The sequence below is a fragment of the Erpetoichthys calabaricus genome, chromosome 10 (assembly GCF_900747795.2).
Source record: "Erpetoichthys calabaricus chromosome 10, fErpCal1.3, whole genome shotgun sequence".
Taxonomy (NCBI): domain Eukaryota; kingdom Metazoa; phylum Chordata; class Cladistia; order Polypteriformes; family Polypteridae; genus Erpetoichthys; species Erpetoichthys calabaricus.
In genome coordinates this window covers 46555109-47708541 of record NC_041403.2, presented here as the reverse complement: position 1 = coordinate 47708541, position 1153433 = coordinate 46555109, and the positions used below count along the sequence as shown (strand labels likewise).

Genomic DNA, 1153433 nt, shown 5'->3' with positions numbered 1-1153433 from the left:
ATGTTATGAGTTCATTTTCTTAACTTGTTCATTTATAATGATGAGATCTTTTATGTGAAATGTATACCTGTTCCTAGATTAAAACATTATAGTGGCTTTTGCACATTGTTGTAAAGGTCTTAGAATGGGCATTTTCTTGGTGACTTCTTTATTTGGGCTACGGGGGTATTCAGTTTGACGCGATGAATAGTAAAGCCCTGAGTTTAAATCTTAGAATTGTGTTCGACGTTACGCGAGCTCTCTGTTTCAGTTTTCGAGTTCCACGCCCACTTCGTCTTGTCCCTCACGACCAATCACAAACGCAATGGGTGGGACTAAAGCCCGGTTCTTGTCATGTGTTTGTTTGATTTACCTACGTCCAATCACTGCTGTGAGACATGCTTGTATTACACCCTTCTTCAGCTGTCTCCATCAGCCAATGTTACAATTATAATTACGTTAAATGGTATTATACTATTAATTATTAAGAGAGCGTTAATTATATGGCGTCTATACTCTATACTGGACATTCACAGCAATTCAGCTGTAAAACTGTCGTTTCCCCCAACAGCATGCGCCGCGATTTAAAAATTGGTTTGCCTTTTTAAAGACTGAGGAGTATATATCATTCATTCATCTTAAAATTATATTCTTCCTCCTAAATTCTGGTGCCGACTAGTGGAGGAATGTCGCTTTTCTCCGTTTGATGTTAGTTCCGTGTCCGGTTTATCTCTATGTACAGTATACAGTATGCCTACAGTATGTATAAAGTTCCTTTTCTTTTATAATATTGTTCTGTCTCGTTTTACTATAACGATGCGTTTCTTTAATTCACACAGTAATTTATGTCCTTCAATTAATGTGAATGTGAATTTAATCTTTTGCTTTAAATTTAAATATGATGAATATTATAGTGACCAGACGTTCCATTTTTTTCCAGGATAGACACGTTTTCACGCATTCCGTCCCGATTAATAAGTGGAATATAACATTCCGTCATTAACATTTTGGTCATTAATAAAGGTATGTTGTGCTGCAGACGAACTCCAAAGAAATTGTTGTTAAGGTGTGGGAGAAAACCAGAGTGCAGTGTGCATTTTTCATTTCCGATTATAATTGTACAATCACACTGTATCATTACTGTATATGAACGCAACTTCTAAGATGCAGTAAAATTAACTCGAGAAAATCTCATCAGTTAAATTAAATGGCAAAACCAATTATCAGTTTTGTCTGATACATATGTGTCTTTTCTGATTCTTAATAATTTTAACTTTTTTTTGTATTTGAGAATAATTCTCTTCAATTTATTACCACAGTGCTCGTCAAGACATGCTACAGTATGTAAGTGTTGGGTCTGTTATTAGTGATCCACATAGACCAAAGTGCCCATCCTGGTCATATAATAATACTTCATGTTGAAATCAAGAAACAGTATGAACCAGTGATACACTGAAAATAGTGTAACTAAGATATCCCTGCAATTATGTTGTTAGGGGCTACCAGGGCACATCCTGTTTGTTTTTTTTTTTTTCCTTCTCTCAAGAGTTTGTTAAGGTTATCAACAACTGGGCTGTTAGTATTTCAATCCATAAAGCCACTAAAGGAAATGACAGAGAGGTGCATAATGGGAGAGGCTTTTGGAGAAACAGACAATCCTGCCTGAGGAAACAGCTACTGAAGTGCTTTCAGGAATTGTGATGGCATGGATAAAGAAAGCAAATGGATGCTAAAATGAATATAATGATATAATTATTCAAAAAAAGGAAGATTAGCATGTTACACTTGGTTGAAAATATTTTTCAACTGTTGTGACGTGAACAGTACAGACTTCCTGTAACTTACAATGTTGTGTTTAATAAAACTAGTGTGGATTTATGGTTAATGGATTTATGGGTAAGTACAATAGTGCAGAGGTTAGCCATGCTGTCCCAAAGCTTCTTGAGACCAGTTTTGAAAGGTGACCTATCAGTCGTCTGTGCAGATTTTGTACAACATAACCATCAATGGTTTGTTTATTTTGTTTTTCTTCTTCTTCATGTAGTCCACTTGTCCTGCTAGATTTCAGTGATATTTAGGTTAAGTTAATCGAAGCCTGTAAACTGCAGTAGTGTCATTGAACATGACCTATGATGGATAACTGCACCTTAAATTCACTCAAAACTGCTTTTGGTGTCCTACCATTATAGATTAGATTAAGAATGTTTAATGAATGGATCGAAAATAAACAATGACGAAACACTAATAAGTGTTTAAAATAATGTATATCCCAACATATAAAGTGATCAATCTGACTTGCTTTTCACTTTTGAAATGAGTATCGGGTAACGGCCATTTGTAAGAGTCATTGAGTTACTATATGAAGTTACTATTCACCTTTGTTGCAATGTTAGCAAGTGATAACTGGTTAAATATGCATTATCCATTTGATCTTCATGTTGATGTTTATTGTCATATTTACATGATACATTGAAGTTTCTTCTTGGATGTCTGACCAAATGTAACATATGCCCACTGTCTATCACCATGATTTGCATATATTATTTTTCACAGTGCACTGAGTTGATTATTGGCTATTGGTGGGGTTAGAAGTAAAATACACAAGTGTATGAGATTTCCAAAAATCAATTCATCCTTCTTTATATAGCATCATTAACAATATGCATTATCATATATTAAAGTATGGACTACTGGAAGTGGATGTAAAAGACTGGCTCCCAATTCAGGTTTAGCTCCAACCCCACACCTGATGGTACCAGAAAGCGCTCATTGTATTTCCATAATCGTGAAAATGCCTTTGACAATGTTTTATTATAACAGAAATAGCAAAAGTGCACACCAACATTTTGAAAATGCTTCTTAATTGTACCTATGACTTTCTACCTACATTGTTGATTGTAGTGGATTAGCATGACATCAGTTTACTGTAGCATTCCCAGTTACTACACCCATGTTGGAGCTCATTGAAATGTGTGGCTCTGTAGCACTCCTACTTACTGCATCTATGTTGGAGCTCATTGAAATGTATGACTCTGACCCTTATGCTTTATTATTTAAATTGAGGGTGTTAGGTGATTAATGGACACTGACATGCTGTACATGGTTTGCAAAATTTGTCAATCTCATTATCAATTGTTTTCACCTGCTTAGCCTAACAGCATTGGGCGTTAGTAAGATAGGAATCAACTCCGGATAGTATGCCATTTCAGAACATTATTTATCTTGAATAAAGCAATTCTTCTTGATACAGTTTATACAAATGATTGAAAAACAGGGATACAACATACACAGCTAATAAGTAACACTAATTAGGGTATGCTGTCTGGATTTAAAAGCTGAGACCAGCTCTTATAAAAGCATGTGGATCATTCCACAGCTTTGGGCCCTGTAGCTCTAGGCTTGACATCCTAAAGTTATTTTGTTAATCTTTGGTAGTAGGCTTTAGTAGGACAGCATCTTCAGATCCTAATGCACATGCCAGTTTGTAATCAAAGATAAATTCTGACCATTTAAAGCTTATATGTAATAGGGAGAATTTTGAAATCAGCCAATACCTTAGCTGGAAGCTAGTGTAATGACTAAATAATTGGAGTTATATGGTCATACTTTCTCATTCTTGTAACAATTCTTGGGAATTAACTGTAAATAACATATTATAGTGGTCGACTCTACTAGAAATAAATGCATGAATTAATTTCTCAGTATCCTCCATACTGTATACAGAAATCATTTTCCAATATTTTTAAGTTGGAGAAAATAGGTTTTAAAAGACTTGCTTGCATCAAAGATGCTGCCTAATTTGTGAGCAGATTCAGTGAAAACTAAAATTTAGACCAACTGAGTTAAAATAAAAATACTGTTGCAGTATACATCATTAACGACAATAAATAGTATTTCTGTTTTCTCTGTATTCAGAGACAAAAAGTTATCATCCATCCACTTCTTTCATTCAGTGACACAATTAATTAAGGAGAGGAACATTATTTGGTCTAAAATAAAGATATAGCTGGGTATCGTGTACATAAGGAGTGAAAATTAATGTTATGTTTTCTAATGATAGTTCACAAAGGAAGCATGTCACGTGAAAACAGTAAAGGACCCAGTACCAAGACTTGCAAACACCATATTTAACATATGAATATCATAACGGAGTAGTGTCAGCGCATTTCTGTACATACTGAAATTCATTTTAAAACCTAGTCTGTCAAACCTATGAGACATCCTCATTAATCAATACATCACCAAGTGATTCAAACATCTTACAGTATCTTGATTAGACTTTTGACTTTGTTTTATTAAATGTACATGTCTCTTGTCAGTAGGATAATCAGATTGTTTATTTTTGAAAATTAAGTAAAGGAGTTATCCTTATAGTAAATTGTCACACATGCAAGCTTTGTGAGTGTCAGTGTCTCATGAGTGTTGGAATGAGGAATAATATGGAAAAAATGTTTTCTCTGACTGAAACACTAACCCAGTTTCCATTTCTTTTAGAATGGAGGAGCACCCCACACAAGACAACCAACATCATTTTTGGTTCTCTTTTTGCAGGCCCTGACATTTCTGTCTCAACTTCCTATTCCGCAAGGGTTACTGTTCTTCGCTAAAATTAGTCACAGTCAGCTGGTTCCCGATTCCTGTCTGTAATAATAAAAAAAAAAATAATCAGATGAGGCGATGTCACATTGATACGGTCTCCCAGCCTGACTGTGCCTTTTATAGGTCCACTGTCTCCAGTGATGTCCCAGCAGCCTGTATCTAGCACTGCGGTTTCCTTCCCGGGACTTGCATCATGCGAATGCGGCAGCAGTCCAGAAATTCCGCCTTCCCCGTGGGCTCCATGCACATTGACTCAGTCCTCCGAGTCATCGGTAACCAAAGCAAGCATGGGCTCACATGCTAGACCATCAGGAGACCCAGTCTTTATCCCACAGATCTCCTTTACTCTGGGGTGCAATAAAGATAGACCCATGTGCTGTCTGGACACCTTTCACTTTAAATGTGACTGCCGGAAGATTGGTGGGAGGCTGGACAGCCTGGACATCTGCACTAACAAGCCAACCCATTTCATCCCGCACTCTGGCTTTCTCCTCCACCACGAGCTTCTCCCTTAGTGTGTTCTTGACGGGAGGCTTTACCACTGGGCGGTCAGTCATCACTCCCCTGTCAACTGTGGGGATCGAGGCTACTTGTCACTCAACATTATTAATTTCTGAGGCCCCTTTGCTCTGTATCTACCTTTATGGAGTGTCCCAGGCCAAGGCCCTCAACCTACTCCTCCAGGGTCTTCAGTGATGCCTTGGCCATCTTCTCCACCTCCCTGATCATTCTCTACAGAAGCTTGAGCACCTGTAGCAAAGCTCACACAGGTTATAGAGCCTTCTCGAGCCCCTGCAAATCCAACCAACAGTTAGTCATTTCGGCCAACAACAGGTCCAGTCTTTGGGCATTTCTGTCTGCAGACTGTGAGACAAACAGTATGGGCTTCTCTGGCACATGCTCTGTCAGGTATCCTGGAGGTTTGGGAAAAGAGGAGCCAGCGAGGTAACTTACCTGTCCTGTCAGTCCCACCTGGGCCAGTTTATCGGCGGGTATCTGAAGTCCCTCCCATAACTCCCCCTCATCCCTCGAGGAGTCGACTCAGATATTCAATGCTTTCCCTCCCCTTCCCTCTGCAGATTCCTGTCGATTGGTTTGGGCACCAGGAAGTGCAAGGGCCTTGGACTGCTCCGGCCTTCCCAGGGTTCTTTGGGGTGGGTCTCCTGACCCTCCTCAGCAAACAGCGGGGTGAGGTCCTCATTGCTCATGTAGTCCAAGCGAGCTCCATTAATTGTCTTGTCCGAGAATGCAATATGCCTTCAGACTGAAGTCTGGGTATTTGTTGTCTGTAAGGTAAGAGCATGGGGCACCCACTAAACAGTCCCAGGCCATGCGTTCCCTGAGTACGGAACATTCCTTTTCTTGGGTCTTGCTACCCTGCGCTTGTCTCTCCCGGCTGGCCATTCCACTCACCGTGTCAGCTTGTCTGCTGATGTTTCTGCAGCACATCTGATTCCTCTGTACTTTCCCCCTATATCTCCCACTGTGTCTGGCCCCTTTTCTTCCAGGTACAGTTTCCTTCAGCAAACTTATTCCTGTTCTCTCTCTCTCTCAGCTAACTTGTCCATTGCCACAGCACAGTTGTGTTGGAGTGTTTTGGCCACAAGAATGTTAAAACACAGGTCTTTGCCAGCAAACAGTCAGGAATCCTGCCGACTATGCCACTTGTGGTCCCCAGGGGGAACTACAGCTCCCCAAGCACCTGACAAAAACAGGCTTTGGAAACAAGTGTTCTGATTCAGTGGAAAAAAAGTGTTTCCCACAGCACTAAGCACAGTTACAATTCACAAAGCAGACCACAGCAATACTTTACCTTCTTCTTCTCTGTTTCTCTCTCTATCACTGTCTTCCTCCTCCGCTCCTCTCAGCAAGCTTTGTCCTGCTTACCTTTTCACCATTTTAGGTCAATCAGTACATTTCAACTGATTAATTTTGATGAAAAACTGAGGTATTCTAAAACAATTAACTAGTAGTATAAGAGAACAAACATATTGGGCTCCCTACATCATTAAATAAAGCAACTTCAGAAAATCAGTAGGTGGATGAGTAGTTTGATAAAAACATGGGAAAACCCCTACCACTAATGCTACTATTACTATATAGTCACCTCACAGATCCAGCATCCATGGTTTGAATCCCACGCCCAGTTGATGTTCATGTGGAGTTGGCACATTCTACTGGTCCTCTCATTTTCATATCACATCCCCAAAACATATGCTTTTTAGGTTAATTAGTGAATCTAAATTGACGTTGTGTGAATATGAGTTTGTGCAAAAGTTGGCCATGTAATGGACTGACACTCTTTCTATGGCTGTTTCATGCTCTGCACCTGTTATGGGGAATATGCTGCACCTGAGAATTACTGTAAGAATAAATAATGATCAGAAGATGATCAAGAGAAAATGATTGTTTTCAGGAATAGGTCAGAAGTCAAACAACAAAGTCAAAACCTCAAATCAAATTGTAGCACTTGGCCTACTTATGAGAGAGTCAACTACCACTAAACAGAGATATTGATAACCACTGGGGGATACTGAGCTCCAAAATTGCCACCATATTTATACCAGAAGGACAAATTCATCACCAGTAGTGGTGAACATGTCACGTGATGGCAAACATCATGCTGTTATGGTTTAGCAAAGGTTTTGGCCCTGGCTTATGTAAATTCTTATTTAAGTTGTTAGTTTTATGTTTTGTTAAATTTTATTTTGTATATTTTTTTTTTACATTTCTTTTTTAATATTGTTTTGTTTATTTATTTAATATTTCTGTATTACGTGTATTTACAGTATGGTTTAGTGTTTTCAGTTGCATACTTTGTGTTTTATGGGTAAGACCTGTAGAGGCAGGGCCAACATTTACATGTCAGGTGGAGCACCACAAAACAATATTCAAAACACAAAGACAAACACATAATAAGCAAAATATATATTTAACAAACACAGTAAAAACAACAAATCAGGTTAGAATTTACATTAGCCAGGCACAAGTCTCCGGTTAAACCATAGCACATGCAAATAAAGAAAATAAGATGGGAGACAAAAATCAATTATATCAAGGCAAAAGCAAAATGGAAAACTTTTTTTTAAAAATACTGGAAAGAGCTTAACGTCCTTGTCAGAACATTATAGAAATTATAAAAAATTAAAACAAACATAATCATAACAGTGCTTAATACCACTAGAATAGATTGTGGGCCTCTCAACCATGAATTAAATTGACTGCATTTGAGAGTGTTATATGTATAACCATAAATAAATATACAGTACATATAGTACGTATACGTTTATAAGCTTATAGGTTTATAAAGTGTGGCGAGCGGCTGGGGGCGGTACCCAGCCGGGACGCCTGGAAGGACCAGAGGAGGGATTACGCCTCCTCCAGACCACGAGGGGGCGACCGCCCTGGTGGCTGTGGGGACCACGAGAAAGGAGTATGGAAGCTCATCCCTATAGGGGCCCGTGGTCACCACCAGGGGGCGCCCTGATGCCTGAGGAGCCCTGGCCCTCAGCACTTCCGCCACACCCAGAAGTGCTGGGGGGATGAAGACCAGGGACACCCGGAGTGCTTCTGGGTGCACAGCCGGCACTTCCGCCACACCAGGGAGTGCCGGCAGTAGCTCATTGGGAGGCACCTGGAGCACATCCGGGTGAGCATAAAAGGGGCCGCCTCCCTCCATTTGATGGCTGGAGTCGGGTGGAAGAAGCACAGAGCTCGGAGGAGAGGAGGCGGACCAAAGGAGAAAGGCATTGCGAAGAGGCCTGGACTTTGTGGGTGAAAAGTACAGGAGTACTGAGTTGTGTGCTGTCACTTGTATATAATATGTACAAAAAACGTGTGTGTGGTGTTGAACCTATGGTGTCTGCCTGTCTGTGTCCGGGCCAGCTTCCACAAAAGTCATTATCTGTTTGTTATGTATACAGAGTACAGTGGAATTCTTACTTGCAAATTAACAAGCTTAACTTTAAATTTCTGTCTTTCAGTTTATATATTTTCACAAGCATAACTTTTATGTGTTTCTCACTTGGTCCAAGGTGCATTGTATATGAGAGGATCTGAAGTTTGCACAGCATCTTACCTCTGTTCTAATTCCGTATTCAGTCACAAAGAAACTGACCTACCAGAAGACCCATGAATGTAAAGCCCTATTTCCTACCCCAATCCCTCTAGTCTGTTACCTTAAAAGCCCTGCAGAATGAATGGTCATCATCATTTCTGGGTCAGCCCAGGAACAGATCACACTTGTATTGTATCAGCCTAGGGTTACACCTTCATCATTAAACTGGGTAGCCTGTGACGTCCCAGTCCTTTTTGTTTTTGTCTGTTTATTTTGCTAAATATAAATTTCAAGTGTTTTTTTTTTAACCAAACTGTATCGTGCAGCATCCAAATCAAGAAAAGAAAGCAAGTATCAGATTCTGGCTGGGGCTCTGACCCTACCTTGATGGTGCATGGGAAAGGCACTATATAAATAAAATGTATTATTATTACGGTGATCATTGTTTTTAGCTTGCTGAGGATACCTTATTTGAAGGCTTTCTTGCCCACAGTTGTATCACTGGAGCATTGAGTTGTTTTCTACTTCACTGATTAGGGCCATAGTAAATAAAGTCAGTTAAGGGTTGTGTACTGTTATAGATAAATATATGTTGTAAGGAGAACATCTTTACTTTTAATTATTAGACTATTCTTTAAGCTATGGAGCTCTGCCCTGAACCCAAAATTAGAAATGTATTAATTAAAAGGTTTATTGTTCTTTCTTTAAGAATTTTGATTTTGTGTATTTTTTTTCTTTTAGTATGAACCTCAAAAATCTTTTGCTGCAAGGTTTTTGTTAGTTGAAGTATTAGAGGTTTGACTGGCTTGGTTTAACTCTTCAGGTTTTCATAGTGTAACCTGCAGAGGGTGCTCATGAGTGACTCCCAACACAGAATGATTTCCCAGAAATACCATAGTTTATTTACAATAGAGGATTATTGACAGGAGTTGAAGATAACAGGGAGGATATAATAGACGGGATATGGTGCAGGACAATATGCAACAAATAACAAAACTATACCTATCTTGGGCCTACGTAGACACACAGTCATTTTCCTGCTTTACTCCAGACCTCTGGTCACTCTTGTTTCCCTTCCCTTCCTTCACCTCTCTAAGCTCACCCAGCTGCAGGATCAAAGATCTTTTTAAAAGCTGACCTTGGAAGATATTCAAAAAACTGGCCAGTCAGCTGGGAAGTATGTCTGGGTTGCACAAAACCCTTAGGGAAGCATATAGTTATCACCTTAAAGTACAGATATAAACAAACAGATGCTGTATTGGCTGCTGTAAACACATACATGTGTAATAAGACATGCTAGGTTCTTGTGTTAAAATTAACCTATAACTTTCTTATTTCTCAACTGATTTACATAAAATTTTCTTTTCTGTAATCATTAGATATGTCTGCAGATAGAAAGCCTATTTTCAAATGTATGTGGTGCATTGTTTGTAAAACGTATTATTTATAGCAGCTGAAAGCAATGATGGTAACATCTGCAATAAGTAAATAATAAATATATAATATGTTCACTTTTATCCAAAGAAATGTGCAGGAAAATAATATGACATTGTTTTAGCATAGAGGAGGAGGACCAAAGCTCATTTGGAAAGGAGTTGAAGTAAAAGAATTGCGTTATGTTGTATTGTAGAAAGAAGAAGCCTGTTTAAGGTGTTTTAAACTCAGCAGAGCAGTTGTTGGTAAAGTTGTGTCTGGAGTGTGGGGGATTGCGGCACCCTCCCAATGCTCACAATTTATATGCTCTGTACCCAATTAATAAGTTTTAACAAAATATGGCATGTATCTAAACATTAAAATACAGAAATGTCAAGAAGGTCTGTTCACAAATTCAAAAATAAATTAAACTTTATTGGAAATTCAGGTATTAGGTTACAGTGGTTGACAGAAGCACTTTTTCCGATAAGCACTGTTACTAGTGCTATGTATACACTTCCATTCTAAGTAACTTTGTAAAAAATATAGAGTTCTTTCATAAATATTAGTAGAGATTTACAAAGTATTTGATTTTTTTTTATTCTAGAGGTTTCCATTTGAGAAATTTAGCAAGAGCATCCACACATTAGCTCTTACACTTTAAATGTAAGTACAGAGAAAAAAGAAATGTGCATAATATTTTCTTATTTTGAATAAAGCAAAAGCACTGATGTTTACACACCTCAGTACTTTATATGTTCCTATTTTTTATATTATCTGTCCTTTGACTTTACACACAAATCCTGGGCAGAGTTGTGGGGCAGCTGGAACCTATTCTAGCAATCAGCAGGTGTAAGGCAGGAACAAGATGTACACACTCACGCACACACAAACACAAACTAGGGCCAATTTAGTATTACCATTTTACCTAGCCCAATATCTTTTTACTGTGGGTGGAGACCTACATGCATACAGGTAGAGCATGCAAACTAAACGGAGGGAGCACTCAGGACGTGAATCCCAGTCATTTTACTGTGAGGCAAAAATGCTACCACTGCAACAAACTTCCTATATTATATTCTTTTAAATAAAAGAATTTCCAATAAAATATTAGTGATATTTATACTGTAACTAATTTCTAGTTAATATGTATCAGAAAAATGTCAGTTAAAATATAAAAACTATAAACAAATACAAACATATATGAATATTTTATAAATATACTTAAAGGATGAAAAAATATATATTGAAACTCAATGGTTCGCAATACTTTTCCTTCCAACGTATTAATATAATGAGCAATTTCTATCTAGAATTGCGTAAATGTTGGTGGCTCCTTTGACCATTTACATTTATGAATGTAGAGTGTTTCATAATAATAATGTTAAGGATATACCCGTTTTTATATTCCATATTCTCATTACTGAAAAATAAATCTGCTTTGTCCTCCAAGCAGACTTCAATAGTTATCATAAAGAAAGATCACACCAAAACTAATTTTCTTTAAATACAACAAAAAATAAATTAATATTTTTCTCCTCAAAATTATAAAATACTTAGATTAAAACAATATCTTTTTTAGTATTTCTAGCACTTGGTTTACCACAGTATAAGGCTATTTTCAATGATTGGGACAGCTTGCCTATTAGCTAAACAAACGGGCTTGAGAGACTGAATGGTCTCCTCTCGGTTATCAAATTTGTTACGTGCTTCAGTTAGCAGTGTTTAGAGGACGGAGCGATTTTGCTCAGCCGCAGTTAGTGTATTACCAAAACTATCGGAGTGTACGCACATTTCAATTTCATCCGCGTGTTGCTCCTGTTCGCATTCCCAAAAGACTGTTTTGAAAACAGTATGAAGGAAAATATGAAGCAAGCGTTTATTTAAGATAGAGAACAAAGGCGGAATGAATGTGTGGTTACACGTGTAGGGCATAATATAATATACTATGCCTATTAACTGATAATACTGTATTATTTGTAAACTTCGCACAAACAAAATATGACTATCTCCAATTGATCGTTTTGGCCGAGGTTGTCATAGTCACGTGATCGGGAGCGTCATCTACGGAAGGGTGAAATGTGCTCACCTTTTGTTGCCTGAGGTTGGCTTTGTACCACTTGCTTTGGTCGCCAGAGTCTCTGTACAGACTCAGATCTAGACTATTTCTTTTTACAAAAAAAACAAAACAAAAAAAAACGCACACACACACAAATTCGCATGATTATTGAGAAGTCTTTTCTTTTATGAGGTGCTTTTTTCCGCAGTATTTGTGTAGTAGGCTACGCTTCCTGAGAATGTGAGAAGGGGCGTGTTAACTACCTTGAAGCGCCTGCCTCTTACCAGCTGAGACAGAGCTGTTCATGTTTCACCTCAAAGGGAAAAGCAGAAGACTGTTCTTCAGGTTCACCGGTGCACCGTGAAAGGTGAGCAATCGCTAATAACCGTGAATATGTTTATGTGGTGTGAAGTGTTTCAGTCGTTTACCTAATGAAGTAAAGACCATAATGAGTGCCGCACAAATATTTACTTACAAATTCAGAGTAGCACAGACAAAGTTTTATAAATGTGGTTATCGGTGTGAACGAGCACTGACCAGCAGATTTCGGAAAGAAAACGGTGCCGAGTACCTGGCAACGCATCACCTTCACACATCCAACAGCTGTTAAGTCATATTTCTACAGTTTTGTGATACTATTATTTCAAGATCCAGACATTTCACAGTTACACGCTGGCTATTTATAATGTTAGCATAGGTGTGTTTTTAATGTTTTTCTTGGGTTTTCATGGGCCGCTACCCCACAGCTCCAGGACACAGCAAAGTTCGGATCCTGGGTGTGATAAGTGGAGTTTGCTCGTTTCTTTCTGAATTTGTCCGAATCTCTCTGCAAGGGACTGCTAAACTTTGGAGGCTCGCTTTTTGCCCCGTGCCCTCAAATGGTGCACTGACTGAATTCGGGCTGCACGAATACACGCATGGATTGATTATTTGTGATATTAAGATATACTCCAAAATATTGTTTAGATGTGAACGAAACATATCACCAGTGTTGTCTTCTGAAGTTATTGTTTTGGTGTAAATAAAGAGAGATCCATTTTTTATTATGGAATCTGCACACTAGTGTCCCTACAAACACTGTTGAAACCTCCCAACTTGTAGGAAGGACCCAGTGTGGGTAGGAGCTGGTGAGGTTGCGTGTTCCCGTATGCGCGGGTGTTTTACAGTTTACTGGCCCATTGTGACGGGGATAGGTTTAGGGTAAGTACGACTGAGCAATAAATAGTGGTTTATAAAACTGATTTGTTCCTTAATTTTACACTTTGCCTTAAGATTGTTACATTATTTTCAGAAAATGTATAGGTATATGCAGGCATGTCGATATGTTTAACGACTGTATTAAATTCAAACCCCCTAAAAATGTTTAAAAGTCTCATTTATTATTTTGATGACTAAACAGTAATAAATATTGAGGTTTGTTTTATAAAGCTAAATGGGCATGCTGGACAAACTTAGTTTGGATGCTGTAACCGAAAAAAGATGAAAATCACATTACCATGCTACGGTTTGTGTTTCTTTTTTCTTGACCTGATGATCGGAGATGCCTTTTTAAATATGTACTATATACTTTTATGTGACTATATAAGTATATATTTTTTATATATTCACTAAATATATAATTATATATGTATATATGAGTGTGTGTCATTGTGTATGTAAGTTTACTCCATAAAGAACTGGCCACCTTTCCAGGACTAGATTAAGCCCTGCAAATAATGTTGCCAGGGTAGGTTATGCCTCCTTGTGATTGCTGAGTAAGACACCATTTTAAATCCATGTGGAACTGCTACATTACAACATTTAAACACGCATATATATATACTTATGTATATATATATATATATGTGCGTGTCTGTGAGTCTTTCCAGGCTCACTTACAAGCTGGAGGACCCCCAAAGCCCTCTTTTTATTCCGTCTGGAATTTCTTCATTTATACATTGACACTGGGCCCCAAAAAGCTTAATTGGAAAAACATTTAGTTTTGTCAATATACCATTAAAACTTTGCAATATCAATTTTAAATAGAAAGCCCTTCTTCAAAGACCTTTTTTCTCTATGAGCTTCTTCTTTCTGCAGTTCCCATTAGGGGTCATCACAGCAGATCATCATTTTCCATATCTTCAGGTCCTCTGTATCTTGCTCTGTCACAAAGTGAGAAAAGTAGCAAGGTCCACTTTCAGTGATCAGTTTTGACTCTCATATTTTTTTGTCTGTGTTCAATGATTTGTACAGGCATGGGGCCACCACATGCTATTTTTCCCCTGTCTCCCTCATGCATGCCTGCCCCCCCTTTAACACTTCCCAAACCATAAAATATTTTACTTTTCCAAAAGATAATTTACCCCATTTTTTGTTTTGACACTTTTTTGAGAAACCATACTAGTCCCGAAAGAATGCAAAGTGCTGCCAAACCTTTAGGGAGCAATATTCATTGCTTTCCATCTCACAAAACCCAATTTGTAGAAAGGTTTGTCATTTATGATTGCAAGATTGCATGCAAAATTAAATTTAGTGACATATTTTTGAAACAGTACATGAAATGAAACTGTCTGTTTCAGTTATCTCTGGTGTCATTGATATTCAGGATCACATTTGTACATGGTTCATTTTGAACAGGTATCATACTTTTATTACAGAAACATGATGGCGTAGTGTTTTACATATGAAGGAACATCACACATTTTACAGTTTTCTTATAAACATAAATGTAGGATTGACCAGTTAAGTGACAAGCTGGAGTCACTAAATGTGTCGATGGTGACGCTCGTTCCTGAGACTAGATTCTAAGTCCACATTGTGTAAAAGAAGCAGATTTTGAATATGTTACAATATTGCAATATGTGTTGCATATTATAAAACACTCTCTTGTATGGGAATCTTGGCAGCTTCATAGTTCATTAAGTAGTTTATAGCAGTTTTAATAGTTAATCAAACTTTTAAGTAGAATATGCATTTTCATAATTCCGTTCATCCATCAAGAGAGCAGATTGGAGTTGGACACTGCATAACATTCATTCTAGAAAATAAATGTATAATACCAAAAATACTGAAGTTTCATTTTCTTCTGAAAAATTTTGTCTCCCTATTTTTAATTTCCTATTATACCTTTCCATTAACTTGTTTAGTGTTATAACAGTTGTCGTTTTAATCATTTGTTTCCATGTTTATCTGAATCCATTTTTCATTTTGTCTAAATGTATAAAATAGTGTTGCAATTTTTTGTTAATATGGTTTAACTATTGTAGATAACAAATCTTTTTGAATTGTTCTCATTTTTAGCAGACAATTTTTTTATTTATTTATACCGTGCATAACAGCATTCTAAGAAGGCATTCAGCAATGGGAGAATAGTTTGGACTTGTATACAACAGTGTATCATTGGAATAGTTAGTGTATGGCTTACCAATCTTCATATAAACACACACGCACACTGTGTAATTACATTTTGAGTATACTGTATATAATTAAGAGCTAAATGACAGCCTTACCATCTTAGTATTAGTCAGGACATGAATATAGATGTGCAGCATCACAATGATTTAACTTGTGACTTTAAAAAAAATAATGATACATTCACAAATACATAATTTATTTCTATCTGGCATTTAATAGTATTTACAACACCTCTTCCCTTTTCTATCCTGAGGACATTTAGGCGGATCTATGACTGGTATATCTTATCTTGGGACAGACATGACTTGGGTTTCTAATCTTGACAACACAGGGGTGAACACCGACTCTGTAGCAGGCTGTCAAATTTGATATTGGTTGTTTCTTAACCATAGTTACATTGTGTGACTGATTAATCGAAGCAATGTGATCATCTTTTTAAACATTGTTCGCACCGAATTTTAGAAACAGATTTTGTTCATACAGGTTTATTGGTGTGTCATTTAAAATTATTAATAATCCATTGATATTAATGAATTTTAGTTGTATAACAGCTTTCAGACTCATCAGTGACTGTCTTGTGCGTGGATGATTTTAGGAACCCAATTGTAACGTTACTGTTTCTCTGAGATTTGTTGTCCTCAACATTTTAATTGGGCATCAAATAAAAAGGTAAACTGCTGAAAATGTGATTGAAAGCTGTCTTCACCGTTCTGTATATCAGAGTAGCTATACTTGTAATCACTGTTTAAATGTAGGACTGGCCCATTGTTCTGTCATCCCAGCCACTACTATTTTAATTTTCAAAATAAGTTAATATAGATATTGTTAGATTTACACATCTATTAATTTTTGAACTTGTTTAATCAGATATCAGTAAAATGTGTAGCAGTGGGATCAGAATTGGACTTGTGCTCTATCTAGGGTTAGAGAAAGCAGATTTCAGAATGTTCTATGTCTCCATTCACATATACAGTGCTTTCAGAACAAATTCAGACCCTTCATTTTTTCATTTTATTATGTGCAAGAATTATTCTAAATCATTTAAATGAATTTTTCTGACATTGTGATCTGTAGCGAGAGTAGGGAGCAGGTCGAGAAGACCCTGGAGAGGTGGCTCTAGAGAGGAGAGGAAAAAGACAGAATACATGTGTGTGAATGAGAGGGAGGTCAGAGGAGTGTAGAGGATGCGGGGAGTAGACTTGGCGAAGGTGGAGGAGTTTAAATACTTAGGATCAACAATACAGAGTAATGGGGAGTGTGGAAGGGAAATGAAGAAGAGAGTGCAGGCAGGTTGGAGAAGAGTGTCAGGAGTGATTTGTGCCAGAGTTAAAGAGTACCAGCTAGAGTGAAAGGGAAGGTCTGCAAGACAGAGAGACATGCTATGTTTTAATGGTTGGAGACAGTGGCACTGACCAAAAAACAGGAAACGGAGGTGGAGGTGCCAGAGTTAAAGATGTTAAGATTTATATTGGGTCTTACAAGGATGGACAAGGCTAGAAATTGAGTACATTAGAGGGTCAGCTCAGGTTGGACGGTTGGGAGACAAAGTCAGAGAAGTGAGATTAGGTTGGTGTGGCCATGTACAGAGGACAAATGCTGGGTGTATTGGAAGAAGGATGTTAAGGATGCGGCTGCCAGTTAAGAGGAAACGAGGAAGGCCTAATAGGTTTATGGATGTGGTGAGGGCAAACATGGAGATAGTGGGTGTAACAGAGCAAGATGCAGAGGACAGCAAGATATGTAAAAGTATAATCATCTGTGGTGACCCCTAATGGGAGCAGCTTGAAGAAGAAGAAGATTTAAATTTATTTTTCTCTCATCAAGCAACACACATTCAATGCTTTGAATGATAAAGTGAAAACAAGGTTTTTGAAATTTTGGAAATCTATTAAAAGTAAAAAAACAGAAATATCAAGTTGACATGTATTCAAACCCTTTACTCAGTATTTGGTTGAAGCTCCTTTGACAGTGATTCCAACATGGTGTCTCTTTGGGGTAGCTTCACACACCTGGATTTAGGGAATTTCTGCCGTTTTTCTCTGCAGATGCTTTCATCTCCATCAGGTTGGATGGAGACAGGTATTTTCAGGTCTCTCCTGAAATGAATGTTCAGTTTGATTTGAGTGCCAGCTCTGGCTTGGTAACTCAAGAACATTCACAGAGTTGACCATAAGCCACTCCTGTGCTGTCTTTGCTTTGTGTTTAGGATCATTGTTCTACTGGAAGATGAACCTTCAACCCAGTCTGATGTCTGCTGCAGGTTTTCCTTAAGGATATCTCTGTACTTAGCCACCTTCAGCTTTCCCTCAACCCTGACTAGTTTCCCAGTCCATGCTGCTGAATAAACATCCCCACAGCATGATGCCTCCACTTTCATGCTTCACTGCTGGAGTGATATTGAACAGGTGATTAGCAATGCCTTGTTTTCTCTGGATATGACAGGCATTTTCTATTCATGTCTAATCAATTGAACTGATCACAGGTGGACTCCAAATAAAGCATAGAAACATGTCATCGATGATCAATAGAAAGAGATGCACCTGATCCAGATTTCAAGTGTCATTTCAAAAGGTCTGAATACCTGTGTTAATGGGATACTTGTTTTTTATTTTTAATAAGTTAGCAAAAGGTCCTAAAACCTGTTCTCACTTTGTCATCTGAGGTATTAAATGTGGTTTGATGACAAAAAAATGTAAACAATTTTAGTGCAACGCTGCAACATAACAAAATATGGAAAAAAATGAAGGGGTCTGAATACTTTCTTAAGGCACTGGACACACATACAGACATCATGGCTCAGTGTTAGTGCTGATGCCTCACAGCCTGTAGTTTTCAGTTTACATTTTGCTTACTCCCCATCAGTGTGGAGCTGGCTCATTCCCTCTGCGTTGTCTTCATTTTTTTCTCAGGATACTCTGGTTTTCTGCCCATATTCTAAAGATATTATTTATTGAGCCTAAATAATACACCGATCTTTGTCCATCTAGCAGCTACAATTAAAAGAAGCTTACTTCCTGCTCAAAACAGTTTTGTTGTAATTAAAAGAAAATACCAGACTAATAGTCCACAGGCCAACGTGTGTGTGTGTGTGTGTGTGTGTGTGTGTGTGTGTGTGTGTGTGTGGTTCATTTAATGTTTAATGGGAGTTGTGGCAGATTCAGGTGCAAAGTGGGAATCAGCAGGTTTAATAATCCATTGTCTGGCCTATGCACATGCAATTATCCACAGCTCTTTACTGCCTTGTACCTGTTATTGCCAGGGTAGATGCTGCTTCACAATCAGCCTGTAATTGAAATACAAATTCAGAAAAAAGTTCAAAACTATCATTTGCACATTTTGAAATGTTTAATGACTTCTTTCTAGTGCAAACATTCTTCTAAGGATGTTTTAAAATGCACAATAAAAACAGTTTGACCTTGTATACAACCATTTGTTGGTTATGTGAGGTGCATTTTAGTTCACTATTATAGGCATTCATATATGTAAAATAAAGTGAAGACACAGTTGCTGGCATATTTTTCCTAGTGTTGGCATTACAGTAAATTTTTATTATCTATAAGCTATATGATGACTAGTTGGCATTTTATTGGTATTTATTAGCTAGTGTTTGAAGTACACTTCAGCCCATTCAGTTTATTGCATAAAACTGAACATGAAGCAGTTTAAGTAGATTGTTTTTTGGTAACTGCTCAAGAAAATGTAATGTATGCTTCCCAATTAAATGACCAATTATCCAAATTCTCAATTGACTCACCGAATGTGTTTTTCTGTGCCTGGATTATAATTGAAAAGGCTACCCATTCAGCTGTCTTCCCACAATGACTCAAAGTGTCATCTTGAGTAAATAATGTATCCTGAAAAAATAGACAAATAATCATACCATGGCCTTGTGATTTGAAAGTCAGTTTGGATGAAGTTTGTATTTTCCCATTTTTGTTACTTAATGGTGATTCATAAACTCATGTAGAAAAAAGGAATTAACTTTTTTTCTTTGGAAATTTTCAGTGACTCATAATGTCTAAAATAGACCTCTGTGGTTTATGTGTTAGGTCCACCCCATCGATACTAAAATTGATTGTGTAACATAGGGGGAGTGATCTAGCTACACTGAGTGATGCAGTGGTACCCCTATTCCGCACCTGAGGAAATGTTTTGTTCCACAGAACCATTCCAACAGTTTAGCAGTCTAAGCTATTTTTTAATATACTGTATACAGTATGTTGGAGATGAGCTGATCTGTACAAAGTCATAGGATCAGGAGGGAATGACCTTCCTAATGAAAGGCACAACTCTTATCCAAGCGATAAGAGATTTTTGAGTGTATTCCCATTTTATATGTCAAATATAGATTTTTACATTAGTTGCGTTTTTTAAGCAATATGTTTCTTCTGAACACAAACCTTTTAACAGGCTGCCAAATTAATATCATGTAAAGGAATTGGTTTTGTTTTTTGAATTTTAGTTGTCGTTTACCCTCAAATTTCTCTACTTCTTAGTTACTTGGCACAAATCACTGGTGTCGAACTCTAACCAATAACTTGAGCACACTTCATTTGCCTTAATTGTAGTTGCTTGCTTTATAGGACTCGGCATCCTTAATTTTTTCATTCTTCCCTTAGTCTGCAGCCAAGCAAAGCTGGAATACATCAGAAGATGAACTAACTCAGGATTTTCAAACTTGGGTCCTAGGGGGCAACATCCTTGTTACAACCAGTTTCTTAATTAAAGGTTAATTCTTGCTGTCAATGAAAACCCTTATTTAATTCTATGGCATGCTAGTGCTCTTATTTTAACACACAAAGGCATTTATAAAACTGTTCTGGTTAGAGTTTTACATTTTATTCCAAAATCTGGCCATAGACCAGCTTGGCTGACTAATTAGAGCAGTATCCTAGCTGTCTTCTCTCCCACCTGTTATTCTTATGCAGCTTCAACCCAAAATCCTGTTGATGGAGCATCTCCACCATTGATTCAAGTAGAGGTCTGCACAGAACTGATTTTTTTTAAACGCACTCCCACAATACTCCATCCTACTCCCTCCAGCTCCCACATACACTTGGCCACATTTGTCCCATTCCTGCACGCACCCTAATGGTTTTGTCTTGCTTCCGCCCACAGAAACACATTGCTCCCATTAAGGAAAAAAGTCATATATGGTTGATAAACCTGTTTAACATGCTCTTGTGCAAGGATAAGGCCGAAGGTTTCCCCTCTTTGGCCCAGTTTTCCTTTTCACTTTTTTTTTTTTTTTTTTGCAGCAATTCTACTTCATCAGTATTTAATAAAAATCTTCTGAAGGGACTTAAATAATAATTTCTGAGCACAAGTGTGCACGTCTTTTTCACATAAGTAACATGTCTTGTTAAGGTTTTATAAGTAGGTAACAGCTTACTGTTCTATATTGAAATAAAGTACGATCTTTGTTAATAATTACTATTCATTCCACAAAAATATGAAATTGACACAGAAGGTAGGTGCTGTCTACATACAAGTTGCACAAGTAAGTTTTGCTTAAAACATATGCTTGCAAAGAAAATTCACACATTTATCACATGCTTCACTTTTAGCATTAGTTGGTAGTTTTGACAAGTTTGGCAAGTGTGTCAGTTTAGTTTGAAACTTCGCAACTGCACATGCGTGGCTCTTTAAACCTGAGGTTTCTGACGTGTGTCCATTGTATGTTAGCACATTTATCGCCGCAAGCAAACGGCACTTGGTTGCCATCGCCATCAATAACAATTGGAAATGACTGCCAAATGTCAGATTTCCCTTTACTGAGTTTTGCAGTTTTGCACACTCCTTTTTTTAATTCTTTTTGAACCACTGTGGATGATAAGGCTGTATCTGGGCCATGCAATCTTGAGAAGGCTGCGTGTGAGACAGTATATGCATGCATCCTAACTGCTTAGGCAAATTAAACATTCTTTTCTAATTCTAATTTAATTTCCAGACTCTATCTCCTGCCCACATACAGGTGTTGACCACTCGCTCCTGCCTGCAATACTGAAAATCAGTCCTGCATCGCAAGTAATTACATTGGGTCCCGCGAGTCCCACAGTAGTCCCGCAAGAGTTCAGACCTTAATATTTAAGTAAGTAAAATCTAAATCCACTTATGTCCAACCAGTGGAGAGCATAATTAGCACAGTTAACTTTTTTAAAGTTAAGTTTATTTTCATGTTTATTCATTACAATAAAAATTTCATTTGCACATCTCCTCAGAACAGTTGAAAATAAAACAGTACTAACAAAGACACACACCCAATACATAGCATATGTTTATGTGTATCCATTATTTAGTTACATGTGTATTCACAAGTATTATATATGATCTCATCAAAGCTATACAGCTAAAATGTGGTGTCTTTAACTTATTTTCCTTTTCAGCATGGAAATAAACATTAACATTTTTTTCCTTTGTAGATGCGTGCTGATGTATATATACATATACACACACATATATACACATGCACACACATTCTTTTGGTTGTCTGTTCATCAACCTTATCACCTATGGATAGAAGCTGTTCCTGAATCTATTGGTGTGAGTGTCAATGATCCTGTACCATTTGCCAGAAAGTAGGAGTGAGAACACCAGCTATGCAGGACTAATGTGTTTAATTGTCCTGTCTGCCATTCCAAGACAGTGAATGTTGTATATGTCATAAACGGAAGACAATTGAGTTCTTCCGTGCCACCCCTGCAGTGCTTTATGATTTTGAGTTAATCAGGTTTTAAAGGATCATTACTGCTTTCACTTTATATGTTACCCTTAGAGATATCGTTAAAAAAAAATCGTTTTCACTTATAAGCAGATGAAGCTGTATGTTAAAAAACTGAGCAATAACTACTTATCTATGAATACAGGAAAAACAGAAATGGGGGGTTTAAACAACTGGGTCCTATAAAATTTTAACTTAATAGATCTAAACATTTAGTTTTATTGAATCAGTAAACATTTTCGGCATTATCTTCAACATCAAGTCTATCTTTCACTACACACATTACAATATTATATAAAAACCTGATTTTATTTTCTTATTAACAATATAGGAATATTCAGATGTTTTCTATGCATGGAGGCTACAGGGAAGTAATTTCTCATGTTTATTTGTAGCAGATTTGACTACTATAATATGTTGTTCACAAGTTGTTTGAATTTTCTGTTTGTAGATTTCATTTAATTAAAAATGCTGCAGTAATAATCTGCACTAAAGGTACAATATTACTAGAACATAAGTCCTGCTCTTAAGTCTTTGAAGAAGGGGCCTGAGTTGCCTCGAAAGCTTGCATATTGTAATCTTTTTAGTTAGCCAATAAAAGGTGTCATTTTGCTTGGCTTTTCTCTACTGGCTTCCAGTTAAGTTTAGAACTGATTTTACATTCCTTCGTTGTACATATAAAGCTGTGAACAGGCTAGCCTCTTATTATTTATGTGAATTGATCAATATATACAGTACATATCAGACCATAGGTTAGGACCTTGTAGATAGTCCAAGGACTAATAAAAGAACACTGGGAGGTTGATACAAGGCTCACAGACTGTGGAATGGTCAAGCTGCTTCTGTAAGAGATGTCTCATTTGTCTCAGCTTTTAAATCCCGATAGAAGACTCACTACCTAAGTCTTGCCTACAGGTAAGAGCTTCTCATTTCCCCTTCATATTACATTACTCTTTGTTTACCATCTGCGCATGAATACATTTGTTACATTTATCCCACCATTTATCTTATTACTTGACCATCTCAGTTTTAAATCTGTTCTCTGTATCCTCCTGTGGCAGTACGTGCTACTGTTGTGTTGCCAAATTTCCACACTTGTTCATCGAAAACAATTCCAGAGTTGTTGGAAATCTTGGAATCTAGGATAAAAAATAAAATCATCTTATTTGACTACCAAGCACAAACCTATGTAATACGGAGTTTCCAGGAGCAGATGGACAACCAATTAACACGTTTCATCTGAACTGTTGCTTTGTATGACATTGCATAGGGCTTAGCATTATAAGTGATTTGTGAACCACACATCCCCCCCCACCCTCTGACCCCAGGTTTTTGCTCTTTCATAATGCTATTAACTTTGTGTTCATCTTTTTCTTGGCCAACTGGCCATATCTCAATTATAATGTTAATGGACTTATATTTTCATGATTTGTTTATGTTGATTAAAATGTGTGCAAATGTTGTATGGTTTAATCATTTCTGTCACTGCATTATAGCCATTCTGTTCTTCTGAGCCTATGCTCTGTGAAGAGTGATAGACTAAAACAAATTGAATTGAATGATCTCTGATTATTGCATTGGTTAGAGTGAAAAGCCTGTGGCCACTAGGGAGCTCACATGACCCAGTACAAGAAACCCTAAATCTTCTAATCATTTATCTGTTTGCAAACTTGCTTAATCCAATTTATGGTCTAAATTATATGACTTGAGAATATAGATGGATGTGCCAGAGCTTATTATGCTGTGTCATGTGAAAGGTAGGTAGGTTTTAAAGAATGAAAACATGAACAGGATAAATGGACTGGAAAATGGATGAATGTTATTTTTTTAAATTGTTTTGTGCTTCTCAGTGGCAAAATCACAGTATTAACTAGTTCAGATTGCATGTTGTATCACAATAAAATCTGAAAAGTCCAAGAGGGCTGAACAATTTTACAGCCCTTGTTCATGATATGCAGGGTGTTTCAAAACAACACAATCAGCTGTCGGTCTTTTTCAATTTACACATTTTATAAAATGCTTGCAAATGTTATCACCTGAAAATATTAAGTGTTTTTTGTTACACAGTGACTTTAGTTAATGTTTCTGTATTTTTATTGACTCATCGGATATCCCACAGGAACAAGCAATAAGATAACAAGAGCAATTTGATAAAAGTTTACATGTTTTGCAGTCAGCTGGCCGAGTATTATCTCTGGGGGAAAAATGCTGTCTCCCATCTTTTACAGAAATTTTTGTTAGTTTTGCTAAATTTAAAAATGAATGTAACCAGGAGGGGGGTTGGGAAGTGGGGTGAGATGGGTGCTTGTAATTGGTGGTAACCTGGTCTTTTCCCACAGTTACAATCTATGTCCCCAGCTGTACTTGAATAGGCTAGAGGCCTGTCTGCCTTGCCAATGAGACTTATATGTGTGTATGCTCAAAATGTTCTGTCCAACAACGTTACTGTATGTGAAAGTACTTGTGAAAGATTATTGTGAACATTAAATTTTTATTCATTTGTACTTTTGTTTCTCACTCATTATGTATAATATTTACACTTAATTACATCCTTCCATCCAGCCAGCCATTTACTCTTACACGATCCTGAAAAGCTAGAGCTATATCTTGTCAGCATTAGGCACGATACAGGAATCATCCCTGGACAGACTGATAGTCCTTTATGAGGCGGACACACTGTTGCTGGAGCAGTTATTATAATGCCCACTTTAGAACGCAAGATTAAAATGGAATTTCAGGAGAAAACTTATTTGTTAAATGCTATAATATGACTGGGTCAGGAATTGTAGCCTAGCCCATTAATATTAATTAATTACAATCTAATCTTGTTAATTAATTACAATCTAATGTTATTTTTACTGTGTTTTTTCAGATGGCTTTCAAGTCTGTATTCCTAATGGTGTTTGGATCTGCTCTGTTTATGGAACCCATTAGTTCCTACAGTAATGGCCATGTCACCAAATCCTGTAGAAGTATGAAGCCGGGACACAAGCATCACACCGTCCCACCAGCCATGCCATATTCTCTTACTGTGGATAAGAACATATTTAAAGAAGGAGATCAAATTAAAGGTACATCTAATAACAGTGGTAGGGTCTTGATTAACTGTTATTTATTTCAGTCTGTCTTAAATTACATATTGAAGAAACTACTTTTGGAGACCATGTTTATATTATCACTGTGATGTGACCTCATTCTAATTTTTTCATAAATTTGACACAGATTAGATTTCAGTGTAAACACTCTAAACTGGCATAGTATCTGATTTATTTATTTATTTATATATATATATGATTTATTTATTTATTGATATCAGGAATGGACTGCTTTAGTATGTGGTACTGAATTCCATTTGACTTCTAATCTCCCATATCTAATCTGAGATTTTCACTTGAGGAAGTTGCTTGATTACTTACTTTTTGTGCAACCTAAAATGTGTTAAAAGATTTTTGATGGGCAAAGTGAACAGTAAGTGGTGCAGTGAAGAAACAACATTTTTAATGCACAGATATTTTATATTGATTCTTACTCCAGTCATTGGGAGTCATCAAAGTAGTTGAAATTCAGAAGTGGAGTAAATCATGACAGAAAATGTTAAGGCATATAACACCTTAACCCTTCTGTACCAATTTGCCCTGTTTAGAAAATGAGCTGTACTTCTAAAGCATAGAAAAATAGAAGAGCATCAGCAGGAAACAATTATGTTCAGGGATTCAGTTTCAATTTGGGCTTTAATATCTGAGTGCAAGTCTAGCCAGAATTAGGTAGAAGTAATGGAGTGACTGATAGTGAGCAGATATACGTGATATAAAGGTAGGTAGAATAGTGTAGTGTTGTGTAGTGGATAAGGCATTGGACTTTTAACCTTGAGGTTGCTGATTCAACCCCACCTGCCATTGATTTACTGTGTGATGCTGAAAAAGTCTCTTAATTCTGCTTGTGTTCCAAATACAGAAATGCATGTAAGAAATTATACTATATCATTATCTTGTAAGTCATCTTTGATAGAGGCATCAGCTAAATTTGTAATAGTAGCTATAATAATAAATTTAGAGTAAAGAAGTTGACAGTCCAGGGTTTGGCCCCAGCCTAAAGCCAGGTTTAAACTTTATGCAACGCGATGCATGCTTCAGTGGATGCTCCTGCTACGCAAGCATTTTACTGTTTATACTAGCACGCATACTTTATGTAAATCTGGAGGAATCCAGCAGGTGGCAGTGTGAGATACTATCACAGTGAGAACAGGTTCGGCTTCTCTGTGTTGTGAGTTGCCTGGAATACCCATTAAATTCCAATGACACCTTGCTGCAATGTCTCTGAAAAGGATGTTTAATGATTAAATCCATCTATCCAGGGGAGTGTCAATTCCAGCAAGCACTGGGCACGAGGCAGAAACAATCCCTGGACAGGGCCTCGGCTCATCGCAAGGTGAATACAAGCACTCACATACACTGGAGTCATTTTAGCGGCACCAAATCCCCAAATCTGCCAATCTTTGAAATTAAACTGGAGCACACTGTGGAAACCCAGCAGGAAAACATGCAAACTCCAGGCAGGGAATACCAGCGATGCGACTCCCTGAGAGAGAGCAGTGCTACTGCTCCGCCACCGTATCGCCTCCATGTATGTAATTATTAACAGTATTCATTATTTAAATGAAATTAACGATTTATCTGTGAAATGTAACATACATACTTTAATGCATTTCATAATGAAAATGATATCAAGTATAAATCTAAGGATTCTAAATGTGCAGAGAGTTGGAATATCATACATTTAATGCTTCCTGTGTGGTGATCTACTGCTGTTTGCTGCTGTTGTCGGATCAGGAGGAAGCCCCAGAAAAAAAAAGATGGCACAAAAGGTGGTATGTGAAACTTTTATAATGTATCATGTCATTACAATCAGGAATATGTGACGCTTGAATATAAAAGCAAGATAAAATGCATCTGTACGTCGGCATTTTGCTTCACCACATTGAACCATTCATCAAACATCGAAGCACGCACATCGATCCCGTAGGATCTGCATAGAGGCTTTCTGTCAGATGAAGATTGTAAACCGAGACTCTGACGTCACATTCCAACTTTTATCATACTGTGCCCCCCGACTTTTTGCTGGTACTGCAACTCGCACACACGTCACGTTAATTTCTGAGGACCTGCTCAGAAGATGCATCAAATGAATGCTGGGAATGTGTGGCAGCCATGATGCATGCGCATCCGTGTTTTGAGCGTGAAGTATAAACGAGCCCTAAGGCACTGCCTGTGTAGGATTTGCTTGGCAGCCATGGACATTTAGTATTGCCCTCAAATGATGTTATTTTGAAAGACTGTATATGAGTGAATATGGATAACTTATCAAGTTTGCCCAATTTTGGTGTGATGCACTTTCTGGAATTTTTTCCTGGCTTGTGGCAGATGCTGTCTGGATAGGTTATGGACCCTTGCTGTCCTGGGGGCAATAACCTATCCAGTCAGCATCTAGATTAATCATATTCAGTATTGGGTAAGTGAATATACACTGCTGGTCAAAGTTTTAGAACACCCCTATTTTCCCAGTTTTTATTCAACTCTGCCAGAGGATTAAAAAAAAAAAAAAGTTTAAGTTAGCGTAAACTGACAGTTATACAACCTAAAAGGCCTTTTTCAGGGACAAGTAATGAGTTAACAACGTATAGCTTTTCCAGCTTCAATGGAAGTTAATTAAGCCTTGAACATGCACACAAACAACTAATATAGGAATCCCAAATTTTGTTGATTACTTACAAACTGTCATATATTTTGGATTTTGTTTCATTTCTGGCCATCACATCACATCCCATTGTCTAGATAATGTGAGAAAATAGTATAGTTTTAGTGTTAACATAGTTTGTGCTTTAAGCATGTTGGTGTGCAGTGTACATTAGAAATATCATAAAGAGACGCAAGTAAACAAACAGAATGTTCCAGAGGATGTTTCAAGAAATTGGCTGATGTCATGTTGTTTCATGTAGAGGGTGTATCCCCTGGTTTTGTGACACCTAGGAAACTGCAAGTCAGCCAGTTCACCTCGTCCTCATCTGAGCTGTAGATAAGCCATGGTTTGTGGTTTTCTAAAGAATTTTTTTGATCTCTGGTATTCTCACTTTTTCTACATTCTCAGGCATCTTTTTTCACTCCTTTTTGGTTTTAGACAGTTTGGTTTTATTGACCTCCTGGTTTTTACCCATTTTTCTGTGTTTTGTCTTTTCACCTTTTAAAACATATCAGCTGGCAGACACTACAATAACCTTCCATCAGTATAAAAGCAGTGTTGAAACAAACTATTGTTGCATCCTCTATGTACCATTTCAGGTTTTGCATGGAACCTGAACTGCTTAAAATTCAATAAAAAAAGAGTAAAAATGGGACAGTTGTAAAATTTTTGACAAATAGTGTATGAGTGCTGACCCATGATACAGCTTTTGTATATATACTTTGTGTATTTGCCTTATAACATTATGTATATACACATACATACAGAGAATCCAAGGTTCCGAAAAACTCAGCTTTATTGTTTTGAAGACAGGAACATTCTCAAAGCCTTTATTCAAACAGGAGCTGTCACTCAGACACATGCAGCATGCAAGCAGTGACGATGACGTTGTCCTGCAATTCCTCCCTTCTCAGATCAAAAGAACAGTTAGCCTTCCAGCACATGAGAAGAGACAGAAAGAGAGCATAAGGCCAGGTCAGTGGTTGTTTTAAATGTTCTCCACATTAACCATCGGGCAATCAACATGTTACACAGTGAGCCTCTAAACTTGTAGTTGCACCTGCAGCAGACAACCAATCCTCCGTGTCCTGTCCAATCACAAAAGTGTACTAATCCCTAAACTACTGCCCCCCCCCCCCCCCCCAACACACACACACACACACACACACACACCATAACCTAGCTCCCTAAGCAATGCCAAGAACAGGGAAGTGTGAGACACACATGATTACAGAAGCAGCAAATATTTCTTACAAAAATGGGGAATGGGGAAGCTGGGAAAATAAGGAAGAAATTAAATCATTCCAGTATGGTGCAACAAAGATTAAGTAAACCAATGATTTATTTTGACTTCCTAAAATTGTCTCGGTGCAGCAGTGGACAGCTCAGCATCCTGTTCAGTATGACGAGTTGTGAATGCAAGGTAGTTCATAAGAATACTCAAATTAGTAGAATTTTGAAATTATTTACCAAGCAGCAACTAAAACAGTAAATGGTAAGTTGAAAGTTTAGGGACATGCTGTTAAACAAGACAGTGTGATTCAAATTTTATTTCCTCTAGTTTAAGTTAGCCAATGATTTAACGTGTTTCATCCAACATTTTTTTCAAAGATGCCAACTTTCAAACACATGTAGAGTGGAGTTAACATTAACGAGCAAGCAATGAACAAATGTTTAACTAAGATTACAACCTAACTTTGTACGTGTGCTGGGCCCTGACATATTCTATACTTTTTCAAAGTTCAGGCAATTTTACCATCTACAGAGCAGCAGAGGATAGTTTTTGAAAGGCAGTTGGACAAAGAAGCTGCTTTAGTGTCAGAGATTTTTAAGGGCAGTGCGAGATCTGCATAGCATGTGCTTTTAATGTTGGTTATATATATTATGCTTTAGTAGTTGTTCTTCAGGTTTTGTTCTTGTCATTTCATAATCATTCAGTCATTTGTGCTATAAATTGATATCAATATTTGCATTAGTTGACCATTTTTCTTCATTATTTTTCTGTTAAGCAAAATGTACAAGTGTGAGATTTCCATATATTAGAAATTAAGAAATATTTATATTTTTGCCATATATTTAAATAAATAACTCTTCTTTATAATCCATTTTTTTGTGTGGAGTTTGCACTGTTACCTGCATACAAATATTGACAATTAATGATGAGCAGAGCAAACACCAGGGTAAACAGTGAATGCTAAAGGATTGCAACTATTTCAATGTCATACCCACTTTTGAGCTTATTAGTAAATAATGGCTTAAATAACAGAGATAACAAAAACAAATTATTAAAAAAAGTATAAAAATCTTAAATTCTTTCTTTCATTCTTTTTTCAGTAAAAATTTAGCATAATTAGTTTGTGATTTCTGTGTTAGTACAAGAAAACATAGATACTGAGAAGTAACAGCTTGTCCAATTAAGGTAGGAGTAATATTAAAAGAGGAAATTGATTAGCACAGACAGGTACAGCCGCAGTGAAATCAGAAGTGAACTTGAGAATCACTGTTACATACTACTTAACTTGGATTCAGGTTAGTTACAGTGATAATTGGTGTCTGGCTGATTGTAATGGGCCAGTCTGGACACAAGCACAGGGCTCATTTTTGATCCAAGTCAATCCCTGACTGTAGGAGTTCTGCATTTGTCTCTCTTTGTTCATGTTTGGCAGGGGTATGTGCTCCATTTTGCTTTTTCAAGGGCCTCGGCAGTTCCAAGTTACCTTTACAGTAAATCTCTTAAGATGTTGATACTGTACCAGATTTGATATGATCTGTTTTCTAAATTTGACTGCTTATGTCACTGTACCTACATTTAAAGTGAGTAAACATCCATCCATCCATTTTCCAACCTGCTGAATCCGAACACAGGGTCACGGGGGGTCTGCTGGAGTCAATCCCAGCCAACACAGGGCACAAGGCAGGATACCAATCCCAGGCAGGGTGCCAACCCACCGCAGGACACACACAAACACACCCACACACCAAGCACACATTAGGGCCAATTTAGAATCGCCAATCCACCTAACCAGCATGTCTTTGGACTGTGGGAGGAAACCCACGCAGACACGGAGAGAACATGCAAACTCCACGCAGGGAGGACCCGGGAAGTGAACCCAGGTCTCCTAACTGCGAGGCAGCAGCGCTACCCACTGCGCCACCATGCCGCCCAACTACCATGAATATTGTATAAAAATTATTTTTTTAAAGATGGGTAATTTGTAATGAATAAGCAAATGTATGAATGATAATAAGTGATAACCCCCTCCATGATAATTTGTCATTTACTATTAGTTCTTAGAATTAACCTACTTTAAGAAACAATTTTAAAAGGAAATAAATTAGTCAATGCTTATGCCATTAAATTGTCTCTAAGAGAGCAAAAGTGAGAGTGCAGGGGCATTTTGCATCCAGTAGAGACAAGCAAATTCATCAATTCCATAGTCTACTTCAGGCTTGTGGGTCTGCCAATGCTTTTGTACACACTCGTAACAACCTGTGTAGACCATTGCCGTTTCATTGTTTTTAACAAGGAATTTAATAACAAACTGTGGCTCCACCATGCTATCCAACAAATAAACAAGAAGTTAATTAAATCAGGAGTTCTTTAAATAGGGACCCAGTGTGTAATCAACAGATTTCAAGACTGCCTTTCAAGACTGAGTTTGAGCATCTAATTTATGGAATTGTAACCATCAGAGGATTTGAGTTTCTTGGCAGCTTACTTTTTTAAGAGTCCATATCATATTTAGAGATCAGAAATAACATTTAGTACTCTTACCTGCTGCTCAGCATATTAAAGCATCAGTATCTATTGTGTTATCATATTTTCCCAACATTTTCTTGATTCTTTTTCATTGTAATACCTCATTACCTTTTTTCCATTGCCCACCAAGTTGAATGATCCTGTTTTTATCACGTATTCTGTTCCATTTTATTTGTGTTCTGAATTCTTAGCCAGGGTCAGTATTGACTTTGCCTGTTATCTGTTAGCTTTCAGACTCTTGTCACAGGTGTGTCCACATTGATCTGTTATTTGCTAAAAAAAAAAAAAAAAAAACATGAGGCTGTTGTCTGTGAATGAAGGAGAACATCTTGACTACTTCTTGCACATTTTATTCCAGATTTCTTGTTGTTATTTTTGGTACAAACATATTTCCACTATATGTGTTGATTTTGGTATAATCTGCTTAACATTGGGCTCCACACATTTGTTCAGTGCTTAGCTCAGTGTGTCCATGTTGATTTTGTCTGGGTGCTCCCAAAGACACACAAATTAGCTCGATTGGTAGAGATAAAATAACCCTTAAACAGTGTTTGGGGATGTAGGGTTGGGGGGGAAGAGTGTTGAGTGTGACTGTTAGACTAATGACCCAGACAGTGTTGCTGATTGCCATGTGTTTAGTGCAGCCTTCAAACCTGGGGTGAATAAAGTTATCTTAGAAAATGGATGACTAAAAAAATTATTTGTGATATTTAATAATTTGTATTGTTGTCAAGGAGAACACATTTATAGGGCAAAAAGAAATTATGTCAGCATTTTATTTAAAATACAATAGACATAATAAAACTCTTCATTTTCTGACCCAGCATTTTCCGTGACAGGCTCATAGGATGAAAGAATTTAAACAAACAGCGCTGACATCAAAAAAGTCCATCAAGAATTAAACAGGAACAGGGTGCAAGTCCATCACAGAATGTACTTACTTACCCACTTACTCATGTCAACAACCATCACTGAATTCAAAGCACTGTGATTGGAATAAATAGCAAAGCACATGCACAAATCCATTTTGTTGACTTTCTCTTGTTAGGTTTCAAGTTTTAAAGTTTCCAGCGAAGTTAAATTGCACATACTGTATTTATAATGTGCAATAAATACACTGGAGAAAATGCACATGGAAACAGGGATAATGTAAGAACATCAGACAATCAGTGTGTGATACCTACCCAGCTCTGTATGATAACCCAATTTAAGTAATGTTCAAAGATTTCTATTTGTCTTAGTTATAAATATTTTTATTACAACACTTACTAAGATAGGTTTCGTTTTTTAATTCTTCACTGGATCTGATAAGACTTATGCTCTTCTCTTTGAGGATAAAAGCACAGATTATGTTTTCTTATTAAATATCTAGAATTGTCTCAACAATTCATGATTTATGTTGTGCCAGTCACTCAGTTACAGTATGCTTGTGATGACTTTTTCTGTGCCAGATGGGGAGGTTTATTGTTCATCTATTGTAAGTCATGTAAACAAAATGTTACAATGTATTTATTATCCTTTACTTTCTGACCTTTCATTTGTACAATGTGAAATGTTCAATGACCTTTGGCTGGTAGAAGCCAATTTATGAATGCTTTCACAGTATTGCTACCTGAAAAGATAATGTGGTCTTGAGATAATGGCTCAGTGGAGGTTTTAATATGAGCACTGACCTTTTAATGTTCACAAGTAATTTGTATGTTAGCTGGTATTATCGGAAGCATATTATAAAGGGAGCAACAAGATGGCATAGTGGCCAAAACTGCTGAGTCATTGACAGTAGTCTTGGCCTCAAACCCCAGTCTGGTCAATTTCTGTGTGCAGATTGTGCGTTCCTCTACATCAGGGGTGCGTAATTATTTTTCCAAAGGGGCCACATAAGAAATTGGAATGGTTTTAGAGGGCCGGAATATATATAATATACCTAATATATACTTAATACCTATAATATTCTTGATTAATTTCCAATATATATGATATCCCACTATAAGAAACAGTAAATCTAATATTACAATGAGAAAATGTTGAAGATATAAAATTCTATTTAATGAACAATCACAAAAACAGTTTAGAAAATTTCAACTTTTGCAATGTTTAAAAAAACTAGCATCATAACTTAACGTAAAATAGCATCAATTTACAGTAAACCAAACATGTCAAACAGTCAATCAAACAAGTGTTGAGCATAGAATTATTGTACTATTTAAGGAACATTTATAAAAACAATTTAGAAAATGTGCATTTTTTGCAGCATTTCAAAAATAGCATGATAACTTTATTAACTAGTTTTCAAAGACCAACATCACATTAATTTACCTCAGTTCTTTTGGTGTTCAATGAGAGAAATCTAGCCTGTTTTGGGCTTGAACAAGTACACTGAAGTCAGGTTGAATATCTGAGGTAGATATGTGAAGGACAGCACACAAGTGATCATCACTGAGAGAGAATCTATATCTGGATTTGTTAAACTTCATCACTGAGAATGTTTGTTCACAGATGTAGGTAGATCCAAAGAGAACCAACATCCTCTGAGCATGCCTCCTCAGGTGTGGGAAGATTTCCTCTTTGAGAGAGGAATAAAACTCTACCAGTGATACTGATTTAAAATGCTCGGCCAGTAGATTATCAGACTGCAGATCAATGAGTTCAAGCTGGACATTACTGGGTGTATTATCCACAATATAAGTAAAGGGAGAAGAAATCATGTGCATTTCACTCTCAACAGTTTTGAAGTCTTCAAATCTTCTTGAAAACTCACCATGCAGTGCCCCTAACATGGATGAATACTTGTGGAGGTGATCAGCTGATAGTGTGACTTCTTTCAGTGTTGGCATGTGAGTGAGAATGTTGCCCTCTAATTGACTTGAAAGAAACTTCAACTTTCTCATGAAAGCTGTCACCAAGCTGTACATTTCATGTGCAAAGAGGCCGTTGCCTTGCAGCTTGGTGTTTAGTTCATTCATTAGTGCAGTCACATCAACAGCAAAGGCCAGATCTGCAATCCAGTGTGTTTTCTTTTCACAAAACTCCTGAATCTCTGCTCTCAGGTTCCATACTCTTTTAAGCACCTTGCCAAGGCTGAGCCATTTCACAGCTGTCTGGTAGCCTATGTCACTATGTTCACTTTCATGCTCCTCTAACAGTGAAACAAACTGTGATTCAGTGCTCTTGCCCTGATGAAATTAACTATTTTAGTTACAACATCAACAACATGGCTAATTTTTAGCACTGACTTGCACAACATATCCTGATGAATGATACAATGCAAAAATATCAATTTTGTTCTGGATTAATTTCAGTCACTTTATCTTGCATCCGCCTCAAAAGTCCAACGTTTTTCCCCGTCAGATTTGGACAGCCATCGGTTGTAACATCTATCAGTTTGTCCCATTTTAGTCCCAGCGTGTCCATGGAAGCATTTACCTCCGTGAACAAATCACTCCCCGTTGTAGTCCCTTTCATTGGCCACATACCTGTCAGCAACTCTGTCATCTCAGTCTTTTGTTAATCCACGTACAAAGATAAGTAACCGGGCTGTATCACGGATGTCACTGTTCTCGTCCAGAGCCAAGGAAAACATGACAAAATTGTCTGTTTTCTTTTGCAGCTGCAGCTCCAAATTCCCCGCGGTGTTCTTGACCCGCATCGTTATGGTGCGCCTCGAGAGATACACATTTGCAAACGCGACTTTTTTTCTCAGGGCATATTAGCGCTGAAGACTCCACCAAACAGTCTTTGATAAACTCCCCATCAGAGAATGGCTTACAGTATCTTGCAATTTTGTGGGATATTACAAAGCTGGTCATGACTGCTGCATCCCTGGATGAGTGGAGCTTTGTAAACAATCCTTGTTGCTTTTGCAGTTTAGCTAGCAAATCTTCCGATGCTCGTGCCCGCTCTGCATCACTGAAATTCTTGTATTTTTCTCCGTGTTTACTCTCGTAATGGCGATTCAAATTGTATTCCTTAAACACCACTATATGTTCTCCACACACTAAGCACACAGCTTTACCTTTGATTTCAGCAAATAAATATTTAGAAGTCCACGTCTTGTTAAAAACTCTACATTCTGCGTCAATTTTTTTTTTTAACGTTAGCTGACATATTTAAGGGCTAGAGGCTAATTTCTTGGAAGCTGTTCAACACATTCGCTGACGTGCATAAGCACACTGATAATTAAGAAAAACAATAATGGCCTTCAAAATAAAATCCGTGTAATTGTATTTTGTGCATCTATCACAAAGTAATAGATGTTGCTACACTTTTACTACGAACTCAAGTGGGCCGGTCAAAGGTAGCCAACGGGCCGGATGTGGCCTGCTGGCCGTAAAATGCCCAGGTCTGCTCTACATGCTTGAGTTTTTTTTTCTCTGATGTCTGTTGTTTTTCCGTACCTCATTTTAAAGAAGGCTTAGTTTAATTTGTTATTGGAATGTTCCAATAACGTTCCATTCACAGTTTGTTCATGTCTTGCTCCTAATGCTGCTGGAATAGATGTTCATCTTTGATCCTGGACTGGATTGAACAAGTTGGATGACAAATGGGTAGTATTATAAGGGACAAAGGAAGTTAATGGAATCCATCTGTTAAAGGCTAAACAGAGGAATACCTGTACATAGTTGGTACAAAGTTACAAATTAAAAAATGTTGTTAAAGATAGCAAAGTGACTCAAGAAATAGTCTAGCTGTCACACAATGCTGTTTAAATTGGAGGGTCTTCGGTGTGCAGTTTGCTTTTTTCTCTGTCATGATGTAAGCTTCCTTCTCTATTTGAAATGGGTTCTTAGGTTAATGCTAATCAACATATCTGTATTGGCCTGACAAGCACACCCTGCCTATTTTTTTGTGGGTATTAAACCTACATAGTCCATTTTAAATGACTTTATTCAGTTTGAGCCTGACTTATGCCTGGCATGTGATATACAGTACCTGCTTCAGGAGAGGTTGATCCATAATGTGTTTTTTTTTTTTTTTTTTTATGTTTCTGTCTTAAGTTACCAATTAGCCAGAGGTATACCTACCAAGAGGACTATGCCACACGTAAAAATAATACCTTACCAATGATCACAAGCTTTGGATAGTAACCAAAAGAATAAGTTTATGGATACATGTGGTTGGAATGGGGCCTATCTGTAGGGTTGTTATTCTAGCTATGTGAGGGTAACAAAGATTTGGGAATTGCTCTGAATAGAGCGGGTGCTGCCCCAAACTGGGAGAATGGTTTGTGTTGATGTGTTTGGCTTCTAATGAGTATGGTCCTTGGGGGTCTCACGTAACAATTTGGGAGGAGGTGCATGGCACATTGGCAAGAATCCTGGTTGATGTGAAAGGAGGAGTAGTCAGGGACACTTGCTGAAGATGGAGAAGCTGGGCCGTTCATCATCCATCAACCAGAGAAAGCGGTAGAGATAATAAGATTAGATAAGAAAGTGCTTCCCACAGTACTGCACGATTAACATTGTAGCTGGAACTTTACTATTGGAATATTGTAATTACTGATCTTCTTTTATGAGCATATGCTGTGAGGGCCTTCAGTGGAAGCTGAAACTTAGTATGTAATAGTTCTAGGACTTTATGTGGATGTCAGTATGAATGTTCCCATATTTGCCTTTCAAGTTTGGTTCCCTTCTCATGCTCAGACCAGATCACATAATTTATGGCTTTTTTTTTTTTCTTGCTTATAGTTTAAAAGGAATTCTCCATTCAAAATGTATATATTTTTTATATCTTACTTACCTAATGTACTTTGTAAGTGATGACAGAGGAAAAAAAATTAATCTCATATTTTCATTCAGAACGGAGATAATAAAGTTATCTGGAGATAACAAAGTGCTTCTGCAATGTAGTTTTAGGTTTTATGGTTTTATATCCTTGCCCTGATCTATGCTTCAGCACAATATGATCACGGAGGACTATAGAGTTCTTGGACTTAAGGGCTTGGTTTTTGTCCTGACAGGCAGTGTGATTTGTGGAACATTCTATACACAGGTGTGTGCCTTTATAAATGATGTCCAAGCAATTGAATATGTCACAGGTGTATATTGGAAAAAATAATATCTAGATATTATCTGGGACTTTGATAATGATAATTAGATGATATTATGATCTGGTGTGGGAAACTCTGACGAGAGCAGCTGAAAATGATGGTGGTATTTTTCATCTTTTAAAAACATGTTTGTAAAAGTCTTATTGATCTAGCTTGATTTTGTTAATAGGAAATTAATTGTATCTTACTAATGATATTAATCAGAAACAGCAGTTTAGGAAAACAGGCCTTATTTATTTTAGGCCTGGGAAAGTTAATGTGCTGTTTTTTGTGATTAATGTGTCCTGTTCTAATGCGTTACAAAATATTGTTGCGTCAAAGGCTAGCCACGAGGCAAACGCCTCAGGCAGTGCTTTGGTTTGGGTTGCATTGACATGTAATTTTTTTTTTTTTAACAATTTGAAACAATAATACAAAAAAGTTTAGTGTGCACCTAAAGACTTGCATACACATACTGTATCATATTTACTTACCACCTTTAGAAATTTTATGAAATAAAGTTTTCATTCAAAGGTTTAAAATATCGTATTACACAGTTCACCGGTTAACAGCAATACGTACATGTCAATACGTAGCTCTGGGGTCGTTTTTCTTGATTTATGCATACTGACATGGGTGCAGGTTAGTGGGGAAGAACAGGCATTGTGGTGGAGGATTTATGGTAGTCCTGGTGCAATGCTGGAGAAAAGTTGCAAAAGTAAAAAATTATTTAATTTTTCTTTATATTTTCATGTTGAATCAAAGTCATCTTTGAATAGCACTAAAACCAAAGTAAGTCTCTAGTACAGGCATCACTAAATGGTGGACCGGGACAGAATAACAGCAGTATCCGGACTGTTGAGTGGGACTTTTCCTTCCCCCCTTCTTGAGGTGTGCACGTCTGATTGTGTCACTCAACAGAGAGCGAATCAATGCAGTTGTTACAGTGCATAGGTATTACATGCGGATGCCACAGAAGGAATTAACAGAAATGAAAGAGCAACGGGGAGCATGGCTTGTTCCAAAAAAAGGAAAGTAGGCACAGAAAACTGAACTTTCAAAGATGAATGGAGAATATATGTTCATTCTTGCTGCAGGTGGTTCAAAACTGCTTTATCTCATGTGTTGTGAAACCTCAGCTTTAGTAAAAAGTAGCAATGTGAAGTGCCACTATGAGAGAAAACAGGCAAACATATCCACGGCAGTCCGAAGTGAGAGCATTTAAAATAACTGACCTGAGAGGCCACTATGACAGTTTCAGAGACCTCTCACATTAATTTACAGCCCAGCAGCACGCAAATGAATATTCAATTAAGTAACATCGATTTTGAGGGCAGTATTAAAAACATTTTCTGATGGAGCCATTGTAAAGGAGTGCACTTTTTAGTTTTATTCAGATGGTTCTGATTTATTTTACTTAAAATGTGAATGTGATAGGCCTACTTTTTTATTAAACAGACTTTATTTGTTTTATATTATGTTAAAGATATTCATTTGTATTCCATACAAATAGAAGACCAATAAAATTCAAAGGATCCATGTTTAAAGTCCTTATTGAAAATTGGAAATAAATGTTGTTGAAATGCTGTGGCCATTATATCTTGTTTATTTTTTATAGATACAGTATTCGGTGACTACATTTATAGGGATCTGAATCATATCAAAGATGTGAGGTTCAGACCATTGATAGGAAAAAATTTTGTTGGTCAGACCTCTTTACATTTTAATTCAATAGCCCTGCTCTAGTACCTCTGTATTTAACTTGCCGGCCTGCCAGGCAGCTTACAGTTCAGACTGCCCTAATATAATGGCACAATTCTACGAAATAGAAGTGTAATGATTATCCCTACCCATTATTCCAGTTTGTATTATCTGCTAATTTATGCAAAGAACGCCACATAACCATCCACTGTGTTCATTTTTAAGCAAAATAGCAATTATAGAGGTCTTTTTTTTAGCATATCATGAGCAAAGGTGTAGATACAATGTTTTCCAACCTTTTTCCTGTGGTGGACCACTTTTTGCAACCCAAAAAATCCCAAGGCACACCTCGATTCTAGGACAGGGGGGCAGCAAAAAAAGACTGCCGTTTGCAGACGCAGCCCTCAGCAAGCACTTTGGACACATTGCCCTGCTGCTTCATCCCTTTGCCCACTCATACAGGTGGTCCTCTTTGCTAGAGTCACTGGAGCAAGGTTATTATAGGTTTGCCTTTTTATTTTCGTTTTTATTTCAATATTTTTTTCTGGCCTTACCTGGAAATTCAGTTTAGTTTTAGTTTTCCTTCATCATGTATTTTTAGTTTTAATTTAGTCTTTATTTCACAAAGACATTTCTATTTTATTTTATATCTATTAGTTTCAGTTTTAGTAATTATGGTGTGGTTAAAGAGCTACTGTGGAGTTTATTTTTATGTCACAGTCGGACAGGACTGTACACTTAATGGATTTGGATATGTTTTTAATGTTACTTGAAGCTTACTACACTACATGGTTTACTATCTGGTTTTGTTTTTGTCTGATAAAACCAAGCGTAATCAAAACCAGATATGAAAATTTTATACAATTTTATAATTTTTTAAATATTTTCTATGTCATTTGTGATGATCAAATGTGTGCTGACAGTTGGCACTTTTCGTCTTTTCCTTTTCTTGCCCAGAATGGGCCCATTTCTGATGAAATGTAGGTGAATTTTAAGGTTTGAGGATTCTTTACTCTAAATGTCTACAGCACACAACATATCCTGCTCCAAGACAATGTGCTTAAAATGAATGCCTTCTATGTTGTATTCAAAAATCTCCCATACTGGGCTTTTTATTTTCTGCCAGCCATATTGATCTCTGATTCTGTCTCAGGCACAGACACATACAAAGATAACAAAAATCAGAAAATAGATACTACTGTGTTCTGACAGGTGTGATCATGAAAATCATGGGGTGCTTAGGAAGAACAGGGCTGTTAGGTTTGAATCAGGTTAGCGGTAGTGAGACTTGAATAGGCCATGCATAAGATCCTTAATGAGCAGAGTAGGAGCAGGTAATAGGAGAATGGACTGCCACAAAATGACAGAGACCGCATCGGTGATTAGAAGCAGTTAATACATTTTCTGAATCCACGTATCCCGAGTAGGATCACAGAAAACCTGTAACCTATCCCAGCAGCTTTGGATGCAAGCCAGGAAAAATCCCTTGTATGAAATATGCATAACATGGCTGATGTTAAGAACAAAAAGAGTATGATATTTCAACCATCTATTTTGAGAGAGAGAAAAAAAACTGAAAAAAGGGGGACAAATATTTTAAAACATAATTCTGCTACTGGATTATTTTCACAATATCAGGTATTTTGAGTTATGAAAATAAACTAAAAAAAGAAATTTATAAATATAGAATAAATCCAAAAACACATTAGTAGGTTTAGTTTTTCACCAGTTGGCAGACTCCTGTAGTTCAGTGGAGACTTTACTAGCTCAGGAATTTTACAAGGTTTGTATCACTTCGTTGTTGAACGACTTTTTTAAAGCAAAAATGATTGGTCAGTAACAATATGCTGATATTGTATGTTGACCGTCAGTCTCTCGATCAGTGCCGTTTTATTTTCAAACAGGATTTCTCCTGTGTGAAGTAGCAGCTGAATTATTGTCAACAAAACACAGGCACCTGATAAATAAACTATAATGATTTTTCTGTTCATACAGTAAAGGTTTTGTTGACCAGCATATTCTGATTTTAGGTTTCTTAATTACAGCTTGATGTACAACAAGTGCAAAGAAAGGCGACGTGTAAATTGCTTTCCAGTTCACACGCTTTATGCCCCTGTCTACATCTCGCTCTGTCACCGCAAATGCTGTGTGAACACTCACCATCCTTCACCAGCCGCTGATCACTGGATGAATATAAGCAGGCGGCTTGTGGTGGAGTATTTTCTGTTTTAGAGTTAAGTTACAAGGGTTAAAGACTAACACCAAGAATATTCATTCAAAAATGAAAACTAAAATATAAAATATTTTTCGTAAATTATTTTATTTCAGTTAGTCTTTCCAGCTACTTTAATAGCTTCATTTAGCTTTAGTTTTTTATTTTGGTTTTGTTAATTATTTTATTTCAGTTTACAAAAATGTTTTTTTAATAATAGTTTCAGTTTTGATTTTAGTTTTCGTTAACTGTAATAACCTTGCACTGGAGAACATGCACCCAGGCAGATGGACGCCCAACACATGTCCTGTCTGCCAAAATGCTGTGTCTGTAAAACAGCTGCTTTTATTTCAGCTGTTCCAGGTAGTCCCATCCTCCTCAGACAGGTCTCGACCACCTGAGGAGTCTCTCTCTCTCTCGGGCACTACACTGTTATGTCCATGGCACTCCAGTCAAAAAAAAAAAAAAAAAAGTTTTTGCAGAGTTTTAACACAAGTTTTAATGTATGTCCATTTCCAAGGTGCATATTATTTCAATTAAATTTGATCTTTTAATTTTTACTTCGAAATGTTGGTGTCTCATATGCTGTGCCAATTTGAGAATGAATACATTGGCCTTGTTTTCTTATTGCCTTCTTTTCAACTTGCCTTTTAGGAAGGCTTTCAAATTCAGGTTGCACTTGCTTAAGTAGTATTTTGTTAAAAGTTCAGGTTTAAGGTCATTAAGTTTAAACTATGTCATTAATTTTTAAAAATTCCTTTGTGATAATTCTATATTAATTTTGTGATTCAGTGTGTATTTATTTCATGATTTATGTATTAATTGTATAATTGTTTTAATGTTAGATGCGATTAATTACAGACATTTATGTGATTAATGTTTTTAATTGATTCCCAGCCTTAATTTATTTACTTAAAATTGAAGTAAAATAACACAAGACCATTAAAATCACTCAGATCGAACAGCGCAAGCATGAGTAAACCATTTCAAAGTGGCTTACAGGATTTACACAAAACATTGCACTAAGACCAACAAAACTATTATAATGAGAGCATTTTAAACAGACACTTGCCATTAATGTAAACAAGATGTGAGTCCAAAGGGAATAAAATGCTAATCATAATTGAAATACATGGCATGAACTTTACAGCCTGGATAAACATAGCTGCTCTGCCATAATTGTGCAGCAAGAAGAAAAGTCTAACATGCAGTACTATAGTGTAAAAATCCAACCTTCTGTTTAGTACTGCACAGGAAAAAACTGTAACATTTGTAAATTAGTTTTGTAATATATTGCACAAAGATTAAAAATGTTGTAGGTTTGTAGTTTTTTTTTTTTTTTTTTTTTTTTATTTTTTTTATACAAATTACTAACTTTAAGTTCTGTTCAATATTGCAGAAAGATATCAGAAAAAATAAAAGATTTCTAAATTTCTACTGTCGGAACTTCAAGCTGTGTGACAAACACCGGTCCATCCACAGCATCTGGCTTCAGAGCAGCATGGTTACATGTTATAATATTTGCTCCGGTGCTGAACTCCCTCTTAGAAGGGCTGCTTGAGGCAGGGATGCACAGGCACGTCTTTGCAAGTTTCCCCAATTTGGGGAAATGTACTTCTAGTGTCTGCAAACAGTAGCTTTGCAGTTGCCAGGTTTTGTCGATGAAATGCACTGTCCAGGAGTGCTATGGCTTGGATGTTTGGATTGACCATAAATCCACTGTTGCAGCAAAATTTGAAACCTTGTGCAGTTTATGCATTACAGTTTGCCGACATGAATCATACAATTTAGGAAGAGCTGTTTAACTGAAATATTTTTGGCCAGGCAGTGTGTATCTTGGGTGTAAAGTATTCGAAAGTTGTTTGAAATCATCCCTCATAACTGTTTGAACTGGTACCATATCTTTTGCAATGTAATTGGTGATGGCGTTTGTTATGTCATGGCTTCTGTTGCTTTTCCTGTCATACGGCACTTTTTTTTGCAGAATGATTCTGCTAAAATTTGCTGAGTGTGTTTTTGTGCTTGTTCCTTGGGTGCTTTAGATCCGTCATGGACAGCTGACTCCTGAAGCTTTTTGTATTCTTCATATTCTGTGAGGTGGTTAGTTCACATATGGTGAAACAAGTTAGTTGTCGAGATGTCTTTAATAGCGCCCTATTTGTGACATAGTTTGCAGAGTCTTTTCAATGCGAAACCACCTCCACGTAAGTGAGGATGATCCATGTCTTGTAATTAAATCTAACAACATAGAGTGCGCGCCTGTTGTATCCCCACTGCTGTTTGTTCACTCATTTTTATACAGCTATGCTAGCTTAACTTGTGGTGCGCTGACTGTGACTGCACATGTGGTAGTCTGTCCTTTTAGTTTACATAAAACAGTGAATGTGTGGACTTTCAAGGCGTTTGATTGTTTTTTACAATGTTTTTTACAAAGTGAATGACATACTCCATAATTTCAAGTTGCACATCGTTAAAACAACAATTAAGATATTATCTTAGACCATACATATCGCACACTTCTAAAATGGACTACAATCAAGTTCTATACACTTCTCAAGGAGAATTGAAGGAAACCACAAAGGTTATAATACTTATTTAAATTAGATATTTCAGTTTTTGGTTTTTAATAAATTTGTAAGACTCACTGAAAACATTTTTTATCACTCATTATGGATTATTGAGGGGAGATTAATGAGAAAATATTATATATTTGTCCATTTAAAAATAATCTACAACACAAAGAACTGTGCAGTTAGTGAAGGTGTCTGAATACTTTCTGAATCCACTGTAAGTATAAGGACCAGAGGTGGGTCTACATTTCAAATATTCATTCATGTCTGAGCACTGTCCACTTTGTTCACGTTTTCCAGAGCTAGTTTATTGAGCAATATTTTTGTAAAAATAAATGTTTGTGACGTGTGCATACAATTGAATGAGTTGATATATGGATTACACAGCATGAGTAAAGTGATATTTTTTTCATAAACTTTTTGATATTGTTTGCTGTTAGCCAGTGTTGGTCACCATAGATGCCTGTTATATCAGAAACTTCTCTGTTCTTGGAGAAGCTAAGCTTCTAAGCTTATAGTACTTTAAAGTATTTCTCTCTTTGTATACAATGAACTCCTGAAATCTTCTAATAGAAAAAATGCACTGTAGAAAGATGCAATAGTGTTTTTCAGTTTCCACTTTCACTATTTTTCCTCTAAATTGGTTTGATTTACCAGGTTGTAAGAGTAGAGTTTTTGTCACAAAAGGCAAAATACAACAACAACAACATTTATTTATGTAGCACATTTTCTTACAAAAAGTAGCTCAAAGTGCTTTACATAATGAAGAAAAGAAAAATAAAAGACAAAATAAAATTAAAATAAGACAACATTAGTTAACATAGAAAAAGAGTAAGGTCCGATGGCCAGGGGGGACAGAAAAAACAAAAAAAAAAACTCCAGACGGCTGGAGAAAAAAATAAAATCTGTAGGGGTTCCAGGCCACGAGACCGCCCAGTCCCCTCTGGGCATTCTACCTAACATAAATGAAATAGTCCTTTTTGTATTTAGGGTTTTCACGGAAGGACTTGATGATGATGGTCATGCAGACTTGTGGCTTTTAATCCATCACTGTTGGAACATCACGATGCTTTGAGCAGATGTTGGTGGCACAAGCCACCACCAAAAGGACACCGGAAAAGGAAGAGAGAGTAGGGGTTAGTACAGATTTTAGAGCCACCATGAATAGTTATTATAATGAATTGGATATACAGAGTATCAGGATTAAATTACAGTGAAGTTACGTGAAGGCCATGTTAAAATAATGTGTTTTCAGCAGTTTTTTGAAGTGCTCCACTGTATTAGTGTGGCAAATTCCTATTGGCAGGCTATTCCAGATTTCAGGTGCATAACAGCAGAAAGCTGCCTCACCACTTCTTTTAAGTTTTGCTCTTGGAATTCTAAGGAGACACTCATTTGAGGATCTGAGGTTACGATTTGAAATATAAGATGTCAGATATTCCGATATATAAGATGGGGCGAGATTATTTATGGCTTTATAAACCATAAGCAGAATTTTAAAGTCCATCCTGAATGACACAGGTAACCAGTGTAGTGACATCAAAACTGAAGAAATGTGCTCGGATTTTCTTTTCCTGGTTAGGATTCTAGCAGCTGCATTCTGCACTAGTTGCAAACTATTTATGTCTTTTTTGGGTATTCCTGAGAGGATTGCGTTACAGTAATCTAGTCGACTGAAAACAAACGCGTGAACTAATTTCTCAGCATCTCTCAATGATATAAGAAGTCTAACTTTTGCTATGTTTCTTAAGTTAAAAAAATGCTGTCCTAGTGATCTGATTTAATATGCAATTTAAAATTCAGATTACAATCAACAGTTACCCCTAAGCTTTTTACCTCCGTCTTGACTTTTAATCCTAATGTATCCAGTTTATTTCTAATAGCCTCATTGTATCCATTATTGCCAATCACTAAGATTTCAGTTTTTACAGTAATTATCCTTTACAGATACCTCATTTAATGACTTACAGATAAATTTGTTCTTTGCATTTTAAAACTGCGAAGAATTGATTACAAAACACTAAAATAATAACTTTAAAATATTTGTCATCTCTAAAGGATTTTTTTTTTTTCTGCATTTTCCCCAGTAACTCTTTCTGGAACCTCCTCCTTTGAAGGGTTTCTTATCCAAGCAAGAGATGCGTCAGATCTCAGCAGTGATGCCACTGGCTCTTTTACGCTTGTCAATCCAGCCATCTCCCAGCGATTAACCTGTGATGGTACAGAGGTATGACTGGATCTCTGTATTTGGGAATATTTGCCGTGATAACTCAAAATGTGTTTTACAAAATAGTAATTTAAAGATTTTAAATAGGACAACTTACTAGTGCAGTGGCTTTCTCATAGCTCTAAGGGACAATATTTTAATTTTTGTTGTAGTCTTTGTATCTTGGTGTGGAGTTTGTACATTCTCCTCTTGTTCATATCCACATGTTTTCCCCCATATACAACAATTAATTTATTACCGGACCACTACATGTGAGTGTAGAAATGAAAGATTTTCAGATTGAATATTATTTAGTGGCATAAGCTTTATTTGTCTTGTCTGCATGAATAAGTTATATTTTATTCCACACATACAGTAGTTCCAGTTATGGTCTGATTTGTATCGCCCATTTGCTTAACCACTACAGGAGAACTGTCTCCCACAACCAGTGATCACACCGTTGACTTCATACATTCTTGCATGAGCCGACAGACCACTTTGTAAACCATATGTGTCACTATAATTCAGTTAATCTGCCCCATGTTTTAAATCACTGATTCATTTCAGTAAGTCATGACCAGTCCCATATTGCTAAGCTGATTTCTGGCTCAGTGCTTATCAAAATATGTCAAGTTTGCTTTTTTTTTTTACCTGAATATACCCCCATGCCAATGTTATGTTTTATTATTTGTATGTGCATTTCTATGTAAATGTTTTCTGATTTTTATTTTTCATGAAATGTTAGTGTTTCATCTAAATGCTTGCTAAATAAAGGGAGCTAGAGTGAACAAATAACCTGAAATTTACATGCTCGGTTATTTCATAAAGTCGTTCATTCATTCATCCAAGCCCATCCCTCCATTTACTTTAAAAGAGTATTGGTAGTTGCCTATACCAGCACAGTCAAGTGTGAGGCAGGAACCAACTTTCTATTACAATATGATGATACCTTCACTCATGCCAGGCCAGTATAGTCTGTTCTTTTTTTTTTTTCTTTTTTCCCCACCACATACTTATTTTTTTTTTATTAGATTTGTAAGACAGACACACTAACTACTATTCTGCCAGGCTGCCATTACTGTCATTCAGGATATCTTGTATCAGTGGGTTAAAGTTCATTAACATAAATTTAATTCAGTCAGTTAAAGATGCCGTAATCCGACCTTCTGTGTATCATAGTCACACCTCTTATTCTTACAGTAACCTTTACACAGCATACATTTTAAAAATCTCATTATGCTACTTTTAGAAGGCATTTCTGGATACAAGCTGGATGACAAAGCAGTTTACCTTTATTTTGGTACTTTTTTTGGTTAATTTTCTTCAATTTATTTTGCTGCCTAGGAATGCATATGCAGAATATAATGATGTGTTGTTCATGTGTTCATCTTTGACTCAATATGTATTTTTCTTTGTTAATTTTTAGGGCTCAGCAGTGAGCCATACCAGTAAATCAGGAAAAATTAAAGTTGAAGTTATCTGGAATGTACCAGCAAGTGCACCTTCCTCTGTTCAGTTCCTGTAAGCCACTTTTATTATTTTTAATCAAGTGTTTTTTTTGTATTACTATACAGTGTAAATGCAGTAATGTGCATTTTGACCATCATTCATTAGTGCCAGGCTGCCACGTAAAACAAAGGGCTCTTTATTTAACTGCTGAGCTGGTTTAACGTAGCAAATCAAACAACTTTGTACAACAATGAAATTCCTGTGTATTTGGGACTTGCTTTCCCCACGTGCTGCTGTGGATACTTTTTCTTCCTCTATTCATATCTTCTTTTCTACTTTCCTCTGTTATTCTCCCATTGAAAAACTGTGTCCACCAACAGTCCTGCTTCTCAGATACTTTAGTTAGTATTATACTCTAGATTCCATGTTATACATTAGAGACCACACAGCCAGGAACTTTACTGTGTAGCCTGACCACCATGTCTTCAGCAGTACCTCTCTGGGCATCTGTCTGCGTCTTTGCAGAACATTAGAACAATTCGGACAAGAACAGGCCATTCAGCTCAAAAAGCTTGAAGAGTTTTGAAGGTCCCTAAAGTCGTATTATGTACCAAATGATTTTTTTTTTATGTATACTACGTGTCTATGGTTTTCTGTGTGGAAACCCTTTTTTTTATTTATTTATTTATTTTTTTACAAATTCTATGCTTAAATTTCCAATGTATCCCTGTGTTCTTATTGAGGAATTGATTTTAACAGCAACAGCTGGGATCCACCCGATTAATTCCCTTTGTAATTTTAAACAGTTCAATCATGTAATTTCTTAATCTCTGTTTGCTTAAATTAAAAATGCTGAGCTCCTTCAGTCTTTCCTTGTTAATTGAACCGTAATCCATTTGGTTCAATTAATGGGAACTGGGTAACTCTCTATGCATAAACAAATTCTTAGCACTACATAAAAGTACTTATTCAGCATGGAATTAAATAAAGGCTGAGGTAGTACTCCATTACCCCCAAAAAAACTCCCAGCATTATTTGAAACCAGGTTCCAAGGTTTCACCTGCATTTGAAAGGACTGATAAGCCCCAAGTAGCACTGCTGCCTTGCAGTAAGGAGACCAGGTTTTACATCACAGGTCCTCCCTACATAAAGTTTGCATGTTCTTAGTGTATCTGGGTGGGTTTTCTCCTTGTATTCCAGGTGTCTTCCACAGTCGAAAGATATTGTGATGGACTGGCACCTTGTCCAGGATTTGTTCCTGCCTTGTGCTCATTGCTAGCTGGGATAGGTTCCAGCTCCACCCCACGATCCTGGACTGGATTAAGTGGGTTAGAAAATGACATATTTACTGCTTGTGCTAGACAAGTTGCATTTTACTCTCATATACACACATACACATACAGTATCTGTATCTATTACATTTGCGGTGTGTGTGTATAATATATATATATAGTGAGATTTCCAAGACCCCAATAACCCCCCAAGAACACTGTACGCCGAAACACTGTTAACACAGGCAGGGATTTCTTATCTGCTGGTGGTGCAACAACAAGTTCACAGGATCTCTGCGTAATGCATCTGTTACCGGATGGTTGATGTGGTGAACATTTAAAACTGGCTGCTGGCCGGGCCGTGTGCTTACTTTCTGTCTCCTTGCTTGTGCAGAAAGGTTATATATATTTTTTTTTTTTAATCTGAGAAAGGACCGAATGCAGGACAATGTCATCGTCCCTGCTTGCATTTTGCTTGTGTTTTGAGAGACCGCTCCCATCTAAATAAATGCTTTGAGGATGTCCTTGTCTTGACAACATTAAAGCTGATTTTTTTCTTGGAACCTGGACTCGCCTCCTTCTCTCTTGTGCAAGTCTGTGACTCACATCACTATATGAACTTTGTTTTTATCTGAAATTAAAATTAAACATAAGAACTACTGTGACTAGAAAAGACTTCACCCTGATATACTGTATGTTGTCCATCCATCCACCTATTAATCTGTTTTTGAACCTACTTAATCCAATTCAGAGTTGCAGTGATTAGAATCTATCACAGCAGACTCTTAAGATGCTGCTTCCAACTATAATATAAAGGTAAACTATTCAATTTATCTATTGTTATTTAGATGGAGGGGATGGAGGGATGAACTGGGAAGAAGATGCAGCTAGCCTCACATTATTCCCAGCCAAAACACTGTAGTTAGCAAAGCAATGTTCCATGCAGTACTTAATACTCCAACTTATTTGTTTTCTATGGAAGTCCCTATTGTCTTTCTCAAAATCTCCTTTGCTTCCTGACAGGTGCTTGAGTGGCTGCACTCTATCATTATCCAGCCTGTCAAGCCCTTTCTCTACTTTGCAATATTTTCTCGCAAACACAGTATTAGACAGATAATTATTTATAATGCTATAACATGTCTTTATTTTTTTTTTTTCACCCACACTGCACTTTTGTTTTTGAGGTTTTCGAGGGGTCCTCAAGGTTAATTTGGAGACTCAGACCTGAATGGTACACCTTGCTTGCACATTGTGATGATGTTCACTACTTCAATGTCCACACTGTGATGATGTACTCTTTCTATCCAACACATACTCATATTGTCACCTCCAAAGTAGTTAAACTCACTTTCACAATGAAGTGGTTCAGAAATGAATCTCTTTTATCCACACACTACAATTGAATCCCTAAGCCAAACCTGAATCAGACACTTTCATATTCACCAAAATAGGAGTACAAGGGAAAAATGTCCCCTGTATTTGCCCCTTCTTCCCTAATACCTTAATGTTTCTTCATCATTAAAAGTAATTTTTCCTGTTTTATACACCAGTCCTTCAGCTTTCCCCTTATCTCGTACTGATGACCACCTAACCCTTTGGAAACTTCTTGCTCACTGTATCCTTTGCAATTCAGAGACACCATTTGCATAAGGTTGTATTCTTTCTTGCTGAAATGTGAAATTTTGTGTAGAAATGGAACACAGAGGAATACTACAGAAACTCTTCACCATGATTCTGACATTATTTAGGATAGCCGAAAAAGTTCAGCCTTCTGGACACCACCTGGAAGAAAAAATACAGATATATGAAAAAATGTTTTGATTTTTTTTTTTTTTCAGGTTTACAGTTGTTCAGTACTATGATACATTCTGGGTGAAAGAGCCTGGCCCTATAATCACTCAAGTAAATGTAACCTACCCTACACAATTAACATCCAAAACAGTAACAACAGAAAAAACAGCCACAAGTAATTCTATTCTGAAGGAACCGGTAAGTTTTTGTCATTTTAAGGGCCTTGTTGATTTTGAAAAGGCAAAATGCCCCTTCTGTGCATTTGTATCTGAGTGATTATTTACTGGTAGAACTGTGTATTTCCAATTTCCAAGTTATTGTAATTATTATGAAAATAATTATCATTAATACAAAATATTGGATTTGTTTTACAAACAATGGTACTGGGAAAAGGTTTGGTCACAACAGCCCTGAAATGTGTTATTTTAAAATTGATGTATGGATCATTTTTGTACTGTTGCTTATTTCATTATTAATTTGAAGTATATGTTTTTTTTTTTAACCTGGCCTTAAGCTTTGCTGATGTGTGTTTATTTAGGGGTTAGTATTATCATATTTCTAGGTCTGTTTTAGCCTCTTTTTGTGGTTTCTGATCATACTGATGCCCACAATCCAGGAGTCTGCCTGGTCTTAAGACACAGCTGCTGCAGTGACACTTCTTTCAATTATATGTATTGTCCAGTCATTTTTATGAATACTATGTTTTAATCTGGAGTTTCTTGAATTTATTTCTCTGTCCTGTATATTTTTTTTCAGTTTAGCGCCCAGGGATGCGGAACCTCAAAATCCTGCCTGCAGGACCCAACAGGCTGTGACCCAAAAAAAGACACAAAGTGCTTCTTCCTGTCCTTCACAAAGGAGGACACTTCTGCACTGTTTGAAATGAGTGGCCCGACTGAGGGTTATGTGGCCTTTGCTTTGTCACATGATAAATGGATGGTATATGAGTTCTGGCAATTTCTGTTCTAATTATCTTTTTTTTATGTATTGAATGACACTAACAGTGTAATGCATCTCAAGACACAAGTTTGTTGCCAATTTAAAGATTTAAAATGAATGTAGTGGTTTTTATGACATTATTGTATAGAATCTTTCTTAATCAAAGTGTAGTTACATTCCCCAGTACATAAAAGCAATTCTAAATGTTTGATCTTCCTTCGGATTTTTCACTGAAATTGCTAATGTAGTCATTTTATTGCAGTAGTGCATTTGTAGAATATCAGAAATGTTTTCAATTAACTTTAAAATTTGTACGTTCATTTCTCTGGTTTAGGGGAATGATGATGCTTATATATGCATCCGGGATGAGGACTATATTGACATTAGTGCGGCATCAATTGCAGGCCGTACTCATCCTATAATGGCTTCACAGGTAGGTTACAAGTTGCTAGTTCTGAAGTGCACAAGTACAGAATAAAAATCCAAAACAGGGACGCATACTAGTGAACAAGCAGCATGTTTTCTATGTTCTCTTGTGAAAAAAATATGGGTTTATGAGATTTGCAAATCATTGCATTCTGTTTTTATGTATATTTTACAGTGTCCCAACTTTTTTGGAATTAGGGTTGTATTTCAGTTATGTGTTTGCCCAGCTCTGAGCTATGCATTACAGAGGTAATGTCGAGCAGTAGTCAGATTTCAGCAGGGGCAAAATAAATTGAAAGGAATTCTCCACCCAAGAATGACACATTTTTATGTCACTTACATGTTATAATTTGTACTGGTGGCCTACAGAAATTTTAAATCTCATGTTTTCATTCAGAACGAAGATAACAAATCTATGTTCACAATAGCTGCTTGTTCTATCAATGCTGCACAACAGCAAACAATATGAAAACATCCATGAAAATATCTAAAATTACTTCTGTCACATAGTTTACATTTAAAGTAATCCAGTTGTATGCTCACAATGTCTAAAACACCTGTATTTCCAGTAAAATACTTTTAAATAAAACTCTTCAGGGGAAAAATGCTTGTGAACTAAAATGGAATAGATGCGAGTACGGTATAAGCTATGAATTTACCAACATTTATGCAAGATACAATATAATTACTTCATTTGAAAATTCTGAATTATAAAAGCTCAACGTTCAAGCTTTGGACTGAGCTCAAAATTCAAAAAGGTCTTTTTTTCAAAGTCAAACTAGTGTGGTGCTGAGGTGTCACCTTTTGCATGGCTGTGCTCTGGTCCTAATTTGGGATCTTGAGGTGCTTCATCGTGTAGTGGATGTGGCATGGTGCTGTATCAATGCAAGCTCCCAATCTCTCCTCCTTTCTTTTCCTAAATGCGCAGGCCACATTGTTAACTTCTGAACATTGGTTTTGCTACTGTTGGTAATGGCTTTAAAAATTTTAACTTTTAAGAGTTTGAGGCTGAATAATTGGCATTCCCCCAAAACCTAATTGGCTTTTAAGACTAATCCATTTTTTCGCGTTAGTGTCCACAAAATGTTTACCATTGATGCACCAAAACATAACCACAGAGAAACACAGAAATACATTTATTCAGAATGTTTAAAAACTGTTGTAGGGATATCAAAACATATTTTTTAATACTGCATGGAGAATGTAAAAATGGTGAAACCTCTAAGCTGTAACAGTTGTTGCTTCCCAAGCTCAGCTTCAAGCTGAATTTGTATGTTGTGTCCTGTAAACATTTTGACTCGGTTCACTGTTCTGTGTATTATATACAGTATTGATCTGTACTGATGTTGTAGATAAGAACAAAATATTTTCAATAGAAATAAAAGCTGGCAGTATAAGTAGCAGCAGACTGTGATTGGCTGTTATTGCCTGAAAAATAATAACCTCAATGTTTTTTTTTTTTAAGCCAATCAGAAGCAGAACCTCTGTAAACCAGTGAACCTCACCTTTAAGGACCCCAAGAACAGCAGGCAGTCAGAAATGTCAGCCTGTCCATTTCAAACTACTTTCTTAAAAACAGCTAATAAATAGATCAGGAACACACAGCCACCCTTTTTGCACAAGGAAACATTCTGGCAGTTACTTTGTAAAAAGTAATCTGTATAGAACCTTGCATTAGAATGGCTACCCACCTAGGACTGCTTACTGCCTATCAATGTAGGTGATACATTCTGGTTTTGTGCACAGGCTCTGTGTTTTGAGAAGAGGGCTATATTAAAATTAACTGAATTAGTTACAAAGGATTATTGTTAGGGTTTGCTGAGATTAAGCAATAAAGTGATCCTTTTTTGTTGATAAAAAGCCAGTTGTGCAATGAAGTTAAAAAAAAATATATATATATAAATAGTGGTACAACTTGCCTGCTTGACACTGTTGAAGTAAAGTGAATCAGTAATTTTGACTAGTGGGATATGCAGACAGTGTCATATCACTTATAAAAACTCAATTTTCCCATACTCAGACTGTATATGTGTGAATGTATGTGTAGCTGATATTGTGTCACACATATAAATGTGTGTCTTCACCTGCATTAGTGTTGGGAGTATAGTGTTGGGCAGTCCATTCATCAGTTTACTAACCTGCCAATCCAGTACCTGTCCTGTCTGCATGAGGTGCAATTGGGAACCAGTTTGGATAGGACTTCAGTCAGTTGTGGAGCAGGCCCATGCACACACCTAAACTCACTCACACTGGGCCATTTTAGAATCACTTGTCAACGATGCATGTCTTTGTAGGGAAAACCTACAAACCCCCACCATGGTGAGAATGTTTCAACTTTAAGATCTCATGTAAGCAGGGATTCAAACTCGGAACTCTAAAGTGGTGACACAGCAGCAGTAACCACTGAAACACCTTGCATAATTTTTCCTATTTTTTCAGTAGTCATCATGACTATGTAAAAGAGAAAACATGAAGCAAATAAGATTTTGTGGAAGAGTGTAATTATACATCTGAGTGCTAGTATAATGTAACCACACTGTTGTTTCACTGCTGAGCTCAGAGACATTTTCTTGTTTCAACACATGAAAAAATTTTGATAAACATTTGAATGTATGTGAAATTAACTGAATTCTTAGAACATTAACAATGCTGTTTCTTAAATGGCTCAATGGAGTGTGGATTCCCTGGCTGAGATTTGGCTCCCCCTTTAATAAAGATAATTACGTATACCAGGGGTTCTAAACGTTGGTCCTGGGGACCCCCTGTGGCTGCAGGTTTTTGTTTCAACCAGCTTCTGTTTTTAATTGGAATCCTGGGCTAGTTAAGTGTACAGTTATTGCCTAGATTCTTTCTTTTTAGGAACAATATAGAAATTAGAAAACGAAGTTTGGTAAAATAAATATATATATATATATATATATATATATATATATATATATATATATATATATATATATATATATATATATATATATATACTAAAATGTACTAAGCAATTATTTAGGAATAATGTATTTTTTTTTTCTTTTTAACAATATTTTCATCTTAATGTTCATTCTGTTTTTCCAGGTATTCTAATTGTTTAATTAATCCATTGTTTTCTAATTAGCGGGTCTAACGCTAAAGTAGTTGCAGCCTTTCACGATTCTGTGTTGTTTGCCTGGGTGTCTGCTGTGCTCGTTTTTAATTGCCATTTTTAAGATACAATGAAGGAAGCAAACTGCACAGAGAAAGGGTAAAATATAATGAAAGCAACACAAGGGAGTTCATCGTTTTAATTCTATAGCAAAAATGTCTTATAATAAATGTAAAAATCATGCCTCTGTGCTTTCTTAATGTAGGATAAGAGAAGAGAAAAAAACAGCTAATTAATTGAGATCAGTGTTAGCAGTTGTTACTGATTATGAAAATGATTGAAGCAAAAACCTGAAGCCACAGTGGGCCCCTAGGACCGACTTTGAGAACCCCATACGTATACAATTTATCCTGCTGAATTGGGTTACTTGAGGCATAGTAGCCTGAGTGCTGGTGTGGACAGAGCATTGGGGAGAACATAAATGACACATCCTGGCTTTCCTACCTTTCCTCTTTTCTAAAAAGAAAACATCAAACAAGTTTTTCAGACCATTTTGGCCATTACATCTATTAGTCAAATTTTCCCCATGCTGAACTCAAAGATGAGTTCCTGCAGCAAAGAAGAGCTAAAAATTAATTGCATTAATTTAAAAAATGTTTTCAAGTATTAGATTTTATAATGCAGAATGGGTAGTAGTTTGACCATAATGCAACAATATACACACACTGTAGTCAGGGTACACGATTATAAAAAGATTATAGTTAATAAACACAATTTATATGCTTCATGGACTGTCAGATAACTATAATGTGACATTGAAATGCTAATTGTTGTCACCTTTATTAATAGGATCACCTGACAGATAAATCATGGAGATACTCGGATGGCATCATTCAGTGTACCTTTAAACGGGACATTAAAATTATATTTGACAATGACAGGTTCCCCTTGGATAGAAGTTATTTCTTATTTTTTGCCGATGGACAAGCTGAACATGGTAAGAAGTTTTAGAATGTGAATAGTTTGTTTTTATTTTTGTTAAAAGAAATGCAACTCTCCTCTACTACCACTTTTGAACATGGTTAATTGGTTTCTCCACCAACTTTATCCCTGCTCTGGGATGACTCCTCAAAACAAATTTCCATTGGTTGATGAATATTAAACACTTCAAATTACCAGGTTAAGAACAATAATGTTAATTTCATGATACTTGGTATGTCCATTTTAGATGTGTACAAATAAAATGCAAACACACATTGTTGTCAGTATATCTGTTTGTTTGACTGTCTGTCCATCCATTTGACACTATCAAACAATTTGGTTTCCAGTGGACCAGTTTTGTTAAAATTGAATATACAGGTAGTCCCCAAGTTACGGACATACGACTTGCGAACGGGGCCGCAGCTGCTCCTTCATCTGTTTCAGGGACGTGACACAGGTTCCTCAGTAACTGCCGCTCCGTCATCTCCAGCCTGGGGACGCTGCAAGCGGTGGCTGGAGGGGGGCGGTGGGAGCTGCACCCCTTTCATTCTCAGTGGGCGACTGGGTGTGTGGCAAGTGGTGAACTGGGGACCATAATCGCCGGGGCCACAGCTACCGCTCCTATGCAGGATGGAGGCTTAAAAAGGGCGGTTCGCTGCACGCCCACCACGCCACCGCAGCTAATGCTCCTGACTGGACAGAAGCTGGATGGGGCAAAGGGGGGTGTTTCGCTGTCCGTCCACCACACAGCCTTGCAGTGTCCCTTGAACGGCTGCCCCATTTGTTCTCAGTGGGCGGCTGGTGATGCTGCAGCGGTAAACCGGTTGTGGCTGAACGGAGGCCACTGAGGGTGAATGGGGCGGCAGAGGGCGGCATTGTAGTGTGCCTCGGGTGACTGCCTGTTGAATGGGGGTGGTGATGGGCGATTCACTACCTGCCTTTGGCCGCACCCTGTTTGTTCTCGGTGGGCAGACGCTGCAGGCAGCATACTGTATGCAAGTGGAGGTGACTGTGTGGGGTGGGCAAATGGTGAACTTCCCCTCGCCACCCCCCATTCATTTTCAATAGCAAGCCTGCTTGTACTGTTACATACATAGCAGGAAGTTGTCTCTAGTCAGTATACCAGATGTGCTGACGAGGGGGGCCTTCCTGCTGTGATAGCGTGTACAGTGCAGTGCTCAAGAGCTCATCTTAACCTTTTGTCTTCACCCTTCAACAATGTCTCTGAAACACAAATCTGATGCAAGTGCTGATGATACAGTAAAGAAGAGAAAAACCGTCACCATGGGAAATAGTCAAAATAATAAAAAGGTCAGAGAGAGGTGAAACTCCATCATTCATTGGCAGAGCACTTGGTTACAGTCGGTCAACAATAGCGTTTATTAAAATAATGTACCTGTTCTGACTTACATACAAATTCAACTTAAGAAGAAACCTACAGTCCCTATCTCGTACGTAACCCGGGGACTGCCTGTACTTGTTCATCAAGTAAACTTGTTGGAAAGTTCAGTTTTCATTGAGCTACCTCAAATCGAGCATGCTGTACACATTTTTGAAATTTCAAAACTCCCCTTTTTTAAAAAAAAAACAAAAAGTGTTGGTAAATTTTCTAAATTATCTTTTAAAAGAACTCAATTACTGATTAATTTACTCTTTCAGATTTGCCTTGACAGAGGTTTTTTAATTGATATATTTTCCTGTTTTATATACCTGATAGCCACTCCTGATGGCAAAACCGATCAACAGTACAATTCGTTGAAACACCAGCAGAGTCATGAGGCCAGGAAGTTGCTGTCACTTTATCTGCTTATGCACATAGGGGTACTTCAACATAGATTTTCAATTATTAAAAAAATGTATGTTATAAAAAAAAGAGTAAAGTATAATTATTCATAGACCCTCCACAACCAACAACTAAAATAGACCATCAGTCAGTACAGTTTTTGCATCACTTGAGTGGGACTCTAATAGTTCTGAAGGCTATTTCAGACACTAAAAGCATTCTTTTAAGTACATGATAACTACCAGAGCTCCATTTTTAACTATATTATACTATAATCTACTACAGTGTATTTAAAAAACCTGCATTTTGTGTACTCTACTAATACACATAATTAAATTCTGATATCTCTCCTTTTGCATTAAATTTTGTTTAAACATGACAGAGATCAGTCCCCTTTTTCTTCTTTCATCCACACTACCCCATCATTTTTAACCCCCAAAATCAAAGACTTTAAAAAACCCCTTTCCAGATATGTATATGTCTGAAAATGCCATCTCAGCATTGAAATGTGGAAGGGTAAAAACGTAGACTTTTAAAAACCCAGATTCTAATCATACTCTGATTTGTTCTTACCTATTGCCTAGCCCTTCACTGATTTTATCCTGCTCATTACAATGTCTTATTCACTGACTGATCACCTTTCATAAGGGAAAAAAAAAAAAAAAACATTCCCATATAGCGGACAGAGAAGAGTTGCTTTTCATGGTACTTACAGTGGTGTGAAAAACTATTTGCCCCCTTCCTGATTTCTTATTCTTTTGCATGTTTGTCACACAAACATGTTTCTGATCATCAAACACATTTAACCATTAGTCAAATATAACACAAGTAAACACAAAATGCAGTTTTTAAATGGTGGTTTTTATTATTTAGGGAGAAAAAAAATCCAAACCTACATGGCCCTGTGTGAAAAAGTAATTGCCCCCTTGTTAAAAAATAACCTAACTGTGGTGTATCACACCTGAGTTCAATTTCCGTAGCCACCCCCAGGCCTGATTACTGCCACACCTGTTTCAATCAAGAAATCACTTAAATAGGAGCTGCCTGACACAGAGAAGTAGACCAAAAGCACCTCAAAAGCTAGACATCATGCCAAGATCCAAAGAAATTCAGGAACAAATGAGAACAGAAGTAATTGAGATCTATCAGTCTGGTAAAGGTTATAAAGCCATTTCTAAAGCTTTGGGACTCCAGCGAACCACAGTGAGAGCCATTATCCACAAATGGCAAAAACATGGAACAGTGGTGAACCTTCCCAGGAGTGGCCGGCCGACCAAAATTACCCCAAGAGCGCAGAGACGACTCATCCGAGAGGTCACAAAAGACCCCAGGACAACGTCTAAAGAACTGCAGGCCTCACTTGCCTCAATTAAGGTCAGTGTTCACGACTCCACCATAAGAAAGAGACTGGGCAAAAATGGCCTGCATGGCAGATTTCCAAGACGCAAACCACTGTTAAGCAAAAAGAACATTAGGGCTCGTCTCAATTTTGCTAAGAAACATCAATGATTGCCAAGACTTTTGGGAAAATACCTTGTGGACTGATGAGACAAAAGTTGAACTTTTTGGAAGGCAAATGTCCCGTTACATCTGGCGTAAAAGGAACACAGCATTTCAGAAAAAGAACATCATACCAACAGTAAAATATGGTGGTGGTAGTGTGATGGTCTGGGGTTGTTTTGCTGCTTCAGGACCTGGAAGGCTTGCTGTGATAGATGGAACCATGAATTCTACTGTCTACCAAAAAATCCTGAAGGAGAATGTCCGGCCATCTGTTCGTCAACTCAAGCTGAAGCGATCTTGGGTGCTGCAACAGGACAATGACCCAAAACACACCAGCAAATCCACCTCTGAATGGCTGAAGAAAAACAAAATGAAGACTTTGGAGTGGCCTAGTCAAAGTCCTGACCTGAATCCAATTGAGATGCTATGGCATGACCTTAAAAAGGCAGTTCATGCTAGAAAACCCTCAAATAAAGCTGAATTACAACAATTTTGCAAAGATGAGTGGGCCAAAATTCCTCCAGAGCGCTGTAAAAGACTCATTGCAAGTTATCGCAAACTCTTGATTGCAGTTATTGCTGCTAAGGGTGGCCCAACCAGTTATTAGGTTCAGGGGCAATTACTTTTTCACACAGGGCCATGTAGGTTTGGATTTTTTTTTCTCCCTAAATAATAAAAACCACCATTTACAAACTGCATTTTGTGTTTACTTGTGTTATATTTGACTAATGGTTAAATGTGTTTGATGATCAGAAACATTTTGTGTGACAAACATGCAAAAGAATAAGAAATCAGGAAGGGGGCAAATAGTTTTTCACACCACTGTGTTGTGTTTCTTACGTTTATGCATCTTAATTGTGTTTTGTACATTTTAAACACTGTATATATGCAAAAAAGGTGAATAATTTACTGAGCGCTATCATTTTTAATAAATCCCCTGGCCCGTGACATTATTGTACCTTCAAGGAATTTTCTGTCCATGTGTGCATGCCCAGTGTAGGCGAACATCTACATCATATGTGTTTTCGGTTGTTTAAGTGTGGATGGAGAAGCTTTCATAAACAATATTAAAATGCTAGTGTTGACAGAGATCATTTTGTTTAAAATTGACATTTTTAAATGAAAAGGTAGTACTGCGGACCCATCCCCTGTTGTTGAGTGGGTTTTAATAGAAACTAAGGTTTCAAGCACTTAGACTGTTAGGATAATTTGAGTTAACTTCATGAATCTTTAATAATGTTATGGTAAGAGTTAATCCTGACGATTAAATATATATATATTATCTCGGTCAAAGTTAAAATCTGAAGAGAAAAAATTATGACCAAAATGAGGTATGAATATATAGGATCACTGGACATGAGCTTACCAAATACTTTTCTGATAATTTTTTTAGGTTCGGTTCACAGGCACCAACGTCAACCACTGATTTCATCTGAGAAGAAGTTCATCATTGGCCCTCCAGAGAAGCTAAGTGGCTCTCGCTCTCCACTCCTCATTAAACTTCATGGTGAATTAAGTGCATATTACTGTACTATACTTGTATTGCATTGTATCCAATTATCTTTTTTTGTATAGTATCTTGTGAATTTTCGAGAATGAGCTAAATAAAATAATGACTAACTGATTGAATACTGGGAGCTCCCAATGTCTGTTCTGGAGAGCTGGAATGTTGACAGGTTTTTCACTGCAACCAATCTTGTACTGGATGTTTCTTTACACTCCCAATTTGCTTTCTTAGTTTTGCAGCCCTTGCATAGTGGACTTTCCAGTCTCCCTGAAATTCTATTAGGCAACAAGTTGAGGTTTTTTGGTTCATTAAACTTGATTCTTAAAACCCGATGGACTGAATAAGTTCTTGTATGTGCCGTCTTTCTTCTCTGATAATTTATAATTTCTGCCATTCATTCTGCTCTCTAAGTAATGTCTTTCTGCTGTGATTATTTATAAAAGGAGGGCATGCATTGTACAGAAATGGGTTGGGTGCTGGGCAGGAGGTCATTACCTCAACCCTCCAAAGTCCTGGATTCAGTTTCCAGCCCAGTCACAGTCTATATGGTGCTTGCGTGCTCTCCTTGCACCTCCATGTACTCCATTTTCCCCCACATTTCCAATATATGTGTGTTAGGTTAATTGTCCATACTTAATTGGCCTAGTAGGAAGGACAGTTCGGATGCTAGAGTGTCAAACTGTGTTTTCTCATAACTCTCATATTAACTGCACCTTCTTAAAAAACACTGTAAAGGGGAAAAAAAAGTGGATTTATATAGTAAATGATAAGGTCACTCAAATTTTTGCTTTTTCATGGCTACGTACTTACTTTTTTTCATCATAATCTGCTGCAAATCTCTCCCTGGAGGTCTCCAGACCTTCAGGCATCATCACTTCTGGTTTTCGTTATTTTCTTCTTCCCCCTGTTTTTTTTTTGGTAATTTATTTTACCATTTAACTTCTCAGAACATACTCATACAATTTTGTTTTCCCACTACATTTTTCCTTGAAATTTTCAGTTGCATTACACATCTTCCATTAAGATGTTACCAGTTTAGACAGATTTTTTTGTCACAACTGTTCATTGTACCTCACTTCCTTAAATATGTTCACTGATTTTGCTTTCTTGGTATTTATTATCATCCCACAGTCTTCCTACACTACCATGCATTTCATCTGTTCGACGAGCCCTTTTAGCATGTAAAACTCGGTGCCTTCACAATTTCACCACCTACTTTTACTCCTTCATCCATATGTTAAGTTATTTCTCTGTTAAGATATTTAAAACAATTGGTCATCATTAAACATTGAGATAACAATTAGGTTTAAGTGATAATAATGCAACATTTTAAGTTAACGTGTTTGCTGATGGTTCCACTTTGCTACCAATGCTGTTGGGTACTTTATGGTCCTACATGACCCCTGTGCTGGAAGAAGAGTGTTTGGAAAATTGCATAATGAATTAAATAAATCTGTATTCGCAGATTGAGTGCAGATATCCAAAAAGTAGTTAAACAGGGTGCAACCTTGCAGTTACCTTCGGTGGGATTGGTTGTAATGGAAACCCACTGTCTATGCAATATTCCAGTACTGATTTTGGAACTCCTGGTGCATATATTAAAATTAATTGAAAAATGTTGGATTGGAATGAAATGTGAGAGTTTAAATGTTTATTTAAAAGGAGTGAGATATAATATTTGATTTAAATGTTAGTTTAAAATGGTGGTTTTAATATTTATTTTTATTGGGTATAATACATACTTTTGTTGAAACTCATCAGCTCCTTTACAACATGTTACAAGACTGAACATTATATAAATGTAATGAATTATTATTATTATTTTACTAGTGTTGTCTCTTTTATTCTCAGAAAATAAGATTATTTTCAAATCATACCTGTTAATCTATCACTAAGACACTGTTTACTTGATTTCTTTAACCTCAAGGTGCTTTCATGCTAATTGCCTGGATAACAACAGTCAGTATCGGGGTTATCATTGCACGTTTCTTCAAACCAGTTTGGCCTGAGAGTAGAATACTTGGAGAGAAGGTCTGGTTTCAGGTGAGAGATTCAACTATTATTATAAGGCAATTTTACTGGAAATAGCAGGTTCAGAAGATGAATTGCTGCTGTTTTATCTAGCATTTAGTACTCGGCTTTAGTTTAAAATAAAATGTTCTGGAACCTTGCAGTGTATAATAATTTCTCATTTGATATATTCAGTTTTAATGTTGCTTTCTACGCCTTTTAAATAAACAGCATTACAGTTGAGTTTTTCTAAAAATACTCCATGTTCAGGACCAGGAGGAATAAGCAGATTGGTAGCTCCTATGGAACTAACCAATTGTTGTGATATATCGAACATGTCAAGCCACCAATCATTCATCATCAGTCATTCTTCATTTGACCATTTGTCAATATGTGATTAATTAAAAGGTTATTTTCTGGTTCTAAATTTATTATTATTATTATTTTTACCCGTAGCAATTTCTGTCATTTCTCTGGTTCTTCCGTGATTAATCTGTGCCATGCTAAATTGCTTTAAATTGGGACTTTTGAAAAGACAGTTTCTACCTTGCCTGATATTTTCTGTATCTCTGACAGGTTCATCGCATATTAATGCTTTCCACAGTACTTCTCACTGCTGTTGCATTTGTACTTCCCTTTTTGTACAGAGGCGGTTGGAGCAAAGTAAGCAAATGTCAATGGTTTTGTTATTCTACTTTAGTGGGGACGTTTTTAATATAATATTGCATTTTTTTTTTGTAGTTAATTCAACATTGTTTTTAATGTGATTTGCCTTTTTTTAAATTGATGATACTCCACTTCTGAGACTTTAGCAGCTATGACATTATTTAATAGAACATTAGAAAAAAATGTGAATAGGCCATTCAGCCCAACAATCCTGTCCACCTAATTCCTGCAAAACTGAGTCAAATCTAGCTTTGAAGGCTGCTAAAGTCCTACGATGTATCACACTACTTGTTCCACGTTTCTTTGGTTCTCTGTGTGAAAAAAAACTTCCTAACTTCCAAACTTCCTTTGTGTGAAATTTACCCTTAAACAAGTTTTCAACAGTACCCCTGTGTTCTTGTTGAACTCATTTTCACGGCCTTGATCCACTACGCTAATTCCTTTCATAATTTTGAACACTGCAGTTCGGTAGTGTCTGTTATATCTTCTGACAATGATATGACTATGTACAGCAGAATAGAACTGAAATAAATGTATGTTGAGGTGGAAAATTTATCCAATTTAAAGTACAAAGGACAGTACACCTTTCAAATCAATAATGTGTGTAGTAGTTTTTATCAAAAAATAAAATATCTTCAGTATACATTATTCTGACTCTGACTTCTGATAATTGTCTGTGCTGTTTCTTGGCAGTACCTTTATGTGCGGCATTGCAGACCATATTAAGGCTGCTCAACATACGTAGCTGAAAGATGCTATAGTTACTACAATTGTTAAGCCAGTGTCTAGAAATGTGTGTTACACATTGAAATCATTGAAGTTTATTTCCCAGTTTCTGATCTCAAACTCGGGACATCCAAAGGAATTGTTTTGGCTTTTGCACATGTTTGTTGTTTTCTCCATCTCAGCCATCTAAAGGCAGAGCTATGGCACATTTATGGGTCAGGGTATCACAACTGTACTGCATATTTACGATCTGTTTCACAAAGAGAGTCAAAATGTAAGCATCATCGGTGAAATCCAAATTGCTTTGTTCACTTGAGTTTATTTTAAAGTCTGTGTCCTTGTTTTCTGTTTTTATGTCTTAAAGAAAGGGTTAATTCTGCAGAGCTTGTGCACCTGCCAGATATGTTACACCTGTATTTGCTCATCGCAAATTAGCTGGATTAATTTTGTAAAAAGGAATAAAATGTAAGCCATTATTGAATAAGCTGGGTGGTTGGTAAATGTATAACTATAAGTGACAAAGCTGCACATACTGGTGCTGGTCATAAAATTAGAATATCATGACAAAGTTGATTTACTTCAGTAATTCCATTCAAAAAGTGAAACTTGTATATTAGATTCATTCATTACACACAGACTGATGTATTTCAAATGTTTATTTCTTTTAATGTTGATGATTATAACTGACAACTAATGAAAGTCCCAAATTCAGTATCTTAGAAAATTAGAATATCAATTAAGACCAATGCAAAAAAGGATTTTTAGAAATGTTGGCCTTCTGAAAGGTATGAACATGAAAAGTATGAGCATGTACAGCACTCAATATTTAGTTGGGGCTCCTTTGGTCTGGATTACTGCAGAAATGCGGTGTGGCATGGAGTCGATCAGTCTGTGGCACTGCTCAGGTGTTATGAGAGCCCATGTTGCTCTGATAGTGGCCTTCAGCTCTTCTGAATTGTTGGGTCTGGTGTATTGCATCTTCCTCTTCACAATACCCCATAGATTTTCTGTGGGGTTAAGGTCAGGCGAGTTTGCTGGCCAATCAAGAACAGGGATACCATGGTCCTTAAACTAGGTACTGGTAGCTTTGGCACTGTGTGCAGGTGCCAGGTCCTGTTGGAAAATAAAATCTGCATCTCCATAAAGTTCGTCAGCAGCAGGAAGCATGAAGTGCTCTAAAACTTCCTGGTAGACGGCTGCGTTGACCTTGGACCTCAGAAAACACAATGGACCAACACCAGCAGATGACATGGCACCCCAAACCATCACTGACTGTGGAAACTTTACACTGGACCTCAAGCAACGTGGATTCTGTGCCTCTCCTCTCTTCCTCCAGACTCTGGGACCTTGATTTCCAAAGGAAATGCAAAATTTACTTTCATCAGAGAACATAACTTTGGACCACTCAGCAGCAGTCCAGGCGAGACTCTTCTGACGCTGTCTCTTTTTCAAGAGTGGCTTGACACAAGGAATGCGACAGCTGAAACCCATATCTTGCATACGTCTGTGCGTGGTGGTTCTTGAAGCACTGACTCCAGCTGCAGTCCACTCTTTGTGAATCTCCCCCACATTTTTGAATGGGTTTTGTTTCACAATCCTCTCCAGGGTGCGGTTATCCCTATTGCTTGTACACTTTTTTTCTAACACATCTTGTCCTTCCCTTCGCCTCTCTATTAATGTGCTTGGACACAGAGCTCTGTGAACAGCCAGCCTCTTTAGCAATGACCTTTTGTGTCTTGCCGTCCTTGTGCAAGGTGTCAATGGTCGTCTTTTGGACAACTGTCAAGTCAGCAGTCTTCCCCATGATTGTGTAGCCTACAGAACTAGACTGAGAGACCATTTAAAGGCTTTTGCAGGTGTTTTGAGTTAATTAGCTGATTAGAGTGTGGCACCAGGTGTCTTCAATATTGACTTTTCACAATATTCTAATTTTCCGAGATACTGAATTTGGGACTTTCATTAGTTGTCAGTTATAATCCTCAAAATTAAAAGAAATAAACATTTGAAATACATCAGTCTGTGTGTAATGAATGAATCTAATATACAAGTTTCACTTTTTGAATGAAATTACTGAAATAAATCAACTTTGTCATGATATTCTAATTTTATGACCAGCACCTGTATTAGTAAATAAGATGTTGGCAATTAAATCTGTATAATTAGCTAAAGCAGAGGCCAAGGATCCCACACCAAATATTAATTCTTAAACTTGCACCTACTGGCATCATAGGTAATTTATAAAACTGGATTTCAAATTAGTTAATTGGCAGGAGGCAAAGAGCACAAATAAGAGGATAAGAGGGAGAGTATGTATTGGAGTCCCACTGGGGTCTTTACTTGGGCTGTTGCTCTTCTGATTTTAGTATTCATTACACAGGTTTAAATATAGTGAAGTACACAAATGATATACAAAAGTCAGTGGGATAACAAATACTCAGCCAGCAGCACAAATAATTTGAAAAGATCTGGACAAACGTCAAAAACTGAGCTTAATGCAGGGCATTGTAAAGTTCTACATATATTGAAAAGAATTCCAATTTTAAATACAGCACAAAATCTGGCAGGAACCAACCTCTGAAAAGGATTTAGGGGTATATGTTCATTAAATACTCTAATTTTCTAGGCAATGTGCAGAAGTAATTAAAAGGCAAATAAAAAGGATAGGTTATATTGTAAAAAAAAACCAAAAAAAACAGTTGAATATAAATCAAAGGATGTTGCACTTAAACTGTATAATGCATTAGTGGGGCCATTTCTATAGTATTATGTGCAGTTCTGGTCTCCACACTGCCTGAAAGACTAAACAGTGATAGAAACTCTGCAGATAAAAGCAGCCAATGTGTCACAGAACAAAACAGCAGGTCCTACTCTGACAGGCTCATGCACTGAAACTTTTGTATTACCTTGAATATAGAAGGTTGTGCATAGTCTTGCTCCAAGTCTTTAAACTTCTACAAATTCTTTTCACTAAACAGCAAATCACATACTCAAGGACTGCAGTGCATATTAACGGGAAGCACATTTAAGAGTGAAGCTAGGAAGCTCTTCTTCACACAAAGAGATATGGGAATCTGGAACAACCTACACAGTCATGTGGTTGATGTGGAAGCAATGACAACGTTTTATAAGTATCCCAATGAGATATTGGGACAACTTCGTCGTTATCTAACCTAAATGTGCTTCATGGACTGACTGTCATTTGTCAGACTTCTTTTGTTCTTGTATAAGAAACAAACATGGAATTAGACTGTCATGAAGAAGCCAGTTAAAATGAAAGTCTGGTGTTATCATGGCCCACTCTAGGTGGTGCTGCATAGTTCTGCTCTTTATCTAATTCAAAGTGTTAAAGTGACAGAGGTTACTATAAGTGGCACCATATTAACAAGACTTCATTTTGTAATGATGGATTTGAGCCTCTCAGTTTCAAAAATACTCTGTTGAACACATCACATATGAGTTAGATTTTTGCAATTGTAATTTACTGTGCAATAAATGGAAAATTATTCTCTGTAAATTGATGCAATTGAGAGGCAGTCTTTGACCTGTCATTTTTTCACCTATTTGTATTATGTTTAGCGTGCGGGGGTTCATCCTTACCTTGGTTGCACTGTAATGAGTCTTGCTGTTCTCCAAATTATTATGGCCATCCTTAGACCACCTCCCAATACTCAAAGGTGAGAACAAAAAATGTTTTATTTTTTTATTTTTGCATTTTCAGACATCCATGTATCCCCTCCTGTAAGTAACTACTTCTATTGTTGTAGGAAGTAAAAGGTTACACCGTAGCGAGCCAATCCTGTATGGTATGCCAGTCCATTGCAAGACACCTTCACTAAGTCATCCAAGGCCAATTTAAATCCACCTCCTAAACTAAACCACTGTTTTTAGACTGTGAGAGAAACCAAAATGCAAAAAGGTGAAATATGCCAACTCCACATAGAAGAGACCCTATCTTGCAAGCTATCTTAATACCCAAGCTTAGTGAAGTGAAGACAATGGTCACCATGCCACCTTTACCCATTAACACTGTCTTTGTTCTCTGTGTCATTATCTTCTATATTCTCACTTGTCAGTTATAACAAAACCTGGAAAAACAGAATGTAATGCAGCTCCTGTTTTCTTTTTCTATGTATTTGAGATATGAATTTGTATTCTCCCTCTCCTTCTAGCTTAGAATAGCCAGGACAGGAATGTAATGTGTACCCACACTAGGTGCAAAGTAGGAACCTTCCCTGCCTGGAGAGCCAGTCCATTGCATGTTGTACTCACATTCGCTCATCTTGGGAAAGTTTGGAGTCATCGGCCACCCTGAATTGCATGTCTTTAATATATGGAAGGAAATCAGGGGAATCTCAAATGTAGGGAGAAGAATGCACATACTCTAGTAATAAAGTGACTGGGTCCAGTAATCTCAAGCCAAGAGGCAGCAGCAATAACAGTATCACCATCATGCCTACTAAATTTTATAAATAGTTATTTTACAATCTAGTGTGGCATTCCAGATTAATTAGGTTTGGGTTGACATTTGTTAGTTTTTTTTTTTAACAAGTTTTACATATAACAATACAATTATATGTTGCTTACATTTAGATGTAAGAAGACATTGCATTTATGTTGTACTTTTTAAGACACTCAAAGCACTTTACTTAGAGAGGGGGGAGCCACCAGCAATGTGCAGCATTCACCTAGATGATGTGGCAGCAGCCATTTTGTGCAAGTACACTCCTCACACATTAGATGTTAGGTGGTGAAGGTGTCGGAGAGCGAGCCAATTAGAGACAAGGGGATGATTACAGGGCCATAATGCATAGACCATGACATGCAATTTAGTCAGGACATTGTGAAACACCCTACTCTTTAGAAAAGATGGCCTGGGATCTTTTATGACCATAGAGAGTTTTGCATCTCATCCAAAGGACGGCAATTTTTTTTCAGCGCAGTTTAACCAACACTATACTGGGTATTGGTATACACAAACAGACCACAGGGTAAGAGTCCACTGCTGGCCTCACCAACACCTCATCTAACAAAAGTTTGGATTGCTACTAGAAGGTCTCTCAGGGAGTGCTGGAGAAGAACTTGAATGTGGCAGAAATGAAAATGTTGAAATGGATGGATGGATGGAGTTACATTGAAGGACAGAATAAGAAATGAGAAAATAAAAATAAAAGGTACAACAAAAGGATAGATGTGTAAGAAAGTACAGGAAAGTAGGTTGAAGTTGTACTGTATAGACAAGTCATGAGTGGTACAGTAATGAATATGTGGGCAAAAGAGTGATGGTAATGGAAGTACTGGGAAAGAGAAACTGGGGGGGGGGGGGGGGGGGTCAAAACTGAAGTGAAAGGATAGAGTGAAGGAAAACATGAAGAAAAAGGATCTGGCTGGATAGGACAGAAAATGAGCTGTTTGGCGAAGGTTGGTCAAACACATCCACCCCAAATAAAACTGGAAAAATATTAACAAATAATTACACCAAGAGGAAGCTGGAGATAAATGTGTTATTTGATATTTTATGTTTCAACTTTATTAATTGGTCAATTGCTTTGTCGCCTCCCAGCCCTTATACCCTGGTTCTATTTGTGATCAGGGTGCATTTCATGTGGAGGTTACACAGGTTTACTGTCACAGTCTAAAGACAAGTATCTAAGTTGAATGCCAACTTTAATTTCAATGCAATGGATGTGGCTGCAAGTGAATGTGAGTGCCTAAGTTGAATCCCTTCTACCTGTATGTTCTTGAATGGAATAATTAGCAAAGGGGGTGGATGGAAAGCTGCTGATTTTGACAATAGTTTTGGTATTTCATTATTCATGAATGGGTGAAATTAAATGCTCACTCAGTTTTATGCTTAATAATGCTTTAAGGTTAATCAACTTGTTTGATCTATACTGATCTGTACCAAGTATCAGTAATTGCAATGGTTGTGTTTCTGTGTTCCCTTATGAGTTTAATTAGAAATAATACAACCATTATTATCCCTAAAAAATCTAAATAAATCTAAATCTAAAAAGTTAATTCTGATATAAAAATGAACATTTCACATTAAACGTATTATTTATTCCTTTTCAGGAGATTTATATTTAACTGGGCTCACTGGGGCACAGGCACTGCTGCTAGAATAATAGCTGGTAAGTCCTAACCCATTTTAACCACTTTAGCTCTGTCATCTGCTAAGGACTGCTGGGTCCTTGTGCCATTTCTTACTGATATTACAGTCATATGAAAAAGTTTGGGAACCCCTCTCAGCCTGCATAATAATTTACTCTACTTTCAACAAATAAAGATAACAGTGGTATGTCTTTCATTTCCTAGGAACGTCTGAGTACTGGGCTGTTTTCCAAACAAAGATTTTTAGTGAAGCAGTATTTAGTTGTGTGAAATTAAATCAAATGTGAAAAACTGGCTGTGCAAAAATTTGGGTCCCCTTGTAATTTTGCTGATTTGAATGCATGTCACTGCTCAATACTGATTACTTGCAACACCAAATTGGTTGGATTAGCTTGTTAAGCCTTCAACTTCAGAGACAGGTGTGACCAATCATGAGAAAAGGTATTAAGGTGGTCAGTTGCAAGTTGTGCTTCCCTTTGACTCTCCTCTGAAGAGTGACAGCATGGGATCCTCAAAGCAACTCTCAAAAGATCTGAAAACAAAGATTGTTCAGTATCATGGTTTAGGGGAAGGCTACAAAAAGCTATCTCAGAGGTTTAAACTGTCAGTTTCAACTGTAAGGAATGTAATCAGGAAATGGAAGGCCACAGGGACAGTTGCTGTTAAAGCCAGGTCTGGCAGGCCAAGAAAAATACAGGAGCGGCATATGCGCAGAATTGTGAGAATGGTTACAGACAACCCACAGATCACCTCCAAAGACCTGCAAGAACATCTTGCTGCAGATGGTGTATCTGTACATCGTTCTACAATTCAGCGCAATTTGCACAAAGAACATCTGTATGGCAGGGTGATGAGAAAGAAGCCCTTTCTGTACTCACGCCACAAACAGAGTCGCTTGTTGTGTGCAAATGCTCATTTAGACAAGCCAGATTCATTTTGGAACAAAGTGCTTTGGACTGATGAGACAGAGTTATTTGGTCATAACAAAAAGCACTTTGCATGGCAGAAGAACAATACCGCATTCCAAGAAAAACCCTTGCTACCTACTGTCAAATTTGGTGGAGGCTCATCATGCGGAGTGGCTGTGTGGCTAGTTCAGGGACTGGGGCCCTTGTTAAAGTCGAGGGTCGGATGAATTCAACCCAATATCAACAAATTCTTCAGGATAATGTTCAAGCATCAGTCACATTGTTGAAATTACGCAGGGGTTGGATATTCTAACAAGACAATGACCCAAAACACAGTTCGAAAATCTACAAAGGCATTCATGCAGAGGGAGAAGTACAATGTTCTGGAATGGCCGTCACAGTCCCCTGACTTGAATATCATCGAAAATCTAAGAGATGATTTGCAGCAGGCTGTCCATGCTCGGCAGCCATCAAACTTAACTGAACTGGAGAGATTTTGTATGGAAGAATGGTCAAAAATAAATTCATCCAGAATCCAGACACTCATCAAAGGCTATAGGAGGAGTCTAGAGGTTGTTACTTGAGCCTCCTTTTGCAAATATAAGTATTGATGTAATATCTCTGTTGGGGTGCCCAAATTTACACACCTGTTTAATTTTGTTATGATGCATATTGCATATTTTCTGTTAATCCAATAAACTTAATGCCACTGCTGAAATACTACTGTTTCCATAAGGCAAGTCATATATTAAAAGGAAGTTGCTACTTTGAAAGCTTAGCCAATGAGAAACAAAAATCTAAAGAATTAAGAGGGGTTCCCAAACTTTTCATATGACTGTATATGATATATATCAGAAATACAAGACATCTGAATAAGCACAGAGCTGTACATAACCACTTCTGGTCTGCCTATAGTAAATGCAAGCCAGTTCACACCGTTTGTTTGCACTACATCATGGTAGTAGCCCTCATGAGAAAGATGTCACCATCAATTATACGAAGACACAGTTACGTTTTTTTTTTTTTTCGAAGCTTACACAAAACAATTGTGGTACATTCAAACAATAAAGACCAGCGCTGTACTTCATGGCCTCACTTCCACTTTGGGTGCTATCCCTTGTAGATTTTATATGTGTGCTCTATATTAAATACATATGTACATTATATATAAACAATATTTATTTTTGTTTGCAGTTGCTGCAATGTTTTTAGGGACAGATCTGCAGGCCCTTGATTTACCAGATCCTTGGGACACAATTGCCCTTGCTGGATTTGTAGTTTGGCACATTTTAACTGAAGTTGTCCTGGAGCTGCATAATTTTTTAATTCTTAGGAATGGTATGTTTATTTATTTATATTATTAATGTTATTTATAACATTTTATTTATTTCTTTACTGTGCAACTACCTACTGTAGGGTGGGAGGGTTCTATATTATCCATCTCCTGGATTGGGTTTTTTTTTTTGTTTGTTTTTTTTTCCCCCCAATTCCTTGCATTATTTTAATAAAAACTCCATTTCTTACAGTTTGTACTGTCATTTTAGTGGCCGTCTTTCCAAATTATTATAATTAACAAAAAATGTAAAGAAGTGTTGTATTGGTTTTTTTTTTTGGTTTTTTTTTTACTTTTATGAACACATACAATACCTCCTTAAGATTTCATTCACTTATTATTGCTCATAAAAATTAAAATGAGGATCCAGGCAAAATATATTTAGCATAAAACTTTGTTTTTCACTATTTCAGCTAAGAGCATTTCAGAAGACAATGTGAAAATCATACAGTCATCTCATGATGAAACCCAGGTAAGAAACATCTTCAAAATACACTAACATATTACACAGTTACATCTAAAATAGAGTGGTGGTGAAGTGAGTGCCAATGTGCAATAACACTTTTTATCCTCTGTTGAAATTTCCCATTTTATAATTGTTTAGGCTGATGGTTTCACAAGTTACAGATTATTTTAAATGATAAACATTTGGTTCAAGTGTTAACACTACTAATCTCCATCCAAGCTAGCATTTTCACTTCATTTACGAAAGTATCTATATATACACACACGCACACACACACACACTAAAATAGTTGAAAATGCATATGAAGTAGTCGTTTGTCTACACTGAGCATATACACATTGGTGAAAACAGGAAAAGGAAATGTCCTCAGTTTATGGATGAGGTGAGGGAGGACATGCAGGCAGTTTGTGTGGCAGAAAATGATGTAAAAGACAGGGATAGATGGAGACAGATGATCCGCTGTGGCGACCCCTAAATGGGAGCGGCCGGAAGAAGAACTGTCTTGATGTAACATGAAAGATATTCATTCAGGTCCCTTTGAATTTTAAAATCTGAAAAGAAATATAAAGCAGTTACATTTATCCTTTTGTCTTGGAATAAAATTGCCCAGTTACATCTATGCTGAGACCAATAAATATACAAGCTTGAATGGTGAAAGAAGGTGCAGTTTACATCATAAGATGCTGGGCACCTAAAGTCCCAAGAAGGCTACACAACTCTAGGACCTGAAATAATCTCTTAACTCAAGACAGTATTTCTGCATTTTCTACCCATGTCCATATACTGTAGATGTTTTTACAAGTACTTGTGTTTCTCCCTTACCACAAAAATTTAGAGATTAGCTTGATGTTGGCTATAAATTAGACAGATACAAGTAACTATGGATGTGTGGGGGTGCGTCAGTGTGCCCTATAGTGAGCTAGTGTGTCTCACGTACTGACATGCCTTTTCCATTTATGTCCAGCAGTCTGCAATTGTGTACTAGAAAAATGCAAGTCTGAAAAGTGGGTGATGCTTCAGTTTCTAGTAACCATTCCATAAATCCAAATATGAAAATCTTCTTGCCCTCTACCTATTGTCTCTGATATGGACAATACTGTTAAAAAAAAAAGCTTATAGCCACCTAGGTTAATATGAAAGGACTTGATTACCAAGTAACATCTATTTCTTTTTTTTTTTCTTTCAGGGACATTGTTTTAAAAAGGTGGTTTTAGCTGTGTATGTAATTGGAAATGCTGCTTGTTTATTTGCACTACTGGTTGCAGTCTATAATATCTAAAAGAAGACTGAGGAAGAAACCTGGGTGAAAAAAGTCCAAGTATCCATTTTAAGAATTGCCTCATTTGATGGAAAATTACTGCACTGTTCACTTATAAAGAACATTTTGTGTTCACCCTCAAAGTGACAGGTCATTCTGCTATAGACATAGCAGTACTGTATGTTTTAATCCCCAGATCTAGTTTTTTAAATTTTTATTAGAAAGTATTTTCTATCTTTGAAATTTCTTGCTTTTTAAAGAAGCTGTGGATTATATAAATTACTTGTATTCAGGAAACCTCAGGGCTGTTGTAGCTTTATCTGTTGTACTAATGTTGCTTTTTATAGAAGCATAACATTTCACAATATTTTTATGAACTTGAAACTTGGATCAATATTTTTATTGTACAAATTATTTTTTTTTAGAATATACAGTACTTTTTATTGGTATAGTTATCAAATTGCTCAAAATATTGGACTGATACCCTGATATTCAGGAAATGCCTTTTTGTGCATTATTGGGGTTCACTATGTACTGATTTGGCAGGGACTGGCTGAGAGTTAAACACCTATGCTTTAGTGCAGAGCAATAAAATGTGTAGCTTTATTAAAAAAAAATTAAATATGATAGTTGCAGAAAATTGACAATTTTATGTTTACTTTAAAAACTGCACCTGCAGTACATAGTATATGTCACATCCTCCCCTATATATTTTTTGTACTCCCGGTGATCACAGTGAAGTCTGTTTGCTACTGTGTATATAAACATTACATTTGATGCTATGGGATCTATGGGAGCAATACATTTATACAACCACTTCCTTTAATATTAGGAGGTTCCCATCCAAAATGAGTTTTGACTGATTTATGTGTATTTTTTAATAGGCATCATCAAGTTCCCTATCTTTCGTTTCCACGTTTAAAAACAAACTTGATTAAAATAAGTGAGAATCTATTATCTTCATTGTTGGAATAAATTATTTTGCTCAGTCTTTGGTTTATTGATTATTGATTTTTTTTTACCCCCATTGGTATGTGTATCGGGTGCTACTATGGAACTTGGCCTACAGTGTTTCATTCCTCTCCCCAATTCTTTTTTCTTCTTTTGGTAACCACAAAGAGATGGAAAATGATCTTGAGGCACTAAAGGTACACACTGACAATAGTCATGCACCTTCAGAGACGTGTCGCTGTCTGGGGAGGGTCTCGCTGTTTTGCCCAGAATCACACAGGTTTTTTCTCGGGCTACTATGGTTTCCTCTCACATACCTAAGATGCACATTTTAAGTGGGCTGTAAAACTAAGAAACTTTCAGTGGCACAGTGATAGCACTGCTGCTTCACAACAAAGATATTAGGATTCAAGTCCCGAGTGCTCCCCGTGTGCACTTTGTTCTTCCCATGTCCACATGACTCTCTGGATGCTCTTGCTTCCTCCAACAATCCAAAGATATGCAGCTGAGGTGAGTTGTGTCTTTTCATTTACAGTGGGCTGACGGCCCATCCAAGAGTTATTCTTGCCTTTGTTTCCAGTGCATGCTGGGATAGGCTCCAGCTTTACCACAACACTGCTCTGGATAAGGTGGTCTAGAAAGTGTTTGAATGGATGGAATGGAAACTTTGAAGTCCGTCCCTGGGAATGTGTCTATGCAAGGTTTTTCACACTTTTTTTTTATTTCCCCCAAACCTGTATATTGTAATACAGGATTTTAATGGAGAGCAGGATTGGGCACCAGGCAAGTGGCTGACCAGTCTATCAGAGGGCAAACTCACACATAAAGTGCCAGCCTAAAGTTGACATTTAACCTAACTTGTACGTTTTAAGGATATGGACAACCTTGAGAAAACTGATGTTGACATGAGGGCAAGGAGTTTCCAGTCAGGGTTCCAGTATCTAACAGTCTAATAACACACAGTTGGGTCAGCTGTATTCTCTGAATTTACAATGGACTGGCATCCCACTGGACGGGTCTTCCATTGGCATATTTTTGCAAAGATAAACTCCAGATAATTTCTCCATCATCCCAGCGCTTTATGTGAAAGTGGTTAGTGGAATTTGTCTCCTTTGTGAAAACTCTCAGCATTGCTAAAGCAATTATTGTAGTAAACAACTTAAGATTGTGGCCCATTTTTATTTCCAAGTGCCTTACAAACTTTTAGTCATGCACACTATGAAAAAGAAATTATGTTAAACAGTTAATTGCAAGCATAAGGGAAATCCAAACAAGAGGACGTCTTCAATGTTTCAAAGAGCATTCAAATAAAATAACAAGAAACAAAATCAGGCTTTAACATAAAGTCCAAGGCAATCCAATTCGTTGTACTTTTCTACTGCATGCAACATGTTTGAAGAATAAATGAAAAGAGAGTAAATATACAAAATAAACCAAACATTACTTCTAGGTTATGCTAGAGCTTTTTTAAAATGATCAGGTTCTAATAAACTTAACAAAATCCACCAAAAATTCTTTAAGGATTAAAATGTATACATTAAGTGGCACTAAAATTCTATTTTGTAAAGTACTTTTCCAGTGACTGAATAAAGTCTCACCACTTTAACCTCCTTAGCATTAGTCCTGAGCATCACACAGGCTTTTGAAAACAGTGTTAAAAGTGTTAGTCCCGAGTGTCATACGTGCAACTGTATAGGTGCATCTCGCATAAGCGTTAGACCTGAGGATTACTCAGGCTGTAAAAGTGCAAACAGTGTTAGTCCCAAGTGTTACTCAGGAAACAGGATAGGCGTGTCTTACGTAAGCGTCGGGCCCAAGCGCTACCCGAGCCAACGGTGGAGACGCGTGTTCTGTTAGCCTCATAATGAAAGTGACGCTCACGTTTGAGTTTCTGTTGACCCTGCTTCAAATAAACCGGCACCAAGTCATTTTGATTTTGTGAGGCAGCCAGAATAAAAGTGAACGTTGATAGCCAAGCTCCACTTACTTATTTGAAGTTATTTCTTGATGATGTGAATCAAAGAATTGTTGAGACAAACCATCATCCTGAACAGTGTTGGGTAAATAAATGACTGTACACCTAAGCATTTCCCCCGTTCAAAAATATACCACACAAAAGACATTTTGACCGTATATACAGTATTAGCATCATCATTATTATTCATTTCATATCATTATTTATATCATTATTATACTATTAGTGTTTTGCATGTTTTACAGGAGAAAGATGAGATTTAGTAAAAAATAATTTTTCAAGCCAAAAAAAATGCAACACTTTTTACATTTTTTTGAGAAAAAAAAAAACAACACTATGGAGGTTAAAAAAGTTAACTAAAATTAAACCTTACACTTTAGAACCTCCTACACAAAGGAAAATTTTAAAGCAAATTAATAATCTCACTCTTTTCTTAAAAGCTGCATTTTTCTCAACAAATTCTATTTTGTTCCATGGCATTCTGCATTTAGACATTTGTTTCTGTGGTTAGAAAACATCCCAGGCTCCCAGCGAGATGCTGCTGAACTCCACTGTGACATATCCAGAACCTGTACCCAAAAAAAAATGTAATTTTAAATTAAACATTGTAACAAACTACTACATCCCACCCCACATTATGTACTTGACTCTGTAAGTTAAGCACTTTTTGCATTAGGGTCCCACTGCCCACTCCCTCTACTTTGGTCCACACATAGTTAAGGACAGGGGTGGGCAGTGCAGTGGCTGCAGGTTTTTGCTCCAACACAATTGCTTAATTAAGAAGCACTTGTTACTCAAGTAACACTTCTGCTTCATTTTAGTTGTCTCTCTCTTTAAGATTTTGAACCCTTATGGCTAATTTTAGTCTTGAACAGCTGTATTCTTAGTTTTTAATTGCTCCTTATTAGCAATAAGATGCAAATGACAAAAGAAACCAGCATTTCTCCATTTAACTTGTTTCCATTTACACCTGTGTGTATTTATTGTGCACTATTGGGTTTAATTAAATACTTGGAAGGAAAGTGCAGAGATAAAAGTGAAGGACTGAGAATTACTCATTTGTTTTTGACTTCAGATCATTTGGATGATATCCTTAAAAAGAAAAAAAAATCTAGGATATGAGAATGACCCGACAGGACAGAGTTAAAGCACGAGCAAGCCATGAAATTAAATTATTGGCAAGGATAGTTTTCTAATTAAGCAATTAGGTTGGAACAAAAACCTGCAGCCACTGCGGCTCTTCAGGACTGACTTTGCCCGCCCCTGGCTAAGGAGTTAATGTGATTATATACACACACACTATATACTAATATATATATAAATATATATATATATTAGAGCGAGAGAGAGAGTATAAATATATAGAGTATAAAAAGTCATTATATATATATATATATATATATATATTATGGGGTGCCAAACAGGCAAGTACAATGATTTTCTGAATATATAAAGTCAGTGTCAGAATATATAAAGTCATTCCTGATTATATTAAGTCAGCGTGGGAGTATATAAACTCATTCCTGAATATATAAATTTAAAGTCAGATTATATATAAAGTTATTGATTGAAACAACTCAGGCACATTTTTAGCAAACTCAATGAGTTCCTAATACAACATAATGAAATAAGTTAAAAACTTATTCAAAAAAAAAAAAAAAATATATATATATATATATATATATATATATAAAACACTGTTCAGTTAATGTATCAAAATGATATATGTCCCCAGCATTTTGAACACTATATTTATTCTTTTTGTATGGGCGCTTTTTGGACGAACCTCACAAGCCCGATCGATTCTGAGTGGCTTCTGTCGAAGTTTCCCTTTCATTAGTATGAGTAAAATGACAAGCATAGTAATTACAGAATATTTATTGGAACTAGATCATTTTATTTGTGAATTGTCCTAACTTTATATATTCAAGAATGATTTTCTATATTCCGACGCTGACTTTATATATTCAGGAATTACTTTATATAATCAGGCTTTGATGTTGTATATTATCAGGAATAACTTTATATATTCTGACACTGACTCTATATATTTAAGTTTTTCCTTTATATATTTGGGAATGACTTTATATATTCCGACAATTACTTTGTTATACAGTATTCTGACGCTGACTTTACATAATCATCCATCCATCCATTTTCCAGCCCGCTGAAACCCGCTGGAGCCAATCCCAGCCAACACAGGGCACAAGGCAGGAACCAATCCCGGGCAAGGTGCCAATCTACCGCAGGCCACACACACAAACACACCCACACCAAGCACACACTAGGGCCAATTTAGAATCGCCAATCCACCTAACCAGCATGTCTTTGGACTGTGGGAGGAAACCCACGCAAACACGGGGAGAACATGCAAACTCCACGCAGGGAGGACCCGGGAAGCGAACCCAGGTCTCCCAACTGTGAGGCAGCAGCGCTACCCACTGCACCACCGTGCCGCCCCTTACATAATCATGCTTTGACTATATATATTCAGGAATGACTTTATGTATTCCAACGCTGACTTTATATAATGAGGCTTTGACGTTATATATTCCAAACACTGACTTTATATATTCAGAAAATCATTGTATTTTCCTGTTTGGCACCCCATTATATATATATATATACACACTATATATATACTTTCAAGTCCTGCAAGACGAGACTTTGTACCAAGAGATTTAACCACGCCTGGGGCTGGAAATAAAAAACAAAGAGTAGATGACAAAGTAGAATATCGTAAAGAGGTTCTAAAACGTTGGCACGATACACATGCAGAGCAGGTTAGAGATTATGAAAGTACTAAAATTCAAAAGTCTCAAAAAAATGATAGTAAAGATCGCATTAGCGCAAACAAACGGAAATTATTACTCGGTAAAATAATGGAACAGCAAAAAGAGATTGAATATATTATTCAGATTTAAACTTTAAGTCGGTGACTTGTAGATCATCTAATTCGTGTTGCCATCAGGGAAAAGTAGTGTTTCTTCCCAATGAAGAGGCGTATCTGCAAGAATTAAAATTGTTTGGTGAAAGTGTAATCCACATATGCGAGTGGCAGAGACACAAAGTCCCCTAGTAGGTAGGTAGGTAGATAGATAGATAGATAGATAGATAGATAGATAGATAGATAGATAGATAGATAGATAGATAGATAGATAGATACTGTATGGCCAAAAGTATGTGGACACCCCTCCAAATAATCGAGTCCAAGTGATCTAGCCACACATATTGTTTAAAGGGGCATAAAATTCAAGCATATAGCCATGCAGTCCCAGTAGAATGGGTTATACTAAAAACCCTAATGACTTTAAGCATGGCACTATCATGGAATGCCACCTTAATCACAAATCAGCACTTGAAACATCTGTTCTGCTAGGTCTGCCCTGGTGAAATCTAAGTGCTATTGTTGTGAAGTGTCTAGGAACAAAAACGGCAAAACAGCTCAGAGAGCTGAGCCGCAAAGTGCTGAAGCACATTGCGCAAAAAAATTGTCTATCCTCTGTTCTGTCACTCACAAGAGACTTCCAGGCCGCCTCTGGAATCAACATCAGAAAAAGAATTGTGCATTCAGAGCTTTGTGAAATGGGCTTCCATGGCAGAGCAGCAGCACACAAGCCTAAAATTGCTATTTACAATGCCAAGCTTTGGCTAGAGTGGTGTAAGGCAGGCCACCAATGGACTCTGGAGCACATGTGCTCTTGAATGATGAACAACTCTTCATTATCTGGTAGTCTGATGGACTAATCTGGGTTTGGCGGACACAAGGAAAACCTTACCTTCTGGACTGCATAGTGTCTACTGTAAAATTTGGTGGAGGAGGGGTGATGGTTTGAGGCAGTTATTAACGGTTTCAGTGAAGGGTACTGTTACTGCTACAGCATACAACGACATTTTGAACAATAATGTGGTGCACTTCCAACTTTGTGACAGCAGTTTGGGGAAAACCATTTTCTGTTCTAGCATGATTGTGTCCCTGTCCACTAAGTGGAGTGCGTAAACACATGGAGGAACTCGAGTGGCCTGCACAGAACACTGATCTCAACACTATTAAGCACCTCTGGGAGAAACTGGAATGCCAGTTTTGAGCTGATATTTTTGTCCAAAATCAGTACTTGGCTTTACAAATACTCATTTATTTGAATGGGCACTAATTCCCACAGACACACTTCAAAATTTTGTTTAAAGTAAACTGGAGGCCTTTATGGCTTATGGGGATTTGGGGGGCAACTCCATATTAATGCCCATGGTTTTGGAATGGGATGTCCAACAAGCGGATAGGTGTGTGATGGTTGGCCATAATGTGTATACATGCATGAGGCACAAAACAAACATACAATAATATTTACAATGCCTGTCACTGCACTGCACCCTTCCAAACATACACAATCCTAAACTATAAAATAATTTGCAACACAGTTAAGACCCTAGACAATTGGAACAGTGATATGAATAGCAAAGCAAGTCCCAATGAAAGTTTGAACTGTCCCAAGTGAAATAATTAAATGCAGAAAATAGGAGAGGCTGACATCTAAGTAACAAATACACCTAAAAAATATCCTGAACTTCCTTAGTCCGTTTTCTTCTTCCTTTTCCTTTTCTGAAATACTGATGATTTATAAGACCTGAATGAAGCTACCAGGATGACAGATAATGACAGGAACGTCTCTCACCAAACTGCTACTGCTGCCGATCGACTTGCCTCATTCTTCTTCAGAACGGCCGCTTTTAAAGCTTACTTGCGGGACTGAACAGAACTGTCAGTAGCCCAGTTCAAGAAATCCCTTACAGGTGCAGTTATCAGAAACACAAACTGACAACAAGGCATGCAATGTAAACAATGAAACAAATAAAAATTAAACACGTAAACAATAAAAGACGTACAGATTCCGATTACAATACATCTTAACAGGAAAGAACCAAAGGGGCGTGCATACTTTATTTATCTTACCTTTGACTGCTCCACTGTCTTATAAGCAGATTTCATTGGAGAAGAAGGAGATGATTTACATCTTATTGGAATTTCTGAAAACAGAAGACGCAACAGTTACTTCCGAATAGCTGAATTCCTTAATTTTGTGAGCCCACTGTTTCCAATAAAAGGTCAGTCAATTAGCTCTTGTTTTATAATGCAGTGGTTCCCAAAGTGGGGGTCGCGACCCTCTGGGGGGTCGTGAGACATTGGGTGGGGGTCGCGAGATGATTTCCAAGAAATCAAATACTTTTTTAAAACATTTTAGAAATTAATTTAATTTTTTAGAAATAACATTTTATCCATAACTAACAAAAGATAAAAACTAGTAGTTAATAGTTACATTAAAAAAAACATGCAAATTAAAAAGCCATCAGACTGTCTTGGAGCGAGTGCGTCGGTGTGTGTACAGACGGTGCTGGAGCGATGCTGGGGAAAAAGAAAGGTCTTAAAGCAAGAGTCTTACAAGTGGCGCCTCACGTAAAATTCACGCATTGTGTTATACACAGAGAAGCTCTTGCGAGCAAAACACTTGACCCAGAACTTAAACGTGTTCTTGAGACTTCGATAAAAATGGTCAACAATATAAAAGCGCATCCACTCAATATCAGACTGTTTGCCACTCTCTGTAACGAACTGGGGTCGGAGCATGAGTGCTTGCTTTTCCATACAGAAGTCAGGTGGCTTTCGCGAGGGAATGTGCTCTGCCGCCTGTTTGAGCTGTGGGACGAAGTGCGCTTATTTCTGATGGAGCATGGGTCCCAGCTCGCTGATCACCTCACTGATCCTGACTGGTTAACAAGGCTAGCGCATTTGGCTTGCATATTTGAAAAACTGAATGGACTTAATATGTCATTTCAAGGTGAGAACACACACATAATTTCGCTAAATGATAAAATCCACGCATTCAAGAGAAAACTTGAGCGCTGGACTGAGCGAGTTGAAATAGGAAGGATTGATATGTTTTCTGAGCTGGATGAAAAAAGTTATATGGTTGTTAGAGCGTTATGTTCTTTTTTGTTGTCATGCTCTTGTTTGGATAAGGTATTTTGTTGAAATTAAACAAATGAGTAAATTACTATTAAAAAAAATTATATGGTTGTTAGACCATTGTGTTCTTTCGTGTTGTCATTCTCATGTTTGGATAGGCCTATTGGCGCATGTGCATCGTTGCGCGCAACATTTGTGTATTTTAACCACTTCCGAGGATAGTGGGGGTCACGAGTCACTGGCACGGTTATTTTGGGGGTCGTGAGCTCAAAAGTTTGGGAACCCCTGTTATAATGTGCCCTTCATTGAGCACTCAATTGCAAGACACCTTATAAAGCAAACATAAGTACAATTCAAAGTAAAAGCGTAAATTGTCATCAACAAAGAGAGGGAATCACACCCAGCAACACTGGGTGCAGGTCAAGCATCGCCCCTGCATGAGACGTCAATGGCTTCATTTATAAAACTTTGAGCGACTTCAGTGTGAAAATGCGCATACGCCAAAATCAGGAAAATAATCGAATTTCTAAAACCTGTCACACGCACGTCTTTGAGTATTCACCCTTTCTAAACCACAACGCGCCTCAAACAAGTTCCGGCCTAGGACAACCATATATGAACCATGCTAATCAACCTCATGCATATGCAATTACGATAATCCCCCAGCGGAAACTGCCTCTTCGCATGCTGTAGTGCGAGACAGAAGTTCTCATCTGTAAAATGTAAAGAACTTTGATTTGTTGTCAGAAACGAGCAAATACATTAAATGACAACATATTATTGCTGCTGTAAATGCCATGAGCTCAAGCCACACTATGCCTGTCATAAAAGAAAAACAGTCCGATGTCTGGAGACGAAGCGGATCGATATGGTCACCGGCAGAGTGTGCATGTAACTGGAGGAGGAAAACATCTCTATGGTCTGTGATTTTGCTCTGAGAAAAACATCTGTAATTGGAAATGCCATTTTATATCTCATTATGCAGGACAGTCGTGACAATTGCCAGTCTTATTTTGGCATCACTGGTGACTTGTATGTTAATAGAATGTCACTGCTGATAGTTTTACCTCTTTCTCGCATTAAAGCTCTCTGATTACGTTAACTGGACAGTGGTGCAAATTGCTATTAACAAAAATAATTATTATTCATTACATTTATATAGTGCTTTTCTCATGTGCTCACACGCCATAGGAAAACTGGATGTAGTGCCTCCTCTGTCCAATAATGGCTTCCAGCACAGCGGGTACAACGAAATGAAGCTTGGTGGAATATTCCCTACCGTTCGGTCAGTTGTCTGAGAAGTGACGACAGGTAGTCTAAAGTGACAAGAAAAGTTCAACAGTAGAAAATACACAGTATTGGTGCTATTAAAAGGGACCTAAAATAGTCCTATCATATGCATCACTTTTGAGGTGCGATACGCTTGTCCCAAGAATGCACTTTATAATAATATCTCAGTGGTATGACTTATTATGCATGCGAGAGTTAATTTCCCTACTTGATCAAGGATGTCGTTAGAAATAAGCACATTAGAGGGTCACCTCAGGTTGGACGGTTTGGAGAAAAGTCAGAGAGGCGAGATTGCGTTGGTTTGGTTTGGACATGTGCAGAGGAGAGATGCTGAGTATATTAGAAGGATGTTAAGGATGGAGCTGTCAGGTAAGAGGAAGGCCTAAGAGGAGGTTTATGGATGTGGTCAGAAAAGATATGAAGGTGGTGGGTGTGGAGGACAGGAGGATATGGAAAAAGATGATCTGCTGTGGCGACCCTTAATGGGAGCAGCCAAGAGAAGACGAAGAACATCAAAGACATCATCATTTCGCAGTTTCTCTGAAATGTTGGGTAAGCATGAGTCAAATTTTCCGTCAATACACACGTTCCACCATCACGTTTCCCGACGTTTGCGTATGAAATTGCGTACGCACATTTTGAGCCTCTTTTTTGCATCTGCGCAAGCTTTATAACAGACCCTAAGCATGTAGCCACTTTACTTTTCCGTAGCACATCTGCAACTTAGCAGCACCTTATGTAAGACGCACCAGCCACATAACATATCTATCTATCCATCCATCCATCCATTTTCCAACCCGCTGAATCCGAACACAGGGTCACGGGGGTCTGCTAGAGCCAATCCCAGCTAACACAGGGCACAAGGCAGGAACCAATCCCGGGCAGGGTGCCAACCCACCGCAGGAATATCTATCTATTATATAAAAAAATTTGGGGTTGAGACGTGGTCTTCTCGGAGAGACACTTTCAAGTCCCACGAGACTTCTTGCACATCACGCCTTACTTACAAACAATTTCTCTGAGACATTTTAATGTCCCACGAGACAAGGAAGTGAGACAAAAGGACAGCTGCTGTACAGGGTTTTAAATGATCGACATGCAGCATGACATGCAGATCACACAGCTCGGTAGCAGCTAGCCAGCAGCTGATCCGTTTTTTAGCATGTGTTCAGCCCCCCCACCCCCCCCCCCCTTTTACAACTCGAGCAGCAGAGATGCGAAGTGGCTAGCGTGAAGCGAGGTGAGCAAAGCGATTAGGGGGCATAGCCCCCTAGTCTAAATAAAAATAATAGTGCAAATGGAGGTTTTCATAGCTGGATCTGACATCACGGTGATTTGGGTGCTGTTGTGGAAAACACAGTAAAAAAAAAAAGGAAGAGCCTACAGCAGTGCTTCCCAAACTCGGTCCTGGGAACCCACTGTGGCTGCAGGTTTTTGTTCCAACCAGCTTCTGTTTTTAATTGGACTCCTGGACTAACTAAGTGAACTCTTATTTCCCCAAGTTCTGTGTTTTGGGAACAATATAGAAATTAGAGTAATAACTTTGGTATATATACCACCTCATTCGAAATATTTCCATTTATTTCTTTACAGCCTTAAATGAAAACACACACAACAATATTTCTTCCCAACTTTACTTACTCAATGCAACCTGTAAAATCCAAGTGAAAGATATCACAGCTACAATTCAGGAAAATTATAAAATATCAAAAACTAGACATCAAATTGGATGGTGAGCGTTGGTGGACTGCTATCTTCAATCTTTCCACAGATTTTTAATGGGATTTAGGTCTGGGCACTGACTGGGCAACACGAAGACATTCACTTTTTTTCTCCTTCAGCCACTGTGTGGTCAATTTTGCTGTGTGCTTCGGGTCGTTGTTGTGTTGAAAGGTGAACATTCTGCCCATCTTCAACTTTCTGGCATAGAGTAGCAGGTTTTCCTCAAGAATTTGACAGTATTTTGCCCCTTCCATTTTTCCTTCTACCCTAATGAGAGCCCCAGGCCCTGTGGGAGAGAAACACCCCCACAACAGGTGTTTACTGTAGGTGTGGTGTGTTGTGGATGGTGAGCTGCATTGGATTTCCTCCAGGTATACCATTTGGTATTAAGGCCAAATAGTTCAATTTTGGTCTCATCTGACCATAAGACCTTTTTCCACTTGGCATCAGAATCTTCAAGGTACATTCTGGCAAAGCTCAAACTTCTTTCTTGAGAAGTGGCCTTTTCCTTGCGACACTCCCGAACGAGCCACAATAGTGGAGCGCTTGTGAAATTGTTGTCACATGCACACAATGACCACTCTTTGCCATAAAATCCTGTAACTTCTTCAAAGTGGCCGTTGGCCTCTTGGTAGCCTCTCTTACCAGTTTCCTCCTTGCTCTTTCATCCAGTTTGGAGGGACTGCCGGATTCAGGGAGGGTCCTAGTAGTCCCAAACACTCGCCACTTCTTTATTATGGCGTTTACTGTGCTCCTTGGGATTGATAAAGCCTTTGAGAGTTTTTTGTCTCCATCTCCTACCTTATGTCTGCCCACAACTCTATCCCACAGTCAGTTGTTTGCTGTCAGTTGCACTACTAAGCAAGGGAATGCTCCAGGAACAGCTTCACTAATCACACTGATTACAACTGATCACAGGTGCAAGCCAGTAACCCCATGGTCTGCAATGGAAATGGTGGTTACTTACACCTGATTGAGTTTGGGGGGGTGATCCTTTATTAATCTCAGTATTTCTTATTTTTTAAAATTCTTCTGAACTGTAGCTGTGTTATCTTTCACTTGGATGTTATAGATTGCATTGAGTAACTAAAGCTGGAAAAAATATTGGTTTGTGCGTTTTCATTTAAGGCTGTAAAGCAAAATATAAAGGGGGTGATTCTTTTCTTTTCTATACCCACTATATATATATATATATATATATATATATATATATATATATATATTTATATTGTCACAAGAATGAGTCGGAGACATCATAAAGGTTTGGGGCAGCCACCCGTATATTATTCTCGGCTGCAAAATTGCTCTTTTTATGTACACGATATGTATAGTTCAGAGTAGAAAAAAGAACTGCGTGTACTGAGGCAAAATGGCAGTTTTAAAGGCCTGGAAAGGAAATGACGTCAGCGTTGTAGGAACTGGGAGTGGCGTCCTCGTGTCCGGAAGTGACGTCATCCTTGGGGCCGGCAAGAGGCGGGATTTCCCGGGAAAGGTCTGCAAGGGACTGAGAGAGATAGTCAGTACACTTCGCCACCCCCTGGCCTGGCGTAGAATTACAAGTGTTTAGGCCCTTCAGCTGTTTCCCATACGCATGTGTGTGACAATATATATATATATATATACATACATACATACATATACATGTACCAAGCAGTTATATGGGAGTAATGTATTTTGTTCTTTTTAACAATATTTGAGAGAGAGTCCTTTATTTGCACCTTGAGGTGGAGTTCCACATCTGCCTGTTGATGCAGCCTGGCAGACTGAATAAATCATATTTAGCACTTCTTTTTATCAGCTAGATTCATTTACATAACACATTTCAATATTTTTTCACCAATCATTTTTAGATAAATAGTATACTCCAGAAACACCTCAGAATTAAGTATTACATAAATTCCGAAGCTAGGTAAACATATTAAAAGTTCTAAGTATAAGAAATTAAGCTTTGTATATGTAAACTGTCATTAGAGAACAAAAAAACAAAGTTCAGTGTTACACAGTATATGATCTAATTTCTATTTTGAAATGTGCCGGTACAAATGATGTCAGAATGTCCTAGTTTAACAGGCAGGCATCTTTTTCTTTTCCCTTGCTGTGCACACCTTGGGGCCCTGCTTACAAGGGGGGGCTTTGTATCTGCAAGGAGAAAAATGTCTAATAATAGGAAAAATTGACATTTTCCCCAACAGTACAAGCACACATTGTGATCTACATCACACCCCTACCGCACTTCAGTCCTTACAATGATAAACGTATCCAATCAGATGTAAAGAAAAAAGCTTTTAAGGAAATATGTGAGTCCTGATTGGTTGATATGGTTAGGGCATGTCCACAGCAGGTGTCTCATAGGTCACTTTGATGAGATGGTACACTTGATTTGTTACTGCGCCGCAAAAAAAGAACAAGTCCACATGGATGGTCACTCATGATGAAAGCTCAGTGGTGCAGCGAAAAAAAAAACAATTAAAGTGATAGCAGCCAAAGAAGATGTTATGCTGAAAATAATAACTGATATTAAAAAAGTTAAAATGATTAATTGAACAAACACTTTGAAGAAGCTGTAAATACTGTAGTTGAAACTAATGAGACTGACCAATATCACCACTTCTGACTACTTTAGCAGCAGCTTGCACACCAACTTAGACATGAGCAACAATGTGGTAAAAAAACCAAATTCTTCAATCACACAATACTCTTGATACCTTCTTCCAATTGTTCCATCCACACTGAAGTCTGTGGGTTATCCCTGCATCTTCTTTTCCAATTTGGACTACCACTGATCCTAGATATTTAAATGTATCTACTCCTTTCGATAGTTCTTCCTGCAGGATAACTTCTGAATCCCAATCATCATTAAACTTCAGATATTCTGTTTTCTTCCAATTTATTGTCAACTATCTATCTTCCAAAGCCCTTCTCCTTTCTTCCAGCTTCCTCTCTACATCCTCTTTTCTGGTGCTACACAACACAATGTCATCAGCAAAAAGCATGAATCAGTGGGATTGGTCTTTTATTCCATGACTCAACACATCCATTACCCAATCAAAGAGATAAGGAATTAAAGAAGATGCTTGGTGCAGACCTACTCTAACTGAAATTTGTCTGTTACCCCAACACTGCCTTGAACCCGAGTCCTCACTCCCACATACATATCCTGGTACTCAGTGTAACAGACTAAAGAACAATAAAACAAGGTGCAGTTGACGTGAAGTTTTTTTTCCTACTTCTATCCCTGTACCTGATTTATTATTGACATATGTCATTTCTGTAATGTGTGAGTATATGCTGGTGCTGAGTGAGTTTAGTGTGGGGTATTGAGCTTCATCACTCTGGGGGTTGTGGGGGTCTTAATCCAGACTTGGAGGTTGTAAAGTGAAAGGCCTACTTCCGATTTTATGATCGATTTTTCGGGTTTCAAGACCCGACTTGTGTTATATGTGTATATACGGTAATAAAGAGTCACTGCTTAACAGTGAACACCAAGAATTTCAGCTAAACTACAATGTAGAAGATGCCAAGATTTGGATGGATACACCACCTTTATAAAAGCCCCAAAATGTTCTCTGCCCACATTACAGTTCAGCTCACATTTTCACAGCCGGCATCTGAAATGATTTGTTTGGGAACTGTGGTTGGACTTCAGAGGGGCTAATTCTGAAGTGTTGTGGTGTAAATTCCCTGTCTAACTCCTTATTATCAAGTAATTTTGTTTTGTTCAGGTCTGAAAGATTTATAAAACTGAAAAAGAACCTTCATTTCCATCCCTATAATAAACTTACAATAAAGTGATGCTCAACTTTTTACAACTAAATATTATACAGTAATCCCTCCTCCATCGTGGGGGTTGCGTTCCAGAACCCCCCGTGAAAGGTGAAAATCCGCGAAGTAGAAACCATATGTTTATATGGTTATTTTTATATTGTCATGCTTGGGTCACAGATTTGCGCAGAAACACAGGAAGTTGTAGAGAGACAGGAACGTTATTCAAACACTGCAAACAAACATTTGTCTCTTTTTCAAAAGTTTAAACTGTGCTCCATGACAAGACAGAGATGACAGTTCCGTCTCACAATTAAAAGAATGGAAACATATCTTCCTCTTCAAAGGAGTGCGCGTCAGGAGCACAGAATGTCAGAAAGAGAGAGAAAAGCAAACAAATCAATAGGGCTGTTTGGCTTTTAAGTATGCGAAGCACCGCGGTACAAAGCTGTTGAAGGCGGCAGCTCACACCCCCTCCGTCAGGAGCAGAGAAAGAGAGAGACAGAGAAAAACAAACAATCAAAAATCAATACGTGCCCTTCAAGCTTTTAAGTATGCGAAGCACCGTGCAGCATGTCGCTTCACGAAGCAGCTGCACAGAAGGGAGCAACATGAAGATAATCTTTCAGCATTTTTAGACGAGCGTCCGTATCGTCTAGGTGTGTGAACAGCCCCCCTGCTCAATCCCCCTACGTCAGGATCAGAGAATGTCAGAGCAAGAGAGAGAGAGAGAAAAGTAAGTTGGGTAGCTTCTCAGCCATCTGCCAATAGCGTCCCTTGTATGAAATCAACTGGGCAAACCAACAGAGGAAGCATGTACCAGAAATTAAAAGACCCATTGTCCGCAGAAATCCGCGAACCAGCAAAAAATCTGCGATATATATTTAAATATGCTTACATATAAAATCCGCGATAGAGTGAAGCCGCGAAAGGTGAAGCGCGATATAGCGAGGGATTACTGTACTCGGAAAATTTGTGTGCATGGCTGCCCCATGTTTCCATCACAATCACAATCTGTATTGAATTTTAACTTCCCCAGACTGCCTGGATTATTTTTTTCTGGGAACGCTTTTCTTCTTACATCCCAAAGACTTGGATGTTGTTTTAGCTGGTGATGTTAAACTAGCCAAATGTGCAGCAGTATGCCCTGTGAACGACTAGCACTCTGAGCACCAAGAGTTTCTGAAACAACTTCCAACCCCCTATCACTGGACTGGATTACGTGGATTTGAAAGTGGATGGATTACTGAATATCTGCCAACATGCTCCTTTTGTGGCAGATTGTGAGAACAGGAACAGAACACAAAAAGGGCTCCTTTTTCTTAGATGATCAAGTACTTCTATGTTAAAATTCATCATGTCGGAAAATGCTTTTACAGCCTCAGTGTAAACCAATCTAAACCAAGTGAATTCTCCTGCATTATGTCTGCTATGCGACTGAACTACAATAATATTCAGATATGCTTTTCTTTGAAAGGTCTCAATTTACCGAAACAGCTGCTATGTTGCTGAGATATAAAAGTCCTGCAAATTGTTCTGACCTTGTACAGTGTTCTCTTTGGTAATGGCCATGAGCTAAAATAGATATGGCCTTTGAAAAAGAAGTGAGATAGAAGAGGAAGGAAAGCTCAAAGCCTCACTTCATGCTTTGGTCTACCATACTTACACTGCCTCTTTGTTTGCATTTCCTTTGTCTATTCTTTATTTTTTTTTTTTTACATAAGCACCGCATCTGCGTGGGTTTCCTCCCAGTGCTCCAGTTTCCTCCCCTAGTCCAAAGACATGCAGGTTGGGTGAATTGGTGATAGTAAATTGGCCCTAGTGTGTGCTTGGTGTGTGTGCCCTGAGATGGACCCTGTCCAGGGTGTGTTCCTACTTTGCACCCTGTGCTATCTGGGATAGGCTCCAGCAGACCCCTACAACCCTGCTCAGGACAAAGCGGGTTAGAAGATGACTGACTGACTGACCTTGCGCTGCTAGCATAAGCAGGTTTATCACATCCACAAAACTTCCATTGAATGAAATATGCAGTAAGTCATGATTTTTGTATATAAAATGATCCATATGATACTTTATCTATGAATATAATCATACTACTACAATTATAATCGGTTACTTGATTGCTAAAACTGTCCAATGTAATTCTCAAAAAGAATATTTAAACAATAAATTCAACAAAGATGGGCTGTCAATCTAGTGAGTGGTCACTAGTTCAGCTGTGTAGTGGGAGTGGGGCGGAGTGGTGGCTCTGAGGCTAAGGATCTGCGCTGGTATCCCGAAGGTTGCCGGTTCGAATCCCCGTCACTGCCATAAGAGATCCTACTCTGCTGGGCCCTTGAGCAAGGCCCTTAACCTGTAATTGCTCCAGGGGGCGCTGTACAATGGCTGACCCTGTGCTCTGACCCCAAGGGGTATGCGAAAAAAACTAACAAACACTGTTGTAAGTTGCTCTGGATAAGAGCGTCTGCTAAATGATGTAAATGTAAATGTAATTCAGGAGTTTAGGTTGACTGAGCTCCATCTATAATTGAGGCATGAAGCCGAAATGCAGCCTATAAGGCAGGGGTTCCAACTCCGATCCTGGAGGGCTGTAGTGGCTGTAGGTTTTCATTCTAGCCCTTTTCTTAATTAGTCACCGGTTTTTGCAGCAAATTAATTTCTTTTGCCTTAGTTTTAATTGACATGTTATTTCAGACTCCGGTCCCTTAATTTTTTCTTTATTCCTTAATTAGCAGCCAAACAATAATGAGATACAAAATGAGCCATCACAAATGGCTAACCTATATCAATCATACGATATCTGAAAATAATAAATAAAAAGAAACTGGCTGGAGTGAAATTGGTGGGTGTTTAAGGCCCTACTGACCTGGTCAACTGTTGGCTCACTTCACATCTTCTTTTGATTTGGCTGCCTTATAAAGAATAAAGGAGCAATTCATATGACTGAGTTTCAAGGCAATTCCAAGTGACGGGAAATGAAGTCAATTAACAGCAGGAACTGGTCACCGATTACGAAAGTGCAGGAAGGACAATCTGAAGCCACTGTGGCCGTCCAGCATCAGAGCTGAACACCTCTTCTATAAAGGAATGACATCTCACAATCAAGTAGGCTGGCTGAAGACTCATGAGTGGTCTCTAATCCAGAAGCCCTGTGTACTGTATAGGTGATCCACTGCACAAGAGACCAGTTTTTGTGTGAAGTACATGGTCAAGAACTAAGAAGTTACATTCAGTGAGTGGCAGAGTTATTATAGTTTTGACTTTTTTTGCTAGTTTTTATTTTTATATTACTTCAGGTCTTAATTTTAGTTTTAATTTAGTTTTAGTTAGCCTTCATGCCATATTTTTAGTTTTAGTTTAGTTTTTATTTTACAAAGTCATTTTTATTTTATTTTTATATATATTAGTTTCAGTTTTAGTTTTAGTAATTATAGTATGGTTAAAGCAATTTTGTGGAGGTTAATTTTTGTGCCACAATGAGAGAACTGTAGACTTAATAATTTTGGAAATAACATTTATTTATTGTCAGTAAAAACCTATAGGTATGTCCTGTTAAAAAACAAACAAAAATAAACCCAGATACTGAATTTGAACTGACTGTGGAACACACTGCAGTTTTGCATGCAAAATAGTAATCCTAATTTAAATGGTATAATTGAAACAACAAATGCTTCTTTCTCCTTTGCACAATTTACTAAAGCCCCACCATAACAGTGATACAAAACAGCCTGACTGATTCAATTATACATGTTTCTGTTAATTTTCAAGAAAACTCTGTGCTCTAGAGAAATGGTCATTCTGTTTCGCAATCCAGATGACAACTGTCCACAAACTGAAAATATGCGTTCAACAAATGCTTGTGAGGCCGGGGCACACACAAGGTCCAAAGCCACAGGGCTAAGTTTAGGATACACAGCCACCCTGGCTTGCCAGAACTGAAGAGGATTTCCAGTAAAATCCCCCTGCCTAACCTCCTCCTGATATTTCTGCATTTCAAGTGGAGCACTTTCAGATGGCCTAGGCTGGTTTTCAGGGTTTAAGCTATTTATTTTATTAGCCAAGTACTTGTATTTCTGAAGGACTGTAATGTTTGCTGAAACGGCTACTGTTTGTGTAGACTCATCTTGTTGTGCTTCTATGGTGTGATTGTGTTTCGCTGCCTCGGTCAATACAAATAACTCTGCTGTTCTTTTCAAAGATATTAGTTCAGGAGACTGTAGGGTTAGAGAGACAGTTGGATCCATTAGACATGCGGCTGCAGGGACTGGATCAAATTAGTCACTAATGGGATCTAACAGACATGTAAAACGTTGGCGCAAACACTTGAGAAGAGCTTGTGCCAAATTTTTCTCTTCACTAGTTGACTGGAGATGTGCCTCCAGGTTTAGCAGGGAAGGTATCACCTCTGACAGAGACTGGCTATCTGTTTGAAGCTGATCTGTGTGCATGCCAAATGGCTCCAATACTTTAAGTTGGTTTTCCAACTTGGCCCAATCACTGGTCAACAGTGTATCTATCCCGAGTTCATCAAGAACCTCATTAAGTGTAGCTTTAGTTTCCAGAAGTCGCTTTAGCATGTCAAGTGTACTGTTCCACCGTGTGGGGCCGTCACGAATCAGTGTTCGGCCACACCTTTAGAAACAAACAGAGAATAATGTCATTGTAATGAAAAGGTAAGGAGTTTAAACAAAATAATCACTTATTCCTAGTGCATCATAGAATAAGTAAATGATAATTTTGGTCAAAGCCACTATTATTATTATTATTATTAGCCACTATTGGTGTGAATTTCCCCTTAGGATTAATAAAGTATCTATCTATTTATCTATCACCACTGTGGTTGCAGGATTTTGTTTTGTTCAGTTTCACAGTCAAAGAGTCATCTTACCTCTGTAACTGATCTCATTTAATAAGCTGGCCTCATTTTCTCTTCTCATATTCAGAAAAGCTTTAAAGTGTGATTTTTTTTTTTAAATAAAATATTTAGAAATATTGGCTTTTTCTATAGTACAAATGGTCAATTCTTTGTGATTTTCCAATTAATTTGTTCTTTTTCTGTCTAGTTTAATCCCTTAATTGTACCATGATAATAAGCAGACACTGGGGCAAACAATGTTGAATGCTAAAAGCTGTCTGCCTGCCACAGCTTTTCCAACAATAGTAAATAATGGAATACATAACCAGAAAAACTGGAAATGAAAAATTATGACAATGATAAAATTCTTAAAAACCAAGATAAAAAGAAATTAAATTGTTACTGTGTACCATACTATGTACCAATGCCTGATGCAGTCTAATAACATTTTTCCAAATTTAGTTTTATAATTTGTATATGGACACCAAATCTGGACAATAACTGCTCAATTAGGCTAGGAGTTCAATTAAAAACAAAACATGGCTGTAATGAAAACCTGCAGTCACATGGCGTTCCCAGGATTGAGTTTCAGAACAATTTGTCTATGGGATTACTTACTAAATATATATATATATATATATATATATATATATATATATATATATATATATATATATATATATATATATATATATATATATATATATATATATAAATATATTGTAACTCAGATTTTTAGATAAAGACAAGCCTGTTGTCAAGTCAGTTAGTATTATAAAACAGGCTAAAGTCACACCTTTTAATCATTTGCTCATTTGCTACCGAAGATTTCCTGACAGAATGAATAAGGTTCCTGGCTTTGTTAACAGCAGAACTGGCTCCTGATTGTTTCATGGCATCTTTCAATGCAAGCTGAAGTGTGTGTGCCATACAAGGCATACGTCGAAACCTGGATATGTCTCCGTCTTCAAAGAAGTCTGTTGATTCTGTTAAGTAATCAAATAAATCACAGTTCAGCTTAATGTGTTTTAGGAAATGTTTTTTCTTGGTTCAATTTTGTCTTTTCTCCAATGTAGATTTTATGTATATTATTTATTACATGATATTTAATTTTATATATTTGTTTTTTTTCAGTCTTGTAAAAAACTTAAAGCTGCATTGAATCATTTTGAAATAAATAATAGTTTTTATTATTTATTTTACACACAGCCTCCAGAATCATCTATTAAGTTTAATCTATAAATATAACACTACAAAAGAAATAATTTTTAAATATGATAATTTATAACTATTTTACCAAGACTAATTAAAATGTAATGTGATGTATAAATGTGCTAATGTGTTATATTATTACAAAATATAACAGACTAGAGAGACAATGGATACATGTTGGATGGTTTGCTGACCATTTATCATACATGCCACAATCTTGCTGCCTGAAACAAAAAGTATCAAGCAGAATATACTGAGCTACTTAGCCAATATTTTTTAACTTACCTTGATCAGAGATGCTCATCTCTTCTTCCTCTATATCCGAGTCCGACTCAGATTCAGTTGAATCCAGCTCGATGAACTGCTGTGCAGAATATTCTCCTTGCCTCCGCCCTTTCCGTAGTATATCTATAGCTTTTACTATGTTTGCTCCATTGTCTGTCACTATAATCATAACCTTGTCTTCTGTTATGTCCCACTCATCGAGAGTACTGTCGATAGCGTTTGCCAAAGCTTGTCCCGTATGCGGATGACATATGCGTCGTAAACTTAACAAAGCATGCTGTGCTTGGTTTGTTGGTGAATGATAAAAGCATGCAGAAATTCCCAAAAACGAAGCCATCAGACCCTTTTTACTCCATCCGTCTATACAAAGGGTTAGTTTCCGAGCTTGTTGGACCATTTCTTTGATACGCTGTGTTGCTGTATTCATTTTATGTACGATGAGCGTATTTATTCGTGCAGCATGTGGCATGCTAAATTTGGGATCAAGAGAGGAAACAAATTTTCTGAATGAAGGCAAGTCACACAGCCTAGTAGACATGCCAGTTTCAATAAACAAGTTTACTTGGGCGTCTTCGCGTTTTTGGTGTTCAGCTGAGTTTGTTCCCCAATTTGCTGTCCTCTGCAAACACGATATTAATGTCTGCTGTCTTGTATGATGTGTACTAGAGGTTGCATGTATACTCAAATTGCACTCGCTTTTCAGCCTTTCTTTTTCTTTACCCAGAAATATCTCGTAGGCTAATTTGTGATAGCTATTTAGGTGCACTTTAAGGTTTGTTGGGTTTTTACCTTTAATCTGTACAGCACACAACGCACCCTGCTCCAACACTATGCACTTACTGTTGTTGCTTTCAGCATTATATTCGAAAAACTCCCATACAGCGCTGTGTCGTTTTCTTCTGGACATGTTGATCGCTGATACCCTCTGGTCAGATAAAGTTTATATACTGAATTTCACCACCTACAGGGCAGGACTGGAAGTTAATGAAAATGCAAAAATAGATTCTGCCGCGTTCTTTCAGACATGATCACGAAAACTGATTTTTTTTTTAGAAATTATTATTTTATTTCACTTAGTCTTTTAAGCTACTGTAATCGTTCCGTATCGTTTTAGTTTTTCATCTCAGTTTTGTTATTTATTTTATTTCAGTTTACGAAAATGTTTTTTCATTAATAGTTTCAGTCTTCGTTTTCGTTTTAGTTTACGATTATTACCTTGGTGAGTGGCCAGCAGTTGCACAATGCAGTTTGGTCAATGGACTACAATCCAAAGTCTACTGACTGGTGCATAACTTGGGAGTCAATCTAGCACATGATCTGCAACCAAACAGATAAAGTAGGAGCAGAATTTTGATCACATTTCCTAATTAATAGTGTCATAGATGACATGGGTTGACTGGCATCCTGTCCACGGTAGATGGTTCCTTGCCTGGCTTGAAAGCCTTATAGTGATAGGATACGGATGGTTTGTGGTCTTTGTCCTTTGGAAATCGTTGTTATTTCCACTGATTGATGGTCAGAACAGTTTTTCTTGCAAGTGCTTCTTAAAAGGTAAGTTTCTATGTTAGAAATGTGTTGTTCTTCTTGTTGGTATTTTTGTCATGTTTTATAGTTTACTTTATTGTTTATATAGTGTATTTTTGGGACATTAACGGATTACCTTTTTATTTGCTTTTTTTCATAGGCACTGCAAATATGTTTACCATACTGTTGATAGCAATAACACAAATTGTTAGTGACATGGTACATAAGTCACATAACACAAAGTCATCAAGCAACCACTACAAAACAAATGCATGTCTGAACTTTCCTGCAGTCTAAAGAGAAGGCTCTGCTAATAGCTTGATCTGGATTTACTAAAAATAAAAGTACTTTTTTTTTAGGATTTTATTAAATATTGACTAAGAGCCCTTCATCTTGGATTGCAAATCTGAAACCTGTTTTTGTTTTGTTCGCTGGTACTCAGACTACTCTTTTTAGACCTTGACAAGTTTCTAGACTACTGCTGCATCTCAGCCGAAAATAAATCTTTGCCATTCTCTATTACTCAAGCTATACAAGAGAAGCCTTTGTTTGGACTTCCTGTTCAGCACAAACACAACATGCTGCTGTCTGATCCTGGATCTGCTCACTTATTTTATATGTGGTAATGCATTGTACTCCATGACCCTGCCCTGGATGATCAGCTTAGGAAAATGGATGGGTGGATAATGCATTATAGAAATGCTGCTTCTGTACTTCACCACAACATTACACAGTTTGCAATGAACATTGCTACTCTTTCACTTGAAATTTATCCAGACCAAGTTACTTTTAACATGACTGATTTTCACTGAGAGTGTCTGCTTCTGGATGTAAATTAGTCTGACTTGTTGCTTAAAAACTGCCTTTGTGTGGCTACTTTAATTAAAAACTTATCTCAAAGTAAGTCGTATCAGGCACTGCCATGAAGCACGGCAAAAAACGTTTGGTAGCACAAATTAAACTGTAGTAATCAATAAGATTGGTTTAAATGTTTAACATAAGGTTAATAAAACACACTTAATCATCCACACCCATTACCGTAAGTCTAACGAACTTGCTGCAGTGAGTAGCTCAAATCCCAGAACAAAGTTTCAGTGGCTGTTGCAATCTAGGAGCTCAGTATATGCTTGCTGTTTAAGCCAGAAAGTCCACTTAGTCTACATCTTGCATGAAAAGTCTTCAGAGGGGACCACCATCTAAATGGTGGTGGTCCAATATACTGAGTACATGGAATGCAGCCCTGTCCAATCTAGGAGAACTAGTCTTGCAAGTAGTCAGCCAGTCAAGTTGTTTTATTGTCATAGCATTCATACACCATATTGCAGCATACAGTGGCATGAAATAAAATTCCCTAGGACCACAGTGCAAAATATACATAAATATAGGACAAGTTCAGGACTAGTAAAAAACTATACTACACTATAAATAGATAGATAAATAAATAATAAGTAAGTGAACAGAGTGTAATAATTTTAAATAAATAAATAACAAACCTGTGGTTGAAGCTGCTGTAGAACCTGGTAGAACTGGTTTGAATGCTACATACCAGATGCAAGCAGGACAAAGAGACTGTGGAAGCAGTGAGACTGGGCCTTCCACAATGCTATAGGCTTTGTAGATGCATCACTTTTTAAAAATGTCTTTAATGGAGGGCAAAGAAGTTCAAATGATTTTTTCTGCTGTGTGTACTATCTGTTATTGGAGCTTACAGTTGGAGACACTGCAGTTCCCAAACTAGACAGTGATGCAGCTGGTCAGAATGTTCTCAATGTTGCCCCTCTAGAATGTGGTGAGAATGGGGGAAGGAAGGTTGGCCTGCTTCAGATGCTGAAGAAAGTGGACACACTACTGCTCCTTCTTGGCTATAGAGGTGGTTTTAATTGGCGAAATCAGGTCTGCTGCCAGTTGCACACCAAGGAATTTGGTGCTCTTGACCAGTTCCACTTCAGAGCCTTCAGTGTGCAGTTCCTGAAGTCAACAATAATATATTTTGTCTTGCCCACATTAAGAGACAGATTGTTGCACTTGCACCAGTCCACCAAGCATCTTGTCAGAACTCACTATTATTACTCTTTCACTGCTATTTATTACTAGGTTGCAATGCAGGGTTCCATTCATAACTAACAAACTGCAACTCAGGAGGCCAATTTACAGTATGTGTGAAGCAGTTTATGTGATGCAAAAACCAAAGCTAAATCTAACGAGTGGCCAGCAAGTTTAATGTATGAGCTGAAATTCACCCATTAATTCTGTTGAGTACGAATCCCAACCAAGTAAATAATTAGCAACATTAGCAAAGTGTTTCAAGCAATAGGGATTCTTTACAAATTATTTATGTTAATGCTATTCACAGGCAGCCCTCAACTAATTTGAATGTCTTTTATGCCCAGTTGCACATGGGTCCTTGGGGAGCACTTAAACAGTACTACTGAGGTAATAATACAGGGCAGGGATGACAGTGAGCACTAAACACCTCTCCTCTCTTCCCCACAGAACATAGGACAACTCCTGGGATGGGCCGTAATGTCACTTCTGGTATGCTTCTGGAGCATCCATCCCATCCACTCCCATTTGGCCACGTCTAGACTGACCAACGTCATCTTCCAAAGAGATACAAGCTGAACTCCAAGGTCAAGGTCCATCAGTGTCTGCTAGCACCATCCATCCCTTTTTGAGTGACAGTGTGCTCAATTGAAGAAGACCCATGAGGCCCCCACATAAAAAAAGGAATTTACTAAAAGGCATATTTACAGGCTTCTGGGAGAATGTCTTTTGGACAGATGAGACAAAACTGGAACTTTTTGCCAGGTCACATCAGCTCTATGTCCACAGATGAAAAAAATTAAGCTTTCAATAAATATTATATATATAAAAAAATACGCTTATATTAAGTTAAAAAGTGTACTAAAAAGTAAAAAATAAGTCTCTCATACATCACTCAAAAAATAAAAGCGTGGGTGCTTTTCATCAATCAACATTCGAAAAACACTTCTTAAAATCTTAGCAAAAGCGGCCACCTTTTATTTTACGAGCGATGTATGAGGGGCTTATTTTTTACTTTTTAGTACACTTTTTAACTTAATATAAGCGTATTTTTTAAAAAGTATTTTTAGTCTTGGGTTTGTTTTAGTATAATTTTGTAATCAATATTTTAACACTTCCTTTAATATTTCTATCCGTTACTAGCGCCGTCTATTGGTGAAATCTTTAACTATTCTTCATATGAAAATTTCATTTCTTAATTAACATGGATTAATTAATGACTTAGTGAAACTGATTATTGATTCATGTTTTGTCATCGGAAGTGAGTAAGTGTGCAAAATTTCAAGTCATTTGTACAATAGGAAGTGGGTTAAATATCAATTACAAGATTTGCACCAAACAACAAACAGGTGAAGTTAAAAGAAGCTTGGTAGTAATAATAATAATAATAATAAAAAGAATGCCTTACAGTACCTACTGTAAAACTTGGAGGAAACTCAGTTATGTTTTGGGGCTGCTTTGCTGCATTTGGCACATGGTGCCTTGAGCCTGTGCATGGAACAATAAAAGCTCAAGACTATCAAGACATTAAGGAGAGAAACGTACTGCCCAATGCAAGAAGGTTCAGACTCAGTCACAAGATATGAATTTTCCAAAAGGATACAGACCCAAAACACACAGTTAAAAGAATCCAAAATGGCTAAGAACAAAACCTTGAACTTTTCTGAAGGGGCCTTCTATGATTACTTATTTGAATCCTATTGAACATCTATGGAAAGAACTGAAACATCCAGTCTGAAGGAGGTCCCCTTCAAACCTGACGCTGCTGCAACAGTTTGCTCCGTAAGAGTGAACCAAACTGCCTGTTGACAGGTGCAAAAGTCTTATGGAGAGCTCCAGGAATCACTTGTTTGCAGTGATTGCATCTAAAGGTTATGCAACAAAATATGAGGTTAAGGGCCCCAACACTTTTGTCCATGCCATTTTTCATTTGTGTTATTATTTGAAATTTTCTGTTGAATCAAAACTCCTAAAGCAAACTCAGTAATAGGTGCCTATTATCTTTGTCAGTTTCTAATTATTCCAGTGGCAAATGTGGGTTCTTCTATACCAACAAATTTGTCCATGTACTTTGTCAGCTGTCAAATAACTACATAACCACTAAGTCTTAATTCTCTTTGAAAGGGACACATCAGAGCAATGAAAGCGCTCATCCTTCCAATTCACACTGACTCTGACTCAGTGGCGTTGGGAGGGGAGCTTCAGAAATTTAAGGTCATGATATATTACACCCTGCCCCTGATCATACAGTACATTACATTAATAGTAGTAAGACCCTAACCTTTATGTTAATCACAAATAATTTAGCCCGTGATTAATGTTACACCAAAAACTGTATATAAGAGGAACTCCAAGGGGGCACACCCCTTGCTCTTCAATGATATATATTGGCAAAATGCACACAAAACTCCCAGCCCTGCCCCAACTTTCCTCCGCTGTCTTGAAACAAGGAGAGAAGCTAAAATCACAGTGGGCCAAGACCCTGAGGTCTATAAATCCTAGAAACACCCTTCTCCACCTCCATTTTGTATTTAAACGCAAGCAGTAGTCTTCATAGATTTCAAACAATCTTTCACAGTAATTTATCACCATTTCATCATTCATGTTTTAAGCTAAAGTGCACTGCTCCTGATTTTTCTTTTGAGTCTGTATTTTTTGACCTAAGCTTCTTGATTACAATAGTTCTATTCCTTGCATTAACATTTATAAATGTTTTAAATATCTATGAATCTATAAAGGAAGTTGAAAGTGTGAGGAAGTCAAACATACAACCATATTAGGTTTTGTATGAGCACAGATTATTAATAGTAATACAAAATATCATTTAGTTAAGAATAAGAAAATTTTAGTAGTGTGTATTCTTTATTACTTTACTGTTTATGGGAACTGAATGTTAAAAAGAAGATTAATTTGGGTACTTACAACAGCTCCATTTCAACTGAAATATCTCCATTCCATCAAAATTTCAGAACCCTGCATATTTTTCAATGGCACCAGCCCTGAGCCCAGGTTTTTAATCCTAGTAAATGAATCACTGCCTATAATAAATAACAAGTTCCCATAACTTGCTCTAAATTTTGTGCCACCATCATAAGCAAGCAGCACCTTTGTATTAAAGATCCTCCATAAATAATCCCAGTCCTGTGACTGATCTGCAATGAAATGCAATTTAGTGAACAGACAGTAACGCAGAAACCAATTGAAGTACTGAGTCTGCCATAACGCAGAAACCAAATGAATAGGACTTATCTCAATTGAGGCCTGGGGCCTGTACCTGGAACATCAGGATATTGAGCAGTAACCTTCAAAGTGCTTACCCGTTTTATCCAGAGACACGATATCCAGTGTGTTAGGAGACACTAAAATGGTGCTGTATGATGACGTGTCTTGAGCATAGAGACTGGCCCGTTGCCTCTGAAGTTCCTCCTCTCTTTGTTTGGCTATTTTAATCTCTTGGTCAACTAAAGACAGCGAACTTCTGGATTTGAGTTTGAAGAATGGATTACTCTGGAAGGTACTGCTGCAGCTTTCCTGGGATAAAGAGTTGATAGAAAACTCAGATGCGCTGCGTATAATCAAATTAGATGTTTCCAAGATGATAACATTAGCTGTCTCCGGAGGCCACTCCCTTTGTTTTTCACACTTTTGGGGAACTATTAGGTCCTTCATGCTGTTCCTTGGAGATTTGAGAAAGGTATCCTGTTCCAAAATAATAACATTATCTGCAGAGATCTCGTGATAGAAAGGAGTTTTTGGAATGGTGTCAGCCTTTTCTGCTGACACAGTGCTGATCTCTTGCAAATTACAGTTTTGGTTTTGTAGTCTGGCAGTTTCCTTTATCTCCCCAGTTTCCTGGACCTTTACTCGTTCACACTTGATCACAGCTCGTGCTTTAAGTGTAAGCTCCTCTTCCGTATTGGGAAGCATCACTGGATGATGAGGGACCATCTTATGGGTTCCTCTTACATTGCCACATCCCTGAGGAAAACTTGAATGTTTTGCTTTAAATTCTGCATAGTCACTCATTGGTGTGGATTTCAAGATGGCCCTTTCATGTCTCAAGATCTCTTCTTGCTCTAAGGCTTCACGCATTTCTTTATTAATGGGAGTTTCTCTGCAAGATGTTGGCGACACTGCCCCTCTGCTGAATGTCAAACTGCTATATAATCTTCCAGTGCTATGAACACAGTTTAGCCGTAGATTTGTAAGGTCAGCTGGGGATGAGTCAGATTCATTATTTTGAGATCTGCAGCACAAACAATCTGTTGAATAAGGACTGAAGTGGATATGGCGCTGGTCGTTTAAGCTTACATGCTCAATGGATGTCTCTATAGCCGCAGTTTTGCAGTCCCTTCTAAGTTCCTCCACTTGTGATTTGCAAGCCTGGTGTTTTGCTGCAAAGGCTTTTGGGTTTGGACCTTTCTGGGGTGTAATACTGGCACGGTTGCCACTCTGGGATTTTGTGAGCTGCTCCATCAAGAGCCACTGTTTTCGTGCAAATTGAAAGTCAACATGTTTAGTGTCAACATTTGCATTTGTGGACTCTTCTATGACACAGTAATCTTTGGGGATCTTCTTGCAAGGGTTCCGCATCGTTTTTGATAGTGTGGGGTGGTGATCATCCAACACTTTAGAAAATTCTTCTCTTGCATTGATTTGCTCCCCTACTAGAAAATCTTGATGGGACTTTTGCACTTGTAGAACATGGAGGGCATTTTCATTTTTATCATGAAATGGACCATGGGGGTTGTGATGTGCTTGCCCTACATCTCTCCGGTCATTTTTGGTATCACTTTCAGTGAAGCCTTCCTTATGTTGATGAGCTTTAATTATGTTCTTGTGAGAGTCTAACACATTTTCATTTTTCAATGGAAATGTAATGTTTGGTGTTACTCCCACTTGAAAAGCCATTTTTTCTCTTTGCACACCTTCACATAAATTAGTCTTTGACGCATCCCTCTTGGATGTATTTGATGGTTGCTGCTCTTCAGTGTCACATCTCATTTTGGATTCTTCAGTCACAACGTGGATCGCAGTTATTAGACAATCACGGTCTTCCACAGGTTGGCAGGTTTCAGGAACCTGAATATTTAATGGTGGAGCTTCTGATGCAGGATGAGTTTCATAAATGCTTTCAGCACTGGAGATACTAGCTGACTCTGAAGAAGATATAGAATAATTTTCCTGAACCTCATCTAAATCCAACTCTGCATAAAAAGCCGCTTCTTCCAGGGTCACTTCTGTCAGTTCTTTAGTTGTACGCTCAAGGCCTTCGGGTGTGTGCACCACAGTGTCAGAAGCTTTGTTCAGGGCATCTTTGTTAACATCCAAGTTTTTCTTTTCTCCTTTGTGCAGCTCAGTGTGGAAATGATCTTGTTGGCTTTCCTCCAGTATGCAATTACCTCCTGGGCTTCCAGCATCTACAGGATCTGGGTGTTCATCCAGCTCTGTTGTCCCACTGAATGCTTGGTTGGTTTCCATGGCAACTGTGTCAGGGAAATATTTTTGTTCTTGTTCTTGTTCTTTTAGCAGGCTGGCTCTGGCTGCTTGCTTTACTTCATTTCTATAATTCTGATCTGCTCCAAAGACTCGGCTCTAAAGACAAATAAATTAGAAAATTACAAAAAACTCAGGTAATATAGTGCCTTACATTATGTATGTTCAGGAATTTGTTTGCTCCACATATATCTCAGATCCATGTTTCAAAACCTTAACTTTAAAAAAACAAATCATATTTACTTTTTAGTAATACTCTGTAATGTATAGGTTTTATTGTTCACTGACAAGTGTGTACAGTACATCCTAGAAATTTGTTCCTCTTATGTTGTACTTTGTAGTTGTATTAATCTGTGTAAAATTAACTGTTTTGAAAATTGCTATTTATAGCAAACATGCTGGCATTATTAATGCGGATTACCACACTGTCTTCCAAAATATGGATCCCACTCACAAGGAAGCTTGAGCTGTGCTTGAGGCAACGACCATATGTCTCCCATTTCACTAGTCTTGTGCACTTTAATTTAACCATCATTAGTAGCTTGGGTTCTATTTGAGGGTTTCTGTATACAGTAGGGACGGTACGGTGGCGCAGTGGTAGCACTGCTGCCTCGCAGTTAGGAGACCTGAGTTCACTTCCCGGGTCCTCCCTGCATGGAGTTTGCATGTTCTCCCCGTGTCTGCATGGGTTTCCTCCAGGTGCTCTGGTTTCCTCCCACAGTCCAAAGACATGCAGATTAGGTGCATTGGCGATCCTAAATTGACCCTAGTGTGTGCTTCGTGTGTGTGTCTATGTGTGTCTGTACGCACCCTGTGGTGGGCTGGCACCCTGCCCGGGGTTTATTTCCTGCCTTGCGCCCTGTGTTGGCTGGGATTGGCTCCAGCAGACCCCCACGACCCTGTAGTTAGCGGGTTGGATAATGGATGGATGGATGTATACAGTAGTAGTTGAAGTACTCATATTGTCATACAAAGTGCAGTTTAATTCTTATTTACATATCCAACCAATATACAACACATTGCCGCTTCCAAGCTCCATGATAAACAAGAATGATGTGGACCAATTTCTTGGTACCTTTAGACCTCATTGAAAAAGTGCTGTATGCCTCCTGAAAAGCATTTGAATGAAAAGCAGCTGTCCCATGTGCACCTTTACACCTTTGATATGTCATCAAGTAAATCAAAGCAAGTATGAAAAGAGATCAAGTACTGCTTATTCTACAAAGATATTCTAAAATGGCCAAGACACATTTGTTGGTACCCCTAAAAAAGATCACAAATAATTTGATTAGGGTGATTTTTTTGACTAGCCGTTATCTTTAAATCCCACAAGTCTCCAATCATTAAATCAGCCATTCAGCCTATTTAAATGGAGAAAGGTAGCCACCCTGAAGTTTGGTGAACATGGACTAGAGGGAGCAAAGGAGAGAGTTGTCTAAGGAGATCAGAAATAAAACTACAGACAAGCAATCTGAAGACAAAGCACTACAAGACCATCTCCAAGAAGCCCGATGCTTCTGTGACAACACTTGCAAATATTATTAGGAAGTTTAATATCCATGGGACTGTAGTCAATGTTCCTAGATGTGGCCGCAAGAGAAAAATCAACCCCAGAATGAACAGAAGGATAGTGAGTGTAAGAGCCAATCTTATGAATTTAACTTAAAGCATTAACTTTCTAAGATTGGCTCTTACAGTGAGAATGGTAGACAAAAAGTAAAGGACAACTTCCAAATAGATACAAGCTGAACTCCAAGGTCGAGATCCATCAGTGTCTGATCACACCATCATTTGTTTTTTGAGTGACCGTGGGCTCAATGGAAGAAGATCCAGGGGGACCCTACATAAAAAAGTCAGACTAGAATTTGCTAAAATGAATACTGATGAGGGGCAGCATGGTGGCGCAGTGGGTAGCGCTGCTGCCTCGCAGTTAGGAGACCCAGGTTCGCTTCCCGGGTCCTCCCTGTGTGAAGTTTGCATGGGTTTCCTCCGGGTGCTCCAGTTTCCTCCCACAGTCCAAAGACATGCTGGTTAGGTGCATTGGCGATTCTAAATTGTCCCGTGTGTGCCCTGCGGTAGGCTGGTGCCCTGCCTGGGGTTTGTTTCCTGCCTTGCGCCCTGTGTTGGCTGGGATTGGCTCCAGCAGACCCCCGTGACCCTGTAGTTAGGATATAGCAGGTTGGATAATGGATGGATGGAATACTGATAAGATACACAGTGCTTCTGGGACATTGTCCTTTGGACATATGAGACAAAACTGAAGCTTTTTGGCAAGTCACATCAGCTCTATTTCCACAGATGAAAAAATGAAGCTTTTTAATAAAAAAGAACACTATACTGTACCTACTGTGAAACTTGAAGGAGGCTCAGTAATGTTTTGGGGCTGCTTTGCTGCATCTGGCCTGTGGTGCCTTTTGTCTGTGCAGGTAACAATGAAATCTCAAAACTACCAAGACATTAAGGAGAGAAACACACGGCCCAGAGACAGAAAGATCTGTCTCAGTCGCAAGTCATACATCTTCTAACAGGATACGGAGTGGCTTTCTAGGAGACCTGATTTGAATGCTATCAAACATCTATGGAAAGAACTGAAACATGCAGTCTGGAGAAGGTACCATTCAAACCTGATGCACGTGCAGAAGTTTGCTCAGGAAGAGTGGGCCAAACTATCTGTTGACAGGTGCAGAAGTCTCATTGAGAACGCTAGGAATCGTTTGTTTGCAGTGATTGCAAACTCTAAAGTTGTGCAGCAAAATATTAATTTAAATGTCCCATCACTTTTGAGCAAGTCATATTCAGTTGTGTTATTATTTGAAAAATTTTGTGAAATCAAAACTCTGATACAGTCTGATTTTTTTTTTTTGAATATGGAATAAACTGATAAACAATTAAAAATTATGAATTTCCCCTTGGGATTAATAAAGTATCTATTCTAAACAGTGATGTATGCCAAAAACGTTTTGTCAGTTTCAAGGTATTTCAGTGACAATTGTAGGTTTTTGTGGAGGAGTACCAACAAGTTTGTCCATGTCTGTACATTGGGGGGTGGTCGAGAATTCCCAGAATTGTTAAAACTTTATTATTCAACTTAGTCAACTTTTAGTCACCGTCAAAACACTCCCTTTAGATGCGATACAATTTTCCCTGCGATTCTTCCATTCCAAGAAACATTTCTTTAGCTCTCTTTTGTTACCGTGTCTAGTGCCTCCTGAGACTTTCCTGTATTTCTAACATGGTAGCAAATCGTCTTCCTTCAGTCTCAGTTTTAATTTCGGGAACAAAAACAAATCACAGGGAGTGTGATCTAGTCAATGCAGTTTGTGCAAAGCAGCAACCACAACATTTTTGGTCAAAAACTTTTCGACTGACAACGTGGTGTATGCATGTACAATACAATTTATTTTTGTATAGTCCAAAATCACACAAGAAGTGCTGCAACGGGCTTTAACAGGCCCTGCCTCTTGACAGCCCCCCAGCTTTGACTCTCTAAGAAGACAAGGAAAAACTCCCAAAAAACCCAAACATGTGTGCTGCCATGGAACAGCATTGTGTGCAGGAGATCTGTCACAGTGCAAAAATGAAACTTTACATGTGGCACTGCTCTGGTCGCTTTTTACCGATACTTTTGAGCTGAACTGTGTAATGTCACTGACTACCAATGTGTTCAAGGGGAAACTTTCTATTAAAAAGTCTATTAGAGAAAAACATGATCATTGTTGACTTAATGTTCAATATCACCTGATGCACTTTTTTCGGCTTGGAGAAAAAAAAAATTGCCAAAGTCACGCGCACAACTGTAGAGTAAATGTGAGAAAAACGCAACTCGATCAACACGGCACAATTCAGCTTGGCCGACTGATTAACAAAATTGTAGACATGCAATACCTAGTTGTATAGATGATAATATGTAGAAAAAAATTTGACATTTTTAATGTGTGGTAGGCTACTTAACAGGACACTAACAGATTAAGAAACCCGAGAATCAGCCTCCTTCATTGTATGCAGCGAGAGTCCTTTTAAAATAATTAATTATTGGTGTTTTGCAAATCTGTTATAATCTATTCATGGCTGTTTGTGGGATTTGTTACAGATCTAAATAAATAAAGGTTCTTTCAGGAACCTTCATATGGATGAGTCTTTTGGGAACCAAAAATGTTTCACTCTGAAGAACCGCTCTGGCACCTTCATATTTAAGAGTGCATAGTGGCACAGATATCTCATAGTGCTGGGGATTTTGGTTCATAGATAGATAGAATTTTATCTGTCACCATTGTGACCTTTTTTCCCCATCTTTTTATTTCAGTGGCTTTTAGTTACAACTATTCAGATAAATGAAATGATTTGTTACTTGGAAAAAAGTGAAAAAAATTTTTTTTCGTGAAAATAAAAAGCAAAGAAAAAAAAACCATTAAATTTGTATCACTTCCCCCCAAACATAATTAAAAGGCAAACACGGCATTTCTGGCTGAGCAAGTTATATTTACTGTATGTTTTATACAATTGACTAACATGAAAGGTTGGAGTTACGTCACAGCTTGGACAATTCAGGTACCTTTGTTTTCTCCAAATTATCTGACTTGCAGCTCCAAGCTTGTGATGTGTTCACTTGGAATTTCCAACTCAGAAACTTGAATCTTTCATATATACAGTATGATAGCACGTGAATGCAGCATAAGGCTTTACAGACCTATGTTGACTCAGCATAATTGAGTGTGCCATTTGATCAGTATCTACTCAGAGACTGGTTCTTGTGCCCATTGGTTTCAGCTCCCTGCAAATCTATAAGTGGAATGCATGGGTTCAATAAATGGATGGGCAGAGTTTGTCATATTACTCACTGTAAAATCGAGCTCTATACCATGAGGTTCAGAAAAAATGAGACAAGTGAACTTGCTGATTCCCAAAAAAGTGCAACAATGTAAAAGTGTGTCGATGAGTCCATAAAAAAGTATGCCTACCACTTTTTCACTCCCCACCAATTTGTTTTCTGGGTTACTAAAAAATGGTGGCCTATGAAAATGTATGTTCCTTTTTTCATGTTTACCACATTTATACCTAAATGTGTCAATTAAGTGCACAAAAACTCTATCAGGGTAGTATGGTGGTTAGTGTTGCTGCTTCACAGATGCAGTGTCCCGAGATTGAATCCACTGACTTGGCATTTTGAGTTGATGAAGTCTGCATGTTCTTCCTGTTTCCCTCTTCTTTTGCCTCCACATGCTCAATTTTTCTTTCCACGTCTCATAGACATGTAGGTTCAGTTAACTGGTGACTCTAAATTGGTCACAATGTGAGCGAGTGTGTGTGCCCTGCAAAGGACTGGCACCTTCTCCATTATTGCTTCTCATGCAGCATCCAGTACTACTAGGACAGGCTGTGGCCATGCAGCTCTGAATTGGTGAGAGTATGTGTGACAATTCATCCAGTGGCACAGTCTACGTAGTCTATTATTGTCTTTAGGGGGTGCTAAAGCTAATCCTGACAGCATCAGATTCAAGGTACAGAGTGCCCATTTTGCAAACTCACTTTAATGGGAACTAATGGTGTCACACATGTGCGAGTAGGAGGAAGCTGAGTGGACCAAGTGAAGGTAATTACCTGCCAGGCCAGGGGGTGGCAGGGTGCACTAATCCTACTTCTGTTATCTCTGCAGGCCAGATATGGGAAAACCTACCAGACACACCATCAATGACGTCACTTTTAGTTCCTGCACCACGAACGACGTCACTTCTGGGTTTGGCCTTTAAAGCCGCCAACATCCCGACAGTTAGTTCAGGACTCAAACCATTTCACAGGAGTGCTTACAAAAAACCCATTGCAGCCAGGGACAATATATGGGTGGCTGCCCCAAACCTTTTTGTGTGTGTCGAGGCTGTTCATTTCACAATGGTTATGTGCAATATTCATTTCAACTGAATTTATTTTTGTGTCACACTCTTCACACGTTCTAAGGTAAAATGCAAGAATAAATTTTAGATATTACTACATAATAATTAGCACAAATAAAAGGTGTATATTTGTTAAAACACACAGAAAACAAAGTAACAACTGATAAGCATACATGGAAACCAATAAAATCTGTCCATTAAATAATTGCTGAACTATGGCCAGTTGATAACAGAAGAAAGGAAAACAAAAACAGCAGTCAGCAGCATCCATGGAGACAATAAACCTCTGGGAGGTTCATGGTCATTTGTATGAGAGAAAGTCAAAGACAAAGTCAGACACAATCACAGTTCTAGAGACTTCAGCCAACCGGCCGCCTACTCCCTCCTGGGCATTCTATAGTAGAGTCTGCCCTCAGCCGACCAATCTGATGAGAGAATCTTTCCATCCGATGACTCCAAAGCTCCCAGTATCTCTGATGACTTTTCCATGAGCAGGAGAGCTTGAGTTTGACAGTAGAGCAGTGGCACCAAGTGCCACCATACTGTATATGCTAATAAAAGTAGTTTTTCCACCACAAGGTTTCAGGTAACTTAGCATAGAAACAGGAATAAGATGTACATCAGGTAACTGATTTGTGCTTCTATTTGTTAAAATTAACTTTTGTATTTTAATTGATTCTTATTTGTCATGGTGCACAGAGACATGTTGAATGTTGGATGGACATGCAAGTAGGAATTTCACTGGACTCATCATAGTACTTTGGCCGCTGGCTGGTCTGACAGTCTGTTGCAGAACACTTTCACACTAGAACAATTTAGTGTTGCCTATTGACTTAGAGTGCACAGCTCCAGGAGGGAACACAGAGACCAGAATTGAACTCTGAAAATGTGAAACACCATCATCTAACACTGAGCCAACATCCCGGCTATGCAACACGTTTCCACAAAACAAGAACATGTTTTTATTAAACCTTTGCACACACAGAGAAAAAATGATGAACAGGAGCTTCTTTATTGAAGTCTATTAGATGGTGAGATCTTTTGGTTTTGAAGCTGGCCTCCGAGTCTGGAAAAGTAAAGAGAACTCAGATTTTCAGTAAAAAGCTATAAGATGTCTAACAAAAATGGAGGGTTAGGGTTAACTTCTGTTGCACGAAAAAAGTCCGTAAAATGACATGAACTGGGGGGTAAAAAATGCACAGCTTGAATACCAGTGAAGCACAAAATGTTTGAAACAAAGACTGCAAAGCTGAGTCACCTCCAATTAAAATTAACAGAACGAGAATCAAATTCTGTTTCTCTGCTTCATTGTTGAGTAAGAAGACAGTAAGGGTGTTAATAAGCAAATGGCCAAATTCCTTACTCTCTGAGCTCTAAATTGGCAGGCTGCTATTCTTTGTATGTCTTTTCAGAAATTGAACTGTACCTAGCCCTTTGTTAAACTATTTTGGTCACATTTGTATCCTGATACATGATGTGCCATGTCCCCCTGCACTCATACACTTTTAATTAGAGAGTAAAAAATGTAACATGCCTGAATGGTAGACAAAAAAAAATGGCCAAGACATAAGTCTTTGAACAAAAACTAGAAGAAGTGGTATATAAGTGAAATATTATCACAGTAAACTAAACTGAAAATATGAGAACTCCCAATATGGTCTCATTGCGTTACCCTGAGGAAATCACTACAGCTTAGCTGTAGGAATATGGAGAAGAAATATCTGGATAAGATAATCTTCTAATGTAAATGATTGCCATATACTGTCACTGACTTTAAGAGTTTTACTTTAACTTTATCATCCCAGAGATGGAATTTCATTTGGCTTGTGTAAGTGACATTGAAAGTTGAAGAGAGAGATTTGTAATGTAGATTTCTGCGGAGCAGTTGGATTGAGAGCTTCTAAATGGCTCTGTGCCAAGATCGTGCATGATGATTTGTGTAATAATCTGGTTAAGCAAGTGTCAGATGATTTATACATGCCCTTGGTTTATGAAGAGATATGAATTTTTAATACACCTAATTTAATATAGCAATCCTGTGACCCTATAATGAGCCATGTCTTTTTAGTTTATCTGTCCGACACCAACACTGGGCTCAAGGCAGGAATCAGCTGTAGCTGGTGTGCCATACTCACCTTCATGTTCACTAATGTTGGACCAAGTTGGAACCATTAATCAACCTAAACGACACATCTTAGGACATGGGGAGGGTATGTGTATGTTAACACTCAAAGCAAAATCAGATAGAAGTGTAAGCTGCACACAGACAAGGGCTGGTCTGGAGCCTAGGATTCCAGAGCAGTCAGGCACTAGTCCTGTGCCCCCTAATCTTGAAATGATCAAGCAGAACTGGCTAAGAATGTGATGTCAAAATAAATATGTTTTCAAAAATACTAGCCCCCTAAAGCAGTGGTTGAATCTGTACCAAAACCACTGTACAGAACAGCTGAATGAACAAGGAATTATTAGAAAACCGGAAAAACAAAGGAGTGATTTATTGACTAATAACAAGGTAGTGGTTTGCCTCAGGTCAGCACCCATAAAAAGTAGTTATACTTGAAGTTGTTTTGTTATACAGCATTGACTGAGTGATTTTAATTTGGCTTTTTTGACACTGGTCAACAGAAAAAGATGCTGTACTGTCAAATTGAAATCTACTACAAATATAAAATGCAAAATAATTAATCACATTAAGTTTTCAGCCTCATTAAACTGACACACCTAAATTTTCACTGAGGCAGCTGATTGGTTTTAGAAGTTATCACCTGCCTGGTTTCCAATTGATTTTAGTGTAAATGCACCTTATCTGGAAGGTCCAACTTGTGGCAAGTCACCATGGTGGCCCAGTGCCAGTCAAAGCCCATTTGGAGCTCTAGGCAGGGGGGAAGGAGATCGCGTCCCTCTGTGTTCATAGCACGTAGTCAGTTTTGAGCTTTGATGAATTTGTCCCCCTCAGTGTCTGGAGCGTGTGCCCCTTCAGTTACATAAGTGTGGTTAATACAATATTACCAGCCTTAGTTGACCAGGTTAGTTCCCCTCGGTATTTAGGGTGCGCGCCTCTTCAATTACGTGTTTGGCCCCTCTGTGTAATAATGCAGACTTTACAGAATGTGTGCCCCTGAACATTTTTAAACAGCACCCTGAATGCATTGACAGGATCAGGATGTAACCACCATTTCAAATTTTTTGGTAAGGGTGGCCTGTGCCATTCCTAGCAAGATGTCGCCCTGGATGGCTGCCCATGTTGCCCATACCTTCACTGTGGTGGCCTAACCTACACAATGCAGACAAAAACAACTCTGCCAGCAACTCTGTGAAAAAGTAATTGAAAAGTACAAGTCAGAAGATGGACAAAATAAAATATCCAAGTCACTGAATATCTCCTGGAGTCCAGTTAAATCAATTATTAAGAGAAAGAGTATGGCACAGGTGGAAATCTGCCTAGAGCAGGCCATCCACAAAAACCGAGTGATCATGCAAATAGAAGATTAGTGACAGAGGCCACCAAGAGACCTCTGATAACTCTGAAGGAGTTTCAAGCTACCGTTACTAAGATTGGAGAGACAAACTGTCACCCAGGTGCTTCACCAGGGCAGCTTTATGGGAGAGTGACAAAGAGAAATACACTGGTTAAAAAGTGCACTTGATATCTCAACTACTGTAGAGACTCTAAACTCAGCTGGAAGAAGCGTCTATGATCTGAAGAGACTAACTTTGAGCTTTTTGACCATCAAACTAAATTCCAAGTTTGGTGCAAGTCAAACACTGCACATTATCACCCACAATGAAGCGCGAGGACATCATGCAGTGAGGATGTTTCTCTGCAACAGGCTTGTGAGGTCAGAAGTTAAAATGAATGTAGCAAAATACAGAGAAATCCTGGAGGAAAATACTGCAACTTACAACAACAAATTACAACAACAAACCCAAATCAAGCCAAAGCTGCACAGGAATAGCTTAAAAACAACAATGCTTATGTTCTGGAGTAGCAAAGTCAGAGTACAGATCTCAATCCAACTGACAATTTGTGTCTGGACTTAGAAAAAGGCTGTTCACTCACAATCCCCATGGAACCTGACAGAGCTTGAGCGGTTTTAGAAAGAAGAATGGCGAGAAAGAAAGAAAATTTACTAAAGTGACAACTGTCACAATGACAATACAGGCAACACTCCATATGTTAAAAAAAAAAAAAAAAATCCATTGACCACTTATTTTGGACATGCTGCTTTTGTTTATTTTATTACTACCTGTGCAGCCATCCATCCATCCACCTCTCTGTCCATCAGTTTTTGTGCCTGTTTACTTCATTATACTTTGTGGATTCTGTCTAAGTAGCAACGGGCACAAGACATGTACTATCATGGACATGAACACCAGACTACTGCATGACATTCCCACAATTTACAGATACCAATTAACCCTGTGCTAACAGGTTGAGAGGTGCAAACTACACATGACTGGAGAATTCAGGATTGGAACTTCAGAGCATGGAGCTGTGTGGTGGTAACATCAAACAATGTGCTGCCCTACTGTATTACAGTACATACATACTAAAAGGTAAAATGGCAATATTTAAAAAAGCCTGGAAAAAAGTCACCCAATTATGACCTTAAATGAAGTGTCCCTCATGGACCTATTAGATATTAAAATATCCAACTTATGTCACAATAGAAAATAATAACAAACTAATATTAAGAGAAGAAGTCATTAACACTAGAGCTGTGAATAGTTTAAGTAATACCCAAAATGACAAGTCTGATTTGCAGAAGGGACCATCTCCATCACCATCCTTGTTAAACGCACTGTCACATTTTACCCTTGAAGGCTGGTTCTGGGCTATGTCTACAGTCAACTCTGTTTATGTGACTTGACACTTAATGATCCAAATGTCACATGTTCAAAAAAATGCTTTTAATGCCCAAGGTCAGATTCAGCATTCTGGCAAAGCTTTAATTAGTCTGCCAAATAAAGAACACTCACGTTTAGCACAATGTGCTCCTGCCATGATTTCAGCTGTACATGACTGTTGAAAATCAGTAATGACCTCCCTCACATTAGTTACAGCATTCATTCAAACAATAGTTAAGGTCTGTACAGTCATAAACTAAAGCAAGCTTTCCATACATCATCTTTCCAAGCATAACAGAAATAAAGGCTTGAATGCCCACACAAGATGATAAAGCCACCCATCTAACCATCTTATTTTTTGCACCCACTCTTTCAATTGCAGGATTCAAATGATGATCAATTTATAAAATAGACCTTTCAATGATATTACCAAAAAATAAATAAAGCCATCTAACTAATGCCAGTTGCATCTCTAGATGGGACATAAAATATTTCACTGTGTTATTAGTTTTACACTATTATTTTACACTATTACTCATTTTATAATTCCTATTAATTTTCTCCACACACACACACATACATATGCAGTCTTCATCGTATAATATAGACCTCCTGCAATTATTCTTAAATAGACATTTCAAATTTGATAAAATGTACAATAAAATCCATCCATGTTTCAGGACCCTGAAGTCTATTATACGAATGCAGGGATTTAGAGCATACATTGGCAGCATTGGACACAAGGCAGGAGTGAACCCTGGACAGCATAAGAGTCAAAGACAGAGCAGCATCACAGCTCACTGTGCCAGTGTCGAGTCACTAACCTAATAAACATTTTGTCTGGATATAAATGGAAAACTCAAAGGATACAGGGAAAACATGCTAAATCCATACAGTCACTAGAAATCAAGACCTCATTCCTTTGGCTGTAAAACAGCGGCAGTATACCGCTGTGCTACCATGCCACATAATAAACTCTTTTAGTTCATTCATCTGTTTTATCTATTGCAGCAGTGCAGGTGCGAGACAGGAACTAACTCTGGAAAGTGAGCACTTTTACCCACACTTTGCCAATTCAGAGTGGCAATTAATCTCACAAACTCAGCTTAACCCGTTATGTGTTGAGGAAAGTAGAGAAAACCAACACAGAGATGGTGATGATAGGCAAACTCCACACATGCAATGACCAGTCCAAGATTCAGATGCTTGTACCAAGAACTATAGAATATCTATACCAGGATGCATCCCAGTCCCTCTAATGTGTTAATTAATGTAATGCATCCTGTTAGTAAAGGGTCAATGCACTTTTAAATTGCCATATGCCTCATAACTGCAAAAGAGGTACTATACAAATAGATTCATTTACTGAAACATGGTCAGATTGCCAAAATTCATTAGACTATTTCAGGGTTCACAGCTACAGTTCTTCTCAGTTGCTTATAAGATTTTTCCAAGCCATCAGTGTATGCTGTCAGTTCTAAAGACGAGTAAAACAGCAAACATTTTTGGGAAATGGTGAACTATTTCTCATTGCATGTACATCAGTCTCAAGTGGACTTTTTTGCAAAACACTAGACACAGTGATCATTTGATAATACCAAAGTCACCTGAAAGTCTCAAGTCACGGAAATCATCATGGCGTCAGCTGCTATGACCCTTTCCTACTAAAACAGGCCTAGTCTTGCAACTCATAACACACTTGTTGCAAATCTGTCTGTAAACTAATCAACATAAGCTACAACACATTAAAGGGATAGGTGGTGTGTTTGTTTGTTAATGTAAAATAGAACAAGGCAGACAATCGTGACCAATACGACAGAGAGAATGGGAAGGACAAAGGGGACGAGGAAGATGAGTACCTGCTGGAAGAAGTGACCTTATAGTGCGACATAGGACTGTTGTCTCTGATGTAATTAGAGAAACTATTGTAGACCATGTGATAAATCATGGTCTTTCTTTGCTTGAGGATGATTTGAGGGTGCAGCTAAATGGTCCACACCACAGTTGCCAGGGCACAGAGGTTCACACATTACTCTTTATTCAGCCATATCAGACAATGGTCCTGCAGTATACATCCCAACTGTTGGGTTAAATGTACAGATTTCTACTGGTTGCTGAAGGGAGTCAGGATGCTAGGGTGAATGGCCCACATTATGTAGTCATATGTGACAATGTCCCATTCCATCACTCGTCTGCAGTGATAGGAGGGGTTTAGGGTTCATCCACACATGTCCATTAAATTCCTTCCTCCATATTCACCATTCCTCAATCCTAATGAAGAGTTTTTGTCTGCCTGGAGATGGAAGGTTTAGGACCATCATCCCTACAACAGAATGCCTCTGTTGGATGCTATAACTGAGGCTTGCATAACAATCATAGCATCCAACCACTGGATCAGGCATGCTTGGAGGAGTTTACCACATTGCATTGATAAAAATATTTTATGTGACGTAGATGAAAACACTTGGCCCAATATCCAGGATAGGATCAATCAGGCACAGTCGATGATTTTGATTCTGATTTTCAAGTAAGGATTTATGGTTTAGGGCGGCACGGTGGCGCAGTGGTAGCACTGCTGCCTCGCAGTTAGGAGACCCGGGTTCGCTTCCCGGGTCCACCCTGCGTGGAGTTTGCATGTTCTCCCCGTGTCTGCGTGGGTTTCCTCCGGGCGCTCCGGTTTCCTCCCACAGTCCAAAGACATGCAGGTTAGGTGGATTGGTGATTCTAAATTGGCCCTAGTGTGTGCTTGGTGTGTGGGTGTGTTTGTGTGTGTCCTGCGGTGGGTTGGCGCCCTGCCCAGGATTGGTTCCCTGCCTTGTGCCCTGTGTTGGCTGGGATTGGCTCCAGCAGACCCCCGTGACCCTGTGTTCGGATTCAGCGGGTTGGGACATGGATGGATGGATGGATGGATTTATGGTTTATGTTTGAGCTTTCCTGTACCTGTATAAAGCCCAATACAATAATATTTCTTTTCAATGAATATTCGTCTTCTCTTTTTTGCATTTCACTTTGTTGGACCATCTTTGCGTATGCGTGTGTTTACTCAGTGATATTTATGGTGGATTACAATAAATGCATAAGACAAGAGATGTGCTATAAAACTTGCTATGGTTTTTGTTCTGCCTCGGTGAGATGTGTGGTTAGTGTTTTGCTTGTGAATATCCAGTGAATGCTTGAACATGGTACTGTTGTAATGTTACATGTTACTGTTTCAGTGGATTAGGCAGTTTTGCAACATTTATTTCTTATTGTGATTGGAGCAGTGAGTTTTGCAGTTAAAACAAAGAGTTTTGCAAAATGCTTTATTGTTTTGCAGGTTTTGTTGATTGTTAAGAGAATATGGCAACTATTTCCACTGCTGTGGTAAAGCACCTAGAAAAACTGTAACTTGCTGGTCACTGAACAGTACAGACATTTTACACTTTTTCTTTTTCAAACTGCCGTTGAAAGTCACTTTTATTTTAAGGTTACTTGTGATACCCCAGTCAATAAATGATAGCTCCTTTGTTTTGTTGAAACATAATTGTTCACTGGTGCCAAAGTTTCAAGGAATGTTTTACTGTCGAACCTGGAAAATAACAGCATCTTGGGTATTTCCATAACATATTACCATCTATGCAACATCTTAGGTCAGTAACCTCTTAAAAGTCTGTTTTAAACTATTATTTCAATATGTTACATGTATTAGGGCGGACATTTTGAGGTAAGGTTGTTATACTCACTAATTGCGGTAACATGTATAATTTTACTGTAATCTGTAAATGTGACAATAATAATCCCATCAATCTCAACTTTGTAGTGTGCCCTTTGCTTGGTTAGAGTTATAAATGCAAATGGTTTTTGAAAAAGCATAAAACAGAGATACATACAAATGTTAATTTCTGCCTTCTCCTGGGTATATCTTAACTATGGGCCCAAACCACCTCAACTGGCTTCTCCCAATCTGGAGTAGTAGTGGTTGTACTCCAAAGTCCTTTTCCATCACCAAACATCTTAATGGAGTGTAAACCCAGTGACCCTCCACAGGAACCCAATTTCAACTGTTCGAAATCACAAATCTCATTCTTTTAGTTATTACCCAGAGCTGATGACTGTGGGTGAGAAGGAAATGTAGTCTTGTAAATTGATAGCTCCCTCATTAATATCCTGATCTAGTACAGGGAGATTCACTCGAAAGAGGCCCTGAATATTTTGTAATAACTCTCGCTAGGACGAAGCAATCTGAACGAAACAACATGCAATGTGCTACGCAGTATAAGGAGCTTCGAACAAGCTGGGATGCCCCTGCATTAGAGCGATGCAGTAGGTGGTGGACAGCCGTTGTGATGTTTAACCTCCGTTTGCAACTTCTGGGTGCATATCACCTGCACCCCTTCACTCAGTCACTCGACTTCTCATCAGGATGGTGGTGTACAGTATTGAGCAGCATGTCTTTGTGGTGAAAATCTATTGGGTCACCAATTCGTTTAAACGATGTCAGAATCAACTGAATAATCGTGAGTTAACAGAGGGTTACTTCCAGCAAGATGGAGCAACATGTCACACATTGGCAAGGAGCATAGCATAAATTGAGTCCTTCTTCAGCAACAGGGTAATTTCAAAGGGGCTTTGGCCACCAAAGATGCCGTATCCGACACCACCAGACTTCTTCCTTTGGGGTATGCTCAAAGGAAAAGTCTATTGGAACAAACTTCACACTGTGGAAGATTTGAAGGAAAACATCCAACGTGAAATTGCTGCTATTCCCCTAGAGACGCTTGCTGATACATTCAGGAACATGGAGCACCGCGTCTAAAGGTGTCTGGAAGAAAACGGAAACCACTTCCAGCATCGCATGTAATGCAATCGATTACACATACGTCAAGGTGTATAGCGTATTTTTTAGTTCAGAATGCTTCATCGTAATGGGAGTTACAACAGAATAGTCAGGGCTTCTTTCAAGTGAATCTCCCTGTAGAATGTTTTTAAAACTGCTGACCAATACATTAGTTAAGCTTGCTATTACCTTTTCCTTCACTCTTGAACAAGAACACAAAGTACAGAACTTGAACGCGACCACTTGCTTCAGCTTGTCCAAAGACACCAAGCTCATTTTGATCCCAGTTGCATTACAGTTCCGGCACACATCAGAGATTACGTTATGATGAGGCCAAGGAGACAATATCACTTGCAAACTGAGGAGATGTAAATCTTAGATTCCCAAACCTTGGCTGTACTTTGATACATCCTGTCCATGGAAATCATGAACAGGATAGGAGACAAGATGTTCATTAGCACTACATAAATAAACACAACTCTTGTATCCAAATGCAGGGGGCGAATGGCATGAATGTTAAATCTTAATTTCATAAAATTGTATTTCAGCACTGGCCTTCTGAACTGAACTCTGCCTTGCTTTACTATACTGCACTTTCTCTTGTTTCAAATGATGAAGTGAAGTCTGCATCTGCCCCGTGTTTCTGTGTAGGTTTTCCAGTTCTCTCCCACATCCCACAGATGCTCATATCTGGTCGACTGCCAGTTCTTAACTGGCCTTGCATGAGTGTGTGCGGGTGGTTACAAGTGGGTGTTTCACACTATGGCAAGCCATTTTAACACATAATACCTTGTGTTTATTGCTATTTTAGACATCTGCAAATACATTTTCACTGTAGAGATAACTGTAATCATATTAAACTAGTTAGAACTGTAATTACAGAGATACATAATTTAATTTGGATTAGTGAAAATTGAGCTTTTTGCCAATAGCCTACAATGGAGCAGACAATTGCAGGTACAATATTTGTAATTCCATTTGAGAAAACTTGAATTACAGCTATTTATAATTATACTGCAACTAGTCAAAATTAGAATTAGAGATCTTTATAATGAATTAATAATGTCTAAAATGTAATTATAGATACCTAAAATTCAATATGAACTAGTCAAAATTAATGCAAGATATCTGTTTGTAACTGATCAAAATGTAATTATAGAGAAATCTAATCACACATATGGCCAGTGAAAATGTAATAACACATACAAGCAGAAAGCTTTGTATATATATCTGCAATTCTCATTTTGAATATTCAGTTGTTGATGCCTCAATTTTGAATTATGGCTTGACAAAATTATATTCTAGATGTCTAAAATGTATTTTTGCCTCAACAGAATGGAATTTTGACTTGTCAAAGTGAGGCATCAGATGTAAAAATGGCTGGCCATACTCACACTGTGTCTTAGGGCTCACTGCATACTACATATCTGGCAATGCTTCGTTCTTCATCCTATTTTTATTCCGATTATCTGCTTGATTCTCTGTTCTATTCAGTTTGCTCTGTAAAGGATCATGATAATGATGCTGTTTATTTTCCATGGAACCTCAAAATTAATTGAACCCTACTTTTAAATAAGTAATTATACACACCTAGGATATGTTCAAAGTTTAAAGCGCTAATATTTAAACTGCCAGTTACGAGCGCCCAAAAAGTGCCCCCAGGTATGTTACCCATTTTTGTGGCTGTTGATTTTAATCAGCAGCACCAAAAGAGTGTATAGAATGTGCGTTCAATCGCCATGGAGACGAGGGACACATTTCCACGGCAGCTAAACTGATTACACTGAGAACATTAACATTCCTTTTCTTTAGCGACTAATGTTCATTCTGGAGTTTTTACTGGGTTTATCGGTGGTTCATCAATACATATTCGGATGCACGTGCAGTTTTAAAGAAAGAAAGAAAAAAAGTACTATAATTCGTCGATAAATTGGTACGAACGTGCAAAAACGATCCACAAAAACTTATTTTTGATGCAAATTAGGTTCACTGCTCCCATCACACTAAAAAGACCCTCAAAACACGCCCCCACAATTGAAAGCAGCGCTTCAAAACTTCTACGGAATTCTGCATTTTGTACAAGCGTCAGTCGCGGTCTTCACGTAAAGAAAACTGGACAAAGTCCGTGAACCGAATCCTTTCCAAATCATCTGAAACCGTGATGGCACATCTGTAGCTGCCACCAAAGTCAAAGTGAGTTCCACCTTACTTAACTGATGGACCGAGTGATTTTCACTCGGCGTTGCAAAACTTAATCTCACAGATACGACATAAATAAAAGGTCTTCAATAAGGAACAAAGTCTTTCCTGATTGTTTAGACAAACATCAAGTGTACACTTTGATAAATGAGACAAAACACTTGGAGTACAGTAAACACTTTCAGAAAACAAAACGATGTCAAGTCACAGAAGACATTTGTACCTGCGCGCACTGGATGTTTCGTATGATTCGCTCTTCTGCAGTCCTCTTTAGTGGAAGCTAGGACTGAATTCTGTGTTCCCAGCTGGATTCATCACGAAAACACCGCAGAGCCTCTAATGATTTATCCGGTGCTCGGTCAAACGATCTCAGTCACACAGCCGCCCCCCTAGCTGCCCCTTCACGCGCACGCGCACGCGCAACTCTCTCAAAAAACGAGCCCGCTTTGATGCGCACCCCCGAGGATATGAATTAGATAAGCGAAGCGGGTCAGAAGATGGACGTGCACGTAATACTAGCCGTCAACGTGTCCTAATACATTTTACGAACTTTACTTTTAAAATCAGCCTTTAGAAAATTTAACATGAAATATGGGAAATGATGAAAACTTAAGGTGTCGCGATAACGCAGTGGTTGGAATGGAAGATGGGGGCGCATTTTTAAACCTTATGTCTGTGTGGATTATTCATTTGTTTTTCCTCCCGCACCACACAGGTCTGTATTAGGTTAAATGGGAACTCTAAATCGGATTTGCATGAAAGAGTGCGTGTGGTGGATGAGTGGGTATACCCCGCAATTTACTGGCGTCCCGTTCAGAAATAGTTCGTGACCCTCCTGCTATAGGAGCCACTGCACTGGATTATGGGAGACTAGCAATAGCTTCCACATGCTGCTTTTCCATAAACCCCAAAGAACCATTTATTTTCCATTTGTTTTTTTTACTTTCATTACTTCAGTGTCTATATGTTCTTGTATTTTTTACCTGCCCCGAGAATGCTGATCATCTTACTTACACACAGGAGTACCTACAGGGTTCTAGCCTTGACAGCACTTGGGCAAACTCTGCCACATGTAAGAGTAGCAACAGTTTATCAGGCTGAGCTAAAATGACAACTGAAGCGAACACACAAACACACAAGGACTCACACACACACACACACAACCATATTAATAGGCTGAGATATTTCATTGCTTGTATCAATATCTGTATTTGCATTCTCACCCACAAAGCAGACATGGAGTACTTAACAGCTGTTGATTTTTTTTTTTTTTGTCACTGGTTAACATTGCCAAGAACTTTTCTACCATCTTATTTTATATTTGCCTTTATGCTGCACTTTGTCGTAGACCTAACTTTCTAGGTCACATTTTTTATTATTCTTTGGCTGACACCATTATCCAAGGCAACTTACAACATCTGAAAGATACAACTGGTTACACTTTGTTCGTTTTTTCCTATTGTAGGACAGGCAGGTGATGTGACTTCATCATGCTCACACTGTGTCAGTAGCAGGATTTGAACCCAAAAACTCAGCATTTGATGGCCAAAACCTTAACCACTATGCCACACATGACTTGATGTGTTTCTGTTTAGTCTGTGTTAAACAAGTCAAAACAATCCAAACCACCAAAAGCAGGGCAACAGAGTCTTTAGAAAACGGTTAACAGAATAACGATGCTCTGAGTGCAGGCTTCTCTTCTACATGACCACAATGGCCAAAGCCTGTCAGTGACTGTGATTTGTAATTCTCTTCAGATTCACACAGGTACCATATCAACACAGGAAGCAACTGCAACCTTCGCAGGAACCTTTGTAAAAATTTCAAAGTAACCACAACAAGTATATGGCAAGCCATGTTACCATTGAACCCTTCATTCTTAAGCACTGGTGATATTAATATGTCATCCAGTGGTGAGGGAGGGCGACTAAATGCTAAAAAAACCTTGTTTCTTATTTTTCTTTGTATAGGCACTGACCACCTCTCACCTACAGATAGCCACGTACTTGTTCTGAATATCAGCATACTGATAATGCAATGTACTATTTTCATATTTGAAATCAGCTCAGTATGCATCTATGGTAAGCTGTTTTAGCGTGAATCCATCTTTTGTTATCAAAATTCAAATTACTGATATTCTCCTTTACTGCATTTGGCGCAGACATTCAGAATTTAATATTACCTTTTTTTTGGAATTTAAGTCTTTTTAAATTTGATTTCAACATTTTAAATTTTAATATTGGCATCTTCAAATTTGATATCAGAATTTAAAGTTGATCTTTCAAGTTCAGGTTTACTTTCATGATAAGATTCTTACTAGCACGTTGACCACAGACAGTGACAGTGACATAATAGTAAAAATGGGCAGTGAATGCATCACCTTACATTAAATCGAACTTCAGACCAGAGATAGAAGAACACACCATGCAATGTCACTATTACAGGATTTTGAGTTCAGCCTTATGATCTGAAGATAAAAATGGCTTCTGAATCTAGTGGTCCTGTATTGTTTGCCAAAATTAAAAAATTAAAAATTTCATATCAAGCAAACCTTTGAAGCTTGCAGGCTGTACATATTCTATCCTGATATCAAACCTGACATTGCACATATCAAACTGAAAACAACATTTGAATTTTTATGTTGAAAAATAAGTATTAAACGGTGAGATGCATTTCCATGCATATAAACTTGAAGTATCTGCTCATGCATGTCTGGTCATGAAGATAATGTTTGATCACAGCTGCAAGGTGCATTCTTGGTTATAGAAAAAGCTAGTCTGAAACAAGAAGAATTCAACAATCTCCTTATGCTTCCTCACACTAAGGAAATTAAGACATCTCCTGTCTAATCCAAATTTCAGCATACAGTACACCTGGGACTGACCCACTGCACAGTATAATACAGAAAAAATCATTGAAAAACATTCAGTCCAGCAGCTATATACTGTATACTGTATGTATATATATATATACATTTATATATATATGTGTGTGTGTGTGTGTGTGCGTGCGCGTGTGTGTGTGTGTGTAAATAAATATAAATAGCAATCACTTACTCAAATAGCCAGCTGCTTTAATTAAATAGTCAAGAGTTTTCTCCTTCACCCACCACCTTTTAACTGGGATAAAAACTGAGCTCCACAAGCATACCTTTAGTCAATATTATTTTTGTTCATAAAAATTATTTATGAGCGCTTTGACATCTTTTCAGTTTTCATATCTGGAGCCTCAAGATCTATTGGTAGAAGAAATCCCCTTTTATGATATACTGTTTGATGCGTCTTGATGTCTAGTTATGCAAGATGTAAAGCTTTTTGGAGTTCCTTCCAATTTATGGCCTTCTAGACCCAAAGAATCTTCATTTTTACGCCATTTCTGAACCATATTTTGGGCAGGAAATGACACCCTTATGATAAAAAGTATACCAATTGATGTCTGCAGTAATAATGATCAGAAGAATTTGAAGTTGTGCCTGCCACATCCACCGACCTCAGTGGTTCATTGCCTAATGGGATACAAGGTGTTGTATTTTTACACTTAAACCAACAGTATACTACTATATTAATAAAAACAGACAGAAATGCAGCAATTATCAAACTTCCAACATTTTATGTGTGTAACAAGTTCCAGCAGTAACGTGCGCCTTAATACCAAGGTGCAGGCACATCACACATTCAATGCAATTATTTGTAACATTAAATAGAGCTTAGATTTAGTCTTAAATTCTTACATATACATAACACAAGGGGTCAAAGTTACTCCTTTTCACAGCACTGTGAAAAAATGGGGATCAGTAATATAGGCACATGAAGTGTTTTTTTATACAATTATTTTTGATACTGATTTTCTTTACTGGTGGTCCTAGCCTTCTCTGAGCCACTTCCAGAAGGTTAAAAATAACAAATTTAAAACCTAAGCATGTGGGGTTTTGTTTTAGAATTTTTCAAGGTTAGTGATTACAAATATGTTATTTTTGATCCTTTACTACTACTACTACTATGGACCTCTATGAAAAGGGGAAAAAATAATACATTTCAATTACAATTGAGAATATTTAGACTTTAAACATTTAAAAAGAAGTACACATTTTAATATTTCAGATATTTGACTTAACTATTCTTGTTTATTATATAATTCTACCTCATGAAGTAAATTATTTCTTATGAACCACCTGGATTAAAGCAACTTACTGTATATGAATTCAGACTTTTATCATTCATGTTATTATTATTAGTAGTAGCAGCAGTAGCAGTTGTAACATTGTTAATGTATACAGCGCAATGAAACTCTATTTTCCTATCTGACCAACATGTGGCATATCGCCACTCCCCAGTGACTTGTTAATAGTGAGTCACAAAACTTGAAATATACTTTTTTTACTACATTATTTTTCTTGCACTCAAATGGGGTTTGGTGAAACTTCTCTCATATAAGATGATATTCTGGCAATGCTATCTGGTGCTTATCTCTTCAGAGAGTCATCAAGTCAGCACCAAATTACCAACACCCAGTTATTGGGGCTGATGTAGATGATTTGACTAGTGTGTGTCAGAGGGCAATGGTAAAGAAACTGGAAATCATCTCAACTGATGACAGACATCCATTACATGTAGAACTAAAGTTCAGTAAATCAGAAAAGACAGTCGCTTTGAAAACTCACACAAATAGCTCCAGAAATTCCTTTCTTCCTTGTGCCATTTGTCTTTTCAATAAGAAATATTGGAGATAATGAATAAGGTTTTGATATATATCCTGTAATCTTTTTTTGGTGTAAATATGCATTATCTAACTGCCTTACCTTAACCTGTCTTGTTTCTATTTGTTTGTTTTATTTCATTCTGTCTTGTTATTAGATGCAACCGAGAAGGCAAATTTCATGTTTTCTTGTGTAAACATGACTAAATAAAGAAACCTTAAACCTTACCTTCACTAGAGGACACGCACAGAACTTGATGTTTATGAAGGGCCAAAGAAATCATTAGGAACCCATCTCACCCTTGCCACCACCTTGGCACTCTGCTGCCTTCTAGAAGGTGTTATAGTTCTAGTAAGACACACATTTCCAGACTACTGAAAAGATTCTAGTCGAGTGCTATTAGAAACTACATATGGTTTTATAGCTGATTGCTCATCTATCATCAATGGGAGAAACGTACAACATCTCAGAGACTCATGTTAATCACTGTGAAATGGAACTACTCCACTCTTTACTAGTTATATTTTCCACCTTCAATGTTTTATTGTTTTTATTATTTTATTGGTTTATATTATTGCATGTGTGTGGTTTAAAATGTAGAGCATATGTTGAATCTGTTGAAGATTCTGTTTTTATTAAATTGTATGTATTATATAGGGGAGACACTAAAATTTTGTTATACGTCTGTGCAATGACAATAAAAGACATTCTATTCTATTCTGTTTTACTCTATTCTATGTTTACTCTGAAACAAAAGTTGATTTTCTTATACATTTTACTTTCATCTCCTACTGTATACAGTAATGCAATTTTATTTCCTATCAGGTGCCACCATTTGAAGTTTGTGGCTAAGATGTAATATCTTGTTATTGGGTTGTGGTTCCTAGAAGACATGCATCATAACACCACTAGTGTAATGCTTTAAAAGCCAGCTCAATATGTCATTTGCCATGAAGATTACTCTTTTGATTTCAAAATAATGGTGTTGTTTTGTTTCTAAGAAATTTTTTGATACCAACCCTGGTCTAGTTTTTGACTTTGATTTGGTTGATGATTTTCCTTAAGATGAAAAGATTGATTGACTTCCTGGTAATGATCCCTGCTAGTATACTTGGTTCAGGCTCATCTATTGATCTCTTTATGTATCCTAGTAGTTTGCTACGGTTATTTCCTGTGTAAAGGCTATTACTGCACTGTATTCCCTATGAAATTTCAATAGATAACACTTTTCCATAATGCCTCACTGAATATATAAGTTAGAATATACTGAAAAATCCATCCATTTTCCAACCCGTTGAATCCAAACACAGGGTCACGGGGGTCTGCTGGAGCCAACACAGTGCAGGAATCAATCCCGGGCAGGGTGCCAACCCACCGCAGGACACACACAAACACACCCACACACCAAGCACACACTAGGGCCAATTTAGAATCACCAGTCCACCTAACCTGCATGTCTTTGGACTGTGGGAGGAAACTGGAGCGTCCAGAGGAAACCCACACAGATACGGGGAGAACATGCAAACTCCACGCAGGGAGGACCCGGGAAGCGAACCCGGGTCTCCTAACTGCGAGGCAGCAGCGCTACCACTGCGCCACCGTGCCGCCCTACTGAAAAATCAATTCTCCTTATTTATAAAAGTTTTTATGATTTAATCTGTTCCATATCATCACCTGTAAGACTGCGGTCTGCATGTAAGTAGTTATAAAAAATATAACAGCAATGTGAGGGAAAGAAGAAAAGTACAATAAAGATTCGAAACACACATTTGATCACTGCCAATAACAGCTACAGATAATTAATAACATTTTATAAGCATTGAATACATATTTTTTAGTAATTTACAAATCTGCATTCACCAGCTACATTCAATAATAATCACAATTGTACCAATTTTTTAAGCCTTCATTCTGCTATATCATCTACAAAGCAACACACCTACTGTGTCAGTTATTTAGAGTATATGCTGATGAAGACAGGTAGGCTACATTATTAGATAAAACTATTTCTAAAAAATAGTTTGTTTTTCATAAAAAAATCATTTATTCATTCTGGCTCAATAATTATGTATGATGTAAAATAAACAACTATCCTTCAGAAACACAATATTGACATACAGAGCACTGCTTATTTTTTTTTCTTTGACACAGAGCTTACTCTTCATTGATATCTTTGTCTACATATAAAATAAGTCATTCATTGCAGCCGCCTTTCTCCAAATTCAGAACCTGCTGCTCAGGGTAACCCTAAAATAAACAGTAATTACAGTGTCAAATATGTTAATTTTAAAAATAAAATATGGCCACTCTCTGACTTCATGTTACAGTTTCTATTCACCACAGCCCTTAATCTAGTAGCTCAATTTATACATTACTTTTTTTTAGATTTCAAATAAAATTAGCATGAAAGTTACAAGTGAATGCATTATTAACCAAAAAAAATCTAAAATAAAATCATGAATTTTTTTGAACCCCTTCATACCATTATGGAGTTGTGGGGGTGCTGAGCTTATCCCAACATCAAGAGGCTCAAGCAGGAAATAACCCTGGCTAGGATGCCACTCCACAACAGGGCACAGCCAGGCAGGATCTGGCGACAACAAGGATGCCATCCACCTAAGCACTACGTGAAACTGCCTGTTCCAGTTAAGGGGTGCGAAGTTCCAGGGCCCTTCCTGACAGTAATAGGAGCCAACCTTTAATTGGGATGCCTGCCCATCCAAGAGAATCAAAATATTGACTCATGAAATTTCCAAACTTTCCAATTCTAATGCAGGATAAGGGTGGTCCAGAAGCCCATCCAACAGCACTGGTAGGAAGGAAGGTACCATTCCTGGATGGGATGGCAGGCTACTGTAGAAATACAAGTAGTAATTTGCCAAAATTAACTTAATTGTCAAGCAAAATTAAAGTTTAAAATTTGATAATGTTTCTAGATTTATCCAGTTTTAGCCCTCTTATTAAGCGTCTGGTGATGTGGAGCCGTTTTCCACATCAAACATCCCGGAAAATACAAATGATTTTTGCAGTCTCTCAAGACCTTGAATTGGCTAAGTGGGTACAGGAAACAGATGGATGGATAGATATTATTATTTTTTTACATGTCATGATTTTGGTGCCCACTTGCTTCATGCATTTGAGGCATTGACTGAAGTGTCTATTCACTTTTTCTTTCAACCCATTTATCCAGAGCAGGGTCTTAAAGACCTGGGACCACCTTGTCACAACTCCTGGAAGCATTCAAGGTTACCTGATAGCTCTGCTCAACAAACCAAACAGCACAGATTTTCTTCTGACATATCAGAATTTTGGTGCTCTTTTATCAGCAGCCATGACTCAATTATTCTCATTCTAATGTCACACTCAAAAGATATGTTGCTTTCTCTAACAAACATGTGTATGATTATTAAGATTCATTGCAAATATTAAATTACAGAAAAAAAAAACCTTTTTGGATTCATCTATTAAAAAAATCAAGAAAGAATAAACAAATTCTATCACCCACCAGCATCCTCATATAAAACTGCCAAAATGAAATCATTGTTGTGCCACCTTCTGCTATTTGTGAAGCTGAAGCGGGCTTTAGTATAAATACAGCAGTGCTATTGCATCTATCGATTAGCTGAGGATGCATCTGCTGAGCTTGAAAAGATGAGACAGGTATTGGCATGCTGGGCTCACTCAGTGGGCTTCAGTGGCAAACAAACAGTAATCTCAGATGTGCCCTGAAGCTCTCAACATGGCATTTTGTGTTTAAGCCCTGGTAGCATGGCTCGGAGGATGAAAACACTTTTTCAGTCCTCTGGGCAGGAGAGATTTCAGTAATTCCATTCAGAGCACTTTACATTTTCTCTCACCATGGCACTGTGCTCTTTTTGCTCTCAGCTGATGCAAATCCAAGGTCAAAGACTGGCTGTCTCCCAATATGTTAGTCTAGCTCTTAAACGGCATGAAAGTGATAATTAGCAAAGAGCGAACAGCGAAACGCATAATTTGCCCATTCTTAATGCAAGTGTAACATTTCATCTTGTACACGTTAAATCAGAGTATCATGGGGTTTAAAGCGGCTACCATTAACACACTCACATTAGCTAGATCTCAGCCTCACAACATAAGACACAGATGTGAAAAATGGAAAATCCTCTTATTGCAGATATTAAAGTGATGGAATACTCAAAACACAGCAGCACAGAATGAATTCAGCAGTAAATAAAAGCAATATTCAGACTAAAACAAACAGGCTTGTTGTTAAAATGATGATGGGAAACATTGTTGCAGTTCTGGCATTAGGGAAATGGTGAGAATATTTTCTTGGCTTTTTACCTAACTGGTGAATGGCAGGGACAGAGGAAAGGGAAAGGAGCTTTAAGCAGTTAGTATCTGCAAACTGCCTCTGTGTCAGAGAAGTCCAACCATTAAATCACTGAATTGTAATTTTTTGCACCTGATTTGGGTAAAATTTCATAACATACCAACATGGAAGAGCATCAAGGAAAACACTGAAGTGATTAATAAAGAGGGACTTGGACAGAATACAGGCATGGGCAGATGAAATTTAATGTAAGTATATGTAAAGCATTTCATGTAGGAAGTAATAATCTTAGATTTGAATTCACAATGGGAGATCTGAACCTTGAAAGTACCCCTCATGAGAAGGATTTAGGAGTCGTAGTGGACTCGACACTATCAACTTCCAGACAGAGTTCAGAAGGATCTAAGAAGGCTGTTAGGTTATATAGCACAATGTGTAGAGTACAAGTTGAAGGAGGTTCTGCTCAAGCTTTGCAATGTACTGGTTAGACCTCATCTGCAGTTTTGTTTTCCAGGATGTTAAAAAGACCCAATAGCACTAGAGAAAGTCAGAGCCGAGCAGCTAGGCTGATTCCAGGACTGCAGGGGATGCGTTATCAGGAGAAACTGAAGGAGTTCAACCATTTCATTTTAAGCAAACTGTCATTAAGAGGTGAAATGACTGGACGTTTCTTTTTAAGTTATGAAAGGAACTAGTACCGTGGATCCAGGCTGTTGCTTTAAAATGAGTTCAACAAGAATCTAGGAGTACTTTTAAAAACAGACATTAGAAAGTTTTTCTTCACACTGAGAACTGTAGGCACACAGAATAAATTAAGAAATAGTGTGGTAGAGAGTTGAACGGTACGGACCTTCAAAACTCGACTTGATGTTATTTTGGAGGAATTAGAGGCATAGAATCGGCAAGCTTTATTGGGCTAAATGGCATGTTCTTGTCAAAAATGTTCTGATGTTCTAATGTTCTAATATCATATATCACGCCATCTATGAAGATGCCCGACAGTGTTCACAGATGTCAGCTGTTTAGCTAAACTACTGACTGCAGTGGTATAGCAGTTAAATGTTGGAGTGGCCAGTGTTCCACATGACTGCAGGGCCGGTGCAAGTCAGTGTTAGGAACTGTTTTCAAAAATTGTTTTTCTCATTCTTCTTTGATTTTAGGTTTCTGCTTTGAATATAATTATGCATTTTTGGTTTCAAATTTAATTTCTTGCATTTGGTTTGGAATACTTTTTAAAGTAGTTGAAATTAAATTAAATTGTCTTTTTCAACTCCATTTTATTGCTTTTCTTGGATGCTGCCATTTTGTAGATTCTTTGTTTGTTATTTCTTAGTTGGTTCCCCCTACATGATAACTGGAGGTCATGACCTGTGATGTCATTGGGTCAGCTGTATAATAGTCAACGCCACTCATTTCTGGGTCAATTGACATTGTGGATTTTCCTTGAGACTTTTGTTTGTTTGTAGATTTCTAGTAAAAGAATTTGACTCTGTGTTTCGCACTCCCTTTACTGAACTTTGGGGAAGTCTTTCTGAAGACATTTAGTCTCCTGATTTTCTTTTTTTTTGCCCGCTTATTTTTGTAGCAGGGAAGTTTTAAAAAGAAAGTGGGCTTTGCTTTATCTGCAGGTCAGGTGAACAGCTAGCTCTCAGGTCTAGTGTTCTTTTTATGAAAAACATATTTTCTGCCTGTTTTTCAATCTGTGGCAAAACAGTAAACGTGGAAAATTTCCCGTGGTAATCAGGGGATCCAATTATTTCTCCAGTGTTGATTGAACTTTGAAATCTAACTCTGATACTAATGCATATACAGCTAGATATATACTGTAGAATGTTAACTCTTAGGAAAGCATAACTTTAAGGAATACTCCACCCAATAATGATTTTTAAATGCTACTTACCCCATGTATGTTGTAGTTATGGTCAAGGAAAAATTTTAATCTCATGTTTTTATACAAAATGAAACTAAAAAAACATATGCTTCAATAGAAGTTGAAGTCATCCTCACACAACATCTTAAAGGGTTCCAAGTTGTGGGCTAATTTCGTTTTAACAGAGGACTCGATTTGGAAATATTTAAGTGGAAAATGCTTGTGTTTTGCACATTTTATGTATTTGACTGGATGACTTTACATGAAATATGCAAAACAAGTAACATGAGATTTAAATCATGAACATTTTGATGTTGTTTGCTGGTTCTATCATTGACCACAGTCCGTTTTCATTGAAGCATAAATTCTATTACCTTTGTTTTGCTAAAACATGAAATAAAAATGTTTTCTCATCCATCACTAGAAAGTACATGGGGTAAATAACATTTAAAAAACATTTGGTGGAGTATTCCTTTAGGTAGTTGAATTTCATCATAAACAGATAAACAATCTGAAAACAAAAGCAATGCTTCCTTATACTTCTGACCAGCATCATTCAGCAAAGACAACTTTATTAAAACTTGTATGTGGAAGAGCAGAAGCCACCAACTCACTCTCTGTAACAGGGCTGGTGCATCAGTATCATAATGTTCAGTTGAAATGTCTTCATTTGGTGCATTTGCATTGTTCTGCTTGATATTTATCATAAGGAGGCCAACTCTTGCACACACTCACAAGCACACCCATAACATGGAGGCCAACTTGTAATCACCAATTACACAGAATAGTCGGATGGTCTGCGGTGGGTTGGCACCCTGCCCAGGATTGGTTCCTGCCTTGTGCCCTGTGTTGGCTGGGATTGGCTCCAGCAGACCCCTGTGACCCTGTGTTCGGATTCAGCGGGTTGGATAATGGATGGATGGATGGATAGTCGGATTGTAGAAGTAGCCTTGTGACATGCACAGAGTACAATGAAATTCTTATTTGCATTCCCAACAAACACACAACACATCAACACTCTCTAGTGCCATGATAAACAAGAATGTATTAGAATAAGTAACTTCATTTTATTTAATAGAAAGCACAAATCACAGTATTGATCCTTGAGGATGTAAGAGGAAATTCTGAGTACCCAGAAGCAAACCTTTAAAGACTCAGAAAAAATTCTCAAACTCTGAAGGGGTGACAGATAGATGTAAGAGTCAAACCTTAGACCCTGGATTCATGATGCACTCATGATGCACTTTCGCTGACCACCAACCACTGTGCTACCCTTCATTGAAAGAGAAGTTAGCAAAAATTATTTTTTCTGGTATTCCAGTTTCTCTCCTGCATCGTAGTGATATGTGTTTAGGCCCAATAAGAATTCTGAATTAACTATGTATTAGTGCATGTGGTTGTGTAGATGAAATTGTCTTATGGTGTGCCATCCCCTGATACACCCCATCCAGAATTAGTTCCCAGTTTATATCTAATGTTGCTGGGATGAGACTTCGGTCCGTATAATCCTGAACTAAATTCATTCAGAACAATAATGGAAGAATGGAAAGATAGATTGATGGATGGATGGATGTTTGGATGTAGCAAAATTAGTCAGGTTCTAGTTATTCCAACACAGCCCTGTGCATTTGCTGATTTAAATGTTTTGTTGAAGTTAAAAAGAAACATTTAGTAGCCTACACCATAGTATTGCAGGATGATGTAATTAATCATATTGGTTGCACAGTGGTGAGTGTTCCTGAAACACAGCTCTAGAATTTGTGGTTCCAGTTTGGACTCAATTACTTCATCCATGAAGAGTCTGCACATGCTCTTAAAATGTCTGTGTGACGTCTTCTCTAATACATGAAAATACTAATTCCAAAGGGTTTTGTCCTCTGAATCTAACTCTGGTCTCATGTGAGTGAGTGTGCTGCCATCCATCTTTTTCATGATTACAGTCATATGAAAAAGTTTGGGAACCCCTCACAGCCTGCATAATAATTTACTCTACTTTCAACAAAAAAGATAACAGTGGTATGTCTTTCATTTCCTAGGAACATCTGAGTACTGGGGTGTTTTCTGAACAAAGATTTTTAGTGAAGAAGTATTTAGTTGTATGAAATTAAATCAAATGTGAAAAAATGGCTGTGCAAAAATTTGGGTACCTTTGTAATTTTGCTGATTTGAATGCATGTAACTGCTCAATACTGATTACTTGCAACACCAAGTTGGTTGGATTAACTTGTTAAGCCTTGAACTTCATAGACAGGTGTGTCCAATCATGAGAAAAGGTATTTAAGGTGGTCAATTGCAAGTTGTGCTTCTCTTTGACTCTCCTCTGAAGAGTGACAGCATGGGATCCTCAAAGCAACTCTCAAAAGATCTGAAAACAAAGATTGTTCAGTATCATGGTTTAGGGGAAGGCAACAAAAAGCTATCTCAGAGGATTAAACTGTCAGTTTCAACTGTAAGGAATGTAATCAGGAAATGGAAGGCCACAGGCACAGTTGCTATTAAACCCAGGTCTGGCAGGCCAAGAAAAATACAGGAGTGGCATATGCGAAGGATTGTGAGAATGTTTACAGACAACCCACAGATCACCTCCAAAGACCTGCAAGAACGTAAATTTAAAATGTGTATCTGTACATCGTTCTACAATTCAGCGCAATTTGCACAAAGAACATCTGTATGGCAGGGTGATGAGAAAGAAGCCCTTTTTGCACTCACGCCACAAACAGAGTCACTTGTTGTATGCAAATGCCAGATTCATTTTGGAACAAAGTGCTTTGGACTGATGAGACAAAAATGATTTGGTCATAACAAAAAATGGTTTGCATGGCAGAAGAAGAACACCGCATTCCAATAAAAACACCTGCTACCTACTGTCAAATTTGGTGGAGGTTCCATCATGCTGTGGGGCTGTGTGGCTAGTTCAGGGACTGGGGCCCTTGTTAAAGTTGAGGGTCAGATGAATTCAACCCAATATCAACAAATTCTTCAGGATAATGTTCAAGCATCAGCAACAAAGTTGACGTTACGCAGGGTTTGGATATTCCAGCAAGACAATGACCCAAAACACAGTTCGAAATCTACAAAGGCATTCATGCAGAGGGAGAAGTACAATGTTCTGGAATGGCCGTCACAGTCCCCTGACTTGAATATCATCGAAAATCTATTGGATGATTTGAAGCAGGCTGTCCATGCTCGGCAGCTATCAAATTTAACTGAACTGGAGAGATTTTGTATGGAAGAATGGTCAAAAATACCTCCATCCAGAATCCAGACACTCATCAAAGGCTACAGGAGGCGTCTAGAGGTAGTTATATTTGCAAAAGGAGGCTCAACTATGTATTGATGTAATATCTCTGTTGAGGTGCCCAAATATTTACACCTGTCTAATTTTGTTATGATGCATATTGCATATTTTCTGTTAATTCAATAAATTTAATGTCACTGCTGAAATACTACTGTCTCCATAAGGCATGTCATATATTAAAAGGAAGTTTCTACTTTGAAAGCTCAGCCAATGATAAACAAAAATCCAAAGAATTAAGAGGGGTTCCCAAACTTTTTCATATGACTGTATATACTGTATTGGATAGAAACTTAATCAGATTAAGGAAGCAGTGGAAGGAGACAACAATGAGCACAAGAGAGGAGCCAGTACTGGACCAGGCGCTAGTCTATCACAAAGCACACTGTACAGAAACAATACTACTATGACTACTTCTCAGACGCACACAACCACACACAATTGAGCCATCTTATAGTCACCAATTAATGCAACATGTATGTTTTTCTAATGTGGAATGAAAATCAGAGTACGTACCTAGTGAAAAGCACAGAGAAATTCACAAAGAGACTAAGGCAGCCTCTTGGAGCCACGTGCTGTGCTAAGCTGGAAGCACATTAATATTTATTAAGTACCTTTAAGAAAAGACATGGCCAAAGGACAGAAAAGGTTTGAATATCAGGTAATCAAATGCACAGCAATCAAGAGCAAAACACAAAGCAAGAATCAAAGTCAAAAGTTTTGAAGGTGAAAGGTCAACCGCTAGAGATGATCAGGTAAGCAAAAAGTTTAAAAAAAAAAGGTTTTAAGAATCTGTGAACTCAGATAGGGAAGTGAGATAAAGATGACCTTTGGCCGTGTCACAACCTCTAAGGACTAGCAATGCGAGAGCAATCCTAATGACACAAGTCCAAAATGGCAACAACAAACATGGCAGTGAAAATGGCTCACATATATTATGGATTCAAAAAGTGTGGTAACACTTTAGTTTAGGTATTGCAAAAATGCATCTAATTACACATTTACTTGTATGTAACAAGACCTTAACAAAGGCTTCTTCTGGTCTTCATGACACTTATAAATCATTAGCAGACAGATTATTCATCTCAGTGCAGTGTGATGTACTGACATACTGATAAAATGACTTGTAAATATGAAGGATTCACAGGTCTTAAACTGAATATATAATATCAAGAGAAATGTCTCAGTGAGGGGCGGCACGGTGGCGCAGTGGGTAGCGCTGCTGCCTCGCAGTTGGGAGACCTGGGGACCTGGGTTCGCTTCCCGGGCCCTCCCTGCGTGGAGTTTGCATGTTCTCCCCGTGTCTGCGTGGGTTTCCTCCGGGCGCTCCGGTTTCCTCCCACAGTCCAAAGACATGCAGGTTAGGTGGATTGGCGATTCCAAATTGGCCCTAGTGTGTGCTTGGTGTGTGGGTGTGTTTGTGTGTGTCCTGCGGTGGGTTGGCACCCTGCCCAGGATTGGTTCCTGCCTTGTGCCTTGTGTTGGCTGGGATTGGCTCCAGCAGACCCCCGTGACCCTGTGTTTGGATTCAGCGGGTTGGCAAATGGATGGATGGATGTCTCAGTGAAGCCACCTCCGACCACTCTAAGTAACATGTTGTTAGTAGGTCACATTACAGAGATAATAAACACTTTACTGATGCTTTGTAAGTCTTATAAAGACCCAAAGACATGTATGTTAAGGTCTTGTTACATATGAGTAAATGAGTAATAGATGTATTTTTGCAGAAAGCTGACATCAAAATTGAATTGGGTCAAGAAACCACCAATAATTATACATTTATGTGGGAAAAGAACTTAGAAAGACATAAAAGAAAAACAATTAAGAAGACCAGATTCCCAGCACCATGAATCAGCAGTACACCATCATGGCTATAACTGCAGGGAAAAAAATTGCTATTGTAACATTAAATCACATAGGTTAATCACAAAATTTGATCATGATTAAATGACTAGTTGTTGTTACAAATATTCAAATATTTGGTTCACCGAGTGAAATCGCAATGAACGGGTCATGCATTGTGAAATATAACATTTACTTCTTAGTAACACGCTTCACTCTCAGTGTGTTTATAGTCATATACTAGGAGGCTTCGCCCTCTGCTCGCTTCGCTCGCCAACCCCCTGTCCTGCTCTACACACCAGCCACTTCACATCTCTGCTGCTCACGTATGTGGATTTCACTTTCACCAAACAACAAATCTTTTAATTCTCGCAGATACGCCTCTTCATTGGGAAGAAATACTACTTTTCCCTGATGGCAACACGAATTAGACAATCTACAAGTCTCCGACTTAAAGTTTAAATCAGAACAATATCTGAATACTTCTGTCATATCACCTATATCCATATATTCAATCTCTTTTCGCTGTTTCACCGAGTAATAATTTCCGTTTGTTTGCGCTAATGTGATTTTACTTTCATTTCTTTGAGACCTTCGAATTTTAGTACTTTCATTACCTCTAACCTGCTCTGCATGTGTATCACACCAACGTTTTTGAACCTCTTTATGACATTCTACTTTGTCATCTACCCTTTGTCTTTTATTTCCGGCCCCAGGTGTGGTTAAATCATGTGGTTAAATCTCTTGGCACAGTCTCATCTCGTGGGACATGAAATTATCTCTCTGAAAAAGTCACATCTCATCCCAGGATTTTTTAATATAATAGAGAGATACTGTATATGCATACATATAAAGTTCAACAATAATAAATGGACAGATGTTGTTGGATTCCATTTAGCTAATCAGTTTCAAACTGCCTGTTTAAACAAATCCTTGTCTTTTTGTGTGCTCATTATGTAATGTATTTGCATTTAATAATATCAAGAGAACTGAATTCATTATATATACAGAGTGTGTTTATATATATATATACACACACACATATAAAGTATACATACATTCATCCATTATCCAACCTGCTATATCCTAACTACAAGGTCCGGCTGGAGCCAATCCCAGCCAACACAGGGTGCAAGGCAGGAAAGAAACCCCGCAGGGTGCGCGCGCATACACACACACACACACACACACACACACACACACACCAAGGCCAATTCAGAATCGCCAATGCACCTAACCTGCATGTCTTTGGACTGTGGGAGGAAACCCATACAGACACGGGGAGAACATGCAAACTCCACGCAGGAAGGACCTGGGAAGCGAACCCGGGTCTCCTAACTGCGAGGCAGCAGCACTACCCACTGCGCCACCATGCCACCCATATACATACATATATATATATATATATATATATATATATATATATATATATATATATATATATATATATATATATATATATATATATATATATATATATATATACACAGTGTATATGATTCACAAATCTAGTGGATACTTGCTACAAAACAGATGTATGAAGACATATGCAGTGGGTGTCACTTTGGTTCAATATCCACCATGTGTTTAGTCAGCAGCCTGTTGTATGTAAGGTTGCTATGTGAGAGTTGAGGGGTTGAGTGAATGTAAGCTTTCAAGATCCATGGAGCATTTTGGTGGGTGGCTAATTATGGCACTTTCATTTTTTTTAACAGTTACATAAAGCAACGCCTCTGTTCTGTTAGAGAAGCAACTAACCCATTCAGAGCGTTCATTAGTGCCAGTAAATGATTTTAACCCCTACTGTCGGTTTCATTTAAAGCACCAGGGCTACTATTATTCTCCATGTTACATAGTAGCTTTATTTCAAGGGCAGCATTTCAGTAACTAATTAGAAATGTCACCTACAGTATATGTGAAAGAGGCCTACAGCACTGCTGCAGAGTGGATATTTACTTACTTTAATGTCTGTTTTATCCATTACAGCCCAAGCTAAATTAAATGATTCAATATGTACATTTTAATGGAATTTAATGGAAATGAATGATATATGTTTATAATTATAATTTATATGTTCTTTATCATATATTTCAGGGTTATCTATCAGGCAAGAAGGTATTTAATGAAATGAACAATGTCGAGAGTCTGCAGAAATTTCGAGTGCTGATTAAATTAAGGACATTCCAGTTCAATTTTGGTTTAGTGATATAAATCTTATTAATCTTTCTTTATTTTAAACAGCACTTTTTCTTACTATACACAACAACAAAATAACAGTTGCTTTGAGATCAAACGATGCATTGTAAATACAATACACGTCCAGGCTGACCTGAAACCTATGATTATTTTGCAGGACATCCACACTTGACTTCTGCCTTCATCGTCTGCTGCCAGGGTGAGACCTGCTTCTAGGACCCTGTAATGAAAACTCAGAGAGAAAAAGGCTTAGCGTTTATGTCTTACGAACACTAGATGGCGCAAATGTTCTAGCAAAGTTTGTGGGTTTCTCTTGATAAGGAAAAACAAATTCAGCAGTTTCACAAAATTTATATTTACAGTACTAATACATTTTCACATGATTATTAACAATTGGGGGCTGTTTATAACTAAAAGATATTTTTTGGCACCACAACTAAAATTTGGAAGCATTTTCAATATTACAGTTTTTATTTTTGCAGAATTAAAAGGCAGCACTACTGTTGGCCAGTGAGTGTGTCCTGTGCTGGACTGCCATCCTGTCCAGGGCTTGCTCCTGTCTAGTGTGTCAGGTAGCCAGATCAGGCCCCCACGATACTGAATCGATTAAACATATTCAGTAAATGGACATGTGGATGGAAAAAAAAATGCATCTTTTCCAAGTTTTCATTGTTTTTATTCCTAAATCAGAAACTCATAATTAATTCTTCCTGCATAAGAACAAAGCCACATGTAAACAGGTTTACATCTCATTTTTAGAGCCGAAATTTCTCCCTTTTTTGTAGTTTGATACTTGTATTAGTCATTAATCTATTCACAAATTAAGGACACACTCTTCATTTTATATAAAACTGGTCCTGCGACTAGAAAATATATTTCACGGAAAAAGTATTACAGTCATTACTAAACAGGAGGTATAGTCTAACCTTTATATATACAGTATATTTTTTGTTTAAAATTTTCCTCAGTTATCTTTTGTGACCATTCCTTGCTTTTTATTACTGGGGTCTCATGTGGCTCTCTGTAATCCAAACTAGAATAAGAAGATAAGATGGATGGATGAATATATAATCGGAGTGCTCACTTTCTCTTTGTTCAGAGAACTTACTAATTAAACTGCTGCCTAAATGTCATGTAATTGTGAATACTTATTACACATTTTGTTACAGATAATATTCTATAAATAACAACTGCCATAAATCTAAGTAATTATGTTCATTACTATGAAAACCATACATTATTCTAGTTGGAGTTTTGAATTGTTTACCTCTGCGCCCTCCTCATTCCAGAGTCCTTGGTTCAAATGCTGGCCTGAGCGCCATCCGTCCTACTCTCACCTGAGCTTTCATTTCAAGGCGTCCCTGTGAGTTTGCATTCTACTGAACTGACGCCATCTTCAGGCACTACTTGCTGTTGATGCCGGCAAAATAAGCAGGTTAAGAGAATGAAGAGATGGACTAGAAGAGATGGATGAAACCCAAAATCAACACACACTCACACACACACATATCTGTATGTAAAGTCACCATCGATCTAATGTGAATTTTTAACTATTTTGAGAAAAACTGAAAAAAAACTCAGAATTTATCGATATGTGCACTTTCATGTAACATTTCTAGACATGTGAGTGGTCGTCTTTATTAGAGGAAAAGCACAAGCACGCCAATAAAAAAAAACAGTGATGTAATATTTCCTATGTTGAAATTGTCCTTGGACTCCAGCATTTCAGTGATCAACCCACAATACCACGGGGCAGCAGGGTTAAAACAGTGAAGTCTTTTAAATTGACTTGACAACTGAAGATAGTTAGGGGACAACACAAGGTTCCTTCTTCTAATGTCTGCTTACCATGGTTTCTCTTTTACTGTAATCTAGACCTGAAAAAACATGCAGGAAATGCAAAAGTTTGCATTGGAATTTTTTTTAAGCAAAAGGCTTGAGGAAAAAAATGAGAGAGACAGGGTGCGAGTCCCACTTACTTCATCGTCACTCCACTGAGAAAGTATTCTGAGAGTGAGAATTTGTTGTCCTGTATGCAGTAGACTGGAAGTCCATCACTGTTTTACCCTCTGGTGATAGATAGATAGATAGATAGATAGATAGATAGATAGATAGATAGATAGATAGATAGATAGATAGATAGATAGATAGATAGATAGTGTGAAAGGGAACAGCCCGGACACAGACAGGCGGACACGTTCTTAGTCATCACCACACGTTTATTCTACAACTAATATATACAATGTCCTATGTGCACCGCCACCAAACACCCCCCACAGTCTCTCACTCTTCAGGCTTCTCTTCTAAGCCTCTTCCTCTCTCTTCACACACTCGGGCTTCTCTTCGTCCACCTCCTCACCTGACTCCAGCCTTGATTGTCGGGAGGCAGACCCTTTTATAGGCAGCTGAGTGCCGACCATACCCAGCCACCTGTGACAATAGATAGATAGATAGATAGATAGATAGATAGATAGATAGATAGATAGATAGATAGATAGATAGATAGATAGATAGATAGATAGATAGATAGATAGATAGATAGATAGATAGATAGATAGATAGATAGATAGATAGAATCTTTGTAAAGAGTGAATTTTGTGAAGATGGGCGAGTTGAGAGGTGGACCCTTAAGCCAACTACCCTGCAGGAGTGTGCAGAATCACAGACTCAACAGACTGATTTCACTTCTCAAAAGAATGTTCAAAGAAATGTTTGAAGTTGTGTTTGTGGAAAAAGTGCAGTGTGAACAACCTGAATTGAAGCAGCAGCACTTTAATTTTAGAAGTGAATGGCTTTGTGGTGAGAACAGAACAAGCTGCAATAGAAATGAACATGCACATTACGCACAGTACTCAACTTGAACACAAGCCTCTGGGTTGGCCTGGTAGCCACACTAACCACTGTGTGGCCAGGTGTTTGCTGAACAGTATGAAGGTGGCAAACAAATAAAAAATGATCTTCAACATATCCGTTTTTTTCTGCAAAAAGAATTCAGCACATCTCTGAAACTGGGCATCATACTGCTGGCCTCTTTTCCATGAAGTGCAAACCAACACACGTTAAGGCTTCTCCGGTGAATTCTGATGCTGCTCATGCCCATTCCCGACATTGATCTACTTACTTTTATTTTACATCATTACTCTGGCTACCATTAAGAGAGCAAAAGGTACTGGACATTTCGTGTGTCTTTGCTGATTGTGGTGCATTGCCTTGACTTGGAAAAGCTTGATCCATTTTTAATACTTAGAATAAGGGGCTCTAGCCTTCAAGGCTTATTGCTAAACAGAAAAATTCACCTAAGAGTAAACCCAGAACACTACAAGACCAATCTGGCGAGCCCCATCGGTCAGAAACAGGTTTTTAACTCTTGGCACACAGACAATTTCACATACTACAAAAATCAATATTTTCCTAGATCAGATATTACACAGAACACGTGAAGGAAATTTGAAATCAAAATTGTCGCAGAAGATAGAGAAGAGGGCAGTTATAAACATATCAAAAAGTTTAGCTAGTGAGGGAAATTTATTTACTTATTTTGCACAACATCTGGGGTCAGGTTTATAAAACTTTCATACGTTCAAACAGAGGCTTGAAATGCAACTTTCCACGCAAATGTTGGGATTTATAAAAGTAAACTTGACAGGAGAGTTTGGGTTTATTTATGAAGATTTCTGTATTACTTTAAAAAGTGACTTAGTAACACTACTCGTGACTCACAAATAAAATAACTAAATATGTTAAATAGTTGTTAATCATAAAATGTAACGCGCTACAAACAGTGCCGTACTTTTGTGGCACTTCTTCTTCTTTTGTATGAAGAAATGCAAATTTCTACAGCGGTCCCGGATTGCAAGGGATAGAAAATTAAAACAAGTTCCTAAGACGTGACAAACAAGTGTAAGGTGGGCAGCATTTCTTATTAAATCCTAAACCCACAGCCGGTTTAGGTGCGGTTGCAGCTCCAAACTCCCCCTTCACATTTGGGAGCCTCTTAAATTCGACACTGTAGGTAATAGTAACCGGATGAGCTGGCAGATGAGGACAAATAACACTGAGCAAGGGAATGTTGCAAAAGGTGTTCAGTTCTTTTATTAAAAACACTCAAACAAAACAGTGTCCATAGTGCAGTGCTTCAAGAAATCCATAAATAATCAATAAAAACAGGTAAAAGAAGTAGTGGGGGCGGCACGGTGGCACAGTGGGTAGTGCTGCTGCCTCGCAGTTGGGAGACCTGGGGACCTGTGGTTCACTTCCCGGGTCCTCCCTGCGTGGAGTTTGCATGTTCTCCCTGTGTCTGCGTGGGTTTCCTCCCACAGTCCAAAGACATGCAGGTTAGGTGGATTGGCGATTCTAAATTGGCCCTAGTGTGTGTTTGTGTGTGTCCTGCAGTGGGTTGGCACCCTGCTCGGGATTGGTTCCTGCCTTGTGCCCTGTGTTGGCTGGGATTGGCTCCAGCAGACCCCCGTGACCCTGTGTTCGGATTCAGCGGGTTGGATAATGGATGGATGGATGGATGGAAGAAGTAGTGGTTAAAATCAATAAACAATCCTTTAAAATGAGGTTAAAATCCGGCAGGCTGGAAGCAGTTCCTTTTAAGCACCCGGTGCCTTCTTAATTTAACTGCCGGCTCTCCTGGTTATCCCAACGTGCTTTGCAACAGGGGTGTTGCCCTACCTGCAGCTGCAGTAAACCTTCCACCGGGTCTGGTTGTGTTCCGTCCCCTGGCTACATACAGCTGTCTTCCCGGACTGAGACTCGGGTTTCCTGCAATGGGCAGGGTGCTGACGGTAGGGCTGAACCTCCCAAGACTCCCTGACTCTCGTGGCAAGCTGTCAAACTTCCTTGTCAGTCAGGCTCCTTGAAATGGGCCAGTTGGAGCAAACACTTCCAACTGCCTTCTCAAGTGTTGGCCACAAACTCCTTCTGCAGTTGTACTCCCAGCTAACTGCTTCTGTGCAGTAAGGTTCTTCTTCTTCTTCTGTCTTTCCCTCCGCACTCGCGCTGCTCCTGTTTTATGTGGGGATGTCACACAGGTGTAGCGATCAGCAGCTCCTGGCATCAATTACGGACGTGGGCGATCCCGCACCTGTGTACTTCAGTGCACAAATGCCTACGCCAGCATCGCGCCCAGGAACCACTCCTACCACGCCCCATCCTTAAAGCCACGACTGCTGCGATTATTTATTTAAAAGGGCACTCAGCCACAGACCTCCCTTTACCACATTGCTTCAGGTGATCAGGCCCCTCTTAAAATTCCATCCACACCTCGTTTTATGGTTATTAAAGTGCCAATATAATGTTCAACCAAAAACATACATGTAGAAAATGTAGAATTAATTAAAACTGTTCAAAATATATACTGTATATGTGGTAAAGGTGAGAACGGAAAGTTTTTACTTAAAAGCAATACTGTACAGCAAATCCATCCATCCATTATCCAACCCGCTATATCCTAACTACAGGGTCACAGGGGTCTGCTGAAACCATTCCCAGCCAACACAGGGCAGGAAACAAACCCTGGGCAGGGCACCAGCTAACTGCAGGGCACACACACACAGCACACACTAGGGACAATTTAGAATCGCCAATGCACCTAACCTGCATATCTTTGGACTGTGGGAAGAAACCAGAGCACCGGAGGAAACCCATACAGACACGGGGAGAACATGCAAACTCCACGCAGGAAGGACCTGGGAAGCGAACCCGGGTCTCCTAACTGCGAGGCAGCAGCCACTACCCACTGCGCCACAGTGCCGCCCTACAGCAAATCTGTTTTTTTTTTTAATTTTTTATTAGTAACCCTGATATTTTTAGTTCAATAAAATAAGTATTGTGTTATGTTACTCATCACTTCTCAGGATTACAAACCATAAGTGCAGTCAGCCCAAGCACAGGCATGAGTCACTCGCTGCCTACACAAAGCTCTAAATCTCGTGCCCTATAGCCTATTTCCAGTCTGGTTGTTTGAAGCAATATGGTGTGTTCAGTACTGCTTGAAAACTACACAAATGGTTATCTACAAAGGGAACAAGATTTTAAAGACCAGCAGAATGTGTTTTGCCCCTGATGATGACTGGTTTATGTGCCAGTTTATGTTTCCAAGAGCCATTCTCTTAGAACTATGTGCTGAGCTGGACTTGGTGCTGACATGTTTTAACAACAGTTGTCTTTCAGGTGACAGACGCCAATCAAAAGGAACTGAGCAAGAGGTCAGGAATATCTCAGGCAAGCTTCAGCTCCATCATTCTCGCTGAGCTGGAAGCCATAAACCAACTGATTAGGCGCTAAATTCAGTTTTCCTTTGGTTTGGTTGTACATGTCAACATTAAAAGCACTTTGCAACAGTATTTGGATACCTAATGTATTTGTGGCAATTGGCAGTAGCCGTACCACCTGTGCTTCCAAACAAGTCATCCAACTGAAGCTAAGCATGTTCGAGTCTGGTCAGTATTTGGATGGGAAATGATCTAGGAAAAGCCAGGGTTGCTACTGGTACAGGTGTTGGTGAGGTCAGCAAGGTGTGCTTATCCTGTGGGCTGTATGTGGATTCCAATGCCCCAGTGCACTGACGTGGACAGTGTACTGTAACTATGGCACTGTTCTTTGGATCAGACTTAAAATGGAGGTACTGACACTCTGTGGTCATTAAAGATCCCTGAGCAGCTTTTGAAAAGACAAGGGTTTATCCTGATGTCCTGGCTACATTGCCCATCATGGCCTCTTCCATTATGCCCCCCTAATCATCTTATGCGTCTCACTGGCTACCTCTCTCATCCCTTCACCACCTAATATCTAATGTGTGGTGAGCGTACAGGTGCAATAATGACTGCTGTCACATCATCCAGGTTGGTGCTACGCATTGGTGGTGGTTGAAGTGGTTCCTCTCTATTTGTGTAAAGCATTTTGAGAAGCAAGAAAAGCACTATACTGTATAAACATATTTAATTACTATTATAGTTGGCAGCACTCATATTGCAATAAGTGAAAATAAAGCTTCTTTTGTTAACTGTAGGCAGTTACATTCCTTTAAAACATGTCATCTGTAATGGCAAGATGAGAGTGACAAACAATGTGACTAAGTGGCCTGTAGGTCCAAACATGATTCATTTCTTTTGAGGTAAAGTAGCATGAAAATAGGACTTGCTGATGATGCTGTACACGAGGGCTGGCCTGTTGGTAAGGAAACTGGTTGTACCTTCAGCCTTTCATATGCCGTGCACAGTCACGTCATTACATGTGCCAGGTGATGGTGACTACCCATTCAGATTCTGCCACCTTATGGCACAGAGGAGAGGCACTACAATGCTGTGCAGATCATAGAAGTCCTCAAGTGCTGGCGGTTGTGTCTGGATGTGTCAGGTGGGAAGCTACTCTACCAGCCACTGAATGTCTGCTGCATTGTGATTGCATATGGAGGAGGTTGATTAGCATAGTCCATATATGGTTGTTTCAGGGTGGAGGCCGAGCCCATTCTCATTTGAATCATTTACAAGATGATTGTGATTTATAAAGGTACTAGGGGGTTCCCCCCTGCTCACTTCACTCGCCAACCCCCCCGGCCTGTGCTAGGCTCCAGCCACTTCACGTCTCTGCTGCTTGTGTTGTGAAGAGGGGGAGCTGAATGCACCCTAAGGAGATGCTCCTCCAAAACCCCCTCTTAAACAGTGACACAATGGGAAACAAATACAGTTTATTTTTTACCTCCTCTTTGCTTGATCTGCTGCTGGCTTTCTGCTGTGTCTGCTGCGTAATCTGTGTCTCGCACAGCACTTCAAACATTTAAAAGCCTATACAGTAGCTGTCCTACTCTTTGTCTTTTATTTCCGGCCCCGGGCATGGTTAAATCTTTTGGCACAAGGTCTTGTCTTGCGGAATGTGAGTTCTTGATATTTTTTAGTATATAATTTAAAAACAGAATAAGAATCTGAAAATCTAACAGCATCAAAGTTTCGATAAATTCTGAAAAGAATGATACCAAACATATATATGTAGGTTTTAAAATAACCCCGATTTAAAACGCGGCATAAAACGTCACATAAAATCGTTGCACTTTTAGGCTTAGGATTTTATATATACTGAGTAGAAATTGAGTTAAATGTGCATACGACAGGTTTTATAAACTTGATTATTCTTTTTTGCTGTATACATTTTCCTGTTTATTTTCTTTTGGTGTAGATATATTTTCAAGCTTGACTCCATGCAACGTTTTATAAATAATGCCTCTGGTGTTAATGTAGAAACACTATTGTTCAGGAGGTAGGATTTAATAATAAGCAGTTAAAAATGTGTAGAATAAGTGGGCCACATCACAGTTAACTGTTGAATTGTGGAGTTTTGAAAGATGTAAGAAAAGGAGAGACATTGGCCAAAGTAAAACAAAATGTCTGCAACCGACATAATGCTTTAACATGTATGTATTGAGACTAACTCAAATGATAATAGTTGAGAGATCAAAGTAACTATACTAAAGAAGTGTTGGAAAAGAACAACAAGCAAAAAGGAAGATGAGACAAGGAAGGAAGGTGATCAAGAAGGAGACAAAAGCAAAACAACCAGCAGCTGGGATTCCTCCCGATCAGCTACTGACAGGCAATAACGCTACAGGATCAGAGCAGGTGACAGAAGAACGACCCCTCCAAATTCACAATACTACATTGTAGCAGTGCTACTAAGTAAGAACTTCATCTCCCAACAGTCCTTGCAGGGGCTGCTGGGGTCAAAGGAGGTTAAAAGGAGGGCAGGGGGCCAATAAGAAAAGAAAAAATTTGTTTTGTTTTGGTGTGTTGCGTTTATCTGTTGTGCTGCCTGCTGTTATTGGAACTTTAATTAATCATTGTGTCCTGGACGGTATTCGTTTGTTGGGGTCTGGATCGTCTGTCTACCTGTGCACTGAGGACTGTGTTGGATTCATTGGTTTTCCGGAAGAGTGGAGCACTCCTGAACCATTCATCCGATTTCATCCTTTCAGTAACTACCGGTAGGACTGTGTTTTCTTTCACCCTTTCAACATACAGATCACTGGACTTAACTTCATCACCTCTCATTTCATCCAGTTTGGTTTACATGGACTTTGCTGTGTGATGTTTGTGTTTATATGTTAAATGTAATATCGCCACAGGGGTCAGGGGTGGTATTGTTGTTTTCATTTAGTTCATTTCATTTCATTATATACTTAATTGTTTAATGTTCCCAGTGCGCTTCATTTGGTCTCAGTGGTGAGTGTGTGTGAGTCGATCCAAGGCTGGGGATGTTCCTGGGATCTCCTCTATTAAAATAAACAAATCACCATCATTTTTGACGGTGTGAATCTTAGCGGCCCCTGACCGCTACAACATGATGTGTAGTCATCAGGTCTGTATTGGGGTACAAGATGGAAGGAGGTGACCATGAGGATGTATTTGTGAGATTTTCATTGTACCTGTTGTTATTAATTTATATTTGAAAAATAAAAGTTTACATTAACAAGTAAAACAGTACATTTTGTTCCTGCCACCACTGACTTCCCAAATTGCTTGCTAAATCTGTTCATACAAATTAAAGACACGTGTTCCAAAATACATTAAGATGTTTGTGTTTTAGCACAGAAGAGTTTGGAATTTATTTGTTAACAATGAAAATATTAACAATAAATCTTATATGAACGCAGATATTAAATTCACTCCACAATTCTCATTTGGATTAAGGTAATACTCCACCCAAAAATATTTTTTAATGCTTAATTCATTACTTGCCCCATGTAACTTGTAGTGATGAAGAGTAAAAATGATCTGATACAATAATAGTGATCAATGTTTGACAACAGCAGAAAATATAAAAATGTCCACGAAAAAGTCTCAGACACTTGTGTTGCATAATCCACACGTGAAGTCATCCAGTTGTATGCTCACAATGTCCAAAACACGTGTATTTTTTACTAAAATTTTGCTAAATAAGTCACTTCTGGAAAAGGCTCCTGTGAACTAAAACAGAACGCACTGAGATACAAGTGAGGATTTGAACTAAACACCCGCTCCTCCATCAATCATCAGCTACAAGTCCAGTCCAGTAACAGCTTATTCATTGACTGGCACTGTGTTTCATGTGATATGGACAGTGCAAAGTTCAGATACATCTACAACTAATGTTTAAAATTAAAAACATATAGCAAGTCAAAACGTTAGCAGGAGGATAATATGGCTCAGACTTTCAACAGCTTTTATTTAGCCTGTTGCTAAATAATTCCAAGGTATTGGCACTGAGAATCTGAATATAAACATAATGCTAGGAGGCAGGTCTGCAAATTAAATGCTGATTTAGAACATTTTTCCATTTTAGTTTACAAGAGTTTTTTCCAGAAGAGATTTACTGAATAATATTTTAGTAAAAAAATGTGTTTGGGAAATTGGATGACTTAACATGTGGATTATGTGACAATGTGACATGCTTTTCATGAACATTTTGATACTGTTTGCTGTTGTTCAATGTCGGGTTACTTACTGTATATTCTTTCAGAAATTGTCTTACCTTTGTTCTGAATGAAAATGCGAGAGTAAAAAATTCTGTCGGCCACTACTTGACTACATGGGATAAGCAATACATAAAAACAAATACATTTTTGGGTGGAGTATTTCATTAAATGGGTATGACAATGGTTGTTTGTTAAATATTAACATAAATACACAGACTGATACTATGTTATAATATTTTTATAATATTTTTGAAACTGATTCAATAGAAGCAAGCAATGCTTTACTATGTGCACACATTAAAATATATTTGAGAAGTACATACTAAAATATATACAGTATTTTAACAAAAATGGAATATTGTCTGTTTGTCATTCTGGATGCTAAAACTTTCCTCCTGTTAACACAAAAACACTAATACTTGGCGTAAATATTTTTTTTGCTTTTAGAAACATCCTTAAAATCAATATGATAATTTGCTTGAATTGTCAGCACTCATTCTACAAAAGGTGATTTAGTTTATATGATTATTTTGAAATTCGATGTGTAGAAAAATATTACCATTTGAATAGTTTCTAACACCGCTGACCTTGTGCTTTCTTTTTGTCAGCCTTGACTAAAATTATTTATGATACTGAATATCTGACACAGTAAAATAAACCTTAAAAACAGGCAATTTATTCTAAGCTCATGATTTTACAATATATTGCATTAGTAAGCAAGCCGTTTTTACCTAAATGTGTAATACATTGAAAATATGTAAGAATAAATCACAGTGTTAGTAGTAGGCTGAAATTTATACATTTGACCAAAAGCTGCCTCATACTGTGACTACAAAACAAAACAATAAAACAATATAATTAAATTATATAGCTACAGGTAATTAAGAAATTACCTAACAATTTTAATTATCAAGAAAAATAAACAGACTAAGTTAAATAGATGATACAAGTATCTGTCAACTGTGCCACTGTCAATAACCAAAAAGGAAACATAATTTTCAGTATTCTCTGAAGTTTAGTGTGGTTATGTCAGGACTTGCTTAATTAATTAAAATTTTGCATTTCTTTATCTTCAAAGGAATCTTCAAGGAATCCAGAGGAACTTATGACTCTGATCACCTTTATTTACAAAGTTTCAACATTTTCATTTCCAATTCTGTTAAAAAAGGAAAATAAAAATATATTAGTGATTGGTATCATAGATAATATGCTTATTACATAATATCATCCATCTACGTATAGTATGTACTCTTGTGAATGAAAGCATTGATCTACACAGAATTCAGACATAGATGGGAAATTGCAAGCTTAAGAAATACCTAAAACAAGAATTATATTAAGCATTATACAGTAAACTATGATTGGTATCGCCTATATCCAGTATGTACAGTACTCACTGTACTTTGAATGATTTAACTCACGTACAGATTGGCCGAATATAAACACAATATTTCACTAGCTAAGAACACTGCAGCAGAGCTCACTGGCTAAACATGAACCAATGTGTGCATTTTTCCTTCCTTCCATCATTGTGACATGGAGCAAGAAGTTAAAGCAAATGACATAAAAAGGTCTTACCTTTTGTAGTCTGACCACTGGTAAGCAAATTGAAGCATAATGCAAGTGAGTAATACATAAAAAAGTTTTAATTACAGAAGGATCAAATGAGCAGCAAGGGTGGATGCAGACTTTCATATGGAATTGAAATATTTCAAAGGTAACACAAGAAGATAGCAAAGAACAGGTCATTATGCTTATTTGCTCTATGGAAAAAGAAGGAGAAAATACTGAAATCCTTTGACAATAATTTTGTAATGAGGTCACCTGACTTGACTTTACTCTGAGGTGAAATATTACATATGAGCATGCTTGCTTTACCAAAGATGACTGAATATACTGTAGTGCAGACAGGCAGAAAGCAAATGGAGGTCAGGAAAACTCACGAAAATGTTATAGCCCTAAGGCTAGGAAGATAGAACAGGTCAAGGGAAAAAGGTACAGTCCAAGAACAAAAGAGTGTAGCAGGTGTTACAAAGAGCACACGGAGTACACTGGTGAGCCTAACAAGTGCAGTGCTGTAAAGAGTGTGGGAGAATTTGTATTGCGGCTGTCTAAAGACTGTTTGGAAAGTGAGAGGAGACAACGTCAAGGTGGGTTGTTTTTGAATTGATTAAGAGTCGAGGTGAAGATGTGTCCTGAGTAGACCTAATGGTAAAAGAAAAAAAATTCTCAGCTCACTGTACTGCACAAGAGGCACAGTGTGTTATAAACTATAATAAAGCACAGCTACAGAAAAAATGAAAAGGCCTCGCCTATTAATGCATCTGTGTACTTTATATAATAATAGCTTTTGCAGATATTTTTTTCTGTGACAAATGTTTACTGTGCACAAAGTTTACAAGTTCTTTGGATTGCACCCATCTTGTACCTAAAAAATAACACAATGATGCTTTCAATTTCTCAGTATTGTCACACAAATTTATATATTCATAATTATTAGAAAATAATCTATCAACCGCTTAATGCATTTAAAGTTCAGTTAATGTTTTAATTACCTGATGCAAGTATAGTTATTCTGTATGAAACCTAAATGCATTGACATAAAATATCCACATAATACTGTTGAATTCTCTTAATACTGACATTTTACTATCAGCTTTTATTATTACTGTTACTGACCTTATTATAATCAGTAAAAGTCACACCAGACCTATGCTGAACCTTTTTATTTCGTCTTTTTATTCTGTGTGAAGTACCACTTCAAATGGGACTCTGTTGTCATACAGCTCTCTGAACTGGGCTGGGATTGAATGTTGTGTTTAATGTAAAGTTTCAGTTAACAATTTATTGATTAATAAAATAACATTGGGAGGTGGACTTTTTAGTTACAGGGCCCAAGAGCTGTGTAATGATCTGCCCGCTAAAAGAAGAGATGACCCTTCAGTCTCAGCTTTTAAATCCAGGCTGAAGACTCACTACTTTAGTCTGGCATAACCTGACTAGAGCTGCTGATTAGCTGTGCATACTGCATCTCTGTTTATTAGTCTTTTCTATAGAAATAAAAGTAATACAGTATTTAAAAACATATACTAACCCTCCTCTGTTCTCCTTCTCATCACAGTATTTTGATGAGGCACCTGGTGCCACTGCCCTACTGCCTATGGAAAAGTCATCTCAAGGAAAAGAGCATTGGAATCATTGGACTGAACGGTTCTCTCATCTGATTGGATGGCCTGGCGGTCTCCAGTATAGAATGCGCTGGAGTGGCTGGGTGGTTAGTTGGCTGACGTCTCTAGGACCGCGACTGTGCCTGACTTTGTCTTTGACATATTTCCTCTCCTACTCTGTCAACTGGCCATAGTTCATCAATTAATAAATACACAGATATTTTTGTTTTCCATTTATGTGAATCAGTTTCTACCTGTGTGTTTTAAGAAATCTTTATGTGTACTAATTTTGTATTTAGTATTTAGTTTAATCTATGCTTGCATTTTCTGAGAATATGTTCACAGGGCTCTATGCCTGAACTCAGTGACAGTGCTATACAGAAATAATTTGTACTGTATTGAAACTACTATTTGTCTTTTAATTAGATTGTGTTTTGCAATTTAATTTTGTTCTATAAACAAAAAAGAAAATGAATGAATATAAATAAATAACAGTCAAACTCTACTGATTTGGAACTGCAGCCCAAACTAATCATTAAGCCTTGTTACACAATAATGCCAATTTGAAGTACTTATTTGTTTAACTCCATTCTGACATTTTTGAAGACAATATTTCATAAAATTTGAAAAAATTCACTGTTGTACATTGAAGTGTTCTATTATTGTCTTGGTGATTTTGTTTTCTAAATTTTAACCATGTGATCTCCTCGCTCTGAGTCTGGCATCACACTTCTTGTCATATAACCATGGAAATGCTCCACTATTATGATCATTTAGAAGGTGTCTATTATGTTAATGGCAAACATCAAGAACACATATCTGTTTTAGTTACATTTAGGATATATTAATATATACATACACAGATGCAATCAAATTTACATTAAATAGGAGTTTAAAGCAGCTGATGTGAGTTGTTCCACTTTGTATATCCCAATGAATGTTTGATGAATAAAGACTGATGCAGGAGACTCAAATTGTTATCAAGAACAAAACATGACAGTTGGGGCACATCCAAAATTTTTAGTTTTGTGTTATAGACAACAAATTGAATCTAAGGTGAAAAGTAGAGAGATCAGCATTGTGGTGTAGTTCCTGGTTTCCCTGGGAGGCCTAGGTTCAAATCTCTAAGAGCGTAAGAGCGTAAATTAGTTTACATTACGGTGCATTAGTGTTACTATTAGCCCAGAGATGTACATCCTAAATTGAATGACAAGTCAAAATTGGTTTGGTGCAGATGGGTGCTGTAAACTATGTCACTGACAAAGAAGGTAAACAAAATTACCACAGGGAATGCTGCCAAACTACAGTCTTCTTTTGCCACTTTCAAAGATGGAAGCTAGTATGTAATTGTATGTTTATGTGTTATCTTAATAAGCAGTTAAACAAGTGAGGCATACTTTTAAATTATTTTATTAAACAAACAAAAATATATATATAATGTGCCATGGATGGACTCTTCTAATATTTAAATGTAGGTACAAGTAAAACACACAGGGCAGAGCCAACGCCTACCAAACTCAAGAAAAGCATGTATTGGCAGTGGAAAGGGCACTTCAACAGTGTGGCAGACCCTATCATCCTACTAGATGAACTGTGAATTTCCCCTTGGGATTAATAAAGTATCTATCTATCTATCTATCTATCTATCTATCTATCTATCTATCTATCTATCTATCTATCTATCTATCTATCTATCTATCTATCTATCTATCTATCTATCTATCTATCTAGATGTACAGGAAAAGTTTTTAGTAGGACAGCTGAGACTTTGATGAGCATATCTAATGTTCCCCATGGATAGTAATGGGCCACTTATTCAGGAGCTGGATGATCATTGAGCCACACTGCTCACTCAAAACAACAGGTTAAAGCCTCTTTAAGGATACAGAACAATCAGGGGTGGATGGATGATACAGGATAGCAAAGAGGCTTCTAGGCCAGTGTGCCTGTTGACACCACAGAAGTGACGCATTTCCTGTGCATCTCACTGCATCACAAATTTGTACTGGTATCTAGCCTGCTTTTCCTAGACTTATGACAACAAGCGCATTGGTAGCACTTTCTGTATCCCTTAAATTTTATTTCTTTCAAAAAATCAGAATGATATGAAAAGACCAAGATAGTGGAGTAGTAGATATTTGTAACATTTTGTTTATTAGCAGCTACTAAACATGAAGAAGGCATATTTGCTGCTTCAAAACATATATTACATTAACTGAAATGACATTCTGGAGGGGAACTTGTATGTCCTCTCTTTGATTGTGTGCACTTTTTAAAAGTACATCTTAAAAGATATTCCTGTTAAGCAACTCATTATTCTACTTCAGTTTAACTAAGCGTTAAATAATATGTATTTTTGTTTACTGGAAAGAGTGACAATTTGAACATAAATGGATTAAGCAGGTTTCATTAATGTTATGGTAACAATCTAAACACCAAGACTGGACAGAACACCACACTTTAAAGAAAGATAATGTTTGGAGACAGTTTCAGTAACAGCGATAAAATAATTAAGAAGCATCACTGTAAGCTCCTGTGTAGAACAGATCCACAAATAAGGAGAACATTGTTCAGAGACATGAAGAGAAGTCAAATAAAAGTCCAGATTATAAACACACAAAGGTACGAAAGAGAACTCAAGGTGTATAATTTCAGTAGGCCAGTAGTGGTGTGGTGGATGCTGAGGAGTCTACAGAAAATGAAAACTGTGGAAGAACAAGAAATCTCAAGAAAGAATTTACTATCAGGGTCACCTTATTACTGAGATCCAGTGCTGAAGCACACAAAGCATTTACAATTAGAAAAGACGTTTCAAAAATATACAATTCACCATTCATGCCCTGATTTAATTAATGATCTTTATATTGTGGATGGATGGACAGCATTTATATTTTCTAAAGGTTTGAAGTTTATGTAAAGCTTATCTTACTTTTATTCAGCGTGGATATTTTTGTCAAGTATTGTTTATTCTTGTTAGAAAGCTTTTGGACATACTTCTAATAATTTGTTAACCATATAATCTTGAAAATAGTAAAAAAAATGCAAAAGAAGGAAGAAAATAATTTGTTTATATTAATAAGACCTCTGCATTGCAAGCAATAAAAGTATCCGAAACATTTTGTACAGTTGTGTATATAGTTAATGTCATGTTAGGTGGTGCTTTAGTGCAATGGTGGTGTGGTATAGCACAGCCTTCTAAAATGTATCTTAAATCATATTCCCAGCTGTTAAGATAACCTTCAAGATAATTATGTTATATCTAGGTTTTAGGTTTTTTAGGCATGACCGCATATTAAAAAAGACAGAGTATTTGCTTCAGAGACCACAAAGTGGCACAGGTATCACAGGGTCTGGCATGTACAGTAGCATTTCTTTACAGTCCATCTGAACTACATAGTTCCTGTAATGTTGGTAGGAAATTTACAGCTTATGTAGTTTGTTAAATTATTAAAAGAATGTTTAAAAATACTGTATTAGCTATCAGCACTGCATATTCCCTTATTCTGCCTGCATATTATGGCTATCTATAGAAACACTGTATAAAATCTATGTTAAAAATTCAGAAGCATGTGAAAATTAAAGAATCTTATAGATTCCATGCATGTGTTCCAGCATTTTAAATAAAATGATCTTGTCATTTAGCACACAAGTTGAAGCATTCACAGAAATGTCAAAATTCAAAAAATATAATTAAGCTATCTATTATAGAGTAATACTTAAAAACTAATCAGCACCTGGAAACCACCAAGCTTCTAAATTTATTACACCAATCACAAAATGCTGTTTTAAGAATTTGGAAATGGTTATTCACAAACGTCTATGATTCATTTGTGAAATCCCAAAACAAGCACATAAGTTATTCTTTCATATTTGGAATGAAATTGTGCATTTATCTTACTAATGTGGATCATGAGCAATTTTCAACAACGAAAAATCAATTCTCTTGTGTCTCCCTATTTTCCTTATTGCATTTTCAAAAGCTTAAAATGACACGGCAGACTCTATGCAGAGGGGTAAGAACTTTTGTGAACGAAAAACAAATTTACATCATTTTATTTCAAGTTATTATCATTACAGATTATGGCTGCCTGTAACATAATACTAAAGCTACTTTGCTTTATACCTTATGATTATATCTGCTGTGCTCTATGTGATGAGGATTGGTCAATTTGATTATATGTTTAAATATAAATCTTCTTCACATTTTATACCTTGTACTTCAAAATGAATATAGCTCAATATAATTAAATAACTGAGCATTAGGCACTGTTACTAAATTTTATTAAAGAACTTATTTTCTCATATGTGAATGGTAATCCCAATGAAGCTTTTATTACTCATATTGCTTTTGTGTCATGTTTTATATTATGTTAAAAAGTCCAAGTTAGACACTGCTATGGTTATATGGCCTAATCCTCAATTTAAAAATTACTTAAACTGTCCATCTCGACAGAGCTGCAGGCATAAAGAAATCATAAAGCTATGATCAGCTTCTAAGACATGTGAAAGTCTTAAAATGAAAACAAAATACCAAACCATAAATGAAACCTAAACAGAATTAAGTGACAGTGAAGTGATGCATCTCAGACTGCAGTGACTATTAGTAGCAGAAAATATATTTAGACTGTGGTGGGTGGCTGGGGCTCATGCCTGGCCAGGGCGCCCCTATGATGGAAGGACCGGGGGAGAGGACATATCCAGGGCAATACTTCCAGCAGAACACAAGAGGGCAACACCCCCCCTAGATTACATTGGGGCCACGGGTTTGGAGCTTAGAAGTTCAGCCCTGGACAAGGGGTCGTCTGGACAGTTCCGGAGCCCTGGACTGCAGCACTTCCACCACAACTGGTAGTGCTGATGGGAGAGGATCGGAGAGCACCTGGAGCACTTCTGGATGCACTATAAAAGAGGCCGCTTCACTCCGTTTGATAAGCCAGAGTCGGGAGGATGAAGACAAAGATTGCTGGGAGAGGAATGGAGGCAGCAGAGAAGAGAAAGGGAGAGAGAGAGAGAGAGAGAGAAGGGACTGTGCAGTATTGCTGGAACTGTGTTATACTTGTGGGGTATGGGGAAGATGTTTTCCCACAAGGGAAAAAAGAAATAAAGTGTGTGGTAGTTTTGCACTTGTGTGTTACTGTGCCTGTCTGTGTCTGGGTTTGGGGAGCTGTACGGCCCTGATATACCACAAGACATTAATTTCAAATGCAGCTAATGGTAGCTAGACACAAACTTAGGGGCACATGGCCGCAAGTTCAAGAACAGAAACTGTAACTAAAAGACAGAAGAAGATATTAAATAAGAGGAAAGAGAGTATTTAATTAAATGTGACCACAGAAATGCAGTTCACACAAATGCAAAAATGCCAGTGATAGAAAGACACTGTACACAGGGGTGAGCTCAAAATCTTCATGTAGTTTTTATCAGAAGATGCTAAGTCAACATACATGAAAACTGTAAGAAAGACCCAGCGAGCTTCTGATTCTGCAGAAGACATTTAACCCTCCAGGAGCTTGTTGAGTATATTACTAAGTTATCCATTGATATAATCTTTCTTTAACACACACACAATACTCTGTATATCACAGAATTATCTATTAACTACATCTTTTATTCTTACTGATTGCTTAGATAAATAAGAATTAATTCAGCTATTGTAATTACTTAGACAAGAGCTAGAGAGTTAGAGACTTCTGTTTTGTCTGTATAATTTATTGTGCTTGGGGTGGAAAATAAAATAAAATGAAAAGCAAGAAATGATAGAATACAGACCATTTTCTTCACTATTCAAAGATTAAAATGAAATCATATTTGGGTTCAGTTTTCGATTATTTAATATAATTAAAAACAAGCATTTTATGTACAGTACTATACCAGTACATGTACTTGCATTCTATCACTAGTTATTTTTTTAATATGACTCATTGTTATAAAAATATTTATTATACAAAAATGTGATATGTCTCTCTTTAATACAGTAAACAAAAATTCGAGTTTCCAAAAAGGTAAATAAGTTTTCAATTTAAGTTTCCAAACAGGTAAATAAGTTCTCGAGCACACCAGTAGGATAGTGTTGTTTGCTTTGATTTATGAGTTAAATTACTGAAATAGGTGACAACTGCAGGAATTGCAGTGGGAGGTTTACAGTATGTCTTACAACAACTCACAATGAGTTTTAGAAGGAAGGCACGTCATACTTTAGGGCTGTAGTTGTTAAAATCTCACCACACCTCAGTTGCAGGAGCTGTCACCTTAAGTGAAGAAGAAGATATTAAAGAAGAGGAAAGAGAGAATTTAATTAAAATTCCTAAGGGAATTATACTGCGTAACTGTATGACAAGAGAGTTTCTGAGTTTTCACAGTGATTTCATGCCATGTATTGTCTCTGCAATTAACACAAGGTTACAGTTATTTTGATATCCAGTTGATGTAAATAATGCCATAATATGCACAGGAGACACCACGTAAACGTAAACAAATAAGCATCATAGATAATTTGGTTGCAGTGTGCCTTATGTGCTGAATATATGTATTGTAGTTCTCAGTATAGATAAGTGTGTAATTAGACTTCTTGCCTGTGTAGTAGATATAATGGGGAAAAAGTTTCTTTGTTTTGTTTGCTGTTTCAAAACACTTGCAATTAATTACAAACAGATTTGTCAGATGACCAGAAAACCATAACATCATTATCTTCAATTCAATAACTCAATTTCTGCCTCAAAGACCCAATAAGACACACAATAAATATCAAAAAAACATATTAAAATTATGCCAATAACCAGAATAAAGTCATTAACCCAGGCCAACATATGGTATATCACAGTCACAAGTAAGTTGTCTCACTGAGTTCAACTATTTTTAAATCTGGTCCATTAACATAACACATGTAGAATAATAATGGTTACAAGCAGGATTGTAGGGTCAACATCAGTGGGGATACATATGCTAGCAGTATCAGTAGCACAGTTTTTGTGTAAAAAAATGCCATGCTGTCACTCCTCTGCAAGAAAGATCACTAGACAAAAGCCCCAAGCAAAAGGCAGTTGTGTGAACAGAGGACATAACTCTTACTTATTACTGTATCGGGCACATTTGTTTTGTGTACTTGTGCACCTGAAATATTTAATTACAATTATGCTAATTATCCTAACTAGATGTTTGGTTACCAATTTGAAGAGACGCATGATGGGTACAGTACTAAGCCGATTTTCCTGAATGTAATTATAAAATCCTATCCTTCTTTTCAGTTAAGTCTCTGAATTTGACCCATTATTAATGAAACCTACCATTCAGTAATCTAACACTAAATGATTAAAAATACAAAGGAATAAATCAGCAAGGCATCTGGCAGTAGTATTAGGCCGGGTTTATACTTCATGCGACGTGACGTATGTGCCTGCAGAGCCAAGTGCTACGCAAGTTGTGTACTGTTTATACTTGCACGCGTACTTTATGTAAATCTGGAGGATTCCACCAGATGGCAGTGTGAGATATCATCACAGTGAGAAAACAACACAACAACATTAGGCTTTATTGTGAATTGTCTGAAACATTCATTAAATTCCCAGGACACCTTGCCACAATATCTCTGAAAAGGGTGGATGTTTAATGATTACTTCTATCAATCCAAGGACATGGCCATTTCAGCTAGCATAGGGCACGAGGCAGAAACAATCCCTGGGCGGGGTATAAGCTCATCGCAAGGTGAATACAAGCACACACATACAGTAGTGTCATTTTAGCATCACCAAATCCCCAAACCTGCATGTCCTTGGAAGGAAACCGTAGCACACTGTGGAAACTCACCAGGAAAACATGCAAACTCCAGGCAGGGAACACCAGGGACGTAACTCCCAGCGAGGCAGCAGCACTACAGCTCTGCCACAGTGCCGCCCTCACAAGTGTAATTATTAACAGTATTAATTATTTAAATGAAGCTAACGATTTATCTGTAAAATGTAACATACATACTTTAACACATTTCATCATGAAAGTGTTATGAAGTATAAATCTAAGGATTCTAAATGTGCAGAGAGCTGAAATATCATAAATTTAATGTGCTCTGTGTGGCAATCGCTGCCTGTCACTGTTGCCAGTTCAGGAGGAAGCCCCAGAAGCACATAGCGATTAACAAGTGGGTCAGTTTTAAGATGATGTTTACCACGTTCTACTTTAGACCTTTTTTTGTTCTTCACTGTGTGCCTATTTTTTTTCTCTGTGGCTCAAATATGCTTCTGTACATTTTGATGATATTTTGCAAGGGTGGAAAAAAAACCTTTAAAATGTATTGTGTCATTATGATGGGGCATATGCAACGCTTGTATTGCCTATGTGAGAAACAGATGAAGAAAAGCACCACAGATACATTTGTATGTCAGCATTTAAGTTTGATGATTTGCTACACCACATCGAACCATTCATCAAATATCGAAACACACCCATTGATCCTGTAGGATCTCCAAAGTGGCTTTACAGTCACATGTTGCTAGTAAACAAAGACTCTGATGTCACATTCCAACTTGAATACACTGCGACACTCCCACTTTTTGCTGGTACTGCAACTCAAGCACACATCGCGTTAATTTCTGAGGACGTGCTCAAAGGTCGCATCAAATGAACACTGGGAACACATGGCAGCCATGTTGCATGTGCATACGCGCTTTAAGCGTGAAGTTTAAACTGGTCATAAATGTGACCAGGCTAAGAAGACACTACCAGTGCTTGTAACTCACTACTTTTAATAGCTGCAACTTTCATTTATCTGAAACAATATGAACTTGATATTTCAGTCTTTCTCAAAATGCATTGTGTCTTCAGAAAGTACTTCTACTCTCTAGATTTCTGATAATCGACAAGTTCAAATGAAAATGTATTTTTACGGGATTATTTGAGACTTTTTATCACATATATCACCAATGTCAAAGAAAAAATGTAATTTATAGTAAAAAATAGAATATATTTGCTGAATAGTAGAAACTATGAGTGCAATCACAACAACACAGTTTATTTGGAAGTCTAGGATAAAATTTGAATATAGTGCATCCAAGTCATGATTTCAGGAGAAACACACCCTTCCATATAATGTCTGACATTTAGCAGTATATGTGAAAACAGAAAATACAATAAATACCATGCTGAGTTCAGTGCAACTTTAATAATAATAGTTATTTACATTTGTATAGTGCTTTTCTGGGCGGCACGGTGGCGCAGTGGTAGCGCTGCTGCCTCGCAGTTAGGAGACCCAGGTTCTCTTCCCGGGTCCACCCTGCGTGGAGTTTGCATGTTCTCCCCGTGTCTGCGTGGGTTTCCTCCAGGCGCTCCGGTTTCCTCCCACAGTCCAAAGACATGCAGGTTAGGTGGATTGGCGATTCTAAATTGGCCCTAGTGTGTGCTTGGTGTGTTTGTGTGTGTCCTGCGGTGGGTTGGCACCCTGCCCGGGATTGGTTCCTGCCTTGTGCCCTGTGTTGGCTGGGATTGGCTCCAGCAGACCCCCGTGACCCTGTGTTCGGATTCAGCGGGTTGGAAAATGGATGGATGGATAGTGCTGTTCTCACTACTCAAAGCACTTTACATAGAGAGTCACTTCAACAACCACCAACATGTGCAGCATGCGATGGCAGCCATTTTTCCACAAGTACAATCACTGCAGATTAGAGTATTAGGTGGTGAAAGGGTGACAGACTGTGATCGGTGTTCTAGTAGGGTCACAACATTTTTCTATAGCAGGTAAAACTACAGCTAATCCTACATTTAGCAAATAGAAATATTATGAAACCACCAATTGACTGAACAAAAAGGTTCATAACCTATATGGACTACTACATCAAGCATAAAGGCAAAGCAAAACTGGTGTGGTTTCAAACAAAGACAGTATAAGTGTTCCTGATAAGCCCATCCAAGCTGAATTTAGCAACTTCTTGGCTTCTTTGACATAGTTTGATCAAATTTGCAAGATAATACTACTTCTAGAATGGTAAAAATGACTGAATTCAATCTTTGATACTCAAAACAACATAACCCAGTGAACTGAAATCTCACAAAAAATATTTGTCTTTACTCTGTTTAGTTTGTTGTGTGAATTGAAGGAATACATTTTAATATATAAAAATATAGTCAGTAATACAACAAAAGCGAATTTGATGGACATGGAAGTATACTATTTCATGAAGGCAATATAAATTAAAATATTTTATTACATTATATACATTTCCTATCTAAAAATTGAAAATGAAAAATAAAACATTTTTAATGAAAGTGTTTTGCAATGAACAGAACACAGAATAACCAAATGTTTTATTATCAATTAATCTTGAAACATTAGTGGAAAGGCAATACAATTAAAAGGGTAGTTATTACTTAAAAAAATTAGAAAGTACATCATGCAAAGAAAGTTAACAGAATAAAGAAAGAATGAGTAAAGCATAAAGGCTGAAACATATTTATATAACACAAATATTAGAAAAACGTCTAAAAGGAAAGTTAAGAACAGCATTAATTACTGAAGTTGGGAAATTGTATTGAGAAGAAGGGAAAAACAGGATGTGTAAGTACAGTAAGTGAATTTAGAAATACAGGCACAAAAGCAGACATTTAACTAAAGATGTATTAAATAACTCACATAAGAGAACAGCAACATGCTTTATTCTTCTTAATACCTGTCATTGATGGGTCATCTGTGCTATCCTTGGCCATCTGTTCACTCAAACTGTTGTGGAGTCCATGACAAAGAGGTAATTTTTGCTCATTCACTGGAATTACATTTTTCTGATGTGATTGGTTGTTCATGTTCCAATTTATTTCTGAAGTTGTTTGATGGTGATTACTTTGTGGGTTTATGCCAGGCTTGTAAATTTTGCTGAGCTGGCCTTCAGGATGATAAGAAAGTTGCACTTCACCTTCAAGGTCATCATAGTCATCCCCAATAACAACAAGTTCAGCTCGAATTGCTCCCTCAAATCCCACCTCCTTATTAAGGTCTGTTTCATCATTTACATTCTGGTAGCCCATGAATATCATTGTGACAGGTTCTTCACAATCAAAGGTGGAAGAAGTATGGAGAATGTTGCATTCTGTACCTTTATTGACTAAGGATGACTGACCATTGTTATAATGTGAATTGACAAACAGAGCAGCATGGTGGTTTTCTCTTTGATCATGGTAAGAAAACAATGTTGGTTCATGACTGTCCTCAACACAGGGTCTGTCATCATTTATAAGAATATTTTCATTGTTGTGAATCACCTGAGACTCGTGTTCTTCATGTTCATTTGTTGAATAATGATGTAAAGCCTGCCTATATGGAATACTGTAAGAATGCTCAAAATCATCTTGCAAATGAATGCTATCATTACAGTGCAGTTCTGATTTAACAGGTGTATACATGTTTTTTTCTACTATTCCATAGGATGCAAGTGGGCTGTTTGACTCGGATTTGACATGCTCCTTGTTCTGCTTTTTGGGAGTGGAAGATCTATTATATGAGCTAGAAAACACTGGTTCATGGTATTCTAAGGCAAATTGTGACTTCTTTTCCGTAGCTGCCCTTAAAAGCTCCTCTACCTCTGCTGGTGTCAGTTCTTGTACTCCATTATCAGTAATTTCACCATCACAGGAAACAGCATAAACTGATTTTCTTCCATCATCGTACACTTTAATCCCTTTCTCTTGAAATGCATCTGCTTTAACAGTTGCTGCTGACAGAACTTGACTTTCTCCTGTTTTCATGTCTTTTTCAACATTGATTTCCATTGCAAATAAAGCTAAAAAAATAAATGCACATTTTAGAAAGCTACTCAAATAACAATCCATTGACCTTCTCCACTTGTATATTACATTACTTAGTTGCTGGAGAGCACACAGGATGCTCAAAGCTAGGGCTTGAATTATGAGCTACATCAGAACAGCAATCTAAAGTCAGGGAAGACAGTGTTTTTAAATAGCCATTTAAGACAGCTGGATATTTTCCATTTATTTACAGCATAATAACAGGATATATTAATAATAACTGAAAACAAAAATAAAACAAAAAACACAAAAACCTTTCTAGGTACATTTAAGATTAATCTAAGATATTAATCATATACCTCTTTTGGCTTGTTCATTATTTTCCTTTGCTACTTTTGGCAATTTCTTCAAGGCTGAAGGACGGTAGGATTTTGGCAGATCTGGGATCTCAGAATATACATATTCAGTTGGTTGTGAAACTATAATGTTTAAAGAAAATAACAAAAACAGTAGTGTAAATTTGTCACTGCTTTTAAAAACTGAATGCCCTCTCACCCCCATGAAATGTTAATCAAACATAAGATGTATTTATCTTCAGTAATTATGATTTCACAAATTAGTATCATTAATATTTAACACTATGGCATTAGTATTAGAAATTATTTATTAAGATTATTTGACTGTAAATAAATATTAATACTTTTCAAAATAATTAGAATAAAACTATTTTAACAAATAAATACAATTATTTCAAATATGTATTACCTTTTAATGATGTATTTTTTATAGCAATGAATAATAATAATAGCAGTTCAATCACTGAGGGCAAATTAAAAAAATAAAGCCACACCAAGATATTTTGTGTATTTTAGTATGATGCTCTTTATCTGCTGTGTTGCAGCACACTGTTGAGTGACTGTATTGTGGGCATAAATGATGCAAAATTGTACTTCACAGAAGCTGAATTGTACTTATCAATGCTATGCATATTTAGCTTAAATATTTTCATTAACTATTCTTTGAAACTAAATTTTCCTTATGCGCAAATACTTCACATCACCTTCACCACCTCCCTTTCTTTTCGCATATAAAAATGTAATTTGAAATACAGTATGTCTGACAAACAAAATAAGGAAAGGTAAAAAAACCATAATTTACTAGAATTTTAGTAATCAGAAGATTGAGCTTTACAAACTGCTTGCAATCTATTGATGTTCAGTTGCTTCACAAAGACACGTCTCTTTACAAAGCACCTCATGAACGCTCCTCACTGCTCTCCTTGTAGATATCACCTGTACTGATTCTATCAACAATCGGCCAATTATTTCCATTTTACATGGGCAATTTTTACAGATACTTTGAACTAAATGTTCTTTAAAGATTCCTGAACTCTACTTTAAAATTTTTCTCCTATTGCTTGTTGACTTTTATTTTCTAATCTCCAAAACATTAAGTATGCATATTGCTATTACAAAAGGACCTTCCAAATAAATAATAAAAATTGTACATTTACTGTAATTTATCTATGAAAAGTGTAATGCCTGAAAAGACTAATGCAGTTCCACATTCAACTACTTACTAGCTTACTCTACTAATAAATGTCACCACATTCGGGTGTTTCTTCAAACACACAATGATTTTTTCAGAAAGACAATAAATGCTTTAATTGGTATTGTCAATTCAGCAAAAGCCATAGATGTATAGTTTGCATATACACTTAATTCCTGTCTTAGTATGGAGAAATACTTCAACTGTGATCCAAGAAGTAACTCCCATATGCCACGAAATATTCCACTTGTGAACATTAAATATAAGTAAAAGGTTTACAATAAGTCAAATAATTTAACTAAACCATTAAAAATCAACATAAATACTATTAATTTTATTTTACCTTGTTTCATATCATCATTTGCACTCTGTAAAATAAAAACAAAACAAAGCTGAATATTAAACAAAAAGTAATCTATAGTACATACTGTTCCACAAGATTTACAATTAGACATTTGATTTGATGTCTCTTACTATGAGGAAATTAAAAAGGATTCAATATTTTTTCTTTGATAAAATGTAATAAAATAATCACAATAATGACATAATGACATTTCATGTCAGAATAATTGAGATTTATATACAATATACGTAATCCAGCATTAATCTGAAATTTCTGTTTTAAAAATAAAAACATTATTGTAAGTTGTAGCAGTAAGGTTTTTATATTTCTTCTAAAGACCATCATTTCTCAAACTTGATTCTTGCAGATTTTTATTTTTTAATTGCTATTAAACTTTTGACTACTGAATAAATAATATATAAGATTAAAATAATAAGCAAAGATTACATAAGGCAGCAGATAAATAACCAATATTTTTTTAAGTGTTGATAAATTTACTGACATACACTTGTAAAGAAATGTATGTGAACCCTTTGTAATTCCCTGCATTGATTACTAATAAAACATGGTTTGATGTTCATCTAAGTCTCAATTATAGACAAACACAATCCAAATAAACCAATAATACACAAACAGTTTTATTGTTCAAGTCTTTATTGAGTACATTGAGGAACCATTCACAGTACTAGCTGGAAAAAGTAAGTGAACCCTTGATTTTAATAACTTGTTGCTCCTCTTTCAGCAGCAACACCAAATGTTTTCTGTACTTTTTCTGTATTTCAAGAGCCTAAAGATACAGTACTTAACAAGCAAAATATAGTAGTTTCTACCTTTATGATATCCATAGCAGATTTCTCTACTTCTTTTAACTTTTTCAAAATTAATTCCTCATTAGTGGATATTTGTATTTCTTGATTTTCTAGGTTTTTAATTTCTTGTTCCATCCTGTAGAACAAAACATTTCTAGATCATTAACATGCCATACATTTAAATAAATCCAAAAAAGTTTAATAAGTTTATGGCCCTTGCATGTCATTTCTATTATTCAAATGTCCATAAAAAACATATTATTCAAAAAAGGAAAAATAGTGCATCAGTTGTTAAAAGATTGTTTTCGGTGGTTCACCATTGGCCATTAAGAACTGTCCTATATGCCACCATCACTGTTTTGTTCATTTGCTTCCCAATACTGAAAAACGTTAAAAAGCTCAAACAAAATGGCATACTGCATTAAACAATACAGGCTACAAAGTTATGTAGACAAAACTGTGTAAATCTCTCATGATAACAACACAGAAATTATTAAAGCAAAGCAATATATGAAGCAGAAATAAATGAAATTCGTGAATTTATACTAAGACATCCTCTAATATTGAAATGAAATATAAAATAAAACATATGAGTTAATCACAGAGAAAAAGTGTATAAAAATGTCCCTAAACATCTTAGATTACATTGCCATTATAAATTACCTGAGAACATTTGTTTGTAAGAGCTCAGCTTGATTTTGTTCCTCATGAGTTTGTTTTCTAATGGTCTCTTGCTCCTGAGTGTTCTGCGGGCTTAAGCCATCCATTAGCCATTTTTCTCTTAAGATCTTTTTCTGGTCAGAGATATCCAAAAAATAATGAAGATGAATGCATTTATATAACAAAACATAAGTATTCAAACTATTTGACTAATTAGACAATGACAAAATGATAATTAGTATATTTTTTTTTATCTTGATGGTTTATTTAAGGTGGTTGAAAGACTTAAAAAGTGTTTTTTTATGACAGCACACTTCAGATGAATGGTATAAGAACATTTTTACAACCTACAAACCTTTAGGTACTGAAGCTTAAATTTCTCTTCCTCAATTTCAGCTCTTTTTCTGACAATTTCCTCTTGGATTCTCCTTTTATCCTGCAAAAAAAACAGCTGCTGTTTATTGTTCACATTTTGAGCTTCTGATTATTTGTCCATTTTATATTTATTGGAATAACTAAATTTCAGCCCTAAACACCGGACAATTAAATATGTGTCAAAATATACACTGATCAGCCACAACATTAAAACCACCTGCCTAATATTGTATATGTCCTCCTCATGGCTGTGAAGATGCCCTGTGGTATCTGGCACCAAGATATTAGCAGCAGATTCTTTAAGTCCTGTAAGTTGTCAGGTGGGGCCTCCATGATTAGTCTTGTTTTTCCAGCACATTCCACAAATACTCAATTGCATTGAGATCTGGGGAGTTTGGAGGCCAAGTCAACACCTTGAACTCATTGTCATGTCCCTCAAATCATTGCTAAACATGTTTTGCAGTGTGGCAGGGTGAACTATCCTTCCTGACAGTGGTCACTGTAATAAATATCAGTGCCATGAAGGGGTGTACGTGTACTGCAACAATCTTTAGGTAGGTTGTATACGTCAAAGTAATATCCACATGACTGTCAGGACCCAAGGTTTCCCAGTAGAACATTGCCCAGAGCATCACACTGCCTCTGCCGGATTGCCTACTTCCATTATTGCTGCCTGCTGGCATCTCTTCCCCTGGTAAATGATACACATGACCTCGGCCTTCCCCATGAGCTAAAAGAAAACGTGATTAATCAGACCAGGGGCCTCATGTATAACGCCGTGAGTAGAACTCACACTATAACATGGCGTAAGCACAAAAGCGGGATTGTGCGTACGCACAGAAAAATCCAGATGCAGGAATCTGTGCGCACGCAAACTTTCACGTTCTTTCACTACATAAATCCCGATCAGCGTGAAAAGTAACGCACGTGCACGCGCTTTCTGTCCCGCCCCAACTCCTCCCAGAATTACGCCTGTTTGAATATGCAAATCAATATAAATAGCCTTCTGTGAAAAGACAATGGGAAAAGCACAGGGAAAAATATAAGAATTTCAGCGAATACCAAGTGGAGGCAAAGGAAAAACGTACTATTTGTTTGTTTAAACAGTGGTATAATCAACAAAAGAAAGTTGATCGAGTGACAGAGTGTCGGAGAAACTTGAAAGATCAAGTTCACAAAGTCGCACAGTGCCCGAAATAAAAAAGAAATCACATATCAAAGTCGCCGTGAAAAGGCAAGTCGTAGCCCACCGTCTGAGTGTCATATGAAAGCTTATTAGGGTACAGACAAAACAAATAGGCACACAGTGGGAAAAAAGCACGAAATGTCAACTTTAATCTCGAAATTTCCACTTTAATCACGTAGTTTATTTTGCCATTAAAGTAGCACATCATAAACTTCATCTTAAAATCGTTTATTTTACTAGTTTCTCAAGTAGCATGTTAAATGCTTTGTTCTGTATTTGATCTTCTATGTGCTCTGTGTGTGTGAATCACTATGTACTTCCGTTCTTTCTCTTTCTCCGACAGGACACAGAATCCATTACATTCGAGACATTACAGCTCTCTGAATAATTAAAATACTGAGATGTATATGTGATATCATTTTCATGATGATAGCAATGAAAGCATGTTATTAAACATGGGAACACAGTGGCGCAGTGATTGTTCATATCTCACGCAAGAGGCTTGCTGCGCCATGTGCGACCTTCGATGAAATAATTTATTACAGAAGTACTGTCTCTTTCAAACGTACTTTTCTTTCTCCAAATACCCAATCGCCACACAATCAGCTCTGTAATAGACGTTAAGCCATCTGTAAGCTTAGAACGCCGATTCTTCAAAACTTTTAAGGAACATTGAAATATCTTTGTAGTACATGTTTAATTATTCTATTCGTCTATCCTTCCAGTGTCGCGTCAGCACCAGCAAGAAGGCAGGAGCTATCCGTGAACTAGCTAGTGCTGCGGCACCGTGTCCTCACATGTTTAATTATTAACAATACAGATTATTTAAATGAAGTTAAAGTTTTATCTGTATACTATAAGCAACATGTTTTGCTGCATTTCATCTTAAAAATTATATTGTCATCATACGCGCTTTATAAAGTTGCGCAGGTTGTGCAATATTATAACTGTAGTGTAAGTTTACAGTGAGGTGATTGTACTTGTAAGTACAAACAGTTCTACAAGGAGCACTTGATGGACTGATTGAGTGCGTTTATAGTTCTTGGGACGAAACTGTTTCTGAAACGCGAGGTCCGTACAGGAAAGGCTTTGACGCTTTTTGCCGTGGTTGAGGTAGTGTGTACTTGAAACTGTATACCGATAATTCTCTTTCCGATCACCTGCTGCTGTGATTCACACTCAGATACAGTGATATAAATACTCCGAGTGGTGCAATGAGAGTAATATGGAAAAAGATGATCCGCAGTGGCAACCCTTAACGGGAGCAGCAAAAAGAAGAACAAGATGCAGTGAACGTAACAATGCTAAAGCAGTTATGGTATTTGGAATACTATGGCTATTCCCTGGACCATTATATTGCTACAGGTTAATTACAATCAGATGCATTACACTAATAAACAATATGCAGTTAATTTCAGTGTATTTATAAAGCCGCGTCAGGAATGTGGAGCTAAGAAAGAAAGGATGAGCACACAGGAACAGTAGCACTACTTTGACGCTGGGTGCCACCAGTCTGCAAAACCGAGCGGAGAAATTGCGTACGCCAAGGTATGAGTTACCGTGGAAAAGTGCGTGGCTTTACGCCAAGTTTAGGTTTTATACATCGCGATTTGAGCGTGGAAACTGGAGTACGCAACATTTCTGTGCATACGCACCGTTTATACATGAGGCCCCAGGCCACCTTCTTCCATTACTCCATCGTGCAGCTCTGATGCTCCCATGCTCATTGTACAGTGGTTGCTTTTAGCCGTTAACGGGGGTCAGCATGGGCACTCTGATGAATCTGTAGCTACACAGCCTCATACACAGCAAGCTGAAATGCACTGTGTGTTTTGACATCTTTCTCTCATGGCCAGCATTAAGTTTTTCATCAATTTGTGCTGCAGAAGCTCTTCTGTGTGATCGGACCAGACACTAACATGAAGTGTATCAAGAAATGCTACTAGGGCTCCTGTATACCAATGGCAATACACCAACACAATTTCCCACTGTGACTGTAACTGCCAATTATGAAGATTTTGCTTCTTTTTAATTTTCAGCATTTTTAGCTATTCTATTGCGTGTTCAGACCATAGTGTTTATGTGTATATATGTTTATTTATGTATCTGTATTTAAAGAGATCCTGTGAAAAGCCTAAGTTTACTCTGGTGACAAATAAAAATCTATCTATCTATCTATCTATCTATCTATCTATCTATCTATCTATCTATCTATCTATCTATCTATCTATCTATCTATCTATCTATCTATCTATCTATCTATCTATCTATCTATCTATCTATCTATCTATCTATCTATCTATCTATCTATCTATCTATCTATCTATCTATCTATCTATCTATCTATCTATCTATCTATCTATCTATCCAAGAACATTGCTAGCTGTAAAACTGAAATAATTTTGCATTTTTCCTTTTTGTATTATGGGTTGGAAACAATGGTACTGACCAAAAAACAGGAGACAGAGGTGGAGATGGCAGAGTTAAAGATATTAAGATTTGCATTGGGTGTGACGAGGATGGACAGGATTAGAAATGAGTACATTAGAGGGTCAGCTCAGATTGGACAGTTTGGAGATAAAGTCAGAGAGGCGAGATTGTGTTTGTTTGAACATGTGCAAAAGAGAGATGCTGGTTATATTGGGAAATAGATGCTATTGATGGAGAAGTATAGAGAAGGCCAATAGGAGTTGCATTGCATCTTTGTGTACCTGGAGAAAGCATATGACAGGGTGCCTCGAGATGAGTTGTGGTATTGTATGAGGAAGTCGGGAGTGGCAGAGAAGTATGTAAGAGTTGTACAAGATATGTACGAAGGAAGTATGACAGTGGTGAGGTCTGCTGTAGGAGTGACGGATACATTCAACGTGGAGGTGGGATTACATCAGGAATCGGCTCTGAGCCCTTTCTTATTGGCAATGGTGATGGACAGGTTGACAGACGAGATTAGACAGGAGCAAGGGGAAAACAGAAAGGCCTAAGAGAAGGTTTATGGATGTGGTGAGAGAGGACATGCAGGTGATGGGGGTAGTAACAGAGCAAGATGCAGAGGACAGAAAGATATGGAAAAAGATGATCCACTTATGGTAACTCTTAACAGGAGCAGTCAAAAGAAGAAGAAAAAGTATTAATTACACCATTAGTTAGCTACTCTGGTATACTTCCTTGGTATCATGAAAAGCAAACTGGACTTTGCTTTTTTTTTTATTTCAGCAGTCCTACATGTTATTAGTCAATACTGTGCTTCATTAAATTAATATCACTGTCTGTTCAGTTTGTGACTGGCCTACAGTTTCACTAGTTGTTTCTCATGTGAAATACAATAATTAATTGAAGACATTCTGACTTAAGTTATAGGGGGACAAGAATATATGTATTTGAAGGCACAATAAGATGCAAAGAAAATGAATTACCAAAATAAAAACAAATTCATGAACAAGTTAAATCCTGCTGTGATTTGGTATTTAACCAAAAAACAAAAGGATGTAATATAGTATTTATGAGTGGCCTTGCATTTTGTTAATCTATATGCTTAGTATATAATGCAAAGTTGACTCATTTACTCAGTTACAAACACACTATTTTTTATTTAGTTACAAAGCTTAAATTTGTGAGGATAGTACATCTAGGCCAGTAGGTATCTGCTAAGAAAGTACATTGCAAGATGTTTGAAATTTTTTCATTATTTGTCAGTAATAAAGTTGTAGTGAGTGGGGTATTCTTAGGTAGCGTGTCATTTTTTCACCCAAACTGTGATTGCATGGAGAAATGGGGCATGCAAATGTACAAGGCTGCACAAAGAAATGGAAATGGTAGAGAGTGAAGAAGGGCAACTGCCATGCACAGAAAAAAGAGAAGAGATAATGATCTGCATGGAAAATGACGTGAAGTGGACGAAGAAAAATTAGGCAAAGCTCAAAGAAGACATGCTTGGCATGTGGCCTTCTTGGGTACATGCAGTACTCCCTATTCTGTTGTCTTTTTTTTACTTCCCATGATGCTGTATATAACACATTCAAATTCAAGCTGGATTGAATAGTCCTACGCTTTTATATGCATAAACTTCAAAGAATGGGGAATTTTTGACTTGGTGGTAAACTACATGCAATATTGCAGAGAACTGTGGAGTCCCTTGCAGTTCATACCATGATGTGCTGTTATGCTACAGTTCACAAAGCAGAAACAGGAAACTGGTATTATGGCATACCAGATCACTTCAAGCCATGGCTACAACACAATTCAGGACTGATGGTATGTCTTGGCCAATTTAAACGCTTGCACAGCTCAGTAACAGGGTCCACCACAGACAGAGCATATAGGAGGTGGACACTGTATATACTGTAGTTCATGCTATTATTCCTTTTCATCTGTTCTTATCTGTACAGTGCTCAAAACATTTGGTCTATTACATGGTCCATGAAAATTTTCAGCCTGCAAATGTTAATGCTGTATGTAATAAGTTAAAGGAAACCATGATTCAGTGTATATTTGATTGCATTTGATCGAAAATTTTCAAAACTCTGTAATGGTACAAGATTACAGGCAAAAGTGTTACATTCAAATTTGACTAAAGCTACCATTTTTACAGAATCTGCCACAGGGTGAAATTATATTTATACCTAAAATTCCTGTTATTCCTACTTAGTAATATTACCTGTTTGATTTCAAAAGAATACATTTTTCTCCAAGATTGTGTTTTGCAATGACCAGCAACAATAGCCAAGTTGCTAGGAATTGCTAGAATTGATCTATGGGAGAAATGTTTTTTTCATGTGCAATTGTATGTAGCATGTTCAGGAGAAAGGCAGTCCAGTGAACTAATAATATTAGCTCCCGAGCCAAAAAAAAAAAAATTAAACAACATATAGAAAAGTACTCAGTGTCTTACACAGTACCTCTGATACATCAGATTAACCCTCACCGCTATAACTGAGGACCACAGTCCTTGGAAATTGGGTAACATGTTATGGTTCCTCTCTCAAAATACTGCAACCTTGAAATATGAAAATACTGTTCCTGTATTTAACAATCTAATCTACAAATAAAGAATTTGAACTTTTTGACATACTCTTCTTTTATGACAAAATGGTTAATCAACAGGAATCTCTGCTGGCCCTGCTAAACACACACATTTTTGAAAGAAATATAACTTCAAGCACCATTCTGTATAGTACCAAAGGGCAAATTTTTTACTTGTGGCAGCTATCGGGAGTGCAATTTGAACCACTATTTTGTAACATCACCTGAATAAGGTATTGTACTTCTTAGCAGCTATTAAGGTAAAACAAACATTATGTTAAGAAGCACCCTAGACCGTGCAAAAAGACTAGTGAGCAAGAGAAAGAGTTAGCATGTGCTAATCACAGATTACGTTAGTGTGTCCTTTCACTTACTGGCCATCTTAAACAAAATTATTTACAGAATGCAATAGGTAAAAATTCTAAAATAAGACTCTAGTTAGTGGTCTTGGTAACAATGCCCCTGTGCATTAGGTTCAGGACTTTCACAAATATTCACATTTTTATTCCTCACAACATCACAGCCAATGATAAACATAACATTCACTTAGATAGCAGTATTTGTATTATCACTGTGAAAGAGTGCAAACTAGTGTATTTGAATGTGTAGCTATCTGTTAATGAAATCCAAAAGGAAAAATTAATTTAACAACTTTTAGTAATTAGCAGGATATATGACCTGTGAAGCGAATATAAGTAGTGGGATCCTGTGTGAGTAACAGGAACACTGCCAACGTATAATTGGAGAATTCAGAAGACTGGTTCAAGTAAGTTGGAAACTAATATTAAAATTTGTTTTGAGCTGCCAGAGCCGCTAGAAGGCAGTATATGTTAGTCTTCCAAGTATACTTGAAAGGACAGTTAGTCTGGTCTTTGCCAGTACACTTTGGTGACAGGAATGTGCAGGAACACGGTGCTGCAATGGCCCCAGGGCACTGTGAAGTCACCTGAGACCCTGGAAGTAACTGGGTGAGCAGTAAATGATCAGATGTTAGGACTTAAAAACCCCTTCCAGCCAAATGGAAAATTATATTGGAGTCGGGTGTGGAGTGGTGGCAACATCTCAATTTGCAGGAAGGAAGGAAAGCTAGTGGGTGTGAACTTAAGAAGGAGTGCTTTGGTCATCATCATCATTATTGTCAACACCAATTTAACAGCTGTTTTCCAGGTTTATGCAGGTTAGCTGATTGCCTCAAAACAAATTTCCTCCAGTCTAAGGACTCTCTGGCCTTCCATGAGATGAAACTCATTCTTTTCATACCATATGATGCTATCTCCAACCACATCTTCTTCTCACTCCCTCTTAGCTTCCTCAGTTAAACATTTATTACCTCCACACCAAAGTATTTTTGTTAATTCAGCATTCTCCTTCCTCTCACTCCATAACACTCCAGAAACCATCCTGATGGTGATGATATTTATTATGGAAAGTGGATAAGCCACCCTATGTGACTAGCTAGGGTCCCTACAACTGTTTAAGTAGGCCCAGAGAGACACTAGTCTTTGTTATTGTGTGCTATTGTTATACACCTTCTGTGTGTCCTATTCCAGTACATTTACATTTTTGTTAATGTTTCATTTGGGTTTGGGGAGATCACAAAGTTAATAACTTGATTAATTTACTTTTATAGATATGATACATTATAAAAACAATGTTATACTATAGTATAAAAGTGTATATAAAAAATACACTTCTTATTCTATTATATGGCAAAATAGAAAATCAAATAAATATTTAAAAACACATAGTTCATACATGTTCTCCACAATGCTGCATGACATATTTTTGAAAGGTATGCTTGTCATTCCTGAATAGACTGTTATGTCCTTTGTTTTCTATTCATAGCCATTTGAGAATACCAGTATAATATGAGCTCAATGAAAACTGATACTGTTATTCTATAGATCAATAAAGGTACTTCTCCATCAAATCTAAGACTTAAAATGTATACAGCTGAAGATTAAAAAATTAAAACAAATGACTGAGATGGTGATCACAATATTCACACAGAAATTGTTCTATAGTTTAACTAAAATGATCACTAGAAAGTGATGCAGACCTGCAATAGTGACCTTCACACTAGCATTTGGAATAAACATGGCCACACTCTGCTTTAACCTTGGAGCAGTAGGAAACATTTAAGTTTGTCAGACTTCAAACAGTTTCCTTTATATTATAGGTAGGTTTACTTCAAAGCAGACCAAGATGGGAGATATAGTTAAGAACCATAGTTTATAAACAGTTCAAAGATTTTAAAAGAAAAGTCATAATTATCTTATTACACTTCTGCTGAATTACAACTTTAAGTTTACAATTTATAGACAGTCTTGACTAAATATTGTAATTTTTATCTTAGAAGGTTCAGATAAAACTGTATATAAACAACTTAAAAAGCTGACTTACTGTTATTGCATGGAGCCTCTCTTTTAATAATTCTTCCTCTTCCATTATAGTACTGAAACAAAAGAAGAAAAAAATATGAATGTGGCAGCTATAATAAAAGAAAGAAAACTGACAACTAGGTATATGGGAGACAGAATAGAGGATGCTGGCCTGGATCAGACAATGAAAAGTGTGAAGTGTCTCTCGGACACTCAGAAGATTCAATCAGCCAGTCTGGGACAGGCCCATGTGACAAAAAGTATGAAACGAGGCAGGCTCAGATGGCTGGCATTACAGACATGTTTTAATGACACATCACATGTCCAATTTAAACAGCTTATGTTTAAAGATATGGACAGTGTTATGGAATCAATTTTTTGTTATCTACATATTATATTAGATTTTTTTTATTTCAAAGTAAAACACAAGGAAACTTACAGAGGTTTTGTTTAATCTGTCACCTGTTCCAGCACCAGTTTATACAATGACCTCAGTGGAAGATTAGTAAATGCAAATGTGCAAAGCATGTTAATTGGATAAGTGAGACATATTTGTCTGCTTACACACAGGATACCCTGAGCAGTTGTTTCAGTGACCACAAATACTGATCCATCCACCTTTTCATTTCTGAACCTGAATAATCCAGTTTAGGGCTGCAGTCCAGTAATTAACAGATTTGTCAGAAAACATTCCTTATTCAGACAGGTTTAACTAAATTAGTATTGATATGGGTGACCAGAATATTCAAACAGACATGGCAACAAGATAAAATTGAATGTTGGTAAAGCATTTCCTAAAAACACCAAGCTAATTAAAGTGCCATGAGACTTGCTTTGACTTAATGATACCGAATGCAGTAAATCATAATTATAAACTTGGAGTACAAGAAGGATGGTCATTTTTGAATGTACAGTATTATACATAAACCCTCTCGTTACCACTTTGAGTTAACAGTTGGGAATAAAAACAAGAAGTCCTTAATTAAAGAAACACCATATCTAGGATAATTCCACTTGGTAATCTGTTGCAAAAAATGCATCAGTTTTTAATAATAAACACTGCTGATTGATGTGTCAGCTCCCTGATCTTGAACAAATGGATAACAGCATGCCACCATATGTGCATCCTACCTTTGAAAATTAAAATAAATTATAGAATAGGAAATTATGTAATCACTTTCTAAAAATGAAACAACTTCTTGTCCCTTAGAATACTGAAAAACTCTCTGCAGTTGCACATACTATGCTGAATATAATTAATAGACCTTTATTAATTACCACTGTCATTAATGCATTTGATTATTAAAATAATCAAAATTTTATTCATTTTGATCAGTTATATTTTATATAATGCAACCTGTATGAGTAATTTCAGTTTGGCTTTCACCTTAGTCACAACACAGGAAAAAAACTTAATTTTTTAATTGTTGTAAATGATATTTTAATATCCTTCAGTCCTTCAACACAAGTACTAAACTGTAATTAGGTAATACTAAAGATGGCATTTCTTTATTCTTTATTTAGGGGGAGGTAGCAAGGTATTACAGTTTTTTTGCATGTGTGTCTTATAATTTTTCTTATTAATTTTTAATGATTTTTTTAATGTATGAACAAGATTGGGGGGGGGGGGTTATTGGTTTTGGGGGATATCATCACAGTTCTTATAGAAATAACATAACATTAATGATATGATTATTGTAGACTGTCTGATTTATCTTACCATGTGCACATACTAAATTTATTCACTTACAGTTTCTGCATTATTTGAAAAATAGACACTGCTTAAAACCAATACTAAAAAAAATCAAACAGTATTATGGCATTATCATGTGAATTACTGAATACCAAAATAATTCAAGTTATCTTCATTTACACAAACTCTTTAAAACTGGCTTAATAACAGTTCACATTTCAAATCAGGTTTGTAAGAAAGTCACTTTCTCAGATTTAAGACCTGTTGTTGTGAGATCAGCATATAGAGGAGACATTAGCTGGATAATACTATTTACTTAAGAGGAATATTTAATAGACAAGCAGGGGTGTGGAAATCAAATTTTTTTCTACTTGTCCACGGACAAGTAAACTTAGAAAATCCACTTGTCCGCCAGTTAAATTCACTTGCCCATAAACAAATAACAAAAGTGAAAAATAGTTTATTTGTTCTGATCTCTTTTATTGATACCAAAACTGCCTTCCATTTTAAAACTGAAAAAAGTTCTTTCAGGGAGTAGTATTTTGCCACCTTGCTCTAGAACACTATGTAAAACATTCCCTTATCATTTGAACTCACTAATAAACAATGCCTTCATTATAGCTACACTAATTCTGTTTCACATATTACAGTTATATAACAGAACACTGTCCTGATTCTCCCCCAAGAATCTTTACCATCTCAGACAGCATGGGCCGAATGCTGTTCATTTCTGCTTGAGCTGAACTGCATGGTTCCTGGACTGATGGTCCTGCAGAAGTGGATGCTGATGACTTTTCAGGTTTTTTATGAGTGATGTGCCTGTTGCCAGATGACAGCTAGAATTCCACAGCTGGTAGTGGGTCAAACTCTTCTAAAGGTTTGCCAGCAACAACAATGCGCATCTGGTTTTGAAGGTTTTCCTGAGTCAGGCGGGTTCTTAGAGAACTCTTTACTAAATTCATATTGGAGAATAATCTCTCACAAGAAGCTGTGGAAGGAGAAACTGTCAAGAAACAGTGAGATCAGCATACTAACATTCTTCAGAGACTCTTCCTTCCTCTGCAGAACTGAGGTATAGACAGCAAGTGGATGGTAGTGCCGTTGCATTGATATCTGCACTTTAAGTGCTTGCCATTCAGATGGTGCATGTTTAACTTCTTCATCAGTCAACAAATCACTATACTGCTGACACAAGTTCTTGGTTTCATAGTTTCCATAAGTGCTCAGTTCAGACAGTGTGTGGCCAGATTCTGAAATCAAACACCCTCATATCTGACACAGGAGGCTTATCAAGGTACAGTATATACTTACCAGAGAATCTGGTAAGTATATATTGAACCATGCTTTCCAGGAGATCATGGACATCTCTGTCTTCACAAAAATCTCTGAAACCTCCAGACAGCTTTAAGTATCCATCAAATGTACTAGACTCCTTCTCAAACAGGTTATAAAACTTTTCTCCTGGCTCCTTTGTCATGGCATGCAATCTGGTGTACAAGATGTCAATGGCCTCCTTAACTTCAAATATCAGCAAGTCTTTGCTCTGGAAAAAAAGTTGAGGTGGCTGTGATAGCAGAATGTACATCCATCATCAGATATAGATACTTAATAAATTTTACTTGCTTGAGGTCATGTAGAATGGCTTTAGCCTGCCCCAGTTCATCTGCCTTGTTTGATGTAGAAAGTATCAGTTCCATGTGGGTAACAGTTACATGTAAATCCTGGCTAACAGCTTTCAGTGCTCTGGACTTTGATGATACCCATCTGATGACTTTTATTTCTGAATGCATAAGCAAGGTTTCATTCAAAACTGACGCAAGATTTTGCAGCTCACTTGGTCTCTTTGGTGAAAAAGAATAAAACTTGCAGATGCGCTTAATGGTGTCTTCAAACTTTTTCAGATAGCCTACATCTTTTACAGCATCAAGTACACCTAACTCCAGTTTATGTGCCACACAGTGTGTAACAAGAACTTTTCTTAACTCCTCAATGTATCACAACCTACGCGAAATCGCAAATTTCAGGAAAGATTAACTGCCTAACAAGCTTTGTTATGTGGTGAAAACATTTGCATTGTAAGTAAAATGACCGCATTTTTATGTAGATACAATGAATTTTATCAATAATATATAAAAGTTATCGATTCTAATGAAAAATCATCAGATTACATCGTAATGTCGGCATGAAAAAAAATGGCCACATCTCCAAGCGTGTAAATAGTAGGGTAAAATATTTATGTAAGACCGTAAGAGTGCTTCCCCTTTGAAAAATCAGCCGTCATTTTGTAAACAATATTGAAGACATGAACATGACTAAGTAGACTGTTTCCGCACGAGGTACGTACCCAAGTGTTTAAAATTTGAAAGTAATGGTAAAAATGTGCCCTGCACAGCACATATAATTCTTTTTTCTCCAGAAAATTGCACTTGTCCGTGGACAACTGAAACCAGAAAAACAACGCTTGTCCGACGGTCAATTTACCCGTGTCGGACGAGTCGGGCGTTGGATTTCCACACCCCTGACAAGTCAAATTAATTCAGGTTTCAGAAGTCACAAACTGCTAATTTTTCAAGTCTTCCCCTTATTCTTTGATTTGTCACACCTTTAAGGCTGCCTTTGTGAATAAAACATATGATGATGATGATTATGATTATTATTTATTATTATTAAATCAATTTAAGGTTACTCAGGTCCTAATCTGGGATCCTGAGGTGGTTCGACAGTGTATGCTCTCAACTGCACACTTATTTAGTTGACCTCAATACAATCCTGCAGTAAAAATTATTAAAATAAAATGTCATAAAATACCAAATTGGGCAAGGGACACTGATTGGGAAGCCACAAACACCTCCCTGATTATCAGTTGAGATGGAATGCTTATCCTTCAAAACATTTCTATATTATTATAGAACACAAAGTTACTAACTGTAATGGAATTACAAGAATATACACTGTAACAAATTACACTAGAGAAATATTAGATTATCACAAACCTTTATATTACCTATCTATACATATCTACTGTATATTACCCACAACAATGGAGCTGTAGCAATGATTTAGTTCTCTCTTTCCAGTAGCAAATTTTATTAGCTGTGCAAATTTACGCAACTAAAGTATCAAAATGAAATAGTGTCAAACAGTTAAAACTGCCCCAAATAACGACTGTACATTTTGAGTGTATATTCACTGCAGCTTATAACTGCCAATAGCTGCAGTGGATCTGAAGCATTTGTTTGAGCATTTTGTTGAGGAGGCACAGATTCTAACAAGAATAAAGTAACCAGACTCTCTTATCATGTAGAACAGTTTATGGTTTATCGCTAGAAATTTCAGAGGAGGCCAACAGGTTCCTTCCAACACTGTAAATTTGTTAAACCACAAATCATTATTATAAAGGCATATTTTCATATAGCCCATCCCTTTATGTTTTGTTGCACAGATCATTATGGTATAAAAAGATGATACTAAGGTAGATTAGTATCCTCACTGGGAATTAATTCATTCAACCCAGCTTTAGCAAAATGAAATGAGGGAGAAATCAGCACTGCAACTTAAGATCAATTAAAGATAATCCAAGTTATTGCACAATGATAAGATATATGCAAAAGAGACATTTCCAAATTCAGAAGAGACACACTTTCTTCTTCCTGAGCTTAACAACTGTCTAACTGTGCCCTCTTTCTGTACTTGCACCTCTATTCCATTACACAACTCTCACATGTACCTCAAATTAAATGACTTGCTGTTGTGGAACAATAATTATATGAGGAAGTCTATCTTGTTTCATAACTTTTGTAAGAGGTGATTTATGGTTATTTACAGATAATGTTGCTTTCTTAGCATCATCAAACTGTGATTGCCAGTGTGGACTGGAATAATTAGCAGCTTAGTGTGATGTGGTTAACATAAGGAACAGCTACTTCAACCTGAAGCTCTAAAATCTGTAAGAAAAGTGTGTATTTATTACAGTTAAGGGGAGACCTGGTTGCACTAAGTGAATGAATACAATTTACCTCCGGGTCTTGTTCACAAGTTAGGGTAGACGCGATAACAGACACAGATATAACCGTTTTCTAACATTACAACACATTATAATTGTGAAGAAGGAGCTAAGTAATCAGATAAAGCTTTCAGCTTACCCATCTGTCTGTTATTTTTGTACTGGCCTATGATCAAGAGCTCTGGGTAGTGACCAAAAGAATATGATCACAACTGCAAAATGCGGAAATTAGGTTACTGGACTCACACTCTGTGAAACAATGGAAAGCTCCACAAACAAACAATAATAATAATAATAATAATAATAATAATGAAGAGAGGTTAGTTGTTGTGGTTTTAATATTATTGCCCCATATGGTAATAGAGACCTGGATAATAAAAACCTTAACTTACAACATAGAGCACCCCTGTTTCCAATTCAGATTCACTGGTATTAACTTGGAGAGTTCAAAAGCACACAAAATCCTAAAGATGTTCAAAAATGTCCATTTGAGGGGGAAACCTTCAAAATCTGACTAGTAAAAAGGGTGAAAATAAAATAAAAAAGGTTTTGTTTTCCAAAAATGCCCGGAGGTACAAAAGAAAGCTCAGTGGAGCACAAAAGGCAAAGGAGTTGCTTGTAACTCTTAGGCAGTCCAAAGCAAATCATTGTCTCAATAAAGTAATTCAATGGCATAATCAAAAAGCTGAGCAAAAAATATCAAAATTCTAGAAATCACAAAACCACAGCAAAAACACAAAGAAACACTCACCAACACCCAAGCACATTTGAATAAGCAGCAAGGGACTATGGGTTGCCCTCGCTTATAAAGGGCTTAGGGCAGTCCACTTGTGGTGAAGGGCAGATTGGAAACCACCCACAAAACACATGGTACATAGGACAAGATGCTCAAACATAAAAAAACTACATAATCAACAATGTTAACATAGATAAAAGAATCAAAAATAAACAAGACAGACATAAAAATGGCATGTGAACTCCAGCCAGTGGAGGAACCCTGCCTGAAATAGAACACATGTCCTTAGCGATGAACGAAATAGCATTTTTACTCGAGATACAGTTTTATGAAATTGCCCCTAAACTCAATTTGCATGCAATTTTGAAACACTAAAATGAGATCTTGTAGATTTTTAAAGTTTTTTGAGTAGGAAGCAATAAATAATGTCCCCTAAAGTTTATTCTGCAGCTTAAAATGTCTGCCTCTTTCTTTGGCTGCCCACCATTTCAACCCTAATGTTCCACAGCTCCTTCCATGAGGTTCCACATGCTGTCATCTGCCTCCTGCACGGTTTGCATGCACATTCTCGCCACTGGGAAAAAGATTGCAGATGAGATGAAAATGTGCAAACTGTGCTAATGGCATGAATGCCACTGTAAATTCAAATTTGTGTGAATCATTATGCTCATCACTATATATCAGACCTGAACTCCATTCAGGGCACTGCAAAAACGTATAGGACAATTCTTTTATTTATTAGTCTTTAGGAAAATAAGCAAATGTATACAACCACTGCATGACCTTTTTTCTAATTCTAAAATTCAACTTTAAATTTCCAGTTATAAAATTATTTGACACATAAGGTTTAACCAACATCTGGTGTAAAGGTTATACTGGATTATTTTAAATATTAATGTAGAGAAATGCATTAAGCTCTTCTTTGTATTTAATCATTTTTTCTCAACCTAAAGTAACTAAAACATTCCTGCAGAATACTCTTTTAAATTATTTTGCTTGTAAATGATTTTGTCACAGTAATTACACAGCAGTATAGTTTGCTAATGTTCATTTGAATATTTCAGATGTCCTTAGTGTGACCAGCTGTCTGACCATATGCTTCAAATGACTTCCTACCAGTGCTAGTTAAGCTGTCAAGATATACAATATTCAGGATATTATCCAACTATAACTGTTTAATTTTGAGAGAATTTGCCTGCTTAATTAAAATATGTTATAGTTAAAAACACTATACACTCACATGACACAACAAACTATTTAAAAGACTATATATTTTAATAATGGACAGGGTTTGCGGTATACTGTGCTGGGGTCTGCTCACATCTTGCTGTCTCCCATCCTGTACTTGTGTGAATAGCGCTTACTTTAAAGCTTGTCCTCACAGCATACATGCAAATGGCTAGCTATTAGGGTGACAAGATTTAGGCTTTCAAAGAAGAGGACCGGGGAGGGATATAGTCAAAACTTGACTCAAGCCTTCATGTGAAATTAATCTTTTTTATTTTTATTAATCAAGCAATTCAATCTAGTTAAACATCCATCCATCAATTATCCAACCCGCTATATCCTAACTACAGGGTCATGGGGGTCTGCTGGAGCCAATCCCAGCCAGCACAGGGTGCAAGGCAGGGCACCAGCCCACCGCATCTATTTAAACATCTTAGTTTATATTCAACATTTTAAACAATAACATGGCTCCTATTTCTCTTCCATAATAATATGAAAGGAAAAACAGAAAAATATAGCCCTATTTTAATATTAAAGTTTTTATAGCACAACAGATTTCACCATCTGAGCTAAAATGAAACCAGCTGCATCATAACTCTGGAGAAGCCAAAACTTGTGTGCAAATAATCAGTTTTAATGGAATATTTTGAAACTTAATGAAATATGCCTCACAAAATAGTCGGTCATTTATACTGACAATCTTTTTCCATTAAGAGCAGATCTGTAATCTGAAGAGTGAACATGAGCTTTAAGTCACATGTGCCAGCGCTGCACATCATACATACAGCTTCCCACTTGTGTTTAGTTTTTTTTATTGTCAGCAAATATACACATTCGTTTGGACATGTGGCTTTGTCTAGTCTTCCTACCTGTTAACTAAGTCAAACTGCCATATGTGCGTTTTTTTAAACAATTTATTCTGAACACAAGTTATGTCACATGTGCTTTCAAAACATATACCTGTCATACATGGAATTGACTAAATATATAGGTCAATTGTTTATTTATACATTTTGATTAACAATCAAGACAAAATCTTAGTTAATTTTTTGGATTTTATAAATACCAGCCAGACAACTATTTTAGCTGATCATCCTTCATGTATTTATCTGTCTATTTAGTAACTTTTTGAAAACCATAGGAATAGGTCTACTCTGATTGTATTGTGAAAAAGTAAAAAGCAGTCATGGACAAATTTACTCACATCTGTATGATTTCCTTTATCCCCTTATATATACTTATGCTTTAAGAATCCACTTAGGCTGTGTGACCAGTTCAACTGCCTTTTGTTTGGGGCAAACAGGAATGCAGTTGGAAGCAGGAGAAAGCGGGTAGGAGCAGGTAGAGATGAGACAGAATTTTGTGGGTAGAGGAAAGGTGTGGAATTGAAAAATTAGTACAGTGTAGACCTCTACTATATATTAAAACCTACAAAGCAGAACGATACTGTACTTAACACACTGTTCACAATATTAATCAAAACAGGAATTATGCAACGCATGTGATCCAATGAAATAAATTAGACCTCCTTTAACAACCCTGGTATTAACATTTGTGTTGTATCAGGATTGCATCCACCTTAATAAAAGGGCAAGTGTCTGTGTGTCTGTCTGTGTGTCCGTCCAGTTGCTATGTCTCTGCTATCCAACAGATGGCTCATCACAGACATTAGCATTTCTTTTAAGAATCCTGTACTATTCACCATAAATATTAACATTGCTTTTACAAATCCTGGTGGACCACAAATATTAGGACTGCTTTTATAAATCCTGTAACAAATGGTACGTAACAGAGACATAACAATGGAACAGACACACTGCACTACAAGCATTAACACTGACGTCTACATCGTTTACTTAGATTTCCACCTGACTTAAAATTGTGGCACTAGTGTCCACATTGTGTTCAGATAGAGATCCAATGCCACTTTATCAACATAAAATTCAAATCAGATTCCATTTCCGAGTTTTGTATAAAACAGAAATACTGTATATTTGCATTTACAGCTGTGTTAAATGTGGTATTTATCCAAATTTGACCACATGACAATCTGTTCACAAATGCATTTACAATTGGTTTTTAATGTACAAAGTGCAAATGGATCATGATTGGAACACTAAATACAAATACCAAGTCTAATTAAGGCCTCTTCCTCACGCCATGGTGATTTATTTTTAAAACAACTAAAAAAACTAAATAACTTCAGAATTGTAATGAGTGCTAATCTAGTAAAGGCATTTGCATATTTAATGTTTGTTTGTTTCTTTTCTTATAATGAATGTTTATTTTTGAATGTTAGCACTGCAAGGATTTTAAAAACATTAGTGATTAAAGAAACATGGAGTATCACACTCTCATGACCCTAAAATAGATTAAGTTGGTTCGATGGATGGAGAGACCCTGTAGTATATATTAACTTTGGCTTAAGGACCGTATCTTTTTAATGTCCCAGCTTGTTAAACTCATCTCAAGAAGGCTACATCATGTTTAACCTTAGATGACATTTTAATTTGAGACATGGCAAGACTTTCAACTGTTATGTCCAGATGATATAATAATCTATAAAGACAGATCAAAATCAATGGCTGAACATATGACCTAGCTTAACCACTTCAGATCCATTCAAAACTTGCATTATTAATGAAGCAGAAACAAAAAAAAATCCCACATAAATTTCATTAATTCATAAGAAACATCCTTCAACTCTAACACAAATATATAAACCATGGAATTTTAATAAAAGAATATAGACAAATACTGCAAAAGCATAGTATAATCTTCTAAAAAACAAAAACTCCACCTTTATTCCTGAAGTGTAAATTTATAAAACACACTTGTGGTACAAAGAAGACAACACACATGTCTTAAATATATTGTAAAATGCATTTATTGTAAAACTCAATTTTCAAAAGTGCTTATTTTAGTTGATTCCAACAAGACTGGACTTAAGACAGGAATCAGTCCTGGAAAGGATGCCAGCCATTCTGCAGATCATAGTTACATAGAGCATATACATTCACTCTCGCTAATACTGGGTCTATTTAAAGTTGTAAATTATTATAGCAGGCATAGTTTTGGGCTCTAGGAGGGAAAAAACAGAATCTAGAGAATAACACATGCAGACATAGGGAAAAGTAGACTGTGACTATGTTGGGATTTAAACCCAGAAAACTGAAGATGTGAGTCAGCAGAACTGTTACAATTATACTCTGTTGTAAATTTACAGTCAGATATTTATTGTTAATATTATTGTATACTTATTACATATGGCTGTTAGTAAATGATTTGTGTCTGTTTTTGTACAATGTACTGCTTTGCCACTCTGTGTTAAATGGTTCGGCACTTGTGAAACTTGCAGGAAATACATTTCTGCCTTTAAGTATAAATATATGACATAAGTATTAAAGAAACAGAGCAAGCAGCACTCAGTCTCGGACTGTGTACAGTTGTTGGTTGCACTGCAGAACAAATTGTAGCAAGAACAGAAAAATGAGACTATCTTTGCCCAGCCTTGATCTGCATTAGGTTCTAAGAATCCTAGGACAATTAATCAATAAAGTGGAAGGACATATTATTATTATTATTATTATTATTATAGCATCTTAATTATACTACATTCAGATCTTCATCTTTTAAAGAATAAGTGAAGGGTACCAAGGTCTTATGGTTTGTCTCAAAGGCTGTAAAATAACCTGTTTTAAATGGAACATATCTCCATTGTGTATTTGTAAGCACTGAGGGAACATATGCTACTGTCTCCAATTGCTGCCCATATTGCTACCTGACATTGATTTAGTCCAATTTAGTGCACTTCTATTTTCAAGTATAGAGATCAAATTTACAAGTATAACATTGTTGGAGAAAAAAATAAAATGATAGATACAATAATTATGCACACATATGTAAGCACCATATATATGTATACACAGTATATATGTATATACAGTATATATTATATATACATTGTCAAGGACAGCCTGTATGGGGAGACACTCCAGGGATTTTCTTCTGCCTGGAAGATGTACTGCACCACTGCCTGATTGGAGGCCTTGGTTGAATGTAAATTCTTCTGGAAAAGTTTAAGAGCCCAGCATTTAGCCCTTCCTGCCACGTTGATACAGCAGTAGGGTGCAGCTGTGCACTAGCCACAAGCCGGGCATTTGGACCTTTAATGAGATAGATACGTGCCTCCCCATGTGCCAAAGATGACATGGAACTACTTGCCATGCAACTGAGCGTTACCCCTCATGTCTCTTGGGCATCCTTCAAAAGGACCTCTTGTTCTACAGGCATGTGTGGAGAGTCACTTGTGGAAAAGAGCCAATGGCTCACATGGACTGGGTTGGAGTGGAACTCAAAGAGATCAACAATAAAGCAAGGCTTAAAGGACGAGGTAGGATTAGAACAGGTATGCAGCCTTAATTAAGACAGTGGATAGCTAATTTTACACATGCCTCAGTTAACAAATGCTTTGAGGAAGAAGCTCTTTAATAATGAAGCTAGCATAAAGCAGGCTATGGTGCATGCACAAGTTCAGGTACCATTCAGCTACAGTACTATGGCACTGTGCAGCCACCCTACATGGAACAGACCTTGTCTCTCGCTCATACAGAGTATACTGTTAAACATAAAGTTACTATAAATGAGTGATTAGTTATTTCATATGTACTGTATAAGTTTACCCAGTATGCCACAAAAACATAAAGTGATATCTTTAGAAACTAAAATGTATATTATAAAGGGTTGTAGAATCTGGAAAAAAGAAATGTTATATTGTAGAATCATTGGGGTTAGCACACAGTCATGAAAACAGAAAGTGAAGAGCATGAAAGTGAGCACGAATACAAAGGACTTACAAGATGTTTTTCCTCTACTAACATTCATTGGCCTGGCATCATGGCCACTGGCAAGTTTCTTTGAAGATCCTGGCAGAATCAGGTCATAAATGTAAATTGAGGAACATTGTGTTGCCTCTGAGCCAGCAACATAAATATGCAGGGAGTTGCTGTAGAATGATCCGTAAGGAACAATAATACTTGTTTTCCACTGCAAAGAGCTTTATAAAAACTCCAAAAACTTGATTTTAGTGAGTTTTGTGTTTTTAAGTTGAGCAACTTCAACAAACAGTATGCAAAAAGTCTGCTGCAGTTTTGCTCATCTCTGCAGCTCTGTACAGACAGTATAATCTTAGTCTTCTTGGATAGTGAAACAATGGCACACACTACACTTACAAAGGGAGTTCTGCTAAATAAATGATGGCTAAAAAAGTAAGAGTGTAAAGAATTATTATTATTACTATTATTATTATTATTACGACAATTTCTGCACAGTACACAAACTTAAACCAAAACATTTTTAAGGATCACAATAATTACACAGCAGACTGTAGTGTAGTGTAAACATATCTGGTAACCACTCTATAATATAAAATTTAATTTTTTACATTGGAGCTTTCTTCAGAAACCTCAATTAGAATTTGACCCTTTTTGCTTAGATTAATTAATTAGATGATTTGCTTAGATCAAGATTTAAATACATTGTCACAGATGGCTGGGGACCCTACCCAGCCGGGACGCCTGGACGGTCCCCAAGAGAGACGATACCTCCCCTGGCCTACGAGAGGGCACCCGCACAGGTCTGCTTGTGGGCCACTGGAATGGAGCTGGGACACTCATCCCTACGGGAGGACGTGGTCACCGCCAGGGGGCACCCGGACGATTATGAAACCCTGGATGGCAGCATTTCCGCCACACCAGGAAGTGTTGCCGGAAGAAATCCCAGGGGCACCCGGAGTGCTTCCAGGTGCTCTCCTGACACTTCCGCCACACCAGGAAGTGTCGTCAGGTGGAGCACTTGGAACCCATCCGGGTCAGTATAAAAGGGGCCACCTCCCTCCAGTAGATGAGCCAGAATCAGGAGGAAGAGGACGAGGTTGCCTGGAAGGAGTGGTGGTGCCAGAGAAAGAGTGTGGTCTGTGACTTAGGTGCTTTGGGACTGTGTTCTTGCTGGAGAGTTCATGGGGAAGACGTGCCCTCCAGTTGAAGAATAAAAATAAAGGTTTTGTGTTCTTTTTATACGTGCCTCTGTGTGAGTCTCTGCTGGGTCGGGCGCTATACGGCCAATACCACACTGGCGTAACCGGCAGGATTCCAGTCCGTCTATTTGGACCGGGACCTGTATTAAAATACTGTGTGGAGACCCAGCATAGCAGCGCGCAGCAGCATGCAGCAGAGCGAGGCACATGCGCGAGACAACAGCGTGAGTAGCACACACCCGACAGAGCCGCGGATGAACAGGCACGGCCCGGTGCAGACAGCGCTCCCGAGGCAGAGAGCGCACGCTCACACTACAAGCGCAGAGCGCGCTCCCAAGGAAAGCACAGTAGTGCGAGGTACGCGCCTGCACGAGCGGCAGGGAGCCGCAGGAGAGACGCCCCTCAGGAACACCGTATTGAATGGGGAAAAAGAGGACTGGGCGGGTTCGGAAGCCAGCGACCAGGCGCGGCCATGCCATTAAGAGCAACAGGATCCATAGGGAGGTTGGTGATGGACCCAGTGATGATCCGCCCTGGGTGAGGTATGAATTTCTTCCGTCTGCCTGCCTCCTAGGTGCCAAAGAGCCAGAGTTGGGAGGAAGGAGTCGGAGCTTGTGAGTAGGGGAGTGGAGATCAGAAGAAGAGAAAGAGAAAGAGAGAAAGGAAGAGAGTTGTTGGAGGAAGGCATTGTGGTGCTCAGGGGAAATAAAGAAGTGTGTTTTGGACATTCTGGTGTCTGTCTGTCTGTGTCCAGGGGTATGCTTTCCACAACATATATGCAGAAATAAATAAACAACCATTGTTTGGTACTAAGCATATATTACAAAAATAATTTGCCTTCAGTGATGATAATTTTAAAATGTATAAAAATAACTGTAGTAAAAATGTAAATTGACATGAAACTAATGGAATGAATTATTAGAATTTTTACAGACAAGATCAAACCTCATTTTGAAAACAGAGACACCAACTGCTGCAGACAGAAATAATTCCATGTCTACAGACTGAAACAGATGCACATGCAGTCAGTTTTTCCCCACTATGATATTAGTCCCTTAATGTAATTCCCTGGTAGCTCTCTGTGTCTGTACTCAGAAAACACGTTGGCTGAAGATGAGTTGTTAAAATACTCCACAGGGTGACAACAGTTACTTGATGCACGATGCAAAAAGTTCAGTTAGGTGCATGTTCAGTACTTGTAATCTGCCTTCCCTAATCTAACTGTACACAGTTCCAAGCATAAATCTCTTTAGGCATCTGTTCAACTATAGAAGACACTAATAATATTAAGAAATGATTTGCTAATACATTGTCTCTGTTATATGTGGGACTATTTAAATACAGAAATAAGATTTTGTAAGGTGAAAGAAACAACCTGTGAACAACTTCTATACATTTAATGTTTTTTTTTTTTTATTAAGCAAAATGTCTTTATAGTGCTAAGGGTTTCCACCTTACAGTTCCAGATTATTGAGTTTGAATTCGTGCCTGTGTGCTTCTTAGTGAAGTTTGTGCATTCTCTCTATCCGTCTCTATGTTGGTCAGCCTCTAATATCATAAAGAACTATGTTTTAGGTTAATTTACATCTCTAAATTGCTCCATTATAAGTAAGTGTAGGTGTCAATTTGCTATGCAATAGATTCATCCTTTGCCCAGAACTGATTCTTGCTTTACATCCAATGCTGCCAAGAGAGGTTCTGGCCTCCCAGAACCATGTGCTGGATAGCTGTGTTAGAAAATGGATGGAGGAATGGAAGGTTCTTTTAAAAATATTTTACAGGGTTGCAGGAGGGGTATATTGCCTGTTCTGGCAGTACAAGGAAGAATCAACCATATGCGGGGGTGCTTGTCCTTCAACTGTTTTTCGTCGCTAAGTGAACTGTTTATTGATAAATGTGACTGAACCCTTTTTTTTTTTTTAAATTGTTCAGTTTCTAGCCTGGTCACATGCCCATATACATTTTCTGTAACTACTCAAATTTTCTGTCTCATCCCAGAATGTGCTTCCCAGATTATCTGGATGCTGCAAACTGGCACAGTGCAAGTATGATAATGACTGCACCCTTAGATGAAGTGTTATTTTTTTTACAATTTTGTCCTACCTTGCATTTGATGCTGCCAATAATGGCTTCATCAGCCCCACAGAGATAAACAGAATTCAGAACATATTTTGATGATTCTATGTACAATTTGTTTCCAAAAAAAAGTTATTTCAATGTAACATTTTATTTGTTTAGAATCAAATAAATAAATACAATTATTCAGTTCAATGAAAACAGACAATTAAAGTAAATCACCTTATTAAAAAATTATACATTTTGGTAATAGCAACAGCTTTCATGGTTTGATCTCCATCTTAATACATAATTCGCCTGCCTCCTCACTCACTCACTCACGTCCGTCCGAAGCCGAATGTGCAGTCGCCTTCTACGCAGCTGCCCGAAAAACCTTACGAGACCGACATCCACCCCAACATCGCGGCCTAATTTACGGCCGCAAAAATTCAAAGAGAAAGGCGACTTCGATTAAAGCTCTAGAGGCCTGAAAGGCGATTTTGACTACAGCTCAAGGCCTAATTACACATTCTGATTCAATTACGCATTCATTCAATACACCTATATCAGGTTTGTGGTGCTTATACTTATTACTATTCCATATTGTACTGGAACATTCATCATTCAATATTATACTATAGGCCTGGAAAATTCATCAACTAACAGTACAAGCCTGTACAGTAATGAGTAAAGCGGACTACAATCATTACAAAACAACTTTTTTGTTACTTATCATTTGTTCTTCATACACTGCTGACACAAACTCGTGCCCATTTCATCTTACGTTGTCGAAACTGGCTCTTTGTCTAGTTTAAGAATAAAACCAGAAAATATTAATTTGGTACAACTCTAATCTTTCTGCAGGATGTGCAAAAATAAGTAACAATAATTTTGAACATCCAGCTGCTAAAGAGTTGTCTACTGAATTTGACTACCAGTCTTGTAAGGCCATCGTTAGCCCTGGAGGAAAATAAATCTGAACCCCATCACAGAATACACTGAAAGGTCACATTATTATTTATTTCCTATGTAAAATGTTCTCTCTATTAGTAACAATATATAGAACAGCCAGGTAAGGTACCAATATATGTGATTGGAATTCAGAAGAAGAAGGGACAAAATTAAATATTTAAGTGGCTCTGAAAACAGCATGGCAGTGGGCACTAGACTATATTACAATCAAAAACTTGCAGGGGTTTTCACACTGGCAGTGATATTTCTACATTAATGCAGGGCAATGTTGTCTCCAGCTACCGTGCTTTCTAACAAGCATAATGGAATCTCTCTCTTGGTTGTCTCTTCTTTTATTTTTCTGCTCTGGATGTCTATTGCTAAAACACAGATTGTTTCCCATTATGATCCTGACAGTGCTATACTTCCCCTCTCTCCAACTGTTGAATACTGTTCCAAGGTCAGATTCCTTTTTTTAAAAAGAATACATCAAATACACTACAATAATCTAGGGAAGGTTGGATTGGGGTCTTTACCTAATTTAGAATTTCAGCATTGTCTATGCATTGTGTATTCAATCTGGAGTTGGATTGACCCTGCTACTAACCTGCAATCCTGTAATCCTGCAATCCTGAATGTAATTGGGTCTCTCCCCATTCCCTCTTTTTTTACAATTACATCCCTGATACTGAAGTGACAATGCCTCAATTTTTGTCCCTCTTCTTTTGAATGACTTGGGACTTGGCATCAGGTTTGGAGACATATGGGAGTTTGTCTGGGTTGGCACACTCGCACTCCAAGCTTTTACAACTGACATTTTCAAAATAGTGAATGTGCTCTCACTTTTCCTTTCTGCATTCATCACTGCATCAGCATGCTTGGAGATATTACTGATAGCTCAGTGTTTAAAACATTCCCACCACCAAGGTCCAGGTTCTCTAATTGCCCTCTTTTTTCTCTTTCAGCTTCAGCTAAGGACAATACTTAAAACTTTCAAATACAAGCTAGCTTCTCCCTTCCCTTCCTCATAAATATCCCCTCTTTTTTAAAAGCCCTACTCACTAACATATTCAGTTTACATTTGTGCATGCTGAACATGCTAAACTATGGGACTGACTTCTGCTATCAATTCTGATCTCCAAATGCCAATTGTTCTTTCCTCTACAAGTGTCCCCCTATGCCCTCCCTCTGACTATCTTTAAATCTTGCTCTCATCCTGTATCTTTCTCTTACTAGACCTCTGTGCTCTTCTTCTCAAATCTATTCAAAGCAGGGTTTTCTTCTTGGGCACCAATGTGCCCAAGATGGCACTGTCATCTTGCTGGAATTCCCCTAATCCACATCCTTCAAATTTCTATAGGTCCACTGCCTACATCCAAATCCTCTCTTAAATTCTCTGTGTCACATATTAATGGCTGATCTATGTCCAATATTTTAAAAAGTAACTACCTGTTTTAAAGATAGTTGGGAGATGGGATGTCAGTGAATTGTGACATGGGCATGTTTTAAAATTTTCATCCTTTGTTTTGGACTTTTAGTCTCTGTCTGGTTGTTCAGAGTGCTGCCACTCTCATTGCTTCTGTTGTCATTATTTCACTTTTTTCTTTACCTCTCCTCACACGGCTACGTTCATGGGTTCTGCTTTATGTTTAAAAATCATTGCAATCTTTCATTTCTAGTATTTGTTAAATAGAAAAAAGCTTGATTGCAAAAAAAGAGAATCAACAACTACCCAAAAACCAGTCAGATGATTTCCTGTGGATAGTAAATGGCCAATGATAAAAGGGGCTGATGGAGATTGACACAACTTATGCAGACTAACAGACTGAACACTGCCAGTCAATTATCAGCCAAGTATAAGAATAGGTCCAAAAGATACAGATCAAAATGCATGGCTTGTTACACCTTGTCACAGGCAGACAATTCATGACCTAATCGAATTCCTCTCTTGTCGGTGAAGACACAGACATTCATTAACAGTGGACTAAAGATCACAAACACTTCGGGACTGGAAAAACATTGCCTGGTCTTACATATCATGGTTTCTGTTGATTCACTCTGAAGGGAGGACTATGATATGCCAGAAATACCATAACTGCTTAAATCTATTCTGCCAGGTGTTTTGTTTGAAATGAAGGCTGACGATGGCAGTGTAAATGTTTACGTGGCACACACTGGGCCCTTGGATACAAGTGCAGCTATGTTTAAATTCCACAGAATATCTGGATAATAATGGCATTGTCATCAAGGCAGCCTTCATTTGTAACAAACGACCATTTTCACCTGAATTATAATCCTTGGACAAAGCTACAAAGTTAATGAATTGTTCCAAGAAAAGGACAATGAATTTAACTTAATGCAGTGCGTTTCTCACTTAACAGATCTTAATCCAATATAAACTTAGTTTAATAAAGTAAAACAAGTCATATAAAATAGAGATGCACTCCGCTAATATGCTGTAATTATGAGAAACAATGGAGTTGAGTCAAATTCCAGTTCCATTGGATTTTGTCTGGCTTTTTTTCTTTACAAAGACACTGAAATTAATGTAATCAAATAGATGGCAAAGAGCAAACTTTGTACTGCCTACTAATAACAAACATCAGAAAGCCTGGCAAACTTCTATATGATTGCTTGAAAAGCATTAGCATGCAGTCATTAATCAATTTTTCTTTATCCTGGCTATGCTCCCTTGTACCACCTGAGGCCAGAAGATGTAATGTCTCTGCATTTCTCATTTTTATATATAACAGCGGGAACAGCAAGTAGAACAAGAGAACAAATTAATATACTAAATGGGTACTTATGGTGATCAGTGAGTGTTTCCTGAACACTTTTATTTACTAAGCAAATGACTTTATTCAAAGCAACTTACAAAAATTAGTGTACACAACATGCTGTAAGTGAGTAATTTTCAGGAAAGTACATTGATAACAAATAATACCGATCAATATTTTAAAACAGAGTACAAGAAGCTTCGGCTACAATAAGTCCCAAAAAGACTAAATGAAAACTAACAGTTTTAAAAAAACTGTCATAGTGGACAATTAATAAGATCTGTATCTGTTAAATCCTGCAGTCTGAGATGTTAAGCCCTGTGGGTGATACAAAGCACTCAAGGAGGAACATGTGAGAATTTGAATTCTTAAAAATGTTTTTTTGCTTTCATTGTCAGTTGCTGCATACATTAAATAGCTGTAGTAAGAATTAATTGTTAATTACAAGTCACTACTGCAGGTAATATTTGTCAACAATTCAGACACAGGCAGAGGTGTATCTACCTAAAATGGTGTGAAACACAGTGTTGTTTGAGTCAGAAAACATGCAGGTCACCAAAGCTGAAAAACCTCCTAAAATGGTGATTTAAAGTCATACCAAATGTGCTTCAGAAGAGGTCATCCACGTGGCCAGTACTTGGATGGGAGACCATGTAGGAAAGCCTGGGCTGCACCTGGAAGAGATGTTGGTGAAGCCAGCAGGAGGCACTTACTCTGTGATCTGAATACAGATCCCAATGCCTCAATGAATTGATGGGGACACTGTGCTGTAAAAATGGCAATATCCTTCGGATGAGACGTAAAAATTGAGGTCCTGACTCTCTGTGATCATAACTGAACCCTGGGCATCCTCCTTAAAGAATAGGGTTTATCCCCATGTCCAGGCTAAGTTACCCAACCTGGCCAAGTTATTCTTGCCACCTAATCATCCCCTGTCTATAATTCTGTAAATGGTTATCTCCCTCACCACTTCACCACCTAATAGCTAATATGTGGTGAACATACTGGCGCCAAATGGCTACCTTTGCATCATCCAGGTGGATGCTACACATTACTGGTGCTTGAAATGGCTCCTCAATCACTATGAGTAGCGACAAAAAGTGCTATACAAATGTAAATTATTATTATTATTATTATAAAACAAAAGGGAAATCATACATATGGCAGTCATTGTCAATTGTTGTTGATAACAAAGAAAACCTGCTACCACTTCACTGCTGTAATTAATGTTTACAAGTTTTAACACCACTTGCTCAAGACTGAACAGGAGCAGGAGAGAACTAATGCCTTTTAGGGTGCAGTGATTTTGTTAAAAAAAAACACACACACACCTGAAAAACCCTCTAGCTAATACAACGTAGAATCAGGAGGAAAAAATATTTTAAAGGAATTTATTTTCAAAAATCTTTTAGTGATGATGCAGGAAAACCAGTCAAAAAAATGATATGGGGCATCACTCCATCATACTGCACACTTACATATGCACATTGTCATGCTCACTTACACAAAACACGTGTCAGGGGAAAAGTTGCTGAAAAGTGAAAGGAAAATAGGAGTACATGAAGAAAAACTCACACACACACACGCACACACACACACACACACACACACACACACACACACAAACACTGAGAGAATTAGCAAAGTCTGTTCACACAATGCCCAGGTATGGTATCAAACCTAGGACTCTGGAGCTGTAAGGCCAACCCCTATGACACTCACTTACAAAATATAACTAAACATAATAGTATCACAGTTGTGAACTTTTAAAGAGCCTTAGAATAGAAATCACTGCAAAAGATACTATATATATATATATATATATATATATATATATATATATATATATATATACTGTATATACATACACAGTATATATCCATCCATTATCCAACCCGCTATATCCTAACTACAGGGTCACGGGGGTCTGCTGGAGCCAATCCCAGCCAACAGATGGCACAAGGCAGGCAACAAACCTTGGGCAGGGTGCCAACCCACTGCAGGGCCCGCACACACACACACACCCAGCACACACTAGGGACAATTTAGAATCGCCAATGAATCTAAACCTGCATGTCTTTGGACTGTGGGAGGAAACTGGAGTACTTGGATGAAATCCACACAGACATGGGGAGAACATGCAAACTCCACACAGGGTCACCTAAATGCGAGGCAGAAGCGCTACTCACTGTGCCACCGTGCTGCCCCACAGTATATATACATAATAGAATGTCTGTCTATATGTTGGTGGTTCGTGCCCACCCAGGGACGGGCTGACTTTTAATGGTGGAGTGGTGGCTCCGAGGCTAGGGATCTGCATTGGCAATCGGAAGGTTGCCAGTTCAAATCCCGTAAATGCCAATAGGGACTCTGCTCTGTTAGGCCCTTGAGCAAGGCCCTTAACCTGCAATTGCTGAGTGCTTTGAGTAGTGAGAAAAGCGCTATATAAATGCAATGAATTATTATTATACCACACCCTCTGACTGATCTGGACCAGATTTTGCATAATTGCTCTTTAAAACTATACAGACATAACAGACTACTTTGGAACCCAAAATTGTGACCTTCGGGGTCCCAGTATCTTTTTTTTCCTGTGTGCTACAGTTTACACACTGGTGCCACCTGCTGGCTTAAAGCAAGTGAAACATACAAACAGACTGATGCCAGAGTAACAGACAAAATGAGCAAAGCTTACCATTACTTACCTGGGCAACGCCGCATACTGCTTTTATCTAATGCAATATAAAAAGGAGCATTGTGCTTTTTTGTAGGGGGTGTTGGCTGTTGTTAGATCGAGAGTGATAGTGCAACGCAACATAAAGGTGGATCAAAAGGTTGTTTTTTAACTTCTTTTCAGCTTTTATTCATGATTTCAGCACTACAAACTGTTAACCTCAAACTAATCCAATCAGAATCATAGGAAAACGCTCTCGGCTCATGAGAGCAGAGACATTTATAAAGAGGCAGTTTGGATGACAGAGGAGACAGGTAGCAATAGCTTGATTTTCATAACCCATTTTACAAATATACCTGGGCAATGCCGAGTACTTCGGCTAGTATAAAATAAAATAAGTTAAAAAAAAATTGCATAATAGAATGGTAATTCAAAAATTCAAACTTATTGTTAGTGTAACTTTATTTACTAAGCAGTTAGAAATGTGAAGAAATAGTAAATAGTTTTAATAGAAAACAATTCACAATTTTGTGGTCAAAAGTGTACTTTTTAACAGCAAATTATGGAAAATGTATGTTTTGTGACATAGGAGGCTATTGTAACAGCCATTGCTTCAAAATGTTGTGAGATCTTTACATTTTAAATGTAAATTTGTAATATTTGTAACAAGGATTCACTTTTTCGGCCTATCGTACAAGAACCCATAAGGTTAAAGGAGCTACTGAAAATGTCAAGTCACATAAACTTAAGGTTCACCAAGCAAATGACAAACTAAATAAAATATATGTTGAAACTATTTAGACTTGTAAATTATGCACTGGGATATACAATGTAATTATTTATAGTGATAAAGCAAGGACATGAACTAAAAATTAATTAAAATACAAAAAAGTTACCCTAACCTCAGACCCAGCATCAGAGTAAGCAGATTTAGAAAAGTAATTGATATTACCTTAATGATGTCACATTTAAATTACAAACCACACACATCTGATTTTCTTATAGGTCACATTTTCTCCTAATGCTGAGGCTCTTTTCTGTTTGTATTAAATATGTGTCTTGAGCAACTGCACATGTAATTCACTATTTTGCTCTCTTTTGAAATTGTCAGTGTTCATATTTTGTTTGATCACACTTGTTACAGCAAGACTGTATTTGGCAGTGTATTGATTATTGTCAATTTCACACAGTTTGTGTCAAGTTCGAAATTTCTTTTCACAAGTCCAATATTTTTAGAATTGCATTGAGTTGCAACATTACTCCTGAGCGATTGAACTCTGGATACAACCTTGCCATTTTTAGTGATGTGGAATGAACATCAGTACAAAAACTAATTTCTAATACTGCTTAAAAATATTAGAACGTATAATCATCTCAGAGGAAAGTGGATTCCATCAAGTGAAAATTGTTTTATAAGTTAAGATCTCCTTTAAAGTATTTTCCAAAACTGCACAGTGAGTGCAGAAGGAACACGGAGACATAACTATAATGGGTGTGCTCTAAAACCCACTTAATCCAATTAAAGGTTTCCAGTTAGAATAATAAAAATGCTGACCCTTTATCAACGTGATTTGTAATACGAAGGCAAAACAAAGATCATGATCTGGCCACTTTTCTCATCTCAGAATACTGTAACTTCATAAGTTACCCGAGTTCAGTCTTCTTAAAGAAATACATAAGTGTAAATGGGCCCATTGATCACACAGACAGAAACAAGTTCCACTACACAATGTTCAACGAGTAAACGTCGTCTGCACGCCGAAGACATAAATCCCACTGACTTACCTCTGAAAAGGGAAATGTGCGTTTAGCGGCGACAAGCACTCGAAGCACGTCTGACAGCGGTCACATCTGTTGACAGAATGAGTATTAGAGACTTGCGGCAGTCAGACCAAGCGCCAAAATAGAAGCAAGATTAAAGGCATTAAAAGATTATCAGAACACCGAAGAGGGCAGTGTGTTCATCTTAAGAGACAAGAATGAAGCGCATGTTAAACAAGACAGATAGATCAGTTATGGGGAGAACTGACAAGAAGAAGCGGACAAGTGCTGAGCTTGACAAGTTGTATTGCAGGTCGTGTTTTTAATTAAAAAGGTCTTACAAATGTCTCTTTATTTTCTGGGAAATGGCCCCTTAACTCACCTGTGTCTTTAAATATACACCAAAAACGCAGACAAAAACCCATCCTTAAAAGCAGGCGCTAGATTTAGGGTACAGGATTGTCATAAAAGTTTATCAAAACTAACTCGGAAACATGTTATGTAAACTAGTGAATAACTAGTACACATTAGGTAACCACGACTGAGCCCTCGTCACCGAGGAAAAAAGTCTAAAACTTACCGGCAGGGAGTCCGGTCATAACAGAAACAGCCACACGGTAGACAATTTGACGCCACCCCGCGCACTCCCGACGCCGCGCGCTCCGGCGGTGTTTGTCTGCCCACGGCCGCCTGCGTGGCCCCCCAGTGGCTCCGTCTCTACAGCTATAACTGTAACTGCGCACTTTCTGACTCTGACACTTTCTCGTGTCAATTAGTTTAGAGAAAACATAAAAACTCCTGACTAGTCGCTTCTTCTTCTGCTGCGCGCTGTATTTCCAGCTGTCGCCCCCTTTGACAGACGCAGACAGGAGTGTCAAAAATCGCTCTTCCTTGCAGAACTGTGCGTGTCCTGTCTATCCCCCCATAATGAGACTGAGCCTATGCAAAGTCTGTAAGTTACCTGCTTCTGAGCAACGACTGTTGCAACACTTGTTATCTAAAGCCTTTTCTTAGTTCAGCTGCTGAGCACTATATTTTTATGAGTTTGCCTGCACGCAGTGGCCCCATTTATATGCATTACTTAGTGAAAGGAATTCCACTAAAACCATTTCTTCCAATCCCCTTCTAAAATCGTTTGGAACATAACTTTTAATGATGGTAGGCACTAAGAAAAGTCTAGAGGCCATTATGGAAAATGCTGCCCATTCCGTCGATGATGTGTTATCCTGGACCACCTTTAACTACAAGCTTATTACTCCATGTAATTTTAAGAAGCTCTGGGCAGGCAGGTTTTGTTTACAGGCATCTAGAATCTCCCACTGTGTCCAGGTTCATGCTAACCAGTTATAACATATACGCAGGCCCCGTCTTAGGTATTATGGGGCCCTAGGCGAAAGGGGGGTCCAGGGGCCCCCTGAGGGGGGCGGAGCCCCCCTGGAAGCTCTGTGAAATGTGTGAAAATTAGACCAAGGAGTCGATCCGGGGCCCCCCGGATGCCGGGGCCCTAGGCGGTCGCCTACTTCGCCTATGCCTAAGGCCGGGCCTGATTGGGAAAAATAATGCTGTAGTATATTTAAGTATATATGACAATTGCTCACTCGGACAATTTGTTTTGGGGGCCCCCAAGAAGGCGGGGGCCCTAAGCTATAGCTTGTGTAGCTTATACGTAAATCCTGCACTGCATATACGTTGGCATAGGGGCTCTGTACTTTAATGTATACCTGATATATTTAATGTGTAGTTCTTAAACTTGTCCTTGTGTATTGGTTTGTACTTTGTTCTACCTAATTTTTTTTTACTGTTTTGGTGTACCTTATGTTTTACATTGTTGTGAAATGTGAATTCTGCTTGAGGATTGTCGGACTTTTGAAGGCATTTTCAACAGTAAACATCATTCAAGCCACTTTAAGCTTATAGAGCTGTAATATAGTTGCTTGCATATATACAGTATATATATATATATATATATATATATATATATATATATATATATATATATATATATATACAGGGTATATATATACATACATATATATAGAGAGAGAGCTCAGGCAGGTTGAGTAACTTTCTGATGGTTGTTAAATGAGTCAATGGTAAGGACTTACCAGGAAACGTTGTGCTTAGAAGTCCAATGCCTTCTTCTTTCAAATATGCTTTATATAGTACAGGGTTTAAAGGAAGTAATTATCAGAGTGCAACAGGTGCAATGCAGAAGCCAACCTTGAAAGGGACACTAATTCTTCACAGGGCACATGTTGTCTTTTGACTGTAAGAAGAAACCAATGAATGTGGTGAGAAAATTGACATTTATTTGCTTAGCAGATGCTTTTATCCAAAGCGACATACAAAAGAGGTCAACATAATTGAGTAAACACCAGTCTGGGGAATTGTTTGGAAACAAGTATTACAGTACAAGTTACAAATTAATCATTACAATTGAAGAGCTCAGAACAAAATAGAAGCTAGTTACAGCTCATGTCAGTTAGACAGAAATTTACTAAGCGAGAGAGTCTTCAAACACTTCTTAAACACATTGAGGAAGTCAGAAGTTCAAATGGAGGTGGGTGGCTCTTTCAACCAGCTAGGAGCTACACATGAAAGCAATCAAGACTGAGATTTGATACCACACAGAGGTAGCATCAACAGACCTGAGTGGTCGAGAAGGAACATAGGATCTCAAAATTGTCTTCATATGTATAGGTGTTGACCCATTGACTACTTTGTAATCAAGCATCAAGGATTTGAACTTAATAGTGTCACAACAGGGAGCCAATGTGGTAAGCTGAAAAGAGAAGTGACATGTGCCTGCCTCAGCTGGTTGAACACCACTGCGTTTTGAATCATCTGCAGCAGCTTGGTGATAAATGCTGGTAATCCTACCAGCAGAGAGTTGCAGTAATACAAACTCCACTCAGAAGATACTCCAGGCAAGGATCAAATTGGATCCAATTAATGTCAGACAGCAATGGTAAATACTGCATGATTGTTTTTGTAATAACAATGATTAAAAAATACCTTTCATGGTGAATGCTATCATAATGATCTATAGAAGACTATTATAATTAAGAACAACCTTAGAAAAAATCCAGTGTATCCCAAAATGAATATTGCAAAAATAATGTTGAACTGTTTTAATGTTATTGAAAGCACATAAATAATTCTGATATGAAAACATACAATTCAGTTTTCATTAACACAATTTTTTATGCTCTTTAAAAGTTATTGAATGTTCATTCATCTACTCACCTCTTCATCCATTTTTTCTGTTATAGGGTTTCACTAACCTGGACCCTGCCTTGGCACTTTTAAGCCCTGATCAGGATTAATAGCTGTAGATCTGATATAGATATTTAATTTTTAATATTTTTCTTTAGGGCACTTAACTATAATAATGTAAATAAAGTGTTCAGTGCTGTTAAGTGCAATCAGAGGCATATTGTCCAAATAAGGAAAGCTTAAAGTGTAGACCATGGGTTTCAAATGCCAGGCCTGGAGGGCCGCAGTGGCTGCAGGTTTTCATTCTAACCATCTTCTTCATTAGTGACCAGTGTTTGCTGCTGATTAACTTTTTTTGCTTTAGTTTTAATTAACTTGACTCAGGCCCCTTAGTTGTCTCTTTTTTTAATTAGCAGCCAAACAATAAGACACAAAATGAGCTGCCACATGACCAGCTCACCTGTGCCCGTCACACAATATCTGAAAATAAAGAAAAGTGAAGGTCTCAGTAAGGTTGATCTCTCAGGTCACCAAAACATTTTGACAAAAAGAAAATCAACATTTTTGGAAATGTCTGCTGTGGCAGAATGAGAATAGCCACAGGCCACAAAATTAAATAACGGGCTTAATTAACAGCAAGAATCAGCTTCTCATTAATAGATTGGTTGGAGTTTGAAATCCCAGGTTAGCTGCTCATCTGTTGGCTCGTTTCACGTCTCATTTCTGTTTGGCTGCCATTTCATGAAGAAACAAATCAAGGTCAAGTCAAGTCAATGCTCTAAACTTCTCCATCAGAAAGACATTAATTTAAGTTTATAGTACCATTTCTGTTTTAGGAAAACAGATTTACTTCTTACATCAAAAATCTGTCTTAATTATGGCTCATGGGCAAAATATTATTACAGAGAGATACTGAAAATTATATGATGTCAAATATAATTTCCAAACAATGCATAGACAAAGTCAGTTGAATTTAGACTTCTGTATTTTCCAGGCTTAACTCCCTCATTCCACAGCTTTGTTTGCTTCATTAACTGCTTAAGTGGCTGAGGTAACTAACAGGCCACCAATTTCAGTATGAGAAATTAAAAAAAAATGTAACTACCTGACAATTATCCATAGGTAAAGGTCAGAGGTAAATTTGCGTTCATGTTCTAAGATCATGTTTAATTGAAAGTCTTTATTTTTACCATACCTCTGCCAGTATTGGTACTGGCTCTACATGATAGGCAAGTAAGAAGATGGATGGGTGCATGGATCATAACGTTTGTCAATACCTGATAAATTATTCTTGTTACTTTCATGTTTTCCCATTTCCTTGCATTTCTGCCTTTCTCTGAGGATTTTGTCCGCTACTCTTTAAAGCTTAAAGAACTGGTCAGACTTTAATGGTGTTGTAAGTGAACCCAACTTACAGCCCCAGACGTTTAATATATTTAAGTAAGCAGTTTATTGTTTTAGTAAGTGGCAAATTCTGCATACTGTAGATATTGAGGTATTTGTAAACCTGTGGACAAAAAAGATATTTGTTTATGAAAACATTTAAGAAAGCACCACTTCATGTGGATTTTTGAATTAGCTCCAGGCATTCAACAAGTTAATCTAGGCAAGGCCAGTTATGGCCTGTGTGGAGGAAGAATATCTGGAATCCTGCTTCTGTTTACCTCCTAGGCTGTTACAATTGATACAGAGATTACCATAAACCTAGGTTAATCATTACATCTTGCACTTTACCTAGTGTACCTTTAAAATAGTTCCACTTCTGTCTGGTGTGATATAAATAATTTACAACCCTGAAAATATGAAATTTTCTTAACATACAGAACTTCAAATGGATTGATCATTTGGCTTATATTCTGTCATCACAACCAATGTGCCACTAGTATATATACTACATTACACCAAATGTAAATTCCATTACTAAATGATTTCATTCAAAATAAATAAAAGACCCATATTACATTGCATATTACAAGAAATTGTAAAAACATAAATTACCACCAATTTACCACTAGTAAATACTGTATAGTAAATTACAGCAAATAAAAAGTCCATTATTAAATGATTCTATTTAAAATCAATGAAAGACACAAATTGCATTCAAGATAAAAAATATAAATTATGAAAGTGTTTTTACTTTTTTTCTTTTTGTATCCTTCAAATAAAAATAGTACACTGAATTATCCATCCATTAGCCAACCCGCTATATCCTAACTACAGAGACATGGGGGTCTGCTGGAGCCAATCCCAGCCAACACAGGGCGCAAGGCAGGAAACAAACCCCAGGCAGGGCTCCAGCCCACCGCAGGACACACGCAAACACCAAGGACAATTTAGAATTGCTAATGCACCTAACCTGCATGTCTTTGGACTGTGGGAGGAAACCCACGCAGACACGGGGAGAACATGCAAACTCCACGCAGGGAGGACCCGGGAAGCGAACCCGGATCTCCTAACTGCGAGGCAGCAGCGCTACTCACTGCGCCACCGTGCCGCCCTACACTGAATTAATTTTGGTAAATGTCAGCATTTGAAAATTCACTTTAGTTTGGTGACATTTATGCCATAATCTTGCATTATACAGTATATCAAAAATATAAACCTTTTTCTTATCAGATTGACAGCTTTGTTTAATTTTAGCTTTAAAATGGTTATACGTTAATAACTGGTTTTGTCATCATTGAATGTAATGTCTGCGGTGGGCTGGCGCCCTGCCCGGGGTTTGTTTCCTGCCTTGCGCCCTGTGTTGGCTGGGATTGGCTCCAGTGGACCCCCGTGACCCTGTGGTTGGGATATAGCGGGTTGGATAATGGATGGATGGATGGATGAATGTAATGTTTTAATTTAGATTTGGCGAAAAAGCCTCTTGGGTCAGGATGTAATCTGGTCACAGGCTGAAGTTACTGAAAACTGCGATAAAGGAGGAACAAAAACAATGGAATAAAATACATTTGACGTGGGTTTTCCCAAATTTACCTCATCACCACCATGTCAAGCCTATAGTCTTCAATTTCAGGGCAGGTTGAATAAAGTGACTTTCTCAGCCATTCTGTTTGAGCCGTTTGCTAGATGTCTGTTTCTGAGTCTTTTTAATGGGTGAATAACATTGTTCTAATTTGATTTATTGATCTTTTTAAATTTGCATTTGAGGGTTTTTGTTACCAAACTTTCTCCTCTCTAATTGTATCCAGGGCTTTTGTTTTAATCATCTTTAGAAACTCATCATCATGTCATCTTCCCTTCCACTAAGATGTTCTTATTAAGGTTTAAATATACAGTACATTACAATATACATTATGTCAGTATTTCAAATGCTGCTAATCTTTTGTAGTTTTATTTTCAGTATCCACAAATTGCATACTAGAGTTAAAATACATCAGACTTTCTTTAAATCAATACCTATCAAAATACAGTCATTGACTGGAATTTATAGTTGTGAATTACATTCAACAAAAGTATATAAAATAGACCCATTTAAACTCAGAAGGGGGGATTTTTCTTCTTCTTTTAGAGCTTCTTTTGTAGTATGTGCCAGCTGGAGCCTTTACAGTTGATTACTAGGAGTCCATTAAATAATAATAACAAACAAGTTACAAAGGCTTGGATACAACACTCTCCAGCCCCTGTGACTGTGGACTGCATTAAGCTGGTTTCAAAACAAATGAATCTCTTGAAGATATTGTATTTCTTTCTGAAACTCAGAAAGTACATTTTTGCTTGTTTGGTACTTACAGTTATCTTTAACTTGAAAAAGTAAATGTAACACAAGGGTGGGAAAAATAGCACAAGGACATAAAACAAAACCCCTACTGCCTCTTTTGGCTTCATTACACAAGCTTTTACATTCTTTCTACTCAGTGGGGTGATTGGTCTGACAGTGCCTTGTCCAATTCAACCTCCAAGCAATGCTATAATGGTAATAAAGTCCTACTTCAAGCCTTCCAAAATCTTGCTATTTTTGTGACCACCTGTCTCTGATAATAACTATTCCCCATAACAAGACACATGTCCATTACTATAATCATGGGTTCCAGTTACAATAAAATTAGCAATCATTTAGCTCTGTGGCAGTTGTCGACCCGTATTACCATAAACATGTATCCTCCTTTTCCTAGATGTATGAGTTATGTAGCACCCCATTTTTTGCCTACCATAATGACAAATATGCTTAGAACACCTTTGAAATACAGTTTGTCTAAGAGCTGTGCCCTTGTTCTCCTATTTTCTGCATCTTTCTACCATGGCAATGCTTTGCTCACCCAAATATAGCTGGGTAATATTAAATACTAAACATTACAGTATATATTAAAGGAATATTCCACCCAAGGCAATGCACTTGACCGGTAAGAAGGGACGGGTGGGGAGTTGAAGATGTGAGTCTTCAATTCAAAAGCTGTAATTCAGTTGGATACATTTCACATCCTTGCACCACTTTCATTTCCCAGAAGTGTTTATTTAATAAGATTTTTGCTAAAAAGTTATGTGCTTTGGACATTGTAACCGAATAACTGACGTACTGATTATGCAACACAAGTAACTACAGATTTTTTCATGGACATTTTAATTTTATTTGTTGTGGTTCAGTGTTTATCTCCATTGAAACCAATTTGTATCAGAAACTTTGTTATCTCCATTCACCATAAAACATGAGATTAACATTTTTTCTTTGCCATTACTACAAATAATGCAGGCTAAGTAAAAGATAAAAAAAATACCATTTTGGGACGTAGAATTCCTTTGATGCTTTAGAGTTTCTTTTGAATGGTTTATGTGCCACATTACATTTTTATTCTGGGAGCAGATTAAGTATGTCATTCAACCTTTATTTTATACAGTACCATCACAGTGGACTTTGTAGAAAACATTTGATTAATGTACAGTATGAAACTAAGAAATTCAAGAATAGAATAAATTAATTCTATTGATAAAGGCAAGTATTTTCAATCATGAGATACCTTTAAGATGCAATCAAAAATTTAACTGAAACCAGAGAAACTGTAGCCTAGTAAAATATGGACAAGGTGAGATTTCAGATTTAATTTAAATGCTACAGTCTTTTGAATCTCACAAGCAGGCCTAAGAAAAGAGTTTTAACGAGCAGAACTGACAAAATTAAATGCAACATCCTTCAAGAAATGTAGTTATATGTTTGAAAATCATGAAGACTGGTCTTACATAAATCTCAGGTCTGGTCAATCCAGTTCAGGATCACAGAGTGCCAGAGCCTATGTTGGCATCACAGGGTGAAAGATGGGAAACCAGCTTAAACTGGGGGCTAGTCCATCACAAGGTCCAATCAGGTGGGCTCAGTGTAGAATCATCTGTTAGCCAAACATGCATGCCTTTGAGGATGTAATGGGACAAGTAAAATATGTGGAGGAAAACCTGTGCCACATGGGGAGAGCATGCCAACTCCACCCAGACAATAATCATATGCTTGATTAGAACCAGGATTCTGTAATGTCCTATATACATTCCATCTTTTCTATAATTGAAGTCTTGATGTTTTTTCACTTTTTCCTTACATTAGTTTCATTTCACTATAACAGTGGGGTTCAAGAAAATTGAATTTCAAGAGCCTGCATAGTACAATGATTTAGGGAAGGAAAGTCAGTCAGGGTTAGAGAATGTGTATCAGAAAAAACAGGAGTGAAAAGGTTAAAAAGAAAAACAAACATCCAGATGTGGTCTGTGTTCAACTTATAAACCCTATTCATGACCTGACCCAAAATAAAGTAGTTAGTAAGTGTATGGAAAGATTTTTGTAACATCGCTGATGTTCCCAATAATATATAAATAAGTAATTTCCTTTTATATGCTATTTATGGCATTCTCAACAAGTAACTGCTTTTTAGCATAATTGTGAACTTCGCTAGTTTCAGGCACCTTGTGTCTTATATTTTATGCATTTTTTGACAAAGATAACCTTGAACTGTATCCATCTTTTTATATTATAATCTATTTAATTAATAGTTTGTGAAAATTTAACTTTTACTGTATTGTATGATAAGTGTTGAATGTATGGTATTTCTTCAAATGAAGATACTAGAAAGATGCACAATATTTGTTTTGGTATTTAAGCATTTAGCATAAATACTTCTCCAATAATGTTTTTTTAAACCAAGATTACAATTTGATGTTCACAATGCAAAAGTACTGTTGCATACAAAAGCAGCCTTATTAACTTTAATGAAATCAGTAACCTTGCTTTATATTTCTCTTGTCTGTGTGACCGCTGTCTGCAGTATGAGCTCACATGTACAGAATGCTGATTCAAATTGCAGCACAAATAAAAATACCCTTGCAAATCAACTATGGCACAGGTTGCAGGGTACTGCCAAATGTCCAGCATTCCACCTACATGAGACGACTGCATAGGAACAGTTAAAAATACAAGTCTTACCGTTGTACAACATTCTCACCTTGACTCCATATGACATCTAACAGCAGAATTTATTCTGTTGCTCCTGTCACTTTTGTGCTTTCTAGATTTTTTGCATGAGTGCAAAAAATAATAACACATTACCCAGAATCAATAATAATAGCCTTTTCAAAGGCTTTTCTCATGTATTATGATTTTTAAGTAGTCAAAAAAAGTCTAGTTAGCTAGGTGTGATTCCTTATTACAAATGCATAAACATAAACATGTTGTTTTCAGATCAATGCCTCTTTCATACTTATAAATGTCTTATAACTTTAAGCATGTAACTTAAAATAGTTAACCTATTTTTTACATTGATTCACCTAATTAGTGCAGCATGCTTAAGATATACAGCCTAATAAAATATTAACTTAATAAAATACTAGGTCATGTATGGCTGACAAGAGGCTTCTATGGCAAAGGCACCAATAGGATTGTATAGGGCAGAGCACAGTTGTGCCAGAAACCTGAGAAAAAGATGATATACGCTATAGGACGCTATAGGACGCTGGTTACCCAGTTACTGACAGGACTGCCTGACCCTTTTCTTTTATGAACTATGAGACTAAGATGGAAATACCAGTGGTGGCAAGATAACCTGGCCATTAATCAGCACAAAGTTTCAGAAGCAATGTTTGTTATCATACTATGCCATAGATAGATAGTACTGTAGTCATCCCAAACTGAAATTTAGCTTTTTATTGAAGTTGAAAATTATTTTAACAAACATCAATAGCAGCCTTCTTCCAAAACACAACAAATACAAAAAGAAAACAAAAAAAAACGACTTGACTAAAGATAAGACAAGTCACACAGAGGCATTGTAAAAGTGTATTGCTGTAGATATGAAAGAGCTCCAGTAGCGTTTCATGATACGATTTGGCTGAATACTTAAAGTACACAAAGCTATTGTGTCATAGAAAGGATATTCAACATTGTTCATAATGGACATCAGTTTTGTCTTCATTCTGTCCCCTGCTATTACATCCAGCAGATTGAGAGTGCACCCCATAACTAAGTATGCCTTCTTATTTAAACAAGTGGGCCACTCCTGAAGTGATATGACCAGCACAAGATATTAGAGGAAGTTGTGAGATGCTTTGTAGATTTGGCCCCTTGAGGCCAATAGAAGTTGTAGCAGCAGCAAGAAAAAGCCCTAACTTGGTGGCCTTAGAGCAAATGGAAATCCACCCTGACCCTGGTGCTTGGCTGTAAGTTAAGGTGCTGGACGCTAGTTGTAGTAAAGTTTCAGGAGATGAGTAGGTGAACACCAACTTGGCATCAGTGAGAGAGACCAGGATTTGCAGAGAGTAAAAAGAAAGAGAAAGGAAAGTGTGTGTAGGAAAGGTGGCTGGGAAAGAAAGCCAGCCTGATGTCACAGATGAAGGTGTGCCACTAACAGCTTGTGAGCGAATGGGAGTTTTTCTATGGTTCTTTATTTTCGGAACTCAGAGGTTGCTGGTTCGTGACCCAGGACCGGCAATAACTCACTTGATTGGCATGTCTGTATTAAGCAATTACTTGTAGTACCCTGGAGTCTGTATTGGATGGCAAGCAGTTTGGCATTTTAGTTACATTCAAGGGAATGTGAATGTGGATAACCAAGGGTCATCTATCAATGGGCAATGTTACTTGGTATCATGAAGAGTGAAATTGACTTTGGGTATGATGATGTGGAAGTAAACATCACGGTGTGCTGTACATGTTTATTTTTTATTTGTTCTTTTGAATATACACGTTTACTTATTGTGTTTTCCTTCACCCTTCTTAAAACTTTTGTTTTGTAGTAAGGCCTTTATATTATATTTTGGTGGTTTACTATAGGGCAGCATGGTGGCGCAGTGGGTAGCGCTGCTGCCTCGCAGTTGGGAGACCTGGGGACCTGGGTTCGCTTCCCGGGTCCTCCCTGCGTGGAGTTTGCATGTTCTCCCCGAGTCTGCGTGGGTTTTCTCTGGGCGCTCCGGTTTCCTCCCACAGTCCAAAGACATGCAGGTTAGGTGGATTGGCGATTCTAAATTGGCCCTAGTGTGTGCTTGGTGTGTGGGTGTGTTTGTGTGTGTCCTGCGGTGGGTTGGCACCCTGCCCAGGATTGTTTCCTGCCTTGTGCCCTGTGTTGGCTGGGATTGGCTCCAGCAGACCCCCGTGACCCTGTGTTCGGATTCAGCGGGTTGGAAAATGGATGGATGTATGGATGGATGGTTTACTATAGCTTGATAACCTCCATGATGAAGGATGCAAATGACTGTGTTGGAAATAGCTGAAAACCCAGATTTGCAGAAATCACTCCCAAACAGAACATCCTGCCTCAATTGTGTCAAAATATGTGGCTCAAGGATTTCACTTCACATCCAAATATATTGACAGGTGTCATTCACATTATAAATTACTACCTTTGTGGGAGAATGCTTGGAGCTTCAGTATGTATGAGATATGTATGATGACAAGTGCTTGTGGTTTGGGTTCTTTTACTTGAGAATGAATACTACATCAAGCAGAGACAAAATGGTGGAATGCTTTTTAAATTTGACCAGTGGATCCTTTGCACTTTTGCCTTGATATCAACTCCAGTATGTATGATAATGCCACCTTTACTTAGTGTAGACATCAGCTTTCATGTTTAGATACCACCATCTAATTCTGCACCATCCAATCGATTTTGTTATTATTAGGCAGCATTGAATAAAGATCAATCATACTATGTAGTAGGTAATCAGTGTGAAAAATTGCTTGGCTTAGATATTGTTAATTATGTCATTTTAGTTGTTACATTTTTAAAGTATCCCTGATGACATTTCTATTTTGCTGGGGATAATGTATTTTTGCAGTGGTAAGAGTAATGTCTCTACAATTGAGGACACATTCTTTTGGATAACAGTTAATGGATCGATGGCTAGATGATTGGCAGTGTAAGGCGCTAGGGGTCGCTGTTGCCCCTTTAAACCCAACAGACAGACGCTCTGGACACCGAGTAAAAATCCCAAGAAGTATTTTAATACTTTTTCTTCTTAGCGACAGTGCCTTAAGCACCACAACCACAATAATCATGCACAGGTAAATACTCAAAATATACACAATTCTCTTTCCTCCACACCTCCCAGCAAGCTCTGTCCTACTCCTCCCGACTCCGGCTCGCCTGCTGGGTTTCCAGCAGTCCTTTAAATAGTCCTTGACCTGGAAGTGCTTCTGCTCTTCCTCCCATGTGACTTGCCAGCACTTCTGGGTCAGCTGGAGAATTCAAGTTCTTTAGTCAGCCTGGAGGTAATCCGGGCTGCAAGGGAAGCATGGCTCCCCAGGTCTTTTCACAGCTTGCCCTGGCAGCACCCATGGCACCCAACAGGACTAAGAAACTGAACTCCAAGTTCCAGGATGCCCTGCAGGAATCCTGGGCACCGCTACATTCCAGGGGAACTGTTATTTAACATTTTGGGGGAGGCAGTGTCCACAAGTAGCTGCCTTCCTCAATCCTTCCATTCTAGTTGTGTCCCAGGTGGGTTGAGCTGCTGGCCATCTCTCACAGCAGGTATCAATATATGCGTGTTCATTGTGACATCAGTAAATGACAATTAAAAAGCATTACCTCATCTCTTTAATAGTCCTTACTCACTTCCTATATGGTGAATATCACGACAATGCACTTTTTATATGTACATTATGATATCAGATACTTCCACATTTTCAGATGTTGTAAGATAGGCCAGATATCTTGATGCGGGTAACACAATTTGCATTATGTGGCACTAGTGTACCAGTATTTCATCTTAACCACCACGTCGCATTTCACGCTATCACTAGTTTCAACCAATATTCAAATAAAGGGATGTAATGCTATGCTGAAAATGTGTAAATGATCCGAAAAATCACATAGAAAACTCTCAGCTGAAAAGTGCTAGGATCATTTAGGTAATCACCTTTTGCACCTTTCAGGGCGGAGTGGTGGCACTGAGGCTAGGGATCTCCACTGTCAATCGGAAGGTTCCTGATTCAAAACCCATTAATGCCAGAAGTGAATCCACTTTATTGGGTCCTTAACCTGCAATTGCTCTGTCCTGGGTATGACATTAACCTGCATGCAGCTCTGCAAGCAGGTCCTCCAACTTGCAATGAAAACTTGGGGGTTGGTGGCAGGATTGGCACTCTAGCCACTGTAAAAAACCTCACACTGTTCTATTCCATTCAAACTAGTGTGGTACCAAGGCATCACCCATTGCACTGCTGCACTCTGATCCTAATTTTGGATTCTGACTCAGTTTGTCATGTGGTAGGTGTGGCAATGCACTGTTTCAGTGCATGCTCCCAACCTCCTCTCTCTTTTGCAATTAATTTGAGTGTAATTTGTAAGCTGTTGACTCTTCAATATAATGTAGATGCCGCTGTCGCGTTTCATCTTACCTTGCAGAAAGAGAAGTTCAATCAATTGCTCAAAAAAATGAGGTGCTAACAGATTTAAGAATCCATCAGACTCTCCACTTGACTGTTTTTACAAGAGTCATTACACAGGAAAATGTCAGACACCAGTCACGGCTTTTCACGTATAATGATCTCTTGCTGAGATGTGCAACAGTAAGACAGTGCTGTTGCATTAGGATGTTATCAAATCATAATAAAGATATAAAGTGCTTGAATTCCTTGCATTTTGTCCTAGTGTTATTGTGACTTTTAAATTAGGGTTCCTTGGCTAAAGAGGACACCCACTGATGTTTACATGATAAAAATGCAGCTTTAAAGACATATCCTCTTTGTATTCTGTGGCTAGGGAAAGAATTTTTCATAGCATATTTTACATTAACACCAAAAGCTCATTTCACTACAGGATCCCTCTGCATGTTCTGGTAAGGGTGAGGGTAATAACAAGCTGACAAGTCTAGGCCTAGCAAGATTTCCCACTGTCTTTCAGAAAATTTCACTAAGAGATCAAACATATGTTTTTTGTTTTGGGACTTATAAAAATAAAGTCAAGACATTCTCAGTTAAATTGCCACTATTTACTGATTTGTTTATTTCACACCATAAACTGGAACATTTTCAGTTTGTACAGGGCCTAAACATTTTATATGCCCATCCTTATAAAAATTATGTTGCAAGTGTTTGGCTGGACTTCTTATTGCTGACTGTTATTTTTATTTTGTGTATTTACACTTAGTTTCCACATTAATACTTACACCAGATAGAACCAGATAGGACCCCTATTGACTTCCAAAACAACATTATTTCTGAGATATGGATTCAAATACGTTGCTGACTCGATAACATAATGCAGTTTCTGCAGAGTCTTTTTTGGTGACACCAACATTAATAAGCATCTTGAACCATTCTAGCAAGATCTCATCCATTTCTTGGGTTTTCAGTTGTCTCTCTACAGAAATGGATCCAACTACAGTAGATACAGTATATGAGCACTGTCTTTTATGAGAATGGTACACCCTTTAGGTTCAGAAGTTTATCAAATTTACCTTCCACCCATCAGTGCTATCAAACCTTGCTGAGCACAGCCTGGGCTAGGACAATGTTCTGCTTGATTTTCATGACTTATAAAATACTGCAGTCTGCCTAACAACCGTGAAAGTTATATGTGTGATCTCACTGAACTCATCACCAAAAATTGGCTTTAGTTCCTGCTGCTGCCACAGTTGCTCCTTGAGTACCTTTTAATCAAATCCATCCATCCATCCATCCATCCATCCATCCATCCATCCATCCATCCATATTCCAACCCGCTGAATCTGAACACAGGGTCACGGGGGTCTGCTGGAGCCAATCCCAGCCAACACAGGGCACAAGGCAGGAACCAATCCCAGGCAGGGTGCCAACCCACCGCAGGACACACACAAACACACCAAGCACATACTAGGGCCAATTTAGAATCGCCAATCCACCTGACCTGCATGTCTTTGGACTGTGGGAGGAAACCAGAGTGCCCGGAGGAAACCCACGCAAACACGGGGAGAACATGCAAACTCTACACAGGGAGGACCCGGAAAGCAAACCTGGGTCTCCTAACTGCGAGGCAGCAGCGCTACCACTGCGCCACCGTGCCGCCCTTTAATCAAATCCAAAGACTCTATTGCTAATGTTGAATGCAAGATTTCCCATTAATATTTGTTACCAAATTTCCAAAGATAAATACGGGAGTATAACGGACATCCCGGCTGGGAAAAAGGATAGTTTCTTACATGGACAGGAGGTCAGAGTCGAACAACAAATAGAGTGGTTCCCCCATATGCCAGGTGGCAGTGGTCCTTGTATGGGAACCTAGTCGGGTTACCCTCAGTGGTGCTTAGGAGATGGATTCCAGAAGTGTACCCCTGTTAGGGTAATTGGGGATTGAGAGAGAGCACTGCTGGGGGGGAACCTTCCTACTTTCTCCATGGCCTGGAACCACTTCAAGAAACGGCATGACACCAGAAGTATTCCTGGGTCCAGTTTTAAAAAGAGCCTGCTGCCTCACTTGGTCGAGTCAGAGTTGGGAGGCAGCAAGCAACACTCAACTGGTGGACGGAAAGAGGAAGATTCATTGATTTGTGGCTGATTGTTGGAAAGAGGTCTGTGGAAAGGTGCTTTGGAAGGAAAAAAAATGTATTTAAATTTAATTCATATATCGTGTGCTGTATTTGTTTTTTGACAGTACCAGTGATGCCTTATACAATACTTGAGCTACAGTACCTGTCATATGACTATTGTATGGTAAAATGCTTAAACAAATATTGCAGCAAGCAGATGGCAACTGGTTTTCATTTCTTTCAATGATAATTGAAAACAATTACTACTGTATATGTCTGCTTTTTCTTTATTCATTTTAATGGGCTTAAACTCATACATTTTCAGATCCTTTTTAATATTGTTGATGCTCATTGTATCTGCCTCAGCCAATTTATGCAAGTACAGTATCTGTTGTGACAGTAGTGGGTCTCGCAAATACTGCTTTATACTAGACAGTATAAACAGACCAGGGTTCAGGACCTCTTTGAGCAGACTGAGGCAGCAGAGTTTAGTTTATTTTTCTGTTTATGTGTACTTTGTGTACAGGGGCTTAAAGCACATTTAAAGATGTCCACAAAGGCACCATAGTTTTGCTCATTGTTAGGAAAATACTGGCTAAAATGACCAAGCAATGGCCTTAAATAAGATAGATTCATTTACATAACACTTCATTTTTCACCAATCAGAAAACAGGTAAATGGTATGCCATTTAAATACATCTATGCCTTTACATTATCTAAAGGTCTTAAAATAGTTAAATGGACAACAGAAAAAGTTGAAATGTCATATAATCTCATTTCTATATTGATGTGCTGATACAAATAATTCATAATGGCTTAGTCAAGACAGACAGGCATAGTCATAACATTTCACAAATTCAATTCATAAATAAAAGATTTTGTCTTACACTTATCTTTCATCCAGTTTGAATTGTGTGAATCTGTCCATCCCAGAGAAGAAACATCAAATACATACAGTAGGAGTTCAGGACCTGTTTAGAGACTTCCACGGAGGTAGCAGAGTTTCCTTTGTCTTTCTGCTTATTTGTACTTTGTGTATCTCTCCTTCTCACTGGATAGACAGGGGGTCAAGACCCATTTATACAGTAGCCCCCCACAGAGGCACCAGAGTTTTCCTTTTCTGTTTATCTTAATATATAATACATTACCGTGGTTGTTCGTTTGTCTGTCTAGGATTTTAAATCACTTGTAGCTTGCAAACCATTTGACCTATTGACCTGAAATTTGGTACACATATACTACGTGATGTCTACTATCCGCTTTCAGGGTGATGATTGACCTCCAAGGTTATTCCTTTTTTTATTTTTATTTTATTTTATTGTAGCTCTCATCCCTACTACTTTCGCCGTCACTTCCCCTACCTCTTCAAATCTTACATCACTCTTGAGGCAGATTGAAGGCTTAAGTGCCAGCTTAAGTGAAAAATTAAAGAAAACGAACTAAGCAATTGCAACACAAACACTGATTTAATCGGTTTTAACGCGAAATGATGCCGACGAAAGAAAAAAGAAGCGGGCCGTTAGGGTGGAGAAAAGAAGAGCTAATAAGGAAGCAGCAAGCACATCAACCTTTGAGCAAAGGAATGCTAAACATACAGAGAAAGAGGATGAAAACTATGAATGCTCAAGTCAAGTGTATTCACTGCACGTTATTGTACAGTGTGCCGTTACTGGTTTAAAATAATACCAAAGAGCCCAAAATGGTATTTTTATTACAATAATAATAACACAGGGAAGGGAAATGACATAATCCAGGTAAGAAAGACACAAGTTTCAAAATAATGTTCACTAATCATGGCACAGGAGACTGGTGATGTTACATTTTTGATTAGTACATGCAAGTAAAAATGTATCTGTACTCTGTAAATAGGACAATACTGAGAATGCAAATGTATAAACTTCTGCGTTGGGCTGGCGCCCTGCCCGAGGTTTGTTTCCTGCCTAGTGCCCTGTGTTGGCTGGGATTGGCCCCAGCAGACCCCCATGACCCTGTAGTTATGATATAGCAGGTTGGATAATGGATGGATGGATGTATAAACTTATAAAATGGTGAGGGATAGCTTAAAAACAATGATTCTGAATTTTGCAGCAAGTCAAAATATATGCATTTTTTATAAAGTTTATTTAAAGACTTTATAATTCAGGTTCCAATATTTAGTTTTCTTATTACTTAAGTCCTTTCATATTACAAGATGAAAAACATCACAAAGAGTCTGACGTAAGTAAAAACTTCTCCAGCTTTCTGTACTGAACCAAATAAAGCACCTTTACTATACTTTTCTTCCTATCAGATAATGTTAAAATCAAGATCATAATTTTACAGCATATACTTATTGAATTTATCCACCATAAAATGTTTATCAATATATGAATGAATGGTTCTACATTTATCACTCATGAAAGTGTGTGCTTTGGGCAATTATTTTCAAGTAGATAAAATACAGACTCACACACTCCTGTCAGGCACTGGGATGTCTTTGTAGTGTAAACAGCATGGGGAAGGATCTCATCATGAGAACAGCGGTATAATTGTGTTGTCATGGCTACAAGTGTAAGCTGCAAACTTGAACATGATCCAGAGAAACAAAACTGATTAGAACTTCACACTTTACTAAAACTACACAGTATTTTTACATGAAATGTTGAAATGCTGTCATCCAAATAATCAGTGTACTAAAAAGTAAAATTCAAGGCAAGTTATACTGTATGAGGGTTGGGAACAAGCAGGTGACCAAACGAAATGAGAAAAGCAATGTAAGTGTATAGTCTAGTATAAAAATGATTTACATCAATTCAACCTATTCATTTTTAAGTCACTTTTTCCATAGGTTACAGCATGTTGGTAGAGAAAGGGTACATAAGGTGTCTAAAATAGCCTTGCTCCATTGACTGACTATACAATACAAGTATGGGATGGCTCACACTCGTATCCATCATCAGGCCATTAAAACACATTCAGTTCTGGCAGTGTTTTCTCTTTGAAGCAATGCTAGTCTATAATGTACTTCTTCTTTTATTTCTTCTGTTAAACCACAGAATGAAATACACTGGGGAAAAATGTCAAGTGGCTAAGCAGATCACAAACTGAATAATACCTTGTGAGGGAGTACTCTATATGTGACAGATTGCTATGAGCAAGAGGAGCAAGAAAATGGCACAGTACAGGTCAGAGCCTGTGTATGCCAGTGAGGCAATGGAGGGTCTGCCATGAGCCAGAAAACCCGCACGTGTGTTGAGTGCTCTGAAAGGGTCATATGATAAGCAGCCAGTATTGTGTAGTGGCTAAGGCATGAACCTGAAACCCCAAGGATGCTTGTTTATTTTAGCCTCTCCCACATTATATGAACCTGAGTTAGTTACTTAACAATAGATAGATAGATAGATAGATAGATAGATAGATAGATAGATAGATAGATAGATAGATAGATAGATAGATAGATAGTTTATTAATCCCAAGGGGAGCATACTGATACAAAAAAAAACAATATTAAATTAAAGAGTAATAAAAATGCAGGTAAAAACAGACAACCCCACCCCATGGGTGGAATTGAAGAGTCATATAGTTTGGGGGAGGAACAATCTCCTCAGTCTGTCAGTGGAGCAGGACAGTGACAGCAGTCTGTTGCTGAAGCTGCTCCTCTGTCTGGAGATGACACTGTTTAGTGGATGCAGTGGATTTTCCATAATTGATAGGAGCCTGCTGAGCGCCCGTCGCTCTGCCACGGATGTCAAACTGTCCAGCTCTATGCCAACAATAGAGCCTGCCTTCCTCACCAGTTTGTCCAGGCGTGAGGCGTCCTTCTTCTTTATGCTGCCTCCCCAGCACACCACTGCGTAGAAGAGGGCATTCACCACAACTGTCTGATAGAACATCTGCGTATCTTATTGCAGATGTTGAAGGATGCCAGTCTTCTAAGGAAGTATAGTTGGCTCTGTCCTCTCTTGTACAGAGAATCAGTATTGGCAGTCCAGTCCAATTTATCATCCATTAGTATACTTCAAATGTAAAAAAAGTTTGTAGACAGTTATAAAGTATCCTGTTGTGTATTTTACCATAGTAAATGTATCAGCCAAACGTAAAATCTACCTTAATAAAAGGTGTGATGAAAATAAGACAACTTCCACAAAGGAAAAGAGTTGGGGACCATCCCAGTATAATGTCCAATGGACAAAGTTTAGGTGGAGTGGTGGCACTGAGGCTAGGGATTTGCACTGGCAATCGGAAGGTTGCTGGTTCAAATCCCGTAAATGCCAATAGGGACTCTGCTCTGTTGGGCCCTTGAGCAAGGCCCTTAACCTGCAATTGCTGAGCGCTTTGAGTAGTGAGAAAAAGCACTATATAAATGCAAAGAATTATTATTATTAAAGAATGAAAAACGACAAAAATAAGTGATCAAAATACTTTTTACAGCAGTTGATAAGTGGACATGACAAAGATGGCTTTTATATACAGTAACAAAATGCCGGGTGGAAATGATGTGGCAGGAGATAACATTGTGACTGGCAGATGGAAATGACGTCATCAGAGGGTGCCAGAAGTGATGTAATACTGGAAGTGACGTCATCTTCAGGAGACTGGACGTGACGTCATTGAGTTGGAGCCGGATGCGGAAGTAATGTTTGGTGGGCATCTTGGGAGCCTGGAAGTATGGAAGGTGGGTTATTTTTCTTCTTTTTGTCTGACAAAAAAGAGAGAGAGGCATTAGTACTGCATATCAGGGCTTGTTGAGTGCTTCCTAAGCGCACGTGTGTGACAAAGGATAATTGCCTCTGTGTGTCCATCCACTTGCAAATGTTATTAAGAAAATTTTAAAAAATAGGTAAAACATGCAGAAGAAAGGTAAGAAATCAAAAATGATAATAGAAATATACCAAAATAAAGGTCTAAAAATAAAAAAAAACTGGTCTTATTGGCTTATTCTGTTTTTTGGAAATATATCCTGGCAACAGCAGCATGATAGTGACTTTCTTGGAACCGCTCAGGCCATATGGACAAGGTTTATATCTGTAATGCCAATGACTTATAACATTGCATGGTGAGCAGTAGATGAGTGACCACCTTCATATTTTTCCAGCAAAACACTTAACTATAAGAATTGTCAGATTGACGAGTGACACCAAGAGGAAGGGACAAAAACAGGCAGCTCTATCCGAAGAGGAAAAGGCCACTGTGAGGGAAAGGGATTGGGTGTGTATTATATCAGACCAAATAGACAATCCATGTATCAAATAAAAAGCGTGAGATCTGCATTGATTACTTAGATTTCAACCTATCTTAGATGGCTAGTTATAAAAATAAGGTGGTAACACTTATTTTAGGTGCTGCAAAAATGCATCAATATACGTTACAGAACAAGAACCTAACAAAGGCCTCTTGTGGTCTTAATAGCACTTCAGTAAAATAGTATATCATTTCTGCAATATGGCCTACTAAAATAACTTAATTATAGGATATTCAAAAATGGCTTCAAGGGCAAATGTTTCTCTTAATATAGCATACTTTATTATAAGACCTATGATTCCTTCATATTTTTTACTAGCATATCAAAGGCTCTAAATATGCCACACTGCACTGAGATACTTAACCACTACACTGATGTTTTGTAAGTGTTGTTAAGACCATAAGAAGCCTTTGTTAAGGTCATATTACAAAACATTATATGAGTAATAGATGCATTTTTGCAGCACATAAATTACATTTTTGCCTGTAATGCTCTACAGTGTATGTGACAGCAAAGGATGTAGTGTTCAAACAATACTAGAGGGCAAGCGACCAGCAGCTGCTGAGGTTACATGACCCCATCCCAATACAGGGAGGAGCAGGAAATACTAGTAATGGCAACAAAAATTAGACAGACATTCAGCTGGCAGAAGAAAGAGACACTGGGGTCTACGAGAGAAAAGGTACATGAAAGGTGAGAAACAAAGCACTTCGGAATAAAATTTTGATGGTTAAGTGGTTGAGGCACTTCATGGGATACACAGAGATTCAAGTCAGTGGTTGTTTTCTCTTTTGTGTATTATCCATTGTATTAGTTTTGTCTATTAAAAAAATCATTTTGTACCTCTCTGCTTGCTATGTATTGTTAATGATGTGGAGGGCAGGTGGGCTCTTTCATGACACTCTCTTGCCAGCTGTGGCTCTTATCACGTTCTGCGTAATGGTTACCATAGTATACCTGCTCTGCTTGTGACTATTGTCTAACATTACTTTTTTCCCTAAACATTCTCCACAATATCTATACTGAGTTTTTGAAGTACATCCCAGGATTCGCCCAACTTATTAACTGAAATGAACTACAGTTTACTTGGCAGACTGCAGCTTCTTTATCAGTGGTGTCCATTTTTTTCTGTTTTCAGTGGGGTGTTATTTTCAGCTGTGCACATGTTAATATGCAGCTGTTGTCCTGGAACACTTTCTCCTGCAATGCTGTGACCCGTAATAGGAGAAAGGACAGAGTAGGAAAGTTTGAAAGTTGGAGAGTCAGGTGGAAGCAAAGCATCCTGTGTTTAACAATCTTTATGGAGGATACAGGCAAAAAGCGTAGTCTCGGTCTTGCAGCTTCACTTTATGCAACATCTTCAAGGTCAAACTGTATGTGACAGAGTATGCAACACAACTCCTGGTCCAGGCTTTGGTCTTGTCATATATAGACTACTGCAACTGTCTGTTGGCAGGAGTACTGGCTTGTGCTACCAAGTCACTGCAGATGATTCACAATCCCTGCCACATCTGGTGTTCAACCATCCAAGACAGACACATGTCACTTCTCTTTCTAGATCACTATATTGGCTTCCTGCAGTAGCATGTATTAAGTTCAAATCCTTGATTTACCCTAGGTGAAAATCTGTTATGTTGCAGTTGTTGTTGGCTGCTTGTTTTAATTTTATTTACTCTGCAGATATATGGAATCTCTCCCTTTTTTTTTTGGTTCTTGGCCAGCCCACATTGGTCACTTAAACAATGGATTATAGGAAATTAGTTTTTGGCAGCCTTGAAAATTATTGTTTGGGTCTTTTTGCTTGTTCCTCATTCCGCTGTCATGAGTTAATATTTAGCTTGGTTGCCATGTACAACAGAAACAAGAGATATTTCTCTTGTGGATAGGAGAGCAAGTACACAGCGACCATTATGTAAAATTTAGTTTACTCCTTTCAGAAGGCAGTTTGTTGTTCAATTTCTTTAAAAAGTATGAGTTTTATAAGCACTATAATAACAGCATTGTCTAATTTAGACAGCTTTAAATGGAACCCATTAACCTATAGAGCACCATAGCTGGCTGATGTATATGTACCCACTAACCTCCTTAAGCACTTGAAGAGAAATGTCACCGGGTTCTGGTGATTTGCTAGATTTTAGCTTATTTAATCTAAACAGTACTTCTACTTCCACAATTCCCAAATTACTCAGTACCTCCTTAGTAGTATCTGTTGCAGCTGGGAGGTTATCCACTTCCTTGCATGTGAAAACTTCAGAAAAAATGCATGTTTAGATCACTTTCCATATTCCTGTATGTAGCTGATCTCATTAACAAAGCTAAGCAGTTTAGAAAATGGATGGAATCTCTCTCTTTTGAGCTCATTTGCACATGTGCCTTAAAGCTAAAACTCTCTACTACCTGCTAAATAAAGGCCTATTGCTTGTTTATTTCATAGCGGCACATGTGTGCTTTTTTCATCCAGGACAGGAATATTCAGTGATGATGTGCTGGCTAACTGAAGAAATCTAAAATCATAAGGCCACTATTTTGATCACACATTTGACAGAAAATCAGCTGTGCTGCCTGTATGTCATTTAAAGAATCAAATCTTTTGTGTGATAATGGGTTTTTAAATTACTTTAGAATGATGCAAACAGTTAAAAGAGCAATGTATGGTAATGACATGAAGTTTTAGTGAAACAAACTTTAATTTCATTCACCAATCATCCTATCTTCTTATGTGATATTTGCACATTGTCAAACCATACCTCTCAGTTATGCAGTGATCACCTGAAGTTCATCTGACCTCAGTTGGAATTATTATTATTTAAGCAGGCTCTTCTCACTTGCACAATGATCTTTCACTGGGCAAATTTGCTCTGTGTTTGTTGTTAGCATTCTGTGGTATCTTGTGTTTGTCACCTTTTTTAACTGCAATACGTTTGCCTAGTGATTATAGCTTTGTTTTTTCAGTGTTTTATTTTGGACATTTGTCTGTTTTTGACTTGATGCTGTCCTACATCTTTGAACCTGTTCACTGTCTACTTAACTTGGTGACCTTTTGCTTGTTTTGCCCATGCCTTCTATTTCTCTGGCATATTTCCCAATACCCTCCTTCTTTTAAGAATGTCAGAGCACAAGCCACTTTTGTTCTGTTATTTTTAGCTCAGATCTCCTATACTCCTCAACAACCTTCCTACAAAAGGATAATTAACTATTAGTGCCAAAGTAAAGGCGAAGACCTGTACCCAGTGACATGGGAGCTAAAAAAAAAAAACAATTGAATCTCAAACCTGAATTCTTCAACACTTCAAAGCCCACTTTATTCTTAGTACAGTTTTGCAGGAAACTGCATTATGGCTAATGGGAGAACATCAAAATGGAGCTGAATAAAATATGTCTAATCAGGTTTAACATAGTATAGTAAAAAGACCAAAATCAACCTTAGGAATATGCAGTAATTAAATATGTTTTATGGAATGAAGCATGTGTTTTAAAAGGTAATATGCACAATTGATGATTATGTGTCTTAGTTCAAAGTCACATGAATAGTCAGAAGAAGGGATGTAATGTGCAACCTTGTCACTAATAGTTCAACTTTCTAATCGCTGCCTCACACATATAAACACTATAATGGATAGCTTTAAATTGGTCCAGTGTGACTATGGGCCATGTGTTAATGTGTGTGCTTTTTTGGGGACTGGTGTCTCATTGAGCATTAATTTCCTAATCTCCATAACCTGAATGGGATTTGATTATAAAATGATTGTTCATCAAGTACATTTTATGCTGTTCCTCTTTAACAAATGCATTTCTTTTTTTTCTCAATGAGAAGAGTTAGAGAAATAGTGACCTCACAGAGCCCAAGGATACTATAACCCACGTGTTGGTGTGAGGTTTATTTATTGCTGGGTGATCACACAGCTCCATCATCCACTTTCTGATTTCAATATCTGCACATGAAGAATGACATAAGTCAGGTACATTGCCAGTCAGGAAACATGCATATTAATATATAAGTCTGAATCAAACAATCATATACATTAAACCTTGAAAAAGGAAAATGGCTTATGAAAAGTTAAATGTCACTTTACTTGAGTTATGGAAGGATGAAACATACAAACTAGATATAATCAGACTCATCTCTGTGTACAGAATTGTATCTTCTTCTTCTTCTTCTTTCGGCTGCTCCCATTAGGGGTCACCACAGCTGATCATTTTCTTCCATATCTTTCTGTCTTCTGCATCTTATTCTGTTACACCCATCACCTGCATGTCCTCTCTCACCACATCCATAATCCTTCTCTTAGGCCTTCCTCTTTTCCTCTTCCCTGGCAGCTCTATCCTTAACATCCTTCTCCCAATATACCCAGCATCTCTCCTCTGCACATGTCCAAACCAATGCAATCTCAACTCTCTGACTTTGTCTCTCAACTGTCCAACTTGAGCTGACCCTCTAATGTCCTCATTTCTAATCCTGTCTATCCTCGTTACACCCAGTGCAAATCTCAGCATCTTTACCTCTGCCACCTCCAGCTCTGTCTCCTGCTTTTTGGTCAGTGCCACCATCTCCAACCCATATAACAAACTGGTCTCACTACTGTCCTGTAGACCTTCCCTTTCACTCTTGCTGATACCCGTCTGTAACAAATTACTCCTGACACTCTTCTCCACCCATTCCAGAATTATTTGTCTGTGGTGATCACTCCAATTTCAGATTCGTCATGCAGGATTGGCAGGTATAGGGTTCACTTACAGATGTCTGAATGAATGCCAAGCAATTTGAATTTGTGCTGATGTATGAGATAGTGACCTCAGCAGGAACTCTAAGCACACAGACGAAATTGACTGTTGTCTGCCTTCATGCATCTAACAACTATTTAGAGTATTTTGGTTTCTTATGGTAGTTGGTTGCAATGTAGTCCAGTGTGAAACTTCAATACCTACATGGAGAATGACAGAGAGAAGATGAAGGAGGTGATTGGAAGGAACAGCTGCTTTGTCTAAATCTACTTAGTAAATTAAGAATTTTAGTGTGATCAAAAACTACTCATATGTTACCTAGTTTCCAGAACACCGTGGACAAATTGTGAATTTTTTGTTTTGTACTTTCATAATTTGATCATGATCTTAAGGGACTTTAGTAAAGAGATATCATGACATATATAATGATCACTATTTGATGGTGAGTCAAGCAAATCGCAACAGTATTAGCCAAAATACATGGGAGATCCACATGAGTAATGAGGATATCCTAAAAATGCTTATGATATACGTAAGATAATAGGCCTCATAGATAGATAGATAGATAGATAGATAGATAGATAGATACTTTATTAATCCCAGGGGGAAATTCACATACTCCAGCAGCAAAAAATATTAAATTAAAGAGTAATAAAAAATGCAGGTAAAAAACAGACAATAACTTGAATAATGTTCAACGTTTACCCCCTCTGGTGGAATTGAAGAGTCGCATAGTTTGGGGGAGGAATGATCTTCTCAGTCTGTCAGTGGAGCAGGACAGTGACAGCAGTCTGTCGCTGAAACTGCTCCTCTGTCTGGAGATGACACTGTTTAATGGATGTAGTGGATTCTCCATAATTGATAGGAGCCTGCTTAGTGCCCGTTGCTCTGCTACGGTTGTCAAACCGTCCAGCTCTATGCCAACAATAGAGCCTGCCTTCCTCACCAGTTTGTCCAGGCGTGAGGCATCCTTCTTCTTAATGCTGCCTCCCCAGCACACCACTGCGTAGAAGAGGGCACTCGCCACAACCATCTGATAGAACATCTGCAGCATCTTACTGCAGATGTTGAAGGATGCCAGCCTTCTAAGGAAGTACAGGCGGCTCTGTCCTTTCTTGCACAGATAATCAGTATTGGCAGTCCAGTCCAATTTATCGTCCAGCTGCACTCCCAGGTATTTATAGGTCTGCACCCTCTGCACACAGTCACCTCTGATGATCACGGGGTCCATGAGGGGCCTGGGTCTCCTACAATCCACCACCAGTTCCTTGGTTTTGCTGGTGTTCAGTTGTAGGTGGTTTAAGTCGCACCATTTAACAAAGTCCTTGATGAGGTTTCTATACTCCTCCTCCTGCCCACTCCTGATGCAGCCCACGATAGCAGTGTCGTCAGCAAACTTTTGCACGTGGCAGGACTCCGAGTTATATTGGAAGTCCGATGTATATAGGCTGAATAGGACCGGAGAAAGTACAGTCCCCTGCGGCGCTCCTGTGTTGCTGACCACAATGTCAGATCTGCAATTCCCGAGACGCACATACTGAGGTCTGTTTGTAAGATAGTCCACGATCCATGCCACCAGGTATGAATCTACTCCCATCTCTGTCAGCTTGTCCCTAAGGAGCAGAGGTTGGATGGTGTTGAAGGCGCTAGAGAAGTCTAGAAACATAATTCTTACAGCGCCACTGCCTCTGTCCAAGTGGGAGAGGGATCGATGTAGCATATAGATGATGGCATCTTCCGCTCCCACCTTCTCCTGGTATGCGAACTGCAGAGGGTCGAGGGCGTGTTGGACCTGTGGCCTCAGGTGGTGAAGCAGCAGCCGCTCCATGGTCTTCATCACATGTGATGTTAGAGCGACAGGCCGGAAGTCATTCAGCTCACCTGGACGTGATACCTTTGGGACTGGGGTGATGCAAGATGTTTTCCAAAGCCTCGGGACTTTCCCCTGTTCCAGGCTCAGGTTGAATATGCGCTGTAGAGGACCCCCTAGCTCTGATGCACAGACCTTCAGCAGTCGTGGCGATACTCCATCTGGACCTGCTGCTTTGCTGGCACGAAGTTTCCTCAGCTCTCTGCTCACTTGTGCTGCTGTAATTGTGGGTGGGGATGTCTCTTCTATGTTGGTATCAGCAGAAGGATGTGTGGAGAGTGCAGTACTCCGAGGTGAGAGTGGGTTAGGGTGGTCAAACCTGTTAAAGAAGATGTTCATTTGGTTTGCTCTCTTCACGTCTCTCTCGATGGTGGTACCCCGCTTCGAGCTGCAGCCAGTGATGATCTTCATCCCATCCCACACTTCCTTCATGCTGTTGTTCTGCAACTTCTGCTCCAGCTTTCTCCTGTACTGCTCCTTCGCCGCCCTGAGCTGGACTCGGAGTTCCTTCTGCACGCGCTTGAGCTCATGCTGATCACCGTCTTTAAAGGCTCTTTTCTTCTGGTTCAAAAGGCCCTTGATGTCACTTGTAATCCATGGCTTGTTGTTAGCATAGCAGCGTTCAGTTCTTACTGGAACTTCAATGTCCATACAGAAGTTGATGTAGTCAGTAGTGCAGTCAACAACCTCCTCAATGTTCTCACTATGTAATCCCTGCAGGATATTCCCAAGTCTGTAGTTCCAAAACATTGTCTCAGAGCATTCTCAGCCTCCGGGGTCCACTTCCTGAATGATCGTGTGGTTACAGGTAGGACTCTCACTTTTGGTTTGTAGTGAGGCTGAAGCAGAACCAGGTTATGATCTCCTTTCCCAAGCGCAGGCAGCGGGGTGGCACTGTATGCGTCTTTAACGTTTGCATACAGTAAATCAATAGTCTTATTTCCCCGGGTGTTGCAGTCCACATACTGGGAGAATGCAGGTAATGTTTTGTCCAGCGTCACATGGTTAAAGTCTCCAGCGATTAGCACAAGTGCCTCGGGGTGCTGCGTTTGTAACTTAGCAACAGCAGAATGGATGATGTCACTCGCTAGCTCCACGTCCGCCTGAGGAGGAATATACACGATGACAACAATGACATGTCCAAACTCTCTGGGCAAGTAATAGGGACGCAGACTTATGGCCAACAGTTCGATGTCCCTTGAGCAAGTGGAGATTTTGACTTTAACATGTCCAGAGTTACAGCACCGTGTATTAACATAGAGAGCGAGTCCTCCTCAAACAATGACGAGTCCATATACAGACAAGAGGTAGAAAATCTGACATTGAGGTGCAGCCATAATAATTTGGATATTAACATTCAAAAAAACTCAGGAAATGATCATAGATTTCAGGAAACAGTCACCTGCTCACCTATCACCTTTTATAAAAGGCTCAGCTATTAGCATGACAGATGAGGAGCTCATGGGTTCATGTCCTGAGTCCTCCCTCCGAAGAGAGCACTTTGAGTAGTGAGTAAAGTCTATATAAATGTAAAAAATGATGATGATGATGACTATTATTATTAATCATTTAAGTTTCTGGGCACCGTATTGTCACAAATCCTTAAGTGGGGCAGTAACATCACATTTATTATTAAGGAAGCCCATCGAGAAGGTTCTTTTTACATCATCTGAGGAAATTCAATCTCCCACAAGCAATATTGGTCCAGTTCTACACAGCCATCATTGATTCCATTCTATCCTCATCTCTAACTCTCTGGTTTGGTGCTGCCTCTGGTCAGGCTAAGGCCAAACTACAGCACATCATCAGAGCCTGTGATAAGATTACACGCACTATGATCTGCATATGCACCATAATGACTAAAAAGGAAGAAATTTAATAAAAAATAAAATTTCTAATTTGGCAGTCATAGTCACAGTGAGGCATTATGCAGGCATATTGCTGTTGGCATGATGTTGTTTACAGTGAATATATATTCTATCCTGTTAGTAATGAATCAGAACAACCATTCAATTTATATCAACAGTAAATATCTTAGACTTTCAGTATAATTACTTTTAGAAAACACCTTAACACTGAATTGAACACTTAGGTTTACATATTTAGCAGAATCTTGTGTTTAAAGCAACCTAAACACTATAATAGTGTATCTGTTTATAAACGTGTAGCGTTGGGGACCTGCTGGGCTAAGTGGCTTTTTCAGGGTCAGGTAGTAAGTCTAAAGGCCTCAGTATGGTTTGATTGAAACAAATTTAAGAGCACACAAGCTTACTTGATTACACTCTCACTGAAAAGAAATAGGACCTCATTCAATTAAGATAAAGACTCTAGTAAAAGAGACAAATAGGAAAAGTTACTCAGTAGGCCTTTTGTGCCAGAGTCATGATAATTGTTGTGATGCCTGCACAATATTGAAAGTAAAAGTTTCAATAAACATAACCTGTTTTTAGACTTTCCAGTTACGTTAATATTAATATTATTTTTAGGTCTTGTAGACATTTGCAGGCTATAGTTTAATATGTTTGCACAATTCATAAAATATGTTTTGAAATAACCATTTTGTTAATGTAGAAGGATTCCTTGTTTTGCCCAATTTGTTATACAAATAAAAATGGCAGTAGTTTTTTTTTAGCCATTGAGGACTGCAGGTATAAAATGAATAATATGATGCTGAGTATTTAATACACCTGACCTACCTGAGTGAAGTTTAACTCACTAATATGCTTCTCCTTATAAGATATAAATCTCCCACTATATCATTTAGTACTTTGTAGTTTTCTCAGCAAGCTTGTCACTTGTGATCAGTGAAACAATTAAAGCAAAACTGTATTTGCTGTGCAAAAAATTTAGTGAAACAAGTTGTGCTTCATCATAAAAGAAATCTGCGCCATTAGAATATATATTTTCATCCCATCTGCAATGTGTTTCTCCAGGTGCAAAAGCACACATTTCATTGCTACTAAATGGCTGTCGATGATCGGCTTCTGGAGCTGGGGAGACTGTGCATAGGTGAGGCATGCTGTGTGTCACCCTCTGCTCCTAAATGAGTGGTGTGGAACAGACGGTGTGAATGGAAGGAGTCGTGGAACTTCTGGACAGTGCTGGAGGGCAGCCGAGCAAAGTGAGAGTACCTTTGGCTGCAGAATAACTGTTAGGGAACACTCCACCCCAAAACGCTTGCAAATCCAACATCACCTCTCTTTACAGAGTTTCGTGTTTCACAATTGTGAAATCACATGTAAGGCAAATGTAAGAGGCAATTTTATGAAAATCAATCTAAAATGAAACTCGGCTGTTGTGTTTTTTAATACTTGTCACTTTGTAAAATATTTTGTTGCTCCTCTCATTCATGTTTTTCAGTTTTGATTTTACCTAATCTTATAGAACTTTACAAACTTGCCTGTGTAAGCCTTTGTCAACTATTGGCTTTGCCCTTAGCAGTTCCGTTTTGACTTCTTCTTCTGCATCTACTTCTAGAGATCACTATGAAGCAGTCAAATGATGGAATGGCAGGGGAATTATAAAGCTAGAGCTCATATTCTAAAATGTCTGTAGAATGCCATATTCGTGGCCACTGCAAAAGCTGCCATTGAGGTCCTTCTGTTGTTTTGAATCTTTTGTTTTCTGAGTTGCCTGTTTTTTTGGATTACAATTCTTGTCTAGTGCTTTTATCCTAGGTTGCTTCTGATATTCACTGTGTATGATGTTCTACCTGTCCTTTTATATTTTTCTTTTGAAGTTGACTTGTCCAAAGCTGCATGCTAACCTGGGTTCTCACTACCAGTTGTACTTTACAGGACAGTGCATAGTGCTGCCGTCCTAAAGGTAAAACCCAAGCTAAGGGGGTTCATTACACAAGCTCCAACTTTTGTAAACTGGTTTGGTCAGTGCATGCCTGACACCCTGCTGACAGAACTACAATTTTGTCCTTTGAAAGAATATGGTGGCATCTGAATGTAGATCAAAAACACCTCAACTAAAAAGCACACCTCTTAAAAATCTCAGCCCAGGATAAAATCTACACAAAGATAGATCAACTCAAAGTGCCAATTATTCTTATTTACAGAATCACACAATCCTAGTAAAATTCTAAATTTAGTGGGTCTTAAATACTTACGAACATGATAATAATATCTGTTTGTTATAGTTGTTAAAAAATAACACCAGGAATCAAATGGTTCATTAATATATGATATTTCTTCAAGGCTTTGTTCAGAAATGTACACAGCATAACAGCTAGAAAAAGCCCATGCACAACATGTAAGAGTCATTGAAATCATCAGCCACACTGATCTGTATGCCAATTGTCAGTTAAGTCACAAAATATCACTTATATAGTACATATTTATAAATTTCCCTTTGTTCCTCTAGCACAGAATGGCTATGAAAGCATACCCAGACTGTTTTCTTTTTGTACCCAGGCTTATCCTCCTCCTTGTTGATGGAAAGCAACATTAAACAGATCTTCCCTGAACTTGTCCCTTCCTGTCTTGTGTAAAAGTGTTTAATAAGTCATGGCATGCTATGCAGGCATACCAAATTTTAGTTAAAATTGTGTCAGAAGTGGACATGCTCCTCTCTGCAAATGATAAAATCAAACAGGCATAATTGTAATGGTGTTCGATGTTCATAAGAAGATAAATGGGTGACAAAAAGGAATTAAAAGAAACAAACAAGCACCTCTGTATTTCTGTATATTATGTGAGAGAATTAAAAGTTGAATTATTTTAGAGTGGTTCTCTTATTTCCTTCTGACCAGTTGCCAACACTATCCTCTCTCAGTTTGACATTCCTGCACATACACAATAAAGGTTCAACAGCAAGAACATTGTGTTTCTAATTAAGGGTAAGTATGAATTATCCATCCATCCATCCATTATCCAACACACTATATCCTAACTACAGGGTCACAGGGGTCTGCTAGACCCAATCCCAGCCAACACAGGGCGCAAGGCAGGAAACAAACCCCGGGCAGGGCACCAGCCCACCACAGTATGAATTATTAAATTATTAAATCAAAAGATTGCCTGCACATATTGCTTTTAAGATGGACTTGGCTTCAACCTGCTGCTGGGTATTTACTGTGTTTTACAGGCACTAACTACACTTTTCATACTCTGTAAGCCAACAGCTTTTCATAGCAAACTGTTGGTGGGTTTCCTGATTGGTTTTATGTTAATTTTTCAGATGCAACAAGCTTTTTAACACAGTCAATAGCCTGTAAACAGCAACATTTCAACAAAAACTAATGCTGTAATAATTTATTTTTCTAATTAGACGCCATTCACTTCAGGAAATGGAATGTTTCTTTTTTGCTCAGTTCCTTTTTGTCCTCCCTTTAGTTGCTATCTCCACATTTGAGATTGTTCAATAATCCAGTAATCTATAAAAGAAGTTAGGTTAAAAAATTAGCCAGTTGCAGAATGTTGCACTTGTTTCCATCCATCCATCCATTTTCCAACCCGCTGAATCTGAACACAGGGTCACGGGGGTCTGCTGGAGCCAATCCCAGCGCACAAGGCAGGAACCAACCCTGGGCAGGGTGCCAACCCACCGCAGGACTGCACTTGTTTCTTCCTACTCAAATAAATAAGTTAATTTCTTATTGAAACATATAGGCTTGACTCTCTTCTTGACCTTTCAAATACAGTATATTTCTATTTGGAAATATTTACAGTATTTTTTAACTTTGTATTGTATTATTTATTATCCAAAAGAGTCTTTAGTAAAACCATCAGTTAAAAACATTATGGGTGGTGAGAAGAGTGCTTGTGGGGGTAATGCCATGTCTCTGTTCTTGTTGTCTTATACATACTGCGTTATTTAGACACTAATTTGTGAAACACAGAGAAACGGGGCATACCAGTTTATGCAAATGAAGGTAAAAGTGAAAGGAGGAAAGTTCAGTGACGCTCAAAGAAGATGTATTTAGCAAGTGTTTGCCAGGCGTTGTGATTGTGAGTGTAGTCGATTTTGCAAAAATGATCCAATATAAAAGGCATCTAATATATATTCTTTATCTGTAACGTTTGTGCAAATGCTGATGTGGGAACTATAATCACCCACTGCGCTGATCCAGGCGATTTCATCAGTGTTCACAAAGTTTAAATAAGAGTATCATTTAAAGTGCCATGTCATCTCATCAAAGGTAGAAAGCGCTGCCTTTTTTCTCTTAACCACTTTGGGATAAAGTTTCATTGTCTTGCTGGAGTACAGAGCAGTATTTCTCCACCTTTATGAAACCTAGTTGAGCACAATTAGATAAGCTGGGGGGACCCATTGTGAAATGAGTACAGTTAGAAAAGGGAAAGAATGCTGAGCAGTGTTGTCGATCATTTGAGAGGAAATTTTCAATAAACTGATTTCACTGTTTTTTTTCAGTGCATAGCCTTGCTTTTGGAAAACTCAACACTATTCTCAATAATAAGTGTTAAGTGCCTTTTGAACAGAATGAAGCACAATTATTCCTATAGCTGATGTAATTGCTGTTAATGAGAATGTGATAAGAAGAAAACAGGATGGTACTTTTGAGTAAGTAAAACAGTCCTTAGTAACCAGGAGGACGGACAATGGAAGTGACATCAGCGTTTGAATTCCTGTCACTTATTTGTTCTTCACTGAACTTATCTGTTCTTATCTTGTAAAGGAACCAGGCAAAGATCATGAAAAAGGTTTGGGGATTACCACCCCATATCCTAAAAATAATGATGGCAAATAAAACACGTCTTCACAAATTCAAAACTGATTAACAGAGATTGACTGGATTCTTAAGTGTGGCTGAAACAGGAAGGGGATGGATCAGGGCAGCCAGAAGAGGAAATGAGGTGTGTTATGACGTCATCAGTGATAGCCGGAAGTGACCTCATCAGTAGGAGGGGTTGGTGGTGACATTACTGGGAGGTACATACTGTACTTCAGTGGGTCTGCAGAGGGACAAAAGGAGAAAGGATCAGGTGACAGTGCCAAACCCTGGTCTAGCTGAGTAATAATACCACTTGAGACCATCAACCATCTCTCATGCGAATTTGTGTGACTATATATATATTGTGGGAAGCAGCCTGGACACAGACAGATGGACATCATTTTGTCATCCAGCACACGTTTATTTACAATATGTACAAGTATAAACATGCACAAAACCCAGTGCCGCAGCACCAATCACCACAGTCCAGGCCCTCAACAAATGCCTTTCCTTCAGACCGCCTCCTTCTCTCTCCTTCCAGACCTCGTCCTCTTCTACCTGACTCCAGCCTTGAATGAAGGGAGGGAGGCGGCCCCTTTTATAGGTCCCCAGATGTGCTCCAGGTGTGTCCCAGCAATCTTCCACCGACACACCCCAGTGTGGCAGAAGTGCCGGCTGCATCCCCGGAAGCACTTCGGGTGTCTCTGCTCCTCTTACCCCCAGCACTTACTGGTGTGGTGGAAGTGCTGAGGTCCAGGGCTGCCAAGGCATCCGGGTGCCCCCTGGCGGTGACCACGGGCCCCTACAGGTTGAGCTTCAAAGCTCCGCACCCGTGGCCCCCAAAGCAACCAGGGCGGTCACCCCCTCGTGGTCTGGAGGAGGCATTAGCCCTCCTCTGGTCCTCTTGGGCGTCCCGGCTGGGTACCACCCCCAGCCGCGTGCCACAATATTATATATATATATATATGGAAGAGAAGGTCTGTGATACGGTTTGCATATTTGCAGTTGGAGATCCACAAAGGGAGAAAAAACGAATCACGTATCATAAAATAGTTTTATTCCTGAGCTTTCAACCCCTATCAGGGGTCTTCATCAGAGGATAATGCTTAGACTTACAAGAATCAAAGGCAATATATAGCAACACATTCAGTATTGGGGGAGGGTGGGTGGCGGTGACTAAGACACTTGGACATAAACCCAGCATATGCCAACTTAAGAAGGACATATGCACTTTAATTAAACGATACACCCCCCCCCTTGATCATACTGACTTAGTCACCCCCCCCACACCCCCCCCACCCCAATACTGAATGTGTTGCTATATATTGCTGTGTTTCAACCTACGTGTGACATTGATGATCATTAGCACCTGTTTGGTATAATTGGTTGATCATACACCTGACTATAATCCTACAAAATCCCTGACTTTGTGCAAGTGTACCTATAAGAATTGATGCTGGTCTGAAGGCAAAAGGTAGTACAGTAATCCCTCGCTATATCGCGCTTCGCCTTTCGCGGCTTCACTCCATCGCGGATTTTATATGTAAGCATATTTAAATATATATTGCGGATTTTTCGCTGCTTCGCGGGTTTCTGAGGACAATGGGTCTTTTAATTTCTGGTACATGCTTCCTCAGTTGGTTTGCCCAGTTGATTTCATACAAGGGACGCTATTGGCAGATGGCTGAGAAGCTACCCGGCTTACTTTTCTGTCTCTCTTGCGCTGACTTTCTCTGATCCTGACGTAGGGGGACTGAGCAGGGGGGCTGTTCGCACACCTAGACGATAAGGACGCTCATCTAAAAATGCTGAAAGATTATCTTCACGTTGCTATCTTTTGTGCAGCTGCTTCCTGAAACGACATGCTGCACAGTGCTTCGCATACTTAAAAGCTCGAAGGGCACGTATTGATTTTTGATTGAAAAACAAACTCTGTCTCTCTCTCTCTTTGTCTGCTCCTGACGGAGGGGGTGTGAGCTGCTGCCTTCAACAGCTTTGTGCCGCGGTGCTTTGCATACTTAAAAGCAAACAGCCCTATTGATTTGTTTGCTTTCCTCTCTCTTTCTGACAGACTCTGCTCCTGACGCGCACTCCTTTGAAGTGGAAAATATGTTTGCATTCTTTTAATTGTGAGACGGAACTGTCATCTCTGTCTTGTCATGGAGCACAGTTTAAACTTTTGAAAAAGAGACAAATGTTTGTTTGCAGTGTTTGAATAATGTTCCTGTCTCTCTACAACCTCCTGTGTTTCTGCGCAAATCTGTGACCCAAGCATGACAATATAAAAATAACCATATAAACATATGGTTTCTACTTCGCGGATTTTCTTATTTCGCGGGTGGCTCTGGAACGCAACCCCCTGCGATGGAGGAGGGATTACTGTAACACCAAATATGGATTTGATTTAGATTTTTCTTTTGTTCGCTCACTTTGCATTTTGTAAATTGACAACAATAAACAATCATTATTTATATTTCTGAAAGCATTCTTTTTCTACAGCATTTTTTCACACGTGCCTAAAACTTTTACACAGTGCTATATATATATATATATTTATATATATATATATATATATATATATATATATATATATATATATATATATTTATATATATATATATATATATATACATACAGTATATGGCTAATAATTTGAATTATGCAAATGATCTTTGAAGATATTTTTTTGCAGATTATTAAGCCAAGTGTGTTTCAGAATGTGTACTCCTCTGGAGTTATTTAATCAAGAACCCTAAAGGCTTATTTGTGACATACTGTATATTTTACATCTCCACTTCAGATATTTACTGTGAGTTTTAAGTATTTCTCCCATTATTTTCATTCATCTAATGTTGATTTTCATGAAATAATTTTTGGTTCTAAAATACATGATTTTCACTAAACATTAAAAAATGGTAAAATTGACTAACATTCAACAATAAATCATTTTTTTCACTGTTATGCCAGTTCATATTGAGAGAATGTGAATTTTACACTAAGTACATTTTGAGGAACCAAAAAACTTTCGCACTTTTATTGGGATTACATTCTAGAGTCATGACCCTGCCTGTGTGGACTTCGCATGGTCTTCCCAAATCTGTGTGGCTTTTCCACAAGGTACTGGGGATGGATAGAGAATGTAATGTGATTTCTGCTTTATTTTTTTTATATTATCAAACTGTATTGTGTCTGGTCACACATGCTTGCAACTTTTATTTTGCAGTATGGAATTAAGAATAATCAACATTTTTTCTCTTATTGTTGTATGTGCTGTGTCTCTTACTTGAAAATAGTCCAAGTTTTCTTAGGCTTTGAAAGGTTGACCAGCCCTGTATTGAAATGAGAGCTTTGATATTATAGTGGTTATGCTTGAATGACGTATTGGATAATAAACTCTCTATAGCTGAGTGACTGGAAAAAGAAAAATAGGGTATGGTAGAGCTTTGTTTTGATCACTTGTGGCTTATCATCCTAAAAGGAAACATAGCAGTCATAGGAAAAAAATGATCATAAAATAACAAGAGCCAAGAAAAACATAGAAAGGGCACAGAAAGGAAGCTTACATTAAGTCAAAAACAGAGGAAACCAGGAGGTCAAGTCCATCTGGGCTTTACTCTGATTTCTTAAGATACTGAAGATATGTATTCAGCAGGTCATAATTGTTTCTTTTTCTGCCTGTTTTCTTGACACTGCTGCTCTGTTACCTTAAACCTACTTATACTGCTCACCCTTGTTTACTGGGCTGGATGTTTTTCTTTCAACCTACAGTAATTAGATGGGAAAAACTCAATTGAGGAATACGGTATAAACAAAACTGTGATTAGTAATAATCAGATAAAAACTTTTGTACTGTTTATATATCCTCAGGGAGTTGTTATATAGTTATAACAGGTGTGAGGGAGTGCCCTGCTGGCAAGAGATTGCTGCAGGAAGAATGCCATTAAAATGACCAAGGACCAAGTGCTGTCCCAGATTAAATCTCAAATAGAAAGAGAGAGGCCCACAAGGGCAGGTACAGATTAATAAGACGTGGTAATACTGTATGAGAATTCAGGGTCTTTAATTCCTGTCAGTTTAGTTCATTTTTGTATAGTGCTCAGAGCCCTGTGACAAGTTCTCAGGTGAAATGCAAGTACAAATTTTACAAATGAATATGATGTAACATTTCTCAGAGCTATATCGTATTTGACAGACAAAAAGATCATCGAGAAATAAAATTCGGAGGTGAGCGCAATAAATCAGATTCTTAAGCCTCTGAAGCCCCTACTGCCTCTGCGTCACTCCTGGCTGTTAATGGATCAGAGGACACCACTTCCACATCTACTCCTTTATCACTCCCTTTTTGCTTCTAGCAAACCATTCACAGCCATAGCACCTGACGAAGGTTTATAGCACACTTGCTAACAATTGAGCTTAACATCTTCCTTTGGGCTTCACCAAACTTTCTGCTTCCATTTCAGACATCATTGTTAAAATCAAATGTGATCAAATCTCTTTTCTCCTGCACAGAACACCACCTCTTCTTCTGTCCTTCATCCACCCAATTGGTTATTGCTGCTCTTCGGCCCATCAATCACTTCTGCTGAGTTCTTCATTTGCATATAGCATGCTTTCAGCGCAGCGCAGAGCAAGTGTGTTAGCATAATATTAATAAATATCGACAAATGAAAAAACATGGGTTTGCTAATTTTCTTTTTTTGATATCATCACTAAATTTCTGTCAAATCCATCAAAGCATTTTTGAGATTTTGAAGTATTTTGTTTTCCTTTTGTGGAGGGTTTTACCACTAAATACTGATATATCAAAATGTCCTTTCTCAGCAGATACCTACTGCCCTAGTTGTACATTCCTGTTCTCCATGGTATGGCATGTCCATTTGATAAGTACTCCCATTTTCTTTCATATCGTAAAGATGTGCAACTTGGGCCAGTTGTTGACATAGAATTGGTTTAGTGTCAATGTGTGTGTGTGTGTGTGTGTGTGTGTGTGTGTGTGAGTGTGAGTATGTGTATGCTGTGTGAAGCTCTCATTCCATTTTGTATCACTTCCTGGCTTCAGGTCAAAGATACCAGGATAATTTTTTTGCCCTTCATGACCAAGTACTTAACTAAGAAGGCTTGGAAAAATTAATTAATATATTGACTCACTGACTGACTGACAGGAAATTATTAGCTATTTGCAGAAACCTAAGTTAAAGGCCCACAAAAACCCAACCTCACCAAAAACTTAATTTACTTGTGAAAATATCATAAAATGCCACAGTGATGTCTTGCATTTAATACTCAGGATATTTTAGTTCTAGTCTAAAACGGGAGCAGACCGTATTGACAGAAAATTTGTAAAAATGTTATGAACAATAACTGGGATGTGGTCAAAAAAACATGCAAGGCTCAATAACAGTACTCAGAAAGAACATATGCAAAGCCTAATCATTAACAAAAAATCAAAGTCAAAATTTTACAATTAGAAAATTTGCTAATTAAATCAATCTTGGATAATACATGCAATGACCTTTACATGGTTGTGCTAGTACATCATACATTGACATGGTAATAATCACACAAATTATCCCAAAAATGGCAGCACCGATAGCTAACCAAAATGGTGGCAAAACTGCAGTAAATAATTATAAACATTTCTGGGAAGCCTCTGATAGAAAAATAAGGTGCATCATTGAATTCCTTGGATCCAAAGAACCCACAAAAATAAATACATTTTATCAGTGTTACAGGATAAGGCATCAGCATTGGCAGTCGAGCAAGCCAAGGTAGTGGCAACTTTGAATCAATATTTATGAGGGTCGAGTAACCAGCATGTTACTCAGGGATTATACTCTTTGTAAGTAGCCATCCATTGCAGATGTGCATGGTCCGTAACAAGAGTAAACTCAGAACCCAAGAGATAGTAACTAAATTTTCTTATCACCCAATTCATTGCCAACTCCTCTTATTTTACCACAGCATACCTGGTCTCCCAGTCCAGCAGTTTCCAGCTCAGTTAGAATATGGGATGTTCAACACCATTGATTTTCTGACTTAACACAGCACTAAGGCCAGTGTCAGTGTGCCCATCTGGGAAATAAAAGGATGAGAGAAGTTAGGAGCAATTAAGATTGGTGTCATGACTACAGCCTGCTTAAGATCTTTGGATTTCCAGACCACTTGAATGAGGGCTGACTTACATGTTAATTTAGATAAAGGCACAGCTTGTTCTGAAAACCAAAGTATGAACCTTCTAGAGTACCCTGCCAAGCCGAAAAAAGCTTGTACTTGGCTTTTATTTTTTTGGCCAGTGTCAAGCTTTAAGAGTAGAAACTTTGGTCAACTAACGTTTGAGCTAACCTTTCCACACCACATATCCTAAATATTTGTCTCCTGTTAGATGGAAGAAGCATTATTTGGATTTTTATGGAGGCCTGAAGATCTAAATGTGCAGAACAAGGGAGAAAATGTTATACATGTTCTGCCCATGTGCTGGAAAAAACGAGTATGTCATCCAAATGGGCCACACTAAAGGTTTGGTGGGGTTATAGCAATTTATCCTCCAGACGCTGAAATGTCACCAGTGTCCCATGTAGCCCAAAGGGTAGAATGTCATACTGCCAGTGACCACAAGGGGTTCGGAAAGCAGTTTTTACTTTAGCCTCTATGGCAGAGGAGTTTACCAATCCTTTTTGTACTGTCCAACATCTTACGCAGGTGGCACAATGGTAGCGCTGCCACCTTGCAGTAAGGAGATCATGGGTTTGCATCCTGGGTCCTGGGTCCTTCCAGCAAGGAGCGCAGTGAGCAATGAGAAAGGCGCTATATAAATGTAAAGAATTATTATTATTATTGAATAAATGAACATTGCCAAGTTTCTCATTTAAGTCATCTACCCAGGGCATCGGATAGGCCTCAAAATGAGATACTTTGTTCAGTCAATGGAAGTCATTATATAACCACTAAAACCCTCCAGGCTTGTGTACAAATATGATAGGGGTTGACTAGGGGCTATTATTTTCTTTAATATAGCCTATTTCTAACATCTTTCTGACTTTCTGATCAACTTTGTTTCATTTAGCCTTGGGTATCCAATATGGGTGCTGTTTTATTATTATTCCTTGTTCTATGATGATATTGTGCATAATTAGGCTGGCTCTACCTTTTTGGGTATTGTTTACACCATCCAATCTTGCAATAAAGCATCTTAATTGAGATCTTTGGTCATGTGATAAATTGTCCATGAAGTTAAGCAACTTTATAAAGATGGATAGAGTTGTTTTCCTGGGAGAACTGGCCTCCATTTTCTCCTTCCATGGTTTAAGTAAATTTACTTGGTATATTTTCTTGGGAGATCTCTGTAGGGGTTGCTTTACCAACTAAATCCATTTACACTCTTTAGTCTTATAGGGACCCTGTAAAAATTTAGACTGGGCCGTGGGCACTAGTAGCATTACTTGTTCTCCCAGCTGGAACTCATGGAGAAAGGCCAAGAGGTCATAGTAAGCCTTCTGTGGCTCACCCTTCAGGAAAGGCAGCTGACAGGAGTATTGCTAGAGTTGTGAAGAGTCAACCTAAAGTAACATCCAAAGAAATAAAACAGAGTCTAAAGGGTGTGGGGTGAAAGTGTCAGTATTCACTGTTTGCAGAAGAATTAAAGAGAAGAAATACAGAAACTACACTACAAGATGCAGACTTCTCATCAGTTCCAAGAGCAGAAAGGCCAGACTGGGTTTCGCAAAGAAGTACAAAGAGGAGGGTTCTGGAGGGTTGTGGTGCCAAGTTTTATGGACAGATGTGGAAAGATGAACCTTTACCACAGTGGTGGGAATGGAAAAGTGCTGAGAAGAGAGGAACTGTAAATGATCCTAAGCACACCTCCCTGAACTGGATCATTGGTCTTTATTGATGATGTAAATGATGATGGTAGAAGCAGGATGAATTCTGAAGTGTACAGAAATATCTTGTCTACTCAGATCCAAACAAATGCCTCCAAGCTCATTGGATGGTGGTTCATTTTACAGCAAGACAATGACCCAAAGTTTCTATATCTCCAAATATTTGTTTTATGTGCTTTAATTTAAGACTACATTGAGATTGTTCTTGGTATAGACAAGCCTCTTTTTCATCTTGCAAATTTAATAATGGCTTTGTTACTGCCACTTAACCTGTCAAACCTGCAGCTCAAAGTCTTCTCTTCACGGTTAAAAGTGACACTTGCTTATTTTGACCACTGCCCTGTGAGGGATCTCTCATACAAGCTCCTGACTCTCAGAAACTTGCTTTCTGATTCTCTTGTGGTTTTGGGTGTGCCAGACTATTCCTGTCAGAGTTTCCTTCAGTTTCCAAGTTCCTTTTGATGGTAGGAAACTGTTCACACCAACACCATGGCTTTCTTTGCAATTTCTCTAAAGGAAAGACCTAAACATTTTAGGGTTATAATTATGTGTCTGTTTTCCTTCCTTTGTTAATTTCCTTTATCCAGCCATTATATATTATTATTGTCCAAATAATGCTTCAGTGGGTGCAGAACAATACAGCCTTAGAAAAACTGTAATGAGAATAGGCTATTCGGTCCAAAAATACTCATCCATCCTATTCACCCGAAATAACCTCAAGTTGAGATTTTTGTAGGTTCATAAAGTCCTAACTGAGGTCTTATCTGGAGTACTGTGTGCAGTTTTGGTCTCCAGGCTACAAAAAGGACATAGCAGCCTAGAAAAGGTCCAGAGAAGAGAGACTAGGCTGATTCCAGGGATACAGGGGTTGAATTATGAAGAAAGGTTTAAAGAGCTGAGTCTATACAGTTTAAGCAAAAGACGATTAACAGGTGACATGATTGAAGTGTTTAAAATTATGAAGGGAATTAGTACAGTGGATCGAGACTGATACTTTAAAATGAGTTCATCAAGAACACGGGGACACAGTTGGAAACTTGTTAAGAGTAAATTTCACAAAAAACATTAGGACATTTTTCTTTACGCAAAGAACGATAGACACTTGGAATAAGCTACCAAGTAGTGTGGCAGACAGTAACTCTTTAGGGACTTTTAAAACTCGACTTGATGTTTTTTTGGAAGAAATAAGTGGATAGGACTGGCGAGCTTTGTTGGGCTGAATAGCCTGTTCTCGTCTAGAGTGTTCTAATGTTCTGATGTTCTAACTCACCACCACATTATTTAGCATTTTATTCTATGTGTCTATAGTTCTTTGCATGAAGAAAAACTTTCTAATATTTATGCAAATTCTACCCTTAAAAAGTTTCCAAATGTGTTCCAGTGTTTTTCTTGCAGAATTTATAATACAGCAACAACTGGGATCCACTCTACTAATTTCTTTCATAATTTTGAACACTTCAGTCATGTCCCCTTTAAAACTAAAAGGGTTCAACATAGCTTTTACCTCTCAGTCCCAGAATCAGCCTAGTCATTCTTCTCTGGACTTTTTCTGGAGCTGCAATGTCTTTTTTTGTAAAATGGAGACCAAAGCTGAACACAGTACTCCAGGTAAAGCCTGACTAGTGTGTTTTATAACACAAGCAACACTTCCCTTGACTGTTACTTCACATATCATGATTTACAACCTAACATCCTATTAGCTTTCATCGCTTCTGTACATTGTCAGGATGTATACAGTGATGAGTCCTCTTTTGATTCTTAGGTCCTTCTTATAAGATGTTATTTTCAAGTTTCAGGCCTCCCATTGTGTATTCAAACCTAACATTTTTAATTCCTACTAGTGATATTTAACAATTACTTACATTAAATTTAATCTGCCCAGGCCTGTATGCTGTCCAAGTCCTTCTGTAACAATTCAGCTGATTCTACATACTCTGCTCTTCTACTTAGTTTAGTATCATCTTCAAACTTAGCCATCTGGTTGTTTTTATTCTTGTCCGGATCCTTTATGCATGTTAAAAAGAGAAGACACACCAACACTGATTCCTGAAGGACACAATTTTTAACATCACCTAATTCTGAAAAAGATCCCCTCACCATATCCCTTAGCTTTCTGTGTTGGAGCCAGTTTATGCATTTAACTACAGTCCTTTCTTTGAACTCCCAATTCCTTTAATTTAATCATTAACCTGTCATGTGGGCCTTATCAAAAGCTATCAGAAAATCAAGATAAATAAAATCATATGCACTCCTCTAATCATATCCTTCTGTTGCATCCTTATAGAATTCCAACATATTAGTAAAACACAACCTCCCTCGAATGAACCCATGTTGAGTATCTGTTAATACTCCTATTCTTGTCATGTGCTGCTTGATCTTTTTATTAATAATTGCCTTAATTAATTTACTAGTGATGCATGCTAAGCTTACTGGCCTAAAGATAATTGGATCAGCCTGTTCATCCTTTTTGTACAATGGGATATTTGCTAGCCTCCAGTCTTTAGGAATTTCCCCAGTGTGCAGATTTTTGTAGTGACACAGTGCGTTCCAACACTTCTTTCATACAGACAGAAGGTTTGTAAGTAAGCTACTGTCACACATGTGCAATTAGGAGACAGTTTACAGGCCCGAATGAGTGTGATAATCCACCAGAACAGGGGTTAACGCTGTCAGGTAACACTTTCTCTCTTTCCTGTTCTGCAGAATGTCAGAAGGAAGTCCTCACTCCTGACCTCACTTCAGGTCCCGGCTTTCTTAACTACATTTCCAGTCCTGGCTCTGATGGCCTCATTTCCTCCTCTAATCATATATAAATGGCATATTGTAGTCTACAATTCAGTTCTGTATTGAACTTGGTCTAAAAGGACATTGTTTAGCTTCATTTACCAATACTCTTTCAAGTATTCAGTGTGGTCGCCCCAAATCTTTTTCATTGTGTTTGTGATTTCTTCACACTACCAAAGAGGGGACACCTGTAGGAATTGTTTGCATCAACTTTCAAGGCTTAATCAACTTCCATTCTGCAGAAGAGCTATAAGCTGTGTGCTTTGAGTACTGAGAAAAGCGCTATATAAATGTAATGAATTATTATTATTATTATTATTAACCCATTACTTGTTCCCTTAAAAAAAAGCCTTTTTGTATAACTTTGAAAATTAAAGTATTTTTTTTGGATTTTGGGAGCCTAAAATGTTTTTAAACCTCTGGAAGTTTACCACACACCTTTGCTCTATTTAAGGTTTTTGAACTGCTTACTGGAAAATTGGGTTTGTTTAAAAATTTTTGACCAGTACTTTTTATGTGTATGTTGTCACACACTTGCACATAAGAGACAGTTTAAGGGCTCTGGTGAGGGTAATTCTCTGCCACTCAAGAAGTTGGCACTGTGTTATAATACTCCTTCTTTTCCACCCTCTGCAGACTGGATGATTGACAGCTTTTCCACCACCAACATCACTTCTAGTGTCTGTCTACCAGGACAGGCCTCTTCCCACAGGAAATCCACATAATTGGAATCTTCTTCTATAATACACTACCGTGGCTGTTCGTTTGTCTGTCCAGGATTTTAAATCACCTGTAGCTCGCAAATCGTTTCACCTATTGACTTGAAATTTGGTACACATATACTACGTTACGTCTACTATCCACTTTCGGGGTGATGATTTTATTACTCTTTTTATTTTTATTTTATTTTATTGTAGAATCAACTCTCTGCAGTGCGCAGCAGGGCGGCTGTGTGGCGCATGCCTATGGGCGCCGTTCTCATTACCTACCACCTTCGCTAATCATTCTTGAGGCAGATTGAAGTCTTAAGTACCAGATTAAGTGAAAGATTAAAGAAAACGTACCAACTAATTGCAACACAAAAACTAACTTAATCAGTTTTAACGTGAAAAGATGCCGACGAAAGAAGAGAAGCAGCGGGCCGCTAGGGTGGAGAAAAGAAGAGCTGCTCAGGAAGCAGCAAGCGCATCAACCTCTGAGCAAACAAATGCTAAACGTACTCGTGCAGTGCGCCGTTACTGGGATATATATAAAATCCAACGTATATCTGTATGTCTGTCCATTTTTCACGAGAGAACTACTTAACGGATTTAGATTGGGTGTTTTTCTATAATCTGTTTGAACATTCCGGTTTATTTTGCAACCTTTCTCATCACACTAAGTATCATAGTTCGCTTGCAGTACTGATTTATTTGTGCAAATCCAAGAGAGATGCAGCAGGCCAAGGGAAGGGGCATGGGGCCTTCTTCACTCATGCACCAGCCTTGGGGCGTATCTTATATTTGCTTATCTAGAGAGAACTACGTAACAGATTCAGATTGGGTTGTTTTTCTAGAATTTGCTTGAACATTCTGGTTGATTTTGCGACTTCTCTCATCGCGCTAAGAATCATAGTTCGCTTGCAGAAGCGATATATTCGCGGTAATCCGAGACAGAGGCTGCAGGCTGAGGGGAGGGGGAAGCGTGACGTCAGGGAGGGGGAGCTGGTCTACCTCTGTGTTTTGTAGCGTAACTTGCCTCTGCTTAGCTAGCGATACCTTTTTGTTTACTGATTTTTAAAGTTTGTCCTGTTTCACTACTACGTGGGTGGAGCCGCGGGGAATGGCTAGTATATATTTATATATATTATCTGACTTGAAACTCAAGTGCACTCCATTGTAGAATATATTAAATAAGGATAAAAAATATGGTTAGTATTGACCTGATCTTGTCAGGACTGAGTCTCTAAACTGTGTATAAACCATTACATTAATGGCAGAAAAGGCCAACAATTTATAAAGTTTAAACAGTTGACCACAAGGCCTGGCTGAAGTACACACTGAGCAGGTATTCAGAGTTCACTTTCAAGAATTTCTTTTTTTCATTCCACACCAACATAATGACATGTGCATATCCTATAACATGTGTACAGTACTTCCAAAATAAAAATTACTTACATGGATTACAGCAAATTGATGACTAACAAAACACTTAAACACATGTCAAGTCAATGCAAATGAAGAAGTATCCTTTTTTCCCGTGCTTGGTATCTTACACTATACCTGAGAATGTGTGTAATTACAGATCTTTCAGGGGCTATTAGGCTGTCTGCCTCACTGCATCCTTGGTGGTCCAATTACTTTTCAAATGCTATCTTGTCTGTTGCCTGTAATTACGTGCATATTGAATTTAAAATTTATGGGGCATCAACTACACTTTTACGACACTATCTTTAATTAGTTTGAGATTCAGTTTAGAGGAAGTTGCATCAGAAATGCACATGTGTGGAATTTCATGTCAAAATATCCAGAATTTCAAAACAAACATTGAGATAATCAACAAATGTAATTTTTTTTACACTGGGGTCCCATGCTTTATTTTGCACACCAAGAACAACAGCAGTATGAAGCAAATGGAAAAACAAGTTAGAAGTATACTTAGTATAACCACCAGAGGGCAGTAATTCAACATTTTCATAATTACAAGATCAAAGAAAATAACATACTGTGTACCAACCTGATGTATTTTACACATTCAAAATTACAATCACTTTTAAATGGTAGCTACTTCAGGAGAAAAAAAATCAAATGTTTATTTAATTGTTTTTAACATAATGTTTTGCACAGCAGACAGTGTTTTTATATGCAGTAAGCATATAGAGAATTCATGCTTCAGCGGAATACATGATCTGAATAGATATGCCAGTCTATGTATTGTTTAATGGTATCTACAGTATATTGTGGTTATAGATGCAGACCATCACACTCAAAAATGTATGTTTAATCCCCACTACAAAAATATGCTGTGACATTTACATGCTAGCAGTGTATAAAGAATAAAGAATTATACTGTGGAGATAAAGTAGGCTGGAATTAAATTTAGTTTAAATGGATCAAAAATTTAGCTTAATGAAAAAATAAATAATATAAAACTGCACAGACAGCTGTCTTTGCCTCCTAAATATAACAATGAAAATTCATGTGTATACAAAATAGCACAATTCACAGCTAAATAGCAACCAGAATCTAGTAAATCAGGCAAGGACAGGATTACCAGATAAAAGATGGAATCAAAGCACCAAAACTTCCAGAACACTGGAAGAAACCAAACCTCTTTGGACCCCTTGGGCTTACACTTATTAAACATACAGAAGAGGAATGCTAGCTGGCTATCCAGCTCCTTTCTTCACATTCTAACAGATCAATCCAGTGTAAAGGCCAGCCCTGACACAGACAGACGCATGACACAAGTTCAAAGCACACAGGGCTTTTATTTCCTTTTTCCCTCATGGAGAACGTCTTTCCCGTTCCCACGAGTGCACACACCATCCCACAAGCACAGTACCACACAATTCTTCTTCTCTTTACTTTTCTCCACCACTCCTCTCCAGCAAGCTTTGTCTCCCTCCTAACTCTGGCTCCTGGAGTGGTGGCTGCTGGCTCCTTTTATAGCCCACCCAGAAGTGCTCCTGGTGCTTGAAGACCTAATTCCAGTGGGACTTCCAGGTACATCACACCCTGGCACCGCCCTCGGATCCCAACAGGGCTGCACCAAACTCCAACTCTCATGAAGCCCTGCAGGAGTCCTAGGCACTGCTGCAACCCAGGGCGGCTGCCATCTAGCATTCAGGGGGAGGTACTGTCCTGGCCAGGCTTGCTCCCGTGGTCCATACAGTGAAGAGGTGTCCCAGCCAGACAAGGACCCTTGCCATCTGTGACACCAGGTAAATATCCCTGAGTGGGGCAATCATGTGTGAGGTGATGAAAAACTGCAAACTTTACAAACAATATACTTCAACATGATGCCACTTCTCCCATCTGCTTTTAAGACAAGTCCTGCAGTGATCTGAACGAAGATTATAGCAGTGACTGTGATATCTAGAAAACAGTAAAAAACAAGTGTTCAGGGGTTCCTGCCTATAACTCATTTTGTGACCCTGAGCAAATCTTAACCTTTCTGAGATCCAATAGTAAAAATAATTATACAATTCAATTGTATCTTTATCTTATCATTATCTTAAGATAGTCATAGATTAGAAATATGCAACTAACAATAATGTTGGAAGAAAGCACCTTTGCCATCAGCATCATGTTATTGGTGAATTTGTTTCTCTTTTTTTATTAGATCATTCCTAACAGCTTACCCACAATGAATTTCCCTCTGCTTCACACTCCTCCACTTTCACTCTCAGATTCTTGCTATTATTTGCTTAGCTCTACAATGTCTACTAGTCACAGCTTGTGGGTGCATGTTTATAGCTTTGCCTGAGCATGTAACTGTAAGAACCTTTCAACTCTGGTTGCTAAGACCTTCCTCCCCAAAGTCTCATCTTGAAAATGACTTGTGCAATATAAACTCTCCCTCTGGACAGGTCTTCCTTTCAGTCATTTTATACTGATGAAAGTCTCATCAACTTGTCACTTCAGTCATTTTTTTCTGTTTTCAGTCCTACCTCATCTTTTCACATAGCTAGAGGCAGGCAGCTAGATTTCATAAGATCTTCAGTGCTTTCTGTGGGGTTTATGTAAAATATGCACCACGTAACCTATTCTTCTTCTGTGTACTGGATCCAGCATATTGTAGCCGGTAATTTCTGGAATGCTTTTACAAGAATGGCTGAGGAATTGTAAAATAGTCAGATAGCACACCTTTACCAAGGGGTGCCTCTAGGTCATATTTCAAGCAGAAAGCATAGCTTACCACTGTCTTCAACACTGTTGACCACCAAACCTCCTGAAGAACTGCACTGGACCTAGAGAATGTGTTGCTTCTGAATGTGCCCTTGCCTCTTCAGTAAATTGTATTCTTTACTTCTGACATCCTTTTATTTCATGAATCCACTAGACATTACACTGTAGGGGGAAATTATATAACATAAAGAAAATCACATGAACATTCAGGCTCCATTTAAAGGGCACTACAGCTACTTGCTGTTGCAAACAATACACAGATGATCTACTCTGGACATTTGCATTTTTTAATGTTTTTCCTATGCTTAATTACTGGAAATAATACCCAGGGGTAAATTTTAAAATTAAAAAAGAGCACTATTAACATCCTCTGTTGACTTGTGCAGGAGATGTCAGCAGACACAGCACCTCGACTTCAGGGTCGCTGAACTGTAGTAGGAGTTGTCTGGCCTGCATTGTAGTACAGAATTGGTGGACCTGGCTCAGGTGTCCTTTAGAGAGTTAGTGTGCAACCCTAAGGTGGCACAGGAGAAAATTCCAAACTAGACAGAGATAGGGTGGGTCACAGTTGCAAGGTTCAAGGCAAAGAGTGCATATTATATGGGAGAATTAGCCCCAGAATTGGAAGTGGCAAACTGTTTTTTGGTCCTTGCAGAGCTGAACAGTATCTCTGAAGACTCTGAGGGAGTTGGCCAGCTACTTCAAACCACCCCCCAAAAAGAGGGAGGTTGTGATAGTGGGGGATTGAAGTGCAGGTCTGCTAAAGAGACAAGAGAGTCTCATACAGTGTGTTGCCTTCTGGGTACACAAGTGGGAGGTTATTAACAAAGAGCAGGTGTGAAGCTACAAAGTAAAGAAACATAGTATTCTGCACACAGATAACGGAATAGTTTGGTAACAGTTTTAAAACTTTAAGTAGCAATACAGAATGGTAAAATTTTACTGTATATATATATAAACTTACCGGTTATGGTAACAAAGGCTTAAACAAGAAGGATGAACTTCACTGCATGTATTTGTGGCAGATTCACTACTTACATTGGGAAAGCCCCACTGTAAAGCTGCTCAGCAAGGACAAATACAGTGGTGTGAAAAACTATTTGCCCCCTTCCTGATTTCTTATTCTTTTGCATGTTTGTCACACAAAATGTTTCTGATCATCAAACACATTTAACCATTAGTCAAATATAACACAAGTAAACACAAAATGCAGTTTGTAAATGGTGGTTTTTATTATTTAGGGAGAAAAAAAAATCCAAACCTACATGGCCCTGTGTGAAAAAGTAATTGCCCCCTGAACCTAATAACTGGTTGGGCCACCCTTAGCAGCAATAACTGCAATCAAGCGTTTGCGATAACTTGCAATGAGTCTTTTACAGCGCTCTGGAGGAATTTTGGTCCACTCATCTTTGCAAAATTGTTGTAATTCAGCTTTATTTGAGGGTTTTCTAGCATGAACCGCCTTTTTAAGGTCATGCCATAGCATCTCAATTGGATTCAGGTCAGGACTTTGACTAGGCCACTCCAAAGTCTTCATTTTGTTTTTCTTCAGCCATTCAGAGGTGGATTTGCTGGTGTGTTTTGGGTCATTGTCCTGTTGCAGCACCCAAGATCGCTTCAGCTTGAGTTGACGAACAGATGGCCGGACATTCTCCTTCAGGATTTTTTGGTAGACAGTAGAATTCATGGTTCCATCTATCACAGCAAGCCTTCCAGGTCCTGAAGCAGCAAAACAACCCCAGACCATCACACTACCACCACCATATTTTACTGTTGGTATGATGTTCTTTTTCTGAAATGCTGTGTTCCTTTTACGCCAGATGTAACGGGACATTTGCCTTCCAAAAAGTTCAACTTTTGTCTCATCAGTCCACAAGGTATTTTCCCAAAAGTCTTGGCAATCATTGAGATGTTTCTTAGCAAAATTGAGACGAGCCCTAATGTTCTTTTTGCTTAACAGTGGTTTGCGTCTTGGAAATCTGCCATGCAGGCCATTTTTGCCCAGTCTCTTTCTTATGGTGGAGTCGTGAACACTGACCTTAATTGAGGCAAGTGAGGCCTGCAGTTCTTTAGACGTTGTCCTGGGGTCTTTTGTGACCTCTCGGATGAGTCGTCTCTGCGCTCTTGGGGTAATTTTGGTCGGCCGGCCACTCCTGGGAAGGTTCACCACTGTTCCATGTTTTTGCCATTTGTGGATAATGGCTCTCACTGTGGTTCGCTGGAGTCCCAAAGCTTTAGAAATGGCTTTATAACCTTTACCAGACTGATAGATCTCAATTACTTCTGTTCTCATTTGTTCCTGAATTTCTTTGGATCTTGGCATGATGTCTAGCTTTTGAGGTGCTTTTGGTCTACTTCTCTGTGTCAGGCAGCTCCTATTTAAGTGATTTCTTGATTGAAACAGGTGTGGCAGTAATCAGGCCTGGGGGTGGCTACGGAAATTGAACTCAGGTGTGATACACCACAGTTAGGTTATTTTTTAACAAGGGGGCAATTACTTTTTCACACAGGGCCATGTAGGTTTTGGATTTTTTTTTCTCCCTAAATAATAAAAACCATCATTTAAAAACTGCATTTTGTGTTTACTTGTGTTATATTTGACTAATGGTTAAATGTGTTTGATGATCAGAAACATTTTGTGCGACAAACATGCAAAAGAATAAGAAATCAGGAAGGGGGCAAATAGTTTTTCACACCACTGTATCACGAAGCAAGCAAATTGGACCATGACAACAGTTTGCAAAAATTGCAGCGATTAATACTTAAACATTTTCCCATCCTAACAAATGTGACAGTTAAAGATACATTTCACACAAACATTAGGAAGTTTTTCTTTTCAGAGAGAACCATAGAGACATTGAATGAGCTACCAAATAGACAGTAGGACTTTAGGGACTTCCAAAGTCCACTTGATGTTATGTTGGAGGAATTAAGTGGATAGGATTGATGGGCTTTGTTGGACTGGATGGCTTGTACTCATCTAAATCTTTCTAATTTTCCAATGTTTTAAACATTTATTAATGAAACTGAAAGTGAAATAAGTTTTATTTGTTAAATGTTGTATGTTCTATTTATTGCAAAAAATATGGACAAGAACAATTAGGCAAATAATGTACAGTTCAGGCTGACAGAAAACTTTGTCCAATTTCTCTGCAAGTTGGTCTGAATTAATTACATAAATAAAACACAACATAATTGATCATAAGTCTACAGCATGATGCTGCCACCACCATGCTTCACTATGGGAATGATAATTTTTGACAATGTGCAGTGTTAAAACATGACATTTAGTTTAATGGCCAAAAAGTTCAAATTTGATCTCTTTAGGTCATAGATCCTTCATCTAGTTGACTTCAGAGTCTCTCATTTGCTTTCTGGCAAGCTCTTGTGTGTATGTGTTTTAACAGTTTTTTGCTTTGCCACTCTCACATAAAGCTGTTGTGTGATGAAGCACCCAGTCAACAGCTGTTATATGTCTTTCCAATCTCAGCCACCATAACTTATAACTCCTCCCAAGTCTTCATAGGTTTCTTAATGGCCTCCCTCACTAGTGCACATCTTACACGATCACTGTGGATGGCCTGCTCTAGATAAATTTACAGCTGTGCCATACTCTTTCAGTTACTTAACAGCTGATTTAACTGAACTCCAAAGGATATTCAGGGACTTGGACATTTTCTTGTCTCTATCCGCTGACTTGTGTTTTTCAATCACTTTTTCATGGAGCTGTTTGGAGTGTTCTTTGTTTTCATTGTGTAGGTTAGACCACCACACTGACTCTCCACGAGTTAGTCCTTCCAGATAAGGGGTATTTATACAACAACCAACTGAAACCCCTTGATTACAGACAGGTGATCTTTATAATAATATTAATATATATAATATATAGCTAATACTGTGACTTCTAAAACCAATTGGCTGCACCAGAAATGATGTAGGTGTGCTGTATTAATGAGGGCGAATACTTATGGAATCAATTATTTTGTGTTTTATATCTGTAATCAATTTATACCACTTTGCAGAGATCTGATTTAGAAACAAGTATTTTTGGTTGATCTGTATCAAAAAAGCCAAATTTATTCCACTGTGATTTAATGTTGTATAATAATAAAATACAAAAACTCCTAAGATGTTGAATACGTTTTATAGGCTGTGTAGATACATAGATGGCTATAAAGTGCTCAGACGTCTGTAAGGTTGGGTGTCCCACCATCCCATGTAAACTTTACACTCTTACGTCATTAAATTTACGATAATTGATTAAAAAAAGATACATTCAATTCAGGGGGTTTCATTTGAGAATTTCTCTCATAGTTTCAGATGCAGTTTAAACTGTGGCAAATGTTTTAAGTTGCAGTGGCATTTACAAATGTGTGAGTTCTATTTTTTCAAATGATAAGAATCTGAACAGCAGGCTGTTAGTGAGAGAGCTCTGAGAAAACAGTGCATTAATATGATTACTGCCGAAAGCAGTGAACTGCAGTAATTGCAGTAAAGCCTTATTATTATTCAGTGCATGATTCTGAACAGAATTTACTACCAAGAGGTACAAAATCTCTTTACAAGTGAGACTGGCAGAGCTTTTCATTTGGATCCTTGCTGCTATCTGGGTCTCAAGTAGAGTACTTTAATCTCACATTCAGATCACATCTGTGGCAGAGACAAACCCTGAGTACAGCGAGAGAGTGTTTCACCTGTTTATAAATATGTATGATTTTCCAAAATATTCGTCACAAAAAGGAAATCAGAATTGGAGGAACATTTTTGAAAATGTTAAATACTATTGATTAAATCTAGAAAAACAGAATGTGTTGTTCTATTTTAAGTTGCTTTCTGAATTTTGTAGAAGATGATGCAGTGCACCCTCCAACTTGCAGCCATCTGTGAATTTTGTATGTTACTTAAACTGAAAGGATGAGTCTATTGAAAGTTTGTTTAAAGCAACTCCAAAACTTCTTCTGAAAGGGATAATGCAGAATACAAAACTCTATGTAGTCTGAGAGACCCAGATCTTGATCTGTACCCTTTAGGCTAGATTGCCTGTCACACTTATACTACAGTATATATATATATATATATATATATATATATATATATATATATATATATATATATATATATATATATATATATATATATATATATATATATATATATATAGACCAAAATGCAGAGGCACTTTTAATACTTTTATAAACACGAAATTGTGGTATCATTGTTCAGCATTGCTCCATGTTATTGCCTATTCTCTTTAGACAAACGCATAGTTATAAGTCACTGTTAACAATGAATTCAAGATGGACATCCATTATTACATCAAGTTTGACGGAGCCTACCATGTGCACTGCTCAGTGTGGCACAATAAGACTGACTAATCTAATTAACGATGCATCTTAAATAAGACAGATCAGAAGCGTCACCATTCAAAATACAGAGAAATGGTACAATCTCAACACACTATCTCTTAGTATTACCCAAAGGTCCCATACATTAAACATCAGTTCATTAACTGACTTCTTATATGTAAATTATTATAAAAACAGAAAGAATTTATTTGATATGATCTCATCATTCCCTTGGTAACTGTTCTAGGTACAACTGTTGCAGAATGTCTTAGTTAAATAAGCAGGCACAGTTTGAAGCACTTTGCAAATTCATACAATATGTTTTTCCTTTATACCCCACCAGACACTTCTCACTTTATTAAACAAACTTTGTAATGCCTTCCATTGCAAATGTTTTCAGTTATTCAATAAACCACTAGTGTATTGCTCTTTTGATTTTGTCATCATTTAAATGATAATCATTTATTATCTAGGACTAAGATTATTGCTATCATTGTTAATGTACATCATATTGACATTCCAATTTACATTGATGTTCTTCATTAAGTTCAAGAAATAATATTATATCCCGTTGTTCATTAGCAGTTGTCACACATGTGCGAGTAGGAGGACGTTGTATGGACCAAGTGAAGGAAATTCCACGCCAGGCCAGGCCGGTTCTCCTACGTCACTTCCGGTTCCTACACATCACTTCCGGTTCGATCCTTTAGAGTCACCATCTTTGCAAATCTTCAGCAGTTCAATTCTGGACTCCAACAGAGAAACATTTCTTGTTAAAAATCAACCCATTGCAGCCAGGGATAATATACGGGTGGCTGGCCCAAAACTTTTCAAATGTGTCTAATCTGATGATTTTCACACAGTACAATTGTAAAGTGTAATTAGTAAGATTACATCTAGACTGTACAATATGGACGGAGTGCTAGCTACTGGCAGACACATCCACACTTGCCTGATAAAACAGCACCTTATGATGACATTCTGATATGGTTTGCTACTTATTATAATTTAGTTGTTTGATATGAGGAGAAATTATGTGTTGTGTTTTTAAGTTGAAATTTTAGAACAAGTTAGAACAGTGACTGAATTAAGGCCTATGGCACTCAATAGCAATAGAATCTGGATGTCACTGCGGTGCAGCCACAGAGGGATCTGCCACTGGAGGTCTGAAGCTAGACTCCTCTCCTCAACAGGCATTAAGGATCAAATTGAAAGAACAGATCAGAATTAGCAGAGATGTGAAGAGAGGGCAAGAAGGGACATAAAAGACTGTGATAGCCAGGACCTAAGTTGTAGCTCATGCACCAATCTGACAGCATGGCAAAAAGTCAATGTCAGTCAGTTTTGAAAGTAAAGAAGTTAATTTGTACTACCCTGAACAGATCTCAGGGGTGTGTGCTGCAGCTGAAATTTCATTTTAAGCTGTACTCTCCTGTCACCTCAGGTGGATGTAGAGTAATTCCATCCATCCATCCATTTTCCAACCCGCTGAATCCGAACACAGGGTCACGGGGGTCTGCTGGAGCCAATGTAGAGTAATTCGAAAAATAATAATACATTTGAACGATTTTTCCTCAAAATGGACATCTTTTACATAAACTTTTCTCCCTGAAGAATCATAGTGAAAGAGTGATCATAATAGTGGGTGTGAGTTTCTTTCTTAAATTCCACATTAAAATGGCGATGGCATCATAGGTGTTCAACCTTTCTTGACCACTTTCATGTTATTTGCAGCCTTGCTACAGACATGAGTACAAGTCCCCATAAGGTGGAATCTTTTTCACATAATCCACATGTCAGTTATCCAGTCATATGCTCACATTGTCTACAGCATAGGCATTCTTTGCTAAAATTAAACAAATACTTATAGAAAATCAGATTGTTACAGCCAGGGTTTTTTTCCCCCAGCTTCTATTTATTTTTGTTTTATTGTCATTTCTGCATTGCTATTTTTCACATTTTTGTAATTTCTGTTATATTTGTCAATGATTTAGTAATCGTGTCCTATAACTTTAAATTCCTGTAACTTTATACACACATTCTGTGTGCTTTGTGGGTGGAGCCCAGGAGGCGGGGCCACTCTAACTTCATTCTGAGTTTATATTTACTCAGAAATGAGAGACTCAGCAGGAGAACATGGAGATTGTTGTTGGAGTTGTAAGTACGATGTATGTGTTAATATGTATATGTTAATTGTACTTCTTTGTTACTCTCCCTCTAAATCATCCTCAGTATTTTTCTATGCATTTTCTAGTGTCTATTTGTTTGTTGTGTCTTGTTTGCGTGTACAGAGCAATTTCATTATTCATATAGACTCACAAAATAAATTACTGATTTATGATGTTTTGTATTTACTTGAATGCTTTAGTTTATGTCAGAATGGTTCCTGTCCCACTCACAGAAAGGACCATATTCTTGATTTGGTTTGCTTTGCTGGTCTAACATCCGCTTACAATGTCTGATCTTAAGGCAGTTTTATTTAATGTTTCAATTATTTTGCCTACGTCACCTGTTTAGAGGATTATTACTTTAAGAAATTAGAAGGATAATAAAGTTTCCCCTATATAGGTTCATTAGATGTGCAATATCCCATTAATCCATATGTGTCTTCTGCTGCCCAGGTGGTCCATTACACCTATCATCCAAACTTGAGATTATTGCTCTTTTTGTTTCTTTTATATTTTCAGTGACTTGGTTTTCTCCAAACTACACACTGTAAAAGCCCCTTACAGGCAATTAGAATACCAATTTAAAAAGACAGGTCTTTATGTAATTGCTGAAATTAACAAAGCACATATTGATTCTATATGATAAATAATAGTGAATGAATTTTAGCAGAGGAACATTAAGATTGTTGTATTTTCATCAGTCTTGCCCTCATGTGAAACATTCACTAGTTATTACCTAAAAAAAACTTCTAAAAACTCTGCCCATCGATAACTTGAACCATCCAGCATCATAATTACTGTAATTATCTCAAGATCATTGAATTAATTCAGTTCTGAGTGCTAATTTGGTTTATTTTCTCCACTTGATACTGCCTTTATTTATGAGCTTGTGAATAGACTTAGGCCCTCCACCACCTCACTGGAGCTGATGCCTACTGCCTTGGTCTATGTCTGTCTTATGTATTCACAGTCTTTTGAATATGGTATTGTATTGACCAATTATAAACTGGCTACTGTTACACCATTCCTAAAAAGCAAAAGCAATCAAGACAGTTTTGCTAATTTCAGATCAATTTCTAACCTTCTATACTGCTCAGTAGCATTTCTAATATAAAAGTTCTGGGGAGTCCACATAGACCCGGGAGAGAGATGCTGCAAAAGTGTCTACAGACACTTCCTAAGAAACAGGCCATAAAAAGAGCCTGTGCAGATGGTGTGTGTGCGTCTGTGTGTGCGTGTGCATTTATGCGTGTGTGTGTGCGTGCGTGTGTGTGTGTGTGTGTGTGTGTGTGTGTGTGTGTGTGTGTGTGTGTGTGTGTGTGAGGGAGAGAGAAAATGGAACACTTGCAGGACCTGCTGGATCTCAGGAGGGATCCTCACTTGGATCAGATAATGCAATTGGGGAAAGTAAGTGGAGATGCTGTTTCATCTGAGTTAAAGGTTAGAGGTGTGAGTTGAAGCTGATGGTGTGAATGTGCAGGCAGTGGACACTTAAAGGTCAAATATAGATGCACTGATAGATAAGATGGAAGGAGAAAATCTCATTTAGGGGATATCTGTCGTGTTCTATCTTCATGCATTATTTTGTATACTTTTCTATTTAACAAGGATTTTCTTAGCCCACTATAATCAAGATGGTGACAGTGAGATCATATGATGTTCTGTTTTTCATAGACTCTCTAACTATCATAATTGTTTCCTGATTATTTTCTTAATCAAAGGAGGTACTATACATGGTCTGAAATGATGTAATGTGTGTTCTATGTGGACGATCACTTAGACAAGACAGAAGGTGGGGTCATATAGCAGCTTTATTATTTTCACATCGTCACAGTGAGCAGGTTTCAGAAAAGCAGGCAATCAATATTACATGACAGTGTCAGGGCTCTCTGAACAATTGTTTATTGGGTGGGGCAGGTTTTTATACCCCTAAAATGCGTGATTTAATATTCATTATGAAAATGCAACAGTCAACACTTTATTATACACAATCCTTGAGCCCCTTCAATGCTCCTTGTGCAACTTGATTCCTTGGCTCCTTGTTATGGCGTTCAGATGTAAACAAAGGGAGAACGTGATAAGGCAGTCTCAGTGTGGAAGCTTAGACCTTGAGTCCTTCTGACAAATATTTTTTCTGTTTGCTCAGCAAATCATGTTTTTAAAGCTTACTTCTGCTTAACTCCTTAGACAAGGATTAGTACAAGGGAACGAAGAGAACATTCATCTTCCACATCTACAACTGTGTTATACAAATTATTTTAGTCTATAAAAGCTCAAATTTCCTAATTAATATTTGGCATTTATTATAATGAATCATATGTCACTAATCCCTCAGATCAGTTGAATAAAAGATTTCTATTTCAGGAGTCATATCAGCTGTTATTTAAGAATGGATAATCTGCAACACAAGGCAGAAAAAAAGGTTTAAATTGTTTTTATAAAAAAATTGACCTATTATCATACAATTTCATCCATCATTTTCTTTTGCTAATCAACTTTTCCTACAGTTGTGCTAGGATCATGAGTCTGTCTTAGCAGAAATAATTTAAGCGCAGGAAGTAACTCTGAATGTGGAGCGGTTCATTGTAGGGCATACTGCCAGCCCACATTCATTTACCAAGAACTGATTTAGTTTTGCCAGTCAGCCTAACAACATGTCTGGGAACTTCAGGGGGATACTAGAGTTTTAGTGGGTAACTAATTCAAAGTTACATCTATTCATCTGCATTTGAAACTGCTGTCTCAAATTCATGGGGGTTGATACATCAGAGCACATCCTAGTAGCATCATTTGTAAGGTGGAAACCATCTTGGACAAGTACATTCTCAAAGATGGCAAATTGAACTAACATGCATGTTTTTGTAATATGGGAAGACAACATAAGCACCAATGCAAAACTACAATCTTAAAATCCAAGTTACAAGGCTGAGAAAGAATGATTAACCTCCAGGTAATGCAGTATGTCAGCTCTTGATTAACCCTTAATCTTCCATGCTTTACGATCATCATATTGCACAGTTTCATAAATTGCTTTGTTCATCATGCTGTATTAAATTCCAGTATACTTTTGAAAGATCTGTGAAGTTTGGGACATTGTATAATAACAATCTCAATATACAGTACATTTAAATTATCATTGCTATCAAAATAACAAAAACTCTTAACAATTTTTCCATATTGGATTAGTGCTTCTGCCTAATAACTTGCCAAACCTTGCATCAAATCCTGACCCATTCACTCTTTATAAAAAAGTTTACACGTCCTCCCTATTGCATGAAGGTCTCATATATTGACTGTCACATTCCAGTGCCTTGCATGTAAGGTAATTAATTGGTCATTGCTAATTTGAAGGAGTATAAGTGTGTAAGGATGGCAGTCTGCCGAGGTATAGTGCCAGATTCCATTCAAAATGTAAAGGAAAAGGAAGGCTCAGGGAATGGATGGATGACACCAAATACATTTTAAATGATACATTTGGTGTTTTTCAAGTAGAAGTAATTTCTTCACAAGCATGGTATACATGCATTTGCTACACAAAATTTTGACCTAAAGTTAAGCATTTTCTATAAATTTTTAAAAATACATAGTCAGTCCTGGCATTCTATAATATAATCTACGGGGCATGGAACACCCTGGAACATAAAATCCTAACAACTTACCAAATACATTCATTTTTCAAGCCAAGAATGTTTTTGAGAATTGATCTGCATCTTGAGATTACATTGTAAAAGAGCTTATACATGTCATTTTCAAACAAAAAATAACCACCAATATTATAAGATTCACGGTGGCGCAGTGGTAGCACTGCTGCCTCGCAGTTAGGAGACCCGGGTTCACTTCCCGGGTCCTCCCTGTGTGGAGTTTGCATGTTCTCCCCGTGTCTGCGTGGGTTTCCTCCAGGTGCTCCGGTTTCCTCCCACAGTCCAAAGACATGCAGGTTAGGTGGATTGGCGATTCTAAATTGGCCCTAGTGTGTGCTTGGTGTGTGGGTGTGTTTGTGTGTGTCCTGCGGTGGGTTGGCACTCTGCCCCAGATTGGCTCCTGCCTTGTGCCCTGTGTTGGCTGGGATTGGCTCCAGCAGCCCCAGTGACCCTGTGTTCGGATTCAGCGGGTTGGAAAATGGATGGATGGATTATAAGATTCAGCCCTTATAAAAGAAGGCCAGTCTTGTGAGCCTCAGTACTCAGTAGCTACTGTATAAGGAACTTATACTTCCATCTCCTTTTCTTAGACATACATGCTTGAACCAGTCCCCTCTCTCTTCGGTTCACTATCCCAATCAGGTACAGTGGTAAATTTAAATAATAAAATATTTTTATTTTATTTTATATTTTTATTAAGTAGGTAATAACATAATGTAAATAATGCAAATATAGTTCTCCCTGGCAGCACGGTGGCGCAGTGGTCTGCCCTGTGTGGCGTTTGCATGTTCTCCCCGTGTCTGTGTGGATTTCCTCCAGGTACTCCTGTTTCCTCCCACAGTCCAAAGACATGCAGGTTAGGTGCATTTGGCAATCCTAAATGGTCCCTACTGTGTGTGTGCACCCTGCCTGGGGTTTGTTTCCTGCCTTACGCCCTGTGTTGGCTGGGATTGGCTCCAGCAGACCCCCGTGACCCTGTAGTTAGGATATAGGTTGGATAATGGATGGATAGTTCTCCCTAACTATAACCAAAATAAGAACTTAAATTACATTCTTCAATAGTCTTGGACTTATCTATTAAGATTTAAAAACAAGTCTATAAACACTGATCAACCACAACAGTAAAACCACTGACAGGAGAAATGAATAACATTGAATATTCCATTACAAAGGTACCTTTCAAGGGGTGGAATATATTAGGCAGCAAGTGAATTGTCAGTTGTTAAAGTCATTGTGTTGGAAGCAGGAAAAACAGGCAAGCGTAAGCACCTGAGTGACTCTGACTTTCTGCTCCACCCCCACAGAAATTTCTGAAAAATATAATGCTGGCAAAGAGAGAAAGATGTCAGAACATACAATACACCACAGCTTGCTGCCTAGCTGTAGACCAGCTACAGTGCCCATGCTGACTCCTATCCACTAAAAAAGTGCATACAATGAGCATGTGGGTGCCAGTACTGGACTATGGACCAATGGAAGAAGCTGTCTTGGTCTGACGAATCACGTTTTCTTTTAGATCATGTGGATGGTTGGGTGTGAGTGCATCATTTACCTGGGGAAGAAATGGCAACAGAATGTACTATGAGAAGAAGGCAAGCCAGCAGAGGCAGTGTGATGATCTGGGCAATGTTCTTCTGTGGATCTTTGGGTCCTGGCATTACTTTGACACGTACCACCTACCTACGGATTGTTGCAGACCACATACACCCCTTCCTGACAACAGTGTTCCCTGATGGCAGTGGCCTCTTTCAGCAGGATAATGAGCCCTGTCACAATGCAAAAATCATTCAGGGTTCCCTAAATCTCAATCCGATCAAGCACCTGTGGTATGTGCTGGAAAAACACATCTGATCCATGGAGGCCCAACCTGACAGCTTGCTGGACTTAAAGGATTTTCTGCCAAAGTCGTGGTGCCAGATAACAAAGGACACCTTCAGAGGCCTTCTGAAGTCCATTCCTTGATGGGCCAGAGCTGTTTTGGTGGCACAAGAGGAACCTACACAGTGTTAGGCAGATGGTTTTAATGTTGTGGCTGATTGCTGTACACGTTCTCTACTTTAGTTCTATCTGTGTTCCTAATAGTGCATTGGTGTATTCTTAACTATTATTTTTGGTATTTATTCATACCGCCCTGTGGTGGGCTGGCACCCTGCACAGGGTTTGTTTCCTGCCTTACGCCAGTGTTGGCTGGGATTGGCTCCAGCAGACCCCCGTGACCCTGTAGTTAGGATATAGCGGGTTGGATAATGGATGGATGGATGGATTTATTCATACTTTAATTTATTGAAAGAACTTCTGTAAAAAGCCAGATTTCCCCCTGGGGACACATAAACATCTGTCTATCTATCTGTCTATCTATCTAATTTTAATTAGTTTTACTTTGTAAACCACTTTGAGCTACATCTTGTGTATGAAAATCTATCCATCCATCCATTATCCAACCCGCTAATGTGCTATAAAAATAAATGTTATTGCTGAAGGAGAAACCTGCTCTAGCCGTGCCACCATGAGGTCCTGAATTACTAGTGTTTTATAACTATGTATTTGTCATCTTATTGAACTTAGCACTTCAGCTATGCTAACACTGGGATCTTGTAACAGCAAGGACTGACCTCATAACACTGCACCACAGTAGACTGCATGGCTTTCTCCTAATTATTTTGGTATTTAAGGAGAAAGCACATTACTACTCTACCCACGTAAAAAGTGTAATAAACACACAAATTTATTTATTTTTTTAAATGCAATCTGATAAAAAATAATTTTGTTGGTGGCCTCCAGCAAGTTGCTGTGCACAAAATGTAATTTTGCTGTTTTTTTCCTTGTGTATTCAGCGAGTACCAAATAAAGCAGTTTAATTTTATATCCTAATCTTCATTTATTTAATATTATTCACTTAGTATTGCTAATGCTGAAAATGAACAACAACAACAACATTTATTTATATAGCATATTTTCATACAAAAAGTAGCTTAAAGTGCTTTACATAATGAAGAAAAGAAAAATAAAAGACAAAATAAGAAATTAAAATAAGACAACAATAGTTAACATAGAGGGTGGCACGGTGGCGCAGTGGGTAGCGCTGCTGCCTCACAGTTAGGAGACCCGGGTTCGCTTCCCGGGTCCTCCCTGCGTGGAGTTTGCATGTTCTCCCTGTGTCTGTGTGGGTTTCCTCCGGGCGCTCCGGTTTCCTCCCACAGTCCAAAGACATGCAGGTTAGGTGGATTGGCGATTCTCAATTGGCCCTAGTGTGTGCTTGGTGTGTGGGTGTGTTTGTGTGTGTCCTGCGGTGGGTTGGCACCCTGCCCCAGATTGGTTCCTGCCTTGTGCCCTGTGTTGGCTGGGATTGGCTCCGGCAGACCCCCGTGACCCTGTGTTCGGATTCAGCGGGTTGGAAAATGGATGGATGGATAGTTAACATAGAAAAAGAGTAAGGTCCGATGGCCAGGGTGGACAGAAAAAACAAAAAAAACTCCAAACGGCTGGAGAAAAAAATAAAATCTGCAGGGTTTCCTGGCCACAAGACCGCCCAGTCCCCTCTGGGCATTCTACCTAACATAAATGAAATAGTCCTCTTTGTAGTTAGGGTTCTCACAGAGTCACTTGATGCTGATGGCCATACAGACTTCTGGCCTTTAATCCATCCATCATTGTTGCTTGCGCCACCACAACAACAACAACAACATTTATTTATATAGCACATTTTCATACAAAAAGTAGGTCAAAGTGCTTTACATAATGAAGAGAAGAAAAATAAAAGACAAAATAAGAAATTAAAATAAGACAACATTAATTAACATAGAAAGGAGTAAGGTCCGATGGCCAGGGTGGACAGAAAAAACAAAAAAAAAACTCCAGAAGGCTGGAGAAAAAAATAAAATCTGTAGGGGTTCCAGGCCACGAGACTGCCCAGTCCCCTTTGGGCATTCTACCTAACATAAATGAAATAGTCCTCTTTGTAGTTAGGGTTCTCACGGAGTCACTTGATGCTGATGGTCATACAGACTTCTGGTTTTTAATCCATCCATCATTGTTGGAACATCATGGTGCTTTGGGTAGCACCACCAACAGGACACCGGAAAAGGAAACAGAAGAGAGAGTAGGGGTTAGCACAGATTTTGAATGAATAGTTATTATAATGAATTGGATATACAGAGTATCAGGATTAAATTACAGTGAAGTTATGAGAAGGCCATGTTAAAATAATGTGTTTTCAGTAGTTTTTTAAAGTGCTCCACTGTATTAGCCTGGCGAATTCCTACTGGCAGGCTATTCCAGATTTTAGGTGCATAACAGCAGAAGGCCGCCTCACCACTTCTTTTAAGTTTTGCTCTTGGAATTCTAAGGAGACACTCAGTTGAGGATCTGAGGTTACGATTTGGAATATAAGGTGTCAGACATTCCGATATATAAGCCGGGGCGAGATTATTTAAAGCTTTATAAACCATAAGCAGAATTTTAAAGTCAATTCTGAATGACACAGGTAACCAGTGTAGTGACATCAAAACTGGAGAAATGTGTTCGGATTTTCTTTTCCTGGTAAGGATTCTAGCAGCTGCATTCTGCACTAGTTGCAAACGATTGATGTCTTTTTTGGGTAGTCCTGAGAGGAGTGCGTTACAGTAATCTAGCTGACTGAAAACAAACGCATGAACTAATTTCTCTGCATCTTTCGATGATATAAGAGGTCTAACTTTTGCTATGTTTCTTAGGTGAAAAAAATGCTGTCCTTGTGATCTGATTAATATGCGATTTAAAATTCAGATTACAATCAACGGTTACCCCTAAGCTTTTTACCTCCGATTTGACTTTTAATCCTAATGCATCCAGTTTATTTCTAATAGCCTCATTGTATCCATTATTGCCAATCACTAAGATTCCAGTTTTTTCTTTATTTAATTTGAGAAAGTTACTATTCATCCATTCTGAGATACAAGTGTTAGCGAATCAAGAGATTTGGGGTCACCAGGTGCTATTGATAAATACAGCTGTGTGTCATCAGCATAGCTGTGGTAGCTCACGTTGTGCCCTGAGATAATCTGACCTAATGGAAGCATGTAGATTGAGAAGAGCAGTGGACCCAGGATAGAGCCTTGTGGAACACCATATAGAATATCATGTGTCTTTGAGTTATAATTACCACAACTAACAAAGAATTTTCTCCCTGCCAGGTAGGATTCAAACCAATTTAAGACACTGCCAGAGAGGCCCACCCATTGACTAAGGCGATTCTTAAGAATATTATGATCAATGGTGTCAAATGCGGCACTCAGATCTAAGAGGATGAGAACAGATAAATGGCCTCTGTCTGCATTTACCCGCAAGTCATTTACTACTTTAACGAGTGCAGTCTCTGTGCTGTGATTTGTTCTAAAACCTGACTGAAATTTATCAAGAATAGCATGTTTATTGAGGTGCTCATTTAACTGTATAATGACTGCCTTCTCTAGAATTTTACTTAAGAAAGGCAGGTTAGAGATGGGTCTATAATTTTCAAGAGCAGAGGGATCGAGATTATTTTTCTTAAGTAGGGGTTTAACTACCGCAGTCTTAAGACAGTCTGGGAAGACCCCCGTATCTAATGACGAATTTACTATGTCAAGAACATTATCACTAAGCACGCCCGATATTTCTTTGAAAAAATTTGTTGGTATTGGGTCAAGGGCACAGGTGGAGGGTTTCATTTGAGAAATTATTTTATGTAAATCAGGTAAATCTATCCTAGTGAAAGACTTTAATTTGTTTATTATGGGGTACTGGGGTTTAGGAGGATCCTTAGTGTTGGGGAGATATACTATGTTATTTCTAATATCATTAATTTTTTGATTGAAAAATACAGCGATAGCCTCACAGGTTTTACTGGAAGTACTTAGGAGGCATTCCTTTGAGTTACCTGGGTTTAACAGATGATCAATTGTCAAAAATAAGACTCTGGGATTACTAGCATTGTTATTTATAATCTTAGAGAAATAGCAGCGCCTCTCAAGACGGACTGTGTTATTGTATTCTGTTATTTTAACTTTTAATATTTCATAGTCAATAGTTAGTTTAGTCTTCCTCCATTTACGCTCAGCTCTACGGCATGTTCTCTTTAAATCAGACACTCTTTGGGTCTTCCATGGTATAACAATGCTAGAAGATTTTTTAACTGTCTTTTCAGGTGCAACTAAGTCAACAGCAGCCTTCACTTTAGTATTAAATCTTTCCACCTTACTATTTACATTCTCCTCGCTATTATAGTTGGCACTATAAACGGACTGATTGGTTAGAATGTTTGAAAGTTTTAAAGCTGCTGATGAGTCAAAGAAGCGTTTTTTAACAATATGCTTCTCATGAGTGTTTTCTATCATTATTTCTATATTAAAGAGTAGAAGAAAATGGTCTGATAGACCCATATCAATGACCTGCTTTATATCAACTTTTAGTCCTTTAGTAATTACTAAGTCTAACGTATGACCTGCTTTATGTGTAGACTGATTAACGAGCTGTCTCAAATCAAAAGAGTCCAGGAGGTTCATAAATTCTTTTACTTTCTGGTCACATTGATTATCTATATGAAAATTAAAGTCGCCGACTATTAAGAGTGTGTCATAGTTCGTAATTAAGATTGACATCAAGTCAGAGAATTCCTCAAAGAAAGACGCGTTGAATTTTGGAGGTCTATACACGGATAATACTAGAACGTGAGAATCTCCCTGAATAATAATGGCGAGATACTTGAATTTACCAAAACTGATATTTTTACATTTTAACCTGCTTGAGTAAATGTTTGCTAGTCCTCCACCTCTCTTTCCTTGGCGATCAGCACGAGTAAAACTGTAATCCGGAGGCGCAGATTCGATTAAAACAGCTGCGCCATCTGAGCTAAGCCACGTTTCACTTAGTGCAATAAAATCTATCTTTTTATCACTAATAAGATCGTTGATAAAAAAACGTCTTGTTAGTTAAAGCTCTAATATTTAATAGTGCCATATTCAATGTTTCGGAGGAGCAGAGATGAATACTATGTGCGTTATTGATATATGGAACAGGAATTAAGTTATTTTTATTAGCGCCGCTCTGCGTGTATTTTTTATTTAATCTATGATCTGTTTTTATAGTTTTAATACATTGTTCATCTAAAGTAGTAACTTTAAATAAATTATTGGTGTTTATGCCGTATTGCCTAGATTTTCTATGTGCATTAAGATTGGTTATTACAGTATTTATGTTGTGCACTTTTATGGAAGATTTTATTAAACAATTATCATGACCAAGCACAGGAGTGGCATTTCGGAAGGGGTTAAAAGCAGAGATAGATAGTCAAGATAAACGAATTACCTTGGATATGTTTTCGGAGAGGACCCGTGCGCTGAAGCTATTCGGATGCAGGCCATCTCGCTTGAAAAAACGCGGTCTTTCCCAAAAGAGGTCCCAGTTGTTGATGAACCCGATGTCTTGATTCTTGCAGAAGCCCTGCAGCCAGTTGTTTAAACCAAGCAGACGACTGTAGTACTCGTTTGATCGTCTGACGAGAGGGAGTGGACCCGAGATGAAGATCTTTGCCGATGGGGTCCTCTCCGTTGTGTCTTTAATTAATGCAGTGAAGTCTGCCTTGAGGATCTCGGACTGTCGGTGCCTTATGTCGTTTACGCCAGCATGTAAAACAATTGCTCCAACTGCACTGTTCTTGTAGAATGCCGGCGCACGTCTCGTCACATCTCGGACACGAGCACCGGGAAAACAAGAAACAAAAGATTTTCTATTAGGGCAAGTGATATTGAGGTTCCTAACAATAGAATCACCTACCACTATTACATCACCAGGAGCTGAAGGCGAACTGGGGACGCTTAGAGGGTCAAACCGGTTCTGCGTTATGATGCTTGCCTGTGCCGATGGAGGTGTTCTGGCCTTGAACCCCCGCCTGCATTGCTGAAATACACCGAGGTCATCATCGGTGTTGCTCCTACGAGGCGCGGGGGTGAAGGTGACTTGAGCGGCACAACGCGGGGTTGATGTTACGCTGATAACAGATGGCGAGGACGGTTTATCCAACAGCCGAGCCTTCAGATCTCTGAGGTATCTTCGTCTGGACAGAAGTTTCTGAATCTGTTCATCGAGTGCCTGGAGTTCCTCGACTACAATTTCAACGCGATTCACCTCACTATCGGCCATTGTCCGCTTCTGTTTCTGCTTCCGCTTCATGCCCTAGGAAGAATGAGAGAGAGATAGGTTACCACCACCAAAAGGACACCAGAAAAGGAAACAGAAGAGAGAGTAGGGGTTAGTACAGATTTTAGAGCCACCATGAATAGTTATTATAATGAATTGGATATGCAGAGTATCAGGATTTAAATTACAGTGAAGTTATGAAGAACCTATTTGAATAAAAACCTGACTTAAAAGCATATTGTGCTTATTAATACAGACAGATTATAGAAAATAGTATCTCTTAGACAGATTGGTTTCGTATAAATGAGAGCTCATTGGCCAAAAAAGTCAATAAAGCTCCTCAAGATAAATTAAACACTGTTTCGAAATTTAAGTGCTTTAAATATTATTTATTTGGTGAAAAAACCTAAAAGCACTTAAAACAAACATGTTATAGGAAGACTACTGGATAATACTGTACTTACAATAAAGCATTCAACATTGTGTTTCAACAATAGTGAAACAGAAATGTCTCTGTTCTACAATGGAAACCACGTCAAAACAGAAAAGCACAAGATGAACAATAGGGTGAAGCCATATCTCCATCTCAGCTATTTCTCTCTCTATCTACTCACACACATGCTGAAAAGTTATGGTTAAGCTATTGCTATTGCTACTGTGAATAATAAACAAATGACTATCGTATAATCATTTACTCAATAAATATTGTTCATTTATTTTTATTATTGTTGTTATATAATTTTACAATTTTACTACTATTTCATATTTTTTACTATTTTTGTATAGCACCTTTAGCTTTATTCAGTATTTGAAATGTAGTAAGATGAGTGCCTAAACATTTTACATTTTCTGTGCTTCAGTTACAATTAGCAAATGTCTGCTTTTCCTTCTTGGGCCATATTTGTATTGCAAAACTATTGCACAATCCACTGTCTACCATAGTGCTTCCCAACCCCTGGTCCATGTGCCAGCACCTGTCCAGAGAATATTTGTGCCAATCTGCAGACTGGTATCGGAGTGTAAAATATTTTTGCCAGACTGCAAAAAGCAATTACCTTGCAGGTCATGTTTTTTAGCCAAAGTGATCATTTTCAGGTAACATTTTCTACAAAAAAATACATCATGTCCACCCTGGACACTTGAAACTCCAGGGGAAAGAGTAAATATTGATGGTGAAAGCTATGCTCTATTAAAAATCATAGATACATAAAAAGAGAGTACTGGCAATTAGGTATTTCCACTTCAAGCACTGACTGGTCAAAATATGATGCAGAGTAAATTTTAATAATTTTATAATAATTATAATAAATAATAATAATTATAAATTATACTATGGGCGGCAGTGGGTAGCGCTGCTGCCTCGCAGTTGGGAGACCTGGGGACCCGGGTTCACTTCCCGGGTCCTCCCTCTGTGGAGTTTGCGTGTTCTCCCCGTGTCTGCGTGGGTTTCCTCCGGGCGCTCCGGTTTCCTCCCACAGTCCAAAGACATGCAGGTTAGGTGGATTGGCGATTCTGAATTGGCCCTAGTGTGTGCTTGGTGTGTGGGTGTGTTTGTGTGTGTCCTGCGGTGGGTTGGCACCCTGCCCCAGATTGGTTCCTGCCTTGTGCCCTGTGTTGGCTGGGATTGGCTCCAGCAGACCCCCGTGACCCTGTGTTCGGATTCAGCGGGTTGGAAAATGGATGGATGGATGGATAAATTATACTTTTATTATATTTTCTGAAAAGATTTTGTCAGTTTTGTACCAGTCCACAATGTCAAAAAAGGCTGAAAACTCTAGCAAATGTGCAGAGAAGTAATCACTGATAAAGGTAGTTAAAACTGTATTTCCACTGTATTTCCACCCTTTGGATCACTCAGGGGATGCAGGCTGACTTGTTTCTCACTCAAGGCTCTTAAAGTTGGTGTCGTTTATGTAGAAAAATGAGAAGTGTAGTAAATACTTCTAGTTTTCCTATTGTTGTGACTTGTGTGTCCCAAAGCATGTAAGTCCCAAAAGCACTTCCAAAAATGCGCACTAGAGAGGGAAATCCTGTCAAAGCCCCCTAATAGCCACAAAAAGGGTCTCGCAGAATCTTTATAAAATAAAAGATTAATATCACAAAAATTCTCTTCAATAACAATGAACCTCTATGGAGCACAAATGCAAAAAAATGTTCCCTAAACAATCTGATGCAATCAAAGTTCCAATACAGTAAGCCAAAAATGAAATCAAAAACAGCATGAAGTCAACCAAATCCTGAGAAGTACAATAGAACCCAAAGCACAAGAACTCACCACTCCCTAGTAGACTGAAAATGAACCGCACAGAACTGTGGAGATCCATCTAGATTTATAGGGTGGAGGACAATTCCTGCTGGTGACTGGCGGGTGGTCCCTCCTCTTGGGTGGGACAAACCACAAAACACATGGAACATAACAAGAGAGCTTACATGCATGGGCAAAATCATAAATAAAGAATGATACACATACTCAAAATAAATAAAAGAATTAAGAATGAACAAAAGTGACATAAAACATGAGTTTGAACCCCAGCTAGGGGAGGAACACTGCCTGAGATAAAACACTTATGAGGGTGTTAAAATAATGTTAAAATGAACAATTAGGAACAGAAAAAAACTTTTTAGACAACCATTGTATGCAAATAATAATAATAATAATTCATTATTAAGGTTTTAAATACCTGTATGACGCTAGGGGTCGCTGTTGCCCCTTTAACCCCAACACACAGATACTCAGGACTCATCGTTAAAGCAATAAGAAGCATTTTAATCCTTTTCTTTTTATTAATTGTGTCCAAAGCACTACAGCCACAATATCACAGGCAATAAACACAATCAATAGAAATATCTCTCTTTATCTTCTCCTCCACACCTCCCAGCAAGCTTTGTCCACCTCCACCGGACTCTGGCTCGCTTGCTGAGCCTTCAGCAGTCCTTTAGATAATGCCCAACCTGGAAGTGCTTTTGTTCTTCCTCCCACGTGACTTCTCACCACTTCTGGGTAAGATAGAGAACTCAAGTTCTTTAATCAGCCCGGAAGTACTTCAGGGTTTCTGTCTGCGTGATGTGATCCATTAGTACTTCCAGGCTATAGGGAAAGCATGACTCCCCAGGTCCTTCGACAGCTCCCCCTGGCGGCACCCATGGCACCCAACAGGGCTGAGAAACCGAACTCCAAGTCCCAGGATGCCATGCGGGAATTCAGGGCACCGCTACACTCCAGGGAAGCTGCCATCTGGTGTTTTGGAGTAGGCAGTGTTGACAAGTAGCTGCCTTTCCCATCCTTCCATTTTAGGGGCATCCCAGCTGGGTTGAGCTGTCGGCCTTCTCTCACACACCTAAGTCATCAAGAACTGGGAGCCTTCCGGAAAGTACAAGTGCCTTGGCATGAAAGAAAGTATTGATACAGTATATACAGCACACTTTAATAAAAGAGAAGGCAAATATTCACATGCAAATGCAAATATTCAAAGCAGAATTGAGTCCAAGAATTTAATTTAATTTTAAAAATGCATGTCGTTTGGCCCCTAGCCAGATTTTTAACAGCTATTATCTTAACTGCTGTGCCATTTCAAGTTTATAGCAGATCCATCATACTAAAGCCAATGCCTGAGATTAACAAAATAATCTGAAATATGAGAAAGCTTCCGACCTAGTGTGGGAATTTGTGATACAAAAGTTGATGTGGAAAGACTTTATAACAAGAGACCAGTTTGTGTGCACATATGTTTATGTTATGCTGTTTGGTACCACAAAAATCAGACTGAAATTCTAAGCTTGCTTGAGAATCTCAAAGTAGGCCTCACAAACACAAAGTAGGCCTAGTCCTATAACTCAAATGTCAGGCTTGAGGTCTACACACTCACAAGGGCCCTGTTTTGTCATGCAATCACACCATGATCTGTCCAAGTCCTAACATTTGCAATGTGCTAAAGAATGTTAACTAAAATGGAAACAAAATCCAGATCCACAAGACAAAATCATTATTAAAGGACAGACCAAAAAATATCCAAGAAACCAAAAGAATCAGAAAGAACAAAAAAAAACAAATGGAAATGCCTCAGCAAAGAACTAGGACCTCTCAGCCCATTTCAGAGGATGAAGGTGGTCCCTCAGCAGCATCAAAATACATAGAACAATTCAGAGAAGATAAGGAATCAATATCATAGATAGATAGATAGATAGATAGATAGATAGATAGATAGATAGATAGATAGATAGATAGATAGATAGATAGATAGATAGATAGATAGATAGATAGATCTTTATTGTCACTGTCACTTTTACAAAGGAACAACAAAATTGAAGGTGCAGTCGACTCAGTGTGAGGAATAAGAGTTAAAAAGACAAAAAGACAAGAAGAGAGAAAATAATAACAAACCGAATAGTAATAAATATACAAATTGCACTTGTTGACTTAAGGTCTATATTGCTCATTGGTAGAATGATATGGAACAGTTTTATTCTGAGTTCAGGGCCATGATTGCTTTCGGATAAAAGCTGTTTTTAAGGCAGTTTGTCCTGGTTTTCATAGCTCTGTATATCTTGCCCGATGGCAAAAGCTGGAAGAGGCAATGACCGGGATGTGATGAATCCTGTGAAATGTCTATTGCTTTTTTGCGGCATCGGGAGGTATAGATTTGTTCCAGAGTTGGGAGGGTACAACCAATTGTTCTCTTCGCTATCCTGACGACCCTGTGGAGCGCTTTCTTTTCTGAGGAAGTGCAGCTGCCGTACCACACACACAGTCCGCACGTGAGCACACTCTCGATGGATCAGTGATAAAAAGCAAGGAGCAGATTTTTTGGGAGATGGTTCTTTCTGAGAATTTTCAGAAAATACAGTCTCTGCTGCACCTTCTTCAGCAGCACCTTGGTGTTGGCACTCCATGTCAGGTCATCCTCCAGCTCAATACCCAGAAACCTGAACACCGGGACCCTCTCCACACAGGCCCCGCCAATGATGAGTGGCTGGATGCCAGTTTTGTTTTTTCTAAAGTCAACAACAAGCTCCTTCGTTTTTTTGCTGTTGAGGAGCAGGTTATTGACTGTGCACCACTTTGACAGTCGCTCCACCTCGTCCCTGTATGCCAGCTCATCCTCCTTGCCCGAGATGAGTCTGACCACCGTCGTGTCATCCGCGAACTTTATAATCTTGTTGCTATGGTGAGTGGGGACACAGTCATATGTGTAGAGGGTGTAGAGGAGTGGGCTGAGCACACAACCCTGCGGTGTCCCGGTGTTGAGGCTGAGAGCAGTGGATGTGTGGAGACCCAGCCTGACCCTCTGGGAGCGACTAGACAGGAAGTCCAGTATCCAACTGCAGGTGAGTGATGGAAGTCCCAGATCTGCCAGTTTGGACACCAGTCGTTGTGGGAGGATGGTGTTAAACGCTGAGCTGAAGTCTACAAAGAGCAGTCTGGCGTAACTCCCCTGCTGCTCCAGGTGGGTCAGGGCAGCATGAAGGGCTGTGGTCACAGCATCCTCCGTGGATCTCTTTGCTTTGTAAGCAAATTGAAATGGGTCCAGGTCTGCTGGCAGGCAGGCGATGATATGACTCCGCACCAGTTTCTCAAAGCACTTCATGATGACAGGTGTGAGTGCCACTGGGCGAAAATCATTCAGACTGTTCGTGATGGATTTTTTCGGCAGCGGAACAATGATTGAGGACTTGAGGCAGGATGGGACAGTGGCCTGGGACAGGGCCTGGTTGAAAATCCTAGTGAAGATTCCGGCCAGTTGATCTGCAGTCTTTCAGCACCCGTCCAGCCACACCGTCGGGTCCTGCAGCCTTCCTCGGGTTCACCTTCCTCATCACCAGCCTCACTTCACACTCTTCCACCGTGAGTATATTGCTGTTGTGAACAGGCTGCTGTGATGGAGCTGCTGTTAGTGTCGCCTCAAAGCGGGCAAAGAAGATGTTCAGCTCCTCTGCCAGAGAAGCGTCTCCCTCAGCGGCCAAGGAGTTGCTGGATTTGTAGCTGGTGATGAGCTGGACACCCTGCCACACCTGCCTGGTGTTGTTGCTCCTCAGATGGTCTTCTATCCTCCTTCTGTATGCTGCCTTGGCCTCTCGGATGCCTCTCTTCGGGTTCGCTCTGGCTACACTGTAAAGAGCCCCATCCCCAGACCTGAAAGCAGTATTCCTAGCTTTCCGCAGACTCTGGACATCCCTCGTTATCCAGGGCTTCCTGTTAGGATAAATCCTTATGTGTCTGTCCCTGGTGACGTTGTCCGTGCAGAACCTGATGTAATCCAGGACTGCCGTAGTGTGGTTCTCCAAGTCTTGGTGATAGAAAACCTCCCAATCGGTTTTCTGGAAGCAGTCCTGCAACTGTTGGGAGACCTCCTCGGGCCATATGGTAACAGTCCTGGTCATAGTGGGAGCTTGTTTCCTTAGGGGAGTATATGCAGGGATTAGAAGCAGGGACGTGTGATCAGACTGGCCAAGGTGTGCTGGGGGTTTAGCCCTATAGGCCTGTCTGATGTTTGTGTACAGCTTGTCCAATGTTTTTACTCCCCTGGTTGCACACTTTATGTGTTGATGGAATTTGGGGAGAACTGCTTTCAGATCTGCATGATTAAAGTCCCCAGAAATGATGTGAACAGCCTCAGGATACTTGCTCTGTTTACTGCTGATGTTGTCATGCAAAAGCCCCAGAGCCGAGTTAGCATTAGCATCTGGTGCTATGTACGCAGCAGTTAGCAGTATAGCATTGAATTCATGGGGGAGATATATGGGTCTGCATTTAATTGTCATAAACTCCACATCTGGAGAACAGTGTCTGGTGACTATGGTGGAATTTGTGCACCAGCTATTGTTCACATAAATGCACAGCCCCCCTCCTCTCTTCTTACCGGAGTGCTCTGTCCTGTCTTGCCGGTGTGCTGTGTGGCCTGCTAGCTCGATCGCCATGTCTGGTATGAGTGGATTCAGCCACGTCTCCGTGATCAGCAGTATGCAGCAGTCCCTGATGATCTTTTCCATTGCAATCTGCAGCTGCCACTCATCCAGTTTGTTTGCCAGAGAAAGTAATAAATAAAGACGGCAAATCTCAGGAAGAGACAATGAAATACACACAGAAAGAATACAAAAATATTATTTAGTAATATAAATTGCAACAGATAACAAAATAAATGAATGAAAAAAAAAGAAACTAGGGCAAGGAATGAAACCCTGGGTAAGCTTAAAGCTGTTATTTTTTAAGTCAGTGTTCCTCCCCTGGTTTATGTTTAAATTTATTTTTTGTTCATTTTTGATGTATTCATTTATTAAAATTGTTTCTGTTATTTTTGGTATATTTGTCTTATTATGTTTTTCCTACTGATTTTATTTTATTCAGGTACTGTTCGTGGGACCCCAAGGGGCCAGACCTCTCCTTTCATCACTGCTAGGAACCCAGCCCATAAAATCAGGCTGGGAAGCAAATTTTGTAGTTCATTAAGTAAGTTGTTTGGGAACATTTGTGAATATTTTTTTGTTCATTAGATTTACTGTTTATTGTTGACTTTTAAAAATAAACAACCTCTTTTATAAAGATTCTTTGTTTGCTGTGGGTTTACAGTCATTCTTTCTCTTGTGGCATTTGGGATTGCTTGGGTTGACACAACTTTTGGGCAAGCCAATAAGGATTCTGACCACTTGAAGTGGGTATTCTTGTAGGCCTTAAAAACCTACTCATCAGTTTTAGTGCCTGCATGCAGCTAAGCAAAGAAAAGTTCACTGGACAATACATGATTCCGCGGTTCATATCCTAGTAAATTCCCCATCTTTGTGTCGTTTTTCTCTGGTTACTCGTCTTTTCTTCCCATGTGACCAATGACATGTGAGCTACTCTAAGTGCTGACCCTAGACTGGCTTTGAATGAGGGTGCACTGCAACAGAGTGCTGCCCAGTCCAAGGCTGGTTCCTGTTTTACACCCAATGCTGCTAAAATAAATGGAGGCTTCTTGTAACTCTAATACTAGATTAAGTGGGATCATTATGAATGAACAGTTATTTGTGAAAATGGACTTGGGTTTCATTTCTGACTCTTTCTCTGGGTAATCTGTTTCATCATGTTAGACTAATTGGTGACTGTGGCTTGGTATGAGTGAGCTTAATAATGTGGAAAAGCATTAGGTTGTTTAGAATTGTTTATGTTAATCTTCAGCTCCCTGTGATTATCTGATGGGAAAACTCAGTTACTGCGATGGGTTGGCACCCTGCCCGGGATTGGTTCCTGCCTTGTGCCCTGTGTTGGCTGGGATTGGCTCCAGCAGACCCCCGTGACCCTGTGTTCGGATTCAGCGGGTTGGAAAATGGATGGATGGATGAAAACTCAGTTAAAATAATGGATGGAGGGTAGATGAAAGCAACAGAATGCATAACTAGAGACATTTATCATGGAGAACACTCTTGCATGTCTTTAAAATCATATCTGGTAATCAGCAAAGTTAATGAGTCTTGGAATGCTACATTATGCAGTAAGAATAGGTTGAGAGAACTTAAATGGAAAAGTGGTGCTTGAGAGACTGATTTATTTTGCCATATAGAATTATTTGTTCATCCAAAACAATACACAGCCACAGTTTTAGACTTACACTGTGTAATAAACATGTCTTGTATAACGTACAGCTGCATAAAGCTCTTGTTAAAACTAGTTGGGCTTGTAATTGGCCTTCATCCTTTAAGGTGCTCTTACTGCAGAAAGGGGAAATCTTACCAAAAATCAGCTCAATTGAGTAAATTCAAAAGGCTGTTCAATGAGGATCGTAATGGAAACTCTGAAAACCAAAAGGATGTGCCAAATACTAGGAATTACCCAAACATTACTGGAGTTATTAAAACTTGAAATGCAATACATTATTTTCTGTACTTATCTATTGTTACTGTCTCTGAAGGCTCCTGTGGTTTTTCCAGATTTCTTCAATGGTTGCAAATCTTCTTTACATCAGTCTCATTTTTAATCTTAGGAACAAAAAAAAGTCACAGGAAGTGTGTTCTGATGATAAAATCATATAGTATATAAAATAGCAGTCTTTTAGGTGGGATAGGCACAGTGGTCCTTGACTGGACTCAACCTTGGGTATCTTCTGTGAGGAGCTTTGATCTTTCTTCTGCATTCATGTGTGGTTTTTTTTTGCACCCTAGGAATCAAGTTACCCAAATTACTTTATAACATTTCATTAGTTATTTATTGCTCTGAAGCTGATCTTTCTGATCATAAAATAGGTCATTACAATAGCAATTGATGAGAATAATTCATAATTAATTGACAAATTGCGGTATTTAAGGTTTCCTCTAGAGTGCCTCTTTCTCTTGCACAATTTGGCTGAAAAACTAATCAGCACATCGTCATCTAATAACAGGCTTAAGTTTCAAGTTTGGTATTTTTCCGTCCTGCCATTTTAGTTCTACATTGTACTCAAGAAACTCTGACACACAGACCTACACACACACACAGACAGACACAGACCCATCATCGAGGTATCAATGTTTTTGGGATCAGGGGACCCTAAAACGTCAAGATCTGTCGAAAACCGGAGATCAAAGTTTTTCACGTTTTTTTCAAGTTTTCCTCCCCCACAGACGATAGGTTATGGTAGGGGAGGGCGCAAAGTAAAAAAAAGTTAGTCATGCTGTAGTTGCAGATGCGTTATTCTGTTCCTCAGCTCAATTGTAGGACTTTTTACTGTCCGCATGGAGCTTACAGAGGTGTGCAGTGTAGGATGACTGGTCCTAAATTAACCTGCTATGACTTTATGTTAGTTTTCCCTGTAATTAACTGGTGCCCCATCCTGGTTTGCAACCAATACTTCCGAGATAGGCTCTGGGCCACTGCAACCATAAAACTAAATTAAACTGGTCCAGAAAAATGGATGGATGCAATTATTGTACTGGGCTTTGCACTTGCTATATTTATTTTCATGTGCCTGCCTTCTTTTGATGTTTTTGATCTCCAGCATGGTTTTTCTCAGCTATATATTGAATAAATAGTTTAAGCAGGTTTTTTTTTATCTTTAGCTGAATGTCAAAGCAACTCTTCAATCAATGAGATTATTCAGAATATTTGTTGGGTTTATGTTCCTTCCTGACTGCCATAAACTCAATGTTATGCTGATGTTTTGTTAAATGAAAATCTCCTTAAAAACACTGGGACAGGGACTCAGATGACAGATTGGAAATGATCGGGGTCACCTTCGGCATTGTCAGTTATGTACTCTTTTTCACAGTCATTATCTCCTCTGTTATCATCAGGCTGCAACATTTCATCAAGGAGTTGGTGAAGGGCTGCATCAGAGTGCTTCTGTAAAGGAAGAAAAGGCAAAGGTTATTCCAACACAGAAAAGAAAAGACACAACGCACCTGATGAATGCTATTTTGTTCCTTACCTTTTATTTTATTTTTGCAGTGAGGGAATAACCTTTATCTGTTATTAGTTTATCAAGAAAGCATGTTAGACTAAATAGCGAATCAAAAAATGGTACAATGTGAGAGAGTGCCCTATGATGGAGTGACTCCTTTGTCCAGAGCTAATTCCTGCTTTTCACCCAGTTCTGCAGGGATCAGCTTCAGCACCCCTTGACCCTTGATAGGATTAAACTAATAGATGGATGAATGACAGGATGTCATCACATTCTTGATAATATTGCTGCAAAGTAGAATGCAGACATGCCAAGTTATGGGTAAGCTCTATTTGCAGCTGACAGTGCCATGGGAAATTCTATAAGCCTGGATAAATGTCATTTTTGCCCACACCATTCTTTTACATTGAAAAGATTAGTTACTATCAATATAAACATAAAAACTCTTTTATATGTATGTTTTTTCACCACACAGTCAAATGTAATTGAATTATAACCTTTTGAAGGTAACTATGGATCGAAAGACAATTTTTCAGTTTTACAGGTGGACGGGGATGACAGAAAACAATGACAGGGCAAACCAAACCTCTAAGGAAACTTCTAGTGCTGGACCTCAGTGGTAAATGATAGCCTGTAAAGGACTTGGACATGGGTGTCACTTACAGTACAGACTCACTAAAGAAAAGTGTCCCAACAAGTGAGCTTTTACATATAAGTAACTCCTGCACTTTCTTGTGGAAAAAGAGTTAGCTGATCATTGACAATCAAGCAGATATATTTCATGCTACAAGAGCAAATGTGGCTCTGAGCTAAAGATCTGCACTGCTGTCTGGTAGGTTGCCGGTTCAAATCCTGTTACTGCCAAAAGAGATCCTCTTCTGTTGGGCCCTTGAGCAAGGCCTTGAACCTTCAAATTGATACAGGAGCTCTGTAAAATGGCTGACTCTGCACTGTGACCTCCAAAGGTCATGCAAAAAGACAGTTTCCCACCAGGGATTAATAATGTATACCAAATACAAAAAATAAAAATAAAAATAAAAAAACCACAAGCCTAATGTAAAAGCTCAAAGACTGTAACTGTAATGAATGACATCATAAAGTGCAATGAGAACTGAGAGATGTACCAAACATAAAGTATGCTCTCCTTCTATGAGTCAGTCAGTCAATCATTATCCAACCCGCTATATCCTAACACAGGGTCTGCTGCAGCCAATCCCAGCCAACACAGGGCGCAAGGCAGGAACAAATCCCCAGACAGGGCGCCAGCCCACCTCAGCCTTCTATGAGTGGGACCCAAAAATTCCTGGAAATCAGTCAAAAACATTGAAGTAGGGTATAGTTATGGAATACAGGGTAGGATTCAAAAGTAATGAGCCTTTGTTCAAAAAGACAAATTTATTGAGCAAATCGGTACAACTAATTAATAGTCTTCAAAATAGGCACCTCCTGAATCAATACACTTTTGTAGGCGGCTTTTCCATGACTCGAAGGCGTCCACGTAGGCCTGTTCCGGGATGGCTGCAACGGCTGCCTTGACATTTGCTTGGATGTCCTTGATCGAGTCGAAGCGTTTTCCTTTCAGCACTGATTTTAAGCGCGGAAACAAGAAGATGTCAGAAGGCGACACGTCCGGACTGTAGGGAGGCTGGGGGACCACCGGAACATTCACCCGGGCCAGGTAGGCGCTCACGATGAAGGCGGTGTGGCTGAGCGCGTTATCGTGGTGAAGCTTCCAGCTGTCCTTGATGTCCCTTCGCTTGCGCGCGACGCTTCTTTTCAGCCTTTTCAGGACTTCCAAGTAGTAAGCAGCATTCACGGTCTGTCCTTGCTGCACAAACTCGTAGTGGATGATCCCCTTCACTCAGAAGAAGGCAATGAGCATGGTCTTCGTCTTCAACGTGTACCGTTGCTCTAACGAACTTTCCGTTCCGCCGTGTAACGCACTACCGCACAGGGGTTCCCGCTCAAGGCCGATCCTACCGCTCCGAAAGCTCGGAGTGGTAGGAGCTCCGTTGCGTTGTGAAGCCAACACCCACCGTCGCCGTCGCTGGCAAGTGGGGCGTGCGGCGAGGTACGTTCGCGTCAGAACAAAATGAGGCTCATTACTTTTGAATCCTACCCATGTCACTTGGTTTTGTATCAAGTGTGTATTTCTGGCACTTTTTTTTGCAATTGTACAAGTGATTATTTTTTCTCCAAGTCACAATGCCAGATTTTCATGACAGACTAATAAGCAAAATCATTACATTGAACTACTGAGGCATTTATGGGAAAGCATCAGGAAAAACTTCCAAAAAAGTGGTGCACCCAAAGTAGGTTTTGCACAATGACAACATACCTGCACACACTGCATTGTCAGTCAAAGAGGTTTTGACCAAAAACAATGTGTTCTTTTGCTTTGCACCATCTATATTTATCAGATCACTCTCTGGATGACTTTTTTTCATCCTTAAAATTAAGAGTGAAGGGAAGAAGACTTGCTATCATGAAGAAAATCCAGGGAAAAAAAACGCAGAACACTCTAGACCTGGTAACAATAGATGAGCACATGAAATGTTTCTAGGAATGAGAGAAGTGCTGGGACAAACGTATTGCATCTCAAGAAGAGTATTTTGAAGGTGACTACAAGGGAATTACTGTAACTTTTACAACAAGGTTTTTTTTAACATTTCTGGGAATTCTTGGGTCTCCTTGTACATGTATCCATGAAATCTGACCTCAAGACAAACTGCTGCGTCCAGTCCTTAAGACGACAGGAACTGGACAAATAGGAAGTATCACTGCTGCTTTGTACTGATGGTTCTAAAGGTTATACTGAGAATAAAAGCGTGTTTTGGGTCATGTTTTGTTTTAATTATTTTCTTTCCCCAAATTAGACAGGATGAACATGTAAAAGAATAACCTGATTGTATTAAACTTGCAGCTGCTGGATTCGCCACACAGCAGCTTTAAACTCTTGTGTGTCGTCACACACGTTCACTTCCTGTTCCACAGACAGTCTGAGAGAAGAGGAAATGCCAGCTGCATTGACAAACTTGTAAACAACACAAATATTTACACAATTAACTAGCTAATAGACCAGAAATCTTTCTGAAGCGCTTAATGGATAATTGCAGATTTTTCAAGTTGAAGTTATTTCTTCACATGTTATACAGTGTATTAATTTTATGCATAACTTTGTGTACTGTAAATGCCAATCCCGTAAATGCCAAAAGAGACTCTGCTCTGTTGGGCCCTTGAGCAAGGCCCTTAACCTGCAATTGCTTAGCGTTTTGAGTAGTGAGAAAAGTGCTATATAAATGCAAATAATTATTATTATTATTACTGTGACAAAAGTGAATGTAGTGGGAAGTCAAGCAAAATGACACCTTTTATTGGCTAACTGAAAAGATTACAATATGCAAGCTTTCGAGGCAACTCAGGCAAGATGTAATATAATATATGTTTATATAGACACTAGGACAAATAATTAATAATTCTTTGCATTTTATATAGCGCTTTTCTCACTACTCAAAGTGCTTAGCAATTGCAGGTTAAGGGCCTTGCTCAAGAGCCCAACAGAGCAGAGTCCCTTTTGGCAATTTACGGGATTCTAACCAGTGCAGATCCCTAGCCTCAGAGCCAATAACAAAAATAGATAAATATAATATCTAATATATATAATAAGCCAATAATAAAAACATTGGAATATATTTAAGTGAGACATCTGAAATGTAAAAAATGAATAGACTTCTCCAGACTAAGATTCATTTAGCAAGAGAGGAGAACAAAGTATAGTCAAGATCTATAGTCTTTTGAAGTTTCTGATGAGTTTTTCAATATACAGTAATGTGGGTCTGTAGGCAGGTTGTCTATGTCAGCCCGAGAGATGCAAACAGTCCTCATATCTGGTCATAAAACTCTTGTCTCTATTTAAACCATGTTGTAATGTGTTAAATTTTAGCATGTGTTTGACTTCCCATTCTTTTAAGTGAAGCATTTTTTATAAACCTAAAAAAGTCATACCCTGCTGCTTTGTTTTAAAATAATCGTCAAGGTGCAAATATAAATACGAAAGCTTTAAAACTTACCAAATACATCAATTTTTCAAGTCAAGTAAAAAAATTAACTTACTCTTTAAAAGTAGCTATACTAAATAATATTTCTAGAACAATTTTTGGAACAAAACTTAGAAGAGGAAACATAATTCTTAAATATGTGGCTTCACTTGTTTATTGTTCAGCATTTTTGGACACATGACTATATTCATCATTCATAACCCTTGTGTTATGAATATATTGGGGTTTTTTGTTCATAAAGCAGATTATTTGCTGTAAATTGTTCTGTCACCTTCCTAGTCTACCAGACAGAAACAATGAAAAAAATGTATGTGACCTTTTATTTGGATTTGTGACCCTTGTTCATAATGTGTAGTTCATTTCCTTTTCCACACTAACAAGCAAAATTGGGGAATAACCAAGCAGTCGTTCCTATAAAAACACTAGAAGATAAGCCCAACAACCTCATCCACCCTATTTACCCAGAGATTCACCAAAATAACATCCAGTTTGAAGGTCCCTAAAGTCCTATTCTCTATCACACTACTTGATGATTTACTCGACGTGTCTTTGGTTCTTTATGTGAAACAAGAACTTTCAAACATTCCTTCAAAATCTGCCCTTAACAAGTTTCCAACCCTTATTGGTGAAGAATTTATGTTATAGTTGTCAGCACCTGAGCTCATTTTGGTGGAACAGCTGTCATCTCCCACAAATACAAGTCACCTGGGGGCCAACCTCTTCAAAGACAGTTTCCAAAAAGTCCAACATCATACAAGACTTGTATTGTACTGGATGAATGATTAAAATTTGTTGGAAGATAGTTAAGTGACTTTTAAAGTTAAATATAAATGAATTATGAGTTTAACTAAGTACAGCACCTGTTCAATAACTACTGACCATCTACAATATCTGTACGTCTCTGTATGTGCTGGTTGTGATACATTCACTACTAAATACTTTCTTCACTCTGCTACTGATGCATGTTAAGCTGACTGCTGAATGTCTTTTGTCTCTTGCTAGACTGCCCCTTTAATCCTGTCTGTTCACTCACAATGTGATTTTGCTCCTGGGCAGTGGGAAAAAAATGACCTTTCTAAATGACAAAATAACTGAAAGGGTACTGTCCAGTCCCTTAGTGTATGAGTATTTATTTAATAAGTTCAGAAAGAGTAATTATTACACCCATCAGTATTGTCCTCTAGCCCTTTCCTCTAAAATTTATTTTAGTTAAGTTTCATGCATAAGCAACATCTCTCAACTCTCAGCATAATCAAAGAGCAAGGATTACATCCACATGCAGTGCATGGACTGTACACTGACCCCCCCACTATATCGTGGTTCAGCTATCGCACCCCCCGCTATATCGCAGATTTTTCTGTGGAACATATCTAACATTTAAGCAATACAGTAAATCATTAAATATACGTACATTGTACACTACGGCAGACAAAGAGTTTTACGTCTTTACAGTACCCAGTGTGGAAAGCAGCCCAAACACAGACAGGTAGACATGTTTAAATCACCCAACACACGTTTATTTACACAACTAATATTTACAAGAGTGCACACACAACCCCAAACTCCCTCAAAGTCCAGGCCTTTCCACTATGCTGCCTCTCATCAGGCCACCTCCTTTCCACTCCTCCCGAGCTTTGTCCTCCTCTCCCGACTCAAGCCATCGAATGGAGGGAGGCGGCCCCTTTTATCCCCACCCGGACGTGCTTCAGGTGCCTCCTGATTAACTTCCGCCGGCACTCACCAGTATGGCGGAAGTACCGGCTGTACACCCGGAAGCACTCCGGGTGTCCCTGGTCTTCTTGCCCCAACAGCACTTCCGGTTGTGGCGGAAGTGCTGAGGGTAAGGGCTCCTCAAGCATCCGGGCACCCCGTGGCGGTGACCACGGGCTCCATATCATCCAGGGCGGCTGCCCTCTCATGGTCCGGAGGAGGTGTAGTCCTTCTTCTGGTCCTCCTGGGCGTCCCAGCTGGGTACTAACCCCAGCCAGTTGCCACACCAGATTATTTTTTACAAAGCCCGTTATTGGCTGAAAGAGGAGACTCAACCAATCAGAGCGAGATTTTCATTCTCTTGGGCTCTGATTGGCTGCTGCTAACATGGTGTAATCTCACAAGAACAGTGAGCGTGGGTCCCAGACGCATTTCAGTTCTCTGCATATCGCGTACCTTGCTTGTGGTCCGATTGTTATGAGCAAACTTTTTGTGAACTTTTTGTTTTGTTTTAAGCCCTACGATGGCTCCCAAGTGTCCTGCATCTTCTAAGCCTTCTGGTAGTAGTGAGCCTAAGTGCCAGAGGAAGACCTTGACCATTCGGAGAAGGTAAAACTCCTGGATATGCTTTGGGAAGGAAAGCGTTACATGGACGTCATTCGCCATTATGGCTTGAATGAATCGATGGTATGCTACATTATTATTATTATATTATTATTATTATTATGTTATTCATATCCTTAGCCCGACATCCATATATCATATGTGTTTACAAAGTGTGTTTTAATAATTTGCGTGTGTTTAAAGCGTGTGGGAGGGGTATTTTAAGGCTTAAACTATAAAAAACTTTCTATATTGCGGATTTTCACCTATCGCTCATGGGTCTGGAACGTAATTTGCGAGATAGGCGGGGGATCACTGTATGTCAGCAAAACTCCAATAGTCAAAACAAAAATCCTAGCATGGCTGGTGAGTGTAATTGCACTGTTCAAAACTCTTGACTTAACAAAAATATGAAACACCCTCACCCTCACCCTCACCGCCACATTTTGGAGATGCAGAGTGGTGTATTTACAAGCTTGATGATACATAAGAAGCTCATGTAGAGCTAGCAACACATGGAAGAATAAATATATGGACCTAGTCACTGGGGCATTGACTTAGGACAAATATACATTCTTGGCCATTTCTGGGAAGTTGAAGAGGTAATCCTCGGATTTTTGCTACATCTGTGTCCTATAATAAGAACTACAGGCAGAAAAACGGGTCTCAACTTAAGAGGTCTGAAGCATGACATGATTTAAAGAATTGAGGTGGGTGCGATTTGATGCTGTTCCAGGTGAGACAACATGCAAGGCCCACAAGTGTCAATTTTAGAGCTGCTATTTTTTCATGATTATTGTTATGATTTGCCTCACAACATTTTTAAGTTATCCTTTTGTGAGTCTTTGAGGTCAAGGGTTTCTGTGGTTTCATTCTTTTTTTTTGATTTTTGTGTATTTGTAATTTTTGTTTTAAAATTTTGAAGTCTATCTTCCAAGACGCCCCATTACTTGGGTACAGAAGTAGGCATTTTGCACTTTTCTCTTGTGCAGTTCATAGGCCTAATGCCCATCGGTATGAGTTGCGTGAAGTCATTGCTTGACAGGATAAAGGTTGGCCTCATGCATTTCTGAATCATTTGAGTCTACAGATAATCACAAAGAACTTTGCGTGTGGCTTATTCTATTTATTTCATCTTCTAGTTTGTTTCTTTTTTTGTTACCTGACTTCAATTCTCATCTCTGTTTTTTGGTTTAATTAATTTATCTCCTTTCTAGCTCTCGACCCACTTGCTGGATCTTTTCTGTCACTTGTGTTTGCCTTGCATTTTGGGCTTTGTTTAATTATTTGTATTTTGCTGTACCGGTATACACTTCTGCTTAGATTCCTTCCTGCCCATCTTTCTGATCCTTAAATGAAACTTATTTATGGCTGCTTTTTTCCATGCAGTCATTACAGATGTGCTTGACAGTGCCTAATTTAGAATGAAAAAGATTGTTACACTCCCAATTTGAGGACAGAGACTGTGGGTCCTGTATCAAATAATGAACAAATACATGCAGTCTAGTTCACAGTTGCAGTTCATGGCTGAAGATATGGAGAGGAGGTCAAGGATGTTGGACCACAACATCAGACTTTCAAGAGCTGATTTCATTCACTGAACTTGTTTTGTCCTAGACTGAACGGTTTTGTATATTTTTTTCTGTGTGACATGGACGTAACTGCTGTAACAGACAGATGGGACTTCTACCCAACTAGGATGCCTGTATAAAGGAAGGACCGAGGGAAAGAGCCTGCATTACCTCCCCTGGAATGGCAGAGTGCAGTCCCTGCATAAGGCTGTTTGGGCTATTAGCACCCCAAGGTGTAGTTAACACTTGTTAAAACTAGAGTTTCAGTATGGTCTGTGTAGAAATTACTCAGACTATATTGTGCATCACTGTCCTGGCGATGTTGATTTGCATTTACAATATGTCACCATGGGTTCCTTGCTCAAGTCCTGACCAGACACAGATGTTACAGGTTTCAGTTCAGACCCCTTACTTAATTAGGTTAATACAGTAATTAGTTAAAAATCTTAAATTTAATTATGTGTGTTGTTCCTGAATTTGTATCATATTCTTTCTGTGTATTTGATATTTCTTTGCAAATAAGCAGTTTTAGCAGACTATATTGGACTAATATTCCTTAATTTCATTTTCTTCTGTTTATTTATGCATTTTGCTGTTGGCTCACTTTGTATTTACATTGTTGTTAACTATGAATTGGCTAAGTAAAAAAGAATTAATTTAAACTTACAAGCAAATAATCCTATAATGAAGTGAACTAAAAAAATCATGCTACTGTACATTGAAAACGGTGACTGCACACACAGCGTATTCAGTCTTTTGAATTATACAACATGTTCCATTAACAGTAGGAATTCAACTCTAATTAAGAAAATGATTGAAAGGAAACCCTACAGCCAACCAGGGATCCAGATACAAAGTATGCAGGGTCCTAGGATGGTCTGGGACTGTACTGGACCCTTTGAAAGACAAAATTAAAATTATGGTGATACGTGGAGGAAGGTCATGAAAATTAATTTTAAAAACATGTCATGTGTTTTAAAAATAGCTCACTGTTACTGGGTTTTCAGTATTGTAGCAGCAGTCAGATAACTCATCACATGCAGACAGATAGGCAGCTGTATGCAGGTGTTTAACAGGCCGTGTGGTGCTGGATGATTGAGTTGGCAGCAGCCAGTCCAACCAAAAAGGCGAGCACATCCTTTGACAAGCCTTGAGAGGAATCAAGAAAGTCGTATAATAGGAGCAACATGCAATCATTAGAGCTTGTCTTGGTGTCAGTGATGCTAAAAAGTGTGATGGTGGAGAGCAGAAAGGAGAAACAATTGCTCACACCATGATGCCTAGAGTGTTTACCTTGTTCACCCTTGAAATTTCCTGCCTTTGCCTTAGAGGCCCTTAACTAACTGAAGCTGAAAGCACAATATTATAAATTTGCCTTCTTCAGGGAACGACTAATAGGTTACAACCTACAGATGTTCTGCAGTAATTAAAGTAAATTAAGCCTTGCAAGTTGAAGCAAACAATTTGCACAAGTGTCCCAACACTCTGTCTGTTTTAAAGCAGAGTTGGAACAGACTGTGTTACTACACCCTCTGAAGTCCTACTTGGACAGTATTCCAGTGATAATGGAAAGAAAATGGCAATTGACAAATGAAATGAGACAGAGCATTATTACCCTTAGAGGTGTAGGCCTCTCATTTAGAGAAATTGCAAAACAGAATTAAAGTATTATTGAGTACAGTGTCCTGTACAATCCAGAGGGAATTGGAGACTGGAAGAAACTCTGATAGGAAGAGATCTGGCACACCCAAAGTCATAACCCAATCAGAAGACAAGTTTCTGAGGGTCACCAGCTTGCATGATAGGTGCCACACAGCACAACAGCTTCAAGGACAGCTTAACAGTGGTCGAAAAAAGCAAGTCTCAGTTTCTACTATGAAGAGGAGATTTTGTGCTGCAGGTTTGACAGGGTGAGTGGCTGTTAAAAACATTCCTTAAAGGACAAAATAGGGCCTTGAAATAGTGGTCTGTGGACTACATCAAACTGGACAAAAGTCTTATGGACCGATAAATCAAAATTTAAAATCTTCAGTTGATCACGCGTAGTGTTGGTATGCCGTCGAGTTGGTGAAAGGACGGTTCCTGAGTCTGTGACACCAACTGTCCAACATGGAGGAGGAAGTGTGATGGTCTGGGGTTCTGTTATTGGAGGCAGAGTTGGTGACTTGCAGAGTGACTGGCATTCTGAATCAATTACCACAGATTGGATGTTATATTAGCTACTATTATATTGGCTACTTTGATTAATCAACAATTTGAATGAAATTTTGCACACTTAATGATTCCTTGACTTTTTTTAATTTACCACTGTTTATTTGTTCAATGCCTTGATTTCATGAAACATTAAGACATTAAACTGCATGCATTTCCATTAAAACACAAAAAATGAGGTGTTCTAAAACTTTTGACACTACCGGTAGTGTAAGTGCTGCTATTAGCAAATACTCATTGGCAATCCACCCACTCTCTTGTGTGACTGCTGAAGAGACTAAGATGTCAACATGCTAAAAGTAGAGGTGAACAAGGAGAAGGCAGTTACATCTCAAACAAGTGTCAGCTGCTGCTAGGCGCTCCTACAATTTCCTCCGCACAGTTTCCATGGAGATTATTTACTCAGGAAGCGCACAGAGCTGCATCAAATTGCCCTTGTGGCAACTGTTTTACATAGACAGAATCGGCTGTATAGCAAGTAACAACATTTAAGTCGTCAGTGAATGAAAAGAAAAGATGGGTCGAGCTGTAAAAATCCATTAAGCCCATGTCAATGGGTCTGCTTAATTCAGACTCTTCGTTACCCCTCTCATCTGCAACTTTGGCTCTGGTGTTTCCTTTTGTGTCTGAATGTAATCCTGGTTGTTCTTTGTTATAAGTAACATTCTGTTATTAAGCTAATATTTATAATATAAATACATAAGTGAAACATATATATATATTATTGTTGATCAATTATGTTTTACTCTTTTGTAAGTCACTTTAGATAAAAGAGTCTGCCAAATAAATGTAAATGCAGATTAAATCTCTGTAGATTTCAGTGTCTCTATGTTTATCTATTCTGTATAAATGGATGTATGAAACATGTACTGTATATATAGTATCTCTCTTCAGGGTTATATCTTTGTCAGTACATACATGAAGTACATTTGTAGCAGATTTATGTGTTTATATATATATATCTGCATCAATAACTATAGCTTCATGTATTCACAGAAACTCCTGTTCCCACTATCCCAAGATATGTGGCTCAAGGACTGAACTCTCAAACACATATGGCTACACTAGTCACCATGATAAGTGACATTTTAATTTCTAGTGACCATCAGTCCTTATACATAAACATATCCATATCCAGACTTATGTCTCTATGTATGCATATATGTACATTACACAAGACATATTTACATCCCTTTGATCTCGGTTTAGAATGGGGTCACTAGCCCTCATGTACGTCATGCAGATAGGGGATTCAGATGTAATAACCTTAAGATTTGACGACCTAGAAAATGGCAGAAAGCAAGACAAAAAGCATACTTACTGTATATCCAGATATATGTCTAGATCTACAGCAACATTTGCATTTTACCAATAAAGTATAGGTAAATTCATGAAGAATGCTTTTTTGTAGATATACTGTATACAGGTTGTGATGAGAACAAGTTATTCAGCCCAACAAGGTCATCCATCCTGTTCATTTAGGTTGTCCAAGATTACATCAAGTGGAAATCTGAAGATTCCTAAAGCCCTGCTCTCCACCACACCCACTAGGATTGTTTTTCCTTGTTTCTGCGGTTCATGAATGTAATTTGAAGTCAAGTAAAATGACATCTTTTATTGGCTAAGTATAAAAATTACAATATGATGCAATCTTTATGAGGCAACTCAGACCCCTTCTTCAGGCAAGATGTGCCTTGAAAGCTTGCATATTGTTAAGTTTTATTTAGCTAATGAAAGGTGTCGTTTTTCTTGACTTCTCATTACATCCATAATGGCTAACACGGTATAACACCCTAGTACTATGATTCATGAATAAAAACTTTCTAACATTTGTGCACAATCTGCCCTTAACAAATTTCCAGCTGAGTACCTGTGTTCTTGGTGCATAATTTATTTTAAAATTGTACAAATTCCTTTCATAATTTTAAGAACTTCAATCATGCCCCTCCTTATCTCCATTTGCTTTACAGTATATCTGTGAAATATAAATACATGCCTGAGGTGTGATCAAAAATGTTTTTATCCTAACCCTTTTAAAAGAAACATTCCGTATAATGAACACTATGAACACTAATATTCTTGTTATGATGCTCATGAAGCTTTTAAATGCCATCAATTCTGGGCTTTTGAAGAGACTCTTCTTTAGCCAGTTTGGTGTCTTCATCATTGGCACAACATATTCCATACAAGTAACTTCTCAGGTTAAGGAATAAGTTGTAGTCACATGAGGCCAAGTCTGGAGAATAGAGTAGTCTTTGCAACCTGTGTAGTGTAAGTGGGTGCATTTTGTGTAAAACTGACTTGCTATATGGACATTTCAGGACATGTAATCAGTATGGACTACATCCTCAACACCATAAAAATTGTGCATATGATCTTTCTGGCACTAACTTGTACCCTGAACTACTTTGATGTTGGAGAACCAACATGTTGCTATAGTTTTGAATGTTGATTGAACTCTAGACCATAGTGTTGTATACAAGTTTTATCCCCAGTTATGAATGTCTTTTTCCTCTTACCAATATAGTGTCATGGCTTACATTTCAGTTTTTTTTTTAAACAGAGCAGGGGGAAGTGTTGTGAAGCAGGATGGGAACTTTCATATTTGTTGTTTAAAATTCAAAACCTTTTTTTGCTTTGCCTGTCTGTATATCTTTATTATAATTTTCTAACATTCAGTGTTTCTGACTGAGCTGATACGTTCTGGTAATAAAAATGTTTCCGTTGCAATCTAGAAAAGCTAATCTTAATTCAAGAAATTAGAAAATAACATCTGCAGGGGGTAACATCTTAAACATATGGGCTGTAAATACTGCAAAAAGACCGGCAAGTTACAGGATGTGTGCCAACTGAGAAAACACTCATATATTAATTTGCATTTGAGGGTAGGAAATAAATTAGGATAACAAGCTGCACAAGACATCGTCATTGTCAAACATTTGTTGTCAGCTGACACTCTACAAATAAACTGGTACGCTGCTTTGAGTTTCACTATATGTTATATAACATTTTAAAAATAGCATAAGTTTGCAAAGCCAGAAATCACCAAAAAAATCTTTTCTATTGTGACAGATAAAGAAGAATAAAGAAAATCGATCGGTTTCACTACTGGCAAAGAAAAAAGTAATTTAATTAAACATTAACCATTTCTTGTAAGGCAGTGTTTGTCTGAAGACGTTTTCTGAATCTCTGCTCAAATCACATGCTGAATGCTGCTAATATATTTCATACCCTTACAGACATATTATAATTGATATTGCAAATCTGCATATTATTCTCACAGCATTTTAAAATACTATGATGATTTAATATTGTTTTGATATTTTTCATTTTGTTTTGATAATTTCATGTACTATTGAAAATATGAAAATAATATGAAAATTATTTCAAAATATTTTAATTTCCTAAGTGTTATGAATGGTACCTTTTACTCATTTTTTCGTGTGTCTCCTGCCCAAGATTAAATTCATTTTCCCTGCTTTTGTGGGATTTTCAGACATAAGCTATTCAATGGCACACCTTATTTTTCAATCCGAGGCTTCTCTAAAACGTTCTTAATTATTTACGCTGTTTCCACTGCCATTTTAGGGTAGTTGTCATTGCAGTGGTAGTCTATCCCATGATGCAACAGGTGACATCTTTCACCTGTGCATTCCTAGATTATCTGAGATGGATTTAAATAGTAATTTTGTGATTCTTACATATATATTTGTTTCATTCCTATCAATGCAAACTAGTTTTGTATTTTTGACTTTGATTTTGGGCTGGCTGTTTGGTTTTGTAAACTTTCTTTCTGACTGAGAAAGTCAATTTCTAATGAAAAGTCAAGTATCAATATTGCCTGTTTTTTGCCCTCATCCTTTTTACCTGGTCATCTCTCTATATATAAAATCAAACATCTGTCTGTCTGTCCTTCTGCATGTCTGTCCGCTTTTCACGCGAGAACTACTTAACGGATTTAGATTTTTTTTCCTATAATTTTTTTTGAACATTCCGGTTGATTTTGCAACTTTTCTCATTGTGCTAAATATCATAGTTTGCATGCAGGAGTGATTTATTCGCACTAATCCGAGACAGAGGCTGCGGGCCGAGGGGAGGGGGAAGCGTGACGTCAGGAGTGGGGCGCCAGGTGAGGCCCTCCTCACTCACGTGCCAGCCTCCGTTCGAGTCGCTCTACCACTCATAACGTGTTGGAGTGTATCTTACCTCCGCTTAGCTAGTGATACTTGGGGGGTATTTTCTGTACGTCACTTAAATCATCCGAGATCAGATGCCTACTTTTCCACTCAGTTCACTAAGCTGCCATGTTGTTATGGTGTCACAGCTCATCACGTAATTGGATGCCAGGGTGAGTGTAACATCACTGTAGTTATTTGTTTTAAGATGGCAGTTCACAGCAAACTGTGTCCAAGGTTTCGGATTTTAAAACAAAACTCTGGCGAAGAATGGCAATTTATTTAATTGGAGAAAGGAATTATTAGTTACAGTTGCTCCTGTTTTTTAAAACAAACTGGCTCTTTTTTGATTTTGTTATCTGGCCATTCTGTGTTTTAGTTTTCAATGCTGCCACGTGCCTTCTGGTTTCTTTCTATGAAATGAAATATATCGCCAGGCACATTGCTTTAGTGCTCTGCTTCCAGAGAAACATATTTGTGGAATGCACAAATGTCTACTTCTTTGCAGATGAAATGCTGCTTTATTTAAATCTTTTGATTTTCAGTTTGACCTTAGGAATCCAACTCACAATATTTGTGCTCAGACACAGTGGAAATTGGAAAAAAAGAAAAGTTAGCGAGAAAAAGTAAGGAGATGTCTAGTGGTCAAAATGCAGAAAAATATCATAGACAAATGTTAGAAAGAAACTGAGAAACTAAAACCAAAATGTAAACCAAACTAGTTATCAAAATGAATACCCAAAGCCCTGTTTTCCTGAGAAGATTTTTGCACCCATTAACACCATTAATTATTTTGTTTTAGAATTCAAAATCTTAGATTGGAAATTGTGCACTGCTGTCTTTAATAATTCCCTGGCAATGCTGACAAATGAGTTACCGTCTGGGTGGCATATGGTCGTAATGGGGCAATGTTTCTAACTATAATATGGTCACCAATCTGAAAAAGGGCTACCCACTGTAAAGAGAATGATGTTGCAGAAATTACATAAAAAAATATATAACTTATTTCACACCTTGACAATAAAACAAATTACAAAAGAAGTAAAAAACTAAATATTCACTGTACACAACCTAGAATCATAACCAGCTGCCTGTCTACCACAACTTGTTGGTATGAAATTGATTTTGCCCACTTTTTTTGACCAACTCAGACCAAAATCCGTGAATGGTGAACAGACTGGTAGGTTGACACTCTGTGAAAGAAAACTCAAAGGGTAATTTTAGTATTGAATGCTGTACCAAAAGGACAGTTTATGCTTATTGATAAATGAACATAAACCTGAAACTCAAAGGAATGAAATTATAATTTCCTGGTTTCAGGTTTCAAAATACACTGGCCTATGACCAATCTGACAGATTAAATGAAGCAATTACAATTGTTTTCCAATAAGTACTGCATGGCATATACTCCAGGCATATCAGCAAGTGATAATTTTTATTTTAAATTTTAAAACAATGACAATGCAATAGTCACACAAGATTTGTTTTCCAAAATTAATTAAAAATCAAGAAGCCTGCTGCTTTTTTTTATAAAGTCAGAATAATTTTGATGGAAACTGAACCCAACAAGCTCACTTAAGTTTCTGAAATTATATTTTTTGTTGCTACAGACATTTTTTTATTTCTGGAATATTAGTGATATTCTACCCCACAGCACATTCAATTGACTCCATAACATCCTCCACAATGGCTTTATTTATATGAAAACACCCTCCATACCAGTATTTGTGATCAGGGAAGAGAGCATGTTTCCTTCTCTCAGAAATGATAGTGCCAAGAATCAGCAACAAAAGTGAACCCCTGCCTATCGCAGAAGTTATGTTCCAGACCCATCAGCGATAGGTGAAAATCCGCGATATAGAAAGGCCATATAAATAAACATTTTTTTTATAGCTTAAGCCTTAAAATAACCCTCCCACGTGCTTTAAACACATGTAAACTTATTAAAACACACTTTGTAAACACATATGTGGATGTCGGGCTAAGGATATGAGCAACATCTCTCTATTATAAAAAAAAAATCTTGACAGGGAGAAAGGGAGACGAGGCGTGATCTTCTCAGAAGACAATTTGACATCCCGCGAGAGACATTTTAATGTCACGCAAGACAAGGCAGTGAGACAGAAGGACAGCTGCTGTACAGGCTTTTAAATGATTGACTTGCAGAGCGACAATGAGAACAGGCATCTTGGCAGAAGCAGCACAAAGCCAGTAGTTGATCCGTCCACTTCTGCTTAGCGTGCGTTCAGCTCCCCTCCCCCTTCACAACCCGTGCAGGAGAGACGCGAAGTTGCAGGAGCGTAGAGCACCTCTGGGGGTGTTGAGCAAAGCGAACGAGACCTGATCATCTCGGAGAGACACTTTGACAACACGCAAGACTAGACAATACAACCTTAGGAAGCAAAACCCGTGAGACGGTGACCTTTGCATATCACACCCTACTTACAAACAATTTAAAACAAGTTCACGGACATCTAACATCGCAGTTGTTGGAATGCTTTTGGCAGACAAACTTCAGGTGCTCCCAGCTCTTAAAACAATGACAAGCAGAACATGCAATTTGCCAGCACTGATCCGATCACTTCTCCTTAGCGTGCAATCAGCCTTCACCCACCCCTCCCCTTCTCCTTCAAGACGCAAAGTGGCAAAAGGACAGCTGCTGTACAGGCTTTTAAGTGCAAAGCGCGACAAGCACAACACACAGCTGGCCAGCAGCAGCAGCAAGACAGCAGCTGAACCAATCGCATCTCTTTAGCGTGCATTCAGACGCCTCCACTTCACAACGCGAGAGCATTATAAGTCCTGCGAGAAAGAGATTTAATCACGCCTGGGGCAGGAAATAAAGGACAAATATTGTTTATACAAAAGTTTTAAAGTAAAAATGAAAATAATGCATATGTAACAATTTCCATGAAAATAATCTCTTTTAAGTTGTTTATCCGGTAAACCAAACCCGGGTGTGCGCGAGCAAAGCAAGAAGGGGGCGGAGCCCCCTAGTAATAATAATAATACTGTAATAATAAATCCGTGATGTAGCGGGGGCACAATAGCTGAACCGCTATATAGCGGGGGATCACTGTACTGTATTTTTGACCAAATTTTATTCTCATAAATATACTTTTGAAACTCAGCATTTGTCCTGTACCCAGAAAGCTGGTTGCTTCCAAGTGGATGTGTACTAAATAAGTTTTAAGGCTTCTGTTTTCATTTCCTACAATTATAAGCTGCCGGGAGACACATTTTTTGTAAATTTATAAATGCAGTTTACTTTCAGAGCAGATGTCGACTTTTGTCAAAAGGAGGGGTTGACGGTGGTAATCAACTGTAAACTGTGATCAAAATCCTCAGTTATGTTTTAGTTGGGCTCTCTTTGCTAGAAGGAAAGTTAGCTTCATAGATTTGACCGAAATTCCCTGTACTCGTGTGAGTAGTGAGGAGCAAATAACAACAAAAATGACATTGACATCTGGCGAGAGATCGAAGCGAATGTGTAAAGCAAAATACTCCATTTTACATTATTTGCGGAATTGGGCTCTGACTTGTTGGATTCCGATTGTGACACAAGTGATTGAAAAAGAATGTGAGGTATCAGCATCAACTGATCATGGAGTTGAACAGGTTCATGTAACTGACACGCCTACGATAAAGTTCACCTGGGAGCCCCCCGCCCCTTACAATGACAAGAGGTACAAACCAGATTGTGATGCACGCGACTGCTGCGGCTGTCCCCTCCGCATTTCTGGTGAACTAGCGGGCACAGCACGCCATTGTTTTGTGAGATTTTTAGAAAACCATGTTTTTTAGAAAAAAATATTCAACCCTCAAAGAGTTAAAGGATAAGTTCGGCATTTCTCAAATCAAAGTTATTTCCTCATAATAATGGCATATATTAATTTGCTACATGAAATTGTTCTGCAAAGTGAATAATAATTTTTTTTAAATTTAAAAAACAACTAACCTGCTGTTGTGTTTTAAAATGGAGATGAAGGGGCTGGAGTATAGTCATGAAGCCATCATATCAGACACTTGGTATACTTTTGTGCAGAGCATTACTTCTTACGAGCCAGTGAAGGATATAACTGTTGAAGAAACAGAACCGCAGAGACAAAAGTAAAATAATATGCAGCCTGAAGCCACAGAAAATTTGTGAATTGTGGGTGAACTTGAGAAAAATGCCAAAACTTCACATATGATGGCTGCGAGCAGACAAATGAACTGGAGACGTATCTGTACCACAGGAAAATATTACGAAGTTCCTGTGACAAAACTGATTACTGCCAGTTTAATTTTGTTATCACAAGAACGCTTCAGAAAATTGGAACGCGCATTTTGTTAAATCAAAACCTTTGCTGCTTCAATGTGGACGTATTTGGTAAGTTTTAAAGCTTTTGTTCTCATAGTTGGACCATGCTCCCCTCACCTTCATTTTAGACTGGGTATTTTTTACAAGGTATAAAAATGCTTCATGTTAGAACACAATTTTATTTTGGCCATTTAATATATACCTTGATTGTGAAGAAACAACTTTGATTTAAAAAATAAAGAACCCATCCCTTAATAAATCAATTTTGGGGAAGCGGGTGGAGGGGCAATGAATGTATGCCATGAATGTGTAAAAGCATCTCTGGTTTAAAAATACCAAACAAGTCCTTTAAGTCTGCCACGGTTTGTGTCATTATGCAGCACACATTGTCACAGTTCAGATTTCCCTGGTGTAAAGCCTAATGTCAGATGCAGCGAAGCCTTTAATGGGAAAATCACAAATATAAAAAAAATAGAAGTCCAGAAAATTATGAAATTATTCTTTACACTGTATGCAATTACAAAAAGGTTAACATGAAAACATATTCACTGCAGGTTATGAACACAATCCAATACAAAATGAAAAGCATTAGATTTAAGAAAAAAATGAGGCTGCTAATTATCCTCGGGTTTCAGTTTATTAATTCTTAATATTAATGGTGCCATGCAAAATGGTTGCAATGTGGTTTAGCTTTCAGCAATTAGTTCATTAGATTATCAAACAAAAAAAGAAGTCATTGCTCCCACTGAAATTTTCTTTCATTTCACATTTCATTTAAGCAATGAAAATCATTTTTAATCTGGATCAAACAGTGGGAGGACAAAGTTATCAATTGCTTAATTAAATTTCAAATCTTCTGGTAAATGTAATGTTTAAATTAAAATTACTTACGTCAATAATTGCATGTTGAAATTAAAAAGAGAGATGGGCAGGATTTTGTAATGCTTCAGATCCCTTGTGAAAATAAAAGTCAGAATGCGGTCAAAGCCTACTGCTTCAAACCCTCAGGCCTTGGCAGTTTAACCTGGTGAACTTTATAGATACAAAAGATGCACACGCACATTGACTTCACTTTTATTGAAAGCATGAATGCATACTCATGACCTGCACTGAGTATGAGGAAAGAAATGCATTATTATTACCCCAAGGACAAATACAACTACAGTGGGGGGCCAAGCCTTTAAATACAAATTACCAAAGCTGTGGAATGATCTGCCTATTTTTTAAGGAATGTCCCTTCAGTGTCAGTGTTTAAATTCAGGCTGAAAGCCCAATAATATGAGGCCGATTAGATGTGCTGATGAGCTGTTCATGTTGCTACTTTTTCTGTACATCATTTGCATGAATCTTCAAGCAATCATTGGAAAAAACATTATGAACTGCTACTGACCCTCCTCTACTCCTGTTTCTCTTTTTAGTACCCTGCTGTGGCTTTTACCTTTGTCCATGGGAAGTGACACCAGAGATGTTGGAAGCTGTTTTGTCTTGGTAGAGAAATATATTACTCTACTTTCCCCTTTTTTATTATTAATATGTAGCCTTTGTCAGAATGCCTCAAATCTCCCAGACTTACCACTGTTTCTAAGGTATTATAGTATATAACTTCTCCCCACCTCCCTTAGGCAATTAGGTGTAGTAAAAGACAAGCAGCAGTTAAGTTACCATTTAAACAATGTCAGTCATTGTCCAACCTGCTATATCCAATATCCACAGGGGTCTGCTGGAGCCAATCCCAGCCAACACAGGGCGCAAGGTAGGAACAAATCCCGGGCAGGGCACCAGCCCACCGCAGGACATACACACACACACACACACTAGAGACAATTTAGGATCACCAATGTATCTAACCTGCATGTCTTTGGACTGTGGGAGGAAACTGGAGCACCTGGAGGAAACACACGCGGACAGAGGGAGAACATGCAAACTCCACGCAGGGAGGACCCGGGAAGCGAACCCAGGTCTCTTTACTGCGAGGCAGCAGTGCTACCACTGCACCACCATGCCGCCCTTAAATAATTGTATTATTGATAATATTCATAAATAATAACAATATGCAAAGTACATTTGAATATTGACAACCATACAACCTCATTAAATGGTGATGTGTAGTTTCAGGCAGCACACAGACTTGTTAGTTACTTAAAATGTCTCTAGTTAAGGCATCATTGGTGGTCAGCTTTCTTCAGAACAGGCCGCATGCCTGTCTCAATATGGCTGCCGAGCTGTGCTCTTCATTGTGTTGTCCTTTTCAGTTCATAGTGTGAGATGGTCTTTCATTAGTTTGGTAAGAGAGAGAGAGAGAGGGTGAGGTAAAGCAAGGAAATTTATAGGTTTTCTGTCCAACCCCTAGAGCCAATAGGACGTCATGGTACTTAAAGGCTTCTGATATAAGCCAGTTCCAAACAGCCATACTTCAAACCAATGAGGGAATAGAGCACCTTGACACCTGCCCCCAAAACCATATGTTAAGGTAAAGCTTGGCAGTTAGGCAGCCTGGCTTTCCTGTGGGGGACTGAGAGAGAGACTTTAGCAGAGAAACATTAGCCAGACTTGTTTGAGGCAGTTCCCCCCAACACTGTCGCAAAATTACCCAAAAAGGGAGGAAGGGGTTCTTAAACCATCAAACCATTGCTGTTATTATCAATAATGTAACACTAATATTGCATTGCTCTGTCTAAGTTACAAATAAACACATACAAAATATTTATCAACTTGTATGCAAAATTTCACATCACAACAGAAGCCAAATGATCAATGAAAAGATCTATTTCTTTTTATACAGTCTAGCTTGTACTTATATTACCGTAGAATGCCCAGGAAGGGGTCATCAGAAGTCCCACTTTGTCTGTCTTTGACACTTTTTATTATAACCAACAGTGAACTAAGAGGTTAATTTTATCAAGTAATATCGTTCCCTCTCCTACATTGTCATCTGGCACTATTTCACTTATAATAAACTTTATACTGCTGTTATTTTTTTTGTTAATCAAACTAGGATTGTTCAGTTTTATTGCATTTTTTATTTAATGTAAGAAACTCTTATACCCTAAGGGCATTTTTTCAGCAATTTCCACCAGAGGGGTTACCCCAAAATAAAGGCTTATTATTCAAAAAATAAACGTAGGACAGTCAATTTTTCACTAAAACCTGACAGGTAACTCCTCAAATGTGATAGAAGCTGTGTTTCTGTCAAATTTAAACATTCCTTTACTGCTACTAAACTAGGAAAAAAAACAAGCAGTCACGCACTATTATTTTCAAATTTCTGTTACAGTATATCTCATGTACAAGTTATGTCAGGGCAGTGTTTTCACCTCTGAGGTGTTCTCAGACATGTCAGCTGTTCCTGTCTAAAGTTTCATGTTTATAATACAAAGAATTAAATAGCTATAGTATTTGGCACCATGGGTTCCCCTCCGCTATCCAAAACCTCTCCAAATGGGGATCCAGGTTCAGAACAGTTTTATTGCAGATAAAGCAGTGAATCATATAAAAACTCTGAACTCCATTCCCTAATACACTCTTAAACCCAAGTGCCCCCCTACCCCAACTAAACATTTACATAAAACTATTTACATTGTTTGCTCCTGCTTCAAATTCTGTATTGTTTCATTATGCACGCCCTCAGCTGTGTCTCACTATGTCCATATATGGACATCTACGTATCGTTGGAGACGTCACAGTTGCTGCCATCCAATGGTATGAGACTTGTGAGTGTGTGACCTACTGACCTGAAAATGTGAGGTGGTACTTGTCAAAGGTCACCTTGCGACTCCTATTTGGAGGATATCTCATGACTGATGCCTCGTACAATTATGTGCTTGGAGTTGTTTTAATCAGGAGAATCTACTGTAACTTATAGATATTTGCTACAGTTTTGTGAAGTAATTTGCGAGAGCACACAAAATATCACAAAAGCAGTGTAACGCTGTTTGTGATTTTCAGTCTACTGCTCACATTTGATCTATCAGATCAGTGGGAAGGTTCATTGCATTTGTTGAAATCTATTGGTCGGGACTTTTGACTGAAGCATAGCACTTGTTATATTCCTTTTGCAGAATAATTACTATGATTTTTTCAAATATTTTGTTGTGACAAGACCACACATATGATTTCATAACACATTAAAACTCAACTGTAAATATTGTAACAATTTGAATAGTAGGAGTGTGAAGGCAACACCCGTCACTTTCAAACAAGGTATTGTGTGTGGCATATTTCACCTGTATGATATAGGGTAAGATTTTTAAACAATCGCTCAGGTTGGTGCTGGACGACTCAGGGTGCAAGAGTATTCATACCAAATTATCTGGGAAATTACCATTATAATATAGTACAGCCATTAATTTGTGCAAATGTTCTAAGCCTGTACAATAATTGCAACAAATGTTTAATATACTACAGCTGTTGGCACCACCATAACCAAATTTCTTGACATTTTCATTATAAAGTCAGAAAATGGAGGCTCTCTCACAGCATCAGGGTCGATTTATTTCTATGTAGATTTACAAGTTACTCACGTGTACATGTGTGCATTCTTTGAATACCCTGACTCCCACCCACACTAAAAAAATATGGAGTTAACTGGTAACTACAACCTGGCCTATTGCTTATGAGCATGGGTTAGCCTTCACTGTACCAGAAATCAGGGTCTTTTCTTACTTTGAGTTTACTGTTGTGCCAGTCCCCAGTAGTATTTATTAAAAAAAAAAAATTACACACTTTTAAACCCTTTTAAATTATTTTGTACCTTTGTTTAAATCTTTTTCTTTTTTAATTGCAGCACAGCAGGAGACTTACTCAGGGTTACACAGCAAGAGAAAGACTAGGACTGAAGTGGCCCTTAATCATGCTACTGTTTATAGGTATGTACAAGTCATTTAATTAAATAAAGAGGTGGACACCATTTAAACTCTATTCAGAAAGTGTCCAAGACTTACACTAAATTTTGTTTCAGGTTTTTAATTAGTATGTATAACAGATAAGAAAAATATCACCTGTCATGCCATCTCTTATGCAACATTGAAATTTCAGCGTGCACAGGTAATTTGTTATATTTATGGTTATTCTGTAGTAATTCACACCATTTATTTGCAATAAACCTGGTCATGTTCAGGGTTGTCAGGGACTGGAATCTATCCTGGCAGTAGTGGGTTCAAGGCAGGAAACAATGGAAGAAATACCTGACAATCAAACACAGATACATAAACCCAGACTGTGCCAAGTGCAAGTTGACATTCAACCTACTTCAGGATTCAGAAACAAAACTGGAATGTCCAGGGGAGGACTTGGTAAACCTCACAGACATGTGCCAGCGTCAAAATTCATGAATAGCACACATCACCTTGACACCCACTATAAAATGTGCTGTAAAAATAAGGATTGCGATACTTCTTTTATTGTGGGAGGGTTTTGGAGTGACCCTGTCTTAAAACATAGATACTTTTATTCCCATGTCCAGATCCTTTGTTACATCGATCCATACATATGTCCCGCGTGTCTTCACTCAAACTCTTGTTCTCCTATTCTAGTACTCATCTAGCCAGGAGGGAGAAACAGCCTGCAGACGCAATATACATGCCTGCAGGGATTATGGATCCAAAGTACGCCCAGAACTGACTTCTGCTGTGCTTCACTGCTTCTATAAGAGGACATCTACTCTAGATTTATATATACTACAGGTAGAAACAGAGAGAAAATACTAAATAAGAGTAAGGGGAGCAGGCAAAAAAATAAATAAATTATTTAGTCATCATAGTCTTTAACATTCTTAAATATTCTTAATGTGTCAAAAGAGAAAGCAAAAAAAAAAGATAATGGGTGTGGCAAAATCATTGATATAACCTGGATATTAAAAGAGCTGTCAGAGGCATTGGAGGCCAGCAAACCAAATGTGTGTGGCATTCAGTCTCTTATGGTTACATTGCTGCACCACTCAACTTTTGTCTTCTTGATGATTGTGTTCTTCCTGCTTTACTCTCTCTCTTTCTCTTTCTTCACTTCATACTTTCACTTTAAGCTGATTATTTTTTAAATCTTGTCAGGGCCAAGGTGAACACTCCTAGCCCCACTGTCCAATACCATTTTTCAGTGCTTATCAGCGTCTGTTCACAAGATGTCCCACCCCCAAAAGTATTCAATAGTTTAAGGGTTTTGCTCTTATGCATGTGGAACGTCCAAAAAATCTACCTGCTTACCATTTAAGATGCTGACTTTTTTCCTGCTTTTTTACAGTGATCAGTTTCATTTTTACTAGTTTAGCCTTCAGCCTTCTGTGTCTACTAACAATTCCTCTTTCTGTGGCTAGACACACTGTTTTACAGAGATGAAGTAAAAAAACAAATAGTAAAACTCATACTTATATGCTGCACTTATAGTTCAGAAAATGCTTTTAACAACACAACTTAGAATAAAATAAAGATAACTAAAATGCAGTTTAACATTATTGATTACTATTACTTCTACTACATAACAATTTTGATTAATATTATTTCTACTACATAATAAAAACATATTACCTAACAAGTCAAGTTGGGGAGCATGCACTGGTACAGTGCGTTGCCACACAGACTACACAATGAAACAGCTTGGTTGGCAAACCCCCAGGCAGACACACGGTCCAGTCTCACCCTCCAGAAATGACCCTCTATCTACCGCAGCCAGGTGTTATGTGGGCGACCCCTTGGCCTGGTCCAGCCACTCGGGTCCCCAACAATGAGGATTTTACGAGCCAGATCACCCTCGGGGAAATACGCAACATGGCCGTAGTGTCATAACTGACACTCCCTGGCAATGCAGGTAATGTGCCTCATTCTGGACTCCATGAGCAACTGCTCATTCGATACAAAGTCAAACCAACAGTACCCAAGGATTTTCCAGAGAAACACAGCACCAAAGGAGTCCAGTCTTCGTCTCAGGTCACTGGATAGCGTCCATGTCTCACAACCATATAACAAGACAGGAAGCACCAGGACTCTAAAGACTTGGACCTTCATCCATTTGCATAGATATTGGAAGCACCATACACCCCTTTCCAGTGACCTCATGACCTCCCATGCTCTCCCAATCCATCTACTGACTTCATTGGAAGAGTCACCAGAGACATGAATGTCACTGCCAAGGTAAGTAAACCTCTCGACAAGGTCGACACTCTCTCCGCAAACAGACACACTGCTGATGGCTGTGCCCAAGAGGCCATTAAAGGCCTGGATCTTGGTTTTTATCCAGGACACTCGCATGCCCAGACACTCAGACTCCTTGCTCAGTCTCTCGAGCACCCCGATCAGAGTCTCCATTGACTGTGCAAAGATCTATAACACTAATACTATTTTAAATTATGTTTTTCATTCATATTTAACCAAGAAAGCCAATCATTTGTAAGACATACTACACTACAATATGGTTGTCTTTGCTGCCTCTCATTGCTGGAGTGATTAACTGTATAAAGTAGGCCAAAAGAGCCATATTGATATAAAGTGCTTAAAATGTGGACTACTTAGGCTGCTTTATTTTGATCCTGACTCTTTTCCAACTCAATCTTCTTGTATATTTACATCTAATTTTGTGTTGCCTTCGCAGTGAATATTCTTAAGTGCACGGAACAAGACCACTGCCTGCTGCATTACAACATGTCACATCACTGGAGGTGTGAAAATCAGAATCAGAATTTCTCAGTGCAGCCTGAAACGTAAGTATACTTAAAAAAAACTACAGAAACATTCAGAATAGACAGTGGTAAAGCAGAAACATTTTTAATAATAGTGTCAGGGGCGCTCCTGAAATCCCAATTCACAATTCAACATAGACTTTACTCTTTTCTTTATAAGCATCACCTAATGATCCTCTTTGTCAATTATGTCCCCTTGGTTTATCTGCCATTTTTCTTCACATGTTCTGGCCCTGTCCTCCTGCCGTTTCCTTTTTTGACCCACATAAGTCAACTTACTATTGACATGGAAATGTTTAACATTAACAAAGTTTTACTTTAAGATAAAGTGTCGATATTTCAGTACAAAGGTCATACTCTGGAATTCAACCAGATTAGGAGAATAATTTATCCAGGACAGAGTGGTATAGCAAAATATACACCGTTAAGTAATAGCTATTGTGTACATCTGTTAGACCAAGTGCCATAGGATGACCAAGAAATATAAATATTCATGCATTTCAATACTGTGTGACCTCAGCCTGAATTCTGCTTAAAGTAACTCTGCTGGACTTCCTTGGTACCTTGGTATACATAACGTAAACTTCAAATAATCGAGAACATCAAGGGATTCCATTCATCCGCAGAATCTGAACACAGGGTCACTGTGGTCTGCTAGAGCCAATCCCAGCCAACACAAGGCAGGAACCAATCCCGGGCAGCGTGCCAACCCACCATAGGACACATACACATATGCACACCCACACACCAAGCACACACTACAGCCAATTTAGAATCGCCAATCCACCTAACCTGCATGTCTTTGGACTGTGGGAGGAAACCGGAGCACCAGGAGGAAACCCACGCAGACATGGGGAGAACATGCAAATTCCACGCAGAGAGGACCCGGGAAGCGAACCCAGGTCTCCTTACTGCGAGGCAGCAGTGCTACCACTGCACCATCATGCCGCCACATCAAGGGATTATTTAATAAAAAGAAAATCTATGACACTATCTACTTTTCTTTCTTTAAATACAGGTATTCCTCTATTTCCCCAAAATCTTTCTAATTTTAGACCTCTCTATGTTTCTCCTAACACCTCCTGAATGTATATTATTCTGTTGTGGTACCAGGACTGGTGTGCACCAAACTAGCAATCCTCCTGTTAAAATGCCTTGACTTTGCTTTTCAGATAACTATTGTTTGCTATTAATTATTTATTTATTGTTATTTTTTTAATCTTTCCTATTGTGTCTTATTCATGATTTTTTCACTCTTCTATGGTGACTGGATTTTCCCAGAATATTTATGTCTGAGCTTAGGCTTTGAGAAGATGAGATAGGGTATTTTGGATTCTTTTCTATCTTATGTTTGTTTATTGTTTATCTTCTGTTATTTTGTCTTTATTTAATAAAAACTTGATCACAAACAAATACAGCCATGTAATCTCATCTTTCTCATTCAAATATCACACAATGTGACAGGAGGACATGGGGCAGTTAAACAATATTACCAACATTTTAGAAGTATATAGTCAAAATGAATCGGTGCTTAATAGTAATAATAATAATAATAATTTTTTACATTTATATACCACTTTTTTCCCATTGCTTAAAGCTCTTCAGTGAGTGGAGAGCCACTTCAACCACTACTAATATGTAGCATCCTCCGGTTCGCCAGTATGTTCACCACACATTACCTGTTAGGTGATGAAGTGGTGGGAGAGACAGCCATTTAGAGCCGGGGATGATTAGGGGGCCAGAATGATTAGGCCATAGTGGGCAATTTAGCCTGGACATTGGGATACAACCTGCTCTTTACGAAGGATGCCCAGGGATCTTTTATGAACACAGAGATTGAGGACCTAAATTTTACATCTCATCCGACGAACGGCACCATTTTAACAGCACAGTGTACCCATCACTGCACTGGGGCATTGGGATCCACATTCAGACCAAAGGGTAAGTACTCCCAGTTGGCCTCAACAAACCTTTTCCAGCAACAACCCAAGGTTTTTCCAGATGGTCTCCCCTCCAAGTACTGACTGGGTCTAAACATGCTTAGCTAAAGGCGAATGAACTGTTCTGAAGTGCATGTGGTATAGATTTTTTGGTATCTTCTGTGGTAAATGACAAAAAGAGATGAAAAAGATCTGGGATCCGTTAAGGAAAAACTTGGACATATTAGTGAAGTGCTTCTGACTATTTAAGTAAGATATTCTGTATCATATGTACTGAACAGATTACGAAGGGAACTATGAGATAATGACAATTAATACTTTTTTTGTCCTCAGTAAGTCTTAATATATAGGAAATTCCTATTTAGGTTTAGATATTTGAAAATGGATTTTAATATATTTAAATATTTTGGGACCTTTAGATATACAAAAGATGGAGGTGTGCTAAAGATTGTACCATTTATCTGTATGCTGATTGGTGCAAAATAATGTGCTCCTTAACTCTATGATGCAAATGAACCTAACTTATTAAAGATCATTGCTTTGTTATATTCCCCAGTCTGGTCATGCTGGACTTGATTGCATGCCAGGCTACCTCAAGCTTGTTGTAATAAAGGACATCCATCTTGGATACATTTGTAACGATAATCTCATATGTTACTAAACTTAGAAATTTCCTTGACAGGTCCTAGCTAGAAAAGCATCATTTATTGGAAATACTTTTGCTTGTTAGATATGCAAGTTACTTAACATGTTCCATAAACAGCAAGAGTTTAGATGGGTTCTTTAATCCTGTCTTTACCAGAAGGGGATGAGCCAGGAGAAACTGAACATGTGTCCTGTTAAAACAGTCTCTGTAAGGCACTTGTGAAAATATGCAAAACAAGACGGACTGGTGTGCACCAAACATAACTGCTGTAGTGTCTTACAGGAAGCAACTCGTTTTAAATGTTCAATTCTCTGTCTCGCTGAGTTTGAAATTATGGCAATGGCTTCAAATTATCATTTTTCAACAGCTGAAGAAATCATTCATCTTCATAATCTCACAAGGTATTAGTTCACTCCCTCAAGGGTTCACCGTAATCATTGCCTCTTTCTTCATCCACTCAAACTGCTGCTTTGCATTGCCTGATGTCCAACACAATTAGCACCTCATATCCAAAGTACAGAAATCCTGCAGAGTCTGTTATATTCGGTGCTTCCATTTTTGTTCACACAACCTGCATCTCTTCTCCTTCTGGAATCCACTGTGAGCCCACCATAATCTCACCCAATGGACCAAAACTGCCTGATCAACCTACCTAATAGGGATTAATGTCAGATGTTTCTTCTTTCCCTGTTTCCCCAAAGGGGCAAAAGCAGCACACTGGATATATTAATCCCCATGCTGCTTTCCAGATTTATCCCTTCTTTATCTCTCTATATCTATACCCAGATCTGTTCAGCTCATCTGGGAGTTATTGCCCCATCATCACAGGATTTTTTATTCATTCATTCATTCACTGCTGGGTGGTCCCATGGCCTTGGAACCCCTGCAGATTTTGTTTTTTTCTCCAGCCCTCTGGATTTTTTTGTTGTTTTTTCTGTCCTCCCTTGCCATCGGACCTTTATTCTTTGTTAATTAGTATTGCCTAATTTTTATATTTTTCATTTTTTCTTTCTTCATCTTGTAAAGCACTTTGAGCTACATCATTTGTATGAAAACATGCTATACAAATAAATGTTGTTGTTGTTAAGCCTTCTTCTCACTTTAAAGCCCTGAAGATCTACACAGATATACAAACTGAAATAAAATACAAATTAATACCTAGATGCATATGACTGGTAATAAAACAAATTGAGAATTTTTAAGGTTCTTGAAATTACTAGGGCTGTTAAGGCTTACGAGGTCAGTTTGAAAATCTGACTATTTCGTGAGAATACAGTATACAAATCTGAGGTTGTGAAATTCATTTTTTGTATACTATGTGTAAGTAATGATTTTTAGGATAAGAAAGCAGTAAGGAATTATTTGTTGAGCTAACTAATATGTTTTAAAACCTATCACAATAATTCCCCAAACCGCATCTAATCAGATCTCTTCAAAGTGGTCTGAATTAACATCAAGTATAAAACAAAAAGTAACTGATTACATTCAAGTATTCAGGTATTCAACATTTGGCAGCCATGAAAGTGTTCAGTCAGTGTCACAGGTCTCTATCAGCTTCATCTTGACTTTGCATTTTTTTTATTCTTTGCAAAACTACTCAAGCTCTGTCAGGTTGCATGGGAATTACAAGTGAAGGGCGTTTTTCAAGTCCAGCCACAAATGTCCAGTTGGATTCCGACCTGAACTCTGACTCGGCCATTCCAGGACATTAACTTTGCTGTTTTATCCGGCATCGTAGCTTTATTGCTGACGCTTTTCTGCCGGAATTATCCGGCATATTTGCCTGTGGTTATGTGAATGCCTGGCGCGTAGTATAACTGACAGTTTGGCGTGGGTATTATTACTACGTTGTATTTCGACAACTCTGCGCTTGTATTGGCCGCTCACGTGATGTGATTCGAAAGTGAAAGCTGTGAATATGGCGAAACGTAAACTGACTTCAAGTGAGGTTTTGCAGGCGATTTTGGACAATAATTCTGATCATGACTGTAGCAGTTCTGAAGAAGATTTTAGCGATAATGATGATCAGCAACGTGCACTGCATGATACTGTGAATGACGACGCATCGGATGATGGCGATTTGTGGGTGTATCCCCAGCATCTCAACTAGACTGCTGCCCGTTATCTGAGCCAGATATGAAAGATCCAAACCGTGACCGCTTGTTCAAGCTACGTCCTTTGATTGACCATTTATTTGAAACATTTCAGCAGGTATTTCAGCAGGTAAATACTGCTTGAATAAATGTAAAGTAAAAAAACGAAAATTGTTCAGATTTCTCCTGGCATGGGGAATATTTAGGGAGTTGGCGGTTAAAAGGTTAAGCCATTCTGGTGCAGCTATAGCTTTACAGTTGGTGTTCTATTGCTAGGAAGCAAACTTCTCCCATGGAGTAGGTTTCTTGTAGACTGCATTGGGTTTTTCTCCAGGATTTTGCTGTATTTTATCTGCATTCATTTTCTCTTCTACCTTCAGAAGCCTTCCGTGTCTGCTGCCAAGAAGTATCCTCATAGCATGAAGTGGGAATGGTGTGTTTTTGTTAGTGTACAGTATCTTTGTAAACTATTTGCCATTTGTCTTTCTGTGATGTGTGAAGGTAGTAGTTATAAGGACACCCAGTATGCAGTAATCAAGTCCACTGAGTTGTATGTTTTATTTAATGAAAAGCAGTTATGTGTGTCAGTACATTTCTATTTATTTTGTTGTCAGAGTGTAACATGTTGTATGGTAATTGGATATGCCAGTAAGAATTTCACTATACCCTGTATATGCATCATGACAGTGAAATCAGTGAAAATTACAAAATAAATTAAATGAAAAGACTATAATGCTGAGTGTCTCTGATTTTAATTTGCATTTGATGTAATTATGTTCATTAATACTGTGCTTTTCACTTCACATAGAAATAGACTGAACTAATTTCACGCTTAATCCACAGGTGCACCATGGTGCCACACAAATAACAGCCTTGCTTTTGTTTTTCTCAAATGACCTCTACATTAGAAAATCTTTGATGATGAAATGAATGCCCGCTATACCTGCCAACTGACTTTCTTTTGTGCACTTGTACCTGCCTGTCAATATTTACCCCACAGAGCAGTGCATTAATCTCACAGCTGCATGTCGTTTATTTCTGCCTTTTTCCACCATGGGTTTTTTCGGTGCCATGGAAACTCCTCAGAACAGTTTGCAGTCTAACAGTAATTTCAGATATTTCACAGCTCTGTGTCAAGGACTGAGGGAGAGCTCTTATGCTTCCTGCAAGCCACTGGGAATGGCTTTCAAAAGGTATTGGTTATCTTACAGTTTTGTTCATTCCAAAATTTTAGCCAATAGGAATATCTACAGTTAACTTTGAAGATGCCAAAAGCATTTCACTTCAGTATACTTGATAAGTCTGTTTTGTTTCTATACTTTTAATCGAATTATATATGTGAAGGTACGAGTGGTGGCAACCCAAAAACGAGAAGCACTGGTTTATTAATGTTGTAGCTGTTACCAAGCCACTATAAAACAGGGATGTAGTGGCACAAGAGTACTGGAAATGACTGGGCTCCTCAAAGGCACCACTCCAATTTTGATGGGTTTGCTGGGTAGTGCAGAAGTATTTCTGAAGGAATACCTGGGAACTGTTCCTGACCCAAACCATAAAGTTATTTTTAGCCATCCACCTAAATGAGCTTACTGTAAAGTTGAAAGGTAGCTGGTGGACAAGGGCTCAAGTGGCAGGATGAAGGACTTCAGAGAACATTAGAATGACAGAACAACTGTGACGACAACAGGCCTTTCAGCCTAACAAGCTCATTCATCCTAGTCGCATATATGGTGTAAAATATCATCAAGTCGAGATTTTATGGTGTCTAAAGTTCCGCTCTCCACCATACTACTTGGTAATTTATTCCATGTTTCTGTAGTTCTTTGAGTTAAGAAAAACTTTAAACCTTGTGCAAAATCTGCTCTTGACAAGTTTTCAACGGTGTCCCTGTATTATTGTTGAAGATTAAAAAAATAAAAAAACAACAGATTTTATCCATTGTGCTGATTCCTTTTATAGATGTAACACTTCAATCACATTATCTACCTCTTAATCTTCTTTTGCTTAAATTGAAAAGGTTCTGCTCCTTCAATCCTCTCTCAAAGCTCATACTTTGCAATCCTGGAATCAGCCTAGTTGTGCCACTGTGAGCTTTCTTTAGTGCTGCTATGTCTTTTTTGTAATAGGGAGACCAAAACTGTCCACAGTACTCCAGATGAGGCCTTACTAGTGTGTTATATAATTTAAGGGTGACCTCCATTGACTCCACACATTGTCATATAAAACCCAACATCCTATTCCTAGCCTCCCTCATAGAGTACTGGAGAGCAGAGTGATTTGTGGTTCAGGTAAGCAGAGGAAGTGATCAACAGTGGGTACTGCGTTGGCCACCGCATGGAATAGTTTGGTACTGTTTAATCCTTTTGAGTATTGCATTAAATTTTCTGCCTAAATATCAATGGTTTCCTGTTTCATGTTATACTTTGGTCTCCTTGGTCATTATTTGAATTCAGGGTTGTCTTTCAAAAACCTCCCAAAGTCTCTAAGGATCTCATCAGTACTGGCGCATGGTGGGAAACAACTCTTCATGGAGCACAGTATAGCCAACATAAAGCCAGTTTAAGGTCACCATTTATACTGCCATGCATGTCATTGGTATGTGGATGGAAAATCCAAACAGACACAGGCAGATATCAGTTTGTCAGGTGCCGAATGTAGGACTATTCGGTTTTGAGGTAATAGTGCTAAAAACATCTCCACTCTGCTTTTTATATATATTAAGGTTTCATTTATGATGAGGATGCTTATGTGTTTTGTTGCTCATCTACAATGTCATAGGTTCCAAAAGATTAAGGAGCTAGTGTGAATGCTAATTCAACAAGATGTGATCTATTGTCAGGCAGTCCATATGTTGGCCTCCATTAAAGTAAAGCGTATATTATATTTAAAACAATTAAGGGCAATGCTAAGAAATCAAAGGAATTATATAATACAACTAGAATTGTGCAACCAACTCTAAGTAGCAGCATGATGCTATTGTGCCTTAGATTAAAAATATGGCTGGTTCAGTTCTGAAATTTAAAAAAGGAGCAGAAGATGAACAAAGCCAGCCAGAGGCAAACAAACATTCAAAAAGAGCAAGCAGAGGTTTGGACGCAAGATTTAAAAGCTGCTAAAAACCAAAAAAGACAAAAATCAACAGTCCAAATTGCTAGAGCTGTTTTAAAAAGTCACTAATAAAAATAAACATAAAGAGAAACTTTTCAGAAAATCTAAATACCAGTGTGCCAAGTGTACCTTACCATTATGATTTATACCTGTGGCAATAATTCAGTTCAATCCAGTTTATTTTTGCACCCGATTATTCCAACGCTCCCAGTTTCTCAGATGTCTTCTTCATGGGCAATAGAAGAGCTTGGCAGTAGAGTATTGGTATCAAGTGCTCAATCAAGATACTGAGAAGACAAACAGAATAGAGGAAAGTCAGTAACTGTTCATAATGATTGTATTACTTACAGTATATGTTATACAGATGACTAACAGACATAATGCACAATTAATCTGCAGCTCTAGTCAGGGTATGCTAGACTAAAGTAGTGAGTCTTCAGACAAGGTTAAAAGCTGAGACTGAAGGGATATCTCTTATAGAAGCGTTAGATGACTCTACAGGTTAAGTGTCATGTAACTAACAGTTCAAACTCCCATTATTATTTTATTAATCCTTGGAATTTTAAGTGGACCTGCATCTTGTGATCTTAATGCACACTCTACATTGTAAGTAATGATGTATTCAGATAGGTAAACAGGGCATTGGCCATATAAGGCTTTATATGTTAAAAGGGGGATTTTGAAATCATCCCTAAGCTTATCCAGAAGCCTGTGTGAGGAATTGAGAGCCGGAGTTATGTGTTCATACATTTTGGTCCTTGTAGTGATTCTTGCAGTAGCATTTTGAATTAACTGAAAGCTGCATGAAGAACGAGTTTAACATATGATGAATAGTGCATTGTAGTTGTCAGTTTTACTACAATAAATTCATAAATTAATTTTTAGTGTCCTTCATATTTAGAAAAATCTTAATTTTTCCATCATTTTAAGATTCAAAAAACATGTTTTTTATGTGTACTTTAAAAGAAATGCTAACGTCAAAGATAACACCTAAGTTGTGTGCTGATTTGGTAAAAGTGATGGTGATTCCAACAGAGTTAAAAAGTGACAGAAAAGTGACATCACTTGACTTATAATGAAGGTCACATGGCTGCAACAACAATAAATAATAAGGTCACACCTGTGTTCCAAAAACAACAAAATATCAACTTTCAAGACAAAACAAATAATGAATACCATGCATGAAAATAGTATCAAACATATTAGTTGAGGGATCATGACAACCACTTGAGAAAACATTGATTAACATTATTGCTTATTTTTTTAAATCTAAATTTTATTATTTTTAATTAATGTTATTGTAATCATTCCATACAAATAGATCAATTTTTTACAAAAGATAGGATTGAAAACAAGTCATTTTTTAAGAACAGTATGCACAAGTTGTATCATATCAGGGTGTGACCCTGCACCATTCAATTAACATATCTATGCTGTAAATAAAATGTAAATTATGGCCAGCAGGGGTGGATCTTGAGCCACCTTCAAACCAAATAAGAAGCAAAAGAACCAAAAGTACAAAGGAGGGTGTATTTTCTGTAGTAATAAACATAGAAGGGTACATTCAGTACAAGGAGGAAATTCAACACACAATAAACAAAGGGAGCAAAAATAAACTATTGGTCAATAGACCTTCCTACACAGGATTTGTTATAGAAAAAGAATGCTTTGCCTAAAGCACCTACCGGGCAGTAAATACTCCTCTAAATATATTTATTACCACTTTTGGCCTCTCTTCTTCTCACTATTTGAAGTTTTGCCAATACCCATACTACTAACTCAGTAAGAATTTTAAGTCCTATCCTACAATGATCTTTAGGCTTTCATACTGGTCCACATCCAATGCTAGGATTGCTCTTTGAAACTCCTGGGACAAGGCTGTTCTAACTCCCCCTGGGGGCTCCAGGTGTCTAGGCAGTCCTGAAACTCACAAATTAAAGTGCCAAGCAACCCCGCAGAAGTTTTTCTAAATTACTACACTGGGTGTCATGCATAATCTGACTGTGGGACTACTGTTCTATTAACTGATGCCCTGATTATTAACTGATTTTATCATCAATTTATTAACCTGCTTTCAGATATCCAACCATTGAGAGCATTCTGAGGTGACAGCTAAGACATTGGATCCAAAACCACAAGGCTACTGGTTCAAACATTCACTTGTGACTTATTTTGTGACTGTTAAAAAACACAACTGTCCAAAATATCTGAAAGAGTTGTAACCTATTATCGTAAGTTACCTTGAGTAATGTCATGAGTTGAATGTAAAATAATAAAAAATAATACAATGATATTATACATTTAAGATTTGGTGATGTAGGAAAATCTATAGAACATCTAGCGAAGGAACTGAACATCCTTCCCAGTGTAAAGTAATTTGGCCAGCATTGAACACTTTTGGAAATACAGCTTACATTTGTCAATAGTAAAGGACTAATAAATAATGTACATTCTTATCAATTGCTTTCATGTTTATTTTATTATCAAAGATATGTTGTGGAGTAATTATATTTTTACTTGGTGGACTTAGAACAAGAGCATAAAAAGAATTCTGTTGACTTTGTAACATTTGGCATGGCCCTGTTTGACATTTAAAATGTTCTAAAAAGCTCTTCAATTTTTTTGGTGGCACCTTTGGATTATATGGTCTATGATAAAGCATCAAGCTTTAATAATGCAGAGAGAGAATCTACCAATTGTTACATTTTTAGAACCTGCTTAATCAAATTTAGACTTTAAGGTAGTTAAAGCCTACCAAAGTTGATTTGAGTACAAGGCAGCAGCTAGACCTGGGGGGTATTTTTCACACGTGGATTACTCATTTAGCCGGATGTAATTGTTGACGATTTGGCCTGATCCTGGATGTCAGTTTTTCGAAACGCTTGCTGGAAGTGTTGTCATAGCAACACATCCTAATCCTCAAACCTGCTCGGAGCAGGTTTGTTCTACGTAAACAAGGATTAGCTCACACACTTAATCAGTTTCCGTGCGTGGAATTCATTCAGTCATGGCTTCGCCGTACATGAATGAGCGACCAATTGATATCGGTACACAAATTATAAGAAGAGAATTTCATATTGAGAGGGTTTTGCGCAATCGGCAAGATCCTTTATTGCTCCCGGAGGAAATTCTTTTCGAAAGATACCACTTTAGCCGAGTGGGAATATTGTACCTCAAAAATTTATTAGGACCTTATATTCGAAGTCAAACTCGGTGAAATCGGGCTCTCACAACCACACAGACAGTATGCATTGCTTTGCAGTTTTTTGCAAGCGGCACTTTTTTATATACTGTAGGCGATCTGGAAAATCTATCTAAAAGTGCAGTTTGCCAGGCAATTCATAAAGTCTGTTTGGCTCTGAACAGACAATAAAAGAGGCATTTCATGCCATTGCAGGTAGGTAATACATAGGTAAAAACACCCACAGTTCCATAAAGAATCTCACAATCAGCCTAACATTCTCATTATCCAGGATTTCCAAATGTGATTGGGGCACATGGGACTGATCAGAGTGGAGTTTGATTTGGAAAATGTACCTCTCCTCCTTATGAATAATCAGACACACTGTCTTCATCAAATATTTGACCTTTGTCAATATCTCATTGGTCAGACACAGGTTCTAGGGAAATGACATTCCCTACAACTGACCCAACAAAAAAAGAGGGCTATATGGAACATACATATGGCACACATTGAGGACAAATATATGCAATGACCATCCTATACCTGAAAGGAAGTGACCACTGCATCCTGCCACTGGTTCTGAGGAGGAGCTTCCCCCTGGAATGCCCTCAGAAACAGGGCGATGGGCATTTTGCTGGAGAGCCAACTCTTCTGCAGGGGTATGGTCTGGACTGCGTGGACCTCCACCTGTTTTTGCTTGTCTGCCTTCTTATTAGCTTTAAAATTAATGTTCTTTACATTATATATGATTCTTTATGTCAACAGTTCTTTAAATAGTTATATACCAATATTTACCAGTTTGAAGTATATTCTTGTACTTCACTTTAACCTGTTCCCGTGGCAAAATATACTGTACATAGAACAAGCAATTATCAATAAGTAAATTAGCAAAATGTCCATATTTACTAAGTGTAAAGTGATAAGAATTGCACATACTTGTAAATGACTGTTTTACAGTACAGGATGTCAGTCATTGGCACAGTACATTGTGCACAGCCTAGCTGTCTGTATAAATGTCTGCTACACCAGAGGCCTCATATATAAACGGTGCGCATACACAAAAATGCTGCATACAAACGTTTCCATGCTCAAATCGTGATGTATAAAACCTAAACTTGGCGTAAAGCCACGCACATTTTCACGGTAGCTCCACTTCTTGTAGAACTGTTTGTACTTATAAATACAATTAACACACTGTAAACGTGCACTATAGTTATAATATTGCACAACCTGAGCCACTTTATAAAGCGCATATTTACATATGATGACGATATCATTTTTAAGATGAAATGCAGCAAAATATGTTTATTATATTATACAGATAAAACTTTAATTTCATTTAAATAATCTATATTGTAAATAATTAAACATGTGAGGACATGGTGTCACAGCGCTAGCAAGGAGCTGGCGCTCCGTTCACAGATTGTTCCTGCCTCGCGCTGTGTTCTCGCTGGGGCTGGCGCGACACTGGAAGGATAGATGGATAGAATAATTAAACACATACTATGAAGATATTTCAATGTTCCTTAAAACTTTTGAAGAATCGGCATTCTAAGCTTACAGATGGATTAACGTCTATTACAGAGCTGATTGTGTGGCGATTGGGTATTTGGAGAAAGAAAAGTAAGGACAGGAATTGGGGGTTAGTACGTTTGAAAGAGACGGTACTGCTGCAATAAAGTATTTCATCGGAGGTCGCGCATAGCGCAGCAAGCATCTTGTGTGAGACATGAACAATCACTGCGCCGCCGTGTTCCCATGTTTAATAACATGCTTTAACTCCCATCATTATGAAAATGATATCATGTATACATCTCAGTATTTTAATTATTCAGAGAGCCGTAATATTATGAATGTAATGGATTCTGTGTCCTGTCGGAGGTAGAGAAAGCCCGGAAGCACGTAGTGATTCATACACATAGAGCACATAGAAGATCAAATACAAAACAAAGCATTTGACATGCTACTTTAGTTACAATGGGGTTTGAGAAACTAGTAAATTAAACAATTTTAAGATGAAGTTTATGATGTTCTACTTTAATGACAAAATAACTTACGTGATTAAAGTGGAAATTTTGAGATTAAAGTTGACATTTCATGCTTTTTTCCCACTGTGTGCCTATTTTTTTTTCTCTGTACCCTAATAAGCTTTCATATGATACTCAGACGGTGGGCTACGACTCGCCTTTCCACGGTGACTTTGATATCTGAAAACTTTTTTATTTCGGGCACTGTGCGACTTTGTGAACTTCAGCTTTTGAGTTTCTCCAACACTTGTCTTTTCACAGAAGGCTGGGCTTAAGGGCTATTTATATTGATTTGCATATTCAAATAGGTGTAATTCTGGGAGGAGTTGAGGCGGGACAGCAGGTGTGTGCATGTGCATTACTTTTCATTCTGACTGGGATTTATGTAGCGGAAGAACGTGGAAGTTGGCGTTCGCACAGATTTATGCATCTGGATTTTTTTGTGCGTACGAACATTTCTGCTTTTGTACTTATGCCATGTTATAGTGTGAGTTCTACGCACGCAGTTATACATGAGGCCCCATTTCCATACCATTCAGCTCACAAGGAACAAGACTTCAGCCACGGGGCGACTCATTATAGAGCTAAGGCTAGAACCGATCTCACATAGTGCTCCTTGGAGCAACACAGCTGTCTCAATCTATGACACTAATGAATGTGCTCCACTGTTTAGCCAAAATCTCATACATGGGGTGAGAGTCATAGTCCAGAATAATAAGCAGCTCCCTGAGTGACCTCTGTTCTATCACTTCCTCCATGAAACCCAGCCTCACTCCCAAGCTTGAACCAATCTTTTCACTTTTTTTAGTCTGTTTAGCCATTTCCCCAGCACAATACAGCATAGAAAATACACTGGACACTAAAGACTGGTAGAAAAAATGTAAGAGTTGTCTACATACACCAAACAAACTCAACCATCTCAGGAAATTGAGGTGATTCTGTGTCTTCTTGTACATAGTCTCTGTGTTGAAACTCCTTAAGTGTGTTTTTCAGATGCACCCCGAGGTGCATATATGCCCTCATCTGCTCTACATAGTCACTATCAATGACAACCATGGGCAGAGTGGGCTTGACCGCCCTGAATTCTATGATTATTTTTTGTCTTATTGATGTTAAGCTTGAGGTGGTTCAGTTTGCAGGTGGTTTCAGTTTTAGTGAAGGTTCATAAAGTCCTTCACTAGCGACCTGTATTCATTGTCCTACTCACCGCTGATATGACCAACTATGGTCACGTCATAGGAATATAACTGCAGATGGCATAATTCAGTATTGTATCTAACTTCTCAGGTGTACAGGGTAAGCAGGAAGGCAGCTAGTATGGTTTCCTCATGACCATGTTTGATACACAGTTCTTATGTCCCACAAAATATGGTCTAACATTTAGGTAGTCCATTACACAGGTTACATGAACCCACACTGACCAGAGCTTCTCCTCCTGACAGAATGGTCATCTGTGATGTTTCCTTTAAAACTATCAAGGACAGCATAGTAATTTTAGACCAGATTTATGAAAATAAGCTTATGGGAAGAAAGGATACAATACTGTTAGGACAGCCATTGCCCTTCAGGTTTATCTCTAAGGCTGGAGTTGACTGAGCTCAGCAGACACTGTATTTGCTATTTGTAAATGGTGTCCTATCCAGAGTTGATTTCTAACTTGCACCTTGTGCTACCATGAGAGACTTTGGCCCACTATGACCTATGGAATTAGATTTGAAAATGAACAGATAGATATTTTTTGTACTTCCCAAGCGAGGACTCCAAGACACTTAACCAGGCAGTTAATACTTTAACACACTGTCTTTTACATTGTACATTTACTGTACCCTGGCTTTAAAATGGCTAAGTAAGAAGAAAAACACCAGTGCGGCAATTACCCAGTAATACCCATTTATTACAGCCAGGTTCATCTTAGGTTCAGTGATCCGCTACCATTCTCTGTGGGGTTATAAGGCTGCACTATCGCCTCTGAGACGAGCATTAGTAACCACTCAGGCAAAATGAATGCTCTTTTAGCTCAATTGGTAAGTCAGCAGAGACACAACAGTGCTTCAGCTCACATCCTACAAACAGACTGACTGCAAGACCAAGAGGTATTTTAAAGTGGAAGCCAATTCCTGTAGATGATTCACAGATACATTTTTATTGTTAAATGATTAAACAATATGTATATTTGATTATGTTCTATGTATGCAGACAAGATACCCTGCTATTAAAAGCTAGCTAAAGTACATTTGAAAGATTTGAATATCTAAAAAAAAAAAAGTACCATGTACAGAATAAGGCACATTGGCTGTGATTTTGGTAAGGGTCTTTGCCAGTTTTTCTTTGTACGGTATACAAGAGAAGGTAACATTAATTAAATATGTATTTTATGATGATTTTTAAAATACTAAGTTCAGTTATTTACACCCTTTTAATGTTTGTTTATTTAATTTTAATGTATTATTCATCCATCCATCAATTTTTAAACCTTCTTCATGTAGTTGAATGTTGCAGGTGTTGAAAGCTATCCCAAAAACCTCATTTATGAGGCAGGAATAAGTGGTGAATAAGGGGTCAGTCCATCAAGGGGCACATTCGTGCACATTCACATCCATGCAGGCCAACATAGAGTCACAATCTGCAAGTCTTTAAAAGAAAAACTGGAATATCTGTTGACAAATGCAGGCAGACACTCAGTTATATTTAATTTTCTTACAAGCACTTCATAAGATTAAGACATTTAGTGGAAAGATCTTAATAGTTGTAATATACATTGTCTTATTTTAATGCTACCAAAAGGAAATATCCTAAGAGTATGAAATAACTGGTGTTACTCAGTCAAGCTCATTTACAGACAAACCAATGCATCCCAGTGCTGCTCTGAAGAGTACATAAAATAGTTGAAGATTCCACTAAGGTGTGACAAGGTATTGTGCCATTCTATGGTCTTGCTTACTTTTATCACGACTGAAAACAACTCTCACAGAAAGGTGCATATAGTTTTTATAGTTTATTTTTCCAAGTGGCGAAATATGCTGACCAGAAACTGACACTATAAGTATAGCAACAATCAATTGATCTGGCTGACTTTTGTGGTGGGGACAAACAACATTTCATAGTTGAGAAAGGTTTAACTGGGAACTTAAAGTTCTTAACTAGTCTTTTACTCATTTCTTAAAGATGAATGTGTCTCCTTTATGTTAAGATAAACTTAGAGTTAGGTTTATTTAGCTGTGCCTTGAAACTCAGTTTGTGGATGAAGTTAGGGTTTGGGTTAGGGTTAGGGTTTACTAAAAATAATACTACAAAATAAATCAAAACAGCTGGAGGTCATGACTATTTGTCCGTGCAATACAGCTTGATCTTCTTTAAAACCGAACTAAAGTAAAATTCTTTAATTGAAATATTTCTCTGTCTTAAATGTTTTTGCTGTGGGCAGTAGAAAGACATCTAATCAGAATAAATATTGGTTGAAATATTAAAGAAGACATTCCCAAAGAGTAAATGACTAGAGGCCTCTCTTTAATCATCCTACCATATGCAATATAAAACTCTAATTAACCACCTTCTTACTCATTGCAAATATAGCACAGTATTAATAAAGTATCTATCTATCTATCTTTCTAATGCTGAAATGGGTCCAGTCCAAAATATACACCACTGCAAATGCTACTGGGCTTCATGTTGTTAAAGTGTTTTCTTATACAAGGAACTGTATTAAATCATTGAAGCCTTTACAGAGGTTTCTGAAAATATGAGATAATAGAACATCTGCTTAATATCATAAATACCAAATTCCTCCTTCTGCAGATTTCCAATTTGTAGACCACAAGCCTTTAAATTCCCATTTCTGATAAGACCCTGGGAACAGTGGAGCATTTTGCCTGGTGAGAAATTATCTGTTCGAAGAGGTCAACACGGATGAAGAAATCTGCAGTTGGCTGTTAGGAAGTGCACAGAGGGCGATTCATCAGAAGCAATTAAATTAGAGTAACAGCTAAGTTAGCACTAATATCCTGGTGTGAAGCAGGCCGACACACTCTCCTTTACCCATTGAAAAGCTGCCTTTCTTAAGATAACTTATCTGGAACTTTCAGCTGCAAGGATTAACCAATCATCACAAGCTAACATTAAAACTTTGCAAGAATTAACAGAACTATTACACACACAGATAACTGGAAATCTTTCCACCCCTTCATACAAATTCACAAAACGTAAAGACAGGGGTGGCGGGGTGATTCTCTCTTTCTCTCCAACTGGACTCCAGCACACAATCTTTCCATTTTTTTTTGCTCCAGGGCAGGACATTTGGGATTAAAATATTGTTGAATCATGTCATATATAAGTTTATTGTTCATGTTTTGCTTGGTAACAGAGCTATTTATCTTGAATAATAAAAATTTGATCACACAAAAAGAAATGAATAAATGGGCAGGTGATGAATTCATAACTAATATAAAAGGAAGAATTGTGATCAAAGGAAAGGCAGGAATGAGAAAAACACAGAAGCAACCAAACCAGATTGTTAAGGCCAGAATATAAAACTAGAAACAAGTTCAGAAAGAAATCATAACATTAACATGAGATTCTTGTTTTAAAAATGTTTTTCTCTTAGAATAGATTTTTTCAAACAAAGGTATATGTGGCAATATGTTTTTTTTATTTCTGGAACATTTCTATACAGATACTTTTGCATTATAATGTTTCCTGATTATAGTGATTATTTATTTTACAATGCCGTAACATCATTTTGTTTTGCATATGGGCACCACAATGTTATGATTCCTGTTACTGGCACACTGCTCCCAGTTATCAAGGAACATGGGTTTGGGTGGCACTGTGTCTTATATTATGACTGTGTAAATACTGACGCCATGATTCATTCATATGAATGATTAGGTTATAAACACCACAATTGAACATAATGCTCAGTTCTTTTTCAAATTTCTGGTTTCTGAATTTACTATTCTTCTAATGACTTTGATTACTGATTAGCAAATAGGCTTTGGTGCAAAATGTTTTGTCTCCTCTGTTTCAACTTGTTTCTGGTTATGACTGTGTTTCATCTCCCGGTTCTCTTCCAGGCTTTTGACAGAATAGTTAAGTCTTCTTGGTAGCACCTTTTAGCTTCTGCCTGTCATGACTTGTTTATTTTTTTGAATCTACAGAATTCTGTTTTCCTATTGAGCATCATTTTGATAATGTAAATATTTTTTATAATCATTTTCAAAATATTATTGCATCAATGTCTTGTTTTTTAACCTTGATCATGGGTGCCACCATTTCATGAGTTTGTCGATGGTCTATGGCCATACTGTTGTTAGCAAAGCCACCCTACTTCCATTTCTATTATGTGGGTTTGGAAGTTCAGTGTGTAACATCATTTCATCAGCACTTTATAAGATGGTACATTCTAGGATTGGAATCTGAATTTCTGGATATTGTGAATAAATTTGTCAGCCCTCTTTAGATCTGCACATTACTCCAAAGAATGCAATAATCCTTGCATGCCATGAAAACCTCATTAGAAATTTTTAAAAAGTACTGCTTTCAATAATATTTCCTAGGATTAACAACAAATTTCCAAAATCCAAGCCATTTGGGTCATATTTGAGATGTTTATTCTAAATAAATAGAGAAAAACAGAAAAGTGTTGGGGTTCTAGAAGTGACCCTTTATATTGATCAGAATGAAAAAGGTCCAGAATTAGACAGATTTTCAGCTCACTCCGCTGAAGAAAAAGCTCCAGACTCCGTGCCCTCTCCTGAAGATGGTGCATCAGTGAATGCTGACTCCAGTGTGGTTGCTGTTTAAATAGGAGGATGAGGTGGAAGAGGTGGGGTTCACAGGAGCACAAGCAGATGTGAAGTCAGTTGTCATCTGGAGCGTACTCCTCTACTCCAAGAAAAATGGAAATTGGATTAGTTATGTCACAGAAAAAAATCTTCCCTCTATTTTTTCCTTGTTCCATCACCCATGAAACAATCCCGAAGTTTGCATGGGTGACACTAGTAACAAGATCCTTGCCATATTCAGCTAGGAGATGCCACGAAAGTGTTCACTATGGGCTGTATCTGCACACGCTGATCTTGATACTGCTTTTCCGGTAGTCCCACCCCTTCAGATAGTTGTGCATGTATATGAGATATAATGAGTTTGCACTTAGTAAAACAGTGATGTGTCTTGGGATGTTTTTAGTTACTGAACATGTGCCACTACAGAAAAAAGGTTGGAAAACACTGCTGTAGAGGGGTAAATTATAAAATACTACAAAAAAAAACAAAAATACAAAGTGTTTCGTTTCCACTTCAGTGTAAATAAGTGTAAATTATGGCATAAAAAGGCTAATTTTTGCCATGTTAAATATTGTAATTAAATAGTACATTAATTATTTCAGAACTACAATTATGCATGGTTTTTGGATTTTGTGAGACGGTTTCACTGTGAAGCTCGCAGTATGGAGGTAAAAAGATCAAAATTACTTGAACTAAACACAGTCAAAGTAAGAAGTATTCTGTCAATCAAAGTGTCTGCAGCTAAAAAGGACAAAGAATTGTGGGAAATCGAGGTGCAGAGCCCCGCCCATTGACCTATGCTGTTTGTATGTTGAGAACTTGAAAATGAAAATGCATAGTGGAAAATGAAAATTTAATTAATATTAAGTCGTGCCAGTGCTTATTTGTGTTTTACTTTTCATTTTTGCAGATTCATTGCTGTTCAGGGTGAAAATGAAATTGAAAATGGTGTTATTTCATTTTATTTTTAGTTTTTGCAGCATTCAAAGCATGTCGGCTTTGAATATAAAATTTCAGAAGAGAGATTGTATTTTTATTTTATAATTTTAATTTTCATTTCCTTTTTTGCAATAAATACCTCCCATACAAAACAATCTAAAGTCAAAAAACAGAATGTGAAATCTAAACAAGAAGTGTATTTTTTTTAAATAACTAAGGACCAAATTTGGAAGCTGGGAGGCAGGCATTGCTGCAGTGAGGAGCTGTAGCCGAGGACAGTCGTTATATTTCTGTCATGTGACTGTGCTTCTAATTATCACAACACCTAATGGAAGCTGCTTAGATTACCATTATAAGGTAATCCAACCAACCACAGGGAAACAATAAAGGAAATGAAAATGTAAAAAACTGAAAAGGAGTAAACAGGTTGAATAAGAAGCTGTGGCAGGAGCCAAGATAGAGATAAATACATTTTCAAATACTTTATTTAGTTACACTATATATATATATATATATATATATATACATACAGTGGAACCTTGGTTCACGACCATAATTTGTTCCAAAACTCTGATCGTAAACCGATTTGGTCATGAACCAAAGCTATTTCCCCCATAGGATTGTATGTACTGTAAATACAATTAATCCGTTCCAGACCGTACGACCTGTATGTAAATATATGTTTTTTTTAAAGATTTTTAAGCACAAATATAGTTAATTACACCATAGAAAGCACATCATAATAGTAAACTAAATGTAAAAACATTGAATAACACTGAGAAAACCTTGAACAACAGAGAAAACTAACATTTCAAGAGTTCGCGCTATAGCCTTACGAACCAATCACTGTAAACTATTTTTTTAAATGAGTTTTAAGCACAGGGAAAAAAAGGAACATTTGAAAAAAGAGAAAAGTAACATTGCAACAATTCACGCTATGAACCGAAAAATGAACATTTGAAAAATCCGTAATATAAAAACTAACCATAAACCACCAAGAAAACTAACCTTGCATGAGTCGAGTTCTGGCATGAAGTGAGGAGGAACTGGGTGGAGAACAATCCGGTCTCGTCGCAGTTGAAGACTTGTTGCAGGATGTAGCCTTCGTCCTCCACTAATTTTGTGAAATTTTTCATAATTTCTTTCGCAGCTTCAGTGTCGGAACTAGCAGCCTCTCCATGCCTTACCACACTATGAATGCCACTTCTCTTGCGAAACTTTTCAAACCATCTTCTGCTGGCTTTAAATTCCTCACTTTCGCCACTCGTAAAAGGATAGTTTTGCAGCAAATCGCCATGAATCTTCCTGGCTTTCTCGCAAAACATCGCCTCGCTTACGCTATCCCTTGTAAGTTGCTTCTCATTCAGCCACACTAGCAACAGTTTTTCCACCTCTTCCAGCACTTGAGGCCTCTGCCTGGTTAACGCTGTAACTCCTTTTGCAACATCAGCTGCTTTAATAGATTCTTTCTGCTTTAGAAAAGTCAAAATCGTAGATTTTGACTTCTTGTATTCGGCGGCAAGATCAGTAACATGAACGCCACGATCATACTTTTCAATAATTTCTTCTTTACTTCGATTTCAATTTTCTGTAAAACTTTCTTCTCACCACTCTTCACTTGCTTAGAAGCCATGGTTAACTGCAAAAGCACACAAAATACTGTAGAGCACAAAGAGTTCACAGGTAAAGCACGCACGTCTGACTGAGAACAATGAACAGGGAGAGGCTGAACACGTGCTTAAATACAGTAATCGGCACGTACGAACCGGAAGGGAAATGAAATAGAGCAAAAAGAGTTTACAGCAAAAGCATGCACGTCTGACCGAGACCAATGCAACACGTGCGGAAATCATCGGTGCGCACAAACCGAAAGGGAAACTGGCTTGTTCGTATACCGAGTGTGTGGTTGTGATCTGAGGCAAAAGTTTGGCGAACTTTTTTGGTTGTAAACCGATTTGTACATGTACCGAGATGTTTGTGAACCTAGGTTCCACTGTGTGTATATATGTATATATATATATATATATATATATATATAGTGAGGGATGGCCGGCCGAATATTCCGGTCCACACCTCCAGGCTGCTAGATGGAGTCCTCCCAGAAGCATGGAAGGTCCCCAAATTCCGGCAGGGCATTATGGACGGTGTAGTTTTTATAAACAACCCTGCTGGATACCATCCTGGGCCACCAGGAGTGCTACGTGCCCTATAACCCGGAAGTGCGTCATAATCACATGACCAGAAGGAACGATGTGCTTCCGGGTTGAAGAAAAGAACTTTTAATCTGACCCGGAAGTGATAAGGAATCATGGACTGTAGGATTGGAACCACTTCTGGGTCAGGGAATATAAAAGGACAATGGGAAATCTCAGAAGCTGAGCTGAGCTGGGTGGAAGGGTGGCAACGCATCTGGGAGTGAGGAGGATTATTGATTATTGTGATTTGTTTATTGATTTATATGAGTATTGTGGAGTGTGGGTGCTTTGTGCACGTTAAATATAATAATAAACATTCATCTTTGGATTTTACCTGGTGTCTGACGTGTGGTCTGAGGGTTAAAGGGGTCACAGAGACCTTAATCTGTCACAATATATATATATATATATATATATATTCTTTATATATATATATTTATATATATATATATATATATATATTAGTGCTGGGCATATATATATATATTAGTGCTGGGCATATATATATATATTAGTGCTGGGCAGCGATTCAAATTTTTAATCGCAATTAATCGTTGACAATCACATCACATTGTTATGTGCAAAATTCAATAATGAACCCAAAAATAGTGTATTGCATGTATTTGGCTTACAAACACTTTAAACAAATAAGGTGCTTTTTAACATCAGTATTCCATTTACATAGAAGCAGTTAAAATCCATCCATCCATCCATTTTCCAACCCGCTGAATCCGAACACAGGGTCACAGGGGTCTGCTGGAGCCAATCCCAGCCAACACAGGGCACAAGGCAGGAGACAATCCTGGGCAGGGTGCCAACCCACCGCAGGACACCAAGCACACACTAGGACCAATTTAGAATCGCTAATCCACCTAACCTGCATGTCTTTGGACTGTGGGAAGAAACCCGAGCGCCCGGAGGAAACCCATGCAGACACGGGGACAACATGCAAACTCCACGCAGGGAGGACCCGGGAAGCGAACCCAGGTCCCCAGGTCTCCTAACTGCGAGGCAGCAGCGCTACCCACTTTGCCACCGTGCCGCCCATGACTGGACTACTATCTATTAAATAGTGTTTACCCATTTACTAATAGTATACTATACTCCAGGGGCATTGATAGTCATACCCAAGGATGTACTAGGGCAAGTGAGGACACTACAGTTATCACTGCAAAATCATGCATAGTGCAAATTTATTCAACCCATGACAGTACAGTATTCAAAAATAATTTCTGGTGCTTCAGAAGTAATCACTAAAAAAAAAAAAAATAAAAACAGTGCATTGAGGAAGATAAAAACCAATAATTAGGTCCCATTAAATAAATTAAAACCCAGAATAAAATCCGAGTCAGATCTGGAATTCTTTCTTCCTAATCTCCAGCACATCTCTCTCTCTTTCTCTCACTTGTCTCCCCTGCTCACCCTTTGAGTCTTATAGCAGGGCTGAAATGCTAGCAAAAGCAGTTCACCATCTCACCTTTGTCCCAACCATCTTCTGTTGGTATCCCTTGGCACCCACTAGTCATGGTTTCCTTGTCTTGCCAACTCCATCAGCATCCACAGGACCCTTGGAGTACTCAGTTGCATCTTCTCCCAAAGTTCAGCAGGAGTGACCTGCTCCTGTAGTGCCATCTCCACCACGGGGCATCCCGACTGCTTCACCTACTCTACTTTGCACTGGCTCAACCAACTGATTCTTCTTTCACTCTCTTTTTTTCTCTCTTCTGCTCAATCCCTTTTTCCATTCTAACTCCGATCTTTATACTCCTATTAGTGCACTGAATGCTCTTCAGGGGACTAATGAGAGATGGCTGTACCAACCACCCTCACAGACATGAACAAGCAGTCAGCCAATTCCCCCATTAAGTACTCTGTGGCCGCTTGTCTCTCCTGCCCACACCTGCCCCTGTGGAATACCTGCCTTGACACGGTAATATCGCCATAGACACTGGACATGCTTTACCACTATCTTCTGTGAAGTGCTTTTCTCTGGCAGATTCTAGCAGGTCATTACAGCCCCAAACAAGGCAGAAAACCAAACTCTACATATATATATACCTGGTCATGGATCTGTATGGGGAACATGCACATCTAGACCTTGTGCACCAGACCAGCCATCTAGCAATTTTCAGCTGTACTTTTTGTTGCAGAGCTCTTGTGTTTTATTTGTTGGTTGCCATGGTGAAGGCTTAGCACAAGACTAATTTCACATTTTTTTTCCACTTGATAAATTGTTACAAAATCCGAACCTACTAAGGTGGGTACCAAAGCAAAAGAAATCAATTATAAGCCTTTGAATATTTTGTCAAAGACAAAAGTAAGCTTTAGAAAAACGCCTTTCATATCCAGCATACTAATTTATTATCAAACTGCAACTAATTAAAAAACAAAGATGAAGGACGGTTTACATGACAAATGCAAGACGCTGTCTCTTCTTGGCCAGTTCAGTTCCTAATCTGGATGAAAGAGTATTATCTGAAACAAAAAAAATGAACACGCTTTGGCAGCAGTAAGAGTAAATGGAGGGGGGACTGTGTTGGCAGAGGGCCAGACTTCAATTTTCACATACAATGACAAAAGAAAACACAATGTTGAAATAAGAATTGCTTTCAAAACACCTGGGAGATGTGGCAGATTTTACTGCTGCTGTGTTGTGTAACATACAAGCTTTAATGGAGCCTTTATGTTAAAAATGCTAGCGACACTGTTGTAGTCCATGACTCCATTACAACTGGCTGGAAGAAGGTGCTGTGAGACAGAGGTGGGTTGGTTCCATAATTAAAAAAGCTAAGGGGCAGTAGAGAATGAGTGTGTGGGCACAGATGCTTAAAGAAGACATTGAGTGGTTTGTGTGATTGCACAGAAGAAGGGGCATTGTGTGTGTCAGTGTAGGTGCAGACGTGGAGGCGATGTGTGAAACAGAAATGGTGAGATGAAAACAGGTGGTACTACTGTACATGGTAAGGCTACATAAACGTCGCCAATGTGAGATGTCACTGCTGCACAGGGGCATCATGGGGCTGTGGCAGTAGAGAAACATTGAGCCAAAACAATACAAAGTCACACAGGCACACAGACTAAATGGTGGAGATATGAAGTCATACAAACAGTGGATCAGTGGGGGACCATGGCACACAGGTATGCTGTGCTGTGGTGGTGGTGGACAGTCAGGGAGTGGCAATCAGAGCCTTAAGGGGACATTGTGAGGCTGTGTAAACAGTGAGGGTCAGAGTAAAAGTACATTGAGTAAAAGAGGGACCTAAGACACTCTGGCTGAGCACAGGAGCGAACTTGTTTTAGTACAGATTTAGAGAATAAAAGAGGGAATGTGAAGCTTTGTAAGTTTACAAACAAAATTCTCACAGGAGAGACCCTGGGAGCAGAGAGTCAAGATTTTGAAAGATCATTTTCGCTTTGTCAGCACTGCAGTTGTCTTTATCAGCCATTCACCACTGTCACACATGCATGGATAGGGGGCATCTTTAGGGATTCTACGCTACCGGTAATTCCACCCTGAACCATGTGTTGTCATTGTCACTCACATCTTTCCTACCTGTGTTCCCAGATTCAGTGACCTCAGGCTGGAGGACTGCTGACATCACTTCAACTTATACTCCAGGATTCCCTCTTTTTCCATCTGGGATCTATTTAAATATCTACTAACTGGAAGCAAGCAGTCATAACAGACAGTACATTGGAACTACTCTTGTTGTTTTTGGGTTTTTTTGCAGCCAAACTCCTGTCACTAAATAGGGTTCACCCTGTGGTGCCCCATCTCTTCTTACATCTCCTTTGTACTTTCTTACACCACCCTTGTAATAGCAACAGATATCCTTCGATCCATCATTTTAAATTACTGGGTTGCATCGGCAGGTTCAATCTTGCTAGACCCGAGTACAAGACAAAAAACAACTCCATAAGTAACCCCATTCATGACAGGGCACATTCACGCATATGCTGTCAAATTAGAGTCGACAATTAACCTGGGACATGGGAAGAAAACTGGAGTACCCTTAGACAAATCTTGCATAGACATGGGGTGAATTTACAGACAAGCATTTGAACAAAGTGCCATGTACTGTATGTGTCAGGTAGCAGCAGCACTAACCACCATACCGTGGTGCCACACGTTTTAAAACAAAAGACTTGGAATGTTTTAAAACAAAAGACTTGGAATATATCTCTACCAAAATGACCATTCAAATGAAAAAAGCACTGTATTCCCAAGTAAGGGATACTAAATATTGTCAAGAGTGTTATTTTGGCTATACCTACATTGGTAGGCAAGGGGTACATAAGACCGCATGTCAAAAGAAATCAGTAAAGTCATGCTTGTCTCCTGTCTTCATAGCTCCATATAGTAAAGTGTATTTTGGGGTCCATGGCAGTGTGAGTTGGTCCGTGGCAGGGTGTACGTACTCGCGGTAATGAAGCCGAGTGGCTCCAAGGTGTTGATGAGGAAATTGGCTGATCGTGCATTCACATGCAGATGTGATCAATCCAAATGGTTTCCTGATAATATGAAAAAAAAGCATAAAGATAACAAAATAAGTGGGAGGAGGAGGAACAGCCAGAGTGAGGAAGGCATTGAAGGTGTGATGGAGGAGGTTGCTTGATTCTTAAGTGAGATTCTTAAGGTAGAGGGCAGTCGGGGGTTTGATATCCATCTGCTTAATTTGATAGTTTGATACTTGAAACTTCTCCTGCTCATCATCCTGGGGTTCATTTTTATTACTAATAAAACATTTCTTTTTAGGGACACTCAAATCTCGCCATGATATTATTTTGAAGAACCTTGGTGAATAGGGCAGACAAGCTTGTTTGGCCAAATAGCTTGTGTTCATAATAATCTTTATATTTTTCTGGAAAATAAAATAATCTGTTTGGCCTAGCTGGGGATTATTATAAGGTGAGGGATGTTTCAAGAGTGTCCTCTAGTGTTGATAGCACATTCTCCGCACATCTCTCTGATTTTGTCCCGCATCCTAAAGCTTTGCAGGTTGGCTTTATTGGTGGCTCTAAAGTGGCCCACTATCAATAAGAGTGGGTATACCCAGTGATGGATTGGTACCCCATCTGTAGTCAGCTCCCTGCGTGCTCCTGTTGATGCTGGGACTGGCTGTATCCCACCTAGGGTCTTTTCTTTTGAAGCAGATTCTCTTTTGCACGCTATGCAACAAACTCATTACTGAGACCCATCCATTTTATTGTGATGAACAAGACAAGCCATTATTTAGCTACCCATCACATGGAAAAGGCCACAAGTATGCAAGTTAGAGGTCAATGGGTGGCATCATGAGCCAAATCACAACTCAGATTGCAGTGAGATACAAATGTCAGTGTGACTTCCTTTTATTGAAAAGACTTCACATGTTATTAGAGGCACAATATTCTCCCTTATTGCCGTGACAAAGCATCTGCTGGGCCGCACAGCCCTCCAGGCAGAGACCCTTTGCTTTTGTGCAGATGTTTTTGTAATGGTGATCCATAGCACCGTCCTACTTTCTAGTTGTGTGGATTGCTAACTGTGTAACAAGATGGGAGACTGCATTAATCATTTCATGCACTTTAACTTTTATACTCAGAATTACACACACAATCTTGAGGTACAGGACAAGATCAAAACCTGGATGGGATGCACCACATGTAAATAATACCTGTGTGTCCACACAGCCAATCCATTAAAGTCACAAACAATCCCAACCCACGCATTTTAAGGATATACAAAGTAACCAAAGTGTTTAGAGAAAGTCTAAGTTCTACACAGACAGGGAGCAAGCTGGGAATTGAATCCAGATCAGGTTGCAACACAAAAACATAAATAACTGTGCTACCAAGACTTCGCTAATGGATAGACTTGTGCTGTGATAGGCTCTGGTATGTGAGACCCTGATTAAGATTAAGATGTTCTCAGAAAGTCATGTTATGTAAAAATTTTATTTTAAGCTTTGGCTTTGGGTACAGATGGAGGCAGACGGTTATGCCCCATAGTCTAACTTATGATATCAAAGCAGGGTGGTAGATGCCTTGAAAGTGGAGCTGCACTGCCCCATACTGCCTTAATTATATTGAACGTGATGCTTTTCACCCAGACAGTACAGAACATCTCGTATGTTAATGAACTCCTGCTTACAGAGATTGCCACTTCTTAGAGTATCACTACTCAGCCCTCATAATTACAGTCTCTAATTTATGTTGTATTGTCTCCATGTTTGACAATACTTCCAGTACAACATCCCACAGTTTAAAAAGAAAAGAAGACAAAAGAAGAGAAAGCTCAGTCATTCAGAGCTGAGGTTATGTAGGCCGCCCAAATTCATAAACATGCTGTATTGCACTGAGCAGCCAGAAAATAAATACCAGCCACCTACCCGCTGCCAGTGGGCTTACGCAAGCACTTCACCCCACACAGTCAGATCAGAAATAAGTGAGCCATAAACAGTTCAACAATCAGGAAAATATTAGGCATAATAATATGGAATATTTAAAAAGGAAACATGCATAACATGCATTCTCATATAACAACTTCATTTTAAGCTCAGGATCTTTTGTTTAAAGAATGAGAAAGTTAACCCTCATTAGATCCATCCTTACACAGTCTGGTTGCAGTGAGTTGGAGCCTTTCCCAGTAGCACTGGGCACAAAGCAGCAATGGGACACAATAAGCAGAAGTTATCTCCAACTAGGACGCCACAAAGCAGAAATCATCCCCAAATGGGATGCAAGAAGCAGAAACCATGTTCAAACCATATCCATGGGACACCAAAAGGTAGAAACCATGCCTGATTGGGACACCACTCAATCACACAGCAAACTTGCAAACTAGCACATTTAGGAGATTTTTGGGGGAAATGGAGCATCTGAAGAAAAACGATACTTTGATAAACGTTTTCCTTTTTTAATTTTAATAATTATTAATGTTTTTGGTCTCTGGCTTGATACTATACCATAAGTCAGAGGTGGGCAAAGTCATTCCTGGAGGGCCGTAGTGGCCGCGGGTTTTTGTTCCAACCCAGTTGTTTAATTAGAAAACAATTATTGCCAATAATTACATTTCATGGCTTGTTAGTGCTTTAACTCTGCTATGTCAAGTCATTCTCATATCCTAGATTTTTTTTCCATTCTAAGGATATCATCCAAATACTTTGAAGTGTAAAACGGATGGGTAATTCTCAGTCCTTCACTTTTTTCTCTTCTCTTTCCTTCCAAGTATTTAATTAAACCAAATAGTGCACGATAAATACACACAGGTGTAAAGGGTAACAAGCAAAATGGATAACTGCTGGTTTATTTTGTCATTTGCATCTTATTGCTAATAAGGAGCAATTAAAAACCGAGAATGCAGCTGTTTAAGACTTAAATAAGCAATAAGGGTTCAAAATCTTAATGAGGGAGATAAGTAAAATGAAGCAGAAGTGTTTCTAGAGCAATAAGTGCTTCTTATTAATCAATTGGGTTGGAACAAAAACCTGCAGTCACTGTGGCCCTCCAGGAATGACTTTGCCCACCCCTGACATAAGTTACTATTTTTTAATGGATTTTTAAATTGAGGTTTTGCTGCTGTCATCACTGACCAGAGCTTTGGCTCATCTCAACTGCCTTTCAGACGAGCTGTGAACTTAAGAAATGTCACATGGTGAGCTCTGAAGATCCAAAGGCTACCTTTACATTCACAACATCTGTGAATGTAAGAGACTTTGAGGAACATAAAGTGGGATATATGAAATATTTGTGTACTCAGCAGGTAGCATTGTGATCACTTCTGCCAAAGGAGCTACCTCACACTGTATGAGAGGAACAGCTCATCTGAGGCTGACACGGGCAAAGATCTGGAGAGAGGATAAACATAAGGTCTAAATGATTCAAAACTGGGTAAATCATTTTTTAAGTTTAATGAACTCCTTGATTACTTTTCAAATTGAAAGTATTATCAGATCTCATGGCGTGTTTCTGTGATTTCATGTATTTTGGCATTTTGAGTATTGTCGAGAACAAACTGAAATCTCTGATTTCAGATGAAGTTGAAAGGGATCTAGAGACTTATGTGAATAAGATATTATTTTACTAAAAAAAACAAGAACATTACAATTAAAGCTGTAATGTGTGATCCAGGCTTTAAAATGCCTGTTAAGGGAGGTTACATCATCCATTGATGTGTATTTTTAAACTCAGCAAGAGAAGCAACTCCCTCCATTGTGAACACTATAAAGATGAGCCATTATGAATGCTTGTGCCTTTAACCAGGCAACTTTGGATCTAACGGCTTGCCCCTTTTGTGGACACAGCAAAATAATCTGTTGTATTCAAATGTTAAAGCCTTTAAATATTTAAATGTACATCTGTGGTACATCTGGACAGATCTGACCATCTTACTGCCACTTACAAGCCTCTTATTGATAGCAGCAGATCTTAATTTTCCTAGTCAGAAGTTCTTCGGTGTGTTGTTTGTTTGTTTGTTTGTTTTGTTTATTATATATACCTTAAGATTCTGTATAGTTTTAATTTCCCCCTGGGGACAAACATATATCTAAGCTAATTTAAATACAGGGGAAAACTGACTGAGCTGGGAATACAGGTAGACCCATGTTCTTGGATCTGTGAGATGCAAGTCTTGACACAGCTGTATCACTCTCTCATACCCTATAATTCATTTATTTAATTGTTCATTTCAATACAAGGCATCAGGGCCTGGAGTCTTGTCTGGAAGCATTGACAGCACGGACTGAACCCACCTCATATGGTATGCTCATGTTCCCATGCACAAGCATAACAGGAGGTGCCACTTAGTCTAACACTCATGTCCTTGACAAGTTGTAGGGAACATGGAGTACAGTACCTGGAGAAAATCACACCCAGACATGAGGAGAAAGTGCAAGCACTTACAAAGATACCCCCAACCCCACCAAGAAATAGATCTCTGAGGTAGATTTTGGTTAATATATTATAATGACTCAGGACCAGCTTAAGTGCAATGTGAGAAGTGTGTCTATGCTAGGAATGTCTATCAGCTAAACTGATAGAGACAGAGAGAGACAGAGAGAGAGAAGCTCATGACCAGAAGTCAGTGGGTGCTTCTGTTCTTCTGATTCCTTCAGTTTCCTGGAAGTTGCATCCCAACATTAACTGAAATAGCATCAGCTGGGACTGCACTGGGAGCTCAGTAACTTAGAGGAGGATGGCTTGGATAAACGACAACTCCTGTTCAAAATGTGTAAGCTTTTCAATGTATCCTGTACACATTACCATGCTTACTCTGACTTGTGCCAATACAATTTCAAACCAAGTAGTGTTAAGGAAATGTAAGCTAGTTTCCTCTTTATTACTAAGTGACTTTTCTTTTGTTTTATTTCTTTTTAACTTGCTTAGATAAAGGCAAGGCAAGTACACTTTATCAATGTTGCCAAAGGACTCCCTGATTAGCTCTGTGAAGGTAAGCAGTTCCACTTCCATGTAAGAGGGGGCACTGCCACTAATGGTTTTGTCTACTTTTTCACAACCTATAAATCACACCCAGTTAGGACAACCAAGCCCAAGAGTAAGGTCAGAAGAAAATCCCACCCCTTCCATTCCCGGGGACATAAAAAACGGAATCCCAGGAAGGTAGTGTCATCTTGATTGGACCTCGGTGGACAGAGAAGCTTGGACTCACTTGCTATATTAGCTGTTTGGTTTAAGATCATTTTAGTTTTTTAAAGCCTGTGTACATTTTTGGGACTGTTTCTGTTACCCCTATTTGTTTTCGAGTTAAAAAGTAAATGGGGTTACCAAGGTGATACCTCAGATTTTCAAGTTGTCTCATCTACTTCCTGGCCGCTAGTTAAGATATTGTGCCAGACGGCTGGGCGGTCCACGAGAGGGACGATACCTTCCCTGGGCAACGAGAGGGCACCTACCCTGGTCTGCTTGGGGGCCGCTGGAACACAGCTGGGAAGCTCATCCCTATGGGAGGACGTGGCCACTGCCAGGGGGTCCCCGGACGGTTATGGAACCCTGGATGGCAGCACTTCCGCCACACCAGGAAGTGCTGCCGGAAGAAATCCCAGGGGCACCCGGAGTGGTTCCGGGTGCTCATCTGACACTTCCGCCACAACAGGAAGTGTCGTCGGATGGAGCACCTGGAGCCCATCTGGGTTATTATAAAAGGGGCCGCCTCCTTCCAGTAGATGAGCCGGAGTTGGGAGGAAGAAGATGGAGCTTGTGAGGAGGGGAGTGGAGGTCAGAGAAGGAGAAAGAGAGACAAGAGACAGTTGTTGGTGATAAGGCATTGTGGTGCTTAGAGAACTAATAAACGTGTGTGTTTTGGACATTCTGGTGTCTGTCTGTCTGTGTCCGAGGGCTGGCTTTCCACAATATATATATATATCTTAATATCTTAATAGTCAGTATATTAATGAAGCAGTTTATCTCGTCTCTGTTCTGAAGAGACATGCAAGAAAATATTTCATTGTACTATAAGTTATGCACATCATAATACATTTGAACTTGAGCTAATAAGAAAGTAGGAAATTTTTTATTTTGAAAATGAAAAATATATACTTTCAGTCAGTGGCGCCAGTCAATTTAGGTCATATTTTTGAGATTATCGTTACTTAATCTAACCCAAATCCAATTTACAACAATTTCAGGGACTTTTGCACTTGCCATTTTAGTAAAGCCTGGATAACCTGTAATAATGAGGAATAGGATTAGTTCAGATAGGTAATTAAAAATACATCAGATAAATGAAAATAAAGAAAAATAAGAATAACTTAGTAAACTCACCATATGTTGAATGTGTGATCTAATATTAGTAGCACATTTATTAAGTCATTAGGTCATTTAGGTTTACGTTTCTGCAGTCTCTGCAATATTGTTTGTGTTGTCCCCTTTGAGTTTTCATAATAATAGCAGCTCTTTGCTTCCACAGCCTTTTAGTGAAACTGCATGACATCTGTACATCAAGGTGGCTCTTCTAACACCCTTAATCCACGTCACTGCAGCAGCCTATTTTGAATCATTTTATTTTATTATTTAGCCCTCCATTTTTTAAGCCTGCTTAAATGAATACTCCTCCCCAAAATAACTATGTTCTTGAAAATTGTTTATCTCCTGTAATTTGTATTGGATCCAAGAAAAATTGTAATCTCATGTGTTCATGCAGAATGGACAGAATTTTGCGATATACTATAACAGAAGTCAATAGTGACCAATGCTGTACAATGGCAAACAAAGTGAAAAACATACATAAGAAGAAGATAAAATATCTCACTTTACTCGTGTCACATAATCCTCATATCAGTTATCCAGTTGTATGCTCAAAATGTGCAAAACACATGGTTTTTTGCTAAGATATCATTAAATAGTTAATTTTTAAGCAAGCAACTGTATAACAAAAATGTGCTTTATGCAACATGAGTAATGCAAGATTTATTTTTCTTTTTTCAAAAGAATTGCTTGCTGTTGTACAGCACTGGCCAAGCGGTCCAACATAACCTTCTGGGATGTCAGAAAAAAACTGTAACACTTGGTGAAAAAAACAGTTAAACTGGTCCAACTTTACCTTTTGGGATGTGGGAAGAAAGCCTGAATACATGGAGAAAAATCCAGAGAGACTTAGAAGATGTGAAAATTTAAGAAAAAGGATAAACAGGCTGGGATTTGAACCCCAACTTCCCATGATGTGAGGCAGTGGCGCCAACCACTTAGTCACTGTGCTCCCCCATTTTATAAACATATGCCCTTAAATTCACTAATTTATAACTAATGTGTCCTTAAATTAACCCAGAATCTTTTCCCTCTAGTTTTTATTAATTATTCATATGATAGGTTCTCATGTAAATTCTAATGAGAAGACCAGAAAGCACTTTCACACAGGTCATTGAAGCAGGCCTCTGTATTTTTATTTAAACCATTTCTCCTTGATTAATGCCTGTCTTTCAACAATCATAACTCACTGAGGGTGAGTAGAAGTCATAACCTTCGTAAGATGCTTTTATGTGAGAGGATGGTGTCACTCACCACTCTGCACTGGACCAGTTTTGATTCTTGAGCCAGTCTGACCCCAAATCACAGCTTACATCTGCACCACTTTGATTTAGCTAATGGTGCTATCTGAAGCAAAGTGGTATGGTGGCACAATGATTATTGCAGGTAACTCCCAGTGTCAGGCATCCTATTAGATTCTTGGCCTGGCCACTGACTCTATAGATTCTGCATGTTCTCCCTTTGTCAGGGTGTGTCTTCTGTGAACACTCTGGTTTTCTCCAAAGTCTGAAAGATCACTTAAATTGCCTTGGCATTAATTACTGTGTGAGTGCCTTGTGATGACCTGGGGTCTCATGTATAACACCGCGCGTAGAATTAACACTATAACATGACATACGGACAAAAGTGGTAATGTGCTTACGCACAAAAAAATCCAGATGCATAAATCTGTGCGTACGCCAACTTCCACATTCTTCCGCTCCATAAATCCCGGTCAGTGTGAAAAGTAACACACATGCATGCGCCTGCTGTCCCGCCCCAACTCCTCCCAGAATTATGCGTCTTTGAATATCCAAATCAATATAAATAGCCCTTAAGCTCAGCCTTCTGTGAAAAAACAATGGCAAAAGCACAGGGAAAAATAGAAGAATTTCAGTGAATACCAAGTGGAGGCAAAGGAAAAATCACTATTTGTTGGTTTAAACAGTGATATAATCAACAAAAGGAAGTTGATTGAGTGACATAGCATGTCGGAGAAACTCGAAAGCTCAAGTTCACAAAGTTGCACAGTGCCCAAAATAAAAAAGAAGTTGTCACATATCAAAGTTGCCGTGAAAAGGCGAGTCGTAGCCCACCATCTGAGTGTCATATGAAAGCTTATTAGGGTACAGAGAAAAAAAAAAGGCACACAGTGGGAAAAAAGCACAAAATATCAACTTTAATTTCAAAATTTCCACTTTAATCACATAGTTTATTTTGTCATTAAAGTAGAACATCATAAACTTTATCTTAAAATCGTTTAATTTACTAGTTTCTCAAATCTCATCGTAACTAAAGTAGCACGTTAAATGCTTTGTTTTGTATTTGATCTTCTATGTGCTCTATGTGTATGAATCACTACATGCTTCTGGGCTTTCTCGTCATCTGACAGGACACGAATCCATTACATTCGTAATATTACGGCTCTTTGAATAATTAAAGTACTGAGATGTATACATGATATCATTTTCAAGATGATAGGAGTTAAAGCATGTTATTAAACATGGGAACATGGTGGCACAGTGATTGTTCATGTCTCACGCAAGATGCTTGCTGAGCCATGTGCGACCTCCGATGAAATACTTTATTGTAGCAATACTGTCTCTTTCAAACGTACTAACCCCCAATTTCTGTTCTTACTTTTCTTTCTCCACATACCCAATCGCCACACAATCAGCTCTGTAATAGACGTTAGGCCATCTGTAAGCTTAGAACACCGTGCATGGCTTAACGGCAAGTTTAGGTTTTATACATCACGATTTGAGCGTGGAAACGTTCATACGTAACATTTTTGTGCGTACGCACCGTTTATACATGAGGCCCCTGGTGTCCTGTACAAGGTTTGATGCAGCCTTGTGTCTAACGCCTGCTGTATAGGGACATTTTATGCCACTAACCCTAAAATCAGGAATATGAAGTAATAGGAGTTCCTGCAGAAGAATGGCTAGGATGAACTAAGACCTGATCAAATCAGCAGTACAGCAGTACCATATAGCAATTATCTTGGTGAGTCCAGTCACTTGAAAACCTATCCACTGAGGTAAGTGTGGGATACGACTATTCCAAATCTGCCCAGGAAAAGAGGTGTCTTCACAACCTGGCTTAACTAACAAAGATGAGGCAAGTACTTCATTGGCATCAAAAGCAGTGGAAGTGAAAAGGGATGAAAATGTGCTAATCTCCTCTGAAAGAAACTCGGGCAGCAGTAACCTCACAGTATGAAGGTGTACTGGGTCTGTTACTCTCAATCTTAACTGTGCAAGTATGACTATAAAAATGTGACTGCAAGCAGTGTCCTGCTGTGTAAGAGCCAAGGCCCCTCATTCCAAGCTACTTGGCTGTGAAGAAAATGTCATTCGAAGTGCACCCGACACAGAGAAAGTTGCACCAACCATTACTGGACTGCGGGGTGCAGGCATTGAACCAACCCAAGACAGGGTGAAACCTCCTCGATTCGCAAATTCTGTTCTCATCCTACTTGATACACCAGTAAGGGTTTTGATTAAATTAATCAAGAGGTAGCAGTCACCTTGCTGTCAAGGGTAACACAGAATGAAGATACGCGAGGAACTTGACATTCTGCATAGTTAACCAATCTAATAAAATTAAGCTCAGCCCAAGTTTAACTAGCCAGGCAGTGTGACCCTGAAAGCATGGAAAATTTATTTTGCATGATATAATGTATAGAGTAATGTATTTTCAAGTGATTAATCAGGAAAATTGAATTACGAAGTGGAACATACCAGAAAGTCAGTGGAGAGTGTAAGCAAATTATAATTATTGAAATTGATATTATGAAATAGAAACTGTGATCTGTCTCAAGAGTCGTGACTTTTCATGTATCACTATATGAAGAAACAGAGAATTTCTTTTATTCAAAAGCTCATCAGCATGCAACATTAAGCAAACACTTGGCTTTTACAAAGAAATAAAGGGAAATTATATGATCCACATCAGGCCTGTTAAGGCATATGCCAGATCTGAACCCTGGGTGGCACTGTGGCACAGTACTTAATGCTGATCACTGGTTCATGAATTTGAATCCTGTAACTAGTCACCATCTAAATGGGGTTAACACCTCCTCTCAAAGTCAACATAGGGTTTTCCTCAGGTACTCTGGTTTTCATTTCAAAGACAGAGCAGTAAATGGCTATCTAAACACCATCTCTGTGGAGGAGAGTGCGTTTGTCTGGATATACCCTGTGTTGGACTGAGGCAACACCCTGGTTTGGTTCCCTCTTTATGTTTAATGCTGTTGGAATAGAACCTAGAATCTCACAACCCTAAAGTTGGTTAAATTAATTAAAAAGTGGAGGGATGAATAATTGCTACTCAAAGTGCGTTCACCCCACTTCTGGTGCCAAATATGTGTAGGATTATGTTGCTAATATTTTTGAAATCCTTAGCACTGATTAGGATTAAACACTTTAGTCAGCAATAATTTCACAAAGAAACTCCTGAATTGCCCTTGGAGTAGAAGGATTGTAGTCTGTAATCCTGAAAATATTTAGGGAAAGAGTAAACTCAGCAGCACATTACATAACTTCTAAACATTGGGTCTGTCAAATTTAACAACTACCTTTGCTCTATCTTATTGTTTTCAGCATTTTAGATTAATTATTATTATTATTATTAATTATTTAGCAGATACCTTAATCCAAGGCAGCTTGCAAAGAAAGTTAAATACATAGAAGAATAAAGGTGCAAACATCAAAAGCCATGGAGAATGAGCACAAGGGAATTAGAACAACATAATTATACCTAACGCTAGAATAATACAAACAAATTCTCATTGTCAGTGTGGCAGCAACTATGCTGTAGGAGAGAAACTAAGCAGTTCCAAAATATTTAAGTAAAAGGTATGTTTTCAAAAGAAACCTAAACACATGTAAATTGGTTGCAGTTCATATAGATAAAAGAAGATTAATTTCACAGCTTTGGAGCAAGAACAGAGCACCACCGTCCAGTCCTGACATGTCTGGAAAGACGAGGGATGGGCAGCAGACAGGCAGATCACAAACTTCTTGAGGAGACATAAGGAGAGACCAAGGATTGGAGATATTGAGGAGCAGAACCATTCAAAGAGTTTTAAACTGGATCCTTGCAGCAAATGGAAGCTAATAGAGAGACAGAGGGAGAGGAGTAATGAGTAAAGAGAGGAACAGAGAATACCAGTCGAGCAGCTGCATTTTGGAGGAGTCAGAGAGATGATATTGCAGGTGAAGGAAGTCCCTCCAGGAGAGAGTTACAATAGTCCACCTCAGAGAGAACCAGTACCCGAACAAGCAGTTGCATGGCATAATTATTGAGAAAGAGTCAATTCCTCTGAATATTATGAAGAAGGAAATGACCGGTCTGTTTCACTGAAGATATATGTTCAATCAATGAAAGTGAGGAGTCCAGAGTTGCACCAAGATTCTTGACCATGACTGATGGTGAAAGGGTGATATCTTCCAAGGTGATGTTTAGAGACAAATCTGAAGAAGAATCAGAGGCTAAGTACAAGATGTCTAACTTTGAAAGGTTAAGTTTAAGGTGATCATTCATTCATGATGAGACTGCAGAATGTCATCTGGAGATCTTTCCTGAAACCTGTGTAGTGTAAGAGGGAAATGAAAGGAAAATTTGTGCACCATCAGCACAGAGGTGGTAGACGTAGCCATTAGAAGAAATGGCATTGCCTAAGGAACAAATGTAAAGAGATAAGAGAAGTTGACCTAATACCGATTCTTCAGGCAGACCTATAGAAAGATTCTATGGAGAAGACAAAACGTTTGACCAGGACACACAAAAAGATTGTTCTGAGAGGTAGGATCTGAACCAGTCCAAAGCAAACCCACTAATTCCAAGTTTATTAAGGGAAGAGATAAGCTGAAAGTGGTTAACCATATCGAAGGCTGATTAAAGGTCAAGGAAGTTAAAAACAGAGGAGAGAAAAGTAGCTCAAGCAGATCTAAGAGCATTAGTGAGTGAAAACAGTGCAGTTTCAATTCAGTGAACCTTGCAGAATGCATGCTTATATGGAACTAGTAAATCATTGTCAGATAAAAAATGAAAAGAGTTGTTTATGTACTATGCATTCTAGGGTCTTAGACAGGAATGACAGAAGAGAGACAGGACAATAGTTCTCAACGCTAGATGGGCTGAGAGAGAGATTTTCATGAGAACAGGGACTACATGAGACTTCTTGAAATCAGTAGGGAAGATAACAGGGGTCATTGAGGCATTGAAAAGAGAAGAGATGTAAAGGATCAAGGAAGGAGAGATGAACTGTAGACGGATTCTAGAGCACAGGTGGTGGGTCTGTGGTTACAGAGCAGGTCAGAACTGTCAAGAGTCATTTACAGCAGAGAAGTAGGAAAGAGAAGAAAGACACAGAGGGAACTCAGAGGATATTATTGCGAACTTGAACTCTTGGTTTTTGGGTACTGGTGACTTTGGAAGAGGAGAAGGAAGTAAAATCATTAGGAGAGAATGACAAAGATTTTAAAGTAGCAGGAAGACTTAAGTGAAACTTGAAGGTAGAGAAGAGATGGAGAGCATTTCTTTCAGAGGATGAAATTAAGTTTTGATAGAAGGATTTCTTTGCAGATAGCAGAGATGTAGAGAAGGAAAACAGAAAGGACTTATACTTATTCAGGAGGGACAAAAGTTTCTTCTTACACCAAGCACTTTCATCTGAGCTTAGTTCCCTGCAAACAAAATTGAAAGTAGGACATAGCCAGGACTGGGGAGGAATGATACGAGTAGGTCAACAGACAATTGGAAAGTGTCAGTCAAAAGAAGAAGATACAAAATAAAAGAGAGTACTTGTAGCAGAGTCTACCGAGAGCTGGGCAAAGAAATGGGGAGAAGGGAGTGCATATAAGATAGAACTAGAAAAGCAGAGATTTATTCACCCTGTGACATCTGGAAGTTAAGGTGGAAGAGAGGGAGAAGATAGAACAACAGAAAAGGAAATGAAAAAGTGGTCTGTGATATGCAAGGGAATGATGGATGGGGAAGGTGGAGAGGAAAGGTTGTATGTGAAAATACCAAAATATTAAATTGATTAAAGAGTTAAACACTTTAATAAATGATCATGCAATCTCATCATCTCCGCCTTGGAAAAGTAACACATAAAGATAAAATATAGAAAATTCCCTTACAGTTCAATACAGAAAACTTTCCTGTCAAGGTAAATCCAGTTGGAGCCTTAGAAAACTAACTATTCACAAAATCTAAAGAATATAGAAAGATGATTATACCTCTGCAATTACTAATGATAGAAATTGCTTAAATTCACTTAAAAAGTTTCCATATAATAAGCAAGTGTTAATGTAAATCAGGTTACACTTCAATAACATAACCTGCATGATCTAAAGGGTGCTTTGGGTGTTTTATTTACTCTGCATTGCCATATTTTCCCTGTGAAAGTGGAAATTAATTTTCGCAGATGATGGCATGTCACAGAGGATAACAAAAGGCAGATCTTTTGAATTTAGAACTGTAAGGAGATGCAGGACTGCACACTTAATACAGGCGGTGATTTATATCTTTAAGCAGCAGACTTCAGCCGAGATCAATGGAAATATTGAACAACACATCAGCATTCCAGCCATGTAAGCATTTTCCACGGCTGCTGCCATATCTGGCTGGAAGCCTCGAGGAGCCAGAGCCATTTTGAGGCAACAGGTGAGCCATCATTCCATTTGAAATAATAATGCATTTAAAAATAAAAGTCAGACAGGATGAATTGTATTAATTGTTTTATAAGGCATTCTGAGACATTCATTTGTTTTCTGCATTTTTTATCATTTTTGGCACATCTACAAACCTTCCATTTTCTTAACCTGTTTGATGTAATTCATGGTCATTGTTAGATTTTATCTTGGCAGCCCCAGATGCAATGCAAACAATAAAATTATAAGAGCTTATATTCTTATAACACAAGAAGACACCAGGCACAAGTTTTGCAGCACAGTACATGTTTATTATATGTGGCGAAACGCTTTTCCCTCACTTCCCACAGCAGCACGGTACAAAGCAACAAGCATAAGTAATACAGTACTTTTCTTCTTCTTCTTCTTCTCCCTTTCTCTCTTCTTCGCCTCCACTCCTCCTCCGGCAAGCTTTATCTACCTCCCTCCTTCCCTCCCAACTCCCATAGTAGTAGCAGCTGGCTCCTTTTATTCAAGTACCCAGGAGTACTACTGGGGTCACAACACTGTGGTCCAGAAGAACTTCTGGGTAAGGCAGAATCCCAACTAAGTAGGGCTCCACAGCCCCTGCAACACCCCCCTTGCAGCACCCCAGAACCCAACAGTGCTGTTCTGAACTCCCATAAAGCCCTGAAGGAATGAATCCGTGGCGCCGCAGCAACCCAGGGGTATAATGCCCTGACCACTCTCTTTCTCTCCCAGTCCTTCCATAACCCTTGTGTTCCGGCTGGGCAGGGTCCCAGGCCATCCATGGCATATATACAGTATGTATATATATTGTGAAAGCGTGCGTCCCGGACACAGACAGGCAGACACGTTTTCCTCCATCACCACGTTTATTTACACTAATCATACTATATACAAAAGTCACTATGCACCACACCAACAAACCCCCACAGTCACCCAACGTCCTGGCTCTTCCAACAGCCTTCCTTTCTTCTTCACACAACACTCAGGGCCTCTCCTTGCCGCCTCCTCTGACCTTGTCCACCTCCTCACCCGACTCCAGCCTTGATTGCCGGGCGGCGGCTCCTTAAATAGGCGGCTGATTGCGGGTCGCACCCAGCCACCTGTGACAATATATATATATATATAGTGACAAAACTGCTAGGGGGCATACCAGCCATCCAACCTGACTCATACAGATGCAGGAGGCACACTTATAAAATGTTTTTTATTTTTCTTCACCTCGTGGGAAACACCTTCCTCATTTCCCACAGGCACAAAACAGTCTCAAACACAAAGCACAAACACAATACTTTTCCTTCTCTCTCTCTTCTTTCTCCTCCACTTCTCCTCGGCAAGCTTTGTCTCCCTCCTCCCGACTCTGGCTCCTGGAGTAGTGGCTGCAGGCTCCTTTTATAATGCACCCGGAAGTGCTCTTTGCTTGATGACTCATTTCCAGCAGCACTTCTGGGTGTGACAGAAGGACTGCCCATAAATGCTCAGCAGCTCCTGCTGCAGCACCCCCTGGTGGCACCTGCAGATCCCAACAGGGCTGCACCAAACTTCAACTCCCATGAAGCCGTGGGGAAGTATGAGGCACCAGTGCAGCCCAGGAAGGGTTATATATATATATAATATATATACGAGTATATTGTCACACACACATGCTTCAGAGGCAGTCAACAAACTCTCTGGTGAGTAAAAGATCGCGAGACGAAGGGCTACAGAAGGGCACTAACCTCTCTCTCTCTTTTCCTGCAGAAACAAAGATGAGAAGTCCTTCCGTCCCTCCCGGATGACATCACATACGAGTCGAGACCATGATGTCACTTCCCCTTCTTAATTTCCTGTAGCCATCTTTAGTTCTGTATAAATACTCCTGTGTTTGCACTGTTTTTTTGTCGAATGTTTGGTTGGTCCCTATTTTGTGACAACATTATTTTGATCTGTCCTCTGGACATTATGCTGGGCGGTTCCCCAAAAATTTGAGTGACTGGCTGTCGTGTTTATTTATTCTAATATATTATATATATATATATATATATATATATATATATATATATATATATATATATATATATATAGTGGGGAACAGCCCGGACACAGACAGGTAGACATGTTGATTTCACCCACCACACGTTTATTTACAATATTTTCATCCATCGAAGTGCACAATACCCAGTTCCGCAGCACCAATCACCCCTCAAGTCCTTGGCCACAACACAATGCCTTCTCACAGTCTCTGGTCCGCCTCCACTCCTCTCCACCAAGCTTCGTCCACTTCCACCTGACTCTTGCCATTGACTGGAGGGAGGCGGCCCCTTTAATACACCCCGGATGGACTCCAGGTGCATCCTGAGGAGCTTCTGTAGCCACACCCCTGTGTGGCGGAAGCTCTGGCGGTGCATCCGGAAGTCCTCCGGGTGTCCCCAATCCTCTTTCCCCCAGCACTTCCAGGTGTGGCAGAAGTGCTGAGGTCCAGGGCTCCCAAGGCATCGGGGCGCCCCCTGGCGGTGACCACGGGCCCCTACAGGTTTGAGCTTCCAAGCTCTGTACCCGTGGCCCCCAAAGCAACCAGGGAGGATGCCCCCTTGTGTTCTGGAGGAGGCACAAGCCCTCCTCCTGTCCTCCTGGGCATCCCGGCCGGGCATGAACCCCAGCCAGGTACTACAATATATATATATATAGTGGAATACCGGTGCGTACAGCTCCACCAACCCAGATACAGACAGGCAGAGACATGAGTTTGCCACACAACACACGTTTTATTCACAGCTGAGAAGTGCTTTTCCTCGGTCTCCATAGCACTCCAAAGCACCAACACCAAAAGACAGTCCTTTTCCTTTCCTTCTTCTTCCTCTGCCTCTACTCCTCTCCCGGCAAGCTTCGCCCACTTGCTCCCAACTCTGGCTCGCCGGATGGAGTGAGGCGGCTCCTTTTATTCAGCATCTGGGAGTGTTCCAGGTGGTTTATTAGAATTACCTGGAATCACTCTCAGGTGTGGTTGAAATCCATTGAATAGCTCTGCAGCTTCCCTGGGCGGCCCCCACAGAACCCAACAAGGCTCCATCAAACTCCAGCTCCGAACATGCCCTGCGGGAATCTGTGGTGCCACAGCCGCCCATGAGGGCTGCCATCTAGCATCCCAGGGTAGGTATTGCCCTCAGCAATGCTCTCTCCCCCTGTCCTTCCATTTCATTGGCATCCCAACCAGATAATGGCTGAGGACGGACGCCCATCACAATATATATATATATATATATGTATATATATATATATATACATCCATCCATCCATTACTCAACCCGCTGAATCCGAACACAGGGTCACAGGGGTCTGCTGGAGCCAATCCCAGCCAACACAGGGCACAAGGCAGGAACCAATCCCGGGCAGGGTGCCAACCCACCGCAGTATATATATATATATATATATATATATATATATATATATATATAAAGTTACAGAAAATCTGGACTTGGGAGCAGATTTTTTCGGTTCAAAGCCAGCTCTAACCCCTTCCAACAAGAATTTATCTGGGTGAAGAGGGAAAAAACAGAAACAATAGTGAATGCTGTGAAAGCTTAATGAAAAACTTTCTGGTGCTAAGGAACTCCATCTCATCCATCATGGCTGGTCAAATGACACCATTCTCATCGGCTTGTCTGTTTAAATAACCCCCCACCCTAGTCTGGAAGGGTGGGGCTTATTCTGCTTGTTGTAGGGCAGGGCAAGGCCTCTTTTCCTGGGGACAGCTCAGTGCTACAGAGAAAGCAGGAGACAATATTAGCAGCACTGATCCATTTCTGTGATGCTGAAAAACATTCTTTAATACAAGCTAAGTATAAAAATATTACTTGTGTCGTGATATTTATTTTTGTATTTTTTTTTTGTGTGCGTGGTTGTTTTGTCACTGTTGTGTCTTTGATATGAAACTGTAAGCAGAACGACCTCTCCAACAGTATGATTCCCAGAACTGAGCCTGATCCATTCAGAAAGCTAACACTCCCTGCTGGATGCACTGCCAGCCAAGCCTTAATGAGTGCCTGCTATCATAATGAACATGTGAAATGCACACACATACTGAATCAGGTAAACATGGCATTTAGTTTCTAAACCACTTCTCATTGAGTATGCTGCTGAGTTTTAGCTTAGCAGGTTGGCTTTGACTTTTTAATGTAAACTCTCTGCGGTGGGTTGGCACCCTGCCCAGGATTGGTTCCCTGCCTTGTGCCCTGTGTTGGCTGGGATTGGCTCCAGCAGACCCCCGTGACCCTGTGTTTGGATTCAGCGGGTTGGAAAATGGATGGATGGATGGATGTAAACTCTAAACATTAATGAGGATTTCTCATTAACCAAAAACTGGACAGCAATATTTTCACAAAGAAAAACAATTGCTGATTAAAGGGAGAAGAAAGGGTTGGTTTGAAGGCAAGCAGCTGAATCCCTGCCAGAAGTGAATTGGCTTTGGCTTTTGTGGGTCACAAATTGGGACACAATGCTTAGGCCTGGGGGTTTGTGGAAAGGTGGGGGTGCATGATGTCCTCATCTTAAGACTTTCTGCGCAGCCCCTTATCAAATAAGCATTGTGAGCCAGAAGAGCGCTTTGTAGAATGATTGTTTTCTTTCCAGCCTTATGGGTTTGATTCAATATAATGTTTACTTATGATGCCCGAAGAATATAAAAAAAATGTGCCTTTATTTACTGGCTGATCTGTTCATGTGGATGACGACAAAAAGATGAGCATGCAGACTATTCCTTGAAAATTCTCTCCTGGAGATTTGTAATGCAGAACCTTAGAAGACACAAACGTGAAAAATTTAGCCCCACTTTACTCAACATCAGTAAAATGTAAAAAGGAAACCTGATCGAGCATCACTTTGCATTCCCCATTATCAAAGCAGTTTAGTCCAATTGAATATTACAAAGTTCAAAGTTCATCCCAGCTTTGTCGATGGTGAATACTCTGACATTTAGAACTAGGTAGTTACAAAATAGCTGCAAAATTTGGTCAGTCAGTCATTGTCCAACCCACTAGGACTAGGACCCAATACCACTGACCAACTCCACTTAGCCTTTTTATTTGGTTTCGAAAAAATTTTTGCATACTGGTAATGTTTGATGTTTAAAGTCTGATGAGCCACATGAGCCCTTGATTGGTGGTCTTCAAAATACCAGGATGCACCGCAGTCAGGAGCAAGTTAGTACTTTTACTTTTGTTTTAGTAAAGTATCCATCTCAGCAAGTTTGTTCTTTATCTTATTTCTAGATATTAGATATATGCTTTATGTAGATTTTTCTTTCCAGTCTTTCTCTGCAAGCACAGCGCATTGCCATTATGAGCTGTTTGAGAAGGATCATTTATGGTCCTGTTATGAATCCCGACAATATTTAAGGAAAAGAGATACACTAATGCTTGAGTTCTGCTTAATCATTCAGCTGGCTAGCATAGACTTTAGAACCTCAGCATTTCTGTGAATGGCATATTTCTGTATAATATACCTGTTTTATATTAATATAATAATTGTCCTATATTAGTATTGAAATGAATAATTTGAGAAATTACTGAAAATTTCAGAAATTCTGTCATCCTAGTTTGAGGCAATTTGTATGGTTTTTATAGCCAGACAGTGTGGCCACAAGGGGGAGTCACTGACCCAAATGAGAAGCTCCAGTTACAAGCACTGTGAGTCCAGTTTGAGTTCTGTCACAAAAAGTAGACACAAGAGTCATAAAAAGGTTTGGGGCAGCCACCCGTATAATATTTCCTGGCTGCAAATGTTTAAATTGCTAGCACTGATGTGCTCAGAACAGAGTCCAAAACAGAACTGACTAGGTTAGTCAAATATGGCGGCTTTAAAGGCCAGAAAAGGAAGTGTCCTCTTCCATAGGTTCAGACCAGACGTGACGTCATCAAAAGGGCCGGATCAGGAAGTCTCTTCAGTCGTGGGTTCTTCACCGGAAGTGGCGTCACTAGGGCCAGGCGGAATTTCCCGTGAACGGTCTGCAGGTCAAAAAAAGGTCAGTGCACTCCGCCTCCCCCTGGTCTGCCATGGAATTACTCTCATTTAGACCCGTTAGCTGCCTCCCATGCACACGTGTGTGACAGTTCCAAGGATGTTTTTATTTTAAAGAAAATACCTCTCAACAAACTTCTTTCTTTTACAATCAGTACAACCAGTCACTTCTCTCTCCTCTACACCTCCCAGGAAAGTTTTGCCCCTATGTTCTCGCAACAGCATCTTTCCAGGGAACATGGAGGGCTCCCTTTTAAACCTGACGTCTAGTCTTACTTTATTTTACCATCCCATCCAGGGAGAGGTTTGAATCACACCTGGTATGGGATACCAAACTAATTTTAATATCACTTCTAGTCTGCTGTCTTCACCATCACTTATTCCAATTCAGAGTTGTGGAGGGACACGCATGTGCACACTTATGCTATGGCCAATTTAGAGTTACCTATTAGTCTAACCTTCACGTTTTCAGCTGCAGTATACACACAAATCAAGGCCTGCGTTTTCTAGGTTTTCTGCACATTTAAAAGTTAATTACATTGTTGACATTTTGAAATGAAATGAATAAAGTCATAATTTTTACCATTTTGGTTTTCATGATTTACACTGTTCATGTGATCACATTGTCCTGCTTGTGCTACCATGTGACGCTACTTATAAATATGGCTGTGATCACATCTTCAGGGTATCTCTGTCATTATTAGTGGCTTGCAGCTTCAAAACAATCTGACCCTAGTGTCAGCTGATGATTTTCTATGAGGGTCCATTACGCACAAAAATATATGATTTATGGCCTGTTTGGCCCCTCATAATTGTCTGGTTTTGATTGATTCTTGATCGTTTTCTTGTATCTTTGCTTTTAATTAATCAGTTTCCTTTTACTTGTCAGTAATTTTTACCCTTACCCTCAAGTTTTGACTGTGATTATTGTCTCACATCAAGTCCTGGGGGGTATTTTCCGTACGTCGCTTAAATCATCCGAAATTAGATACCTCATCTTGGATGAGTTAATGCCAGTGAAACTCATCTGGGATAAGTCGGTTTTTCAAATGCAGCCGTGTATTAGATTAGTCTAGCTGGATCTAATCATCCGAGATGAATGCGCGCACCCGCGCTGAGTGAAAAGCCCATATATAGAAAACTTGATCAGCGAGTCTTTGATAGGCTGTAACAAAATAACGAAAGAACGGACGCATTTTTTTTTCACACAAGCGGAGCAAGACCTTTCATTTGAAGGACATGAAGAATTCCAAGATTTAATATGCACAAAGGGTAACACTGCAAAAGCAGCCCAAACCAGAAAAGACGGCTGACAAAAAGTGGCCGACAAATTAAACGCGTGTGCATTGTACTTACTGAAAGCAGCGTTTCATTTCCTATGTGTCAGATTAATTATTATTTAATATGTCATAATTCCAGATCAAACGTGAGCACAAGGAGAACATGGGAACAGGTTAAAGTGAAGTACAAGAATATACTTCAAACTGGTAAATATTGGTATATAACTATTTAAAGAATTGATGACATAAAGAATCATATATAATGTAAAGAACATTAATTTTAAAGCTAATAAGAAGGCAGACAAGCAAAAAACTCCATGCGGTCCAGACCTAACCCCTGCAGAAGAGTTGGCTCTCCAGTAAAATGCCCATCACCCTGTCTCTGAGGGCATTCCAGGGGGAAGCTCCTCCTCAGAACCAGTGGCAGGATGCAGTGGTCACTTCATTTCAGGTAAAGGATGGTCATTGCATATATTTGTCCTCCATGTGTGCTATAGGTATGTTCCATATAGCCCTCTTTTTTTGTTGGGTCAGTTGCAGGGAATGTCATATCCCTTGAACCTGTGTCTGACCAACGAGATATTGACGAAGGTCAAATATTTGATGAAGACACTGTGTCTGATTATTCATCAGGAGGAGAGGTATATTTTCCAAATAATGTTTGATCAAACTCCACTGTGATCAGTCCCATGTGCCCCAATCACATTTGGAAATCCTGGGTAATGAGAATGTTAGGCTGATTGTGAGATTCTTTATGGAACTGTTGGTGTTTTAGCCTGTGTATTACCTACCTGCAATGGCATGAAGCACCTCTTTTGTCTGCACACACAGGTGTCCAGGAAACACAATGAAAACCCGAGGGAAATCTTTTAGAGCCAAACAGACTTTACGAATTGCCTTGCAAACTGCACTTTTAGATAGATTTTCCGCATCGCCTACAGTATATAAAAAAAGTGCCGCTTGCAAAAAACCTCAAAGCAATGCATACTGTCTGTGTGGTTGTGAGAGCCCGACTTCGCCGAGTTTGACTTCGAATATAAGGTCCTAATAAATTTTTGAGGTACAATATTTCTCCTCAGCTAAAGCAGTATCTTTCGAAAAGAATTTCCTCCGGGAGCAATAAAGGATCTTGCCGATCACGCAAACCCCTCTCTATATGAAATTCTCTTCTTATAATTTGCGTACCGATATCAATTGGTTGCTCATTCATGAACGGCGAAGTCATGACTGAATGAATTCCACGCATGGGCACTGATTAAGTGTGTGAGCTAATCCTTGTTTACGTAGAACAAAGCTGCTCCGAGCAGGTTTGAGGATTAGGATGTGTTGCTATGACAACACATCCAGCAAGAGTTTCGAAAAACCGACAGATCCAGGATCAGGCCAAATCGTCAACAATTACATCCGGCTAAACGAGTAATCCACGTACGAAAAATACCCCCCTGGTCCTTTTGCTCATGGGAATCTTCAACACTTTCCATGTCATAACATTGGTAACATAGAAGAAAACTCACAGTATCTGAGGAGAACATGCAAACAGTACAAGCACAATAACCAGGTGAGGGATTTGAACGCAGGACACTGGATCTTTGAAGCAGCAGCATTTATCACTTGATCAACTACTGTATTACTAAAACGATGTTAAATTAAAACACATTGTAGGTTAAGCAAAGCTCATAAAGTAAAATAAAGGATTAAATTCACAAAGTGCAAAAACTTCCCTGTAACCCTGATATTCTGTATATGTATTTAATTATCTCTTTTTATGGCTCCAAAATCTGTACTAACCCCTACTTTCTCTGCTGTTCTTTTTACACTTTTCCATATTGTTGATCTGCGCCACCACCTCCTGAAAACACCGCGCAGTGCCTACAATGATGGATTGAAGGCCACAGGTCCACATGGCCATCATCATCAAATTCTTCCACATGAACCCTGAAAACCATGAGGACTGATTGAGATCATTTATGATGCAGAATGCCTAGAGGGAGCTGGGTGATCTCGTGGCCTTGGAACCCCTGCAGATTTTTTTTTCTCCAGCCGTCTGGAGTTTTTTTTTTGTTTTTTTCTGTTCTCCCTGGCAATTAGACCTTACTTTACTCTTTGTTAATTAGTATTGCCTAATTTTATTTTTATATTATTTCCTTCTTCATCTTGTAAAGTACTGTGGCCAGAAGCAACAGGGTCATGGTAGGCAAATTCTTAAGAGCATCGGGTGCAGCCTATTGGTTTTTTTTAAATATACCAAGGGATCTTTGATAGCCACCAAATTTTTCCGTCACTTCCCTGTGGCACTGGGATCCACAAACGGACCACAAGTTAAGCACCCCTTGCTGGATTTACCAACACCTCTTCCAACAGCAACCAAAGCTTTCCTGGTTGGCATCCCTTCCAAGTACTGGCTGGGCCCAAACATGCTTAGCTTCATTTGGATTACCTGTTCTGAAGTGTAGGTGGAATGGCTGCACTAAAAAAGTACAAAGTGGCTCTATTTTTTAATTACTCTTCACATATTATTTGGACTTTATTATTTATTTACTTATTATTTTAACATTGCATCCCTACCCAGATTTTTTTTCCTGCCTTGCTTCTAACTCTCCTAGGGCAGACTTCAGCTCCTGTGAACCTGAATGATATTGAAAGAGTTACAAAATGGAAGGGTAAATAAAATTACTAGAAAAATCATCCTGATAAGTACTTTAATCCCTTAAGGCACCTAATGAAACTCCAGGGAGTTGAGATTGATGGCCCTTTTATGCTCAGTAGCAGAGCGTCTGCTTTGAGTTCTGTCGTAAAGTGGCCAGTACAGTCCAAATGCCGCCTCCTTTCCCATGTGGGCTTTTGCCACTCTTTCTTTTGGCATCTCTCTTATTTGCCTGCCGTGACAGGATGACAGGTAATGCAATGGATTCACACCTTCTGAGACAGCTGGCTAAAATTAATTCCTCTTAAGTGCTTAGATGGCTTTCAAAGAGCAATGGATATTTCAAAGATTTCTGACTTGCAGAGGAAATAAATGAAGCGATGAAATGATGCAGTTTTGCTAACTCAGCCTGACTTCTCTCCGGCTTTTATAAATCATTGCTTGTCTGTTGCAATATTCCAATAAGTTATGGCCATCATCCATAGCGTTCATTAAGAAAAAGCTAATGTAGGCGCAAATTGGGCCAAAAAGAGTCTCCTAATCTCAGTGAGATTCACTTTCATTGGATTTAGGACAACTGTGGTTGCTGTATGCAGTACGGCCAGGTGGTCCCTCATCTTGTTCAGCAAATCACTCATTTAAAATGTGTAACCTAACATCTAGTCTACTTGTTTTTGAACCCATTTGTGCATGTAGGCTTGTGGAGGTAATATTTTTTAACATCCGGCGCCGCCGTGAGTGGCAGCCTTTTCAGCAGCTCCGTGTATGACTGTATATGTATGTGTACTTTTCTACTTTTATTTTTCTATTTTTATTTATTGATCACTCCTATTACTTTATTTTATGTGGATTCGTTCCCTGGACACACTTACTTTTACAACGTGGGCTTGGATTTTTACACGCTGAGACTCGCCTATTCAAGTACTCAACTTCGAGCGCTGAGAACAAATGCCAGTGCCGGTGTGGTTCCATATTTACCTGACGAGGTAATAAGGCAGTATCGTGGCAGCAGAGCCGGCACTAAGCTAAAAATGAAGCGGCTTGCGAGAAAGTGGCGTTTCAAGCCTTCGGTGCCTTCTGTGATTCTGGGGAATGTAAACTCAATCTCAAATAAGATCGACGAACTGGCTGCGCTGGTGAAAAATGTCAGGACCTACAGAGAATGCAGTTTGTTGTGTTTTTGCGAAACCTGGCTAAATAACATCATCCCAGATGCCAACGTGGAGCTACCCGGGTTTAGCACAGTTAGAGTGGACAGAGATGCAAGTACCTGTGGGAAGCACAAAGGAGGAGGACTCGCTCTCTATGTTAATACACGGTGGTGTAACTCTGGACACATTAACGTCAAAATCTCCACTTGCTGCAGGGATATCTAACTGTTGGCCGTAAGTTTACGTCCCTACTACTTGCCCAGAGAGTTTGGACACGTCATTGTTGTCATCGTGTACATACCTCCTCGGGCGACGAGGAGTCAGCGAGTGACATCATCCATTCTGCTGTTGCTAAGTTACAAACGCAGCACCCTGAGGCGCTTGTGCTAATCGTTGGAGACTTTAACCATGTGACGCTGGACAAAACATTACCTGCCTTCTCCCAGTATGTGGACTGTAACACCCGGGGAAATAAGACTATTGATTTACTGTATGCAAACGTTGAAGACGCATACAGCGCCACCCCGCTGCCTGTGCTTGGGAAAGCAGATCATAACCTGGTTCTGCTTCAGCCTCACTATAAACCAAAAGTGAGAGTCCTACCTGTAACCACACGATCATTCAGGAAGTGGACCCCGGAGGCTGAGAATACTCTGAGAGAACTTTTTGGGACTACAGACTGGGATATCCTGCAGGGATCTCATAATGAGAACATTGAGGAAGTTGTTGACTGCACTACTGACTACATCAACTTCTGTATGGACATTGTAGTTCCAGTAAGAACTGTACGCTGCTATGCTAACAACAAGCCATGGATTACAAGTGACATCAAGGGCCTTTTGAACCAGAAGAAAAGGGCTTTTAAAAACGGTGATCAGCATGAGCTCAAGCGCGTGCAGAAGGAACTCCGAGTCCAGCTCAGGGCGGCGAAGGAGCAGTACAGGAGAAAGCTGGAGCAGAAATTGCAGAATAACAGCATGAAGGAAGTGTGGGATGGGATGAAGATCATCACTGGCTGCAGCTCGAAGCGGGGTACCACCATTGAGAGAGACGTGAAGAGAGCAAACCAAATGAACAACTTCTTTAACAGGTTTGACCACCCTAACCCACTCTCACTCTCACCTCGGAGTACTGCACCCTCCACACATCCTTCTGCTGATACCAGCATAGGAAAGACATCCCCACCCATAATTACAACAGCGCAAGTGAGCAGAGAGCTGAGGAGACTTCGTGCCAGCAAAGCAGCACGTCCAGATGGAGTATCGCCACGACTGCTGAAGGTCTGTGCATCGGAGCTGGGGGGCCCTCTACAGCGCATCTTCAACCTGAGCCTGGAACAGGGGAAAGTCCCGAGGCTTTGGAAAACATCTTGTATCACCCCAATCCCAAAGGTATCACGTCCTTGTGAGCTGAATGACTTTCGGCTGTTGCTCTGACATCACATGTGATGAAGACCATGGAGAGGCTGCTGCTTCACCACCTTAGGCCACAGGTTCAACACGCCCTTGACCCTCTGCAGTTTGCATATCAGGAGAAGGTGGGAGCAGAGGATGCCATCATCTATATGCTACACCGATCCCCTCTCTCACTTGGACAGAGGTAGTGGTGCTGTAAGAATTATGTTTCTAGACTTCTCTAGCGCCTTCAACACATCCAACCTCTGCTCCTTAGGGACAAGCTGACAGAGATGGGATTAGATTCATACCTAGTGGCATGGATCGTGGACTATCTTAAAGACAGACCTCAGTATGTGCGTCTTGGGAACTGCACGTCTGACATTGTGGTCAGCAACACAGGAGCGCCACAGGGGACTGTACTTTCTCCGGTCCTGTTCAGCCTATATACATCGGACTTCCAATACAACTCGGAGTCCTGCCATGTGCAAAAGTTCGCTGATGACACTGCTATCGTGGGCTGCATCAGGAATGGGCTGGAGGAGGAGTGTAGGGACCTAATCAATGACTTTGTTAAATGGTGCGACTCAAACCACCTACACCTGAACACCAGCAAAACCAAAGAGCTGGTAGTGGATTTTAGGAGGCCCAGACCCCTCATAGACCCAGTGATCATCAAAGGTGACTGTGTGCAGATGGTGCAGACTTATAAATATCTGGGAGTGCAGCTGGATGATAAATTAGACTGGACTGCCAATACTGATGCGCTGTGCAAGAAAGGACAGAGCCGGTTATACTACCTTAGAAGGCTGGCGTCCTTCAACATCTGCAATAAGATGCTGCAGATGTTCTATCAGACAGTTGTGGCGAGCGCCCTCTTCTACGCAGTGGTGTGCTGGGGAGGCAGCATTAAGAGGAAAGACGCCTCACGTCTGGACAAACTGGTGAGGAAGGCAAGCTCTATTGTTGGCATGGAGCTGGACAGTTTAACATCTGTGGCAGAGCGAAGGGCGCTCAGCAGGCTCCTATCAATTATGGAGAATCCACTGCATCCACTTAATAGTATCATCTCCAGACAGATGAGCAGCTTCAGCGACAGACTGCTGTCACTGTCCTGCTCCACTGACAGATTGAGGAGATCGTTTCTCCCCCAAACTATGCGACTCTTTAATTCCACCCGGGGGCGTAAACGTTAACATTCAACATTATACATAGTTATTGTCTGTTTTTCACCTGCATTGTTATCATTCTTTAATTTAATATTTATTGTATCAGTATGCTGCTGCTGAAGAATGTGAATTTCCCTTTGGGATTAATAAAGTATCTATCTATCTATCTATCTATCTATCTATCTATCTATCTATCTATCTATCTATCTATCTATCTATCTATCTATCTATCTAATTTGGCTTTAAATCTTTAGTAATATAAAAGGTGTGTACAACACAATATGTGCAAATCCTTCTTCAATCAGATTTCATTTTCCGCCTTACAGTTATTGTGCCTCCTATTGGCACTGCTCCATACCCAGGGTTTATGGTGCCAAACAACAGCAGTATAACAATTTAACTTCACTTCCCCAAAAAACAAAATAAGCACAACCACTGTTAGCCATCCCATACAAGTGCCAGGATAATCTGCTGCAGAGGCGTCTGGCCTGTATTCATCATGCCCGCCCTGTGCCGCCTACTTACAACTTGTTCTCTCACATACTTTTCCTCCTGCCTGTTTGTCTTTTTCTGGCATGTGATCCCATCCTGGGGTCTTTTCCAAGGTCGACACAGAAGCCAAAGCTTGGCACTGTAGACACCTGGTAGAGCTGGCAGTACGCCCCTGATTTTCATCTGTGCTTAAAGTGCCAGTAGGCTTTGGATGGGCCTCATCTGACTGTCCTTTTGCTTGCATTGGTATTCATGATTCACTAGATGAGGCAGGGAGAAACATGTGACTGGCACAGAGTTTCATGTGGGCAGAATGACTGTCGTTTCATTCTCCCGGTTCAAGGTTCACGTAAAGTGCATTCATTGGCTTGAGATACCCACCAAAAAGACTAGATGGATGGATGGATGGGTCTGTTCATCTGAGGCTAGTAAATAGACTGACTTGTGATATACTGCAGAAGGCTGCTGATATTTATTCTTTTTATATCTACAACAACTTAAATGGCTTCTGATGAAATGTTATTTAGTGCTGTTTTAATATATACTGTATACTTTATATACTGTAACTGTTTTACTCATTTTGATGTCTAGTTATGCAAGCCCCCTAGACCTGAAAAACACTCATATTTAGGGCTATTTTTTGACCATATTTTGAGCAAGAAATGACACATTTTTGATAAAGAACAAACCAATAGGTATCTTTGGCAAAAATAATCCATATACATGCTACATCAACTGACCCTAGGGGTTCACCCCCTAATGGGATACACGAGGTCAAAGTTATTTTTTTTTCACAAAACTCTGAAAAATGGAGATCCGTAATATAGGCATGTGGGATGTGATTTGATGCTGTTTCAAAGCTGCTGATCAAGAATATGATAATATTTTATCTGTGATCTAAACTCTTTAAGAGCTACTAGCAGGAGATTAAAAGTGACAAATTTCAAATACAGGCATGTGAGGTATTGTTTTATATTATTTCAAGGTCAGTGATTATGAATATGATGTTATTTTGATTTATGATCCTTTACTAGGGATCTAGCCATCTATGTACTTCTATCAGAGTGAAAAATTACAAAATTCTATTACAATGAAGAATACTTAGACTTTAAACTTTTAAATTAAAGCACACATTTTAGAATTTCAAATATATGATGTAATTTCTTGTTTCTTATGCAATTCAACCTAATTAATGAACTTATCACATTTCTTATGAATACCCAGATTTAGTGTAGTTTATATTTATTCAAATTTGTTTTTTCAGTAAAAATATAATGATTAACAGGAAATAGCAATTATTTAATCTCAAATGGAAACTTGGCAATAAAACAACAGTAAATGCAGCAAATCTGTGTGTTCTTCTTCCCTCTCACACCATCAGGAAAGCCTGTAACCACTTAGCTGGAGAAAGCATTTAGGACTGCCAAAGGACTACAGTCATATACAGTATACCAGCATGCATCTATCTATCTATCTATCTATCTATCTATCTATCTATCTATCTATCTATCTATCTATCTATCTATCTATCTATCTATCTATCTATCTATCTATCTATCTATTCATTCATGTCCACAGCATGTTTTAGGATAACGAGGGCATTGCCTAATCATCTTGTACCAGGATCTGCCTATACTTCATCTGATAACAAGGGTGTTAATCAGAGTTGAACTGAAATCTTTCCAGAGCCCCCCCTTCAGACTCCTTTAGGTAAGAAGGCGAAAAATGTACTCAAACAAGAACAAAGACCTACAATTCAATGAATGACAACTGGGGTAGACATAATAACTCATCTATGAGAAGACCCTGAATTTATAACTGGATGTGACTTTATTCCAATCACGAAAGGTTAGAATTCCTTCTTAAAACTTGCTGCACCCATTCTCTGAGCACACTCACAAGATTCTGTGGGGAATTCTGGGAACTGTGGGGATTCCCTCAGGCACTCTACCCCAGGGTCAGTCCTGAGAACATTTACTAAAATGACCCATCTCTGAAACTGAAACACTGATAAGTCACTCCTTCTCTCTTTGGGGAGCTCAAACTGACAATCTTTTGTGTCTGTGGGCCAGAAAGCTGAGATCAAGTCTGCCAAGTCAAAACTGTGTGCCATCAGTTTGAAAGGGCTGAGAAGCAGGTGATTACTTCAAGAAGTGAACTTCAGCATCTAAATTCTTCAACCAGAAAGAGAAATGCTTTTCCCTATGAAGTTGCAGGTGACGCTGAGAAGGGCCTAACAGCAGAAAGTGAGCTAAGAAAGCAGCATTACAGAACACTACAAACCAAGGATCATGCAGAAAAGAGAAAGAGTGCACTCCAATGCAAGAAATATCCTCCACTTGAACCAGGAGTAACAACTCCACGCAACATTGGACATCAAATTAAAAAGACTTGGTGTTGTAAAACTATCTATCTTTGTTAAGATAAATTAGATTTCTAAATAACCAGTAAACAGTATATATATAGAGTCACACTTGGGTCACAGATTTGCACAGAAACACAGGAGATTGTAGAGACAGGAACTTTATTCAAACACTTCAAACAAACATGTCTCTTTCAGAAATAAAATGAGCTCAGTATGCAGTTAGTTCTCATTTAAAAGAATAGGCAAACATCATAGGGGAGCACAACGGGAGCAGGACCCACAACAGGAGCAGAGGATGTCTGGGGGAGAGAGAAACAAAGCAATCAGCAAAAAGGACAGGTGCTGTTCAGGCTTTTAAGTATGCGTACCGGTGAGGAACATATCATACGACAGAGCAGCCGCAAGAGAGCCCAGCAAGTAAGGGAGCAATGTCAAAGTAGTCTATCAGCGTTTTTAAGAGGGTTTTTTTTAGGAGCGTCTGTGTCTTCTAGGAGTGCATTCAGCACCCCAGCTCACACCCCCTCTGTCAGCTTGTACCACTGCCCCGGAAGAACAACTAAACCCCAAGTTACTGCACGATTAGAAAACTTCTAGTGTAAAGCAGTTCAATATCGAAAATCTATTGGGCAAAATGACCAACGCTCATCCTTTTATTGACCCCTCATCACAAGTCCCAGCTCAGCATTAACAACAAGCCATATCACAAAATAAAGATGAAGCAAAAGAATAACACATATATATATTACATATAAAAAAAACAAACAAACAAATACATAGCAATCGAAACCCCCCTTCCTGGTTTAAACGCGCGATGTTCATGAATAAGAGAAACCAGTTTGTCCAAATGGGTTTACTGTCCTTATTGTTCAGGGCAAAGAGAAACCCTACCAGAATACGCCGGCCGTTGAGCCAATAACAACAAAGTTTAATCCTACCGGTCCAAGTATTCGTCAGCGAAATCAAAGGAAAAATTAGTCCGTCTTCAGAGATGCGTCTCCCATGTGTCGCTGAGTCTTCAAAAAAGAACTTTTTCCAGCAGATACTTTACTCGCTACCTTGTTTCTTCTCTTTGCTCCACCACAAGATGTCTCCCTTTCTCCCTTTCTTTTCCGGTTTTTAAGTCTTCAACACCAACCGCCCTGACTGAGTTATGACCTCCCCCTTAAAGGTGTATTTACAGCATCCTTCTTCCCTGCAATGCACCCAAAGACGCAGCAAACTGCCCACGGAATAATAGCACATGTGGCATCTGCTACAAGCTTTATTCACATTTTCATGAATTAAACGATACTCCAAACCAGGTTCAAATAGGCGTGACAGGAGTCAGGTCGATGCCTGACAGTAAAACTGTAAGGTTGCAAGCTCAAAAACCATCTCATGAGACAACAGCTCGTATCTTTCTGACGGTATAAACATTGAAGTGGAGCGTGATCAGTCACTAATGTCAAATTTCGACCCCATGAGTAATAACGAAGTGCTTCCACAGCCCATTTAATCACCAAACATTCTTTCTCAATAGTCGAATAATTGCGTTCCCTTGGAAGTAATTTTCTACTCAAAAAAGTGATAGGGTGCTCTTCCCCATCAAAAACCTGAGACTGGACAGCGCCTAAACCAAATGCATTTGCGTCTGTCTGTAGAACAAAATCCTTGGAGAAGTCGGGATTCCACAGAACTGGAAAAGAAGACAAAGCAGTTTTCAAATCACAAAAGGAATGTTCATAAACTTCTGTCCATAAAACAGGGCGGTTCTTTCTGACTCTAGTAAGATCAGAAAGTGGACCAGCCCTATTTGCAAAGTCAGGGATGAATCTTCTATAATAACCAGCAAGCCCCAGAAAAGCACGAACTTGTTTCTGCATTTCTGGACGTGGGTAAGCAAGCATCTCTTCCAGTTTTCTAAATTGTGGCCGGAGTAAACCACTGCCCATTGAATAGCCCAGATAATGAGTCTCAGACATTCCCAACTTACACTTCTTAGGGTTAGCTGTCAAGCCAGCCTGTCTCAAGCTTCCAAGGACAGCCTGACATCTAGCGTGGAGATATAGGTCACCTGACCCAGTTTTTCCAACAGCTCGTCAACACGGGGCATTGGATAAGCCTCAAGTTTAGAGACCTTATTCAAGCGCCTGAAATTGATACAGAAGCGAACCAAACCATCTTGTTTCGGGACTAATATGACCGGACTGTACCAGTCACTTTTACTTTCACGATTTACACCTAATGCCAGCATCTGTTTGACTTCCTTACGCACAATATTCTGTCGCGTTTCCAGGATCTGAAACGGACGCATCTGTACCCTAACACCCGGTTTAGTAGGTTAGTCAAGCCTGAAAAGTCTGAAAAAACATCAGTGTTCCGTTCAATCAAAGTTAACAACTCTGTCTTTTGAGAGTCAGTCAAATCGTCACCAATGGCAACATCGGTCTGAGAAACAGCACCAAGGAAGCGTAAACCCCCTGCAGGTCATGCCACTCCTTCAAGAGATTAACATGTAAAATCTGGAATGGTTTTCACCAGCCCAGTATTCTAACCTTGTAATTCAATGGCCCCATATGCTCCTCAATAATGGCAGGGCCCTGCCATTTCGCTAGGAATTTGTGCAGGTCAGATGGAATCAGAACCAGAACATGATCACCAGGTTTGAATTCACAGAGCTTACAGCGCCTATTGTATATTTGCACAAAATTGGTCACAATATCCATCCATCCATCCATTATCCAACCCGCTATATCCTAACTACAGGGTCACGGGGAGCCAACACAGGGCGCAAGGCAGGAAACAAACCCTGAGCAGGGCGCCAGCCCACCGCAGTGGTCATAATATATATACTGTATATATGTATATATGCAGTTATAACATTTCTATAATCCATGTGTTTTGTTCTGTTTCTTAAAACAAAGGTGATTCAGTTATCTTGACATGGGTCTAACGACTGGAGAGAATCTTCTAGAAACATAAGATAAATAAAGTAGGAGCCTTGGAGTGTTATTTAATTACTTGCTCGAAGGCAAGACCAATAATTAATTAACCAAGATAAATCTCTCCTCTCTTCCTACAATGCCAAAAAGAATACATTCACAGTAAATAAATTTATAGACATATTTATAGTTACAAAGTTATAGTCATGTTTTTGATAAATTTAAAAATTGCAACATTCGGTTCAATTATATACAATAAACAATAAACATAAGCCTTTATTGATAACCTGCAGTAATTCCTAACTTTAAAATAATTTTAATAAATGAAAAGGTGTTACAGTCATGTAGGGAGGCAGTGCCTTTAAAACTTTCCAGAGAATGTACATTGTCAGACATGCGGGTACAGGGAGTGTTTAACAGGTCTGTGCTGGGTGAATACATTAAAAGATTTAAGTGTGACACTAATGCAAACATTGTTCTCTCTGTCTCCTTAGAAATGGAGGAGGAGAAAAGCCCAGAAGACTGCTGAGGTCAGTTCTTTTGCAGCTGAAACCATGCCATTCACCGGTGTATAAACCAGAGTTCCCCACGGAAATCACCATTCAATTGCAGAACAGCTTCTGAGGATGATGGAGCTCAGCAGACCTTTTTAAGACAGCACTGAGTCGATTGTTTGTTTAGCACAATTGAGCTTTGTTTTATTTTCATTACTTGCACAACAAAATTAAATGGGGCATCCTGGGAAAATCCTACCCTCGTTCGTTTTTGTTATTTGTTTCATTTGACAGTATTTAACAACAGTTTTATTAACAGCACGTACAGAAGGCTGTTAAAGATGGATACAACTGCAGTATATACAAGGGATGAGAAATCCAGAAAGAGTGCACCAGAAAGATTGTTTGCAATGAAAGAAAGAATAAGCCGAAACTTGAAAATGGTCAAGAGATGGAAGATTAGGGGCAGGCAAAAATTTGTGGTTGGAGGGACAGTCTGTTATTTTACAGCAAGTGTTTATTCCCTGTCTAATGTTTATTTTCTGTTTAATTGCTATTTATTGTCAGTTTTGAATTAGTATTCCTCATGTTTTAGTGCTGTTTCTATTAATTTTGCTTATTATATTTTAATTATGTACTATTTTTGTATATATTTTATTGATTTTAATTAGAAACAGATAACATTTCATACAGTCAAGACACATTTAACAAATCAAAGCAAAATTTGGCCCCCACCCAAGAGAAAGTGAGAGGAGCCAGCAACCACAGCTACTCTATAAAAAGAGCAAGAAAAGAAGGGTATCTTTTTCCCCAAATGGAAGCTAATTCTAAAATGTTATTGATTAGATTCTGCCATATATTGAAAAAGTTCTGCACAGATCCTCTAAGTGAGAATTCAATTTTTTCCAATTTCACGTAGTATAGAATATCGGTTACCCACTGACCTAACAGAGGTGGGGGTGGGATTCTTCCATTTGAGCAAGGTATGTCTACATGCTAGTAGTGAAGTAAAGGAAATGACAGTTTGTTTGTTCTTCTCACACTTTAAGGCCATCTGGGAGTCCACCAAACAGCTGTTAATGGGTTAGGAGGGATTGTGATAACATGGCTAACTGATAGGCATTCAAAGAGTTTTGTCCAAAAAGATATTAATTTGGTGAGTGCCCAAAACATGGGACCCAGTGAGGCTGGAGCTAGACTGCAATGTTCACAGGTTGAATCTTGCCCTGGAAACAGTATGGACAATTTTAAATGAGATAAATGCACTTGATAAAAGATTTTAAGTTGAATGAATGAATGCCTTCCATTCCTTTTCTGAAATATTGAGTAACAAACCCCTTTGCCGAAGTACTCTAGTGACTTTAAAGGAAGAGACTTTAAAATATTTTTATAAATTGTAGAGATGCTATCTAAGTTTTCAAGACTGATAAAACAAGTGGGAAGGTGAGGAAAATTGGGCAGGAGGAATTGTGTTGTTGAGAAGTTGTATTTCAAGTGTAATTGTTCTTAGGATGCAAAGACATTATCTACAGTATGTACAAGTCTCTAAGTGTTTTACTCTAGGACATTTTCCAGACATTGAACAGTGTATATGTTTAAGAGGGTGGAAAAAGGTGGTTGTTATGTACAGGTGCACCAGATAAAAGCTTTTCAGTCTTAAAGTGCTTCCTACATTGGTTCCATATTCTGAGAGAATGAAGGGTAATTGGATTTTAGTGTAATGACGATAGTTTGCATTAAGTGGGGCACACAGCAGGAAATATAAAGAAGTACTGCAAGATTTTACTTCTGTTGCAGACCAGGGTTGTGGATATTCATCACTTAGTGTTGATGTCCAGGGGCCTTATGTATAAACGGTGCATACACACAAAAATGTTGTGTATGCCCATTTCCACGCTCATATCGTGATGTATAAAAACTAAACTTGCGGTAAAGCCATACATATTCTCACCCAGCTCAAACCACTGCGTACACAAGTTTTTGGCTCGGTTTTGCACCCAGTGTCAAAGCAGTGCTAGTTCCTGTGTGGTTTCCCTTTATTTTTTAGATTCACATCCCTGACGCGGCTTTATCAAATACACTGAAATGAACTGTATATCATTTTTTAGTTTAAGGCATCTGATTGTAATCAATCTGTAACCATATAATGGTGCATAGAATGGCCAAACTATTCCAAATACCAAAGCTGCTTTAGCGTTGTTACTCTCAGTGCACCACTCAGAGTATTTTAACCCACTGTATCTGAGTGTGGAATCAAAGCTGTACAGCAGCTGATCGGAAAGCTCTACGGCAAATTGTGTCAAGAGCGGAGAGAATTATTGGGATACACTATCTACCCTGGAGAACTTTTACAGCACACAATGCCTCATGTGCCATGTGCACAGTCTATTTCAACTTCTCCCATATGGCAAACGATTCAGAGCCTTTCCTGTAGGGACCTCGCGGTTCAAAAACAGTTTCATCCCAAAAGTCAGTCAGTCAATCAGTCCAAGTGCTCCCAGTAGAACTGCTTGTACTTATAAGTACAATTACCAGTTGTAATATTGCACAACCTGAGTCACTTATGTTTTCATATTGTATATTTTTCATTTTTTCATCATATTATTATTATTATTGCTGTTGTTATTTTACCATTTTATAGGAAAATAAGTTTATGGAGGATTTGCATATTAAATCTCATTGTACCATACAATAACAATAAAGGAATTCAATTCAATTCAATAGAAGACAGCGTGTATTTACAGATGATGATGACTGGTTTCTAAGTCGATTTAGATTTCCAAGTGCTATCTTCTTGGAACTCTTGATATCCTTTTTAAGATGAAATGCAGTAAAGTATATATATTACATTATACAGATAAATTTTTAACTTCATTTAAATAATGTATATTGTTAATAATTAAAGGTGTGGACACAGTGGACAGCGGTAGCGATGAACTGGCACCCCATTCAGGGATTGTTCGTGCCTCACGCTGTATGCTTGCTAGGACTTGCACAACCCTGGATGGATAGATGGATGGAATAATTAAACATGTACAACGAAGATATTTCAATGTTCTTAAAGGTTTTGAAGAATCAGTGTTCTAAGCTTACAGATGGCTTGACATTTATTAAAGAGCTGATTGTGTGGCAATTGGTTACGTAGAGAAAGAAAAGGAATGACCGGAATTGGGGGTTAGTAAGTTTGAAAGAGACAGTACTGATGCATTAAATTATTTTATTGAGGGTCGCATGCTACGCGGCAAGTATCTTCCAGGAGGCAGGAATAATCTCTGGACAAGGGGACAGCTTATTGCTAAAACTGTGCCACCTTGCCCCCATGTTTAATACATGCTTTAATTCCTATCATCATGAAAATGATATCAAGAATACATCTTAGTATTTAAATTGTTCAGAGAGCTGTAATATCATGAACGTAATGTATTATGTGTCCTGTCGGCGTCAATTAAAGCTTCAAGTAATAAAATACACAATTAAGAATATAAGAAATTTGACAGACGAGAGGAGACCATTCAGTCCATCAGGGTCATTTGTTTAGCTAACAGTTAAACTGTCCCAATATCTCACCTAGAAACATCTTCAAGATTGTCAAGGTTTCTGCCTCAGCTGCAGGTCTTGGTGCCTGAGTGTACCTTGCAATGGACTGGCATCCAGTTCAGTTCTAATTCCTTTCCTCTTTCCAGTGCTGTCAGGATCTATACAAGCAAGCATGAACTGCATTATGGTGGTCTAATAATGGAGGATGAGTGAATGATAATGTGAAAGAGAACACTAAAAAAAGGAGACTCACATCTGTCATATTAAACACATCTCTTACTGAATGAGTTAAACATTTTTGCTGTTAAAAAAGAAATGCATTGAAGCACAGCTCTCATCCTTAAGGAGGCTCTACACTATAAGATCAGACTGTCCAGTATTTTAGCCATAATGTGTTCCACAAAAATAATTTAATAGAAAATGAAAACATGTGGGCTGACAAATTCAAGTAAATCACAATAAAGCAAAGTACTATTGGCAAGAAAAAAAAATCAATAAACTTGAGCACAGGAAATATCTTTTCCAAATAATCCTCGTGTAAGCCAACACTAAAAATGCATAGAGGACAGAAAATGGTTTGATATTCTAGTCAGGGAAAGCAATGAGAGCTGCAGCTAAATTCATTTTTGCTGGTTGGGATGGCTGACTGTAATCCAAACCACAAGCAAATCCACTGTCTTCTGTGAAAGATGAGCTGATGCCACAAACTTCTTGTAATATGGAGCAGAGCCACGCTGCAAATGGGAGCCTCACAAAAAGACACTAATGGTAAAAGGAAAGGACCGATGGGAAAATGTAGTACAAAAGGACAGGAGGTCCACTTGAGCTCCCAATTAACCCCTCTCCAGCATCTTATGGTGGGTGCTTTTAACACGTGCCAGTTAGGGATATTCATTTGTTTATTAAGGTCACATCTATTTTCTCTCAGAGGATATAATGATTTGTACCAGTATGGAAGGACTTCGCTTTAGTTTCATTGGAATTCCTGTCACAAACAAAACTAACTAAAAGATGGACTATGATAAGATAAAAGAAAAAAAAAAACTATAGCAGAAGAGAACTTTAAAAGAAAAAAACTGTTTCAGAAGATATGTCAGCATCTTTTTGTTTCCTTGTGAATGTTGTATTTTTGCCATCATGTTAACAATAGAAGCTTCACCCACTCATGTACATGATGTATCCCTTACTAAATTTATACAAACTTTTGATTGGCTTTTACTTCATCTTATTATGATCATTAATTCATAACATAGCCTAGTATAGGTCAAGCCATCTCACTGACTGGATACGTATGGTAGCCTAATTATTGTACAAGAGTTTTATGTTAATTATTGAAATAAGAGAATGAAAATCCAGTAGTAGAGCTTTGTATAATGAGAGTTAGGCAGCACAAAGATTTAGAGTGCCTGTGTAATGGTGACAAATATGAAAAAATGAACAGGGAGTATGATGAGCTGATGCTGCCATTTTTTTGTCTCATTTGGTCAAATCACCTGCCAGTTATCTTTGTCTCTCTTTATCTTTGTTTTGTTTCATTCTTACTATATATATATATATATATATATTCATGGCATTCGTAGTCTGAATCACAATCTGATTTTATGGGTGGTTACCTACCAGGTAACGCTTGTGGTTGGTCAGCAAGTCGGCTAACATCTGCCACGTTGCCCTATTTCAGTTGCGAGAAGCAGATCATAGAATGGTTGAAAATAGTTTTACTGTCAAATAATGCAAAGAGTACGCGAAACATGATTTGAAGCAGGCTGTCCATGCTCGGCAGCCATCAAATTTAACTGAGCTGGAGAGATTTTGTATGGAAGAATGGTCAAAAATACCTCCATCCAGAATCCAGACACTCATCAAAGGCTATAGGAGGCGTCTAGAGGTTGTTATATTTGCAAAAGGAGGCTCAACTAAGTATTGATGTAATATCTCTATTGGGGTGCCCAAATTTATGCACCTGTCTAATTTTGTTATGATGCATATTGCATATTTTCTGTTAATCCAATAAACTTAATGTCACTGCTGAAATACTACTGTTTCCATAAGGCATGTCATATATAAAAAGGAAGTTGCTACTTTGAAAGCTCAGCCAATGATAAACAAAAATCCAAAGAATTAAGAGGGGTTCCCAAACTTTTTCATATGACTGTATATATATATATATATATATTCACGGCATTCGTAGTCTGTGTCACAATCTGATTGTATGGGTGGTTACCTACCAGGTAACGCTTGTGGTTGGCCAGCAATCTGCTAACATCCGCCACGGTGCCCTCAGTTTGTGAGGAGCAGATCATAGAATGGTTGAAATAGTTTACTGTCAAATAAATGCAAAGAGTACGTGACACGTGTTTCGCCCTCATTCTGGGCTCATCAGGCGTACACACTCCACTGCACTCCCTCTCGGGAATCGAACCTCGGACGTCAGCACCAGAGGCGATGCCCCTAACGTTGCGCCACGGCGTGTGGTTCGTTTATTTGACAGCATGTAGATCAGGGTAATTACATTCACGGCATTCGTAGTCTGTGTCACAATCTGATTGTATGGGTAGAGGGGCATCGCCTCTGGCGCTGACGTCCAAGGTTCGATTCCCGAGAGGGAGTGCAGTGGAGTGTGTACGCCTGATGAGCCCAGAATGAGGGCGAAACACGTGTCGCGTACTCTTTGCATTTATTTGACAGTAAACTATTTCAACCATATATATATATATATAAATATTTAGTGGGCTTAAATGGTTTGGATTCATGGTATCAGAAAGGTGTGAGGCGTCAAAGTCATGCTTTTATTTATTTATATTTTGTGAGGGCTTATATACATTGTCAAAATGTATTCCATCTCCTTGTGCTAAACCCAGAGGCACAGGGGAAAAAATACTGAAAAAGGGTTTAGAACTGAGGATAATAGAAAAGTGTAAACACCCGGAAATGCAAATAGAAATAGAGGAACTGTGACATCACCAAGCGATGTCATCTGTGATGGATGCACACCATACCTTCCAGGCATATCCTCTCCAGGATTATAAAAATGTAAAAGTGCAGAGAATAATCAGTGTTATTGACATCTTCAAGAAGACACAAATTCTGTTGGGGAGGTTGATTTATATATTTCTGCTGGAAAAAAATATAGCCCTGAAGTGAAAACGTTTAAAATACAAGCCTGCTTGTGTTAAAAATAGGCTTCTTGGTTTGCTGAGAGCCATCTAGTGGTAAAAATGATAAAAGGTTAGGTAAATGAGGGAAAATGAGGGAAATGTGTTTGTAGCACGAAGTACAAAACATAAGACATTGTTATACAGCTATAAGAAAATAACCAAAGACACACCAGCTGACAGCTAGAGCTATCATAAGCAGACTTTGTCAAATTAGTAACAAGATCAATAATTACCTTTAACAGTGCACAAAATAATAATTCAGAATTTAGCAACATCCCTACAATTAACAAAATTCAACGTGCATAGCTCTGGTAATTAAATAGTTCTTCACTCTGTTGCCATTTACCATCAGATGCCTAAATCTGCAGCCAGACAGCAGCAGCTGAAGTTTAGAGAACAGAGGACGGCTGCTGTCTAACAAAATGGAGTTGGCCTTCTTTCTAACCTGTTTGTGATACAGCTCAGGGACTGAGGTCTGCTGCAAGCCAATATTGTACTGCTGATTTTTACAAAGTTATTATGAAAGTTCATATTCTTAAAACTAAAAACTTTACAAAAACACTTAAAACTTTAACAGTATATAAAAGTAAATGAAACAACGGATTTAATAAAAGATTTATTTAAAAAGTGTCATCATAGATTTGTCCACAAAAAAAAAAAAACAATTGAGTTTCCTAAGAAAGAACAGTCATGTCTGCCCATCTTTGCAAATTTGTTTTGTGTGAAATATTTGTACTGCTCCACCATTTCCATAGTTTTATTAATGTTGATACAGTATAGTGGGAGCAGGAGAGCAACTAAAACCTACAGCCATATCATTTATCCTAGAGACATTTAGGAATAAAAAGGAATGATCACACAATTCAACAAACTCATCAAAACCACTTTCATGGCTGTCCTCCTCAATTTGTAGAAGGCTCACAAGGATAGAGTCATCTGTAAATTTCAGGATGTCTGTTCTTGTGTGAACTCCTGCAGTTATTTCTATACAAGAGATGCAGAAGAGATGTCAGACACCAGTCCAGTGGATAATTTAAGACTTAAGAAAAAGAACCATTAACACTCACTTTGTGTGTTTTGTCCACCCACCAAAATAGAGTCCAAACAGAATTCATCAGTTTATCAAAGAAATGTTAATACTTAATTGTATTAAGCTTTTTTGGCCCTGCTCAAACAGTAAATTCAGAATTGTTGCTGTAGTGTCCTCCGCAGAATAATGTAGATTTGTATATAACTACAAGTTTTGGGTTTGACTAAAAGGGATATTCCATTAAAAATGTATATTTCTAATATGTGGTTTGTAGTGGTGGCTGAGAATTTTTTGTATCTCATGTTTTCATGGAGAATGGTTATAAGAAACCTTCTGATAGAATAGGGGTCTATGGAGATCACCACTGGACCACAGCTAACAATTTAAAAACATCCATGAAAAAACCTCACATTACACATCACATAATTCACACATTGTGCTCACAATGAGCAAAACACATGCTAAAATAGTGTGTTGGGATGCATCATCAGTGATGTCTCCTGGATTCATAGGGTGTTTCGGGTCTCACAACATCATGCTCCCTTGCCCAGGTGACCCAGCATTAAGCTACATCTCACCCATCTTAATCCACAGCCACCTGGATGGCAGTGTGCTCACCACCCCTTTCTCCAGAAATTCTCCAGAAGCCCCCCTAGTATTTGGCCAGCTTCCTCTCAAAAGCCCTTTCTACATCTTCCCAGGGTACAGTCAGTTCTATCTGGGCAAGCTGTTTTCAGTCCTCTGACAGAATGACAATGTCTGCAATTTTGTTGGTGCAAGGTGTGCCCGAAACTTAAGTTGCTTGCCCAGATCCATCATTATCTGCCAGTCTTGTGCAGTGGAAAGTAGACCTGCAGCAGTTCAAGGTTGCGGTTCCAGTTGCTGTCCAGCCTTGACGAATGTTATCTGCTTCCTGGTGGGGACAGTGGGGCCTGCTAATTGTTATGGCTGAGAAGACACTCTTGGCAACTGTCCTCAGCACATGGTCATGGCACCACCAGTAGCGACCCTGCCCTAGGGCCTTTGGACAGTTAATCAGGATGCGTTTGAGTGTTCCTCTCACAGAGAAGAGTGGGCAGAAATGCATATCAGCCTTGTCCCACAGCTGGAGGTTTGCAGGCCTAGGTATGATGCCATGTACAGCTTGGATTAGGAATTTAATGCGCTGGGTTGTCTGCTCGCTAGATGTCCATCCAGTCTCATTCAAGCTCCCTGTTGCCTCATGCCTGCCATCCTGTTGGTTCTTTCCTCGTTCATTGTTGCTCTCACCACTTTCTAGACAAGCAGTTGCCTCTCCTTGCCCTGGACCTTGTTCCATTGAGGCATTGGAAAACAATAAATACTTCAGAATTTGATAGTATTGCAAGAAGAGGAAATGTGTACACATGGAAATGACCTTTTGAAATGAAGGCTCGCCGCTTCCTCTCATTTATTGGCCACACGTCCTGTCTTCAATTCTTCCAACTGAACAATAAAGCAAATTATCTCATACAGAGAGGAATTGACAAATATGGAAGAAACTAATGAAAATGTATTTAACAAAGTAGTTAAGGTAAAAGATATTATGGAGTACAGTAGATTTGTAAATTTAGTTTTTTTTTTCCAAATAAAAATTGCCATTTTCAGACCCACTTAATCCAGACCAGGGTTGCAGAGCGTGCTGGAGCCTATCCCAGCTAGCAAAGGGAACAAGGCAGGAACAGGGTGCCTGTCCACTGCGGGGTGAACACACACACACACACACAGAGTCAGCCACTATTCACATTCTAGAGCCTATGCAGCTTCACCAGTTCACCTAATCAGCATGTCTTTGGACAGTGAGAGGAAACTGGAGCACCCAGGAGAAACCCACGCTGACATGGGGGGAACATGCAAACTCCATGCAGTGAGATCGTAGGACATGAACCCTGGTCTCCTTACTGCACAGCAGCAGCACTGCCAATGCTAATAATAAAAAAAATTATCAGAATATTTCCATATCCTGATTATTCAGACAACATTTAAATTTTAATGTAGGTAAAACTACTCCACATTAAATGATCAGACCACAAATAGAAAATCAACCCACAACTGGCACCATTCATATCTATACTGTCTAAATAGTGATAAAATGACATATTAGGTTATTGTGCAGGCTTATTAAGAGGAAAGGACAATCTGGACATTAGAAATCTAGTGGCCTTGCTGATGAGTGCTCTGAATTGTAGACCCAGCCAAGCTGCACTCTGTCCAACAGTGCCATTCCTGCACATTTTGTATAAGAAATGCTAAATAAAGAGTAGTGTAATAATAAACAGATATGGGGTTTTATTAATCTATTAGCCTGTTAGCTACATAAATACGATTATTTCTCTTTAAAGATGCTCTTGTAATCCTGTTAAAATCCTTGTCTTATCAAGCTTGTAAGTGATTACATAAGGCCTATGTCTAACTGAGCACTGAGTCAGGCCTGCTTATTTTCTCAGCTTGCTCATAGGTTACTATGGCAACCCTTGAAAGACTAAATCTGAGGCACAAAAAAGGTTATAACTTTGTAGCTGCACTGCATTTCACCTGTGAAGTAGAAGTAAAGAAGTAAAGCCTTGTGAAGAAGGTATATATTGAACCGACTAATCACCCCTGACACTACCGGCAGCAAAAGGCCAAAGATGAGATGTCATCAACAGACAACAGTCTGCTAAAGAATCCTGCAATAAAAATAACTATTATTGCTTTTAAAGCTGTGGCATTGAGATTACTTATAACTGATCGTTCAATAGTATGAAAAGATATGTGCTGTTTGCTTAAAGTGATTGCCAGGTCATCATCCTATTAATGACATTTCCAATTATGGTGATAATTTCAGCAGGCAGCTTGGTGCAGTACAGGTTAGGTGTAGGACACTCTAACAGTTTGTGGCAGTGCTTTTGAAATTTTCATCTTACATTATCTTATCTACTTCATTTCTAAGTGAGGACCACAGCATTAAGTATGAACCAGGACAGACTTCCTTTTCTTTAGCCACAGTCTATGCTTCCACAAAAGCTCCATGGCCAGACAGCAGACACAATCACTTTGCATATCCTGGATCAGCTCAAGCATCTCTCCAAATTTTCAGTGTCTGGTATTCCCCCAACTGGACCTGAAGTTATTTTTGATGCATGCCCGAACCATCTCAACTGACTTGTTGCGATCCAAACCTACAGTGTCTCTGTTCTGAGATTGTTAAACCATTTAGTCAATTTTGGTAAACAAGACATGCCACTTTATTTGTACCCATGATTATATTCTTTTATTAAGTATCTAAATCTCATGATATGAACCGAGAGCTTGTTCTGAAATTAACCATTAAATAAAATATCTATCTATCTTCAGGGCGGACTCAAGGATATGCGGTGTCCCCTCTGAGAAATTTGCCTATGTAAAATAATTTTACAAAAAATATTACAGTCAAACCAATTCATTGTGGTGGCACTCTGTGTTGTCAGCTCCTTCTTGATGTGAAATTACTTTTACACGACATAGTAGTCAAGTGGCAGACCCTCTTGAAGGTAGTTGAAGGTACTGTATTAGCATGTTGGTATTTGTTTTAGATGGCACCAAAGAGTGGTGGGTGTCACCCTAGAAGGTATTAGTCTGTTGATATCTCTCTATTATAAAAAAAAATCCTGCAGAGAAATAGTAGGGTGTTGAGAAGTGATCTTCACGTTAAGATCACAGAAGACACTTAAAAGACCTGCGAGACTAAAGAGATTGGCCACGGAGCATCTCATGGGGACCTTAAACATGAGACTTTGTGCCAAGGGATTGACCCAGGACCATCTCACGATGACGTAGAACATGAGATTCTTGCAAGACACGCCCTACTTACAACCAAATAAGAGCACGGGCAGCAACACACTCAGCCGTGTTTTGGCTTTGAGCACACACAGATCCAGGGCTCTCAGCGCATATAAAGTGTATAAGGACAATACGTTATAGATGAAACATAGACGACTAAGCGAAGAAGGAAGCAGCGCAGAGAAAAGAGACTCAAAAGAGTTGGAGAGACAAAAAGAAAAGAATAATCTAGGTGCAAATTCAGAAAATAAGGAAAGTAATTAGCCGCTCATCCAATCTGGACTTTGGCACTATACACATGCAGAGCAGGTTAGAGATTATGAAAGCAATGGAATTCGAAAGGCTCAAAAAAAAAACAATGGCTCAATACACATGTGGAGAAAGTTAAAGAATATGAAAGTAGGAAAATTAGAAAGTATAAAAAAAGAAAGTAAACATCGCATTAGCGCAAAGAAAGAGAAATTATTACTCTGAGAAATAACGAAAAGGTGAATAGAGATCGAATATATGGACATAGGTGATATGTCAGAAGTATGCAAATATTGTAAGGCTTTGAAGTTTAAGTCAAGAGAATTTCAAAAACGGAGTTTACCTCACAAGCGTTTATTGGTTACTTTGCAAAAAAAATTATTAACTGCTGATGATGTCGATAGTTTTGTCTGTGCTGAAATTCCAAACAAAGAAACCTATCCTGAGTTATGGTACAAAGTCATTAAACACATGTCTCACTGACCTCATTAAAAAGATTCAGCACATTGGGACTTGAAAGATTCCAAATATTTTTTTTTACAGAAGTTCAGAAATAAAAGTGAAATTAATGAAATAGCAACAACTCAAAGAAAAAAAAAATCTTAAAAGTGTGTATCCGGAAAAAACAAAAATGGGGATTGGCGAGTGAAGCGAGCAGGGGGCAAACCCCCCTACTTAGTAGAAAATACCATCAAATTGAAGAGGGGCTCATCTTTGAGATCAGAGCTTGTTCATATTAGTCTATGATGTTGAAGTTACTTATGATGCAATACACCAACATTAGATCTAAAATTGGGTGGGGTGAGCTTTGATATGTTTTAGCACCCAGAAACCCCCCCACCCCAATCAAACTCATGGCACCCCTAGGTCAGCGCCTACTTAGCTTTACGCTAGAGTAACCCTATCTATCTATCTATCTATTGGGATGGACACCTCTAGGAAAAACAAATGTGTATTTGGTAACTTTTTGCTGATCCCAGCTAAGCTGGAAAATTTAAAAACAAGAAGTAGAATGTTGGAGAACACACTAACCACTGATGCTTTGTTAATTCTTTAAATGCTCAGAGCAGACTAAAAGTTACATTTGTTTATTATAAAATGACATATCAGTTTGAAGAACTACAAGACATATGAGGAATTAATGAGGTTGAAAATGAACATTTATGTTTTAAAAAGTAATACCTTTTCAAAAAAATGGTAATTGCTTCCATGTAACAAAATATAGCTTGTCTGGTATAAAACTGTAAAAAATGTTTTTTTTTAATTGGAATATCTATGGACAGTGCCTATAAAATGTTTTAATTCCTTAGATGTTTTCACATTTGAATGCTACACAACCTTGAATCACAGTATTTTTAATTGGGCCTTTTTGATATCGATCAACAGAAAAAGACATTTTAATGTAAAAGTGAGTCAGTATGGTAGCCTTATCTACACAATGAAGACATAAAGAACTCTCCAAGCAACTCCATGAAAAGATGTTTGAAACTCACAAGTCAGGGAATGAATACAAGAAAACATCCAAGCCACTGACTATCCCTTGGAGTTCAACTAAATCAATTATTAAGAAGTGGAAAGTGTATGGCACAGCTGTAAAAACTGTTTAGAGCAGGCCACCCACAGAAATAATGCAAAAAGAAGTCAATTGACGGAGACCACCAAGAGACCTTTAAGAACTCTGAAGGCATTACAGGCTACACTGGATCAGACAGGAGGGACCCTGCATAGCACAACTGTTGCCTAGGTGCTTCACCAGTAGCAGCTTTATGTGAGAGTTGCAAAGAGAAAGAAATGGATTAAAAAAATGCATGAGACATGCTGGCAGAAGGTACCGGGGAGACTGAAGTCAGATGTATGTATGTATGGTCTGATTAGGCCAACACTGAGCTGGAAAAAGGACACTTCACTGCATATTTTTCCCTCATTCTTCCAAGCTCTGTCAGTTTGCATGGGGAATGGGAGATAAAAGCTTTTTACAGGTTCAGCCACAAATTCTCATTTGAATTAAGATTTGTACTCTGATCCTGCCACTTCAGGTTATTAACATTGTTGATTTTAAACCATTCTTGTGTAGCTTTTGCTTTATGCTTAAGGTTGTTATTTTAGTTGCAAACTAATCTTCTGCATTCATTTTACCATCTCTCTTCTCAAGTCTTCCAAGGTCTGCTGCAGGGACATATCCCCACAGGATGACGTGGCCATCATCATGCTACCCAGTGAGGATGGTGCATTTTTTGATAGTGTATGGTGCTTGGCTGACGTCAAACATGTTGCTTGGCCCGAGGGCCAAAAAGCTTAATTTTGGCTTCATCACACCGTAGAATGTTTCTCCAGATGATCTCAGAGTCTCTCATGTGCCTTCTGGCAAACTCTACCCAAAATGTCATTTGTGCATTTTTTTTAACCAGTGGCTTTCTTCTTGCCACTTTCCCATAAAGCTGCAAGTGGTGAAGCACAACAATAACAGTTTCTCCAGTCTCAGCCAATGTGGCTTGTAACTTCAGAGTTCTTATGCGTCTCCTTCACTAGTCGGCCTGCTCTAGACAGATTTCCAGCAGTGCCATAGTCTTTCTGTTTCTGAATTATTGCTTTAACTGGACTACAAGGGATATTCAGTGACTTGGATAATTTCTTGTCTCCGTCCCCTAACTTGTACTTTTCAATCACCTTCTCATAGAGTTCCCTGGAGTGTTGTCCTCAGGAAAACCCATGATACTGACTCACCATAAGCTGGACCCTCTAGATAACGAACATTTATACTGCAATCAACTGAAACCTCTGGGCTACAGACAGGTTATCTCCATTCTACACCTTCTAAAACCAATTGGCTGCACTTGTGATGATTTTAGTGTGTCATGTTAAAGGAGGTGATTACTTATGGGATCAGTTGTTTTATGTTTTATTTTTGTATTTCATTTACTGTAGATCACTTTGTAGAGATCTGTATTCTTTTTCTTTTTCTGTTGTTCAGTTCAAAAAAGCCAAATTAAATCCACTGTGATTCAATGTTCTTAAACAATAAATATGTTAAAACTTTTTATAATCTATCTATCTATCTATCTATCTATCTATCTATCTATCTATCTATCTATCTATCTATCTATCTATCTATCTATCTATCATCACAAGAAGCAGACACAAGAGTCATAAAAAGGTTTGAGGCAGCCACCCATATGTAATATTCCCTGGCTGCAAATGTTTAAATTGCTAGCACTAATGTGCTCAGAACAGAGTCCAAAACAGAACTGACTAGGTTAGTCAAATATGGGGGCTTTAAAGGCCAGAAAAGGAAGTGAAGTCATCAAGGGCGGAAGCGGAAGGGTCCTCTTCCATAGGTTCAGACCTGGACATGACATCATCAAAAGGGCCGGAACAGGAAATCACTTCAGTCATGGGTTCTTCACCAGGAGTGGCGTCACTAGGGCAAGGCGGAATTTCCCGTGAATGGTTTGCAGGAAAGTGAGAAAAAAGGTCAGTGCACTCCACCACCCCTTGTTCTGCCGTTGTGGAATTACTCTCATTTAGACCCTTTAGCTGCCTTCCATGCGCACGTGTGTGACACTATCTATCTATCTATCTATCTATCTATCTATCTATCTATCTATCTATCTATCTATCTATCTATCTATCTATCTATCAAGTCTGAGAATTTAGCAATCTCTTCACCAACCACTCCACCATTGTGGATCAAAACCACAGTCTCACAGTTGAGTAAAAATGAAGTACCAGAATGGATATTATAACTGGTACAGTACTCTTTTCATGTTCTAAATGAGCAATTAGAATTTAGAGTCAAGGAAACTTTGTCATATAAAATTGTTTTAATCTGTACAATCTGAAAACAATACGCACATATGTGATAATAGTATGTTGTAAAAAGGAGCACTTACATTGCCGGATGTCCTCTCAAGTATTAATTGTTGAGGTAATGGTGATGTTTTAAAATAATATAGTACTGTATACTTAAAACATCAAACGATGGGTGGCACAATATCTCAGTGGTGTGTCCTGCTGCCTCTCAACTCCACACTCCTAAGTTTCAATTCTGATATCTGCTGTTACCTGCATGGTGTCTGCACCTTCTCCTGATGTCTGCATCAGTGTTTTTATCCCACATAAAAACTTTCCACAAATAAGGATTTTAGATTAGTTGCCCCTGTAAGAGTGTGGGGGTGAGAATGAGTGTTCTCTGATGTGCTGGCACCATTATTTAGCTATTCTAACTTGTGCATATTAATAGAAATATTCCAGAGGCTGAACACAGCAGTGAAGAATATGCATACATTAAATTTGTTTAACGCTCATATATTCTACTTTGACAGTTTGGCACTATTTGAGTCTAAGCAAATGAAGAGTTTTAATTACAGACATATCTTAGACCAGTCTCGGCACTATTTAATTATGCTCCCATCCCCCAACTCAAATGCTGTTATTTTTCAGAATTGCATATTAAATTGACAATTTCTTTCAGCATAGCTCTGATACTAGAAAATGTCCTGGAAGCTGACAGCTTTGCTTGTTCTTCTGGTGTAATAATTTAAGTCAGCTTTAAAATATCAGATTTAATTAAATACAATATTATGGCTAGTTAACATATATGGATATTGTCTCCATATGCTTTTCTAGTATGCACTCACATGACATGAAGGGTTGCCAATCTGGGCTCAAAGCTGGGACTAATGTGGAGCAGGAAAGATTCAGTGTATAGAAGGACCCCCACAGACAGAAGAAAATTTGCCCTGGCATTCACAATGCAAATTTCTATGCTGATGTAAAAAAAAGGTGCAGGTAACCTTGTTATCATACTAAGCACCAGACAAAGCATGAAAGAGTACGAGGAACCTGAAAAGATTGTAAGGGGCATGAGGGGCACGGGTCAAAGTGGATGTAAGAAAGGGTGCCTCCTGACCAAAGAGGACAGCACATAGTCTTACATCAGGAGAAATAATACCATTCTGTCCAGTGCGAGGACTACCAAGAGGCCAGTCACTAACTTCCAGCTTGTTAGGTGGCAGTACACTGTCACTGACTGGTAAAAGTGGAGCCAAATTGCTCTTTTAAAACAAACAAGAAGGTGTTTGAAAAACCTGTCTCTCTAGGTGCTAGGACACTAGCGGCTGCTTGGGGGAAGTTCTAACTTGGTCTCCCCGTAGAAAAGAAGGGCCATCCAACCCTGCTGGCATTGCAAAGCAGATGTTCTAGATGTAACAGGAGACCAAGCAGCCACTGGGTATTTCTGAAGGTTATGATGGGAAATAACTAGGACCACATGGAAGACATAGACATTTTGTATAACCTTTAAAGGTGGATGTGATCCTTTGACATTATATGAGCAGTCAAATCCTTTCACTAGGCGTATAGTGAACTCTGAGTTACGTGACAGAAGATGACCTGATCCATTTAAAATTGCTTAAATGGAAAGACCCTCAATGATCCCTGTCCAGTTGTCTTTTTACAGTGCCAGTGAGTTTAATTCTCAGTTTATTTTCTTGTCTTTGATTTTACAGTACAATGCTTTATTGCCACATCAACGAGTTAAATGGAATTTTACTAAATGCATCTCAACAGACCATCCAGCAGCTAACATCCTCAAGTAATCAGTTTTGGCTTTTGAAAACAAATGATTTTAATTTGTCTGATTTTAGATATGACATTCTAGTCAAGTGTTAAGTTTAGTGCATTCCTCTATCAAATAGTTTTGTGTATTCTTCAAGCTGAAGAATTTGCACCAATTTGCATGTTAAAAGCAGTTTAAAAAAATTAAACATCCAACACCTTTAAACTGGTATTTTTTTATTCTGCAAAAAAGAATGACAAATTTGCTTTTAATAATATTTAATGAAAAATAATCTGATTACGACATATCTAAAAGTTTCCTTTCAGATGAGAATTCACTTTGTGATAAATTGCATTTTGTAGTTCACAGTGTTTACATGGTAGTACAGCTGTTCTTCCTAAAGCTCCACTATCGTAGGTTCAAATGCCAATCCAGTCACCATTTTGGCTTAGTTTGGATGTTCTCCCAGCCTCTTTTTGGTTTGTAATACCCACATCGATTGCTGCCTCTTAAATGGCCCTACAGTGAGTGTGCCCTGTGATAAGAACATAAGAACACAAGAAATTTGACAAAGGAGAGGAGGCAATTCAATCCATCAAGCCTGTTTGTTCAGCTAATAGCTAAGCTGTCCCAATATCTCATCCAGATTCTTGTTATAGGTTGTCAAGGTTTCTGCTTCATCTGCATGTCTTGGTAGTTCCAGAGTCCCACAACTCTTTGCATAAAGACATATTTCCTGGCTTCAATTTTAAATACACTTTCCCTTAATTTCCACTGATGTCCATGAGTATATTGAATCACACTGAAGTTAAAAGAAATCTACTTTATCAGTTCCTTTGAGGATATTAAATACCTGGATTAGGTCCCCATGTTGTCTCTGCTCGAGAGTAAACAGGCTTAATTCTCTGAGTCTGTCAGAGTAGGACATGTCCTTAAGTCCTGGGATGCATTTGGTTGCCCTCCTCTGAACAGCTTCAAGTGCTCAGAACTGCACTCAATACTGCAGATGTGGTTTTACTCTTACATTATATAGTTTGAGCATAATATCCCTTGACTTAAATTCAACAGTTTTTATAATATAACATTTTATTTGTCTTTTTAATTGCTTCTGTGCATTGCTTATTTGATGAAAATTTTGTGTCAACCTATACCTTTAAATCCTTTGCAGAGGTTACTTCCTATATGACAGTGTCTCCCATCTTATATTTATAATTGATGTTCCTTTTGCCCATGTGTAGCATTTTGCATTTTTCTACATTAAACTGCATTTTCCAGGTGTTCACCCAGTTCTGAAGGTTGTCCAGGCCTTTCTTTTCACTGCCTCCTCAGTGTCTGCCATTCCTCCAATTTTAGTGTCATCTGTGAATTTTACAAGTTTACTAACAGTGCTAGAATCAATGTCATTAATATAAATCAGAAAAAGTAACATTTCAAGGAGAGACCTCTGAGGGACTCCACTGATGCCAATGCTCATTGTGGAACATTCTCCTCTCATCTGTAGACTGGTTTCCATTGTATGGCTGGATACTGGTTTTCGTCCAGCCCACCATAAATGTAAACCGGATTAACCAAATCAGAAGATGGATGAGAAGATGTTTACAAATGGAGGAAAGCTAAAGGCTTTCATATGGGCATTTATAACAGGATTTTCATATTTATTCTATAACCTTCCTCAAAAAATATGCCATTACATACAGTAATATGACATGAACAAACTTTAGTTAAGGTATGCAGTATTAAACAGCTATTAACAGTCTATAAATATTTTATTAACTAAGTTGTTAACAATAATAAATCTCTCTATTATAAAAAAAAACTTCGGACGAGTATGCGACGAGATGTGATCTTTTGAAGACAGATCTTTGAGAGACAGAGATAGAGAGACACTTTCACATACTGCGAGACGGGCAAGTCACATCATACTTACAACCTTTGGAAGCAAGTCCCGTGATACTCATCCAGAGCAGCTTAGAAATAATGGAAGCAGGAAATTTCGAAGGTCTCGAGAAAATGAGAGTAAAGCTCACATTAGCGCAAACAAATGGAAAATATTACTCGATGAAATAACGGAACAGCGAAAAGAGATTGAATAGTGTTTGAGAATATTTGGGGGAGAAGTGAGACAAGGCAGTGACTTTTAAAATGTTTGAAGTGCCGCACGAAATGCAGATCACGCGGCACAGGAGCAGCTGCAAGCCAGCAGCTGATCGAGCAAAGAGGAGGTAAAATAAAACCTGTTGTTTCCCATCGTATCACTGTTAAAGAGGGGTTTCGGAGGAGTGACAACATCTCCTTGGGGTGCATTCAGCCTTCCTCTTCACAATGGTGCGTAGCGCTTGGAGCAGGGGTGGGAAGGGGTTGGCAAGTGATCAGGGGGCGAAGCCCCCTAGTTAACATTAAAAACAATAAGACTTTTGAAATGTGTTACTTTCATTTTTTTTTATTGACAGTTTATAATAGTTTGTGATAACATGCAGACTGTTAATCGCTGTTAATAACAGACACCTAAACTAAAGTGTTATAAATGTATAAATTTGTAGAAAATGCATTAATGACAATATACTGTGGTAGAATATTTAAATTCTGAAAGTGCTGAGTAATTGAAAAGGTTTTTTGAACTGACTTTTAAATCTTTTAGGAGGAAGACTGTGAATTGTTTTAAATTACAGTTTATATCTATAGAGGCTTAATGCATTTGGCTTTTTAAAAATTCCTTTTACAGCTTTTGAATTAAGAAAGCTCATTACTGTCTCTTTAGATTCTGCCTAAAAGAGTGACTACTATTTCTAAAGATGCTACTTCCTCTACTGACAGTTACACTTTTCTTGCAGCTTCACACTGTCTTTTTATTATTCTGTTTTGAATAAAATGCCTACTTGTATTTGAAGTGTTACATAATTATTGATTTCTCAAAAGGGCATTATTTCTCCAGACTAGATCTTTGCTTGAAGTAGCATCATTTTGTTCTTTTCTTTACGCTTTGTGTACTATTCAGCATATTATTTTCCGAAATACAAAGTTATACCATGTAAAGTTTGTTAGACTTGTGTAGCTACTGTCCAGATTTTGTCCTGACTCTTGAAGTGACCATACAATTCTGCCTTTAAAAACACCTTCCTGACTAACAGTAATCAATGTTGTTATCTCTATTAATATAGTAATCTTAATAAACATGTCGTATATAACTTAATATACACTGTAATTTGCTGTTTTTTTTTTTTTTTTTTTTATCCCAAGGCCAGTAGGTCAGTTTTCCTTAAATATTATTCAAAGATATCTTTTCCTTCCATCCATCCATCCATCCTCTTCCTCTTATCCGAGGTCGGGTCGCGGGGGCAGCAGCTTGAGCAGAGATGCCCAGACTTCCCTCTCCCCAGCCACTTCTTCTAGCTCTTCCGGGAGAATCCCGAGGCGTTCCCAGGCCAGCCGTGAGACATAGTCCCTCCAGCATGTCCTGGGTCTTCCCTGGGGCCTCCTCCCGGTTAGACGTGCCCAGAACACCTCACCAGGGAGGAGTCCAGGAGGCATCCTGATCAGATGCCCGAGGCATCTCATCTGACTCCTCTCGATACGGAGGAGCAGCGGCTCTACTCTGAGCCCCTCCCGGATGACTGAGCTTCTCACCCTATCTTTAAGGGAGAGCCCAGACATCCTGCGGAGGAAACTCATTTCAGCCGCTTGTATTCGTGATCTTGTTCTTTCGGTCACTACCCATAGCTCATGACCATAGGTGAGGGTAGGAACATAGATCGACTGGTAAATTGAGAGCTTTGCCTTATGGCTCACCTCCTTTTTCACCATGACAGACCGATGCAGAGCCCGCAACACTGCGGACGCCGCACCGATCCGCCTGTCGATCTCCTGCTCCATTCTTCCCTCACTCGTGAACAAGACCCCGAGATACTTGAACTCCTCCACTTGAGGCAGGATCTCGCTCCCAACCCTGAGAGGGCACTCCACCCTTTTCCGGCTAAAGACCAGCCGCTTCACACTCAGCTGCGAACCGATCCAGAGAGAGCTGAAGATCACGACCTGATGAAGCAAACAGGACAACATCATCTGCAAAAAGCAGTGACCCAATCCTGAGTCCACCAAACCAGACCCCCTCAACACCCTGGCTGCACCTAGAAATTCTGTCCATAAAAGTTATGAACAGAATCGGTGAAAAAGGGCAGCCCTGGCGGAGTCCAACTCTCACTGGAAATGGGTTTGACTTACTGCCGGCAATACGGACCAAGCTCTGACACCAGTTGTACAGGGACCGAACAGTCCTTATCAGGGGGTCCGGTACCCCATACTCTCGGAGTACCCCCCACAGGATTCCCCTAGGGACAAGGTCGAACGCCTTTTCCAAGCCCACAAAACAAATGTAGACTGGTTGGGTGAACTCCCATGCACCCTCCAGGACTCTGCTAAGGGTGTAGAGCTGGTCCACTGTTCCGCGACCAGGACGAAAACCACACTATTCCTGCTGAATCCAAGGTTCGACTATCCAATGGACCCTCCTCTCCAGAATCCCCAAATAGACTTTTCCAGGGAGGCTGAGGAGTGTGATCCCTCTATAGTTGGAACAAACCCTCCGGTCCCCCTTCTTAAAGAGGGGGACCACCACCCCGGTCTGCCAATCCAGAGGCACTGTCCCTGATGTCCATGCGATGTTGCAGAGACGTGTCAACCAAGACAGCCCTACAACATCCAGAGCCTTGAGGAACTCTGGGTATATCTCATCCACCCCCAGGGCCCTGCCAACAAGGAGTTTTTTGACCACCTCGGTGACCTCAGTCCCAGAGATGGGGGAGTTCACCTCCGAGACCCCAGGCTCTGCTTCCTCATTGGAAGGCATGTTAGTGGGATTGAGGAGGTCTTCGAAGTACTCCCCCCACCAACCCAAAATGTCCCGAGTCGAGGTCAGCAGCGCACCATCCCCACCATACACAGTGTTGACACTGCACTGCTTCCCCCATCCGAGACGCCGGATGGTGGACCAGAATCTCCTCAAAGCCGTCCGAAAGTCATTCTCCATGGCCTCCTCAAACTCCTCCCATGCCCGAGTTTTTGCCTCAGCAACCACCGATGCCACATTCCGCTTGGCCTGCCGGTACCTATTAGCTGCCTCCAGAGTCCCACAGGACAAAAGGGACCGGTAGGACTCCTTCTTCAGTTTGACAGCATCCCTCACTGCCGGTGTCCACCAACGGGTTCAGGGATTGCCGCCACGACAGGCACCCACCACCTTACGGCCACAGCTCCGGTCAGCCACCTCAACAATAGAGGCACAGAACATGGCCCATTCGGACTCAATGTCCCCCACCTCCCTCGGGACGTGGTCGAAGTTCTGCCGGAGGTGGGAGTTGAAGCTACTTCTGACAGGGGGCTCTGCCAGATGTTCCCAGCAGACCCTCACAACACGTTTGGGCCTACCAGGCCTGACCGGCATCCTCCCCCACCATCGAAGCCAACTCACCACCAGGTGGTGATCAGTTGACAGCTCCACCCCTCTCTTCACCCGAGTGTCCAAGACATGTGGCCGCAAGTCTGACCACATGACCACAAAGTCAATCATCGAACTGAGGCCTAGGGTGTCCTGGTGCCAAGTGCACATATGAACACCCGTATGCTTGAACATGGTGTTTGTTATGGACAATCCATGATGAGCACAGAAGTCCAATAACAAAACACCACTTGGGTTCAGATCGGGGGGGCCATTCCACCCAATCACACCCTTCCTGGTCTCACTGTCATTGACCACGTGACCATTGAAGTCTCCCAGCAGCACGAGGAAGTCCCCAGAAGGTATGCCCTCTAGCACCCCCTCCAGGGACTCCAAAAAGGGTGGGTAATCCGAACTGCCGTTCGGTGCATACGCACAAACAACAGTTAGGACCAAAGGTGGAGGGAGGCTACCCTCTCGTCCACCGGGGTAAACCCCAATGTACAGGCTCCAAGTCGGGGGGCAATAAGTATGCCCACACCCGCTCGGAGCCTCTCACCGGGGGCAACTCCAGAGTGGTAGAGAGTTCAGCTCCTCTCAAGGAGATTGGTTCCAGATTCCAAGCTGTGCGTCGAGGTGAGCCCGACTATATCTAGCGCACTAGCTCAGGCTCCTTCCCCTTCAGAGAGGTGACATTCCACGTCCCAAGAGCCAGCTTCTGTAGCTGAGGATCGGACCGCCAAGGTCCCTGCCTTCGGCCACCACCCATCTCACACTGCACCCGACCTCCTTGGTCCCTCCCATAGATGGTGAGCCCATGGGAAAAGGGACCCACATTGCCTCTTCGGGCTGTGCCCGGCCGAGCCCCATGGGTGCAAGCCCGGCCACCAGGCGCTCGCCATCGATCCCCACCTCCAGGCCTGGCTCCAGAGGGGGGCCCCGGTGACCCGCGTCCAGGCGAGGGAAAACGCCGTCCAAAGTTGTCTTTCATCATAGGAGGTTTGTTTAACCGCTCTTTGTCTCATCCCTCACCTAGGACCAGTTTGCCTTGGGTGACCCTACCAGGGGCATAAAGCCCCGGACAACAGAGCTCCTAGGATCATTGGGACACGCAAACCCCTCCACCACGATAAGGTGGCGGTTCGAGGAGGGGTTTCTTTTCCATGATATTGCATATCCTGTAACACTACATAATAATTAGTAATATTATTCAATAGTTAAACTAATAAATATGGTTCTGCAGCTTCTATCACCCTGTGTTATAATAAGTGGTTCAATAATTAATGAATAAATATCAGTTAAAGAAATATTTCTCCCAAAAAGTATATATTTTATGTACTTTGTAGAGGTAGGTGAGAAAAAAATGTAATCTCATGTTTTCATGCAGAATGTAGACAAATAAGTTTATGACAAAATTAAAGTGAATAGTGACCGGTTCTGTACAATGGCAAGTGATGTGAAAAACTAATAAGGAAAAAAGACAAGAAAAGCTCATGTTACTCATGTTGCATAATCCACATGTCTGTTATCCAGTTGCATGGTCAAAACATGCAAAACCCTTGCTTTTTTGATAAAATATTTTTAAATATATACTACCTCAAAAGTGAGCAAGTATTAGAAATAGGAGATTAGTACTAAAATAAAGCCTTATGGGACTGACCTTTTGAACGTTCAGACTTCAGATTTTAACCCTCCATTGGGTACTTCTTTCAAAAATGTCACGGTTAAAAATTTTAATTTCACAGACCCTTTACAACCAACAGCTTACAACAGCACATCAATTGATGATATTTTTCCATCACTTCAGTTGAACTTCTGGGTATGATGTTAAACTGCATCTGGCCCTGCAAGCGGTCCTCCAACTTGCTGAGAAATCATGGGGGTCGGTGGAAGGATTGGCACTCTAGCCACCGTAAAAAAAGACTTCCCACAACTCTGACATGACTGACGGGACTCCTTATAGGATCAGGACTGTCGGGGATAAGAGCTGGTGTGGTGCTCAGACGTTGCCCGCTGCACGGCAGCACACGGGTCCTGATCCCTAACTGTTTTGTTAGTGGCAATACGCTGTATTAGTGCACACTCATCAACCTGGCCTGACCTGTTAGTTGAACTTTGTTGTCTATGGTGCCTTTACAGTACATGTGCCTTAATAGCACGTTTATTCACAGAAACCTTGTTTCTAAAATGCCATGTAAACCCTTATTCCGGTTAAACAAACTGGGTTATTGTCCTCTGAGAACCCAAGTGAGCAGAGGTAGACCTGATTATGTATCCATGTTAATCCATTAACCAGGTACTGTTAAGCATTGTGTAGTCTACACATGTCCGTTGCACTCTGTCAGCCTGTGCATGTATTTGCTTTGCTCATGCTTTCAGCAGCCCTGGGTAGAATTGTCCACAAAGATACATTTCTAGAGGCAAAAGCTCAGTCCATCACATTATTCCTTCTCCTGGCTGAAATATTCTATCTGGAGATTTCAGAAATAATTAATTTTGTGTTGATGACCTAAATATAGCGCTAAACTCAGCAACACACTCTCGAGAGCAGTACGGTAATCCGGTAAAAGTACTGCATGTGTGTTAAGTTGTCCCATTACTTTTAAAATAATAACTAACCTAAAGCAATACTTACAGTATGTTACTGAAGTAAAAATACCTGCATTATTATTATTTCTGCTGCACTCGGTTAATCAAGAAGCAAATGTGGTGGATGGTTAGCCCTTTGCAGGGCTCAGTCACACAGGCAACCACACAACAGTTTGCTGCAATCTGGTAACAGACACCTATAAATAATGCCACAACTTTACTAAATGTATATACAAAACACATGAAAATTATCACAGGTGTCATGCTTATTTTTGAATTCACGTTAGGCGATGATGACATTTAACTCTTTTTTGCACAGCTTAATGTGCATTTTGACAAAGGAGAAAATTTACCAGAAGATTACTTGCACATGTAAACAAAGATTTTTAAGAATCCAGGTTTCTGGCTTAATTCAGTTATCACAAGCCTGTTTGTGCTGTTTTTAACTACATGATATTGTTGAATGGTATTTAAAAACATATATTTTATGTACCTTACTAACACATGTAATTGCATTCTATTACTGCTGTTATTTTTGAACATGACTCACTGTTACAAAAATGTAATAACTGACTCTCTGATTTAATAATCTAAAAAAATCCTCCAGTTTTCAAATCAGTTAAGATAGTCCCTGAATGCACCTGAATGTTACGCCATGGTTACTGTATATGTTTTTAACTTGTCGTTTTTATCTTAAAATCATAAAGTTTAAGTTGACTGCTGACTGTACTGGCCTGGTGTAGGCTTTTGTGCCAGTGCTCTACATGATGCCTTGACGCCCTGTCCAGACTTGGTTCTCCCATACATCTGGTGCCAAAAGGACAGTCTTTAACTTTTTATAACCATAAAACGGAACAAGTGGGTCTAGAAATTGGATGGACAGCTGAATGGTCATATCAAAATGTAAACGCTCAATTATGTGTGATTAACCTTTCTCCAGAGATTTTGAGTAGTAGATTTTGTGTTAGTGGTGCTTAATAATTTAACCCTTTAAAATTTTAAAAAGAAAAATGCATTCTAAATAATAAATAACAAATTGTTAACCAGAGCTTGATAATTCTACATACTGCTTCTTTTTCATTGCTGAGGTACAGTATGTTCTGTTATTTAAATGGACTATATTTATCCTTTATGATTAAAATAACATTTAAAAACATTGTGTCTTTCATTCCCTTTTAATGATATATTTAAATATAGTTATTTTTTTATGTAAGATTAAATCCTCTTCAATATGCAATAATTTGAATTAAGTATTTGTCATTTTTTGTGAGAGTTTAAACCTGAATGTCTATGAAAGCTATTGATCTACCACATGCATATCTGGGCTATGATTTTATCTATGTGATATTATAAATTACTGTTAAAAAGTATGTATTTAATGTAGTCTACTAATTCAGGTACTGTATGTAGGTATATTATATAAACAGGACTTATTGTTAGAAACAAATACTGTATATATCAAAAACAAAAATGTGACAAGTAACTCTTTGATGAAGTAACCAAAAATGTAAAATGCACACTCACCTGAATGTTATTCCATGTGTACATTTTCTCATTTTTTTTCTATTAAAAATTCATTTTTGGACCGCCATTAAAAGTGCTGGGTTCTGCGATTTTTTTTTTACTTATTGTTTGGTTATTTTACATATCACTTTGATTTCTTATAATGAACATCATAGATACAATGTAGACAAAGTTGGCATTGCCCATTTTGCTAGGCTTTAGTGGCACACCAGGCCTCTTAAGAAAGTAGATTTAACAAGGTGTAAATCAGAGTTGAACTGACATCTTTGCAGAGCAAATTTCCTGAGTCAGGAGAAATGAAATAGACTCAAACAAGAACAAAGACTTATAATTCAAGGAGTGACAACTGTGATGGACAGAAGAACTCACCTGTTAGGAGACACTAATTTTGTAACAGGAAGTGACTTCAATCCAATCAGGAGAGGCTACACCTTTGTTTATAAACCAGTTGCACTCATCCCATTTCAGGATTCTGAGGGCACTCTGAGGAAACTCTCAGAAGAGAACTCTGCTCTCATATTCTCCAAAATGATCTCTCTCTGAAACTGCTCTCTTTGGGAAGCTGAACGATTGAATCTCTTCATGTTGTGGACCAGAAAGCTGTGATCCAGTCTGCCAAGCCAAGTAACTGTGACAGCAGATTAACTCTTTCAGGGCGGATTTGACTTTTGTTGAAATTCAGGGGTAGAGGATGGCAATCAGCTGTAAACTACGACAAAACTCGCAGAGACAGTTTAGTTTGACAGTCTTTGCAAGAAAGAAAATTAGCTTTGTTGATATGACCTGGATTCTCTGCATGTACATAAATAATAGCAAAGAAAAAGCAGAGATAGCAAACAACCTATATGGCATCGGCATCTGGCAAAAGACCAAAGTGAAAGCAAAGTGAAAGTGCAAAGCAAAATACTCCATGGACAATGTTTTGTGTATTATTGCTGAATCGGACTCTGACTTTTCAGACTCTGATTTTGATGCAAGTGATCTGGAGATGGAAATTGAAAACGAACGTCAGGTACCAGCATCAGCTGATTAGTCCCAAGCTGATCATGGCACTGAACACTTTCGTGTAGCTGATGCTCCTACAGCAACGTTTCCTTGAGAGGACCAGTACTTACGATGACAAGAGTTACAAACCAAATTGCGTTGCACTGCGACCGCCACAACCACCCACTTGCGGCATAAAGACAGCCAGGCAGCCAGCTTGCCGCCCATTCCTGCATGCCATTGAGCCGCCCCCATGCAGCAGCTGCTGTGGCTGCTACCAGAGACCCTGAATAGGTTCCGACAAGCAGCCACAGCAGACAGCAACAGTCGTTTTATGTTGATTTATGTGTGAAACCATTGCTTTGTGTGCTTTTCAGAAAACTGAGTTTTTTGGAAAAAATATTCAGCCCTCAAAGAGTTAGTAAGATTGAGAAGCAGGTATTATGTCAAGAAGCGAACCTGAGCATCTAAACTCTTGTGCTCCCTGTTTACTACCGAATACAATACATTTAAAGCTCTCCACAGCCTTTCTCCTCCCTACCTCACTAATTTCCTACAGACTTACACTCCCTCTCGCTCCCTCACATCCTCATCTGCAGCTCTACTTTCTGTACCACATAACAAACTCTGCTCTATGGGAGCTCAAGCATTCTCTCATAGTGCTCCTCAACTCTGGAATTCTCTTCCCTCTCATATCCGTCAATTAGACTCAATAATACATTTTAAAACTACTCTCAAAACTTATCTCTTCAAACTGGTATACCAATTATGAATTTAACACTGTTAATAACTGTTATCTTTGATGTTTGCTTCTACCTCTGTACCTTATTGCAATTTGATTTTATCATCCTTTTTGTTTTTATATCTTTTTACTGTCGTTTAATTTCATTGTAGTGTGATGATGAGTGTTAAGAAAGGCGCCTATTAAATAAAATGTATTTATTATTATTATTTACTTACCTTGGCAGTGACATTCATGTCTCTGGTGAGTGACTCTTCCTATGAAATCAGTAGATGGATTGGAAGAGCATGGGGGTCATGAGGTTGCTGGAAAGGGGGTGTGTGGCGGTCCCAAAATCTATGCAAAAGGACGAAGGTCCAAGTTTTTAGAGTCCTGGTGCTTCCTGCCTTGCTTATATGTTTGCGAGACATGGACGCTATCCAGTGACCTGAGACGAAGACTGGACTCCTTTGGTACAGTGTCTCTCCGGAAAATCCTTGGGTACCGTTGGTTTGACTTTGTGTCAAATGAACGGTTGCTCATGGAGTCCCGAATGAGGCACATTACCTGCATTGTGAGGGAGCATTAGTTATGGTACTACGGCCATGTGACGCGTTTCCCCGAGGGTGATCCAGCTTGTAAGATCCTTATTGTTGGGGACCCGAGTGGCTGGACCAGACCAAGGGGTTGCCCACGTAACACCTGGCTGCGGCAGATAAAGGGTCATTTCCGGAGTCTGCCTGGGGAGTTGCTGGTTTCGTCATGTAGTGGGTGCGGCAACGCACTGTACCAGTGCATGCTCCCCAACTTGACTTGACTTGATTATTATTAGATTACTGTCTCCTGCATTACAGCGGATAAGCATAATTGTTTAATATGGTGATGGGCAGCCTCAAAGTCACACAGCAGCTGCCCTCTACAGACCAGAGCAATAAGAGCTATAATTAAGAATTAGTAGATTAGAATGGAATAATTCATGTTAGGTATTAGACATTAAAATGTTATAGTACAGTTTACCACTATGCTGTCAAAAGGCACAATTTCTCACTGTTCAAAAACATTTTCAGTTAACTCATGACACAAGATAGCATGAAATTATGAATGACATACCTAAATTGGTCTGGAAGTTATCACCTAAGCTGTATTGCAAAAAATAATAATAATAGTAATAATAATAATAATAATAATATAAAAAAAGAAAATTAAATCCAAAGTAGTAAAAAGGCTTTTAATAAACGAATATGAAGTATTTTTTACAATTCAGAAAACATACTGTATATTGCACATGAAACATATATTTTAACATTCAAATAAAAATTCTTATGTGGCTCCTTTGCCATCATGTTTAGTTTAGACCATCTTAATCCTATTTAAAGCTATGAAGGCCCAGAGTAGAGCTTATTCTGATGACATCAGTTGCAAGGCAGGAATCATCCCTGGAAGGGTTGCCAGGCTATGACAGTGCTCTCATGTTTATACCCACACAGGATCAACCAACAAACAGTCAAGTTGTGCTTCACTTTGTGGAAGAAAATAAGCCACAATAGTTTAATTTAACAAAAGGAGGTCTTTAGTAACTTTAATGCTGATCCAGAACTTTACATTAAAGTTCTTTATACCATTTAAAGCAGTCTACAGTCTGTATAGCTTGGAAATCTTCCCCCCAAGTCTTTCCATAAATCTTAGCTCATACCAACAAGATTTAGGTCATGTCTGGTGACCCTTAGTTAGCAAACATTTATCAGGTTTAATGCTTACAGAAATCATTAACTGTCTTATCAGTAACTGCCTTTCCTTGAAACTCCAAAATACTCCATACCTTTAAAGATACAGATTTGCTTAAAGCTTAAAGAAAATAACTAGTATGAAACTATTTACTATACCCAGTTCATTACTTATTGTTAAACAACAAAATATAGTTTCCTATTGATTGGATTAATGTTAACAGAGCAGAATACAAACACTGAATAGACATTGTGATGTGTGAGCCCCTGTCTTGCACCCCAAAACATGAGGCAAAGTGTCAGTAATTTAGCCAAACCAACTTTATTCTGCTTGAAACAGGACCAACACGGTTGTTTATTGTAAGACCATTCCCCTATACACAGATACAGCAATCAGGCAGGGTTGTGGCCAGGTTAGTGGCCAAGTAATATTGTCCCCTGCATTTATAATGTTCCTTGCATCACCCATCGACGGCAGGTGTTAATAGCATGACTATGAACGACTCAGATCTGCTTTAGCTGCAGCGTTGGGATCCCGCGGTTGTCCTGGCAACTGATAAACTCTCTTCCACAGACGTGGCAATCCTTTGGCGTGTTGTCCCTTTGGGGGGAGTCCCAAAAGAGTTAAAAAATCTTACACATGTACAAATTGAGCATATATTCTTCCACAACTAACATGATCAAGGGCAGAATGTGCCCCGTTAATGTCAGCTCCTTTTTAAGGGGTTATACGGTCACTCCTGTCACGAGTAAAAGCAAATCTCTTACTTGTATGTGCGTGTCAACATGCAAAACTCTGCCAGTATCTGGCACCAGGGCTACTAAATATAATTAACCTACCTCAAAACTTCTGTCTTTACTTAAGAAATCTCAGAACATGTTAGTCATAGAAATATTTAATTATCATAATTAAGTACACAGGGATATCAATGACTACTTCAGCAGTGATGCAAAAGTTTAGTCAGCAATCGTCTGCAGGAGTAAGGATGTTTACAATATTCTAAGTAATTTGAAACACCACGGAGTGGTTCAACAACTGAAATTATGAACACTTGGTTTTGAAAAAGTGATGTGATTTAATGCGGATCTAATTTTAAACTATATCCAGAAAAGAACGCTTTAGCAATTACTGAAAATTTAAATGTGGCGAACTGCTTCAACAATTTAGACATTTTATATGATTTTGTCCTAAACAGGGTTGTGGGGGGGGGTGCTAGAGCCTATCCCAGTTATCACAGGGTGCAAGGCAAGGACAAACCCTGGACGCTAATCCATCACAGTAATTGCTTCAAAAATTGATCTCACAAATAAAGAAATACTGAACATAATCAACTGCAGGATTACATTTATTGCCCTAATGCATTTTTCAAATGTTGAAAGAAGTACATTTTTGAGAGTGTTGATAAAAGTAAAAACACTCAAATCAATTTAAATATACAAATATAAGTATACTAACTGACTGTGGTCTTCAGGACAAAAAGCAACTAGAAGACCCCCTAGCAGTTTTACTTTGCAGGTGAACTTACAGAGGCGTCAGCTAAGTTGGCCGGGCAGGTCGTATCTTGTCCAAGGCGGACGTGTAGTCGAGTGCAGATGAAAGTGCTGAAATAATTTAAAAGGGCGTGCAAGCACCATCTAGTGGCTGTGGTTGAGTGTGAGCAGAGCAAACTGCTTCACCTTTCATTTATATGTCTAATATTTATATGATCTTGGTAGAAGAGGTGTAATAAATCTGTTCTGAATACACCATCTAACTGAAATTGAAATATCGTTGCAAAGTAAGTTTTATTGTAAATAAATAAAATACTTTCATTTGAAGGACTTAATGAGTTCAGTTAATGGATGAATAGAAGACAAAAAATTAAGTGCAGGTAACCAAACAACAGAATGTTAAATATTTGGCTAATGAAACCAAAGCATATGTATTGCTCTGGTTTATATGAGAATAATCTGACTTACTTATCCGTAATGTAATAGTCATAAATGATGTGGACAAGAATATAAGAAGGGTGGTTTAAGTTTGCAAATAATACCAAACTACGTAGGTGGAAGGGGCAGTTATTGTTTGAATCAGATCAATTGTTTCAAAGTGACTTGGACAGAACAAAGGGTTAAGCATGTGTGGCCGATGAAATGTAATGTAAGTTGTCATGCATGTTGTCATGTCTTTCAGGCTAACCTAAGATATGTCGTACCTGTCCCAGATGAGAGGAGTTGCTGTTGATAACAGTCATGTCTCAGTTTTCTCTCACAGTGCAGAGAAAACGCAACTTTGAGGCAGACCAGAAGCCCTGCCATTTCTGGTCTGGCTGATATAAACGAAAGACATCCCTGGAAGATGGCATCTCATTTGGACATGACAGCCCGATTGTCAGGAACAACTTCAGACCTGTAGTAAGTACAATGCCTGTGTTGTTTTGATAGCAGCATTGTGCAACAGTTATATTCAATTTTTGCTTTTTTATAAATTAAACAGGGTTTGCCTTGTTGGCACCTCAAATATTCTGGGGCTTGCTCTGCCTTCTCACTTGCAAAACTACAAAGTAAATTTAAGTATTACACATAGAAAGGAGGAATTTTACATTTGAATACACAATGGGAGGTCTGAAGCTTGAAAGTACTCTTTATGAATAAGACCTAGGAGTCTTGGTGGACACTTCACTATCTAAAATCACACAGTGTACAGAAGTGATCAGGAAAGCTAGGAAAGGATGTTAATGTTATATATTGTGATGTGTGGAGTGCAAGTTAAAGAAGGTTATGCTTAGGTTATGTAAAACACTAATGAGGCCTCATGTGGAGCACTGTATTTGGTTTTAGTCTCCATATTACAAAAAAGACATAGCAGTGCCAGAGAAAGACCCGAGAAGAGCAACTAGGCTGATTCTGGACCTGCAGGGTATGACAGATTGAAGGAGTTGAACCTTTTCAGTTCAAGTAAACACAGATTGTGAGATGATTAAACTTTTAAAATTATAAAAGTAATTAGTGCAGTAGATCCCAGGTGTTACTTACTTTACAATAAATTCTGTTCAAGAACACAGTGACACAGTTATTAACTTGTTAAAGGCAAATTTTACCTAAATTTTAGAAAGTCTTACTTCATGCAAAGAACCATAAACACATGGAATAAATGATCAAATAGTGTGGTGGAGAATAGGTTTTTAGGGACCTTCAATTCTCAACTTAATTTTATTTTAGACAATCAAGATGAATAGAATGGATGAGCTTGTTGGGCTGAATTGCCTGTTCTTGTCACTATTGTTCTAATACTTAACTTTGGACTGGCAGTTGGTAATGGCAAGATGGACTTGCATTTACCAAGCTGCTTAACTTGTCCATCCATTTATAATTATCAGACTCATTTAATCCAGTTCAAGGTTGCAGGGGCTGGAGCTTATTCAACACGTGGTAGAAACCAATACTAGAAGAGGCTCTAGTTCATGGTAAGCCACAATTCTAAACACTTCCACACTGACACAGTCTGCAATTGTCAGATTGTCTAACCTGATAATTGTTAGGACGTTTAATGAAAATCAGTGCCTAGAGAAAATTGTGCAAACTCCACACTGAGAGCACATGTGCTGGCATTCAGAGCCAGTGTTATGGAGCTTTGAGGAAGTTGTGCTAACCACTGTGCTAACTGCTTAACCTGCTAGAGCTTTAATTGCTCATACATTATTGTACTGGTCATGAAAAGGATTTTTGAAAATGTGATGCCAGGAAAACCTGCACAAAAAATGTAATGAAGGTAAAATGTGTGATAAAGACTCAATTTCATCTTACACACATACAATTTCAAAGGTTTCTCGTGTAGCACTTAGCATTCTACAACAAAACACACATTAGGAATGCCAAAAGAAAAGTTAATAGTCCAAAAAATAAATAAAGTAGATAAATCTTGTTTTATCAGCATATTGTACCTTTCCCTTCAAAAGGAAACTTTCAGCATTCAGTGTGGCCATGCTGGAAGTGTATCAACAGCTTTTCATGGTCTTCTTATAAATGTATGGCTGAACAAAAGCTAACAGGAGGAGGGGAAAGGCTTTGCTATGCATTCATATTGTAATGACTCCGTAGTTGTGAAAGATGTAAGAATGGTATTAGCCTCTGGACGCTGATTGCTGATGAGCGGCCCTGAAAAGGACCTTGGATTTCTTCAGAGCACCTCCACCAGCGCTGGCGAGATGTTTGATGGCACCTCTCACTCCCAACAGTTTTGTCCCATTGTCCATGCTCACTAATGGTCGCAGGAAGTCTGGATGCTGCACTATTTCCTGGCTTTATGACCACTAAGGTCCTCCGGCAGCAGCTTTGAAAGTTTGCTTATAGACGTTAGCAGTCGGGAGACTCTCTAAGTGCTGTATCTGATTCCTCTCTCTCCCTGTTGTTCACATGGATGCTTTATAGCTGACTTCATCCCCTCATATAGACCGTCACCGCCAGAAGAGTGTGTCCTTCTCAGTTCTGGACCCAAGGGTGCTACAGTTTTAATAAATAACCCAAGGAGTCCTTATTCTGTTTGTCATTTTTCATATTTTATCAAACTAGAACTTTTTTAAAGTAATGAAATGTGTTGTTTTCTCTTTTTTAGTTCACAGATTTCAGTGAGAGGTTAATTTTTGCATATATTGACATTTACATTGCATTCCACAACAAGCAGCCTCTAGTACTGTGCATGATTTGTGAGTAAAGCAAATAAAATCTGTGAAAATCATAGCATTTTATATAAGTGGTAACATGGATTCTTGTTTGTGTAGTTCCTGACTATGTTTAACAATTAGCTGCAACATATGATGTTCTCTGTCTAATTTCCATTAGTGGACTTTTTATTAAGTCACCTCCCCTTTCAGCAAGTGATGCCTTTTGCTAATACTTAATTACCAACAGCTTTTATGTAATTCAATTTTATATATACCTTCCCGTTATTCAGACTTGATATTCTTTTCTGCTTGCTCAACATTTTGACAAATAACATGACATAAAATGACATTCTCAAAACTGTTTAATGTAAGTCATGGATATAGGGACCTGAGACTGTCCTGGATGCATTTAGGTGCAGGACAGTACCTAGACTTGGACAGGATGCCCATTCATCTTAGGGTCCACTTAGACACATATCTAAAATTATACTCATGCAGTGCCAGTTTCAGCCGAGACTTAGTGCTTACATGGTACCCAAAGCCCAATCAGTAACATATGACATATGTTTTAGGGTGGAGAATTCATCTGCAGAGATGCACAATAGTTAATCTGACACTTTCCTGTTTTAGGCTATAGATGATGATAGAAATACATGCAATATACTCTTTACTTAACAATGCTGGAATCTCTATATCCATGAAATACTGCAGCAACAATGTTATATCAAATAAGTAGAATCAATGACTTTTCCTTCAGCAATATTTTCTTAATTGCAACTAAAAAAATATAGAACCTCTTTTGCCTTATAGATAAATGTGTTCATTTTTTTTCCTGTTTCAGCCCTGTCACATTGTAGAAACTAAATGCTATAATCAAGGCCATCATATAGAATTAAAACAAAAACATTAGGGCTGTTCCAAGCCATCCCAGTGCAATAAGATCTGCCAGCAGATACAGAGTAAAACAAATTGTATTCAAGATTCACAAATAAATAAGCAAATATTATTTACACAGTGTAATGTAATAGTGAGACATAAAATGAATAAGAGAAAGTGATTCAGAAATAAACTGCGAAAGTACAACATAACTCCCTACTTAAAACTAATAGAAATATTTTCATTAGGGATTATGTAATTTGTTTATTTATATTCCTTATTCAAAAGAAAAAAATAAAACAAAACGAACAAAGCATTTATGCAGGAGGGCATCTTATTTAGCTTTTCTGCCACAGGTGAGAATTAGCAGGCCATAAGGGGAAGAAGAATAATGGATCAGAGTCCTCATGTATTTATAAATCCATATGTATATCATGTGCCATGCCAAGTTCCTTATAAAAACTCACATCACCTTAAAACTATGCACTTGTGCACAAGCTTTTACTGACTCCCCGTCACTTCCCCTTTGTAACCATATATGATGTAAAAAAATACCTCTTTTAATATTCATGACGTAACTACCATATAAGTTTGCCTGTGTTTCTGAGTGATGTCATTACCACAAACCATGGAAGAAAACACAAAACAAAACTTTAGTGAATTTGAACTTGTGGTATTATTTACTAAACAGGAAAACTGCAAAAACATTATTTTTGATTGTATGCAGGAATAAGAAATAAAAGAAAAAAAAAAAAACTGGAGTGGTAGCAAATGCAAGTAGCTGAGAGGTGAAAACAACAGCAATGTGCCTTCATGCAGTACCCAGTCCAGCACCACAACACAGCATGAATTGATGCGGGCTACTGTATATGTGTAGAACTGTAAGAATTATGAACATTTTTATTGAAACAAGAAAATGTCAGAGTTGCAATACATACAAGTCTCTTTACATTCAATGTAAACAGCCATGTCTTTAATTTGCCATTGCGTTGTTGTCCTGAGGGAATTGGTCTGGGTCATCCATGTGCTCATCTTGGCCTTTCAGGTGGCAGAGGCAGTCCATGTTTCTGCATTATGTTGTGCAGTAGTGGACAAGCCATCACAGTGTTGCAAACCTTTGTGGGGCTGTAGAGAAGTGTGCCTCCCGCTGAATCCAATCACTGTCTGTCCACCTTGTAACAAACTAATGGTCTGCTCTATCACAGATCGTGTCTAGGGGTGCCTTTCATATATCTGCTTATATACAGGTTGTCTATAATTTACTAAACTTAATTGCAACCCTATCAATTAGGCTTACTTACCAAGAAGCCATCACAGACAGCATAACCCTAATGTCTGCTCCCCATACTATTTGATAAAATAAAGGAATCATTAGTTGAGCTGGGCCACCTAGTAACAACATTAGACATAATAGAGAATCACACATTAATTGTATAATAATTGAATAAAAGTGCTGTTTACAAAAGGAAATTCATTCTGTGATGGTGCCTTTATCACAACATGTGTTCAGTCAATTGCACCAATTGCATTAGGAAAATCAGCAACTGCTACAAATTGCCTTTTGATCTCAGCCTGCTCACACTGTCCATAAGGAAATTAGATGCTTCTTAATTATACTATCCCATACAGATGGCATAACATGGTTCCTGACTGATCAGTTAGTTCACGGTGAAAAACACCTGTTGCAAAATAACCTACAGTTGTTAAAACCTGTAACAGAACTGGGTTCATGTGATTTCTTTTTGATGGCCTCTGTAATATAGTCCCTAATTCAGCACACAACTCTAAGAGGAAGGCTCTGGGAAGTCTAAATCATTTTACAAGCCAGTCATTATCATGAGCCAAAAAATGATTGTGATCCCTGAAAATGTGGTCCTTGCTTAGCCTGTTGTTGATATCCTCTGAAACAGCTAACGCTGCCATTGACTGTTATGTCATACAACACACAACATACCTTTTGTCACACACATGCATACAGAGGACAGCTTAAGCATCTAGTAATGGTAATACTCCACTGCTCCAGGGGTGGCACTGTGTACTATTGTTTCTTCTCTTCCTCTCTCTGCAGACTGGACGATTGACGGCTTCACCATCATTGTTATCACTCCTGGTGTTCATGTCCTTGAACTCACCTCTTTCTGCCAGAAGTGCTCAAAACTAGATGAACCATCATCTTAGGACAGTTCACAACTAGACTCGCGTCTAGCAAAGATGTTAACACTTGTTAAACTTTTTTTTTTCAGAACAATTACACAGGTTTCGCCATTTGGTTTATGTTGCCTTTTCTATTCTCTTACACCTTTTTATAGACAAAATAGACTACACACTAAGGCATTTGACATTAAGCATTCCCATTAGGTGTTATTACCAACACTGAAGGCAGCTGTATTGAGAGCAGATGTCAGTTAACTGTGAAATGCTTAGTTCAAGGACATCTGAATATGACTGATGCATCATTGAAGTGAGCAATCAAATAAGTATTGTCCACTTCACTGTCCTGCCACCTGGAGTTGCTAAAATGTCAACAAAAAAAATAGTTGAAATTTACTGTATCATTAAGCCAATATTCACACCAAGGTTGTGCTTTTTAAATCCCAATTTTTTCACAAGAAATGGTTTATGTACATTTCTGAGCATAATTACATTTTAAACATGAGGCCCCATGAGATTAAACCTTTACCAAGAACTAACAGGTGTCAAAAGCAAGAATTGAAATCTCGAAATGGCTACTAAATCCAAAACATAAACCAAAAATCAGCAGCACTGGCTTATATACTGTATCTTTGCATTGATGATGTCATGCATCACAATTTCCCCACCTCACTTCTAACAAAAGATGATCACATCTTGTGGATAGAAACTCAAAATAATGATGTCCACCTAAAAACAAGATGGTGTCATGGAAAAGAAAAAAATTAGAATGATAAAATTTTACCATAAGTCTCAACACAAAACAATGAACTAAATGCGAGTTAAATAAAGTAATACAAATTAGAAAATATTAAGGAAACATTTATACTAAAAAAAAATTACAAAATGTTCAAAACCATAAGATTTGGAATGATGCTACAAAATGATTGACTTTTACCTAAGCTTGGGTTGTGGCAAGACTTTTACTAAGTCTCACTAGTCAATAGTGATCTGGGAAAAGGAAGGAAAGCCAACAGTAACTAAAACTGTCCAATATTTTACCAACAAGAGCAAAAGTGTTTATGATGTTTAATTGTACATAAAATCTAGATACGTTTGTAAAGCATTTTGGGATTGTTCCCACAAGCAAAAACACTTCACAGCATAAAGACTGCATTGTTTGCAGTCCCTTTGTTATCGGCCTGCATGATTACAGCAGTAAAACTCTACTTGAAAAGCTTAGCTGCTTAAATCTATATACTGTTCCTCCAGCCCTGAAACATTTTATAAGCAGGACAGTGAATAAATAAGAGTATTTAATTCTTCCTGCACTAAATACGTACTGCATGCATAAATGTGCCATGTTAGCAGGGAACTTGACTGACACAAAGCAATACATGATCGAGCAGCATGAAGTATTTAAGATGATTTAGATGAATTTTGTTGTATGGATTACTAGTAACATTTGCCTTCTATGTATTATTTCTTAGCCTGCTTGAAATAACGTACACACATATTCTGTGATAATATAGGTCAGTCTTGTGACCTACTTCAAACAGTATGATGATAATTAAATATGACAATGATAACAAGACCCAGTTTTTGCCTTCATACTTTCACTTCTTTCCTACAGTAATTGCTGCTACGTTACACTTTACAAGCAATTTAATGAAATAACAAAGCACTGAAAAAATAGTCTTAGCCTCATCTTGTGTTAAATAAATAAATAGATAAATAAATAAATAAATAAAAATCTGGGCCAGTGCATAATTGTGTAATAAAATGCCCAGCTGGCTAAATAAAAATAACACTGCAAAATATTCCTCCTACATAGATGTCTTTGCATTGCACAGATCATGGAAAGAGATTTTATAATAAATGGAAAGTGTATAACTGTTTAGGTGTTGGAAACTAAACTTTTACAAACAAGGCAAGTTAAACAGTTCAACCACAGAATTAGAAATACTTTTTGTATTCATAATTTAATATTCCTTTTGAATTTTGCTTTAAATTTCTTTTGAATCACTGATTATTTAAGAACAACAAATAATTGGGTTGATTATGAGAGCATCGGGTCTGCAAGTTTTGTTCAGGAAAATACAGAAAAACGCTCTTCTAGAACATATATTTAGACTGTACCCTGACTTTCACTGTCTACTGAAATTTTCAGATTTTCTGAGGTTCATCGCACCTGTAAACAGTAAAAAAACAAGTTTATTATATTTATAGTGGAACAAATATTAGAAGGTAAAGGTAAAGTAACTGAACCAAACATTCAAAAATATGTGATTATAAAAGTTATGATTTATATTCATTCAGGATTAGAGCAGAAGAAATGCTATATATGTGAATATGTTCAAACAAAATGACAAATTAATTACAACCTAGTATTGAACAATTTATTACAAAACCAATAATAGCCTTTACTTTAACTTGCACGGTAAAGCTCTCAATTATAAATAATGCACATAAATAAAAATGTATTTATGAGTAAACCTAAATATTTCTAATTATCTTTAATTCTTAATATACATATTAAAACAAAATCACAATTAATATGTAATACATTCAGAAATTTTCTCTGAAGTCAATAGAATGTAATTAGGCCTCTAGCACCCAAAAGTGATTTTATTCTTTTTTTATCCACCTACTCAGTTCAATCCATTCATTAACTGCAAATCTGTAAAACTGTGTGGTTTAGAAAGGTGCTCAAGGCTGTTTATACTTTACCCACAAAGGTGTTGCATTCAGTAGCAACACAGGCAGTGTATAGATTAATGTTGATGTTCATCTGCAAATTCAGTAGAATATTTTTGTCATTTCTGAGCAGAAGAATGCTGTAATGTGACAAAGCAGGCAGTAACAAACAACTATTGATGGTGCAAAAATCTCTACTAAAGTGAGTATTATATGTATTCATGGTATACATGCACCCTAAAAAATTCTGTCAGAAAACATCAGTACTATATTATTCAATTATCTTGTTTTTTTGTTTGTTTTTGTAAATTCTTGCACAGATTTTTTTCTTGCTACCTGAAAGCCAATTAATGTGAACACTGAATATTCAAAACTGAACATTCAACCAACCAAGAATATTTTTAACAGTTAAGGTTTGATTGATTACTTAACAATATTCCTTTTGATATTATCAAGTTGTGATTATATTACTAGAAATATCCAAATTAGTTATATTTTTGTTAATTCCTGTAGGAATTCTTAGGTGACTATAAATATTCCCTCCTATATTCCAGCAAATGCAGGGTTTGTCCCTGGTCCCTTTTCAATGCTCTGTGCCCAGGGTATTTTCTGCAGGATGTACCTGAGTCATTCTCATGAGATGTTCAAACCACCTTAACTGATTCCTTTTAATCCGCAGCAACAGAAGACCTATTTCAAGTTCCTCAAGTATGTCGAGTTTTTAAACTGAAACAGGGAATAAATGCCACCAGCATGTGGAAAAACCTAGTTCATCTGCTTGAATGAATGAATGAAGACTAACTAATACACTAATAACTATGTTCATGACATTACATTCTTGTTTACCTCCTTTGTATAATACAAAGCTAAGAGTACTGCCGCTGTTGCACTAATCTACTTGTAAAATCTCAAAATCCTCTCTATACTCACTCAAGAAGACAACCCAAGTTTCCTTATACTCTTCTACTTTAGGCAGCTTGTCCTCTTTTACCTGTAAACAGCAGGCCATTCTGTTCTGGAAGACAAGCACTTAGTCATACTCACTTACAAGCCTGTCAGATTCAGGAGGTGAATGCATTTTAAGCTTTATTTTAAATAATATTTCTTATTTTGATGTTTTGTTTGGCCTCTCAACATTAACCTTTAACCTTAACTTTTGCCGTTTATGGATTTGTGTATTGCTGATGCCATTTACTATGTCACAGTTTACTCACTGCTGTGTTGCAGGTATAGCCTTATGCTCCATATTTTATGTAATTAGATTGAAAGCATAGTGTGCTGTTGGATGTTCACTTGGTTCAAAAGAAGACTCCCTTTGCAGTAAAACTGTGAAGAAAAGCTAAGCAAAAAGTTTTTGGCGAAACAGAAACAAAAGAATAATAGTAAAAAACTTAGCTATTCCTTGGGAGGCCCTAGAAGTGTTAGAGATGGGGTCTCTCATCAGTTGGATACCTTATTGATGTTGAGATGGCTTTAAGGAAGCCTTAGTTTAAACTTTAGCTTAGCATTTTTGTTTCTGAAAATGAATTTGACTTTCTTATGAAATTCAGCTTCTATTATTGACTAAACTTCAGAAAAATAAAACTTTGCAAGATGTCATAGTTTTTTGTGTGTTTTGTTTTGTGAGCTTCTATTTTCCCTGTGTCTAAAATCCCATACACTTATCTCTCTGTGATCAGGGGCCTCATGTATAATGCAGTGCGTAGAATTCACACTAAAACATGGCATATGGACAAAAATAGAGATATGCGTATGCAGAAAAAAATCCAAATTTATAAATCTGTGCATACGCCAATTTCCATGTTCTTTTGCTACATAAATTCCAGGCTGCATGAAATGTAATGCACGTGCACATGCCTGTCGTTCTACTGGGAACAGTTAATGGACTGATTGAGTGCGTTTATAGTTCTTGAGATGAAACTGTTTCTGAACTTTGAAGTTTGTGTACGATAGGCTCTGAGGCGTTTGCCGGATTGGAGATGTTCAAACAGAATGCGCACATGGCTGAAGCAGCGGGTGCTATAAATGTTCTCCAGGGTAGATGCTGTATCCTGATAATCATCTGCGCTCTCAACACAGACCGATGTAGAGCGTTCCAATCAGCTGCTGTACAGCTGTGATTTCACACTCGGATACAATGGGTTAAAATACTCTAAGTGGTGCATTGAGGGTAACAACGCTAAAGCAGCTATGGTATTTGGAAAAGTTTGGCCATTCTGTGGACCATTATATTATTACAGATTGATTACAATCAGGTGCCTTCAATTAATAAACGATATGCAGTTAATTTCAATGTATTTGATAAAGCCGCGTCAGGAATGTGAATCTAAAAAATAAAGGGAAACCACACAGGTACAGTAGCACTGCTTTGATGCTGGTTGCCGCCAGTCTGCAAACTTGTGCATGGCTTTACTGGAAGTTTAGTTTTTATACATCGCGATGTGAGCGTTGAAGTGGGTATACGCTATAGTTTTGTGCATACGCACCTTTTATACATGAGGCCCTAGGTACTTTAGCACTTCCTCCCTCCTTACCTTCTACATCTGTAACGTCTGGCAATTAGACAGAGTAAAGAAACACGCAGGAGTTAAGTTACACATTAATGATGTATTATTGATAAAAATACCCAAAAACATTAAGGAAGCAGAATACTATGTGAATATCAGCAAAGTATAGTAGCAGTGCATATTGCATCCATAAGTCGGCCTCAGGTTATCTTCAGTCTACCTTGCTTTGCTACCACATGGACTTGGAATGGAATACTGAAGCAGACCTCATGCCTGTCTCAATATGGCTGCTGAGATACAGCTGTCTTTATCATGGTCTTCTCTTCATGGCCAGATGGAGAGGGGGAGAGAGAGAGGTAAAGGCAATGTGACCAACTTTATGCCATTCTCACCACAAAACACAAACCAATGGGACATTTTAGTATAGAATGGCCTCCAAATCAAAACTAATCATAAACAGCCATACTTTAGACCAACTGAATTCATTTTTCTGTCACTTCCTGACCAGTTACCAAAGAAAGCGCTCAGGTACAACTTATCCCCCAGTTGCTTTGTTCATTTAGTCATTTTAAATCCAAACACAGTCACTTTTGCCAAGCTGGTTTGATGTTTCATCCTCCTTGCCATAAATTTCTTGTCCTGATTCAGTCCTAAAGACTGTTGGGGACTGGGGGCAGGGAATTGGTTGATTAGGTAAACACCAACGCACTGCTGTTCTCATCAATGAAGTAAAAGATATTTTATTACATTTGCTTTGTCTAGCTTACAAATAAAGACATACAAAATATTTATGAACTTATATTCTAGAAATCACTCCATCACATTCCATTTATACTTGTAAATACACAGTCATTTGATTAAAGTTATTAATTCTATTAAATACATTCTGAGAAAAATCTTGACATATTCAACGTGCATTAACAATACCCTTTGAAAATGTGTGGTATAGTACTGGAGTTTTTAATAAATTATCACTGTTGTTATTAGTGATGTTTGGCATGAAATTCTGATGGGACAATATTTAAGAATTTTCCTTTATGTATACAGACTTTTCTAACATCAACCTTAACTTACCTACAGTAACTAATAATGTCTGTCCCTTTTCTGCTAATGACTAGCAGACATGCAAGTTCACACACTATTTTTGTGAAATAAAAATCAATCAGACAATGAGAAAAGATGCCTGGTCTGTCTCAGTTAATATCAGATCACTGTAATCTCTTCTAACATCGTCATCATCTGACAAAATACAGCTATACAGATTTAAACATTAAATAAACTGTGCGGCTGACAACCACCTACTGCCTAGGATGAATATTTACTGGGTATGAGCTACCTAAAAAATGGTAACTAAATGAGCAGCACTTCAAGTTTAGAATTCATACAAAAAGAGCATGCAGGATACACAAACTGTATGACTTGAAGACTCTGAAGTTGTCTGTCTATTCACTGTGGTAATTGCAGGACAGCAAAAGGCCAGAAAACAACTGAAAAAACTATTTTTACATACCTGTTCTTTCTGCACCAGGACTCTGTGCTTCTCTGAAACAGAGGTATTGCACTGCTGGCTTCTTTTCCATTAAATTAAAGGAGCACAGATACAACTTCATTGGTGGCTTTTTCAAGTTTAGTACCATCAGGCGATCTTTCTCAGCAGTGGGTAAAGATCAAGATGCTTCTCATTCCCATTCCAAGCAGCATATTGCCTTATTCTTAATGCATTCCTGATTCTTATCTTCTTTCTTTTTGTTTTAATTACTGTGGTTACTTTTCAGGGAGCTTTCATTGGTTGAGATGCATAGTCTGCACTGGGAAAAGCATGAATTGGAAGTTCTAACACTCAAGTTAAAAAAATAAGAAAGAACTCCTCATTTTAATACTGAGAAAAAGGGGCTGACCAGTCCAATCACAAAACTGGAAAATTCAGTTTGGACAAGGGACACACACAAGCAAGGGTAAACTTAGAACACTGCAGGGCCAATACAGCCAGACTCATTCGTTGGAAAATAGGAGAACCGCATTGGACATGAAGACAATTTCACATAATAAAAAAGTAATACTTTTCTGATATTAAATTATTAGAACATATGATAAAAAAACTGGAAACAATTTCTTAAGATGACAAAGTTGTAGGTGGCTACAAACATTTGAATAATATGTGAAACTACTGAGGGAAGCTTATTATTAATTTGCGCAACATTGCGTGGGGCTGTGTTTAAAACATCATTGATATATTATGTACACAACATATTTTTAAAACAACATAACGTATCTTGTGTTTTTCTGTTCATCTTGCTTATACTACATGTTTAAAAGTACAGCACAGTTATGGTAGTGTTTTTAATATATATTATTCTCTTTTAATTTTATTCAAAAATATATAATTTATGGGATAAAATTTTATTTACATCAGAGCACTGTAAAAAATTAATCCCTCTCATCCACTCATTCACCTTTGTTAGGTTTCATCTCCCAGCTCCCATAAGCTGAAAAACATCTAACATGTCTGGCTCTAATCCACTGTACACTCTGTGCAAGCAACAACTAAAATTGCAAATCTGATGTGAACACTTTACAAATCTCCCGTAACAGAATTTATTTTAATAGCAAACATTTATTTTAATATTATGACAAAGTACAATTTTGAATTGAAACCCTGCCAGATCTTTACAATTTACACAAAAGTGTTATTTTTTCACATAAGACTAGAGTCCTCTTCACCTACTGGGTAGTTTTCACAAGATTGTGATTAGTACAGTACAGTACAGTGCTTACTTACAAGGCATTGATTGAATACACCTACTGATCAAGTTAGCTAACATTATACAAATGTTCACTGTTAAAACATTGCATAACATTGTCTTACAATACCTAATGCACAAACCTGAACTTATATCTTCCTTTTCACATGCAGAATTCCATTCAACAAACACTAGTCCAGCTTTTTCCTTATTACTATAGTATCATATCAAATTATCTGGTATATATTTCATTCTTGTGCGTAACAAATATCTATTTACAATGGTATAAATTACTTTGTGAATTAATTTTTATTTAAAGTATAAATTAAGGTAGCAGTCAATGCCATACAGTACCTAGGCATCAATTACAAAAGCTTTTTAATATCAAATATGCATGCAGATGTTTTAAATGATTGTTTAAAGCAATCATTGAATATAGCAAAAAGAACAAACAAATAAAATAGAAGTAGATATTAACAAAGAAATGTTGAGCTGTTATTAAAATAGCCTTTGGCACACATTAAAATTTATGATACTTTTAATCACTGTTTGTGATAATACAGTATTCCTAATGATAGATTAACCACAAAAATAATATAAATTCACCAGATCATTTAGTTTTTTTTGTTTTGTTTTTTACATATTCCTTTATAAAAAATAATGTTATTAGCACATAAAATTGCTTTCTTTAGCAGAATATTCTACGTATTTTTTCTTTTTAAAGATGTGCTAAAATATCTAGAAACCCATTTTTATATTCCATCATTCTGTATAAATCATATAATTAGTTCTTAACTTAACCTTTATGTTAACTCTTGCACAGAGGAAATATATAATGAAAAACAACTTAAAATTAAATAAAAACATTGGTAATTATTATGAGTGATATATATTCTTTAAAGTTGGACTAGTTTAACATGACACATGAAATTACCACAACAATGGTAACTACTACAATTTTTTTAATGTAACTGTTTTAAGAAAAAAAAAAACTTTGCCTTAGTAAGTAATAAAATTATTCTCGGTTCTTATTTAAATGAAGAAAAAAAAATTACATATCAAAAAATTGTATTAATTCTAATGTTGCACCATGCTGGTTTTAGTGACATTTATTTGACTTCTTGAAAGTCTTTCCACCTTCCATTTATTGAAAAAATACACACACACTGAGTATATCATGTACATCCTTTAAACAAATGACTACTTACTTTTTACTGTTCAATAACAATTCAAGTAAAATATTTACCAGTGTAATATATTCCTAATTTAATCCAATTTTAGCATGTGCTCTAAGAGAAAGGTCAGAGGAGGGGATAATAATACTGTAGCGTATACTGGGGCATAAAACCTTCATATCATTTTAATATATAATGACAAATTGTACATTTTTTATTATTTTTTGAATATGTGAGTTTTAAAGACAACCTAGGAAATTACAAATTATATATTCAATACTTGAATATGAAGGTTTAAAATATTTTTGACTATTCTTCATCCTAAAAAGTTCTATTGTTTAAATATGAAGATATGTAAATTTTCCACAACACACAATACACAGGGATATTAAACACAGAGTAATGAAAAGTAAATATAGCAATATGAAATGAAAACTGATTTATACTGTTTATTAATAATTCAGTACTGGATAAAAAAGTCAAGTTTCTGAAATTATTCTATTTTTTAATATTTCAAAAATGCAACCCCCAATTACCGTAGTTTTCCAATTTAGAAATAAGTTTGAGAATTGTAAACAAAAGCAAAAGTTTAGAAAGTACTTACTTATCAGGCAGTGGATAAACTTTAAATATATGTAGAAAGGTGTGATAGCACCTGCTGTATAAATATGTACAATGAAAAGCATTTAAGTTTTCAAATATTAGGGAGAATCCTCCATGATTTGAAAGCTGCTTGACAAGCCACCCTTTGGTAAATATGTTGAGCATAATGAGCATTACATACTGTATGTGGTATTTAAAAAAAAAGAAAGAAAGAAAGAAAAAGTAACAATTTGAAATATACATTTTAGAATAAAATACACTAAAGTTATGTAATTTTCTTTACTGAGCAAACAAAAGCAGAGATTATTTCTAATGGCATACAGTATATTTTCACTAGAAATAGTATTTTTATGGGGATTAATTATGACTTATTAAAAATATGATAAATATTGTAGGTCAAAGCAAACTTCATTATAAATGTTTTTGTGCTTCTCATGTTTATATACTGAATATCTGTATATTACCGTGTATATGTATATATATATATATATATATATATATATATATATATATATATATATATATATATATATAAACACTAATATATACAGCATACACTTCCCCTATTTGTTTCTTTCACTCTCTCTCTTTCTCTCTCAACCTTTCTTTGCATACATATATTTATATATATATAATAAATATATATATATATATATATATACATACACAAAAGTAATGAGGTTTAACATTCCCTTAATGCAGAATTTTTCCTTTTATTTTTAGAAAAGCAGCAACATTAATCCACTTGGGCTCAAGGGTAATGAATTGGCACTCTTTTAACCAACAGAAATGAGGAGTGAAAAATTCATTCATCTATTTCATGTAAATTAAGAGAACAAGGCCACATAAATGAATACCTCACTCTTTAAATGCTCGGGTAGGAGAAGTTCCTTTGTAAAAGATATTCCTGGTATTGTCTGGGCTGTTGCTTCTTTCAGGAATTAGAATGATGTTGCCTTTCCTTCTCAGGGTAGAGTCACAACTTGACGCTATAGAAACTGTCTCAGAACCAACTTCACTTCCTTCCACAGGGGTCACTCTTATGGTTGTTATCCCATGATGATGATGATGGTGTTCAGTACTGCTTTCAGGATTGACTCTCTTCCTGTCTGTGGAACTATAGCTGTCCTTCAGTGATTCTGAACTCTCAGAGTCTCTGTTGAGATCATTTAACTCATATGATTGCCGAATGCTTCCTTTTTCTTGCCCCTTCCATTTCCATGAACCAGATCCATCACTTGATGGAGCTTGAACAACCGGTCTATTATTTTCTGGGTGAGCTTCTACTCTAACAATACTTCCTGGCTCCTGATCTGTTAATGTTTTGTATCGTATTGCTCCCGTGCAGCTGACTGTACTACCATCTGAACTCTTAGGACTACTCTGTAACAATCCTTGTTGCTTAGACATTGCAATAACTTGCATAATTCTGGGCTGATTATTAGTTCTGCATGCTCCACTCTTTTCTGCTACCTTTAGCCATTTTGATCTAGCTGAGCTAGTTTTTGGAGATGTACTGACATTCTCTTGAGTTTCTTCTGGAATGTGAACAAGCTGTGATGAACCAGGCCTTGACTGGATAGATACCCTAGCTCCTCCGGCTATGCCACTGCTGTTGCTTGGCAGAGGTGTGCTCCCAGGTCCAATCTTGAGATATTGACCTACTGGACCCTGATGTTCTCCATTTACACCAACCCCAGCTGGTTCTGAGCTAGACCTCATTTCTATGGTTCTCTGGGGAGAATGGCCAGCTTCTGTTTCCATCACCTGTAAAGACAATTTACGATTCTCATTTTTATTCTTCCACTGAGACAATAATTGTTTTGAACGCGCAGAATCCATAGATGCATGAATAGTGGCATTTCTTCGAGCTGAGTCCTCCAGGGCAGGTGTATTTACTCTGGGAAGAGTATTACTAAAGGTAACCATATTCTCTTTTCCCATTGGACTCCTGGGAGTTATGATTTCTACATCTGCACTTGCTCGCTTTAGATTGGTCAGGGAGCTGGATTCTCTGTGGTTACGACTGAGAATGCGTTCAGCATGATGAGAGGAGATACCATCACTGCTGCTGCCATTTTTGCCTTGGAGGTGTCTGCTTGAATCCTGGTTCAGATCAGTTAAAGACCTTAAAGGATCTCGCTGGCTATGCTGATTTATACCATCCTCGCTGGGCTGGAAATTACCAACAGCATACAGTCCCTAAAAAACAAACAAAAAAAAAAAAGTCTAGGTTACTGAACATGGATGTTATTATAATGTACAGTGTATAACATAATGTATTTGTCACAGATACTAATTTTATATCTTAGTTGGTGTTTAAAATTATCTTCATTTTCTGACTTAATTTTTGTTGAAAATTCATTATTTTTTATTATACCAATATTTTTAGGATCTATCTGTGGGACTACTGCAACTGTAAAAGCATACTGAAGAGTATACAGTAATCCCTTGCTATATCGCGCTTCGACTTTCGCGGCTTCACTCTATCGCGGATTTTATATGTAAGCATATTTAAATATATATCACGGATTTTTTGCTGGTTCGCGGATTTCTGCGGACAATGGGTCTTTTAATTTCTGGTACATGCTTCCTCAGTTGGTTTGCCCAGTTGATTTCATACAAGGGACGCTATTGGCAGATGGCTGAGAAGCTACCCAACCAGAGCGCATATTACATATTAAATAAAACTCCTCAAATATATTGTGAGCACGGGGGCTGTTCGCACCCCTAGAGAATATGGCCGCTCCTCAAAAAACTCTGAAAGATTACCTTCACATTGCTCTCTTCCTTGCTGAGCTTACATGTGGCTGCTTTGTCAAGCGATATGTTTCCTGTACGGTGCTTCGCATACTTAAAAGATCAAACAGCATGTATTGATTTTTGATTGTTTGCTTTTCTCTCTCTCTCTCTTGCTCTGACATTCTCTGATCCTGACGGAGGGGGTGTGAGTAGGGGGGCTGTTCGCACCCCTACATGATACGGACGCTCGTCTAAAAATGCTGAAAGATTATCTTCACGTTGCTCCCTTCTGTGCAGCTGCTTTGTCAAGCGACATGCTTCCCGCACGGTGCTTCGCATGCTTAAAAGCTCGAAGGGCACGTATTGATTTTTGATTGTTTGTTTTTCTCTGTCTCTTTCTCTGATATTCTCTGTTCCTGATGGAGGGGGTGTGGGGCTGTTCGCACACTGGCCTAGAGGATACGGACGCTCCTCTAAAAAATGCTGAAAGACTACCTTTATATTGCTCCCTTCCTTGCAGCTGCTTTGTCCGGCGGTGCTTCGCATACTTAAAAGCCAAACAGCCCTATTGATTTTTGATTGTTTGCTTTTCTCTCTCTCTCTCTCTCTCACTGACATTCTCTGCTCCTGACGCGCACTCCTTTGAAGAGGAAGATATGTTTGCATTCTTTTAATTGTGAGACGGAACTGTCATCTCTGTCTTGTCATGGAGCACAGTTTAAACTTTTGAAAAAGAGACAAATGTTTGTTTGCAGTGTTTGAATAAAGTTCCTGTCTCTCTACAACCTCCTGTGTTTCTGTGCAAATCTGTAACTCAAGCATGACAATATAAAAATAAAAATATAAACATATGGTTTCTACTTCGCGGATTTTCACCTTTCGTGGGGGGTTCTGGAACGCAACCCCCGCGATCGAGGAGGGATTACTGTAATGTATTGGATAATGCTATAAAAATGAAAAATACTAAAAGTAAATGCAGGATAGACCAAAGTAAATGCTGGAGACAAAGGTTCAGGATTTATAAGTGAGGTAGGTGCTTGGATGTGATATGTCTATCCATCCATCCATTATCCAACCCGCTATATCCTAACTACAGGGTCACGGGGGTCTACTGGAGCCAATCCCAGCCAACACAGGGCGCAAGGCAGGAAACAAACCTTGGGCAGGGCGCCACACTCACTCACCAAGCACACACTAGGGACAATTTAGAATCGCCAATGTACCTAACCTGCATGTCTTTGGACTGTGGGAGGAAACCCACGCAGACATTGGGAGAACATGCAAACTCCACGCAGGGAGGACCCGGGAAGCGAACCTGGGTCTCCTAACGGCAAGGCAACAGCGCTACCCACTGCGTCACCGTGCCGCCTGGATGTGATGTGTGTGCTACAAATATGGAAGAATAACTTCTTCTTGTAAGTAGTCTTCAGGAAGTAGGTTTACTCTGAATGCAGACAGAGTCAATATGGTGAAAACTGACAGATTTTAAGATTAGGCATTTGTATTAAGAGTGAAATGACCAAAAATGGTTTTGGGAACTTTCAGTTATTCTGAGTTAACAAAATACCGATATGGTTTTTAAGGGAAAAACTTTACGCAGGCTGTGTGAGGAACTGTAAAACTGCACATTTAAATCAGAAGTGGCCAATGAAAGCAGAATCTGAAGCAAAGTTAGAAAAAACTGAGGAAAGATTTGTTAGGGTTTAGAAGTGCACAGTTGAAGAGTCAAACATTGATAGAAAGAACTAATGTAATGGTTAAAAGGCATGTAGTGAGAAGAAAGAGGGTGAAATGAGTTAAAATTTAGAGGTAAAGGAATGATAGGATAAAAAGGTACAGAACGATGGAGCTGAAGTGGGAAAAAAACCTAAGACGACGTGGATTATTGTTGTGGCAGAAAACATGAGAAGAATAAAGGAAGGGAATCTGTAGAACAACTGGGCAAAATGGGGTTTTCATACAATACTTATTAAAGCAGTTTTAATATATTCCCTAATATATTCCAACCCTTTATAGGTTCCAATTTAACAAGATAATCAATTTTATTCACTTCTGCTGTCAGTGGTTTTAATGTTGGGGCTGATCGGTGTAAATGCAGTACATAAATAGGGGAAAAATGTTGAAAGTTATTTCCACAATGAAAAGGAAAGAAGGTAAAGAAGGTATAGCCTTCACCCGGTGTGCCACCTTCTTTACCTTCATTCCTTTTCAGAGTTGAAACCACCTTTAACCTTTTTATTCCCTCTCCAGGTACACGCTAACACAACCCTACACTAACTTCACTATATATATATATATATATATATATATATATATATATATAATCGGAGTATGAATATTTGAGAATACTCACCAAATACACAGCAATTCCTCCACCAATAAGAAATCCACAATAGACATCAATAGGATGGTTCTTATACTGGACAATACGGGTGAGCCCACATATTATTGCACAAATAATGAAGGAAAATACCAGCAGAGGTTTAAGAAGCTTGGATGAATCTGTTAAAGTTGCATTAAAATACATCTGGAAAAAACATTTTAAAAAGTTTAATATGTTACAATTAAAGCATATCAAAGTATAACAATGATGTTATTAATCTAAAATTACACCATGGATTTATTCTTCATTTATTTAAAAACTCTCTGATCCATCCATGTTTAACCTATACTTCTAGTGAATGAAGGGGAAATGAAGTATATCCTGAAAGCTTTTGACACATACAGTAGCATAAACCCTCACTCTATGGAATGCCAGTCCATTATAGGGGCTATTTATGCATGCAGCAACATTTACTCATACCAGACCTGTTAAGAGTCTCCAATTAATCAGGCCCACATTAATTTAAAAAAATACTATACTGCAGTGCTAACCATTGTTTTTTATCAAAAAAAGCTAATAATAACTAATCCAATAATGTACTGTTTTCAGTATGTACAGTTTTGTAATCTAGTCATGTTTTAGCATTTCTTAAATTTCATTGCAATATGCATGTCTACAAAGTAACCATTATTTTGTAGTCTTTCTAGTTAAGCATAGTTGATGATCGAAATTTTAAATATAAAAACATAAAAAAACTTTAAAAAGTTATAGCTTTAATTATACAAAAAACGTATGTGCTGTATATTACTGAAATACACAAATTAAGGTAACAGCTAAAAGATTATGAGTTTGATTTACTTACTGAAACGTACACAGCTGCAAATGATGCTAGAGTTGCATGCTGGGAAGGAAATGACTTTCTGAAAACAACAGAAAGGTATTATCATTAACTTATCAATCAGATTTTTCACTGACTTTTTAATATTTCAAAGAAAACTTTTTATGCAAATTACTTAACAACATAAACAAATCTTATAATCACCTTCAGTTCTATACAAACATTTTTCTTTTACTTTATAGTTCATCCATCCATCCATTTTCCAACCCGCTGAATCCGAACACAGGGTCACGGGGGTCTGCTGGAGCCAATCCCAGCCAACGCAGGGCACAAGGCAGGAACCAATCCCGGGCAGGGTGCCAACCCACCGCAGGACACACACAAACACACCCACACACCAAGCACACACTAGGGCCAATTTAGAATCGCCAATCCACCTAACCAGCATGTCTTTGGACTGTGGGAGGAAACCGGAGCGCACGGAGGAAACCCACGCAGACATGGGGAGAACATGCAAACTCCACGCAGGGAGGACCCGGGAAGCGAACCCAGGTCCCCAGGTCTCACAACTGCGAGGCAGCAGCGCTACCCACTGCGCCACCGTGCCGCCCCTTACTTTATAGTTTTATTTTAAAAATTAATAAAATAACAGAAGTAGCACAGAGCAAGTTAAAAAAATAGATTTTTTGTACATAAAGGAAAGTTTCATTAGACCGCAATAGCAACCCATTTTAACATTTTACTTAGCTTATGTAACCATAGCAACATGCAAAGAAAACACCAGAATCTGCAAGCCTAAAGTGAAAACAAAATTTATGATGTTTTTAGGTAAAAAAATACATGATTAATCCAAAGCAACTCCAGTGCCTATCACAAGAAAGAAAAATATAAAATAGCTATGTTTTCTGAACCTAATGTTGTCTGAGATGAGTAAAAAAGTTTTTAATATAATGTTTCATTTTTTTGAAGTAGATTTTAAAATAAATCTATAGTAAACTACTTATTAATTAACAAACTGCAAATGTTTATAATGTAGATATTAATATGATTTACTAGCAAGTCAGTGGCATAAAAAACACATAATATCAACAGAAAAATAATACTGTACATGAAAAGCAAGTGATAGATAATAGCAAACTGGTGGTCATCCATAATATGCACACCAAGTCTCTTTGAAGTGCTGAACCTCTCCACAACAGACCCATTGATGATAACAGGAGATTTTACTTCACTCTTCTCCCGGAAATCCACAGTCGTGGCATTGCTGAGGGAAAGGCAGTTTTCCTGGCCTAAACATGTCTGGGCTCTGATTTCCTCTCTACACAATAACACTTCCCCATTTGAGATGAAATGAAGACCACCTCTGTTGTGTCATCTACAAATGTCACAACGATATTGGACCTGTTGGTTGTCATACAGTCATGGGTGTGGAGGGATTACAGGAGAAGACTCAATACAGACCCGTGGGTTTCACAGAGATAACTGGGGAGAAAGTAACTCTGCAGTTTATCCATCCTGCCACTCGTTTGATAAAACGTTCAGAATCCAACTATGCTAAAGGCTATTTAGACCCAGGAATCATTTCCACATTATTTGGACTACTTGAGACACAGCAAAGAAATATCCTGATCAATACATTGAACAGTAAGAGATTACACCTAGTGGGGGCTGGGTGGTCTCGTTGCTTTGGAACCCCTGCAGAATTTCTTTTTTTCTGTCCTCCCTGGCCATTGGACCTTACTTTTATTCTTTGTTAATTAGTATTACCTAATTTTATTTTTATATTTTTTATTTTTTCCTTCTTCATCTTGTAGAGCACTTTAAGCTACATCATTTGTAAGAAAATGTTCTATATAAATAAATGTTGTTGTTGTTGCTCAATTGCACTACATCTAATCACAGAAACTATGTTTCTGATTGACGAATTTACTATGTACACTTTTCTAACATCTGTGAACAGCCTCATTAAAACACAACAAAATAGCATTTTAAACAAGATCAGTCAAAAAATTTTAAATTATTAAGTAGAACAAACAAAATACAAGAGCAGAAGGAAATAGCTTTTTATTTGCTGTTCTCATGCTTTGATTCAGAAAGTTGATATCTCTGACCTGTGGAAAGGGTCAGGTTTGAAATCATCCGGCATTTGGCTATTGAAAATAAATACGACAGTTGATACTAGTGAACCTTCCTGTGTTATTTATTTACAAACTGTGCTGGTTTGGAGAAAGTTAACTGTTTATTTCATTACCTAAGACCTGATTCCAGCAGCAAAGGATAACTTTAAATCCTTTCTGCTTTAAAAGGCAGAAAGAGATCAGTAACCAAGGGAACAATGAAGTGTTTCAGTTCTTTGGTGGACAAGGCACAAGCTAGCAAAGACATACAAGAATGGAATAAGACCATACTGTAATCCAAACGCTTTAGAATATTGGTTTCAATTTTACAGGCTTTATAGGTAATTATCTGTGGAGTTTGCACTCTTAACTGTATTCAAATACTATTAGTGAAGAGCAGCACATACACAGGTGCGAAGGATGTGACACTGAATGCTAAGCAGATGAGCAGCAAATGTGACACAGAGCAGCAAAGTCAATGTGTTGTTCATCTAAATATGAAACTTGTATGAAAACCTCCTGCAACAATGGCACTCCAAGACTGAACTTGAGAACCCCATTTTAGGACAATCCCCCATGAAATAATTTATAGCTGCATGTGAAGTTGCAGCTCTTTCAGAATTACAGAGGGGTTATAAGGACTGCACCATTGGTCATCTACCTCAGTACAACATAAAAATATTAAATGAGGCATTTAACATTTAACATATGACATTTCCTTCCTTATTTCCCTGAAATGCTACAAGTCTGAATTTTTGATTCTCAACTTACGACCTCAATAGTCTGCACTGAAATAAAAAAGACAGTGTGGAACAAAACAGAAAACTAATGACAAGGGATGTTGTAACCATTAGGAGACACTCTTGAGCCAGACCCAAACATAGACTGACCCACAGAAACCTCAAAAGTCTAGTAACACGAGATTTATTTAAAGAAAACAGTTTTCAGGGACATATGGGGGCACAGGTTTACCTAAAAAGAAAAACAACAAATACTAAACCAACCAGGGGCCTGACCCACAATATACAATGTTTCATCAGCTGACTACCTAAATTTCTACCCTCCTTTACCCGCACTTAGAGATAGTACTGACATTTTCTCCTCCATCTTTTTATCTGGAGAGTCCTTGCCTTCTCTTCACTCCTGACTCGAAGTTTACCTGGCTGAGGGTAGTAGGTTACTTTTATACAGCAGTGCAGTTGGCTGCCCATTGGTTAAAGGTCATCTCTGACCCTGTGGAAGACATACCACCACCTTCTTAAAGAGTCAGGTACACTTACATTTGGATGAAACATAGTGTCCTGACTCAGCAGGAAAACAGGATAACAAATTTCTGAGTAAACCGAATGAATCGTCCAAAACCCAGATGTGAAGCAAAATCAAAGTCAAAAAAACACAAGCAATTAGTTGAAAACCAGGCAAAAGTGGAAGATTAAATACATAATCAATCAAAAGGAAGCAAGGATATATCTGCAGATTGAAAAAGGTTCATGTCCAAGGTTGACCTTTTATGATTAAGTCAAGGTGAAAACCCCAGAAACACCATCCCTAGGAACAAGGGTCGTGATCCTGACAAGCACCTCGAGCATGGGAAATTTACTATATAAATAAAATGCATTCTTCTTTTTTTTTTTTTTTTTTTTTTTTGGAGGTAGATGTTTTATTTCCCATGGAGGACTCAGAGTAATTACTTAGCATATCAATACCAATAAAAACATAAAAGATGTCAAGAACAGTAAGTGTGCCAGGTAGGCCAGGATTTGAAGCAGACACAAGTGTAGGGTTGTTTGCATATCACTCAGCAGCATAAATAAAATATGATATGAGTGCCTACTGTATATAGTGCTTTCTTTTTTATATATATTTTATTTATTAATTTTTATTGTAATCATTCCATACAAATAGATCAATTTATAACCAAACAAAATTGAAGACAAATCAAACCCCACTCCTAAAATGTATTCTTCTTCTTCTTCCTCTTCTTCTTCTTATTTTTATTATTAACAGTACACAATACGGCTTTTCTTAAAGGCAAAGCATCAATTTCCAGCCTAAATCATGACGAATGGCTACAGCTTCCAGCATTCAATATGTCTTAATCTAGTAATGACCTCAATTAATGTATATAGTACTGTTACAGAGAAGAATATTTACACAGATTTTTGACAGCAAACATTTTGTATATTTTTGATGTAATATAGATTAGGGTTGGGGTGTTAAGTTGGAGTTCACTGTGAAAGACATTCTGTGGTACACAGTAAATAATATGAAACCAAATGCTGCTTTTTATGCAGTGGATTATATTTTTTTCATATATCATAACTTGTTGAGTTTCTCAAGCAATTTGAATGTCAGTCAGTCAGTCAGTCATTTTCTAACCCACTTTGTCCCGAACAAGGGTTTGCTGGAGCCTATCCCAGCTAGCAAAGGGTGCAAGGCAGTCCATCCCAACTACCCACTTGGGCCAATTTAGGAAACGTCAGTCTACCAAATCTGCATATCTTTGGACTGTGGGAGGAAACCAGAGGACAACCAAGCAGAAGCAGGGAAACAAACTCTCTGCTGGGAGGACCTGGGACACGAACCCTGGTCTCCAGACTGAGAGGCAGCAGGCTACCACTGCGCTACCATGCCTCCCCAATTTAAATATGTGTTCCCAATAAAATAAAATGTTTAAGCCAAGATATCTTGACAAGTGGGCAACATGGAGTTTTACCAGAGTTTTTCCATGGCTCAGAAATTGAGACACTGCACCTATGGAGCCTTATAAGAATGAGCCGGCATGAGAGGAAGGGGGGAAGAATGGAAGAAAAGAACGTGGAAGCTAAAGGAGAGTGAGAAAAGAAAAAGAAAGAAAGAAAGAAAGAAAGAAAGAAAGAAAGAAAGAAAGAAAGAAAGAAAGAAAGAAAGAAAGAAAGAAAGAAAGAAAGAAGCTGGTGTAGTGAATGGAAGCTGGTGGACGGGAGCAAAGCCCAAAGAGAAGCGTGTGGCCATCGCTCAGGAGTGGGCTGTGGGTCGCTCCTTTTGAGCAACTTTGGGAGCAGGAGTGACCATTATGCTCTGGAGGTACTTTCGCCATTTGGAGCCAATGGCAGTGGTGGAGGTACAAAGTGCCTGCGCCGGTTGGGGCCAGGATCAGCAGCAGGGCTCGGGGTTGCTCACGGACATCGGATGAGATGGGTGTCCGCACCTGTTGGTCGACGTCTCTCTGGGCTGTGAGGTCTGAATAGGATAAGCTGGAGAGGCGTCAGTTGTAAAGGAAGGAACCAGGGCTTATGGTATTTTAAATGTGTTTCCTGCCCTGTGTTGTTTTAACCTTGTTTTATTGGATTTTAACCTCCACTGGACACCTTCATTTTATGGATTATTTATTGATATTTACAGCACTGCACTTTCTGAACACTGTTTATTTTAATAAAAGCACTTGACATCTTTTCACCATCCCCATGGTTCATATGTGTTTTGATCTAATTTGCCACACTCATCCGGTTACATTATTGATGGTGTTGGGTTCAAGAGGCTCCCAAAAACGAAGAGGGAGCATGGAGCCAATCCCCAGCATCATGGGGTGGATCATCACATCATATTAAGGAGAACAGTAAATCAATTAAATGCATGTTTTTTCTAGCATTTAACAGTATTATATTTAATACTTGTATCCTACAATAGAAATGATTTACTGTACTCTCAAATTCCTCTTTTTGTACTTTGACACATGCTTCTTACATAAAGTTACAAAATCCCCAGTCTGCATTTATATTTGTGATTCTAGTTTTACATCTTTGTAAAGGTGCAAATTTTAGATAAAATAAATTATAAATAATCACTTCTTTTAAATTAACTCCTTCCACTAGATTATTCAAGATAAATAAAGAAAAGTATAAAGAAGCCAAGACAGAATTCGTGTAATAGAAGGCTACTTGGAGATACTTTAGCAGTAACTTCACCACCAAAAAGAGCCAACTAACTAAATTTCACAACTCTTGCTAAACATATATGCCTTTCGTGCAAATTAATATTCACATGTTAACTATTTTATAAATGTATTTGATGTTTGTTAGCCAGAATGTAATAGATGGTTTGTAATGCATTCACTAGAATTTTTTGAAATTAAACTATAGGAAGATGCATCAACTATCCAAGTATCTATGTGTGTGTCATGGCTAGGAAGAAAAACTTAAACATAGGCAAAAGATATAGAAGAAAAATGAAAAAATCAAAAATAACAATAAAAATACCAAACAGGACAGAGAGTCTGTAGTTTGTAAGGACTGGTAAGCAGAGTGATATTTCCTTAGTCAAAATAATTTATGTGTTCTATTACTTGTCATAGTCTTTCATTTATAAAAACACACAGATTTAGTTTTTTTTGTCCTTTTATAATAATTAATATTTGAACCTATTTCATTCAATTTAAGATCAAGGGTGCCAGGGTGTACCCCAGTATCAATAGTTGCAAGGCAGTAACTGTTCAGGATGGGCTACCAGTCCATCACCGAACACACTCTTGGATAAACCCACACTTGGTCATAAAAGGCAAATTAAAGCCATCAAATAATCCAACATGCACATATCTAAGATATGGAATGAAAACAGGAGTGGCCAGGCAATAATTTATGGAAACATGGAAAGAATGCATAGAGTACAGTAGAGACAGTAACTAGGATCGCCCAATCTCATTCAGATCTCAGTATGAACCCCTACATAATCAATCTGCACATGTGAGTATACATTATGTGCGCTGTAAATGAGATCAAGATCCCTCAATGCCCATCCATCTCAAACCTGCGACTGAATCCCAACCTTCACGCTGATAGCATTGCAGTTCACCAGACACACAAGCTACTGAACAAGCTCCCCCAAAAAAGATCTTCGGCTCAGCTGGATAGGTCACTTGCTGGCCTGATTTACAAAAAGCCTATCAGTGTGGGTTGCTAAGGGAAACTGTGAGAGGGAAAGGATCTGACCATTCAGATTTATTTTTTAGCAGAGCTCATAAAATAAATGAAAATCACTAGACCACAACACATCACATTGCTGAGATTTTCACATAAAGTAGACTGGCTCCTCCACTTGCACAGTAAACAAACAAAACATTCTTTCCTTCTTTAAATTTAAAGGCAGCTCCCTAAGAAAAAGCATTTTAAAAGTCTTTTAAATATAAACTCAAATAATAAATAAAGCTATGATATCTGAGTAAATGACAACAAAAACAGAACAGCTCTGATCCATTTTACTTAATAATTCTTATATTTCTAAGACTATATTGTAATCAAAAGATACTGTATATTGTGGAGATTGGCCCGGACACAGACAGGCAGACACACTCATGTCACCCAACATACGTTTATTTACACTACTATTTACAATTATTGTACCACAAACCCCAATCTTCCCCAAAGTCCAGGCCAACCACTCTGCCTCTTCGGACCGCCTCCTTCTCTCTTTCTAGCACCTTGTCCTGCTTCCACCCGACTCCAGCCTCAAATGAAGGGAGGCGGCCCCTTTTATCCATACCCGGATGTGCTCCAGGTGTGCACCGGCAATCTTCCACCCGACACGCCCCAGTGTGGCGGAAGTTCCGGCTGTCTCCCCGGAAGCACTCCAGGTGTTCCCTCTCTTCTTCCCCCCAGCACTTCCTAGTGTGGCAGAAATGTTGGGGTCCAGGGTCTATCAGGCACAGGGACGCCCCCTGGCAGTGACCACGGGCCTCTACAGGGTTGAGCTTCTAAGCCCTGTACCCGTGGCCCCCAATACAACCAGGGCAGTCGCCCCCTCGTGGTCTGGAGGAGGCATGAGCCCTCCTCCTGTCTCCCCGGGCATCCCGGCCGGGTAGGAATCCCAGCCGGGTGCCACAATATTTTTGCTGAAAATTCCTAAGACAAATATAATTATCACAGAAAGTAGCAGTTTTAGCTACAGGGCCATGAAACGTTGGAAAAATCAGCATTAGTTTGGATGTAAACTAAAATCATATGTTAAACACCAAACGATAGATAAGAACATAAAACATAAAGCTCTGAGCTAGAATAAGAAATTATAAACAATTTTCTGAAAGCTTAAAAACTAAGTATTTATGCTTGACGAGTTGATGTAATTTTGATGATGAAATGCCTTTGTTTAGGATTATATTATGTATTGTAGATAAATTATTAAGCACAATTAAATCATTTTGACTGTTAATAATTACCAACTTATAAACTGATAATATTTCTAAGTTCTTTAAAAAACTGAAGAACCTGTATTTTAAGGTTGCAACTAGTTTCTAGCTTTATTTTACAGCTATGTTTTCTGTAGATAGATAGATAGATAGATAGATAGATAGATAGATAGATAGATAGATAGATAGATAGATAGATAGATAGATAGATAGATAGATAGATAGATAGATAGATAGATAGATAGATAGATAGATAGATAGATAGATAGATACTTTATTAATCCCAATCTGTATTGCCACTAATTAGCAAAAAAAGCAAGAAGGAACAAAAAAAGGTAAAGACTGAAAGTAGGTGATGGTACATTTGGGAGGAGAAACTATAGTTGCAATAAACAAAACCTACTCAGAATAATATCCATAAATATTCTGTTTGTGTCTATGATCAACACTTCACAAATCCAACACTTACATATTATTTAAGCAAAATCATCTGGGTTATACCTGTTCATACTACCCAAGTCTTGGAGCCTAGTTACACCTACCATAAAGGTTTTCTATATTGAATATACACATGAATTGCAGTCACCAAGTAATTTTAACAGATATTAGGGCAAAGTGGCCCCACAACACCCACAATACCCTCAACTGGGCCAATTCAGTAGTGAATCAGAAGACAAGGGCGGAGTGGTGGCTCTGAGGCTAAGGATCTGCGCTGGTATCCCAAAGGTTGCCGGTTCGAATCCCCGTCACTGCCAAAAAAAAGGCCACTGCTCTGCTGTGCCCTTGAGCAAGGCCCTTAACCTGTAATTGCTCCAGGGGCGCTGTACAATGGCTGACCCTGCGCTCTGACCCCAAGGGGTATGCGAAAACTACCAAATTCCTAATACAAGAAATTGTATAAGGCGAAATAAAGAACAAAAAAAAAAAAAAGATACATCAAGTTTGGTGGTGAATGGCTACTGGGTGATGGCGGGCATTCCGTTCATGAATACCTGCTGACATTTGTAGCTAACACAAAGATCATTACAATGCAACACATCAGTGAACTCACACTCACACCACTTGTACAAATTAGTAAGAAGGGTTAGAAAAAAATCACTGTTTGCTGAAGAACCATCATCTTGCACTGAAAAATTGAGAAACATCTGACTTTTAATTGAAACAAGTTCATTCAAAGAAAAACAAAGCCCTCTTCAAGAAATAAAAGAGCATGTGCCACAATTGTTGGCACCCCTGCATTTAATACTTTGTACAACCTCCTTTTGTCAATATAACAGCACAGAGTCTTCTCTTATAACCTTTCATAAGGTTGGAGAATACACAGCATGGCATCTGAGACCATTCTTCTTTACATAATCTCTCCAAATCATCCAGGGTCCTAGGCTCTCTCCTGTGTACAGTACTCTCCTCTTCAGCTCACTCCACAGTTTTTCAAAAGGGTTCAGGTCAGGGGACTGAAATGGCCATAGCAGAACTTTGATTTTGTGGTCAGTTAACCATTGCAAGGTTGATCTGGACATGTGTTTTGGATCATTATGCTGCTGGAAGATCCACTGACGACCCAGTTTTAGTTTCCTGGTGGAGGCAGCCAGGTTTTGATTTAAAATCTTGTGATATTTCATGGAATCCATGATGCTATGTACCCTAACAATGTTTCCATGGCCTTTGGAGGAAAACAGCCCCACAACATAACAGAACCTCCACTATATTTCACAGTTGGGACCAGGTTCTTTTCATTAAAGCCATCCTTCTTTTTACACCAAACCCACTTTGTGTGTTTATTGCCAAAAAGTTCAATTTTTGTTTCAGACCATAGATCACGGTTCCAGTCAAAGTTGTAATAACTTTTAACAAACTCCAGGCGCTTATGTTTCTGGATAACTGACAGAAAAGCCTTCATGCTGGCATACCTTCCAAATAATCTTTTGGCATGGAGATGCCGTCTGATGGTGGTTCTGGAAACTTGATAACCCCAGGATTTTACTTTTTCTTGTAATTCCCCAACAGTGATCCTTGGAGATATTATTGCCTTTCTTAACATCCTTCTCACTGTATGTGGGGGTAAAATAAACTTCCAGGCAAGTCTGTCACAGTTCCAGTTGATGACCACTTTTTTATTATTGCCCTAACTGTAGAAATGGGTATTTTCAGGCGAGTAGCTATTTTTTTTATAACCATTCCCTGAGTTATGAAGGGCAACACACTTCTCCATCATTTGCATTGAGTGTTCTCTTTTCTTTGCCATGATGATGTTTGGCTAAGAAAATTTGGTTCTGTGTCTCCTTACATTTGTATCCCACTTAATCAGGAAGTCATTGATTTCAGCTGCAAATTTCCTATACACTCCAATCAACTTAACAATGTCCAATTTAAATGGGAAACATGCTTCAGTTACACTGTTTCACATTAACTTCCAAGGGTGCCAACAATTGTGGCGCAAATGTTTTTTTCATAAAAATATTTATTTCTTGATGAGAGCTTTGTTTTTTCTTTGAATTAACTTGTTTCAGTTAAAAGTCAAATGTTTCACATTTTTTCAATGCAAGATGACGGTTCTTCAGCAAACAGTGATGTTTTTCTAACCCTTCTTACTAATTTTTACAAGGGGTGGGAATAATAGTGGAGGGCACTATAGGTAAATTAAAAATGTGGTTCTGTTATCTTCATACAGAATTGTAGAAAATTAACATTAAATATACCATATGGGGCGGCATGGTGGCACAGCGGGTAGCGCTGCTGCCTCGCAGTTAGGAGACCCAGGTTTGCTTCCCGGGTCCTACTTGCGTGGACTTTGCATGTTCTCCGGGTACTCCGGTTTCCTCCCACAGTCCAAAGACATGCAGGTTAGGTGCATTGGCAATTCTAAATTATCTCTAGTGTGTGGGGGTGTGTGCGCACCCTGCCCGGGGTTTGTTTCCTGCCTTGCGCCCTGTGTTGGCTGAGATTGGCTCCAGCAGACCCCGTTGACCCTGTAATTAGGATATAGCAGGTTGAATAATGGATGGATGGATGGAATATACCATATGTACAATTTATAAATTGCTTCCAAGCTGTCTAGGTAATGTGTGTGTGTGTGTATATCTGAAAAGAGAGTAAACTTAAGTTTTCTAGAGGACTGAAAATATTACAATATAATTACAGTATTGGTAATCTATTTGTATTCAGTTGAGTTGTGGTGCTTTTTGTTAATTTCTTTAGAGGTTAACAGGATTAAAGGAAATACTTTGCATTGACTCCTAACTCCTATCCAGTTAAGAGGGGTTTGGTGAAACAAGTGGCACGTTTGTTATGTATGTAAAGTTGCTCTTTAATCTCTAAGATTTATTGTTTTTGGGAAACTCACACCTGAGTATTTATACTACAATAAATATTTATTTGCAATTCCTAAATAAAATGTGACAACCAGTAGCAACTGCTAATGAACTATTTCCATTTTACTTGTTAACTGAAACTTACTATACTGGTACTATAACTTTGCATGGTAACTAAACATTATGCATCTCTTTGTAACCATTGTTTTTTTTAACCTAATGTCTGTTCTTAAGTTTGTAAATGTTGTTTGAATATATACCATTATAATATGCTTAATTAATTTCAGGGTTTCGGGAAGCTGGAGCTTATTCCAACTGTATATGGTGCAAGGTAGGAAATAGTCTTGGACAGAACTCGTGCAGATATCCACACTCTCATAAGTGAAATTTAGATTCACGTGAGACGTCATTTAAGCATTGTGTTTTCTTTTGTTCCCAGAGGAAATCCAAGCAGACAAAGGTATAACATTCAGAATTCATGCAGAAATTGACCAGTTGCAGGAGCTGAATGGAGTATGCTGGATCCTTAAGACAGTAGTGCTAACCACATCACTTTCTTGTTGTATAATATTTGTAAATGTGTGCAAGTACTATTTCAGTAATTCTTCACTAGATTCAGTGATAAGTGTGGAAAAATACATGCTTAATTTGCATTATACTTACGTATATGGATATATGTCTCTATTTAGGGTTTGTATTCTGCTCTGTTAACTTTAAATCCTTTCACTAGAAAAATATATTTTGTTGTTTAATAATAAGTAATGAACTGGGTTTCATGTATGTTAAATAGTTTCATGCTACATTATTTTCTTTAGGTTTTAACCAAATCTGTATCTTTATTGGTACTTGTTAAGTATATGATACCCATAAAATATCACAGGTGATCATTAGATTCATGTGAAAGTGATGTAACTTATGTCCTGCTTTTGTTTAAGTTGGATTTTGGATTTTAAATATAGGCTGTTACTGATAAGACAATGATCTCTGTAATTTATGAAGGATCATAGCTAGAAACTAGAAGCAAATTTGATAAGAGGATGGGGTTGTTAAAGACAGTATGAATCATTAATATATATATATATATATATATATATATATATATATATATATGGAAGAGAAGGTCTGTGATACGGTTTGCATATTAACAGCTGGAGATCCACAAAGGGAGAAAAAATTAATCATGTATCATAAAGTAGTTTTTATTCCTGAGCTTTCAACCCCTGCCAGGGGTCTTCATCAGAGGATAATGCTTAGACTTACAAGAATCAAAGGCAATATATAGCAAAACATTACGTGGAGGGGGTGGGGTGGCTAAGTCAATGTGATGGAGGGGGGGTATTGGGTGTACAGTTTATTTATTATGAACATGTTCTTCTTAAGTTTGCATATGCTGGATTTATGTCCAAGTGTCTGTTGATGGCGTTGTCATTTGATAGCCAAGATTCGGCCAGCTCTCTGGCACTTTTAGTACTGGCCTTAAATTTTACTTGTACATTGTCCCAGTTAAATGTATGTCCTGTTGATTTAGTATGCGTGTAGATCAATGAAAGCGAGTCCTTTCTTCTGACGCCGTTGCGATGTTCCTGTATACGTGTTGCAATTCTTTTTGAAGTTTGTCCTATGTATACCGCTGAGCAAGAATTGCATGGAATGCTATAAACTGCGTTTCGTGTTTCTGCTATCAATTTCTTGTTTTTAGCATTAAACAGGACCGTGCGCAGATTGTTCGTGGGTTTGTGTGCTATTCTGACGCCTGACTTGGCCAGGATGTGCGCTGTACCTTCAGACACCTTGTGGTGATAAGGGAGTGAGTGCCAGGTGGGGTGGGGGTTCTGATTCAATTCAATTGTTTGCTGAGTTTTTTGGCGTCTTCTGTGTAAGCTCCGATTAATGAATGTTTTTAAGTATCCGTTTGAAGTGAAAAGATGGAAGAGATAGCATCTCTCATTCATTTTTGTTTCCTTCGTATTACAATGGGTGTGGACTCTTCTGAATAGAGTTTTAACACAGCTCCGTTTATGAGATACCGGGTGGTTGCTGGTGAAGTGTAATATCTTGTAATACCCATTACCCATTGTATATATATATATATATATATATATATATATATATATATATATATATATATATATATATATATATATATATATATATATACTTTGCCCTCTGCTTGCTTCGCTCGCCAACCCCTTCCCACCCCCCGCCAGAGCTATGCGCCGTTGTGAAATGTGGGGCTGAATGCATACCAAGGAGACGCGGTTGCTCCTCCAAAACGCCTCTTAAACAGTGATACATTGGGAAACACGTAACAGTTGTTTCTTTTTACCTCCTCTTTGCTCGATCAGATGCTGGCTTGCTGTTGCTGCCGTGCCACATGATCTGCATTTCGTGTGCCGTTTTGAACGTTTAAAAGCCTGTACAGCACCTGAATATTCAATCTCTTTTCGCTGTTCTGTTATTTGACTGAGTAATATTTTCAGTTTGTTTGCGCTAATGTGATCTTCACTCTCATCTTTTGAGATTTTCGAATTTTCCTACTTCCGTTATCTCTAACCTGCTCTTGCTTGTCCGTCTCATGGGAAGTGAAAGTGTCTCTGTGTCTCTCTTCAAAAGATCACGTCTCATCGCAGGAAAAAAGTCTTGTATCGTCACAAGATTTTTTTTATAATAGAGCGATATATATATATATATATATATATATATATATATATATATATATATATATATATATATATATATATATATATATATATATATATATGTGTGTGTGTGTGTGTGTGTATAAAATGGTCATTAGGTCTTTATTTTATGAAGACAAGTAAATGCTTTTATTATATTTTTATTTTTATACACAACATAAATGTACAGAACATGTATATTTAACAAATTGCATTTACATTTAGTGCATGTAAACAGCAGATATATTTAAAATATAACGAGACAACTAATTGAGTATTCCCAAAAATTCTAGTCATTTTTTTATAATTTACATTTATTTATTTGGCTGATGTCCTTATCCAAGGTGACTCACAACATTTATGATATAACTGGTTACATTTCTTTTTGGTTTTCCAGTTGGAGCACAGGCAGGTTAAGTGACTTGAGCAAGGCCACACAATGGCAGTAGCGGGATTTGAATCCACAACCTCAGGACTTGAAGTTCAAAGTCTTAACCACCGCCCCACACTGACTGCCATAACTTTGTAAAGGCAGAACAAAACAATGCAAAGAAATTAAGCCACTTATACAATCTCCTCTTTTTACTCCTGCTCGAATATTTTAAGCCATTTGCATCTTTCATTTCCCAAATTAATTAAATATTACAAAATGAACAGCAGAACAGAAAGGTCTACAGTATATCTCAAGGCTGTCATTATTTTTTTTCTGTATATTAAAGGAAAGATATGCATACTAAACATATTTTTCAATTTCAGATAGTGCCATATATGCCAAAAAATATGTGAAGTGAAATTGGAAATAGGAAAAATGGTATAGGACTCAATGGGTTTACAAATTAATTTAACTAATATTTTGAAATACCCTAAAAAGGAAATATATGAGATCACACAATAAATCTTTAAAAATAGAATAAACTCCACAAATATGCAAAATGTATAATAACCTTGATTTATATGTTAAAAAGAAAAAAGAAATTAGGGTACTGAAAATACTGAATTCTTATTAGAACATAACAGGAATCTAGCACCAAAGGCGGTATAATCTCAGTCACAGACCTTTTTTATATATGAAAGATAAAATTATCCTTTTTGGTCTAATGAATTTAGAACAAGAAAAATCCATCATTATGGATCCAGCATTTGATAGAAATATTGTAGTGATGTGCCACATCAACGCTAGGTGATCTGAAAGAAGAAGGATCATTTTTGTGTGTTTTTAGCTTGCTATGCTAAAAAGGATTGTTTGCTTAATTACTGCAGGATGACAGTCTGTTTTTCATACATTTCCTCTGGCAGCACTAGAGAAAGTGGGTAATTTGCATGATGGTGCACCCAGTTCAAACCATTGAGCATGTTCGATAGCTGGGGTCTAATCACCACTGTCATAATTTCTGATGGTCTTGTCACTGGATGCACTATTACAACAGCATATAATGAACTGGAGAGAAAAATAATTTCAAGGTCAAGTTTAACTACCCTTTTTCCAATTAAATCTTGACTAAGACAATGAGGCCCCACAATGGCCCTGTTGTATGCAACCTGCTTGGAATCCTCTCTAACAGAGATTAATGAGGGTGGGGTCATATACCCTCCAGATTTGTGGCTTTTTACACTAGAAGGAAAAGCCAAGAATACTGTACACAAGAAAGCTTTCAAACAGTTACAATAATTATGTACTAAATTTAAAAAGTTTAAGGATAAGAAAGTTTGCTAGTGTATAATTTGTTTATTGCTAAAATTATGGTTTTTAACATAGAACTTTCAGCCTTAGCCCCTGGGAGCGATGTAGGTGGAGCAAGTGGCAAGAAATACTACAGGGTAATGTATCAATAGAGAAACTGTCATGTTTATATATCAATTCCTTTGTTATGTCTTTTTTGCTTGTATTGTATGCTTTAGTTACTTTTCTTTATATAAATATTGTTATGTAAATTTTGTTAGTTGTCATTGTTCTAACCCGCCAAATTAGCATCACAAAGTCATCCCACCTATGTACATGTCTTTAGACAGTTGGAGGAAATTGGAGCACCCAGAGAAAACCCATGCAGACATACAAACTCCATGCAGAAGAATCTTTGATGCAAACCCTGGTCTCCTTATTGTGAGGCAGCAGTGCTATGACTGCACCACTGTGCCGCCCTTTATTATTTGTCTTGTTATGTATTATATATCAATATTATTTTATTTTGTGATTTTTTTCTATGTGTATATTTTTCTTCTGTCATAATCTTTGTATTTTATGGGAGGATCCCTAAGAGGGTCACACACATTTCATCATTAGGAGGTATGGGTGTAATAGCAAGTCCTTATGGTTCTGTTGGTCTTTGGTTGGTCTCATAAGTATTGTGTTTTCTTTTGCTTTGGTTTATGCAAATCCTTTTGCCTCCTTTTTGATACAAGTTGAGTAGTTTGTTATATACCCTAATGTATTATAATGTATTGTTTGTTAAAAAATATCCTCTTTTATGAAGATTTTATGTGTACATGTCTCTTCTGCAAACTGTGTTTTCATGAATATCCCTCTGTTACGATGTCTTCAATGTTTTTTGGAAGTTTTTGCTCTTGTTTTGAATTTAAAAGCCTGGCCTACCGTATATCATTGCACCACGCAGGTTGCAATGATTGTGTTATGGTTATCACACTTGCCTTTCAGTCAAAAAAATGTGGGTCTGATTCTCACCCATTACGTTGTGTTTTTCTTTACTCCAGCATTTCTCTCACTTTTTTGTCATGACACCAAGCCACACCAGGACTTGCATATTAGTTTTCGAGTTCCAGAAAGAAAAGTCAAGAATACTATATGCAAGGAATAAGCTTTCTAAAAATAAAAATAATCACATACTAAAGTAAAAAAAAAATGTAAGGTTAATAAAGTTTGGTAACATATGATTTGTAATTACTTTTTAATTTTACATTGTTATCACCGATTCAAGGTAACTCAACTGCTACCATGTAATGCTAAACTAGTCATCAGTTGGTGATATTATATACATTTTCTAAATTCTAATAATATAAACAAGTGCAGCTTGTTTCTTGTGCTACAGAGTCTTTACTTCTGAATACTATACACTGTAATTACTGGTTTCTTTTTTTCAAATTATGAAGTTGTAAAATTTTAATAAAGCAATAAATACTTTACCTGCCAGCATTGATAATGGATGAATCAGCTCCAGCACAGATATCCTCTACAATGAATGCATTTTCTTCACAGGACATATTTAGTGATGTGTAATTAGGTTTGCAGACAGTTAGGAAGTATGGAGTTTGATAACCCGTGGATAGCTGAATAATATCAGTGATCAAAGCAGTTGCACACAATCCAAAGACATGGACCCCTAGTAGTGTGAAGCAAAAAATGACAGCATTTTAATTGTTAGATTTTTATACTTTTAAATTAAGATATGAACTCATATTGAAAAATAAACCTAATTCTAAATGTAGTAGTCTAAACCACTATTTAAGATATGTCCCAGTAAGATGGAAGTGATCACCAAAAATATATAAAGACTAAGAAGGCTCATTAGCAAGAACTGAGTGAGATGCAAGGAACACAGTTTCTTCTTTTCTGGAAAGCATAAATGATGAATTATTTCATTCAAAGTGATGAAAAATGATAACAATTTGTTTCTTTCTTACAGTACCAAATTGTTTGATAATTTTAAATAGTAATATATAAGCAGTTAAATGTAGTGTGTAGCCTTCAAGTTAAAAATTATAATAAAATTTACAAAATGTTTAAATCATGATTGCTGTAAGAAATAAAAAGTTATTTTTTAGAAAAACAGAAAATTCTTTTATAGTATTTAAGTGAAATTGGTTATCTAAATTTAGAATGATCAGTGTCTTTATATGTTTTTCTTTTTACTTAAAACAACTGTTGTTGTTAAAATAAATACCCTGAATGGTATATTACTGAATATGAAGCAGATGTTTTATGACATCAGCTGAAAGAAATTAATGTCATCATGGTACAATTTGATTGCTATAAGTATGTCTATAGAAATGCAAACAAAAGCAAGGACAACAGAAACAAAAAGTGAAGAAACAAATAAAAAAATAGGAAAATGCAAATTAAAAAAAATGAAAATACAAATAAAAAGTGAACTTTTCATATTTTTCACATTTCACTTCTGAGTTGTGTCTACCCTTTACAGTCAAAACATAAAAGTATAAAAAGTATTTTAAGGCTCAGAGGTAGGAGAAAATAGTGACAAGGTCCCATTGAAAATATTAGGTGTACATTTCTGGTGTTTGTGAGACTATTGCTGTTCTATTCACATTTTGATTATCCCTTGTACTTGTTACTTCTGTGGATTCTACTCTAATTGCTTAAGAAAACAATGAATAATATTTAAATACTAGACAAAGAGCCCGTTTTGAAAACGTAAGATGAAACGGGCACGAGTTTGTGTCAGCAGTGTATGAAGAACAAATAATAAGTAACGAAGAAGTTGTTTTGTAATGATTGTAGTCCGCTTTACTCATTACTGTACAGGCTTGTATTGTTAGTTGATGAATTTTCCAGGCCTACAGTATAATATTGAATGATGAATGTTCCAGTACAATATGGAATAGTAATAAGTATAAGCACCATAAACCTGATATAGGTGTATTGAATGAATGCGTAATTAGGCCTCGCGCTGTAGTCGAAATCACCTTTCAGGCCTCTAGAGCTTTAATCGAAGTCGCCTTTCTCTTTGAATTTTCGTGGCCGTAAATCCGCCGCCTGCCACGATGTCGGTCTCGTAAGGTTTTTCGGGCAGCTGCGCATTCGACGTGAGTGAGTGAGTGAGTGAGTAGGCTGGCGAATTATATATAAGATGCCATTCTAGTATAACCTCACATCACATAAACAGAAATAAAAAATATCATCATGCTCTGTACATTTTTTTACATTTATATTTCAACAATGTTCCATAACATTTTGATGTTTTAATTCTGTTTTGATATTTTTCATTTCCTCCAAGGTTTTTGTGAATTTTTCTCATGTTCTTTAAGGGCTGTTGTTGGGCATGTGGAGCACAGGCCATGTGAACTATAACACAACATCATAACTTTGGATTAAATCAGGGGTGTTAAACTCAAGGCCCATGCACTGGATTTAGCCCTTGGACCATTTTTGCCTGATTCATCAATATTGAAAACATGTTAAATATGGCTTATGAAGATGGTTAGTTTTCTCAAAGACCCACTTTAATGTTTGTTTCATATATAGATTGTACCTGTATACAATTTAGGCTCATTACATTTACATCTAGCATTAACATAATCTCTACTATCTATACATGTTTGTACCCGCGCAGTAAAGTACATCACAGTTACTGGAGTTTGAATGCAAATAGGCTGCTTGTAATGACCCAACTAGAAAAAATGAAAAGAAGGTTATATGCCACACTTCCATAAAGAATTTGTATGTGTTTGCATGATTCCAAAGAATAATAATAATAATAATAATTCATTACATTTATATAGAATAAACATAAAGGAGATGGTAATTCATTTTCACACATGCCACGGCCACCACTCTGCTCAATTTTTAATGCTGAACAGTTGTAAGGACTGACTGTCCTACCACATTTTAACTGACTGCTACACGATTCAGTTGTCTTTTAAGATGACTCAATGGTTATAAGACAACAGAAAACTCATTTGCATTTCCATTCATGTTAAATGTTATTGCTGTTTCTGACCAATTCCTTATGTGGTCTTTGTGGAGCATAACCAGCACATTTACTATCAGTATGTTGTAAGATCCGATCATGTTGCATGTAAATGTAGGTGTATATGAATGTACTTTGCTTTAGCAACAAATTATGTGCCTAGACTACCACTCTCACCTGACTTTATGCACTAACAAAATTTTTGAATTTCTTGTAGTTTTCCAAAATGTCCAAGAAAAGAAGAGTGAGACACTATTTACTGTATGATTATAATGAGAACAGGTTCCTGTGTGTTTTATGTTTACAGAAAATGTGTCGATACTTGTTTGTTGATACAAATATTCTGGCCCATGTTAGGTATATACAGGGTTATTCTTGTCCCTGAATAAAATTAAGCTTGATACCCATGAATTAAATATTTAATTCTTTGGTGAAGACTTGCAAATTATTTAGTTAGTGAAACAAATATTTATTTACACTTAGTACCTTCCACTCATTTTTGACTATGACTTTTGCCTTACTTTTGGTTTTGTTTGTTACTGTTATTGACTTTCCATATAATCAATGCCTGCCTTTTACAGTACCTTTTTTATGAGCCCTAGGTGTGCTGTCATCTTCTTACTCATTTGAACATCTTAATTAGATCAATTAAACAGTCAGTGTTTCGCCTACAGCAGGTATATGCTGATCTCCATGATTTTGTGAAGTGACCTAGATATGCAACAACATTTTCTTGATGGTGCTTACATATTTAGAGGCATTAACAGAGCCTTCAAAGAATCTCTTCAGTAGGGATTCATTACTTACTCCTCACTCAAAGCCTGATACTAGAAAAACAGTCTAAACAATTACCTACAACAAACATGCTAACAGTTTTAAATGTGTCATCCTTAATCACTAGCATGTTTCAAAATTGCATTTTTAAAGATCCTCCTATTTTTTGTTTTGAATATGTTAGGAAAATAAGGAATTTTTCTTTGTATAAGAGGGGTTATTTTCCATGTTTTCCATGTAGTTGTTGTTCTAATGTTTACAAAAAATGCCTGCATTGAGGCCAAGGAGACATTTTTATTAAATTTCATTCAGATTGTGATTCTAAAGCGCTGATGCAGTTGCTAGTTTGTCTATACCCTTGATATTAGGTTAGCAAAACTATTTGTTCTGTGAGGTTTTGGAATCTTAAACATATAAACAAAATACACATGGAATCATTGAAGTACAGTATCTGATATCTAAAAATTTAGTTCAGTTTTTTTAATAACTTTCAAATCTCCAGTTTGCCATGGGTTGAGATAATAAAAATGCACAGTAGAGGCAGTGACTATAATTTCTATTTTAAAGGCATACAGGAGTTCTGGTGTTATGAATATCTAGTTTTATAAACTTCATGCACCTTCATGCTAGTGTTCTGAAGTATTATTTTTACCCGTATATGATTTCTGAAGGTACTGAATTTAACTTTCAAAATAACTTGTTCTTTTGACATATTTTAAGGATGTTAGAATTAATTTTCATCTTCTGCTACACAGTGTTGGAATTAAGAGGCACCATCATTTTACACATATTTTGTTAGCAATTGCCCTCACATTACTATGCAGAGATGGTCGTAAATGCGTGATGGCTAATATCACAAGAGCAACTGTGTAAAGGTCAGTCTCATTTCCAGATCAACCATTTACAAATTTAAAACAAAAACTTTTGTGTGTTTGTTATATTTAGCTTCTCTGGTTACTGAAATTCTGTATGTGTTTCCACAACACTGAGCTTTGGATAGTGTTCTGGTAATAATGATATCCTGATTTTGAACTTGGCCAATCCTTTGACTCACATCTTATCTCCTGATCTGATATAAAAAATCTCTGCCTCTTCCTTCAATAGCAGAACATCTGGATTTTTAAACATGAACACCTACTTACCTATTGGACTCAACAAAATCAATGTCCTGTCTTGTTACTTATAAATCAGGCCTTTGCTCTTGTATGGTTTTATTTGCGTTATATGACTATTGCTGTAAGGTAATTGTATAGCTCATTTATTTTCTTATGCAATGTTTCATTTTGTGTTTTGGCTATCATTGTAAGGTTTAATGTATTTTTTAATTTTGTTTAGAATATCTGAAAGCCCTAATGATACATGGATTATCATCCTGAAATAAATACTGGATGCATCATTCTGATTTGTCACAAGTTGGATTTTTTGAATAAGGGACCAGAAGATTAAGCTGTCAGTCAAAACTCTCACATGCAAAGACTATGGGCCTCATGCATAACGCAGTGTGCAGAATTCACACTAAAACATAGCATACGAACAAAAATTGAAACGTGTGTACACACAAAAAATTCAGATACACAAAACTGTACATAAGCAAAGCTCCACATACTTCCCTTTATAAATCCCAATCAACGTGAATTGTAATGCACATGTACGCGCCTACAGCCCTACCCCAACTCCTTGCATATTTGAATATGCAAATCAATATAAATAGCCCCTTCCATTAACTGTTTTGTTAAAAGACAATGGTATAAGAATGTATAAAAAAGAAGAATTTCAAAAAAGTCAACATGAAAAAGCGAGTGTCTGAGTGTCATATGGAAACGTATTAAGGACACAAAGAAGAAAATAAAAAAAATAGGGACAGTGAAGAAAAAATGTCTATGTCAAGGTTTAATTTTGAAAATTCCACTTTAATCTCATAGTTCACTTTGTCATTAAAGTAATACATCGTAAACTTCATCTCAAACTCTATGTTAAATTTACTAGAGTTTCTCAAATCTAATTGTAAAATAGCATGTTAAATGCTTTGTATTATATGTGTTCCCTGACCCAGTTGTTAATTGCTACATGCTTCTTAAATGGGCTTCCTCTTACACCAACAGTGGCATGCAGGCAGTGATCACCACACATAATACATTACATTCATGATATTATCTCTCTCTGAACATTTTAGAATACTAAAATGTATACTTGATATTATTTTCATTAAGAAATGTATTAAAAATGTGTTGGCACAGTTGTGCAGCAGTAGTGATGACCTGGCGCCCCCATCCAGGGATTGTTTCTGCCACAAGATGCCTGCTGTGACGCGTGTGACCCTGATTAGAATAATTTATTACAGGAATACTGTGCCTGTCAAATGCACCAACCCCTAATTCATGTCCTTCTGTTTTCTTTCTCCATATAACCAATCACTGCACAATAAGCATCTATAATAAATGGAAAACCAGCTGCAAGCTTAGAATGCTGATTCTTCAAAATGTTTAAAGATCATTGAAAAATCTTTGTTATACATGTTTAATTATTACATCCATCCATCCATCCATCCATCCATCCATCCATCTAGGGTCACATCAGTCGCGAAGTTAACACGAAGTTAACAATTTATATATAAAATGTAATATACATACTTTAATGTATTAGGTCATAAAAATGATATCAAGTATAAATCCTAGTATTCTAACAGCACCCAGCTCCAAGAGGATAGCTCATGGAAATCTAAATCGACTTAGAAGCCAGTCATAATCAACTGTAAATACATGCTCTCTTCTATTGAATTCCTTTATTGCCATTGTCTGGTACAATAAGCTTTAATATGCAACTCCTCTATAAACTCATTTTCCTATTATAATAATAATAATAATATGATAAAAACAATTAAAAATGTACAATATGAAAGCATTGGTACAACATACATGTACATATAGTGCAGATAGTGCAAATGGTTCATAAAATGTCACAAGCTATGTAATATTTCAGTTGTAGTGCAAGTTTACAGTGAGGTAATTGTAATTTTAAGTACAAACAGTTCTACCAGGAGCACTTGATGGACTGATTGAGTACATTTATAGCTCTTGGGATAAAACTGTTTCTGAGCCTTGAGGTCTGTGCAGGATAGGCTCTGAAGTGTTTTCTGGATGGAAAGAGTTCAAATAGGCTGTGGCATGAGAGGAATCCATGTAAATGCTGGTAGCTTTCCTGAGGCAGTGTGTGCTATAAATGTCCTTCAGGGCTGGAAGCTATCCTCTGCTATAAGCTGTAATCCTCTGCACTCTCAACACAACCGGTGCAATTGTGATACCACACACAAATACAAAAAACAGGTTAAAATACTCTCAGTGGTGCACTAAGAGTAACAACGCTAAAGCAACTATGGTGTTTGGAATAGTTTGGCCATTCCATGCACCATTACATTGTTAAAGAATGATTACAATCAAGTGCCTTAAATTTGTAAACGAAATGAAATTAGTTTTGGTGCATTTCATACAGTTCGTGTCTTGGACATGAATCTAAAAAAGAAGACAACAGAAACAGTAGCACTGCTTTGACACTGGGTTCTTCCAGTTTGCAGAACCATTCAGAAAAGTGCGTACGCATGGTGTGAGGCTGCTGTGAAAATGTGCATGGCTTTATGCCAAGATTAATTTTTATACATCTTGAAGAGAGTGTAGAAATGAGCGTACACAGCTTTTTTGTGCATACACACCGTTTATACATGAGACCCTATATCACAATCCTAAATCAAAGTAGAAATTTGAAGCACTACATTTCTAGAGCTTTGAAATCACTTGCCAGAATATGAACTAAAACTGCTTATCATAACACATTCAAGGTGAAGTTATTCTGGATTATTTGTCATAGTTTTTTTCCAGAAGTGTTTAATTTACCTTCACTGTCCTTCCCATATTCTGGATTGAATTAATCTTGTACTGCGCATTGGTTGTAGGGTGTTCCATCAATATTATCTTTCTATGAAGTTTCAGCCAGATTATGTTGTGGAATAACGAGTTTCTATTTTTGCACTTGGATCTCTAATTCAATCGTCTTATAATAGACAATAGACAATACACTGTAAATTTTTTGTAATCCGTTTTTTAATGCTTTACTGTTGTTTCTTGTTTTCCGGTAATTATTTTTCTGGTCTGTTCTTTCATCATAAACAGATCTGTGTATAAATATGAGCCTCTTTGCTTTATTTCCTTTTTTGGTTATTACTGGAGATCTGTTGATTTGACAGTTGTTTTCTCTAAGTGAAAGAAATGATAAGGACAAATTGTGAATTTGGTTTTGTCATTAAAGTTTGCCTTGTGAACTAAATTCAACTGGTATGTGTTACTTCTGCACAAGCTGAATATGCATCTTAAGAATGCTACAGTACTTTTTGTACACACTTTAAAATTGTTTGTGATAGTGTTTATCCTTTAAGATGATATATACTGTAAAACTAACAGTGACACATATAAACAATTTTCTTTCATGTACAAAATACTGTACCAATGAATTCAAAACTTTTACTATAAAAGTTTGAAATAATGCTTGCTTGGTTAACTAAAATTTCAAAAAACATTGTTTCAGAAGATATTGGAAGGACCTTTAATTCCCCTCGTTGTGGCATAATTTTTTCAAAGTGAAAATGTACCTCTTACCTATAAATCTGACAGCCCGTCTGAGGAAGGAGTTGAAGTTGCAGCCTCCTGCATTGATGTTGGCTTCTGATCCAATCCCATTTCTTCTTTTTGATAGGCAGCAGAATAGAATGCCTTCTCCAATCATAATCTGAAGGAACATAAACAATACTGTTCATAATCAGTCTATCTTTTTAGCAATAAATTAAATCTCATTTAAATATAAGTATACATTAACACTGCTTAAGCAGTGGGCTACAATTAATTCTCTTAATACAAACCTTGCACACCTGAAATAGTAAAACCATTTAAATCCAGCAAAATATCTTAGTTTTAAAATTACTACAATATTTGTTAAGAAACACATCTTGTTATCCTTTTAAATACCTCACTTAAGAAATATTATTAAATTACTTTATACTTAAAAAGTGTATTTGCTACTATCCAAAAACATTTACATAGTATCTAGTTTTAAATAAAAATTGCTATGTGGTGAGACAGAGAATCATGGCAGCGCAAGTAAGTAAAACAGTGTACTCAGGCTTGTGGGTGGAAGAGTGCTTCGCTGTGGGATGTTCATTAGGGAGGTGATCTGATTACTTTTTGCATGCAGATATGGTCAGCTCTGCTGCACTTCATTGGAATTCCATTGGTTGACAGTTTAAGCACCTGCACCCACATGGTGTATAAAGTTGAGCCTGAACAGGACTGAAAATGGAAAACAGCCAGAAACAAAAGATGGTGGTTAAAGAGAAGGGATTGTCAGGATCATGACAGAGCCAGTGCAGTATGGGGTGGAGAAAGGTGGTCAGGGAATGAGATGAGCCAGCAGACTATGCTCTAGGGGCAGGGTCACTCCTGCTGAGCACCCAAGGAGCAAGAACGACCAACCACTACAAGGGGTCTCTCATAGAGGCCGAGGGATGGAGGAGGAACAAAGGACCATGCTGTGTGGGGTCCCAACAGATGCTGAGGGAATGCAGCAAGGACATCAGCCAGGTGGGGAATTGACTGCGCCTGTCAAAGGACTTCTCCTCTGGCTGAAAAGCTCCAGAAGGGTAAACAGAGATGTCAATTTAAAAGGAGGCACCAAGGCTTGTGATTGTTTCAAAGAGAAGGTCCAAACTATGTTTTGACCTGTGGATTTTAACCTCTTTTAGATGTATTTATTTAATGGATTTTAACCTCCACCAGTGACACTGTTTATTCATTTATTTGAAAGATGTTTTGCACTGCAATCTGGACACTTTATTGCATTGTAAATAAAAGCACTATTTGCATGTTTTCACCTGCTCAGTTGTTGTGACTCCTCATCGCCAGGCTCATCCTGGTCATGACTATCAACAGACCCAGTTTCAAGAGGGATATGCCAGCTGTGAGCAGCCAGATAATCAAAGGACTAACAACAATCAATGTATATTTCTCCCCTATATCCTTGAACTTTAACCTAGTAGCTAAGGATTTGGAAAATAAACCATTAAGTTTCCGGTTCTATTTTTATATATCGTCTTAACTCTAAATACAGTACCTCAGTTCTATTTTTTCCATTAGTAAGTAAAGCTTCAGGTAAGAAAGGTTCAGGTTGGTTTCCCATTTTGCGTGTAATATGCATTTTCAATTTCAAGCAACAACACGCAAGTATAATGCCCACTGTTTAGAATCTGAATGCGCCATCTACAAAAGCCTACTACAGGACTGCACACTAATGGCATCCTGATATCACTGAAATGATAAAAATGGTGTTTGGAACAACGTAAAATTCTCTTCAGAGATATTTTGCGATGAAAGAAAATATACACCACGTGTATTTGAAATTGAGTCTGTAAGACAGAGGCAACATGATAAACTTATGTCACAAAGAAATGCATTTCACCTTTGTGAAATGATGAGCATATGACATGAAATATGGATAAGAAAATAGACACTCCTCTTTAGTAGTATCAGTGACAATGGAAGCAAGAATAGCTTGAACTGGTGTATCTTGTAAACATTTCTATAAATAACAACACACAACATGAGATGAATGACGAGGTAAGCATTCTCACAAATGCTAAAGTAAGAATGTGAGAAAAATGATTAGGGTGAATCCTAGCAAGATGATATTGACTAACTACAGTAGCTTGCTGCTTAGTAAAGAATATTAGTTAGCTAACTAACTATACCTGCACAGCATGCTAAAATGATCATCCCACAGAATAATGGATTGAACTGCAAATACAACTAGCTGGAACCAGAAGGGCAGTAAGTTTGAAAGCAACTATTCTGGGGATGAAATTTAGCAGCACAAAGGCATGTCACCTCATATTTCTTGCTTTATGTTATCAGGCTAACAGTGTCAAAGTACAGTGGAGACAGTGGGAACATCTGACAGAGGAAACACTGAGAAAACAAACTCATGAAATTTCTAGGTCAGTCTAGCCACAGGTAATTGTTTGGGGCTTTGAACTACAAATGATCCCACAGAGAACATTAAAAGCCCCTATCAGTCTTCAGTATGGTGAGCTTGGATTTGGCTACTGAGTGTTGTCAGGGATTGCCTGGTGGTTAGGAATAACCTATTAAACAAATCTGCATTAACTGCAGTATAAAAATGGCATCATAAGCGATTCTGAGATGGCAGTAAATGGTATTGTATATGCAGAAGAATGTGGTGAGAAACTGGTTTGTGTAATGCAAATATAGCTACACTATACAGTATTTGCTAAACAACAAATGCAGCACCCTGAGGCGCTTGTGCTAATCGCTGGAGACTTTAACCATGTGATGCTGGACAAAACATTACCTGCCTTCTCCCAGTATGTGGATTGTAACACTCGGGGAAATAGGACTATTGACCTACTGTATGCAAATGTTAAAAGACACATACAGCACCACCCCACTGCCTGCGCTTGGGAAAGCAGATCATAACCTGGTTCTGCTTCAGCCTCACTACAAACCAAGAGTGAGGGAGCTACCTACAACCACACGCTCATTCAGGAAGTGGTCCCCTGAGGCAGAGCAGGCTCTGAGAGACTGCTTTGGAATTACAGACTGGGATATCCTGCAGGGATCATATAGTGAGAACATTGAGGAGATTGTTGACTGCACTACTGACTACATCAACTTCTGCATGGACATTGTAGTTCCAGTAAGAACAGTACGCTGCTATGCTAACAACAAGCCATGGATTACAAGTGATATCAAGGGCCCTTTGAACCAGAAGAAAAGGGCTTTTAAAGGCGGTGATCAGCATGAGCTCAAGCGAAGGAACTCTGAGTCCAGCTCAGGGTGGTGAAAGAGCAGTACAGGAGAAAGCTGGAGCAGAAGTTGCAGAATAACAGCATGAAGGAAGTGTGGGATGGGATGAAGATCATCACTGGCTGCAGTTCGAAGCGGGGTGCCACCATCAAGAGAGATGTGGTGAGAGCAAACCAGATGAACAACTTCTTTAACAGGTTTCACCACCCTAACCCACTATCACCTCGGAGTACTGCACCTTCCACCCATCCTTCTGCTGATACCAGCATAGGAGAGAGTTTCTCCTCACCCAAAATTACAGCAGCCCAGGTAAGCAGAGAGCTGAGGAGACTTTGTGCCAGCAAAGCAGTGGGTCCAGATGGAGTATCGCCACGACTGCTGAAGTCCTGTGCATTGGAGCTGGGGAGTCCTCTACAACGCATCTTTAACCTGAGCCTGGAACAGGGGAGAGTCCCGAGGCTTTGGAAAACATCTTGCATCATCATGACTTCTGGCCTGTCGCTCTGACATCACATGTGGTGAAGACCATGGAGCGGCTGCTGCTTCACCACCTGAGGCCACAGGTCCGCCACGCCCTTGACCCTCTGCAGTTCGCATACCAGGAGAAGGTGGAAGCGGAGGATGCCATCATCTATATGCTACACCGATCCCTCTCCCACTTGGACAGAGGGAGTGGTGCTGTAAGAATTATGTTTCTGAACTTCTCTAGTGCCTTCAACACCATCCATCCTCTGCTCCTTAGGGACAAGCTGACAGAGATGGGAGTACAGTAGATTCATACCTGGTGGCATAGATCGTGGACTATCTTACAGACAGACCTCGGTATGTGCGTCTCAGGAACTGCAGGTCTGACATTGTGGCCAGCAACACAGGAGCGCGGCAGGGGACTGTACTTTCTCTGGTCCTGTTCAGCCTATATACATCGGACTTCCAATACAACTCGGAGTCCTGCCACGTGCAAAAGTTCGCTGATGACACTGCCATCATGGGCTGCATCAGGAGAGGGCAGGAGGAGGAGTATAGGAACCTAATCAAGGACTTTGTTAAATGGTGCGACTCAAACCACCTACAACTGAACACCAGCAAAACCAAAGAGCTGGTGGTGGATTTTAGGAGGACCAGGCCCCTTATGGACCCCATGATCATCAGAGGTTACTGTGTGCAGAGGGTGCAGACCTATAAATACCTGGGAGTGGAGCTGGGTGATAAATTGGACTGGACTGCCAATAATGATGCTCTGTGCAAGAGAGGACAGAGCCGACTATACTTCCTTAGAAGGCTGGTGTCTTTCAACATCTGCAATAAGATGCTGCAGATGTTCTATCAGACGGTTGTGGCGAGTGCCCTCTTCTACGCGGTGGTGTGCTGGGGAGGCAGCATAAATAAGAGGGACGCCTCACGCCTGGACTAACTGGTGAGGAAGGCAGGCTCTATTGTAGGCACGGAGCTGGACAGTTTGATATCCGTGGCAGAGCGACAGGCGCTGAGCAGGCTCCTGTCAATCATGGAGAATCCACTGCATCCACTAAACAGTATCATCTCATCTCATATCATATCATCTGCTGTCACTGTCCTGCTCCACTGACAGACTGAGGAGATCGTTCCTCACCCACACTATGCGACTCTTTAATTCCACTCGGGTGGTAAACGTTAACATTATGCAAAATTATTGTCTGTTATACCTGCATTTTTATCACTCTTTAATTTAATATTGTTTTTTATCAATATGCTGCTGCTGGAGTATGTGAATTTCCCCTTGGGATTAATAAAGTATCTATCTATCTATCTATCTATCTATCTATCTATCTATCTATCTATCTATCTATCTATCTATCTATCTATCTATCTATCTATCTATCTATCTATCTATCTATCTATCTATCTATCTATCTATCTATCTATCTATCTATCTATCTATCTATCTATCTATCTATCTATCTATCTATTACACACCCCTTTCCAGCGACTTTATGACCCCCCATGCTCTCCCAATCCATCTACTGACTTCATAGGAAGAGTCTCCAGCTACATGAATGTCACTGCCAAGGTAAGTAAACCTCTCGACAAGGTTGACACTCTCTCTGCAAACAGACACACTGCTGTGCTCAAGAGGTCATTAAAGGCCTGGATTTTGTTTTTTATCCAGGACACTCGCAAACCCAGACACTCAGAAAGCATCACTTCAAGAAAGGCCCACAGAATCAACAAGCTAATTAAAAGGCAGTCTCAGTTATTGGATGCACTCTGGATCCCCTGGTGGTTGTAGCAAAGAAAAGAATTAAAATAAAACTGGATGCCATTATGAACAATGAAGCACATCCTCTTTTGGGTATACAAACACTGAGTACTTTCAGCCTACAAATTATTCAGCAGAAGTGTGTCAAGAAACGCCAATGGTGATCATTTATAGCAATACATGTGCATGATGCCTCACTGGGACTGTGAAAGCCAAATTAGAACTTTTCTTTCTTTTGAATTTTCTTACTTTACAGTCATTCCAATGTGTGTTCAGACCGAACTGTGTGTGTGTATAAATGTATTTATTTACTTACTTGCTTATCTATCTATTTATGTGTTTATTTATTTAAAGAGCTTCTTGTAAAAAGACAAATTTCCCCCTGGGGACAAATAAAGTTCTATCTATCTAAGTCTTTCCTGATATAGACCTTCTAGGGTTCTGTTCATGCCTTTCAGGTGATGTTGTCAGGACAGACTTCAGTCCTAAACTGAATGAAGCTGATTTACCATAGAGACTGACTAATGTGTGGTGGAAAACTAGCATGACAGATTGGCTTGAAAGAAATTATGAAATTACAAGTATCATATATATAAGGATTCCATAATACAAGAACATAAGCACTATCTCTAATTATAAATTATCTAGTTTTAAAATGCAGTTAAGCATGATAGGCACCTTCTACTTAATATAACACTCGATCAGACCATCAACAAACAAACACGTAACAAAAATTATCTTGCTAAATTTCACTGTTGTATTTTATGTGTGCTCACGTACAGACTGTGTGTGTGGTACGGCAGCTGGACTTCCTCAGAAAGGAAAGCTCTCCACAGGGTCGTCAGGACAGCGGAGAGAACAATTGGTTGTACCCTCCTCACTCTGGAACAAATCTACACCTCCCGATGCCGCAAAAAAGCAATAGACATTTCACAGGATTCATCACATCCCGGTCATTGCCTCTTCCAGCTTTTGCCATCGGGCAAGAGATACAGAGCAATGAAAACCAGGACAAACCGCCTTAAAAACAGCTTTTATCCAAAAGCAATCATGGCCCTGAACTCAGAATAAAACTGCTCCATATCATTCTCCCAATGTGCAATATAGGCCTTAAGTCAACCAGTGCAATTTGTATATATAACAAGTGCAATTTGTTTATTTTGTAAAGTACTTTTATTACGATTCAGTTTGTTATTATTTTCTCTCTTCTTGTCTTTTTAACTCTTATGCCTCACACTGAGTCAACTGCACCTTCAATTTCTTTATTCCGTTGTAAAAGTGACAATGACAATAAACATCTATCTATCTATCTATCTATCTATCTATCTATCTATCTATCTATCTATCTATCTATCTATCTATCTATCTATCTATCTATCTATCTATCTATCTATCTATCTATCTATCTATCTATCTATCTATCACACACCCCTTTCCAGCGACCTTATGACCCCCATGCTCTCCCAATCCATCTACTGACTTCATTGGAAGAGTCACCAGAGACATGAATGTCACTGCCAAGGTAAGTAAACCTCTCGACAAGGTTGACACTCTCTCTGCAAACAGACACACTGCTGATGGCTGTGCCCAAGAGGTCATTAAAGGCCTGGATTTTGTTTTTTATCCAGGACACTCGCAAACCTAGACACTCAGACTCCTCACTCAGTCTCTTGAGAGCCTCCATTGACTCCGCGAAGATCACAGCATCGTCAGCAAAGTCAAGATCTGTGAATCTTTCAGATGCCCCACAGTCACTGGACCCCATGACCTTGCCCAACACCCAGTCCATACAAGCAATAAACAGAGTAGGAGCAAGAACACACCCCTGACGAACCCCAGAATCAACTGGGAAAAACGCAGAGGTTCTGCCTCCACTTTGCACAGCACTCACAGTACCAGTTTACAGGCCGGCCATGATATCCTGCAACGACAAGGGGATCCTGCGAAACCTCAGGATGTCCCACAGGGCAGCTCGATCAACTGAGTTGAAGGGTTTACGAAAATCGACAAAGGCTGCAAAGAAACTTTGCCGATATTCGCATTTGCGCTCCATGAGAACCCTCAGTGCTAGGATGCGGTCGATGGTAGACTTCTTAGGCATAAAGCCAGACTGTTCCGGTCGCTGGTAGGTGAGCAAGTGATCACGGATCCTATTCAGGACGACCCTAGCAAGGACCTTACCCAGCACCGAGAGCAGTGTTATCCCCCTATATTTGCTGCAATCCAGACGAGCACCCTTACCTTTCCCCAGATAGGGACGACAAGTCCCATTTTTCAGTCAGTTGGGATGATGCCAGTCTCCCAAATGGAAGCAAGGATTGCTTGCAATGCCAGGAGGACAGCCTTACCACCTGCCTGGAGAAGTTCACCCTGGATACCACAGATCCCTTCAGCCTTTCCTCACCCTCAGCTGGTTTACCACCTGTGCAATCTCAGTGAGATTGGGTGGTTCACAGCTAATTAGAGGATCAGCCTCAAGGATCGTGGACCCAGAGATATCCAACATCCTAGCCAGAGGATCACCTTTGAACAATTGCTCAAAGTAGCCAGCCCAGCGGGTCACAACTGCAGTGTTATCCATAAGGACCGTTCCATCAGCCGCCCTGACTGCAACTCTCCGAGGAACAGATTCGGATGTGCGTAATGCTGCGATTCCTCTGTAAGCAGGATGTGTGTCGCTAAACCACAGATGGTGTGTCACTTGCTCACAGATTCCTCTAACAAATGGCTCTTTATCTGCCCTCAGAGCTCTTGCAGCCGTCCTTCTCAGTTCCCGGTACAGACCAGAGTTGCCATTGAGCCATGCACTGCAACTCCTCTCGATGATATCCAGGGTGCCCTGTGAGATGAAACACATCCTTCTGGGAACACGGGTAACATCAACACAACCCTCAGCAACCTTCAAGGTCTTGTCACGGAAGGTCTCCCACATCACATTAGGATCGGCAGTTGCACCCAAATCTGCAAGTTCCTCACACAAACTGCGTGCAAACTCATTAGAAACAGCCTGGTCTTGGAGTCTGGCCAAGTCCAGGCTCATTTTCCTAGTACAGTGGAACGTCTCGGTACACGTACAAATCGGTTTACGACCAAAAAGTTAGCCAAACTTTTGCCTCGGTTCACGACCACACACTTGGTATATGAACATGCCAATTTCCCTTTCGGTTTGTACATGTTCAGTCTCTCCCTGTGCATTTCCTGTGCAGCACCACACACACACACACACAGGCAGTGCGAGAGAGAGAGAGAGCACACACACAGGCAGCGTGAGAGAGAGAACTGGACACATAAGGTAGGAAGGCAGTTAAAGAATGCACTGGGCTTGATTTTGTTTTCACTTCTGTTTACAGTGATCAGTTCATAGTGTGCATTGTTGCAATGTTACTTTTTTTGGTGGTTTATTAAATTACGGATTTTTTCAAATGTTCATTTTTTCCCTGTGCTTAAAACTCATTAAAAAAAAGTGTTTTTAGCCAGCGGTTGGTAGCACTATAGCGCGAACTATTGCAGTGTTAGTTTTCTCTGTTGTTCAATGTTTTCTCAGTGTTATTCAATGTTTTTACATTTAGTTTACTATTATGCTGTGCATTCTATGGTTTAATTAAATATATTTGTGCTTAAAAACTTAAAAAATATATATATTTACATACAGTTTGTTTGGTCTGGAACGGATTAATTGTATTTACATACAATCCTATGGGGGAAATTGCTTCGGTTCACGACCAAATCGGTTTACGACCAGAGATTTGGAATGAATTATGGTCGTGAACCGAGGTTCCACTGTACATGGTAACCTACTGGACCTAAGCTGGATTCTAAGAGTAGCAACAACAAGTCTGTGGTCAGAATTCACAAGCTGGGCACTTCTGTAGACTCTGCAGTTTTGCAAGAGCCTCCAGCATCTGCCCACGAGGATGTGATCGATCTCCTTCACCGCACCACCAGTATTGGAGTACTAAGTCCAACGATGCGGTTCTGGGCGCTGGAACCAGGATCCAGCAATTAGCAACCCCTGACCTTTTGCAAAGTCAAGGAACATGGAGCGACTTTCGTCACGGTCACCAGACTCATGGGGACCGAGACAATCCTCATAGCCAGCCCTGTCAGTGCTAGTGGCTGCATTGAAGTCACCCATGACCAGAGGAATGTCACCTCGTGGGCACCCATCAACCACAGAGCGAAGCTGCGAATAAAATGTCTCCCTCACCGAGACATCACTCACCGCGATTGCAGCATACACTGAGACAACAGACAAGGCACCCAGGGAGTACCGTAATCTGATTCTCATAATACACTCATAGAAAGGAGTGACATCGGACACCATCGGAAGAATCCAATCCGCTACAGCAACAGCTACTCCCCGAGTATAACAGCCATCAGAGCGACCAGACCAATAAAAGGTGTATCCATCTACAGATATCTGGCCAGTCCCTGGTCTGCGCACCTCAGAGTGCCACCACTGAAATGCAGAGTTTACGCAGCTCCTCCGACAGTAGAGGAAGATGATCATCTTGCCGGACAGACAAGATGTTCCATGCGCCTACCCGTATGGGCCTCCTCAAATTGGGAACCGAGTGCTGCCGTGCAGCGGGCGACGCCTCAGCACCACACCAGTTTCAATCCCCAACAGACCTGACCCCATTGGCTCTCCAACGGTTTCAACTCTTCCAGGGATGGGGCTCCCAGGGGCTTTCCCCCATCCTCTTCATGATGCGAGCAGCCTTCCTATTGGCGGCTGCAGCAGAGCTACTCCCACAGAGAGCAAAAAAGAGTCCTTTCTGTTGTCTTGGAGCTACGTGAAGTTTTTTTTTATGGTGGCTGGAGTGCCAATCCTGCCACCAACCCCCATGACCTGCAAGTTAGAGGACCGCTTGCAGGGCTGGATGCAGTTTAACGTCATACTTTTTACCTGGGAGAATTTTTCTCTGGCTATCACAGATATCCTTCTATCTTTCACATGCATGTTAGAGTGACTGAAGACACTGAATTGGCCTCATATAAGGAGAAAAGCTATGTAAAGCTATATAACCAATACTCTCAGAACAATGTATTTTGTATTGTGCTAATAATACATTTTCCTCTACTTAAGAGAAAACCTTAAAACCTTAAAAACACATAATTAATGAAATAATAAAAGAGCAAAGTAAATAAATAAATCCTAGTTATGCTGCATTTTTTAAAATTAAACTTGGAAATTCTAGATTTATTTTTAATAAGCATTGTACAGTATTTTTGAACCAACCAATAACTTATTCTGCCAAACTGTAAATTAATCAGTATGATTATTGGAGTGGATCTACTAATGAAGTTTAAGCTTCAGAGTCCTTAATCCTGGAGGGGCCCCAGAAGTGACTATGGTCCACTTTGCTTAAACATTTTGGGTGTCTGCTATTTGAGAGGGGTTTTTAAAACCCCCATATGCAGTGCTTAAATAAAAATAATTAAAAAAAACTGTAGTAATCTGTCATGGAACAATCCCACTGAAGAAGACAACAGTGATTACCTAGGCCTTGTTGCAAAGGGGCCCCCAATAACAGTTCAAGCTTGAGGGTCCCAAAAATGTAGGTCCGTCACTGATGATCACAGCTTGGATAATGCCAAGTAAGTTGCAACTTTCTATGTTTTCTGTTATAGCTTTAGCTATTGGATATCAAAATAATTTATACTTAAAAATGTTCATCATTTTGTGTTCTTCCCATTTTGTCCTTAATATGAAAATTTGTAATACTGCATATAGCTAACTATACATATTTTAGGTAAACTGTAATCACATAGTGGAGATTCATGATGGTCAGTTCAAATTAAAAAAAGTAAACTAAATAAATGTTATTGGTATAGAAGCATAAAATTAGTAGAACATTGCTTTTATGGCAGTAAAGAAAGATATACTGAAAAAATGGTTCAGTATTTGAGAATTTTGATTCCCCACATAAAACATTTAAAATAAACAGACTAAAATTCTGTTTACCATTATCATAAACAAATAATCTAAATATGCTGGCATTTAAGTAACTGTAATCACTCACCATTTGACAGTAACTTGAACTGACATGTGTTATTTACAGCTATCATATTTAATTTAGATGGATTAAAATGCAAACATGACACCTCTCAAAAGCATGAAATAATTGACCAAAAATGACCAGGCACAGACATTAATGCAAACCAGTTAGTTACAGAAACAATCAAGGTTTCCATGCCAATCAAGTAAAAGCCAGATATCATTCAAATAAACATTTTGAGCTTTACAACTAATTGACACACTATAAATAATTCTTATGAGCATTAATACAATAGTTCTGATAAACTAAGTACACCAAAGATACAATAAATCTATGAATATTTTAAATAAACTAAAATGTACTGTACCATATTATATTTTGGTTCAGACCTACTGCACAATCCTGGCTTACCTTTTCAAAACATTATACTTTTAACATGTAATATTTTCCAAGTATTAAAGTACCTCACAGCAACACAATATAGTAGACTTAGTGGCAAGTTCATTAAATACAACTGCCATTCAAAAATAATTAACAAGAACAAGAAATATACAGATAACGTTATTTAAGTAAGGTAGGCAGACATCAACAGATTCATGTGTTTGAACAATTAAATTAAGGGAAGGGTTGACAAGACTATCAGCTTAAGATTCTTTGAGCTTGTGTTGTTGTGGGCATCAGATCTACTGGCCTGAGTGGTTTAGGAACCAAATCCCTGTGTATTTGGTGATTCATGAATGGAATGCAATACAAAAATGGTGCTAAAAGAGGCCTATGAAAACATACAACATACCAGATGCTGTCAAAGTTGTGTTATCGACAACTTCCACTACTGTCACCAAAATTGTTGAAAGCGAGGTTGCAATGGCCTAAGGAATACAAACACTGAACACTTTCAGATTGGAAAACCTAAGTGTGGTCTGATGAATCTTGTTTTTTACTGATTCACAGTGAGGGTATGGTGAAAACACAATATCTCCATGAACCCATCTGGTTGCTTGTCAATGGTGCAAACTGATATGAGCTCTTTAAAATGTGGGCATTGTGGGGAACAGCCCGGACACAGACAGGTAGACATGTTGGTTTCACCACACACACGTTTATTATACATATTTACATGTTCCAAAAGTGCACAATCCTAGTGCCACAGCACCAATCACCCCTTAAGTCCTTGGCCACACAACACAATGCCTTCTAGTCTCTGATCCGCCTCCACTCCTCTCCTCTGAGCTCCGTCCTTCTTCCATCCGACTCTTACCAATGACTGGAGGGAGGCAGCCCCTTTTATACATGGACTTCAGGTGCATCCTGAGGAGCTTCTGTAGCCACACCCCTGTGTGGCGGAAGCTCTGGCCGTGTATCCGGAAGTCCTCCGGGTGTCTTCAATCCTCTTCCTCTCAGCACTTCCACCACACCTGGAGCTCCCAAGGCATCGGGGTGCCCCCTGGCGGTGACCACGGGCCCCTACAGGGATGAGCTTCCTAGCTCTGTACCCGTGGCCCCCAAAGCAACGCCCTCTCGTGTTCTGGAGGAGGCACAAGCCCTCCTCCGGTCTTCCTGGGCATCCCGGCCGGGCATGAACCCCAGCTGGGTACCACAGCATATTGTATTTCCTGGAATGTGTTGAAACACAGACATGCACATAGATTCATGGAACTAGTGTACCCATCTGGGAACTGGCATTTTCAGCAAGATAATCTTTCATGCAACAAAAACTAACAAACTTCTGCAACGATTCCAGATACATGACTGTTAATTAGGCTTAATACAATGGCCTCCTCACTTAGTTAATCTCAATCCAATCAAGCATCTTTGGTATGAAATGGAATCAACAGACTCACCATAATCCAGTCTACAGCATATGTTTGACATGCTGGAGTCAATATAATTTAGGATTGCTGTGCTACATTTTTGAAACCTTGTTGAGTAAAGGGCTCAAAGAATTCAAGCTGTATTGAGTGCGAAAGAGTATCCAACATGCTAGTAGGAAGGTGTACTTGATAAGTCAATAAATGACCACAAAATCATTCCGCATGTAGGGGACGTAACAAGGTACAATACCAGAAGTGTGAAGAAACTGTGAGGAAGTAATGGAGGACAAACGCTATCTCTGAAATGGTGACCTTTAGAATTGTTGCACCCCTTGGTAAGCGGAGCGAGGTCCGCAATTGATTATATGTTCTTTCATTTGTTCATTTGTTCTGTTTCTTTGTAGAATGTTAAAAAATATACGTTTATATGTTTTGTTTATAGTTTTCATGGTGCTCGTGATGGTTTATATTAACATTAATTTATATTCTAGGGCTATGGTTCTCAACCTGTGGTACTCACACATTCTATTGAGTTTAAGTAAATAATTAAAATGTGATATATGAAGGTACTTGTAAAAGTTGAATTTGAACCCTGGTCCGATGTGCACCTAGCATGTGCTGAGTCTCATATCCTTCATCTGAGTTTATGCTTAAAGGCTGAAGGTGTTATTTTAACATTCCCTATGATAAAGGCTTGAGTTATTAAGAAAAGGCATTGAAAAAGGGCATTTTAAGTGACCTTATAGCAATAAATGAATAAATAAAAAAATAAAAAGCTTAAGAGAAAAGGGTACTATTTTAAGGCATGATTACTGCTCTATTGTAATACTTAGGCTGAGTTTCCTGTTAAGAATCCAGCTGGAGTGAAAAAAAAAAAAGGAAAACCATAATCATGCATAGGAACAAGAACGGAATAAAGGTGCAAAATCTCGTGTATGTAAGAGATTACACAACTGTTAAACACATTTAAAAGTTGCGTACTCCTAAACTAACAGGAGTATCGATCAACTACATGACAGGACTATCATCAAGTAGACCGGGTTGATTGTGGTTATTTAAAGTATCGTTTGTTATGTCCCGTTAGTAACTGGGTGTAACCAATCATGTTGAAGGTTTTCTGATTATGTAATGAATTCCTTGGAATTGTGATCTAATCAATGAAGTGTATAGATAGAGCCTGACAGATGCCCCTTCTTTGTAACACTTGCTAATAAGGTGCTTGTGCTCCTGTAAAGGTTACTCTTGCAAGACTTAGATAATAAAGAAGACTGATTGACGCTTTCTCCTGCCTGTGTTTATTGCCTATATGGGACACCCAGTGGGGGGGTTGCATGTAAAATTTCTTCCACATGATCAAAAAATCATTGGAGTGGCAGGTGTGAGTAAGTGGTATTGGGGGAGGAGGATGTGACATGAAATGTACGAAAGAAGAAGTGCGAGAGTGAGAGGAAGAATAAAGGTGCACAATGAGATAGTCACCTTCAAAGATGCAAAGGATAAAACAGAGACCCAATCTTTGGGGCACTGACTGACTTTGTCATGCAGCATTTTTTTGAAGTTGTGCTTCACACAGCCGGCATGTTGTTGTCTGTTTCTGATCTTTGCAAGTAGTTCACACTTTTTTCTTCCATCAAGAAGATGGAGATTCCTTATAGATTCTCTTCACAGTAGAAACTGAGGCTTGCTTTTTTCAGCCACTGTTAAGCTGTGCTTGAAGCTGTTCTGGAAGCTTTTGTACTGTAACCCTCAGAAACCTGTCTATTGATTGGGTGACTTTGGGTCTGTCAAATTTCTTCCTATCATCGTTTCCTCCAATTTCCAATTGCCTTTGAATTTTGTAGTACACCATACTCACTGACACTTTGATTTTTTTTGCACTTTCTGTAAATGAAAGGCTTATACTGCTTAGGGTAATAATGCTCTGTCTCATTTAATTTGTTAATTAATATTTTCTTGTCATTATCACTGGAATATTGTCCAAGTAGTACTTCAAAAGTTGTAGTAACACTGTCTGTCCCAACCATGCTTTAAGACAGACAACAGGTTTTTAAGTAATCAGCACAAGCCCGGACACCTGTGTAAACTGTTTGCTTCAACTTTCAAGGCTGAATTTACTTTAATTGCTGCAGAACATCTGTAGGTTGTAACCCGTTGATTGTTCCCTGAAGAAGGCCCATTTGTAATATTCTGATATTTCCTTTTTTCAGTTTTTGCTAACCAAAACTTTACATATCTGGCAACTGATTAAATCTTAAGGAAAACTGAAAAAATGAAGGTATTCTAAAACTGCTCACCTGTAGTATAAATTAATTTCACTATTTTTGCATATACTGTACCCTCCCAACTCAATTATGACACTGAAGGGAGTTATCTACTAGAAGAAATAAAGAGATGCAGATAACCTAAAATAGTTAACAGTCTTTCATAAAATATGAATTCTAATTGTGCTAGAATATCATTTCACTTCAAATTTTCAACTTGATTCCAGGCTTATATTAATGCATAACTACAGAGAAATGCATTTAATGTAAAAAAAAGCTTTCTCACTGAATCTGAGATCTTTCTTTTGAAGAATTGAACTTGATGATGGAAAACATAAACACAATAAGTTAGGAACTCAGAAATGATTTTGGTATACAGTAAAATCAAAAACATCTAATGAAATAATGAATAAATAGACACAACAACAGATAAATACAAGGCTATGCTTGTTCAGAAAATTCCAATAATGCATGTGTTGTAGAGAAAGAAAACAATTCCACTCTTTCAGCCATAAATTACCAATTAAAATAAGGTCAACCATTCCAGCAAGGAGTTTTCTGCATCATCAATGCAGAGCTGTAAATGGGAGTTGGGGCAGTGCCCTGGTCTTACTGTACTCTGTGTAACCAACCTAAGTGTATTGGCCGGCAACCTGGACAGAGCATATTGGTCCAGTTCAGTTGGCATATATATCTAGGTTACCATTAGAATTTACTATTCCCTTTTTCTCAAAGGTGAGTACTCCTTGACATATTTGCTTTGCACTGTAGGTTCTGTATAAATAGAAATTTATTTATCATGAAATATTACATAATGTAATTACAAATAAAGCATTGTATGTTACCACTGCACCTGCGTGGTACACCTGATGCCAAACACCTTCAAAATGTTTAGGAGCCTTGCTGATCTTAGTAACATAAATTGACGTCAATGAGGAAGGATAAACTGAACTGGTCTGAGTGGATTATAGTGGTTCAGTGGGCTTTTAATTGTCCCTGAGAGCTAGGGAAACATCTGGCCACTATGCTGGACTGATTATTGTGACCAAGAATATGACCTGCACTGCTCGATAGAAACTATGCCTCCCTGAGATAAAAAAATAACAGAATTAAATGTCAGGATTAGGACTGAGCAGCATACCAGTCCTGGAAAAGTAAAAAAACATCCAAATGTTAAAACAGTATGGTACCAACATTTCAGGATTTTCAGTACTGAGGGTAAATGTCAACTCATGTCCTTGCTTTGATGTGATCAGGACTTCACGGCTATCAAGAGAAAAGTGTTGCATAGTATAGCACGATGACACTGAGCACTAGGGAGGATGAAGTAAGTTGGTGGGGTTTGAAGTTATTGGTACTGAGGTCCAAAAGCTGGTATTGGTACTGAAGTCAAACTTTTAGTACCATCCAACACTCATCGTAAAAGGAAAATTTTGCAGACAGTGTCAGATAAGAATCACGAATTCACTAAGGCTTGCCCTCCACAGGTTTGATAGCAGGTATTCACGTCTCTCAAACCAAAAAGTACAGTTTTTTTTCCCTGTCACTTTTTCTCATTTACTGCCACTGCTACCAAATAAGCTCAACATTTAAATGTGGATTCTTCACTCTTTCCTGTTTGCATCAACTGCACTGCACTCTGGTAATACTATTAAAGGGATAGGCTCAATATTACACTAAGGTCACATACAACTCCATATAAAACATCATTATCTTTTAAAACACAAATACAGTTTCCCTCTGTGTGTGTGTTTTGTGTTTAAATGTATTTGCACATTTTTTTCCCAATTTTTAGCCTTCTACTAGGAACAGAATAATACATTTACTTGGTGGGGTGTGTTGTCCCATCCAAATTTGCTGCTACAATTCTGCGATGTCACATTGGCCTTGCAAAGCATCATTGGGTACTAGGAAAAAAATAGTCTTAGCCAGCCACACAGTAAATTTCTATGAAAATATTCAGCGAACAAGGTCACCGGCAAACACAGAACATTAATTTTGGCAGATTTTGGTCCATCAACACTAATAAGGACATATTATTAGGAACTTTACTCCTGCTAAGATTATTTGCCTTTACAATTTTCTGAAGACTGACCACATTTTTACAGCTGTTTATAATCATTTTTCAACTATCCAATCACAAGTGACAGAATTAGATGAAATAATTTAAAAGTTCAATATATCCATCCATCCATTTTCTAACCCGCTGAATCCGAACACAGGGTCACGGGGGTCTGCTGGAGCCAATCCCAGCCAACACAGGGCACAAGGCAGGAACCAATCCCGGGCAGGGTGCCAACCCACCACAGAAGTTCAATATATTAACAATGTAAATTATTTGTATATTTTTTCTTTGAATATGACAATATACAGTATATTTATTTTTAAAAACCCATTTTAATAAGTAGACTTAATTGAATGTCATCTAATATTTATTTTGAAACATGCCAAATGAAAATGTCAAGCGTATGCCAAGCTGCTGAAAAGCCTAAAGCAAAGTGGGGTTTGCTAGGTTGCAAGACTTCATTCTAAAGAGTTGATAAACAAAGTGGAGAGAAACTGAGGCACATATTATGTTGAAATTTTAAAGAGACTACACACTAGTGTAAGCATTGTTAGATTAATTCTTTTTAAGAACTTGTTTACTTCATTTCCAGTATAGTTGATTCTGTCCTGACAGCATTTGGCACTAAGCTCAAACTCCTAGAGGAATGATAATCCGAAGATTCAAAACTACTTCAAAGAAGCTGTGGCCACATGTGTTAAATGAAAGAAAAAACAGTTGTTACCAGTTAATAACTATAGAGGGCAACTGAATGTAACACGAAAAAATATAATGGAGATCAAAAATTTAATATCTAAACCATAGAAACTCCACACAGATTGCAGGTAATGTGTAATTATTTTGAAATGTGCAATTCTTTTCATGGGTTGGAGTCAATAACGATTAAAAAAAGAAAAATGATCAAGAAATAGTAAACAATATTATTTTTGCTCTACACAGCCTACCATAATACACATTCCAAGAATAACAACATAACAAACAAGAAAACAGTAATGTACAACAATAATTTGTAATAAGTTTGTCTAGTGACACCATTCTCTAATGTTAGCAGTCAACACCAACTCCTGTATGCAAAGTACAGATCAGCTGCAGCAGAGTCTCAACATGACCTTGATTTTCACATCTGATCAGTAAGTTGAGACAATAGAAGTTTCAGCTTGCTCAGGGCCATTCTGCATGACAGGAACTGAGCTGAAATGTATACCAGGATCATCTTTGACCAAAACCTTTCTTTGAAGCTCTGTACTCAACTTCAGTAATGCATCTGAAACAAAATAACTGATCAGACAGTATGTGAAAAGGAAATTACCAAATAAAACAGATGATGGAAGCAAAAATAGCTCAGGATTGACTGCAATGTTCTGGGGACCACACCATTTATAAGTGAAATGATATCATTACAGTTATCCACATTGAATAATATAGCCGACAACAGGGAATTAAAAAAATATGTCCTTCTTTATTGGATTACCTCAGAAAACACACCATAAAGTTAACAAGATCACATACTGTATATCTTTATGCAGCTGCCTAACAGAGCACATTATGTTATACATACACACACAGACAGAATTCCCAAATAAATGATGCATTCATACAGAACTTCAAAATAATAATTGGCTCGTAAAATACACTACAGTTCCTCTTACTCTTCTGGAAAATACACGCAAAACCTAAAGGTAAGAAGTGGACTGCCCCGAGCCTCAAGCCAGTTCGCAAAATTATTATTTTTTTTTTGTTCTTTATTTCGCCTTATACAATTTCTTGTATTAGAAATTTGTTAGTTTTCGCATACCCCTTGGGGTCAGGGCGCAGGGTCAGCCATTGTAGAGTGCCCCAGAGCAATTACAGGTTAAGGGTCTTGCTCAAGGGCCCAGCAGAGTAGGATCTCTTTTTGGCAGTGATGGGGATTTGAACCGGCAACCTTCTGGATACCAGCACAGATCCTTAGCCTCAGAGCCTCTGTTTATAGCAAAAGAGACCAGTTGCTTCTGAGTATTATTTTTTATTTATTTTTCTTTTTTACAATGGTATGCAAGTGTGCTATTTATATTTGTCAATGAAGTATCTGGTGATATGTGGATTTCTGGAGCATCATCAGGAATACTGATGAGGCAGCAATTTGTACAAAATTGAAGTTAAAGTGAACCTCAGGGCCTCATTTGAGGATGCTGTTGTGCTCTCTGAAACGTGTACCTCCATTACCAGACGCTTTTGTTTGGTTTTATTTCTCAAGTCATACACAGCTCTGTCATGTAATCCTTCTTTCAGTTGTTCTCCAAATAAGTAGTATTCCGATAGTCTTTTAAGAACAGACATGCACTTAACCACTGTTTCCCACTTGTACAACTTCTTTTTGTGAAAACAAAACCACTATGTGATAACAATAGAATTTGCATAAAGGTGATGTATTTACATTTTAGACTACAGAGCAATCCATACGATTCTTAACCTAAAACACTGAGTGTCACCAATGCTTTCCAGAATATTGGTAGTGCAGCTGCTATAATAACCTTTCAACTTAGGTTGTCCATTGTTTCACATTTTCGTTAAAGGCATTAAGGTTGCCTATGTTGTTCGCCATGCTTTCTGATTTAACTTAGTACATTGCACTTGACAGTCCCACACACTATATTTTTCTGGCATGGTGCTCACTGTAGTGAGTCCATGCTGTCATAGATATATATTTTTTAACAAGTATTTTCATGGTTTTTAAACTTTTGGATGTTTTTCTACTCATTTTATCATCATTATTTTATTGTTATGACCGTACACTATTACATCCCCATGAATAATTACCGGTCACATGATCTACTTTAGCCACATCTGACATTACCATGTCATTTGTTTTTAAGATGAAGTGCAGAGAGCTTAGTATCCTAGTTTTGACCCATTTTCGCTCAAGAATTTCTCCTTTCCTCTTGTTAAGTGTATGGAGGTAGCAAAAAGATGCTATCCAGGAAGATTTAGTGTTAGAACTTTCTGTTCTTGTGACTTAACTTCAGGCTTGTTAATTGGGATTTGATGATCCATTTTCTAACTGTTGTTCAGGTATTTTGACTTTCTGCCTGTCTTAGACCATGCCATATCTCATTCCTTTAAAATGTGTTAATCTCCCAGGATTTATTCAGTGTAAATAAATACCTCAGGTTCTTTCTGCAACAAAATACACAGCACACACCTCAGGCATCTTTTTGTTAAATTTTGAACTGTGCAGCCAAAGCAGGGGTTGCAGTAGAGATTCTTCTTCTTCATTGGATTATCCCTTATAACACACTACTAAATTAAACAGTACACACATATCTTTATGAAGCAGCCTATCAGGACACATTATATCACACACACACAATATTTAAAAAATAACAGATGTCTGAATCAAAGCATTACATTGACAACATTCTTCATACCAAATGTACCATGCATAAAAAAGAGTTTCAAATATGTATTACATACAGTGTATCCAGAAAGTATTCACAGCGCATCACTTTTTCCACATTTTGTTATGTTACAGCCTTATTCTAAAATGGATTAAATTCATTTTTTTCCTCAGAATTCTACACACAATACCCCATAATGAAAACGTGAAAAAAGTTTACTTGAGGTTTTTGCAAATTTATTAAAAATAAAAAAACTGAGAAATCACATGTACATAAGTATTCACAGCCTTTGCTCAATACTTTGTCGATGCACCTTTGGCAGCAATTACAGCCTCAAGTCTTGTTAAATATGATGCCACAAGCTTGGCACACCTATCCTTGGCCAGTTTCACCCATTCCTCTTTGCAGCACATCTCAAGCTTCATCAGGTTGGATGGGAAGCGTCGGTGCACAGCCATTTTAAGATCTCTCCAGAGATGTTCAATCGGATTCAAGTCTGGGCTCTGGCTGGGCCACTCAAGGACATTCACAGAGTTGTCCTGAAGCCACTCCTTTGATATCTTGGTTGTGTGCTTAGGATCATTGTCCTGCTGAAAGATGAACTGTCGCCCCAGTCTGAGGTCAAGAGCGCTCTGGAGCAGGTTTTCATCCAGGATGTCTCTGTACATTGCTGCAGTCATCTTTCCCTTTATGCTGACTAGTCTCCAAGTCCCTGCCGCTGAAAAACATCCCCACAGCATGATGCTGCCACCACCATGCTTCACTGTAGGGATGATATTGGCCTGGTGAGGAGCGGTGCCTGGCATTCACACCAAAGAGTTCAATCATTGTCTCATCAGACCAGAGAATTTTCTTTCTCATGGTCTGAGAGTCCTTCAGGTGCCTTTTGGCAAACTCCAGGCAGGCTGCCATGTGCCTTTTACTAAGGAGTGGCTTCCGTCTGGCCACTCTACCATACAGGCCTGATAGGTGGATTGCTGCAGAGATGGTTGTCCTTCTGGAAGGTTCTCCTCTCTCCACAGAGGATCTCTGGAGCTTTGACAGAGTGACCATCTGGTTCTTGGTCACCTCCCTGACTAAGGCCCTTCTCCCCCGATCGCTCAGTTTAGATGGCTGGCCAGCTCTAGGAAGAGTCCTGGTGGTTTCAAACTTCTTCCACTTATGGATGATGAAAGCCACTGTGCTCATTGGGACCTTCAAAGCAGCAGAAATTTTTCTGTAACCTTCCCCAGATTTGTGCCTCGAGACAATCCTGTCTCGGAGGTCTACAGACAATTCCTTTGACTTCATGCTTGGTTTGTGCTCTGACATGAACTGTCAACTGTGGGACCTTATATAGACAGGTGTGTGCCTTTCCAAATCATGTCCAACCAACTGAATTTACCACAGGTGGACTCCAATTAAGCTGCAGAAACATCTCAAGGATGATCAGGGGAAACAGGATGCACCTGAGCTCAATTTCGAGCTTCATGGCAAAGGCTGTGAATATTTACGTACATGTGCTTTCTCAATTTTTTTATTTTTAATAAATTTGCAAAAATCTCAAGTAAACTTTTTTCACGTTTTCATTATGGGGTGTTGTGTGTAGAATTCTGAGGAAAAAAATGAATTTAATCCATTTTGGAATAAGGCTGTAACATAACAAAATGTGGAAAAAGTGATGCGCTGTGAATACTTTCCGGATGCACTGTATGTATTATTGTTAAATCCTAAAAATATGGGGATACTTACTAAATATTTTAATGGTATGAACCCAAACAGAAACTATAAAACAACTATGAATGATAACCTGATGTAATATTTTCTCCTGCACAATGTATTTTTCATTTCCTATAAATTAATTAAAAGTTAGTTTACTTTATTGTCTCGATGCCTCTTCCAAATATTAATACTAAAGTTTTTTCCCTCTGCTTGTTTTACATTAAGTAACCTGAAGAAAGGTTGACATACAAATGAATATCTGTAACCTATGATCTACAGTTGTAATAGATAAGTATTACTTTTGTCAAATACACATTTTGAAGGTGAAAGCATTGCTCTTAAAAATGTGAAAGTACCATACAGGTCTGTGGTTTACAGAAAAGACCATGTGAAAAAGAAAGAATGTAATTTTTAAAGGAATACAGTACCCCACTCAAAACTATAGCACATTTGTAGAGATGGTTAAAATAAATTTAATCTCATTTTTTTATTGAGAAAACAAAGTTTATAATATAATGGGCTTTAATGAGGACCAGTGGGGGAAAACAATGAACAACAGAAAGCAATATCAAAATGACCAGAAAAAAATTTTAGGTTATAAGTTGTGTCATATAATACATATGCCAGTTATAGTGTCATTTGCTCACAACATATAAAACACATGTACTTCTTGGTAAAATATTGTTAATAAAACACAGAAAAAAGAGAGTAGTGCACAAAAATGAAGCACATTTCAGAAGGTCTAGGTGAGCATATGACTGAATACTAACATGTGAATTATGTGACAAAAGTTACTTGAGTTTTTGTATTAACATTTTAATAGTTTGCGGCTGTTCATTAAATCAATAACTTTGTTTTCTCTGTTCTTCAGGAAAGCATCAACTGAAATCTTTTTTCTTAGCCATCTCTACAAACAACATTAGGTAAAAGATAAAACGTCTATCATTTTTTTATGTGGAGGATTCCTTTTAATAGCCAGCATCACTATTTTCATAAAAATATATGTTAACCTTATACCCATGTAAATTGTTAAGTAGCTTGTGATACTGAATTCAGTAACATAAGGTACATTACACAGATTCTGTACTACAATCTGCTGGAAAGCTGAAAGTATATTCACTTTATGTGTTGAGAAAACGCCAGGTTTTATTGTCTAACCCAAACTATTTACTTGTCTTGTCATCCCACAATAAAATCGACAGCAGTTCACAAAGGAAGGATATACGATTCCTAACTTCTTCAGAGTAATACTCTCATTAAAAGTCAAAACATACCAGTTATTAAGCAGCATGCTACAAAATACACCAGTTTGGTTGGCAGACTACTACATCAACCTACATAAGCAGTGCAACAGACATAAATGAAATATTCTGTATTCAACTAGCAGTGGTCTGATGAGCTGCAGCCACAAGTACAACTCAACACTTACTAAAATTTAGATAGATAGATAGATAGATAGATAGATAGATAGATAGATAGATAGATAGATAGATAGATAGATAGATAGATAGATAGATAGATAGATAGATAGATGTTTATTGTCATTGTCACTTTTACAACGGAATAACGAAATTGAAGGTGCAGTCGACTCAGTGTGAGGCACAAGAGTTAAAAAGACAAGAAGAGAGAAAATAATAACAAACTGGATCGTAATAAAAGTACTTTACAACATATACAAATTGCACTTGTTATATATACAAATTGCACTGGTTGACTTAAGGCCTATATTGCACATTGGTAGAATGATATGGAGCAGTTTTATTCTGAGTTCAGGGCCATGATTGCTTTTGGATAAAAGCTGTTTTTAAGGCGGTTTGTCCTGGTTTTCATTGCTTTGTATCTCTTGCCCGATGGCAAAAGCTGGAAGAGGCAATGACCGGGATGTGATGAATCCTGTGAAATATCTATTGCTTTTTTGCGGTATCGGGAGGTGTAGATTTGTTCCAGAGTGAGGAGTGTACAACCAATTGTTCTCTCCGCTGTCCTGACAACCCTGTGGATAGCTTTCCTTTCTGAGGAAGTCCAGCTACCGTACCACACACACAGTCTGTACTTGAGCACACATAAAATACAACAGTGAAATTTAGCAAGATAATTCTTGTTACGTGTTTGTTTGTTGATGGTCTGATCGAGTGTTATATTAAGTAGAAGGTGCCTATCATGCGTAACTGCATTTTAAAACTAGATAATTTATAATTAGAGATAGTGCTTATGTTCTTGTATTATGGAATCCTTATATATGTGATACTTGTAATTTCATAATTTCTTTCAAGCCATTCTGTCATGCTAGTTTTCCACCACACATTACTCAGTCTCTATGGTAAATAAGCTTCATCCAGTTTAGGACTGAAGTCTGTCCTGACAACATCACCTGAAAGGCATGAACAGAACCCTAGAAGGTCTATATCAGGAAAGACTTAGATAGATAGAACTTTATTTGTCCCCAGGGGGAAATTTGTCTTTTTACAAGAAGCTCTTTAAATAAATAAACACATAAATAGATAGATAAGCAAATAAGTAAATAAATAAATTCACACACACACACACAGTTCGGTCTGAACACACATTGGAATGACTGTAAAGTAAGAAAATTCAAAAGAAGGAAAAGTTCTAATTTGGCTTTCACAGTCCCAGTGAGGCATCATGCACATGTATTGCTATAAATGATCACCATTGGCGTTTCTTGACACACTTCTGCTGAATAATTTGTAGGCTGAAAGTACTCAGTGTTTGTGTACCCAAAAGAGGATGTGCTTCATTGTTCATAATGGCACCCAGTTTTGCTTTAATTCTCTTCTTTGCTACTACCACCAGGGGATCCAGAGTGCATCCAATAACTGAGACTGCCTTTTAATTAGCTTGTTGATTCTGTGGGCCTCTCTTGAAGTGATGTCACCAGCCCAGCATACCAGAACATTGAAAATCACACTGGCCATCACAGAGTTGTAGAAGTTGTGAAGGATGTGACTTCCCTCATTAAAGGAACACTGTTGCCTAAGGAAAAACAGCCTGTTCTGCCATTTCTTATATACTGTAGTTCCTCTGTGTTCCAAGACCAGTCCAGCCTATCATTAATGTTGTCCCCCAAGTACTTGTAGGAGTGGACCACTTCTACATTCACTCCTTGAACAGTGACTGAACATAGAGTCTCTTTGATGTGGCAAAAGTCAACAACCAGTTCCTTGTTTTGCTAATGTTAAAATGCAGACTTTCTATTCTCTGCACTAAGAAACAAACTTTTCCACCTGACTCCTCTCATCTGTCACATTACATTTATCAATACACCCCATAAGTGCAGAATCATCTGATAATTTCTGCAAGTGATGTGACCTGCTGTTATATTTATAGTCAGGTGTACAAGAAAAGAGTAAAGGGTAAAGGAGACAGGACTGCTCCCTGTGGTGCTCCAGTGTTGCTCCCATCCATATCAGTGTCACAAACTGTGGTCTGCCTGACAGATGGTCTATTGTCCAGGACACTGGATCCACCTGCATACCTTTGAGTTTACCCCTTAACAGAAATGGCTGGATGATAGTGAAGGTGCTGGAGAAATAAAAAAAACATAATTCTCACAGTACTGCCAGCTTTGTCCAGGTGAAAATAAGGCTTGTGGAGTAGACAGATAATGGTATCCTCCCCTTCAATCTTTGTCCAATAGCTAAACTGCAGTGGGTCCAGGTGGTCTATCACAAGAGGACTCATATACTCCAGGACCAGTCTCTTAAAATTCTTCATGATGGGAGATGCAAGTGTGAAGAGGCTCCGGGCTTATTTGGAACAGGAAGAATGCAGGATGTTTTCCATAGCAGTGGCACTTTCTGAAGCCTTGGGAACAGACTGAACAGGTGACAGAGGACACCACAAAGTTGGTCAGCACAGGCCTTAAAAACTTGAGGACTGACATCATCTGGTCCCATAGCTTTTCCTGTGTGTAGAACCCTTAATTGGCTCCTTACTTGTTCTTCAGTTATAGACAGTCCACACTGATGAACAGAGGTGGACATGTCACTGGCCATTCCTGCTGATGTGGTAGGAGTTGTTCATTTAGTAAGGATGGTGTGGGGAGACTGGTCATTGGAAGAAGGTGGCAGCGGCAGGAAAAATCTATTAAAAAATTAGTTCAGGGTGTTAGCTTTGTCCACATCCCCTTCTAGCACCTGATACTTTTTCTTAAATACACATTTTCTTCATATCATGTTAATTTAACGCCTCTAATCAACATATCTGTGTATATTTAGGTTGTGACAGAATGGCACAAATAGATATGATTCTTTTTCTTTTGTGAGAATTTCTATTTTAATGTGAATCTGAGCTACCACTATGAAAGATCCTTCCATGTTTTCTGTCATGTAGCAGAAATTAATCAAATTTGATTTTATAAAACACAATACAAGCTGCATTACAAAGCACCCAAGCATATAACTAGAGAATCATTTAAATAAAGGAATAAGCTAATAATAAATAAAACACAATAGGCAAAAGACAAATAGGATTTAACTCATATACATATACATACACATTTTATTTATATATACACAGGTATCTGGGCTTGGATGAAGGATAATTTTTTTGCCCAGCCAGGAGGCCTTTACGACATAGGTGCTGGGAGCAGTTTGTTTCCCCACACTGCAGGTGTCGATGCATCTCAGGGTTGAACCCAGTCAAGACATCCACAAGGCATGCTAGGAATTGAAGTTTGGAAACGCTGACCTTCCATGGTCTTTGGGGGCCGCCAGAGGGCATTGTGTGGGACTGCCCTGGTTTCCACATGACCCGGAAGTGCACTGGACGACTTGTGTGTGATACTGTGCTAACACGTTCAAAAGAATCCCACGGCCATAGCTTGAGAAGTAAGAGTCAGGAAGCAGTGGGCAACACTCACTTGGAATTAGGGAAGAAATTGATTATTACTGTATTTTGATATTGATTTTTGTCTAATAATTTTTGGAAACGTGTTGTTGGCAAATAAGCACCTTTATTTGAACTTAGAATTGTGTTGGGTGACACTGTGTCTGTGGTTTTTGGGCTCAGTGGCACCCCCTCTTGGTTAAAGTATATATTAGAAAGCACCTTCCTAGCAAGTGCCACCAATTAAATAAATTTTTCATATAATTAAAAAAGAACCACAACTTTCTGCATTCTCAAATGTCCTTATTCTTCAAATATACATCCATCCATTATCCAACCCGCTATATCCTAACTACAGGGTCCCGGGGGTCTACTGGAGCCAATCCCAGCCAACACAGGGCGCAAGGCAGGAAACAAACCACAGGCAGGGCACCAGCCAACTTTAAATATACAGGTTTTTCAAAAGTTGTTAAAGTTCACCATTTTCACAATATGGGTTAATTTTGTGCAGCAGATTTTGATACTCTAAACCTGAATTGGCTGTGTGTACTATATGATTCAAATAAAGAGTGTAAGCTACCTTCCTCAGTTGCATTAGAAACCCATTCAATGTCTCAATGCAACTTACAAATGTGTTAAACACACCGTTGTTCTTTTATGTATACAGTATTAGTCCATATCAATCAAGTGTGGTGTGCATCTTTCCCATAAATTATTTCAGCTCTTCAAAAATAAGTGGTTTCCTGTTGTTTATATTATTAATTGTCTCATCACAATGCAACCTCAAACTGAAATATTAATGAATGCTTACCACCATGGGTGGGTTTTCTGGAAATGATGAACCTGTTAGATTGATATCTGCTTTTTATTTTTGTCTTGATGATGAAGATTAAAGATTCCTTCATCCTATCTTCTATTTGCATGAAAAACAGGGACAAAATGAGAATTACAAATATTTTTGGAAAAGTACTGTTGTTACTCAATATGCTGTTAATAGAATGGCAAATCAATATGATTCTTTTATTTTTGGCAAGGTTAATTTCAAATTAGCATTTCAAAGGAAACAAAATTCAGCAGATTTACAAATGCTATGGGATGCTGGCTTGTATGTTAAAACAATGGAACTTTCATTTTATGTTAAGGGCTAATTGATAGATTATTGTAACCTTTTATTATGCAGCATGCAGGTTATGTAATGAGAGACATATTTTGGCTGAAAACAAAATTGTTCCACAACTTCCTATTACCAATGCAGCATTACTCCTTACTACTGACCAACTTAGTAAAAAGTGTGCTTACTGCTTACAAAATAAGATTTTGCTCTAAATCATTGGGAGCAGGGTAGATTAGATAGATATAATGGAAGAATGTATTTTTAGAACTAATGGTTGTAAATGGTAAAGATATCATTTTTTTTTCTTGTTCTCTTTAATGACTTGGTTTTACTTTGTGGACTTCTCTATGGCAGGTAGAGTCAGAGGTTTTTTTAAAGTAGGTACACTTGTTTCCAATTTTTGAAAGTGAACATTCAAATCTAACACCTCATGATTTGCAAAGTGAACATCATCAGTGTGAAATTATGCATTTTGCACAAACCTCCCTTTCCGCAAATTAATGTGTATGCAACTGTAAGAACCAAATATCTTTACAATGTAGTAAAACACTATATACGCTCTTGTCATTTACAATTTTTTTCTGAACAGACTAGGGTGTAAGCAGTGATGCCAACAAAGTCTCTCAATGAAAAATTCTGTACTGCAGGGCTCATAAACTGTAATGCTGCTAGTCAGGATGCTCTTTCCTTTCTATCTGTAGAAGTTAGTAAGAATCCTTAAAATTAGGTACCAGAAAACCTTCCTATCAAGACAATTGATATTATGGAGACAGAAGGAAATTCAAAAGTCTCAGTAAAACAGTGAGACCGTGCATCCATCCATAAAGAACCTTTAAGTTAACAGACACCTTAATCAGCTTCTCTCCAAAGCAAACAAGTTCCTCTATTATCCAGCAAACAAATATCATATACCATCTAGAAATTAAAACTATAAAGAAAACACACTTCATAATCAGGTTGCATCAACCATCCTAGCCAATGACGAAGTACACAATACTTAGTTTTATGTTATTGGTTATTGTAATTTGCAGCACAGAAAATGGCAAAGGCAGGGTTCAGGCCTCAAAAATATCACCAAAGCCAGACTCTGCCTCCAAAATAGGCACCAGCTAAAGCAGTCTGGCACCAAACTCAAATGACAGGCTTCAAGGCCTACACAGGCCAAAATTGAGGCTCCAGCTTTAGCAATTCCAAAAACAATTTAAATATTCAAAATACACAATAATGTGCTTCAAGGGAGAGGGAATGTTGAACCTCTGGCTTAAAAGGACAAAAGCAAAACAATGTTCTTTAAATTCAAATGATTTATTAAACAATCAATAAAGAAAGTCTAAAAAATTCTAATGTAATTTTATGTTAAAAATCAAATACTTGTATTTTAATAATTGATATTTTATTATCGTATTACTAAACTATGCTCATAAAGTAATATTGCTGTGTATCAGACCTCTTCTAATATTGGAGAAAAAGAAAACAGGAATACACAAGCAATTAGTTAACTGTGCGCTACAAAAGCCAGAGAAATCAAAGTATAAAAGTACCAAAACCTGTAACTGGTATAACTTGTTCCCAAGGAAAAAGACCATGAGCCCTGAAAAGTAAAAAATGTGTTCAACAATGAAAGGTTAAATAAATTAATTAATACAAAAAGGAATTATTAAGGATTTCAGAAAAGAAAAATGAAACTTATTAAACAAGTAATATAATAATTAATATAGAGACAAAAGCCACATTTCAGGCAATCAAATAATGAGAAGAAAAGGGCAACTAAAAAAAAAGGACACTCCAAAACAGGGAAAAATCCTAGAACAAATGACCTAAAATAATATTCACAAAATTCATTGTGGGTAAATAACAAAACCTCTGGGAAAGGAGACAAATGAGTGTGCAACTCAGGCCCTTGAACTCATCCAAAATACAAGAAAACGGGACAATTAAGAAAAATAAATTATTCCAGAACAATTAAAACAAAATATGCATTGAGCCATCCATCCATTTATTTTCAAACACACTTATCCAGGGCAGGGCCATGGGGCAACTAGAGATAATCACAACAAGCATCTGGTGCTAGTACCAGAACAATCCCTGGAAAGGGCACTAGTCCATTGCAGTAAGACAAAACATAATAAATATAATTAAATATTAACAAAGCGCAATTTATTTTGGCACAGGTGAAATAGGTAGGGCACAAGGGCAGTTTAGGAATAAGACCAGGAGACGAACGATGAAACATCCACCAGAAGACTAACTGACATTAAAACTGTAAATTCATTTAAAGTATCAAAATTATAATGCCCAATGAATAAATCAAAGATTATTATCAAATTAAAAAAGTAAGTTCCTAACTACTTGAAGAACAAATGAACTAGAAAGCAAGAGATATGTTTAGAGAGGTTAGCTACAAACTTGTATAAGGAAGGAGACATGGTAGTGACTAAAATAGCACCATACCAGTAACTACATGCAGTACAACCTCCAGGACATGCCCCATAATAACAGGTACCCACATCATTGCTCAAAATGGAAATGCCCATTAAAAAACAAGATGATGTTATGGGATTTCCAGAACAAAATGAATATACAAATTAACTAATGCCTAATCAAAATAAAAGTATAAAATGAAACTGAAACTTAATTATGCAATTTTCAAAATGGAAGGAAAGAAAAAATAACTCCCAGGGGAAAAAATGATAAAGTTCACCAAAAATTCATAAAGATAATAAATCATAACAGCAATTAATAAACGTAATTTTGTTAAAAAAGAAACATAACTATTTACAAAAAATAAAAACACATTGATAAATATAAACAAAACTAAAATCAGGAACTCATCCTTGGCAGAAACCTGAATACAAAATTTTACATTGTCTTTGAGGTCAAAATATTCACAACATTAAGAAGTATTAATGATACTGAGTTCCTAACAAAAACAAAATTGCTAACTGCACTTTTCTTTCTGTTGTTTTTATCCAAAATGTGAACGTCAGATATTGCATGTCACCTTTTTTAATAGTCTCCATGTTGACATCGCAACCCTGTTGCTGTCAAGTGGTATGCTGGACAACAAGCATCATTACTTATAACAATATGGCCGCAGCCAAAAACAATGAATCAATGAATAGTGGCATCCATATTAAACAATAAAGAAAATGGTATGGCATCATTATTAAAAAAATGTTTTTAAAATAATCATTTAAAAAAATATAAAGAATAACATGAGTAAAATATGAAAACTAACTCTCCCACAAGCTCAGTCATGACAAGTGGAAATTTAAACATCAACAATTAAGTTTCAGGGTAAGCAACTCAGACTGAATATAAGGTCACAATGTTATTTATTTCCCCATTATTGGCAAATTTATAGTTTGCTATACTGGAGCTGCTAGTTATGAAAGCCAAGAGGTGCAAATGAAATATTTTACTGTTGCCACTGTGTCTGCTTTGAGTTATGCTGACAATGAAGTCTCCACCTTAATTTTGCAGGTCACCACTCATGACACTTACTGTCAGCATCAGACAAATTAAACAGAATTTCATTTCAATGTGGAAAAGGGAAATGTAATTGCTATTAGTACCTAGAGACCATGTAGTGTACAGTATACCACATTATTTAATCTAATGATTAGAGACTGGCATTGCCTCTAACAAAATACCTGAATTATATAATTATATATAATTTATATGGATGTTTTATTCTAAGCAAAATATTGCATAAAAATTGCCTAGCAGATACAGTTTTACATATATATATATATATATATATTAAAATCATAGGTGATACAGTGACAGATGGGTTACCATTGCTATATTGTTTCATATCTCTCCGGAGTCTTGTGTTCAAATCCCAGCCTGGATGCTCTGTGTGTGGAGTTCATACATGCTAATTTTGTTTCCATACATTTGCTTCAGGTACATTGCTTTTCCTTCCATATTTTAACAATGTGCAAATTAGTTTAATTGGTGACTTCAGTAATTTTTTCTTGTTATTATAAATATTTTCTCAAAATCAAAATTATATATTTAGGGTTTTGGAGATCAGAGAATCCATATTTATCCTAGCATTATTTATATTTTGCAAATGAATTACGGGTATTTTATTTAACGTTTTGTTTTTTCCATGGGTGCTGCCATATTGTAGCTTAGTTTCTATGATGCAGTAATCTGTTTCTAGCGAGGAAAATTCCATGAATCTTGCTCAGTGATATCATCCACGCAACATCTCATAAGCCGCCACTGCCTGTAACCACAGTGCCCAAGATTGGGGACACTTGTAAAATACAAAAGTCTTTGGTGCATGTTTGACACTTGTTTACTTTGACATTTCACTTCTGGCTGGGTTTTTGATTTTGACTTTTGAATTACATTCTGGTTTTGATGATTGATAGGCTGCCTTTGGCCCCTTGCATGTTTATTAGTAAAACATTATTTTTTTGGTCCTTCTTAACAGTCCTAGTGGTCTGCCATTCTTCCATCTCACTGCATGTTGAAGTGGTGCCTAGTTCATGCAGGTTCCAGTCTTGTGCCCAGTTCTGCTAGGATATATACTATGACATCAGTGAACAGAAGCTCTAGGCAACTCTTGTCCTAAATGGTTGGATATAATAACTAGACACCAAATTAAAGTGACATCACCAACCAGGATGCCTTTGTAAATAATTTATGAAAGGCATAGATTCAAAGCTAGCTATTTCAAATAAAAGCATTTAAAATATTGGTTATTAATAGCTAAACCCTGATAACTGACAAATTGCCTTTTTTTAAAAGTTATGACTCAGTTAACAATGTTCAGAGTAACAATGTCACTTCCATACAGATACAATAAATGAAATCAAACAATGACAAAATGCGATCTTAAGTGGTTGTATTACAGTATTCATATTTTTATTAATATATTATTATGACTGTATATCAATAATTATTATTAATTAATGTGATAGATGTATTGTGATACTGTTAAGGCTAGGTTACTTGAATTTAGGTTAGCTTAACAGAGTTAGGGTAGGTTATGTCAGGTTAGATGGCAGTGAAAATGACTTAAAGGCACATCCCTGTGTGCTGCTGGTGCGTGAAACGCAGTGATGCAAATGCAGTGTCTTGTATGCAAAGTCAGTGGAGCAAAAATCAACAAACAATGCACTGGTCGGAACCATATGTCACCATCATTAAGCGAGACACAACTGTCATAAATTGGACAAGACATATTGCTTTTAAGCTGTTTATTTTTCAAAAAGAACATGAATCAAAGATGGATGAGCAAATTTTGCAAAGACAATAGAAAGTATTATTTCCAGAGAACCACAGATAAATGGGACAAATTACTAATTAATTTAATTAACACTGGTACTTGATGGACCCACAGTTGTGACCAATTTGATCTAATAAAGCAGACTGTCTTAATTCTTGCAGGTATGAGTCAGTAGTCATTCTTTAGATGCTGTAGGGCAGGTTTGAGATTGACCATTCTGCTTTATTAGCGCACCAGGCCTGTTAAGACAGCACATTTAACAGGGATACTGAAATCCAGCTGCACCAAACCCCCACTAACCTGTCAAGCTAAGTGGTTGAAATCTTTATACCAGGACCAGCCTGATAACAACGGTAGCCAGTCTTATCCACTTAATTCTTCTAAAAAAACATCAAGTCTAGTTTTAAAAGTCCCTAAAGTCTTACTGTCTATCACACTATTTGGTCACTTATTCCATGTGTCTATGATTCTGTATGTGAAGAAAAACTTCATATTGTTTGTGCGAAATTTACACTTAACAAATTTCCAACTGTGTTCCCATGTTCTTGACGAACTCATTTTAAAATAACAATCTACTGTACTAATTCCCTTCATAACTTTAAACACTTCAATCATGTCACCTCTTAATCTTCTTTTGCTTAATCTGAAAAGACTCAGCTCCTTTAATCGTTCTTCATAATGCATTCCCTGTAGCCCCTGAATGAGCCCAGTTGCCCTACTCTGGACCTTTTCTAGTGCTACTATGTCCTTTTTGTAGCAAGCTGAGCTAACATCTTTGAAGAGGCCTCTTTGAAGAGACCCTTTCAGGCTAGAAGATGCAAAATAGACTCTCAAGGACAAAGAGCTATAATTAAACAAATGACAATTAGTTAACCATGAAGTAGGAGTCAGGCTAAATATAATGTTATACTTCAATGCATGAGAATTCTTCTTCTTTGTATATTGTAACCTAAAAAGTATAATTTTGTAGCTGAAAAGTATAAGTGAAATAAGCGTTTATTTCTGAAAACACATGCATTCTTAAAAAATAAACTATATGAAATAGTTTAATTGAATGCTCAGTGTTTGTATCTTTTTGGAAATGAAAGCAATTAAAATAGGTTAGGCTTTAAAACACCACAAACAAACAATACAGAAGAAAACAAACACAAAGCCTAATCTTTAAAAACATGTCAGGAAAACCATAGTTTGTAGACAAGCAGGAAAAGCTTAAAAGCTACATACTATATTTTATTGAAAGAAATCTAACACCATGCAAATACAATTTTTTTTTTGTTTTTTCATCATTTATAGGGTGGTGGTGCAAAAGCCGCCATCTTGTGTGTTTATTTTTTATAGATGCCATAGATTTTTTTGTTTTTTAAGGGTGCTTCAGTTTTGTGCACCTGCTTTTCACTGGCAATACCTTTTGTGGCGGAGTGATATTTTCTGTAAAAGTTGATAAATATTTTGTATGTCTTTATTTGTAAGCTAGAGATACAAATTGTAATTTTAGTATTTCATTAGGCTTGGTGTACTTTCATGTCAAACTAACCAACACCCTGAGTCTTTAGGACTGACTCATGATATGAAAAACATTGCAGGGTTGCACAGGGGTGGTGCTAGGTTTGGAAAGCGGATTCAGTGCAGGACATTCTATGAGACATCCCAAGCAGAAAGCTAGCAAGCTTCAGCTAAACCAGTACTTGAGGGCAGGTGTGAAAATGCAGTGCGTGCACCCACTGGTCTGAAGTATGGCTGTTTGCGATTGATTTTGAATCAGAGGCCATTCTGTTCCACGACGCCCTGTTGGCCGAAGGCTTTGGAAAAGGAATGCATAAAGTTGGTCGCTTTACCCCTTCTTCTCTCTCTCTCACACCATTGCCATGAAGAGAACACAATGAGGAGCACAACTTGGCAGGCATATTATGACAGGCATGTGACATGTTCTGAAGAAAGCTAACTAGAAATGATGAATTGACCAGAGACATTTGAGTAACTACCAAGTCTGAGTATCTCCTGAAATTTAGCGTTATCAGATTGTATTGTTTGCCAATATTCACATGTACTTTGCTTCATTATTATTTTATGAATATTATCAACAATACATTATTAAAAGTTGTAACTTAATTCTTGCTTGTTCTTTTACTCTGTGTAATTGCCTGAGGTTACAGATGTGGAAGGGAAGGTGTGGAAAAGTGCTAAAGTCTACACAATAAAGAGTACAAAATGGGAAAGTAAACTCACAGAGGACTCTACCAAGCAAAACAAAACACCATTTAATTGTGTTTGGTTGCTTTGATGATAAATGGTGCAAATGCTATATGACATGTGACCTCATGGCATCCAATTATAAAACATACCTGAATATTTTACACTTTAACCAATCATTACTGAAAAATAAAAAAAAAAGAATCGTGATATATATTAATTTTAAGCATTCTTCTTGTTATAATCTTCTGTGTTACAAATTCTGTTTTATTCACAACAATGAGCTTATTGATCTTTTTAAAAATCTGACTTGTGATCTTTTTACATGTTGTTTATCAACTTTGTCTACATCTGACTTCAAATCTGTACATGTCCCTAAAGTCTCTGTCCCACAGTTAATTAATCTGGCCCATCAGAACTTTTAAAAGTTATAAAGAAAGCCCTCAGTGTTCATGACAACATGCAGGCTCAAACTGAAAATGTGGCTGTTGTATTATGTTGCCTTATCTTGTGTATACTATCATTTATGTGACTACCTTCCATATGTAGAGTACATGTAGTTAATAATTGAAAATGGATGGTTAAGATTTTTATGTGAAAGAAAAGAGTAGACAATCTCACTACACTTGATCATACTGATGACAAGACAACTGAGTAGATAAAATATAATATGCATAAAATGGCATCAATAGAGCAGTGATTTGTCAACCTTTGAACTGTGGAAAGAAAAACACGTCAAATACAGAGGACTTAATGCTAGTGGCTTACAGTAGCCTACCAAAGATAATAGCATTTGTCATACAGAAAAATGTGATATATTGCCACAGAAATTAACACTATTTCTATAATTTAATTCCATAAATGTTAAAGATGATGTCCGCAAAAATGTTAGAATTGATTGACATTGATATTAAGTGGCTGAAATATAAAGCATATTACAAAAAATGAACTACAACATGACAAAAAGGGAAAGCAACTGACCGTAACTGCAGGTCCAGCAAATGCTAGGCTAAGTAGCATCAGGAATGGAATGACTTCATGGGTTGGCTCAATGTATGGCATGCTCAGACTTCTGTCATTGCAGTTAAATCCAGAGTTCACAGGCTTAAAGACATCCGTTAGCTCCAAAAAATAAAGGCTGACAACTGATGAAGCTAGAATTGGGAGCTGTAAAGAAATAAAATATGAATTGTTACATACATGTATAAAAAGATGTTTAATCCCAAAACACCAGTAATAACAGAAATATCTTTCAAAGAGACACAAAATCAGTAAGTTGTTAGGTGCATACATACAAACAAATGTCACAGTTTTCCTCTGTGCAACTTGAAATACCACTAAGGCAATGCTCTCATCCACCAACTTTGTAGAAGGGGCTTGTGAATATCCCCATATCTGGCCAGGGTCTGTCCTGTGGGGGAAACTCTGGAGAGAGTGTATTGACAGAGAAGACAAGAGTACAGTGGGTGCTTAAAAACGTTCTACCTACTGACACTGTAGTCCTACTGGGAGACATCAGTGCTCATGTGAGTAATGACCTGAAGGGTAATGGGAGAGGGAACAGACATCCCTATCTGAATCCATGGTAAATGGCTACTGGATTTTTACAGTAGTCAGGAACTATGTGAAATAAACACCATGTTCAAAAACAAAGTTGCACACAAGTTTACCTGGTACCAGAGAATCTTGGTTCAAAAGGTCAAAGATGGTTTTTGTGTTTATGTCATCTTGTCAAAGGCTACTGTATATGTTTTAAAGCTTTATGGGGACAATGTGACCTGCTATATCCAGTTCAGTAAGATGACAGTGGTTTTCTCCAGACAAGAAATGTAGTGATAACTAAGGTAAAAGAAATTAAAAAGTAGATATCTGTTCATGGTTTGGTGCATATTATTCCATTCTATTAATAAAAAGGATATCTTTGTCTTTAGCTGCAATGTGCAATGTGCTTTCCCTGTACATTTTCAACTTGCTTCTTCAAAATCTGCTTCTTCTTTTCAATGATCTTCCTCTGCAAAATGTAGCAAATTGCCACATTTTAATGTCCGAAGTCCATTGGTCCTAATTGTCAAACTGAGACTGCATGCCAGCCATTCCTCTTAGATATACTGACCTATGATAATTGTTATTTAGAAAAACTATGCAATTTAATGTACATTAGAACTGTCCTCTAACATTTGCAACTCTTTCTATATTTCTTTCAGAATTAACAGAAAATATTACCAGCTTATTCTGTGGTTAATTTGAAATGTTCCACTTGCTACTGCAATACTGCAGAACAATCTTGAAAATGGAGTCACGTGAAGATGTGCATTATAAATACAATAACGAATCAGAAAAAAACTTGGTGGACTGCTATTACCCTTTCAGGGGCTCTCAAAAATGCTATCTGTGGAAAAAGGTTTGGAAGTTTTGAAGAGGGTAGGAGTGAAAAAACTGGCTGCAAGTGCAAGATTCAGACTGGCAAATCTAAGACACGAGTGCTCTTGTTTCTCAGTGGTGCAAGTCTGTTGAAATTGATGGGGCGTGAATAGAAAAATAAGAAGCACAGCATATACATATAGTTATACTATAACTATTTTTTTTTTTTGTTAGCAATTTAAAGATTTGTTGCAAAATATTCTGGGTAAGCCTCATACAAAATTAGCTATCTATTTTGCTTTCACATTTAAAATGTATACATGTGTTTTTTACGCATAACTATATTTTATTGTAAATGTAAGGGGATGTTTTTTGTACTATATGAATTGCACTCCTGTTTACCACAGTGAAGGTTCTATTCCCCCGTGAGCATGAATGCAAGAAAGGTAGTTTGGAAAATAAATGAATGAAGAAATGTCAAATACTAACATCTCTACTTCTCTTTAGAGGACAATAAAGTATATATTACTGTTACACTTAAAATGATGCTGTGAAAATGAAAAGGTTATGAAATACACATTGTTGAATAATGTGTCCTCCCTGTTATGGGTTTCACACAGCCAGTATTAATCATGCTATACTTCAAAATCAACTCCTTCCAAGCCTCTGAATATTTCTTCATAAGACCTTTTTGTACAAATCAAACTGTGCAGCTATGAGCTGCCATGTGAAACCTTGTAATGTATAATTTGTGTCTGTCACTTTCGTTCACACAACTGACATCTACATCTGTGTGTACTTCTACCAAAAAACAAACTCTTCCCTGGCCACTTGATTATCATGCAAATTGGAGGTGAAAATGAAAAAGTAAGTATTTCCCACTGCACACAACTCTTGAGAGGACAATTAACAGAGCCAATACTGAATAAATACTTGCGCTTCAGTCTCTCTTTTCTATGTCCACCTCATTCCAGCAAGTGTTGCCTTTCTTCCTCACAGGTCTGACTCACTTGGATGTGGTAGGGTGGTTCCTTTTATCTCGGACCTGGGAGTACTTCTATTCCAGGACATAGCCCAATGGAAGTACTTCCGGGTCAGGCAGAAGTCTCTAGAAGGCAGAGATGGTTCCTCCCTGCAGTTCCCCCTGGTGATAGGCACAGTGCACCAATTGATTGTAGCACAGGACTACTTTTCCCATTATGACTGTCCTTTGAAAAGTAGGGGCAACAAAACAAGAATACTGTCTTCCAGTGCATAAGCTCTGGAAAGGCAAACTCTTCCGATCCTAACATATGTCTGGCCTCCCATCCTGGAAAAGGATCAGTACTTGATTCAGTTGGGATGCCACACGATCCCTGACATCACCTACTATATATACAGTATATATATATATATATATATATATATATATATATATATACAGTATACTGTATATACTCTTATATATATAAGAGACTTTTTCAAGTCCCGCGAGATGAGACTATTGCCAAGAGATTTTTTCAAGTCCCGCCCTCCTCTCAACTATTTATGGTTAATGGCCCATGCCCACAATTCTCTCGCCTCTCATTTGTGTGAATGTTTTTGTCAGACACAGTTCACGCGCTTTCAGCTTTTATACAATTTTATGTTTTCCTCACTTTAAGTTTCCAAAAAAAGAAGACTTATTATGTCCAAATATTATTAAAGAATTTCATCCCGAAGGGTTATCAACAGAAGAAATGAGTACATGGGCAATCCTAGCACCGAGAAACGAAGAAGTCAAACGAATTAACGCGAAAATTGTTGATTGGTTACACGGCAAATGGGTTAAATGCTGTCACACACGTGCACTTGAGAGACAGTTTACGGGCTCAAATAGATGTAGTTACCCGCCGAACAGGGTGTTGGCACTGCCCTCTAACTCATCTTTCCTTTCTCCTGGCAGAAGTGAAGAAACCACCCAATAATATCACTTCCGGGTTCCAACCCTGAAGATCACGCCTCTTCCTACACGTCACTTCCGGTTTCAAGCCTACTTTTGTGTCTTTTGTGCACTTTGTTGTAATGAAAGTATCTGCTGAATGTACTTCATAGTAACAAGATTTCTATAGACTTGTGTCATATGGGGAAACTGTCTGAACCATAAAAATACTTCATTGTAATGAAAACTTCGTTGTAAAGATATTCGTTGTAACGGAATTTTACCTGTATATACCACCCTCATTTTCTGTTGGGACAGTTCCTTCTTGAACTCAGTCTGTAAAGACGTCAATTTCTCTGTGTGCAACAGTATAGGGGGAATTTCCCCAAACCTTTGACAGTGTCCCTGTGTTTATTTTACAATGCGTATCAATAGACTATGCTGAAACAGTTGGCGGTGATGGTGCAGAAGATGAAAACATCAACTTACAATATCCCATAGAATATCTACAACTGTTAACACTGTCCGGTCTTCCACCGGCCGAATTACTGTTGAAAGAAGGATGTATCGTAATGTTATTGTGTCTAAAATTTTAACAGGCGACAAGAAAGGTAATGTGGTAAATCTTACACGGATAACATTAGACACCAAAGGAGATCTTGATATGCCATTCATATTAAAATGTTTACAGTTTCCCATTAGAATAGATTTTACTATGACAATTAACAAATCATAGGGACAAACATTTGAAAAAGTCGGTTTATTTATTACAGAGAAAGAAACGATATTCACTCATGGGCAGTTATATGTTGCATTGTCACGATGTAATCCCAAACATGGAATCAAAATTCAATGTGATATTGATGAAAAGTTCATTCCAAATATTGAGTTTACTGAATTTTTACAGTAAAAATGTAAGTTTCAAAAGTATTTGCGTGTTAATTTCAAAGCCATATATATATATGTGACAATGGTCAATGATATTGTCCATCGTCAATTGGCTGGACATATCATTCATGTAAAAGTACATAATTGCCTGGATTCAAACATTTAGAGAAATGTCCTTAAAGTGCCAAACAACAGCCATCATTTTTCTTTTTTTTTAATCTTGCTTGCCTCACAAGAAAGCTGTTACTCATATTCGCAGCAGGAGGTGCATAAGATTCCTGTGCTTAGCTAGTTTAGCAGGAGTGTATTGTAGCTGATGGAAGGCAGCTTGATCAGTGTGTCATGCACAACGTTTGAATGGAAAGACCACAAAGTATACAAGTACAAGTATATTTGTAGCACGATGCCACTGTGGTGCTTGCAGAACCCAAGTTCTTAAAGTGGACTGGTACCAGCGGCACTCAATGCTTCATGGGGACCCCCCCTTTTATATCATATACTAATATACAGTACATGCTGTTCAACCAACAAAGGGTTCTCATCAAATGAAAGTAATGACAAATTGGGAGGTGGAACAAGATGCACACCAAACAGAGTGCTGACAGTAATTTGATTCCACTTCAAGCACTGTTTGCTGGCAAATATGGTAGTTTCTTGGCAATGAATTGGCACGTCTACTTGCTTAAGTGACTGACTCAGAATTTGTTTTTGGCACCAGCCTGCATGTACATAGGTCAGTGGACTTCAGTTCATACAAATTAAAAGAAGCTGAGGGCAAATGACATTCACAGGAGTGGTCCCCGTGTAGCTCTCTATGCAGAGACAAAAGGTTTAAAAAACAGGAGCCGGAGCAGGCTATTGGAGTTGGAAGGGTCAAATAATGAAAGGGACTGAAAGGAGAAAAAAGTGCGCAAGTCACAGTAGTGAGACAGTATGTTATGGCGCTAAATGACACACCAGAACGGCAGTGAGGGTGTTTTCCATGGCCAAAACAATGGAAAAGTGGCAGTCAGGGATATACGTAATTTCTTTTCTTACTGTAACATCACTTAAAGATGATATTTTTTTAATCTTTATTGTAATTTTAAAGAAGAATGACCCTTTCTAATTTTTTTTATTATTTCTATCATCCACCATATGGATGATACAATAATAATGTAATTGTACTATCTACATGAGATAATAAATCTGAAATAAAACTGATTACTCTATATATCAAGACAGTTCCTTACATTTTTATTAAAATCCAGTACCATTGTCCTCTTGCATAATCATTGTACATTTCAAGCTTGCAATGCCATACAATTTGCAGCATGTTGTTTGCATGAATGATAAAAGGTAAAATATGTGCTATTACCAAGCCACAAATAAATAAAATGAAACATGATTCTTTCCTCTAATGCAGCGTTTCTCAACCTTTAAGTATTTGCGACCCCAAGGTTTTTTTGAAAGGAGCTCACTAATACCAATTTGTTCTTTTTTAATTAATGATATATCATAGATGCATATTTTATTATACCTACTTAACTCTTATCGACATTTATCTAACTCTATATTTATTTTTCTAGTATCAGAATGTAGATTAAGTTAATTTGTTTTGGTTTCAATAGATGCATTTTTCATATTTTCGATTCTTGTTTTCTTTTTTCATATCTTTGTGCTCCCCTTTTTGTTACTTCGTGCCCCCCTAGGGGGGCCCACCCCACAGTTTGAGAACCACTGCTCTAATGCATGCCGAGTCACTTTTTTATTCAAAAGATAGTGGAAAGAGAGTAACTGAGGACATTGTGTTTAAGATAAAGGCAAATCAAATTTCAGAGTTTCATGTGAAAACAGCATTGTGTTTTGTAGCAATTTTAAATGAGCTTGGAACAAATCACTTTTAAATCATTGTAACAACATTGCTGAATATGGCCATGTGTGCTGAGTTGCAGAAATCTGTGAGATAAAAAAACTAAATCCTGCGTCCTCAGCTAAAATGCCTGTGCACCATTACTGCCTTTTATATGGCTAACACAATATATAAAGTGTAAGGTTTCAACTCTGCAGAGAAACCTCAATGCAGCTTCTTATAACTACAAAACGTTTGGCCATGGGTATGAATTGGGAGTGCAGATTATCAGGAAATTGAGTTGCATAGCCAAATCATTCTATTCATCACCAGTCTCACAACTGTTTTCACCTTCAATTCAGTATGATAACCTGAAGTGCTCTCACCCCTTCCTCTTTCCCACAAAGATAAAATACCTTCTTCCAGGAAAAAATATGTCCTCAGATATATACATAGCAAATCATAGTAAGATAAAGCTAAAAGGATATAATTATCAGCAAACAGGAAAAATTCATCCACAGACCTCCACTCTGTACCTGTGACAGTATATGAATACTGTTCAAACCCAGGATCCTCTTCATATTATGTCAATAAAAATGAAAAACACGAATGAAGATATGTTCACCTTTGCCACTGCTTCAAACCCTCATTAAATATTTGACTGCACAAATACTGGTAATGAATAGCCTCACAATTGTGGTCTCAGAACTGCATTTTTTTTGCAGTGTACCAATAATGTTATGAACTTGGGAGACTGAAGAACTAAAGAGATCCAAATATGCTTTCAAATATGCTGAGGGATTTATCGTCAAACCCCAGCTAGATATAAAAGCAAATGCAGGATCTTTGTAAAAATAATAAAAGATTTATTTGACAAAAAGGTTTTGTTATACTGTGATGCTCCAAACAGCAAAAAAGGCATATAATGCCTGCAAAAGGCAATTTCAAAAGCAACCTCAATACAGAACTCCAATAGCAAAGTCAAAAACTGGAACTTAAAGTCAAAAATCAGAAAATCACAAAGCACAAGAGCTAACCAACTTCAGAGCTCATTCACAATAAATGTCAGGAATTGTGTGGGACCCTGCAGTTTTTATAGGAGGAGGGAAGTTCTTGGGGGTGAGTGGCAGGTGGCACCTGCCTCTTGAAGGACCACACACAAAACACATTGAACATAACCTAGGCAAAGAAAATACTTCAGATAATTTAAAAAATAACATTAAAATAAATAAATGGCTCAACAAAGAAGAAAAAGGACATAAAACATGGATTTCATCCCCTCCTCCCATGGCTGAAATATAACAGATATGTTGTCTCCACATTGTTATAAACCCTGAGCAATCCATTTAATGTCAAATAGTTGGACTTTGACAGTGGCCTAGGATTTCTGCTTCTAGTAGCCCAGCACACTCTATAACTGGGAAATACAGACTTATTCCCTTTTGAAAATGGTAACCACACTCTGATGTGCCAATTCAAAGGTATTACCACCAACTTGTAAGTCAAGGGGCATGTAACCAAGATTTCTACACTGAGGCTATAACCATTCTGTCAAACACTTTAGTGTGTTCTCTACTGCCAACTCTTTTAGATAGATAAATAGATTTTTGAATATGTTTTACAACCCCACTTTCTGAATTTAGGTTATTAATAATAGATTTCACCTGAACAAGCACATAAAAAGAAAGTCACAACAGTAGGTAAGTGAATTGATATTTTGTGTAATACTATACTTAAGCTTACAATAATCAATTTATTAATAATTTGAGAAAACAACTTAAAATATTTAAATAAAATTAATAATATGGTTCTTGTTGACAGTGCTGGTGCTAGGTTAGGTTATTTTGCACACTAGGCCAAGCTTATTAGTGTGCCAACCGACTGTTTGGTAGCTAACCCGCGTGGCTGGGTTTCCATCCCCTTATTATCTGCACTCTAGGCAAAGTTCTAATTTGTCTTAATGGTGGGGACGGCCCTGCTTGTTGATAATGTTCAGTTTCAAATAATGATTAGAACTCTGTAACCTCAAAGTGTAATGAGTTAATGTTAATGTTAAATTCATTTATGTTTTTGCTTAACTAGAACAGAATGTTAGTTTTATATAGCTTCACATAGTTTTGTTTTATCTCCTCTATATTAACATGTTTCTGCTGTAATTCTGATAAAGCAACAAAATGAGCTCAGATAGATTACATGCTTGCAAATTAAAAGTTATAGAGGCATACAGTTTTCCATCTATATGTACTAATATTAATGGTAAAGAATACAGTAACTTAAAGAAATGTAACTAAAATATGTAAGCCTGAAACTAAAATATCGTAGACAAAAAATTATTTTATTTTATCAACATTTTACTTCTTTTGTGTGAAGTGCTTTTCATTTTAATTTCATTAAAACGTCAACAAAGATTGTATCTGCACTGTTGAATTTTGGTGTACACATCATACTCAATGCATGAACCTTTCCAGTAGCTGCAGGATTTTGAAAACATTGAAGAAACACAGCTACAAAATACTTGGGAAAATAAATCTCTTACATTAACATCCATCCATCCATCCATTTTCCAACCCGCTGAATCCGAACACAGGGTCACGGGGGTCTGCTGGAGCCAATCCCAGCCAACACAGGGCACAAGGCAGGGAACCAATCCTGGGCAGGGTGCCAACCCACCGCAGTCTTACATTAACAACCAATTTAAATTAATTCTATAAGATTCTGTTGCGTCAACTGCTCAATTAACAACCATTCAGTTTTAGCTTCACACCCTAAATGTATAATCATTACAACAGACCAGTAATGATTAATTACAAAATCAATTAAAATTTGAAGTATTTAACTCAAAATACCCAATTAAATCTGAATTTTACATCAAAAATTCAGAGCTTAAATGAAACTCTTGAATAATTACCCAATTCAATAAAGCTAAACAAATCAATAATGTAACAATAAAAGATGACGATCCTATATTTGTTCTCATTAGAAAGTGGAAATATGACATATTAGCCAACCCGCGGTGTAGCATACGCCGCATAATTATATATTGATGGGTGAACACTTCCTGAACGACACAGTTGTCCAAATGGGTTGGGTTTTATGGATACCACTGTGAGTGAATGAAAAGATGGACTTCTGAAGAGAGCAACATACAATTGTCCATGACTGAAAGCGGGATCGTCTGTGACGATAGAGGCCACGTTGGTGAAAGTTACTTCGTCGGTAGGGATAAGTTTCAGCACTTGTTCATTAATGTGTAGCGAGTCTTCGTTGTTGATGCTTAATATAGCTTGCGTACTGAGTTGTTCCGGAGTCACAGTTGAGAAACACGTTTTTAATGCCTTTTACGCACAGTGAAAAAAATGAACATGTGAAACATCCGTAATGTAATAAGGCATAATGTAATAAGGCACCAAGAAAAGTAACATTGCAATAATGCACGCAACGACCCGATCGCTGTAAACAGAAGTGAAAACAAAATCGAGCCCAGTGCATTCTTTAACTGCCTTGTAGCGCAGTGGTAGTGTTGCTGCTCAAAAGATGGAACTCTGGAGAGAGCAACATACAACTGTCCGTGACCGAAAACTGGTTTTGGCAGATACATGCATATCTTTTTGAAAGTTTGGCCCTGTGCCTTATTAATTGTCATCACAAAGGCCAATCTAACAGGAAATTGTCTTCGTGTAAAAGTAAAAGGCAAATTATTCGCGACAAACAAACTGTTTTATACGCTGCATACCAACCCGCGGCGTAGTATATACCGCATAATCACACCGCTTTTTTAAAGTTTTTTAAGCAGAGGGAAAAAAATGAACATTTGCAAAATCCGTAACGCTGCTTTCAGTAAGTACAATGCACACGTGTTTAATTTGTCGGTCACTTTTTGCCAGCCGTCCTTTCTGGTTTGGGCTGCTTTTGCAGTGTTACCGCTTGTGCATATTAAATCTTGAAATCCTTCGAGTAATTAATTAACTAACTTCCACCCACACACACAGCTTGTGTGAAAAAAATGCGCCCGTTCTTTCATCATTTTGCTGCAGCCTATCAAAGACTTGCTGATCATGTTTTCTAGACTCAATATACATTGGCTTTTCACTCAGCACTGGGGCGCGCATTCATCTCAGATTATTACATCCAGCTAATCTGCTACACGGCTGCGTTTGAAAAACCGATTTATCCCGGATGAGTTTCACCGGCATTAATGATTAGGAATCTGGTTGGAACAAAACCCTGCAGCCACAGGGGTTCACCAGGACCGAGATTGGGAAACACTGCTGAACACAGACGAAACCGACTCAGGTGAGGAGTTGGGGTGGGCAAAGTAGTTGCAGCTATTGATTATTCAGTGTTGTTTGCCTGGGTGTCTGATCTGCTCGACGGGATTAGAAATAAAAGGAAAACAATGTGAAGGCAATGTCACAGGTGTTCATGTGGTATAGCAGGTCCACAGCTCCCCTTCAAAAGGCCATTTTTAAATAAATAATCACCGCACTCACAGCGTAGTGAGGGACATGGAAGTGTTGCTGAAAGTCAGCCATGTTGCGAAGTTTGAGAGCAACAGTTTCGTCAATGACATTTTTCCAGAAAAACCCGACTGATAGAAACAAACAGTTACCTGATGCAGGAATTTCTATAACATTGAAAGAAGTGTTGTTTCCATGAAATACATTTGAAGCGGTAGCCATGGAGGGCAAATGAACAGTCTACGTGGCTCACAGCTGGATTTGGACCGCAGCACAGACCAAAGCAAGTGAGTATGTGTTTGATGAGCTGTTCGAGTTTGCAGGCGTGGCTCCTTCCTGCGTGGGCCATGGGTGTCTTACTTGTCGGCGGCTTAGTGAATCCACGCCCCTTCCTGCATGCGCCATGGGTGTCTTACTTGTCGGCGGCTTAGTGAATTATACCGAAAAGTCAACGTGGCTCAGAGGTGCATGTGTACTCTAGCACAGACGAACATAAATGACAGCGTTTTTTCCGAGTCGTCGTGTCCGAGTTGTTGGGTGTGGCTCCGCAAGTTGTCGTCGTATCCAATGGTCTTAGAGTTGGTGGGCATGGCTCCTTCCTGCGTGCGCCATGGGTGTCTTACTTGTCGGCGGCTTAGTGAATCCACGCCCCTTCCTGCGTGCTTTCGTGGGTGTCTTGCTTGCTCTGGCGGCGGCTTAGTTTAGTGAATCCACGCCCCTTCCTGCGTGCTTTCATGGGTGTCTTGCTTGCTTGCGTGCTTTCATGGGTGTCTTGCTTGCTCTGGCGGCGGCTTAGTGAATTATATATATAGATTATTAGAATTCCTAAAATAAACTCTATAGGGCCACAAAATTCACAAAACAATGACAAAAAATTACAAAGGGCTAACAAAATGTTCTTAATTCAAACACAGGCCACATCAACAAGGTGAAATTCAGGTTAGGCTAAAAACTGCAAGAGAACAAACACCATGGAAAATGACATTAAAAGATAGTCACTGATTATAGGATTAAATGAATGAGTCACACTGGATGACATAACTCCACTTTTTATCTCACTAGCGCCACTCTTTACGCAAGTGCTAAATAACTGATGCAGATGAAATATATCTTAAAAGAGGTGCAATTAGAAGCAAGATATACATGAAACATGGGCAGGGTCCAAGCCAAGTCCCTGCATCAAGAATATCTTGGAACTGGAGCAGTTCTAGATAGGCCTCACACTGTCAAGCAGAACTGTCACAATCAGTAATGAGGTTCTCAATCACCCCAGGGACCACAGCCAAATAAATTAATTCAGCCTTAGCTAGATATTTCTAGTAGTAATAGTAGTAATTTTACCTCCATATTCCTTCCTCGACTCTGGTTAGATGTGACTAATTTTTCTGTGGTACATCTTATACTATATGAACAGCACTGGACCAGTATGACTAACTGTGATTGTGCGTGGGTCCTGCAGCAGACTGATGTCCCATTGGGGTCTCTTTCCTGCCTTGCACCTACTGCGACAGAGACAACCCCTGGCTCCTGTGCCTCCTGACTGGATTAAGTGGGTTTAAAAATAAATGTATATACTGTACAATACCATGAGCAAAGCACTTTTTTCCTCTTTCTTAGTTATTGCTTTTTATGTTTAAAAAAAAATATTTCATGAAGCACAATTTTCAAGAAATGTATGGATTTTCAATCTTTTGTCATTGATAGTACAGAAAAAGGCTTATAAACTTGTTCCATTTCTTTATGAACAAAACAGAAAACTAATACAATGTACATACTGTATATCTCTACTAAGCATTATTACTATTACAGCAGTATTCCTCCATCCATTTTAATAAATTGATACTTTAATAATACATTTTAACTTGTGCAGAGAGTGAAGTTATTTTCATGTATTCCTTTGGAACAGCAAAGAACAAAATGATTATACCCATCTACAGTCTCTAAAAGGTGAAAACTGGTACAGAAAATGCATAAAATAGCACATTTTTAGGAGAATTCAATATAGATAAGTAAGTTTTTCAGTGAGTTATTCTTCTGCACAACTGACTTTATTAAGTATTTTGTAATAAATCTAGAAACATAAATGATTCATTTAAAATATGGCAATATACTATATAACAGAAATAAAACCTAAATTAAACTATAATAAAACTCAAATGTTCACTGACTGTAAAATGCTATGCTGATTGTATTATACTGGCAAATCAGCCTTAACCTGACATCTCCACAATCCACATGCCTTTGGGATTAAAGTGGACAAATGTTTCACATTATTGATGTTTTTTTTTTCTTTTTTTACAGGACATCAAACTGTTCAGGAGTACATGTATGAAATTCATACTTAAAACCACTCACTACAATAAAATCAAACTAAACCCTTTCTGATTAATATAACGGGAAGCATGTTTTTCTAGTGTCAGTGGAATGTTATTTCACTATCTGCATCGAAAAGCATATTTTGTTGTTGCAGTTTAAAATCCTTTGGGATGGTAATCTGACAACAACTAGTCAGAAAAGAGGTGTGAAAGTTAATTACTAGAAAACAGTGAGGAACTGCAAGGCACAGTTTCACATCATTTATAGTGTTAAACTGTAAAAGTGATAAAGTGTACAATTACTAACTGTGAAATTTACATGTGTTTAGTACACTGTTATTCTAATGAAGATGTAATACAAATTATTAGGAATTATTCTAACTGCCTGAATAATGCAAATTTCAATCAGTAAAAATTTCTTAAAGTATCTTAAAACTATTAAAATGTTTTTACTTACTTTATTAAAATACTCATGAATTGTATCTATCTAATTGGATATTAACAAGCAACACATTAACTTGTATTAAAACTTTAAATGATTTGTGTTCACAGAGTCAGAGGAATGAAGTGAAAAAATATTCCATGCCACTTATGATCTACAAAACATCATAAAACACACTATAACAACAACAATAAAAATGTATTTTTTAAATAGCCCAAACTCACACAAGGAGTGCTACAATGAGGCTTTAACAGGTCCTGTTTTTTTCCCTAAGAAGACAAGAACAAAATCCCCTCTCCCCCAAAAATACTCCTGTTGTGGAAAAAAAATTGAAGAAATATTGGAAAAGGCAATTCAGAGTGCGAGAAAGAGACCCCCTTCCTGGTATTTTGGGCGTGCAATAGCTGTGAAAAAACGGGGTAAATACAACACACAAAACAGAACACAAGTGATCCTCTTCAGAGAGCTAGATGGCCAATCTCTCTTTGCCACTTCTGGAATACAATACAAGAGTACTATACAATAGTACAATAATAATAGTACAAACTAGAAGGGAAAATGCAAGAACAGATTATACCATAGTTTACTATAAACAAGGAAATAGAGTATGACTGCTACAAAACTGAGTTACCAGGCCAGAACAGTATTGTTCACAGAGGCAAAAGCATGTGTAAGGGAAAGTAATAACAATTACAGTCTTCTACACCTGAAACAGGTAAAACAACTAAATGAATATGATTAAAGCCATTGCTAACAAAAAGTGTTATTATTCTATATGAAACAGGAGACAAGGGATCTAATATCTGAACAATATTTGATTACAAGATACTATATAAATTAAGTATTATATTAAATTTAATGTTACTATGGAGCACACTGGTAAAAGAAGAATCTTTGTTAGAGAATCTTTGAAAAACACAATGATTTGAGATTACTACATTTCAGACTAAGGGGGAAACTTCTATACCAAGATGTTTCATTGAATTGGCAAGTAGATTAGAGGAGGGGAAGACAGCTTGATTAGCTGAAGAGAATTCAGGGAGGGTAGGGCAGATTTTGTTCAGTTAATGTCACATAACTCAGGAAAATATCCATCCATTATCCAACCTGCTATAGTCTAATACAGGGTCACGGGGGTCTGCTGGAGCCAATCCCAGCCAAAACAGGGTGCAGGGCAGGAAACAAACCCCAGGCAGGGCGCCAGCCCACGGCAGGGTGCGCACACACACACACCAAGCACATACACTAGGGACAATTTAGAATTGCCAATGCACCTAACCTGCATGTCTTTGGATTGTGGGAGGAAACCCACGCAAACACGGGGAGAACATGCAAGCTCCATGCAGGGAGCACCAGGGAAGCGAACCTGGGTCTCCAAACTGCGAGGCAGCAGCGCTACCCACTGTGCCACCGTGCCGCCCTCAGGAAAATATGTTAAGTTAAAAAGAAAAATGAGGTCGGTAAAAGAAATCCATCCATCCATCCATTTTCCAACCCGCTGAATCCGAACACAGGGTCACGGGGGTCTGCTGGAGCCAATCCCAGCCAACACAGGGCACAAGGCAGGGAACCAATCCTGGGCAGGGTGCCAACCCACCGCAGGGTAAAAGAAATACAGACAAAAAATATATGTTTGTGTAAAATCAGCAGTATAGTATGCAAGTTACCTTGGAAATTTATTTACCTACAACACAATATTTTCAGCTTAACAAATAGGTATTAATGGAAACCACGACCAAAGTGTTATCATTTATGAATGGTAATCAGATGGATGCCATCCATTACTTTAAAATCTTTATTCATTAAAAATACAGAGGCAAACGCAGAAGTTGTTCAAAGAAATATATCAAACAAATGATGTGACGTATGAACTGTATGTCTCCTTCAGAGGATTCTGGTAAAATAGAGTACTAAGAGTATCTGAAAGTACCATCTTTGAGATCTTTACATCTCAACCTAATGGAATTTTATAAATATAAGGAAGAACCAGAAATTAAAGCTATAATGGAATTGCTGAATGGGGCGAGCAAATCAATAAAATAATCTTTAATATAGGGAAATAAACCTGGCAAGAGTTTTACTTCACAAAACACAATATTTTTTGTTTCGATTAAAATTAAATATTTTTTAAGATATTAATTTAATCTATTTTGATATACCCAAAATGACATTTTCATCATACAGTATGTGAATTTGATGTAATCACATGACAAAGGAGGAACTTTCAGGAACTCCACGCAAAGGTGCTAAAACTTTCTCTGAATGATGTAGAATTTGCCTAAATCTTTAATGAACTCTGTAAACAATCTCTCACATGCTAATTTGACTGTTTTGAAATGAAATATGTTAACTGCAATTACAAATATTTTCCATTCCTATGTTGTTATTTGAATAATCTATATATATATATATATATATATATATATATATATATATATATATATATATATTTATATATGCCAAATACCACTGACTCACTCATCACGAAATCTCCAAACCATAAGGAGCTGGGACTTAAAATTTGGAATGTAAGTTACCCTTGGCCCATAGGTGCTTGCTGAGAAACGATTTTAAAAATTTCGTGGTCCAAGCACGAAATTTCTTATAGTTTTTTAGATTGTAGCATGCGGCTGTGGGTGGCACCCAGCCGGGATGCCCAGGGAGATAGGAGGAGGGCTCATGCCTCCTCCAGACCACGAGGGGGTGACCGCCCTGGTTCCTTTGGGGGCCACGGGTGCAGAGCTGGGAAGCTCAATCCTTTAGGGGCCCGTGGTCACCGCCAGGGGGCACCCCTATGCCTGGAGAACCCTGGACCCCAGCACTTCCGCCACACCAGGATATGCTGGGGGGAAGACGAGTGGGGACACCCGGAGTGCTTCCGGGTACGCAGCCGGCACTTCCGCCACACTGGGGCGTGTTCATGGGAGATTGCCGGAACACACCTGGAGCACATCCAGGTGCTAATAAAAGGGGCCGCCTCCCTTCACAATGAGGCTGGAGTCGGGAGAGCAGTTGGACAAGGTCTCAGGAGGAGACATGGAGGCGGCCTGAAGAGTGAGGCATAATGGTTGGCCTGGACTTTGGGGGAGTTTGGGGTTGTGTGGCATTTAAGACTGTACATAATAGACTGTAAATAAATGTGTGTTGGGTACAAAATGATGTCTATCTGTCTGTGTCCGGGCTGTTCCCCACAAGACCCATTTGCATGTCTGTCCACTTTTCACGCGAGAACTACTTAACAGATTTAGATCGAGTTTTTTTCTAAAATTTGCTTGAACATTCCGTTGATTTCGCGACTTCTCTCATTGTGCTAAGAATCATAGTTCGCTTGCAGCAGGATATATTGCAGGATACTGTATATTCGTGCTAATCGGAGACAGAGGCTGTAGGCCGAGGGGAGGGGGAAGAGTGATGTCAGGAGTAGAGAGCTGGGCGGAGCCCTCCTCACTGTCCTGTTTCACTACTCTGAGGGCAAAGCTGTGTATACATAAGGCTATATACAGGTAGGCTGCTGGATCGCAAAGGACAAAAAACAGCTCAGAATATATTTTCTTTAAAGAAGCAAATAATGCAAACTTATTGAAATGGTCCAAAAAGAGAGTTACCAAGGATACCAAAATAAACAACCTGTACTGCAGATACTGTATTTGATCATTGTAAAACTTTAGATAACAGGAAACTATAGGGTCAGTGGTGTGCATGCTTTGGCTGTCTGGCTCCCAGTGCCAATAGAAACCAGCACTACACATAATTTTATACAAAGTTAGTTGCTTCTACTAGTTTGATATTATAGATAGTCTTCCACAGAACAGAATATGCCTGCATTTGCTATAAAATGTGAATTGCTACCTTAAGTTGTTTTTCCAAAAGGGAAAAAAAAATCATTCCAGAACAACTTAAATGAGTCATAAGCCATTAATTATTTACTGTACATGAGTACTGCACAACCAATATATATACCACTGATAATGCCAATTCCGGCACCCAGTATCCATCTGTCTGCCACATCAGTTCCTGTTCCGGCATCCTTGTCTACACCTCCTCCTCTAATCCACCATATTTACTGACTAGATTCATCCTGTTAATTAGTAATTTGTAAAAGACGTGTTTTCTTTATTTTGCTGATTTTTCAGAATATGGGGTGGCCATTCACAGTCTGCTGCCTATTTTATATCACTATATATATATTGTCACTATATATATATTGCACAGATTTATTCAGGGTTTTCAAGAAACATAAACTTTATTTGTAAACACCATAATAAAGCATAAAGAATAAATCAGAGGATGTCTGGGGGAGAAGAGAGACAAGGCAATGAGACACAAGGACAGCTGCTGTACAGGCTTTTAAATGTTCGAAGCACTGCGCGAGATGCAGGTCATGTGACACAGGAGCAGCAGCAAGCCAGCAGCTAATGAAACAAAGAGGAGGTAAAAAACTGTATATGTTCCCATTGTATCTCCGTTTAAGAGGGGGTTTCGGTGGAGCGATCGTGTCTTCTACGGGTGCGTTCAGCCCGCCTCTTCACAATATATATATATATTATATATATATATATATATATATATATATATATATATATATATATATATATATATATATATATATATATAATATATATAGTCCTGCGGTGGGTTGGCACCCTGCCCAGGATTGGTTCCTGCCTTGTGCCCTGTGTTGGCTGGGATTGGCTCCAGCAGACCCCCGTGTCCCTGTGTTCGGATGCAGCGGGTTGGAAAATGGATGGATGGATATATATATATATATATATATATATATATATATATATATATATATATATATATATACAGTATATATATATATATATATATATATATATATATATATATATATATATATATATATATATATATATATATATACAGGTGTATATACAGTGCATCCGTAAAGTATTCTCAGCGCATCACTTTTTCCACATTTTGTTATGTTACAATCTTATTCCAGAATGGATTAAATTCATTTTTTTCCTCAGAATTCTACACACAACACCCCATAATGACAACGTGAAAAAAGTTTACTTGAGATTTTTGCAAATTTATTAAAAATAAAAAAATTGAGAAAGCACATGTACATAAGTATTAACAGCCTTTGCCATGAAGTTCAAAATTGACCTCAGGTGCATCCTGTTTCCCCTGATCATCCTTGAGATGTTTCTGCAGCTTAATTGGAGTCCACCTGTGGTAAATTCAGTTGACTGGACATGATTTGGAAAGGCACACACCTGTCTATATAACGTCCCACAGTTGACAGTTCATGTCAGAGCACAAACCAAGCATGAAGTCAAAGGAACTGTCTGTAGACCTCTGAGACAGGATTGTCTCGAGGCACAAATCTGAGGAAGGTTACAGAAAAATTTTTTCTGCTTTGAAGGTCCCAGTGAGCACAGTGGCCTCCATCATCCGTAAGTGGAAGAAGTTCGAAACCACTAGAACTCTTCCTAGAGCTGGCCAGCCATCTAAACTGAGCGATCGGGGGAGAAGGGCCTTAGTCAGGGAGGTGACCAAGAACCCGATGGTCACTCTGTCAGAGCTCCAGAGGTCCTCTGTGGAGAGAGGAGAACCTTCCAGAAGGACAACCATCTCTGCAGCAATCCACCAATTAGGCCTGTTTGGTAGAGTGGCCAGACTGAAGCCACTCCTTAGTAAAAGGCACATGGCAGCCCGCCTGGAGTTTGCCAAAAGGCACCTGAAGGACTCTCAGACCATGAGAAAGAAAATTCTCTGGTCTGATGAGACAATGATTGAACTCTTTGGTGTGAATGCCAGACGTCACGTTTGGAGGAAACCTGGCACTACCCCTACAGTGAAGCATGGTGGTGGCAGCATCATGCTGTGGGGATGTTTTTCAGAGGCAGGGACTGGGAGACTAGTCAGGATAAAGGGAAAGATGACTGCAGCAATGTACAGAGACATCCTGGATGAAAACCTGCTCCAGAGCACTCTTGACCTTAGACTGGGTCGACGGTTCATCTTTCAGCAGGACAACGACCCTAAGCACACAGCCAAGATATCAAAGGAGTGGCTTCAGGACAACTCTGTGAATGTCCTTGAGTGGCCCAGCCACAGCCCAGACTTGAATCCGATTGAACATCTCTGGAGAGATCTTAAAATGGCTGTGCACCGACGCTTCCCATCCAACCTGATGGAGCTTGAGAGGTGCTGCAAAGAGGAATGGGTGAAACTGGCCAAGGATCGGTGTGCCATGCTTGTGGCACCATATTCCAAAAGACTTGAGGCTGTAATTGCTGCCAAAGGTGCCTCGACAAAGTATTGAGCAAAGTCTGTGAATACTTATGTACATGTGATTTCTCATTTTTTTTATTTTTAATAAATTTGCAAAAACCTCAAGTAAACTTTTTTCATGTTGTCATTATGGGGTGTTGTGTGTAGAATTCTGAGGAAAAAAATGAATTTAATCCATTTTGGAATAAGGCTGTAACATAACAAAATGTGGAAAAAGTGATGTGCTGTGAATACTTTCCGGATGCACTGTACTGTATATTATCCATCCATTAATTCATTCAAGTCATGCAAGCAAAGGCATTGTTTAGCTCACTGTAGATGATGGCTCTCTACATGATGATGAAAAATTTCTGTTAACTTTGACTGACTGTGACACATGTTTTGAAGATGTTTATTGCTGAAATAGGTTAAGCAGGGCCGAATTAAGAGCTTTGGGGGCCCGTAGCACATTTCAAATTTGGGGGCCCTTTTGGTCTGCATCATCTGAAGTTTAGATTCTGAACAGTTCAAACCGGACTAAATAATTATTTTACTCTCGATTATAATAAGAATCTTATAATATTTATGTGAATTTTATGTGTTGGGCCCCTAAAATTTTGTTGTGTAAGAAATTTACAGTTTAAAAACGTAAAGATAATATTTTTAAAGACCAATTTTTCAATGCTACACTTTATCATTAAATATTGGGTCCACCATTTGGGGGCCCCCGAAATTGCGGGGCCCGTAGCATATGCTACATGTGCCTATTGGTTAATCCAGCACTGAGGTTAAGCATACATAGAAGATGGCACAGTGGTTAGCCCTGGTGCATTACAGCTTCAGAGTCCTAATTTTAAATTCTGACTCAAGCTTTATGTGAAGTTGGCCTGGGTTCTTCTCCAGGTAAGCCAGATTTCCTCACACATCCCAGACACTTGCAGATTATGTGACTTGGCAACACTAAATTGGACCTATAACAGTTACTGTGGCTATGTGGTTGAGTTGTGTCTAGGGCTGGTTCTTGCTTTGTGTCAGATGCTTCTGACAAAGGGTCAAACCTTGGGCTAGGTTAATCAGGTTCAATAATGGATGAATGGACAAATTACAAAATTTGCAGTGCTTTATACCGAGTGGCCCCTTTATTTAGTGTACCTCATCATTCCACAAAATAACTAATAACTCAATATCAAACACTGCTGTTTAAAGAAAGTAGGCAGGTAGTAATGGATGTGTGAAATTCATAGGCCGCATTAGTAATATTAAAGATTTATTTGGGGGTATCATGTTTGCATGTAAACAGGAATTTATTACTTAATGTTATTTTCCTGCAAGTACTTTGAGAATCCAAAAAACACAGCCAACTGTAGTGATATGACTGGAAACAGATGATTGATGGAAGAGGCTGATTCAGATTGTATAAATTTATGGTCAACAAACTAACAGCTGAGTACAGAAGTGGTGCCAAAAGGGAGACTCAGAATGAATAGTTCATCATGCACTGCTTCGCCAGGAATGAGCTGGCAGCCGGCATGAACATATAAGAGTTCCACTTCAGTCAAAGAAAAAAATAGTTACAGTTGTAAAGGGTGACCCTGTGTTAGGATATAGCGGGTTGGATAATGACAGACTGACTGACAGTTGTAAAGAGCTAATACACAAATTCTCTACACCTACCTACAACTATAAATATAATACCAGGTCATGTCACCTGTTCAAATTCTCAGATGATTCTGCACTTATAGGGTGTATTGATGAAGGGGATGAGGTAGAGCACAAAAGTCAGGTGGAGAAGTTTGTTTCTTGATGCAAAGAGAATTGTCTGCATCTTAACATCAGCAAAACCAAAGAACTGGTTATTGACTTTCACCAGACCAAATGGCCTCTATGTCCAGTCACTATTCAAGAAGTGGATGCAGAAGTGGTAGCACAGAGTAACAATATAAGAAAGGGTATAGCAGGTTATTTTTTCTTAGGAAACTGTGTTCTTTTAATGTGGGAAGTCACATCCTTTGCATCTTCTATACAGTGGTGTGAAAAACTATTTGCCCCCTTCCTGATTTCTTATTCTTTTGCATGTTTGTCGCACAAAATGTTTCTGATCATCAAACACATTTAACCATTAGTCAAATATAACACAAGTAAACACAAAATGCAGTTTGTAAATGGTGGTTTTTATTATTTAGGGAGAAAAAAAAAATCCAAACCTACATGGCCCTGTGTGAAAAAGTAATTGCCCCCTGAACCTAATAACTGGTTGGGCCACCCTTAGCAGCAATAACTGCAATCAAGTGTTTGCAATAACTTGCAATGAGTCTTTTACAGCGCTCTGGAAGAATTTTGGCCCACTCATCTTTGCAAAATTGTTGTAATTCAGCTTTATTTGAGGGTTTTCTAGCATGAACCGCCTTTTTAAGGTCATGCCATAGCATCTCAATAGGATTCAGGTCAGGACTTTGACTAGGCCACTCCAAAGTCTTCATTTTGTTTTTCTTCAGCCATTCAGAGGTGGATTTGCTGGTGTGTTTTGGGTCATTGTCCTGTTGCAGCACCCAAGATCGCTTCAGCTTGAGTTGACGAACAGATGGCCGGACATTCTCCTTCAGGATTTTTTGGTAGACAGTAGAATTCATGGTTCCATCTATCACAGCAAGCCTTCCAGGTCCTGAAGCAGCAAAACAACCCCAGCCCATCACACTATCACCACCATATTTTACTGTTGGTATGATGTTCTTTTTCTGAAATGCTGTGTTCCTTTTACGCCAGATGTAACGGGACATTTGCCTTCCAAAAAGTTCAACTTTTGTCTCATCAGTCCACAAGGTATTTTCCCAAAAGTCTTGGCAATCATTGAGATGTTTCTTAGCAAAATTGAGATGAGCCCTAATGTTCTTTTTGCTTAACAGTGGTTTGCGTCTTGGAAATCTGCCATGCAGGCCATTTTTGCCCAGTCTCTTTCTTATGATGGAGTCGTGAACACTGACCTTAATTGAGGCAAGTGAGGCCTGCAGTTCTTTAGACGTTGTCCTGGGGTCTTTTGTGACCTCTCGGATGAGTCGTCTCTGCGCTCTTCGGGTAATTTTGGTCGGCCGGCCACTCCTGGGAAGGTTCACCACTGTTCCATGTTTTTGCCATTTGTGGATAATGGCTCTCACTGTGGTTCGCTGGAGTCCCAAAGCTTTAGAAATGGCTTTATAACCTTTACCAGACTGATAGATCTCAATTACTTCTGTTCTCATTTGTTCCTGAATTTCTTTGGATCTTGGCATGATGTCTAGCTTTTGAGGTGCTTTTGGTCTACTTCTCTGTGTCAGGCAGCTCCTATTTAAGTGATTTCTTGATTGAAACAGGTGTGGCAGTAATCAGGCCTGGGGGTGGCTACGGAAATTGAACTCAGGTGTGATACACCACAGTTAGGTTATTTTTTAACAAGGGGGCAATTACTTTTTCACACAGGGCCATGTAGGTTTGGATTTTTTTTCTCCCTAAATAATAAAAACCATCATTTAAAAACTGCATTTTGTGTTTACTTGTGTTATATTTGACTAATGGTTAAATGTGTTTGATGATCAGAAACATTTTGTGTGACAAACATGCAAAAGAATAAGAAATCAGGAAGGGGGCAAATAGTTTTTCACACCACGTCTAACTCTGTGATGGCCACTGCAGTTTTCAACACTGTGTTGTGCTGGGCTGATAACATCATTTCAGGAGAGGCCCACCAAATCACCAACCTAATTAAAAGGACGGGCTCAGTTATAGGAAAGACTCTGGACCTCCTGAAGGTAGTAGTGAAGGAGAGAATTAAAACAAAACTGAGTGCCATTATGAACAATGCTGCACATTCTCTTTCTGACACACAAACACTGAATACTTTCAGGCTGCAAATTATTCCACAGAAGTGTGTCAAGAAACAATACTGGGGCTCCTTTATAGCAGCAGCAATACGTCTGCATAATGCCTCAATGTGATAGTAATAGCCAAGTCATAAGTTTTCATTGTTTTTAATTCTCTTGTTTTATAGTCATTCTGGTGTGTGTTCAGACCAAAGAGTGTGTAAATATTTATTTATTTACTCATTTATTTATTTATTGAACTTCTGTCAGGTTAGGTCAGGTTAGGGAGCATGCACTCATACAGCATGTTGCCGCACCCATCACAAAACGAAACAGCTCGGAATCTTGGTTGGCAACCCCCCAGGCAGACATACGGTCCAGTCCCACCCTCCGGAAATGACCATTTATATGGTGGAGCCAGGTGTTACGTGGGTGTCCCGATGGTCTAGTTCAGCTGCTCAGGTCCTCAACAATGAGGATCCTGTGAGAAGGATCACTCTCAGGGAATCACGCCACATGGCCATAGGGCCATAACTGACGCTCCCTCAAAATGAAGGCAATGTGCCTCATTCGGGACTCCATAAGCAACCACTCATTCCACACAAAGTCAAACGAGTGGTACCCAAGGATTCTCCAAAGAGACACAGTACCGAAGGAGTCCAGGCTTCATCTTTGGTCATTGAATATCGTCCAGTTCTCACAACCATTTAGCAATCAGGATGCACCCCTTTCCAGCGACCTCATGAACCCCCCATGCTCTCCGAATCCGTCTACTGACTTCATAGGAAGAGTCACCAGAGACATTAATGTTGCTGCTGAATTAAGTAAACCTCTCGACAAGGTTGACACTCTCTCTGCAGACAGACACACTGCTGATGGCTGTGCCCAAGTGGTCATTAAAGGATTGGATCTGGGTTTTAATACAGAACACTCACAAGCCTAAATACACTCAGACTCCTTGCTCAGTCTCTCAAGAGCCCCAATCAGAGCCTCCATTGACTCTGTGAACATCACAGCCTTGTCGACAAATTCAAGATCAGTGAATCTTTCTTCAACAACAGATTTCCCATAGCCTCTGGACCCCACTACCCTGCCCTACACCCAGTCCATACAAGGATTGAACACAGTAGGAACAAGAACACACCCCTTATGAATCCCAGAATCAACTGGGAAAAAACACAGAGGTTCTGCCTCCACACTGCACAACACTCACAGTATGAGTGTACAGGCCAGCCATGATATCCAGCAACTTTGAGGAGGATCCCGCGAAGTCTCAGGATGTCTCAGAGGACAGCTTAATCAATTGAGTTGAACACTTTACTAAAATCGAAAAAGGCTACAAAGAAACTCTGCAGATATTCGGATGGATATATGGATATTGTGATCCATGAAAACCCTCAGTGGCAGGATGCAGTCGATGGTAGACTTTGTGACGTAAACACAGACTGCTCTGGTTGCTGGTAGGTTAGCGAGTGATCACGGACCCTATTGAGGATGACCCTAGCAAGGTTCTTACCCAGCACAGAGAGCAGTATTATCCCCCTGTAGTTTCCGCAATGTGGGCAATCATCCTTCCTTTTCTAGATAGGGACGACAAGTCCCATTTCCCAGTCAATTGGGATAACGGCCGTCTCCCAAAATGGAAGCAAAGACTGCTTGAAACACAGGAGAGCAGACTTATCACCAGCCTGGAGAAGTTCACCCCGGCAGATCCCTGTAGCCTTTCCTACCCTCAGCTGGTTCACCACCTGTGCAATCTCAGTGAGACAGGGTGGTTCATAGCTAACTGGAATATCAGCCTCAAGAACTGTGGACCCAGAGATGTCCAAGGTCCTAGCTGGAGGATCACCTTTAAACAGCTGTTCAAAGTAGCCAGCCCATTGGGTCACAAATGCAGTGTCATCCGTAAGGACCGTTCCATCAGCTGCCCTGACTGCGACACTCCGAGGAACAGATTCGGATGTGCGTAATGCTTCGATTTCTCTGAAAGCAGGACGTGGGTCACTAGACCACAGATGTTTACTTGCTCACAGATTCCCCTAACAAACATCTTCTTATCTGGCCTCAGAGCCCTCACACCTGTCCTTCTCAGTTCTAAGTACAGACTGGAGTTGCCATCAAGCCGTGCTCTGCGACTACTCTTGATGATATCCAGGGTGCCCTGTGAGATGAAACACTGCAAACACTGGTAACACCAACACAACCCTCAGCAATCTTCAGGGTCTTGACACAGAAGGTCTCCCACATCACATTAGGATCAGCAGTCGCACCCAGGTCTGTAAGTTCCCCACACAAACTGTGTGCAAAGCCATTAAAAACAGCCTGATCTTGGAGTCGGGTCAGGTCCAACCTTATTTTCCAATTAGATGATAGCCTACTGGACTTAAGCTGGATCTTCACAGTAGCAACAAAAAGTTTGTGGTCAGAACTGACAAACTGGGCACTTCTGTAGACCCTGCAGTTTTGTAAGAGCCTCCAGCGTCTGCCCACGAGGATGTGATCGACCTTCACTGCACCACCAGTATTGGAGTACCAAGTCCAACTGTGCAGCTCAGGGCATTGGAACCAGGACCCAGCGATCCACAGACCTTGACCTTTTGCACAATCAAGGAACACTGAGCCACTAGTCGCCAGACCCATGGGGACCGACACTTTCCTGATAGCCAGCCTGTCAGTGCCAGTGGTCGCATTAAAGTCACCCATAACCAGAGGCATGTCACCCCACAGGTGCCCATCAACCAAACAGCAAAGTTGACATCAGAGACAGAGACATCACTCAATGCAGTTGGAGAATACACTGAAACAACAGACAAGGCACTCAGAGACTTCCTTATTCTGAGTCTCATAATTTGCTCAGAAGGATCCAATCTGCCATGGCAACAGCTACTCCCTAAGTATGACAGTCTTCCGAGTGACCAGACCAATAAAAAGTGTACCCATCTACAGATATCTGGCCAGTCCCAGGTCTGCACACCTCTGAAATGCAGAGTTTATGAAGCTCCTGTGACAGCAGAGGAAATGCCGAGGAGATAAGACATTCCATGCACCTACCCAGATGGACTGCCTCAAATTGGGACCTGAGTGCTGCCATGCAGCAGTGATGCCTCAGCAGCACACCAATTATGATCCCTGACAGACCAGTCCCCATTGGTTATCTGATGGTTTTGACTCTTCTGTGGATGAGGCTCCCAAGGGCTGTCCCCCTATCCCCTTCATAATGCGAGTAGCCTTCTTAGGGATGGCTGCAAAAGAGCTACTCCCATGGAGAGCAGAAAGCACTCCTGTCTGTTGTCTCAGAACTGCCACCAACTCCCATGATTTCCCAGAAAGTTGGAGGTCCTCTCGCAGGGCTGGATGCAATTTAATGTAATACCCAAGAGAAAAGCTTCTGTAAAAACTCAAATTCATCCTACAGACAAATAAAATCTATCTATCTATCTATCTATCTATCTATCTATCTATCTATCTATCTATCTATCTATCTATCTATCTATCTATCTATCTATCTATCTATCTATCTATCTATCTATCTATCTATCTATCTATCTATCTATCTATCTATCTATCTATCTATCTATCTATCTATCTATCTATCTATCTATCACTTTACTCTGGTAGATTTAAAAAAAATAAGACCCATACTTTATTTATACTGATGAGTGGTGCATGTCAAAAACTCAAGGACTTCTTGGATCCATGTTACCAGATGTCAACAATGCAGCCTAATGCAGGACATGCTAACAGGTGAACCATTGGAATGCAATAAGAATAATGTTTAAATGACACAGAATATGTGAACAATGCTGCTAATCTATCTATATTACTAAACGACAGTTTAATTTATGCACGGCGGACGCACCGAGGCGCATGCGTACAGTGCCTCGGCGCCCCAGAGTCAAACCCAGTGGCTTCCCAGAGTCAGTAGGTGGCGCCCAAACAACACAACCTGTAAACTAAACTTGCTCTAATCCACTGTGCCAGCAGTCAGTGTGGCATATTTGGATCACATGATGGTAATTCAGTATTAAAAGTAAGTTCAATTATGATTCCTAACAGTAAACGACGTCTACCTAACGACACAGCCACAGAACAACAAAGACGAGACCGCATAGATAAAAACAATAAACGGAGGCTCCTACAACGCGCTTCAAAAACACCACACGCAAAGAAGTCACGGATTACTAAACGACAGTTTAATTTATACACGGCGGACGCGCCGAGGTGCTGTAAGTTCAATTATGATTCCTAACAGTAAATGACGTCTACCTAACGACACAGCCACAGAACAACAAAGACGACACCGCATACATAAAAACAATAAACGGAGGCTCCTACAACACGCTTCAAAAACACCACACGCAAAGAAGTCACGGCTCCAGACAACAAAGACGACACAGCATGGATAAAAACAATACATGGAGGCTCCTACAACGCGCTTCAGACACACCAGAAGCAAAGATGTCACGGCTCCACAATGAAAGAGTTCAACTAACGGAAAAAGAGGAGCTCAACGATTAGTAATACAAACACGAGCCCGTATGGCTACAACCTGTAAACGAGCCCATAAGGATAAAAACAATGAATGAAGGCGCCCACACAAAGAAACCGCTTTGGTACAAATATGTTTATTTAATTAAATGAAAACTTTACCATGGCTACGACCTGTGAAATAAACTTGAGGTAAAGCGTGCACGCCAGGTAATACAGCTGCCCGAACGCGACCGCCCACACCACCGCATATACCACGTTCGTTTAGTAATGTAGCCCTCCATGCCCCGATCCACCGCCATGGTCACTTCAGCACGCGAATCCGCCACCATCAGCAAACGTCTTCTCACTGATGACACAGCCATAGAAAAATAAAAAAGAGACTGCATGGATAAAAACAATAAACGAAGGCACCTACAACGCGCTTCAGAAACACCAGAACCAGATGAACGCACCCACCCTTCATAATATTTGATCCCTCCAAATATCAGAGGGAACAGAAAGTGATTGCCATTCTTGGATTTGCGATTCTTTCGAGAATTGAGGGCTTGCTAGTCAGTTACTAAAAAATAGAATACTGCATGTCACAAGAAAAAGGAACTTCCTGAAGTGGTTCTGGCAACATGCTCGGCTTTCCAAACATCAGATCTGAATCCATCTGTGTATCTGAGGCATGAATTGTAATAAACAATTTGGAGTTGAAATCCACCAGCAGTGAATTCAAATCAATTATGAAAAACATTTGAATTGGCATAGCGTAGCATCCCTGTACTATACTTTTGCTGCCTAGATGAGTTCCTGCTCCAATAAAATTAGGCTTTTCTGAGGAATTTTCTGAGGATCAACTTACTATTAGGTGTACCTGCTAGAATGGCTATTCAGTGACAGTGTACATGGTACCATGAGAAAAGCAAAAAGGGTAAGGGCCACGGCCAAGGTAGATAATAATGTGTCCAATTTCTATACCCTAGAAAACCAAATGTCATACTTTTACCCAAACTTTTGCTTTTATGGAGACAGCAATTAAATCCTCCACATTACATTATGCATAAGGTTTGCATTAGGCCCAAAAAACCAAATGCCTGATTTACTCACAGGCTAGTGTAAAAACTCCATTACAAACAACATTTTAATGTCTAATACAAGAAATTCAAGTGACTGAGAAAGTATGAGCTATAGCAATGCTGGACATCTGTTTAAGGATCTGCACTGCAATATCAGGGTTACCTAAAGTGTCATAAGGAAGAAAGGAAACCTCTTTTAAGATACATTATCTTAATAGAATAACAGTTTGGTTAAAATACCACATAGTGTGAAAATGAAACCTCAAAACACCTTGATAGAATTAATACAATTAAGAGCGAGATGTAAACATAAGATTAAAAATAAAGATGAAATACATTAAAAGGTAGCATTTAAATTATTCCACAATAGATAGTGTTCCAAATTTAGCAGTGCATAAAAATGATACATCAACAAGTAGTGAATACTAAAATATGGTAAAAAAAATGACAATCAATAGAAGATGTTATAAAATTAATATTTCTATTAATTACATTTATTTATTCCAGTCTTACTTGTATTAAAGCTGACTTACAATTCACAAGTATGTAGTAAAATATCACAACTGGAAACCTAGAAAGTTAGGTAATTCCTGTAGGTCATCAACTAAGTGGCTAGTAGGGACTAAGTCTGTAGCTTTAGCACAAAACCCTACATTTAATTATCCACTGTGATCTTTAGGAATCCTGATGGACTTAACACCATAATTTTCACATCCTCACATGTTTTTTAAGCTTTCCTGCATTAAGTAAACACAATAACAATTATAATAATTCCAAATTATATTCTGAATTTTAGCACAGACGCTGTTAACTATAAAGTCTATAAATAATTACTATTTTACAGCACTTCACTGGGAATATGGCGCAAGACAGTTTTTAAACATTTTTAAAGGATAGTTAGAGCACAAAAAATAAAAACGTCAAAATGGGTTTTAAAAGAAACTTATTTTCAAGCATGTTTGTTGCTCATTGGTCATTTACTTTAGAAAGGATTCCAGCTCTTAATTCTTAAATACTGCAATCAAAAATCCACTATTTTATAGCCCATTTTGGAAGCAATGAGCTCAAGACAGGGGACATAAATTCATTCCATCACAATGAATCACCAACATGCAGTCACAGAATTTGGCATAGAATGCCATTTAACCTAACCCTGCATATCTCTAGGATGCTGGATGAAACTGCTATACCACAAACATAGTGTGCCAGCCTCTGTTCCTGGATATATGAAACAGAACTACCACCAAAAACTGTGCCACTGTGCTGCACTCCTCTATGAAAACTTGTATGCCAAATTATGCTAAAAAATTGCTTCAGCATACATGAAAAAGCTTTCTTCTGCATGGCAGAATGCTGGCTTCTATAAATGAATACTCTACAGATTGATATGTAGGATGATGCATATTTTACTTTCCCTAAAATCAGACTTTTTCTAGAATTGTGCATAAAATGAAATCACTTATTAGAAATGCTTTCAGTTTTTATGAATAGCTTCTTAATGCACAATTCCAGCAGTTTTTTAATGTGTCTTTATTTTTAATCACAAAAATAAAGTAACAAAAAATATAAAGATGGTGTAGGAACATGGAAACCTACTGCGAATAGCTCTCTAATTCTTACTATTTATTTATGTATTTAGTTCTGTAATGAAAGTCAAATGTGCTGTAAAAGCACCAATATGCTGTTCCTTTGATAATGGTCAACACCAGACATTCAAATCTAATCTTACCACCTATCAGATGTACCACACAGCTGATACTCTAACTATCATTTAACCTATCTTTCCAATCAAAACCGTTATGTGTTGTACTCGGTACATATCTGATTGTCATTCCTTTGAATTTACCAATTTGGATTTTGACTCCACAATGTTTAAATGGCTCTTGTCAACATTGTGATTGACCTTTTTATTAACTCCAGTGCTTTATCACCTACTGTGCTGCTTCTGCTTGAATTCACTACGGATGTATTACACAGATGTCCTCAACTGCCAAATACACTAAAAAGAGAGTAAACTGAATCAAAAATGTAGATATACTCTTTTTAACATTTCCCATAACTATTTTCAATGGCACAGTAGAAAAAAACTAATGCTTTTTACATTCACCACAAGGTATTCATTATTTTCTTTTAATTTTAGATATTTCTGATTATAATAAATAAAATAAGTCTGGAAAATGTGGGCTGTATAATTATTTTTCAAAAGCAAGGGTAGTTGCTATATTTCATTCAATAACTTTTTTTCTAATGATAAATCAAAACATTTTCTTATATAAAATGATTTATACAAACCTGTCTCACTTTATGATTTGTAGGTAAATATAATAGGAAATTGACAGGTAAAGCGTAAAATTTTGTATTAAGCCTCATACAGATACATCTACAAAACCTATTAAATTCATAACTATATCAAAAAAGAGTATTGAAAAACGTTATGATTTATTTCAAACACAAATTCAGATTTTGTGAATTAATTATAAAGTCAGTGTACAAATGCCCTGACACTTACAGCAAGACATATTTTTTAACGATAGGTACAATATTATTAAAATGTTTATACATAACAAAAAATCTGCTATAAAAACTACACAAGCTGAACACAAATTGTACATAGTTTCTTTAATAAAAACCTGAAACTGTTAAACTAATGAAAAATCCAGTTCAGTCTATTATTAATCGCCATTGTCTTCTCCTCCACCATTAAGAGGGCATTTTAGTAAAATGTGAATTATAACTTTGGTAGAATTACATTTAATGTTTTTGAAATATCAATAATTTCATATATTTTAAGAGAGACTGCTGCGTTAAAATGATATACATATACATAACCTACTAAAAAAACAAAACTCAAGGCAGTTTGATTCAGCAAGTTTGAGATGGAAGTTTGTGAAAGTAAATCAGATTCAAAATGATAAATAATATATATGACCTATAATCAACAATCCTTTGTAGGGCTTAAAGTCCCCTCTAAAATATGCTCACCTAATACAGAATTTTATAAGGTTTAGCTACTTCTGTTTCTATTTGCCAAATTAAATTTTCCTGAATTCTCCTGGTATTACCATATCACTATATCTACAGCAATAAATGAGCTTCACAGTCATTTGAAAATAATAATATAATCACCTTTCATCTCCTTATCATAATAGGGGGACTTCAAGAACTGTAATTTATAGAATATGGAACAGGAGGTCACATGGCTTTCTCCATTCTCTCTTTATACAGTAACTGGCACTGTGCCTATGCTAACTCAACAGAAGGGTAGCACCTGATGGTACTGTATTGAAAAGTAAGCTGAACATGAACAGTTTAGCTAAAGTAGCCAATCATTAAAAATATTTTGAATCAATAATTATTTTACATAGCATCTTTAAAATTGGCATGATACGCAATGCAATATTAGTAATCACCAACACAGACAAAGATAGAATCAGTGTCCATGGAAATATAATGCACACATTTAGAGATTACTATAAGGCCTTATATTCTACTCAGTTTGAAGAACACAAGACACAATCAAATGCGTTTTTTGATACATTACGGATACCACAACTAGATACTCTAAGTGCAGAGGAACTGGATAAACTTCTGACACTGACATCAGAATTACTAGATCCTATAAATTCACTTCAGAGTGGGAAAGCACCAGGGGCCTCATGCATAACGCCGTGCGTTGAATTCACACTAAAACATGGTGTACGGACAAAAGCGGAAATGTTCATACGCACAAAAAAATCCAGATGCATAAATCTGTGCGTACGCTATCTTCCACGTTCTTCCGCTACATAAATCCCGGTCAGCATGAAAAGTAAAGCACGTGCACGCCTCTTTGAATATGCAAATGTATATAAATAGCCCTTAAGCTCAGCGTTCTGTGAAAAGGCAATGGCAAAAGCACAGGGGAAAATAAAAGAACTTCAGCGAATACCAAGTGGAGGCAAAGAAAAACGTACTATCTGTTGGTTAAAACAGTGGTATAAACAACAAAAGGAAGTTCATCGAGTGACATAGAGTATCGGAGAAACTAGAAAGCTCAAGTTCACAAAGTCGCACAGTGCCTGAAATAAAAAAAGAAGTTGTCAGATATCAAAGTCACTGTGAAAAGCGAGTCATTGCCCACCATCTGAGTGTCATTTGAAAGCTTATTAGGGTATAGAGAAAAGAAAAAAAAATAGGGACACAGTAGGAAAAAAGCGGGAAATGTCAACTTTAATCTTGAAATTTCCACTTTAATCACGTAATTTATTTTGTCATTAAAGTAGAACATCATAAACTTCATCTTAAAATCTTTAACTTACTAATTTCTAAATTACCATCATAACTAAAGTAGCATGTTAAATGCTTTGTATTGTATTTGTTCTTCTATGTGCTCTATGTGTGTGAATCACTACGTGATTCTTAAACGGGCTTTCTCTTCCTCCGACAGGACACAGAATTCATTACATTCGTGATATTACAGCTCTCTGAATAATTTAAATACTGAGATGTATACTTGTTAATCATTTTCATGATGATAGGAATTAAAGCATGTTATTAAACATGGGAACACGGTGGCGCAGTGATAGTGACGAGCTGGCGCCTCGTCCAGAGATTGTTCCTGCCACCTGCAAGATGCTTGCTGCACCTTGCGTGACCGTCGATGAAATAATTTATTGCAGCAGTACTGTCTCTTTCAAACGTTCTAACCTCCAGTTCCAGTCCTTCCTTTTCTTTCTCCAAGTAACCAATCGCCCAATGATCGGCTCTGTAATCGATGTCAAACCATCTGTAGGCTTAGAATACCGATTCTTTAAAACTTTTAAGGAACATTGAAATATCTTCGTAGTACATGTTTAATTATTCTATCCATCTATCAATCCAGTGTCACGCCAGTCACAGCAAGAATACAGCGTGAGGCAGGAACAATCCCCGACTGGGCACCAGCTTGTCGCTAGCGCTGCGACACCATGTCCTCACATGTTTAATTAGTAACAATATAGATTATTTAAATAATGTTAACATTTTATCTGTATAATGTAATAAACATATTTTGCTGTATTTCATCTTAAAAATGATATTGTCATCATACGTAAATACACGCTTTATAAAGTGGCTTAAGTTGTGCAATATTGTAACTGTATCACAAGTTTACAGTGAGGTAATTGTACTAATAAGTACAAACAGTTCTACAAGGAGCACTTGATGGACTGATTGAGTGCATTTATAGTTCTTGGGATGAAACTGTTTTTGAACTGCGATGTCCCTACAGGAAAGGCTCTGAAGCATTTGCCGTATGAGAGCAGTTCATATAGGCAGCATGGCTGAGGCAGCGTATGCTTGATGCTGTATATCGATAATTCTCTTTCCGATCAGCTGCTGTATAGCTGTGATTCCACACTCAGATATAGTGGGATAAATACTTGAGAGTAACAACCCTAAAGCAGCTATGGTATTTGGAAAAGTTTGGCCATTCCGTGGACCATTATATTGTTACAGGTTAGTTACAATCAGATGCCTTAAACTAATAAACAATATGCGGTTAATTTCAGTATATATGATAAAGCTGCGTCAGGGATGTGGATCTAAAAAAGAAAGAGTAACCACACTGGAACAAAAGCACTGCTTTGACACTGGGTGCCGCCAGTTTGCAAAACCGAGCGGAGAACTTGTGCACGTCAGGGTTTGAGCCAGCGTGAAAATGTGCGTGGCTTTACGCCAAGTTTAGGTTTTATACATCGCGATTTGACCGTGGAAACAGGCGTATGCAACATTTTTGTGCGTACGCACTGTTTATAAATGAGGCCCCAGGACCTGATGGGTACCTTGCTGAATTGTATAAACAAAAATTTCAGTTAAGTTAGCTCGCCTCTTATTAGCAATAAGAGCGAGAAGCGAGAGACAAAAAAAAATTATACCTCAAACTTTTCTCCAAGCATTTGTTACCATTTTTCCTAACAAAAATAAGTACTTACTACTACTGTGCATCATACAGACCAATCTTACTTCTGAATAATGATGTCAAGATACTCTCTAAAGCCCTAGCTAGAAGGATTGAGAAATGCGTCCTTCAGTAATATCACAAGATCAAACTGAATTTATTAAAGGTAGACATTTGGCTTCCAATCTTCAATACCTATTTAATGTAATATATTCACCTATAAAGTCTAACACTCCAGAGATCATATTATCTTTGGATGCAGAAAAAGAATTTGATATAGCTGAATGGGATTACCTATTCCCCACTTTGCATAAATTTGGGTTTGGCCAGAACATATGTGCATAGATCAAACTACTGTATACCAGTCCAGAACCTTGTATTGATAACATTATGTCAGACTACTTCAAACTAGAACGCTATACTAGACAATGATGCCCCTTGTCACCACTGCTATTTGTAATCGCCATTGAGCCATTGGCTGTTCATTTTCGAAATTCATCAGAGATAAAGAATATTTTCAGAGAAGGACTTGAACAGAAAATAACATTATATGCAGATGATATGGTACTATATATATGAGACCCACAAAATTCTGTTCCTACAGCCCTAAATATACTAACAACCCAATTGTCCTTCGTTCACTTAGAATATGGAACCAATGTAGGGAGCACTTTAAGTCAGAGAATATTTTATCTGTGGCACCTCTACATGATAACCAACTTTTTTCCATCCTCTCGAACTTAGTTTTTAATGTTTGGAAAACGAATAGGTTTAAATCATTTAGAGATTTGTATATAAACAATACGTTTGCAACCTATGAACAATTACACTTCAAATTTAGTCTCCCATTAACACAATTTTTCCACTATCTCCAAATTAGAAACTTTGCTAAATGAAATCTGCCCAATTTTCTTCACCTCCCACCTATTTCTATTCCAGAAGAGATTTTGATCAGTCTTGGGGACTCATACAGCATTTCTATAATAAATAAAAAACATTTTAAAGTCCCTTCCTTTTAAAGATCTGAGTACAGTAGGAAAAGGATCTCTTACTCAACATTTCAGAAACAGAGTGGAAGGCAGCCATGCAGAGAATTCACTCTAGTTTTATATGTACAAAGCATTCAATTATTCATCTCAAAATCTTTTATCAAACTTAAAATTGTCCAAAATGTTTCCATGGCAAGATCCAACCTGTGAATGTTGCAACCGAGCTCCAGCTTCACTAGGCCACACGTTTTGGGCATGTACCACATTAACAACTTTTTGGACAAAAATGTTTAAATGCCTATCAGACAACCTAGGTGTCACAATCACTCCTAACCCATTAACAGCTGTGTTTGGTGTACTCCCATTTGGACTTAAAGTGGAGAAGGACAAACAAACTGTAATTGCCTTTACTTCACTATTAGCACATAGACTTATCTTGCTCAAATGGAAGAATCCTAACCCACCTCTTTTAAGTCAGTGGGTAACTGATGTTATATATTATTTGAAATTGGAAAAAATAAAATTCTCCCTTACAGGATATGTTCAAAACGTTTTTAAAACCAGGCAGGACCTAATCAATAATATTTTAGAATAAGCATTTATATTGGGAGAAAGACTCCTTTCTCTCTTTACTACTCTCAGTATTTTTACTCTGGATGTTGCACTTCCTCTCTTTCTCATTGGTGGGGATTGATTTGAATTTAGTTTTGTTAAGTTTTGACTTGATTGTATGGAATGTTATATGTTTTAATAAATTAAATAAAAGATCAAAAAAATAAAAAATAAAATTAGCATGATTCAAATAAATGTTATTACAAAAAAAGTTAACATCAGGGGAGTAACTTTGTCAGAAAACTAACTACATGCAAATAATGTTACTGTACAATTAGTTTGATGGCTCATCCTTAGTGTAATGTTAATTATGAAGTATAAAATATTAGGTAATAGACAGTTTTCACCTATGAATGGGATAAGTGTCTTTGTAATTAAATATAAATACAAAAAAGGATGTGTTTCATGTATGGGCTAGACTAGTAATAATGAAGGGCAGTTCAACCAAAGAAGCACAAGAAAACTGTATAAACAAATAGATACACTATGTCACAGTTCTCTCCCCTCCTTCTGATGTGCAGGATGAATACTCAGGGAAAATCAAGGGAAAATGGCCAAGGAACTTTTGGTGTTTTCTTCCTTCTGGTACACCACAGGAAGAAATATGATTAATGCACTTCAAGGAAGGACACAGGAAGTAAATATCCACACAGTGAGGTCCAGTGTCATAACCAGGGAACAGAAAATAAGAGGGCTACTTCAAAGACGGTCTGAGACCTTTACCAAATGAGCCATTTAGCAAAACAAATGTACAAACTGCCTTATAGATGTATTTGTTGGTTTCTCTCAGAATTACAAACTAAAGCAGTTTTGAACCAATGAACACATGAAATGAGCATACAGTCCACTGGATTATTAAAACTATTCAAAATTAGTGTATTAAACTGATTAGATAGTGAATATGTGGATAACATTATGTTTAAAAAAATTACTAATTACATAATCATGTTTCATGTGCTATGCCCTCTAGTTGTAGGTATCACTACACATTTAACACCCCCCTTTGAATCAAATATTGCTTATTGACAGAATGATGTATAACATTGTTGTTTTTTATTGGACGTAATATAATCATATCTATCTATCTATCTATCTATCTATCTATCTATCTATCTATCTATCTATCTATCTATCTATCTATCTATCTATCTATCTATCTATCTATCTATCTATCTATCTATCTATCTATATGAATTCCTTGCAAAAAACACTTTCAAGGTTACAAAAATGGATAGAAGGGTAGATGTATGCATGTAACATAACTTACAACATTAGAAAGACATATGTGTAATACATTAATTTGCAAGCATCACTCTATTATAAAAAAAAATCTTGGAAAGAGACGAGACATGATTTTCTCAGAGAGACATTTTCACGTCCCGCGAGATGCCAAGAGATTTAACCATGCCCAGGGGTGGAAATAAAAGACAAAGAGTAGATGACAAAGTAGAACGTCGTAAAGAAGTCAAGAATATTGGTGCAGTACACATGCAGAGCTGATTAGAGATAATGGAAGTACAAAAACTTGAAAGTCTCAAAAAAAGGATAGTAAAAATTGCATTAGCACAAACAAACAGAAATTATTACTCGGTGAAATAATGGAACAGTGAAAAGAGATCAAATATATTGTTATATTGTTCGGATTCAAACTTTAAGACTTGTAGATCATCTAATTCGTAGTGCCATCAGGGAAAAAAAAGTAGTGTTTCTTCCCAATGAAGACGCGTATCTGTGACAATTAAAAGATTTGTTGTTTGGTGAAAGTTAAAATCCCACGAGAGAAAATTTTAAGCCCCGCAAGACAAGAGCTTATGCAAAGAGATTTGGAAAAGTCATGCCCACATAACCACACACACGGTTCAATCATTTCTCATTTGTGTGAATGCTATTGTCAGACACATTTCTTGTAGACAGAAAGAAACGATATTCTCTCACGGGCAGTTATACATTGCGTTGTCACGATGTAATTCCAAACACGGAATTAAAATTCAATGTAATATTAATTGATAGGCTTCTGTATCACACACTAATAAAAAAATGTTGGTTTTCTTTAAAAGTAAAGGTCTATAAAATCCACTTTATTTTCTTGTAAATTTTGTTTTATTTTTTCCCATTTTTGGTGTTCTCTAATATATTTTTTTACCAATGTTACTGTAAAAATTAACCATGATTACACAAATAATAGCAAAATGGCACTTTAGGTTCCTTTAAAATTGTACTTTGAATGTTCAAACAGGATTGAGCTTTTGAACTGAAGACTCAATTTCCCCCTAACTCGTCATCAATTCAAAAGCTTGATCCTGTCTGAGCACACTCCCTAGCCATTCATCACCAGATTTTCTGGTTTATTTAAGAATACTTTAGCAAAAACTTTTGTATGCTCACAATGCCTCAAACATGTGGATATCTTGCATATGGATTATGTGACATGAGAATTGTTTTTCATGGACATTTGGATATTGTGTGCCATTTGTTCACCACTGGCCCCCATTGAAGTCTGTTGTGTCAGAAACTTTGTTAACATTGTTCTCCATTAAAATATAATGTTAAAAATATTTCATTCCATTACTAAAAAAAACATCAGGTAAGCAGCAGAAAAAAATTTTGGCTGAAATATTTCTTTAAATATACCACCCCAGGAAAATTCAATTATACACAACAGGAGTTTGATAAAACAGAACTGACCTTTTGAATTGAATACCCACATCTCTCATTTGTTGGTCATTAAGAAATAATTTTAATAATTCTGCATTTTTCAACAGCTGTTCTGTGAACTGCAGCAGAGAACTGATCATTTGTTTGGTGAAGCATCTAAGGTATGTACAAATATGAGGCATATTTTCTGCCTGATAATGGTTTTACTGGCTGTTCTTTACCTTTTTATCTCTAGATGAGAACAATTGAATGAGCTATTATTGAACAGGATACTGGACCAATGAATGAAGGATAAGGTTGGTCTTCAATTCAAAAGCTTGATTTAGCACATTCCTCTTACATTTGAGAGATGATTTCCAGAAAAAACTTAATTTTACAATATTTTAACAAAAATATACTGCTCAAAAAATTAAAGGAACACTTTTTAATCAGACTATAGCATCAAGTCAATGAAACTTCTGGGATATTGATCTGGTCAGTTAAGTAGCAGAAGGGGTTGTTATTCAGTTTCAGCTGCTTTGGTGCACTAGAGGGGCAACAATGAGATAACCCCCAAAAAAGGAATGGTTTAACAGGTGGAGGCCACTGACGTTTTTCCCTCCTCATTTTTTCTGACTATTTTTCCACTAGTTTTGCATTTGGCTATGGTCAGTGTCACTACTTGTAGCATGAGGCAATACCTGGACCCCACAGAGGTTGCACATGTAGTCCAACTTCTCCAGGATGGCACATCAATACGTGCCATTGCCAGAAAGTTTGCTGTGTCTCCCAACGCAGTCTCAAAGGCACAGAGGAGATTCCAGGAGACAAGCAGTTACTCTAGTAGAACTGGACAGGGCCGTAGAAGGTCCTTAACCCATCAGCAGGAACGGTATCTGCTCCTTTGGGCAAGGAGGAACAGGATGAACACTGCCAGAGCCTTACAAAATGACCTACAGCATGGCCACTGGTGTAAATGTCTCTGACCAAACAATCAGAAACAGCCTGATGTCCTCTAGTGGGCCCTGTGCTCACTACCTGGCGCCATGGAGCTCGATTGGCATTTGCCATAGAATACCAGAATTGGCAGGTCCACCACTGGTGCCCTGTGCTTTTCACAGATGAGAGCAGGTTCACCCTGAGCACATGTGACAGACGTGAAAGGGTCTGGAGAAGCCGTGAAGAATGTTATGCTGCCTGTAACATCGCTCAACATGACCGGTTTGGTGGTGGGTCAGTGATGGTCTGGGGAGGTATATCCACTTGAGGGATACAAAGACCTCTACAGGCAAGACAATGGCACCTTAACTGCCATTAGGTATCGGGATGAAATCCTTGGACCCATTGTCATACCCTATGCTGGTGCAGTGGGTCCTGGGTTCCTCCTGGTGCACGACAATACCTGGCCTCATGTGGCAAAAGTATGCAGGCAGTTCCTGGAGGATGAACGAATTGATACCATTGACTGGCCTCCATGCTCGCCTGACCTACTGTAAATCCAATAGAACATCTCTGTGGGCGGCCCTGAATAAGGATCCTTGTAAGGTGTTTGCAAAGTAAAAAAAGAGCAACATATAATATTAAAAATATACATGAATATAAAAAAAAAAGTTTGAATGTTGGAAAGTTATTCAATAACAGCACTATCTACGGTGGACAACTTCTGGACAAAAGTTACGGATTCAAATCAGACTTGTTTTATTCAATACAAATACCGGGCTTCTTCTTTCCACAGCCAAATAAAACAATACACTACAATTTAATTATCTTCTTTTTTTCTTCTTCCTCCTCTTCCTCTCCCTTCACTACTCCTTCTCAGGCAAGCCTACTATCAGTATTCCTGATGCAACGATATTGCACTACTTCCATAGAACAAGGCAACCTCCCCTCACAGGTCCCTTCAATGGGCCTCAAGGACTCCAGCAGGGCTGCCCATTGAGAGTACAACTCCCATGCAGCCCTGTGGCTGTCCAAATGATAGCCTGATAAGAGTGATGCTACTACCCAGTGTATTGGGGGAGACATGGCCCGGAAGGGTAGTTTTCCATTGTTCATCCACTCCACTGGTTCATGGCTGAGTAACTCTGCAACAACCATCCTGGCTGGAAAGACGAACCGTCCATGCCTTCCTTTTCATTATTCAATCTAATCTAAGTCATTTGTTATCAATTATGTCTTGTATTATGATGTCAATAGCTTTATAAAGTATAAATCTTTGGAAGCTGATATATTCTCCTCACCAAGCAGGTGGAAAGCCCACAAGGCAACTCCACATTACCTCTTCAGGCTGAACCCAACTGAGCTACTTGTGTTAACATGGTTACCAGCTGCTTGCTATTGATTGTGACCACAGGTCTGGGACCTAGTAACCCTACTGAAATGGTCTGGCCATGTACTAAGGATGTCTCCTAGAAGCTAAGAAGAAAGACTTTTATCTTTCAGCTAGACTATGATGACTCCCCAGAAGTCCTTGAAATTTTTTGCTAAGGATAGGGTTGCCTGGCATGTCCAGCTCAGTTTGTTCGCTTCAACCCTCACTAGAACAAGGAGACAGAAGAATGACAGTTTCTGGAAAGCATTTTGTAATAGCTCATTCTGCAAAAAGCATTAATCATAATAATGATTTTGCTGTTTAAACAAATATAATGTTTACCTTTATTTTGAATATTCCTACTCAAATATCAGAAAAAATTACAACAAATAAAATAATAAGGGAATAAAACACCTATGGTACAAATTAATGACTTGTTGAAAAAGATTTTAAGGGAAGCATCCTTTAATTAATGTTATGCAGTATGCATGCTTAAGACAATGACAAAAAATAATAAGTAAACAAGCTGCAACACCTAAAAATATCACACACATTATTGTTGCAAGCAGAGGTTTAAGTAAGAAAATTAACTAAATGGACAAATAATTAAAATTTACATCTTTCAAAGAAGAAAAAAATAATGGGCATATTATTTCATTTGTTTATTTATTTTTCTGATCCTGCTTATTTCAGAATGTTAAAACTATTTCATAAAACAAAGGTGATTACAATACATGTGTTCTAATGATGCATGGCCAATTTAATAAAATGGCTGTTATAATACGCTTAAATGTTAGGAAATAATCTAATTTTTCTCTGAGAATGTTGCTTTACTCACAGCAGAGCAGCTTAATCTCATGATGCCCACAATTTTGCATTTGGATGGAATATAGGTCAACTGTGCCAACTCAGTAATAAAGTACCCTGAACAATTTACATAATAGCTGATGCACGGTGTTGGTCTGAGCTCACCATATGCATTTACACCTTTCATTTACAGTGTGTAGAAGTTACTGTCTAACATGTTACTTTCAAACAAACTACAATAGCTACATAAAAAAACTACAGGTATGAATGTTCTGTTTTCATATTAGATTGGGCATACATGTATTACTGTATTACACTATATAAATAAGAATGTTTTGTGTCATAAGGATTAATTTACTTTAGTTAAAGCTGTTAGAGATTTGGAAGCTAAAACATTAAACTTTTACCATTCAGAAATTAGACAGGGAATAAATTGTTACAAGGAAACAAAGAGACTGATATTTACAACACAATACAGTGCATGATTAATCCCCAGAGTTTCCCTTGTTTATACACAACTTTTAATGCATTTACTTTACAAGGGTGTCCTCTGTCTAATTGTGGTGCTGTCTTTTTTCACCTATTGCACTGGTCTGAAATTTGTAGAAGTTTTTCACTAAGCCTAAAGATGTTTAAGAAAACTATCCATCCATCCATTTTAAAACCTGCTTATCTATTTCAGGGCGATAACAAGCCAGTGTTTAAACTGGTAGGACAGGGTAGGAACCAACACAAGTGGGTACACCAGGTTTTTAGGAAATCATTGTACATTATTTTTGATTCATCTTAAATACACCCATACAGATGTAAGACAAAATTGAAAACTCCACTAGGAATGCATGCAAACATAACATTTTTATAAGTACTGTATGTAAGCATTATGAAGCAGAGATGCAACTCATAACCCTGATGTGATAACTATAACTTTTTTTAATGGATTGATGAAAGTTGCCCTTGATGTGTGACCCTCTGTTATAACTGCAAAAATACACAAAGGCATTTGAAATTTCAGCATCAGCTCTATACAGTTTCTACATCAAGAAGTAGACAGGGTTGGACAGTAAAGTAAAAATATACACCTTTCTATCAAATTTGCCATTTTCCTAAGTTTTCCCATTTTTCTAAGTGTGCTTGACTTTTACTTTGTGGAAATATTTTCATGCAATTATGAAAGCACTGTCACAATAACAATGATTCCAGTTAGTAATATTTGACATAAAGTATAAGTGTGAACTATACAACAAAGTCATAAATGCTGATATTGCTTACTAAGAGACATACTGTATATACAGTTTTACTATTTACTTCCTTAGCAGTTCATGCATACCACCTTAGAATATTGCATCTAAGGACTTGATGGTTCAAACGGTGTCACTACATTACATATTTTTAACTGAAATAGAAAAAAATCTGATTAAAGCCATAGCCTATATTATATATAATTTATAAATATAGCATGCCCATTTATTTTAAGTGAACTACACTTTAAACAACAAAGAACAATGGAATTAATGTTGCTGGACACTTTACTCCACAACTTTACCTGAGAATAAAGAACCATGAATATGCAATGCACATTTTGTTTGTTGAAAGAAGAGGGAGACAATGCAGTATGAAATGAGATGAAATGAATGAAAAAGGCATACCAGTGATAGATAGATAGATAGATAGATAGATAGATAGATAGATAGATAGATAGATAGATAGATAGATAGATAGATAGATAGATAGATAGATCCGTTTCTAAAATGCTTTACTGAAACACAATGACTTTTGCTGCAAAAGTATAAATAATAGAATTACAATAATGAATATAAAGAAAGAAATAATAATAATAGATACATACTGTATTCATATCGCTAAGTTTTACTGGCAGATAGATAGATAGATAGATAGATAGATAGATAGATAGATAGATAGATAGATAGATAGATAGATAGATAGATAGATAGATAGATAACACTTATGCAGACATTAGTAGCTGTTCTTTTTAACTGTATTATATGTTATATCCTAAAGACTGGGATTTCTGCTCTGTGGGCATATGATGGCTAAAATTTACTTATTACTATTAAACTGTAAGATCTGATAAACAATATTACTAATTTTCCAGTAGATGTGTATTATTAATTTGATCTAAAAACGGATACTCCCAAGGCATTCGCTAAGGCAGCGATATCCTGATGTGTTTTAATGTGCATTTAATTATCGTGATTTTGCGCTTTCTATGTGCTGAATTGTCATCGTTAAGGTAAGGTTTTCACAAGGGAAGAGCCTGAGTAAAACGTGTCAATCAATAATAAATGTACACATTTCTAAGCCATCTCTCTCATCAGATGCTGTTCAACGCCACTAACATAAACTGCCCATTATATGGACAAATAATCCCATTCAAACGGTCTACTGGCTTCTTTGGTTGTTTGATTGAAGACGTTGAGAAAAATACGCTGACAACACACATTACTTGTAAACACGGCTCTTGCCTTTCAAGAAAACACAATTATCAGTAGGTGTATTCTATTCCAAAGCTTTCCGTGGAGATCCTGTGAAAATGCGTTTAAGTTTTTCGTTGTTTAAACGTTGATTTTACCGGCGGCTAGCACATGCATACAAAATCACATTCTGGACATAAAATATTTCCATTTGTCAAATAGTAGTCAACACTACCAAACCCTGTATATAACCCAGTCCCCTCCTCCACCTTCATAACACCCACACACATATATAATCCCTATGTAATAATTATTCTGGCACAAATACATTATAATGCCTTGCCATTGCAAAATAGTCAAAGGCGTAAGGACCAAGAGGAGGTTTCCAGACGGATGTGTTTGGGCAGCAGATAAGCCTGCAGAGTGCCTTTAGGAATGCAAACGCACCTACCTCTACGAAGTAGAAGCAAGGCAGCAAGGTAACGCTGTCTTTGGTCAGTTTCCCTTTTTGTCGATCCTTCCCAGACATTATGAACGGAGGTAACGATCGCGGTACAATAATACAAAAATACGGATATTAACACTTGTAGGTAAGAAGCAACTATATCCAAGTGGTACTGGCGGCGTCCGCAGAGCGAACGCCTGACGGCTGCAGCTGCGTGGCCAAATGTCACAGATAGTGAACGAGCAGCTTCAGAGCATCTCGCGCGCGCCTAGGAGCGCACACGACGCGCGGGTCTTCCCTGGAGCAAGCTACAATCGGCTATGCTGAGTGATGTTAATGCTGATATAAAACGCCGTAATGGCTGACACGTCGCATGCTCACGGGTGACAATATTAATCTGTTAAAAGACTGCTTCTTCCCGGCGCAGTGGAGCTCAGCCTATTAAACCATGTGGGCACTGGCAGACGAGTAAAAGGTATAATAGTGAGGGTGACGTCAGAGAGGCATCGACACGTAAGAGATTTAAACTCGCGCTCCCGGTCCACACTGTCGCCACTAAGAACAGCCGCTGGGCATGTGGTACCACCCTTAATAAAGGCGTCGATTCTGTATGTTTTTCAGTGCACCGTGCAGTGAATTTGCTATAAGAATACTGTACATCTGTCGCAAAACGCCTTGGTAACCATTATCATCAAAGAGTCTGGATTCATTAGGCACTCCTGTTACACAGCATGTTAAACCAGAAAGCTGGATTAAAACCCCAGCCTTGTTACTATCTGTGTACAGTTTGCGCATCTTGTAAATTCCCTCTTTTACCCCCAAATCCGAGAGATGCGCGTGTGGTTAACTAGCAACACTTAAGTTAATATGGATATATCTTTGATTTTTCCCTGCAGAATAGTGGCCTGAAACCAGCTGTCTACAACAAACTTAACTATATCCATCCATCCATAATCCAACCCGCTGAATCCGAACACAGGGTCACGGGGGTCTGCTGGAGCCAATCCCAGCCAACACAGGGCACAAGGCAGGAACCCACCGCAGGACACACACAAACACACCCACACACCAAGCACACACTAGGGCCAATTTAGAATCGCCAATCCACCTAACCTGCATGTCTTTGGACTGTGGGAGGAAACCGGAGCGCCCGGAGGGAACCCACGCAGACACGGGGAGAACATGCAAATTCCACGCAGGGAGGACCCGGGAAGTGAACCCAGGTCCCCAGGTCTCCCAACTGCGAGGCAGCAGCGCTACCCACTGCACCACCGTGCCGCCCAACTTAACTATATGTGACCAGTAAATGTAATGAGCAGCATGATACCACAGAAGTTAACAAGCAGCCTCCCAATTTTCTAGTTTCACCCCATTTTATCACTATATGGAGTTTTCATGGTTTCCCATAGGTTTTTCTAGACTCTTAGGTTTCTTCTCACATCCCAAACACGTGCAAGTTAGAGATCTTGGTGATTCTAGACTACATTTTATAAATAAGAATAGATTTCAGTAAAATAGTTACCTATTCAAAATTGTGCCTGATTCTACTGCTATATGCACCCAAGTGTCAAGGGCCCAGTAATAAAATAAATACTGTAGATTCAGGAAATTAGGGTTTTGTACTACCTCAAACCACTTTATATGTTCAAAACAACTGGGATGTATCCACAATGACAGGTCAAACATGTAAAGCAATTTGCTCATATTTATACACTATAGTGATCACTGTATTAATTTAATACTTAATGTATTGATTTCTTTAGAAAATGTATTGATTTCTTTCTGTATTTCATTTTCAGTAGTCAAAACACGAATTAGAAACATCTGTAGTTAATTTTAACTAGTTAGAATTTAAAATGCTGATATCTGCAGTTCCTTTTTCAGTCATGGGCTTTTCCTCCTCACATTTACAAAGATTTTAATTAGAAATATTAGTAATTATGAAAAAAAATAAACAGGAACAAAAAAAATGTAATGCCTGTTGATGTTACATTGTTGCTATAATGTAGACAGTCAACAAAGCAACTTCAACCTGTAACCTTTGTTTTCAAGTTCAGTTCCTTATTTTCATATTATATCAGTATATGTGCATATTAAGTAATTTGATTTTTATGTTGGCTATGATTTATATGATTTCTTAATGCTATTACCTAAATTTGTGGTATAACTTAAAACTTAGTAAGCAACTAGTTTGTACACTGTACAAGCTGTAGCTATGTCCACCAATTGATTTAAGCATGTTTTTAAGTAAGCATGTTTTCTTGGACTTGCAAAAAGACATTATCAATTGATGAGTTTTAGCTGAGGCATGTTGATAATGACCAAACAAGCAAAGTAGATGTTAGTGGGTGGAACACCAGAAGACAACCGATGAGTTGTTTGGCTTCGCCAGTTTTAATATGCACAGTTTATAGTACAGTACATTGCAATCTTCCACAGGCGATGTGCATGACATGCATTTAAGGAATTTGGGTTCAGATTCTTCATGAACCATGTTTTACAAAAGAAGAGCAGCAGTGGAAGAATGTGAGTTTTTATAGCCAAACTTTATGCGGTTTAAGGATGAACCTTTGTTTGAATGTATTTAACTGTACGTACCATACTCCTCTGTCAGAAATTCCCTGAGTCACTTTATTAGAATTAGTCACTGTGGAGTTCTGCTCAAATAACAATGCGGTCATTTCCACTATTTTCCTCTGTATTCTCACTGTTAAAAAAGTGCATCAGTAGCTGAAAACTGCTTGGATCCTGGTGTTAGCTTTTATAGTTAATACAAAGGTGAAAGGCAGTTACTTAGAAATTGGCAAAAGGTAGTGTATGTAACTGGAAAAACTTTATAAAATTGGTGACAGCAACTCAACTCCTTTAGTGTCCTGCATGGATGGGAATGCTCAGCACCAAGGTTATTTAATAATGTGCTTCATTGGTGCTACAACAGATCTCATGTGTTCACTTGGTCACATATCTTTGCCTGTTTAAGCTGTTAACTGCTAATTACTTAAATGTGACTTTGTGATTCTCAATGACATTTAATTCTATGTTCCAGTCCTTATTTCTGCTATTATTCTGTTGCCTCTGAAATTTCTACTACTGCGTGATATACATTACTTAAAAATTCATGGTATCAAAGGAACAACCAAAACCACTGAAATCGCGGCAATTGGGTTAAGATTCAAAATACAAGATCTGGCATAATCACTTTAGTGCATTCATAGTCATACAATTAAGAAACAACATTATAATTTTTTTTTTAATTTACAGCACATGTTAAAGAATATGGCAAATCTTGGACATTTCAGTTTCAGTGCACTGATGATAAATATTTTGACAAGTTAAAAAAGAGAGTAAGGTGTTTGTTATGAACCCTCAGATTTTCAAGGTCAGTCTCCATGTCTCAGCCACTCTATTATTATATAATTCAATTTGAGGAGTTTGTAATAACACTGCATGCATTTCTGCTAAATACCTTGCAGACTGTGTCACATTAAATGCTATTTTTTAAAATGCAGTATATTCTTTCAGTTTAATATATATATTCATTTTTTTGAAAGGTTATCATGTTATACTCAGTGTATATTCTACCATTTGATAAAGACAGCAGCCAAACACCTGAACTCGTACTGACTCATATCTAGTCTTTCTCACAGATATTGATCCATGCTGTTTGAAGCCTCATTTAAAAAGTCCCTTGGGTCTTTGCATTACACTTCACTTAAGATTGTGAAACATTTAGGAAACTTTTATTCTTATTACTGCCAATGATGAGATAAAGATGTTTTCTAGGATAATGAAGCACATTGAAGAATATTTAACTATAAAGATGAAAGTTTCATCTAATACTGTTGAAAAATGCTGTAACTGAAACACTTTCCAGAAACATTCCCCTAATTTACTTACTGCAAATCTGCATTCAGTACTTTACTCATTTTGAACAATTTGTATTTTGTCCTTTTACAGTACAAGCAGTAGAATATCTGTCTTTCACCACACACAATCTACAGTTTCTTTTAAGTTACAATATATTAGAAATTGTTAGTGTTTTTTTTCCAGTTAACCTACAATATGGCTATATTTTAAAATAACCAGTGACACGCACATTTACATAGGGGCCTCTTTCAAGGCTCTGAGAAGGTAAGAAGTAGCCCTCGGGGATGAGAGGGAGCTCTGTCACTCACAACCTTGTCTTTCCTTCCACAGCTGCAAAGGACAGCACTCAGATGACATCTGACCACACCCCCCACAAACCTCAAGAGCCATGCCTTTTCCAGGTCCATATATACTGTATATATATATATATATATATATATATATATATATATATATATATATATATATATATATATATATATATATATATATATATATATATATATATATATATATATATATATATATATATATATATATATATATATATATATATATATATATATATATATATATATATATATATATAAATATATATAGATATGGGCGACACGGTGGCGCAGTGGGTAGCGCTGCTGCCTCGCAGTTGGGAGATCTGGGGACCTGGGTTCGCTTCCTGGATCCTCCCTGCATGGAGTTTGCATGTTCTCCCCATGTCTGCGTGGGTTTCCTCCGGGCACTCCGGTTTCCTCCCACAGTCCAAAGACATGCTGGTTAGGTGGATTGGCGATTCTAAATTGGCCCTAGTGTGTGCTTGGTGTGTGGGTGTGTTTGTGTGTGTCCTGCGGTGGGTTGGCACCCTGCCTGGGATTGGTTCCTGCCTTGTGCCCTGTGTTGGCTGGGATTGGCTCCAGCAGACCCCCGTGACCCTGTATTCGGATTCAGCGGGTTGGATAATGGATGGATGGATGGATATATATATATATATATATATATATATATATATATATATATATATATATATATATATATATATATATATCCCTGTCTCGAATGCAGTCAGTGTCTTTTCTTTGATTCCTGAAAGAGCATAAAAGAAGGAGAGAAGACGGGTTCCTCTCTGGTTAAATTATTTTTCTTATTGTTAATGGCAGAGGCCGATGTTTTCATTTTACCTTTTTTAATTTGAGATGTTTAAATGGTTTTACCAAGGTTCCCCAAATCCTGAATCCATGTCTGACCACTCTGTCCTCATGGGGATTTCACACCAGCTGTGCATTGAACAGTTTTTCACAAGGATGTGTTTGTACCCAGCCTGAAACAGTTTATACGTCCAATTCCACCCATTAGTTCACAAACAGATCCCAAGCAGTTGGAAACACATAGCTGTCTGTAGTTAAAAGGAATTGTGAACCTAGTTTTTAGCTAAGACATTTGAGCATGGATTGTTATTTTACCTTATGAAAATGAAAGCTAAAGGCACCAAGAAAAATTGCATTGAACTTGTAACAAGTATCAAGATATAGTAATTATATTGGTCTTACAGTGAATGTAGTGCCTAGACCCTTTAGATAAGTCACTTACAGTTTAATGTTTTGATTACCATTCTACATACAGAAATAACTACTGTAACTTTTTTGTTTCTTATTTGTTTTTGTCTGTTGTTCATAAAATTTCAAATTAATGTGATGACAGTTACATTACCAATAAAAGTCAGATAACAAGAGATTTATACTGTACGTTATATATCATAAATGTATTAAAAGGAGAATTTCTTATATTCTTTATGATTTTGAAAATAGATGAAAGCAGCTAAAATTGTATCCCTCCAAGAAAAAAATTATAACCCAAAATTATACCAGTTATCACCATAACTAAAGCATGATTATAATAACATTTAAAATTACCTTCTGTTTCTCTTGATTACAAGAAGAAATATTTATTATGAGTTTAAAATAGCTAAAATACAAACAAATAAGCAGACAGATAGATAGATAGATAGATAGATAGATAGATAGATAGATAGATAGATAGATAGATAGATAGATAGATAGATAGATATTCCACATGTTGTCCTTTTACTCCTTTATTGATTAAAAGTAAATGTATTTCTTTTAGTATAATTTTGTCTGCAGACTGAAATATTATTCCTTATGAGTAAAGATATGTTTAATATAACCTTCATTTCTTAAACTAGTTCAGTGCTGTTATTTTTACATTACTTGCTATTAAAAGTGCAATTATACAGAATCCCACAGGTGCATAAATATTAGTATGTTATGTGGGTCTTGCCCACAGAGAAATTAAGTTAATTTGGAGCAAATTAACCCACCTAGTTTAAAATATATAAATCTTTTACAGATTTAAGTGGAAATTATGCCCTTTGTGTCTTTTTGTCACACAAGTGAGACCATTTATTTTCCAGAACTTAATATGTTTTCTTGGTTTGTGTTCATAGGTGCTTGGTTACATACCAGGTAAATCTGCTAAAAGTATAATAAGGTATTTAAATTTGGGTGATCTAAAGACAACATATATAATGAATTATTCACAAAATATATGATATCATATCATCAACTGATCATATGAATAGCTACAATCTATAATGTTTGTCTGTTAGTTGTGTAATTACTGGCTATTTAACGGGGCTAGAACCTTGATCTTGACCTTTATTGAAAGCTTATGACTTGATATGTTCTGGAAATTGAAAAAAATTAGGTAATGACAACTTGGTGCACACTTTACTGGTGGGCAGAAATGTTTACTGTATCAATTGATAATCTCCTATAGGACATTGTGTATATGTGATCAGATTTCATAATCAACTGTAAGTGTTTTCATTTTATTTTACAACCATAGGTGTGTATGTCATAGTGTATTAATGATATTATACATGAATCAAAAAGTCAAGGGGAATAATAAAATATGAATTAACGACATACTTTATTTAATCTAAGTAACTAAACATATTCACAATGGAACCATCAGTGCTGCTTCTTGGCAGAAGCAAGCAATATGAATGCTTGGGCCCTGTGACTACTGGGGGCCTCCTAACAAACACAGAGAAAACTGCATTTCTGACTTTCATCTATAAAATATGTATACTGCTTTGAACCCCAAGATAGCCCCGCTAGCACTGTTAGTTTGTATATAGTATGCGTTACGAAGTTTAAACGGCTACTTTATTTAAAAAAAAAAAGTGCTTAAAGTAACAGTACTCAGTAACAGTGCTAGTTACAAAGGAGCATGTTTACATTGATGTATATTTTTGCTTACAGGTTGGAAGATTAATTTTTTGAATATATTTTAATCGGTAACATGATACTGTTAATATGGAAGGATAGTTACATTAGGGTTAGTATTTAATCTTTATGCTTTAATTTCATAACATACTTTTTCATTTAATCTTTATACTTTAATTTCATAACATACTTCAATGTATCTTCAATATCTATGAAATATTGATTTTCAGTAATGAAAGCACCATTAAATGTTTCCTTTCTATCCATGTTTAGCAGTTTAATTAGGAACATTCCTGTGTATTTTTGGAGGGCCACCTAAAACGACATGTTTTCTTTTAGCATTTAAGCTGTCTATTCATGAAATATTAATGGAATAATTAGGACACTCAACCGTGCAGATGACTATTGCGTTACCAGGAGGCACACGCAAAGAATAACGCGATGAAGCCAGACGGTTTGCTTTAAAGTTGCTAACGTTAAGGATATGAGTGCACGTTGAGTTACAAAAGATGCTCCCCAGTTAATTTTGTAAGCAATGTATTTTATTATGACTTTTTAGATGAATGTTTCTACATGTTTACAGATTTAAAGGAGACTTTTAGTAAATTTCACTTGAAACAAAGGGAAGTATTGTTGAGTTTTATTTTTATTTATTTGTAATAGCAGTTTGTCAAATGAATGAAGCAATCAGTCTTGCCCGTTTCTTCATCTCTTCCTTTTTTGTTACCATTTATAAAGTATAACGTTCATATAATTCTGTGCGGCACAGCCATCACTCAACCTTTTACACTACTGAATACTTAAAAAGTAAATACTGAGATATATTTCACTGGTTAAGTGCTTGAAGCCCTGCTCACACTCTTTTAAATATAAATCAAGGAGAACTCTAACGATTACCAGATTTTAAAATATCTTATTAGTTCAAAGTGAGGTACTAAAAACATACAATGCGCAGTGAATGCATCTGGCACTGGGCTTTTCTTGAGGGACAAACTTGTAAGTCGATATCGAGGACACTGGAACTATTCCGCTGTCATCGCTCAACTTGGTGCGAAAAGCTAAACGGCGCATGCGCGAAACAGCCAGCGCGTCTGCATGCTTTCGAGCTATTAATTAAATTAAAGAGGGAAAAGGCTGGTTTTGGATGACATGGGAGGGTTAGAAAGTCTTGTTCAATTCGTTAAACAAGCGTGCAGCGCAGCCTCACTTTGATAACAAGACGTACACTAATAAACAGTCTACCAACGAGGAAACAAAGAAAAACAAAACAAGTTAGGCTTCTGACTGCTTTGTGCCAATTTCTGCGGCTCCGAATACAAACTGCAGGCGCTGTCCAAGGTAGGGCTGTTTTTAATTCTCTGCGGCTTCCAATCTTTTTCATTTGCTTGCTTTTTGTTTTTTAATCGAATCGTGTTCGCGTATTAGATCTACCCACTGATCTTCGATGATTGTCCCATTGTAGTCACTATTGAACATGTGCCTGGTGTAAAGAGAAAAGGCAGCACTGCGTCAAGACGAAGGCTTTTAGGAGTGTGGTAACGAGGACGAAACACCGCATGGGCATGAAACTGCAGCTCGGCCCATGCGTTGCCAGTGAAGCAGTTACGAGGAGACTTAAAACAAGTAAACAGAAACAGGGCTGTTTGATAAATAAAGTCATATGGATATATAATTAGTAATACAAGGATATTTGACTGAAATTATGTATTTGACCATCTTATTGTTCACACAGTAGTATATGCAGTATACTAGTGTATGTGTTTTGTATTAAACAATTGTTACATTCCAAGAGTACTGTACATAGTATTAACGACATTTAGTCCATAAATCTTTTGCATCTGGAAACCAAATAAATGTGTCTTAATTAGTTTTTATGCTAAAGGGTAGCCTAAAACAAGGCTGATTTGTCTGTGTTAGAGAAATATATGCGTAACAGAAACTTTTTACGTTTATCTGTCTGCTGTTTACTGGCCATACTGAGAAGGAAAGCAATAATTATGTGAATTAATGTTTCTGGTGATTTCTTTCATTTGTATTAATTTAAAAATAGGCCAAAAGTACTTAAGTAACAGAAACTTCCTGGAAGGCATTTTTTATTTGAATATCATTAATTTGTAATTTGTACTTGTATCACAATTGCCAAGAAATGAAACGCCATTTTTTTCATCATTAAAGTATTTCATTATACTTTAACTGATCTATCTATCTATCTATCTATCTATCTATCTATCTATCTATCTATCTATCTATCTATCTATCTATCTATCTATCTATCTATCTATCTATCTATCGCTAATTTATCTACTTATTATTTATGAAATATTAATGAAAATAAGCTGGACCATTGTTACACTTCTCTTGCATAGTATGTTATATAATACTTATGCTGTTGACTTCCTCGACATTTTACAACTTTATCAGATTTATTTAACCTTGCACAATTTTCCTCCAAGCTAGTTTTGTCTGCCCCTAGTAAAGAGTGACAGTTTTGTCTGTATTTTGGGAGTTTTCTCTATACACTCATATTTCATACATTCATGTTTGGTACAATTAATATGTTAAATGCAAATGATATTTAAATATATGTGTAATATATGTTGACGGTACAGCTCTTTTTGAAAACGTTTTTAATGAAAGAGAATGTCTAGGACCCAATGTTAATAAATATTTGATTTATATCATATTTCTTTGTAGTGTGAAAACAAATCAGATAATTATATAAATTTAAAGAAAAAAACCCTGCTATTTGTTGTTCAGACTACATGTGTTTATTGTCTTTAAAGCAGCATGGCCTAGTGGCTATGACATGGCATTTGAAATTAAGAAGTTGACATTTAAGTTTCTATTATCAACCCACTTAGTGTTACTGTACTCCAGCTATAAAAATATGTTTATTTCATAACTCTATATTAGAAACTTTCCATATAAAATATAATTTATTGCTACCATTCAACTTTATTTTGATCTCACTGGCTATATGTTTTAGCCTAAGTAAAGTATTTTTATATAGCCATGACCACTGGATCCCACATACAAAAGAGTTAAAAAACACGTTTTCATGAAAAGAAAAGCACTCTTGACTGAGAAGCAAGCATGGATATTAATGTCAGCCTATTGAAATAATCTTAGACCTTATGCTTCCACAAGTTTATGTTGATCTCTGTAGAACAGGTCATAACCCATTAAACATTCACTTAAAGTTTGTGAAGTGTATTTTATAATTAGAAGATTGACAAAACAGTATTATTAACCAAATTTAACAAAAAAAAATCAAAGCAGATTTCTTATTACTTGTACTATGCATTTTAGGGGACACAAAGTAATTTATATTAATACTTATTTTTTATAGAGATTTCCTTTATGATAGTGATTTCTGAAAATCTGGAATAACAATTGTATTTATTCCTTTCTAACTCATTTCCTAATCTAAGATCATTTTCTGCTCTTTATTGAACTTTTCTGAATCACATGCTGCAATGCTCTGTTAGAAATCTGAGAAATCAGCAATTGTTCCACACATGCAATATTTCTTTGTTGGGCTATCAGGGTGCAGATTCTGTCTCAGCAAAAATAGGGAGAAATTAACACACCATATTGCTGCCACCCAATGCACAATCACAGAGAGGTCCATCTAGAGCCCCACACACTCCCCCACTTACTCATATATGGTAAATTCAAACTGAATTCATACTGAACTTCTGGAACTCTGGGCATAATGAGAAGCCTATGTAGACACACAGCTGTAAGCATAAGGTAGAAGAGCTGACTATTACAGAACTTTACCATCTCCACATTACTGAGAGTGCTGATATACTGTATCTAGCTAGATGAAATGGCAAAATTGTTTTCTTGGCACCAATAGTCCTTTGTATTCACTACATAATAACTTTGTCAGTAATAAAAAATAGAAGGTTTTAAAAAAAGAAAAAAAATTGAGGTTAGAGGGGAACTAATTCACAATTTCATGGCATATTGCATCAACAACAATATACTTCTGATTATGGACTTGTTTGAAATGAAAGGTTGTAGCCACTGTGACGCCCCTGGGGTAAAGATGGTCTATACTTGTTTTATAATTAAAATGACTGAATTAATAATACATTCATAATCTCCTTTATTTATGATTTAGAAGTAAATTACATTTTAATGTATCACATAACAAACCTATATTGTTGTAATTACTTAGCCGTATTTCATATTTAGTTAGGGTTGCTCAAAGACAAGTACCTGGATTTTGCTCATGTAACAAGTTAAACTATTCTTGTCATAGACTTCAATTTGCCACATTTAAGATAATACTGTGTGGTAGTTGGGTCTTGATCTTATCCCAGCTGCAATGGACATAATATAAGAATCTGCCATGGACAGGGTGCCATTCCACCATACAACGCACTCCCTTACTCAACCACAACTCACATTGGGCCAATCAAACAAATCTGCATGTGGGAGAACACAGAAATACCCGGAGAAGAACCAAACAGTTACAAAGACAGTGCACAAGCTCCTCCTAGACACTAAATCCAAAAACTCTTCCACCATTATGACCTCACTGCATAATTAAGTTCAGAGCTAATTTAATTTGACAGATACTATTTATTTATTGGCTTCCTTTAGTAAACTGTAAATTTATTGCTGTCAGATTCACAATGGACATGGTCTTTAGCCTGTTTCTGTGCCATGCCTTTACTTTCATGCAGACACCATCGTTCCTCTCTTTTAATAGCAATGTTGAATGAGTTATAAGTTCAGTCATGGTTGCTATGGATGATCTGTTTAAAGACTGAGGAATGTGAATTTTAGTTAAGAAGTCCATGGGAATAGAAGCCAAGTCAAGCTGTAATTGAATTATTTTCTTAAATACCAAATTAATATTTTATAATTTTTTTTATTCATTGCATGCTTAAAGCAGGTAATCGCAGGTGACATAAATTATTAAGATTTATTAAAAACAAAACAGTGTTTTGATCTGAAAGCATGTATTTGAAATGACAACATCAAAAAACTGAACTAAAAGTAAGGAGGCAACTTTGAAATGACAAATACCCAAAGCACAAGGTCCATAAAATATCCATCCATCCATCCATCCATCCATTGTCTCCCGCTTATCCGAGGTTGGGTCGCGGGGGCAGCAGCTTGAGCAGAGATGCCCAGACTTCCCTCTCCCCGGCCACTTCTTCTAGCTCTTCCGGGAGAATCCCAAGGCGTTCCCAGGCCAGTCGAGAGACATAGTCCCTCCAACGTGTCCTGGGTCTTCCCCGGGGCCTCCTTCCGGTTAGACGTGCCCGGAACACCTCACCAGGGAGGCGTCCAGGAGGCATCCTGATCAGATGCCCGAGCCACCTCATCTGACTCCTCTCGATGCGGAGGAGCAGCGGCTCTACTCTGAGCCCCTCCCGGATAAGAAAACAAAAAAGAAATGGACGAGGCATTAAAGTAGCAAGTGTTTTGTTTTTCATATATTTAAGACAATAAAAAATTGTATACGTCTTTTGAATTCTGAAAGCAAATTCTATTTATCAAATTAACATTAATATTACAGTACGCCTCAGGACATGCAAAAATGGCAAAGCATTTTAGAGTATGGAACAAATAAATCAGAAGACAATATTTAGGTCAAGACTTTCCCATGGAAACCAGTGGCAAAGTGTTATTCTGAGTAATAAATAGGCAGCATAATGTAACAGGGAGACTGTCCAATATGACTGCTGTTCTTATGAGTCAGTACCCAAACTGGAGACATAGGGCTTTATAATTTTTGTATCATATTATAATTTTTATTAGGTGCCAGCTCACATTATTAAAAGAAATTAAAACACACACAACAGAAGTAATACCAAAAATGTTTGAAATCTTTTGTAATTCCTTTCTGCATCTCAAAAACATATTTAGTTTTAAATTTACAAACTTAATATTAACTCATGACAGGTTAATCATCAGTGATACCGCCAGTCTTTTTTTTATTAGTTAACCAAGTGTATTATTGCTAGATAAAAAGTTAGTCAAAATATAACAGGACTCAGATAAACACACGGAGGAGTCTTAAAGGCTTACAATGTCAAGCAGGCTGAGGAAGAAGTGAATAACATTAATAATTCCACACTATATTGACTTATTTTTTCATTTTGGAACAGGAAATTGCTAGAGTGTATATATGGCATTTTAATTGGTATGGCATTGTAGTAAATCTTACAACTTCTAATGCCCACTTTGGTTCCCAGCTATGGTGCCTTGGCCACTCTGTGAAATTTTCTTGTTCTTCCCTTGTTTCTGTGAGTTTTACCCCTTGTCAATGAACATACTGTTAGACTGAGGGTTGACACTAAATTGACATGATGTGAGTAAATGTGGTTGTGTGTGTGTGTGAGTGGACTAGCAAATCTTTAAAGTGAAGGTTACAGACTTGGGCTTGTTACTGCTGGAACGGGTGTCAGAACCTTATGATTCTTTACTGAAGAAAGTAGCTTGAGGAAATGGGTGAAACTGAGTTTTTAGTTTGGATGGCATTTGGGCACAGCGGGTAGAAAATCTGTTCATTGTGAGTGAGTATAGGTGTATACATAAAAGTCTCCTGAAACTGATTTTTTTATATATTACTGATGGTAAATTTAGGTTCCACTTGTCCTGGTATTGGATAATGCTAACCTCTATTCAAAGTTCTTTTTAAGAGTTAAGTTGTTTACTTTTTTAATACTAGTTTTCATTCAGTTGCTCATGTTAACTAAGGGCCCAGCGAGGGGCTGGCATCAGTCCTTTTTTTCATCCTATGCTGTCATGATATGGTCCAGTCCCCAACAAACCTATTTGGGATTGAACAGATTGGAGAATAAGATCAAATAATATATGGTATGTTTATGTGTATAGATTGTCATTTCGGTTTCAGATTGTAGTATTCTGTCTGGATGAAAATAAGTATTTATGTCACAAAATGAGGAAGTGTTTCCATCTGAGCGGTGTTTTTGGCCTGTATGACATGCTGTTCTTTATACTGTTGTAACAGGAGAGAGTGACCTTATAGTGTTTCTTCACACCCAGAATAATGACTAGGAGTCTCAAGCCATTTAACAAAATTTGGATGTGAGCGTCAGAAGGCTTTGTGCCCTAATAACCAAGTTACCCTAACTATTCTAAACATTTCAGTAATTATTTACCACTCTGATGCTGATCTTTCTGATCATAAAATAGGTCATTGCGATAGCAATTGACAAGAAGAATTCATAATTAATTGCAGAATTATGATATTTGATGGCTCTTCTAGAGTGCTTCTTACACTTGCATGATTTGGCTCAAAAACTTTTCCGTCCAGCCGTTTTAGCTCAAGACTGTCCTCAAGAAACTGTGACACACAAACACAGACAGACACACACACACACACGGATAGACACACACCTATCATTGAGAAATCAATGTTTTCGGTATTAGGGGACCCTAAAACGTCGAGATGTGTCGAAAACTTGAGATTGAAATTTTTGATGAATCTGAAGCTTTCGCTCCTCCCCCATAGATGATAGGTTATGGTGGGAGAGGGTGGAAAGCAAAAAAATGCCACACCTGTTGCAGAAGCAACACTTAAGGTCAGAATAAATAAGGAAGAATACAAGGTAGGAAAGAACAGAATAAACAAATCTCTGGATCTGCCTATATTGGTCTTGAGCCAGTGCAAGTCAGGTTGTGTGGACAGGGAGTGGACCTTTTTTGGCTTCTGGGGCACCACGAACCACTAAGGCCTCAGTGATCCTTAAAGGAGCCGAGTCTATCAGGCACCTTATTCGATGATCATGACCTTAAAGTTACAGTGCAAACCCACTCTTCTGGAACAGCAACTATGTGCTTTCCTCTAGCAGGTAAATGGAAAAGTTTGATCCGGCCTGACTTCTCCACTGATGTATAGCCTGGCTTCATCTTCTCTAATTAGCAAACCAATACTGGCACTTGTCTTAGGTGAAGGAGGTCTTGTGACCTTTTGTGAACCCTTGCTGCCTTTATTCACTTCCTAAATACAGAGACCAGCACCCTTAGCTCACATACAGTTGCCTGGCCCTTAGAGTCTTGGTGGATTTCCTCTTAATGTTCTTCAATGTTTCTTGGGTACACATCCTCTGTTTCTCTCCCTCTCTCTCTCTCTCTCTGTCTCTCTCTCTCTCTCTCTCTCTCTCTCTCTTATGCCATGTTGCCTACAAATACAGTATATTATATCTGGAGCACCCACTACACATGCAGGTGACTCGTTTTCTAAATTTGTATGGGGAGGTGCACTCAGATTGCCAGTATAGTTGTTCCCTACTTAGGCCTGTGACTGGGCTTTATCCAGTTCTTATCGTCCTTTTCTTCCCAAGCAACTAGTTGATAACTATGCAGCCATCACACAGTGTGCAATTCACATATAGATGTCCGGTGCAGCCACAAGCTGGCCTGTAGCAGCAGCTCCATTTTTGTTTGTCTTTGTTATTGTTTTCTGTTGTTTGCTACTTTTTGCAGGCAGTTTGACGTGGTGGGTAAGGCTTTGGACTTTAAAGCCTGAGGTTATGGGTTCAGATCCCATCACCGGCAGTGTGTGACCCTGAGTAAGTCACTTCAACAATTGTATCTGAGATGGTTGTAAGTCACTTTGGATAAAAACATCAGCCAAATAAATAAATGTTTTTTTAAGGATAAGATGTATAACCGAAAATATGAGGAGGCACTCACACTCACTTTGTGCTAAGAAGCCCATCTGGGGGGTCTCTTCTGCCCACTGCTGTCAGGTAATTCAATGCTTCCATCCGATGTACTTGTTTAGTTTATTTTTATTTATTTCTTTACTTATTGTTTGATTGGCTGTATTATTTGTCATGTGAGTCTTTGTTTTTTATTTTCTACTGTTGTATGCATTTGAATTTTCCCATGGGAACAGTAAAGGTTATCTAATCTAATCTAATCTAATCTAATCTAATCTAATCTAATCTAATCTAATCTAATCTAATCTAATCTAATCTAACCTAATCTAATCTAATCTAATCTTACTTCTGGAGTCAGTGCAAAGGACAAAAAAGACACGGAGCAGTAGTTATCTATGCAATGTTTAACAGTTGCAGTGCTGTTATTATTAGGTCCAGTTAACCTGAACTGGGTATTTTAGAATAACCAAATAATAAGTTTGTGAATTTTTTTCTTTTTGTCTGACACTGCTAGCCTGTTTCCAGGTTGCTTGCGTAGTCCCTTGCAGGGTTCTCGGAAGGTCTTTACTCAGGTGTGTGCACGTACAGCCTGAACCTTTTAGTTCTTCCTTGAAACTTGAAGGCTAAAGCTCTTTTGACTCTTTAATTTACTTTTTTTGACGCAGTTGAAAGGGCGTGTGAACTTGTATGTCCTTTTGTTTTGTAGTAGTTGTCTCTGTGGAGAACGTCAATTACTTATGGACAATAGGATTTAGCACTTTGCTCATTGGACAAAAGTTGAAAATGTATTAATATTCATTTGCGTTTCTGCTTCTGGTATTGATGTTGAGAGTTTTTAAACTGTATGACAATATGTTGATAGATGTTTATTTTGTGTGATTTTTATATTGCATTATTCGGCTGGGATTTTATTATGACTGGCATAAGTGACCTAATACATTGTGAAACACAGAGTCTCTCCCACCCTCATGTGAGGTCTACTGAAGAATGTCTTCCGGCTCTGCTGCAATCTGTCACTGTTTTCATCACTCTAGTCTTCCACAGCTCCTTCGAAGATCTGTTCTCTGCTGTGTCCACTGCCTGCCCATTTATGCATCTGTCTTCTTCTCATAGCACTCACCTCTGGTTAGAGGCAACACTGTCTGCGTTCACTTTCTCCAACTCTGATTCAGGCCAGGAGCCTTCTTGAGATTACCAGACTCCACTATCCAGGCTAATGAATTTAAGCAAAGAAAGGGGTCTCGTAAGTTTCACTGTTCTTTTGTTTGATCATTAGTCATCTCTATCATTCACACAAGCAGAGACATACAGACACACATACACACCCATACCCTTACCCTCTGGCCAGCTTCTCAGGTTGTCTCTGTACTTCAAACAACATCTCACTCCCAGGCTCATGTGACCCACCAGAATGTTCTTGCCAAAAATGCCACAATCCATGGATATTAAAAAGGCAAAGTAATAAAATATGACTCAGTTGAGAAATGAAACTGGAACATATGGATGTTTATTTCATAAGTAACAGAGAAAAGCATTCATCATTATAGTTAGCACTTAGCACTGATTTAATAGTAGCAGGCAGTCTTAATGGCAGAATGAGAATTATGTGTACAGTATGTGCTATTTTCCTTCTAGTTAATGTCTGTGACCTTTAAGGAATGATTTTGCCATCTAGAAGAGAGCAGCTGGATAAGCAATTTCATCCTACTACTCTGATGAAGTTTTATCTGCACTATGCAGATACAGTGGTGTGAAAAACTATTTGCCCCCTTCCTGATTTCTTATTCTTTTGCATGTTTGTCACACAAAATGTTTCTGATCATCAAACACATTTAACCATTAGTCAAATATAACACAAGTAAACACAAAATGCAGTTTTTAAATGATGGTTTTTATTATTTAGGGAGAAAAAAAATCCAAACCTACATGGCCCTGTGTGAAAAAGTAATTGCCCCCTTGTTAAAAAATAACCTAACTGTGGTGTATCACACCTGAGTTCAATTTCCGTAGCCACCCCCACGCCTGATTACTGCCACACCTGTTTCAATCAAGAAATCACTTAAATAGGAGCTGCCTGACACAGAGAAGTAGACCAAAAGCACCTCAAAAGCTAGACATCATGCCAAGATCCAAAGAAATTCAGGAACAAATGAGAACAGAAGTAATTGAGATCTATCAGTCTGGTAAAGGTTATAAAGCCATTTCTAAAGCTTTGGGACTCCAGCGAACCACAGTGAGAGCCATTATCCACAAATGGCAAAAACATGGAACAGTGGTGAACCTTCCCAGGAGTGGCCGGCCGACCAAAATTACCCCAAGAGCGCAGAGACGACTCATCCGAGAGGTCACAAAAGACCCCAGGACAACGTCTAAAGAACTGCAGGCCTCACTTGCCTCAATTAAGGTCAGTGTTCACGACTCCACCATAAGAAAGAGACTGGGCAAAAACGGCCTGCATGGCAGATTTCCAAGACGCAAACCACTGTTAAGCAAAAAGAACATTAGGGCTCATCTCAATTTTGCTAAGAAACATCTCAATGATTGCCAAGACTTTTGGGAAAATACCTTGTGGACTGATGAGTCAAAAGTTGAACTTTTTGGAAGGCAAATGTCCCGTTACATCTGGCGTAAAAGGAACACAGCATTTCAGAAAAAGAACATCATACCAACAGTAAAATATGGTGGTGGTAGTGTGATGGTCTGGGGTTGTTTTGCTGCTTCAGGACCCGGAAGGCTTGCTGTGATAGATGGAACCATGAATTCTACTGTCTACCAAAAAATCCTGAAGGAGAATGTCCGGCCATCTGTTCGTCAACTCAAGCTGAAGCGATCTTGGGTGCTGCAACAGGACAATGACCCAAAACACACCAGCAAATCCACTTCTGAATGGCTGAAGAAAAATAAAATGAAGACTTTGGAGTGGCCTAGTCAAAGTCCTGACCTGAATCCAATTGAGATGCTATGGCATGACCTTAAAAAGGCGGTTCATGCTAGAAAACCCTCAAATAAAGCTGAATTACAACAATTTTGCAAAGATGAGTGGGCCAAAATTCCTCCAGAGCGCTGTAAAAGACTCATTGCAAGTTATCGCAAACGCTTGATTGCAGTTATTGCTGCTAAGGGTGGCCCAACCAGTTATTAGGTTCAGGGGGCAATTACTTTTTCACACTGGGCCATGTAGGTTTGGATTTTTTTTCTCCCTAAATAATAAACACCATCATTTAAAAACTGCATTTTGTGTTTACTTGTGTTATATTTGACTAATGGTTAAATGTGTTTGATGATCAGAAACATTTTGTGTGACAAACATGCAAAAGAATAAGAAATCAGGAAGGGGGCAAATAGTTTTTCACACCACTGTATGTATTAAAATGTGTAAACTTCTGCATATGCTTATTATTATAATTTGAATATTTTGCAGCAGGGAGGTCCTGTACAGGTCAGTGTGGAAGCCTACTGCTTAGGTTGCAGAATGACTTTTGTGTATTCAGGGGCTCCTGGAAAGGCAATTGGCAGACTCCCCATCACAGAAAAAGGTGAAAAAGCTGAATATTGCTGAATGTTAGTTTGAAAAGGTTAGAAAGAAACCAAACGTTATCTAACAACTAGTGGAGCTGGAGCTGTTGCTCATTCAAGTAAAGCACTGCAAGTCTAAGGAAATGTGCAATTCACACACAAGTAACACAGGATGTTTAAGGGCAACGGAAAGCCCAAGTATTACCACCAAAATGGAAAGATGGCAAGTCCAGAAGGCAAAAATTGGTAAACTGGGAAAGAAAAGATGTATTGGAAAAAAAAAAAACATTCTTATAAGGCCAAGCCTAAATTATTTGTAGGAACAGCAAAAAACTTACAACCAAAAACCAAAGTACAATCTAGATATTATAGTCAAATTATGAGCTTTCAGTCTCCAACCAGAAAAGAAACATAATATAACACAGTTTTTGATAATTATTCCAAGGCAAGGATACCGGGAACTGAGTGCTGCTATCTTAAATAGTGTTGTGGTCATGGCTTCATATGCTAAATGACATGATTCACATACAGTGACCAGGATGTCAACAACAAACAACATTAAAGTAATATCTTAAAATAATACAAAATGCACATTATAATATTAAATAAAATATAATGGAAGCTCAGAGAAATGTTAGAAAATAATGGGAAGAACCATAATTTCATGACAGCAAATATTCAAGGAGACCAGAGGCTGCTTTAGGGATGTCAGCCTAACTTCACCTTGAGTATGTGTATGGCACCCTCACCAGAAGGTTATAGACAAATTGAATCTAGAGTTGGGAGATAAGTTGAGGCTAAGGCTCAACTGGCTGGGGGACCAAAGACCAGCTTCAAATGGAAGTATATGAGAAAGAGGTACAAAGTAAGAAATAGAGTTATTTGTGTTGGTACTTTTATATGAGTAAGTGGGCCGACCACGTCACCAGATAGGCAGAGATTCAAGATCTATTTACTGTAGGTAGACCAAAAGTGACAACATGGTTTTGTTTACCTCTTGTTTGTTTGTACTTTGAATTCTCCATCTAATCTCCCCTCCATTGTGATTATTCTGTTTAATAAAAGCACTATTGTTTGTATAGTATTATTTTGGGTGTGGAGTTTTACTATGAATACTCTTTCACTTAGGAAAATAAAATTAGAAATTATTATTTAAATGGATGGATTGGGGTGTAGTACTGCTGCCTTAAAGATCTACAGTAGTGCCTGTTTGTTATCTGTGTGGAGTTTTTATATTCTCTCAGTGCCTTTGTGTTTTCTTCCGGGCACACTGGATTACGTCCCACATCTCCAAAGACATACTTGTCAGTCCGATTAGCAATTCAAAATTCACAGCAGATAGCTGTGATTGGGCTCCAGTTTTATTTTTGGCTGGTTTGTGGTTGAACTTATTTTATTTTTGGCTTAGATAGTGGATGCCTGCTCAGACCTTCTTCCTGGGGGCTTTTTCTGGAGGTTCTCCCGCACAATTCAAAGAAATGCCATTAGATTGATTGGCAAGTCTTATTAGTCTAGTGTGATTGTGCCTGCGTCTACAGTTCAGTGGACTGATGTCTCCTCAATGCCATCTGCTTCCATCTGTGTTCTTTTGCATCTGGCTCCAATGTAAAACCTGTAAAAGTGAGAGCAAGTTAAGAAAGTGGATGGAAAGACAACACTGTATAGCCAACATGTCATATTTCCGCAATTTGTAGTAATTCATATTTGACCATGTGTGAGATTTTTGAGCTCTTTTGAGACCCTCCTAACAGTGCTGCACACTGAAATTAGATTGACACATCTGTCAAGGGCAGAGCTAACCGCAGGTTCACAGCACCACCGAGGCAACTGCAAATACACAGCTTACCTGCGTAAAATGTCAGTCTCTTAATGGGTGATGTGGGGAACATTATAACCCGGTCACTAACCTGTCCCTGTCCCTGCTCATTTGCTGTGTATTTGTGTATTGAATTGGTAGCCCCCATCTTATTAAAAGCCCTGACTGTTCCTGTTTTGATTGGAATAAAGTTGGGTGCAGGACAGTGACTCACGTGTCACACTATATAAACAAAACAAGTAAACACATAAAGTTTATGTAAGTTATAGGATTACATAGCTCATCTAACTTACAGTGTATGGTTTCTAAAATGTTTCGATTGTCTTAGTGTTTTGTAGAGTTATTTTAAAATAAATTGGGCACTCTACATTCACGCTGGATATAGACATTTGCTGTAGACCAAACTATAATTTTGTAAATAAGTGCTTCTTGTTTTCTCTTTTGAAAGCATTTTTCTTGTGAAATCTAATTCACTTAATCATGGCCTTTGTGGATTTCACACAGACACTGATGAGAGTCCCACAAAGTCAATTTTATTAGTAAACAGGCTTGAGATGTGACAGTATTGGAGTTTATCTGACTGCAGTTCCCTAAGTGAACATTATTTATACTATATCTGTAATTCAGCATTGCACAATATTGCAACTATTGTCTCAGAAGAGTAACACTGTTTGAGCCAAACATCTCTGGGTTAATATTGCACATTTTTTATTTTACATCTTTCAGTTTTTATGTCCCTTCAGTTATGGAATGCCTGTACTGAAGGATGTGAAATAATGATATTTACATCCTTTCTGAATGCACTTTTGTTAATACGAGTCTATTGTCTTGTAATTACTTGATTTTCAATTATTTTTTCGCCTGTGTTTAGTACTTTTCACATAACGGCATTGAATTACTTTTCCTAGTATTTAACCGTTTCAAATATCATCTCAGACTTTTTAATTTATTTATGCAGTCTTCTTCAGTATACGATTCCATCCATTTAAGTAAAGGTATTTAAATTATTTGTCTAGATTAGATAACTAAAAGACCTGATATAAGCACTGCACAGTTTTTAAAGGTTACCAAGTAAAACCCATTTGACACTAAGGAAGCCACTTTTTTGTTTTGTGCATACTTTTTTTACAAACATTAAGTTGCAAAATGCATGTGAAGCAGGCAGGAATAGGGAAGGGTGTAGCATCATGTAAAGACTATTCCTTTGTAATGGAGATCCCTGAGGGACTTCAGTAATGACCTCATCCCATGCTGATCATTCTCAACTTACTTATACGCTTTATTTTCCCCTCATTAACCAGGTGACAGTCCAGTTGGTTATAGTGTACTACTGTAAATACAGTAGGATTAGTGTTCTGAGCAGAATTTGTATCTGTCTCTTGCCTTAAGATTTTCCATGACTTGGAATATACATATACTAATTTTTAAATGCATGCTACCCTGTTTTAACGGCAATGCTTTAATTCTGCATTTTCCATTTTATTCTACCTGAAGAAGATTTAAAATTTTTGACTTAAACATAAGATAGGCTTAAAACTTACCAGTTTTAAATGAATTGCTCAAGCCATTTTATATTAACATATGTAATTCATATATTTGTATATAGGTAGCATGACGGAGGGATTCTCTGCTGGTACTGCCAGTTTTCCTTCTATATTCAAATAAGTGCATTTGAGTTTAACAGGTGACTCTGATTTGTGAATGTATGAGTGAATGTGGGTTTGTGTGTTAGTGCACCCTGAAATGGAATGGCGCCCTGTCTATGTTTAATTCCAGGCCTGTACCCATGGGTACCATAATATGCTCTGGCTCCTGTGTGACACTCATTTTATTAAATAGATTTGGCAGTGGATGTATGGATGTTTGTCTTTTTATTTTTTCTAGTTTGGGTTTTAACTTTTTTTTTTATTTTTGAGCGGATTTAGTTACCTTTTTAGTCCTTTTAAATACTGTCATGATTCATGGTTCCTTACATCTATTTTCTGGACCTGTGCTGTTTATTACAGTTACTCAGCTGGCATGAGTCTCTGTGTTATTTTTTTAAATAATAGATTTTAATATACTAGATGTAAATGGTATAAATTGTCGATCCTCAAAGGTGGCGCAGCAGTAGTGCTGCTGCTTTGCAGTATGGAGATTGTGGGTTTGCTTCCTGGGTCCTCCCTGTGTGGAGAGTGCTTTGAGTAGTGAGAAAAGCGCTATATAAATGTAAAGAATTATTATTATTATTATTATTAAAGTGCTTAATGCATGTATATTCATCTAATGCTGTAAAAATAGAAGACTCTAGTTAAACATGATTTTGATATTCTATGTAATTTTGATATTTCATTTAAAAAAATCTAAATAATATCACTTCAAAAATATATATACAAGAGTAAGTCAATTGTTTCCACAATATTCACTATTAGGTAGTGTCCAAACCCAAATTTGTCCATCAGACTGCTAGATAGTGAAGCGTAATTCATCATTGCAGATAATATGTTTCCACTGGTCCTGACTCCTGCCTATGCCTTGTGACATGGCATATTATCCTGATCACAAGATCCATATGAAAAATTGTAGACCATTGTCAAAATAGGATATGCATGCTTGAGAGCAAGGTTGAGATGTGCTGGGGCAGACAAATGATGCCTTGCTGCTTTCAAGAGGCCTAATGTGTGCCAAGAAAACATTCCCTATAACATTAGACGAACACCACTAGCTTGTCCCATTGACTCAAGGCAGAATGGATCCCTGGATTGATGCTTCTTAATGCCAAATTCTGGCATTCATTTTGCCACTTGTGTGTTACAGCAGAAACCAAGATTCAGTCAGTATTTATTTTATGTTAATTCATCCTGTTTTGTCGATCATGTGTCCAGGGTACTATCCTCATTTTTCTTTTCTTAGTTAAAAGAACAGGAACCTGGCATGGTATGCTGCTGCTGCTGCTGTAGCAACCTATATGCAACCAGTATGTGTTCAAGCTTTTTGTGCTCAGAGATGTCGTTCTGTACACCATTGTGAGCTATAATTTCGGTATTTTACACATTTCTTTTGGTTTGTAGCTCCCCTCTCACCTCTCTCAGCAACATTTTCAGCCTCAAAACAGATTTATGTTCATTTCTCCATCCTCTGTAAACTGTATAGCCCACATTATGTGAAGATCCCCAAAGGGCAGCAGTTTCTGAAATCCTAGAACCACTAAGTCTGGCAACAGCTATCATACGTACTACAGTCAAAGTCTCTTAAATCATGTGTTTTGTGCATTCTGTTTTGTCAAATAAAAACCATTATTTGACAATGTCTGCCTTGTATATATTCTGTATATTTTGTTGCTCCCACATGACTGTTTATCGCAACAGACTATTTGCATGAATGAGCAGATTAACCTGAAAACGTGCTCCCTGAGTGTTTATGTACAGTATACAGTATATATTTTCTTGCAACACTTAAAGTGTGTAAGACAGTTTTCATCAGTCTGGGAATGGCATTTATTTACAATTTTGAAATCTACTTTATCTTAATGAAAGTCAGTGTAGTTCTGAGATAAGTCTGACAGCAGACATTTATTTCTTGTATAGAACTTAATTTATCTTTACACAAATGAACTATGCTAAGGTTTTCTCAGTTGTTTTTATAAACAGAATACTACACTGAGAATATTACCACAGATCTTATAGTAGGTTTTGTTTTTGTTCAAGGGTGTACACTTATTCATTTGCATTGAATAACAAAAGCATCAGCAAACAAGTTGCTAACAATATATCAAATAAATATTGGCAAACAAGCAGAAAGGAGCATGTGTGGTTGAATTACAGAATATCACATACACAATTTGTATTCAGCATTTTAGTGTGATAAAGCACATGAATTAAAGTCATTCTAAACATCAAGAAAGATGGCTTTATCATAGCAGCCGCACATCCTTAAAATGCAAGAGTACTTGAAATAAGTGTGTGACATTTGAAACAAAGTGCATCAACAGAGTGTGACAGGGAATACAAGTCAGCTGCAAAAGACTGGATCTGGCAAGTGGAATTAAATCAAAGACAAACAAATGTTTATTTTTTTAAATTATTTTACTGACTTTAAAGTTTCATTCAAATGTACATTACAGATAAATAAAAAATATAGTACTACAAATTACTAAGATCAGATAACTCACATCTGTCTAGAGACCAGGGGCCTCAGGTATAACGCCTTGCATAGAATTTACACTTAAACATGATGTACAGACAAAACTAGAAATGTGCATACGCACAAAAAAATTCAGATGCATAGAACTGTGCGTAAGCAAAGTCCTACGCACTTTCCCTTTATAAACCCCAATCAATGTGAATTTTAATGCACATACACTAGCCTACAGCCAGATCCCAACTCCTCCCAGAACTTCACCTATTTGAATATGCAAATCAGTTTAAATAACTCCTTCCTTTCAGTGTTTTATTAAAACACAATGTCAAAAGCACACGTAAAAAAGAACAATTTCAGTGAATGTGAAATGGAGGTCCTATTTAGTAAAGCTGAAGCAAGGAAAAATGTACTATTTGGTGGCCTAAGCAGTGGTATGAGCAACAAAAGGTAACTGGCACAGTGTGGTGGAGGCACTAAAAAGTTCAAGTTCAGAAAGCCGCCCTGTGCCCGGAATAAAAAAAGAAGTGGTCAGATATCAAAGTCAACCTGAAAAGGCGATTCGCAGCCCACTGTCTGAGAGTCAAAACCACTGGAGGAAATGGTGGAATTCCGGGGCTGACACCATTTGAGCAACAAGCTGCTGCAGTAATTGGTGAGACACTTATATATCTCACCACAACATTAATGAGATGCATTTTTACATCACAGATAATTTGTTCATTAATAGAGTGGAAATGCCTTCTATTTACATAACCAAATTAATTCTCTGAAGGTGCCTTTATAGCAGTGTTTCCCAAACTCGGTCCTGGTGAACCCCTGTGGCTGCAGGTTTTTGTTCCATCAAGCTTCTGTTTTTAATTGAACTCCTGGGCTAATTAAGTGAACTGATATTTCCCAAGTTCTGTGTTTAGGGAACAATATAGAAATTAGAAAACTAAGTTTGCTAAAAAAAAAAAAGTATTAAAATGTACCAAGCAGTTATATAGGAATAATGTATTTTTTTTTCTTTTTAACAGTATTTTCATCTTGATTTTCATTCTACTTTTCTAGGAGTTCTAATTGTTTAATTGATCCATTATTTACTAATTAGTGGGTCTGACTCTAAAGAAGTTGCAGCCTTTGATTATTCAGTGTTGTTTGCCTGGGTGTCTGATCTGCTCATTTTAAATTGTCATTATTAAGATACAATGAAGAGGGAAAAACTGCACAGAGAAAGGGCAAAGTATAATGAAATCAACAAAAGAGAGTTAAGCATTTATATCTATAGCAAAAACAGAAATATTTCTAAATGTCTTATAAATGTAAAAATCATGCTGCTGTGCTTTTCTGAATGTCGAAATAAAAGAAAAAAAAAACCCAGCTAATTAAATGAGATCAGTGTTATCAGGTGTTGTCAATGATTAGGAATCCGGTTGGAACAAAAAACCTGCAGCCACAGGGGTTCACCAGGACCGAGTTTGGGAAACACTGCTTTATAGCAATGTGCATGCAAAAACCGGACATTGTAGTTGTTTGATATTTGTCTGTTCAATCACAGTGTAAGGAAATCTTATATATCTTGATGACAAGTGGATAATACCATACCATACAGCTAGCATGGTGTGACTCAGAGATGACAGAGAAGTACCCAACTGGCCAGCGAGTTCATGCTGAAAATTTCCTGTTACAGAACTTGCAAAGGAGTAGGTAGAGCACAATTCCTCAAAGTCTGCCTTTGTAAAGCTGGCCCCAGTTCAGCACACAGCTTGAAGAGGACAGCTCTTGGAAATCTAAATCAAATAAGAAGTTGGTCATCATCATGGGACAAGACATCAGTATAATCTCTAAATACACACTTTCTATTAATTCTTCCATTTGCAATGTCTTCTAACAACGCTAAAGCAGCCATGGTGGTTGGAATAGTTTGGCCATTCCGTGCACCGTTATACTGTTACAAACTGATTACAATCATGTGGTTAAAATTTGTTAATGATATGCAATTAATTTTGGTGTATTTGACAAAGTGAGCGTTATGGATGGGACTATGAAAAAGATGAGGAAACCACACAGAAACAGTAGCAATGCTTTGATGGTGGGTGCCACCTTTTGCAAAACTAAGTAGAAACTTGCTGCCGTTAAAATGTACTTGGCATTACACCAGGTTTGGTTTTTATACATCACTGTGTGAGCATGGAAACGGGTGTATGCAGCATTTTTGTGCGTGCACACCATTTATATGTGAAGCCCCAGGAAAAGAAAAGGATTTAATAAGAAGTAAACACGCTTTATGTTTTCTGTAAGATTATAAAACATGTTAAAATGTTCTTCTTAATGTGAATTTAACTTTTTTCTACTTTTAAGTAAAGTAGGAAATTGTATTTTTCCTCGTGTAATGGTGGATGGATCAGGTTTCTTCTAATATAATACTAGTAGTGTAGTGTAACTCATCATTACACTCATCATTACAAAAAAAACTTTATTAAGTAGTAAAGTCCCATCAGGTGTTACCCCACGGAGAATTGTAAAAGGATTGGGCATTATTGTGATCTCAAAATCTCAAGCAAAGATTGACATTTCATACATTTCTAAAAATAGGTGACCTACTGTAGCAGAAGCCTGATGAAATCTGACAGAAGAGGGATCATTTCTCTGACACATTTTGGATAATCTCAGGTGAGAGAAATGCGTACAAAATGCAGTTCTGAGTTGAGTTAGAAACATTTTGCACATAATGAGGAGGGGGTGTATATTATTATTATTATGAAAGGATCTAACAATGTATCAGATAATCTAAACAAAGGTATAGTTCAGGGGTTCTCAAAGTCGGTCCTAGGGGCCCACTGTGGCTGCAGGTTTTTGTTCCGGCCAGATTTATAATCAATGACAGCAACTGATAACACTGATCTCATTTAATTAGCTGGTATTTTGTTTTCTCTCCTCTGATTCTAGATTCAGAAAAACACAGTAGCTTTAAATGTTTAACTGTCTTTTGTGGATTTCATTATATATTGCCCTTTCTCTGTACAGTTTTCTCCTTTCATTGTATCTTAATAATGACAATTAAAAATGAGCAGAGCAGACACCTAGGCAAACAAAACTGAATCATGAAAGGCTACAACTACTTTAGCTTAGTAAATAATACATTAATTAAACAATTAGAAAAAATTGTTTAAAAGAAAAAAAATGCATTATTCCACATATCACTGCTTAGTAAATTTTAATAAAAACAATTTACCAAACTTAGTTTTCTAATTTCTATATTGTTCCCAAAACACAGAACTTGAGAAATAACAGTTCATTTAATTAGCCCAGGAGTCCAGTTAAAAACAAAAGCTGGTTGGAACAAAAACCTGCAGCCACAGTGGGTCCCCAGGACTGAGTTTGGGAACCCCTGGTACAGTTTGTAAAGTTATATGGAAATACAGACATACAATTTATATCTTCATCACATCTAGAAAGTTTAATTTCAATAGTAGATGGTGAGGGAAGGTTGGGAAAGTCTCTATCTGTCTAGACTAATTTGTAAACTGTTAAAATGAAAGTCAAACCAAACTAAATTTTCAGCAAGCCATATCCAAAAATAAACATATACAAATTAAATCCAAAAGCTGAGGCCATCTTAAATAATTGCTGCACAATGATGTCACACATTATATCAATGCCAGTCCCATGGTAGCTACCATCCTAACAACAATTAAACAATATGACCCGCAACTGCTTGGAAAACATCGGAAAATATCTGCATGGATAGCAAAAAGGCTAATGAAATGGCGGCACAATATCACTAAGATAATGATGAAAATAAGGAAATAATGGAAATAATAAATATTATTGCAAAATTGAACATACAAATCTAAAAGGATAACAAACAACACTTGTATGTTTATTTAAATAATCCATGCATAAATTAATAAGTCACTCAACTTGTTACAAATCAAGTATAGCTTTCAGTTGTTATATAGTTGGTGAAGTACATCCCATAGATTTGTTTCAGGTCAATTAATATCTCTGAATGTTCATAGTAGAGATGTCATAAAATGAATGTTCCTGGCTTTTGTTCTAGTTCTCCATGAGGAAGATTTGAGTGCATAAGTTTAGGAATAACTTTAGAAAGATTGCATATTGTATATATGAAATATACCACCTCTTCAAAATACCCAAAGAATGTCTGAGTCAGTCCAGCATGAAATGAAGTAATGGTGCAAAAATGTTTTCATCTGATGTATGTGTAAGAATTGCAGATGAACAAGAGACAGTTCTCCTTTGGGAAATAATAATCATTATGAAAGCTGTGATTCTAGTGCCAGTTGAATATTATATTGTACATAGTAAGAAGAAAAATGAAACAGTAACATATTGTGGATCATTGTCAGTGTAAGCTTGCACTTAGTTCTTGATGTTTTTTCTGCAGTGCTGAGAGAAAAGGAATTCATAGTACATCACTATAGTCCAGAAAATGGGCATTTTTCATCTATGTTTTCATCATCACATTTTAAGCCATTTAGGTTGTTGCATACATCTAAGCTTTCCCAAAGGAGACAATTGATAAACATTTGAGAATTTTAGGTCAGGGTCTAGAGTAATTGCCATGTCCTTGGGTAAAAGAACACATTCTTCCATCTTATTTTAAAGATTAACTTGAGAACAACTAACATGATGTCACTTAGATTTTGCTGACTGTCCAGATAGCAGGAACCTGGCAAGAGCAAAGTTGGCATCAGAGTGGTAACTTTAAAGCATCCCAGACAGATGTCACAAGTACTAGGCCTAAAAAACCAGAGTTTATTGTGATCTGAGAGGAAGCCAGCATTATTCCCTTAGAACGCTAGAGAGCTGGCAGTCCAACCCATGCTAAGAGTCCTTGACCATTTAACCAAAAGAGACAATCTTGTGAGTTCTGATAAGTATAACAAAACACTTCCTTTTCGGATAAATGGGATCCTGTTACTCTAAACAAAGAGCGGACTACCAAAAATCTGCCTTGAACATCTAATAAAACTATTCAGAAGAGTAGCACTGACAGTGACATCTACAGTAGCCAGCTTGAGTGGAACTGATTCTGAGGCTTGGACTGCAAGGACACAAAGTTATTAAATAGACTTTTTAAGTCCAGAAATACAGGATTCCTTTATCTAATATTCTTAATTTAAGCAGAGTGGATTCTGTCATTTCTCTATTTAACAGCGCACAACATTTCTTACCACACAAATGCCTTGTGAGCAAGTCAATTACATGAAGTCCAATCTCAGTTAACAGAGCAAGGGTCTTCTTTTGCAAGACTGATGTGTCTGGTGTAGCTTTGAGCTGTTCATACTTATAATCAATTTATATTCCTATATAAATATATGAATAGAAGGAGCGGTCCTGCAGATTGAACGCTCACTTATCCCTCTGTGGCACATCATTTACAGTGTACTGTTGATCTTTTAAAACAATGGAAACAAAACAGGATCTGAGGTGTCTGAAGTTCTCAGTCCTTTTTTCAGTAGTTTCCAATGTGCTCCCAGGTCTTCTAATACTGGGAGGTGTAAAACACGATGGCTTTATGTATATAAATATTTCAATGTTATTCACAAAATGAAAATAATAATGTTCTTGATAACATATTCTGTGAATAAGCTCAGTGGAATTTTAAAGAGTATATTTCATTTCACAATTACAACAGTGAAGATCAGTAACCTGCATGTTTAACCTTTTTATGCAATTTGCATGTGGTAATGGAGAGCCTCTCACAGTCCAAAGACATACAGTTACGTTGACTGGCAAATCTGAATTGGCCTAGTGTGGATGTGTGCTTGAGTGTATCCTATAGTACTCTGGTATGTATTTCATATCCTCAGTGATTTCAAGCATTAATTGAAGTTTATGATGCACATTCAAAGTGTCTTCTTCTACATAATTTTGGTGACTGGCTCCGGAATTCAGGCCCTGGGGTACTCAGTAGGTCCGTTTGAGTGTATTATTGTTTTCTGAAGAGTAAAAACAAACAAGAAAGTGCACATATATTGGAGCTTATATTGGATAGAACAGATGCATCTTTTAATCTCATTGAAGAATACTGTATGTTGAAAGAAAAGGGAAACTGTACAATTGTAATACTTTTACTCTATAAAAGCATTCAGCTCAATCTGTTGTTTTTTATAAGAAACATAATAATGGTAATTTCACATATTTTCCATAGCTTCAGTAAATGACAAAGGGCTGCCAATGACTGTCAACACAATGTGGCATTTATGCTATGTGTGTGAGTAAGCTTCATGAAAAATGTAACAATAATTTCATTGTTATTCTCCAAGTGAATTGAATGAAACCTAAGCAATATGGCATATACTGTAGTATGGTCACACATTTCCCTTGTCTATGTCTTGTTGTTCCCCTGCTTACACATTGTCCAGTTGCATTACCTTTGTCCACACATTTCACTTGCTGTTTGTCTCTGAATACATCTCTTGTTTCTGTTGCATAGCAACTTTAATTTCACTTCAGTCACTGTTAACAGAAGCAGATGACATGCACTGATGTTACCAATCGAACTCTTATTCTTTGTATCAAGCCTTATGTTGTTTCTCTGCATTTGTACTCCTGTTCTCCTAGCACAAAGCTGATTTCTCTTTTGATTATACATTTTTGTCTTTGTGTTGAAGAGGAGGGAAACAAAACTACTATGAGATGACCTGAACCTGCAGAAAGTGATACAAAGCAACCAGTTAATTTGTTGAGCATCCCTTGACTAATTGGAGTAGTGCACTTTCTGCCAATATTAACTGCGTGTGTGTGTGTCTGCATGTATTTAGACCTTACATTAGACTGACTCATTCCTACTTTGTGTCCAGTCATGGTGAGACAGGCCATTACCATCAAAACCTTTAATTGGATCAAGTGAGCTTGAGAATATTATGTTATGTTCCTGACCAAAGATTCTGTCCTCATGTCATTGTGTGGCTGTTCTTTCTTTGCTTTTTGGATCCCTTTTAATTCACATATTTGTTGTACATAGACACATAACTCTTTTTAATTTGCTTTTGCGTTTTGCTCTTTCAGAGGTACTTTATATGTGTTGGATGGATATTATATACTTTTCTGTACAATTGAGGTCTATGATGCACAATATATTTTTAACAAAGTGAATATCAATACTGTTCTTATGCCCATGCTCTCTGATTAGCTTGTGTTTTGAATGTACAATACGAGCAAGTGTATGGTTCAGTTGCTAGTTAGAAGGAGACAACATATATCTTAAGGTGCTTATATAATTAGCCTCAGTGAAATGTTTGACATGTATGCATAAGATGTTGCTTTTGGCATTTGTTTATACAATATGAAGATTCTTTAATACACTACCATGCACAATACTCTCCAGTACCGCTGTTACACAGTATGTCTTCATCTTGGTATCCTTGAGATCATTTACTGATCCCACTTGCAATTCAGATATTTTTAAACTACTAATAGTTTAATACATTTTACTGTTTTCTTGTGTGACTCTTTAAATTAATCTTTCTTTGCATGTGTATATCTTTTATTTATATGCAATATAATGTTCATAAGCAGGTGCTCCCTCAGGTTTTGTTCCTGCTTTCCATCCAATTATAAGTTGGATTAAGCAATTCAGTGATGAATTAATGTACATAATGATTAGAAATGATCTAGTTACAACTTTTTTGGTGTATTTTACTCATTAAAAAGCACTGTTTACGTAGGGGAATTTGTTTTCCCCAGTTGTTTTAATCATAGTCTCGTTTGTTTATCATTCTGACCCTAACTAATTATGTTTTGTTGACATGAAGCTTTCAATGTTTCCCTCATAAATCTAGTTTTACATTAAGAGCAGGAAGGTTATTCAGAGGCAAACACAAAAGATTTATGTGTCAGACCTCATTCCTTATTTTGTTTTTTTAACTTGTGCAAGATGCAAATGAATAATAATAAGAAAAAACAAAAAGTAATTTTCTTTATTAGGATTATTAATTTTAATCCCCAGCCAGACTGAATGTTTATGGCCATTGTGTGCTTACAGTTGGCTTTTGTAAAAAAAATCATCCCCTAAATCAGTAGTTTTTAATTTTAGATTGATTCTAATGAAGTGGTAGAACATTAAAAAATTAGAAACAATTTGATGAGAACATGCCTTTCAGTTCAACAAAGCTCACCCTTTTTATCCCCCTAATTCCTCCAAAATAACATCAAGTTGCATTTTGAACATCCCTACAGTCCTACTGTCCACCACGATACTTCAGTACACATACTATATCTGTTGATCCCTGTGTGAAGAAAAGCTTCCTAATGTTTGTACAAAATTTACCCCTAACAAGTTTCTAACTGTGCTACTATGTCCTTGTTGAACTTATTTTAAATTAACAGTCTCAATCCACTATACTAATTCCTTTCATAATTTTAATCATTTCAATCATGTCACCTCTTATTTTTCATTTGGTTAAGCTGAAAAGGCTCAGATCTTTTAATTGTTCCTCATAATTCATCCCCTGTAGCTCTGGAATTAGCCTAGTCAGTCTTCTCTGGACCTTTTCTAGTGCTGCTATGTCCTTTTTTGTAGCCTGGAGACCAAAACTGCACACAGTCCTCCAGATGAAGCCTTACAAGTGCATTATAAAGCTTGAGCATAAATTTCTTGGACTTGTACTGTGCGCATTGTGCTACATAACCTAAAAGTCTGCTAGCATTCTTAATGGCTTCAGAACAAGGTCTGGAAGTTGATAGTGATGAGTCTACCACAACTCCTAGGTCCTTTTCAAAAGGTGTACTTTCTTTTTGCAGACCTCCCATTGCATATTTAAATGTTAAGCTTGCTATTAATAGATGGTGATTATGTGGGAGAATTAATATTGTCAAAATAAAAATCCTCAAAAAAGTTTCATATCTATTTCAGAATATTGTTTAACTTGTTCAATTGGAAAAATCCTAAACTATTTATTTTAACTTATTGGGATAAGAATGTCCTATCCTATTTAAAACTTGGTAAAATCAATGTTCCATCTGAAGAACTGTGCAAAACTTTTTTTTTAATTGTGCTTACCTTTAATAATGTCTTTTAGTAAGCATATTGGGCCCCTCTTATGTTTTAGACACTTCAATATCTTTGACTGACAACTACAATACATTTGGTTATTCAGTTTCATTCTTTTCCTTTTTTAACATTTTATTGAATTTATTAAAATCAAATATCATTCCATACAAGCACGTCAAATTTTATAATACTAGGTTTGAATCAAATCAACCTCCCCCAATGAGAAAGAAAGCTAGGCTTACAGGGTAAAACTTTAATATCAGGAAAAGTAAATAAATAAATAAATAAATAGAATTAAAAAAAGGGAAGAGAATCCGCTTCCTAATGTTTCATTCTTTTCCTAATAGGTTGGGGAGCTTGGATATAAAATTTTGTTTTATTCATTGTAGGCTCTTTTGTTTTGCTCATATGTTTTGTAATGCTATGTTATGAAACTAATAAACAGAAACAGAAAGGAACACTGCTGTAGAAATGATGATGGCATATAATATGGAGCATGATGTAATATTCTCAAACCTGCCTAAACCAGTTTAGGGTTGCCAGGGCCAGCCTATCTACTATTGTACAAGGCAGAAACCAACCCTGGATGGAGCACCAGTCCATCGCAGGGCTTATTGTTTAATGCACTCACCAAATAACCTGACATGCTTATTCTTTTTGTTGAATCTTTCAGAGAAAATTCACACAGGCTGGCTGTACAGTATATGTTGTATGTCTATAATAAAACATATTGTATCATAGGCAATATTATTATTGTTGGATTTCCATTTAGTTTTTAATTTATACTTTTATCCCCCTCAGTGTGTATTCATGTGATGATGGATTAACCGCTTGGATAGCCTTGTCAAGTGGAATAAAAACAAGTTCACTGCCTTTAACATTTTCCTCACCTTTTTCTAATTTTGGAGAGAGAAACCTTTAAGGTAGAACAAGATTTCAGTAATATTTTGAAAAGTGCACAATGTTAGAATCACATAAATTCCTTCATCCTTTATACAGAGAAGAATATTTAATTGTTGAGAATGATCTCCTAGGTAACTGAGTCTTGAATATGTCCTTGTGAATATGTGCTCAAGGTTTAGATTATTTCTTTTCCACATAGTATTGTCATTCCCCTACAGTCTGTGGTATAAGAAACAGACAGGGTGTGGGGTACTGCATCTAAAGTAATATAGCAACATCTCCTCTCTGAGGATTTAATCGACCGACTATTTGCACAGTCAAAGGTATAGCTTTATATCAAATGAGACACATTGAACACCACACATTCTCTGTTTTTTCCCCATTTATCTGGTAGATGACTTATTCTGGGTCCATCAAAGGTTTAACCTTGTTAACTTAGTGTATTGTGGTTAGACATGTTAATTAAATTAATACAAATTGTCATAAGTGTTTATATAAAACGTATTGTTTGTAGGCTGTTGGGAATGCATTATTTATATTAATGTTTAAAGTGCATTAGTCAAATTCTATATAAGTAGTCTGGATCCATAATAAAATAAGAGAACAAAAATCAAACATATGAGAGCAGTCTTGCAAGGTTGAAGATCAATGAAGCTGTTATTAAACATGTCTAATCTAAGTCAAACCCCGTGCTGGCCATGTCAAGCACAAAGCAGAATCCAATAATGTACAAGGTGCCTATGTATCAGAGGGCATACTAATGCACACAGCCATAATCACTCTAGTGGGGTGGATTCAAAGTCACTTGTTACTGAAATACAAATATCTTTGGGATGTAGAAGAAAAAACTTCAGTAGCTGTTGGGAAATATCAACGCGGACATGGGGCAAATGAACTCCATAAGTGCAGTGACTGGACTGGGATTCTGACGCTTTGCTACTGTATCACCAAAAGTTGTAAATATTCACAGAATTGTATTTTTTGTATCTTTTATTCTTCACAGTATGCAATTTTATGATTTGTATTATTTTAAAGGTGTGCCTAACACATCAATGTTCATTATTTGTACAATGTAATCCAACCAGTATGATGAACATACACTATTCTAACATTTTATATACATTAAAAATGCAGAGTATTAATGTGTCATATTTTGCCAAAAGATCCTGTCATCAACACATCAGCAAAACAATTACATATACTGCTAAGGTTTTAAATCTCCAAATAGTTTTTAGAGAATGCAGAGATATATTAAATTTTGCTTTAATATAATGCACAGTAGAAAAGATGTTGCTTTAGAACAAATAGTTTGAAACTGGAGAGCACCTGTACTATCAGGAGTTAACCTGAAGTGAAGGTGATGTTCATATTATTTCTCTGACATATTTATAACTTTGGGAATTTCATCTTTTGGTGTCCTCATTTTCCATTATGAAAAGAGGTTTCACCAGAAACTCTCCCATACACATTTTCCTAAATTAGACCAAGATGGAAGGAATGGCCCAATTGAAGTTATCCTCATAGGAGCCACAAAGACTTTTTTTACATTGTTTTAATAGTCTTCCTTGACCTCCTCTTTATATAAAAAAATCTGTCATAAAAGCATGAAAAGAGCTATTTTATCTTATCAGAGCATTTGATAGCTTTTCTTAACCTCTATTTTGTTCCTGACATAGCCACAGTTTAAAATTTCTTGGGGCACTTTAAACAACTTTTTTGTCCTTCATGATATAAAAAGCGTACAAAGCGGCCTATTCTTTTGATGGATATCTAAATAAAACATACAATGGTTGTGCCTGTTGTAAGAGCTGCCTTAAATGCCATTTATAATCGGTTCATTTCTGTTTCTCCTGCAGTAGTCATGCGATATCTGTAGATTATTGTAATGAACAAATGGTGATATTTATTTCTAGGCAGGGTGATATAGTCAATACACAGAAATAATCTCATTCTATGCTGTTTTACAGCAGGGAAGCAAATTAACACATTTATGGTGTTTATGTGACGGGGTACCTGGCTAGCAAAGCCATTGCCAGATCAAGGGCATGAATACAATGACACAGGCAAAGAATATTTCCAAAATAAAATCTCTACTAGGGAAAGAGAAATAAAAATAGAGAAGAAGAGAGGAATTTGGCATGCTAATATGAGAAGGCAGGCTCTGCTAGCAGGTGGTGAACCTTTTTACATAATGTCAAACCAAGCTGGACTAAACTAGTGATGTGGGTGGAAACAAGTAAAGTTTCTTTGGCATTGCAGAGGACAGGTAATTCAGCAGGTGACAGGGCTATAATGAGATACAGACCACAGAGCGGCAGCAGGATGGTGTTATACTACTGAAAGCAGTACAGATGGTCCCAAGGTAGCGGAAATGGAGCCATGCTGCTGTTTTAAGGGTAGTCTCCGAAAGGTTGTACGAGTACCTTCATGCTAGGGATGCTCCAATCGGGTTATTTAAGGCTGACACTGATCACAGATTTCACGTTACTAGAATTGGCTGGATTCCGATACTGATTCTGATTTGTTTTCTTTATCCTTTAAATTATTTTCCCCCAGGTAGGCTCCTACATAATCAGCCATGTAGAAGCCTTATGTTCCATATTAAAGTTGTATTTTTATAATTAAACTGCAAAGTACCAGTATTACCTGTTCATTTTTTATTAACAAAATGAAATTGTGTAGTCTTTCTTTTAGTGCCCATAAAAATACTAAAATAAATAAAATCCTCTTAAAACATACATTTTAAAACTATCAAAACATGTACAAAAATGTATCCATAATACACATCCCATAAAAAAAATGCTGCCATAATTCTAATAAGCTGTTCATTTTTATCAAGAACATGCTTAACAAGTTTGCAAGTAAAATAGATACATTTGGCTCTAAAAAGCCTTCTGTTTACTTAGCAGCGAGGACAAATCTTCTTTATCTGTTCTTTTTCTAATTAAAAATGTGAACTGTTGCACTACACACAAGCTCGCTCGCCATCCACTCTCAGATAAGGAATGTCCATTTTAATTACAGGGCAAAATAAAAAGGTCTGAACTCATTCTCTTTTCATTTCTGCTGAACTCACACCTCACTTTCTTTAATTCTTCCATTCCTCTCCATACCCAGGACGACCTCTCAGTGTCCCTTTTTTCTATTTATTAGTCCACTTTTGTTAATGTAAAAGCCAGCATTCTTTGTCTTTGTTCTCTTGTACAAATCTGACTGTTAACTCTCTGTTTACAGGAAGTTCTGCAGCAAAATGACAAGTGTGATTCCTTAACTACTGTAATACTTTGTGTAAATGAGCACCATGACTAAATTACCATAAAGCATAGAAAAGCAGCTTCTGAAAAATAAACAGTTTTTTTCAGCTTGGCTAATTTACTGATAACAGTTTGAGTAATTTGGGGTGAAAATTAGCCAATCTCAATAAGCTGACGATCAATTGGAGCATCACTACTGCATACTGTTTGCAGTGTGATTGCAGTACATGATTCTGGACTGGAAGACAAAGACATGTTTCTTGTTTAAGACAGGCCATCATAAATATTGTGGAAATGAGCAATAACATTTTTGCACAAAAATTTTTTTGCTTTGGATTGTTTATTTTAATGCTAGGTTTGTAATGTCATCATGGTACCATTTTGTGATTGTGTTTTTTTGTGGTCACTGTATTTTGTGTGTTACTTTTGTGGGCACCACCATGTTATTTTTGGTAATGATGCTTGTTGTCACATATGGTGCTTACGATATTACCACATTTTTGGTATTTAAGATTTAGCGTGTTGCATAGACTCTCACAAAAAACATTAATGCTTAACAGAGAAAAAAGGCTAATCGAAGATCACGTTTTAGGAGCATTTTTGAGGAACTCAAAAGGATCAGGAGATTATGAAATTTTTGGAGCAAGATAAAAAAATAATCTCAAAAACAGGCCAAGGTATATAGCCAAAAAGTCAAAATACCTGGGTAGAGAGTTATAAGGAAGGCTCAGCAAAAGAAGGAAGAGAGCAAGGTCCACTTTGCAGAATTCTGCTGATGGGCAAGTGGAAGAACAATTTGACCTGATACACCTAGAATCTGCAGAGGGTGACCCAGAAAAACAGCAATTTTGTAATCGCTCTCCTACTCATTTTTAAATGTTTGGCCTTCTTGTCAGCCCCTTAAAACAGTTAAACAGTTGTTTTAAACAGAAGAACTGAGCAGCAGTTTTTCCATTTGGCACAATCTAGTCTACAGCATGGTGTATCTGTCAAGCTAAATTAAAGCTATCTAGCAATTAGACAGGTTATCCACTATTTGTTGTGCCCTCTGCTGTCTTCCTTCTGGTTTTCTCAATGAATACCAATCCAGTCAATCACCCACTCAAAAATATTCACTATATAACTTACAAAGCAATTTTCAACATTATAATGTAGAATGAATTTAGTTCTTGTACTACATGGATGAGTGTTGCTGTTTCACAGCACTTAAGTCCTGGATTTGAGTTCTGGCCCTGTCACTGTCTGTGTAGAGTTTTTTTCATTTTCTTTGTGAATCTTGTTTTTTTCCCCACATCTGATTAGCCATATGTATTAGGCTAATTGACAGCTGTAGATGTGAGTAAGAATGTAGCATGAGTGAGCCTGCTCTGCAGTGAACTCTTGTCCTTTCCAAGATCGGTTTCTGCTCTGTGTCCAATGTTGCCATGATGTTGTGTGGCCCCTGCTGCCCTGAGACTGCAATACACACTCACTGGCCGCTTTTTTAAGTACACCTTGCTAGTACCAGGTTCGACCCCTTCTGCCTTCAGAACTTTGTGGCATAGATTCAACAAGATGCTAGAAACATTCCTCAAGGATGTTGGCCCGTATTGACATGATAGCATTACGCAGTTGCTGCAGATTTGTCGGCTGTACATCCATGATACAAACATCCCAAAGGTGCCTTAATGGGTTAAGATCTGGTGACTGTGGAGGACATTTGAGTGCAGTGATCTCATTATCATGTTCAAGAAACCAGTTTGAGATAATTTGAGTTTTGTGACGTGGTGCGTCATCCTGCTGGAAGTAGCCATCAGAAGACAGGTACACTGCAGTCATAAAGGGACAGACATGGTCAGCAACAATACTCAGGTAGGCTGTGGCATTTAAATGATGCCCAGTTGGCACTAAGGGGTCCAAAGTGTGACAAGAAAATATCCCCCAAACCATTACACCACCAGCAGCAGCCTAAACCGTTGATTCAAGGCATGATGGGTCCATGGTTTCATATTGTTGATGCCAAATTCTGACCCTACCATCTGAATGTTGCAGCAGAAATTGAGATTCATCAGACCAGGCAACAACTATTGTCCAATTTTGGTGAACCAGTGTGAATTGTAGCCTTAGTTGCCTGTTCTTAGCCGACAGGACTGGCACCTGGTGTGGTCTCCTGCTGCTGTAGCCCATCTGTTTCATGGTTCGACATGTTGTGCATTCAGAGATGCTCTTCTGCATACCTTAGTTGTAATGAGTGCTTATTTGAGTTACTACTGCCTTTCTATCAGCTTGAACCAGTCTTGCCATTCTCCTCTGACCTCTGGCATCAACAAGGCATTTTTTCCCAGAGAACCGTCGCTCACTGGATATTTTCCTTTTTTCAGCCCATTCTCAGTAAACCCTAGAGATGGTTGTGCATGAAAACCCCAGTAGATCAGCAGTTTCTGAAATACTCAGACCAGACCGTCTGGTACCAACAACTGTGCCACGTTCAGAGTCACTTAAATCACCTTTTTCCCCATTCTGCTGCTCATTTTGAACTTCAGCATGCCGTCCTGACAATGTCTACATGCCTAAATGCATTGAGTTGCTGCCATGTGATTGGCTGATTAAATATTTGTGTTAACAAGCAGTTCAACAGATAAATCTAATAAAGTGGCAAATGAGTGCACATTCTGGAACTCTCTATCTAAACCTGTTTGTGAAGCTTCATTTGGTTTTACTTGTGCATGCCATTTTATTATTACTTTTGTAGTACTTACTACAAAATGTTTAATTCTAAATTGTAACCCTTGCCATTTCAATATGCTTTTTTCTATGTTTGTAAACACTTTCTTTACTGTTGTCAGTTGCACAATGGCTAAATAAGAGATCATGGGACAGCATTGACACTTCATAAAGCACAACTGACTGTGTATTTGTTATAGAGCAGACTGTGAAGACCCAGTAATGAAGCAGACATGGTATTAGTGAAAAGAATCCATCCATCCATTCATCCATCCATCCATCCATCTGTCTAGCCAGCCAGCCATCCATCCGTCCATCCATTTTCATGCATGCACAGCTGGGGATTGCCTTCAGAAGTATGTAATACCACTCCGGGACAAGAGGGGGCACTGTTGCTAATGGTATTGTCTCATTTTTCCACTACATCACAAAGAGGATGTCCAGTGAGGGCAATTGACTCCACCTCTTCCAGCATTTGTGGTAGGAAGCATTTCATTTTGGTATTAGACTGAGCTCCACCGAGCCAGACCCGCTCAAATGAATTATAATCCAAGAGCATGGACAGCTCTCTTAAGTTTGTGTTATTCAGTGCCATCATGCACTTGTTTTGTTTTGTAAAGTTTCAGCTCTCCAACATTTCTTTGGACTCTGTCTTTAAGTGCCTTGAGCATGGGAAAGGCGCTATATAAATAAAATGTATTATTATTATTATTATTTTATTCTTACTTGAGAACATCATCATTTTCCATATGTGCTTATACTGGACAGAGTCATGAGGAAAGTAAAAATAATATTTCATCAAATAAGTAATACAATAACTGATGGAATAAAAATCAAAAAAGCAAGCAGGTTGGTCATATATAGGAGGTAATACAGTACAAAGGCAGTTCCTAAAGGGTAAGAAGGTGAACATAATCGGAAAAACAAAGCCAAAGATCAAAAATATTAAATGATAAAAAAAAAAAATTAAAAAAATTTAAATCACAGTAAAAATGGGAATCTGTTGATAGGCTGTTAAAAAGAAAGAAAAACACAGCGGTGGAGAAAATCGCCATCTGAGCTCCCCTTCATTAGGTACCCTTCTCCTTTAGTCCAATAAGCGTTGCATAGCAACAGACATGGATAGGGGGTACCAGAGGCCATAGGCAGGCATTGGGAATGGCTAAGAGCAGAGCCTATTTGTGGCAATTGTGTGTAGATTCCTTGGACACTTTTGTATTGAGTCGAAATTTTTCCTTGGGAAAAGAGATTTTTTTTAAAGGTAGTACCAATTACAAATACAATGTAATAAATTCAAAATAGTTTAATAACATGTAAAGATAGTAAACATGTTTATTTTTAGACATACATCAAGCATTACATTAAGCCTGTGGTTTTATTCCTTCAACTCTGGATAGGTGTGTTTGACCCCAAAGCTTTAAGAGTCTCCTTGCTGGCAATCCTTCCTTGCTGAAGTTCACCCAATTTCTGGATGCTATTGAACTGCCTAGTAAATGGTGGAGGCTGTTTCAGTTTATCGTATTCCTTTCTCACTCTCAGTTTTCTTCTCCTTATCATTTAACAAACACTGCAGCTCTTTAAACTTCTGCTATATGAAAAGATGTTTACTTACTTCTATAACCCACAGTCAGCTTGTTCTGTAATATACAGTACGTGTGGCAGAGCCTGCTGCCAAGAAGAGACACCCTCACAGTCAGAAGCCTGATTAAATACTGGATCCAAAAGAGTTCTCATTTGACTTAAATGCTTAAAATGGTTTCTTTCTGCTTTTTGCAAAGAGTAAGGACCTTGACTTTGCATCCTTGGTGTCCAGTAATAATGGCCTATGACGGCGGCCCTGCCTGTACAAAGATTACCTCTTTACATGCCCTTCCAATGGTTTACAAGTCTAATTAGGTGCCAGATTTATAGTGGAACCAAAGGCCCACAATGTAAAGGGGTTAACAAATTATCTTTGTTTAAAATATATGCTATGTGCAGTATCTGCAGTGCATAATACAGTGTAAGGCGATTTCTGTCTGTACAGCAGCTTCCACGTCAAAGCATTTTTTCTGAAAAAAAATAGAAGCTTAGCTGATGCTTGTGCACTTAGATTTAAATGCTACACGAATAGTCCATGATATACTGTGGAGTAATGTATGTAGTGCTTGCAAGTAAGAAAGAGAAGTATAATGTTGGTGTTCATTGTGACACCCTGACATGCACTTTTACTTACGTCGACCTTTAGTTGCAAATCATAATGTTAAAATAATCCAGTTAAGTGGTGCTTAGGCACATACAGGAATGACTAAACTAAAATGGAACATGCTAAATTGTTTTGTAAACACAGTTATCTGAGTTTCATTTCTATTGGTTTTAATATTATGAACAGAGAGACAGATTCCTTAACAAGGGCTCTGGAATAAGAAAGTACTAATAAAATAAAAGAAAGGAAAGGACCCTTTTAGCTTTTCAGCAATCAAGGGGAACATCATTAAATGGAAATTGAATCCATTAAGATAGAACTGCACAAAGTACATTTGTTTAATGCATGTGTAAATTAACATGTAGAAAGGTTAGGAAGCTATTTGTTTTACTTACTTGCAGTTTTATTGATCAGAATGTCTCACTTGATTATGCCTTTTGTACAAATAAACAAATATCCTCCAATTCATCCATCCATCCATGTATTCATTTTTAAATCTGCTTAAATAAAATGTATTATTATTATTATTATTATTATCATTATTGCTCCATTGCTAAATAAATCCCACCCCCCCCCTTCCCCCCCATGCCTGCCTGGGCGGTTGTCAACCGGGATCCCGAGCTGTTTCGTTGTGTAGTGGGTGAGGCAACGTACCAGTGCACCAGTGTACCATGTACCAGTGCATGCTGCCCAGCTTGACTTGACTTGGCTTGATTGCTAACTAAAGTCTGCCCTGGAAGTATTGGGCTCAAGACAGAAACTGATTCATTACAAACATCAGTACATTGCAGAAAATGGACTAAGTAACATTTTTTATGTATACAAATTTCTTTTGCATTAAGAATGAATGAGTTTTTACAGAATACTAAATTTAAGATAAGGATGTGTTAGTGTGATGGAATGCAAGTGCCATTAAAATCTACAGGAGAGCTCTAGGTAGCCTGCTCAGTGTCAACAACTATCTTCTTACTAACTATCTATCTGCTATTCAGAATTAATGCTTGTGAAGCAGCTTCTGTCTGAGACATCATCGGTAACAACCTATACCTTCAGATCAAATGTTAAATGTACTTTCCATGTACAGTTTTCAGTCTTCATTGCATTGCAAATTTATTAGACCTTCCTAATTTCAAACATCAGTGGTAAAATGTTTGAAAGCATTTAATACTCTACAGAGAAAAGACCTAATAGTTGTACTTTGATATGAATTAAATCTGACATGGCAAACTATTTGAATTTCTTTAGAATCATTTTATGTAGAAAAGGTTCAAAGAATCTTTATGTATAATCTTCATTTGGATCTTGATTTTTGTTTGTCCGCGAATTCACTGCCTTGTGTGGTGTTCCTGCTGTGTTCAGTAGAGGGCAGTAGTGATGGAGGAGGAGAGGAAGTGAGGAGGAGGATCGTTGGATGAGGTTGGAGTGTGATGATTAAAGAGGATTGAACTAAAGGAGACTACGTGCTGTTTGTACTGGCTGAATACACAACACCTTGGTTGTTACTTTTGTTTACAAATACTGTCGATAGCACTCTTTGTGTTTAGATCTGGCATCGACACCATGCTTTGTGTTTAGATCTGGCGTCGACACCATGCTTTGTGTTTAGATCTGGCGTCGACACCTGCTTCGTTGTCAAGACTGTGGTTTTTTGTGTTTTTATCGACCGTCGTTGGCAGCACTTTGTCCAAATCGAATGTTCACCCACTTCTTGGAGTCGGCAGTCAGAGTATATAAGTCGGGCACACTTTTGTGATTTTCCATCAGTCGGAGTTTGGAGTTCAAGAAAGAAGCATTGGTTCTTCCTTACTCTTTGGACTGCCACAAAGCAACCTGCGAGATTGGAGAAAGGTTGAGAAGAGATCGTGACAGGAAACGACAGCGTCATGAAAACGAGACGGACTGTGAATGGAGAGAAGCAGAAATGCTCCTCCACCACCACATAATTACTATTCGGACAGTGATTCCGAGTAGGCCGTACCTATCGAATCAATGTCCAAGGGTTTTGTTTTGTAATTTTGTTTCCCTTATAAAAAATCATAGTGCTGTGCGACGAAGGGCCCAGTTCACGACTGGCAGCCGCGTTTAAACAGGGAGCCCTTCACAGACAACTTTAACATGCGCAACGTAGTTGGGTGCACATGGCTACTGTTAATATAAGACTGTTTACTCACTAAATACCTGCAAAATTCTGCTATGCTCTTCCTGTATGATTCATTTATTGTGAGATATAAAACTTGATTAAGATGGCCCAGTTCATCATTGGCTTCACCAAACCGGATCATGTAGGATCTTTATGATGAGATGCACGACAAAAATCCTTTCTTTTGTCCCAGGCCCCACACATCCTATTACCATTTCTTAACCCTTTCAATATCCAGTGTGGGTTATTCTTAGTAGCTGTGCTGTTTTCAGTGTTCCACCTAGCTCTCGCTCGTGCATATATAAAAGAATCAAGGGAGAGTTGTTTCAGCCCATTTATTTGGCATCCTTGTTAATGCCACTTGGTATTACCTTAACTGTTGGGGCACAGTGGCTACTCTTATTGACTCACAGCTTCAGTTTCCTGTAGTGCTGGGCGGTATACCGGTTCATACCGAAAACCGTTTTTTATTTTTGTTATGATATGGATTTTTCTTATACTGCAACACCGGTTTAAATTGCCTAAATGACGTTCAGAATGTGGCGCAGCGGCAAACTGTTCAAGGGGGGACCTTTTTCACTGCTGCACTGCTAATCACATACAACGGAGTACATGTGTTAGTGGAGGTGTTGCGTGAGGGCTCTTTTTCACAGCTACACCGCTAAATAGGCATGCAACGGAGTACATGCGGTAGTGTAGGTATTGCGTGGTGAAAATGGACAGAGAACATTCTGAAACTGAAGCTGTAGCTGACGATAAAGTTGAACATGATGACACAGAAGAACTTTTGCTGGAAAAAGGAGTCACGTCCGTTGCCTGGAGGTACTTTGGTTTTAAAAGGTCGGATGTGGACCATTATGTTCAAATGTGTGAATACTGTTTCTATACTACTGGATAATACTGCAAGCCAAGTTGTACTTGTTTTATTTTTTTTCAATACAGTATAATGTACCTAGGTACTGTGTAATAGTGTGATGACATGTTGACTTTATTCTCGACATGTCGACTTTATTCTCGACATATAGTTTGTTTTTTTCTTTCCTATGTCCGTATTTTTTTTTCTTCAACATGGCCCTAATACGCTTCCATAGGGCTATACCACAAATAGCATTATAAATGCAAGTTGCAGTTTTATTATTTATGTATATAGCTTAGCTTGAAGCAAGGTCTATATTAATGCAGTTTACCTAAATGATGGATCAGTTGGTAAAGATGTCATCACCAGGTTGCACTTGTTTTATTTTATTTGGTGAATACTGTGTAATGCACCTGGGCTTGAAGTCTTGAAGTAATAGTGCAACTATCAGTAATAATACTATTATTTATTTTATTGTTATTATTTATTAGTTTAAATATTATGCAGTTTAATGATGGTAAAGTTGTTTAAAAAGTCACTTTAATGTGTCAGTGGACAGAGATTATTAACATTAAAAGAAAGTGTAGTTGGTTTACAAAAAATATTTACTATTTATTTAAATGCCTCTTTGGATGGTTGAAAATATGTTGTCAAAATTATAGTTTAAGTTGTTTGCAAAATTTGTTCAATAAAAAGGTTCTATATTTTGACGCATCTGTCATGCAGTGTGATTCCTTCTCTTCATTAGTGCTGCCCCCTTGAAAACTATCACTTTATGGGGCCATGCAAACCTGTATTAATACTTGTGTGCACATTAAAATGTTTTTTTGTACAATGTACAATGCTCATGACAGTGGAATAGGTTATTTTTATTCAGTCTACTGCAGGAATTGCAGTGGAAAATGTGGTTAACATCCACTCGTGCATGGGAAACTTTGAATACCGTGAAACCGGTATAATTTTGAAAAATACCGTGATATAGAATTTTGGTCATACCACCCAGCACTAGTTTCCTGCATTTGAATCTACTTGACAGCAAATCTTTCTTGTGGGTGTATATTTCTTTTCCAGTTACTCTGAGTTCCACCTATATTCAAAAGACATCCACATTAAGTTAGTCGACAAGTTTAAATTAGCTGATCAAGTAAACTGTGGTATTTAGTGAATGTATGATGGACTGATGCCCTGTTCAAGCCTTGGGCTGATTGTGTTAGGCTGGCCAGTCCTGGAGAAATGAGTAGTCGTTTGAAATCTACGCCAATTGTAGATGATTTCCTTTACAGTGGAATGATTGATTTCACCTAATTTGGTGATCTTTTAAAATCCCTTGCCTGACTTTCCGGGATTTCACAACCTTCTTTCTGAGGGCCTTAAAGAGCTCTTGACACCACACACGTAAGCAGCAAACAGAACCCCAGACCCTAGATATGTGCACTTTACATAACACAGTTTCCACCTACATTCTTCCCTGCTTTGTAGTTTTTGGTCATGGGAGGCCAGAGCTTGTCCTACCAAACACATCCACATATGCACGCACATAGACACACACACACATGCACACGCACACACACACACACCCACACACTCACACACACAGGCAGATGTGCAGATGTCTGTATTTCAGTAACCGTGGAGGAAGTTCACATCGCATTCATTATCATTGTTTTGTCTAGATTTCTAAATGAGAAAAAGAAAAAGCAGCAAGATTTTTTGTGATTATAAAATGCATATAAAGGCATTACCTTTGTACACTCAGAGCAGAAGCATGATAAACTGGAAAAATTGTGTCTGTTTTACAATTTGTGCGAAAGCTTTAGAATACTGTGGTAAGCTCTTACATTTTTTTATTTCTTCTTCAAATCAGTAAATATGTAGTAATATATGAAGCAACATGTGTAGGTTTAGGTAAGTGGCGGTTCTAAATTTGCCCTCTTTAAGCAAGTGTGGCACAGGCCTTCAATGTACTGGTGCTGTCTGTGAGATTTGATTGCTGTCAGCATACGCTGCAGCCCACTTTGAACTTGGATTGGATAAACATGTTCAGAAGATGGATGAGTGATGATACTGTAAGACAGGTACTTTCCATTTAAAATGACTGAATACATGACATAATATACCATACAATCAATCATGTGAAAAAATAAGTACTCCCCATGGAAGTTGTTGAATATTTCAACATATTTGAACAGGTAAGCATAACACCTTCATGCAAACAGCGCCTACAGATAAATGAGATATACCTGAATAAAAACACCAGAAAAAGTTTCCTTTCAAACCATTTTTTCAGCAAAAATATCAATAGATGTAATGGTCTACTTGGGGTAAAGTAAGTCCAACCTTGGCCTCAGAAGCTGGTATTTCCCCCTTCAGCAAAATTGTTTCATAACTGTCCACCAGTCTCAAATAACTTCTCCATGCAAAATTCCCCCAGCTGCAAGATGTTTGTGGGTTTTCTTGCATGTACGTCCTGTTTCAAACTGCCCTTTACCATTTCAATGGGACTCAAATAAGAGTATTGACTAGGCTAGATTATAACCCACCATTTCTTCTTTTTGAGCCATTCCTTGGTAGATTTGCTACTGTGCTTTGGCTCATTATTGTGTTCAAAAGTCCATTTCCAATTCATCTTCAGCTTTCAGACAGATGGCGTCACATTCTCCTCAAGCACACTTTGATATCATGCAGAATTCATAGCTGATTTCACAAACTAGCAGTCATTTGAAATCTACACCATGTCTAGATGATTTTCTTTACAGTGGAATGACAGTTCAAATAATTTGTAGATCTTTTAAAATCACTTGACAGACTTCTGGACATCCAAAACCTTCTTTCTGAAAGTCTTAGAGAGCTGTTTTAATCTTGGCACAATGCACCACACACATCATTAGCAAAGAGAAAATCATATCCTAGATGTGCAGTTTAAATAAGTCAGGTTCCACCTGCATTCTCCCTAAGACATTTCTAAACATTACATCTAATGTGGAGCACCTAATTTTTATTGTATGCATTTGATGTAGTAATAAATGTAGATGTGTACTTTCTTTTCCATGTTGCAAATCTGCATTTTTGCTAATTTAGATTATCAGAATGAATACATCATGTTCATTTTATGCCATTTGTTGAAATAAATCTTCTTTATATGTATGCACTGTTTGCATGAATATCTAATGTTTGGCTTTTTAAATATGTTGAAAAAGTCAACAATTTCCTTGATATTTGCTTACTTTCTCATATGACTGTATCCTTTTGAGACAGTTACTGGGGGCCAGAGTCAATTCCTGCAGCATCCCAGTCCATGACAGTGTGGGCAAGTGCAATGTATAAACTCATACAGAGCCGGTATGGTCTTACCAATTAACCTAGCCTGCATGTCTTTGGAATGGAGAAGGTAAACCAGTGGATCAGAAGGAAAACCCATGCAGACACAGAGAGAATATGCAAATGCTGTGCAGATACTGTACTTACACTAACACGAGTTGCTTGTTCATTGCTCATTGTTGGCAGCCTTCTAAGCCACTGTAAATGAACATTTCCACTCAGTCAGTATATCTGTGTATGCAGTAGCTGTTTATAAGTGTAAAAGTGCACAAAAAAAGTTGTTTAGGCTGACTGGTAGTTTTGTTGAGTCTTGCTTTAGGTAATCAGGGTCTGTTTCTTCATTGTTTTGCATTCTCAAACAGTAGCTGTTCACATAACCTGTACAAGTAGAAATGTTTTTTACTCCTTGACTGTTTGCCCATAATTAAACACATTATTTCGCTTACCTTTATGTGAAGCAATGTCACGGTGTCCAGAAAAGCAATTAGGCATGCAGTGCTTCTTTTTATTATTTGGATGTATTCTTGTTTGCTTTGTAAATAGCCTTGTTGTATGACTAAATAATGTAAGTGTGCATTATTTGGTTCTGAAATCTAATATCAGAATCTTAGCAGATGATACATCTAGGGATGCTCTGATCAGGTTTTTTAAGGCCGATACCGATCACTGATTTCATGCATCTTGATTGACTAATTCTGATAATGATTCCAATTTTTTTTCTTTATCCCTTTAAAATACTTTTACACTAATCTCTTGCATAACCAAACAAAATATTAGGTCCATATTAAAGTGTAATTTTATAATTAAACTAGCTGTCCCCCGCGGCTCCACCTGTGTAGTAGTGAAACAGGACAAACTTTAAAAATCAATAAAAAAATTGGAAAAAAATGTAATAATTTATATTGAGAAGCATTTATATTGAAAGCTTTCATATCCGAGGACCTCTTGATATACAATATTTTTGGTTTTGCTATCGGTGGCGAGAATATAGCTGTGATCTCTTTGCCAAAAATGTAAAAGGTTGGTAAGGTATCTCTGGCCAAGTGGAAGGTAGGTACACTCCAATATCAAACGTTTCCACTGTAACTGATCCTGTTCAGCTCTGATGGGAGAGCGCCACCCGCATGGGGAGAAGAGCACCTGGCCGTGAAATCTCTGCCAATGAGCAGGTAGCCTCTAAAACACACGTAGCTGGGATCTCTCTCTCAAAAACATCAAACGTTACTCTTCAACAGTCTCTGGATGATAATGTCTGCTGAACAAACAGGTATTGCTAGCTAAGCGGAGGCAAGGTATGCTCCAACATGTGGCGAGAGGTAGAAAGACTTGAACAGAGGCTGGCACGTGAGTGAGGCTGGCCCCGAATGGCTCCCTACCTCCCCTCGGCCCGCAGCCTGTCTCTCAGATTACCATGAATAAATTGGTGCCGCACCGAACCATAATGAGAGAAGTCCCAAAATGAACTGGAATGTTCAAGCAAATTATAGAAAAAAAACCCCATCTAAATCTGTTAAGTAGTTCTCTTGTGAAAAGTGGACAGACAGACAGACAAACAGATGTTGGATTTTATATATATGGAGAGAGATTATAGACCACATGTGTTAACTGTTCATTTTTTATTAACAAAATTAAATATGGATTACCATTTGAATTATGTAGTACTTGTTTCTTACCAAACCAAATGCTGTATGACACACAACAACAAATAATGAACACAGTACAAATCTTTTAAAAAAAAAGCCTCTTGTTTACTAAGCAGCAATTTCAAATTCATTTTTATCTTTTCTTTTTCCTTGCCTTGCCTTTTTATCGATCACCGATCAAGTCTTTTTTAGTAAAAAACGGCCAATATTGATTAGAGGCCGATCGATCGGAGCATTTAGACTTTTTCAAGAAACTCAGAATTTGTAATGGCTCCAGGTTTGTCCCCTTGACAGCTCTTGTGTGGTTTGTGTAGAAAGTTAGAGTCATCAGTTAAGGAAATATTGTGAGCATATTTAGGAATACTGTGAGGGAAGGGATACCTGTCAGACTTTGTACATATGATGAGATCTTTCACTAGAACAGGATTACACCCTTGGGAACAAATGCTGGATAAAAAATGTTTTAGGATACTTAGATGGGAATAAATGAGCTTTATGAGACAATGATGTGAAAACTACTGCATAAAATAAAGCTTGCCTGCCTAGTTTTTTGGTGGCATAGTGATAAGTACTGCTGCCTCAAAGATCCAGCATCCTAAGGTCAGATTTCCTGCGCTGTTGTTATTTGTGTAAAATTTATATTTTCTCCTTATGGCTGCATATGTTTTCCTCAGCTGAACTTTAGTTTGATATCCACTCCACACCCCAAAGAAGTGCATGTTAAGTTAATTGGCAATTCTAATGTGGTCCCATGCAAATGTGGTGTGTGTGCATTAGTGGGCTCAGGACTGCTTCCAGGCCTGCACCTTATACTGTCTGTATAGGCTGAAGATCCTTGTGAACCTGAATTGCATTTATTGGTTGTGAAAATGTTGTGTTATGGGCAAAGAAGTTTTCGGCCATAGATGATGTACCAATCTATTGAAACACATGCAAAATAATAATTTACAAATAATATGGCTGTCTGCGGTGGGTTGGCACCCTGCCCAGGATTGGTTCCTGCCTTGTGCCCTGTGTTGGCTGGGATTGGCTCCAGCAGACCCCCGTGACCCTGTGTTTGGATTCAGCGGGTTGGAAAATGGATGGATGGATAATATGGCTGTCTATATGAAGTGGGCAAAGATGTAGACTCACACAAAACATTACATTACGATTAAGATAAATCGTTTAAGTACTGGAAATGAGTGTCTTTGGGTCAACATGCAAAATACATCAGTCCAGGGGAACTTGGACCCCTAATAATAAACCCTACAGACCGCCTAAATCCCTAAAAATCAAAATTATGGGGGTCTCTTAAAATAGGCTAAAAAATGATATGCTGTTTTAAATTTCTTAGTGCTTGTTACTTATTACTGAGAAAATATTGTAGCAAAGTACATAGAGCTTTTTACTGGCAGGAATAAAAAGTGGCTGTCTATGAGCACTGCACATGCTGGGTGAAGCTAGAAAAGTGTGTGGCAGCAGGCTGGGCAAAGCAATATATTTGAGAGACAGCGGCTCAACAGTAAGAAAGGAGGCTGAATCCTCTAAAGGATAAGTTCGGGATTTTTACAATTAGAAGTTATTTCTTAACATTTGTGTTATATGTGTATTTGCTATGTGAAATTGTGTTCTATAGTTAACTGTGTTCTATTAATTAAAAAAAATCTTTTAAAAAATCTGTACTGGCGCTTTACAGTGTAGTCTAAAGGGCATGGAGGAAAAGCTTACAAACTTACCAAATACAGGTAAAATTCCATTACAACGAATATCTTTACAATGAAATTTTCATTACAACGAAGTATGTTTACGGTCCCGACAGCTTCCCCATATGACACGAGTCTATAGAAATCTCGTTACTACAAAGTACATTCAGCAGATACTTTCATTACAACAAAGTGCACAACAGACCTTGAAATGCTTGAATGAATCATCCACAGAGCAGTTAGTTCTGTGGCCGCAGCTCAGTTGTGCACAACGATCCTCAAACAGAAAAACTGTAATTTTTTTTCTTTCTTCGAACTTTCCTTGTACTGTTTTTTTTTTTGGTCTTTTTTGTTTCCTGCAGTTTTCAGTGATACCTTTTGCTTATTGCTCATTAACATTTGAAAAACATCCATTGGAATTTAACTCATTGTCACCCTCCTGTAGAAACGGCAGACACGAAAAAAACGATAACAGTTCATATTAGAAAAAAAAAACTTTAATTTTTTGCAGCTCTCTATTGCGGCAAAAAAAAAAAAAAGACGTTGCCAGTGAATTTGGAATTTCGCCATCGACACTGTCAACTTTCTTGAAAGACAGAGCAAATAAAGAAGAAAAATCTCGGGTTGCAAACGTATATGTACTGCTGCATTTGAAGACATCGAAAAAGCAGTTTCTATGTGGTTCAGTGATTCAAGAAACATTCCTATTAATGCGGCACTCGATCAAGAAAATGTGAGGTTTGTAAACTCTCTTGGGACCTCCCACACCTAGACAGCAAGCCGAAGAGCGTCCTGAAATGCGATCTCTGTGTCTGTACGGGGCAACAGCAGGCTCACAGATATACTGCGTCTCTCCGCCAAAGTAAATTGTAAATGCAGATAACAAGATTACTTGATCACTGACCTGCACGACCCTGCCTGACTGCTCTGTATCTGTGTATAGCAGAGTGGCAGATCCCGCTACAATAAATAACTGTGCTGTTCCTGTTTCAAGCTGAATAAAGCTGGTTTTGCTAAAGTACTGAGACTCAGCCTCATGTTTTGGGATGCAAGACAGGGACTTATAGCGCGACCCCGATCTTTTATGATTTGCTTCAGTGGTACTTCACTGTGAGCCTCCTATTGCCCTGCCCCAGCAACGGACAAACAATCTTACACAGACATGACAATCACGCTTCAGGACGCACTTAAGCGTGTCGGTCCCATTGGTTGGGGAGTGAGGGGTCTCAAAAAAGTTCAGAAATCTCACAATATGAAGAGAAAAAAAAGGATGATTCAGCTTCTGATTGATAACTGTGCTGCCCACAGCATGCTTCCACATTTAGATAATGTTTGTGTTGAATTCCTCCCACCCAATTGCACGGCAGCGCTTCAGCCATTGGATTTGGGCATCATTCGCACCCTGAAAGTGTATCATCACAAGGAAATGCTGAGAAAAATTCTCGTCAGCATAACTTGTCGGCAGGGGGAGATTAAAGTTAACATGAAAGAAGCTACCGAAATGATTGCAAACGCCTGGATGCAAGTTAAAGGAAGCACTATAGCAACAAATACAGAATCTCATTACAACAAAATTTTCATTACAGCGAAATATTTTTAGGTCCCTGGGAGTTCGTTGTTACGGAATTTTACCTGTACTTCCATTTTTCAAGCTAAGATAGTTGCCAAGTATTGATCCACATCTTGCGATTACACTCATACCATAAAATAGTTTATAGATATCAATTTTTTAGCAAAGAAACACCAATACTAAGAGATTCCACCATTTTAAAAGAAAACCGGTTGTGCTTGATAGCCTGGTATTTAGCTTTCATCCGCAACAACCTTTCACCCCCTGCGGGGTGGTTTGCACCGAAAAGGCCAAATCAAATTAAACATTTTGTGCCACGTGGTTGGTTTTTTCCATATTTATGTGAAATTTCACACATGCGAATAAAAAACGTATCCTTACTATTAGGAGAATAATATCAACAATATCTGATAAAATGATTATTTCCATATCTCTTTTATTGTTGCAAACATGCGCTGGAAACGTGGAAAGTGTTGATTAATACACAACAACTGTCTTTGATCGTAAAAGGGACGTGTTTAGTAAATTTGTAAGCTTTTCCCCTATACCTCATATCCTCCTTTGTAAAATGACAGAGCAGGCAAGATATTTTTTAAAAATTTATAAAAAGTACTTAACTTTAGAATACATTTTTGCATGACAAATTCATATATGCCATGTTTGTGAAGAAATACCTTTGACTTGAAATATTCTGAGCTTATCCTTTAAATTTGAAAAGCAATAAATCAGAACCCCACACAGAACTTTGTAGTAGCCTGGATGGAGCTTACTGATGATAAGGAGTGTAATGGAAATTGGTGATACTATGATATCAACAGTGTTCAGATTAAGTCTTATTTTTAGGGTTATTACTGTCAGGTGTACAGAATACAGTAAAATTCACAGTTCCCATGTCATATCAGTTTTGGATGCATTTCCTGTGACCCATAAAAATGGGAGTGTTGTAAAATCATTGGTCTCATTAGGTTGAAAGCGTTCAGTGTTGCTGTATGTTGTTTTGCAGTAAACAAATCCATTACTGGGGTGAACCTGTGACAGTGCTACCAAAAGGACTTCCCGGCATAGTTAGCAGTTTTCAAGGTCCAACTGGACACCACTGCAGTGTTTTTTTTTTTTCTCCAGCCCTCTGGAGTTTTTTTTTGTTTTTTTCAGTCCTCTTGGCCATTGGACCTTATTTTATTCTTTGTTATTTATCCATCCATACATTGTCTCCCGCTTATCCGAGGTCGGGTCGCGGGGGCAGCAGCTTGAGCAGAGATGCCCAGACTTCCCTCTCCCCGGCCACTTCTTCTAGCTCTTCCGGGAGAATCCCAAGGCGTTCCCAGGCCAGTCGAGAGACATAGTCCCTCCAGCGTGTCCTGGGTCTTCCCCGGGGCCTCCTCCCAGTTGGACGTGCCCGGAACACCTCACCAGGGAGGCGTCCAGGAGGCATCCTGATCAGATGCCCGAGCCACCTCATCTGCCTCCTCTCGATGCGGAGGAGCAGCGGCTCTACTCTGAGCCCCTCCCGGATGACTGAGCTTCTCACCCTATCTTTAAGGGAAAGCCCAGACACCCTGCGGAGGAAACTCATTTCAGCCGCTTGTATTCGCGATCTCGTTCTTTCGGTCACTACCCATAGCTCATGACCATAGGTGAGGGTAGGAACATAGATCGACTGGTAAATTGAGAGCTTCGCCTTGCGGCTCAGCTCCTTTTTCACCACGACAGACCGATGCAATGCCCGCATTACTGCAGATGCCGCACCGATCCGCCTGTCGATCTCACGCTCCATTCTTCCCTCACTCGTGAACAAGACCCCGAGATACTTGAACTCCTCCACTTGGGGCAGGATCTCGCTACCAACCCTGAGAGGGCACTCCACCCTTTTCCAGCTGAGGACCATGGTCTCGGATTTGGAGGTGCTGATTCTCATCCCAGCCGCTTCACACTCGGCTGCGAACCGATCCAGAGAGAGCTGAAGATCACGGCCTGATGAAGCAAACAGGACAACATCATCTGCAAAAAGCAGTGACCCAATCCTGAGCCCACCAAACTGGACCCCCTCAACACCCTGGCTGCGCCTAGAAATTCTGTCCATAAAAGATATGAACAGAATCGGTGACAAAGGGCAGCCCTGGCGGAGTCCAACTCTCACTGGAAACGGGTTCGACTTACTGCCGGCAATGCGGACCAAGCTCTGGCACCGATCGTACAGGGACTGAACAGCCCTTATCAGGGGGGCCGGTACCCCATACTCTCGGAGTACCCCCCACAGGATTCCCCAAGGGACACGGTCGAATGCCTTTTCTAAGTCCACAAAACACATGTAGACTGGTTGGGCAAACTCCCATGCACCCTCTAGGACCCTGCTAAGGGTATAGAGCTGGTCCACTGTTCCGTGACCAGGACGAAAACCACACTGTTCCTCCTGAATCCGAGGCTCGACTATCCGACGGACCCTCCTCTCCAGGACCCCTGAATAGACTTTTCCAGGGAGGCTGAGGAGTGTGATCCCTCTGTAGTTGGAACACACCCTCCGATCCCCCTTCTTAAAGAGGGGGACCACCACCCCGGTCTGCCAATCCAGAGGCACTGTCCCTGATGTCCATGCGATGTTGCAGAGGCGTGTCAGCCAAGACAGTCCTACAACATCCAGAGCCTTGAGGAACTCCGGGCGTATCTCATCCACCCCCAGGGCCCTACCACCAAGGAGTTTTTTGACCACCTCGGTGACCTCAGTCCCAGAGATGGGGGAGCCCACCTCTGAGTCCCCAGGCTCTGCTTCCTCATTGGAAGGCATGTTAATGGGATTGAGGAGGTCTTCGAAGTATTCCCCCCACCGACCCACAACATCCCGAGTCGAGGTCAGCAGCGCACCATCCCCACCATATACAGTGTTGACACTGCACTGCTTCCCCTTCCTGAGACGCCGGATGGTGGACCAGAATCTCCTCGAAGCCGTCCGAAAGTCATTCTCCATGGCCTCCCCAAACTCCTCCCACGCCCGAGTTTTTGCCTCAGCAACCACCAAAGCCGCATTCCGCTTGGCCTGCCGATACCTATCAGCTGCCTCCGGGGTCCCAGAGGACAAAAGGGTCCTGTAGGACTCCTTCTTCAGCTTGACGGCATCCTTCACCGCCGGTGTCCACCAGCGGGTTCGGGGATTGCCGCCACGACAGGCACCGACCACCTTACGGCCACAGCTCCGGTCAGCTGCCTCAACAATAGAGGCACGGAACATGGCCCATTCAGACTCAATGTCCCCCACCTCCCTCGGGATGTGGTCGAAGTTCTGCCGGAGGTGGGAGTTGAAGCTACTTCTGACAGGGGGCTCTGCCAGACGTTCCCAGCAGACCCTCACAACACGTTTGGGCCTACCACGCCTGACCGGCATCCTCCCCCACCATCGAAGCCAACTCACCACCAGGTGGTGATCAGTTGACAGCTCCGCCCCTCTCTTCACCCGAGTCTCCAAGACATGTGGCCGCAAGTCCGACGACACGACCACAAAGTCGATCATCGAACTGAGGCCTAGGGTGTCCTGGTGCCAAGTGCACATATGAACACCCCTATGCTTGAACATGGTGTTCGTTATGGACAATCCGTGATGAGCACAGAAGTCCAATAACAAAACACCACTCGGGTTCAGATCAGGGGGGCCATTCCTCCCAATCATGCCCTTCCAGGTCTCACTGTCATTGCCCACGTGAGCATTGAAGTCTCCCAGCAGAACGAGGGAGTCCCCAGAAGGTATGCCCTCTAGCACCCCCTCCAGGGACTCCAAAAAGGGTGGGTACTCCGAACTGCTGTTCGGTGCATACGCACAAACAACAGTTAGGACCCGTCCCCCCACCCGAAGGCGAAGGGAGGCTACCCTCTCGTCCACCGGGGTAAACCCCAATGTACAGGCTCCAAGTTGGGGGGCAATAAGTATACCCACACCTGCTCGGCGCCTCTCACCGGGGGCAACTCCAGAGTGGTAGAGAGTCCAGCCCCTCTCAAGGAGATTGGTTCCAGAGTCCAAGCTGTGCGTCGAGGTGAGTCCGACTATATCTAGCCGGAACCTCTCAACTTCGCGCACTAGCTCAGGCTCCTTCCCCTTCAGAGAGGTGACATTCCACGTCCCAAGAGCCAGTTTCTGTAGCCGAGGATCGGACCGCCAAGGTCCCCGCCTTCGGCCACCACCCAACTCACACTGCACCCGACCTCCTTGGCCCCTCCCATAGGTGGTGAGCCCATGGGAAGTCTTTGTTATTTAGTCTTGCCTAATATTATTTTTATTTGTATATTTGTATTTTTTATAAACTTTTCTTTCTTCATCTTGTAAAGCACTTTGAGCTACATCACTTGTATGAAAATGTGCTGTATAAATAAATGTTGTTGATCTTTGACAAACTTCATCTGAGTGTGTATATGGTACTTATTTAGAAACTGTGTATAATGTGTTTCACCTACTTTTGATTCTCTTCTCCATATCTAATTTGATTTTATATTTCACGGTTCAAGAGTAAGATATCAGTGTTCAGCTAACAGGATCCCCACATTACTGTAGTGTGTTTCAAAACTGTTGTGGACCCTTTAGATATGTGTAAAGGACCAAGTAATCTTGGGTTGTCATGAGGTAACAGAGTGTAAATTGTAAAAAATGTGTGTGTCTTTGTGTGTGGGTGCATTTGCATTTCAGTGCCTTGTGACTGCCAGGGACAAAAAAGGGAAAATCCTGCCACCTTCAGCTTTCATTTTCTTCTTTTCACAGCAATAGTTAACTATTCATTTATTTTTTGCAGTATAGGGTAATGTGGAGTCAGAGCCTATCTCTGCAACGTTTACCACAAGGCAGGAAACAACCTTGAAAAGGGCCCATATTTATACACACAAGGCCAGATTATGGTGGTCAATTAACCTTAAATGCTCACATTCATTATAAAATCTGATCAGTTCAGGTCTGCAGTTGTAGCCGGGGCAAGGCAGTAACCAACACTATGCAGGGAACCAGCCCATCACAGAGCCCACTGTCACTGGGATCAGTTTATAGAGTTTCCAGGTAACTCAAAACACAATTGTGGCAAGTAGCAGACAGAATATCTACATAAAAATTTATATAGAGTGGAACCTCGGTTCACGACCATAATTTGTTCCAAAACTCTGGTCGTAAACCGATTTGGTCGTGAACCGAAGCAATTTCCCTCATAGGATTGTATGTAAATACAATTAATCCGTTCCAGACCATACGAACTGTATGTAAATATATATTTTTTTTAACTTTTTAAGCACAAATATAGTTAATTAAACCATAGAATGCATAGCGTAATAGTAAACTAAATGTAAAAACATTGAATAACACTGAGAAAACTTTGAACAACAGAGAAAACTAACACTGCAATAGTTCGCGCTATAGCGCTACCAACCTTTGGCTAAAAACACTTTTTTTAATGAGTTTTAAGCACAGAGAAAAAAATGAACATTTGAAAAAATCTGTAATTTAATAAACCACCAAAGAAAAGTAACATTGCAACAATGCACGCTACGAACTGATCGCTGTAAACAGAAGTGAAAACAAAATCGAGCCCAGTGCATTCTTTAACTGCCTTCCTACCTTATGCGTTCAGCTGTCTCTCTCGCGGTGCCTGTGTGTGTGCGTCTCTCTCTCTCTCTCTCTCGCGCTGCCTGTGTGTGTGTGTGTCTCTCTCTCTCTCGCGCGTGCCTGTGTGTGTGAGTGTGTCTCTCTCGTGTGTGTGGCGCTCTCTCGCTCTCTCTCTCTTGCTCGCTGCACAGGAAATGCACAAGAAGAGACTGAACATGTACAGACCGAAAGGGAAACTGGCTTGTTCGTATAACGAGTGTGTGGTCGTGAACCGAGGCAAAAGTTTGGTGAACTTTTTGATCGTAAACCGATTTGTACGTGTACCGAGACGTTCGTGAACCGAGGTTCCACTGTACATAGGAAGAATGGGGAAACTCTCCTCAGACAGTAAGCTTAATGGGATATAAACCTGCTAGTCTAACAGGTTTTGGGATATGGCCATCGAAAAAATCCTGATTAATCTGGCTCTGGGTGAATGAGGGGGAAGACACACTTATGCAAACAACCACACTCAATAAGAAGGATCAGCAGGATAGTCAGGATCACTGAGGTCTTTAATAATACCTTTTTGTGTTTCTACAAGTAGTGTGTTTTTATACTGTATATCTCCTGGATAGAAGGGAGATGTGTGCCAGAAATATTCTCTGCCACTCTAACAACCCTTTACAGTGCTTTACTATCCTTATTAGGAACACCTATACTCCTGCTTACAGTATCCTAGCAATTATCTAGTCAGCTAATCATGTGGCAGCATCACAGTGCCACAGTTAATGTTCACATCAAGCATCAGAATGGGGACAAGTCTGATCTCACTGATTTCGACTGTGGCATGACTGTTGGTGCCAGATGGTCTGGTTTGAGGTTTTTTTGTAACTGCTTATCTTCTAGGATTTTCACACACAACAGTCTCTAGCGTTCGCTAGACTGTGAGACTGTTGTGAAAAACAAAAACACAACCAATGAACAGCAGTTTTGAAAATGGAAACACCATGTTGATGACAGAGATCAGAGGAGAATGGCCAATAAGTGGGTTACAACAGCAGACGACCATGTCGAGTTCTACTCCTGTCAACCAAGAACAGAAAAGCTGAGGCTGCAGTGGGCATAAGCCCATCAAAACTAGACAGCTGAAGACTGGATTTTTCCTATATTATTATATAGCCTGGTCTGTTGAATCTTGATTTCTGCTCAGGACTGGTAAGGATGGTAAGGTCAGAATGTGATGCCAATAACATGAATCCTTGTACCCAACCTGTGTTGCGTCCAGGCTGGTGGTGGTGTTCTAATGGTGTAAGGCACACTTTGGGCCCATTAATACCAATCAGCCATCGCTTAAATGTCACAGCCTGTTTGAGTAATGTTGCTGACCTTGGGCATCCTTTCCTGTCCACAGGTTACCCATCTTCTAATGACTGCTTCCAGCATAATAATGCACCACATCACACGAGGCAAAAGTCATCTTAAACTGGTTTAGTGACAATGAGTTCAGTGTTCTTCAGTGGCCTTCACAATCACCGGGTCTCAATCCAATAGAACACCTTTGGGATGTGGTAGAATGGGAGATTCACAGCCTGAATGTGCAACGGACAAATCTGCAAACATTGTGTGATGCAAACATGTCAACATGGACCAGAATCTCAAAGGAATGTTTCCAACATCTTAAGGAATCCATGGCATGAAACACTCAGGCACTTATTAGAACAAAAGGATGCCCTATCCAGCATTCATATATTGTTCCTAGTAATTTACTCAGTGAGTGTATACCACCTGGGAGTATTGGCTCCACTGTGCACCTGTAGATGTTAGTGAATATCTGCTATTCAGGCCATTTTCAGGCAACTGAAGAAATATTACTGTTGGTGAGCCATCTTGATTATAGCTGAGATGTGTTGTGCCCCCTTAATGTCTGCAGTATCCGCACTGATGTGGATGGGACCAGCTTTTTGCTTAGGCAGATCTAAAGAGTGAGAATTTGTTGCGACTGGCCAGAGATTTGAAACCGGTTACCTGGAAATGACAGCAGCTTGGTGCTGGACTTGTAAGTACCCCTGTAAATTGTAATGGCTTGGCAATGTGTGCAACGGTTGTTAAACGTGTGCCTTCTTTGATCACTGAGCCATACTGTTGTGTCGCAATTCACATCATTCATATTGAAGACTTTAAGTAAAAAAAGCAAATTCAACACCAATCACTGCACACACCATCATATAGCGACTGTACGCGTTATGATTTTTAATTTGAAGGCTTCTTTAAACCCCTAACAAATTGCTGTAAAAAGTGTCGCCTGGCTGAGCCCACATTGGATTTGGCTGGTGTGTGAATGAATGAGTGGGAGGTAGCCGCCTGCAGTACGTTGTGCGGAAAAAAAAATATTGTGTGTGAGCACGAAGGAGGGCAAAACGCGAGTGCCATAGAGGAGTGAACATTTTAGTGGGGTTGGGGGAGAAATAGAAGAGGAAAAATACATCTGTGCGTGTGGAGGAGGAAGGCGGAAAAGAGGATGGGCATCGCAAGTGGAGGGGAGCGCGAGACTGCGTGGGCGCGCCTGTGAAATCAGAGCCACGAGAAGCGGCTCGAGGCGAATGCATTCTGCACTTATCTCGCATTGTATTTCAGGACAATTGTAAAAAATTAAAGGGGGGAAATGTCATAGTTCGGCAGTGCTGCTGGAAATGTATCCATTGTCGCACTCTCAAATGAGCCCCGCGACCTGGAACGTAAGATCAGCCGCTTGGTTATGAAAAAATTAAAATACAAGAGGACGAAGATTACAGAGCAGACTAGTCCTTATCGGTCTCTATCAAAATAGGCAGGACGGTGACGTTTAATGACTGCTCAAATGCTTTGAATGTCATTGGATATTCGGTAAAACATTGTTTTTTTTCCCCGTAGATTTGCACCGTTTATTGATACTTCTGCTTCTCCGGGAATCGACAAAATAATGAGAAAGGCAACGTAATTAACTGTATAGAATATACTAGCGTGTTGTGTTTGTCTGTCAATATAGATTAAAACAGCTTTACGTCGAACACACAGTTTAAACAGCTTAAGTTTAACACGGTCGGTAGGTGAACATTTTGACAACGTGGTTTGATGCGTAAGCATAAAGTAAACGAATGTGTACTTTTATTTTTAATTCAGTTGCTCCTTATTTTATTTTACAATCCCGCGCTTATGTAAATAAGATGGTACTAAACGCACCGTCTTCAGCATCTGATGAATGAAAGGAACTAACCCTTGATAAAGCACCAGTCCATACCAGGTCTGCTTGCTTACTACATAATCTCCAACTCTCGTGTAGCAGAAACATCACCGAGTAATTGAACAACAACGAGGAGCAAGTTGTTTCAATTCGGTCTATCATAAAACATATTCTTAAACCACCGGTTAATCCTATTGAGGGTCGTGCGAGGCCGGGCCTTATCCCTGGAGCATGGGGGCGCTAGGCTGCCCTCCCACAACCCTAATTTCAACCATAGTGTAACGTGCGCCTAATGTTAACCATAGTCAAATGCGATGGGTGTTACGTGACAGACTCTGAGGGCGTTTTGTGATGCTGGGGCATTATATGACTGACCTCATGGGTATTTCGGTCTGCAGTTACACTCTTTTGGCCTATCGCCGTGAATCAGGTTTGTAATGACCATACCATTTTGTAAACCTACTTAATCCTGAGCCCAGTCTGCCTCTTTTGGGAATGTGGGAAGAAACTGACTGATAATCGACATTAAATGGGCACTATCTATCTATCTATCTATCTATCTATCTATCTATCTATCTATCTATCTATCTATCTATCTATCTATCTATCTATCTATCTATCTATCTATCTATCTATCTATCTATCGTCTGTCTCTTTCGCTTGCATACAGTCGCACGTCTGTGTTGAAGTCTTTGCCAAAAAATCTAGTAAAACAAATGTCCATGTGTCAATTTACCATACTCTATAAATGCGTAAATAAAATTGGCAGAACCCTGTTGCCAATTCTTCACACAACAGAAGCACGTACCATCTTCATTTTAGGTGCAGGGCGATAACAAAAGAGACACAGTACACTTAACGTCGGTGTTAAGTTAGGACAATGTTTTAGGCAGAGTCGAGAAATGTTTAAGTAGGTCAGTTGTGGCCAAACGGGTCACCGTTTCGACATGTACTGTGGAAAATGGCTTTCTACATTTGCCGTTCTTTTAATAAGTTTGCAGTGTTTGCCACCTTGTGGCTGCACATCTGTGGCACAGCTGCTTTCAGCTTCGTTTACCTGCCGGTCTCTTAGTAAACACACCGCCCATTAAACAACATTACATACGCGAGTCGAATTGGGATCGTGTTTAGCGCTGTTTGCATTTTAATTCATAATTAATCATGTTTGTAGGTTGGCGGTTTTGGACGCAATTGCCTGTTTAAACATCTGATTTGATGAGTACCATCTGCCGCCTAGTGGCACATAGTTAATTTCTTTAGCGAACAAAAGTAATCTGACGCTAATAGGCTGGGCACACTATAGAGCGCATCTGTTACGGAATGACGGGAGGTGCGACAAACAGGTTTAGGGGAAAAGAAACAGGTGTTACATGGGATTTTCTTAATTAACGTCAGTGATTCTTGACTTTCTTTTGTAACGTCTAAAATGTTAATTGCGCAGACATTTCAGTATAGTATTATCCAACATAGCGGTTTGTCATTCATCCTTTATCTATGCAACATGGTGTGTAAGCGTTAAAGGGAAAGTTTAAATCAATACTAATAAATTCTCGAGTAAAATTCAGAAATCATCCACTGCTGTGTTGTTTTAAGATGTCTTATTTTCACCCTAATTGCCACTATTATTATTATTATTATTATTATTATTATTATTATTATTATTATTATTATTATTATCCACCCATCCATCCATTTTCCAACCCGCTGAATCCGAACACAGGGTCACGGGGGTCTGCTGGAGCCAATCCCAGCCAACACAGGGCACAAGGCAGGAACCAATCTCGGGCAGGGTGCCAACCCACCGCAGTATTATTATTATTATTATGCTCTCTGAAATAATGTGCAGAAAAATTATGCTCTACTCTTGTACAGATTTTATTTTATTTTTTTGAATTTGTTTTGCCACCGCATAAAGGCTCATTCTGAGAAATTCAAAGTGATTCTGAGATATAGGCTATCAGACAAGGAAACATCAGTTTAGTAAATGAATGGATTGCTATGTGAAATATGAGAATTCATTAAGAGGAAATAAACTGTTTGTACAAAGAAATCACATTTGACCAGTTCTATTGTTATACCACAAGAGCTTCCATAGCTTTAGCAGACCGCTTTGCTTTATAATCAAGTGTGAGACAGTGGGTGCTGTTTTAGCAGAAAAAAACAATTTAATCAGAAAATATAAGGACCTTTGTTTTAATTTAATAACATGCATTTATTATAAAGTGATGAAGTATTTTTTTTGTCTTGTAGGAAACAAGAGAAGATAAAATGCCACCAGAGAAACAGCTACATAGGAGTTACACAATTATCCACTGTTTTGTTTTTGTTGAGGTATGTAAAATATAAAAGATGATAAATTAATGTTTAACATTCACGATGAACACAGTAATTTTCAGAAAAAATAGAAATTACTTAAAAACTATGCATTTAAAAAGACTGTTATTAAACTGCTTACCCATTGCATTCATTCTATGATTGAATGTACAGATGTCAATACTGATAGTAAATGTAGTGTAAACATTTTTAATGGGGAATTAAAAACAACACAAAACTCTGACTTTGTTACCCCTTAGTTTTATTTCAAGCCACAGTGATTGTTTTAATGGTATGTCTTTTGTCATTTACAATAAATGCTGCAGCCCAGCCTTTCAGCATGGCAATACTGAACATAGCTAATGTTTAGTAGCTATGAGCAAAGTACATTATAGCTAAAACAGAAATCCTTAAATATTTATATAAAAGAGAAATCAGAATATAAAACAAAAGGGAGAAAAGAAAGACAACAGAGAAAAAAATAGCCCAAAGCTAAATATTTGATTAGATAGATAGATAGATAGATAGATAGATAGATAGATAGATAGATAGATAGATAGATAGATAGATAGATACTTTATTAATCCCAATGGGAAATTCACAAAAATAGTAAAAAAAGTGCCGGCTCTGCTGCCACGATATCGCCTTCTTACCTCGTCGGGTAAATATGGAACCACACCGGCACTGGCATTTGTTCTCAGCGCCCGAAGTTGAGTACTTGAATAGGCGAGTCTCGGCGTGTTAAAATCCATGCCCACGTTGTAAAAGTAAGTGTGTCCAGGGAAGGAATCCACATAAAATAAAGTGGTAGGAGTGATCAATAAATAAAAATAGAAAAGTAAAAGTAGAAAAGTACACATACATATACAGTCATACACGGAGCTGCTGAAAAGGCTGCCACTCACGGCGGCGCCGGATGCAATGAATGTTTAAGTTTAATGATTAAGTTTCAGAGTAAATGCAGTGTATTTTTTTCTTATGAGTATTAATCAAAAATTAATGTGTTTCAGCAAACACAAATAATAAATAAGGGAAACATTTTTAAAAATAATTTATTAGTTGAAATTAGTTTTTTGTGTGTACTGTATAACCCAAATTAGGTCTTTCTGATGATTGTCTTTTAACAATGGTTGATTATTGCGTGTAGCTTTTGCCCTTGTGGCCAAGATGTTGAATTGTAACATTGAGGTGTCAGTTCAGTCGATCTGTGGGTCACTGAGTAAGTTACTTACAGTGTTCCTATCCTGCAAAAAAAGAAGAAACAAAGCAAACCCATAACACTGTGGTTTTAAAAACTCAGTGTATGTAATGTATTCATTGGTATATATCAGTGTATTATAAATTAGTGCATGGATTTATTTAGCCCCAGACATATTGCATCCCATCAGGGAGGTTCCTGGTAGTATGCCAAAGATGAGGTTTTGCTGAGCTGCCCTGAAGTGATGTTAAAGGAGCTAAAGGCTGCCAGAGAAGGACTGTAGGTCTACAAGTAGTATACCCGGCAACTAAGGCCAGACTGGGAAGCTTACTCAAGCCGAGAATTCCAAGTCTAACCTAGGCAACACAATATACATCAGTTTTCTTGTACAGGCACAAACTCAAAAAACCAACAAACACTATTTTGTATTGGAATTTTTTATGAATGAGGAGACAGTAGATTGAGCTTTTACACATACATTTCACTCTTAAATATTAGTCGCAAGACAACCTTTGATAAAGTGTGGAACAACACTTCATAAATGTAAACATTAAATAAACCAAGTAGTTCTATAATTTTTTTATCAAAACAAATGTGCAAAAAGCACTGAACCATAGAAAGGAGTTGTCAGTGGAATCCACAGTGCATAGATTATGTTTGCAATTTCAACTGTGAGTCTGGAATCTACATAGCCGCTGGGTCTGGACGGTAATGCTGAATACTCTTCCACAAAGTTTGAAGTGTTGGTCAAAAAAGACCACTTTGAATTTCTTCAATAAACAGAAGACTCTGTCAAGCATATTTTAAGGAAAGAACTTAGTAAACAAAAAACTATGAAACATTTTGTGTTGCCTATTCAGTCACTCTCTCATTATAGTGCTAAGGTTTAACTGTTAGAGCGCAAGAGACACACTTTAAAAATATTAAAATAAAGTAAAAACAAGACCCGTTCATTAACAAAATTATCATGAAATAAAGAACAAGATGTACATTTAAAAACACAATCATTCCGATCACATATGTATTTTATTAATAAACAAAATAAAGCATTTAGTGTAGCCTATGCAGTCACTCTGAGGGAAAAAGGAAAAAAAAATGTTAAAAAGCTGACCCATACAGTACACTTCATTAAAATTTGAAACAGAAATAAAACAAAATAAATACACAGTAACAAATACCAAAACCCATACAATATCCAAATATAATTCAAAGTATATTATAAACTTTTAAACAATCTTCATATACAACTTTAATCACAAAAGCACCATACGTACGTACCTCTCATCATAGCACTCCTGTTTAACTGTCAGAGAGCGAGACGCATGCAAAGTCAAAACCTGACTTGAACAAAAACAAGAAACCATCCAACCAAAAACCAGAAAAGAATCCCGCCAACGTTAAACTCGAAAGGATTTGTGCCCACTACAGAGCAATAATGCCTGCTCATTTTCCAGTATAATAACATTATATAACTTCACCATTAATTTATTTCACTGGTTGCTTTGAATGCTAGGCCAGGATAGACAGCAGGCCACTGGGAAAGCTCCCGCTGATGGTAAACGTCAGTCCGGCTCTGCCAGCAACTTAGGAAGCACAGGAGCATACAGTTGAGCTCTCGTCACACATTTGACTCTTTAAGGAAAAAACAGCATGCCTTTTGAGGGGTCAGGGATGACCTGGAATCACTTTCTGGTTGGCTAGGTGAATACTCAGAGATAAAAAACCCTCCAGATCCACAGCCAAGAGGACTTGGAATTGGGCCTGAAAAAGAGGCAAAGGCATATCTGTCAGAAAATTGAAGAAGGATCAGGAATGTGACAAAGGAGTTCATTTGTGTGGTTTTTGAAGTAAGCAGCTAGTTTATGTAAGTCACACATAAGAACAGTATATTTATTGTTTTGATTTGTTATACATATATTACGTTGTGCTTATATATAGCCAAATTTGCTTCATACTGTTTGTTACCTGATATTAGATTTATCAAATGTTAGGATCTGATAAAAACTAGATGATTATTGGTTATGTGAGAAATAAACCCTAAGAACCGAGTGAAGTGAACTTGAATGTTCACAGAACTCTCTACAATCAAGAATGTGAGTAACAGATGTCTAATTTTGTGGGGTTCATTTACATGTATGTTTGCATGATTTTTAAAAATCAACAAAGAGAGACTGTTAGATTACTTAACCATTAAGTCTTCATCTCTCAGTTATTATCCATCCATCCATCCATTTTCCAACCCACTGAATCCGAACACTGGGTCACGGGGGTCTGCTGGAGCCAATCCCAACCAACACAGGGCACAAGGCAGGAACCAATCCCGGGCAGAGTGCCAACCCACTGCAGGACACACACAAACACACCCACACACCAAGCACACACTAGGGCCAATTTAGAATCGCCAATCCACCTAACCTGCATGTCTTTGGACCGTGGGAGGAAACCGGAGCGCCCGGAGGAAACCCACGCAGACATGGGGAGAACATGCAAACTCCACGCAGGGAGGACCCGGGAAGCGAACTCGGGTCTCCTAACTGCGAGGCAGCAGCACTACCATTGAAATATTGAGCCCAGAATCTCTGGTATTAAGTTGGTCAGGTGATAGAAAGATACCATTTATATATAAGTGAGGGCAACACTTTTAATAATTTGAATACTTTGGGATCAGCACAAAGAAATTGATGAATTAATTTAACCTACTCTGCTGTTAATACGTTCTTCACGAAGTTATCTTGTGTGTATAAAGCTCTGCTCCATGATTTTTTTTTTGCTTAATTTGCCCGATCTGTTTATACTTGCTCAAAAAGCAAAAGTTGCAATGTACATTTTGAGGAAATTCATCAAAGTCTTAAAGAGAGGAACTGAGAACAACATCTAGGTGGTTAGATGGTTCAGAAACAATTTTCTATAAAGGTAGAGTAAATTTCATAAAACGCAGGACCTGTTCATCCAGTCTTTTAGAAGCAAATGGAAATGTAAAAGAACTACTTAGTGGATGACTAAGGAGGTAAGTAAGAATTTACAGAAGAAAAGACAGCTGTATGATGCCTCCAAGACAAATAACCAAAGATAACTAGAGAACTTAAGAGTAAATGTTAGCAAAAGTGTAAAAAATATTAAAATGTCAAAAGGGAGTTAGAAAAAATATCAGTAGAAGTTCAAAAGTCAGTCTTAGGAGTAGTTTACAACAACAACAACAACATTTATTTATATAGCACATTTTCATACAAAAAAGTAGCTCAAAGTGCATTACATAATGAAGACAAAAAAAGACAAAATAAGAAACTAAAATAAGACAACATTAGTTAACATAGAAAAAGAGTAAGGTCCGATGGCCAGGGGGGACAGAAAAAAACAAAAAAAAAAAACTCCAGACGGCTGGAGAAAGAAATAAAATCTACAGGGGTTCCAGGCCACGAGACCGCCCAGTCCCCTCTGGGCATTCTACCTAACATAAATGATCAGTCCTCTTTGTATTTAGGGTTCTCATGGAAGGACTTGATGATGATGGTCATGCAGACTTCTGGCTTTTAATCCATCACTGTTGGAACATCATGGTGCTTTGAGTAGATGGACACCGGAAAAGGAAACAGAAGAGAGAGTAGGGGTTAGTACAGAATTTAGAGCCACCATGAATAGTTATTATAATGAATTGGATATAGAGAGTATCAGGATTAAATTACAGTGAAGTTATGAGAAGGCCATGTTAAAATAACGTGTTTTCAGCAGTTTTTTAAAGTGCTCCACTGTATTAGCCTGGCGAATTCCTATTGGCAGATTTTAGGTGCATAACAGCAGAAGGCCACCTCACCACTTCTTTTAAGTTTTGCTCTTGGAATTCTAAGGAGACACTCATTTGAGGATCTGAGGTTATGATTTGGAATATAAGGTGTCAGACATTCCGATATATAAGATGGGGCGAGATTATTTAAGGCTTTATAAACCATAAGCAGAATTTTAAAGTCAATCCTGAATGACACAGGTAACCAGTGTAGTGACATCAAAACTGGAGAAATGTGCTCGGATTTTCTTTTCCTGGTTAGGATTCTAGCAGCTGCATTCTGCACTAGTTGCAAACGATTTATGTCTTTTTTGGGTAGTCCTGAGAGGAGTGCGTTACAGTAATCTAGCCGACTGAAAACAAACGCGTGAACTAGTTTCTCAGCATCTTTCAGTGATATAAGAGGTCTAACTTTTGCTATGTTTCTTAAGTGAAAAAATGCTGTCCTAGTGATCTGATTAATATGCGATTTAAAATTCAGATTACAGTCAACAGTTACCCCTAAGCTTTTTACTGCCCAAGGGGGCTGCTTTATGAAAACAAAGCACATGACATGATTTGAATGCTCTCAATTTGTATTCTTTTGTGAAAAGTAAATAACCTTCCAGTAATTATGGGTGATTTTTATTCCCCACAACCAGATAGTGTAACAGAAGTGGTGAATAAGGGTTTTCGGCACTAGAGTTACAGTAATGCAGTCGTAAGGCCACATGGAAAATTGTATGCATATTATAAAAATGTCAGAGAAAATGTCAGAAAAGCAGATATTAGACCAATACCTGGACTGCAGAGGATGGACAATGAGAAAATACTGAAGGACCTGAATCATCTCAGTTTCAGCAAACAGGTGTTAAGAAGTGACATTGATTGAATTCTCAAAAATTATGAAGGGAATTAGTGCAGTGGATCCAGGATTTTACTTTAAAATTAACTTTTTGTGAAGAACACAGAGCTTTGCTGGTTAAGGTTAAATTTTGCATAAATGTTAGGAAATATTTCTTCACAACAAGGATTAAGTTACCAAATACTGTGGTAGATATTAATATTTTGAGGACCTTGAAAATCGTGACAATATTTTGTGAATGTTAGGTGAACTGAAGTTGATGAGCTATAGTATGTTAGACTGCATTAGCAATTCTTAGCAAAACTTAAATTTATTAATATAGCTGTGCATCTATTGCATTAAATGGATGGAAGAGTTTTAATACAGAAGAAGAATTAAATAGACTTTTATGTTTGCTTATTTTCTTTATGTTTACATGGTTCAGTAGTTCAGGGTTTGAGTTCCATGTTTGGGTGTTGTCTGTATGAAGTTTGCACATTCTCTTAGTGTCTATATTGATTTTTTACTCTTGGAACTCCAGTCCTCCTCCCACATTCCCAAAGATGTGCTGTTTATGCTAAGTGCTGATTTCAAACTGGCCCCTCTGTATGTGAATGAGTCTTGTGATAGACTGGCACTGTCAACTACTTTGTGCACCATACTTCCAGAATAGACTCCAGTCCCCAGTGATCATGAAGTGAATAAGGCAGGCCTGAGAATGATGTGATATATCTTAATTAAATACGGTATATAAGCATGCACTGCCCTTGACAGTGTTTTAGACAGGAACAGAAGTGTGGCCTAAAGCTTTACAATATGAAATTCATGGGTGCTGTTTCAATCCTGACTACTCACTTTTGAACTTTTGTGATCAGAGTGTAAATCTCTTTGACCTTACCTGACAGTAGGTTCAGAGGGACTGTTGAATAACACCCATTTTATTTATTACTGTTCCAAGTAATAAATATATATTTTTGTGAAATATATGTTGTGGAATGTATTACATGGGTTCGATGCTTACTTGCTTTAATGAAGGCAAGTGCTATAAAAGAATGTCATTGTCTGTGTGGCATACACCAATTAAATAATCAACAGCAGTATATAAAGTACTGTTTATGTATTTTAATGATAAGCAAGACTTCAAAATAATTACAGTTCCATTGTTAAACCCAGACACTCAAGAGAAATAATTCTATCCCAGATACAGTACCTGTTTTTGTAAAACATTTTACACTTATTTAAACACATTGCAAGGACTTTAGACAGCAGGTGGAGCCACACTCTGAACTATTTAGAATGCTAAACTAATATGTATGTATTGATAACTACAGAGTCAATTTTACTTTTAGATTACACCTACAACATCACTAAAAGTACCAAATTATTTTGTCTGAGTCCTAGTCTGTATGCAAACACTATTAAATTTGCTCACTGCCAGATTTTTGATCTTTCTCCTAATCAACAAGGACAGCTGCACCATAGAATACTGCTCTTAACCAGTGAGTATTATTAATATAAATGCAAACATATGTAAGATGTTTTAGGTCTAAAAAGGAGTAAGCATAATTATATAGTATGTCTATTGACAAATAGCCAGTTTTATGTGGCAGGAAAATAAACAATAGTATAGTAGCTTGTGCAGTTTTACCTCAGTTTAACTACAGTGGGACTCTACTTACAAAATATGGCATTCATGAGAGTATGAGGGATCTAATATTTGATCATTTGGAGATTATTCTGTACATGCTACAAGCTAGCAAATATATAAATAATCTGTGCCTGAAATTGCCAAGTGTCTCGGAAATATTGGTAGTTTTCTGATACTAATTTTAAGGCCTCACCACTATAATAATAATAATAATAATAATAATAATAATACTGCGGTGGGTTGGCACCCTGCCCGGGATTGGTACCTGCCTTGTGCCCTGTGTTGGCTGGGATTGGCTCCAGCAGACCCCCGTGACCCTGTGTTCGGATTCAGCGGGTTGGAAAATGGATGGATGGATAATAATAATAATAATAATAATAATAATAATAATAATAATAATAGGGAATGGATGGTAGGGATCCTGAGTCCTTATGATCCTTAGAGCAATGCTGGTGGGAGCTTTATTCTCCTTGTAGGGCCATCCATGCTGATAAAGTCAAGGGGAAGGGGCCAAACTAGAAGCAGACCACTAAATACTCTGACATAGTTACTGTATATAATGGAATTCATTCCGGCTTGGTTGTCACACAGGATAAAAAGGACTCATGAGTTAGGTAGACGGCCATGTTCAGAAATTGACGTACAGTCTCCCTTGGTTACTGGTGGCAAATAATTACAGAATTAGAAAGAGACACAACACATTGCAGACACAAATTATACATAGCCTTTACACAGAACACACAATCTCAGAAAAAAGAATCACAGATGAGCAACAAACTGTAACCTCACCCCATAAACAAGTCATGAACAAATAAAACACAAAGTTGCTGCTAACTTTTAACAATTTCAAAATAATGAAAAACTATGTTACTGAAAAACATAACAGAAACCAATGGCTTGCCAACACAGGACAACCTCACTGGTTTTCCTTCTTGTCTAATGTGGTTCAGCATAATAATACAGCAGATTGAATCAAGGAGGAGAAACAAAGCATGGACAATATGTCAGTGTGTTTCAAGCAAATCATGTTAACACATCTCATAGAAACAGTAAGAAAAACACACAACTAAAAGGTAGCAGGTGCATATGAAGTTCACAATTTCTGGTATGAGAGATTCAGTGCTCTGCTTTCGGTACATACAGACAAACTTGAATACATTTTACACAACCCACAAGACCTCAATTTTTAAGAGAAGGCATTGCACACATGAAACCCACATCAAAAAACACCACAGATCCCACAAACTACAGACCTATCACCTTTCTGCCTATGCTCTACAAAATACATACTGCATGTGTAACAAAAATATTAATATACAGAAGCATCACATTCAATGATATACTTACAGAACAACAAAAAGGCTTCAGAAGGCAACACGAGGGTTGCAAGGAACAGCTCCTGTTATACTCCAGCAAGCATATAAAAAAACAGAAAACTGATCATTGGATTTATTGACTACAAAAAAGCATCTGACAGTGTCCCATATGCATGGCTAATACAAAAATTACCCTTATACAAGATACACGCTATACTCATATACATGGCCTATACAAACAAATTGGATGCTGGAGAACAACGCTACATGTACTGTATATATCAACGTCACATCAATACAGACAGACACAATAGAGATAAGACGAGGCATCTTCTAGGTAGACTCATTTGCCCACTCTGGTTCTGTCTTGCTCTCAAACCATTATCAAAAAGATTAAACAACATGCAATATGGATATAAAATAAAACACTAACAATACACTCTATCACATCTATTCTGTATGGCTGAATAAAGTTATATGCAGGAACAAACAAACAATTAACAGTTAATTAGAAATAATAAAAACATATTCACAAGGCATACACATGGAGTTTGGATTGGACATATGTAAAACTATGAATGTAGAGAGTGGAATCCTTAGAGAAGGCGGGTATACCGTCAAAAATGGCATACGAATCGAGGCCATGGCAGATGGTGAGCTATACAAATACCCTGGGTTCTAACCGGACAAGCTTATACAACACAAACAACAAAAATATAAATCATGTCTTTCACAAGTCTCAAAACACACCTACACACAGGCCGCACAATTGCAGCCATCAATACAATGTGTATTCTTTTGGACTTATACAGTACATTAGTCACAAACAGACCTAAAAGTGCACCAAAGGAAAGCAGTAACACTACTCACAAAACAAAAACAGCACCACCCCAAAACAGCCATAGAACTCACTCTTCTGCATACTGAGGGTGGTAATAGTTATAATCAGTTTACACAACAAGTAGAAGTACTCTAACTCTAAGATATAAAGAGTTGCTTGACCTCATCAGTTGAGTTGGAGTTGGGTGGAAGAGGACGAAGCTCGCCAGGGAGGAGTTGAGGAATAGATGAAGAGATTGGAATCGAGATTGTATTTATTAAGAAGCCCTTGTAAAGGTAATTATTATTAATAAACTTTGTGTTTGCACCCGGAACTTGTGTCTGTAAAGTTGCATCTGGTGTTTGGGATACTGCAATGCCCCTACAGGCCACAACTACATCATCCAAAATTTCTAAAACTGAAGAGTCGGTGGCTTTTTCCTATGGCTTCTTCTTTATTCACTTACAGACCAGACCTGGGCTAAAAATACAGCCAGGCTAAAATTGGTAAAATGGTTGAAAAGTAAGTGAAATTATTTTTAAGTATATGTACAGAAATGTAAACATTTCCAGCAATGTATGCAGATGGTCATGACTGATTCAATTGCAAGGAAGGTTGTTTATTGGCTGGAGAGATCAACGCCATCTTTGGTAAGTTTACTTTAATTTAGACATGTCATTGTTAACTCCCATACCTAGGAATGCAGCTTACTGGTTCTTCAAAATTAAAATGCATGTTTACAGAAAGGAGAATAACAACAAAAGATGAAATATCTGGTAAAGTTGGGTCCTTTTCTATTGTGGAATTAACTCCACATTGTGGAATGACGGAGAAGCTATTTAATGCCATGGCAGTGGTGGGTGTTTGAGACAAAAGCAATGGCTATTATTATGAAGACTTGATTAACGAAAGTCATCTCCATGGAGACAGTGCTATTGGAGGTGTACCAGGATTGCTCCACTAGGAAGAAATCCAGCAGCAGACCCAGGATATGGCAAATGGATTATATCACAGGATGAGCTAGAAATCATTTTTCACAAGTTTAAATTTAACTTATCCCATTTTCATCATGACTCCTTTGTGAACTTGAGTGTACTCTGTAATCAGATGGACGTAGGCCTTCTCCAGGCAGCCTGATGTCCAAACTCAAATGGCTGGTTTCCGCCTCCACGGACCGAAGATATTAAAGTTTCAAAAACATTCTTTTAAATATCCCAATATTCCCTTCTAGGGAAAGGAGCCATGGAACCTTTGACTATGATGGACAAGGCCAATCAAAATCTTTATAAATAAAAAGGTTTATATTAACAAAAAACTGCAAACAAGCACAAAAATATGAAAAGGGCAAAAAGGGTTTACAAAATCCCAAAGCACAATCTAAATATCGAAAAACCACAGGAACAGAAGCAAAAATAAGAAACCAGCAAAAAATTCTGATACTCACAAAGCACTCTGGGAATAAATCAATAAACCACAGAAATTCTTGCTTCTCACTCCACTTTTATGTGAAGGGGTGGTCCCATAGCAGTGATGGAAGTGTGGACCCACATCTTGGGGATCCACCCAGAAAATACAAGGAACATTGGAGAAGTACTATTGTATGAAAGAGTGACAAACATGATTAAAATGGTGTGAGGCCTCCTAAAAGACCTATAAAGGCCTTCACTAGCCTAGTCCAGCTTGCCCCACACAACTATCTGCTGTCTTTAGCCTGGCTAGAACCAAAGTATGGAAAAATGGCCCAAGAATTCAAAATATAAAGAAATGACCCAAAATATAGCAAAATGCCCTACAAGGGGGTGGATAAGAATTTATTTAACAAAATAGAAAAAACATAACAAAATGCTGAATAGAGCAAAAAAAGGACTTGCCTAAAAGACAAGCCAAAGCAACCAAGTCCCATTACACAAATCCCAAACGCCAATCCAAATAAACAAGCATCAAAATCCAATAACCAGCAAAACAAGAAATAATAATAGTAATACTTGCAAATAATACAGGGAGATTTTAATGGATGGGGCCCCAAGTTATGAAGTGTTACACACGTAATAATGAAGTGAAAGAAACAAAATAAATATAGTGCATACCTTGATAGATGTGTAAACTATCTAATCACATTCGCCTTCTTCTGGCAGACACAGATCAACATTGCGCTCCATATTGGCAAAGGTAACCACAAGCATTGTAGGGGTGATGGCAGCAATTTCTGGTCTGGCAGACAGATGCTGACATTCTCCTGTCCACCGACAGTCGTGACAGAAGAACACCATGCCTCACTCATTTGTACATTTACCCAGGAATATTGTGGTCTTTATTTTGTTTGGGTTGCTTCATTATTAAGACAGTAATACATCATAACTCGGGGCCCCATCCATTAGAATCACCCTGTATAAACCAAATTAACCACTGGTTTGATCTCTCACCCTCACCTCCAGATAAAGGCACACAGAGGACCCAGCAGTGGTGATTCTAGAATGTGGGGGGCTCAGCCCACAAAATACATGGCATGGAGACACATTTGAAAAGAGAGTATACAAGTACAAAAATAACAGAAAATACACAAAATATGAAAATAAGAATTTTAAAAATAACAAAACACAAACACATGTTAAATACATAACAAATGCATGCATAATAAATAATAAACTTAGAGACTAGTTAAAGTAAAAAAAATACACAATTACAATAAATACTTGGAAAGTAATGCTTTACAATGAACCAAAAAGATACTTGAAAAAAGGTAAATATTAACCAAAGAATACATTCTGGTTGGCACATGACAGAGTTTAACTAGGGTCACCAGGAGAAAAGATACACTGATGAGATTATTTTTATTTTAGGATCATGTATCAAAAATCACAGGGTTGTCATACTTGTCCAATTGATTTATTTGTCATGGAAGACAAATTGTCCCACCAATCAACCACCAGACAGTTGCAGGATCCTCTCACACATATACACAGCCACACAAGGCTAGTTTATATCTGCAAAATAGGATTATATGTGAATCTTTGGGATCTGAGAGGAAAACTCACACAGACTTTGGGAGAACAGGCTAACTCCAACCTGAACGTTGGTGCTAACCACTGCACCACTGTACCATTTGCTTCATTGTACATTTCTTCTGATTTTTTTTTTGTAGAACCTCACAGCTCCAGAACCCATGGTTCAAATCCCTTGTGTTTGTATGGATATTCTCCAGGTACTTTAGTTTACCCCTAGCATCCCAAAGATGTCAGAGTTATATTGATAGAATTACAAATTATGAATTAATCTTGTCTCTAAGCAGATTTATAGCTGTGCGATATTCTTTTAAATTCTTATTGATTGATTTAACTGAACTCCAAGGGATATTCAGTGACTTGGATCACCTGACTTGAGCTTTCCAATTACATTTCCACTGTGTTTTCTTGAAGTGTTCTTTTCTCTTCATTGTGTAGATTAGGCCACCATAGAGACTCAACACAAGTTGTTACATTCACACTTCAGTACAATCAATGATGTATGGACCTGAGACATGGGCAGTGAAAGGTGTGCAGGAGAAATAGTTGGATATGGCAAAAGTTAGAATGTTGTGATGGATGTGTGTCTAAGTCAGGGTACGCTGCAGATTAACTTGTACCACATCCATAGTTCATTTCTACTTTAGATCCAAGCCTGCAAAGTCAAGCTCCAGTCCCTATGTCGCTGTATAGGAACAAACTGTTTCAGCATTTTTGTATTCCACTTGTTTTAAATGTGTTTCTCCCTGTTAGGCTGTAGCTGTTTTTTATATAAAACCAATGTGTTTGCCTTAAAATGTGCTTAAATCTGTTTGACTTTAATCATAATACATATCAGTTTTTTCGTTTCTGCCTTGTCCTCTCTAGTTATGTCTCAGACACATCTTTTATGTCTCTCAGCTGTTTGTAGCATCAAAACATTATAGCATCTGAAATCAACTGTCAAAAACATGGATCACCCCTCAGAAGAAAAGATATGCTTTTAATGTAGCACAGTGTTATTTTTACATTCATTTATCTTTAGTAATCAATAGTGAAATGTATAATTGAAGTTGAATTCCCCTTTTTGTCTTAAAAGACAAGAGGCAATCAAGAGTAATCTTGTTTGTGTTTTGAGCTACATCAAATGTTTGTATTCATTTTAACCCAACTTGATTTATCTAAATAAGTCCTTTCACCATTTATGCCTGTATAATGTATTCTTCTTCTGTTATTCACTTATGTTCAAATAGTAATATTGCATAATGTATAAGGCTGCAGTGCTTCTTAACAATCGGTCAGTTCTAGGATAGAGCTCTGTGCAGGCCTGAGTCTAAGTTTAAATGACATGCCACCTTTCAGGAGCACCTTGAATTTATAGCCCTCAGACTGGAAAGGGCGGAGTCAGTTGCCTTCAGAGCTTGTTGTGTCTCTTCGGAGCTATGAAAACAGGAAGAGACGATAGCATTATCAACTCTTGTCCTGGAAGTTGACACTCAGACATGCATGTGTGACTGTATATACAGTATCTTTATATATATGATATGCAGTACCTAAAAAATGGTACACTACATTGGAGGCTATCACTCTTTAATGTTATGCAATATTGAATCACTATGGATTTAATTTGGTTGTTATGACACTGATCAGCAGAAACAGATTTTTTAATATCAGATTCAAAACAGATGCTACAAATTGGTCTAAATGTATTACAAATATAAAACACACAATAACTAATCACATAAGAATTAACCCACTTCACTTTAGTATAAGCCTTAAGTCCTTGGAAATAGGTCTCCATCAGGTTTGCACATCTGGACACTGCATTTTTTCCCCAGTCTTCATTGTAGACTTACTCAATCTCTGTCAGGCTGCCTTTTTCAAGTCCATCTGCACATTCTGAGTTGGATTGAGACTCTGACTTAGGTTCTCCAGGATATTAACGGATGGTGTGTTTTAGATAATGTGCAGTGTTTGGCTTATGCCAAACATGACATTTAGTCTGTTGGCCAAAAAGCTCAGTTTTTCATTTCATCAGACTATAGAACCATCTTCTGGCTGACTTCAGAGTCTCCCATTTGCCTTCTGCCCTGCTATCATGTGCGTTTGTTTTTTAATAGCGGCTTTCTCTTTGCCATTCTCCCATAATGCTGCAACTGGTAAAGCTCCTTGCTGTCTCCACAGACACTCCTATTTCAGTCAATCTAGTTTGTAACTCCTTTAGAGTTCTCAAAAGTCTCTTGGTGGCCTCCCTCACTAGTCATCGTCTTCCTGGATGATCACTCAGTTTTTGTGGATGCACTGCTCTAGGAAGATTTATAACTGTGGTATATTCTTTCCATTTGTTAATGATTTAATCAACTGGAATCCAAGGGATATTCTATGACATTCATATGCTCTTGTGCAATTCAATCACCTTTTTCATGGAATTGCTTGGAGTGTTTTTTTTTCGTTTTCATCGTACAGTGGAACCTCGGGTCATGACCGTACAGTGATCCCTCGCTATATCGCGCTTCGCCTTTCGCGGCTTCACTCTATCGCGGATTTTATATGTAAGCATATTTGAATATATATCGCAGATTTTTTGCTGGTTCGCGGATTTCTGCGGACAATGGGTCTTTTGATTTCTGGTACATGCTTCCTCAGTTGGTTTGCCCAGTTGATTTCATACAAGGGACGCTATTGGCAGATGGCTGAGAAGAAACCCAACTTACTTTTCTCTCTCTCTCTCTTGCGCTGACTTTCTCTGATCCTGACGTAGGGGGATTGAGCAGGGGGGCTGTTCGCACCCCTAGACGATACGGACGCTCGTCTAAAAATGCTGAAAGATTATCTTCACGTTGCTACCTTCTGTGCAGCTGCTTCCTGAAGCGACATGCTGCACGGTGCTTCGCATACTTAAAAGCTCGAAGGGCACGTATTGATTTTTGCTTGTTTGTTTTTCTCTGTCTCTCTCTCTCTTTGTCTGCTCCTGACGGAGGGGGTGTGAGCTGCCGCCTTCAACAGCTTTGTGCCGCAGTGCTTCGCATACTTAAAAGCCAAACAGCCCTATTGATTTGTTTGCTTTCCTCTGTCTTTCTGACATTCTGTGCTCCTGATGCACACTCCTTTGAAGAGGAAGATATGTTTGCATTCTTTTAATTGTGAGACGGAACTGTCATCTCTGTCTTGTCATGGAGCACAGTTTAAATTTTTGAAAAAGAGACAAATGTTTGTTTGCAGTGTTTGAATAATGTTCCTGTCTCTCTGCAACCTCCTGTGTTTCTGCGCAAATCTGTGACCCAAGCATGACAATATAAAAATAACCATATAAACATGGAACGCAACCCCCGTGATGGAGGAGGGATTACTGTAATTCATTCCGAAACTCTGGTCGCAACCTGATTTGGTCGTGACCCGAACTAATTTTCCCCATAGGATTGTATGTAAATACAATTAATCCATTCCAGACCGTACGAACTGTATGTAAATATATTTTTTTAAAGATTTTTAAGCACAAAAATAGTTAATTATACCATAGAATGCACAATGTAATAATAAACTAAATGTAAAAACATTGAATAACACTGAGAAAACCTTGAACAGAGAAAACTAACATTGCAAGAGCTCACGCTACAGCCTTACAAACCACTCGCTGTAAACACTTTTTAATGAGTTTTAAGCACAGGGAAAAAAATGAAAATTTGAAAAATCCTTAATTTATACAAAAACTAACCATAAACAACCAAGAAAACTAACCTTGCATGAGTCGAGTTTTGGCATGAAGGAAGTGAGGAGGAAGAACTAGCTACTCGTAGAAGGATAGTTTTGCAGCAAATCACCATAAATCTTCCTGGCTTTCTCGCATATGATTGACTCATTTACGCTATTATCCCCTGCAAGTTGCTTCTCGTTCAGCCACACTAGCAACAGTTTTTCCATCTCTTCCAGCACTTGAGGCCTCTGCTTGGTTAACACTGCAACTCCTTTTGCAACATCAGCTGCTTTAATGGCATCTTTCTGCTTTAGAATAGTTGAAATCGTAGATTTTGACTTCTTGTACTTGGTGGCAAGATCAGTAACACAAACGCTACGCTCATACTTTTCAATAATTTCTTTGTTTAATTCGAACCTTTCTTCTCACCAACACTACCATTCTTCACTAGCTTACAGGCCACGGTTAATTGCAAATTAATGCAAAAGCACATGAAATAGAGCACAAAGAGTTCACAGCGAATGCACACACGTCTGACCAAGAACAATGTACAGGGAGAGACTGAACACGTGCGGAAATCATCTGCGCGTACGAACCGGAAGGGAAACTGGCTTGTTTGTCACCCGAGTGTGTGGTCATGAAGAGATGCAAAAGTTTGGCGAACTTTTTGGTCGTAACCTGATTTGTACGTGTTCCGAGACGTTCGTGACCCGAGGTTCCAATGTATAGGTTAGGACCTATACTGACTCACAGCAAGGTGGACCTTCCAGATATTGTTACAGTTGCACAACAATCAATGATGTATGGAGCTAAGATATGGACAGTAAAGAACATGCAGGAGTAGAAGTTTGATGTGGCAGAAATGAGAATGTTGAGATGGATGTGTGGCATTACATAGAAAGACAGAATTAGAATTGAAACAATCAGAGGTACAAAAAAAGTAGGAGAGATATCTAAGAAAGTACAGAAAAATATGTTGAAATGGTATGGACATGTGGTGAGGAGAGACAGTGAATATGTCAGCGGAAGAATGATGGAAATGGAAGTACGATGAAAGAGAAAATGGGGGAGGACAAAGCAGAGGCGGATGGATAAAGTAAAAGAAGTTTTGAAGGAAATAGTTTTGACTGAAGAGGATGTGCAAAACCAAGCTCTATGGAGAAGGTTGATCAAGGACCCCCTCATAGGGGTGGGAAGAGATTTAAGAAGAAGCAGGAGAATTGAAACCCCTTGACTACAGACAGGTGATTTCCATTTAACTATTTGAGTAACTTCTAAAATCACTTGGATGAACCAGTGATGATTTAAATGTGTCATAATAAAGAGGATGAATAGTCCATCCATCCATCCATCATCCAACCCGCTGAATCCGAACACAGGGTCACGGGGGTCTGCTGGAGCCAATCCCAGCCAACACAGGGCACAAGGCAGGAACCAATCCCAGGCAGGGTGCCAACCCACCGCAGGGATGAATAGTTATGTGGTTAATTATTTTTTGCTTTTTATTTGTGGTTAATTTCAACCACTTTGCAGAGAGATGTTTTCACTTTGACATTAAAGAGTGTCAGTGTCAAAAAAGCCAAATTAAATCCACTGGGATTCAATGTTGTATAAAAATAAAATCTGAAAACTTCAAAGAGGGTGATATCTTTTTGAAGGCAGTGCATGTATATGATGCAGTATTTGTAATGGAACTGCATAACATCCATCCATCCATCCATCCATTTTCCAACCCGCTGAATCCGAACACAGGGTCACGGGGGTCTGCTGGAGCCAATCCCAGCCAACACAGGGCACAAGGCAGGAAACAATCCTGGGCAGGGTGCCAACCCACCGCAGGACACACACAAACACACCCACACACCAAGCACACACTAGGGCCAATTTAGAATCGCCAATCCACCTAACCTGCATGTCTTTGGACTGTGGGAGGAAACCGGAGCGCCCGGAGGAAACCCACGCAGACACGGGGAGAACATGCAAACTCCACACAGGGAGGACCCGGGAAGCGAACCCAGGTCCTCAGGTCTCCCACCTGTGAGGCAGCAGTGCTACCCACTGCGCCACCGTGCTGCCCACTGCATAACATAATGCAGTATAACATTCTCAGACCTGCTTAAACTAATTCAGGGTCTCAGGGGACCAAAGACTATCATGGATGGACAGGGCACAAGGCCAGAATTAATCCCGGGCAGAGTGCCAGGCTATCACAAGGCTCACTCATACACAGACACACACATCCACCCGCTGTTGTTAACCTAACCAGCGTGTCCTTCTTGAAATGAGAGGAAAACTCAAGCACCCAAAGAAAACTGAATGAATGAATAAATAAAAGGAAATACTGTATCTCCCCAGGTTAAAGCAAGTACTGCTCCCTTCAGTATGAGACATTATTTAGGCGACAGCCATGAATCACTAGTGCTTGCGCAAAGTGATTATGCCTGTGCCAGGGGGTGTAGCCTCCTGAAGATATTTTTAACAGTTTTCATTTTACAGAAGCCTAGTCTCAATAGATTACTCAAGATGAGTGACAGACAAAGCCTTTCTCCTTATCGGAAGAGAGTTACAATCCCTTTAAAAATGCTATGCTGCTGTGTTAGCACCAGAGGGAATTCTGAAGAGAAATGCATTAGAAATAGCTGATGAAGAGACGGAGATGCTAACTTTGCTTTAAGCCAGGTAGTTGGTTCAAACTGAAAAAAAATGCTAAATCATAATACATAGTCAATGCTTTAAGGAGTATCTGTAAGGTAGGACCATCACTGTGTATTTAGATACATCGGTCAAAAAGAACAATGATCATTTGACACAATGAGCCTTCAGAAAAAACACCCAAGTGTGGATTTGCAAATTGTACAGTACTAGCTATGTTACCTTCCTTTGCCTGAGAAATTTCTAAGACAATGGGCCTTGATTATAGTGCTGAAGGTTAATTGAATTTCTATATGCAATATTTTTTTTTTTTTTTTTTTATCTCCAACCAGGGGTTAATATTATTAGTTCTCTGGAGCTCCTTACTGTTGATCATACCATACCATTTCCTGAACTTGCTTAATCCTGAGCAGGGTCGTGGGGAAACTGGAGCCTAACCCAGCAAGCATAAAGTGCAAGGCAAGACCAACTCCTGAACAGGATACCGGTCCATCTCATGGTGAACACACACAGACACACACACACATGTGCCACTGCCAATTTAGCGTCACCAATCCACCTAACCTGCATGTCTTTGAACTATGGCAGGAAATTGGTATGCCCATAATAAACCCATGCAGACAGAGGGAGAACATGTAAACTCCATACAGAAAACCCTGGTCTCCTTATTGCGAGACAGAACTACATACAATTACACATGAGTAAATCATTCTGGTCGTATGTCAGTTATTGCTTTTCTTTGTTACTTGGCTTTCGTTCATGGTCAATGCAAAACACAATTTTAGAGTAAACCATATTGTTTTGAAATCAAACTGGTAATTAGAAGGAGTGATGAGAATTTCAGGTATAAATATAATTTCACCTTGTAGCAGATCCTGTAAAAGTGGTAGCTTCAGTCAGATTTAAATGTAACGTTTTGATCTGTCATCATGTACTGTTACAAAGTTTTGGAGGGTTTAGATCAAAAGCAATATATTGTACACTGAGTTGTTTACTTTAACTTATTACATACAGCATTGATGTTTATAAGTTGCACGTTTACGTGTCTCATGGAATGAACTCTGTTTTAAGCATTGTACAGATAAGAACAGATAAAAAGAAGTAATACTGTAAACTATTTATAATGTCTACTACCTCCTCTATGTTCTGTTCTGAGCTGTGCCATCATGTCCGAATTGAGTTGTACCCAGGACTTGAAGTGGGCTAGTGCTCTGTACTGGCAGTTCTCTGTGTTTTGTAAATCAGAGCGTAGCAGCACGCTCTGCCCTGAAAAGGTACACCCCAGCTCTCTACAATATTGTATGTATTTTACCACCAAGTTGAGCGTTCTTTAAAGGTTAAACATATATATGAGAGGGCTCAACAATCCAATCCAGCTTGAATTTGAATGTATAAGTGTAAGTCAAAGCTGACTGAGTACTGCATGTGCTCAAGGAGACCACTTACTAACCATCTGTTTTTTTTTTGTAAGTGTTTTCTTTGACCACTTCATATCTCATTTTCTGTGCAGTTCACCACCACGTCCCTTTTTCCTGTGCAGGGAAGCTGCCAGCTCCATTTCTTTGCGTGATTATAGCTTCAGCTAGTACAAGGGTGCTATTCTGTTTTTGGTGTTCATTTGTACGAACTGCTTGTCCCATTTCTCTGTGCTATCACAACCGAAGCAAAAAAAGTACAGACTCCCTATGAATAACCTACTTATTAAAAGTTTATTACCTCTAAATATTGAGAAATAAAAAAAACATGGGTTGGCTAATTTTCTTTTAGCTATAAAGTCACCAAATTTCAAACAAATCAGTTGAGGTATTTTTGAGATTTTAGGGTACCTGTATTTAGTTTTTTTTTTTTGTTGTTGTTGTACCCTTAAATGTTTAGTTTTGATTTAAATGTACCATCCTGTCAAATTTCAGCTTTTTAAGTAAACAGGAAATAGTGGTGTTGTTCATGAGTGAGTGAACTTTGCATTTACAGTGGAACCTCGGTTCATGACCATAATTCGTTCCAAAACTCTGATCGTAAACCGATTTGGTCGTGAACTGAAGCAATTTCCCCCATAGGATTGTATGTAAATACAATTAATCCATTCCAGACCATACGAACTGTATGTAAATAAATATTTTTTTTAAGTTTTTAAGCACAAATATAGTTAATTAAACCATAGAATGCACAGTGTAATAGTAAACTAAATGTAAAAATATTGAATAACACTGAGAAAACCTTGAACAACAGAGAAAACTAACACTGCAATAGTTCATGCTATAGTGCTACCAACCGCTGGCTAAAAAAAACTTTTTTTTAATGAGTTTTAAGCACAGGGAAAAAAATGAACATTTGAAAAAATCCGTAATTTAATAAACCACCAAGAAAAGTAACATTGCAACAATGCACGCTACGAACCGATTGCTGTAAACAGAAGTGAAAACAAAGTCAAGCCCAGTGCATTCTTTAACTGCCTTCCTACCTTATGCGTCCAGCTCTCTCTCTCGTGCTGCCTGTGTGAGTGTGTCTCTCTCTCTCTCACGCTACCTGTGTGTCTGCGTCTCTCTCACTCTCGCGCTGCCTGTGTGTCTGCATCTCTCTCTCTCGCGCTGCCTGTGTGTGTGCGTCTCTCTCTTGCGCTACCTGTGTGTGTGCGTCTCTCTCGCGCTGCCTCTGCCTGTGTGTGTGTGTGTGTGTCGCGCTCTCTCTCTGTCTCTTGCTCGCTGCACAGGAAATGCACAGGGAGAGACTGAACATGTACAAACCGAAAGGGAAACTGGCTTGTTCGTATACCAAGTGTGTAGTTGTGAACTGAGGCAAAAGTTTGGGATGGGGGGAACATTTATGAAGGGGGACTGGAAATGGACGAATGGGCTGATGGGAAGGAACCGAGATGGATGCTGGGACTGCTGACGTCATCGGGGTGAGACAGAGGGAAGGCGGAAGTGGCGTGTTGATAAACCGTTTTCAGGAGGATTCATGGCGGTGTTGCGTCTTTCTTTCTGCAGAGATAAAGAAAGAGAGGTTAGTACCCCGCCATTCCCATCTGGTATATGCTGTCGCGTTACGTTTTGGATCGTTTCGCGGCTCCCTAATCGCGTGTGCATGACAATATATATATATATATATATATGTATATATACACAGACAGGTAGACATGATGGTTTCACCACACACATGTTTATTTACAATATTTACAGTAATATGGTACACAATTCCCAGTGCCGCAGCACCAATCACCCCTTCAGTCCTGGCCACACAACACAATGCCTTCACAGTCTCTGGTCCGCCTCCACTCCTCTCCACCGAGCTTTGTCCACTTCCACCCGACTCTTGCCATTGAATGGCGAGAGGCGGCCCCTTTTATACACCCCTGGGTGGGCTCCAGGTGCTTCCTGACCCTCTTCCGTCGACACTCCTCTGTGTGGCAGAAGTGCCGGCTGCGCAACCAGAAGGACTCCGGGTGTCCCTGCTCCTCTTTCCCCCAGCACTTCCGGGTGTGTTGGAAGTGCTGAGGTCCAGGGCTCCCAAGGCATTGGGGCGCCCCCTGGTGGTGGCCACGGGCCCCTACAAGGTTGCGCTTCCAACAACAACAACAACAACAACATTTATTTATATAGCACATTTTCATACAAAAAGTAGCTCAAAGTGCTTTACATAATGAAGAGAAGAAAAATAAAAGACAAAATAAGAAATTAAAATAAGACAACATTAGTTAACATAGAAAGGAGTAAGGTCCGATGGCCAGGGTGGACAGAAAAAACAAACAAAAACTCCAGAAGGCTGGAGAAAAAAATAAAATCTGTAGGGGTTCCAGGCCACGAGACCGCCCAGTCCCCTTTGGGCATTCTACCTAACATAAATGAAATAGTCCTCTTTGTAGTTCGGGTTTTTCACAGAGTCACTTGATGCTGATGGTCATACAGACTTCTGGCTTTTAATTCATCCATCATTGTTGGAACATCATGGTGCTTTGGGTAGATGGTGGTGGCGCACGCCACCACCAACAGGACACCGAAAAAGGAAACAGAAGAGAGAGTAGGGGTTAGTACAGATTTTGAATGAATAGTTATTATAATGAACTATTCAAGCCCTGTACACGTGGCCCCCAATAAAACCAGGGCGGTCGCCCCCTTGCGGTCTGGAGGAGGAATGAGCCCTCCTCCTGTCTATATATATATTCACTGGATAGATAGATAGATCTGCGGTGGGTTGGCACCCTGCCCGGGATTGGTTCCTGCCTTGTGCCCTGTATTGGCTGGGATTGGCTCCAGTAGACCCCCGTGACCCTGTGTTCAGATTCAGCGGGTTGAAAAATGGATGGATGGATAGATAGATAGATAGATAGATAGATAGATAGATAGATAGATAGATAGATAGATAGATAGATAGATAGATAGATAGATAGATAGATAGATGGATGGATGGATGGATGGATGGATGGATGGATAGATAGATAGATAGATAGATAGATAGATAGATAGATAGATAGATAGATAGATAGATAGATAGATAGATAGATAGATAGATAGATAGATAGATAGATAGATAGATAGATAGATAGATAGATAGATAGATAGATAGATACTGCTGATTTGTTCCTTAGTGGCGTGGCTTTTAAAATGACTGTTGCCCTGTCCAGGACTGGTTCTTACCCTGTGCCACCATAGACTCCAGCCCCCTGTGACTCTGCGTTAGAGTAACTGGATTTGAGAATGGTATATTATGTTAGTAGCATACAGGAGTTTTGTAAATGTGCTCAGAGTTTATTACAAATAGCAAAAACAGACATAACATCCATTATTTGTATTCTACCCAGGTTGACTTGTTGGTCTCCAAATGATCTTTCTCAGTTTTTCTTGGGCACCTTCATCCTTCCCCTCTTCTTTCCCCACATGTTCACTGGCTTTTGCTATGCGTGCCCAAACCACCTCAGCCTATTAATCTTCATAACACAGTTTGTAACCTCCACTTTAATTATTTTTCAAAGCTTCTCTGCCTGTGTGGCACCACACATATTCACCTGGTCAGTTTTATTTATCCTAATCCTTCACAACTTTGCTTCATGCTTTACCTGACTTCTCAATCCTTGTTAGATACTGTTAGTGGGAGTTAGGGAGGGATTCCTGTAATATGAGAGGTGAAGGACTCATAATTATCATCAGACTGTCTTTTGGGCATAAATGAGAGGATTCATGAGCATTCTCTCACTCTGCAGCCCCAGTTAAAGATATCTATAACCCTGTGACAAAAACACATTTTAAGCACAAGGTAACATATAAGGAAAGAGTGCAATAAGTGAAAGTAATTCTACAGCCTGTACATGACATAGCACAATAATAAACATGAAAAATTGTAAATTATGGAAGTGCATTTCCCAGCAGCACATTCACATGTATTTTTCCAGCCCTTGTTATTGCTCTATCATTTAATCTTCAGATTGTCTACTGCTTCCCACAGTGACATAGTACAGTATTCCATTTGCAATGATAAATTTGACACATTTTTTGATGCATAGTAACCTGTTGAAGTTCTCTGAAGCAAGCCCATACACCTTTCTTTCACTTGTCCTTATATTGGTGTTCTTAACTTCTGCTGGCTATTTATAAGCTTGAACTGGAAAAGTGGCTTATAAAATAGTTGTCAAGCAATATTTGCTTGGTAGTTCTTTGCCATTCAGCCCCTGAAATATCTTTTAATATATATGTTGTGAAAATGATAGGGGATGCAGTTGTAGTGATCTGCCAACCTTGAATTAGATCAAGGGGGTCAATCTATACAAACATTAAGATTTATTCTAATGTACACATCAGGGAATAAAGGAAGAACAAAAGAAGAAACACAAACCTAACACACAGAACAAGGAACAATCACTGTTGCCTCACTAGTTCTAACTATGTAGATTCAAGACCCTGTCTACAATATTGACTGAACTTTCCACTTTTACATTTTTCACTACCCTTCATCCCACCTCCTGCCTCTCTTTGTAAATCCTGACCTCTCTTCTTTCCAACAGTTGAGCATTTATCTTAATCTCATCTCTTGACCTCACAGTCAGTCACTAAACCTATCACAGAGGGTGCTTCTGGGCCAATCTCTGGAGCTACATCTGAAATGAGAAACACCCTGGGGATATTCTGGGGCTTCACAATCCATCCACAAAACTCACTTTGGCAGCCTTAATCCCAACTTCATTTGAAAGAGTTGTCCACTTTAGGAATCTCCCAGGTGAACAGTATTCCATATAATACAACAGAGTTACAAATCTATTTTATCTGATTATTTTGATGCTACCTATCAACCATTAGGACTTCTTTAAATGTATTGTGTGTCCTGCCCTTGCTTCTGTACCCAAGACAATCTCTCTATAAACAGAACATTCTGACATTGTTGGTGCCCCTATTTCAGCACAGCCATACAGGTGTCATTCATCCTTTTCCCTTCTTACAGTATAGATTGCAGTTTTGTTTACAGTTTGCCCAACACCTTGTGACCAGCAAGTGGTAGCAAATTCCTTCCCAAGTTTACATCTGTGGGTCTTTTATGATTCCTGCGTATTTCTTTCACTTTGTCTAGGAAAACAGTTTTTTAAAGAGTATCACCCACCCTTCCAAAATCCCTAATCATTAGTGTGCCCAATTTATTTTTCACTGTCTATATGTTACATTCCACAAACATTTTTCTCTGGGCCTGTCATCTGATCCACTGTGCCAGTACTGTTCTTTAAGTGTTTTGTGAAAGTTCCTCTGCATGTTTCTGAAATATCTTGATGTCTCTTCTTAATGATAAACTGTCTTTAATTGATCCTCTATATTGAATTTACTTTCTTTCATTATATTTTTCTTCTCGTAGATACAATATTTCTTCTCTTTCTCTTACTCCTCTAAAAAAAAGAAAGTATTATCCCTTGGCAGTATCAGTGCCAAACTACTACAGGGACCTCGCTGGAAAGTTTATGTTCATCAAAATGTCGAAATGGAATTTTTGGAGGATTCCAGTACTTTCCCTGCACTTTGTATACAAGAAAGCCAGAGAGGTCTAAAACATTGAGATTCATTAAAATCTCAACATCGAATCTTTGGACGATTACAATATGTTCCTTATACTTCGTATAGGAGAAAGTAAAAAATGGGTCTCCACCACTAGCGTAGTTGGTTGCTATATGTCCAGTGACCAGTGAGGTGACATGGAGGGCAGGCTTCATAGAGTTAGACTTGCTGTGCTCTCTCCTTTTTTCTCTCTCATTTGTTCTTTGTTTGAAAACAACATACTACCAATTTCTGTCACATGCCCCTGGTTACTCCATTTTTCTTAGTCATCTTTGTGTTTTACTTGTGTTGTTTTTTGTAGTCGTTTTTTTTCTGTGGTTTCCATCATCTTCAATATAAATTTGACTCTGTATGCATAAATGAAAAGCATCCTGCTGAGGCTGGGAAAGGATATGCAAAGTTGCAAATGCATTTCGGGTATGGAAATTTATCAAAACTTATTACAGATATAAGACTAAGTTTCCTTTCTTTTTTCTCAAAATAGCAAAATTAATGTCCAGTAGTCAAAATGGCCATTCCATTATGCGTCTTTCAGATGCATATTTGCTTGACTCACTGAAACCTTTGCTATATTAGCCTGTAACCTAGCAACAAATAATTAGACAGACCACCTCTTATCCCTGCTTTTCAGTCATGGTCCTTGTCTGTGAAATGATTGTGTATTTATACAACAACTCTAGCTAATAAAATATAGCAAAAAAGATATTTAGGCACATTTAGTTATCCGTTTAATAACTGACAGTTGCCTTCCTGTCTATTTCTGTTTTTATTAATAGCACATCAATGAGAAAAAACGAAAAAAATGTTAAAAATTTCTTCTTCATATAACAACCTCAAAAATGATCTTCATTTGAACTGCTTTTGCACATACCAATAGATGGTGCTGAAGATGTCATTTTTAATCCTTCCATGTATTTCCTAGACCTGTTTAATCCAGTTCATGGACTATGAAGCAGCACCAAGTGCAAGGCAGGAACCAACTATGGTGAGAAGTACCAGGTAGTTTCAGAACCCACTCCTGCACTTTGAATCTTGTTTATAAAACTTTGCAAGGATTTGAGTTTGAAAATATGTATACACCAACAACAGGAATATGGGTACACCAGAAGAGCAATCCAATTTATGAAACCTGCTAATTTTCTTTATAAATCACAATCATTTTGTAAATGTGTGTGTGTGAACATGCCTCAGATCCTTTCCAACCATATATGTAACATGTTAATCAACATCATGCATATGCAGTCAATATGCTGAAGAACTTTATTGGCTGGTAGAGCAGCCTTCATCCTGATGCATTGAGACCATGTTCTCTGTACTCAAGAGAATGTAGAGTGCCTCTCCCAGGGCCGGCTGTACTATATAAGTAAACTAGGCAGTTGCCTATGGTAGCAAAGTTTTCAGGAGATGGTATTTTGTAAACTATAATAGATGTTGCTGTTTGTGTTAGGTAGGAGTTAGCTTCAGGTGATGTTTGGTACACAGTCCATTATTTTCCCTACCTCACATTCTCTTCCTAAACATCGCCAATCTTTGATCTCACTTACAGTAACCCCAAGATCAAACATCTGATATTGGCATATGACTCACATGAATCTGCAATAGAATGTATTGTAATTGCCTTCAATACTGCGCGGTTTGGACACAACATTTTCACTTTTGCCTAGGGCCACAAAAATGCAAGAGCTGGCATTTGCTTTCCTCTGTGTTGTTGCGGTCAGGGAAAGGCATAAGTGGGTAGGTACCCATTATCACCTAGCACATGCAGTGACATGGCTACTGTTATAATGAATACCACAGCCCATATAAGAAACTGAGGGCTCGTTTACTTATCTTACAAACAAGCCACCACCATATACATCACCAAAAAGTGAATCATGAGCTAACCCAGGCCACCAAGCCACAATGTTCGACAGTCAAATCTTGGCATGACAGATGACTTGTTCATTAATGGAGTGTAACTGCTTATAGTTAAAAAAAAATAGGATGTAGCATCATTCTTATTAGCTGTCCTTATTGCAATATGAATGCATTAAGAAGCTCCAGTTATGTTAGGAGAACCAGACACTGCAAAGTCCCTTCATGTTTGCAAAAACATGTTAGGTTTTATGTATGTGCACCAACACCATACAAAAACTGGCCTCGCCAGTCAGTTAACGGCATCCAGCACAGCAGGTATGATGAAGTGAATCTTGGCTGAGATATTCCTGACCTGTAGGCCAGTTCCCTGAGAAGTAACATTAGATGACCAATATAAACTCACAAAAACAAAAAAAAAAAAAAACAAAAAAAGCTCTTCAGTGCACATACACATCATTGGCCCTATTTAAAGGGGACTAAAATAAAGTGTACTAGCCAACCTGCGGTGTACCATACGCCGCATAATTATTTATTGATGTGTGAACACTTCCTGAAAGGCACAGTTGTCCAAATGGGGTGGGTTTGAGGGTACGACTGTGAGTGAATGAAAAGATGGAACTCTGGAGAGAGCAACATACAATTGTCCGTGACTGAAAACTGGCTCTGTCTTGCGTCTTGCCTGCCATGGTCGGCTGCCTTAGTGAATTATATATATATATAGATAGAAGATTATACCATAGAATGCACAGCGTAATAGTAAACTAAATGTAAAAACATTGAATAACACTCAGAAAACCTTGAACAACAGAGAAAACTTAACACTGCAAGAGTTCGCGCTATAGCGCTACGAACCGCTCGCTAAAAACACTTTTTTAATGAGTTTTAAACACAGGGAAAAAAATGAACATTTTTAAAAATCTGTAATTTAATAAACCACCAAGAAAAGTAACATTGCAACAATGCACGCTACAAACGATCGCTGTAAAAAGAAGTGAAAACAAAGTCAAGCCCGGTGCATTCTTTAACTGCCTTCTCTGCCTTATGTGTCCAGCCCCCTCTCTCATGCGCCTGTGTGTGTGTGTGTCTCTCTCATGCGCCTTTGTGTGTGTGTGTCTCTCTCTCGCGCCTGTGTGTGTGTGTCTCTCTCGCGCGCCTGTGTGTGTCGCGCTCTCTCTCTCTCTCTCTCTGGCTTGCTCGCTCACTGCACAGGGAATGCACAGGGAGAGACTGAACATATGTGGAAATCATCAGCACACACGGCTGCTTAGTGACTTGTTGGTGGGTGGGGCTCTGTAAGTTGCCAGGCATGGCTCTGTCTTGTGTCTTGTCTGCCATGGTCTCCTGTGCCTGTGTGTGTGTCTCTCTCTCTCTCGCGCGCCTCTGTGTGTGTGTGTGTGTGTGTCTCTCTCCCGCGCGCCTTTGTGTGTGTGTGTGTCTCTCTCGCGCGCCTGTGTGTGTGTGTGTCTCTCTCGCGCGCCTGTGTGTGTGTGTGTGTGTCTCTCTCGCGCCTGTGTGTGCCTCTCTCTCGCGCCTCTGTGTGTGTGTGTGAGTGTGTGTGTGTGTCTCTCCCGCGCGCCTGTGTTTGTGTGTGTGTGTCTCTTGCGTGCCTGTGTGTGTGTCTCTCGCGCGCCTGTGTGTGTGTGTGTCTCTCTCTCGCGCGCCTGTGTGTGTGTGTCTCTCTCTCGCGCGCCTGTGTGTGTGTGTCTCTCTTGCGCGCCTGTGTGTGTCGCGCTCTCTCTCTCTCTGGCTCGCTTGCTGCACAGGGAATGCACAGGGAGAGACTGAACACGTGTGGAAATCATCAGCATGCACGGCTGCTTAGTGAATTGTTGGTGGGCGGGGCTCTGTGAGTTGGCAGGCATGGCTCTGTCTTGGGTCTTGCCTGCCATGGTCTCGCGCGCCTGTGTGTGTGTCTCTCTCTCTCTTGCGCGTCAGTATGTGTGTGTCTCTCTCACGCGCCTGTGTGTGTGTGTGTGTGTCTCTCTCGCGCGCCTGTGTGTGTCGCTCGCTTGCTCTCTCTCTCTCTCTGTCTCTCTGGCTCACTCACTCGCTGCACAGGGAATGCACAGGGAGAGACTGAACACGTGTGGAAATCACCAGCGCGCACGGCTGCTTAGTGAATTGTTGGTGGGCGGGGCTCTGTGAGTTGGCGGACGTGGCTCTGTCTTGTGTCTTGCCTGCCATGGTCGGCTGCTTTAGTGAATTATATATATAGATATGTCATATTGATCACTTTAAAGGTTTAATATGTTTGTCATGTCAACGCACATTCTAATAATGGCTTGGTGTAATGAATTATAATACATGAGTTGACATTTAGCTGGTTTGGCTACATTTTCTTACTTGTTTGAGAGTATTATCATTTTTCAGTTTCTCTGAAATGATGTGTACAGATGAGTCAAAGTTGCCATAAACATATGCATGTTGTCCCATCATGTTTACTTTTATAAATCAGTTTTAGTGGAAAGCTTTATATGCACATTTCAAGCTTCTTTTTGTGTGTACACACCCCAGGTCTGTTTAAAGTCATTAAAAACCTTGGCATTGCCAGCTTGTAATTTGGAAGGAAGATCAGAGTACCTGGGGAAAAAATAAAAAAGTTAGTGATTACTGCAAACTGGGAATGAAGGTAGACATCATGAGCATCAAAGAAGCAATTATACATCCTTAAAAGCTGTTTATACTGCACAGGACATGTAAAAGAACAAAGTGCATGATGCTGAGTTTATGTAGATGATACAAAATGGGTATAGAGCATTGACATTCTTGTTAAACAGTTGGAGACCAGAAATATGCTGTAGCATGTTGATTCAGCTGCCATAGTCTGCCCAGGGGAGAACAGGCATCTTCAGTATATGAGTTAGGGTGGGGGATTCATAAGGATCCATATTTTAAAGTCTACTAAATGCACCAAGCAATATTGAGGATAAAAAGAGCGAGCCTACTGCATATTGTAACATGACCATAGTTGCAGTTGGACATCAGAAGTAGAGGTGCGCGCTGCACTGATTCTTGTATCTGCTCCCACGCATTTCTGACAAAGTTCCATCTCATTTCTGGCCACTACTACTCAATTCCTCCCACAAGGGTTTCATTCTACTCCCAACTGCATTCCTATTTTGCCTCTAAAAGGCACATGAACGCAGCACATAAGTAGAATTTTAAACAGCAGAACCTGCAAGGGGGAACAAACTGCAATACTGTATTCTAACCAATAATCATTTTATAGGCTGCTATGCATATGCACCACAGTGCATGTAATAATTCATTTTAAAAATTCTTTAATAAAAATTATAGATATATAACTATTATACCCGGATTCACCCAGAAAAATGATAAAATGTATGTTACATTTACAAGCAAATCCAACATTTATGACCATATCATTGTGGAAGAAAGACAAGTATTTTTAAGCATCATTTAACATCTATTGTTTCTGAGCCGTTGTGAAATTATACTGTGAAATTAAGTGTAAGATTTGGAGAAACAGAAGTAATTCATAGGACAGTAACTACAATTATTTCAATAGTTCAGTAATACATTCAAATGTTATATAGTGTTTATAGTGTACAAACTGATTCCTGAAAGGCAGATCAGGGTCGAGTGGCACACACACTGTCCTCCCTGCTGAGCAGCACTCCTGGTAGATCCCCATGACGTGTCTACCTTCCCTCCTCCTACCATCTCAGAAAGCTTCTGTTACTTCAGATCAAGCATGGATCTTGTCAAGAATTTGTCATTTGTTCGCTTATTATTTGCCCAAGACAAAAACTGAACGTGAACTTTTTTGATCATCATAAAATTAGCATTCAGAAAAGAGGTAATGGATTTGATACACTCAACTGTTAAATAGCTATTGAGCGGCAAGCATAAACTTTTTCGACATGCATAAATGCTTAAAAATTCTTAATAATTACTGTGGTCAACATAAACACCCAAAGGTGGCACTGTTTTGTTATGCAATCGTTTCTAAATCTTGTGAAGTAAAAATCATGTTGACATCATTTTGTGTTCTGAAGATACTGAAGTTAAAAGGTGCAAATCTCTAGCAAAAATGGTGACTTCTTTTAGTAAGGTTGTTAAATTTTTTTTTTCTAGATATTTATATATAAATAATCTAAAAGTGTGTTTTCCTGTATTCAAAGTTAGAATATACCAGAAATAACTGTAAAGTCTTGTAGACATACAGAAGGTGCAGGCAGAAATTCAATATATATATATATATATATATATATATATATATATATATATATATATACTTTTTATATATAAATATTGTGGCGGACGGCCGGGACCCATGCCTGGCCAGGACGCTCCTTTGTCACTGGATCCGGGGGAGCAGCCAAGGGAGCCACGCTACGTCCCTGCACAGCTTAACGAGCCTGTCTGGGCGGGAGCGCAGCCACACCCGGAAGTAGGTCAACGAGCACCTGCATCACTTCCGGGTGGGCTATAAGAGGAGCCTGCAGCCACTACTCAGGGCACCAGAGTTGGGAGGAGGAGGACAAAGCTGCCCTGGGAGGAGTGGAGGAAAAAGAAGAGTGTGTGTTGGGTAGTGCTGGGCGGTATACCGGTTCATACCGAAAACCGTTTTTAATTTTTGTTATGATATGGATTTTTCTTATACCGCAACACCAGTTTAAATTGCCTAAACAACGTTCGGAACGTGGCACTGCGGGAAACTGTTTAAGGGGGACCCTTTTCACTGCTACACCAGTGTTGCGCGGGGGCTCTTTTTCAATGCTACACTGCTAAAACAGGCATGCAACGGAGTACATGCGGGAGTGGAGGTATTGTGCGGTGAAAATAGACAGAGAACATTCTTAAACTGAAGCTGTAGCTGACCATAAAGTTGAAAATGATGAACTTTTGCTGGAAAAAGGAGTCACGTCTGTTGTCTGGAGATACTTTGGATTTAAAAGGTCGGATATGGACCATTATGTTCAAATGTGTGAATACTGTTTCTATACTACTGGATAATACTGCAAGCCAAGTTGTACTTATTTTATTTTTTTCAATACTGTGTAATGTACCTAGGTACTGTGTAACAGCGTGACGACATGTTGACTTTATTCTCGACATTTTCACTTTAATCTCGACGCTTATGATGAGAATAAAATCGACATGTTGACTTTATTCTTGATATTTCTACTTTATTCTCGCCGTTTGACGAGATTAAAGTTGATATGTTGACTTTATTCTCGTAATTTGTTATTAAAGTAGAGCATCGTAAACTAAAATTAATCTTAAAATGAATATTTAATTTACTAGATTTTCTCAAACCCCGTTATAAGTTATGTAGCACATTAAATGCTTTGTGTTAAGGGTTCCCGGAGCCATGTTAATCGCTACATGCTTCTTAAACTGACTTCCTCTTGCACTAAGAGGAGGTGCAGGCAGCACACAGAATACATTAATTTCATGATATTCTTGCTCCCTGAACATTTAGAATGCTAAGATAAATACTTGATAAAATTTTCATGATGAAATGCATTAAAGCATGTATTAATCATGTGCCTCGCAGCAATGGGGTCCCGGTTGTTCCCCGCTTTGAATTTGCATGTTTTTCTGGTGGGTTTACTTGGCGTGCTTCAGTTTCCTTTCAAAGTCATGTAGAGTGTGGGGTTTTGTTCTGCTATATTAACCCTGCTAGTGTATGTTTTGCTCGTATTCACCCTGTGATGTGCTGGCGCCACGTTCAGGATTTGCTCCTGCCTTGCACACAATGCTTACTGGGATGGGCGCAACCCTGAATGGATGGCATAATTAAACATGTATAACAAAGATTTTTTTTAAAGTTCTGAACACTCTGTGGTCTAAGTTTATAACTACGTTTAATTTCACAAAGACGTTTATCGTGTGGAGAAAGAAAATGGAAGGATAGGAACTGGGGTTTTGGTATGTCAGAAAGAGACAGCACGCATGCAATAAAGAAAGCCCACTCAGAAGAACATCCATCGAATTCTGTGTTCATGTCTCCAACCACCAGATCACAAACCCAATATTTACATAATATTTAAGTTAAACCTGTGCGATACCCATTTTTTTGGAGCCTCGTCACACCTGCCATAAAGTTCTCTACACTGAACGTACACCTGGGGACCCCTTACTGTGAGGGAACAGAACTACCGTGAATGTTTAATACCTGCTTTAATGCATTTCATCATGAAAATTTATCTTGGCATTCTACATTTTCAGAGAGCAGGAATATCATGAAGTGAATGTATTCTGTGCAGCGATCGCTGCCTGTGCCTCCTCTTAGTGCAGAGGATAAAGTGGAAATGTCGACTTTAATCTGGACAGTTTGTTTTTTTTCTTCACTATGTCTGTATTTTTTTTTCTTCACAGTGGCTCTAATACGATTTCGTAGGGCTATACCACAAATAGCATTATAAATGCAAGTTGTAGTTTTATTATTTACTAGACAAAGAGCTCGTTTCGACAACGTAAGATGAAATGGGCACGAGTTTGTGTCAGCAGTGTATGAAGAACAAATGATAAGTAACGAAGAAGTTGTTTTGTAATGATTGTAGTCCGCTTTACTCATTACTGTACAGGCTTGTACTGTTAGTTGATGAATTTTCCAGGCCTATAGTATAATATTGAATGATGAATGTTCCAGTACAATATGGAACAGTAATAAGTATAAGCACCACAAACCTGATATAGGTATATTGAATGAATGCGTAATTGAATCAGAATGCATAATTAGCCCTTGAGCTGTAGTCGAAATGGCCTTTCAGGCCTCTAGAGCTTTATTCGAAGTCGCCTTTCTCTTTGAATTACTGTGGCCGTAAATCCGCCGCCTGCCGCGATGTTGGGGTTGGATGTCAGTCTCATAAGGTTTTTCGGGCAGCTGCGCAGAAGGCAACTGCCCGTTCAGCTTCGGACAGACGTGAGTGAGTGAGTGAGTGAGTGAGTGAGTGAGTGAGTGAGTGAGTGAGTGAGTGAGTGAGTGAGTGAGTGAGTGAGTGAGTGAGTGAGTGAGTGAGTGAGTGAGTGAGTGAGGAGGCAGGCGAATTATGTATTAAGATGTAAATAGCTTAGCTTGAAGCAAGGTCCATATTAATGCAGTTTGTCTTAATGATGGTTCAGTTGGTAAAGATGTCATCACCAAGGAGCACTTGTTTTATTTTATTTTTATTTTGTGAATACTGTGTAATGCACCTGGGCTTGGAAGTAATAGTATTAATACTGGAAGTTGCACTATTATTTATTGTATTGTTATTATTTATTAGTTTAAATATTATGCAGTTTAATGATGGAAACGTTTTTTAAAAAGTCACTTTAACATGTCAGTGGAAAGAGACTGTTAACATTAACAAAGTGTAGCTAGTTTACAAAAAAAAATTACTATTTATTCCTTTTCTAAGACATGTTCAGTGCAATACAACTTTTGACAATCACCTCTGGATATTTTACTAAGTCTAAATGACTCTTTGAACTTTGTTCAATAAAAAGGCTCTATATTTTGACTGCATCTGTCATGCAATGTGATTCCTTCTCTTCATTAGCGCCACCCCGTTTAAAACTATCACTTTATGGGGCCATGAAAACCTGTATTAATACTTGTGTGCACATTAAAATGTTTTTTTGACAATGTACAATTCTCATGACAGTGGAATAGGTTATTCTTAGCCAGTAATTGCTGTGGAAAATGTGGTTAACATCCACTCGTGCATGGGAAAAAAAATATCGTCCAATACAGTGAAACCGGTGTAATTTTGAAAAATACCGTGATATAGAATTTTGGTCATACCGCCCAGCACTAGTGTTAGGTGTTTTTCTTTGGTGGTGTTTTTGGAACTGTGTTGTGCCTGTGGAGATCATAAGGAAGACGTGCCGCACAGGTGAAGAAAAAATAAAATCTTTTTGTTTACTTTGCCCATGCCTCTGGTGTCAGTCTGTGTCAGGTCGGCGCCAATAAAGCGCCTTTGCCACAATATATATCTCCATCCATCCATCCATTTTCCAACCCACTGAATCCGAACACAGGGTCACGGGGGTCTGCTGGAGCCAATCCCAGCCAATATATATATACAGTGCATCTGGAAAGTATTCACAGCGCATCACTTTTTCCACATTTTGTTATGTTACAGCCTTATTCCAAAATGGATTAAATTCATTTTTTTCCTCAGAATTCTACATACAACACCCCATAATGATGACGTGAAAAAAGTTTACTTGAGGTTTTTGCAAATTTATTAAAAATAAAAAAATTGAGAAAGCTCATGTCCATAAGTATTCACAAAAAGTGATGCGCTGTGAATACTTTCCGGATGCACTGTATATGTATATATATATATATATATATATATATATATATATATATATATAAGTAATCCCTCCTCCATCGCGGGGGTTGCGTTCCAGAGCCACCTGCGAAATAAGAAAATCTGCGAAGTAGAAACCATATGTTTATATGGTTATTTTTATATTGTCATGCTTGGGTCACAGATTTGCGCAGAAACACAGGAGGTTGTAGAGAGACAGGAACGTTATTCAAACACTGCAAACAAACATTTGTCTCTTTTTCAAAAGTTTAAACTGTGCTCCATGACAAGACAGAGATGACAGTTCCATCTCACAATTAAAAGAATGCAAACATATCTTCCTCTTCAAAGGAGTGCGCGTCAGGAGCACAGAATGTCACATAGATAGAGAAAAGCAAACAAATCAATAGGGTTGTTTGGCTTTTAAGTATGCGAAGCACCGCGGCACAAAGCTGTTGAAGGCGGCAGCTCACACCCCCTCTGTCAGGAGCAGACAAAGAGAGAGAGAGAGAGACAGAGAGAGACAGAGTTTGTTTTTCAGTCTAAAATCAATACGTGCCCTTCGAGCTTTTAAGTATGCGAAGCACCGTGCAGCATGTTGTTTCAGGAAGCAGCTGCACAAAAGATAGCAACGTGAAGATAATCTTTCAGCATTTTTAGACGAGCGTCCATATCGTCTATGTGTTTGAACAGCCCCCCTGCTCAATCCCTCTACGTCAGGATCAGAGAAAGTCAGCGCAAGAGAGAGAGAAAAGTAAGCTGGGTAGCTTCTCAGCCATCTGCCAATAGCGTCCCTTGTATGAAATCAACTGGGCAAACCAACTGAGGAAGCATGTACCAGAAATTAAAAGACCCATTGTCTGCAGAAATCCGCGAACCAGCAAAAAATCCGCGATATATATTTAAATATGCTTACATATAAAATCCGCGATGGAGTGAAGCCGCGAAAGGCGAAGCGCGATATAGCGAGGGATCACTGTATATATATATATATATATATATATAAAAATAGTTTTTAGTTTCCATTTCAAGAAGCAGTCTCATGGTGGTTTATCTACACTCCATGAGAATGCACAAATAATATAGACATGAAACACGGAGATGTTTCTACCTGGTGACACCAGATTAGCCGGAAGATCCTTACAAAAGCTGGTGAGGACCAACACAATGACACTTATTTCAAACTAGAGCACCCTAAACTACACTGGGTAAAGTATGGTTAGAAAAATGAGAACGATAGATATGTAGCAGTGGATCTAGCCATAGGCCATCTTCTCCGGTGAGGGCACCATATATTTACAAAAGGGAAATGTGAAAGCCAAATATAAATCATGAATTACAGCAGGCTGCAAATGGGTTAACATGGGCACTATTGCATTAATTTCATGTACAATATACATTGTGGTCAGCAAATGATCTTAAAAAGATTTCAGACCTTCTGATGCAGCATGCTATATTTGGTAAATGTCAAATATGCTAAAGTAAAGTTACTTTTGTTAAAGAATCAGCACAACAAAGACAGATCAGCTTTAAATGTAGAGACAATTTTGGGTAAATAATCACAAGCAGAATAGCATAATCAGAATATTAAAAAGAGAGAAAAGTAAAGATATGAAGAAGGCTGCCCATTAGCACTTCTTTACTCCAATAGTTGTGGGCATCTGGAGCAAACTGCCAAAACATATATTTAAAGTAGGAACCTTAAGAACCTTTAAGAGGTAACTGGGTGAGTTATTGGGACAATTTAACTAATAGCAAACAAACAAGCTTGAATAACTGAATGGTCTCCTCTTGTTTGTCAAATTTCTTATGTCATTGTTCTTATTTGGTGTGTTCTGTGTAGACAGGCCATTTAATTGTTTTAATGTATTTTTGAGGATTTCATATTGTTAATAACACTTCTTTATCAAAGTGATAAACCTTCATTTCTTTTATTCTACCATCATTTTGTCAGGATCTACTCACATATTGTACTGAATTATTATTAAATGTTATTGTTGCTTTTAGTATTGTTGCCTATTTTTATTCTGTGTATTTCTGTAAAGTTTAAAAAGTTTTTCATGGCTGTCGCCTTATTTGGATGGTAATAATTCCAACTGTTTGTCTTATGGCTGCTGGTGATGCAGTGTGAGATGTCATTGTGTCACCATTATAACAGTGGGCAGATGTAAACTGCCTGGCATACAAACTTTGCATGAAAACAAGACAATAACCTTGTTATTGTCTTGCAAAAGATCACTTCCAAATTTTATCAATGTTTACTTTGAAAAGTATTTTAATTATGTGTTTTGGTTAACCTTTGGCTTTAGTTACTTACAGCAGTCCTGGTAATCTCTGTGTAACAACGTTTAGCCAGCTTCTGTCTACTCCTTTGGTTTTCCCCATAAAAATACAACTTTCTTTGCTGAAATTATTCATTTCCTAGTATATTTGGACCTGTCCTGTTTTCATATCATCTGCACAAATTTGTTTTGAATTCTTCATGGAACCTTTGTTGCAGATGATTTCAAACATTCTAAGCTCTGGAAAACACTGAATCCACTAAAATTGTAGGGTCAGTCCTTGTTGAATTTGTTCCCGTTCAATTAGCATTGACCATTGGCTGTAAAATCGAGGTGTCACACATGCTAAGTCACCCGCAGACTTATCTACAAAACTTTTTGGGTTTACACTGTTTGTGATAGCCACCTGAATTAAAGGAGAAGTTTACAACTTTTGACATACTGAATGATTGTACTACAGTATATCACATAACATTCTTATTATATCTCTTAAAACATAATATAGAACATTTACATATTTTACTTCATAACATTCTTAAATACTTTTGTCATATGTATTGTTTGGATTTATAAGATTTTGTGTTTTTAATGCAAAATTTCCATTTCTGAAGTGACAAATAATGTCACTGTTTTATTGTCAAAATATTACATTTCCAAAAAATTTAAATTTTTCAACTTTATTCAATTTTTTCATTAAAATCCAGTTCTTGCCAGGAAAAGAGTTCTGTGTGTTTATGGCAAATCTTTTACATATTCTTTCACACCTACTGTGGGTGGATTGAAGCAGTTTCTTTTACAATTTTCTCTTCAAAATAATACATACACATTGAAAGCCATACATCAATATTTGTTTACTTCTTATATTTCTGTCAAGAAATTCTGTGGTTCTTGGACACTCTCCATTTGCTTTCTTCTTCCTGTGGTCCATTGTTTCCGGGACCTACAATCTTGGACATGTGTCCAGAAGCAAAGGCCTATGCCTTTGGGTGCACCCTTCATATTGCCTGTTTTTCTTTTAACAATGTTGCTTAGGGCTCTGTTCTTGTCATTATTATTATTATTATTATTATTATTATTATTATTATTATTATTATTATGTTCATTAAAAAAAGCTGAATGTGTAAAGTGCTCCTATGGGGAGATTGTTTAACTGTTTATGTGTGTTGGGGAGATGGGTTCCAGATTTGTTCCAGGTTGAATTCAATCAAATCTTTAGTTTTCCTAAGTACTGTTAATTAAGGCAAGCATCTCAGGAAAAGCTTTGGAGGGATTCTGCACCTATATCAGTCTTTGTTTTATGTGGATTCTTATTTTTATATGATCCTAATTGGGAGATGATTTTATTGATTGCTTTGGGGGTTTGATGACAGGATCGCCTTGATGGGTGCTATGGGATCATGAGGGGTGGGCAGAGTGCCTGTACAATACAATTCTTTGTGTGTCCGCCCGTTTTTTCCTACCTTTTATTCTTTCCTTCTCTTCATTCTCTGATACACAGCTAATTTCACCATAGTCTTTTGTGTTGTTCAGTGATTCAGGCTGAACATAAAGAGACTGAGTATTCTTTATTACCTTCTTACAGGATGTCTGGCTGTTGTGCGGAGACATTCCTTGACTTTGGAACAAGCATTAGGAAGTATTTGCCTTGTCTTGCACCCAGTCCAAAAATATGTGGGGTGACCACCCTCTTCTGACATAACCTTTCAATTAAAATTTTTGGATCAGGTTCTGATAGTAGGGTTCAGTTTTGCTATTTACTAATTGGAAAATCACTGTTTGTGCTAGCTAAGCTCTCACTCCTTACTAAACTTCCTTTTTTCTTCCTATAACTAACCATCTTCTAAGCCTTAACAGTCACCAACTTATTCTTGGCATGGATGGAAATTCTTTCACAAACATATTATTAGATAAACTCCCTCCTACATTGAATCAATGTGTCCCTCATTTTACCTGGTCACTTTGCAAATTTCTGTCTGACTTATATTTGATTGATTCACTTAGGTTGCTCAATCCCTCTGCTAAGGAATCCTTATTCAATTCTGCCTGATGTCACAGGAGGTTGGGGTGGTACCCAGCCGGGACGCCCAGGAGGACCGGAGGAGGGCTTTTGCCTCCCCTAGACCACGTGGGGGTGACCGCCCTGATGGCTTTGGGGACCACGGGACTATAGGGGCCCGCGGTCACCGCCAGGGGGTGTCCCAATGCCTATGGAGCCCTGGCCCTCAGCACTTCCGCCACACCCGGGAATTGCTGGGGGGAAGAAGACCAGGGTCACCCAGAGTGCTTCCGGGTGCACAGCTGGTACTTCCGCCACACTGGGGAGTGCCGGTGGAAGCTATTCGGGTGGCACCTGGAGCACATCCGGGTGTGTATAAAAGGGGCTGCCTCCCTCCGTTCGATGGCTGGAGTCAGGTGGAAGAGGACAGAGCTCATAGGAGAGGAGTGGAACTTTTCTAATTTGAGGTCAGAACTAAATTTGATTATTTTTCAGAGGGCTAAATTTGCAGTCCATCGCATGCAAGCCAGGCACTATGTAATTAGAGCTAGGCCTAGTAACCTGTTGGTTCATCAGCTGCTTAAATGTGATGCAGTTGCCAAGGTATTATCCATTCAGAGTAAAGCCAACCTTTCTAATAAAACAAATGAAATTAATAAGTGCTTTGTGACATTCAATTCTAGATTTTTTTCTGGACAATTTCATACATGAAATTGATTAATTTTTGTCTGAACTAACCCTGTCCTGACTTTCTGAGGAGTAAGCCTCCACATTAGATACTCCTGTTACTGTGATTGAATTTAAGGAAGCTTTAGATCCTTTGCGCTCTGGCGAAGGTTTCTCCTGGACCAAATAGGTGTCTGCCAGAACTCCTCTCAGCATTTCAGAAACAATTAATGCCCAAAGCCGCAATTTCCACCACTGTGTTAGTCAATTCTATTAACACAGCTATATTCACCTTGTTGTTAAAACAAGGCAAATAGCCCATTGATTGTTAAAACTATCACTCAATTTCTGTGATGAATTCAGATGCAAAGTTGTTGGCCACGTCACCTTCAATTAGTAGTCTTCATAATAATTCACTCCGATCAGAAAGGCTACATTAGTTCTTGTTAAGAGGCAGATAATGTAAGGCATTTCTTGCACATTACTGATTCTGCTCCTAATCCCCTAATATTCCTTGGGCTCCAGCTCTGCTTTCTCTAGATGCCAAAACCACATTTGATCGTATGAATTGGGAAGTGTCTCTGGCAGGTTTTAAATCAGATATATGATCAAAACTCTTTATTAATCTCCATCTGCAGTCATTCTCACTAATTCAGTGATATTTACGACCCTTTCAGATATTTAAAGGTGCCAGACAGGGCTGTCCACTTTCTCCCATCCTGTTTGATTTGTCCTTTGAATATCTACCGGTGGCAATTTTTAATTCAGATTTCATTTTTCCATTCATTGTACACAGTACACCCCATGAAGTCTATTTGTATACTGGTAATATTGTGATGTTTCTTTGAAACTCCCACTCTGATCTTCCTCATTTTCTTTAGCTTATGCAATTCTTTGAAAGACTTGTCTGGTTAAAAAATTATTTTGATAAAGTCCATGTGATATAGTGGATCTGTGGCTTAGCAACTTGTGGTCTATTTGATAAATAGATGAATAGATAGATAAAGAGCCAGCTCAATCTCCGTAGGTGTGTGGGCACGCGCGGCTGCATGGTGTTGGTGGAGTGATCGAGATGGGGCACATCTGCATATGAGGGTGTGGTCTATCTTTATTGCTTAATTGGTTTTACCCAGTTTGCTTTAGAGTTGTTGCAGCCACAGAGGCATATAAGGGGGAGTTGGACATGAAGGAAGGTAGCTGGATCAAAGGAAGGCCAGGATCGGAGAGAAAGTAGCTGAACCAAATGTGAAAAGAGTAGTCTGTCAGCCAATACAGAGGAGAGGAGGCAATCGGTGAGGGCCCCACAGAGGAACAAGTGATCATCGTTCTTGAACAGCTAATTGGTAGCGGGTGACGATCAAGATCTCCTTAGGAATCCAGTTGATGCCAAGTTTTTTTGTTTTACGTGAGGAAGATGAGAAAAGGTGGCTTGTGGAGTGACAGCAGACACATTAAAGGAAGTGGTCGCGGCTAAAGCCATAGTTGAAAGAGGTTGCAATTGCTAATATCTCCACTGACTGCGAGAACTGCAAAGGGTGAGCTGGAGAGATGAGAGTGGACGTGATAGGCTGAAGGAGAGAGAGGGGAAAGAGAGAGAGAGAGAGAGGCAGGACAGCGACAGGCAGGAAGACGGATATTGCAGCAGAGGAAAGAGAGAGGTGCATGCATGGATGCTTTGCGTCTGGGGATTTTATGAGGGAATCCTGACTTGGTTTTACCTCATGTTTTTAAATTGTTTATTGCATTTTAAATCTTCACCTATTTTAAACCTTATTTAAGTATTGGATTATTTATTTATTGAGGGAAGAAGAACTGCACTGTTTTACTCTTTCATTTTGACTATATTTTTAAGGCACTTGTAATAAAAGCACCTGCAATTTTGCACCCTTTCCTTGCTGATAGTGTGTTTCCTCATTTGATAAGGCCTATCATCTTGGTTATGACTATCAACGGTGTGGGTCCAAGAAGCTCCCAATAGGGTTACTGGGAGAGTGGAGCTGGCCCGCTTCATCACAGTCTTTTCTTCTCCCTCTTAGGTATTCCAGTATTCAGTCTTTCTCCTCACAGCCTGTTCCATATGGAAACTTCACCAAGTATCTAAGTATCGCCATTTCTTGCTCTTTACATCACATCACTGCAATTAATTCAAAGCACATTTCTAAGAGTGATAAAATCTCACTGTTCACCTGGTCTCATGTGCCCCTATTCTTCTGTTCTGGACTGGCTATTATTAAAATGAATATTTCTTATTGGTTCAGCTTCTTTAGTGCAATGTGCTTCACCATTCCCCCATGAAATATTTTGTCAAGAAATTAGATTTCTTCTGTTTATATGACAAAAAACTCTCCATTAAACATGAGTGTCCGTGCCTGATATGTAATTATACTGCTGGGTGTTTTCCTGGAGACCTGTTTGATGTTGGCTAGAATTCCCCAGTTAAATAAAATTGGTCTGTCCCAGATCTCTTTTACTTCTCCCTTTTACTTCTGTGAGTTTAAAGTGGCAATTCCTTAAATTAGGCATTTTGATCTTTTATAACTTTATAGTTTGATGTAAAATTGATAAAAATGTAGGTCCCTCCCTAAGTCTGTATTCTCACACCCCCACCTTTAATAGCCTCAGTCTTTATTTAGAGGTAACCCAACCTCATTCTCAGGCTGGGCAGAGTGTGGCACCATTAGCCTTGGTGATATTTTGATGACTCAGGCTCAGAACGTTTTAATCCCTGACATTCACATTGACTATTCTATCCTTCTTATTTTTCTTTTATCTCCAGCTTTGTTACACTATTAGATCTTATGGTATTCATCTGTCTATTCTGTTCTTCTCTTATTCTCTTTTAACCTTTTTCTCATTCTTTGTCCTCTAAGATGAAACCTGTTTCTGTAACGTAGACATCTTTTTATGCAGGGCTGCCTTGAATCCTTTTCCAGTTCATTCAGTGTGGACAAATGATCTATCACTGCTTATTCCTCCTGATTGGGATCTGATTTTTAAGAATGTTACTTTTGCCTTTAATTATTTTCCCAATTATCAACATACCCAGTTCAGATGTGTGCATCAGCCTGTTGTGGAACACACTTAGTAAATAAAGAAGAGTCTTGAGCCATTGCTATATATGAACTCCAAATATGTGTGTGTCTTTTATTTACACTGTGAGATATGGCATGCCGTTCATCCCGGCCAATACCCCCAGGCTGCCAGATGGAGCCCTCCCTGTAGCGTGGAAGTGCCCTGAATGCCAGCAGGGAATCATGGACAATGGAGTGTTTATTCACAGCCCTGCTGGATACCATGGGGGCCGCCAGAGGACGCTGCATGGAGGATTAAGGACTATTTTCCCTACACCCCGGAAGTATGTCCCCATCACATGGACAGAAGAAATGACGTACTTCCGGGATGAAAAAGAAGAGTTTTTAATCTGACCCGGAAGTGATAGAAAGTCACATGGACTGAGGGACAGAAACACTTCCGGGTCATGGACTATAAAAGGATTATGGGAAACCCCAGAAGATTGAGCTGAGCTGGGTGGAAGGGTGGCAACGCGTCTGGGAGAGTGGAGGATTGTTTGATTATTGATTATAGTGTATTTATATGAGTATTCTGGAGAGTAGGGTGCTTTGTGCACTGAATTATTGTAATAAATATAATATCTGGACTTTTACCTGGTGTCTGGCATTTGATCCGAGGGTTCAAGGGAGCGATAGCGCCCCCTATCTGTCACAGTGGCGTAGTCGGCAGGATACTCTGGCCGTCTATTGGCAGAGGACCTGTACAAACAAATTTCTGTGGACAGAGAACCCCAAGAAGACAGTGTCAGGACAAGCAGAAATATCGCCAGAACCTCACCTTTACCAAGGACATCACGGGGAAGAAAAAACTTAAGCAGAGTGGCAGCCCAAGTGGAGATCCTGCGTTCAATATTGCCTACGCTCAAGACAAGCCATGGAGTGGCTACGCGCCTAGGGAGAAACATCCGGAGGAGAACAACTTCAATGAGGTATGTGCCGGGGAAGCGTTTGAAAACCTTTTTAAAATAACACATTTTGTCCCGTGCACATACCTCCCAGATGTCCATCCGGAGGCTCTGTAGAAGGTAGAAGAACATCCCAAAGACGGTGGTGCACTCTCGTTAAGGCAGACAAACAAAACAAAGGACTTCCGCATGTCTGTTGCCGGCGAGGGACACGTGACCCTTACCAAAGGTTTGTGGGAAGGAGGAGGTCTGTGTCCGACTGCTTATGGCTGCGTCCTGAAAAAGACGGACTTGGACTTTCCGAAGGGGAAGGGGGAGGCGAGCGAAGCGCCGCTCATCCCACAAAAAGGTGAGGAGGGCCGGGAAATGACTGATCGATCTGCCAACAAATTAATACAGGCGGGTCGCAGTCTGCTAAAGATGGCGACACGGTCCTCTGTGGAAGAGAACTCCAAATCCCAGGTTCCTTTGTGAAGCCCATCCAAGCATGTGTCTGGAATGAACATGCTCATTGGCTCCCGGCCAGATGGTAAGGCGAGTGATTGTTTAAGCCTGCCTCTGGCCGAATTACATAATTTTTTAGACGTGTGGGAACTCGAAAAACTGATCGAGCCCGTGTGAGGTATTTTTCAGATGCTGGCGGCGATAAATAAGATCGTCAGAGATTTGGGAGCGACGGCCGAAGCGCTGATCAAGAAGGTAGAGTAAGTGCGGCGGTTAGGTCCAGAGGCTCCTGTTTTATATAATTTGGCGGTACAGGTGAGTAATGCCGGTACCGTACAGCATAAAGGGATGCAGTGTGATCCGGGCCCGCGATTAATAAGTAGCAGGTGCCAAGTCACTGCGAGCCCTACAAAAGAGTGTGGAATAATGACAGAAGGGGCGGGGGAAGAACCGATCGAACCGGAGCAGCTGGAAAGTGCTGTCTCCCAGAGCGATGCGATGCTGAAGACGCCGCCTCCTTTCAATTCAAAATCAAAGGGTGTGCAGACACTAAAAGGGCTCTCTTTTCCTAATAGAGAGACCCAAACTGTGGACAAGCCCCAGATTAAACAGGAGATCCCAAAAATGAAACGGGGGTCTCCTGACAAATTAGAAAAGAGACCTGAAAGCTCAAGGGCAGCCGGGGAATCCTCCTCAGCGGAGAAAAGGGTGGATCCAGAATTTCCTGAGTGCTTCCAGTCCCGCAGAGGGATACAAACAAGGGGGCGGCAGCTGTGCTATGAGTGCCGCCGCCCGGGCCACGTATGGCGAAGTTGTCCTCGGAGGACAGGGGAACAGAGGTTTTTTCCATTTAATGTTCCCCCTAGGTTCTCCCGGGAATATGTACGACGTAGCCAAGGCCCGACCAATGGATCCTCCTGGAGGAAGACGTCCCTCGCGGGGCTGGCCGCTTCGAACCTTGGTTCTTCGCTTGAGTACTGTGAGATATGCCTGGCCATTCATCCCGTCCAATACCCCCAGGCCACCAGATGGAGCCCTCCCTGTAGTGTGGAAGTGCCCCGAATGCCAGCAGGGAATCATGGACAATGGAGTGTTTATTCACAGCCCTGCTGGATACCATGGGGGCCGCCAGAGGACGTTGCAGGGAGGATTAAGGACTATTTTCCCTACACCCCGGAAGTTCGTCCCCGTCACATGGACAGAAGAAATGACATACTTCTGGGATGAAAAAGAAGAGTTTTTGATCTGACCCAGAAGTGATAGAAAGTCACATGGACTGAGGGACAGAAAAACTTCCGGGTCATGGACTATAAAAGGATTATGGGAAACCCCAGAAGACTGAGCTGAGTTGGGAGGCAGGGTGACTAAGCGTCTGGGAGTGGAGGATTGAGTATTGTTTATTGTTTGTTTGAGTATTGTGGAGTGGAGGGTGCTTTGTGCACGTTTATTATTATTAATAAAGTCATTTTGGACTTTTATCTGGTGTCTGACGTCTGGTCAGAGGGTTCAAGGGAGCGAGAGCGCCCCCTATCTGTCACAGCACTTATAGATGGAGTTCCACATGCTCTTGTTAATTCAACATGTCAGTCTGAAGAAATTTAACAGAAAGTGTCCTGTTAACAGCTAGGTTCATTTACATAACACTTTTGAATAGATTTTAATTTTCACCAATCTGTTTTAGATGAACGGTATACACCAGAACATGCACCTCTGAATTAAGTATTATGTAAAGTTCCAATCTAATTAAACACATTAAAGTCCTAAGTATAAGAAATAAGACTTCTCATTAGTAAACGTTTATCATAGCACAAAACACAATGTTGAATGTGCTGTTACAAATGTCAGGATGTCCTAGTTTAACAGTCAGGCAGTTTGAAGCACCTTTTTTCTTTTACCTTAAAACCCCCATAAAGTTTTACTATGGGCCTTCCTTGCGATCTCCTTTTTTCTTTGTTCTTCTAAACCCCCATGTACTTTCATCCATATGTACTGGGGATGTCCTAAAGTCTCAGACTTCTGGTGTGCTTTGTTGCAGTTTCTTTCTTCTGTTATCTCCTCTACTATTACCTTTATTCCTCAGGGTTTCCTCCTCTTGGATCTTTCTGCTCCTTCTCTTTCCTCTTTCTATTAGAGAGTGTTCTGTTTGAGCATACTTGCTTCAAGGTTAGCCCTAGCTTCAAGTTGTAAATCTCCTATATCCTTTAATTTCTGACATGCCTCTTTGTATTTTATGCTTCTTGAACTATTCACTGTTAGAATTAATGGAGCGAGCGACTCCAGTACTTCTAATTGGCAATCCTACGTACAGCAGAAGCACTTGCATGGGCACTGACGTGATGTCCACCTAATTTTTCTGTGCAGCTGTGCTTTTTACTCTCCTCATAGATTAACGTCTGCTACTTGGGGCTGTGGAATGGAGGGATAGAGTTGTGAGTTGATTGTTTTTATTTGTAGTGATGGTTTTATAGTTGTGTTTAATTTGTAATAACTTTTATTTGCTTACTTATTTAATACAATTTTGATAAAAAATAAGTGTCAGTTATTTCTTCAACAGTTATCTTGCAGTTTTTGAATATATTTTTTCTTGTTACTTCTATCTATTTATTTATTTATGTATGTATGTATTTTTGGCGCACCACCATTTTATAATGTGTTTTCTTCCTAAGTGTCACCTTTTTGTCAGCTGTTTGCAGGACCTCACTATTTTGTTCGAACCAATGATACCCATTGCTTCTCCTGATGGAGAGGAAGTGTTCAGAGGAATATAGGGGAAGAGAAAAAAAACAGACCAGGACATGGCAGAAGCAAGTAGGAAATGGCATAAACATGGTCAAAAAACAGGGAGAGGTCAGAAAACCAATAAAAAAATCAAAATTAATCATCATAGCCCAGTACAACAAAACAAATGTAGCAATGTCTCAATGGAAGTGCCTTTTAGTTCCACTGCACTAAAGAAAGGTTAAAATAATAACAAATTACTTCTGGTTATGGCCCCACTGACGACGTCATTTCCTCCGCTCTCCTTTAAAGCCGCCATCTTTGTGCTATCGAGTCAGTTCTGTTGTGGACTCCAGTCTGTACACATCGGTAAATTTTTAATGTCCTTTTTACAGCCAGGAACCATATACAGGTAGCTGCCCCAAACCTTTTTGTGGCTCTTTTTGTTGTGTTTATGACAACAGATTCAAATCAGACAGAAATGCTCAGGTAGACAGAATCACATCTCTGTTTGTGCTTTGCTATCACTGACTTTGCACCATTCCTCTTTGTAAAGTAACAAACAGAGAAAGCAATAAGAAAGATAAACTTTTAATCTGAACTCAAAGGGACTATTTACAGTAAATGCTGTCACTCCAGTGTGTCTCCTGAGGGGATACTCAAAAAAGGGCATCCTTAAGGTCTGTCTGCCTATAAGAGCCTGCTTATCTGTTTGTCTGCCTACTGGCTTGTCTTGTTGTCAATCTCCCAGCATATCCGTTAAAGACAAAGCAAGAATTCCTATATGGGAAGGTAGAGGAAATCAGTGCTGACACTCAGCACAAGTCGAAAAACGACAATTTCTGAGGTACTCATTGTCCCCTAGCAACCAGTCACTAAGGCAGTTATCTTGCTCAGACACAGCTGCAAAGCAAGAGAGGTAAAACACCACATCCTCTCAATCTTGGTAGATCTAATGCTTCTTATTAATAGCAGCAGTTTAAGATGTCAAATCCAGCATAAGTGCAGTTATATGATAGATTGTGCACTGAAATAGAAATGTAAACCAGCTGAATTTGCACACAGATTTTGATTGGAGGTACTTTTATGTGTTAGGTAAAAAGTTTAAAGACTAAAACTTACTGTAATGATGAAGAGCAACAGGTAATTGTCATCATACGTATGCTAGTGTGTTCAGACTAAAATGATGAAAGCCTGAAAAGTTTATCTTTAAGTTAGCCAAGATATTGCTTCATCTGTAAAAAAGCTGATGGAGTGTATTGATAATATTAAACTTTGGATGGTGCAAAATTATCTCCAACTTAAGGAAAATAAAACAAAGGTCTTATCTATGGCCCCACTTCTTTCACTAATGAAATTGGCACTCACTTAGGCTTGCTGACAGCAAAAATGCATAATGATGTTAGGAACCTGGCTGTCATCTTTGAGTCATCACTAAGTTTTGACAAACAGATCTCCCTGGTAGTAAAGTCCAGCTTTTACCAACTGAAGTAAATCTCAAAATTAAATTCCTCTCTTTCTCAGAAGGATTTAGAAATAGTGATTCATGCCTTTATTACATCTCGGCTAGATTATTGCAATTTCCTATATGTAGGATGGCCCAAATCTGCTGTGTTGCGCCTTCAGCTGGTTCAAAATGCAAGCAGCTAGATTTCTAACCAGCACTAGAAAAAGAGTATATCTCACCTGTACTGGCCTCTCTCCACTGGCAACTGGTGAGATTTCGGGTTGATTTTAAAATGTTATTGTTTGTTTTTAATTGTGTGTCAATGTTGCACCCTAACACGAGTTCTTTTTCTGCAGTTATATTCTTGAATTAAAGCGCACTTGTTTTGTTATACTTGTAACTTTTGTGAAAATGTCTATTTGATATTTGGACTTCAGGCTTCACACATTATACACTTCATGTTTACATTTTGTCAATTATTACTAAAACATGAAAAAAGTTTCTGTTTTAAAGATGTGTTTACATAGATTGTTGTAGACACGGAACACAATGAAATGCATGTATTCCAAATAACGATATATTATTTACTCGATACAGCTCGAGGTGTCTCACTTCTAGATAATCAAGGCTTGAGGTGGGAGAACTTTTTGCCCTTTCTGCATCAGTGGGGGGATGGTATAGCAGGCTGCTTGCTGCTTGTGTTGATCGACACATTTACAAGACAAAAGATGCTGACAGAGAGGTGCGAAGGAATTTACGGTGGGCCAGAATTACAAGTTTTTTTTCCATAGGCTGTGGTAATTCTAGTGTTAAGGCCTTGCATGGTTTTGCTCCAAAATACTTCTGCAGTCTCCTTCATTCCCTCTCAGGAACGAGGACTTTGAGGTCATCTGCTCAACCACTCCTTGCAGTTCCATGATGATGGCTGAAGTCTAGGGGTGACAGGGCATTTTCAATTATTGCTGTTCCACATCAGATCTTCTCCTTCTATTGAGGTTTTTAAGACTCGGTTAAAACCCAATTTTTCTCTTTTGCTTTTCACTATGGGAAAAGTCGTTGGGAGGGGGAAGATGGAAATTAAATAATCATTAACAAACTGTTTTACATAACTGCTTTACGGTCATCTTATATGTTCTTCTGTACAGCATTTTGGTATAGCTTCTGTTGTTTTGAAATGTGCTCTTATAAGTAAATTTGACTTGACTTGACTTATAAATATACAGGTATTTTGATGAGAGCACATCAAACATGTTAATAAATGTAATATAAGAAATATGAAAACAAATATTGCATTCAAATAAAGTACATAAAACTTCATCTTTACTAGTATCTTCACACATACATACACACATCTGCTTTTGCATGAAGTGCTTTAATTGACTGTTAATACTGTGGAAGGGGGCATAATTGGGGCTGAGACTGTAATGCAGGATAAAACTTACTACAAGTAGTAACTGGTATGGCCCTGTCAGTGTGAACAGTCTGTTACCCAAAGGATGCTTATATTGGAAACATGGAGGTATATGCTTGTGGGATTAAAGAAGATGGAAGGATGGGTTAATGTTAGGCAATGGAGAAGGAGTTACACCAGTACAATAGGTGTCAACCATTGTACTGACTGCAGGAGGTGGCAGCAAGTTTAAGAGGAATTGGAATCAGGAGATGTTGAAAAATCAAAAATTTCAAGCCAAGTATCAGAACCAAAAAGACTAATAGTTAAGCAAACAGTTGTAGCTGGGCGAATGATGATGCAAGGCAAAAGCCAAATGCTTGGGGGTGCCAACCGGTTTAATCCCAACAAAAAATAAGAAAAATAATTAAAAGTATGTGCTCACAGGTGCTCTATGTTAGGGACAATTCCATTTAATTAACGCTCGTCCAGTAGCACTTTCTCTGTTTTTTCTAGGTACTCACTATCACGGTCAGGTCCGAAAATGAGACTTCACCTTCCAGGAGCGTCTTCCTTTTATACAGGGCAGACCGAAAGAGGTGGGGCTTCTTTGGCTTCATTGTCCTTGAGTGATTTCTCTCATCCTGGGATGGTACCACTTACCTTAGGTGAGCCTGGAAGGTGACCGTTTGGCGTACATGCATTACACGATACTCAGGATGTGTTTCAAGAATCATAGTTTGGTAACCAAAAAATAAAAAAGGAACATATAACCAGAGCCAAACTGTAAATTAAAAATCTTAAGTGAAAAAAAGCGAACCCCATGAAATGGGAATAGCTCAAGAAAACGAAAAAGAAGAAAAAGCAAAAAGAACAAAAAGCAGGCAAAAAATATTTGTAACCAGGAATTCAAAAACAGCAAAGGAAGAACAGAAGAAAAAGAATGCCTTCTCTAAGAATATCACCTCAAATACAGGGCCAAAAGACGTGCAGTACTGTGTGAGGGAGAATAACAATAAAGGCTGGGCTGAAAAAGCTTTCTAAATATAAAAGCTGTATGTTCTAGATGACACAGTATGTTTCTTCAAAGCCTAAAGATCCATCAAGGACTGACCCAATGAGTCTAAAAAATGACAGCAACAAAGAAGAACAATGAACCAAAGTACAGTGAAGAAGCAATAAGCCAATGGAGAGCGAACTTAAAGAAGCTACTCAACTGCAACAGTACTGTGAACTTAGAAGTAGCAATTGTCTTAATTCACCAAAACCCCTGGGACCTCTCTGGTATAGTGGCCCTCAAAGTGTGCGCTATAGATCAAAAGTGATCCTCATGTATATATCAAGTCATCTGCAAGGTGACAATCATCTGGGCAAGGTGACTTTTAAATTGCTCAAATATAGTAGTCTGTTATGTACTTACATAAACAATTTATTGTAACAATCAAAACTGCTAGCCGACATTGGCACTACTAAATCAGTTTACTTAGGTACATGAGAAATGTGTCTAAACTGCCATCAAGAAGCAAAACTGTCAAACTTTCATGTAGAAGGTGTCACAGGTGGCTGGGTGTGGTCGGCATTCGGCTGCCTATAAAAGGGTCCGCCGCCTGACAATCAAGGCTGGAGTCAGGTGAGGAGGTGGACGAGGTCGGAGAAGGAGGTGGGTGAAGAGAGGCCCAGTGTAAATAGTGTGCTGAGAAGAGAAGAGGTGGCTGAAGGAAGCCTGGACTGTTGGGACTGTGGGGAACTGGTATTGGTGCACATATTGACTGTATATAGTAGCGTATGTAAATAAATGTGTGGTGATAGACGTAGTCGTGTCTGCCTGCCTGTGTCTGGGTCGCCCTAATCGACAAAGGTAACAACTTTTGCTTTCATTCCACACCTGCTTGCCTGTAGTGCTTGCCCTAGTCTCTCTCTCTGCCTCTCACACACATACATCTGTTTCTTACATGTAACACTCTTCCATCTCAGTCGCTCTCTGATCCAGTGCATCTTGGTCACTGTGTAGGTCTCTCTTCTAAATTCAATTTTGATGTCAGCCTGAAGAGCCCATGTCTGGTCAAGACAGTCCTTTAATTCCATGTTGCTGGTGACATATGCATGCTAACAGGCTGCCTGCTTTTAATCGATCTTCATGGCTAAAGGGTTATTATGGATCACTGGCTGAGATCTGGGACTTTGAAACATGAATATAGCAATGCTGGATTTGAATCATAGTATTTTTCACATAAATGCCTTTTGAAACATATAGTTGGGTATTGTAACTTACCTGTAGAGTTATGCTGACATGTTACTGTCAGACTCAAGTGGTCTATTATTAGATCTGACTTCAGCAAAGTGACCCTCTGTCCAAAAAACTCAAGTGTGACTGAGGTACAGGACACTCACCACTGGAAGAAAAATCTTCTCTATTAGTCCTTATGGTATCCCAGCCCATTCCTTACATATTTTACCCTTCTGTTACGAATTTCCAGCTCTGTGTTATATTTCAGGAGTGATCATACTGTGACCATGTTTAAAAACAAAGTCTAGGCTAGACGTTGGAGATACAGGTGCATATTTCTCCTATCCTTTATGAGAAAAGTGAAAGCATGGATATGTGTGTATGAATTTGCCTTGTGATAAAATGTGGCCCCATCCGGGATTGACGTCTGTCTTCTGTCTCCAGACACTGGACCCCAATAGCCATGAACCTGACAAAGCAGGTTTGATAATGGATGGATGGATAGTTCTTGCTGAAAATAGTAATTAATAAAGCACGTGTATACAATTGGAAGGCATATCTAAATGTATGCTTTAGTTGGCCTGGTGCTTGTTAATGAAGAAGACTTGCCAGGAGTCCACATAAAGGAAAAGAGAAAATGAACATGTAAAGCCATTTGATTACATCAGGTGGTATCACCACAGCAAAAGCCTTTATGGTTACAAAGCTTTGTGCAGTGAAAGGCAGAAAATCCCCTGAATAAATAGACTTGGCGAAAGTGAAAGAGGCAGTTGATGCACCCAATTGACTTTAAATAAATAACATTTTTTCTACAGCTTTTGCCTCCTTGGCTAGTGTCTGAATTGGCCATTTTGTTGTTTAGAAAGAAAACAGAGCCATGAAATACTAGCATATAGATTTTCTCAGACAGCTACAGTACCTTGCTGGATATCTCATCTGAGGTGCGCCTGCAGTGGGTGACAGATGTCTCGTAATGTTTACTTATTAAAGGGCATTTGCTGCATGAGCTCTTTGTCAGTCGTGCTTAAAAGCGAGCAGACAGACGCATACGCTCAACCACTGTCTCGTCTCTTTCTATTCTCCAGGCATTGCTGCACATTTTCTAAACTTATGATTTATGCTCTTTCATTGTGCTGTGCATTTTCCTAAAAGTGTGTTCCTTCCCTTGTTTTGTTGTACTTCTGTGTGTTAACTGCACATAGTAATGACTGTAACCAGTTTGAAATGCATGACAACACTGGCCACATATTCATACTCTTATCAAAAAGGTATGTCCTGAGAAAACATTAATGATGCCTGTTTGGAGAGATTATCACATCAGTAAGAAATGTACAAAAACCTTTAAAATGATATGTTGCATCAATAATGAATTACCTTTTAGGAGGAAAAGGAATTTAAAGTTGAATTAAAAGAAATAAGACAGAATATACTATAGGTAGGTTTCCTTGCACGTATTCTAAATTAAATAAAAATAAAAACCTTTCTTTAAGAAATGCTTCACCATTACTAACCCCATGTGGTTTGTAGTGGTGGCACAGAAACAATTTTAAAGCTTCAGATTTGAATACGGGAGCACTAAATAATGATTGAGAGGGAAAGCAGATCTTCTGTTTAAAAGCTTGATGTAGACAAGGGGAGAACATTTAAAATCCTTACAGGGACTCTGGGGCCAGATTTGAACCTAGTTTTGTAGAAATGTGAGCCAATAGTTATAACTATGGCATCATCATACTGCTCCCATGAATAAAATTTAAGCAATTACAATCCATTAATCCAGTCTTTTCCCTGACCTTCTTTTGCCAATATTAGGATTGAGGGGTGCAGAGATTATGCTTGGTGTACTACCCATCAAATCAACATCAGTCCATTGTTCACACTCAACTAACCAATTTAGAGATGTTGGAAACAAACAAAGAGAAAACAAGTCGAGAAATATGAACATATTTGAGCACACACATGAAAAGGATTTGCTCCCAGTGCGGTGGAGCTGTGAGGCAGCATCATGCTACATGTGCAAATATTGAGAAGGAAATTAATACTACTTTAACAAAATACTTTCCTGCCTTTTTTTACCATCGAATAGTTTTGGATTAAACAGTGTTGTAGTGGTCAGTACACCTGCTTCACAATCTTGGGTTTGATTTTTGGCTTGGTCATTAAGTGGACCTTGCATATTCTCCATGTATTGGCATGAGAGAAGCATTTGTGTGGGAATCAGGTGGCATAAAAAACAGTCAAGTGGAGTGCATTTGTGTCAGGGACCAGACTGAGTTAAAGCATAAGCACGGGTCCAAAGTGAAGGTCCTGGCTTTCTCGGAGCTCAGTTCATTAACCGTACTTCCATGGTAAGTAGCCAAAATAGACACAACTTTCATTTTTTTAATTTTTTGCCTTGCTTGTTTTCAGATTTTTACAGTCAGTTGCACATGTCCTTTTTAGGGAATGCTAAAGTATTGTTATATTTATGCAAATCACAGCTATGTTTTCTTCAGTTCTGGATAATACAAGATGTTAATTTCCCATTGGATTACAGAATGTACATTAGAATTCTTCCAGCTCTAAGATCAGCTGAGGCACATTTATTGCAGTGTACTAAATCACAGTGACTTTATTACTATTATAATCTTATCCCATCTGGTGCTACACAGAACAAGGATTATTTGCAAAGTAGATTTGACACTACCTGGAAGAAAAGTGAATATATTTCCCCACAATGATATTAATTTATGACAATACCAAAACAAAGGACCTAGCAAGGCTGGTGCTAGATGACATTCAGTGTGTTTACATGTGCTTGTAATAACCCAATTATTAACAGAAACTTGGTTTCTAAAATGACATGTAAACCCATATTTGGGTTAGAGAAATTGGGTTATTGGTCACTAAGGCCACTCTCACCTCGGAGTACTACACCCTCCACCCATCCTTCTGCTGATACCAACATAGGAGAGACATCCCCACCCACAATTACAGCAGCACAGGTGAGCAGAGAGCTGAGGAGACTTCGTGCCAGCAAAGCAGCAGGTCCAGATGGAGTATCGCCACGACTGCTGAAGGCCTGTGCGCTGGAGCTGGGGAGTCCTCTACAGCGCATCTTTAACCTGAACCTGGAACAGGGGAGAGTCCCGAGGCTTTGGAAAACATCTTGTATCACCCCAGTCCCAAAGGGATCACGTCCTAGTGAGCTGAACGACTTCCGGCCTGTCGCTCTGACGTCACATGTGATGAAGACCATGGGGCGGCTGCTGCTTCACCACCTGAGGCCACAGGTACGCCACGCCCTCGACCCTCTGCAGTTCGCATACCAGGAGAAGGTGGGAGTGGAGGATGCCATCATCTATATGCTACACCGATCCCTCTCCCACTTGGACAGAGGCAGTGGTGCTGTAAGAATTATGTTTCTAGACTTCTCTAGCGCCTGCACCATCCAACCTCTGCTCCTTAGGGACAAGCTGACAGAGATGGAAGTAGATTCATACCTAGTGGCATGGATCATGGACTATCTTACAAACAGACATCAGTATGTGCGTCTCGGAAACTGAACATCTGACATTGTGGTCAGCAACACAGGAGCGCCGCAGGTGACTGTACTTTCTCCGGTCCTGTTCAGCCTATATACATCGGACTTCCAATACAACTCGGAGTCCTGCCACGTGCAAAAGTTCACTGATGACACTGTTATCATGGGCTGCATCAGGAGTGGGCAGGAGGAGGAGTATAGGAACCTCATCAAGGACTTTGTTAAATGGTGTGACTCAAACCACCTACACCTGAATGCCAGCAAAACCAAGGAGCTGGTGGTGGATTTTAGGAGGCCTAGGCCCCTCCTGGACCCCGTGATCATCAGAGGTGACTGTGTACAGAGGGTGCAGACCTATAAATACCTGGGAGTGCAGCTGGATGATAAATTGAACTGGACTGCCAATACTGATTCTCTGTGCAAGAGAGGACAAAACCGGCTATACTTCCTTAGAAGACTGGCGTCCTTCAACATCTGCAATAAGATGCTGCAGATGTTCTATCAGACGGTTGTGGCGAGTGCCCTCTTCTATGCAGTGGTATGCTGGGGAGGCAGCATAAAGAAGAAAGACGTCTCACACCTGGACAAACTGGTGAGGAAGGCAGGCTGTATTGTAGGCATGGAGCTGGACAGCTTGACATCCATGGCAGAGCGACGAGCGCTCAGCAGGCTCCTGTCAATCATTGAGAATCCACTGCATCCACTAAACAGTGTCATCTCCAGACAGAGGAGCAGCTTCAGCAACAGTCTGCTGTCACTGTCCTGCTCCACTGACAGACTGAGGAGATCGTTCCTCCCCCAAACTATGCGACTCTTCAATTCCACCCGGGGGGGGTAAATGTTAACATTATTCAAAGTTATTGTCTGTTTTTACCTACATTTTTATTACTCTTTAATCTAATATTGTTTTTTTTTGTATCAGGAGTATGTGAATTTCCCCTTGGATTAATAAAGTATCTATCTATCTATCTATCTATCTATCTATCTATCTATCTATCTATCTATCTATCTATCTATCTATCTATCTATCTATCTATCTATCTATCTATCTATCTATCTATCTATCTATCTATCTATCTATCTATCTATCTATGAAACCAGGCTAGTAGATTTCTCTGTGAGTAACCTGGTTATTTGGCCATGTATATCCTTACAGTTAAGGATTTTGTTTTCTGTGTATGGTTTTGTACTGTCTTCGCCTGCTTAGCTTCACACAATCTTTCAGTAGTGACAGGCAGAAGTGTCTATAAGATAAATTTCCTAAGGCAAAATGTCAGGTGATTGCATTATTCCTTCTCCTAGCTGAAATAATCTGTCTCAAAATTGAATAAATTGCTAAATTTATGTTGATGAGCAGAACGAACAATGCTAACCTCAACAGCACAATCTCGAGAGCTGTAGGGTAATATATAAAAAGTAACTTGCATCACGTAGTCCAGTTCCTTTTTAAAGTAACAAGTAACCTAACACAATACTTATTTTATTGAAGTAAAAATATGTGTGTTATTATTATCCCAGCAGCAAAGGTTATAAGGCAAGAAGCACACATACCGGTATGATGGTTCCTTTGCAGGGCTCAATCACAAAATCAAGCAGAAAAGACTATGCTGCGCACAATCCAGCAACAGAAACATACATAAATAGTCAGTTTAGTCATAATCCAGCTATTTGCTATGGATATGTCAAAACAATGTGATTGGGTGATCGGGTGGTCACTGTTCATACAGTATGTCAGATCTTTTGGGGCTCGGGTCCAGAATGTAAAAAGTGAATGGATGTTATTTACCTGAGAGCACATGAAGAAATAAGCATATTTATAAAACACAAGAACAACAGGTTACTCACTTTATCCTGGTTATGCATGTGCATGAGAGCTGGCAAAAATAAATACGCATCCAGAAGTACAATGCATATAATTCAGCAGCAAGGATTAAGGAATGCAGGTGTTTTGATCTGTACAAGGAGAAGAGAGGCTAGTCTTTCTGTTGTCTTATGTTTTATGTACTGCAGCAGAATGGAAAAAAGAAAAAAGGGCCAAGATTGTGTCTGAACTCAGTGTAGCTGTTAACCCTTCATACAGCATGTGCTCTGTCAGAGAGCATGTTAGTGGCAGTCATAAAAAGAAGGACACACAACTGTGCTGGAGTCTTTGGCATTCAGTTTGTAAACTAGACGTGCCCAGTGATTTTCAGTTGTTTAAACTGGCATATTCTGGTGACAAGATCAGCAACAGCAGTCAGCAACTCTGACAGGACCCACAAGTAAAAGTTGCTTAAAGTGATATTGGCTTAAAGTGACAAAGCCTTTAGTCTGACAGGTAAACCCACTTTTAGTCTCAGGATACATTTATGTCTCTTCTGGGCCTCTTTTTCTTCAACACCTGATAAGTTCATTATTCTGTAATCCTATTGTCCTGCAGATGCAGGATTGACCAATATCTGACCATTAAAAATTAATTAAAGAATAAAATGTAAAGCTTCTAAACCTTGTTGAAAGTACAATGTGCATGCATTTTATTGTCACAAGCGTTTTTTATTTGAAGTGAAAAAAGGTGGTTTTAAGGTTTGCAGTTGCAAGGCCATAACAGGCAGTTCTAAAGAGTCAGCTGGCTATGTTTTGTCAGCGGCGATCAGCTTTCTCAGTTCAGCATGTAAATCCAGCCAGTTGTGTGCGCTTAAAGTCTGCCCTAGAGCATGTGACTTCTTTAACCACAGGGTAAAGGCTCTGCGATAGAGTGAATGTAAGCTCATTTGACAGCAAGAGCCAGCCACTTCTTAGACAGCATCGGAAAGCATGATAATTAGAAAAGACAGAGCCAGTTCTTCACTTTGTCACCTTGTATTCTGCTTAGCTTTGCAGTTCTTTTTAATTGTAGAATGTTGGTAATACCTGAATAACAATAGAAACATATAAAAAATTCACTGTTGCTTTCAAAGCTACTCAGCTTTTAATAATTTTAAAATGAAAAAAAAAAAAACAGCTTCTGGTGACTGACCTAGGCTTTGTATCCACTTTGGGACTAGCAGTTTTATTTAGAATATGACATTGACTACCTCACGGCTGAATGTGGCCATTGTCTTCACCAGCTGATACAAACATTCAGATTACATCTGAACATAAGCGCTGTCTTATTCATTTTGCCGCCTTTTCTTTCTGTGAAATAATGGTTTGCTATAATTGGTATCTGTATTCTCCAGGCACATGTTTGTTTAGCCTATTTGTCGAGAGTCAAACCAGAATCCACATGAGGAAAATTCACCTTTCATTAAGTAACTCCAGTACTGTTTGTTGCAATGGGCTTTGGATATCTTTCCATTCATTTATGATTTCTGAAACCCTTCAATTCACGTAGCAATGGTGGCAGTTTGCTGCAGCTTTACAGTATAATGAACAATTAATTCCACTCTTTTGTTTTTTTTTCATTGTAATTCTAGTGGTAAAGACTGACTGAAGAGCAGCTTTAATGAGATTAGGCCAATGGCCTTTACAGCCTAAATTCTGAAATCTTATAAAAAATTTAATAAGAATGTGCTGCTTTTAGATCCACCGTAGTTTGCTTTTAGAATTAATAAGGAGCAGAACAGGGAATTGGGACATTGCTGAATTTTTATGAAAGCAGCTTGAGGGCAGTGTTTATAGATCATGCATTTATTTTCGTAGAGCTCAGATTTTAATATGAGCTTCCTTACAGTGTTCAGGCTCCAGTTCCCTTCCCCGTGTGGAGTTTATATGTTGTCCTCATGAGTATGTTAGTCTTTTCTTTTAGTCCAAATTCATGCTGGCTTTGTCAGTAGGTAAAGCTGGATGTGTGCTTTGGGATACCCTGGCAAATGCCTTCTAGGCTTTTGCAAGGTCTCCACTGCATTTCTTCCAGGATAGTAATGCAGACAGTTGGAATCTGAATTGCCTCGAAAGCTTGCATATTGTAATCTTTTTAGTTAGCAAATCAAAGGTGTTGTTTTGCTTGACTTCTCATTGCATCCATAATAGCTAACACGGTACAACACCCTAGTACTATGGTGCTAATGTAAAAGATTTGGTGAAAAAATTCCTTTTATGGCTACATGTAAGAAAAACTAAATATCAGATTATGGGTTTCAGAAAAAAAAACACTTAATACCCAAGGCAAATAGTTATAAAATACAGCAAAAAGAAGATTTTATAAGTAGCTATAAATACTGTATCTGTTTTGAAGTTATGGATAATAACAAACATTGAACTTTTAAGACATAGCATCTGTGTAAAAGGCATCTTTTTCTTTGTGGATTTTTAAAGTTGAATATCTGGGGACCTCTTATATCAACAAATCTATCAACATTCTGTTCAGGAGACTGAATTTGTGAAACAGTTAAACCTATCTAAGACACATGTGAGGAATGCACCTCTCTGGATTGTTTAGCATGTATATTCAATGGCCAGTGTATGAGGTTCACCTGCTAGTTAACTCAAATAGCCTGCCCCTTCATTTGGCTGTAACTTACAGCCAATCATTTGGCTGTAACTTAATATACCGTATATAAAATGCAGACATGGTCAAAAGGCAACAGAGTCTGAGAAGCAGGCTGTATGGTAACACAATGGAGAAAGGCAGCGCTGGTGAAGAGATGTTCACACACACAGATACAGAGGAAAAGAGCTGAAGGTACAACACGTAAGGCAAGAGATAGGAACTATTTTTTAATTATTCTATTACCTGTCTTTCACAGGTACCATGGCTAGTTTAATAATAAAATATAATCAATACTGGATTGTAGCTTTGGCGTCTGAATAATGTGATTGATTTTTATAGCATATCGTGACTGTGGATGCATTTGTCCAAAATTACCAAAGCTTGTTTCATTGAGTGGTTCAGGCAATAGTGTGATGCGTGTTCAAATAATTCCACAAACCAAATATTTTAATTTTAAACAGTTTTGGTAAAATTTAAGGCAAAACAGTTCACACTAAAATAGAGAAAAAAAATGATATTACAAAGAAAGGAAAGTTCTTATTTTAAAGAAGTCCAGTGTAAGGATTATTTATCTTGTTTCATTTCTCTCTAAGTTTGGTCATACAGTCATGCTTTCAAATGTTCATATAGTACATTCAGAAAACTGTATACAAATCTCCTATTTGCAAACTTATCTAACAGTCCGTGCTAGTAGTGAGACTATTTCCTGATTGGCTTAATTAACACTCAGTTTTACAGATATAGCTAAGAAAGTTATATTTCATGTTAACTTACAGGGGGTAAAAGACTATACTATAATCTAAGTAACTAACAGAAACTGATATTCTGTTGAAATCAGATGTGAATTTAATATTAACATTAACTTTCTTCATTCGGCTGTTACAGTGATTGTTCTAATTTTACAATCTTAGTTAGGATATGACATTGTATATGAAGGCCTCAAATATAATAAACGCATGCTTGGAGCATTTTGTGAAATATAGTGTATAATGAATAGTTTTATGCTTGGCTGAAGGTTTTTTAATCTGGAACAGAATGTGGCTAATTTACAGTCAAAGCAACTTTCTTGAATTGGGGAATGGCACTCATAGATAACAATGAAAGTCTGTTTATGATTGTGTTGTTTACGCCTATCTGTGCTATCTGAGGCTGTCGTACAGTATGGAAAACTTGTGATAAGTTTTAACTACTCACGAAGTTTCTTTGGAAGAACAATTGATCACAGAAATAATAATAATAATAATAACATCATCTTGCTAATACATCACAAGCATTTTAGAATTAGCTGTGTGAAGCTTCAAAAAGGATGAATAATTTATTAGCACTGAAGTAGTACAAGATTCTGAACAAAATGAATAAATTCATTTTTAATTTTTTTTCAAAGCTTGCAGCAGCATCCCCTATATATTATTTGTGCAATTTGTGCAGTAATTTGTTGAATATTATATAATAATTGGGCCAATAAACTATGTAAAGGAAATATTTATATACAAGTGCACTGTAACACTAACACTTAGTTAACCAACTTCATCTTAAGATTGCTCATTAATTTACAGTAAATTAGCCTGACATTGTTGTTATTCACAAATAGGTTCTTTATTTGGATATTGCCTGTGGTTCTAGTCAAAAAGCCAGAAGCCACTCATCATGGTACAAGAAAATTCACTTATCCTCCACTCAGGGTGGTTCTTCTGGTGATAGGCATTTCAATTCACTTTACCGATTCAGTCCTTTTGAACTACCCCTTTAAGTGAATCGATTCTTTTGATTCATTTTCAATCATTCCCAGTCTCTCTGGGTCCCATCTGATCACTTCACAAATACTGTATATATAATTCATACATTATTCTGATATACAGTATATATTTGTGATATGTTTTTTTATCATTAAAATACAGTACAATTTATTTTTGTATAGCCCAAAATCACAAAAGGAGTGCCGCAATGGACTTTAACAGGCCCTGCCTCTTGACAGCCCCCCAGCCTTGACTCTCTAAGAAGACAAGGAAAAACTCCCAAAAAAAACCCTTGTAGGGAAAAAAATGGAAGAAACCTTGGGAAAGGCAGTTCAAAAAGAGACCCCTTTCCAGGCAGGTTGGGCATGCAGTGGGTGTCAAATAGAAGGGGTCAATACAACACAACACACAGAACAGAACAAATCCTCAATACAGTATAAAAATAAAAATTTTACAAGTACGGAGCAGAATTTGATTTTATATATACATGCAGTATATATTATTATTTATACTTACATTTACCATATTTTATATGCCTTTTTCCTATTTCCATACACAAAGCATGATAACATATTTAAATCAGCATAAGAATAAACTGAGGACTCTAGCTGAAAATGGGAATATTGGGGATATTGTATTAAGCATTATAGTTTCCTCTCCAGTATAATGGAGCAAGGACAGTAAGTTAAGCTGAAATAGAAAATGTTCTGAAATGTTCTTGTAAAATCTTAGCAATGTGAAGGTTGAGGAGAGAGTTAATATTACTAGCTTAAGATTCTTGATTTAGAACATTACAACTATAAGCTATAGGAGTATTATAGCGATGATGATGATATTGTGGATCTGCACTCACCCCCACTGCTCCTGTGTAAGTCAGATTTGCATGCAATAGTGACTGCAAAAATGTTGTCATGTTTGGACCATTGAGGTTCATATCACATAATTAATACTTTTTATATTTGATTTCTTACTACTTAATACCCAGACTGAGTTTCTCAGATATGGCTGTTCGGAGGAAAGCTGGAGGAGCTTCATTCAGAATTCTTTAAAGGTGCAGATTGGATTAGCCATGGTTTCATTAAAATATTATCAGACAGAAAGATATCATTTGGGAGTTTGTCGTCCTGCAGGCAGGTATATGATTGAGCTATGAAAGAGGAGACATCTACTAAATGAGGCCAACACACCTCCAGAATAGTGAAAAGAGCTTTGATGCTTTATTATAACTCAGAATTATAAAGCTTATTTCTTACACAGTTGCTACCTTAGAGAGCTACTATAACATGTAGTTATTAATATTTTATTAAGAAAACCAGAATTCTGAATAAAGGTTCACATTTTTAGATTAAGACCTCACTTATTAAGGGCACTTTGATGAAAAACTAAAACAAAAAAGGTTAATTTTATTTATTAGAAATCTTGCTGTATATGAATAGTGCTTCCCAAAATGCTTTTCTGTTTCTTTCACCTACTTGATTGTAAACACAAGTCTGTTTGACTGACTGAAAAGGCTCTGCAGCAAGCATGCATCTTTATAAGTCGAGGGACTTATAATAAGTCATAATCTTCCAGAATACAATTAAGATGTTCCAGTACTTCAGGATTCATATTGAGATGTCCTGCAGTTTATTGGCGTGTCACAAAAACAAAGTAACATTAACTGAAAATCAAGCTGATGTTACTGAAATCACCCATCAGTGAAAAGATAGTAGGATATTATCAGCTACTAAAACTCCTCTTTCCAACATGAAAGCGTCTTAATCAGTTTAAGTGGAAAAGCACTGGCCAGATATCCACTGCACATGTAGACTTACAGTATGCAAAAAAGTCTGTCATTTCCTCCACAGCCAGCATTACCAAATATTTGGTTCAGTAGTGTCATGGTCACACTGGAGCTCTGTCCCTGGGTTATTTTTTTTTCAGTATTAAGTGTGTACTTGAGTTTAACGTTATCCACTTTCTTTTAGAGCATAAATATTTGTTATTAATTGTATTTTTTTTGTTGATTGCTTTAAAAATTATTTAATTTGTCTCTTAATTCTTAAGCATTGCTTCATTGTTTCATATTTTCACTTATGGATATTGGAGGTGTGCTGCCGTAGGAGCATTCACTTGAGGTTGCCAATACATCGATGACCCTATCGGCCCCAATCTAATGACTTATAATTTCAGCTCTACTCCTTTGTCTTTGGCTGCTCCTTACCTTAGTTGGTCTGACATGTTCTCTAGATGTGAGTTTGTGGTAAGAGTTTGTTATACTTTAGTTTTTCTAATTAAAAGAGGTATTGTTTCAGTACTGGGATTTGGACTTCATTTCGAGGTTTTTTTTCCCATATGCAGTCTTTTGTTAAAGACATTTTACTTGTTTGATGACTTGGCTTTTATGTATTGTTTCTGGTATGTTATGGTTTAATTTTGTAAGTTATTTATGAAAAGCATTTTACATTGGTATTTTGACTTTTATTGGTATTTTTGACATCATTTTTTATTTTCTTTACTACATTTTTGTGCTTAACTAAGTAATGAACTTTCATATTATTTTTGAAGGTGACCTTTTACTTTTCACTCTGCAAATTGGTCTTATTACCAATGGACAAAATTATTTTCTATTTGTACTTAATTTAGAAGCATAATTTTGCTATCACTTTGGCAGTTTTTATGATTGATCAGTAATAATATTTCAGAAAAAACATTACAGTTAATTACTGTAATCACAAGAAAATGTGAAAAGATTGATAAGAAATAAAAACACCTATCATATTTTATCATTGTAAGAAATATCTGACCTTATTTAGTGGACACTCATTTCATTGAAAAAGCAATGAATCCTTTAACAGCTAACAGCAATAAGCACACCCTCACTGACATATACCTAGTTTGGATGTTATTGCTTCGAAGATTCTTGCCAATGGGTATAAAAGGATATTTAGCAAAAGACCCCAAAACTAGACTTGGGGAACATCTCATTATTAGAATTGAATCACATCCAGGCATATTTGGCAGATAAAGACTTGGGCCAAGAGTACTTTTAGTAACCTATGTGACTGTCCTTCTAGAACTCCCCCATAGTGGTCTCAGGTACTCTGGTAATGCTAAACCCAATTAATCTAGCAAAATCCCAGGCAACTCCCAAATTTCCTATACACCATGATATTTATCAGTTTGCTACATATAGCTTATAGGGCCACCTTTTTCTATCTACCGAACTAGAGGAACTCCTGACCTGCATTACTATGCCCACCAGTATCATTCCATTTTGACCTAACTCAGAAGTATTTACTGCTGAAGTTATCACAGTTTCCTCTAACAGCATATTACCTAATAATAGAAGGTCAGCCAACTTTGTAGAATCCAGGGAAAACATACCACACCCTAACTGGTAACCTTTGTAATTATGAGGCATAATGCCCCCTGGTTGTGGTAGCCCAATTTCAAAGGCATGTGTTATCTTTGCCAGCTGACTGTCTGGTTCTGCATCGTATTGTCAGTCTCATGTACTGAACAATGGTTTCTTGCCTAAAGACCCAATTAGCATCATATTATTGCAGATTGAGTGGTCACTCAAACTGAAAACTGCATGAGTGGACCTGTTTTATATTTCTTACATATGTTTATCCTCTGATGCTGTATTGAATGAATAGTGTTATATTCATTTTTAGTTATTTGTCTTGAATCACTGTTGCTAGTCTGTGGGAGATATGCAAGTACAAATTATATTGTACTGTGGACACAATACAGTAAGTTGAAGTTGAACTTAAGCTCTATCCAAACAGTGCCATATTTTGTTGTTATTGAAGCCAGGAAGCACTTCATTACTCAAAGAGTTTTGGGAATCTGGAGCAAACTACCGGGACATGTAGTAGAAGTAGAAACCTTGACATACCACATGCACTTGAGAACAGGTAATCCACCTGAAGCTAAGTGTGTTTGGGCCTGGCCATTATTTGGATGGGAAACCATCTAGGAAAAGCTTGGATTGCTGCTGGAAGAGATATTGGTGAGGCCAGTGTGAGGCACGTACCCTGTTGTCTGTGAGTTGATCCCAATACCCCAGTGCAGTGATGGAAACACTGTGCTGCAAAAATGGCTCTGTCCTTTAGATGAGACAACAAACTGAGGTTTTGATCTCTGTGGTCATTTATTTCTGGACATCTTTTGTAAAATGCAGGGTGTATCCCGATGTCTAAGCTAAATTCCCCTGCTTGGCCTTGTCAATTCTGGCCCCCTAAACATCACCTGTCTATAACTGGTTGTCTTTCTCCTCCTTTACCACCTAATAGCTAATGTATGGTGAGTGTAGTGGCACAAAATGACTGCCATTGCATCATTTAGATGGGAGGTACACATTGGCGGTTGAAGGAGCTCCCCTCTCACTATGTAAAGTGTAGTAGTGAGAAAAGCACTATATATACAGTATATACACTGTAAATTTGTGTAAAGAATTATTATTATTACCATAACCTTTAAGAAGTATCTACACTAAATGAAATATTGGGGAAGCTTAGCTATTAGCTAAATAAACAAGCTTGATGAACTGAATAGTCTGCTCTCGTTTGTCAGATTTCTTATGTTCTTATTTAAATATAAAATGATGATATGAGATGATAGTTACAAAGTAAGCTAATTTACAGGACTACACACATTTACTGGTTTGGTTTGAATGAGGAAGATAAGCTGAACAGTTACCAATCATTAGGGCTAACTTCTAGAAGTAGAATTTATAATTTCATGTTGTGGAAATGCCTGGTTGCCCTTGTTTTGTACAGCCAAGCCAAGTTTGAGTTACTTATTAAACAGAGTGATGGCTAAAGCAGTAAATACATTAGATTGCTAATGTATCTTCATTTAGGTCACTGACCAAAACCCTGATCCATTTCTCTGTGGCTAATGCTGCACATGATGTATTTTTAGTACTATAAATAGACACAAGGAGTTCATATACTCGTTCAGTTAGAACTGCACACTGCAAAAATGTTAGAAAATGCCTTCAAGGAGAAAAATAGAGAAAACATCATTTTTCATCAGAGAGGCCACATATAATAGTAAATGAAGTCACAAAGCGTGAAGCAATATTATTTGACATCGTTGGTCAAAAGCCATACATGGTGCAAGCAAAAAACAAAAAAAGAAATGAAAAAGGCACGGAATTGCAGATGTGTGGTGGAATTTCAGATGTTTTAAACATATAAGCAAAGCCAATTAAAGAAAAAGTAAGATATACTAAGATGAAAAGTCACTTGTACTTTTCATTATATAAAAGTGTATTAAATATAATTAATAAAGTGTTAGTTCAGTTATAAAAATTGTTTTGAATAGCATGTTTGCTGCCAGTCAGAAATTGTCAAAATGGGAAAAAAAATGCATCCATGATCACTTGCTGCTGGCAGGTGCCCCTTCTAATCTTATATCACAGCTCCAGCTTATTCAGAACTTGGCAGCAAGAGTCCTTACACGGACTAGCAGCAGCGAGCACATAACACCCATTCTGCTCCGCCTTCACTGGCTCCCTGTGTCTTACAGAATTGAATATAAAATCCTACTAATAACCTACAAAGTCTTAAACGACCTTGCGCCAAACTACATCAGTGACCTTCTCCATCACTATGTGCCTGTCCGGCCACTAAGGTCCTCTGATTCTGGTAATCTTGTTGTACCCCACACTAATCTACACTCCATGGGTGACAGGGCCTTCAGCTGTATAGCGCCCGGACTCTGGAATGACCTACCGAAATTAATCAGGTCAGCTGACTCCATGAATTCTTTTAAAAAACAACTCAAAACTCATCTGTTCAGGAAGGCTTTTAGCTCTACCTGACTTTTTTTACCCTTCTCTCAGTTTACCTCTATGTCAAGATGCTCATGTAACCTGTGTGTGTGTGTGTTTGCTAGACCATCAATTATGTTGTCTGTTAGCCTTTTTTTTCTGAATTTACTGTCTTAATCTTCTTTATTGATTTATCTCTGTTTGTACAATGCTATATACTGTATACCCTGCCGTTCTACCTTAAACTCTGTGAAGTGCCTTGAGCATGGGAAAGGCGCTATATAAATAAAATGTATTATTATTATTAAGGGTAGCCTGGTGGTGCAATGGTTACACCTGCTTGCTTTCACATCAGTCCCTTTCTCAACCATTCTCCTCATATTTCTGTTCATCCCAGAGACATGCAGAGTAGGTCTAAATTTTAAAAGGTTCAACTTCTTCAATGCCTTCTTTTTGCTCCTAGCAAATACAGTAGTATGACTGATTGTGTTTGAGAGTGTTGCCTACCAGGCACGTTATCCAGGATTGTTCCTGCCATGTATCTGCTGCTGCTGAGATAGACTTCTGCCACATATGACTCTTGAATAGGATAAAGTGGATCTTATTATGGATATATGATCAATTACTGCAGACCTCACAAATGTGTGGAATATGTTAAAGCTACATGGAAATACAAAAGAGACAAACAGAAATTCCAGTGTGATGAAAGTGCTAGAAAAGGGTAAAGTAGAAAGTACAAAGTAAAACTCCAGGGAACTCAAACCAGTTGGATCTCCCAAGCCATCCCTGATCATTCTGATAGGATACACGGAGGGACGGAATAGCTCAGGAATAAAGACTGAAGTGGTGTCATGTGAAGAGTGCCATCTGGATGTTGATTCAGCAGTGGGGGTCAAACTGTACTGATGCTGCTTATGCCATCTGCTGTGAAGCTGTGTCCTGCGGCTTGGAGATGTTGCTTGTCCTTAGGTGTCCAGGAGGCTAAAACTAGTAATAATAATTACAGCCTTTCAATATTATTGCCACTCCTGCAAAGAAAAACAAAATTAAACTTCATCGATGACCTCTAAAAGTACTGATCACCACATCTAAATGCAGCTTTATTATTTTATTCTGATTATGAATGGGTCATTTTGTATTATTTCCATCAGATTTTGATATTTCTGTTGCTCTAATGATATAATGTGAACAGTAACCTCACACAAGTAACATAACAATGTAACTCAGCAACTTAGGCAAAGCCCTTAGCCATAGAGCAGAGGCTCAGTACCAAAGCACAGGGCACATGCAGTTCCCACAATGCTGTACATTTAATAATATGTGCATGTGCTGAATCAGCTATTTCTTATTTAAATTCTCTTTTAGTTTTGTACTACTCATTTGTTGTGATTTATTGCTAGAAGAGATTGTAAAGAAGGTTAAACTCATTACTGACTGAATGCATTCAGTTTAAAGCTAAGCCTTGCTTGTACACATCTGAAAGCTGTGGTGATTCTCAAACCATGTGCATAAACATTGCAGGCACATTGATACTTTGCACATATCAGTGATTTGTAGTATTGATTTTTATTTTGATTTTGATTGATTTTTATAGATACATAAACATGCACTGTTCAGTTGACAAATAACTGTTTTGGCAGGAAAGGGACCATTTAAAGATGCAAAAATGACATTGATTAAAACCTTTCTGCAGGCCAGTGTTGGCAAACAAAAGCCTCTTGGAGGCACTAAAACTTGTATCTGCAGAGGATGTCATGGAAATTTACTCTGAGAGGGTAACTGGTACAAGAAGGTGCTTGAAAAGGTTTAAGGTCCACCATTCTAGCAGGTCCAATGACACCCTATTGACTGCTTGTCCATTAGAGGACAAGTAAGCCAAACTTTATATGGACTTCTGCTCCTTTAAACCTAAGAGTAGGATAAGCGGTGCAGTAGTTCCAGAGGTTACTTACATACCAAATGATTTTTAAACAGAAAATGGAGATTGGAAGGGGATTGAAGTGTTTTGGAGGTGGGCAAGGGTGGAAGCCAGCCTACAAGCCCACTGAGGCAGGAAGGATTTTCTTTTTATTGTTTATTGCTTTGTTACTTTGTTTATTCCAGAGTTATCATTAAGAAATATAGCTAAATTATATATAATTATATGCATAATTATTTATTCATTGTATGCATGTACAAATAGTTGTCACAGTAATGCTCTTTTTGAAAACAGAATTAGTTGAATATTTATATGGCTATAATATTTTCTAGGTGAGCTGAGTTAATTATCCAAATCAGGGTCACGAGAAGAATGAATGTATTTATTTTATCTTTATTAATGCATTCGTGTATACTGTGGAAAAGAACACTGAATTAGAATAACAGATCCATACAGTGGCAGTTCAAACTCACACTGTCTAGTTAGGAAGAAACAAAAAACCTCTCCAAAGTGAGTATGTGTGTGTCTGCGAGTGTCCTGTGATAGACTAGCATGTTTCATATGCTTGGCTCCTCTTCATCCAGCCTTACTTTGCTGCCTCCTACCCCCCTATCACCCTAATTCGTAGGCTTGAACTTTCTTTGACCAGCACAAAGGATGGCTCTAGAGATATATATGTACTAGCTGTGTTACCCAGCTTTACAGGAGACCCCTGTGAAGCAACTGTGGTTCATTTCTTTAGCTCATTCACAGGTGACAATTGTTGGTGAAATTCTTGATTCAAGGCACCAATTGCACCATGATAAAGTCGAACAATCGATTCTGGCGAATCATGATGCTGCCGTATGCTTTGTTGCAAACCCTAAAATGCCATCTTGTATCCCCAGGTTAGGAACCCTTGCCTTAAAGGTTGGGGCTGGTCAATCACAATTTAGAGGGTTAAAAGGTCAAGCATATGTATGCTTCCCCATCCAATTACACAGATTTCAAAACCCTTTAGACCTTTTTGAAAAATGTACACTCTTTTTGACATCAATTTTGTCTCATGATTCTTGGCTTAGGTTACTGATAGTTGTTCTACTCTTTCTGACTGTTGGTACAGTTTTTTGACTTGTCCATGTCTTCTAGTTGCCCTTTGAAATTCCATGACTGTTGGCCATAGCAATTTGGCTTTTGATGATGGTTATCGCAAAACACAATATTACAGGAAAATGTACTGTTTTGAATTGAAAAGGTTAATCAATATGAATAATTAGTGTTTTGAGCATATATTATTATTATTAGATGTTTACGCTTTTCATTTTTTATGCTGTTAATTCAAGTATTACTTTTTGCGTTTTTTATTAGTTGTGTGTTCAAGCGTCATTTTTTTTTTCTTTTTTTTTGCCATAAGCAGAAATAAAGTTTTAACAATGAATAGTGTTTTATTTTAACATGTTGCAAACAGCAATAATGTTTACAGGTTGCACATTTAGGAGGCCCATGCATTGAATGGAATGTTTTCAGTATTTGGGTTGTTTTGTACTACTGGTACTGGCAGTAATATGTTTTAGAAAAGTCATGTGTGTAGGGCAGCTGAGATTTGGAGTGACCAGAAGAATGACGTGAAATCAAAACAGGTCAAAATTCGGAGATCAAAGAAACAAAGTTAAGGATGTAAGCAAAAGATTAATACACAAACAAACATAGCACAAAGATTTTTAACAAGTGATGGAATTGTCTTTTTTTTATCTGGAGTAGGGCAAGACTGCCATTCAAGACCTTTATATACTGGTTGCGTTGCAGTACTCAGGTCATAACCTTTGAGGACACTCCCATAACAAACTTTGCGTCACCTAATATTGGGTGCTTAACTTTGCAGCGAAATGTGTACTGTAGTTGCCTGCAACCCAATCATTCCTGTGAGGAAGCTTCTTTAACAACTGTTTTGGATTAAAGCCCACAGACGCATATGTAGATATAAACCATTTCCTCATCAAAATCTGCAAGTGAGAATTTATGAAAGAGTTTTGGGATGGGGGGGGCTTTGTGAGAAGTGACAGTACTCTGAGGGCCATAAGGGGCAGATATCTGCTCTGTGTTTGGTTTTCTCCCTATAAATGTATTGTAGTGACATGGCTGTAGAGTGTTGTACCGTTTAAGCCATAGAGTGATACAGGAGAAAGTAGGCTGAAATGACACCTTTTATTGGCTAACAAAATAGATTACAAAATCAAGCTTTCGAGGCAGCTAAGGCCCCTTCATCGGGCAAGGTGTAACAAAGAAATGGAAAAATACTCTAGCTTATATTTGGACAGCAAAGTGATTTTTTTCTTTCATCTTAACAACCTTTTTGTTCAAATGTTAGCAAAATTATATAAACCTTAGATGAATTAACCATGAAAGAAGAGAAAAATGAACTAATAAAATGTAGAGATAAGATAACCATCACTGGAGAAAGTCCTGTAAGGTTTTTTTTGAAGTGCATTGTCTGTAAGATATGGAACTCAATCATCTACCTAAAGCATATACAGAACTCCATCATCTACAACCTGGCAATATGTTACAATCGTATTTGCTCAGACCCAGTGGATCGGGACACACAACTGCAGAAACTCAGGACAGACTTCATCAAACAAGGATACACTCCCAAATCAACAGACCTACAAATCAAGAGAGCCACGGCTATACCCAGAGAAAACCTTCTGGAATACAAAGGTGCAGAAACCAAGAACCGGGTCCCACTAGTTGTATCTTATCATCCATTTCTGGAAACATTTCGCAAAATTATGAAAGAGCTTCAACCCATGGTAGAGTAAGGATAATAAACTGAAGCATATATTCCCAGAACCTCCCCTCCTTGCATACAGACAACCACCAAACCTCAAACAACTGACTTTCTGAAATTCTTTGTGTGGCTCAGCAGCAAGTTGCACAGCTCCCTGCCTGCAGAACAGGTGTGGCAGATGTGCACATATATCTACACGACAGATCAGGTAGTTTTACCACATTGCCAGTAGGAGCATAAAATAAAGGGTTCATTCACATGCAAATCTGCTAATGTGGTCTACCTAATCATTTGCATAAGGTGCCCCAACACTGGACTGTTTGTAGGGGAAACTGGTAAGACACTTTGCCAGCGAATGAACGCACATAGATTTCATATTAATCAGAACAGTGTTGATCTTCTGGTGGCAGCACACTTTAACAGTAATGGCCACAGCATAAAGGATCCGAGGGTCACTGTGCTTATGGGTAATTTCAAGACCCAACAGGAGCGGAGAGAATGGGAATACAAACTTATGCTTAAATTCAATACTGTACAAAATGGTCTGAATAGAGACAAGAGTTTTATGACCAGATACAGTCATATGAAAAAGTTTGGGAACCCCCACTTAATTCTTTGGATTTTTGTTTTTCATTGGCTGAGCTTTCAAAGTAGCAACTTCCTTTTAATATATGACATGCCTTATGGAAACTAGTATTTCAGCAGTGACATTAAGTTTATTGGATTAACAGAAAATATACAATATGCATCATAACAAAATTAGACAGGTGCATAAATTTGGGCATCCCAACAGAGATATTACATCAATACTTAGTTGAGCCTCCTTTTGCAAATATAACAACCTCTAGACATCTCCTATAGCATTTGATGAGTGTCTGGATTCTGAATGGAGGTATTTTTGACCATTTTTCCATACAAAATCTCTCCAGTTCAGTTAAATTTGATGGCTGCCGAGCATGGACAGCCTGCTTCAAATCATCCCATAGATTTTCGATGATATTCAGGTCAGGGAACTGTGATGGCCATTCCAGAACATTGTACTTCTCCCTCTGCATGAATGCCTTTGTAGATTTCGAACTGTGTTTTGGGTCATTGTCTTGTTGGAATATCCAACCTCTGCGTAACTTCAACTTTGTGACTGATGCTTGAACATTATCTTGAAGAATTTGTTGATATTGGGTTGAATTCATCTGACCCTCGACTTTAACAAGGGCCCCAGGCCCTGAACTAGCCACACAGCCCCACAGCATGATGGAAACTCCACCAAATTTGACAGTAGGTAGCAGGGGTTTTTCTTGGAATGGGGTGTTCTTCTTCCGCCATGCAAAGCGCTTTTTGTTATGACCAAATAACTCAATTTTTGTCTCATCAGTCCAAAGCACTTTGTTCCAAAATTAATCTGGCTTTTTTAAATGAGCATTTGCATACAACAAGCGACTGTTTGTGGCGTGAGTACAGAAAATAGCTTCTTTCTCATCACCCTGCCATACAGATGTTCTTTGTGCAAATTGCTCTGAATTGTAGAATGATGTACAGACACACCATCTGCAGCAAGATGTTCTTGCAGGTCTTTGGAGGTGATCTGTGGGTTGTCAGATGTGGGTGACATGGCTGTCACTTTATGAAGTGTGAGGTTTAAAACTGGAGAGAAGTAATGATTGTACAGAAGGGAACAAGTATAAAGAAATAATATTGTGAACTATGTACATTGTTCAGCCTCGTTAACTGAGGTTTAGTAGCCTTTAAACTTTTACTGCTAGTGCAGCAACACCTATAGTTAATGACAGCCAGAGCGGCTAGTACACAGCCAAGAGTTAAAATGCTATTGCTAACAACATTTTAGTTGAGCTTAACTTCTCTTCATTCACAGCACATTTTCTACACAGTGCATTGTCCATCCTCTGTTTCTTGTGCATATCTTCTTTTTTCTTGCTTCACCATCAGCCCCATTTAACTTCACAATTAGTTTTCAGCCAGGAGCTGAAAAGAGGACTTGACATATTACAGTAGCCTCGTTATAACAGCATTCTTCTTCTCCTTTCGGCTGCTCCCGTTAGGGGTTGCCACAGCGGATCATCTTTTTCCATATCTTCCTGTCTTCTGCATCTTGATTTGTCACACCCATCACCTGCATGTCCTCTCTCTTTTCCTCTTGCCTGGCAGCTCTATCTAACATCGTTTTCTCAACATACCCAGCATCTCTCCTCTGCACATTTCCAAACCAACACAATCTCACTTCTCTGACTTTGTCTCGCAACCTTCCAACCTAAGCTGACCCTCTAATGTACTCATTTCTAATCCTGTCCATCCTCGTCACACCCAATGCAAATCTTAGCATCTTTAGCCACCTTCAGCTCTGTCTCCTGTTATCTGGTCAGTGCCACCGTCTCCAACCCATATAACAAAGCTGGTCTCATTATCGTCCCGTAGATCTTCCCTTTCACTCTTGCTGATAACCGTCTGTCATAAATTACTCCTGACACTCTTCTCCACCCATTTCATCCTGCCTTCACTCTCTTTTACACTTCTCATCCACAATCCCTGTTACTCTGTACTATTGATCCCAAGTATTTAAACTCAACTCTGACTCCCACATCCTCACCATTCCACTACCTCCCTCTTATTTACACACATGTATTCTGTCTTGTTCCTACTGATCTTCATTCCCCTCCTTTCTATAGCATATCTCCACCTTTCCAGGGTCTCTACAACCTGCTCCCTACTCTCGCTACAGATCACAATGTCATCAGCAAACATCATAGTTCACGGGGACTCCTCTCTAATCTTATCTGTCAACCATTAAAATAAGAAAGGGCTCAGATCCAGTCCCTGATATAATCCCCCCGCCCCACATTGAATGCATCCATCACTCCTACCCCAGACCTCACCACTGTCACACTTCCCTCGTACATATCCTGTACTACTCTTACATACTTCTCTGACACTCCCGACTTCCTCATGCAATACCACAACTCTTATCGAGGCACCCTGTCATATGCTTTCACCAGGTAAGACACAATGCAACTCCTTCTGGCTTTCTCTATACTTCTCCATCAACACCCTCAGAGCAAACATTGAATCTGTTGTGCTCTTTCTTGGCTTGAAACCATACTGCTGCTTACTAATCATCACTTCCCTTCTTAACCTAGCTTCCACTACTCTTTCCCATAACTTCATGCTGTGGCTCATCAATTTTATCCCCCTGTAGTTACTACAGCTTTGCATGTCCCCCTTATTCTTAGAAATCGGTACCAGTACACTTCTTCTCCACTCCTCAGGCATCCTCGCACTTTCCAAGATTCAATTAAACAATCTGGTTAAAAACTCCACTGCCATCTATCATAAAAATATTCACCAAAGTCATGCCCATGCTTTTTGTAAAATCCACTCTGCACAAGTCATCTGACCTTCTTCATTCACCTCATTGACACCATACCTACCCATCACCTCCTCATCTCCTCTGTTCCCTTCACCAACATGTCCATTGAAATCCGCTCCAATCACCACTTTCTATCCCTTGGGTACACTGTCCATCACTTCATCCAACTCACTTCAGAAATCTTCTTTTTCATCCATTGCACAGCCAATTTGCGGGGCACATGCACTAACAACATTCATCATCACACCTCCAATTTCCAGGTTCATAATCATTACTCTTCTGACACTCTTTTCACTTACAGAACACTCTTAACATACTGTTCCTTCAGAATAACCCCTACCATATTTCTCCTCCTATCCACACCTTGATAGAACAATTTGAATCCATCCCCAATCCACCTGGCCTTACTCCCCTTCCATTTAGTCTCTTGCATGCACAATATATCAACCTTCTTTCTCTTCATCATATTGGCTAACTCTCTCCCCTTACCAATCATACTGCCAGCATTCAAAGTTCCTACCCTCAGTTCCACTCTCTTTACCTTCCTTCTCTCCTCTTTCCTCCAGACAGGTCTCCTCCCTCTTCTTCTCCTTCTTTGGCCAACAGTAGCCCAATTTCTGCCAGCACCCTGTTGGCTAACAGTACTTGTGGCGGTTGTTGTTAACCCAGAACTCGACCGATCCGGTATGGAAATCCGAATTGTTGTCCGCATGTTGATCTAGCAAAATATTATACTGGATGCCCTTCCTGGCATAACCTTCCCCATTTATTTGGGCTTGGGACCGGCATGAAGAAACACACTGGTTTGTACATCCCCTGTGGCTGGGTTGTTATGACAGCATTATTATGGACAAATAAAAAAACACAGGTCATATAATTTTCTTTTTTATAATGTCTCCAAATTTCAATCAAATCAGCTAATGTATTTTTGAGACTTCTTTCGACCACGCTACCTAGTTTCTTTTTGTTGTACAATACACCTCTCATTCATCAATTGCCACCAGCCCCATTTTCTGCTTGTGATTAGTGGTGCTATTCAGTTGGATTTCCTTGAAGTGCAAACCTCATTTTTCCACACAATCACTTTGATCATTATGAATAGCCTACTCACATTTTACTACACTTTTCTTGAGTGGTGTTCACCAGGAAGGACTCTTTGACGAGGTGACATTCACTTTGCTGTGATATGCTAAGTGCTTTAACATATTTTAAATCATTTTAGCTCTGAAAGCACTACGTCTTTGCTTTCAGTTCCAGATGTCTAGCATATATCTTTGTGTCTTTGGCAAAGATAGTCAAACTTCTGTATTTTACAAGAAAATTAGCTTTATTTCAGCAAGTCTTTGCATGGAGCATGAAGTTTCTTTGCCTGTTTTGTTGCCTTAGCTTTCTTTGTGAACAGCAATGAAGTAACTTTTACTGCCAGATGAATGCTATGCAAATGACTGCATTGGTTCTGTACAAATAAATGAGAAATCCGTGTCTTTCTAACCTAAGAAGCTGGAAAACTGACAGTTTCAAAGTATTTTGAACATGAAAGTAAAATGCATGGCCATATCACTTAAAAATATACAAAATTTCAGGAATGACTCAGAAAGCATACAGACACTGCAGAGAACTCTAAAAATGTCTATCAGCTCCACTCAGTGTAAACAATTTCAAAGATTTAGTTTTTGAAACTGAGTAAACTATCCAGGGAAATTTTTAGCTTTTTTATTTGAAATTCCTTGATTAATGACATGTTTGTTTTGCTTTAACCATCTCTTAGCTTGCATCGTATGTGTTATTTACTGTTCATTTTCTAATAATATGTATAGTTAATCATTTTTATATCAAAGCAAAAGTGAGGAATTTGAGCTAAATTAAATTATATGGCTAAAGGGACTTATTTAGCCAGTGACAAGTGACCTTGGGGCATACCCTGTGTGACCATTAATATTATTTAATATTGCAAATTTTCTTGAATAATAAACGCCAGTATCTTATATAAAAGCAAATCAATTTTTTTAGAGACAAATACATTCTCAGAGGTCTCTGCAGGAATACTCTGGGAAACACTGAAGGCTTTCTTAAGAGGACAGACTATTTCATATCTTTCCCACAAAAATTAATTAGAAAGCAAGAAGGTATCAGAGCTAATCAGTGAAATTACCAGAATAGATAAAGAACATGCCAGGTGTTCAAATGAGGCACTTCATAGGTAAAGACAGGCTTTGCATACAGAACTCCATCTCTTGACACCTAAAGAAACAGAACAACTAATTTTTAAATCAAGATATCATTACTATGAACATGGAGATAAGGCTAATAAAATCTTATCTCAACAAATCCACAAGCAGGAAGTTCCTAATGCAATACCAGTAATTACCAACAAAGACAGAGACAAAATCATTGACCATAAAAATATAATGCACATATTTAGAGACTACTATAAGTCATTATATTCTATTCAGTTTAAAGAAGACAAGACTCAACCTAATGTGTTTTTGGATATATTATAGATACCACAACTAGATACCCTCAGTATAGAGGAATATTATTGAATAAACCTCTGGCACTGTCAGAATTAGTAGATGCTATAAACTCACTTCAGAGTGGGAAAGCAGCAGGCCCTGATTTCTGCCCTGCTGAATTTTATAAAAAATTCTCAATTAAGTTAGCTCCCCTTTTATTAGCAACATTTACAGAAGCTAGAGACAATAAAATTCTACCTCAAACTTTTCGCCACGCATTAATTACCATCTTTCCTAAGCGAAATAAGGACTTATTACAATGTGCATCATACAGACCAATCTCACTTTTGAATAATAATGTTAAGATACTCTCCAAAGTCCTAGCTAGAAGGATTGAGAAAGTGCTTCCTTCGGTAATATCACAAGATCAAACTGGATTTATTAAAGGCAGACACTTAGCTTTCAATCTTCAATGCCTGTTTAATGTAATATATTCACCCACAAAGTCTAACACCTTGGAAATATTATTATTGTTAGATGCAGGAAAAGCATTTGATATGGTTGAATGGAACTACCTTTTTACTACACTGGAGAAATTTGGGTTTGGCCTGAACATATGTGCATGGATCAAACTACTGTTTACCAGTCCAGAAGCTTCAGTTTGTATTAACAACATTATTTCAGACTACTTCAAACTAGAATGTGGTACTAGATAAGGATGCCCCTTGTCACCACTGGTTTTTGCAGTCACCATTGAGCCACTGGCAGTTCACTGTTGAAATTCTTATGAGATTAAGGGAATTATCAGAGAATTACATGAACAGAAAATTTCTCTATATGCAGATGATATGGTACTATATACATCAGATCCACAAAATACTGTGCCTGCAGTCCTAATAGCACTAACAGAATTTGAAAAGATTTCTGGTCTCAGAATTAATTTAAAACAAAAGTGTGCTCTTTCCAGTGAACTGTCTTGTGCACAATATTAGATTAGACACCTTCATTTTTATCATTGCAGATCAGTTTAAATACCTAGGGATAAACATCACAAGTAAACATAAATCTCTTTATCAACATAATTTTGCTGTCTGTATGGAAAAACGTAAGCAAGACTTGCAAAGATGGTCTACCCTTCATCTCACTTTAGCTGGAATAATTAACACTGTCAAGATGAATATCCTTCCTAATCTTATTTTTCTATTTCAACGCATTCCAATATACATCAAAAAATCTTTTTTTAAGAAGTTAGATTCAATCATAACCTCATTTATTTGGAAGTTAAAACATCCATGTATCCAAAGGGTGACCCTACAGCAGGCATGCGCAACCTTTCCGCTATTGACGGCCGCACTACAGACTTTTTACTTTAATAACGGCCGCACTACAGACTTTTTACTTTAATAACGGCCGCCAGTAAGTCCAAGTAAACTTAATAATGTTTTATGATTTATGTAAAAATTTACAGATTACACATTAAAACAGAGTATGATATATCTGACAATATTCAATTTACTGGTCTACATATGTAAAAAAATGTCTACGAAACGTCATATAGGACAAAAAACCTTTACAGCAATTGTTTCAGGAAGTTTGGAAAACATCGCCATTAATGGCTTCCTTGCTCTTGCATGTTTGCAGACAGACTTGCAAAGTCAGGGGGACTCGCTGGAGACCATTAGCCGTATTCCAGACTCTAGATTGCTGTCTACCAATCGGGTTCGGTACTTGTTTTTCAGATATTTCATTCTGGAAAACGCTGCTTCGCACAAATAAGTGCTTCCGAAAAGAACGAGAATGTTCCTGGCCAGTTCTCGTAGTTGTGGGTATTCTACTGCTGATTTCCACGTATCCAGCAGGTCGCTTTCTTCCGTAAACTTTTTCACAAGCTGCTCATTGTTCTTCAACTCTACTAGCTCCATTTGTAGATGTAACGGTGCACTCTCTGTCTCCACCAGATGAGGAGAAGCAACGAGTCTTATTGTTGCTGAAATCTTTTCGAAATCTTGAAAACGATTAGCGAATTCCTGCAAGAGCCCGTCTAAAGTGCCCGAAAAACGGACGGTAGGAATTTGGTCAGGCTTTACTTCTTTGCTGTCAATCAGAGCCGTCAGTTGTGGAAAGTGGTAGAAATTACCCTGCTGCGGATGGCTTTTCAGGAGACGACATTTGTCACAGAAGTCTTTTATTTTTCTGTGCATGAGGCAAACTGTTGTTGCTTTGCCTTGCAGGTTTTGATTGAGATAGTTAACATGCGTGCTACATCGAATGCTACTTCCATTTGTTTATCCTCGCTGCACCATCTCACCCCATTTCTCCCAGGAAATGCGGAGTAAGCTTGAGAGTCCCTAGGCCTCGATGAATATATAAAGGGCAACATTTTGGTCAACATACCGACCCGGCTAAGGAAGGTTCTGCGGTGTTTGAGATTCTACACTTGCAGGAGTCTAGAGACCCCAGAGTCCAAATCGGCTTTTGGCGTCACCATACCGACCCGGCCGACAAAGATTCCGCGGCGTTGAGACCCCTTACTCGCTGGAGTCCAGAGACCCTACACCTGCACGGCCGCCATTACGTACACTTTAATATACACGTCCACGGCCGCCAAAGTCCTTGCCCACGGCCGCATGCGGCCGTACGGCCGCAGGTTGCGCACAGCTGCCCTACAGAGACCTAAGGTGGAAGGTGGCATGGCTCTACCAAACTTTCAATTTTATTACTGGGCGGCAAATATACAAGCTATAACAACCTGGACTTTGATACAAATAGGTAAACATACACAGGCTTGGTCTGCAATAGAAATAAAATCCTGTAGTACTTCTTTATATTCCTTGCTTTGTTATCATTAATACACTTACAACCCAATTGTGCCTCATTCACTCAGAATATGGAACCAATGTAGGAAGTACTTCAAGATAGAGAAGCTTTTTTCTGTGGCACCTCTGCATGATAACCACCTTTTTCCACCCTCTCAAATATACACAGTTTTTAAGGCTTAGAAAACATTGAGGATTAAATCACTTTGAGATTTGTATGTAGACAATGTCTTTGCATCCTACAAACAATTACACTCCAAATTTTACTTTCCAGCAACACATTTCTTTCATTACTTCCAAATTAGAAACTTTGCAAAACAAGACCTGCCCAATTTTCCTCACTTCCCACCTATGTCTATTCCGGACTCAGGCAGCATTTCTGAAATATATAAAAACATTTTACGGTCCTCCCTTTCAAAGATCCCAGAGTACAGTGGGAAAAGAATCTCTCACTCAACATCTGAGAAAGGGAGTGGAAGGCAGCAATGCACAGAATTCACTCTAGCTCCAAATGCACAATGCATACAGTTATTCAACTTAAAATCATCTATCAAGCATCTATTAAGCACATCTGTCTTGTTTAAAATTGTCCAAAATGTTACGAAGGCAAGATCCAACCTGGGAACGTTGCAATCAAGTTCTAGCCTCATTGGGCCATATGTTTTGGGTGTGCACCAAATTAACAACATTTTGGACAAAAATCTTTGAATGCCTGTCAGACAGCCTTGGTTTCACAATCTCTTCTAATTCATTAACAGCTATGTTTGGTGTACTTCCAGATGGGCTTAAAGTGGTGAAGGACAAACAAACTGTAATTGCCTTTACTTCGCTATTGGCACGTAGACTTATCTTGCTCAACTGGAAGAATCCTAACCTACCTCTTTTAAGTCAATGGGTAACTGATGTTATACAGGTATACTATTTGAAACTGGAAAAAATTAAATTCTCACTTAGAGGATCTGTTTAAAACTTTTTTAAAACCTGGCAGGATCTAATTAATACATTTTAGAATCAGCATTTAAATTGAGGAAGCAGATTCTCTTCCCTTTTTATCTTATTTTATTTTATCTATTTATTTATCTGTCTTTTTATTTACTTATTTTTCCTACTATTAAAATTTTACTCAGTTGGCCTAGCTCTCTTTCTCATCGGTGAGGTTGATTTGACTTGAACTTAGTTCTGTAAAATTTGACTTGCTTGGAATGTTATTTGCTTTTAATACATTAAACAAATGCTAAAAAATAAATAAATAAAATAAATGGCAGCATCAAACATTTCCATACTGTTTAGGACTTGCCAGAAATGTAATTTTTAGTGTAGAAGGGTAAAGGCAGCTTTGAATGAGGCCTATGATCTGCATTACTAAAAGCAGCCCTGATTGAACTAGGACTTGGTATTCTAATAGGAGCATCCCAAAGAATGAAATAGGTAGCTTCTGGCAAAAAAGTAAGAAACCACTAATGGAGGAAGTCGACCATATGTCTGCTTCATGATTTTATTTTACATGTGCTCTACTACTGAAATAAAAAGGATTCAATGAACCTCAAAATTTGTCTTTGTTGACTTGCTGATATGAATATGTGCACTCTGCTACTGGTGAGGAACATAGAAAAACAAATCCTAGAAATTTCTTTTCTTACTCGTCTGTGCCTGATTAATTTTAATGTTTGAACTATTAGTAATATATATTTTGGTACAATGCTAATTGAACCATATTTGCACACATTCTGTTTGATTGTAGCAATCAGAATAGCAACATAATGTGTGTTCAAATGCTCCCTCAATGCTTGTGTTCCAGATTGTCACGGTAATTAAAGAAAAAGACTGCCCACAGATTACATATTCGACTGACGCCTTTATCCAAGGTGATTTACAACATTTATGATACAATTGATTACATTTCTTTTAATTTTCCAGTTAGAGTACAGGCAGATGACTTGCTCAGGGTATCAGTAGTGGGCTTTAAACACGCAAACTCAGTCCAAAGCCTTAAGCAGTACACCAGACTGCCCGTCTCACCATAGGCCATGATATGACTGTTGTACCTAGTATAGTATTTATTTATTATAGTGAATGTATAAACTAAACTAACACAGAACATCTTGTTAACATTTGTACCTGGTGATTTCACAAAACCTTACATTTCTTATCAGTAAAGTGGTATAGTTAGTAAGGCTTTGGACTTTAAACCCTGAGGCTGTGGGTTTAAATTCTGTTTTGGATGCTGGGTGACCGTGAACAAGTCATTTAACTTGCCTGAGCTTCAAATGAAAAAAACAAAAGAAATGCAAGTACCGTAGATACTCACGTATTAGTCGATCTCGCAGATAAGTCGAGTGTATTGTTTAAGCCGAAAATTACGAAATTTGTTATGACCCGCGTATAAGTCGAGGGTAAAACTTGACAGCTATCAGAGATAGAGGGCGACAATCAGCTGTTATTGGCGACAAAACTCACTGTCATGTCACAGGCATTCCCCTCTGTGCTTGGAGAAATGCTAGACTCGTTGACTCTGCAACTAATCCTTGTGTGTGCGTGAGTTGCGAAATGTAAACAAAGGCAAGATGGCGTTGATATGTCACAAGGGAGCGAAGCGAGTGCGGAAAAGAAAACACTCGGCAGACGATGTTTTGCACATTATTGCTGAGTCGGACTCTGATTTTTCAGAATCGGATTTTATTGACAGTGATCAGGAATCGAGCAAGAGGGTGAAATCCTTGCATGTGCGTGAGTTGCGAAATGTAAACAAAGGCAAGATGGCGTCGATATGTAACAAGGGAGCGAAGTGAGTGCAGAAAAGAAAACACTCGGCAAACGATGTTTTGCACATTATCGCTGAGTCGGGATCTGATTTTTCAGAATCGGATTTTATTGAGAGTGATCAGGAATTGAGCAAGAGAGTGAGAAGCCGGCATCAGCTGATCGGACACCAGCCAATGCCGCCCCAGCTGATCGGCTGCCAGCTGAACGCATTCGCGCAGCCGGTGCAGCTACGGCAAGGTTCACGTGGGAGGAGTACCCAGACATTGATCCGAACTACAGCATGGCTTGCTGTAGGACACGACAGATCACCCGCTGCTGGACTACTTCAGGCTGCTCTCTCCTGATGCTGCTTTTCAGCTACTGTCAGACGAGACAAACAGGTAGGCAGAGATAGAGGGCGACAATCAGCTGTTAATGGCGACAAAACTCACTGTCACGTCACAGGCATTCCCTCTGTGCTTGGAGAAATGCTAGACTCGTTGACTCGGCAACTAATCCTTGCGTGTGCGTGAGTTGCTAAATGTAAACAAATTTAAACAAAGGCAAGATGGCGTCGATATGTAACAAGGGAGCGAAGCGAGTGCAGAAAAGATAACACTCGGCAGATGATGTTTTGCACATTGTCGCTGAGTCGGACTCTGATTTTTCAGAATCGGATTTTATTGACAGTGATCAGGAATCGAACAAGAGAGTGAGAAGCCGGCATGATCGGACACCAGCCAATGCCGCGTCAGCTGATCGGCTGCCAGCTGAACACATTCGCTTAGCCGATGCAGCTACCGGACTTCACAAGACAGCATGGCTTGCTGTTGGACACAACAGATCACCCGCTGCTGGACTACTTCAGGCTGCTCTCTCCTGATGCTGCTTTTCAGCTACTATCAGACAAGACAAACAGGTAGGCAGAGAAATTTTTTGAATCGCGGGCTGCGCTTGCATTGCATTGATAGCGTGCGTTGCCTTGGTTCTTTTGATTCCAAATCTGGTTGCACGTGGCAGATAATGGTATGTTTGTTATCCAAAACCTGCAAAAGCTAATGCTCAAATTCAAGTATTTCACAGTTTAAAGAATTATTTAATGAATTTAGAAAAAAACTAGCTAATTAGCAATAGTATTGCTGGCTTATAATTATTTCAAAGACCATGGGAAACGGCATATGACCAGTGACTTAACACCGTGAAGCGTTGAGTGTACAATGTCATTACCCAAATTCTATGGACAATTGTGTTGCCCCGCGGATAAGTCGATTCTGTTTTTTTGAATGAATTTTAAGGCATAAATTTTTCGACTTATACGTGAGTATCTACGGTAATTAGACTGTATCTCAAATGTTATATAGGTCACCTTGAATAAAGGTGTTAGCCAAATAAATAAACAATAAACATTATTGACTCTTGTTTTTCCTATTTTTTTCTCTGTTATTCTTTCTAATTTTCTACTTTGTGTGTTAATTTCATTGGCACTTTTCTTAAATTTCTTTATTTACTTCAGCCTCTAGTGGTTCCATTGCATTTTCCGACATTTAAACAATAAACTCATTTTTCTATATGCTTGTTGACATTATGCAAGTGAAATTTTATAAAAAGGTAAACTTCAGAAAGTAAACATTTGCATCAATTAGGCAACAATCTAAATAGTTACAGACTAAAGTTCCCATAGCGATGGGAAATTTTCAAAAGAGCTAAAATTATAAAGGAGACAAACAGAAAGCTTCTTTGGTTACACTAAAGTCTTCATTTGAATATCTTATCTGCTTCAACAACTTCCTTTGCTTCATTGGGATATATGTAAAATGAAAGAAAGCCAACCTGTAGTCAGTCAGTCAGTCATTGTCCAACCCGCTATATCCTAACACAGGGTCACGGGGGTCTGCTGGAGCCAATCCCAGCCAACACAGGGCGCAAGGCAGGAACAAATCCCAGGCAGGGCGCCAGCCCACCACAGGACACACACACACACACACTCACACACCAAGCACACACTAGGGACAATTTAGGATCGCCAGTGCACCTAACCTGCATGTCTTTGGACTGTGGGAGGAACCCTATGCAGACATGGGGAGAACATGCAAACTCCACGCAGGGAGGACCCGGGAAGCGAACCCAGGTCTCCTTACTGCGAGGCAGCAGTGATACTACTGCGCCATCGTGCTGCCCCCTACCTGTAGTTTATCTCAAAAATGCCACCATTCACATATAACATTGTTATAACAACAGCAACCCAAAAGGTTGGTTTCCCAACAAAAAGCAGTGTGTGTAGTGGAAGACATTAACGTGGCTGTTTCATGAACTCTGGCAAAAACATTTTTGATAATTCATACTAGTTTTTAAATACAAATTTAACTTGGTATTTTTTTTGGGAAAGTAATTAATATTGCAAGAAATATCTGTTTACAATGTATATATTTGACAGTTAAAAAGAATATCCAGAAAAGAGAATTTAGTTAAATGTAAGTTCAATAGTCATTAACTGGTAATTACTCATTTATTCTTCTCCAAGTGTGACAATTAAGTGCACAGATTTTACTTTTTTCATATAGGAGAGTTCCATACGATATAAAGTGCACTACTAAGGCACCAAGTGTTAAACAATTGTCCACTATTTTTACTTGAATCCCCTTCCAAATATTATACCCTTTTTGTAAGATCTGAAGTGTACTCCTGTCGTAATCTTCAGTCATTTTGATTATTTTTGGAATGTTTGGGATATTTTTAGCATTGTCATTTTTGTTTCTTTTCTCAATTTTAGTTTTATGTTTCACAATCTTTTTTCATCCAACATCATCCAATGTTGCATCTCATAGGTTGCCATAAACACCTCCTATCAGAGTGAAGCTGCTGTCACTATCCACTAGCTTTTTGATATCTTAGATGCCATGTTATTTTTTTTTTGTTATTTTATTTCAAGAAAGTAACACAGAATACAATCAGGCAGATAAAACTTATACAAATAACTTCAAAATCAATCTATAAAAAACACCAAAAAAAGAAAGTAAGATAAGGAGGGGAACGCCAAGGGTAGAGGAAAGAAAAATCTGTTTCCTTCTGTATGAATACTAATTCTAATATCTTTTGATCATGTCTTACCATTTTTATAAGTTTTGAACAGATCCTATAAGTGAGAATGAGATTTTTTCCAATTTCAAATAATACACTGACTTAAAAATGGTGGGTTGGGATTCTTCCAATTAAGCAAGATAAGTCTACGTTCTAGTAGTGTGGTTTAGGTTATTACAGTCAATTTGACTTTATCCACTTTAAGCCCACCTCAGAGTTTGCCATGATGTCTAAGGGTAAGAGGCTGCTTTGTAACCAATGAGAATTAGTTTATTTTTCTGAGTAGAAAATTTTCAACAAAAAAGCAAAAACAAAAAAAAAACAAAATCTTAATAGCAGCAAGGGTCAATCTATTGAATGAAGATCATCGCTGGCTGCAGCTCGAAGCGGGGTGCCACCATCGAGAGAGACGTGGAGAGAGCAAACCAGATGAAAAACTTTTTTAACAGATTTGACCACCCTAACCCACTCTCACCTCGGAGTACTGCACCCTTCACCCATCCTTCTGCTGATACCAGCATAGGAGAAAGTTTACCCCAACCCACAATTACAGCAGCCCAGGTAAGCAGAGAGCTGAGGAGACTTTGTGCCAGCAAAGCAGCAGGTCCAGATGGAGTATCGCCACGACTGCTGAAGGCCTGTACATTGGAGCTGGGGAGTCCTCTACAGCGCATCTTCAACATGAGCCTGGAACAGGGGAGAGTCCCGAGGCTTTGGAAAACATCTTGCATCACCCCAGTCCCAAAGGTATCACATCGTAGTGAACTGAATGACTTCCGGCCTGTCACTCTGACATCGCATGTGATGAAGACCATGGAGCGGCTGCTGCTTCACTACCTGAGGTTACAGGTCCGTCACGCCCTTGACCCTCTGCCGTTCGCATACCAGGAGAAGGTGGGAACGGAGGATGCCATCATCTACATGCTACACCGATCCCTCTCCCACTTGGACACAGGCAATGGTGCTGTAAGAATTATGTTTCTGGATTTCTCTAGTGCCTTCAACACCATCCAACCTCTGCTCCTTAGAGACAAGTTGACAGAGATGGGAGTAGATTCATACGTGGTAGCATGGATCGTGGACTATCTTAAAGACAGACCTCAGTATGTGCACCTCGGGAACTGCAGGTATGACATTGTGGTCAGCAACACAGGAGGCTGTACTTTCTCTGGTCCTGTTCAGCCTATATACAGCCTATATATATATAGAGTTCCAATACAATTCGGAGTCCTGTCACGTGCAAAAGTTCACTGACGACACTGCTATCGTGGACTGCATCAGGAGTGGGCATGAGGAGGAGTATAGGATCCTAATCAAGGACTTTGTTAAATGGTGTGACTCAAACCACCTACACCTGAACACCAGCAAAACCAAGGAACTGGTGGTGGATTTTAGAAGGACCAGGCCCTTCATGGACCCTGTGATCATCAGAGGTGACTGTGTGAAGAGGGTGCAGACCTATAAATACCTGGGAGTGCAGCTGGTTAATAAATTGGACTGGACTGCCAATATTGATACTCTGTGTAAGAAAGGACAGAGCCGACTATACTTCCTGAGAAGGCTGGCGTCCTTCAACATCTGCAATAAGATGCTACAGATGTTCTATCAGACGGGTGTCGCGAGTGCCCTCTTCTACGCGGTGGTGTGCTGGGGAGGCAGCATAAAGAATAGGGACGACTCACACCGGGACAAACTGGTGAGGAAGGCAGGCTCTATTTTAGGCATGGAGCTGGACAGTTTGACATCTGTGGCAGAGCGACGGGCACTGAGCAGGCTCCTGTCAATCATGGAGAATCCACTGCATCCACTAAACAGTATCATCTCCAGACAATGGGGCAGCTTCAGCGACAGACTGCTGTCACTTTCCTGCTGCACTGACAGACTGAGGAGATCGTTCCTCCCCACACTATGCGACTCTTCAATACCACCCGGGGGGGTAAACGTTAACATTATTCAAAGTTATTTTCTGTCTGTATACCTGCATTGTTATCAGTCTTTAATTTAATATTTTCTTTATCAGTATGCTGCTGCTGGAGTATGTGAATTTCCCCTTGGGATTAATAAAGTATCTATCTATCTATCTATCTATCTATCTATCTATCTATCTATCTATCTATCTATCTATCTATCTATCTATCTATCTATCTATCTATCTATCTATCTATCTATCTATCTATCTATCTATCTATCTATCTATCTATCTATCTATTGGGTGATCCTTTCTGATGGATTAAAACATACATCATAAGCAAGATGAACTTAAAAGTCAAAAAGACAGTGTCTAACTCTGAAAAAATTAAGATTATCTCCCTCATGAAAGAATTAAAAGTAAATGAAGTTTCACTTTTTTTGTTCCAGTGTTTTGACCTCTTCCCTGTTTTTTGATTCCTGTTTTTTGGATTTGACTATGAATCTTATCTACTTTTCTATGTATGACCTACTTGCCTGTTTCATCTTGACATATGTGCTTTTCGTATCATGGAATAATGTAATTAAGCTTGAATAATTTTATCAGTATATTTGCTTCTTTTGTGCCTTGCCCAGATCTGATGTTTATCAGAGTGACATGTCACACAGCGCTCCTTTAAACAGCTCTTTATACTGGAGTGCAGGGCACCCACCTCGGGGCAGCACTACGTGTGTGTCTGTTCACCCCAATTGGTTCAGCAAGCTAGTATGTACCTGACAGATACATGATGTCCCAGCAGCCATTTTATGCATGATTAAAGCACAGAAACACATCCACACTTGAAAAAATTAAGGACTCACGTAATTCTTGTGAAGTTCATCCTCTAAATTCTGGTTATGACCTTAGTTTTGTTTACAATTTTGCATTTAGCATTTCCCCGAAATGATTAGGTGAGCAATATGTGAGTGAGCGATCATTTGTTCTTTATTAAACTGATCTTCCCACTAAATGCCCTTTTAATTCCAGCCACTGGATTAAAGAAAATTGTTCTGTGTGGACTTTTATGTAAAGTTTCAGGCAGTCATAACATGTACTAGTAAGACAAGAAAGTGGCATTTGTGGTAATAGCTAAAACAAAGCCTTGTATGTGGGAAGAGTTCAGCCATGAAGAATGATTTCTAGCAAATGCTAAAGGTTGTGGAAATGTTGACCTTCAATGTGAATATCGTTGAGCGGCAAAAGGAGCAACATGAGGAGCTCCTAAAGCAGATATACCGTATATACAATCATTGGGGCAGGCCGTACAAAAACAATTGCTTTGTGTTGGCTCCATTTCTCATATCACTGTGACCTTGAGTATGCATAATGTTTGTTCTGCCCCACATGTTGTTAACTTGTGTTGTTATTTGTTGGACTCTTCACCCCCATTGTCTTGTCATTCATGAACACACCTGTTACAGTTTGGTTTTGGGTGAATTTGAAGTATATGGCTTTGAGCTTTTAAAGTTAATTTTTTTTTTTAAACCAATACCACAAATAGGCAAACCTCTACATAGGAGTTTACAAAATTTGGCATATGCATTTAGGGCTTTTAATGGAAGACTTTTGTGACTTTTCAGTTCAGGCCAAAGCTCAAAATTTTCAAACACAGTAGTGGTATTCTATCTTAGATATATTTTTTGAATTCATACTATGTATTATACTCATGTTGTAAATATGGAGAAAGCCATATGCTGGCTACATCATATTTTTTTGACAATTTCACCGAATGAAATTCTATATAACTGACCTTGTTATGATAATAATATAAGTTGCTGATATAAGTTTTGTTTTGAACTGATTGTGTCTGGTTTTTGTTTTAGATTTGAACTTAGAATTTTCAGGAATATGCATAAAACTTTTAAAAATGAAACTTTTTTATTTTTAGAAGGAGTAAATGAACTCAAACACCTGTAACTGTAAAATTCATTTTCATACAAGTGCATATAGGGCTTTAGAGATGTCACTTTAACACTAAGTGCAAATCATCTGAACAAAGCTGATGTTCAGCTAATGTAGATAGATTTTGACATAACTGTCACATACCTGTATAATCCATTCCAGGGTGTCATGAAGCCTGAGCCTTTCTGGGCAACATTGAATGCAAGACAGGAAGAAATTCTTAAGGAGGGTACAGTCTATTGCAGGGTGTGTATACCCCAAGTGGTTCCATCTTAGAATCACTAATCTACGTAACATGCACGTCTTTGTTGAATGTGTGAAAAAAACTGTAATACAGTGAGAAAAAATATGCAGACATGTAGCAGAACATGCAAACTCCACACATTTAATTACTAAGTTCAGGGTTTGAACCTTAAGTCAATGAGTTGATGAGGCAGCAGTACTCTTGCTCAATTAAACTTTTCTTGTGCAAATTTCTGTTTACATAAAGTGAAATACATGAATGGCAATGTATAGTGCTGGGCGGTATGACCAAAATTCTATATCACGGTATTTTTCAAAATTACACCGGTTTCACTGTATTGGACGATATTTTTTTTCCCATGCATGAGTGGATGTTAACCACATTTTCCGCAGCAATTACTGGCTAAGAATAACCTATTCCACTGTCATGAGAATTGTACATTGTCAAAAAAAACATTTTAATGTGCACACAAGTATTAACACAGGTTTGCATGGCCCCATAAAGTGATAGTTTTCAAGGGGGTGGCGCTAATGAAGAGAAGGAATCACATTGCATGACAGATGCAGTCAAAATATAGAGCCTTTTTATTGAACAAAGTTCAAAGAGTCATTTAGACTTAGTAAAATATCCAGAGGTGATTGTCAAAAGTTGTATTGCACTGAACATGTCTTAGAAAAGGAATAAATAGTAATTTTTTTTTGTAAACTAGCTACACTTTGTTAATGTTAGCAATCTCTGTCCAATGACAAATTAAAGTGACTTTTTAAAAAACTTTACCATCATTAAACTGCATAATATTTAAACTAATAAATAATAACAATACAATAAATAATAGTGAAACTTCCAGTATCAATACTATTACTTTCAAGACTTCAAAGCCCAAGTGCATTACACAATATTCACAAAATAAAAATAAAATAAAACAAGTGCAACTTGGTGATGACAAGATATGGACCTTGCCTCAAGCTAAGCTATATACATCTTAATACATAATTCGCCTGCCTCCTCACTCACTCACTCACTCACATCCGTCCGAAGCCGAATGCGCAGTTGCCTTCTGCGCAGCTGCCCGAAAAACCTTACGAGACCGACATCCAACCTCAACATCGCGGCAGGTGGCGGATTTACTGCCGCAGCAATTCAAAGAGAAAGGTGACTTTGATTAAAGCTCTAGAGGCCTGAAAGGCGATTTCAGCTACAGCTCGAGGCCTAATTACGCATTCTGATTCAATTACGCATTCATTCAATACACCTATATCAGGTTTGTGGTGCTTATACTTATTACTATTCCATATTGTACTGGAACATTCATCATTCAATATTATACTATAGGCCTGGAAAATTCATCAACTAACAGTACAAGCCTGTACAGTAATGAGTAAAGCGGACTACAATCATTACAAAACAACTTCTTCGTTACTTATCATTTGTTCTTCATACACTGCTGACACAAACTTGTGCCCGTTTCATCTTGCGTTGTCGAAACGGGCTCTTTGTCTAGTAAATAATAAAACCGCAACTTGCATTTATAATGCTATTTGTGGTATAGCCCTACGGAATCGTATTAGAGCTGCTGTGAAGAAAAAAAAATACGGACATAGTGAAGAAAAAAAAAACAAACTGTCGAGATTAAAGTCGACATTTCCACTTTATTCTCATAGTTTATTTTGTCATTAAAGTAGAATGTCGTAAACTAAACTTCATCCTAAAATCAATGTTTAATTTACTAGATTTTCTCAAATCCCGTCATAAGTCAATGTAGCACATTAAATGCTTTGTGTTGTGTTCTCCGACCCAGTTGTTAATCACTGCATGCTTCTTAAACTGACTTCCTCTGCACTAAGAGGAGGCGCAGGCAGCGATCGCTGCACAGAATACATTCACTTCATGATATTCCTGCTCTCTGAAATTGTAGAATGCTAAGATAATTTTCATGATGAAATGCATTAAAGCAGGTATTAAACATTCACGGTAGTTATGTTCCCTCACAGTAAGGGGACCCCAGGTGTACGTTCAGTGTAGAGAACTTTATGGCAGGTGTGACGAGGCTCCAAAAAACTGGATGTGTGAATGAGTATCGCACAGGTTTAACTTAAATATTGGGTTTGTGATCTAGTGGTTGGAGACATGAACACAGAATTCAATGGATGTTCTTCTGAGTGGGCTTTCTTTATTGCATGCGTGCTGTCTCTTTCTGACATACCAAAACCTCAGTTCCTATCCTTCCTTTTTCTTTCTCCACACGATAAACTTCTTTGTGAAATTAAACGTAGTTATAAACTTAGACCATAGAGTGTTCAGAACTTAAAAAAAAATCTTTGTTATACATGTTTAATTATGCCATCCATTCAGGGTTGCGCCCATCCCAGTAAGCATTGTGTGCGAGGCAGGAGGAAATCCTGAACGTGGCGCCAGCACATCACAGGGTGAATACGAGCAAAACATACACTAGCAGGTTTAATATAGCAGAACAAAACCCCACACTCTACATGACTTTGAAAGGAAACTGAAGCACGCCGAGTAAACCCAGTAGAAAAATATGCAAATTCAAAGCGGGGAACAACCAGGACCCCATTGCTGCGAGGCACATAATTAATACATGCTTTAATGCATTTCATCATGAAAATTTTATCAAGTATTTATCTTAGCATTCTAAATGTTCAGGGAGCAGGAATATCATGAAATTAATGTATTCTGTGTGCTGCCTGCACCTCCTCTTAGTGCAAGAGGAAGTCAGTTTAAGAAGCATGTAGCGATTAACATGGCTCCGGGAACACTTAATACAAAGCATTTAATGTGCTACATAACTTATAACGGGGGTTGATCATTTTCAACTTTATGGTCAGCTACAGCTTCAGTTTCAGAATGTTCTCTTGTCTATTTTCACCGCACAATACCTCCACTTCCGTATGTACTCCGTTGCATGCCTGTTTAGCGGTGTAGCATTGAAAAAGAGCCCCCGCGCAACACCGGTGTAGCAGTGAAAAGGGTCCCCCTTAAACAGTTTCCCGCAGCACTACGTTCCGAACGTTGTTTAGGCAATTTAAACCAGTGTTGCGGTATAAGAAAAATCCATATCATAACAAAAATAAAAAACGGTTTTCGGTATGAACCGGTATACCGCCAAGCACTAGCAATGTATTATCCTTCCATCCAGCTTCTCAAAAAATGTCTCTTGGTTAGGGTTGCATTCTATCTATCTATCTATCTATCTATCTATCTATCTATCTATCTATCTATCTATCTATCTATCTATCTATCTATCTGTCTGTCTGTCTGTCTGTCTGTCTGTCTGTCTGTCTGTCTGTCTGTCTGTCTGTCTGTCTATGCCGAGACCTCATTTTAAGTAAAGATAAGTTAAACTCTACAACATGTTATTTAAGCCTATTCTAATGTACAGCTACAGCTATCAAAGATGTATTCACAATACTGAGTCACTTAATCAGTTCAGACAGCCTTTATGTGTTTTATTTCCTTTGATCATGTAAGCCTTGAATTTGAAAATATAAAAAAGATAAATGCTGAGTGTCTTATAAAATGCTACTGTGCTGTGAACATTCTACACAGTATATAATCCTGAATAATATTTTATGCATTCAACCAATCCAATGTTACTACAAAGTGGACTTTCTCTCTTTGAGGTGAAATTTTTAACACTAGAAAACACTTAGACCTCTGGCTCTCAAAGAAAGGTGGTTCACAATTTTCTTATGAAACACAGCACCCCAGGTTACTCTGTCATGGGCACCACCACCCTTCTCATGCCCTAATGCTCGCAGTGCCAGACTTGCGTTTACAATGAAAACAATCAGTCGGTCTGTGCAATGTGTTGCACTGTTAGAAGATTTCACCATGCCGCTTTTCATGTCAAAAACGCCTTTTGCATGCAACACTGTTTGTTTCCTGTTAACTGTGGTGTGTGGCCATGCCACCACTTGCCATAAGAAGGACTCGAGGCCCAATTACGTGGTTAAGGTAGCACACATTGGCATTTTTCAGGTTGTTTTGCATGTATCATAGTCATAAGGTTTCAATTAAGACCAAAATTAAGGTTCAAGGCCCAGTGGTTTGTGAGTTTTTATGTGACAGATGAACATCCCTTAGCATTTTATATGTAGAATGTGTGCACTAATTCCTCAAGAAGTATATCACAGAAAAAAGTCCACCGTGCTCAAAATGAGTTCATTATTAATTTATAACTTAAATGGTATGTCTGAAATTAAGTGAAAAATTGTTTATTTTTTTAAGCTGCTTGTGTTAGTTTTTAGCTATGTCTGAATTAAGAAAAGTACTGAAAACCACTAGAATTTCGATATTTTTGGTACTTGAATTAAATGTTAGCTTTCTTCTCAATCCCCACCCCCTCCTTCCCTTGACGTTTGCATTTGCAGTTGTGGAAAAACATCCATTTTGTAGACATCATAAACCTACACACTTCGGGGCAATGTAGACTTCACAGCTATCAAGAAGGAAATTGTGCAAGGAGCCTGGAGTAAGACAACGGTTTTTATAGTTACCTGTTATATGCTTTGGAACCATTTTGGTACTGGCACTGAGGTCCAGAAGCAGGTATTGATACTGAAGTCAAAATTTTAGTACCAATCCAAAACTAGTTTAAATTTTCCCGTTGCTCAAACATGGACTATACTTTGTTCCCATCTACTGCCACAACGAGAGACAACATACTCGTAAAACAGCTACTTCATGTACCAAGGACAGTGACATTCTATAAGCAAACAATCACAACTACCAGTCACATTTTCCATTTGTGGCAAAATATGGAATGCCAGTTTCCAAACTACCGTATGCCATAATACTGAGTGTGGAACCCTTAAGCACACTGCTGTGTGATGTGGCTACATTGTGGACATACTGAGCGCTTCGCTGAATCACAGACATTTACAGTGCTTTTAGAAAGTATTCAGAACCCATCACTTTTTTCACATTTTGTTTTGTTGCAGCTTTGTGCTAAAATTGTTTAAGTTAATTTCTTCCCACATCAAACAAGTAACCTTTGAATGCAGTCTTTATATTGTATCCATCTGTGTATTTTTGAACTCACATTTTCCATTACAGATTTGAAGGGAATTGCAGCCAGCCCCAATAGCATAGCTGCAAGATGCAAAGGGTCAGCATTCAGAAGACATGTTAATAATAAAACTTGCATAAATTAATTCTCCTTAGACACGTTTGGATGTGCCAATCATCCTGTGCTACGCATCACTCTTCTGTAGAAACAGGAAAACACTGCACATGAAATGTGAATTCTGGGAGCTGGAGCTGCGTGGCGGAGGCGGCAGCACTAACCATGGTGCCAGTGTGCTGTTCTTTTCACTGCTGTGGTTAATGTCAGTGCAGGGGCTTATATAGAGCTGGGTGTTCATAATCAAAAACAGAAAAAGATCAGACTGTTCTGGGTATTGGATTTCTAGTTAATGAAACTCCTCTTTTTTTCTTCTTGTGCAGGTCTCCCCAGTGTATCAGTTAATGAACGTGTTTTATGTGTAGCACTGTAATGAGACAGATCACTGAGGTTTGATTCCTGGTAGAGCATCATCCCAGGGCTCTTTAAAGACCCAAAGGCTTAGGTTTTCTTTTTCCCAACATCATCAATGAGCTTTCCTTGCTGCGAGTAAGACTTACATAGAAAAGAATGTTTTGAGTGCTGCCTGGGAGTGGTCAGTGGTCATCATATGCCTGCTCCTCTGAAGTCTAATTCTGACCATTGTTATTTTTAGTGCTGGTTGTCTTTTGATTTCAAGTTGAAAATGAATATTGTAATGGCATCCTATGCAGTATCTGCCATTCACCTCTTACTTCCCTTAATCCCATAATGTGAGAAAGAAGGATAGAAAGTAAAAGTTTAAATGCTATAGTAGTAGATGTGCCAACTGCAGAAACAAAAATGACTCAGAGTGTTTTCCAAAAGGAAACAGGCTGACAGGAAATGGGAATCCACACTAGCCATCTGCTCTTTCATTTACTGATTAATAGAGAACTGGCATTCTGTTCACAATTTGTTTCAGCCTTGTAGCCAAAATTTCCAGGATATTCTCTGTCCCCTTGCGGCACTAAATTGAATTTAGTGGGTTCATGAAATACATGATTATTTAATTATATTTGATACATTGTCTTTATGTCTTACAATATAACGAAAATCATTTGATTCTATTTTTATTGGTGCAGAAACATCAAAAATGCAGTGATAACAGAGCACACAGTACAGTGACAGTGCAGCAGGCACCGATTAATAAACAAAGCAATGGCAATTATAAGGCACATTAGCAGTAAATATTAATAAAATATTAAATATTATGAAATTAAATAGAATAGAATGCCACTATGACCCCGGGTATCCAAACACCTCGTTTCTTATGTTCTGGCTCTATTCTGTGTTTTCTCCTTCTTGATTGTTGGATGCCTTCCCTTTTCTCTGTTGATATTCCACTGTTACCTGAGAATCTCATTTTTTTAGGTTTATCAACCCTCCATCTCTCTACTGAGTCTTGTCATCAAACTTCATCTTACTTCATCCTGAAAGACTCCTAAACTTGTCATGGGGAATGAATGATTAATTACCTTTTGCAATCAGTCATAGTCTGTCATTATGTATGGCTCCAAATATTGGTCAATACTGTGATGGATACTCAACACAGCAAGATGGGACTACGTGATGCATAAGTCTGTGACTAACATGTTAGAAATGGCTGCTATCAAAGGTGAGGTGTGTGAAAGATGGCTACACTGGACCAGGGAGGTGCTGTTGAATGAAAAAAGCTTATTGGCGTAGATGGCTCATTGAATGTTGTCATCCAAAGGGACGTCTGAAGACATGCTGGTGGACTCCATCAATGATATCACCCAAATCTTTCTTCATCTTGTGTCAACAGGGCAGCCCTTTAAGGCATCTAAAACTGCTGATTTATATTTGGCTTTGTTCCTTGAGACTTTCTTGCTTTCCTGTATTCTGGTGTTCCCTCCTTCTGGTTACCTGTAGATTAGTGCTGGGAGGTATACCGGTTCATATCGAAAACCGTTTTTTATTTTTGTTATGATATGGATTTTTCTTATACCGCAATACCGGTTTAAATAGCCTAAACAACGTTCAGAACGTGACGCAGCATGAAACTGTTTAAGGGGGGACCTTTTTCACTGCTACACCGCTAAACACACATGCAACGGAGTACATGCGTTAGTGGAGGTATTGAGTGGTGGAAATGGACAGAGAACATTCCGAAACTGAAGCTGTAGTAGATGATAAAGTTGAACATGATGACACAGAAGAACCTTTGCCGAAAAAAGGAGCCGCGTCTGTTGTCTGGAGATTTTGGTTTTAAAAGGTCGGATGTGGACCAAACAACTATTTACTGCAAATGCTGTTGAGCTAAAGTTGTCGCTGGAGGCAGCAACACAAGCAATTTGCTGCACCACCTTAGCCGTAAACATGCTTTGGAGTACCATGAATGTATGGAACTAAGGTTGTCACCCTCCACGTCCTCAGGTAAAACTGCAAAAGCAAAGGACACTCAAGTCAGACATCACTTGTAGACACATTTGCTAGAGGTACTGCCTACGACAAATAAAGCAAGCAGTAGATCGAGATAACCAACGCCATTATAATCCATATAGGTAACGTGTCAGTGGACAGAGATTGTTAATATTAACAGAAAGTGTAGTTGGTTTACAAAAAATATTTACTCTTTATTCCTTTTCTAATACATGTTCAGTGCAATACAACTTTTGACATCCATCCATCCATTTTCCAACCCGCTGAATCCGAACACAGGGGTCTGCTGGAGCCAATCCCAGCCAACACAGGGCAGGAACCAGTCCTGGGCAGTGTGCCAAACCACCACAGGACACACTCAAACACCAAGCACACACTAGGGCCAATTTAGAATCGCCAATCCACCTAACCTGCATGTCTTTGGACTGTGGGAGGAAACCGGAGCACCCGGAGGAAACCCACGCAGACACGGGGAGAACATGCAAACTCCACGCAGGGAGGACCCGGGAAGCGAACCCAGGTCCCCAGGTCTCCCAACTGCGAGGCAGCAGCACTACCCACTCCGCCACCATGCCGCCCACTTTTGACAAGCACCTCTGAATATTTTACTAAGTCTAAATGCCTCTTTGTATGGTTGAAAATATGCTGTCAAAATTATAACTTAAGTTATTTGCAAAATTTGTTCAATAAAAAGTGGAATAGGTTATTCTTAGCCAGTCTACTGCAGTAATTGCAGTGGAAAATGTGGTTAACATCCACTCATGCATGGGGAAAAAAATACCGTTGAATACAGTGAAACTGGTATAATTTTGAAAAATACCATGATATAGAATTTTGGTCATACTGCCCAGCCCTACTATAGATGCTCAATGTCTTATACCCAGCCTTAGGATATGGTGAGCAGGTGATGTGTCTGTACTGCATTTCTGCGTTTTTAACTTGTTTTTTACTTTCTTGTATACGAAGTATAGGGAAAATATTGGAATCCTCCAAAAATTCCATTTCGAGATTTTGATGAATCTCAACATTTTAGACCTCCCTGAGTCCAAAAATACAATTTTTGGAATTATGTCTGTGTGTCCGTCTGTGTGCGTGTGTATATGTAAACATGATAACTTGAGTACGCTTTCACTTAGGTCAACCAAATTTTGCATAAAGTATTAGGTACAAAATGTAGATTTCTATCAACTTTTGAGCTATGTCTGCTAACCTGAAGTGGTATTTTATCATTTATTAATGTTTGCAATCAGTTTGCAATCAGTCATAAAAAAGTTAATATAAATATCAGATATAAACAAATAGTATGTAGCAGAGAGTATGCATAATGGAGAGGCAGAATAGTCAGTATCATTAAGCCAGTAGGCAAACTGAGAATGCAGACACTTGGTCCAGTGTCAAGCAGATGATCATAAAAGGGTTAACAGCGTAATGACCTGGGAAAACACAGTTTTTGAGTATGTTAATATGGTGTGGTGTGTTACATGATCACTTTCTGGATAATATGTATAGGAATGCAAATATTTTGCTGTTGTTGTGTACGCATTCTGACTTTTGTTATACTGTAGATGTCCTGTATGGATGTCATCATGAGTCCGGTGATGAGCTTGGGCTGTTTGTGCCATGTGTTGCAATGCCTTAACTTTTAGCACAATTCAGAGTCTACACCAGCTAGTATGGAAACTGTCCCCTGTCTGTCTCTGAAAATTAAGTGAGGACCTTTTGGGGGCAGTTTGACTTTACTCTGCATCCTCAAAAAAAGGAGGCACAGTTGAGCTTTCTTAAATAGTCAGGTGGTACTGATAGGCCATGTCTGAACCTCAGTGATGAGGACCCCAAAGTGTGTTAGATTAAAGCACAAAGAAATAATATTTTAAAATGTGCTCTTGTGTGTTAGCAACACACCAAAAACAACAAAAAAAATAATTTTGGCAACACACCCCCAAATGTCTAGCAACAGTGAATATACAAGACAAATATGCTTAGCATTATGGGTTTGTGCACATGGATAAGACAGTGGCTATGACAAATATTTGCTCAATTTGAATGTTTTCACATTTAATGTACTACAATATAGAATCTTGGCATGTTAAATTGGATTTGTTTTTGCCATTAATGGAATAGCAAAAAAATTAGATTAAATTATTCTGTGATTTTTTTAAAATTGATTTCAGCCATTCTTTAGCCATTCTTTGTACTGTACTGATGTGAAGTACACCTTGTGTAAATAAAGTCTAGAATAAAATCTTTCCAAACCATTTTTATAAGGCTATTTGATTAATAGTCTTAAAATTCAATTTCAGCAAAGTCCAAATAGAAAAACTTTGCATGCAATGAGTGGAGTTTGAACTCTGCCCAAGCCAGGGGTGGTATAACTAGATGATAGTTTCTCAGATTTATTAGTTTTTGTGAGATGGATTTTAACAGCAGCATGTAAAATTTAAAATCTTTAAAGAGTTAATGACTGATAAACTGATTTAAAGTAATTTGTGGCGATTGATGTGCTTGTTCATTAAAAGACTCAGTAGTATATGTAGTAAGTAGCAGTGTGTTGAAAAACCTGCTTCAAAGATCTCCTTTTTAAACCAGAGAACAATGGTGTCACAAGTACAGTGTAAGTGTTAAATGACAATCAGTTTTATTTATATTTTATGATGGCTATATATTTTACTTGAAAAGTCGATGCATCGGTTTTATAATAATTTAGAATGTTTGCCCTGAGGAAGAGGTGATCCCAAAATTCCTCAACCTGAAGGTCAAGATGATGTTGAAACTTGGATAAATTCTGATTGTAGCATGAAAAACATTACGGTTTTGATGAACCTTTGCATTGTTAATAATTTATCAGACCCCAATAATTATGGAATCTGATAAGCTCAAACTATAAAGATTAGAAGTCTTGGTGATCAAATATTTTACATTTTCAGTTTGGTAAATTTAATGTAGTTTTAATTTTAAGTAACCTGTCGTTTGTTTCTTTGGTGATCTTGCTGATTCCTAGATGGTACACAGTCAGTCTGCGTCCAGATTTTAAAGCTGTTCTTACAATTTTTTTGTCAGACAGGGGTTCAATTCTAAGTTCTTCTTGGATGACTACTATGGTTCAAGATGCTCAATGCAACTACTATGCAACTTTGTTTTCAGGTCTGATTAAACAAATCTGTGTGTTTATGTGTTCACATTGTGTCATTAGTAATTTGTAAAGTTTGTATTTAAATTTTTACCTGAGAACTTGTCACTGCACTCTGTACCTGCACTCAGTGAAGTGTGGGTTTCTCTGGCATCAAAACCCTGAAACTCATTAAATATTGTAACACAGTGAGGCAGTTTGCTCTGTTTACTTTTGATAATAGATTTTTGGATAGGTAAGCTACATATACTTTGTGGATTTCCTTGGCCAGAGGTCTTCCCTAATATATAACAATCTCTGGTTCAGAGATCAAACATGGCTGTCTGCACAAAAGCGCCCACACTCCCCATCTTGACAGATGAATGGGTCCTTCTACATGATATGTTGTGCATCTTTGTTATGGTGTGCCTAATAGACCATGGAAATGTTACCCTTAACACTGATTTACAGTTAAAAATGCAGCACTGCAGCAGAAACCTTTTTTTATAATTATAGATTTGATTGATAAAAATTTTAAACTGTGTGCTCATTTAATGCTCGTTTTGAGGATAGTTTGTATTCTCTTGTATTTTAAGCCATGATATGCATAGTGTACATGAATACAACACTTGTTCAATAATAAAACACACCATTTTATTCATTTCTTATTTTTTGCTTGGTGAAAGTTCAGATTTGTAATTTTTTTTTTTTTTTTACTGATCTTCCGTCATTTCCATTCCACACACTAACAGAACTGTTTGAAATCTTAAGGGGTACAAAGAACACAGTGCATGAATTTCTCATGAAGCTTGCTACAGTCTTTGTTGCTCACTGTCTGGTTTCTTTGAAGCTGTTCTGTTAATTTTCACCTATAATTACCTACATTTATTTATTTTGAACAATGCAAGTAAATTTCAATTGACACCAGAAGTTTACATTAAACAAAGTATAGTTTATATTACCCTAAGTTTTATTTTAACAAGTATTGTGTTTAGCCCATTTTCATCTCTCAATTGAATGAACTGTTTTCCTAAATATAGAACATTAATAAACAAACTGTGCTTTTTAACGCTTCAGAAATGAATAGGCTTCCATTTGGGGTTTCAGTTTGCTTGTCATGCTTTATCAGAACAGTAAGTTAAAGACCATCAAAGATCAATCTCCTAAAGCTTTGTGACTCTCACAAAAGAGGAGCTGTTATTTACAGCCGCAGAGCCGACATCGATCACCTGAAATTAATTGTAAGCCGAGGTGACTAGGTTAAAGAGAGGAATTGTGAGACTGGCAGTGCTATTTAGCCTCCCCATTGTCCAGCTGCCTTTCATTTCTGTCTGTTGTTTAAATATAAATGAACACTTGCACAGGGTATATGCAGCCATAAGAAGACCATGCCTCATATCCTAACATCAAGTGGATATTGGTTATAGGGAAAGAATGTAAAAGTGCCCTGTAAAATACAGATATTCATACCTCTTTACATGAGCATTACACTTATATTATTTATATACATTTTTTATGTTTTGCACATTGATTACCTTGTTAAAAATAAGCTAGTATCTTAGGCTTTTTAATTTTGAAGGACTATTATTGCAAATATTATTTTTATTACCATTATATCATAGATATACATTATTCTTAAACCAGTTCAGAATCATGAGGGTCCAGAGCTTATTCTGGTAACACTAGTGACAAAGCACTGGTAAGGTGGCAATCCAGTGCTGGGTACACACCCTTACATTTGGGCCACTTTAGAGTTGCCAATTCACCTGTTATGCATGTCTGAGTGTTGTGGAAGGAAATCTACAAAGGCACATTGAGAACATGGCACCACACAGAAAATGACCGAGGAGGCTGCAGTGCTTACCACTGCACCAACTGCTATATTGTATATGTTTAGAACGTTTGAAGTATGCCAGTGTTGGGGACCCTGTTCAGCTCCAGGTGCCTTCTGTGTGCAGTTTGTATGTTTTCCATGTTCACATGACCTTCCTCCAGGGATTCTAGCTATTGTCCACAGTCCAAAGATTTGTACTGTATAGTGGTACGGTGTGCCTGTGTGTCTTCCAGCAGACTGGAGCAGATTGCTTCTGCATTTGAACATACCCAGTACTGGATTAATTTGATTCATAAAATGGATGGATATAAATAATCATTAAATTCTAACTTTATCTGAACTATAAAATTAATTTCAAGATAGATCCTGACATGAGAGTCTGTTTTTAATTATCACATAATATTTGTGGCTTGCACTCATATGTAATTTCAGCTGCAGAAATCTGCAATCATACCTACCTTAGGCATACACATAAGATCACAAAGGCATAAACTGAGGTTAGTATTTTCAAAACCAAGTAATTAAATGTGGCCGCCTCGAGTACAAGAACCTTAGAAAAGTGAAAATAATGTTTGTTTTGAGAAGAATAAGTAAAAGAGAATATTTGAATGTCCAATGAACACCTTTTTATGTTTTGTCTGTATAGTGAGCACTATAAATTTCAAGTTCATTTCTGTGTGTAAATTGAAATTATTTCCTCTCTAACTAACATGTAACACATAACCACTCTTTGTGCCATTATCTGCAACGTTTACTAGTTTAAGGTTAATTATATTGATATCACTACTGCTCCTAGAATCAGGGTCTTCTGTTTCAGTCTGTCTTTGCTGTTAATGCTAGGTGTTTTACAGAGTACAAGGAATACAAGGATACACCAGAAAATATAAAAAAAATAACCTTCTCAAATTCATCTAAACTAATTAGGGTCTCATTTGGGCACAAGGTAGGAACCAACCCTGAATGGAGTGCCTGTCCAACACAGGGCATACTTACACACATACCCACACTCACACCTTTGGGCTGTGGGAGGAAAGCCAGAATACTCAGAGAAGAGCATTTGTACACATAAGGAGACCATTGAAACGCCACACCAACATCAACCTGCCACTTTGAAAACAAGATCTGTGCAACTCAAGTGCATCATCAGAAACAATTCATTGCAGAAAAATAATTTCAGATCTTCAGTGGAACATTCAAAAGTCTTTATTATTATTATGATTATTTGGCTGTTGCCTATATTACATGTGACTTACAGCATTTGAAATTCAATTGTTTACATTACTTTTTGGAAGTTAGAGGTAACAGTATAGCACTATTATTATATGTACACCAGTAACTTGACTTGAACATTCATAGTTTTCATCCTCTTTCTCTGTACGTTTAGCATTTGTTTGCTCAGAGGTTGATGCACTTGCTGCTTCCTGAGCAGCTCTTCTTTTCTCCACCCTAGTGGTCCGCTTCTTCTCTTCTTTTGTTGGCATCTTTTTGCATTAAAACTGATTAAGTCAGTGTTTGTATTGCAATTACTTAGTACGTTTTCCTTAATTTTTCACTTAAGCTGGCACTTAAGTCTTCAATCTGCCTCAGTAATGATTTAAGATATGAAGAGGTAGTGACGGCGAAGGTGTTAGGGATAAGAACGGCGCCCATATTCATGTGCCACACAGCCGCCCTGCTGGCTGCTGCCGAGAGTTGGTTCTACAATAAAATAAAATAAAATAAAAAGTGAAATAACCTTGGAGGTCCATCATCACCCCGAAAGCGGATAGTAGACGTCACGTAGTATATGTGTCCCAAATTTCAGGTCAATAGATCAAACGGTTTGCGAGCTACAGGTGATTTAAAATCCTGGATAGACAAGCGAACAGCCATGGTAGCGTATTATATAAGAAGATTAGATTATATAAACATTTATATATTTATTATTACATGCCATACATGTTAATGTTATAAAAGAAGCTTTATCTTTGTGCTATAATCAAATTTAACTAAAAGACCAAGTTATTGATGTTTTGATTTTCTTTTTAATGTTTCTAAATGTTACTAATGCCATGCAGAATTAGTCCCAAATGATTACAATATAATACATTTAACAGTTAAAAGGTATAACATTAAAATAAACACATAAAAAATTCAAGAAGTATAGCTCTGGTAGATGTCAGGAGAACCTTTAAAGAATACCTGACAGATTTTTGCAGCAAGTGTCATTATAAGCTACAGAAATATAGGACAGCTATGGTGAAAAAGTACCAGTCATAGTGATAGAAAAAGCAACATGAAGGAGCTGTAGAGATCAAGCACAGCTGCTGGATTAAACTACAGAAGAGGGCAAAAAAACAAAAGAAGCAGATGAACTGAAACATCCCGAATTGAACTTTCAAGGCTAGCAGACTGAGTAAGAATTGTATGGAGGAAGTGACAATAAATTCACAAAGAGAGCAGAGACCATAGAAAACTTAGACAAAGGTGCAGGGATTAAAAGACTGCATGAAAAAGGTGGTGTTCAGTTGGGATTTAACTGTTGAGGCAGACACAACTTCTTAAATATAAATAGGAAGGCACTTTTGCAGTATTTTTAGAACAGCTTTTTATTCACAAATGCAGGGTCTTCCTCTCTTGTACCTTTGTACCATCTATGTGCATAAATAAAGATTTTCAAGTTACATTTTCTCAGTCAAGAAAACTGGAGTTATTTTATATTTTATTCCCTCAGAATCTCACCACTCACTAGCTTAAACAATACTTGATTCAGAAATTTAACAGTGGGTTGTAATGAACTGCATACAGTAGTTTGTTTTCTTCAGTGGTTCGTGTTAAAAAAACGAAAAGTCTAAGTTGTAAGATGTTTAAGCAGGTTTTCTGCCCGTTTAAAAAAAAGAAAATGTAGACAACACAGGATAAGAGAGAAAAAACAAGAGACTGGCGTTGATATAAAAAAAACAAGAAAAGAAAAATGCAGTAGAGACCAATAAACCTGTATCTACCTTTGGAATAGATAGATAGATAGATAGATAGATAGATAGATAGATAGATAGATAGATAGATAGATAGATAGATAGATAGATAGATAGATAGATAGATAGATAGATAGATAGATAGATAGATAGATAGATAGATAGATAGATAGATAGATACTTTATTAATCCCAAGGGGAAATTCACATACTCCAGCAGCAGCACACTGATACAAAAAACAATATTAAATTAAAGAGTAATAAAAATGCAGGTAAAAACAGACAATACCTTTGAATAATGTTAACGTTTACCCCCCCGGGTGGAATTGAAGAGTCGCATAGTTTGGGGGAGGAACGATCTTCTCAGTCTGTCAGTGGAGCAGGACAGTGACAGCAGTCTGTCGCTGAAGCTGCTCCTCTGTCTGGAGATGATACTGTTTAGTGGATGCAGTGCATTCTCCATTATTGACAGGAGCCTGCTCAGTGCCTGTCGCTCTGCCACGGATGTCAAGCTGTCCAGCTCCATGCCAACAATAGAGCCTGCCTTCCTCACCAGTTTGTCCAGGCGTGAGGCGTCCTTCTTCTTAATGCTGCCTCCCCAGCACACCACTGCGTAGAAGAGGGTACTCGCCACAACCGTCTGATAGGACATCTGCAGCATCTTATTGCAGATGTTGAAGGATGCCAGCCTTCTAAGGAAGTATAGCCGTCTCTGTCCTTTCTTACACAGAGCATCAGTATTGGCAGTCTAGTCTAATTTATCATCCAGCTGCACTCCCAGGTATTTATAGGTCTGCACCCTCTGCACACAGTCACCTCTGATGATCACGGGGTCCATGAGGGGTCTGGGCCTCCTAAAATCCATCACCAGCTCCTTGGTTTTTGCTGGTGTTCAGGTGTAGGTGGTTTGAGTCTTACCATTTAACAAAGTCCTTTATTAGGTCCCTATACTCCTCCTCCTGCCCACTCCTGATGCAGCCCATGATAGCAGTGTCGTCAGCGAACTTTTGCACGTGGCAGGACTCCGAGTTGTATTGGAAGTCCGATGTATATGGGCTGAACAGGACCGGAGAAAGTACAGTCTCCTGTGGCACTCCTGTGTTGCTGACCACAATGTCAGATGTGCAGTTTCCGAGACACACATACTGAGGTCTGTCTTTAAGATAGTCCACGATCCATGCCACCAGGTATGAATCTACTCCCATCTCTGTCAGCTTGTCCCTAAGGAGCAGAGGTTGGATTGTATTGAAGGAGCTAGAGAAGTCTAGAAACATAATTCTTACAGCACCACTTCCTCTGTCCAAGTAGGAGAAGGATCGGTGTAGCATATAGACGATGGCATCCTCCGCTCCCACCTCCTGATATGCGAACTACAGAGGGTCGAACGTGTGTTGAACCTGTGGCCTCAGGTGGTGAAGCAGCAGCCTCTCCATGGTTTTCATCACATGTGACATCAGAGCAACAGGCCAGAAGTCATTCAGCTCACTAGGACGTGATACCTTTGGGACTGGGGTGATGCAAGATGTTTTCCAAAGCCTCGGGACTCTCCCCTGTTCCAGGCTCAGATTGAAGATACGCTGTAGAGGACCCCCCAGCTCTGATTCGCAGACCTTCAGCAGTCGTGGTGATACTCCATCTGGACCTGCTGCTTTGCTGACACGAAGTCTCCTCAGCTCTCTGCTCACCTGCGCTGTTGTAATTGTGGGTGGGGATGTCTCTCCTATGCTGGTATCAGCTTAAGGATGGGTGGAGGGTGCAGTACTCCGAGGTGAGAGTGAGAGTGGGTTAGGTTGGTCAAACCTGTTAAAGAAGTTGTTCATTTGGTTTGCTCTCTTCACATCTCTCTCGATGGTGGCACCCCGCTTCGAGCTGCAGCCAGTGATGATCTTCATCCCATCCCACACTTCCTTCATGCTGTTATTCTGCAACTTCTGCTCCAGCTTTCTCCTGTACTGCTCCTTCGCCTCCCTCAGCTGGACTCTAAGTTCCTTCTGCACGAGCTTGAGCTCATGCTGATCACTGTCTTTAAAAGCCCTTTTCTTCTGGTTCAAAAGGCCATTGATGTCACTTGTAATCCATGGCTTGTTGTTAGCATAGCAGTGTACAGTTCTTACTGGAACTACAATGTCCATACAGAAGTTAATGTAGTCAGTAGTGCAGTCAACAACCTCCTCAATATTCTCACTATGTGATCCCTGCAGGATATCCCAGTCTGTAATTCCAAAGCATTCTCTCAGAGCCTTCTCTGCCTCAGGGGACCACTTCCTGAATGAGCATGTGGTTGTAGGTAGGACCCTCACTCTTGGTTTGTAGTGAGGCTGAAGCAGAACCAGGTTATGATCTGCTTTCCCAAGCGCAGGCAGCGGAGTGGCGCTGCATGCGTCTTTAACGTTTGCATACAGTAAGTCAATACAGTGATCCCTCGCTATATCGCGCTTCGCCTTTCGCGGCTTCACTCTATCGCGGATTTTATATGTAAGCATATTTAAATATATATCGCGGATTTTTTGCTGGTTCGCGGATTTCTGAGGACAATGGGTCTTTTAATTTCTGGTACATGCTTCCTCAGTTGGTTTGCCCAGTTGATTTCATACAAGGGACGCTATTGGCAGATGGCTGAGAAGCTACCCAGCTTACTTTTCTCAATCTCTCTCTTGCGCTTTCTCTGATCCTGACGTAGGGGGTGTGAACAGGGGGGCTGTTCGCACACCTAGACGATACGGACGCTCGTCTAAAAATGCTGAAAGATTACGTTGCTACCTTCTGTGCAGCTGCTTAGTGAAGCGACATGCTGCACGGTGCTTCGCATACTTAAAAGCTCGAAGGGCACGTATTGATTTTTGCATGTTTGTTTTTCTCTGTCTCTCTATCTCTCTCTCTCTCCCTGCTCCTGACGGAGGGGGTGTGAGCTGCCGCCTTCAACAGCTTTGTGCCGCGGTGCTTCGCATACTTAAAAGCCAAACAGCCCTATTGATTTGTTTGCTTTCTCTGTCTTTATGACAATCTCTGCTCCTGACGCACACTCCTTTGAAGAGGAAGATATGTTTGCATTCTTTTAATTGTGAGACAGAACTGTCATCTCTGTCTTGTCATGGAGCACAGTTTAAACTTTTGAAAAAGAGACAAATGTTTGTTTGCAGTGTTTGAATAACGTTCCTGTCTCTCTACAACCTCCTGTGTTTCTGCGCAAATCTGTGACCCAAGCATGACAATATAAAAATAACCATATAAACATATGGTTTCTACTTCGCGGATTTTCTTATTTCACGGGTGGCTCTGGAACGCAACCCCCGCAATGGAGGAGGGATTACTGTAGTCTTATTTCCCCGGGTGTTACAATCCACATACTGGGAGAAGGCAGGTAATGTTTTGTCCAGCGTCACATGGTTAAAATCTCCAGCGATTAGCACAAGCGCCTCAGGGTGCTGCGTTTGTAACTTAGCAACAGTAGAATGGATGATGTCTACTCGCTGTCTCCACGTCCATCCGAGGAGGGATGTAAACAATAACAACAATGACGTGTCCAAACTCTCTGGGCAAGTAATAGGGTTGCAAACTTACGGCCAACAGTTCGATGTCCCTGCAGCAAGTGGAGACTTTGACGTTAACATGTCCAGAGTTACACCACCGTGTATTGACATAGAGAGCTAGACCTCCACCTTTGTGCTTCCCGCATGTACTTGCATCTCTTTCCGCTCTAACTGTGCTAAAACCGGGTAGCTCCACGTTAGCATCTGGGATGGTGGCAGTTAGCCACGTTTCGCAAAAGCACAACAAACTGCATTCTCTGTAGGTTCTGACATTTTTCACCAGCGCAGCCAGTTCGTCGATCTTATTTGATACTGAGTTCACATTTCCCAGGATCACAGAAGGCACCGAAGGCTTAAAACGCCACTTTCTCGCAAGCCGCTTCATTTTCAGCTTAGTGCCGGCTCTGCTGCCACGATACCGGCTTCTTACCTTTTCGGGTAAATAGGGAACCACACCGGCATGGGCATTTGTTCTCAGCGCTCGAAGTTGAGTACTTGAATAGACGAGTCTCGGCGTGTAAAAATCCATGCCCATGTTGTAAAAGTAAGTGTGTCCAGGGAACGAATCCACATAAAATAAAGTGATAGGAGTGATCAATAAAAAAGAGAAAAATAAAAGTAGAAAAATAAAGTCGTACATGGAGCTACTGAAAAGGCTGCCACTCTCGGTGGCGCCAGAGTCATATCATCAATCATCAAAAGGGTACATTGCTCGACATCAGACAAGTTGGCATTACTGTACTTGAAGATGTTGGAGATCATTGGGAAGAGGATTTGTTCCCAGGGCAGAGAGAACTGGCGAGCCGTTGAAGTATCCAGTCTTATCCAGCATATTGCACTGACTGTTGTAAGAACTGAGAACTGAATGGGGTTGTTTATTTTAAAGGAAATTTTGTTGTATTCAATGTTTTTTATGTATATGTAAAGGTACTCTGTATGTGTTATATTTAAAATATCACTAAAAAAATGGATCAGAACTTAGAAGCAAACCTATCTTACAATTTCATCCCAGCAATACAGTAAAAGTCTTTTATTATAATATAGCATTGAATGACAATAGATTTAATTTGGCTTTTTTGACATTGATCAACAGAAAAAAGACTCTTTATTGTCAAAGTGAAATCAGATCTCTGCAGAGTGTTCTAAATTAATTACAAATATAAAACACAAAATAAATGATTGCATAAGTATTCAAGTCAGAATTTAGTAGATGCTGCTTTGGCAGGCATGACAGTTGAGTCTGTGTGCACAGGTTTCTCTCTCTCAATCAGCTTTGCACATCTTGACACCGCAGTTTTCTTCATTCTTCTTTGCAAAACTGTTCAAGTTCTGTCAGGTTGCATGGGGATCGTGAGTGAACAGCCTTTTTCAAGTCCAGCCATAAATTCTCATTTGGATTGAGATCTGGACATTGACATGACTTACTTCAGTCTACCATTTTCCTTTAGGCAGTGGCCTTCTCTTTGCCACTCTCCCATAAAGCTGCGACCAGTGAACAACTTGACAGTTGTTGTCTGCACAGTCTCTCCAATCCTACTCATGGTAGCTTGTAACTCGTTCAGAGCTCTCACGGATCTCTTGGTGGCCTTCCTCACTAGTCTTCTTCTTGTATGATCACTGTGGATCACTGTAGGCATATTTCCAGCAGTGCCATTCTGTTTACATTTTGTAATGACTGATTTAACTGAACTCCAAAGGATATTCAGTGACTGGGATATTTTCTTGTGTTCACCCCCTGACTTGTGTATTTGGGGCTCCATTTCTTGGAATTGTTTGATGTGTTCTTTAGTCTTCATTGTGTTGGCTAGTTCACCATACGGACTTACCACAAGTTAGACCTTCTAGATAAGGTGCATTTATTCTGCAATCAATTGAAACCTCAGACAGGTTATCTCCATTGAACTAATTCTGTGACTTCTACAACCAATTGACTACACCAGTGAAGATTTAGGTGTGTCATATTAATGAAGGTGTATACTTATGTGATGAATTGTTTTGAGTTTTTTATTTGCAATTAATTTAAAACATATTGCAGAAATCTGTTTTCACTTTGCTATTAAGGAGTATTTTTCTGTTGATCAATGTTAAAAAAAATTAAAAGAAATTAAATTAAAATGTGAAAACTTCCAAGTGGTTAATAATTTTTGTAGGCACTGTATAATCGAGGAAAGTTTAAATCTTAATAATGGATTGTAGAATTGTAATAGAATGGATATAGGACATTGGATTATAATGCTAGGACCCTTTTTTCAGCCATGCCTTTGTTCAAATTCCCAGTACCCTATCCACTATAAATTTAATAAGAAAGGATTGAACTGCAGGTGTTCATAAGTGAAATATTTAATTAAAATCTTTCTAACTGAAAATGTGCAGTTCAGTTAACCTTATTTAAGATAAAGTCTCAAGGAGGACATAATGTTTCTGTATACAAGGCTCAAGATTATTTGGTTTTTGAAAAGGTACAGCAACTACTTTGAATTTATTGGCATATCTTTAACAGGTACGGCACAGTTAAGTTCTTCATTCATTTTCTAAAGTCACTTTGGTCTGGTCGGGTGTTCCAAACACTGGAGCCTATTCCTGCAGCAACTGTTATAACAAAGTACTCCTCCCAGGACAGACAGCAAGTCCAAAATTAATTACATGATTAACACATATTGGAATATACAGAGTAAAGACTTTTTCACTTTAATAAAACAATTCTAATGGTGTATTATGAAAGTTTAAATCACCATCTAATGTTTCTATATCACAGCATATTAGCAAACTGTGCTGACATCACGTTAAGCACATTTCATTTTCTCTTATTAGAGTGTGAACCACTGAGTTGAGTCCACAAATGTTATAAACCCAGCTATGTATATCTCTGACCCAGAAATTCTTAACTGTTCTTATTTATGTTAAAGTCATTAAGTTTTTAAAAGCCTGCTATATGTTTTTTTTCACAATTCTACACTCACTGTAATTAAACTTACTAACTGTAATATAAACTTTTTATCTTATAGCTAGTAGTTTATAAGCAGATGACTTTGAATTCCTGTTAATGGGCAGCTTTGACAGTTTCACCTTGCCATTGATATTGCTCATTTAATGTGAAGGTTTTTTGAAAAATTGATGCCAAATGCAATTAGAGCCTCAGACATTGTCATTATTTTAATTACATCTGATAGTGAAACGGTCTAATGACCTCCCATTGTTCTATATATAACTCTGTATTCCAGAATGTACCTCGTAATTCAGTGTCTTAGATACACAATGAGAGAGAGATTGAGAGTTATCAAGCCAAGGAACAGAATGTGCTAGTGTGGTACTTCTTAGAGCAGTGGAAGATGTCCCCATTAAGCTTAGCTGGGACTCCAGGACAGAGTTCATTAGGTGGTGAAACAAGCATTGGTGACTGGGACTATGGATAGGAAAGCACAGAATTCTTGGAACATATGAAATTTGACAAAAGAGAGGCGACCATTCAATCCTTTAGACTCATTTGTTAATCTAATACTGTAACTAAACTGTCCCAATATTTCCTCTAGGTATTTCATAAATGTTGTCAAGGTTTCTGTTTCAACTAAATGGCCCGATATTTTGTTAAGATTCCCACAAGATTATGAGTAAAGAAGTGCTTTCTGGCTTCAGTCTTAAACGCATTTCCTATAATTTGTACTGGTGTCCTGATTTTTACATTTACTCAAAATAATTTGTCTGGATCTACTTTGTCCATGCTGGTGAGAATTTTGAAGACCTGGATTGGGTCCCAATGCATTCACCTCTGTTCAAGATAGAACAGGTTTAATTTTCTGAGCTTGTTGGAATATGACTTGTCATTAAGTCCTGGGATGCACCAGGCTGCTCTTCTGTGCACAGCTTCAAGTGATGCTATGTCTTTTTTGTAGTGTGGTGACCAGAACTGTTCACAATACTCCAGATATGGTCTCACTAGTGCAATATTTAATATAGTATAACCATCACATCCACTGATTTATTTTTACAGTTTTTACAATATAACCTAACACTTTATTTGCTTTTTTATTTTAATTTGCACATTGCTTAGATAAGGAGAATGTTTTGTCTTTTCACATTTTTTGAACGGTAGGTGGCAGAGTTCACAAGGGTACAGCAGTCAAAGGTCATAGCACAGGTGTCAAATGGTGAAATGCTTGTATTTGGCAGGAAGAGAAGAACTTGGGGGGGGGGGGGGGGGGGGTGCTTGTTTTTCAGTAGAGTAGCAGGCAACAACAGGACCACAGAAGGTAACACAGCTTGGTAGACAGTTGGATTTAGGGTGAATAATACCCAATTTGAAATGGTAGAATCCATCCAATTGCATACAGTAGGAGATATACGAAAAAGTAAGTGTAAATGACAAGTGTCAAAAACAGAGAAAGAAAGATAGAGGTGTAGATAAGAAGAGCAAGGTGTCTTGATATTTAAAGTTTTAAAACACATAGAGCAGACATCTTGTCTGCTTATAGTAGGACAGTGTATAGTGACATGGCACTTTGTGTCACTCTTTGTAATGCTCCTTTGTACAAAGAAAAAAATCTCCATCAGCATTTTTTTATAAGTGTTGCGAAAATCAAGGAAATAAATGGTCATTATTGTCAGAAATGACATTTTTCTGGTTCACTTCTGTCAGTACAATTTTGTTTGTTGTTAACGTGCCACATGTCACTGAAGGCATAACTGCATGTGTGTAAGAGTGTGCCTCTCAAGATCAGATTCTCAGGAGCCCCTATCCCTCAAGGTTTTTATTCCAACTAATTTCACAATCACTGAGTCATTCTTACTTTGAATTATGGTCATGTTTTCAATTACCTTTCCTTTTATGTTTTCTTATTCTAAGAAATGCAGAAATATTTATGTTTTTTATCCAAAACTTTATATTCTGAATACTCTTTAGATAGGCTCTTTTAACATAAGATTTTCATCAGAAATCATAGGTACAGTTGCAGCAGATTACAGCTGTTCAAGATATTTAGGTCTGTGAACAATGTGTTGTATGTTAATGAAAAGGAAAAAAATAAACAAATTAAAGCTCTTGTTAAGTGCTAGCGGTAGGTGAAATTTTAGTTAATGTGCATTGACAAATATGTTCTGAGATTTATCAGATAAGGAACACATAGGTTTCAAGGTTATACTCAGTAATCATAGTGCCAGAAAGTTGTGATGTGTTTTATGCTGATTAGTACATGCAAGTAAGGATTTCACTGTACTCTGCACACGTGACCATGTTGACCTTATAATGACCCCACGATAAATGTGTTACATGCTGCCAATCAGCAAGAAACAATGTGGATGTGGGTGTGGACAAAACTAAATACTGAACGGGAACATTTACTTCAGTGCCATAATCACTGCTCATCTGTAAGAAACATTTCCACTGATGTAGGGTGTGGTCACATGTGCATGGTGGCGGCTAAATAAGGCAAACCTACTTACCCCCCATTCTCATCACATTCTATGGAGGCACCATTGAGAGCATTCTGACCCGCTGCATCACTGTCTGGTTTGAAAACTGCTGTATCTCAGGCCGTGAGGTCTTACAACACATAGTGCAAACAGCAAAAAACATAACTGCAACCTCTCTGCCCTCCAGTAAAGATATCATTATAAAGCCTATACAATTGTGAAGGACTGCGCCCACCCCTCCCACTGTCTCTTTGTTCCACTTCCATCTGACAGAAGGTACAGTAGCATCCAAACCAGTCCTGCCAAGTTCTGCAAAAGCTTCTATACCCTGGCTGTCCGAACTGAATTCTGTGCTGCCTCTCACATCTGCTTCTAGTAGCTTATTTATATGCAGTACATTTCTTACACTTGTTTCTACTGTTGTTTTTTGTTATTAGTTTATTATTTAGTTATTATTCTTTATTTTTTATTGTCTATTTCAAATTATTACTATCACTTCACTTATCTGTTATTTATTTACAGCCTAATATAGTTCTTCACATGTCTTACACTTGTCCTATGTTTATGTAAATGTTTCACTGCGGTCCTGGGGTGCATTATTTTGTTCTGCTGTATGCTATAATACTGTGTATGGCTTGTATGACAATAAAGCCACTTGACTTGACTTGATATCTACATGCATGCTACATTATGGCTACAATCTTTATAAGGATGAGCCTCATGTACATTATTTCGGCCTCTGAAAAGTTATCAATAAAAGAGTAACCTAGAGCAAGAATTCTTAAGCAATGTCTTGTCTTATTTTGTAAGGTTTTGTTTCTTTCCAGTGTTTCTTTTTTCCCGTTGATTTTACTTACTATAGTAATTCCCTATTCTGTTTGACTATTTTTTGCTTGCCCTTAACAAATATATTGTAGATGCTGAAAAACTTCAAAATAAAGCATTAGAACTTTGTTTAGCCATTGATGTGGTTTGCTGATAGTCTGACTGTGAATGTAGCTAAAATGAATGATTCAAATTTGCTTCATGCAAAAGATTCAGGACAGCTGTCATAATCTAATTGATAATAAAATAATTTTACATACAGTAGGTGTACAGTTTATTAATTATGATCATAATTACTCTATTTCAAGTACTTTATTGGTTATTTTTTGTCTCTGCAATGGAATCACACACTCTCTATACTTACTGTCCAATAAATGCAATTTTCACAAAATTTGTTACCTTTTGCCTTTTTAGATGACAGTGCCACATGTAAAAAGTTATAAAATGAAACTTATCTTGTTATACCAAACACAAGTACTCGAAGTGCCTCAAATGGGCTATAGTTCAGAAGCGCTCCACTTGTCATTTAATTTGCAGCCTCCATCTTCGAATAGCCTGTTGACAAAATCTGAGCGATGGCTAGATGTTATTAGCAACAGAGCTAGACAGAAACTAAAATAAACGGGTTTCTAAACAGACGGTTATGTGCAGCCTAGCATGTGTTAACAAAATGGTGACTCTCGAAAATATTGTTGTGACACACCTGAAATAAACTGACAAAACTATTAATATCTTCCTTAAACTAAAAAATAAATTTGAAACACATATAATATAATTCTTGCAAATAAAATCCTTATAAAAATATATAGCAAAAGAATACCAAAAATTTATGGAAGAAAAAAGTAATTGTTTTATTAGAATGCATCAGGATCCTGGGACTTTTTTACAGATTATTTTCTGGCTCTAGTATTGTGCTGCCTATAGCTATTGGGGTTTTTGACACAGAGGATCTGATGAAAGCGTTTGTGTTTTGATTCAATGCTTTGTTCCAAAGTTTATTTTCAATTTGGGTCATTTTCCACCTCCATTTTGTTATTTGTTCAGTTGTGTTAAATTGCCAGGTTTTGCCCAGTAATGTTGTGGTTTCAGAGGTCGTGATGCTGTCAGTCATTACTCAACAGGATAAAAGGGTCATTCTAGGCTAATTTCCTTAGTTGACTACTCACTACTACTATCTGCCAATTTGTGTTTGATTCTTTACTGATTTTGATGTCAGCAATCCTTTTAGCTTTTATTCTTGTCTCATGGTTTTTGGCTTTGGTAATTAGTGGGTTTTTGTTCTCCTGGTTGAGCTCCTTGCTTCATCTCGTTTTTTTTTCTACTCCTGTTCTTCCAGCCTGCTCAATATTCACTCTTACTGAAACACATGCGTGGATTATCATTCTAGTGGCAGTAGGCAGTTTTTGTGGCGTAAAAGAATAACTTTCCACATAATAATAATAATAATAATAATAATACATTTTATTTATATAGCGCCTTTCCCATGCTCAAGGCACTTACAGAATATAATAAAGAACGGCAGAATATACAGTATATAGCATTGTACAAACCAGATAAATAAATAAGGAAGATTAAGACAGTAAATTCTGAAAAAAAAACAGACAACACACATAGTGAAAGAATAAAAATGATCATACAGTAAGTGTCTCCTTAACAGGTATTGTTTGTAGTTTTATACTGAGCAGACTTAGCAGGTCTCATCTGCACATCAATATTCAATAATGTCAGTAACTGGTGCTTATCAATGGTTTTCCAAGGTGAATCCAAGCAGAGTAAGATGAACAAGGTCTCCTTTTAAAATGGCTGAATCACACAACAATGGTATACTTTTTGCTTATTTAAATTCTTAAAACAACATGCATACACAGATTTGTAATATATTTGTAATCTCAAGATGCTGATAAATGTGGATAAATGCTTGATAACATTCATGGCTTATAAAACTGACATATTTGGTCAATTTTTAGGCTTTATTTACCTATACTTCTGTTCCCTTACATTCTGTTGTAAGCTACAAGAAAAGAGGAGATATTTTTAAAATGTATATAAAACGCTTCACTTTAGAGCACATTTTTATGTGAGAAATTTATATATACCAAGATTGGGAAGAAGTACCTTTAACTTGAAAAATACCAAAATTTTCCTATGACACATTAGACTGATTTTTGACTTCCCTTTTGGTTTATCTCTGGAAAAACTTTCATTTTGTGTGAATAAAATTCCAAAAGTCTATTTGGAGCCATCATCTTTCTAAAAGTTTCTTTATAATAATATTGAAATAATCAGGGACATGCAGCCTGCATTGTATGTGTTTATGTACTTTTATATGTTTGATTTTAAAGCATATTAATCCATTTTGAATATCAAACACTGCAGGCAGTACTGTTTGAGCTCCTACTTTCGATTAAACTCAGTATATGGTTTGCATGCTGTCCACATGCTGGTGCTGGTTTCCCTTTGGGATTCCTGCCTCCTGCCATAATCCACTGGCATTCTCTCAGGCCTTTAACCATGTCAATATTACTCCTGTGTGGGTCTGTTTGCTTATTCATCATGAATTTCAAATGTCATATCCAGAATTTGATTCTGCATGTGCCTTGAAGGTCCTGGCATTCCACAACCAAAAACTAAGTAAATGGTCTGTCTTGTCTAAACTATTCTGTGTATGCTTGTTCTGTATAAAAGTACACCATATTGTCAGACAGGCTAAGATTTGATTTGCCATCCTTCATCACAAACATTATTCCTTGATTTAAACAATCAACAAATTTCACATTTGAGATTGTATAGATTCCTTCTTTGGCTTAAGCTTTAATTGGTTAGAACATTGGAACACTCTAGACAAGAACAGGCCATTCAGCCCAACAAAGCTCGCCAGTCCTATCCACTTATTTCTTCCAAAAAAACATCAAGTCAAGTTTTGAAAGTCCCCAATGTCTTACTGTCTACCATACTACTTGGTTGCTTATTCCAAGTGTGTATCGTTCTTTGTGCAAAGTAAAACTTCCTAATATTTGTACGAAATTTACCCTTAACAAGTTTCCAACTGTGTCCCTGTGTTTTTGATGAAATCTTTTTAAAATAACAGTCTCGATCCACTGTACTAATTCCCTTCATAATTTTAAACACTTCAATCATGTCACCTCTTAATCTTCTTTTGCTTAAACTATATAGGCTCAGCTCTTTTAATCTTTCCTCATAATTCAACCCCTGTAGCACTGGAATCAGCCTAGTCGCTCTTCTTTGGACCTTTTCTAGTGCTGCTATGTCCTTTTTGTAGCCTGGAGACCAAAACTGCACACAGTACTCCAGATGAGGCCTCACCAGTGCATTATAAAGGTTGAGCATAACCTCTTTGGACTTGTACACCATACATCGTGCTATGTAACCTAACATTCTGTTACCCTTCTTAATGGCTTCTGAACACTGTCGGGAAGTCGATAGCTTAGAGTCCACTATGACTCCTAAATCCTACTCATAAGGTGTACTCTCGATTTTCTTACCGCCCATTGTGTATTCAAACCTAACATTTTTACTTCCTATGTGTAATACTTTACATTTACTGACATTAAATTCCATCTGCCACAAATCTGCCCAAGCCTGTATGCTATCCAAGTACTTCTGAAATAATATAACGGATTCTAAATTATCTGCTAATCCACCTATCTTGGTATCATCTGCAAACTTAACCAGCTTGTTACTTATATTCCTATCTAAATCATTTATATATATTAAAAATAGCAGCGGCCCTAGCACTGACCCCTGTGGAACACCACTCTTAACATCGGCCAGTTCTGATGAGGTTCCTCGCACCATCACCCTCTGCTTCCTGTGTCTGAGCGATTTCTGCACCCATCTAAAAACATCACTCTGAACTCCCACTTCTTTTAATTTGATGCCCAACCTCTCATGTGGCACCTTATCAAATGCTTTCTGAAAGTCCAGATAAATAATATCATATGCTCCACTTTGATTGTATCCTTTTGTTGCCTCCTCATAGAATTCCAGCATGTTAGTAAAACACGACCTCCCTCTTCTGAACCAATGCTGACTGTTCAGAATAAGTCCTGTCCTTGCCAGGTGTTGCTCAATCTTATCCTTAATAATTCCTTCCATTAATTTTTCTGTGATGCATGTTAAGCTTACTGGCCTATAGTTGCTTGGATCTGCTCTGTCACCATTTTTATATAATGGGATGATATTTGCCATTTTCCAGTCCTTTGGAATCTCTCCAGTGCGCAGTGACTTCCTAAAAATATGTGTCAAGGGTTTATATATGTACTCGCTAGCCTCCTTAAGAACTCAAGGGTAAATATTACCTGGTCTTGGTGATTTGTTTGATTTCAGCTCATTTAATCTGAGCAGCACTTCTCCCTCTACTAAATTTCCAAATCCCTCAGTACCTCCTTAGTAGTCCCTGTTACCTCTGGGAGGTTATCTACTTGCTCACTTGTAAACACCTCAGGAAAATGAAAGTTTAGGGCATCCGCTATTTCATTGTCTGTATCTTTTAATTCCCCTTTACTATTTCTAATGCACTTGACCTGCTCCTTGACTGTTCTTTTACTACTAAAATACTGAAAGAATCTCTTAGGGTCATCTTTTGCCTTATCTGCTATATTCCTCTCCAACTGTCTTTTAGCCTCCCTGATATCCTTCTTAATGGTTGCCCTCATGTTCTCATACGCTCTACGATTCACTTTGCAGTCATTAGTCTTATATGCCTGATAAAGCAGTTTTTCCTTTGCAACTTCTTTTTTAAATCTTTATTAATCCACCGTGGAGTTTTTTTTTAGTTTCCTATTAATTCCAAATTTAGGTATGTATCTGTCCTGCATTACATGTAAAACATTTTTAAACCTGTTCCACTGCTCCTCGACTGTCTCCACACTTAAAAGCTTATCCCAGTGTATCCTACTTAGACTTTGTCGCATCTGCTCAAAATTAGCCCTACCAAAGTTCAACTTAACAATTTTAGTCTTTGCATCTGCACTCTTACAAAATACTGAGAATTGTATTATATTATGGTCACTTGACCCTAGTGGTTCAATCACCTCTACACCCTCAATTCTATCCTGATTATTACAAAATACTAAATCCAGACAGGCTTCACCCCTTGTTATTTTACACAATTCTGAACAATACTTAATTTTCCAGACTCTTGCTTTTAGAACATTGCCTTTATTTGAGAAAGGATTATTGATTACACTGATCGATCATTAACTTTTACTGTTAAACATTAGCATTTGACAGGATTCCTTTGAGCAAAGCAAACTATATACAGGTCAAATCCCATTATAGCAAATACTGAAATAATCAAATCTTCAGAATAACAAATACTTTTTGTTGTCCCAGACAAACATCATGTTTAATGGGTTTCATTTTAACGAAGTGTAAATTTCAGCATAACAAATGTTTTTTTGACTAAACATGGTCACCAAAGATAATAATGAGATGCAAAAAATACTTAATGATGAACATATACTTTTGCCAAGTCTCAGGAACCCTGCAACAAGCTGTGTCTTTCTAGTTAGACCAAGAGAAAGTGGCAGTCTGTTGCGAAATCATGTACAAAGCCGAATTCTGAGTCAGTACTCAACTGAGTGTCCACGTGGGTAGTTTCATTGTGTGTGTGTATTGTATTGTTCGAGTTTCATAGCACTTCTCAAAATTTTCTTTTCAATAAACAAAAAAAGTGAGAAACAGCATCAGTTTACACTGAAAAAAAAGTTTCATCTAACCTCTCATTTACAAATAAAATATTTTTTGAAGTTTAAAAAACACTGTTTTTTTTACACAGGTATTGTCAAGCTTGGGTTGCAGAGTTGCATGAGGGACCGGAAGGTGAGTCGAGGGTTCCAAGGAAAATACAAGTACTTTATTACTGTATAGAGAAGGCAGATACAGTCTCAAGACTTCATAAATAGGAGCTGTTACTTCAGTACTCAAGTACACGTGATAGAAGCCATGACACGGGCAATCGTCCTACTTTAGCTCCCATCTTCAAATTAGAAGAACACCAGCAGCTCGAAATCACTGCTGTGGCAGACCTGTGGCAGTAGAGTGTGAGGAAGAGCAGATCAAAGCCCGGTGTTAAATGTTCTAAACATCAAGCGATGAGCATGTTATGTGGTAAGCCTGATCCTGCAGAGGACAACCAATTATTTTTTCCTTGGTTTACTGTTTACCAGACACAGTAGAGTAGCTCCGGGGCAGTCCTTGCACCGCTGCCATTAGAGATGGCAAATCACCGGTAACCCAGGTCATAATAGTATATGTATTTTCCCCATATTCATTATAACAAAATTGAATTTCATTACAATGGGATTCCACATATATACAGTATATACTGTATATATACTGTATATATATATATATATACGTATAAATGAATTACGTCCTAATCTAGTCAATCTGCTGATCTCTGTCTAGTTCTGTGGTCACGTAAAATAGCCTACATTGAAGAAAATGATCTTTTTATGTATTTATTTCCATTTATTTTTCTATATCTTTATATACACTCACTGAGCAAATTATTAAACACATTATACTAATACTAGGTAGAGCCTACATTTGTCATTTTATTATTATAGAGCAAAGGATTTTCTGACCTAAAACACTGAGTGCCTTGGGAGATGATAACTTGTGTATTTTAACTTTCTGACTTTCCTTGTAACTTTCCTCAGTCCAAGGACCACTGAGTACTTTTCAGCTGTCTTTCTTATCAATGTCTATATAAGTATAGAAATCCAAAGTAGTTCTTGCTTCTCTTCAATAGATCTATTTAATACAAAAATAGGTATATATACACTGAATCCTTTGCAGAGTGACTTTGGAACATTTATTTAAAAGAAATCCTGACACCTGCTTAGGAAGTATTATTTTTTCATATACAATACATATATTTTATTTTTACTTACTATAGCTACTTTAAATTGCTTACTTTTCCATGTTCTTCTGCACTGCTTGCTTTGTGTTTTCATTATTGTGTTATATGTCATGGATGAAGTATTTCTTGGGCTCTGCCAGGAGAAACACAGAGTAGGTTTTTTGTTTCAGAGATTTCTAACAAAGGAATGATGAAGCTCCTATTTAGACACTGACCCTTTTAGTATACAAAATCATTATTATCTGAAAGTTAACAAAAATATTTGCACAGCCTGGTATTTGAAAATCTCACAACAGCAGAAGCACTACCACTGCTGACCTGCTCAACACTGGGAATTTTGAATTATGGCCTTCCATAACCTGCCATCCTCCAGACTTTCCTATATGCTGTGACAGCATCTAGTCAAGACAATAGCTCATAAATCTGGAGCGAGTTAACTGAGAGTGAGAGCAAGAGAAACTGAGAGAATCTTGACTACCACATGAACATTCACAACCCTGTCATTACGCAGTGGGGTTCTCATGACAATGCCCGAAGTGGATTGTATAATGAAAAAAGAGTTCTTTAATAAAAGTTTAAAAAGTCTGAATTAGCGTAACCTAAGTAGCTTGTGGGTATTCATAAGAAATGTAATGATTTACTTCATAAGGTAGAAGTACATAATAAACAAGAATAGTTGCATCGGTTATTTAAAATATTGAAATATGTGCTTCAGTTTCAATTTTTTTAAATCTAAATAATCTCGATTCTAATAGAAATTTGTAATTTTTCACCATCTAAGAGGGGTACATAGAGGGTTAGGTCCCTAGTAAAGTCAAAAACAGCATCATATTCGTAATCACTGACATTGAAATTGTCTAAAACAATACCACATCTGTTTATGTTTGAAATTTTTCATTTAACAGTTTGGAAGTTGGTTTGTTGGTGGAGCACATTCAAAAATAAAAGTCATTGTATAGTATAAAAATAGTATAAAACATCAATCCACATGCCTATATTACAGATTCCCACTTTTTTCAAAGTTTTATGGAAAGGAGTAACTTCAAGTCCTTTGGATTATTTTTTTGCTGAAGACACCTATTGGTTTATTCTTTATCATGAGGGTGTAATTTCCAGCACAAAACCGATTAAAATGGCCTAACAATAAAGGCTTTTTTTAGGTCTAGAGGGCCAAAAATAGTGTGGAACCCCAAATAGCTTGTCGAACAGTATATCATATGTGGGGATTTTCTTCTACTGGTGAGTCAGGAGCCCCCATACAAAATAAAAAACTGAAGTTATTTGTTAATATGTCATTTTTATGAACATAATATAAAATCATTATTTGTGATGTGACTTTTTTTTTTGGTTGTTTTGGTGTTGCAATCAGAATGACATTTCCATTATGAGGTTTCCACCATTGAACCTAGTCATATTTTAGCGGTGGAAGCATACTATCTCTTAACTATGGGGGAAGCACACAACAAGAAACAGGAGACACCCTAATTGACATATGAACCGGGTTCCAGGTGCTGGAAGGTGGAAGAACAACTGCTCTTTGGTGTAGTCTCAACAGCTGATAGAATATTTTATTCACATGGCACTATAAAAGAAAGTTTATTTAATGGTAAGAGAGCATTGTTTACATGGTAAGAATGTGAAGAGTGTAATATTATTAAGGAAGACTTTAAAGGGTTATCACTAGGGGGAAAATCAAGTGTAGGAGTAATAGCAGACTCCGTTCTGTATGTACTTATAACGTGGCAGGGTTGGCACACAGTTTGGAGGTTGGTTTGTTGGTGGAGCACAGGCAAAAATAAAAGCCATTGCTGTCTGTTTGTCATTTATGATTCTTGAAGATAATACAAAGAGAAAGTCCCTATATCTTTTCAGGTGATGAGTCCTTGTCAACTACATTTGCTTTTAAGATATTACAAAAATGATTTTTAACTTGGAAGTTTTCCTTTGGGGCGGCACGGTGGCGCAGTGGGTAGCACTGCTGCCTCGCAGTTGGGAGACCTGGGGACCTGGGTTCACTTCCCGGGTCCTCCCTGCGTGGAGTTTGCATGTTCTCCCGGTGTCTACGTGGGTTTCCTCCGGGTGCTCCGGTTTCCTCCCACAGTCCAAAGACATGCAGGTTAGGTGGATTGGCGATTCTAAATTGGCCCTAGTGTGTGCTTGGTGTGTGGGTGTGTTTGTGTGTGTCCTGCGGTGGGTTGGCACCCTGCCCGGGATTGGTTCCTGCCTTGTGCCCTGTGTTGGCTGGGATTGGCTCCAGCAGACCCCCGTGACCCTGTGTTCGGATTCAGCGGGTTGGAAAATGGATGGATGGATGGAAGTTTTCCTTTGAAACAGGTTAGTTTGTGCATCCTTTATTTTAAATTGGATACCTTCATTTTCCCTCAATAGCACTCTATACTATTTATGTATAAAAAACTGCTTCCATAAGTATGAAAACTCTGAGCTATCACAATCAACTGCAGTTCGCTTGTGCAAGTGCTCAGCTCAACATGCTGTCCACGTTTGTTTCTAACTTTAAGGAAGAGACTCTGCCAAGTTCAAAGACTGCTTTGAAGGTGCAGAAAATGTTGTGATGAAGAGCAGAGTGACTGGTGTGTTTAGATGAGATTGTACCCCTGCTGGAAGTTTAAGGACAAGCGGATGCCTTATTAAATAAAAGCCTGTTTTATTTGTGTCTATAAAACAGACTGCTTTTTTTCTTTGTGTTTTTTGCTTTCATTCTTTCTTTGTTTTGTATTTAAATGAAAGTTGTCACTACTACTTTAGAAGCAAAATGAGTTCCAAAATATTTTGATAAGACATTACTTTGATTATTTTTTACGAAGCTGAAGGCTTTTGCATGACACCAAAATATTTTTTGAATATAGTTAATATATGAAATTTCCTGGAGCTGTGAAGTTGCATTACTACCCACTATGCCAGCATGCCACTTAGCTTAGACAATAGCGTCGCTACCTCAAGGCTCAGCTGATTGGGTTCAAATCATTTGATGTTTGTACATTCTTCTCCTGACTTGCATGCCATCCAGGGTGGGTCTGTCCGATGTGAATTGTGCTTCAGGCTCCAGTGCTTGGCAGTTCTGCAGGTAAAGGAATGGCTCAAGAAATGGATGGAAATTTAGCTTTTTTTTGTTAACTTTTGGCTGTTTCATGTACTGTATAGCATGGAGGTGCAGTGTAAGTGTTTACATGTTGTCCTGGTGTCTGTGTGGTTTACTACTGGTTACTACGTTCTTCCTCCCACATCCCCAAAGGCATGCATGTTAGGTGCATTGGCAGTATGTGTATTGTGTGTGTGGGTGAGCCCTGTAGTGGCCTGGCAGTCTATCCAGAGCTGTTTCCTGCTTTGCACCCTGAACAGGCATTTGGAATCTTATATTTTATTTTCAAATTAAACAATAATAAAACATGGACGCAGGTCACTAAATATTAATTCAATTATATCGTTACTTCTTCTTGAAAACAGTTTTTAATTTACTTTTATTAGGCATTTCAGGGTGTATATTAAGTAATGTGCACAACATTTTCAAACCCCCTTAATGCACTTTAGTGTCGTTATGGGCAAGAGCCCATCTTGGCAGCATCATACACAAGGCAGTGGGCCAGAATTTTTATTGAACCTAACTTCTGTTTGAGTTGTGAGAGAAAACCAGAATATACAGGGAACAACCCATGCAGATGTCAGGGGATGGATCAAACCCCAAATGGACAGAGACTGGCTATGGGATTTAGACTTGGAAACCTAAATCAGTGTGGCCACAGGGTTAACCACTGTCAATATATATACTAAAACATGAAATTATAAGCAGACTAGACGTAACAGCACATCCTGCCATCCACAGAAAGAAGGGTGTAATATTGGATGAGTACTTGCCGCTTAATGGGTGTTAGTGTAAAAGAACAATGAGAAAATGGATAAACAACTTATATGCTTCTATGGACACATGTTACTTGTATGCTTAATTGCTTGGTGTATATATACAGTGGAACCTTGGATTGCGAACATAATTCATTCCGGAAATGTGTTTGTAATCCAAAGCACTCGTACGGTATAGCAAAGTGAATTTCCCCATAAGAAATAATAGAAACTCAGATGATTCGTTCCAGGTTAGGGTGATAAAGGGTAAAGATGGAAATGTACTCACAAGCCGAGGAGAGTGTGTTGAGCAGTTGGAAAGAGCACTTTGAGAGGCTGATGGATGAAGAGAATGAGAGAGAGAGAAGAGGTTGGATGATGTGGAGATAGTGAATCAGGAAGTGCAACAGATTAGCAAAGAGGAAGTAAGGACAGCTATGAAGAGGATGAAAAATGGAAAGGCCGTTGGTCCAGATGAAATACTTATGGAAACATGGAGGTGTTTAGGAGAGATGGCAGTGGAGTTTTTAACCAGATTGCTTAATGGAATCTTGGAAAGTGAGAAGATGCCTGAGGAGTGGAGAAGATGTGTACTGGTGCCGATATTTAAGAATAAGGGGGATGTGCAGGACTGCAGTAACTACAGGGGAATAAAATTGATGAGCCACAGCATGAAGTTATGGGAAAGAGTAGTGGAAGCTAGATTAAGAAGTGAGGTGATGATTAGTGAGCAGCAGTATGGTTTCATGCCAAGAAAGAACACCACAGATGCAATGTTTGCTCTGAGGATTTTGGTGGAGAAGTTTAGAGAAGGCCAGAAGGAGTTGCATTGTGTCTTTGTGGACCTGGGGAGAGCATATGACAGGGTGCCTCGAGAGGAGCTGTGTCGGGAGTGGGAGAGAAGTACATAACAGTTGTACAGGATATGTACGAGGGAAGTGTGACAGTGGTGAGGTCTGCGGTAGGAGTGACGGATGCATTCAAGTTGGAAGTGGAATTACATCAGGGATCGGCTCTGAACCCTTTCTTATTTGCAATGGTGAAGGACAGGTTGACAGACGAGATTAGACCAGAGTCCCCGTGGACTCTGATATATGCTGATGACATTGTGATCTGTAGCGATAGTAGGGAGCAGGTTGAGGAGACCCTGGAGAGGTGGAGATATGTTCTAGAGAGGAGAGGAATGAAGGGCAGTAGGAACAAGACAGAATACATGTGTGTAAATGAGAGGGAGGTCAGAGGAATAGTGAGGATGCAGGGAGTAGAGTTGGCGGAGGTGGATGAGTTTAAATACTTGGGATCAACACTACAGAGTAATGGGGATTGTGGAAGAGAGGTGAAAAAGACAGTGCAGGCAGGGTGGAATGGGTGGAGAAGAGTGTCAGGAGTAATTTGTGACAGACGGGTATCAGCAAGAGTGAAAGGGAAGGTCTACAGGACGTAAGTGAGACCAGACATGTTATATGGGTTGGAGACGGTGGCACTGACCAGAAAGCAGGAGACAGAGCTGGAGGTAGCAGAGTTAAAGATGCTAAGATTTGCACTGGGTGTGACGAGGATGGACAGGATTAGAAATGAGTACATTAGAGGGTCAGCTCAATTTGGACGGTTGGGAGACAAAGTCAGAGAGGCAAGATTGCGTTGGTTTGGACATGTGCAGAGGAGAGATGCTGGGTATATTGGGAGAAGGATGCTAAGGATAGAGCTGCCAGGGAAGAGGAAATGAGGAAGGGCTAAGCGAAGGTTTATGGATGTGGTGAGAGAGGACATGCAGGTGATGGGTGTAACAGAGCAAGATGCAGAGGACAGAAAGATATGGAAAAAGATGATCCGCTGTGGCAACCCCTAACGGGAGCAGCCGAAAGAAAAACAAGAAGGTAGCTAGTTAGATTAAATGACAGCCTTAAGATGTCCTGCTTAAACTCCCATAATAAATTTGAGAAAAATTCTGTCCATCACCCTTATTGGGTTAGCTAACAGTTAAAGTGTCTCAATATTTCATCTGTGTGCTTTTCTAAGTGTTATCATTCTCTCCACTTCTGCTACAATACTTCACTTAGTAGTTTGTTCCAGATTTATATCTGTGTAAAGTAGTTCCTAGACTCCTTCCTGAATGCATTGAAGTTCAGTCAATAACCTTGAGTTATACGATTCATTCTTTACCTGAGAGAATTTAGTCCTGGAAACTTTATTGATACCTTTTGGAATTTTGAACACCTAGATTTGGTCCTTATTACCCTGCTGTGCTCAAGACTAATATGGTTAAATTCCATAAGTCTGTCTGAATATTATATGGCCTTTGGTCTGCAAGTAAACTTGGTTGCTTTTCTATGAAAAGCTATTAGTGTACCTTGATTATAGCATTGTGATCTTGGTAATACACAAATATGCAGTTACATGCATATTGCTAATTAAACTCTGCCAGAAATCACATTTCCAACTTTGCCCAATTCAGTGTGCCTCCTATAGTTAGATATGCAAAATACCTTTGTGTGATTAATAACTATTTATTGTCTGTTGTAAGTAAAATGGGCTTAGTTGTAAAAATGCATTCAGTTGTTACAATACAATTAAATACAATACAATACAATGTATTTTTGTATAGCTCAAAATTACACAAGAAGTGCCGCAATGGGCTTTAACAGCCCTGCCTCTTGACAGCCCCCCAGCCTTGAATCTCTAAGAAGACAAGGCAGTACAGTGTTGTACCGTGTTAGCCATAGATTGATACAGGAAAAAGTAGGGTGAAATGACACCTTTTATTGGCTAACTAAATAGATTACAAATGCAAGCTTTCGAGGCAGCTAAGGGCCCTTCATCAGGCAAGGTGTAACCCAATAAAAGGTGTCATTTCACCCTACTTTTTCCTGTAAAAAGACATGGAAAAACTCCCAAAAAAAAACAATAGCAGGGAAAAATGGAAGAAACCTTGGGAAAGGCAGTTCAAAGAGAGACCCCTTTCCAGGTTGGTTGGGTGTGCATTGGGTGTCAAAAAGAAGGGGGTCTATACAATACAATACACAGAACAGAACACAAGCAATCCCCAATGCAGTATAAAAATAAAAATATTACAAGTATGGAGCAGAATTTAACAGTAGATGATATCACATAATATGATTTGGATTTGTTTAGAGTCCTGGAGACCTCAGGCATCAAGATGCCTCCCCCAATTGGCCATTCCACAGCTGAGACAGTGCTGGGCCAGCCAATCCGATGATAGGACCCCTCTACCCCACGATTCCTGTGATCCTCCATCAGAGATGACTTTACCTTAGGCAGGCAAAACAACTTGGCAGGTGGGCAGTGGCACCAAGTGCCACATTAGAGTACAGAAGAGAAGAGAAACAGAATAGGTGAGGGTTAGTAACAAATTATAACTATCATATTACTTATGTTTTATTGATAATGACCAACAACAGAGATGCAGTCTGTACAGCTAATCAGCAGCTCTAGTCAGGATATGCTAAACTGAAGTAGTGAGTCTTCAGCCGGGATTTGAAAACTGAGACTGAAGGGGTATCTCTTATAGTAACAGGCAGACCATTCTACAGTTTAGGGACCCTGTAACTAAAAGCTTGACCTCCCACTGTTATTTTATCAATCCTTGGAATCATAAGCAGACCGACATCTTGAGATCTTAATGTGCTCTGGTTTTGTAAGTCATAATAAGTTCAGACAAGTAAGCCAGACCTTGGCCATTTAAGGTTTTATATGTTAAAAGGAGGATTTTAAAATCTGCCCTAAACTTAACTGGGAGCCAGTGTAAGGATTTAAGTGTTCATATTTTCTTGTTCTTGTAATAATTCTTGCAGCAGCATTTTGGATTCACTGGAAGCTGTATAAAGAACAATTTGAACATCCAATGAACACAGCATTGCAGTAGTCAATCCTACTAGAAATGCAGTAAATGCATTAATTAAATTCTCAGAATCCTGTTTATTTAGAAAGCGCTTTAATTTCCCAACATTTTTAAGATGGAAGAAACATGATTTTGTAATGTGCGCTTTAAATGACATGCTAGAGTCAAAGATAACTCCTATATTGCGGGCTGATCCAGTAAAATTAATGTTGATTCCTACTGAGTTAAATGATTACAAAATATTGTGATCAGCATCATTCCCTCCAACAATTAACATCTCTGTTTTATTGGTGTTGAAAGATAGGTAGTTCTCATCCATCCATTCCTTTAATTCACTAACACATCTGATTAAAGACAACATTGGAGAAACTTCATTTGATCTAAATGAAATGTATAACTGGGTGTCATCCGCATACGAGTGAAAATTAACATTATGTTTCCTAATGATAGATCCAAGTGGAATAATGTAAAAGTGAAAACAGTAAAGGTCCCCATACTGAGCCCTACGGTACAACATATCTCACTTCTGTGTATAATGATGGAGTACTGTCAGCACATTTCTGGGAGTATGTGAATTTCCCCCTGGGATTAATAAAGTATCTATCTATCTATCTATCTATCTATCTATCTATCTATCTATCTATCTATCTATCTATCTATCTATCTATCTATCTATCTATCTATCTATCTATCTATATTTGAATCTATTGGATAAATAATAACTAAACCAGGCGAGCACAGTGCCTGTGAGCCTAATGTCATTTTCTAGCCTGTGCAGTAAAATAGAATGGTCAATAGTGTCAAATGCTGTGCTTAAGTCTAACAACATAATTACAGATGATATCAGAATGTTGTTTACAGCCCACGTTAGTGCCGTTTCTGTACTATGAGCAGTGCAGAAACCAGACTGGAATTTCTCAAATAAATTTTAATGCGTAAGGTGTGAATGAAGCTGATTGGTGAATATTTTTTCTAGTATTTTAGAGAAAAAGGGTAAATTTGAAATGGGTCTATAGTTATTAAGAATGTGTGTGTCTAGGTCTGACTTTTTAAGCAATGGTTTAATGACTGACATTTTTAGTGCTCAGGTACTGTGCCATGCAATAATGAACTATTGATAATGCTAAGAATAGGCACTGCAAGAACATCCATTGCACTTTTTACTAGTTTTGTTGGCACTGGGTCTAGGGAACAAGTAGTTGTTGAGTTGGTATTGATGCTGTTGTTTTATAACCATCTGACAACTTTCTAGTTCTTTCTTTATTTTATTCATTTTAATTAAAACATATGGAAGAAGATGATCCACTGTGGCAACCCCTAACGGGAGCAGCCGAAAGAAGAAGAAGAATTTTAATTAAAACAAAAAATAACAATCCATACAATCAAGTCACACTTAACAAAACCAAAATACAACCCCCACCCAAAAGAAAGAGAGGGCAGCCAGCCAACAAAGCAAATTTTTAAAGGAAGGAAGAGTATCCTTTTCCCCGATATAGAAGCTAATTCTAAAATGTTATTGATTAGATCCTGTTATATTTAAAAAAACCTTTTGAACAGATCCTCTGAGTGAGAATTTTTGTTTTCCAATTTCAGATAGTATAGGACATCAGTTACTCATTGACTTAAAAGTGGTGGGTTGAGGTTCTTCCAGTTGAGCAAACTGACAACCTTCTATTTCTGGCACAACTGCTAGATACATGCTTTTCGAATTGCCATGTAATTACAGGTGATTCAAAGTGGATCATTCACTCCTTGCTTCTATACCAGTTGCACATTATTAAGAAATTACACCTTCTGGAGATGCATACAAGCATGTTTGTGTTTGTACAGTATATGTTGTATTTAATGTGAAAAGTAATGGGTTTAATGTGGGGGCTCAGTTGTTGGTGTTGCGGCTTTACTGCTCCAGCCCACTGTTTTCAGATTTCATATATGACTCTTTCTCTGTGGACTTTGCTACTTCTCTAATGTATCTGGGTACTCCGGTGTGGCTGTGTGATTAAGTCTGCCCTGTGAATGACTGTCAGACAGTCAGGGTTGTTTCCTGCTGTGCTGCCAGCTTGCTACAACCCTGAATTTGACAAATGAACAGACAGAGGGATAGATAGAGAGATATATTGTTATTCAAAATTAGTCAAGCAGATTCAAATAGATGTACATATAAAATGTTTCATTATTTACATTCCCAGATAGGTCTTTGGCACAAAATCCACAATATTACTCTTCATGCAGAAATATATATATCATACAGTGAAGTGCCAACAATGAAGTATGTTGTAGACAAATGTCCTAAATTATGGAAATTACATGTGGTGTTTTGCAACACAACTTTTTAATACTAGAAATTAATTGTAGAATTATTTGAACATAAAATAATTAGATATATTTGCTGCATTCCTTGTTTTTCAACATAATCTCGATTAAATCCAACATGCCAATGACACCAAAGAACTTGGATCCATACTCTTCTTCAAAAAACCTCATCATTCCAAAATCTTTTCCCCATTCATGGCATCTTTGTGGACTCCAAAGAGGTTGGAAATGTGAAAGTAAGATATGGAGTCCACAGCAGATGAGGTCCACTTGGTCCATTTAAATTTTGAGATTACTCCCAGTGTTTTCAGAACTGTATGGAGTTGTGTGTTGTTGTGTTCAAGTAAATTTACAGCAACAATTTTAAGAAGTTGAATTCTCCTTTAAATACTTTCTGAACTTTTTAGGAGTTTAGATGAATAGGATTGAATTGATCGTGTGTCTGTTAAAATCACTACTACTGCATTGCAAAAATTAGTGGTCATCACCTGTTATGATCTGTGACAGAAAACTTTCCCCCACAGCCTCATAATGGGAAAATACATCTGAATGATCTGACCCAAACTGCACACATTTATCTTGCTCCTACTTTCTTTGAATAATGAGAGTTCAGCTGCAAGGTTCTTGGTTGTAATCCAACATGTTCTCTTTCATGAGTTTATCAGCACATTGAAGCAATGCTGGAGTGATTGCTCTTGTTGGTAAAATTGGCTTATCAATGAGCTCTGCTGTACTTTTCTCAGAACCAAGAATTAGTGGAGCCCAATGATTAGCAATGCATTTATCAAGAGCATTGTGTCCATTGTAACAAAATAAGCAGAGGAGACACATAAATAAAACATTGGGAGAAGTCCCCGTATAATGTGGGTTGGTCTGAGTAATCTATCCAGACAGATACCACAGTCAGAATTGTAAGAATCAGAAATTTGACAACAAAACAAGGTTTGATGGGACTTTTATGGAAGTATGGCAGGAAGTGAAGTAGATAGAGAAAATGACGTTGAAGATGGGTGATGGAGATGACGACATAGTCAGTAGCTGGAAATGAGGTCATCGGAAATGCACCGGAAGTGAATTCTTCATGTTGAGACGGAAGCAACACCAGTTGAAAGGAACCCGGAAGTGGTGTTGTTTGTGAGAGCCAGAATAGACGTTACTATGGTAGACCTCCAAAAGGTGCGGTTTTTAGTCATCTTTTTTCTGCTGAATAAGGGAGAAAGGCATTAGTACTTCATTTTAAATGCCCTTCTTTTGTTCTTTTGCGCTCTCTCGGGCCCGTTGGCTGCCCCCTATTCGCATGTGTGTGACACGATACATATTTTTTAAACATTTGTGAATGCTTGTTACTATCTCCAGTGAAAAATTTCTTCATGTAGTTCCCCATTTCGACTCCTCCCTCTTGAGTAACTAAATGACTTTTGACTGTAAGACTTTATCATTTTCGCAGCAGTAACTCCCTATTTCAGCCTTGTTGCACTTGCCTCTCTCATTTCAGCTGTTGATTCTTTATTCACTACAAGAAATTCAGAAACCGCCAATTGATTGACACCGATCAACACAAGCCGCATACTTGATAAATAATTAATTGTTACATGGCTCTGCAGTAGGAGTGGGACATTTTAAATAAAACAGAATAATTTGAGGAAATTTCACACTAATTTAAATTGGTGTTTTAGACATATATCTTAGGGTTTATAGATGTTGGAGGGATAACAGGAAAAACTTCTGCAGATGTCAATGGGGACAGAAGCATTGAACACAAAGCAGAAAACAGAAATGGACAGAGCATCAGCTCACCACACAGTCCATACACACACACAGTATTCATTTTGAACCACCATTCAACTTTAACAACACATGTCTGTGAATGTGGCAGTAAAACCACCACATACTCAGAGAGAACATGCAAAATCCACATAAACCATGATCAGATGCTAGATTGGGACCTGGGCCCTGTGAGGCAGTAACACTACCCACTGAGCCACCGTCTTTGTTATGTGCAGCCTAGTATTTTTCTCACTTTGTTTGCTTTACAAAATGCTGTGCCATTACAATATGTTTTAGGAAAAAGGAAATGATTGATATAAAGCAAAAATTGTAATTTTTGTGATAATTCTAATAAATGGGTGATATTCATCCCAGCATAATCAATATATATATACATAAACATATTTCTACTTGTCTGGGGCCTGCGATTTAAGTGCAATGCATTTTTTTAAGACCCTTCTTATCTTTTACTTGTTTCCATGAATAAGAAATTAAGTTCTGTTAGATAACAAATGCTGTTTCTTAGTCTGGCTGGTGAGAAGCATGATCTCTCACAGGTTTAATAAATTGATTGGGTCCGCAGAAGGAACTGTAGCATGCTGCTTAGAAACATCCAGTAATTGCCATATAGAAAGTAAAAAATGGAGAGCTTAAATTTAGCAGATGGCATCTAATAAGGATCATTGAAGGTTCACCATAGAAAAATTCAATTACTTCTAGTCAGACATTCATGTAATTGGATAGCAGTGGATTATTCACATGAGTAGTTCCATGGTGTTGCTGTATGTCATGGGAATTTCTTTTCATGTGCATTGCATTGCTTCTGACTTTGCTCAGATGTTTTTAGGAAATTGGATTAATGTTCAACATTCATGCACACTCAGACACAAGCACAAGTCAAGAAGATGATTCACTTAATTGTATATTGTTTTAAATGAAGCATGCTTGTACTAATCAGAGTCATCTATTCAGTACACGATATGTTTAATTTAACTCCTTAGCTATCTTTTGTTATGAATATTTTGGGCTAAAATGTAATTCATACTCATTTGTCAGCAATCAGATTAACTCCTCTTGTCCACTTAGAAAGGCATTTTACTTTACATTACACAGAGTTTTGTAGATTTGAAATGTTTATTGTCATTTTTAAATTCACTTCTCAAGTGCACTTATACAGCTAAGCACATTTTACTATTATTCTGAAAAATTTAAAGGGCATTAAAAAGTTGGTGTGATGCTGGGAAAATTGCATCACAAAGGAAAGTGACTATGTAGAAAAGTGATGTCATTTATTTTTGAAATTCTTAATAAATAAAAAAAGTGCAGAAACTTTTTGAATGTCCCTCGTACATCTGCATCGTTTATTTCTTATATCCAATATCCAATGAATGCATTCGTGCATTCTTTCTTTCGTGTTTACCTAACTATAACTTGTACATTCCTTTTTAATTGATATCTAAATAATGTATGGTACACTTTACTTAAAATGATCAAACAATTTACAACTTAATAGTAAAAGAACTGGAGACGGCAAAAGATTGCACAGGTTCAAAGTACAAGGATCAAAAGCTTTTAGGCACCGCCATCCATCACAAGGATAGCTAGTCAGTCATATGTGTATAATAATATCATGAGGTCTGGAACCCCACATATATTTTTTTTTCATCTAAGAGAGCAGAGAGCAACATCAGAGACAGAGATATGCAAGAGGAAGATATACCATTTCACCTGGATGTCAGAGAACGCAACTCATGCATTAACCTGATTGCTAAATCTAAAATCTGCCTAGGACAACATTCTATTTTGACACTGCTGCTAATCTTTTGTAAGCTTTTTATAGTATATTTATATACATGCAGACATCGCTATCTGTTTATATTTTCTATTATGGTTTCTTCTACTGGTATTATTTTATTTTAATGAACATCACATTGCTTTTAAATTTCTATATTTGTCTTTATATCTGGATTGATTGAAGTAATGAAGTTAATACAGTGAACCTGGTGTAGGGGACACTGCCACAATTCATTTCCTACATTGCTGTCAGGCTGAGTAAAACATTGTTGATTGGTAAGTGGCATATACAATGGGAGCTTACTCCATGATGATTGGCGGCTATTTTTTCAGAGGGAACCCCCCTACCAACCATCATGGAATGGGTCTTGAAAATATTAAGAAAGGCAAGTTTGGGTCATGAGAAAAAAGACTTCAAGAAACCCTGGTCTGGGATATTCTTGGGGAACAAAGTAACATTTAGGGCTTGGGTCATGTTGTTCATGCCAAAGACCCAGTTCCAGTGTGAAGTACTGGCATCACCAATAAACTGTCCTCAAGTGTACGGAGTCTGTGGGTGAGCGTCTTTATATGTGTCCTAAGATTAGGGTGTGAGAGTAGACCATTCCAGTACTGAACTTTGTGAGCTCCAATCATCCCACTATAATCCAGCATCTTTGAGGCAACAGCACCTTTGCTGTGCCAGTGGGCTGCCCTGTGCTATGTACAGTGCCTACAATAAAAATGTGTATTTATTTCTTTAAGTGTTGCTTTTATCACAGCATCTTACAACTCATAATGGTAAAATTATTTTATATAATTCATTATAGCCTGGGTAATTGAACAAGCAATGATGTGCTATACTCCAGCACCATAACCACTAAGGCCACACTGCTGCATCTGTCTAAAAATGTTGTCTCTTTAATATTTATGCTTCTAGAATTATGCCAAAGAGTGGTTAAAGCAACAGGCATGAGAGTGAAAGTAAAAAAAACTGGTTAATTCACTGTCTCTGGTTACACTGTGCATTTTACTGCTTGCAACTACAGCATTTTGTGTTCTATCAAAATAAATAATTAATGAAAATTGTTTAAAGATTAATTTATGGTAGTGTTAAATTTCATTCTTGACATTTTAGAGCTGGCATAGCAGTTAGTGCTGCTTCTTCACATTACTAGGAGCCTGGGTTTGAGTTGTAGGCTGGACAGCATCTGTGTTATTTTTTTACACATTCTTCATTGTATTCTTTCATATCTCAGTTAAATGTGCCAACTCCTGTCATATTCATGAAAAAGAAAAATCATGCAACAAATGTGACAATGATACAACCTTATTGCTATGATTTGAGTGCAGTAATCCCTCCGAAGGACCAACTAAACCATGCCAAGACCTTCTGTAACCTGCCCAGAAATAGGTCTCACCCAAGGCAGACAGACCCCAAACTCAACTGCCAGGCTTTGGCCTATGCAGACTCACAAAAGAAGATCTGACTTAAAAAGATCAAAATATTATAAATGTCCCAAGAAAATACCAAAACAATTACAAAAATTAACCATTGGCTTGGAGACCAATCCAATCCAAAATCTTTGTAAATGCTGATAATTTTTGTTATAATCAAAAGGATAAGAAAAAACTGTAAAAAGAACACTAAAAATTCAAAATGGATTTATCTAAAAGGTGATCCAAGCTGAACAAGCCCCAATACCAAATCTCAATCCAAAAATGTTAAAAAAAAAATCCAGAATTCGAAAAATGCAATGATGCTCACACCTCAAATGTCAGTTGATGAACTGCTGAAGAGTTCACTGCCAGACTCACAATAAATATGCTAAGGGCAGTGCGTCAGTAGTGTCATCAAGTTGGGCACACCTCATGGCGCTCCAACCACAAAGCAAAAGGGACACAGGATAACATGGAATACACAGATAGAAAATAATAAATAAAAAGAAAATTGGTTACAAAAATACATAAATATAATAAACACCTGTAAAATAATAGTTCAAAGTAGAATATGTCCTGAGATTTCTCAAGTTCAATATGGTTTTATTAAAGATAGTGGAACCCAAAATGCCTTTTTATTGTAAGAATTATCTCAGAAATAGCAATTGAAATTAAAAATGATCTCCACCTCTGTTTTATTGACTATACAAAGGATTTTGACAGTGTGAAACATAAGGACCCAATGGACATACTTCAAGAACTGGATATTGATGGTAAAGATCTGAGAGTAGTCAGTAACCTCTAAGGAATCAGTCTACTGCAGTCAGAATTGAAAATATGGTTGTTATTTTTATTCCATTTAAGAAGGAAGTAATATAAGTATGTGTCTTTTTCTTCACACTTATTTAATTTGTACAGTGAGAAGATCTTAAGAGAGACTGAAGAATTAGCAGCACTGGTGATTGAACCTAAATATCTTGAGATATACAGATGATATTATTCTGATTGCTTAATCAGAGGAAAAGCTGCAGAAATTTGTTGATAAAAGAGCTAGTGAAAGTGATAAAAAGAGGCCTGAGGATCCATTACAAGAAGGACTGCATCCTTTTTGCAACATCAGAGTTTCTGGTGAGAAGGTCAAACAAGTAAATAGTTTTAGTTACTTGGGAAGAATGACAATATCTGATGGGATATGCAATTGTGAAATAAAATGGAGTAGCAGTGTGGCTAAACATGCATCTATTAAGCTGAAGAACTTTTTTGCAATAATAAAATCGGTATTAAGACTAAGATCAGGGTTTTAGAGTGCTACATCTTCCCTGTTTTCACGTATGGATCTGAGTGTTGGACCAAGTATGGAAGCGAGAATCATGTTAGTAGAGTTGTGGCTCCTAAGGTGCATTGTGAACATCAGTTGGACAAGCCACGCTATCAATGAGGAAGTTCTCCAGAATAAGGTGGCTACTGAAAATCAAAAAGATAAAGGAGTTTTTTAATATTTTATTTATCTTTATATTATGAGAGAATGAAAGACATTTTTTGGCAAAGCAGGGTTAATGTTGGTATGTTTCAACTGAAAATTGGCTTGCCATCCATCTTTGAAAAAGAAAAGAAAAACTTTCCTCAATCCTATTTGAAGGTTTTAAATAAGTGTTTATATAATTATTTTGGTTAATATATTGTAGCTTTGTTATTGAAATTAAAATTAATGCTTGGATAATTCAGGCAATATTGTTCTTAAATACCATTAACAGGCATCTGCAGTCTTTTTAAATCGCTTTGCTTTTATAGATCCTAATTTCATAATATATTATGCACATTCTGTCAGTATAATTTAAGCAACACTGCCACCCACTCAATTTCAAAGTCATAAGCCATATCAACCATATGTAGAGTACAGTAGATAAAATATTGTATTATGAGCATAATAAGAAGACATAGAATACAGTGATCCCTCGCTATATCACGCTTCGCCTTTTGCGGCTTTACTCTATCGCGGATTTTATATGTAAGCATATTTAAATATATATCGCAGATTTTTTGCTGGTTCGCGGATTTCTGAGGACAATAGGTCTTTTAATTTCTGGTACATGCTTCCTCAGTTGGTTTGCCCAGTTGATTTCATACAAGGGACGCTATTGGCAGATGGCTGAGAAGCTACCCAACTTACTTTTCTTTCTCTCTCTCTTGCGCTGACTATCTGTGATGCTGACGTAGGGGGTGTGAGCAGGGGGGCTGTTCGCACACCTAGACAATACGGACGCTCGTCTAAAAATGCTGAAAGATTATCTTCACGGTTGCTACCTTCTGTGTGCAGCTTTTAAGTATGCTGCACGGTGCTTCGCATACTTAAAAGCTCAAAGGGCACGTATTGATTTTTGACTTTGTTTTTCTCTGTCTCTCTCTCTCTCTCTCTCTCTGCTCCTGACGGAGGGGGTGTGAGCTGCCGCCTTCAACAGCTTTGTACCGGCGGTGCTTCGCATAATTAAAAACAAACAGCCCTATTGATTTGTTTGCTTTCCTCTCTGTTTCCTTTGAAGAGGAAGATATGTTTGCATTCTTTTAGTTCTGTCTCACAATTGTCATCTCTGTCTTGTCATGGAGCACAGTTTAAACTTTTGAAAAAGAGACAAATGTTTGTTTGCAGTGTTTGAATAACGTTCCTGTCTCTCTACAACCTCCTGTGTTTCTGCGCAAATCTGTGACCCAAGCATGACAATCTAAAAATAACCATATAAACATATGGTTTCTACTTCGCGGATTTTCTTATTTCGCGGGTGGCTCTGGAACGCAACCCCCGCGATGGAGGAGGGATTACTGTAAATATAAGGAAAACATAAATCTTCAATTAATGGAATATTTTGTTTGGACATTTTTGATGGTTTACTTCATTCAGTGAACTGTGAGCTCCTGAGTTTTGGAAATGTAAATGTGTCTGTTGGAGCATTGGGCATTCATAATAAGCTGATGTGCTCTCTTGGTCCACCATGCTCACTCAGTTATTCTCAGTTTCTCATTGAGAAGCTTTCATATTTGCTTTTCTTTATTACTGGTGTCACAATGCAGCCAATCCAAGGTTAGGTACTGTTTGTGCCTGATGCTGCCAGGATAGGCTATAACATCTGCAACTCGAATTGAAATTACGTGAAGGCCGGAAATGATTGTGTGGTATGTGTGAGGGATCTCCGTTTAAAGGAAGATCTATGAAGAGATCTGTACAATTCATAAATTGGTGAAAGTCCACATTATAAAACTTTCATTTTCTTTGTTTGTGGTTCAGATTTGTTGATTGGTTATTTGTTGAAAAATAGTCTAACACACTTGCCACAATAATCCAATAATACATTTTATTCATAATATAAGGATAATAGAAGATGGATATGTGCAAGTATTTACAGAGAAAGAACAAAACATAAATCTGCACTATCTTAGTTTGATTTTTTTCTCTCTTATAGAAAATGACACATACCTTATGAATTCTATTTCTCAGCATAGCTTGATACTTTTCTCTCTCCTATCAAAAAAGGGACAAAACGTATGAATTCTGATCTTTCAATTAATGTGGTAACAGTGGATAAGTTCTTTAACTATTTAGAACTGTAAATTTGTTGCATCTGCAATGTCACAGCCGCATTGATTTCATCACAGTCAGCAGTAGTTTCACTGGCACACGTTGAAGGATATTCAGCATGCCTCTCCTTTCTTTGCTCAGGAGGTCTTCCCCTTCTTTGCGGTGGTCAAAACTTGTGGTTGTGGGTGGTACTACACTTTTTTCTGAGGTTTTTACCCACCATGGTTCTCATTTACTACCATCAAATTTTATGTCTTCTGGGTAGTCACTGATTCAGGTTCATTCCTGTCTTTATCAAGTTGAACATGTGACTTTATGTATGGTCTCTCCTGTTTGTGTACATTGCTTTACAGTACCAAGGTTTGAACTCCATTACAGTCTTTTACTCTTCCAGTCAAGCACCAGATTGCCTTTCAGGGTAAAAGGGATTGCTCCAGCCCTTGTTGCAACCACACCCTGGACAACAGGGTTCCTATTATGGAGCAGAATTATGGCCAAGCCGAGAGCACTGAATATACAGTGAGCTTAAATTTACTGCTTGCAGCAGATTACACAAAGTTTTGTCCATCGTGGAGTTATGGCTCTTTATTCACTGGCCAAATATTTAAATGGTGTATCATGTCTTTGCATGTGATTGATCAGTCTTATCAGACGAGAACAAGAAGTTGCATTCCAAAAAGAACCCTGTAAGGAGAACTGGTTTTCAGCTAAAGTTCAGAGTGTCTGGCAGCTGCCACTTAAGCAAAAGCAAAATGAACAATGACAGTGTGCCCTACAATGGTATGTATATTAGAACTGGGGATTATGTGGATATTTGTTTGAATGGAAATACCAAGTCTACAGTACAAAAATCACAATGGATTGGCATATTATAGAGGTCTAGTTCCTTGTATCATTGCCTACCATTGTGAACCCTGTGTCCTTAAACTGGATAGGGACTTGGTGACGGGATTTTCCCAAAGTACTGTGTTGATCCCTTGTCTTAGGCTGGGAAATTTGGATTGTTTCTACCTTATGGTTATTTATACTCGATATCTCTTGTAATTTTGTTTTTTATCTAATAAAAAATTGATGCCAAAATAGAAATTGAGCAGTATTACTTAAATACAAATTAATTTTCAGTAATGGTCAGGCACACATGAGGGCAATGCTACATGTTGGTCTCATGTCCTTTAAGAGATTTTAATCACAAGGTTTCCATGCCGTTAGATCCATTCAGGGGAAAATCATTGAAAATAGCACACAAATAGGAAACAAATTAAATAAATGCTTTGCCTAGGTATTCTCAAAAGAAGAAATTAATTGAATGCCTCAGACAGAAGCATGTGCTCAGCATTTAAAGATTTTAAGATCAAGAAGTCAGATATGCTTTTTAAGTTAATTCCTGAGTCTAAACTGGCCCCTTGTGCAGGCCTACTGTGAAAATATAACTTCATTTTTTAGAGTCTCTGCTGTACTGCTACATATTTGCATCACATCTCATGTCAAATACTGTATGTTAAATTGATCACAATATAAATTTACAGTATGAAGTAAATCTCACTTATATAAACATATTTAAAACTTCAAAATTACAAAAAGTCCATAAATTCTGATAACTATATTTAAATGACAGAAAATTGTTACTTTTATAAATTTGTTTGTCTACATGTTTAACTTGTGGTAAAATAAGCAGTTTCTTATTTTAATAGGTTAGAAAAGGTATGTATAGTGTAACATTCATGTGCAGCTTGATTTGAAAGTTGGAGCATTTTCTGTTATTTATTAGCTTTACGAAGGAGACTGATATCACTTTTTTGTTTTTTAAATATTTTGTCAGGGGGGTTAGTGTGAGATGTGGTGTAGATTTTCTCAGACCACCAGATTAGACTGCTGTTTGTACAGGAGGCACATGCAGACAGAAGCTCTGCTGCTGTTTCAGTTCCATGTCCTAAATACTGAGGATCTGTTTTGCCAACAGGAGTGCCTATTGGATGTGTAAAAGAGGAAAATACTATAGACAAAATATGCAAGTTGAAATAAGCTCTCTCAAGCAAAATCTGAAGCAATAAACTAATCTGTTTTAGAGATAGGCAAAAGAGAGTTGCTTTGGGCAGGACGGATTATAGTATTAATTGCTTTATTTAAAGTTTAAACTCACGTATCCAGGGCTGGGGCAGCTCTGACCAAGCAATGGGCACAGACAGGAACAGCCCATGGACATACACACACATTGAACGAACAATTTAGCATCACCAGTTCTCCTAACCTGCATGTCTTTGGACTATGGGAGGATACCCAGGGGAACCCCCCATGAGCAGACGCCATGCAGGGAGCACCTGAGGTGTGACCCACAGCCTACCAATCTACAAGGCAGCAGAAAAATGCTGCATCACCATCTGCCTAATCCAATACATGTACTTTAACTGTGGCTTTAAAGAATGAAGAAAAAATACCATTTATTTCAGACTTATTTTAGTAGCATAATGCATCCATTGGGGGTGGTCATGCTCCCCTGGTCTCCCATCAAATTTTGGCCATGTATTCAGCACTTGTAGCTTGTAGTGTTGACCATGAAAATTTAAATCTCATGTTATCATGGTGAAAGGAGATTAAAAAAAAGTTTATGATATAATAGAAGCTAACAATCAATCAAATCAAAGGTAAGGCCTGATCCATTATAAACATGAGAACAAAGAACAGCGAAATGTTATGAAAAGGTAGTCGAAAGTCGGACACTTGAGTGACTTCTCCGGAAGCCATTTATACCGTCACAGAATGACATAATAAGAGCAACTACCAGGGGGTCACATACCTACTAGCTGTATAGCAAACTAAATCCTGTGTGCTGATATAAATAGAAAAATATAGCATAACAGGAAATTAAGGAAACAACTACAATAATTTAAATTTTTTTCTAGACAGCTTTCCATAGAAGAAATAACTAATCCCTGAGATTCCTGATGTTCAGAAATATATGTGGGGAGTATTAACTTTACAAAGAAAAATATATTCTTTTCAGAAGAAATTAAAAACAACAGTGAATCAGAACATAATGTGATTAATCCAGCTGTTTGTTCACAACATGCAAAATGTACATTTCTTGCTAAAATATCATATAATACCTCTACAAAAATCAACAAATATCATAAACAGAAAACGCAATTGACAAAGGACTGAGCTTTGGTTTTGCAGTCAGGACCCCTGACCAATGAATGTGGGAGTAAGGCAGATCTTCAGTTTGCCTATCTTATTGTGCAAAAATACATCACCAGCAGCCATACTACATGCACTTCAGACCAGGTAATCCACCAGAAGTTAAGCAAGTTTGGGCATGGCCAGCACTTGGATGGGAGGCTAACCAGGAAAACTTGGGTCTCTGCTGGAAGAGGTGTTGGTGAGCTCATTAGGGGAACTTACACTATGGACTGAGTGTGGATCCCAATGCCCTAGTGTAATAAAGCCCTCTTTCAGATGAGAAGTTAAACCGAGGGCCTGACTTCCTGTGGTCATTAAAGATCCATGGACATCTTTAATAAAGATTAGGGTGTTACCTGATGTCCAGGCTAAACTGCTCATCATGGCCTGGTCATTCTCCCTTCCTAATCATTCCCTGTCCCTAATTGGCTAACTATCTCTCTCACCACTTCATTACCTAATAACTAATGTGTAGTGAACATACTTGTGCAAAATGGCTGCCTTTGCATCATCCAGGTGGGTGCTGCACATTGTTAGTGGGTGAAGTCACTTCCCCCTCTCTACATAAAGTGCTTTGAGTGTCTTGAAAAGTGCTATATAAATGCAATTTCTTCATCTTGTTATTACCCATTTACAAATATCAAATGAAATCAGTCAGAATTATCATAAAGCCTAATGTAAGCTTGATAAAAGTTAAATTACATTGTATGTTGCCCTTTAACCTTTATTTTTTTGACTTTTTGGCTTTTTTACATGTACATCTATTGCACCAATAGATTGTAGTAACAAATTTGTATTACAAAATACCATTGAACTACAGCAAGAAAATTAGTGTAACTTACATAATTATAGTTAAAATGAATTAATTATACTTTATTTGAAAATGCGGCATTTTTAATTCAGGTGAAAAGCATGTTTACTAATAAGCAAAGTTAGAAGTAAAAAAAAATTAAAGGTAATTGAATTACCGTTAAGTCTTTTACAAAATCCCAATGCTGTGAAAAGAAGACATTTCTAAAGAACTGAAATATACAGGCAACTAAAAACAGCAGCTGTGTAATTAGAAAAAGCGGACAATTATTATTACTGCAGCTGAGAATATCAATTATCAAAGAAGGTTTCATGTTATAAGAGGTCGGCACTGTTTTTCCAAATTTACCAGCTGCTTTTTTTTTCCTTCTGTCTTGCTCTTGGAAAGCAACATTGCACCAATTCATACCAATGTCTGACCAATTACCTTCTCATACTGTCAAGAGAAACATAAGGATGAGTGACAGCCTCCTAATCACTATCTGCAAGTGCCATTTCTTGTGTTGTATGCATCTTTGGCATTTTTTCACAGATCTGTGAGGGATCCTGAATATATATGGGATGGCAGCAAACAGCTGTAAGAACCATAATGGGTTCCTCAGAGTTCCTCTTTGCATGTGTTAAACAATTTTTATTGACTGAACCACAGATGTACAGTACAACTTGAATGATAGGAGATAATTGAGCGAATGAAGTTGTTTTTAACTCGGTAGGCTTTGGGAAAATAATTTTTCTGTTCTCATTTCATACAAATGGCTGAAAACTGATTAATTATTATATGAGACATTGGCAGATTCCAACTATTTTAGAGAATGGTAGCTAGAGTACTTTCAGGAATTTGACCTTGGTGTGGTGGAGGGAGCTCAGTGATTGTTAGAGACATATTGTTTCAAGATACTGCATATGTTCCTAGTAAGATTTTCTGGTAAATTGGTGTATGGGGAGGAGCCAGGTCAAACATTTAACTCAAGTGATAGTTCTAAATAAATATAATTAAAGATGTTTGTGCTGCCTAAGACTGCAAAAGCTATGTGGAACCAACAGGTGAGTTCATCACCCATCAGACAGAAGATAAAAGTTGGGTGTGATGCTGGACACAGTGGAGACAAGCATACTGTATATGGGAGTGATCCACACTTATTAGATTTTGGCAGTGAAAACAGACTTTTGAGACAATGAAACATACATTTTCTGGAGAGGAATGAGCCAAAGTTCAAGCAGAAGCAGGAGCTTGAAAGTACTAGCTAGTTTATACCCAAGACTTGTCTGAGGAACCACCATTCTCAGTTGTGAGTGTTCTCTTCTATAATAACATAAGAACAAAATAAGTTTGACAAATAAGAGGACACCATTTAGTCCAGTAAACTTATTTAATTAGCTAGATTCAAATTTGTCCCAGGATCTCATATAGATACTTTATAAGTTATCAGAGTTTCAGCTTTAACTTGTGACTTGGTAATTTGCTGAAGAATATCATGACCTTTTGTGTGAAGAAGTGCTACCTGACTTCCATCGTAAGTACACATACTTTTAATTTCCACCAATGTTTTCAAAAGTATGATTAACTATTTAACTGAAAGAATGCTGATAGATTTTATTGATACCAATGAGAAAATGTGAGACCATTATTAGATATCCAAGTATCCCTCTTTGCTCTAGAGGCTTAATTCACTTAGCCTACCGGAGTATGACATGCCCTTTATTCCTGGAAGGCAGTGATTCTGTGATACTGGCCAAATTAGCTCACAATCCATCCTGACAAAACCATTTATTGTGTTTTGGGAAAGTACAAACCTATTATTAAACTATACTAAGCAGTTGTATGGAGATAATGTAGTTTTTGTTATACATTTTAATTATATTTTCATCCTGATTTACATTCTACTTTTCTTGGTGTTCTGATTTAATCCATTATTTACTAATTAGTCGGTCTGTCGCTGAAGGAGTTGCAGTTTTTCATCATTTGGTGTTGTTTACCTGGGTGGCTGCTCTTCTTGTTTTTTTTCTGTCATTATTTGGATACAATGAAGGGAGCAAACTACACAGACAAAGGGCAAAATAATAGGAAAACAACAAAATAGGGTTATGCATTTAAAGCTATAGCTAAAACAGAAATATTTCTAATTGTCTTATATATATAAAATCATACTGCAGTGCTTTTCTGAATGCAGAATAAGAGAAGAGAAAAGAAGACCAATGAATTGATTGAGTTCAATTATTATCAGTTATCATTGGACCCAGGACTGAGTTTGAGAACCACTGTCATAGATTAGAGCATTATTTCCATAAGAGATAGTAAACAGTCTGCCTAGCTTTAACAAGGCATGTTATGTAAGGCTGTTTTTTTCCTCTTTCTTATAACAAACAGGAGGTACACACTTGTGCTCAGAAACAATAAATGAGGTCCCAATGGGTGAAAATGTCACTTGGTCCAAATAGGGTAAAAGTACAGGGGCTTGAGCCAATGCAGCCACCTCTCTGTGCACATCCCTGAGAGAAACGGGGTGGAATTAATCTTCACAGTAATCTTATTTACTTCCATATTATTTATATCAGACAAAGAGTTCCATCTTTTTTTTGCAGAAAGGAAGAAAATCCATTTCCTAATATGTTCTTAAATGCTGATACTGTATATTATCTTCCTATAATAACGCTATAGGGCAGCCATAATGTCGATGAAGATGCAACACCAATGATTTTCATTTGTCAGCAAAATGGCAAAGTGCTATCTAAAAAGCATATTGTATGGGAACTTAATTTGTTCAAATCCAGTCATGGAACCCTTTCACTCCCCATGATTCTAGTTTATTTGTTTTCAAATTGATATTGGGGTTATGTTCTGTCAGCCATGGGAAATCTTTTAATTACTAAAAGTGAGATAATTAAATGATGAGTCTAAATGATAATCATTCACATTGTTATGACTACATATTCAATAAAACCAGAACCCATCGGTCCTCTATCTATAGTCTGTATAGTCTGTAGTCTGTATATTTTGTTGGATTTTGTAGGAAACTATAATCATACATGAAGGCAGAACTAACAACATTTTCTATGGCACCAGAGTCAAATAAAACTTGGATCTGTATTTTATTTTCATTAGATATTCAACTCCATTGTCTGACTAGGTGCTAGGAATACACACCCTTGAAACCTGTCTTCCTTTTCTGATTTCTTTCTGACGGTCTTGTTCCTGATTTTAGAGCCAGCCTAATTACTTCTTCTCCCATAACATCACTGACCATATAATCTATGTTTTCAACACTATTTCAAAATTGCTAGGTAGCAATTCAAATCAGTCCACCAAGTAGTGTTCCGGGTTCAGAATTTGAAACTGTTTAATAATTATTTCTGGCAATGGAGTATTATTAGCAACAGCAACACCAGCATCACCCACATTCTGTTGCAAAGTGTCTAATTTAACCAAAGGTTGTTGAATCATGATTGTTAACTGCAAGATTTGAGCACGCACATCTTTCTTTTTGTTATGAAGGGCTGCTACTTTTTTATTTAACTTCTGACTCTCTAAGCTATTTACAATTTCAAGTCAGTACTTATGTCGTCATTGTCAGAAGTAACAAAAACTTAAGGTGACTTCAAACAAGGGAACAAATGTATGTCAGCACGTTCCTATCATTGATGCTATGGACCTGCTGTATTCAAATATTATTGACTTTAAATATAAATCCTTGGTACAATCTGAGCAGGTCTGACCTCATCTTACGGCTGTGTACAAACCTGTCGTTGACAGTAGCAGCTCTCTATTATCCAAGCCAGAATTTCTTATGTGTGTTGAGGTGGACTGTTGTTTGCTTTTATTTTGTAAACAAATATATTTAAATATATAATTGCTAGCTGTGTAAGCCTGAGCTGTAAAAAGCCTGGGATCCTAGAAACTATTGAAATCATCAGAAAAAAAAAACTGAAATGTAGAGATGTCAGGTAATTGAAAGGGACTACTCTGGGCATCTCGTTCCTAGGAGGTTTCATTTTGCTGACATGCTCGAATTGCTTGTGCATTAGCGACGAGAGGATAAGTAAAAGGGATACTGTTTTGCCAATGTTAGCAGCTAATCAACTTTGTCTTTCTTCTGATGTTTCATTTTGCTGACGTGCTGGCCTCGCTTGTGTTATTAGCGGCTAAGTGAGTTTTCTGTTTCCTTGGAAGTGGAGCCCTTACCCCGACTCCACCTGTCTCTTCCCAGGCTGGACAGACACACACACACTTCCATGCAAAGACGTTTATATATAAGATAAATATATACTATATATTTTTGAGCTCCTGTAAAATTTTCATTTCCTAGTGGGGACAAATAAAATATTATCCATCTGTCTACAAAAGTGATTAAGAGGGCTGGTAGGATATAAGGTAATATAGCCCAATATACAAGTAAAGTTCGGGCAGGTGTAAGCTATAGCTGAAGTCTGTATTACCAAAAAGATACCGTAGTGCTACAAAAGGTACAGAGAAGATTGACTAGCCTAATTCTGTGACTGTAAGGTGTGAGCTGTAAGGAGAGACTGTAGGAGTTTAACCCTTTCATCTTCAATCAAACCAAAGTTATGAGGCAATGTGATTAAAATTTTCAGAATTATTATGGTGGTTCCTAGCTGTTATTTCAGAATTAATCCTTCAACAAGAACACTAGGATACAGACATTAACTGGCTAAGGATACAATTATGGAAACATTTTTCTTCACACAGAGAACCATTGATGTATTAAATAAGTTGCCAAGTAATGTGTATTATTTTTGGAACATTCGACAATCAGATCACTATTATTTTGCAAAAATTATGCTGTACAATTCTGAATATCCTGCTCTCATCAAAATTGTTCTGTTAATCTAATGTAGAAATGTGCTAGTTTTGGTGCACTTGACTTGTAATATATAGTACTAGTACCCAAGGTTTAGTAAATCAGAGGATGGTAGGAAAATAGATAGTTGAAAAAATGTATAACCATTACAGTCTTCCAAACTGACTTTTATACTTGGAAACTGTGTAAAATTAAAAGAATTATGTAAGCTGGAAAAATGTGTCTGGAAAACCAGACTGAATTAATTAGTAATATTACATGTTTTTCAGTTTTTACTTAAGCAAAATATTTGCTTCTTAAGGGGCTGTACTGCACTGCACATGATATACTCTGCAGCTGCTCTATACACTAATCCAGAGTGTCTGCCTGTCCATTTTTAACCATCCACACTTGTGAACTGATGCACTGGCCTTTTGTAGATGGAGACCTTGATGCACCCTTCTCAACAGACACTTTCTCTTTTGGCTTTGTAATGTTCACCTTGTTAGAACTTTCATGTTTTACAGTTTTGTTTTGGTTTAATCACTCAGTTTTCATATTCCAATTATAATTTTCTCCCTTTTTGTAAAGCTTCCATCCATAGCATTCATAAATGAAATGTTAAATTCTGCTTCAGTGTACTTTTCCACCAACATCTGAACTTAGTTGTTATCACATCTACAATTAAATATAGTTCTTCTTTGTCTAGCAGTGTTCCACACAAGTCTGACTTTATAATATGATTAAATGCATTGAGATGTCTTTCTTTGAGCTCAGACTCTAATGTATTTGGTTTTATAAAATAAACTGCAGTAATTTAATGTTTCAATTATATGAATATGTAAAGGTCAAAGCATGTTTGTCTCTCTCTCTTGCGCTATCTGTCTTTTATGCAGCACATTAAAAATTACACCATGCTGATCTCCTGTGTCAGTTTTCATGTGACCTGGGCAGGTCATACTTTATATGTGTATAATAGCAGGTAATTTGAAACTGTCACATTTAACTATCTGAACACCAGCACTCATAAAAAAGAATTAAACATTTATTTAACATTTTGCAAAGTGTAAAAAAACTTTAGTTAAGTATTGTGTATTGTTGATAGATAGATAGATAGATAGATAGATAGATAGATAGATAGATAGATAGATAGATAGATAGATAGATAGATAGATAGATAGATAGATAGATAGATAGATAGATAGATAGATAGATAGATAGATAGATAGATATTTTATTTGTCCCCAATGGAAAATTAAAATTTTACAGATGCTCAAAAAAAAAATATATATTTTTTATTCTTTTATTTGGTTTGTTTATTTGACAGAGTGAAGATTGGAATACAATATTTCATTCCTATGTTCTGATTGCACTCTGAACCACCTGCAGTGGTGCAACATCAGAGGCTTTGCCTTAGGCGCAGACATCCGAGGTCCAATCCCTGTAAGGGGATACAAAAGTGCATCTGACAAGCCCCAATAAGGGAGAAACAGGTGTCATGTACTCTTTGTATTATATATATATATATATATATATATATATATATATATATATATATATATATATATACGTATATATACGTATATAAATGCAATATATTGTATTGCATATATATATGCAATACAAGTAAAAATACCTTCTGGCTTGTATAATAGAGAACTGCTGCTGTCAATAACAGGGCTGTAATTGGAAGTAGGATGAGGTCAGACCTGCTCAGATTGTACCACAGGTTTATATTTCCATTAGTATTTTTTATCTCAAAGGGAAAATGTAGCCTTTTAGAAAAGCTAAAGAAATATTATAAGAACAACATCAACAGCTTCCTTCAAGTACACAACAGAATTACTGAAAATTTCTGATTTGGCTTAAAGATAAGAGTGGATAAGAGTGATAGTGAGTTATTAAAAATCCATGTCATCATAGGTATAAAGGAATCCCATTAGTGTTCCTTGACACACTTTTCTTGAGTAATTCAATGGCTAAAAGTCTTCAATGCTAGTGAGACATAGAGAGGATGTGCAGTTATGTTCATAATGGCCACTCATTCTGTCTTCATTCTCTTCTCCACTGCAACCTCCACAGGGCTGAGAGTGTGTCTAATAACTGAGTGTGTTTTCCTAATCAGCTTGTTGATTTAATGTGTGTCTCTCGATGTGACGTTACCATCCCAGCACACCACATCTTACAAAATCCCAATGGCCATCACAGAGTTATAGAACATGTGATTGAGGTCAAATTAAAGGAGCACCATCTTGTTAGGAAAAGGAGTCTGGTCTGCACTTTTTTACATAGGTCCTCTGCGTTACTAGACCAGTCCATCTTGTAACTAATGTGGACCCCCAAGCATTTGTAGCAGTTGTGAAAAAAAGAAGCAGAAGACATAAAAAGGTTTGGGGATGGTCACCCCTTATACTGAAAAAGTTCAAATCAGAAATCAAACACGTCTTTGCAGATTGGACTTTAAAACAGAACTGAGCTAACAGGGTGAGACTGGGTTATATATACGTATGTCTAAAAAATGAAGAGAATGGATCAGGGCAGCCAGAACAGGATATGATATCTTCTGCAGATTGGTTCTGTAATGGATATGACATCATCAGAGCCAGGCGGAAGTGACATTATCAGTGGGTGGGCCAGTGGTGACGTCACTGGGAGGCATGTTCTTTGGCTGGTCTGCAGAGGGACAAAAGGAGAAAGGATCAGATGAAAAGCGCCAACCTCAGGTCTTACTGTGAAATAACACCATTTGAGCCCATATGCACATGTGTAACACAGTGCACCACCTCCACATCTACAAGTTAAAACAAAAACATAAAAATAAGATAATTGTGATTAAAAACTGATAAAAAAAACCCTCAGTACATAAAAGCTTTTTTTTAAAAGATATGTCTTTAGATTGATTTTTAAAAGCAGCAACTGAGAAAGACTGCCTAAGATATAAACGCAGGGAGTTTCCATAATCTGGGGCCACAGAACTAAAAGTTTGCTCAACCTGTGAGTTACATTCAGTGAGTGGGACAACAAGAAATTCAACATCAGATGACTTTAAATTGCAACCTGGTATATAGTATTTTAGCATACTTGAAATATAGATAGGACCAATAATGATAATAATAATATGAATTATTTATATCGCACCTTTTCCCAATGCCATGAAGAGCCATATATGCTAACAGAAGAAACTTTTAAGAGCTCCGACATATAACAGGGAGGCAGTGCTGGGAAATCAATGAAGTAGTTATATGTTCCCAGTGTTTAGTGTGTGTTTAAATTCTGGATGCTGAATTCTGTACAGGTTGTATTCTATTTAGCACTTTGCCTGAAGCACCAAATAGCAGAGCATTACAATAGTCAAGCCAAGAGGTGACAAAATCATGAATAAGTACTTAAGCGGCATGATCAGGGCGATAAGATCTTATTTGTGAAATGTTCTTCAGCTGAAAGAAAGCAGATATGGTAACATTGTTAACATGAGGCTCAAATGACAGATTGGAATCTAAAGCAACCCCAAAGATCCTCACTTCTGAGGAAGGAGAGACTTTGCAGCTGTTAATTTCAATGTTGAAGCTTCTAATAGATTTAAGTAGAATCATTAAGGAACATTTCGCTAATGAATTGTATGAAGTTACCAAAAAAAAAAAAAAAAACCATATTCCTTATACTATTTGAAGAGGCTGATAGCTTGGTGATTAATGGGCTGTCTGACAGCTCCAGAGTCCTGGGTTTGAATCCTAGCTCATGTGCTCTCTCTCTACTGTATGTCAAGCTTGCACTTTGTCCCCGTATCATTTTTTGTTGCTGCTCTAGTTTTCCTGTCACATCCCAAATATGAGGGATGTTCAAAAAGTTTCTGCACTTTTTTAACTTTATTTATTAAGAATTTCAAAAACAAATTACATCACTTTTCTACATAGTTACCTTCGTTTGCGATACAATTTTCCCAGCGTCGTACCAACTTTTTAATGCCCAATTACTACTCCTCCCGCCTTCACTGTTTCTAACGAAAACATAAAAGTGCGGAAACGTTTTGAACGTCCCTCATATGTCTATGTTAGGTTAATCAGCAACTGTAAATTGGCTTGGTATGACTGAGAATGCCTTTCTTCTGACTGGTGACCTGTCTTGGGTGATTCTCATCTTGTGTGTTAGGCCACCAGGATAGGCAGTAGCTCTCAGTGACTCGGGAATGCATATATGATTGGGAAATAGGTGGATTGTTTTATATTATTGTCCTTAGTCGATGACAGCACAAATCTGTTAAAAGATTGCATAATATACTGAGTATCAGAAAAAATACAAATGCATTGTGAAGTTTTGGTCAAATGTATTGACTTCCTTGAAATTTAACCTTAACAGAAAACCAAAAGTGATTGCTTTCTCATTTGAATTATTTATTTAGACTTGTTAAAATGTAATAATAGAAAAGCTTACCACTTTTATGTAAAAAATGGAGCAAAATTGATATCACAGGAAGGGAAATTGACAGTAAATATTTTTGTGTGCCACAGTAATCACTGGTAATCACTCCAGCACAGTCCATCCTTTTTCTCTAGGTATTTTTGGTCCTTTAGGATTATTATTCTACTAGTAAACCCAATGCCTTTGTCAGAGATCCAGTTTTAAGAAATTAGTTTGGTTATTGCACTCCAAATGACCTTGATCATCTTTAGATCTAATGATGCCAAGACTTCAAATACCAGAGGAACTCTTCATCATTACTGAAGCTCATTTTGTCATCTGTAAACAAATGACTGATTTGCACTTCCAAGCAGTTCTAATTTTCTTTAATCTATCCACACAACATTTTTTTTCCATAAAGGCTTATCTTTTGTTTAAATGCATTACAATTTTGCAAGGGTCTGTCTCTTTTGTGAATGGAATCCTTTCTGGACCTATGACTATTGTAGCTGTGTTTATCCAAAATTACCAAAAGTTCTACAGCTTTTAGTTTCCTTCAAAGAATGATTCAGGCAATAGTGTGATGCATGTTCAAATAATTCCACAGACCAAATGTCTTTGTTTTGAAAGTTTCAATAAAATTCAAAGCAAAACAGTTCATGCAAAAATAGAGAAAAAAATTATATTTAAGAAAAGAAAAGTTGTTAAACGTGTATATGTTGTTTAATCATACAGTCGCACATTAAGCATGCTAAGCACATTCATTTCAAAACAGTCAGAAAACTTTATTCCAAAATCCTATTTGCAAACTGCAAATATATCTAACAGTTTATGCTACCAATGAAACTACAGTGGAACCTTGAGATACGATCGCCTCTGTATACGAGAAATTCAAGATACGAGGAAAGTATGAGCGAAAAATTCAGATCTAAATACGAGCATTGGCTCGCATAACGAGCCACGAGCCAGGCTGTGGGTATAGCTCGCGGCTTAGCGAGGGGGCGTGGTAGCAGTAGTGAGCCGCAGGGCAATCTGCGGTGTCTGTGTTTCTCACCTAAGTGCACAGGTGGGAAACTGCCCACATCCATGATTGTTCCTGTGGCTGATGGGCTGCAGCTGCCATGTCCTCCCCGCATATATAGAGAAGCACGAGCCGGTTAAGGGGGAGAAGAAGTAAAAAGAAAAGAGAGGAAAGAGAACGGAGGTTGCAGGAGGAGGCAGGAAGCAGCAGCAGCAGCAGCAGTAGGAAGTCGGTGCCGGAGAGCGAGCGAGTGCAGGCTCGCGTGTAACTGAACAGTGAGCTGAACAGGCGAGCCAAACAGCTGAAGCAGGACGGTGTAGAGAAGGTCAGCTGCATTAAGAGTGTCTCGCCTGTTGCAGAGCCCCATGGGAGAAGCAGGTGAGACGCTGACGCTAACAGAGAAGAAGCACCGGGGATTGTCATCTGTTTTTTAAAGACTGCTTCCTGTTGACACGTTTTAACCTCGTGTTAAAGGATTGTTATTCTTGTGTATTTTAAACCTCCAGTTCACAACTGTTTTAAGGATTATTTATTTAAAGATTTATTGAATGCTCTACTGCACTTTGGACACCTATTTTGATTCTTTTAATAATCAGTTATATTATTTACCAGTGTTATTTATTAAAGGTAGACTACAGTATATATTATTTATCAGTGTTATTTGTTAGGAAAATTGATTTTTATGTTAATATTTTTGGGGTGCGGAACGGATTAACTGGATTTCCATTATTTTCAATGGGGAAGTTTGTTCTAGATACGAGAAATTCGCTATACAAGCTCAGTGCTGGAACGAATTAAATTCGTATCTAGTGGTTCCACTGTATTCCCAGGCTGTCTTAATTAACACTATGTTTTACAGAACAAGAAAGTTCTAAGAAAGTCCTGTCTCATGTTAACTTACAGGGGGTAAAAGGCTATTTCATATTCTATGTAGCTATGACAAACTGACATTCTATAGAAATTAAGAAAACACTTACATAAAATTTAACATCAAACATTAACTTTCAAGATTGGCTCTTACATTTATAATGCTTTCTGGTTTTACGACCTGTGATATGCTGCCCGGACACAGACAGACGGGCACCATTGTACAGTCCACCACACGTTTATTTACACTATAATACAGTCCAATAAAGTGCACAACCCAGTGCTTCTCGCACCAAACTCCCCCAAAGTCCAGGCCTCTCTCAGTCTCTCTGCCTGCTCTTCAGGCCACCTCCACTCTCCTGCACACAAACCTTGTCCACTCCTCACCCGACTCCAGTCCTTCTCTTTAGGGAGGCGGCCCCTTTTATAATTACCCGGATGGGCTCCAGGTGATCCCCGACACTCCCTAGACACTCCCCTGTGTGGCAGAAGTGCCGGCTGTGTTCCCAGAAGCCCTCCGGGTGTTCCCAGTCTTCTTCCCCCCCAGCACTTCCTGGTGTGGCGGAAGTGTTGGGGTTCTGGGTTCTTCAGGCATGGGGGCGTCCCTTGGCGGAGACCACGGGCCCCTACAGGGTGGGGCTTCCAAGCCCTGCACCCGTGGCCCCTAATGAAACCAGGGCGGTCGCCCTCTCGTGTTCTGGAGGAGGCATGAACCCTCCTTCTGTCTTCCTGGGCGTCCCGGCTGGGGGTGGCACCCAGCCATCTGCCACAGCCCTTTAGATAATGAAAACTCTCATTGGATTTTTCTCCAGTTCAATGTTTAGATCTTTGGTGGTCCACAAATCTCACCAAATGTGGATGAGATTGGTGGTCCATTTTCCCCATCTACCTATAGCCTCTGCGATTTAGTGCAGTTTCTTTGGTTTGCAGGTTTTGTGAAACATGCCAAACTGCAGAAACAGAAATGATGAAAGTCTTTAGTAATGGATTTGTAGCCTTGAAGCATTTTATGTTCGATGAAAAAAAATGTATTTGTAAAACCCAAGGATTATTCTCACAGACTAAACTTTGATAAGATATGGCTAAATAAATTTGACCACAGGCAGAGAAAATAATTATACACCACTCCATTCAATCATGATTGTATAACAGATTCTTTGTAAAACACTGTCAAGTGTTCAAAACAAATTTTCCTTTGTGGGTAAATAAAGTGTTTCTTATCTTAAATTACAGTTTAAATTCATGTTTTATGTTTTCCACTGTCCTCTCAGTTCTACTAAACGAACAATGAGATTTTCAGTGTTTAGCTTATATCTGTCTGTGTGTGTTGGCCTCTTCAAGTCCCACATTGATTGCACTTCACTCATACAGCTCCTCATCATTCAAGCTCCAAAGAGCAATTGATATGTTGGCTTCAAGTCCAGTGATGGAGAACTGTTTGTGAAAAGAGTCTGCATCAGAATGCAGATGCTGCTAGGAGTCATGTACTTGTGGTGAGGAGAGGACAGGAAAGCTGTGTGTTGTTAAAGAAGAACTGTCAGTGTCTTTTGTGCCCAGTGTCACCCATTCCACTGTCCTTTTAAGCTTTGTAGTTACAGCTTGGACTAAATAGTTTAACTACATTCTGGCCACATTTCTGCAGAGAGATGGACGTCTCCCACTGTTGCAGCAAGTGTATGAAATATTCATACAGGACTTCACATTATGCATACTTGATGCACAGCTGCTCTGCTACTGGATGTGTACTAAGTCTGAAAGTGTCAACATGTTTTGTACACTTTTACCAGGGGTTCCATGAAGTGTATATGTTTTTTTTGTTTCATCACCAAGTTTTTATACAATACAATACAAGTTATTTTTTATAGCCCAAACTCACACAAGAAGTGCCGCAATGGGCTTCAAACAGGCCCTGTCTTTTGACAGTCCCCCAGCCTTGACTATCTAAGAAGACAAGGAAAAACTCCCAAAAAAAACCCCTGGTAGGGAAAAAATGGAATAAACCTTGGGAAAGACAGTTCAAAGCGGGTGTCAAAAAATGGGGGTAATACATACAATACAAAGAACAGAACACAAGTAATCCTCAATACAATATAATAGTACATTAGAAATATTACAAGTGAAGAGAAGAATTCAACAGTAGATGATATCACACAATCCGATTTGGATTTGTACAGAGTCCTGGAGACCTCAGCCATCAAGCTGACTCCCCCTATTGGCCAATCTACAGCTGAGTCAGTGTTGGGCCAGCCAATCTGATGAAAGGACTCCTTTAACTGATGATTCCTGTGATCCTCCATCAGAGATGACTTTACCTTAGGCAGGCAAAACAACTTGGCAGTTGGGCAGCGGCACCAAGTGCCACATTTGAGTACGGAGAAGAGAAACAGAAAAGATAAGGGTAGGTAAGGAATGCCAAACTACAAAACTAAATTATTGAATTTCTAACACTATAGAATAAAATGCCTTTTGAGATTCATTATTTCCTGTCAACTAACCCTAGGTCCAGTAACTTTCATATGCTACAGTCAAAAAATGGACATTCAGAATGCTGCCATGGCAAATCTCTCAGGGTTCTGGATGTACTATGACATTCACACCATAAGAAAATGCTGCCATCTTGGAGTAAATCGTAATGAAGCATCAAACATTTACATGCACTTTATTAACTTAGTTATTTACAGAAACCCCGGTTTCCAAAATGCCATGTATACCCTTTTTATGGTTAGAGAAACAGGGAGAAAGTTCTCTGAGAAACCAGGTTAACAGACATAGATTTCTCCATGAGTAACCTGGTTATATAGCCATTTGAACCCTTAACTGGTTTGCAGCTAAGGACTTCCTCGTCTGCACGTCTTTGCTTTGCACATGCATCCAGCATCCAGGGTTAGAAAACAGTGAAAACATCCAAAAAGATATATTTCCTGAGGGCGATTGCATTATTCCATCTCCTGGTTGAAAAACTCAATATTTCAAAAATCACTACATTTATGTTGATGATTTAAATATACAGTTCTGCGTTCACCAGCACAATCTCCAGTGACATAGGCTCCATGCTTTTTTTCAGGTTAATGGTGGCCATTGATGATGTTCAGTCTTTTCTCTAGAGCATTTTTATGACATTGAAGTATTTTGCCAAGATAGAACTCCATAAGTGGACTTGCACATTGTGGTCAAATGGTAGTGAAACCCAGATTCAAGGATGAAATGTTAAGACACCAAACGGGTTGTCCCATTTAACTCTTTTAACAGAAAACAAAATAAAATGCATGATGGCACTGCAAAACAGAAAATATAGGTGGTTGCCTTTTCTCTAACAATGCTGTTGCTCAGTTGAGCAAGTCCTTAGTTTTCATGGAGCTCTGTCTTCCAGGTTAGCGCAACTCAAAGTGAGATGCCTTCCTCCAGGGGTGCCCGGCTTTATAAGACCTAGCCCAGATGGGGCGGAGTCATTGGTCCTCACTGGTCTCTTTCCCTGAGCTTTGGAGGCAGAAACAGGTGATACGATTAGCAACAGCACCACCTGTCGCTTTGGGGTGGTACTACATACTTCAACTAAGCCTGGAAAGCCACCCACTGATGCGCATGCATAACAGCATCTAAATGTTTTTATTTAAAAAAAACAAGTTTCTGCCTCAACAAAGTTACTCACCCCATCCCAAATTTGTATGTAAACACACTTAGTGATGTTAAATTAGACAGCAGACACTGTAGTGGTTAGTTTAGAGTCGTTGAAACCATTAAATGTATACAAGGTTTGTGCATTATGGCTATGGATAATGTTTGTCAATATTGAGATTCATATTTAAGTCTTTTCCGACTTTGTTGTGTTTCTTCTTAAAGATTTTCTTTTTCCTATTAAGGGTTTGAACACCACAGAATTTATTTCTGCACTTGTATTATTATTTGTCAATGTTGATTTTTGTTTGCATCTTTTCTGATACCATTTTATCAAGAGAGTCACCATTTTCTAGAATCTTTGTTTACTGTTGCTGGGGTGGTTGACTCCATGAGATAACTAGAGACCGCAACTTGCTATGCCATCAGGTCAACAGTTTAAGGGCAGCACTGTATATTTTTCTGGTACCCGAATTTGAATAAAAACACAAAATTTCTTTGCTGGTGTGTGCTTTCATGTTTGATTCTCTGGTAGAAAGAATTCTAGCATTGTTTTGTGCCATCTTTTTTTATCACAATTTGTTGGCTTTGTTTAGGATTGGCTCACATTTACCGTTTTCATGTTGTGGTTACTATAGTCCTTTCTGGCTGTTTTGCTGCATACATAATAATGTTGGGTGGCACGGTGGTGCAGTGGTAGCGCTGCTGCCTCGCAGTTAGGAAACCCGGGTTCACATCCTGGGTTCTCCCTGCGTGGAGTTTGCATGGTCTCCCCAAGTCTGCATGGGTTTTCTCCCGGAGTTCCGGTTTTCTCCCACAGTCCAAAGACATGCAGGTTAGGTGCATTGGCGATCCTAAATTATCCCTAGTGTGTGTGTGTGTGTGTGTGTGTCCTGTGGTGGGCTTTCGCTCTGCCCAGGGTTTGTTTCCTGCCTTGTGCTGGCTGGGATTAGCTCCAGCAGACCCCCGTGACCCTGTAGTTAGGATATAGTGGGTTGGATAATGGATAGATGGATGGATAATAATGTTGACTCCAGAATTAAAACTGCAGTTTTTTTTTTTTTCTTTTGTCCACTCTGGCCATCTGACCTTAACATTGAACTTGCATTTAGAGACGTAAAAACCAATTATATATTTTAAGGTATCTACTTCTCTCAATTACAGTATATACAGTATCTATCGTATGTAAGTATGCTGTATTTACTTATAGTATACTAATTATTCATTATTATTTTCATCTAATTTTATTTACTTTTGTTCTTCACTTGTAACTATTTCTTTGACATCTGGTAAAGCACTTTGAGCTACATCCCTTGTATGAAAATATGCTATAGAAGTAAATGTTGCTGTTGCTGTTGCTGGTGTTAAGCATCCAAACATTCTGCATTTCAAGTATATTCTAAAGCTAATGGATTTGAACTGGGAGAAATATAAGAGGTTATTCATAAATGGGAATGAAATTTAAGTATGTCACTAAGACACAGTGTTCTACAAGAGAGAAATGGCAGACAAACAATACAACCAAAAGATGAGAGATATCAAGGTAAAAAAATGGGCTAAGGTTAAATTTCTGAAATCAACAAATATCAAAGTCCAAAACACAGAAGCAAATGTGCAGTTGAAAAATACATGTAAGAATCATAGTCTTTATTGCTAACTGCACACACTGCAAAGGTCTGTTTTTATGGGTAGAAATGCTGTAAAAGAGAAGAGGGTGCTTGTCCCTTGCTGGAAACCGAGCACCATTGCCGTTTGGTACAAACAGCAAAGAATCCCAAAATACTGACGCCAACAGACAGAAACAATAAATAAAAGGGCATAAAAAAATGTGAACAAAACAAATGTTAGAAATACCTCACGTTGTAAAAATCAAAAAAATGGTTCTGCAGTAGATAAATTTACATTCATAACAGAGACTTCTCCCTAGCTGTGGTCTCCGAACAATTCCTGGAGTGACAAGAGCAAAACTAGAAAAGATGCAAATCTTCAATCAGAATCTAGATATGAGATTAACTTTAATGCTTTGTGCAAAAAATTTGTTAAAAAAAATTCTACATGGCGAAACCAAGTAGTCTGAAAATTTTGCCATTAATAAAAGTGCCAGTTAGTACTTTTAAAGCAGAAAGCATTTTAAAAAGTACAAACTGTGCACTCTTGGAAAGTCTGTCTACCTTTACCAAAGTAGTAGCATATCCCTGTGATGGAAGAAGGTATATAATAATATCCATTGTAATATCTTTACATGGTTTAGCCCGAAGTGAAAAGTCCCGCTGGAAAATGTTATGGAAATCTAGTCAAGCTGCAAACCTTACAAGCCTGTGCAAACTCTTCAATATCCCAAAGCAAATTCTCTCACTGGAAACAACACTTAATTAGTTCTGAAATCCTACTATACTAGGGTGACCATGTATAACGGGAAAATATCCCTGAGCTAAAACCTCACCTCTAACAGAGGGCGGAACATAAAGTTCATCCTCCGATACATTAGCAGGCTAATCTCTTAATTTCTGTAATGTCTGCAGGAGAGTTTAAAACAATACCAGTCAAAAATGTATCTCCAGGGAGAATATTCTCAGGTTCTATATGAATTACTTTGTTCACATGAGAGGGCATCAGCTTTTAAGTTTTTATCTCCATCTGTACATTAAATGACACAATTAAAAATGGCTAGAGAATAGAATTTGTCTCATATTCATTCTTTTGGCATATTTCAAAGATTGTACATCAAGTTCATATAATCTGTGATGATCACAAATGGAGTCTCTGCATTTTTCTGCCAGTGGCACCATTCCTCCAAAACCAATTTTATAAAAAGTTGTTTCTGATTCTGAGTTTCCTATATCATAATCTCAGTAGCAGATAATTTCTTAGTGTAAAAAACACATGGATGGAGCCTCCCAGAGTCAGACAATCACTGAGGAAGTATGGCGCTTATGAGTACTTGATACATTCATCTGTAATTGGAACAGAAGACTTACTGTATATCAGGGTGACGTACAAAAGGAGGTATAGTGAATAAGTTAAATTTCCTTATCTATGGAGTTTCAATAAATCTTAGTGATTAAATTCATCCATTCTCAACGTATTTCTTGTAATTACAAAACTTATAAACATCACAGAGTAACACAGAATTCACATTTTTCTAGTTTAGTGAATAATTTATTCATTTTAAGTCTAGAAAAAACATATTGTTTAAGATTTTGGAAAAAAAAAACAAAATGTTATCAATACACACTAACATGTATAGTAAGTATCTAGTATGTCTCAAAAATTGTCAGTAACAAATAACTGGAAAACCACTGGTCCAATAGCCAACCAATAGGGCATTATATAATAACTAGCTGTTTAAGCCTGTGCTGTAAAAAGCTTGGGGTCCTAGAAACTATTGAAATTGTCAGAAAAAAATTGAAATGTAGAGATGTCAGGTAATTGAACGGAACTACTCTGGGCATCTGTCTCCTAGGAGGATTTGTTTTACTGATGTGCTTGCATCGCTTGTGCATTAGCGTCGGGAGGAAAAATAAAAGGGATACCGGTTTGCCGATGTTAGCGGCTGAGTGACTTTGTCTTTCTTCTGAGGTTTCGTTTTGCTGACATGCTGGCCTCGCTTGTGTTATTAGCAGCTAAGTGAGTTTTCTGTTTACTCGGAGATGGAGCCCTTACCCCGACTCCACCTGTCACTTCCAGGCCGGACAGACACACACACTTTCACGCGTAGACGTTTATACTGTATATAAGATATTCATAATGTCATACACCACGTCCCATGGAGGTAGCAAAAATTGAAAGGACTAACCATTTTCCTACATACTGTCAACCTGCTGGAACTTGTAGTGGAGAAGAGAATGAAGACAGAACTTATGGCCATTATGAACAATGCAGCACATCCTCCCTATGTCTCAGTAGTATTAAGGACTTTTATCCAATGAATTACTCAACAGAAGTGTGCTAAGGAACACTACTGGGACTCCTTTATGCCAATGACAATATGGCTTTTTAATAACTAACTATGACTGCCCTGTTATCTTTAAACCAAGTCAGAAGTTTTCTTCTTTTTAGTAATTCTAGTGTGTATTTAGAGGAAGTTGTAGAAGTTGTTTTTATAATGTTTCTTGAACTTTCCTAAAAAGCAAAATTTCCGCATTGAGATAAATATTCAAATGTTAATGACTTTAAATATAAAACTGTGGTACATAATGAACATGTCTTATCTCATCTTACTCCCAACTACAGTCTTGTTATTGACAATAACCGCTCTCTTTTTTCCAATCCAATTTTTGACCATTCTTTCAGGAGAGCATTTGTGAGGTCAGGCACTGATGTTGGATGAGAAGGCCTGGCTCACTTGCAGTTTCTGCTCTAATTCATCCCTAAGGTGTTCTGCCGGGTTGAGGTCAGGGCTCTGTGCAGACCAGTCAAGTTTCTCCACACCAAACTCGCTCTTCAATTTCTTTATAGACCTTGCTTTGTGCAATGGTGTGCAGTCATGTTGGAACAGGATGGGGCCATCCCCAAACTGTTGCCGCAAAGTTGGGAGCATGAAATTTTCCACAATGGCTTTGTATGCTGAAGCTTTGAGTTTCTTTCACTGGAACTAAGGGGCCAAGCCCAATCCCTGATAAACAACCCCATACCATAATCCCCGCCTCCACCAGCCTTACACTTGGCACAGTGCAGTCAGGCGAGTAATATTCTCCTGGGAACCACCAAATCCAGACTTGCCCATTGGATTGCCAGACAGAGAAGTGTGATTCGTTACTCCATAGGACACGTCTCCACTGCTGTAGAATCCGGTCACTTGGTGATGTAGGGCTTGGATGTAGCTGCTCGGTCATGGAAACCCAATCCATGAAGCTCTCTACGCACTGTTCTTAAACTAATCTGGAGGCCACATGAACTTTGGAGGTGTGTAGCTATTGACTCTACAGAAAGTTGGCGACTTCTGCACACTGTGTGCCTCACCATGCGCTGTCCCCATTCTGTGATTTTACGTGGCTTACCACTTCGTGGCTGAGTTGCTTCCACTTTGTTATAATAGCACTAACATTGACCGTGGAATATTTAGTAGCGAGGAAATTTCACGAATTGACTTATTACAGAGATGGCATTCTATCATGGTATCACACTTGAATTCACTGAGCTACTGAGAGTGACCCATTCTTTCACAAATGTTTGTAGAAGCAGTCTGCATGCCTAGGTGCCTGCTTTTACATACCTGTGGCCATGAAAGTGATTGGAACATTTGAATTCAATGATTTGGAGGGGTGTCCCAATACTTTTGCCAATATAGTGTGTGTGTATATATACAATATATATATATATATATATATATATATATATATATATATATATATATATATATATATATATATATATATATACAGTAATCCCTCGCTATATCGCGCTTCGCCTTTCGCGGCTTCACTCCATCGCGGATTTTATATGTAAGCATATTTAAATATATATCGCGGATTTTTCGCTGCTTTGCAGGTTTCTGAGGACAATGGGTCTTTTAATTTCTGGTACATGCTTCCTCAGTTGGTTTGCCCAGTTGATTTCATACAAGGGACGCTATTGGCAGATGACTGAGAAGCTACACAGCTTACTTTTCTCTGTCTCTTGCGCTGACTTTCTCTGATCCTGACGTAGGGGGATTGAGCAGGGGGGCTGTTCGCACACCTAGACGATACGGACGCTCGTCTAAAAATGCTGAAAGATTATCTTCACGTTGCTATCTTTTGTGCAGCTGCTTCCTGAAACAACATGCTGAACGGTGCTTCGCATACTTAAAAGCACGAAGGGCACGTATTGGATTTTTTTATCTCTCTCTCTCTCTCTCTCTCTCTCTCTGCTCCTGACGGAGAGGGTGTGAGCTGCCGCCTTCAACAGCTTTGTGCCGCGGTGCTTCGCATACTTAAAAGCCAAACAGCCCTATTGATTTGTTTGCTCCTTTGAAGAGGAAGATATGTTTGCATTCTTTTAATTGTGAGACGGAACTGTCATCTCTGTCTTGTCATGGAGCACAGTTTAAACATTTGAAAAAGAGACAAATGTTTGTTTGCAGTGTTTGAGTAACGTTCCTGTCTCTCTACAACCTCCTGTGTTTCTGCGCAAATCTGTGACCCAAGCATGACAATATAAAAATAACCATATAAACATATGGTTTCTACTTCGCGGATTTTCTTATTTCGCGGGTGGCTCTGGAACGCAACCCCCGCGATGGAGGAGGGATTACTGTATATATATATATATATATATATATATATATATATATATATATATATATATATATATATATATATCAGTGGCGGGCCATCAGGGCCTGTAAGGCCTTCTCTGCTGGCTTAAAAAAATATCTGAATCACAAACTCATGTTAATTATATTTTGTCCATGAATACTTATTAAATAATTCCAAATAGTCTGTCCGCTTCCTTTCATAGCTTTTCCGATGGTTGTGCTGCGCCTGCTTCCAGACATGTATTTTCGTATTAAAGCATTTAACCAATCAGCTATTATTTGTTGCCAGGCAGGGTCAAAGTCAAAGAAGTCTGCCCAGAGGCCTTCACAATCCATTCTGCAGGCCCTCTAACACAAAATAAATGTCGATTAAACTGTTGCTTCAACCAATCAGATTTTGAGTTGGTTTCACTAGGGCCCTCTAGCAGGCGTACGGCAACGTCACCATATTCAGACCCATTGATTGGGTAGGATGGTGCGGATGGTGTAATAGAAAAATCTGAATGAGAGCATCATGGGGCAGCTGTACACATTGGTATGTTTGGCAGTGACCATTCCCGTGTCCACTGCTTCTGTCGAGCGGACATTTTCAGCCCTAAAGCGATTTAAAACTTATGCCAGAAATACGACAGGGCAGGTCCAACTTTCAGCATTAGCTTCGATGGCGATAGAAAGGGACTTTGTGATGGAACTGAAGCGCACGGATAATCTGTACAACAGAGTAATTGAACTGTTTTTGAGGAAAGAGAGGAGGATGGATTTTGTTTACAAATAATCCAAATTTTTGGTGAGTAAAATGTTGCGATTTTCCTAAATAATATTGCAAGTTTATGAGTTATTATTGATGTTTTTTATGTGTGTCGTGGGCTGTAGCTGCAGTAGAAAGGAACTTGTTCACCCCTGGTTTGTCTATTCAATAAAGGCATTTATTGTGGCTACAGGAGTTATCTATCTGCGATGCAATGGCTCTTTATACTGTATTTCTGCATATTAAGATGGTTTTTATAACCATAAATTAGCTTTTGAGGGGCGGGTTGATTCAGACGGAGCACTACTGAAGGCCTAGGTGTGAAATGCACGGTCCGCCACTGATATATATATATATTGTCACTAACTTGACAAAAAAATAGGCCACAAAAAAGTTTGGGGCAGCCACCCATATAATATTTTCCTGGCTGCAAAATACTGCAGAATTGAAATACTTTTGGAGTCCAGAACAGAATTGATTTGAAATTAACAAAATGGCGGTTGTAAAGACAGGTTAAGGAAGTGATGTCATCAGGGTCAGGCAGAATTTCCCATAATTGGTCTGCAGAGAAGTAAGAAAAAGAGTCAGTGCACTCCGCCACCTACCGGTCTGGCTTGGAAGTTACTCTCATTCAGCCCCTTTAGCTGCCTCCCATGCGCACATGTGTGATAAGTCTAGAGACGAGAGATCAGGAGAGTGCGAGGAAGAGCATTTCAAAGCCTGATGTTAAATGTTCTAAACATTGTGTGACAAGCACATTATGCAGTAAGCCTGATCCTGCAGAGGACAACAAATTACTTTGCCCTGTGTTTATTGGTTACCAGATGCAGCAGAGCAGTTGCAGAGCTGCCCTTGCGGCACTACTGTTAGAGATGGCAACTCGGTCACAATACAGTAGTATACATATTCTTCCCCTTTTTTCATTATAATGAAATTTCCTTTATAATGAAATATACTTATGGTACCATGAATTTCATTATAACAGGATTCCACATGCAAATATATATAATATGCATGTGTGTGTGTGTGTGCATGTGTGTGTATCTTGATTTCCCATTGGGGACAAATAAAGTATCTATCTATCTATCTATCTATCTATCTATCTATCTATCTATCTATCTATCTATCTATCTATCTATCTATCTATCTATCTATCTATCTATCTATCTATCCAGTGAATGCACATATAGTATACAGAAAATAAAGTATATATGACTGTATATATACATGTCTGCATGTGTATTTCTATGTTGTGTATTTTTAATGAATACTATTCAGTCTTCAAGTTTTTTCTGTAAAAGTGTACCACTCACTGAACCAGTATTTGAAGATTTATGATGTAAAAAATAAACAAATCATTTGAATTTATCTATTTAGAATTGCAGATGAAAAACACTTTCATACATATAGCCAAATAATAAAATGATATTTACCATATTTTAATTATATTCACAAATACATGCATTTATAGCAGATACAGTATATAGAAAGAAGGTAAAAAAGCAAGCAACTCTGCTGAGTGTGTGTCATTGCAAATAATGGAATCATACTGATAGCATATCATGAGCAGTGGAGAAATATTTCATTTTTGTAAAACGCTGTCAACTATATAGAAACATTTTGTGTTTTCAAAACATACAGTGTATGGTAATGACAACCTTTCATAGACCCAAGTATGGATGTGTGTGATAAACACTAAAATAAAGCAGTCAAGTGCAGCTAAGAAAGCAAAATCTTCATTAAGGCATTTGTGCCATTCACTGGCAGACACTAACCGCGCTCTATTAACTGATGTTAATAAACTGACCAATAAACTAAATTGTGTAAACAATGCAAACAACAACTGGGCACAGGATTTAAACTCTTGGCTCTTTTCAATTCTGCAGTAGAACAACAACAGTGATTACAAAGACCTCCCTTATTTTTTGGAAAAAGATAGAAGTCATAAGAGTCTAAATTTGGACCATATCGTCCAATATTAAAATTAATGTAAACTACAGTACATAAATTACAATGATAATAAATGACATGGAGCTAATGGAGTTTTAACAGAATGTATTTCATGCTGCCAGCAAAAAACTGAATGAAAATTACCAAAGTCAGGGCAGTAAATTTCATTTAGTCTCGTAGTGCACAGCATTACACACACCTTTCTCACCTCCATTTTCAATGTACTACCTTCTTGTGAATGGGCCTTTACTCCAGTTCACCTTCTGATTCTAGATTTAATAAACCTGAGCAGGAAGTGCCCATGTTTAGCCCACACTTGTGGTTCACCTTTGCTGTCATTTCTAGGCTCTCTAAACACTTTCTGATGTGCTCAGGAATTCTCTGTAGTGTGCTCTCAGGTGCTCTGGGGTCCCACTGCATTACTGAGTGTTAAACCTGTTTTTAAAGTAACTGATGTCCAGACCTTTCTGTGGGCTGTCTGTCCTCCTGAGTGTAAACCAGAATACCAGTATTTTCTTCTTAAGACACCTTACTGATATTCTGTCGGTCTGGCATCTTAAGTAATTTGATACTTAAATAGCCGTTACACTTACAACTTGCACTAGAGGACCTCACATCAGTTTTACCATAAAAAGGTGATAACAGGGTCAGATCATAATCACCTTGGGATTTTATTGATGCAGCTGCACACCAACAGTTCCTTAACAGTGTGCTTCACATTGGTATAAGTAAGTCAGTTTGATATTGGATAATTTTTTATCTTCTTGTCTTTCTGAAATGTGTTGGTCTACCTGCTTCAACTTACTACTGGACTTGTTTGGTGTTAAAATAGGTCAGTGGGATGATTCTGGTGTCAGGAGGATTTTTACACTTGTGAGGAAAGATAAGTAAGTTCAGGTAAACACCTGTGACAGATAGGGGGCACTGTTGTTCCCTTGAACCCTCGGACAACACATAAACTCAATAACAATAATCAATAACAATTCCTCCACTCCCAGCAGCTCAGTCACCCTTCCTCCCAGTCCTTTTATAGTCCATGACCCGGAAGTGCTTCTGATCCCCCCAGTCCATGTGATTCTTAGCACTTCCGGGTCAGATCAAAACTCTTCTTTTCTTCAGCCCGGAAGTATATCATCTCTTCCGTTCCTGTGATTGGGAAGTTCTTCTGGGCTATATGGAAAGTACAAACTCCTGGGCCTCCCTGCAGCATCCCCTGGCGGCCCCCACGGTATCCAGTAGGGCTGTGAAGAAAAACTCCAAGGTCCATGATGCCCTGCTGGAATTCGGGGCACCTCCATGTTGCCGGGAGGACTCCATCTGGTGGCGTGGGGGTATTGGCCGGAATGAACTATAATTAGCAAGTCATGGAACTAGGTCTTCAAAGTGCCTGTATCATTGCTTTCCTCCATCTAAAGATCTGCTAATGTCTCAGTTCATAAGCCCGTGACTCAGAAAAGTTATAGTCAATTTACAGTGTGCATCCTAATGCCCATACAACACCATCAAAACCACAGGTACCTAATCAGGTCAGGTCAGGTTGGAGAGCATGCACTGGTACAGCATGTTGCCATACCCACCACATGATGAAACAGCACCTGATCCTGGTTGGCAACACCCCATGCAGACACGTGGTATAGTCCCACCCTCTGGAAATGACCATCTTTCTGCCTCAGCCAGGTGTCACATGAGCGTCCCCTTGGCCTGGTCCAGCCACTCGCATCCTCAATAATGAGGATCCCGCAAGCCAGATCACACTCAGGGAATCGAGCCACATGGCTGTAAGCGCCATAACTGATGCTGCCTCACAGTGCAGGTAATGTGCCTCATTCGGGACTCCATGAGCAACCACTCATTTGGCACAAAGTCAAACCAGTGGTAGCCAAGGATTCTGCAAAGAGTCACAGTACTGAAGGAGTCCAGTCTTCATCTCAGGTCACTAGGATAGCATCCATATCTCACAACCATATAGCAAGACCGGACGCACCAGGACTCCAAAGACTTCATCATTTTGCATATGTATTGGGAGCACTACACACCCCTTTCCAATGACCTCATGACCCGCTATGCTCTCCCAATCCGTCTACTAATGGTACCTAATGTGGGTTTGCCATTTTGTTACAATTTTTTTCATAGCACCTTGATACACTGAACAGACCCTGACATCCTGTGCATGAAGTACCTTTTGTCATTTCTCAACAGGACAATACATAACCACACATGGCTGGCAGCTCCTTGGGAATGCCAATGTGAATTAAACACCCAGTCTACTACAGAATATGTGTAGAACATTCCAGGACACCAACAGTATGGAAATTATTGCCAACCAGGAGGAGCAGTTGCTCTGTATATGAATTATTGGCCAGGCATGTTATCTGTTCTGCATGCCAGTTTTTATGCAAACAGAAGTGTTTCTTCTGGATGTAACTTTTTTGTCAAAAAGAAAATATTTTTTGTTAAAATTTCATTTGAATAATCAAGAATATATATTCTTTTGTTTACTGTGGAAGCAAAGTACAGTGTGCTTTCTATGTAATGTGGCTTACACTTCATAGATATTACTGTCAATCTCTTGCATCTCCTCTCACCTGTGTTAGTATGGAGAAATGTAGTTAAGTGACTCTGTATGCTGAAGTAACATGGTGTACCCTGGTGTTGCAGTTGTGAGACTCACAACATGACTCTCCAGAATTTGAATCCTGATTGATGACCTGGATTTATTAAAGTTGTATGTTGTTACTGTATTTCTAAGGGGACTTCTCCATCTCCTCTATTAGTTGGCAGTGCTAAGTGGACCTGTTGTTATTTAGAGTGGGTGTGGACATGAATGTTTACTGTAAAGGAGCAGCATCTTGTTCAGAAGTAGTTCATACCTTGTGCTTGACACTGCTGCCCTGATCCTAGGCTGAGTTAAACTGGTTTAAAATCAAAGAATAGATGGATGTTTGTTACAGTATGCAGTGACTATTATTTCTCTATCAAATTGTGTAACAATATACTGTAAATCATGTATACTGTTGCCACTGAGAACTATCCATTCATCAGTCCATACTTTGTAAATAGATTTATCTATTACAAGGTTGCTGAGCCTACCTTGGAGGTTTTGCGTGCAAATTAGAATTCAGTCCTGGGCAGAGCACTGCTTTATTGTAGAAAATACAGATAGAGACTCCTTGACTCATTGGGATTGAAGTGACTTAAATCTGCCAATAAACGTAACATACATGGCTTCAGATTATGAGATGAATCAAGAAGATCCAGAGATGACCCGAGTTGACTTGTCAAAAATGTGCAAAACCTGTGCATAGCTTGGAAGATGAACTTGTACTCATGTAACCAAGGAGCCCTTATCATTGTGACTATAACAAAATTACATTTACATTTATGTGCTTAGCTTTTATCCCAAGCATCATACAAAACAGGTCAACATAATCAAGGAAACATCAGACTGAAGGAATGTTTGGGAACAAGTGTTACAAGACACGGTTATAAAACTGATTACCATGAGTGAAGAGCTCAGAACAAAATACATGCCAGTTACAACAACCCATGTTACAAAAGCCTAACAGCAAAATCAAGCTTAGTTAGACATTCATTCATCAAACAAGACAGTCTTCAAATGCTTCTTAAACCCATTATAGGAGACAGAATTTTGAATGGAGGTGGAAAACTAGTTCAACCAGCTAGGAGTTACACATTAAACAAGTCTAGATTGAAATTTGATTGCCCATAGAGGTATAGTATCATCCCCAGACACCATTCATCAGCAGCCCTGAGTAGTTGAGAAGGAGAATAGGACTTCACAACACAAGTGTCTCCATATATATTGGTGCTGACCTGTAAAATACTCTACAGGTAACCATCAAGGACTTGAAATTAATATACGGACCCAATGTACTAATCTGAAAAGAGGAATGATATGTGCCAGTTGTCCTACCAGCAGACAGTTGCAGTTGTCCAGACTTGACAAGACCAAAGCCTGGACCAGGAGTTGTGCTGCATACGTAGGGTTTGATCTTACTGATGCTGTATTGAGTGAATCGGCAAGATCAATCGACAGTTGCAACATGTTGACCAGAAGACATCTGGTCACCGCTCAACACCCTAAAGTTGTGTACCTTACTATAGAACTTGATTTGTCGAACATTTGTATTTGACTTTTATCTGAACTCCCGGATTTCATTTATTCAGTTTCTAAACCCAGTTATTGCAGTATTGTGTTGCAGGTGCCTTCAGGCTCTCCTGGCACCATAAAGCACAAGACAGGGGTTACAGCATTGGAGAGGGTACTTGCCTATAACTGAGTACACAAATGCACATGTCCACGTGGGTCAAAACAGTTATTTTTCAGCCTGAGATGTATTTGAATCAAAGCCTGGATTTCAACCTACAATGTTAAAACACAAAGTCATTAGGGCTAACCACTGTGCCATCATGCTTTCTTTCTTTTTTTATTAATTAAATTACTATATGGCTCAGAGTGCTGTCATGCTTTATAAATGTACACATTACATTATATGTAAAAATATTGTATATGATGTAAGGTTAAAGATCTCAAAAATTCTTTAATCATCTAAGGTTAAGTAGCAGTACTAACAATTAAAAGAAAGTTTAACCTCAGTGAGACGTGTGAAAGCTGCTGTCATTTTCTTAATGTACTGGCCAGCCCTTTCTTATCAGTCTTCAGTGCCACAGAAGATTCAGTGAAATGTGTCACATAGTAACAGATTCATCATTTCCAGGTATACGACTAAACAATTATTAATTGTAAAAGTTTGAAAGGAAGAAGTATGAAAACCCCTAGACATTCATTTTACTTTACTGTTCGGCCAGCTGCAGTTTTTGCATGCAGATGTCTCCTCTTTTTTTCCTACTGACCTGGAGCATCTTTCTCACTTTATGGTTGTTTTTCATCAGCAGCTTTTCAGATCGCTTACGTAATGTCGGCTGTTTATTTAAAATGAAAAGAAAATGAGATTGATAGGTTTTTATTACTACAGAAAATTTCAAATGAATTACGCAGACATCGTTGTGTGAGGTCCGTGTCCCATCGTTTCAGCAGACGGTAAACAAAACCGCGCACCCATCATAGGACTTTACAATTAGTCTGCATCTGCAGTACATATTGCCATTATTAAACTATTTTTTAATAAAACGTAATTGTGTGCTTTACAGCTTTTCGTTGGATTAGACCAGTAGTCGAAGTCGTCACGCGAACTGTGGATTCGCTCGTCCTCGAAGGGAAACTCTTGAAACATGGAGTCACCAGAGTCCTGAAGCACCTAAACTCGCCGCTCCTCGTCAATTGAAAGTCGGCTGCCCGAATTTTAGGCTACATTGCAGACTGAAGCTACTGATCGACTTCTGTCAAACCGGGAGTTTATTAGGCACGCGGCCAATTTATATTTTGGCCGGTCGTACAGATCTGTGCCGGGAGGGAGCGCGCGGACGTCAATCAAACGGCTGCTGAAGGCGGAGTGCGTTCTCTGCGCTCAGCTCTTCCCCACGCGCGTGTCTGATGCTTTTAAATCCTCCCACTGTGTTCAGCTGGAGAAGCTCTGGGAGCGACAATAGAAAAACTCCCATTCGATCATACCGTGCGCGCGCGCTCGCACGCGTCCTACTGCTTTTTTTCCTTCCTTTTTTTCTTATGGAATTGCCTTTTCTAACCTAAAGCTGGATGCAGAACGGGCACGAAACAGGAGGGAGCAAAGCCCCGGTTGTATTAGGGAAAAGGAGGAGAGAGACAGACAGTGGTGCCTTTTGATGAGTGTGGATTGCATTGTTAAATGTTCTTACCTTATTCTTTCACGATCATGCTTTATTTTCAGCTGGTGATAATGGCAGGGACTGTCATGCTGGCTTATTACTTCGAGTACACGGACACTTTCAACGTTCACGTCCAAGGATTTTTCTGCTATGACAGCTCGTACACCAAGCCCTATCCTGGACCAGAAGAAAAAAGTGCCATCCCACCAGCGCTGCTTTTCTCGGTGGTGGCTGGAGTCCCGGCTCTTGTAGTGAGTTATTATTATTATTATTATTATTATTATTATTATTATTATTATTAATTATTATGCAACATAAGGTATATTTGTTCCCTGATGCCTCCAATTAGGTAGAGTACATTTGTTCTATAGTTTGTAGAGCAATATTTTCCTTATTTGGCAGCCTTGACAACGATGCTTTAAAGGCACTTGATGCATACAGAGAATTTAAATAACGAACATTCATGACATGAGATGGTACTTTATATTTATTTAAGGGAAGATCGATCGTCATTTTGAATAATGTTTTATTTGTTTAATAACCTCTGTATTACTTAATGTTTTCAGCAATATATTCTACATCTGTCCTGTTTCATCTGGTCATGGCAACGATAATGGGCTTCATCAAAATTGTCACAATCTTCCTGAAACCTACTTAACGATAATTTGCAGATTTAAGAAATGATAGGAGGGACTCCCAGGAATGAACTTTTTTTTACTATCATACATAGTTATTTATCTTTACTCCACTTCTAAACAAAACGAATCAAGCCATACGGTGAACAGAAGTTATAGCATATTGCGGCTACATACAGCAATGCAACAAAGTGAACCATTTAAAATAGAATAATTACAACATGCATTAAAAGTATAATCTATCTTTAACTTTAAGAGATTAGTTAAGTACTCCATGAAAAATCTATCTATCTATCTATCTATCTATCTATCTATCTATCTATCTATCTATCTATCTATCTATCTATCTATCTATCTATCTATCTATCTATCTATCTATCTATCTCTATCACATATGCATATTACTAAACTGTAGGCTACAGCAAGTACAATACTATACTTACTAATTTTGAGGATACCCATATGGACACATATCCATATAATTTCATAGTAATCGCAGCATCAAAATCAGATTCTCTAATTGTGAATGTACTCCTTGTTTTTGCAAAGGGTTTCACTGACACATATGATGGAATATGTGCACAAAGGCTTTTCAAAATGAATCTTAGAATAGTCAGTGCATAATGAGCCCTGTATTAGTAATTATTTTGGATACTGTATACCCTAAACACATACAATACATATTCATTTTCACCAATTACCATGTTTTTTATTTATCCTTTTAGCTTAATTTTATTCTGAGTTGATGTGAGGTGGAGCCGCATTCTGGATTTACCTGAGGCAAGTTGTTTATGAGCTTAGCTTTTGTGCTGCCTCTAAAACACCAGTAATTTGACATATCCGTTCAAACTTCATGGACATTGGCCTGTAAAAGGAATTCTAAACAATTCTAAACAAAGTGTACTTAGGTACTGGATGAACATGCGTTCTCCAAGAAGTTGTGTGAAAGACCGAGTTGAAAGTAGTAACTTGCATTGCTTGTGTAGTGTGGTGTGATGGGTAAGGCTTTGAATTTCAAACCCTGCAGTTACGAGTTCAACTCCTGATACTGTGTGACCATGATCCAGTCACTTCACTTGCCTGTTCTCCACTTCAGGGTGAACAATTGCATCTTTCCAAATGTTGTAATTAGCCTTGGATAAAGGTGTCAGCAGGTAATAATAATTGCTTTTTACATAATTTGAACATGTAATGTGCTTAATTGCCCTATGTTACTTTTATATGTCTATGAATGTTAGACAATGTTTTCATTTTTCAAAAGATTTTTAGTAATTACAATTGCTTTAAAATGTAAGAAATCAAATTATGTGGATGATGAGGTAGTCCAATCAGAGTCTCTGCTGTGGGTCTCAGTGATTTTTTTTTTATATAAGCACGCTTGCAGCCTGACAGGGTTTTTGCTCGTTTTAAGTCTGATTCAAATTCTTGCTGTAGTGGCTTTTCTCTAAAAACTGCATGGTCTGCTTGTGTGCATGTAGGTTTCATTCAAGCATTTGGTCTTACCCCAGTTCAAGACAAAGTAGGTTTAATTTTTGACTGAATATTTCCCAGGTTTGAGTTAGTTTGGTAAGTGTCTGTGTGTTCTTTGTGGTGGATGGGCACTCCATCCTTGTCTCATTCCTTCTTTATATCCAGTGTTGCCTTAAAAAGTTCTGACTCTCCACTGTCCTGAGCTGGATAAAGCTGTTTCAGGAAACTGAAAAGATGTAAAACCAATATTTATACTATGTGGTGATATCTTTCAGGTCAGTTAGTCAGTCATCATCCAACCCGCTATATCCTAACACAGGGTCACGGGGGTCTGCTGGAGCCAATCCCAGCCAGCACAGGGCACAAGGCAGGAACAAATCCCTGGGCAGGGCACACACACCCACACACCAAGCACACACTAGGGACAGTTTAGGATCGGCAATGCACCCAACCTACATGTCTTTGGACTGTGGGAGGAAACTGGAGCACCCACAGGAAACCCATGCAGACACGGGGAGAACATGAAAACTCCACACAGGGAGGACCCGGGAAGCAAACCTAGGTGTGCTTAGTGCGAAGCAGCAGCGCTACCACTGTGACACCGTGCCGCCCTATCTTTCAGGTGTATAGTTCTATTCTTGCCACAGTAAAACTCTTTTAATCTTTTTATTTGTAAAGACTGTTGTATAATTTTCTACCTATAAGTGTCATTCAGTTTGCTCAGTTTATTTAAAGGCTTGTGGAAAAGATCACTATACAAATTGGCACATAAAAAGAAAGCTAATAAGCTTATAAATAAAAATTACAGACTCGGATGGAAAATAACATTCATGAAAGATGGGAAAAACATAGGAAAATAAATAAATTATAGTTAACAAAATTGATTCAGATTTTTATTATGAGGTAATTTGAAAAAAAAAAATCTACTCTGTTTTTATATATAGTGGTTGTGTAAAGTAGAATCTACATAGTAAACCAGTTTGTAATAGGTCTGCTAAGAATAATTTTTACTTTAGTGTTTACTTTACATACTACCTTTCACAGTGGGCAGCCCAATGACCCAATGGTTGCTCTGCTTCCTCAAAGTGCCAGTGTCCTGAACTCAAAGCTGTCTGCATTCTTAAAAATAAAAGTGCCAAACTGGTTTACTTCAGAGCAATGACATAGTGTAACCATTATTGGTTCCCACAAGAACCATCCATATGAAGGTTCCAGGAGGAACCTTCATTTAGGTCCCTAACAGGTTCCATAAGTAACAAAGAATAGATAACAAGATTTGTGAAATACCAGTGGGTTCCTGGTTATAAAGGGACTCTTGGTGCATACAGTAACAAGGGCTAAATGTGGGGTTTCTTAATCTGCCAGTATCCTGCCTGATAGTCTGCTATACATTAAACATTTCTGTTATGTCCACATATTAGGAATGTTTTCAAAGCCTAAAGAACCAATTTCATATGTCAATAACCCTTCACAGAATGAAATGGTGCTTTATCAAGCATTGTTTCTACTAAAAACCCAACAACCTAGTAAAATGCTATTACAGAACCGCTATTTTTAAGAGTGTGCATGTAACTTTTTTTTCCCAAGACAGGCTGTTTATGTTAACTGATGACATTAAATTGACCCCGGTGGAAATGAGTGTGGCCTATGATGGATGCAAACTCACTCCAAACTTTGCTTCTGCCTTTGCTGCAGCTCCTTGCGGTAGACAACACTAAATTAGACCAAATGGGGTTGATAATGGAAGATGAGCCTTTCACAGCTGGCACAATAAGTAGGCACTTTAAAAGGCAAGCGTGAGGTTACAATGCCATCCTACTACCAGTAGTCTAATTGCACATACCAGCATTGCATTGTCAAATAATTAAAAAATAGCGTATTCTTTTTTGACTATATGTTAGATATTGTCAAAACCTGCATAATATTTCACCACAATGTAGTCCACTCCTGTCGCATGCATAAACAGCCAACACATTTGAAGCAGAGGCAGTTTAAGTGATGTGCTTAGGGTCACAGAGGATATATTGGTGGGAAATAACCATAGGAAAAAGATACTTTTTTGCAGAAAATTTACCAAGAGGAATTTTTAGGATGGCTTTGCATTTAATTTTTCAATAATATTCTGTTTATTAATTGGAAGTTTACCATAAAATATTAATTAAGGATGAATGAGACCATTCTTCTTATCAAAGATTATAAACATAAACATTTACATAATTACAGGAGCAAAAATATTTGTAAGGTAGAATAAACAACTGAAGCAATTTAAAATTAAGTAATGGTTTAGTCTTTAATATGTTTCTCTACAGTAAAGGTTATATATGCCAATCTTATTTTAAATAATATACTATAGATAGATTCAAGAGAATTTTTGTCATTTAATCCATATACAGTAGTACAGCATACAATGAAAAGAAAACAACGTTCCTTCAGGACCATGGTGCTACATAAAACACAGGACAACGAAGAATCCATGACACATAACATAAAGACACATAATATATAATAAGGTGCATGTGAGTCAAATGTGCAAACATGTGCAACCATGTGCAACACTGCAGAACAGAACATATATATCAGATATCAGACTGGTCCATGAGTGTTCAGGAGTCTGGCTGTTTGGGGGAAGAAACTGTTACTCATTCTGGTGGTGAGGGCCCAAATGCTTCTGTACCTTTTTCTCAATGGCAGGAGTGTAAACAGTGAGTGTGAAGGGTGTGTTGGATCATTCACAATGCTGGTGGTTTTGCGGATGCAACGTGAGGTGTAAATGTCCGTGATGGAGGGAAGAGAGAGACACTGATGATCTTCTCAGCTGTCTTCACTATCTGTTGTAGGGCTTTGCGATCCCTGACCGTGCAATTTCCAAACCAGACAGTGATGCAGTTGCTCAGGATGCTCTCTATGGTTCCTCTGTAGAATATTGTTAGATAGATAATGCATAGTCTAATTAAAATTGACATAATTAAATCTAGTCAGTGATTATTTTGTAATATCTAAAGGCTACAGGTAAAGAAGACTGCTGGTAGCTCTTCCTGAATCACAGACAAAAAATTAGAATTATTGACTCTGCAGGTTGACTAGGGTGTCATGCAGAGGTTATCAGACATTATTTATGTTAGCTAGCTTGTTAGTTAATGTCTATATTGTCTGCTGCTGCCCTTTTAGAGCCCAGGCTAGTGTCCAGAACACAGCTTGTCTTCCTGATAAACTTATTATATCTATTGAGGCCTGTTCACATGCAACTGCCATGAGGATGATGATGATGATTATTATTATGCAGTATTATGCTGGTGGAGTGGTTAATTGTCTACTGGGTAGCTCCAGGACTGTAGGTTCAATTTCCAGTCTCATTTCTTGCTTTGTGGAGTGTGCATATTCTTCCAATACATGCATAAAGTTGTTCCAGTTTTCCTTACACAACTTAAGCAAATGTGTGTTACGCAAGCTAGCTATGACTACTAGACCTGTATGGATGTGTGTCTTACCATGGTCTGGCATCTTGTCCAAAGCTGTTTCCTGGGCTTGCACCCAGTACTGCAAATGATCTTGCATCAAGAAATGGATGAATATTTTGTTGTTGCAAACAGAAAGAGATCCACTTGTACAAATGCCATATCAACCTACTAAAGAGAATCAGCTGGGCAAGTCAAAAATGACATCCTCCTACACACACATGCTTATTAAATTCATGCAGCCCTTTATAATTCTTAGCTACAAATTCAAAATTTTAAAGTGTCTAGGTTTCAGTATCAGTGACTCTTTTAGTTTAATTAAAAGCAGACTAACATTAATCAAGCAATATCCTGGTCTGGCAAGTTATTAAGAAAATGAGTGAAGGTGATATATAAATTAGAGTGTACATAAAGTCAATGAAAGTTCACATAATGTAATAACTTATTTATGCAAGACATTTTTTAATTTCCAACTTTAAGAGTTTAGTTAAGTGCTCCATGAAAAATCTATCTATCTATCTATCTATCTATCTATCTATCTATCTATCTATCTATCTATCTATCTATCTATCTATCTATCTATCTATCTATCTATCTATCTATCTATCTATCTATCTATCTATCTATCTATCTATCTATCTATCTATCTTCTTTTAGTGTTGATTTGGTAAACATAACCAAGCATGCAAAAGCATATGAAACTATATTGATTTGGAAATGCTTCAGTTGTAGTGTGGATGGGCATCATTTAGTACCAAAATTGTACGTGATTGTAAGTGGCCAGTTAGCTCAGGACTGTCCAGTGCTTGCTGTGTATAGGCAAAGCATTGTGTCCTGCAGTCATCCCCAGTTAATATCATTAGTTACTCTCCAGCCTGAAAAGCATGAATAAAGTCAGTGTGGAAGATTGGCTAAGGCACTGAACTACATTCTTTGAAGGTGCTTGTTCATCTCCTACACTGATTCTAATATCAGTCACTTATTTTGCTAGTGCTTCTTTTCTATACCTTGAAGAGACCTTGAGGTATTACTAGTACAGTAAGTGCAAATGGAAGTATGATTTTATTTTAATTATTCAACATCATGCATTGCTGTGCTTTTGCTTGACTCCAGACCTATTTCATTGTCTTTAGGAGTTTGTATGTTCTCACATTGTCCTTGTGGTATTTATTTCTGAATACTTTGCATTTCTTTTTCACATGCCAGAGATGTATGTGTCAGGTCACCTGGCAATTCAAAAATGTTAAAACCAATTCTGCTGTTAATGAGAGTTGAGTGTCTGCGAGCATGTCCTACAGTGGTTTAATGCCTCATCTACTTTTGGTTCCTAATTTGTGTTTGATGCTGCTAGGATAGGCTGAAGCCCCCTCTAAATGTATAATTCAAAACTTTTTATTCACTTTAATATGTGTGTATATAAATGTAAATGTGTAATTATGTACTTTACTGTTGCCATTTTGAAAGCATAAATCTGTATAAGTGTTCTTAAACAGATCTCAGTGAACTGTTATTTTTAAGAATAAACTGAGTTACACTCAAAAGTAAGCAAATTATTAGCAAAATCTTTACACCTCAATATCAATGCAAATATGTAGTCTGCCAATCATGAGGCAGTAGCACAATGCAAACAAATGTAGATACAGGAGAACAACTTTAGTTACTGTTCACATCAAAAACGAGAATGGGAAAAAATGTGATCTCAATGATCGTCTCAAACTGGTTTTATGAATATTGCAATGAGTTAAGTGTTCTTTAGTGGCCTTCCCATTCAAAAGGATCTGAATCCAATGTGGTGGAACGGGAGATCTGCAGCATGAACGTGCAGCTCACAAGTCTATGCTATCGTGTCAACATGAAGCAGAATCTTAGTGGAATGTTTCCAGCATCTTATGGAATCCATTCCACAAAGAACTGAGGCTGTTTTTAGAGCAAAAGACGGCTCTAGCCAGTATTAGTTTAGTGTTTCTTATATTTTGCTCAGTGAGTGTATATACTGTATTAGTGTACTTTCAGAGACTAAAAGTATACTATTAAGTATAGTACATTAAACAGGGTTATACAGGACATCTTTAACAGTGAGTCTTGCAAAACTTAAACTAGACAGATTTGTGGATTTATGTACTAATGTGTCATTTATTTAGTTTGGTTTCAGCAATGTTCTTAATTGTCCATATAACCCTGTATTGGAATTAATGGGTTTACAAAATGAATGAATAAATTGCCAGCAGCACACACATGAGCAGTAGAGAGAGGGACACTGTTCACGCTAAGTGGCCATATCTTCCGCTGTCTGAAAGAGGTTTCCTTCAGTTATGAGGTGGAACTGGCGGCTTGTCCCCATCTCTGGTTTTATCATGGTGGACAGCTCGAGAGAGAGAGAGGGGGATTGTCATTCTCTCCAGTGACATATAGGAAACAATATAGGATGTCATCAGCACTGCAGCCTCCAAACTTCATAGGTCTTGGTTAACTTCCAAACTTCCAAAACTGAACAAATTCTATGTGTAATTTGTATGTTCTACGTTCCTTTAGAAACTGAAAGGAAAATAGGCTGGTAATACCCATCTGTGTTTGATTCTTGCCTTTTATCATAGCTTACAGTTCTTGCAGTCATGCATTTGCCATAGTAGGATAACATAAAGACTGACTGGCATGCTATTGTTTATTTCATGGTGCATTTTGAAGCATTTGCATTCTATTAAATTTAGATTTTGTGAAATTAAACCTATTATTCTGTGCTTTGCATATTCTTTCACATTTGCCATCTTTTTAGTTTCACTGTTGTTGATTTAGTTCCTTTTCTTGGAGAATTTTCTGCATAGTTCTACAAGCTGTGCTCTTTGTTTACCTCCAAGTTACTCTGAGTTCTGCTGGGACGTGATCTACTTCTACCTTTACCCATTAATATGTTTATTTCTGTCTGTTTCATCTGTTTATAGTATAGTATGCATGGATAGACTTCTTCTTTTAACGTCAGTGCCTTTTTCAGTTCACATGTGTCTGTTATAGGCTTTCCTTTCTTCTTAGAGGTCCTGAATATATTCCGTTCATCTCTCTTTGATGTCTTCTGGGCCCCTTAGTGTCACACTGTTTTTATCCTTAATGTAAAGCAATTCTTTTCTTTTCCCATTTAGGTGTTTCATGTCATTTTCTTTACACTGCATTACATCAGCATTGTCTTGTTCACCTAATGCCTCAAGATTAGTGCATTTTCTATTTTGCTGTTGTTCAGTGTGCCTTTTACTGAGAAAAGTACTTGAGGGCACATGAGAAATAAAGAAACCTAAAGTGACACCAAGAGCACTGTTCCTAAGGTTTATAAATGGAAGGAACTTGCACATGAACGCAAAACAAAAAAAAAATATGGTCAGATGAAACTGGAGAAAATACATTTTTAAACTTGGGCTGAGATCTAATGACATGATGATGAGGATTAAAATATAATATAAATTTCTTAAAGTGCATTTCGAGTAAGTATATACTTTCTATAGTGTGACCATCTTAAATACTATCACGATGATAACATTTTGTGTTGTGGTTTCCCAGCATCATGCATTAACAATGAAGGAGTGTAGTTGACAACAAGTTAACCAATAGGATTCATGAAAATACAAAATAATGCTACCTGTTTTAATTAAAATGAAGGTGTGAAAATAAATGCCCATAATGATAAAAATTAACTACTGCTAAAAAGTAGAAAATACTAAAAAAGTGCCAAATGTCCTCCCAAGTAGTCTAAAATTAACCATTCTTAACAAAAAAATCTCAGTCCTGACTCTTTTTATGTGTAACTTCTAGCCAGCGGAATGAGTCCCTCAAAGTTTTTAAGAAGTGTTTGAAGACTCTTGTATGGTGAATTCTTCTCCAACTGATATTAACTGTTACCTTCTTATAATCTATTGTGAAACAAACAACCTCGACACACATAAAAAAGGTTTAGGGCAGCCACCCATATATTGTCCCTGGCTGCAAATGGGTTTTGATACCGCACTCATGTGCATTGGTTTGAGTCCTGAATTGAACTGATGTGATGATGAAATGATGGCGGCTTTAAAGGATAAAACCGTAAGTGACATCGTCCATGGACGGAACCAGAAGTGAAGTCACCCATAGCGCCAGAACCAGAAGTGGGGTCGCCCATGGCCCCACAACTGGAAGTGACGTCATTGGTGGTGCGTCTTGTAGGTTTTCCCGTATCTGGCCTGCAGAGATAACAGAAGTGGGATTAGTGCACCCTGCCACCCCCTGGCCTGGTGGATAATTACCTTGACTTGGTCCACTGAGCTTCCTCCTACTTGCACATGTGTGACACTATAATAATACATTTTATTTATATAGCGCCTTTCCCATGCTCAAAGCACTTCAGAGTTTAAGATAGAATGGCAGGGTATACAGTATATAGCATTGTACTAAACCAGATAAATGAATAAAGAAGATTAAGACAGTAAATTCAGAGAAACAAAAGCCTAACAGACAACATAATTGATGGTCCAGCACACACACACACACACACACACAGGTTACATGAGCATCTTGACATAAAGGTAAACAGAGAGAAGGGTAATAAAGTCAAGTAGTGCTAAAAGCCTTCATGAACAGATGAGTTTTGAGTTGTTTTTTAAAAGATTTCATGGAGTCAGCTGACCTGATTAATTTCGGTAGGTCCAGAGTCTGGGCGCTATACAGCTGAAGGCCCTGTCACCCATGGAGTGTAGATTATTGTGGGGCACAACAAGATTGCCAGAATCAGAGGACCTTAGTGGGCAGACAGGCATATAGTGATGGAGAAGGTCACTAATGTAGTTTGGCGCAAGGTCGTTTAAGGCTTTGTAGGTTATTAGTAGGATTTTATATTCGATTCTGTAAGACACAGGGAGCCAGTGAAGGCGGATCAGAATGGGTGTGATGTGCTCGCTGCTGCTGGTCCGTGTAAGGACTGTTGCAGCCGAGTTTTGAATAAGCTGGAACTGTGATATAAGATTAGAAGGGGCACCTGCCAGCAGCGAGTTACAGTTATCGATGCAGGATTTGATAAAAGCATGGATAAGTTTCTCAGCATTAGAAAAGGAGAGGAAGGAGCGAACACAGGATATGTTACAGAGGTGAAAGTAAGAACATTTCTTAATGTGGTTTATGTGGGCGGAATAAGAAAGGGAGGAATCAAAAATGACACCAAGATTCTTTGCAGTAGAGGCAGGTCGGATGAGATCACCGCCAAGATGGACTGGGAGGAGCTCATTTTATTAAGTTGCACTTTAGTCCTAATTTTCAGAAGGTCAGTTTTGTTGCAATTTAAATGCAACACTCTGAATTATAACTATCTTGTAATGTATTTTGAGTTTTTCACTTGTGACGATCAGTATTGTAACCTGTCCTATAACACTTGTTTCCAAGCAGTTCCCCGATTGAAGTTTATTTGATTATGTTGCTTTGGATAAAAATCTCTGCTAAACAAATAAATGTTAATGTAAATTGTAATGCCAGTTTGTATACTTTTTACAATCAGTGAGAAAAATTCACAGGTTTCTATTTTCCTTAAAACGTCTACACACCTTTTATTGAAACTGTCATACTGTATGACATGTACTCAATGGCATGGTATATAAGCCAGTTTAACCCTAGATGAGGGCCCAGGTAAAATCTAGGCCTAATGTGCTCATCTTAATATGTAAGAGTTGAACAGGAGAACCCAGAGGAAACTACACAAACACATTAAAAGTGTGTCAAACTATGAAAAGCAATGACTTAACTGGCATTATCACGGTCCAGTGGAAAATCCATACAACTTTTTATTATTTTTTATTATTTTTGTTTCTTTTCACCATATTGAATCGATGGTTGATGATGTGACAAGCATCAAGTAGTAAATGAGAGAACTTTTACTAGTGACTTGTGAAATGTTAAATCAAATCCTATACACAAGTCCAAAATTCAATACCAAAATCCAAAACCAGAACACTACACATAAAAGCTAAACATAGATAGTACTGAAAAATACAGAACACAACAGAAAAATTATAAGCTCTTTCAGTGTGTCAGCAAGGAGCTGAGTAGAGTCTTTTATTAGTCTTCAGGAGGCTGCCCATAATTGTCAGCACACCTAATAGAACAGTAATAATTTCAGGCTCTGTCTTCTTATGTTCAAATTTTAGGAAGATTAGTCGGAAAATAATTAACAAAGGCAACATGAAGTGAACTTAAAAAAGTGAAAAAGTTGGGGATAGGATGGAGAATGCATTACAGCATGATGGCTGCTATCTTGTCGTAATTCATCTTTTGTATAGAAAGATCAAAACAGTCATGGCAGGCAGCCACACAAAGCACTGCGCCATTTTACTACTTGTTCCTATAAGAGGCTTTTTTAAACATGATGCATTTCCAAAAGACACTAAAATCAAGGCCTGGTTTAGTATACTCCATGCAACTGTAAGATTTCTTTATATATCATATGCAGAAGGAGGCCAGACAGGAACTGCATTTAATATGATACTACTATAGATAGTCAGACTGTGAATTTCCCATTGGGATTAATAAAGTATCTATCTATCTATCTATCTATCTATCTATCTATCTATCTATCTATCTATCTATCTATCTATCTATCTATCTATCTATCTATCTATCTATCTATCTATCTATCTATCTATCTATCTATCTATCTATCTATCTATCTGTAATATGCTCTAGTGGCATCTGCACTGGAAATACTGTATTGTGATTGTCAGTGACAATAGAGCACCTTTGATAGGGGGCAATGCTGTGTATGTATTCCAATTTTAGGTATTTTACAAGTGTAAGCTCAAGAGACTGGGGGAGGATGGGAAGCATTCGTGTTGTACGCTATGAAGTTAGAATTTTTATCTAAAACGTATCTCCTTTTTTCCCCAGTACAATGGACATTGATGGATGATTGTTGCCAGACCCCTTGCTGAAATGGTGGCGGCCAGGAAGGCAGGGGTACTTGAGGCTGCTAGGGCAAGTTTGGTCAGAATGACCCCCGTAAATTTCTGTCACCAGGAAAGCTTGCTGACTTGGCTGAACTTGGAGTTGTGAGAAGAGTGGATAACATTTTACCTGGCTAAAGAAAGAAAGAAAGAAAGAAAGAAAGAAAGAAAGAAAGAAAGAAAGAAAGAAAGAAAGAAAGAAAGAAAGAAAGAAAAAGAAAGCAAGTAGATGGGAAATAGTTATTATTTTTTAACTTATTTTTGTTCTTTTACCCTGGACCCTGTATCAGCTTGTATTATTTTCTTTTTATTATAATAAACCCATTTCTTTATTTTCATGGTCTCTTTGGCATTTTTTGGGTTTGGCCACATGTACTTTAATAGCAGTAATCAGAACTGCACTGCTGTCATTCAGTTATAATTGTATAATTGCTTACTCATTAATGTTTTCATTACTCAAATCACAGATAATAGTTATACTAATAGACTTAGTAAATATTAAGTTGCTTATTTGTACGGGTCTGCAGACAACGGATAGCACTGATTCTGCCATTAATCAACCGATTGGCTGGTTATTTATTACAATTATTATTGTTATTACAAGTATTAGTAAAATGAAGAATCCATTCACAATATTGGATCAGTTTTTTAATGGTAGACAGCTTGTTTACATTAACAGGAAAAGGTGATCCAGATTTATATGAAGTAGATAACAAAGTATGCAACAGACATGTTTAATATAACTGACAATTTACTTAGCAAGCATCAACTGTTTTCTGGAATTTATTTTGTTAATTTTATGATTGATATTAATTGTTTAATTGTGTTGTATGATCTCGCATGATAACAGAGTCAATGACAGTTATCCCAGCCCGAAGTATTAGCACTCATGTTAGAGGCAGAGAGATAGCAATCCTATACCAATAACCTACAGTATATAGAAACCTTCACAAAGCTCTGCTACATATGTAACATATAACTAATTAAGCACACTGTCTACTTTTGTGGCTAAGGAAATGAAATGCTGGATGACAGTTATTCTGTTTTAAGAGGAAAATCTTTAAAGTGCATATATATAGCTTTATTTATTTGCTGCAATTCTGTAAAAATTCACAACTCAGTGTCCAGCTACGGTGCTCAGCTGTGCTGTTTTAGCAGACATTTGCCAATCGTGATACAAGTTATTGTTTGAGGTTTTTATGAAAACATAGGTGTTAAAAATGTAAATTAGTTTCTGGTATTGAATTGACTTACATTCATTTAGTCTGTATATAGGTTTATTGGGTCATTATATTATAGAACTGTGTGCTAATTAACACACAACATCGTTACTGTTCTTCATCTTCCGGCTGCTCCTGTTAGGGGTTGCCACAGGGGGTCATCTTCGTCCGTATCTTTCTGTCCTTTGCATCTTGTTCTGTTACACCCATCACCTGCATGCCCTCTCTCACCACATCCATAAACCTTCTCTTAGGCCTTCCTCTTTTCCTCTTCCCTGGCAGCTCTGTCCTTAGCATCCTTCTCCCAATATACCCAGCATCTCTCCTCTGCACATGGTCAAACCAACGCAATCTCGCCCCTCTGACTTTGTCTCCCAACTGTCCAACTTGAGATGACCCTCTAATGTACTCATTTCTAATCCTGTCCACCCAGTGCAAATCTTAGCATCTTTAACTCTGCCACCTCCAGCTCTATCTCCTGCTTTCTGGTTAGTGCCACCGTCTCCAACCCATATAACATAGCTGGTCTCACTACCATCCTATAGACCTCTCCTTTCACTCTTGCTGATACCCGTCTGTCACAAATCACTCCTGACACTCTTTTCTACCCATTCCACCCTGCCTGCACTCTCTTTTTCACCCCTCTTCCACAATCCCCATTACTCTGTAGTGTTGATCCAAAGTATTTAAACTCATCCACCTTCGCCAACTCTGCTGCCTGCATCCTCACCATTCCACTGACCTCCCTCTCATTTACACACATGTATTCTGTCTTGTTCCTACTGACCTTCATTCCGCTCCTCTCTAGAGCATATCTCCACTTCTCCAGTGTCTCCTCAACTTGTTCCAATGTCATCAGCAAACATCATAGTCCACGGGGACTCCTGTCTAATCTCGTCTGTCAACCTGTCTGTCACCATTGCAAATAAGAAAGAGCTCAGAGCCAATCCCTGATGTAACCCCACCTCTACCTTGAATGCATCCGTCACTCCTACTGCAGACCTCACCACAGTCACACTTCCCTTGTACATATCCTGTACAACTCTTACATACTTCTCTGCCACTCCCGACTTCCTCATACAATACCACAACTCCTCTCAAGGCCCCCTGTCATATGCTTTCTCCAGGTCCACAAAGACGCAATTCAACATCGTTACTGTTCACTGCAATGATTTGAGAGTATAACAACTATATATAAAATCTATTTTATTGATCAAATGGGTAAACCCATACTGCATCATAGTCCTTATCCTAGCTGTTGTTGTTTTGCTTTTCCTTTTCATATGTGAGTTTTAGTGGCCTGCAAGGATGATTTCAGGTGTACTGCAGTCTTCTAAACTGTACAGTTTTTACACTGTAACCTGTAGTCATTTGTCACATTTTTTCAAATATGGAATTGAGCATGTGCAGTGTCTGTCAAGTTAGGTTTTGACTTTGACTTTGGAATTAACACAATTAAAATTTTATACCAAGTACTGTACATTTTTGCATAATCAGTAATATTTTTCCTTTTATGAAGCTAATTTTGACAATGAAACTTGATATTGATGATAGCAAAAAGCATTGGCAGAAAAGGTAAAGGATTGCTGTGTTTTAAATGTGAACTTATACCACACTTAAGTACAAGAGAATTTGTGTTAATGTACATGTTAAATGTATGCAGTGTAACACCTTAGAATTATTTTTTGTGATTATTTAAGCTAAATTCTGAGGTTACACCTAATGATTCTCTGTTTGATTGGCCGCTGATCTGAATTGACCAATTATCACGTCAAAGACTCAATCACTGATCAGTAAATTTACCAATCACAAAAAAATATTTTTTTCAACATCTGCTTTTTTGAACTTTATGGTATTTTAGTTGTAGTGCTCATTTATATGAGTTGATACGGTAGTTGAGCTAGCTCACTCTTTTTTGCTACACACTTCCTGTAAATAGAGAGTTATTAAGTCAGACTTTACTAGAGAGATAGAAGAACAAAATATTAGCCTTTACATTGAAGAAAGTGGAGTAATAAACTGAGAAAAAGGAATCGGAAGAGTCATCCCCTGCTGTTAGACCAACAACAAGAAAGCTTCTTTAATTAATTCAGAGCGTTTTATTTTGTCCTTTAATTAAAACATATACTGCTTGTCTGAGTTGTGACAGTAAGCAAGCTTGTGATCAGTGCAGCGGCTAACATTTTTAATTACAAAAAGAAAAGATGAAGAAGAATGTGTAATTGTTACTTAGCAAACAATAGACTTTTTACCTTAACCACAAAATTTGTCTATTTTACTTGTAAGCATGTTAACTTTGAATCTTCTTGATAAACATTTTATGAATCTTCTTGATAAACATTTTATGAATATTTGATAGATTTGCAGCTTTTTAAAGTTTGTACTGTGATTATTACTTGTCTGTGTGTGTCATACAGTAGAAGTTTTGGTAAGAAACAAGTACTACATGATTAAAATGGTAATACATATTTATAATTGTACCCCAAGAATTAGGAATGTCTAGCTGGTACACAATAAATAAACTCAATAAATATAGTAAGTGTACATTTTAACAGCAAAAAAGCTGTAGTGCAATTAATGATTAAAAATTATTCAAACCTATACGTGAATCCATATTTACATTTAAGCAGTGTTTAACTTTCAATATCAGTTGAATCAATGTGTGAGAATATATTTATATAAAACTACTTTTTTAAATTAAGCTCTACTTGAGATAAGCACATTATATGACAACTTAAAATAATGAGACACATTTTTTTTTCTTTTATTCTATTTTTAAAATGGATGAATATTTTCTGTACATATTTTATTAGGTTTATTTATTTTAGTATTTTTATGGTCATTGAACAATTAGCCTAAAGCATTTCATTTTGGTAATAAAAAACAAATATATGACACTTGTGGTCCATAGTTTAATTATGAAAATACCAAAGTTAACACTTAAATATAGGAAATAATGCTTCTAGGTGTCCGGTTATGCAGGATCTTAGTTTAAAAAGTGTTTTAAATGGATAAAGAAAAAAAATTGTAAATGGTATTGCAATAAGCCAATTCAATAACATGAAATTGATGATTGGTATCAATCTTAAAAAAACCTGATTGAAACAACTCCAGTTACATCATTTACTTTTTGATTGTTTTATACGTATAAAGCACGTTAGCGCCATGGCACCAGGCTGTGTCCTGGGTCTGAATTTCAGGCCTGTTTGCTGGCTGTGTGAAGTTTGCATGATGTTCACATGGCTTTTCCTCTTATAGCCCAAGACTTACTGTAAGTGTTAGATTAACTGGAAAATTCAAACTGGCTCAGTGTGTGTGTGTGTGTGTGTGTTTGTGCATATGTGCTTATGTGTGGGTCCTATACAGGCCTGGTTAATGCCTTATGTCCAATGCTATCAGTATTGGGTCTAATTCTCACTCTGAACTGGATTAAGGAGCTTTGAAAATGTTAAGTACGTAAAGCCGGTTTCCTATTTTATTAAATTTGATTAAATTATTGTAAAGTTTACTGTAGCAGTGTAATGTAATGTAATTCTTTGTTACATTACTTAATATTGATATTATTATCATGATATTTTAACTTTAATCCTTCCGTCTAATGCACAGAATACTTTGGGGTAACAAGGAGGTCTTGTTAGTGCTCTGGTGTGGGCTGAGCCCTGAAATCTTACAGTACTTCTATAGAATAAACAATTAGTTTTAGAAAATGCTGTAACTAGGGATGTGCCCATCATAAGGAGATGAACAACGATATACTCTGTGTTCTGCCAAGGAAAAAAAAAGGCAGAGACGGAAAAAAAGTTTCTTTTAGTAGCCAGACAGAAAAGCTATAGCAATTCAGTTATCTCGGAATACAGGTAAAGCTCACCTTGTAGTGGCACTATCTAAATTAAAAACTACGACTTCTGGTGATCACTGCTGTGGTCCTGATTGGACAACTACAGAGAGCACAGTGGCTGCTGGGGACAAGATCAGCTGGCAGGACTTTTTGCCGGCTAGACAGTAAGAGGTGGCCTGGAGTTTGTGTCCGAATTCACCCGTCTGTCTGTCAGCAGTATCACTGTCTGTGGATTATCATTTTGTTCTGGATTATCGCACCTGTATGGGTGTATATGGACTGCCTTGTGCCTTCCTGTCGTGTGAGGGAGGGAAAGCTCCCAAATCCCACTACCCCTCATTGTATCAGGAATACCGGTAGGACTGTTTATTCATTACTTACAACGAGCTGTCCCCTGGAATGTCATTGTCAGTTGCCATTCATGAGGACAGTGTGTTGGACTTTGTGTGTATCGTGCTTGTTGTTGTTTTTGTGTTGTGTTATTTTTATGATCACAAAACCTAGAGACAGTACCTTATAAAAATAACCAAAAAAAGAGATTCTCTAATGTCCAAAACTTTCTAAAATGTCAAAATGACCTTGAAACAAGGAACAGAAAAAAATCTGAATCATATCTCATGGATTCACAATCTACAAAATAAAAGCTATGAAACTTTGTACATCTGACCAGCATCACACAGAACACCCGCTTTTAATGAGATATGCATACTTAGACACTGTGTGTGCAATGCAAAAATGGCTGTTTCATCATGCAGATTGAGGTAGTTGAATGCCGTGAACCTGTTCTCGCAACCCTGTAATGTGGACTGTGATTTTTAAAATTTACTTTTAGGGAGCCCCACAATTTTGCTTTACAGACTATGCAGAGGTGCAAATGGTTAAATTAAGGGGTCCTTGACCACTCGGACACTTTTCTCACCTTGTGTCCATTCAATTGGCCATCTTTCTGAACCTCCTTCTGAACTGACTTAAAATAATTTAGAGTCCCAGGGGCCTGAGCACAGTTCAGCAGCATTGGGAAGGAACTAATCCTAGTCTATGTGGTGCTTTAATGTTCTCCTTCTTAGTGTTATCTGGTTAAAGAAAACATTTACTAACAGGTGACACTCTCACTAAGCCACCTAATTTTCTTTCATCGAAAAAAAATTATATATATATATATATATATATATATATATATATATATATATATATATATATATATACCTGTAAATTAAATTCTTTTTTTTTTTTATGTGGTGTAATTCTCTAAGTGTTTCCTCATTTATGTGTGAAACCACAACATTTCTTAACTCATTATGCTTACACTTGGAATTATTCTGAAAACAGCGTTTATCTAAAGTCAAAATAATTACAGCATAACTTGTAAAGCCTGACCCTATTTTTGAATGCTCCAGACATTTTTCCCCAAGGAGAAATGAGCAGTTACAAGAATAATATCAGCAGTCGTACACAATCAGAAGCATTTTTCACACCTGAGCAAATTTGTGTTCTTTCAAATACTTAATTTCCTTGTTACACAGTGGAATAGTATTGCCAGGGCAATTAAACCATGTCTGTAAACTCTAAAACATCAGCGGGGACAAAAAAGGTGTGTTTTAAAAAATTACATGCAGTATTGCAAACTATTAACTGGGATGTGAAGAAAAGTAGCTAAATTCCAAATTAATTTATCTGGCTTATATATTATTTTTAAAACCATTTTGCTGGTGTTTAAAGATGTCTAAAACATATTTAGTGTATTGCTTCTTCACCCAATTAGACCCATGTGTGTCATTCTGCCTGCTTATCCTTTATTCAAATTCATAAAACTAATGCAATCTGTCTTTAGGGAACACTAATATTCAGCTAAGTGCACTTTTCATTTGAAGTTTCATGTAAAAAGTAATTCAGTACAATAACTGCAAACATCTTCAGTTTTAACTAGCTGTACCTGTTATGAAAATTTCACAGAGGTTTGTTCATATTTAGACAATTGAATATCCATCCATCCATTTTCCAACCCGCAGAATCCGAACACAGGGTCACGGGGGTCTGCTGGAGCCAATCCCAGCCAACACAGGGCACAAGGCAGGGAACCAATCCCGGGCAGGGTGCCAACCCAACGCAGGACACACACAAACACACCAAGCACACACTAGGGCCAATTTAGAATCACCAATCCACCTAACCTGCATGTCTTTGGACTGTGGGAGGAAACCGGAGCGCCCGGAGGAAACCCACGAAGACAACATGCAAACTCCACACAGGGTGGACCCGGGAAGCGAACCCGGGTCTCCTAACTGCGAGGCAGCAGTGCTACCACTGCACCACCGTGCCGCCCCAATTGAATATTAGCACCAAATAAAACAAAAGAAAACACATTATTGTGTAATTTTGTCTGAAATTCCTTATTTCTAAGTAAAAGAAATCATTATTTTCAAGAGAAAAATTGTAATCTTTGCTGGCATTATTGTTTAAGTCAAAGAACGCAGCATAAAAAATAATGTACATCTCTTATATGCTCCGAAGCAAAAAGAAGAGCTGATTTTAAACATAAGATAATATTGCACATCTATTCTTGATCTCAAACTCAACACCACCAGTAGACTCCTCACTGGTAACAATAGTCTTTTGAAGATTCATAATATTAGAATCTCCTAATTTGTGTGCATTATACCTCGATGTTTTGCCCTCTTGTGACAGCTGCTCATAGTTTTTCTTAATTTCTTTTATCTGTCCCATAACTGTCATACCTAGACCATCCCCAACAGCACTAAAATGTAAGTTTAATGTATCCAAATGTAATGAATCAGTATTTTCATCCAACATAAGTAAGTTATAATGACCGGAGTCTATTTCCCCCAGATATATTAGATGGATGATTTTACCCCTATGAGATTTCAGAGTGAATAAATGAGAGAACAAAGACAATAAACATATGCAAATAAAACCAAATATGACAGAATTTCTAAAAACAAAAATAACAAATGGGCAGAATAAATTAAAGGGAAGAAACAGATGGAACAAGTGGTTAGCAAAACAGTGGTGTGAAAAAACAGTAATTATGAAAAAAGAAACAGCTGATGAAAATAAATGAAAACTGAAGTGACGACAGATTTCTAAATAAATGAAGAATGATGAAGTGGTGAGAAAAAGAGTAATACAGTGTTGCACCAAAATCCTCCTGCGCAACAAAGTCGGTGCACTTTATAGATACAGGTGTGCTGCGTCCATTTCTGAAACTAGAAGTTATCAACCGCAAACTAGATATCGGATTCAGTGGAAAACGCTGTTTAAAAATAAAATTGTTAATTTTTTAAAAATAAGTTATGTTTGTTTTATGGCCTAAGAATTTTTATGGTCAGAATATTACTTAAAGTATATTTTGAGCTGAAAAATGACAGTCTTCCTCATTCTTAGCATTAGTTGAGTTGGGAAAATCCCAGAATCAAATATTTGTCACAAATTTCTTGCTCTCATCATTATTTTTTTCTCTTTTCTTATTCCTTCAAAATAGCCAAGAATTTATATTTAGAAGGTTAGAAAAATGTGTTTTTGTTGTCCAGACGAGAGAAAGTTGTTGTTTAACAGAAATATTTAAGGCTGGGTCGGTATATCCATTGGCTTAACCAGGTAACAAGTAAACAAACAGTTTAAGAATACACAGCTTTCCTTTATTGAGACAACAAAAGTTACCGGATTTATACATTCTTGAGAGGAACAGAAAGAATCTAAAGGAATCGGAGTGGAATCCTGCTAGCAAACTAAACCCTGCCTTTCACTCACCAGCATATTTCATATTGATTGAATCATTTACATTCATTTTATTATAAATGCATTTCTCATTTACAAGCCCAGAATAGTGGTCACATTTATGAATGTGCAGTAATTAAGTAAGAAATACAGCATTCAAAGAAAAGAGAAAATACCATGAAATGTGAGCATTGACTGCAGTGGGCTGGTGCCCTGCCCGGGGTCTGTTTCCTGCCTTGAACCCTGTGTTGGCTGGGATTGGCTCCAGCAGACCCCCATGACTCTGTAGTTAGGATACAGCGGGTTGGATAATGGATGGATGGATGTGAGCATTGAAATCTATATAAACAGATATATCCATCCATCCATTTTCCAACCCGCTGAATCCAAACACAGGGTCACAGGGGTCTGCTGGAGCCAATCCCAGCCAACACAGGGCACAAGGCAGGAACCAATCCCGGGCAGGGTGCCAACCCACCGCAGTAAACAGATATAGACTATGTTTCCTTTTAGTAATGCATTTAAATGGTAACACAATATATACATATATTATTATGTATACATTTATTAATTCTGTTTATTAAGCTGTTAGCTTTCGACTGCTTGACTTCTAAGGTCAACCAGGTCTAAGTTATTTCTGAGCTATCTGAAAATGTGCTCAAGCTTCTGTATGTTGCTTCCTTCTAGTGATCCCAAGTATTACTGTGCTGCACACTTTTAAGCAGTTTACTCTTCATGAATAAACTGTGCACTTTGTAAAGATTTAGCTGTGTCACATTGTGAATTTGAAATATATTTAATTAGGATTATGGCCTTAGGGAATAATCTTTTATGTACCACGTCAAATTAAATAGAAAATGTCAAAGAACATTAAACAAATTACAAAACATTTAAAATGGAAATAATCAGGAACTTCAAGACTCCATTTGCTCAGAAACAGTATATTGCCAGTAGACTGTTTTTGGGAGAATCCATTTGGATTTCAAACTATCTGAGAAAAAATCCACTATCCCACCCGATCTCACAGGTTAATAGAGACTTTCAAAGATATGCTTCAAAATGAGGACAAAAGAGAATTTTCAGCAAGTCTGAGATCTGATTATAAAGCAGCATAAGTCTTAGGCGTTCTGCCAGAATATACTGAAATTAGTAGGCCACAAGGAGTAGTAAAAAGAACCCAGAGGTAAATGGGTTAGCCAAAAACCCAGTAGCAAAGTTGTAAACCAGTCTGCACCAAAGTCACTAGTTTCTTCTAGTTCTTAGAAAAAAAATGGTAATTTGGTTCAGTTGTTATTTTAGTAGAATTTAAAGCTGTCTGTGTCCTTGTTAGTAGTTTCCTCTTTAGTATAAATAGTGCAATGTCCCTGGGTCCTAAAAGAGAGAAACACTTGCACTGAAGCACCCGTAGGTCCTGTGCATCATATTACTGTAGGTGTTTGGGTCAGAAAAAAGTGTAAAAAAGTTGATGATAAAATCTTTTAGAGCAGTCAAACAAGCAAAGGTTGGTAAAAAGAATTAGAAATACAAAACGTTCAAGGTCAATAAATAACTCAAAGTCAAAATGAAAGGAAAGTTCAACGTTCTGAAATTATTTTTAAGCTGGCTGAGTCTTTCCATGAGTCATTCCTTTATTAATTAAAGTTCAGACACCAGATTATGGATCCCACCATCTTTTATGCGAGCAGTGTGATGACAACATAGGTCATAAACCATATGAATCTAACAAAATGGCAGTGCCTATGGAAAAATGTAAAAGGAAACAGTGTAAAGATGATGATGTTACGAAAAGAATGTAAAAATAAAACAAATACAATAGTTACTTTTGCATTTGAAAGTTAGGCCAAATGGACTTAATGAATTTCTAACACATATCATTTTTTTCTGTGTTACAAGTTCACTTCTCAGGCAGGGTGTTGTATGAAATTACAGTATGTACAATGGCAAGGATACGTATGTGAACTATTTGGAAGTACTTTGCATCAGCTGGTCACAAAATGTAATCTGATCATCATGTAACTCACAAATATAGACAAATAAAAATATACTAATAACAGACAATTGTAATCTTTCATGACTTTATCAAACAGTCCCATCAAACATTCGAAGTGTGCTGTGGAAAAAGTAACTGAAGCCTTGGAAATTAAAACTGGTTGAACCTCATTTAGTAGCAATATCCTGTAACAAGCTGCGGATCAGACCTGCACGTTTAGAAGAAATTTCGGACAATTCTTCATTACAGAACTGCTTCAGCTCAGCCATATTTTTAGGATGGTTGGTATGAGTGGCTCTTGAGGTCATTCTGCAGCCTTTCCTTTGAGGTTAAGGACTGGGCTCTGGCCAGACCACTCCAAAAGGTAGATTTTTTTAAGCCATTCTGTAGTAGAATTACATTCACATTTAGAGTTTCAGCCAAGCTTATATTATCCTTGATAAACAGGAGAAGTTATTCTCCCCTTGATGATGGCAAGCTGTACAGGCCTCAAGTCAGAAAAGTAGTCCGAAATCATGATGCTCCCTCCACTGTACTTCAGCATTGGGATGGTGTTTTCATGTTGGTATGAAGTGGCCTTTTTGTGTACTGCTGTATATTCTTCTTGAATAATTCAACCTAAGTTTCATAAGTCCACAAAACATTTTCCCCAATTGCATTGTGGAATGTCAATGTCGACTTTGGCAAATTTCAAGTATATAGTGATGTTCAACCATTCAAAAATTAATACACCTGTAAATGTTTGAATGATGTATTCAGTAGTCCAACATTGCACATATCAGCCAGATTTTATCATCCTGCTGTGAGTTATTTATTGGTTAGGCCAAAGATATTTAAACCCTTCTAAACATCAAAATTAAGCAATTAATATTTAAATAATATTTATTGTATAATAATTACATTTGCAGTATATAAAATAAAAATTTAATTAAGCAAGACAGCAGAAACAAGCAGCAAGTAGACAGATCTAAAGAAAGACAGGTACTGGCAAAGAAATACCCTTTAACTAAAACAAACAAAAAGACTAGCTCTTAATTAACAAAGCTAAATAGAAATCCAAACACAAAGTCCTACAAAAAGTATCAAGGGGCAAAGAATATATACAGTAGTGTACAAAAGTTTGAGCACCCTTGTTGAAAATGTCTGTTACTGTGAAAAGTTAACTGAACATAAGGTTATCAATGACACATTTCTTTAATATTTTAAGCAAGATTACATTTTTGTTTCCATCACTCACTGATACAACATACCAAAAAATGAAAAGGGCCTGAAGCAAATGTTTGGCCACCCAACATGGCCAGCACTTTGCAACACACCCTTTGGCAAATATCACAGCTTGTAAACTCTTTTTGTAGCCAGTTAAGAGCCTTTCAGGTCTTACTTGGGGTATTTTCGCCCATTCATCCTCACAAAAGGCTTCCAATTCTGCAAGATTCTTGGCCGTCTTGCATCTTCTTCTTTCGGCTGCTCCCGTTAGGGGTTGCCACAGCGGATCAGCTTCTTCCATATCTTTCTGTCCTCTGCATCTTGCTCTGTTACACCCATCACCTGCATGTCCTCTCTCACCACATCCGTAAACTTTCACTTAGGCCTTCCTCTTTTCCTCTTCCCTGGCAGCTCTGTCCTTAGCATCCTTCTCCCAATATACCCAGCATCTCTCCTCTGCACATGGTCAAACCAACGCAATCTCGCCCCTCTGACTTTGTCTCCCAACTGTCCAACTTGAGATGACCCTCTAATGTACTCATTTCTAATCCTGTCCACCCAGTGCAAATCTTAGCATCTTTAACTCTGCCACCTCCAGCTCTATCTCCTGCTTTCTGGTTAGTGCCACCGTCTCCAACCCATATAACATAGCTGGTCTCACTACCATCCTATAGACCTCTCCTTTCACTCTTGCTGATACCCGTCTGTCACAAATCACTCCTGACACTCTTTTCTACCCATTCCACCCTGCCTGCACTCTCTTTTTCACCCCTCTTCCACAATCCCCATTACTCTGTAGTGTTGATCCAAAGTATTTAAACTCATCCACCTTCGCCAACTCTACTCCCTGCATCCTCACCATTCCACTGACCTCCCTCTCATTTACACACATGTATTCTGTCTTGCTCCTACTGACCTTCATTCCTCTCCTCTCTAGATCATATCTCCACCCCTCCAGGGTCTCCTCAACCTGCTCCCTACTATCGCTACAGATCACAATGTCATCAGCAAACATCATAGTCCACTGGGACTCCCGTCTAATCTCGTCTGTCAACCTGTCCATCACCACTGCAAATAAGAAAGGGCTCAGAGCTGATCCCTGATGTAATCCCACCTTCAACTTGAATGCATCCGTCACTCCTACCGCAGACCTCACCACTGTCACACTTCCCTTGTACATATCCTGTACAACTCTTACGTACTTCTCTGCCACTCCCGACTTCCTCATGCAATACCACAGCTCCTCTCGAGGCACCCTGTCATATGCTTTCTCCAGGTCCACAAAGACGCAATTCAACTCCTTCTGGCCTTCTCTAAACTTCTCCATCAACATCCTCAGAGCAAACATTGCATCTGTGGTGCTCTTTCTTGGCATGAAACCATACTGCTGCTCACTAATCATCACATCATTTATTAACCTAGCTTCCACTACTCTTTCCCATAACTTCATGCTATGGCTCATCAATTTTATTCCACTGTAGTTACTGCAGTCCTGCACATCCCCGTTATTCTTAAATATCGGCACCAGTACACTTCTTCTCCACTCCTCAGGCATCCTCTCACTTTCCAAGATTCCATTAAACAATCTGGTTAAAAACTCCACTGCCATCTCTCCTAAACACCTCCATGCTTCCATAAGTGTGACATCTGGACCAATGGCCTTTCCATTTTTCATCCTCTTCATAGCTGTCCTTACTTCCTCCTTGCTAATCCGTTGCACTTCCTGATTGACTATCTCCACATTATCCAACCTCTTCTCTCTCTTGTTCTCTTCATTCATCAGCCTCTCAAGGTACTCTTTCCATCTGCTCAGCACACTCTTCTCGCTTATGGGTACGTTTCTATCTTTATCCTTTATCACCCTAACCTGCTGCACATCTTTCCCAGCTTGGTCCCTCTGTCTAGCCAATTGGTACAGGTCCTTTTCTCCCTCCTTAGTGTCCAACCTCTCATACAACTCATCATACACCTTTTCTTTAGCCTTCACCACCTCTCTCTTCACCTTGCACCTTATCTCCTTGTACTCTTGTCTACTTCATACATCTCTCTGACTATCCCACTTCTTCTTTGCCATCCTCCTCCTCTGTATATTCTCCTGTATTTCCTCATTCCACCACCAGGTTTCCTTTTCCTCCTTCCTCTTTCCAGATGTCACGCCAAGCACCCTTCTTGCTGTCACCCTTACTACATCTGCTGTAGTTTCCCAGCTGTCTGGTAACTCTTCTCTGCCACCCAGTGCCTGTCTCACCTCCTCCCTAAACTCAACCTTGCAGTCTTTCTTTTTCAACTTCCACCATTTGATCCTTGGCTCTGCCCTCACCCTCTTCCTCTTCTTGATCTTCAACGTCATCCTACAGACCACCATCCTATGCTGCTTAACTACACTTTCCCCTGCCACCACTTTGCAGTCTTCAATCTCCTTCAGATCAACTCTTCTGCATAGGATGTAATCTACCTTTGTGCATCTTCCTCCACTCTTGTACGTAACCCTATGTTCCTCCCTCTTCTTAAAGTACATATTCACCACAGCCATTTCCATCCTTTTGGCAAAATCCACTATCCTCTGACCTTCTTCATTCCTCTCCTTGACACCATACTACCCATCACCTCCTTGTCTTCACTGCTCCCTTCACCAACATGCCCATTGAAATCCGCTCCAATCACCACTTTCTGTCCCTTGGGTACACTGCTCATCACTTCATCCAACTCACTTCAAAAATCTTCTTTCTCACCCATTGCACACCCAACTTGCAGTGCATATGCACTAACAACATTCATCATCATACCTCCAATTTCCAGCTTCATAATCATTACTCTGGCTGACACTCTTTTCACTTCCAAAACACTCTTGACATACTGTTCCTTCAGAATAACTCCTACCCCATTTCTTCTCCCATCCACACCATGATAGAACAATTTGAATTCACCTCCAATCCACCTGACCTTACTCTCCTTCCATTTAGTCTCTTGCATGCACAACATATCAGCCTTCCTTCTCTCCATCATATCTGCTAACTCTCTCCCCTTACCAGTCATACTGCCAACATTCAAAGTTCCTTCCCTCAGTTCCACTCTCTTAACTTCCCTCCTCTCCTCCTGCCTCCGGACACGTCTCCCCCCTCTTCTTCTCCTTCTTCGGCCAACAGTAGCCCAATTTCCACCAGCACCCTGTTGGTTAACTGTACTGGTGGCGGTCGTTGTTAACCCAGGGCTCGACCAATCCGGTATGGAAATTTGTATTGTTGTCTGCATATTAATTTGGCAAAATTTTACACCGGATGCCCTTCCTGACGTAAACCTCCCCATTTATCCGGGCTTGGGACCGCCACGAAGAAACACACTGGTTTGTGCATCTCCTGTGGCTGGGTTCTTGGCCGTCTTGCATGCACTGCTCTTTTGAGATCTAACCACAGCTTTTCAATGATAGTTAGGTCTCAGGACTGTGAGGGCATAGCAGAACTGTCAGCTTGCACCACTTGAAGTACTCTATTGTAGATTTTGAGGTGTGTTTTGGATCATTATCTTGTTGTAGGACCCGTCCTCTTATTAACTTCATCTTTTTTTACAGATTATGTCATGTGTGTGTGCAGAATTTGCTTTTATTTATTGAATGCATTCTTCCCTCTACCAATGACATGTTCCCTGTTCCACTGGTTGCAACACAAGCCCAAAGCCTGATTGATCCATCCCCATTCTTAATAGTTGTAGAGATGTTCTTTTCGGGGAATTTGGCGCTTTTTTTTTCTCCAAACATAACTTTGCATATTATAACCAAAAGTTCTATTAAGACTTATTTGCAAAATGCATCAGGCTTGTTTAGATGTTCATTTGCAAACTTCATGTGCAGAATTTTGTGGCTAGGATGAAGGAAAGGTTTTCTTCTGCCGACTCTACAATGAAGGTCATATTTTTTTCTTGTGTCGTTGCACAGTAGGACAGTGCATCATCACTCCAGAGTCTGCTAAATCTTCCTGAAGGTCTTTTGCAGTCAAACAGGGGGCGCTTACTTGCCTTTCTAGAAATCCAATGAGCAGTTCTTTCAGAAAGTTTTCTTGGTCTTCCTGAACTCAACTTGACCTCCACCATTTCTGTTAATTGCTATTTCATAATAACATTATAAACTAAGTAAACGCCTACCTGAAAATGCTTTGCTATGTTCTTGAGGAGTCCAAGAATTTATACAGCTTTGCAATTTGCATCACCTGGGGTTTCCTAATGATGACTGTGAGCAAGCCATAGCCCTAACGAGCTAATTAAGATCTGAGACCTTGGTAGAAGTTATCTGAGACCTCAGATATCATAGGGTACCCAAACTTTTGCATGGTGCTCCTTTCCTTTTTTCACTGAACAATTGTACAAAACAAAAATAATACACTAATCCTGCGTAAAATACTGAAAAGAACTGTGCCAATCTTTAACTGTATGCCTTTTGGTGATTAGTCCATCTTCTCCTCACTTACCTATTCACAGTAGCAGACATTTTAAGGATGGGTTTCCAGACTCTTGCTGCCACTGCATTACGCTTACTGATTCAGTTCTAGACTTCTAAACTCTAACTATACTAAAACCACAAAAATCCAAATAATAGCACTAACCAGAAAGGTATCCAAACAAAAACCAAAAGCCAAACTATACAAAATGCATCTTTAAAAATACTTTTGACTTGCTCTGTGAGAGAAAGGATGAAAGAAGAAGCTAGGAAGACTAATAAACTAACTAATGACACAGTAAAGTGCTATGACGGGCTTGATTCTTTTATAGTCCTCTTAGGTAACTGCAGCAATAATAACTGCATCTCCCAAGAATCCTAATCCAGAATGAGGCCTTTCCCCTAAAGGATTAGGATTCTATTAGACAATAGAAGGTAAGTAACTCTGGGGAACAGAAATCACAAACAGGAGAATATTAAGGAGTTGGGAGCAAAAACAATACATGCAAAAAAAAGTGCAAACAGGGCCAAGGCACTAATATACTCCGAACAGGTCAGAGGTAGAATTTTATTATGAGGATGTTTTTGTAAAGATTAATGGGGCATGGCAGAAAGAAGTAATAAATAATAAAGTAATGGATGTCCTTGACTGGCCAGTCAGAGTCCTAACATTAATCATATGAACAAAATTGGTAGAAAGGCTTTAGAATAACTGTATATCACTGTTTCCCAGCCAACTTCACATTGCTTGATTGATTTTGTGAAGAAGAATGGGCAAATATTATTCCATCCCAAAGTTAATAGTGACTTATTCAAAAAGATTTCAGGCTGTTCAGGCTGTCTTAGTTATGATCCAGAGGGATTTGTGACTAATTCGTAAAATTTCATAATGTCAAAAAAATGAAGGCTGGATAGTTTCTAAGCATGGTTTGATATATGTGAAAAGACAATACCTCCGATTCAGCGTTAGGAGCCAAGTCTGCGTGTAGTAACTCTGTGCCATTAAAAAATACTACGTGCTACAATGAGGTCGACTGTGTGTCTGGCATATAATTTAGAGTGTGCACTGACAGAGCATTCAACTCCCATGTTACTGTAAACAAAATTATTGCTTCTTGTTAATGTGTTCATACATTTTTTGACAAAAGTGATGGGAAAATCGTTTAGAAAAATCAAACAAGCACAGGTTGGTAAAGAGAATTAGAAATACAAAACTGTCAGAGTTAATAAATAACTCTAAAGTCAAAATGAAAGAAAAGTTCAAAGTTCTGAAATTCTTTTTAAGTTGGTTATTTCTTTCCATGAGTCTTTCTTTGACTGATTAAAATTCAAACACCAGGTAATGTGTCGCCAAAACTTTTAAAGGGGTATTGTGATGTCAACATTGATTATAAACCATATGAATCACACAAAATGGCAAAACCCATGGACATATGTAAAACAAAACAGTGCAATGATGATGATGTTGACATAAAGAAGGTGCAAACAAAACACATACAAAATTAACACTTTTTCATTTCAAAATTATGCTAGATAGATCTAATTAATTTCTAACACCTATCATTTTTCCTGTGCTACCAGCTCACTTCTCAGGCAGGGCGGTCTGAGACATTACAGTCATGTACAGTAAAAGTATGTGAACCATTTGGAAGTGCCTCTGTGTTAACTGGTCATAAAATGTGATCTGATCTTCATCTGAGTCACGAGTATAGACAGATATATGGTTTGAAATGATTTGAAAAGGCAATACCTCAGTGTTAGGTGCCAAGCCTGCATGTAGTGACTCAGTGCCATTAAAAATACTACATGATACAATGAGGTTGACTGTGTGTCTGGCATACAATGTAGAGTGTGCACTGCCAGGGCATTCAGATTCCAATTATTTGTAAAACATTCTCACTTCTTGACAATCTATTCAGACATGTTTTGAGGTTTAATATACTGTTTCATTTTAAAAAAGCATTCTTTTGGTCAGTAAACTATTTCTACCAATGGAAAATAAATGGACACAGTAGAATACTTTTATTTTAAGGAGACATAAACAGCACCAGAGTTTTACCTTGAGCTTAATAAATGCAGGTTGATTTTGAGTAGATGACATGATGCGGTATTTGATCTGGCGATATGCATTAGAGTCCTGTTTTAAACACTCCTTTTTTTTCTAATTCTTTCTTTACAGTGGCGCCTTATCTATTCATCCACCATTTTTTATATCCACCTTCTTGTTCGCCTAGAATAAAAAGGTTATTTAAACAACCAAAAATTGCAAATTGATATTGCAATTGATATCTGACTTACTTTTCATCATGTAAATGTGCCTTGTTAGTTGTGATCTGTTTATGATGAGGGCAACTTTCTCCAGAGAACTCCTTGGTATTTTGTGATATGAAATATGTTGTTAAGCATGACACAGCAGCCATCCAACGATTGTTTTCTTTAATATATTCTCATATAATAGTCACTTCTAGAAATTTATTATATAGTCTCCTGAGAGAGCCATTAGCATTCAAACTTGAAATCAGATTTTCAGACTTTGTTATAAACAATTTTGCTTGTGTATGTATTATCTTGTACTGGCTATGCTCTTCATTAATTTTATCCATCCCTAAAGCCCTGATTTATAAATAATGCATGTATGTATACTTAATGTTTGTGTGTGTGTGTGTGTGTGTGTGTGTGTGTGTATACAGTATATCAATAGATAGATATTGTACAATAAACAGATAAAAGGAAATTGACTAATCAAAGCACCACGCAATTCAACTTAAAATGGTCCAAATCAACCTCCTATGAAGAACCTAGAAACTATCGTAAATCAGAATCACTTTTTTATTTGCCAGTACTTAATGTACAGGAATTTGACTTGGTAGACTTGGTTATAATTGAACACAACAACACATATAAATAACATAAATTGTATAAGTTAAAAAGAAACTTCATACAAAGTAACAGAATAGTACAATTATAAAGGATATGTTACAAATGATGATGTGAAAGTGAATTTTCACTTGGGCGGAGATTTGTTTTCTGTAAACTAAATATTTGAGCACTTTTTAGTGATCATGTAAGGCATGGGTGTCGAACTCCAGGCCTGGAGGGCCGCAGTGGCTGCAGGTTTTCATTTTAACCTTCTTCTTCATTAGTGACCAGTTTTTGCTGCTAATTAATTTCTTTTGCTTTAGTTTTAATTAACTTGACTCTGGCCCCTTGGTTGTGTCTTTTTTTAATTAGCAGCCAAACAATAAGACACAAAACAAGCCGCCACATGACCAGCTCACCTGTGCCGTCACACAATATCTGAAAATAAAGAAAAGTGAAGGTCTCTGTAAGGCTGATCTCTCAGGTCACCAAAACATTTTGATGAACAGAAAATCAACAGTTTTGGAAATGTCTGCTGTGGCAGAATGAAATCAGCAACAGGCCACAAAAATTAAATAATGGGCTTAATTAACAGCAGGAATCAGCTTCTCATTAATAGATTTGTTAGAGTGAAATTGGTTGGAGTTTGAAATCCCAGTTTAGCTGCTCATCTGTTGGCTCATTTAACATCTCATTTCTGTTTGGCTGCCATTTCATGAAGTTAATTCAGAGGACAGAATCCTTAAAAACAGGGATATTAAAATGAAGGGAAAAGGAGTTAATTAGCAGTAAAAACTGGTCACTAATATAGAAGATGGTTAAAATGAAAACCTGCAGCCACTGCGGCCCTCCAGGACCGGAGTTCGACACCCCGATAAGGAGAAGGGTAGTGAGAAAAAACACCAAGAGACCTCTAAATACATTTAAGGAATTAAAAGCTACAATTGAAACAATTGGTGACTGTACAGGCATCTGCTATTACCCAGGTGCTTCACCAGTTTAAGCTTTTTGGGAGAGTGGCAAAAAAGCCACTGTTAAAAAACACACAAGACTTTTTTTGCCTGGAGTTTGCCAGAAAGCACATAGGAGATTCTGAAGTCAACTGGAAGAAGATTCTGTGTCTGATGAGACTAAGCTTTTTGGCTATCAGAATAAACATCTGAAAAAACTGCACCTTACTAAAAAACACACCAACCACACCATGAGTCATTGGTGTCCTGGTGTGGCTAAGTCAGAGTCCAGATCTGAATCCAATTCAGAATTTGTGGCTGGACTTGAAAAAGTCTGTACTCTCTTGATCAACATGTAGTCTGAGAAAGCTAGATCAATTTTGCAAAGAATAATGGGGAAAAATGGCATTGTCCAGATGTGCAAAGTTGATAAAGAGAGACCTGTGCACATCGACGTAGGGATGTCATGGCTGCCAAAGCGGCATTCACTAAATACTGATTTGAAGGGGTGAGAACTTTATGCAATAAATTATTTAATGTTTTATATTTGTAATTTACTTTGAGCACTTTTGCAGAGATCTGTTTTCACTTTAACATTAAAGAGTATTTTTTGGTTGGTCAGTATCAAAAAGGCCAAACTAAATCCACTGTTTCAGTGTTGTATAACATTAATATGTGAAAACTTCCCTGTCCCTCCTCTTTATCTTCAAATAATGCAAATTTTATCAGAACTTTATATGTAAAATGTATTACATATATTATGTATAAAATTTCATTTTATGGGAGCATTGCTGCAAGGCTGAATAATAATGCAGTAGTCTACATTCCATTGTGTACCTTGTGAGCAGTACCTTAATGGTAATCTATTATTAATGTTTTCTCAAAATGCAACACTAAGGTCAAGTTAGTTTCTACTTTATAGATTTTGCTGTATGTTTAATTTAACAACTGCCAAGCTGTTGCATTGAATCACTGTCCTAAAATAAGAAAAAACGAGTAAAGTATGTATTTATAACAGCTACAGTGTACTCTGAGGGCAGCACAGTGGCATAGTAGTTAGTACTATACTGTAGTTCTACAGCTTCAGAAGATGGACTTTTTAATTAATGTTCAGAAGAAACATACATCACGCCACAGATTTGACAGCACATTTACATATATACAGTGATCCTTCCTCGATCGCGGGGATTGCTTTTCAGAACCCCCTGCGAAAGGTGAAAATCCGCGAAGTAAAAACCATATGTTTATATGGTTACTTTTATATTTTTTAAGCCCTTATAAAATCTCCCACACTCTTATAAAGATTTCCCGCACAGTTATACAGCATAAACCCTCTGTATTCTCTTAGATATTAGGTAAGATTCATTGAAATTATGCATGTAAACACACTGCTTATATACTTTGCACAAACATACGTATCATATATCATTGAGGAGTTTTATTTAATATGTAATGATGCCGTAATGGCGTCCTACAGTGGCGTAGCTATTCCCCTCCTTCAACATATCCAAAACATTTACCTTTTCGACAATCGTTACCATCTTCTGTTGGCGCTTGGGCATGGCCCCTGAAGCAGTACCAGAAGCAGATCATTTTGGAGACATAACGAAGGGCTTGACTACGCACAATGATAAACACAAAAGAGCACAAAAGTTAACTCTTTACACAGCGAAACACGTTGATGCTGAATGAACGAGATGAGATGCTGGCTAATGCAAAGCGGAATCGAATGCTGCTCTCTGTTGCTGAGCCAATCAGCACCCAGGAACTTAACCGCATGCTTTGATTGGGTAGCCTCTCAGCCATCCGCCAATAGCGTCCCTTGTATGAAATCAACTGGGCAAACCAACTGAGGAAGCATGTACCAGAAATAAAAAGACACATTGTCAGCAGAAATCCACGAACCAGCAAAAAATCCGCGATATATATTTAGATATGGTTACATATAAAATAGAGTGAAGCCGCAAAAGTCGAAGCGCGATATAGCGAGGGATTACTGTATAATGAACGGATGGGGGAAGGCAGCTTCTTTTGGACACTGCCTCCCCCAAGACATTAGATGGCAGCTCCCCTGGAGTGTAACGGTTCCCCGGATTCCCACAGGGCATCCTGGGACTTGGAGTTCACTATCTCAGCCCTGTTGAGTATCATGGGTGCCGCTAGGGGGTGCTATGGAAGGACCGGGCGAGTCGTGCTTCCCTTATAGCCCGGAAGTACTGTTGAGTCATGAGGATGGAAATCCACAAGTACTTCTGGACTGATGAAAAACTTGAATTCTCCGTCTGACTCGTAAGAGCTGGGAAAATCACGTGGGAGGAAGAACAGAAGTACTTCCAGGTCAAGAACTGTAAGGACTGCTGAAGACCCAGCAAGGAGCCAGAGTCAGGTGGAGGTGGACAAAGCTTGCTGGGAGGAGTGGAGGAGAAAGAGAAAGAGTATTGTGTATTTATGATTTACATGCTTGTTTATTGTGGCTGTGGTGCTTAAAGGGTACAATTATTGAGAAGAGAATTATTAAAATACTTCTTAGTATTTTTACCCTGTGTCCTGAGCGTCTGTCTGTTGGGGTAAAAAGGGGCAACGGTGATCCCTAGCACCCAACCCATTTACTATATATATACACTAGGGGACTTTGCCCCCTGCTCGCTTCGCTCACCAACCCCCGTATTTGGTTTTCCGGATACACACTTTTAAGATTGTTTTTTCTTTGAATTGTTGCTATTTCATTAGTTTCACTTTTATTTCAATATTTGTAATCTTGCGAGTCCCAATATGCTGAATCTTTTTAATGAGGTCAGGATAGGTTTCTCTGTTTGGAATTTCAGCATAGACAAAACGATCTACATCATCAGCATTTAATATTTTTTTTTTACAAAGTAACAAAGTAAGTAGAGTTCTGCATTGGACTCCTGTCTGTAAAGTCGTGCTATTTTCCTCTCACAGTTCCAAAAGTACATGGGGTTACCAAGGTGATACCCCAGCTTTTGTCTAGGTTTTTGTACAAGGGCTAGACAGAACGTTTTTGACTCCTGGGGTAAATTTAGGTTTTTAAATAAGCAGACAGATAAATATATATACATTAACAAAGTAACCAATAAATGCATGTGCAGTAAACTCCGTTTTTGAAATTCTCAAGATTCTTTATTTGTCACATGCATAGTTATACAGGACAACACGAAGTGAAATACATCCTGATCCGCTTATCAAAAACTGTGCAAAGTTAGAAGAATATCAGTTAGATTAACAAAAAGTCATAGATCGAAAGATAACAGTATAGTAGAACATAATAAATAAGTAAAATTATGTGAATAAAGTAGAATTAAGAGTTAAGGTGCAATAGTGTAGTAATTATTGTGTAAAACCAAAGTTAGACTGGTGCATAGTTAAATGAGGCAGTTTGTTTGTTTGCACTACTGCGATCTTTACTTTTGTATATTTTCTAATTTTCCTACTTTCATATCCTTTAACTTTCTCCACATGTGTATAGCGCCATCGGTGTGTTTTTTTTTTAGCCTTTCTAATTTCCCTGGTTTCATAGTCTCTAACCTGCTCTGCATGTGTTTAGCGCCAACATTTGTAAACATCTCTATGAAGTTCTACTTTGTCTTTTACTCACTGTCATTTAATTCTGAGCCGGTTTGGACGTGCTTTTTTTTTTCAATTCCCGTGTTCCGGGCTGATAATTACTTTCCTTATTTTCTGAATTTGCACCTCGATTATTCTTTTTTGCTCTTTTTTCTGTCCAACGCATTTCAGTCTCTTTTCTCCGTGCTTTTCTTTATTCTTTGTTTAATCGTCGATGTTTCATTTCTACCCTATTCATTTCGTTTCTACCCTATTCATTTCTACCGTATTGACCTTATACACTTTATATGCACTGAGAGCCCTGGAGCTGTGTGTACTGCATGACTGCCTTTACACTACTGATTTGTTTTTTTTTGATATTGCTTGTAAGTAGGGTGTGTCTTGCAAGACTCTCATTCTATGTTCCCGTGAGACGCACCGTGGCAGGTTTCTTTCGTCTCGCGGGTCTTTAAATTATCTTCCAAGAAAGATCACGTATCGTAGACTATCAGGACAGGGGACAGGATTTCTTTTTATAATAGATAGATATACAGTATATAGTAAGTGCAATATGGGTTGTATGGGCATCCCGACCAGAAAAGGGGAACGGAACTAGTAGGGCATGCTGGGAGTTGTAGTCCGGCAACACAGCCCTGCTGCAGTCCATGGGTGCTATAAGGGAGCGCTGCCGGGAGATGCGCTCCCCAATTCATGGGACTTCCATATGAAGTACTTCCATTGGGTAGTGACCCAGGCATCAGAAGTACTCCCAGGTCCTCAATAAAGGGACTGCACTCCCTTATACCGGGGAGTTTGAGCTAGGAAGGATGGAGAGCACTCGACTGGAGGAGGGTAGTGTAGTGGTGAGAGGAGAGTTATTGTAGGAGTGATTTGTGGAAGAGACCAGATAAATTTTTGCTTGGTAACTTTTGGAGGTGTTTTGTTTAATAAAACTATCCTTTATTTGAACCCGGGATTGTTTGTGATAGTGTTTGTGGGTTCGCTGACGCCCTGGTTTCAATCACTATATATATAATATTTTTTTTTGCGATTAATGTGGCCTGTTTAATGCTTTAAAAGTGATTGTTGGCTTCCAGGGCCAATAACAATGTAAATGGCTAATGCAGCATTTTCATGTATTTTTTTTTTAAGAAACAACAATGCTGCAACGCTCAGGATAGAGATGCAGAGGGTCATGTGGCTGGACAGCTACTGAGATCTGTGGTTTCAGAAGGTGCAGTGCATTATACAAATGAAACATTTTGAGCGAGAGAAGGAAGTCCCAGGGAAAAGGGTGGGAGGAGTGCGAGAAATGGGTTTGAGTGTGGAAGATGCTGGAATGAAAGCGCTTTTCGTCAGCGTTGGTAACGGAGCGCAGGAGTCACATGGGGCGGTTGCGGCATAGGTGCAGAGGACAAGAAGCAGTGCAGTGTGTGTGAGGAGCACAGAGTGAATGAGTGAGTAGAGGTAAGCAAGACTGAAAGAGTGGTGTGCTTCTGGGCCGTAACACTGAACTGGAAGACGGTATAGAGGGGTTAGACAAGCCTGAGTGCAATTAAAGTCAAGGTGATCACAGAGCTGCCTTTATGTCAGCTTTTCCAGGTAGTCCCATCCTCATCAGACAAGTTTTGACCACTCGAGGAGCATGTCTCTCAGGACCCAGGGGCATTACACTGTTATTTCCAAAGTGTACCTGTTGAAAATCACTTGTGTAAGTACTATAAGTACCAAGTTGTTGATGGTGATGAACAATTGAGGATGATATTTATGGAGTTGTAACCCCGAGTTTTAATGTATGTGCATTTTTTCAATTAAATCAGTCTTCAGCAGTTCATTCAACAGTCATTTTGATCTTTTAATTTTTTCTTTAATATGTTTGTTTCTCACATGCTATGCCAATTTGATAATTAATATGTTTTCTTTTTGCCCTTTTTCAATTTGCCTTTTAGGATGGCATCAAATCAGGTTGTACTTGCTGAATTAGCTTTTTGTTAAAAGGCTTCGCTGGAGGCCTTTACTTTGCTTACATGGCAAGCCCCATAACTCTGCACCATTACTTATCAGTGCTGGTGCAGAAAAAGGACACAGTGCTTTAGAATAGCCCCCCTTGCCACAACATTATTATTAATAAATATCGAGAAAAGTGAAAAGCATGTTTTGGTTAATTTTCTGTTATCTAAACGTCACCCGACCTCAATCAAATCCACTAAGTCGTTTTTTGAGAGTTCAGGGCATTTATTTTTTTCTAAGGGGGCGGGGGGTTACCCCTAAATACTTTTTTAGAGATACCTATTGGTCTATATGTACCATCCTGCCAATTTTTAAACTTTTTTACTAAACAGTAAATAATGTCTTTGTTGATGAGTAGTGGGTCAGTGTTGCAATTTATTATACTACTATATATATATATATATATATATATATATATATATATATATATATATATATATACTATATTTTTATATATATATATATTACTATATATATAGTGAAATAAGGCGCTATATAGGCGCCCGACCCAGCACAGATTCACACTAAGGCACGTGTAAAAGCACAAAGACTTTTTATATTTCTTCGCCTGTGGGGTGTCTTCCCGGTGAAACCCACCGGCAATATACAGTCCCAAAGCACTTCAAATAAAGCATAAGCAAACCAATCCTTCCTCTGGCACCACCACCACTCCTCTCAGGCAACCTCGTCCTCTTCCTCCCAATTCTGGCTCCTGAATGGTGGATGCTGGCCCTTTTCATAACCCACCCGGAAGTGCTCCAGGTGCTTGATCACCTGTTGCTAATTGCACTTCCGGGCGGGGCTGTAGAGGTGTCCAGGCTGGCTCCAGGATCCATGTAGCACCCCCTGGCGGCCACCCCAGATCCCCACAGGGCTGTGGAGAACTCCATCTCCCATGGAGCCCTGTGGGAAACAGAGGCAAAATCGTCACCAGGGAGGCTACCACCAAACATCTTGGGGGAGGTACTTAGGAGCCCATGGCTGCTCCCCTGGATCATATGCAGCAGGGGTGTTCCCGGCCAGGCATTGGGACCCGGCCGCCCATTACTATATATATATATATATATATATAAATTTATATATATATATACTAATAAAAGGCAAAGCCCTCACTGACTGACTGACTCACTGACTGACCTGACTCACTCATCACTAATTGTCCAACTTCCCGTGTAGGTAGAAGGCTGAAATTTGGCAGGCTCATTCCTTACAGCTTACTTACAAAAGTTAGGCAGGGTTTCATTTCGAAATTCTACGCGTAAATGGTCATAACTGGAACCTGTTTTTTGTCCATATACTCTAATGGAGGAGGCGGAGTCACGTATCACGTCATCACATATTACGCCTCCTACGTAATCACGTGAAGTGAAAACAAGGAAGAGATTTACAGCACGAGTCAAATGCGGGAATGAAGGTAAATGACGTTAATTGTTGAGTGTCTTTTAATACTGTGTAATTGTTGAGTGTCTTTTAATACTATGTAAGCATACATATTAACAGATGTGCAATTAAACGTGTGCATTTACGGGGTGATTTCTCAGGCTTAAAGCTCGAAGTGATCACTCGAGTGAAGGCAGCTTCACAAAAAAACAGATCCTTAACAAACTGTTATTGGTATATTTTACCTCAATTTTCAAAGGTTTTCTTTTCTTCTTAATAAAAATTTAAAAGTAGAACTTCGCCGGTGCGAACCGCGGGGATTTGAGCGACTGACGCATACAGACATATTCATGAGTGCAGGTACTTCGGAAAGAAAGCACTGTGTAAACCTAAAGTTTAAATTAAGTTCATAGACCTACAAAAGGTTGCCATTGATTTCAGGCAAGATTGCTTTTCTCCTGTACAACTATACGTTGCATGCTCAAGAGTGTGCTTGCACATCTTGGTCATATTACAACCGGAGTGCTGAACTGACAAACTGATATACAAACAGAACAATCGTAAAAACAGGATTAAATAAAAAGGCTGCTCCGTTGGCGAAGCAACGAAAAAGGAAGACCTTATATGACGTTCGTTTATAAAACAGCGGAGAGGCTGTGTGAAGTCAGCTACACAAAAAAACAGATCCTTAACAAATTGTTAGTGGTATATTTTACCTCAATTTAAAAAGGTTTTCTTTTCTTCTTAATAAAAATTTAAAAGCAGTACTTCGCCGGTGCCCAAGCGCGGGGGATTTCAGCGACTGACACATACAGATATATTCATGAGTGCAGGTACTATGGAAACAGAGCACCGTGTAAACCTAAGTTTAAATTAAGTTCATAGACCTACAAAAGGTTGCCATTGATTTGAGGCAAGATTACTTTTCTCCTGTACAACTATACGTTGCATTCTTAACAGTAAGCTTGCACAGCTTGGTCATATTCCAACCAGAGTGCTGAACTGACAATAGATAGATAGATAGATAGATAGATAGATAGATAGTTAGGATAGATAGATAGATAGATAGATAGATAGATAAGATAGATAGATAGATAGATAGATAGATAGATAGATAGATAGATAGATAGATAGATAGATAGATAGATAGATAGATAGATAGATAGAGTAATCCCTCCTCCATTGCGGGGGTTGCGTTCCAGAGCCACCCGCGAAATAAGAAAATCCGCGAAGTAGAAACCATATGTTTATATGGTTATTTTTATATTGTCATGCTTGGGTCACAGATTTGCGCAGAAACACAGGAGGTTTGTAGAGAGACAGGAACGTTATTCAAACACTGCAAACAAACATTTGTCTCTTTTTCAAAAGTTTAAACTGTGCTCCATGACAAGACAGAGATGACATATATATATATATAATACAGTAATCCCTCGCTATATCGCGCTTCGCCTTTCGCGGCTTCACTCCATCGCGGATTTTGTATGTAAGCATATTTAAATATATATCGCGGATTTTTTGCTGGTTCACGGATTTCTGCGGACAATGGGTCTTTTAATTTCTGGTACATGCTTCCTCAGTTGGTTTGCCCAGTTGATTTCATACAAGGGACGCTATTGGCAGATGGCTGAGAAGGCTACCCCAGCTTACTTTTCTCTGTATCTCTTGCGCTGACTTTTCTCTGCTCCTGACGTAGGGGGATTGAGCAGGGGGGCTGTTCGCACACCTAAGACGATTCGGACGCTCGTCCTAAAAATGCTGAAAGATTACTTCACGTTGCTATCTTTTGTGCAGCTGCTTCCTGAAATGACATGCTGCACAGTCGCTTCGCATACTTAAAAGCTCGAAGGGCACGTATTGATTTTTGCTTGAAAAAACAAACTCTGTCTCTCTCTCTCTCTCTCTCTCTCTCTCTCTCTCTCTCTCTCTCTCTCTATCTCTCTCTTTGTCTGCTCCTGACGGAGGGGGTGTGAGCTGCCGCCTTCAAACAGCTTTGTGCCGCGGTGCTTCGCATACTTAAAAGCAAACAGCCCCTATTGATTTGTTTGTTTTTTTCTCTATCTCTCTGACAGCCTGTGCTCCTGACACGCACTCATTTTAAGAGGAAGATATGTTTGCATTCTTTTAATTGTGAGATGGAACTGTCATCTCTGTCTTGTCATGGAGCACACTTTAAACTTTTGAAAAAGAGACAAATGTTTGTTTGCAGTGTTTGAATAACGTTCCTGTCTCTCTACAACCCCCTGTGTTTCTGCGCAAATCTGTGACCCAAGCATGACAATATAAAAATAACCATATAAACATATGGTTTCTACTTCGCGGATTTTCTTATTTCGCGGGTGGCTCTGGAACGCAACCCCCGCGATGGAGGAGGGATTACTGTATGTGTGTATATGTATGTGTATATATATATGTTGATATATGTATATATATGTGGATGTGTATATGTATATATATATATATATATATATACAGTGGTGTGAAAAACTATTTGCCCCCTTCCTGATTTCTTATTCTTTTGCATGTTTGTCACACAAAATGTTTCTGATCATCAAACACATTTAAACCATTAGTCAAATATAACACAAGTAAACACAAAATGCAGTTTTTAAATGATGGTTGTTTATTATTTATGGAGAAAAAAAATCCAAACCAACATGGCCCTGTGTGAAAAAGTAATTGCCCCCTTGTTAAAAAATAACCTAACTGTGGTGTATCACACCTGAGTTCAATTTCCGTAGCCACCCCCAGGCCTGATTACTGCCACACCTGTTTCAATCAAGAAAATCACTTAAATTGGAGCTGCCTGACACAGAGAAGTAGACCAAAAGCACCTCAAAAGCTAGACATCATGCCAAGATCCAAAGAAATTCAGGAACAAATGAGAACAGAAGTAATTGAGATCTATCAGTCTGGTAAAGGTTATAAAGCCATTTCTAAAGCTTTGGGACTCCAGCGAACCACAGTGAGAGCCATTATCCACAAATGGCAAAAAACATGGAACCAGTGGTGAACCTTCCCAGGAGTGGCCCGGCCGACCAAAATTACCCCAAGAGTGCAGAGACGACTCATCCGAGAGGTCACAAAAGACCCCAGGACAACGTCTAAAGAACTGCAGGCCTCACTTGCCTCAATTAAGGTCAGTGTTCACGACTCCACCATAAGAAAGAGACTGGGCAAAAACGGCCTGCATGGCAGATTTCCAAGACGCAAACCACTGTTAAGCAAAAAGAACATTACGGCTCGTCTCAATTTTGCTAAGAAACATCTCAATGATTGCCAAGACTTTTGGGAAAAAACCTTGTGGACTGATGAGTGAAAAGTTGAACTTTTTGGAAGGCAAATGTCCCGTTACATCTGCCGTAAAAGGAACACAGCATTTCAGAAAAAAAACATCATACCAACAGTAAAATATGGTGGTGGTAGTGTGATGGTCTGGGGTTGTTTTGCTGCTTCAGGACCTGGAAGGCTTGCTGTGATAGATGGAACCATGAATTCTACTGTCTACCAAAAAATCCTGAAGGAGAATGTCCGGCCATCTGTTCGTCAACTCAAGCTGAAGCGATCTTGGGTGCTGCAACAGGACAATGACCCAAAACACACCAGCAAATCCACCTCTGAATGGCTGAAGGAAAAACAAAATGAAGACTTTGGAGTGGCCTAGTCAAAGTCCTGACCTGAATCCAATTGAGATGCTATGGCAAGACCTTAAAAAGGGCGGTTCATGCTAGAAAACCCTCAAATAAAGCTGAATTACAACAATTTTGCAAAGATGAGTGGGCCAAAATTGCTCCAGAGCGCTGTAAAAGACTCATTGCAAGTTATCGCAAACGCTTGATTGCAGTTATTGCTGCTAAGGGTGGCCCAACCAGTTATTAGGTTCAGGGGGCAATTACTTTTTCACACAGGGCCATGTAGGTTTGGATTTTTTTTTCTCCCTAAATAATAAAAACCACCATTTACAAACTGCATTTTGTGTTTACTTGTGTTATATTTGACTAATGGTTAAATGTGTTTGATGATCAGAAACATTTTGTGTGACAAACATGCAAAAGAATAAGAGATCAGGAAGGGGGCAAATAGTTTTTCACACCACTGTATATATGTAGATATGTGTATATGTAGATACGTATATATAAGTATATATGTTTATGTATATACAGTATATGTTTACATAACCTCTTTAACACACTACTTCTCCGCTGCGAAGCGCGGGTATTTTGCTAGTATATATATATATATGTTACGGCCAAAAACCCGAAATTGGCCAAAGCGGGAAATATCTGGCCAAATCGGAAATGGCCAATGTCGCTGTAAATTGACCGGCCAATGTCCGATCTTTTCCTCGATTTCGGGATTTGGCCAGCCAGTTTGCGAAATGGCATGGGGCGATCGGCCAAAGTCGGAAGGGAAAAGGTATGAACAGTGATTTGTTGCGCACTTAGTAGTGCAATTGCGTTGAGTGTAGCCTTGGCGGCTCATGTTCAGAAAGCGGACGCCACTTGGTTGTTTCACAATAATTAAGATCAGGTATATAAGTAGATTTCACATTTCTTAACATCAGGGACCTATTTTATTGACCTTAAGGTTAGTGTTTGGGCCAGGGGAAGGCCGTCTCAAGTGGCGTCCGCTTTGCTGAACAAGACCCGCCTTGAGCAGTTTCTCGTGCAGAATGGAAAACTCACTTCTGAATCTGCATCTGAAAATTTTTAAGCATCTTCGCAACTTGAACGGACAGTCTTACATCAGCACATCGGATTTTGACCAGGGAGTTCTCGCCACTTCGCGAAATGGCTGGCCAAAGTAGCATATATGCTGGACATTTCTAGTACTTCGGACTTTGGCCACACCTCACGGCCAAAATGCGAAATGGCTGGTCAATTCGGGAACTGGCTGAACTTCGGGTTTTGGCCGTAACATACTGTATATATATATATATTCTTATATAATATGCTACCTAGGCTGTTTGTTTGTCTGTCCAGGATTTTAAATCACCTGTAGCTCGCAAACCGTTTGAACTATTGACCTGAAATTTTGTACACATATACTACATGATGTCTACTATCCGCTTTCGGGGTAATGATTGACCTCCAAGATTATTTCTCTTTTTATTTTTATTTTATTTTATTTTATTGTAGAATCAACTCCCGGCAGAGGCCCGTGCTGCGCATGCCTTCGGGCGCCATTCTCATCCCTACCACCTTCGCCGTCATGTCCCCTACCTCCTCATATCTTAAATCATTCTTGAGGCAGATTGAATACTTAAGTGCCAGCTTAAGTGAAAAATTAAAGAAAACGTTTTAAGTATTTGAAACACAAATACTGACTTAATCAGTTTTAACGTGAAAAGATGCCATCAAAAGAAGAGGAGAAGCGGGCTGCTAGGGTGGAGAAAAGAAGAGCTGCTCAGGAAGCAGCAATCGCATCAACCTCTGAGCAAACAAATGTTAAACGTACAGAGAAAGAGAATGAAAACTATAAGTCAAGAGTATTCACCGCACGTTATCATGCACTATGCTGTTACTGGTATATATATATATATATATATATATATATATATACATATATATATATATATATATATATATATATTATATATATATATATATTTATATATATACTAGTCATTTAGCCCGTTACAATAACGGGCGCTAGAACAGTAGTGCATAACCATTAGTAGGAACAGTCTATATTAAATGGCAAGGGACTTTGACCTCATTCTTTTTGTTGGTCGTATTTTTCTTTCTTTCAGCCTTTCTTTTGTTGATGTTTACTTGCTGAGCTGACTGTTCTTCGTGGGCTGCCGCCGTGTACTGTGTGTCTTTAATTTTCTGTGACAGTAATACTGTCTTGTACGTCCGCTGGCTTGTACGTCCGTAATATACCTTTAATTTTCTCTGGCGGTAATACAGGCGTGCGCGTCGGTAATATGCTTTAATCTCCTCTGACAGTAATACTGGCTTGTATGTGGCTGTAATATGAGTCACTGTATTGTGTACCTTTAATTTCCTCTCGCAATAATACTGGTTTGTATTTCCATAAAACGCCTGTAACTTTCTCTGACAGTAATATCGCCATCGCACTGTGCCCCGCGCATGCGCACTTCACCAGAAGACACACACACGGACACCTGGACACACACAGGGATTTTATTAAAGAGGATATATATATATATATATATATATATAAAAAAATTGTGATGAACAAGACATGATAAAGTGCTGGAATCCTGGAGGATGTCCTGTTTTATTTCCAAAAAGAAAACTGAAAAAATGTTAAGGAGTATGGGTGAGTTTTTGCCAGGTTCAGGACTAGCTGTCTTGAGGTGTGACACCCTGGGCAGCTGGATTCAAACTAAATGTCAAATTTGGCTTCATATGGTCGTGTGAATGGAAGTTTTCTTGGAGGCAACATTACATGTCTTCCAGTGGGTGATCTGCCATTCTAAAGGCAGAAAGAGAAAAATGGAAGACTTGTTAGTTCCTGCGTTGCACTCTTCACTTTCCCATTATGTTTCCCCAGGCGAGAGCGCATTAGATAGATAGATAGATAGATAGATAGATAGATAGATAGATAGATAGATAGATAGATAGATAGATAGATAGATAGATAGATAGATAGATAGATAGATAGATAGATACTTTATTAATCCCAATGGGAAATTCACATTAGAAACTCCTGACAATATATACAATAGGTTTTAGTCTGAATCCAGGAGAAAAAGCAAATAACTAGATTTTGTTAATTGGGGAAAAAAATGTAAATTAAGTTTTATTGTAAATACATACCTGTACCTTCTAAGTCCCAAGTCCAATGCTATTTTTACTATCTACATACCTTATACAAAATGTCATATTCAATATAAATATAGGGAAAAGACATGAAATCACCAGAGATATAAAGAAGACTTTTCTGCTCTAAACGAAACTGACATTGACATGTTTTTATCTTTTTTCTTGGAGAAATTTCCTATAACATTGAACATTTAATAATAAAGTTCTCATATGAACAAAATAACAATATTAGAAAAATAGGAAGACAGCTAGAGAGAGATAGTAGTATAATAAAAACCTACTAACATTTCAAATTCATCTCTCTGCCCTTGACTGTGCATAAGGAAAGTTGTAGCATGTATCTCTTAAAAGACTGCAATGAATCATGTTGGTGACCTACTCATATTATGACAATGTCACATATACATTTTCTTTTCTTTTGTAATGTAAGTTATCAGTCATGGTGTGCTGAACACGGGGAAAAATCCTGGGTACAGCAGCATTATCATTGATGCTAACTGTTGAATCGTTTATTTTTGTTTTGGTTAACTTTCAAAAAAGGTTAATGAGTGATCCCTACATCCATTTAGCTTGATATCTCCTGCCCATAGGTTAACTACTATAGCAGTGGTAACTGACATTGACTCAGAATAAAGTTTAGTGTAAATGAAAATGTAAAAGAGATTTACTGAACATTTCTTTCAGTTTTCTACAGTTCTCTGCTACTATGCCAGCCCGAGGTCATAAAAGGTGCTGAACAGAAACATTCTGTGTGACAGAGCACTTGATCTCCCTTTTACATTGGAGGTGGAAGTGGTGAGGTTCATCACTTGCATTCTTTAATGGCCAATTATTTTGAAGTGTACTTATAAACAAAAGAATACTTCAACATGACCTTGACATGCATTAGTCCAAACATAGGGTGATGCACTCAGTCCATTCATCAAACCATCTGTGCAAAACGGGATCAGTAGAAAGCTGGAGCTTTTCCAAGTTGCATCAAAAACAAGGCAGGAGCCTTTGAAGAAAAGTAACAACACACTCACTGAAACCGTGACAATTTATGAATACCAGGCAGACTAAACCTGCACATATTTGAGATGTGAAAGGAAGCTGGACTACCCAGTAGAAAATCAATACAGGAATAATGTGCAAGCTGCATGCCGGGACTGCTAAAAAAAAATAGCCTGTGTGGATGGATAGATGGTCAGGAACCCTGCCCCACAGGGATGCCTGGAGGAAGGAGGAACCGGGAGAGCCGCGCTTCTTTTCCCTGGGCACTCGGCAGGTCCTTGCTCCCTGGGGGACAGCACTTCCGGGACACCAGGAAGTGCTGACAGGCCAGGGATTGCTTATGCCTGGAGTGCTTCCGGGTGCAAGAGCAGCACTTCCACCACACTGGGAAGTGCTGCCGGAAGTACATCATCAGGCACCTGGAGAACATCCGGGACAAGATAAAAGGCGCCGCCTCACTCCAATCAGGGAGCCGAAGTCGGGTGGAAGAAGGGCGGAGCTTGCGTGGCAGGAGTGGAGGCGGACGAGTAAACCAAGGACTGTCAACTGTAAATAATAGTTGTATATAGTTCTGTAAATAAACGTGTGTGTGTGGTGGACACTGCGTTGGTGTGTCTGTCTGTGGCAGGGCTATCTTTTACACCTGTTAGAAATATTCTAGTCCTTAAGCCATCTTTTAAAAATTATTAATCTTGTCGATTATTTAATGGCATGATCATATGCTATACTCTCAAAAGCTCACCAGAGGAAAATAACTGTGATTCGTTTTTCTATGTAATCATAAAACACACAAATACACAGACCATAAATACAGAAAATGGAGCAAACAGATGGAAACAACCAGTATAAATAAAATTAGCAGCGTTTAAAAATGTGAAAGAAAAGTCAGTGAGTCTTATTTGCAAAACAGTCATGTTCATCTTTAAAGAGTGCAGCACTTAATATGCTAACCATATTACAAAACACAAAAGAGGAAAATCTAATAGATTAAAGATAGAATGACCAGATATCCTGTATTTTCCAGAACCGGTGAAGATGTGCTGACTTATTCTTGAAAATGTCCTCTATTTAGGATGTAATTAATTTCTCAGTGAGTAACTTAGTCAGACATTGCATTGTGTCTGTTTTTGTACATGGTGCCATGAAGCAGTCTAGTATGTTTACTCACCTTCATCATCAGATCACTCAGTCCAATGCCCTCAGATTTTGATTCTCATGCTTACTGTAAATCAATACGCACACTGATCAGATACCATATTACTGAATACCCAAGTTTGCACTCTGTGAATTGTCAAAAACTTCAGAAAGTGTACAGAAAAATCAGCTAGTCCAGCATCTCCAGCTAAGAAGTAACACTTGTAAATTCTGTTTTTGGAATTATACTTATTGTTCCTTTTATCAATAACAATGCTGACTGATTTGTATAGTAAATTTAGACTTTATGGTAAGTGGTTTGTTCCCTTTTTTTTCTTTTTCATTATTGATGTAACAATGGTACACCATGATTTGTGTGACTCTAAGCTACTGTGAAGTTATCATAAGTATGAGCTGTATTAACACCAGCATTACATGGAAGTTTTGTATTCTGACTCCAATTATTAAAGAAAGTTTAGCTTCAACTTTACCTCTTTAAAGAAGGCATTATTTAATGGTAGCTTTTATATGAGACATTACATTTTTGATTGGTGGGTAGTTAGCGATTTATAGAAAAGTAAATTATAATACTCACCCTAATCTCATATAATATAACTCAAAGGAGGGTGTAACTGAATAAAGATGTGTGTTAGAAGAGTGTATCCTGTGAGACTCGCCATAAACATTGTGGGTGTGGGGCCTTTTCTTTCATGTATACAAGTAAGAACTGGTGATCATCATTATGAAATATGGCACAAAAAATTGACTGTAATATGCAGTAAAACTCCAGTAAAAATGTTATTACTTTACATATGATCAAATACCATAACATTATAAATACTCTTGTCTTGCTAATGTGTTAAAAATCCAGTCACAAAAGAAAAAGAAATCAGACATTTCGAGATATCATTTACTTATTTCAGACTAGCCGTCCCCCGCGGCTCCATCCACGTAGTAGTGAAACAGGACAGACTTTAAAAATCAATAAACAAAAATGTATCACTAGCTAAGCGGGGGCAAGGTACACTCCAAAACACAAAGGTAGACCGACTCCTGACGTCATGCTTCCTCCTCCCGTCCTCCCACTGCCTCTGTCTTGGATTAGCGCAAATATATCACTCCTGCAAGCAAACTATGATTCTTAGCACAATGAGAGAAGTCACAAAAACAACTCGAATATTTAAGCAAATTCTAGAAAAAAAAAAAATCTAAATCCGCTAAGCAGTTCTCTCGTGAAAAGCGGACAGACATACAGACAGACGTTGGATTTTATATATATAGAGATGTAGATGGAATGGAGCTCAACTCTGTGAGCTATGTTGGAATGCTAAATGCACAAATGAAATTATTTCTCAGAGAAAAACAAGATGAGCTACCTCATAGCATTACAGAAGACAAAATGTCCAATTGTGTTGTTTATGAAGATGTTCATGCCTATGGTCTGTGGCTGAAAAGGGTTGTAAAACATGCTAAATACTCTGTAAAATAAGACAGATTTGCTTTCATTAAAATAAAAATCTTTATATTTTAAGTTACATTTATTACTTGTTTATTGGGTTGCTGGGGGATTGGACCAAGTTAATTGCAAAACCTTGCAGTAGTTTGGAGCATAATGATATTCAAAGTATATCCTCTAGCTGTACTGACACTCACTTTCACTCCATAAATTTATTTGCTTGTTTGCTTACACTGCATTACTAAAATCGCGTGACATCTTATGCACAGTCATTGTAGTGACATCCACCGAGCTTGGTGCAAATGTCAATATTTTTGTAAAGCTATTAAGAATAAAGAAAATTAAATTTGCGGATCACATATTGGTGTTATTTATTGGTGTGTTAGCCACTTAAAAACTCAAAAAATCACAGTTGAAGATACAGGCCTATTTATTAAAGAACTTTAGTCTCGAGTGCTCAAATCAGATTCAGATAAGAATCTTACAACTCCACCAAAAAATACAATAGATGAAGCCATGACTCTGATTCCCAATCCAGCTCCACAGCCCTGATTAACACAGATAAAAGATAACAATATGACTTGTAGCTCTGGTATTATGAATAATGTATCAGACAGTTTGAAAATTACAAAAATTCTAATTATATATCGTAACAAAGTGGGGCACTCAGAAGACCAGGTAAAAAAAACTCACACTATAGCCAAGAAAATGTTTTCTCTCTTTTATTAAATATGTTTAGTTTTCAAGCATCCTTTTTAGTGTCTTGAGTTCATTTTCTTTCTTTCTTTCTTTCTTTCTTTCTTTCTTTCTTTCTTTCTTTCTTTCTTTCTTTCTTATTTTACTCGGTAGTCCTCATTCTCTGACCTCCTGTGTCCCTCCAGGGTTTTTCATTTTTCATCTGGATTTTGTTCTTCACCTTGGAAAAAAGGGGGTCATGCTGTAGGAATCCTTTAGCCCAGTTCTTAGGTAAATTTTTGCACAAACAGAATACGGCTACACGTGCCAGCTAAAACATTACTGCAATAATTAATAAAAATTGGGAGAACCACAGAAAAGTTCATTAAAGAATGTCTTTCAGTGCCTGCTAACTGTACATTCTCTGATAGAGCTAACATATTGCTACACTGGAGATACTACACAGGGCATGACGGAGCAACAAACAAGAACAAGGGATAAAGCAGAGCATAAAAGTGATAGCTACAGGTGTTTTGTTACACTTCAGCTCCTGTGATGTTTGACTTTCCAACTTACTTGGGCATTTTACTGAATATAGCATGTTTACTAATGACACAATGTATTTTTCAGTTAACTCTTCTATAATTTCATACAAATTTCATTATTCATTTAGAAATGAAATCTTTGGATCTTGAACAGAAACCATCCCTGCCTAACTAATTTGGCCCTAAGTCCAGGTAAAGAATTACATTTTTGCCCACTAGGTCAGAATCATAAGGCTGTCCTGCTCCATGCAGTAGGTGGTAGTGCAAGGAATTGAACCTGTGTCTCTGGAATGGTGTGTATACTTGTGTAAATGTTGCTTAAAGTATTTGTTTGTTTCTTTTTTTTATTTAACTTTTACTTCACTTAATGCTCACATTATAACAAGTATAGCAAATTTCAGCCAAAATGTTTATCAGTACAGTATTACAAATATTATTGTTTAACATTAAGATACATTAAATCCACTGTCTGTGGAATGTTCTTACATTCTTGTGTAAATTTATTTGCTTGGCTCCTTGCTTTAGTTTAAGATTCTAAACACGTGTACAGTATGTGTAGTATATATTGGGATCAAAGGATTTTTCCCTTCATTCATATGTCAGTTCATCTAGAATAAGATCCAGTTATTAATTCCTAGTGTTCCTGCTGTGGAAACACTGACTACTCTTCACTTTGTCATTCTGTCACTTTCTCCTTTTCTGATGTTAACTGTAAGGCACCTTTCGGGACAACTGACAATGTGCTGAAGCAAACCTCAGCTAAAATGTGATTATTATTATTATTCAAGGTTTACAATATCCCTCCATCCATCCATCCATCCAAGGGAATACCTAAGAAAATCCATACAGACATGGGGTGAACATGAAAAAATAAAATTGGTATATGGAGAATATGTACAGTAAACCTGGCAAGTATTTGATCCCAACAACAGTAATCACTGAGGGCTTAAAAAAGTTGGTTTTAGAATTCAAATTAAAATGTAACAAGTTATTGACATGCTCAAAAGAAAAATTGCACTATATGTTTAACATTTTCTCTGCCTCCTAACTAAATCTGGAATTTGTTAAAGTGCTTATTATGAAGCATTCATATAAGAAAACAATTAATACTATAATCATCACATTTATTGTATGAAGACCAAATGTCACAGCATTTATCCTAGTTAGATTTTTATAGCCCAAAATAAAAAGGACCATGAATTTCATGAATTGGGTTTACACCCCTAGTGGCATCAGAAGGCAGGGAGTTCATCAATGGCTGAAGCTACTGATCTCTGATGTCCAGCTCCTGATCTTTCAGTCCCAGATATACTCGATAAATAGAGGCAAGCCCCTGATCATCTTTGCCTGCCGTACACGGTCCCACAGTCCCCTTGTGCTTCTGGACGCTTAACATGTCCTGGGACTATGGGCTCCTAGTAGTTTGTAAACTGAGTGAAAACCAGCAGTAAGTGACAGAAGGTGTGCTGAAGAGAACTTCCAATTTCTTGACTTGCTTGACCCCGGTTTTAATTGTGTTTTTTATTATAATAAAGGAGAGTACTGTCTCCATCTTTTTCAAGTGTCTGTGTACATCTCTCACTCACTAGTGGTTTTTTTTCAGATTACAAATTACTACGAGCCCAGAGTTCCAGGTTGTTCTAAGGGTTCAGAAACACATGTCTCCACACGGACCTACATCCCTGCTGTTTAATCACACATACACATACAACTCATGCAAAAACCCAAACATGTATGAATCATGTAAAACCACACTCTTCAAATTGTTATCCGTGTGTACAAGATGGGTCTAAGACCCTGATCCTTGCAAATCCTACAAACGCCCCTGGTTTACACTGCTCCTGTAGGCCACTTCCATAGATATGATAGATGTCCAGTATAAGTGTTGTAATTGTGTATTTACTGTAAAGTCAGTGACTTGGATTATGTTTACTTGAATAAAATAAATAAAAACGATCACCTTTCTCTGATAATTTTGTATGACTGGACACTTCATGGCTCCCTCAGTCATAATACACATAACATATATAATATTCAGAGAAACACTTCATTTTAATTTATCTAGTATGGTTGTGTGGTTACATGTGTACCACATTTTTTCATAATATGAAGAGTTGTATTTTTTTTAACTTAATGGATATTGCTTTGCTTATTAATCATACTTAAAATGTTTTTGTAAGAAAGGTTATTTTCTATTGAATGGCTATTTCTTTTTTGCAGATCATCTATCTTACCAAAAAGATTTTGTTGCTAATCATCCACATCCATCCTTCTTGATCAGTGCAATGTCTAGTTTTATACCAAATATTCTTTATAAATAAAATGTCTGAGTATTTTTCAGATTACCCAAAATTCACTCAGGCAGAAAAAATGTTTAAATGGTGACCAACAGCATAATTCACTGACTCGTCTTTTCTTCTTTTCAAGAATGACATGCTAAAGTTTATTCTGCGGTATTTGTGCTAAATTAACTTTGATATGACTGCATTGGAGAATTTTAAATACAAGGAATTTACAGTCTGGCATGTTTTATTAGTAATTAATGTCAGACAAAATAACACATATTCAAACAGATAACTAAAAGAACTAGACATTAAGAAATTTGTTGTACAACAATTGTAATGTTTTGAGGAAGAGACAAGAAATACACAAGGGACATTCTCAAGACATTTAGAAAAACACTGAATAGATTGTAATACAAGTAGGACCAAGTACAGTGAAGTCCATTAAGTATTGGGACATTGACATCATTTTCACAATTCAGGCTCTGTACACCACCACAATGAATTTGAAATGAAGAAATAATTATGAGTTTGAAGGGTATCGACTTTCAGCTTTAATTCAGGGGGTTTAATAAAAATATCATATGAGCCGTTTAGGAAGAACAGCCATCAGAAAGATAGCAGTAATACAAGGAGAGGTCAAATCAACCATTTGGTACATTCTTATAAAGAAGGAACACGCTGGTCAGCTCAGCAACACCAGAAGGAATGGACAATCATGGAAGACAACTGTGCTGGATGATTGCATAATTCTTTCCTTGGTGAAGAAAAGCCCCTTAACAACATTTAGCCAAACCAAACCCCTCTTTGGGACATAGACCTATCATTGCCAAAGTCTATAATCAAGAGGAAACTACATGAAAGTAAATGTAGAGGGTTTACCACAAAGTGCAAACCACTGGTAAACCTCAAGTATAGGAAGGGCAGATTAGACTTTTCCAGAAAACATTTTTTAAAATCCTGTCCAGTTCTGAAAAAAATTTCATTGGAGAAAGAAAACTAAGATCAATATGTACCACATTGATCGAAAGAGGAGAGTATGGAGAAGAAAAGGAATGGCTCATGATCTGATGCATACCATATGATCTGTGGAACATGGTGGATGATGGGACTGCCGATGGAAGTCAGTTACTTGTGTTTATTTATGATATGATTGCTGGCAAAAGCAGCAGGGCGAATTTCTGAAGTGTTTAGGGCAATACTAATTGCTGAGATTCAGCCAATTGCTGCAAAACTGATAGGATGACGCATCACAGTACAGATGAACAATGAGCCAAAACATTCTGTGAAAGCAAACCAAATGCTTTTTAATGCAAAGTAGTGAGGATATTCTTCAGAGGCCAAGTCAATTAACTGACCTCAACCAAATTGGGCATGCATTTCACTTGCTGAAGACAAAACTGATGGCAGAAAGTCCAATGAACAAGCAACACCTGAAGAACGCCACAGTAAAAGCCTGGCAAAGCAACAGTACGGTGGAAACTCAGCACTTGGAGAAGGCTTGACTTCAGACAGTCATTGACTATAAAAGACTTTCAACCAAATATTGAAAATGATTATTACATTTATGACTACTGTATGAAAATGATTATTATATTTATGATTATGTTAGTTTATCCAAATACTTTTGAGCCCCTGAAAACAGGGGGGACCATGTATAAAAATATCTGTCCTTTCTAAACAGCTCATACAATATTTTTGTTAAACCCCTTGAATTAAAGGTGAAAGTCTGTACTTCAATTACATCTTCATTGCTTTGTTTCCAATTCATTGTGGTGGTATACAGAGCCAAAACTATGAAAATCGTGCCACTGTCAAAATGCTTATGGACCTGACTGTACATTGGATTTTCATCCAAAGGTATTCTGTACTCATTAACTTCTTCCATATTTTGTGATCTGTTTTTTTTATTGACAAAGTATTTTGCTTCAGTGAGAAAACAAATCCAAAAGGTATTCAAGTCTGTCTGTCTGGAAACTCCAGTCATTTATCAACTACAATGGAGGTGATGTGGGTTAGCATCGTGCATCTGTTATTGTAAACCATTGTATTTTTTCACAGCAGTTAATATTCTATGAGGAAATCAGTTCAGGACTCTCATTAGTCAAAATGTGCTTAAAAGTTCATGGTACCATCTGCACACATAAACAGGATATAGAGAGTTATGTAATTACTTTTCATGACATGACATTCTTCACTGTATAACACCATGTCTGAAATCTGAATTATTATGATCTATATTTTAAGTTCAATAAAGATAAAGCAATTGATTTTTACACTAAATAACACAATAGCATGAGTAATCATGTTGAAAAATTGGTTATTAACATGCTTAAAGTCGAGAATCTCATAAATGGCCAGAAGCTACCATGTAGTCACTTCTGTTTATTGCCTCAGGTAGCAGCAATGCATCCACATGCACACATTTTCACTTTTCAAGGTTCTGAGAACCATACATTTAGAAAATAGGTATCCAGGTATACTGCCTGTTTGTGCCTGTAGACCATGACGCGTATAGGACGAACTCCAGATGGGTACTTCTGTCAAGTGGACGATTTGGCAGCTTTCCCCTTTGATCTGTAAATTTAAAAATCAGAAACCCTTTGTGAAATCACAGCTGAGCTGTCTCACTCTATGTATCCTAATGACTTGTTAGCTCATTGCATGTTTATGTAAGTACCAAAGATTTTTTCACTTTTCTAGAAGTCATTTTCACAAATAAATTCTGGCTTTTTTGTTCTCTCCCAGTCACCCTTGAATCTCCCCCTTTGGTACCATGATGAGTTTTAGCATCCACAATACTGTATCTGAAAATCTTACATTGTCCTTCCTGCATTCACTTATCACTTAAAATAAGCATCATATCTTCAAATTTGTAGGTGCTGCCTCTTATTTATAACTGTGGCACACAGATGAGGCCAAAAGGATTAACAGTACCTACAAACAAGTACTCAAGTATTCATATTCAAGTTTCAAGGCCAGATACTCTCTATACACTCCACATTTGTATCTTTGTTAAGAAGATCACAATCCAGAATACAGATATGACACAAAGTTCAAGACCCACTATGAACAATGCCAACAAGAATGTTGCTGCTGCTGTTATTCTAGAGCTATGTGATGGACTAGCACCCCATGATGCTTTGTACTCTCACCAAGCCTATCACTAAAACGTCCAGGATACAGGAAACTCCTTAAACTGAATTTGTACATCAGAGAGAAGCAGATCCACTGTACTACCACCAAGGTGTAATCAGCTTTACCTTTGCTTGATCAAAGGTCTGGCTATTAGAAAATGTCTTCTGTCCAGCATAAGTCTAATGTTTTATTTTCCTGAAATGTCTATTATTCGTATTTTATTTATTCAAATTTTACTTTTAGCCTTACATATCTCTGCTGATCTTATGTGGTATATAACTGTTATTTTTATTATTACTACTTTGATTTGCTTAGTTTCTAATTTACTCATCCCTATCAGAACCTATCTAGTCAATCCAGGTGCCATGCAGGTCCAAGCAGCAACTGTGGTCTTAATTTGGTACTTTTATTTTAATTCTTACTATTTAAAAAGACTTTCTTTGAAACTCTCTGTTACATGGTGTTTTTACTGAGGTGACATGTATCCAGTTAACTTTTAGTTGACCTGGCTCTATGGTATATGTGAACTGTATATGTAAGAATGTAATAAGAATAAAACAATATCATTATTATGCAAAAAGTCTAGTTACTTATATTGCCTCTGTCCACTATTAAGTGCCTAGGCTAATGTCTTGAAATAATGAAAGGGGGGTAAAAATGTTACTTTTTTTATGTAATGTTCTGCGACATCCCAATCACAAAAAACTAAAAAATCGCAAAAAAATAACTCTCAATACCAAGCAGGCTAATTCAGATACAGTATGTTTTTTTGAGGGTGTTTCTTATGCTTATGCACAGAGCTAGTTGAATTTGGACTGTAGCACTTCTGGTAGCTGCCATACCAACAAACAGGAAACTAAAGCAGAAATGTATGTCCTTTTTCGTTGTTTTCAGATAAAATTCACGCAACATATACTGTATACAACAGCTACATACACTGATCAATCACAACATTAAAACCACCTACTTAATAATGCAAATGCCTCCCTCATGCTCTCAAAACAGCTCTGATCCATGAACTCCAAAAGACCTCTGAAGGTGTTCTGTAGTATTTGGCTCCAAGACATTAGCAGCAGATACTTTAAGTCCTGTAAGTATTTTCCAGATTCCCAATACTCTTTATGTAAAGAAGTGCTTCCTGGCTTCAGTCTAAATACATTTCCCCATAATTTCCACTGGTGTCCTTGAGTACATGATCCACCCATAAGCTGAAAGAATTCTGCTGGATCTTTACTCTTCATACGTTTATCAAGTAGATAAGTTCCCACATAGTCTCCTCAGCTTGAGACTAAAAAGGTTTAATTCTATGAGTCTGTAAGAGTATGACATGTCCTTAAATCCTGGGATGCACCTGGTTGCTCTCCACTCCACATCCTCAAATCCCACTAGTTGTTTCTTGTACAGTGGCGACTAGAACTGCGCACTGTACTCCAGATGCGGACTCATTAGTGCATTATATAGTCTAAGCATAACGTCCCTCAATTTATATTCAAATAAATAAATAACAACTATAACCATTCTTATTATTTCCAGGATTCTTTTTATTAATAAAATAATTTAGGGCTACAACTAAACAATTACTTTAATAATTGATTAATCTGCCAGTTATTTTGTTGATTAATTAATTGGTTGGATGGTAAACAAAATTTAATTTGAAATTAAACACAAAGTGCATGAAATGCAAATTTTCACCAAATTTGTTTGTTGTTTGTTGAAATTTGTTGAACTACTTGTAAACATTTTAAACAAAATATTGATTTTTATACAACATTTATAAAATACATTTAAAATAGAAATAAAACAGTAGCAATTCTAGCTGTAGTTGTGCAATGAACACACACACACACAATTTCCTTAAAAACAAAACAGTTTTCAAAAAGTTAATTAAACTCGCAATTTGGCTTATGTATTCAGAATCACATTAAACAGACACTTCAAAATTAAACCTGTAATTTAAGTTAAAAGTGTTTTTTTTCAGTTTCTATAAAAGAGATGGTTTACTGTACTGGCAAAGCATTATGTACAGTAAATATCTGACCACCACGATATTCTAACACAGAAGAATCTGTTGCACTATCGTGACTTTATTATTATTATCATTATTTTGTATGTCTGTAGGAACATTTGAACGAATGTCGTTGTCATATGTGGGATTCATGTTGCACTCTTGCTGAGTTTTTGATATCATTTGCACACGAGACTGTAAAAAAAGTTTTCTGCTCAGACAGGGTTGCAGCCATTTTTTTTAAACACACACACGCTAACATTTTAATGTGTGAATTTCCCATTGGGATTAATAAAGTATCTATCTATCTATCTATCTATCTATCTATCTATCTATCTATCTATCTATCTATCTATCTATCTATCTATCTATCTATCTATCTATCTATCTATCTATCTATCTATCTATCTATCTATCTATCTATCTATCTATCATTACATGTGTTTGCAAGTGTGTAATGCAGCATCGTAGGTTAGCAGAGTGACCACGTCAAAAAAAAACAATTAGGGAATATCAGCCTATAAATTAGTTTTGAAATATGGCAAATGAAAATCTGAACATTTATTGGTTAGTGGCTAATGACATTTTATTAGTCGCCTATCATGAAATTCTGTCGCATATGCTTGTGTTTTATTCGCATTGAAGAGGGTTGGTTTTTAAGTGAGCTAAAATCGCAAAAATTGTTCCCAGTGTCACTCCGGAATGCACAGGAAACTTGGACCTGTCGCCACTTATCCCAGCAGGAGTTTTTGGTATTGTTGTATGGGCCATATCTGGTTACAGGTGGTGGATAGGGTCATTAGAGTTATTGGCTTGTTTGCTGTCTTTCTCCAGACTCCCCTGTGGCCTTGTAGGCTTTGGAGTTGTGTTAGGTCCTGGGGACGTGACACTTGATCCCTGTCCTCGAGGCCCCTCTGGCCTTGTAGGCTTTGAGTTAGAGTTAGGTTCTGGGAAGTAGCTTCCCTACCTCAAAGCTCCTCTACCTCTAAGGGACTTCTCCCTTGGCCTTGTGTGTTGTTATTATGTGGGCCATATCTGGGTACAGGTGGTGGATAGGGGCCTTAGAGTTATAGGCGTTTTGGCTCTCCAACCTCCCCTTTGGCCTTGTGGGCTTTCAACTGTTGTATGGGTCTGGCCACGCATTGAAGAGAGTTGGGGTATGACTCAAATTATTCCTAACTTCAAACCAGAACTCATGTCATTAAGCACAAGCTAACAAACATGGCATCCGTATATCTGTTTCACATAATGCTGAAGTAAAATTTAACGTACAGGGATGATGGCAAGTCTTCCTCCTCCACAGAGACTGTAAAAATATGTTTCCTATTCAAATGTTTGTGCATCTCCGTTGTGTTCTTGTGGCCATATGAGGTCAGACCTACACATTTTGAAACTCACAACCTTTTTGTTTTCTGCGTTGAGGGTAAAGTGCTCCCAAACTTGGAAAGCTTTAGGTCTTTTCTGGCACTTGTTTAGCATCTGCCTTTTCTCAAAGACATTCACAACTGAACGAAGTAGTGACACAAATGCACAGCCCAACATACTCAGCCTAATGACACAATCAACTAATTGATGAAAGTGATCGTTAACAACGTGATTACTATCGATTATGACGGTCACTTGTTGCAGCCGTTAATGCAGGAGATTCCTTTTATTAATAAAATAATTCTAATTCAGGCTTCTAATTTTTTGCATTTTGTTATTTGTAAGAAGATGATAATCATTAGTTTAGTCATTAATAAACAATAATACATTTTGCCTAAGGTGATAAAAGGCAAGGCCAAGGCATTGACTAATTTAATTATGGAATTTTAGGATACTGAAAAGAAACATTACTTAACTAATTTCCATTTAATATGTGCTTCATTTAACTCTGCTTTATTACATTTTGCTATTTGATAATAAAGGTAATTTTATAGCAAATTTAATACAAAAAATAATTATACTGTACAATATTTCTGCCTAATACATGCAGACTTTTTTTGCAGCAAGTGTCTTATTCTGATTGATGGGATTAATATTTATTACTATGCATTTATGCCTGCAGTCATAATCAGAAAAAAATGTTTTCACACTGTAAAATTATAGTTTGAAATATGGCTCTTTGTTTGAGCTTAAATATTTAGATGGTGCTTTGAAGAGCCATCTCGGGGATGTTACTTGGCTTATGATTGATCATTTTATCAGATAAGGTGCAGAGGCTGCATTCCAAAGAGATTTTCACTCAAGTAGAAGCTGGTATTAAGAGTGTCTGGCAGCAGCTTTTTAAGCCAGGAGTTGTGTTCCAGGTATAGCAAAATGGATAATGCCAGTCTGTCCTACAAAAACATTCCACTTCTTTCAAGTGAAACACAAATGAAACACGTGAAAGGGATACTTAATGACTATAAATGTCTATTTGGTACATAAGATATTACAACAGTATACATTGTTATGCAAAAAAGTGTAATTACTTATTTTGCCTCTGCCTACTATTAAGTGCCTAAGCCACCTTTACGCTCTGTAAATTGCAAGGTGGGTCCTCTCTTCCCCATGTAAATGATGCACATGCACCCAGTCGTCTGCCTGATCTAAACGAAAATGTGATTCATCAGAACAGGCCACCTTCTTCCATTGTTCCATGGTTCAGTTCTGATTGCTCACATACCCATTATAGGCACTTTGGGTGGTGGACATGGTTCAACATGGGGACTCTGACTGGTCTTTGGCTACACAGCCCCATATACAGCAAGCTGTAATGCACTGTGTTTTCTGACACTTTTGTTTCATGAACAGCATTATGTTTTTCATCAATTTGTGCTACAGTAGCTTTTCTGTGGAATCATACCAGACGGGCCAGCCTTCGCTCTCCACGCACATCATTAATTCTTTACATTTATATAGCGCTTTTCTCACTACTCAAAGCACTCTCCACACAGGGAGGACCCAGGAAGCGAACCCACAATCTTCTTACTGCAAAGCAACAGCACTACGACTGCGCCACCTGTGAGGACTGAGCCATGCATTTCAATGACCCTGTTGTTGATTCACCAGTTTTCCTTCCTTGGACCACTTTTGGTTGGCTTAACATCATCACATTAAAGTTTGATAAACTCTGAAAAGAATGATGCCAAACATATATATGTAGGTTTTAAAATAAACCAAATTTAAAGCGTGACAAAAAACGTCACATAAAAACATGACATAACATCATTGCACATTTAGGTTTAGGATTTTATATATAGAGAGTAGATAAAATGTGTATTTTAGTTGTGTTGATTATATACATGATAGGGAGATCTACCAAAAACAAAACAACAAAAAATATTTGAAAGACATTAAAACATTTTGCTGAAAAGGTCTGTGATCCCAACAGTACTCACATTGCTAAACAATACTCTAAATGTTTGTCCCATTCAAAGTTTTGGATCCTAGTTCTAACCTGATAAAGGAGGCATCTTAAAGGCTCTTTTGTGGAGCCTGCAAGGGCTCAATTTTCTCACCTGGTTCAGCCAGATGAGAGCACCTGCTCATTGTGACTGGCTTCTATTGAGTATAAAAATAACAGTGCTCATAGCAGCTAAAGAGCAAAAGAAAAATAACACAAAAAACAACAGTGTTATAAATCCATGAAAAATTGGGCTGAATGGAAGAAAGAGGACTGTCCGGTGAAACAGTAAGCCTAAATCATGAAGTGGTTAAAACCAGGAAGTCAAAAAAGAAAGATCTAGTATTTGTTTGCCAGAGGTACACAGAGCTTTTACAAAATATTCACAAACTTGCATGAAGAATGCCACTTGATGTTGGCCTATAAACTTTTACACACATGATACAATTTGATGCCCATAGCAGCCTACGTTTTCATCATAGCAACTGTGAGTCAAAGTGGTGACTACCATTGTGGCAAAATACCAACAATGAAACTTATTAAAAAAATATTAACTAATAGAACACAACTTTAAATTAACAAAACAATTTTAAATTCAGAATCCTTAGTGCTGAAAATATTACAGCACCAACAAGATTCACAAGAAAAGGCTTTAAGCATAGAAAAATAGAAACGAAATCACAAACAAAAGGAAGCAAAGCACCCAGAAATAAGCAGTCTTTAATAGACAATGAGCAAAATGCACAAATCAAGCAAACAGCTAACAACAGCATATAGAGAAAAATGTTACTAAAACAACATCTGGCTTTCTTACAGATCCACAGCTGATGGTTTCATAAGTTTTTCTGCCTCAGCCTCTTATTGTAACATCAGATGCCAGCACATTCATGCCACTCAGTCCTTAACTAAAAGCTCTCCAGTGTTCCAAGTATAAAAGAACGATGATTGCTAAGGTGACTTCACTGCAGCATAGCCATCTTTGAGCCTAATGCTTTGGAGTGCAGACCTCAAAAAAGGATTAAAAAAATTATAACAAAAAATATTTGAAAGACACTGAAACATTTTGCTGAAAAGGTCTGTGATCCCAACAGTAATCACATTGCTAAACAATACTCTAATGTTTGTCCCATTCAAAGTTTTGGACCACTCACTGGGCTTAGCAGCAGCATTTGCATCTGCATTATCCTTACTACAAATACACATTGCCAGGAAAGATAAGTAACAATGTATGAGCTAACACATTAAAGAGGAGAAATAGTGTGCTTTAACTTCAATATTTCACCATAACAATTTTTTTGTGATCATATTAAGTAAAGGTAGCACAGTGGTTTGCACTGCTGCTTCCTGGTTGCAAGGGTCTTTCTGCTGCTACTCTGGTTTTACTCTTTCACCCCCAAAGACTTGCAGGTTAAGTTAATTGGTGATTCCAGATTGGCTCTGTGTGAGTGTGGGTGTGTGCATGAGTGGACCCTGTGGTGGATTAGTCATATCCAGAGCTGATATCTGCCTTCTGTCCCATGCTTTTAAGGTAGCCTCTAACCTCCCATGACCCTGAATTAAATTAAGATGGTTCAAGAGTGTTATTATTCTTATTGCAGTGCTTTTTCATTTTTTAACTACTCAGATGACAACTCAACAAAGCTACGTGTCAGTGAGTTATCCATTCTAATAATATTGCAGTCAAGAGCTCCCTAACGGTTTTTCCCAAAGCGTCTAGCTGCAGCGATACCTACCTCACCTTGCCTTTTTTTAGAGTACTTGTTTGTCATGATTTTTGATGTTCTCTGTAGCTGCCATGGAATCCTTCAACACACTTTTCAGAATGATTTTTTTTTTCCGCATCAGTTATTCTGATTATGAGTTTTTGTGGCACTGAGAATTACTGTCTGACAAATGGGTAAAGCAGAAAAAATGTATCCTATATTTACATCTGCAAACCATTGATGTGCTTGCTGGAGATTGTGCAACTGATTCTTAATACTGTGATAATTGGATTAACCCATTCTTGTGAAACTGCCAGTCTGTGGGTTACATGGAATGTGTGAAAGGGCTTTTTGTGCTGCTTTTACTGTATCTGCATTCGCAAATATTCTTCTTTGTGTCAGCTTCATATCCTGTTACACACATGAACGTCGTTCTGTTTTTTGATATTGAAATCACACCAGGCACTCTGTGTATTTCTGTTGTGTTCATTTACTTATATTTGAGTTTATTATACCCAATTAAGGTTTTCAAGGTCAAGTATTCCATTTATGGTTTTAGTTTTGCCTGAATTCAGGTTTTTAGAGTTTTGTTGTTTTATTTTGTGCTGTGGTCTGATGCCATTTTGTTTTGGTATTGGGCACTGCTATTTTGTGTTTTTGTCATTTTGGACCCAGCTCATTATTTCTATGTGGTATGTCCACAGAGGACATGATCCCAATGTTATAATGCAACATGTTAAAACAACTGTGATTAATGTTGTTTCCTCAGCCAAGATCATGGATAACATGAACATTTGGGAAGGAATATCTTTCTTAAAATACCTCTCTAGTTTTTATCTCTGTGATGCCCAGTTGCCCTCTGCTGGAATCACCTCCTTGAACCCAGGACATCAATAGGTGTTAACAGTGGATGGACTAGACAATGAGGACACACACATGGGATGCTCCGATCAGGTTTTTTAAGGCTGATACAGATCACTGATTTCATGTTATTTGATCGACTAATTCTGATTTTTTTTTTCCTTTATCTGTTTAAAAAGCTTTTTACACTAAGCTCCTGCATAACCATGCATAGAATTCTTATGTCCTATATTAATGTGTATTTTTTTAATTAACTTATAGACCACAGGTGATAACTGTTCATTTTTATTAGGAAAATTAAATTCTATAGACTTATTTTTCAGGGACCATAAAAGTACTAAAATAAGTAAAGTTAAAATGCATACTTTAAATAATAAAATATGTACAAAAATATATTTCCATAATACACATGGCATAAAGGAAAATAAAATGCTTCTCGTTATTACAAGCTCTGTCATATTGTTTCATTTTTTTTTCTCCATTTCTCTAACAATAAAAAACATTTTAATTGATATCGGCAATTAAACACTGCTTAAATGTAAATATACATACACTTACAGGTATATTTACTATATTTATTGTATAGGTATGTTTTTTTCTTTACTGTATCAGCTAGACATTCATAATTCTCGATGTGTAATTATAAATATGGATTACCATTTTAATTATGTAGTACTTGTTTCTTACCAAATCTTATGCTGTATGACACACAGGAACAAATAATAATTCTTTAAAAATGTTTACTAAGCAGTGATTTCAGGTTTATCTGCACAAATTTGTCTGATGCACTTAAAACAAGTTTGCTGTCCAAACTAAAGTAGTGTCCGTTTTAATTAAAGGACAAAATAGAAAGGTCTGAATTCATTAAAGAAGCTTTTTATGCAATTTGTCTAATCCCCTGATTCCTTTTCTCAGTTTAATACTCTACTTTTTTTAACATAAAGGCCAAAATTCCAATTGCTTCTTACCATCTGCTAAAACAAGTCTCAACTGCTACTCTTTGTATACGCTGTAGGATGTTTGCTGCAAAAAAAGACAAGAGCTGGCTCAACTACCATATTACTTTTGCATAGAAGAGCACTAAAACTAAATTACCATAAAGCTTAGAAAAGCAGAGGCTGAAAAGATCGTTTTTGGTGAATAGCAAATTTACCAATAACTGATTGAGTCTTTTTTAGTGAAAACTGGCTGACTTAGAGTGTCAGCCGATTGATCGGAGCATCCCTAACAAACACATGGCAAGAGTTGGTGTAAAAGTGTGCAGTGCTTTTATTTACAGTAAACAAGTGTCTAAAATAAAAGTGCAGTCCTTCATCAAATAAGTAAGTAAAAATTGAGTTCTGTGGTTAAAATTTGAATACATAATCAAAAGGCGAGGTTTAAACAAAAGTCAGGGTCAATCCATAAAATCCAGTATGCGTCTCTGGCAAGTGCAGTTATCCTTCATTCTGGCTTAAATTCTTGCCACTGTCCCTGTGGGCCCTGCTTTCTTCTCCTGCTGCCATTTGTAGGCCTTCAGCAGGAGTTGCTCAGAGAGGTTGGCTGTTCCTGCTCCTTGGGTGCTCAGCAGGTGTGACCCTTCCCCTTGAGCGCCATCCACTCATGTCACTCAGAGCTACGTTTCAACCTCTTACCTCCATTTTGCTGTACCGGCTCAGCCACAACCCAACTCTACCTTTCTTCTCTTCATTTCCTTTAACCCTTGACTCTTTCTTTCTTGTCTGCATGTGCATGTATTTCTAGCCAATCTCCTCATCAGCCCCCTAGGGCCATTCAGCTATGCAACTGTGTACACCTACAAACCAAATCCCCCCGGGACCTGAGCTCACTGCCTTTAATTAAAAACTCACACCCATAAATGCACTTTATCAGAATCTTTTGCCTTTTTGCTTAGTGTTATGGTTTTGACATTTTCACATTTTCAAGCTTAGCTTTCTTTCTTTCTGATAGTCTTTACTATCATAATATAAAGAAATTATAGTCTTATAGTTTGTGTGTGACTGCTGCACACCAAACCATTTAATTGTGTCTGGAAATGCATTTAAGATGTCATAAAAAGAATTACAGATTTCTAAAAATACATCTGTTTCAAGGTGTCTTGAAATGATACACTGTTTATTGTCATACATCTGAAATTAATTTTAAAATATCTCAAATTTAATTCAAGGTATGCTAAAAATTACTTCTTCTTCTGAGATGTGTTAAAAGAGGTTTGTATGCGTTTTAAGGTGTGTGCAAGGATTTCCTGTAAAAATTCCTGTACAGAATGCTATTTTTAGATATCTAGAAGTATATCTGAGATATTTCAGAATGAACTAGAGGGTGTTTTAGGATATCTGTAAATGCATTTCAGTTATATTCACATGTGTAAAATACATTTTTGAAATCTCATATTAATTTCATTATATCTTAAGATTTCAAGATGCATTTAAAAATTCCAGTTATTTTTTAATATGATTTTCAGATATTTGAAATACAATTAAAGATCTCTCAAATTTATTTCCAGGTAGCTAAAAAGGCTTCATGTCCATTTTCAGATATCTGAAATGCATTTCAGGATATCTCAAAATACCTGTAACTTCCTGCACATTTTGATGCCTATCAAGATATTTTAAAATAGACCAGACTTCCCACTGAAAGAATAGGAAATATTTACAAGAAGTAATTTTGAGATATATCTAATGGAATTTCAAACATCTTAAATTACATGCAAGATCAATTTAAGATATCTCAAAATGTATTGCAGATATCTTGAACTATACACAAACATATTTTGAGATATCTTGAAATGAGAACTGAAAATATCTTAAATATCTAAAATTAAGTTTGAGATATCTCTAAATGTTAATTTTACTTGCCATAGAAAACAATTATTTGAGAAATGGTGGTGCTGGAAAAAACTCACATCGGGTCTGTAGTTCAGGATCCCACGACACATGTGTGTGATCAAGTGGGAGAAGATGCTGTGTCTGATCTGAAAACCGGTGACATTCTACTTTGAAATGCTGAGTTCTGTTTTTGGAGTTAGAGGAACATAGCATATCATTCCTTAGTTAGGGTTTGTAAGATCTACGAATGTAGAAGATGAAATGGAGGCAGCAAAATATACAAAAACCCTGGAGGAAAACCTGCTGTAGGGTAAGCTGTCTGCCTTTTTCAAGATCTGTCTTTGCTCTTCACACACATAACCTGGAAACATATTCAAGCTTTCAATAGATACCTTTAATTCATATGCATATAATGATATAGGGTTATCTTTGAAATGTTTGGGTGTGTTTGATTATTCTTTGAAAGCTTTTATTTCTAGCAGAGCATTCCCCTATGTATTGCGTAGAGTGTTTTATGCATCCATAACAGAATGTTTAACACAAACAATACATATGGGGCGTATTACTGTAAGCTTGAAAGGAAGTACGTAAGTTTCTTTTTTTTTATTTAGCATCTTACAGTCTTGTCTCTGTGGTACACTATAATGAATAAAGTGGGCTCTGAAAATGAATGGATTAATTTTGTGGCTTGCATTGTAATAATAATAAATTATTAACAGTTTTCAGTGGTATGCCAGTCTTTCAAGGTTTCTTGACACTATCTAATTTTTATTTAACAGTATATAATATAAAACATATCTTTCCACAGTTATGTGATGGGAATTTAAGTTAAAGAAAATTATGTTTATACTTGAGTTAATGTTTTCTGTGGCACATAGGTGCACTCTTCTGCCTGATCTCTGACAATGTTATCTGTCTATTAATTTATTTTCAAACTTGCTTAAATCTGTTTTAGGGCCATGGGGGCTAGAACCCTTTCCTTCACATTGGGGTACTAATCAGTAACATGCCCTGGACAAGACTGCAGTCTATAACAGGCACATTTATACACACACACACACCCATGCTTTCTCATGTGGCCCAGTTCAGAGTCCCCAAATAATCTACTGTACACATCTTTGGGATGTGGGAGAAAAAGTAGAGAACCTGGAGAAAAACCCAAACAGTCATAGAAAGTACATTCCGGCTCAACGGTTTTTGGACTGGGACTCGGGGACTGTAGGACAGCAGTACTAGCTTATGTGCCACCACCCAGTTCTAACAATGGAAAATTAAAAATGTAGAAGACATACTAATGCCTATACTGTATGAATACACATCAGTTATCTAAATCATGGCATGGTAGCTGGAATGAAGACAAAGTAAAAAAATTGTAAAATGTAATTAGAAGATCATATTTCTGCATTGGTTGCCTTTCACCATACATACACTTCTAACAGGTCATCCTCTGCCAAGCCACAACACCATTATAGTTCATATTCTTTACTGCATAAAATGTTGTCATGTAGTGCACATGATGTTAATGCTGTGTTATGTGCTACTTCTAAGAGCCAGGGCACACTGAACTTAGTAAAGCAAAACTTTTTCACATAATCCAAAGAAATGGAACATGGTAAAATTATTTTCCCAACCTTTCACTAATGCAACAAAGTATAGTTCAAGGAAAATAATCAAGTTCTAATGTTTATGTTTAAAAACTCAAGGCAGTTTCTTCTTTTGGGTATGAGTTACAACTCAATGAACAAGCGTAGTATCTTATAGGTTAAGATATTTAATATGTCCTTCTCATTTTTAATTATTTGTGACTATATCAAGTAGTGTACTGGCACTGTGACACAATTGGAATTATTCCTTCTCTACTATACACTTAATCAATATAACCATTGTAGTTCACGATCATAAAAAAACATAATTTCTTTGTATTTTTATTTACCAAAAATCTTACTACTTCTCAGGGTCGCATTTTATAAGCCAACTGTCAAGTCAAAGGCACATGTAAATAAAGCCTGAATCAATATCTTTGAAAGTTCAATCCAGTCATTTTCTCTATCAAGACATAAGACTTTGAACAAAGCTATAAAATGTTCAAGGTCAAGCATGAAATTTATCACAACAATATTAAGAAATATGTGTTAATTTCAATAAAACCATAGTTACTGACTAAAGTAATATCATATATATGTCTACAGCTAGATAGCTGCTTTTAGTCTACCCTGGAAATTTGTTTATTTTACAAAGTTAATTTGAAAAGAGTTCGGAAATTGTTTCAGCTATGAAATTAGCAGATTTAGTCATAATGCATCCATTTCACAGTTTACAACATTAGAACATTAGAATAATTTAGACAAGAACAGGCAATTCGGCCCAACACACCATGCTAGTCCAATCCACAATCCAATCAATGCACAAGTCGAGTTTTGGAAGTCCCTAAAGTCCTACTGTCTACCACACTACTTGGTAGCTTATTCTATGTGTCTGTGGTTCTCTGTGTGGAGAAAAACATCCTAATGTTTATGCGAAATTCACCCTTAACAAGTTTCCAACTGTGTTCCCATGTCATTTAAAGTAACAGTCTCAATAATATGTACTAATTCCCTTCATAATTTTGAACACATCAGTCATGTCTCCTTATAATCCCTTTTGTTTCCTCATAATTCATCCCGTGTTGCCCCAGAAACAGCCTAGTTGTTCATCTCTGGACTTTTTCTAGAGCTGATATGTACTTCATGTAGCCTGGAGATCAAACCTGTACACCGTATTTCAGGTGAGGTCTAACCAGTGCTTTGTAAAGGTTCAGAATAACCTTCTTGGACTTGTACTCCACACATCGTGCTGCATAACCTAACATTCTGTTAGCTTTCTTAATGGCTTCTGAACACTGTCTGGCAGTTGATAGTGTTGAGTTCACTATGACTCCTAAATCCTTTTCATGAGGTGTACTTTCGATTTTCGGACCTCCCATTGCATTTTCAAACCTCTCATTTTTATTTCCTATGTGAAATACTTCACATTTACTGACATTAAACTTCATCTGCCACAAATCTGTCCAAGTCTGTATGCTGTCCAATTCCTACTGCAATGATTCAGAATTTCTTGTAATGATTCAATGTTTCTTCCATGTTAGTTAATCATAATCATACTCCTTTAGCAACGTGACTGAACCCTGAAATTTCCCAGACTATATATGTGACAACATAATATTATCACATATTTCATTGGCTTAGATTATTTTTTTTCTTACAGGCAAAGGTATTGCTCCAGTTGACACCACAATCTAACATTAAAAAGAACAACTGATGTTCCATGTAATGGCTCCTAATTTTCTTTCAATAATCCACTATGTGCTGTACTCTGCCTCAAATGCTTCAATTCTGCATCGCTTGTGACAAGAGACGTATAGTTTGCCTAAAGATTATTATGAGAATCACAAGACCAGGTGAAGCTTCTTTAAATAAATTCGTAACTAGGAATAACAATGGGTCAAAACCAAGATATTGAAATCAAACTGGCAACTCCAAATTTAAAGGGCAAAAAATAAATCAGGAGTGAATGTCAAAAAGAAGTCAGAAACCAGAAAGCAAATCTAGGAAAAGGACGTACTTATATTACTAAACTAACTACCACTATTGTGATTTGAAACGTAGAGTATCCATCAAGGGATAATGTACTATAAAATCTTACACCTTTAGAGGTAAAGTATGTGACATGAAAACTAAAAATAAACCACAAAACATGAATCCTTCTGTTAAAAATTCATGAAATAGACCAAAATACACCTATAAATAATGCTTAATTCAACACATTGGCCTGCTCCTGAAGCTTAATATATATGTAAATGTAATTGTCCAATATAAAAACTACAGACTACTGTCATTTATGACTATAGACAACAAGATGCTCACTTCTTGCTTTTGGACTTCCTAAATAAATTCAACCTGTTCTGCCTCTATTAATATATTCTCAACTAGCATCAGACTTTATATGGAAGTGTTGTTTGTTATTGCTATGATTTTGGTTCACTGATGAAATCTGATTTCCAGTCAATAAAATTTTGTAAGGGATAAGATAGTTTTTACATATTCTTTGTGTTACAGAGTCTATTTATTTACCTTCATTTTAGAAATACATTATTTGTCACATTTATTGTTGGCAATTTAGTAGTAGTAATCGATTGCCACAATGCCATTTTTGTTTTGGTATGCATGCTATCATTTTGAGTATTAGTTGTCAGAATGCACTGTTGGGTTACCGATAGGAAATACCGTCTTCATGATTTAAGTAAATGTGTCAGTTTTTAAATCAGTCTACTGCCTTTGACGAATATCCAAGCTTTGGAAAGAACAGACTAATTATCAGGTTGCTGAAATTCTGGCTTTGTTTTTTGCACATCTTAGCTTATGGTTCTTGAGGTCACGTTTTGGCACAACTAGTCATTTAATTTTATCCTCATGCTCTTTCCTCTGTAAGCATTCATTCACGTCTCATAATTCCTGTCCGTTTCCCAGTTCTATTTAGCTATACTTGTCTGCCTAAGCAGGTAGTACAGTTATGGATCATTCCTTGAGTATGATTTCTGCCTTTGTCCTTTTTGGTTAAAATTAAGTACTTGTGAAAGGTTTTTAAGCACATTAGTCTTGAGTCTTGTGATTTAAATATGAATTGCTGCAACTATTCTGTGGTTAACAAATAATGTTTCATGTCTCTTCCTAGGTGTTCCAACAGTGCTTACCTATTTCACCTCATTTATTTCACCTCTAATTCATCTCTTTTATTTTCACACTCAAGAACAATGGTGTTAGTTCTTCAAGTGGCAGTTTTAATATAAAACTACTCCAAAAATCTCTGTCTTTTTGTTCTTGAATATGTGTTTTATGTTGACTGAAAGGATCACTTTTACCTGCAAGTGTGAAAGAAAATTTAATACATACAGGCGCAAAACCCCCCCCCGTCTGAAATGCCCCGATTTAAGCAATAAAACATAGACAGGAGAAAGCGTCAATCGTTATTCTTTATCTAAATCTTCGAAGAGGTAACAAGTGTATTACATGTTAGCCACATGTTAGTCACATTGCTACAAAGGAAAAAAATGTCCTCAGGCTATATTTATACAATTCATTGATTAGGTCACTTTTCTTTGAAAGGAATTCATTACAAATTCAGAAAACTTTTAACATGATTGATTACACCTAGTTGCTAACAGGACATGGCAGATTTTGATACTTTAGATGACCACAATTTGATTGATAGTCCTGTTTGTTTAGGATGTACGTGACTTTTTGAATGTATGTTTTTCATTTTTGTGTTGAGGAGTTGTGTGAATTTCAAGAAGAGAAAAGAACAATGGCCTATATATATATATATATATATATATATATATATATATATATATATATATATATGATCCAGCTTGGTACAAAACAGGAAACACATTCTATCATAGTGAATAAAAATAACAGCGTCAGCTTTTAAGCATAAGCTCAGAAGGATATGAGACTCAGACACATACCAGGTACACACTGGTATGCTCCTCATCACTGGGGGACTGGTTCTTTTGGATTTATATCCCGTGTTTTTACGCAGTAATGATGATATACCTGTAAAGTTTTCTCAGAACGAAAGTAAGAATGCAAATTGGCAGACTTGCTCAGTACAAAGGCCAATGCGTGGACACACTGGTTCACTGGAGACAGAAGGGCTTCCATGCAATGCTGCCTGTGATCTGCCTCTATAATGTCTGATTTATTACCAACAAAATGGACAAACTATCAAAAGATGTCGAAGACAACTCCGTTCATATGAATGGATACTAACTTTTCCACATGGATTGTGATAAAGCATGGTACGGAAAATCACATGGCAGTGGTGTGTACATGTTTGTAAACAATATTTAGTTTATCGATATTTCCTATAAATGCTGCCTTAGAGACTCTTTTCATAACACTGTAAACCTTTTTATCTGCCAAGAGAGTTTAGCTCAGATATTCTGATTATAGCTTATATTAAATCCAGTGCAAATGCACAGTGTGCACAAGGAAATTTGGCTGATCACATTCTTGATCAAGAAAACAAATTCCCAAGTATTGTTACTCTGATTATTGGGGACTTTTTTAATAGTGATTTAAAACATGACCTGCCCAAGTACCACTAAGTGACCAGTGCCCCATGCTTGAGAACAGAATTCTAGACCACTTTTACACCAGCATTAAGGGGAACATTCCACAATTTTCCCAGAGCACCCATTGGTTAACTTTGATCATGCCATGGTCATGCTTCTGCTCAGCTATACGAGGAAACTTGAGCACCGGAAATGAAACAAGAGAGCAGTGGACTTCTGAGGCTCTCAGCATGCTGTGGGACTGCTTAGGCTGCACAGACAGAAAATCCATGGGAGGTTGGTATAGCAGCATACATGAACATGCTGACAACAATTACATTCTACATCTCCATCTGTGAGGAAACGTGTCTCCCTAAAAAGATCATAATGAGGTTCAATAATATCAAATCATGGTTTACCAAAGAGCTAGAGGTTCTCAGAGCTGTGAAGGACTGTACCTACAGATCTGAAACAGAGAGGAATACAAGAATGCAAGGCAGCAATTCAGCTCAGCAATCAAAGATGCAAAAGCAGTTTACTGAAAAGGACTAGAGATAGACTTCTCCAACAATAGTCAAGCTATTTGGTTATTTTTGCACAAATTGACCAACTACAAACAAAGAAGGCCCCAAGCCTCACTTTGGCCAATGAGTTCAATAAGTTTAACTGCAGATTTGGCAATGACAATCAACAGCATCCACTTCCTACCTATCACATCGCTGACAGTAACTAGCAACCACCACTTCAGTTTTCTTACCTGGCTGATGTTGAAAAAAAAATCTGTTCACACCTCACCTGATTCTTTTACTGTAAATAACCACATTGTGTCCTGCCCATTAACAGTTCTGTTCTCTCCTGTCATTCACCTGGGATTCTTTGTGGATCATGATGATATTTGCAGACTTTTCATAAAACAGAACATCAGGAAATCAGCTGGACCAGATGGTGTCTCACCTGGAGCAATAAGGCATTGTGTGGATCTGATTATTCCCCTCTTCACTAGGATGTTTAACAGCTCTTTGCAATTATGCAGAGTCCCAGGTTGTTTTAACATGGCTACAATAATCCCAGTTCCCAAAAGTGACATACTTCTAGACTAAATGATTGCAGGCCAGTTTCTCTGACTTCAGTGGTTATGAAAACGTTTTGAGGGACTGATGCCAGCTTTTGAGTAACCCAGCTAACTGTACCTCCAAGCATCTGCCAGTGGATCACCAACTTCCTGTCCAAAAGCAGTATATGAGGCTGGGGCCTTACCTCTAACTCGATATCCATTAGTACAGGATCCTCACAATGTTGCGTACTCTCTCCACTTCTGTTTTAACCGACTGTATTTCAGGAGACTTAAAGACTTAAGGTTTGCTGATGACACAACTATAGTTGAACTGAGGAGTGGTCCGTCTCACTGCATGGTGTGCCAGTAACATTCTGGAATTGAATGCAGCCAAGACAGTGGAAAAAGGGTCGATTTCTGTCGTCATCCCTCTAACTGCCTTCCTCTAGAAATTAATGGCCAGGCTTTATACGAGGTTGAGCCATTTAAACTCCTATAGAACACCATCATGAACACACTGAACTTGGACATGTAAGTCACCTTCATCACTAAAAAAGCCCAGAAAAGACTGTTTTTCCTATGTCAGCGTACGAAACTCAAGATCTCAACATGAATCATGGTGAACATCTACTCTGTCATTATTAAGAAAGCTGTGACATCTTCAATAACAGTCTGGTTCCCCGCTACCCCCTCCCTCTCCAAGTTCAGGCTACAGCGAGTTGTCTGCTCATCTGAAAAACATCTTTGGCTGACGGCCTTCATCTGTAAAAGAAACTGTTCACTTCAAGAGCAAAGAGGACAACGAGCAAGGTTGGTGCTGATTTCACCCTTTCAGGCCATCTTCTTTCACCAAACTGCCTTTTGCGGAGGAGGTATAAGTCCATCAGTACCCAGACTACATGCCATTGCCACAGCTTCTTTCCAGTAGCTATCCAACATCTTAATAAACTCTCCTAGCATCTCATATAGACTTCCCACACCCCAGTAAAATCCTTCGCTTTGTTCCATCTCCCTCCAGTCATGTCCTATTTGCACAACTTTAGGAAAACTGAACTATACAATCTGTATTAGTTTTTACAACCAATGTTTTTGTCACACTGCATCAGGTATTGATCTGTATTTTGCACATACTTTTATACTACTTCCAAATTGCACTCCATGAGTATGGCTGTTCTCATTCAATAACTAGTTCTTTGCACCACACTGAATTTTCTGTCTTTTTTTGCTCTTCTGTGAAGTCTGCACATTTCCATGTAATTGTAGCGATTCACTCTGATTACTTCTAGTGAAATGGTTGCTTGAAAGTGTTTGGTTGCTTAGAAATGTTTAGGCACTGTATGTTTGTAAAAGTCTCACACCTATTGGTGTTCTTTATTTTATTATATATTTTACTGTGTGTGCATTGATGATGTCATTCCTTGTTGACACAACCAATTCTGGTATGTTGCACATACTGGCAGTGAAGTGTTCTGAATCTGAATCTGCATCACTAATAGCAGTAGCAGGTTGCTCAGTTTTTATCTTTTTAGACAAGCCCATTTCTAGAATATCCCATATTGTTGTGTTCCAGCTGACTTTCCTCATAAAAAATGTTTTTAAAATCTTTGATACTATCTCAGGTTATAAAATTAATTTGTCAAAATCTGCTATGTTGACAGTAAATCAGCAATGTAAGGTTGGCCACTTACCTCTTACCACATCACAGTTCATTTCAGTTATCTGAGTGTTGGTATTCATGCCTTTTGTCTCCACTCTTGATACAAATAAACACTTTCTTCGATGACTGGTTTAATTAATTCAAAATTAGAATAGTAATATAATCATTAAACCTGTGTAATTTGATGATAGGAGGCCGGTGCAATAACTTGGAAAACGTTGGCCCCCAAGACAGCACCCGATGCAGGATGAAGTACAAGTCCATCACAGGGCCACTTATGCTCATAATAATGCAGGGCCAGTTTTGGAATTGTCAGCTAATCTAACATACACAGAATGTTAGCTTAACTGAACATTGGAGGAAAACCAGAGTTCCTGGAGCTATACCCCTAAGACAGGGGGCAAAAGTGGAAACACCACAGAGACAGCAACTGGGTGTGGAATTCAAATCCAGGATCTCAGATCTGTGCATCAATATTGTTGACTACCTACACTGAGTGATGTTCTTTAAATTAAACTATATTCATAAAATTAATAATTTGCAAAAAAGTTTCAAAATATTCTGGAGTTATTTTCAGTTAGAATATCTACAGAAATAGTAGAAGATTTATTTTACATTGCACATTTGGCTCACACAAGATAGTGCAGAAAAACTTTGTAAAGTTCCTGTGACCGTTAAACAAAGAGACAACTTCATTTTATGCTCACCTCACACATACTACTTTAAATTTAGTTCAGCTTACTCTGTCTTTATTTGGAATCTGTAACTTCATATAACTTATAAATACATTTTACTCAAAGTTGCTTCATCGTGGTAAACTGACCACATAATAATCTTGGACAAAAGAACGCAGAAACGACACCTTTTTTTAACAACGTTGCATAAGCTATGTATTTTTGAAAATTGTTCAAGAAGAAAAAGTAAAGACAGATTTCATAGCTTTCTTTAGATAGATAGATAGATAGATAGATAGATAGATAGATAGATAGATAGATAGATAGATAGATAGATAGATAGATAGATAGATAGATAGATAGATAGATAGATAGATAGATAGATAGATAGATAGATAGATAGATAGATAGATACTTTATTAATCCCAATGGGAAATTCTTTAGTGACCTTGTCAAGTATTTTGTGGAAGATCACATGTATTATGTTCTTAGACCAATATCATTTTATTTAACAACGTTTAACAAAGAATCTCTGAATGCCAGAAAATTGCTGGCATATTCTGTTAAAGGGCGGCACGGTGGCACAGTGGTAGTGCTGCTGCCTCACAGTTAAGAGACCCTGCGTGGAGTTTGCATGTTCTCCCCGTGTCTGCGTGGGTTTCCTCCCACAGTCCAAAGACATTCATGTTAGGTGCATTGGCAATCCTAAATTGTCCCTCGTGTGTTGCTTATTGTGTGTGTGTGTGTGCTCTGCGGTGGGCTGGTGCCCTGCCCGGGGTTTGTTTCCTGCCTTGCACCCTGTTTTGGCTGGGATTGGCTCCAGCAGACCCCCATGACCCTGTAGTTAGGATATAGTGGGTTGGATAATGGATGGATATTTTGTCAAATATACTGAACTATCTTGAACATCGGCTTGAAAAGTATTCTGCCACAAGGTGATGGATTTTCTGCATTTAAGGGTGATTTGCTTGTTCACATAAAACGTAGGATCATTGGTTCTACAGGCTTAGATGACAATTTGATATAAAATAGATTTGGATTCCAGGGCACCTAAAAACAAGTGTCAGAATTGGGTGAAAAATGACTCATAAAGCACAGCATTGGATCAGCATATGAAGATATTATAAAAGTTGAAAATGAGTTCTCAAAGACAAAAACACAACAGACCTCATGTACATATATCAGATATCAAAATGGGCACAAAGGTGAACTTCATAGTAATTTTTATTAATCTGGTGCACAGCGCCTAATCAATCTATCCGCATGGCAGAGAGTACTCCGGTTCCTTCCAGCTTAGCTTATTTCTTATCCTAATGATTCTCTTTTTTCCCCTCAGTAGTTTTTCACTTGACATTGTGATAGTTTTTTTTATTTTATTTTATTACTTTTCCTTTTACCTCTAATTGTCAATCTCTCAGTCAGCAGCTATAACATCTGCACTTCAGAACAGGTAATCCATCTGAAGCTACGCATGTTTGGGCCTGGCCAGTACTTGGACGGGAGACCAACCAGGAAAGCTTGGGTTGCTCCTGGAAGAGGTGTTAATGAAGCTATCAAGGGCGCTTACCCTGTGGTCTGTGTGTGGTTTCTGGGGTCACTGTGCTGTAAAAATTAGCAGTGTCCTTCAGATGAGATCCTGACTCTCTGTGGTCATAAAGGATCTCTGGGGAACCTTTGGAAAGAGTAGGGTGTTCCCTTGGTGTCCTGGTTAAACTACCTACCATGGCCTGACAATTCTGGCCCAATAATCATTCCCTGTCTCTAACTGGCTATCTGTCTCATCCCTTCACCACCTAATAGAAAGTGTGTGGTGAATGTACTGGTGCAGAAATGACATAGATTTTGCACATTGTCAGTGGTTAAGGTTTATCTCCATTGTCTATATAAAGCATTTTGAGTATTTTAAAAAGGGCTGTATAAATGTAAGTATTATTTGTCGTAGTATTTTTTTCTAGTCATCCATAGTTCTCAATCATCCATTTTTCTCTTTGTTTTTTTACCGCTCCATCCAATTTTTTTCGTCTCCATTTTCATCCTTGAAATCCTGTCTAAACATCTCCTTTGCCTTCAAGCTACTTCATGTACAGTTAGGTCCATAAATATTTGGACAGAGACAACTTTTTTCTAATTTTGGTTCTGTACATTACCACAATGAATTTTAAATGAAACAACTCAGATGCAGTTGAAGTGCAGACTTTCAGCTTTAATTCAGTGGGGTGAACAAAACGATTGCATAAAAATGTGAGGCAACTAAAGCATTTTTTTAACACAATCCCTTCATTTCAGGGGCTCAAAAGTAATTGGACAAATTAAATAACTGGAAGTAAAATGTTCATTTCTAATACTTGGTTGAAAACCCTTTGCTGGCAATGACAGCCTGAAGTCTTGAACTCATGGACATCACCAGATGCTGGGTTTCCTCCTTTTTAATGCTCTGCCAGGCCTTTACTGCAACGACTTTCAGTTGCTGTTTGTTTGTGGGCCTTTCTGTCTGAAGTTTAGTCTTCAACAAGTGAAATGCATGCTCAACTGGGTTAAGATCAGGTGACTGACTTGGCCATTCAAGAATTTTCCACTTCTTTGCTTTAATAAACTCCTGTGTTGCTTTGGCTGTATGTTTTGGGTCATTGTCCATCTGTATCATGAAACGCCGCCCAATCAATTTGACTGCATTTAGCTGGATTTGAGCAGACAGTATGTCTCTGAACACCTCAGAATGCATTTGGCTGCTTCTGTCCTGTGTCACATCATCAATAAACACTAGTGTCCCAGTGCCACTGGCAGCCATGCACGCCTAAGCCATCACACTGCCTCCACCATGTTTTACAGATGATGTGGTATGCTTTGGATATTGAGCTGTTCCACGCCTTCTCCATACTTTTTTCTTGCCATCATTCTGGAAGAGGTTGATCTTGGTTTCATCTGTCCAAGAATGTTTTTCCAGAACTGTGCTGGCTTTTTTAGATATTCTTTAGCAAAATCCAATCTATCCTTTCTATTTTTGAGGCTTATGAGTGGCTTGCACCTTGCAGTACACCCTCTGTATTTACTTTCATGCAGTCTTCTCTTTATGGTAGACTTGGATATCGATACGCCTACCCCCTGGAGAGTGTTGTTCACTTGGTTGGCTGTTGTGAAGGGGTTTCTCTTCACCATGGAAATGATTCTGCAATCATCCACCACTGTTGTCTTCCGTGGACGTCCAGTTCTTTTTGCGTTGCTGAGTTCACCAGTGCTTGCTTTCTTTCTCAGGATGTACCACACTGTAGATTTTGCCACTCGTAATATTGTAGCAATTTCTCGGATGGGTTTTTTCTGTTTTCGCAGCTTAAGGATGGCTTCTTTCACCTGCATGGAGAGCTCCTTTGACCGCATGTTGTCTGTTCACAGCAAAATCTTCCACATGCATGCACCACACCTCAAATCAACTCCAGGCCTTTTTTCTGCTTAATTGATAATGACATAACGACGGACTTGCCCACACCTGCCCATGAAATAGCCAAAGAGTCAATTGTCCGAATACTTTTGAGACCCTGAAATGAAGGGATTGTGTTAAAAAATGCTTTAGTTGCCTCACATTTTTATGCAATCGTTTTGTTCACCCCACTGAATTAAAGCTGAAAGTCTGCACTTCAACTGCATCGGAGTTGTTTCATTTAAAATTCATTGTGGTAATGTACAGAACCAAAATTAGAAAAAAGTTGTCTCTGTCCAAATATTTATGGACCTAACTGTAATCTTCAGTCAAGCTGACAGCATTAACTTTGGAAAAAGGGCTTCCTGGTAAACTTTTAGATTTTGCTGTTTACTTGGAGACTTATATTTTACATAGAAAACCATTTATTTGTCTCAAACGTGCCTAATCCAGTTCAAAGTCACTTGGAGAGGCAGGGGCCTATCCTGGCAATATGAAGTGTAAGGCAAGAAACAGCCCTTGTACAGGACAATCCATCATGGAGGCCACTGACGCACACACCCACACGATGAAAATCATTTTCATTTGTTACATGGTTGAAGAACTAATTGCAATTTAAGAGAAACTCATAAAAGTTGTTAACTTGAGCTTCTATCTCAATATGCTTATTACTAAAACAAGAATCCACAATGCACAATATAAACTTCATTTTGGTACAAATGTAATCCAGTTACATAATGTGACATGCCGATCGACTCTCTCCTTCTAGTCCATGACTCGCTCCAATACATTCAAGCAGGTTTGACTTTATCTTTATTCACATAAGCGAGTTCTTTGTGCATTAGAGCTGAATGAATGATCATCAGGAAGTACAATGCATTGAATGTAGCAACGAGGAATAAAGAACGTAGCTGTTTTGGACCTCACAAACAGAAGAGAAGCTTGTCTGTCTAATATCTCATATTTTTTGTACCACAACAAAATGGGCAGGGATTGAGGCTGAACTTACTATACCTGTTAACTCTTCCTAAAGCATCAGCTCTATCAGGTGCCACATTATTGGCTGTCACAGAAAGGGTGACATGCAGTCAGTGAATGTCACATGCCCTGTGATCATCAATCATGTAAATTCACATGGTTCAGCAATGAGATCGGCAACTGCAGTCAGCAAATCTGACATGCCTTATCACTAGATGTTGCTTAATGTGACATCAACTTTATATTAAATTAATTAATTGTGGAATTAATCGTTGAACAGAAAAGCAGTGCAGATTAATGGGCAGCCAACATTCTTGCGTGTTTAAAGTTGCCATGCTCAGTGCTTAACTCAAGCTTCCAAAGTAATTCATTTCAGCACTCACTGGATTGTAGAGCAATGTCAGTTTTTCAGTGTTGAACTTTAGACAAGTAACGTGTGTTTATCAACATACCAGATCAGACTAATGGGCACCTCGCTCTTGCAGCTCTTTACACTGTAGCACAGCTCTCTTTAGTTTGTGCTTCTCTCTAAGTGACACACGTCATCCCTCCCAACTTCCACTCTGCTGTAGTGCATATTATTTACCAAAATTCCCAGGAAACCACCCAATAACTTTTGCAACTACACAATTTTAGTTCAATTATTTGCATACATTTTTAAACTTGGAGCTCATTCTGGTCAAGTGCCTTCCTCAGGGTATCACATTGAGTTAAAAATTGGGGATTCAATTTCTAACCTTCTCATTTTACATTCAGTACATTAATGCTTAGGCCTCACTAGGCAATGTAACAGTAATTTGATTGGTGATATGGTTCATGGGTTACTCATGCACACATGATTGGAAATGTTGCATGAATGTAGAATTAATAAAAAATGTCACTTGAGTATTCCTGTTATTAAGCAGGCAGGTGTTAAGAAGCTAGGAATGATTTCAAAAGGTTAGTGGTTGAATTGACACCAATGGATCTCTATGCGGCCCGAGGCTCATTCTCTTAGGAGAAGGAAAAACTGTGCTGTTTATGACACTTTATCTTTTAAATGTATGAATGCAGCATGTTCCCTGCACTATTTATTATCTCTGTGGATGGAAAGAAGTGCCTCAGGGTATGTGCAAAGTGAAATTTAACTTTCTGGTAACTATTACATTCTCAATATGTATAATAAAACTGTGATCCATTCATTTCCTTGTTTTAACACATTTATTTGGTTACTCGACACCTTTTGTCAGGATGAGCAATGAAGCATTCTTTCTCATTCTGTTCTGAGCATATTAAGAAGTTTCATTTTGCATGCAGCCTGACCACATTTCTCAATATTAATACTTCTATTTCTGTTTCTTTGAGCAATATACACTAAACAAGCCAAAGAAAAAAATTAAAAAGCCAGGCTAAGTCCTAAGCTCTATAACTTAAAAAATAGAGCAAAGCCAGAGAGGAGGTACTAGAAATGGCAACACCTCTTACCTTAGAGACCTGGCTTTTTCAGAGGAGCTGAAGACTTGGGGTGTCACCTTCTGCTGATCTAAGACCTTGTGAAAATTTAAACTACTGCTCAGTCTTAACAGCGGGATATTTCACTCTTCATTATTACTATTTACATGTACATTTGTTTGTTCGGCAGACACTTTTATCCAAAACGATTTACAAAGAGGTCAACTTAATTGAGCAAACATCAGCATGGGAGATTGTTTGGGAATTATCCTACCCTGAATATCTGTAATTCATTTCCTGTCAAGTAGCAGTGAAACAATCCATGTTTTAACTCGAACACAATATTGATCTTTTCAGATTTTGGTGTTAATAATTAGGATTAAAGGACTTCAAATGACAGTGACAAGAAAGCCAAGACTTTATTAGAATACTTGAAGGTAATTATTCTGATACATGAATGCTGTGTGTCTTCTTTTGTTTTGTTCAGTACAGTAAAGAGAAAGTCCTCAGCTTCAGCCCTACCCTGAACACTGAGGAACTCTTAGTAGTTGAAAAAACCAATCTAGTTCTTGTCTATTTCTTGTTTCAACTACCATTTCCCATGGAGTGGTCTCTTCAGATCTGTATTCAAGTCAAGTGGCACTACCTTCTAACCTGCTGGTAGCATATAAAAACTTTGTCTGGACAACTATGCTGGAATTACCCACACTCCACTAGATTGGTTCAGATCCTACCTCTCAGGCCACACTCAGTTTGTTCAGCTTAAAACTTTCACATCCCAACCCACCGCTGTTACTTCAGGTGAGCTCCAGGGCTCTGTCCTGGGACCCCTCCTTTTCATTATTTACCTCCTTCCCCTTGGTAATATCTTTCGTTGATATAACATCAGCTTCCACTCTTATTCTGATGACACCCAGCTGTGTCTCAGTAGCAAACCTACTGCTTCCTTTCCACCCTCCTCACTTATTGATTGCATAGCAGAAATCAAATCCTGGTTTTCTTCAAATTTTCTTAAATTAAATAGTGACAAAACTGAGGTTCTCCTCATTGGTACAAAATCAACATTATCCAAAACAGATAATTTTTCATTTGTTATTGATAATTCCTCTGTCTCCCCTTCCCCACTGATTAACAGTCTGGGTGTCATCCTTGACAGTACTTTATCCTTTCAGTCCCACATCAATAACATCTCCTGGTCTGCATATTTCCGCTTTCGTAACATTAATCGTATTTGCCCCTCCCTCACTCCCCACACCACTGCTATCCTTGTTCATAGCCTGGTCACTTCTCATCTGGACTATTGCAATTCCCTTTTCTTTGGTCTTTCTCGCAAATCTCTTTATAAGCTTCAACTGGTCCAGAATTCAGCTGCCCGCATCATTACTAGAACCCCCTCTATTCACCATATCACTCCCGTTTTGCAGCAGCTTCATTGGCTTCCAGTTCAGTTCCAAATTCAATTCAAAATTCTCTTACTAAATTTTAAGGCTATCCAAAACCTTGCCCCTCCATATCTGTGTGACCTCCTCCATGTTGCCATTCCCTCCCGTACCCTTAGATCCTCTTCTTCCATCCACTTGACTGTCCAGCTCTGGAACTCACTACCATCTGAGCTTAGAAATATTGAATCATTTTCACTTTTCAAATCTAAACTTAAAACTCATTTGTTTAAGACTGCTTTTTCTCTTTGGTTACAATTGCTCTGTCTGATTTTAACTTTTGTATTTTAGTTTTGTTTATAATCTGTGTTTTTTTCTATTGTTCGGGGTCCTTGAGTGTTTAGAAAGGTGTCTACAAATAAATAAAATGTATTATTATTATTGTTATTATTATCATTACTTCTTTCCTATTCTGGCTGGTGGAACCTTCATGGACTCACACTTAGTTGAGTCCGTTCAGGAGAGTCCTCTGTGCCTTGCTTTTTTCTGGAAGGATGAAGGTGTGCTTCAACTGTCAACTTTCCTTTTCTTTATGTTGAACATTTTAGAACACTACATTTTCAACTTTTTGTTGCCAATTTGCTGAGAATACCCTTGCTGCAGCCTGCGAAATGGTGGATTTGGCCAAGCTTGCTAACACTGTCTTGCTAACACTGTTTGAAAGGTCAGGCTAAAGACTTGCACAGCGGTCATCAAGTTCACAGATGAAGTGTTGCAGCTTCTGAGACTGATCCAGTAATGAGTGCTCTAAAAACAGATAACTTACTGTACATAGCGCAATTTTTTTTTCTATGTGCTGTCAACAAATAACCAAACTACTTGTATTTTTGTTTAGTTCACTGCCCGAATTGAACTGTGTTTGGGCCCAGATCAGAACCAGTTATTGAGTGGGGTAAATACCCAACTGGAAGGAAGCAGTGGGACCAGGGCATGGAGAGAATAACAGAGACAGGAGGAGGTAGCGCTTCGTCACAGTACTGTGGTGTGTACCTTTCTAGACAGCCTCAAAGGAGCAGTCAGATTTTGTTAACTTTCTGTTTATTTTGCTCTTTGAATTCTCCCTTGTTTTTGCCCACTCTGTGGTTATTTATGTTTAATAAAGGGGCCATCATATTTATGTTCTTGTTGCCTCCTTGGTATATTTTTGAATGTGGAGTTGTACCTAAATTGTCCCAAGTATCACAAATGACAGGTAAAGTGGTATATCTGCTTTGAGACTGAAATGCTAAAACAGTTCTTTCTGTGTGGGATGAGGCCTTAGCGTGGGTATATGAGAAAATAGTCCTGCTGTTGATTGAACATACCTGAATTAGCAGTAAACATAGGGGAAAGGTGGCTGAACACCTTGCTATGTGTAAAGTTTGTATGGTTAAGCATTTTACTGTTTTTGAATTTGTAAGTTTGTGTAGGGGCCTTGAGCTTATATACTGTGAAGAGTGCTACATTAGGGTAAAACGTAATTTAATATTGTATACAATGTGCCCTGGTTAAAATGTAGGTATCATTTAATATATTGTAGGATATGCATCTTTGGAAAAGTGAGATGAATCAAGCAACACCCTAAAGCAACGCATTACTGCACTGTGTAAAAAAACAAGATTCTTCAAAAGCACTTGAAAAAAAGCATATCAATTTCCTGATCCCTGAGGTCTTGTTAATCCAATGCTTTTCTGTCACGTGTATGCCACCATTTACTCAGTGTGCTCACAGCCTGGGAGGGGAAACAAGAAATCAGTGTAGTATCTTGGCAATCCGAATGAATAACGTAAATGATATGCAGGTTTTAGTCACACAGTTTGAATAACATTGCAATTCCAGCATTTAACAATGGATCTAAATAATATTAAGTACTTAGATGAGTCTTTCTTTACTGCTGCATTATTACAGACTGCTATACTTGTTCAATTACTTTAATTCATTGATGTCCCTTGCATGATTTTCATTTCACTGATTGCGCATTTCCTGGCTGCAGATTAACTTGTTGTGTTTAATTTAATACTATATTTAAAGCTTATAGACTCAATTACAATTGTTTCAGATCATACGGTTTAATGAAACTTAATTGGCCTGCTCATGCACTGTTCATCATATTTTTTTGCTTTATATTTTATTATGGAAAGAAAAAAACAAAAACATAATTCACAAGTCATTTTTAACATGATGTATATTTTGTTCAAAACAGTGTGACATTCTCATATGACAAAAAAGCCCTCCCTGAAGAAATGTATTCAAATAAAATATCCAATTTGCAAGAATAAGGTAGAGTTTTGTACTGTGTGAAATCTTGACTTATTGGCATGTAAATGTTTGAAATGCTGCACTCATTTGTAGGTTTATTCAATGCTGAAAACCACTATTTTTAAGTGAAAAGGAGCACATCCCCAAGTGTACTTAGTAACAGAAAACAGTCTTGATTTATTGCTGAAGCACAATTTATTTAGTTTGTTTCTGCGGCCACACCAGAGCTCAGGTAACTGTACCCAGTGGTGTCTTTCCAATATTAGCGATTCTTCCAATGCTGTATAACTGACACTTGGTTTAGTTTATGGGTCTCTTCAGACCCAACTCATGCACTTCAACCTGGTATGTTTATTTGCAGTCTTTGACAAATGTTGAATTTGCAGTTTTATCACAAAATGAGATAATATTGCAGCTTTAGTCTCTGTTATTTCCTATCCATGATTTTTAGAACACTAAGTAAAGTAAAAAATATATTGACAAAATAAAATAATACAAAGGAATCTCAGCCCTGAAGTAAAACTGTCACTTCTGGTCAACTGGAATACATTATCTTATGCAGACTTAAGTTTTGTTACTTCATGCAGCGTGGATTATTTTTGAATATTCTGAATGCATGATAACAATCTGCCCTGGATTTCTGGCAATAGGAATGTAAATTTTTATTCTTTAATTATGTCAAGTTAATTGGCTGCCAGGGGCTCATGAAACTACTGTCCAGCTGAATGTATAATAGTACCCTGTTTATTTTGTTAAATTCGTTTTTTTCAATTCATTTTATTCTAGATTGTAACCATTTTTTTTTCTGACTGCCTCACAAATGTGAAGTTTATAAAATAAGAACATGAGATATTTGACAAATGAAAGGAGATTATTTCGTCGTTTGTTTGGCTAATAGCTAAACTGTCCCAAAATCTCATCCAGATACTTCTTAAAGGTTGTCAAGGTTTTTGCTTCAACTACATGTCTCAGTAGTTTGTTCCAAATTCCCACAAAATGGTGAAATGTTTTAAAAACAGGAAATATTTAATTCCCTCGTGATTATGAAAAAAAGCATTCCAAATGAGACTGTTTGATCCCAAAAGAGCAGTTCAGTTTTACATCACTTACTATTACTTATCCCTGAATAGGCAGGCCAGGGTTTAGAGTGTGTTCTGTGTACCATAAAAGGATTTCAGTATTTTTAATAAAATATATAGGTGATATTTAGATCTCCTCTTCTGAAGCAGAAGATGCACAAAGGTTTGCTTAATGTATAGTTACCTTTCTTATAAAGAAACAACTTGTAAACTTTATTGTAAAATATGTCAGTCTTATTATTTCATTTTTTCCTAACTCATAGATCATATTATTGGACTTGCCTAATAAAATCTGAGCATTTATAGTACAATATGTTTAAGATAAGCTAAAATACAGTAATCCTCAGTATCATTGAAATACCTCTCACCTCATTTGCTCAGTGGCTTCTTTTAAATGTGACTCACCTGCATTTGCAGACAAACAATAAAGAAACACATATTTGTTTCAGAATGCATAAAGTCTGCAAGTTCATTTTACTAAGGAAGTTTTATCAAAGAGCGGCACAGCAGTTAGGATTGTTGCCTCACTGATCTGCATCACAGTTCAGGTCTCACATTCTCTGTGTGTGGGACTTGCATACACAGTTTTTCCAGGTCTGTATGGTTTTTTCTGGTTATTTCATTTTTTTCTGTCACATCCCCAAACGCATACAGATGACAATATTTGGTGACTTCCTGTATGAGTAGGCCTTGCAATGGACTGGCATCCTCTCCAGGACTTACTCCTGTCTTGTGTCAGATGGCCCAGTTGAGTTCTAATAGGTGGATTTGAAAATGTTATATTAGTTTTATTAAAATATACAAAAGTATTTGTATATCTTTAGATCAAGGGTTCTAAAAGTCTTAGTTTTTCTGAATTTACCTTAATTCAAGTTACATTTGTAAATTAATCTAAATGGTTTCTTTTGCAAGGTTAACTTTTCAAATCATTTAATTTGTAGGCAGCACCCCTGGTTTTCATCTACATTCAGCAACACATAACCCCATTTACCTCCCAAGCTGTTCTCAAGCTGCCATCATTACATGTGAGGAGAAGTATAACTTTATGATCTCACTTTCATTATCTGATGTTTACTGAAATATAAATTATTTAAAAATGTAGTATTTGTGAAACTTTAAAATGTGAAAAAGTGTGAGTGTGTTGCTCTACTGTTAGTGTTTCTGCTTTCGCCTGTCCTGCCAGAGATGAAGTAACTTGGCACAGAGCAAATCAAATTAGCCGAACAGAAACTTCATATTTTCACATGTTTGTCTCATGTTTTCAGGGTACTTTGTTCAAAACATGCCAGTGTGAAATCTGCATGTTGTCCCATGTTGTCCCTGTGTCTATGAGATACTGCAGGTTTTTCCCACAGGTTTGTTTTGCTGGCAGTGACTTTATGTATTTGTCTGTCTGTGTGAATATACTCTGTAGGGGATAGGTCGCCCTTCCACATTTCAATCGTTATTTGTGCCAAATGGTGCTAGGCTCCTACGATTTCATAATTGAATTGTATTTGTTTAAAATTGAATGAATGGATAGATTTTTCATGTAATGTACTGTGTGTGTTAAAATGGATGGCACACATGGTCTGGCAACTTGGCTAGGGGCGGAGTGGTGGCTCTGAGGCTAAGGATCTGCGCTGGTATCCAGAAGGTTGCCGGTTCGAATACCCATCACTGCCAAAAGAGATCCTACTCTGCTGGGCCCTTGAGCAAGACCCTTAACCTGTAATTGCTCCAGGGGCGCTGTACAATGGCTGACCCTGCACTCTGACCCCAAGGGGTATGCGAAAACTAACAAATTTCTAATACGAGAAATCGTATAAGACGAAATAAAGAACAAAAACAAAACCCATACCTGGCTGGGAGACCAGTGCAATGAAAGGACAAGGGGGAAATGAGCACTGCTGAATATCTTCTCCCCCAATACACTAGATGGCAGCCTCCCCAGTTGGTTAGATAGATAGATAGATAGATAGATAGATAGATAGATAGATAGATAGATAGATAGATAGATAGATAGATAGATAGATAGATAGATAGATAGATAGATAGATAGATAGATAGATAGATAGATAGATAGATAGATAGATAGATAGATAGATAGATAGATAGATAGATAGATAGATAGATAGATAGATACTTTATTAATCCCGAGAGGATTCCCTCATGGACACCCACAGGGCATGGTGGGACATGCAGTTTTGTGGAGTGGGTCCTTCCAGGTTTACCTGCCAAGATTGACAATCCTTACTTTAAAGGACTTCCATTCAACCTGGAAGTGCTTCCAGTGAGCTGTGTCCTAGCACCAGAAGTACTCCTGTGTCATAGTTTAAAGGAGCCACTCGATCTCAGTTGGTAGAGGAGCTTGACAATACACGCCTGGGATACGTCAAGGAAAAAGAAGTCTGTTTCACTGTGCTGTATTGTGCTGTGATAAAAGAAGAACCTGTTAAGGGTATTTTGTAAATAAAGATGTGTTTAGTTACACTTGGGATTGTCTTGGTGTTGTTGTGTCTGGGGTTTGGGTGCTCAGTGGTGCTCCCTTGAGGTCACAATGTATATTAAAATAACAATAGTAATACATCATATTATTCCTAAATCCTCTTAACCCATGTTGATGGGTAGTGTGATCATATAAATATGTATGTTTAGCACTTTTTAGGCAGCAGAGTAGCTCTGTCATCAGTACTGATGCCACATTCCTGGGAATGTCCGAGTTTAGATCTTTGCCTGTATGGAGTTTGCACGTTCTTCCCAATGGATTTTGTTAAGGTGTTCAGATTTAAATGTGAACTAAATGTGTTTGTGATCAGTTACTTGATGAGTCCACAAAGCTTAGTGTAACTCTGTGAATGGGCCCTGCAATGGACTGGTGCCCCTTAAGGTTGGTGCTTTTAGGATAGGTGTCAGTTCCCTGGGACCTTCAGTTGAGTAAACGGCCTGAAACATTGATTGGTGGCCTTCTTTAGTGCTTATCAACTAAAGTGGCATGCAAACATTTTCTGTATATTGGAAGGTCTGTAATAATTCATTAAAACTAGCTTCACAAAACCCTGGTATTCTTATGAGAGTAGCTTTCCCCAGTGTTATATTTCTAAGCTGGTCAAGTTCCTTTAAGTCACAAGATCACTTCAATATGTACTTTACGGTACTGTAGGTTAGAGTATGTTTTAACCATTTTTTAAAGCTTGTGACTTGTAAGACCCATTTTAAAATATGCAAATATGGTATTGTACAAAGGTGTGTTTCCTTGACAACAGTGCATCAGACAGCAGTAAAACTTTACTTGAACAATGGCTTAAAGTCAAGTATCTCTTAAAAACTGAGCTACTTCATGTCAAAAAATTCTATTTGGCTTTATATTTTACTTTGTGCTTAGGGTCATACAAATAAGCCAAATGGTTTGAAACTGTAAAATCAATCCATGTGAAACTTTGATTTCGTAAAGTTTACTTCATAAAAAAATCATCAGGACTTGCGGCCATCACAGAAAATGTGTAATAATAGGCTCTATCTATCTATCTATCTGATCATCTTTTTATATAATTAAAATTGGGTGCACTTAGTTTGGAGGTGAGAATGTCAGTCCCGTTTATTAGTTCATAATCAGACTTAAGAGAAGAATCTGTCCCTTTTGTGGAGTTCATGATTTATTTTGAAATGTTTAGCTATCCTACTATTAGGTGTATGCTTAAGAGTAAACCCCATGGCCATTGCTGGTATTAGAGGAACTGTCCTTGAATCCTCAGTTGCACGTTTATGAGTAACGCTTAGTGCTGAGTTAAAGCCATTCTCCAAATATTACAAGGATTATAGTGATACAATAACATCTCATGCATTGATATATAAGAGAGAATGCAAAACAGACAAGCAGTTGTTCATATTTCATTTTGAGGTTTTGTGGAGTTTTTTGATTTTGTAAGCATTTTTGATGAATGTTTCTGTTTCAGAATTTGGGTGTGATGTCATAGTCAGCTCAGTCTTGTTCAAATGCACAGCCAAGGTTGAGAGTGGGCTAAACTGTTTGACTGTAAGTTGAGACTCCTTTATTTGCAAATTAGACAAAAACTTAAACGAGCTAAAAAATGTCTGAGATAACAGGTCTTTGGATGGCTCTTTATTAAGAGTTCTAATTTATCTTGGCATTTAAAGGATTTAGCCAATGTTTGTTGCCTTTTGTGGCTAAAAACAAAATGATGCATTTCCTAGCCCCAAACAGAGTGCTTTTAATCACCAAATGAATAGATTCATGCAGTTAGATTTTAAGGCAAAGTGCAGCTTCTGCAGATTAGATCCATTTCCAGTTTCAGTTCCATGTCTGTCAATGGTTCCACAGATGTGCCCCTTTGGTTAAAAGCTTAAGATGAATGTCTTTTGGTCTGCGGACACGTTAACTCATCATTGATTAACACCCTGGTTATCAGATGAAAGTCGTAAAACAAGCTGACCAGACGTTGGCTAGCAGTAGAGCTACAGTTCAGCCATTTAATATAATGTAAGTCATTCTGAAATGGAGGTTGGAGAGAAGTGGCTGGCTTTTTCCACATCTGTCAAGTTTAGCAAAGAAGGTCTTGTATGTGATGAACAAACTATTAAAACATAAGAATAAGACTAAAAAACTTAAAAAATGCTCACTTTTACTATAGAGCTGAAGGGCAGATCAGAATGGAGATGAAGTAAAACAGGATGTGAAGCAAAACAGAACGAAAGGATATATGTAGCTCCACGCAAATCCATGATCAATTCTGATTAATCCAAGTCAGGGTTGTGAGAAGACTGAACTTTATTCCAGCAGTATTGAGTGCTAAGTGGAAAAACAGAGCAAAACTCAATAACGTACTACAAAGAGAAGTGAGTGAAAAAAGGCAAAACACAACATGGAAACTGCAGCAAATGGTTGCCAATACAATCTAAAACCAAAGTGTGAATGTGTGAAAGTGCAGTATTCATTGTAAACAATGTAGGGCCCAATAGAGAAATTATGATGGCCACGGACAGACATGGACAGAGGAATAAAGCAGAAACCTGACAAGAGTTGCAACCAAAGGACAAAGAGAATCTGGCAGAAAGAGCCTGTGCTAACCGAAACTTGTAACCTAATAATTATGCTAAATATTTAAATAGAAAACACTTTTTTATAACACATTTTTACTGCCACTATTTCTTTGTTTTGCACCCAAAACCTTGGACAACGGAAGGTGCATGATATTGGCCTTTATACCGTCACCCCAGTGACATTCTGTGTTGTGAACCCATCTACCCATATATGAATAAACATAGCAACAGCAAATAATAATAATGCTGAAAATGGCAGCATCCATACAAAATGAAAACGGTTCTGTACTAATACACAGCACATTTCTAACATGTAGTTAATTTACCCCAAATGACAAAGCAAATTGCAAAAATGGATTTCACATATTTAGAAACCCTTAAAAAGGAGAAAATAGTACAAAATATTTGCAATATTCACAAAAAGTGGATAAAATTCCAAGTCATGACAAAAGATAAGTCAATGTAAAACCTCAGAGGTTTTATGTCAGCCATAGATGTACCACAGAAATTGTAGCCTGCCATTAAATGAGTGCTGGCCTCTGCTATGACAGAAAGTAGCAGATTGTAAAGAAGAAGGGAGCCGAAAATGTGATATATACCAAAACACCAAGTCAAGTTCAAAACCAAACATCACACATTGATTAGCTGTCAAACTCAAAATCAGAAATCAAGAATCCAAGCAACCAATTCAAAGCACTAAGTTTGGCCAACTAGAACTTCAAAATAAGGACAAACAATATTTTGTGGCTCAATCTGTGATCTTAGATAACCAGGGGCCTTTATGCATATGTGTCAATGGTGTCACGTGCCTCCCAGTGCTGTAGTTTACCAGAGGAATAAACTACGGAAAATAATGGAGGTGACCCAAAGAGAAGTTCTAGGAGAGCATGCAAAGATCAAAAATGAAAGTCAATCCTATCTTTCAAAAATACTAAAACGCTATTTAAGAATCAAAGTCTAAGAATCAGAAAAAAGTTGTCAGAAACAAAATAACAAAAGATGTTGTGAATTCTTTTTCATTTATCCACAAACACGGATGAATTGTGGAGAACTTTATATGTTTGACCTCGGAGGCATAAATACATGACTTCCAAGTCCATTGCTTAGCAACCAATACACAACATAGCATTATCAGACCTCCCAAAATGACATTGAAATGACACAAAAAAACAATAACATACCTAAAATTATAATACATCATCACCTGTGAGTAGATTTACCATAGAAACTCATATACAAAATAGTGGTACCCATAGTAAACAATAATGGTGTTATGAAAAGTGATTACCAACATTATTAAGAATGAAAGTGAAAATGAATGTCACTACTGTTTCTTCATAGTGAAAAAACAAGAGCCTCTTTGACCTGCAAAAAGCTAAAGACACTTAATTAAAAAAACAAAACATCATTAACACTCATTGATACCAAAAATACTTGTTGCTTTTAATTTATTTAAAGTAATGGCAAAGGTGTGCATGGTTTTGGTATTTACAGTATTTACTGTTTTTGTCAAAATGTACTTTTAATAACACTACCCTTCCGTTTATTTTTCTACTTACCACATATACTGACGTTTAAGTTCTCCCACGCATAAGTTGGGCTTGATTTTACCGTATAATATCCAGTATTTTATAATGTCGGTCGTATAAGTCGAATTCGGAAAAGTCGCGCTATTGGTCCTAGAGATTATGATATGCTAACGCCCACCTGAGAGAGTAACCACGGAGCACCCTGCTTCTTGTTTTCTCTGTATCGTGCCCACATGACTACACAGTAATACCCAAACTATTCCGAAGCGAAGTTTGCACTGTTTTGTGTTTTTTGTATCTCACACCCTCATACACCTTTATCGTAAGAGCATCCCTTATCTACGATGGAGCGTTCAATCAGAAGAAAATATGAGGCTGGTTTTAAATTAAAAGTCATTGAAGTGGCGAAAGAAATTGGTTGCTGCGCTGCTGCAACAAAATTCAATTTGTCTGAGAAACTGTTGCGAGATTGGAGGAAGCAAGAAGATGTAAAAAAAAAATGTAAGTGTCACATTTTTGAACGGGCATATAAGTCGGGGTCTGATTTTATGATCGATTTTTCGGGTTTCAAGACCCAACTTATACGCGAGTATATACGTTATTTAGTTACAAAGTCCGAGGCAGCTGAAGCAAATCCCATAGTGGCTCATGTCAGTCAGCAACCAACCATTGATGAAAAAAACAATAAATTACAGGGGACTTTCAGCACTACTTACTCTAATAAGGCAGTTCAGACTTAATACTTCCACCTGTTCACCCGATTTTGGAATGTTGAAGAAAGCCAGTTTACCAAAAGTAGGCCTACCCAGAAATGAAAAGAATGTACAGTTGCAATACAGAAAATGACCAGGCCAGGATTCAAACTCCAGTCTCTAAAGATATGACTGAGCACCTCTGGCCACTGAGTCACCATGCCACCCACTTTTAATGGTTGTACAATAAAAGTAAAGACAGGAAATGTCTGGATGTGTTCCTGAGATTCCACTGTAAAAGAACAGCTTGCTTCTGTTGTCAGTGTACTTTTGGGAGATCACAGCTGCTTGCCTCAAGCTCTCTGCTCTCTCATCATCTGGCTTGTAGTATGCTCTAGATAGGCCAGTTGGAATAATCCATGAATAATCAGAGAATCCTGAATTTTTTTATTTTATTTCATTTTTTTTGTGCTTGCATGCATTTTTGCTCCAGGTGTGAACAAATAAGCTGTTTTCAAAAGACTGAGTGTATCACTTCTTGAATATCAATGATTACTGCAATTTTATATGAAGCAGAACTTGTATTATTATTATTCTGGGCTGAAATTAGATATGTGACTGTTTCATTTATATACATAACCTGTCATCAGTGTAATTTCAGTTCTTTATCTGGTTTTGCTGTTTTTTTCCAAATTTTGTTTACTCAAGGAAATCTGTGCTGAGTTACATATTTGACACTGATTGCAAATTTCAGGTAATCGCTAGGGAGAATATTAACTAGAAGGAAATGGCAAACTTTTATTTTATTCACTGCAATCAATACATGATCATATTCTTCCATAGAGGAACATCAAAGCACAATTCAAGGCTAACTAGAAACAATAGATTGCCCATAACTGCAAATTACAGTAGTGAGCATTAACTATATAGGAAAGGTGATTCTTTTTATTTTAAAACATTTTAAAATACAATTTAACATTTTCAAACCTGCTTAATATACATTAAGGGTTGTGGGAGGCTGTAGGTTGCCCCAGCAGCATTAGGATGTAAGCAGGCAGCAATCCTGAATGCTATGCCAGTCCATAACAGGACAGTCATAGGCAGACCCACACTCGCCCAGGAATAACATCAAGGTGACAATTAGCCTAACCAGTTACTTGCTGTAATAATAATCTCTATTTACTGCAGCTGATAATGCTACCTTATGAAACCGGCTCTTAATAAACAGCGTAAGGCTATTCTTTTAAGCATGAACTCATTATGAAATATATATAGTTTGTGGAAGTGGTGAGGTCTAACAGTTAAGAACCTGGACTGTTAACCACAAAGCCTGCTGTTTTATTTGATTATTTCTGTAGCTATTTCAATATTTTCTTTCTTGTCTAATTTTAAAAAAAAAAATTTTATTTATACATTTTAGTCATATCAGTGAGGGCATCATCTAATATTGATGTATCTCTGGTTGCTGATGCAGCCTTTCTAAAGTAAAACTTCATACCTTTGTTAACATGCTAGTCACCATATTACTCAATTATTCAAGAGTGAGGGGTTTATTGTCAGAATTGTGCCTTGAAAATAAATAATAGACTTCACCTTGCAAAAGAATTCAAGTATTCTTTGTTAAGGAATTTCAGGTTTCTGATTAAAGCACTTTCCTGGCTACTGTTTTTGTTTTGACTCATCACAGTAGTTAATCCAACCAATTGCCCCGCAATGATCTTAAAGTTTTCACCTCCTGCCACTCGGAATAATAAATCAACAATACGCTCTTTTATTAAAATCATTCTCATTAATTGTGTTGTATAAGTGCCATGCTGTATATTTACTTTGCTTTTTCCCATGCCTTGCTTCATTTTTTGCCCTCTTGGTTATCTTCTGGCTATACTCATTTTTCTTATATATTTATAAGAATATGTGGCTTTCACATTTTCCCAAACCTTTCTTCATGTTTAGTATTGGCAGATGTCACTTTTTCACTTCCATTATTTTTTTTTCCAAAACTGTTCATTCCCACATGCTTATTTTCTGGCAATACTTATTTTCTGATATATTTTAAATTGTGTTTAAATATGGTTTGCTTACTTGTCAAGTGCCTGTCTCTGTGCACCAATGTGAAGGGGTAAAAATCACAGTAACAACTATCGGGTATTCCGAATAGTGAACGACACAGCTTTCAATTTCTCTAGCTTCCAGTATCACAATGGTAGGCTTTGTGCCATTTACTCTATTTGTTGTATATTTTTTCTGGGTGTTAGGCCGACTGGTTGTGTGTTTATTAATATTACTATGTTCATAAGAATACATATGAAGGCTTTGAAATCAGTTCAGTTTTTTTCTGTTTTTGGCGAGGAGCCTTCTTAATCGTAGATATAAGAAAATCCCCCGATATATAAAATACCATTCAAGGTGTCTTGTTTTTTAGCTATGCGGGACATCAAACTTTTTTGGATTACCCCCTACTCTTGGCCCTGTAGTCCCAAAAAAACATTTTTAGGCCATTTTTGGACAATATTTTCTGCAGGAAATGACACCTCTTTATGATAAAGAGTAACCCAATCGGGGTCTTCAGCAAAATTGATCAGAAGGACTTGAAGTTGTGCATTCCACATAAGTGACCCCAGGGGTCAAAGTTAACCCTTTTGAAAAAAACGTGGAAAAATTGGGGACCTGTAATACTGGCACATGTTGTTTTGTTTTATGCAAAGTTGAGGTTGATGATCACAAATATAATCCCAAATCAGCAAAAGTTGAGATGATATGAAAAATATAAATAAAAACAAAAATCCAGTGATTCTTACATTTATATTGATTTTTATTTTGTTGCAGACAGAACCCAAGATATTTTGTTTTGTCTGGTCAACCCCATTTCATTTGTTAATATACATTCATTTCTGCATTTCAAGCCTATATAAAAACAGATACAATTAATCTGAAATTGAGCTGAAATGATTGCCTTTTTTAAAAAAATGGCATATAAACTTTTATTTCAAAATATTAGAATCAATGTTATATTGTAACTGTTTAGAATTTGTCATCTGTAAAGTGTTTACATGCTGTTATTAAAATTGCTCACCACTTAAGTCACAAGTGAAAATTCAAAGCTAGTAGAGTTCTTGATGCTGAATCAGAGAACATTTCAGCTCTGTGGAGTTTCCCTAACAACTTGTTTCTTGATGCTGGCACAGAAATATTAAACAGAGTCAGTGAATCATGCCTTGATAGAAATCATTTGTTGAAATCATTAACAGAATCAATCAGCACCAGGGTGCCACTGCTGCATCACAGCTCCAAGGATTTCAGGATTTTAGCACCATAACTGTCTGTGTACACTCAAAACAATAAAGGTGCCAGGGTGGTTCTTCAGAGTAAAAGACCCATCCACATGGAGATTCCAGAAAGATCTTTTATTTATTTAGATCTTTAACTGGCTTTTTACAGTAAATAACCATGAATTGATGGTGACTGATTTGAGAAATAGCAGTGGCTTAATTATTTTAAAAGTAATCTTTGTGCATATAATATCACAGGCTAAGTCCAGGTTTTCTTAATCTGTTAGTGCCCTGCTAGGTTGCCTACCATATATTAAAGATTTACTTTTTTCCACTTATTAGGAAGTTTTTCAAAGCACAAAGAAACAATTTCATATGCAAAGAAACCTTACTAGAATGAAAAGGTACTTTGTCAAGCAATAGCTCTACAAGGACCCTCACAATCCAGTAAAGAACCATAAAGTGCCGTTAGGGAGCCAGTATTTTTAAGAATAAGCAGCAAACTCTCCCATGCTCACTTGGGATTTCTCTGTGTACTCCAGGTTGTGCCCATATTCTGAAGATGTACATGTTAGGTTTTGGGCAACCCTCAGTTGATTTGAGTAATTATCAGTGTGTTTGTGAGTGTGCTCTGTGGTGGACTGTTTAATGCTTTTTTAAATGTTGTACACCCAGGACTACATGAATAGACTGAAGTTTTCTACGATACTGTACTGAAAAAAAGTAGCATTAGAGTAGTAGTGTTGGTAAAAATGAAATGATGATGAAATAATGAAAACATCTTCTTAAGCTGTGAGGATTCTATATCTATTTTTTTACTTGTACTTTAGCAGGTATATTTTTAAAGTAATTATGCTGTAGTGCTAGGGTGTTGTACCGTGTTAGCCATTATTAATGTAGTGAGAAGTCAAGCAAAATGACACCTTTTATTGGCTAACTAAAAAGATTACAATATGCAAGCTACTGAGGCAACTCAGGCAAGATGTAATCAGTTACATTTTACATTATCAATTACATCTTGCCCGAAGAAGGGGCCTGAATTGCCTCAATAGCTTGCATATTGTAATCTTTTTAGTTAGCCAATAAAAGGTGTCATTTTGCTTGACTTCTCACTACAAGTAATTATGCTTAAATTTATTTACCCTGTGACTCTCAGGTTTATAAGAGGCAACGAGTTTCAAGTAGAAATGTCTGGAGCCTTTACCAAAAATTCAGCCAGTGTGACATTCCACAGGTCTTCAGACATAGAGCTTAAATATAAATAAAAATGCAAATAATTTTATGTTAAACCATATGTTCAGAAATTGATAAAACTGCAGCAGTAATTCAAAAATGTTATCACTGTGTCATTCATAAGCATTTCACATTTCAAAAGGCAAAATATATTTATATTTTTTTACCGAAAGACTGCTATTTGCATGGTTTTACATATTGTAATTTAAAAAGTGCCCTCCTAATCTTTTTTTCTGAATTCCTCTCTGTAAAAAATAAATAAATCAGTTGAACTGCAGAGTAAGTGAGCAGAAGAATGGGTCCATTTGAACAAAACGCAACATTTGCTTTCTGTGACAGCTAGTTAAATTCACTCTTTAGGATGAACAGTTTCTCTCTGAGCAAGTCAGAATTTTAGAGGCAAACTGAAAGGCCATTTGTGATATATTCTAGCACGTCCCACAGGAACGTGGAATTTTAAAAAGTCTCATCTTTTTTTAATCTGACAAAGTTTTAAACATACTTTAAAAATTAAAATTGAAAAAGCTATATTACTACAGAAATGAAATCATCATAGAGAATGGGTTTTATATCGTGAAGGCTTTGTTACACATAATTTGTTACCACAAGTTATTAGCATAATAGATGTTAGATATTTGTTATTAATTTAAAAGTCAGCCTAGATGTTCAACAAAATTGATTGCAAGATACAGTAAGAGTGATAAGTTGTACCATAATATTTTTCTTTATTTGAAATAAGACAGAAAAACTAATCCGCTTTTGCTCATGAACAAAGATTTTTTTCTCTCCTCTCAGACTATTATCAAAGTAAATAGTGTATAATATCCATCCATCCATTATCCAACCCGCTATATCCTAACTACAGGGTCACAGGGGTCTGCTGGAGCCAATCCCAGCCAACACAGGGCGCAAGGCAGGAAACAAACCCCGGGCAGGGCGCCAGCCCACCGCAGGGCGCACACACACAACTACGCACCAAGCATACACTAGGGACAATGTGGAATCGCCAATGCACCTAACCTGCATGTCTTTGGACTGTTGGAGGAAACCCACGCAGATACGGGAAGAACATGCAAACGCCACGCAGGGAGGACCTGGGAAACGAACCCGGGTCTCCTAACTGCGAGGCAGCAGTGGTACCCACTGCGCTACCGTGCCATGTATAATATTGCAATTGTTAATATTTTGCTCTTTCTAAATTCATTTTAAATCCACCCGTGTATAGGTCTAAGTAGGGTGCAATTATTTTAGAACTGTGTTTAAAAAGCCTTGACTTTTAAAGGAAACCTAGGTAAGTAATGTAAAATATTAGGGAACAGAGAAAAGGAAAATATAAAGGTAAAGAAGGAGCTCAGTTCAAGACTCAGAGTGAGTATTGACGACAGAAGTCCTTCCTTCGATCCCTTATCTGAACCCACTTCCTCCAGTACAGGGCACTGGAAGGCGGACTGCTTGGAATCGGCAGAGACCTGTTAGAGGCAGGACTTTGAGTCCCCGTTGTATGCATTAGCATGTCATACCTTACACATTGGTTTTTTTTTAATATGCAGATATTATGGTAATAAGGGATTTCATTTTTTTATAAATTTTACATCTTGATCACAATTATTTTATGGAAACTACAATTAGGTAAGATAGATATTATCATTTATCAGTATATTCAGATTGACAAATGTATAGTCAAATGGTAACAGAATGGTTGTGTTCATTTATCATAATTAGGTCATTGTGAAGTTAAAATATTACTTAAACTTCAACTTTTCCATCTGCTTATCTCATTAGAGCTCACTGGGAAATGAGTTTATACTTCTGGAAAGTGACTGCATTTATCACTTGTACAGAGAATGGCCTAATCATGCCTAATGTACCCTCAGGTAACTCATTATAGTTTCCATCCATTGCATATAGATGAGGAATAACACATAAATGGATAAACATAAGAGATAAGAAGTATAATCTAAACTATCTCTTGTATAATGCACCTCTCCCTGTAGATCTGGCATTACCAGTAGTCTAAATTAAAGTAACAATTTAAAGACTCTGTATTAAAACATTTGTATACTGAAAAAGAAATCATTTTGAAACACATTTCAGAAGGATATCGGGTGACAATAATCTGCCCTTGCTCACTGTGATTACAAGCGTTTTGAAATCAGTAAAATTATATTAGAAAATGAATTGCTAGAAATACAATGTTAGTTTCTGAATATTCATTTTTCACAGAACTGCATTTAAATGGAGATGATTTAATAATATGCACTGGTTGAGTGATCAGAACCACCCATCACAGTTACACAGAATAAAAAGAGCAGGTTCCACAGAACAATACTCTAATTACATTTACTGTATTGATGTTTATGCAGCTAAGATCAATGTATAGCTTACAGGAGAAAGGACTGGAACACAATAGGCATTACTTGTGGAGCACATGCAGCCAATGACCTTGGTCGTGAAAGCCCAAAGTGAACTCAACATTGTGACTTGTGCTACTGTACTGAAATGCAATATGGCAGTCATGTATACGAATGCACTTGTGCTGAGGGAAAGCACAGTTTTGACTGTACAGCCTTAACAGGATTTGTGAAGCAGCAAGTTAAAACTTTAAGAGCAAGATTCAAATAGGTCTTTCTCTGATTGTCTGTGAGCAAACAGAAGAGAATTTGGTATATGCAAAATATCAAGTAAGATTTTGTCTTGTTTCACATGAGAGACCTACTGTATTCAACAAAATTGTGGTAAAATTGATGCTTGTATTAGTATGATCCGAATATAACAACATAAGTAATAATCACCAAGAATATATAAAGATGTTAATTATAATACAAATACTAAATTGTCCTGGCTTACAAAGCCCAATAAAGCAATGTCCATGTGCCTCAAGTCTTAGAGCAGAACCTCAGGGTCGGGGTGTAATGTCCAGACAGCAGAAGGATGCCCATTAGAACTTCTGAGCAAGCTGACTGGCGTGTTTCGGGAAATCCTCTCTTCTTTAGAGCCAAGTCCAGCAGCTAGGGATAAAAAGTATACAACACCCAAATATTGAATAAATGATAGATACACATAGACAAATACATATAAGTATCAATGATCAAGGCCATTTTGTTACATAAACTTATGTAAACAAAAGAATAAAAATATAAAATATATGTTAATTACATTGTATACATGTATACATGACAGCATTGCTAGTGATTAGTAGATAACAACATCTGAAAGTAAGGCTTAAGACACACATTGACCAAAGTGAATAAGGATACACCACTAAAAACCACAACATGAGAACCATGACTGCAATCACAAAAGGGCAAAAAGGCCCACGTTACAGTATTGGGGTACTAGCATATAGGAGAATATGTAAATGTGTAAAAATGTATATAGAGAGCTGCAAAAAGGGGAAAGCATCATTATTGTGACGTAGATTTGAAACAGAAATTATCACAACAAAATAATAGTCGAACAGTACCAAAACACAACCTATTGTGAGAGACGGCCAGCAGCTAAATCCGGCTGGGACGTCCCAGAACAGGAAGAATGGAGAAGGGCAGCCTTTCCAGGACACTGCCTCCTCCAGGACGCTAGGTGGCAACTCCCCTGGACGGTAGCTGTGCCCCGGATTCCCTCAGGGCATCCTAGGACATGGAGTCTGTTTTCTCAGCCCTGTTGGGTGCCGTGGGTGCCGCCAGGGGGAGTCCTACTTTTCCTGTACTGCTAATGTCCCTTTTTGCAAAGTTAAATGTACCTGTTTATATACTGTATTATATTTCATATTAATAGAACATTTTCTTGAATGTGGTTAGACTGGGACTTCTTCCTACTTTTCACAGAAATTCTCGTTAAGTTAATATACCGTAGCATTAAATTGTGCCAATGCATGTGGTTGAATTGATGTGAACCCTTTGATGGGTTTCTGTCCTTCATACTGTATGTTGCAACTGCTATGGACTTTGGCCACCTACAAAACAAACCATCATAAGTGAATTATGAAAATTGGAAGAATATGTGGATAAACAATTTTTTTGGCATGGAAAATTATCTTTGAGCTAGATGATGATTTGAAAGAATACAGTATAGTGAGTGTGTATTGTTCAGAACATTGTAGAAGATAACGCACACACAAAAAAAAGTAAAATATTTACTTTTGATGAACGTAAAGTCAATATGTGTGAAGGCTGTTGGTGCAATATCATCCATTTAACTTGCTTATTAAGTATTTTTCTTTTCTTTCCAGATCATTGTTACAGAATCTGTGATGTTTTTCCTCCAAATTACTTCAAATGACTTTGAAAACCACGAAAAGACTATAGTAACAGGAGACTGTTGTTACCTCAACCCACTGGTCCGCAGGACGGTCAGGTTTCTTGGTAAGCTAAAGTTTTCTATTTTCCTTATTTTTGATCATTATATACAATATATGTATTCTGTTGAAAAAAAAGATATGTGACATTCTCTGAAATGAGAAAACTGTAGTTACAGCTCTTGTACTTTCACAAAAAAGTTTTCTTTTTTTAACAAAAAACAAAGGACAAAGGACAGGAGCTTTGCAGCTTCTCCAGCACATATACTAAAAGCTCTTTAGGTGTACTTTTATCCAACAAGGTTGGGTGGAGCAATGTCTAGTCACAGCAGGACAAGAGCCACATGTACAAAGTTTTCTGTCCATACCATATTGCCTGAAATGTAACCATAAGCAAGGGAGAGGACAACAGCAGTGTTTCAGGCAGGTATGTCATTGGTCAGCATTGCCAGACAGTACAGATTGAACTGGTTTTTGACTGCGGGCACGATTTCAGCAGACCAACAGGTAATACTATATGATCATCTAATGTTTGGTCTCCCTCAAGTGACTACACCAGAGAAAGACTGACACATCATACTGGCTCGTCTAAGAAATAATTTCAGATCTGCTGTCTATATTGCTGTTGAAACCTCTGGTATACACAATACCTGCATCAGTCATGTGACAGTGAGGGATAGGCTCCATGCTCCTAGGCTTAGATCTAGGGAATCTCTCAGAGGCCCGTTACTCTCATAACCTAACACTACAGCAGAAGAGTGCCAGGCCGCACACAGCTGCTATGGTCAAAGCTATCCTGAGGAGTTAGTGCTGCCTTGGCCTGTCTTCTGTCCTTACCATAACCTTTCTTATATGCCCTTAATGGTTGCCTCTGGAGATGTGGCCCTGAGCCTGCCAATGACCATCAACGTTGTCAGGCCCTACAGCAGCAATGGCACATTAGCTGTATGAATCAGAGGCATCAAGCAAGGATGGGGCAAGAGGTGGCCAAACAAGATACTGAAGAACAACAGTTGTTAATGTTTGGGTTGTTAATGTGTTTGTTCTATTTCCTTTTCTTATCATTTTGATTTATTTATTGTTATTTCAACGAATAATATTGAAACTTAAGTCCATCTGTACAATGAAATCACCAGTGTAAAAATAAAACTTTAGTGTATATTGCAGGTCCACCATATCTATCTATCTATCTATCTATCTATCTATCTATCTATCTATCTATCTATCTATCTATCTGAAAAATTGAGCAGTGGACAATCAATGTTATAGTTTACACAGGGCTTCGTTATGGACATCTCATAATACTAGAATTTTGAATGCAAAATGCACATCTCAACATATGAATCAAATAAGTACCTTTTTAGATAGTAGTTTTATGAGAATTTATAGTGTTTGACATTTGGCTTTTATGGTGATAACATTTTTTTTTGAACACTTTAAAATGTGGCGCAGTGGTAGCACTGCTGCCTTGCAGTAAGGAGACCTGGGTTCACTTCCCGTGTCCTCCCTGCATGGAGTTTGCATGTTCTCCCCGTTCTCCCTGTGGGTGCTCCGGTTTCCTCCCACAGTCCAAAGACATGCAGGTTAGGTGCATTGGCAATCCTAAATTGTCCCTAGTGTGTGCTTGGTGTGTGTGTGTCCTGTGGTGGACTGGCGTCCTGCCCAGGGATTTGTTTCTTCCTTGCGCCCTGTGTTGGCTGGGATTGGCTCCGGCAGACCCCCGTGACCCTGTGTTAGGATATAGCGGGTTGGATAATGACTGACTGACTTTAAAATGTAATAATAATAAAGAAAATCAGCAGTTACAGTAAATAATGTGTAAAGGGTCTTACTTTTTGTGTTCTTAGAGAATATCTGTCCACCACTTACTGTCTTTCTCAGAAAAAGGCTTAAGATTTCTGTGAGGTAATCACCTCTACTAAGTTAGTATTTTATTTACCGCTACTAAGTTAGTATTTTAAGTCATATGTCCAAGATGCCAGCGTGGGCTGATACAATCAGATTGTGCTTTTGAGATTTAAGAATCATACTCAGATGAAAGGAGATTTCTGAGAATCCCTTCTCAAAAGGTTCAAGTGATTAATAGCATTTGCCTTTGTTGGTCTGTTTTCTGATCCATGTAATAATCTGAACATTAATTATAAAAATGAAGATGTATTTCTTTATAAAAATCTTATTTTAGATTTAAGGGATAGATTTATTAAAACATGCAGCTGGAGATGTACAAAATAGACAAATCATCTGACATAGTGTTCTTGGACTTTCAAAATTCTCTCAAGTAGTTCAACACTTAAGATTAATCCTGAAACTAGAAGCTATTAGCAGCAGAGATAACTAATGAAATTGAATAGCAAATGTGTTCATGTGATGGTAACAATGAGTGCAGATCAGAGATGAATTGTGCAAGGGTTGAGGTGATCAGTGATCTTGAGGATCTTTATTCTGTATTGGAACAAAAAAAAAACAGTAAAACACAGTTCAGTGAAACATACCATCAGAAGAACAATACAGAAAGTGTGTTCCAACAATATTCTATCAAATTAGAACTCTACCCTCTTCCTCTCTCAATTTTTTTTTGTTCTTTATTTCACCTTATACAATTTCTTGCATTAAGAATTTGTTAGTTTTTGCATACTCCTTGGGGTCAGAGTGCAGGGTCAGCCATTGTACAGCACCCCTGGAGCAATTGAAGTTTAAGGGTCTTGCTCAAGGGCCCAGCAGAGTAGGATCTCTTTTGGCAGTGACGGGGATTCGAACCAGCAACCTTCTGGATACCAACACAGATCCTTAGCCTCAGAGCCACCACTCCACCCCATTTTCAGTCCTGTTGAACTTATTTTAGAATAGCATTAATGAATTTTTGCCACATTCAAAAATATCTTTAACTGCTTCTCTCAGATAAATACATTTTTCCAGTTAAAGGTACTAGACATCACTTTCCCATTAAGTTGGTGGAGCTGGGTTAGGATTCTTTTTCTTCTTCTGCTGCTGCTGCTTCTGCTTCTGCTGCTGCTTCTTCTCCTTCTTCTTCTTCTTTTTCTTTTTCATCTTTTCCAACTTCTATGTGGGGTCAATGTGCTTGATAATGGCTTAGGATTCTTCCTGTTAAGCAAAATGAATGTATTTGCAAGCAATGTATTGTATATTTCAATAATAATTGTTGTTTGCATAATGTTATCCTACCTGGTGTTGCTCTGAAAATTAAAGGATTAGGAAAAATTAAAGGATTAGGATTGATTTTAAATGAGGATTGTCTGAGAGATATATAAATAGTTAATCCCAAAATGGTCTAACTTTAGAGTATTCTCAAAACATACGACCTAGCAAGGTGGACATTTTTTGACATCATTCTTGCTCCTGATATGTTTTAGACAGTTTTAAACAAAGTAAAAGTGAATGATGCACCACATTAGTCAGAATTATAGCAGACTTTTCACAGATTGAAGAAAGTTGTATTTTATGGATGGATAAATTTAATTTCTTTTATGTTTTGATTTTGGTCTTTTTTCTGTTTCTTGGCACTGTGGTAGGTTCACTCAGTGAAATTATCTCTGATACTATTTTGAGCAATCGTATACTGCAGTAGAATCACAGCATGGAGTTGTATGTGTGTGTAAATGTGCATTTCATTACAGAATCAATTTATAAAAAAGTACAACACAAACAGAAGACAGTGTTCATGAGCCATTTTGTTTAGTTTTTTTTTTACTTTTATATTCTGGTTTTGAAATATGCTCTTAAAGACTGGGCTTTCAGTTCATTCCCTTTAATAATAATAATTCATTACATTTATATAGCGCTTTTCTCAGTACTCAAAGCGCTATCCACACAAGGAGGAACCGGGAAGCGAACCCACAATCTTCCACAGTCTCCTTACTGCAAAGCAGCACCTTTGACTTTGGTAGCAATGTTAATTTTTATGTGTACTGAGCCTCTCCTGTCTGTTTTGGTATTTTCTTTTAATTTCTTGCTCTTTGTATTTTCTTTTGCTCAGCTTAATCTGTATTTGTACAGACACAAGTCTTTACAGTCCAGATTGGAGGACAGCAGTCATACCACTGCACCATTGCCATCATACTTTGCATTTAATTAATATCTGCTGGACTATGATTAAGTTCTCATCGGATCATCAGACATACAGTATAGCATGTATTCTCTTTACAAGTATGCATTTAATAAAGTTGCCTGGACAATAAAACATTCTTAGTGCTTAGCATACTGAACACAGAAATAATGCTGGAACATGCAACTCAGTGACTGACCACTATACTGTAATATCATGAATTTAGGATTTACACAATATCTACAGAGATATATTCTTAATGTTTCTGTAAACAATGTTCAGAAGGATAGTAACAAATCGACTGATGTCTTTACCCAGTAGACCCTAACTGGCGTGTTTAACTAAGGCCTTCTACTCTCTGTTATCCCATCTACTGTAAAGTCAGAAGAAAATTTCAAAATGTCAGCTTGGCCCTAGCATCATCCTTCTAGGATTCTGAAGTACAAATGAATGGATGCATATTAAAAATGCATAATAGTAAATCATAGATCATTAAAATATGTTTTTCTTTACAAAATGTTTTTGATACCTAGAAGCTAATCTTTACATCTAATTCGACTATTTGCTTAATTTTGGCTCTTTTGCTATAGCAACTGCTGTAGTCAGAAATCACTTTGCAATGTGCAACTGTGCTCAAAGATTAGGTTTCATAGAACTGCAGTTTGTCTCTTTATGTTATTTCTTAAAGGCAACATTTCTATGCATTTGGCAAGTTCTCATGATGATGATAATGATGGCAGTAAAAAAATCAAAATGCCAAATGCTTGCTTTACTAAAAGGTTTTATTATGGAGAATTAAGCAATTTAATGTGAAATTTATTATTTAGAAATATACACATTTTCATTGCTGTTTCATATTTTGAATCCCAAACCAGATTGCAGTAACAGAAAAAAACTAATATCACAGATTGGAGCTCTCCCTGACAGAAAGTGTTTCCTTCTGGATTCAAACTTTGTGCTCCTCATCTTTGACACAGAATAGAAAAATGAACTTGTTAACTAGCCTAGCTAATAGAATAAACCATGGTGATGAGCTGAAGATATCATTGCACTGCTCTATTTACAGGACCAATCATAAATTCCGTAATGCTCTTAAAGGTCATCACCAGATCAACCTGTTATAAATCTCTTTATTAGGTTTGGATGTAATAAGGCATTACAATAATACATTATCTTATTAATATACCACACAATATTAGATTGCCTTTTTATTGATGTTGTGTACTCATTTCTTACCCTATTTTTGTCATTAAATAAATAGTGAGTGATATACAGTAATCGATATATACACTCCAGTTTATATTAGAGGGGATACTGCACAGAGGGTATACAACTTTACATTTCTTGGAGTTACTATTAAGGATGATCTAAAGTGGACAATCTCAAACATTGTCAAAATATGTCACCAACCTCTATAAGCACACAGAGGAGTCCAACCTCAATGACTGCTTGAAACCATTTTATGAAACCTGCCCAGCTCAAAACTACAAAGCTTAGAAAGGCAAACAGTATTGTGTAAGAGCTAAGCTATTCTGCAAATACACTTTTCTCCCAAATCCAGTCTGGAAAATACTTTATAAATATTAACACTTGAACCACTAGATTCCATCCATCCATTATCCAACCCGCTGAATCCAAACACAGGGTCACGGGGGCTGCTGGAGCCAATCCCAGCCAACACAGGGCACAAGGCAGGGAACCAATCCTGGGCAGGGTGCCAACCCACCGCAGCCACTAGATTCCATTCTTCTATTTTCTTTACCCTCCTATCCAGGGCACGGCCATAGGGGAACTAGAACATATCTCAGCAAGCTTTAAGCACAAGGCAGGAGCAACACCTGTACAGGACACAAGTTCATAACAAGGTGAACACACACAGACACACGCACACATACACACACACACACACACACCTTGGGCCAATTCAGCATCAGAAATTCACCTGACCTTAATGACTGTGGGAGGAAACCTTAAGACCTTCTATGATGAATAAAAATTTGGACAGCGTTTTCCCTCGCCCGACACAGGTCACCGGGCCCCCCCTCTGGAGCCAGGTCTGGAGGTGGGGCTCGATGGCGAGTGCCTGGTGGCCAGGCTTGCACCCACTGGGGCTCGGCCAGGCACAGCCCGAAGAGGCAACGTGTGGCCCCCTTCCCATGGGCTCACCACCTATGGGAGGAGCCAAGGAGGTCGGGTACAGTGTGAGTTGGGTGGTGGCCGAAGGCGGGGACCTTGACAGTCCGATCCTCTGCTACAGAAGCTGGCTCTTGGGACGTGGAATGTCACCTCTCTGAAGGGGAAGGAGCCTGAGCTAGTGCGCGAGGTTGAGAGGTTCCGGCTAGATATAGTCGGGCTCACCTCAACACACAGCTTGGACTCTGGAACTAATCTCCATGAGAGGGGCTGGACTCTCTACCACTCTGGAGTTGCCCCCGGTGAGAGGCGCCAAGCAGGTGTGGGTATACTTATTGCCCCTCGACTTGAAGCCTGTACATTGGGGTTTAACCCAGTGGACGAGAGGGTGGGGTGGGGGGGGGCCTAACTGTTGTTTGTGCGTATGCACCGACAGCAGTTCGGTTTACCCACCCTTTTTGGAGTCCCTGGAGGGGGTGCTAGAGGGCATACCTTCTGGGGACTCCCTCGTACTGCTGAGAGACTTCAATGCTCATGTGGGCAATGACAGTGAGACTTGGAAGGGCGTGATTGGGAGGAATGGCCCCCCAATCTGAACCCGAGCGGTGTTTTGTTATTGGACTTCTGTGCTCGTCACGGATTGTCCATAACAAACACCATGTTCAAGCATAGGGGTGTTCATATGTGCACTTGGCACCAGGACACCATAGGCCTCAGTTCGATGATCGACTTTGTGGTCGTGTCGTCGGACCTGCGGCCACATGTCTTGGACACTCGGGTGAAGAGAGGGGCAGAACTGTCAACTGATCACCACCTGGGGTGAGTTGGCTTTGATGGTGGGGGAGGATGCCGGTCAGGCCTGGTAGGCTCAAACGTGTTGTGAGGGTCTGCTGGGAACGTCTGGCAGATCCCCCTGTCAGAAGTAGCTTCAACTCCCACCTCTGGCAGAATTTTGACCACGTCCCGAGGGAGGTGGGGGACATTGAGTCCGAATGGGCCATGTTCTGTGCCTCTATTGTTGAGGCGGCTGACCGGAGCTGTGGCCGTAAGGTGGTCGGTGCCTGTCGTGGCAGCAATCCCCAAACCTGTTGGTGGACACCGGCGGTGAGGGATGCTGTCAAACTGAAGAAGGAGTCCTACCGGTCCCTTTTGTCCTGTGGGACTCTGGAGGCAGCTAATAGGTACCGGCAGGCCAAGCGGAATGTGGCTTCGGTGGTTGCAGAGGCAAAAACTCGGGCATGGGAGGAGTTTGGGGAGGCCATGGAGAACAACTTTCGGATGGCTTCGAGGAGATTCTGATCCACCATCCGGCATCTCAGGAGGGGGAAGCAGTGCAGTGTCAACACTGTATATGGTGGAGATGGTGCGTTGCTGACCTCGACTCGGGACGTTGTGGGTCGGTGGGGGGAGTACTTTGAAGACCTCCTCAATCCCACTAACATGCCTTCCAATGAGGAAGCAGAGCCTGGGGACTCGGAGGTGGGCTCCCCCATCTCTGGGACTGAGGTCACCGAGGTGGTCAAAAAACTCCTTGGTGGCAGGGCCCCGGGGGTGGATGAGGTACGCCCGGAGTTCCTCAAGGCTCTGGATGTTGTAGGGCTGTCTTGGTTGACACGTCTCTGCAACATCACGTGGACATTAGGGACAGTGCCTCTGGATTGGCAGACCGGGGTGGTGGTCCCCCTCTTTAAGAAGGGGGACCGGAGGGTGTGTTCCAACTACAGAGGGATCACACTCCTCAGCCTCCCTGGAAAAGTCTATTCGGGGGTTCTGGAGAGGAGGGTCCGTCGGATAGTCGAACCTCGGATTCAGGAGGAACAGTGTGGTTTTCGTCCTGGTCGCGGAACAGTGGACCAGCTCTACACCCTTAGCAGAGTCCTGGATGGTGCATGGGAGTTCGTCCAACCAGTCTAAATGTGTTTTGTGGACTTGGAAAAGGCGTTCGACCATGTCCCTCGGGGAATCCTGTGGGGGGTGCTTCGGGAGTATGGGGTACCGGACCCCCTGATAAGAGCTGTTCGGTCCCTGTACAACCGGTGTCAGAGCTTGGTCCGCATTGCCGGCAGTAAGACAATCTATTTCCAGTGAGAGTTGGACTCCGCCAGGGTTGCCCTTTGTTACCAATTCTGTTCATAACTTTTATCCATCCAAATCCGAGACCATGGTCCTCAGCCGGAAAAAGGTGGAGTGTCCTCTCAGGGTTGGGAGCGAGATCCTGCCTCAAGTTGAGGAGTTCAAGTATCTCGGGGTCTTGTTCGCGAGTGAGGGAAGAATGGAGCGTGAGATCGACAAGCGGATCGGTGCGGCGTCCACAGTGATGCGGGCTCTGCATCGGTCTGTCGTGGTGAAAAAGGAGCTGAACCATAAGGCAAAGCTCTCAATTTACCAGTCGATCTATGTTCCTACCCTCACCTATGGTCATGAGCTATGGGTAGTGACCGAAAGAACGAGATTGCGAATACAAGCGGCTGAAATTAGTTTCCTCTGCAGGGTGTCTGGGCTCTCCCTTAAAGATAGGGTGAGAAGTTCAGTCATCCGGGAGGGGCTCAGAGTAGAGCCTCTGCTCCTCCGCATTGAAAGGAGTCAGATGAGGTGGCTCGGGCATCTGATCAGGATGCCTCCTGGACGCCTCCCTGGTGAGGTGTTCCAGGCACGTCCAACCAGGAGGAGGCCCCAGGGAAGACCCAGGACACGCTGGAGGGACTATGTCTGGGAACGCCTTGGGATTCTCCCGGAAGAGCTAGAAGAAGTGGCCGGGGAGAAGGAAGTCTGGGCATCTCTGCTCAAGCTGCTGCCCCTGCGACCCGACCTCGGATAAGCGGAAGAGGATGGATGGATGGAAACCTTATCACCCAAAGGAAATCTCCACGCAAAATGTGTGCAAGGAGCCCCCAGGACATGAACCCTGGTCTCATTGCTGCTCCACCATGCTGCCCCACCACTAAATTCAGGGACAGTGTTTATGTACATACAGTATCATAGGATCACACAGAATCGACTTATTCTGAAAACTGCTACGCGTTAGCCTCTTTGTGGTTCTGTCACTCGCATAAGGGAATGCTGATGTACAATTTAAAAAGATTTTATTTTCATGGGAATTGTTACATATGTATAATAGAACTATTTTACATTACAGTGAGTAATTAACCATATTAAAAAAGAGTAAAACATAATAATTTGAAAGTAAATTATGTTTCATGTTGCGTTAGAGTTATTTGTTGAGTAATATGATTTTGTTCTGTTTAGCTTTGAAATTAACACACAAATACTTTTTAAACTTACACTTTTACTGTAAAACTTCAGTAAAAACAATTTTTTGAATAAAATTTTTTTCAATATGACATTGAATTTTGATTCTGTGTTTGGACTTTCATCGTGACAAGCAATGTATAACTGCCTATGATTGAATTTCGTTTCTTTCTCTCTATTAAATAAAATAATTTTTGTGAATGTATGGCTCTGAGATTTGTTAATTGTCTTTGCCAAAGCTATTATAACGAGAAACTGTTAATGTTTTAATACGAATGGCATATCAATATCTCCTTTGTTGTGTAATGTTATCCATGAAAGATGTACTACTTTACCTTTCTTGGATACATCCTTCTTTCAACAGTAATTTGTGCAGTGGGAGACCGGATGGTATAACGGTTTTAGATATTCTTCGGGATATTGTAAGTTGATGTTGTCATCTTCCACACGATCACCACCAACTGTTTCAGCATATTCTATTGATACGCATTTAACCAATTTGCAGTGTAACCGGTCAACATTTTTGGTGTAAATTTGTTTGACTTTATCGTTTCTCGGTGCTAGGATTGTCCGTGTACTCATTTTTTCTGTTGCTATCCCTTTGTGATGAAATTAGGGTTAGGCTTAGGGTTAGGGTTAAGATTTGGACATAATACGTCTTCTTTAATTGGGAACTTAAAGTGAGGAAAATGTTAAAATTTTTAAGAGCTAAGAGAGCAGAAACTGTATCTGTCAAAAGCATGCACACAAATGAGAGGTGAGATTACCGTGTATGTAGTTGAATATGGTTGAGAGGAGGGCGTGACTTGAAAAAAATCTCATGACCAAAGTCTCATCACACGAGACTTGAAAATATCTTCCAAAAAGTCTTGTTTCGTCACAGGATTTTTTTTAATATAATAGACAGATATATGTGTTGGTATTATATTTAATTAATGGGGTTGTATTTGTTATATATATCATATGTATTATATCATTGTCATTCGACTATAGGAGAAGTGCAAGTAAGAAATACATTATGTACACATGACAGTTTTGAGTTTGAACTTGAACATTATGCATGTATGTACAGTGTCTATAAATATTGTTCACCTCCCTTGGAAATTTTCATATTATTATTACACAACAATTCAATCACAGTAGATTTAATTTGGCTTTTTTGACACTGACCAAAAGAAAAACATTTTTCAATGTCAAAGTGAAAACAGATCTCTGCAAAGTGCTCTAAATTAATTATAATTGAGCTCATAAGTATTAACCCCCTTCAAGTTAGTATTTAGCCATGACAGCCTTGAGCCTGTGTGGACAGGTATCTATTGGTTCTGTACACTGCCATTTTTCCTCATTCTTCTTTGCAAAACTGCTCAACCTCTGTGAGATTGCAAGGAGCTTTTGAGTGAACAGCCTTTGTCAAGTTCTGCCATGAATTCTCAGTTGTATTGAGATCTGGACTCTGACTCAGTCTCTCCAGGACATCAGCATTGCTGTTCTTAAGCCATTGCTGTGTATCTTGTCATTTTGCTTGGGGTCATTCTCTTACTGGAACACTGATATTCTCTCAAGACACAGATTTCTTGAAGACTGCATCAGATTTTCCTCAGGGATTTTTCAGTATTTTGCTGCATTGCTGTTTTCTGCCACACCTTCACAAGACCTTAACAAAATGAGCAGAAACAAAACATTCAGAATGAATACAGTCAGTTTTCTTCTTCTGTTTTCTTTTTGATTGTGATATCACTACAGTACTTTAATAAACTTTCAGTCCTTAACTTTATTAGAAGTGTAATGTTTGAGATGGTGTGCCAATGTGTAGAATTAGCTATAATTTTTTTTTAATGATAGCTTTCAGCTGCTGCAGTAAGTCTCTCTTCATGTCTGGTGGAACACCAGAACTTTAAACAAACGTACTATAGATTGCAGACTCCAGGTTTAAATGGCACCCACTGACATCTTACATTATAACTTGATTAAGAGTATTCAAATGTGTTATTCTTGATCCTTTCTTTGCTTTTTATCATACTCACACCAGTCATCTTTAAAACTGATGACTATCCATTAACTATCCATTAACTATCCATTTACTCAAAAGTCACCATTTCTAATTTTTGCAGTGTGACTCAGTATTTCTTTATATAAAACTTAACGTTATGTACTGCAGCCTTCTGTAGGCTGCATTTAATGAATCACATGGATCTTTTTAGATGTGAATGCTGAAAATTCAACCCTCTATAATTTAGTGCCAGTTAATGCTTCAAATACACTCTTTTTAATATATAAGAATGTCCTAGTCAAGCTACAGGAGAGTATATTAAAGTATGAAAGTAAATTAATTTTATAAAATTTTGTTTCAAAATTATGACTGGCTATTATTTTTGATACTATTTTCATCCAAAAGAATTCTTCTTTTACCACAAAATACTCTATGATAAATTGTAACATGAAAGTAGAACTGAATCATTCCACTGAATCATTTGCGTTCTTGAATGTGGACGCACTACCCAAGCCTAATGCACAGCTTGTTAAATAAATGCCAAAACTAGACTAAAAGGTTTCAATAATGCAAATGACTGATTTCATTAACATTGTATTAAAAAGCAAACATAAAAGGAGCCCTGTGATCAGATCTGTAAAATTTACCCTAGCAGAAATATACCGTTTTCCACTGTTATTTTCGTAATTCAACAACGGGGCTTTCAAACACTAATACTTGAAATTAAGATTATGAAACAGTGTAATCAACATCAAGTATTCATTTTATCGTTCTGAATGGAACATTGTAAGGTATAATAATGTAAACTGCTGCATGGAAATTACACATTAGATGACTGGAAGCAACACTCTCTTGACTTTGTATTAGTTTCAGGTTTATGTAAAACAATTACAAAAAAGGCTTATTCATTCAAATAAATATATACTGTATATGGAGAGCAAGGTTATAAAAGTAAAAACACCCAAAATATTCAATGCACAAAATATATAATAATATATGAGCCTTACTGCCCAAAGTAAAGAAAACTTTCCTTAGTGTAAGACATAAGTCTGAAAAAGAAATGAGAAAAAAATTAAACAAGAGAAACTGAGATATCCATCCATCCATTTTCCAACCCGCTGAATCCGAACACAGGGTCACGGGGGTCTGCTTTAGCCAATCCCAGCCAACACAGGGCAGGAACCAATCCCGGGCAGGGTGCCAACCCACCGCAGGGAAGCTAAGATATGACCATGTTAAACTGATGTCAACTCAGATGTCGTTCATTCTGTGAACATGGGCCTGGCAGTTTGGCTCTACCCAACCCCCCATCGTGTCTTTTTTCTGTTTTTTAGGCACATAAATTCATTTATTTAATATATTTTGATATTAACGTTTTATCCAATACTCTAGTTTGGATCCACCATGCCTTTTTTGGCATCTCTAAATTTTTGTGAATAGCAAACTAGATAGTATAGTCAGTTCATTACAGAGTGACCAGCATACATGTTTGGGTAGATTTCTGACAGATAAATTTAAATATAAGTAAATGTAAAGAATTACACATAGGAAGTAAATATTTTAGATTTAAATACACAATGGGAAGGCTGATACCTAAAAGTATGCCTTATGAGAAGGATCTAGGAGTGACAGTGGGCTCTGCACTACGAACTTCCTGACAGTATCCAGAAGCCATTAAGAAGGCAAGCAGAATGTGAGGTTACATAGCACAATGTGTGGAGTACAAGTCAGAGGAGGTTATGCTCAAGCTTTATAATGCACTTTTGAGTCTGCACCCCAGGAACTGCATGCTGTTTTGGTATCCACGCTACAAAAAAAGACACAACAGAGCTAGGAAAAGTCCAGAGAAGAGTGACCAGGTGGATTCCAGGGACTAAGAGGTATAAAAATGAATAACAGAGTTGAACCTTTCCCATTTAAGCAGAAATTAAGAGGTGACATGATTGAAGTTTTGAAAAGTCTGAAAGGAATTAGTACAGTGGATCCAGGCTGTTATTTTAAAATTAATTCAACAAGAACACTTGGGATATATTTGGAAATCTGTTAAGGGTACATTTCACACAAACATTTGAAAGTTTTTCTTAGCACAACTCTTGGGACCTTCAAAACTTGATGTTATTTTCAAGAAATTACGTGAATAGGATTGGAGAGCATTGCTGGGCTCAGTGGCCTGTTCTCATCAAAATTTTTCTAATGTTCTAAACTGGCCCAGTGGGGGTAAATCAGAGTGTCCTACCCAGAGCTGGTGCCTACTTTGCACCTAATTCTGAAAGGATAAGCTTCAGCTCCCTGCAGCTCCAAAACTGGATTTTGTTGTTAGTGTAAATGGATGGATGAATGGATACTTTGAAATTAATATACATAGTGGAATAATATTAATAGACAGTTGCCTTCTTTTGGCATTTGTATCAAAAGTTGTAGTCTGCTGTGGATGAAGCAATTTTATCTGATGTGAGGTGTTAAGTGTCAGCTAAGGTTGGCACAGAATACCACCTGTTACCAATATATCAGAATGAAAAATGACAGTTAATAACAAACATCCTGTCAAACTGTCATAGCAGAGAAAAGTATTGATTGCATTACAGGGATAGGGAATTTAATGATTAAGCACCAAAGTGGGTTTGCTGTCGGTGCTACAATGAGAAATCTGTAAGTATGTTCTGAACTGTCCAGCTTAACACCAAATCATAGGGGTGTATGCTTTATTGCAAACTATAAATATATAATTCACTTGTGGCATAAAGTGTATCATGATCACTATTTTCCTCATTTCATCTGCTACTCGTTATTTATGCTAGATTTTGGAGCTGCACCTTACTGTAGTGAGGTCACATTCAATTACTAAATGGCATTTTTTTCTAATACATGATGCTCTACCAAGTCATTCAGCCGTAGAGCCCGGTCTGTCTAATCAACACTCCACATCTGGCCTTATTGAAAGGCCAACAGACTTTCTGTCTATTTTTTATTTCCTGTTTTAACTTTCTAAACAAAACACAGGAGTTTTCATTGGAGTAGAGCTTCCTGTATTTACGGCAGGTTCTATGAGTGTTTATATTAAATTTGTTTTATTGGAACAAATGTGTAAAAAGTAGGCAAGCAGAGCTAAAATTGCATATGGAACTTATGTTTTTTCTTATAAGAACAATGAAACATGATTTCTTTTACCTCATACATTGACTCTTTTCTTTATTGGTTTGGTATTAGTGATTACTTGCTGAACCTTGCTTTTATACCATAATCTTAAAACGTCTTCTTTTTAAATAGCTGGTAGGCTTATAAATCGAGAGAGTGTGTGTGTGTACATAATCACATAACAAAGCATCCGCCACCTTCACCAAGACAGCCTTTTTAGAAAACAGATGGCCAGAAGGATGAAAGAGCTGATTAATTTTAGCATATGAATTTAATAAAATCTTATCTTTTCAAAAATTTTCTTTGATCTGAGGGTTTAATCCTTTTGTCCTTATTAGTAATGCGATCACAAGTCTGATAATGTTACCTTCTCCATGATACAGCTTAAGTCAAGAATTCATCACTTGTTAGAAACATTCATTTGTACTGGATTTGTATAATTTTCAGAATTCACGAATTAGGAGAAGCAGTACATATAGAACAACTGATATTTGGTAAATTGAAGTATATTATTCTGACGGATGATAAAATCTTGACAAAGGGTTCAATAACAATAATGTTTCATCATAAGTCTTGAATGTCAAAAGAATATAAAATCATATGACATTTAACTAATGAGAAAAGACAACTAGTCCATCAGGCTCATTTGGTGAGCTAATAGCTAATCTGTCTCAATATCTCATCAAGCTACTTTATTAAATCAGGTCAAATTTCTGCTTCAGCTGCATAACTTGGCCATTTTTTAAGATTCAAGTGACCGTTTTCATGAAGAACAGCTTCCTTGATTACATTTTATAGTACAAAAAATGACAGTTAAGATTTCCATACACATCCAGCTTCATATTTATTCACTACCTTTAAAACATATGAGAAATATTTTTATTTTGAAGAGTGCAGTTTGGATAGCCTCACTGCACCACAAGCCTCTGTTGCTGTTATTTATGATTGTGGATGCATTCATTATCACTTTCTAAAATTCTGTTCATTTCTAAAGTGTCAGTCACATGTGGAATATCTATTAAATGTCTTTTAAGTTTTCACTGTGCATGTTTAGTTAAAAGGGGTCAATGCTTAGAGCTTGCAGGGCAGTTGAAACTGCCAAGGTATATTAGAGTAGTAAGCAGGACTAGCAAGTTTCATTTTGCATTCAATTTCACACTTGGAAAACTTGGAAACAGAAAGTTCTCAAGTTTTGTTTTTAATGGCTATTTTGTGTGGTTGCTTATTTATTTATTTATTTATTTGTTTGTTTATTTATTTTTTATTTATTTCCCTTTGTTCCAAGCAAACACTATATTGTAAGACTGTTGTATCGTGAAGCCTATATCACAGTTTGCATCGTATGTCGATTAAGTACATCGTCTCATGCCTATTGTGGCGAGCGGCTGGAGGCGGTACCCAGCCGGGATGCCCGGAAGGATCGAAGGAGGGATTATGTCTCTTCCGGACCACGAGGGGGCAACTGCCCTGGTGGCTATGGGGACCACGGGAATGGAGCATGGAAGCTCAGCCCTATAGGGGCCCGTGGTCACCGCCACGGGGTGCCCAAATGCCTGGAGAGCCCTGGTCTGCCACACCCAGAAGTGCTGGGGGGACGAAGACCAGGGACACCTAGAGTGCTTCCGGGTGCACAGCCGGCACTTCCATCACACCAGGGAGTGCCGGCAGAAGTTCATCGGGAGGCACCTGGAGCACGTCCAGATGAATATAAAAGGGGCTGCCTCCCTCCATTCAATGGCTGGAGTCAGATAGAAGAGGACGTTGCTCGGAGGAGAAGAGTGGTGGCGGTCAGGAAGAGAGAAAGGCATTGTGAGAGACTGAGAGACCAGGACTGAAGGGTGATTGGTACGGGAGTACTGGGTTGTGTGCACTGTAAGTAGGACAAAATGAATAAACGTGTGTTGTTATTTGAACCTTCGGTGTCCGCCTGTCTGTGTCCGGGCCGCTTACCACACTATTCATTGGTTCTCAAAAATGTGCCTTGCCTCAGGTGGCATTATTTAAAGTGCCAGCCTAGGCTAGAACATACAGCCTAATAAAAAGCCTATTTGGATTAAATAATAATTGGCTATTCTAGTCATTAACTAATTAACAGTAATAACTATTCATTATTCATTATTTCCTAGAAAAGGACATCTTTATTCTGCGCCTAAACTGGTGCCCTTTATTGTAGATGGAATTTCTCACTAAGGCTTTTTTTTTTAATTTTAAGCTTTCCATAAGCAGTGGGGTGTAAATTTGCATGATATGAACTGGTCTCCATTTTTTTATTGTTTGCTTTTAATAAAACATCTCTGAATTGATGTAAACACCACAGGGCATTCAAATATGAATATATAATATGTGTATGTACTGTGTGTGTCATACTTAGCTAGCTGACTCACAAAAAGCAGGTTTCTAATGTCAGCTCTAGTTGAGGTGGATTGATTTGCTCACACCATGTACATCTTTAATTTCCATTTTTTTTAGCCTATAGTATCAGATAAATGCAGCTGTGCCAAGACAGAGATTGACAGATTGTGAAGATTTCAAATGTTTATCTGGTTTAGTAAACACTACAGTGTCTTTTTTATTTGTAATGCTTTTTGGTTTCTGAAAAGGTCATGTTTAAAGGATATACAAATGTGCAATATGTGTTATAAAATAATATTGTGCTTGTTTAAAACATTTTGTAATTACAAAATTGTCTGCCAAATAAGGATATAATGCAGTGTAAATTGTTGAGGTTAACATTAAATCCTAATTTAATAATTCATTACATTTATATAGCGCTTTTCTCAGTACTCAAAGTGCTATCCACACAGGGAGGAACCGGGAAGCGAACCCACAATCTTCCACAGTCTCCTTACTGCAAAGCAGCAGCACTACCACTGCACCACCTGTTTGCATACAGATTATAGTTGCAGCGTGAGGACTAGAAACGCTGCCATGAACGGGGGTGCCAGTCCATTGCATGGTCCACTTATGTACTTTTACCCAGTTTAGTATTTCCAGTTATTCTGATCTGCAGATTAGACATTTAGAAGAAACCCTGGATTACTGAAAACAATGTGAATGCCTCATACAGACTGTAATTGGGAATAGGATTTGAACCCCAGCAGCAACAGTCAGAGACTAGTGGGTGGCCCAGGGCGGACCATGCAGAAATTCATTGTTTTTGTAGCTGCAACATCAACAACAATAGCTTTGATTTGACAACAGCCTTTGAGTGTCAACTGAAGCATCTGAAGAACATACTGTTTACTATGCAACTTTTAAAGACAAATGGACATCTCTTGAATTTATTATTGTTATAGACAGAGTCAATCTTCATGGACTTTACCCAGCTCTGTGTGTTCTGCTGCATGTTTTTGTATGTTATCAGCCACAGTAGCCAAGGCAGAGAAACATTTGCTTAATAATCTAAAATTGAATAAAAATTACTTCGTCAATGATGTACCAAAGCTAGATTGTGTAGAATGTCTGTGATAGGACCTGTTATTTATTATATTTGTTATACTTAATGTTAAAAGGATATTTTGCTGTATTTGTTTTTCAGTTTTGTAAAATGTGTTGTGTTCACAATTGCTCATTTAGTTATGAAAATAGATTTGCTAGCGACTGTTTTTTTTCTGTTTTCCTAAAATAAATGAACAAACTCTTGACCTTTAGTGTTATTGATTTGGCTTCATCTAACCTCACTTCTGTAAATTCTGTAAAGAAATCTTTATCACTCTTTGTAAATTTGGTTGCAGCTGTTCCATCAAAAGAACATAGACATTTCACAAACAAGAAAAGACCAATTCAGTCTATCAAGCTACTGTAATGTCTGAATGTAGAGAGGCGGGCCAGGGATCTAAATTTGGAAAATGGTCTTTCATAGGGAAAAACAGTGAAAAAATCTTTAGGAAAGGCAGGTGTCAGAAAGCCAAAAAAATAAACTATAAATAAACACAAGGAAGAACATTTGTCAAAATGTCAAAGTTGAAATATATAAAATGAAAATGTCCTGACACTAATTTAAAATCATTTTTCTTCTATTCTAATGAAAATGTTTGTTTTCAGAGACACAAATCCAAAGTTTGGACAATTGCACAGACATCTTTAATAGACAGCATCACAATGACAATGACATCACAACGCTGGTAATCATACGACTACAGGTTACATTGTCATCAATAGAAATGCAGCTATGGTCATAATCAAAAAGTAACAAAATATCATAGCACATGAGAAATCAAACACAAAATGGTATTGTGTTGACATATTATAGAACAGTAAAACAATACCAACATTCAAAAAACAAAAAATGCAGAGAATTTTCAGGTTATAAAAATAACTTTCTGTTAGCTATTTTGGTTAATTTATTGCTAAGTTATCCTAATATGACATCAAAATACTTTTTAAAAGGTTTCCACATTCCCTGTTCAGCTGCACGAATCAGCAGTTTGTTCCAGATGCCAACAGGCCTTTGGTGTTATGTATTAGGAAGTTCCTTGGCACAAAGTCTAAAAAAAAAATTTATGGCAAAATGCCCTACAAGTGGGAGGGTCTGACAGTCTTCAGCCTATATCCCTAAAAAGTGAATGTAAAGAATTTTTATAAAATAAAAGATGTATTTATCAAAAATTCTCTGGAGCACAAATGTGCCAGAAGGAGCTGCCTTCTAGAGTAAGCAATCTACAGGCAAACAAGTCCCAAAAAACACAAATCCAAAAAGACGTTGGGAAGCAACTGGGCAGGTTAGTGAACATCCTGGTTTGCATCTCGGCTTATGTTTGGAGGACTCACAACCATTCTGTCTTCCATTTCATTACACGTTATAACGTTTAGAATTTGGGACTTTTTGCTTATTATTTGTCTCTGTTTCCAGTTTAGGGAAAATGTCACATAGAAATATAGCCCAATCCTAACATATTCTTTATTTAAACTCATCATAAGTAATGTTCAGCGTGTTGCCATGCCACAGAAGCTGCCTTTCCTTTGAGAAGCTTGACAGGAAATCTCCTTTATTTAGCAAATGACAATCCAGTTGCTTCTCTTCATCATGACTGCTACACCTTTGGTAATACATTCTGTAGTATGGTGATAAATGCAAAATATTAGAAACAAGTTTTTCAAGGGATTATAAAGATTCAGTTATTAGATTCTGAGACAGCGGAATGTGCCTCCAAAATGATGCCATACCTAGTCATACGTAAAGCAGCGTCAAACAGTAACTCTATCTCTATTCGCTTACTGTTGTGCACATAAAATGACACTAATGGACAAAATATCCTTAATGTCTTCATAAAGCAAAGCTCCATTGGTTACCTTGGTGCTACAGGACTGAGACAGAAGCAAAAAAGTCAAGGAAAATTTTGAACTGCTTGTTCATGTGAAAACAACTCATCTTTATATTTAGACTTTTGTGGATTCAGATAGATGTGGTGCATATTGCAATCTGACAATTATTGCCCATGTGACTAGCAGTTGTTGCTGCTGCCAGATGGTAAACCGTTTTCTAGGAAGAGACTTATGTGAGCATTTGGATTTTTGATGACCTTTTACTCTTGTGTATTATAATTTATTGTCACATTGTTGTTTTGCTTTTTAAACTTGCTATTAAGAGGAAGTGAGGCTTGAATGAATATCCTGTTTCCCTTTTGATGTATTCAGCTCCCAACTAACCCTCTTGCACATTTTCTTGTCTCACATTTTCAATATAATCCTTTGGTGACTGAGAAAGCTTTCTGTGTAATGAAAAAATGTCAAACACCTTCCACAGTTTACATGAAATGAAAAACAACTCATCAGGTTAAAAACATATGTATCCCCCTTTGTGACAGCTCGCCTGTACTTGATCAATCACAAATATTACCTCAGCAACTCACACAAATTATTGATGGACTCCAACTATTCAGGAAATTTGTGGATCAGCTGCTTTAAATTATTTTGAGAAGGTAGATCATCTCTTTCTTTTTAAGATCCTATGAAATAGTAAGGACTTCTTAATGAAAATAAAAATACAAAACTACTGTGACAAGGTTTAGATCATTCCTTTTAAAATTAAGTAGCAAGATCAAGCGTGACTCTAAAGGAGTTACGTAGATGAAATTCTTGGACCAATAATCTCCAAGGAATTTCATGAGAAGAAAACTTATAAGCCTTGAAGTGTGTACTAGGATTAAATGATGAAAGATGAATAAGGCATGATACAAAGAAATACTCTGTATCCCTGTGTCAAAGAACTGGGAGAGAGGAAGATAAACGAGTTTCAGCAGGCACACTGGCAAGAGTCAGTTGGTTATAATGAAAATGTCATACAAGTGGTGTGCTTTTTATAATTTATTTTTATTATTTGTTCAGTTTATTTTGTTTGGTTGCTATTCTATCATTGGCCCAGGGATCTGAGTTGCTCTGTAATACCACGATGGCTTATGGTCATAAGATTCAGTGGACATGGTTATGAGATGTGTGTGTGTGTGTGTGTGTGTGTGATGGTGTTTGGATGTGGTCATACAGTGTCAGCAGCCACTCTCTCTGAATGTAAAAGCAGAGTACGTTCCTCTTATATTTTTTCATTTTGTATGTGAAAGCCAGTTTAGTGCAGCTTTGGAGTGTACAACGATGTGTAATTAATAATTACACCCCATGAAAGTTTGTTTTTCCTTTTTAGCATATGAGACATGTCAAGATTTCATCTTCATTTAAACAGTAGTAATGTAATTGAAAATAAACAGTAACATATGACTTTGCAACAATTTACTCAATGGAAACTGAATAGATATGCCATTTCCACTTTTGGAAATATATGTCCATCCTTGGCACTGGTGTTGCCCCTTCAGATAGGCATTTTTAACTGTTTATCAGTCTATGACAGATAGTCTTACATTATCCTCAAGCACAATTAAGAATTCATAATTAATTCTATGACGGAGAGCAGCCCCAAACCATAACGTTTTCACCGCCATACTTTACAGTTGGTATCAGGTTCTTCTGGTCAAATGCTATCAGACGTGTCAAATCTTTGCTTTATCTATCCAGAGCACATTTTTCCATAAGTCTAATCATTGCCTAGGTGTTCATTGGCAAAGTTTAGCCTTGCTCCGGTGTTTTTTCTGGACAGCAAAGATTTTTTTTCCGAGGACTCCTCTGATGTAGATTTAATTTGGGTAGAATCATGCACTGTGAGATCAGTAGTGGCAAGAGCTACTGTATATGTAGGTCCTGGGGTTCTTAGAGCCTCCTTTCAGGATCTTGCGTTCTGTTGTCAGGCTGAACTTGCTCGGGCGGCTCGGTATGCACAAGCTGCCAGTTGTTTGAATCCTTCTCCAACTGTAGACGACCTTTGGATTGATTGATTTTTAAATCCCTTCCCAACTCATAGGCATCTATAACCAAATTTCTAAAGGCCTCAGAGAGCTCTTTCAGTGTAGGCATGGTGATGACACACACTTCAGTAATAAAGAGGAAACCAAACAAATGAGCTTCAAATAAGACAGGTTCAGACAAGATCCTCTCTAAGGATGTTCTGATTATTTGTATTTGATCTACAGTAATTACAGCTAAAGTGGTGGTAAATGTAGGATTGTACTTACTTTTACCACATGCAAAATTTGCATTTTTGTTTATTTAAATTATAAATTGGGCTACAAAATTTAAGTATGGAATGATGTTTGTTATATTATGTCACCTTTATCTGTAGATGCTTTTTAAATGAATCTTGATATGTCTACAAATGTTAAATAAGAAAAAACAATTCTGTCAATAGGCAAGGTAGGAAATGCTTTTGTGTTTTCTCAGGGCTGCTGGTTTAAAGTGACCTATCTGGATTAACATTGGGACCTGTCAGGGCATTTAATACCTTGCAATGCACTGTTATTTATTTATTTTTAGGTACTGTTGTTCTTTTTTGAAGCACAAATGTATCAATATTTTGTTAAATAATGTGAAATTTCACAAAACCTGACAGTGTACAGAGCCTGAAAAAAGTCTCTTTTTACTGTTTTTACGTTTGATCCTAATTTTGTTTATTACTAACTCGCTTTCCTTTCACATCCACATCAACATGCTGTTTCCCATTTTGTGCCCAGTGCTTCCAGGACTGTAGTGGTCCTGAGCTGAATGAAAGGAGTTTGAGGTTATGTGAATGCAGATACACTTTCTCAGAATCACCCATTATCATCTTAATTCATGATAACATTTTATTTTATTTGGCAGAAAGTATCACATTAACTAGTATTATTATAAAGTGTTAGTGAACAGTGCCTGGTACACTATAAATTGTTTTTGTTTCCATATGCTACCCATATTAAATTAAATAAAATACAACTAATACAAAAGTAAATTGGTTTAAAGGATATCCTTGTCACTTTATCACTTGTAATTCCTGATTCTTTCTCTGTATGCTTAATTTCTTTGTATTCCTTTAAACAGTTGGCATATTTGGTAAGAAAATAAGCAATTTGCAGGGTTCATATCATCATCTCTCCATTTATTCCTTTTCTTATATTATTCAATTATAAGGACACTATTACAGTTTGCACATTTTGACAAACTCATTTGTGATTTATGTTCCATCTGAAAATATTGCATTTTTTTCTTATCTTCCAGAACTTAAAATAGTTCCATAATGATTCTAATTGCTTTGTTTGCAATATAATTATTACATATGTCATTTCCTATATCTTTATTACTTTGTGATTATTGTGCTGTATAATAGTTTAAAGTAGTCTTCAATACTGGCTATTGAATTAGTTTCTCTCCTTTACTATCAAACTGTTATTAATTCTAATTAATTGAATCTCAGTTTTTGACATTTCCATTTCTCTCAGTGTTTGTATCCTTAAGCATCAGTTTAATTTCAGGACATCAAGCCTGGCTGATTAGTAATGGTTTTAGTCATGATTTTCTTTGAAACCTCACATTAATTTACTTGAGACATAAAGAGCCGATGGATATAATATAATGTCTAATTTTAGATATGAAATTATTTGCGTTTGTAATGCTATTTGTTTCTAGGCGTCAGTCTATGCTGTTCATATTTGTGGTCGGGTGTTTAGTTATACTTCAAATTATATAAAATATATATGTTTAACATATTAAGTAGAATATGTAAAGTATATGTAAATCATTAAAATACATTGAAAATATTTTCAAGCTGTGGGTTACATTATAAAAAAATAATCTACTTACAAACTTTTCTTTTCAGGTGTATATACTTTTGGACTTTTTGCCACTGATATTTTCGTAAATGCTGGCCAAGTGGTAACAGGGAATCTTGCACCTCATTTTCTTACAATTTGCAAACCTAATTACACTGCCCTGGGCTGCCAGCAGTCCATTCGCTTCATAAATCATCAGGAAGCCTGCACTGGCAAAGAGGATGATATCACTAAAGCCAGGAAAACTTTCCCATCTAAAGAGGCAGCTCTCAGCGTTTATGCAGCACTCTACCTAGCTGTAAGTACTTGTGCTTTTCATGTCTTTTGGCTTAGTCATTCTGGTGTGTTTTCAAGCAAAGTGAATATGGTGGAATGCAAAGGAACTGCAGTTGGAGAAACTGGAAACTTAACGATTTACATGTTTCTTTGATACTCAGTATCTCTTAAGTCTTGACTACAACTGAGTAGATAGATAGATAGATAGATAGATAGATAGATAGATAGATAGATAGATAGATAGATAGATAGATAGATAGATAGATAGATAGATAGATAGATAGATAGATAGATAGATAGATACTTTATTAATCCCAATGGGAAATTCACAGTATTACTGTTTTGTGATATATTTAAAACATGAAAATTGCAAGCAGCTTTACACGTTATTTATCAAATGCCATATATGCCAAAATGAAATAAAATGGCAATTATGAAATAAATAATCATATGAAAAAGTACAGAGATGTATATAAATTAGTCATTATATTGTAAACATCTGCATAATTAAATTAAAGTCATCTAATTATTATGAAATATAATCCAATCATTTCATTTTGAGTCAATATTCTAGTATCCTTACATTTAATTATTATAGGCTTTATTTCAAAATGGCCTTATTTTTGAAAACTTTTTGGCCATTTTAATGTCAGGCTATGTATTTCAGAATGCTTCTTTTCATGAAGATCTCACTTATCAATTAAGACCAATGGGCAGAACCGGTTCATATTTGCTAGTAATTGTAATTGTAAATGGTAGCTCCACTTGTATTTGAACTGGCTAAACATTGCAGCAGTTAAAAGTTGTGATAGTTACAGTAGTTAGTTTTTAGAGAGGAAATCTACAGAGATGGTTTACTTATGATGACGAGTACCAAGCAATCGGCGTGTTTATTAAAAAAATAATAGAACTCACCTTAAAAGCCTAATGACCTAGTTACACTTTTCATCACAAGAAACAAACATGTACTGAAGACAAGACTCTGCTAGTCTCATGCTGTACCCGCTCCTTAACATAATCCAAAGATATCTTTGATCACCTATTCACTTTCACTGTCCATTTATCATCATCCTGAATGTCTGCACTTGTCTATTTCACTGTCTTGTTGATTACAGGAGCTACTTGTCCCTGTTTGTCGTGTTACTGTCACTCAAGAATTTCACCCCACCAATCTGAACAACAACATTTATTTGTAAAGCACATTTTCATACAAAAGATGTAGTTCAGAGTCCTTTACAAAATGTCAAAGAAATAGTTACAAGCAAAGAAAAAACAAATTACAATTAGATAGAAAATGTAATAAATAACATACAAAAATAAATAACGCGTACTTACGTATGACAGATATTTAATTAAAATAGAAGTAGAGTCCTTGTACTGTATGTAGAGTCTTTTTTTAAGTCTCTAAAGATGAGTCTGATGATACGGTCAGATGGCCAAGAGAACAAATTATTAAAAAATGAAAAGGCTTGAAAAAACTATGATCTGCAAGAGTTCCCACTCCAAAAGACTGCCTAGCCTAACATAAATGTTCTCAAGTAGTTCCTTAGAGGATTTGATGCAGTGGGTCTCGTGGGAAGTGGGGTATCTGCTTTCATTCAAACATCACAGGTGGCTGCACTGTACTTTGATCAGTTGGTGGCAGCACAGAAGAACATTGAAAGAAACCAGAGAAAAGTAAAGGTGAATTAAGATTGCAAATACAATAATTCTATGTGTATCTAAAACGTAGGTACACCGTATATAATATCATGGTTCCCAGAATTTCAATGTCTACAACTAACACGTATTTTTTTACCTTTTAAATACAATTGAAACCAATTTAAATTGCTGCCATAGAAGCCCACCCATTGACTAAGACAATTTATAAGAATACTGTGGTTCATGGTGTCAAATGCTGCACTCAGGCCTAGAAGAATTACAGCTAATATATGGCATCTGTCAAGTTGTTTACTATTATAAGCAGTGCAGGTTCTGTACTATGATTTGTTCAAAACCTGACTGAAACATATCAATATTATGATATGTATTTAAATAGTATTTTAATTGCTGAAAAACTACTAACTACTGTAATTTTACTTAATAAAGGCAGGTTAGAAATAGGTCTAAAGTTGTCAGGTACTGCAGAGTGGAGATTATTTTTCTTAAGAAGGGATTTAACTACTTCAATCTTTAGATAATTTGGGAAGACCCTAGTATTTAATGACGAGTTCACTATATCACATACACTATTAATAAGCATATAAGAGAGTTCTTTATCAAAGCCTGTAGGGACTGGGTCAAGGACACAAGCTAAATGATTTAGTTGAGAAATTATTCTGCTTAGTTCAGGTAATCCAATTGAAGTGAAGGAATTTCAGTTAACTATAAGGAGCATGCTAAGGTTCAACAGGATTCATTTTGGAGGGACCAATATCATTTATTTTGTGTTTACAAATGTGGCAAAAGCCTTATAAGTTTTGCTAGAGTTTTCCAGGAGTTTTTTAATTGCCTGAACTGGATTTAGAAGATGATCAATAATTGAAAATAAAACTGTTGGGTTACCTTTATAATCAGTTATAATTTTAGAAAACTAGGATTGCCTCTCAAGACGGGCTACTTTGTTGTACTTAGCTATGTGTGTCTTTAATATTTCATAGTGTATTGTTGATTCAGTTTTCCTCCATTCGCACCCGTCCCTATGACATTTTCTTTTATAATCCAACACTGTCTGAGTTTTCTAAGGAATTTTAAAGCTGGAGGATTTCTTAACAATATTTTCAGGGACCAGTAAGTCAGCTGCACCTGTCACCTTAGAATTAAAATATTCCACTTTATTCATAACAGTGTTGGCTGTGCTAGGATAAACACTAAATTCGAACTGATTAATCAGAATATTAGTAAACTTAGACAATGTAGATGCATTATAATAATAAGTTTTTTTTTTAACAATATGCTGTTCTGTAGCTCTAGTTATCAGTATGTCTACATTAAATAAAATACAGAAATGGTCAGAAATACCAATATCCATGATCTGCCTCACATCTTTTAATCTTTTTGAAATTACTAAATTCAACATGTGTCCTTCCCTATGTGTAGGCATGCTGGCTAAGATCAAATAAGTGCAACAAGTTAATTAATTCTCATGCTTTTGGGCTGCACTGATAATCCACATGAAAACTGAAATCTCCCATGATTAGGAGTTTATAATAAACAGTTATATTTTGGATACTATGTTTGAGTATTCGTCAGTAAAGGACATGTTATATTTTGGGGTCTACAAAAGGCCAATGCAAGAGACTGTTGAATAACTTCTGCAATATACTTGAAAGATATAAACGTACGCAATAAAATACTTGCTAAACTTGCCTTTTTTACCTTGGCAAACCAAACAGAATTGAGTGTTAGGGCATCTTGTAATAGCAATTAATTTATTTGCGTTGTTACCTCTTTGTCCGGCTGTTTTGGTTAGAATATGCTCCATTACTATAGTGCTAATATTAGTGCAAATTTACAGGTGAATCCAGTACAGAATTACCATATCCTAGCATGGGCTTATAGTTGACAATGAGACTAGAGCTACGTAGATGATTTAAATTAACTTCACAATTATCATCACTCTAAAGAGCAGACTGCTGCTATTTTAAGACAAATTGACGATATGTTTGGATTGCACATATGGATGAGTGCTCTTCAGAGTATCCATGTTGATCAAGAGGTTCTAGGGAGTTTAAGGTCAATTTTCCTCACATAAAGTCTTCTGGAAGCATGTCATCTGGAATTTCTACCCGCAGACGGTCTATGTGATTTCTTCACAGACACCTTGTTTGCAGTAATGGTGCTCAATCAGTCTAAACTACTAACCACTTCTTCATAAACATTTTGAAGAGCACATATCTGTCTGCAGCATTTCCAATACCTACAGTAAATCATCAGCTCTCCACAAATAGCAACATGTGTTAAATGATCTCTTTCTGTTTTGTCAGTAAAACTAACTATCCCAACTCCTAACCACCTCCACATCTTTTCCAGCTGAAAGGCAAGCAGCAATAAAGATCTTTGGTAGCCTGTCATCCTTCTATAAGGGAAAAGTAATCATCAGAAAGGATTAACCAATAAGAATCGGTTGAGCTATTGATCATTGATTTGATTGACAAGTGACAAACCCAAGATTAAAAGAGACATTTTGAAATAAATAGTTCTGGCATTGAAAGAGCAGTTCAAAAATGTGATGTTCGATAAATCTCATTGCTAAATAAAAAGTTTCTGAAAAGCCAGAAACTTACAGTCATTAAATGTAAGTTAAGAGAAATACTTATGTATATGTGCTTTCTCAATTTTTTTATTTTTAATAAATTTGCAAAAATCTCAAGTAAACTTTTTTCACATTGTCATTATGGGGTGTTGTGTGTAGAATTCTGAGGAAAAAAATGAATTTAATCCATTTTGGAATAAGGCTGTAACATAACAAAATGTGGAAAAAGTGATGCGCTGTGAATACTTTCCGGATGCACTCTACATTTAGGTACCTAACAGCTGCCCAAAGAAGTTATTCTGACATATTTCACAAAGTAGCTACAGTTTTGAAATGTTAAATGAGTCAAGTAACCTGCAGCAAATTTTACTACATTGTCACAAGTTCACAAGATAGCATTCCCCGGCCATCATAACCAAAATTAAGCTTTTGCGTTACCTAATTAGGCATACTTTATCATACTGTCTAGGGTACATGTCTAAAATTAATCTTGTTGAAAGCAGAGACCATATTTCCAGGTTGTAATTTTAAGGGAATATTGATTTGAACATGCTGTACATCTAAGGCTAAATATTTCAAAATATTCTGAAGATTTGACTACTACTGACATATTCTTAATGCCAGCTTCCTTTGGATTATGTCAATTGTTAGAATGTGTCATTAAAATAATCCCAAGACAACCTCACAACACATAGATCTCTGGTTTATTTCCAGGCCTGAGTGCCTTTTGTGTGGCATTTACTACATAAACGCTTGTGTTGTACTAAGTATTGATCGATATGATCAGTAAGGACAGATGGAGTTTTCCTGTGTGGTAGAGTTTGTTGTGAGAGCAGCAGAGATGAGAAATTTTGTTTGTTAAATTAAGAAGAATAAGCATTTAATAAACAAGCAAGGGTCTCTTGCATGCACTACTTTATTAAGACCAAAACACTAATCAGAATTTGCAGGTGAAAAAAGAAACAGAGAATCACAATGAGAAAAGCTCCCTAAATAGTTGTGTGATTTTGTTTGTGATTTGAACACTTTTTTTTCTTTTAAATGTGCCAACTTTACAAGCCATTCACATCGCTTGGCAAAATTCTGCATCCACAAAAACAAAATGGCAGCACCCATTGAAAAGCACTGAGAATAATTTTTCAAAAAGAAAATAAAAATGAATAATATTCACAAACAAGACAAAGTAAGGTTCACCAATTTAAAAAGTGTTTTTCTAAAAATTACATAGTGTAGGAGGAGGAAAATACATGGGAGAAATGTTTCATATTGTAAGAACACATTTTAGAATGTTTACTGTTAATATTAGAATTGCTTGATTTTAATAATAGAGTATCGTATTCTTATAGTTACTTACAATATGGTATACTATTTTACCTCCTGTAAGTTAATATGAAATAGAACTTTCTTAGTTATATCTGTATATAGCCAGTTAGAAAATAGTCTCACTGCTAGCACGGACTGTTAAATACGTTTGCCAAAAGCAGATTGGCATCCACTTTTCTGACCGTTTTGATATGAACATTTGAAAGTACGACTGTATGACCAGACTTGGAGAAATATGAAACAAGATAAGTAAGCCTTAAATAGAACTTTCTTTAAACAAGAACTTTTCTTTTTATTTAATATTAGTTTGTTTCTCTATTTTTGTGTGAATTGTTTTGCTTTGAAATTTTACTAAAACTTTTAAAACGAAGATACTTGTGGAATTATTTGAACAAGCATCACACTATTGCCACAACTGTCCCATGAAGCAAACTAAAGGCTGCAGAATTTTGGTAATTTGGGACAAATGCAGCTATTATAAGATTTATCAAATTTTTTATGTTATTGAAATCAGTGTAGTAGATAATTTATAATGTAAATCTTTTAGTTTATATCAAATTCATCATTTCGTGCTATGAAATCAGAAGGCCAAGAATATTTGAATGACGAAGGTCTATACTTCTGTCTACAAAAATAAAAACATATTTGTAGTTTATAATAGTGTAGGAATTAACAAGTCACAAATCCAAAACACAGATAAACAAAGCAATCAGCGCCATTCCAAAAAGGACAGGCTATTCACAATTCTTTTAATAGACATTATGGTTTAAAACTAAAGATGACAAATCATCATTAATATGTCCAGTTTGTTCGGGTCATCCCATTAGTAATTAAAGAAAATGCTACTAGTGTTTACAGAAACAAATTCTTTGTCCATAAATAATTACAATACTGCTTGTACAGACTTGTGGCAGACTCAGACAAATCAGAGTCAGGTTTTCAGTGCTTTTCTCTTTTTGATACAAGAAAATTGTATTAGGAGATATATAATTTACACCAAGTAGACAGTACTGTAATGTATTTTTGAAAGTGAAACTCAACAAGCTTCTATAAGTTTATATATGATGCTGATATAAATGATGTTACCATAAACACTGTGTCTGTTAGACCCGAAGAAAGCTTTACGCTTAAAAGAATAGATGGTAAAAGTATTTACTTAAAAAGATAATTAAAAAGGAAAGAAGAGGTGAGGAGCTAGGCAAAGGAATTGTTAAAATACAGGTTGTCATTCCCAAATGGTCTAAATCAGGGGTGCCCAATACGTCGATCGGAAAGGTAGTGCAAGTAGATCGCGTTGCATTCACAAAAATTTTTTTAAATGGTACTCTTTCATATATCCTCCCTATGGCATTTGCCACTTGATTGACATACAGGGTGGCCAGTCTGAGATCTCTTTTCTTTTAACACGCGGGTCATCACTCACGCACGATCAAACGCGCGAGCTACTGCAAAACTCCGGCTATCTAAGTGATCTAGTTAGCCTTCCAATTTATATTGACTAAAGAAGGGATTTTTAAAAAATTGTTTGAGGGTATGGGCTGGATGTGGAATTGGAAGAGGATTTTTTCTCACAATGTCACAATCGAAGTGTGTTTGTCTGATCTGTCAATCTATCATTGCTATTCCAAAGAAGGAAAATGTGGAAAGGCACTTTCGAACTGTTCATAAAAACTACGAAACTGACTTCCTTCCGAAAAGCGATCTGAGAAAGAGAAAGGAGAGGGAACTAAAATCGCAGTTAATCGGACAGCCGTCATTTTTCACTCGGCTGAATTCAAAAGCAAAGGCAGACACACAGAAGCATCGTTCAGGGTGAGTCACTCGATCATTAAGCATAAGAAGTCCTTCCAAGATGGAGAGATGATAAAACATGCCTTCGTTGAGGCAGATGGCCAGGGAGAAATTCCTACTGAGATTTCGAGACCCCTGGCCAGAGAAAAAGGAGTTTCTCCTTGTCATTAAACATGCAGAATACAAGCAACTTAATAACGATCAATGGCTGACCAACATGTTGAATGAGCTTAATTTACAGCTGCAAGGAAAAGACAAAACCATGGTCAATATGATTGGCTCAGTTAATGCTTTCACACAAAAAATGCAACATGTCTTCAAACCTGCAGCCCCCTGATTTGGGGAACATCCAAAACCTCGCATCAGAGCTGGAGACTCAATGAAAGGCGTGTGCGCAACTTGACAGCATACGCTACACAGAGCAGATTGAAAATTGTCTGTCAGACTTTGACAGACAGTTTCAAGACTCAGCTTTACTTGAGCCAATTGCTACATTTAAGAGCTATCCATTTAGGGAAGATGTTGAGGGTGATTCACCCACATCAAAAATTACAACACTGTTTCACCTAAAACTCCTCTACAGTGGAGATTTTGATACTACAGGATGACATTCAGCTGAAGTATGGGGCTCATGGACAGTTTTGGAACTTACTCACAGAGGAAAAGTACCCAAACATGAGGAAATGTGCTACCTCCTTGACTGCATTATTCGGCTCTACTTATTTATGCGAGTCAGCCTTTTCCCACATGAAGATTATTAAATCTAAATACTGTAGTGACCATAAATGTATTGAATTGTTATTGTGCCATAAGGGTTATTCAGTTATGCAAGGAACGACAATATATATTTTATGTATAAAGTATATATATATATATATATATATATATATATATATATACTTTTTAATGTAGGTAGATCATTTCGACCTAGTCATTTTAAAAGTAGCTCGCAAGCCGAAAAAGTGTGGCCACCCCTGGTCTAAATGAACAAAACAACAAAACCACAGTGCTAAGCAAAAAGGCAAAAGTTAAAAAACAGGAATGAAATTAGGAAAAAAGCACAAAACAACTGCAAGTCTTATATAATAATATTCCAATAATATGGTAACCAGAGTGTGGTGCCTCTGTATTTTATACCCCTGCAGCCATGACATCATGAGTCACAAGACTGGAATCACATGATCCAAAATGGCTGATCAAGACACAAACTAGATTGTCAGCCAAAAAGAAAGAGCCAGTGATTACTGCAGCACAACTGTGTGGAGGGCAAGAAGCAAGTATGGTGGACCAGTATGCCGGTCCATTCCAGATATCAATTACACAGCCTAGCAGAAAAGAGAGTGCTGCTTGTAATCCAGTAAAAGAACCTTATTAATAACGTGTTTTCATCCAGTTATTTGCTATTTATATGATGAAACAGTGTGATCAGGTGGTGTCTGTCTTAATACTATTAATATTTAGGGGCTCTTGTTGTTGCGTTAAGGATGGAAAAAGGATATGGATGTTATTTACTTCACAAAGTGCTTGAAGTGGAAAAAAATAAGTAATACTCTCTGTTTTTGTCAGATTCTGCTTCTCCTTCTTATGATTTGTAAATTTTCCTTGATTTCGTAATCAGGGACAGGCAGAGCAGGTGTCAACTGGTCACTCTTGCCATTAAGCCCAGATTAGAAAAGTTTTACAGTGGTGGTTGCCCCTCTGGAAGTTACTCCCATCTTCACACAGGTTCTCTGGAGCTCAGAGTGACATTCGGCTTGATGGTCACCTCTCTTACCAAGGCCTTTCTCCCCTGATTGCCAATTTTGACCAAGCAACCATCTCAAGGAAGAGTTGTACCAATTTTATTCCATTTAAGAATTACGGAGGCCACTGTGCTCTTGGGAATCTTCACAGCTGCAAGAATGCTTTTGTAGCCTTCCCCAGATCTTTACCTTGACGTAGATAGATAGATAGTAATCCTGACTGTAAACTTTGCTGGCAATTCCTTTGAACCCATGGCTTGGTTTTTGCTCAGATAGACATTATGAACGGCGTGTGCCTTTCCTAATCATGTCTGATTGATTGAATTGAACATTTGTGCACTCTAGACTAGTGTGGAAACATCTCAGTGATGATCAATGGAATGTAATCAACCTGTACCAGATTTTAAATATCATGGCAAATAGTCTAAATACTTGTGTCAATATGATATTTGAGATTATACCTTTAATAAATTTGCAGAAATCCTTTAAATCCCATTTTAGCTTTGTCATTCTGGGGTATTGAGTGCTACTTGACAGTAAAAAAATGAAATTAAACGATTTTAGCATAGGGCTGCAAAATGTAAATCAAATGAAGGTGTCTGAATACTTTCTGAAGGCATTGTATAATTCACACCTGAGTTAGATTAGATTAGATAAACTTTATTAATCCCAAGGGTTCTCTTGTAAAGTACAGAGAACAGCTGATTAATGCACTTCAGATGAGGTTTGTTAATGCACAGCTGCCCTTTTCCAATCAGACACTACAAAAACTCACTTTCTATCATTTCATAAGTCTGCCTGACTCCAAATTGTTGTGCTTAATGTTTAAAATAATGTTGATCTGCTATAGTTTTCAAGCAAACCTGAAGGAGTTTGGTGTAGCCCGATCTTAATTTTTGCTGTCTTTTGTCCTTGTAGTTTGTGAAACATACTAGTGATTGAAAAAGCTAAGGGAAATATTGTAATTTTGTGAAGTTCAAAACTTTAAAGCTACTTGGCCACAAGTGTACTTGCACCACGTTTATTCACGTAGCTGGTGATAAGTTGATGTTTTCAGCAACTAAAGTATTTCCTTCAGTATGAGGACAGTTATGCTATAGATTGTATGTAACTGATGTAACAAAAACTGCAGACATTAGCAAGCAATATTTTGCACTTAGTACAAGGATGTTTCAAACTAACCTTGATGCACAATATTCTGACATTATACCATAAGAGGAAAAAAAAGTCACGTGGGGGGAGCAGCCTTAATTTGTTATGGTAGGGAGGAAAGACAGCCTATCTGAGAGCAGAAAATGCCTTTTTTTATGTTTACGCCATTTTTGCTTTTCATCTTTGCCATTTTTTGTACAACAGCTGGCAAATGCTTTTTTTCTCGTACTGGTCTTGTTTATGTTTTCCTTTTCAGCTTCATCTCACTGACAGCTGCACTTTAGCTTATCCCTGAGTTTCTCCAGGCAATGGGCTGAAGCTATTAATGTATTTTCTCATTGTCTGTGGTCTTCTACTTTGCAGACACTCTCGCATCTAACAAACCCAGCTATGAATATGTTGTTGATCTCATCATAAAGCTGTGCTACATAAAATGTAATGTAGGGATTTTAGTGGATTGGAGATTGTGGCCTCTAACTTGTAATTATACATCTTCTGGAGTTCCATGAGTGCTGACGAACTGTTGCGAACTTGAGAGGCAGTCATCCAGTTGCTGTAACTTCTCACATCAAGTTTCCTTTAAATGAAAACCAAACCACAAGGACAGAGAGCCTAACAATACCACATCACACTCCGTGGGCAGCATAAGCCAAAGTAGTGGTGCAGACCAAGAAAATCTTCCTTTGACTTTTGGCTGACCTGTTTGTTTAGTGTACTTTGCTTTTGCATAGATCAAGTACACATCATTCTATACTTAGGATGGCACTGAAGCACAAAGAGTCAGTTGTGCTCAGGTTTATGTTGACAACTTAGAGAGAAATACCAGCTCATCATCATCATCATTGGGCCTGAACTTAGACTTGCATGTGTCCACACCACTGTGCTGAACCGTGGTCAATTTTACTGCTGCACTTTCACCCAGGCCTGGTTTCTCTTGTATTTTTGGCATGGACAGTTTATTACAGGCCCCGTGATGTAGTCCAGGATCAATGACACTTGTCTTTCCTTCTTTGCATGATGAAAACATGTCCTTCAAGTCCGGTATTGTTCACCTTTTAACCATTTTATAATTAAGCTGGTTTTTCAAAATGTTCACCTATGACTATTCATCTGCAACATAACAACTAAATATCATATCATTTCAAGCAGTAGTTGTTTTATGGTGCCAATAAAAATATTCATCCATTGGAAGTTTTCACATTTTATTGTTATACAACATTGAATCACAACTGATCTAATTTGACATTTTTGACAGTGATAATAGAAAAAGTCTTTCAAACTTCAAAGCAAATCTCGTGCAAAGTGTCCAAAATGAATTACCTATATACAAAACAAAATAATTGAACTCATACTGTAAATATTAAGCCCTTTCAAGTTAGTATTTAGTAGATTCACTTTTGACAGCCATGACAGCCTTGAATCGGTGTGCACAGGTGTCATCTTGCACATCTGGACTGTGACATTTCTCCCCATTCTTCTCTGCAAAACTGTTCAGGCTCTGTCAGGCTGCCTGGAGGTCATGAATGAACAGCCCTTTTCAAGTCCAGTCACAAATGTGGCCACTCCAGGACATTAGTATTGTTGTTTCTAAGCCATTTATCTGTTGCTTTGGCATTTTGCTTGGGTTCATTGTCCTCCTGGAACACAAATCTTCTCCCAAGAATTCTTGAAGACTGAATCAGGTTTTCCTCCAGGATTTTTCAGTTTTTTGCTGCATTGCTCTCTTTAGCCACACCAACTATACACGTCTTAACAAAATGAGTGGAAGCAACACATTCATGTAGGCCAGAAAAGCCACAGTCACTTTTTTCTTCACTTTTCTTTTGTTTGTGATATCACTGCAGTACTTTAATGTCTATTAGAAGTGTAATGTTTCAGATGGCGTCTCAACATGTAGAATTAGCTGCTAATTTTTTTTTAATGCCAGATTGCAGATGCTGCAGTAAGTCTCTCTTCAAGCATGCCTCGAGTCAGTTTGCGGAGGTCTAACTCTGTCAGCTCTGCACATCCGGACACTCATTTTTCCGGTCTTTTTTTACGAAACTGCTAAAGCTCTGTCAGGCTGCAAGTGGATCATGAGTGAACAGCCATTTTCATGGTCTGCCACAAGTTCTCAATTGGACTGAGATCTGGACTCAGACTTTGTCACTGCAGGATATTAACATTGTCATTTTTAAGTCATTCCCATTTAGCTTTGGTACTAGGCTTGGTGTCATTGTCTTGCTCACAAACATATCTTCTCCTGAGGTGTAGATTTTTTCGAGACTCTATCAGGTTTTCCTCTAGGATTTCCCAGTATTTTATTGCATTCATTTTCCTGTGTTCTCATCAGCCTTCCAGGACCTGCTGCAGAGAAGCATCCCCACAGTATGAGGCTGCCACCACCATGCTTCACATTGTGTATCAAATGCAGTATTTGGCTTATGCCAAATATGGCATTTAGTTTAAAGGGCAAAAGCCTCAATTTTATTCTCATCATATCATAGAACCTTCTTCCAGCTGACATCCAAACTTCCCATATGCCTTCTGAGAAACACTCACTGTATTTTCTTTCAGTGGTCCCTTTGCCACTTTCCCATAAAGCAGCTACTGGTGACTCTTTAGTCTACACATTCTCTCCAACTTCAGTCACTATAGCTTATAAGTTTAGAGTTATCACAGGTCATGTGGTGGACTCCTTCACTAATCTTCTTCTTGAATGATCACTCAATTGGTGTGGACAGCCTGCTCTAGTCAAATTTTCAGCTGTGTCATACTCTTTACATTTCTTAATGATTGATTTAACTGGACTTAACAGTGTTTTGTCTTGGCAGAGTTCAATATTACTCTACTTTCTCCTTTTGTATTCTTTAATATGTAGCCTTTGTCAGAATGCCTCAAATCCCATAGACCTACCACTTTTATAAGGTATTGCACTTTAGAACTTCATCCCACCTTCACTTATATATCTGCAACCTCAGGCAATTATACAGAGTAAATGACAAGCAGGAAGGAGTTAAGTTCCAACTTTAAATAATGTATTATTGATAATATTCATAAAATAACAATAAGCACAGTACAAGTGAACATTGATAAATGCTGTATATGTAGTTATAGACTTGTAGTTACTTTACATGTCTCTAGTAAAGTCATCATTTTTAGTCAGCTTTCTTCAGAACTGGCCACATGCCTGTCTCAATATGGCTGCTGAGTTGTGCTTCTCATTGTGGTCTTCTTTTCAGTCTGTGGTGTATGCGATGCTCCTTCGACATGATGGTGTGAGAGAGAGAGAGAGGGAGAGGGAGGGATAAAGCAACCAAATTTATACATTCTTTGTCCAAATCCTTACACCAAGAGGGTGCTACATGCTACAGAATGGCGTATGATTCAAACCAATCCCAAAGAGCCATACTTCAGACCAATGGGAGCACACAATACCTGCGTCCAAAACCATTTGCTGAGCTGATGCTTGCCAGCTAGGTAATTTGGCTTTCGTGTGGGGTTTGGTTGAGAGAGTCCTGCAGAGAATCACTTGCCAAACTGGTTTTAGGAACTTCCCCCAACCCTATCATAAAATTCCTCAATCAGACCTAAAGACTGGGGAGGGGGCGAGTGTCTTAAAACTCAATCTATTGCTGTTCTTATCAATGATATAACAGTAATATTACATTGCTTTGTCTAAGTTACAAGTAAAGACATACAAAATATTTATCAACTTGTGTACAAAATTTCACACCACAACAAACGGGATATTCACTGACTTAGATATTTTCTTGTCTCCATCCGCTGACTTGTGCTTTTCAATCACCTTTACATGGACTGCTGTTTTGTCTTTATTGTTTATGTTAGTCCACCATACTGGCTCACCACAAGTTAGACCTTCCAAATAAGGTTCATTTAGGTTACAATCAATTGAAACTCCAGACAGGTGACCTCCATTGAGCTAACTCTATGACTTCTAAAACCAATTGGCTGCAGCAGTGAGGCTTTATATGTCTCATATTAATGGGATGAATACTTAAGTGATCAATTGTTTTGTATTTATATTTGTAATTAATTTAGACCACTTTGCAGAGATTTGTTTTCACTTCAGCATTAAGGAGCCTTGTTCTGTTGATTAGTGTAAAAAAAAAAACAAATTAAATCCATTCTGATTCAATGTCATCAATGTTAATAAAAGGATAAGTGTCTGTGTATGTGTGTGTCTGTCTGGTTGCTCTGTCATTCCAAAAGGTGGCACTAAACAAACATTTGTAGTAATAAAATGCATTGCATTTGTCATTCCAACAGATGGCACGTCACAAACATTAACACTGCTTTAAAGAACCCCATTTTAAATGGCATATAACAGAGACAAATGGTCATTACAACAGATGGCACATCAGAAACCTTTGTAGTAATGTATTTAAATTACTATTTCACTATTGGAATGACAAATGCACTTCATTTTATTACTACATGCATTACCTAAAAATCATTCCAATAGATGGTTCACTGTAAAAATTAATAAAGAAGTCTACATTGATTACTTAGATTTCAAACCGTCTTAGTCTGATAGCACAGCTAGTATAGCAGTAAAATGTCAAAACTTCACATTGGTGCTGGAAGACCTGTATCGATTGACTGAATTTCTCAGAAAGCATAAGCCGTTGCATTACTTTTAGCATCTAGAGACCCTGAGAAAGTTACATGTCATCCTACTAAATAATTGAACTAGTTTCATGCCTTCTTTATTGTGTGAATTTGCTTGAGTTGGTCATTGTCACCATTTTAATATGATGCAGTTGTTCATCTAAATAGCTATTATATAAATTTTACTGGTCCTTCAGTGGATGGCACTGTTGCCTCCATTCATTAGCCCTGCTTGATTTCAACCCAACCCCAATGTCTTTCTGAAAACTGCTTACATTTTCTCCCTTATCTTTTATGGAATTTTCTGCTACTTCTCTCTAATCCCAAAGACATACATGTTAAGCTCCTTGGTGACCATGAATTGACCCTGTATGAGTGACTTGCGATGGACTGGTGATTGTTCAGACTTGTTTTTCATGTTGTTGACTTTTCAATAAGCACTTGCTCCAATAACTCAAAATTGGAATAAGTTATGGTATGAAATAACATGCATATATGCTGTTGAGATATGTAAAGAAAAGGAATTATTTTTCCAAATTTATATCACTGACATTTTGTGATTTAAACTTACTCAAGGGTTATAGGAATTTCATGTACAGTATATGCCAGTCTGCTATTCAATAATTTTTTAAATAAGAAAAACAGCCTTCTTCATATAGTTCCTTTATAAGCTGCGTGCACAAGCTGAAATTTTCCATATTGTAAAGTTTTCATATAGTGAACAATTAATCCAAGCTCATTTATTTCTTTGCATTTTATCATTAATATGATATGAACTCGGCAATAGAATAGGAATCTCCGTTGCCAAGAGAAATGTAAATAGGCCATTATTGAATGCAAAATGTCCATTCTGTAGGTGAAGCTTGCAATTGTTAGTAAGAAATGAATTATTAGTGTACTATGAAATTTTTTTATTCAACAGCATGAAGTTTTTTTTTTTCAATTATGTTATTGAATCAGCAAGAACTCATATCCTGCCTTATTGTCAGCAGGAAAAAAGGAAAATGATGTTAAAAATACATTTAAAAAATGAACTGAAGAAATTGCATCAGTGTGAAATGTGCTGCCTGAGTCCAGCATAAAACTCCTCTGGTATGTGTAGGCAGCCTGATTTCTGATGGTTGTCAGCACTGCCAGTCCATTTCAGTTTGAATTGTTCCAGCAGAGATGATAGCCACAGGCAGCAGATTTCTTTTAGAAAGCTTAAAGTCCTTCTTGAGCATTCCCAGCTTTTTGTAAGTGAAAATCTTTTCTTTTTTTCCTGTGGAGCCATCAGGTAATATATGGTAAAAGCACTCTATTACAATAGACTTTTTTGATATCTTATTTCCTATCCTGACTAGATATTTCACACATAAAAACTGTTATCTTGATTTATTAGATGACACACAGATTTTTTTTTACTACTGGCCTACTGAAGTTTGATATATTATGGCTATTTATATTCAAACTTTTTAGCATTCTTTGCCTTTACATTCTGGAAAACAACACAATACATTTCATTATGTGTGACCTTGTCCGGACAACTCTCAATACTTTTTTAAGATGATTCTTTTTTTGTGGATTTCTCTATGATCCTAAACTGAATAATAAGGTTGAGAAACTTAAGAAAAATTATTATTCATTTTTATCTTTCCCTTGTACTTATTATTTAACCAAACGTAAATTCTCATTACAAAATGAAAAATGTGTAATTTTATGCATTAAGAAACAGTATATCACAAGGGTCAGTTTTCTTTTCTTCTGTTTTTGTTCCAGATGTACATTACAAGTACTGTTAAAGCCAAAGGGTCCAGACTCGCAAAACCTGTGCTCTGCTTAGGTCTGATGTGCTTGGCTTTTCTCACTGGAGTCAACAGGGTAGCTGAATATCGGAATCACTGGGCCGATGTAATTGCTGGATTTTTAATAGGAGTGGCAATAGCTGTCTTCCTCGTAAGTATTACGCTATGTATTTGTTATGTTCTTAATGTTAAATGATAGCAATGTGTACATTATGTTGCTTGATGTTGAAATAAAATTGTAAAACTCAAAAATAAGTCACAGTCCTGGAGATCTGAGCCAACTGGCCGCCTACCCGCTCCCGGATTTTCTATAGTAGAGTCCATGCTGGCTGTCCAGTCTGATGAGAGGATCTTTCAATCCAGTCCTCACAACTCCTAGGTTCATTTCCAAGGTGGTGTGGATTTTTACGTGATTCTCAAATTTGCTTTGATTTACTCAGGCTTCTACCCAGATCTCAAAGGTTAATTAATTGTTGTTTAAGTGCCATGGTATGACTGAATATGAATGTGTTCAAAACTTTGAATGTGCCTGTCATGGACTGCTGTCCCATGCAGGGTTTGTTCCTGCGTTACACCAGGTGTTGCTGGAATACTCCACAGTTTCTGACCATGCTGCAATAGCTTAAGCAGGTTCAATTGACAGAAAATATCAAGTAGGCATTATCGTTTGTCATTATGTCATCGTGATAGGTAGCACTAGCTGTGCTACCCTTCTAAGACGGGATGGCTTTGAAGTAATGAATATTTTTCTTGCACTTTTGAGTGTTCAGTTAATTCCTCTTTAAGACTGCTGAAACATCATTACTCTTGGTCTCATAAAACTCTTTCAATATTAAAGCCTTTGTAATTCCCTACTGCAGTTGTTTTCTTCTGGCTTGCATGTACCATTCATTTAAATCCAACAATAACCCCTGTAGAATTGTATGGATAGCATTCTTCTTTAGTATGACAGCCTTTTACAACACTATTGTGTACCATCTTTTATTGGGTTGGTCCAAGGCAGGCTACCATACCACTTTGTCCTCAGTAGCTACGTCTACTACCATAATCTTGTTTCTGTCCTCCCTTCATATGCAAGGGAAGCTCTTTCGGAGCCAATCACAAATGGTGATTTTGGCTTAGCATTCCCTGCATACCTTTTGGGTTTCTATCTCTTTCCATCTAACACCTTGGTTATCTTAGCAAATTTACCATGTGACAGCCAAGTACTTGTTCTTACCTGAATGAGTTGCACATATGAATTTAAATTGCATGTCTCATAACACATTCAATCTTTAACCTTTGTGCTGATTGTTCACCTTCATTCTTTAGGAGAGTGTTACAGTCTTTCAGTAGTGCCTCAGAAGCAGTTGGTGGCACCCTCATGAGCCCTTCTCAAGGATTACACTAAGAAGAGGTCAGCATAATCAAGTAAATGTCAGATGTGGAGACAGTTTGCAGGACAACATTACAAAATGGATCATCATAAGAGAAGAGATTAGAACAACCAACAAGTTAGTTACAATTCCTTGGTTGCAAAACCTAACAGCTAATATTAGTTAGGCAGATGCTTCTTAAAACACATTGAGGGAGTCAGAAGTTTAATTATAGTTAGGCAGCTGGTTCCACCTGCTAGCAGCTGCACAAATGAAGAGTCTGGATTGAGATTTCACTCCTTTCATCAGCAGACCTGAGTAGTCAAGAAGAATCATAGGAATTCACGAGTGTCTCTTTCTCTCTCTCTCTCTCTCTCTCTGTCTCTCTTATATATATATATATATATATATATATATATATATATATATATAGTGGAAGGCAGCCCAGGTACAGACAGGCCGACACCGTAGGTACAACACCCAACACACGTTTATTCATATTTACACAAGTGAAACACACACACAACCCCAAAACTCCCCCAAAAGTCCAGGCCTCACAATGCCAATGCCTTTGCCTTTGCCTCTTCAGGTCCACCTCCACTCCTCTCCACCAAGACTTCGTCCTCTGCACTCCCGACTCCAGTCACTGAACGGAGGGATACAGCCCATTTTATAATCACCCGGATGTGCTCCAGGTGCCTCACGATAATCTTCCGCCGGCATTCCCCAGTGTGGCGGAAGTACCGGCTGCGCACCCAAAAGCACTCCGGGTGTGGCGGAAGTGCTGAGGACCAGGGCTTTCCAGGCATTTGGGCGCCCCCGGCAGTAACCACGGGATCCTATAGGGTTGAGTTTGCAAGCTCAGTTCCCGTGGTCCCCATATATATAAAGTGCTGATCCACAGACTACTCTCTGGGCAAACATCAAGGATCTAAACTTAATATGTGGTGGTACCAGAAGCCAATAGTGACCTGAAAAGAGGAGTTACATGTGCCTGCCCCAGCTGGTTAAATACCAGATGTGCCGCTACATTTTTAATCATCTGCAATGGCTTGGTGACTTATGTAGCATTCTGGACTTGATAAGACCAATGCCTGGACCCAGAGTTGTGCTGAAGGACAGGTGGTCATCAACCACCACTCCAAGGTCACATATAGACATGGCAGGTGTTAGCAACAATTAAGTGAGCTGAACAGTGATGGGGTGCTGAATAGACAGATGAGCTAAGATAAAAAGAAAGTCCATCTTTTCCAGGTTGACCTGTAGATGGTGATCCTTTATACAGGTTACAATATCATTGAGACATGTAGAGATTCTAGCTGATACCGCATAGTCCACTGGAGGGAACGACAATTACAGCTGCATATCAGTACCTTGCAGGTGCTGAGCTCCTTGGAGCAATAATCCTAACCTAACGTTCTGGAACCTTATGCCATGGACACAAAACAAAGTATAAACTACCCCAGCCTTGTCTCTAGGAGTGGGCTATGTTATAATTGTCCTAGTTAATATTCTTATAATTTGTGATTGAATCTTCAAACAAACTGAATTTCTGATCTCATTTTGTCTGGTCCCTGTTCTCAGGTTCAGTACTTTCATGATTGTTTTTGCCTTGCAAATAGTGGAATAAGCTGCTAGTGCTCACCCTCCCATTACCTTATATTTATATAAATAGGCTTGGAAAAATGAATGAATGAATAAATAAATATTTGTAACTACATATTCATGTTAAAAGTAAGGTAGATGGATTAATCAGTGGATGGATATATACGGTACATTTAAAGAGTCCAAGGACATGCAGGTTAGACAGATTGGCGAAACAAAGTTGGCCCCTGAATTTTGTGTGTGTGTGTGTATGCGTGTGTTGGTGTGTGTTTTCACACTGTGATGGGCTGACGCCTGGTCCAGGGCTTGTTCCTGCCTAGTGCCTGATGTATAGGTTTAGAAAATGGATTGACTAATGGATTTAAGGAGTTTGCCACACCGTAGTGCAGCATATTTCAAGCAACTTCTGTAACATGCTGGCTAACTGTGCTGTGAAATTTTGTTATACCGTTGTCATTGTTATCACTTTTTAGTGCATTGTATGTTTGCTAAATAACAAGGATGTGGCAGAACACAAAACAATCTAATTTGTTTAAAGTATTTTTGCATTTTTTTTACTCTGCATTCATTCCTCAATTAAATTACTATAAATCTGTTTGTAAAAAATGAATTCCCACTTTAGGTTGATAGTATGTGGAGAAATGGTAGTTTACCTTCCAATTATATCACAGTTCAGTCTTTAGACTGCAAATAGGTAATTTTGTATTTTAAATTAATAAACCTATTTTCCTTCCTGTACATTTTCATATATTTATTACTTCTGCTTATGTCCTTTTAACACCTATTTTAAAACAGAAAGGTATTTTCGCATAACATGACATTCTCAAACCCACTTAACACATATCAGGGTCACTGGGCACCAGAGCCTGTCCTGGGAGCACTGGGTTCAAAGCATGGAGCAGCCAGTCCATCACAATCACAGAATTCTTATTAATCATCAAAGTCAGCTCACACACTTTCTACATTTAACAAGTTATATTATGCATTCAGCAGTTAATGTGATACTAATACTCGAGGGAGAAAGTACTAGTTGTCCAAATATTTTATCATTTTATTTGATTACCGGAAAGATACTAATGTAGTTAAACAGCATTTAAAATGCAGCACAGCATCTTTTATTTGTGACAGCCATTTGCATGTAATTTAATCAGTTGCTTTGGCAATCTGCATTTGTGGAAGTGAATGAAAACCATAAATAAAAGTGCCAAAACCCTCAGATGGCCATGATTGAATTTACTAGGATCACGCCATGCTTGTTTTGTTTTGAGGAATACTTTGAATGGCACAAGAAGGTTCTATTAATACATTTTAAGTGTAGTGCACTTTGTGTACAGTAGCGTTTAGAAAAACAATGAAGTGTTTTGACAGGTCTGCATTCTGTGTGGGTCACCATAGAGAGACGACTGGCACTTGAATGTAACTTTATATATTTGTTCAATGATGAAATAAAAGTTGTCATGATTTGTTAGCATGATTGTTTAGTTTACTGTCAACATGCTTTGCTAGATTTGTTAGACATGTTATTTCCTGGTCTTTTGTTATGTCTTCCATTTTTGCTCCTTCTCCTATTTCCTAAACACAACTTGTTTTTGTAATGCACTGTGTTTTGAATTGTCAACACTAATTAAAATCTTTATATTTGTTAAGTGACCTCTCCCTGTAATAATGTAAAACCTGTAAAAATGCCTTTATTTGTGTAAGATTATATGACCATCCTGGAATTACAAATATATGTTTAAAGAAAAATATAGAACTTATGTAAAAGGATTAAACATAACTTTGCCATATGTGACATGCTGCTACTCAGCGTCGACTATCATAACAAATCAGGCAATTTTTTTAATCCAGTGTACCATTAAAAACTACTTCCCTGTACTGTTATTTTTATTTATAGCCATGACCTATTTTCCAAGTTCAAGCGGATTACCCACATTCTGTCCATTTACTACTCGTTCTCTCTGTGCTTTTGGCTGCCTCTGATTGTTTCTCTCAAAACAAAGAACCCCATAAACTATGCTTATGTCAGCAGGCCAGAATACTCATTTCTGCTCTCACTCACCAACCACGCTGAGATGAAGTGATTTAGAATAACTATTGGGTAGGCTGATAGCTGTGTTTTTAAATGGGTCTTTCACACTCTATTTTGCATATTGAGACATTAGTCAAATTCTAGGACACACCATTTTAAAAACAGCTGTTCAATTACAACATAATTCCGTGCGTTGTTAGCTACAATAAAGAATTAAACAGATGTATAAGATTACATTCTTTAAAGACAACAAAGTCTTTACATATTTTCAATAATATTTCATTTCTAGAACTTCTTTTTATTCAGTTTATAAAATGCCAAAATTCACACTGCATATTTGGTCACCTGCTAACAGCTAAATACTGTGCATTAATTAACTGTTGAGCCAAGAGGAATGATTTTGATGCTCCAAGGTGGTGAGAACAGCAGCCATGTAATTAGCCTTCTGGTCTGACAGGTTTGCTACACAGACCGACTGTTTCTGAACTTCTCTGAAGTTTTCATGTTTCACTTTTTTAAAACTTTCGATAGACCTGAAATGTGTTCATGAGTTTTACTTAGCAAACTGAATCTTGTATTCTGTGATTGTTACATCAGATTATTAATAAATGAAACTAAAGACTATTTAGGCCACCAAGCTTATTTGGTTTATGTGAGTGTCTCACCCATATAGTTTTTAAAACATTGTCATGATAATACAATGCTCCAAGGAGTTCTAACAGAAGTCTATCTTCAGACTTTAAAACATTTCTTTTGGTTAGTTATATGTCCTTTCAATGTGTTAATTTAAATAATTTATGAACATGACTATTTATTTTTTATTCTATGGTGTACTGTTGCCCACCCTAGGGCCATCTCCTGCCTTAGTCTACTGCTACAGGCCCCTACATAACCCTAAATTGGATTAATCAGTTTCTCCTTGGGATCTATCTATCTATCTATCTATCTATCTATCTATCTATCTATCTATCTATCTATCTATCTATCTATCTATCTATCTATCTATCTATCTATCTATCCTTTCTTCAACTTCATAACTCAGTAGTCTGTTTCATTTCACTGCTGTGCTTTTAGTGTGGAAGTGCCTCCAAACTGAGTGACAGGCTGATGTCTGGTTTAAAGTGCTAAGTGTTAATCAGTGTGTGTGTCATTCATGGGGCACTGTTGTGGTTAGGGTCTGTGTGTGTGTGTTTATCTATGTGTGTGTGTGTTCATTTTAAAGTGCAACAGTAGACCAACCCGATAACGAACTTGACGAGAACATTTACCCTTGAGAAACAGGGAAAACAGTAAGTAGAGGGAAATACTACGATAATACAAGCCCCAAAAAATTGTGCCTCACCCAGGGATGAAACCTGCCTTATGTTCAAAGGTGCTGGGAGATACTGCCACCGACACCTTGTATTACACTAAGCAGTCTGAGAAAATGAGTCTGAGTAATGTTATATAGCGTTACCTGTAAAATGGGCTGCTATATATAAACATGGTTATTGGTAATCCAGAAATTGTATGTTGTTGTAACTGTGAGGATAAGATGTCGGAGCCACTTAGCTCATAGATAACCAAACAAGATTGATTGACTGAAGGGTCTCCTCTTATTCATCAAATGTCTTGTGGCTCATTTTCTGAGAGATAACAAAAGACCCGAACCTGCTTATTTATGTGTTTAAAGGTTGTGCTTAGGTAACCAGTCCATATATTAGCCAGGTGGTGCAAAAGATTGGTTTCCCATGAGAGCAACATAATCATCACCTCCTGGCAGCAGTCATAACAGCAGCTGAACAGGGGAGATTTTCTCAGAACCTTTTAAAAGTTAAATTACATACATTGCCAAGCAGCCTGTCCCAGATTGTAACTTGGTTGAATATAAATGAGGGCTTACAGATTACATTTAATGAAGCAAAAAGTATCAGAAATAATTGTTAAATACGTGAACAAAAGATTGTATTTTGATGATTCATTCTTCTAACTCAGGTTGCATGTTGGATTTCAGTACTTTCCTGCGTTAAAGTCACAACTGAGGGGTTTATTTTTTTTAAATTGTCCTCAGGTGTGACCAAGAGTGACCTCCACAATTGAATTGACTTATAAGGAATAATGCAGAGAGGAATTGGTAGCAAAAGCTCCACCAAATCTCCACATGCATTGTAGGAAAGTCTGAGCCAATAACATGGTTGAAACAGGAACATCATAAAGTAAACATGTTCTTAATCACGTCTTTGCCTCCCAATTTCCCCTGAGGTTTTGACTTGCATTTTTATGCTCCTGTTTTCTTCCTGGTCCTTTGCCCACTGCACATAAGATGACATGGCAAATGCATCCTAAGCAGTTTTACTTCTTTTACAGTGACAGTCAGATAATGAAAGTGACCTGGCAAATTACCCTACAGAGGTAGAAAGTGACTAAACTCAAAGACTGTCTGGAGTCAAGACTAAGGAACATCAAGCTAGAGACAGAAAGCAGAAACTGCACACCACTGACACAGGTGTGCATGATGTGTCAGCTCTCTTAGAGACCGGTATAGTTCTGATGTAGATGTATGTAAAGGGAGTGGTGGCTGTGAGGCTAGGGATCTGCACAGGCAATCGGAAGGTTGCTGGTTTGATTCCCGTAAATACCAAAAGGGACTCTGCTCTGTTGGGCCCTTGAGCAAGGCCCTTAACCTGCAATTGCTGAGCGCTTTGAGTAGTGAGAAGCACTATATAAATGCAAAGAATTGTTATTGTGTGTACTTGAACAGCTTGTCATATAATGGCAATATCATTTAATTGAAAAGTAAATATATTAAACATATAGCACATATATTGTATATTGTATTGTATATGTACAGTATATACTGTAAGTGTATGCAGTCTATATATACATACACATAATGTACTGTATACAGTATATACTGTATATATATATATATATATATATATATATATATATATATATATATATATATATATATATATATACACATGTATACAAGTATAGTGACTCAGACAACCAGAGAGTGAAAGAACTCATGCTTCAACCTATCCATGGTTTCATAAGAAAAAAAGATGTAGGAACAGAAAATACACTCAGAGATGAAGTGGCTCAATCCCTCAACTCTTTATATTTACCCATTCAAGTCTTTTTACTTCCATTTGCCTTGAAGACAACTGCTTTTGAATGTTCCGGTCTCTATTTTTACCTGCAGTCCTGGGGTCATGACATTGGAATGGGCCTAATATGTCCTCCACACTGTTGTCATTACTAAGAAGTCATGGGGGACCTGGAATGTGACTGTTCTGGAAGTGCCTTCTTGATGCTGGTTTCTGGTCTTTAGTTGGTAAGAAAGGAGGAATGTGCCCTGAGACATCAAGAGCTCCTCGTCCATTTCCACAAGCTTTCTTTCCCCTGTGCTTCCAGATAAAATATCATGAGGAGGCACAAATCTTGGTTGAATATGATCATATATAACAATCTTAACAATCCTTAAGAAGTACCTGGATAAAATAATGGAACAGGTTAGCTATTAGCTAAACAATGAAGCTTGATGTATTGAAAGGTCTCCTTTCATTTGTCTAATTTCTTATGTTCTTATATATATATATATATATATATATATATATATATATATATGTAACATTCCAGGATAGGTTCCAGTTTTTCTGTCAATTTCAAATGCAAAATCCATGTACTTTATGAAGGCCGTACAGGCAAAATGTTGTATCTTGTGAAATAAATAGCCTCGACACACACAAAAAGGTTTGGGGCAGCCACCCATACATTGTCCCTGGCTGCAAAAGGGTCTGTAAATAGCACTCATGTGCATAGTTTGGAGTCCTGAATTGAACTGACTTTGGTTGGAAAATATTGCGTTTTTTAAAGCCACAAACGTATGTGATGTCATCAATGGCCGGAACCGGACATGACATTGTTCTTGGCGCAGGAAATGATCTCATTCTTGTTGCCACAACCGGAAATTACATCATCCTTAGCGCCGCTGGACCTGGAAGTGACATCATCCTTGGTGCCAGAACTGGAAGTGACATCTGGCCTACAGAGGCAACAGAAGCAGGTTTAGTAATTACCTCCACTTGGTCCATTCAGCTTCCTCCTAATCGCACGTGTGTGACAATTTCTAACCTTATATTCTGTTGTTTTCTATATTGTGTATATAGTATAATATATATGTATATATTATCATATATCTTTCTATGTGTGTAATGAATTTCTTCCTATTAAGGTGGTCTGTGTGGTGCACAACTTTAAAGGAAAGCATTCAGAAAGTGAAAAAAATACATCTGAGAATCTGGCAAACATCCCCATGATGAACATGCCCCGAGCTGAAAGCCCAGTGCAGAAATATCCCGGTGCACAGGTAAGTATGCAACCCTGCATTTGGTGCATCTCCAAGGTATCATTACAGCTTTCATTACATTCTTGGAATAACAAAACATCAACAACAATAATGTATCTGTGACACAGAGAAAAATTTGTTTGTAAAAGATGTTTATTAAAATTAAACCTCATCTTTTCACCTAAATTTTACACTATGTACAATTTTGTGTGTTTTCAAAGTACCACACAAAATTAACCAGTAACTAACCCAAATAAGCAGTCAAGCATGATGTGTTCAATTACTTACAGCAGAAAACCAGAACACTCATAATGTCTTGCATGTTTTCTCTCCCTGTATATATCATAATGATGATCAGCCATGGAGGCAGCAGGTCAGTATTTATTTGCATGTAAAGCAAATGTATCATCTCATATATCTGAATGAAAGTCATGTTATTATTATATAGTAAGCATGTTTAACTAAATTTTGTGAACATACTAATGTTATCGAATATTTAGTTAATAATATACAAAGAAGATAGGATAAACATAGGAAGTTTCATACTGTATAAGTAAGCTTCTGCTTACAGAATTCTGATTGCAGAATCTACAGTATGTGAAATAATTTAAGACACTGTAGGATGCATTCAATTAAATTATCGTCTTTCACATAACAGTAATTCAGTCTCAGAGTAGCATCTTAGTTTTACTGATGTTTCTGATTTGGCCCCGAATGTGTGAGTGCTCTCATTGATGGGACAGTCTAGTAGCCCAGCCAGCTCTGATTCCTGTCTTCGTTGTGTGTATTGGACTAAAAAGGTTAGGAAGATGGAATGAATGGTTAATAACAGATCAATTTTCAGAAGAATGGTAGGTTTGGCATCCAGGGTTTTATATTTCTCATTCTTTTTCTTATGTTATTATATGTTAGATCCAAAGCAACTTACAAGATCAGTATTCATTTCCATCATTTATATTTGTACCATATGTTGTAAGCTTAGAGTCAAAGCTTTGGTAATCAACCTTGTGGCTTAAAGTCCAGACACTACACCATATTGCCCTTATAATAACACTTCCACAAATTTCCTCCCCCATTTCAGAGCCATGCATTTTAAGTTAACTGGAAATTCTGAATTGGCCTTATGTAGGTGGACCCTGTTGTGGACTGGCACAATGTCTATAGTTTGTCTGATGCTGCCAGATATGATCTGCCCTCTCAATGCTGAATTAAAGTGGTTTGATGATATTATGTATGTTACAGTACATCCATAAAATAACATTTAATTATGTTTTTACCAGTGTTAAGTAAAAAAAGAATTGCAAAAACAGTCAATCCGCCTATCCATTCATTTACAGAAGTCATGGGGAGCTGGACCCCATCCTCGCAGCACTGGGCACAAGGCTGTGATAAACTTACAATGGCTCCCTGTTTATCATAGACCATAAATAAAATAGTACATTCTGGAAGAAAGGTTTATTTTAAACACTGTATTAATTGTTTTTAACTTATTTTAATCTTTTTTCCAAACCTTTAAAAATGTGTTTCATTGAGTCACATAGACTTTTCATCATCTTTTGGTCTAGAGCAGGGGTGTCAAACTCCAGGCCTGGAGAGCCGCAGTGGCTGCAGGTTTTCATTCTAACCATCATCTTCATTAGTGACCAGTTTTCACTGCTAATTAACTCCTTTACCCTTCATTTTAATACTCCTGTTTTTAAGGATTCAGCCCTCTGAATTGATTTGTTTCTTCATGAAATGGCAGCCAAACAGAAATGAGACGTTAAACGAGCCAACAGATGAGCAGCTAACCTGGGATTTCAAACTCCAACCAATTTCACTCCAACCAATCTATTAATGAGAAGCTGATTCTTGCTGTTAATTAAGCCCGTTATTCAATTTTGTGGCCTGTTGCTGCTCTCATTCTGTCAAAGCAGACATTTCCAAAACTGTTGATTTTTTGCTCGTCAAAATGTTTTGGTGACCTGAGAGATCAACCTTGAATGAGACCTTCACTTTTCTTTATTTTCAGATATTGTGTGACGGGCACAGGTGAGCTGGTCATGTGGCGGCTCGTTTTGTGTCTTATTGTTTGGCTGCTAATTAGAAAAAAGAGACAGCTAAGGGGCCTGAGTCAAGTTAATTAAAACTAAAGCAAAAGAAGTTAATTAGCAGCAAAAACTGGTCACTAATGAAGAAGATGGTTAGAATGAAAATCTGCAGCCACTGCGGCCCTCCAGGCCTGAAGTTCGACACCGGTGGTCTAGAGTCAAGTGGTGCTGGATTAGACTAATGCTGTATTACTAGCCTAGTGAAATACAAATAAATGAGTGATGTTGGACTTGTGGTATTTGTGAACTTATTTGAGTTGACTGGAAGTAGATCTCATAGTTAAGAGCCATCATATAGCTTTCACCTACCTGAATTGTACAGTTCAGATGAGCTACAGACAAATTCCTGAACATCTATCTAGTTCCTGTATTTTTTTGTTATTCATTTACAAGACGTTCAGATATGTATGGAATATAGCAGGGTCCATGCTCCATTGAGATTTCAATTGATATCATAAATAAGGTTGTACTACTTAGGCCAGTGGTTTGCAGAATTTAGACAAGACAAGAATTCCACCACTGAAGCAGTCAGCAGGAGCTTTCCATTTAAACGTCTGCTGGTAATATTACTGTGATATGGTGCCACTGTGAAATTAAGTTTATGATTAATTTACAGAACAAAGTTTAGGCAGAACTAGAGTGATTCATGTTCTTGTCAAATGTGTACATGCCAATCAAAAATGGCAGTTGCTACAAGAAACATAAAAGCAATTTGTTGTGCTCCTTTAAAATCATTCAGAACTACACACCTAATATTTAAAATACCAAAAAATAATGAGAAAGACAGCAAAAAGTTTTATTGTCTTGCACGAGCCCCTCTTTTACTGTAATTTGTATAACAGGGTGGTCATTTATGCATTGGAGGACCATATTGATTATGGGTTTTCATTGTGGTCAGCGTTTTAATCAGAAGCTAATTACTGTTTTCTTTTTAGACTGCTGTGTGTCAGGCCCTGTGTATATTCATAGGGTACAGCTGCAGTATAACACAGAGTCCATCACTATTGTCTCTTGATGCATAAAGAAAGCATTGGGTTATGTAGCTTGCATGTTTAAATGTGATCTGTAATAAAGTGTACAAGCTTGAGTGTGATTAGCTCTTTTAATGTGTACCAACTTTGTGATGTCAAAACAAACAGAAAAGATTGAGGAAGTGTACAAAGTAGTAAACGTGAGTTACGTAAACCCAAAAGATCATTAAGAGATGGAAGCTAGCTTCTGCTTAAAGGACTGGCACCAATGAAAACCCTAAGCCTAGTATGAGAATGGCTTGTATGGCTTTGTTAGCCTCATTTTTTAGAAAATCCTCTGTATGATCATTTTCAACATGTTTTATCAAGTTAATATTCACTTGTGTTCGGATTTTTGATTGATTTTTCCTTTCTGTGTTTCTGAGTGTGGTTATGTTTCCCTTATATAAATCATCAGTATTGCTTTAGATATTCGAAACGGAATCAAGCAAAAAGATTCAGTAAGTAATACAAAAAAGAAAGTGTTTGTATTTTTTTCCTTTTACTCTTGAAATTTTCTCATTGAGATATGTACACTGTTACACATACTCCAGGTATCTGAAAGTGAGTTTAAGGAATCCTCCCGAAGAGAAGCGATGCAGAGCCGCTCATTAAAAGCTCATCTCGTCCGATTATTTACATGGATTAATGGAATTTCACACTTCGAACATCTCGATGACACAAGGCAATAAACGTATGTGAGCCAAGAATTAGCGCTGCCATCTCTGGAGGTTACCCAAATTTGGTGTTTTTGAGAGCATTTTTCTGTGATTTCTGTAAGCTCTCAAAAACCTCAAAAAGTGCAATTAAACTTAAAAGTCTCTTAATTATGTAACCCCTTACCATATAACAAAACCTTGGAAATCCAGAGCAGGTTGGTCCCTAATGGGAATGTTTATAATGAGTAAAAATACACCTGACAACAAGCCCTGAATAAAGCATATTTTATTAATGTTGTATGTGCTAAGCAGAACAGACCCAGCATTTTTTGTCTATAAACTCTACTGCCATCTTATTTTTGATAATTTTATTGGAATAGTCATGAATCTTGTATGATGTATCCCACTTTTATTCTTGCATTCTGTTGCTTCTATGATGTCCTCATGTTTTGCTGATTTGCTGTGTGCCATGGACACCATAGACATTTTTACTGACTTTTTGTGTGCAGTGCAGAATTTTGGACATACTGTTTGTTGATTTGAAATGTGACTGCACCACGGCTCAATTGATTGTGTAGCTGCCTCACAGCTCTAGGAAACTGGACTTCAATCTTAGCCTGGTTGTTGGATATTTGCAACTTGCATGTTCTCCCAGTTTATATGTGTTTGTTTTCAGGTATCCACCTTCAGCCCAGAATGTGTGTATTTAGTCAATTGGTCACTTAGACAGATGTTGGATTTTATATATATATATATATATATATATATATATAAATATTTAGTTTATATATATATATATATATATATAGAGAGAGAGAGAGAGAGAGAGACGTATAAAATCCAATGTCTGTCTGTCTGCTTTCACGACAGAACTACTTAACAGATTTAGATCGAGTTTTCTTCTATAATTTGCTTGAACATTCCGGTTGATTTTGCAACTTCTCTCATCACACTAAGTATTATACTTCACTTGAGGTACCGTTTTATTTGCATGTCTATCTCTCGCCATGTGTTGAAGCGTACCTCGCCTCCTCTTAGCTAGCGATACCTATTTGTTCAACAGACATTACCATGTACAGATTATTAAGGAGTAACATTTCCCATTTTTGAGTGAAAGATCAGAGCTACATGTGTTTTAGAGGGTAGCTGCTGATTGCCACAGATATCACGGCCACACGCTTTTCTCGCCATGCGGGGCATACTGTCCCGTCAGAGCTGAACACAATTAGGTACATTGCCAACATTTGACGTTTGAGCGTACCTACCTTCCGCTTGGCCAGAATTTTTTTTTTTATTGATTCTTAAAGTTTGTCGTGTTTCACTACTATGTGGGTGGAGCCATGGGGGACAGCTAGTATATGCTATGTGTTAAAGCGCTCCAGCTATATTCCAGCGTGACATGTTTGCATTTCCAATTTTGGAGTACTGAAACCTGCATTTTCTGTGGCTCTCTGTTATCACCTCTTATATCGGCTAGATAACTCTTATAACGGGGTCTGACACAATGCTTACTTCAAATGAATATTTTGCAGTTTATATTTTCACAAACACAACTGCAATCTACTTTCAACTTCATACCGACCCTTGACACTATCGATATAACTGTGAACAAGAGAGAGCACACACAACACCTGTGACAACATATTCTTCTCTTTTATCACTAGTCCATTGATTTCTTCAATTGCCAATATATAATCTGATGTTACAGAAAGATTTTTCCCTTGCAATAGATTATGATTATTTTTAACAATTTGCAATGTGCTCTCTACACATGCAACACACATTTATATCAGTGATATTTTCATAACGAAAATGGGAAGTAGAACTAAAAATATTATTTTTCGTTTTACAAAAACGAGAACTGAAATTAAGGCAAACAGAGAAACTAAAACTAAATAAAAATTAATGCTATGTAAACGAACTAAAACGAGAACGAAAACTGAGTAAAAAACAAAAAAAACAGCAATAGTATTTTCGTTCAGTCATGTTCAGTTGTGCAGAGGGGTTGTTTTTAGGTCGCCCTGAGCGTTCAGTTGTGTTGCATTGCTCACTATGATCTGGTACTTTGGGCTTACTATAGTCATGTGGCGCAACTTCCCTAAAAGACCGTTGTTTGTTTGTTGAGCACATTTGGATCGGTGGGTTGAAGCAGTAAGCACTTGTGGTTGACGATGGCAAGTTTTGCACAGATGTTTGCAAGTAGAAAAGTGTGGAAATACTTTAATTACAGTGCAGATGATAATGAAAGCAAATGTAGCGTGCGAGAAGAAGAAAAGAGTCTCGGAGTTTCAGTGCAGGACCAGCTGGCTCAGTACTTAGTGGAAGTCCAGCACTTCTCTGGCATCATGACTGCACTTCAGTACAGGGACGTGCGGTCAGGGGAGGCAGGCAGAGGCTCACCTGTCACCATAAAAAGTAAAAAAAAAAACTAATAATGATAACATAAAATAAATTTGTCCACTGGTCTGTGCTATAAATTTGCTTTCTGTATGATTCCAATAATTTTGATCATTTTTATAGTCAAAATCACTGAATTTGCGCATTTCCTGATCAAATACAGGGGAGAAACACGAGGTGTGGCAGCAACAAGATGAGACGACCCTCACCTTGGACTGCACTAACCCTCACACACTGGGTTGATGCATGCAATTGGCATGTGCCTGTTGCTGTCTCTCTGTGTGTCGCCAATATAACATGTTTATTATACACCCCGACTTTCCACAGCCTGACTAATATCTTTTAATAAATATGTGTGGCATATTTAGTTTTGCTGATCGGACATAAAACTGCAGTGTAAAGACACAAGGTGAGGCAGACAGTACCGTGCTGCACTAAAGGGGGTGGATGTAAGCCCAACAGGTGCTTGTTGCTACTGTTCTTCTACGCAGAGGCGCCAATAAGTTAGCGATATCAGAAAGGCAAGTGCACTGCAGCAGTCCATTTATTTTTATTTTTTTTTCCGACTGACTGCCAAAATGGAAGATTAAGACTTTTAAAACTAAAGGAAAATAAGGAGGACTGTTATAAGAAAGTGACAGAGATCTTTGTGGAGAAGGATAGACGCATGGACTTCATTTACAAATAAACGTAAGGTTTTCAATTTTATAAAAAATGGGATCAGATTATGAAAAAAAAATCCAATATTTAAAAACTAAATTTTGACCTTAAATAAAATATTATTTTGTTTTTCTTTTAAAAACAACTAAATATTTCATCCAGCTATATCCTAACTACAGGATCATGGGGGTCTGCTGGAGCCAGTCCCGGCCAACACAGGGCGCAAGGCAGGAAACAAATCACCGGGCAGGGCGCCAGCCCACCGCAGGACACACACGCACCAAGGACAATTTAGGATCGCCAATGCACCTAACCTGCATGTCTTTGGACTGTGGAAGGAAACCGGAGTACCCGGAGGGAACCCACGCAGACACGGGGAGAACATGCAAACTCCACGCAGGGATGACCCGGGAAGCGAACCCAGGTCTCCTTACTGCAAGGCAGCAGCGCTACCACTGCGCCGCCTACCTAACTGAGCAGTGTTTTCTTATTGAATCAATGGATCTTGTAGCCTTAGGTTCATTGTTCTCTCTGAATGGAACTGAAATGGCTTTAGACTGTGTAGTGTTGAGTAAACAGTAAAGAGATCAGGCCTAACAGTCACTTCCTCAACACTGGCAGCCTACACTGACCATCAAGCTTGTCTTTCTTGCATAAGATCTTGACAACATTTTGAAGTCAAATCCATTTGGGTTTAGCTTTGGTTTTCAATGAATGGTTCTCTGATGACTTGAAAAGCAGCCTGGCTTTTTAATTTTTGTAGACTGTGAGCTCAAAAACAAACGTTTGGGTGGATGGTTGGAAGTAAGATGTTTCAGATTTCTAAAAATCCCTCACTCCACTACAGTCCCCAACTCAACCAAAAGTCAGACTAAATGCGCTCTCTCTGCTCTCTCTCGCCGCTATAAATGTAACATTCCTTCTTAGACAAATATGAATCTTACCGATGTGTGTGTAAAGAATGCTGATGAGATATGAAACATAACCAGTAGTCAATGTGCTTGCTGCCAATTGAATAGTGAATAAGCTACTCTTTTGGGTTCATATATTTGTAAATCTCACTCTGAAGGAGTCAGTGCCTTACCAGCCACGAGTCTCACCACACGTCACTGCTTCAGTACTGGCAACAGAAATCGTCAACATACAGTCTGCTGGCGCCAGTGGCCGAGGACCTTGTCTGTGCACCTGCATTACAGGCACTCGTTAAGCGAGTATTTCCACTGTGTGGCTATCTGTGCAACGGACGTCGTTGCAACATGAACAAATCTCTTGAAATGCGTGCTTGTTTGAAGCTTAACAGCAACGTGCTTGCACAGACTGGTTTCTTGGGTTGAAACATTTGATCTTGCTGACTGTACTCATTAGGCCACTTAATCTGTTTGCTCATTGATAGTCAAGCTGTGTTTAACGGCATTATGAACTGTGAGTGTATTTTGTTGACTGAAACATAACTTGCATTGAAATGTGTAGGCCAGCATTTGTGGTCTTGCAACAGAAAAAAAAAACTAAAATTGCACTAATATTATGTAAAAAGGCCAAAACTAAATAGAATAAAACTACAATTTTAAACACAGAACTAAATAAAGAAAATTGTTGACTCCACTGAAAACTAGAACGAAATAAAAATTAATTTTGTAAAATAAAATAAAACCTAAAACTACAATTAACATCAGAACTGAAATATCACTGATTTATATGTGTGACTGGGGTCTTTTTAGGAGACATTCCAGCTGTAGATAGTTCATCTGTCAAGCAAGGTTAACAAGCGTACTATGGCTCTTTGCAATAACTGCCCCTACTTTGATCTGTGCCTTGAAACATTGGATTGGTTTTGAAATGCAACACTCTATTTGTTCCCACGCACGTTTAAGCAAAAATCACTTATGTCTGTCATATAACACAGGGTACATCTGGCTACACCATATCTACACTAGGAGAGAGTAAATCCCTTCAAAAGTCTTCATGTTGGCTGTTGTGGATATGCCTTAAACCAGACCTGCATAAACTGCAATATATAAAAATAAAATTAACTGAACTAAGCAATACTTTACTAAAGTAGCACATTTTACATAGTTACTCAAGTGTGTTTAACCAGTAGTGCGTTTTTCAGTATGAAAGAAAGAGATTTTCTTTGTGTTGCACATACAGTATTTTTACTCTTTTTAAGGGATAAACTCTTTCCTCATTACGTCGCTATTTTATTGGCCTGCCACTGATTGCCTAAGGGTCTGCACTGCTTGCTGTGCTCCACTGGGCTCAGCTCATTTTCTTCAGTCTTGCATTCACTTGTTTTTTTTTTTTTTATTCCTACACTTCTGTCACTGTTGTTTTATGCAACATGAACCTCTAGAATAGCAAGATTTGAAGTGCTTCTTTAGTTGTGTTTGAAAGTTCCAGGGATTGATGGTTGGAAATACAAGGTCACCTTGAATAGAAGAACCATATCAATACCCATGAGGGCCCATGTGAGATTAAATAAACTATACAGTAGAGAGAAGAGCTCATCAGGTATTCAATCTGAGCAACAACAAGGCACACAGAAAATGCAGTTTTAGATTTAATAAATGCAGTTAGGATGGTCTGTTTACATGGGGCCATAAAAGTAAGGGAGGAACGTGTCAAGTGCTGCACAGGTGTTTAGGGTGAACTGGCGTCCCTGGCCTGGAATTACATGTGCTTTTAGTGGTCTCTTTAAGACTGCATTATATGATAATTAGAGAGCTGTAGTGGAAGTCAGTACAGCAAGTGACCCCTGAAAGGAGCCAGCCACATAACAAGTCACAGTACTTTCAGCAAGAAGGCAGAACTGAAAATTATTAAACAATTTTATTTCATCTGCCCTCTCTGTTTGTCAGGAGTAAATTTTGCAATCAATTTTTTATCCACTTTTACTATACCAATTTCGTTCAAACTTTGTTTGTATGCTGATCTCCATTGACAATGCAATATTTCACCCGTTTTGACCCGGGAACTGTACGTTAATTATGTCAAATTCAAATTTCTCGCTTATGTAGATATTATACTTTTAGCGAATACACATATATATGAAAAATTAGCAGTGTTGGTCAAGTGATTAGCGTGTTGGAATTTCAATCAAACAGTCGAAGGTTCAAGATCAATGTAGACAAATTCTTCTTCTTCTTTTTTCGTCTGCTCCCGTTAGGGGTTGCCACAGCGGATCATCTTCTTCCATATCTTTATCAATGTAGACAAATTAATTTTAAAAAAATAATTTTGATCACTTGATAGTGAAGTTTTCTCAAATTACTTCAATATGACAGTTAAGCAGCATTGGTCAAGTGGTTAGCATATTGGACATTCAATCAAATGGTCAAAGGTTCGGTTCCAATGTTATTTTTAATTTTACCAATTTTTTCATCATTTATATGCAAAATTGTCAAAATACTCTTTTCAGTGATTTGGCAAAATTAGATTAATGGGTAAAGTGTTGGGCTTTTCTAAGAAAGATTGATGGTTCGATTCTCCAGCAGACAAACGTACATTTACAGTACTTCACACGTGTAAGGTTTTACTGTGGTTAGGATTTTCTGAAATGAGAAATGAACATGAATGAATGTTACATTTCATTTTAAGATCATAGGTTTGATTCCACTCTGTCGTTAAAGTAATTTCTGTAAAATCATCTTACCACTGAAGTCAAGGTTTTTGTAACATATTGAATATTGTGTGGCATTAGGTTGGCTAAAATACATATTTAAAAAAGATTTTTAAGTGACACGATTTTATTTTAAAATGCACTAAAATGTAAAAAATACATTTTTTCTTGTACTAAGATTTTGTTGGTCATATGTGACTTAAATTAAATCTTTGGGTGCCCATAAAATAATTAATTTAATTAAATTAAAATACACAAATTGATTCCAAAAAAAGTAACTCTTACAATTTGAAAATTTCTCCAATTATATCTATTATCCTACATACTTTAGTCAACTTTTATATGATGTTTCATTTTTGTTTAATAGTTAAGCTGGTTAGAAATTTCACTTTACTAAATCTATGCATTTTAATTGAATTAAATTAATTTTTTTATGGGTGACCCACAATTTTATCTTTAGTCACATATGACCAACAAAATCTTAGTACAAGAAAAAAAAAATTTTTACATTGTAGTGTATTTTTGAATAAAATCATGTTACTTAAAAATCTTTTTTTATATATAACTAGTTGATTACCCAGTGACTTCGCTCACTGATTGCAAGGGAAAAAAATAAAATGTAGTCTGTAAGTTATTAAACAGTAAAACATTAACATTTAAGAAGTAAAGATACATTGAGACACTACTGGAGTGGTTTTGGATAAACTACATTTTAAAGGCGCTATAACACAACAGGTCCTGCGGTGGGTTGGCACCCTGCCCAGGATTGGTTCCTGCCTTGTGCCCTGTGTTGGCTGGGTTTGGCTCCAGCAGACCCCCGTGACCCTGTGTTCGGATTCAGCGGGTTGGAAAATGGAATAATGGATGGATAACACAACAGGTAAGTAGTACTAACAGCAGCTAAAGTGTATTTGGATGATTTCTCGGTAGTAGATCCCTTGTGAAAGGCGCTACATGACCACTGTGGTATAGAAATTACATTTTCTATGTAATCGTCCAAATTTCTGCCTGACAACCTTGCACTACGTGCCTGTGATTTACTTCTTAAAATAATTCATCACAAAAACAACCTGGAATGTTGCGGGGTTTTAGTGACCCGAACTCACCTTAAGGGACAGTAAGTAGTCGTGCCAGGCAATTTACAAACAGAGTCCTGCTTCGATGGCGCCAAGTACATTCATTCGCAAAGATTTCCACTCTCCCAGGAGCCGATGGGGCATTTGAAGTGTCACAAACAGTGCGAGAAGAGAGGACGCTGCCCGAAACTGCAAAGCTCTCAACCCAGCGGAGCAGCCCGACATTCCGCGCCTCCCACCGTCCACTTTGTTCTCACGACCCCTCGCTGCTGAAGGCGGTCTCGTCTTCACATTTTTTACAGCTCGGCGCAGTTAAAAAGTAGAAAGACGCAAAGCTGTTTTCCTCATCTCTTCTACTATCGGGCTGGGAGAGGACGACGCGGAGCGCACTTCTATGAGATAGATCGGCATGTTTGTGTTTACTTCTTTTCAATATCAGTAAAATAACTGTCACACAAATAATAACAATTCGTAAAGACGATATAAAAATGGCGTCCACAAACAAAGTGATTAGTTCCTGTATTATAATATGTTCTGCGGTCATACGTAATTAACATATCGCGTGGTCATACGTAATTTCCATTTCATACGTAATTTCCGTTTCAAACACAAAAAGAATTTTATATATATAGAGATTTTTTACTTGCATGCATTACACAGGTGGGGTTAGGATTTTAGACCCGCCAATGTAATGTTATCTCTGCAGCATTTTATGAACCGATCGTTTCAGGAGGAAAATGAAAAAGCGTTTTGGCAGACCAAGTAAATCTCCCAGTAGCTGCAAACCCCGCGCTTCCCACATCTAACTATGCAAACACAGATAATGTCAGTTTTTCTTAACCTAAAAACATACAAATGTTAATTTGTGTCTTCAAAAATTAAATCAGTATTTTTGTGGCTGGCTTTGTGGAGGTCTGATGAGGGTCCCCCATCACCTCATGATGGCTTCCTATACTCCAATGGATACTGTATAAAAACGTCAATTACTTGCTTAATTAAAGGTGAAAATGTTTAATTTAGCCATGTGAGGATATTATTGATATCAGACTGAAACCCTTGACTAGAATACAACTTTATAATGGCAGTTCCACTAGTAGAAAGATCAGGAATTTAGAATAGGGTGCAGGGTAAATGAATAAATCTCTTTTTAGAGGAGATTATATATCAGTTGAATTGAATTTTAAGGCAGCACAATTCATACCAGTAGAGACAGCTTTGGTGTGTTAATGCAGGAAGAAAAGTCTTAATATACAGATGCCACTTAGCATTGTGGGTAATCAATTCTGTTGTTAGCACATTTGTTATGCTCACTTCTGAAACCCACTGTGGGTTTCATGTAACCTATGCTCATATTATCACTCTCACTGGATAGACTGTGCTACTGCTGTCTTGTAACACCATAAACACTCTGCTTTAACTTACCCTCCCATATGTAAATACTGTAGATGTTCACAATAAATATTTATTTTTTTTTTTATTAATGCTCTTATTCTATGACTTACCTCTAGATCAAAAAAGTCACAGAGGAGAACAAAGCCAACAAAAGCTGGTTCTTTAGAGTAATGAGATAAATCTAAATTCATGATAATACCATCGGCAAAGCCAAAAATTGTAAAGCGGGTGAGCCTGGTAACAACTGGGTGGGCAAGAAATTTGATGAATGCACAAATGTAAATTTTATGATATTAATTAGATTTTTTTCTTGCTTATTTTTCCTATGGGAAAACTAAATATGTGTTTGTCCATCCATCTGATGAAACCACATAATAATATTTCAGATACGCAATGGTGGCAGTAATTACAGGGAATTCTTACACACATTCATATCCACTTTGGGTTGTGGTAGGAAAACCAGAATATTTGGAGAAAACCCAACACAGATGTGGGGTTTATACTGTGCCATGGCAGTGCTGCCTGTTTCTTTACTATGCTGTATATGTGATACTGAACTTTTATCAGTATTTATAAACAAATATAAATGTAAGCAAAATAATCACTGTAGTTTGTGATCAAAATCTGTGCACTGTGACATGCAGTGCCTTCAGAAAGTATGTAGACCCCTTCATCATTTTCACATTTTGCCATTATGCAGCCTGATGCTAAAATCATTTAAATTATTGTTTCCCTTTAGAGCATTGAACATTAGAACAATCTTGTAAAATAACATCAAGTCTAGTAGTAACATCAAGTCAAGTTCCCTCATCAAATAACACTCAGTAATATCCCAAAATGACAAATCAAAAAGTGGTCTTCAGACCCATTACTCTGAACTTTCTACTAATCTGGCCTTATGACAATGTTGCAGTGTTGGTTGTCCTTCTGGAAGTCACTACTGTTTCCACACAGGCTCTCTGGAGCTCAGCCACAGGGATCATTGGGTTCTTTGTCACCTCTCTTACCAAGACACATCTCCCTAATTTCTCAGTTTGGCTAGGCAGCCAGTTCCACGAAGAACTGTGGTTGTTCCAAACATATTCCAGTTACGAATTATGGAGATCACTGTGCTCTTAGGAACCTTCAGTGCTGAAGAAAACAAAAATTGTACCCCTTCCAGAAAGTTCTACAGCTAACTCGTTTGACCTCATGGCTTGGTGTTTGCTCTAATACACAGTATCAACTGTGGAATTTTCTATAGACAGGTGTGGGCCTTTCCTAATCATTTCCAGTCAATTGAATTTACTACAGGAGGATGTAAAACAAGGTGTCAAAACATCTCAACGATGGTCAATAGAGTGGGATTCACCTAAGCTGAATTTCAGGTGTCATAGCAAAGGGTCTGAATACCGTACTTGGGATATTTAGGTTTTTATTTCTAATGAATTTGCAAAAATTCCTAAAATCCTGTTTTCACTTTGTTCGTTTAGGGTATTGAGCACTGTTTCATGTGGAGAAAAAAATAATTTAACTGGTTTTAGTATAAGGCTACAACATTACAAAATGTGAAAAAAGTGAAGGGGTCTGAATACTTTCTGAAAGCGCTGAAGATCTATCTGTCTATCTATTTATCTAGTGTATACATTATGCAGTATACAGTATATACAGTATGTATATATACAGTATGTATATATATATATATATATATATATATATATATATATATACACAGTATATGTATGTGTGTGTGTGTTTTCTTCACTAACTGGTGATGTACCGTCTACCAAGTAGGCATAAGAATATACATTTTGAATTCACTATGCAGACTTACAGAGGTTTGGCAGAAGTGTGCAAACCTCAACCTTTATGTGTTGTCCTCAGTTTAATGTCTTGATAATATCAACAGATGACAGTGATGACGCATTTAAAATTGAAAGTATTTTAGGATTATGTGTGTCACGCATGATAGTGTTTCTTCCCATCAAAGCAGGCATGCATGAGTCAACTTAGAAAAGTATTGCCTGATATATTTTCTGTGTGATGTAAGAGCATGCTGTTTGTTTGAGTGTGTAGGAAAAGACATCTTTCTTGATTTTTTAAATAATCCATTTCCATTGTCTCCTCCTTTCAGAATCACATCGCCTTCGCCGAAGTTACATGACATTGAAGTGGACATCTGCTCCCACACGCATTGGACATCATCCCTTTTCACAATTCAGTCCTAGTAGTTGGAGTCAAATTCTAATCCTTTTTTTTATTCCACTCTTTTTCATCGCAGCATCTCTAAAAACTTCAGTTCAAAAGCTGAAAAATGTAAATGGAAAGCTGTAAGCGATTATTGGAGATGCTACCCATGTATCCTAATTTGCACAGGTTGAACTAGAGAGACTTTTATTTTGAGAACTCATAAATGTGTCAGTTTGTCATTTAATATGTTGTATGTAATTCATGTGAACAGAAGACACCCTTTTATATAACAAAAGCTGTGTATATTCCTTTACGTAGAGACATAATTAGGAATCTTCAGATGACAGCAAAAAGATACAAACAATTACAGTTGTGACACTGTGGCTCATATCCTCATAGATCTTCATTAATTTTGCTGATGTATCTTTTTGTCCAATCTACAATCAAATCTTTGTTGAATTCTACTGTAAATTAACATTTTCTGTTGATTTATTTCCATCAGTAGTTTTTAGAATATTGCTACTGGGCTTTGAAAACATCTCTATTTATTTTAAAGTGAGCTTTTTCCCTATAATGAAGATCAACCTCCTTACTTTGGTTATATGAAGTATTTTCCTGAGAATGAGATAACAAATATTGCACATACAGAGCTTAACTGAAGTTCTATGCCAAATGGTAAAGTAATGTATTATGGGTCATATTTTTATTTTTCTTAATAACCATATGTGAAAACATTACATAAAAATTAAGTCTATCTTGCAAAAATGCTAAAACAAGGTAGAACTGGATTTATGTGTGTCTTTTTAATTATAGTATTTATCATATTGTAAACTCAGAACAACATTTTTCATTGTCAATCAATTCCCAATCAACTGTGATAGAAGTTAAATGAACTCTGTGGTGACTTTCATGCCGTAAATGTTCTAAAGTTCATCTTGAATTTTTCTTGCCAGTTTCCGTGTTTGCTGATGGCACTTACTGTATGTACATGTTGTACTTTTCTTTTACTGTTCTGTAGTTCATTTTTACCAAATCAATAGTATTCATATTAGATCTGCATTTCCCTTATTAAATTAGTCAATCCAGTAAATGACGCAATCGCTCACAGCAGCAGCTATGCTGATACTGGCACAGCCAAGTCATTTTCATGGCTTTGAATTTAACAAAAAAGAATTAAAAGCAATAATGTTAATAAATATTATTCCATCTCATCAGATGTCTCCTCAGTGTTTTTAAAACGCCATTTAATCTCTTTTAAATCTGTCTTGCTAAAAACTGAAAACATTATTAACATTCTTTGATGCTGCAACAAAGTGATACAGCTGCAGATAAGGATAAAAATAGAGTATGTGTTACATTTATGCACTTATGGAAATTATAAATATTAGCTTTTTTATTACCGACGATTTTATTTCAAATCACAATGGTAGGTATTGCTGTACTGTATGTATTTGTGTTTCACCAGTATCCTAATCAGATCAGTTTATTACAATAATAACAACCTGTTTTATTATTTATCGGCATTGCTGCACCAAACCAGTCTATGGACATCCTGTTTGTTTGTTTGTTTGTTTGTTTGTTTCCATATTTGCATACACTGTTAAACTGAACATCTTGCAGTTGAATTTTTAATGATCTCAGTGTAGTTGAGAGCTTCCTTACAACCTGTTCTGCATATAAAAAATTACTTATTTTGATGTCATTACAATATAACTTTGTTGCATTATTTAAAAATGTATTGTGTTTATCCTTTCAATTTGTTGTTTTTTTTACAGGTGCATATTTTGATTTTCTGATTTTGTCTGTTCATACACTGTAATCCTATGGGATTGTAACATTTCATGCTATTTATTTATAAATGACCTTTTACACTGTAGATAGAAAATGAAGATTCCCTAGTTTAAAAACCTCTTTTTAATAAATAAGTCAATAAATAAATAAATAAATATATATTTAAAGGACATCTTGTGTGTTTATTAATTTGATACAAAATGATGTCTCCTGTGCTGTTTTCCTTTTTACCTTGAGGGGAGACTCACAAAACGTTTGTCTGCCATGACTTGACATGACTTGTTAAAAAATGTTATCAAGTTGAGAAATCAATGTGGCCGCTTGCAGAGGTGTTGGAAAGTAAACACTCCTAGTCTGTTCCTCCATTTTCTATTTTCCAGTTCAGCGTTACATGGACCAAAGCCTTTCCTGGCTGGCACAAGGCAAAACTCCACCCTGGTCCATCAAATTCCGTCACAGCATGCCAACACGACTAGTCAAACAGTCAGCATGAAGAAACTAGGCGACCCAAACCAGAACAATACGCAGACCCTACATAGAGGGCAACCCAGCTGAGTATATGCATAATTAGAAAAACTGAACACTTCAGAATTAAAACATGGAAGGATTTAAATATCTTTACTAAGAAGGAGACAGCAAGTATGATTTTACTATAACAAATCATGAACTATTGTTCTAGCATTTTAATCTAAGTGCAGAGGCATCTGCTAATTTAAATAAATTACCCAGGAAGTAGAAGCAAGCATCCTTTACAGTGTAGCAAATCTGGTTTTACCTGAAATCGCGCTTCTTTAAATTATAGCTTCCAAACGGATAGAATTTGGCTGGCATTGTACACTCACTGATCAAATTATTAGGATCGCTATGCTAATACTGGGTAGGGTCTCATTTTGCTCTCAAAACAGCCTCTGTTTTTCATGGCATGGACTCCACAAACATTCTTTTGAGAGTCTGTTCCATGTTGACATGATTGCACAACACGGCTTCTGCAGATTTGTCAGCTGCACATTAATACTGCAAATCTCCTGCTTTACCACATCCCAAAAGTGTTCCATTGGATTCAGATCCACTTAGTGAGAAGACCACTGAAGAACACTCAACTAATTGTTACGTTCTTGGAGCCAGTTTGAGACCAACTTTCCTTGGTGACAGGGTGAAGGATCATCCTGGATTAGAGTTCATTAGAACGGGAGGGCAACTTTGATGCTGGAGGACTGCAGTGACTGCTGGTTTGCGTTTCAACACAATTGCTTAATTAGAAACCAATCTTTGCCAGTTTCAGACATTATTTAATTTTATGACTTCTTAGACTGCAATCTTCGGTTCTTATAACGTAGAGATTTCCCTTTCCAAGGATATCATCCAAATGATTTGAAGCCTAAAATGGATCATTTTCAGTCTGTCACATTGCATCTTATTGCTAATAAGGAGCCATTAAAAACAGTGAATGCAGCTGTTTAAGATGGAAATAAGCAATGAAGGGTGGGGAATCTTAACAAGCGGGCCTGCTAAAATGAAGCATCACTTGAACAATAAGAGACTCATCAGCAATAATTGACTTCTCAGCAAGAAACTGGGTTGGAACAAAAAGCTGTGGTCACTATGGCCCTCCAGGACTGACACTGCCCACCCCTGCATTAGAAGATGGCGTGAATTATGGCCATGAAGGGATACACGTGGTCAGCAACAATACTTAAATAGGCCGTGGTATTCAAGCATTGATAGATTGTTATTAACAGGCTCAAAGTGTGTCAAGACAACATTCCTTACACGTCACACCACTACCACCAGCCTGGAGTGCTGACACAAAGCAGGTTTGGTGCATGGATTCATGCTGTTGGCACCAAATTCTGATTTTACCATCTGTGTACCTCAGCTGTATCATCAGACCAGGCTGCGTTTTTCCAGTCTTTCACTTTTCAGTTTTGGTGGGCCTGTTATCCACTGCAACCTCAGCATTCTGTTCTTGGCTAATAGGAGTGGGACCCAACATGGTCCTCTGCTGTTGTCACCCATTGAGCCTCAAGGTTTGATGTGTTATGCATTCTGAGATGCTTTTCTACTCACCGCAGTACAGAGTGGTTATATAACTTACCACAGCCTTTTGGTCAGCTTGAGCCACTCTGGCCGTTCTCATTAACAAGACGCTTCTGTCTGCAGAACTGACACTCACTGCCTGTTTTCTGGTTTTTGCACCCTTCTGAGTAAACTCTAGAGCAGGGGTAGGCAACGTCGGTCCTGGAGTGCCGCAGTATGTGCAGGTTTTTGTTCCAACCCAGTTCCTTAACAAGAACTCAATTATTGCTGATGAAGCACATATTGCTTAAGTGACATTTTAATGCTTCATTTTAGTGGTCTCGCTTGTTAAGGTTCTCCAACCTTAATTGCTTATTTCAATCTTAAACTGCTGCATTCAGTGTTTTAATTGCTCCTTATTAGCAATAAGATGTAAAACAGGGGTAGGCAATGTCGGTCGGTCGGTGAGCCGCAGTGGCTACAGGTTTTCATTCCAACCCAATTGCTTAATTAGAAACCAATCATTGCCAATCTCAGACCTTATTTAATTTTATGGCTTGTTAGTCTGTGCAATGTAAGGCTCTTATATTGTAGATTTTTTTCCTTTCCAAGGATATCATCCAAATGATTTGAAGCCTAAAACAGATCATTTTCAGTCTGTCACATTTTTCTATTAAGTGTTTTATTAAATCAAACAGTGCATGATGAACACACACAGATGTAATTGGAAAAAAGCTAGCTGGAGAACTGCTGGCTGCTTTGTCTTTTACATCTTATTGCTAATAAGGAGCAATTAAAACACTGAATGCAGCAGTTTAAGATTGAAATAAGCAATTAAGGTTGGAGAACCTTAACAAGCGAGACCACTAAAATGAAGCATTAAAATGTCACTTAAGCAATATGTGCTTCATCAGCAATAATTGAGTTCTCGTTAAGGAACTGGGTTGGAACAAAAACCTGCACATACTGCGGCTCACCAGGACCGACGTTGCCTACCCCTGCTCTAGAGCATGGGTGTCAAACTCCAGGCCTGGAGGGCCACAGTGGCTACAGGATTTCATTCCAACCATCTTCTTCATTAGTGACCAGTTTTTGCTGCTAATTAACTTCTTTTGCTTTAGTTTTAATTAACTTGACTCAGGCCCCTTAGTTGTCTCTTTTTTTTTAATTAGCAGCCAAACAATAATGAGACACAAAACGAGCCGCCACATGACCAGCTCACCTGCCCGTCACACAATATCTGAAAATAAAGAAAAGTGAAGGTCTCGGTAAGGCTGATCTCTCAGGTCACCCAAACATTTTGACGAACAGAAAATCAACAGTTTTGGAAATGTCTGCTGTGACAGAATGAGAGCAGCAACAGGCCACGGAATTAAATAACGGGCTTAAGTAACAGCAAGAATCAGCTTCTCATTAATAGATTGGTTGGAGTTTGAAATCCCAGTTTAGCTGCTCATCTGTTGGCTCGTTTCACGTCTCATTTCTGTTTGGCTGCCATTTCATGAAGTCAATTCAGAGGACTGAATCCTTAAAAACAGGGCTACTAAAATGAAGGGAAAAGGAGTTAATTAGCAATGGAAACTGGTCACTTATTAGGAAAAGGGTCAGAATGAAAACCTGCAGCCACTGCGGCCCTCCAGGCCTGGAGTTTGACATTCCTGCTCTAGAGACTGTCGTGAGGTCAAATCCTGGGAGATAAACAAGTATAGAAATACTGAAAGCAGAACCTCTGCCATCAACTACTACGGTCAAAATCACTGGGATCACATTTATTCCCCCGTCTGGTGTTTGATGTGAACATTAACTGGAGCTTCAGAGTCGTATCTGTATGATTTTATGCATTGCACTGCTGTCGCATAATTGGCTGATTCGATAATTGCCTTGATAAGCAGGTGTACCAGTGTCCTCATAATATGTCAATAGTTTTCATTGAACAGAAGGCTCACTAAACCAGAATCACTTCAGGCAGCTGTTCAGCCCACCTGTTTTATTCTCATTTTATTTAGTCTAAGAATCATTTCAAAATAAATGTGACCAATAAATAACATCAAACATAGGCTATATTTTAATTAATTTGCAAAATGAAATCATAATGTACAAATTTGAAGAATAATATACATGTTTGTACAAAAATATCTATCCCAGCATATAGCTGGATAGTTGATATGTTTTCATATGTAATATTTAAAAAGAAATGTGATCATTTTAACAAGGAAATCCCTTTGTGGAACATTTTTAGTTATTCCATTTCTTCTTGATAATATTGCACATTATTTAAATAAATATAACTTCTTATAAACTGGCAGAATATACCTAGATATACATTTGTAGTAATTCAGATTTCCTAACATTAAATGAATCTTGATAATATTTTCATGTCAGAAGCCAGTTAAACATAAAGGAAAAGGTGACAAAAGTAAACTATTCATTATTCCTTCATGATATCCCTCCATTTTCTAGCTGGCTATTGTGGTTCCGGTCAAGGGGAGATGATGTCTACCCCAGTAGCACTGGGCACAAGCAGGAGCAAACCCTGGATGGTTCACCCATCAGTCGTATTGCACACAGCCTGCCTCACTCATACTGGGCTAATGCAGAGTCACCAGCTGGAATTAAATCCATTACAGACACAGAGAGAACATACAAACTCTACAAAGGCAGTGCCTGGGCCTACATTTAAACACACTGTGTCCCTCTGTATCAGGGGTGTCAAACTCCAGGCCTGGTGGGCCGCAGGTTTTCATTCTGACCCTTTTCCTAATCAGTGACCAGTTTCCATTGTTAATTAACTCCTTTTCCCTTTATTTTAGTAGCCCTGTTTTTAAGGATTCAGTCCTCTGAATTGATTCGTTTTTTCATTAAATGACAGCCAAACAGAAATGAGACATGCAATGAGCCAACAGATGAGCAGCTAAACTGGGATTTCAAACTCCAACCAATTTCACTCCAACCAATCTATTAATGAGAAGCTGATTCTTGCTGTTAATGAAGGCCGTTATTTAATTCCGTGGCCTGTTGCTGCTCTCATTCTGCCACAGCAGACGTTTCCAAAACTGTTGATTTTCTGCTCGTCAAAATGTTTTGGTGACCTGAGAGATCAACTTTACAGAGACCTTCACGTTTCTTTATTTTCAGATATTGTGTGATGGGCAGGTGAGCTGGTCATGTGGCGGCTCGTTTTGTGTCTCATTATCGTTTGGCTGCTAATTAAAAAAAGAGACAACTAAGGGGCCTGAGTCAAGTTAATAAAAACTAAAGCAAGAGAAGTTAATCAGCAGCAAAAACTGGTCACTAATGAAGAAGATGGTTAGAATGAAAACCCGCAGCCACTGCGGCCCTCCAGGACTGGAGTTCGACACCCATGCTCTATACATAAATCCAAAATGTTTATTTTTCATGCGTCAACGTGTAAGCCTCTCGTCGATTCCATACTCTCAGAGTCATAAAAGTAAAGAAGCAAACCGTGAAGATGTCAAACATCAAACGCTGCAAAATCTCATAAACTTCTTTGTGTGTTCGTTCGCTTTGTTAACCACAACTTTGCAATAACCTGATTGTAGACGTTGTGACACGTGATTGGTCTTCTTGAAGGGAGAGTTTTAGCTTGGTGTTTCTTGATCTTTGGAACATTCCTAAAAATATAATATTTGAGAAAACAAATAAATCAGTAATATCAAATGCCATACAGATATTTACATTTTCTTTCTTGTAGTGCACTATTAAATGCTTTACTTAAAAAAAATGTATTGTGAAATAAAGCTTCATAACGTAACATTCTCTGTCCTACTTTAATCCAATTCATGGTCACAGGGTTCAGAGAAGATTGCAGCAGTCCAGGGTGCAAAGACAGAGCCCTGGGCAGCACAGTGACCGTAAACTCGAGCCGTACACCCACTCACACCAACAGCCGGAAAAGTGTCGACTTACAAATATCACTGTAGGCCTCTCAAGGAATTTTCTCATAATGATTTTAGCAAAAGGGGTAACCCAATGAATTTGGATTTTCATTTTTATACTGATTTATGCAAAAAATGTTCATAATAAAATTTAGACTATTCAACATTTTCAAAACTGGAAGGATTTCAAATGGCGACCTTAATATGTAATCTGCTGATTCTTTTTCTTCCTCTAACACAGGGGTCTCCAATCACAGTTCTGGAGGGCTGCAGTGGCTGCAGGTTTTTCTTCTAACCCGGTTGCTTAATTAGAAAGCAATTCTGCCAATAATTACATTTCATGGCTTGTTAGTGCTTTAACTCTGCTATGTCAGGTCATTCTCATATCCTAGACTTTCTTCCCCTATCTAAGGATATCATCCAAATGATTTGAAGGCTAAAATGGACGAGCAATTCTCAATCATTCACTTTTTTCTCTTTACTTTCCTTCCAAGTATTTAATTAAACCAAATAATGCAAGATAAATACACACTGGCGTAAATGGTAACAAGCCAAATGGAGAAATGCTGGTCTCTTTTGTCATTCGCATGTTATTGCTAATTAGGATCCATTAAAAACTGAATGAATACATCTGTTTAAGATGAAAATAAGCAATAAGCATTCAAAAATCTTAATGAGCGAGACAACTAAAGTGAAGCAGAAGTGTTACTTGAGCAATTAGTGCTTCTTATTAAGCAATTGGGTTGGAGCAAAAACCTGCAGCCACTGCGGCCCTCCAAGACTGTGATTGGAGACCCCTGCTCTAACACATGCTGAAAAGACTGCTCCTTAATACACTGTATTGTATGGCCTTCCCAGCTATATGAGCTTCTTGGATATCCAATTCCAAAACCATAGGCATCAATATGGAGTTGGCTTCCCAACTTTATGGCTTCTGGGAAGAGTGGATTGTGTCTGTGGGAATTTGTGCCCATTCAGCCAAAAGTCCATTTGTGAGGTCAGGTACTGATGTAGGATGAGAGCACTGGGCACACAATCAGCACTCCAAATCATCCCAGTGGCGTTCGATTGGGTTGAGGTCTGGGCTCTGGGCAGTCCACTTAAGTTCCTCCATGTCTTTATGAACCTGGCTTTGCTCACAGTGGCACAGCTATGCTGGAACAGAAAAGGGTCTTCACCAAACAACTGACTCAAAGTTGGATGCACACAATTGTGTATAATGTCTTTGTCTGCTGTAGCATTAACAGTACCCTGTACTGAAACTTTGGGGCCTAGCCTAAACCCTGACAAACTAGCCCGGATCATTATACCCCTTCCACCACACTTTACAGTAGACACTATGCAGTCCCTTAGGTAGCGTTCAGCTGGCATTCAGCAAACCCAGATTTGTCCATCATACTGCCGGATTGTGCAGCGTTATTCATCTCCCTAGAGAACATGTTTCCACTGCTCCAGAGTCCAGTGACGGGTGCTTTACACCAATATAGCGGTCACTTGGCACTGCACATAGTGATCTCCGTCCTGTGTACAGCTGCTTGGCCATAGACACCCATGGAGCTCATGAAGCTCCCGATGCACAGTCCTTATGCTGATTTGGCTTCTAGTGGCAGTTTGGATCTGATTTGTGAGCGATGCCACAGAGTAGAGGAGATCTTTACAAGCTATGCATTTCCGAGTTTGCATGGTCTACCACTTAATGGCTGAGCTGTTATCACTTCTAGAAGCTTCTGCTTCACAATAATAACACTTACAGCTGATCAGAGAAGATCTAGCAGAGCAGAAATTTCGCATACTGACTTATGGTAAAGGTGGCATCCTAGCATATGGTGCCATGTTTAAAGTCACTGAGTGTGGCCCACTCTATTGCTAATGATTGTCAATGGAGATCACAAGGCTGTGTTTGATTTTCTTTATGTACCTGCTAACAATACGTGTGGCTGAAACTCAGGAATTTGGAGGGATTGCCCACATACTTTTTTCCAAATTGTATGAACTATAAAGCTGAAATGCAACACTCTTAGGGCGACAGAGGCTGCTGTTTGCTCTTTTTTTGTTCTTTTAGTCACAGACTCCTAATTGAAATGGTCTCTGAACTCAGTTCTTTCTCCCTTCGTTTTTCATCTCAGTTTCTTACTGAAGTCAGCTCCTGAAGAAGTCAAATCAGCTGATTTTCATTCTAGCCACAATTCTTTAATTACTGAGCTTCATGTTTAATTAGGCCCCTTGTTGCCAATTTTCATATGTTAATATTGTAGATTCAGAAATACTTGTTAGTTTTGCATTCATATCTAATTTTCTAAAGATGTGCCCTAATATCAAGAATCTTGTCAACACAGGCTCTGGCTACTCACCATTCTACAGCATGCGTGGCAAGCATGTTCAGAATATTAATGGCTGTGCATTGAAAAATATATTAAAAAAGCATTTCCCAAATGATCTACATATTGAATATTCCCAATACCCTGCATACAGTAGATTAGTCCACTGCTAAAGACGACTTTAAGTGAAGCACAGTAAAGTACCATTTGCTTTGTTCGCCCCTCTTCTGCACGCAGGTGTTTCCAAGCCCCTCTTTCAGCACATGAAGAAGATGGCAGACTGCAATATGCCCCTCGGTCACTTGCATTTCAGCATCTAGAGGTTTTCTAAGTGGCTGGCACATTTTATTGTTCTTGGCATCCTGTAGTAATTCAAACACCATACTGAAATATTTAAAGCAACAGAAACTGGGTCACAAAAGTATTTCATATTGGTTGCTAAGCATTTCCAGTCCACCCGTTTGCTGTCTGTTGCTATATTTTCATGTAAAATTCATCATATGAGTTGAGTTAAACATCACTAAATGAAAAGGTAATGGCAAGCAGTTTACATGAAGAAATGATGGATTATTCAGTAATACAGTATGTGGACTTGAACTACCAAAAATATTGAAATGCTAAGATTTCTTTAAAATGAAAAAAGAAATTACAATCAAATATAAAGAGTCTTTTAACAATGAATCTGACTGGTATGGATTTAATTTCTAGCAGCTTTGAGGTGTGTGAAACCCTGGATCTGAATTCATACATGTGTTTAATTCACAGTCTGGGCTGCGCCGTCTTGGCCATTTATAACGCCTGCTGTGTTTATCGGGAATCATGAAGGTAGATTGAATACAAACCGGGAAAAAGTGACATACTGTACAGCGAAATAGAATGGCCAGTCAGGGCAAATGACAAATGACAAGCCCAACACAGATGTCATTACCTACACACATTCATTACTGGATGGATTCACACAATTGCTTCTACATGTGTGCACACTCATAACACACTTGGTTCAAAAATCATGGAACAGTTTAAAAATTGTCTGTACCTTTACATATCTGTTGCTATAGGACGGAACTCTCAGGGGCTTTGGATGAAACGCAGGCCAGCCATTTGATACCTGTCATCAGTAGAAAGTCATTTAATTAGTCAGTCAATTTAAGCAGGCGTTTGTTTATCATGGAAGAAAAGAAAGAAAACCGAGTTCCCAAAAGATTAATCAGTACAAAGTCCCAAAGGCTGTAAATGAGTTGCAGCAGTTAAACAGAGAAAATAAATAATAAATTGATTATAATTAAATGAAGTATTTGTGTTTGACTCAAAGAAACGTGATGTATTATATGCATTATATGTATAGTTTGAATGTAGAGGTTTTTGTATATGTATGATAGAAGATTTTGTATATGTAGATGGAAGAAACATATTTAAAACATATATACAGTACCATGAGAAAATATTTGGTAAATCCAATCCTGGTTCCTTCTGTTATTACAAATTTTTCACACTGAATGCGTTCAGGTCTTTAATAAGATCTAATATTAGAAAAGGACCCCCGAGTGAACAAATGAACTTTTTTTATTATCAGTACGTAATTTATTGAAAACAGACACCCAGTGGTTTTTGCTGTTGTCTTTATACTGACAGCACTCCATGGCGGCCATGAACCTCTTACATCATATCACTTCACTGGTATTCTAATACAGGGGAGCCCCTCTTTCACTTTCACTGTCAAAGAATAAAGGGAGCACTTTTATCATCTAATTGCTTTGGGGTGCCTCTCTGTATTTTTATTTTTATTTCATAGACTTTCTTAATCCCCAGAAGGGAAATTGTCTTTTTGCATGACCTTTGGGGGTCAGAGCACAGGGTCAGCCAATGTACAGAACCCCTGGAGCAGCTTTCATGTTAATGGCCTCAGGCCCGGTCTTAGGTATTATGGGGCCCTAGGCGAAAGGGGGGTCCAGGGGCCCCCTGAGGGGGCGGAGCCCCCCTGGAAGCTCTGCGAAATGCGTGAAAATTAGACCAAGGAGTCGGTCTGGGGCCCCCTGGATGCCGGGGCCCTAGGCGGTCGCCTACTTCGCCTATGCCTAAGGCCGGGCCTGATGGCCTTGCTCAAGGGCTCAACAGAGTGGGACTTGAAATGGCAACTTTCTAGATACCAGCGCAGATCCTTAGCCACAGAGCCGCCAGACAAACAGCCATAGCTTTATTTTAATGAAAAACGTAATTTCCCATTGGGATTAATAAAGTATCTATCTATCTATCTATCTATCTATCTATCTATCTATCTATCTATCTATCTATCTATCTATCTATCTATCTATCTATCTATCTATCTATCTATCTAACTCATACAATATGAAATGTGAAGTAATTCTTTATAAGATTTTTTTAGTGATTGAAAGGAAACACATGTTAGCAGAACTGAATTTTTCATATTTTTTGTATCCTAAATGATTACTGTAATTTTGTCTGTTATATTTATGTTATTAGAATTATACCTAAAGTTATTCCTTCTATTTCACCTTTTTTACCTTCAACTGTTTAATGTTACTTAATTTTACTACCGATACCTTAATAAACTTTAACTACACCTCCATTCTTCACAGAAGCCCAATCGTCATCATAAATAATTGCCCCCTGTCTTATAACAAATAAAAAAACAACAGAGAGATTAAAAGAATAGATCAAAATAATGTGAATATTGTGCCTAATATAAGGCTTGAGATGAGTAATAAGACAGCATGTAAAGTATCTGTTTTTAAACAAATAGAAGAGAGTGTGTGAATGACTGTGGCTAGCTAATGTTATCCTCTCCATTTCCACCATGGGACCATCTTCCAAAGCTTAAGCACAATTGATTATTGTCTTTATATAAACCAGACAAACAAGATCCGTCCACATTCTTTGAGTCCACCAAAACTGTAAGCTGTTTACCTGTGATTGAGGTCTCGCTTTCTCATTGCTAGGCTTGAGCAATGAGCAATTGTTTGATTCTCTTTGGTCTTTTATCATTGAAATTTTGGTCAAGTTATAATAGTTTGTAGTTTGGCTGTTTCTCCTCAGTTTCTGTAGATGATGAACTGGTTCTGATGTTTCTGCTTCAGACGTACAGCACATAGATAAACAATCTTGTGATGACACGTCATCAGAACTTGGTAGACTAAAATCATCAGGGCTCTGCATTCCAGGAGTACTGACCAAATCATTTTCAGAGGCTAATATTTCAGTGCCATTGCTTTGAAGATCAATGTGAATACATTCAACTGTGTTACAGTCTGATACGTTGGCTTCTCCATCCGATAATGGGCTTGTCGAGGTTGGTTGGAAAATCAGTCTGTCTGCCGAGAGCCTTTCCTTCTGACTATTTTGCATCTTACTGCATGAAGTGGAACACCTTTGTTTCGGATGTATTGACTGGAATATTTCCAGTTTATAATCCGAGCAGGCTGTCTGGTACAATCTTACAGGGTTTTCAGTTTCCCTAAAAACAGATGTTGTTCTCTCTTGCTGAGCAAATGGCTGCTCTGATAAGCTTCCTCGTGTCAAAGTTATCAGGTGCTTTACTCTTGTGGGGTTGCAAGATGTGATCCTTTTGGTTTGGCCATCATCTTCTTTGAAAGTCATACGTCCGGTATGGATGAACAGTTTTTCACTGCTTCCGATTTTCCCTGTATTTGGGGGCTGCGTCTTACTTTGAGTGACTGAATTTTTACAACACGATGACTGCACTGAGATGCCTTTCACTATCTGCTGATCTTTCACGTTCTGCACTTCTGAAGGGAGTACCAATTTGTTACCCAATGGTGAGGTACGATTCAACAAATGAGGCGAGATGACAATATTGTGTTTATCCAGACAGGGGCATCTCTGCTTTGAAAGCAATGAACAGTTTAGAGCTTTTTCACCAAAGATCCAATCTAAATAGGAAACAAACAAAAAAAAAGCATTGGCAAAAAAATTAGGTTATGCCATATCGAGTACGGCATACATCAGAATATAATGTGCAATAAAATATGTTACAAATAAATCTGTTCAATTTGTATTATAAGCAGATGTAATTCTGTGATTTGGAAAAACATCACCATGTTATGTAATCTGCAGCACCAAAATGTCTCTGATAGGTGGAGTAAATCTGCATCCACATATCCAGTTATTTTCTCCTGCATTAATTTTATAAGGAAATTTATTTTTGCAATTCACCTGTAAATACAGAACTGACTTTCTGAGATACCATTTGTGAGGTGCAAATGAGAGAGAGGAGAACCAAAGGAAAGTTAAGAGTTACTCTGTGTGTGTGTGTGTGTGTCACCACCAGCCTCTGAATGCATTATATTTTAATTAATAAACAGTATATGACATTACCTTCTTAGGCATTGGACTAACTGTGTTTTTTTTTTACAGAGTGAAACAGCAGAAACTAGTGATGAATACAGTGGTATTGCAATTCTTCCACTAAACTGTTCCTTATTCTCAAAAGAATATTGTGTGGAATTCTTGTAAAAAAAGAACTGAACACTGTTTTTTGCCATAACCATCATACCATGAAAATGCAAATCCTTTGTCTAATTTTGACAGCCATCAACCACTGCTGAATCCTGAGGCCAAAGGAAAGCATTTCTTAACCCTGTAAGTACCCCCAGAAAATGGTTCTCTCTACCAGAGGTTTACAATCAGGGATATCAGCTTTGACAGGCACTCTTCAGTCCAACATCTGTAAAAATCCCACCCAGTCCTTCAAAACCTAACCCAGTATTGGTTAGCCCATTTCATTTCAGCAAATTGCCACCCGCACATCTTCCGCCACCCCCAATGTCCTGTAGACCTTCCCTTTCACTCTTGCTGATGCCCGTCTGTCACAAATCACTCCTGACACTCTTCTCCACCCATTCCACCCTGCCTGCACTCTCTTTTTCACCATGACCCTGAATTGTTGATCCCAAGTATTTAAACTCATCCACCTTCGCCAAATCTACTCCTTGCATCCTCACCATTCCACTGACCTCTCTCTCACATGTATTCTGTCTTGTTCCTACTGGCCTTCATTCTGCTCCTCTCCGGAGCACATCTCCATCTTTCCAGGGTCTCCTCAACCTTCTCCCTACTCTCGCTGCAGATCACAATGTCATCAGCAAACATTATAGTCCACGAGGACTCCTGTCTAATCTTGTCTGTCAACCTGTCCATCACCATTGCAAATAAGAAAGGGCTCAGAGCCGATCCCTGATGTAAACGCACCTCCACGTTGAATGCATCTGTCACTCCTACCGCAGACCTCACCACTGTCACACTTCCCTCATACATATCCTGTACAACTCTTACGTACTTCTCTGACACTCCCAACTTCCTCATACAATACCACAGCTCCTCTTGAGGCACCCTGTCATATGCTTTCTCCAGGTCCACAAAGACGCAATGCAACTCCTTCTGGGCTTCATACTTGTTTACAAAAATGAAAGTTGTTTCTGTACTGCAGTTATCCTCTCTCTGCATTCACCCTAATTCAGGGTGTTCTTTAGAAATGATTTACTTCATGAGGTAGAAATACAGTACATCTCTATACAGTATATATAAAATCCAACGTCTGTCTGTCTTTCCGCTTTTCATGAGAGAACTACTTAACGGATTTAGATAAGGTTTTGTTTTATAATTTGCTTGAACATTTCGGTTGATTTTGCGACTTCTATCATCGCGCTAAGAATCATAGTTCGCTTGCAGAAGCAAAATATTCATGTTAATCCGAGACAGAGGCTGCAGGCCAAAGGGAGGGGGAAGTCTGATGTCAAGAGTAGGGAGCCCGCAGGAGACGGCTAGTAATAAATAACAATTGTTAAATATTTGAAATGTTAAACTGTTTGCTATATTTTAAATGCTTATGGTCTAAAAAATTGTAATAGAAATTTTTAATTTTTCACCTTCTTATAGAGGTCCATAGAAGACTAGTTAATGATCAAAAACCAAAAATAGCATCATATTCATAATCACTGACCTTGAAATAGGTTTAAAATGATAACCATGTTTGAAATTTGTCATTTGTAACATTCTAGGAGTGGCTTGTAGATGGCTACAGTAAAGAATGAAATATCAAAAATATTAACATATTCATCCATCCATTATCCAACCTGCTATATCCTAACTACAGGGTCACGGGGGTCTGCTGGAGCCAATCCCAGCCAACACAGGGCGCAAGGCAGGAAACAAACCCCAGGCAGGGCACCAGCCCACCGCAGGACACACACACACACACACACACACACACACACACACACAATTTAGAAACGCCAGTGCACCTAACCTACATGTCATTGGACTGTGGGAGGAAACCGGAGTACCCGGAGGAAACCCACGCAGACACGGGGAGAACATGCAAACCCAGGTCTCCTAACTGCGAGGCAGCAGCACTACCGCTGCACCACCGTGCTGCCCCTTAACTCTTTTAGGGCGGATGTCGACTTTTGTCAACAATGGGATTGAAGGTGGAAGTTGACCTTGGGTAGAGTTTAATAATGAGCTGTAAACATCGACAAAACACATTGTTATTTTATAGGTGTATATTCTGTGCTAGAAGGAATATTAGACTCGTTGACATGACGTTGAATCCCTGCATGTGCAATAGTACCATAGAGTAAACAACATCTAGAACAGCATCGACATCTGGCAATAGAGCGAAGCAAATGTGTAAAGCAAAATACTCGGTGGACAATGTTTCACATATATTTCATTTTTCTGAATTTATCTCTGACTTGTCAGACTTCGATTATGGTGCAAGTGATCTGAAGATCGAGATCTAAAACGAGATTAAGGTACTGGCACCAACTGTTCAGTCCCAAGCTGCTGCAGCCCGCCCCCCACACAGCCGCTTAATGCTACCATGGCAGGGAGAGATGGTTAACACGCGGTGACAAGGTACTGCACACAGCAGCAGACATTTTATTTTGGTTTATGTGAGAAACTATTGCTTTGTGCGCTTTTCAGAAAATGGAGTTTTTTGGAAAAATATTCAGCACTGGGAGAAAAGGAAAAAAAAAATCAGCCCTAAAAGAGTTAACATATTCATGATCATCTAAATCAAAATATCATAAAATGACACTCAACATGCCCATATATCTGAGATCTATTTCTTTGAAATTTTATGAAGTGGAATAACTTTGACCCCTTGTATCCCATTTGAGGGTGAACCCCTGAAGTTGGCTGATGTGCCATGCACAACTTCAAGTCCTTCTGACCTTTTTTGCTGAGTAATTTCCTGCACAAAAATGGCCAAAACCCTTAACATTTTCCACAGCTAGGCACCTAGACAAGAATGTTATATTATATTGTGGGAATTTACTCATCCCCATGAATTAGGAGGTTCATCGCACTAAAAAAAAAACTGAATTGATTTCAAAATATTCAGAAGTAATCCTTATGAATTGCACCTCAGATAAACATCATTAGCTACAGTATATTGTTGCCTCTGCACTGCTCTGCATTCTTGTCCCATTTTTACTTTTATGTTTCAGACCGACTGTTTTATCAGCTGCAACTGGTTGATACCTAATGCAATACAATTTTTTTTCAATAATGGGGTAACAGTACTTGTGACTGCAAGGTCATCGGTTGAAGGTAATTGTTTTTGAAACTGACAAGTTTTAAATTTTAAAAAAGGAAGGTTATGTGACATTTCACTGCCATAATATAAAAAGAAAAGGAGCTCAAAGGAGCATGGAACTGCAAATAAGCCTTTTTTCTCATAATCAAGAGAAATAGGCAAAAATGAAGAGTTAATCCTACACCATTTTTCACGCATGACAGCTTTAAAAACAGTCCACTTGGATGTGAAACCGGCCAATTTGGCAACTATGCCACCAATCAGCAGATGAAAAGAATTAACTTCTTAAAGTAATCTGTAAGGTTACTGAAATTCAGGGAGCCGGTAATGTAATGAGGCTTATGGAGAACAGAGAGGTGCCATGAGTTTTATGATTTATCTTGTGAGCCCCCCTCTTCAGAATATGGGTATATTTGAACCCATATGCTTCAAAAGAAAATCAGAAGGAAAAAAGGGGCAAAATGAAGCCAATTTTTCCAGTTGAGGGTTGTGGAGAGCGGAGGCCTACCTCAGCAGAACTGAATGCTAGGATGAAAGTAGCACTGGACAGGGCATCGGCCTACCACAAGACACACTCAAGTACACATTGACACTTATAAATCCTGTGGCAATTTAGAGTAACTTGTTGTGTACTTATTCGAACATGTTCTGTTAATGGAATGAATATATTTTCATGTTTTTTCCCTTCATCCAGTAGCACTGGGTGAAAGGTAGGAAACACCCTTGGACGGGGCACTAGTCTACTGCAGAACCAGAAAGAAATTTATACCACACAAAATAATACATCTTCTTATGCTATTGCATAAAATGATTGATCTTTCTATAAAATATACCAAATATATTTATAAATATATATGAAAAATGTGTCATACATACAATCCTTTTCTATTCAATCTTAGCAAGTATGTACAGTACATAATTGTATGTTATTTTTTCAAGTATTATTATTAAAGAAAGAAAAGGATCAAGTCTTGGATGCTTAAGGCTTGAGGAACCTACTGTGAATGAAAAACCCATCCTCTACTGTCACCGCACATTAATTAGGAGTTAGTGTAATCTTTATATATATTTAGCTCTTCATATCGCTATTCCGACAATAACAGATTCTTTGACTGCTAAAGCCAGGGATTTCACAGGTGGTTTTCAATTTCTTTTTAGAAAGTGAAGTTAAGAAATAAGCTGATCAGGATTTGTGTGCTGTCTGTGTTGTAAAACTTCCAGTTAATTACAAGTGCTATCTACAATATGACATTTAGATTTTGAAAAGCTTTTGGAAACAATAATCAATGGTGTATTAGAGACTGATCTCTATCACGAGAGGGACAAAAAAGAAAACCTGAACATAAATATATTTTATTTTTACTCTAGACATTCATTGGCCACAGATAATCCCAGAGTATACAGTACCTATGGAGTATATAGACAGTTGGCAGACTTATTCTTAATAGAGGAAATGGATGATGTCCAACTAAAATAACTCAAAGTTCAAACAATCAATGCAGACCGATAAGAACTGAGTTTACTTTTACAGCGTTGAGGGCATGGGCTTCTAAAATATCCGTAAACAACTTCTACCCCAGGCAGAAAGATCCCAAATTTGACAGGGCTGGTTTTGATCTACACAGGCCTAAAATGGGCTCTGGCTTTCAAAGTTTCAAGCATTTTTTTAATATTCAACAATATACCACAAAATACACTGAATGGCCTTTCACTTACATCTCACATCAGGAAGACCTTTTAGAGACTGGACCACTGGACCCACTGCAGTTTGCCTAGATTAGAGTGCAGGGTGCAATTATCTGTCTGCTCCACAAGGCTTATTCTCACCTGGACAAAGCTGGCAGCACTGTGAGGATTGTGTTTTTTGATTTCTCCTGGGCCTTCAGTACCATTCAGCCATCCCTGTTAAGGGGTAAACTCAGAGATACGCAGGTGAATGAGCCTATGGTGTCCTGGACAATAGACTGCCCTGCAGGCCACAGTTTCTGAGACTCAAAGACTGTGTTTCTGATAACAGATGTGAGCAACACTGGAGTACCACAAGGATCAGTCCTGTCTCCATTTTCTCATCACTCTGTACACCTCAGACTTAAAATATAACACCAAGTCATGTCATTTGCAGAAATCCTCAGATGATTATGCATTTATGGGGTGTATTGATAACGGGGATGAGTACAGGAGTCAGGTGGAGAACTTTATTTGTAGTTGCAAAGAGAATTGTCTGCATCTTAACATCAGCAAAATCAATGAACTGGTAATTGTTTCTCGCTGCACCAAAGAGCCTCTATGTTCTGTCACTATTCAATGAGTGGATGTAGAGGTGGTCCACTCCTACAAGTGCTCTGGGGTCCACATTAATGACAGGTTGGACTGGTATCTGAACACAGAGGAACAATATAAGAAAGGGCAGAGCGGGCTAATTTTCCTTAGGTGACTGCGTTCCTTTAATGCGTGTGGTGACATCCTTCACATCTTCTACAACTTTGAGAAGGCCAGTGTGATTTTCAACATTGTGGTGTGCTGGGCTAATAACATCACTTCAAGAGAGGCCCACCGAATCAACAAGCTAATTAAAAGGCTGTTGATTAGCCTAACCTGGAGGTAGCAGCAAGGAAGAGAATTAAAACCAAATTATGAACAATGCTGCACAACCTGCCTCTGATACACTAACACTGTGGACATACAGCCAACAAATTATTCAGCAGAAATGTGTCAAAGAAACGCTACTGAGGCTCCTTTATACTAACAGCAAGACGTCTGCATAATGCCTCACTCGGACTGTGACAGCCAGGCCAGAACTTCTCTTTCTTTTTATTTTTCTTCCTTTATAGTCAATCTAAGATGTGTGTTCAGATCAAAGTCTGTGTATATTTATTTATTTAAAAAGCCTCTGTTAAAAAAAGCCAAAATTCCTGCTGGGGACAAATAAAGTTCTATCTATCTATCTATCTATCTATCTATCTATCTATCTATCTATCTATCTATCTATCTATCTATCTATCTATCTATCTATCTATCTATCTAGATAAACTGAAAAACATTTAGCTAGGAAGAACAAGACCAATGCAGGGTTTTATGATTAAAGATAGTTATTTTTGTAAATGTAAAGAAATACAAAAATGGCAGATAAAGGAAAAATGATTTGTCCAAAAGGCATCTCAATGTGGGCAAGTACCAAATCATAAATCGAATAGACAGAATCAACAAAAATCCAACAGCCAGAAAATCAGTACACAGGGAATGCACTGTTTGAAATGACAATGAAGAACTTCTGGATCCTTCTCTAAGGCTAATTTATGAAGCCAGAAGAGGATCCAGCAGTAGTGATATCAGGGTGGCACCGCCTCCCTGGGCTGCACCCACAAAGAAGAAGGAATGAATGCCACTTCAAAGAGACAGTATCTAATATCTGAATAATTAAAAAGAAAAAAAACAGAACACAGAAAAATTAAAAATAATAATTGAAACTAAACAAAAACAAAACAAATACAAGTCAGTTACTACAGTAAACCCTGCTATAATACAGTATAACACACACAACATTCTTGTCTTTATTGGTCTTGTTCTGTGACCTTGCATTTTATTAAACCAATCTTGTTGTAGTTGACTAGAGAAACCATAATGAGGTATTTCTAGTAGTCCCTGTTGTCCCTTTTCCCAGTGCATTGGGATTTTTAAAGTACTCAGTTGTTCAGCTTTCTGGTTTCCTTACATAAAGAGCAAATCCCACCAGCCTTGGGTTGTTTAGTACCACCTTTTACCCTTGAGGTTTTCTGCCTTCTTGCCAGTACTCTTATGTTTTCACTCAGTCTGTAAGAGTCATCTTGGATCTCCCTAGTAGACAAAACCCCAAACTGCTATCTGGCTGTCATGCCTAAACAACATCAATTGTTCCCTGGTATGCAGTTGCTCACTCTGTGCATGTCTCCTAAATTGTCTCCTGAAGAGCAAAAGCCAAGGCTCAAAGCCAGAGAACAAAATTAAACTCCTTCATCCTCAGCTGGCAGCATGAGACAAAATTAAAATGTGCACTTAAAATAAAACACTTGTGCATCAGACAGAGATAATTAATTAGAATCAATAATCCAAAAACATGTAAACAGTGAGCAGAATTGAAATACAAATACAAGATAGGTGGCATTGAAAAATGTGCCTCTTAAATACAGAAGCAAAGAAGCAGCACCAAACAGCAGGCTCTCTTTCATCACTTCTGCTCCTCCCCATTACTTGACTGAGAAACTCATTTAAATAGGTGGAGTCAGAAGGCCATGGCGCCTCTCTCTCTCTCTGTAAAGCCTCCATCACACCACATGACTTTTCAGCACTTTTCAGTCGTAGCCTTAATTTACAGAATCTTACTGAGTTGGGGAGAGCCGTGGTGCATTCCCCTTGACCGCCAGTTGTGCTGTGTGACATCCCCAGAGATTCAGTCAGACCAGTCTTCAACTTGCAATGACAAAATCAAGCAGGTTTGATTGTGTCGGAGGGCTTGTGTGTGCAAGAGCTGACAACCAATGACCACACAGGCAGAGGTACAAGGCAGACAATGCATCTGCAAGAAATGGGCGCTCTGGACTGCACAAGCAGAGGAGATTCTTGTTTATCTGATCTTTCTTGTTAAACGAGAATGTCAAGGACCCCTGTCACCTTCTAGGCCATCTGCCATTTAATGTCCTTGGGGAATCTCCTCAGATGTCACCTTACTTTTGGGATTAATAAAGTATCTATCTATCTATCTATCTATCTATCTATCTATCTATCTATCTATCTATCTATCTATCTATCTATCTATCTATCTATCTATCTATCTATCTATCTATCTATCTTACTTGAAAATACCTTCCATTAACTTTCTCTCTCTGAGATTTCTGTCTTGTATAACGGAGTTAACTGTCTATTAGTGGCAGTTCTCTCCTCACAAATAAATAGTTTACCCCATTTACCATTTTACAAATTCTTTTTAAATAAAATAGAATTATTCTGATTCTTAAAACAAACACGCTCCAGACACTTTCAAATAAAATTATAGCCTAGAGTTCCAATACAGGAAGAAATCTAAAGTATGACATGGATTAACAAGAACAAATATTTGCTGTATGGGCCTTAATGAAAATCTCATGAAGTGTCAAATGTGAAGCTGGTCTTTAAATTAATTTTATAATTCTAGCTGATTCTCGTGTTTGCCAATGAGGAACTTTAATTTTATAATCAGGTAAATAAAAAACCCTGCAATAGACTGGTGCTTAGTCAAGAACTACTTCCTGTCTTGTACCTGATGCTATTGGGTTTTTCTTTGGTCTTCGAAACTGGAATAAACTGGTGCACAAAATGGATGAATGGGGCAAATGTAAGGATGTCTTAATTCTTGACAGTATTGTCCACATTGTGAATGCTAGCTTCTGAATCTAACTAGAAAGCTAATTAAGGCAGCCACTGTTCAAACTTGTGCCTTATCAGTTAATCTCAGGTAGTGTTTATTTATATAGACGAGACAGAAGATCTTAATTATAATCAGTACAGATCATGTTCTGGGATTTTGGTGTTGACAGGTCCTAAGCTAAAAAGCAGCCTTTTACTGAAAATTCACCATCTGAAAGGATGCCAGTGGTGTGGAGGCAGCTCAGGTGTAACGGGATCAAAGCCTTTTGCGTGCAGCACAATTGTACTGGCTTACCAGTGAAGTAAGATAAAGCAGACTCTCTACCACATTCACAATACTTTGTCAGTCTTTAACTACATAGATCTGTCCATTAAATGACCAGTCTTCATGGTGCTAATGACTGTTACATCTGAGTGAGAGAGATTCAAGACACAGTGTTTTGTAGGACTCATAGTTCATTCAAAAGGCACAGTCATTAAACAAACAGGTTGCTATCATTTCTGAGATCATTAAATCTATACTAATAAAAGGCAAAGCCCTCACTGACTCACTCATCACTAATTCTCCAACTTCCCATGTAGGTAGGAGGCTGAAATATGGCAGGCTCATTCCTTACAGGTTACTTTCAAAAGTTAAGCAGGTTTCATTTTGAAATTCTACGCATAACAGTCATAACGGTCGACAACGTCCGCCATATTAAACTTTTTTATTTATGGTGCCATCTTCACGAAATTTGGTAGGTGGCTTCCCTGTGCTAACCAAAACCGATGTACGTACTTATTTCGGTGGTATGATGCCACTGTCGGCCGCCATATTGAACTTTCCAACGGTCTTTGTTACTTATGGGCCCATCTTCAAGAAATTTGGTACGCGGGTTCCCAACGCTAACTGAATCCTGCTTACGTACATATATACAGTGCATCCGGAAAGTATTCACTTTTTCCACATTTTGTTATGTTACAGCCTTATTCCAAAATGGATTAAATTCATTTTTTTCCTCAGAATTCTACATACAACACCCCATAATGACAACGTGAAAAAAGTTTACTCGAGGTTTTAGCAAATTTATTAAAAATAAAAAAATTGAGAAAGCACATGTACATAAGTATTCACAGCCTTTGCCATGAAGCTCGAAATTGAGCTCAGGTGCATCCTGTTTCCCTGATCATCCTTGAGATGTTTCTGCAGCTTAATTGGAGTCCACCTGTGCTAAATTCAGTTGATTGGACATGATTTGGAAAGGCACACACCTGTCTATATAAGGTCCCACAGTTGTCAGAGCACAAACCAAGCATGAAGTCAAAGGAATTGTCTGTAGACCTCCGAGACAGGATTGTCTCGAGGCACAAATCTGGGGAAGGTTACAGAAAAATTTCTGCTGCTTTGAAGGTCCCAATGAGCACAGTGGCCTCCATCATCCGGAAGTGGAAGAAGTTCGAAACCACCAGGACTCTTCCTAGAGCTGGCCGGCCATCTGAACTGAGCGATAGGGGGAGAAGGGCCTTAGTGAGGGAGGTGACCAAGAACCCGATGGTCACTCTGTCAGAGCTCCAGAGGTCCTCTGTAGAGAGAGGAGAACCTTCCAGAAGGACAACCATCTCTGCAGCAATCCACCAATCAGGCCTGTATGGTAGAGTGGCCAGATGGAAGCCACTCCATTGTAAAAGGTACATAGCAGCCCACCTGGAGTTTGCCAAAAGGCACCTGAAGGATTCTCAGACCATGAGAAAGAAAATTCTCTGGTCTGATGAGACAAAGATTGAACTCTTTGGTGTGAATGCCAGGCGTCATGTTTGAAGGAAACCTGGCACCATCCCTACAGTGAAGCATGGTGGTGGCAGCATCATGCTGTGGGGATGTTTTTCAGCGGCAGGAACTGGGAGACTAGTCAGGATAAAGGGAAAGATGACTGCAGCAATGTACAGAGACATCTTGGATGAAAACCTGCTCCAGAGCGCTCTTGACCTCAGACTGGGGCGACGGTTCATCTTTCAGCAGGAAAAAGTGATGCGCTGTGAATACTTTCCGGATGCACTGTACGTCCATAGCCTGCAGCTCGATCGCCTTGTGAGGCGGTGTTGCGTCCCCCATCCCCACGCCTCCCACGTAGTTGGCTGCCTGCCTATATAAGACCGTCCGTCGCTCCGGTCTCTTCATTCCCTTCCTTGCTTCGCCACAGTATTCACGTCTCCCTGCTGATAACAGCCTTTTTATTTAATCCACAGCTTCTCCGCTGTTTTATTGTTCGTTTATTACGATTATAGTTATTGTGTAGGTATTTTAGACTTAGTTTACATTGTTCAGGTACCCATTTCCTTTATCATTCCAACTGTACCCCCATTAACATGTCTATCGAGGTGATCACCATTGATCAAAGAACTGTCACTTACCGAGTGGTTTCCATGCCCGGAGATGGCGCCTGCCTTTTCCATTCTCTGTGTTACATATTGCACGGCCATATCAGGCTCACTCTTGATATCCGGAGGAACATTGTGTCTTATGTATTGAATGACTGGGACAGGTTCAAGGTGTGGACTGATGACGGTACAGGAGATAATTATACTACACAGGAGCACTATAAGAGTGAAATGCATAAGCCCTTCACCTATGGTTCTGCATGTGAGTTGATGACTACCGCTGAATTGTTCGGTTGTCGCTTTCAAATGTACCGAAATGGCCAAATATTTTACACCTTTGGACAACCGCCAATACCTCTTAAACATCTTAGATTTACAGGTGACGATTTCAGTAGTGGACACTTTGATGTTTATGAATATTTCAACTCTCAAAAGCTGGATGCAAAGTTATCGATGAAACCGGTTGTATGCTTACAATGCTTGACAGATGCCGAATGTCACTTCAACACAACAAGTCCTGCAAATACTAACGTAATTGAAACAAACCATGAAACTCAAACCGATTATGATAGCAGCAATCCAAGCTGTGAGAAAACAGTAAAAAGGAGGCGTGTCAGACGTCGTGGTACATTTTGTGATGCAGCTAGACGGAAACAACTTTGTGACGCTGCCGCCAAATACTCGCAGGCAAATCCACAAGTTAATAGACACGCTGTAGCTAAATACTTGCAGGCAAATCCACAAGTTCATAGAGACGCTGCCGCTAAATATTTGCAGGCAAATCCACAAGTTAATAGAGCTTCTGTTTCTAGGTACGATCCCAATAATGAAAAGCGGCTCATATGAAAACAACAGGTTTGGCTCAAAAAAGCAGATTGTGGATTTGCGTACGACCCAAACATACATTATGAATCTGACAAAACAGTACACATTGGATCCATGGATGTTCACTGTGAGTATTGTCAAGCTCATAGGTGGAAATGCGAGTCTCCTGGTTTGTGCTGTAACGGTGGTAAAATCTCTCTCATCCCTTTACATAAGCTTGCTTCGCCGCTGCGAAGCGCGGGTATTTTGCTAGTATTGAAATAAAAGCCAAACGTTTTAGTTATTTTAGTTAGGCTGTCTATGAACGTATTTGCTATTTTTGACTTAAGGCTAGTGATGAGCGAATCCTGCTGAATTTGCTTTGACTCAAGTTTAGTAAAAATGTGGAAATGTTTAAGAATTTTGGCAAACTCAGCAAAATGCATTGAAGTTAATAGGAAAAGAGAAACCAAATTAGTTTTGAGCGTATTATATTTGTACAGTGGTCTTTCAAGTGTCCCTGGGTGCTTTGGAAGCTTCTGCCAACTACGCTGGACCGATTATTGAGGCCAAAAATGTGACTTTAGCTATGAGGCAGCATTGCTAACCACGGCACCTTGATGAGATAAGATTATACGCCAAGTTGTTTATCTCTTCCTGCATCTCCCAAGCTCCTATCACCACGACTAACTAATATTCACAGAGATTGTAATGCAAGAGATCAGTGTGATATTCTCGGGGGTATCATCCCTGTCACTACCCAATCTTCACTACATAGCAAAGAGCATAAAATGTTTAATCGAGCAGTGAAAACACAACTTACAATAATTCTATGCAGAACAGAAAAAAATTTTCATAATATTCTCATTATGGTCAATTTATCCATCCATCCATTGTCCAACCCGCTGAATCCGAACACAGGGTCACGGGGGTCTGCTGGAGCCAATCCCAGCCAACACAGGGCACAAGGCAGGGAACCAATCCCGGGCAGGGTGCCAACCCACCGCAGGACTGGTCAATTTATATACTCCTCAAATAAAAATACTTCAAGGATGATTCTTGTATTTTTTAACACATACAGGGTGGAAATCCAGGTTAATTAATAAGTGACATCATGTGTGTACAGGCAATAAATGATATGCATATATGCAAAGCAGATTGGGCAACACCATAAAATGTGAGGTGAAGTACGCTTACAAAACACATGCATATAAGTTCTGTATATGCGTGACACAAAAAAAGTTGCCTAAGCCTGTGTGAAGATCAAACAAAACAATGTCAAAGGGTTGAAATAAGACAATGAAAAACATGCAAGAAGTTGCGTTAACGTCTTATCAAACGTGAGCTCAGAATTGAACTGCCTCAAAATGGCTGAACTTCAGGTCATATGAGTTCCAAGCAGGAAGGGGCGGATCCAGGAGGGTGGATAATGGAAGTGACATCAGTGGTGGAACGGCCATCAATCTTCCATTCTGTACAGTTAGGAAGAGAGAAGGCGTTACAACACAGCACGAATCCCTGGCTCTTTGGGTAATTATTATAACTAGAGTCCTTAAGCTTTCCATCCATCCATCCATTTTCCAACCTGCTGAATCCGAACACAGGGTCATGGGGGTCTGCTGGAGCCAATCCCAGCCAACACAGGGCACAAGGCAGGAACCAATCCCAGGCAGGGTGCCAACCCACCGCAGTCCTTAAGTTTTCTCCCTACAAAATTGGCCAAGTAAGGTGAATGGTGAACCCAGCTAATTTGCTTCAAAAAACACTTTGGCAATATGCACCGATCAACACTACTTACAACCAATGCTTTTCTATTATTAAGACCTCAATGTATAGTACAGGTGATTTATACACGTGGGAGTTGTACTTAAATAAGAAGACCACTAACACATAAAATGGCCCCTGTGCATGCATTGATATACCTACAACCCTGCGTGTCCCAGCAAAAAGTAACAAAATGGGTGCAATTAATTTTTAAACAAACACCCAAGAAGAACAACGTTAAGAATGCAGAATCAAATGCCGGAAGGACTTTGTTGTCTACCTTCCTATAAGTTTTTCAGGACAGTCTGCAATGAAAACTTGCATTGCAGGGTGCTACAGTATATTAAATAAATGCACTTTTCATTGATTACAGAAATAGATAAATAATGCAAGATATTTAAAATCAATCTTTTAATTGTTTGAGCATCAATCTTTTTTTTTCTCTATGGTCCATACAGGCCACTCAATCCAGATTCCCTACAAAGCCTTTTCCGGCCTTGCCAGGTAGATAATAATACCCAATCAATTTGTTTTCTATGAACTTGTTCTGGGCCTAATCAACTGGAGTAGCTCTTTGACGTGTTTACTGTTGGGATTGGCAGACTATCTGCATATGAATTGCGCTGCTCTGGTTTTACAAACACAACTGAATGACAAGGTCTGCTCAAATTCAAAGCACCTTTGGCAAGCAGCCAGTGGGGGGGCAAGACGCAATGTAAGCAACGAGTGAAAGCAAACTGTGGTTTGCTGGCTTGAATTTATGTTGTGCTGTTTGCTAGCTGCCTGCCTTCAACTTTGATAATGCCTCCTGATTTTGTTCTCCTGGAATAAATTGAGAGGATAATATTGTTCTCTGTTTCACCATTCAGATACTGATAAGTGACCTCCTAATGTTTCTTTGCTGATTCCACCTTCATTCTTGTATCCTGTACGAATCATGTTTTAATAATTTAATTACATCCTGAAGGAGAGAATGACAATAATGCTGTATACTCTAGCTTTAGGTGGCACACACAGAAAGTTGGCTGGAAGCAACAAAAGGAATTAGTGGCTGTGTCTAATTTGTTGACTGATTAAAAATGTGCAAAAATGAAATGAGATGGATCTAAAGATGTGGTAATATGAATTCATCAAACTCAACTTAGAAACAGCCTTAACATAAGTTGTAAATTATATTTTAATGACATTTGATGTAGGAAACAACACTATCATTATGCATTTAGATTTCAACTCCACTTTTCCTACTATTGAGCACAGCATCCTTGAAGTTTTAAGGCAGTGCTCCATCATTCTCCTTTGCAATTAGTGATGGTGTCTCTTAGGCTTGTGTGCTGGGACCAGCTCTCTTCCCTGTTGCCTTTAAGAGATGCCATTTGAAACATATTATCTTTAATTTCTATGTGTCTTTTTAATTGGACCTATTTTAATTTTCTGAGAGTTTCTGTTTTATTTTACTTTGATATTTTGGACCCATTTTGGATTTTGAAGTAAGACAAATTCAAACTAGCAATGGTTTTTGGATTTAAATCAGCAGTATTTAAAGTAGTTAAGATATTTTGATGTCATTTTTTTTTCATTGACACCGCTATTTTGCGGCTACTGTTCAGAAACTTACCAGAAATGTGTTTTGCGTGTTACTGTATCATCCTTGCATCTCCTTCTCATCCAGATTAGTGATAACATCAGGAGTCACATGTATAAATGGTGTGTATGTACAAAAATGTTGCGTACGCCCATTTCCACACTCACATTGCGATGTATAAAAACTGAACTTGGCGTAAAGCCACGCACATTCTCACTCCAGCTCAAACCATAGTGTATGCATGCTTTTGGCTCAGTTTTGCAAACTGGTGGCACCCAGAGTCAAAGCAGTGCTACTATTCCTGGGTGTCTTCTCTTTATTTTTTTAGATTCACATCCTTGACGCTGCTTTATCAAATACACTCACGTCATCCGCATATTGTTTTTTAGTTTAAGGCATCTGATTGTAATCAACCTGTAACCATATAATGGTGCAAGGCATGGCCAAACTATTCCAAATACTATAGCTGCTTTAGCGTTGTAATTCTCAGTGCACCACTGAGTATTTTAACCCGCTGTATCTCAGTGTTGAATCACAGCTCTACAGCAGCTGATTGGAAAGCTCTATGGTAGATTGTGTCAAGAGAATTCTCAGGGTACAGCTCTTAGCACACGCTGCCTCAGCCATATGCACAGTCTGTTTGAACTTCTCCCGTTCAGCTAACGCTTCAGAGCCTTTTCTGCACGACCTTGCAATTCAGAAACAGTTTCCTTCCATGAGATATAAACATACTCAATCAGTCCACCAAGTGCTCCCGGTAGAACCGTTTGTACTTAGAAGTACAATTACCTCACTGTAAACTTGGATTACAGTTGTAATATTGCACAACCTGAGCAACTTATGCTTTCATATTGTATATTTTTCATTTTTTATCATATTATTATTATTTTTGTTGTTGTTGTTTTACCATTTTATAGGAAAATAAGTTTATGGGGGATTTGCATATTGAATCTCATTGTACCCTGCAATAACAATAAAGGAATTCAATTCAATTCGATAGAAGAGAGCACATATTTACAGATGATGATGACTGGATTCTAAGTCGATTTAGATTTCCAGGCTCTATCTTCTTTGAGCTCTTGATATCATTTTTCAGATGAAATGCAGTAAAGTGTATATATTACATAATACAGATACATTTTTAACTTCATTTAAATAATTTATATTTTTTTTTAAACGTGTGGACATGGTGGACAGTGGTAGCGATGAACTGGCGCCCCATTCAGGGATTGTTTCTGCCTCGCACTGTATGCTTGCTGGGGCTGGCATGACCCTGGATGGATAGATGAATAGAATAATTAAACATGTATATTTCAATGTTCCTTAAAAGTTTTGAAGAATCTGCATTCTCAGCTTACAGATGGCTTAACATCTATTACTGAGCAGATTGTGTAGCGATTGGTTACTTGGAGAAAGAGGAGGAAGGACAGGAATTGGGGGTTAGTACATTTGAAAGAGACAGTACTGCTGCCTTAAATTATGAAGGGTTGCGCATGGCGCAGCAAGCATCTTGCAGGAGGTAGGAACAATCTCTGGATGGGGTGCCAGCTCATCACTACCCCTGCACCACAGTGGCCCCCTGTTTAATACATGCTTTAATTCATTTCATCATGAAAATGATATCAAGTATACATCCTAGTATTTAAATTGTTCAGAGAGCTGCAATATCATGAATGTAATGTATTCTGTGTCCTGTCTGCGTAAGAGAAAGCCCGTTGAAGAAGCAAATAGTGATTCACACACATAGAGTACATAGAAGAACACATAGAAAATGAAGCATTTAACCTGATACTTTAGTTACAATGGGATTTGAGAAACAAGTAAATGAAAAGATTTTAAGATTAAGTTTATGATGTTCTACTTTAATGACAAAATAAACTATGTGATTAAAGTGGAAATTTTGATATTAAAGTTGACATTTCAAGCTTTTTTTCCCACTGTGTCCCTAAATTTTTTTCTTTTCTCTGTACCCTAATAAGCTTCCATATGACACTCAGATAGTGGGCTACGACTCGACTTTTCACGGCAACTATGATATCTGACAACTTCTTTTTTTATTTCGGGTACTATGCGACTTTCTGAACTTGAACTTTCGATCAACTTCCTTTTGTTGTTTATACAACTGCTTAAACCAACAAATAGTAAGTTTCCTTGCCTACACTTTGCATTCGCTGATATTCTTCTTTTATCCCTGTGCTTTTGCCACTGTCTTTTCACAGAACGCTGAACTTAAGGGAAATTTTATATTGATTGCATATTCAAAGAGGCATACTTCTGGGAGGAGTCTGGGAGGGGCGGAAGCGGAAGTGCGTGGAAGTTGGCTTACGCATGGTTTTCTGCATTTGAATTTTTTTGTGCGTATGCACATTTCCATTTTTGTCCGTACGCCATGTTTTAGTGTGAATTCTACACATGGCGTTATGCATGAGGCCCCTGATGTTTGTTTGGCGAATCTTTTTTAAAATGGCTTTAATGTATAAAGAACTTTTTCTTTGACTTAGACTTTTTGATACACATTTTAGTTTTGATGTTTTGATGAATAATAATAAAAACACTCCACCTTGCCTCAACTACCAAAATTGATTATGCACCTATTGAAACATACTTGTTTATTCTAAAGTGGAGTAATTTTATTATTTTGGGTTCACTTTATTCACTGTCACTCCTGTTGCTCATTTTCTTTCCCACAGTTTTAATCTCAAAGTGCTTTGCTGAAGTATTACAGCTTTATTTTTTCAGAGAGCCAATTTTCTCTGCCTTGCAATACTAAGCATCAGGATCAACAGCCTCTCTACTATGATAGGTGTCACTTCCACTAATCGGTAGTTGTACCATTGCCTAATTTTAGCCACGCTTTAAGATGGACTAGACACCCAGGTCTGTCTCTGAATGACCCAGCCTTTCCTATATGGCCCACTTTACCGTGTAGATACTGGATACAGGAACTGCTTTAGAAAAGCTGCAATGACATTTAGTGCCACCTGATGGTGTAATAACACATGCAAATAATCCTGTACATTAATAAAGTAAATGTTTTTACAGTTTCGATTTTCATGCAGCTACTAGTCATAGACAAGCATCTCAAAAGATTTACAAAGAAATTTAAATTATGTAAAAAAACTTACCACCTGAACTGTGTGATTCATGATTAACATCCCATCCAGTAAAATAAAATCCTTTCTTCATTCTAATAAAAGAATAAATGCCCAAAATAGTTATAACGTTTGATTTCTATTCCTTCCATCTTGATTGTTTCAGTCAAGGAAAATAAACTCAGACATATATACATTTGAACATCCAAGAGCAAAATGAATAGACTGTGGAATTTGTAACAAAACACTTGACTTTTAAACCTAATAATAGAGAAAAGCCAAGCAAAATGACACCTTTTATTGGCTAACTAGAAAGATTACAATATGCAAGCTTTCGAGGCAACTCAGGCCCCTTCTTCAGGCAAGATGATAAAAGGCCTGAGGTAATGCCAATAAAAGGTGTCATTTTGCTTGGCTTTTCTCTACATTCATAATGGCTAACACGGTACAACACCCTAGTACTACAAACCTAATAATAAAATTAAAATGTATTGAACTTAATTTCTTACTTAGGCAAAAGAGAGCTAACAAGATAAAATAAGTTATCTTTAAAAGAATTTTCTACCCAAAAATGATAGGACTCTTGACCAATGAATTATAGGTAGAGGCGAGACTTAAATTTAAAACATCTTTCCTGTGATGCTTTAGTTTTCCTCTTTATGGTTTGATTTGTTTACTCCAGGAGTAATTAGCAATATTTTACTAAAAAAAACATATGCATTGCATGTTTTGAGCAAACCACATGTGGATTATGCAACATGAGTAACATGAGATTTTTTCTCTTTTTTACGTGGATGTTTTTCATATTATCTGCAATTATCCACTAATGGATCCCATTCTATCAGAAACTTTGTTATGTCCTTTCACCATGATAACATGAGATTACATTGTGTTCTCAACCACCACTACAAACTACATGGGGTCTGTAAAATATTTAAATAATATCATTTGTGGGCAGAAAAAAAGCTCTAATTTCAGACCCAAGCTGGTTTTCATCCACAGCGGAATATGCATTGCTAACCTCTAGTACATGTTTTCTATTGTGGTGTTCATTTTACCACAAAGCTTAAGTCAGACAAAAATAATGCTCTGAATACATGTTCTTTAATGAATAGAGATGCAATTTAGGATTTTATTTTATCTTTTGTCCTATTTTCTACAGAATTAAACTTAAGCAGTTCTTACTCATACTTTAGTTAGCTTGGATGTTTGAAATTGCAACAACTTCCAGTATTATGTACTGTATACAGTGTATATATATATATATATATATATATATATATATATATATATATATTTGCAGCTGGAGATCCACGAAGGGAGAAAAAAGAATCACGTATCATAAAATAGTTTTTTTTTTTTATTCCTTAGCTTTCAACCCCTATCAGGGGTCTTCATCAGAGGATAATGCTTAGACTTACAAGAATCAAAGGCAATATATAGCAACACATTCAGTGGGGGGTGGGTGGAGGTGACTAAGTCAGTATGATCAAGGGGGGGGGGGGTTGTATAGTTTATTTATTGTGTACATGTTCTTCTTAAGTTGGCATATGCTGGATTTATGTCCAAGTGTCTGTTGATGGCGTTTTCATCTGATAACCAAGACCCGGCCAACTCTCTGGCACTTTTAGTACTGGCCTTAAATTTTACTTTTACGTTGTCCCAGTTGAATGTGTGTCCTGTCGATTTAGTATGTGCATAGATCAAAGATAGTGCGTCCTTTCTTCTGACGGCGTTGCGATGTTCCTGTACATGTGTTGAGATTCTTTTTGACGTTTGTCCTATGTATACCGCTGAGCAAGAATTGCATGGAATACTATAAACTGCGTTTCGTGTTTCGGCTGTCGATTTCTTGTTTTTAGCATTAAACAGGACCGTGCGCAGATTGTTCGTGGGTTTATGTACTATTCTGATGCCCCAGTTGGTCAGGGTGCGTGCAGTGCCTTCTGACACATTATGGTGATAAGGGAGTGAGTGCCAGGTGGGGTGGGGGTTCTGATTTAAGTCGATTGTTTGCTGATTCATTTGGCGTCTGCTGTGTAGACTCCGATTAATGAATGTTTTTGAGTATCTGTTCGAGGTGAAAAGGTGGAAGAGATAGTGTCTCTCATTAATTTTTGTTTCCTTGGTATTACAATGAGTGTGGACTCGTTGGATATATATATATATATATATATATATATATATATATATATATATATATATATACACATATATATATATATATATATATATATATATATATATATACATATACACACACACATCAGAAATCCAAAACCAAAAAAGTCAAAATGTTACAGCCTAAATAAATCTACTTCTGTCTCTATAATGGTCAAATAAGTCTCAGATGATTTTACAATATTTAAAATTTTTATGCATAGAGAAAAAAACAGAAAATGAAAAGTCAAATCCCCAATAATCAGACTCAATATTTTTCAAAATAATAATTGCTGTAACAACCGGGTCAAACAGACTCAGTGAAGGGGCACCGCAGACAAAGAGCACAATTCAATGTCCCAGCAGCTCAACTGGAGCTTGAAGAGACCTGCACAGAAATCCAGGGGGCTGTACTGCATGATTAGGGGGCCCCTTCCCCCTTGGCTCAACTATTAAAATACAATAGAGTAAACATAAAACAGAAACATCAATTAAAATTAAATTAAATTAAAAATTGAACATTGAACATTTAACTAATAAAATACTTACATGAATTTGTTAAAAAGAACAAAAAGAAAACATATTATAATAAATAAAACCAAAAAAGGCAAAAATAAAGCTAAATAAAAAGTAAAACTAAAGGAAAAGCAGAACCCTGGTAACTTCCTAACACCTTTTGTCTGTTATGGTTCAGCCAGGGTTATTGCCTGGGTTATTAAGGGTTATTAGGACACAGATGGTGTCCTGGAGGATCTCCCAGATCTGGACTAGGGCATCACTGAGCTCCTGGACAGTCTGAGGTGCAACCTGGTGGCATCGGATGGACCAAAACATAATGTCCCAGAGGTGTTCTATTGGATTTAGACGAGCATGGGGGCCAGTCAATGGACAAACTGACAATTTAATTGATCTAATAAAACCAGCATATGATGATAGACAAGTGTGAGAACTGATAGAGGCGAATGCCAAAAACTGGGAAGGAGCGACTATCCAAATATTGAATGAGCATTATGTAAATAAACTAACAAAAATTGAGAAAGAGATTGAACAGATCATTTCTGAAGATATGCAGTAGCATAAATGCTGGCAGCCTGCCACTATTTGGTTAAAAAATAGATAGAAATATACAGAACAAAACACTCTGATAACTGAACTAACTGGTAAACTGGACAATCTATAGACTGAGATGGCAAAAACCCAAATGCTCTTACAAGAGATTGAAGCTAATTTAAATAATAAAGAGATGAGAACCTTGAAATCTGGACCAACAAATTCCCCACAAATTCAAACTCAATCTATTTTAAAACTTACTCTGACATGGGCACAAGTTGTAGCAAAGAGCCCTTCACAAACCCAACAGGATATAGAAATCATGGTATATTCCTAAGGAACATAGGATAGAAACAATCCAGCCAGTGCTACAACCTTAAAATAAGAATTACTCTCCATTACCTCAAAGAATAATAAACAAACCTATAAGACAACAAACAGAGATAACTCCCATAAATAACAGTTAGAAATAGATGAAGAGGAATCAGAAGACTTTGAAATAATTTATCTGTCTGATCCACATAATGTATCTACTCCTAAAAAAATCAATTCAATTAATTCAAAAATTAATTAAAATTCAATTAAACCAAAAATATTTTTTAAATACAGAAACAAAAAGATGAACAACAACAAACAAATAAAATACAGGGAGAAAGAGAAATTGAAATTGAGGAAATTATTTCAATTCAGTCCTTAGAGGAGGATAAAAGAAAAGACAAGCTACAAATGTCAAACAAAAGAAACCAAAAAGCTATTTACTGAAACAAGAAAAATAAGTTCAGAAAATAAAACAAAGAATTTGAGTAAGAAAAAGATAAACAAATACAAGTTCAAAAGAAACCTATAATACCTATAACAATATAGAATAAGGTACAACAAAAAATTGGGGATATAATGATACATGCCCCTCCTGAAGACTTGGAAGATTTAAACTTTAATCTAACCTTGGACCCTGATTCAGAAGGATTGCAAGTAGACAAAGAGACAGGAAAACTATTGTGTTCAGATTTAGATATTCCTATGGAGACTGAAGTACATTCTAACCAAACCCAAGTATAGAAACAAATAACTTCAACAGCAACTAATCCAGAAGCATTCATAATTGACTTTGAAGGCATAGGAACTCCATTTACAATAGAAGAGACACAACAACCCCTTAAATCACAACAACAACAACACCCAGAACCAGAATCTAATGTAACATTTTATCCTACAAATCATGGTATATCAAGAAGAAAAAATGTGGAGTGGACTCTGGAAGTTAGAAAAACTAACATAATAATTGGGGATTCTAATTTAAAACAAATGAATGGACATCATCACAAGAATTTACAAATAGACTTTTTTTCCCTGGCGCTAGAATTGCCAATTTTATATCCATCTTCAAAAAGATCTAGCCACCAAATAACAAAGTTGATAACCTTATCCTGTCCATAGGTATAAACAACAAAGATGTTTTATATGCAGAAACCATTATGTAACAAATTCAGTCTATGCTCAGAATTGCATCCAAGATCTTTCCTTGAGCAACCATTATGATACAGGAGTTAAATTACTCAAGTCAGTTGAACACAGAAATAACAAATGATTTTGGAAGATTTCAATAAATATGTAACCCAATATACAAATCACATTTCTAAATTACCAGATGAAGAATTCATACTACAAAAGGATCAAATACATTGGACCAGATCCACACACAAAAATGATTTGGCTTAAAGCTTTAAACTATAAATAGATAGAGCAAAAGCATTACAACAAAACATAGAAATAAAAAATAACATTTTAAACCTTTCTAAATGGTTCATTCTAACCAAACCACAAAAATCTCTTTTATCTAAAGGCCTAACATTTGTATCTACTCCAAAAACAAGTAATAAACCAATGGACAAAACAATAGCAGACTTAGAAGAACTTCACAGAAGGATCAAATTAATAAATTATTATCAAGACAAACATAGTAGACAAATGCCCTTTTGTCCTAAATCAAATTGGACACCTGAAGATAAGATATCAATTCAAAAGTGAAAAAATGAATAACTGAAAATATCAATTCTATTTGCTGACCAAGGGTATAGCTATGGGGAAGACGTTTGCCCCGGCGTATGCCAATTTATACTTAGCCAGTTGGGAACAAGAAATCAATGCAACCTTGAAATATAAACCAGAACTATACTTAAGGTTTCTAGATGATATCTTTGGAATTTGGGACTATGGACTGTTAGAATTTAATAAACATTTACATAAGCTAAATACCCAATGGGAAAATATTAAGTTAACAGCTAAAATGAATAATACCTCAGTTCATTATTTAGATATAGAGGTATATAAAGATAATAACAAACTACAGACTAAGGTATACTTTAAAACAACAGATACACATGTACTATTGCATAGGGACAGTTTTCACCCAGTACATACCCATAAGGATTTGCTCATCATATGAAGAATTTCAAAAATCTACTAAAATACAAAGCTCTTCAGACTAGAGGTTATAGTAGAACACTACTTAGAAATACCATCAAGATTTACCAAAATCAGCAAACCAGACAAAAACAAAAAAAAATTATGCCTTTAATTTGTACATATAATAATTACAGTAAAGAAACAAATAGGATTATCAAGAAACAGCACAAAAAAATTACAACAGGATTATACTGTCTTTAACCCTTTAACCGCCAACTCCCTAAATATTCCCCACGCCAGGCGAAATCTGAACAATTTTCGTTTTTTTACTTTTTTACATTTTTTTTACATTTTTTACATTTATTCAAGCAGTATTGACCACTAAATGTTGTGCAAGTTGCCAGTGTATACACGAAATCTATAAATGTAACCTGAATTCTCAGCTAAGCAAAACATCTTGATACCAAACCGTGCCCTTTTCAATGGTAGATACTGTCGAAACTGTAAGCGGCCCTTCCACGACAATAAACTTTCATCAACTGCAACTGACGGTCCTGGCATGTAGGGCAACTGAAATGCTTCAAATAAATGATCAATCAAAGGACGTAGCTTGAACAAGTGGTCGCGGTTTGGATCTTTCTTATCTGGCTCGTTTCTGTTGTCATTCAAATGAAAGAATTTCAGCAGCAAAGAGAATCGGTTACGTGTCATGACAGCTGCAAAAATAGGTGTTGCATACATAGGATCTGTAGACCAGTACATCTCAATATCTGGTTTTCTGATTATTCCCATCAACATCAAAATCCCAATGAATTTTTTCATTTCGTTTTCATCAGTGTCAAACCAAGCACGAACACGGGAATGTGGAGATAAATTGGGATTTTTCTCAATAAACTGTGCTGCATACAGATTTGTCTGATGAACAAAATGTCTGATCAAATCAGGTGACACAAACAGCTCATAAAACTGCTCAGCAGTGTAATTGTTTACATCAACAATAAAGCCAGACGTTCCCTCAAACGAATGCAGAAAAGGTAGTTCACCACGGGCAGCAGCCCAGCTGAGATGCTGGGGATACACCCACTCAGCGCCGTCATCCGATGTGTCTTCATTCACAGTATCATGCAGCGCACGTTGCTGTTCATCACTGTCACTAAAATCTTCTTCAGAACTGCTACAATCATGATCAGAACTGTCCAAAATCGCCTGCAAAGCCTCACTTGAAGTCAGTTTACGTTTCGCCATATTCACAGCTGTTACATGCGAATCACGTCACATGACCGGCCAAAACAACCACAGACTTGTCGAAATACAACGTAGTAATAATACCCACGCCAAACCGTCAGTTATACTACTTGCCAGGCATTCATATAACCACAGGCAAATGTGCCGGATAATTCCGGCAGTATGGCGTTAGCAATAAAACAACGGTGCCGGATATATCCGGCAGAGGGCGGTTAAGGGGTTAAAGGCCACACTTTGGTTGCAGCCTACAAGAAAAACAAAAGCCTGAAGGATCTCTTAGTAACCAGTTAAATGCAATGTACAAATAGAATGATTACAGGTAATCTCAGTAAACAATATTGGGATTCTATAGGACAAATAAGAAGTAATCAAATCAGATTAAACAAACCTATTATTCAACATAATTACATGGACACAGAGAACTGTGTATATTATATCAATGCAAACATTGCACAAAACTATATATAGTTGAAACAAAAAATAAACTGAAATGGAGAATTTATCAACACCGTACCAATATCAGAACAAACAAAATAAAAACACCTTTAACTAAACACTTTAACTATATAGGAACATAATATTTTACAACTGGAATCCTAGAATGGATTCATACTGGAATACAAAAACTATGGATACACAAACTTCAAACAAAATACCCAAAGGGTATATATATTCAATCTAATAACTTAAACAGAAAGATATATATCATCTCAACTAAGAAAAGTCAAAAGCAGAGCAAAAAAACTATTTACCTGTGACCTCTGGGCAGTTAGGCCTAGTTATAAAAGGCTTCACACCCAGATATACAGATACTTTTTGTTCTACAAAAGCCTGGGCCCCTTTTTTATTTCTGTGTAGGCCAACGCCTGCATGTGGAGTTTGGGATCATGTCATCTGGGGTAAAATCTTACTTGTGGATTTTTTCTTCAGTTCTTGAGTGGACCCATTTTCATAACTCCATTCACATGGTAAAACAGTGACCCTATGCTGGCTCTTCCTCACCACTGAAATATTGTTCTGTTGTTGCCAAGAAAGAAGCCTGATCTTTTTGGGTTATTTGCCCTTACCAGGCGGAGAGGCATGACTGATCTATATACACGATATATTTTTTCATATATTTTGTGTTAAAGACCGTAGTCTTTGGTGTATATTCATAAAGCACCAAGTAGGTTTATTTTGAAAAGGCGAAATCACATCTCACATTTCACATTCTCTACAGCACATACAAATCAGCGCTATAATGGTAAACAAATGGACCTGATCAGACTTCCCTGTCCACCGTAACAGTAATTTTGTTGTGACCTGAGCTTATTTCTTCAAACTCAACCTAAATTGTCATGTTCCTAACCCTACCCTGGACAGTAAACCCTACAATGCCACAGAAAACAAAAAATAATTTTCCCTCGTAACGACAGCTCACAGCAATAGGTGAAGATAAGAAGAAGGGTGTAGATTAAAAATTAAACTGAAATCTTCCAAAATGACGTATTACCACTGCATGCATCCATTCTTCTACTCACCCTTATTATCCTTCTTGGGAAAGACCATTTTTTGCCCAAAATAGAATAATGACCTCAAGTTTATGATATGAATTCTCATCTTAATGACATTTCAAAGCACCAGAGAATCAGAGTCAGTGAGAGTTTTTAAATATTTTTAATAAACATATGGTTGTCTCTCACCTTTATTTGCTTCAAGATCCAGCTATGCTGAAAATCACGTACTTAGGAGATGACCTACTTCAAAAGTTCTGGTTCCTCCTGCTGCATGGACACTTGACATTTGGATTTCTGAAGCTTGGGATAACTGCAGCCTGAATTAAGAAGATGAATCTGTTTAAAATAATGGCGCATGTACATAAGAATTAGAATAGAATATAACTTCAGAGAAAATTGTAATTAATAATGGTAATAATAATATTTGTTTCTGTAGTATTTGCACTGACTTTTGCTTGAGTTGGGGACTGTAGTGGAGTGAGGGATTTTTAGAAATCTGAAACGTCTTACTTCCGTCCATCCACCCCACCATTTGTTTTTGAGCTCACAGTCCACACAAATTAAAAAGCCAGGCTGCTTTTCAAGTCATCAGAGAACCATTCATTGAAAACCAAAGCTAAACCCAAATGGATTTGACTTCAAAATGTTGTCAAGGCCTTATGCAAGAAATACAAGGAAGCTTGATGGTCAGTGCAGGCTGCCAGTGTTGAGGAAGTGACTGTCAGTTCTGATCTCTTTACTGTTTACTCAACACTACCCAGTCTAAAGCCATTTCAGTTCCATTCAGAGAGAACAATGAACCTAAGGCTACAAGATCCATTGACTCAATAGGAAGACCATTTTCAAAACACTACTCAGCTAGGTAGGCAGCACGGTGGCGCAGTGGTAGTGCTGCTGCCTCAGTAAGGAGACCTGGGTTCACTTCCCGGGTCCTTCCTGCATGGAGTTTGCATGTTCTCTGCGTGGGTTTCCTCCAGGTGCTCCGATTTCCTCCCACAGTCCAAAGACATGCAGGTTAGGTGCATTGGCGATCCTAAATAGTCCCTAGTGTGTGTGTATGTGTGTGCCCTGTGATGGGCTGGCGCCCAGCCTTGTGCCATGTGTTGGCTGGGATTGGCTCCAGAAGACCTCTGTGTTAGGATATAGCGGGTTGGACAATGACTGACAGCTCAGTTAGATTAGATTAGATCAACTTTATTCTTCCCAGGGAAAATTTAGATGCACACATAGAAACATCAAAAAAAAAAAAAGATACAGACTTACAAGACAAAATAATGCAATAAATAAATAAGTAAAAATTGTGAAGAAATAGCAAAATGAACACAATTTAACTTAAAAAAAAAGTATAAGTAGTTAGTCTTGGATGCAGTGAGGAAGTAATGAATTGCCTAATGGCAGTGGGCAGAAAGGATCCACATAGGCACATCTTAGCACACCGTGGAGGAATGACCCTGTATCTAAAAGTTCTCTTGGAGATGGAGGGCATTTTTCATGAAGACATTACATTTTGTCACAATTCTCTTTTATACAACAGTTTCCAGTGTGTTCAATTAACCTTGTGATGGAGCAGGCTTTCCTGAGAAGTCTATTTGGGTATTTTGCATGTTTTAAAATCAAGTTGCTTCTCTAGGAGACCTCATTGTAGAACAATACAGTACATTGGCTAATAAGGACAAGTAAAACATTTCCAACAGCTTGCTGCATACATTAAAAATCTCCTTCTTTAAGCTCAGACAAAAATTTTCTACCACATACATCTGTTCTTCACCTTGAGAAACGACTCCCTTTTAGCAATTGTGAGATTTGAGGAGCTATAACGAGGCAGAAGCCACTGGACTTGTGATATCAATCCTGAACTGGACAGTGAAAACATTATTGTGCCTTAGCTACAAAGGCGCGTTGAGGCTGCCTGAGATGCCAGGGTCATTCTGTCCAAATGGTAAAAAATGTTACCTTGATTGATCACAACACCTACAGAGGCAAAAATGGTGAAATGTATCAACATAATTGTCCTTTGTTGTAGCTTTTGCTGAGTAAAGCTGCATTTCTGGACTAATCATTTAGCAAGGTTTTTTTTTTCAAAGATATTTTCTAAAACAATACACAGCATGCAGTAAATATTCACTGGTGTGTTGGATAATGAATCAATCATTCCTGTACAAGACTTTCTCTGACTTGCATTTGTATTTGCTCTGCAGAATGTATTCTCTGTCTTGAAAATACCCACCCATCAATATACCTAACCTGCTTAATCCAAGTCTGATGTTTCAGGAATACAGAATTGGGTACAACGCAGACATTAACCTAATTTATCACAGGACATATACTGTATACACATACAAACAAACACACATGTGTGTTTACATCACTATCAAGTAAAACAGAACATCTTCGAACCATAAAAGAAAAACGCAAATGAATCCTCAAAAACCATATAAACAGAGTCCAATCTGGGATTCGAACCCAGGATTCTAGGGGGTGTGAGGCAGCAGCAGTACACACTGCAACACCTTTAAGAGGCTTTATTTAAATTCAAAAGCAAAATTAGTTCAACTGGGAGATAAAATAACATTTTATAAACATTTGCATCCTGAATTCTTTGCAAGCTGCTTTATTTTCTGGAACAACAAAACATGTGCTCCTAGGTCCACTATATTCCTCTCTTGCATGCAGAAAACAGTAATTGAAGAATGAAGCCAACCATTAAAATAAAAGGATTTCAGTGAAAGCCTGCCACTGCTGTGTCGGCTTAGGACTAAAAATGGACACCACTGGGATGCAAGTACTTAATTACAATAGCAGCATATCCAGCCAATAATGTTGTTTGCTCCAAACAGGCAAATTAGTCCTGTTCCAATGACAATAGCTTAGGGGCAGACATTTCTAATTATTAGTAAGAAAGGGGCAAAAGCAATGGACTGAACCTAAATGGCCACTGTTTAATTAAAAAAAACGTTAAATAACTACTTTCACATGTAAACATTGCATTGTTTTTCAAGCGAGTTAGCAATAAAATAAATATAAAGGTGAGAACAAGTCATGTATATCATTCAGAGTCAAGCAGCATTCATTGTGTATTTATCTGCATGGAGAAATAGAGGGGTATCTGGCATCGCCCGGGTTGGACTAAAGTGCAAGTGTGGTCACTAAATAAATTCTTTAGTGGTAAAAATGTTGGCCCCAAACCAAATGTTCAATGAATAAACTCACCTTCTAGATCAACTTTCCCTACTTGTGCCAAGTTCCAAAATGCTTCCTAGGGGCACTTCCCTCATAAAGCACAACTGCGGTCACTAAATAAAGTTCCCCAAGGGAAACCAGCTGCTCCTGTTTGGTCCTATTTTTGTTCTTTACATCCTCCATGTTTAGCTTTCCAAAGTCTCCTTTATAAACGTGTGGTACAGGTGGGCTCTGCCTTAGTTTATCAAAGAGCAACAAGGAAACCAGCTGGGCTGATTGCGACCTCACATGCAGACATGTCTGGCCAATTTCCTCATTAACAATTCTGGGGTCACACACTTCATATCTGAACACACCTACACCCATGGAGCCCGAACCCTGTTTCTATTTTAAAATTCGCACAATGCCAAGGACCCCTTACTCACTTCACCAAACTTTGGTGTTCTCCTGCACAAATGGGGAACCCGTGCAAAATTGGCAAAGATAAGTTCAACAGAGTCGATTTGCCTATCGGAAAAGCAAACAAATGCACATTCAGCTTTATATTTTTACATTTACATTTATTTGCTTAACAAACGTTTTTACCTGAAGCGAGTTACAAAAGAGGTCAATATATTTGAATAAATAGAGAAAAACTTTTTTAGAAATTCAACATGGCTAAACACAATCCATGATTAGAGAAAAAGGTGTATGTAATCTTAGACAAAAGATGTAATCCTGCGAGACAATACCAAATTAACTGAGAAGAAAATGCTGTATGTACCTTCTGTTTTTGCTGCTACAAAACTTTGTGCGTGTTGATGCTAATATCCTCATCTTACCGTATTCGTGTTGCCTGATGGGAAATTGTAGCCCTCACCTTGGTGCTGTTTTTGAGTTGCCATCCTCCTATTATAACCCCTATTCCCAATGCGATACACAGCCTATATTTTAATTTAGACCAACGGAAAGGCAGATGCAAAATTTTGTAAAAATCGGTTTAGCCATTTTAGCACAATTAGTGAAAAACAAACAGACACCCAAATGGAAATGACTGATTAGTTTACAGTATTTATATAGATACTGTACATACAGATAGAAAAAGAAACACACCATATCTTGTGGTTTGAGACTGTAGATATAGTTTGTGTACTTTTACAAACCTTTGTCAGTTTTTTTCATACTCTTGACCATAAATACAGCTTCTGCAATGTGTCATTGCAACTTCCTGAGCATATGAAAGCTTATCAGATACACTTTTACTCAAAGTGGTCCAGGTGAAGCGACATCTGACAGAGTCAATTTTGAAAAGGCCTTACTTCAAAGTCAAAGCAAAACAAAGGACTTATTCATTTTTGTACACATTTCATAATGCCTCTAATGACGCTAGAGGAGAGGGGCAACCAGCTTGCTACAAACAAGCATGTCAAATACCAGCATTGGCAGAGACTGTGAACTAAGGTGCTCCCTTATATACCAAATGTAGTCAAGGTACCAGGAGACCATATTGCCTTTGACTGGAGATGCCAAAACAGTACTAACACGTCAGAGTGGTTCATCTGAGAGATCTCATACTGCTGCTGTAACTGCTGATCGATACAATGCCCAAGTCAATGACAGGATAGGCTCCATGCTACTGGGCTGAGAACAAGACAACTTTTCAGAAGCCCTCTGCTCACATCTACACAATCTGACCATACAGAAGGACAGGGCCGGGTTTCACACAGCAGCTGTGGTCACAAATGTCCTGAGGAATGCTGCTTTGTATATGGTGCCTTGGCCTGGCTTCTCTCCTTTCCTTAAACCCTACAGAGCACTTTTGGGATGCCCAGGGTAACAATACTGTTAGACATGACCACCTGCCTACAAATAGGTAGCAACTTGGACTGCAGAATTAGAGTTTAGGGGCTCTGCAACTGAGGTATCAGACACTGGTGGCTACATGATGCGGTCATTCAAGATGCTCATTTAATTGTTTTTTCACTGTTTTGTTTTCTTATTATTGTAATTCGTCATTTTTATTTAAGCAATAACATTATCATTTTGTTTTTTTTAACATCAGTATATAATATATATACATATTTACTAAACGCATTTAATATAAATAATGTATTCAAGATATTCCAGAATGAATAAAACTGAATGGAAAAGCACCACAGTGATGAGTGACATATTAGCTGAACTAATCCATCACATACACACATTTTCATTACCATATAGAACAGTAAAATACATCCTTTCAGTTTCTGACTCGTAATCAAGAATAGTACAATACATCCTATGAGCTCCTGACTTTCTGATTTTCTTCTTTGTCATAAAAAAAACTTTTTTACAACACTTGCTAGGAATAAAAGGAAACTGTAAAATGAAAACTAACTAGTTATTCTGCAGATATACAATACTGGATTATATAAATAATTCCTATCAAAATACAGAACAGAGTCTAATAGAGAATTTGAGGTGAATGAAAAGCTGTAGGTGCAATGAAAAGCCCGTTCAGTTAACAAAATACCCTACCTTGTCACTGTGAGATCTGCCTTCTCAATGGAGCCACTTCTTTGCAGTTGCTGGTTCCTGGCAAGATGAGCAAGAGATATCTGTTCCGCTCTTACATTTACATTAGTAAGCAATGATGTTGACATAATATTTTCACTCCCCCGTGTGTAATTATTGTAACCAGGAACTGTTTTACACTTCGCTTCACTACCTTTCCTCATACCTGTTAAAAGTGTGGAACAAAGAGTTTCCCTGCACAAAGCAAACAAACCTTGTCTAAAGCCTGTTCCAGCTTCTTTCCAATTAATCTTTGAGCTTCAAGTTATAGAAAAAAGCTCAGAAAGCAACTCCCAAAGTAAGCACTGTTATTTAGTGAGCACACTTGAAATGACTTTCTTCTTATAAGTGTTTCTAAACACAGGGTTTCTGCTTCCATGTTGCAATCAGTATGTTTACTTTCCCCCAGTAATTGTCTTCTTTCATGTCCTGGTCTACTGGCTTTTGCAGAGTTGTTGCTCTGGAGATTGTTTCCAATAGTAAAGCTGTAGTGTACAGTAAGGTGAAGCTCTTAGTGTGCCATTAAAATGTATAAATGCTATCTAAGTACAGTTTATAGTCACAGCTAGTATGGTGGGATGTGTGCAGGATACACCTTTCTTCACTGATTGCATAAATGAAGGAGGGCTGATTTTCCAAACTAGGCCTGCTATGTTTTTATTATGCAAGGGCCCATTAATCTTGTGTTTCAGACCCGCAAGCACCAATTCATTTTGGAAAACAGAAATTGATTCTGCCTGGTTGAACACATTTTTAGACAGCACTGGTCTCCATTGTATTCAAATCTGGTCCTCCTCTATGAGTCTTGAAAGCAGATCTTTGGAATCCCAAAGTGGCTCAAATGGTCTTTTTACCTCTCTATATCCATTTATCCATCCAATTTTTTTTCTTAATTTCCATTTTCCATTTTAGGGGTTTGGAATTTATTCCAAGATAATTTATGTGTAAGTTACAAATCAACCTTTGGTGTGGTACCAGTATTTCCTATATATAACCTCCCTCCCCTATTAATCTGTTTGGAAATAAACCCATTTACGGATGGATGGCTTTACAAATATTGTCATTTTGACACGGAGAAAGAGTGTCCAAAAAGATGGAGCTGTAGTCTAGAAAGATACCAAGCAAGGCATCACTGGGAACTCGTCCGAATTAAGGCACATCTGTGATCAGGATTTAAGCCAAAATGGACATAGGAATTCTAGTATTAGCAGTAACACTGTCATATGTACAGAGTCCAGGACAATTCTTGTTTTCATGTGGGATTATTAATAAGAATGAATTAAAATACACCACTTCATTTTAATAAATAGAAAACATAAATGAGCTAACCTGACGTATCTAGTACTCTGATTTCTATGTTCTTATTACCTGAGACCTTATGGAAATACTGGGTGAGTAGGGACTGGCCTCCCATCCAGAGCTGTTTTCCCACCTATCAAAGAAATCTATCTGGATATGCCCCTTCCTTCCTTGACTCCAAGCTGAAGCGTTTTTTTTTTGTGGATTTGGACATCTTCCACCCTGAAAATGTACACCAATTGGGCCTCTTGAAACAAATCCTATCCGTGAGAGGAGATTAATGGATTAGAATTTGATTTTTTCAATGGGTTGTTTTCAAATGGTGCAACCAAATGTTTGAGAAGTCAGGAAAATCTACAGATCAGTGAGACCAAGGGTTCTAAGGTCATACGCTTGCTCTTTTAGTCTCCTCCACTGACTTACTGTGTGACTCTGAGCAAGTCCTATACTCTGCTTGGATTTCATCTATTTTCAGAGGCTACTTATTTCATAGAAAAGAGACCCAAGGAGCTGGAGCATCTCCTAGCAGCATAAGTCACATCCAAACTTAAATGGGGTGACTGACCATCACAGGACACTCTCATGTACAAATTTACTTTCATTAACTTTGGGACAACTTCGAGTGACCAATCAATCCGAATTGCATATCCAAAGAATCGGGGAGGAAAGCAAAGTACTAAGTAAAAGATGTATGAGGAGAACATGCATCCTTTAAACAGACAATGGTTTAGTCAGAATTTGAGCCGAGGTCCCAGGAACTACTTTGCCACTCAGGCTTAAAAAAAAGAACATTTGGACTGCTGTTTGTACAACACCTTGAAACGACATTCACTAAAGAGAGGCACTATATAAAGTCAATGAAAATGTGTGCAAACACAATTAAGCACATTTTTGAGTGATCAGCCACCAAAGCTTGCATGGTTCTTTGATGCTGGAGAAAACCAGAGTTAGTCAGTCAGGCATTGACCAACCTGCTTTGTCCTGAACAGGGTTGCGGGGGTCTGCTGAAGTCAATCCCAGCTAAAAGAGGGCACAGGGCAGGAACAAACCCTGGACAAGGCACCAGTCCACCGTAGGGCACACACACACACACACCAACCACACACTAGGTCTAATTTAGAAATGCCAGTTCACATAACCGTGTCTTTGTACTGTGGGAGGAAACCTGAGCACCTGGAGGAAACCCATGAAGACATGAGGAGAACATGCAAACTCTACACACGGAGGACCCCAGTTTCTTTACTGCGAGGCAGCAGCACTACCACTGCATCACTGTGCTGGCAAAAAAACAGAATACCAAGAAAAAATAATGCAAAGAGAATGTTCAAACACAGCCAGTGTGGCATAGGGAGTAAGGCTTTGGACTTTAATCTCTGAGAGTAGGGGTTCATATCCTGCTACTGAAACTGTGTGACCACAAGCAAGTTTCAACTGGAAAAACAAAAGAAATATAACTTGCTGTTTCTCTCAAATGTTGTAAGTTGCCTTGGCGAAAGGCATCAGACAAATAATTTCAAATAATCGGTGACCAGGCTAGGATTTGAACCCAGGTCACTGGAGCTGCGGGGCACCTGTGCTTCAGTTACAAAGCTTACAATTTCATTACTGCTTGTACTTTCACAGCATTTTCAGATGATGTTCATTATAGAAATTGTTATGAGTGTTACACTTTAAAAAGTGATTATGAGGGTAGTAAGGGATTTATGATACCAAGAAACATGACTGACCATTTTTTTAGCCTTCACAAATTCTGTCAATAAATATATTCTATTTGGATATTATTTTTGTGCTACTACACTACTATTTTGTGTGGTTTATGGGCTCTGCCATGTTAGGGTTAGAAGAATTGTCTTCTTTTTAGACGTCTATCCGGGCGGATTTTACAAAACTAACAGCTTGTCCAGGATTTTCACCCTGCGGCCCATCGTTCCCAACAAGTTTTAGTTTTTTACAATTCACACCCTTTTTTTTTAAGTTGTCCCTATTGTATAATTCTTAACAAACATCAAATGAACCCACAAAAGTAATGCCATAAATGAGTGTGCAACGCCCATTTATAGAAGTAATTACAAATGTCCATTCCCCCCCCCCCAGCTTATACACGGAGGAAAAACTGCAAAAGGGATATACTGTAGTCTTTTTTAAAAGTTTGTGCACTCTTCTTTGGCTCGGGAAATATGGTAACTCTGTGCCATGTTCTGAGTTTCATTATCAGGGATCCACTCCTGGATGAAGTGGCACGTGGTTCTGAATATCACGGTGTCTAATGTTATCAGTACGACACTTTAAATACCGGTGTGTCAGATCATTCACTGTCTGTGATGTGGATAAAATAAAAACATTTGTGCATGTGTCTTATCATCATTCTGATTTAAAAAACTTCCTTCCTTTGACATTGATTTATGATTTTTGCTCTTTTTTTTAGTGAAAGATTAATTTCTTGTCATTTTCAGTTACAACACTGTTTCTAGCATTGACTTTGATCCATTTTCTGGTCCTGTGTGTTCATTCTTGTGATGTTCAGTTTGCTGTCAGCACAATACTGAGCTACATAAAATATGTTTTTTGCTTATGTACGACCAGTTTAGTGTGTCCCATTAACACAATACGCACTTATTCAGGATATGGCAAGAAAGTCAAGTTTTTGAGAGAAAGCACTTGAACACGAACAGAAAATGCGCACTCCACAAAGAAAGTGACCAAGCCAGGAATTAAATCTGGTTGATTCATCTCACGTTATCTCATCCAATCTTCCAAAACTACTTTTCCAGGTTAAATGATAATTTGCATAATGTCATATCAGCTCTACACCCTTAGCAGGGTCCTGGAGAGTTTGCCCAATCAGTCTACATTTGTTTTGTGGACTTGGAAAAGGCATTCGACCGTATCCCTCGGGGAATCCTGTGGGGGATACTCCGAGAGTATGGGGTACCGGACCCCCTGATAAGGGCTGTTCGGTCCCTGTACGATCGGTGCCAGTGCTTGGTCCGCATTGCCGGCAGTAAGTCGAACCCGTTTCCCGTGAGAGTTGGACTCCGCCAGGGCTGCCCTTTGTCACCGATTCTGTTCATAACTTTTATGGACAGAATTTCTAGGTGCAGCCAGGGTGTTGAGGGGTTCCGGTTTGGTGGACTCAGGATTGGGTCACTGCTTTTTGCAGATGATGTTGTCCTGTTTGCTTCATCAGGCCGTGATCTTCAGCTCTGTCTGAATCGGTTCGCAGCCGAGTGTGAAGCGGCTGGGATGGGAATCAGCACCTCCAAATCCGAGACCATGGTCCTCAGCCGGAAAAGGGTGGAGTGCCCTCTCAGGGTTGGTAGCGAGATCCTGCCCCAAGTGGAGGAGTTCAAGTATCTCGGGGTCTTGTTCACGAGTGAGGGAAGAATGGAGCGTGAGATCGACAGGCGGATCGGTGCGGCATCCGCAGTAATGTGGGCTCTGCATCGGTCTGTCGTGGTGAAAAAGGAGCTGAGCCACAAGGCGAAGCTCTCAATTTACCAGTCGATCTATGTTCCTACCCTCACCTATGGTCATGAGCTATGGGTAGTGACCGAAAGAACGAGATCGCGAATACAAGCGGCTGAAATGAGTTTCCTCCGCAGGGTGTCTGGGCTTTCCCTTAAAGATAGGGTGAGAAGCTCAGTCATCCGGGAGGGGCTCAGAGTAGAGCCGCTGCTCCTCCGCATCGAGAGGAGTCAGATGAGGTGGCTCGGGCATCTGATCAGGATGCCTCCTGGACGCCTCCCTGGTGAGGTGTTCCAGGCACGTCCAACCGGGAGGAGGCCCCGGGGAAGACCCAGGACACGCTGGAGGGACTACGTCTCCCGGCTGGCCTGGGAACGCCTTGGGATTCTCCCGGAAGAGCTAGAAGTGGCCGGGGAGAGGGAAGTCTGGGTATCTCTGCTCAAGCTGCTGCCCCCACGACCCGACCTCAGATAAGCGGAACAGGATGGATGGATGGATGGATGTCATATCCACATTCTTAACATTATGTTGAAGGGAATTCCGTTGTAGTATGAACACAGATGAACACAAATATACAGAGCACCAAAAAACAAGAACACCCTCTGCCTCTCTGTTACTTGCCCACTGGCCCCCCAGTGTCCTCTTCTGCTTTCTCTTTATCTCTGTCTCACTGATCTGTGGTTGGTGGATCTATGTAGACCCCTATTTTGCTACAGGGACACCATGCGGGAGCTCCCACTAGTGGATCTTGGCATCCTTGCCCCACAAAGGCTTTAATTACATTTAAAGGGGGAGTTCAGCTTGTTGTACAAGGTAGTAGAGAAAAAGCACAGTTCAAAGTTTTTTTATTTGAGACTTTGTCCCCCTCTAGTGACCAGGAGGTGTTTCAACATCTAGCAGCCTCACACCTTATGAAGGCATACAGTGTGCTATATTTTTTTAACTATATTGTATATAAAGTATATGCACACTTTATTGTGTTGCAGATTTAATTTCAAATGGATACATTTTCTATTTTGGCCCATCAACCTACACTCAATTACCTATAATGACAAAGTGAAAATATGTTTTCAAAAACTGAAATCTTTCACTTTTTAGAACTTTGTTGTAATCCCTTTGAAAGCAATTACAGCTTTAAGTCTTGTTAGGTAAGATTCTACAATCTTTGCACATCTGAATTTGGTTAGTTTATCTCACTTTTCCTTGAAGATCCTGCCCAGCTTCACTGGATTGGATGGGAGGCATCTGTAAAATACCATCTTCAAGTCTCTCCACAAATGTTCTATGGTGTTTAAGTCTGAGCAACTCAGGGACAGTCAGAAACGTGTGCTTCTGACTTCAGTGTTGACTTGGCTGTATGCTTGGGACATTGTTGTACTGAAAGGTGAACCGTTGCCCCAGTCTGTGGTTAGGTGCACTCTGGAGTCTCACTGTATTTGGCTGTATTCATGTTTTCGTCAGTTTTAACTAGTCTCTAGTCTCTGCAGCCTGAGAAGCATCCCCTTTTCATGGTACTGCCAACCCCATGCTTCACCATAGAGATGGTGGTGCCTGATCTTCACCAGATATATTGCTTGGAGTTCTTGCCAGAATGTTCCATTTTTGTCTCAAACCAAAGAATAATTTTCCTCATGTTCTCAAAGTCCTTTAAACTCCATTGGCAAACTCCAGGCGGCCTGTCCTATGCATCTTCCACAAGTTGGCTTCCATCTAACTGATCCACTATAAACGCTTGATTCATGGAATGCTGCTGAGATCAGTATCCTTCCAGCAGGTTCTCCCATCTCATCAGAGGGGCTGTGATGCTCTGTTAGCGTGACCATACAGTCCTTGACCATCTCTATCACTATGGCTCTTCTAACCTGGTCACGCAGTTTGACCATTCCAAAGTTCTTTCATTTCACAACTATTGAGGCTACTGTGTTCCTGGGAACATTAACTCACATACATTTCTACTATTTTGTTTGCTTTTACTTCTTTTTTTTTAATCAATTTACACCTTACTGTGATGTGGTGTTATATTATTTCAATGCTTCATTCAATGCTAAAGCTACTCTAAGATATTTGTAATCATTTAAGGTTTAAATACAACTCCCTAAATAAACTGTGCTATTTAGAATGAACAAGACATTCAGTTCCAGGAGTGGCAAGTATTTGTTCAGCTAGTTCTCATCAAAACCACTATTGTGAGATCGTGTGACATACAGTACATCCAGATGTAGCCGTCTTTTTAGGTAAATCAATTGTGCTTCTCAATGCTGGAAGGTTTTACCTCTAATTTTAATGTCATTGTTTAGGGAAAAAAGATAATTTAGACAAGAAGCCTCATTTTGTGCAATTTTCTTTAAAATGTGTACATTTTCCAAAAAATAATTTTCTTCAGTGCATAGCTCTAATCAGTTTTATTCAAATTAGTTTATAAACAACCGCATTCATTTATAGCATAGTTTCATACTGAATTGTGATTCAAATGGCTGTAGAAATAAAAAAAATTTAAAAGTAGAAATAGAAAAATCTGCATTTGACGTGAGCAGTTACTTTGCTAGTTTTTAATCATTAAAATGATGAAAGTCAAAGTCCAACATGATACCATATGCTATGGTCAGATTCAATTAGTACAACACAACAACCCATTTAAGAGAGAAACACTTTGATAAACAGAACAAATGATAGAAATAGATGACTGAAGATGATGCAACCCAATTTTGATGCAAAGGGGAGTATTTAAATTGTTTGAACATGTTCTTGAAAATCTTTTGCTCATTTGCTATTTGACAAGTCGCTTAGCCACATTCTATAGAGAATATTTGTTGTGTTTTATCATTTTTAAAGCCCATAACACTGCATTCATTTGTGAGTCTGCCAATTCGCACTGTTCGCGTTATTTGCTCTAACTCCTTGTGTGAACAGTTAGTGTGAAAGACACCAGGAACTCTTGTAGCATCCAAAATCCAGAATAATACAAATGAAAATCTCATAGTAATAGGAAAAAAACTACAGGACAACAGGGGGAATGCAAAAGAAACTAAACAAACAATCAAACAAAAACAATACAACAGCAAAAGAGATGTCCTATGGCTTTTCTGCACATCAATTTATACTTATTTGGTCTCTAACTATCATGTGTGACGGCTGTCCACCTTTATCAATTTTTCTTAGCACAGTCCTAACCTCTTGCTTCTTATCTAGCCTTTTAACCCAGTCTTCACCTTTTCATCTCCTGCTTCCTTAATGGCTCCACATTTCTAAATTTCTGGCAAAGGGAAGGATTTATAAGCCATCTAGGGTTACCTGTGACCACATCACAGCATCACTTGAAAAGGTTAGAAGTCCTCCTAGCGGCCTCAGATGTACCTGGATCCATGAGTGTTCCGTGGGTTATAACAGGCCAGGCCTTGGTGGCACTTTTCACATGTTTTAATTCCTACCTTTTCTGCTAGAGGTACAGCAGTATCCCGTATGTTTCATCTTGGAACTCTGTGGCCTTTAACAAGGAGGGTTGTTACTGCTTCTAGTGCTTCCTACTCAGCATGAATCCTTTTAACTCTCGTCTTTAAAGAATAACATTTTCCCGTCCACATTGTATTATTTTCCTCTCAGAGAAAACAGCGTAATTAAAAGGTACGCTGCGCCCTGGCAGCACGCAAATTTCTGTTCTGTCAGGACAAGATATGGTGTCACTGTCAGTATCATTATCAAATGTTCCTTTTTTCTGTCTGCAATACTACAGCTCACCATGCAAAATATTACACTGGTTTGGAAAATGGGGGAATTGGAGAATGGATGGTCTGAAACAGGCAGTTCTACTGTCATGGACTGGACAGGGAATGCTATATAAATCTTAAAAGGATCACAGTTAATGAGCCTGATTTCAAATATACTGCAGGAATATTAATAATGTAGCTAATATACCAAGGAAATGTAAAGTAGGTTGCAAAGACTGACAGATATTTAATAGTCTAACTGACTGGACTCACTGTGACCGTTTCCACAAGCTAATTATTTTTTCGCTATGGTTACTGACTCATAATGGGTAATTACAAAATTAGAAATCATCATTGGCAGAAATGTGTTGTCTTTATTCTTAAACCAAGAAGCTTCTTTAAGAAGATAAAATGGGGAAGTGAGAGTGAGAACATTTTGAATTTCTGTGCTGTTAAAGGGCTAGTAACTGTACATGCATGCAGAGTACAGACAGCCTACCTATAAAGCTGAAAAAAACATTTTTTTAATCATTTATTTTTCTATCAAATGTTTGCTCAACAACCCAAAATCCTGACTGGAGTTACTGACTGTAATATCTTATAAAGTGTGTATGTGGTTTTTTTTTTTTTAGTATTTTTTAATTATCTCTGTTAATTTTGTAATTATGTACAAATGTGCCTCCATTCCCTGGGCCTCATGTATAAACAGGGTGTACACATAAAAATGTTGCGGACGCCCGTTTCCACGCTCAAATTGCGATGTATAAAAACTAAACTTGGAGTAAAGCCACTCACTCACATTTTCATGCCAGGTCAATCCCTTGTGTGCACAAGTTCTCTACTCGGTTTTGCAGACTGGCAACCATATAATGGTGCACAGAATGGCCAAACTATTCCAAATACTATTGCTGCTTTAGCGTTGTCACAGTCAGTGCACCACTCAGAGTATTTAACCCACTGTATCTGAGTGTGGAATCACAGCTCTACAGCAGCTGATCGTAAAGCTCTACGGCAAATTGTGTCTAGAGCAGGGAGAAATATCGGGATAGAGCTTCTAGCACACGCTGCCTCAGTCATGCATCTATTTGAATTTCTCCTATTCAGCAAACGCTTCAGAGCCTTTCCTGTATGGACCTCGTGGTTCAGAAACAGTTGATTCCCAAGAGTTCTAAACACACTCAATCAGTCCATCAAGTGCTCCCAGTAGAACTGTTTGTACTTAAAAGTACATTTGTCTCACTGTAAACTTGCATTACAGTTGTAATAGTGCCACTTTTGCTTTCATATTGTATATTTTTCACTGTTTTTTATTCTATTATTATTATTGTTATTGGTGTTGCTATTTTACCATTTTATAGGAAAATAAGTTTATGGAGGATTTGCATTTTGAATCTCGTTGTACTATACAATAACAATAAAGGAATTCAATTCAATCGAGAGCGTGTATTTATAGATGATGACGACTGGCTTCTAATTCAATTTAGATTTCTTCGTGGAGCTCTTGATATCATTTTAAAGATGAAATGCATTAAAGTATATATATTACATTATACAGATACATTTTAAACTTTATTTAAATAATGTATATTGTTAATGATTAAATATGCGAGAAGTCGGTGGTACAGCGTCAGTGATGAGCTGGCGCCCAGTTCAGGGATTGTTCCTGCCTTGTGCTGTATGCTTGCTGGCGCGACCCTGGATGGATAGATGGATGGAATAATTAAACATGTAATATGAAGATATTTCAATGTTCCCTAAAAGTTTTGAAGAATCGGCGTTCTAAGCTTACAGATGGCTTAACGTCCATTACAGAGCTGATTGTGTGGTGATTGGTTACTTGGCAAAAGGAAAGGAAGGAAGGAATTGGGGGTTGTTTACCATATGTTTGAAAGAGATACTACTGCTGCAATAAATTATTTCATCAAGGGTCACGTACAGCGTAGCAAGCATCTTGTGGAAGGTATGAACAATTTCTGGAAGGGGCGCCAGCTGGTCGCTACCACTGCGCCAACATGCCTCAGTGTTTTATACATGCTTTAATTTCTATCAAGTATACATCTTAGTATTTAAATTGTTCAGAGAGCTGGAACATCATGAATGTAATATGTTCTGTGTCCTGTCGGCATAAGAGAAAGCCCGTTTAAGAAGCACGTACTGATTCACACACGTAAGAGTACATAGAATACGAAGCATTTAATGTGCTACTTTAGTTATGATGGGATTTGAGAAACCATTAAATTAAAAGAATTTAAGATGAAGTTTATGACATTCTACTTTAATGACAAAATAAACTATGTGATTAAAGTGGAAATTTTGACCTTTTTTTCACACTGTGTCCCAGTTTTTTCTTTTCTCTGTACCCTAATACGCTTTCATATGACACTCAGACGGTGGGCTATGACTCGCCTTTTCGCGGCTTGGATATCTGACCACTTCTTATTTATTTTGGGCACTGTGTGACTTTCTGAACTTGAACTTTCGAATTTCCTTGCCACTCTGTCACTCAATTAACTTCCTTTTGTTGTTTATATCACTGCTTTAACCATCAAATAGTATGTTTTTCCTTGCCTCTACTTGGTATTCACTGAAATTCTTCTTTTCCCCTGTGCTTTTGCCATTGTCTTTTCATAGAAAGCAAAACATAAGGGGCTATTTATATTGATTTGCATATTCAAAGAGGCCTTATTCTGGGAGGAGTTGGGGTGGGGCTGCAGGCACATGCACAAGTGTTACTTTTCACGCTGACTGGGATTTATGGAGCTGAAGAACATGAAAGTTGATGCACATTTCCGCTTTTGTCCGTATGCCATGTTTTAGTGTGAATTCTACACACGGCGTTATGCATGAGGTCCCCTGTGTTTTGTAGGTGGATAACCAGGAGGCAGGGCCACGATGACATCACAGTTCTTGGGACCTCCCTCTGCCTTAATAGGAACCCAGAGTGATTGATACAGCCAGTGGATCATTGAGTTTGTATCTGAAGTCTTTCATGAGTATTATTGTTTTGTCTGGGTTCTTTGCTTCGTTTAGAGGAATTTGAGAAAGGCTTGTGTATTGGGACTTGTTTGCTGTAGGACTTCTTTTTGTCTTTTTATGCTATTTTTTAGTACTAGGGTTTTGTACTGTGTTAGCCATTATGAATGTAGAGAAAAGCCAAGCAAAATGACACCTTTTATTGGCTAACTAACAAGATTACAATATGCAAGCTTTCGAGGCAACTCAGGCCCCTTCTTCAGGCAAGATGTAATGTAAAGATCTGAGTTGCCTCAAAAGCTTGCATATTGTAATCTTTTTAGTTAGCCAATAAAAGGTGTCATTTTGCTTGGCTTTTCTCTATGCTATTTTGAACATCTTTGCTCTATTTTATTTATTTTATTAATGCATACTCTTTATTTACAAAGATTCTTTGTTGTTCTTCTTACAAGTCAGGGGTTTGTTGTTATACCCATTATTGTGGGGCATTTTGATATATTTTGAAAGATTCCTTTATATTTTGAATGGTTAAGCCAGTTTTCCCTACTTTGGCCCTCACCAGACCGATGCCTATAGGTAGTTGCTGGGGTTGGCTGGAGTGGCTATGCCTATGCCAGGCTGGACAGTAATGGTTCTGTCCTACATTCATAAATCTTTTAATAGGGGTTATATTATTTTCTTAATTTTTTGACTCCATATCACAACACTAATGGACTCCCTTTGTCTCTCAGATCTCCAAGTCAGACCAAAACTTGCTCAGCAGTGCATATGATTTGGCACATTCTACATTTCTGAATTTTCTTCAAGCCTTTTGATGATTGCTTCCTTTAAACCTTTGCTATTATAGTGGTGGTTTCAACAGTACAGGGCAGATTGCTTCATGAGCAAATGTTATGGAGCCTGGGGCGCACTTCATCAGTAAAGTCAGATTAATAAATCATTTCACATTTTCTTATGGTAAAGGCAGAAACACTTGGCTTCCTTATTATGCATTGTTTGTATAAGGAAGTTTGAGCGCTAAAAGGAGCCGAGAAAACCCTTCCAAATCACATCAACTCTGTTTGGTATGAATTCCTTTTCAGGTTTGATTTTCTGGTTTTATAATCTGTCCCACAGCACACCCTACCAGCTGTTGTTAGTGACATATGCTGGTGTCCATGTGAGCATTTGTGGGTTGTTTTTTAATTTATTGTGTTGCTGTGTTTTGCTCTTTCCCTAATAATGGTTGCTTTTCTCTTTATTTTGGGAATGCGTATAGGTGCTTTGGATATTATGTACTTTAAAAATGTCAAAATGAGTTAGGGACAAAACAAAACTAACCATCAAAACAAAAAACAAAAATGCTAGTTGAGAAATAACCATGCAAAAACTCATATTTACCTAGCAAGATGAATTCATTCCAAAAACATGACCACAATTCATGGCGCAATGCCCTCTTAAACAACGTTGACACACTGACATCTCATGATACAACAAGGTGACAACAAGAGTTACAGTCAACATAAACAATACAACAAGTAGTGGCACAAAACAAAATTTTAAAGCAAAATGGTGTTGCAGAAATATTACCATTATGTCAAAAAATCCTCAAAATGCTTTGAGAAATAAAAGAATCAACCCAGAATAATAATAAACATGCTTCAAAACCATGAAATTATAACAGCAGGGAGTTGTAATGATTTTAAGAAATGGCAGCTGCTTTGAGTGGAATTGTAGTTAAGAGATATTGTCAAGTCAAAAATGTGTGTTTGAACTAAAAAGAAATATAGAGAGGGGAGAGAAAGACAGGAAACTATTTCTAATCAATCCTTTTTACCCCCATAATTGTAAGTGTCAACACAACAATAGTCTTCATAGCCATAACTCCTGGCAAAATTGAAAAATAAGGTTAAAGCTATCATATTTAAAAATGTACTACCTTAATTTAAGACTATAAAATGACAACAAAAGTGAATTTTGTGAGTTGGAATGTCAAAGGACTCAGTCACGAATTATAGAGGAAGAAAGTATTCTCTCACCTAACAGGTCTAAATGACAAGTATTTTTACAGGAGTCTCACTTAATAAGCAAGGATCAGTTTTGGTTGCAAAGAGATTGAACTGGCCAAATATTCCAATTCAGCTATACAAAGAAAACTTGAGGTGTTGGAATCTTAATTCATGGAACAATTTTATTTGTGGTATCAGATGTAGTATCTGATCCTGAAGGGCGATATGTGATGCTGATGGGTAATTTATTTAATTGAAAAGTGATTTTGATAAATATCTACACACCCAATGTGGATGATAGAAGCTTCATCCAAACATATTTCCATCCATTTCTAATGTGAACACTCATAAAATTATAATGGCCGGAGAATTTAATTGTAAATCCAGACCTGGATAGGACTTTAGCTACAGGGGCAATAACATCTAACACTACAAAAGTAATTACACAGTTGGTAATTGATCATAACTTATCAGACCCATAGAGATTTCTAAATCCATACTTAATAGCATATTCCTTCTTCTTATCAGTTCATCATTGTTACTTAAGAATTGATTATTTCTTTATAGATAACAATTTTTTGCCAATGATCAAATCTTGCAAGTACGACACTATTGCTATCTCTGACCATGCCCCTCTGATCATGGAGTTTAAATCACTATGGCCCACATACTCATCTCACAGCTGGCGTCTTAACCCCCTATTATTAGCTGATTTGAAATGAACAGAATTTATATCCAAGCAAATAGTTTTTTTTAGAGAAAAATGCATTCCCACAGGTCTCTGCAGGAATATTCTCAGAAACTCAGAAGAGAGCAGATTATTTCATATCTCTCCCATAAAAAAAATCTGAATCCAAGAAGGCATCAGAGTTAATCAGTGAAATTAACAAAATACAGCAAGAACATGCCAGATTTCCAAATGAAGCAATTTATAGGCAAAGACAGGCTTTGCAATCAAAACTCAACCTCTTGACAACAAAAGAAACGGAACAACTCATTTTTAAATCGTGACATCATTACTATGAACATGGAGAGAAGCCTGATAACATCTTAACTCAACAAATCCACAAACAGGAAGCTTGTAATGCAATATCAGTAATTACCAATACAGACAGAGACAATATTATTGACTATGAAAATATAATACACTCATTTAGAGACTACTATAAGTCTTTATGTTTTACTCAGTTTAAAAAAGACAAGACACAATCTAATGCGTTTTTGATGCATTACAGATACCACAGCTAGACACTTTCAGTGTAGAAAAATGTATTAACGCTACGACAGTCTCAGAATTAGTAGATGCTATAAACTCACTTCAGAGTGGGAAAGCAGCAGGTCCCGGAGGCTACCCTGCTGAAGTTCATAAAACATTTTCAATTAAGTTAGCTCCCCTTTTATTATCAACATTTATAGAAGCCAGAGACAATAAAATTTTTCCTCAAACTTTTCTCCAAGCATTAATTATAATCTTTCCTAAGAAAAATAAGGAATTGTCATAATGTGCATCTTACAGACCAATCTCATTTCTGAATAATGATGTTAAGATGCTCTCCAAATTTCTAGCTAGAAGGATTGAGAAAGTGCTTCTTTCTGCAATATCTAAGGACCAAACCAGATTTATTAAAGGTAGACACTTAGCTTCCAATCTTCGACACCTGTTTAATGTAATACAGTTTATTCACTCTTAAAGTCTAACAATCTGGAGATCTTATTATCTTTGGATACAGAAAAAGCATTTGATATAGTTGAATGGGACTACCTATTCACCACATTGCACAAATTTGGGATTGGCCACAACATATGTCCATGGATTAAACTACTGTATACCAGTCCAGATGCTTCAATTTGTATTAACAACTTTATTTCAAACTACTTCAAACTAAAATGTGGTACTAGACAAGGATGCCCCCTGTAAATACAGCTGTTTGCAATTGCCATCGAGCCATTGGCTATTCACTTTCAAAATGCATCTGAGATTAAGGGGATTATCAGAGTAGGACTTGAACAGAAAATATCACTATATGCAGATGATATGGTACTATATATATCAGACCCACAGAATTCCGTGCCTGCAGCCCTAACAGCACTAGCAGAATTTCAAAAGATATCTGGACTCAAAATTAATTTGAATAAAAGTGTACTTTTTCCGGTGAATTCTCTAGAACACAACATTAGATTGGATACCTTCCCTTTTATCCTTGCAGATCATTTTAAATACCTTGGAGTAAACATCACAAGTAAAAATAAAGCTCTTTTTCAGCAAAATGTAGCTGTCTGCATGGAAAAACGTAAACAAGATGCTCATAGATGGTCTACCCTCCATCTCACTTTATCAGGAAGAATTAACACTGTCAAAATGAATATCCTTCATAAGCTTTTGTTTCTATTTCAAAACATCCCCATATACATTAATATCGCTTTTCTTGCCCACACGCCACCCTACCCACCAGGCACGCGACACACCAGCCATTTTGCGTTTCTGCTGCTCACGTTGTGAAGGGTGGGAGGCAGAATGCACACTAAGGAGATGTGGTCGGATCAGCTGCTGGCTTGCTACTGCTGCTGCTGCCTAGCTGCGTGTTGTGCTTGTAGCGCTGCGTGTCAATAATTTAAAAGCCTGTTCAGCAGCTGTCCTTTTGTCTCACTCCCTTGTCTCGCGGGACGTTAAAGTGTCTCTGAGAAAATCATGTTTTTTTTTTTTATAATAGAGAGATTAAATTCAGCCTAATTTATTTGGAATTCAAAACAACCACACATTCAAAGGGTGACCCTACAAAGACCTAAAAATGAAGGTGGCATGGCTCTACCTAACTTTCAATTTTATTACTGGGTGGCAAATATACAAGCTATAAAAACCTGGACATCGACACAAACAGATGAATACACACAATACTTGGTCCACAATAGAAATGAAATCCTGCAGTACTTCTTTATATTCCTTGCTTTGTACACCACTAAATACAAGTTACCTTCAATATACTAACAACCCAATTGTTCTTCATTCACTCAGAATATGGAACCAATGCAGAAAGCACTTCAAGACAGAGAAGCTTTATCTGAGGCACCTCTGCATGATAACCACCTTTTTCCACCCTCTAAAGCTTATACAGTTGTTAATGTTTGGAAAACATATGGTATTAAATCATTTAGAGATTTGTATATACGCAATGTCTTTACATCCTATGAACAATTACACTTCAAGATTCCCATCAATATATTTTTTCCACTATTTCCAAATTAGAAACTTTGCTAAATTAAATTTGCCCAATTTTCCTCACCTCTCACCAATTTCTATTCCAGAAGAAATATTTATCAATCTTGAAGACTCAGACAACATTTCCATAATATATCAAAACATTTTTAAAGTTCCTTCCTTTCAAAGATCCCAGAGTACAGCAGGAAAATTATCTTTTACTCAAAATTTCAGAAAAGGAGTGGAAGGCAGCCATGCACAGAATTCACTCTAGCTCCATATGAGCAAATCATACAATTATTCAACTTAAAATCTTTTATTGAGCACATCTATCTTGTTTAAAATAATCCAAAATGTTTCCAGTGCAAGATCCATCCTGCTAACATTGCAATCGAGCTCCAGCCTCATTGGGCCATATATTTTGGCATACACCAAATTAACATAAATCTGGAGCAGTGCTCAGGATCTGTTTTAAGAATTATATTCTGAAAACAGAGTGGGGAAATTTGATAACCAAAAAATAAAAAGGAACATGTAACCAGAGCCAAAAACATAGTGAAAAGGCAGGGCAAAAAGAATTAATAAACAGCAAAGAATGAATGAAATCAGGACTTGGACTTGGACAAACAGGAAGTGCATGTGACTTTTATTCATTTGACCCAGTAATGCACCACATACTTCCAGTTGACATTACCTAGCATAGCAACAGTAAACACATAATCCCATAAAAATGGCAGCACCCATTAGGTAGTATTTTAGGAGATTGTGACTTATTGTCAACATTGTTAAAAAGCCTCAAACACAAAGGCAAATGAGACCATGAGACTCATCTCCAAAACCTTTAGAATAAAGTCTCTATAGATTATGAGGCCAAGGAAAGAGAAAATATTTGTGTTCATTTCTTTCTTTGATGGTTTAGGTATTTTTCATGATCATCCTTTTTTGTCTACTATTTTGCAATTCTTTTTCATTTCTTAATTGTTTTCTTTCATTCTGCTTTTCCTTCTCTTGTTTTCATTGAGATCAGGGGGCTTGAGTTAGAGCCTTCTAACATTGTAGGTGGGCTAACAGGACTGCCACTTGGGCTCCTATTTAAGACATTCACAAGCTCCAGTCTAACCCCTGGGGCATAGACGTACAGTAATCCCTCGCTATATAGCGCTTCAACTTTCGCGGCTTCACTCTATCGCGGATTTTATATGTAAGCATATTTAAATATATATTGTGGATTTTTTGCTGGTTCGCGGATTTCTGCAGACAATGGGTCTTTTAATTTCTGGTACATGCTTCCTCAGTTGGTTTGCCCAGTTGATTTCATACAAGGGACGCTATTGGCAGATGGCTGAGAAGCTACCCAACCAGAGCGCGTATTACGTATTAAATAAAACTCCTCAAATATATTGTGAGCACGGGGGCTGTTTGCACCCCTAGAGGATACGGCCGCTCCTCAAAAAACGCTGGAAGATTACCTTCATATTGCTATTGCTGTCTTCCTTTGCTGGGCTTACATGTGGCTGCTTTGTCAAGCGATATGCTTCCCGCACTGCGCTTCGCATACTTAAAATTTCAAACAGCACGTATTGATTTTTGATTGTTTGCTTTTCTCTCTCTCTCTCTCTTGCTCTGACATTCTCTGCTCCTGATGGAGGGGGTGTAAGCAGGGGGGCTGTTCGCACCCCTAGACGATATGGACGCTCGTCTAAAAATGCTGAAAGATTATCTTCACGTTGCTCCCTTCTGTGCAGCTGGTTTGTCAAGCGACATGCTTCCCGCATGGTGCTTCGCATACTTAAAAGCTCGAAGCGCGTATTGATTTTTGATTGTTTGTTTTTCTCTGTCTCTCTCTCTGACATTCTCTGTTCCTGACGGAGGGGGTGTGAGCAGAGGAGCTGTTCGCACACTGGCCTAGGGGATACGGACGCTCCTCTAAAAAATGCTGAAAGACTACCTCCACATTGCTGCCTTCCTTGCAGCTGCTATGTCCTGCCAACAGCCCTATTGATTTGTTTGCTTCTCTCTCTCTCTCTCTCTGACATTCTCTGCTCCTGACGAGCACTCCTTTGAAGAGGAAGATATGTTTGCATTCTTTTAATTGTGAGATGGAACTGTCATCTCTGTCTTGTCATGGAGCACAGTTGAAACTTTTAAAAAAGAGACAAATGTTTGTTTGCAGTGTTTGAATAACGTTCCTGTCTCTCTACAACCTCCTGTGTTTCTGTGCAAATCTGTGACCCAAGCATGACAATATAAAAATAACCATATAAACATATGGTTTCTACTTCGCGGATTTTCACCTTTCGCGGGGGGTTCTGGAACGCAACCCCCGCGATCGAGGAGGGAATACTGTACTTGCTCTTCATCCTTGGCTCCCCTTCTCTGAGGTTTTCAGTCATTTTTACATATAAATAAGGAATTGATTAGGGTTATTTAATTAGAAATTTGTTCTTCCATTTCAGGCCTGTTGAGGTTGCACTATATTTTGGAGTAAACTTTTGTTTGTTTTGGGTAGGGGTCCCCTTGAATAATAATACATTTTAAATAAGATTTATTATTAACTTTATTTTGAGGTTTGGCTTTGAGTTTGTCTCCCCATTTGGGAGAATAGATATAATTTGTAAGAAATCTTTAGCATTCCTTTTTTTTAAGCAGTTAGGAGCTTCCTTCTTTATTTGACAGTTCCTTCTGTTTATTTAAATTGATTAACATTGTTGAAGGTAACGCATTTAAAGTAATGTATGTTACACACACAATACTTATTTTATTGAAGTGAAAATACCTATGTTACAAAAGAAAAACAGATAAGAATTACTATGTTACTACGGAAGCTTATTCCTGACACTCCAAAGAAAAAATAGAAATTACAGTGTTATTTCACAGAAGTATTGTGTTTTGTCAGTAAAATCACGTCCATGCTTACACCAGCCAAAAGGCGAACATCTAGTTAGAAAGAGGTTTAGCATGTGCATAGCATGCAATCAAGTGAAAAGAACTGAATAAAAGTTATAAGTATACACAGGGAGTGCTTGAAGTAGGCTGGTACTCGCCAGTATGCAGTACCTACACCTCTTCCAGTTTCTACACCTTTTCTTAACATACAGAGCTGGCTATCCGCAGTGCTTGTAGCTTTACAGGTGACCACCCCTCCCTCTACTCTTCTGTTGAATGTTATCATGTAATTGTTAAGTTTCACAGGGGCCTACCTTGACTAACGTCACCTTTTCTTAGTATTTCAGTGTATCACAGCATTTGAAGTTTTGCATGGCAATGCCCAGCCCACACTCTTCAATCAAATATTATTGTATCACAGTGTTTGAGGGGGATACCCTCCCACTCTACAAATGTTATAGTATTATCATAAATAGAGTACTTGCAAAAATGTGGTTGTCCCAATTTAGGGCCACAGGGTTATCCCAGTGATTATCCCAGCAGCACTTGGTGTAAAGCAAGAAGCACACGTAAGAGTATGCTGGTCCTGTACAGGACTCAATCACACAGCAAAGCAGAAAAGAGTGTACAGCATGCACACAGAAACCTATAAATAAAGTGTAAGTTTAGATTTTATATGGTTATTTGCTATAGAAATTTTGAAACAGTATAATCGGGTGTCACAGCGGCTAATGTTCATACGATGAATCTCTTGGGGCTCAGGGTGGAGGTGGAACAAAAGGATCAATGTTATTTACTTTACAGCACATGAAGGACTGAAAATATTTACAAACAAGAAAATGATCAAATCTGGCAATGTTTACGGTCAGTTTCATTAAAGTTCATACATGAAATTAGGATCTAATAAAAATGAGTTAAATGTGCAGTTGTTTATGTAAAAGTAGAACATTAACACACTGTTTGTAATACATTACATTTCATGGTAAATAACTAAATAACATATTTAATATTTTTATTGTAAGTAATGAGTAATATAACTGTAATAAGTGTATACATTTAAAATGTCGCTGTGCTCTGTGCAAATATACTTTATTTTATAAATTTACTTTTCTTTCTACTCACATGCACAGTTGTTACAGAGACAGATTTAGCACAGGGGATCATCATTTAGAACTGATAGGCAAGCATTATAATATAAGACAAGACAGATAGCTACAACTGCGAAATGGGCAGTCAGAATGAGGACCATTGTATACTATTTCTGTGTGTCAATGTCAGCATGAAACTATTGCCTTGTTTGGAATGGCATGATTCACTTAAGTGGGGGCCTGCACATGAAGAAAGAGTATAAAGCCTTGGAACATTGCCCGACACACCTTTGAAGATGACGGATGGATGGGAGATAACGTCATCCGATCCAGAAAATCGTTCCACTGCAACGGCGAAAATAGCAGACTCTATACATCGGGCCCCCACTCCCAAACTGGGTTCTTGCCATTGGCTTCCTTCGTCTATTATGCAGCATATGCCATCATTAAAGAAAGCTAAGTTATTTCTCTTATGTGATATCTTATCACTAAGGGAGGGGTATCACCTTTTTATATTATATCTATATAGAATCGGGTTATGTAACACGCCGTAATTACAAAAGAACTCATTCCAACAAGGGAGCTGCCACCTCCTGCTGGATACAATAATTCAGTTACTTTTAAAAGTAACATCCCCTAACATTGTTGATTAATTAATTAAAGCTTTATTGTTTCTTGGGTTTAATATCCTAATAAAGTTATTTCTGTTGGATTACCTAAAGTTCAATGCTGTTAGAGCTGCCCACTGTGACAACTCTATGCCTGTTTTACTCTATACAACAATTTATTACATAAGTATTATGTACAAAAATGTCAACGTTCAGACAGAGAGAGAAAGATGTAAGTGATGAATATTATCAAATAAAATTGCACTCAATGCTTGCTTTGACAGGCTGCAGCTGCCCTGTGACTCAGCCCTGGATAAGCGGGTTGGGAAAATGGATGGAAGAAAAAGAGTTGGTAGAGGCAAATTAAATTCATTTTAAGTCTTGAAGCATTGAATGAAAAGTTCTGGTCTTCATAGTCTGTAGGAGGTTTGGCTATACACTGCAGCCATACCACCTCATTTCAGAACAGGCCATCCACCCAAAGCTAAGCATGTTTGGGCCCAGCTAGTACTGGGATGGGAGACCATCAAGGAAAAACTTGGGTTGGTACTGGAAGAGATGTTGGAGAGTCCAGCAGGAGGTGGTAACCCTGTGGTCTGGCAGCTGGTTGGTTCTACAGTATTCAGCTCACTTTTAGCTTTTTGGTAATTTATGTCAAAGAGTGGAAATGTCACATGCATGCTGATGACATTATGTTTTCACTATCAATATGCAAATGCCATGTCAACTCATTTACGTATAAAACCAATATGTTCCTCATACATAAAATAGTTTGATAAGTTTAATTTAGCAGGCTAAAACCAATCAGTGGATTATCACTAGAATGAAGGAGAAAAATGAAAAACCCAGAGGAGAATAAATAAATGTGGGCAGAAAAGCTGTATTTTGCTTTTAAATTCTGAGGCATATGAGTCTTCCAGGTTCACTGAATAAATGGCTCTCAAGTGATATATTACCACTCTCATAAAGTTTTGAGGGAACCTTTATCAAATACTTGTACTTCAATATACAGAATGTCCCATAAGCCTGGAGTTACTGGAAAAAAAAAAGTAATGTCAGCTCCATGTTACTGGCTTGCCAGCTAAATTTCAAAAATGACCTCTCTCTGACTATAAATTCTTATGAGAAGAATTATCCGTAGTTGCTTTCATTTACTTAAAGACATTTCAGGGCTACAGAGATAAGTTATTTTTCCCAAAGACTACAGGATTATGGAACATCCTGAACATTCAAAATAACTGACCCTACAAAAATGATGCAGAAAAGATGCAGAATATCATTAGGCTCCACTGTTTACAAGGAGCATAAAAAATCTATTAGCTTATTGTCCACTGTGGTTCTAAAACACAATTTGCCACTAAAATTAATCGATTGCAGATTTTTTATCTTGATGATGAAACACTGCCTTCTGCTTGTAAACAGGAGCAATTTATTATAGTGGAAGTGCAGCACATTTATTTTCTAAGGAGAGCTGATCAGATGTAAAAACTCCAAGAATGTTCTGGCACCAGTGCCAAGCTCTCCTTGCTTTATGCCTTTACATATTTAATGGCACGATTCTCCTTTCTGCTATGATGCTGTGGCTTCATTCTAGGCATTCATTCAATTTACACCTTCACCCACATAGAAACATGGAAACATCACTGTGCCAAATTATCCACCTCCATAAATCAGTTGCAATTACCAGCGGGCTAAAGGAAATCCATCCATCTGTCCATTCATTCATTCATCCATCCATCCATCTATTCTTCAAGTTGAATTTGGGGTCAGAAGGTTTCAAAGTCTGCCTTGTACTAGATATTAGTCAGCCACAGGCTGTGCACAACGACTGAAGAGGAATAGACCGGAACGATGCCACAACGTTATATTTTATAATGCGATCACTCTGGTTATGTGCTTTAAAATGATCAGGTTAAATCCAGGACAGGGATTGAAAATGAATATTTTTTTATCTTGCAAAAACTCATAGAATGGATTTGAGGGTTGTGGGTGAAGAAAGAAAGAAAAATACACAATAAAAGCTCAGAAAAAGTATCGGGAGCTTGGCAACTATTTACTTAAGAAAACAACTTAACCCTAATGATGACAGAATGAAATTATCAGGGAAACATCAGAGGCATTCTATCTGGATGTTGATCCCAAACAAATTAATAAGTATCACAATTCTGTGAGGAAAATTCAAGGCCAGATTAAGATTCCCACGTGCCTAAGAGTGTTGGACATCAAAAGCCCCTCACCTCCCCCTCTCTATTAACAGTCAGGCATACCCATTTTGTTACAAATTATGAGCATCAGGTACTGGTAACGGCACTAAGAAAAAATTTAAAAACTCCAAACTTTATATCGGGTCAACTTCACCATCCTTTTTTTGTTCACATATACAATGCATCAACTTTCTTCTGATAGTTAATGAACAATTAATGAACATTGTAAAAGAGGACAAAGATGATATAAAGATTTGAGGTGACACTGTGACCTGATGTATTGTAAAGGCAAAGATAAATAATGCTTTTCAGTAAAATTTTTCAATTTTTTAATTTTTAGTAGTAGTTAGGCGCTGCCGTGAGTGGCAGCCATTCCAGCAGCTCCGTGTAGGACTTTATCTTCTTTATCTTTCTACCTTTTTCTCTATCTCTCTGATCACTCCTACCACTTTCTTTTATGTGGACTCGTTTCCTGGACACTTTGTACTACTTGGACTTGGATTTTTACACGCCGAGACTCGTCTATTCAGGTAGTCAACTTCTAGCGCTGAGAAGAAAGGCCCGTGCCGGTGTGGTTCCCTATTTACTTGACGAGGTAAGAAGGCCGTATCATGGCAGCAGAGCTGGCGCTAAGCTAAAGGCTAAGTGACTAGCGAGGAAGTGGAGATACAAGCCTTCGTGCCTTCTGTGATCCTGGGAAATGTGAACTCAATATCAAATAAGATCAATGAACTGGCTGCCCTGGTGAAAATTGTCAGGATCTACAGAGAATGCAGTTTATTGTGTTTTTGTGAAACGTGGCTAACAACTAGCATCCCAGATGCTAACGTGGAGCTGCCCAGGTTTAGCACAGTTAGAGCTGACAGAAACGCAAGTACCTGCGGGAAGTGGAAAGGAGGAGGACTCGCTCTCTATGTGAATACAAGGTGGTGCAGCCCTGGACATGTAAACGTCAAAATCTCCACTTGCTGCAGGGACATTGAACTGTTGGCCGTAAGTCTGCGTTCCTATTACTTGCCCAGAGAGTTTGGACACAAGTCATTGTTGTTATTATTTATATCCCTCCTCAATCATCCACATCCACATCATCCACTCCACTGTTGCTAAACTACAAACACAGCACCCCGAGGTGCTTGTGCTAATCTCTGGGGATTTTAACCATGTGATGCTGGACAAAACATTACCTGCCTTCTCTCAGTAAGTGGATTGTAACACCCGAGGAAATAGGACTGTAGCTGCTCCCAAAGGTTTTCTCCTGGTACAGATGAGACCACGCTCTGACTGATGTTTAAAGAGTATTTGCTCTCTCTCTCTCTCTTTACAGCTCTCAAACACCGTGAAAAACTAAAATAAAATAAAGCTAGTGAATTAATAAACAATTAATGAATTACACAGGTGTAAGGATAACAAATTAAAACATACCGTGTGCACCTTCTGACCAGAAATTCAGGAGTCTCTATTACAGTCTCTCTGATACTTCACTTCTTACTATCTTATTAAAACTAAACAGCTCAGCGTCCATTAAGCATGTCACTATGTACATTTCCGCTCCACCAATGAACCTTATCATATGACCATTATGCCCTTCCGTTCAGACCAACTTTGCAAACTTATGTACAAATACATTGAGATTATAATATAAATAAAATTACAATTAGAAAAGCATTATTATCAACAATAAGATTGCACCACAACTATTATGATATACAATATAATTTACAAAATATATTTTACAAATTCAAACATCAAATTTACATATATATACACACACATATTTTGCGACAGCTACAAGGACTATTGACCTACTGTATGCAAACGTTAAAGATGCATACAGAGCCACACTGCGCTTGGGAAAGCAGATCATAACCTGGTTCTGCTTCAGCCTCACTACAAACCAAGAGTGAGGGAGCTACCTACAACCACACGCTCATTCAGGAAGTGGTCACCTGAGGCAGAGCAGGCTCTGAGAGACTGCTTTGGAACTACGGACTGAGATATCCTGCAGGGATCATATAGTGAGAACATTGAGGAGGTTGTTGACTGCACTACTGACTACATCAACTTCTGTATGGACATTGTAGTTCCAGTAAGAACTGTACGCTGCTATGCTAACAACAAGCCATGGATTACAAGTGACATCAAGGGCCTTTTGAACCAGAAGAAAAGGGCTTTTAAAGGCAGTGATCAGCATGAGCTCAAGCGTGTGCAGAAGGAACTCCGAGTTCCTATTGAAGGCACGGAGCTGGACAGTTTGACATCCGTGGCAGAGCGACGGGCGCTGAGCAGGCTCCTGTCAATCATGGAGAATCCACTGCATCCACTAAACAGTGTCATCTCCAGACAGAGGAGCAGCTTCAGCGACAGACTGCTGTCACTGTCCTGCTCCACTGACAGACTGTGGAGATCGTTCCTCCCCCACACTATGCAACTCTTCAATTCCACCCGGGGGAGTAAACGTTGACATTATGCAAAGTTACTGTCTGTTTTACCTGCATTGTTATTACTCTTTAATTTAATATTGTTTTTTATCAGTATGCTGGTGCTGGAGTATGTGAATTTCCCCTTGGGGATTAATAAAGTATCTATCTATCTATCTATCTATTGTGACAGACGACCGGCTACGGACTCCGGTCGCCACCCCCAGGCCGCTGGGAGGAGCCCTCCGGACAGCATATTTGCGCCCCGAGTTCCAGCAGGGCCTCATGGACTTTGTAGTGTTTTGACACAGCCCTGCTGGATACCTTGGGGGCCGCCAGGAGTCGCTGTAGGGGGGCTAGTAAGCTCTTGTGTGCCCTATAACCCGGGAGTGCATCCCAGTCACGTGACTGGAAGAAGCGATGTGCTCCCGGGATGAAAAAAAGGACTTTGCCCTGACCCGGAAGGAAAACGGACTTGTGGGTTTGGCTTGGAGCCACTTCCGGGTCAGGGTCTATAAAAGGACTCTGGGTAAGCCCAGACACTGAGCTGGGAGGTAGGGTGGCGACGTGTCTGGGAGAGGAGGAGTATTGTTATTATTGAGAAAGAGTTTATTGTATATGAGTGTGGAGTGGAGGGTGCTTTGTGCACAGTATAAGATTATAATAAAGAATTATTATACTTTCACCTGGTCCGAAGAGTGGTACCTGAGGGTTCGAGAGGTGGACGACACGCGTATCTGCTACACTGGCGTAGTCGGCAGGATTCTCTGGCCGTCTGGAGGCAGAGGATCTGCTTTAAATATTAAATTCGTTGTGGCAGAGAACCCTACGAAGGTCCCTCTAGTAACCGCGGAGGTGAAAACTCCACCCGCGACCAAGAGCGCTGCAGCGGGAAGCCAATCTCTACAGCAGGCAAGTATGGGGAAGAAAACTGGGAAGAAAGCTGGAGTTGTCCAGAAGACTTCGGTCCCAGATCCCGTGGAGAAGCTGTGGACTTACCTGACGGGCAGTGAGGAAGACCGGGAGCAGCTTAAGGCCACGCAAACCCGAGCAGGACGGCAGTCGGAACGTTGCCGGATGGCAACTCCTGAAGATTACTACAGGGACTTGGAGCGTGATCGCCAACGTTCCGAGGTATGTGCTGGAGCAATGCCCGAAACGCCGGGAGTATTTGTTTCCTGTTTTGCAGGGGCCTGTCTGCACGAAGCGGACAAAGAACGCGCCCGCCTCACACCTAGACAAGATGGCCGCGAAGTAAAGAAAGCAAGCCAGTCTAGGCGTCCGCAGAAAGGGAGTCCATTGGCGGAGAATGTCCACATGACCTCGCGCGCCGGCAACCAGGAAGAAGAGCAGTTGGGAGCCGTCGGCGAGGCGAATAATTCCCCAACGCGTCTGCGCTCCCTGAAGGGGAAGGGGGCGGCGAGCGAAGCAGCGCCACCATTTAACACAGGTAAAGAGGGACGGGACGTGACTGTAGTGTCTGCCGGCAGTATTAAAAAGGCAGACCGCAGCCAGCCGCAGGAGGCTACCCGTTCCTCTAAAGACTCCATACCCCAGGAGCCCTTGCGCTCATCAGCAGAGCACGTGCCAGGAGTGGACGTGCTCATTGGTTCCCGGTCGGCAGGTGACCAAAATGAGGAAATAGCCTTACTGCCGGCCGAGACAAATAACTTAATAAACTTGCAGGAGCTCGAGAAATGTCTCGCGCCCCTTTACGCTTTCTTCCAGGGACTACAGGAGGTGAAGGAGCGTGTGGAGGAGCTGGGAGCTGCAGCCGAAGCGCCGTTGAAGGGACTGACGATGTACCTTCGGCGGTTAGGCCGTGAAGCCCGGCCTCGATTAATGCGGCGGTGCAGGTAGGTGCTCTCTGTACCGTATATAATAAGGGGACGCAGTGTGAATCGGCACCGCGTTTAATAAGTTGCGGTTGCCAAAGCGCTGTGTCTCCGACAATAGAGAGTGGCACGATGACGGAGTGGTCGGGTAATTGTCCGTTAGAACCGGAGCAGCGGTATCAGACGCTGCTCGGGACTAAGGCGGACGTTAAAAGCCCGACCCGCGTGATAAAGGGGTTGCCGTTGGTTAATGAAGAGGCGGGGGGAAGCACCGATCGTCCCGGGGCAGCTGAATAGTGCTGTTACCCGGAGCGATACGGTACTAATGACGCCGCCTCCGAATTTATATAGGACAACAGGCGTGCAAACAGCAAAGAGGCTCTCTCTCTTCCATAGAGAGCCTCGCGTTGTGCACAAGCCCCAGAGAAAGCAGGAGATCCCCACACAGAAATGCAGGTCTCCTAACAGGGAAAAGAAACGGGCCAAGAGCAGCAAAGCGGCTGTTAAACCCTCCTTGGCGGAGGACAGGGTGGAGCTGACAGAATTCCCAAGGTGCTTTAGGTCTCGGGAAGAGAGGCCACCAGGAGGACGTCGGCGGTGCTACAACTGCCGGCAACCGGGCCATGTGTGGAGGAGTTGTCCCGGAGGACAGGGGAATGGTGGGATTTCAGATACACCGTTCCCCCAAGGTTCGCTGGGGGATCTAGACAGCAGAACCACGGCCCGGATCTCGCGTTCTCCTGGAGGAAGACGTCCCTCGTGGGAATCAACGCTCCGCCCCACTGGTCGTCGCTAAGGGGGAGGGACTGTGACAGACGACCGGCTACAGACTCCGGTCGCCACCCCCAGGCCGCTGGGAGGAGCCCTCCGGACAGCATATTTGCGCCCCGAGTTCCAGCAGGGCCTCATGGACTTTGTAGTGTTTTGACACAGCCCTGCTGGATACTTTGGGGGCCGCCAGGAGTCACTGTAGGGGGGCTAGTAAGCTCTTGTGTGCCCTATAACCCGGGAGTGCATCCCAGTCACGTGACTGGAAGAAGCGATGTGCTCCCGGGATGAAGAAAAGGACTTTGCCCTGACCCGGAAGGAAAACGGACTTGTGGGTTTGGCTTGGAGCCACTTCCGGGTCAGGGTCTATAAAAGGACTCTGGGTAATCCCAGACACTGAGCTGAGCTGGGAGGTAGGGTGGTGACGTGTCTGGGAGAGGAGGAGTATTGTTATTATTGAGAAAGAGTTTATTGTATATGAGTGTGGAGTGGAGGGTGCTTTGTGCACAGTATAAGATTATAATAAAGAATTATTATACTTTCACCTGGTCTGAAGAGTGGTACCTGAGGGTTCGAGAGGTGGACGACACGCGTATCTGCTACACTATCTAAAATGGAACATCTCTGAAGATGCGAGTCTTCATCGGACTATCCAAGATGGCGACACTTCCGGTTCAATACAGGCCAGGCAGGAAGTGGTGGGTCTAGGGGGAATGGACACCCAAAGTGACATTAGAGGTGATGAGGTTGTCAATCATCCGGTCTGCAGAGGGAGGAAGAAAAGAGGTGTTAAAATATTGTGCCACCCTGTGAATAGGCGAGGAATTACCATAACCCGATCCATTAAGCTGTCCCCAGGGCACACGTGTGTGACAACATCAATTAAGCATTTTTAAAAGGCTTGTGATACTTTGTCATAAAGTAGTAATATGAAACAAGGCATTATTGTTTTGCATATTCATGTACAGGGAGTCCTTTGTTTGAGTTTGGCGTGCCTTAACACCTGGAATGGTCTCATTGTCTTCCAGATGGTTGTTTATTTCTCTGTTAGTGTTACCATATTGGGCATTGCTGTCAAAGTTGCTAGAAGCAGTGATATCAGCCATTTCCTGACTGCAAGGTCAGTCTCATTAGTCTCAACTGCGGTATTTACAGCTTCTTCACGTCATCATTTAAGATTTCTTATTTTTTAAAAAAGGTTTAGTGTTGGGTTAAACAGTACATTTTGTTTCTCTCTCTTTAAGTTTTCCTTTAGATGCACCACTCCGCTCTTGCTTTGAGTGACTGTCCATGTTAGCTTTTTCTTTTTTGTAGTACAGTAACACATCAAATGTACGATCACATAATAATGACCTATGAGACACCAGCTCTGATCGTGTCCTACCCTATGGCCGACCCCTTACCCAGCCGGCAGCTACACCTCCAAGACCTGTGGCCTGGATAATTTACTGAGGTTAAATCTAACTATCAAGCCGTACCTCTAACAAATTAAACCTTTTCCCCACAATCGACGGTGTAAATATAAGCACACAAAAGCAGATATGTAAAATTAAATGATTAATTATATTAAATGAAATAACAATACAAATGCAAAATAGAAATATATACATACTGTATATAAATATCCCTCCACCACAGCAACAACGAGACACCACCATATATAAATACAATAAACCCTCCCTTGCCCCTGTAACATATAACAAACAATGAACAACAACAATAAATGATATATGGAATAAAAGATTATGAATTTGAGTCTGGTTATAAAACTGTCTAGAATACGTATTACTGAATTAGAGATAAATGAGTTGTTTGATTTTCCCGGCAATTGGAGCAACCTCTCCGTGATTCCTCGGTGTGTGGTGGATGACGTTCCGACCCCGGGGTCTCTGCAGATAAGGGATGGAAGACAGTCCAGCAAAATGAAAAACAAACTGGTGCGAAGGCGTGATGTGAAAAAACAGCATGTAAGTTGAATTCGTGGTTGAAAAAATGGTCTCCTCTCTCCTTCTCTTCTCTGGTTATTCCCTCCTGATTGCTTAAATAGTCCTGTGACGGCTGTAATTGATTGATAGTGAACAGGTGCTTTCCAGGTTTGAGGTTGCAGTCTCCTTCCATCATCCGTCCCCCTTTACGGGGACGGCATTCACTGATACACACATAAACAGCAAACGGGACAATGGAAACAAGACGCACTCAGTACTAACATTTGACAACACTATAAATTATGTAGCCCCGCTACACAATCATTTTTTTTAAAGCATTTTACTTAGGTTTAATTGGATAGATTTATAATCATGATAGTGGGTTGCTGTGAGTGCCTGTACTGTCAGTGAAAGCTTGGACTTTATTGTTATTAGGGGTTTTTTTTTTGGTCATATGCTAAGACCCCTTTGTGAGCAGGACCCCAAGAAGGGTACCCAAGTCACCTGATGATAGGTGCAGCCATGGGAACATTTTATAATTTCCCCCCATTTTTGTTTATTTCTTTTCATGGGTGCTGCCATCATGAGATGTTTGATTGCTATAATTCTGCATTGCTGCCACAATGGCAGCAATATTAATAAGATCACTTCAAGGTTTTGATGGTATCCAAACTTTGTGAAAATAAAGGGAAATCTTTGCTAGTGATTTAATATTTATGCAAACTACATAAAGAATTGAACACTTTCAAAAATGTGGTATTTTAAAACGAATTCATCAAGAACACAGAGACACAGTTGGAAACTTGTTAAGAGTAAATTTCACACAAACATTAGTACTAGGGTGTTGTACCGTGTTAGCCATTATGAATGTAGAGAAAAGCCAAGCAAAATGACACCTTTTATTGGCTAACTAGAAAGATTACAATATGCAAGCTTTCGAGGCAACTCAGGCCCCTTCTTCAGGCAAGATGTAATCTGTAGTCTTGCCTGAAGAAGGGGCCTGAGTTGCCTCGAAAGCTTGCATATTGTAATCTTTCTAGTTAGCCAATAAAAGGTGTCATTTTGCTTGGCTTTTCTCTACACAAACATTAGGAAGTTTTTCTTTCCACAGAGAATCATAGACAATTGGAATAAGTTACCAAGTAGTGTGGTAGACAGTAGGACTTTAGGGACTTTCAAAACTCGACTTGATGTTTTTTTAGAATTAAGTGGATAGGAGTGCCCTTTGTTGGGCTGAACGGTCTGTTCTCGTCTAGATTGTTCTAATGTTCTACTCAGTAACTAAACCACTTATAGTTTTTTCATAGTCTTAAAAATCCATAATATGCTTTACTCATGTACAATGGCTCACATCAGTCTTGTAGTCTAAACCATTCTAGACCCGTTATTGTATCTCATCATCGACAGTTGACACATCAATGCATGCAAACTTCAAGTAGAAAAATCTAAAAAATAATTTGAAGGTAACTTTATGATTTGATGATTGCTACAAGTTCATATATACTGGACTATTTTAATTTGACATCCTCTGCTATAACTGGTCATGTAGCTGAAGTTCTTAGGTTTCACATCTCCCCTGACTAGAAGTCATGTAATGTGCTAAAGGCTTTACACATCCCCCTGTGATGACTTTCTAGCACAGTTTCACATTTCTGGAATATATCAAGCTTGTCCCTTTTTCCGACTTGCTGCCAGCAGAGCTGGTGCTGTGCAAATGCTTTCCAGGTATCGCAAGTTCAGATGCAATCTCTACCCTTTTTTCTTTTTTCTATTCTGTCATAGCATAGAAAATACATAACATCAGAGAGCTGAGCCACTGTTGTGTTTGTGCTCCTTATTCCTCATGGCTGCATTACATGTGCTATACTTTTGGGTAGACTCTTTTTGCTTTTGACTTTCACATACACCACCATTACAAGCCATAGGTTTGATTTTGTCTGGTTGAGCTGGAGACTGGTTGGACTGACTCCCTAGGCATGTCAGACTACATGATGGCATGTATGCTCCCAACTTGCCAAGGTTGCGTAAATGAAGTCTGCAAATGAAAGTTACAGGAAGAATAGTGTAATGTGACAGCACCTTTACTTGTGCTACTGGAGTCACTCTATTGTTAAATTATCCCTTTATAATCTTTTCAAGTTTTTTCTTCTGGGAAATGACAACTCTCTTCTTGTAACCCAACAAAATTGGCAGAATCATGAAATAAGAACTGTAGTGTCCTTCAGTGTTCAAATTTCAAACCAAAAACAACCTTACCTGATTTTTCACATCTTTCCAGCTGATGAAGCACAGAACATTTATCTAACCAATTAAAAGAGATAAAGGGTCAAATTAGAACATTAGAATATTAGAACAATCTAGACAAGAATGTGCCATTCAGGCCAAGAAAGCTCATCAGTCCTATCTACTTAATTCTTCCAAAATAAGATCAAGTCCAGTTTTGAAAGTCCCTAAAGTTCTAATCAAGAGGAGGGGACGCTGGTGCATGCACGCTGCTGCCGTTCATCCCTGTTAACAACACTTTTTGTAAAATTCTCCTTAATCCTGCACTTTTTTACTCTTGTTTTATTTCTTTATTGTACATATAGTTCGTAGATGCAGCTGACTTGAATTGTATGGATTTGGATTAATTCTTACAGACTTTATGGACTCTACCTTGACTGGGAACAACTGAATATGTGGATCATGGGATGAGACCTACGAACATTTCTTTGTACCTTGCGATCTAGGAGCCTGGGATGATCTGTCTCCTGGATTATAGTTGCTATGCTGGTCTGCTCTCGATTCATTTTATTGTACTGTACTTTATGACTAAGAACTGATCTGATGTTCACTCCCACCTGGCTTGTGACTCTGGGATGATCACGCCTGTAATACCCAGCATTACTTGCTTGTGGCTGTATGTTTGAACCTCCAGATCCTGCTATCTCCTCCTGCTATGCTTTCTGCTGCTTTGCTATCGCAGCTCATCTGCTCCACCATAACCGCCTGTCTCACCGACTCTGCTGCGCTGCTTCTCCACTGCTATCAGATAAGTATTGCTCAGTATAATGCTAAAATACTCTCATGACAAACTCCTTCATATTAAACAGTTTGTCCAGAGCAAATGGTCTGACTGGAATACCCTAAAAGACAATGGTATTTTGCGGCACCTGAAACATGTACATTGCGGGTCAGGTAACCGCCACTGCCGGGCTGCGAATGAAAAGATCACAGGCGGCATTTGCTCAGGAATACACTGTCCTATTCATGGCCCTGGAAACAGAAGTGTCAGTGTGCTAAATTTACAGTATGTGAAAATAAACTCCAGCCACGTTTCTGAGCATAAAGAAAACTCATTAACTAATATTGCATTGTTTAATTTGAGATCTCTTAACAGCAAGGCATTGGTGCTCTCAGAATTCATCATTGACACCAAACTTGATATGCTGTGTTTAACGGAGACTTGGCAAAAACCGAATGAATTTACGTCTCTCACAGAGTCGACACCACCTGACACTTTCCTCACAGAGCCTTGTAGCTCAAGACAAGGCGGTGGACTTGCAGTAATTGTCAGAGTCGAGTTAAATATCAAAAGAATCCCAATTGATTCTCCATTGTCTTTCGAGTGTCTGGCTCTTAAACTAATAATGTAATCAGGTCCTGTCTTATTCATTTATCGTCCTCCAAAATACAATGCATCTTTCTTATCTGATCTGAATGAACTATTAACCCACTTAAGTTCCTTTTCCCAGAGATTCATTCTTCTTGTTGATTTCAACATCCATATTGACATCCCCACATCTAAACTGAGACATGAATTCCTATCCTTACTGGACTGTTTTGACTTGACACAACATGTTGATTTTCCCACCCACTCTGGTGGCCATATATTGGACCTGATCTGCACATCTGGACTATCCGTTGCCAACACTTACAGCACTGATTTCGGACTCTCTGACCATAAAGCAGTGCTTTCACTGTCTTATTACCTCTCCCTCCTCTTATCTGTAAATGACAAATTTCTTACAGAAACCTTAAAAATATCTGTCCCTCTATCCTTTCTGGATCCATTTCTGATCTTTTACTGTCTTCACCTATTCCATCAACACTAGATAGTCTTGTTGACCACTATAACACAGCCCTTCATTCAGCATTAGATAAAACAGCTCCTTTAAAACATAAGGAGGTTTCCTTTAAGCGTTCAGCTCCTTGGTATAATTCAGAATTGCGATCTATGAAAGCAGCTGGCTGACGCCTTGAGAGAATGTCACGTAAGACTGGCCTCACTGTGCACATCCAGGCTTTCTCTGACCACCAAAGAGCTTACAGAGAAGCACTAACTGCTGCCAAGAACACCCATTATGGCAGAATAATAGAAAGTGGCCACGATAACCCAAGGGTTTTGTTCTCTGTAGTTAATAAACTAATCCAACCCGCATCTGGCCCAACTACCTCTTCTACTGAAGTCTGTAAGAAATTCCTCCACTTTTTCCATAACAAAATTAAAGATCTAAATAATTCAACTAACATAAATACCTCATCTGTTTTTATCTCTCCCTGTTTTCCCACTCCATCCAGCTCCTTCTCTAAGTTCTCACCAGTCACATCTGCTTTTGTTAATAACCTGCTTTGTAAGATGAGGCTGACTACTTGTGTACTGGACCCCATCCCCAGCACACTACTTAAATCCTGCCTTCATGCCATAATCCCGACTATTACAACAATAATAAACTCATCCCTTGACACTGGCTTTGTGCCGCTCACTTTTAAAACCGCTTCTGTAACCCCAATGTTAAAAAAGTCTGGCCTTGATGCTGACAATCTTAACAATTTTTGGCCTATTTCCCACTTACCTTTTCCGTCAAAAGTTCTTGAGCGTGTTGTAGCTTCCCAACTCATCAAAAACTACTTAACTTCTAATAATTTGATGGAACCCTTTCAGTTTGGTTTGAAGGCGCGGCACAGCTGTGAAACTGCTCTGCTACGGGTAACCAATGATTTGCTTATGGCAGCAGACTCTGGACAAACCAGCATATTAATTCTGTTAGACCTCAGACCACTGTCAGACATGACATCCTACTGTCTAGAATGGAGAACATGCTGGGTATCTCTGGCACTGTCTTCCAGTGGTTCAACTCCTATCTGACTGATAGGCAAGAGTTTGTTAGTCTTGGCAACAGCAGATCCAGCTCAGTGCCAGTCACACAAGGAGTTCCTCAGGGCTCTGTCCTCAGTCCTCTTCTCTTCTGTATTTATATGCTTCCCTTTGGCCATATTATTCATAGTTATGGACTGGGTTATCATTTTTATGCAGATGACACTTGACGCTACTTCAATGTCAAAAGTGGAACTTCATCAGAGCTTTCTCAGCTCACAACCTGCCTTAGTGAAATTAAAATCTGGATGGAGCAGAACTCTTTAAAATTAAATTGCAACAAAACTGAACTCCTGCAAATTGGGACTAAAGTGAAACTTAATAAAATGAGCTCCTTCCCAGTCTATCTTGGCGGTGATCTCATCAGACCTGCCTCTACTGCAAAGAATCTTGTTGTCATTTTTGATTCCTCCCTTTCTTATTCCACCCACATAAATCACATTAAGAAACTTTCTTACTTTCACCTCCATAACATATCACGTGTTCGCTCCTTCCTCTCCTTTTCTAACACTGAGAAACTTGTCCATGCTTTTATCACATCCCGCATCGATTATTGTAATTCACTACTGAAAAGGTGCCCCTTCTAATCTTATATCACAGCTCCAGCTTATTCAAAACTCGGCTGCAAGAGTCCTTACTTGAACCAGCAGCAGTGAGCACATCACACCCATCCTGCTCCGTCTTCACTGGCTCCCTGTGTCTTACAGAATTGAATATAAAATCCTACTAATAACCTACAAAGCCTTAAATAACCTTGCGCCAAACTACATCAGTGACCTTCTCCATCACTATGTGCCTGTCCGCCCACTAAGGTCCTCTGATTCTGGCAATCTTGTTGTACCCCACAATAATCTACACTCCATGGGTGACAGGGCCTTCAGCTGTATAGCGCCCAGACTGACCTACCAAAATTAATCAAGTCAGCTGACTCCACGAATTCTTTTAAAAAACAACTCAAAACTCATCTGTTCAGGAAGGCTTTTAGCTCTACTTGACTTTATTACCCTTCTCTCAGTTTACCTCTATGTCAAGATGCTCATGTAACCTGTATGTATGTGTGTGTGTGTGTGTGCGAGACCATCAATTATGTTGTCTGTTAGGCTTTTTTCTCTGAATTTATTATCTTACTTTTCTTTATTTATTTATATGGTTTAGTACAATGCTATATACTATATACCCTGCCGTTCTTTCTTAAACTCTGTGAAGTGCCTTGAGCATGGGAAAGGTGCTATATAAATAAAATGTATTATTATTATTAATGTCTACCATACTACTTGGTAGCTTACTCCATGTGTTTGTGGTTCTCTGTGTAAGGAAACATTTCTAATGTGTACAAAACTTACCATTAATAAATTTCCAATTTCCATTTTTTCAGACTAACTATAAGCCACAATTTTAAAACCAGATCTAACTGCATGTTAATGGCAGGTTCTTAATAACTCATATACAACAAACATGAAAAAAATTTCAAACTATATGACAATAAATGGACATTAGGTAAAGATACAAGAAATATGCGTAATATGTAACATTACAGGTAATTTAAATTCTTTTTTGTATAGTATGATATACTGATATCTGTCAAAACAGAACAATCTTGTTTTAAATATTAAAAAATACAGTTTAGGTGAAAGTGTTAGTATATTGGCATAAGAAACTCAAAAATAACCTATAATCTATTGTATATTCCGCCAGGAAAATTGCATTGCTATTATCCAATGTTGATGATTTTGTTATGTAGTGCATTTCAAGAATACTTCCTACATTACTCATATCGATTATTGGAAGATAAAGGAGAGTAGTGGAGTAAACACAATCCAATGCTGGCAAATTAGCAGTAAGCAGGCTTACCCACATCCAGATTTTGTAAAAATAGCTGATTGTACATAAGACATGGAGTACAAGAAACACGTGTTCCTGCTGTATAACACATCAATGACTGTTTTAACATAACAAAATGAAAGAAAAATACTGGCCAGATTTAATAGCTCTGCAAATCGAAACAGAATCAAGAATTACTAAAGTTATTGAATGGTTAAAATCTAGTGACCAAAAGCAGCCTGAATTAACAGTTTTACTTTAAAACACCCAACTGCATAATTTGTTATGGTTGGATCTTTGTGGTTGATTAACCTCTATATTCTAAATTATTTCTTGGATATGATATTTTATCAACTCAAGACACAATTACCCTTTTGTTGGCTCTTTTACAAAAGGTATAAACAGAAAATGATTAATTTCAACTTTGAATTCCTGTGCATGTGATTCAATATTTATTGTGTTTCCTTGTTTACCACAGTTTTAGACAAATAATATCCCCCTTGCCTATTACACTCCTATTAAACTTGACATTTTAACATTATTTGACACAAAGTTGATGGTGAGGAATCTATAATTTAGTGTACTTCATACAGTATACTAAATTAAGTATTTGATTTAAGGACAAAGGCATCTGCCATTAATTTCAGTTCAGCTTATTTTAATTAAGCACACATTTACGTATGGGCCTAGCATGCAATACTATTATTACAAACATAATATGAAAAAGAAATGCATTTAAACACAAAATATATTGAAACAAAATGAGAAATATCATTGTGTATACAAAAATGTACATATACAGCACACGCATATATTCAGGATGGTTTTAAACCCAGATTTCAATTGTCAGTTCAGCTGCCTTCTGAAAAGGAACCTCCATTGACAGGTGAACATTTTTTTTCAACAGAAGCCATTTGTAACAACACATCCATCTATAAGAGAGGTCAAGTGTCCTATGGACACCAAGAAAAGAAAGAAAATAGAAAAGAGTCAGTAATGGCAAATGAAAAAGAATTACTAAAATTAACGGAAAAATAATGAAAGATGGCAATTGGAAAAACCCTTACCAGCAACTGCAACACGAGCATGCTATGCTGAAGCACTGTTGCAAGGCAGATCATTTCAGAGTTTGTGCTTCCCAAATGAAATGTTAAAATAATAAGATCTGAGGCTCCAGCCACACTGCTACATTTTCATTTAAAAACATGACATTTGTCTCCATTTTCACCTTTATTCCACACTACCCAGGAGTTTTTCACCTCCTGAAACCAGTGCCACAAACTTCTGAAAATGTCAGTTTGGCACTGCAGTGTGTGGTGGATTGCCGGTTTCCCATTCCGGCCCTCACCCCCAGGCTGCCAGGAGGAACTCTCCCGACAGCATGATCGTGCCCCGAGTTCCAGCAGGGCCTCATGGACTATGTAGTGTTTATACACATCCCTGCTGGATACCTTGGGGGCCACCGGGAGTCGCTGTAGGGGGGCTCGTGGGCTCTTATGTGCCCTATAACCCGGGAGTACGTCACGGTCACGTGACAGGAAGGAACGATGTGCTCCCGGGGTGAAGAAAAGAACTGTTTATCCTGACCTGGAAGGAATACGGACTTGTGGGTAATGGAACAGAGGCACCTCCGGGTCAGGGTGTATAAAGGACTCATGGGAAAGCCCAGAGACTGAGCTGAGCTGGGAGGTAGGAGGGCGAAGTGTCTGGGCGAGGAGGAAAGAGTATTGAGAGTAGTGTGATTTATATGAGTAGTGTGGTGTGTAGAGTGCTTTGTGCACGTTATTGTTATTTAATAAAGAAGTCTTGGACTTTTATCGAGTGTCTGGAGTGGTACCTGAGGGTCCGAGAGGTGGACAAAGACCTCTACTGCTACAAGTGTCAATGGGTGAAAAAAGCAGACATTTGAAAATGCATACTCTCCTGGATTTGCTTGTGCTTATTACATATCCGATCCCTGATCAGATCCTGTTCATTACAACATTTCATTCCCTGACTGGTTAACCTTCACAGGATTAAAAAAAAAAAAAAAAATCACATTCTCACATAGCGGACACAGAAGATTTACATTCCATGGCGCTATAGTTGTGTTGCGTTCCTGTATGCATTTAAATTGCATTTTGTACAGTTTGAATGTGCCGTACATGAGCAAAAGTTGAATAATTGACTGGTATTTACAGTTTTGTGATAAATCCCAGGGCTGGCAGTGTTACCATCCCTTTAAGAATTTTTTCACCGATGTCCAAATGCCCAGTGTAGGCGAACGTCTATGTCATATTCATCTTTGGTCATTTTAGTGTGGCCACTGGTACTTTCAGAAACATTGTCAAAACTCTTGCATGAACAGAGTTCGTTTTCATTGTTTTTTTTTTTTTTATGAAAACACAGTGGCTTCATTAAATCTCACAATATGAGTACAACTGTTGGCACAAACCCTGCAATGGCACAACAGGCTGGCTGAGCACCTTAATTAGAGTTAATTACAAACTTTCTTTGTATTGTTAAATTAAAGCAAACATGAAACATTACCAGGCCTGAAAGATCGGAAGCCTTCAGGTGTAGAGGAGATCTTTGCAAGCTGTCCTTTTGGTATTGGCCTCTGAAAACACTTGGATCTATTTTTAAAACAAGCTTTCCGTTTCAAGCAACTACTTGCATTCATATGATGTAATCACATTTCTAAAACAAGGCAAAGTGAAACCCCACAGGCCTAATTTGAAGCTTTGACAATTCCCAAAGATGCTGGGACTGTTATTTTTTGCTTGTGTATTACCTATCATTTCTAGATTAAATGCCAAGAGAGTAAACATAAAACTAGACCTAACAAATCCCCTGACATTGTAGGTGATAATCGCGTGATTTCTTATCCAAGCTGGAAGTGTAAAAAGAGAAGGAAAAAGAAGGGTAATGAGGGCAGTAAGGGTTTGAAAATCCTTCAGAAAATGCTAATGGGATTTCTAATTATAATGAAGCACAGCCATTCGACCATTGGCTTACTTTGTCATCCTGAGCAACTTGCTTGAGCAGAATAAGCTATAATTATAAAAAATCTGAAAATTCAGTTGTACTGTTAATGTAAAGGTCAGTGGCTGCTGTTGTACAATATCAAAACTGACTGACCATACATATTCATAATTAGTCAGGAAAAAAGGCAGTAGTGACATGTCAATTCTGGGCTTTGAAGTGTTTATATAATTTACTTTTCCACATAATCCTACATTTAGAATTTATTAATACATAACCAGTTTGATGTCATATATTATGAAGTGTGTCCATCAACAGTATGCTTCAGAGCTTTCCATCTCTCCATTATCATTACACTTTCTATACGCCATTATGATTGGTTAACAATTTTGTACAACACTGACTGCTCAAACAATTTATGACTGCATTTACTGTTAGGTAATACACACCTAACAAGTTAGAACCAAGTTGTTGGTAGAAAAGTTGTGTTGGGTTACATAAGGATTTGCATTAAGTTTATACGTTTTTGCTGTAGCTATGGAGTTTATTGCTAGAGAAATAATAGCCAAGGCGCTACGGTCCTTGCTATCTGTGGATGACATTGTACAATGTGGCACCTCAAAGAATATTGTGGAAAGGAAACAGGAGAAGTGGAGAACAGCTATGGAAGACAGTGGCCTTATGATTAGTAGGAAAAACACAATATCTATGATTTAAGGAACAAGAAGAAGATGAAGACATTTAAACCTTTCCACTTTTTAAGGTTAACATCTAGGATCAACAATAACAGAAGATGGAGACCTAGATTCAGAAATATACCAAAAAATGCAATCAGGTTAGAAAAAAGGTGTCAGGAGTCCTATGTGACTGAAGAATCAGAGAAAGGGTGAAGAATAAAGTGTATAAAACAGTGGTGAAGAGTGGTTGGATCATCAGTAGATTGGCAGATGTCCTGACAATTCTAAGGAACTCATTCCCTAGCTGGAGAGCAAAAGCTGAGAGACAACAGACATTTTAGCTCAGTGGTTTCCAGCTCCGGTCCTGGAAGGCTTCAGTGGCTGCAGGTTTTCATTCTAACCCCTTTCTTAGATGGTGGCCAGTTTTTGCTGCTAATCAACTCCTTTCTTAAGACTTGTTCGCCTGAATTTCTTCATTGTTCTTCTGAATATCTTCATTTCTTTCCTTAAATGGCACCCAGACAGAAATGAAATGTGAAGTGAGTGAGCCAACAGAAGACCAACTAAGTCAGGGCCTCAAACTCCAACCAGTTGCTTAATTAAGCACCGATTCTTGTTGTTAATTAAACCCGTTCTTTAATTCCATGGCTTGCTGCTGCTCTCATTGTGCAATGGCATACATTTCCGAAATTGTTGATTTTCTCTTTTCTAAGAGCTCTGTTAAAATAGTTTTGGGGACCTGAGCAGATCAACATTCCTGAGACCGTCACCTTTCTTTATTTTCAGATATTGGATGATGGACACAGTTTGCTGGTTGTGTTTTGGCTCATTTTGTATCTCATTATTGTTTGACTGCTAATTAAAGAACAAGAAACAATTATTGGGTCTGAGTCTTCAAGAGCAAGTCAATTAAAATTAATTCAAAAAGAGTTGATTAGCAGCAAAAACAGGTCACTCATTAAGAAAAGGGTTAAAATGAAAACCTGCAGCCACTGCAGCTTTCCAGGACTGGAGTTGGGGACCCCTGTTTTAGCTCAGTTAGTGAAAAGAGAATATCACAGTTAGTAGGGAAGCTGAAGCTCAGCTGCAACTTTTTAGGGTGACAGATAAAGATACTGGAGTGAGTGGTGGGTGACGACAACAATTTTACACAGATTTCTACCAACAGATGGAAGCCACTGGAGAAAGGAGAGCAGACAAATAGTGTAGAAGTAGGATGGAACATCCCAGCTGAGTGAAAGAGTCAGAGACCTTGTATAGCAACTAGTGGGCGCCCCAAGAGCAGAGAGTTATAATGATCTAACTGAAAGAAAAATAGCCTGAACAAAAATGTACATGGCGCAGGTGGTGAAGGAAGATCAAATCCATTAGGTGTGGAGAAGAAGGAAGTAATAGAACCGGGTCAGGACATAAGTGTGTTGATTAAAGGAGAGACTCAGCCAAAGTCCTCATGAGGTTTCTTAAAAGTTACTAATGGAAAGAAGGTCATATAATGAACAGTAACTGTTTGAGAGGGATTTGTGGAGAAACAAACGCAGAAACAAGAAACAGATTTTGGACACTATCTTAAATAAAATCTCTTAATCACTAGGAGACATGGCAGGTTGTAAAACGTAGACGAAAGGAAGATTGAGTCAGAGCATTACCTGCATAAAGATAAAAAAAAGACATGAGACTTGCATGATGACTTGCCTTTCCCTTTTTTATTTAGCTCTGCTTAAAACGTTTCACTTTCAAGAAAAGAAAATAATCACAAGACACTTTTTTTTTTTGTAACAAAGAATTTGATTTTTTTATTCAGTAAAATCACTTCCTTCATTTTGATTTTGATTTTGGTCAAAGTCATATTAACAATTCATTATATTTACATAAAAACACATTCTTTTATTGAAATTGTTTTGGTTTAAACAAGAACACACCTCTGACAGCATCAGGAATCAAGTGAAATAGGAAAACTAGTGAAGAAATTAGTGAAACACTGGCATCATCAACATTATTTACTTTTGCAAAAATCCACAAAATCTACACAAAGACCCAGATAATTGGCAAAGAGCAGTTTTGCATTAAAACAAAATTACTTAAGCCTTTGTGAAAGTTTATTTAGGCAGAGCTCAGCAACAATATCTACCTTGGCTTTGAAACTCAAAAGGACCTGTAAACATGGCATTCATGTTGGCTTTGACACCACATACAGTCTTTTCTAAATCCTTCTGACTGGATACTTCTGTTTGGCTAATCAGAGCGGCACAAATGAAAGAAAACACGCACACTATCAAAATTAAGTTATGATGGAAAAGGCGTTCACAACACGACAGCAGTGCTGAGCAACTGCAGAATATAAAACACATTATGTTGTTTGACATACACAGTATACTAGTTTAGGGCTGTGACTATACATTAAAAGCTTTATTTAATAAGAATTACAACTGCAATATTAATTGCACTTATTTAGCTAAAAATTGATTTATTCAAAACAAACATAATCCTGTTTGGTACGTGAATAGAAAAAAACTGAACTTGCACCCTGAAACTTGCCAACTACACCATAACTTGATACAATACTCCGTGGTTAACTTCAGTTCTGCATACACTCCTCCCATATCAACATTTCTATTATTTATTTATTTATTTTTTTTAACCTTTCCGGTGCAATGCTACCCACAGACTGCCAGGACCGTGTGCAAAACATGATATCAAGAAGGAAGCTTCACATTACACAATGCTGGCGAGCTGCACAGGCTCGGAGGCAGATCTTGCAATGAGTACATGGGGTCTGGAATTGTCGGCTCCGGAGCCACAATAATGCCTGGGAGACGGCTTTAATTGCAAGTTTCCAGAGCTGCTTATTGTGGAAGACACTGGCTTCCTTGAAGGCACCTTTGCAAAGCAAACAGAGTTGCAGTAAATACAGTGCAGCACATTACTTCGGCTTTGGCTTAAATTCAAAGCAGCATCTCATTACATTTGAAAGCACATTTTATCAGTACCTTTTTGCTTGAGGAGGAAAAAGAAGAAAATGAAAAGCAGAACACACAATAAAATGATAAGAATGAAGATATTACATCAGCGTTTTAGTGCTGTCACTACTCATCTATTTCAGTATTAAGACAAAGCATTAAATCTGGCCTCTCATTACCAAGTAAATGCATGTGATGCAGAAACAGTGAAGGCCTTTTTCACATGTGGTATTAGTGGCATCGTCTTTTAAAATATTTTCAAACTATACAAACACTGAGAGATGGGAAATGAATTTCATTCTAATAAAATCAAGGACACTTCTTTGGTCAAGGGTGCAAATGCTGAACAGACATCATTTCTGTGAATAATCCTCAGTGTCTTTCTCCAGCACTAACTCAGGCTTCTCCGTTGTCAGGAAAGTTTCCCATATTGCAAGACACTGAAACAAATAAAATGACAAAAAATTATGAGCAGACATCAAGAGTTCTCTCGAAGAGTTACGTAGTCTCAACAGGCTACGTTTTTGTTGAGATGCCATAGATTCAGGATTAGTTAAGAGTGGAGCTTACAGTGCACTGAAGTGCTACAAGAAATTGTGGAAAGAAAAAAACAAGCCCTCCACTGGAAAATTGTACATGACAATCCTTCAGAGGAAGCACATCTTTGTTACTTGATTTCACTGAGCTGTAAAGTCAGCCTGATCTCTCATGTTAATTTGTTCAAGTTAAAAATAAGAATAATAAAACAGATTACCTAGACATGGCACTTGTTGCTCTCATTATGTTCAGAACAGGTATGCCTTATTCTCCTCGCACACACCTTTGATTAGTTTTTGTGATAACTGAAGAACAAATCAACAGTGTCTGAACATTTCCCTCAGTTCTTGAAACAGAAAAGCCCATGAACAGAGTGAAGTGGGCAGGTGTTAATGTCACAATACTTTAAGTTCAAAAATTCCCATTGCATGTGGATGCCGCCTTACCGCATTTCGAAATGCTTTGGTCAAAATTATGATCAGTGACTTTCTACCTAAACTACATTCTAGTCCTGTTTACAGCCATTTTATGCCTGGGTTGCCTGCAGCTAGCATTACCGTCCTTGAAACAGAGACATCGAGAGCCACAACCGAGGATGGACTGGGCAATGAGGACACAAAACAACAAAAGTGTCTGTGCTTTTATCCCAAAGTGTGTTCCAAAATCAAATACAGTGCAGTGCAGTGCAGTCTTTCATCAAATGAAATCAATGAATAACCCACAGTAAAAACAGTGATCAAGTAATGGTTAAAGAATAAATAGGTTAAAGCAAGACTATAATAGAGGATCCCTTTGTAAAAACCATCATGAGCCACAGTGAATTCTTCTAAAATCAACGTCCCTCCTGCTCACCCTCAATGGTCTGCTCAATGAGGGAAGACATCACCTGGCAAACACAGTCTGTCTTCTTAACTAGCTTGTTCCTTGCCACCATTCCCCGGTGTCCACTTAGACCCCACAAGCCCTGCTTCTCTCTCCCGCTACTATTGCTCAGCCTCCAGCAGGAGCCCACTTGGAGCAGTTGGTCGCTCCTGCTCTCTGGGTGCCTAACAGGAGCAAAATTGCCCCATGAGTGCTGTCCGCTTGCTCCCTACGGGGCATCATTCCCAACTGCTTTGCCTCCTCTCAGCAACGGCTCTGCCACAATCCTGCCCCTCCTTTTTCTTCAACCTTTGTGATTCTTTGTCCTTTTCTATTTTCTTTTCAATCTCCCTTTCAAAATCCATTTCTCTTACCTTAGGTTCCTTTCTATGCAAGCAGGTGCAGGTGCCTGAATTGCAAACATCACAGTGATAATGAGGAAAACGTCTGAACTGCTCATGTCTGCAAATGAATGCAGGTCCTGCCATTCTCCCCACCAATACACCACCCTGCCACATTCACCAATGCCCATCTGAAGCATGACTGCACTGGTTTTATCTAAAACTAGCACACTGCCATGGACCCCTTACTCACTTTCTTTTATATACCAGTGCCATATACCACCTTGGCAAGTCTAAAGCATTTATAGTTTGTGCATTTTTACTTGGAGCAGACATACAAACACCAGTAGATTACAGTAAGCTTCAAACTGAGCAATATGCAGTGTAGGTTCTTGCTGAAAAGCACATTCTGTGTGGCATGTTGGTCAGAAATGCAAGTAAGAATTTCACAATATTCTGTCCATCTGACAATAGTCCTACTCCTACTACTGCTATTCTTTACAATAGCGAAATTCAGTTATTAACCCAGGAGTTCAACTCCATTCAGCTGTTTTTATGTTCTTGCATAAAGACAAGCAAGCCATAAAAACGTATGTATTTTTGAAATTTTTCCAGCTTTTTTGTCCTCAAATCACAAAAAAAGGACAAAATGCAAACAGAAAAAAAAAAACACTTTATGGACTCGAAGACATGATTCCACTCAAAAGTTGGTTTCAAGATTGGTGTTACCCATTTTTATCTACCATTTACAAACAATACTAGAGACTTGTAAATGGTCTTCTTTTACTGCAATCATTTACCTGGCATGTGTCACATCAAAAGAAACTTTCATAGAATCCATTTGTATTTGCTCAGTTTGTTTTTTTCCACAATAATTTTATTTTCATGGCAGTAAAGCTTTTAGTAAAGTGAGCTCCATACTTTAATCCCCAAGGATCTCCTGAGTATTATATAATCAAGGTGTCTAGATAATTGAAAACTATTCCAACATTGTACTTGGCGTGATAGATACTAAATTAGTATTTCAGTTATTGAACAGAAGACTGCATTTTTGCATTATGCACAAATATACAAAACAAAAGATATTAGACATTAGAAACACATTGACACCCAACATTGACCATACAGTGTCACATAAACCTTAAAATTGCTCCAAGGATGCTGTACAATGGCTGACCCTGCCCTCTGACCTCCCAACGGTCACAGAAAAATGACAATTAGGGATTAATAAAAAGTGTACCAAAAACCAGATACATAAAGTGCAGCCTATCCTAGAAACACTGGGCACAAATTAGGAGCCAGCGCTAGACAGACAGACAGTACACCACTGGGAATGAACCCACAATCACTCATACAAGCCAATCTAAAGTCACCCATTAACCTAAACTGGGAATTCATTTCAATTCAATCTTTGAATCCATACGTGGCTCACAGATAACACTTATGGAAGATTTCACACATTTGATTTTTGCATGTATATGTGAAAGTGGCATATAGCATAACGCTACACAACATACAGAAATTAATGCAGTGAGTATATAGATAGTAATAAACACACACCAGAAACTTCAATTTTGACAACCCACTTAAAAAAATGCAGACTTTAAGGCTCAGGCAGATGTGTGTGTTTATAACCATATTACTGTTGTACTGCATGTCAGTGTGTAAGCATATGTGTCATTTCCTCCATCACTCGGCCAATTTAAAATATTTTTGGTTTTCACACATAGTCAAGCATATGTCACTTGGTGCTGAGCAACCTTGAGCGCAAAAGTTATAGCAATGGCTTGTTATACGATAAAAACAAGGAAAACTAATTTCCCATGAAAACCGAGTGTTGACTGTATTGTGTATAAAGAAGTATTTCCTGCTTAAATATGTTTATTTAACTCAATAAGAAATTATGTAAAGTATACATAAAGCAAGCATTTAAGCATACAAGTTGCATGTGTATATAAAATAACATAGGCATCCAAGTTATGTATGCATTTTCCCATCTTTCTTTTGTGCTTATAGCTGTAGAAGATGTCCACTAATTTAATATTACAGCCTTCTTGCCATGAATGACAGGATGTGCTGTTATGGCTAGCAGATTTTGTGTAGCACTCTTCACTGGGTAGTGCTGAGAGCTCTTGTACAAACATAAATTGAAAATTCAGTAACAGTAAACATACAGCACATGAACACTTAAATCTACATTGAACACACAGTAAAGCAGAATGGAACAGAACATTATGTCTTTCAATGTCATTGCACAGATATACAATGGAATATTGGTGTGTCTCCTGAATAGTACATACAATATACTAAAAACAAAATCTTCAACAGATTCAACACATGCTCTGCATTTTAAACTACACAATACATTAATATAAATCAATAAACCACATTGAGGGTGGAAACATATAAATAGTAATAGTGAAAACATACAACTAATAAATAGTGGAGAAGTTCCATTTTACAGTGGTTGCAATGAGTCTCTGAGATACTGCACTTTTTGTCCCATTGTTGCCATGGGTGACAGTGAAAGACATAAGAGCAAAAGCACTTAGACGCAGTAAACAGTTATTTAACAAAATGTGGTTCTCTGATAGCGCTCTGGTACAAGCTTTTCAGTAGTCTGGATAGAACTATAACACCTTCCAATGCCATCAGAGTGGAAAGGTGGAGGCCTGGGTGAGATGGGTCCCTAATCATTTGATTTGTTAGCCCTTCATAAACACTGAGCTCTGTATATGTCCTCTAGAGATGGTAACTGGGTGTTGGTAATTTTTTGTGCTGATATGATGACTCTTTGAAGAGCCTTCTTGTCAGCCACGGAGCAGCCAGCATACCATACCAGGACACCAACAGCTGTTTGGACAAGCTAGCCTTCCTCAGCATCCTTAAGAAACAGAGCCACTTCTGTGCTTTCTTCACTAGAGAAGTTGTGTTAAGAGACTATGTGAAGTCTTGGGAGATGTGTATGCCAAGGAATTTACAGCTAGGTACTCTTCTCCACTATATCTCCTCTGATGTATAGAGGAGCAGGTTCCTCCTCCTGCCTCTAGAAGCTGAAAATCACCTCCTTTATTTTGGAGGTGTGGAGTGCCAAGTTTGCTGACCTCATCTCTTTAGGCAAACTCATCACCATTACATATTAAACCTACCACAGTGGTGTCATCTGCAAACCTGATGAATGTATTTTGGGCTAAGTATTGGTGCACAATCGTGGGTACAGAAGTAATAAAGAAGAGGACTCGGGATGCAGCCCTGTGGAGCTCCAGTGTTGAGTGTCAGGGTCAGGGAGTGGTGGGTCCCCAGCCTAACAGTCTATGGTTGGGTTGTTTAAACACGTACCTGTCATTATACTGTAAAGATCACTAGAAATGAGATATGGACAAGTGACAACATATCAGAGGAAAGCAAAAACTGTAGTCAATAGCACTACTGAACAAAATAAACCTGGTAGATTTTTGGGGCTCTGCGCGTCACTGTTCTGTTCAATCCGGTGTCAATGTACCTGATAAATGCAGATAAGTAAATGGAGGTTTAGGCCATTTAAACCGTTATCAGGATTGCTTTAAGGGTGACATGAGGAAAAACTCTGAATAATTCTTTGGTGTATCTGCTTTCATATTGTAATAAAAACTTTCACATGTATGCTTATAGTGATAATGTACTAGAAAAAGACTTTTAAGGTTTAAAAAAACTTTGCACTATAACATTTTAGTGAATATAATAAGAATTAGCCTATTTACACTGCTCACTGCATAACAGCTCAGAATCAGTTAGAAGATGAACTTTGAGTTATCTGAATTGATACATTAACCATAGACTGGGGGGTTGCAGGACAAATAAGAAACTTTTTACCCTAGGCCATGGCCACAGATGGAACACTGATTGGCAGAGGTTTTTGAGAAAATAGGTTTAACCCAGCCACGGTTGGTTTGAAGGCATGAGGCCAAGTTTTGGTTAGGACATGGTGCTTTTAAGTTTTAATATTCAACAATTCTTGATCATAGATCTTCTTTGTGAGGGCCACTTCTCATCAGCAGATGCTGCTTGTGAATAGCAAATTCAAAATGTTTGAGTCTTTTCTAATCGGTCAAAGTAGCTCTAAAGCAGACCTCCAATCTCGTTTCGTTGGTTAGACTTCAGTTAACTTTTGTAGAAGTCATCAGCCTAGAGTGTCACATACTGTTATTTAACCTATAACTGTGAATGTTTGAATGCTGTATAATCAATATGTAAAAGTACAATACAATAACTTGCTAATAAGATTGTATTTCTTCATAATTGTGACATACTCAAAAAAACACAAAACAATAGCAACTATACAGTATATAAAAATTGGAATAGCTACACAAGAAGATGAAGAGCAGATTATATTTTATGACAAATTCATACAGAAATGTGGTTATATACAGAAAGCTCACATACTTTTTCTTGCCACTTCTTACAGTGTCCACCATTGGACTTCAGTAAAACTACAGCCCATATTCCGTAGCACAAAAAACATGTTGAGACTCTCATATGTACAAAGTATCGGAACCATATTTCTTTCCTTTTTTGTAGTAGTACAGTAGAATTAAACTCAGAAGCTGCAAAATGTAAGCAGATGTGTGATACCGCTGAACCTTGCATCACTTCAAACTTCCTCTTGCTAAAATGTTGTCTTAGCTCCAACAATTTCCTCATACACCCTAATATTTATTAATGGCTTTTATTTTCAGTATCAAAATGGGGAAAAATATGTACTAATGAATGTGCCTTGACTTTGTTAAAAGTCTTCAGAACTTTGTGTGATCTTTCAGTTTACATTTCACGCTAACAAACATTTGGACTGACCATTACACTGCATAGCGTTATACTTAGGAGTGACCAATCTGCAAGGCTATCACTGATGCTAATGCACCCAGGTCAGAATATAAAAGGCTGAAGAAATGGAAAAGTTGTTATGCTTGCTTTTCATTATTGAGTCACCCAAGACAACCTCTTTTTGGGGCTTGTACAGATTCTAGTAATTTGCTGATTTCTTTGCAAACTGCAGTAGAATTGACCTAATTGACATTTGCTCACTCTAACTGATTAATACTGTCATAAGCTATAATCCAGGTAGAGGAAAGAGCTAAAGCTCAGTCTAACATTGTAACCAAAGCTTAAAACCATTCAGTATTACCAAATGAATAAAACTCCACCAATAACTCTTAACGCCGCGCTGTCCATCACTGCAGTCTACCTGTCATCCCTGCTTACCCCTCATTATTCCACCAGACAGCAGAGATGCCCTGACACCAGCATTCTTGTTATTCCAAAGCCTCATTATACAATTTTTGATACAGAAGCTTCCTGTTTTGTGACTTTGAGTTTCTGGAAGTCTCTCCCTAGAGGGAATCTGTTAAAACATCATGACGTCCCCTGAAAACTGGCTGTTACATTCTGAATCAGCTATAGTAATCTACTTTCTTTAATAACTGGCTCTTCCATCTAAGTCATATTGGTGTTTCTTCTGCACTACTGTTTCTGACAATCTGCTGTTCATTTATTGTCTATGTTCTTTATACAATTTATGCTTTTATAATTATCGCCATGTAACTTGGCTAATTTGTATTGTATTTTCTATTTTGTGTTGCCTCTAATTATATTCTTAACTGTTGGTGCAGCAGCATTGAAATTTCAGTCTCCTAAGTTCAAACTCTTGTCTGTCACTGTCTGTGTAGAATCTGCATATTCTCCCAGTGTCTACACAGGTTTTCGTTGAGTTCTGCTCCTTTCCTCCTGCACTTCCACAACATGCAGCTTATGTTCATTGATAACTGTTTCAGTGTGTGAATGGGTATAATAGACTAGCTTCTCATCCAGGACCGGTTTCTTCACATTTGAACCTGTTGTTCCCAGAACAGGCAGCAACTTCCTCTAGCAGTGTGACAGAAAAAAACATTAATAGAAATGGACAGCTGAATGTATAGGTAAAATAAAACAGAGAAACAGTCCCGCTATGAAACTCTTCTAATTTAGAAAGCCACACCTGCCATTGCCAACAACTGATGAAAAATATGCAACCTGGGTAGCCTGACTTATACTGTATCTAATAATTAGAAAATGCTTAATATGTTTAATTTGCATGATTTAGAAAATGAAATAACTGAAGAAGTCTCATTTGCAACCTAGATGAAGCACATAATATATCTATTGTACTAAGGCTCAAGGCTGATGAATGCACACTTCAGACCCCAATGCACTGCTGACATTTTGAGCCATAGACTTGTTTTAATACATTCTCAGCCAAGTTAATTTATGCCACTAGAAAAGCTGTCAATGAGGCCTTGTCAAGTATTTTCTTTACTTTGTTAAAGGATTGGTTGATATTAATGAGACTTGGAAGACAAGAACATATGATAAAATTAGAAACAAATGGCCAGAAGCTGATAAATAAAATGAAAAACCCATTATGAACAAGACAAGGAAGTACTCAAAACAGAAGACAAAGTTAAAACTCAAAAATGATGTTTAAAAAGTTAAACATCAGCAAAACCATTAAGAAAAACAAAGAAATGTTAAAAAAACTGAGATAAGAGAAAAAAAGATACCAACACATGACCGAGTAAAAGAATAAAGATTATCAGTCTTCATGAATACACCAGTGGACAGACAAATGGCTTTGGATCATAACCAAGCAGCTGAATGTGAGAGACATACCCTTAAGGCAAACGGCATTTGAAGAGCTTTGCCAAAGATAAACTGTATGTGAAAGACATGAACACAAGCACAACAATGGACATGCAATGAGGGTGTGGCCTGCCGTAGACCACTCTCCGGAAAACTGAACATCTAGCAAGGCCTGTAGACTGGAAAAAAGGGTAGAAGTGATCGTGTGTAAGGAAGTTAAACTAATTCAGGAGTGCTCCTCACCTTCAACCTTAGTGGGCAACTTTGTGCAATTATATTTCAAAACAATCAAAGAAAAAAAAAAAAATCTAACAAACACTCTCAGACCAGCATACCACCATTACAATCACACTCAGTTCATCAATGGGTGGCTCAAATCATCTTGCTTGATTCATTAACAGGGAACCAAGCACTTGCATGGGAAAAATTGGATCGCGAGTCCAGAAAAGTTAAGAAACACTGGTGTAGGGCATAAAAAAAAACAAAAGTTACATACAAAATGCATGAAGATAATAAAAGACAACTGCAGTTCTGCATTTGACCACTCTTTCAATAATTGTACAACTGATACTGCTTTTGAGTTTATTGTTGATGCTGGTTTTGTAGAGGCAGTCAGGCAAAGGCACCCTTAGCCCCAATGAAGGCACTTGGAGACTAAGGACAGGCAGCAGAATCAAGGTTTATTGTACACCGCACATACAGACTCGATTCAGATGACTTGAGCAAGCATCTCTTACATTTATTACAATTCTGATCATTCAAGCCATTATTCATCCTCATGTGACTCCTTATCATTTCACTGCTCTAATCTTACCTCCAATTAATTCTACCAATATTTCTTAGCTGAGGGGGTGTCTAACCCCTCTCTGTCCATCCTTTATGTTTGACAAGGCCTATCCTTGCTCCCTACTAGCTTGGCGCTTGCTACCATTATTAATAGCCAAAGAGTTCACATTTTCTCTCTAAGCGAGGGGCCCATCCTTCTCCAGCTCTCCTGCAAGTCTAACCTTTGGGTTAATGAACTATTGGTGGTTTCCAACTCATACAGAATAATAGAAATATATAGGCAGAAGTCTTTTTAATCCTAACTATTACATCTTAATGCTTAGTAAAATAAAGTGTGTACTTTTCTCATGTGCTTATAGTATTTTTCTAATACACAGAGATTACCAATTTTAAGAATTGATTTTTCTATAGGTTTTACTTCACAGTCTTCTAATTGTGAAAAATTGTTTACTTTTAAGGCATTTTCACACCTAGTTTGTTTGAACCTGTTTTTTAGAACTCTTCCTCAAAAGTCCAGTTTGTTTCGGTAGATGTGAACATGCCAATCACACTCTAGTGCAGACCAAAACAACTGTGCTACTGAAAAAGTACATAAGGTAATAAGTAATTTCATTCACAGCTTAATGAGTCGTGGGTTAACATGGAGCATTAAAAACAATAAAAAGGTGAAAATAAATATGCACATTGGTACAAATGCAGCACAAATCATATAAAACAACTTGCAGAATTACCAATCAGTCAGAGCAAGACTAACACCTTATTCAATCTCACAGCCTCTCACACACAATCAGACAGCAGTTGGGGTGGAAAAAACATGGAAAATTACTTGTGATTGGGTCAATCAAAATACATATAGAGGTGGCGATAAACAAATAGCAGAGCCTTGTGGGACCAAAGGTCAAACCCCTAATCTTACACCATGAAAGTGATGTGTGTAGGTGGGGCGTCTACTCACTGCAATCGATTTTCAGTGGTGCCAGATGCATACTGGAGGCACTAACTTTGACAAATGTAGTAAATGTTGATATAAACATTCTAAAATAAACATTATTAACAGATATTTAAAAGAGTTAGGCCGGAAGACATGTAATCTGAGGTTACATTCATAAAGTGTCTACTGGAGAGCAAATATGCACCATCATTCAGTAAAGTGAAACTCACCTGATATGTTTGCCATCATAAAACTGAAGCACATTGCCGTGTACTCTCAGCAGAGCTTGACATCGTTTGCGCACAAGCCTACTTTTAATATGGGCTTTTCATACTATGCGTAGTGGTGCATAATTTTCAAGTACAACATTCTAGTCTTCTAGTCAATCGATAACTGCCATTTTGCTCATAGTGCTGTGTTTAGTAAATAAAACAAATAATTATGGAAAATGCAGCTTTGTTTCTGCCCAATGAAAGAAGTCCATTACACACCCATGGGATATTTATTAATATATTTAATTCATTTGAAATTTTCCAGTGTGAAAAGCAACTGAAATAACTGAAAACTGAAAAAAAAAGTAATGAATCATCCCTTATTCAGAACAAAGCAAATGTGCCATGAGTTTGAAAACACCTTTTAAAACCTTTATTTTCTTAAAGAGGACATTTCTCTTTTTCATGTGCTCCTGTCTGTTAAGTCACCAACCCCAACCCTGGAATATCTTCTGTATATCAGACACAGCTATTCAAAGCCTCACAAAATATTCCTGCCTTATTCCAATTATACTTAATAATTTTATTATTAAGGCCCTTTCCCCTCTACTGGAAAGTTTTTAAAAATTTAAAGACATTCAATCAAAGCCAAATAAGAATAAAAATGTCATTGTGTTAGACAAAATCAAAACAGCATTCCATTGGCAATTTCTTAATTGATTCAATTTGGTCTGAACAAATCTTCTGCTCTGTAGAATGGATCAAGAAATATTATGATTTTCTGATATCCGCTGTCAAACGCACACACATGTTTTACAGTGGTCCACTGAGAAACTAAATGAGGGGGAGAGAGAAGTATAAGGTGCAGACTCTAACAAAACCTCCAGTTTCCTTCCAGAAGTGGACAAGAAGGGGACTGATGAGGATCAACAATATAACTTCTACCTAACAGCCACCCATGCTCCTTCCAGTCCATAAAGACAAAATGACAGCACAGACTTGAAGTGGGATATCAGTTATTCAACCACCTCACTAGAGGATAATCTCCAGTAACAAAAACACTACAGCAATGGGTGTCTTTACCATATTCTCCTGGGATTTGAACCTTGACATTGACAATTAAACAGGGTTTCCGTGTTGTGTTCCTTCTTTACTCCATATTGTGTAAAAGATGAAAAAGGAACCAATGATATTTATGTATAAAACATGTCCTGGGAATGTTTCTTAGACTATCGAATCTTTGTTACACCCAAGAGTAGAATAAACTGCTTCCATACCCATATATACTGCTTCTCTTCCATTTTATTGGAAAGTTCGGTTTTTAAGACATTCAACTTTTCTGGGTTGCTCTTTCTGTTGCCGTTATGTTGTACTAATTCATTGGTTTTCTGGATATCCTTGTCTCTACTTATTGATTAAGTAACTAAAAAAGAACTACTGTAACTATGAAGTCCTACGTGACTTCGCTCACAGCCAGCAAAATGAGCCTGATGGAATAAATACTCTCCTCTCACTTGTGGAATGTCTTATATATTAACCCTTTCTACTGTACAAAAGAAATTCAAAAATAGGGCCAAGATAATTTATTTCTTTATTACTTCATGTGTCTTGCAAATTGGAACAGTCATATCAGCAATCTGAAAATAAGAAACATTCCAGCTGGCCCCTCATATCTGTGCGGATTTTGTTATTTGTTTTTAGTTTCATGGGCATCTCACTGAATTAAGTGATTTGCTATTCCTTATTGTTAAGTTAAGCTGCTACTTCAAAAGTTGTCATTTTTTACTTAGAATGATTCTTTGAATCCCAATAAAAGTAAAGCCACAGATTTTTGGAGTTGCATAGAACTCTAAGTATTCAAGCTGAAGCCTGGCCCCCGAGTTTTTCTTAAAAGTAATTACTCAAATCTAAACAAGGCCTGACAGTTTTAATTGAAGCAGGTGGACTAACTCAGCGAGCCACTCAAAGACGAATCCAGCTTTTGATGAACTGAGCTAAAGTGAGCTAAACCCGCAATCACAGAAATGGCAGCAGAAACCATAAAAGTTAGAACCAATAATGCACCAACCAAAAGCAGAAGTCTGAAGATTTTGACTTATATTTCAGTTCTCTAGGACTTGCAGCATTAAGGAAAATAAGTAACTACAATTATTTGTAAGTAATAAATACATAAAATAGTTATTTATAGCAAGTTGCTATTGTATCTCAATTAAATTCATAAAGTGGCTTTCATTCTCCTAAAAGAAAATGGGGCTGTATGGTTTCTGAGGATAAGCTAGTTCTGATAAAGCTTTTGGCACTTTTATTTTATTTTTTTAATCTTGTCTAAAGGCATTTTCTTGATGCTGATTTATCTCTCTGTGGGAGGTGTCGTTTAAAGCTATAAATGTGTTATATTTTATTGCAAAGCATCTGGTGATGCTTTAATATAACTACCACCTCCCTACTGACAAGTTTCAAAAATTCATTAAAGTCAGCTTTCAAAAGGTTACATCCACACACATTAAAGATTAAGAATTGGGGGGAAAATCCATCAGGTGTGAATGCAGAACAAATCTGCATTACTTTGATATGCATCTCAAACTGCAACTCCACAATGCACTAGTGTGCAAAATATTGAAACATTTTTGAGTATTCTATTGTCAATCGAATTACCATCCAATTCAGGTCAGGTCAGGCTGGGGAGCATGCACTGGTAAAGCGCGTTGCTGCACCCACCTCATGATGAAACAGCTCAGGATCCTGGTTGGCAACCCCCAAGGCAGGCACGCAGTTCAGCCCCACCCTCCGGAAATGACCCTCTATCTGCTGCAGCAAGGTGTTATGTGGGCGTTCCCTTGGCCTGGTCCAGCCACTTGGGTCCTCAACAATGAGAATACTGGAGCCAGATCACCCTTTGGGAATCACGCCACAGGGCCGTAGTGCCATAACTGACGTTCCCTCATAATGCAGGTAATAATGCCTCATTTGAGACTCCATGAGCAATCGCTCATTTGACACAAAATCAAACCAGCGGCCCCCAAGGATTCTCTGAAGAGACACAGTACCAAAGGAGTCCAGTCTTCATCTCAGGTCAATGTATAGTATCCATGTCTCGCAACCATATAGGAAAACAGGAAGCACCAGGACTCTAAAGACTTGGACCTTTGTTCTTTTGCAGTGACCTCATGATCCCCCATGCTCTCCCAATCCATCATGTGACTTCATAGAAAAAGTCACCAGACACATGAATGTCACTTCAGAGGTAAGGTTGACACTCTCTCTGCAGACAGACACACTAAGAGGTCATTAAACGTCTGGATCTTGGTTTTTATCCAGGACACTCACAAGCCCAGACACTCATACTCCTCGCTCAGTCTCTCGAGAGCCCCGGTTTGAGCCTCCACTGACTCAGCAAAGATCACAGCATCGTTGGCAATATCAAGATCAGTGAATCTTCCTTCGCCAACAGATGCCCCATAGCCAATTTGTGACCCTTGTATTCCAGTTCAGGCAGGCAGTGAGGTGCAGTGGCCAAGACACTTAACTTTAACACTAGAATTACCAAAGCCTACGAATAAACTCGTAACTCTGGCCCACCTTAAATCCCTTCGCACATCTCCGTCAGCGCTGTTACTTTTTATCTGAAACTGGGAATAACTGTAGATGTGAGTGTGTTTTGAGGCAATGGAACCAGACATTCTCTGATCTGGATGGATAAAAGCTGACACACAAACGCTGGTGAATCTGCCTTCTTCGTATCTTACCGTCACTTTTTTTTTTTTATTCAGTTTTATTGAGTGTTCCTGCTCACACTGAATTAATATGCACCTTATGGTCCATGATGTCAAAGCTGCACTGACAAAAAAAAAAACCAGAGACACAGGTATACAGTATATGATATTTGAAATTATTCATTTTATGACCTGTATAGTACATTTCGGAAAACATTGTGGGACGGATGCAACATTATTCATATTCATTCGCATAACATCTTGTGCTTGTAATCAGTGACCGCGTGTTTTTTTTGTTTCCCCGATCTTGCCAGTCCCCACATGTTGCTGTATGGTGCTGTTTCTTTTGTACTCCAGGACATGCAGAGGAAAGAATAGTACAGAGAGGTCAGTTCCGCGCTATATGCAATCATCGAATTTAAATATTAACAATTCACACATGCAAGGACCATCCTTCTTACATTTACAACATGTGTACCTGTTGGAATATGCTTCATAATAGGTGGATGCTTTAACCTTTTCAACTGATTTCAGGTACTGTAAATGGCCGAAACCAGAAAGAATTGTTAAACTCAATACACGAGCGAAGTGTATTCTGGGAAAACTGAAAAGCAAAGCGGAACCTTGGAATATTTTGTATATCCAGTCTGTTTGTAGCCTATTGCAGCTTTTCAAATCCATGGGAAATTTATCTTGACTGTGATAATGTCTTAGTAACATTCCTATGTTTTGCCCGCTATCAGAAACCCAGATGCTCACTTTGGGTGAGAAAGGGGAGAGAGTGGCTGCATGGTATTACAACTTTTTTCAAAAAGTCCTTATTTTTTAGTCTAGTTTAGGTTCACTTGGTGTTTTGTTGCCTTTTCTGACATTTTCCGAGAAGCCATGGACATTTAAATGGGATTTCCTGTCTGCTTAGCTGCTTGCAACTTTTCAAGGAGCTCTGTCTCTTACGAAAACTCCTTCTTTTCACTTGTCAATTAAGGATATATAATCTAAGGAACTGGGCTATCTGGGAAATATCACATGGGGACTACATGAGGACTGCATGAACCCATCCAGGTTGTATAATTATTTTGTATTGCTAATATTCGCTGCTATTTGTTACTTTGCAAAAAAAAACATAATTATTAAGTAAAGATTTAACCTTGAATCTCAGTTATTCAATTATTGATTACTAGCATAGCCGAGAACTTAACCCCTTGTCTAGCTGTAATCCATTAAGGGAGCAAAGGATACTGTGTGACGTCCTTTATTTTCTATTTCTATTGAGCAGAACTTCATTTCAGCATGACCACAATTAACTGTGCCCTTTATCTGCGTTACTTGTAAACTTTTACCAATTTGAATATGGAAATTCAATTTCAACAGAGAACAATCACAATGGATGGAGACCACCCTAAAAATCCTTCCGGTGACCACATGTGGGGATCTTTAATGCATTTATGGAGGCCTAGACTTTTCCAGTCTACCTTGTTTGCAGGATAAGATTCTAGGGGCTCTTGGCAATGCAGTTAAAACAAAAGTGTTTTCATTGCAATTCTGCTATCAGTATGTCTGAAGATTTAGTAAATGACTGCATAGTTGCTGATGCAATACCTTTGCAGAATGCAACTCTTTTTTATTATGCTGAGCCAAAAGGAACATGCCCAGTTTTGCCAGGTTTGCACTTCTAGACAATAAAAAAAATTGCTGGATTCATACATACTACTAGCTTCCTTAAGTAAATCAAAAGTGACAACATGGGGATTATGAGTTGTTGTTAGGAAGTCATATTAGGTATATGATGTAGATAAATGTCTAATGGTATCTATAGTACAAAGTAAGGCACTCAAAATATTAGGAAAGACTCGCTTTAGATTAAACTGACCAATGCCAGCTACAGCACAGACTGTGTTATATCTGGCCAGATACAGGAAATAAAAACAGATAAAAATGGTGAACATGACTATAAGTACCTTAAAAGGGCTAATCTACAGCTAAATAGTAATACTTCAAACCCATTCTGATTAAAATCAGAAAGACAAAAGGCAAAGCAGAGTAAAGTGAAAATACATCAATTTTGACCTACAGATGGTTTAAAATGAGTATAAAATCAAGAGGCGCTTTGAGGTGTCTATTTTATGTGACATTTTAAGAACCTAAAGGATGGATGATGTTCCCTAGAGGTTTTCTGTAACTATGCCACACATGTTGCCCTGTGTTCTGTGATTTTCTACCATCTGTACCATATTAGAATGATAAGTGGAAAGTTTAACAGACTAAAATAATTCTCTATTGTGTCTCTACATGTCTACGGCACAAAGAAAACTGAACAGTAGAGAAAGTTCTGTCCTGGCCTTTAATATTACATACAATACTGACAGGCAAGGGTCACATTCTAGCCCACTGATTCTCATTTTGAAGACAACAATCCATTGGTCGTATCACATGGCCTGGCTGATCACTTCACATTGAATACAAGCTCCATGGCAGCATGGAGGAGCAGTGAATAGTACAGCTGCTTCACATTTCCAGGGGCTGGTGCCAAAATGCCAGAGTAGTCACTATTTGAATGGTGTTTGAATTTTTTCCCTTCGTTTATGTGGATCTTTTCCAGTTGCTACTATTTCCATCCACATTCCAGTGACATACATGTCAAGTTTATTGTTCCTTCTAGATTAGTATGTTGTGACATAGTGTTAGAGTTTGCATGAGTAGGTCCTGTTATGGGCTCAAATTCTATTTAGTGTTGCCTTTTTACCTGATATGATCTGGATAGTGCCTTGGCCCCCTGCAACAATAATTAACAGGCCACTTCAGAAAATAAAGCTTTATGTAAAAAGGATGGTCACAATCTTCACAGTTATTTGAATTATGCAGTAATGAGAAAATAGGCTCAATAAGTACTTCTAAGATCAAAAGAGGCAAATAATGGTTATAGGTGTTAACAACTGTACAGTTAACTCACTAAGATCATGTCACATTACAAGACGTTTTAAGAATTTTCAGTCACAGCCTTCACTTACATAATCTTAATGAGTGAAGGGCAGTGATGGCTCACCCCTGTGACCAACTGTTGTGGAGTGTGACATACCCAGTGACTCAGACCAATTAGTCTTCAAATCACCCTGACAAAATCAAACAGGTTCAATTTTGTCTTAAGTTGTAGGGGCAGGCTCTGTGTGCATGAGAGCTGACAACTGATGAATGCTCAGCCATAAGTACAATACATATAATGCAGCTATGAATAATAAGGAACATGGGTGTTTTGGATGGAAGACGTTTGGAACCACCAGAACTCTTCCTAGACTTGTCTGTCTGGCCTAACTGAGTAACTAGGCAAGAAGAGCCTTGGTTAAGAATTCAACGGTCGATCTAACAGTGTTTCAAAAGTTCTTTGCTGAGATGGGAGAATCATCCTAGAACACAATCATTCATGTGTTTATGGTAGAGTGGCTAGATGGAAGTCACTCTTGAGTAAAAGGCATATGACAGCCAGCTTCTACTCTGAGAGCATGAGGAAAATGATTCTCTGCTCTGAGATGCAAACTGAACTCTTTGGGCAAACAATATGTCTGGTGAAGATTAGGAAGTGCTCATGACGTGCCTAATATCTAATATGATAAAGCATGATGGTGGCAGTAACATGGTATAAGGATGTTTGTCAATGGCTAGGACAGGAAGACATGTTAGGATTGAGGGAAGGATGAAAGCATCCTGCTCCAGAATGCATGCAACCTCATACAATGGTTCAACTTTCAGTAAAACAATGGCGCAAAGCATATACTAAGGCAACGTTGGAGTGCCTTTTTGGCCCAGCCAAAGCCCAGACTTAAACCCCATAGAACATCTGTGGAGAATGCTGCAGATGGCAGTTTATTGACATTTTCCCAAACAATCCAACAGGGCTTCCGAGAATCTTCCAGCAAGAATGAAACAAACTGCCCAGATCCAGATGTGCTAAGCTTGTAGAACCTTACCTAAGAAGATTCAAGGCTTTAATTGCTACCAAAGACGCTTGTACAAAGTAATGAATTAACGGTCTGAATACTTACATGAATGAGAGATTTCAGTTTTTGAATTTTAATACATTTGCAAATTTTTCTGAAAACAGGTTTTCACTTTGTTAGTATGGGTTATTGATTGTAGATTGATAATAACAGCAGCATTTTTTCTCTAGCACATTTTCACACAAGGATTTAGCCCAAAGTGCTTTACAGGTTTCCAAAAGAAAAAAATTCCAATAAAATCAAAAATTAAATTAGTTAGGAATAAAAATGAATAAACAAATACAGGCTTACATAAAATGGATATATACTGCAATTAGTAAATAGGGAGAGTACTTATATATAGTATCGTGTTCTAAGTCTCTAAAGATGAATACAGTGATGTGGTCAGATGGTCAGGAGAACAGAAAAAATGAAGAAAAAAAAAGTAAAAAAACAAAATCTGCAGGGGTCCCAAGGCCAAAAGATCACCCAGCCCCCACTGGGCCTTCTAAATCTACAATACAATAACAGGGGTCAGAAACCTTTCTAAATCCACTGTACAATAACTGTTGATTGGGGTTTGAGTCTGGGCTGTGATGCTCTCCTCATTCATACTGGTTTCCTCTTAGAAATGTGACATGCTACTAACCTGACTAGCAAGTCTATATTGCTCGTGTGTTTAGAGTTTCAGAGTGTGCTCTGTAATGAAAGGCCGTCTCATCTGGAAGCTATTTGCTGCCTTCTAACGGCTGCTCTCATTTAGGACCATGTAAAAATAGACAAATGGATAAGTATTAGTAAGATACACAACTCGCCAAACTGAATGATTCAGGCAAAGGCCACAGTACAATACGTTTAATAATAAAAATGTATGCTAATATTCAGTGCAGTGAAGGGAAAGTCCAGAATATACTTGCAAATTTTACTTTTCTTTGTGACATATTTTTAGAACTTTTCATTTGCAGTAATTTATTTCTGCATGTAGCTTTAAATAATAGTTCAAGATAAAGTTTAGGAGGGTAAAATTTTAAAGGAAAAAGCAGGCAAACAGAGTCTGACTGCTTAAACTATCCTGCATTATCCACATTTTGAGATGATATACTGTAACTGACATAATCACCACAGGGGAATAAGACACACCAGCATTTCCAATCTAGTAGAAGCCTCTGTTACTTTGTCTTTTCAAACAAACAAATTAACACCAAAACTGTCATATAAAGATGTGATATGATTAAAAAAAATCTTGTTAAATCTGCACACTCACAGTGACATATTGTATTTTCCTTTGGGTAGAGAAGCACATCATTATCTTCTGTTAGCACTTGGGACCTCTGTGCTTCAACCATGTCTCCTGCTAAATATAGGACTTCGAAAAAAAATATTCCATCCTTTGTTATATTATGTGATGTTTCTTGAATCAGTTTTTTTCTCTCAAACTGTGTGTGTAGGTTCAGAAGGTGTCTGTTTCTGGACGATTTCTAAATGTGCATCTTCCTGTTTCTGACGCCTTAAGTCATAGCAGGTAAGTAAAATGATCCTATTAAACATAAAAGTATAAAATGCAAGCAAGGAGAACAAGGGTTTCTTTTTTAGATATGAATAAAGTACCCTCTGGTGTGCAAGATGCTTGGAATTGAGCAAATAAACATTTAGATAATATTTTTACCTTATGCTAATCCAAGATCACTGGCAATCATTATCAAACAACAGAAACAACAGAATGCCCACCCAGATGTAGTGTTTGTAAGAGCAGATCATTTTAACCAGGCAAATTTAAAGGCTGTGTTCCCAAAATTCTATGAACATGTCCAGTGTCCCACAAGAGGAAAAACACACACTTGACGGTGTAACCTCAAGCATGGGTTTAAAGCATTACCTCTCACACATCTGGCCCAGCCTGACCACATCTATCTGTCTCTTTGTTTTTAGCTCAAGTATACAGACATCTTACCAACACAGTCAAACCAACTGCAACAGACATAAAGGTTTGGCCAGAGGGGGCTTCTGAGTAGCTCCAGAACTGCTACAGTGGCACTGACAGGACTGTTTCTGAAGACGACAATATCGATATATATAGCTCTGCTGTTCAGTTTTATATAAAGAGCTGCATAGACAATGTCACTATAACAAAACAAATCCCTGCTTTCTCCAACAATGAGACGTGGATGACAAAAGATGTATGACTCTTGCTAAAGGCACGCAATAAGACTTTCCACTTTGGTGATAAATAGTAGTACAGTGTTGCCAGGTGAAAACTGAAGAGGGGCAATAGAGATTCCAAAGCAGCCTACAAGTGGAAAATTGAGTATTATTTTGATCACTCAGACCCCTGCCTTTCATAGCAAGGTTTATGTCACATCACTAAACAAAATAATAATATCAACCCAGCTACCAGTAGCAGCAGTTCCTCACTGGCAGAGCAACTTAACTGCTTCTTCGGAAGACATTGGGAGGAGAGACCAGGAACAGTCACGACCACCATTCCAGCACCAGATACCAACAGCCAGATACTCACTATACAGTCTGCAGATGTTATACGCACATTCTGAAATAGCAATGTAAGGAAAGCAGCTGGCCCTTGATGGTGTCCCAAGATGGGTTGTCACAGACAGTTAGCGGAGGTATTTACAAATCCAGTTAAACACATAAATCCAGCATTATATATGGTATGAGCCAGACAGTTAAGTGGTACCTTTTCATCTCTACTATTATCAAAGCTGCATAGTAAAAGCTACTATTATATGTGCATTTTGAATTGTGATGCCATGTTTGGATGGCATCAATGTAAAATCTGTGTGTTAAATTTTGGAGTATACATGTTTAAAAATGTCCCTTGTGCTGCTTCTTTATTGTCTTGAGCAATCACTGCATGCTTGTAATAAACTCAACTGTAGCACATCTTCAAGCCAATACATTTATTTAATTTAAGCTTCACAAAGGCCAGCTGAAAGGGCAACATTGTTCTTGACCGCATCAATAAACTAATATGAGACATGCAAATAGCTAACTCGCTTGGGATCTAGAGGTTAAATAATTGGTATCCTCTCCATATCTGCTCTATCACACAAAAACCTGATTAACCTGTCATTTCAGTTAAGAGCGTAGCTACATGTGATTAGAGCACTCATTAGCAGGCCTTTCTCTGCAAAGCTGAGTTTTATTCACTGCTAAAATCTGTCACTAAGGATTTGCTGTCAGTTGTTACTTTTTAAATTATCAACATGTTTAAAAACTGGGTTCAACCCAGCAAGCAGAAGTGGGCTATACTGAATAAAAGTGAAAAGCATAAAATAAGAACAAATGCAAGTACAATCTTCATTAACAAATACTGAAGTGACTGTATTTGTAGATACCTGTCTATATATACATACATATACACATACTGTATATATACATATGCTGTATATACAGTATATACATATATATATATATATATATATATATATATATATGTATAAACACAACTTATTGGCTAAAAACCAAGGGAATAAACTAAAAGGATGTAATTATTTTATTAATGATGAACACCCTTCCATCTATTCATTTACTAGCCTTTTTATCTGATGAATTCTTTGGAATGTCTTCAAATGTAGAGTACTACTACAGATTAAACAAGTGCCAAAAACAGTTCAGGATCTTGAGAAAACCACTGCCTATCCCAATGGTACTGGGTGCAACATAAAATGGGGTACCAGTTTTCACTACAAGGCACAATCACTTACTCTCACTAGTTAGAAACTGAAGTTTCCAAATTGGCATTCTGACATATTTGGGTTATGGGGGGAAAACCTGGAACACCTAGAAAAATCCTACACAGTCACGAAGAGAATGTGCAAATGCCACATCAACAATGAGTTGGGTCTCTAGAGACGAAAAACGGAAAGAAAAATTAAAGAAAAACAAACATCACCTGATTACAAAGTGTCTGGAAAAACAAAGACACACTTTTATTTATCCTTGATTAATTATATAGTGTTACAAAAAGGTATTTGCTCCCTGTCTCATTTTCTGCATTGCCTGTGTTAAAAGGAATCTTACCAGATGTTTAATTAAAAGCTAACTTTAGATGCAAGGGACACTTAATGCATTCAGAAATATTACTGAATAACCCGGTGCCCATGTGGATTTAATTGCCTCCTTGAACTCAATAAGTGGTTACATCAGCTATAACACAAAAAACAATGCAGGTAGACTTGTCCTACATTTAGTGACCAGTCCCTTACAAAGCTACAAACATTCTTGCAAAACTGCTGTACTGTAACATTCGTAACATTTAAGGATTTTCAAACCTGAAATGCTTGTCTGAGATCTTGTCACATCCACTCATTGGGGACATTAACAGTCATTGTAAAACACATTTTTTTTTTCAATTACTCTAATGTAGCCTTAGATGTTTAACCTTCAGCTCAAAAATGGACAGCCAGACATTATTTAATGACTTCTCTAATTATATGAAGTCATCCAGGTCATAGTACAGCAAGAATCTCAAAACCACAAAATTATCATCCTCTGTCCCTGAATGCCAATATAAGGTTCTTGTAGTGGAATGCATTGCTAGCTTTTCTTCACACAAAACAGGAATTGTTTCTATAAAAAAAGAATTCAGTGACCTGCACACATGGCATGATTCCAGAGACACTTATCTGTGAGCATGTGGACACCCTGATACAAGAACATGAGCATCTCTGTGCCCTTATTAATAATTAGTCGTTTCCTTTACGCAAGCATCCTGAGTTTTTATGGTGAGATATTCAATACTAACATTAGTGAATGCTAATGGATACATACATTTTGTTCTAGTGATTTTTGGGACTTCGTTGACAATGTTTATCCTTGCTCTTATCGTTAATTTAGAGAACAACTATCAAAAGGTTTAAACATTTGAACAGCACAGCTATGAGGTTTGGCTGAGACCTAACAAACGTTTCCAAATTGTTTCACATTAGAAAATATTTTTCAGAATGTTTTCCTGAATTAAGATGCTCAAACCCCATAAGCCAGTGAGAAGATTAACTGAGTTCAGACAATGAGAGGGTGGGCAGATAGTTTTCTGAATTTTTTGACTATGGCAAAAAAACAAAAAACCTGTGTGCTGGAAACTTCACAAAATCATGATAAGTGTTATATTGATCAAGATTGGTCTGAATGCAGTCTGATTATTAAAGTAATTACAGTTGACCCTGACTGTCCATTTAGTTGGGTTGAGTGGTAACATTTTCACATCATAATATTGTGTATTTGATTTTCTTTGCATAATAAACACATTAAAGCACATATCTTCGGTGTTATTTTTTTCTTTTATACTATCCTCTACATACAGTTCTATTATAGCCCACAAAAATATTTGATAATTTTCAGTATTATACAAATCTGACAGGGATACAGTTTATCGAGACATGGTATATGTACAGTAAAACAGATGCCAGAATTATTGTATAGATCTCAATTCCTTCAAATTTCTTCTCTTTGTCCAGTCCATTATATTCCTGCATAAACTACAGCAGTATCCACTCTGTGCTACCCAGATGTTTCATGGTATGCATTTTATATCTATTTGAATTTTAATTTGTTTTTTTTTCTTTTAAGATGTGTAAAATGTGTAAATGAGGAAAAAGGAACATGGGTGTTTTAGAACTTGCAAACACAAGAAAAGCTTGTCTGTCTGATGTCTTATGCCTACAGCTGCATACAGCATCTTTCCCGAAACTCCAGCGTTCAGTCCATATTCAAAAGACTTGTGTGTGAAGTTAACTGCCAACTCTATATTACTATCCTGTCCAGGGCGTGTTCCCACCTTGAACCCAGTACTGTCTGAATAGGCACCGACCCCCTGCACAATTATGTGCTGTACAGTATAAATGAGTCAGAAAATATAAAAGTGGCTCAACAACTAGATTGACATCCCATAGAAATCTCTAAACATTAAATCGCGGGTGTTGAACTTCAGGCCTGGAGGGCCACAGTGGCTGCAGGTTTTCATTCTAACCATCTTCTTCATTAGTGACCAGTTTTTGCTGATAATTAACTTCTTTTGCTTTAGTTTTAATTAACTTGACTCAGGCCCCTTAGTTGTCTCTTTTTTTTTTAATTAGCAGCCAAACGATAATGAGACACAAAACGAGCCGCCACATGACCAGCTCGCCTGCCCATCACACAATATCTGAAAATAAAGAAAAGTGAAGGTCTCGGTAGGGTTGATCTCTCAGGTCACAAAAACATTTTGACGGACAGAGAATCAACAGTTTTGGAAATGTCTGCTGTGGCATAATGAGAGCAGCAGCAGGCCACGGAATTAAATAACGGGCTTCATTAACAGCAAGAATCAGCTTCTCATTAATAAATTGGTTGGAGTGAAATTGGTTGGAGTTTGAAATCCCAGGTTAGCTGCTCATCTGTTGGCTCGTTTCAAGTCTCATTTCTGTTTGGCTGTCATTTCATGAAGAAACGAATCAATTCAGAGGGCTGAATCCTTAAAAACAGGGCTACTAAAATGAAGGGAAAAGGAGTTAATTAGCAGTGGAAACTGGTCACTGATTAGGAAAAGGGTCAGAATGAAAACCTGCAGCCACTGCGGCCCTCAGGGCCTGGAGTTTTGACACCCCTGCATTAAATCATTGTAAATATATATGATCAGAGCAACAAATAGGATAAAAACAGCCTAATTAGCATAAACCATCTAATTCGGGGTGTTCAGAAGAAATGTAATGATTTACTTCATGAGGTACAAGTACATAATAAACACGAATAGTTGCTTTACATATTTGAAATATTAAAATGTGTGCTTCAATTCAATTGTCTAAAGTCTACATTTTCTCAACAGTAATAGAAATTAATAATTTTTCACCCTCTGATGGATGTCCATAGAGGGCTTGTAAAGGATCAAAAATCAGAAATAACATCATATTTGTATTCACTGACCTTGAATCTCTCTAAAATGATCACCCACATGTTTATGTTTGAAATGTGTCATTTTTAACCTTCTGGGAGTAGCTCTTAGAGAGCTAGGACCATCAGTATAGAATCAAATATCAAAAATACTGTATTATCACATTCGTGATCAGCAACCTTGAAATAGTATAAAATGACAATCCATATGTCTATATTATTGATGTTCATTTCTTTGAAGTTTTATGAAAAGGAATAACTTTGACCCTCGTATCTCTTTGGGAGCTGACATGCTGCAGTTGGTTGATGTGGTGTGCCAAACTTCAAGACCTTTGGATGATTTTTGCTGAAGAAACCTCTGATTTACTCTTTATCATAAGGCTGTCATTTCCTGCACAAAATATGAGGGCTTTTCAGGTCTACAGAGAAAAAATAGAGGAGAACCCCAGAAATCTCTAAGTCTTACAGAACTAGACATGAAGACAAGTCAAACATTATATTATATGTGGGAGTTTTCTTGTACCAGTGAGATGATTTCAAAGTATTCATAAATAATGAACACAAATGTTCTCATTAATACCACCAGCCCATATGAATAGAACTTATGTCTACCATCCCTTTATGTTAATTCATCCAGATAGTAAAATGATTACTAAAATTGTATTATTTGAATCAATCATATTTACAGACAAAACCCCAGACACAAATACACCGACACAGTGCTGGGTTTTCACAATCTAAAATGCACAACCCAATACACTTTATTTCTTCTCTTCTCGTCCTCTCCTCCCAACTCGCATGGATTAGGTGGAGCAGCTCCTTTTTATCCTGATCCCAGAAGTACTTTTGGTGCAACAAGATTGCTACCTTGTAGCACTTCTGGGTTACGCAGAACTTCTCTAGGATAGGAGAACATCCTCCGGGAAGCTGTGCCTGGGGGCTTCCAAGTACCCCAACATGGTTGCCATATAGGACTACAGCTCCTATATTGCCCCAAGGATATAAAAATGGTTACACCCAGTAGAGGGATGCTAAAATCTGGCATAATGGGGGAACACTTGCAACAAGAGGCAGCCTCCCAACTGAGAAATGAAGTTCAACACATCATGACTGGGACACCCAACCACTCATTTCACCAATTCCTTTTCAGGACTCTCCTGGGCCAAGTTAAGAAGCCCCCATCCTAGCGTAAATGCCAATCCATCCTGGTCTTCCATCCCAACACATTTACTAAATTTATTAAAAATGAAGATTAGCATTAGACAACACAGGATGCCTGTTCAACCTAACAAACATTATCACAAAAATATGAAAATATTTGTCTCCTTAGATACACAGGGATAGTTATATAAATGTAAATTGTTTTTCAGAAATTGCCAATGAACTGAAAAGAGTATTATATTGTTCATGAAAGGCAATAATCTACAGTATACTAATAACCTGACATCACAAATCCTAAGATTGTTTAAAAGAACAAAACAAGACTGGACATACTCTCTATTTGTTATATGCATTATTTATAGGACCTATGTCAACTGTAATACATTAAAACTGAAAATATCACTGCTGCTATCAAAAAAAATATGATGTATAAAATACAATTAATAAAATGTAATAATGTAATATTACATAACACATAAAATCGGTCTTAGCAGAGATTGTGTTATTATATCTATAGAATCCAATTAAATTATTACTAGAACTTATTAAACTCATCAGTCATTACTGAAGTACATCTGATTATTTAATCAGTAAGAATAAATGTATTACTATGCCACAAAATGAGAATAATTAGCAGCACCTCAAATCCTCCTCCTCCTTTCTAAAACTGTGAGCCTTCCATACTGATGAATACATTTCTGAATCAAGCTGTCAGGAAAGCTTAGCCTTAATTCATCTACCTCTTGAGAGTAATTGAAGATAAAACCATCCGTTTTTTTAATTTCCTGAACCTGCTAATTTCATTTCAGAGTTAAGGAGAGTCAGAGTTTATCCTGGCAGCACTTTGGTGAAAGGCAGAAGCTGGCTCAAAATGGAGTGTCAGTCCACTGCAGAGCATGCAGACACTTATCAACCTAATGAGCACCAGGGAACTCTAAGAAAAATACAAAATGAGAGTGTGAGACTGCAGTACGAAAAGAATATATGCAATATATCCAAGACGTCCCCACATTTTTTTTCAAACTATATGGTGATCACTGTCAATGCTCTCAGCTAAGCTGAACTGATTGTCGAGTATTCATGGTAAATGAACAATTATGATGGAGGTAATTATTAAAAGTAAATAATTAGCATACTTGCAATTTGAAACAGAATCATGGAGACCCTTAATGGTGGAAGACTGAAATGCATAAAAAGCAAGTTCTGCCTGCCACTCCTTCTCAGAGTTTTGCTTATTACCATTGGTCATTATCAATTGTTAGGTTAGCCCTTTTGGCTGACTTGGGTCCAATGGTGCCACGATATTCTCTTGCCCCTGTGTGTCTGAATTTTATTAAACAAGGTTGAGAACACAGATATACAGTATGTATAGATTGGAGCAGTTTATTGATCTCTGAACATTTTTCCCTTTTGCTATTTTTATACAGTGATTTTCAATGTGCCCCCTATTTGTAAGGGGCAGTATAAAACAAGAATAAATGGATAATTTGAATAAATCAAAAATTCACAGATGACCTTCATTTCCTGGATTACAAAGGTAGCACATACGACTGCATAATTCAGACATTAATCTTTTACCTGATTAAGGCACTGAGTGAAACTGAACAACCAAGCAATTATATTTACATTATTAAGTTAATTCTATTCACGTGACTTTCAAGTAACCTTTAATGAAATCAGAACTCTCTCAATGTAATAATTTGTCATATCACTAAATTAAAGTCAATGACTTACTTGTGAAGCACTTTATAATGAATGACTAGGCCTTCCGCTGTGCCATATGGAAGTCCAGCTGCACAAACCAATTCATATTAGGAGTATTATAATATCAGAGTTTTATAACAAAAAGCATGAGCAGATCAATAACTATGTTTTAGATCTTATGACTCTTAAAAATATTCGAAGTACATCAAGTAGCATATTCTATGTTAGCCAACATGATACTGGCTAAAGAAACACAAGGTATAAATATGTATATAGGGGCGGAGTGGTGGCACTGAGGCTAAGGATCTGCGCTGGTATCCAGAAGGTTGCCGGTTTGATTCCCTGTCACTGCCAAAAGATCTCCTACTCTGCTGGGCCCTTAACCTGTAATTGCTCCAGGGGTGCTGTACAATGGCTGACCCTGTGCTCTGACCCCAAGGGGTATGTGAAAACCTAACAAATTCCTAATACAAGAAATTGTATAAGGTGAAATAAAGAACAAAAAAAATATTCTCTCTTTTATATGTCCAACCCAAGAAATCCATTTTACCAAAAGCAAACGGAAGGGCTAACTCCTAAAGTCAAAAAAACATTAAATGTAATTGGACAAATCAATTATAGACATTATCTATATAAATATAATCATAAGTTGTTTCCAATATGGATGTATGTTAGTTTGTTTGATAATTGTGCAAAAACAGTTAAACTGATTTTCATGAAATTTTGCATATGCCTTGCCTTTGATTAAACTTAAAATATAAGTTATATGACATACATCAGGAAGAAGTGTTATAATTGGAGTTGGCATCTCAAAAAACAGCAATGAGACAAGGACTACAATTCCCATCCAACACACACAAAGTTTTGTAGCAGAAGCAAAATGTACATCCAGTGGTACCTTTTCATTTAACTTATTACCTTGCAGGATTGTAGTTTTTGTCTAAGAGTCTTTCTTTTTGTCTCATCGTGGGTTGTGTTTAACCATGTTGAATTTCCAAAGCACAGTTTTTCTCTCTCCCCCCAGACCATTTATTTGTATCCAGGAAGAGCAGAGTACTTTGGCTAGTATAAAATAATCTTGTTTAATTTTAAGAAAGTAAGCACATCCGAAATGTTGCAAATTTGTCAGACTTAGTGATTGAGATAATGGGAACATTATTAAAGTAGGTAGTACTGAATGAAGAGAAAGCTAAGATTACAAAAAAGTGCAAGCAATGAATGAGTGGAATAGTTGGGTGTCAAATGTAAACCTGTTGACCTACACCTAGTTTAGTAACAAATTAAAATTGTACAATTGACAATAAATCAGACATTCATAAGCTGAAACTGGTAACGATATCTATACAAATAAGATCATAACACTCTCTGTCTGTCTATTTAGCTTTGTTTGATTTAGCTTTGTTTATTTATCTGTTTTGCACACTACAAGCCTTACTTTAAGCCTCAGATCGCATATTGTCCATTTGTTGTTTGTCAATCATGTGAAAATGACTAAATTGATTTTCACAAAATTGTGCATGTGAGTTGCTCCTGGTCCAACTTAAAATATAAGCTATTTCGCATTTCAAAAAAAATGTTCATGGGATGGTCAATACCACATATTATTCCAAAACAGCTGAGTAGATGTTGATTAAATTTTGGACGTATATTATATATGTTCCATCTTAACATATACAGTATAATTTCTGTGATTTCAAAAGTTTCATCATGAATAGGGGTTCAACAGTGGGAACAACATAAAAATTGACAGTTTTGACCAGCTTACACACTGTTACAGTTTATTAATGTGGAATTAAATATCTATTGGTGAAACCACAGTAAACTAGAAAATGCATTCCTAGCAATTAGGAAGTAGTTACTACAATTATGGAATTAAAACATACACAAAAAGAACAAACTGTCAACTCATGACAGCAGAACAATTCATAGAAGTGATGTAGGGTTGACCAGTGTTTCTCAACCTTTCCAGTGTCATGACCCAATTTTTCCACATGCAAGTGTTTTTGTGACCCACCTAGGGGGGTCCTGGAGAAGGCCCCAGGCCTCCTTGGTGACATTGAGTCCCCAACAGGTAATGGAGTAAACTTATGTCTGGGTTTGGGCTTAATTGAGCACATCTGGGGGTTGGGGGTTGGATTGTGGGGGGCTGGTGGTGGTTGGCAGATGACCCACTATCATTATAAACAATCGATAGATAGATAGATAGATAGATAGATAGATAGATAGATAGATAGATAGATAGATAGATAGATAGATAGATAGATAGATAGATAGATAGACACACACCTGTAGACAAATAGATAGATAGACAGAGAGACAGATACCTATAGACAGACAGACAGACATCTATCTATCTATCTATAGGTGTCTGTCTGTCTGTCTGTCTGTCTGTCTGTCTGTCTGTCTGTCTGTCTGTCTGTCTGTCTAAAGTTAATTCTTGATTCTTAATATCTGTGAATTTCCCATTGGGATTAATAAAGTATCTATCTATCTATCTGTTAACATAATTGCGACTCTTAAAAACAAACAGCAGGAGCTCTGTACAGAATCATATAGATTGAGTCATCATAAACTTAAAGGTCCTTGTTAGATTTAACCAGTATGATAAACTGTCACATGCACATGCTTTTACAAATTGTTGGGGGCACAGTCTTTTTTTCTTAGTTCTCCAGCATCTGGGTTTTCACATCTACAGAAAAAGAAACAGTGCCTTTGGCATCTCTACATACCAACATTTATTTGTTACACAAAGAAGGGTTAAACAAAGAGAAAGCACAAGGTGCCTAAAGAAATAAAAAGACATATCAAATGCCGCTTCTCTTCAGAGCCTCCCTACAGTGTTCTTAGCAGCATTCACACCTCTGAAGTTGCACAAAATGCTACCTGATCGCTTTTTTTTCTCTCCGCTTTCACTTCTCATCTTGACTTCACATTCAATATGTGCAGGGACCCTTTAAAACCCATCCCCAGGATACTGTTGGACCAGGTCTTTGCCATCACTTCTGAAATCAGCTGGAAAATGGCACCATGTCAAAGGTTGATTAGCACATGTAAGAATTTCACTATACAGTACATTGTACAAAGTGCTACTACGTTTGAGCTCCCACTAGTGGTCAACGGTGATCCAGCAGTACAACCATAAAAAAGCGAGCTCTCCTAAGCAGGCTACAGGTTACTTTCTTTGTTTCAATTGGGAATTACGATTCCACTCTTACCAGGTGGGATGTCTATGAGGGAGGGTTTTATACTGGCATCCTGCCACTCTTACTCCACTATAGTCTCAGTCTCTTGACATTCAGAGTGGCTTAACCATCCTGCTACACTGCACAACACTGCCCAGGATACCACACTCCACCTTCTAGAGTAATACTTATGATGTCAAAACCTATTGACCTGGGCATGCAGAGATGCGCTCTGACAGCTACAGTTTTTTTTTTAACTGTAAAATAACAGACTGTGCTTTATTATGTTGTGTGCTTTCTGCCAGCAATAAATAAATCATGTACTTTTAAATTCAAACAGTCTGCCAGTGTGATTGAGGAAAAACAAGGGAATTAAGGAAAGGGGGAAAAAAAAAATCAAAAAAATCTTTTTAAAGGTTCCATATAAAAGGAAGGTGGTCAGTATTAAAAGAAAATGTTATAACACTCCCTCTGAGTAACTGGATCAAAAACCAAAGCACCATCCCTCTTCCCACGTGACTGGATTCAAACCTCCCTCTCAGCATCGTCAGACGTCTAACCTAGAAACACGGTTTTAACACCTCTGTCTTTCCCTACCCAATCTCTCACACTCTTTTTCCATTCCTTCAGAATACGTACTCATTATCTGTCCCTTGCTCTACGGTGATCAGGGACTGAATTGTGCTCTCTTCTCCGCTTCTCTCTATCTGGCAGTTTGCAGTTTTTAAAACGTCTGTGGGAATAAATGCAATAACAACAGCATTCCATCAAGGGACTACTCACCCCTTCTCTACACTATTTCTAAACCCTCCAGCTTTGCATAACCCCATTGAGAAAAAAGACCAATCCCTCATGAAGAATGCTCATGATTGTCTCACTCTCAATACACTGCTTCTCTCTTTCTCAACATGGCACTCTCACACTGGTATGCAATGCCCTAATCAGTTTAATTAATTGTACTGTCTCACCTGTGCACGCCCGTGTGCGAGACCCTCACTCCTCCCACAATAATGGATTCTAATTAACTATCTCAACATAAACCCCTCTCACTTTCTTTCGCCAGCACTTCTCTTCCTGGTGCCCCTCCAACATGCTAAGACCAAAAGTGCCGGAAAGCCACTGTGCACTCTTGCACAGGTGTCCATGCTGCTCACAGAAGAGTACCCGCAGCACCCCCTTCACTAGGTATACACTGGTAAACATCAAGCTGTTCAAAAGCCACAGTGTGATTCTCTTTCTACCTCCAGCCTTTTAAAGTACTTGGCCATCCCTTGCCAGCTTTGCACCTTTTCACATCTGATTAATTTATGTGAACTATCAAAAAAACACACACTACAGCTATAGCTGTAATTCCCCCTAACACAGATTTACAGCAATTAGAAACAGAACTATGTTTCAGAATAGCAATCAGCTTTGAGTTCAGTGCAGAGGAACCATATACAGACCTGAATTTTGTGACCTTGTGTGCCTAGCGCTTGCTGTTTATTTTCTGAAATTCAGTATTATGTAGTCAGTTTGATACGGTAAACTGTGGTGACCTCTAGACCTTTCTTAGTGGTTCTGTTTTTTTCTCTGATACCTGATTGCTTTGCTTCGTTTGACAGATTGTGAGTGTTTTGTACTTCTGCCTTTAAACATTTTCTTAGTGCTGAGTTGGACCTCTCTCTCTTTTAGGAACTTGAGTATCATAACATACCAACATTTATTTGTTACACAAAGAAGGGTTGTACTCCATCTTCAAGACTGTATGATACAAGAAAATACAATCCACTTACGCTATGCCTGTTTGATTTGTTTATAATCCATTTTATATAAAGAAACTAAACTATCACAATATGGGTGCATAGCATGGAGTGGTATTGGATTACTATTGGCTGCAAATGAAATGCTATGGAAGAAGAATGGCAATCCCCTTCTTTGTACCACACGCCACATAGTCATGTCAAGTCAAATGGTGTCAAAGATCACAACAGTTAACAGCACACTACATTGTATAACTAGAATTGTGCATACTGTCTAGAATGTATTTGTGACAAAATCTACCAATTGGAAAAACAAGCATTTTTAAAAATGTTTTGTCAATAAATAAAAGGCAAAAGCAGTTCTACTGCAACAAGTCAGACAGTAAACTGATTCCTGGAGGTGACACACTGGCACACTCCACAAGGGACTGCCAATATAACAGACCTTTGCTCACACATACCAGGTAAGCTGCTGCTTTAGCTGTACATGTTTTCTTGTTCTCTGCTGACAAACACGCTTTGAACTTGAAAGCTCCACTGTGTTCTCACTTGTAAGCTATCTTCTGGTCATCTTTTTACAGCTGTGTTCTTTCAATTGCTGACATTCAAAAAGTCACAGTGCATTTACATAAATGGGAAGAGCAAAGCTTCTGGAACTCCAGTGGGATGTGGTGCCGTGTGAACTCAGACAGTTAACCTTTATTCTCAGGAATCACCCTGCACATATATTAGACCAACAGTCGTGCCTCGCACCTTCTTGCCTTAGTTGGAGTTTACTGCATTTCATTCCGAGTTAACAAACGATTTTCTACCACCTGCTACACATGCCCCTTGCATAGTCCGAAGAAGCAGTTCCTTTTATCAGTCACATCACACTCGAGTACACTTTTACCCACAAACGCAGTGTAGGGTGACATCTTTAAAAGCATGGATTTAACAAGAAGCTCAGATAGAAGAGCAGAAATTTGTTTTTCTTTATCATTTGGCAAAACGCCACAGAGACTTCTTTCCAAACAAAAGATTTGTTTTGGGATTTTATAACAAAAAAGATATCAAAATGAAACAAAGGAAAGTTTCAAAACAAAATGTTTTAGAAGCTGGGGCTTTTACTAAAGGCTGTTATTAGCCAAAAAAGAACAATATTCACAAAAGGTAGGATGTTCTTCTGTCTTTTACATTCTGATGGGTGCTTCCTGGCAATGTCATGTTTTCTAATGTGTGTGTGATGATGCTCTTGTATCATATCTGGTGAAGACCTTATTTCATATGAGGTGGGAAGCACAAAATGGCAATGAACATTCAACAAAATAGTGGTGCAAAAAAACATAATGAAGAAAAATTTCAGAAGACAAATAAAATGATTAAAATAATACCACAGGTTATTTATACTGCAAGTAATTCCATTGTTAAAGGGGCTGGAGTGCAGTAAACTGCAGATTATCAGTGATCTCGGAGGGAGAACAGAGTACAGCAATCCTGTCTAGATGGAGGATGTACCTTTTCCATCAATTTGTGCACCTTTTTCAGGCCTAAAATACTATTTGCATATGTATTTTGCTTAACAGATGGCACAGTACAATAGTTATTAGTGCTGCTGCCTAGTTCATTTTCCATTTGGAGTTAGAATGTACTCCCCTGTGTCTGCATGGATTATCCCCCGGGTACTCCTGTTTCACCTTCCTTATCCTCAAAGATAAGGTGCTGTTTGGTTAAAGGCCTAATATAACTGAGTTTGTGTGAACCCTGAGATGAGCAAGCACACTATCTACAGCTATTTTTGCCTTGTGTCCAGTGCTATCAGACAGGCCCCAGGTCCTCTGTGACCCTGAACTGCATTGAGCAGGTCAAAAAATGTTATTTTCCTAACATTCCTAGATTAACAGAGTGTACTGTACTTACTTCTACTCTGATCACAAAAATCATCATAAATCAAAGGAACTTTGAAATGAAGACTCACTGGATGGGAAGAAGAGATACCAGAGGCTTGTGAAAGATGAAAGCTAGTGCTGTGATGCAGTCCTGGCAGATGGAAATGAGGGATACAGCAGCATTACACTCCAACAGTTAGTAGTGCAACATCAACACACTACTCAATTAAAATCTTCACCCACTTCCATCCTGCCATTAACTGAACCCTCATTCTAACCTTGCCACTTGATACTATCTCAGCATTGCTCTAAAGGCAGCATTCACTCCTGGATAAAGCACCAGTCCACTATATGGCACGTAACCACTTTATTCATACCACACAAATTTAAATTTGACCATCAGCTGTGACGATGCGGGTTTTGACCATGTTCCCCTCTTACACCGTCGCTTATGTAACCGGATGAACTGGACAAGGAGGACACTAAATGAAGCAAGGGGAAAGTGCAGAGTGCAAACAGTGCTTTTATTTAAAAAAGAAACAAATCCAACCAGTATCCAAACAAAGTGCAGTGCTCCAAACATCAATAAATAAATAATACATTAAAACACAGAGTGAAAATGTGGAAGTTAAAATTCCAATAAATACATTGTTAAAAACGATGTTAAAATACTGGCTGGAAGCAGGCCCTTCTTTAAAAACATGGTGCCCTCTTTAGCTGGCAGCTCCCCTGCTTCTCCCATCCCGGCCCTGCAACAGGGGAGTCACCACACCTGCAGCTGACCTTCTCCTTCCAGTCTGGCAGTCTTTCGATCCCTGGCTCTGTACGGCTCTCGCCAGTCCGAGAATCGGGTTCCCCAGTGACCAGGGTGCTCACGCTGGGCCTTCAACCTCCCAAGCTTCCGACTCCTGCTGCCTTCCACGGCCTTATTCAGCAAGCCGTCCTCAATCGTGGTCACTCCTGCTCCTCTGCAAACATCAGCAGGAGTGACCCAATCCATCTGCCCCAGGTGCCGTCCAAACACCCTGCTAGGGCTTGCTTCCCATCTGCCTCTCCTTATTACAGTGAGCCTGATCTCACTCATTCGCTTACTCCTGCACTGGTTTCTTCGCCTCCTACCTTCTACTCATTTAACCTCCATCTTTCTTTCTTTCCTCCCTTCTCTCTCCCCTCCACACTCGCGTTCCTACTATTTATAATGGGGACATGGAACAGATGCGGGGATTAGCAGCTCCCAGCATAAATTATGGGCATGGGCGATCTCACACCTGTGCACTTCAGTGCAGAAACGCCCAAGCCAGTATTGTGCCTGGGAACTGCTCCGGCCATAGTACTACACCCCCTCTTGAAGCCGTGAGTGTGGCTATTTTTTATTTAAAACTGGCCTTTCCTTCTGAGCCGTGGACCCACTATATCACATCAGCCCAGTGTGCATTTGTTTGGGATATGGGAATGTTGGGCGAAATTGGAATATGTACAGGAGAAACAGCCCTGGGTGAACTTCAATTGTAAATAGATAATAAATTGGCTGGGATTTAAACCCAGTGCCCAAGAGGTGTTAGGCCAGGTTTATGCTTCATGCGACTCAACGCACGCTTCAGCACACGCTTCTGCTACACAAGCCAAGGCAGCAGCCCTAGCCATGGAGCCACTGTGCTGCTTGTAGCACCTCTTATAGGTAATCATTTCAGACTCATAAACATGGATGGCCAAGGATAGTGCCACAGATACCATAAAGCAATAAAGTAATTCAGATCATTTCACTAAAAAAAAATTAAGATGTTAATCAAAAGAAGTGAAATACTGATACTATACTACTATAATACTATTATAGAACATATAATACAAAGCATAAACAGGAGAAATGTGTAGGACATTTAGTAGTTAATTCTTGTCTAAAAGATGATAGGAGTAAAATTCTAGCTAAAATATTATTCAGCTGTGGATGCAGTATAAAACACAACAGTAAGACAATAACAAAATCTACAGTTTTCTATGAAGGATTTATGAGGTTTAATTATGAATGACAGCTTTCTCCAGGGTACTAAAATCATCACTAAAAATTAAAACAGCAAAATACTAACATACACACACACACACACACACACACACACACACACAACCCGTGCACTCTGACAAGTAGTTTAACAATATATAATAAATCTGTAATTATTAAGAGGGTGCATCTCCTTCAAAAATCAACTGCCGCATTCTTGTTGCTATGGAGAATCTCCATGGCAATACCCCCAAATCTGCTGCCTTAAATACTGGCATGCACATAGAATACACAGATCTTCTAGATCCCCAGCAACACAGCAGAAGTAAAAAGCTACCAAATGGACTGGAGTGAAAAGATCATTGTGCAGTTAAAAAGGAGACTTTGATTTTACTATTGAAAATATGTGTCTTTGTAATCGTTGGAGTAAGGTCGGAATGGCATGCTTGTGCACTGAGGTATATGTATTCACACATGCACAAAATCTAACTTGAAACCACACAAAAACCTGCAATTTGTGAAGAAAATCTATGAGATAAATAGTAAGAATCTGCCAGCTCACACAGAATATGCAAATAATACTTGGCTCCAACCACAAAATACATTTTTCTAAGTCATTAATACCATATTGCTTTACACACACTCTCAGGAGCACATGTACACACATATATGACTTAAGCTCAGATCTGTCTGTCGGCAAGTCTTTCTGAATTTCTATACTGCTGCATTTCCTTTGAACTATCACCACAGGACATGTGCAATTTCAAACGGAACAAAATCTGTATGATTCCGAGCTGTGGGGAGCACCCCAGTTCTCCATCAACCCTTACAAGGCACAAGGCTCTAAAAGTACTTCACAAGGAGGTCAATTCTGGGTGAAACTGGGTTGATGGATACCCACTATCCCATTTCAACTCCTATAATGCCCCAATTCTGTTCAACCCCTTTGGTACACAAGCATAAATCAATGCTGAATCATTAATTTTGTCTTTCTCAACAGACAACTAAGGAATAGTCAGAACACCAATCTCAAGACACACAAATATAATATATGAAGGTGATAAACTGTGCATTTCTTGGTTCTGTGTTTTGCAATTAACTAGTACCTGGTCTAGAGCTGTTTCCTGCCTTGCACCCAGTGCTGCCAGATAGGACCATGCTCCTCATGATGCTCAACTAGGTCAAGCTGGGTTGGGAAAGTTATGTTATGTTTTGGAGTTAAAAGAAGACACTGAACATGCAAAACAAGCAACTGAGCTGACATCCACTAATTATTGAAGTCACATTCTTTATTCTGCAAGAACCATGTAATTAAGAAGTAGTTTGGGGGGAAAGGGCATGCACAGTGCACATATGAAATTAGACTTACTAGCTAATGGAACTGCAAATATTAGCAAGGTAACGTACTTTATCAACTGTTGAGTTTTAATTCAGACCATTGATGAAGCCCTATAGTATCTTCTTTCAAGATGGGCCACTCTTGGAAACTTGACCTCATGCACTCTCCACCATGCAAAGTAATTTGCCATTAAGATACATTTTAAATATTTATTCAGGCAAAGCCCTGGGTCCTGGTCTTACTTATTATTAGTATAAATAACAAACGGGCTCAATGATGATATAATTCCATTCTCACTTCCTATTCCTGCTTCACTTTCACCTGCCATACACATATTTTACATATACCGACAGGAGTATGTCATGCACTGATTTACAGCCAACCAAGTTTAGGCCATTCGTATTTTTGTCCAATGTTGACTCAATTCCCTCCCTCCCCCTCCGCCCTAAAACACCGATGAGCTGGTACTTTCCTTTTACGACCGATTTTTTCAGTTCCACTATACTATACCAGCTTTCCCTCATTATGTATGGATCAGTTGCCACAAAGCATCAACATGTATACGACATACGGTTCCCTGTGGAGCTTTGGGAACACAATAATATGGAAAGAATGGGGGGACCTACAGTATATATTCAGGTTATTATCTCCCCCCATTCACTAGATGGCAGTGGCCCTGGATATCAGTACCCATTTGGACACCAGCAGGGGATGCCTGCTAGGGTCCATAAGTGCTGCAAGGGGATGCAGCAGGGAGTTACACTCCCTACTCTTTGGGACTTCCATATGACACAGAAGGGTTTCCAATGGGCAAAGCCCTGGCACCAGAATTACTCCCAGGTCCTCAATAAAAGAGACCACACTGCCTTGTCCAGTTGAGTCAGAGCTGGGAGTGAAGATAGGCAAAACTCGACTGGAGGAGTAGCAGTGTGGTAGAGAGTACGAGAGAGAAGGACAAGAAAAGAAACACCCTGTTTAATCATTGCTATACAAGGTATTTTGTAATAAACACCCCTTTATTTGAACCCAGGGCTGTTCTGTGTGTTCATGTTTGGGGCTATTTGGCGATCCCCCCAGCCTACACTATATAAAATACTGTACTGTATTGTCCTCTGTACTAAACAAATTAAATTCATTGTCCTTTGTAAAAATTAATGGAGAACACAGAAGAAAAACATGAGAAACTGACAAAAAGTGGTTACAATTTGGTGCTTTACCATAATATGATGTGAAATTATGAAATTTTTAATATTTTTGGGGAAATGTTTCAAGTACCACTTCCGGTTAGTGTGCCTAATACATGTATGCAAAATTTGGTTGACCTAAGTGAAAGCGTACTCAAGTTTTCATGTTTACATACACACATACAGACAGACACACAGACATAATTCCAAAAATAGTTTTTTCAGACAGAAGGAGGTCTAAAACGTCATGATTCATCAAAATCTCGAAATTAAATTTTTGGACGATTCCAATAATTTCCCTATACAGACAACCCTTGAAATTTGTGGGGGTTACGTTCCTAGAACACCCGCGAATTGTGAAAAACTTAAAATTTTGGATGTGGTCAAAAAAAATGGATATAAATGCTTATTTTTATAGTTTAAACCCTAAATATGCCCCCAAAACACTTTAATTTAATTTCAAACTCAGCTTAATACATTACCTAAAAAAAAAGAATGTAAAGGTAAACCCATACACTGTACAGTACTGTACTGCTATGTCTTCTGCAGTCCTAAAATGTAAAACACCGATGTTACCCCTATATGTACTGTAATTCATGCAAGCATGTTTTCTTTGGTATGTGCTGTCGTTTTCTTTTTTATAAGTAGGTTAAATACATAATTATTTAATTTATTAAAAGTACAGTAAAATGTACGGGTACTCACCAATAATGAATTATATTGATTGAAGATGATGATGAATTAGCTGTGCAGTACGATGAAGGTATGTAAAGAAGATAATGACTGCACAGCAAAGCAGAGGATTTGCAGCTCCTCGGGTGGCACCTCTTCTTCAGGCACTTCAGGAGTCGTCGTATCTTCTGACAGTTCTTCTTCTGGTGGGGTTTCGTGCTGGCTTTTCTTGGTAGGTTTGAGGAACATTGTGATAGGAAGTTGCTGTCGTTGTTTCTTCATGGTGGCAAGGAGGGTTTTATATGTCTGAATGGAAGGATTGACGCCATTAACTTTGAGAGCCCGAAACATATAGGGATCCCATGCTTTAATCATTCCGTGCAACACCTTCGCTGTCCCTAATAATCTGGGACGGACATTCCAATGCCAGGCCCTGCTCCTCTTGCTCTGGATCTGTCGCTTCCTCCTACTCTTTGCTGGCAGACTTCATTAACTCCAACAAATCCTCGTCCGTCAGGGGTTCAGAGTGGGCATCGATGAGGTTGTTGACCTCATGTTGAGTGATGTTGTCAAAACCTTCGCCACCAAGTATCTTTGCCAGTCTCATGGGCTTGTCAACAACCTCATGCTGAATGTCGTCATGTGATAAGCCCTTGAACTAATGGACACACTCTGGCCACAGCTTCTTCCAGCATGCGTTGAAGGTTTCCTTTTTCATCTCCTTAAAAACAGCTTGGATGACTGACAGGCACGTTGCGATCGTGAAGTTATGCCAGTAACCCTTTAATGTAAAATTCTTGTCCGTGTCCATTGCATCCACAAGGTGCTGGAGAGAATTCTGGGTATAAAGAGCCTTGAAGTGACGGATCACGCCTTGGTCCATAGGTTGGATGAGGGAGGTGGTGTTGGCAGGGAGGAACTTAGTCTGAACTCCCTCGTAATACAAATCCAAAGGGTGGCCGCCAGCATTATTCATAATAGGCAACGCCTTGAAGTCCAAGCCTAAGTTGTGGAGGTATTCCTTGGCTTGAGGGATGAAGCACTGGTGAAACCAGTCTGAAGTTAGGATTTTGGCAATCCAGGCCTTAGGGTTGTGCATCCAGTGGACAGGCAGCAGTTTTTTATTTTTGTTTTTGAGGTTTCGTTAATTTGCAGATGAGGCCTAGTTTCATCATGTAACCAGCAGCATTTACACACATTATAAGTGTCACTCTCCTTCTGTGCCTTAAACCCTGGAGCTTTGGCTTTGTCCTTCATGATGCAAGTTTTGGACGACATCTTCTTCCAGAACAAGCCAGTCTCATCCATGTTGAAAACTTGTTCGGGCTTGCATCCCTTCTCCTCTATGATGTGCCTAAAGGTCTCGGGGTACTTCTCCGTGGCTTTGTCAGCAGATGCTGCCTCTCCATGTAGAGAAATACTTTTAACATTGAATCATTTCTGAAAATGATCAAATTATCCCTTACTGGCTTGAAAATCTTCAGGCTCCGGTGCTGTTGATGGTCCTGGTTGCGGTTCTTCAATACCTTCTACATCATCTCCTGTAGTGAACTGCTAGTACAATTTCAGTGCTTTCTCACGGATGATGGTACCATCCAAGGGGATGTTCTTCCTGCAGTCTGTGATCCATAACGCCAAGGCAGATTCCATCCTGACGATATTCTTATTTCTTCAGGTCATTACCTTTTTGCCACTATCACAGAAACTTACTGATACGGTACATCTGATTGCTGCCTTGTTCTTCTTTATGTAGCACACGGTGCTTTCGTTGATACCATAATGGCGCGCTACTGTGGCATAACGTTTTAGTTCCCGGAGCAAATCCAGTAGTTCAACCTTCTCCTTAAACATCTTCTGGCGCTTAGGTTCATTGCCAGAAGCCTTAGAAGGTGCAGGGTGTTTGGGCGGCATCTTAGGGCTTTGAGAAGGACAAAACGGAAAACACAAGAACACTCAGCTGGGGATGCGTCACAGGGCAGCAGTCAATCAGCAGCAAAGAGAAATGAATAACGCTTTCGGATTGGCTACTTTCACCATCCCAAGCAGCGTTTTCCTCTATAGTTGCTTTCTGTACTCTCTATAGTACAGTACTACCACACAAAAACCCATAAAAAACATGGAGGATATTTACGGTTTCTGCTAACAATTATTAGTTAGGTTCGAAGGAAAAATCCGCGAACAACTGAGGCCGAGAAATCTGAACCGTGACTTCGCGGGAGTCTACTGGACTCAGAAAGGTCTAAAATGTCGAGATTCATCAAAATTTTGAATTCAAATTTTTGGATGATTCCAATACTTTCCCTATAAAGTAAAATTGCTGTATTAAATGGAAAACGTAGTGTGGACTTAGCCTTGTCAAGTCAGAACAAAAGTCTAGAAACCCTTGGAAATTATGTGGATAATAATACTTGACTACTTCCTTGTTTTGTTTATAATCGCGTAAGCCAGTGTTTCTCAACCTTTAAGTATTTGCGACCCGAGTTTTCATAACAGTTTTAATCGTGCCCCCCTAACGTTTTTTTGAAAGGAGCCCACTAATACCAATTTGTTCTTTTTTAATTAATGATATATCATAGATGCATATTTTATTATACCTACTTAACCTTTATCGACATATATCTAACTCTATATTTATTTTTCTAGTATCAGAATGTAGTTTAAGTTAATTTGTTTTGGTTTCAAAAGATGTATTTTTCATATTTTCGATTCTTGTTTTCTTTTTTTAACATCTTCGTGCCCCCCCTTTTTGTTACTTTGCGCCACCCTAGGGGGGCCCTCCCCACAGGTTGAGAACCACTGGTGTAAGCCTTTAAACAAACAAATATACACTGTTACTTTATTTCTTAAAATACCCTTTTAGAATTCATTAATATTTATTTTTTGCAATTGGAGCACAAGTATACATGTAGATTGACTCAGAAGTGGGGATTAACACAACAATTTTGCAGTTTAAAGCTGTTAGCCTCTAATCTAAGCCACACTACCTCCCTAAAAAGAAATGGGTGTTTGCAGCAGCATCTTGAAAAGGAGTTGATGCATTATTAAGAGGAGAGCTACAGGCTAACCTCTTAGACTTGGATTCCATTGTAAACATTTCACATATGAGAATCCTGTGAAGACTTTACTTCACTTGCTCCATCAGAGCAATTATAAAAAGGTGCAAGCACTGAAATGTCACTATTTTTATTACATGATGGGGAACAGAACCGACAAGAGTCAGGAGCAATGATCCCATCAAATGCCACTTACAGCAGAAGAGTTAAAAATATTTAAAGCTTTAATTTTGGTAAGATCATTATCAGATATTTTTGCCATTACATACTGTACATATACACACACATTCTCAAACTTGTTTAATATAATTCAGGGTCATAGGTATGGGACCTATTCCAGCAGCACAGAGAACAAGGCAGAAACTCTGGACAGGGCACCAGTCCATCACAGGTCATTTCTGTTATTGGATTCATCCTATAATAATGTTTGTCATGCTTTACACCAATTGTTATATGTTTTGCATAACAGTACGACCTCAAATCTGAGCAGAAAAGACATAATGCTTGCAGACCAAGTGGGGCATAATATTGCAATAATACCAAGAAAAACAAAACAAAATATCTCCTGGAAGGCTTAGAAGATGCTGTGAACCATGACATTAATCCAAGAGTCTTTATGAAGAGTAAAAAAAATTCATTACCAGGCTTGTCTGAGCTTATCACGATCACTCCATGCCCAAGGCCATTTTATATAAGATTTAGAACAGCTTGAAAAAAATTTAAGTTGTATATTTACACTAAAAAACCTACACAATTCACATATGTATAATTTTAATACTACTTATTTCAACACATTTTATGTAAGCACAAAATGGTGGACTGCAGACACACACTGTGGGTATGACAACATAATCTGTTAAACTATGTAGAAGAAAATGGCTAAAAGTAATCATATACTACCCACATCCCCAAAGCAGATCAAGCAGGTTCAGTAACAGACAGATGGAAACACACCTGTGTCATAAGGTGGATACTATAAGACACTTGTTTTCACTTTTTTTTTTTTTAAATCTATAATAGTCCACTATTCTTGTTATTCCATGTAAATGAAATTAAGAGTACTGTGGTAGTCTGAAAAGTCTGGATGTGGTGTGCTTTAGTTTCAGTTTTACTTATTGTATGTCAAGTAAAAGTCAAATTAGAATTCATAATGTGATAATTTGATGCTGTGGATGCCTGTAGTTCTGGCATCTCCAATAGTCATAACCAAGGATAGACTAGGACAATGAGAACACAGTATTTGGTGCAAAAGTGCATAGGCTGTTTATTAAAAGCAAACAGACAGTGTCTAAAGTGCACTGCCGTTCCAATTCTACAATAAATAATGCCTTATATAGTGAAGATAAAAAAATAAATAAATAGTTCTGTTAAAGATTTAAAACTAGGAATAAAATCAAATTTAAGATTGACTCCTCCCATTTGTCTTCACCAGTGTTTTTTGTCTCGTCTCCTCTGCTCGCCCTTGTGGATATCACAGCAGGACTGAGACACTGGCTAACACGGTCAACCATCCCAGCCATCTTGGTCAAAACCCACTGGTACCTTCCTGTCGCCAAGCCCACAATTCAACTCTGTTCCCCTTGCTTCACTGTGAAGCATCTCGACCACCTCACCTGCATTCCTTAGCACTGGCTCCAGCCCAATCCTGCTCTCTCGCTCTCCCTCTTTTTCCCTCAGGTATATCTTCTGTTTTCTGTATTTCAGTTTCCCTTCCATTCTTTCCTACTCAGACCTTTTTTATACCCTGTGAGTGCAGGTGCATTTAAAGATCTGCAAAGCCTCATTGAGGGAAGGCTAAACTGACTGTACTTGTGAATGTAAAGAAGAAATTAGCCAGTTCTCTCATTAAGTTCTCTATAACCACATGGCTTTTCTCCTGCACATCTACACTCACAAGGTCTAAACTGCACTATTTTATTAAAAACCCCTGCACCTGCTCTGACATGCCACAGACCCCAGACACACTGCACTACAGATGAATGCATGTAGAATTTCTGATATCATAATAAAATATCAGTAAATTAGTCTTTTAATATATCTTTGATCTGTTACTTGTGATGAAGTGAGTATTAGCTGTATGCACATTAGGTAGAAAATCAGGGTTAGAAGTATGGAGAAAAAAATGTTGCAGGTGCCCAAATTTCAACAAACTAATGTCAACTGATCATGGTGCTGGACAGTGGCGAGGTGTTGTAGGTTGATCACTTCACTCTGTACATTTGACGATATACTGACCACATGTTTCTAAGAACTGGAAAAATACAAATATAAGTACTTCCAAAACATAAAGAAAAAACTGACATATTGAAAAGTTCAATTTAAACCAAAGCATGCATCAGATGAAAAATTGAGAAATATGAAATCTTTCCTTGTTTTAAACATACATTTTTACACACAAACACACACAGCCAAACTACATATACAAATGCAAACGCAGGATGTATTGTCACAAGTTTGTTTTGGAAATGTCCACGCTACTACATTTTCATTTAAAAATGGAATTTTGAAAACTATTTTTGCCCATACTAGCATTTTCAAATTGAGTATCTCCACCTGCACTAAAACAACTGAAAATGCATATGACATAGCCATTCACCTACATTGGGCATGTGCACATCAGCAATTCAATCCTCGAATAGACGGTAATACCACAAGCCAGGGATTTATCATGCAAACTGCAGCAACAGGTAAATTATTTGACTTTTGCATATGAATACAGCATTCAAACTGTGCAAAACACAATTTACAGTGGATGCATACACATAAGCTGAGCAACAACCGCCAGGGAAAGCAACTCCTCTTTGTCTACCATGTTAGAATTTGGTTTTCGTCCATGAAATATGACAAATCAGTAAATGAGACTTTTTAATGAACAGGATCCAATCATAGAGGGGCTACATAAAAAGCACAAACCAATCAGAGCAAAATTTAAATCTGCATTTTCAAAACTCTCTATTTTTATCCATCCACACTGCAATGCCAAGCTGGCATTTTCAAAAGTCTCCATTTTCAGGGGTTTAAAACACCAAGGGAGCAAGGATAAAAATCAAAAATGGACACAAAGGCCTTTGTTTTTAAACGAAAATGGTGTAGTGTGGTTGTAGCCTCAGTAGCTCACTTTTATAAGGGATAAATTCAAGATGATATAGGAAGGCATGACAATTTGTTTGAGGCCCACATGGTCAGCGACAATGTCTGTGTAAGTTGTGTCATTCATATGGCACTCAACTGTAATAAGAGGCCTAAATTGTGCCATAAAACTTTCTGTTTCACTACTACCACCATACAAGCCATGGTGAGTTCACAGATTTTTGCTGTTCATAAAAAAATCTAATTATTCCATTCATATTTTGTATCAGAAATAATGGTTTGATTAGGCATCTTTCTAAACTTCAGTCATCTAGTTTTAGTGATTGCCCACTGGAGCCTCATCATCGTGTTCCTCGCTGATGGAAGTGGAACCTAGTTTGATCTATTGCAGCTGTCGCCCACCTGCATTAAGGACCAATGCATATTACATTTCAAGATGTCAGCATGTGGCACTTCTGTTATTCTGAATGAGTAGTGCCATTCTTTTGTGAAGTCTGCTGCTCACTGGATGTACTTTTTAGTACACCATTTTCTACAAACTTTAGGTAAGTGTTGCCTAATATCCCTGGAAGGCAGCTGTTTCTGTGATGCTGAAACGATCACATCCAGCACAAACTATTACATCATGGTGAAAGCGGTTTAGGTCTTATCTATTCTAATGTATGGCTTAATAACAACTGAGCCTCTGGATCATGTCTGCAGTATGCTGCATATAACTTCCACATTCCAAAGATAGAAGCATTAGGTTAATTGACAAATCTAAATTAAGCCTATGCAAATCTTTGGGCATGGAGTAGACTGGAGACCTCCTAAGATTTGATTACCAACTTACATCTAATATTGTTGGGATAGGCTCAAGCTTCATCACAACATTGATCTCAACAAAGTAGGTTTGAGAATGTTGTTATGTCTATTACAATACAATAGCTCATGTGGCAACCAGTTAAAAATTAAATGTAACTACCCCTAACAGCAGTACGAGCAGAAATGTGCATACACCTGAATGAGAGAGATAAAGTATTATGTGAAGTCTGTTGTGACATTCATTGTTAATCGGTCAAGATGTGCACTGCTCAATGCCTTTTTTTTTTATTATTATTACAGTGTGCATTCACAAGTATATGTGCAGACTAAAACTGTCACCTTTTGCACACACCAATTCATGTTAGGAGAGTCTGTTTCAAAGATCATACTTCAGAAGTGAGGGACACTTGTTCTTAGTTAAGATTTCAGGGTGCCATTCATTTGCAACTCAATAATTTCATTTTAAATGCAGCAGTCAGTATGGCAGAGTTGAGTGAAAACTAAGGTGAAGGAGGATATAGTCACATGAAAGGGGTTATCAATGAAACTGAAATAATATTTATATTTTTCTTTACATTCTGAAATCTGAGTTTAAATTCACATCTCAGTTTCTCCATCATTTCAATTAACAGACTGTAAGTGACACTCTTCACCAGTTCTGGGTTATCTGTAGAGAATTTTCATATTTGGAAGGTAAAGCTGTTCTTTATCATGTATGTACAGTGCAATGACTTTGTATTGATGTGACTGTATCACATTTGGCACGTTGCCTGAATGCTTCTCATTACCTTGGAGTTTAGGATTCAGTGTGTAATCAACTCTGGATTTTCCAGATTTTGCTTGAACCCCCCACCTTGCAGCAAAGCAATGTGTATTTCTGGAAGGAGGCTCAGAAAGCATGCAACGACTCTCCTGTAATAGCATTTTGTAAATTGCTTATTACATGCAAAGGGTGTTTGCAATACAAAGCAAGTCCCAAAATGCTTAAAGTATAAATCTGACTTCAGCCACTTCTGCCAAGAGTGCAGCAGTGCACAGTACCTTCACTTATCTATGTGGATGCTAAAATGCGTGCTTGCCACATTTGAGTAGGCACACACTGATATAAGTAATAAAACTGATGTTGGCTTTTTTCCTCAGAAACATTTCATGCACTGCTGTAAACAATTTGACATAATATTATAAGCTTAATTAATAGGATAAGAGCCAGGACTGAATGTTTGGCAAGCAATGTTATGAGTAACACTGTCTTGCAGTAAAAAACACTTTCAATGAGCTTGTTTCTGCTACACATTTTGTGGTATATCTTTTGTATTAGCTTTTCCGCTTTTCATTATTCCTTGCCTTATTGTTACTGACCTTGTCTGAACACCACTGTAACATTCCCTGTGACTTTTAGATTGTAACATAATGGGTGCTTTTTCAAAAGAATGTGAATATGTGCACAAATAATACAATGCAGAGGTCTCAATCTGATTTCATGATTTGTTTGTACAGATTAATTTTTTTTTTACTTTTTTGGTTTCAGTAAGCTTCCATATCTTTAACATTAAGTGAAATCAAAGACATGGATCAAATGGAAACAATTAAACTGTATATTAGCTCATATTGATCAAAGTGCAATTTTGGATAGGAAGCAAAATCAATGAAGGAAGCTAACTAAACAAAATGGAACTGTAATTTATTATAAGAGGAGGCCTGGCTCTCCATCCACGGTTGGCATTCTGACTTATGCCTAGTGTTGCCAGGATAGCGTCTTCCATCCTGCAACCTAATAATTATATTAAGTGAGTTTTAGACAATGGATGAGTACATACTTAAAATCTCAAACAATCAATTTTGGTGAACTGCTGATGCGGTCTTGGTGCCCCCAGTCTTCAAACTTCTCAAATATAACTACTCTAATATTGCTACTTTAATATTAAGGGTAATATTGTAGGAGGTCATGTCTTCCATATACAGTATTTTGATACTGTATTATATCTCTCTTCTTATCAGCAATAATTATTTAAATACATAAACCATAAATAATTATTCCCATATAATTCTAATCAAAAGTGAAAATGAATTAATATATCATACTAAACCATAAAATTAAAACTAACAAACTTATATAGTACATATATATACTAAATATTCACAAAAAAAGGCCATAAATCAATCTTACCATATAGTGAAGTACACCATTCAGGTGACTCATACTTTTCCATATCAACTAACAATTATACCCATCAATCTCGTCCAGAGTATAACCACCATCTTAAACGGTACCACCCTACCATATTCATCATTATAATCAATGACATTTATAGTAGAATTCAGTTACTTTGGATTCCAGAACATTAGGTTCCTATTTCAGGTCCATAAACAGTTTATACACCATAACTGACATTTCCCAAGCACTAGTAACTATACAGATCATTTGGTCTCCTGGCACGCGACTTGGCTTAAGCAAGACACAAATAAAGCAATGAAAATCATGAAAATAAGTCAGCCTCAGAATACAGTATCATTTTTAAACCCTTGCAGGCAACAGTTCAAAAAAAGTGCTTTCTAAAGAATTAATGGATAAAATTAACTTGTCAAGATGTTGGGAACTATATGCATAGTTTAATTGAATGATCCATTCATTTAAGCAACTGCACTATGGAGCAGAGTGCTTATACACAGAAGCAATATTAAGATTCTGATTCTGTTTCAGTATTTTGGTTTTAGGTCAATGAGTTTGAAGAGTAAACTGCCATGTTTAATAATAATAATTCATTACATTTAAATAGCGCTTTTCTCAGTACTCAAAAGCGCTATCCACACAGGGAGGAACCGGGAAGCGAACCCACAATTTTCCACAGTCTCCTTACTGCAAAGCAGCAGCACTACCACTGCACCACCTGTGAGGACGTTTTGTTTACCTAGTCAAGAATGACAGTTATTTAAATTAAAACTTACACTTTTATTAGGAAAATATTGAACATTGCAAGTCTTTTTTTGTTGCAGGGAAAGATAAAGCTCATGAGATTCTAATGAGCAGTTCATTATTGCCTCTACTTAAACAGCAACAACTGCAAGCTCTAGTTTCTTACCCAAGGGTAAAATACTGAAGAATTATCCTTTAAATAAATTGGTGGTTCTAATAAAAACAATTTAAGTTGCTATGTTAGCATGACTGGGTTTTAAATATTTTCTCAGCAATTACTGTATAGGTCACTTGTAACTACAGTTTCCATCCTTCCATAGCATTTATTTATTAAATAACAAGTTGAATGCAATTACATCTGTGATTGTAAGTGGTTGAGTAGGTGGTGTTCTATTTCTCATGGTTTCCATTGCAGCTCCATGGATCCAGTGTCCTGAGTTTGAATGTCACTCAGAGTCGGAGTTCCTGAAAAGTTAATTTTCTCAACAATCATTGTTAACCATAGCCTAATACAGCATTTTTCAAACTTCAGTAACACTGGAAAAATACTGTGCACCACACTATTACTGTTCATTTAATCGGATACATGTTGCTCTGTAGTGTATTCTGCTACAACAGCTTTGGTTCTGTACATTGATACAAGCGCTCTGAGCCCGTCTTCTGTGGAGTGCACTATATAAAACGACACTGAATTGAACATAAAATTGTAAAAGTGTCTGTGTGTTTGCTGGAGCCTGAGCAGTGTGTGCCAAGTGTTCCATCAGTGCCTTTAACCATCCCTCAACAAACTGTCTATTGGTCGCACCTGCGAAAGAGATTTTAAATGCTGTTCTAACAAAAGAATAGCAGCTATTAGGTCACACGCCGGCTTAATTTCAAACTGCAGAACTCAACAGAAATTTATTTGAAAACAAGATGAGCAAGATAACCTCTGTGTCATATGAACAGTAATTACTGTATATTATTCCTAATTAATCATTTCTGTCGAAAATGAATGAGAAAACTGTAAATATAGCTTTGGTTTTAACTAAAGGTACTGCTGAAGATTCACAAAATGTTTGTTTTCTGGTTTTGTTCATGTATTAGAGTTATTAATTTATGCACTGATATTATCTGTATTATTTACATATTGTTACATATAGAGTCACTTAGCTTGTCAATTAATGATAATTCATAGATAGTTTTAAAAATTCAAACTGAAAAAAAAATCAGTAAAAACAATGTGAGTGTTTATCAAGCTGAAATATATTAAGAACAAGGTGGAAGATTCCAGAGCCAGGTCATAAAAATCTAAAATTGATAATGCAGTGGAAATCAAATGAAACTGTATATCTGAAACAAGAGCAAAAACCTACTTCATTTTAATTTATTTTCAGAAAATATACACTTATTTGATTGACTGATTTAGGACAAAGAACTGTAGAAAACTATAAAATGGGGTATGAGGTCTTTAGAATACTACAGGTCTACCAGTGAACAACATCACTATAAATGCCTCAAGACTTCCCTTATTGGTCCTTCTTACAGAATGTATTCCTCAATAAAATCAGCTTAATAATTCAGAAAATGAGATTATGCTGTTAGCACCTATTTCCCAATAGTTCGTCTTTAGGTTCATTTTTTTCTCTCTGAAGAGTTGTATGCAATCAACATTAAAAGAAAGTCACACAGGTACAAGAGCAGAAACTATAGCAAAACTATGCCAAGTGGAATCTAAATCCTTATTTGCAGAAACTAAACTGTACCTGTGTAAATGGTTTAAAATTTACAGCCAAACTCCCATATTTCAAACTATGGGTATGTAAACCTTAAGCAGCATATTAGTTTTATCACAAAACAGTCAGCACCAGCAGTCCACACATATTTTGGAAGTATTTTGTGAGCAGCTCCAGGATACAAAACTGGCACTTTGTGCAGCACATTTTCTCACTTGGCACTGTTTCTGTACTCTCTTGGCAGCTTGATCTCTCATGCTGCGATTCCACAGAGGAGATAAATGTTGCCAGGTCCTGAAAATGGTAACATGTAGTTTGGCAACTAATTTGACATGGGAAACTGAGGTGAAAATATTGTCAGCAAAGACATTCATCTCTCAAACATTAAAAAATCAATGAGTCGCAACACCAGAGTCTGAAACAGGTGTTCTATTGGGACCTTTCCCCAAGCAGTAAATAGTGTTAAACATATATTTGCTGTTTACAGCAGCTGCCTAAAATTTGATGCCAAACATGTACAGAGTGAAGGAGTATCAACATTTCATCTAGAATAACTGTTAATCAATCGTTACATTCTACATTGGTTAATAACATATAAGACAGTTCTACAAAAAAGTGTGGCAAGGGCCTGACTCGAATACTCTAGATAAAACATCAGTCTTTCTGATTGTATCCTCAGGATAATAGAAAATAGAAAAGGCAAAAAGACTGAAGAACAAAGCCCACCATGCTTGTCATGCAATCAGTCGTTTTGCCTCTCATAAATAAACAAGATCTTTGTGAGAGGTATTAAGTCATAAAGAGGAAAGTGGCTCCCTCCAGCCAGTGTCTCCATTCCTATAGTACTAATTTAATCACTAACAGTTCACAGTCACCTACATTATAGTTCTGCTCCATTACATTTGGTTATTTAGAGAAAAAGGCATAGGGATGAATCAGACCAGTATCAGAATAATTTCTGGGAATAGAATGGTGCCAATGCTCGGGTTTCAAGCATATATGGTAAGTTAAGATCTGGATGCTGTAAAATAGGTGCACTAGTGAAAAGACTAAACTACTTGATCTTTGTGTGTCCTAATAAAACTGGTGCAGAAATTTTCTTTGTTAGAGACATTATGGGTGCAATAACTGAACTGAAATTATTAATTGAGTGATGATAGTTGTTGGCAAAACCCGCAAATCGTACTTGCTTTACACTCTCGGGTTGTTCCCAGTTTAAAATACTGATCTTGGTTTGATCTATTGATAATCCCTTTCGAGTAATTTCCCATCCCAAGAACAGCACTTTGTCCTGATGAAACTCACACTTTTCTAGTCTCAAAAAAAGATGACTGCTATGTAATCTTTGTAGCGTCTTCCTGACGTACTGCACGTAGGTTTCATAATCCTTTAAAAAAACTATAAGGATGTTGTCAATGTATACTTATATGTAAATGCCCAACACATTCTGAAAAATGTCATTTACAAATGACTAGAATACTCAGGCACATTAGCCAACTCATATGGCATGACATTTTAATGGTAATGCCCAGCCGTGGTATTGAACACCGTTTTTCATTTGACTAAATTACATGCACTCCTTAAATTCAATCTTGTAAACATTGTGGAACCTGTTACTTGATTTAATAAGGAAGATATATAAGCAGGATTGAGTAGTTTCTTGGGTAGATTCTTGATTGTCATCTTATTCAACCCATGAAAAAATAGATGCATGGTCTCAGGTCCTGATCCTTCTTTTCCATGAAGAAAAAGCCAGCCTCTATAGGACTATCACACTGTATGATAAAACCATTTGCTAGATTTTCTTCTAAAGGTTTAAAATTTTCCTTTTGGAATAGGTACATCTGGTAATGGGTCAATAGTGCAATCCCACTTTCTAAGAAGTGGCAGTTTTAAAAATAAGCCCATAATGAATACACCCTGAAAATCTCGATACTCAAAAGGTACTGAGGTAATGTTTCAACACACAATAACAGGGTTATGGAATTTCACAAAGGCACTTGTCTTTACAAAAATAAATGCCTTATTCAAATTCCTCAACCTACCTCAGAAACCCCAGAATAGCCACCAAGGTGTCCCAAAAACTCCTCAGAAAAGTGTAAAAAAACAAATAGAGAACATCAATGACAATACTGATATATTGACAAAGCTACCAGTATGTCATAAAGCACCGTTTAGAAAATAAAAAAAAAACATTATATATATATATATATATATATATATATGGTTGCAATAGTTTTACTGTCAAATAAATGCAAAGAGTACACGACACGTGTTTCGCCCTCATTCTGGGCTCATCAGGTGTACACACTCCACTGCACTCCCTCTCGGGAATCGAACCTCGGACGTCAGCGTCAGAGGCGATGCCCCTAACGTTGCACCACGGCGTGTGGTTCGTTTATTTGACAGCATGTAGATCGGGGTAATTACATTCACGGCATTCGAAGTCTGTGTCACCAGCAGACTTCGAATGCCGTGAATGTAATTACCCCGATCTACATGCTGTCAAATAAACGAACCACACGCCGTGGCGCAACATTAGGGGCATCGCCTCTGACGCTGACGTCCGAGGTTCGATTCCCGAGAGGGAGTGCAGTGGAGTGTGTACACCTGATGAGCCCAGAATGAGGGTGAAACACGTGTCGTGTACTCTTTGCATTTATTTGACAGTAAAACTATTGCAACCATTCTATGATCTGCTCTTCACAAACTGAGGGCACCGTGGCGGATGTTAGCAGATTGCTGGCCAACCACAAAGCGTTACCTGGTAGGTAACCACCCACACTAACAGATTGTGACACAGACTTCGAATGCCGTGAATAAATATATATATATATATATATATATATATATATATATATATATATAAATATAAATATGATTTGAGTACGCTCCTGCTCTCAAGCCATTATGTCTGTATGCAATTCAATACATGTGTAGCCATTGTGTCTAAATGTGATTCAATACATTTGCCAGAATTTCAGTATAGAGGTAGTCAAATCATATGATTATTTTATTTCCTAAACAACACTTACATGCTGTCAAGTCTCACATTGCATCAGTTATTCTGACTTCAGCCATGGTATAATCTCAGAAGTGTGTCAGCACCTATATGTCACCCAGCAAAGAAAACCACCTGTTTATTACTGCATTTTAATATACAATATTTTCAGGTTTGCCATGCCAGTAAAAATGTGGTGAGAGGGTCGCGTCTCAGCACTGTCCTCTTTGCCTGCAACTGTTCTGTCGACTCTGTTTTCCTTTCTCCACATGCTACTTGATGCTAGCTGTGTACTTCTTACTCTGATTTGTGTGAAAATTATTATGAAGCCATTTCAGGCAAGTTCATAATATTTTTTTAACTAACTGAAATGACTGAAGTGTTGACAGTTTTCTTCATCATACATTGTGGAACAATGTGGGTGATTGTACAGTAAGTATGACATTTTTTCAGTGATAATTGTCTAGCTGTCTACAGAAGAGAGAAAACAATTCACACTTGGGCAACAACATTCAATAATGTCAATAACAGAAGCAGGAGAGAATTATTCAAGATAAAAAGGATATGCAAATGTGGTCAAGTGCATGCCAGGGGAGAGAAGCAGTGATTCACACTTGGGTTAACAGTGTTCAAGAGCGGTACATATGGCTGTAATGAGGGGTCTTTCATGTAACATAAAACTAAGAAAAACAGCTCTTTTTCTGAATGCAAGTTTATATTAATAATATGGGCATTTACAGTGCTGCTATTTAGGAAAAATCATTGGAAGACCAGAGCAAGACCTGCATATTTATGAAATAATTAAATATGTAAAAATAAAACGCCCATTGGCATGGCAAATTGCACCTCTAGCACTAAGGGTTTTAGTGAAGTTGTAGTGATGTTTTATTTAGCTAGCCTCCAAATGAGCCGGTGAGCCAGTTAGTCAAGCATTTTCATGATAGCTGCTAAAACATCAGTTTTGATATCATTTGATTTTTATCTATATCCTTTGATTTCTACAGAGACCCATGGGTGTTAGGCCAAAAAAAAATCAGTATGAATGAATTACATAACTCAATTTAATCAAACATACTATTTTTATTTTTTTCCCTGACTCTTATTTCAGTAGTTCCGTATTAATTTGTTTTAACAGGTTATTACAGTAATCCCTCCTCCATCGCGGGGGTTGCGTTCCAGAGCCACCCGCGAAATAAGAAAATCCGCGAAGTAGAAACCATATGTTTATATGGTTATTTTTATATTGTCATGCTTGGATCACAGATTTGCGCAGAAACACAGGAGGTTGTAGAGAGACAGGAACGTTATTCAAACACTGCAAACAAACATTTGTCTCTTTTTCAAAAGTTTAAACTGTGCTCCATGACAAGACAGAGATGACAGTTCCGTCTCACAAGTAAAAGAATGCAAACATATCTACCTCTTCAAAGGAGTGCGTGTCAGGAGCACAGAATGTCAGAAAGAGAGAGGAAAGCAAACAAATAAATAGGGCTGTTTGGCTTTTAAGTATGTGAAGCACTGCGGCACAAAGCTGTTGAAGGCGGCAGCTCACACCCCCTCCGTCAGGAGCAGACAAAGAGAGAGAGAGAGAGAGAGAGAGACAGAGAAAAACAAACAAGCAAAAATCAATACGTGCCCTTCGAGCTTTTAAGTATGCGAAGCACCGTGCAGCATGTCGCTTCACGAAGCAGCTGCACAGAAGGTAGCAAAGTGAAGATAATCTTTCAGCATTTTTAGACGAGCATCCGTATCGTCTAGGTGTGTGAACAGCCCCCCTGCTCAATCCCCCTAGTCAGGATCAGAGAATGTCAGCTCAAGAGAGAGAGAGAGAGAAAAGTAAGTTGGGTAGCTTCTCAGCCATCTGCCAATAGCGTCCCTTGTATGAAATCAACTGGGCAAACCAACTGACGAAGCATGTACCAGAAATTAAAAGACCCATTGTCCACAGAAATCCGCAAACCAGCAAAAAATCCGCGATATATATTTAAATATGCTTACATATAAAATCCGCGATAGAGTGAAGCCGCGAAAGGCGAAGCGCGATATAGCGAGGGATCACTGTATTATTTTTCCCTGTTGCAGTCCAGTTCTTATTACGAATCCCCGTACGGTTTTGCTGGCATACAGTTCCATGAACCGTAAATAAACTGTAAGGTCTGTGTTAAAATCATTGATCCGGAAGAGGAACTAGTTGGAAGACCACCACAGCTGACAGTTCTTTTGAGGAGTCCTGAAACAAGTTTTAAACGCAGGAGAAGTTATGAGAATAGATTTATGGAATTTTCTCCAAGAACGTAATATTCCAGAGTTAGTGGTAGAAACATTAATAGAAGAAAAGGTAAATTTAAACTCTAGTCAATAATGGCACTGAACAGAGTAGCACAGACTGAAACTATTGGCTGGTTATACTCTTCCGGTTATGGTTCACTAAACTGCATACTGGGCAAAATAGCTACTGAAATAAGAGTCGGGTGAAAAAAATTAAAATAATCTGCTCAACGAATTCTGTTATCTATTCCTTCTAAATGATTTTTTTTTTTGCCTGACACCTGCAGGGCTGTGTAGATTTCTATAATAAATTCATCTATTAACTTAACATGGTATTTGAGCCAAGCTATAAGAATTGTTCAGCACTGCAGGCTTTCTAAATATTGAATAGACAATTTGAATGGTGTTTCAACCTTATATTTTCAGAGCAGGGAGAATTTTCTATTTTCAAGCAGTGCTTTTTTTGAAAACATGCTATTTTATTATAAGATACACAGTCTATTTTTTCATGACATTCCATGCAACTAACAAAAGGAAGCATTTCTTTCATTCCTTAGTATATTTAAAGTTTGGGCTTGCTGCAGATCAGTCTGAGCAGTAGACATGTCACTTCTAATAATGCATGTAATAGCAGGAGTATATTTCAGTGACAGGCAATTTTCCCCAAAGGTAAACTGAGCTGGTGAAAAAGTCAGTATCAGGCAGAAATTCTCCATCAGAAAGGAACATGAAACATGAGCTTGAGCTTTTGCTGAAACTTCTGTCCTTTACAAAACTAAACCACCTCCTGCAAAAAAATATTTACCTATTTTAGTTACAAATGGTCTCAATCCAAGCTTGGAGTACTATGTCACAAAGTCCCCAAACACAAATATTTATAAACTCTCTATACTTTTTCAAATACTATGAAATATTAATTTAGCACAGAGGCAAACATTTTGGTATGTCAGGATGTTTCACTCACAAGAATAAGGACAAGCTTTGATCAGGACTGATACCGCCTGCAGAGCCTTAACTTTCAAGTAGTAAAAGTTAAATCCTTCATCCATACTCATTAGCACATTTTTGATTTTTAAGCCTTTTACACACAAGCTGGTACAAAATTAATAATGCATTAGTGATTAAACAAGTCAAGAAAGAATGCTTGGTTGATTGACAATATGGTTCCAGATGAGCCAATGTTGTGTAAGTATGTTGATATCATTATGTCAGGTAGGATGCTAATGCCACCGAACTGATATACAGCAAACAAGGAAAAAAATAAAAATTAAAAAAGAAAGACGTAAGAAGACGTCTTCAAAGGCCAGCCAACATCAAGGCATCTCTGCTATCAGTAATCAATCAGAATCAGTACAATAACGATAAGGTGAAAAAAACTATGTGTATTACTTTCATTGTTTTTCATGTGTTTGTTATTTTTAAATATTAGCACACCAGGGATTTCCTGCATGGCCATTTTGGGTGCCGCCATATTAATTACTTACTTTATAACTCCATCTCTAAATATGTGAATCCTTATCCTTTTTTTAAAAAAAAAAAAAAAAAGTTATAAAAGGTTTCTGGTCTGTTTGGCGGATTTTGATGAACGACTATCTGACTTCCTCTAGTTACCTGTCTGTTATGACTTGAATTCTTCATTATTTTTTCCTGGGTATTTATTTATAGGTAAAAATCTAAACTCTCTTGTTTTAGGGGTTTTAAAACCCAAAGAATCTAATTCTTTTTACAAGTCTGTTGAGTTATTTTATTGAAAAGTTAATCACTTTTTATTGCCATTCTTGATGCTATTCCATTTTATTAATGGATGTTGCCGAGTTTGATAGTTTAGCATGTCCCGTTGCCAAGGGAATTTCCCATGAACCTTTGGGGAGCGCATGACTGATGAACTCGTGTTACACGACAGTATAAAGGATTACCTCTGGACTTTAGTCACTATCCAAGATTGGATAAAACGTTAGCGATTCGTGCGACTTTTTTTCTAACTTAATTATTTACCCCTGGTAAATCCAACTTGCAGGGAAAACTTGGGGGTTGGTGGCAGGATTGGCACTATAAAAAAAAAAAAAAAAAACTCGCACTGTTCTCGGTGTGGTGCTGAGGTGTCACCTGTTGCACGGCTGCACTTGGGTTCCAATCCGGGTGGCTCAGTGTGTGGTGGGTGTGTTAACGATCTGTAATCAGCGCCTGCTCCTCCTCCTGTCACTCTATTTTGACTACTGTTCTTTTAGTTTGTGTTTTGGTTTTGAAACAATCCGTTGTCATCCTAACTTTGTTTTCCTGAGTACATTTATTTCCTGGTCCTTTCATAAAAAAAAATAGCATTCAATAGCTGCTAATCAAAACATTATCCCCTAAAAAGTTCTTTGCTATCTTCCTAATTATTAGGTACTCTCTTCTGCCTTTTCAACTTTTTAAATTTAGTGACCCTAACATGTGGTGACTAACCTATTTTCACCTGACACCTCTCATTTAAAAGAAAAAAGCCTTTCAAGTCTTACAGCTACTATAACGTACACAGAAGAATGAACACAGAACAAATATGCATATTCTAGAACAACTGGTATAAATCACACAGCCCACCAAAAATGATGTCCTGAATACAAGGGTTCAAATTCAAGCTCAGTTGATATCTACCTCCAATTTGAAGGCCGTCCTCATGTCTTTGCTTTCTCAATGTGTCCATGTGGCTTAGTTATTTTAACACATATGCTTAGGAAACAAATTTTATGACACATTGAGACTAGAAATAAAGAGTACTTTCTGCTTTAGCGCCACCAGACAAAAAGAGGAGATAAGAACTTGGACATATTAATTGAAACCAGAAGTAAAAAGCTCTTTCCACTTTAAGCTGACTTTAAAAAAAAAAATTAGCAAATAGCTGGGCTATAAGGTTAATGGAAGAGTTTCAGGTTATTAAATGAGATTAATGAAGGGGTTTTAGATTAATGGATGCTATGATTAATGAAGGTGTATAAGTTTCTACATTAAACTTAAGGTTACTAGAAGAATGATTCATTTTCTAATTTAATGACATGTGCAGTGCAGCGATGGTCAACAGAAAATGTGTTCCTATTCAGATGTTCACCTCTGGACAATCTGAAAACATCCCTATGCAATATCTATGAAAATGTCTCCAAGTACCCTGAAAATGGACATAGAAACATTGAAAACCACACTGACAGACTGTAAAACAAACATATTGTCCGACTAGCTTCCTCCAGCTATTTGTATAAAGGTGGCCGAGATACATTGAAAACATATTGAAAATCTTTTCTTTAATGCTAAATTGCATTGTTTTAACATCTCCTCTCTGGTCACATGAGACAAACACACTGGGTTTTTGTGTGACTGCAATTCCTAAAGACCATATTGCCTGAGATCACACACTCCCTGTGTAGTGCCCCATGTAATAGCACCTCGGCATAGTTTTAGACACAGGGCACATGGAGCCGTAACCAAGCAAACAGAGAATGGGAGACACAGACAAAAATAACTGCTCAAAAACAGAACTTCTGGTTTATTCCAGTTGTGCCAAAACTATTTACAACACAGTGCCTTGTAAATCTATACACAGTTCACTGCAAGAACAGTAACATCCATCCATCCATTTTCCAACCCGCTGAATCCGAACACAGGGTCACGGGGGTCTGCTGGAGCCAATCCCAGCCAACACAGGGCACAAGGCAAGAAACAATCCTGGGCAGGGTGCCAACAGGAAAATAAGTACAAGTGCTTTATACAATAATTACAGTGGCTCCAAATCAAAAGAAAAAAGAGACAAAAGATTCTTCTTTCACCTTCTTCTTATTAAGTTCACAAAGGACAGAAAGAAAATTACCAAAAATAAAAAGTGAAAAATCAAGCACAAATTATGAAAAATTAGCAGCCACAACTCCATAGTTTCTCCCCCAAAAATATGCACAAACAGAATTAAATCTGTCACTGCAAATATATACAGAATCAAGCACCTAATCTTACTGCTACACTAAGTCATCAGCAGCGCAGATGTGTTTACTAGGCCGAAGAATTGTCAAAAGACAACCCTGACAGTCTTATTTTACGCAGCTAGCCTTTAGGGTCAACTAATGACTATTCAAGTCTTCTGGGATTCTCCAATTAAAAACACGATGTTGAGATGTACACCATGCATCAACCTCTGCTCAGTTGCAGTTTTACCATATCATTCATCATTTCCTCCACGTGTTAGCATGTTTGCAACCATACCACACTAGTTGCTTGTTCACCTCAGATGTGAGTTACTTTATGAACTTTTACTTTATTCCTGCCTATCAACCTGAATTACTCTACTCATGGTTATGCTGGCAAACGTTGTAAACTCAGTGCTTGGTGTTTTTCTTTTCCCATAGCAGCTAATGACTGTTTCAAACTTGGAGAAGCCCCTTCTAACTTGTAGGCATCCAAGTCAAAAAGTGAGGAGTACTCATGAGGAGTAACCAAATGTCAGTGTGATTTTGCTTTGCCACTGTGATGTCCCTCAATGGAACACTAAAAGAATGGGCAAGTACCTTTACCACCCTAACTATTTATATTTCTAGTGATAACTTACAAATACTGTAGCTATGACAATTTTTACTTTTAAATTACATCAGTTCTTGGCTTATCATACCCTGCTGCATACAACTGGCAACTCTTAAGTGGCCGTGTGTGATGGCTACTGTCTTGTGCACAATGCTACCAGTGGAACCCCATGATCTTATAATAGAATAAGAATTGCCTTTCTGCATCACACTTTGCAAAACAAGCATCCACACTACAAATGATGGTGTCACCATAAACAGCATGCTATCTAGGCATTAGTGCAGTTAAGTGTGCCTGCCCAGGCCGACTTAGTGGGTCATTGGTTTACCATTTTCAGTAAGTATTTCACTTATAGTAAAGGATAGTCAAGTGTTCATAATGAGTACAATCTTAAAAAATCACCTGCACTTCAGGATCAAATGCAAGAAAGCTGCAGATAATTTTCTTGCATATAAAAGTTGACATGTTAGCTGATTTCAGACCCTTTTTGATCATCATCAACCCCCAAATAGTTCCATGTTTAGTGTTACAATTGACTGAAGCCTCACCTTTTCATAATATGCCACATTCTTCTCAGCTATATCAAAAAAAGCCAGCTTCAGGTCACTCTGCATATTTTTCCTCCATCTTTCCCAGTCTACTTTCAACATTTTGTTGGCATATTCCATTTTATCTTCTAACTGTTCGATCTCATCCTTGAGCTGCAAAAAAAAGCTACCATTAACAACAGATAAAAATACATAGTGACAGCAATTATTCTGAACATACCCATTCCCAAAACCAAATCAAGGCATAGCCTACACAGTGCCTGTTGCTCATATTTCAGAAAGTTTTGTATGACTGGCGCTATATGCTATGGAGTATGGACAAAGTAAAAAAAAAAAGTCACTCCTATGGTACATAATAATGATAATCCAGTGCATCGATGTGTATTGGTCAACAACATATAACAGTTTTAACTGGTACAGTAACCCAAGAAATTTCAATACCAGAGTTGAACATCTTACCATAATGTTGTCTCTACAGAGAATGCATAAGCTGATATGTAAATACGTAAATAAAGAAAATATCATTAGAACATAAAGATATTTGACAAACCAGACAAGGCCATTAAGGTCATCAAGCTCATTGTGTTAGGTAATGCACATGTGAAATAATAACAACATTGTTCAAGTAATGGGAGTGGTTTAGAGCTAACCAGCAGAGTTTAGCTCTATCTTTTATTAAAGTGGTGGTGATATCATCTTGGTTGTCTTTGATTGGATTCAGAAAGGACTCAGGCCCCTTCACTTTTTTAAGATTATGTTATATTGCAGCCTTGTGCTAAATGCATTTCAATTCATTTTTCTCCATATCAATTAACAGTTATTATCAGAGAATGACAATGCAAAAGCTGAATTTTAGAATATTTTGCAAAAGTATTAAAATAAAAAACTGAAATATCTCCTTGACACAAGGATTCAGACCCTTTGCTATGGCATTTGAAATGCGGCTCCCAGTCTATTCATCATCACTGAGATGTTTCTACAGTTTCTTTGGTGTCCACCTGTGGTCAATTCAATCAATTGCATAGGATTATGAAAGGCACACACTTGTCTATAGAAGGTACCAAAGTCGACAATACAGTAATCCCTCCTCCATCGCGGGGGTTGCGTTCCAGAACCCCTCGCGAAAGGTGAAAATCCGCGAAGTAGAAACCATATGTTTATATGGTTATTTTTATATTGTCATGCTTGGGTCACAGATTTGCACAGAAACATAGGAAGTTGTAGAGAGACAGGAACTTTATTCAAACACTGCAAACAAACATTTGTCTCTTTTTCAAAAGTTTAAACTGTGCTCCATGACAAGACAGAGATGACAGTTCCGTCTCACAATTAAAAGAATGCAAACATATCTTCCTCTTCAAAGGAGTGCGCGTCAGGAGCAGATAATGTTAGAGACAGAGAGAAAAGCAAACAAATCAATAGGGCTGTTTGGCTTTTAAGTATGCGAAGCACCGTGGCACAAAGCTGTTGAAGGCGGCAGCTCACACCCCCTCCGTCAGGAGCAGACAAAGAGAGAGAGAGAGACAGAGAAAAACAAACAAGCAAAAATCAATACGTGCCCTTCGTGCTTTTAAGTATGCGAAGCACCCTGCAGCATGTCGCTTCACGAAGCAGCTGCACAGAAGGGAGCAACGTGAAGATAATCTTTCAGCATTTTTAGACGAGCGTCCATATCGTCTAGGTGTGCGAACAGCCCCCCTGCTCAATCCCCCTAGTCAGGATCAGAGAATGTCAGCTCAAGAGAGAGAGAGAGAGAAAAGTAAGTTGGGTAGCTTCTCAGCCATCTGCCAATAGCATCCCTTGTATGAAATCAACTGGGCAAACCAACTGAGGAAGCATGTACCAGAAATTAAAAGACCCATTGTCCGCAGAAATCCGCGAACCAGCAAAAAATCAGTGATATATATTTAAACATGCTTACATATAAAATCCGCGATAGAGTGAAACCGCGAAAGGCGAAGCGCGATATAACGAGAGATTACTGTATGTGCGTCAGAGCAAAAATGAAAGAGAAGGAATGACCAGCAAAGCTTAGAGACAGGATTGTGGTGAGGCAAAGATCTGGGGAAAGGTACAGAAAATACCTACAGCACAGAAGATTCCCAAGAGCACATCTGCCTTCAGAACTGTTAAATGGAAGAAGTTTAGAACAATCAGGATTCTTCCTAGAGCTGGCTGCCCAGCCAAACTAAGCAAGCAGGGGAGAAGCACCATGGTAACAGAAGTGACCAAGAACCCGATGGTCACTCTGGCTGAACTTCAGAGAACCCGTGTGAAGATGGCAGAAACTTCCAGAAGGCCAACCATCACTGTAGCACCAGCCGATCTGGGCTTTATGACAGAGTAGCCAGACTGAAGCCTCTTCTCTGTAAAAGCAAATGAACGCTCACTTGGGAGTTTGCAAAAAGGCACCTGAAGGACTCTCGGACTATGAGAAAGAAGATTCTCTGGTCTGATGAAACGAAGATTAGCATCATGTTTGGAGCAAACCTGGCACTGATCACCTGCCTATAAAATGCATTTACCCCTTGGAAGGTTTCACATTTTATTGATTTACAGCATTAACTCACAGTGGTTTTAAATCTGGCCTTTTTGACACTGACAAACAGAAAAAGACTTTAATGTCAAAGTGAAAAAAGATATCTGCAGAGTATTATAAATCAATTACAAATATAAAACACAAAATAACTGATTACATAACGTTTCACCTCCTTCAAGTCTGTACTTAATAATAATAATAATAATAATAAAAATACTACATTTAATAGGCACCTTCCTTAACACTCAAGGTCACCTTACAATGAAATTAAACAACATTAATAAAATAAAAACAAAGGGAACGATAAAATCAAAAAGCAATAAGGTACAGTGGTAGTAGCAAACATACAAAGATAACAGGCAGTAACAGTGTTAAATTCATAGTTGGTATGCCAGTTGGAAAAGATAAGTTTTGAGGGTAGTTTTAAAATGTGTTACTGAGTCGAGTTGAAGGATATGAGAGGGAAGAGAATTCCAGAGTTGAGGAGCACTATGAGAGACGCTCAAGCTCCCATAACACAGAGTTTGATGTGTGGTACAGAAAGTAGAGCGAGAGGGAATGTAAGTCTGTAGGAGATCAGTAACATAGGGAGGAGCAAGATTGTGGAGAGCTTTAAATGTTAAGAGCAGTATTTTGCATTGTATTCAGTAGTAAACAGGGAGCCAGTTAAGTTGACAGAGAATAGGTGTAATATGTCCAATGGATTTAGAACAGGTTATTATGCTAGCAGCAGAATTTTGAATAAGCTGTAAGTGATGGATAAGATTTTGTGGGATGCCAGATAGAATAGCATTTCTGTAATCTATATGTGAGATGACTAGGGCATTAAGCAATACTTCAGTATGGTGTTGCGTAACAACAGAACAAAGTCTAGAAATGTTTTGGAGATGGAGGAAGGCAGTCCAAGAAACATCACTTAGTACATGCATCTTTGGTAACCATGACAGCTTTGAGTCTGTGTGCTCAGGTCTCTCTCTGTCAACTATGCACATCGGGACACTGCAATTTCTCCACCTTTTTTCTTTGCAAAACTGCTCATCTCTGTCAGGTTGCATAGGGATTGCGAGTGAGCAGCCTTTTTCAAGTCCAGGCACAATTTCTTAGTGGAATTGAAATCTGAATTCTGACTCTGCCCCCCCTTGACATTAACTTTGTTGTTATTAGGTTATTCCTGTGTATTTTTGGCTTTAGGCTTATGGTCGGTGTCTTGTTGGAAAACAAATCTTCTCCCATGATGTAGATTTTTTGAGGGCTGCATCAGGTTTTCTCTCTATTTTTAAGCATTAATTTTACACTCTACCATTACAAGTTTCCCAGGACCTGCTGTAGAGAAGCATCCATACAGCATGATGCTGTCACCACCACCACCACCACCACAGTCTGTGGTGGGGATGATACATTTTTGAAAATTACCAAACATTTGTTTTGGCCTAATGCCCAAAAAAGGTTATTTTTAGTCTCATCAGACCATAGAACATTTGTCCGGCTGACTTCACAGTCTGCCATGTGCCTTCTGGAAAACTCCGGCTGAAATGTTACGCGCATTTTTTTTTTTTTTTTTTTAATAGCGTTTTTGTTCTTAGTCGCTCTCCCATAAAGTTGCGAATGGTGAAGTACATGATAACAGTTGCTGTCTTCACATTCTCTCCAATATCATCCACTGTATCTTGTCACTCCTTCGGAGTTCTCAGAGGTCTCTTGGTGACCTCCCTCACTAGTCTTCAACTTGTATGATCACTCAGTTCTTAAGGATGGTCCGCTCTATGCATATTTGCAATTGTGCCATAGCATTCTATTCTTAATGATTGAATTTACTGGACTTCCAGAGATAGTCAGTGACATGGATATCTTCTTGTCTCCATACCCTGACTTGCGCTTTTCATCATGAAGTTGCCTGGAGTGTTCTTTTGTTCTCAATGCATAGTGACTCACCACAAGTAAGACCTTCCAATCATACTATAATCAATTGAAACCCCAGAAAGGTGATCTCATTGAACTAAATATGTCACTTCAAAAACTAATCAATTCAACTCAATTCACTTCACAATTCTAAAAGCAGTAGGCCATGTGTCTCATGAATTTGTAGATTCCTACCAACTTTTGAAGAAAAAAAAAAAAAGTGCTGCAACCTGAAATTGCTAGATGTATAATCATGAGATTGAAGAAATTACAAATGCAAGTATGAAACCGAAAAGATGTGTTGCAGAATTCATATTTTGGACAAACATGCAACTGTTTATTATATTTTATAAACCAGAACCGCTCACCGTCAGTATGCAAGTTAAAACCACTGAACAACACAATTCTTTCTAAAGTATCCATGGGTAAGAGAAATAGAGAAGATAAAAATAAAGGCATGTGCTTCTGAGGGTGATAGATAAGCATATATGAAACAGGCGCTGCGACCGACAGATTAAAAGCCAAAAATGAAGACTTACATTTGGCAAAGAAATCTTGTGAAGGTGTAAAGTGGATCTAGAATTAGCAGTCAAACCCACACACCATGCATGCTAGCATGAGACTTTTCAATTTAACTAAAGTCCATTGGAGAAGAGAGATAGAAAGCCATGTAATAACCTGGTTTGTATCAGGTCAGCTTTAATATATAAAATGGATTTGCTGGTCCAGTACAAAGTCGCCTATAAACACTGGTTTATTATTTAAGGAGCTTATTTAATGCAAGAGGGGAAAAAAGGCAAAATAGTCAATAAGAGTAAAGAATTGAAAGCCAGCTTTGCTGCAATTCCTGAAATCTTCTAGAATTTGCTAGAAACACAAAGACAGTGCACAGGTATTAGCCATCTTTCTACTTTATATGTTAATCTTGTAATTTAGAAAACTGCCAAACTTTTGGCATGGTGACCCAACAGTTTGCAGTGCCCCATGGATACTGAATCATGGGTTCAAATCCTGCATCCATGACACTGTCTCTGTGGAGCTTGCATGTTGTTTCTTCGTCTGTGTCAGTCAACTTACAATTCTGTGTTAGCTCAGGACGAATGTGCGAACCTGTGACAAACAATATTTCATTATTTTCACAGTGTTTTGAGACTAGAAAATGGAAAAATAAAACCAAATCATGCTTATTTGTTGTTCTGTTGAACCAACAAAGCATTATACAAGCTGCTACAAGGCATATTAAAGGTCATGTTAAAAAATATGGGAGATAAGTTACAACAATTAAAATGGATGGAATTAAATTGATGAAATATGGCAATATCTAACCTGCAGTCTTCAAATATGGCAGTGAGCATGTACAGAAATACAGATAAGAGTATATAAACTAACATATTTTAGTTTAGAGTGGGATCACTGGTGTCCATCATGGTGGAACCAGATAGAATGCAGGAAATAACCCTGAACGGAATGACAGTCTACCCCAGGGTCCACTAAAGCACACACTCAAACTCCCAGTGGTAAATCAGAAGCAGGTGTTAACCATGGATGCGAGTGTTTGAAAAGTGGAAGAAAAATCAGGCAATCGGGAGAGAAACTAATGTGGACAAAGGCAGAATGTATATACTCCACACGGACAATGAATGGGCGTGGAAATCAAACTCAGCAGACGTGATTCACAAGCTACCATTCTGCACCATTGTGTCAACCATCTACAGTACAAAATATTTTAACATTAATTTTATTTTATTATTTTAACTACCCACAAGCTATGGAAATTCTTAAGGACAATAAGCTTTTTAATCAATCAAAGTCTCACTTTGGTATTCCATCTTGATTTCTTCTTTTTTATCTGTATTCAGAACTTTCTGTCTATGGAATCTCTCTCACATTGCCTTTTACTAGCCATCCATCTTTTCACTTGTGTAAGCTTCTTTTTTCACATCTTGCGTTGTAGAATGATTGTGTCAATTTCTAAGTATTCTTATAAATGTCTTTCCATCACTGATCAACTGGCCAAGGATCCAACCTTATCGTAATGCATGTCCTGAGACACCATCTTCAAAAATTTGGGAGATTCATCAAAGACTCTTTGTCCTCAGTTTACTTCTTTTAATATATGTGCATAGACATTATCATATTTCTTGTAAACATCCCCTAATGTCCCCCTGCCCCTGTTGCCACCATGTTTATGCATATGTACTGATTTTGCACACCTGTTTTGACTTTAAGATGTTTCATTTCTTACTCATTTTATTTGTTACTGTCAGTTACAATTCTTCCTTTACCTCAATTTCTTTCTTTCCTAGATCTCTCAGGCCTCGCAGAAGCTGCTAAGTTGCTCACTACTTCCCTTTGGAAGACTTCTGAATCAATCACATTGAGGAATTGGCTGCCGTCATTCTATAATTTGATTTAACTGGCATTATCTGAAAATACAAATTAACAAAGTAGCTAGTGGGTTCATCCTGGACTGACATTTTACTGCTTTCCTGGTTAAGTTCTTTATTATCAGATATCTGCAATGCAGTAGGGCTCCCTGTTCCTGGTGATATGGTACAGGTCTTGGTGTTGTGTGGTTTACAGGTGCCATTCTGGTTTGCATTTTTTTTCATTTACTGATATCAATTCATTTAGTCCCATATATGTTATTCCTCAACTGACTGCTCCCACCTGTAGCACTGAACTGCTACAAAGTACCAAGGCACGTGCAGCACAAGTGATCTACCACCTACACTTCTTGTAGTTTACTTTAAAATTTTGCTCTGTATTAATTATTAATATAGTAGTTTCCGGATGACACTTAAACCCATTTTTACAGAATTTTTCCAAGTTGCTGTAAATAGTCTTATCCACTAAATCAGGGGTTCCCATCCTGGGGTGCCCGTACTTCCAGCGAGTACAAGATGGCATTTCAGGGGATACAACAAAGAAGAAGGCTGCATTGCGATTCGCCAAAATTGAGTGAGGTGTATTTTCCGGCTTTATTGTGGTGCAATCAGTGTCTTGCAATGCTTTTGTTATATGTAGATCATTTTTTAGTCAGTGCTCCTGTTCTATAATATGGAAGGAACCAAGCATAGCATGCAAAATTGTCAGCTGTGAATGAGTTGGAGAAAGGAGAGTTCTTGCGAGTTCTTTGTTGCAGGCAGAGCGTTCATAAAGGCGGACAACTTTTAAAAGAATCAAAGTTGGACCTTGCAATGATCTGAAGACAAGGGCCAGGTCTAGCAGTGATTTCTGTATGAGCCTTGATTGTGAAACATCAGTGATTTCAAGGTTTGATTGACATTTCTGCCAATGGGGGACAGGAAGGACTGAATTGGAAACCTGATGCTTACACTCAACCCATGTCACCTGCTGGTGGTCCTGCTAGTAGAGCAGCAATTTTCACTGTGCAGCATATCTGATTTTGAACTGCAGTGCAGGTATAATCGAGAGACAAAGCTTGTCGACTTATTGTTTTATAGTATTCTCCAATCCCCCAAGCCCCTCAATCACTGAACGTGTGTGGCGTTAGATGCTTGGCGGAATACCCCAACCCCCCTGGATCATCAATTGAATGTCTAAGCATCAATAGGGGCACTTTAACAAAATTATTGAGATTTAAAAACGTAAATTGCTCAATTTATATTTAAACTTTATGCACAGAGTTAAAAGCCTTTTTTCAGTTCAATTTGTTCAACTGCAGTACTATACGTAGTTCAATAATATGGATATTTGAGTTAATCTTCAAATGAGATATTACTTTTGTAAAGTGTGAACATAAACCAAATATTTTCTAGGGGTGCGGGGGATAGAAAAGGCTGGGAATCACTGTGCTAAATGAACAGGTGATTGAGAAATCACAAGTGATTTCATCTACATTTTTTGTGGGGCGGAAGAGCACTTTCTCTTTAATCACACTTTCTATTTTCTATTCACTAAAAATATAATTGTTTTTGTAAACAAAAAAGTAAAAATATGAAAAATATAAAAAGCACATATTGTACAAAAGAATAAGAAGCACTCACAACATTTAACATATGTCAGAATTTATGAAAATATTGACCTATTTTTAATGTGAACAGTCAAACCTTAATTTTATGGCCAGATTACATACCTGTGGAAGCATGGAGGTGTTTAGGAGAGATGGCAGTGGAGTTTTTAACCAGATTGTTTAATGGAATCTTGGAAAGTGAGAGGATGCCTGAGGAGTGGAGAAGAAGTGTACTGGTGCCGATATTTAAGAATAAAGGGGATGTGCAGGACTGCAGTAACTACAGGGGAAAAAACTGATGAAGTTATGGGAAAGAGTAGTGGAAGCTAGGTTAAGAAGTGAGGTGATGATTAGTGAGGATGTTGATCTGAGGATGTATCTGAGGATGTTGATGGAGAAGTTTAGAGAAGGCCAGAAAGAGTTGCATTGCATCTTTGTGGACCTGGAGAAAGCATATGACAGGGTGCCTCGAGAGGAGCTATGGTATTGTATGAGGAAGTCGGGAGTGGCAGAGAAGTACGTAAGAGTTGTACAGGATATGTACGATGGAAGTGTGACAGTGGTAAGGTCTGCGGTAGGAGTGACGGATGCATTCAAGTTGGAGGTGGGATTACATCAGGGATTGGCTCTAAGCCCTTTCTTATTTGAAATGGTGATGGACACGTTTACAGACGAGATTAGACAGGAGTCCCCGTGGACTATGACGTTTTGCTGATGACATTATGATCTGTAGCGATAGTAGGGAGCAGGTTGAGGAGACACTGGAGAGGTGGAGATATGCTCTAGAGAGGAGAGGAACGAAGGTCAGTAAGAACAAGACAAAATACATGTGTGTAAATGAGAGGGAGGTCAGTGGAGTGGCGAGGATGCAGGGAGTAGAGTTGGCTTAGGTGGATGAGTTTAAATATTTGGGATCAACAGTATAGAGTAATGGGGATTGTGGTAGAGAGGTGAAAAGAGAGTACAGGCAGGGTGGAATGGGTGGAGAAGAGTGTCAGGTGTAATTTGTGACAGACGGGTATCAACAAGAGTGAAAGGGAAGGTCTACAGGACGGTAGTGAGACCAGATATGTTATATGGGTTGGAGACGGTGGCACTGACCAGAAAACAGGAGACAGAGCTGGAGGTAGCAGAGTTAAAGATGCTAAGATTTGCACTGGGTGTGACGAGGATGGACAGGATTAGAAATGAGTATATTGGGAGAAGGATGCTAAGAATAGAGCTACCAGGCAAGAGAAAAAGAGGAAGGCCTAAGAGAAGATTTATGGATGTGGTGAGAGAGGACATGCAGGTGATGGATGTAACAGAGCAAGATGCAGAGGACAGAAAGATATGGAAGAAGCTGATCTGCTGTGGCAACCCCTAACGGGAGCAGCCGAAAGAAGAAGAAGAAGAAGAAGAAGAAGTGAGAAAAGCCTGCAATTGACTGGCACCCTACCGAGAATTGCCACTTGCCTTTTGTTCATAGAAATATAGAGTAATGAGATTAGATACTTTATTCACAAACCATATCTTTGTATCAGTTATCCTCAGTGTAAAGGGAAGCTAAAGGGTGCCATAGCATATTAATTCATACACAGCTTACAAAAAACCTACCAGACCCCAAAACCCCAACATACTTGCATTTGGGGTCTAGTATATAAATGCTAACAGTAGCGTGTGTGAAAATTAGGTTATGATAAAAATAAACTTTAAATAATATAAGTTACTTAAACCAGACTTTTAATGATCATAAAGAAACAGTCCAATTGAATCAGGATATAAAGACATAATAAACTAAAGATATATTAAATACTGCAAAAACACGTGGTAAGCTACAAAGGTTACGACAAAGAATAATCTAACTTAAGTAAAGGAGGCTAAAATGGTAGATGCATAAACACAGAAAGATTGAGAATTACACACCTATGGATCGGCAATATCAAATATTCAGGCACTCGTGTACTAAAGTTTCAGGGGACTGACACAAAGAATTTGAAATCCAGAGAAGCCTAGTAATTGTTAAGGTAGAGAAGATAATTCTTTAACATTTATTAAATGTAACTAGGAAGTAGTGGTATAAATGAGACACAATAACAGACTTGTCACAAAATCCTATTCTGTAGTTTTCAACAATTTATTTTATTTTAATGAATACAAAGTACCTTAAATTAATCGTTCATCAATTTTTGCTACCTGCTTTCTCCCATTAAGAAGTGTTGGCCTGCTGGCGCCAACTCCAACAGCACCAGGAATTTACAAGCACCAACCCAGGACAAGGCGCCAATGTAAACTCACTACTTAAACTTATCTTGTATATTTTTGAGCCCCAAATCCACATAATCATGGGTAGAAGGTACAGATTCTACAAAAAGAAGGATCTGGCCAGCGATTGAGCCAAAATCCCTACAGCCCTTTAATAATTCAATAAAACCTTAATATGTGATAAACAATCACTAAGACATGGAATATGTAAAGAACAAACACACTTACAATATTTCTTTAAAAATTACAAATGGAATAAGCTATGATTTTAGGCCAAAAAAAATTGCATTTTGCACTTAATGCTATTCCTGCCATTTCAAGACACCTACAGTGCTAATCAGCAATCTTGTTGTATCCTTCTAAACAAAAGTGGAAAAAATACTTTCCCAATCTTTACTAATAAAATATTTACAGTGAATAGCAAATTATGTATGTTACTGGTCTATTCTTTGTACATATTTTCACAATAAAAAAGATGAAAATATGTGGCCAGACCAGCAGGAGTGACAGAACAGCCCATAATGTAGAACCTTGTTTGGCCTTGTTTTCCAACATAACTACCTAAAATACTGTGTAAATTTTTACTGTAACATAATTCATTTTTTGAAGGCTTCCAGATTTGTGTTTGGTTATATGTGTAGCATTGTAATTTTTGTTGTCCTAAATTTAAAAAAAAAAAATCAACTTAAAAAGATGTTTCTTTGTTCTTTATGCATTTTTATTAATCTATCCATGTGTAGAACTCATTTAATCCAATGTTGGGGGTATGAGAAACCAGAACTAGTTCAGGCATATTGGGCACAAGAAACATATCTTTGATGGGGCGAAAGTTGTGCATGGGCATTGTTTAAGTCAATGCAACCAAGCTTCATAAGAAATAACAGTCCATGACATCTTTCTGTGCAAAATATTTGTGAACCGACAACATCCGGTTACCTCTGAGCTAAACGCCTCAAATGTAGACCTTTGAACTTAGTGGGGAAAAACACAACATAACACAAGCCCACTTAATCCAATTTATGGATGGGTTGCCAACCCACCACAGGGCTTACTCGCACATTCACATATAATTTCATGGGGTCAATTTAGAGTTACCAATTAATCCATCACTCATATCTCTGTCGATAAGGGAGGAAAATCTGAGTGAAGAAACGCTGACACAGACATGAAGAGAATGTGAAAATTCAACATAGAAATGACCATGTGGGGATTTCAAACAAAGGATGCAAACGCCTTTAAAGCAGCAGTTCTACCCTCCTGGCCACCATAAGGAATAATAAAATTCATCACACAAAACAAAATATTAACCGAAATGTCATAATCACTCCTAAACTGTTGCGAGTGACTGGCCACCAAGATGACAAAAAGATTTTTTTTATAATTATATAAACATTTGAAAGTTTAGGATAGATATGTGCATCTACTTGTTTTCCCCACAAAAGACATGAAAAATGCTTTGTATTCCAACAAAATTCAGTCAGAAAATTCAATAAAAATGTTTAAGAACTCTTGTCCTTTCTGCAACATTATACAGAGTTAACAACATAAAATATTTACAAGAGTTTACTACTTGCTAAAAAAAAAAAAAAAAAAAAAAACGACAAAAAATTAAACTGGACACAGTCACAGCACATCACATCCACACCCACCCGTGAGAAAAGTGCTATATAAATGCAAAGAATTATTATTATTATTATAACGCAGGGGAAAGAAGACTGGACTGGTCTGAGAAACCCCCACAGATGCAAAGGAAGAACACAATTTCTAAAATAACTGACTGGGCCAAGATTCAAAGTCAGGAGTCTGGAGTTGTGTGACCACAGGACTAACCACTGTGACTCTGCGGTGGCCTGATTTAAATAACATTAATAAATAGATCAGGAGGGTTCTTTCAAACCACATATCTGTAAGCATTATGGCTGGGCTGTCTCATTTAAAAAGTACCGTAACTATTGAAACACTTCTTTAAATGTACATATTATCGCAATTTACACAGCATATTGAGAAAACTAATAATAGAGAGGCCTTTATGTGAGCTCACTCTCTCAGTTTACAAGACCACACACCTCTAGCCTATTCATTAAGTCTTACTTTCTTTAGCAGACATATTGATTTTTCTGAACAAAAGAACTGGCTTTCTGCATATCTTAATTGCTCTTCTAGCAAAGGTCTGATCTTAACAACTCACCACTGATTACAGAGGGGGCACATCATTTGTACAACACACGAAAGAGTGAATTTAGGGCACAGCTGTCTTACTTACAGTTACTAACTTTGTCTCTGAAGCCACTTTGGTGATTTCTTGAATATAAATCTGCTTTCCTTGCAGGGGATCCTGTATCCACCTAAAGATGAAGGTGCCTTTGTAACCTATAATTAACTCTATTATTAAAATGTATTTCTAACCTTAGACCATAACTAAAAATCAGTTCTTTTTCATTTATTCTACTCTGTAAATAGTGACAAAGACAAGCAAATTAAACAACTCTGTTTAACATGAGTTTGCCTATTTTTCTTCAACACAAGTCAAATGGTTAATGTTGTTAACATCTGGACACCACAAAAGTGTTAAGCCAGGGAAACTTAAAACTCGAGCCTTCAAAAACCGAGGTGCAGTGCTATCCAATGCATAAAGGCTGTCTACCAGTGGGGGCAGCAAAAAATGACAGATCCTGTCTATTACTCTTCAGTGTCAATAGCACTACTGCAAGGTTTTGTATCATGTTAGCCATTACGGATGTAGTGAGAAGTCAAGCAAAATGACACCTTTTATTGGCTAAGTAAAAACATTACAATATGTGAGCTTTCGAGGCAACTTAGGCCCCTTCTTCAGGCATGTATTCCTCTTAGCCCTCTTACTCTGAGCACACTCTGACGCATTAGGCATATGGGAAGAAACAATCAGTGGACAGAATGACAGTTCAAACACATTCACACATTATACCAGGATAGTTTCAAGTTGGAAAGTGACCACATCCACATGCCAGGAAATGGAGGAAACCAGAGAACCTTGGGAAAATCCACACGGGAATAAGGGAGAACATACAACCTCGACTTAGGCAGTGAAGTGACTGGGCAAGAATTCAAACCCAGAACCGTGAGGCATCATTACTAATCCTTGTGCCATTTGTGATGGTCCAAGTTAGCTTGACATTCCCTTGTTGCTACCAGGGGCCACTTCAACCCATAACTGTTGATAGTCATAGATCAAGATGAGCTGGGCAAATGATGATGCACACATTCAGCAAGAGGTTGGTGCATAAGTGTTAGTGCTTTTATTAAAAATCCAACAGATGAAAGTGTAAACAGTGCAGTAATTCAAAGTGTCAATCAATAAATAAATAATCCATTAAAAACAGTGACAGTCCACAAGTTAAAATCAGAGCAAAAACCAAACACAATCATCGGACTCTTAATTTTTCTTTCTTGGATCCCAGATGAGCCCAATACGACTCTATCTCCATCTTCCTGACTCACCCATAACTTGCTTAGCCGGTGGAGACTCCAGCAGCCTTTGCTGCCTTGATTTCTGCTAGCCAGAACTCTCAGGGTCACTTGTCCTCCTGACTTCCTTCTCACTCACTTGGCACACCTTGGATCCATGTGAAGGATTCCCCTGCGATTGCATCCGTTCCTCTTAGAATAATCAGCGGGGATGATCCGCCCTAGAATGCTGACCCTTTGCTCCTCAGCAATGCTGATGATCATGCTGCTTTTCACTCACTCAGAGCTGGCTTATCCAGCTTCACCACCCAACACTACTCTCACGGCTCTCTGTTTCGCTCTTTTTCTTTCTGTCTAATTTTTCTCTGATGAGCCCCATTCTCTGCTGTGCAGGCTCCTTTCATATGGCCTTATTGGGCACAGGTGTGAAATGCCTTCTCCTCCGAGGTGTGAATGAAGCACTGGACTGAACCGTTTGCATTTGCACGTAGGTGCATGATCAGCCAAGCACCCCAACAAACCCTAGAGTGAAGCATGCTTGCACATACCCTCACCAGGTCATGATTATTAATATTAAAACCGCACTTCATCACGAACCTCTCATAACACCATCTGCAAGTTATTCAGTATATATACTTTATCTACCTACGTATCTGAATATATGAGGAGTAATCGAAACATTTGAAGGATGAACCTTTTTTTTTGTTTCTTCTTTCAAAACCAAGATGGAGGATGTTGAAAACTACAAAATCAAGTTAGTGCTACCACAGAGTTTCTAATGCTAGGGAACAAATATGCTCTTTCCCTCCTAGGCAATGTCTCCCCTTCATATGTTACACACAAGGACAGACATCCAGGGTTTGTTCTTAGCTTGCACTTGATGCTACCAGGACTGAGTCTCACCTCTCACAGTCATGAATTGGATTATATGGGTTTGGGAATGTTTTAGAGATCTATATACTGCAAATATGTATACATATAAATGTGTATGCAGTGTATTCAGCATGTAGCACATTAAATTACCAATTAACAATTCAATTATTAACAATTGTATACTGTACTAGAAGCACAATAATCTCATGAAAAAGATTACAAAAGCAAAAATTAGAGCAAAAAAAAAATCATCATATGCAGACTCATATAAAGTGAAGCACGTTATATTTTCAGGTGTTATTTGGCACATTAGAATATTCTTTTTCTAATTAGGAGTAGCTATGACATCACGACTGAATCTTCTACTTCTTATTTAAATCCAGTAACTCTGAATGTCTGTGTTTAACTACCACCTAGTGGTTATTTCTCATATAGCATGAGTTTTCTAACATTTAATACCATTTACAGTCAGAAAGAAAGCTTATAGATTTGGATAATTAATTTTAATTGGAATTATGGCAGGGACACAATTCAGTAAACTGTTGAATGGAATAAAAGTTATTAGGTATTGATTTATCTAAGACACTGTGACCTTTGCATGCTGTCTTGCACCTTTGAAAAAAAAAAAAAAAACTTTGAACATGCAGGTTAAGTAACAGTGGTGCTTTATGAAAGTATTATTTTTGAATTTCACATTACATAAAGTGCTTGGTTTATGTCTATCATTCTGCAAGAAAAAAAGAATAAGCACATTTTAGAGAGGAGTCGATCCACAACTCACTCAAGTGAGTCTGAATTACCAAGTGCCACATCAGTATATGTTTTGAAAATAATTTTTACTATTAGTGTCTTTACAGACTTTGGGGTGCATAATTGAAACCATCCTATGAAAAAAAATGATTACCTGCATGGAAGCTACCAGAAAAGATTTAAAAACACTCTTAATCATTCCACATTTCAAACGTTACACCATTAACAGCAAAAACTTATCAAAAAAAGTCAGCAGAGTTGATAATCTGCTTTTGTATATATTACTGCATTTAACAGAGTAAGAATCCTGAAAATGTCTAACAAGAAGTGCATACAGTACAAAATAAAGCTTACTTGATTCATTATTTGCAGTAAAATAATTTTTTTTTTTTGCTAATCAACATTTTAATCCCTGAAGGTTATGCTTTCTTTGTGCTACCAGATAAAGTATTATAAAAAAGAAGAGTAAATCAAAGAAGCTAAATAATCTGCCACAAACTGTGTGGTGTCAACTGTCATCACAGCACCTTTAAGCATTTTCTGGATTTTTGTCATGAAAATCTTCAAGAAAACTGACATCAGAAAGTTTTTGTTAATGATTGAGTGAATGTTTTAATGTTTATCAATTTGACAAATATATGAACTCCATGCACCTGTGTCTGTAAGTAAACCTAATTTTGGATGTCAATATTTTATATGATGGGCAATGTAACAAAAATAAGTTAAATAGCAAAACAAAATGCAGCACTTATCTGAGAACTTGACTGAGCTGGTTTCAATTCCCAAACAACCCCCCCCCCTCCCCCCCCCCCAATAGGAGTCCGCATCTTCTTTTTGAATCTAGAGTGGCTTTATCTGCATACTACAGTTTCTTCCCACATCCCAAATGTTAAGTTTTGGGCATCATAACATTTAAAACGAGAATGATGCTATTACATCACCTATTTTCAACAACACGGCTGACAACAAAGGCTGCACGAAGGTCCTTGTTTACTACATTACTTCCAGCAAGACAACCTTCTCGACCTTTATTCCTCTAAGGTCCAACAAAGAAACACAAAAATATGTGAGTGCCCTACAGAGCCCGTGATATTAACCTTCTTGTACATTTGCTGCAATTTTGACAAAGGTGCTTGTTTTTGAACTTGCAGTTATTAACAAATGCATATTTGCCGCTAGTGCTACTGTACTGCTTGTGTTTTTTAAAAACATAATACAGAATTAAGAAAACATTTTTAAGAAATTCTGCATGCTTTTATTAAATAAAAGTTATTTTTACTAGTGTCAATTCGTTCACCATAATGTACAATTAGTTGATATTTTTAGGGATAAATAATAACGAGTAATTACCAAAATTAGAATTTGACACTGCAGATACTTTTCCTAATGACAAAAGCTGCTAAATACTATAACTGTTTAAAGTATTACTTGTTAAATTGTGAATAAAATGATTATGTACTTCTCAAAATAAAAACATCTAAAAAGTAATTTTTAAATGCAGACTTAGTCTACTGCAAGAATTTATTTTAAAACAAATACAGAAGCTACTTTGTTATCCTCTGCATTCAACACTGGTTTACATCACCAATCAGTGAAATTTAATATGAGAGAAACTGCAAGAGTGCTTTCTATTCAAACTTAATAACCAAGCCAGGGGCAAAGACCAACAAATTGTGTAGGGTGGTGGCAGCAGTCACGTATGTCACACAACTTTACAGTTTTAAATATATATATAAGATTTTTAAGTGACACAACTTTTTTCAAAAATGTGCTAAAAAGTAAAAAATAATTTTGTTTTCTTGTACTAAGATTTTGTTGGTCATATGTGACTAAAAATAAAGTCGTGGGGCACCTATAAAAGAATTAATTTAATTAAATTCAATTAAAATGCAAAGATTTGTTAATGTGAAATTTCTAAACAGCTTATCTATGGAAAGAAAATGACACAATATACAAAAGTTAACTAAAGTATGTAGAATAATGGTTATAAGAGGGGAAATGATTTTTTTTAAATCATTTAAGGAATCTGTGCCTTTTAATTGAATTAATTTAACTCTTTTATGGGCCCCAAAATTTTATTTTTAGTCACATATGACCACCACAACCTTAATACAAGAAAAAAAAATTTTTTTACTTTTTAGTACATTTTTGAATAAAATCGGGTCACTTAAAAATAATTTTTTTTTTTAATATATTTTTTACCCTCCCTAATGCTACACAGTCCTCTGCACATTATAAAAACCTTGACTTGGAAGGGAAAGTGATTTGACAGAAATGACATTAGCAACACAGTGGAATCGAACCTATGATCTTAAAGTGAAATGTAACATTCATTCATGCGCATTTCTCTTTCAGAAAATCCTAACAATGATGAAATCTTACACGTGTGAAGTACTGGAAATGTGTACTTGTGAATTTGAGAATCAAACCTTCAGTCTTTTAGAAAAGCCCAACACTTTATCCATTTAGCCAATGTTGCCAAATAACTGAAAAGAGTATTTTGCCAAATTTGTATATAAATTATGAAAATTTGGTAACATTAAAAAAAAATTAGTTTGTTTGTGTATATTGACCTCAAACCTTCGACCATGTGATTAAATGTCCAATACGCTAACCACTTGATCAATGCTGCTTCAATGTCATATTGAGTAATTTGACAAAACTTCAATATCAATGAATCAAAATGATTTTTTTAAATTAAATTTGTCAAATTGGTCTTGAACCTTCGACAATTTGTTCGAAAGTCCAACATGCTAATCACTTGACCAACACTGCTAAATATTTCAACACGCTAGATGGCAGCCTCCCTGGGTTGCAGTGGTGCCTCGGACTCCCGCAGTGCTTCATGGGGGTTGGAGTGTTGTGCAGCCCTGTTGGGTTCGCCAGGCGCCGCCTGGGGGTGCTGCAGCAGAAGCTGATGGACCCTTCTGGGCACTGGTTTCGCCACACCTGGAAGTGCAGCCAGATGTTGGAAATCAAGCACCTGGAGCACTTCTGGGTGCCCAATAAAAGGAGCCGGCAACCACCACTCAGCGGTCAGAGTCTGGTGGAGGAGGACGAAATTGTCTGGGAGGAGAGGTGGTGGTGCAGGAGAAGAAAGTGTGTGGTGTGTTGGTGCTTTGGGGACTGTGTTATGGCTGGGGGACACGGGGAAGACGTGCCCTCCAGCTGAAGAAAAATAAAAGTTTATTAATTTTTATATGTGTCTCCAGTGTGAATCTGTGTGTATATATATATATATATATATATATATATATATATCAGTGCATCCGGAAAGTATTCACAGCGCATCACTTTTTCCACATTTTGTTATGTTACAGCCTTATTCCAAAATGGATTAAATTAATTTTTTTCCTCAGAATTCTACACACAACACCCCATAATGACAACGTGAAAAAAGTTTACTTGAGATTTTTGCAAATGTATTAAAAATAAAAAAATTGAGAAAGCACATGTACATAAGTATTCACAGGCTTTGCCGTGAAGCTCGAAATTGAGCTCAGGTGCATCCTGTTTCCCCTGATCATCCTTGAGATGTTTCTGCAGCTTCATTGGAGTCCACCTGTGGTAAATTCAGTTGATTGGACATGATTTGGAAAGGCACACACCTGTCTATATAAGGTCCCACAGTTGACGGTTCATGTCAGAGCACAAACCAAGCATGAAGTCAAAGGAATTGTCTGTAGACCTCCGAGACAGGATTGTCTTGAGGCACATATCTGGGGAAGGTTACAGAAAAATTTCTGCTGCTTTGAAGGTCCCAATGAGCACAGTGGCCTCCATCATCCGTAAGTGGAAGAAGTTCGAAACCACCAGGACTCTTCCTAGAGCTGGCCGGCCATCTAAACTGAGCGATCAGGGGAGAAGGGCCTTAGTCAGGGAAGTGACCAAGAACCCGATGGTCACTCTGTCAGAGCTCCAGAGGTCCTCTATGGAGAGAGGAGAACCTTCCAGAAGGACAACCATCTCTGCAGCAATCCACCAATCAGGCCTATATGGTAGAGTGGCCAGACGGAAGCCACTCCTTAGTAAAAGGCACATGGCAGCCCGCCTGGAGTTTGCCAAAAGGCACCTAAGGACTCTCAGACCATGAGAAAGAAAATTCTCTGGTCTGATGAGATAAAGATTGAACTCTTTGGTGTGAATGCCAGGCGTCACGTTTGAGGAAACCTGGCATCATCCCTACAGTGAAGCATGGTGGTGGCAGCATCATGCTGTGGGGATGTTTTCAGCGGCAGGAACTGGGAGACTAGTCAGGATAAAGGGAAAGATGACTGCAGCAATATACAGAGACATCCTGGATGAAAACCTGCTCCAGAGCGCTCTTGACCTCAGACTGGGGCGACGGTTCATCTTTCAGCAGGACAACGACCCTAAGCACACAGCCAAGATATCAAAGGAGTGGCTTCAGGACAACTCTGTGAATGTCCTTGAGTGGCCCAGCCAGAGCCCAGACTTGAATCCGATTGAACATCTCTGGAGAGATCTTAAAATGGCTGTGCACTGACGCTTCCCATCCAACCTGATGGAGCTTGAGAGGTGCAGCAAAGAGGAATGGGCGAAACTGGCCAAGGATAGGTGTGCCAAGCTTGTGGCATCATATTCAACAAGACTTAAGGCTTTAATTGCTGCCAAAGGTGCATCGACAAAGTATTGAGCAAAGGCTGTGAATACTTATGTACATGTGATTTCTCAGTTTTTTTATTTTTAATAAATTTGCAAAAACCTCAAGTAAACTTTTTTCACATTGTCATTATGGGGTGTTGTGTGCAGAATTCTGAGGAAAAAAATGAATTTAATCCATTTTGGAATAAGGTTGTAACATAACAAAATGTAGAAAAAGTGATGCGCTGTGAATACTTTCTGGATGCACTGTATATTGTATTCGCAAAAAAATATAAGCAAATGAGAAATATAAATTTGACGTACAGATCCCAGGTCAAAACTGAGGAAATGTTGCATTGTCACCGGAGATCAGCATGAATGCAAAGTTTGAAGAAAATTGGTTCAGTTGAAGTGGGTAAAAAATTGAATGCTAAATTTGACCCAGACAAACAGAGAGGGCAAGTGGAATAAAATTGTGTAAATAAAAACTGAGTGGAGTGGAAACAGTGGCACAAATTGAGTTGAATCTCCTGCATGAAACTGTCATGTCTTTAGCACCACAGTAAAACACAAATTTTTTTTATGGCAGTGTGGCATGTTAGCATGTTTTCTCTTTTACTTGCTGTGTCACTGTGAGTAGCCTGTTCCCATTCAAACTACAGGTTAGTAGCTGCAGGACACTATGCAACCTAGATAAATGCAAGAAGGCAGTATAATGCCAGTTGTCAATGTAATCCTTTTAAATTACATATGGAAATAATCTATACATTAAACGAATGAAGAGGGTATTTCAGCAGACCAACAGTCATTGTGAGCAGTATGTAAAATATTTTGAATACTAATGAAGATATCTGCACCAAAAAATAAATACGACACCCCTGCTGGCACTTAATTTCTAGTGATTTGAGTATTTTGCTGCTATTTGATCATTATTTCCAATCTTCTTGTGGCTCCCGAGAAGTTCAGTAAGGTCCTAGCGGGCTATAATCCATCACGCCTCTTCAGGTTAGAACCTCTGACCTAAATAACTATAGGCATAAGCCTTTGTTCACCAGTCTAAGAAAACACAAGAGTCTCAAACACACAGTCAGTTTAATTGGCCCAGTATGTGCAAGTGTGAGGGTATGTATGATTGTGCCCTGCAATGCCCTAGCACATACCCTAGGACTGGTTTCTGCTTTACAACCAGTAGTGATGGAATAGGCTGGAGCCAGTAGCCCTAAACTGGAATACATGGATTAACTAATGAATGTTTGCATTACTTACTAATTTGTTTCTTTTCCAATAGTCATTCATTCACTTTCGAATTTAGGGTCTCTGGTTGCCACAGGCAATACGGCTGCATTTTTCTGTATAAAAACCCAATTTAAGAAGCATGGATTTATTCCATGCAAATAACCAATGTATGGATACTTATGACTATGGTGACTAGCACAAATATGTGCATTTGTTATTTTTATTTACACAGTCTCACCAATTACTGGAATGTAGCTAGTTTTGATTTTAATGAAGATAAATACCAATTAAGAAGTAAGACTGCATCATAAAGCAAAAGAATGAGCGATAACGATATTTTGTGATGGCCACTTTCATGGGACACAACTCTCAAACATTAAATGCTGTGGCACTTGTTCTATAGACTTGATTAAATGCAGCTAGGTGATGAAAACATCACATCTAGAGACAGCTATTCATACAGTTAGGTGAAGTGACTTGCTCGAGAGCACAAGCTGATCTAAAGTTGTGATCTGAACCTAAAGATCTGTAGTGTTTACTTCACATTCACAGCTAACTAGCATATTATATTCCTTCAGAACGGCAGTTCTAATTCCTAAGGTTATACAGTCTACACAAATAAAAACACACAGGAGCCGTTTGGCAGAAGACAAGTTCATTTACTATTTAAAAACACACAGTGCAGTAAGTATTTTCTACTACTAATTAATGGTATACTGTGCTTTACATCAATGTTCGGCTACTGCATAGCCTTATTTATATTTGAAAATCGGATAATGAAGTATCGCATGTGTAAAATGTAGACAATCACAACTGTGTCGCTGGATGTTTTGTTCTTTTCAGAGTTTTTTCTTTTTCTTCATTCACATGCCTCTATAAAAAACTTAGCTCAAGATGCCATCTGGTGGAACTTCACTCTATTTTTTTCCCATCTTGTCTTACTTTTTATTTTCATTATGGAAAGAAAAGTTGTGACAACAGCAAATTATATCTGTATTGCAGTACCAGTGAAGATTTTACTTCTGCATAATATAGTAAATAATAAGAAATGAGATCCCAGAGGAAAATGCACTTGTGATCTGATCTGACTGAACTATGAACTCAGTCCTCTTACATAGACCGTCATTCTTATGGGTAATTTAATATCTTTGTTGATATTCCTGAGTGTTGTTATGTTTTTTGTTCTTGGTCACCTGCTAGCCTTTTATGTGTTTTTATATTATTTTTATTCCTGCTTGTGCTTTTTCTGATTCTAATTCAGAACTTTGCATTTCATATATTAAACTATTACTATGATCTTAACACGTGATAATAGTTTGCATCATGTGTTATGAATTTGATCTTTTTCTGTGCTATTATTTCTTTTGTTCCCGGTGGACTACTTATAAAGTGCTTTGAACAAGGGAAATGCACTATAAATAAGATGCATTATTAGTATTATTATTAAGTCAATATAACAGCAGCAGAAAAAATAAATAAATAAAAAAATCCAAACTTACCACATCCCTGTCTGCCTTTTTGTTGGCCAACGTATAGCTTTTGGATTCATATTCGGCCTGAATATTGTCCCTTCTTCTCAATACTGCCTGAAAACTGAAAACTTGTTAAAATGGTGAAATGCAAACCAGTAAATTAGTTACCAGCAAAATCAAAGCATGATAGTTCACAGAAAGGAATGGAATCTTTCAATTTAAATACAAATCTTTACAGGTTAACCGTGGAAAATGTATCTTCCACTATTGACAACTTCAGATGTAGCCCAACATGACACCAAAAACACATTCTACAATTAAAATAAATGAAGAAAAAAACAAAAAACAAAATATTGCAAACTTGATTCCCTGGTCCTCATTAAATTCTGTGAGTACACAGTAAGAGACTCTGGTAACCGGTATCACGGTTTGGTGTACTTTATTGGTATTCTCAGTTTAATTTGTACCTTGTGTATTACCTTGACCTGTACCATTTGAACTTCTCAATTATGTTAAAACTATATTTGCCATAAAGATGTCGCTAAAGAAAACCTCTTCAATTGTATGATCTACAAGAAGACACCAGTAACAGCAGGATGCATCTCAGTCACTTTTAGAGGTTTGAATGAAGAAGTGGAGATGATAAACAAATAAGAGCTCATAATGCTAGTGATTATGGAGTGATAAAGAAGGGATTACACATGTGATACAAGAAAACTACATTAAGAAACACTGACGATATTAAGTTGTTCAAAAAGTGGTGTTAATGTCTGCTTTAAAATGTCCAGCATAATGGAAAGGTGTGGCCTATTGTGTGAAAAGGTGCACTTTGTAACTGTTGAACTGATAAACAGAGATCTTGTTTATCTGCAGTTCTAGATTCTGAGACTAAAAAACAATGTGTCCGGCAGTGAGATGGCTAATTTTTTATTTACACCTGTGCTTGATGTTAAACAGTGCCTGCTTTTAACACCACATATAAATCTAGGAACAGTAAAAGCCAGAGAGTAAATGCAGTCCCATGTTATAAAATTCATACATCCTCCTAATATCTCCATATTTTATAAAACATATTCAGATGGAGTCAGCAGGCTGAGAACAAAAAAAAAGTCATAATAAAAGGATAAGTTTGGTATTTTTCAAGTTAAAGTCAGCTTTTCCACTGTCTTACATTACACACAAATATGCCACAGGAAATTGTGTTCTCAAGTGAAGCATTTTATAGAACTTTTAAAAAAAATACCATGCCTGGTTTTACAGTTTTGGATCTAAGGGGCATTAGTGTAAACATGTAAAAACATCTTTTTAAAAAGCCTTAAAATGTACCATATACATTCACTTTCAAGTGGCAAACGTTTCAACTTCAGAAAACATGCCTTCCGTGTTTTTGAGATATGTTCATGAGATCATAAATAATACATTTTAGCACTGATTGTTTTAACTATTTTTCCTGGGTTATGAGCATATTCTGCTCAGTGCCAGCGTTGTGGTTGGAATTTTCATGCGAATAAGGAAGTAGAATATCACAAAACCACATAGGTGTCTGAAGCAGATTAGGGTGGTGAAAAAGAGAACCGAATAGTATTAACAATGAAAATGTCACTTTACGAGAAAACCGAACAACGCATAGGTGAGTGGCTATTGTAGGGCATTCTGGTAGTGCTGCTTTATATAGGGTACTGGTTTTGTGCCTGATCATTGTTCATCTGGAGATTGCACATTAGCCCCTCCAACCTCCTACCAAGTTAACAGGGTGTTTTCACCCACATACACTTTTCAGAGTAGTCTGAGTAGCAGTGAGGATTAATGTTTGCATGGATGGGCATAAAATGGCAACTTATTTGTCTAAATTCTGAGAAAAATCTTACTCTAAGCCAGTGCTTAATAACCTCAAAACCAAGCAGAGATTGTATTATAGATACTACCTGTAAATGCACAGGCTTATGAATTCAGAAAATCCTAAATATAACATTAACTGTAATGGAAGATCACAAAATAATAATAAAAAAACAACATGTACCTTATAATGCTGAAGAATGCTGATATAAAAGCTTAGCCTACTATTGCATGCAACTAACAAAGTTAAACTAAAACTAAAATAAGGCTAATGATGCACTGTCAGCTTATTATTTAGCTAACAAAACACTTCACAGTAGATAAAGAAAAACGACATTAAGGTTTGATGTGTGATGTAACTAGGGTTAGGGTTATATATAAAGGCAGATGTTAAACCACTGAGCTCACCAATACAAGTGCTGAACCTGACAAGTCTTGACAATTTGCACTTTTTACCAAACTAATTTTTACAATTTTTATTTAGCAATTTTTGTCAATTTTATTATGAAAAACTTACACTAAAAACAGACATATATATATATATATATATATATATATATATATATATATATATATATATAACATTCCAAGAGCACCAGCGAATTGTGAAAAACTGCAAATTATGGATGTTAAAAAAAATGCCTATTTTTATAGTTTAAACCAAGGGTTCCCAAAGTGGTCGATATTGACCCCCTGGGGTCGATTTGAACTTGCTAGGGGTCGATAGTTTCAATAAAAAATTTTGGGGGTCAACGACAGCAAAAATAGACCCCCTTACTACTGCTATTTGTTTGTTACTTCAAAATATCTATGATTCCAATAGGTACCTAATTAAGAAGTAAAATCATTTAAAAAAACACATTACATACCAAATTTGCGAACGAAAAGGTAAAATGTGTCATTAAAAGAGTCACACTTAAGAATGCATGAAATACATGTAGCACAAACATGTCTGTTCATTGTCTTATGGAACATATCAAAGCAAGTGCGGATATGAAAAACCATTGCATGTAATTAGGGGGTCGACGGTTTTAAAAGTTTTTGGTAAAGGGGTCTGCGGCTGAAAAAAGTTTGGGAACCCTTGGTTTAAACCCTAAATATTCCACCAAAACACTTTAATTTCAAACTCGGCTTAATACATTACCTAAAAATAAAGAATGTAAAGGTAAATGGTAACCTGCATACTGTACAGCACTGTACTGCTATGTCTCCTGCAGTGCTAGAATGTAAAATACCGATGTTACCGCTATACGTACTGTAATTCATGCAAGTGCGTTTTCATTGCCAGAAACCTTAGAAGGTGCAGGACGTTTCGACGGCATCTTGGAACTTTAACTCTTTAACTGCCACATACTTGCGGTTTAATGCATCCCTGGACGCCAAATACTTTTTTGCTGCACTTTTTAAGTAAACGTCACAATTCACAAAGAAAAAGTGAAATTTTAATGGAACACTTTTTTTCATGCAAAGAGCATCACAATTACTGCAACACTGATCATTTTACACACTGCTAATGAACTGTAAAAACTATTTTAAAAACTACTGGAACAATATGTGCAAGGTGCAACTGACGCAATGGATGAAATTCAGTAAATCGCCGAGCCAACTGTGCTTGAACTGGCTGCACGCAAACACACACAGAGATAAACGCTGATCTTGGCAGGCTATAGTGCAGTGGCTCAATCCCAGAGACAGTGAGGTTGCAGTGCTGCAGGGTGTCACACTTGGGTCACAGAATTGCACAGAAACACAGGAGATTGTACAGACAGTATGTATGTATGACAATCAGCATCAAGTGACTCCGTGAGAACCCTAACTACAAAGAGGACTATTTCATTTATGTTAGGTAGAATGCCCAGAGGGGACTGGGCGGTCTTGTGGCCTGGAACCCCTACTGATTTTATTTTTTTCTCTAGCTTTCTGGAGTTTTTTTTTTTTTTGTTTTTTCTGTCCACCGGGCCATCGGACCTTACTCCTTTTCTATGTTAACTAATGTTGTCTTACTTTAATTTCTTATTTTGTCTTTTATTTTTCTTTTCTTCATTACTTTGAGCTACTTTTTGTATGAAAATGTGCTATATAAATTAATGTTGCTGTTGTTGTTATTCAAACACTTCAAACAAACATGTCTCTTTCAAAGTAAAACGAGCTCAGTATGCAGTTAGTTCTCGATTAAAGAATAGACAAACATAATAGGGGAGCACAACGGGAGCGGGACCCCCAACAGGAGCAGAGGATGTCCGGTGGAGGAGAGAGAAACAAAGCAATCAGCCAAGAAGGACAGGTGCTGTTCAGGCTTTTAAGTATGAGTACCGCGAGACAGAGCAGCCGCAAGTAAGCCCAGCAAGTAAGGAAGCAATGTGAAAGTAGTCTATCAGCGTTTTTTAAGAGGGTTTTTTGAGGAGCGTTCGTGTCTTCCAGGGGTCCGTTCAGCACCCCTGCTCACAAGGGGCTAGCAGTGGTCATGAGCTGGCTACTCAACAAATGTACGGCACTGACTGATCAGCTCCTGCGTGCTCGCAAATGGCACTGGGAAATGACTATAGCCAGTTGTGGTGGTTTAAGGGTTAAGAGGAACAAAACGAAAAACACAAGAACACTCAGCTGGAGATGCATTACAGTCAGTCAACAGCAAGGAGAAATGAACAATGCTATAGCGGTCCGGTGCCACTAAGATTTACACCATTGAGAAGACAGCGATTTATTTATTTTTATGGTGGAGATTCCAGGGACACACCCAGCCTTGGCCCGACCCGCATGCACTCACAGTGGCGCAGTGGGTAGCGCTGCTGCCTCGCAGTTAGGAGACCCGGGTTCACTTCCCGGGTCCTCCCTGTATGGAGTTTGTATGTTCTCCCCGTGTCTGCGTGGGTTTCCTCTGGGCACTCTGGTTTCCTCCCACAGTCCAAAGACATGCAGGTTAGGTGCACTGGCGATTCTAAATTGGCCCTAGTGTGTGCTTGGTGTGTGGGTGTGTGAGTGCCCTGCGGTGGGCTAGCGCCCTGCCCGGGGTTTGTTTCCTGCCTTGCGCCCTGTGTTGGCTGGGACTGGCTCCAGCAGACCCCTGTGGCCCTATAGTTAGGATATAGCGGGTTGGATAATGGATGGGTGGATGAAATAAATGAAAACAACGATACCACCCCTGTTCCCTTTACGGCAATTACGCATTAAATATAACAAAGCACAAACAAATCACACAGTAATTCAAGAAAAACGTTCATGAAAAACGGCAACGGATGAAATGTAATGATGAAAATAGATAGTCCTACCGCTAGTTCCCGAAATGATGAAGACAGGTGGACGGTTCAGGAGCACTCCTTTCTTTGCAGGATGACCATGAATCCACTTACAGTCCTCATATACACAGGCAGACGGCAGACAATCCAGACGCCGAAAACGAAATGATCCAGGACAAAACGAATAAGTACAGGTAACCCAACAGAAGGTAGACAGAGAGAAACTTGAAACACAAATTACAAAAACTTTTTTTTTTACTTTTGGTCACCGGCCCCCTTTTTAAAAGCCGCGCTGACATCCTTTGACCCCAACAACCCCAGCACCCTCAGCAGAAGACCAATCAGAGCCATTACAGGGACTGCTGGGAGTTGCAGTTTCAAATTCTATTGGCTACTTTCACCATCCCAAGCCGTGTTTTCCTCTACAATTGCTTAATGTTCTCTCTACAGTACAGTATTGTCACAAAAAAAGCCATAAAAATTGCAGAAGATATTTGCGGTTTCCGCTAACAATTATTTGATAGGTTATAAGGAAAAATCCGCGAATGACTGAGGCCACGAACTCTGAACTGCGACTTCGCGGGGGTCTACTGTATATAGAAATCTATTTTTAGAAATTGTGCTTGGGAAAAATATGTCTGGATAGGTGGCATAACACCAGGTGTGCCACATGTAGTTAAATCAATCTAAGCAGCACTAACAAAACAAGCTACAACAAATTAAATCCCAGAGTAGGAAAAAGATTTCCGCGGAGAAACCTAGACAATGTAGATACAGTACAGTCAGTCTTCTTTTAAAAAGGCCAAAACTCATTAAAATCCATATGTATTTTTCTGAAAACAACGTGGACACGCAGTTTTACAATACATGTGCAATCTCAAGACACAGATCAACATTCAGGAACGTTCTTTGCTTAAAAATGGTCGTACTTGGTAAGTTATATAGCTTTTTATTTTCTTATTTGCACTGATGCCCGCAGATCCCATTTGAGAGTGGAGGAACATGCATGGTATTTCTAAACATTTATAACAAAATGTTTAACTTAAAAACACAATCTCCTGTGGCAAATTGATGAACACCAGATTTGTGAGAAAAAAAAAAAAACAGAAAAATGCAAAACATATCCTTTAAGGAAAAGGCTCAGGATCTACACCCTGGTTTAGAGATAAATAGTAACAGTTGCAGACACTTTGTCGCCACAAAACTATAGCTAGCGATCCTTACAAAAGGGAAAATAAGAAATATAATTTATTACCATCATTATTAATGTAAAAAAACAAAGAGATCAATAAACACGAGTAACAGCACCCCACAATTTAAATGTTAAATAGGTCTTTCTTTTTACACTATCTTCAGTCAGTATCGTACTAATAATTTTCAAATAGTCAAATAGTAACTCATTTTACAAAAACTGCAGAACAACAATGCAGACGGAGCAACTTTACAAAGTAACAAAAAGTATGTCAAAGAGATTAAGCAAAAGCATACCTTTAAGGTTTCGGCACAGAGAACATACTCATGCAGCACTGGAAGGAGACCTTCAGAAAGATCCCCTACTTGTTCTTCTGTAGCTTTACAGCAGTTGTCAATACATCCAGCCATTCCTTTGAGAATGTCTACCAGCTCTTCCTCAGAGGCTGACCACAGTGTATACACAGGCCCACACTCCTTCATTTCTTCTAAGTACTCTAAAGTTCTCAAGAAATAAGAAAAAGAGGAAAAAACACCATGTTAATGTCATTTAAGGACTAACCAACTAAACAAAAGAGTATATACTGTATTAAAACTCAAGAAATATTGTCAAGCTCATTGTTTTTATCAAAGGTAGGCTGCCTTATTCTAGTAAAAATGAGAACAACAAGTAATTATTTAGCATGTGTCAAAGACTGACAGCCCAGTGTTAATTGGTCTTGTTCCAGTTTTCTTTTAATTTCTATCATAAAATACTTTATATAGTATATGAGTGTGTTATGTGGAAACAGCTGTTGTATTTTTGCTATTGTTGGGAAGTTCAGTATATATGCTGCATATAAAGTCAAGCGCACATATACATTTTTTATATATTTCACATTCACAAACTTGGTTAGCCTATAGGCAAGTTGTTGCAACATTTTTTTTTCTAAACACACACACACACACACTAACTAAATGCATTTATATATAAAATCTTTGTCAGAGTTTCTTATTTCCGGGCTTCCTTTGATGGTGTTAGAAAATCATAATCATTGACATCTTGGCTTTTGTTGCAATTTTTGTAAAGGAAACATCCACAGTTTTATGGGTTATAATGATCTGTCTGTCTTCTATTGTTAATTGCCTTTTTCTTGACAATCTGATAGTAATACACATACAGAGCAATATTTTCCAAATAATGCTTCCAATTTTGTAGCAACACTTTCTTCCAGTACAGCTTTTATACAGACGGAGGGGTAAGCATTCAACAAAAGTTGGGACGCCTGCAGGAATTGTTTGTATTAACATTTAAGGTTTGTTTAACTTCAATGGTGGCAGAAAAGCTGTCAGCTGTTAATTTATACTTGTTCCCTGAAAAAACCTTTTTGTAATAGGTAATTTTTAGGTAATTTTTCAGTTTTTGGTATCCTGGACATTTTTTTAACCTCTGTTAGTTTACCATTTATGTTTGTGCCATTTCAGGTGATTCACTGGACTGGACAGCCTAAATTTCAATAAATATGTGTGTAAAATTTCTGATTGGTAGTAAGTCTGTGTATATGTTGTCATGTACATGCGATGAAGGAGTGTGTTGGAGGCTCCAGGTAGAAGAAAACAACAAGGACGGCTTATGCTGAAGCGCACATACTAACTTCTCTTCTTCTTCTAGCTTGAGAATGGAGGAAGAGCCCACAGAGAAATAATGACTTCAATTCAAGAGTATCCCAGAAGACCTTCTCCTTCCAGTGCCCATTCATATATAAATGCCATGCCAGCCGGAAGTCAGCATTCTCATTATCAGACTTGAAAATGCTGGAGCCACACTATCCCACAGGAGCACCATCTTTGGAAATATCACAGAATGACTGACAAGTTCTGCACCATATTCTGTTGCCATTTTCTTTACCACATACTCATATACACAGTATATATAAAACACACACACACACACATACATAAAGGACATATGGCAACTTCAGTGAACATATGCTACATTCCTGTTGAAGAAAAAATGTATCCTTGTGTGTTTTATTATATCTGTGTCAATTTGTGAGCTTATTTTGGTTGTGTCCATTCTGTACTTATTGTTTCCTGTGCAGTTACCAATGGAACGATAATATACAGAACGATGATTAATACTTTTAAATTTTTGATCTCAATACAAAAGTTCCTTTTTAGATTTGTGCTAAAGAATTTCAATCCATTTAACTAATTTGGGACAGTTAGATATACAAAAGACCTATGAGTGCTAGAGAATATATCAAACAAATGTGCTTCTTAACTCTGTTATGCAAATGAAAGTAACTAACAAGGAGGACTAATATCATTGCATGATATCTTTGCCGACAGATGGCAGCACATGGCCAGAAGCTCAACTGGGGAATGTTGGATGATCAATGCATTACTATAACCAGGGAGGAGGCAGCAAAAATTTTTCCTTTCCTGTGACCATTCAGCAGCCTGTTCTCATAAACATACAGTACTTCATTTAATCTCTACAATAGATATATATTTTTCATAAAATAGACTTGTAAATAATAACGCAAACACCGTTTGTTTTTTTGGCTGAAACAACAAAACACAAAATATCAAATATCAATATCAAAATATGAATACTGCAAAAAAGTTGCAGATGGAGTATGAGACTGGTGATAATTAATCCTCCAACTCACTCCCCAAACTTTAGCAAATATCAGAGGTTTAATCAGGTGTACGGTACACTGACTGTATTCTATTAACCCTTTGAAAATGTGCACGTGGACTACAGTCACCCTATTACAATGTGCCAAGTATCTGAAGACAGGTAATCATCATAAAAACCATAGCCTGTCAGAAATTGCAAGTAAATAACATAAAAACATTGATCCAGACACTTTTGCTATGCTTTCAATAATTGTACTGAGGGGCATCAGCAAAAGAGAATGATATGAATGATAATTTCCAGGCAGCCAATGTTTTAGACTGATGAGCCCCTTGAGTTTATGATCTTGTTTTGATCTCGAGGTCACGGAGTATTCAATTGTACATTGGTTAAGACTACTTTTGTGGACATTGTGAATCTGTAAGCTAAAACCCCAATGCAATCTCATCACCCACTTTAAAATATTCCTCTCATCCACAAGACATTTTGCACACCCAAACTCCTTTTGTTCTGCTCCTTCATTCATCAATTTGCTCCCTCTTATCTGCACTGACAAGGAATACAGTGCCTACAATTTGATGTTGTCATTATAACTGTCACTCATAAAATTACTTCTCTGCTCTATAATGATTTCAGATTTATTATTTAAATTGTGCTGTCATAGTGTTCAATCAAGTTAAAGGGTGCTGTAAAAATGTAACATTTTTTTGGCTAATCTAATTTTTAAACTATTGAAATCAACACGATATTCAATGAAAAGGTTTGTGCAGAATGACATTTTGAAATGTACAGTATCCACTATACAATAATAAGAGTCAAAATTTAATTTTGGTCATCTGACTGATGATATGAATTATTTCTGCAGTTTAAAAAACACATAAATGAGCAGACAGAATTTTATTTTAGGTTCAAATGCTTTGCTTGGTCAAGTAGATAGACAGCAGTAAATTTTTCCAATATCATTACAATGACTGAAAATTTAAGGGAAGTTTCTTTTATCACTATTTAAGACAAACTAACTGACCAACCCAGTCATTATTTAGTTGAAAAGCTGAAATTTGACAGGAGGGCAACATCTAGGTAAGCAGGGATCTGTTAAGAAATGAAATTTCGATGTATCAATATTTAGAGGTAAAAAGCCCTCCTACAATAGAAACATAAATAACCCAAATAAAAAAAAACGCTTTGATTGAATGGATTGAAATTTGGTGATGTTATAGAAAAAAGAAAATTAGCCAATGTATCTTTATTTTAATTTGTTGATACTTATTAATGCTATGCTAACGTATATGTTCTGCGTCGTGCTCAGAGGAGGTTTTATGGAAATGATGAAGCAGAAGTGAAACAGAGGCAAAGTCAAAAATAGCACTAGCCAAAAGGGTAAACAGAAAACTGAAGAAGAAGCGGTGTCCTGGAAAGGAAAAAGAGACATGTTCATGTTTGCTATACGTATAATCAGGTGTGAAGTAGAAGGAGAAAGTTTGGCAATGCTCAATGAAATGCAAAGCTCAATGGTTAGCAAACATGCGATAAAGTTCCAGTGAGGGTGCAGGTGGGGTGGCTCTGGGTGTAGGTGTTGCTTCGCTAGAAGTATAAAGGGAAGGGAGTGTGAAGAAGAGGCAGAACTGGTGTCCTCCAACCCAAGACAAACCGGGACGAATGGCATGAGTGTAAATTTAACAGATCTCCCATGAGCTACTCCATTGTAACATACATTTGGCTCTACTGACTTTGAATGGGGGACCTGCCCCGCACTCCACCCTCCGCATGCGTATCTGATTACTTTGAGCTTGTCTGCCCCATACTACATTTACCTTTGCAAAATTTTAAAGGGGGACTACATATAACTGATGAAAAACATGAAAAGAAATTCCTGAGTGAATAAAATAAATAGACATTATTCCTGCTGACCAGCTTCAATTCAGAAGAATACACTTTCCTGTAATATTGTTTTGCAGTGACCATCAACAAAAGCCAGGAGACTAAGAAAAGTATAAATTGGTCTATGGTAGGGATGTTTTACTCATGAGCAATTGTACATAGCATGTTCAAGGGTACGCAGTACCAATGACCTAACAATGTTACTATTACTTATTATTTGATTGAACCCTTAACCAGGATTAGACAGGCAGGTGAACTGACTAGTTCAAGGTCACACAGTGCGAAAACCAAGATTTGAACCCACAAACTCAGGGTTTGAAATCCTAGGTCCAAAACCACTATACCACATTGCCTGCCAAAAATATCAGCCCTTGGTTTTTAAAAAAAAACTACAAATATTGCATTCTGAAAAGTAATTAGTTACATAGTACTTTTGATACATCCGATTAACCAACACCAGTATAACTGACGCCCACTATCTTATAAAATATCCCACGTGAAGCGTGTAACACAGCTACTCTAATTATAAGGTGCAGGTAGATGGAGCCTATCACCGCAAAAAAACTGAGCACAGGCATACAATTTATGCAATACAACATGCACCTTGGTATTGGGTTTGCTGCATATTTTTAATACGTCTTTGGGTACGAAACAGGAGTTGTATCTAATGACAATTTGGGCGGTTTTAGTTCATGTTTGACTTTTTCATTCACAGTTTATTTAAATGCAAAGCAGCAGCATCAAACCCAGACTCCTGGAGTTGAGAGACAATAGCACTAACCATGCCGCTGCACGTTAGGATTTAAATAAATAATAGTACAGCTGCAGCACAAGCACAATGACTTTTCAGAGCTGTAAGTCTAATGAACATATCCTGGATAACCTTGATACTTCGGGTCAAAATCCATAGGTAACACGTCTACCAGAATTTACTATAGCAGGATGCCTTACAGGCAATTCACCACCACTTTTAGCTTCACTGACAGATAAAATGAAATTGCTAAGGATCAAATAGTGAATTTGTGATTTGGATTCAACTGCTTTCTAGCTTACAGTAAGTCATGCAATTAAAAGCAATATTACTACTATAGATAAGCAGGACACTTCCCAGAGAAAGAAGAAAAGGGCCAAGCAGAAAGCAACATAACACATATAAAGAAGGTAACTTCATACACGGATGCATCTAAAACCAGATGGCACAATGTGAGGTAAAGAAATGATACAAAGTTGTTATATTCGAGAAAGGTCTGTGACATAATCCAATGCTGGTTGGAAGGGCTCTGCCCTCACGCAGCCACATAAAGGATAGAATATGTTCAAAAAATGTAATAGATTGAAATATTATGAGAAGAAAGACATTTTAGAGGGATGTGCTTCAAGAAATGTGCTCATGCTTTAAGCAATAATGAAACATGCTCTAGGAACAAAAACATATTCTCATATTTTGTATAGTGAGATGCTAACTTTCAAATACAAGAGAAAATGAATTTTTACCCCTTTGTTCTTTGATAATCCTCTGTGTGATTTTATCCATCATTCCAATTTTCTGACCAAAGGATTCTACGTAGTCATTCATTGCAACAAATTCTTCAGGGCGTTGCTTAATGCCTCTAACAGAAGCAGCAACGGCTTTCACAGTTTCCCCCATTTTACTAAGTAAACCAGGGCCCTGTTTTTTATGGGAAGTGAGCTCCTATCATAAGAAAAGGAAAAAATAGTGCTGAAAACAGTTGAAAATGTATGTTTCTTCTGCTTAGTAAAATGTAAAGAAATCATTAATTTCAAGTTAAGATTCAAGGTAACGTTTATTGTGTACAGAGCACAATGAAACTTTTACTTGCATACCTCCTCAGTATAGTGACAAAGTAACAATACCATGAAAAAGAAACATGCATATTAAAAAAAACAGTCAATCAAATAACATATACAGAGTGTAACATACTGTATAAGGACACGTACACTATTTATTTATTGATCAGGAATCTCGTATGTGACAGCAATTTCAGCCTTGCTTTCGGACATTCTACATATTTATCACTTTGTTATAAGTTCACAGGTCAATTTCTAGTATCTGCCACCACCTTGTTATTTACTTAATGGACACTTGCTTGTAATTTTATTATCTTAGATAGCATCATCATACCATTTTAAATTTTTCTTTGTTCTCCTTCTTTTACACACTGTCGTGAGAGTGAGCCTGGCGAGTGTCCAACAGAGACTAATTTTATGATTTCATGTAGAAGATAAAGAATGTAGCACAGACTCTAACCCAAGTTTTGCTTCCATTCCCACTATAGATGCTGTCCCACCTTAAAACAATGAACAACACTTCTGGTGGCTCTGGCATAAAAGAAGATCCAGACAGGAATTTGTCTTTAATCTGACCACAAAGCTCTACTGTGCACTTTGCCTGGATGTCCAGCAGTGATCCTTCCTGATATTTACACATTTTTGTCATCATTAAACAAGGATCCTCCGGCAGGTCCCGCACTCTTAAGTCTCTCTTGTTTTATCTACTACACCATCAATCTAATTTACACACTTATTTAATACAACTTAATCTGTAGCTATTCTGGAATCATTTCATTCAGTCTGGAAAGAGATACGAGTCTAACGTGTATGTCTTTCTGCTATTGTGTAATGAATTCTCCAACCATTCATTTTTCTGAACTTGCCTATTGCAGTTCAGGGTTACGAGGAGCTGGAATCTACACAGGAAGCACTGAGTACGGGACAGTAAGGAGGTATGATGGAGCCTTAACCTGTCACACTGCATACTCATGGAAACATAAAAATTCACTCGGTCAGTTTTGAAATACCGCCATTGTCTTTGGGTTGCAGGAATAAAAACAGAGCAACGTAGAAAAACAAAAACACACAGAGATACTAAAGATATAGAAATTACACATGGACCTAGGCCATGCACATATTTAATCAGTAACTTGTAAACCACCAGTATAATTCATCTATTCATCCATTGTCTAACCTGTCTGCTTACTTCTGGGTCATACGGATTGACAGCTGATCCTAGCATCACTAGGAGAAAGGCAGGAAGCACCTATGGATGGGGCACCTGTCCACTGTAAGGCACAGTCACTCACACTCACAACCATTTACATGAAGTCAATTAACCTCACATAAAGGAATTTGAAACATGAGAGAAAAAACCTCAACAAGACCAGGTAGAAAGTGCAAACTCCACACAAATGCAGAATGGTAGATCTGTTGAGTAGCAGCACTGACCACATTTCCACAGCTAGCTACAGTGGTGTGAAAAACTATTTGCCTCCTTCCTGATTTCTTATTCTTTTGCATGTTTGTCACACAAAATGTTTCTGATCATCAAACACATTTAACCATTAGTCAAATATAACACAAGTAAACACAAAATGCAGTTTGTAAATGGAGGTTTTTATTATTTAGGGAGAAAAAAAAATCCAAACCTACATGGCCCTGTGTGAAAAAGTAATTGCCCCCTGAACCTAATAACTGGTTGGGCCACCCTTAGCAGCAATAACTGCAATCAAGCGTTTGCGATAACTTGCAATGAGTCTTTTACAGCGCTCTGGAGGAATTTTGGCCCACTCATCTTTGCAAAATTGTTGTAATTCAGCTTTATTTGAGGGTTTTCTAGCATGAACCGCCTTTTTAAGGTCATGCCATAGCATCTCAATTGGATTCAGGTCAGGACTTTGACTAGGCCACTCCAAAGTCTTCATTTTGTTTTTCTTCAGCCATTCAGAGGTGGATTTGCTGGTGTGTTTTGGGTCATTGTCCTGTTGCAGCACCCAAGATCGCTTCAGCTTGAGTTGACGAACAGATGGCCGGACATTCTCCTTCAGGATTTTTTGGTAGACAGTAGAATTCATGGTTCCATCTATCACAGCAAGCCTTCCAGGTCCTGAAGCAGCAAAACAACCCCAGACCATCACACTACCACCACCATATTTTACTGTTGGTATGATGTTCTTTTTCTGAAATGCTGTGTTCCTTTTACGCCAGATGTAACAGGACATTTGCCTTCCAAAAAGTTCAACTTTTGTCTCATCAGTCCACAAGGTATTTTCCCAAAAGTCTTGGCAATCATTGAGATGTTTCTTAGCAAAATTGAGACGAGCCCTAATGTTCTTTTTGCTTAACAGTGGTTTGCGTCTTGGACATCTGCCATGCAGGCCGTTTTTGCCCAGTCTCTTTCTTATGGTGGAGTCGTGAACACTGACCTTAATTGAGGCAAGTGAGGCCTGCAATTCTTTAGACGTTGTCCTGGGGTCTTTTGTGACCTCTCGGATGAGTCGTCTCTGCGCTCTTGGGGTAATTTTGGTCGGCCGGCCACTTCTGGGAAGGTTCACCACTGTTCCATGTTTTTGCCATTTGTGGATAATGGCTCTCACTGTGGTTCGCTGGAGTCCCAAAGCTTTAGAAATGGCTTTATAACCTTTACCAGACTGATAGATCTCAATTACTTCTGTTCTCATTTGTTCCTGAATTTCTTTGGATCTTGGCATGATGTCTAGCTTTTGAGGTGCTTTTGGTCTACTTCTCTGTGTCAGGCAGCTTCTATTTAAGTGATTTCTTGATTGAAACAGGTGTGGCATTAATCAGGCCTGGGGGTGGCTACGGAAATTGAACTCAGGTGTGATACACCACAGTTAGGTTATTTTTTAACAAGGGGGCAATTACTTTTTCACACAGGGCGATGTAGGTTTGGATTTTTTTTCTCCCTAAATAATAAAAACCATCATTTAAAAACTGCATTTTGTGTTTACTTGTGTTATATTTGACTAATGGTTAAATGTGTTTGATGATCAGAAACATTTTGTGTGACAAACATGCAAAAGAATAAGAAATCAGGAAGGGGGCAAATAGTTTTTCACAACACTGTATATCATTAATGTACGTTTAAAATTATACTGTTCAGCAGGATACAAAAAAAAAAAATTAAAAGAATGTCAGAATTCACACAAATTACTCTGAATGTGGAATTCACTAGGACAGCACAGCAGCGGGCGGAATCTGTGAACCCACACTCCTTTTCCAGGCAACATGTTTACTTATCTTATAATGATGAACCACCCACAGCCATCAGTTTACTTAAAGCTGCTGACTACTCCCCACACATGAGATAAGAATTTAGGATATTCGTTTATTCTGCATTTCCAGTACTTGAAGTAAACCCAATATGATCCAAGGCAATCAGGTCTTTGACAGGCAATCTAATCCATCCACACTGGCTCTTAGGAGACAAAGATAACACTGATGCAGAGACAAAGTAATTATGTATCATCTACTGTATTGTTTTGCCAGTATTACATTGTTGATTCACATATTAAGGTGTAACCAGTAACAGCACTGCAGTTTTCAGTGGCACCACTTAAGGCAGTGTGCTTTGTGGAAAGTATGGAGCTGTTCACAGTAGGTAACACACTTACCCAGGCCTGAGCTGTAAGGAACACTTTAAAATCCTCATTTGAAGACAATATGGGGTGATCTGCAATTCGGTTTAAAAATTTATGGAGTGCTTTTCTGCGTGTCTCAATAAAGTCATCATTAAATCTCTCCACCATTCCCTTCATTATAAACTTTTCTGGCAAAGGCTAGAATTAAATTACAAAAGAAGAGTTAACCAAATAATCCATGTGGTACTTCATCAATTTAAACTAATAAGCATATACTGAATGCTGTCTGCACAACGAAAAATCATAGCAATAAGACAGCAATAACTGCTGAAATAATTCATTAAAAAAAATATTAGATGTTTTATTGTTGATTTACAGTTAAAGACAGTGCCAACAAGAACCTTCACTAAAATAAAGTACACTTTAAATATATAACAGGATGAAACGTATAATGCTCAGTCTAAAAAATTCAAAATCATCCATACATGAATAATTAAAGTAGGATGGGCCTCTTCCAGTTTTCCTTTCAGCCAAAGGAAATCTTGATACCGTCTACGCACTTCATATTCACAGGAGTCAAATTCACTGCGGGTGGTCTGGAAAAAAAAACATTAACAGTACCGATGAAAAAAAATGAAATTTGTTTTAAAATGCATCACAGAATTTTCATTAGTTAAAAAATGCAAGGCAGCAAAAAGCAGAGGTCTGTTATGTTTCCTGTGTCCTTACATGATGTACTATATTATTACAGATTTAAATTTTAATATTACATAAGTATATAATTTAAAATTAAATTATATAGATTTATTTCTGCATACATAAAATTTTTACTATGTCAGACATAGATGTGGCAGCAGTTGGTAGAACTGCTGTCTAACAGATCCAATGTCTTTGCACATCAGTGTGTGCTCTCTTCAGGTGGTAAAGTTTCCTACCCACACTGACTGATGAGGCACGTGTGTTAGGTTAACTGCTGATTCTCTGTGTGTGGGTGTGCGAGTGGGCACTGAAAATGACTGGTGTCCTGTCCAGGGCAGTTCCAGTTATTCACCTGTTCTCTTCCACAAAGACACATGTGCCTTGGTGTATTAACACTATATAAGTGAGTACATGCAGCTCTTCTCACTGATGAAGATGCTCTAGAGTACAACTAAGTTTAAAAAGGCAATCTTTGAGATAAGACCATTCTGAAAAAACGTGCAAGAAGGAATGTACAGGCTGAAGAAACTTTAACAGAACCAATCCATGAGGTGTGCCAATAAATGACAGTGAAAGATATGCCCTCAGTTTCAGCATTGGCCATTCCTTGAATTTTGTTTTGAGAGAAACGATTTTCTGATTCCTCTCTTTTTCTTTTCTGAGGTGAGTCAGCTAAGCATGTTTGATTCCACTGAAGCTGAATGCAACCCCTAGCGCCTGTTATGTCAGCACAAACTCCAAATAGATAGTCATCTATGTTTTTCCAGTCATGACTGACTGTTTCAGCCACCCAAGCTGATCGTCTGTGCTGTTACTTAGATTTGCAGAGTAGAAACTGGCAGCTCATGGGGTTCTTTAGATTTTATCTCTTTAAACCCATACATTACATTTGCTGGTTACAGACAATAGATCTTCCATGTTAACAAATGTGTCCTGCTACACTTACTGAACAAATAATTAGGAACACTATACTACAGTAATACTGCGTAGGGCCAACTTGTGCTTTCAAAACAGCCTCAATTCTGTGTGGCATGGATTCCATGAATTGGTAGAAACTTTCCTTTGAGATTCTGGTCCAGGTGAACATGATGCATCACACACAAACTTGTCAGCTGCACATTCATGCTTCAAATGTCTTGTTCTATCACATCACAATGGTGTACTATTAGATTCAGAATTGGTGACTGGGAAGGGCACTGAAGAATATTGTTGTGCTCATGAAACCAGCTGGAGAAGACTGTGGCTTTGTGACATGGTGCATTATCATGCTGGAAGTAGCCACTACAAAACAGGTAAATTGTGGCCATAAAGAGAGGCACATGGTCTGCAGCAATATTCAAATAGGCCGTAATATTAAAGCAATGATTGATTGGTATTAAAGGGCTCAAAGGGCACCAAGAAAACATTCCCCATACCATTACACCACCACCAGGGACTGTTGACACAAGGCAGGTTGGGTGCTTAAATTCACACCGTGGGTGCCAAATTCTGACACTGTTATTTATGTGCGTCAGCAGAAATCAAGATTCATAAGATCAGGCCACGTTTTTCCAGTCTGCAGCTGTTCAGTTTTTGGTAAGCCTGTGCCCACTGCAACCTCAGCTTCCACTTTTTTGGCTGACAGGAGTGGAACCCGACGTGTTCTTCTGTTGTTGAAGCCCAACTGCCTTAAGACTCAATGTGTTGTGCATTCTGAGATGCTTTGCTGCTCACCACAGTTGAAAAGAGTGGTTATCCGAGTTACCATAGACTTTCTGTCAGCTCAAACCAGTCTGGCCATTCTCCTCTAACCCCTCTCATTAGCAAGGCATTTGCATCTGCAGAGCTGCAGCTCACTGGATGTTTCTTTGCACCATTCTTAGTAAACTCTATAGACTGTTGTGTGTGAAAATCCCAAGAGATCAACAGTCACAGAAATAGTCAAACCAGCCTGCAATCATGCCACGGTTGAAATCACTGAGATCAAACTTCTCCCCATTCTGATGTTTGATGTGAACATTAACTTAAGCTCCTGACCTGCATCTGCATGACTTATTGCACTACACTCCTGTCACATGATTAGATACCTGCATGACTAATCAGGTGTACAGGTGTTTGTAATAATTTGCGCAGAAAGTGTATATTATTTACTGATGTTATACAACTTTGTTCAAAAACACTTGGATATGGTAAAAATGTGTAAACTCCATGCAAGTCAAACTAAGACACATCTGCTATGAGTAGGCCATGTTAAAGCACCAATGGTAGTGATATAAAACAGTAACGTCTGGCATCTAACACCCCTGTTGTTGATTTTTTTTTGTTTCATATTTTGCCCAGTTTCAAATTCTACAAGGATTTATTCTATGATATGCATCATCATAGGTTAAAGGGTTGGTCCAAAGTTACATGCTACCTACTGACGCAGATGTATCATATAATAAGAGGGCCTAATGCTTAAAGAAAGGTAAAAATTAGAAGTGATTATATAACATAATATATTAAAAAAAAAATCACCTATCTCATAAGATTACAACTACAGAAATTACCTTACCTTTGTTACAATTCGATACGTAATAAAAGTTTCTATGGCTGTCACATGACTTTCAGGGTCACCAACAGTGATAAATAAATCTTTTGAGTCATGCTCTTCCTCAAATCTGTACTGATTGATCATGGATCCTGGAGATGTTGGTAGAGATGTGTTAATGGAGCTTGCATCAGTAAAGGTGGCATCCTAATAAGGAAAAAAAAAAAAAAATCACATAATTCAACTTTAACATCTGGAACCCCATACTGTTTTCATTATAAATTATCAGAATACGTTAGAAACCCGGATCAACAAACTTGGATCAAGTATTATACCTACTGCATATTTTTTTTCCAGCCTGTGTCTTGGACCAGACCTCTAAAACCAGGACTTAGAACATTATCTGTCCGTACATTCATCCACTCACCAAGGTTATTATAGTTTTGCTTTTTTATATTAGTTTTTATTTCTGTATTTTTTCTGACTTTACTTGGAAATTCAGTTTAGTTTTAGTTTTCCTTAATCATATATATTTTTAGTTTTAATTTAGTTTTTATTTCACAAAGACATTTCTATTTTATTTTTATACCTATTAGTTTCAGTTTTAGTAATTATGGTACAGTTAAAGAGCTACTATTGAGTTTAGTTTTGTGTCATAATCAGACACAAGACTTCAATAGCCCACGCATAAGAACAGTAAACCCATAATGAGTAGAGCAACAGCAGGTAATCGGAGTATGGATGGGCACAAAACGACAGAGACAACATCGGAGATTAGGAGCAATATATACATTATCTAAACCTATTTATCCAGAGCAGGATCACAGGAACCTGGAGCCTACCCCAGCAGGTTTGGATGCAAGGCAGGAAAAATCCCTGGCATGCAATATGTATGATATGGCTGATGATAAGAACAAAAAGAATATGATATTTCTATTATCTGTTTTAAGAGAGAAAGAAAAATTTAAAAAAGGGGGACAAATATTTTAAAACATAATTCTGCTACTGGATTATTTTCACAATATCAGGTATTTTGAGCTGTGAATGTAAACTAAAAAAAGATAAATTAATAAATATAGCATAAATATAAAAATACATTAGTATCTTTACTTTTTCACCAGTTGGCAGAATCTCTTCGCCTACCTACCTGTAGTTCAATAGAGACATTGCCAACTCAGGAATTTTACCAGGTTTGTATCGCTTCATTGTTAAACGACTTTTTTGATGATGACCTAATCAGTCTCTCGATCAGTGCCGTTTTATTTTCAAAAAGGATTTCTCCTGTGTGAAGTGGCAGGTGAATTATTGTCAACAAAACGCAGGCACCTCAGAAATAAACTGAACCTCGGGATTTTTCTGTCCGTACGGTAAAGGTTTTGTTGAGCAGCACATTATCACTTCAGCCATTTGAATTACATCTTGATATGCAACAAGCGCAAAGAAAGGTGGCCTGTAAATCGCTTTCTATTTCACACGCTTTACGCACGTATTCAGCTTGCTCTGTCACCGCAAATGCTGTGTGAACACAGTCATCAGCCGACGTTCACTGGCTGAATATATGCAGGTGGCTCATGGTGGATGACTTTGTTTTACAGTTAAAAGTTACAAGGGTTAAAGACTAACGTCAAGAATATTCATTCAAAAATTTAAACTAAAATATTTTTAGTAAATTATTATTTTATTTCACTTAGTCTTTCCAGTTACTTTAATAGTTTCATTTAGTTTTAGTTTTTCATTTCGGTTTTGTTAATTATTTTATTTCAGTTTACGAAAATGTTTTTTAATAATAGTTTCAGTCTTGATTTTAGTTTTCGTTAACTATAATAACCTTGCCACTTACTACAGTGAATGTACTGTATGTACATTGTAAATGTGCAATTCAGAAGAGGTCATCCACCTGAAGTTAAGCCAGTACTTTGATGGACGACCATCTAGGAATCCCTGTGGTCTGAATGTGGATCTTAATGCCCCAATGATGTGTAAAAATGGCACTACCCTTCAGATGAGACATAGAAATCAAAGTCCTGACTCTGTTGTCAAAAACAATCCCTGAGCATCCTTTGTAAAAAGTAGGGTGTATATCCTGATGTCCAGGCTAAACAGCCCACCACGGCCTAGTCATTCTGGCCCCCTAATCATCCCATCTCTAACTGGCTAACTATCTCTCACCCCTTCACCACCTAAAATTTAACGTGTGGTGAGCGTACTGGGGCAAAATGGCTGCTGTCGCATCATACAGGTGATGCTGCACATTAGTGGTGATCGAAGTGTCTCCCCACTCACTATGTAATGCGCTTTGAGTAGTTGGAAGAGCTATATGTAAAGAATGATTATTATTAAAGCAGCCACTGCATCACTGTATGCATGTTTTTTCTTTTCTTTTTACCAAGCATCCAAGACTGCAGTGAAATGGTGGATCATTGATTCTTTTTGTGAATGAGTCCAGGATGGATTTCCAGGTTATATCAGAGGGCCTATCACTCTACCAGCCTAAGACACACTGTTATTTCAGTAGAAGATAACATGGTAAATGAAAAGGCATTGTTCTCTTACCATCACTACACAAAGTGTGCAACACTGTTCATCACAAACTCTGTCACGGCACATCAACACACTAAATTTTATTAGAAAGTTGACACATAAGCTTAGGACAAGAAAAGTCAAAGATTGAGAAAAGGCAAGCCTATTATCATCATTAGTAACAGAACTGTAAAACACGTGCATTTTATATAGGTAGTTACTACTTTTCCTTCTATTTTCATCAGTAATGACAAGGAATTTAATGTTAAGTGTCACACTAGGGAAAGCATGGCAAATCGAAATGCAGCTGACCCCAGTTGAGCAGTGCGAAGCATAGCTGGTGGCAAAACTGTGCAAGCAAAGGACAAGGCAGATCACTGTAACATTACAGAGCAGCTCAGAGTTTTCAAACTGAGATCCATGACCTGGAATGAAGAGATCACTACAGCTGTAGCACCACACAAGGAAATTTGCCTGCCCACATATAACAGACAAATAACCACACAGAAATTCACCACCTGACAGCACAGCGTTTAAGACCCCACCTGACACCAACCACAAAACCACAGTGGAATTGAAGACCACGAGTGGTCACTTGAATTGGTCAATGGGAAGAATCTCGAAGGAGGGCAGAGTAATGGTCCCGTCACAGTGCTGGAAAATTGCATCAGCCTGGGGATGACTTCAGTACCAAGTCAGCAGCAATATGAGCTGGCATTCCATTTGTTCAAATGAGTAGTTTCAGTACCTGCTGCAAGGGAGCCTAAAAAAAAAGGCAAGCCCACCACAGTTGCATGATCCCCAACTAGTGCATCTAAGTAAGCTGTCCTTCTAAGAAAAGGAAGTTACACAAAAGAACATGAAACACGTTATATAAATCACTGCATGCAATGTAACCTAATTCATGTTATATGTCTTTTGTTCTTGATTCTTTATTTATGTTGATCATTCTTTATTTTTAGTTTTGCCTATGTTAGGGGTGGGCAGATTCAGTCCTGGAGGGCCGCAGTGGCTACAGGTTTTTGCTCCAACCCAGTTGCTTAATAAGAAGCACTTATTGCTCAAGTAACACTTCTGCTTCATTTTAGTTGTCTTGGTTGTTAAGATTTTGAACCTTTATTACTTATTTCAGTATTAAACAGATGTAGTCTTGGTTTTTAATTGTTCTTTATTAGCAATAAGATGCAAATGACAAAAGAAACCAGCAGTTCTCCATTTAGCTTGTTTCCATTTACACCTGCGTGGATTTATCATGTACTATTGGGTTTAATGAAATACTTGGAAGGAAAGTGAAGAGACAAAAGTGAAGCACTGAGAATAACCCATTTGTTTTAGACTTCAAATTATTTGGATGATATCCTTAGAAAGGAAAAAAAATCTAGGATATCAGAATGACTCGACATAGCAGAGTTAAAGCACTAGAAATCCATGAAATTAAATAATTGAGAAGGATTGTTTTTTAATTAAGTAACTGGGTTGGAACAAAAACCAGCAACCACTGCGGCCCTCCAGGACTGACTTTGCCCACCCGTGGTCTATGTATGTAAGCTGCCTTTGTTATGTTCCATGGGGTTTGTGGGTGGTCTCACAAGAGGTGGGGCTACCTGACAATCGCCACAAGGAAATCTGCCCTACAAATCCGGAGGGTCTTCTGCAGTTCCTGGTGGTTAATTTCTAATTTGCTTAGGAGTTTTGGTGAGTTACTAAGTGGCTTCTGTGCTTAATGCAAAATATTGGGCTTTTCAACCTGTTTATTCAGTCTTAGGACTACACTTTGAATTTATGTTTTGAGGCTTAGTTTACATTGGATTACCTTACTGTTTTAAGCAACTCCATTTTGCATCTTTGTGAGTGTCAACCATATTGATCGGTAAAACATAATTACTGGTCATCAGTTTTTTCTAGTATAACATTATGGTTGTTCTCCACATGGTAATGCACTGTAACGCACTGTAAATAAGCAAACTTTTGCAATTCAACATGATATTACACAGTTTCATTACCTGTTTTGCATGCTTCATTTTCTCTGAAGGCATCTTTTGTATTTCTGAAGTTATGATAATCTGACATGTAATTTAACTATTGCTCTTGTGTGTCTATTTAAATGAAGAACATGTCTCTAAGGGGGTCTATGTCAGGGATTGCAGTGAGGCAAGACAATTAATTTCCCAAAGCAAATTTAAAATAATCACATAATCTAGAAGACTATTCATTATTCTATAATGAAAGATAACTGAACAACAATCACTGGCATTCCTTCTTATTAGGCATATACTGTATTATGTATATCAAAGCATCTAATACAATGCACACTAAATGTTACATATTCTATAACATGTACTGTAAATTGTACATTATGTTGTCTGAATTGCATATATTATATTAGTATATTATATATATCCCCTTGGGATTAATAACGTATCTATCTATCTAGTAAATATCATGTAATCAATACTATGTGCACTTCTGGGTTTCAATTTACAAATAATCTTAAAACAGAATAAAAAAAGTATTTAATAAAATTAGGCAGGTTCTAATCATAGACAGACAGATAGAACTTTCTTTGCACCCTGGGGGAAATTTGGCTTTTTACAGAAGCTCTTTAAATAAATCCATAGGTAGATAGAGAGATAAATAAACACATACATCCATACATACACACTATGGGCTGAACACACACCAGAATGACTAAAAAGCAGGAGAAGTACAAAGAAAGAAAACTTCTGACTCGGCAGTCCCAGTGAGGCATTATGCAGACGTATTAGTGTTGGCATAAAGGAGCCTGCCTTGCGCCCTTGTTGGCTGGGACTGGCTCCAGCAGACCTCCGTGACCCTGTAGTTAGGATATAGTGGGTTGGATAATGGATGGATAAAGGAGCCCCCAGGAGCATTTCTTCAAATACTTCTGATGAATGATTCATTGGCTGAAAGTCCTCAGTGTCCGTGTGTCAGAGTGAGGCTGTGCATCATTGTTCAAAATGGCACTCAGGTGTGTTTAAATTTTCTCCAGGGGGTCCAGTGTGCATCCTATAACTGAGCTTGCCCTTTTAATTAGTTACTGAGCATCTCTTGAAGTGATGCTACCAGCCCAGCACACCACAGTGTAGAAAACCACACTGGCCAACACAGAGTTGTAGAGGATAACTGTAAGTGTTATTGTACCAAAAAATAATAATAATTTCCAGACAGATGGTTACCACACTTAAATTCATGTCCAGGTCTGTACAGCCATATGGCAGACTCACTAACCACTATGTTACAATACCTTTTTGGAAGGGTCGGATTTGCATTGGTTAATGGTGCTGCCACATGGATTCGCCATCTTGGACTTGAATTGAGCTCCAAATTTCTGGATGTGTGAAGTCTGCATCTACCTGGGATTTTCTCCACATACTCTGGTTTTCCTTCTGGATCCTAAAAGCATTCTTGCTACATTAATTGGCCACTCTAAATTGGCACTGTGCAAAAGGCAATATGGGTGTCTGCATAAGTGGGCTACTAATAGATACTGTAGCTGCTCTCTCACCAGCATTTGTTTTGCTTTAACAATCCAGTGTTTCCAGGATAGCTTTTCATCCCCATGACCCTGAACTGGAGAATGTTGTTACAGTACTCTCTAAAGCAGGGGTCTCCAACTCCAGTCCTAGAGAGCTACGGTGGCTGCAGGTTTTCATTCTAACTCTTTTCTTAATTAATGACCAGATTTTGCTGGTATTTAACTATTTCCCTTTATTTTAATTGAGTTTTCTTGTGACTCTGACCACTCAATTGACACCTAAACATAAATTTGATGTGAAGTGAGCCAACAGATGACCAACTAAGTTGGAGCCACAAACTCCAACCAACTTCACTTCATTCAATTTCTTAATTTGAAGCCAATTCTCGTTGCTAGTTAAACCCATTATTTAATTCCATGGCACTCATTTTGCCATGGCACACATTTCCAAAATGGTTGATTTTCTTTTTTAAGAGCGCTGTCAAAATGTTTTGTGGACCTGAGCAGATCAACATTACTGAGGCCTCCACCTTTCTTTATTTTCAGTTATTGTGTGATGGACGCAGGTTGTTGTTTATGTGTTTGTACATTTTGTGTATTAATATTGTTTGGTTGTTAATTAATAACAAAAGAAATAATTAAGGGGCCTGAGTCTTAAGTTGTGCATCAATTAAAATTAAGGCAAAGAGTTAATTAGCAGCAAAATCTGGTCACGAATTAAAAAAAGGGTTAGAATGAAAACCTGTAGCCACAGTAGCATTCCAGGACTAGAGTTGGAGACCCTGCTCTGAATTAACTCATCAGTGGTTAGGGTGCTGCTGTTAATGACACTCTGACACACAGTGAAACAAGCAAAACTGAGCAGTGCCACATACAAAATAATGTACTGTAGCAGAAAGTGACTAGTTAATTTTCAAGACCAAGTGAATTGCCAAAGAGAGAAAATCTGAACATTGGTACTGCAAAAAAAAAAAAAGTCGCAAATGATTTTTTTTTAGCAAATTAATTTGTTCCAACTGTATTTTCAGTCTCGACTGTATTCACTTTGACAGCTGCTCTCTTTTCGCCAAGAGAAATCCACACGTGCATAACCAAGCAAAGCCCTCACCAGAAAAACTGGCAGCACTTTTGTATGAGGCAGTGAGCTCTCGTCTTTGTTCTTTCATAATGGAGTACTATTAAAACAAAGCCCGAGTCATGTACAGTCAGCAAAACACACTCACTCAGACTGAGTTATGTTCTATACTCCAAAAACTCTCAATAAACAATGCAGTGGTGTGTTGTATGAATCTGACAACAATCAATACATTTTCTGAGTCTGTTAATCTGGGCTTCTACAGTCTAACATTTGAGAATTTGAAAACAAAACACTCCCAGATCTGAAATTTGTAATTCCCTTGACAATCAACATCTTATGACCCTGAACTGGAAAACATGACTCATGAAATAAATATTTGGAGAATTGTGTATTTCTCGTTCTTCAGTTTTGAAAATACAGTTAATCCATACATTTTTATCTGGCTTATATAAGATGTAGTTATGGATCCTAATTCTATTATCTGTTGATCTGCACACAGCTCAGTAAATAAATTGATTCATTTGATTCGCTTTATTCACTTCAGGAGCTCGGAATCAGAGCCAAACGTAAAGCAATGCAGAAAATACCCTGGGCAGGCCACTATTCTAATGCAGTACACACACACCCTGCCACCTTTCACACACCAGTTAACACAACATGGGTGCTTTTATAACATAAGAGGGAAAAGCCACCAAGACACAGGAGAACATAGCAAAGCTACATAGAAAGACCAAAGGCCGAAATTTGAACCCAACAATCTGGAATTGTGAAGCTGCACTGCTATCCACTGCAACATTGTGGCATCCATTCAGCAAATACATTAAATATTTGATTTGTATTATACACACTATTTGAATATTCATCTATATACTGTATTTTTCAATGTTAATCATTCCAGTGCAATGTCTTGGGGAACCATGGCTGCATCCTATTCCAGTAGACATGGGTGCAAAGAGGGAACCAGCAATGGATGTGATGCCAGTCTACTTCAGGGCAGTATCATAGCTACTGTATATAAAGATGAGTTGGCACTTGTTTGTTTGTATGTATGTTTGTTTCTTCCAGCAACACACAGAAATGGTCTTATATATATTAAATAACCAGCATAGCATATTGGCTATATAGCAGGGGCTCCCAAGTTCAGTCCTGGGGTACCACAGTGGCCGCAGGGTGTCATTCCAACCAGTTTCACAAATAGTTCAGTCTTTCATCTAAATGATCTAATTGTAAAGAAGAAATGAAATGTGAAGTGAGTGAGCCAACAGAAGACAAGCTAAGTGAGGGCCTCAAACTTCAACCAGTTTAATTCCAACTAACTGCTTAATGAGATGCCGATTCTTGTTAATTTCGCCGCTTCTTTAATTTCGTGGCTTGTTGCTGCTCTCGTGGTGCAACAGTAGACATTTCTGAAATTGTTGATGCTCTCTTTCTAAAAGCACTGATCAAATGTTTTGGGGACCTGAGCAGATTGACATTCCTGACACCTTCATCTTTCTTTATTTTCAGATACTGTATGACGGACACCAGTTGTTTTGGCTCATTTTGTATCTCATTATCATTTGGCTGCTAATTAAGAAAAAAGAAACAATTAAGGGGTCTGAATATTCAAGAGCAAGTCAAATAAAATTAGTTCAAAAGAAGTTAATTAGCAGCAAAAACAGGTCACTAAGAAAATGGTTACAATGAAAACCTGCAGCCACAGTGGTCCTCCAGGACCGGAGCTGGCGACCCCTGTAGTATATTTGCATGTAAATAAACATGAGAAATTTGCATTTTTGCCATAACTTTAAATGTTTCTCATACTATATTCTTTTTAATTCTCCATATTTTGTATTCAATTATTGATGGTCAGCCCAGACAAAGGTGCAAATGACATGAGTACTAAAGGGAAAATTCACTTACAGTATAATAAAGCAAGGCTTAAATAGTCAGAACATAAAAATAAGCAAGATCTTAAAAAACAAGAAAAAGAAAAATGCTTAAAAGTTTCCCACACACAAATGCCTGATACATTCCCCTAAAACAAGGGTCTCCAACTCCAGTCCTGGAGAGTTACTGTGGCTGCAGGTTTTCATTCTAACTCTTTTCATAATTAGTGGCCAGATTTTGCTGCTAATTAACTCTCTGCCTTAATTTTAATTGCTGCACAACTTAAGACTCAGGCCCCTTAACTATTTCTTTTTTCTTTAATTAGCAACCAAACAATATTAAGACACAAAATGTACCAACACATAAACACCAACCTGCGTCCATCACACAATAACTGAAAATAAAGAAAGGTGGAGGCCTCAGTAATGTTGATCTGCTCAGGTCTACAAAACATTTTGACAGCGCTCTTAAAAAAGAAAATCAACCATTTTGGAAATGTGTGCTATGGCAGAATGAGTGCCTTGGAATTAAATAACAGGTTTAACTAGCAACGAGAATTGGCTTCAAATTAAGAAACTGAATGAAGTGAAGTTGGTTGGAGTTTGAGGCCCCAACTCAGTTGGTCATCTGTTGGCTCACTTCACATTAAATTTATGTTTAAGTGCCATTTAAGGACGGCAGCGGTCAGAGTTTCAAGAAAAGTCAATAAAAATAAAGGGAAATAGTTAATTAGCAGCAAAAACTGGTCACTAATTAAGAAAAGAGTTAGAATGAAAACTTGCAGCCACAGTAGCTCTCTAGGACTGGAGTTGGAGAACCCTGCCCTAATACTTTAGCAAACACATTTTGCAAATTTTGTATTGACACAAAAGAGGCAGAAAATGGGGAATAACAGCTTGTTTAATACATGCAGGAGTCCAGTCAAAAACAGCAGGTGGGTGGCGTGAACATCTGCTTAGTTAAGGGGGTCCACAGGACTGAATTTGGGGTGGAACGAGTATCACAAAATACTTAAGTGTGACCTTTTTTATTACATATGCCACCTTAAATTGCAACAAATAACTCCAGAGACAGCATGACCCCCAGCTAGGGCAACATGAGACCATGACAAAAAGGGTGACTCTGATATCATCAGGCTTCTGTTGTTACAGAATTAATATTTACTGTAAACTAATCAGCTTTAATTTCAGTCCACAGATCAAAAATTCAAGAAGCATATTAAAAACAAAAACACATGGAGTAAATTATTGATAAACGTAAGGTGCTATGTTGCAAAAGTTTCAATACTTGGACATCAAAGTTTTGTGTCCCTACTTTCAAAAACATGACTGACGAATCAATGGACCCGTAAACTTAAACCTGTTACTTTTTGAAACACCTCACATCTGTGTGAAACCTCTAAGTACAAAAATGAGTGGAGAACACTCCAGATTTCTTTACTCTAAAATTTACAGCAAATGCTGAGTCAATACAAGTACGCTGAATGTTTGATCACAATAAATACACTGTACACTACCTAAATGTTTCTGCCTGTTCAGTGAAGAATTCCACCTACTAAGCACTAAGGAAGTTACAAGTAATTAAAAGCCACTGTATGCATAATGTTAACGTTGCAGAGACTGATTCCAATACATTCATGCAAACAACAAGCCAAACAAACATCTTCCATTTGTGAATATGACAAGGTCACTCTTTTGGGACAGACTCTGTGGCACTGACATACCGTATCGGTCATAAACGAATTGATGGAAGCACTTTATTTAAATTTATGTTGGTATATCTCGCATACTGAAAGGTCTCTTTTATCCATTCATTTCTACACAACATGACCTGGAAAAAGTTACACACTACAAAAGAACTAATGAGCATGCTCTAAAAGTAATGAGGCGAGAAACCAAAAGGTGTAGCGACATCACCACCTTATGGTGAGAACATGCTATTGTAGCTGCCCAGGTTTAAAGAATATTGCTATCACAAGGTTAAAAATTCAAGACCCTAGTGATGTGTATGAACTGGTGTCAGGAGTTAAGACAAGATTTTGTATATTTGAGTCCTCAAAAGAAGATGGCCTGCAGAGTGTTTGGCATAAACCCGCAGTAGTGACAGGTGAACTTTAGAGCTGACATATTGAGCCTGTCTGGAGAAATAGTGCAACAGCTCGCACACAAGAGGTGTGTTTAGATTTGGATCTGGTCATCCATGCTCTCAAAAATAATGTTTTATTAATGGCACTTCACTGGGCAGTGTGGTTCCTCATTGAATCATTGCTTAACAAGGAACTATTTGTTCCTGAGGAGGGTTCTTTGCATATGATATCAGTTCTTTGGGATTTGAAAAAGGTTTCTAATATACAGACAAAGCAGAAATCTTTAATGTATATTAGAGTGATCGTAGGATACTAACAAATAAAAAACGGAACTTAGCCTGTGCTATTTTATGCAGCAACAGTCTGTTTAAAATCATAAACCAGTTGGTATTTCACAAATCTGTTATCATCTGTTCATGTCTATTTATTGATTCTTTTACAGATCTAAAAAAAAAAAAATGGTTCTTTCCTGAACTTTCACATGGCTGGTTCTCTCAGAAGCCAAAAACGGCTACCCTAATTATCACTTTGGCACCTTAGAGGCTAGTCACCTAATGGTCTCAAGTTTGACTTTGAAGGGTACTGTAAAAAGCTTTTCTTTTTTTATGACACCTTACTCAGTTTACTAATGTCATCCTAGCCTGACTTTTGCCTCATAGAACACTGCCGTTTTAATCAGACTTTCCTCATCAGTCACTTGTACAGGGCATTCAAAATGACTGGTATCTCTAATAAGAGATTAAAAGAAATGTGAAACATATTCATCACTGTAATTTGCCAGAACTAGAATACTTTGATTTGTCCGAAATATATTTTTTTTATTTTGGACCACAAAGGTACTACTGTAAATTATAATGTCAACTTGCTATTGTAGATTGTACATCCGAGACTACGAACTTCCGCTAGCCCCTGTTCTAAAATCAATTAAAAAAAATATATCAATCAAATCAGAGATTAAAGACGCACTTGTGGATGAAGTATCAACGTTAACAGGTTATCCATTTTATTTATTTATTTGTTCCTCTATTTAGGGAATAGAGGTGTTGGAGCGTGCTTATTATGCGCTGAAGTGGGCACACATTAGTTTATGAAAATAATACGAGTTATGTCTAGAAAGAAAATCTTGGGTTCTAGAACAACTGAATATCACTTCTATTGTTCCATATACGTTGAAATCGTGCATTCTAACTGAACATTAAGTTTAGCTACGAGCATCATCCAGATCGGACTTGCAGCGCAAAGTCTGCAGCTACTCTACAGCCCATAAAACCCTGCATCACGATCGGGGATTACAGTCCCCAAGCAGAATTAGGAAAAAACAATTTCAAAGCCGTGGCATCGCTATGCAGGCCATGACTAGTTATGCGAACGTTGAACTAACACAACGATTACACGTCCTATTATATATCCCGTGGCCAAAGGCTAGCTAGTGCATTGTAACGGCGGTGCTGTGATGATACACTAGTAGGTCGCGTGATGTGACGGAATTCCCGATCCAGGCGCACTCTGCTCTAAAAGAAGTTCGTATGCTTAGATCGAGAGTAACCTTTGAAATGTCTTCTCTGCCCGAGTCCGCGAACTTTGGAATGCAAGCATTCAACTGACTTTTATGTCTTAGAAGCAAACACCGCTGCCTTTATTTCCCCGCCATGTTTTGCTTACGTTTGATTTAACTTTATTGTTGAGCTAAAGGAAATCCCGACAGAGAGCCACGTAGCAGGGCTCAAGCAAGGCTGTTCCTTATTTTTTAAAGGGAAATCACCCCATGTGTTTACCTTGCTGAAAACTTCTAAGTCATCATCTTCATCCAGCTCCAGCATGTGCCGCGAGAAATCCGGAGAATTAAGTGCTGGGTTACACCTGGGAGTGGACGCTGAACTTAAGCTTTCATTCTCCATGCTAATCGGGTGCAAGCTGTTGCAACCGACGAGAGCAGCAAAACGCATGAAAAAAGCTAAAACCTGAGAGCGCTTTCGGATTGCAGTAGCGCGGCTTACTGCGCAACAGCGGAAACCGTTGCCTGGCAGGAAAAAAAAAAGTAGGCGAGATATCCTGAAATAGTGCCATCCGTGCCTCGGCAGTTTTATGTGCGTTTCTCTCCGATCGCAATTACTACTTCGGTTTGATTCTTGATAGAACTAGCAATATGGTGGTGGTTAGAACCACATCGTATAAATGCCTTGCAGCGTATTTGTGTTATGCTGTTGGTGTCCGATCACATCTTCTTTCATCATCATGTGAAGTTGTGTTAACTTTTACCCAGGTGGAACTCTGCAAATATCAGTTATTTACTTATATCATGTAGAGCTATTTTTTTTATTTAAATGCTCTCTCTATGTTATATCGCAACGAGAGATTAAGGCTGTTCAGATCAAAAAATATGAGTGGATGATACGACACGATGTTAACTTTAAACATTCAATTTCATTAATTAAAAAGTGTATTTTACGTTAAAATAGAAAGTCAGATTGTATTTCCGAGTCCACTCTTCTATAACGGTAAAATGACAATATGCGTGACGTTTGGTAGCTCAATCACATATTGTGTGATTTTTCCCGTCTGGTACATGCTGTAATTTTATATTTCATTTTTTTTCATCGTAATGCTTGTGATGCGATGCTGGTTGCTGTTGTGTTCAGTAATGCTTGTCTATCGCGGTTGCGGTATGGGTTTTAGTATGAGTTTTGTGAACGTGCTGCATGACTACCAGCAAATAATTTTTATGATTTGTAAGTTTACTGACATTAAAATGAATTTATAATGACGTGTCAGATGCAAATTATCAATCCACAACACCTCACATTTGAGAAGTTCAGTCCATTTACAAAAGGCTCATATTGTATTATATGACCTTATACTGTACAAACCCTCACCTTAAACTGAAAAGGCACCCCGTAATTTAACAAGAAGGTTTAGAAATTAGATGAATTCTGCTTTTTGTTAGGAAGTGGCATAAGCTCGTTTCTCATATAAATGAAGGACTTTATTAATTATAACAGCGTGCCCAGTTAATCAATTAGTCCTTTCTCTAGAACCCTTTCCCGATATTTTCAATGATAAAGAGCAATAAACAGAAAACAAAATAGAGTTTATGGAAATGGACTGAAATTAGTGGAGTTTGAACACCTCTTCTTGATCTTAAACAGTGTACAAGGTGCACTTTCACAGTCTAGCTAGAGTTTTCTTTTCTCTTTTTTGTAGATTATTTTTAATGATTAATAAGGATTGTCAGTACTGTTACGTAATGTTCTTATAATTATTATGCAGATATTTTTATCTGAAGTGGTTGACAATAACAAAACATTCATACAGTGTGAATGATTATAAAATACAAACGACTGAGAACAAATGTAAAGCACAAGAAGTGTATTTCTCTAGTTTGTCCCAAGGACTGATGATAAAGTAGAGCTCAAACAACAGCACAGTGGCCTAATGCTCAGTTAGGCTGACAGAGCTATAGTAAACAAGGAACAGACTGGAGTGTTAGAAAGTCTAAGTCATCCCAAGATCTGTTGCAAAGAGGCATGATTTCCGAAACATCAGCAGATTGAGAGCAGTTTCAGTGGTCTTTGAATGCTCATTATGTAAAAGCATTGTGTTATAGCATTTGTGGCGGCAGATAACTTGAAGCACAACAAAGATGTCTTGTGGGGTCATATGGAGAGACTATAGGGACTGGAGGGATTCAGGAGCAGAGACATGCAAGGACTTGTAGGTCACAGCCAGTGTTTTGAACCAAAGGCTCACTGCAGATGGAAGCCACAGAAGTATTATGAATAAAACAAAGAACAGAATGCTGCATTTGGTAACTGCATTCTCAAGGAGAAGGAGAGGTCTGCTAGGATTTCTCCAGCCAAAGGTAGATAAGAGTCTGAACAATGAATTAAAAGACACAGGTAATGAGGAAGAGTCAAATGGTGTGAGTGCTTTCAAGAAGCAAATTAGGCAACTGAAGATGTGCTGACAGAAGGAGATAAAATTATTACATTTTTTTTCTTGTCTTCCTAGGTCAGGGGTCTGCAACCTTTAAGACATAAAGAGCCACTTGGACCCGTTTTCGAAAAGAAAAAAAAACTTGGAGCCGCAAAACCATTATAAAACAAATCTAACACTGCATATATTGTTTCTTACCTTAATGCTATATACAGGATCATGCAGTTAGCTGTCAATCTGAAGAAAAAAAGGACTTTTTCACTTAACAATGTAAAATATATTTTTGCACATTAATAGCTAATTAAAATATTTAATTTACCTGGTTAATGGGATTTTTGCTCCTGAACCTCAGTGCACAGTGTCTGCACATCAGGGCTGTAAGACGTCACCTTCATTTTCACACAGGCTTGCAAGCTGTCATCTGTGAGGCGTGATCGATGTTTGTTTTTAATATAGTTCATGTTGGAGAAGACCTGCTCACATACATATGTGGAGCCGAAGATCGACAGCACTCCAAATGCATACTTTTTCATGTTTATATAAGTGTTGGGGATGGCATTCCATGTTTCGAATACAAGTTTGTCCTGTTTGGGAAGGTTTTCAATATCAGTCCATTTATGATTCTGAGCCAGAATGGCCTTCTGACGGGCAACATCCTCAAGAGTAGCGGTCAAGCATTTGAACTTGGACACCCATAGATCTTTGTCGGCTATATCGGCCAATTCCATCTCAAGATCAGGTTGACTTACACCTGTAAATGCAGTCATATTCAATAGGGATGGATCGATCTCCAGGGGAGTGACAGGGAAGGATAATGTGGTTTTTTCCTCTCTGAACTCACAGAATCGTTTCCCAAATGAACTTTGCATTGCGGTGATTGCAGACTTGAAATATTCCAAATTGATTGTATCATGACTTTGTTTGAACTCTCTCAAAGAGGGAAAGTGAGACAGTGTGCCTCTCTGTAAATCTTTGACAAACACTGTCAACTTGCGCTCGAATGCCAAAACGTCCTCCAGCATATGCAGGGCTGTGCCTCCTTTCCCCTGAAGGGTTGTATTTAGCGTGTTTAGATGTGCTGTCATGTCTACCATAAAATGTAATTTTTCCAGCCACTCTGGCTGTTCCAGCTCAGCAAAGGTGAGCTCTTTGCTGTCCAGGAAGGTTTTTACTTCTTCCAAACATGTGACAAAGCGTTTTAGCACCTCGCCTCTGGACAGCCACCGGACCTTGTTGTGGAGCAGGAGGTCAGAATATTTGCTTTCAACCTCATCCAATAACAAACGGAACTGGCGGTGGTTTAAACCCTTTGCCATTATCTTATTTACAATCTGAATGACCACATCCATCACTTTTGTGCATTCCGGCGGAAATGTTTGAGCACACAATGCCTCTTGGTGCAGGATGCAATGAAATGACAGCAGCCTTCTACCCAACGCCTTCTGCAGTAGAGCCACAAAGCCCTTCTGTGCTCCTCTCATGCTCGGTGCCCCATCAGTAGCTACTGAGACCAGGTGGTTAGTGTTTATTTTTTTAGCAGTTAAAAAGTCCAGGACAGCCTTACAGATATCCTCACCCCTTGTTTGGTCTTTTAGTGGTATCAGCTCAATCAGTTCTTCCTGTGGCCCAAAAGAGTTCACATATCGGCAGAACAGCGCTATTTGTTCAATATCACCAATATCTTTGGACTCATCACAGGCAATGGAGTATGCCATAACTGAATTAATGTCTTGAATTTGCTGTTTGCTAATGTTTTCTGCCATTTTTAGGGTTCTGTCTTTGACAGTCTTCGCAGAGAGTGGCATGTTTTTGATTTTCTGCACAATTTCATTTTTGTTTTTGACGTCCATGTATAGATGTTCCGAGATATTAATGAATGCTTCTTTTATATACTCTCCATCGGTGAAGGGCTTCCCGTGCTTGACTATTTCCTGAGCGGCCACAAAACTAGCATATGTTGTGGTATTTGCAGACTTCACCCACTTCTTGAAATTATTTTTGCTCATATTAACCTTCCTGATAAGTTCTGCAACAGCTTTTCGTCTCTCATCTCCATCTGGATATTTTTCAGCAAAGGCTGTGTGTTTATTCTGGAAATGTCTTGCAACATTGGACTTTTTGTGGTTTGCTAATTTCTCACCACATATTAAGCATACTGGTAAACCAGTCTCGTCAGTAGAGAATGCAAATGATTCTGTCCACGTATCATTAAACACTGTTTTCTTCAGAAATTTTTCTCTTCTTGCCTTTATCCATGGATGGCCTACCAGGGGGTTGAAAACAGCAACGTAAGTAGAAATCACAGGGCCCCATACCAAAATTTGCTATGCCCACTTCCCCTTCCTTTACCTGCAACCTGTGTGAAAATTGTTCGGCGTTTCTGCCGCAATACCACTGTACCGCTAAAAAGCACAGATCACCACCATTACTGGGCCAATAAGCCCCCCATATAATGTGCCAGTAGCCACAGGCCCCCCTATAATATGCCAGTAGCCAATAGGAGCCCCCACAATATGCTAGTAGCCATAGCTCCCCCCTACATTGTGCTAGGAGTCATAGTCCCCCCTATAATGTGCCAGAGTCCAATAGCCCCCCTATAATGTGCCAGAGTCCAGGCCCCCCATATAATGTGCCAGAGTCCAGGCCCCCCATATAATGTGCCAGAGTCCAGGCCCCATATAATTAGCCATTGGTGTTAAAGAAAAGAAAAGAGGAAAAAAAAAGTGTGACTTACCTCCTGAGAGCGAATCACGCGCCTTCCTTCAGCCCGGTCCTCCTCTTTACGGCAGGCTCGGCAGCGCAGCGGCAGTCTGGCGGCCTCTCTGATAGGCTGCCGGCCAGCGGCAGCACACACGTCATCCTCCGCGGCGAGCAGCCTGACAGGTAAGGCGGCGCCTCCCATTCTTCAGGAGCGCGCCGCAGCCACTGAAAGACTCCGGCCCGCGTGACACACTACCGGAGCCGCGGCTAAGCCGCGGCAAAGGTGAAAAAGAGCCGCATGCGGCTCTGGAGCCGCGGGTTGCCAACCCCCGTCCTAGGTAGTCAAGGCTGTTTGGGGCTGTCAAAAAACAGGGCCTGTTAAAGCCCAATTAGGCATTCCTTGTGTGATTTTGGCCTATACAAGAATACAATTTTTGTTGTTGTTGTTCAGGGTCATAACAATTACTCTGAGAG

The 1153433-nt window shown here is 38.1% G+C and overlaps 9 protein-coding genes across 13 annotated transcripts; 2 read left to right on the top strand and 7 right to left on the bottom strand.

Annotated features, from left to right (window-relative positions):
* Window positions 1-12122: 12122 nt before the first annotated feature.
* frrs1b (ferric-chelate reductase 1b) lies at window positions 12123-75510 on the top strand. Its single transcript, XM_028811130.2, has 16 exons — window positions 12123-12474; window positions 25094-25292; window positions 46313-46452; window positions 47858-47952; window positions 50990-51140; window positions 51699-51881; window positions 52216-52314; window positions 56233-56380; window positions 61044-61157; window positions 63085-63200; window positions 63744-63830; window positions 68136-68233; window positions 70632-70690; window positions 72773-72916; window positions 73325-73383; window positions 74564-75510. The coding sequence occupies exons 2-16, from the start codon at window positions 25094-25096 to the stop codon at window positions 74654-74656; spliced, it is 1785 nt and encodes a 594-aa protein (XP_028666963.1). The 5' UTR covers window positions 12123-12474; the 3' UTR covers window positions 74657-75510.
* A 227-nt stretch (window positions 75511-75737) lies between these two features.
* LOC114658375 (uncharacterized) lies at window positions 75738-130664 on the bottom strand. The gene is made up of 4 exons (XM_051933200.1): window positions 130642-130664; window positions 103534-105811; window positions 82513-82586; window positions 75738-78130 (listed from the first exon to the last, which is right to left on the bottom strand). Exons 1-4 carry the CDS (start codon window positions 130642-130644, stop codon window positions 78023-78025), a joined length of 2463 nt encoding a protein of 820 aa, XP_051789160.1. The 5' UTR covers window positions 130645-130664; the 3' UTR covers window positions 75738-78022.
* On the bottom strand, window positions 95888-97471 carry LOC114648790 (uncharacterized). Its single transcript, XM_028798045.2, has 2 exons — window positions 96650-97471; window positions 95888-96138 (listed from the first exon to the last, which is right to left on the bottom strand). Exons 1-2 carry the CDS (start codon window positions 97185-97187, stop codon window positions 95915-95917), a joined length of 762 nt encoding a protein of 253 aa, XP_028653878.2. The 5' UTR covers window positions 97188-97471; the 3' UTR covers window positions 95888-95914.
* A 21719-nt stretch (window positions 130665-152383) lies between the features above and the next one.
* Window positions 152384-204168, bottom strand: palmdb (palmdelphin b). Of its 2 annotated transcripts, XM_028811127.2 has the most exons (10): window positions 203825-204168; window positions 203269-203334; window positions 179356-179407; window positions 170728-170808; window positions 170376-170506; window positions 169734-169848; window positions 168904-168928; window positions 167372-167491; window positions 165944-167047; window positions 152384-153280 (listed from the first exon to the last, which is right to left on the bottom strand). In XM_028811127.2, exons 3-10 carry the CDS (start codon window positions 179398-179400, stop codon window positions 153246-153248), a joined length of 1656 nt encoding a protein of 551 aa, XP_028666960.2. In that variant the 5' UTR covers window positions 179401-179407; window positions 203269-203334; window positions 203825-204168; the 3' UTR covers window positions 152384-153245. The 2 variants fall into 2 exon arrangements, with proteins under 2 accessions (XP_028666960.2, XP_028666961.2); XM_028811128.2 differs by lacking the exon at window positions 203269-203334.
* A 64593-nt stretch (window positions 204169-268761) lies between these two features.
* Window positions 268762-364043, bottom strand: LOC127529315 (uncharacterized). The gene is given in 5 exon segments (XM_051932427.1): window positions 268762-269301; window positions 269303-269520; window positions 269523-269648; window positions 282911-283019; window positions 363852-364043. Coding segments are annotated over 5 exon segments (1185 nt in total).
* Window positions 364044-417838: 53795 nt separating this feature from the next.
* On the bottom strand, window positions 417839-531034 carry LOC114658972 (phospholipid phosphatase-related protein type 4-like). Its single transcript, XM_028811126.2, has 7 exons — window positions 530562-531034; window positions 485568-485753; window positions 448521-448650; window positions 440580-440775; window positions 423199-423256; window positions 422367-422540; window positions 417839-419473 (listed from the first exon to the last, which is right to left on the bottom strand). The coding sequence occupies exons 1-7, from the start codon at window positions 530637-530639 to the stop codon at window positions 418130-418132; spliced, it is 2166 nt and encodes a 721-aa protein (XP_028666959.1). The 5' UTR covers window positions 530640-531034; the 3' UTR covers window positions 417839-418129.
* Window positions 531035-538761: 7727 nt separating this feature from the next.
* Window positions 538762-942593, top strand: LOC114658970 (phospholipid phosphatase-related protein type 5-like). Of its 3 annotated transcripts, XM_051933202.1 has the most exons (9): window positions 538762-539002; window positions 596049-596129; window positions 772122-772310; window positions 875576-875708; window positions 899384-899634; window positions 916224-916400; window positions 925458-925592; window positions 925930-925944; window positions 940585-942593. In XM_051933202.1, exons 2-9 carry the CDS (start codon window positions 596067-596069, stop codon window positions 940612-940614), a joined length of 993 nt encoding a protein of 330 aa, XP_051789162.1. In that variant the 5' UTR covers window positions 538762-539002; window positions 596049-596066; the 3' UTR covers window positions 940615-942593. The 3 variants fall into 3 exon arrangements, with proteins under 3 accessions (XP_051789162.1, XP_051789163.1, XP_028666957.1); XM_051933203.1 differs by lacking the exon at window positions 925930-925944 and having other exon boundaries at window positions 538763-539002; XM_028811124.2 differs by lacking the exons at window positions 538762-539002; window positions 596049-596129 and having other exon boundaries at window positions 771554-772310.
* Window positions 942594-947603: 5010 nt separating this feature from the next.
* Window positions 947604-987513, bottom strand: LOC114658516 (uncharacterized). The gene is made up of 7 exons (XM_028810577.2): window positions 987253-987513; window positions 981763-981893; window positions 973253-973314; window positions 953587-954569; window positions 951698-951769; window positions 950866-951023; window positions 947604-948079 (listed from the first exon to the last, which is right to left on the bottom strand). The coding sequence occupies exons 3-7, from the start codon at window positions 973311-973313 to the stop codon at window positions 947944-947946; spliced, it is 1410 nt and encodes a 469-aa protein (XP_028666410.1). The 5' UTR covers window position 973314; window positions 981763-981893; window positions 987253-987513; the 3' UTR covers window positions 947604-947943.
* Window positions 987514-1030008: 42495 nt separating this feature from the next.
* snx7 (sorting nexin 7) lies at window positions 1030009-1148332 on the bottom strand. Of its 2 annotated transcripts, XM_028811123.2 has the most exons (9): window positions 1148102-1148330; window positions 1135302-1135484; window positions 1132555-1132665; window positions 1132103-1132267; window positions 1128168-1128366; window positions 1122467-1122666; window positions 1115934-1116020; window positions 1092869-1093021; window positions 1030009-1031640 (listed from the first exon to the last, which is right to left on the bottom strand). In XM_028811123.2, exons 1-9 carry the CDS (start codon window positions 1148270-1148272, stop codon window positions 1031554-1031556), a joined length of 1356 nt encoding a protein of 451 aa, XP_028666956.1. In that variant the 5' UTR covers window positions 1148273-1148330; the 3' UTR covers window positions 1030009-1031553. The 2 variants fall into 2 exon arrangements, with proteins under 2 accessions (XP_028666956.1, XP_051789161.1); XM_051933201.1 differs by lacking the exon at window positions 1115934-1116020 and having other exon boundaries at window positions 1148102-1148332.
* Between the last annotated feature and the right edge of the window lie 5101 nt (window positions 1148333-1153433).

Coding starts and splice junctions, on each gene's coding strand:
- LOC114658972 (XM_028811126.2), bottom strand. CDS start 530,639: ATGTCTGGGAAGGATCGACAAAAAGGGAAACTGACCAAAGACAGCGTT. Junction 423,257..440,579: donor TCCATTATCAATGCTGGCAG/GTAAAGTATTTA, acceptor TGTTGTTTTCAG/AAAGTCATTTCCTTCCCAGC. Junction 419,474..422,366: donor GAGGAATTGCTGTGTATTTG/GTGAGTATTCTC, acceptor TTTGTTTTTTAG/GGACTGTATGCTGTTGGTAA.
- LOC114658516 (XM_028810577.2), bottom strand. CDS start 973,313: ATGAAGAAAGGATTTTATTTTACTGGATGGGATGTTAATCATGAATCA. Junction 951,024..951,697: donor ATAGCAACAGATATGTAAAG/GTACAGACAATT, acceptor GAATTACTACAG/GATGCCAAGAACAATAAAAT. Junction 948,080..950,865: donor AGGGGCGAACAAAGCAAATG/GTACTTTACTGT, acceptor TTATATTTTTAG/GAATGTTCCAAAGATCAAGA.
- LOC114648790 (XM_028798045.2), bottom strand. CDS start 97,187: ATGTCTACTAGGCTGTGTGACTTGCCTTCATTCAGAAAATTTGTTTCC. Junction 96,139..96,649: donor GATGAGCATCTCTGATCAAG/GTAAGTTAAAAA, acceptor ATTACTTAACAG/AATCAACAGACTTCTTTGAA.
- palmdb (XM_028811127.2), bottom strand. CDS start 179,400: ATGGAAGAGGAAGAATTATTAAAAGAGAGGCTCCATGCAATAACA. Junction 167,492..168,903: donor AAATGATGATATGAAACAAG/GTAAAATAAAAT, acceptor TAAACATTATAG/TTTCACAACCAACTGAATAT. Junction 153,281..165,943: donor AGATGACCCATCAATGACAG/GTATTAAGAAGA, acceptor CTTTTTTAACAG/AATTGGAAATGAAAATGTTG.
- LOC114658970 (XM_051933202.1), top strand. CDS start 596,067: ATGCCACCAGAGAAACAGCTACATAGGAGTTACACAATTATCCACTGT. Junction 875,709..899,383: donor CAGGACGGTCAGGTTTCTTG/GTAAGCTAAAGT, acceptor TTTTCTTTTCAG/GTGTATATACTTTTGGACTT. Junction 899,635..916,223: donor ATGCAGCACTCTACCTAGCT/GTAAGTACTTGT, acceptor TTTTTGTTCCAG/ATGTACATTACAAGTACTGT.
- frrs1b (XM_028811130.2), top strand. CDS start 25,094: ATGGCTTTCAAGTCTGTATTCCTAATGGTGTTTGGATCTGCTCTGTTT. Junction 46,453..47,857: donor TAACCTGTGATGGTACAGAG/GTATGACTGGAT, acceptor GTTAATTTTTAG/GGCTCAGCAGTGAGCCATAC. Junction 47,953..50,989: donor CCTTCCTCTGTTCAGTTCCT/GTAAGCCACTTT, acceptor TTTTTTTTTCAG/GTTTACAGTTGTTCAGTACT.
- LOC114658375 (XM_051933200.1), bottom strand. Junction 82,587..103,533: donor CGTGTCTCTGGATAAAACGG/GTAAGCACTTTG, acceptor TTCTGTTTTCAG/AAATTCCAATAAGATGTAAA. Junction 78,131..82,512: donor AGACAGTGGAGCAGTCAAAG/GTAAGATAAATA, acceptor TTTTGGGTACAG/GTTCTGGATATGTCACAGTG.
- snx7 (XM_028811123.2), bottom strand. CDS start 1,148,272: ATGCGTTTTGCTGCTCTCGTCGGTTGCAACAGCTTGCACCCGATTAGC. Junction 1,132,666..1,135,301: donor CGTATCGAATTGTAACAAAG/GTAAGGTAATTT, acceptor TTTTTTTTCCAG/ACCACCCGCAGTGAATTTGA. Junction 1,128,367..1,132,102: donor TCCTTACAGCTCAGGCCTGG/GTAAGTGTGTTA, acceptor TTCTTATGATAG/GAGCTCACTTCCCATAAAAA.